The following is a 1,153,433-nucleotide window of genomic DNA, read 5'->3' as shown; positions in this document are numbered from 1 at the left end:
ATATTAGAAAAGACATTTGGTGATTTCACCGCCGCGTTTCTAGGGTAACGTTAAGTGCTATGCAATTTAATACAATCTTGCTCACAACGTGTACACTGCGTAACCTAGAATTCTGTATACAGTGTAGAATTCCGTAGTGAAGCACGGGCACATCAGCCAGTATTATATAATTTGATAGGCAGTTTCCCGATAATGGAAACTGTGAAAAAAGGGATGAACATATTTCAATAACGATTTTCAGATGGTTATATGGCTAGAGAAATTGCAGTACTTTCAACACTTCTGAGGGCTGAGAAGCAGCGTGGCTCTTAACTTCGTTGGCTGCTCTAAAACGGAGCGCTCGGTTTTCGAAAATTTGAGTGACAGAGCCGGCAGTGGCAGTGATTATTGTGTAAATGGATGAAAGCAGCAAGAGTGATGATGAAGAGGGTGACTCGTAACTATCTGAAATTTCCTGTAATTCAGTGGCTGGTCAAAGTTGTTCTGGAAATGTTACGTTAGATAAATATCTTTCTGGAAGATCTAATAGGATATACTGAAAACTGTTGCATGGATAAATAAGACAATAATTCAAAGTTTCCAAAAGTTATGTCTTGAAAGTAAATTATGTCCTGAAAATTCCATTCTGTGTGCATAAAAGAAAATATATTCTGTAATTCAAATCATTTTAAACATTATTTTCGTGTTATTTCCATATGATTACAATATTACTGTTACTCTTGCCGTGATTATATACCAGAGTTTTTCAGCTTTTCATTAGCCATTTTTGTACTGTACTTAACATCTCTTCAACACGTACTAAATATAAGTTACGTAACACGACCTAATAGGTTGAAAGTTGGTTTCGATTTCGTTTGTTTGTTTGTTTGTTTGTTTTCTTGTTTGTTCAATCAATCAATCAATCAATCAATCAATCAATCAATCAATCAATCAATCAATCAATCAATCAATCAATCAATCAATCAATCAATCAATCAATCAATCAATCAATCAATCAATCAATCAATCAAGCACTCCTGATCTGCATTTAGGGCAGTCGCCCAGGTGGCTGATTCCCTATCTGTTGTACTCCTAGCCTTTTCTTAAATGTTTGCAAAGAAATTGGAAATTTATTCAACATCTCCCTTGGTAAGTTATTCCAATCCCCAACTCCCCTTCCTATAAACGAATATTTGCCCCAATATGTCCTCTTGAATTCAAGCTTTATCTTCAAATTGCGATCTTTCCTACTTTGAAAGACACCACTCAAACTTATTCGCCTACTGATGTCATTCCACGCCATCTCTCCACTGACAGCTCGGAACATACCACTTAAGGTGCGTTTTCCAAGGTGCGACGGAAGCCGCCACGGCGGCCAGAGCAGCAACGACTGGGGTCGCCATATACGTTGGCGACACCAGCCGCAAGCGACGGGCATGTGGGGTGTTTTCTTACACACGACTCCAGCCGCCAGTCGCGCAGTCCAGTCCGTCAGAAATGGACGAGAGCACGGGCGATTTCGTTAGTGGCAGGGCTTTCCTTGACATTTTAATGGAATAAGAAGAAAAAGAAATATTGTTAATGTGGTATCTCGGCCCGAAAATAAGGAAAGTCAACGGTATATTTTCATCGAACTACGAGGAAGGATGCTATAACATTTTAATGAACAGGCACCTTTTAAGTGATGAGACAAAGTTCAGGAAGTATTTCAGACCGAGTGTTAGTTTAGTTATATCCTCGGTGGCGTGCCAGATGCGACCGTGCCACATGCGACCCGTGCCACTAGCGACCGCATAATCTGTAACCGTGCCGGATGCGTCCGGCGTTGACAAGCAAATTGTAATTTGATAAGTTGTGTCATCACCCAAGATAAGGTTACCTAAACGAAGTGCAATGCCATTTTAAGTCCTATAAGCAGCTACTGCCCATACTTTTACTTAACACTTCTGGGGGAAACTCGTTTTACAACACGAAACATGGTGATGCGTTTACGTCTTTTCCCACCGGGCGAGTTGGTCCATGGGGTTAGAGGCGCGGGGCCCTAAGCTTGCATCCGGGAGATAGTGGGTTGGAATCCCACTGTCGGCAGTCCTGAAGATGGTTTTCCGTGGTTTCCCATTTTCACGCCAGGCAAATGCTGGGGCTGTACTTTAATTAAGACCAGGGCCACTTGCTTCCCATTCCTAGCCCTTTCCTATCCCATCGTCGCCTTAAGACCTGTCTGTGTCGGTGCGACGTACTACCACTAGAAAAAAAAATCCTAATACTCGGAAATTATTTACGACTTAGGCCTACTTACTTATCGTGTCCTATTAGTACCAGGAGTGTCCGAGGACGTGTTCGGCTTGCCTTGTGCAGGTCTTTCTACCTGACTCCCATGGGCGGCCTGCGGGTCTGGACGTGGGATTATGATAATGAAGTAGGGAGAGATGAAACCCGGTTTCGGCACGTAGCCTACTCCTCTCGAATAATACCAAGGGATCTGCTCAATGCTTTACGTCGCCATCCGACGGCCGAATCACCATCAACAGCACCATATCCCCTCACTCCATTTGAACACTGCGAAAAGATTTGGATTTGAATCCAGGCTTTTGACATGCAATCTAGTGATCAGAAATTGTCTACCACCAACTTTCCTACCATGCCGGCCAACATTCTGATGGTGAATTTTTTTTTTCATCCAGGCTAAGTGGCTCAGACGGTTGAGATGCTGGTCTTCCGACTCCAACTTGGCAGGTTCGATCCTGGCTCAGTCCGGTGGTATTTGAACGTGCTCAAATACGTCAGCTTTGTGTCGGTGGATTTACTGGCACGTAAAATAAGTCCTGCGGGACTAAATTATGTCACCTCGGCGTCTCCTTAAACCATAAAAGTAGTTACTGGGACGTAAAGCCAGCAACATTATCATATTTTTCTTTCGACCAACGGCACTCGAACCTGCTAACCACGGTGTCAGACCTTTATTTTAGAAAATACCAAGTTAGCTACTTATAAGCAATCTGCCGCCTGGTGACAGCCCTTAATGCAGATCAATTGTAGTGATTGATGGGTCGAATGCGGCACGATGCTTATCTACTCGGTCGCTATTGGCACGATAATGGCCGGGTCGCATCCGGCGCGGTCGCATCTGGCACGTAACCATATTCTCGAACTTATAAAAAGTGAAATTTTGAAAACCCTGTGCAATCGGTACAAGAAGCCCATCAGCCAAGCTGAGAAACTTGCACTCACTCTCAGGTACGGACATTTTAATCTTATTTTAAGACATAACGATCAGTAAATCTATGGTCGTAATAGACTTCAAGATTTTTTGCTAGTGGCTTTGTGTCGCACCGACACAGATAGGTCTTATGGCGACGGTGGTATAGGGAAGGCCTAGGAGTTAGAAGGAAGCGGCCGTGGCCCCATTAAGGTACAGCCCCAGCATTTGCCTGGTGGAAAAATGGAAAACCACGGAAACCATCTTCAGGACTGCCGATACTGGGATTCGATCCCACTATCTCCCGGATGCAAGCTCACAGCTGCGCGCCCCTAACAGCACGGTCAACTCGCCCGGCACACTTCAAGTTTAACAAACGCGCAACTTAATTGAGTGACACAACATTAATTGCACCAATATGTTAATTATTTACATACTTAGACATGCCATTCCATCGGTGTAATTTCGTGGAAGCGGATATAATTTAATTTATGCAGTTGAAAAAATGTCTAGCTTACTACTACTCAATCTAGGGAATGAAGGAATCAATAAAAACACATAAAAATGATAATGCTGAGTGGGATTTACATTTTATTTATAAGTACGTAAGGGGCTGCCTGGCCGAAGCGGTAAAGGCGTGCTCGGTTCGCCCGGAAGGACGTGGGTTCGAATCCAAGTCAGGAAGTCGTAAAATTTAAGAAACGAGATTTCCACTTCCGGAGGTGCATATGGCCCTGAGGTTCACTCAGTCTACACCAAAAATGAGTACCAGGCGAAGGCAAAGGCGGCCGGGCGTAGAGCCAACCACTCTACCCCATCACGTGCCGAGGTTAACAATGGTGGAAGCCTTTACCTTCCATTCCTCCAAGGGCCTTCATGGCCTGTATGGAGGTGACTTTGCTTTTGCTTTATAAGTACGTATTACACTGTATATTCATTCCTATACATTTTGACCCAGTAATCTTGACAAGATATCATGACTTTACATCTGTGCACGGCTCGGCTTTTATCGGCCCTTGATTGACAGAGGAGAATGCTTGCGGAGGAGATGTTGAGCATTAGTCACTTGCTTCTGTCGCAGCGACTGAGGCCGCCAGCACTGCTCACTGCACCAGTGTGGCGGCTCAAGCCGCAATCGCAGCGAGTCGCAGACCAAATTCAAACTGCGCATGGGCGGAGATGGCGACTGCTGTCGCCGTGCGGCCACAATCGCCGTTGCGGCTACAATAGCACCTTGGAAAACGCTCCTTTAGTCCGGCAGCTCGTCTTCTTTCTTTTTGTTTTTTGGTTATTTAAAAGGACCTAACATCTAGGCGATCGGCCCTGAGCGACTATACAATGATGATGATGATGATGAAAATGGCACATACACCCAGTCCTCGTGCCAGGGGAATTAACCAATTACGGTTAAAATTCCCGACCCTGCCGGAAATTGAACCCGGGACCTCTGTGACCAAAGGCTGGCACGCTAACCATTTAGCCATGGATCCGGACAGCTCCGAAGTTGCTGAAGAATGACAATTATTTCTAGATTCGTCATATCGTAAGTAAACTTTTGACCTCGTCGTGAGGTCGTGCAGCTCTTTTGCACACCCTCTACGAAGGTGAGCTGCAAGTCCATTTTAACTACATGCCAACCCTCCTGCCATTCTTAAATCCCGTGCTGTATCGGGAATCGAAATCGTGCCACGGTGGACTGCAGCTAATAGCGATAATCATTACGATAGAGTGGTGGATTAGATGATGATGCTTGTGTATAAAGGGGCCTAACATCTAGGTCATCGGCCAGGTGGACTAGATCTGCAGGGTTTTGAGACTACAGTACAGTACATGACGGGCATACCGTTTCCATCCAAAACAATTTTGGTCAGCCTGATGTAATAGAGATAAAGAGGGCGTGGAGCCTTATCCCACGAACGCCTAATATCCCTGTACTTTACCTTACATGTGACAAATAGTTTTGCACATTTCAAAGAGCAAGGTCAGCCTTTCTACATGATGAAAGAGACGATCTTGTTTATGAAATGACCCAAGTCGACCTTCTACCCTGCCTTCGTTCCAACGAACGGACCACGACTTATATCCTTTAGAAAAACGAAGAATTGAATCGCATGCCTTTGGATAAGAGGCTAGAAATAAAGTACACTTACTTAGTACATATTGTATACTGCTGAAAAGATTTCATTTGTAAGGTGTGTTTAAATAGTTTCAAACCGACTTCCTGATAGGGTGAAAAAGTTACATATTGTATCTTGTTTTTCTTGCTGATGCTGCTCCATATAAGGGGGATGGGTATTTTGATAATCGGTCCCCTGTGGAGATTTGCCTGATGGTCTGTGCCGATGTCTGTACCAGTCAGGCACGTAGGTGTAAGTATTCTATTTTTTCTCTCGCAAAACCTCCAACAGAGGAAATGTACTAAGTACGTTTGAAACGGTGTGACAAGGACTTTTTGAAAATGAAACCACATGACGTAGGGCTGCAGGAATCTCTGCTAAGGTAAAAGGACAAACATAGCATTTTGAAATCATTGATTTGTCCTCTTACAATCTGTGTACAATTATTTGTAGGTACCGTACAAGCTGATTTAACATCCTTCAAAATCGTCCGCTAGGTTGTCTGTTGTTCTGAGGAGGATGGAAAATACAGTCGGCCGCATAAGATTCGTCCATGTACGCTATTTCAGATCGAAATCGGTGTCCTATTTGTCGGCAAAGCATTTCCCATTAAATGACTACTTCACTTTAGGAATAAGATCGATGTCACACCGACTAAGATGTACAAAAGCAATAGGGCGAGGCTGGTTCAAATACAATGGCAGATGAATCAGCATTTTCTCACGGGAGTCGGATGGGAATAGCCCTCTGCACAACGTCATCAGCTGAAAAGCATGCAATAATACTACTTCATGCAAAGCCTGTCTATAGATTACTTCTACTCATCTCTAAGTTCCCGTTCAATCCTAAAGAGGTTCAGTGTCCTCCAATTTGCATAGATGAATTTAACATCGCTTATACCTTAGTGTCTCCATGATACGAGTGAAAATTTCTTAACACAATAAAAAAAGAACTACATTGCATTCTGATATAGTCCTCGCATTCCAACTCTAAATAACACTGAAATAAAACTGGAATATAGTAACAGTGAGCTTAGGTCCTGTTAAAATGGCAGCACTGAGGTTAGCCACGTTTACTTGCTCAAAATCCGCGCCCACGTGGTTAGGACCTGTCAAGATGACAGCTGTCAAAAGCACATGGATTTTAAATTCCGCGCTCCACGTAGTTAAGTTAGCAGCAGTGAGGTTAGGGTCTGTTAAGATGGCAGCACTGAGGTTAGCGATGTTTCCTTTTTTTTGTCGGAAAATTAAGGTAGGGAAGGAGTGTGAAAGGAAGTGAAACAAACGTGATTTTTTTTATGAGGATACTTATATCTCAAAACTGAAGGTAATAGCCGTGAACATTGGTGTTTTGAATCTCCTTTAAACATAAATAAACATGCCTTCTTTTAATTATTTGTTGGGGAGGGGGCGGGTAAATAAACTTAACGGCGGTGGGGGGTAAAGGAGGTGAGACCAATTGATTTCACTGTTCATAATGTAATTATAAGGAGCCTCCGTTGCTCAGGCGGCAGCGCGCCGGCCTCTCACAGCTGTGTTCCGTGGTTCAAATCCCGGTCACTCCATGTGACATACGTGCTGGAAAAAACGGAGGCGGGACAGATTTTTCTCCGGATACTCCGGTTTTCCCTGTCTTCATTCATTCCAGCAACACCGTCTAATATAATTTCATTTCATTTGTCATTCATTATCCATTGCCCGAGAGGAGTGCGACGGGCTTCGGCAGCCGGCACAATTCCTATTGTCGCCGCTAGATGGGGCTTTATTCATTCCATTCCTGACCCTGTCGAATGACTGGAAACAGGCTGTAGATTTTCGATGTACTTATTCCGATCATAAACCGATCATTTTTAATCCTTCCTGGGTTCGTTTTCAAGAGCCATCTTTTTCTTCGGAGAACGTTCTTAGAATCCAGCAGATTACTCCTGGCATCTAAATAGAAATTTAAACACCTTTGAAATAAACGATAGGAATGAGATTGACCGTCCAATTGTTCTCCTCAATAATAAGGTCTTAATGCATGGAAGTATGTCACTCGTATCGCCAGAAATCCCGCACACTTGCCTACGCGCGACAATGGTGCTGGTCATACTGTCATAGTAGTAAAATTGGATGGTTCTGCCGCCACCTCCTCCTCCGGCTCTCGGAAGAGGCCTCCACCTCCCGCGGGAAATTTGAATTTTGGCGGGAAATTTGAATTTTGGCGGGACATTTGAATTTTGGCGCGAGATTTGAATTTGTAAACAAAGCCACGTGCTTTTTGACAGCTGTCATCGACAACAACGCATCGCTAACCTCACTCCTGCCATCTTGACGGGCCTAAACCTCAGTGGTACCAACTTAACCTAACTAGCGCGAGATTTGAATAGGTAAACAAATCCACGTGCTTTTTCACAGCCACGTGCTTTTTGACAGACAACAACGTATCGCAAACCTCAGTGCAGCCATCTTGACGGGCCTAAACCTTAGTGGTACCAACGTAACCTCACTAGCGCGATATTTGAATTTGTAAACAAATCCACGTGCTTTTTGACAGCTGTCATGCGCCATCTTTAAACAACAGAGCACGGTGCTGCCCTCTTTATCGCAGTAGCTGCAAATTCGTCACCTGTCATCCGCAGTGCTGCCATCTTAACGGGCCTAAACCTCAGTGCTACCAACTTAACCTCACTAGCGCGATATTTGAATCGGTAAACAAATCCACGTGCTTTTCTGACAGCTGCCATCCGCCATCTTTAATCCGGAGAGAACAGTGCTGCACTCTATGTGGTGGCGGATAATTTGAAAAATGCTTTTTGACAGCAGCCATCTTTGAGCACCGTGCTACCCTCTTTAGCTAGATACCATTGAAATGTGGTGGCAGGCAATTCTACGTGATAGCAGCCGTCTTTGAGCACAGTGCTGCCCTCTTTGTGGTGGCGGGAATTTCTACGTGCTCTTGTTTGGAAGCAAACTCACGTGCTTTTTTCTGACAGCTGTCATCCGCCATCTTGCATCGCAAACCTCAGTGCTGCACTCTTTAGCTAGATACCTTTGAAATGTGGTGGCGGCAATTTGAAAAATTCTACATTCTCTTGTTTGGAAACAAACCTATGCGCTTTTTTGTCAGCTATCATCCGCCATCTTTAATCCAGAGAGCACCGTGCTGCCCTCTTTAGCTACTTACCTTTGAAATGTGGTGGCGGCAAATTCTACGTGCTCTTGTTTGGAAACAAACCCATGTGCTTTTCTGACAGCTGTCATCCGCCATCTTTAATCCAGAGAGAACAGTGCTGCACTCTTGAGTTGAAATGTGGTGGCGGCAAATTCCACGTGCTCTTGTTTGGAAACAAATTCTACGTGCTCTTCAGCTGTCATCCACCATCTTTAATCAAGAGAGCACCGTGCTGCCCTCTTTGTGGTGGCGGATAATTTGAAAAATTATTTTTGACAAGCAGCTATCTTTAATCCAGAGAGATCAATGCTGCACTCTTTAGCTACTTACCTTTGAGGCGGTTAATTTGAAAAATTATATTTGACAAGCTGCCATCTTTAATGAAAAGAGCATCGTGCTGCTCTCTTGCGGGTAATTTTTACGTCACAGCTGTCATCCACCATCTTGCATTGCTAACCTTAGTGCTGCCCTCTTTAGCTACTTACCTTTGAGGCGGACTATTTGAAAAAATCTATTGACAAGCTGTCACCCGCCATCTTGCATCGCAAACCTCAGTGCTGCACTCTTTAGTTGAAATGTGGTAGTGGATAATTTGAAAAATTCTTTTTTGACAAGCAGGCATCTTTAAACTACAGAACACCGTGCTGCTATCTTTATCGTAGTAGCGAGCAATTTGAAATCTAGATGCTTTTTTCTAACAGCTCTCATCCGCCATATTTAATCTAGAGAGCACCGTGCTGCCATCTCTGTAGTGGTAGTAAATTCCACGTGCTTTACAAACCCACGTGCTTTTTTTGACAGCTGTCATCCGCCATCTTTAATCAAGAGAGCGCAGTGCCGCACTCTATGTAGTAGCGGAAAATATGAAAAATTCTTTTTGACAAACAGCCATCTTTATTCAACACAGTTACCGCTATCTTACATCGCTTACCTCGGTGCTACACTCTTTAGTTGAAATGTGGTGGCGGTAAATTCGAACAAGTTTAATCATACATCGGGGGAGCTAGAGTAAGCACGTGCTGCAGTGATGACGTCATCATGCATGTTTAGACTTGTCCGTTTTCTTAAGAGTAAGTCGGTGTAAAGGAATGTCGTGGCGGTAAATTCGAACAAGTTTAAACATGCATCGGGAAAGCTAGAGTAAGCACGTGCTGCAGTGAAGACGTCATTGTGCATGTTTAGACCTGATCGTTTTCTTAAGAGTAAGTCGGTGTAAAGCAATGCAATAAGTACAACATTTTTGAATGCGATCAAATATGCTTAAAATATCAAATGCTTCTTAACAACGTATGCTTCTGAAATGCCTCCTGCAACATTCAAATTAAACAAAACATTTAGAAATATATTATACTAAGTATGTTATGCTTTACAGAGAAGATCATATACTTCTTACCTTGTTATTCCTTTTCGGAATCATCATCATCATCATGAGCGACTAGAGAAAGTTTATTCATACACTGTGTACAGTGTTCAATAGTCAGATTTGGTCCATCCCAATCATCATCACCATTTTCTCCTCGATGCTTGTAATGTCGTTGACAAGCTCTGCATAAAGCTACTTCGATCGACATCTTACTGTGTAGAGGAAGGATGCCCCAAAAATTATGTACGTAAGAGGCAGCGTACGTAGATAAACATCCTGGTGGTAAGTATTGAATAAGATGTTTCGGCATCGACTATCTATGTTTATAGAACATCTTAATAGCCTCACTCACTCGTGTAAGATAAATAAGATGTTGCGTATGAGCATGCAAACAGCATGCACATTTGCAGCTTTGTTCCATAGCGTACGATGTTGAAGCACACACTAATGAAATGATAAAGAGCTATTCTTATTTATAGTCTCGTAACAATATTCGTTAGCGGAAGGTAAGTAACATCACTCATATGAATAACTAGCAAGATACCCGTGGTTCGCTACGGTATTATATTGAAATTTATAATTCAATGCTTATCGTTTTATATATAACCCACCGATATTCGCGATCTGACTCGTTTTCTGAGAGATTCCGCCAAAATTCGCGATCTGACTCGTTTTCTGAGAGATTACGGCAACGTTCCTCCCATTTTTCAATCTTTTCTCCAGCAATCGATTTCCTACTTCCCGGGATAGGTCCAGGTATTTCACCCGGTCAGTTGGGTCCCTAAATCTTTGCCATCTTTTCCTATAAGCATTTTTAATGTGGATCAAATCCTTGAGGAGATCCGGCGTGGTGTCGTCTTGGGTGCCTTGGTGGTGCTGAACCTCTACTTGGCGGTAAATTACATCTGCTGCCGTTGTCATTGATGACAGTATGACCAGCACCATTGTCGCCCTTAGGCAAGTGCGCAGGGCTTCTGGTGATACGAATGACATACTTCCGTGCATTATTGACCTTATTACAGAGGTGAACAATTGCACGGTCAATCAAATATCTATCGTTTATTTCAAATATATTTTAATTTTTGTTTATATGCCAGAAGAATCTACTGTAATCTAAGAAGGTTCTCCAAAGGAAAAGATGGCTCTTGAAAACGAACCCAGGAGAGATTAAAAATGATCGGTTTATGATCAGAATAAGTACATTGAAAATCCATAGCCTGTTTCCAGTCATTCAACCGGGTCAGCAATGGAATGAATAAGCCCTGCCGAAGCGTGTCGCACTCCACTGGGGCAATGATTAAACGAATGACAAATGAAATGAAATGATATTGTAGAGTGTTGCTGGAATGAATGATGACGGGGAAAGTTGGAGAACCCGGAGAAAAACCTGTCCCGCCTCCGCTTTGTCCAGCACAAATCTCACATGGAGTGACCGGGATTTGAACCACGCAACCCAGCGGTGAGAAGCCAGCGCGCTGCCGCCTGAGCCACGGAGGCTCCTTATAAGTACATTAGGAACAGTAAAATCAATTGGTCTCAACTCCGTTTTCACCCTCACTGCGGTTAAGTTGATTTACCTCCCCCCCCCCCCCCCCTCAAGAAAAAGAAAACGTCTTCCTTTATGTTTAAAGGAGATTCTAAATTGCAATGTTCACGTGTGTTACCTTCAGTTTTGAGATATAAGTATTGCCATAAAAGTAATTCACTTCTTTCACTTTTACACTCCCCGCCCCCCTTAAGTGAATTTTCCGGCAAAAAATACTTGTTTCTTTAATAGTAAAGGATCTTCTAAATACCGATTATCTTCAGTTTTTGAGATATGTGTCCTCATGAAACGAATTCAACTCCTTTTCACACTCGCCTCCAAAAATGATTCTCCGCCCCCTCCCCAAAACGCGTCGTTTTATTTTTAAAGAAGATCTACATACCAATTTTCACGTCTGTAACAATTTTAGTTTTTATTAGATGTAAGTATCCTCACACAATTAATTCAATCAATTTTTCAATTTTTCACCCCCCCCCCCCCAACCTTCCTTGAATTTTCCGAGAATACCAGTTTCTTTACTTTAACAGGAGGTTCCAAATACCAATTTTTACGTCTGCAACATTTTACGTTTGTAAGATATACTGTAGATATAGTCTTTCTAAAAATTCACCCCAATTTGTCACACCTGTTTAACCCCCATTAATTAGATTTTCCAAAAACAAAAAAATAAATGTTTCTGTATTTTTAAAGGAGATTCCATGTACTAACTGTCTGGTCTGTAATATCTTCAGTTTCTGAGATATAAGTATCCTCATTACAGACATTCAACCCCTTATTCACACTTTTCACCCCTCCTATTGGGATTTTCCGAAAACAAAAAATGCGCGTTTCTTTATTTATAATGAAAATTCTAAATACCAATTTTTACATCAGTAAACTTTCAAAGTTTTGAGATATTGATACACTCATTTTGATAATTCATCCCCCTTTTCCCCCTCTCATTAATTGGATTTTAAAGGAGATTCTAAATATCAACTTTTACATCTGCAAACTTTCGAAGTGTTGAGATATAGATACACTCATTTTTTAAAATACACCCCCCGTTCACCCCCTATTTGTATTTTCTAAAAACAAAAAATACATGTTTCTTTATTTATAAAAGAGATCCCAAATACCGATTTTCACGTCTGTAACATCTTCAGTTTCTGAGAAATAAGGATCCTTATTAAAGGCATTAAACTATTCTTCACCCCTTTTCACCCCTCCTATTGGGATTTTCCGAAAACACAGAGTGCCGTACATGTCAACTAATTAAACTGTATCACGGACCTAAAACTAACGAGTTGTCTTCGCTTATAAACACTTATCATGGCTGTGGAGAGAGTAAACAAAGAAAAGGTGAAGAAACGTGCTGGGAAAAAGATGAGGAAGCATGTTGGGCGTGGACTCATCAATGGAGTGATTGATCTTCTTTTCTTCGTACTTCGTCTCCCCTGCGGCCCTAGAACACGTTCGCCTGACACGTAGTTACATGCTGCCTGCATAGAGTATGTCGTGTAGCTGTTAAAATCTGCTTCGTAAAGTTATGCTGTGTGTGTGTGTGTTATTACCTAGTGCTTTAGCTGTTCAGAAGATAGCAGCACTTGTCGTTGTTGGTGCAATAAAACGAAAACTGAGTGACAAAGACCGTAAAATAGACAAATTATAAAAATGTATATACATTCTAAAATAAATATGAATTGTCAAAACATATTACAGGTGTTGTTTAATCCTACAGCATGTCCTAGTGACTTAGAAGAAAGGAAACGTAGAGGATTAAAAGAAAACACACATAAGATTTAAAGTACATCCTCTTTATTAATCCATGAATTAAAGCTGTTATTAAAACCAAGCCATTTAACATACTGTTTATTGCCACGACGTCGAATAACACGTTCAACTAAATAGTGATCAGGATATTTTGTTTTCTGCAGTTCTTCGATGTAGAATCCTCCTTCAATAGGCTGTCCTCTGAGATCGCGAAGTAAATACTTAACTGGATTAGTAAGCTTAACACTTCTGATTTGAAAAATTTCAGTGCTCCAGTTAGGTGTGTATCCTTTTGCAAAGATAGACTTGTGTTTGCTGATGCGAACAAAATCACCTTCTTTAAAGCGATGGCGACGTGGATCAGCTGTTTTAATTACAAGATAAAAAGAAACGGCGTATGGCTTTTAGTGCCGGGAGTGTCCGAGGACAAGTTCGGCTCGCCAGATGCAGGTCTTTTGATTTGACTCCCGTAGGCGACCTGCGCGTCATGATGAGGATGAAATGATGATGAAGACGACACATACACCCAGCCCCCGTGCCAGCGAAATTAACCAATTAAGGTTAAAATTCCCGACCATGCCGGGAATCGAACCCGGGACCCCTGCGACCAAAGGCCAGCACGCTAACCACTTAGCCATGGAGCGGGACTAAATTACAAGATGAATAGCATTTATACGAGATGTATTATTTGTAACGAAACGTGGCTTTGTTCCGATAGTGCGATGAGGTGTATCGTTGTAGGTAGATAAAAGTCTAGGTAGCAGATCAATCCAACGATATGAACCTTACGCTGTAAATTCTCGCCACATCATTGTTTTGAGTGTACGATTAAAGCGTTCTACAACACTTGCTTTGAGATTGCTGAACGTAGAGTAGTGTTGAATGCAAAGTAACTTGAGGTAAGAAGAGAAATACTTGTTGTAAAACTCTTTACCTTGATCAGTTTGAAGAAGCCTTGGGCAGCGTTTCGATTCTTCAACAATATGTTTAAATGCTTCTTTAACTTGAGCTGCTGTTTTAGAACGCACGGGTTGTGCGTGTTGAATGCCTTTAAGCAGGATACCGGTACTTACATCTCAGAAAGTGAAGATATTGGAGACCTAAAAATTGGTTCTTTTGATCTCTTTTAAAAATAAAGTAACACGGGAAATTTGAATTTTGGCGGGAAATTTGAATTTTGGCGCGATATTTGAATTTGTAAACAAAGCCACATGCTGTTTGACAGCTGTCATCGACAACAACGCATCGCTAACCTCACTGCTGCCATTTTGACGGGCCTAAACCTCAGTGGTACCAACTTAACCTAACTAGCGCGAGATTTGTATCGGTAAACAAATCCACGTGTTTTTTGACAGCCACGTGCTTTCTGACAGGCAACAACGCATCGCTAACCTCACTGCTGCCATCTTGGCGGGCCTAAACCTCAGTAGTACCAACTTAACCTAACTAGCGCGAGATTTGAATAGGTAAACAAATCCACGTGTTTTTGACAGCCACGTGCTTTTTGACAGAAAACAACGTATCGCAAACCTCAGTGCATCCATCTTGACGGACCTAAACAAAGAGACGTGAAATTTTTGACAGCTGTCATCCGCCATCTTTAATCCAGAGAGGACCGTGCTGCCCTCTTTGTGGCGGTAGCAAATTCCACGTGCTCTTGTTTGGGAAACAAACTCACGTGCTTTTTTCTGACAGCTGTCATCCGCCATCTTTAATCAAGAGAGCGCCGTGCTGCACTCTATGTGATGGCGGCAAAGTCGAAATGCTTTACAAACTCACGTGCTTTTGTCATCCGCCATCTTTAATCCAGAGAGGACCGTGCTGCCCTCTTTGTGGGGGTGGCAAATTCCACGTGCTCTTGTTTGGGAAACAAACTCACGTGCTTTTTTCTGACAGCTGTCATCCGCTATCTTTAATCAAGAGAGCACAGTGCTGCCCTCTTTAGCTACTTACCTTTGAAATGTGGTGGCGGATAATTTGTAAAATTCTTTTTGACAGCAGCCATCTTTGAGCACCGTGCTGCCCTCTTTAGCTAGATACTACTGAAATGTGGTGGCAGGCAATTCTACGTGACAGCAGCCATCTTTGAGCACCGTGCTATCCTCTTTGTGGTGGCGGCAGAATCCACGTGCTCTTGATGGAAACAAACCTATGTGCTTTTCTGACAGCTACCATCCACCATCTTTAATCAACAGAGCACCGTGCTGCAGTCTTTGTGGTGGTGATAAATTCCACGTGCTCTTGTTTGGAAACAAACTCACGTGCTTTTTTTTGACAGCTGTCGTCCGCCAACTTTAATCTACAGTGCACCGCGTTGCACTCTGTGGTGGCGGACAATTTGAAAAGCTGCTAAGAGAGCATGATAGCAGCACGATGCTCTTTTGATTAAATATGGTGGATGACAGCTGTCAAAAAAGCACGTGGGTTTGTAAAGCACGTGGAATTCGCCACCACCACAAAGAGGGCAGCACGGTGCTCTCTACATTAAAGATGGCGGATGATTGCTGACAGAACTTTTCAAATTACCCGCTACTACAGAGAGCAGCATAGTGTTCTGTAGTTTAAAGATGGCGGATGTCAGCTGACGCAAGAGGGCAGCACGGTGCTCTCTAGATTAAAGATGGTGGATGACAAAAAGGCACGTAGCCGTCACCACATGTCAAAGAATAAAGATGCCAACACGATGCTCTCTTAGCAGCTTTTCAAGTTGTCCGCCACCACAGAGTGCAGCGCGATGCTCTGTAGATTAAAGATGGTGGATGACAGCTGTCAAAAAAAGCACGTGAGTTTGTTTCCAAACAAGAGCACGTGGAATTTATCACCACCACAAAGATGGCAGCACGGAGCTCCCTAGATTAAAGATGGCGGATGATAGCTGACAGAACTTTTCAAATTACCCGATACTACAGAGAGCAGCATAGTGCTCTGTAGTTTAAAGATGGCGGATGTCAGCTGACGCAAGAGGGCAGCGCGGTCCTCTCTAGATTAAAGATGGCGCATAACAAAAAAGCACGTGGCTTTGTTTCCAAACAATAGAGTGCAGCACGGTGCTCTGTTGATTAAAGATGGTGGATGATAGCTGCCAGAAAAGCACATAGGTTTGTTTCCAAACAAGAGCACGTGGAATTTGCCGCCACCAAAAAGAGGGTTGCACGGTGCTCAATGATGGCTGCTGTCACGTAGAATTGCCTGCCACCACATTTCAATAGTATCTAGCTAAAGAGGGCAGCACGGTGCTCAAAGATGGCTGCTGTCAAAAAGCATTTTTCAAATTATCCGCCACCACATTTCAAAGGTAAGTAGCTAAAGAGGGCAGCACTATGCTCTCTTGATAAAAGATGGCGGATGACAGCTGTCAGAAAAAAGCACGTGAGTTTGTTTCCCAAACAAGAGCACGTGGAATTTGCTACCGCCACAAAGAGGGCAGCACGGTCCTCTCTGGATTAAAGATGGCGGATGACAAAAGCACGTGAGTTTGTAAAGCAATTCGACTTTGCCGCCACCACATAGAGTGCAGCATGGCGCTCTCTTGATTAAAGATGGCGGATGACAGCTGTCAAAAAATCACGTCGCTTTGTTTACCGATTCAAATCTCACGCTAGTGAGGTTAAGTTGGTAGCACTAAGGTTTAGACCCGTTAAGATGGCAGCACTGCGGATGACAGGTGACGAATTTGCAGCTACTGCGATAAAGAGGGCAGCACGGTGCTCTGTAGTTTAAAGATGGCGGATGACAGCTGTCAAAAAGCACGTGCACTTGTTTACCGATTCAAATCTCGCGCTAGTGAGGTTACGTTGGTACCACTAAGGTTTAGGTCCGTCAAGATGGCTGCACTGAGGTTTGCGATACGTTGTTGTCTGTCAAAAAGCACGTGGCTGTCAAAATACACGTGGATTTGTTTACCTATTCAAATCTCGCGCTAGTTAGGTTAAGTTGGTACTACTGAGGTTTAGGCCCGTCAAGATGGCAGCAGTGAGATTAGCGATGCGTTGTTGTCTGTCAAAAAGCACGTGGCTGTCAAAAACACGTGGATTTGTTTACCGATTCAAATCTCGCGCTAGTTAGGTTAAGTTGGTACCACTGAGGTTTAGGCCCTCATGATAGCAGCAGTGAGGTTAGCGATGCGTTGTTGTCGATGACAGCTGTCAAAAACCACGTGGCTTTGTTTACAAATTCAAATCTCGCGCCAAAATTCAAATTTCTCGCCGAAATCCAAATTTCCCGCGGGAGGAGGAGGAGGCCGCAGAACTGTCCTATTATACTACTCACGTTTTTCGTTTCTGGAAAATCCGATTAACAGGAGTGTGAAAGGGGGTTTAATTTTTAAAATGAGTGTATCTATATCTCAAAACTTTGAAAGTTTACAGATGAAAAAATTGGTATTTAAAATCTTCATTAAAAATAAAGAAACTCGTATTTTTTGTTTTCGGAAAATCCCAATAGTAAGGGTGGAAAAGGGTGAAAAATGGGTTGAATACCTTTAATGAGGCTACTTACATTTCAGAACCTGAAGATATTACAGACCTGAAAATTGGTATTTGAGATCTACTTTAAAAATAAAGAAACAGGTTTTTTCGTTTTTGGAAAATCCAAATAATGGGGGGTGAATTTTTAAAATGAGTGTATCCACATCTTAAAACTTTAAAAGTTTACAGATGTAAAAATTGGTACTTAGAATCTCCTTTAAAAATAAAGAAACATGTATTTTCTGTTTTCGGATAATCCCAATAGGAGGGGTGAAAAAGGGGTTGAATGCCTTTAATGAGGATATTTATATCTCAGAAACTGAAGATATTACAGACATGAAAATTGGTATTTTGGATCTCCTTTAAGAATAAAGAAATATATATATTTTTTGTTTATGGAAAATCCAAATAGTGGGGGGTGTAATGGGGGTGGATTTTTAAAATAAGTGTATTAATATCTCAAAACTTTTAAAGTTTGCACATCTAAAAATTGATGTTTAGAATCTGCTTTTAAAATAAAGGAACACGTATATTTTGTTATCTGCAAATCCCAACAGGAGGGGTGTAAATGTGTATAACGGATTGAATGCCTTTCATGAGGATACATAGACCTCAGAAACTGAAGATATAACAGAACTGAAAGTTTCTTCATGGGATTTCCTTTAAAAATAACGAAACAAGTATTTTTTTGTTTTCGAAAAATCCAATTAATCGCGGTTAAATAGGAGTGACAAATTCGGGTGAATTTTTTGAAAGAATATATCTACGGAATATCTGAGAAACGTAAAATGTTAGAGACGTAAAAAGTGTTATTTAAAATCTCCTGTAAATGTAAAGAAACATACGTGATTTGTTTATGGAAACTCCATTTAAGGGGAATTAAACAGGGGCTGAAATTTTAAAATGTGATTTTCTACTGTACAGTATATCTCAAAAAACTTAACATGTTACAGAAATAAAAAATGGTATTTTTATCTCCATTAAAAATTAAGAAACGTGTATTTTAGTTTTCGGAAATACCACTTGGGTGGGGGGTATAAAACTGACTGAAAATGGTGTTGAATTATTTTAATTTGGCTATTGATATCTCAAAATGAAGATGTTACAGACGTGAAATTTGATATTTGGAATCTGCTTTAAAAGTAAAGAAACACGTATTCTCGGAAAATCCAATGAAGAGGGAGGGGGAGGTGAAAGGATTGAAAAATTAATTGACTTAATTGTATCAGAATACTTCGTCTAATAAAAGCTAAAGTTGTTACAGACGTGAAAATTAGTATTTGGATCATCTTTAAAACCAAAAAAAACTCGTTTGGGGGGGGGGGGATCATCTTGGGGGGCGGGAGTGAAAAGGAGTTGAATTCTTTTCATGAGGACACATAAATCAAAAACTGAAGAAGTCAGAGTCGTGATAATTGGTACTTAGAAGATACTTTACAATTAAAGAAACAAGTATTTTTTGCCGGAAAATTCCATTGGGGTTGAAAGAAAGTGAATAAAAAGTTAATTATTTTTATGAGGATACTTTTATCTGAAAGCTGAAGGTAATAGACGTGAACATTGGTGTGTGGAATCTCCTTTAATCATAAAGGAACACTCCTTATTTTATTTTATATTTTTTTGGTGGGGGGGAATATACTTAACGGCGTTGGGGTGTAAAAGGAGGTGAGAACAATTGATTTTACTGTTCATAATGTTATTATAAGGAGCCTCCGTCGCTCAGGCGGCAGCGTGCCAGCCTCTCACAGCTGGGTTCCACGGTTCAAATCCCGGTCACTCCATGTGACATTCGTGCAGGACAAAACGGATGCGGGACAGGTTTATCTCCGGATATTCCGGTTTTCCCTGTCATTATTCATTCCAGCAACACTGTCCAATATCATTTAATTTCATTTGTGATTCATTAATCATTGCCCCAGAAGAGTGTGACAGGCTTCGGCAGCCGACACAATTCCTGTTGTCGCCGCTAGATGGGGCTTTATTCATTCCATTCCTGACCCTGTGAATGACTGGAAACACGCTGTAGATTTTCGATGCACTTATTCTGATCATAAACCGATCATTTATAATCTTTCCTGGGTTCCTTTTCAAGAGCCATATTTCCTTCGGAGAACGTTCTTAGATTACAGTAGATACTCCTGGCACAAAAACAAAAATTTAAACACATTTGAAATAAACGATAGGAATGAGATTGACCGTCCAATGGTTCACCTCTATAATAAGGTCAATAATGCACGGAAGTATGTTATTCGTATCGCCAGAAATCCCGCACACTTTCCTACGAGTGACAATGGTGCTGGTCACATTTTCAACAATGACAATGGCAGGAGATGTTATTTACCGCCAAGTAGCGTGCTTGCATCTTGCTGTGGGGTCCAGAACATCTATAATAATAATAATAATAATAATAATAATAATAATAATAATAATAATAATTGTACCGGGCGGTACACCTCCACGCCGCTAATTCAAATTTTGCGCCAGTTGAAACTCCCCTACTGGAGGAAGTCTGAACTTTATTTAAGGTGTTAATTTTCAAGTTTCTCAGAAGATGTCACTACTTGGAAATTTTATAGTTTCTGAACTGGGTCGTTTTCGACGTATTTTTGTTTTTCCGGTAGTAAGAAGTGTGAACCTTCTCTTCTAGAGGACACTACTGAAGAACTACAATGGTGCACCCTAGTGCGAACTGAAAGAACTGTTTTTTGGATAAATTTTTATTTCAAAAGTTCGTTTCTTGTTGAATTTCTTTCTGTTATTGTTTAAGTTGGCTGTATAACCCTTTCTTTTCCCTTGTTTTGAATTTAGCCAATCCCGAATTTCCGTAATTATTTTATAACCAATCAGGTGTATCTTCTCCAAAGTGGATATGCTGCTTAACCCTAACCAATAAATGATTGTGGGCGGGTGTTTTCTTTCCTGAAACGCCTCGAACTTTCCGCGAGAGTATATAAACTGCTGATTTTAGGGTCTCTGCGCCACTTCTCTACCATCTTTCAGTGTGTAAAATACATAGCAGGGGGCGGGAAGCGCCTCTTTCTTCGGACAGCAGTTCAACAACCAGGTAATTTCTTGCTAGGTCAGCAGTTTAACTCTCGGGGCGGGTCCGAAGCTTTTCCACCATGTAACTTTTCCCTAAAATGTAAAGACTTTTAGTATCTATTCTCTTTTAAGCTACATATTGGGATAGAGAGTGCTTAACTCTCTCGAGCTCCCACTCATATTGTTTTGAGGTGAACTTATTTCTCACAACCGATTCTTCCTTAATGTAATGTAAATTGTTCTTTTCTAAAGTCACCTCCGTAGTATGGGATTAGCCCTTGCATTAGCGGCCTAGAGCCAGATTAGGTTTTAAACAAAATGTATTAGGAGTGCAGATCGCCTCCTCTCAAATTGTTAACCTTTTTCTCACTTAATAGACCTCAGTAGGTTGGGTATTTTACCCCTGTGTATATGTCCTTAGAGGACAGCTTGAAGGTGGAATTTGGTGTGGCCTTTGACAGGCTTAAATTTTGAGAGCAAGTTGCTCTTTCTTGAAAATTTTGTTTTCTGCGCGCCTCAAGGAGGCCTTACTGTGTAATTTGGAGCAAGTGCTCCTGGGCATGCATGGGGTTTTCTGCCCCTCTGTTGAAAACTGTTTTGGGGTAAAGTTGGGCTAATTGCCCAAGAATTGTGAGTTAGGGGCTCGAAGCCCAAATCTTGTGAATACTGTACTTGTAATTTGTTACCTTGCTACTCTGTACCTGCCATTCGTGTTTTTTCTGAATTTTGGAAAGAAAATATAACCTTGTTAAATTTTAAATTAACTTCAATTTCGTAGCTTGAGACCTGTTCACCCCCGCACCTTCTTTCACCTCTACCTACCACAAAAATACGGTAACAATAATAATAATAATAATAATAATAATAATAATAATAATAATAATATTCTGGACTGTCGTCAAATGTGTGGAACGCGCAGGAAACGGATCCTCGACGGGTAATGACTAAGAATGCAGCCCGGCCGCGGGTTCAGTACCGCCAAGGCACCCAAGACGACACCACGCCGGATCTCCTGAAGGATTTGATCCATATTAAACATGCTTATAGGAAAAGATGGCAATGATTTAGGGACCCAACTGAGCGGGTGGAATACCTGGACCTAGCCCGGGAAGTACGAAATCGATTGCTGGAAGGAAAGATTGAAAAATGGGAGGGAACTTGCCGTAATCTGTTAGAAAACGAGTCAGATTAAGAATTTTGGCGGATTCTCTCAGAAAACGCGTCAGATAGCGAATTTCGCAGGGTTATGCATAAAACAATAAGCATTCAATTATAAATTACAGTATAATACCGTAGCGAAGCCCGGGTATCTTGCTAGTTTACAATAAGATACAAAAGTTGAAAGCTAAAAAAGGAGCTGGAGTTGATAATGATTTCCTGGGATATACTAAAGACAATGGGTTGGGATATAGTACCATATCTGAAGTACTTATTTGATTATTGTTTGGTCGAAGGAGCTATACCAGATGAATGGAGAGTTGTTATAGTAGCCCCTGTGTATAAAGGAAAGGGTGATAGACATAAAACTGAAAATTACGGGCCAGTAAGTTTGACGTGCATTGTATGTAAGCTTTGGGGAGGCATTCTTTCTGATTATATTAGACATGTTTGCGAAATTAATAACCGGTTCGATAGAAGGCAGTTCGGTTTTAGGAAAGGTTATTCCACTGAAGCTCAACTTGGAGGATTCCAGCAAGATATAGGAGATATCTTGGATTCAGGATGTCAAATGGACTGTATCGCGATTGAACTGTCTAAAGTATTTGATAGGGTGGATCATGGGAGACTACTGGCAAAAATGAGTGCAATTGGACTAGACAAAAGAGTGACTGAATGGGTTGCTTTATTTCTAGAAAATAGGTCTCAGAGAATTCGAGTAGGCGAACCTTTATCTGACCCTGTAATAATTAAGAGGGGAATTCCTCAAGGCAGTATTATTGGACCTTTATATTTTCTTATATATATAAATGATATGAGTAAAGGAGTGGAATCAGAGGTAAGGCTTTTTGCGGATGATGTTATTCTGTATAGAGTAATAAATAAGTTACAAGATTGTAAGCAACTGCAACGTGACCTCGATAATGTTGTGAGATGGACACCAGGCAATGGTATGTTGATAAACGGGGTTAAAATTCAGGTTGTGAGTTTCACAAATAGGAAAAGTCCTCTGAGATCTAATTACTGCGTTGATGCGGTGAAAGTTCCTTTTAGGGATCATTGTAAGTATCTAGGTGTTAATATAAGGAAAGATCTCCATTGTGGTAATCACATAAATGGGATTGTAAATAAAGGGTACAAATCTCTGCACATGGTTATGAGGTTGTTTAGGGGTTGTAGTAAGGATGTAAAGGAGAGGGCATATAAGTCTCTGGTAAGACCCCAACTAGAGTATGGTTAAAGTGTATGGGATCCTCACCAGGATTACCAGTTTCAAGAACTGGAAGAAATCCAAAGAAAAGCAGCTCGATTTGTTCTGGGCGATTTCCGACAAAAGAGCAGCGTTACAAAAATTTTGCAAATTTGAGCTGGTAAGAATTGGGAGAAAGAAGACGAGCTGCTCGAGTAAGTAGTAGGTTCCGTGCTGTCAGCGGAGAGATGGCGTGGAATGACATTAGTAGACGAATAAGTTTGAGTGGCGTTTATAAAAGTAGGAAAGATCACAATATGAAGATAAAGTTGGAATTCAAGAGGACAAATTGGGCCAAATATTCATTTATAGGAAGGGGAGTTAGGGATTGGAATAACTTACCAAGTCAAATGTTCAATAAATTTCCAATTTCTTTGAAATCATTTAGGAAAAGGCTAGGAAAACAACAGATAGTGAATCTGCCATCTGCGCGACTGCCCTAAATGCAGATCATTATTGATTGACTGATTGATTGAAGGGCTTTGATATTCTAAATGGATAAGTGATTATACAGGCTAAAAGGCTGAACGGGGGTAAGAATATGTTAACGTGTACGCATAGTCTAAGGGTCAGAGATTACAATCTTCAATGCTTTCTCCTTCAGGCTGGGAGGACTGGATGTTTGAACCATTATGTAAATTAGATATCATCCTAGGTAAAAGCCCACTCTCAAAGGCATGCAAATTTCCCATGGGCGACTACCTGAATGACCTCAAAGAGGTCCTCTGCGGAGACCACACACCATTATTATTAGTAGTATGAGCGAACTATGTTCTGGAAAAGTGGGTGCTGAATCAGCATTTTCCCATGCCTTTGTAGGAAAATTTGAATTTTTGCTTGGTCAGAATTTTAAAGTGCAGGCAACGTCATTGACCTCTCCTTCCCCCCGGGATCACCTCATGACCACGTCGAAAATATTATTAAAGTGAGAGAGATGGTTCTCTCTCCCTCCCTGGGGCCATCTCCCGACCCCGACCAAAGTATTGCTGGCTTCCTTGTGACTTGGAAGTCGGTTGGCCACTTTTCCGAATGGGAAGTGGTAAAGAAGTTTGTTTGCAGCCGTCTTTTATGGCCTGCTCGTAGCGAGGGGTGTTGTAAGGTGAAGGAAATGCACTGTGCGCATTTGCAAACATTTACCTAGCGCACCCCGATGGCTAGGCGGACATGTAGGGGTGCGTGCGCAGGCATACTACTAATGCAACCTGACGGTAGGAGGAACGATCGTGATATGCATGTGAGCATACAACTAGCTCACCCTGATAGCTAGTTCATCAGTTATTAGCTAGCTACGTTTCTTGATTAACACATAGACGACAGTAGCAGTTAGCAGATAGTTGTGTCCTCCGCTAATTGACGCTAGTGAGTAAGATGGCTGCACAACCTATGTTTGTGTTTGTAACACTCATTGCCAGATTTTATCTTACCCTGTTAATAAATTTAAAATCTAGGTGTATTTAGCGATGAACAGGAAAGCGTTCTGAACTGAAAAGTTCAAAAGTTGTTCTAAAGTATTGCTCAGCTCCGAGACCATGAGGTCACCCTGTACCATGTTTCATAAGAACACTGTATAGCAGCCACCATATCTAGTGCGTAAGGTTAAGATTGCAATCTTGGGCATCGAACTTGAGTTTGTAAAGTAAACGCCCCTGTAAAAAGCCTAGAGTCGAATTCAGCCTAATAATATAATGGCGTGTGTGAACTTTTCGACGTTTGAGCCTTGGCCTACCAATAGATTGTCGCAGTGTCTTCGTTAATTCCGGTAGGTCGGGGCTAGGTAGATGTGCCATCGTTATAGATGCGCAGGTCGCCTCTACGGCGTCAACTCGGATGACCTGCACAAGACCTCTTCGGAGGCCACATACCGTTACATTATTATTATTATTATTATTATTATTATTATTATTATTATTATTATTATTATTTACCGGGAGGTACACCTCAACGCCGCGCATTCTAAATTAGCTCCTAAATGAACTCCTCTATCAATCAAAAGTGAACTAATAACACAACAAATTGGAACTTTAATCAGAAGATGTCACCACCGAAATATTATGTAATTTTGTTATTGTGCACTTTCCTAAACTGAGTGAATTTCTCCTTGTGTTATTTGCCATTCATCAAGAAGTTTGGACATTCTTCCATAGATGCCAGTACCAAAAAACTATGATCATGCACCCTGGTGCGAGGTGTAAGAACTTATAATTTAAAGAAGTTTTGTATTTCTAGGTTTTGTAACTAATTGATGTTCATTTATTTTGGGGTTGGCAATACCTCCTTTTTCTTTCCGCCAGTTTTGAATCTGGCCAATGAAAAATTTCTGTAATTAATTTTCAACCTATCACAGGCTTTTTGTTCGATTGGAGTGTTACTTCTGAACCCAACCAATAAAATTGAGAGGGTATGACTAGTTTAGTCTTGAATGATCTCGAACCTTCCCTGAGGGTTCATAAACTGCGGCTTTTCACGTTTCTTGGCCAACGTTGCTTTACGTCGCTCCGACACAGATAGGTCTTATGGCGACGATGGGACGGGAAAGGGCTAGGAGTGGGAAGGAAGCGGCCTTGGCCTTAATTAAGGTACATCCCCGGTATTTGCCTGGTGTGAAAATGGGAAACCACGGAAAACTATTTTCAGGGCTACCGACAGTGGGGTTCGAACCTACTATCTCCCGAATACTGGATACCGGCCGCACTTACGCGACTGCAGCTATCGAGCTCGGTCATCTTTCTGAGTGTGTGTGTTAAGCAGGAGGCGAACGGCCTATTTCGTTGGCATTAGAACATCTACAAGGTAATGGCCACATAACTTTATTCTTTATTGCTACCTCCGCAGTTTAATCCGAGGGAAAGGTCCGAATCTCTAACGATGTAAGCTACGTTTCTAACATGTAAATCATCTTTCGGCTAATGTAAAACTTTGATAAAATCTTTAACTATAAATAGAGGATGGAGAGTGAATTACACTCTCGAGCTCCACTTCATCTTGGTTTGAGGTGACTACGTTTTGTAACCTTTTTTTTTTCTTCTATAAGGTGTTAAAATAATTTCTATACGAGTCACCTCAGTAGTTTGGGAATAGCCCCTGTTCCATCGGCCTAGGGCCCTTTAGGTTTTTAAGTGCAAGTACATGCCTCCATTCATTTTGTGTTCGGGCCATTAATTTAACCTGTTATTCTTATTCCACGAAGGCCCAGTAGGTTGGGTACTTAATACCCCTGTAAAAATTAGTTCCATTTGTAAATGGTGGTTTGAGAGACCAGAGATTGATGTAATGTTGCCTTGAGTAGGCAGTAAGGAACCGAGAGCCTGTTAGCTCTTTTTCGAGTCTTGTAATTGTAAAGAGTGCCTCTGGAAGGCAAAATATTGTAATTTTAGGAGCAAGTGCTCTTTGAATTACGGGATTTCTGCCCTTGACTAAATTTGTTCTCATTTTTTAATTGTAAATTTGAGCTGGGAGCTCAGGAGTTGTAAAGCGAGGGGCTTGAAGCTCAGGATCTGTAAAGTTCACTAGTCTTGTATTTTCCTTGACTTGTTTTAAGATTGTCATTGTACCTGATGTTTCATTGTTATGAAAAATATTAAGTTTGAAGTGCTAAAAATATAACCTTGAGTTTAAGTTTTAAATTAATTTTGATATTGTAGATAGACCCATTCACCCCGGCACATTCTTTAACCTCTTTCTGCTCCACGGGTAACCGCGTAACAACTATTATTATTATTATTATTATTATTATTATTATTATTATTATTATTATTATTATTATTATTATTGATGGTAGCAGCCCAAGCATATGCCTGGTGTGAACATGAGAAATTAAGAAACTATCTCCACGGCTGCCGACAGGTAGATTTGAACCCACATCTCCCGAATGCAAGCTCACAGATCAGATTCAAGTTGAAAATGCATGAACATAATAGTTGAGACTGTGGGATTATTATTATTATTATTATTATTATTATTATTATTATTATTATTATTATTATTATTATTATTATTATTATTATTATTATTATTATTATTATTATTATTATTATTATTCCTCTACGGGCCGATAGTAGAGTAGTGAGTAACATGTATTTAATTACTACAGCTCCAGCATTTGCCTGGCAACAGCGATAAGGTTTGGGTCAGATAGCCATGAACTTGCATTCAAGAGAGAGGAAGATGGAACTCCACAGTCAGCAGGTATTAAGATAGTTTGATGCAGCTTATTATTTTCACACCAAACTCGTCGTCATATCTGTGTTTCAGCTGTGTAGAACTAATTGGATTTGCTAGGTCCTTGGTTCGTACACTTGCCAGGTTAGGGATTTCACTTGGATTTGAAAGTGCTTCATGGTCTACTCAGGCTACATAAGAACAATTAAAGAACTATATGACGGTGAGGTAGCGAACTCGCTGTAGAGAACCAGGGATAACGGCCGAGAAGAAGCATGGTGCTGACCACACCTCACCTTGTAATCTGCAGTCCTTGAGGCTGAATAGTAGTTGTTCCGCAAGCCAAAACACTATCATTATTACTATTATGCAGTGTTCAAACTAATGCTTTTCTTGCATGCAGAGCTTGGTTCTATAGCCATAGCAGATTCATATAGGCGACTACTCTGTATTATTATTATTATTATTATTATTATTATTATTATTATTATTATTATTATTATTATTATTATTATCATGTGTGTGTGTGTGTGTGTGTGTGTGTGTGTGTGTGTGTGTGTGTGTGTGTGTGTGTGTGTGTGTGTGTGTGTGTGTGTGTGTGTTTGTGTGGACTTACTCGCGTCTCAGAAAACTGTATAAGTTATAAGTAAGACGTAAAGCCAATATTATTATTAATGTGAGATTTTAACCTCTAAGTGATGTAAACACTGCGGTAGGCTATTAAAGACTCTAGAGTTCAAATCTTTAAGCTTGAAAGTTGAAATTAAAATTTGAGTGTTCCAGTCAGCAAAAACTTACGGTCACGCGTAAATGTCAACTCGGAGGCTCGCGCAGCAGACCACGTAATTACCGCAAGACTTTGCTCGCAGCGTTAAGAAACATGTACACAGACGAGTTACCCTGTCAGTCCGCCCACCTCTATCTCTACCTCCGCATTAACCTACATCTCAAAAGCTGCCCAAAAGGTGCCCAAACTATGCACCTCCAAAAGATGCTCCGTAGCACATCAAAAAATTTTAAAAGATGCACCGTAACGCCCAAGCGATGCTCTCTACCACCTCTAAAAATATATACCCATTGTGCCTAAAACATGCTCTGTAGCACTCCCAAAAAGCCTCCTAGAAGCTGCCTACTGGGCGAGTTGGCCGTACGGGCAGGGTCGCGCAGCTGTAAGCTTGCATCCGGGAGATAGTGGGTTCGAACCTCACTCTCGGCAGCCCTGAAGATGGTTTTCCGTTGTTTCCCACTTACACACCAAACAAATGGTGGGACTGTACCTTAATAAAGGCTACGGCCGCTTCCTTCCCACTCCTAGGCCTTTAGTGTCCCATCGTCGCCATCAGACCAATCTGTGTCGGTGCGACGTAACAAAACCTTCAACTTACCGTTCCATCGTTGGTCGTCTGTCTCGGCTGCTTCAGTAGAACAATATCGTACTCTTGGATCTTGGGGTCGTTGCAAGATTCTTTTTTCTGTCACTACATCGTCCAAACGATCGGGTTCAGAAAAGACCATACCTTCTTTCAAATGAGGAGCGAAAATGTGCTTACTAAAATATTCATTCAATTTAAATCATGATAATTTATTAATTACATTGGCAAGAAAAGTCACTTAAAATTTTCACAATATGTTTTAACGCAGTCACAATGCATAACGTGAGTGGTACCGGTAAAGTTTTATTGACATGGTTTATTATTGTTTTTCAAAGAATGAAAACGTAGTGTAAAATTCGCGGTCAGCAAAAACCAGAAAACGAGAATAAAACCTGAAAATCGGGTACAATTGATCCAAAGGATAACTGAGAGTTAATCTACACGATCCGTAGAAAATCTGGCCATCAACAAGTAGAATTCCAGATTTACATTTAATTAAGGTTATCCACCAGTCTACTATCCTATCGGATATTGGAACATCCCCCGAATGGGTCCTTAATCGATCCAAATCGACCATCAGTTGCTTTGGATAAGTTGCGAAATATTACTTGAAAGCATGATGTCCATTACAAGTTAACAGCAATTGTCACAATCAAAAATAAAATTCCACCATAAATTGTCATCTCGTGACACTCTTAAGTTACACAGGAATCCCGATGCTGAATCATGCATCACCCCAAACAGACGTTCGGGCCGATGACCTTCGATGTTAGGTCCCTTAAAACAACAAGCAACAAGCAACAGACGTTCAGAAGGAACCAACAACACTTGCTCCGAGGGGATCTTACGTTACGTCGTTCTGAAGGAACAAAACTGCGAAAAGCAGGGAAACATTAATTGATTATGCATTTAGAAGAAATTCCAAACACTGAAGTTAAAGAAAAGTGATTAATAACTTGAAAAAGTTCTTACTAAATCAACTTTCAGGTTATAAAACAATTACGTCGTTAAGTTTGTTAAAATTAAAGTCCACAATGAGACACACGAAAAGAAATCTTTCCAATTATCTATAACTACGACTACCATTACAAATCTGTCTACCTACACTTGTCCCATTAAACTAAACTGCAAGTGATCGGTAGGTCAATGTCTCACATAAATAATGTGAATAACGAAAAATGAAAATAAAATACATCAACAGCTAACGAATTGAAACTGCATTCGTAGTATAAATCCTAAAAAAATCAACTAAGTTTCAACACACGACATTATTATCATATATCGGACACGCGAACAATAAATCTTAAAGTAAAGACAAGCAAATAGAAAACGAAAGTTCATCGAACTTGAACACGCGCGGATAAGCAGTAAGGATCAGTCTCCATTAGCCCGGTTTCCACGTGGGACAACCCTTACATACATGATACTACTGATGCACGCTATTATGGGAGCACCTTCTGTCTAGTAAGAATTATGCCGAAGGCTTGTTTGAACCTCAACAGATCCACCATCAGCTGTCATAAGTAGCCTAGGTGTCATTGAAGAGGCGTACAAGGGAAATGAGTAGTGATGTAGTTTCCCGTTGCTTTCCTCACCGAGCCAGAAGGTGCCGTTTCGTATCAGCCTGACAAGCACACTGAAATACATACACCAATCAACTCTATGAGTAACAGTTTCACACCATTCCTCGCAGGAACTGGACACAGAAGGAATGACATTAGTAGTATCGCAAATACCTCAGTCACTTTCATATTGTCAAAGCCATGGATGAGACTGAGACAGAAAAATGAAAGTAACAATACTTGATCTAGCCCACGCCAGGAGACATGGTACAGTCTGCACACTGTATCTCACCAGAATCATTAGATAAGTGAGAGGAATTTTAAATTACGTGTACTGAAAACTTGAGGTTTTCAACGCGTACTTTGTTTGCCCAGCAGGCAAATTTCTACCAGGCTAGGTATGCTTAACTGATATCTGACAGTACTGTGAAGGAGTATAACGTACGTTAAACTCATACAACTAATCTACTCCATGCCATATCAAAGACGACATTTGACTTAGAAGTTAACTTTAACCATTATGTGGATTCATACTTCAAAAGTTATAGGCCCGAACGAAGGAAGTAATTTTGTTGGTGGAGAGAGCATGTCGTAAACCTTCACAAAGGACTCGCCACTGATTTACATAAAATTGGTTTATAGAGATAGTAATAAAAAGCAATCTTCCAACCCACCAGACAAGAAATAGTTTAATAGTATCCTAGCGCTCTCTTTTTCTACGAGCATATTTTCTTGAATACTTGGTGTTTAATAGATTGAGCAAATTTTCCTGAACGACTAGGTGTTCGCACGGATCTGTGATATTCTGTTTCCTGAAATCGGCTTATGAGAAGGTAGTTGATGTCCTTATTAGTAGCGTTCGATAAGCTCGGAGTGCTGGAACACTGTAGCTTAATAATGGTGCTTCAGAGTTCTTTACAGCGGTGACTGTACACGCAATAGCATCATTTGCATGAAGCGCGTAGCGCTGAGTATGGTGCTTCACATAGGACTCCCTGTGGGCCGCCACGTTCGGACAAAGTAGAGAGCTAGTTCGAAAGAAATTACCCTTCTAATGAAGGAACACGCTGTTTCGTAATTCACACTCCTGGACATCTCAGTCTTATTTCAATAAAGGAGAGACAAATATATTTTAAACTAGAATCGCGTGGTCTACCTAACAGTATGGGTTTAGTAGACTGCTGTTACAGGCTCGTTTACGTGGGTCACAAGTAAAAGCGGAAGGACATGGGTTCGAATCCTCATGTACCCGTGCTTCGCTACTTAGTTCTAGATAAAATACTCTACACGTTGTAAGATTTAATTAGTTTTCATTGCTTTTAGCATTACCCGAGGAACACCACGGAGAGGTGGGCATACGTCGTTTCTCATGTAAAGTCCGAATTGGTGAGTTTTCATTACAATGGCAGGAAGTCGTAAAATTTAAGAGACGAGATATCCACTTCTGAGGTGCCTATGGCCCTGAGGTTCACTCAGCCTACACCAAAAATGAGTACCATGTTAATTCCTGGGGGCAAAGGCGGCCAAACGTAGAGCTAACCACTCTACCCCATCACGTACGGAGGTTAACAATGGTGTAAGCCTTTACCTTCCACTCCTCCAAGGGCCTTCACGGCCTGTACGGAGGTGACTTTGCTTTGCAACAAGTAAAGAATCAAATGTTGAAACAGAGAAACTTATTCAAGTAGGCATTAACATTTCATCAAGTGCCCTTATACAATACTAGCTCATGTATCCGTGCTTCGCTACTTAGTTCTAGATAAAATACTCTACACGTTGTAAGATTTAATTAGTTTTCATTGCTTTTAGCATTACCCGAGGAACACCACGGAGAGGTGGGCATACGTCGTTTCTCATGTAAAGTCCGAATTGGTGAGTTTTCATTACAATGGCAGGTCCCAATTACTACTGCCAGTCAGAGTCGAGTTTGGGTGTTTAGATTATAATGGCAGCCCACCTTGCCTACTGTCAGTCACAATCGATCTGGAGAGTTTTCATTACAAAAGCAGGCCCCCGTTCCTACTTCCAGTCAAATCGATTTTGGGAGTTTAAAATATAATGGCAGGCCCCCTTGCCTACTGCCAGTCACAATCGAGTTGGGGTGTTTTTATTATCAATGGTAGGCCCCTTGCCTATTTCCAGTCACAGTCGATTTGGGGAGTATTCATTACAAATCCAGGTCCCCTTTCCTCTTTCCAGTCACGATCGAGTTGGGGAGTTTCTAATATTAATGGCAGGCTCTGAAAGCCGCAATCGAGAATCGAGTTGGGGTGTGTTTTCGTTATAACAGCAGGCCCTCTTGCCTAATGCCTGCCACACTCGACTTGGGAAGTTCCCGTTATAATGACAAAGCTCCCTAGCCTGCAGCCAGTCACAATTGAATTTATTATAATGGCAGGCCTCCTTGTCCACTGCCAGTCACAATCGAGTTGGGGTTTCTTCATAATGGCAGGCCCACTTGCCTTTTGCTTGTCCAAGGTTGTTGTGCGTTATTTTCTCTTGGTTTAACGTCGTACCGACACACGTAGGTCTTATGGTGACGATGGGACAGGAAAGGGCTAAGAGTAGGAAGGAGGTGGCCGTGGCCTTAATTAAGGTACAGACCCTGCATTTTCCTGATGTAAAAATGGGAAACCACGGAAACCCATCTTCAGATGTACGCATCGATCTTTCATGGAGTAACTGGAGGAGCTACCCAATAGCAACGGCACATGTACTCTGTTTGATGTTCTGTCAGACTGAAATGCCTCGAGAGGCAATATATCAGTTTGACAATACAAATCTATTGTTGCCTCTATTGCTTCCTCGGCATCACGCCCACTAGTGTCCGAATTGCTTCCCTCTGAAACCGATTGCTTCCGTCATACGATGAAAATAACTCTGTATGGGTCTTAAACCGCAGCCTGAAATAGTTATATTTATCTCCTTCGAAGTATACTTCTCTTCCTTCTATTAAGATAAAGCTCCAAGCGCAAAACAAATCTAGTGCGACATTACAGTACTATTTGTTAGTCTCACTGCATAGCCACTCAAAAGTTTCTTATTAGTGGTCATGTTATATGCATATTCTAGCAGTAACCCGCTGCTTCGCTCGCGTGGATTTCGTAAATTAATAAAAAATAATTGTTCCTCGGTACTCCAATAAGACATCTGAAATTTCATAATGTATAAAACCTCACCGAAACATTGAGTTTCATTCACCCCAGACTTCTTTGTAAACCATGTTAGTAGTATTGCGGTTTGGAGCCAACAGGACCACCGAGCTCGATAGCTGCAGTCGCTTAAGTGCGGCCAGTATCCAGTAATCGGGAGATAGTGGCTTCGAGCCCCACTGTCGGCAGTCCTGAATATGATTTTCCGTGGTTTCCCATTTTCACACCAGGCAAATGCTGGGACTGTACCTTAATTAAGGTCATGGCCGCTTCCTTCCCACTCCTAGCCCCTTCCTATCCCATCGTCGCCATAAGACCTATCTGTGTCGGTGCGACGTAAAGCAAATAGCAAAAAAAATGTATGTTAGCGTTGTCATGGTGAAGATTGGTGTATATCCAAATTGGCACATTTATACACTGATAAAACATGCCTTATTTCACACACACACACGAAACACTCTTCTTCAGCTTAATTCTATGCTCTAATATTATTATTTATCCTAACACACTCCCGACGATCATCGCACTCTAACAGAGTAATTTGTGACACTGTCCAACATTTACATAATTTCCTATAAGTTGGTCTGGTCTGCGGCAAGAATGGCCCCTTTAAAGTCTCGGTCAATGGCATACCTGTTCTAGACAGCTGGCTAGGGATTATTTACACTCTTCCCGTTCTCGTTCAATGTTCTCTGCTTGTTTGGTCAAAGAAATGTCCGTAATGAGCACATGGACATGCTCTTGAACTAGAAGACTGGTGACTACACAAGAGATTGTCATTTACCAAAATGTTCCCTTCTCTGCCTGCTCAAAATGTTCCGTTATCCTCTGCGGAATTTTAACCTGTCCACCTCCACTGTTTTTAAAACAAACGGGATATTTTTCTCTCGACATTATACTTCACCATTTTTCTCATGAAATCGTACATTGACCTAGGCAATATCAAGTTATTACCTTAAGAAGGTCATCTAATTAGAGCCTGTTTTCTCTCCGGGAAGTGAATAAATATAGTTTATGAACATTCACTTACATTTCCGGATTATACTGATACAAACTCTGAATAATCGGTCGCTTGGCGTTCTCTCCAAGTCGGTTGGACACGCACATGTACTGTAGACAGGCTGACTGCTCCCTGACTGACTGATGGACTGAACAATGGTTCGTTTTATGTCTCTGTTCTAAACTTTCAGTCCGACCACGTGATTCAAACTCAACTTCCGGTGATATCACGGAGCGTCAGAAATTTATCCAGTGGCTTCGCTAAGTCATTAACAGGTGTCCGTGGTTCCTTATGTTTTTGTATCACGGTTCGGACCTGAATGCATGAGTACGATCATACCGTTTTGTATAATTAACTTGGCGTGCGTTCGATTAAACTAACGTCGGCCATTTGTTTGATGGCACCACTGTTTTTACTTCCGCTTCCATCCACGCTATTCACACGTGATCAGTCGCTCACAAAGATTATATTCCACCTACGTTATAATTAATTTAACTTGATCCACAAAAAATTATATTCACTCCGATACAGTTATTAGAAGCCCAGATTATGTGCAGTTTTTCACAAACTCACGGAATATACTAAAAGATTCTCAGCGGGAAATTTCGGCCGTTAAGAATGGAGCAATTTGATTGGCTGTGCGATTTTTCTACGGGGTCTACTCGAATAATTCCAAGGATTTCGGCTATCCTCTGTCCTTTTCGCATATCTCAGGTTTCTCTGTCTAACACAGATGCGTGGAAAATTTCACAAGGTCGTTTCCCAGGGTGATGCAAGCGAAATGTTCCCATGGTACGGCGGGCGAATGTTCCCAATGCATTTATGATATAAATGCTTAACAACCCCCAGCTCTACCTCTTCTAAGGTGGCTTAAATCTTCTACGTTGGTGGGCTGTGACAAATTTGCAGTCCTCGCTAAAATTGTTGAACGTTACATTATTTCTACTCAGAACCTAATGAATTAAATGTTACACCATACCGCCTAAGGCAATTTGGGTGCACTGTAAAATTACAATAACGATGATGATGAAAAAAGAAAAATACTACCACGTTTATGTTCACATTCGGGCTAATTCGACAAATCCACATGCAATAAACTAAGTCTTTACATTACTTTTAAGAGAATGGCAGAGAAAAACGTTCATTGCATGAAAAGCAAAGCACAGCTATTCTTTAGAGATCTATTGTGAAAGTTAATTGGTAGAAGAGTTTTCTATCTCGGGATGCCCGAGATATTTTAATTCATGATATTGAAAGTAGAAAAGATTTTTCTATTAAAACTTGCACAGCACACGAGGAATTGAACACTTCCGTATCTTCCTTGCAGCACTGGATGAGTGATGTTCTCAGCTGTAATGGTTTAACAGGGATATTCAATTATATTCCCTGGGGTCCGAATTGATGGTAATATTGCAATAAAGTGGGCCTAGGGTCAAAATATGTAATTGAGTCAGACAGGTATTGGTCTCGTCTACGTTACTTCCTATAATAATAACAAAAAAGGAAATAGCGTCTAAATTAGTGTCAATTACCGTATTTCTATGTAATTTAAAAAATCAATGATATTTTAATTTCAATGGTCATACCCACGTTTGAAATATACAATTCATCCACTCAACCTCTTTAGCGAGATAAGTGGCCTGTCTTGTTTTGTGAAATAGTTTCAAATTTCGGAATGCACGAAGTTCCAGCATTACTTAAGCAATCCCTTGAGTGTTCATTAGTGGGTCTGGATCTGGAATTATTTTTCAGAAAATTCACATCGAAAAGCATACTTTCAAGCAAATAAGTTGACCGAAATATTGTCAGCATTTACTCTGGCCGAAAATAAAATCCTAACACCAAAAAGACATTAGTTTGGAGAAAAGCAATTTTGGCTGAGCAAATGCTTACGTAACATACTTATTTGATTAAATTTTCCAGGCTACAGCTTCATGTGTGCGCAAACATGCATGCATGGTGTCGTACAGGTGCCGCATGCCCTTTTGTGGGACGGATTTGCACGCCTGTTGCACTTGGTCAGTCAAATAAACAACAGTTAATACTGATATTGGATGACGCTGGATTTGTCGTCCCACAATGTTCCATACGTAGTCCACGGGCGAAAGATCTGATAATCTCACAAGCCAAGGCAATTTGTCGATACTCTGTAGAGCACACTGGGTGACAACAGCAGTATGAGGACGAGTGTTATCCTAAAACTTCCCCTTGAATACTGTGAATGAATGGCAGTACAACCGGTTCAGTCACCAGTCTGACGTACAAATCAGCTGTCAAGGTTCCTAGGATAACGATGACAGTTCTCCTGCTGTCAAAAGAAATCACTCCCCAGACCGTAACTCTTGGTGTGGGTCCAGTGTGTCGACGCCGCTGACAGCTTGGTTCCAAGTGGTCACCTGGCCTCCTCCTTACCAAACTACGGCCATCAATGGCACCAAGACAGAAACGGCTCTCATCTGAGAATATAACAGATCTCCATTCCACCCTCCAAAGAGTACTAGTTTGACACCACGGAAGTCGCAAATTGCAGTGACTAGGAGTTAGTGGCATGAACGCTACAGGAAGTCTGGCACGGAGCTTTCTCATTTAATCGATTTGTTACAGTTCGCTGTATCACTCTGGTGCCAACAGAAGCTCTAATGGCTGCCACAAGTGCAGTACATTCCACCAGAGCCATGTGGCAAATAGGGCTGTCTTCCCTCTCCGTAATGGCCCGTGTTCGATCAGACCCCGGTCTTCTTGGAACAGAACCTTCCTGTGACTATTGTTGCCAAAACCGATGCACTATGGATGCATCCATCCCAAGGCTTTCTGCAATATAACGGAAGGAACATCCACATTCTCGTAGCCCTATTCAAACCGCATTGTGCAGTAGCATCGTTCAAACTCCGTAAGCTGCAGATACTGCCTTCTTCGTCTCCTTAAAGGGATGTTTGACTCACATCTGCCTCACAGCGTCAATACCGGACGATGGCTAGCGCTCACGAAGTGTACAGCGCGTTTCTAACACAAACTTGCTTTGCAATGTCATAGTGGTTCTAATAGCACAACTCTTCGTCGACTACCGCGCAAATATGAACAAGCGTCATTTTTCAGATTTATTTTATCCAGCACAACTCAATCTTGGTGTTGGTATTTCATTTTCTGCCAGTGTATTGAACCATACCACATATGCGTGATATTGTCATTTATTGAATACCTCACGCATATATTTAAACCAACGCGGGGACACGAACAGGGGAAGCGCGCCAGAATTAGGCCACCGCCCATGTCGGGGACGGGCAGACCATAGCAGAGAGTACACGGGAAAGTCTCAAGATTTAATATCCAGCTCTGCTATCCGAGCCACATAAACGCCAACTGCAAGGATAAAAAAGCGAGAAAAAACAATGGTGAAATGCTTACGAGAATAACAAGTAATTATACATAGGAGCCACATGACAGAAAACTTGAACGACAGAGAATATTGATTGAATTTATCTAACGTCTCGAGTTGATTATATCTGTTAGTTTATGTTCAATATTCAAATTTTGTCATTATATAACAGACCGTGAGAACAGAAACCTCTTAAACGCGAAGAGTTAGCGTGGTTCTATCAGTGATTCCCCTAGCTAAGCGTCGTCCCATGAATATGATAAAAGGGTGCTGAACGAGGGAAGAGAGGCTATTCTGAAGTAGTTGAAGGAAGGAGAGGTTGTGTCTGTATTACGGTACACAAGAGATAATGAAAGTGTAAGGCAGTGCGCTAGAACAATAGTTAGTACTATTTAGGCATTCGAATAGAACTGCGTGAATACTGAATTAATCTAAAGCCGAAGAAACAAATTCAAAGACAAAAATGCTGTTAGTCAGGGCGTGTAAAGTAATGAGGGAACGTCACTATAAACTATGAATAATTATTAGAGCACAATAATATAGACTAGCTCGATCAAAGTAACCAGGAATGTCCTTTCAGCGTGTTACGTGGTAGTACAATATATGAAAGAGTTAAAAATGCCCGGTAATAGCAATTTCTTCTAGGCTGATTACAGTGAGTAACGGCACCAGGTTCTGGAGATCGAACTGAACGAGTAAATCCAGGAGGATGTGGTGAACGTGTGAACGAGGGGAATCGAATGGTTGCAGTATCAACGGAAGAGAACGAGACCCATCAAATTATTGCCGGCTGAGAAGAAAACATCGTCATGGATTGAAGTGGAGGACGTCCCAGAGAGCTTCGAACCATGGACTCCCAGGGTGCCATAAGTCGTTAAATTAACCTGTGGTCTTTTGAGATGTGGCCGAGCAACAACACCTGAACAAGATAAGTCTAAACAGATGTAAGCATGGGATAGATTAGCGAGGTGCATTTTTTATGTAAATAAATCATTAATTTGCCTAGGGAAACCATGTGTTAGTTTAGATAGGTTTCCGGACCGTTGCGTGTGTAATTTTAGTGTAAATAGCTTTGATTGGGTTGTATTTGGGTATTTGAGAAATAGATGTTAGATAGGTTTCATTCACTGCATATTATTTAATGATATTCTATTCTTTTATGGAGTCGCAGTAGTTTGAGTGCTAAGATCATCCAGAGGATAAGGACGTAAGGGTCTTATAGAAACTGAACTGGGAGAAGATCCTTGAGAGAACTAAGAATACGATGTGCATAGTAGATTATTGGTAAGCATGAGATTTCAGAGGTCCAGAGATGGTTGTGGACGAGGTGTCAACAACGTTGTAGAATTAGAGTTTCAGTGAAATACCGGCAGGTGATAGACACAGCACAGCGAAAGTAACGAACTAGGGCCCATTAGATGGAGTTATTGAGAGATGTGAATAATGAAAATATGTAGAATACCCATGGAGTGGTAAGACCACGAGGTGTACTTATTGCTAGTCATTGATCTTGGAAAAATGTACGAGAGTAATGAAATATTGAGCAATATGGGGCAGGCTGTGAAGGCCAAGAGATATTAAAGCTCCAGTCCAGAAGAGAAAGAAACGGGCTTGGCTGAGTGCTTGAGTTTCCCCCAGAAAGGGACGGCCACGGAAATAAGATGAAGGTCGCTGTGTGAAGCCTCGCCGTGTTAGGAAGGGGAGTTGTTTATGTTTCATTTAAAGAGACAGGGTAGTAATGTACGAGCTTGATGACGACCTCGCCTCTCTGTAGTTTTTTTTTTTGCTTGAGGCCAACGGCCGCCTTCCAAGGGGGTGGATGAATGACCCAGATATTACCAACCCGTCAAGATAAGTGCATTTCCATTTATGTGTATTTACAGGTGCAGTGTTTTAACTGTGTAAATTACTTGGTGTGTGTTTGATTTCGTTTTTATTATTCCTGTCTTAGTCGTACTTTTCTTTCAAGGGAAATAAGCCCGTATGTTTGTAGAAGGGATGCGAGTTTCAAAACTCATTCATGTGCATATTGGAAACCGTGCCAATAGTCGAGTCAGTGAATATTTGTGGGGAGGGGGGCGAAATTTACGGTCCTGGAAAAGTGTCATGTATTTTTGTCCCCTATCTTAAGAGAATTTTGTAGCGCGAACCTTGATAATCTTTTCCCATGTTAAATGCACGTTTCAAGAACGAATATGTTACATCTGTTTAGACATATTTCTTCACCAATATGAGAAAAGGGGGGAATAAGGTATCTCACGTCACCGGAAAACATAAATTGAACTATATTTGTGTGGGGAATAGATCCATCATTTAATAAATGTTAGTAGTGTTTATTTCGATATCATGTTAATGAATATTAAAAAGGGGAATTTCTACTTTTTATTGTAATAATTTTTTGTCCTATTGTAACATGTTAATTTATCATTCACAAGTTGGTATGTTAGTTTCCTGTCCTGCTTTAATTTCCATAGTATAGTTATTGAATTTGTATTAAACCCACTAAAGAACCGAACACGAATCTACCAATGGGCAGCCGGACGAAGAAAGCAGGATGGCAGTAAGATACAGTATTTCGTAAACTTGCGCAAGTTATGGTATGAATCTCTGTCGAGAGAAAGGGATAGAGATTCAAAACGACCCGTCAAATTTCTTTGCCACTTCTTCTGACATCTGCAGCTGTAGCACTTCCATGCGTAATTCTACTTTTGTACATCATTCTCCTTGAGAATTGACAGAAAAGTGTCCTTCCACTGGCTTGTTGTTCAACTGCATAATTCACCAAACCGCACGGTGTTGTAAGATGTTTCCTGAAGACGTTAAGAGTACAGTCACGTATATGTTATTTTTTAGAGATATCATTGACACACAGACTTTTCAGAACCTACTTTGAGGAAGTTGATATCATGCACACAATAGAGCGCAGTCAGTTCTATCTGAAGATTCGTCCAGAGCCAGAAAGTATACAGAAGCGTAACTTATTTCCTGCTTGAGTTTAATACGAACATCCATAGATAAAAATTCTGCCCTGCGCGTATTTGTAGCATCAGACAGCGGTATTTTTGCACGGCTTGAATGTCTTTCGCATCACTCTGTAATAACGTGCTGTCTGTTTCAACAAGACACTCCACACTTTCCATTCTTTCCTATTCCTTTTCCTACATAAAGTCCAGGATATTTCGAAGAATCCTGTGTTTTCTTCTCTTATTTTGTGGTAACTCGTCTCAAGCATTGTTGAGCGGCCCATACTGAACATTTCAAATTTTAAACCTTCCGGGTTCTTGCATTACCCCCACATGGAATTTGTTGGTCTAACTGGAATGTTTACTGGTGACATGCCGCTTTAAATTCCCACTCTTAATCAAAGTAACTGTCTGATTGCATATTAAACATGTCCATTTGAGTCTACATGTTCCGGCAAACCTAACAATAAGAAGAATTGCAGTTCTCATACCTCATACAGGTTTGTAGATACTATTTTCAAATCCACTCAACATCTCTTATTGACTGTTGAATACCCATGACACAAAGGTTCACTGAAATCACTGACAATTACACGGATGTATAAACCACGTGTTATTTTTGAAGTTGTGTGCGGAGCAAGCAAAAGCTAACTATCGACTGAGGGAGGGAATAGGCTGTAGACCATAGAAAAACCAGATAAATGCTTACTGCCATTCTTGGACCAAATAGAAAAGCTGTTCACTCTCATAACTTCAAAATACGGTACTGCCATCTGTGGAGAAAATATTATTGTCGGCCAGTCAGCGTATAAATCGTACATCACTGTCTTATTTATGCTTTACTGCTCTAAATTGCATTTTCTTTCCGTTTTTTCTTAATATTGGCATCGTAAAAAATCGTGCAGGTCCAGATCCGAACCAGAGTCTGCCAGTTGAGGACCCGTGGTATACAGTGTTAATCAAACCAGAAGCAAAATGTAATTACATCATCACACACATTGAACTACTCTGTTCGCTGGGGTCAGTCAGTACACTTAAAAAGTTTGTAAATTATGAGTTAAAGATTATTTTGTTTATTTTCCGCGTTGAACCGTGTTGTTGTTATCTGTTCATTACGTACAGTTTGCCGGCGTTTCGAATACATAGCAGTATTCCTTTTCAAGGCGACTGAGGGGTATTTCAGTCGCCTTGAAAAATAATACTGCAATGTATTGGAAACATCGGCAAACTGTACGTAATGTGCAGATAACAACAACACAGTTCAACCCGGAAAATAAACTAAGAATTCTACACACCGCGGTAGCTTCATATCTAAGATATGAGTTAAAGAATTATCCTGTTACCAGACCATCTCTGAAATTCACATGAGTCTGGGTTCCGTTCCAAGCGACAATAAAATTTATTATCTTACTTCTTCAACGCAACAGTTGCGGAAATAACTTCATAAACGGTTAGCGCACAGCTGTGAGCTTGCATTCGAGAGATAGTAGGCACGAACCTCACTGTCGGCAGCCCTGGAGATGCTTTAGCGTGGTTTCCCATTTTCACACCAGGAAAATGCTGGGGCTGTACCGTAACTAAGGCCACGGTCGCTTCCTTCCCAATCCTAACCATTTCCTATCACATCGTCACCCTAATACCTATCTGTGTCGGTGCGGCGTAAAGCAACTTGAAAAATAAACCTTCATAAATTAACGAACCAGTTACTTATTTCCTGAAATGGGTTCGGAAACGATCGTTGATTTTTTAAGTGTTCATTATAGACGTTTTCAATGTTGTATAAATCTTTACCACAACATATACATACATACATACATACATACATACATACATACATACATACATACATACATACATACATACATACATACATACATACACACATGCTTAAATATATATATATATATACATTATCATTATAGACCGTTATGCCTTTCGGCGTTCAGTCTACAAGCCTCTGTGAATTTACTAAACGACGCCACAATCCTCTATTTGCAACTAGTGCTGTGGCCTCATTTAGTTCTATACCTCTTATCTATAAATCTTTAGAAACTGAGTCTAACCATCGTCGTCTTGGTCTACCTATACTTCTCTTACCCTCCATAACAGAGTCCATTATTCTCCTAGGTAACCTATCCTCCTCCATTCGCCTCCCATGACCCCACCACCGAAGCCGGTTTATGCGTACAGCTTCATCGAGTTCATTCCTAACTTAGCCTTTATCTCCTCATAGCGAGTACCCTCCTGTCATTGTTCCCACCTGTTTGTACCAGCAATCATTCTCGTTACTTTCATGTCCGTTACTTCTAACTTATGAATAAGATATCCTGAGTCCACCCAGCTTTTGCTCCCGTAAAGCAGAGTTGGTCTGAAAACAGACCGATATAAAGATAGTTTCGTCCGGGAGCTGACTTCCTTCTTACAGGATACTGTTGATCGCAACTGCGAGTTCACTGCAAGAGCTTTACTACACATTGATTCAATCTCACTTACTATATTACCATCCTGGGAGAACATACAACCTAAATACTTGAAATTATCTACCTGTTCCAGCTTTGTAACACCAATCTGACATTCGATTCTGTTGAATTTCTTACCTACTGATATTAATTTAGTCTTCGAAAGGCTAATTTGCATACCATACTCACTGCACCTATTTTCAAGTTCCAAGATATTAGACTGCAGGCTTTCGGCACAATCTGCCATTAAGACTAAGTTGCCAGCAGAGGCCAGACTACTTAATACATTTCCACCTAACTGAATCCCTCCCTGCCACTTTATACCTTTCAGCAGATGATCCATATAAGCTACGAAAAACAAAAGTGAAAGTTTACAGCCTTGTCTAACTCCTTTAAGTACCCTGAACCAAGAACTCATTCTACCACCAATTCTCACTGCAGCCCAATTATCAACATAAATGCCTTTGATTGATTTTAATAATCTACCCTTAATCCCACAGTCCCCCAGTATGGTGAACATATTTTCCCTTGGTACCCTGTCATATGCTTTCTCTAGATCTACGAAACATAAACACAACTGCCTGTTCCTCTCATAGCATTTTTCAAATACAAGGTGCATACTGAAAATCTGATCCTGACATCCCCTCTGTGGTCTGAAACCACACTGGTTTTCATCCAACTTCTTCTCAATCACTAATCGAACCCTCCCTTCCAAGATGCCAGTGAATACTTTGCCTGGTATACTAATCAATGAGATACCTCGATAGTTGTTGCAATCATTCCTGTTCCCTTGCTTATAGATAGGTGCAATTACTGCTTTTGTCCAATCTGAAGGTACCCTACCAACACTCCATGCTAATCTTACTTTGTAAAGCCATTTCATCCTTGCCTTCCCACTATACTTCACCATTTCAGGTCTAATTTCATCTATTCCTGCTGCTTTATGACAATGGAATTTATTTACCATCCTTTCCACTCCCTCAAGCGTAATTCCACCAACATCATTTTCCTTCTCCCCATGAATTTGGGTGTTCGCAACACCACCAGGAAGATTTCCTTCTACGTTGAGAAGATGTTCAAAATATTCCCTTCACCTCTCCAGAGATTCCCTGGGATCTATTATGAGTTCATCTGAATTACTCAAAATACTGTTCATTTCCTTCTTCCCTCCCTTACTATATATTACTGTCCAGAAAGGTTTCCCGGCTGCTTGACCTAGCCTTCCCAGGTTATTACCAAAATCTTCCCATGGCTTCCTTTTGGATTCAACAACTATTTGTATCGCTCTGTTTCTTTCATCTACGTATAATTCCCTGTCTGCATCAGCCCTTGTTTGGATCCATTTCTGATATATCTTTTTACGGTTACAAGCTGCTCTCACTTCATCATTCCACCAAGATGTTCGCCTTTTCCCATTTTTACACGCAGACATTCCCTTGCTGTTTCTACTACAGCATCCCTGTATGCCATCCATTCTCCTTCTATATCCTGAACCTACTTACTGTCTACTGTTTGAAACTTCTCACTGATCATATCCATGTACTTCTGTCTAATTTCCTCGTCCTGGAGATTTTCTACCCTTATACGTTTGCAGACAGATTTCACTTTCTCTATCCTAGGCCTAGAGATACTTAGTTCACTACAGATAGCGGTCTGTATCATCGAAAAATCCACGGAAAACTCGTACATTCCTTACAGACATCCTGAATTCGAAGTCGGTTATGATATACTGTAGTACAAATACATAATTAATGAAAAATCGTTCCAGACCGCGCTAAAAAGTTATGGGTTCAAATCATAAACTCGGAATTTTATTCGAATGGTTCAGAAGCGTCTCTTCACTGTGCAAAGCTCCGTTGTCGCATGTTTGATTAACATCAAAGAAATGTCCATGTCTTGATTCTTTTTTGCATACCGTGAGCGCTAAATAATTTTGCGAAGGCATGTTTCTACGACTACCAAAGGGGACTGGCCGTAAGGCTGTATAAACTTGGGAATCCCTGTCTAACAAACCCACATTATCAAATAAATAATTATTAATCCAGATTTTTGGTTTGCCTGTAATGGCATTTTTTACATAAATGTTAATTCCTAGAATGTATGTATATTGAAGGGATATTCTTTTGCGCGGTGTGGGATAAATAGCAACACTGTTGCCTATCAGCCAGTGCTTTTCCTGAAACTTTAGCTGCGGGAATGGAAAAGTGGAGAGTGTTTGTAACTCGTGTGAGTAATAACTAACAATTTCTCAAAAGCCCTAATCGATGGGTGCAGTACACCTACGAACACCAGTCACCATTTAAACAATGAACGATTAATTACATTATGGGTTATTTTCCTTTCAAGTAGTCGAACAATTCTAAAATCGTTTTCCTCTTTTTCAGCGATCCATTGCGATCACTGAACACTCACAATTTCAAATAAGTGATTAGTCACTATAGAGCACTTGTTAGAATCGCAGATCTCTTAGGTTTACTGATACACAACAACCGAAAACCATTCTTCAACCCAGGAAGATGGCTACTGCAGGCAGAGACGGTTCTCTCTCCAGTGGTGAGGTACACGGTAACCCGGTAAGTGGCTCGTTTCATCGGATGGAACCAATATAAAGAAACAAAATATCGTTCACCGGAAATGATATGGTGCGTTTATAACTCATAATACGCCACATTGCTATCAGCTAAGCCAGCAAGCCCCCTTTTGTTACGTGTTATTTTTGCGGCTTTCGGCTGTGTTGGCATAGGAGAAGATCAGTATTGGGAATGTAATGACCATAGCCTTATTCACGGTATAATACCGGCATTTTCCTGGTGTGAAAATGAGAAACCATTAATTAATCGAATTACCTTATTAATGTATTTCTATCCATGTATTTCTTGTATAGAGCAAATAAAAGACCAAGGGTGACTGAAAAAATAGTCGATGAATGAAATTGCGTATGGCATTTTTTTAGTGCCGGCAGTGTCCAAGGACAAGATTTGACACCCGTAGGCGACCTGCGCGTCGTGATGAGGATGATATGATGATGAAGACTTTACATACACCCAGCCCCCGCGCCAACAAAATTATCCAACGATGTTTAAATTTCCCGACCCTGCCGGGAATCGAACCCAGGGCCCCTGCAACCAAAGGCCAGCACGCTAACCATTTAACCATGGAGCAAAGCAGCCGGTGAACACACAGAACGTTACAGCCGACCAGATCACGGCAGACAGACACATTCCGACACACACTGTCCGAAAGGAAACTGAAGATTCTGACTTAAAAGTTTAATACACAAGTAATAGTTCTGAGGACCATTATTTGAGAATAAAATTAATTTCGTCATTTTCTCCACAACTTAGTCACTGGAAGTTTTATTATGGCGCATAAAGCAAAAATTGCCCTGTGATGACATTTTCTACTCCACCAATAAAAATATATTCACACTTGCTTGGAATTATTTTTAAGGGGTACGCTTAATTTTATCAAGCACCACCATTACAAATATTGACAATTTTCGTGAGGAAAATTCTTTCAATATTCGGGCATGGTTTGATGCTTGCATTGAAAAAGATGTTAAAAATTCGACATCAACGAGTAGTTATAATTTGATTATTTAATAAATGTATAAATATAATGTATAATAACCATCTTGTTCTGCATAAAATGTCCTTCAAAACTGAGTATTCTATTTTTATTTATCTAAATTTGAACATCGGCATATTTTGTAATAGCGCGCTTTATTCTCCCATAAGGAAAACTAGGACCCTAATAGCGCACTGTGCCTTCACAATGTGAAAATTACAATAACGTATGGATCCTTTTTTCTTACAATTGGCTTTACGTCGCACCGACACAGATGGGACTTTTGGCGACGATGGGACAGGGAAGGAATTGACAGTGGCCTTAATTTAGATACAGCTCCAGCATTTTACTGGTGTGAAAATGGGAAACCACGGAAAACCATATTCAGAGCTGCCGACAGTGCGGTTCGAACCTACTGTCTCCCGAAAACTGTATACAGGCCTCACTTGAGCGACTGCAGCTATCGAGCTCGTAACGTATGGATCACGAACACTTCCCTAGGAATCCTAGCCCAGATGAATCACAAATGCAGCCACTAGTGCAGAAACATCTTCACATAGGTTATCAGATTTTACACGCACTCCCGTAAGTACATGAGACTATTGACTGTAATACTCCAAGCCCCGTAACTGAAACAACAGTGTTCTTTATCAGTTCGCAAATGCCTTAACCATGAAACTTACGTCAATGTGGATGGAGGTGAAGGTTAGAGTCCATGTCATTTCTGCGTCGTGCAGAAGAATATTTATCATGAGAAAGATGAATGTCTCGAAGGTCAAAAGAGGCAGGCAGAAAAAATATTGACCCAGACCTAACTATATTTTAGTTCCGTAAACGTCGGAGACAGTGTTCTGTTAACCAGAGATAAGGTAGATAGGGTCCAGCGATCCACAGAACCTTCCCTATGTTATCACTTACACAAACAAAAACTGACTGTATCAGGTAGCAACCAGGAATGGCGTGATAAAATCATGGCTCAACCGGTCACACATACAAAAGCAGGGAACATTTTCTTCCTGTCGACGGTATTAACAATGAGACTAACTTGTGTGTGAGCTGCTGTAGGAGATTCTTCCATGTCAGTAGTTAAAGATTTTGTGAGATGTTCAAATCAATCAAACCAAATCAATCAATACTGATCTGCATTTAGGGCAGTCGCCCAGGTGGCAGATTCCCTATCTGTTGTTTTCTAGCCTTTTCCTAAATGATTTCAAAGAAATTGGAAATTTATTGAACGTCTCCCTTGGTAAGTTATACCAATCCCTAACTCCCCTTCCTATAAATAAATATTTGCCCCAGTTTGTCCTCTTGAATTCCACTCAAACTTATTCGTCTACTAATGTCATTCCACGCCATCTCTCCGCTGACAAGTCGGAACGTACCAACTAGTCGAGCAGCTCTTCTTCTTTCTCTCAGTTCTTCCCAACCCAAACTTTGCAACATTTTTGTAACGCTACTCTTTTGTCGGAAATCATCCAGAACAAATCGAGCTGCTTTTCTTTGGATTTTTTCCAGTTCTGTAATCAGGTAATCCTGGTGAGGGTCCCATACACTAGAACCATACTCTAGTTGGGGTCTTACCAGAGACTTATATGCCCTCTCCTTTACATCCTTACTACAACCCCTAAACACCCTCATAACCATGTGCAGAGGTCTGTACCCTTTATTTACAATCCCATTTATGTGATTACCCCAATGAAGATCTTTCCTTATATTAACATATAGATACTTACAATGATCCTTTTAAGGAACTTTCACCCCATCAATGCAGTAATTAAAACTGAGAGGACTTTTCCTATTTTTGAAACTCACAACCTGACTTTTAACCCCGTGTATCAACATTCCATTGCCTGCTGTCCGTCTCACAACATTATCGAGGTCATTTTGCAGTTGCTCACAATCTTGTAACTTATTTATTACTCTATAGAGAATAACATCATCCGCAAAAAGCCTTACCTCCGATTCCACTCTTTTACTCATATCATTTATATATATATATGAGAAAACATAAAGGTCCGATAATACTGCCTTGAGGAATCCCCTCTTAATTATTACAGGGTCAGATAAAGCTTCACCTACTCTAATTCTCTGAGATCACCGGGCGAGTTGGCCGTGCGCGTAGAGGCGCGTGGCTGTGAGCTTGCGTCCAGGAGATAGTAGGTTCGAATCCCACTACCGGCAGCCCTGAAGATGGTTTTCCGTGGTTTCCCATTTTCACACCAGGCAAATGCTGGGGCTGTACCTTAATTAAGGCCACGGCCGCTTCCTTCCAACTCCTAGGCCTTTCCTATCCCATCGTCGCCATAAGACCTATCTGTGTCGGTACGACGTAAAGCCCCTAGCAAAAAAAATATTCTCTGAGATCTATTTTCTAGAAATATAGCAACCCATTCAGTCACTCTTTTGTCTAGTCCGATTGCACTCATTTTTGCCAGTAGTCTCCCATGATCCACCCTATCAATGCTTTAGAAAGGTCAATCGCGATATAGTCCATTTAACCTCCAGAATACAAGATATCTGCTATATCTTGCTGGAATCCTACAAGTTGAGCTTCAGTGGAATAACCTTTCCTAAAACCGAACTGCCTTCTATCGAACCAGTTATTAATTTCACAAACATGTCTAATATATTCCTCCATTTCTCCTCCATTTTCGTGTTCGTATCTTCGACGATTTCGCGTCAAAACAATGGTCACCTCAAATTTAGAAGCAGGTATTATGCAATTCAAATGGAATCTGCGCCAAATATCCACACTTTTAACGAGTGCTTTTTTTCTACCGTAGGTTCCCACTTCTCCAGGCAAATGCCGGGATGGTACCTAACTTAAGGCCACAGCCGCTTTCTTCCCTCTTCCTTGCCTATCCTTTCCAACCTTCCCATCCCCCACCAAGGCCCCTGTTCAGCATAGCAGCTGAGGCCGCCTGGGCGAGGTACTGGTCATTCTCCCCAGTTGTATCCCCCGACCCAATGTCTTACTATCCAGGACACTGCCCTTGAGGCGGTGGATGTGGGAACCCTCGTTGAGCCCGAGGGAAAAAACCAACCCTGGAAGTTAAGCAGATTACGAGCTTTTTTTGCTAAAACTTTTTAAGTGGTACTCTCAGTTTGTAATTGATAAAACATCACAACCTTACAATTTACATTTTAAAATTCGATGAACAGATACATATAAACATGTATGGTAATGTCTCTGACATGCGTACAATAAATTCCACACTGGCAGTTGAGGATGATCACTGCCTTCTTCACGCCTTCTCTATTTGCTTTTTGTGTCAGTCGCCAGGTTTCGTCCTTTCAGAAACCATTCATTTACATAGTCCATAGGTTTAAATTTGTTAATGGATGGCCAACCAACTTCATGGACATAAGATTGTCAACTGTGCTCAGATGCAATGATGCTCTTGTTGGAGTCATGATCAAATTCATTTGTGAGAAGCCTCGTTCACATTCGCTTGTCGAAATCGGGATGCTGTCCATAGTGTTAAAACGGAAAAGTAGAGGCAATGGGCATTATAAGCAGGTCAGAGACTTTACCATACATGTTTATATGTATCTATTCATCGCGAATTGTAAAATGTAAATTGTAGGGTTGTAAGGTTGTGGTGTTTTATCAATTACAAACTGAGAGTACCACTTAAAACGTTTTAGAGAAAAAGCACTGGTTAAAAGTGTGTATATTTGTATTGTATTTGTATTTTTTTTTTGTATTTGTCTGTCATAGAGCTTAAAACGTTAACACAAGTTTGTTATTACTGTTTCCCCGTTGTAGCATCCAAACCTCTAGCCCATTCTGGTATTTAACTGTCTTCTGAAACTAAAAGGCGGTTCTCATACGCTTACCCAGACATTCATGTAACTTCACAGCATCAGTATGACTTCCTTTATTTGTTGTTCCTGTTTCTGGAGAGACACACCTTTAAATATTAACTGTGCTTCCGTTTCCAAGACTTCTTCTTCTTCTTCTTCTTCTTCTCCTTCTTAATCTGGTTACCCTCCAGGGTCGGGTTTTCCCTCGGAGTGAGGGATCCCACCTCTACCATCTCAAGGGCAGTGTCCTGGAGCTTCAGACTTTGGTTCGGGGGATACAACTGGGGAGAATGGCCAGTACCTCGCCCGGGCTGCCTCACCTGCTATGTTGAACAGGGGCATTCTGGATGGATGGATGGATGGATGGATGGATGGATGGATGGATGGGACAGGCAAGGAAGAGGGAAGGAAGCGGCCGTGGCCTTAAGTTAGGTACCATCCCGGCATTTGCCTGGAGGAGAAGTAGGAAACCACGGAAAACCACTTCCAGGATGGCTGAGGTCGGAATCGAACCCACCTCTACTCACTTGACCTCCCGAGGTTGAGGAGACCCCGTTCTAGCCGTCGTACCACTTTTCAAATTTCGTGGCAGAGCCGGGAATCGAACCCGGACCTCCGGGGGTGGCAGATAATCACGCTAACCACTACACCACAGAGGCGGACGCATATCTTCTTATGGACAGAATAAGTTGTGTCGTCACGTGCTTGAAGCTCAGCACTAAGTTCCGCTAACTCCTGAAGTGCATCACACATTAATGCAAGCTCTAATACAGAGTTTACATTAGTAATGAATTTAAGGAGTTCATCGTGCGTGGTTTGTTCGGTTTTGTCTCTTTGAGATCATCTTTGACACATTTTTAATGTGCCACTAAAACTTTAAACATTTTCCAGACTGGTGATACAACTCTGAAGCTGGAATCAATCAAGCTTGTATCTAAAATCTTTCCAATTTTTAACACAACGGTTTCAAGCTCTTCCGTATGAGCTTTTAATTGCCTGGCATTTTTGGCTGATTGGTGGTAAACTGTGTACAGCTTGTCAAAGAAAGTTTTGAAGTGGTTTACATGTGAGAGGAAATCGTTGCTCACTACATCAGCTATGGAAAGTTCTGGACAGTGACGGGCACATTTCCGGAATAAATCATTGGGAAACCGTTGCTTGATGTGAGGAATTACACCTTTCTTTTTTTCTAGCATTACCGCAGACCCATCAGTTGCCACTGCAACAAAATTATGTTTCGGAAACTCATCACTGAATCCCAGTGTTCTCAAATATGTCATCAATGAATTAAATGTGCCTTCAGCGGTGACACCATTTAATTCAATAATGCCCAAAAATATTGGCTGGCTTATTCATTTCTAGAAGAGTTGTTCTCAGGTACACTATCAGTGATGACAGCTGACTCATGTGGTACTTTCATCTATACGGAAAGCGACTTTACTATCCCCATCCACTATCATCTTTACCACCTTTGCAATATGAAGAACAATATTTATACATGCGTTTGGTGGATGAAGAATGCGGCCCATGTTAACGCGATTCAACTCCCGCAAGTCAATTTCGGTTTCAAAATCATGGAAGGCTTCATTATTTTTAACTGCTTTATATACTGTTGCCATTGATGCTTTCACGGCCCGTACTTATGCACATGATATAGGCTTTTGGGCTTATGCCATGGGAAGAAAATAACGTGAAATTCTTTACGTTTTGCAGAGAACTTTGCTCTGCGTCATCAGAAGAAAATCTTGACTGATATCCAGATGTTTCATTCCAGGCTTGTGTCAATGCAATACCTTCATATGTGCGTACACCTGTTATGTTATGTGATCCACTCAGACTGATTCTGATGGTTCCGTCAGCTTCCACATCGAACGCTAGCGCTGTACCGCGTCCGGGGAGCCATCTGGTGACGAATGGGTAACGTCGAAATTCAAACCTCACTGTTTCAGAAGCCTTTCTCGTGGACAGCCGAGATGTTTTCTTCTGATGACGCAGAGCAAAGTTCTCTGCGAAACGTAAAGAATTTCACCTTATATTCTTGACATGGCATAAGCCCAGAAGCCTATATCATGCTTTATATACTTTTCGAAAAACATTGGCAGTTAAGTTTTCTTCCTTTTTTTTCGAAAGCTTTTTGTGCATGCAGTTTCCAAAGATTTCAGTTTTGCTGTTTTTAATATTTTAACTGCTGACTGATGGGATAAACTCTTTTTGTGTTTAAATCTTTTCTTGCGGAGAGAAAGTATTGGCAGAGATTTATTTTCAGTTCGACCCGTTGCACAAATAGAAATTCCAGATTGTCCTCAGTCCCACAGTTACACGCGGTTGTTAGTCTATTGTTGTGATTTCCTACTTTATCATTACACGACATTGTTGGCATTTCCTCGTCATTGTTTACACTTGTATCATTCACTTTTACCTTTTTCAATAGTTTGTTATTTTCTTCATTTTGAAAACTAACCACACACACACATAAAATACTGTAATAACATCACTCGCTACCAAACACCACTTGCGTATAAAAGTAATTACAGGACTTCATTTTTAACGATTGTTCTTGTACATGTAAATGCTTCGGCTATCACATCGCTTCTATTCAGGTATTCAGCCTCCCAACACTACTTAATACCGTCTTAAAAGCTACGTCGTTATCAGAATTCAAATCTACAGAATGACGTTCGGGATCTCTGATAACGAGTTCGAAGCCCACTGGGGGCGCTGTTATCAACTTGAGCACGTCAAAACGGGGAGTGATGATTCACGTCAATACTGAGAACGTGTGTTTAGAGTTTCGAGACATTAGCTGCAACGATGCCGAAGCGGATTGACCCTTGCTTGGAGGGCTACATAACAGCCCTATCCGATTCTAAATATAGCTATTTGCACTTCGAGGAATGTGCAAGAAGCGTGATTTATTGATATCAAAGAATGGAATTGGGGCCGATAACCTTCAATTTTAGGCCCCTTAAAACAACAAGCATCAATCATCATCAAGAATAGAATCAGTACTCTACTGAACAAAAAAAGGGCAAAGATCGACTGGGCTTAATTCCAGAGGGGAAAAACAGACAAATCCACAACCAGCCACCAGCCGTTCACCAGAAGTGGTGAGGAAAATGAAGGCCCGTGTCTCAGGTGGTAAACTTTCCCCCTCAAAGGACTATTGCACGTAAGTTGGGATGTCTGTTTCTACAGTTAACACCATAATCAACAAGGACCTGAAATTAGAAAAGCGGCATAAGCGCCGAGTTCACAAGCTGTTGCCTCGTCACATTTTGGAACGTCGCACTAACGCAAGAACGCTGTATGAGGGCTATCTGGCAGGGGACAGACGGGAAAATGTGGTGACATTAGACAAAGCATATGTGTACCTTAGTGACTGTAACAAACCCCGCTCGATTTACTACTGCCCTAGAGACAAAAAATGATCAAGCATTGTACAAAGAACGCTGGATGCCGCTACAATAGCAAGTTAACCATTCGCCGTGTCTCTAATAATGTGAAGGTGAACTCTACATACTATCAGCAAGAAGCTTTAACACCCATTCACAACACAACACAGATATCCCAGCACTCTATGCGAGGGCGAAAAATCAGGTATGGGTTAGGCCTCCATCGGGATAAAGCGTCCAGCCACACCTCTCGTTCGACTCGTCTCTTCTTAGAAAGAATGGAGATGGAGACTGGAATCCGATCAATTCCTTTTAAAGAAATTACGGTGAAGGCACCCTTTGGATCACCCATGGACTTCTGTGCATTTGGAATTCTAAAAAAGGCCTTAGGAGATAGACGTACTATCAATGGCCTCTAGTAAGCCTGTGAGGAGGAGTGGGATAAGATAGACATGCTAGCTCGACGAAAACGTCTCCTGCAATGGAAAGTACGTTGTCGGGCAATAGCTAGAAATAATGCTGGCTTTCTAATTGAGCACCATCGTTGGTGTAGACAGGGCTTTTCATAATCTAATTACCCTTCAGATATCGTCCTCAGAGATCCCAAATGACCTTCTGTGCTCACGAAAGACACAGTGCCCTTCAACGCCAACCACAGAACAATAAACTGCACACCTAAAGCCCAATTAACGGCGCCGGCATGACGTCAGGAAACAGGCATTGATCGTAATTATATTGACTGTACAGTCAATATAAAATATTAAACTCACTATTTTTATATATCAGAGTAAAACTACTTCCATTATTCATAATTTGGTAGCTATTGCAAAAATACAGATATGTATCCATGTTTTCTCATTTCCAGTCTCCAAATGTTTAAGGAGTACGAGTACCCCCGCGTTACCCTTAAAAAAGCCCTGCTTTTAACTAACTATAATGTCCTCTGTTGATAACTTTTATTTAAGTCCCTGTCAACACAGTTAGCAACACGTTATAAACTTTATTCGGCAAAGTGCTGTAATAAATTGCTTCTTTATAAACGTCTTCTTCCTGGACTTTTCCCATTTACATGGGGTTTGCAATATACGTTAATATATAAAGCAGCTAATGGTTTATTTAGGCCACCTGAACAAGTTTCTTTCTTCCTCCTCCACTTCCGTTGTCGTAGTACTAGAATGAAGACTTTCTTCCATATTCCCTGGTCTCGCCTTTTTCTTACTCAAAGTAGTGATGGGACATTCGATTCATTTTACTGAATCGATTCATTTGATTCCGTTCACATTACTGAATCGATACAGTGATCCGATTCACGGCTCATTGGTCACCGCTCCTACTGCATCTGTGTAGTATGTGCTGGTAAGACAGCAGCAACAGCATTCAGTGCTCGCAGCTGCCATCTGGTCTTCATACTATAAACTCCTTTCTTAGAAAAAATGCTAGTTACTCTAATACATCGAAGGTTTCCGGCGACGCAGGGTGGGAAAGGTTAGGAAGGTAGCAGCCATGGCCTGAATTAAGGTACAGTCCCAGCATTTCCTGGTGTGAAAATGGGGAAACTACGGAAAAACCATCTTAACGGCTGCCGACGGTGGGATTCAAACCCACCATCCCCCGAATGCAAGCGCATAGCCACGCGATATTAACCGCACGACAACTCGCTCAGTCTTTTTTTTAAAAGTATTTTTCTATCAGCTGAGGATTTATTTTAAATCGTCATATTTTGTATAGGCTACCCGAGATGTACAGTAGCCCGCTGGTTTTCTGATTCAACATACTGTTATTGCGTCTGTCCACATATGATTGAAGTCTTGTGCAACGATGTGACATATGAATTGAGAGAATACTGAGCCGTTCTTCCCAATATAAAACAGGTACTTTTGAGTGGCCATGACTCATGAGCATGACTCATAGTCATAGGGCAGGCTAAAGTCGAGTTTAACTGTCAAATGTCAACTAAGTTATAATACTAAGATTCATTAAACTAATAAATAGCATAACCTAATATCCTACCTACTTACTAGCTACTTCAGAATTATGTTGTGACTACCTTTTTAACACTGCAAATAAATCCATCTATTATTTAAACCTCCCTGTAAGAAGAGGACAGTGAATGCAAATGGGTATTATTTTCAAATGAGCTGAGCTCGAGAGTCCATTATAGCATACGATTCATTCAGTCTAGCATGGCTCACTGTATGTCTCGCTGCAGCGGAAGCTCGGCTCTCCGCGTGTCCAGTGAGCCGATAAGGAGCCGTGTGTATCATGTGTCTCACTGAGCCGCGCTCGTTCACGATTCTTTCGATGTGCCATGATTCACAGTATGCCTCGCTGCAGCGGAAGCTCGGCTCTCCGCGTGTCCAGTGAGCCGATAAGGAGCCGTGTGTATCATGTGTCTCACTGATCCGCGCTCGTTCACGATTCTTTCGATGTGCCATGATACACTGTCTCGCTGCAGCGGAAGCTCGGCTCCCCGTCAACGTCCAGTGAGTGCGCCACTCAGCACTGTCTGCTGGGAGTAAGCTGAATCGTGTGCCATGAGCTCGCCTTTCCTGTGAATCGATTCACTCGGACACTTGAATGAATCGATACACTGCTTCGAATCATGCATTCAGTAGCCAACACTAACTCAAAGGTACATCTTCATACGTATTCTAGCCATGTATAATACCTTATAACTCAATAGGAACTTAGATACCGTACCTTCTTATCATATCCCTCCTTCTGTTATGATATTTCTTATATAACGTAGCTTCATATTATTATGTTTCCGTTTCTTCTTCTGGTCTTCCAATTCCTGTCTCATCTGTTGTATGCCTTCTCCTTAGTTTCGTTTCCAGATACAGGGTCAGTGATGAGGTGATAAGACTGATAAGCAATTATAAGGCTTTTTTACGGCCGTATACCCTTCCTGTCGCCAACCTCAGTTGAGGAAGACGAAGATGAAATGAACAATGGTGAATGAAATTGGGGAAGGAAGTAGAAGTAATCGGCTGTGGCCTACGAATGTGAAATGTCCCGAAATTTTCCTGGGAGTGAAAATGGGGAAATCACAGGAAACGATTCTCAGGACAGCCGATGGTGGGGTTCGAACCCACTCGTCTCCCGAATGCAGAGCTTGGCTTAATAGCCGTAGCGCTTTAACGCGCGCGGCCACTCTGCTCGGTCCTGACTCTTCTGTTGAATTTACATTTAATTTCCTTGCTAATGTCATTGTTTATGTAATATGTGAAATAGTCTATATGTTTGTAGTTGCGTTAGCCTTGTACAGTTCATTTTGTGTATATTATTTGTGTCCTTTGTAAATGTTTGTATTAATATATTGTACATATCAGATTTATTACTGATTTTTGTGTCCGACTCGTTGGCTGAATGGTCAGCGTACTGGCCTTCGGTTCAGAGGGTCCCGGGTTCGATTCCCGGCCGGGTCGGGGATTTTAACCTTAATTGGTTAATTCCACTGGCCCGGGGGCTGGGTGTTTGTGCTGTCCCCAACATCCCTGCAACTCACACACCACACATTACACTATCCTCCACCACAATAACACGCAGTTACCTACACGTGGCAGATGCCGCCCACCCTCATCGGAGGGTCTGCCTACAAGGGCTGCACTCGGCTAGAAATAGCCACACGAAACTAAAATTATTATACTGATTTTTGTAATTCGGCGTTATACTGTTTCTGATTCAAAATAAACAAATAAATAAATATATCGATTAACCCAGCCTTATGGCCAGATGCCCTTCCTGACGCCAACCTTATGAGGAGAGATGTATTCCCTACGGCAGGTTCCTGTAGTGGTTGGTAATTTGATCTCACTTTGTATGTAAATAACCCGGACCGAAGGAAGTAATCAAAAGTAGTTAAAATCCCCGACAAAGCCGGGAATCGAACCTGAGGTCCTCTGATGACCATTCCGGCAAGGAGCCGGACTGCATGTTTATAATCATTAATAATTAGTTTAAATGAAAAATAAAATAAGTTAATAATAATTACACATTTGCGCTAATAAATTTAGACTTTGAAACTATCGCGGTTTAGGGTTGAAGATAGTAGATTTTTGTCAGGTAGGCTCTGTTTAGATCCCCCATTCTGTCACGAATTGAAGATCAATAGAAAGGCCTCGAGAGGAACATATTCGGCTTCGGAAACACAACAGAGAGGAAACTAATTAAGGGTTTGGTCTGCCAAGATAACTGCTGTCCACCCTGGCAGCCTTCTAATACGGGAGTGCCACGAGCTGAGAGTGACGACATTCTCATTTGCTATTGGTTTACGTCGCACCGACTCAAAACGAGTCGTATGCCGACGATGGTACAGGACAGGGCTAGAAATGGGTAGGAAGCCGTAGCCTTAATTAAGGTACTGAACCCGTATCCTACATGTTCAAAAGGACGGCCTTGGGAGTCTCAGTACTTGTGTGTGCTGGGGAATGAGCCTCCGTTTTTATTTTAGAGCGGGCAAGAAAATCGATATTTTATTCCTAGTATCTTGTCTGGCTAAATGGTTAGCGAGTTGGCCTTTGGTCACAGGGGTCCCGGGGTCGATTCCCGCCAGGGTCGGGAATTTTAACCATCATTGGTTAATTTCTCTAGCAAGAGGGCTGGGTGTATGTGTTGTCTTCATCATCATTTCATCCTCATCACGACGCGTCAAATAGAAAGACCTGCATCTAGTGAGCCGAACATGTCCTCGGACACTCCCGGCACTAAAAGCCATACGCCATTTCATTTCCTTGTATGTTGATTTTCTTGGCTGCGCTTCGGAACGTATTCGGATGTCATTGGTAACTGATGACATTGAGATATTTTGGCCTGTTCAAAAGGGAAATTATTAGCAGAAATGTATTAAGAAGTTATTACAAAACTTTAGCACAAACGGAAATATATCTACTAAAATGTTCATAAAGGAGCTTCATCGGTCAAACCCCAGGAGGTGATCAGTGCGTGGCATGATTGCATCGTCAAGTCGCGGGAAATCTAGCAAGTAACGGTTAAGCAAATATGTCCCCATGAAGGATAGGAAAACATTTGAAGCTATCAACATTGCAAGGATAAAAATTTAAGGAATTCAAGGAGCCCAAAATCTTTGCAAAACTCTCAGTGGTATGGAAAATGGCATTACATTGTTCAACAAGTGGACGCTCTGGTTGGCGTTCCCTGGAAGCGTATGTATACCCACCCCCATAGGACCTCATCATTCCGTCTGGCTCGGTCAACGAGATCGGATCAACGCGAGACACCATAAGGAGCATTGTGAACTTGTATTAATTTTCAGTCTGACGTGATGGGCTTTATCGTATAGGTAGCCGGAATAGTGAGAACATCCGTAAAGCTGCTAAGTATCGGGTTTGTCAAATAATAGCCTAGTACGAATAACAATTTCTCCACAGCTTAGTGCTGTGATTTAACACTGTGTAAGAGTATTACGAGCTTCTGTCGGAAAAGAGAAATACTAGAATAGGTTGGTTAATAAAAAAACATTCAACCCGGTTTGCTACCTGGGAGCAATCATGTATGTTTTGTCACTTAGGGAGGTGATAAGAGAGGCGACATTTCCCACAGCCGCGAGATAAGGAACATATATGATCAGACGGGAGTAAACTCTGCTGGTTTCGTCCCGTTCATGTTGTGCCAGCATTCGTCGGTCGCGAAATTTATGTTATGTACAGTGTCTGTATTAAAATAAGAGGTTGAGGTGTCTCACTCAACAAGATATTTATGTAAATTCTTTGTTCATTTAAGTAGCTATTAAGAACAATTACGACTACTCATGGCTGGGATACAGACTGAGGAAACCACAGTCACGAGCAACATGGCTTGAGCCGTACTGTGGCCGCTGGCAGAGATGTGGCCAGTGGAAACTTCACAATCGTCTCAACAAGAGGTATGTGTCTCATAATGTATATCATGTATTTAGAATGTGAATGTTTGACCGGGCGAGTTGGCCGTGCGGTTAGGGGCGCGCAGGTGAGAGCTTGCATCCGGGAGATAGTGGGTTCGAGCCTCACTGTCGGCAGCCCTGAAGATGGTTATCCGTGGTTTCCTATTTTCACACCAGGCAAATGCTGGGGCTGTACCTGAATTAAGACCACGGCCACTTCCTTCAAACTCCTAGGCCTTCCCTATCCCGTCGTCGCCATCATAAGACCCATCTGTGTCGGTCTGACGAAAAACACTGTAAAAATGTTGAATGGCGAGAATCGGCGTCATTTTTGCTTGTGCTAGACCCTAAAAGAATGTTACAGTCAATTTAAAGCAGCGTGTGGTATTTTGCGAGTATTTTTCATGTACGCCTATAAATCTGTTCAGGTCACTTACGTTCTATGTTTCGTGCTAACTGAATGTACTACTAAATTTTTAAATTAACAGTCATGATAAACTTACAAATCTTATGTGTGCTAGCTAATGTGATGAAAATAACAATAACAATAATAATAATAAATGTTCCGGGGTTTACCGTGGAACGCAGAGGTGAAAGAAGGTGCCAGGATGAATGGGTCTAGCTACAATCTCAAGAAAAGAATTTAAAACTTAAACTGAAGGTTATATTTTCGTAAATAACAAAATTTTCACAACAGTGAAATGTCGGGCACACTGACAAATTCTAGACAAGACAAGAAATCCAAAATTTAGTGACTGTTTAAAAAAACTGGGCTTCAAGCCCCTCGCTTTACAGTTCTTGAGCTCCTAGCTCAAATTTTCAAAAGCACAAATTTACTCAAGGGCAGAAATCCCTCAATACATGGAGCACTTGCTCCCAATTTACAACATCAAGCCTGCCAGAGGCATTTTTACAACACTTGAAGATAGCTGACGTGCTCTCAGTTTTCCAAGCCTATTCAAGGCATTATCAGAAAATTACCATCACGCGCCACCAAGGCACAATTTACAAAATTTGAAACAGGGGTATCTAGTGCCCAACCTATTGGGCCGTCTCGAAAAAAAAAAAAACAGGTTAAGTAAATGGACTGAAACACAAATTGAATGGAAGCGTGTACTTGCACTCCTAGAAATGAATTCTTAAAACCTACAGGGCACTAGGTAGATGAAACAGGGGCTATTCCCAAACTATGGAGGTGACTCGTATAAGAATAAATTAAGACATTACAGAAAGGAAGAAAACCCGCTACAAAACGTAGTCACCTCAAACCAATATGAAGGGGAGCTCGAGAGGGTACATCACTCTCTATCCCCGATTTACAGTTAATGATTTTATGAAGTTTTTACATTAGCCGGCAGAAAGTTACATTTTTAGAAAAGGAGGTTACATAGTTAATGAGTCAGACCTTTCCCTCGGGTTAAACTGCGGAGCTAGCAAGAAAGTAAGGTGTTAGGTAGCCATTACCTTGCTGAAGAACTGCTGCCTGATGAAAGAGGCGCCGCCCGCCTCCTGCTTGACACACACACTTAGTTAGATGACGATCAAATGGCCAAGAGACGAGAAAAGCCGCAGTTTATAACCCTCGGGGAAAGTTCGAGATAATTCATGAATAATCAAGACAAACCCACGGAATTGTATTGGTTAAATTCAAAAGTGACACTCAGAATCGAGGAAGAAGCCTGTGATAGGTGGAAAATTAATTACAGAAATCAGCGATTGGCTAGATTCAAAACTGGCGGGAAGAAAAGATAAATATTGCCAACTCAAAAATAAATGAACATCAATAAAAAAACTTATGAATACAAAACTTATTTAAATCAAAAGTTCTTCAATTCGCACCAGGGTGTATGATCATAGATTTTTGGTAGTGTCATCTATGAGAGAAAATCCAAACTTCTTGATGAATGTCAAACAAAACAAGTAGAAATAGAGTCAGTTCAGGAAACTTTACAATAACAAAATTATATCATATATTAGTGGTCATGTCTTGTGAGTAAAAATTGTAAGTAGGTCTAGTTTCAAGTTAACGGTTTCTCCAGTAGAGAAGCTCTTTTAGGCGCTAGATTTAAATGCGCGGCGTTGGGGTGTACCTGCCGGTGCAGACCTCCCCCCCAAATTTCCTTCCTAGGGGTGACACAGAATAATTTTTTTTTAATTCCAGTTGACGAAAATTTTCTAATTTTTTTAAGTAGATAGGTAGATGGTAGTTTAACTCCAGATTTAGAGCGTCGTTGTTGTAGTAGAATATGACCTACATGTTGATAATTTTGACGGCAAGTTCTGCCGCTGCTGCCGATCTCCATTTGAGGTCGCCCGGACCCCTCAAGTACCCTCAGATACACCTCTCCCACTACTATGAGAGGGGTAGTCGTGGTGAAGGACGCCGCAGATTAGAAGTATATCTCTAGTCCCCAGGTGAGTTGTCGGTAGGGGCGCCGCACTTCAACCTTTGCCGGGAGATGGACTCCGGCGTGCCGTACACAAGTAGACTTCACGGGAGTGGAGTGGGACCGTACCCCACCTCTGTGGTAGTACGGCGGCGAACGGCTGCGGGAGCACTGAAACAGTAAGATCTCGGCGACAGAAAAGTGTTGTTGGTGACTTGAGAGTACGATCTTTATTGTCGATGCTGAGAGGCGGGCGGCGTGGAAGGCTTTTTTTTTATGCCAATGTTGTGGATATGCACGAGACGGGAGCTTGGTAACGGTCACTCAGGAATTGACAGCAGGAAAACCAGAGGGGAAGCTCGTACATACATATCGTACACATAAGGAAATGAAACCATAGTGTAGAAGGCCTTAAATTTAAAAAAATATTACCTTCCAAGCTCCTGCTAAATTTTAGTGGCAATAAGGTACTGCCATTAGACAGGTTTTACTTGTGAGAGGTGCACTCTAAAGATCCTCTCCGTGGCTGGATTGCTCACTAATAATGTAACGGGAGTCAGGAAATCCAAGATGATGCACGGCCCATGAAATCTGGGGGCAAGCTTGCCTGCGGGAACAAAGTTTATAACCATGACTTGGTCTCCTACTTTTAAATTGGTGGGACTCCGTCCACGATCATGTCTTTCCCTAACCTTTTCATGAGAAACCTTAAGATTGGCCTTAGCCTTCTTCCATAGATCTCTAATATTATCGGGATCTATTGTGTCTGATAGAATATCATTAAGTGACCAAAGGTTATAGACCGGCGCCTTAGGCACATATTTAAACATCAAAGAAGCTGGAGTGAACTTATGGGACTCATGAACTGCTGAATTCAAAGCAAAGGCCAACCAATGCAGGGATGTATCCCACCTGGAATGATCTTCATGATGAAATGCAATAAGCGCTGATCTAAGATTACGGTTGACCCGCTCAGCCAGAGATGGTTGGGGATAATACGCCGATGTAGTTACGTGTGATATAGACGGGTCAAAACAGAATTTACGGAAGAGGTTGGATGTAAATGCCTTAGCATTATCAGAAACTATGTATTGACACGGACCAAAAGAAGCAAAGATGGTATTTAAATAAGCAATAGTCGACTGAGCGGTTGCCAGCTCAGTCGGAAATAACCAGGAAAATCTAGTGAAACCATCTACACATACTAGAATAAATTTGTTGGCGTTCCCCTTTGATTATGGGAAGGGTCCGACGTAGTCTATATAGAGGCGTTCCATGAGGCGCGACGCTTGATGAGAAGATAGTAGACCTAGCTTAGTGGAAAAGGTGGGCTTACTAAGCAAGCAAGATTTACAAACTTTTACCAATTCTCGAATTTCGCCGTCCATACCTTTCCAAATGAGCATCTCTCGGATCTTTTCTCGAGTTTTGAAGATGGCTAAATGCTCCCTACTGGGGTCTCATGATAGTACTTGAAGATCATAGGTACAAGGACAGCTGGAACCACAACTTTCATCTTTTGATCATGCCTCGGCGGACAACATAAAACCCCATTCCTCGACACATAAGGGACGACATGTTCTCCAGAAGAAAGGGTTTCAATAATCGGAGCCAGCACAGGATCTTCACGTTGGTATTTTTCAATATCCCTGAACAACATGAGGGCATCAATTAGAATGGCATTTACACCCGAAGGTATGGGCGTTGGAAGAGACGAACTATCTTCCAATTCTGAGGTCTCCACATCTTAAGCAAACATGCGGCTAAATCCATCCGCCACAACATTTTCAGACCCTCTAATATGCCTAACATCAAATTGGAAGGCCGAAATTCTGATGGCCCAACGGGCTATACGACCAGTACGACGCGGCGGATGGCCTGTGTTCTAGAATGATCAATAGAAACACCATCGGGCGACACAAAATGTCCTAGGAATGACAGGGAAGGTTTAGCAAAAGCTACCTTAGATAACTTCACAGTTAATCCTGCCTAACGCAGGTGATTAAGGACCTCTTTTAGATGATCAAGACGTTCTTCAAAGGTCTCCGAAAATACGACGACATCATCAAGATAATGGTACAAGTATTCGAATTTGATGTCGGAGAGGACCCTATCTAGCAGTCTCGTTAACACAGCTGCCCCCGTGGGGAGCCCGAAAGGCACGCGGTTGTACTCGTACAAGTTCCAATCCGGGGCAAAAGCTGTTAGATATTTTGATTCTTCTGCTAGAGGGATCTGATTGTACGCCTGATTAAGGTCTAAGATGGTGAAGAACTTAGCTTTCCAAAACCATGAAAAACAAGAGTGCAGGTCGGGAAGAGGAACAGATTGTAACACCACCTTCCGATTTAAAGCCCTACAGTCAAACACAAGCCTGAAGCCACCTTGTGGTTGCGGAACCAGGAAAATAGGCGATGAATACGCCGACTTAGAGGGTCGAATGATACCATCCTTTAACATCTGAACGATGATCTCCTTGAGAGCCATCAATTTAGGAGGAAATAGCATATAAGGTGGAAATCTAACCGGGATCGAATCAGTAACCTCAATCTTGTATTCAATAAGATCAGTAACACCAAGAGTATCAGAAAATACATCCGGAAACGACTGACACAATTGACGAATACTATCAGCCTGCTCCTCAGGTAGATGTCTAAGGTCTAACAACATCTCATCCGGGGTAGGCGAAACAGATGAACATGATGCAGAATTACACTTGAGCAAAGGGATTTTACAGTTACAACCAAATTTGAATGTGCACGACTTGCGCTGAATGTCGAGCACTAGACCGGTATGAGACATGAAGTCTGCTCCTAATATTATGGGGCAAGGCAAGTGCTTAGCCACAAACAGTTTTACTTTCCAAGTAAATTTAGAAATCCTAATTTTGACAAAGATTAAACCTAAAATTTCTAAGGGAGAGAAATTGGCCGAAATGCATTGAACCAAAGATGAACAATAGTCAGAAAATTTACAAACAGACTTTAATTTTGAGTATCATTCTGCCGAAATAATGGAACAAACACTCCCTGAGTCTAATAGAGCGGTAAAGGGTTCACTTTTCAACTCAATCTTAAGAAAAGGTACAAGTGCAGGAGACTCCGCCGCAATCCTAAGGTATTCTTTAGGGCATTCAACTGCGGGGTTAGAAGAACTTCTACCCTGTTCCGATCTTTCAGTGGTTTTAGCCGGGGCTGAGCCTTGGGAAGATGTATTTGCCGACTCAGCCGATGCCACTAGTCACTTTCGATTATTCGAGTTGGTGGAGGTTGCACCAGAAGTTGAACAGGAGGCGGTGCTATTGGCATTAGGGCAATTCTTGGGGAGGTGATTAAAGGAGCCACACTTGAAACATCCTTGTGATGAACCTGCTCCATTCTTTGTCCCACTGGAATTAATCAAAGGGCACTTGTTACGGAGATGATCTGCCGACCCACAAGCATAACATTTGCGGGTGGTGAAAGTTCGGCGAGGTTGAGACCGAAAATTACTCGAGGACGGAGGGGACTCCTTAGCGACACGTAAGGTGTCGGCATACCTAACTCCTTCGGCTGAGGCCGCCATAGCCTCTAATTCAGCAAAGGTTTCAGGACGGGACGCAAAACACAAGTACGACGTATAGGGTAGGGAGATGCCTTCCACAATGATCTGAACAATTTGATCTTCTGGGAAATGAAGAGCAAATACCCTTCTTTAAAACTGAATGTCCTGGATGAAGTCGGCGAGATTTTCGTCCAGTCGCTGTACTCTGTAATAGTACCTTTCAATTAATGATGACATTGCTCGAGCCGGAATAAAATTCGCCAGAAGGTGTGCATGGAAGTCTTCTATTGAGGATTGTTCAGCTATGGCTCTGACTAGTTTGTCCGAGAGGACACCCATGGAATAAGGATAAATAATTTGAAGGATTTGAGAAGGAGAAAGAGAAAACACTAGAGCGTGATCTTGAAATTCAACTAAAAATCTTAAGAATGAAATGGCATCATTAGTAGAATTAATAGAAAATTTAGAAATTCCCCTAAGCAACATAGCCAAAGGATGAGGCAAACTACTGAACCCGGGTGACATTGTAGGTAGCAGCCTAGTGGGTGAAGAAGCTTCAGAGACAGCATTATTTAAAAGAATGGTGGAATGGATGTTCGGCGATCAGACTCACTTCCTAATGGGGCAGAAGTTTGTTGAGTTGCCACAGATTTTCTACCTTCTTCACCCTTGGAAGAATCTTCCTCATTTGCAATGTTTACAACAGTGGCCTGGTCGGTTTTGGGGGTAGCTGCCCCAGTTAAAAATTGACTAACTTCACTGGACATTTTTGATAGATGATCAATTAAATTACTCGCCTCCTTAGCATGATTTTCCTTAATTTTAGAGACAATAGATCGCTCACCCGGTTAGAAAAGTGGAACAGTCTTGCCTGCACTCTCTTAAGTTGGTTAGCAGAAGGATCACTCACTTCAAAAAAACTAACTACGGATGCTAGCTCAGTGGTATTGTCAGTCATAGTGGAGAGAGCCTCATCAATACCCTTCTCACACGAAGTTGGGAGACTAATAGGCAATTCAAGGGATTCCTTAAGCTTGGTGGTTTCTGCCGCAACCTTGCCTCCAGATTAAACATTTCAAATAAGTAATTCATAAATTAACTCCTCCTTGCGCAAGTAGCCGGGGTGGAGGACTTCGCGAGGGCCGGACATGATGACAGAAATTTACAAATTTAGAAAATTTCCAGAGACCGAGAAAATTCTTAGAGTTCGGTGCGGACACTATGTTTAGCCGTCGAAAGGGGCTTAATTGAGACCCATTCAACCACGCTCTGCTACCACTTGTTCCGGGGTTTATCGTGGAACGCTGAGGTGAAAGAAGGTGCCGGGATGAATGGGTCTAGCTAGAATGTCAAAAAAGAATTTAAAACTTAAACTGAAGGTTATATTTTCTTAAATAACAATATTCACAACAATGAAATGTCAGGTACACCGACAAATTCTAGACAAGACAAAGAAATCCAAAATTTAGTGACTGTTTAAAAAAACTGGGCTTCAAGCCCCTCGCTTTACAGTTCTTGAGCTCCTAGCTCAAATTTTCAAACGCACAAATTTACTCAAGGGCAGAAATCCCTCAATACACGGAGCACTTGCTCCCAATTTACAACATCAAGCCTGCCAGAGGCATTTTTACAACACTTGAAAATAGGTGACGTGCTCTCAGTTTTCCTAGCCTGTTCAAGGCAATGTCAGAAAATTACCATCACTCGCCACCAAGGCACAATTTATAAAATTTGAAACAGGGGTATCTAGTACCCAACCTATTGGGCCGTTGCGGAACAAATCAGGTTAAGTAAATGGCCCGAAACACAAATTGAAGGGAATCGTGTACTTGCACTCCTAGAAATGAATTCTTAAAACCTACAGGGCACTAGGCCGATGAAACAGGGGCTATTCCCAAACTATGGAGGTGACTCGTATAAGAATAAATTAAGACATTACAGAAAGGAAGAAAACCCGTTACAAAACGTAGTCACCTCAAACCAATATGAAGGCGAGCTCGAGAGTGTATATCACTCTCTATCCCCGATTTACAGTTAATGATTTTATGAAGTTTTTACATTAGCCGGCAGAAAGTTACATTTTTAGAAAAGTAGGTTACATAGATAATGAGTCGGACCTTTCCCTCGGGTTAAACTGCGGAGCTAGCAAGAAAGTAAGATGTTAGGTGGCCATTACCTTGCTAAAGAACTGCTGCCTGATGAAAGGGGCGCCGCCCGCCTCCTGCTTGACACACACACTTAGTTAGATGACGATCAAATGGCCAAGAGACGAGAAAAGCCGCAGTTTATAACCCTCGGGGAAAGTTCGAGATCATTGATGAATAATCAAGACACACCCACAGAATTTTATTGGTTAAATTCAAAAGTGACACTCAGAATCGAGGAAGAAGCCTGTGATAGGTGGAAAATTAATTACAGAAATTAGGGATTGGCTAGATTCAAAACTGGCGGATAGAAAAGATAAATATTGCCAACCCAATAATAAATGAACATCAATAAAAACTTATGAATGCAAAACTTATTTAAATCAAAAGTTCTTTCACTTCGCACGAGGGTGCATGAACATAGTTTTTTGGTAGTGTCATCTATGAGAGAAAGTCCAATCTTCTTGATGAATGTCAAACAAAGCAAGTAGTCCGACTCGTTGGCTGAACGGTCAGCGTACTGGCCTTCGGTTCAGAGGGTCCCGGGTTCGATTCCCGGCCGGGTCGGGGATTTTAACCTTAATTGGTTAATTCCAATGGCACGGGGGCTGGGTGTATGTCTTGTCTTCATCATCATTTCATCCTCATCACGACGCGCAGGTCGCCTACGGGAGTCAATTAGAAAGACCTGCATCTGGCGAGCCGAACTCGTCCTGGGATATCCCGGCACTAAAAGCCATACGACATTTCATTTCATTTCAACAAAACAAGTAGAAATACAGAGCAGCTTGTAAACGTAAAAAGAAGGCTTATAAGAAATGGCTTCAAACAAGGGCCGAGGCAGATAGGGAGTTGTATGTAGATGAAAGAAACAGAGCGAAACAAATAATTGTTGAATCCAAAAAGAAGTCATGGGAAGATTTTGTTAACAACCTGGAAAGGCTAGGTCAAGCAGCAGGGAAACCTTTCTGGACAGTAATAAAGAATCTTAGGAAGGGAGGGAAAAAGGAAATGAACAGTGTTTTGAGTAATTCAGGTGAACTCATAATAGATCCCAGGGAATCACTGGAGAGGTGGAGGGAATATTTTGAACATCTTCTCAATGTAAAAGGAAATCATCCTGGTGGTGTGAACAGCGAAGCTCAAGGGGAGGGGGAAAATGATGTTGGTGAAATTATGCTTAAGGAAGTGGAAAGGATGGTAAATAAACTCCATTGTCATAAGGCAGCAGGAATAAATGAAATTAGACCTGAAATGGTGAAGTATAGTGGGAAGGCAGGGATGAAATGGCTTCATAGAGTAGTAAAATTAGCGTGGAGTGTTGGTAAGGTACCTTCAGATTGGGCAAAAGCAGTAATTGCCCCTATCTATAAGCAAGGGAACAGGAAGGATTGCAACAACTATCGAGGTATCTCACTGATTAGTATACCAGGCAAAGTATTCACTGGCATCTTGGAAGGGAGGGTGCGATCAGTCGTTGAAAGGAAGTTGGATGAAAACCAGTGTGGTTTCAGACCACAGAGAGGCTGTCAGGATCAGATTTTCAGTATGCGCCAGGTAATTGAAAAATGCTACGAGAGGAATAGGCAGTTGTGTTTATGTTTCATAGATCTAGAGAAAGCATATGACAGCGTACCGAGGGAAAAGATGTTCGCCATTCTGGGGGACTATGGAATTAAAGGCAGATTATTAAAAGCAATCAAAGGCATTTATGTTGACAATTGGGCTTCAGTGAGAATTGATGGTAGAATGAGTTCTTGGTTCAGGGTACTTACAGGGGTTAGACAAGGCTGTAATCTTTCACCTTTGCTGTTTGTAGTTTACATGGATCATCTGGTGAAAGGTATAAAATGGCAGGGAGGGATTCAGTTAGGTGGAAATGTAGTAAGCAGTCTGGCCTATGCTGACGACTTGGTCTTAATGGTAGATTGTGCCGAAAGCTTACAGTCTAATATCGTGGAACTTGAAAATAGGTGCAATGAGTATGGTATGAAAATTAGCCTCTCGAAGACTAAATTGATGTCAGTAGGTAAGAAATTCAACATAATTGAATGTCAGATTGGTGATACAAAGCTAGAACAGGTCGATAATTTCAAGTATTTAGGTTGTGTGTTCTCCCAGGATGGTAATATAGCAAGTGAGATTGAATCAAGGTGCCGTAAAGCTAATGCAGTGAGCTCGCAGCTGCGATCGACTGTATTCTGTAAGAACGAAGTCAGCTCCCAGACGAAACTATCTTTACATCGGTCTGTTTTCAGACCAACTTTGCTTTACGGGAGCGAAAGCTGGGTGGACTCAGGATATCTTATTCATAAGTTAGAAGTAACAGACATGAAAGTAGCAAGAATGATTGCTGGTACAAACAGGTGGGAACAATGGCAGGAGGGTACTCGGAATGAGGAAATAAAGGCTAATTTGGGAATGAACTCGATGGATGAAGCTGTACGCATAAACCGGATTCGGTGGTGGGGTCATGTGAGGCGAATGGAGGAGGATAGGTTACCTAGGAGAATAATGGACTCTGCTATGGAGGGTAAGAGAAGTAGAGGTAGACCAAGACGACGATGGTTAGACTCGGTTTCTAACGATTTAAAGATAAGAGGTATAGAACTAAATGAGGCCACAACAGTAGTTGCAAATCGAGGATTGTGGCGACGTTTAGTAAATTCACAGAGGCTTGCAGACTGAACGCTGAAAGGCATAACAGTCTATAATGATAATGTATGTATATATGTACGTAGAAATACAGTCAGTTCAGGAAACCTCACAATAACAAAATTATATCATATATTAGTGATGACATCTTGTGAGTAAAATATTAAGTAGGTCTAGTTTCAAATTCATGGTTTCTCCAGTAGAGGAGTTCTTTTAGTTGCTAGATTTAAATGGGCGGCGTTGGGGTGTACCTCCCGGTACAATAATAATAATAATAATAATAATAATAATAATAATAATAATAATAATAATAATAATAATAATAATAATAATAATAATAATAATAATTTTTCTTTCTTTATTTCTTTCTTTCTATCTTTCTTTCTTTCATAATCTGTTTACCGGCCAGGGCTGCTTTTTCCCTCGGACTAAGCGAGGAATCCCACCTCTAACGCTTCAAATGGCATCGCGCTCAACCATTGTAAGAAAGAATTGCCCTTCTTTTCGTCAGTATAGGCCCTACTACTTCAAACTACTTCAATACTTTTGCAAGCACTGTCAAAAGAAGAATTAACATATTCTGCACTAAAATATGCACGGATATCAAATTTGAACGCAAGAAATTAAGATGAAGGAAGGTAACCGTTTCATTTATAGGTCCAGGGCCTACTCTTTTACTGAAATATTATACCATTGTTTTTCTTAATGTAATTGTGGAAATGGGAGAGAGATTAAATGGGATAAATGACATATACAAATAGAAGACAGAGACAATGCTTCAATTTACAAAGACTTTTAAATGAATATTCTTTACAATCCAAAATATTATGAATAATGATAGGTGAATTATAATAAAGAAAATAGGATATTCTCATAATATCATAATAAACTGACTCGAAATAAACAAAGGGGCGCATTTTGTAAGAAAATAAATATCAACTTGTGAAAATTTAAATTCCACCTTTACAATAATGTAATCGTCTTTATTAATAACACTACATTCAACTACATTGGTGATACGTGTTTCGTCCTCTTATGGGACATCTTCAGTCACACATAATGTCATTGGGAATATGGTAAGGACACATCAAAATTAGTGAATATAAAGTCTATGAATCTTGTGACGTGGCGCATTGGCTTTTTGTCAATCTTGAATCTTAAAATAGCACAACATGAACATGATGTGAACCATAAAGTCCAGTTATTGCACAGGTTAAAATGTCGTTACATGCGTGGAATTGCACAAATATAATACAACATGGGTGGCTGTGCGAATTAAATTAACAATATAATTATCCTGACATTGTGAACATATTGTACATGTTCTTCAATGTGTACATACAATAGTGTAATATTAATGCCACGTTAGCATAGCTTCTTGTGATGAGTTGAAGAATGTTGACAATATGGGCCTAAAAAGGAACTAACGAAAAATTCAATGTGAAATGTAAACTGTGTGCCCATCTTGTTACACACCTCCTTGCCCGTCCTGTGCCGTCCACTTCACATCAAGTGTTGAACAGTGGCGGTTTCTGGCATAGCGCAATGGAGCAATGAACCTCCAGTTTATATCACATTGTACTTAACTACTTAATTTTCACAACTGCCTTGTCAATCTCGAAGCCTTTGCTAAGCTCATCTATCCGTAATATACTCGTACTGACTTTCAATTCAAGCGAGGCGCGCGAAGTCCTAGCTGGATACTCGTCTGGAATGCACCCCCATGCAAGGCCACATCTCCGTCCGTACCTTGGCGAAGGGTGTGGTGAGGTGCGGGGAGATGCCTACCAACACGTAGACAAGACCAGGATATCGCAGAAACTAATATCCGTGATTTACGCATGCGCAATATGCCACTCTCACCCGTCTTCGTAATCGCAAGTCGTGTTGTTGGGGTTAGACAACTAGTACATGCCTGCCATCTGTTGCCTTTACAGGAATTTAACTACGGAAGCAAAGAATAGTACATATAGTTAACACTAGTGTTGGAAAGCATCATTACTACCAAAAGTCACATTAAACTGCCAAATTCCGATTGATATTTTGTTCCAAATATACTACTAATACTTACTGAACATCTATTAATTTGCCTTCTTTGGAGTAATTACTTCTTGGAGAGAAACTTAACTTTAAAATCATTGAGGCAAAAAATAGCGGGAAGATAATAGCAATGAAAATGCTAACTGCCTAGCCCACATGAGTTCGTAAAATTAAATTATCAACGTTGACAACAGTGCGAACACACATCCCTAAAGTTTCCTTCTGTTTTTCAAATGTATAATAATAATTTCGTGTAGCTATTACTAGCCGAGTGCAGCCCTTGTAAGGCAGACCCTCCGACGAGGGTGGGCGGCATCTGCCATGTGTAGGTAACTGCGTGTTATTGTGGTGGAGGATAGTGTTATGTGTGGTGTGTGAGTTGCAGGGATGTTGGGGACAGCACAAACACCCAGCCCCCGGGCCATTGGAATTAACCAATTAAGGTTAAAATCCCCGACCCGGCCGGGAATCGAACCCGGGACCCTCTGAACCGAAGGCCAGTACGCTGACCATTCAGCCAACGAGTCGGACTTTTCAAATGTGATACTAGTGTTTGTAAAACTTTGCAGTATTTATCATAATTCGTTATATTATTGTACGCTGAGCAAGCGTGTCATTGTACTATTGTGTCGTACAGAAACTTAATTTTTAGAATATAAAGAAGTTACAATCTTATGTCCGTGTGTGTGTTTTTGTGCATTGTGGTTGCGTCCACAATCTTTGTGCTCGGGAAAGGTAAGGAGCTACAAAATGAGTATGAACAGTGTCCAGATACCTAGAAAGACAAAATTTTCTTCTCTCTCTCTCTTGAGCGCAAACTTGAGATTAAGAATGCCGGCCGCCCACTGCCTGATCTTGATATAACTGTTGTATGTCCGGCGCTTCCTTCTCGCTCCGCCAGCCAGCTGCACGCGCGCCTGTGTATCATTCTGCTAGCTTCGACGCGCAGCCCTCAGTGCGCGTGCCTGACCATCGAGTGTACTATAAATAGGAGCTCCCGGCCTGCTCACTTGCCCACTTGCCCCGGTGTCCAGCTCCAGAATACACCCTACGTCGAGCACGGAGGCTACTCCTCTTGAAAATGTGCTTCGACCAGGTGGACTGAATTTCTGGCAGTACGAGGTTTCACCTCTGGTCACCGCTCCCTTACCTGTTTCCGCTGCCTATGTTCCGTAATTCTTTTACAAGCCATTTTCATTCCCTAACTTATGCAAGCTCCCTTAGTTTCGCTAGGTGGAATTTCTTCAATCAATTGAACTTGCTTTTTAGGAATTCAGGCACTTCAACCAACAAGGACTCTCATGAACATTTATATTAGTGTGCTAGATAGTTCTCGACTATCAACGTGTCAATTCACAAAGACTATCTTTTCAAGATAGAAGTGTATATAAAGACTGCAAACCTGTACATATTGTATAAAGACAGACTTTTCTCAAGATTCAATATTCCTTTTTGCTTCAAAATAAATTTCAGTTATTTGTGTAAATATTATAAAGTGAAGCAAATAAAAGTTGTGTTCTGTAAACTTCAACCTTGGTTACAACACAACTCTATGGCGACGAGGTAAAAAAGCGACACTACAATTCATCGGCCCCAGTCGCCAACTCTATGGCGACGAGGTAAAAAAGCGACACTACAATTCATCGGCCCCAGTCGCCAACTCTATGGCGACGAGGTAAAAAAGCAACGAACTACAATTCTTCGGCCCCAGTTGCCAACTCTATAGCGACGAGGTACACACGAAACCCAACACTACAATTCAACGGGCCCTGTTGTCAACTCTACGCCGACGTGCTAAACAACAACGACACTCCAACCAGTTCTGACACACAGCTTACCTTACTCTTTCTTGCACGCATCTCGCAATGGCTACTGCGGAACAACTCGCTACGGTCTTCCAAGCCTTACAGCAGCAACAACAACAGTTTATGCAACAACAACAGGCAGCATTAATTCAGGCTATTCAAGCTATTTCTGTCTCTACACAGCCATCAGCTATTCCTCCGTTCTCTGCTTTTGATCCGGCTAAGGAAGAATGGTCAGTTTATTTAGCCCGCTTGCACCAGCATTTCATCTGCCATTCTGTCACAGATGATCAACGCCGCCGCGCACTATTTCTTAGTTCGGTTGGCAATGCTACGTGTGAATTACTACGTAAATTAAGTCCAGAAGAACACTTATCTGAGGTACCCTTCACGCAGCTCTTGGCCCGTCTCACGGAACACTATGCCAAAGCACCTCACATAGTGGCTGCTCGCTATAAATTTTTTCAGAGCAGAAAGCAACCCCATCAGACACATACTGAATGGATAACTGAATTGCGTGGTCTAGCTAAACCCTGCCAGTTCATCTGCTCCAAGGACGGTTGTGGTTCATCCTACACTGATTCTCTCATTCGGGACATGATAATTTTACATACTCCTGAAGACAAAATACGTTTTGACGCTGTCAAGCACAGTAACCCTTCTTTAGAAGACGTCCAGCGTATTGCTACGGTTTATGAGCTTACTACCAAGACTGCCGCAGCCATAGCTTCTCCACACGAAGTTGCACAAGTCTCGCCTCAGGCCCGCAAGTCCTCTGCTACAGTGAACCGTACGGATAAGGCGCTCTCCACCAAGCATTCTCGCCAGGTTCCCTCTCGTAATGCTACACGGAAGCCCAATTCTAAAAGCACCTCGAAACTCCTGCCTTCCTGCCGAGGTTGTTTCAAGCATCATGAACGTCGTGACTGTCGTTTTTTCAAAGCTACTTGTGAACGATGTAATAAACTTGGACACATTCAGACTGTCTGTCAAAGTTCGCCCCGCCCTGCTAAGACTACTGCAGCGCGCCGGAAGCATATACAGCCCCGCCAAGACATGGAAGTTGATCAGATCAATCTTATTCTTCCCACAAAGGATTCTCACAAAATCATCATTCCTCTCTCATTCTCTGATCGATCTGTCGATTTTCAATTAGACACTGGATCACCTGTCTCTATTATTAACCTGACTACCTACCACGACTTAGGTTCACCTTCATGCTCTCCAGCTGACATCCAGCTCGTGACATTTAACAAGAAGAAAATTGACATCAAAGGTCAAATTAAGCTTCAGGCTAGTTATAAAGGAATTCAGAAGGCCATTCCTCTTCTCGTAGTTAACAACTACACTGCATCAAACATTATGGGCATGGATCTATTTAACTTATTTGGTTTCCAGATACATGACAACATTAACGTCGTATCTACATTGCATCCTACTTCTGACGTTACCGCTCTCCTAGCGCAGTTTCCTGAAGTCTTCGACTCTCAGCTCGGAACAGCAAAAGACTATACCGCTCACATACAGCTGAAATCCGGAGCTAAGCCTCGCTTCCTCAAAGCACGTCCAGTACCCCTAGCACTTCAAGACCAGGTCACGAAAGAATTAGAACGATGGATTCAAACTGGAATTGTAGTACCAGTTACTTCTAGTCAATGGGCTACTCCACTCGTGGTAATCAAGAAACCTGATGGTAATGTTCGACTTTGTGGCGATTTTCGATCTACAGTCAACGCACAACTCGAAACCGATATCTTTCCTATTCCACGTCCAGAAGACTTATTCCGTCGTCTCTCTGGTGGACAATTCTTCTCTCGAGTTGATCTTAAAGAAGCATATCTCCAGCTACTGTTAGACGAAGAATCTAAGAAATTTCTCACACTCAACACTCCTCTCGGACTGCTCCAGCTCCAGCGGCTCCCATTCGGTGTTTCATCCTCAGCGGCTATTTTTCAGCGCTATTTGGCTCAACTCACCGCCTCAATTCCCGGTTGTGCTAACTACCTGGATGATATTATTGTTACTGGAAAAGATCATCAGGAACATCTAACCAATCTCCGCCTTCTTCTCCAGAAATTGAAAGACAATGGCCTACGAGCGAATCTCGCTAAATGTACCTTCTTTCAGCCTCAAGTTCACTACCTCGGACATATACTTGATAAGAATGGAATTCGTCCTAGTATACAGAATGTCTCCGCGATAGTAAACATGCCAGCACCTCAGAACCTCAAGCAGCTTCAGTCCTTCATAGGCAAAGCGAACTATTATAATAAGTTCATTCCACGCTTCGCTACAGTGGCAGCTCCATTAAACGCTCTACGTAAAAAAGGTGTTAAATTTCAGTGGACTCCGCAATGCCAACAGGCATGGAAAACAATCAACAACGCCTTAATTCAAGCTATACAACTCACTCATTTTCAGCCCGACAAGATCATCACGCTAGCTACTGACGCTTCAGACTATGGTGTCGGTGCCGTTCTCTCCCAGAAGGATCGTCATGGACAAGAACGCCCCATCGCCTTCGCTTCGAAAACACTTAATGACCATCAACGTCGATACGCACAGATAGAGAAAGAAGCTTTAGCCATCATCTTTGGTATTCGCCGTTTCAATGAATATCTTTATGGCAACCATTTCCTGATCATTACCGATCATAAGCCTCTCGTACACTTATTCCATCCTGGTAATAAGATCCCAGAGAATTCCCTCAGAAAGCTTCAAAGATGGTCCATGTTCCTTTCTGATTATTCCTATCAGATTGTATATCGAGCCACATCCCAGCATTGTAATGCTGATGCCCTCTCCCGCTTACCCGTTGGTCCTGATACTGCCTTCGATTCTCAAGAATCTGAATGTCTTCAGTTGGACATAGAACTTGAAGATACTGTATCCAGTTTTCCTATTGATGCTACCTGCATAGCTAAAGCTACGGATAAGGACAGTACACTTGCTACTGTACGTACTTACATCCGCAACGGTTGGCCTCTTCAGAGCACACTTCCTGCCCACCTGGCACCTTATCATCGTATGCAGCATCGTCTCACGACTCGTGCCGGAGTTGTACTACTAGAAGCAGGCACCATCTTCCGAGTGGTTATCCCACTTAGCCTACAGAAACAAGTTCTCGCATTATTACACCAAAGCCATTGGGGTATCTCCAGAACAAAACAACTCGCCCGTCAACACTGCTACTGGCCCGGTATTGATGCCGCCATCGACAAGCTAATACGTCATTGTGAGCAATGTCAAACGAATCAGAACGCCCCGTCTTCTGATCTTGCTTCATGGCCTCCTGCTACTACTCCATGGGAACGAGTTCACATCGATTTCGCAGGTCCTTTCCTCAATTCCATGTGGTTAATAGTCATCGATTCACTGTCAAACTTTCCATATGTCGTGGATATGCATTCGACTACTACAACCGAAGCTACCATTCGTGCTCTCCAGAAAATCTTTACTACAGAAGGTTTACCGCAAGTACTCATTTCGGACAACGGACCTCAATTTACAGCTACTGCTTTTCAGAACTTTTGTACACATAATGGCATTCGTCATATCCTAGCACCACCTTTTCACCCTCAATCTAATGGTGAAGCTGAACGCTTCGTACAAACATTTAAAAGAAGTATGAAGAAAGCTGTCTCTTCAGGCTTAACTAAAGACCAAGCCTTGCTCCAACTCTTAAACAACTACAGAACTCTACCCGGCGCTGATAATATCACTCCTGCACAGAAGCTCCATGGACGACCTCACAGAACTTTACTTTCTCTGTTACAGCCTCTTCCGGCCCAGCATAAGACCTCACCAACGAAGTTCTCCCTCAACGACAAGGTCTACACCAGGACATTCAAATCCAACCCACTCTGGATACCTGGAGTCATCTGCAGATCTTTGGGTCATCGTCTCTACGAGATACAGACTACGGAGAAACGTATCTGCCGCCATCAAGATCAGATACGTCTGCGCTACCGCCCCTGTCCAGCTATTGATGCTATTGCTAAACCAGATAAATCTATTGCTGAACGAGCCTTAGATCATTTAATAACAATGGGTTCCTTTCAGGACGAGACAGCGCCACTCCGCCCAGTTCCAGCTCCGGACAATACAACAGACACATCAGCAGCTCCGCCCCAGCATCGCAGTCGCCGCCAGCGCCGCCGCCGTTTCACGCCGTACCGGCGTATTTAGGAGGGGAGGGTGTTGTATGTCCGGCGCTTCCTTCTCGCTCCGCCAGCCAGCTGCACGCGCGCCTGTGTATCATTCTGCTAGCTTCGACGCGCAGCCCTCAGTGCGCGTGCCTGACCATCGAGTGTACTATAAATAGGAGCTCCCGGCCTGCTCACTTGCCCACTTGCCCCGGTGTCCAGCTCCAGAATACACCCTACGTCGAGCACGGAGGCTACTCCTCTTGAAAATGTGCTTCGACCAGGTGGACTGAATTTCTGGCAGTACGAGGTTTCACCTCTGGTCACCGCTCCCTTACCTGTTTCCGCTGCCTATGTTCCGTAATTCTTTTACAAGCCATTTTCATTCCCTAACTTATGCAAGCTCCCTTAGTTTCGCTAGGTGGAATTTCTTCAATCAATTGAACTTGCTTTTTAGGAATTCAGGCACTTCAACCAACAAGGACTCTCATGAACATTTATATTAGTGTGCTAGATAGTTCTCGACTATCAACGTGTCAATTCACAAAGACTATCTTTTCAAGATAGAAGTGTATATAAAGACTGCAAACCTGTACATATTGTATAAAGACAGACTTTTCTCAAGATTCAATATTCCTTTTTGCTTCAAAATAAATTTCAGTTATTTGTGTAAATATTATAAAGTGAAGCAAATAAAAGTTGTGTTCTGTAAACTTCAACCTTGGTTACAACAATAACGATGCAGATTAAAAGTAAAGAAATCGTGCGTAAATTCAGAATGGATATAGGCCCTATGCAAAAGAATCGAGTGGATGTGTGGGTGCGAAATTACCAACAGGATGTTTTGTTTTCCCTGTTTATTCTTTGTGAGTGCAGAAAGCGAAGGGACTTGGACCAAAGTCGGAGTGGTAGTATGTTGGGGCGAAGTGGGGGAGGGGGGGGGGCAAAATAATCCTTCCTTCTGTTAAACCACCAGTGACGAAAGTCACGCACCGCCACTGGTGTTGAAGTTAACTAAGTGCAGTCCTCGAAGGCCGTTGAGGACTGACTTGGAGGGGAGGTTGTGAGGAATTTGATGTAAGGGGAGAAGTGTGAGCAAATGCATTACTTACGCGCCTTCGTGTAAAGAATTTTATGATTATCTCCTCGAAAAGTATATTGATTTTTTCCGATATTTCATTCAGATTATACATCGGATTATATTTTTGATAAATGTTTATAAACATGTTTTCAAAAATATTCAATAGATTCCCTTTCTTACTTACTTAATTGGAATATTTGAAGGTATTGTTTTATGTCCGTGAATGTATGATTGCTATCAACCAAGGCCCCACACCGCTGGCTGCGCAGAAGCGTGTGACTGGGGAAGACATGTCCATGCGCGTACCGCCATGTTGCGGGCGCTCCTCAGCTTGACGTGGAGGTCGTATGGAACTCATGCTTTAACTTACATTTCGCACACATTAAAACATTCACCTTATGAAATTAATGACAGCCTACACCGACTACCGTGTACACACGCAATAAATATACATAATATCAAGACTGTGGTAATATTAAAATATACTTCTGTATAAAAACTGAAGAATCTACACAAATCCTTTGGATAGCCTATAGGTGGCGCACCTAAAAAAAGAAACCTTTATCAGACTAAGTAAGAAGACTGAAAAATACACTACTACAAAAAATATACTACCGGTACCTCGAAAATGATCATGTCGCTCACTTTAATGTAAGGGTCATGTTCATAACTGATGTGTTTGAACATTGTACGTATGGCAAGAAGGCCAGACTCGAAGGACGAGAATCACGTGGTAATCTGTCTCTTGAGAAACCTAAGATCAACAATTATTTAGCTTTATTGAAAATATGAAGACATGTTCCAAAAGCGGTCTACAACTTAAGTATGATTAAACATCGTGAGAAAAAAATTACCTGTCTCTCAGCAGACTGGAGAACACATACATTAAATATTTACACTCTCCTGTACCGATAACAATAATCTTCAATATCAACAAAAAGGAAACCTGTGAAATAAAATCTTTCTATGAAAGGTACATAGCATATGATTCCTTTCAGAGAAGTCATTACAGCAAATTTTACTCAATTATCGTAACAGACTGTTTAAAAAGTACATGACTGCAGAAATCTTTCTAAAACAATCAGATACATGTATTTTTTTTTATTTTCTGAATATGAAATGCCTGCTCTGCGGTGCAGTGGTAGCGTGTATACTTCTTACGGTGAGGCTCCGTGTTCAGTCCCCGGCCAGGTCAAAGATTTGTACCTAGATCTGTGTGCTGGTTCGAGGTCCACTCAGCATACGTGATTACAATTGCTGAGCTATCTGACGGTGACATGCGGCCGAGAGGATTCGCCGTGCTGACCACATGACACTTCGTAATCTGCAGGCCTTCAAGCTGAGCAGCGGTCGCTTGCTAGGCCATGGCCTTTCGGCCTATTGTGCCATGGGATTTGGTTTGGATATGGAATAACGTAATTGGATGAGTAGAAGTTAAATTATCATGTTTGTGTGATTTGGATATAGGTAAATGCTGCCTGACATTCGTTACACTGATGCTAGTCTTCTATTGTGTATTTCTTAAAATGAAATTGTCTAGGGTTAGTTTGAATTTCTCTGCGTGGTTTAGGCTTAAATGTTATTTTTTACAATTTGCTGTACGTCGCACCGCCACAGATAGGTCTTATGGTGACGATGGGATAGGAAAGGCCTAGGAATGGGAAGGATGAGCCCTTGACCTTAATTAAAAGTACAGCCCCAGCATTTGCCTGGGGTGAAAATGGGAAACCACGGAAAACCATCTTCAGGGCTGCCGACAGCGGGGTTCGAACCCACTATATCCCGGATGCAAGCTCACAGCTGCGCGGTCCTAACCGCACGGCCAACTCGCCCGGTTAGGCTTAAGTAAGAATGTTCTAATTTAAGATGTAAAACCCTCCTCATAATATTATCTTCTTAAATATTACTGCTTTTACAAACTCATTCTGAATTAACATTCTCTGAGCACATAAAAATTGAAAGTGCGTTCTATTTTTTCCCTAATATGAGCACCATGATTTACACCAGAAAGAAAATAAAATGAAATTGAAAGTAAAGCACTTGCAAACAAAGAAGATTAATATCATAGTGAAAAGTTAATTTGATTAGCGTTTTGTAATGCAGACTAGGATTGACAAGATTGTAGTGAGCTTTGTTTAGACTTTATATTGTCAGATTTTTCTGGAACAGCGTATTAACAATTGTATTCTTTTATTACAAAGCAAGTGGGAAAAATTGGAGAAATTAAGACATACGATACTAATAAAGCATTTTTCAGATAATTGATAATTTGAAGCAATACCTTACCCTAATATTAGAAGGTTTTATCAAGTTGTATCAATCATATCTTACGGATTCTAGGCCCAGGTTTATCAAATTTGTATTACCGTTACACAGTTTGTATGAAAAGTATCTAGTCTTTTTCAGAACAGCTTTTTAAGTTCTAAACAACTATCCCCGATGGAGTGGAAAGACGCAAACAAGAAAAAGTAGCCTAAATATTCTAAATTTCATGTCTATGCGTTCTCTGAATCAACCACCTATAACCTGTTTAGTTCTCGTTACTTTTTAACAGTTCAATTCATACTCACATGTGAAAAGAAATACCAGATCCCTTCTGATAGCAGTCTGTACAAATGAAGGCTGCACACGAATTCACCCTCGTGAATATCTTTCCATTCCACAGGTAATGCCTAACTTTAGGCCTAATATTGCCGATCAATTTAACTAACGTAATGTATCAGCTCCGTTGAAAATATTTGACAATATATTTTCACTCCGTCACATATAATACCAAACCAGATCCACTTACAGGCATGATTCAAATCGAAAACATGCAAGGGTCTGTAAACATTATCACGTGCTAGCCATGCATTCGAAGCTGAAGCGCCCGCAACATGGCGATGCGCGAAAGTGTTCAATATTCCGCTTAGCATCAGCGCGCTCTGTGAGTCTAGATAAGTAATATAAAAGTCTTTGCTATCAACCATATGAGAACCCATTAACGCATTAACATTAACCTATTTACCTTTTTATTCACTAATTGTAATGTGTCCTTACCATATTTCCAATGATTTTATGTGTGACTGAAGATTTCCCATAAGAGGACGAAACATGTATCACCAATATAGTTTAATGTAGTCTTATTAATAAAGAAGATTACAGTATTGTAAAGGTGGAATTATAAAATTAAATTTTCACAATATATCACGTGCAATTTTAATGCCAACCAGGCAGGTAGAGCTAACAAATATTTAAATCTAAAGAACAAATTTTCGTCCGCCTCTGTGGTGTAGTGGTTGGTGTGATTATCTGGCACCCCCTGAGGCCCGGGTTCGATTCCCGGCTCTGCCACGGAATTTGAAAAGTGGTACGTGGGCTGGAACGGGGTCCACTCAGCCTCGGGAGGTCAACTGAGTAGAGGTGGGTTCGATTCTCACCTCAGCCATCCTGGAAGTGGTTTTCTGTGGTTTCTCACTTCTCCTCCAGGTAAATGCCGGGACGGTACCTAACTTAAGGCCACCGGCGCTTCCTTCCCTCTTCCTTGTCTATCCCTTCCAATCTTCCCATCCCCCGCAAGGCCTCTGTTCAGCATAGCAGGTGAGGCCGCCTGGGTGAGGTACTGGTCATCTTCCCCAGTTGTATACCACGACCCAGAGTCTAAAGCTCCAGGACACTGGCCTCGAGGCGGTAGAGGTGGGATCCCTCACTGAGTCCGAGGTAGAAACCGATCCTGGAGGGTAAACAGATAAAGAAAAAGGAGAAGACCAACATTGCGAAAATAGGTAAAGACATACTTTTCTTAAAATATCTCTCAAAGAGGGACTCATCCTTAATTTTTTGAAATCTATTCAAAACAAGAATGTTTTGTCGTACTGGCATGGAAAGACGCAAGATAAATCCAACATTCTATGGATCAGGAACGAAATTAAATGTTTCTATAGGAAAAAAGCATTACTTAACACTCAGTTATACTAGGCCCATTTAGTTGCTTCTTCCTCTTTTGTCCTATTAGAATAGAATCATTTTGAAAATTAAGTCAATGATAAAACTGCATACCTACTTGTAGATAAGCAGAACAAGTTAGTTTGCAAAACTAATACACTTAGGCGCAATAGGAAGAGAACCGAGGCTTTCTCCCACGTCAACGGATTATAATATTCGGGCCCATTCAACCATACCCGTATTTCAGAAGCCTGTTATCAATCTTTCAAAGACCTATTGTGATAAGTCGGAAGTAAGTGTTATGGAGAAAGGTCCCAAATTCAACTGGCCCGTTCAATTCAAAGGCAAGGACGCAATCACGATCACGGCGGAAGATGAAAATGCAGTACAAAAGTTACCGATCGAGAACCAAACGGAGACTAGATTTAATATTAAGAAAAACTTTCTAATTTAATAAGTAACATCAAAGATGGAGCCCCTTCACATCATAACCAAATAATTTCATTGAAACAAAAAAATTAAGGAGAATGATTTGATTTTGACTAAGGCGGACAAGGGGAATGCTACGGTCATTATAAGTAAAAAATCATACATACATACATACATACATACATACATACATACATACATACTTACATACATACATACATACATACATACATACATACATACATACATACATACATACATACATACTGTACCCATCCTGGGTAATTTAGGGCAACTATTACATAATTCAGTTTCACAAACAGATGTATAGATGGAATAGTTGGATGAGAACCTCCAGAAGTCACTTCCCAGGCTTGAAGTCTCGTCCTCCCTACTTTCATTGCGACACCGGCTGAACTCATAAAGCATACGGGCAATGGCATGTTCGAAAAAGAATATAGGCACTACATAAAATATAACGAATGTAGGATTCTCTATAATGTGAGAGGAATACACTAATATTATTAGATGAGAAGAATCTTCTTTGAAATAATATTTACTAAACGTTTTATTATACTGATAAAATCACACGAGATGGTGCCATATTACAACACATAAACAAAGAAACAATCAAGACTGATGCAAAATTATATGTATAGTATGCCTTGACGTCCTTTTAGTTTATTCACAGTTGTAGTTGGTCCTTGGCATTGATTAATTTGATTAATTCACACTGATACGTGGATTTATCTATGTATAACAGTGATACTAAATGGCATCCATTTAGTTTAATAAGCTGATTAAAAATGGATATTAAATGGCATCCATCCTGTTAATTAATTAATTACTATTAATGATGTATTTAATTAACATCATTAGTCATGTATTTAATTATCATGGTTGTGGAAAGTATCACAAGTACATCTACTTTACACACGAGATTGCATCGCCACATATCAAACACATGGTCTATTTGACCATGACAATTATACGTTACACTGAACACATACGTGTATCCTGGGTTTACCTAAGAAATTATATTCAAAGAAAAAATCGGCCAACGCTGGAATCGAACCCATCACCATAGAACACTTTGGGGAATAATAAAACACGTAAACACATTACATAGAAAAAATATCAAACATATATCACACGATACATCTTGAAGATATGGCTTAATCAAGCTTCCAGCTTCCAAGGCAAAAATCTGAAACTCCTATCACGAGTTAATTTAATGCATAAAAATGGGAAGGGGTCTATCCTTCGCAAAATCAGGAAATTACCCGCGTTTCTCATAACGTATCATTAGAATGGAATTGAGACTGTATTGGCGAACGAGAGGCATCCAGCAGGTAAACATTACGCTTGTTGGGGACAACAGAATCTTCCTCAGACTCTACAATTCCCCTCGTCGTAAACCTGTCATTTATGACAATGGCTGTGTGTCCAGCTCTGTGGCCATTTCTCGTCATTTCTTTCTTTCTTTCTTTCTTTCTTTCTTTCCTTCTTTCTTTCTTTCTTTCCTTTATATATCATATCTGCTCGTTCTCAAGTACGCATTCATTTGAGAGCCATTACTTCTTATTATTCATTATTTGGCTATATATTCAGCCTAATTCAATATATCACAACAGCCATAATTATTATAATCTTTTATCATTTCAACGTCACAAACATGTCACAAGCGTCACCCTGTCATATCATACCACCGCATCTCAAATCCGTTCTATTAATTTACAGGGAAGACTCCATTCTTACAGGTTATTTAATTCTTCTCGCATATCTATATAATTCACATACTACCTCGGTTTGAACATCTACAATGATCATCTATTATCATACGGGATTTATAAATACCTGAATCCCCTTGAAGCAAACATATAGTTTATATTCAAACTATCATGCAAATCTTTACCAGATAGTAACTGTTACCGTGGTTTGGTGGATTAGCAGAGGTGAAAGAAGGTGCCGGGGTGAACGGGTCTAACTACAAAATCAAAGTTAAAACTGTAACAAAGGTTATATGTTTCTCTCTTTTAAAAAAGCAACAAGTAACAAGATACCAGTAACAAAAATTTAAGCCTAGGAAAGACAAAATTGGTGGTATAAACAGAACTTGGGATTCAAACCCTCACTTTACATTTCCTGAGCTCTCAGCTCACACAACAGATATTCACGAAAGGGCAGAAATCCCCTCCACACATGGAGCACTCACTCCCAACTTTTAATATCAAGCCTCTCTGAGGCAAATTTACCACAAATAAAAGAGCTGACCCGCTCTCAATTTTCTGAGCCTATTAAAGGCCACAACAGACTTTACCATTAACTGCCCTCAAGGCACACTTACAAGGAAACAGGGGTATCTTGTACCCAATCTACTGGGCCTTAACAAAAAAGAACAGGTTAAGTAAATGGCCCAAAATGCAAAGATGAATGGAGGCGTGTACTTGCACTCCTATATGAAAATTCTTAAAACCTAAGAGGCACTAGGCCGATGAAACAGGGGCTATTCCCGAACTATGGAGGTGACTCGAATAAGAAAAATTTTAAGGTATTACGGAAGGGAAGAAAACCAGTTACAAAACGTTGTCACCTCAAATCAATATGAAGGGGAGCTCGAGAGGGTAAAGCACTCTCTATCCCCGAATTGCAGTTACAGATTTAATGAAGTTTTTACATCAAACGGCAAGAAATTACATGTCGAAAAGATAGTTTACATTGTAAGGGGATTCGGACCTTTCCCGAGGGTTAAACTGCTGAGCTAGCAAGAAATAAAGATGTTAAACGGCCATTACCTTACTGAAGAGCTGCTGCCTGATGAAAGAGGCGCTTCCCGCCTCCTGCTACATGTCCATACACTAGGTGAGATGTTGATGAAGTGGCTGAGAAACAAGAAAATCAGCAGTTTTTATACCCTCGGGGATAATTCGGGACCTTTCATGAATAAAACAGCCACACCCACTCAATTTTATTGGTCAGTGTAGACAGTACACTCAAAATCGAAGAAGAAAGACATCATTGGCCAAAAATTAATTACAGAAATTCTGGATTGGCTCAATTCAAAACTGGAGGAAAGAAAAGAATAATATTCCCAACCAACAAATGAATGAACGAAATTTAGTAAAGCGAAAACTTATGAATACAAAGTTTCTTCAAAAAAGTTCCTTCACTTCGCACCAGGGAGCATGATCATAGTTTTTTAGTAGAGACATCTATAAGAGAATGTCCACACTTCTTGATCAATGGAAAACAAAACAAGTTGAAATCCACGCAGTATTGACAACTTCGTAATCACAAAATTTAAGGTCGTGACATCTTCTGAGAAACTTATGAGCTGATCCAGTTTTTAAGGTTCAGAGTTTCTCCTGTAGAGGATGGTTCATTGGCGCAAGATTTAAAACTGAGGCGTAGGGGTGTACCGCCCCGTATAGTAACATTACGAAGAAGTTATAAATTTAGCTAAAACGCTATTCTTCTCAAAATATATGCTTCATATACACTAAGAATTTATGGGATCTATGTAATAATTCATGCAAACAAGCCTGCTAAATAACAATGATTATTCTTAAATCACTTGAAGACCCTAATTAAAATAATAAATAATATTTTTCCCAGTCATACGCGTATAGTGTTCCCTACATTTAATATTGTTGTTAATTAGAACATTCTAATATTTACAAAAATAAAAATTGCCACTGGCATGCAAATCTCGTGCTTTAATATATTCAAATCAGTTGTACTTATCAAATGCTGGGTATGGTTTGCCGTCATCTCGAGGTACACCTTAAATTTTTATTCTGTCATGATGAGTATTCTTCTCTCTGATAGTCCTGGGTTCCTCTTCATCCTACCACGATCGATGTCTCGAACTGTGGTCCTCTTAGGTGAGTCTCTGGACGTTCCCTGTAGAAATGACTGCAGGCACTTAGGCGCTATTCTTGTAGGCTCCAGATCTCGGGGTTCGACGACCACTCACGAACATACAGGCTAAACGGGAAATCAGTTAGTAAACACTGTTTATGTACTTTCAAAGGAATCTACTGGTGATAAGATCCACTAATAACTTTAAATAGATTTATGTAAATAGTGGCAAGTTTGTAGAAATCACTGTTCATTACCCCATTAATCACACAGTCTATCACCACGAGTGTCCATGGAGTATGCAAACGCTAATTTTATCGGGAATAGTTCTTTAATTTTTACTGAACGTCACTCACTCTTAAAATGCTTTAGATCGGTCACTGTTAATTACTGAACGTAATTAGCTGTCTCACTACCTCTAAACAACTTGACGCGTTTGCCCTTTCACTGATGATTGCATCATGAGCCGCAACTGACTGTCGTTGTTATTTAAAATATAAAATGTTGAGATAAGACTTCTATTCATCAATACTGTACATTATCTGGTACCACAAGGCTTATTTCGCGATACTTTATATCGCACTGATGTGTTTTTCTATGACACAACACTTCATACACTGATATCTAAGTTCACTCCTAACGTGTGAGTTCTGCTGCTACACAAATGACAACGGGATACTGTATCCAGGTCCTGGCTCTACTTATAGCCTCCCGACAAAATGATCAGGGAGAGGTAAATTACGCCTCTGCTGAAAATGAAGGTCCGGTAATCGGAATCTTTCAGCGACGTGAAAACAATCAAATTATAGCTTGTGACCTCTACTTTCTACTGATCACATATAAAACCAAAGCGATCAGTGGGTCATTCACAATCTCAAAAGCGTCCTTTTAGAAAATCACGCGTCATGGTTCATCACGCAAGACCTCCCACTTTTTTCCACACGTTGCCAGATTTCAGCAGTCATCTTTAATCTGCGTACCATTGTATGACAGACGTCATTACCGATCCACTAATCAAGTATTGCATTTATATGTATCAACAATTAGCATTAAATTCATCGGTTCGAATGAGACCTGGCTCATAAATTTCCAAAAATTATTTCAGATGAAGGTGTTCTTCTTCTTCCTCTTTTTAGTAAATTATGGTGAAGTGGCGCCAATGAATGCGGTGTTGAATTAGTAAAGGACATTTATTTCTCAAGAGTTAACACACCTTAATTAAGCCCACTCTTCGACAACCTGCATTTCCACGCGTAGCGTCATCTTTCCTTTTCGCTCACACGAAAAGAGAGCGCGATTTCAAGGTTCAGCGGTAATGCGCTATCCTTTTCTCGTTACAGCGCAGAAAACTGCTCCCTTCGGGCTGGGGTATCGCAAATCCCATCCCGGTTCGGCATGTAGACTGCTAATTACTGCATTATATGTCACAGAATGTTGCGGAAAACGGCATATATAATTAACTAAACCTCCTAACATGCCTATGGCATGGTGATGAACGGTCACAATACATACATCTAATAAGAGTTTTCTCTGTACATTGTTCAGAATTTGGAAAGAATGGTATTTCTGTATCGGTCATGTCCACAGTAACAAGGAAATGCACTTTTTACTTTTCCGTAATAACTGTCTGTCTGTCTGTCTGTCTGTCTGTCTGTCTGTCTGTCTGTCTGTCTGTCTGTCTGTCTGTCTGTCTGTTCTGTCTGTCTGTCTGTACACGCATCACTAGAAAACGGCTAAAGAGAATTTAATGAAAATCGGTATGTAAAGTCGGGAATATCACGCTACAATCTAGGCCATAAATAATTTTATTTACGCTAATAGAAATTGTAGTTTAGGGGAAGGCATAAAATTTAATTTTCAAATATTTGTGTTATTAGTGGTCCTATATTAATGAAAATTGGTATGCAAAGTAGAAAAGTAAGTCCCTACAATATAAGTTATAAATATTGTTATTCACACTTAGTGAAATGGTAGTTTAGGGGAAGGTCAAAATTTAATTCTTAAATATTTACGTTATGAGTGGTCCTATCTCAATGAAAATTGGTATACACAGTCGTAGAACGAACCACTATAATCTAGACTACGAATAATTTTATTCACACTGAGTGAAATGGTAGTTTAGGGGGTGGCCTAAAATTTAATTCTCAAATATGTATGATATTAGTGGTCTTATCGAGACTATTTATGTCTTATACATTTTTACCGTACCTGCTATGATAACACAGATATTCATGAATTTGTAATTTTGTTGCTAAGTCCATAACAAAGCCGAGCCACGAGAAAATGGGTTAACAGAATTTTATGAAAATCGGTATATAGAGTCAGGGAATAAGAAACTACAGTCTAAGCTATAAAAAATGTATCCACCCTGGACGGAATTGTAGTTTAGGGGAAGGCGCTTAAAATGTAATTTTTAAATATGTTATTGGTCCTATCGAAAAGTATTACATAACAAATGTTATAGAGAATGCAATTTCCGATCATTTATCCTTTAGTCAGTTTTACCGTACCGATTATGGTAAGAGTGGTATTTCAGAGTCGTAGGAAAACTAAATGTGAAGACCTACATTATCGAAAGCACATTACATTGATCAACAATAACATTACTTTGACCGTCGTTTGTTGTGATGTTCATTATCTCTTATGCTGCCTCTCAACTCCGATAGATGGGACTACCGCTGCGTACCGAGTATAACAGTCTGACTGAATATTGGCGGGAAATAAATGGGGAGTTAGGAAACTTTATTCTTTAGCATGTCATTCCTCAGTTTCATATATTTTCTGATACTGCTGGTACGTAACACATTGGTCATCGTAGTATTCCAGCTATTCGATCCCTACTCTGACGTGCTGTTTTGAATGAACAATGTGCACAATTAAGGCAGAAGTAGTAGTGGTAGTATGGCCTGGTCTAGAATAACAATTTAGGCCTATTCCAAACTATAGCACCACAATTCACTAAGTAACTCAAAATTCAACCATGAAAAGAGCAGTTTCTTAAGAAAAGCTTCTTATTCTTCTTCTTCTTCTTCTTAACTTTTATTAAATTACATATTCATTTTATTCCAAATTAGCAGTGAAGAGGGGGTTTCTTCTCTGGCATAGAGGAAAATTTTGCCTCCAAGTCAGATAGATTTTTCCGCCGCCAGTGTAGTGAATTAAGATTTTCCGACTCAGCGGGTACTCTTAGGAACTAGATTAGTGTATCACGGCTGTCTGAGGCTTTGATCATTCCAGATCTGGAACTTTGGACTGTTAGATCGGCAGTGTAGTGCTGTTTGTTAAAGTGAGAAAATGTGTGGTTTTTCGTTTGATCGAGTATTTCATATGAAGGCATTGCATTTAATCGCGCCATTCCAACTGACGTGATTGTAATGACGTATGTTCATTTCAGTTGGGTAAACCACTAATACAGTCTTTCTGAGGATTTAAAAATGCAGGTGGAGAGTGATTGTGACTGATGGTAGGCAAGCGGGATTACTATTACAATGAAAATTCCCTAACTCTTCCTTCATATGAGGAAAGACGTTTGGTGACTTCCCCGTCGCGTTTCTAGGGTAACGTTGAGAGCTATGCAATTTAATGCAATCTTGCTCACAACGCGTACACTACCTAACCCAGAATTCTGTATACAATATAAAATTCCGTAGCGAAGCACGGATACATCAGCTAGTACATACATAAAACCGAAACCTTTTTTACAGAGAGTTCATTCAAAATTATAAAAATAAGACCCGACCAGTATTATCCAGAGAAACTTAAAGCAACTTCTCAAACGATCATCTTTCATCCTCATTGAAAGGGAGTCTCAAAAACTTATTAATATGAAACCGGGTATCCCGACGGTTAGGGCACTACCGAAGGTGCATAAAGAGAATATAGCTATAAAATCTATCATCAATTTAAAAAATAGCCCTATATACAGGACATCTAGATTTATACACTATTCAAAAACATTATATATTTGAGGGTAATAAGTCTATTAAGAATTCCAAATAATTTTGTGAACGTACCAAAGATTTAAACATGGAATCGGACCAGAAGATGTATTCATTTGACGTCAAAAACATGTTCCCGAATATTCCGGTATGAAAACGATAAATCTTGTAACGAACAACCTACTCAAAATACAGTAATTTAAGTAGCCAAGAGGTAGCGGATTTTAATAATATCTTGGACTTCGACACCGCTAGTATTTATTTCACCTTTAATGGTCAGATTAATTAACAGGAAGGTCTTAATATGAAAGTTTCTTTCAAGACAACCAACAACAACGCTCATCATTTTCATAGTCAACACACTATTAATAATGTCACTAACAAATTTCAGAAATCAGGAGTTTACAAATTAAAGTGCCAGCAATGTCCCGCTTCCGGAATTATAGCGGAAATTTTCATGGATTTCTCGAAAATAATAAAATCAACAACGTTAAAGGAATAATATTTTGGTTGAGATACATGGACGACACGTTTACAGTAATTGATCACAGCATTACTAATGGAGAGGAGGTATTGGAACAATTAAATTATATGGATACACAGATTAAATTTTCTTTCGGAAGTGAGAACAATAAAGCGTTAAATTTTCTTGATATTACAATAATTAACGAGTCCAATAAACTTTAATATCAAATATTTAGAAAACCCACTCAAACAGTAAACATAATTAGACAAAATTCCATGCATCCGGCAGCACATAAGAGGGTCTCCTTTTATAATATGATTCATAGGGTTTATAGTATACCAATGTCAGCACTAGATCGTAAAAATGAATTGGATACTATTTAATAGCTAAAAGTAACGGATTCAACAGGCAATTTGTGGACAGAATTATTAGCAAAGTCCAGAAGAAATCTTTCTCAGCATTAACTAAAGATACTAGAAAGAAAGAAGACAGTTACGCAATTTCCACCTGCAGTCATAGTCAAATCTATGAAATTACGAATGTTTTCAAGAAACATAAAATCAAAGTTTCTTTCAAATCAACCAACAACAACGCTCATCTTCTTTTTTTTAATCAGCACACTATCAATAACGTCAATAACAAATTTAAGAAACCAGGAATTTACAAATTAAAGCGCCAGCAATGTCCCGCTAGTTACATCAAACAGATAGGTTGCAATATTAGCATAAGGAACATGTTAATGCGTCGAAATAAGCAGATTCTCGGCAATGGGTTCCCATATGGTTGATACCAATCAGACATTCACGGACATAAAACAAGATCTTCAAATTCTCTAATTAACTAAGAAAAGGAATCTACTGAATATTTTTTGAAAACATTTTTATGAATATTGATCAAAAATGTAATCTGATTTATAATCTGAATGAAATATCGAAAAAAATCAATATACCTTTCGAGGAGATAATTATTCAATTCTTTAGAGTACTGCTTTACCCCACACTTCTCCCCTTACATCAAATTCCCCACAACCTCCCCTCCAAGTCAGTCTTCAACGGCCTTCGAGGACTGCACTTAGTTAGCTTCAACGCTTGATGTGAAGTGGACGGCACAGGACGGCAAAGAGGTGAGTGACAAGATGGGCACACAGTTTACATTTCACATTGAATTTTTCATTAGTTCATTCATACTTTTTTCCTTTTAGGCCCATATTGCCAAGAACACAACCAAGTTCAACTTTCGTCATTCACATAAGTCCACCTTCCTTCAGCTCATCACAAGAAGCTATCTTATCGTGGCATTATTATTATTATTATTATTATTATTATTATTATTATTATTATTATTACAACTTGCTTTACGTCGCACCGACACAGATAGGTCTCATGGTGACGATGGGACAAAAAAGGGCTAGGAGTGGGAAGGAAGCAGCCGTGGCCTTAATTAAGGTAGAGCCCCAGCATTTGCCTGGTGTGAAAATGGGAAACCACGGAAAACCATCTTCAGGGCTGCCGACAGTGGGGTTCGAACCCACTATCTCCCGAATACTGGATACTGCCCGCACTTAAGCGACTGCAGCTATCGAGCTCTGTGGCATTAATATTACACTATTTTATGTACACATAGAAGAACGTGTACAATATGTTCACAATGTCAGGATGATTATATTGCTAATTTAATTCGCATAGCCACTCATGTTGTATTGTATTTGTGCAATTCCACAACATTTTAACCTGTGCAGTGACTGGACTTCATGGTTCACATCGTGTTCATGTATTGCTATTTTAAGATTCAAGATTGACAAGGCGCTAATACGCCGCGTCACAAGATTCATAGACTTTATATTCAATAATGTTAATGTGTCCTTGCCTTATTTACAATGATTTTATGTGTGACTGAAGATGTCCCATAAAAGGACGAAACATATATCACCAATATAGTTTAATGTAGTCTTATTAGTAAAGTCGGTTACATCATTGTAAAGTTGATATTTTTTGACAAAACGGGCTCAAGTATGAAATTTATCACGTGCAAAGAAAATAAATAAATAAATAAATAAATAAATGTAATTAACTCTCCCTGTGCTCGAAAATAATTGCATTTTTATAAAATGAGAAGTAGAGAATAATCATAAATAATGCACTAGTTTTCCATAAAACAATAATTTTATAGCCATTCAAATAATTGAATGCAACTAATCAGGGGAAAATTAAAAGTGAATGATTACTTATTACTTGATTAATAGGACGACCACCAACCGTCGTTGTTCAAAAATTCTTTGAGTCTTCGGAGAATGGAGGAGAACAGATAACTTCAGGTGTGATGGCACCCCCTGATGCCCACCCAGACTTCAAGAACATGATTCTTGAGAGCTTCAGTTGTGCGTTAAATCTCTAGCCATCAAAGCCCATATATATTCTATAGGATTGAGATCAGGTGACTTAGCAGCCCAGTCCTATGCTGACACTTCCGGCTGTTCTAACAACCACGTACTGGTGGTGTGTGATGTATTCACGCTGCTGTTATCGTGGACTAAATGAGTGGTCGGCAGCCCTGAAGATGGTTTTCCGTATTTTCCCATTTTCTCACCATGCTAATGCTGGGACTATAAGTTAATTCAGGCCACGGCCGCTTACTTCCCACTCGTAGTCCTTTCCTATCCCATCGTCGCCATAAGACCTATCCGTGTCGGTGCGACGTAAAGCCAATTGTAAAAAAAACACTTTTCTTGACGTCGTGAAAAACTTATCGAGAATGATTACTAGTGATATTATTACAATCATGACTATTATTTTCATTATTATTATTATTATTATTATTATTATTATTATTATTATTATTATTATTATTATGCGCCTCTGCGGTATAGTGGTTAGTGTGATTAGCTGGCACCCCCGGAGGCTGAAACATGCATCACCACAAATAGATGTCCAGAATGAACCAACAACACCTGATCAGAGGGGATCTTACGTTACATCATTCTGAAGGAACAAAACTGCGAAATGCAGGGAAACGTCAATTCATTATGTGCTTAGGAAAAACGCCAAACACTGAAGTTAAATAAAAGTGATTAATCACTCGAAAAGTTTTCTTACTAAAACAACTTTCAGGTTACGAAACAGTTACGTCGTTAAATTCGTCAAAATACAAGTACACAATATAAAACAAAAAGCATGAAATCTTTCCAATTCTACGTAACTACAGTACAACTTCAATTACAAATCTGTCTTCCTATGCTTGTCCCCTTAAACTAAGCTACAAGTGATCGGTAGATCAACGTCTCACCGAAATAATGTGAAAAACGGAAAAGGAAAATAAAATATAATAACAGCTGACGAATCGGAACCGCATTCGTAGTGTAAATCCTACAAAAATTAACTAAGTGTTAACACACTACACTATCCTGGCGTACCATACTCCCGAACAATAGAACTTGAAGTAAAGGAAAGGAAACAAACAGCAACGAATGTTCATTGAACTTGAACGCACGCGGCTAAGTAGTAGGGAGCAGTCTCCATTAGCCAGGTTTCCACGTGGGGCAACCCTTATATTTATGGCGCTACTGATGCAACGCTCTTATGGGAGCACCTTCCAGCTAATAAAGATTATGCCAAAACATAGTCTAAATAGTACCTGCTAATATCTTCTGTATCTGTATCCACTACTGCAGACACTAACATCGTTCAAGTCGATTAGCAAAAATGCCTAACCTATGACTTGGCTATGTACAGACGGCGTGCTAATTCTGCCGTTGAGTCAACATTACAGTGTCTACTTACCTCTGACGATAATTATATACACGCGGCATTCTAAATCTATCGTTGAGCCAACGTTAGGGTATTTACACATCACTCATACTGCCGGGCGAAATCGATACTTTAACCCAATGTCCGGATATTTAAATCTGATTCTCACTGAAATTCTAACACATGAAGAAAAAATCGCTACAGGAATGAATTTGAATCTGGAAATATTACTGTGTCCGTTTCCTACGATATAGCGTAAAATCGAAATTAAATTACAGGTTTGAATAGTTTAATCTATTCCTCATTATAATTTAAACACTTGCGGTGAAGTTCGATAAATAAAAGTAAACTCAAATCCCGTTCGATATCACGTAATATTACTGAAAACAATAATCACAACCATCACGATATTCACGGCATAACTCGACTGTGAGGCTCCGAATGACCTGCAGTGTCAACACTCCAAACATGTACCATTGCAAACTGTCCAGTGAAGTAAAATCTCGTCAACATACGCAGGAAAAAACTCTCAACCTAATAAAATTCATTCTCTCATCCGCAATATTTCAAATTCGCGATGTTTTCGTCTAGTGAAGGAATAGAATAAGATTAAATTGAGAGTAAGTAATATTTCGACCGTGTGTAAGAATGCATTTTGTTCGTGAGGACGGCTATCAAAAAATGCACTTCGCTGATGTCAAATAGAACCGTCGTTTTTACTTGACTGATGTTACCTACGGTCTTATATAAACTAATAGTCATGGGGGAACATCAACTTGTACTTAAAATACGCACTCACTTGTATTCGACAACCCCTACATTCTTCAATCGCTCTGGATCGCTACAGGACATCGCTCCTCTCATACAGCCTGTCTCAGAGAAATATTACACATCAACATACACATCCTGTCAAAAAAATTCCTCTCCATTGAACTACAAGGCCTTTTATCCTCGGAATCCTGCTTATTACATATCACTCATAAAATACAGGCTTACTCTGCCTTTAACTTCTTCCTAATTATCCTCATAATATTCCATTTTCAACACAATCCATTTTCTTCTTGCTTGAAAACTTTTAAGTACAAGTGATCCCATAACCAAACAACTTTGTACTGATCTCAAAATTAATTTCTCGAAATTTATCCAGACCTCTGGAGCAAAATATTGTGCCTTAATGTTCTAATACAAGTACGCGGTACCCCAAAATTAAATTTCCAAAATGCCAAACATTACCATGTTTCTCTGGATTTCGATATAAACTTCTCATCTCGTTTACCTAACTGCTGAATGCATTATTATTATTATTATTATTGTTACCGTGTTTTAGCGGTAGGTAGAGGTGAAAGAAGGTGCGGGTGTGAACGGGTCTCAAGCTACGAAAGTAAAATTAATTTAAAATTTAACAAGGTTATATTTTCTTTTCAAAATAAGGAAATAACAAGCATGGCAGGTACAAAGTAGCAAGTCAAAAGGGTAGTTACAATATTTACAGGATTTGGGCTTCGCGCCCTGACTTCACAATGCTTGGGCAATCAGCTCAGTTTTACCCCAAACACAAGTTTCAACAGAGGGGCAGAAAACCCCTTTCATGCCTAGGAGCCCTTGCTCCAAATTACACTGAAAAGCCTCCACGAGGCATACAACAGTCAATTTTCAAAAAGAGCCACTCGCTCTCAACTTTAAGCCTCTCAAAGGCCACACCAAACTCCACCTTCGAGTTGTCCTCACTGGACATAGACACAGGGGTAAAATACCCAACCTACTGAGGTCTATTAAATGAAAAGAAGGTTGATTACATGACCTCCAAAATAACAATTTGAGAGGAGGCGATCTGCACTCCTAATACACTTTGTTTTTAAAACCTAATTTGGCTCTAGGCCACTGACGCAAGGGCTAATCCCATACTACGGAGGTGACTTTAGAAAAGAAACAAATTTACATAATGTTAAGGAAGAATAGGTTGAGAAAAAAAGTTCACCTCAAAACAATATGAGTGGGAGATCGAGAGGGTTAAGCACCCTCTATCCCAATACGTAGTTTAAAAGATAAAATAGATACCAGATTCTTTACATTTTTAAGGAAGGTTACATAACGGAAAAACTTCGGACCCGCCCCGAGAGTTAAACTGCTGAGCTAGCAAAGAAAGAAATTATTAATTGGCCATTACCTGGTTGTTGACCGCAGCCGGAGAAAGAGGCGCTTCCCGCCCCCTGCTATGTACTATACACACTGAAAGATGGAACAGAAGTGGCCCGGAGACCCTAAAATCAGCAGTTTATATCCTCTCGCGGAAGGTTCGAGGCGTTAGGGGAATGAAAACACCCTCCCACAAAGTCTTTATTGGGTAGGATACAGCAACATATTCAAGTTGGGGGAAGATACCTCGGATTGGTCAGCAATTAATAAAAGAAATTCGGGATTGGGTAAATACAAAACAAGGGGAAAGAGAGGGGTATACAGCCAACTTAAACAATAACAGAAAGAAATTTAACAAGAAACAAACTTTTGAAATTAAAATTTCTCCAAAAAACAGTTCTTTCACTCCGCACTAGGGTGCACTATTGTTGATCTTCAGTAGTGTCCTCTAGAAGAGAAAGTTCACACTTCTTACTACAAGCAAAACAAAAATACGTCGAAAATGACACAGTTCAAAAACTCCAAAATTTCCAGGTAGTGACATCTTCTGAGAAACTTGAAAATTAATACCGTCAATAAAGTTCAGACTTCCTCCAGCAGAGGAGTTTCAACAGGTGCAACTTTTAAATTAGCGGCGTGGAGGTGTACCGCCCGGTACAGACCTCCCCCCCCCCAAAAGTTCCTCCAGGGGTGACACATGAAATTTGTTTGAAAACAAGGTCCAAGTTTTGATGTAGATATGGAGATTAATTGCCGAAAAATTTATAAGATTTTCTTAATGTGGTTTGATTCAGTTTCAAAATTTTTGTTGTAACTGCAGAAGTAAAGTTTTTATGGTTGTAGAAGTTGAATTGAGAAGGAAAACTTTAGTTTTAACATCGAGGAAAAATTTTCTAAGTCCACCAGATTTTGTTGTTGAATTCCCAAGTGTAGTCATCTCTTATAGTAACTGTCCATGTAGTTGATGTTGATTAAGTTGGATGGCCAGACCGGCCGTTGCAGCTTGCGTCCAGAGGAGGCCGCTCGGACCCCTCAAGTACCCTGAGATACCGCTCGCCCGCACTATGAGGGGAGCAGTGGTGTTGAAACACGCCGCGCCCGCGGTGAACATATACAGGCTGCGGGCAAGTAGCAGGTCGTGCACCGCACATCAGCCTTGGCCGGGAGGAGAGCTCCGGCTCGCCGTGCACATGTCGTCCTCGCTGGGGTCGAGGGGGCCCTTCCTCAAGCCCAGTCGCGGCACGGCGCCACGCGGCTGCGGGGGCACTGAAACATTAAAACTAGGCGGCAGAATTGTTGGACCATCATCATTTTTTGAGGGCACAGGCTTGGTGGAGAGGTTGAGGGGCCAGCGGCGTGCAGATATCCATGGCATTTAATATAAGCAAGCCACAGTGTGTATAGCAGGAGACGGGAGCGTGGTAATGGCCGTGGTAAGGACAGAATGGCAGTTTAACGGTGCGTGGAGGGTTTACAAAAATACTTACATATGAAACTAAATTTTATAGGAGGGGCAGAAAGCCTTAAAGGTGAAACTCAAAAAAATATAACCTTCATATTCCTTTCACGATTATATGAAGCAAGTTGACACAAAATTTACACTGGTTTCACCTGTGACAGGTGAACCCTAAATATACTCTCGGTGGCTGGATTACTTAATAACAACGTAACCGGCGTAAGAAAATCGAGAATGATACAAGGCCCATGAAATGTGGGGGCAAGCTTGCCCGCGGGAACAAAGTTCTTGACCATAACTTGGTCACCTACCTTCAAAGGGGTGGGTCTCCGTCCACGATCATACCTTTCCCTAACCTTTTCATGAGACACTCTAAGATTGGCTTTAGCCTTCTTCCAAAGATCTTTAATGTTGTCCGGATCTATTGTCTCGGGCAGAATGTCACTCAGAGACCAGAGGTTAGAGAGCGGCGTGTTGGGAACAAACTTGAACATCAAAGAGGCTGGAGTAAATTTATGTGATTCATGAACCGCCGAATTCAAAGCAAAAGCTAACCAATGCAGGGACGTATCCCACCTGGAATGATCTTCATGATGATAGGCAATAAGCGCGGACCTGAGATTACGGTTAACCCGTTCAGCCAGAGATGGTTGAGGGTAATAAGCAGAAGTAGTTACATGAGAGATGGACAAGTCGAAACAGAATTTACGAAAAAGATTAGATGTGAACGCCTTAGCATTATCAGACACAATATATTGGCACGGACCAAAAGAGGCAAAAATAGAATTTAAGCAAGTAATGGTAGACTGAGCGGTAGCCAGCTTAGTCGGAAATAACCAGGAAAATCTAGTAAAGCCATCTACGCATACAAAGATAAACTTGTTAGCATTTCCCTTAGACTGGGGGAAGGGTCCTACATAATCAATATACAAGCGTTCCATGGGACGCGACGCTTGATGCGAAGACAAAAGGCCTACCTTGGTGGACATGGTGGGTTTACTGAGCAAACAAGATTTACAAGCTTTTACTAGTTCACGGATTTCACCGTCCATACCTTTCCAGATGAACATTTCACGAATCTTCTCACGAGTTTTAAAGATTCCAAGATGCCCTCCTAATGGGGTCTCATGATAATACTTGAAGATCATAGGTACAAGAACAGCTGGAACGACAACTTTCATCATCTTATCATGCCTCGAGGGGCAACATAGAACACCATTTCTCAGAACATAAGGGACGGCATGTTCCCCAGAAGAAAGGGTTTCCATTATCGGAGCCAGCGTCGGATCTTCACGTTGGTATTTCTCGATATCCCTAAAGAGCATGGGAACATCTGTTAAGATGGCATTAACATCAGATAGTATGGACTCGGAAGGTGATGAACTATCGACCGGTTCATGGGTCTCGACGTCGTTGGAAAACATACGGCTGAGTCCATCAGCAACAATATTTTCGGTACCTCTGATATGCCTGACATCGAATTGGAAGGCAGAAATACGGATGGCCCAACGGGCTATACGACCAGTACGACGCGGCCTACCTAAGACCCAGCTTAAGGCTTGATTATCTGTCTCCAGGTCAAATTTGACGTGTTCCAGATAGAGATGGAACTTCTCTAAGGCGAATAAGACTGCCAAACCTTCGAGCTCATAGATGGAATACTTGGCTTCTTGAGCCGATAGAGTCCTAGATGCATAGGCGATGGGTCGCCTCCCTAGTTCAGTCTCTTGAAGAAGGACTGCAGCTACTGCTGACGACGACGCGTCGGTTTGGACGATGAATTTCTTCGAGAAATCAGGCATAGCAAGTACAGGGGCATTACAGAGAGCTAATTTAAGATCTTCAAAAGCGGCTTGTTGAGAAGGTCCCCACTCGAATTTGATGCCTTTCCTACGAAGAAGGTTTAAGGGCGCCGCTCTATTAGCGAAGTTAGGAATAAACTTCCTGAAGAAATTCACCATACCAATGAACCTGGCGATACCTTTAATGTCCTTGGGAGGTTTAAAATCACGAATGGCCTGTGTTCTAGAATGATCGACTGCTACACCATCAGGTGATACAATATGCCCTAGGAATGACATAGAGGGCTTAGCAAAGGCAACCTTGGACAACTTAACAGTTAACCCAGCCTTACGAAGGCGATTGAGAACTTCTCGCAGATGATCTAGATGTTCTTCAAAAGTCTCTGAAAATACGACGACATCATCCAAGTAGTGATATAAGTACTCAAATTTGATGTCGGAGAAGACCCTATCTAGTAGCCTAGTGAGTACAGCTGCTCCCGTGGGGAGCCCGAAAGGCACGCGGTTGTATTCGTATAAGTTCCAGTCCGTGGCAAACGCTGTGAGGTGTTTAGACTCTTCGGCAAGGGGAATTTGATTATAGGCCTGATTCAGGTCCAAGATAGTAAAGAACTTGGCCTTACGGAACCATGAAAAACAAGAATGAAAGTCGGGAAGGGGCAGAGATTGTAACACCACCTTCCGATTGAGAGCCCTATAATCAATGACAGGCCTGAAGCCTCCTTGGGGTTTCGGGACTAGAAAAATAGGCGAAGAATACGCCGACTTAGAGGGCCTAATAATACCATTCTTCAACATTTGATCGATGATTTCTTTCAATGCCTTCATTTTAGGTGGAGATAGCCTATATGGTGGAAAACGGACAGGAATCGAATCCGTGACCTCAATTTTGTATTCAATAAGGTCAGTAACACCAAGAGTATCAGAGAACACCTCTGGAAATGACTGACATAATTTACGAATACTATCAGCCTGCTCCTCAGGTAGATGTCTAAGGTCTAACAACATCTCATCCTGGGTAGGCGAAATAGATGAACATGACACAGAATTACACTTTAACAAGGGAATTTTACATTTGGACGCAAATTTGAATGTGCACGACTTACTCTGAAGATCGAGCACAAGACCAGTGTGAGAAATGAAGTCCGCTCCCAGTATGATGGGGCAAGACAAGTGCTTAGCCACAAACAGTTTGGTTTTCCATGTAAATTTAAAAATACGAATTTTGACCAGTAAGGAACCTAGAATTTCTAATGGGGATGAATTAGCCGAAATATATTGAACAGGAGAGGAGACATAGTCAGGTAGTTTACAAACAGACTTAAATTTTGAATACCATTGGTCCGAAATAATTGAACAAACACTACCTGAATCTAATAGAGCGGTTATAGGCTCGTTATTTAACTCAATCTTAAGAAAAGGAATAGGTGCGGGGGTATCCACCGCAATCCTAAGACATTCTTTAGGGCATTCAAAAGATGAATTTGAAGACTGATCGTTCCCTGAATTTACACCCTGTTTACCAGGGGCTGAGTCTCGGGAAGATGGATTAGTCGACTCAGCCGAAGCCACTAGTCACTTTTTATTATTGGCATAGGTGGAATTTGCACCAGAAGTTGAGCAGGAGGGGGTGCTATTTGAGTTTGGGCAATTCTTGGCGATATGTGAGAAAGCCCCACATTTAAAACAGCCTTGTGATGAACCAGCCCCATTCCTTGTCCCACTCGACTTGATCAGTGGACACTTATTGCGCAGGTGGTCAGGCGACCCACAAGCATAACATTTACGAGGGGTGACTGATCGGCGAGGTGGAGGCCGAGTATTACTAAAGGAAGGCGGGGGTTCTTTCGCTACACGCAAAGAATCGGCGTATCTAACTCCTTCTGCTGAGACGGCCAATGCTTCAAGTTCAGAGAAAGTTTGCGGGCACGCCGCGAAACACAAATATGACCTATAGGGAGGTGAAATTCCCTCTACAATAGCCTGTACAATCTGATCTTCAGGAAAATGAAGGGCAAACACCCTAGTATAAAACTTCATGTCCTGTATGAAATCAGCCAAGTTTTCATCCAAGCGCTGTACACGATAATAGTACTTCTGAATCAGAGATGACCTCGCGCGGGCGGGAATAAAATTTGCAAGCAAGTGTGCATGAAAATCTTCAATAGATGACTGTTCAGCTATGGCTCTTACTATTTTGTCAGAGAGAATACCAATTGCATAAGGATAGATAATTTGCAAAATTTGACATGGAGAAAGAGAAAACACAAGGGCATGATCCTGAAATTCAACTAGAAATCTTAAAAATGAAATTACGTCACTGGTGGTATTAACGGAAAACTTAGAGATACCTCTGAGCAACATTGCCAATGGATGAGGCAAGCTGCTAAACCCTGGTGACATAGTAGGTAAAGGTTTCAATGGCAAGGAAGTTAATTCAGAACGTACATTATTTAATGAGTTACGGCGTTCAGACTCGTCCAATGGGGCAGAGGTTGTTTGTGCAGCAATGGTTTTCCTATTTGCTTCTCCCTTAGGAGGCTCTTCCTCACTACCTACATTCACTGTGGTGGGTAGATCGCTTTTGGGAGGAACCTCCCCCGTTAACAATTGAGTGACCTTGCTAGACAATTCCGAAATATTTTCAAGCAGCGTACTAGCTTCCTTCTTCTGAACGTCATTCAGCTTTAGAGACAACAGATCGTTAACTCTATTTGAGAAATGATATAGCCTGGCTTGCACACGCTTAATTTGATTAGGAGAAGGATCATTTTCATCAAAAAAACTAACTACAGAAGCTAGCCCAGTAATATTCTCGACGATCGTGGAAAGAGAGTCGTCAATTTCTTTCTCTCCCAAGGTGGGGATGGAAATAGGCAACTCAAGGGACTCTCTAAGCTTGTTTGTGTCTATCGCAACCGTGCCTCCAGATTGCACATTTCTAATAGTCAATTCGTAGATTAACTCCTCCTTGCGCAAATAGTTAAGATGGAGAACATCGCGAGGGCCGGGCATGATGACAGAACAATAAAAAAAATCAAAAAATTCCAGCAACTGAGAAAATTGTTAGAGTTCGGAACAAAACAATGTTTAGCCGTCAAAAGGGGCTAAATTGAGACCCATTCAACCACGCTCTGCTACCACTTGTTACCGTGTTTTAGCGGTAGGTAGAGGTGAAAGAAGTTGCGGGTGTGAACGGGTCTCAAGCTACGAAAGTAAAATTAATTTAAAATTTAACAAGGTTATATTTTCTTTTCAAAATAAGGAAATAACAAGCATGGCAGGTACAAAGTAGCAAGTCAAAAGGGTAGTTACAATATTTACAGGATTTGGGCTTCGCGCCCTGACTTCACAATGCTTGGGCAATCAGCTCAGTTTTACCCCAAACACAAGTTTCAACAGAGGGGCAGAAAACCCCATTCATGCCTAGGAGCCCTTGCTCCAAATTACACTGAAAAGCCTCCACGAGGCATACAACAGTCAATTTTCAAAAAGAGCCACTCGCTCTCAACTTTAAGCCTCTCAAAGGCCACACCAAACTCCACCTTCGAGTTGTCCTCACTGGACATAAACACAGGGGTAAAATACCCAACCTACTGAGGTCTATTAAATGAAAAGAAGGTTGATTACATGACCTCCAAAATAACAATTTGAGAGGAGGCGATCTGCACTCCTAATACACTTTGTTTTTAAAACCTAATTTGGCTCTAGGCCATTGATGCAAGGGCTAATCCCATACTACGGAGGTGACTTTAGAAAAGAAACAAATTTACATAATGTTAAGGAAGAATAGGTTGAGAAAAAAAGTTCACCTCAAAACAATATGAGTGGGAGATCGAGAGGGTTAAGCACTCTCTATCCCAATACGTAGTTTAAAAGATAAAATAGATACCAGATTCTCTACATTTTTAAGGAAGGTTACATAACGGAAAAACTTCGGACCCGCCCCGAGAGTTAAACTGCTGAGCTAGCAAAGAAAGAAGTTATTAATTGGCCATTACCTGGTTGTTGACCGCAGCCGGAGGAAGAGGCGCTTCCCGCCCCCTGCCATGTACTATACACACTGAAAGATGGAACAGAAGTGGCCCGGAGACCCTAAAATCAGCAGTTTATATCCTCTCGCGGAAGGTTCGAGGCGTTAGGGGAATGAAAACACCCTCCCACAAAGTCTTTATTGGGTAGGATACAGCAACATATTCAAGTTGGGGGAAGATACCTCGGATTGGTCAGCAATTAATAAAAGAAATTCGGGATTGGGTAAATACAAAACAAGGGGAAAGAGAGGGGTATACAGCCAACTTAAACAATAACAGAAAGAAATTTAACAAGAAACAAACTTTTGAAATTAAAATTTCTCCAAAAAACAGTTCTTTCACTCCGCACTAGGGTGCACTATTGTTGATCTTCAGTAGTGTCCTCTAGAAGAGAAAGTTCACACTTCTTACTACAAGCAAAACAAAAATACATCGAAAATGACACAGTTCAAAAACTCCAAAATTTCCAGGTAGTGACATCTTCTGAGAAACTTGAAAATTAATACCGTCAATAAAGTTCAGACTTCCTCCAGCAGAGGAGTTTCAACAGGTGCAACTTTTAAATTAGCGGCGTGGAGGTGTACCGCCCGGTACAATTATTATTATTATTATTATTATTATTATTATTATTATTATTATTATTATTATTATTATTATTATTATTTAAATTTATCACACTTATTATGGTTATCTTTATCATTATCATTATTATAACTTTTACCAGTCCGAACATTTTAGTGAACTCTTTTTAATATATAGATTAGTTCTAGAATATCTTTCGTTTTCTCACAATTCATTCTCTCTTTCTGATGCACTCATATTTTCTTTCAGTGTTTTCATTGTAATATTTAACTTCACATGTTTTAGAAATTTAAACACATTTAACACCTCCCGCGCCGATATAAATAACAGACAATTCGCATCTACAATGGAATACCGACAGGACACATAATCGTCATTGCAACATACTTAATTCTACACACGCCACATACACAACGCGGTGTTATAATTCATTAATTAATTTAAAGGGACAAGCATTTACATCTCTAACTACAAAAATATAATATTTGAATTAGACAGACCTGTAATGCCGCTCGACGTAGCGTCAACCTGGCCACATCTTAACAGGCCAGCAACCTCTGAACATAGCCCCTCATAGTGGTAGGAGGCATTCTTCGCTTAAATACTACCTTATCAATACACTGAATCTGCACTCGTCTTGAGGCAACAAACAATAATATTCTTGAACACGACCTAACCTACTAACAATTTTTATTATACACATATACACAAAAACGAGCCACATCGCCTCGTATCGACCAGTCAACTGGTGCAGCCGTAGAAAATTTCCGCCTCCTCTTCACAGGTGTTCCCCAGACGTGGATGACCATGGGACAATGATGCTATCTCTCCCAGAACCCAACAGTTCTCCCTTACAGTTATCAAAACAACCTTGTCAGTAATAATTCGAAAGAGCTATCTGTGACTTCGCTGTCCTTCTATGGAGAAGTTCATGAATCCCACAAATAAATTCCTATGCTATTCCCACCTACCAGGATGGATGTCATAAATACAATGTTTAAATATCTAAGTCGATATCAACTGAAGTAGGTTCGTCTTCTCGGACCTCTGAATGCTGACTGACTGTCTTGTTCTGGTCGGGGTATTTATGTATTTTCTAGAGACCCGGTACACTGCATTATCTATAACTGTTCAATCGTTCCATTTGATGTCCGCTGGACCGATTTCTTTGATACTCACCCCAGAGATTCCGCCTATTTTTCCAATCACAGTGGTGTTGTTTGCTGATTTCTCCAACTTCTTTCACGGGCGAACTTAATTAATTCCGTGTACGATGATTCTCGCGTATTTCGACCGTATGTCCTTGACACGTGTAACTCCACTCTGCCTTCAGGCATGCTAACTTCCCTCTGAGCATAATTAAATACATGTCCCCCCTGTGAAGTTAGCTTCATCAAATGTTTCCCAAAATTCTTAATGAATTATGTCTTCGCTCATGACAGTGCCGAAATCTCTCACAATGAGGATTATTAGCCAGAATTTCATTATTATTTTCCCAAGGTCTTCCGAAATGTTCCGACCTCATTCAATATTTTTGGGTATCGCCTCCTGCTGTGATTTAATACGTCACGCAACACGAAGCGAGCTTGCAATAGAAAAATGAATGCGCGGTTTTTTCTCCTCCTCGCAGTTGGCCCTACATAGCCGTGTGGCGGTGCTTTCAGAAATGTAGAATTATGTGCTCAGTGTCAATCCTCATGCCACACCTGTGCAGCTGAATGTTTCGACCATTACTTGTAGATAGTGATGGGTCGTTCATGAACGAACTGACTATTTTGAACGACTCATTGGAGAGAGCTAGCTAGCTGTCTACTTGAGAGCTGGTCGTTCAAATACGAGTCGACTCTTGTATGAGCTAGCTCCCTCCTCACTCCTTGAGAGCTAGTCGTTCAATTACGAGCCGACACTTTTATCAATGAACGGCCTGCACCGTCAACTGCAGCTCCAAGAAACATCGACTCTCGTTCATTTCTAGCCAACATCATAATTCAGATAACCACGTGAAATACAGATGCCGCTCTTTTTTATAGTCTAGCCTCTTCCCGCACTCAGTCAGTGCAGTGGTCTGTATGCCACGTACGTTATTTGTGCCATAGTTCTGGCAGCATGCTACCTAACGAAACAATAAAATAAACAACATGTTATTGAGCAATAATTACCAGTTCACTTCCTGTATGCACTCATAATCTACTAAGGATGTGCTGTAGATCCAGTAGGTTAAGAGCAAATAAACGACACCAAGATCGAGTTAACTATCCTAAACTAAGCACGAACAACAATCACTAATTACCCGGCAAGTAGAAACAGCGTAGTTTTATTCTGTCTGAAATAATTAAAAAATACTATGGCAAATCCTCACCCATTTCTTAAATGGGGTCATAGTTATGAATCAACACATTGCCAACATCATTCGGTTTTACGGTACAGTAGATAAAATTATGTACCGAAGTTTAAAATCGAATTAAGGAAAATATAAAATAAGGCTAGTTTTGGCTTTAAACAATAGGCTAAATAACTCATGCCAAAGTGCATACCGTAGCATATTTTCAAAAAAGTATTTATTAACGTGTAGTCGTGTAAGGAGTCCGACTCCTTAGCTGAATGGTCAGCGTTGAGGCCTTCGGTGCAGAGGGCCCCGTATTCGATTCTCGACCGAGTCGGGGTTTTAATCTCTTCTGGTTGATTCTTCTGGATCTGGAACTGGGTGTTTATGTTTGTCCCAATAATCTCCTTCCATATTCAGACAACATACCACACTGCCAATCACCACAGAAACACGCAATAGTGATTACATCCCTCCATATAGGGTTAGAGTGAGGAAGGTCATCCGGCCGAAAAATCAGGGCCAAATCCACATGTACTAAACAGTTCGCACCCGCGACCCCACAAGTGTGGGAAACTGGTAGAAGAAGAAGGAGAATAAGAATAAAAAGATGTGTAAGCAGTACCAATATATCGAACACACGTATCGTACGGTGCATTCAGTCTTGAAAGACAACATTTTAAGAGAGAAGAGAATGGGACTTATGCCCGGTTTCTGGAACGTGAGATATCGAACCTATAGCGGTATCGAATGGTTAACTTGTGTTTTGGCGTTGCACGAATGTAAGATACATCTATCGGTTCGATAAATCGCTTGCTAACTTAGAGGGCCCTGAGCAGGAGATATATATTTGTTAACTTGGTGGGCGCGTGCGCAATACTTCAGTACCAGCAGCTAACATTGTGTTTGTTAAAATTGTCTATGGCTTTCTCATTTTCATCTGACGAAGAAATTGTAAGAATGGTCAACATTCTAGAACTACCACGATTATATCATCGTCGGCCTAATGTTCTAATGAAGTATACTGCAGTGTAAATGAATTCAAAGATAGATTGAGGCTAAACAAATATACTGTCATAGGTTTGGTAGAGGTTACAGGCGGCAATTTGCGTCCTGTGACAAATAATTTTCCATTGTCCCCTGTTGATCAATTAATAATTACGATACTCTTTAAGATTCAGCACTACTGAGTCTTATTATATTTGTATCTGTGACTGCATTCGTGTCCATAGAATAACTGGTACCAGTAACTGAGTATAACAGATAATTACACATTTATCGTAGTAGGCCTACTGCAGGCCTACTTGCATTGGCAGTGAGTATATACTTTTATCGTGGGATTGTTTTTAATTAACGATATTACATTACAAGGAATTAATATGTTATATTATTATGTTAATTACCCGATATATATCGTTATACTGTGATCCAACAATGTTCATATTTTTTAATAACAGGGAAGTTATACGCTATACTTATAAGACTCAGTGCAATTGGATTGCGCGTGACATGTGCCACTCGTGTGCATACTTCATTAGAAATCCTCAAACAATGTCAAATTCTTCTGACAGTCCTTAAACACCACGAAACTGACACCCACGTCTGCAAGAGCTAGTCGAATACCCATTTCTTGCTGCATGTTAAAGAGGGGATAATAGGAGCTGTACAGAAAGTTCAAATGCGATGCATTACATTTGCGCATGCGCCTGACAATCTAGGGAACACGTCTAATGTACAAAAACAAAGCAGTACGAGGGGTGGCATCTGGTGTGTATTTATGAAACTTAATCAACGAGCCAATAGTTGACAGTTTGATAAGTTAGCTGCTGTTCCGCTGTGCAACGCAGCGAAGATTTATCGAGTCGACAGCTGTAACAAAGCAATAGCTATCGGAAAGATATCTGACCATTCCAGAAACCGGGCATTAGACGAAGTAGTATTAGATTTCATACATTACTACTATATACAGTGACTTAGCAAATGTCATGGGATAGTCACCTAATAGCGTGTGGAGCCTCCTCTGGCCCTGTGAACTGCAGTGAGACGCCGTGGAAGTGAGTCGACAAGTCCCTGGTAGTCCTCTGGACGCAGCTGACACCAAATCGTTTGCAGAGCGGCCGCCAATGCTGGTCTGTTGGGGGGGTGCAGGATCTATGGCACGGAGTCTGCGTTCCAGGACATCCCAGATATGCTCGATAGGGTTTATATCGGGGCTCCTGGGTGGCCATGGCAGTCGTTGGACCTCCGCTGCATGTTCCTGGAACCATTCCCGGGGGACATGGGAGCGATGTGGCGGCGCGTTATCATTTTGAAACACCGCAGAACCGTCTGGGCGCTGGAAGGTCTCCGAGCAGCTCAACATACCGCGTACCATTCAAAGTCTCTTCCAGAACAACTAAGGGGCCCATTCCATACCAGGAAAATGCACCCCAGACCATAACAGAGACACCAGCGCTCTGGACCACACCTTCGAGGCAGGCGGGATCCATCGCTTCATGTGGTCTGCGCCATACACGGTGCCTCCCATCGGCATGGTGCAGTTGAAATCGTGATTCGTCCGACCATATCACGTTACGCCATTGTTCCAGTGTCCATCCCTCGTGACTGGCGACAAATGCGCGTCGTTGTGCCCGATGACGTTGGGTTAACAGTGGCACCCGTGTGCGGCGCCGGCTCCCATACCCCATAGAACCCATGTTCCCACAGATTGTCCACTGGGAGACGTGTCTAGCACGGCCTGTGTTGAATTGAGCCGAGATTTGTTGCACGGTTGCCCGTCTACCACTATTGGCAATCCGTCTCAGAAGTCGCCGGTCACGATCATCGAGGGTGGCTGGACGGCCGGTCGTTCATCTGTTGTGGACGGTGGCACCCGCATTCAACCATTCACGATACACTGTAGACACGGTTGATCGTGTGAAGCCGAATTCCCGCACCACTTCCGAAATCCCACTTCCCATCCGTCGGGCACCGACCACCATACCCCGTTCGAACGGTGTCAGGCTCACGACGACGTTCCATGTTACACCTGTCACCTGCACAGCCACTGCTCACAAGGTCTCCTATACAACTGCCGCTGGCAAAAGGGGCATGTGGTGCGCAGACAACATACCTGCGCATCAGTGCTCCGCTATCCCATGACATTTGCTCAGTCAGTGTATATGTGCATGTATTTGCTTAACGTCGCACTGACCGGGCGAGTTGGCCGTGCGCGTAGAGGCGCGCGGCTGTGAGCTTGCATCCGGGAGATAGTAGGTTCGAATCCCACTATCGGCAGCCCTGAAAATGGTTTTCCGTGGTTTCCCATTTTCACACCAGGCAAATGCTGGGGCTGTACCTTAATTAAGGCCACGGCCGCTTCCTTCCAACTCCTAGGTCTTTCCTATCCCATCGTCGCCATAAGACCTATCTGTGTCGGTGCGACGTAAAGCCCATAGCAAAAAAAAAAAAACGTCGCACTGACACACATAGGTCTTACGGCGACGATGGGATAGCCAGGGCTAGGAGTGGTAAGGAAAGGACCGTAAGCCTTATTAAGACACAGCCCCAGCATTTTCCTGGTGTGAAAATTGGAAAACATGGAAAACCATCTTCAGGGCTGCTGACAGTTACGTGATCCAAACCACACAGCCACTTGCTCGGTGTTTATAAAACTATATATTTTAATTAGTTGCCAATATTGCCAACAGTGCATGTATTGGTCGTTCATTCAACTGGACATTCTGTTGCCTGCTGTTGTGGAAAACGTGAACTATCTCGCCCTATCTCGTTCGTTCAAACAAGAACGGGGGTCATGAGTAGTCTTGAAAATGTAAAATGACACTATTTTGGGCTTTAAGGAGTAAATAACTCACGCCGTATATACCTATACCCTAGTAACTTATGTCGCTTTATATTTTTAAACAATTGTTTATTAACGTGTAAGTAGCTATTTTTTTGCTAGTTGTTTTACGTCGCAAGGACACACATAGGTCACATGGCGACGAAGGGACAGGAAAGGCCTAGGAGTGGGAAGAAAGCGCCCGTGGCCTTAATTAACGTGTGTGAAAATGGGAAACTACGGAAAACCATCTTCAGGGCTGCTGGCAGTGGGATTCGAACCCACTATCTCCCGGTTGCAAGCTCGCAGCCGCGAGCCTCTAACCGCACGGCCAACTCGCCCGGTAACGTGTAAGTAGTGCCAATATCTCGAACATACGACGTGTACGGTGCGTTCAATCTTGAAAGGCGCCATTTTAAGATATAAGAGAATGGAACTTAGGCAAAGTAATATTATATGTGGCCATGCGGTTAGAGGCGCGCGGCTGTGAGCTTGCATCCGGGAGATAGTGGGTTCGAATCCCACTGTCGGCAGCCCTGAAAATGGTTTTCCGTGGTTTCCCATTTTCACACCAGGCAAATGCTGGGACTGTACCTTAATTAAGGACACGGCCGTTTCCTTCCAACTCCTAGGCCTTTCCTCTCCCAACGTCGCCATAAGACCTATCTGTGTCGGTGCGACGTAAAGCCACTAGCAAAAAGAAAATATTATACGTCATCCATTAATATTGTATACTTGCGATACGTTTCTTCCTTACTGTATATAAAGCTTTACCATTTGATTAATTGCCCATGTTTTCAGCAGTGCATATGTTAGTTGTTCATTTGTTTCATTCCAAGAGTAGCGTGCCAAATTGGACATTGTGTTGCCATCTGTTGCGAGAAGCGTAAACAATTTGCGCTATCTTGTTCATTCCCGGAAGTCATAAAGAGCGACCGGAGGTCATGAAGAGCGACCGGAAGTCATGAAGAGCCGTCTGCCCTAAACCGGATGAACGAATGAACGAACCTGGAGGTGGAGAGGGGCCTGATTTCCTCGGCACGCTCCAACCTTGCCGCTCCCAAGAGTCGACTCTTTAGAACGGCTCTCAGTTAGGAGCGGGAGCGAATGAGCTAGCTCCCTCAAAATAGCTTCAGTAGTTCGACCCATCACTCCTTGTAGACTAAAAAGGGGTAACTGGTACTGATGGGCAAACGATACCCGTGTTCGAGCGAGATCGAGCCGACCCGATACGCGCCGAGGTTCCAGCCTGTTCGAAGCAAGCTCGAACAGTCACGTGACCGAAGGCGGAATCTGACTCGAGCTAAGCGCGAACGTGCAGATAAGCAAACAGCATATGATGTGAAGCACCCTTCACGCTGGTGTTTGTATTATATTGATAACGAAAGTGAGTGCTGTCATATATTACTACAAGGGGCAAAGCATATATCCATAATACTCCCCGCGTATTAACGGAAGTATTTCCCCCCATTCTTGTGTATCTTGTAACAAACGTACGGTTAACGCAACATTATGAATACGGTAATATTATTCTTACGTTGTCATGCTGTGGGCGGCTAAGACAGCTGTGTAACGTGTCAGGCGAGGTGCTTCTTCTGTTATCAATGTTGGGAGGTTGAATCTCCTCCTTGAGAAATAATTACCCTTTTTGCTCGTATAGACGAATTTGACTGAGAGTCCGACTCGTTGGCTGAATGGTCAGCGTCCTGGCTTTCGGTTTAGAGGGTCCCGGGTTCAATACCTGGTCGGGTCGGGTATTTTAATCGCTTCTGATTAGTTATTCTGGCTCGGGGACTGGGTGTATGTGTCCGTCCCAACACTCTCCTCATCATATTCAGACAGCATACTCAACACTCTACCTTTCCAGCCTTTGAAATATGGCACAGGCAAAAAGAATCCCAGGGTCGCTGAATGGGTACTACCCACAGGGATGTCTTCGAAAAATATAACTAACCTTAAATTATTGAGCAGGAAGGATAAGAGAGAAGATAAATTAAATAAAAAGATCTGAATGAGAACTTTTTGGTAACAACACAAATTTATTAAAATAAAAGAATAAACTTTGGCAAAGTAAAAACCCCACACATAATAAAAAATGGACTGTACTGTAGAAACGTCACTCATTACCTCCGTCAACTATGACCATATTATGGTTTAATTCGTATATAAAATTTGTCTAATTTACACATTTATTCACTTTAAGTCACTCCCTAATATCATTATATATTAATAATTTGTCAACCTAAGTTATCAACTCAATTCTACTTCCAATGTCAATTATGGCCATGAAAAACCAACAATCTTGTTCATGAATTCAAATTTCATCCAAAGACATCTTACTTAATTGAGTTCTTATTACATCTCATTATCATTTGCGAACATAATTTAATCAACTAATTCCTTTCACTTAATTCATCTCGGTTTTTATTATGTTTGATTAACACCATATTTCAAAAAAATACATAGTTTACCATCATTACATCCATCACTTTCGTCAGAGTGACCTTTGAAACATACATACACATACATACAGTATCATTAAAGACTGTTATGCCTTTCAGCGTTCAGCCTGATACATTTATCTATACATGAACTCATTATTCCGTATCCACTCCCCCTTCCATCCATGAATCATTGAGAAAATATGGACATTTGAACTTGATATTAAATCACTAAATCATTATACTTTCGAAATTATTCACTTAATAAATTATAAATATCTTGTTATTATTATCAAAATATTTAAATTGTTACAATAATTCCGATCATGGAATCGTGAAGCTGTTAGAAATTATTAAATCCTCACATATGTTAAATCATTCATTAAATCCAAAATTTATTAAATTCAAAATAAATAAATCATTAAAAATCATTAAACCTGAAATCATTGAATTTATTAAGTCCTCAACATTTTAAATCGTTCTTTTATATCGGCTTCCTCCTCTCATCTATATACATTTAACACGGAACGTGACCGAATCGATAATTACCCCTGACACGAATAAATTTAATTTACTATTCTGATTCATCAATAAAAAAATTAATATTTCACATACGCATAAGCAACTGTTTCACAAATACATACAATGAACACAAACTCTGTAGCACCAAAACTTAATCTACACTGAATCTATGACAATAGGACAGAACCATACTGCCGCAAACACATCACTCACAATGAAATGAATTCACAACATCAAAACAAAGGTTGCAACTGCAAATCAGAATTTGCATTGCCAAATGCACAGTAAAATACACATCACATATGCAACAAACACAAAATCAGGCATATGCATAATTACCAGGAAAATCATGTTCATTGACCTGGCCTGGAGTCGAACTCCGACCACCTGGATCGCAACATTACAGTGACCTGTAATTTCCTATCTTACAATGGACCGTCACGAAATATTATTAAATCTTTTAACTTCAATGTGCTGTTCCTAAATCATTCAATCGGAATTATATAATAAATGACATTTATTCTTTCATTTTATGACCCTAATCAACGCAGTTTGAATCTCTTTTAATATAAACGCATAGCAGTTACGAACGTCTTATCTCTGAGCGCAACTCATTCACCATTTATTTCACTCACACGGCAATCTTTCCGTCACCAAAAAATGAATATAATAAATCTTTATTGCAACCAATGGTCAAATAAAAGAATAGAATACATAGCACTATTCACTACAGAGACTTTTCAGAGAGTAGGCTCTCTTTGGACACTCCAAAGCGTGGTAACGGCCACAAAGTCTATTGCACCATCGACATACACAGTCACTGTTCGGATCGTGAAAGCGGAGAGTAGCACAAGCCTTGTGGTGAAATCCGTGGACCGCTGCACGGGTCACCGCGTGTCTCAGTTCAAAACAACTTTGTTGCCAGTCAGTTGTAGTCATTGCGTCGGTTGTGTAGAAGTCACTCCATATTTCGGTCTTTTTAAATTTCAAATTATGCAGGAAGTCTTGGTATTCTGTCGTCGATTGCAGGGTCATAGAAAACCGTAGGTCTTCGATGAAAAACAGTTCTCTTGTCAGTTCGTAAACAAGTCTCGAAGGCGTTTATTTAGACACACAAAGGATTCGTTTAAGGAAGGTAGCTTTAACCCTTTCTAATTCCTTTAGGTCTTTCTTTTTCAAGAAGGTCCATATTAGTTCTAAACCGTAAGTTGCAATTGGAGTAATCTTTAGATGAAACAGTTTCATTGCTGTCTCAATTGATAATTGATCGATGTGCTCTATATCATTTATTGCTATTATTGCTGCAAGAGATCTTTCTTTCACGTGAGCTGAGAATGTTTTGCCGTTCATTTGGAGAGTTATTCCAAGGTATTTGAAAGAGTTCACAGAATTTAGAAGAGAATCTTCAAAATAGAAAGTATCTGCAGCCGCTCGTTTTCCTCCTCTTCTAAAAACCATCACTACTGTTTTCTCTTTGTTAACTTCCAAACCGGCCTCTTCACACCATTTTGACAGTCTATCAAGTGCTGTTTGTAGTTCTTCTCTACAAGACGCGACAATAACCATGTCGTCTGCGTATAGATAGATACTTGTCTGCTCTGTAACGATGGCTTTCGTTATGTCATATGTTGCGACATTAAAGAGTAGTGGACTCAAAGGATCTCCTTGAAGAACTCCTATAGTCTGTAGGATTGGCTTAGACTTTGTTAAGTCATCATCAATTCTTACATAATTTTCCGATAATATATTTTTTATCAATTTTATGTAACAGTTTTCACCGCAAATCTCTCTTAATTTCTGGAGGATCAATTTCCTACTTGTAGAATCGCAAAAAATGAATATCTCTCCATTCCAATTAACTCCATATGTTTCTCTTAAATCATCTTTCGTATAACTGAGCCGGCACTATATTCAAATATTTCACTCCATAATATCACCGGTTCGTCTCCTGCTACTAGCGTTCGTATCTTGAAGGTCTTACTTCAAAAATAATCTCAACTAAATCACAAATGAATTATCTGACAACACACCTACGCCCTCACAGCACGTTCTCATCTACTGGTTAAAATACATGTTAATTATTGATGATACAGACTCTAAATATTCACTGTAATGTGCGTGACTGGTCATTAGTTCGTATCTTCATGATGTCAATGAAGTCACTCTCGACGATTTTAACTTATCCATGCAACATGCCACAACTATCCTAGCCTATCCCGATGACTACAAAACACATACTGATTGCCACCTATGCTAATTAATATATTTACACACACGAATATCATGTTAGATCATCACGCATTATAGAAGATCATATTTCAACACACGTTTTTTATCATTATAGAAGATCATATTCCAACACACGTTTCTTATTCTACACAGATCACTCTCCCACGGCATCAGTATCGAAAATTACTCCCTATATCTAGCTAACCCTTGCTACAAATAAAAAATATAAAGTGGACTTTCATGCAAGAAAATTTTTTACAAGTTAAAATACAGCGGATCATGCATAAGCGAAATATTATGAATCAGGAGGTACTTATCGAGTTCGGTAGTGTTCCCTGTTCAGTCGCACAGCATATTTGGCCTCAGGTAGGCCCCATGATGTAGTTTACTTCATCATACTGGTAGGATTAACCTGTGCATAAAAGCCTTCCTCGACATCCATGTTCTTCACTCTTGTTTGGCTTAACATTTCAGACGGTTTCGCTCGCATTATTACACTAAAATACACAGAAAAATATACATGAGTTACATACAAGTACACAACACACTCTTGTCACAGTTTAGTAATACTCCGTCTCTGCAAACTTCGCGATTTCCGACACGTGGCACTGCAAAGCGTCCCGAGACTTGATATCGTTCCGGTCTTTACTGCTGAACGAAAAGTTGATAACGTGAGACGTTATATCTCCAAAATCTTCATTATTTACACTCCCCAAGTATCCAAGTAAAATACAATCCATCGGATCCAGTTATACGTTCTCAATTGCTAAAATTATCAGCTGAGAAATGCTCAAAATTCTGTTCTACGGCGAACACCATACACGTCCGTCCGAATCGTCCCGAACCACAAAGCAGAGCGAGTCTCCCGGACAGCGTGTGGCTTCCTCCTGTACGCTTGCCTCCTGGCATGGAGCTCAGGGAATCCCCTCATCAGTTGTGTAATATCCTGTCGTATATAGCTGCATTTATAAATTGCTATAATTTATTAGGAAATATCGTCTGAATTTTCTTCTACGTTATCTCCCGGCGGATTTTTGCCAATATTGGAGGGCTTTCATGTTGGCGTCCATATTTCTTTCCCCACACAGCCTCGAGCGTTCGATCCTGGCTCAGTCCGGTGGTATTTGAAGGTGCTCAAATACGTCAGCCTCGTGTCGGTAGATTTACTGGCACGTAAAAGAACTCCTGCGGGACTAAATTCCGGCACCTCGGCGTCTCCGAAAACCGTAAAAGAGTAGTTAGTGGGACGTAAAACAAATAACGTTATTATTATTCGAGCGTGCAGTGCTTTGATTCGCTACTCAGAAGTCCTACCAAATTAAAATCTGAGTAGTTCTGTCGCACTCCTTTCTCTCTCTAGCATGGAATATTCCATTGCTTCCCTCCTGTGCAATCAAATGACCCTGACATGTGGACTATCTGGCTACAAGCTTAAGCAAGCGGAATTGCATCACATATCCGGCCTCTCATGTAACTTCACTTTATTATTCCCACAACTTCCTATCATATTTAATATTCTATGCCAATGATGTGAGCCGTTTGGATTCAATACCACACTACCAACCACCGCAGAAACACGCAATAGTAATTACAGCGCTCCATATCGGGTTGGCGTCAGGAAGGGCTTCCGGCCGTAAAACAGGGCCAAATCCACATATGTGTGACACAGTTCACACCAACAACCCCACAGATTTGAGAAAAGCGGTAGGAGAAGAAGAAAACGAATTTGACTAAGAAAGGATTGATATCCCAACAATCGTGTACACAAATAGTTATAAATATTATTATGCAGCAATGTTAATTATCTGATTGCGTGAAATATATCAAAATCAAAAGTATCCCTTCCGTGACTCAGAATTTCGAGGTGTATCCTTACCAGTAGTTTTCGAACCTATCCGGAACAAACAAAACAGTCACTATCTTATTTTCAGTACTAGTGCAGGTGATTCGCATGAACCGATGACCAATGTGTCAACAACTGAAGACAAAATATCATAATTTTTTAGTCTTATAACCATTCAAATATGGAACTATTTCGACACGTGTAATGTTTTCCCTTTTTATGTATTTATACAGCCCAAGCAGCACATTTTAGTAGACGATTGGTTTAGCCTGTTTTGATAGAAGTATTTGTAACGAATCATCGCACAAGTACAAATTCGGACTGTCTCTAATATACAGATATGTGTCGAAATTATATTATGTACAAAATACCTAGATGTTAGGCCCCTTTAAACAACAAGCATCATCATCATCATCGGTACTGTCCAGCATAATACTATTACACATCCTTCTCAAATGTTCTGGGTGTTAGTGAGAGCAAGCCGCTAGGTTGCGGCGCGCACAAAAGCTCGAACAAAGATCGAACTTGTTCGAACTCTGACGTCGTCTGTTCGAGCAGCTCGACCCGGGCTCAAGCACATCACTGAGAGTCAACTCAAGACCTAAGCGGACCCTTTGATGTTAGCCAGACTTCTGGTCAACGAAGAGACTTCGCAGCGGTAAATAGTTCCTGGGTTTATTGCTTGTTTCTGAAGTCAGGAGCTTCCCTGAGTTTGCTTAGATATTATGGTAAATGAAATGGCGTATGGCTTTTAGTGTCGGGAGGTGTCCCAGGACTTCGGCTCGCCAGGTGCAGGTCTTTTGATTTGACTCCTGTAGGCGACCTGCGCGTCGTGATGAGGATGATATGATGATGAGGACGACACATACACCCAGCCCCGTGCCAGTGGAATTAACCAATGATGGTTAAAATTCCCAACCCTGCCGGGAATCGAAACCGGGACCCCTGTGACCAAAGGCCAGCACGCTAACTATTTAGCCATGGAGCCGGACAGATATTATGGTGAACTGAGTTCACCAATTACAAATTTTTGCCCTGAAAATATGAAAAATATTTCACAAGTTGTATGTTATTCGGGTTCGTTACCAACTTGTATCTTTCATACGCAGATGGCTGTGAATAGTCATTGTTCTCGATGGTATTCATAGCAAAATATATAATAATTTAACATGAGCTTGATATCTTATTGCATTCTGTACTTGCTAAGCTTTGTTCGAATTCTTTTCATCGCTGTTAAGTTCGCATAATTTTTACGACGTGAAAATAGATCCAAGAAAACTGTTGGCAATACTGACTGTAACAGCATGCTCAATATTCATAATGGCTGCCAGCTGTAAGCAGCACGTGCTTGATGCTGTGACGCTTGAGTCACCACTGAAATACTTTAAAGCTAATAAAAGTGGTTGGGGGGGGGGGGGGGATGAAGTAAGAAGTCTAAACAAATTGTTCTAGACGTTTACAGTAGCCTACGAGATGGGAATGTGCTGTGGACTGTGGATGAAGTGGTGAAAAAACCGCGCAGCTGACTGGCGTTTCTACGTACAATGTTTACACGGCTCGCGCGGAATTTGTAGGAATTCGTATATTTTCTTGTGGTACTATATCGTATGTGCTGCCCTGTGGTTGTTTACATATGTCGTGAATGTTTCTGACGACACATCTCCCTAAAATCACTGAAAATTTAGTTTTAGTTATAAGAAAGTGTCGAATTATGTAAACAAGCAATCAAGGCGATTAGAAAGGTAAAACAAAGTGCAGGCTAACTCAACTAACAAGGGGGCATTCACCTCTCGCCACCACCGATATCGCTCAAATTTATTGAACATGCAGGGCTTGGCTAGATATGAAAATACCCGAAGTGGGAACTCAAGATGGTTAAGCGTATAGAAATAAAAAATAAAAATATAAATGTTGCCGCGGCTCTCGTGCCGTATAAGCCACTTACGTTAGGGTACGCACGCCGAGCAGTAGTTGGTGTAGCGGTAAGAGCTCGGACTAGGAATTCGATGGTCGTGGGTGCGACTCACTGTGTGGAGACTATTTGTTTTATTTTCCTCTCAACTTGTATATTATGCATTTTCCAATTAAGCAAAGAGGTGAATAATTCAATTTATTTATTTATTTATTTATTTATTTATTTATTTATTTATTTATTTATTTATTTATTTATTTATTTATTTATTTAAACTCAAAAGGCACAGAAAAGGTAAAAAATTGGGATTTCATTCTCAGACTTTTCAATAACGGATTGTAATTAAAGCGCGTACGAAAAGACTTTGTACATGAAAATTTAAAACTTTATTCATTGACATTCGATGATTTACATGTGTCGGGATGATATTTATCGTAGAAACAGGGGAAACAATAATTATTTCTGCATCTAGCTCAAGTTATAAACCCCGCATTTTTACAACCACATCGTTGTTTCAACATCTCCATAGAAAAACATTCTTGATTGACATTCATAACGCATTATCTCATCGCGTAACGTAACATGTTACCGAATATTGGCGTGGATAATTGATGATGAACAATCGAATGTATTTATATGCAGTCTTCTCGGGAAGTTATTTCTTTTCCTTGCTCAATGAGATGAGAGCAATTTTGTATTTTTTAAATCAAGTTTTTGACCTGACGATAAAAATATACATCACAGGGTTGCGCCAGTGGAGTACATTTATGGGGAATTACTTCGATGCTACACGTTGGCAATCCTTCTTCATCTAGGAAGAGTTCGTCGTATAATTGTGGATTTGTTTGTCCTCCCCACGAGTCAATCAGCAGAAGAAATTTGTTCTCTTGTACGTACGGTTTCATGACATCCGTTAAAAAATTAGCATACAACGCTGTTGTCAGTTTTCCTGATTTTGAAGAAGTGATGACGACATTCTTGTATTTTGCTTCGTATTCATCCACCGTTTTTTGAATCCTCGGTCCAAAAGAGCCAGTATTTTCTTGTAAGCATACGTAAACTTTTGGCAATAGCTTTCCGGAAAGGGTCATAGCATATTGCGCTGTATATGAGTGGGTTACTTTGTTCATATCCTTTCTTTTTACGAAAACCGTTTTTACCCCCAAGTGTTCCAGGGTTCGATTATACGTCGACTGGTACTGGCAACGTGGAAAGAGAATATACGAATGTAAATATATTATACGCGCCGTTAAAGAGAGTATTACATTTCATTTCCATTTGATCAGTGTTGATGACAAAATCCTTGTCGTATTGAGGAATGAGAGCTCGAGTTTGGAGTCGGAACGTATCTGCCGCAGCAAGGATTTCCTGTTGTGTACCTGTCTCTTCTTCCGACACAAATCTTGTAATTTTCCTCTGACGAATCTTATGCCTTTGTTTAAAGTCGATGACCCACGATTCGGTTGCTTTGAATTTCAACTCTGGAAATTGACTGGCAGCAGCAGGTGCCCATTGTTGTAAGTTTCTTGTGGTGACTTGCTAGTTACAACATCGCGCTTCTACGAAGCGATCATATGTCCACGAGTCAATTGTACTGTATTTATCCTTTCGAGTTCCACCATTTTTAATATGTTGCTCCCAAATTTTCAAATCTCGCATATGCTTCAAGAGAGATGCTCCTTTCGTTTACAAACTTTTTAACCGCAAGTTGGATGCGCTTTGGCTAGATTAACCACCATTATGTTGTAGTCGAGTGGAACGTAATCTGGATACTCTTTCATTTTTTTTATCATCGGGTTCATACTCATCACTTGACGACGATCTGGCACCCTCCAACATTTGATATTCTTCTTCTTGGTCGATTTCTTCGCGCCAGATCAACTCTTCGTCGCATATAAACTGATACTCCGACTTTCTCGTGTATTTTATGTCCCATTTGAATGTGTTCTTCGGTTATCACTTCGGCACTTTCTGATGAGATTAGATTTTCTTCGGCCAAAAGATGTAAACAATAATCCATCGCCGTCTTCAATCGTAGCTTCGACGCTTCGCTGTGGATGCTATCGTCTGGCTCCTGTTCATTTTCTGTCGAAGTTCCAGGCATATTAACAATTTCACTCTTGTTCGACATTGTCGATTTTTCCATAATATTTTCCTCACAATTTCATTTCACAACAATGTCGATATCTTCCAGACTATTCTAACAGTATTCTCGCACAATTCAAGTTACTTGGCCAAGAGCTAGCGAACAAATGAGCCCCCTAGATAGCGTCGTCCCTAAAGGTCAGGGACACCTGCGCAAGAATCTATTGTTCGTGTACAGCCGCCGGGTGCAACTTTCACTTGTCAGGTGAAAACGAATCTTATTGTGAAAAGACTATTCACGTTTATGGCACATTCCCCGAGGAGGGGAGATAGACAATAAAGGAGAAAAAAGAATTCCTGTTTGAACACGTCGGGAAAGTTCGCAACTCCAAATTTTCTACAATTATGCGCTCATGAAAAAATGACGTCCTATATGCCTTTTACATATAAATAAATAAATAAATAAATAAATAAATAAATAAATACAATAATATAAAAATAATATAATATATAATGTATATATAATACAATCTACGGTATATAATATAAAATAGGAGCCTTCGTGGCTCAGACGGCAGCGCGTCGGCCTGTTACCGCTGGATACCGTGGTTCGAATCCCGAACACTCCATGTGAGATTAGCGCTGGACAAAGCGGAGACGGGACAGGTTTTTCTCCGGGTACTCCGGGTTTCCCTGCCATCTTTCATTCCATCAACACTCTCCATTCTCATTCCATAGCATCTATCAGTCATTAGTAAATCACTTTGGGAGTGGCGACCCCATCGTACTAATAGCCTATATATGATTCACTCATTTCATTCCTGACCCGATCAATGATTGGAAAACAGGTTGTAGGTTTTCATTTTCATTTTCAATATAAAATAATATGAAAATTGAGAACAAAAATGGCTTCCACGCGGGGAGTCGAACCCACGACCATGGCAGAACTAGTCCGACCTCTTACCGCTACACCAACTACTGCTCGGCGTGCGCACACTAACGTAAGTAGCTTATACGGTGCGCGAGCCGCGTCAACATTTATATTTTTATTTTCTGTACGCTTGGCCATCTGGAGTTCCCCCTTCGGGTACTATCATTTCTAGCCAAGCCCTGTATGTTCTGTAAATTTGAGCGAAATCGGTGTTGACGAATAGGGAATGCCCCTTGTAAGCTGTATGCCATATTTATCATCATCATCTGTTTACCCTCCAGGTTCGGTTTTTCCCTCGGACTTAGCGAGGGATCCCACCTCTACCGCCTCAAGGGCAGTGTCCTGGAGCTTCAGACTCTTGGTCGGGGGATACAACTGGGGAGTATGACCAGTACCTCGCCCAGGCGGCCTCGCCTGCTATGCTGAACAGGGGCCTTGTGGAGGGATGGGAAGATTGGATGGGACAGGCAAGGAAGAGGGAAGGAAGCGGCCGTGGCCTTAAGGTAGGTACCATCCCGGCATTCGCCTGGAGGAGAAATGGGAAACCACGGAAAACCACTTCCAGGATGGCTGAGGTGGGAATCGAACCCACCTCTACTCAGTTGACCTCCCGAGGCTGAGTGGACCCCGTTCCAGCCCTCGTACCACTTTTCAAATTTCGTGGCAGAGCCGGGAATCGAACCCGGGCCTCCGGGGGTGGCAGCTAATCACGCTACACCACAGAGGCGGACTGCCATATTTATGTGACACATATTTATGTGTTCGTTTTGGTGTTCATCAATAGGCGTATGTGTCAGCGCAGTTCGATCTATGCACTCGCCGTAAGTAAAGCAGGAAGGACCTTAACACGGTATAAGTATAGGATTATTAGCGTACTCGAAATAATAATAAATAATTTGTACCCTACTTTACATTCGTAACTATCCTCTGCCTGCAGAAATGTTGTCATGAGGAGATCATTAGTTCGTTTTTACCTTCCGAATGACGAGGCAATATTTACATTACTGGAAACCCTGTATTTTGCATTCCCACTCGCCGGTGGGTTTTCAGCTTGTTGAAGTGAGAGACACTGCCACTGACAGTCGTTGCACGAGAGCGGAATCGTATACTTATGCATTCTTTTCGTTATAACTCCCCATGTGCCTCACACAAATTGCATTATGAAAAAAATATATATGTATGCTATTTTCATTACGTCGCACCGACACAGATGTGTCTTATGGCGACGGAAATAAGAAATAATAAAAAAATAAACCTTGCTTCTCTTTTCTCGGTATTCGTCAGTAATATGTAGGTTGTACATGATCAATAAAGGAATAAATAGGTACGGTACGTAATCGAAGTACAACGATGTGAAAGGAAGTAATTTCTCTTGATGCTACACTATTTGAGAATGAAGTGTTTGTCAGATAGACGCTCGACGTTAATAGTAAGCCGGTTGTGGCGGAGAAGGAAAACCGACACGGAAGGAGAAACAGGGGAAGTGCTCACACGAGGATGGATACCTACTTTTCCTCAGCTCTTGAGTTGACTTTCACCATAGTACATGTACATGGAGCCTGTCACCGGTAGGCGTGCACTGCTCTGACTCAGAAACGTGGGGAAGTACAAGCCGGCTGAGGGGAAGCGCCCTCGTGCACAGGTATTTCTAGCGCGGAAACTGCGCCTAGCGCGGACAAGCCTTGACACCAGTGCTTTAGAAGTTATACGGCTCCCAAACCGCAGCATGACTTTACGGACACACTGAGGTCTTATCTTGTATGTGGGCGGTGGGGGGAGTGTGTAGGACGACCAAAATGTCCCTAACCTTGAAATGCAGCAACAGCTAACATTACGACGACGACAGTTGAATAAATCAGCAATAATTTCTGTTCTATCAGAGAGCACCTTGCCTACTACGGAAATGGTATGGAATGTAAATAATGAAGCCATTTCATGAACAACCTAATGCACGTTTTCTACTATCTTATTTTTAATTATTCATTCGAATTATAGGACTTATAATCTCGGTGTTGTTCGAACCCCACTGTCGGCAGCCCTGAAGATGGTTTTCCGTGGTTTCCCATTTTCACACCAGGAAAATGCTGGGGCTATACCTAAATTAAGGCCACGGCCGCTTCCTTCCCACTTCTAGCCCATTCCTGTCCCATCGTCGCCATAAGACCTATCTGTATCGGTGCGACGTAAAGCAACTTGAAAAAAAAATATCGTTGTTTTCCGTCTTATAACAACAATCGTCACCATTATCAATCAGATGGTAACTCAGACGAGTCAAATGTGTAACAATAATTATCGTACTACAATCTATACGATACCGGCCCCGGTCTTTCGTGAAGCAACGTCTTCCACTACCAGCGTCATACTGTAATTTCTCTATGGAACTGGGCTTGGTCCTACAGTACTTTATCTACTCTTTACCTTAAGTTAACAACATCATGTTCAACCCAGGGCTTGCTGTTTGTCCAATTAAAAAGGTCGTGAGATACGTTAGTTTGCTCTGATATCAGGTTATCTCCACATCCCTGAATTCTTCAGCAGAACAGAGGGACGTGTCCGTATATTTATTTCACACAGCCTAACGACACAAGTCCCTCGATAAGGAGAGATACGGAAACTTCCTCAAGAAACAATATTCCGTGTTACAGTGAAGTGAGAAAGAATACCCCCAAAGTACAATCTTCCCGAACGGACACATGACCCTTGTGAGTCCAACATTGGCGAAGAAGCAAGGCGATTCGGTGTAATGGGCTGTCCGAAGAGTATGTCGCAGAGAGATGTCTTAATGAGCCGTCCAGTACGTACCACGGTAAGATTTATTATTATTATTATTATTATTATTATTATTATTATTATTATTATTATTATTATTATTATTATTATTATTATTATTATTATTATTATTATTATTATTATTATTATTCCGGAGTTTCCTGTGGTTAGAAGAGGGAAGGAAGCCTGAAGGGTGAATGGTCGGACAAGGCAAAAATCTGAGTATAGTTATTCTAACAATTTTTTATTTATTTATTTTCTCACGGATAAAAATATTTAACCCACGGCAAATTAACACGATAGTAGAAAGAGAGCTAGAAGCTCGAACATAAGAAGAGCATTGGTGCTCAGTAATATTTAAAATTTAGAAATATATCATATTAGAATATTAAGTGTAAGAGAGCTCGTCAGCCCTGAACAAATTACGAAAGAGCTTAGAAGCCCTGGACAAACTACTAAGAGTGAGCATAGGAGCTCCAGAAAGTTATAATCAGTCAGGCAGGTAAATCACGTTTCAAAACATAGTCAGTTTTTCAGAGCTTGCAATCTTATACCAAGTGGAGGCTAGCCTCAACTTTATCGAGAAGTTTCCTACCAGAGAAGGAGACCACGTCTCATAGAATATTTACAAATCACGAAGTACAACCCGGCAATACATGTTACACAGTAGTGCAAAATTGCCCCATAATTGGCTAGATAAATTACCTTACAGTTATCACACTGCAGTACCTAATAGTTTGCCTAATGGCAAGGTTACACTCAAACGGAAGCACACACAGCGGCACAAGGCCCGTACTACTCCACCACATAAAATGAGAAAAACGTTCTTTAAAAAAAGAAAAGGCCGACAACCAAGACAGAAAAAAGGCGGAAAATCAATCACCCCCGAAAGTGAAGATACAAAATCCTAAGTGTGCTTAAGGCCCAATGAATCAGAGGCTAAGACCATGCCACCAGATGACTAAGTCGGAGAACATAAAAACCGAAAATGCAAGTTAAATTTAGAAGGCTAAGCAAATCTGTCACCGAATTTAAATTTAAGGGGAAAATCACGACGGTAACCACTCGTGCTCCCTTTCGGTTAAACTGTTCTCCATGAGGAAATATATTTAAGTCCGAAGACTGTCCAGAAGAACCTACATGACAATAAAATAAGAACGGAAACACAAATTATTACATGCTAACGAAAGCCGCTGAAATCTTCCCTGCACTTCACATGCAGCTCTCATCACTTAGTAATGTTATTCTGCCGTACCTTGCTAGTTAGGATTTTCACAGGCCAGAACCCCCGCCTCCTATCTCCCGAGCGAGGCGCACACACAATATCCGCAGCAATATCAGACAAGGTGGCAAAAATATTCACCGCTTATATAAGCAGATGGCAGAATAATTTAGATGTTTTGTATCCGAGCTGTCAGCGGAGAGATGGCGTGGAATGACATTAGTAGACGAATTAGTTTGAGTGGCGTTTACAAAAGTAGGAAAGATCACAATATGAAGATAAAGTTGGAATTCGAGAGGACAAACTGGGGCAAATATTAATTTATAGGAAGGGGGGTTAGGGATTAGAATAACTTACCAAGGGAGATGTTCAATAAATTTCCAATTTCTTTGAAATCATTTAGGAAAAGGCTAGGAAAACAACAGATAGGGAATCTGCCACCTGGGCGACTGCCCTAAATGCAGATCAGTATTGATTGATTGATTGATTGATTGATTGATTGATTGATTGATTGATTGATTGATTGCTTGATTGATTGATTGCAAAGGGTGCAATATGTACATTACAATAATAGAAAGTACCGGGCGAGTTGGCCGTGCGGTTAAAGGCATGCGGTTGTGAGCTTGCATCCGGGAGATAGTGGGTTCGAATCCCACTGTCGGCAGCCCTGAAGATGGTTTTCCGTGGTTTCCCATTTTCATACCAGGCAAATGCTGGGGCTGTACCTTAATTAAGGCCACGGCCACTTCCTTCCAACTCCTATGCTTTCCTATCCCATCGTCGCCATAAGACCTATCTGTGTCGGTGCGACGTAAAGCCGCTAGCAAAAAACATAATAGAAATTAACTTACTTAATCCGTTTACCCTGAAGGGTTGGTTTTTCCCTCGGACTCAGCGAGGGATCCCACCTCTACCGCCTCAAGGGCAGTGTCCTGGAGCGTGAGACTTTGGGTCGGGGGATACAACTGGGATGGAGGACCAATACATCGCCCAGGAGGCCTCATCTGCTATGCTGAACAGGGGCCTTGTGGGCGGGAATTGGAAGATTGCAAGAGGTAGATGAGGAAAAGGGAAGGAAGCGCCCGTTGCCTTAAGTTGTGTACCATATGGCATTTGCCTGGAGGAGAAGTGGGAAAGCACGGAAACCACTTCGAGGATGGCTGGGGTGGAAATCTAACCCCTCTCTACTCAGTTGACCTCCCGAGGCTGAGTGGACCCCGTTCCAGCCTTCGTACCATTTTTCAAATTTCGTGACAGAGCTGGGAATCGAACTCGGACCTCCGAGGGTGGCAGCTAATCACACTAACCACTACGCCACAGAGACGGACTTAGAAATTAATTTTGACATGCTTGCCTCCATATTTACTTACATGATAAGCTACCATTACACATCAATATTATAGCATATAAAAACATATATATAATGTAATATAAATATATAAAACACCCTGTAGTCTGAAGATTGAACTTGCTGAAACTTTTTTTAAATAATTACCTACATACAGTTTGCACAACAATGTTACATTCTTCACATAATATATACAACTATGTAATATTGTTAAGAATATGTAAAAATATCTACAGCCGGGCTGAACGGCTCACGCGATTGAGGCGCTGGCCTCTGACCCAACTTGGCAGGTTCGATCCTGGCTCAGTCCGGTGGTATTTGAAGGTGCTCAAGTACGTCAGCCTCGTGTCGGTGGATTTACTACCACGTAAAAGAACTCCTGCGGGACTAAATCTCGGCAGCTCGGTGTCTCTGAAAACCGTCAAAGTAGGCAATGGGACGTAAAGCCAGTAAGGTTATTATTATTACTAAAATATGTAAAATGAAACACAGAACCACAATTCCCAGACATTTTTCATTTTCAGTTGTGTGCAAATAATGGAATGGAATATGTAATTTCATAAGAATCCGGACCTTAGTTATTACGTAACGGCATTTTGCTACATTCTGAAAATGTAGTTTCTTTATTATCTCCTCTCCGTATTTAGAGTTTAATTAGATTAACAGGATACAGGCAATGGCTTGACGAATTTACGAATTGACGAATTAACAAAAGTTACTTCGTCTTCGCACTCGACACAGTAACCTACGTTACCAAGCCCCCTTCCTTCCTTCCTTCCATCCTTCCTTCCTTCCTTCCTTCCTTCCTTCCTTCCTTCCTTCCTTCCTTCCTTCCTACCTACCTACAGAAAACATGGCGGAGCTGCTTTCAGTTTTCTTCAAAATTGGCAGGTCATCCACCAGTTTATGTAGTATGAGTAGATCGAAGCTAAGTTAGGATTGAATTCGTTGGAACTCACTACTCGCATAAACCAGCTTTGGTAGTAGGGTCATGTAAATCGAATGTATAAATTCAGATTACTTAGGAGAATAATGGACTCGGCCGTGGAGGGTAAGAGAAGCATAGGGAGACCAAGTAGGTGTAAAACTAAATGAGACAGAGAGATAGCTAAAAATAGAGAATTGCTGTGGTGCGTTGTATATTTACAGTTGCTTGCAGACTGAAAATTGTCAGGTATAACAGTGTAAGTTGCCACCCCTGGAGACCCAGGTTATGTTCCCAACTCTGCCACGAAATTTGAAACGAAGTACGAGGGCTGGAACGGAACCCACTCAGCCTCGGGAGGTCACCTGAGCAGAGGGGGGTTCGGTTCTCACCGCAGCCATCCTGGAAGTGGTTTTCCGTGGTTTCCCATTTCTCCTCCAAGCAAATGCCGGGATGGTACCTAACTTAAGGCCACGGCCGCTTCCATCCCTCTTCCTTGTATATCCCTTCCAATCTCCCCCGCCACCCCTCCCCCACAAGACCCATGTTCAGCATAGCAGCTGAGGCCGCCTGGGCGAGTTACTGGTCCTCCATCCCAGTTGTATCCCCGACCCAAAGTCTCACGCTTCAGGACACTGCCCTTGAGGCGGTAGATGTGGGATCACTCGCTGAGTCCGAAGGAAAAACGGATTAAGAAAGAAAGAAAGAAAGAAAGAAAGAAAGAAAGACAAAACAAAAATACCTCAAAAATGTAAAAATAATGTTATGCTCTGTAAATCGCGGAGTATACAGTATTACACAATGTATTGGTTAGCTTGTGCATCTTATGTAGACAGTGTTAATTGCTAATGATCCTCCAACTCAAACCGGCTTTGAGATTATGAAAGTGCCTATCTGTGAACTTTAACCCCTGCAAAGCTGATGTAGGTCAGGCAAAGGTTATGTCGTAAGATATGTGAAGACCTAAGATTGCATGACGTTCCGCATCTGAGTCATATACAGCTGAGAGATTAGCCACAACAGGAACATAATAGAAAGTGGTACGGCTTCCTAACAGTTGGATGAACAAGCAGGTGATTGGTAGAACTGCACTTCCACTGTCTCTACCCTCAGCTACAATAGAGTCACAGTATCTTCAGCTGTACACCAACACTTCCTGGTGTGAATTACCGTATCTTGTTCCTCTGTGACCAGGTGTGAGAAAAAAAGGATCACTTCATTAGGCACGCAGACGTGGCAAATTACCGGTACTGTGCAATCCAATGAAAATGTCCTGGGAATAAACTTCGAGGCACTTTACTTGCTTTGTGTCATTATATTCTGGGCGCGCTTGCTCGGGAACATTGCTGCTAGTTTATTCTCCGACAGGCATGGGTCGAATCCCAGTTATTATATGAGAGACGTTCCTGTGAACCATTTCAGTTTCGTCATTGCTTTCTTTATTCATGACAGATCACGTTTCAGGGGCGTTGCTAAGTGGAGGGAGCATTACTGGGGGATTAGAACCCCCCCCCCATGGAAATTTTACACAAATAAAATAAAGAGAAACTGACAATAAACAATAAACTAAATAAACATTCAGAAATATAATTGTAGAACCAACAGATCTGTTGAATCTACACTGTAAGAAGCCTTGAAAGTTAGATTTCAGACTATAAACTTAATATACGGTACCATTTGCTGTTAAACTGTTGACCTTGATCGTATTATTCTTGTTCTGTATTTTAATGTAAGCTATTGTAGTGTTCTGCAATTTGAATATCAACATAATTCACTTGTGTCAGTGTCTTATAATGACAAGTTTTGCATGCGCGCACCGCACACGCACAAGCACCTTCAGTTGTGTTCTATCATCATTTTGTAACTATTTTCTGCCTACGCTACTTTTTGCGTCAAGATAGTTGTAGTGTGTTTCTTTTTTTGAAGATATTTGTTCGTGGCGTCAACCTCTACAGATCTTTTGCCACTTCTTTCAACATTTGAGAGGAACCTGCGTGTAAGTGTAATTGCGTAAGTGCAGAGTGTTGAATGAGAGGAAGAGAACGTTAAGGACGACACAGACACCCAGTCCCCAGGCCAGGGATATTAATCATTTACAATGAAAACTCCCTGACCCGGCCAGGAATCGAACCCGGGGCCGCCGAGTGGCAGGCGAACGCGTTGCCCCCTACACAGTCGTAGCCTACTACAAATTGTGATATGATATTTTCGACAAAGCATGGATTTAACAACTTACGACCACATAGTCTGCTAAGAATTCTGCTGCCCAAGCAGATACCGGAATATTACGTGGTAAGTGTGACGACGACGATGACGACGGCGTTAACAACGACTCCTCATCTGCGTTGCAGTTCCCTATCTCTCACATCAAGTAATTCTTCAATTAACCTCAAAATGCTGAATGAATCCCGTTGTACTTTCAGACCACGTTTAAATTCCTTGGAAAAGCTGAGTGAGGCAGAGACGCTTTCCTCCCACCACGGGTTCGGCAAAAGTATAAATTATGTCAAGATATCATCGTAGTTCCTCCGCCATATCCGTTACGATTGCGGATAAAGCAAGCCTGAAGAAAACCACCAGTACTCCGTTCGTATCCGTTAAAAGCATTATTACGTAGCCTACTTCTAGTGTAAATATACCTTCATATTAATATTTCATGAGGCATCTGCTAGCGAATTCCTCATTAAAATAAAAGGAGTAAACGGCTTCATTTACAATAATAATAATAATAATAATAATAATAATAATAATAATAATAATAATAATAATAATAATAATAATAATAATAATAACAATAATAATAATAATAATAATAATAATAATAATAATAATAATAATAATAATAATAATAATAATAATAATAATAATAATAATAATTGTGCCGTTAGATTAACTATTTGAATTCCCACGGCACCATTAACCACAGTGGAATCTGCCTATGGCTAACTGAACTCTTCCGTAACGAAGTTCAAATTATCTCTACAAGATGTCTCCGCTGGTGATTATTGTGTTACCTTGTGTACAGTTCTTGAATGAGAATTTTCATAGTTTACGGTTTGATAACCTGGTCTCGCTTATGTTCTTATTTATGCATTTTAAAGTTGCAACTACTATCTCTAACTTTGGTCTACCAACCAGCACTCTTCCTTGTGACTTTTGGTTCCACCAGTACTTTTTTTTGCTAGTTGTTTTACGTCGCACCGACACAGATAGGTCTTACGTCGACGATGTGACAGGAAAGGGCTAGGAGTGGGAAGGAAGCGGCCGTGGCCTTAATTAAGGTACAGCCCCATCATTTGCCTGGTGTGAAAATGGGAAACCACGGAAAACCATTTTCAGGGCTGCCGACAGTGGGGTTCGAACCTACTATCTCCCGAATACTGGATGCTGGCCGCACTTAAGCGACTGCAGCTATCGAGCTCGGTTCCACCAGTACTGTAACGGTTCAAATCCCGTTACAAGATGATATCTGTGTTTTATTATTATTATTTAATCTGTGATATATTATTATTATGTCCGTACTATTATTATTTTATCTGTGAGAGTACTATTATTGTATTATAATCATTATTCAATTCAATTCTGCAATGCTTGTCGCTTGCGTGATTGTAGTTAAATGTATGCATATATACGTGTGTGTAGATTAACACTAAAAACATATACAATAAGAGTTGCTGTATATCAAATGTGGATATGACATTGCTACATTGTGCAATACTGCTGGCGTTACTGCCAAGTCATCGCTATGCCATTGTGTGCATTTAGCGGTGAACTCATTTCGTGGGAGTTACCTACTGGGTGCCGCGGGCGATTTCGCCATAGCGTGTAACATTTGTCGTGAGATGGAAGTAGATCATAGTTATTTCTGGAGATTGCGTAGGTGTGTCAACTGTCTATATAAGGTGGCTGTATCTTGTAGCGTCAGTCATTAGTTAAACGGAAGGTGTACAGTGAAGAAGTCAAATGGATAAGTGAACAGACATTGAGTGAACAAAATGGAGAGGCCTCAGTCGGTCATTAAGTCAGCGGGAATGTACGGGAAGGAGAGGACTCAGTGAGGCATTAGTCATTGGTCATTGAGAGAGTGAGGCCACAGTTGGTCGGTCACTTAGTTGAAGATACGGACGGGAAGGCTTACCACGAAGTCATAGAAGGCATACAGGACAGACTTACAAAGAAGTCCTCTCGATGGAGAAGAAGCAGTCACATGGATACTTAGTTGTCAGTGAAATAAAAAGGATACATCACCAAATTAGGCTTGATACATCTACAGTAAACACCAGATCAATTACACTCAAAGTGTTGAAGGTACAGTCAAGTGAACCAGTGAGGGATAAATTTCGTGTATAATTGTTTAATGTCCGGTCAAGAAGAATTCAAATTCATGCCTAGTTTCTTTCAGTTGCAATGTCATAATTTTATATTCTCATCTGTTTTAAATCACAGCAGTTCTCACTATTTTATTGAAATTATTTAAAGAATATATTTTGTTCAATCAAATGAATTTATCGCTTTATTTCTAGAGTAAAATTTCTTAACCTCAAATTTAATGGGGAAACCGAACGCCAATCTCCTTTTCCCAGAACTTATATGATATGTTGTCACAACTAAGCTTATTACCCCACACCCTAGAGATATTAAAGAATCTCATTCATTCTCTTATTGGTGCACTGAGTTGTAGCTGGCGCCCTTCAAATAACGTATGTGTAAGTAAGCAGGTAAGAAGTAAGTGTGAGTACAAGGTCCGATGATTGTGTATTTTATTTAATGAATATTAATTTTCATAATTTTCAATTTAAATTCAGATTAGTATGTCTTTAAAAATTAGTACAGGAGTTAGGAACTTCTCAATACGAAGCTATAATTACGTCATTGTTCTAGAACTGTCAGCCACCTCACTATAATTAGTCATGAATTTGAGCCTTAAGAGGTCAATCTTCGCCAAGACCTTAAAAGAGTGTTACTTTGAATGAGGAGGTCTCCCTCCGGAGGACGAATGAGGTTGGGGCTTACATAAGGAAACGCAGAACTTTATTCAACCATGTAATATCTTGTCTACATGTGATATAGTGAAGATTCCAGCGTTCCCCGTTAGCCTGTAACTGTTAGGTCAATCTCCATCTACTTTAATTTTAATGTAGTGTTTTCTTTTTCCACTTTAAGTTAATATGTAGGTTTTCTGTACAGTTGACGGATTTCTCTATCCCTCCTGGGAACTTTGTAAAAATGTAAGGACGGACGAGTGGGTACCCTCGTTTCCCTTATTATCTTTGTTTTCTGGTGGCTAAGTTAATCTTTTTATACATTCCTCTTCCGTACATTTTCGGTTTTTAACGTCTTTTCCGCTCAGTCACCAAGTAGTACGGATTGTCCACTGTACCATCGGGCCCTTCCTCCTCTTAAGAGTTTTTCTATTATACTGAACTTGAATCACTTGTGAGGATTCAGCCTCCACTTTTAATTTCGTTCTCGACCTTGTAATTTAACCTTTTCTCTTATCGGCCATGTAGTATGGGCTTCGGCTTCTGTAACTTCTGGATTTTTCGATCCATCCTTCTAATACGTGCCTCTCCCAGGATATAAGGGTAGTGAACCCTTTTCACCATGTCGTAATGATAGTTACCTGTTCTAGGTCTTCAGCATGAATCGTTGACTTTTATGTCTCAGGGGTTGTTAATAGCTGTACGTCACTTGCAGATATTACTATCGAGTATCAAGGAATACCTACTTATCTAAATCAAAATCTTAGATAATCTATGTTTATTCAATCAAAAAGTGAAATATGGTGGAGGGTGCATTTACAAATATGACCATAAATAACGGTATGAGGTCAATGACCGTAATCAGTATTATCCACAAAGGAATACCTCAAGGGCTATTTACAGAAAACCACTTTGAGGTTAACACGAAAACAACAACAACCTGGATGGCGATCTGTTCGGCTCCATAAACAGCCGTGGGCTCAGCTTCCGACTTCTGGAACGTCTGAATAACCGGAACTGATCTCCAGACCTTCTCTTTAATTAAGGCTGTCCATTAACTGACAACCAGCATAGGACGAATTACGTGGACCTTTAATTGGTTCTGAGTAACCTCCAGTTCACATCATGGACCGATCATTATCATCCACTAAAATTAAAGATAAGGTTAAGTAAATGTGGCTGATGACTAAAGTTATCCTTCACTGAAGTTAAGTTAAGTAAACCTGGCTGATGGGCAACGTAACTCTCCCAAACAAGAGCACGGTAGGAAAACTGCGCCGAATTAATAATATAATATTAAACTCAACACTGCATTTTACAAACATTAAGTGAAGACTCCACTTCCAAAACTGCTTCCTTCCACTTGTTAGAAAAAATGAGGTAATGGCGGTTTTAATCTCTCAACCATCTCTTCTAACAAATCTGTTACCCATTTCATGGCTAAACTTGTGCTTTCCCCGCGTAACTTAGCTTTAAAGTTGATGTAATTATTCAAAACCCTCTCCTTCCACCATGTGTATTGCTCCAAAACTATCCCTACATGTATTATTTTCAGAACATCTTCAATCCATAAGGAAGATAAGTATTATTTCTTGTTTGAATTCCAAAACTCTCCCCATCCTTTTAATTTTTCCTACAAGGTAACTTTAAGTTCATGTTTTCAACAATTGCCGGCCCCGTGGTGTAGGGGTAGCGTGCCTTCCTCTTACCCGGAGGCCCCGGGTTCTATTTCCAGCCAGGTCAGGGATTTTTACCTGACCTGAGGGCTGGTTCGAGGTCCACTCAGCCTACGTGATTAGATTTATGAGCTATCTGACGGTGAGATAGCGGCCCCTGTCTAGAAAGCCAAGAATAACGGCCGAGAGGATTCACCGTGCTGACCACACGACACCTCTTAATCTGCAGGCCTTCGGGCTGAGCTGCGGTCGCTTGGTAGGCCAAGGCTGTAGTACCATGGGGTTATGGGGGGGTTCAACAATTACACTGTATAAGACATATTGCTATCACCTCATAGTAGAGGACGAAAGAAAATGATCCCTCAAAATGGAGGGAAAACAAAGCGAAATATAGAAGGTAAGACTACCTATTAATTATAATTCCGAGTGTGCGAATCCTAATGCTGTAAACAATTTCGAGTAAATTGAATAGTTGGTATGAATAATACAAAATAATATCAGCGTTATTTACGTTTTATGTATTTTTAAAATAATAATAATAATAATAATAATAATAATAATAATAATAATAATAATAATAGATTTTTTGCTAGGGGCTTTACGTCGCACCGACACAGATAGGTCTTATGGCGACGATGGGATAGGAAAGGCCTAGGAGTTGGAAGGAAGCGGCCGTGGCCTTAATTAAGGTACAGCCCCAGCATTTGCCTGGTGTGAAAATGGGAAACCACGGAAAACCATTTTCAGGGCTGCCGATAGTGGGATTCGAACCTACTATCTCCCGGATGCAAGCTCACAGCCGCGCGCGTCTACGCGCACGGCCAACTCGCCCGGTAATAATAGATTTACGTCCCTTTAACTTCGTTTATGGTTTTCGGAAATGCTGATGTGGCGGAATTTAGTCCCGCAGGAGTTATTTCACATGCCAGTAAATATACAGACAAGAGGCTGACGTATTTCAGCACCTTCAAATACCACCGGACTGAGCCAGGATCGAACCTGCCATGTTGGGGGTCAGAAGGCCAGTGCCTCAACCGTCTGAGCCACTCAACCCGGGTATTGCTTTTCAGATATAGGCCTGCTTCTCTCGCTTATCTTCCAAGATTTTTTCTTTTTTTTTTTTTTTTTGCTAGTGGCTTTACGTCGTACCGACACAAATAGGTCTTATGGCGTGTTGGAGGGAAGCGGCCGTGGCCTTAATTAAGGTACAGCCCCAGCATTTGCTGGTGTGAAAATGGGAAACCACGGAAAACCGTCCTCAGAGCTGCCGACAGTGGGATTCGAATCCATTTTCTCCCGGATGCAAGCTCAGAGCCGCGTGCCCCTGACCGCACGGCCAACTTGGCCGGTCAGGATGTAATCAAAAGCAGTGTATTTATGGTTGTGGTGATTTGACAATGCAAGATATACAAAAAATCATGCCGATTTTTATGCCAACTATTCAAAAATAGACCAAGATAAATTCATATTGAAACACGCATCTCAAAGTATTCCTGCAAGAAGTCAATTCGGTTACTATAGGTTATTTTGTAAAAAGTAAGCAAAGGTATGACTTGGCGAGATGACGTTGAATGACCTGGTAGACGAATAAATTTGAGTGCAAGAGGCCAAACTGGAGCAAATATTTGTTTATAGGAAGAGGAGTTAGGGATAGGAATAACTTACCAAGGGAGATGTTCAATAAATTTCATTTTCTTTGAAATCATTCAAGAAAAGGCTGGGAAAACGACAGATAGGGAATCTGCCACCTGGGTGATTGCCCTAAATGCAGATCAGTAGTGAATGAGTGATTGATTGATTGATTCAGTCTGAATATACATGGAATCTCAAGATTTCGAATACACAATCTGAGTCGGAAATTCATGAACAAACTCAGCATCCCTGAAGACCATAGAGGTGGTGATAAACGTAGTAATGTTTTCAAGAGGCATAAGGAGTCAGTATTACTTTCATTTTCAATCTAAAATGAGTTGATTCGCACTATGGTAGAGAAAGGTCTGCACGGCAATAGCTCCCTGGTGACAGTAGCATTAACAAGTTGTGAAAAACATATTACACTGAAAACAAGTATCTGTCGGTTAAATATGAATATTTTAGAAAGCTTATTGTTACATCCTTGAATACTGGCTTCAAATCTCCAGCAACGGATGCATGCTCTGAGTGCATTAGACTTAACGGCCTTATTGTCGCAAGTCAAATGCCTCACATGAAAAAACTGAACTTATGACAAAGTTTAAGGTGCATACGCAAAAAGCAAAAGCATTAAACTCCTGAATAAAAAAAGTTCAATTGTCATTTGATTGTCAGAAGAATATGCTTCTTCCCCGGGTTCCTGACCAATCTGACAATTTTTCTAGACAGTTAAATTTATATTATTTATGATGTCTGCCTACAGGGATGTATACAATTATAGTATCACTTTAATCCAAATGATAAAGTTATTTTCAAAACTCTTTCATTCCAGTGTACAATTTCAAAACTTTCTACATCCAACCAAAAATCTTTAATAACTTCGAAATATCGAGCCTTGATTTTAATAATAATTACGACTATAATAAATGTGTCTTCACCCAGCTATAAAACGGAAAATACCGGGCGAGTTGGCCGTGCGCGTAGAGGCGCGGGGCTGTGAGCTTGCATCCGGGAGATAGTAGGTTCGAATCCCACTATCGGCAGCCCTGAAGATGGTTTTCCGTGGTTTCCCATTTTCACACCAGGCAAATGCTGGGGCTGTACCTTAATTAAGGCCACGGCCACTTCCTTCCAACTCCTAGGCCTTTCCTTTCCCATCGTCGCCATAAGACCTATCTGTGTCGGTGCGACGTAAAGCCCCTAGCAGAAAAAACGGAAAACATTTGGCCACTGCCACTAAAAGGAAAGGAGTTATTAGTTTTCCGCGATTTTTACAAAATCGTTTATTAAGGATGTAGGCAGTTTTGGAAATGGAGTCTTCAAGTGTACAAAGAAAAATATTAATATGTAAATTAAATGAATGAAGTTAATTCACGAACCAAAACAACAACTACACCTTTCAGGTTAACTTCAAGTTTCATGAAAAATGAAATGGCGTATGGCTTTTAGTGCCGGTAGTGTCCGAGGACATGTTCGGCTCGCCAGGTGCAGGTCTTCTGATTTGAATCCCGTAGGCAACCTGCGCATGATGAGGTTGAAATAATGATGAAAACGACACATACATCCAGCCCCCGTGCCAGCGAAGTTAACCAATGATGGTTAAAATTCCCGACCCTGCTAGGAATCGAACTCGGGACCCCTGTGACCAAAGGCCAGCACGCTTACCATCTAGCCAAGGAGCCGGACTTCGAGTTTAATACTGTATTTGGCTTTAACTGAACACACACAAGTCGATTCTAATTTTATAAGAAAATACTGAATAACTATTCAGACTAACACCTGATGGGTAAAGGAACACTCCTGGATTAACCAAGTGGTTTTCAGAGTACTGTCTAACTCCCTACGACAGTTAACATAATTTAATTCTGTCATCGTACATATTTTTGTTAGGTTGGGGTCAGTTATTGGAATAAATTCATGAAAACATGTGAAAAGAAATCCTGTGTTAAAATAATTTTAAACAAGCTTTAATTTTGCTATGACGTTAAATCAAACCCTAAAATAAACTATTGAAATAAACTCGACTCATGGGTAGCCCTTAAATTTCACCCGATCACGGATTTCAAACTACATCCGCTTAAATAATCCTACCAAAAATATATACACGAAAAATATTACAACTACAGTACTTTATGTAAAACACAACCATAAATCACGGTTATCCCATGGACTAATGGTGAAGTGCCACTACATCCTATGGAGTTCAATGTGGTACCGACTCCGTGTGTCAATCTAGGAAACTCGCCTCTCATCTAGGAGTTGGCTAACTACATCATTTCACCGGCCCTAGCATGGCATCGCTATCCCATGAATCTCTTCCATGCACTTCAACCACCAACCTAAGTTTCCACTCAAGGACACACCATCAAAAATCCTTAACATCTAGCTACAATACGAACATATCAAAGAAATGGAAATCCTAAATACCTAAAGACTTCCTCCTAACTTCCACTAAAATAAATTAAATACTCAGTGGGAATACGAACTCTCACTATGCCAAGAAAACATCAAAATGGAATACTAAGTCCACCGGCGTAGCCAAGGGGGGGGGGCAGGGGGGCCGGGCTCCCCAAAAAATATATTTCCTGAAACTAGAGTGATTATCAGCCGTTGTTATACGTACGGTACGAACAACTCAAAAACTTACGCCGAAATGTTAAATTAACGTAGCGACAAAGAATCTACTACAAATATGGAGAGTTATGTATGGCTCTATTGAGCCATATTTGTACTGCTTGAATGAAAGGAAAACACTTAGGATTATGATGCGCGGGGATATTACCCTGTAGAGTATTGGGAATGTAACCGTGTGTTGACAAATGTCAAGTGATGAGGAAAAAGGCAATTAGCAAGGGATTACTCAGTAGGGGGCCGGAACATGACCACCGAGATAACGGGGGCTACGTACAGAAACAGTTGCAAGCTTACAACATCGTGTCTGCTTTTGCACATCGGTTCTAGGAAACAACAATGCCCTAGCGATCCTGGGGTTGTACCGTGGTTGAGAGATGTGCTGTGTTTAAGTTGCAGCGTTGGGAAGACTGTGACAGGATTGTGAGCTGCACGTTAGTTCCTCATTTTGTGCCATATAAGTAACTACTTTTGAAGCCAAAACCATGTGCATCCTCGGTAAGTTATGAAAACGTTTTTTCATTATAACAGTAGCAAGACAGATCGCGGATGCGTGCCTAAGGTCTATAGGTAGACCTATATATTTTGTCAAATGCTCGGTGACTGATTGGAACCTCAAATGGCATCATCAAAAGTGCGGGTAACTATTTTGTAATTAGCGGGCGTGATAACTCAGTTCCAATGGTTCTATCTTCTCATCAAGACGGCCGAGGCTTGAATCGCAGTCGGTGCATAAAACATTTTTTAAATGGGAAATCACTTTCTATTGATTCGTCCCTTACATTTCTTTAGTACTTTTGAGCCATAATCGCATCATTTGTGGTGTTGTATTTTGAGTATCCAACCATGCTTCGGGCTTACCTTGCACCTTAAATGGCGAGTGGATGCAGTGGCGTACCCACAAAATAATTTCAGGTCAGTAGCGTGGATACAAATTTTCCTTGGAAGGTGTTGTGAAAAGATTGTTATTTATTTTCTATTTAGAATTTGCTTTACGACGCACCGTAGGTCTTACGGCGACGATGGGAAAGGAAAGGGCTAGGAGTGGGAAGGAAACGGTCATGGCCTTAATTAAGGTACAGCCCCAGCATTTGCCTAATGTGAAAATGGGAAGCCACGGAAAACCAACTTTAGGGCTGCCGGCAGTGGGGTTCGAACACACTATATCCAGGATGCAAGCACACACCTGTGCGCCCCTAACCGCACGGCGAACTCGCTCGGTGGATATGAAAAGAAAGCCGGTCCTACCGAGTACGGTGACGGATCTTCAGTAGATATTGATGGTTTTGATTGTTACCATGTACAATCATGGCTTCTGTACTCTTAACGTAAACCGGCTGTATTATTGAAACTGTTCGTGAAATTGATAATATCGTTCTTTGTTTGTGAGGAAGTAGGATCTTCATTTATTTTGTCTTCTTAAAAAAAAGGAACCACTTTGGTACTACGCCCCGTGAAGGTGACTGCCTTCCAAGTCGTAAATATTTCGATTACGGGAGACCCAAGGCCAACTCTACTGCACCCACAAACAAGGCTGTATCTTCCCCTTTCTTAACTCTGTCAGTGCCGGGAATCGAATGCAGGATGCCTTAAGTCAAATTCTAAAATAAGGAGACCCAAAAGTAACCAGGTGGCCCCGCGGTGTAGGGGTAGCGTGCCTGCCTCCTACCGGAGGCCCCGGGTTCGATTCCCGGCCAGGTCAGGGATTTTCACCTCGATCTGAGGGGTGGTTCGAGGTACACTCAAGCCACGTGCTTATAATTGAGGAGCTATCTGACGGTGAGATGTCGGCCCCGGTCTAGAAAGCCAAGAATAACGACGGAGATAATTCGTCGTGCTGACAACGCGACACCTCATGATCTGCAGGCCTTCGGGATGAACAGCGGTCGCTTGGTAGGCGATGGCCCTTCGGGGCTGTTACGCCATTGAGTTTGGTTTGGAAAACTCAACCGAGTAGGAAGCGACACCCCTGCGAGGCTCTTTAGCTTCCAGCTAGTTCTTCCGTCCGGTCTCGTGCTTTTAGGACAGTTGCAAAACGTACGACTTAATAAATACTCCTCATAAAGCCTTTGTAAAAATACTAACTGCATATATTTACAACAATCATCACAAACGCCTCTTTTCATGTGACTCAGTTGGTTGAGTCATTGTCCTTCTGAGTCCGAGTTCGCAGGTTCAAATCCCTGCTTGGGTCAGTGGCCCTTAAAACGGTGTTGAAATGGCAACGGCTCCATGTCGTTGGTTTCTGGCTCGTTAGTAACAGTTATACATACGAATGTTAGCGTCATAAAACTATAACTTTATAGTACTATATTCTGCATCCCAGGCTTGCGAGGGAAACTAATTAACAATTTCCTTTACGTTGCACCGACACAGATAGGTCTTATGACGACGCTGGGATAGGAAAGGCCTAGGAGTGCGAAGGAATCGGCCATGTCCTTAATTAGGGTACAGCCCCAGCATTTGCTTGGTGTGAAAATGGGAAACCACGGGAAACCATTTTCAGTGTTGCCGACAGTGGGGATCGAGTCCACTATCTCCCGGATGCAAGCTCACAGCTGCGTGGCCCTAACCGTGAGGGAAACTAATAGGACAAGGTAAACCCCACCTAGCATATGTTGTGACGTGTATTTTTCTTTACCAACTAACAAAATATTTATAACCATGTCCCTTGCATTCTCTATTTAATTTTATTTATTTATTTATTTATTTATTTATTTATTTATTTATTTATTTATTTATTTATTTATTTATTTATTTATTTATTTATTTATTAGTGCCTTTTTTCCAGTGGCGAAGTTAGGGCTCGAGGCCCTCTCCTACACTTAACCACATACTAATTATAATCTTAAATAAAATACTGAGTTACTTACAATAGTTAAAACCACATAAATTAATAGAAATGAAAATATATTTAAATAAATTGCTAAATTGATATTAAAACTAATTAATATTAAAAACTCTTAAAATGGCTAATCCTCAGGCACGCACACATTCATTCTTCAACCATTCAGTCAGCTGTCCTCAGCAGGTAGTCTCCTCAACTTAAGCTAGTTTCTCTGACCTGAGCTGGCAGAGGATTCCATAATCTGGCTCCGGTCACCACAAATGATCTATTAATTTTATTTGTGCTGTGCAGTGGAATAGAAAGAAAGGATCTAGAAGAACGTGTAAGTTCTGAAATGATGATAAGAAGGTGAATTTAGAAGAAATATACAGTGGCTGACTTTCAGCTAACACCATCCTTAAAATGTGTAGCTGCCGACGTTTATCAGGCTTCAGCCATGAGACAGCCTGATAGTATGGGGTGGTATGAACATCGTACCCGATGTTGTAAACAAATCCCAGGCAGGAATCCAGTGCTAGCTGAAGTTTAAGTGTTTCTTCTCTCGTCATGTCAATTAAAACAACGTAACATAATCAAGAACAGAGAGAATTAGTGCCTGTATTAGTCTGGCCTTTATCTCAAATGGAAATACAACCCTCTGCCGTTTAAGAGGGTGAAGTACTCCAAAAATCTTTTTACGTATTTCTTTCGTGTGATCAGACCAATGAAGTGTTACATTCATAATTACGCCGAGATTTTTAACCGTTTTACTGTGGGGAATAATTTTACCATTCAGTAGGATAGATGGGATTACGACATTGTTTGAGCAGCTCAGTAATTTTCGTGATCCAATTATGATTGCCTGAGATTTTGTGGAGTTTAGTATAAGAGAATTTCGTTGTGCATATATACTGAGTCGTCGGAGGTCAATGTTAATATCTTATCCTGCAGCGTCGGGATATTTGAAGATCGTCAGAATAGAGGTGGTGTGTGTTATTTTCTGTCACATATGGTAGGTCATTGATATAAATACAGAAAAATAAGGTCCCTAGAATACTGCCCCGTGGGACACCACTTTCATTTTCTATTTACAGGCCTTGTCGTTTATTGTTATACGCTGTTGACGGTTACTCAAATAAGAATTATAAACTTAAGCGCAGCCAGGTCGAAATTTAGCAGTTCCATTTTCTTTATCATGGACGGAATTTGTATAGTGTCAAAGGCGCTAATGCAGTCAGGAAGGATAATTATAGTGAGCAGTCGTTTGTCCATAGTATTTCTAATGTCTTCAGTAACCTTCAAAAGTGCTGTCGCGGTACTCTGATCCTTCTTAAATCCAGATTGCAAAGGGTCCAAAAGAGCATTTTTATTTAGGTATTCCAGAAATTGCTCGTATACTAAATGTTCAAAGGATTTAGAAAGCGCAGGGAGTATGGACACAGGACGATAGTTAGAGGGTGATTGTGGCTCTTAAATCTTAGGTACCGGTATAATATTGGATGTTTTCCAGACAGTAGGGAAAGTTCCGTTTAGTAAACAGTAGTTCAGTATGTGAGTCAATATAGGCATGACAACACCTACAATGTTTTGTATAAAAGTAATAAGAATATCATCTACACATGTAGCCTTTGATTTAATCGAGTACAAAGCCTTTTAACCTGATTTTCTGTGACACTGTGAAATATGAATGGTGGATTGGCTGGAGGGGAGGACGGTGAGTCGGTGCAGTTAATTGGGGTAGGTTGAATATTTATTCTACTAATCGTTCAGTTCTTCAAGTGGACTGTCAGGAGTTGTCTGTCTCTGTTGATGTTTTCCTATTACCAGAGCTCTCAGTTGGTTAGAATTTCAGTTGTTAGCTAAATTCCGGAATTGTGTACATTTTTTATTTCTGATTAACTACTTTGTGCGATTTCTTAGATGCGGTAAGATTCGAAGTCTGTGTCATCTATAGTTTGTTTATGATGTCGAAATAACGAGTCTTGATGGGTCATCATTCTCTGGGTTTCATCATCTAGCCATGGACTAGAAGGGCGAGAAACCTTTATTCGACGTGTGCGTGTGTTTCTTTGCCCCATTATTTGTATAAAATGTAACTTCTTTTTCTTTATAGCTTATCACGTGACCATTATTATAATAAAATTACCGTATTTATTCTAAACCAGAATATTGCATCTTTACTCAAACTGTTTGTTCTTGCATTCATTTCACTTGTACTCTGAATATATGAAATGCTGCAGTTATGTTGGGAAGGGAGTAAGAGAGGTTGGCGGGGGTGGGGGTGGTGGAGGGCGTTGTCGTCCAAGGAGTCCAGACACCCCAGGAGTTTTAACGAATGTACTTTTATTAAGCATTTTATATATATTGTACATTACTATTAGCTTCTGGAGTCCGACTCATTGGCTGAATGATAGTGTTGAGGCCTTCGGTTCAGGCGGTCCTCGGTTCGATTCCCGGCCGGGTCGGGGATTTTAATCGCACCTGAATAATTCTTCGGACTCGGGGACTGGGTGTTTGTTCCAACACTTTCCTCTTGATATTCAGACAACATAATACACTACCAACCACCAAAGAAACACACAACAGTGATTACATCCCTACATATAGGGTTGGCGCCGGGAAGGGCATCCGGCCGTAAAACAGGGCCGAATCCACATATGTGACACATTTCACACTCACGACCCCACATATGTGGGAAAAGCAGAAGACGAAGAAGAAGAATATAACTATTAGCTTCCGGAATCCGCACGAATCCACCACTCTTACTTGGATCCAAGGACACTCATTTCCTTTTTAGGTATTCTGTACCACCTAAACTCGGGAAGTTTGGACACCTATCAAAATAAAATTCTGGATACCCCCCTCCCCCAAACTGAAATCCTGGCTATGCTACTGACTAAGTCCAATGATCGGAACTGTTGCCGTGAATTCACTCTCTCATTTGCCTATGGAATAGACATGAAATGCAAATTCTATTTCCGAAAAATGCATAAAAGTGAACACCTGTTAACTCGGCTAAAAGGGTTTCTACCTGGCTTATCCGTGAGCAAACAAATACATCTCAGACAGCTTTTAACCACATCACAATCTATGTCCAAATAACTATGAAATATCTAACAGGTTATCGGTCAACATTATTTCCATCACGACTGACCTTAAGTCTAATGAGATCTGCGGATTATGATGTGCGTTTTACTGGTATTAATGAAGTTATTAGACGAACAAACAATCTCTGTGGACATACCAACCTATTCATAATCCAAACAATGGACCTTGCCACATTTCAAAACATACTGTTCTGACAATTTTGCCTCGGGCCTTTTTACACGAAAATACCGGCATTATCTACTACATTACCTCTGGAATATCTACCAGGAACATACCTCACTAATTGAGTCGCATGGTTTCACAGCAAGAACATAGACCAAACACAACATCTCTACCACCCACAAAATAACATCGGACAGTTACAAAATGTCTCTACACGATAGAATCCTTCACATAGAAATACAGTACTCCAAACACATATGACACTCACTTCAACGTCGACCTCCAGCCTCAGAAGGCTGAACTCGGGTACTGACACCTCCTGGCGAAATTACCACAAAATGACCTTTCACAAACCAAAATTTTACCACACGGATATTAACTACTACGCGTTCAAATTCTTATTCTTATTCTTATTCTTATTCTTTTTTGGCAAGTTGCTTTACGTCGCACCGACACAGATAGGTCTTATGGCGACGATGGTACATGAAAGGGCTAGGAGTGGGAAGGAAGCGGCCGTGGCTTTAATTAAGGTACAGCCCCATCATTTGCCTGGCGTGAAAATGGGAAACCACGGAAAACCATCTTCAGGGCTGCCGACAGTGGGGTTCGAACCCACTATCTCCCGAATACTGGATAGTGGCCGTAATTAAGCGACTGCAGCTATCGAGCTCGGTATCCTTATTCTTATTCTTATTCTTATTCTTATTCTTATTCTTATTCTTATTCTTATTCTTATTCTTATTCTTATTCTTATTCTTATTCTTATTCTTATTCTCATTGACATTTACATATAACAGGTTGACCAAAACTTTAAAATATCGCGTACACAACTGATTCTACGTCGATGGACATGAAATCTCTCTTCGTAATAATACACTGAAAATACTCTAAATGTCAATGTCCTACCGTAAACATGTTCCAGATTACGTCTGAACGAATCCCTTGAGAAATATAATAAATTTACGTCTCCATCCGGAAGAAAAATATGACAAAAACTCTACTAATAACACCGTGACATTTCCAACACTCGCAAACATCGAAATTTTCCCATGGGTCTTCTCAGCACACAAATAAAAAGTTGAAACTGTGGTAAACTCCCGCTAAATAAAACAAGGCAAAATCAGCCGTACAGATAACAAAATGCTAGCACGGAAAAATACACAGGAATACATTGTAATAGTGGTGAAAGGTACAAACCTTATTTAACTCGTACCAGCCTCCATTTTCAGCTCACCGGTGTCCTCTGTATGTTTATAGTTATAGCCTACATTATGGATTTATTGGTTTCCCTTATATTGGTATGTTTCCATCATGATGTTCTGAATTTTTATAATTTTATTTTATTTCTTGACTTAATTCTAGGAATCTGAAAGAGAGCACATAAAAAATAACGTATATACCGGTATTATTGCATAAAATAAATTTCATTGTAAAGCCGGTATTGTCGTTCGTATACCGTTTCCAAAGCTACAGTCAAAGGTTCCACCTTTAAAATACTAAAATATTTTCTTGTTTAATTAAAAATTAACAAAATATCGATACATGTTTCGTCCATCTTGTAGACATCATCAGCCAAATATTTATAAGAATAAGTACAATATACAAGGGCAAAAACACATTAAAATGATTCGGATTACCGAACACGTCAGTTAAAATTTCATGTTAAAAATGTGTTTGAAGAATGTTCTGGAGCACAACTATTTAGTTCTATTAAAATGAAGATATAAAACACATGTGATAGTTCAGTAAAATATGGTAATCGAGCTTTTCTTGGTGTGATGGCGTATTCAAATGTACCTAATTCGGATTACCGAATACGTCAATTAAACATTTTTGTTTGGAGAATTTGTCTTTGGACTTATAAATGATGGGTTCAGTAGCTAGTGTTAAAGTTATTTAGCTTTTTAAGGCAGAAGGTGAGTATGGTAAATTAAGCCGGTCCTGGCACAGGGGCTAATCAGCAAGTAGCCGCGCGCAACTACGTCTGATACCCTGAAGCAATAGGATGACGTTACCCGTTTCGCTTGCCTTTACATAGGTTTTTTTCTTGTAACTGCATGATTTTGAAGGAGACCACACAGTAGTCGATAACTTGCATCGTTACTAAGGGCCTAAATGTAGCCTCTGTATTTCTTATGGCAGAACTGATACCGCTTTCTTTTCCTTTTCTGATTGAGCTACAAGCTTAGAACTTATGCAGAGATATTCAAGTGGTATGTTTCCGACCCAATTTACTCACTTTCATCTTTGATCGATAATTTGTTTCGCTGCTAGGGTCCTAAATGTATCCTGTGTATTTCTAATGGCAGAACCGACAGTGCTGTTTTTCATTTCTGCATGACCTACAAGCAAACAGATTCAAGTGGTATGTTTCCAATCTAATTTATTCACTTTCATGTTTATCCGATATAATCTGTATCGTTGCTAGGGGCCTAAATGTAGTCTGTGTACTTCTTATGGCAGAACTGATACTATTTTTAATCTTTTCTGCGTGAGCTACAAGCATAGAACCTATGCAAACAAATTCAGATGGTATGTTTCCGATCTAATAAATTCACTTTCATGTTTGACCGAAAATTTGTTTCGTTGCTCGGGGCTTAAATGAACCCTATGTATTTCTCATGGCAGAACTGACACTGCTGTTTTCTCTGCATGCGCTACAAGCATGGAACTTATGTAAGCAGATACAAGTGGTATGTTTCCGATCTAATTAATTCACTGCCATGTTTGTCCGATAATTTGTTTCATTGCTAGGAGCTTAAAGTTCCTTTACGTGCCAGTAAATCGACTGACCGACGCGAGGCTGACGTATTTGAGCACCTTCAAATACCATCAGACTGAGCCAGGTTCGAACCTGCCAAGTTGGGGTCAGAACGCCAGCGCCTCAACCGTCTGAGTCACTCAGCCCGACAATAGAACAGAGTGTTGGGTAGGGTTGTTCAATTGTAATATTTTTAACTGGTTTCAATGTCGCACTAACACAACGAAGGTTTCCGGTGACGGAAAGATGGGAAATGGCTAGGATTGCGAAGGTAGCGGCCATGGCCTTAATTATTGTGCAACCCCAGCATTTGCCTGGTGTGAAAATGAGAAATAATTGAAAACCATCTTCAGGGCTACAACGGTGGGATTCGAACCCACCATTTCCCGAAGACAAGCTCACAGTTGCGCGACCCTAACCGCACGGTCAACTCGTTCATTTGTAAAACCATTAACACGCAACGTAGTCTGAAGTCTGTCTGAGCCCAAACATGAACTGACGTAGATGGAAGGAATGGAGCAAAACAAATAACTGTAGAGTACAAGATGAAACAACGGGACGAATTTGGGAATAACCTGGATGATGATTATGATGATGATGATGTTTTAAGGGGCTTGGCATCTAGATCGTCGGCAAAAAAACCTGAGAAGACTAGGTCAAGTGGCAGGTAAAACCTTCTGGACTGTAATAAAAAAAGATTGGGAGGGAAATTTATACCGGTTTTAGTAAAACCGGTCAGAAATGTTCATATTCCAAACAACCAAGTTCATGGTGAGAAGAACAATTATGTCGATGGAATTTCGCTGGAGGAAATAGAGAGAATGGTAAATAAATAGCAGTAGTATATAGCACCAGTAATAGGTTACAGGGATTAGATAAGACCGTAATCTTTCATCCCTACTATTCACAGTATATTTGGATCATTTTCTGAAAGGTATTATAAAATGGCTGGTAGGAATTCAGTTAGATGGAATTTTAATAATTATGTTATTTGCTTCACGTCCCACTACTTCACTACTTTAACGGTCTTCGGAGACACCGAGCTGCCGGAATTTAGTCACGCAGGAGTTATTTTACGTGTCAGTAAATCTACCGACACGAGAATGACGTATTTGAGCACCTTCAAATACCACCGGACTGAGTCCGGATCGAACCTGCCAAGTTGTGGTCAGAAAGCCAGTGCCTCAACCGTCTGAGCCACTCAGCCCGGCCGGGTGGAATTTTAGTCAGGTGCCTTCTAATTGGGTCCATAAGCAAGGGAACAGGATTGCAACGTCTTCCAAGGTATTTCATTGATCAGCTTACCAGGCAAGGTATTCACAGGCATTTGTAGAAAAGAGAATGTAATCGATGGTGGAGAAATTGGATGAAAACTGTTCCGGGGTATTTGTGGATCGCAGAGGTGAAAGAAGGTGCCGGAATAAATGGGTCTAACTACAATATCAAGAAAAGAATTTAAACTGAAGGTTATATTTTCTTAAATTCAACCTTAGCAAATTTTCATAACAATGAAACGTCAGGTACAATGACAAACTTTAGACAAGACAAGAAAATTCAAAGTTTAGTGACAGTTTAAAAATCCGGGCTTCAAGCCCCTCGCTTTATAATTCTTGAGCTCCTAGCTCAAATTTACAAAAGAGCACAAATTTACTCAAGGGCAGAAATCCCTCAATACATGGAGCACTTGCTACCAACTTACAATATCAAGCCTTCCAGAGGCACTTTTACAACACTTGAAAAGAGCCGACTTGTTCTCAGTTTTCCAAGCCTATTCAAGGCAATATCAGAAAATTACAAACACTCGCCATCAAGGCACAACTTACAAATTTGAAACAGGGGTGTCTAGTACCCAACCTATTGGGCCTTTGCGGAAAAGAACAGGTTAAGTAAATGGCCCGAAACACAAATTGAATGGAGGCGTGTACTTGCACTCCTACATATGAATTCATAAAACCTAAAGGGCACTAGGCCGATGAAACAGGGGCTATTCCCAAACTACTGAGATAGCACGCAAGGAAATCACTTTAATACATTGCAGAAAACAAAACGTGGCATCTCAAACAAAGATGAAGGGGAGCTCGAGAGGGTACAGCAATCTCTATCCCCGATTTACAGTTGGAGATTTTATGAAGTAATTACATTAGCCGGCAGAAAGTTACATTTTTAGAAAAGAAGATTACATGGTTAACGTTTTCGGACCTTTCCCTCGGGTTAAACTGCGGAGCTAGCAAGAAAAAAAAGAAAGATGTTATGTGGCCATTACCTTATAGAAGTTCTAGCAGCTGACGAAGAGGCCTCCTGCCTCGTGCTTGACACACACACTCAGTTAGATGACGATCAATTGGCCAAGAGACGAGAAAATCCGCAGTTTATAGACCCTCGGGGAAAGTTAGAGATCATTCATGAATAATCAAGACACACCCACAGAATTTTATTGGTAGATTTCAAAAGTAACTCTCAGGATTGAAGAAGGTGACAGTGATTGGTAGAAAATTAATTACAGAAATTAGGGATTGGCTAGATTCAAAACTGGCGGAAAGAAAAGATAAATATTGCCAACCCAAAAATAAATGACCATCAGTTAGTAAAAAAATCTTATGAATACAAAACTTCTTTACATCAAACGTTCTTTCACTTCGCACCAGGGTGCATGATCATAGTTTTTTGTAGTGACATCTATGGAAGAATGTCCAAACTTCTTGATGAATGACAAACAAACAAGTAGGAATACAGTCAGTTCAGGAAACTTCACAATAACAAAATTATATCATATTTTAGTGGTGACATCTTCTGAGTAAATTTATAAGTTGGTCTAGTTTCAATTTCACTGTTTCACCAGTAGAGGCGTTCTTATAGGCGCTAGATTTAAATGCGCGGCGTTGGGTGTACCTCCCGGTACAAAAACAATGCGACTTCAGGAAACAAACAGGCTGCCATATTTTCAGCAGTCAAGTAAATTGAAAAATGCTACGAGAGGAATAGGTACTTAAATCTACTGTGTGTTTCGTAGATCCAGAAAAGGCATATCACAGAATATCGAAGGAAACGATATTGATCATATGGAAGGATTATGGGATTAGGTGTGGTTATTACAGGCAGTCAAATGCATTTATGTTGATAATCGGGCCACAGTTATAATTAATGATAGAAGGAATTTCTTATTCAACGTAGTTACAGGGGTTAGATAAGGCCGTAATTTTTCATCCATGTTATTCACAGTATACCTGGATCATGTACTGAAAGGTACTATAAAATGCCCGGGAGAAATCCATTGTCCGTCTCTGTGGTGTAGTGGTTAGTGTGATTAGCTGCCAACCCTAGAGGCCCGGGTTCGATTCCCGGCTTTGCCACGAAATTTGAAAAGTGGTACAAGGGTAGGAACGGGGTCCACTCAGCCTCGTGAGGTCAATTGAGTTGAGAGGTGTTCGATTCCCTCCTCAGCCATTCTCGAAGTGGTTTTCCGTGGTTTCCCACTTCTCCTCTAGGCAAATGCCGGGATGGAACCTAACTTATGGCCACGGCCGCTTCCTTCCCTCTTCCCTGTTCAGCATAGCAGGTGAGGCCGCCTATGCGATGTACTGGTCCTCCTCCCCAGTTTTATCCCCCGACCCAGAGTCTCACACTCCAGGACAGTGCCCTTGAGGCTGTAGAGGTGGGATCCCTCGCTGAGTCCGAGGGAAAAGCCAACCCTGGAGGGTAAACAGATTAAGAAGAAATCCAATTGTGTGGAAATGTGTTAAGCAGGTTGGCCTTTGCCGAAGACATGTGTTTTAGGCAGTGCTGAGAAGCTGCAATTTAATACTGTATCTTGGAGACTGAAACGAGGTGCAGCGAGTATGATAAGAAAATCAGGATATCCAAGGCTAAAGTGTTGTCATTTCAGAAGAAACGTAAGAGGACTGAATGCAAAGTCGGGAATACACAACTGGAACAAGGAATGAGGATGTTATTCTCCCAGGACGATGTCAAACTTACTGGTCTGTAATTTTCAGCTTTATGTCTATCACCCTATCCTTTCTACTAAAGGAGGCCAGTAAGTTTGACATGCGCTGCATGTAAGCTTTGGGAAGGCATTCTTTCTGACTACCGTACATTAGACATGTTTGCGAAATTAATAACTGGTTCGATAGAAGGCAGTTCGGTTTTAGGAAAGGTTATTCCACTGAAGCTCAACTTGTGGGATTCCAGCAAGATATAGCAGATATCTGGGATTCAGGAGGTCAAATGAACTGTATCGCGATTGACCTGTCTAAAGCATTTGATAGGGTGGATCATGGGAGACTACTGGCAAAAATGAGTGCAATTGGACTAGACAAAACAGTGACTGAATGGATTGCTATATTTCTAGAAAATTAGAGACTTAGAGTCGGCGAAGCTTTCACTGACCCTGTAATAATTAAGAGGGAAATTCCTCAAGGCAATATTATTGGAACTTTATGTTTTCTTATATATATAAATGATATGAGTAAAGAAATGGAATCACAGGTAAGGCTTTTTGCGGATGATGTTATTCTGTACAGAGTAATAAATAAGTTACAAGATTGTGAGCAACTGCAAAATGACATCGATAATGTTGTGAGATGGACAGCAGGGAATGGAATGTTGATACACGGGGTTAAAAGTCAGGTTGTGAGTTTCAAAAATAGGAAAAGTCCTCTCAGTTTTAATTACTGCATTGATGGGGTGAAAGTTCCTTAACAGGATCATTGTAAGTATCTATGTGTTAATATAAGGAAAGATCTTCATTGGGGTAATCACATAAATGGGATTGTAAATAAAGGGTACAGATCTCTGCACATGGGTATGAGGGTGTTTGGGGTTTGTAGTAAGGATGTAAATGAGAGGGCATATAAGTCTCTGGTAAGACCCCAACTAGAGTATGGTTCTAGTGTATGGGACCCTCACCAGGATTACTTGATTCAAGAACTGGAAAAAATCCAAAGAAAAGCAGCTCGATTTGTTCTGGGCGATTTCCGACAAAAGAGTAGCGTTACAAAAATGTTGCAAAGTTTGGGGTGGGAAGAATTGGGAGAAAGAAGACGAGCTGCTCGACTAAGTGGTATGTTTCGAGCTATCAGTGGAGAGATGGCGTGGAATGACATTAGTAGACGAATAAGTTTGAGTGGCGTCTTTAAGAGTAGGAAAGATCACAGTATGAAGATAAAGTTGGAATTCAAGAGGACAAATTGGGCAAATATTCGTTTATAGGAAGGGGAGTTAGGGATTGGAATAACTTACCAAGGGAGTTGTTTAATAAATTTCCAATTTCTTTCAAATCATTTAAGAGAAGGCTAGGAAAACAACAGATAGGGAATCTGCCACGTGGACGACTGCCCTAAATGCAGATCAGTATTGATTGATTGATTAAAGTACGGTACGTGAAATCGAATCAGTGTTTAGCAAAGACTATACAGTGAGTTTACAGTGATTCATAAGTTGCGTGAAACAGGCATAAAATTAACGGGAAAGACAGCTTTCACAACATGTGGGTACTCCGAATGAGGACTACGACTACTACTACTAAAATTGTTTTCATTCCGTACCCCTTCAGGCGAACCCTCACCCTCGCCAGTAGCGGCGATTGGGAACTAAATGTGCGGGGGCAAAAAAAATATACACACAACAAACAGTTTGTGGGATATAGCGGTTAAGAAAGGGGGTGGAGAGTTATACACATCAAAACTGAATAAACAAGCTACAAAATGGTAAGCTTTTTGATGTTCTCCGAGCGAATTTCGACAGAGAGGCAAAGATTAACAGTTTACCAATTTAAGGGTGGTAATGATAGATTTTAAAGATTTTGATTCAATACTGAGCCGTATCCTGCCGGCCCATAAGAAATATTCAGAGTATTATTTGACATAAAATATAAATTTTATTCATATAAATTACAGTCATAAATGGTAGCGTATTGAATCCCAAGATAGTTGAGACCGGATGTCTATGGAGACATCAAGTCGCTGGATATTGCCCAACACTTCCTCGGGACCGTGAGAATAGCTTAGCGTCACCAAGCATTGGTAAAGATCGGCACGTGTACAAGGTGCTGACCAAGCTATATATTCCGCCAATGAGAACGTGAGGATACGGCAACCATGATGTCTACATCGCGCCAAGTGATAATCCCAGGTTGACCAACGTGTACAGGTGCTTGAGTTTAATTCTGTCATTTGTCGGTTTTCCACAGGTCTATAAGTGAAATATGATCAGAAATACGATCTAAAAATTATAGGAAGAGATTTGCCACTGTTTGAATTGTGTTCTATAAATGTATTAAAATTAATATTGTGACATTATACATGGCAAGCTTTCTGATTGGTGGTTTGTCTAGACAAGCGGGAACCCCCTAGTTGAAACGGCGTTACCGAAGGTTCCTCAGCACCCCAAGCTCAGGAGAGCGTCATTCTGATCGGGTAGTTTGGAGAGAGTAGAAGTGTCATTGTGATCGCCGATACTGAAGTGTTATATCAGTAACACTATATGATTTTAAACAAGTGTTTCAGTTGTGCAGTTGGATAAAATAACTGTTCCAGAGTTAATTGCAGATTATATTATTGCAAGGTTTACTATCAACATATAGAGACGGTGATAATTAGCCGCAGTGTAGCAAGTGCAGGAGAGACGTGCCATTGTCTCACATTTTCGTGTCGGTCGCGTTTCGCGAGGAACTCTCGATCCGTACCGCGTGCCGCTCTCAAAAACTGTGTATATATACCCTTAAATATAAAGTTTGCATTATTTATGTGTCAGTGTGCTTGGCTGTATTTGTAACCAAGGGTCGTTCGGCACTTATAGAAGTGAGCGGTGAAGAGATATTCACCCAAAGCTTTCTGTGTTCCAGTGCTAAACAACTTTTCAGCAAGAAGATGGCTTCGGCTGTGGAAGAAGGAAGTGCATTTCCACGTGTTGAAGCTGTGATCGACATGGAGTAAATCCCTAATATAGCAGAGATGTGAGCTGCTACCATGTATCCAGAGAGTCGCCACAAATTAAGATGAGACGCATGTGTTAATTTTGGAATGTTACATGGGTTATGTTAAAATATTAGTGCAGTTTAGAATAGAGATTTTATTTAATGTAAAGTAAGCCTGACGGCATGTGTTTGATTCACTTTGATATTGGTGTATATACGGATAAGAGAGTGATGCATGTTCTTTTTATTTTTATTTTGATGACTAGATAATTGGGATAATGAGGGATTTGTTAGGATTAGATTGTTGTTCATTTATGCATGTTTATTTAGTGTAGAATATTCCGATTTTTCCTTGTAAAATAGTGCTAGGAGGATTAGATTGACAAGTTCATCCAAGTTCAAAGTTGAATACTTACTACGTCATTTCATTTTGATCATTTAGAGAGACAGTTATAGCTAATTGCATGACTCACGGTATTTCAGAAGCTGTACGTAAGGAGCTGCATAATGACGTTGAAAGAATAGGATCTTCAAATTTAGGTTTTTGCCCAATGAACCGGGTCTCATAATGTAGAAAGCTAATGTGATTCATAAGAAATATGAGAAATAACATTGCATGCAGAATGATAAAGTGATTATGCAGGCCGATTGCATGCCTGATATGTAAAAGAATAATGTGCAGTGGACATGTACTTGCCAATTGTCTTCTGAGAGTATATTGTTATCAGAATTGACGGAATTGATTCCAGACCAAGGAGTCTTTTTTTTTGCTAGGGGCTTTACGTCGCACCGACACAGATAGGTCTTATGGCGACGATGGGATAGGAAAGGCCTAGGAGTTGGAAGGAAGCGGCCGTGGCCTTAATTAAGGTACAGCCCCAGCATTTGCCTGGTGTGAAAATGGGAAACCACGGAAAACCATCTTCAGGGCTGCCGATAGTGGGATTCGAACCTACTGCCTCCCGGATGCAAGCTCACAGCCGCGCGCCTCTACGCGCACGGCCAACTCGCCCGGTGAGACCAAGGAGTCTGATGTGTGCTAATTTGTAGAAGCATGCTAGGAAGGAATGATTATACGTGAGTTTCCGTATAGCCGACGAAAGACGTTATCTCATTCCAAGCTGATATGTTGGCCGGGTTTTTATTAGACGGCGCGAATGAGATGATATTTCCGTGTCACAATCTTGGGAGACAGAAACCAAGCCTTAGTACAGTGTTGAGTTCAACATTTCCTTTCAGCTCACAGCCCACCTGGAAATACATGACAGATGACCGCGCCGTTGAGCGCTCAAATGCAGCAGAAGGAGGCAATGTTGCCCGTTGCTTTCTACATACTATTGATGGTTATTTCTATGTTTTTCCCTTACAGGATGATGTTTTATATTGTTACATGTTGTTTGAATACCTTGTCTCGTTGTTTTAATGGGGAACAGCCCGAGTGCTGAGTTTTATTGATGGTCAATCTCGTTCTCACTAGATCCTTTGTGGTGAACCGCGATTCACGTAGAATCTGTGTAGTATGTACGAATTTTTCTCTTTATCCAATGTACACTGACTGACAGAGCAAATGCAACACCAAGAAGGAGTGGTTCGAAAGGGATGAAAGTTGGGGGAAAAACAGAGACGGCACGGACGAATAATTGATGTTTATTTCAAACCGATATGCAGGTTACACAATGCGCACGGCATCGACTCAGTAGGATGTAGGACCACCGCGAGCGGCGATGCACGCGGAAACACGTCGAGGTACAGAGTCAATAAGAGTGCGGATGGTGTCCTGAGGGATGGTTCTCCATTCTCTGTCAACCATTTGCCACAGTTGGTCGTCCGTACGAGGCTGGGGCAGAGTTTGCAAACGGCGTCCAATGAGATCCCACACGTGTTCGATTGGTGAGAGATCCGGAGAGTACGCTGGCCACGGAAGCATCTGTACACCTCGTAGAGCCTGTTGGGAGATGCGAGCAGTGTGTGGGCGGGCATTATCCTGCTGAAACAGAGCATTGGGTAGCCCCTGAAGGTACGGGAGTGCCACCGGCCGCAGCACATGCTGCACGTAGCGGTGGGCATTTAACGTGCCTTGAATACGCACTAGAGGTGACGTGGAATCATACGCAATAGCGCCCCAAACCATGATGCCGCGTTGTCTAGCGGTAGGGCGCTCCACAGTTACTGCCGGATTTGACCTTTCTCCACGCCGACGCCACACTCTTCTGCGGTGACTATCACTGACAGAACAGAAGCGTGACTCATCGGAGAACACGACGTTCCGCCATTCCCTCATCCAAGTCGCTCTAGCCCGGCACCATGCCAGGCGTGCACGTCTATGCTGTGGAGTCAATGGTAGTCTTCTGAGCGGAAGCCGGGAGTGCAGGCCTCCTTCAACCAATCGACGGGAAATTGTTCTGGTCGATATTGGAACAGCCAGGGTGTCTTGCACATGCTGAAGAATGGCGGTTGACGTGGCGTGCGGGGCTGCCACCGCTTGGCGGCGGATGCGCCGATCCTCGCGTGCTGACGTCACTCGGGCTGCGCCTGGACCCCTCGCACGTGCCACATGTCCCTGCGCCAACCATCTTCGCCACAGGCGCTGCACCGTGGACACATCCCTATGGGTATCGGCTGCGATTTGACGAAGCGACCAACCTGCCCTTCTCAGCCCGATCACCATACCCCTCGTAAAGTCGTCTGTCTGCTGGAAATGCCTCCGTTGACGGCGGCCTGGCATTCTTAGCTATACACGTGTCCTGTGGCACACGACAACACGTTCTACAATGACTGTCGGCTGAGAAATCACGGTACGAAGTGGGCCATTCGTCAACGCCGTGTCCCATTTATCGTTCGCTACGTGCGCAGCACAGCGGCGCATTTCACATCATGAGCATACCTCAGTGACGTCAGTCTACCCTGCAATTGGCATAAAGTTCTGACCACTCCTTCTTGGTGTTGCATTTGCTCTGTCAGTCAGTGTAAATAGATGTGTTTGGTGTTGCTTATTTGATTTGTTTCAAATATAGCGTAAGAAATGCCACTAGTATTTTACATAATTCAGATCATATCCCATTGCGTCTTTTTCTTTTTCATCGTAACTTTTCTTTATATTGTAATTTTCTTTAACGATAAAATTTTGGCGACTCTCGATTTAAATTAAATTCGTAACCCGTATCGTTGCGATATTTTTTTGTGTGACTCCATGCGAAATAACTACATATCAGTGTATGCGTATACATATTACCATATCACATGAACTATGGACAAAAAAGAAGAAGATCATTTCTGAAAGTATGCAAGTATTCAATGTTGTTCTTGATACTTTATTCACTTTGTTTCTTTAAATAATTAACGTTGTCAATGTCCAGCTATTTCTGTTATTTTGAGATTTTATAATGCTATTTTATTATTTGATTTAATTGATTTCAAGTAGAATGATTCGGGGATATTTATGAATAAATTCATCCTACCCCATATGATTGTTTCTCATTCGAGTTATACCTCCATTTTCCTGTCATTCACTTATATTTAAGTGTGGAAATTCGACTTTTATCCTGACCCAATTGACGACCAACCCACTCTCTACCCAACCCTGAGTTAGTCGGATGTTCATACAGGAATGGAGGCATCGTCCTAGAGGGTATTTACCCCTGGGTACGGTACAATACCACACAATAAAACATTTACCAAAGGAACTATATTGCGCATTTATTACAATTAAATAGAAGCACGGCGTGATTATACAGTTAAGATCATTTAATATTTGGCTACACACTATGAAACTAAAAGACACTAAAAAAATGATGTAGCGTATGGCTTTTGGTGCCGGGAGTATCCGGGGACATGTTCGGCTCGCCAGATGCAGGTCATTTGATATGACTCCCGTAGGCGACCTGCGCGTGATGAGGTTGAAATGGTGATGAAGACGACACATAAACCCACCTCCCGTGTCAGCGGAATTAACCATTTATGGTTAAAATTTCCGACCCTGCCGGGAGTCGAACCCGCGAACCTTGTGACCAAAGGCCAGCACGCTAACCATTTAGCCATGGAGCCGGACACAGAGACTAAAGAGACTGCCAGACTGATGAATAAACGCGGCAAGGTGGTGAATAATACCTCAGGGTCCATGACCTTGGCAATTAAATAAATAAATAAATAAATAAATAAATAAATAAATAAATAAATAAATAAATAAATAAATAAATAAATAAATACCAATATACCACTGCTACCCTTCCTCACAGCACATGCAAAGTCTCCACTACTTGCTGTGGCGCTATATAATTCCTGTAATTCCTTGTTTCAGTCGGCTAAAATGCGTATAAAAATATAATATCTTCTCCAAAAAGTGGTGGGTGGCGACTGCCCCTCTCGCCGCCGCCCCCCCCCCCCCCCTAGTCACCGCTACTAACCCTCACGACTGCGAAGTCGCCAACGGCCAATGGTATTGAATGTGTTCGAAGACCTATCTATCGTCTATCCCACCTGCGCAGTATTGGCTGCTAAGGGCAAGAGCGTGAGGCTATGAGTCGCAATTAAGCAGCACATTCGACACGCGTATGTTACAAACGTGCTATACTGCTAGTAGTAGTGCAATGGTAACCGTGAACAAAACAAACATTGCCTTATATCTACAGCAACATTTGCGAACGTTGACTTTCCCTCAAAAAGGAACGTTAGAATTTCGCAAAGTGAGACGGAAGTGGCAAATGACATATTCGTTTTCGCAAGATGAGCCAGCGGAATGTGTAGTGTCGTATACTCTCGACTATGTGGGCACTGCACATGCGGATTGCACTGACGATACAGGTGAAAGTGATATAGAATTAGATGTCCAGGCATGTATTTCATCATCCATGTCGGAGCCACCACTCCCGGCTCCAGTGAAGCGTAGAAAAGAACAACCGTTGTCTAGCAAGCGAATCTTCTTCTTTATCTGTTTACCCTCCAGGGTCGGTCTTTCCTCGGACTCAGCGAGGGATGCCACCTCTACCACCTCAAGGGCAGTGTCCTGGAGCTGCAGACTCTGGGTTGGGGGATACAACTGGGGGCATGACCAGTCCCTCGCCCAGGCGGCCTCACCTGCTATGCTGAAGAGGGGCCTTGCAGGGGGAAGGGAAGATGGGAAACCACGGAAAACCACTTCCAGGATGGCTGAGGTGGGAATCGAACCCACCTCTAACCAGTTGACCTCCCGAGGCTGAGTGGACCCCGTTCCAGCCTCGTACCACTTTTCAAATTTCGTGGCAGAGTTGGGAATCGAACCCGGGCCTCCGGGGGTGGCAGCTAATCACACTAACGACTACAACAGCAAGCGGATACCAGACATAATTACGTACACGAATGACCAGCCACAACATAGTAAAAGACAATTACTAACAGATTTCGAATAAGCCGCAACAATATGAACGTGTGGTGCAAAAGAAAATCTATGGTACTTCAAGGGAGGACAAAGCGAACCTACTAAAAATATTGTTGTTGCAATTCAAGGACGTTTGAGACAAGTTACACGACGTGCGTGATAGTGACCTACTAATGTACGTTATGGGCATCAAATTGCACAGGACATAGGCTACAGTGACTTCAAGGGGTGTAGTGGATGGTGCACAACTTCAAGCGGAGCTGCAGCATAGGACGACACAAAATAAAGAGATTCCAGTCAAAGCGGCAACTTGACGATGCACAGCAAACTGCAAGATCGGCTCGAGCATTTGTAGAGGAGGTAAACAATCATACCCCATCGTTTAGTGCGAAATTAGTTTTCGACACCGGCTAATCGGGATTTGACGAGGAAATACATACGTAAGGCACCCTGGCAGTTACAGGTACCAAGAGAGTTATAGCCCTAACGCATTCGTACGCAATTATGCCTACGTTTAGTTTGGATGGCAAATTGGCTGTGAAGCTATTTATTGTGCTGCGAGAAGTTAGTGACTGTCTGCCTCTGTCGCATGCCAGGGACCTAGCAAGGGCAGCAGGAAATGTTTACGTCACGATAAGGAAAATGGGCTTATCAGCACTACAGCTATGGTATGAACACTGCTTTTTGCCCATAGCTGGTGAAAGTAACTTGCTGTTGCTCGACTCTTGGTTTGACTGGGCGAGTTGGCCGTGCGGTTAGGGGCGCGCAGCTGTGAGCCTGCATCTGGAAGATAGTGGGTTCGAACCCCACTATCGGTAGCCCTGAAGATGGTCTTCCGTGGTTTCCCATTTTCACACCAAGCAAATGCTGGGGCTGTATCTTAATTAAAGCCACGGCCGCTTCCTCCCCATTCCTAGGCTGTTCCTACCCCCTTGTCATCATAAGACCTATCTGTGTCGGTGCAACGTACAGCAGATAGCAAAAGAAACTCCTGGTTTGCCTATATAAATCATACTGTGTTAGAAAAACCATCCATCGTGGAACGCGTGACATTGCTATTCATATCACCTCGAACCACGGGACAAATTCAACCTCTGTATGTCTGTTTTCTTCGTGTCTACAAAACATACTAACGCACCATCTGCAGCTACGCCATAAAGGATAGATAGTTTCACAATAAACTCCACGATAGACCGGTACGCATTCGGTTGCATGCCATCACTTTCCATCAGCTCTCGTCACCACGTTATATCAGTGTGATTATCTGTGCATTTCACACGAGGCGACTAGTGGCGGCCACCGGTGGCGGCAACTTACAGCGGAGCATTATTTTAAATGAGAGCTTTCATACGTGGCGACTGTAGTTGCGGAAGCTGGAAACAGTCGCCTACAGTCGCTCACTCGCGCAGCTGGCGGCCGCCACTTGGAGTCGCCGCCACTCGAGGTAAAGCATTATTTTAAATGAGAGCTTTCACACGGTGCCACTAGTTGCCGCTACTTCTCTCTGTCCACTCCACTTTGACCCAGTTCGTGTAATTTAGGAAGTCCTGAATAACGAGCGTACTGCATTCATTTTCAGATATGCGTGCAAACATGGAAAAAAGTAGCCTTATTAGATTAACAAGTGAAACGGAAGACCTCATATATGGAGTTGAAAAATATCCCACGATCTGGAACGCTTCAGTCGATGAGTATAGAAAAGTGAACGAAGAAACGCATGGCATGGCATAGGTTCTTCCCGAGTTTGATGACAAAACAGCAGCAGAGTGAAACGAGATAAGTAGGCGATTTCCTTGTATTTTACGTACCACCTTTTGTTAATTTGTTACAAGAAAACTCAATTTAGCAAGACAATTTCATTCATTATTTACTTCAGTTATTTTTACTGGAGTGAAAAGTTTCAATCCATGCAGGAGTTTTACATGGTAAGCATGATAGCAACAGAATGAAAGATAAACGATCATCACTACTTAACTAATGTTATTAAAAAGAGCCCATTGGCAAATTGAAAATTACTAAACGCATGTAAAGTAGAATTGTGTTTTTGGTGTCCATCTGTGATCTGTACAGTACTCTAGACACAATACTTATGTCTCTAAATACGATCCATTTGCCATGAAACTGCACCTTCCTCACTGATAAAGTAGTTGGCAAACTTGTATCGTAAATTTCTACTGTCAAAGTATGATTTGAACACCATGCCTCTCTCGTACACAATTATGCAAAACACAACACACTTTCACTATGTCCTTTGCTAGTGTGGTGTCACTGGTTTATGGAAAATACGCCATTTGTTTGCAAGTATTCCAAAGCTACATTCAATGTACCTGCTTGTCGTTGAAAGTCTGTAATTAAAAGACGCGTTTCTTTACACTCAGAAAAGTGGCCGCATATGGTCGCAGTATATGACGGGAAAGACCAAATCCCTCATCAGCTACAAATACAAAGGGCATTGACTCATCAAATCCTGTGTACAACCTCTGTGGTGGAGGATACACCTTCATTGCCTAAGGGCGTCAAATCAAAAGACCTGCACCTGGCGAGCCGAACTTGTCCTCGGACACTCCCGACACTAAAAGCCATACGCCATTTCATTTCATTTCAACAAAAGGTGGTACGTAAAATATAAGGAAAACGCTTACATATCTCGTTTCTCTCTGCTGGTGTTTTGTCATCAAACTCGCGAAGAACCTCAATATAATGCTACGCCATGCGTTTTTTCGTTCACTTTTCCATACTCATCGACTGAAACGTTCCAAATCGTGGGATATTTTTCAACTCCATATGTCAGGTCTTCCGTTTCACTTGTTCATCTGTTAATCTAATTAATTAATGGCGTATGGCCTCCGGAGAGGCCTAGTGCAGGTCTTTTTCTAGTAGACGGTCTATTAGGCGACCTGCATATCTGTGAAGATGACGGCCCTACCTAGGATGATTTCTAATGTTGAATACGCTACACACGCCCAGCCCCCCAGCCATTGGAATTAACCAATTAAGGTTAAAATCCCCGACCCGGCCGGGAATCGAACCCGGGACCCTCTGAACCGAAGGCCAGTACGCTGACCATTCAGCCAACGAGTTGGACTGTTAATCTAATAAGGCTACTTCTTTCCACGTTTGCACTCATATCTGACAACGAACGCAGTACGCTTGTTATTCAGGACTTCCTAAATTACATGAACTGGATCAAACTAGAGTGGACAGTGAGAAGTAGCGGCTACTAGTGGCACCGTGTGAAAGCTCTCATCTATATAAATAAAATTGTAGGGGGTCCGCTGTCTGTAATTTCTTTTGTTTTGCCAATTTTACAGATATTTATCCGTTTTAGGTCAACTCAAGACCGAATCGGTGGTTTTTACGTTTCGTGTCTGTTTGTTTGTCTGTTTGTCTGTCTGTTTGTTTGTCTGTTCCACCATCACGTCGAAACGGCTGGATAGAACTCAACCAAACTTCATATTTAGAGTATACTCATCCCGGGGAAGGTTTCGATATGCATATCATTTTAAAATCTTTGAATACTCGGGGGGCTTATAGGAAAACCAGAATGGTTTTTCCACCATCACGTCGAAACGGCTGGATAGATCACAAACAAACTTCATATTTAGAGTATACTAATCCTGGGGAAGGTTTCGAAATGCATATCATTTTAAAATCTTAGAATAGACGGGGGGTTTATAGGAAAACTTGAATGGTTTTTCCACCATCACGTCGAAACAGCTGGATAGATCTCAACAAAAACTTCATATTTAGAGTATATTTTAAAATATTTGAATAGACCGGGGGTTTATAGGAAAACCAGAATGGTTTTTCCACCATCACTTCAAAACGGCTGAATAGATCTCAACCAAACTTCATATTTAGAGTATACTCATCCCGGGGAAGGTTTCGATATGCACATCATTTTAAAATCTTTGAATAGACGGGGGGTTTATAGGAAAACCAGAATGGTTTTCCTCCATTTTCTCTTATACTATTGATTTTCTGTAAAATTCGTTTACCGTACGTGAAACGTCCCTTCATTATAAACAACTTTCGTTATGTTCATAATTTACCTTACTCTTCACATGACGGAGAAATTTACAATTTTCCGCTGGTATCATGCTCTGCATTGAGTGACCGACAGACCGACAACGAACCTGCAGGTTACCATGGCAACGTCTCTGACTGCATGCCAGCAGGGAAGTAACGTATTGCTATTTTCCTCATCATGCTTTTAAATTCGTGGTTGTTCCTTGGGTAGAAGGCAAGAGAGGCATCAATCGGCCTATCTGCGGGATATTGGCGGAATATCGTTGGATGTTATAACCGCCCTCGAACAGATTAAGTAATAACACCATTAGTCATCTTATTATTATTTGTTTACCTAAGAATCACTGGACCTAAATTTCTCCTCTGTTACCGCTTTATTATGTCCGACTCGTTGGCTGAATGCTCAGCGTCCTGGCCTTCGGTTCAGAGGGTCCCGGGTTCGATTCCGGCCGGGTCGGGGATTTTAACCTTAATTGGTTAATTCCAATGGCCCGGGGGCTGGGTGTTTGTGCTGTCCCCAACATCCCTGCAACTCACACACCACACATAACACTATCCTTCACCACAATAACACGCAGTTACCTACACATGGCAGATGCCGCCCACCCTCATCGGAGGGTCTGCCTTACAAGGGCTGCACTCGGCTAGAAATAGCCACACGAATTTATTATTACCGCTTTATTATATCCATAACTCACACTAGCATAATTTATTGAGGGGCATTTGATTTTCCAATACATTCACTTGGCATTTACATATTTGTCGTTATCCGGCTGTCCTCAGTTATAATCCATTTTCTATTACTTTCAACTTTCTTAACGGTATTATTTTCTTCCTTATTTACGCCGTACGTACGCGAGTGCTACAAACTACTGGATGTATTTACACCAAGACTCATATTTAGAATACACCTGTCCTTGATAGGTTTTAGGGCAAATATTGTTTCTAAATCCCCGAATTGACTGGGGGTTTATACGAAACCGAAACAGTGATTTTGCACTTCCACAAAATATACACAACCAAACTTAATGGAAATCTACCTACCTTGGTAGAAATTAATTTCTAAACCTTTTTTCTCATGTGCATCATTTCGATACGAGGATTAATAAGGGAGATATCATTAACGGACCGTTTTCCGGTACAAGTCCCATCGGACTTGACTCACGAGCGGGTGCGTGTAAAGCGTATTCCTTACAACTTGAAAACTACTGAGGACATTCGAACCAAAATTTATATTTAGCATCCACCTGTCCAAAGGTAGGTTCAAAACGTAAATAACACTTCATGTTCCGGAACGGACTGGCGGTTTATAGGGAACCGAAATGGTGATTTTACTCTTCCACAATATATATAGAACAAGACCAGCCTGAATGGAAATCGACCAAACGTGATGGAATTCCACCTCTAAACCTTTTTTTTCATGTGCATTTTTTCGTCAGGAGGATTAATAAGGGAGATATCATGAATGGTCACTTTTGTAGGTTAAGTCCAGCGGACATAGCCCAAAAGGTATTTTACATGGAGCAGATTCCTTATCTATATAAATCAAATCGTAACGACTGTGTGCCTCTACACTGACTATTTTGGCGAAATTTTCGTACAGCTTTCCGTTTAAAGGGTAATAATGACCATCTCCATAATTTTTGGTTTAGTTTCCTGAAAGTCTTAATTTTTACCCGCCTCGCCCAAAATCCACATTGCGGCATAATCTGCCGGAAGAAAAAGAAGATAATTAAAATTTGACAAAATTATACGTTTTAGCCTGTAACGAACGGAAAACATCCTAGATCATTACATTTTTTACTTTTTATCCCCGAAGAATATCGAAATATGTAGGCAATTTTAATGATGGTGCAGACCTTCGGAAATTCGTATCACATAACGGATTGCACAATCTCCGTTCAATTTGGAATGATCTACAACCTTGGTCTTATGACTTTTTGCCGTATCTGTATCACTTTTACGTTTGATTTTTCTCTATTAATCGATGTTAAGTCAATTTGGAATTTTCACATGCATAATTCATACTTTCAATTACTTATATGAAATACAGAATCATCATACTCTTCACGAAAATTGGCCCACCCAGTAGGCATATGTGAGCCAAATGCTATGTATGTAGCTGTCACATAATTAACCGAATAGTAATGTAATGTGAGATAATCTTACAAAAACGTTACCCTGTTCCACGTTTCTAACTCAATCTGACCCAAGAATAGATGACATATCAGAGGACCAGCCATTTAGGCCACTAAATCCGGCGTGTCTTATGGTATAATCCTTTGTCGATATGACGTACGTTTAGTAGCAGTTAATCTGTAAAAGAAGGTCTTCAATATTGTAAACACGCATATACTTTCGTATGTCGATCTATATATATTCACTGATGTCGATTTTTAGCGATCGAGAAAGGGTGTATCTGCTATTGTAATCAGTACTCCCCACACCGACTTTGACTGGCAGTATGAAAGGGTTCCTTCTCCAACTTCTGTGTAACTGTCATTAGTAAGGAAGGCCGACAATTGTAACGAATAGTTCCCTTCTCGATTTGACTTGCAGAAGGCAAGTGAGCATGCAGTTTTGTTTAAAACTCCCCTACCCGATTGTGTTTGGCAGTAGGCAAGGGTGCCCGCCATTATAAAGAAATGTCCTCATCTAAAATGTGACTGGCATTAGGCACAGTGGCCCGCTATTTTGATGGAAACTCACCAACTTGGTGTGACTGGCAGTAAGCTAGCTGGTAGTAGGAAAATGGGCCTGGCATTATAATGATAACTGCACAACTCAATTTCGAGTGATAGTAGGGTAATTGCCTACCATTGTAATAGAAACTCCTCAACTGTAATCTGTCTGGAAGTAGGCAAGTGAGCCTGCCGTTATATCACAAATCCGTAACAAACACTTTACATTGGAAACAACGTACGGGAACCTCCCCATGCTCTTTCTCGGATAACGCTAAGAGACATGCAATTTTAAAACAATCTTATTTACTGCATGTACACTATTTACTTCGATACTCGAATACAATGTAGAATACCGTAGCGAAGCACGGGTACATTCGCTAGTTTAAAATAATGCTTTACCTCGAGTGGCGGCGACTCCAAGTGGCGGCCGCCAGCTGCGCGAGTGAGCGACTGTAGGCGACTGTTTCCAGCTTCCGCAACTACAGTCGCCACGTATGAAAGCTCTCATTTAAAATAATGCTCCGCTGTAAGTTGCCGCCACCGGTGGCCGCCACTAGTCGCCTCGTGTGAAAGGGCCCTAAGAGTGGATACCTAGCTGATCGTCCTGAACGATTTATAAGTCCCAAGGCGTTCGCCTTTGATTTGCCTGGCGCTAACTTCTGTGATCACTGTGATGCGTCATTTTTCATTCGGTGCTTGTGGTGCAAGTCAAAGATTTATTTTGAACATTTTGTTAACATCGAAGAAATCCATTTTGTGCAGTGTAACACATACATTTCATAGAAGTTTGATCTCTGTACCGCCCGGACACTCATTTGCTGTCGCCCTCTTTTGTACATGGTGCGTCATTACAAGCTAATATTGTTTCCTGTCTCAATTGTTACTACAGCACTTTCAAATGCCCCTTATTAGACATCGCACCTGCAAGCTCGCACTCGTGAAGGTTCCTTGTTAGAAGGTGGCGCATTCTCTCAGGCCAAGGAGACTTAAGTCGGTGAAGGAGATGTATGGTGATGTGAGGGGGTAGGCGGTCGCAGCCTATACTGTAAGAACTGTTCTGGCATTCGCCTTAGTGCAGGAGAACGGAAAACCTCGGGAAAATATTCGGAATGAAGAGATAAAGGGTCAGTTAGGAATGCGCTCGATTGATAAAGTTGTGCGTTTGAATCAACGTCGGTGATGGGGTCATGTGGGACATTGGATAGTTCACCTAGGAGAAAGGCTACGAAGCCACAGCTTTGAGGTCACCGATGTTGTTCAGACTTTTGGAGATTGATCTGCAACAAAAATAAACAGATACATTTCCGAGCGTTTGTGCCACTAGCCCTTACTTAACGAGAAAATTGCTCTTTAAATTTAACAGCCTGCTTACCTGTTGACAATGTCGGTGGGGGAGTATGTCACACAGCTGGTCGATAGTCAGCGTTTCTGTATTCCACACGGGTGTCCAGGGTTGGACGTCCGTATGTTCATTACTTTAACATTTTTGTTTCATCTTTTATCTGTTGTCTTCCTTTGTTAATGCGGATAAGGAAATGCGCAGATTAAAAATAAGCTGTATCATAAACTCGTTTTCTATCTTCCCGTCTTGCCAGTCTTATCTTGACGAACCTTCTCTCTTTTTTTGTGTTATTTTTGTAATCATTGTTGATTTTATAATACAGACAGAGAGAGAATCTGCTTACGTTTTACAGCAAAAAGCCAACCTAGGACGATAGTAAGCGCTTTTGTAATGATGGAAAAGAATGTATTGTTCGAGCCTGGAAATACCGGTCAGATAGTACATTGAAGGAAACCGGACAGTGGCATTTCCTGTTTCGAAAACCTAAGACATTTATTACAACGAAGCCTCGTTCAAGGAGAATCGTTTTATAGTTTCCAATCCGGACAGCCAAAGAGCTTAAACGAAAGAGGAATTCTGTTCGGAACAAACTTTTTTTTTGCTAGTGGCTTTACGTCGCACCGACACACATAGGTCTTATGGCGACGATGGGATAGGAAAGGCCTAGAAATTGGAAAGAAACGAACGTAGCCTTAATTAAGGTACAGTCCCAGCATTTGCCTGGTGTGTAAATGGGAAACCACGGAAAACCGTCTTCAGGGCTGCCGACAGTGGGATTCGAACCCACTATCTCTGAGATGCAAGCTCACAGCTGCGCGATCAAACTTCTTCCTAATTCCAACCCCAAGGGCATCGTCCTGAAGAGCTAAAAATTGAATGATGTCAAAACATTACTGAAAATTAAAAAACTACGGAGACACAACTGGGAGGGGCTGGAAAAATTCAAATTCTTTTTGGACCTTTCAAGGAACAGGACCGCATACTTGGCAATGAAGGTAACAAAGAGTACGGAGAGGTGTTTGATGTGGTGGACCTGTAGACATTGAGATTACTTGATCGGTTTGAACATTGCCAGTACGTTTTTAAAATGAAGATTCGACTGTTCCACTAACGAACGTTCTCGAACTCATTACTTTTGCATTTATTAACTACCTGTGTTTGCTATCTTTCTTTTCGAATCTTTTACTACAATTTTTAGTCAATTATTTTGGTCATAATGCTGGTAAAAACTTTGCGTTCATAAAAGCAATGATTGCCATTTTCTCTTCTATTTTGCAAGTGCGGGCCATGAAAAGAGTTAATTTTGTTCGTCGTTTTACTAGACATTCACTTTACTCTTTCATATGTATTTTTTTAAATTCCTTCCGCGTTCATCTCAAGTAAACTACAGTAAATTGTGTAATATGTTCAGATGTGTATACTGCAAGCTCAAGAGAAGAGGAATTAATTTCAACATAGGGCCAAAATTACTTGATATTAAATATTTTGTGATGATTTATTTCATTTGGATGTCACTCCCCAGTTACCTGTTCCAAAATATTGTAATATTGCAGCCTTTCACAATTTATAACACTTAAAATTAGTTCAAAATACGTAGACTAAATAGTCAGACCTGCTATAGGCCTAACTCTCTCGTAGGTCTTGCAAGTGAAAGCCAAATGTTACAGGTTTTCTAAATAAGAACGTGACCAAGATGGCGTCGATGCTGATGCAAAACCTGCTAGACTTGACTTCCACTTCCGAAACCTGATATCCGTGAACTTTAAATTAGTATAGTTCGAAAAGCGTTGTATTGAGATTATACAGACTTTAACAATAAAATCAGCAACATTTTCTGATTTATATAAAAAGAACGTATCTCTTGGGGATTAGCTGCAAGATATTTTGCCAATTTTCTCCATTACGTTTATGATGCGTTTGGCAGGATTTGCAAGTGGACGACCGAGATATAAGACAAAATAAAAACAGAAAAGTAAAGAAAAAGTAAAAATGAACCACTAGAGTGTTACGAACCAGAGGCGCCCGCGTGGAAATCAAGAGTGCAGGCACCGGGCGTGGTCGCCGTGCGGTTAGGGGCGCCCGGCTGTGAGCTTGCATCCGGGAGATAATGGGTGCGAATCCCACTGTCGGCAGCCTTGAAGATGTTTTTCTGTGGTTTCCAATTTTCACACCAGGCAAATGCTGTGGCTGTATCTTAATTAAGGCCACGGCCGCTTCCTTCCAACTCCTAACCCTTTCCTATCCCATAGTCGCCATAAGACCTATCTGTGTCGGTGCGACGTAAAGCCACTAGCAATAAATGGAGTGCTGGCCACTAAACCAGCGGTGCTGTAAATACTCACACGCAAAGCGAAAACAGGACGCTGGCTGTTGAATTTAAAGGGTCATTTTCTTGTCAAACAGGAGCCAATGGCACAAACTCTCGGATACGTACCTGTTTATTCTTTGACGTAGGTCACCCTCCCAAAGTTCGAACGAAATCGGTGACCACATCGCTGTGGCCTTCTCCGCTTTCAAAGATGTGTGGAACTAAACGAGGAAACAAAGCTAGATGCAAAGGGAGGGTTGTGAAGGCGCTCATTTCATTCACAGATTCTTGCAGACTGATCAGTGAAAGGCATAACAGTTTATAATGAAAGAATATCGGCACTTCATATATTTTGTTTCCTTCACCTTCCCTATTTAGTCCTTGTTCAACACGTTCTTTGAAATTTCAGATATTTCTTCAACTTATCTTCAACTCATTTCTTGGCTTTCCTTTTTCTCATCAAATTATCCCATCTCAGTCACCATTTCATAACCACTGTAACGGTTCAAATCCCGTTACAAGATGATATCTGTATTTTTATTATTTTATTATTATTATTATTATTATTATTATTACTATTATTATATCAGTATTATTTTATCTGTGATATTATTACTATTATTGTAATTCTCATTCTTATTCAATTCAATTTTGCAATGCTTGTCGCTTGCAGGATTGTACTTAGATGTATGCATATATACGTATGTGTAGAATAACATTCAAAACATGTACAGTCAGAATTGTTATTTATCAGATGTTGGACGTGGCATCGTTACATTGTGCAATACTGCTGGCGAATCTGCCAAATCATTGCTACGTCATGGCTACGTCATCGTGCTCACTTAGCACTGAGCTCCGTTCCTTTGATTTTCTTAGGGAGCCCCAGGGGATTTCACTATTACATGCAACAGTTTGAGGCGTTGTGGGAGTAGGTCATGGTTATTTCTGGAGATTACGTAGGTGTGCCATGCAACGTCTATAAAAGGTGGCTGCATATTGTAGCGTCAGTCATTAGTTAAACGGAAGCTGAACAGTGAAGAAGTCAAATGGATAAGTGGACAGTCATTATTCTACTGGAAGCAGAGGCCACAGTTGGCCATTGTGTGAACGAGATGAAGAAGACTCAATGAGGCATTAGTTGTTGGTCTTTGAGAGAGTGAGCCCAAAGTTGGTTGGTCACCTAGTTGAAGATACGGACGCAAAGGGTTACCATGGAGTCATCGAAGGATACCACTTGCAATGAAGTAATTCCATCCAGACTTACAAAGAAGTCAGATGATATGGAGAAGAAGCAGTCACATGGATACATCACCAAATTAGGCGTGATACATCTACAGTAAACACCAGATTTAAGGAATACGTCGTAATTACACTGAAAGTGTTGAAGGTACAGTCAAGTGAAACACTGAGGGATATATTTTGTATAAATTGTTAAATGTCCGGTCAAGAAGAATTCAAATTCATGCCTAGTTTCTTTCAGTTGCAATGTCATAATTTCATATTCTCATCTGTTTTATCGCAACAAGACTCACTATTTTTATATATTATTTAAAGAATATATTTTGTTCTATCAAATGAATTCATAGTTTTATTTCAATGACAGTAAAATATCTTAACCTCAAAATTAATGGGGAAACCGAAGGCCAATCTCCTTTTCCCAGAACTTATATGGTATGTTGTCAAAAGTAAGCTTATTACCCCACACCCTAGAGATAGTCAAGATTCTCATTCTATTATTGCTGCACTGAGTGGTAGCTGGCGCCCTTCAAATAACGTATGTGTAAGTAAGCAGGTAAGAAGTAAGTGTGAGTCCAGGGTTCGACGATTGTGTATTTTATTTAATGAATATTAATTTTCATAATTTCCATTTTAAATGCAGATATTCAGATTTTTCAAGTTAAATGCAGTTTTATATGTTTCAAAATAAAGTCAGCGAGTCACGAACATGTTTACACCACCAAGTTGTGATCGGAATCTACTACTCACGATGTTTTGGAGTCCACTACACGTTTTTCGCGGTTGAACTTAGGTAGCCGTAGCTAGCACACGCATCGTCCAGTGCTAGCCGAGCAACCCGGTGAACATGGGTGAGCATTTTAATTCAACCTCGTGTGTCAGTAGGTATAACCAGTGTACTCATAAAAGGTTATAATTCCTTCATTCATCTCCAACAATGGAGAAACCTCCTCATACCGGTCAAGTTTTAAGCACGGCATTACGAGCTTGTTACGAGGCGCCTCAACAACATCTCGTCAAGTTTCAACCAACTGCTCCCCTATATTCTGAACATCAGCCACAGCAGCAGAAATATCCACTGCAGCAACTCCAAGACAACTTGGCATACGGACCAGGTTTTTGTATGTCAAATACATCACCACCACAGTCTCCCAACAACACAGGTACAGTATTTGGAGCAATTGATCTTATATTACTAGTGAACTGCACCCTCAAATTAAACGTTTTTGCTCAAATGAACGTAATGAGACCGAAAGTGACTTAATGTTACACGATTCTACTTCTAGCTCTGAAAGTACAGAAATCTGTCGAGTACAGTTATCTCTAATTCCAGTGCCAGACCCAGTAACACTCAATCTCAGTTGTCTAGCCAGCGTCTTCCTCATTAAAATAACAACAAAATCCCAAGAAATAATACCAACCGTTACAGCTGCCTAGATAATGGCCCTTACTACGTAATGTCAAGAAGTTTAGAATAGTCCATTCGAAATTTGCACCCCATGGTAGAGGGGAAGAATGATATTTAGTGAGCGCCTTGCCTGTTAAGAGAGACATAGTTAATATCAATTCTGTAAGAAAGAACAGGTTACTTATTGAAACTAACACCAGTGTTGCAGCGAATCGCCTTGTGGAATCAAAACTCCTAGCAGAGGAACTTAAATGCAGAGTGCCTTCCCTGTAGTAAAATTGAAATGTTTTACAAACCAATATGTAGATGGACAGATCATATCAAGACCAGTACCTGTCTTCTTACTTAATTTCAGCACTCAATGCCTGCCGGAATATGTTTATAAGATTTGCAGTATTACCATATGTTTTACGTGTCACTGAACGTCAAAAATCTCTCAGGTACCATCTGCGTGTGACGAGAAGTCGCGGCAGCTTCTACGTACGACACGAGTTACAGATACTTTACTAAGCTACAGGCAGCGCGAGTTCTATGAAGCAGATGCATGTTCATTATGCAGTATTTACAGTGAATGTGTAACTAAAACACAAATGCATCACCACTTTGAAACTTCACAACACCACGTCAGTTCGCAAGAATCACACGGGCAGAACTTTCTTTTGTTTTATTTTTTGCTATTTGCTTTACGTCGCACCGACACAGATAGGTCTTATGGCGACAATGGGATAGGAAAGGCCTAGGAATGGGAAGGAAGCGGCCGTGGCCTCAATTAAGGTACAGCCGCAGCATTTGCCTGGTATGAGAATGGGAAACCACAGAAAACCATCCTTAGGGCTGCCGACAGTGGGGTTCGAACCCACTATCTCCTGGATGCAAGCTCATAGCTGCGCGCTCCTAACCGCACGGCCAACTCGCCCGGTGCGGGCAGAACTAACTAACATGATCCAAACTAATCCCATGGCACTACAGCCCTGAAGGGCCTTGGCCTACCAAGCGACCGCTCCTCAGCCCATAGGCCGGCAGATTACGAGGTGTCGTGTGGTCAGCACGACGAATCCTCTCGGCCGTTATTCTTGGCTTTCTAGACCGGGGCCGCTATCTCGCCCTCAGATAGCTCCTCAATTCTAATCACGTAGGCTGAATGGACCTCGAACCAGCCCTCAGATCCAAGTAAAAATCTCTGACCTGGCCGGGAGTCGAACCCGGGGCCTCCGGGTAAGAAGCAGGCACGCTACCCCTAGACCACGAGGCCGGCGTCCGCGGACAGAACAGGTGTTTATTGTTAAGTCTTGAAACTTGAGACTGGCTCATGCTTAGCAAGCATGCTTAAAACTCGCACCGCTTTTCCCGCATTTGAGCGACTTCTCGTCAGATGACCTTAGTATAACCATGATTCTTCTGCCACACGCAGCAGTCGGTGCACAGGGCAACATACCTCCTTACTGCGTCCACTGTCATGCTGCGTACTTGTCCACAGATGAAGACTGTCCGGAATACAAGAAGTCCACTTACGTTAAACACGGCATGGCTCACAATATCATCATACAAGAGGCCCCTCTTAACTTGTACCAAAACAGGTCATACGCGTCCACTGTTCTTCATTGGCGAAGTCAAGAGGAATTCCACAATTACCCACCTCTAACTCAAATGTATTACAACAGACTGGAATTGAAAAGGAAAACCTACAACCTGTTTTCCAGTCTATGACCTGGTCAGGGATGGGATGAATGAAGCCCCCAACTTGCGGCGAGGATAGGCGTGTCGGACTCTTCTGGGGCAATGATTAATGACTGACAGATGAAATGAAATGATATTGGAGAGTGTTGCTGGAAAGAAAGGTGACAGGGAAAATCGGAGTACCAGGAGAAAATCTCGTCCCGCCTCCGCTTTGTCCAGCACAAATCTCACATGGAGTGACCGGGATTTGAACCACGGTATCCAGCGGTGAGAGGCCGGTGCGCTGCCGCCTGAGCCACGCAGGCTCGTACAACAGACTGGAATTATACATACTTTTTCCCCACCCAAGAACAGCAATTACATAGCAGGGGTCATAGAGCATCTACGCCAGTTGTTAGTATACCAGCACACGTGCGTACCCGCAACACACGTCATCTCTACGTAACTCGATCGAACATTCGCGGCGACCGGTTCGTGCTCAGCCTACTCCCGTACGCCATCCAACATATCCTTCGATCTCTGAACGCAGTTATATACCCCCAACACCTACCAGTAACGCCTGTCACTCATAATCCCTACCCTCCAGCACAGCACCTCAAGCATACCCCGTCCAACCAAAAGCACTCCCAACTAATTGAACAAATTTTTACAACAATCCTAACGATACTATACCAGGTACAGTCACCACCATCGAATACTTTAAATCCAGAGGCAATACGTCAAATAATCACTAAGGCTTTTAACTGAGAAGATGGGCTTTAAATTTTTACACTGGAATGCGAGATCTGCTAATGCAAATCGGGAGTCCTTACAAAGAAAGTTGCACATCCGAAACATCCAAACTGTTCTCATCAATGGGTATGAGTGACATATAGACGTAACTACATTTTACGCAACGATAGAGAAGATGGAAAAGAAGGCGTAGCAATACTTATCCAGTCTGCAATATAATTTAATAACATCCCAATCGACTATGCAAACATAAAAAGTTTTCAAGGCGTTGCGGCCCGAGTGGAAGTGCTTCAGAGACCTCTCACGGTAATTTCAATCTACTGTCCTCAAGGACAGCAATTAGCGTAAGAGAATGGAAGTACTTAATTAGTAACCTCGAAGCTTCCTACCTAATTTTCGGAGATTTCAACGCTCATAGTACTGTCCGGGGTGTCGAAATAAATGACGACTATGGAAATATACTTTTAGATCTTTTTTTTTACAATTTGTTTTACGTCGCACCGACATAGACAGGTCTCATTGCGACGACGGGATAGGAAAGGGCTATGAGTGGGAAGGAAGCGGCTGTAGCCTTAATTAAGGTGCAGCCCCAGCATTTGCCTGGTGTGAAAATGGGAAACCACGGAAAATCATCTTCAGGGCTGCCGACAACTGGGTCTGAACCCACTACCTCTCGGGTACAAGCTCACAGCTGCGTGCCCTTAACCGCACGGCCAACTCGCCCGGTTCTTTTAGATCTAATTGAAGATAACAATTTATCCTCAACGATGAAAAAAATGAAATGGCGTATGCCATTTAGTGCCGGGAATGTCCGAGGACAAGTTCGGCTCGCCAGATGCAGGTCATTTGATTTGACTCCCATAGGCGACCTGCGCGTCGTGATGAGGATGAAATGATGATGAAGACGATGCATACACCCAGCCCCCGTGTAAGCGAAATTAACCAATTACGGTTAAAATTCCCGACACCACCGGGAATCGAACCTGGGACTCCCATGACCAGAGGCCAGCACGCTAACCATTTAGCCGTGGAGCCGGCCATTCTCACCGATGGATCACCAATACTAGTACCAGTCCCAGACAAAAGAAAAATCTGCAATAGATATTACATTTTGCCCCTCATCAATCAATGAGTCCGCCTCTGTGGTGTAGTGGTTAGTGTGATTAGCTGCCACCCCCGGAGGCTCGGGTTCGATTCCCGGCTCTGCCACGAAACTTGAAAAGTGGTACGAAGGCTGGAACAGGGTCCACTCAGCCTCGGGAGATCAACAGAGTAGAGGTGGGTTCGATTCCCACCTCAGTCATCCTGGAAGTGGTTTTCCGTGGTTTCCCACATCTCCTCTAGGCAAATGCCTGGATGGTACCTAATTTAAGGCCACGGCCGCTTCCTTCTCTCTTCCTTGTCTATCCCTTCCAATCTTCCCATTCCCCCGCAAGGCCCCTGTTCAGCATAGCAGGTGAGTCCGCCTGGGCGAGGTATTGGTCATCCTCCCCAGTTGTATTCCACGATCCAGAGTCTGAAGCTCCAGGACACTGCCCTTGAGGCGATAGAGGTGGGATTCCTCGCTGAGTCCGAGGGAAATACCGACCCTGGAGGGTAAATGGATAAAGAAGAAGCAGAAGATCAATCAATGGAAAACCCTACCGTTTACTATGGGCTCCAACCATTACCTAACAGAAACGTCCATTATATAGCTACACATTTCAGCATTATGCTACATCAACCTACAGTACCTCAAAGTGAAATGTTCAAAGAGCAGATTGGATTAAATACATAGCGTAGAGGCTAATTTAGATACTGTAACTAGCATTCCACAACCATTACAAAAATAGAAGCATTTACACGCATCATCAACCTCGCAACGTCGCAATCCATCCCACGACGACAGTCAGTTGACCCTTCTAAGCGCGTACCGGCACCATGGAGCTCTTAGAAAGCTAAAAAATGATCGGCAGATGACTCTATCCAACGTGGCAGAACTATAATGCCTATAGTTAAATGGACGCCGAAGTGAAACGTTTCCTAAAACGACGGAAAAGAAATAGTTGGAAAATTTATTGTGAGAAGACGAATAAAGATACTCCCCTCATCATGGTATGGTCCGTGATAAACATGTTTAAAAACAAACGAACCCTTCTAAAACCACTACGATGTTGGACTGATGACTTCGCCGATTCCATTTCCACCTACAACATCCGTTGATGCCCCGGATTTCCCACCTACAGACTCTTCACAAACACCACACCGTACTCTCCTGCAGCCTTTCACCTTTCGAGAACTTACAGGAGCCCTTAAAAGTACTTCCACCGGGCGAGTTGGCCGTGCGGTTAGCAGCGCGAATCTGTGAGCTTGCATCCGGGAGATATGTGGGTTCGAAACCCACTGTCGGCTGCCCTGGAGATGGTTATCCCTGGTTTCCCATTTTCACACCAGGCAATTGCTGGGGCTGTACCTTAATTAAGGCCGCTTCCTTCCCATTCCTAGGCCTTTCCTATCCTATCGTCGCCATAGGACCTATCTGTGTCGGTGCGACGTAAAGGAAATTCTAACAACAACAGCGAACTCCTCACCTACGAACGCTCTCTTAGTCAAAGCCAACGAAATGCCACCTCCAATCAGACGACAGATGCTGTCAGATATTTTTTTCCTACGCCGAGCTACTCAGATCAACCATCCTCTTTCTAAGTACTTACCCTCAGTAGATTTATGGATTCATATAAGCACTTACGAAATCGTCGAACTCCACTGTTGGTGACCAGTTATCACGAGCTACGCTACATTTCTCCCTTTTTACTCAAGGGCGCCTGGTTTTTGCTACGACTATGGGCTCACATCCTCACCATCGAGCACCGTCTCTACATTTGATGCAGTGGTTTTAGAAACGAATATGAACACTAGAGTCAAGGCACTCTTACAAACACCTTGGCCTGATTTCACGTGCATCTACACCAACGGCTCCAAAACTTCAGAAGGAGCAGCGGGATATACTTACTACTGCTCACTAACAGCAGCTAACGAACAAAGTTCTCTTCCAGAGTCAACTTCCAACTACACAGCAAAAATGCTAGCACTTCAAGCAGCTATACTATATAGTACCTCACAACACTTCCAGGAAATGCTCATCCCAACAGACTGCTTCAGCGTGTTACAACGTTTAAAACACCCTGACTGGACCACAAAGACCAATAAGTATATCCTTGAAGTTCTGCAATTAGTGAGAAACGCAGAACTCCAAGGAATAACAGTTCACTTTCTGTGGATCAAGGGACACGCCGGAATTGAACACAATGAAAAAGTAGACCTCCTCACCGAACAAAGTATAACTGAAGCTCAAGCTCACTTCCGAGCAATCCCACTACCTTACACAGACCTTCTCCCTATTATCAGTATGAAAGCTCAAAGAAAATGGTCAACGGAATGGGTTAAATAGGATCTGCACAAAGGACGATAAGTTATTATGCTGCACTTCAAGCTAATGTTCCTAAGAAACCATGGTTCGACAGCATCGAACTCGCCTGGTGTCACCTTACATCACCAATACGCATGAGACTCGAACACAGATGTTATGCCAGCCATCTCTACCATATAAGAGTGTCCACGTGTGGGTATGATCCATGCCCCCATGTGTCGCAGATTTGAACCATGTTCTATTTGCTTGTTCAAAGTACAGTGCAGTACGATCAGTGATGCTCTCAAAATTGCTTAAAATTGGAACTCCATTTCCTACAAGCGTGCCAGTTCTACGTTCTCCTGTCAACCAGAGAGTATATGTGATTTTAGCCTAATTTCTCAAAAATAGCGATTTAAATATATAATTTGTGTTTTTTTTTTAATTTTACTTCTCTCATTTATTGAAAAATTTGTATTGTTTTATAACACAAAAAAGTGCAAATCATAAACTGTGAATGTCGGAGTATCTAGGGAGTGTATGTTTTGAAAGAGACTGTCTCAGGTGATACTTCCTGTCTGCCATTTCTGTAATTTCTTTTAGGAGTCTGTCACATGTAAATATACATTGTTGTATCACTTGTACATTTTTAATGGTTTGCTGGCTGTATGGCTGATAGGGCTAAAAGTGCTTTTTTTAACCTGTTTTCTGAACATCTCTGCCTATCCCTAACAAAATCTTGTATCTTCCAGTGTTTCCAGTTATTGTCCATTTATGCAATCGTCTTTTGTGGTATTTTTTGAATCAAATGGTAGCAAGGTCTAATTTATGATGGTGAAGAATTCTACCAGTTAGCTATTGATTTCATTCCTTTGTCCCAGTCCGTATTCTCCTCCTGCACAACCTCGTTTTTGCTAGCTGCTTAGCGTCACCCTAACTCTAACACAGATAACGTTTCAGGCAGCGATGTGATGGGAAATGCCTAGAACTGAGAAGGAAGTGGCCATGGCCTTGCCGAATACAGGCTTACTGCTTCTCGACACGTACCGCGTACCCAGGTCACTCGGCAACATCATCATCTCTTCCTTGGTCTTCCACTGCACTTTAGACTCCCATCACACATAGGTATTCGTTTCCTTTCACTTCTACAGCTTGCTTTACGTCGCACCGGGCGAGCTGGCCGTGCGGTTAGGAGCGCGCAGCTGTGAGCTTGCATCCGGGAACCCCACTGTCGGTAGCCCTGAAGATGGTTTTCTGTGGTTTCCCATTTTCACACCAGGCAAATGCTGGGGCTGTACCTTAATTAAGGCCATGGCCGCTTTCTTCCAACTCCTAGCCCTTTCCTATCCCATCGTCGCCATAAGACCTATTTGTGTCGGTACGACGTAAAGCCGCTTAGCTGAAAGTCATCGACAGTATACCGTATAATTACACACAGAGAGAGAATTGCATATTCTCGGGAGATGCGGGTGTAGTTTCCCGTTGCTTACCGTCGTGCAACAGTATCAACATAGCTAAATCATCTTGGATAACTTCAATCAGTCACCCAAACTGCCGCCATAACTTCGATTAAATGTTCGTTCGTCTGATCTCTCGACAGATACATGCACCTACAACTCGGCTACCTGCTCCAATGGGGCCAGCAAGGCTTCCCACTGCAGCAAGGTTATATGGTTGACAGAGGCGAACCCACACCTATTTCACTCCCTAGTTAAAATTAAAAATTTACAAAGTTACTTTTGTTCAAAGAAATTAAACCTAACAGCGTATTATGTTCTGGATTTATTTTCTTTTATTTGTTGAGCTTTGCTTTATTTCTTCAAATCTTCAAATGTCTTCAAATCTGTTATTTACCTTAGTTTTATTTGATTTTACAACAGAATAATATATTTCATTTGTATGTGTATTATCCTGTAATTTACGTGGTTAAATGTAAGAAAGGGCCACGAGCCCTGACTTCGCCACTGGTAAAGGCAAAATAAATAAATAAATAAATAAATAAATAAATAAATAAATAAATAAATAAATAAATAAATAAATAAGAGACAGTGCGATCACTTCTTCGAGCACCCGTAACTTGCCATTGTCTGTGGCAGGCACCACGGCGTCTGGCCGAAAACTGTGGCATGGCGGTCGCGAGCGAATTTAGTTGCTAATGCATGTACCATGTACTGCGCACGGATGTTCTTTATTTTTAACTTTCCTAAATCTGTGAATATCCATGTGGCATTACCATGACTGAAATTAATGCTTCAGACCTCCGCACAGAATAAAACGTAGGTAATTCGAAGGTCATTGCCTATTGTTTATGCATAGTGAACGGTTGAATCTATTACAAACACCAGCTCACCACTCGAAAACCTCGAGTTTTTCAGTAATAATGGTAACATTAGATTTGGATGGATTTGGCAAGATACCGCTCACATCGACAACATAATCATTAAGGTTGTTCGCGTAGTTTGCTCTTTCGTTGTTAGTCAGCACGGCATTTTAATGTTTCTATATTCTGAGAGTCCATTCGTATTGCTATGAAAGAGACATGCCTTGTATTGTAACGGGATGTACGTCGGGTTTCAAGGTGGAATAACGAGGCAAGACAGTTCTTTATACCACACAAACAACAAACACAATGTTTTTAAAGTGGAAAAATGCTATTCCCCGGAAAACTCTCGCTGCAAAGTTCTTTGTGTGATGTTCATTTTCATGACAAGTAGCCTCCCATACATTATTAAGTCTGATGAATTTGTGATTAACAGCAAAGAGACGGAACATTGTAACCGTCCAGGCTTCTCCAGCCCTACTAATTTACTGTATTATCATTTTACGCGATATCACTAGATATCAAGTTTATCCGCCATCGGGAATTATTCGTAATAATCATATTTTAATTTCAATCATTTGTAATAAGGCTTTTTGAATCACATTGTGTATATTAGAACATCTTTTATTATTTAACTTATTATTCATATTATAGATCGGAATTCATTATGTACTGTAAATATGGTCAATATATTGAGACATAGTTGTTGTCATTTCATCTCATACTTGTGTATACGGAAAAGGCTATTCTTGAGCGGGGAAATTGCATGACTCACTTGGGTTTAACTCATGAGCCAAGGCTAGTAAACAGCGACCCCGCGCGAGGCTTGCAAGCTGGTCAGCTACATCATCGCCACGCCTACTGGACTTGTCAAGAAAGAAGAGAAGGGGAGTTGATAAATTCGATTTACGAATCAGATACTTCGTTGTATATGAGTTTTGAGATTGAACTGTTACCAAGAGTGGGGGTGAGCCCGGATGTATAGAGATTCTCACCACGAGAACGGGACCTAACTACAACTTCTGCTGTGAACCTATCTACTATTAGAACATCTACTGTGAACGACGTTATTGATTTTTGAAACAGTGTGTGGTCGCTCCGCGACATAGTTATTTTTGTACTATGTGTTATCGCTTCGATACAGTACTTAGCTGCGGTTATGTTGTCGGATCTGCGTGAGACGAAACAAGCTTACGGCTTGTGTTATATTCAGTAAATCTTCTGGACGAAGAACTATGTTTAGTTCAAGTCTACGGAATTTGGTACAAGTCTGTACCGTATAAATATTATAGCTCAGTTGGATTGAGATTTCTACTAATATGGAAAAATTCATATCTCTGAATTTTCTCCTTATACGATCAACGTTGATCAGCTTTTACAAGTATAGGGCCAATGTCTAATTTAAAGACTAGGCAATTAGGGAGTGCTAGTCCAGATAGCCCGTACCATATCAGAGAAGGAAGGAAGGATGTCCATGGAGCAAATTCTACATCGAGAAGAAGAGAACGAGTAACCACGGAAACCAGATGACTTCAACAGAAGCTGCAATTGGTGAGCTTCAATTAGATAAAGCAAGCAATTAGTAAATTCAGTAAAGTAAATTCTAAATTCCTCCACGCTTTAAGGAACTTTTCCGATTCATCTCATTTTTTGTATAATAAATTCATTTGTATTTTATATTGCGTTAATTTTTTTCTTAAGCGATACTTAATGGTTAATTATTTAAAATTCTACCCCTGTGATTTAAGTATAAGTCTCTATGCTAGTAAATATAAATTTTGGTTTACAGTTTTGTTTAAAACTGTAACCCTGGCGCCCAAACATCACATAGAGAAATGGGAAACCATGGAATGTTAATTGTTTCTATTTGCGTGGCAATTTGCGGGCAAGCCACATATAGTTTATTTGATATTCATGTGTCCCAAGGCAACTTTCATCTCCCCAAGTGTTTTGATGAGGAGGGCGAACAGTTACAACATCCGCGACTGAGATGTCTGTCATAGACCATAAGGATGAAGAACAGGATAAAATGTAAAGACTAACTTCTGGTGAGGACTCAGGGTAATTATTGGGGGCGGGTGTCATGATTAACATGAACACAAGCATGTTAAATGAGGATCAACTATTATTGCAAACATTCCTATATAATACCAATATTCACAAACAGGAACAAAACAGAACAATAATAGAGCTAGTTTCTCAAATACATTTTTGAACGACACTTACGTACGGATTTTTTAATAATATTCACAAGTGAACATAAAAATAGCACTTGATTCATAAATACAGTAAATATTTTGAAAGAATATTTTATGTACGAAGCTATCGAAAATAATCACAAGTGAAAAAATAGAACTTGCTTCATAAATATATTTTCTTAATAAATATACTATTACCATACTGTATATTATGCATTTCATGATACGAAATGTGAAAAGTTCTACCACCAGATGTACCGCCTGAGCTGTCTCTACTGGGAAATGTAGTTCTCTGAAGGAATGTCCGCTTTCTAATTTCTTGATATAAAACCATCTACCACCTTCTCGAGGTGGGATGGGAATTTTTGAGGGGGCAAAATGGCACTCTGCTTCCCTAAGATCAGCTATAGGCGGGGGCCCCAAGTCGGCACCAGGTGAGGATGAAAACCGAGAATGAATCCACAACAATCGTGCGTATACAATAATCTTATCTACGCAATGGGAGTAGAAGTACAGTAGTACTGGAGCAGAAGTTCGTGCAATGTGTTAATACCTCGGAAATGTTCAACGATTTCGCTGGATGTGAAGTTAAAAGGTAACTTAAAAGCAACCTGTTAAGCCAGTAAAATTCTAGGTAATTTTGGTTTTGTAAAAAAAGTTTTCCATTGTGTAAGAACTGCTTGCTATTGTCGGCCCGTCCCTGTTCGTTGCGGAGGTAATAGCATGAACGCAGGCCTTTAGTCACAGGGGTCCTGGGTTCGATTCCCGGCAGGGTCGGGAATTTCATCCATAATTGGTTAATTTCGCTGCCACTGGGGCTGGGTGTATGTGTCATATTCATCATCATTTCATCCTCATTACGAAGCGCAGGTCGCCTACGGCCGTCAAATCAAAAGACCTGCATCTGACGAGCCGAACTTGTCCTCGGACACTGCCGGCACTAAAAGCCATACGCCATTTCATTTCGACGGAGGGATAGGAAAGATCTGAGGGCGGGATGGAAGCCGAAAGTTTTCCGTGGTTTCCCATTTTCACACCAGGCAAATGCTGGGGCTGTACCTTAATTAAGGCCACGGCCGCTTCCTTCCAACTCCTAGGCCTTTCCTATCCTATCGTCGCCATAAGACCTATCTGTGTCGGTGCGACGTAAAGCCCCTAGCAAAAAAAAGATGCAGTAAATGAAATCCAATAACTTATTTATTTATACACTTGTAGACATTCCACTCGATAGAAGAGTTGCATGTATGAAACAAAAACTAATACTGTTCTTTGAAGTACGTATGTAGAAGGCATACGTCTGTTTGGAGCTTCTGTTGCATTCCGACCAGATTGTTCAGATTAAAATAATGTCTGTGTATTCACCGCTGCTGATCACACTAGCTACTGCCGATATGCAGACAGCAAATATAGTGCGGCTGTAGCATACACCAGCCTAGAACTATGCGGTCGAAAACGATGTTTACTAATGCAAGGGGTGCATTCGACCGGCAACGCTGAGTAACATGCTGCGAGTGTGACTCTGTTTCTTATCTCTTCATATTCTGACGTAACCTGCCCGCTGGCAGTAGCTCCCCTGTTAAAATCAGTTGGTAGACATCCCACACGTCACTTATGCATGCGGGACATTTATAAGTAGAAAGTACGGCGTCCGTGAGCCACCTGGTATACTTCTGCTGTTAGTAACAAGTATACAATTGTCAGTTTACAGGGATCTCTATATATATTAAATAACATGTCCTGACTGACTGACTGACTGACTGACTGACTGACTGACTGACTGATTGATTGATTGACTGATTCATCATCGCCGAGCCAAAACTACTGAACATAAAAAAACGCAATATTGGTGATACATTTATATTAGACTGTAGGTGCTCAATAAGGGAGGATTTTTGATATACCGTAGCTAAGGGGTGAAAATGGGGTGAATTTTTAAACGAGTACATTTATATCTCAAAACTTAAACGTTTACAGATGTAAAAATTGGTATTTGGAATCTCCTTTAAGAATAAAGAAACACGTATATATTGTTTTAGGAAAATTCCATTAAGGGGGAGGGTGGGCGGATAATGTAAAAAAGGGGTTGAATACCTTTTATGAGGATACTCATGTCTTAAAAATTGAAGACTTTACAGACATGAAAATTTGTATTTGGAAATTCCTTTAAAAAAGAAACGCGTAATTTTTTTTTGAAAATTCCAATTAGTGGTGGTGAACAGTAGTGACAAGGGGGTGAATTTTTAAACACACTGTACCTACAGTATATCTCAGGAACGTAACATGCTACAGACCTGAAAATTGGTATTTGGAATCTCCGGTAAAAGTAAATAAGCATAGATAATTTGTTGTCGGAAAATTCCCTTAAGGAACTGAAAAAGGGGTAAATTTTAAAATGAGCATATCTACAATATATCTCAAAAACTTAACGTGTTATATACGTGAAAATTGGTATTTTACATCTCTTTTAAAACCAAAGAAACATGTATTCTTTCCTTTTCGGTCAATCCACTTAAGGGGAGGGAGAGAATTGAAAAATGAGTTGAATAATTTTATGAGGATACTTATTTCTAAGAAAACTAAAGATGTTATAGACATGAAAATTGGTGTTTGTAATCACCTTTAAAAATAAATAAACACGCACTTTGGGGGGAAAATAAACTTGGGGGTGGGGGTGATCAAAGACTTGAATTTTGTTTACAAGGATACATATATCTCAAAAACTTAAGATGTTACAGTCGTAATAATTGGTATTTGGAAGCTCCTTTATAAATAAAGAAACACGTAATTTTTCTTTTCGGAAAATTAATTTAAGGGGGAGGGTGAACGGAATGAAAGTATTGTTTTATGGGGTTACTTATATCTCGAAAATTGAAGGTTACAGACGTTAAAAACTGGTGTTTGGAATCTCCTTTCAAAATAAAGAAACACGCATTCGGGGAGAGGGGAGTGAAACGACTTAACGGGGAAGGGGTGGGGTGAAAAAGGAGTTGAATTCTTTTTATATTTTAAAAACTGAAGATCTTAAAGACATGCAAATTTGTCATTGGAATATTCTTTCGAAGTAAAGAAACACGTATTCTTTTGTTTTCGGAAAATCCAATCAAGGGGGGTTGAACGAATTGAAAAATTAGTTCAATTCTTTGTATGTGTGTACTTATATATCAAAAACTAAAGATGTTACGGACGTGAAAATTGGTATTTGAAACCTCCTTTAAAAATAAAGGGACAGTTCTTCGTCTTCGAAAAGTCCACTTAAGAAGAGTGAAGGAATTGAAAAATTAGTTGGATTATTTGTATGAGGATACTAATATCTAAAAAAGTGTAAATACGTTACAGATGTGAAAATTGATATTTGGAATCTTCTTTAAATATAAAGAAACACGTATTTTTCGTTTTCGGAAAATCGACTTAAGAGGTGGGCGGGGAGGGGGATAAAGTAAAGAAGGATTTGAATTCTGTTAATGAGGATACATATACCACAAAACATGCAGATGTTTCAGACGTGAAAGTTGATATTCTGAATCATCTTTAAAAATAAAGAAACGCGTAATGTTTTTGTTTTCGGAAAGTCCACTTAAGGGGGAGGGGGTGAACCCTTGACTTACCATTCCATCGTTGGTCGGCCACAGCTGCTGCAGTAGAGCAATATTGAACTCTTAAATCTTGGGGTCGTTGCGGGAATAATTCGGTCACGATCTTAACCAAACGATGGGGTTCAGAAGAGAGCCTAACTACTTGAAATGAGGAGCAAATATGTGCTTACTAACTTTTATTGAATCAATTAACTGCACAAAAAATGTTATTTATATAAATCCTTGATCAAAAAAATATTAAATGTTTCAAACGCAGTCACATTGCATGGCGTTATTTTTATTGATTACAATATCGAAGAATTTTCTTCCGAGAAAGTAGAAATCTCACAGATTAGTGGAAAGCGAAAATGAAAAAGTGAAAATAAAACCTGAAAATCGGGCACTTATTGATCCAAACGATAACTGAGAATTAATCCAAACGATCCGTGGAAAATCTGACCTTCAACAAGTGGAATGCCAGATTTACTCTTAATTAAGGTTATCCACCAGTCGAATACCCTTTCGGATACGGAAACACCCGCCGAATGGACCCTTAATCGAACTAAATTGACTATCAGTTACTTTGTATAGGTTGCGAGATATTATTGGAAAGCATGATGTTCACTGCAAGTTAACAGCAGCATTCACAATTTAAAACAAAATTCCACCATGTATTGTCATTTCATGACGCCCTTAAGTTATACAATAATCCCGATGCTAAAACGTGAATCACCCAAACAGCTGTTCAGAAGGAACCAACAACAACACGATCCGAGAGGACCTTACGTTACGTCGTTCTGAAGGAACAAAACTGCGAAATGCAGGAAACACTTATTCATCACGCATTTCTAAGGAATGCCAAACACTGAAGTTAATTAAAAAGTGGTAAATCACTTGAAAAATATTATTATAAAACCAACTTTCAGGTTATAAATGGTTACGTTACGCTTAATAAAATTACAAGTCCACATGGTAAAATAAAATGAAAACCTAAGAATTCTTTCCTTTAAAACAATGACTACCATCACAGATCCATTTACATATTGTTTGTCCCAACACACTACCTACACGTTATCAATTGACCACACTCAATTACGTATAACAATGAAAGAACGACAAAAATTGAAAATAAAATATATTACCGGCTGACGAATCGAACCCGCATTCGTAACTCAAGTCTCACACCAATACGTTGAGTGTCAACACGCACACTATCAAAGCAAAACGGACGTCAGAACGACAAAACAATTAAGTCCGTAAAATAAAATACTGAAGTTCATTGAACTCAAACACGCATGGCGAACTGCAGTAAATATTCAATCACCATTAACTCAGTACCCAATATTGGACAACCTTCACATGCCATTAGTGGTTCCATAATCTTAGGTAAACACCTTCAGCCGGTGAGAGTTGCGCGCAAGCATGAAATCAATATTACTTAGCTAACACTCTTCGCATTGCATACACTACTGCAGACACTACCATCGCTCAAGTCACTTCGCAAAATCATCTAATTTAAGACTTGAGTATATATAGCTGACATCCCAGACCTATCGTCACCGGGCGAGTTGGCCGTGCGCGTAGAGGCGCGCGGCTGTGAGCTTGCATCCGGGAGATAGTAGGTTCGAATCCCACTATCGGCAGCCCTGAAAATGGTTTTCCGTGGTTTCCCATTTTCATACCAGGCAAATGCTGGGGCTGTACCTTAATTAAGGCCACGGCCGCTTCCTTCCAACTCCTAGGCCTTTCCTATCCCATCGTCGCCATAAGACCTATCTGTGTCGGCGCGACGTAAAGCCCCTAGCAAATAAAAGGACCTATCGTCGGGCCTACCTAATGTCTGCACACCCTAACATTAACCCCTATGTACACACACACCTTCCTAAACCTATCGTTGAGCGTGAACTAGGACGTCTCATCATCAATATACTCCTAGGATAACATGTGACGTCCTAAATCTATTGTCGAGCGGAAACTGGGTCGTACTGTATACGCTTCCTCTAGCATATCAGGCGAGATCGTAACTTCAAACACACTCTTAGATATTTCAGCTGTAAACCTTGTCGAAATTAATATCACATAATGAAACGAATCTTGCCACAGAATGATCGCAAGTCGGGAAATGCAACTAAGTCCCTATCTTGTTACTAAAACGTGAAATTGAAAATAAATAACGCGTGGTAAGCAATCCACAACTCAAACACGATCTCGGCATGCGCAATGAAGTTTGGAAAAATAATAGTGACTTCCAACACACGTCTGACATTACGTGAATATCGCCAAAATAATAATCATCACCACCGCAAAAATCTACACTGTAACTCCAGGGTGAGGTCCTTAAATCGCCTACAATCTTATAATTCCAAATATCCATATCCATGACTATCCATTGAAGTGAAATTCAATGAATCTACACAGCCAAACTATCGCTTTAAAACGTCCAATATCTCATCCCACAATGTTTCTGATTTAATGATAAATTATCGTCTCGTAATTTATGAAATTTACTGATTGGAAACTTGTCATTATAGTCAAATAACACCAACCGTGTATTCAGAATGCTCTTCTACCCTTGAGGTCATATTACTATATTATTCATTATACTGACTTTACGTAAACTAGTCACTTGGATTTTAACAACCACGAGCTACAAACTTCACCAGAAATTGTTTTTCACTTGGGATCTTAACTTGAAATCTTAATACTCATCTCGAACCAACCTCTCCTGGTCTCACTTTTCGGATTGTTAGCGGAATATACTACAGCCTGCCACATAAATATCATATTTAATATACAGCCTGCCTCAAAAATTCTTCGCCATCAGCAAATATAGCCTGTCTCAAACATTCATACTCATCGCCTTCTCACGGCGGTATCGCGAAATACAGGCTTCCTTTGCCTTCAACATCTATACAACTCTTATCTCAACATATATAAATTCTTCGCCATCAATCCCTTTTCTTATATTTCAAGACCTTTCAAACCTCAATCCTCTCGTGACAAACAACTTTTATAAAAATCCTTTTTTATTTCTACTAAAACTTTCGGACCTCAGGAATACAACAACACACCGTGATTTTCCATATCACTGACATACACGATGTCCCAAAATTTTACTTCCCATGAATAAAACATAACTTTAGCGGATTTCACTGGAATTTTCTAGACACACGCAAACCTTATTGAACATACCTGTTAAATGCACTTTTAACATAGAAAAATTTTATCCCGCGGTTAACTTTATTATTATTATTATTATTATTATTATTATTATTATTATTATTATTATTATTATTATTATTTCGACAAAAATTTTCGGAATTCATACGATATTCGAAATTAAGACATTTACCACGACTACATGATCGTTATCACCTTCCTAATTTTACTCAATTTGGACAATATCTCAAATAATATTAACACAATATTTAAACTTCGCATTTTATAGTTTCTTGACGTGAAATTTACAGCACTGAAGAGTTTTACACGACTACCAGAAATGTAATACATTCGCCTGATCATTATTAAATATCAACCCGACACACGCCTTGAAAATTGGTTGGGACAAACAATATTCTAACTACAACATTAATACAAATATATTTGCAGACCTGTAATCGTAGACATCATCCTGAATTCTGGCTGCATCTAGCCAGCAGACTTTATGCCTAACCTGCCATGGTTATTTTTTACATCATCTTCTTATAGATATATAGCTTAAATTACACAACAATTTACACTCGGGGTCGATTGACACCACAAACAACGCACTTTCAACACGTTTAACAGGCGACGAGCACTCTTCTCAAATGGCAACGGCCACTGTTTTCTCAAGATTCTGCACCCTCTCACCCTACTAAGGGCCAGGTATTCCAAACAGATAAGAAACCAGACCTCGCAGCCAACTTCCAGACTTCTCTTTAACAAATATTAGACGCACACACTGAATACAGAGAGAAACTCAACTACTTATTTACCCAAATCTCTAAACTTTCAAAGTTTCCATCAGCGGCGGCTCAGAAAATCATCTTCTACTTTAACATTATATTTGAACCATAGACACGAATATGAAACGAGTTACTTGGAGAACAAATCTCCGCACTTTCCTGCTGACGAGTGACGTGAGCTTCGCCGTTCCGACAGACAGATAGAATGTGTAAAATAGACGGAGGAAGATTTCTTTTATACCCTCTGAGAGGACGCTACCCACACCATGAAGCTTGGTTGTGCAATATCCTAATTCCACATCCATTCGACCAATTTTCATGAAATTTGTTCCATAACTTCGGACAGACTTACGATTCATTACGGTGTTAATTTCATATTTTTCCCATACTCGCACCAGGCGAAATGAATTATTTCTTGAATGAATGAATGAATGAATGAATGAACTGATCTGCATTTAGGGCAGTCTCCCAGGTGGCAGATTCCCTATCTGTTGCTTTCCTAGCCTTTTCCTAAATGATTTCAAAGACATTGGAAATTTATTGAACGTCTCCCTTGGTAAGTTATTCCAATCCCTAACTCCCCTTCCTATAAATGAATATTTGCCCCAGTTTGTCCTCTTGAACTCCAACCGGGCGTTTCGCGGCATTTTCTTCATCCATCGGCCTTGGCACGTGTCGCTAGTTTGGGAGCCGGACGCAAATTCTTCTCTAGGCTTAACTGCATTTATTTTTACCCTAGGGGTTCTATCTTCACATATGGTTTAAGAATAATTTAGATTCTTTATTCCTGGATTTACCATGTCGCCAAAATCTCTCGTTATGAAGAATTTCTTGAATTTGATAAATTGTTCAATATTCGAAGTCCACCGAAATGTTCCGGTATTTTCACGAGCTTGCGGCTTGCTCGACACGGGGATCTCGTTCCCACGAGACAGCCAGACTCTTGAAATAAAAACATGGCTGCTCTCGAAAAGTAGTTTGTAGCTGAAATAAATATTGGGAATTTAAAAAAAAATTATCATCGTAGAATTATGCGTTCAGGAGGGGGGGGGGGGAAGTAAAGGAGTTGAATTCTGTTGATGAGAATACTTATATCTCCAAAACCGAAGAGGTTACAGACGTGAAAACTGGTATTTGGAATCTCCTTTAAAAACAAGGAAACGTGTATTTTTTCGGAAAATGCACTGAAGGGGCTAAAAAATTGAAAAAGCGGGCGAATTTTTAAAATTAGTATATCAACAGTATATGTTCAGCCACCGTGGCTCAAGCGGCAGTGCGCCGGCCTCTGAGCGCTGGGTTCCGTGGTTCAGATCCCAGTCACCCCAAGTGAGATTTGTGCTGGACAAAGCGGAGGCAGGCAGGTTTTTCTCCGGATACTCCAGTTTTCCCTGTCATCTTTCATTCCAGCAACACTCTCCAATATCGTTTCATCTGTCATTCATTAATCATTGCCCCAGAGGAGTGCGACAGGCTTCGGCAGCCAGCACAATTCCTATCCTCGCCGCTAGATGGGGGCTTCATTCATTCCATTCCTGACCCGGTTGAATGACTGGAAACAGGCTGTAGATTTTAATTTTCATTTTCATCTACAGTATATGTCAAAAACTTAACATGTTACAGACATGAAACTTGGTACGTCCTTTAAAAATACAGGAGCATGTATATTTTTGTTTTCGGAAAAGGCACTTAACGGGGGTGAAAAGAAGTGAAAAAGAGTTGAAAATATTTTTATGAGCGTACTTATAACTCAAAAACTGAAGATGTTACAGTCGTGAAAATTGGTATTTGGAATCTCCTTTAAAAATAAAGAAACATGTACTTTTTGTTTTCGGAAAATCCACTTAGGTGGGGGTGGGGGTGCGGATGGGGGAAAAGACTGATAAAGGGGTTGAATTATTTTTATGGGGATACTTATACCTGAAAATTGAAGATGTTACAGACGTGACGTGGAAATGGGTATTTGAAATCTCCTTTACAAATAAAGACTTTTTTCGACTTGAGAGAAGACTCTCGCATGTACATTTCTATGCCGCATAGCCATTTCAGCCCCATGAAGGCAATACCACAAACGTGGTTTACAAAGAGTTTCTGGGGTAAATATAACTCATAGTTTTTTGTGAGTTTTTATACATGTTCAGATAATGTCTTAGGACAGTGCCGAGGAACAATTTATTACTTTCATCAAACTACTAAATCCATGCGAGCGAAGCTGCGGGTAACTGCTAGTCTAATATATATATGACAGAAACTCGCTAAATTCTTTGAAGAATTTTCCTTGATATTCTTCTTCTTCTTCATCTGTTTACTCTCCATAGTTGGCTTTTCCCTCGGACTCAGCAAGGGATCCCACCTCTACCGCCTCAAGGGCAGTGTCCTGGAGCTTCAGATTCTGGGTCGGGGATACAACTGGGGAGGAGAACCAGTACATCGCCCAGGCGGCCTCACCTGCTATGCTGAAGAGGGGCCTTTTGGGGGATGGGAATATTGGAAGGATTAGACAAGGAAGAGGGAAGGAAGCGGCCGTGGCCTTAAGTTAGGTACCATCCCGGCATTTGCCAGGAGGAGAAGTGGGAAACCACGGAAAACCACCTCCAGGATGACTGAGGAGGGAATCCAACGCCCCTCTACTCAGTTGACCTCACAAGGCTGAGTGGACCCCGTTCCAGCCCTCGTGTCACTTTTCAAATTTCGTAGCAGAGCCGGGAATCGAACCCGGGCCTCCGGGGGTGGCAGTTAATCACACTAACTACTACACCACAGAGGCGGACCTTCATATTATTTATGTATGAAAATGTTTCATATTGAATGCTTAGTGCAATTTTGGTAAGTCATATAACAATGAGAACTCTGAATGCTTTAATATTCATAGAAATGTATAGAACTATAAAAGTTTGATTTGTTGAAGGGAATATGTAGCGTCTATATATGGGTCTCCCTTCTAGCTTTAGTTCAAAATGTAAACTGGTTGTTTTTGCTTTGTGGTATGGTATGATTTAAAAAAAAAAGAATCCCCCCCGACTTTAGGGAATCCTGATCCCTCTGATGGTTGACAGCGGAGATGATCGTCATGGTAAAAATAGGTGGGAACGACGGCAGGAGGGCACTCTCAATGAGGAGATAAAATACTAACAATGTTAGACATGAACCCTTTGAATGAAGCTGTGAGGCGAATGGACAAGGATAGGTTACTTAAGAGAACAAGGAACTCGGCCATGGAGGGTAAGGGAAGCAGAAGGAGACTAAGACGACGGTGGTTGTACTCAGTTGTTAATGATTAAAAGAAAACAGGTATGAAACAAAAGGAGCCCACAAAGTGAATTGCAAATAGAGGATTATAGAGATGTATAGCTGGTTCACACTGGCTAGCAGATTGACCGCTGAAAGGCATAACGGTCTTTTATATCCTCCTTGCTGACTCAGCCAGTTCTACTTTCAATTTTCCATGAAATGAAATGGCGTATGGCTTTTAGTGCCGGGAGTGTCCGAGGACATGTTCGGCTCGCCAGATGCAGGTCTTTTGATTTGACACCCGTAGGTGACCTGCGCGTCGTGATGAGGATGAAATGATGATGAAGACGACACATACACCCAGCCCCCGTGCCAGCGAAATTAACCAATTAAGGTTAAAATTCCCGACCCTGCCGGGAATCGAACCCGGGACCCCTGTGACCAAAGGCCAGCACGCTAACCATTTAGCCATGGAGCCGGACCATTCTTCCATAAAACTTACTCATGTTGATAGCTCACCATCGAATTCCATCTCGTTCGCCAATTTGTTTACAAGGAGTCTCTGGAAGTGGGACTCCATTACTCCCATAAATCCGAAGCTTGCTTAAAAAACAGATGTTGTTATTCTCTGTAGCAACATAATATGCCGGATGCATCACTTACTCGTAATCGGCCTATCTACAACAATAGATGTACGATACTACGTAGAAATGTATATTATTACGTACTGCTACTAATAATAAAAATATGTCGCGATATCGTGGGCGTTCAATAAATTGTGTTATCAGTCAAACGCGGTAGAAAACCCCTGCACTAGGCGAATGCTGGGTCTGTACCTTAATTCAGGACACAGTCGCTTACTTCCCAGCCCTAGCCCTGTCTTATCCCATCGTCGCCATAAAGCCTGTATCTGAGTCCGTGCGACGTAAACCAATAGGAAAAAAGTCATTGGTACGTAGTAAGTTCAGGAGGCTGTTCATTTCGCCAGCAAGATGAAACAATAACACGCACACAAAGAAACAGAACGTTTATAAAATGACCATACCGAGTAAGTGGCTGCGTGGTTTGGGTCAAGTAGCTGTTAGCTACTACTACAAGATCGTACTCACTGATGGGTGTTCAATTCCCCCCCACCTCCCGAAATAAAAAATGACTAGACATATTTAAACAGCACATACGGGTTTTTGGAAATTCAACTCACTAATCAACATTATTATGAAATTACGACTTTGGAAAATTAAACAATTTAAGTTAATCTATAAAACTGCGCCGACTTAAAAAGTTTCTCTGGGAATATAGTTAATAAATTTACTGAAAAATCAATTAATTCATTTGATTTAAGTTTCGTGAGATTTGCTTATTTTTAATGTTTTTAGTGAATTTTGCCCTCACGTTCAATTATTTACACTCCAGAACCAAATTATTCTTGTCTAAAATGTTTTGCTTGGGCCTCTTATTAGAATCGTATAAATACGGGAAACAGAAAACATAAAATATATTGTGTTGAAATACCTATAGGCCTAAATTTGAATGGTTATATGCGTAGGAACGTATGATAGTCTTCACTTTTGAGACATTTCTTATCAGTTCATATGGATCATGTTTCTGATATAAGCACCGGGCGAGTTGGCCGTGCGCGTAGAGGCGCGCGGCTGTGAGCTTGCATCCGGGAGATAGTAGGTTCGAATCCCACTATCGGCAGCCCTGAAAATGGTTTTCCGTGGTTTCCCATTTTCACACCAGGCAAATGCTGGGGCTGTACCTTAATTAAGGCCGCGGCCGCTTCCTTCCAACTCCTAAGCCTTTCCTATCCCATCGTCGCCATAAGACCTATCTGTGTCGGTGCGACGTAAAGCCCCTAGCAAAAAAAAAAATTCTGATATAAGCAGTTAACAGATTCTTCTACTTTCCTGGCCTTTTCTCCGTTATCTGGCATTGACTCTAATGTAGATTAAGGTCTATTCAAACATATCCGTGACGTGTCAGTGGAGTGACGTATCAGTTCCGTGACATACGTGACGTCTCAGTGATGGTTATCCACACCTATCAGTACTATTTCAGTTTCAGTTCAGTGATTGCCGAGATGTCAAAGTTTACGGATGTGGAATTGGCGGCTATTGCTATAATTCTAGGTGAAGAGGAACAGCGTCAGTTTAAAAACAGGAAGTGGGTACATGAGGCATGGCAGAATGGAGAACGTGATGGCGAATTCGCTACCCTGTATAAGGAAGTAATTGACGATCAAACTGAATATTTTGAATATTTCATACTGTCTGGAAATTGTTTTAACATATTGCTTAGTAAACTGGAAGTTCAAAACGACAAGACACCCGCTGGAGAAAGACGATAATACCGAGAGAACGGTTAGCAGTTTGTCTGAGATAAGTGAATAATACGGTACAAATATAATGAAACAAATATTTACTTAACCACACACATTGAACTTACTTCGCTCATTTTATATTCACTAGCGCGTACAAACTTCACAGCAGAACACGTCCGTGAAACAGCAAAAATATCGTTGGCGACAATACTCAATATCACGTAACGGATACTGCACTGATACTGACGCAGAAAATACAGCACTGCGCCGGACATGTGTGGACATGACAGTCAGATTCAAAGAAACGATACGAATCATCACTGACACTGATGCAATTTCACGGAACTGACACGTCACGGCACTGACACGTCTCGGATATGTGTGAATAGACCTTAAGCCCTGTTTTACGGATACCAGATGCCCTTCCTGAAGCTAACCCTATGCGGGGGAATTTATTTACTGTTGCATGTTTCTGTGGAGGTCAGTAGTGTGATATGTTGTGTGTAGGGGAAAGTGTTACAATTTGCTTTACGACGCAATGACCCACATAGGTCTTATGGCGATGATGGGACAGGAAAGGCCTATTTGTGGGAAGGAAGCGGCCGTGGCCTTAATTAAGGTACAGCCCCAATGGGAAACCACGGAAAACAATATTCAGGGCTGCAGACAGTGGGATTCGAAACCACTGTCTCCCGAATGCAAGCTCACGGCTGCGCGCCAACTCGCAGTGTTCAAAAACAATTCTGTATGTGCAAATTTTAAATGAATGAAATTCACGTATAATATACAAACAAGAACGAGCTATTAAATATGGCACAAGGGTGGCATAATTTTTAATACATTATATTTACATTACATTACATTATCATTATAGACTATTATGTCTTTCAGCGTTCAGTCTGCAAGCCTCTGTGAATTTACTAAACGTCGCCACAATCCTCGATTTGCAACTAGTGTTGTGGCCTCATTTAGTTCTATACCTCTTATCTTTAAATCGTTAGAAACCGAGTCTAACCATCGTCGTCTTGGTCTACCTCTACTTCTCTTACCCTCTTACACAGTTGCTCTTAGGCATTCCCTTGCTGTTTCTACTACAGCATCCCTGTATGCCACCCATTCACTTTCTATATCCTGAACCTGCTTACTGTCTACTGTTCGAAACTTCTCACTAATCATATCCATGTACTTCTGTCTAATTTCCTCGTCCTGGAGATTTTCTACCCTTATTCGTTTGCAGACAGATTTCACTTTCTCTACCCTAGGCCTAGAGATACTTAGCTCACTACAGATCAGATAGTGGACTGTATAATCGAAAAATCCCCGGAAAACTCGTACATTCCTAACAGATTTCCTGAATTCGAAGTCGGGTTAAGATATAGTCTATTATGGATCTGGTACCCCTAGCCTCCCATGTATAGCGGTGAATAGCTTATGCTTGAAGAATGTATTCGTAACCGCTAATCCCATACTAGCACACAAGTCCAGCAAACGCTTCCAATTCCCATTAGCTTCCATATCTTCCCCACATTTACCAATCACCCTTTCGTATCCTTCAGTTCTATTCCCAACTCTCGCATTGAAATCGCCCGTTAGCACTATTCTATCCTTGCTGTTGACCCTGACCACGATGTCACTCAATTCTTCATAAAACTAGTCAACTTCCTCCTCATCTGCACCCTCACATGGTGAATACACGGAGACAATTCTAGTCTTAATTCCTCCAACTGACTAATCTACCCACATCATTCGCTCATTTACGTGCCTAACAGAAACTATGTTGCGTGCAATGGTAATCCTGATAAAGAGCCCTACCCCAGACTCTGCCCTTCCCTTTCTAACACCCGTCAAGTACACTTTATAATCTCCTATCTCTTCCTCGTTATCTCCCGTTACCCGAATATCACTTACTCCTAGCACATCCAGATGCATCCTCTTTGGTTTTAGTAAATATACAGAAATGTTTTCATGTTATCGAGCCGCAGTAAGATTGTTTTTGTCCGCGTGTAGTGGTTAGCGTGATTAGCTGCCACCCCCGGAGGCCCGGTTTCGATTCCCAGCTCTGCCACGAAATTTGAAAAGTGGTACAAAGGCTGGAACGGGGTCCACTCAGCATCGGGAGGTCGACTGAGTAGAGGGGTGTTCGATTCTCACCTCAGCCATCCCCGAATTGGATTTCCGTGGTTTCCCACTTCTCCTTCAAGCAAATGCCGGAATGATATCTAACTTAAGGCCACAGCTGCTTCCTTCCCTGCTCCTTGCCTGTCCCTTCCAATCTTCCCATCCCACCACAAGGCCCCTGTTCAACATAGTAAGTGAGGCCACCTGGGCGAGGTACTGGTCCTCTTCCCCAATTTCATCCCCGATCCAAAGTATCACGCTCCAGGACACTGCCCTCGAGGCGGTGGAAGTGGGATCCCTCGCGAGTCCGAGGGAAAAACCAACCCTGGAGGGTAAACAGATTAAGAAGAAGAAGGTTGTTTGCGATAATAAAACCGAATAAATCATAATTTAACTACCGGTTCTACTGTATAACGAGCCATCGGAGACCACGGGTCCCTTGTAGGCCTACCAATATACACAGAAGGTTTCCCTGAACAATTTCCGAAAGTTTGTCGATGGAATACGGCTTCATCCTGTATATGTGCCTTCAGGTCTGATAATATTGTATCTGGTCTTGAATGATCCTTTTCATGGAAACGATCTATTTGTTACCATACTTACTGTATATACAAGTATCGATAGTTCAGAAGGAGACTTAGCCCGAGAACGACTCCCTTTTCAGATACATGCACACATATACCATTATCTTTATGCCATTACCGGTATGTTTTCCTTTTTGTTCAAATTATTGCACTATTCGATGCGTCGTAAAATAAATAGTTTCAATTAAATCTTAAAAATACGTCACACTCTTCATTACTATTCATTTAACATACCCAGTCCCTGAACCATAGGAACTAATCAATGAAGGTTAAAATATTCCTCCCAGCCGAGAAGCGAACCCGGAGGCCCTTGGACGAAAGGCCACCACGCTACCCATTTAGCCATGCCTAAGTAATGTGCAGAAAGTACCAGTATGTAAGATGACTGCGAGTAGATCATAAAGATGTGGACGTATCGTCATTAGTTGATCAGCAGGCGAAGTAGAGTCCAGGTACAACACACCGTATGAGCTCAGTAGTAATTTCGTGTGGCTATTTCTAGCCGAAGAGCCTCCGTGGCTCAGACGGCAGCGCGTCGGCCTCTCACCGCTGGATACCGTGGTTCAAATCCCGGTCGCTCCATGTGAGATTTGTGCTGGACAAAGCAGGTTTTTCTCCGGGTACTCCGGTTTTCCCTGTCGTCTTTCATTTCAGCAAACACTCTCCATTCTCATTTCATAGCATTTATCATCATCATCATCTGTTTACCCTCCAGGTTCGGTTTTTCCCTCGGACTTCGCGAGGGATCCCACCTCTACCGCCTCAAGGGCAGTGTCCTGGAGCTTCAGACTCTTGGTCGGGGGATACAACTGGGGAGTATGACCAGTACCTCGCCCAGGCGGCCTCACCTGCTATGCTGAACAGGGGCCTTGTGGAGGGATGGGAAGATTGGAAGGGATAGGCAAAGAAGAGGGAAGGAAGCGGCCGTGGCCTTAAGTTAGGTACCATCCCGGCATTCGCCTGGAGGAGAAGTGGGAAACCACGGAAAACCTCTTCCAGGATGGCTGAGATGGGAATCGAACCCACCTCTACTCAGTTGACCTCCCGAGGCTGAGTGGACCCCGTTCCAGCCCTCGTACCACTTTTCAAATTTCGTAGCAGAGCCGGGAATAGAACCCGGGCCTCCGGGGGTGGCAGCTAATCACGCTAACCACTACACCACAGAGGCGGCCATAGCATCTATTACTCATTAATAAATCACTTTGGGAGTGGCGACCCCATCGTACTAACAGCCTATATCTGCTTCATTCATTCCATCCCTGACCCGGTCAATGACTGGAAAACAGGTTGGAGGTTTTCATTTTCATTTCTAGCCGAGTGCAGCCCTTGTAAGGCAGACCCTCCGATGAGGGTGGGCGGCATCTGCCATGTGCAGGCAACTGCGTGTTATTGTGGTGGAGGATAGTGTTATGTGTGGTGTGTGAGTTGCAGGGATGTTGGGGTCAGCACAATCCCGGGACCCTCTGAACCGAAGGCCAGTATGCTGACCATTCAGCCAACGAGTCGGGCACCGCATGAGCATGATGTCTCGATTCAAACTTCGAGATAGCATTACGACTTATGGACTGCATCACTTGCTCGAAATGCAGCGACAGCTCCCGATAAGTTTCCCAGCACTGCCTCGAGACAAAGGGCTCATGCGCCTGACGTCATTATACGACATCGCGATAGCATTATGAGGCACGTACTGCATCGCTTGCTCAGAATGCATCGAAAGCTTTGCATCACGCGACCTATCACTAGTAGTTCGAAAAAGAATCGCTGTGCACGCGCTAGGAGCTAATAATACACGATAGTAACATATCTGTGGTGTATAAGAAACCGTGTGTATTTATTGTATGTAATAAAACGTAAAAGGCAGTAATAGTGTACACCATTCAGTATGGTTTGTTGTGCCATTGCAGGCTGCACAAATCATAGCAGGCACTATCCCCTAAAGCCCCTGACCTAAATAAATGGTGGCAGTAAGAAGTAATCAGGACATTATTGAAAGCTATTTTTCTCAGCTTCGAGGGCTCGGAAGACTTTGTGACCATCCTCTTCTGAGAGCTGTGACGCAGAAGGTAAAATCATTGCTTCTCAGCCTCAATGCTTCCGAGGCGATAAGAAATTCCAACTGTTCTCCGGAAGATTACGAAACATTACGTCCAAATATTTTATATGTTACTGATGAAGTCGCCGGGGCTGTACCTTAATTAAGGCCACGGCCGCTTCCTTCCAATTCCTAGGCCTTTCCTATCCCATCGTCGCCGTAAGACATATCTGTGTCGGTGCGACGTAAAAAAAAAAAAAAAAAAAAAAGCACTGATGAAGTCAATCAAAACTCGAATATCGTGTGCCAGTCTAAGGCCTATTCTAAGGCCTTTACAGAAGGATGAGCAAGGGTTTGATAAAGCTCTTGAAGAGCTAGTGGAACACCTCGAGGACAGTCGCGAAACCAAGGGTCTTGATGAGCTGCTTGAAGACTTCACTGGCTACATACTGTAGCTTTTAGGGCAAAGAAGAACCTCGAAATAGAAAGCGATTATGGAAAGAAAACAGAAATAAAAGAAAACAGTCCATGAGTCGTAATCCTATCTCGAAGTTTGAATCGAGACATCATGCTCATGCGGTGTCCGACTTTGCAATCATTTAAGAAAAGGCTAGGAAAACAACAGATAGGGAATCTGCCACCTGGGCGACTGCCCTAAATGCAGATCAGTAGTGATTGATATACACATAACAGGTGGAAAATATATTTCAAAGACGTCTAGAGACAGTTTGATGCAGAGAGATGGTACACCACGGTAGTGTCAGATGGAAAAAAAAAGTTCAAATTTTACCACAGAAAAGAAGTGAAAGAGGGTTCTAACATCATCACAAACCTTGCGGATATCCTGAAGAAGAAATTCCTCGAAATTTATGAGTTTGCAAGTTGCTTCGTGAGAAGCCGTTCTCCTATTCGAATGAACGCTTTAAATAAAAGTAAGACATTCAGGAGACCGGGTTTCAGTTAGTACAATACCGATAAAGAAATAAGAAAAGCGAAGAAATTCCACTGATGCTGTAAAGTGTGTTTATAATATTTTTTAAAAAAATACCAGCATTATTCTTTGTGTATAACACACCAGTTAAATTTTTATGAGAGGCACTTTATTATGTTGTATATGTAACCAGCGCTATGAATGTTCATATACAGGCACATATTGACACAGCTTATCTAATGTTAACGTGGAATTTGTCAGTTCCTGGCACTTGGACGAGAACAATTACTGTACTGTTTGTCTTGTGAACAGTTATAGTTTCCTGACATTTGCTGTTTGTGTTATTGACAATGTATATAGTTTCCTAAAATTGTTTGTAACAACGGACATACTTCTTGCAGTCATCAAGCTTTAATGTTCGAGTCTGTAACAATTAGAGCCCTATTGTTATTGTTATCGTAATTGTTGAGAACATGAAAATATGGAATGGCCATTTCAGTCTTAGCATTGTTACAACCTTTTATTCTCTTTCTTTCTTAATCTGCTTACCCTCCAGCGTTGGTTTTTCCCTCGAACTCAGCGAGGGATCCCACCTCTACCGCCTCAAGGGCAGTGTCCTGGAGCGTGAGACACTGGGCCGGGGGTTACGACTGGGGAGGAGGACCAGTACCTCACTCAGGCGGCCTCACCTGCTATGAACAGGGGCCTTGGTGGGGGATGGGAAGACTGGGAGGGATAGACAATGAGGAGGGAAGGAAGCGGCCGTGGCCTTAAGTTAGGTACCATCCCGGCATTTGCCTGGAGGAGAAGTGGGAAACCACGGAAAACCACTTCCAGGATGGCTGAGGTGGGAATCGAACCCACTTCTACTCAGTTGACCTCCCGAGGCTGAATGGACCCCGTTCCAGCTCTCGTACCACTTTTCAAATTTCGTGGCAGAGCCGGGAATCGAACCCGGACCTCCGGGGGTGGCAGATAATCACGCTAACCACTACACCACAGAGGCGGACTACAACCTTTTATACAGTTCGAAATACTTCAGAAACGCTGCTTGATTCACACTGTATTTGACCTCTTATTATTACTCTAATGCAGGGCCTCTCAAACTCCCAAAATCTCACGCGTGCAAACCGAGGCGCAAGGGCTCTGTACACTGTACATCGGTCCGAATCGGTTCAACTCGGCTTGACTCGGATGGTGTTGTGTGCTGAGAGCGTCGAAGCGTTCGGTTTATCAGTGAAATAGATAATCGCAAGACAACAACCTAATGCAAACTCTTCCGAAGGATGCAAACACTTCCGAAAGTATATTTCAATCGAACTGGGAACTTCCGTATTTTTTTTCTCAGTCGTGACGATAAAGCCAAATGCTTAATCTGTGGGACAATAATTACGTGATAATCAAAAATATCTAGTTTTTAATACAAAGGCTTTGCTCGAATTTTACGAAAATTTGTCGAAGAAAGATTTTCCTAAGCTGCATCGAGAATCAGCTAAGTTTATTTGTACGTTTGATTCCACATGCATATTCCAGTTTTCTTTTATTTCTGCTTTGACCTGAACGAAAACTAGATTGCGTGCGAATATTTCCGATCGTAATTTAAAGAACGCTCTCAGAATTGCTGTCAGCCGATGCTTTTTTCCAGATATTATGGTATAATTGCAAAGAAAAAGGAAAAGAAGAGCTAGAGAAGATAAATTGTCTGCTCAAACCCTATTGAAGGACGAGTTTTTAACACCAGTAATATTGTCCCATACAAGTGAGTGTCTCCGCTCACCGCACATAAACATTTCCCAGTGAGGGGAAAATCAGTGGGGAAGGTGAAGGAGGCGAAGACAGGCCGAACGGGTGAGAGAGATGTAGGGAAAGAGGAGTGGGGATTTACACTCTGGTCAACCTAGTGAAGTCGTCTCGTGAACCTTGCGCCGTGCAGTGCACGGGCGCATGCACCCTGAGAGGCCCTGCACTAATGTAATACTAAAGTGGAATGCCTTTTCTGAGGTGATGTTAACATATCGATGAAGTTTTCTTATCTCTAACTTGTGGCTAACACCGAATAGCTCACAGCTGTGTATTACCTCATACAGAAGACAATGTGCTGAGGGTTCTCGATGACGTCAACGACGGCTAAGCGTGGTGGGGAGACCTGCGCATGATTCCTACCTCTTACTCTAACTACCTAGACCCTTAGGTATGGATCCATCCTCACAGATGCGCAGGTCACTTACAGGGAGCTATCTCCAAAGACCTGAACCACGCCTCTCCGAAGGCCATACGCCATTATTATTATTATTATTATTATTATTATTATTATTATTATTATTATTATTATTATTATTGGGCAATCAGCCTCTATTAATGCTAATCAGAATGAATGTGGAAGACCGGGCGAGTTGGTCGTGCGATTAGGGGCGCGCAGCTATGAGCTTGCATCCGGGAGATAGTGGGTTCGAACCCCACTGTCGGTAGCCCTGAAGATGGTTTTCCGTGGTTTCCCATTTTCACACCAGGCAAATGCTGGGGTTGTACCTTAATTTTAAGGTCACAGCCGCTTCCTTCCCATTCCTAGACCTTAGGCCTTTCCTATCCCATCGTCGCCCCACCCCCTCCCCGCTGTCTGTGTCGGAGCGATATAGAGCAAATAGCAATATATATGTGGAAGATGTCCGACCTTCGAAGAATGAAGGGATCAGCAAAAGAAAGGGTAGGTCGATGAAGAGGGTGAAAATGAAAAAGTTCCTAGGCCTTGCAAAGCTAATAACCCCGGGGCCGAAGGAGAACAAATGTTGACCAAGGGAGGTCGGATAGGAAAGGTGAATGCGAGTAGCCTGACTCAAGTAAGTGAAGCAACGCCAGACTCAGCTGCGGGAACCATGGTCGCCAACTACCGCCCCATCCATAGCTTTTGTTTTTAGAGCACCCCCTCCCTGCCAAAAAATCATAAATCACCCGAAATATATTCCTGGGTACGGCCTTGTACTACTACAAACGTGCATGGTACCTGGAATTTAACTGTAACATTCAGTAGCAACTTTCTGGAAATTGAGCGTTCTAAGACATAAGTGATTCAAGGAACGTTACTGGAAGAAACAGCCTCAGTTATATTTCTCTCACATTATATCGTCTGCCAAATTCAATGGCGGATACCGTTTACGAACTATGAGAATATTATTTTTCTTTCAGAAAATACAAACTACTACTACTACTACTACTACTACTACTACTACTACTAGGGATTGGAATAACTTACCAAGGGAGATGTTCAATAAATTTCCAATTTCTTTGCAATCATTTAAGAAAAGGCTAGGAAAACAACAGATAGGGAATCTGCCACCTGGGCGACTGCCCTAAATGCAGATCAGTAGTGATTGATTACTACTACTACTACTACTACTACTACTACTAATATAATAATAATAATAATAATAATAATAATAATAATAATAATAATAATAATAATCATCTGTTTACCCTCCAGGTTCGGTTTTTCCCTCGGACTGAGCGAGGGATCCCACCTCTACCGCCTCAAGGGCAGTGTCCTGGAGCTTCAGACTCTTGGTCGGGGGATACAACTGGGGAGTATGACCAGTACCTCGCCCAGGCGGCCTCACCTGCTATGCTGAACAGAGGCCTTGTGGAGGGATGGGAAGATTTGGAAGGGATAGGCAAGGAAGAGGGAAGGAAGCGGCCGTGGTCTTAAGTTAGGTACCATCCCGGCATTCGCCTGGAGGAGAAGTGGGAAACCACGGAAAACCTCTTCCAGGATGGCTGAGGTGGGAATCGAACCCACCTCTACTCAGTTGACCTCCCGAGGCTGAGTGGACCCCGTTCCAGCCCTCGTACCACCTTTCAAATTTCGTGGCAGAGCCGGGAATCGAACCCGGGCCTCCGGGGTTGGCAGCTAATCACGCTAACCACTACACCACAGAGGCGGGCAATAATAATAATAATAATAATAATAATAATAATAATAATAATAATAATAATAATAATAATAATAATAATGTTTGGTGGACTGAGTGGTTCAAATGGCACAGTAGAGCGCTACCTGTTTGAGCCCAAGTTGACGCGTTCGATCCTGGCTTAGTCCAGTCCAGTGATATCTGAAGATGCACAAATAAGCCAACCTCGTGACGGTAGTTTTATAAGCAGGTATAGGAACTCCTGCCGGGCAATATTTCTGTCACCACGGCGTATCCGAAAACCGTAAAGATATTTAGCGGACGGGGAACCAATAGAGTCATTTATTAAGTTTTAACGAGAGGTCTTGAAAATCGGTTGAAAATGAAAACAATACAAACCGACCATTTCTGTTCCCTTCAAATAGGCCTACGTGTCATTACTGTAAAATAAAGGATTTCAAAGGTCCACCTTTTCAATACAATAATGTTTTATTGTGAATCAATCACATGTCATAGGGGTACTAGTTTCGGCACCTGTAATGTGCCATCATCAGCCCTAGATGCAAATTGAACAATTATATACACATACCTAAAAACAACCTAAAACACATTTTAAAACACATTACTAGAATCTATGATGGTACATGAAATGAGTTAAAATTATGATACAATTTGAAAAGGTGCGGTATAAAATTCTTATAGCGACTCCGTCGTAAATTTTATGTAATATTGTGTAGTCCAGGACATTTCAAATTGTACCATAATTTTAACTCATTTCATGTACCATCATAGATGCTAGTAATGTGATTGATTCACAATAAAACATTATTGTATTGAACAGGTGGACATTTGAAAACCTTTATTTTACTGTAATCCAACTTCAATACGGAACAACATGAAATTTGTAACTATTAGCTACGTGTCATTAGGTAGCTAGTTCATTAAAAATTGTAACATTTGGTAGATATTACACCATTTTATTTATCAATAACGAAGATCATACAGAATATCAGCACAGGCAAATATGATAAACGGAGTTAAAAGTCAGGTTGTGAGTTTCACTAATAAGAAAAGTCCTGTCAGTTTTATTAACTGCGTTGATGGGGTGAAAGTTACATATGGCAATTACTGTAAGTACCTAGCTGACGTAGCTGTTAGTATAAAATCATACGAACAGGATTGTAAATAAAGGGTAAAAATCTCTGCACATGGTTTTGAAGGTATTTAGGGGTTGTAGCAGGGATGTAAAGGAGGTGGAATATAAGTATCTGGTAAGACCCCAACTAGAGTATGGTTCCAGTGTATGGGACCCTCATCAGGATTACTTGATTCGAGAACTGGAAAAAATACAATGAACAGTAGTTCGACTTGTTTTGTGTGATTTTCGAAACAAGAGTGTGTGTGTTCAGTCCTCAACCCTAAGGCTGATTGGATCTTCAACAGCTCCGCCGCCATCTGTCATGACTGAAGGCATGACTGAAGAGGCGTACTAGGGAAATGAGGAGTGAATAATTTCCCGTTGACCGAGCTCGATAGCTGCAGTCGCTTAATTGTGGCCAGTATCCAGTATTCGGGAGATCGTGGGTTCGAACCCCACTGTCGGCAGCCCTGAAGATGGTTTTCCGTGGTTTCCCATTTTCACACCAGGCAAATGCTGGGGCTGTACCTTAATTAAGGCCACGGTCGCTTCCTTCCCACTCCTAGCCCTTCCCTGTCCCATCGTCGCCATAAGACCTATCTGTGTCGGTGCGATGTAAAGCAAATAACAAAAAAAAAAAAAAAAAATCCCGTTGCTTTCCTGACAGAACGAGAAGTTGCTATTACACATCAGTCTGCCAAGACCACTGAAAAACATACACCAACCGACCCTATGAGCAACATTTTCACACCATTCATAACAGGGACTGGCTGCATAAGGAATGGCATTACTAGCGTCGCTCATACCTCAAGTCACTTTCATATTGTCAAAGCCAAGGATAAGACACAGAGACAGATCAATAAAGTAACGAAATTGTCCTAGCCTATACCAGAAAACATAGTGCACTGTAAATACTAGGTCCCGCCAGAAAAAAGACATATGGACAAAAGAGTAATGTTACGAAAATGTTGCAAAATTTGGGCTGGGAAGACTTGGGAGGAAGGAGACGAGCTTGTCGACTAAGTGGTATGTTCCGAGCTGGCGCGGAATGAAATTAATAGACGAAGAAGTTTGAGTAGTGTATTTAAAAGTAGGAATGATCACAATATGAAAATAAAGATGGAACTCAAGAGGACAAATTGGGGCAAATATTCGTTTATAGGAAGAAGAATTAGGGATTGGAATAATTTACCAAGGGAGATGTTCAATAAATTTCGAAGTTCTTTGTAATTTTTGAAGAAAATACTAGGTTAAATAGAGATAGGGAACTGCCACCTGGGCGACTGCCCTAAATGTAGATCAATGGTGACTGACTGACAGCCCATGCAGTTCCTTGCTTAGTGTTCAGTTACACTATTGTGGGAGCTCTGATTCTCTAGATGGTATGTTCTTTCTAATGAAAGTCGTTTTGCCCCATCGGCTGCGGAATTTACCCGTTAACTATGCTATCTAGCGGCAATGGAATGCACTACAAACAAGTTTTTTAACAACGCTTGCTAGGATGGGGCGTAGAGGTGCTGCTACCTATTACCATACATGCTATAAGCCCAACTAACGCTGGAAACGTGATTCCCTGCTTTTGAAATATGCATCAAAATCAATGGCTCTTCCGTAGAAGCTGGCAGATAAGGCCTGCAGTTACCATACAAGAGTGAATGTCTTCAATGATACTCTATCTCTTAGCTTCCCCATCTGTCATATTTGACACTCTCGTGTTTATTAATAAAAGACATGAAATACGTGAACATTCGCAAAGAACGGTGGCATTTATTCTTGGTTCTATTTTCGTTGCCTTTTTCCCCATTACACGGTTATGGAGAGATGCGCGATTAGAGCATCAAAAAACGATTGCAGGCAACTGCATGGTTTTATACCCACCTTACTGTAACTTCGTCCCCCTCCCCCGTCAACAAAAGCAATATGTAACTATCTGAATAAATCTGACAACGTTGGTAAGGGCGCTGAAAAGCTACACTGAGGAACTCTGGCGGCAAATGCGGCAACCCTACCGGACTGCCTCGTTCTAGTGTTCCAGAAAACAGCAGCCGAGTATTGTGTTAGCCAGTTGTAACTAGGACGAAGCGTAGGGTGGACTGCGGCAATTGAAATTGTATCTATATATTATTTTAAATAATGAAGTATACCTCCTAGGATATTTCGTACGGACATTCTCACATCATAATGGAGAAGAAGATATTTCTTGTTGTGATTCCACCTTGTGACACGATACGGCTCATCACACAAACACGAAAATTCTTCGCGAAGTGTTGATAGGACTGCAAAGCACTAGGTTTATTAGAAGATTATAGTTTACGATTACTTTAAGAATAGGATTTTTTGTGTTGTGTTTGTGTAGTTGGTTTTGTGAGAAGAAACTTGTGTTTATCCGTGCATGGTGGGCCGAGGAGGAGCGTGCAGCCGGTCGAAGCGTGTGGAGGAACAAAGAAGCGGTGGCAGCATCTCATTCGTGCTTGGTATGTGAAGCAGACAGTGGTAAATGTGTGCATCTCGAACGCCAATCGTTTCGTTTAGTAAGTGATATTGTACATTGAGACACGGAACCTACTTATTTGCATCGTTGAAGTGCAGGCAACGATATCTATGGAACTCCGGGTAAGCACTGTTACCGGAGTCATTTTAGGATGACTAAGCCGTCGAAGACTCGGTGCGTCAACTGGAAAGTGTGAATAGTGTGGGTATGAAATATGCAAATATTGCATTTATGATTCGTGCGTGTGGTTCTCCCCTGTGTTTTGTGATATGTCTGTGTTATTACTCACTACAAAACTTTTAACATCGATGTGTTGATATTTCACATTCACGTTTCAGGTATGTAAACATGGCTTTTATTGATACTTATTTAATAGTAGATTAATGTTATGGAAGTTCTGATGTAAGAATTAATACTTTTTGTGTACTTAAGCATGCTGTACGTATAGTATAAACAAATGTCATCCACGTGTATTGAGGCTCTTAAAGCGCTAACTGAAAAACTTCCATAATACACCGACCGGCAAAATTAAAGGATCACTTGAATTTTCAAACGAAAAAGCATGTTAAACTGTGAAACATTTGTTGCATTATTTTCATGTAAACATCTAAGTACTGTAATGTTATGTCTTATTGCTAGCCTTAGTTACCTAGATAATGTTTTCATGAAAATCAGTGTAAATAATAAAACAGATGTGTCAGAATTTAACAGGCTTTTTCCGTTGAAAATTCAAGTGATACATTAATTTTGCCGGTCTGTATATATATCGCTAGTAGTTTCACATATTTTGAACGTGTGATTGTTTGGGATTGATTTTTCGCAGACGTAGGCTTGTTGATAATGCCTGTTATTTATAAATAAACGTCATTAAAACAGCGACTGTAATTCATTTGAAAACGTGTTTTCGATTCGATTCCAGTGTTGTTTTTGATATGTGTTTGTCTCTTGCGATGTAATGTTCGAACAACTTCATTCTTAGTGAAAACTTGTTTATTTCCATATACAGTGTTGCTATTTGTCGGATATCTCCATCTGAGTGGTGTATATTTTATCGGAGTTAGGAAGTTTTAAGAGCCACTTGTGTATTAAAGTTGTTCATAATCATTATGAAACAACGAATGCAACCCTTTGACTTAATACTCATCAGTTAACTTACTTTGTGGTTGAATTATTTTGGAGTTTATGAATTTCAGGTACGGTAGTTCAAGTTTGTTAAATGTGTTCTTAAAGACGTACATTCCCACGTATTACCTTTTTATGGAACTGTGGGATTATTAAGTTCTTTCGTTTTTCCTTGCGTCTGTAAAGCTCTAATTCTCTTCGGAATATATGTCTCGGAGAGTCCTGAGGAGGAACTAAGATGATATTAGTGTATAGACTGGTTTTAAATTAGCATTCGCACATTCGTTTCCTTATTGAATAAAATCACAAGCACATGTATTTTATGTTGGCAGGTTGCTGTCCTTTTAGATATATTTTACTAGTACCTCAGTTCCTTGAGTTTTTAAAATTTGCTTCCCAGGTTGTCATTCCGGTATGATTCCGGAAGCCACAAGAGTAGAATACTGCAGTCGAACTTGAGGCATTCCTAAACTCTTGAAAGAATAAATGGCTGATGTTTCGCTGTAAGATTACGAATTATTTCGTAGACTTCAGGGGGAACAACCTACAGTTTTGAATGATTTATGTGCCTCATTTGTATTTCCTCAAACATTTTATAATGTCGTCCACTTTTATCGTCAAAGTAATTTGGGTACCTTTGTTACAAAATGGCAGGGTGTACATGCAGGCCAAATTTAATTTGGAACAAGTCCCTCTAAACATTTCATTTACGTTTAATAATCGTGGAATTCATGAGCACTCGTATGGTTTTCAATTAACCACCACCAATACTACATACGTAAATGATAAGTCGGCTGGTGCACTCGCCCCAAAACAAATAGACCTCTCTCTTCCTTTCTCACATATCATTCTCTCGTCAAGTAACATGCAGGGAATGTCTCAAATTTATTTTTTCATCACAGATGCCAATGATGAAGAGGGTTGCATGTTACTTTATGTACCCAGGTCTTGTTTTCCTCTTATTCATTAAGAATGTGCTGTTTGTTATATTAGTGTGACCTTGCTTACTCATACCTTCTGTTTTCTTGATGTAGTTTTGTTTTGTCAGTAAATATTAATTGTTGTGTCGGAGACCATCTCCCTGCACATTTTTTTCATCTGCATCTGAAACTGCATTTTGGTAGTTGACTCATTTCTCCCATTTCAATAATTTGTTTTGTACTGGTCTTTTTCTTTTCTTTCATCGATTCGGAAGTTGATTGAATCTGCAGTTCTTAGTGTGTGGTTGTATATTAAATGGCAGAAAAAACTCATCGTTCCTCATTTTCAGGATATTTCGGCTGTTAATTAAAGTTCATTTTGAAGTAACACATTTCTTATTACCAGAAAACGTGATTCGATAAATAATTACGTCGCGTTGTATCGGTAGCGTCCTCCGAAATACTTTGAATGTTAACGATATTTTAAGAATTATCGCTGAGTCTACTTTCATTCAATATTTTGCCAAACGGTTAACGAGTTAAATATTTGTTTTGCGGTGACTAATTTTACTGTGAGCGTTTCGTCCCTTTGTGTGATTTATCAGTGGAAAATCAGAGGCATGGGAAGTACATTTTAATTTTTTACCTGTACAGTAAGGAGCCTGAGTAGTCAGTTGTATGTTCACTATCAGTAGGACTACCATGTTGCAAGTAGGCCTATTAATATGTGCGTTTTGCATCAGTATTCTTTCTGGGCTGGATAAGGAACAAGGGGTCTACAAAATAGGAGTGACGAATGATGGAAAAACGTACAATAATAATAGGTTTCAGAGGCAGGATTTATTTTGTAGCATACAGTTCAATAATTGTTATTCGCTCGGTTAAACATTTGTGAATGAAATTAATTTCCTTTTGTGTAGAGAAAATTTTTTGGAACAGATTTGGGAAATACCCATTTACACGTGATGTAATGAAAGATGTAGAAAGTACGTAATGTGCGTACGTTTATTTGCGTAGTGAGTACACGCTCCTCCTGTCGTTTTTACCACTGTATACGAAGTTCTTCTGTTAGGGAAGTTCAGTTGATCGAAACTACCGCTTATTTTCCATACAACCACACTGTGGCGGGATTTATAACACTTCTTTCGATTACGTGGTATACTGGCATTCCAACATTAGTTTGCTTGTTAGATCGTGTTCTCGTACAGCTTTGATAGATACCATGTGCTTCTTGTAATCATTTATGTCACGTTGCGTATGGCGATTTTCATTTTTAGTGATCGATTGTTGGGAGTCAAGTACGCTTGCGCGTAACATCGAGTATTTACATAGTTGCCAGACGTTGCAGCTATTATGATTCGTATCCCTCCGTAATGGTGTGGTTGTAGTTACTCTATGCTTTATTGCGATCTGAACATTGATGCATGTGGGGACATAAAGAGTATGAACTTTCTGTCCTGTAGTCTCCATTACTGTAAAATCGCCATGGCTGCTTGTTACCGTCAGAATGATTTAAAAATATATATAGACGTTACACTCGGAACGTCATAGTTGGTGTTCGGTTCTTGGTTCTTTTTTTTTTTTTTTTTTTTTTTTTTTTTTGCTAGGGGTTTTACGTCGCACCGACACAGATAGGTCTTATGGCGACGATGGGATAGGATAGGCCCCTAGGAGTTGGAATGAATCGGCCGTGGCCTTAATTAAGGTACAGCCCCAGCATTTGCCTGGTGTGAAAATGGGAAACCACGGAAAACCATCTTCAGGGCTGCCGACAGTGGGATTCGAACCTACTATCTTCCGGATCCAAGCTCACAGCCTGTTCGCCCGGTGGTTCTTGGTTCACGTCTGCTTGGTGTCACGATAAAATGTGATTTTCTGTTATTAGAAATAATGTTGGAATGAGATTAGAATTGGGGTTGGAAAAAAAAAACCATTTTTTTCCAGATGAGTTCACGGAATTAGAAATCTTCAGCTGAAGATGACCCTATGTAGGGGGTCGAAACCGGTACTGTAGCATAATAAGTGCAATAAATATTGATAGCTGGAAATCCTTTCCTATTTCTAATTGTGTAGTTCATCAATACGGAGATGAAAAAAAAATGTATGACTTTTAGGGATATCCCAGGACGGGTACAGCTTGCCAGGAGGAGGTCTTTCTATTTGACTCCGTAGGTGACCTGCGCGTCATGATGAGGATGAAATGATGATGAAGACAACTCTTACACCCAGCCCCCGTGCCATTGGAATTAACCAATTAAGGTTAAAATCCCCGACCCGGCCGGGAATCGAACCCGGGACCCTCTGAAGCAAAGGCCAGTACGCTGACAGTTCAGCCAACGAGTCGGACACGGAGATGAAGATTATAGATTACGAGTTCATGGAAGTCATTCATTGCTTTCATTTTATTCAACGTTTACTTCTAGGAAATTGTGTGGAAATCATGTACAGTCTGATTTGTAGATATGTATGAGTGTTGTAGGACCAATTCAGACAAATAAAGAACGGTTCCCGTACATGGTTATGCTGGAAGTGTGAAATGCCGCCGTTATCAGATTTGTTCTTTACAGTTACCAGTGATACGCCCAGTGACTTAGTAAATAATTCTAAATGTACATATGTAAATAAAAAATATATCACTTTTTGTCTTCAATGCGCGCAGTATTATGAGACCTGGACGGTTACAAAATATCCACACATCGCTTGAAAGCCTTGACCTGACCATCGTATGTGTCAATGAGACGTGGTTGTCCAGCAAAGTTAATGACTCAGAAGTGTTCCCTGACTCGCTGATATTGTTCCGTAAGGACCGATCCCACAGCTCTGCAGGGGGAGTTCTAATTGCAGCCAAGCCAGAATGTCATCCAACTCGAGTTCATCAGCTGGAAACAGCAGCCGAAGCACTATGGGTGGAAGTGAAGTGCAACAAACACAAATTCCTTATTGGATCAATTTATTGCGCCCCTAAGTCATCGCCGGAAATGAACGATGAACTAATCCTCCCTCCCGAGGGTGTGCAACATGTACAACAAAATTTTGATGCCATTTATATTGTCGGTGATTTCAACCTAGAAATTACGTGGTCCAGAAATGCTGCACCTGTTCCAAATAACCCCCTCGCCAATAAATTCCTTTCCGCTTTCTATGATTTATTCCTTTATCAATTAATGTTCAAAGCCACACGTGTTACGCAAACAACACGCTCAACCCTTGATCTTTTCCTAAAAAACACCACAGTCCGTCCAGTCTCTTAATACTATTCCTGGATTCTGTGACCATCAGGAAATTCTTGCAACACTGACCCTTATAAAACCATCCCCCAAACTCCATACCAGAACAGTTTATAATTTTTCCCAAACAAACTGGAACGATCTATCCACTTTACTATCCAACCGCCTTCCCATTCTCACCTCAGATCACCAGCAGTACTGACATAAACAAGATATGGAACGACTGGAAGAAAATTTTCTTTCAATGCGTAGAAAAAACCACACCAACAGTAAATATAACCAGCAGACTGAAATCTCCATGGATTACCAAGGAGATAGTGCGAGTAATTCGAAGAAGGGACCGCCTGTACCAGAAATGGAAAAGAAATCCAACCGATTATGAGTGGGAAACATACAGGCTGGCGAGGAACAAGGCTAAACAATCGATCCGGGAGATAGTAGGTTCGAATCCCACTATCGGCAGCCCTGAAAATGGTTTTGCGTGGTTTCCCATTTTCACACCTGGCAAATGCTGGGGCTGTACCTTAACTAAGGCCACGGCCGCTTCCTTCCAACTCCTAGGCCTTTCCTATCCCATCGTCGCCATAAGACCTATCTGTGTCGGCGCGACGTAAAGCCCCTAGCAAAAAAAAAAAAAACAATTGATCAGCGATTCCTACAATTCTTACATCCACAGTCTCAACACCAACTCCAAGGAACTCTGGGCTTTTCTCAGAAGTAAAGGTTGCAACAGAGCTCCATCTGTCTTTAAACATAACGGTACGGCAGTCTCCACACCGCAAGAAATTGCAGACACCTTCAACAGGAAATTTAAAAGTAACTTCTCCGTCCCTACTGAGGAAGAGAGCATGCTATATTCAAGGACAACATCTACCCTTCTCTTTCCTCTAACCAACCTGTATTTATCAACTAATGAAGTAAAGGAGAGCCTTCTGAAATCAAGACCTCGTGCAGTCGCCTTGGCACCCTCTCTTTGCGCTCTCTTCAACTATTCCATTAATACCGGGTCTGTACCTGTGGAGTGGAAAGAAGCCAACGTAGTGCCAGTTTTCAAAGACGGAGATAAGGAAAACGGTAGATGATTACCGCCCAGTTTCTATAACATCAGGAATCTGTAAATGTATGGAACGTCTAGTTGCTAAATGTATGTTGGATTTTCTCAAGGAGAGAAACCTGCTGAACTCAAACCAGCATGGCTTCATACCTGGAAAATCATGCACAACACTTTTAACAAAAGTCATTGATGACTGGCAGTTCTCTTTAGAGCAGACTGATGTCTTGCAAATAGACTGTGTGACTCTGGACTGGAGCAAAGCTTTTGACCAGGTGTCACATCAAGGACTTCTGTTAAAACTTAGCAACTAAGGCATTTAGGGTAACCTGCTGCCATGGTTGAGGTCATTTTTGTTGGGTCGAACGCAATGTGTTGTGTACGGAGGAGCCAAATCAGACCAAACCACAATTACTTCTGGAATAATTCAGGGCAGTGTGATAGGGCCCCTCCTGTACATGATTTATGCTCTCGACTTACCGGATTGTGTAAATTCGACCATGGCGCAGTATGCCGATGACACAGTCATTTACAGAGCCATGAAGAACAGTGATGATATTGTAAAATTCCAATCAGATCTGGATAGTATAGCTCTGTGGTGTGAGGTAAATAGAATGTATATAAATATTGAGAAGTGTAAATATATAAGACTACTAAGCAGAGCTAAACAACCACTCCAGAACCAACCTACTCTATGTAGAATCCAACAGCCGTCTTCTAACTCCATCAGACTGCTCGGTATTCACATTACGGACAATCTGAAATGGAATAAACACGTGGAGGAAGTGAGGTGTAAGGCATACAGAGCGCTAGGTTTTGTCCGTAGATGTCTCTCGGGAAGAAGAAGTAAAGCTCTACGAACGGCTTATATTTCCCTAGTGCGGCCCATACTATTATATGGCCTTCCTTCCTGGCATCCAACGACAACGGAAATTATGAGGAAACTAGAGGGTATCCAGCGACGAGCAGAACGTTTGATTAACAAACACAGCCAGGTCATTGCCACCAGTGAACTCGTTGTGTACACAAATAGATGTAGCCTTCCTTAGGAAATCCCTGACAGATAACACACACCTCTCCCCTTTCCACCGCCTGCAACTCAATTACCGCTCTGTTAAAAGAGGCTAAGGAGTTACTCTCATCCCTCCCTTCGCTAGAACGACCTCATATTTAAATGGGTTTTACGCAAGGGCTGATCGTACCTTGAACCTTATACCATCAGAGGTAAAGCTGCTTCCTCTTCCTCACTTCTTCCGCGAAGTAAAGAAAATGTATATGTAAATAGAAACCCATATGCGATGTATGTACCTTGTATAAATTAGAATTGCAAGAAGGAGGTGTATGTGGGCGAATGTGTATGCGTGTGGGAGTGGTTGTGAATGAGTGTCTGAGGGGTCTGAGTGAGAGTATAAATGGCTGGGTGTTCTTACTCTAATATTTTTAGGATAAATCAAGATAATTATTATTCTAAGGGTACAGTGTTTGTAGTGTAAATATGTAAATTTAAAATTGTCTACATAAGTTTATATGTAAATATTCAGTAGAGTTTTTATACACATGTGGAGATGGAGGCACTTCCGTGTATGTGGGGCTTGTCCTTTCTCCATCTACCACCCCTAAATTGTACATGTACAATTTAAGGAAAATTAATAATAATAATAATAACAACAGTTTGTTAAATATGAGTTCACGTGAAATGCGCGACATGCTTGTATAGATTATGATAGACTGCTCAATTGATGAATCTTATGTCGTATCACCGGTCATTAAGACAATCGTGTTTAGTATTCCAGGCCGTGAAAGCATAAATTATATCATGTTTGTTAATTAATCATGTGCCCATCAAAAATAGCAAATCACCTATTTTTTCCGGTGACACCAGTAAGGTAGCAGTGAGAATCTGAATACTATAAACTAATGTAAGAATTGAAGCCGTGAATTCCATAACAGCACAAGTCCACTCATCAAAGTTTTGAGATAAACATGGTTTTTTTTTTATATCTTTAAACCTACTGAAGCTAATCCTCTTAATTTTTTCCATGCACAGATATTACAAGGCGTATGTGTCTTGCAAAATATTACATCAAAACTATGAACGGTATTTTTGTGCTGTTTCGGAAATCATTGTATTTCCTTTTAATATTACTTTTATTAACATCTGCTTAATTGCATACAAATACATGGTAAGAGTTTAATTTTGGTGAAAACATATTCACAAAGATATCAGTAAATACATGACCCTAAGGAATGTTCAGTCTGAATTCCAGGCATCACTTTCTGAGGCAACATTATCATTGTCAGAGTTTCCATACTGTAGTAAACGCTCAAAGTATGGCCGATGCTGTGCGTCAATGGATATAATATACTTCAAAATGTCTCTTGCTTTCGCTGGTTCACTGTTGTAGGCTTTCGTTAAAGCTGCCAAATTACAAACATTATTTAATTAATGCTTTTCTTTAAATTGAAATGTCTTGTGTCACTAGTCCACTAGCTGATGTGCTAACAGTTGCATCATTGCTCCGATACTGAATAATCTTGTATGATGTGACTTTCCACTGTCCTTCATGTTTAGACAGTGGCACAGGGTCTTTTACTTTTGCAAAGAAGGTTTTGTAATCCAAAATTATGGATTGATCAATGTGAACATTGTGTATATTCCTAGCACTCTTCTCCATGATGTCTATCCATTGTTGAGAAGTGTACACAGTGTCCAGCTTCCTCTTCTTCAACTCAGTAAAAGTATCTGCATTTAGAGTCAGAACAGCATTATTTGATAGGATCTTGATGAACGGGTACAAATGTTATAGAAGGATGGATAACATTTGGAGTGAAAATTATATGCCCAGGGTACACGTGCAGTAGCTGAGTAAATAGTGAATGGTGATGTGCTGCTACAAATTAAAGGATTTACGGAGGTGACTAAAAAGAGTAGAAGGATTGACGTAAGAAACAATGGTATGTTTGGTAACTGGCTGTAGAATCGTTCTTGGGAAATTCTCTGAGACTTAAATATATTGTGAAATTAGGCATGTTCAATGAAGTAGTCGTCTAGTCGTGGGTTCTTGCTGAATTGAAGAACTTTTAAATTTATGCTGAAATATGGGTTGTGGTCGTGGTAGGGAGGCAGAAGTTGTGTTAACAAAACATTTCTTTCGTGGTACTGAAATTTCCGAAATAATTTCTGCAGAAGTGAGTTTTGTAGGCTTGATCTCTTGCATGGTCTATCTGCATACCGCTAGATGCAAAATAGATTTTCATGTGTTGCGCCCACTCTTAAGCTGTTGGAAGTGGCAAGGAACACACCTGGACTCGAATCATGTTGGGGTTACTGCTTTCACCCAGGGTTTTCCAGACAGGAATCCAGGTAGTCTGGAGTCTTTGATGGCAAAGGGGATGCCACGGTGAATTCTACAGACTCGATGAAATCTTTAATACCAATTATGCTTCTGGTCTCTGTTATTTTGTATGCATTTTCACATCCTCGTGTTGCAATGTGTGATTTGAGATGAGAGAAGTTTGCTTTTTAACTCATTGGTTCTCACCTTCCTCTATTCTAACAGTTGCTGTTAATGCATAAATCGTTCAGTTTTAAGAAGAGAGCTTGTTCAAGAGCAGTACAAGGTGAAATGTTTACTGTGTAGCATTGTATTTCAGCTTGGAGCGCAGATAGAATAACTGAAGCATGTGGCATCTGCAAAAGTAGTTCCTCTGTTGGTATCATTCCTGTAAATGCATTGTTAATCTGCGATCTGCGTCGTGATTTATTAAAAGTGTAGATCTAATTTGTATACGAAAATCTAAGAAAGGTGTTGAATCTTCATGGTTGAAAGCCGGAAATTGTTCAGCCATGTCCTTGTAGATATAACGATAGACGTTGTGTTCGTACATCTCAAGTTTGTCAGTCCAAGTCATTGTGAAGTTTAGTCTTTAGTTGTTGTTGATAGTTTATTTTCGTGATGTTCGATACCATTCGTATAACTTGCTGATCCTGCGTTCATGAAGTTCCATGCTCCATAAAAGAGTGGCAGTAGTATTCGGATACCTGGAGTCTTAAGTTGTTGATTGCCGGGCTGAGTGGCTCAGACGGTTAAGGCGCTGGCCTTCTAACCCCAACTTGGCAGGTTCGATCCTGGCTCAGTCCGGTGGTATTTGAAGGTGCTCAAATACGACAGCCCCGTGTCGGTAGATTTACTGGCACGTAAAAGAACTCCTGCGGGACTAAATTCCGGCACCTCGGCGTCTCCGAAGACCTCAAAAAGTAGTTAGTGGGACGTAAAACAAATAACATTATTATTATTATTAAGTTGTTGATTACTTCACAGCATTCTCCATTTCACTGAAGAATAACGTTTGCCTGCTTTGTGCTTACTAAGTTGTTTAGGACTACGACGAAGCAAGGGTAGAGTGGTTCACTCTTGTGCCCTGGTAACCCCTTGTGACCATTCTAAGTGTGCTCATTTGGGTTTGTGACTGTTATGTGCTAGACGTTATTTAAAGAGAAGTTTACAAGAATAAGAGGCGTTAAAGCCGAGTAGCCTGGCTTCTCACTAAGGCAGCTTCTGTTCAGATTCTATGTAAATCTGGAGGTTGTGTGCCTGTGATCAGTGAAGTAAAACTACAAGCTTGGTTTGCTCACAAAAATTAACTCTTTTTATTGTACATAAGTTCTTACAGTGACAAAAGAGTTTGCCTTGTAATTCCTGTAAAGTGCAATTAAAATTTGGCTTTCTGCTTGAAGTTGCTTTCTGTTAGGTGACTTCCTTCCTTTGAGTTGGTTTCTCAAAATTTTCTTTAATGCAAAGTATTTAAAATATATAGTACATTTGAGGTTGAAACTTAAGTAAAACTAGTGAAGTCTCCATTTCTGTCGAACTTTATTCACAAATCACGAAGTGGAAATGCAATACTTGTCTCGTTGAGTAGCTTAAAATATCATGGACTAATGCATGGTGGAAAAGGAAAAGTCACTTCAGAATTCCTCACCACCTAGAAGTCCAGCTCCTCAGCTCAGTGGTCAGAGGATCCCAGGTTTGATTCCGAGCCGGGTCAGGGATTTTAAACTTCAATGGTTAATTCCCTTGGTTCGGTGATTGGGTCTTTGTGCTGTCCTTAACATCCCTGCTACTCTTACACCTTACACAACATTATTATTATTATTATTATTATTATTATTATTATTATTATTATTATTATTATTATTATACTGCCTAGAACAAGTAAAAATACTGATTTCTCATATTAGTCGTAAATTACTAAGTTAAGTTTAAATTAAAGTTCTTTGGGTGAAATGAACTTGCATTGCTTTTATTTTGTCTCATTCAGAGTATGTAAATAACTGGGGGGCGAAAATGAAATGGCGTATGGCTTTTAGTGCCGGGATTGTCTGGGGACAAGTTTGGCTCGCCAAATGCATGTCTTTTGATTTGACGCCTTTAGGTGACCTGAGCGTCGTGATGAGGATGAAATGTTGATGACGTCACATACATCCGGCCCCCGTGCCAGCGAAATTAACCATTTATGGTTAAAATTCCCAACCCTGCTGAGAATCGAACCCGGGACCCCTATGACCAAAGGTCAGCACGCTAACCATTTAGCCATGGAGCTGGACGTGTAAATAACTTACTGTAGTTGATTCGTTTTTAATTTCGTGTGGCTATTTCTAGCAGAGTGCAGCCCTTGTAAGGCAGACCCTCCGATGAGGGTGGGTGGCATCTGTCATGTGTAGGTAACCGTGTTATTGTGGTGGAGGATAGTGTTATATGTGGTGTGTGAGTTGCAGGGATGTTGGGGACAGCACAAACACCCAGCCCCCGGGCCATTGGAATTAACCAATTAAGGTTAAAACCCCCGACCCGGCCGGGAATCGAACCCGGGACCCTCTAAACCGAACGCCAGTACGCTGACCATTCAGCCGAGTCGGACAGTTGATTCGTGAATTAATTGGATAGAATGAACGTGTTCATACAGATAATGAAGTGGAACCTGTATTGTTGGAGATTGAGAAAAGTCACCACCTGAGATTAAACTACAGTATTTCCACTCGTAGCATGCTGCACATCCTGTGCTATTCTAGAAAGCATGATTTCTTAACAGTTTTCTGATAAATTACAAATGACCTAATATGTGACGGGTCTTAATTTGTCAGACTCCTTGGCTGAATGGTCAACATACTGGCGTTCGGTTCATAGGGTCCCAGGCTCAATCCCTGGCCAGGCCTGGAATTTTAGCTGTATCAGGTTAATTTCTCTACCTCGGGGGCTGGGTGTTTGTCCTGATACACATTTTTTTACCTGCAACGCACTACACCACAAACCACCACAGGAACCTGCAATAGTGAAAGCATCCTTCTGCATGGGGTTGGCGATAGGAAATGCATCAGACCACAAAACTAGCCTCAATCCACTCATAGGGCCGACCCTAAGTAATTCGGAAAAGGCCAGGGAAAAGATTGAACCTGTCTTAATTTGAGGCATGACCGTTGACAGTGACATCCGTGCATAGGCAAAGATATACACAGCGAGTACAAAACAATGGAGCAGTCAAGACAGTAGGCATTTATTTCAATTAATATTGAGCCTAATTTTCACTTTCGGGTGTGTCATTTCCTATTTCATCTTCACTGTCTGTTTAACAAGTTTAAATTTCGTAATACTGCCAGGCCATTGATAGGTGAATCTGCGTTTCTATTTTCTCTTTCTGTGACAAAACCAATGTAAGAACAGCTTGAAGTCATTTTCATCTTGACCGTGAAAATAGTTTGTGACCTCGGGAAGATATTCACTGCTCAAGTCAAGCTAAGTGGAAACTGGCTTCGTGCCAATAAGCTGTTACCATTCTTCCGAGCTTTAGTCTCTGGGGCGATGGATACAGAATCATTTTCAGTTGGACCTGTGTACCAGTCCAATATGTCGACCAGCAGTCAACAGTACAATTGTGAAATGATCAACATTTTGCCCAATGTGGCATTGGGCTCATTAGTTGGATTGCCACACTTTTCCAAGATGCTGGTAGCTAGTGTGCTGTTTAGACACCATTGCAAGCCTCTTTTGTAGGACAATACTGTGACAGTGAACTAGGGGATTATGCGTCTTAACTTATATATATGTCTACATTTTCCTAAATACAGGAGTTCACTTAAATTTAATTTAAAGGAGGTAGTTAAGTTGGACATTGTGTAATAGTGTATGTTCGGTTGACAAAGTAAATCAAATTAGATTTCCTTAGCAATCGTTTCAGTTGTAGGGGAATATTGCTGGTGGCGATCTCTTTTGCGCTGTGTAGCCAGAGTCTGGGTACCCCACCAAATGCACTCTGTGTGATGTCCAGCTTTGCATCTGAGGATATATACTCTAAGTGCAGGCACAATGAGTCAATATCATAGACGTATTTTCTGTCAAAATGAGTCGGTGTAGAGGATTAAGCAATTTTGAACGACACTTGTTCGAAGTGGCCTTCATGTTCTGTCATTCCATCAGGGAAATTTTACGAGAGTTATATGGTCCCAGGTCCAACTGTTGTCGATGTTATTGTGAAGTGAGAAAGTCAGGGAAGCACTGAACCCAATCATCGCTGTTGTAGGCCTAAGGATTTAATTGACAGCGGCCACCAAACTCTTAAGGCATGCTGTATGAACCAATAGTCGGACATCCTTGTCAATTGCAGAGGACTTCTGTTGCAGGTTAGGGACAGAGGTCATTGGCACTACGATCTATCGAGAGGCAATAGGACTTTATTTTCAGGGATGTGCTGCTGCCCAGAAGCCACTGATTATACGAACGATTGTGCGACGCAGTTTGGAGTTGTACAAACAATGCCATCCTTAGTTTTTTGGAGCAGGGGAAGAAGGTTTTGTTTTAATCTGAAAACATTTTAGACAATAGCATGCTTCCTGCACGGTCAACAGTTTGGAATCAGCCCTTTTCTGTATCAGAATGATCCACAAAGCAAGGACCTTTGAATCATGGTTCAAAGAAAATCAGGTGAATATGGATTAGCATGCTCAAAGCCCCGACCTGAACCCCATTTAACATCTTTGGGATGAACTGGAATGTCGGTTCCATGCCAGATCAATTTGTGCAACAACTATCACAATGTTTCAGGAAGAATGGAAACAAATTTCACCTTCAATGTATCGGAACTTGGTGGAAAGCCTTGTGTGATAGTAGAAAAGGAGGGCTGGCACATTATTAGTTACATGGGTGTCATCTTTGGAACTAACAGCAAGTGATGTCTGGAGACTTTTGACCACATCGTGATTTCTGGAATATATATAAAGTTTGGAGACAATCAGATTTCAACAACTGCGAAAGTGTGGTATCCAAATAGCAAAGTTTAAGATTTATTTTAAAAACTACTTCCCATGCACCAGTAGTTACCAAAATAGTAGGCATATGCATATCATTTACCACAACTATTGCAACTTTTGTGTATCAATTTTGAAGATGATCCAGTCATTTCTTTGACTGTAAAATGAAATAAATTCAGCAAAATGCAAATTTTATCCAAAAAGCATTATGCATCCCATAGACCACCAATCACTAGAAACATAACAGTTCATTTCATGTGTCCAAGGAGTATGTGTGCCATATTAGGAAATGGCCCAATCGCTTTTACAACCACTACCAAAATACCTACATACAGTATGTACTGATGGGTGCTAGGTTGCCAGTTGTCAGGCGTAATGTTTTAAAATGTACTATCTGCACACTTTTTAGCAATAGATTTGTGTACATGTTTGAGGAGTAAGGAGGGAGGTCTTCTGGTTCCGTTAGTACTGCCAACTGAATGGAAATGAAAACTGAATTGAATTGATAATATGATCGATCGATATGAATTTTCTAAACCTTCATTATTTTAAGCCAACATCTGTGTCACACACACATTATATAACATTTCTCGATGCGAATCTTATTCCTAGAGTGAATTCTATAGTTTGGCTTTGCTATGTAAATAACAACAGTACTAGTAGGTAAAGTGTACGCCAGACGTCATACAGCGATGCATAAGCGATTCATAGTTTGTGTTTCAAAGATTGCCAGTATGAATGTCGAAGATTGCCGAGGTCGACCGCTTCAGCACTAGGGTGTAAATCTATCGCTAAAAAGTGTGCAGATAGTACAACTTGCTTTGCTTAATAAAAGTTAATAACTGTGTGTTTAATACCCGCTCTCTTACTATGATTTTAAGGCACACCGTAGTGTTAGAATTCTTTCTCTGCAAGCGGGTCCTTTAACATAAACTTACTTAGGTTTCTTGCGTTTACGCAATTTTCTATGGCAATGAAATGTACTGGAATTCGAATCTGCAACCTTGAGCATGGAAGGCAAGCGTCTAATCATCTGCATTACACGGTCATTCAACTCGCAACATATCCTGTTGAAAGCTAAATACTTCATTTAATTTACATTAGTATGGTTAATTGTCATAGATTTTTTTCCTGTAAGTCTATACACAGCGAACTACAAGCTGCTCTTGTGTGTGTCTAATAATAATAATTATTATTGTTATTATTATTATCATTATTGTAACAACGTCATGTGTTAAATGTCCCTTCTTTTCATACAATTTTAAGACACTGCATAGTGTAAGATTTTTTTCTCTGCAAGTGATTGCTTTAATGTGCCAGTAAACCTACTTGCACAGGTTTCTTGCATTTAAGCAATCCTCAGTGCTAAAGAAATGCAAGTACTAGAATTCAAACCTGCAAGTTTGATCATAGAAGAAAAGCACCTAATCAACTGCTACACGGTTGTTCAACTCACAACATTGTATTAAAAGCTAAATACTCCATGTTGTTTACGCTAGTATGGTTAATTCTCAAAGGTTTTTCTTCTTTCTCTTTTTTCTTCCTGTAGGTCTATACGCGATGAACTGTAAGCTGCTCTCATGTGTGTGAATTGGAGTGTTATGAATTTATCGTTCAAATAGATCCTTCATGGACCATGACATCGATCGTTCCTTTCTTTCTCGTCTTTGAAGTTGATTGATTTGCTCGTTCTCCACAAGGGGGCTGTATAACTGCACTGAACTACATACATCCATCCAGGAAAATACTAGAGAACTTTACTTTTTTCAAAGTTTTGGGTCACTTACCATGAATCCATTTCTAGATAATTGCACTGACCTCTCCGTAACACCTGTTATCAGACTGTTACCACGCTGGCTGGCCTTCTGACACCAACATGGCAGGTTCAATCCTGGCTCAGTATTTGAAAGTGCTTGAATATGTCAGTCGTGTGTCGGTATATTTACTGGCACATAAAAGAATGCCTGCAGGACAATGTTCTGGCACCTGGATGTCTCCGAAAACCGTAAAACTAGTTAGTGGGGTGCAAAAACCAATAACATTATTATTAGACTCTTAGGCCTACCACAATTATAAGTGCAGGGATATGAAGACCAAAGGCAGCTTGTTTGAAGGATTCTTCGGTGCATTCTAAATTACAGGTTCAGACCAGCATACCGTACTTGGTTTGAAACTTAAGTCCTCTTTTCATGGCAACAGAATTCTTCAAATATAGGGTTAGGAATAATAACGAAACTTTTTGTGGTACCTATGGTACATAGGACTGATCTCTGGACAGTCTGTTCAATTCTTTTTTTTTTTTTTTGCTACTTTTATTTTTAAAAGAGATTAAAAATACCAATTTTCATATCTGTAAGGGATTGAAGGAGCGGAAAGGAACTGGCCACCCTACCGCATGTAAACTCCGGCTGAGGAACACCTCTGCGGAGGTTCGGACCTGCCTTCGGGCAGAATAACCCTTACCTTACCTTACTTCTTAAAAATAATTCAACACTTTCTTCAGTTCTTTTCACCCACCCCACACCCTTTTAAGATTCCAAATACAAATTTTCATGTCTGCAACATATTCAGTTTTTGAGATATAAGTATCCTCATAAAGAGTTCAGCTCACTTTTCAGTCCTTTTTTACAAACCCCTCAAATGAATTTTCCGAAAACAAATATACGTGTCTCGCTATTCTTCAAGGAGATTCCAAATACCAATTTTCACGTCTGTAATATCTTCAGTTTTTCAGATACCAGTATCCCAATCCAAATAATTCAACCCCCTTTTCAGTCATTTTAACCGCCCCCCTTAAGTGTTTTTTCCGAAAACAGAAATACGTGTTTCTTTATTTTTAAAGGAGATTCGCAATACCAATTCTCACGTCTGTAACATGTTACGTTTTTGAGATACGGTATATCGTAGATATACTCATTTTAAAAATTCACCCAATTTGTGACTCCTGTTTACCCCCTCTTAAGAAGATTTTCCAAAAACAAAAAATACGCGTTTCTTTATTTTTAAAGGTTTGAAATACCAATTTTCAAGACTGTAACATCTTCACTTTTTGAGATATAAGTATCCTCAGAAAAGGTACTCAACCCCTCTTTCACCTTTTTTTCACACCCCTTAAGAGGATTTTCCGAAAACAAAAAATACGTGTTTCCTTATTTTTAAATAAGATTCCAAATACCAGTTTTCACGTCTTTAAACTGTTAGTTTTTGAGATATACATACTCATTTTAAAAACTCATCCCCCTTTTCACCCCCTTAGCGATGGAATATCCGAAAATCCTCCCTTAGTGAGAACCTACATTGTAATATATATCTCCTCAAAATTTAATTTCTTTATGTTCAGTAGTTTTGGCTCGGCGATGATGAATAAGTCAGTCAGGACATGTTATTTTATATATAGATAGATGTACCACGGCAAAGGAGATGCGTACCATGGAATTGCTCTAGAGAGCAATCATTGAAGCTTTTAACAAAAACACTAACAGACCGAGTAAGGGTTGCAGTAGATGACAAAATACCAGAACAACAATTCGAATTTAGAAGAGGTGGATCAACAACTCAGGCATTTAATTGTTTTATTGAAGATATAGAAGAAGCACTGAAACCACAGATAGGAAAGCTATATGCAGTGTTTGTGGATAATCGCAATGCCATTGACTTCACAAGCAGGAGCCTGATCCCTCAGAGACTGGAAGAGATAACCGGGAGAAACTGTTCTACAAAACTGCTATATATAATCAGAAAAATTATGTGGGAATATGCAAGGAATTAGCAAACTCAAATCAAATTCTTCGGACTGTAGGGGTCCTTCAAGAGGATCCTTTGATTCCACTTCTTTTCAATATAATAATGCGTGATGTAACAGAATCAGTAGCTAGGAATCATGATAGAATTTACCTATACACCACACTGAGATCAACCAGACAAAATGGTCCAAAGAAAGCAATTCAGAAATTAATGAACAGAAGACAGTAGTTATGGTGTTCAGAAGGGGAGGAAGATGAACGGCAACAGATACCCTCATTTACAGAGGATCGCCTTTAAGAATTGTAAATACATTCAAATATCTCAGAATGGCATTCCAAACAACTGGGACTACCTTTACAGCTCAAATAAAAGAAAGGGGGCGCGCAGCTGTGGGCTTGCATCCGGGAGATAATGGGTTCGAATCCCAATGTCGGCAGCCCTGGTTTTCTGTGATTTCCCATTTCACACCAGGCAAATGCTGGGGCTGTACCTTACTTAAGGCCACGGCCGATTCCTTCGCATTCCTAGGCCTTTCCTGTCCCATCGTCGCCATAAGACCTATCTGAGTCAGTGCGATGTAAAAGCAGATAGCAAAAAAATAGAAACAACCTTGAAATGTTTCCGTCTGTGAATTATACCAGTCCTGACCTACGGCATATGATTCTACAGTCTACAAAAGAATATCAAAAGCTCTTACGTGAATTAAATTTAAAGACGACAGAAATTTGGAGTGACTTTTATAAAATGCTTGCTTAAAATGTAAACCCAGACGAAACTATCTTTACATCGGTCTGTTTTCAGACCAACTTTGCTCTACGGGAGAGAAAGCTGAGTGGACTCAGGATATCTTATTCATAAATTAGAAGTAACAGACATGAAAGTAGCTAGAATGATTGCTAGTAGAAACAGGTGGGAACAATGACAGGAGGGTACTCGGAATGAGGAGATAAAGGCTAATTTAGGAATGAACTCGATGGATGAAGCTGTACGCTTAAACCGGCTTCGGTGGTGGGGTCATGTGAGGCGAATGGAGGGGGGGATAGGTTACCTATGATAATAATGGACTCTGTTATGGAGGGTAAGAGAAGTAGAGGGAGACCAAGACGACGATGGTTAGACTCAGTTTTTTAAACGATTTAAAGATAAGAGGTATAGAAATAAATGAGGCCACAGCACTAGTTACAAATAGGCTTGTAGCGACGTTTGTTAAATTCACAGAGGCTTGCAGACTGATCGCTGAAAGGCATAACTTTTTCTTTTGTTATTTGCTTTACGTCGTGCCGACACAGATAGGTCTTATGGCGACGATGAGGCAGGAAGGGGCTAGGAGTGGGAAGGAAGCGGCCGTGGCCTTAATTAAGGTACAGCCCCAGCATTTGCCTGGTGTGAAAATGCGAAACCGCGGAAAACCATCTTCAGGGCTGCCGACAGTGGGGTTCGAACCCACGATCTCCCGAATACTTGATACTGGCCGCACTTAAGCGACTGCAGCTATCGAGCTCGGTAAAAGGCATAACAGTCTATAGTGATTATGTATATATGTATGTATGTATCTTTTATATAAGGGATGCAGTGACAACAGACTATTGGAACTAAAGTTGCTTCGACCTCAGACATACAGTAACTAGTGCTGCGGTACATGGTTTCCATAATAAGGCATGTCTTGTTCTTAGTTTTCACGAACCGAACCATGATTGTTGGTGTGAAAAGTTTTGTGGCCGTTACAACGCCCTGGAGTGCCCGAAGAGGCCTTCTTCTCTGACAAAACATTGTAGCGAATAAGTTTATGTTCTTACACATTGTGTGCTTTTCTCTTTTATACATAAAATTGAATTATTGCCAGCCTACTGGACATACAAAGTAGGCAAAAAAACCAGAAACCGCCGGCAGAACTCAACAGGCGAAGGTTCGTCGGGACGCTTTAACGCCATGCACAACAGTAAATTTGTAAGGATACAGTTGCAGGTCCTTTTTGATAATGTTTTGACACGACTATCCCTTAATTCTAAACACAGATAAACGGCGTAGAGATTTTGTCGGACTTCGTTCACTCGATTCATGTTTTCTGGTGTTGGAACTCTTTTCGGATAGTTATGAATTTTATTCATGCCATTTTTCCAATACTAATTTTTACATTGCAGTTTTTTTTAACTTGCTTTACGTCGCACCGACACAGATAGGTCTGACAGCGACGATAACATTGCAGATTTTGCTGGATGTTTTGCCAAAACACTTTCAGTCTTAAACTCTTTCGCAAACAGTTCCGCACAGGTTTTTCCACGAATCGTGCTTCGTATAATACTCGACAATGAGCACGCGCTATTGTATCGTGAGCAGCATTTTGTGTTGCGTTCAACTTGTTCCTAAACACGTCTGCTCCAGTTATTCACTCTCACATAATGACGCAGCGACGTACTCTGTAGATGCGCACGCGTAGACATGTGACAGCAACTGATTTGTGCATCGAACTCACGGTTTCCAGCATTTCCTGTGATAGGTAGTTCTGTTCATTATCAAGGGTCAATTCCACGTCAGTCTTATAAATATTTTCTGGGCCAGTTTTATTTTGCCCACCCCGTATAATGTTAGTGTAAATAAATCGTACTCTCACCATATTCATTGCTTTATTTCGAGGTAATCGTTAAACCAGTGTGTCTTATGTGCGCCACATAACCTTGTGTATTTCTTTACACATGATTGTGAGCGTGGTAATACACAGAGCTGCAGTCCATTCTTTCTTTCACGACGCATTGAATTTCATTCTTAATAACTAAGAATGGTATTTGCTTTACTTCCTACTAACTACTACTGCGGTGTTCGGAGACGCCGAGGTGCCAAAATTTTGTTCTGCAGGGGTTCTTTTACGTGCCAGTAAATCTACCGACACGAGGCTGGCGTATTTGAGCACCTTCAAATACCGCCGGACTGAGCCAGGATCGAACTTGTCAAGCTGGGATCAGAAGGCCAGCGCCTCAACCGTCTGAGCCACTCAGCCCGGCAATTTCATTCCTCACTGTTAGAGTTGGTAAATCGGAAACCTTCACAGCCCTTAAACACCGTTCGCTCTTACATTATGAATTGATCGATGTAGTAGCTTTTTTAAACTTTTCAGACTATCATCTGATAGATACCTACATGTACAGTAATATCCGTACGGAGCGATGAGTTCCGTTAGTTAAGGGTGTCCTTACACACCGGTGGTCACAGTTTTGGATTATAACTTACAATTTATGATATTACTCGAACTGAAACAAGCTGTGTACCCGTCCTTAATCGCGTTCTTATTTGATGCAGCTCTACGGGGTGGTCGGAAACAACGTGAACCGGGTATATGAGCGTTAGAGGGTTGATTAAAGCTGCTGAAGTTAGCCAATCAATCGCTCTCCAGGTGAAATCAAGTGGACTATGCGAGGCGGTGTTGCTAAATCTGCACATGGCTTAAGATTGGCTTTAGAGCACCCATCGAAGAAAAAGAACTTCGCCAGCGGATTGATATCAACACGGACCTTCGAACTGACTGGATCGCGCTGTAGCAAGTACGCCACGGTGACCACCTGAAACCCACAGTGTGTTTGTTTGATGCTGATTTCATGGTATGTCTCACAAGCCGATCTAAGCTACTTGCAAATTTAGCAGCACCGCCTCGCAAAGCGCACTTGAATTCGCCTGCGAGGCGATCTGATTTCCTAACTAAAGCAGCTGATAAAATGACAACAGTGAGATATATCTGATTTTTTCAAATGATATACTAGTATGACCGACCCTCTAACGCTCATATACACGGTTCACGTTGTTCCCGACCACCCTGTATAGTAGGCCCTACTCGGCACGTAAGTCTGTACACTAAAAAACAAATATCGCCGCTCTATTTTCTTTGTTAATGGCTCATCACTGCTGCCAACTTGACTGGTTTAAAATTAAAATCACCAGACAGCCATAACAAACTAACCTCTATATAAGTACCAATAATGGAGGTTTCCATACCCAAGTAAATGATAAAAGTTAAGATGAAATAACGCAAGATATTCATAATTAAGTCTGTTTTCAAGCTCAAAGAAGAATTAAGGATATGAACACACTCTCGCGCAATCTAATGTTATATATTTCTGCCTTTATTTTGATATACACATTATTATAATCGTATTCTTGGTTGTGGATGATCCTTTCTTCAAATTTGATGTTATTCTTAGGACTGAAGTGAAACTATGCTGTAATAATAAACACAAGCAGATACATATATAGGCCTAGTCTATATTACATACGGGTATGCCCTAAGTCAGTACGAATACATGAAACCTAAGTCTGCAAACAGTAATACCATGAAGTCAATAAAAGTTAGGTGGTGTTCGGTTGATAACAAAATTTCCTTCCTTTTCATATGATTCTCATTATGTCAGAAACTTAGCTGAAACAAGTTTAAAATACATTCTTACCCCCGATAATGTTGCAACTCTAGTTATTACTACGGTATATATCTGTTTGCTATATCTTCCCTTTGCAATTCCTAGTGCATATTTATGATAGCCGTCTGAAGAGAATTTTGTGAAAGAGATGACTTCAGTTCCCTTTTCGGAGAAGTTCTTGCAGATCTTCCTTGCTTCGTAAATATACGTAATCACTGGACGAAATAAGACCGTTAGTAATAAATTCATGCGTTTGTCATTATTGTCAAATGCATTATTCGAACATGCCACAATTCTGCTTACCTGGTATTAACCAAATTGATTTACAATCCTAAAGAAAAAGAAACTATGTTGCTTATTCTCGCAAATGTAATAGTAGTGACATTTCATAACACGCCAGTGGCAGTACGTGTAATCTCGCAAGTCACAACAAAATTATGACTACATAGTGCCAACAATCGAGATGAATGGTAACTGCAAGACGTATCGGCGTGTATGGTCCCTAAATTGTACGGTTGGCGACACTGAATCAAACCCAACAGGTGGAAAATAACTATAAATCACTACCTTCTGTGTCCGCCTCCGTAGCGTAACGGCTAGTGTTATTAGCTGCCGTCCTCGGGAGCCCGGGTTCGATTCCCGGTACTGCCAGAAATTTAAGAATGGCAGGAGGGCTGCTATGTGGTTCAAATGGTACACGCAGCTTACCTCCAATGGGGTTGTGCCTGAAAAGAGCTGCACCACCTCGGGATGGGGACGCGAGTTTACTTTTTTACTACCTTCAGTATTAATAGGGGAGAAAGAGTAAGGTTGTACCCTTAGTGTACGTGGTTCCATGACGAGTAGCATATATTTCCCTAGAGCACATTAATGCCAACTGCAGTGACCATTATCTATGGATTACCGGGCGAATTGGCCGTGCGGTTAGGGGCGCGCAGCTGTGAGCTTGCATCCGGGAGATAGTGGGTTCGAACTCCACTGTCGGCAGTCCTGAAGATGGTTTTCCGCGGTTTCCCATTTTCACACCAGGCAAATGCTGGGGCTGTACCTTAATTAAGGCCACGGCAATTTCCTTACCACTCCTAGCCCTATCCTATCCCATCGTCGCCATAAGACCTATCTGTGTCGGTGCGACGACAAGCAACTAGTTAGGTATCTATGTATTAAGGGGATGGGTGGATATGAATCCCATTATTAACTATCTTTATTGATTTTTCTTTGTCTCCTCAGTTCAGTTCAAAGTAGATTCTGGTATATTAACTTTCCTACAGATCAGACCACCTATACATCCTTCTACAGTGAGTTGGAAATACACACCAGGAGATATAGCAGATTTAATGAATGCAGTAGGTAAAGGGGACTGCTGACCACCATGTCCTTCCTAGTTTTCATGCACAATGGCATTTCAGATTTTTGTTCCCTGTTTCCTGCACGAACAGTTATGTTGTGACTGTTCACCAGATTAAAATTTTGACTGTTTACCATGTTAAAATTATGTTCCTTAAACAAATTCCTGACCTGTAGTACAAGAGCTTTGTGACTCTGGCTTGGAACAATAACAGGTGACAACTAGTTCAACATGGAAAATGCTGACTTTTATTCTGAAAATAATTAAAAGCACATATGATACTATTGCTTTCTTTTGTTTTCTTAGAATAAATTATTTCACGATATTGTTATTTTGTACCGTGCATGGTTCTCTGTTTAATAACCTTGTGAGTAATCACCATTTTGTGTTTTCACTTTGTTTCTATTATATTTTTACCTGCAGTCATTTCTAAGAATAGGGAAGCTTAAGTTTTGTATGTATAGTTGCTCAGAGAAAGAATGAGAGCATGTTATTGTGTGCTCATCGCATAATATTTTATCTAGCTTAATTTCAGTTATTACCAAAATATAATTCGCCTCCCATATAGATAAAAAACCCGTGGATACCCACGACAAACATTATATCCTTCGGTGGTTGTTTATGAGAAAAGTATACCTACGAGGAACTTGTTCAATATTATGCGCCGATTCTTTTGCTGAGCGACTGACTGTACAGCGTTGGTAAAAGGAACATTAAGTGAATAACCGTATCTGAAGAGTGGGCGAGTTAGTCCAGTCGACGAGACGCTGGGATCCAGGCAGATTATTATTTTTATTTTTTTACTTTGACCTTGCTCTCACCTGAAGCTACACCCAAGTTACGCATTTGTGGTGCAATGCATTAGACGTTGGATCACCAGCTCTCCTTGCGGCTTATTATTTCATCCTTGTCTCCCGATGTTGAAGATTTTTCAGTTCTCACTGAAGGGTATTTGTCAGTGATACTGGATTCCTCTAAGGACAGTTTTTCAACATATCCCTTTGTTTAAATACATCATTGAACAGATGAAGGCTAACAATATGGGGTCATTCAATTCAGAAGCAAGCATAGATGTCCTGTGGCTAAAGTTACATTCTTTGCTTTTTCATATTTTGTGTTGATTTATGCTTATAAAATTTATCACATATTGTTTACATTTGTCTGTTAGTAGGTACCTTTTCTGTTTAACAGATATGAAACATGCTGAAGTTATGAGGTTATGTTTTTTTAAAAAAAGGTAACTGTGCTGTATGTATAGTGCCCCTTCCGTTGCCAAAATATGTTTGAGTCGTCGGGAGTGGCAGCTTTTTTCGCTGAAAGGACATTCTCTAGCAAATAAATGTAGGCCCTATGTATGTACGTATACTGACTCGGGTCTTTCATATTTTAAGTACTCTTAAACGCCAACCTACTGTGTAGGAATTCCATCCTGCAACCCTGAGTATAAAGGATGAATGCAAAACCAGCTTTGCAATGCAGCCAGTCGTGTTAACAAGACGCCAGTCCTATTGCGTATTTATTGGTGTATTAAGTAATTGAAGGGAATAATACAGTTTGTGTCCTTTAACCTGCATGTTTGTTGTACATGAAAGCTTCTAAATTATGAGACGTTTAGCCGATATCGGCGCAAATCGATGCATTTTTAAATAATGTCGCTGTTTGAAAATGTTAATTGTGTATAGCTTACATCTTTGCTAAGGCAAAAACATGGAAGTGATTTTCATGGAATTTCGGCCAAGATTTGTATGATTGAACATCTTGCTGGTATTTGATGTTTTAGATTTTCTGTTTCCAGAGCAATATAATACCTCGTTGAAGATTAGTGGTATTTTTTATTTTCAGCTTTAAGATCAATCAATAAATACTGATCTGCATTTAGGGCAGTCGCCCAGGTGGCAGATTCCCTATCTGTTGTTTTCCTAGCCTTTTCTTAAACTATTTCAAAGAAATTGGGGCGGATGACCTCGATGTTAGGCCCCTTTAAACAGCAAGCATCATCATCATCAGAGAAATTGGAAATTTATTGAACATCTCCCTTGGTAAGTTATTCCAATCCCTAACTCTCCTTCCTATAAATGAATATTTGCCCCAATTTGTCCTCTTGAATTCCAACTTTATCTTCATTTTTTTAAAGGTCTAAAGTCTCCTATTAATAGCCTTGTCACCGAGCTCGATAGCTGCAGTCGCTTAAGTGCGGACAGTATCCAGTATTCGGGAGATTGTGGGTTCGAACCTCACTGTCGGCAGCCCTGAAAATGGTTTTCCGTGGTTTCCCATTTTCACACCAGGCAAATGCTGGAGCTGTACCTTAATTAAGGCCACGGCCGCTTCCTTCCCACTCCTAGCCCTTCCCTGTCCCATCGTCGCCGTAAGACCTATCTGTGTCGGTGCGACGTAAAGCAACTAGCAAAAAAATAGCCTTGTGACTAATCGATGTTGCACCCCTTTGTCTTTGTACATTTGAATAGACCTAATCTTCACGGGTTTGAAGTTGGTTTTTTGCAATTTGCTCTACTCGCACTGACACAGAAAGGTCTTATGGCGACCATGGGATAAGAAAGGGCTAGGAATGGGAAGAAAGCGGCCGTGGCCTTAAAGGTACAGCCCCAGCATTTGCCTGGTGTGAAAATGGGAAACCACGGAAACCCATCTTCAGGGCTGCCGACAGTAGGGTTCGAACTCACTATCTCCCGAATGCAAGCTGATATCTGCGTGACCCAAACCGCGCGGCCACTTGCCCGGTTTAGAAGTTTGTGCTTTTGAATAACAGTATAATATTCAACTAGAAACAACTTCACTTTCATGGTTCACATATATGAATTCCAAGTTTGCTATAATTCCAATTTTCTTAATGGAAATATTGTCAATGAGCATTATCTTATCTTAAACAATTTTTGTGCTTCCAACATGAAATCGCTAATACTGATACTTCGATTTTGACTTATGTTGGCTGAGTTAATTTAGAGCAAACTGTGTAGTTGTTTTTCAGAACTTCCTATTTCACTAGCTTTGTAACCCCTGTAATGTCGATAATACTGTAAATCCCACTCTCCTTCGTCCTAGAAGAGGTTTTTCACTTCATTTCCTGGAAAATTCGTGTATGGTGTTTAACATGTAGGATAGAGCGGCATTTTTCCTATTCCTAGCATCAATTCAGCACAATACAGACGCTTGTACAGACAACGCACAGGTTATCGAACTCCATTTGCACTGTCTTAAGCGCATAAATTTTAGCAACAATTACAACCAAGAATTGTAAGATATCATTGCAGATTTCAGACCAACGTTTATGTACTTTTATCATTTAGAAGTACTGCCAATAGCTAAGTGAACAGGTTTAGGATTAATTTGGATATCGTTAATAAATTATTATTTTCTTTTGTTTGCTAGGGGCTTTACGTCGCGCCGACACAGATAGGTCTTATGTAGGTCTTATGGCGACGATGGGATAGGAAAGGCCTAGGAGTTGGAAGGAAGCGGCCGTGGCCTTAATTAAGGTACAGCCCTAGCATTTGCCTGGTGTGAAAATGGGAAACCACGGAAAACCATTTTCAAGGCTGCCGATAGTGGGATTCGAACCTACTATCTCCCGGATGCAAGCTCACAGCCGCGCGCCTCTACGCGCACGGCCAACTCGCCCGGTACGTTAATGAATTGATACCGATGACATTGAATTGCTCTTTCGTTTACATCAAAGGAAATGTCTCATTCCATTTTAATCTAAATCATTTTATGCAAATTACGGCATTGCGAATTTGATCCACTGATTATTTTAACGTTATAATCATTTTCTTCATCTTCGCTTTGTAAAGTATAGTCGGTCGGTTTTTAAATTTATTATTACTGTATTACATTTCGTTTCATCTCGTACCGTTAGGGGTCTATGACGGAGATGTTAGGTCCCTTTAAACAACAATCATCATTATCGTTTACACCAATGTTCAATTCATTATTGAATTTCATTTCAAGATAGTTTTTGTACGTTTCGTATAACTTTGGACAGTCTTGAACGTTTGTGAGAACGTGTGCCACTTCTGTCGAATGAAAAAATTCAGTAATGCTGTCATTTTATCACACTATACATCCCAAAACCTGAGAATCATTGTTAGGAATGATGTGTCATCATCAACTGCTGTGTTGAAATCATCATGGAACTACGGATCAGTAATACTTCCGCATTACCTAAGAATGCAGATTAGAATTTCATTACAAAGATAACAGTGGGAAAGTAATTTATTGTCTGTTGTAGCTCATGGCTTCCTGGGTGTGTGTATTATGATTACCTCGTTGCTTCTTTCGTTTTATAAGGCATTTCATAGTACATCTGTATCTGGTTTCATGACAACGAATATACTTGCATCACATTTTCTCTCCAAAATACTTACTGAACATAGTGAGGAGTGCGTCAAGTTACCGCGCGTTATATTGTAGTAGACGCCTTGGAGTGACGTCAAACATCTGTGGGCGCGGGGGAGTAACAAAAGTCAGCCTTGGCATAGCGAGGTGCGCAGCTTCGTTGCTACAATACCAACCAGCAAACATTTCAGCTTCATGCAGACTGCGGCATGCTAACTGCAGGGGTCATTGCTCGCCAGTTCCATTTCTTTATGTCGGAGTCATTTAATGTGTGTGTTGTATATGGGTGTTGCTTTTATGCGTCGCTAATTTACCTCTTGGGTGGTAACTGAATGTAAAATTATGACTTAACTATATGAATCGTGTCCTCCGAGTTTTGTACTCGGCAGTGTTCTTGATTTTGCGATCTCTGTATCTGTACTGAATCCATAGTTTGGTAATCCCGACTAATCTACGTTTTGTTATTTTTCAGGGAAAGTATATGCAATTCATATTGATATCTACTGGATGTTCCTTATATTTGAATTTTAGCCATATTGTATTTTGTAATGTTCCAATGTTCAACTCGAAAATGATGAAATAATTCATTTGTTCACTTTCATGCTACGTTGTTCTATGTACGATATATGAACTGTTGTTAGTTGACGGTTTTAGAGCTTTCGTAAGAACTTGTCCAGCCGCATTCATGGAGTATAATGGATGCCTGGAAATTATGTTTCTCATAAATATTTAACCAGATTACATGAAAGTCTACAACAGAGCGTGATTGGCACAGTGGCATGGCAACTGGCTTTCCACGCGGATGGCTGAGGTTCCAATCCCAATCGATCACGGGTTGGAATTTTCACCTAAATAATCACATGGGGCCAGGAAGAACATCCGGCCCTGAAACCCCCTCCAAATCCAGAATGAGCCTCGGTAGCGCCAGCGATCCCAGAAATGCCGGGAATAAGCTGAAGAAGTTTGTTTACTTGAAATTCTAAAACAACTTGTCGTAATTCTAAGGATCATTAAGAATTAATGCCAGCTCATTTATAGAATAACGTCCGGCTCAATGGTTAGCGTGCTGGCCTTTGGTCACAGGGGTCCCGGGTTCGATTCCCGGCAGGTTAATTTCGCTGGCACGGAGGCTGGGTGTATGCGTCGTCTTCATCATCATTTCATACTCATCACGACGCGCGGGTCGCCTACGAGCGTCAGATCAAAGGACGTGCACCTGGCGAGCCGAACTTGTCCTCGGACACTCCCGGCCCTAAGAGCATACGCCATTTCATTTTCATTATAAAATGAAGTTGTATTCTAAAACACACAACATTATTATTATAATGTAGACGTTCACACCTCAGTTCCCTACCAACTAACTCCCCCCCGAATGGCACTCCAGCCATGAAGGGCCTACCAAGCGACCGCTGACCGAGCTCGATAGCTGCAGTCGCTTAAGTGCGGCCAGTATCCAGTAATCGGGAGATAGTGGGTTCGAGCCCCACTGTCGGCAGCCCTGAAGATGGTTTTCCGTGGTTTCCCATTTTCACACCAGGCAAATGCCGGGGCTGTACCTTAATTAAAGCCACGGCCGCTTCCTTCCAATTCCTAGGCCTTTCCTATCCCATCGTTGCCATAAGACCTATCTGTGTCGGCGCGACGTAAAAAAAAAAAAAAAAAAAAAAAAAGCGACCGCTGCTCAGCCCGACGGCCTGCAGATTACGAGGTGTCATGTAGTCAGCACGACGAATCCTCTCGGCCGTTATTCTAGGCTTTCTAGACCGGGACCGCTATCTCACCGTCAGATAGCTCCTCAGTTGTAATCGCGTAGGCTGAGTGGACCTCGAACCAGCCTTCAGATCCAGGTAAAATCCCTGACCTGGCCGGGAATCGAACCCGGGGCCTCCGGGTAAAAGGCAGGCACGCTACCCCTACACCACGGATCTCGGTTCCCTACTCACAACCTAATTTAACTCAATAAATGTGAAATTCACGGCCGTTTTAAATGCCATTGTCAGTTGGTCATATTAACTGGTGATTTTTTCTCAGTACTCTTTGCTTATGTTTCAAAAGCCGTGTGTTCGTATTACATGTGGTTTTTCGATTCCAAGTGTTCGTCGCATGCTTTCAGTTCATTCATAAAGCTATCGGGTATAATTTTGCGCTAAATGGTGTGATCATGATGTATAATATCCTTACTCCAGATCATGTGGTAACAGACTTAAATTTTGATCACGGTTAATCCGTCTAAGGAGTTTAACTGCTTATAATCTCCCAAGTTCAAAGTACAAGTCCGTGAAATTGTTTTTATTTCACTTGAACATCAACCTCATGTACGCGCATTTGTATAAGTTGCCTGGAAACCTGTCTGTGCAAGTTGTGATAGTGAATCTAGAAAATTACAGTATTTCGGCCTAGATTGAAACAAATGGCCTAGGAATTCAAATGAGCAGCAATCCCATTCTGGCTCTGTTCGGTGGTAATTCAAGGTGCTCAAGTACGCCAGCCCCTTATCGGTAGATTTACTGGCACGTAAAAACTTATGCGGGACAAAATTCCGACACCTCAGCGTCTCCGAGTAACGTATAGTGGGATGTAAAACCAGTGACATTATTTATTATTATAACTGTTGTCTCTGTTGGGATTCGAAGCTCGGAATTCAGAACTCTGCAGCTTCTATCGGGGAACGTCAGTTACCGAACTCGACTATGATGGTGAATGGTCCTGAAATCGAAGTTTATATCTTACGTTGAATCCTACTGGGAAAAGTTACCCAGAACTATGATGAAATGGCGTATGGCTTTTAGTGCCGGGAGATCCCAGGACGGGTTCGGCTCGCCAGGTGCAGGTCTTTTGAATTGACTCCCGTAGGCGACCTGCGCGTCGTGATGAGGATGAAATGATGATGCAGACAGCACATACACCCAGCCCCCGTGCCAGAGAAATTAACCAATGATGGTTAAAATTCCCGACCCTGCCGGGAATCGAACTTGGGACTCCTGTGACCAAAGGCCAGCACGCTAACCATTTAGCCATGGAGCCGGACAGGACTATGATGAAGTTGGCATCTTCGCATCCCCGCGGGGGCGTAATAAATTGAATTCGAGCGAGTATCTAACGTTACCGTATACATGGCACTGAGTGCCATTAATACATGCAAGTGGTAGGCCTGTATAAATAAACTTGCCTGGTATCCGAGAACTTATTGTTTGTGAGAATGACGGCATTGGTTTCCTAGTGACCGATTAAGGCCACGGCCGCTTCCTTCCCATTCCTAGGCCTTTCCTATTCCATCGTTGCCATAAAACCTATCTGTGTCGGTGTGACGTAAAACAAATAGCAAAAATATTTCCTAGTGATAACTTCCTTGATCGAGCGAATGGCTGGGTGGTTTGTCTCACGTAGCTGTCAGCTTGCATTCGGGAGGTAGTGAGTTCGAATCCCACTGTGGGCAGGTCTGAAGGTGGTTTTCAGTTGTTTCCCATTTTCGCACAAGGCAAATGCTGGGGCTGTATCGTAATCAAGGCCACAGTCTATTCCTTCCCTCTCCTAGCCCTTTCCTCTCCCATCGTCGCCATAAGACTTGACTGAGTCGATGCAATGTGAAGCAAATTGTAAAAGAAACTTCTATGAATACGGAATTGTTTTCGCCGGACATTTGGGCATTTGGGACATTTGTTCTCATGCGTTTTAGTGTTAAAGGTGCGCAGTTTAAACGTTTTTAGTAACTTGCATAATGTTCTTACTTTCCTAAACTGTTCACTGATATATATATATATATATATATTGGGACATTACCTTTGATGCTAGAACTGTGTGCAGTAGCATTTCAGTCGAGCACTTGTTTTGGACAGGGGTGTTAGCAACGTTACGTGATTCTAATGGCGTTTGAACTGTTACATAATGGAAATTCATGAAGTACCTAGATATCAAGGAATACTTGATTCTGTGAGCGTGAGTGATACGGACGTCTACAAGATAGTCTTTTTTTTATGTTCAGGATCATGATTTGAATTCCTTGTTAAATTGACGGCATAAATAGCTGCTTTTAATGTGCAGAATTATTATTATTATCATTATCATTATTATCATCATCATCATCATCTACCATATGCATTTCTACCTTATCGGCGTGTACGATTTAGACTACAGAGTCGTACTTTTTTTCTCATCCGTAGGGAAATAGTCTTAAGCAAGGAGGCAACCACATGTTTTCGTACTTTCTGTATGGCTCCTCTTTTGTAGGGTAAAAAGTACTTCAACTGTTATTTGATGATTCATGTCGTATATAGTTTCCTATTTATAAAATAAATCTTCTATTGTTTTGTGTTATTTGGACAAGCATTTAAAATTTATTAATCTTCTTTGTTATATGTTAAATACTGGTTATTGGATGTACTAATGCTTATGTTTTTCACTTTCTTCCTAATAATATAGAAGGGAGAATATCCGATAGCGCAGTTGTTCTTGCTAGATTTCCAACTTTACGGATGAGTAACATATTTCAATGAGTGAAACCCCTGCGACCTGCGTAATTTAGTTAACTGTGGCATGGGGTGGTGTGAATAAAAATGAGCATGCACTCTTTACTCGCGAATTTACAGCAGGCACTCGGAGTGAGGCGAATAAAAACCGCCTGTCGGAAGCAGTCATTCACTGCAGACACCTGTGACCTTGAGCACACACTCCAGCCGCTCGAGTAGCAGAGTGGGCGCTCCAGATTTCTGGTGAATAAAGATAAAGCAGGCACTCTTTCCGGTAAGCGCCTGCTCATGTTTTCTTGAGCTAACTCAGTAGGTGACTCCAAATGATAGTGTCAAGTTCAATACCATGGCAGAGGTAATGGTGGTGGTTAATCGGAAAAGAAAATTATATAAACTTCGCAGAGAATCATCTCAACTTGATTACAGAGTGTTATAAAGGTACAGTAAGGAGCATGCTGAAGAGCCTCCGTGGCTCAGACGGCAGCGCGCCGGCCTCTTACCGCTGGGTCCGTGGTTCAAATCTCGGCCACTCATGTGAGATTTGTGCTGGACAAAGCGGAGGCGAGACAGGTTTTTCTCCGGGTACTCCATTTTTTCCTGTCATCTTTCATTCCAGCAGCATTCTCCAATATCATTATATTCCATCTGTCAGTAATTAATCATTGTCCCAGAGGAGTGCGACAGGCTTTGGCAGCCGGCACGATTCCTATCCTCACCGCTTCATTCATTCCATTCCTGGCCCGGTCAGATGACTGGAAACAGGCTGTGGATTTTCAAGGAGCATGCTGAATGGTTTGCGGAGCATTTGTTTGGGCACTCCAAAGAAACAAGAGGTGGTGCACTAACAAATGAAGAAAAAATGTAAATCGTCTTGCGTTATGTTGGTGACTTTGGGTTTCAGAGTAGAACTGGTGAAGACATCTCGGAGATCTGTGTCAGACACATTTTCGCAGGTTTTGACATGAACAGAAATGAAAGCAGATTATATTAGATAAAATTCCAACAAATGTTGCTTAGATGCAGGAAGCACGGCCTAAGTGGCAAGAACGTTCGAGCTTCCCTTGTGCTGTCGGAACTGTAGACTGTGCTCATGTACAAATTCAGCAGCCACATGTTCATGGGAATGACTACATTTACAGAAAAGGCGTCCCTAGCATTAATGTACAGGCCACTTGCAATGGAAAGGAAGAATTCAACCAGTGTAGATGTATCACGGCCTGACTCTGTCTATGACTCCCGAATTTGGAGAAACTCCGATGTTTGCGGAGTTATGATGCCTCTGTGGGAAGTCGAAGGGATGACAACTTCTGCAGATCTTACAACTTGCTTACGTCACGCCGACACAGATAGGTCTTATGGCGACGATGGTATAGGAATGGCGTAGGAGTAGGAAGGGAGCGGCCGTGACCTTAATTAAGGTACAACCCCAGCATTTGCCTAGTGTGAAAAGCGGAAACCACGGAAAACCATCTTCAAGGCTCCTGACAGTGGGGATCGAACCCACTATCTCCCGGATGCAAGCTCACAGCTGCGCGCCCTTAACCGCACGGCCAACTCATCCGGTCCTGCAGATCTGGCTCCTTAAAAATTTCATTCAATTGTCAATATATTATTTTCATCATAAATTAATGTTTGTTATTTACGTTATAGGCCTACAATTTTCCTCAATTTATTAATGTCGTAATATTCAGGCTATGATTTCCTACCTTTCAGACGGCCGATGGTAGGGTTATTTTCCCCCTGCATCAGATTCATCAGCCGCTTATCCCATTATTTTAACGATATGCATTTGTTTCCCCGTACGCTTTAATTCTACTTTATATTTCAGTCTCGTTTTCATGTTTTGAAATTTTTTACCAACAGTTGGACGGAAATTCTTCTTCTTCTTCTTCTTCTACCGCTTTTCCCACCTCCGTGGGGTCCTGGGTCGAATTGTGTCGCACATGTGGATCTGGTCCTGTTTTACGCCCGGATGCTCTTCCTGACGCCAACCCTAGATGGAGGGATGTAATCACTATTGCGTGTTTCTGTGATGGTTGGTAGCGTAGTGTGTTGTGCGAATATGAAGAGGAAAGTGTTGGGACAAACACAAACACCCAGTCTCCGGGCCAGAAGAATTAATCAGTCGATTAAAATCTCCTACCCAGCCTGTACTCTCTGAACCGAAGGCCTCAATGCTGACCATTCAACCAATCAGACAGTTGTTGGACGGAAATGTTTAAGTTAAATTTAGCGAGTAGTTCACACTGAACTGGATTTATTGCACTTGTTTTCTTGTGCTTCTTATCCGGTAACTGTGTCTCTGAAAACATAATTGTATATTTCTTTAAAATGGAGATAAAAGCGGACTGGAATTCCACACTGTCGTCGCCTGCAATGTTGAGCATTGAACTGCCCGGAAGTCATCGAAGTGTTATCACAGTCTAAGGTGTTTTATACATGGCACGTGCACGACCTTGATCAGTGACCCTGAGAGGCTGCTCCAGACACTCGAGTGTACGCTGTGCTTCCGCTCTATATTTTTATTCACCGCAAATGCGGAGTGGAAGCTCATCGGCAGGGAGACACTCAGGCACTCAGCGAGCACACGCTCACTCCGCTTAGACTCGTTTTTATCCATACCACCCATGGACGTATTGCCCTCCTGCAGCTATTCGGGGCGGAAAGCCGGGTAACACCGAAGTCTTATCAATAGCTGAGTCTATGTAATTCGTCACCATGACGTTTGAACATAATTACCATGTCAGCAATGTCTCTGTGGGGTAAAATATTTCCGGGAGATATTTTAATGTTAGTGAAAAATATAATATTCACGAATGTCTCCGTTGTTATTTTTAATGTAAATGTGCATAAAATATCGGACAACGTTAATAATAACGCCTGGCTGAGTTGTTCAGATTGTTGAGGCGCTGACAATCTGAGGGTGCTCAAATATGTCAGTCTCGTGTCGTTAGATTTGCTGGCATGTAAAGAATCTCCTGCGGTCACCTCGGCGTTTCCGAAAACTCTTGTTAATAATAACAGCATTATAATATTGTTGTTATTACTTTAATAATGCACAGTTTTTCAATGCAAGTAATATTAGCGTAGACATTTCACGTTCTGGTCCCCTTAATATTGCTACGCCACTAGTGCATTCTCCGGATATCCCTGAACTGAAGTACTGTGTTTCAGTATTCTGTCTATCAGTTTTCCCGTGATGTTCACAAAAGTAAACAATCGGACAGACAAAATTTATTGATCTGAACCCACTTACGGATTGCGGCGTGTACTTAATACCAGGTAACGAAGTATGAGGCAGACATTTGAAGTGTACAGACATAATTGTAATTCGATTTATATAGATACAGCAGGCGAGATAGTTTATGTTCTGTAACTTCCTCGCTAGCTCCTAACCAAGGCAGCTATGGTTCGAAATTCGATCAATGTTTGCAAGTTCCTCGAAAGTTATTGTTACGTCTAGTTAGCTGAAAGTATAGTTCATAGGGACATTGTGTTACTTCTTGACATAATTTATTCATTGAAGGGCATGGTTGGGACGATAGATGAAATTTTAAAGAGTAAGAGTGAACCAAGGGCAAGAAGTTCAGTAGTATTGTTTTGTTAAATATATGGAAGGTTGTTATAAGTTGAATCATATCGAGTAATTAATATTTATTTTGACAGTTCACTTAATGTTTTTTCTTCCCTCAATTAATATTTTCATTCATCCTTCTGAAGTCGGAGGTTGGGAGTTGTTACAGTTTGAGTTGTACGTCAGTCACATTGAAATAGATTTCAATAAGCAAGTAATGATATGATTCTGTAATATCGCTTTTATTTTATTTTTTTGAAGAAGGTAAGCGTTTAGACCATTTCTCTTTGTTTTATACATCCTACTTTCCTAATTCCAACAGAATATAATTTCAATTTGTCTGTTCTTTGGGCACAGAGCTCGATAGCTGCAGTCGCTTAAGTGCGGCCAGTATCCAGTATTCGGGAGATAGTAGGTTCGAACCCCACTGTCGGTAGCCCTGAAGATGGTTTTCCGTGGTTTCCCATTTTCACACCAGGCAAATGCTGGGGCTGTACCTTAAGGCCACGGCCGCTTCCTTCCCACTCCCAACCCTTCCCTGTCCCATCGTCGCCATAAGACCTATCTGTGTCGGTGCGACGTAAAGCAACTAGTAATGTTCTTTGGGCAAACATTGGAAGTGTTTACACTCCTTTATTTAAATTAATGAATACTAGAAACTGGCCCTTAAAGCGTACGATTCCTTCCTAAAAATACAGAAATGGGTGAGACGCTATGAATAGTGTATTTTGAACCGTCGGTCTTCGCTTCATAAGTCTTTTTCGTATTACAATTCCAGTTTGTCATGGTTCCCCTGCCTGACTCACATGGTCCTGTATCAGGCAACCATTGCATTAGTGGACAGGATTCTCTGTCGACCTTGTTAGTTGTCATATGTAAATGGGAGCGTACGTTCAAATAATATCTAGTAATTTAAGATAAACAATTGCTAATACCTTAATTCCTCATGTCGGTCTTTTGAGAACTAATAAATTGAACACACTTAAAATATTCCCTACTGGCTTCGTTACTCTCTTTGAAGCTACATTTGAGTCGAGAATTACGTGAATAATAAGTACCTTTCTTGGAAAAATGACGGGTTAGATCAAGTCTGGCTCTTTGGCTGAATGGTCAGCATAGTGGCCGTAGGTACAGAGGGCCCCCGAGTTCGAGTCCCGGTCCTGCCCTGGATTTTTACTTCGTATGGTTAATTCGTCTTGTCTTAACACACACATCTTCATTTACATGCGCACGAAAGCGCACACATGGGATTAGGAGGGCTATATCAAACCAGTCTACGAGCTGATGTCTCAAAGAGGAGTAATAACGTGTCATCGACGGAGGAGCATTTCACCATGTCGACTGACTGAAAAGCTTCCAGTTATTCAGAATCAACGAGAGGACTTTCTGAACATTTTTTTTAAAGGTCTGGTCTGTTTAAGCTAATTCAGCAAATTCACAATGTGATGTCTTATCATATTATGTTTAAACATTCTCATAAAAAGAAGTATAGCCGGGCTGAGTGGCGCAAACGTTTGAGGCGCTAGCCTTCTGACCCCAACTTGGCAAGTTCGATCCTGGCTCAGTCCGGTTGTATTTGAAGGTGCTAAAATATGTCAGCCTCGTGTCGGTAAATATACTAACACGTAAAATAACTCCTGCGTGACTGAATTCTGGCACCTCGGCCTCTCCGAAAACCTTAAAATGTAGTTAGTGGGACGTAAAGCAAATAACTATTATTATTATTATTATTATTATTATTATTATTATTATTATTATTATTATTATTAAAAGAAGTATAAAATGGCAATATAGCTACGTTGTGATGCGCATTGACCATTATTAGAATTAATGTGGTATGGTGTTACGTATAAGGAACAGTTTTGAGGGGAAGACTCTGTACCTTCCATTCCTCCACATCGGAGGCCGGATCGGTTAAATCTCCCTAATCATACTGTAGGTATTACATTTGTGGTTGGTAATACATCAACATTTTGTCAGTGCTTGGGCCTGAATGTAAACTACTCTGATCATTTTCATATGTTAACAAGGTGAACGATAGTTTGTTGTTAGACAAGAAACAAACTGAAATTAAAATCCACAGTCTGTTTCCAGTTTTTCGACCAGGTCAGGAAAGGAATGAATGAAGCCCCATCTAGCTGCGAGGTTAGGAATTGTGCCGGCTGCCGAAGCCCGTCGCACTCCTCTCGGGCAATTATTAATGACTGACAGATGAAATGTTATTGGAGAGTATTGCTGAAATGAAAGATGACAGGGAAAACCGGAATACCCGGAGAAAAGCCTGTCCCGCCTCCGCTTTGTCCAGCACAAATCTCACATTTAGTGACCGGGATTTGAACCACGGACCCAGCGGTAAGAGGCCGGCGCGCTGCCGCCTGAGCAACGGAGGCTCTAGACAAGAAACAAAATATCACCTTGAAATTCAGGGTTTTCATTCGTTACAGACCGTACTTAGCCGTCGGCAAGCAACGTAGCGATAAATATTTGAACATACGTAGTTTTCTGGTATACAAAGTTTGCGACGATCGTCATTCTAACGCAGTGACGCCCAAACTTGTTTTGTATGGCGGGCCATAAGAGCTGTTATGTTATTTAACAATTAATGTTATAGTTAATTACTCATTATTCCAAACATTTCATGGATTTTATTCTGATTCGCCAAGAACAAGGATACACTTTCATTAACATGTTACAATCGTTTTAGGGATACAAATAATTTTATATGCAGCGTTCAATATTGCCATAAAGTACTCGCCAACGACATGACGGTTACTAATGCAAGAAGTTATGTAATTATGTACATTTGTGGTGAGCTGCAAGATGTCTTGGAGATGTTGATCACTGATGTTACTTCTGTACCTCGATTTGTTTATTTTCTTCAACAAAACAAAGAGGCTTAACATTTTATGAGCTCGACACAAGTCCGGTTCGTTGAGCAGTTTGTACGATTCTAATGATGGCAAATTGAGAAATAACTCCTTCAGGTTCAGGCTGTCATAAAGAGAGAAATTTTCCGCCTGAAAATGGAGCACTGTTGATATCACGGAGAAAGTAGTCGGAATATATGTCCATAAGTTAAGGTATCTTCGGAATCCACAGAAAAACATAGGGCACTGTGATAATGTGTGCACTGAAGGGTGCCCTGGCAACAATTTGACTCGTGACACAGTGTTACTGGCATACGGGTAAACCAGACATTGGACAATGGGTGGCACCGACCGTGTGTGGTGTCTTCCGTCGATGGCATACATCACGTCAGTACAGGGTGTGATGACCTCGCATGGCAATACGGGATGCACAACGTTTCCCATATTCTGGACCAGGCCGACCAGCATGGCTTGCGGTCACGCATCCCATTGCTGGACAAGCGCCCTTCGTAGGTCAGCAGTGGTCCGTCGTGGCGGTATTAGGGCTGCAATCCTTCGGCCTAGAGCGTCCCTTGCATATTCAATCGGATTTAAGTCCGGGGAGTGAGCTGTCCACTCGAGACGTGTGATGCCCTCATATTTCAGGTACTCGTCCACCAGGCCAGCCGTATATGGGCGGGCATTATCGTCCATCAGATAGAACACAGGTTCATGTGCACCACGAAAAAGCCGCATGTATTGTTGCAGCACCCGTCACAGTAGGGTCAGTCAGGGTAATTATGAGACAGACAAAAAAAAAAGGGAAAAAATGAGACACTCAAATTTCTCAGCTCTGATTAATGATCACAACCCTTTGCATGAGTGATGTTATATATTTGTCTTATATCCATTATGATAAAATAATTGAAAAGTCTCTGAACTATATATCTACCAGCAGACAAGTTTTTCCTGAGTGGTGTTTTTTCTAACTCAAAAAATTTCATGCATTGCACTTTGTATTTTCTTACTCTGGCTCAATCTAAAAGTCCAGGAAAGTGTTTGTGGTTTTATTTGGTAGTGTAAAGGAGAATATTCTTTTTCAGCTTGAAAACACATTATTATGTTTTTGATTTGAGAAGAAAATTCATTGTTAAAAAAGGGGGGTAAAAGTGAGACACTTCTAGGGGAAGAATGAGACACTTGGTAAACTTGTTTCTGTGCCTAAATACTTATCCTACTTTCAAAAATCAAACGCACTGGCAAAACCATGATCAAGTGAAAAAGAGTGGACCCAACAGCAAAGGTGATAACATCTGAAGAGTATTCTCAGCTTGCGAGGGAAAAGCAGAAACCATTTCATAAGAAGAATAGAAAGGGCACTGGTATTCAAAAGGCAACAGTTTTGGTAGTAAAACCTCCATCTAAGACAAGAGCAAAAGTTGACTCAGCTTCAAGAAAGATGAAGATTGGCATGGTAGCGGTGGCAGTCTTGATGAAGTTGATCTACTCGACACAGATACTATGGAAAGGACCCTGGCAGATGAAGTAAATCCGGGTGACTCTGTACTTCTACATTTTGAAAGTTGAAAAGTGGCATTCTTTTCAATATAAATATGTTGCCACTGTTCAGAAAGTTCTGGAAGGTGGAGACAAGCAAATTATGTGTCTCAATTGTGTGGACAATAACAAAACTGCGTTAGGCTTAACGAAAATGACATGTCCGTTGTGGAAAAGTCAAAATTACTGATGAAATTGCCTGTTCCAATAATAACAGGGAAAGTTAGAAGCATTATATTTGCATTCCCAGAAATAGTTTATGTTTTTGAAAAAAACCTAGAACTCCTAGTTTCTGTAAACCCAGTTTTTAACCAAGTGAAATGTCTCATTTTTCACCATTCTGATTACAATGGGCACTATGTATTTATTATCATTAAAATGTAACATAAATTCAGGCATAAAGCTCAGGTACCATTTAATTAGATTGTATATTGTCAACTATCTATACTACGTAATTTTTGTCAGGAAAATGTATCTCAAACCTAAATTTTGTGTTATCGAAACATGGCCATTTTGTTCCTGTAATAAAACTGAAGAAAGTGTTGCAAACTATTATCCCCAGATTTTTTCTGTCTTCCTTTGACCCTAAACTGTCTCACAGTTACCCTGTTAACTCCCCAACATGATTTTACAGTCTGCTACAATATTGTCTCACTTTTTCCCTGGGTTTTCTCAAAATTCCCCCTGTTGTGGGTTAAAAATGAGACGCACATTTATATTTATTTTTCACAATTTAATGAATTTATAGAAATCTGTTGTTTCCAATGTTTTTTGTAACACATGTCACAATTTATTATGATTATTTGCAAATTTGTCTCTGTTGTAGTTTGTAATTTATGAACGAAGTTGTAAAAAATGTCTCATATTTACCCTGACTGACCCTACCCCTAGGAAACGCATACAGTGGGGTACGTGCTCCTAACATGACGCCGCCTCAGGCGAGAACAAAGGCGCCCTCCTATCGGTCCTTTTCCGCATATCAGCAGGCTTATAACGTGTCCCAGGTGCGCGCCAGATGAGCAGACGACGAGAGTCACTAGAGACTAGAGACACCAAATTCGACGAGGGGAATGCTGGCGGGCCGCCGAGCATATAGAACAGTCTCTCGAAGCCGACGATACACAATCTGATGGTAGATGTGTGACCCAGAGGCTGCTGCGAGGTCTCTCGCCAGTGCAGGTGCTGTGCTGGTTGGACGTCTTCGGGCACTTGAGGCAAGATAACTATCCTGACCAGGGTTGTAGCACCTGGTCGACATTGCCCGTACTGCCGTTGAATGTTTCATCCCTCCTGGAATCTTCTCCATAACCGGAAAATGACGCTACGGGCGACATTCATCTCCTGGTCCTCCCGGCACTGACCGTGGCCGGTCTCTAATCTGCCGACGATCTGATAAAGCATAATGTCATTCAGATTAATTTGTTCTCTGTGCCATCCTGCATCCCTGCGACCCTTAATACTGTGTGCCAAACGCTTATAATACGCAGTCAGAACTGTTGTATCCCAGACCTCTGCCCGCACGGGCTGTTTACAGGCACACCGATCGGTCTCGTATTGAGCTTCCAGGTTTGTCACATGTTTCGTGTTGTCCAGGCACAGTTTAGTCTGCACATCGTCGAGGTACCGGAGCAACATCAGCGATCTGCATCTCCAAGACATCTTGCAGCTCTGAGTGTAATTTGATATCCGTATCTAGGTGAGAAAAGTACTTAAAACGCTGATAGACCTCTCTTAGAGCTGCAAGATGTTGATCGCTGATGTTAAAAATGCTAGATCAGCCAAACAGCCTGGGTCTTCAATAAGGTCTGCACTGTGACCTTTATCCCTCAAAAGCGCCGTTATTTTTAACCGAAGGCTAGAAAACTGTAACAATACTGTTCCAGAGCTAAGCCACCTGACTTCTGAAAGATACAACACGTCTTTATATTAAAAATTAATCTCTTCCACAAAGGTTAATTCTGTAATTAAGAGAACTAGAGCTAATTATGTTCACAGTTCTAATACTGAATCACTTTGATTCTTTTTAATACTTGCACCCGGGGCCTCGTGATGAATTATAAAATGAAGCTTAACGCCTGTTCCACCTTCCTGTTTGACCCTGTTGCTTGTTGAGTCAAACAGTATTTCACACTCATCGAAGGAGCACCAGCAGTAGTCACACCGCACAGCTGGTTCCGTTTAAGGTCGCTACTTTTCAACACTCATGATACGGTTTCGATAAGATCAGAATTCCACTTCGGATTATGCACGATGCATACTCTTGTTGTGAACTATGCTGGACTGTGGTGTTCAAGGAGGAATCATTGGGTATCTGCTTATCGTGCACCAGCGGTAAAGCGCTCGCGTAATGTTTGGAAGGGTGCGAGTTCGAGCCCCGTTAAAATTATAACGTTTATTGTGTTGTCGTTCTTAGCGATATAAATAATATAAATGTTAAGTTTAGAACAATATGTTACCACTAGGGGTGTGCGTGACCGAAGCCTGCAATCGAGTGTATCGACTCCGAACTCAGGGGATCGATTCGCATGAAGCCTCGCGATTCACAGCTAACCTGACATTTGCCGCGGGCATGGCGAAGCGCAGAAATGTAACATGAATAACACGCATGGCGAAGCGCAGAAATATAACATGAATAACACGATGTATGTTTATGCTCATTTTCCCCTGCGGGATTTTAGGATTTTGAAGTATCGTTAACGAAGATGCATAGCTTAATACGAGTCAAGTCGAAACGTGTCATAATAGACCAAGGCCATATAATTGCGTGTCTTTATGTGTCGAGATCAGAAACATGGTAAACAACTATCGATGGTAAATTATTATGAAATTCGCATGGCTAATACCATGAAAGTTGGGTCAAGCCATGAAAAATAAAGAAAATTATAACTTAGATAAAACCCTTAAACACAATGAATAAAGCCTTGACCAAACCCGCCAGTGTTGACTCCCATACATGTTACCGCGACAGTGAACATCACGAATATCTTCCCATAAATGATGTTAACGTGTATGACCCATACGAATGACGCTTATATATTACACTATGCACCAAATTTTAAGGTCACAAAAACTTTTTCGAAAATGTAGGCGTTCTTTATCTATTTCGACCTCCTGAATTCGAAAATGATACTGAAAACATCGTATCACCCACAGTTTTTGCACAAATCGCATAAATTTGTAATTAATGGTAATGCAATTTAATGGTATTATAATATTCCGAGCTTCATATGGGGTTTTAGTGTTTATTATAATAGACATGAAAACACCATATGAAGGTCACAAGCGATACATCGCTTTCAACTGTTCAACACTTGCGCTCCTAGTGGCACGTAGCGAACTGTCACGTTGCAAATGACGCTGCCTTTCCGTCACTGTGTTGTGTTTGTGGAAGGAAGTACGTGTTAGTCATAGTGCAGAATGTCTACCCGAGGTAGTGTAAACTCTCCTAACAGTTTTTGTTATATATGTGGTGAGCTTGTGGTGAAAAAGGACTGAAGAAACATTACCACTTTCGTGAAAAAGGTCTACCATGCCTATTTCGGAGTGAAACTCGGCGACATCGATAAACCATGGGCTCCACAGATCGTGTGCATTGTGAGTGTAGAAGATTTACGACGGTGGGTGGCAGGAAAGAAGTCATTACGATTTGGCATCCCTATGGTCTGGCGAGAGCAACAGGATCATACCGACGACTGCTACTTCTGCTCTTGTAAGGTAACTGGTTTCAACAAGAAAAACAAGAAGACTATTAAGTATCCGAACAATATTCGCTCAGCTATTCATCTTATTCCACTTGGCTCGAATTTACCTATACCACAGCCTCCACAGACATTAGATACGGATGACAGTGATGGCATGGATGCCGTGCAGGAGACGGATGATACTGACTTTGAAGTAGGCACAGATGAGGCCCCTCTTCTGTTCACTCAGCCAGATCTAAATGATTTTGTCCGTGATCTGGGACTGTCAAAGGATAAAGCAGAGCTCCTTAGGTCAAGACTGCGTGAAAGACATTTATTAGCACCCGGAACGTCCGTTACAGTTTATAGAAAAAAGGACTTGATATTCACGCAATATTTTTCTCAAAATGACGTGTTAGTGTACTGCAGTGATGTAGAAGGTTTGATGGGTCAGTTCAACATTCCGTACGCACCCGGTGACTGGAGACTGTTCATTGATTCATCTAAAAAGAAGCCTGAAGGCATTTCTCCTGCACAATGGTAACATGCATGCCTCAATACCTGTTGGCCATTCTGTGCACCTGAAAGAAACATATGACAACATGAAGGTGCTTCTTACTACCATTCATTATGAGAATCACAATTGGATAGTGTGCGGTGATTTGAAAGTGTTGGGTATGCTTCTAGGACAACAGACCGGATATACCAAGTTTCCTTGTTTCATCTGTGAATGGGACAGTCGTGCTCGTGACAAACATTGGGAGCAAAATCAGTGGCCCCGAAGGTTGGAATTGGTTCCAGGGGACAAAAATATCAAGTGTGACACTCTAGTGGAAAGAGACAGAATACTCTTGCCACCTCTACACCTGAAACTGGGCATAATGAAGCAGTTTGTCAAAGCATTACCTAGGTGTGTCAACTGTTTCAAATATCTATGTTACAAGTTCCCCAACCTGTCAGATGCTATGCTGAAGGAGGGTGTGTACAATGGTCCCGAATATTCGGAAAGTAATGCTAGATGAATATTTCCTTAATTCAATGAATGCCGTGGAGCGAGAAGCCTGGACTGCCTTTAAGTGTGTGGTTCAAAACTTCCTCGGAAACAATCGCAGCCCATAGTATGTCGACATAGTGGAGAACATACCGACGAAGTTGAAAATGCTGGGATGCTCAATGAGTTTGAAGTTACATTTTTTTTACATTCTGACCTTGACTTTTTTCCTTCAAACCTGGGTGCTGTAAGTGAGGAACAGGGGTGAAAGGTTCATCAGAAAGGACATGGAACGACGATACCAGGGAACTTGGGATGTTCGGATGATGGGCGACTACTGCTGGATGCTTCACCGTGAGCACACAGAAATGCCCCATAAGAGGAAAAGCAGGGGCCACGCCATGACAACTAAGAAAGCACGGAATGAATGACGTTAGTGCATGTTTCTTCCACATTCTCTGCATGCATCTGTTCACTGTGTGCATATGTCAATATGTTGTTGGTTTAAACTTGTATTCTAGTTCAGCATGATTCCTGTCATGTGTGTGTGTGTGTGTACTACTACAATATGTGATATCATTATTAACAAAGTATACGATTTGTGTCAAAACTGTGGGTGATACGATATGTTCAGTGTCGTTTCAGAATTCAGGAGGCAGAAATACATAAAGTACACCCACTTTTGTGAAAAAAGTTTTTCCCTGTTGCATAGTGTTATCATTGGCGCATGTTGTACGTGGGATAGTAAGGTACTCCAGGCTATCAACGATACTAGCTGCTACGTCATCGTCCATCGCTTTCTCCACATTCTGCTGGTGTCACGGGTGTAGCCTGTGTATTATTTCTAGCGTATTACTTCCACTGTGCGTGCTGATGTCACCTGGAGAGATTTTCCATTGAACTGGCCTTACGTGTTTCCTAAATATGCAATTAAGTCCGAATTGGCGGCTATTTCAGTATTTTGTCAGAATTATTAACAACAATTGTTTTATAACGCAGCATATATAATATTATCGTGAACAATGTCAGCTTCCGTAGCGTGATGGTTAGCGCTATTAACTGCCATCATTGGAGGCGCGGGTTCGGTTCACGGTACTGCCGGAAAATTAAGAATGGCATGAGGGCTGGTATATGGTACATGCAGCTCACCTCCATTGGCGGGGTGTGCCTGAAATCTGCACCATCTCGGTATGAGGACACTTCACTATTATGTGCATTCTTCTTTTTCTACCGATTTTCTCACACCTGTTTGGTCGCGGGTGCGAACTGTATCGCACATGTGGATTTGGCCCTGTTTTACGGCCGGATGGCCTTCCTGACGCCAACCCTATATGTAGGGATATAATCACTATTGCGTGTTTCTGTTGTGGTTGGTTTTACTATTATGTACAATAACTGGTATAAAGTTGTAATATTATATTTCATGCAGTTGCCGGTTTTTCGTTTTATGCAATTGACAAATATTTGTGATTATTTATACTTATTTATACTTTTAATTTTTTGCTAGTGTCTTTACGTCGCACCGACACAGATAGGTCTTATGGCGACGATGGGATAGGAAAGGCCTAGGTGTTGGAAGGAAGCTGCCGTGGCCTTAATTAAGGTACAGCCCCAGCATTTGCCTGGTGTGAAAATGGGAAACCACGAAAAACCATCCTCAGGGCTGCCGACAGTGGGATTCGAACCCACTATCTCCCGGATGCAAGCTCACAGCTGCGCACACGTAACCGCACGGCCAACTCGTCCGGTAAATCGATGAATATCAATGTGGTTTCAGGACAGGGCGTTCTTGCGCCGAACAAATCTTGAACCCCAAATCCATCCGTTCATATTTGAAAGTCAGGAATACTTACTTTTAATTGTTTGAATCTTCCAAGGCAGACGCCACTAAGTTTGTTTATGCCATAAAATATCGTTTTTTTTTTTTTTTTTAGAATGAAGTACGATCTCATGAATACCAGTCCAAGTCGGTTATACTACCACGCCACAAAGTAGCCTGGAGAACTAGTCCGTTATAACAATAGCTATCAGGCCACATCAGACCGTGGCCCAGGATCATGTAACATTGTCCGTCTCCGAATATTAGCGAAGTGACCTGAAGTGACTTTCGTTCAAGAGAGCGGCCATTTATTTATTTATTTATTTATTTATTTATTTATTTATTTATTTATTTATTTATTACAGTTGTACGTTTCTGCCAACTCCTCAGTCAAATTACAATCACCATAATGCCACGAACATGAATGTGTCAGGTACGTCGATAGCTTCCTCACATGCAGTAGAAAAGATTTGATATTGTCCAAATTTGTAGCGCAGCATATTTCGAACGTTAGAGGCGAGATATTCTGCATGTTACTACACAATGTTACGTGTCAAACTTACCTAACTGAATATTACTTCCGCGACTTTACTTTTTCACTCTTCTGTGAATCCTGCATCAGATAATGATTTTCCTTTCTCAACAATCAGTTTTGTAATATTGTAGGTTCTCAGTGTTGCTACTTCTTGTAACGGCCTTGCTCCGACAGCAGACGTCGTCTGTTTCAGTGCTAAATTTATCGCGAAATTCTCTGCTTTCGATGGCCTTTCCTGAATCAACATATTGAGCCCATAATTCTACCTTGTTGAAATTTCAACTACAAGATTGGGTGCATCCATATTTTTATTGCAAGCTCATCCTGTGTTCCGTGGAGTGAGAACTCACAGCGGGAAGCGCCCCACTAAACATTGAACGAGGTCGGAACATTTCGGAAGACCTTGGGTAATTAATAATGAAATTCTGGATAATAACTCTCATTGCGAGAGATTTCGGCGCTGTCATTAACAAAGAAATAAGTAATTAAGAGTTTTGGGAAATATTTGATGAAACTTAAGTCCACAGGGTGGAAATGTATTTAATTAGGCTCGGAAAGAAGTTGGCATCCATACTGGCGAAGTGGTAAACACGTGTCAATGACATACAGTAAAAATGCGCGGGAACCCTCGTGCACTTAATTAATTAATTACGCCCGTTAAAGAAACAGGAAAAATCAGTAAACGACACCATCGTGACATAAATACCCCCTCCTCAGACAGGAGAGTCAGTCATCATTCAATTGTCTGAGAGGGTGAACCTATGTCGCGCAACATTAAGAAGAGGACTAAAAAAGTGTAAAATAGACTTGTAGAATCTCTGAAGACTGTTGGCTTGAGGGATGAATATTTTACCAAGTGGTAAATGGTGAACGGAGACAAATTTAGATCTTGAAACATTGTATTTATTATATCCATCACGGTCGGGGAAGAAAATCATAAGTTAAATAATTGTAGGATTCCTGAACTTCTGCGTAGGGAGACAGCAATTTCATAGATAGCTCTTGTGAATTATTGCGGACGATGTTATTTGGTAATCGGTAAGGGAGGACTGTTGTAATCTGGCAGAGATAAGCTTGTGTCCCACGGTCAGTCACATCTGTAGAACACCTGGAGAGGAACGAGTTGGAGATTTCCGCAAACTGCATTAGTTGAATTCTCGACACGAAGCGGTGTGGTTTAACTGTTATACTGTATATGTGTATAGAATAATATGAATGTTTGAGTTTCATAAAAATCAATGTGTGTGTGTTGCTTCAAGACGAGTGCAGAATCAGTGTATTTATAAGGTAGTATTTAAGCGAAGAATGTGTCCTGCAATTATGAAGAGCTAAGCCCAGAGGTGGCTGGCGTAAGATGAAGCCGAGACAGTGCCATGCCAACGGCGCAATTACATGTCTGTCTTAACTTAAACATTATGTTTTTGTAGTTAGAGATGTAAATGCTTGCACCTTTAAATTAATTAATTACCGGGCGAGTTGGCCGTGCGCTTAGAGGCACGAGGCGGTGTGCTTGCATCCGGGAGATAGTGGATTCGAATCCAACTGTCGGCAGCCCTGAAGATGGTTTTCCGTGGTTTCCCATTTTCACACCAGGCAAATGCTGGGGCTGTACCTTAATCAAGGTCATGGCCGCTTCCTTCCAACTCCTAGGCCTTTCCTATCCCATTGTCGCCAGAAGACCTATCTGTGTCGGTGCGACGTAAGGCCACTAGCTAAATTAATTAATCATAACATCGCGCTGCATATGTGGCGTTAGTAAATTTAAGTGTTTCGACGATGAAGATGTGTCTTGTCGTTATTCCAGTGTGGAGGCGAATTGTCGGTTATTTATGTCGGCGCGCGAGACTTTAAACTGTTTAAATTTCTTTGAAAAATAAAAGGGAAGTTGAATATTGCAATGAAAATCAATGACATAATTTTCGAGCCGGTAAAAGTTACAGTGATAACGATAAAATGACCATTGCGGGTGTGTTAAAGTCAAATAACGATGTATATAATAATAATAATAATAATCCCGTCAGGATAAAGTTTGAGATGATAATTATGCGTTCAGCAGTTTGATAAGCGAGATGTCTGGTTTATATCGAAATCCAGTGAAGTAGGTAAAGTTAACATCATTGGGAAATTTAAATTTTGTGATACCGTGTATTTGTGATACAGAAAATCACGGGATGCAGTTTTGCTCATGAGGTCCGGAAAATTTTCGAGAAGTTAATTGTGAGATCATTATAAAGTTGTTTGGTCATGGGATCGCTTGTATATTAAAAGCTTCAAGCAAGAAGAAAGTGGATTGTATGGAAATGAAATATTATGTGATTAATTAGGAAGATGTTAAAGGCGGGGTAAGCCTGTATTTTATGAGTGATGTAGAATAAGCCGGACGCCGAAGATAAGAGGCCCTGTAGTTCAACGGAGAGGAATTTTTGTGGCATGTTGTATAGGTTGAGGTGTAATATTTCTGAGACAGGCTGTCTAAGAGGAACGATGTCGTGTAGCAGTCCAGAACGTTTGAAGAATGTAAGGGTTGTCAAATCCAAGTGAGCGCGTTGTAACGCCTATTTTAAAAGTTGATGTTCTCCCATGATTACTACTGTATTTTATGTAAGACCGTAGGTAACAGCAGTTAAGTCGACGTGACGCTTCTATGTGATACCAGCGAAGTGCATTTTGTGATAGCCGACCTCACGAACAAAATACATTCGGACACACGGTCAAGATAATATTTAATTTTTGGAAATTGAATTCTATTCTGTATTTTTACGAGGCGAAAATATCGCTGACTGGGAACATTGCGGGTGTGAAAATGAATTTATTAGAATGAGAGTTTAGCTTGCGTAGGTTGATGGGAAGTTACCTCACTGGACAGTTCACAATGATTCGCGTTTGGAGTGTTGACATTGTAGGTCCGTTCGAGCCTCAGACTGGAGTTACGTCGTGAATATCGTGATGCTAGTAATTATTTATTTCAGTGATATTACGTAATGTCAAACGAGATTTGAGTTTATTTTATCTAGCGAACTTCACCGCATGTGTTTAAATTGTAATGAGGAATAGATTAAACTATTCTAACATGTCGTTTAATTTCGATTTCACACTTTATTGTAGACAATAGACAGCAATATTTCCAGGTTTCATTTCATTTTTGTAGCGAATTTCACTTCATGTGTTAGTTTCAACGAGGATCGCATTTAAATTTCCGGACATTGTGTTAAAGTTTCGATTTCGCCTGGCAGTATGAATTATGTGTAGATACCATAACGTTGGCTCAACGGTACATTTACGATGCCGCGTGTATTATATAACTTTTTTTTTTGCTAGTTGCTTTACGTCGCACCGACACGGATAGGTCTTATGGCGACGATTATTATATAACTTAAGGATGAGTAGACACTGTAACGTTGACTCAACGACAGGATTAGGACACCGTCTGTACAGAGGTTAGACATTTTTTCTATTCGACTTGAACGATGTTACTGTGTGCAGTAGTGGATACGAGTGTGGAAAATATTAGTAGGTACTATTTAAGCGTGTTTCGGCATAATTCTTACTAACCGGAAGGTGCTCTCACAATAACGTCGCAGCAGTAGCGGCATGAATGTAAGGGTTGTCCCACGTGGAAACCTGACTGGCTAATGGAGGCTGATCACTACTACTTAGCCGCGTGTGTTCAAGTTCGATGAACTTTCGTTTATATATGTTTCTCTATTTGTTTTAAGATTTATTGTTTGGGTGTCCGATATATTATGGTAGTGCCGTGTGTTGCCACTTAGTTGATTTATGTAGGATTTACACTACGAATGCGGTTTCGATTCGTCAGTTGTTAATATATTTTATTTTCATTTTTCTTTATTCACATCATTTATGTGAGACGTTGATCTATCGATCACTTGTTTGGTTTAATGGGACAAGTGTAGGTAGACAGTTCTGTAATTTTTTATTAAATTTATTTATTATCGCTTTAATTTATAAAGTCATATCGCGACATTCATATTTATAGTTAAAGGAATAATTACGTTGATTACATATAGTTGCAATTGCAAATATAACAATAGTACATATTGATCAGATAGTGATTACATGTTATTGAATAGATTTGTTTGTCTAAAAAACTTAATGTTTTTACACTTGAGTATCTTTGTTCAAGATTTCACATACACTTTTATTCTGGTTTAAGTTACACAATTGTCTTTGTTGATCGTACATATATGGCATTCTAGTAAAACGTGTTCAACAGTTTTTCTTTTCTGACAGGTGTTACATACTGGTGGAGGTTTCTTAGAGAAGATATGTGCATGAGTCAGTTTGCTTTGGCCTATACTTATTCTAGTAATGGACACTTGTTCTCGACGCTGGAGGAATGAAACATCAAATTTATCTGTAGATCCACGCCTGATATCATGAAGTCTTTTGGGTTGTTCCCGTGTCCAGTCAGTTAACCATTGTTTTCGAATCTTTGTAGTAAGAAAAGGAGCTACATCTGCGTGGGGAATTAGAAAGTTTGGATCATGTACAGGCAGACGAGTTGCTTCCTTAGCTGATATGTCAGCTTGTTAATTGCCTTTTGTTCCTTTTATGTGAGGAAATCCATATTATGGCAACCTGCTGTCCTTTATTTTTCACAGTATTGTAAGTCTGCCGTGTCTACGACTAGTGTATTTGAGGATGGTGCTTTTTGAATGAGCCTTACTGTCGATAAAGAATCACTAAGGATTAAAAAAGGATCTTTTGGGGGGTACTCTTTAAGGATTCCATAGATTTTAGAATAGCATATAGTTCACATGTGAATATGGAGCCTGTAGTTGGTAGTGCATACTTCATTGTGTTTTCTATTTATTTCGTGTGACTATTTCTAGCCGGGTGCAGCACTTGTAAGGCAGAACCTCCGATGAGGGTGGGCGGCATCTGCCATGTGTAGGTAACTGCGTGTTATTGTGGTGGAGGATAGTGTTATGTATGGTGTTTGACTTGCAGGGATGTTGGGGACAGCACAAACACCCAGCCCCCGGGCCATTGGAATTAACCAATGAAGGTTAAAATCCCCCGACCCGGCCGGAAATTGAACCCGGGACCTTCTGAACCGAAGGCCAATACTCTGACCATTCAGGCAAGGAGTCGGACACTTCATCCTGTGATCGAGGTGGACAACAGCGCAGCCGCTACCATATTCGGTTTTAGAGCCATCAATGGATATAGGAGAGTGTCTGGGCAGACTTTCACACTTTTCAGATAGCACTTTTTTTAAAGTACGGTACTGTATGTTGTTTCTTTATTGAATTCACTTAAATCTAATATTTTTGGTGGTGGTTCAGCTTTCCATGGAGGGAATGTGATGTCTTTTTTAGTTCTTGAAGCAAGCGGGGGAACTGAAGAATTAATTTCCAGAAAGTATTGCGTAAACCTTATGTGGAAGGGTATACGTCTCTTTTGTTGCGGGGAATAGCGTTGAGGCTGATAGTGTGGGAAAACATAAGCATGTGCTCTGGAGTGTGGAGAGGCCGCTATCTTTACTGCGTAGTTGATAGTTGTTTTCTGCGAGTCCAAAGCGGGGGCTCATTAGCTTCCATTAATAAACTTGAGATCGGGCTAGTTTTGAATGCTCCCAAGGCAATCCTGAGAGATTTGTTTCCAATCTGGTCAAGCATTTTCAGTGAGGATGCTGTAGCTGAATTATATACACTGACTGACAGAGCAAATGCAACACCAAGAAGAAGTGGTCAGAACTTTATGCCAATTGCAGGGTAGACCGACGTCACTGAGGTATGCTCATGATGTGAAATGCGCCGCTGTGCTGCGCACGTAGCGAACGATAAATGGGACACGGCGTTGGCGAATGGACCACTTCGTACCGTGATTTCTCAGCTGACAGTCATTGTAGAACGTGTTGTCGTGTGCCACAGGACACGTGTATAGCTAAGAATGCCAGGCCGCCGTCAACGGAGGCATTTCCAGCAGACAGACGACTTTACGAGGGGTATGGTGATCGGGCTGAGAAGGGCAGGTTGGTCGCTTCGTCAAATCGCAGCCGATACCCATAGGGATGTGTCCACGGTGCAGCACCTGTGGCGAAGATGGTTGGCGCAGGGACATGTGGCACGTGCGAGGGGTCCAGGCGCAGCCCGAGTGACGTCAGCACGCGAGGATCGGCGCATCTGCCGCCAAGCGGTGGCAGCCCCGCACGCCACGTCAACCGCCATTCTTCAGCATGTGCAAGACACCCTGGCTGTTCCAATATCGACCAGAACAATTTCCCGTCGATTGGTTGAAGGAGGCCTGCACTCCCGGCGTCCGCTCAGAAGACTACCATTGACTCCACAGCATAGACGTGCACGCCTGGCATGGTGCCGGGCTAGAGCGACTTGGATGAGGGAATGGCGGAACGTCGTGTTCTCCGATGAGTCACGCTTCTGTTCTGTCAGTGATAGTCACCGCAGACGAGTGTGGCGTCGGCGTGGAGAAAGGTCAAATCCGGCAGTAACTGTGGAGCGCCCTACCGCTAGACAACGCGGCATCATGGTTTGGGGCGCTATTGCGTATGATTCCACGTCACCTCTAGTGCGTATTCAAGGCACGTTAAATGCCCACCGCTACGTGCAGCATGTGCTGCGGCCGGTGGCACTCCCGTACCTTCAGGGGCTGCCCAATGCTCTGTTTCAGCAGGATAATGCCCGCCCACACACTGCTCGCATCTCCCAACAGGCTCTACGAGGTGTACAGATGCTTCCGTGGCCAGCGTACTCTCCGGATCTCTCACCAATCGAACACGTGTGGGATCTCATTGGACGCCGTTTGCAAACTCTGCCCCAGCCTCGTACGGACGACCAACTGTGGCAAATGGTTGACAGAGAATGGAGAACCATCCCTCAGGACACCATCCGCACTCTTATTGACTCTGTACCTCGACGTGTTTCTGCGTGCATCGCCGCTCGCGGTGGTCCTACATCCTACTGAGTCGATGCCGTGCGCATTGTGTTACCTGCATATCGGTTTGAAATAAACATCAATTATTCGTCCGTGCCGTCTCTGTTTTTTCCCCAACTTTCATCCCTTTCGAACCACTCCTTGGTGTTGCATTTGCTCTGTCAGTCAGTGTATGATAGAACCATAATGCAGTTTGGTGCGAATTATAGATTTGTAAGTGCACATACATACATGAAGGTCCGCTCCCCACTGTTTAGCTGCCAATGATTTGAGTACATTGATTTGATGTAGGCAATCTTTTTTTACAGTTTTTGGATGAGAGTTCCATGTTACTTTTCTGTCAAAGGTCATTCCTAGAATTTTTATTTCATTTACTATCTCAATTTTATTTCCCTTTTAATATTCTGGGCAGTTACAATAGCTCTTTTGTTTGGAAAATAAGATGCATTTAGTTTTGGTTGAAGAAAAGGTAAAGCCTGTGTGTTTTCCCTATTTGGCAATATCCTCAAGAGAATTTTGTATAATTTTTTGGCTGGTTGACAGGTTGCGACCTCTGCAAAGGATAGTCATGTCGTCAGCAAATAGGCAGGTCTTTACTGGAGGGTTAATGCATGACGTGATGCCATTCATAGCTACTAAGAATAGTGTTACACTCAGAACTGAGCCTTGAGGGACAACATTTTCTAAACTGACGTCTTGGGATAGGACGCCATTAGCTCGAAATTGAATGCGACGGTCTTGCAGGAAGGTATAGATAAAACTGATCATATTTCCCTTAATATTATGTTGCAGTAGAGTTTTAATAACGTGAGTTTCCCACACCATATCATACGCTTTATGAATATCTAGGCAGACTGCAAGGAGTTGTCCATAATGAAAGGCCTTCAGGATTCCTGACTCTAATACTACTAAGGTGTCAGCTGTTGAGTGAAACTGTCGGAAGCTACACTGTTCTGCAGTGAAGAAATTCTGTAGTTCTGGAACCCATTTTAGTCTTTTATTTATTATTTTTTCCATTAGTTTGCACATAGTGCAGGTTAGGGCTATTGGTCGATAGTTATCTGGTAACATGTGGTCGCAGCCAGGCTTAGGTATTGGAATTACTATAGCTTTTCTCCAAGCGACTGGAAAGACTTTCGGTAAGCAAATGAAATTAAACATTTCAGTGAGGAATGCTAGGCATTCTGGAAGAAGTTCCTTCAAGAAGTCCTATATAATATCATCATGACCTGGGTTTGTACTTCGACAGCTACTGAGTTCAAGTAGTACTTCAGTAATACTGATATTATCGTTGTAGCATCAATCAGCACTTAGATGGATGTCTGACTGTAAATCAGGACAATATTCACGAGAGGATAAAAATTCTTGTTCGTAGTTGGAATCACTTGAAGTTTTCGCTAAGTTTTCTGCTATTGCATTTGCAATATCGTGATGGTAAATATGTAAGTAGCAACCCCTCCACTTGCATGAATGGGATTGTTGCGGTTTTTGTGACATGCTGTGAAATGTCTCAAATTAGCTACGTAGTTATCTCAAAATTAGTTTCTTGTAAGCAAATTATTTCGGGTTGGTGTTCATTAATAAGTTGTAGATATTCGTATTGAGGACAATATCCGTTAATATTCCACTGCAGTATCCAAGAATTCATGATGGCTTTTAAGAGATGTATTTACTAGATTTGATCCTTATCATTTATTGGGATTGTCAGATCTGAGGCAGACCTATTGTTTTTCCGTTTATGGCGGTGAGTAGTTTCTTTACAAGACTGGTACTCTTGGTTTTAATTTTTTTTGTCTTGATAGTAGGGGTATAGTTTATGCAGTGTCTCAATGATATCTTCAACATGGGAAGTATAGATAGTGCAATAGGTAAGATATTTGTTGCTGATGTTCATTTAGTGTTTTCAAATAAACTTTTGAGTTGTATGAAGTTAAGGAGAAAATTTGAGGGATTAGCTTCTATTACTTTCTTAACAGGAAGAAGTTGTTCTTCAAGACTGAGGGGATTTAATACCATTAGTTTCTTCTTAGGCTCTTTAATGTCTTGGGTTTTATGTAATCATAGAACAGGAATTTCATACTCTCCCGAGTTAGAATTATCTAAGTAGGAATTATCAGCCTTGGAACTGTTATTTAAAGAGTCACTTGAAGACAAGGGTCGTTTTATTCCTTGACGTTTAGTTATGAGTGATTCTTTATTTGCTTCATATATTGGGACTGAAGTGTTTAAGTTCAAGGAGACGTCCTGTTGAGGGGGGGGGGGGGTTCTAGAGAAAGACGATGTATCATTAGAATGTTCAATAATTTGCTGAGGGTCAGTAGTTGACTGAGGATTCATAGTTGCGTTTACTGGGTTGGAGGTGGCCTCCTTGGAGGAAACTGATTGTTGATTAGGTGGCTGGTTCTTTTCTTCAGAGTTTCAGGTAGTGAGGGACATACTCGGGCCAGGTGGCCTTCTTGGAAGTGTAGATCCAATGACTGGTTCCTTCAAAACATATTTGCAGTGCATTCGGTACTTTATTGAAATCGTCAGGTTTAACATATAGTTGTCAGCGGAAGCTAAGAATGTGTGTGAATCCCGGGATATTAATTCCAGTTGTAGGCTGGATGTAGATGACATTGGTTTGATACCCAGTTGCTGTAAGTGTTCTTCAGTGACTGTTGGGTAAAATAGGACATACATTGGATATCACTCTCTTGTTTGCGACAATTAACAGTCTGAGGGTGAGATCAATATTATTGATTCTGATTACAGTGTTGTTGAGTGGCAGTTCCTGAACAATTTTTGTGTTCGATAGGAATATGCAAATCCTTGAGTTTGAAATACGAGATGTATAACGTATGTTAGCTGGATCTGTTATTTTTCCTACAGCAAGGACGTAGTCTCTTATTGGGATTCCGTCGTGAGCATCAATAATAATAGCAGCCTGTTCTTTTGTGTGTGTGTGTGTGTGTGTGTGTGTGTGTGTGTGTGTGTGTGTGTGTGTGTGTGTGTTAACTGCATTACAAAAGAATGCTATTTGTTTTACGTCGCACCGACACAGATAGGTCTTACGACGACGATGGGACAGGAAAGGCCTAGGACTGGGAAGGAAGCGGCCGTGGCCTTAATTAAGGTACAGCCCCAGCATTTTCCTGGAGTGAAAATGGGAAACCACGGACAACCAGATTCAGGGCTGCCGACAGCGGGGTTCGAACCCACTATCTCCCGGATGCGAGCTCACAGATGCGCGCTCCTAACCGCACGGCCAACTCTCCCGGTAACTGCATTACAGAAGCATAACTTATCTGAGACTGCTTAGGTACATTATGGGTAGAACTGTCGGTAAGGTTATGTACGGACTGATTTCCTTGGTAAGGAGCTATTTCCTTGAGGGTGGAAGGCTTTGAAGCCTCCCTGAATTACGATGTTCAACTGTTGGTTATTGATGTCCTAGCGGTTTTCAACACGTAGAACAGAAAAAAAATGAAGTTCACTCTAAGTAAATAAAATTATGTCGAGTACAGTCCTCGAAGTTTACACTGAGTCGTAATACTCGCATTTAGTCCAGTATTTGTGTTGGAAAAGGACTTGGAAGTGTGTTTATTTAGATAAAAACTAGCACACATCAGTAACACGTTTGTATTCATTCACTGCCACCTCGGTCCTGGATTTGTAATTGTAGTCGTAATTATTGAAAATTGGGAAGATTTCCTGTTTGTTTTATATTATGGACTTGTATTTTAACGAATTTAACGACGTAACTGTTGTTTATCACTTTTCTTTAATTTCGGTGTTCGGCGTTTCTTCTAAATGCATAATGAATTAATGTTTCCCTGCATTTCGCAGTTTTGTTCCTTCAGAACGATGTAACGTAAGATCCGATCGGATCAAGTGTTGTTGGTTCCTTCTGAACATCTGTTTGGGGTGATGCATGTTTCATCATCAGGATTCATCTGTAACTTATGGTGTCACGAGATGACAGTACATGGTGAAGTTTTATTTTTGATTGTGACAATTGCTGTTAACTTGTAATGAACACCATGCTTTCAAGTAATATTTTGGGGAGATAGTGGGTTCGAGCCCCACTGTCGGCAGCCCTGAAAATGGTTTTCCGTGGTTTCCCATTTTCACACCAGGCAAATGCCGGAGCTGTACCTTAATTAAGGCCACGGCCGCTTCCTTCCACTTCCTAGGCCTTTGCTATCCCATCGTCGCCATAAGACGTATCTGTTGGTGCGACGTAAAGCTAATAGCAAAAAAAAAAAAAAGTAATATTTTGCAACCTATCCAAAGCAACTGATAATATATATGGTTCGATTAAGGATCCATTCGGGGGATGTTCCAATATCCGATAGGATAGTCGACTGGTGGATAACCTTTATTAAATGTAAATCTGAAATTCTACTTGTTGAAGATCAGATTTTCCACGGATCGTGTGTGTTAAATCTCAGTTATCACTTGGATCAATGGTGCCCGATTTTCAGGTTTTATTCTCGTTTTCTGGTTTTTGCTGTTCACGAATTTTACATTACGTTTTCATTCTTTGGAGGACATTTATAAACAATTTCAAAAACTTTACCACTCATGTTATGCATTGTGACTGCGTGCTAACGTGTTTTGAAAATTTTAACTGATTCCTCTTGCATATTTAATTAATAAATTATCGTGATTTACATTGAATAAATATTTTAGTAAGCACATTTTTGCTCCTCATTTGAAGTAGTTATGCTCTCCTCTGTACCCTGTCGTTTGGTCGATGAAGTGACAAAAAACTCGCAACGACCCCTAGATCCAAGAGTACGATATTGCTCTACCGAAGCAGCCGAGGCAGACGGTCAACGATGGAACGGTAAGTTCAAGGGTTCAGTATATCATACATCATAAGCTCATTTACGTTTTGAAGACCTAGTTTTATTATCCTTCACTTTCAGTATTTCCCATCTCCATGTTCCTTAAAGGCATATTTGCTACACTTCGAATCATTATATTTTCAACACTCGGCATAACTTTACTGCGTTTCGTATGCTACACGATTCACTCGGACACCCTTCCTAATACAGATTCAAGTTCTCAACTACAACCACTTGAACAATACACAAACCAACACAAAGGAGGCTTGTGATATCAAGGAATTTATGAATGTCTTACACTTAAGCAATGCATTTTTTAACTACTCGGAATTGCTTTGGACAGTTACCGAGGCGATCGACCATGAGACAACACAATAAGTTCAGCGTGTCGTCGGCTAATTGGCTAATTAGCTAGCCTGGCCCGTGCAGTCACAAATACAGGTTGGTTGAACTGGATAACTTGTTGCAACCACAGACTTATACTGGTGCTGAAGCCGGAAGAATACGTCCGGCGCCATCCTAAGTCACTACACTGTTTCATGATATTAATGTAAAATCATTGCCGAAGTACGAATAATGGACGGGAAATATGAACAACGCATAGAGGTAATAATAATAATAATAATAATAATAATAATAATAATAATGTAATCATTATTTGGGCTTATTATAGCTTTTATCTTAATGTTCAGAAAATATGACTTTGATACATTAGTGTACAACTGTTTGAAAATAGCTGATCAGTTTTCCGATCTATGATGAAAACAGTTTCATCTGTCTTGCAGCACGATTCACAAGAATTCACAGTGGCGAAGTGACAAGCGAGCACGTGGCTGAGTTGTAGCGCCTGTTTCAAATCCCGCTGCGCGCATGGTTTTTCTTTCTTTTTTTTTCGTCTGTATGTTACGTTCTACTTACATTCTGGGCGAGAATATTCACAATGGTTGAAAAGTTGGGTACACAAATTAAAAAGTCAGGCAGGAAGTTGAACATATTTGTATTTTCCTTATCAAAGCAAAATTAAAAGATTTATTTCCTGGACGTATTTTTTCGTTTTTGTACTCAACCTTTGAACCGTTACAAATATCCTTACGTAGACTATATACAGAATGAAGGGGGATTAAAAAGAAACCCATGCACGCAACTAGACTTGAACCAGCGATCCCTCGATGTGCTGCCCACTGAGCTATGCGTTCGCTTGCCACTTCCTTTACATTTAGTAGATATAAACCATTTAAAATTTATTAAAGCCAATTTTCTCGAGAATGCATAGATATCCAGCCCAATGTTTTTGGGTCATTCATACTCGAGAGGCTACCTTCACATACTATCGAAATATCGAAATAATAGAGTAAAGACCAGAAAAGTTTCCAAAAACTATCTACATATAAAATAACTTATCCTGACTGATTCATCATCGCCGAGCCAAAACTACTGGACATAAAGAAATGAAATTTTGAGGATACATTTATATTACAATGTAAGTGCTCGCTAAGGGAGGATTTTTGGATATTCCATCGCTAAGGGGGTGAAAAGGGGGCTGAGTTTTTAGAGTGTGTATATATCTCGAAAACTGAACAGTTTAAAGACATGGTATTTGGAATCTCCTTTAAAAATAAAGATACACGTATTTTGTTTTCCGAAAATCCCATTAACGGGGGTTAAGAGGGGGAAATGGGTTGAACACATTTTATGAGGAGAGAAAGAAACACGTATTTTTTGTTTTCCGAAAATCCCATTAACGGGGGTGAAAAAAGGGGGAAATGGGTTGAACACATTTTATGAGGAGTCTTCTATCTCAAAAACTGAAGATGTTACAGACATGAAAATTGGAATTTGGAATCTCCTTTAAAATTAAACATGTATTTTTTGTTTTTGGAAAATCCAATTAATGGGGGTTAAACAGGGGTGAAAAATGGTGTGAATTTTTAGAAATTTTTTAAATTAGTTTATCCAGATCTCACAGATGTAAAAATTTGTATTTAGAATCTCCTTTAAAAATAAAGGCAAAGCAAAGCAAGCAAAGTCACCTCCGTACAGGCCATGGAGGCCCTTTGAGTGGAAGGTAAAGGCTTCCACCATTGTTAACCTCGGCACGTGATGGGGTGGAGTGGTTAGCTCTACGCCCGGCCGCCTTTGCCCCCAGGAATTAACCTGGTACTCATTTTTGGTGTAGGCTGAGTGAACCTCAGGGCCATATGCACCTCCGGAAGTGGAAATCTCGTTTCTTAAATTTTACGACTTCCTGGCGGGGATTCGAACCCACGTCCTTCCGGGCGAACCGAGCACGCCTTTACCGCCTCGGCCAGGCAGTCCCTTTAAAAATAAAGGAACGCGTATTCTTTGTTTCTAAAGGGGTGAAAAGTGGGGGTTACGTTTTTAAATGAGGATATCTATATCTCAAAAACTTAAAAGTTTACTGACGTAAAACTTGGTATTTGGAATATACTTTAAAAATGAGGAAACACGTGTTTTTTGTTTTCGCAAAATCCCATTAAGGGGAAGGGGGGAAAATTAGTTGAATACCTTTCATGAAAATACTTATATCTCAAAAACTGAAGATGTTACAGACATGAAAATTGGTATTTTGTATCTCCTTTAAAAAAAAAAGGAAACACGTATTCTTTTTGGAAAAATCCAATCAAGAGAGGGTGAACGGGAGTGACAAACGGGGTGGAAATTAAAATATATCTAGGCCTACAATATATCTCTGACACTTAACATGTTACAGACCTAAAAACTGGTACATGGAATCTTCTGTAAAAGTAAAGACATTTTTTTCGGAAAATCTACTTAAGGGGGGGGGGGGGGAAAGAGGGGGTGAATTTTTTGAATGAGCATATCTACAGTATATCTTAAAAACTTAACATATTAGAGAAGTGAAAATCGGTACTTTTAATCCCTTTCAAAAATAAGAAACACGTATGGAAAAACCACTTGGGAGAGGGGGAAACGGGCGTGCAGAAAGGACTGAAAAGTGGGTTGAATTCTTTGTATTAGGATGCTGATACATCAAAACCTAAACACGTTACAGGCGTAAAAGTTGGTGATTGGCATCTCATAAAGAAATGCATATTTTTTTGTTATCGGAAACTCCACTTAGGCGGGGGTGAAAAAAAATTGAAAAATTAGTTAAATTATTTGTATGGGTCTACTTATATCTCAAAAACTATAGATGTTCCAGATATGAAAATTGGTGTTTGGAATCCCCTTTAAAGTAAGATATATTCCATTGATTTCGAAAAATTCAGTTAGCAGAGGGCGTGGAAGAAGTGAAAAATTTATTGAATTATTTGTATGAGGATACTTATATCGTATGAAAACTAAAGCTGATACAGACCTGAAGATTGGTATTTGGAATCTCCTTGAAAATAAAGAAGCGCGTATTTTAGGGGGAAACTAAACTTGTGGGGGGGGGGTGCGGGGGGGGGGGGTGAATACACATGAGTACACATATCTCAAGAGTTGAAGGTGTTGCAGTCGTGATAATTGGTATTTAGAAGCTCCTTTATAAATCAACAGCCAACGGCCGTAGCCGTGTTGAAACCCCAGCTCCCGTGAGATCTCCGAAGTTAAGAAACATTGGCCGTGGTCACGATTTGGATAGGTTGCCACACGCTGTTGGTGGGAGGTAAGGGAATGGAGCAGCAGAAAGGAACTGGCCACCCTACCGTACGTAAACTCCGGCTCGGGCACACCTCTGCGGAGGTTCGGACCTGCCTTCGGGCAGAACACACCCTTATAAATAAACACGTATTTTTTTGTTTTCGGAAAATTCACTTGAGGGAGGGTGAAAGGAAGTGAAAATTTTAATTCTTTTTATGTGGATATTTATATCTCAATATCTGACGGCTACAGACGTGAAAATTGGTGTTTGGAATCTCCTTTAAAAATAAAGAAACACGCATTTTGGGGGGAATCAACTTAACGGGGGTGGGGTGAAAAAGGAGTTGAATTCTTTTTGTGAGGATACTTATATCTTAAAAAAATATGTTACAGACGTGAAAATTGGTATTTGGAATCTTTTTAAAAATAAAGGAACAAGTCTTCTTCTTTTGTTTGCGGAAATCCAATTACGCGGGGGGGGGGGGGAATTAAAATATTCGTTGAATTATTTGTATGATGATACTTATATCTCTAAAAGATAAGGGTGTTACAGACGTGAAACATGGTATTTGGAATCTCCTTTAAAAATACACTTATTATTTTGTTTTCGGAAAATCGACTTGGGGAAGGGGTGAAAATAAGTAAAGAAGGAGTTGAATTCTGTTTAAGAGGATACTTATACCTCAGAAACGCTTACTTTTTGTTTTCGGGAAGTACACTTAAAGGGAGAAGGGCCTTAAATAATAAAGAAACACGTACTTTGTTTCCGGAAAATCCACCTAAGGGGTTGAAAAGAATTGAAAAAGTGGGTGAATTTTGAAAATGAGTACCGGTATATCTGCAGTATATGTCAAAAAACTTAACATGTTACACACATGAAATTTGGTATTTTCGGGCGAGTTGGCCGTGCGGTTAGGATGGCGCAGCTCTGAGCTTGCGTCCGGGAGAGAGTGGGTTCGAATCCCACTGTCGGCAGCCCTGACGATGGTTTTTCAATTTTCACACCAGGCAAATGCTGGGTTTGTACCTTAATTAAGGCCACGGCCGCTTCCTTCCCATTCCTAGGCCTTTCCTATCTCGTCGTCGCCATAAGACCTATCTGTGTCGGTGCGACCTAAAAGCAAAGTACAAAAAAACCTTAGTACTTTGAAAGTCCTTTAAAAATTCAGGAACACGTACTTTCTTGTTTTCGGAAAAGACACAACGCGGGGTGTAAAGAAGTGAAAAAGAAATGAATAATTTGTAGTGAGGATGCTTATATCTCACAAACTGATGATGTTACAGACGCGAAAATTAGCCTTTGCAATCTCCTTTAAAAGTAAAGGAACATGTATTTCTTTTTGTTTTCGGAAAATGGGAAGGACTGATAAAGGGGTTACATTCTTTTTATGGGTATTCTTATAGCCTATCTCGGAAACTGAAAATGTTAGGACGTCGAGATAGATATTTGGAATCTACTTTAAAAATAAACGTGTTTTTTTTCGATTTGAGAGAAGACTTATTTCTCATACAGTATGTACAGTTCTATGATGCATGGTCATCTTAGCCCCAAAAGGCAATAACACAAAGGTGGTTTACAAAGAGTTTCCGGAGTAAATGAAACTCAATTTGTCGGTGAATGTTTATACATAGGGATTTTCAGATAATGTCTTAGTAGAGTACCGAGAAGCGATTACGTTTATTATTTTACGAAAATCCACGCGAGCGAAGCCGCGGGTAACTGCTAGTTTTCTATACTTGAGAAAATATAATGAATTTTCTTTGAATGTAAGCTACGAGTGTCTCCTCATAGATGCCCATTTTAATCTGTTAGAGATTCATCCGGTATGGTATTTATGTGTCAAATTCTAAATAGCATCCTTGACCATTCGTATTTTCTTTCATTATTAAAATTTAGTGTCCCACAGGTGAAAAGACTAGTTTCATTTACGTTCTACTGTGAAAATGTGAAAAACAGCCAGTCACAATAACTCACCACTTTACAGAATATGCAGTGAGTATAACAGAATAGCCGCGAACAATATGGAGTTCGATTTCGGCTGCAACAAGTAGAATTTTCTCCATCACCTTAGGCTCATCATTTAGACACTAAAAAAGTTTCATATTCAATCGATTACGTACCAATTAAGTCGGTAATTTTACTACACGATGTTGTTGCCATCTTTGTAATCATGATGTTCATTTCTTCATTTCTCACTGTCATTAACCCAATCTCATTATCATGATCACCAGCATTAATACAATTATTTAGCATATCTACTGCTGTATTTTAAATTTGTAAAGTATACTGTGATCGGAGACATGTTCTCTGTTGTATGCTTTTCGTTAAAGTAAAAAAAAAATGCTACAGTACAGAGTATGGAAAATAATCCGTGAGCCGTCTATGTGAAGGCCCCCTTGTCAGCAAATTTGCACACATGAACAAGTAAGTCCGAAGTAGGTGGTCTCTCCCTCCTGCATAATTAGGCATCATTAATATTACCGGTAAACAGAATTATATTAATAACTAACAAACAAGTGTTAACGAGTACTTGCAAGCCACTTCGGCACGATTATTCTTTCCTCGCCAATAGGAAAACCTACACTCATACACTACGCAGGTATTCACAATTCTGCCACTCTGTAATACGCTGATATAATTCATTCGAAATGAGCATAAAACAACAGAAACCATTGCTTCTCTTATCACTGTAACTAGCTGATGTACCCGTGCTTCGCCACTGAATTCTACATTGTATACAGAATTCTAGGTTAGGTAGTGTACACGTTGTGAGCAAGATTGTATTAAATTGCAAAGCTCTTAACGTTACCCTAGAAACGCGACGGCGATGTCACCAAACATCTTTTCTCATATGAAGACTGAGTTACGGAATTTTCATTGTAATGGTAGACCCACTTGCATACCATCAGTCACAATAAGGTTGGGAAGCTTTCATTTTAATGGTAGACACTTACTCTCCACCTGCCTTTTTACATCCTCAGAAAGACTGTCATACTGGTTTTCCCAACTGAAATGAACAAACATTACAGTAACGTCAGTAGGAATGGCGCAATTAAAAGCAATCCTTTCATATGAAATACTCGATCAAATCACAAACCACACATTTTTTCATTTTTAACGATCAGGTCTAAGGTCCCGATATTACAGTCCAAAGTTTCAGAGCTGGGATGACCATGCCGCAGACAGCCGTGATCCGTGAGCACTCTTCGTCTTTTCTTCGGTGGGGAGGAGGTCGAATAGTGGTGACCCCTAGGGCAAAAATCATGCCCTTTTATTTCCTAGGAGTACACGATGAGTCGGTAAATATCAATTCAGTACACTGGCGGCGGAAAAATCTATCTGACTTGGAGGCGAATATCTCCTCCAAGCCAGAGGAAAAACCGCCTCTTTACTGCTAATTTGGAATAAAATGAATGTAGAATTTAATAAAAGAGGAGGAAGAAGCTTAAGAAACGGCTCTTTTTAGGCTTGAATTTTGAGTCATTTAGTGAATTGTGGTGCTATAATTTGGAATAGGCCTAAATTGTTATTCTAGACCAGGCCATACTACTACTACTACTACTACTACTACTACTACTACTAGTACTACTGCTGCTGCTGCTACTGCTACTAAGTGAGCCTCTGCCTTAAGTATGCACACTCCTCATTCAAAACAGCGCGTCAGAGTGGGGATCGAACAGCTGGAATACTATGATGAACCGGTGTGTTACGTACCAGCTGTGTCAGAAAATGTATGAACCAGAGGAATGTCATGCTAAAGAAGACAGTTTTCTAACTCTCCGGCTATTTTCTGCCAGTAATCAGTCATGCTATTATACTCGGTACGCAGCAGTAATCCCATCTATCGGAGTTGAGAGGCAGCATAAGAGATAAAGAACACCGCCACTAACAATGGTCAGTGTAATGTTATTGTTCATCAATGTTATGCACTTTCGATATTGTAGGCCTTCACATTTAGTTTTCTTCCGACTCTGAAATACCACTCCTATCATAGTCTGTACGGTAAAACTGAATAAAATATACATGGTCGGAAATTGTATTCTCTGTACATTTGTTACGTAGTACTTTTCGATAGGACCAATAACATAGGTATTTAAAAATTAAATTTTAGGCGCCATCCCCTAAACTACAATTTAATCCAGTTTGAATAAAATTGTTTATAACTTAGACTGTAGTTTCTTATTCGCCGTCCCTATATACCGATTTTCATTAAATTCTGTTCACCCATTTTCTCGTGGCTCGGTGTTGATATGGACTTAGCAACAAAAATATAAATTCATGAATATCTGAGTTGTTATAGCCGGTACGGTAAAAATGTATAAGACATAAATGGTCGGAAATTTAATTCTATATGACTTTCCTTACGTAGTATTTATCGATACGACCACTAATAATATAATATTTGAGAACTAAATTTTAGACCTTGCCCGAAAGTACCATGATTAGCCTAGATTTTAGTGGCTCGTTCTCCGACTTTGCATACAAATTTTCAATGAGATAGGACCATTAATAACGTGAATATTTAAGAATAAAATGTTTGGTCTTCCCCTAAACTACCATTTCACTCACCGTGAATAAAATTATTTACAGCCGAGATTGTAGCGACTTATTCCTCGACTTTGCATACCAATTTTCATTAAGATATCATCACTAATAACATAAATATTTGAGAATTAAATTTTAGGCCTTCCCCTAAACTACCATTTCAATCAGCGTGAATAAAATTATTTATAGCCTAGATTGTAGCATTTTATTCCCCGACTTTGCATACCGATTTTTATTAAATTCTCTTCAGCCGTTTTCTAGTGATGCGTGTACAGACAGACAGACAGACAGACAGAAATTACGGAAAAGTAAGAATTGCATTTCCTTGTTAGTGTGGACATGACCGATACAGAAATACCATTCTTTTCAAATTCTGAGCAATGTAGAGACAAAACTTTTATATATATGTATAGATATAGATAGATGTATGTTTACATTGAAGAAGGTAGTGACACGATTGGCGGCTGACACAAGCTTCCGGCTTCAATAGCATCAACGCTACGAAATGGTGCTTTGCCTGTCTATTTTACCAAGACCGCAATCCTGAGACTTCGATGCTATTCTCGATCGTTCAAATTCTCAAAATTATGTATGAACACTACTGTTTTGTTATCGACATCAAAATAGTCAAATAGTCGGGGCATGCTGGGAACGTGGCGTTGCTCTTGTCGCATGCAGTGTGTAATTTCATGAAAGTTGAAGATAAATATTAGTTTCTTTGTAGAATATGAGTCAGTGGACAGTTAGAATCTGCCATTGTACACAGTAATGTGAGAATGTGTTTCGATCGTGTTGTGAACCGGGTTTAAATCGAAATACGGCAATGCCTCTCATAAAACTATGTTTAAGTTATCTAAGGAATAAAACATTAAGAGAGGAATGGTTTAGGAATATAAATCGTGACTACTTTCAAGTCGATGACCAAAACAGTAGTGTTCATACATCATTTTGAGAATAAGCATGAGGTTTGGGAATATTTTTTCCTAATTCTAAATGGTGAACCTATTCGTATTTTTTAAAAAATGGATGGATGATAATTGGTATGGAGATGTTCCGTTAGTGCCTGTGCGCTTCAAATTGTCGAGTGATATACAGTGTGTACCAAAACTCGACGGCAAAAATTTAGGAATGGATTCCTCAGATAGAGAGAAGAAAAATGTTTATGACAACATGGGTCCGGATACGTATACTTACAGATTTATTCAAACTTTTGTAGATTTACACCGTACGTCTGTAACGGCAGCTGAAACACTTTGAGCATGTATCAGAGGAAATGTTCAAAGTGACGACTTTCAGCTTGAATACAAGCCTCTGATCGTCGTCGCATGGAGTTAAGCACGCGATCAAAAATGCCTTATGTAGTGCGTACTGCCTTAGAGTTTGTCATAATTCGCTCACATCAAGTTGCTTCATCAGGGATAGGAGTCGCATACACGAGAGACTTAACGTGTCCCCACAGGTAGAAGTCCAGGGGGTTCAAGTCAGCAGAGCGTGGTGGTGGCCAAGCAATCGGTCCTCCTCAACCTATCCAGCGCACAGGAAAATGGGTATTCAGGTACCCGCGGGCAGCAGACTGAAATGTGCGGGAGCACCATCATGCATGAAAAACATTTGTCGACGGGATGCAAGTGGCATGTCTTCCAAGTAATCAGGCAATGCAGTAGGCAAGAAATTCGTGTAGTTCTGTCCAGTAAGCGTATTCGGAAGAACGTAGGGTCCCAACAATGCCTGCCCGGATGTTAATGGCGAACCTCTGTTGCTGAGACGATTGGATGATTGCATGAGGCCATGTAAATTATTACCAAAATTAATTTGTCACACAGTATGAATAAATCTGTAAGTATACGTTTCCGGACCCATGTTGCCATAACCTTTTTTTCTTCTCTCTATGTGAGGAATCCATTCCTAAATTTTTGCCGTCGAGTTTTGGTACATCCTGTAGATGAATGTGTATTTACAAGAATCTGTGCTTGCCTGCGGAGTAATAATAATAATAATAATAATAATAATAATAAAAAACTATTAGGCATAATCATATTATCATAATAATATAACTATTATTATTATTATTATTATTATTATTATTATTAGTATTATTATTATTATTATTATTATTATTGATTTTACGGCCTCCTAATTGCCTTGACGTTTTTCGGAGACGCTAAGCGGAAAAGTTTGGCTGGATCTCGAAAGGTAATACAACCTGTAAGTGTGGCAGATTTAGCAAGCTGGAGAATTTGGTGAGTTGTCTTGTTAATTATAGTGATACAACTGTATCTCTCTGAAAGAATAACTTAACTGATAACTGTACACTGTTACACAGAAGAAATGGTGACTTGGAGGTATTAGCTATGTTTGTACTGCAGGGTTTCACAGAACGAACTCCTTCCGATTCATGCGGTTGTTACTTGTTATCAAGCAGACTACACCAAATTGAAGCTCGCCCATGTATGTTAAAGACATCGATGGTTAGTCAGTATAGCTTTTGTACTTATGCTTCCCGAAGGGTAAAGACCTATTATATCTTTTAGTGTCTGAACGTTTCGCTACTAAGTTTACCATCATTGCACGAGGTGCTGCTATGCCATACATCAACATACGTTTTAAGTTTCCAGAAAGGAAAGCTTAGCATCCCCAGGGACGTTAATTGGGTTAGCGTATTCATTTAGGGTGTACTTTCCTTTCATAGGATGCTGAACATTAGACATTGTCCACCCCTTCGTAACCAAGGCAACAAGTTATGTTTCGTAGTTCTCATGAGAGTGAATAAATGGAGGAATTTCGCACCTTCATTTATTTTTAAACATTCAAAATGATGTTATAAATATCATTTTAACAGTTTTATTATTTATTTCCATCGAAGTGAAAGCTAAAATAAAACGTTATTTGACAGAGAAATTTCAGGTTGTTGTTCCCTTTTCACTGTGGGGTATGTGACGAGTAGTTGTTCGCGAAGCGTTTCCACACGTGCGGCGGTAATTTTCCCTATCTTTTAAAATTTTATCGTGTTAAATTACCGCCATTTTTATAATATGTACGTGATATTTTCATGTTAGCGAATACCAACAGTCCGGCTACTTCCGGCGCTATGTTCTTTAATGTAACGGTCTGAATATTAGAGCCGGTCTTGATTTTATTATACGAGCATATCTCTGATTTCTACACCTTACTTCGCATTTCACAGAATGTTTGCAGACATTAATAATATAAAAAGGTATGTAGATGAGTACACGTTTTTATTAGATTGCTGTTGCCGGGCCGGATGGAATGTCATGGAGAGCCATAGCAAGCTCGCGGGCCGTAGCAAGTATTTGCGTCCGACCTCTGTGTTTGGTGATCACCATGGCATAGAGGATTTGTAATGGAAATCCCGACTGAAGATTTATGGTCAAATGTGATTAACATTGGTGTGGAGTATGGAGAAATAATTCGTAAAGTTAAGTAACATACGGATGTTGCTATCGTGTTAAGGCAGAGCTTTGAATGTCGAAGACCTTTATGTAGGTTTAAACTAGAAGTTGGAGTACATCCATTGCAATATATAAGGCACGCGGGATTATAATGCAGTATTTAGTTAATTGCCTGGGAGGCATGATTAATTTTGTTGCTTAGTGCTGACTTTCCACTCAGTCGGCCACGATCTGGTTCCTGGTAGAATCCGGATTGGAATTTTCAACTGAAAAAAACACGTGGCATCAGGAAGGGCATCTAGCTTTAAACCCTAGTCAGGTGGCTCCAGTGACCTCAGAAATACCATGGAATATACAATGCCTATTGCTGTTAGCGAATTATCTCAGGAAATACATTTGAGAATATTTCCTTTGTAGTTCCCATGTATAGCCACCAGTCGTAGGCCTTCGGCCTATCACTAAATTCAGTATCTTTGATGATAATTGTTGTTTTGTAGGGCAAACTCTGATGTCATCGTCCCGTCTTTAGTGTATACAGCTACCGCTGTTGGTTTGAAGTCCAGGAAACACAATCGATGCTATTTTTTCTGTTCTAACATTGTCGAGGCGCAGTGAGAGAGATTTTCTTTTTCGGATATTCCTTGCAGAACAATAGGTTGGTTTTAAATGTTGAGGCCTAACAGCCAGTGCTACACAGTTGGTCTTTAGGAAGTTTCCTCCGAAACAAATGACATTGAGGATGCACTGTCAGTTGTTTAAACTATAGTAGCGCCTATATCATAATCATCGTAAGTTCTGTAGTTTAATGCGGTTACATATGAATGTAACCGAGATCGACATTTGGCCGGGATAGTGTGTTCAGAGGACGTTGTAGTCATGTGTTTGTGCCTTTATTTGGATGACTATCAATTGTATGGTAAACAATGACGCCTGAATAGTTTTAAGGAATAGAACGTTAACTCCAAGAAACAGGTGCTCTGGAAGGTTTACGTGAATTTCGTCTAAAGAACTGGATGACTTCCTAATAGTAATGTTATTAGTTTTATGTCTCAAAACTACTTTTACGGTTTTCGGAGACGTCGAGGTGCCAGAATTTTTCCCGCAGGAGTTCTTTTACGTGCCGGTAAATCTATCGACACGAGGGTGACGGATGACTTGTGTGTCCACAGTTCATATTTGAAATATTATAATTACTGGTATTGTATTATTTTAGATAATTTAGCAACAGTTTGTTTGTTTTTCATCACTTACATGTGCCCTTGGCTGTCTCCATTAGGTAATATGTATGGATAAACAACAGGTAGTAAGGCTAGTATTCAATCAATTCTTTTGAAGCTCAGTTCAGTAGTTCATATTCGGCTGTTTTAGGCCGTATGGACCAGTAAGCACAAGCTGAATATCTAGAAAGATTACGAGGAAACTGTTAATGATACAAGAAATGAACTCGGTCCTTCGTCTCTGTTGAGATACGCTTTAAATGAGACCAGCAACTGTACTAACTATTTCTGAGCAGTTTCTCTTTTCAGTAGTTTGATGATTGCATTTTATTGAAATTTATAAACAAAAACCGTCTAATTTATGAACTAAACTCAATCGGGAGAATTGTAGTTGAATTTTTGAAGTGTCTTATAATCACAGATTGAGAAGACTAAAGCAGTAGTTGAGTTCGTGCTGTGTTGTTGTCTTCTCAAAGGACATACAGTATGTTGAGTAGTTCAGTGTGTCAAAGAGTTGCATGAATTGATTGTTTGAGTTATGGGTATTTTCTGGAGTCGAACCAAATGACCAGTCATCGTGCGTCATGACACCCAAACGCTCGCGTGTTCGAACCTGTCTGCATGTGGAACTGCTGTGTGAAGTGACTGGTGCATGCGAAGTGAAAGGCGAGACCTGTCAATCAAGATTACGGAAGGATCGCCCGTTTCAGCTAAATACGTGCCAGCCTGAAATCCGCTGTGAGGACAAGGGGCTTTTGAAAATAGCTACTAATTAATGAAGTGTTGTAATTCATTGTCAAGTATAATTGTATGTGTACTGATTCCCGATGGGGTCATCCTAGATTAAATAAATCAATAAAACGGCCATATTCGTAACAGTATGTTGAATGGCAGACCTCTTGAGAACCTATCTGAAACCTTAGGGGACTGGTCCACTGGAAATTATTCCACGAATTTCGTACTGGTACCTTAATGATTAACGTAAAATACAAGTACGACGTTCTTAACTTCTCGATTGGTTGCTGCGGACATTTTCGGTAGTAGTATCCTAGCACGGTCGCTGTAACAGTTCTTCAGACGAAATGTTATTCTAATTAAATGAGCTGATTGAGAACGATAATACTGTCCATATTTCAGGTTTCCAGATACTGTACATTCTTTCCTTGAAGGAGATATAAACCGTTGATGAAACATACCACTTCATGCTTAATTTTGTGGATTAATTTTATTTATAATAGTCACAGCTTCGTGTAATTTGGGTCTGTCGCGTATAGTTTTTAAAAACTCAGTTGGTAATTCTCAAATGGGTAATAAACGTGCGAAGAGCCTTGTTGAAGACAAGAAGTTACTGTCCCTTGTCCTATTACTCGCCCTCATTTTGCTCTTTTAGATTGTTTGAAAATATATCTCGAGCGATCTCACCTCGCCATGTTTGAATTTGGGAGTATAATGGAATGATCTTGTTTCAGAAGTCTCCTTTCCCCTCGTCAACTTCTTAGCGGCTACTTTTAATTGTTTTTTAGCTTCCTCGTCTTCCCTGAGACATTGCTAACTTTTCCTTCCACATTGCGTTACAAACTGAAGACTTGATCATCGTGGTGGTAGGTGCCGCACACTCTTTAGTTTGTGAAGATCATTGCTGTTCCTTGTCCTTAAGAATTTTTGAAGGTGGTAGATGTTTTTGGTAAATTTTATTGAATTGACTCATTTCACATTGATTTTTGTTGACACTACTGTTTTCCATCATGGTCAAGCTTCCCACGTAATGAAGAGTAATTTCAAGAGATGAAAAGGTAGAATCACAGATATAGCTTAATGTTTGTGGCGGCGTCTCCAAGGACCGTAAAAGTAGTTAGTGGGACGTAAGGCAAATAACATTATTATTAAGGTTTGTGGCGTTATAAAATATTTTATCAGAAAGGAATGGGGGAAAACGATGTACAATCACAGCACAGGTAATGACAATGGGATCGATCCACGGCACAAGGGATTATGAAACGGTATTTATTTCGAGCAACTCAGTACCTAGAGCAAGCAGGTGTCATTTTGCTGGAGGGAAATGGTCAGACCGCGGAAAGACATATATCCGATACCAGAACCAATAATTCTCGTTAGATAATAGCGACACGTATACTAATGTACTAGAAAATACATTCCTTTATTTTTTTATCACCAAAGTCGGTGAAGCTTCGCCGGACCGACCAAGAGAGTTGTCCGTGGTAACTGAAATGTCAAAAAAAGAGAACAGAGGGGAAAGTGCATACAGCAGACAAGATTTGAAGAAAAGGGAATCCATTTTAGTAAGTTATATTTTTACCATAAATGACTAGAACAGACAGAGTACAACAAACGAGAAAAAAGTGCAAACAGAAGGATTTCAGAACACTCAGTCCTTTTACAATTAAATATAATCGGAATAGATCTTGACCAGAGATTTTTACAAACAGCACCAAGGAGTCTCTGCAAAACCCAAGACTCGTGATTGATACAAAACTACAATTTATATTTAGTGAACCACAACTCTTAAGAAGAAGGGGGTGTTAATAACAATTTCTTAATACTGATTTAAAGGCCACACTTACAATTATTTAACAAACCCAAAAAAAGGGTAAGCAAAATAGAGAATTAGAGCACGTTAAAAAATAGGAAAAATAGCAGTTAATACAACGGAAAGGAAAAAGAGGAGACAGGCAGAGGAAGGAGGGACAGGAGGGGATTTTTCCAGGCTGCTTAAACCCTATCAGTTAACAGTGAAGCGCGACCAGTGCGCTATCAAGCAAGAGTTCATGATGTGGCAACACTCCTAACATTTGTCCAGGTATAGTCTACCATGTGAAATTGAAGATTAAAAAAGATATCCATCTGAAGGATTTAGTTAGAATCAAAGCCAGAAGGGCATTAAATGATCAATAGTTCAGTCTTTAAGTCTTGATAGAAACACCAAACATGAAGAAGTTAAAACATTTGCTCACCCGATCAGTACGAAGATCTTCAGTGCAGCATTTTCAGAATGACAATGTAAAATATCGCGACAGACCAGCCGCCTGCGAAATATTCTGCTCTCTCCACTCAGGAATTATTACACTCGATGTCTGACCAGCGAAAAGAAGCAGGTGCATGCTTATATAGGTGGTAGGAAGGCGAGTCTGGAAGTTACTCGAACGAAATACGTAAGCGTGACGACACAGCGGAGAAGCAGCAGTGGAGTGGATCAGCACAGTTAGTGAACAGCTTGGGCAAAATTATATATTAAGAACCCAAAATACATCACGAAGAAGAAGAAGTGAACAGCTGAGTCAGCATGTAGATGGTGAGAATATGGCAGCAGTAGAACGCGGATGTTGGCAGACGGTAAGAAGATCAGTCTTGATGTAGTAGAGAAGCTGTAACAGATTTTGTGTTGCGGGGACAAATTCAAGCATTTTTAGTGTATCCTAAAGACCCATTTGGTATCTGAAATCGTTCTATTATTATTATTATTATAATAATAATTATTATTATTAGTATTATTATTACCATCATCATCATCATCATCATCCGGGAGGGTATGGACTTTGTTTTCATTAACTTATTGTGACTTTCGAGAAATGTAAAATGTTGGGTGCCGGGAACATGAACTTCCAGTTAAAAATAATTTAAAATGAAATTAATCACTGTTATACATAAATATCTCAGGTAGCGTCCTGTGATTCCAGAAACCAATCGCATTGGTAGATCTTTCTTCACCCACGCCTGGAAACGTACTTCTGAGGATAGATAACCTGGTTATTGACCAAGTAAAGACGACGGAAATATCTAATCTAGAGTTTATACAAAAATACAATTACATGCACTGATGAGCAATCTAATTACAGTAGAAATAGCTGCTATTTTGCCGAAATGCGGTTGTACGGCGTAGTACAGAACTGTAGTATTGTCGGAATTCATACTGTTCATGTAACAGATGTAACAGGATGGGTAAGACATACGATGCTAGCGAATTTGTTCGTGGCCACATTGTGGGTGCCAACATATGGGCCATTCCATCTCCGATTTCGGACAGACACTGTGCTTTCTACGTACCGCCATGTCAAGAGTGTACCGTAAGTACGTAGATTCAGGCGAAACTACAGCCACCAGGATGAACTGCTGTGATTTAAAACTTTTTAATGACACGGGTCACCGTCTGGCATTTTGGATGGTCAGCGGGGATAGACGGGACACTGTAGCAGGTCACTCGCGATTTCAGTGCCGAAGAGGCTTGGTGCAGGTCTTTTGAGTTGACGCCGTAAAGACAGACCTGAGCGTCTGTGAAGATGGGGCCCTACGTATGATGAATTCTAATAATGAAGATGACGCACGCACATACACACAGCCCTCGAGCCATCCGAATTAACCAATGAAGGTTAAAATCCCCGACCAGGCCGTGAATCGAAGGCTACCATTGACAAACCATCACAATGTGAAACGAACATCGTGACAGATCACGCTTCTATTTTGACTAACTTTATGAGACACGGGGTTGTCAGACAAACGACGTGGTAAACGTTTTCAGTACTGATTATATTCGCACTTGGCTTTTTGCACGAACTTTGAACAAATAATTTTTAGTGTGTATCCATACCACCACTACGAATAATCACGGTATCAGTGACCCAACAGGGCATCCGTTTTTTGCTGGCCAAAGCCCTAGCGATATATCAGCCAGATAATTCCATACAGTAGTGCCAGAACTCTCCCTCTTTAAGAGTAGCAAAATTCCATTCCTGCCTAGATCCATTATATCGCCCGATTCGTTACTTATTGAAAATTGTTTGAGACATAAACTACGAGAACAGCATTGCATCTACTGAGCGACTTGGCTATGCTGTTCGCGTCATGTAGCTGTGAGTTTGCATCTTGGAGATTGAGAGTTTGAACTCCACTGTTGGCAGCCTGTGCAGCTCTGGAGATGATTTACCGTGTTTCCCCATTTTCACGTCGGGTATATGCTGGGGCTGTACTTTCCTTAAGGACACAGTCGCTTCCTTCCAAGTCCTTGCGCTGTACTGTCCCATCATCGCCATAATACTTGCTTGTGTCGGTGCGACGTAAAACAAATGGTAATACACAGTTCAGAAAATCAGGGGAACGTGTTTTTGAACGTATGCCATGCTCCACAAAATAATAGCTCACACCCAGGTATATTACCAACTACCATTGAAGTATACAAAAGAACATCGGTGGATTCGCGTTCATTTTCAGAACACAAACGGTAATGTCCAAATAGGGGCAAAAACAAAGTGATAACAGTCCGCCAGGGTGGATTTTTATAACAGTTGGAGAGCTTCAATATGATGTATGTCCTCCACGAACATTTATCACAGCTTGGCACTTACGTGGCATGCATGCTCCGTATAAGTCGACCGAAGTCACGTAGCGATATCGGGTCCCATTTCTCAATGAGAGGCTGTTCGAGGTCTTGGAGAGTCTGTGGTGGAACATTACGCCCACGAACACTTCTGTCAAGCCTATCCCACACATGCTCGGTGCGATCAAGGTCGGGACTCACTGCTGGCCATTCCATCTCTTGAATGTCCAGTCCTCGCAAGACAGCTCTGGTGATGCGCGCTACACGAGCCCTGTCATTGTCGTGCATGAGTACGAATTAAGGGCCAACACCGTATGCAGCAATCAACACATGCTGTGGCAGTATATGCTCGATATACCCCTTAGCGGCCCTAAGATTCCTACGGACGACGACAAGATCCGTACGGCCACCAATACTGATGCCACCCCACAACATCACAGAACCTTGTCCGAATCGGTCGCCTTCCTGGACGACATTTGGTATGTACTGCTCACCATGGCGTCTCTATACACGTTGACGTCCATCACGCTGCGTCAGGGGAAATCTGGACTCGTCTGTGAACAACACAGGTCTCCATTGGCGAAGTTACTATTTGACGTGTGTACGGGCAAACAGAAGGCGAGCTACGCGGTGTTGCTGTATTAAACGGGGCACTCAAACAGGACGTCCGGGTCGTAAGGACACTTCTCTTAACCTGTTCCTTACTGTCTGGTCAGACGCCTTGACTCCAGTGACCCTCCTGAGGTCTTGTTGCAGTTCTCTGGCAGTTGCTGAACGACGCCGCAACGCACAGATGGTCAGATATCTGTCATCCTGTGGGGTTGTCATGCGTCCACGACCTTGTCCAACCCTCCTGGTGAACTGGCCTGTCTCATTTTAGCGATTCCACAAGAGTTGAATAACTGGCGGAGGGACGTTGGGATCCATAGCAGTACGACGAAAAGTCCATCCTTCCTGGATAAAAGTGACGGCCCTTGCGACTAGAACCTCGTTAAAGATGTCTCATGGGATGTGCTGGTTTACGTACAAGGGTCTCAAATGACCGTAGTAGTCTGTGTACCTGACAACGACACACGGACGCACCGCTCTTCAGTTATTTTCGAGGGGTCACCTGACAGTTTAATGCATGTCTACGCCTACAAATGAAGTATAACTTCGATTTGACATGCCCTCAGCAGCCAAGGTCTCAAGGTATGCTTTTCGACCATTGGAACCCTATCTACCAAATTAACGTTCACATGCCAGACGTTAAAAACATGTTCCCCCAAATTTTTTTTGACTTTGTAGCATTATAACTGTTCGCCCGGAGTATGATGACGTAATACTTGAGTAAATTAAGTGAAGATGACAGTTTCTCAGGGCATCAATAGAGCGGTTTTTGATTCGAAGCAGCCCTGAAGATGGTTTTTCATGGTTTCCCATATCACAACAGGCAGATGTTCAGGCTTACCTTAATTAAGGCCATGGTTGCTTCCTTCCCACTCCTAGCCCTCTCTTATCGCATCGTCGCCGTAAGACCCATCTGCGTCGGCGCGACCTAAAAAAAAAAAAATTATATACCACCATGTTTCCTACCCTGCTGGCCAGCATTCTGACGGTGAAATGTTTTCCACCCACGGGACTGGGACCGGCCATTAATGCTAACTAAATATATTTTAATTTTCTTTCTGACAAGGAAAACTTCGTAACGATAAAATATGGATCATTTAAAAAATAAAATATATCAAGTTATGTATATGTGAGTTTTCCTCAAATATGTAAAAAAAAAAAAGTACCATATCCGGAAATATGGGCAAATATGTTTCTGATTACACTCTATGTCTATGGGTGTTCAGCCCAAAGGCTGGTTTGATCCTCCACAATTCTGCCAACAGCTGCCGTAAACAGCGTAGGCATCACTGAAGAGGCATACTAGGGAAACGAGGAGTGAGGTAGTTTCCCGTTGCTTTCCTCACCGAGCCAGAAGTTGCTATTGCATATCAGTCTGCCAAGCCCACTGAAATGCATGCACCAACTGACCCTGTGAGCGATATTTTCACACAATTCATAACAGGGACTGGCTGCATAAGAAATGGTATTACTAGCATCGCTCATACCTCAGTCACTTTCATATTGTCAAAGCCAAGGATGAGACTGAGACAGGTCAATGAAAGTAACAAATTTATTCTAGCCCATACCAGAAGACATAGTGCACTGTAAACACTACATCTCGCCAGCAAAGGCAACTGATTACACTAGATATCTTAATTCGTAAACATACTACATTTTAAATGTAGGTAATGAAAAGCAAATATGTATTTACATAGATATCCCAGCCCTGTCAATGAGTTGCTGCTAAAGTAGAAAGTAGAAGCGAACTAGTCAACGCGAAAAAAACTGATAACCTCCAATAGGCAGAGAAGACCAGTAACAAGTAAGCCTACGTTGTATTCATAATATACTGTGCACTGTTGTGTTTGTGCGTTTTAACAGTAATACAGAACCAGTGGGTAATACTGCAACTTGTGATTCTTTAACTAAACGATTGCATACCAGGAAAAACATGCGAATGCTATAGGCAGAGAAGATTGATAGAATACTTTGAACAATCATGTTGCAAATATCTATATATAAAATAAGAGTTTTGTCTGTACATTGCTCAGAATTCAAAAAGGATGGTATTTCTGTATCAGTCGTGTCTACCGTAACAAGGAAATGCATTTTTTAATTTTCGGTAATTTCTATATGTATGTATGTATGTATGTACACGAATCACGAGAAAACGGCTGAATAGAATTTAATGAAAATCGGTATGCAAAGTCGGGGAATAAGTCGCTACAATCTAGACTATAAATAATTTTAGTCACGTTGAGTGAAATGGTAGTTTAGGGAAGGCCTAAAATTTACTTCTCGAATATTTGTTATTGGTGGTCGTATCTTAATGAAAATCGGTAGGCAATGTCGGATAATAAGTCGCTACAATCTGGGCCATAAATAATTGTATTCACGGCGACTGAAATCGTAGTTTGGGGGAAGGCCTTAAAATTGTCAAATATTTATTTTATTAGTGGTCGTATCTTAACGAAAACCGGTAGGCGATGTTGGGGAATAATTCGCTACAGTCTAGGTCGTAAATAATTGTATTCGCGCTGAGAAAAATGGTAGTTTAGGAGAAGGCCTAAATTTAACTCTCAAATATCTGTTATTTGTGGTCCTATCTTAATGAAAATCGGTATGCAAAGTCAGGGAATAAGTCGTTGTAATCTAGGCCGTAACTAATTGTATTCACGCTGAGTGAAATGGTAATTTAGGGGAAGGTCTAAAATTTAATTCTCATTTTTTTTTTTTTTTTGTTATTAGTGGCCATATCGATAAATACTATGTAACTGAAGTTATATAGTATTACATTTCCGACCATTTATGTCTTATATAATGTTACCGTACCGGCTATTATCACAGAGATATTCTTGAATTTGGGTGTTTGTTACTAAGTCCATATCAGTGCCGAATCACGAGAAAAATGGTAAACAGAATTTAACAAAAATCGGTATGTAAAGTCGGAGAATAAGAAACTACAGTCTATAAATAATTTTATAAGACACCCTAATATCAGAGTGTCAAAAGAAAACTACATGTGAAGGCCTACAATATAGAAAGCTCAGTAAAATTGATCAGCAGTAATATTACATTGACCATTGTTTGTTGCGATGTGTTTGTGTCTTTCGTTGTCACCCTTCTCCGATAGATAGGATTACTGCTGCGTACCGAGTATTTCTTTAATTTGCCTTACGTCGCACGAACGTCTGGCGGCGACGATGGGATAGGAAAGGGCTAAGAGTGTGAAGAAAGCGGCCTTGGCCTTAATTAAGGTACATCCCCAGCATTTTCTTTGTGTCTGCTGGCGCCGGTTCGCCGCCCTTGCCCCGCGACCAAGCTCGAAAGTGTGTGCTGTGTGTGCAGCGACCGAACATTTTGTGCGACACGCACAAACCAAACACGACCTCAGAGCAGGCGAGACTACCCGCTGAATTTAAGCATATTATTAAGCGGAGGAAAAGAAACTAACAAGGATTCCCTTAGTAGCGGCGAGCGAACAGGGAAGAGCTCAGCACCGAAACTCGCAGGTTCACCCTGCCGAGAAATGTGGTGTTTGGGAGGATCCACTTATCCCGGGAACCTGCGGCGAGTTCAAGTCCTTCTTGAATGGGGCCACGCCCGTAGAGACCGCTGCGGCTTCCGGGAGGATCTCTCCTTAGAGTCGGGTTGCTTGATATTGCAGCCCTAAGGGGGTGGTAAACTCCATCTAAGGCTAAATATGACCACGAGACCGATAGCGAAGTACCGTGAGGGAAAGTTGAAAAGAAGGGAGAGTTCAAGAGTACGTGAAACCGTTCGGGGGTAAACGTGAGAAACCCGAAAATACCTCAACCGGGGAGATTCAAGCCTTATCCGTGCCTCTTCCCTGCTTTGGCCAGATGGGTCCGCCCCCTTGCACGGAGCAATCCGGCGTCAGGGTGGTAACGGGTTTCTACTCGGCCGGGTAGTGGTGGGAAGGTCAGTGGGCCGAACTTCTCCCCTCGTTGGACGTCGCGACCCGTTGGGTGTCGGTCTAAGGCCTGGGTGTGTAGCCTGTTCGTCCGCGTCGCAAGGCGTGTTCGTCGGACAGACCCCCGGTGTTCCGGCCGACGGCTCGACGGTATGTGTGCGCGGAGTTGATTCGCCGCCCTTCGGGGCAGGCGTCCGGCCGCTGACAAGCGAGGGCGCGTGGCATGGGCCTGGTGTGAGAATGGGAAACTATGGGATACCATCTTCAGGGCTGCTGACAGTGGGGTTCGAATCTACTATCTCTCGGATGCAAGCTCACAGCTGTGCGCCCCTAACCACACAGCCAACACGCCCGGTCGTACCGAGTGTAACAGCCTGTCTGAATATTGGCGGGAAGTAGCTGGGGAGTTAGATAACTTTCTTCTTTAGCATGCCAGTCCTCTTGGTTCATAAATTTTCTGATACTACTGGTACGTAACACACTGGTTCATCATAGCATTCAATCCCTATTCTGAAGCACTGATTGGAATGAGGGTAGAGAAGTATACACGACTGTCTGCGGCCTGGTCATTCCAGCTCTGGAACTTCGGACTGTTAGAATGGCACCGTAGTACTGTTCGCTAAAAGTGAGAAATGTGCGGCTTTTCATTTGATCGATTATTTTTATGATAACGTTGCTTTCAATCGCTACTTTCCTAATGACGTTTTTGTAATGACCTATGTTGATTTCAGTTAAGAAAACCACAAAGTGAGTTTTTCCGAGAATCCCGTAGCGAAGCACGGCTACATCAGCTAGTATTGTATTATAACACGAAATGTATAAGAAATAATAATATTCTCCAGTATGTGAATTGAAGGTAGTACATTTTAACAGCAAGAATGACAGGAATATCCCTATTTATTGGACGGTTTATAGAAAATAATGTGTGTGTGTGTGTGTGTGTGTGTGTGTGTGTGTGTGAGAGAGAGAGAGAGAGAGAGAGAAAGAGCGAACGGTGGGAGGGAGATAACGGAGTGATGGAATTGGTGTCTGTGGAACACGGATAGTATGAGAAGGGAATCCATGAAAGACTAACATTCAGGACTCCTTTCGTATACATATGTCCGTAATTTGCCGAATATATCCGTACGGCCTTAATGCAGTGTAGTCGTTACACGGGCTTTAAAAATCTGAACCTTAATCTTTGTCAAATGCTCTTTGAACTTCAGATTTATGGCACAACTTCTACTTCCAGATTATTCCACGGCCAGTTTCTCTGAATGTGGCGTTCCATAGAAGACAATTTCTGCTTGAGGTCGAAGCTTGTATCGTTATTAAAAAGCTGAGGGCCTCGCAGCATGAATCAGTTTTTAATTTTAGTATGCCGTGTCTTTATCGCTGCTGTTAGCCATGCTATTGAATGTGTTCAAAGATCAAAGACCCTACCATCAGTCACAATTATTCACGCATGCCTATTGAGGTTTGCTTTCTCCGAGAGCATTCGGTCTCAGGGACGTAGACGTTGTTTTTCCTTTGAACCCCCTTCCGTGTATTAGAAATTAGACAAGCTAGACAAGAATAATGTCAGTGATTACTTTTCGTCGTTGCCAAATATGCACGCTCATACTATGATCTTAAAATGAACAGTAGATGCAGAGAACAGTTTTCATTAATTGCACCAACCTTATAGGTTTGTTATGAAGCTGCCTCGTTACAACTCGTTGATCTGGGCACTTTAGTGTGTAAAGTATATTGGTCTTGGTTGTTTCTGAAGGAGTGAATAGGCTTCACTCATATGTTAATTTGGGAAACAGTATTTCGTAGTTCTAGTAAAAAGTATTTCTTAGAAGCTAGGATAGTCTGCTTCTCCCAACAGCAAGATGCATTTAGAATTTACAGAACAACATTCCAAAATAATAGGCAGGGTGCGATAATTTAAATAATTTGCATTTTATAATAAAGTTCTATGATTTAAATCAGTTAGCTTATTCCCATCTTGTTACCTGCTATCCATTGTTCAAAAGTAATATAAAAATCAACTACTTAAAACCAGTTTCCTTTCTAATAGATGCCTTATTGCTTGTGGTCTGGTGGGTGGCACTTTGGTACCCATCCCGCATGTTTGGAATCGTTGAAAAATGATGTTTTAGGATACCTGAAGTAGCAAAGAGGAGAGGCCCTTACTTATATAGAAGAATAAACAACAATGAGACAGCTTATAACATTGCCCATACGAGTATATATCAAATGTGTCCTGCTCCCCGAAGAACTTTTTAATATTCTTAAATATTCTGTGCGATGATAAGATTGAACTAGCGTGGATATAAATTGAGGTTAAGTGCAAGCAGTGGCTAAGTAAGAAAGAACGACATTAGTCTGAAAGGCCTAATTATAGCGTGCCTTCATCCAACTCTGGTAAAAATATTATGCATGGTAATAAGATTACACGAATAGTGAATGGTAAATTGAAGTTGTGCAGTTTAAGCAGTGATCACAGCTCAAGAAATAAGGGCCAAGTTAAGAATGAAGTCGATGAAGCTGTACGCATAAACTGGCTTCGATGATGGGATCATGTGTGGCGAATGGAGGAGGATAGCTTATGTAGAAGAATAATGGACTCGGTCATGGGTGGTAAGAGAAGTAGAGGGAGACCAAGATAACGATGGTTAGACTCGGTGTCTGATGATTTAAGGAGAGAGAGGTATGGAAATAAGAGGCCACAGAGGTAGTTTACAAGTAGAGGGTTTTGGAATCGTTTAGTAAATTCACAGGAGTTTGCAGCCTGACCACTGAAAGGCATAAGTCAATAATGAAGATGGATGTATGTATGTATGTATGTATGTATGTATGCATGCATGCATGCATGCATGCATGTACTTTTAGGTTAGGACCCCTTGCCCCTTCAAAGTGAGGTCTAGCTACGTTACTGGGCAGATGCTTCCACAACGATGATGAACTTCGCTTAAGACCACACGAGGCAGTAAATACAGTTGCATCAAGCAGCAAAAACTGTACCACGGCAATTGCTGCCGCTGGATGGCACACTGCGGCAGCAAATGCAGTCGTTGCACAGTTGTTGCAGAGAAAGGTCATCTGTTGTTCCAGAAGATCTTGTTCAGTTATGAATCTTGCAGCGAATATTGCTTTATCCGTGTGACTTGTACGAATGAGGCGGGGTTGACAAAAAAAAGTTGTGGATTCATCCTATTATCAGTGAAAGGTCAACGAAGGGTAAATTTGCCGTTATTCGTGAGAACCTGAAGCTTTACCCAGACAAACGTTTTTAATAATACCGGATGTCACTGAACTCTTTTCACGATCTGTTGTCAGTTATAAGTGGCGAAATGTCATCGTTGCTGTTCATTGTAATGATGTACAATCTTGTACTACGAAATAAACATGTAACTTTCCTCATCAGGAAACGAGAGGCCCATTTTCAATTATTGCGGGGGGGGGGGGTGCGAGCTTCTAAGCGCCGCTGCTGCGCGTATTGTACTAACTTGGGTACTTCTCCACTTCCAGAATGACACGTAAATATACTATTGTTATATACGTAATGAACGAAAATGAAATACGTAGTAAATACAGTCTCTTGTGGCCATTGTCCAACAGCTTATGCAGGGAAAGAAATGAGCTCTGGCCTATCCCTTCAACAGCAAGACCTTGAACTGCTTCCGGCGAACTGCATTTACTAGCAAATGTGGCCCATCACATTGCGGCACAAGGTGCACATTTTTTCTCCTGTATTTGCTGCTGACTTCCAGCAGCATTAACTGCTCGTGTTTCCGTAGCCTAAAGGTTGCAGTGCTCGAATAGTTCCGAGCAGCAACCGCGATCCTCTTTTTGAGACCAAATTCGGCGGTTGGTGAAGCACTGGTATGCGTGGAATACACGAGGTTAGTTCTCCTAAGACGTTACTCCATTGTTATTCCTTAAACGTTCGATCCCATGTCTGAGTGATCAGCGTCCTGGCCTTCGGTCGTCGGGGCACTGGGTTCTGTTGCCGGCCGGGTCAAGGAATTTGTAATCGTAAACCGTTAATTCTCTCAGGGATTGGGTGTTTGTGTTGTCCTCCACATTCCGGCAACTCGTACATTACATATAACTCAACCACAGAAGCATGCGGTTTCCCATACACGGCATATGCCGCCCACCTTCGCCGAAGAGTCTGGCTTACGAAGACTGCTCCAGGCTAGTAATAGCTACACGAAATTAAAATAATATAGTTACAAGGCCTTTAAATGACTGTTTCGTCATGAGTGAAGTCACAGATATTTACTATCCAGGATCAAAATACAACAACATTGTAAATGCAACACCAAGTAGATGTTCAGTATGTCTTCAAATAGCCTAACTAATGTTATTCCCGTTAAACCTGATTCCAAATTTAACGAGTTTATCAGATCATTTAAACTGAAGCAACTGCAAGCCACAGCTATCCGCTTAACTCCTCATTCCGTTAGGAATGTTTCTGCCTTTTCTTCCTGGCCTTTTCCCAAACAGTGGTCGGCAGTAATGTGGATTAAATCAAAGTTTTACGGCCAGATGCCATTCCTGACGCCAACTTTATGTGGAGGAATTCATTCCCTGTCGAGTGTTTCTGAGGTGGTTAGTAGTGTGATGTTTGTACACGAAAACTTGTAATATGATGATAACAAACACTGTCTCCAAACCAGAGAAATGAATTGTACATAGTTGACATCCTCGACCCGACCAGGAAACGAAACCGGGCCCTCTTAACCAAAGTAAAGTATAAGAAAGATACTATAATCGCAAAAAAGCACATTTTTTTAAAATATTCGTGTTCGATTTATACTCAGTTCGATATTAACCGACATGATGTTATTGTATTTACGCATTTAAAGAAAACTGACAACTTACAATTGTCATGTTACCTTACCTGAATCAGCCGATTAACAAAAGGCTACTCGTTGACTCAGAAGCACGAAAATTAAGGTTGTCAAAAAGAGCCTCTAGCCCGAGGAAAATCCAAGAGGTGAGGGGCATCTTTATTAATCGCACAGGCCCTACTCTGTTCAGTACTCGATTCTGATCTCGCGAGTTATTCTATCATTAGAACATACAACTTTTATGTAAACGACTCATAAAATCCATATAAATCAAAATGACATAGCTGATCGGAGTACCTATCATACAATTCTTAAAACTAAATCCTTTGTAACATCTCTCACAGAAGTTACCCACAGACCAAAAGACGAGACCAGGAAATGGTCTGAGGAACGTAAGATTGTATTTAACCGGAAAATGAAGGACTACTGGGCCATCAGAAAAGCTCGAGGTACCAACAAGAAAACAGCTGCCAAACCAACCGCTAAGAACACCAATTGTGGCAAACAACGATGATGACATCAAGAAACAGCTAAAACACAAGCACCGTGGTCCGTAGATGGTCCTAACGAAATAAAAAAAAAACGTTATTGTAGTATATACTTCTTAAGTCTTGAAGTGTGGGGATGAATTGATTTTAAATAGTTTTATAGAGCAAGTATACTTGCGCATGTAGACGCAATGAGATTTTTAAATTCGCTACGTAATAATATTTAAACATTTACAGTATTTGTGTGCTGAAGTTTTTACACAAGCGAAGCGTGAAATTTTTTTTCCATTTTAAAAAGTATGTGTTAGTGAATATATTACAAATCATTCCTTACAAAATAATGTTAAAATGCAGCGTGGGATACTTACGGCGCCAGTCCCACCGTCTAGGGGTACCGTGCCTGCCTCTCACGTGGAGGTCCCGGGTTCGATTCCCCGCCAGTTCCGGGATTTTTACCTGGACTTGAGGGTTGGTTCAGTGTATACTCAGCCTAGATGATTACAATTGAAGAGCTATCTGACGTAACGTGAACAAAAAGAATGAGGCAAGCTATAATTTTTCACAGACCGATATGATTAGAACACGTAGGCTTTGGGATAGTTTGGATGAATGCACAAAACATTTCTTGATATCTGTACAGACAAATCATGCTATATCCAGTCTTCGCTCTAATGTTTCTTCAGCCATTCTACGCTATTGCTTCCAAAATCATTACGACAATGGCAGAGGGACCGAATTGTTCGTAGAAATGTTTCAATATAAAATGCGGGCCACCAGACAGAAAATAAAAATTGTAACTGCAAGGAAATTGTAATTAATTTACGTTCCTTTGATATAGTGCCTCGTGATGTAGGGGTAGCCCGCCTGCCTCTTTACACGGAGGCTCTGGATTCGATACCCGCCCAGTCCAGAAATTTTAATTTTGGATTACGGGCCGAAGTGAGACCAACTGAGGAGCTGAGGCAGCGTACCCGTACCCGGTCCACTGGTTTACTCCTCCTCCTCCTCCTCCTCCTCCTCCTCCTCCTCCTCCTCCAGTGTTTGATTGTAAGAATTTCTTGGGTCCTGCAACCGACCATTTGAGTCTCCGCTGTACGATCTGAGGTGGTGTAATATCTTGTATTTAGGAGAGGAGTCGCTTCTGCTCCATACAGTGCTGGTACAGCGCACATTCTAATTGCAGCCCTTTGTATGTTTGTTATTAGGTTGTAAGGAAGACGCTCTGATCGTGCTCCCATGTGTGTGCACTGTGCACCCATCCATAAAGTGACCACGGAATGTAGTTTGTGCCCCCTCTCACTCTTCCAGTGTTCTGATTTGGTGGCGCTCACGTCCTCTCGTAGTGTTGATGTGGATGGTAGTTTTCTCACAACTCCCGTGTAGTGAAGCAGGAATCCTACCACCAAGATTGCCGCTAATGTTGTTTAACTGTTGTAAGTCCAATGCGTTGCGATTATCTCGTAGAAATGAGTAGTTTTGAGTAGATTCTGTATGCATGTATGTATGTATGTATGTATGTATGTATGTATGTATGTATGTATGTATGTATGTATGTATGTGTGTGAGTGACAATACCATGTAATGCCCTTGTACGCGATACAGTAAACTGATACTGCATTGATGAAATTAAATGGCGTATGGCTTTTAGTGCCGGCAGTGTCCGAGGACAAGTTCGGCTCGCCAGATGCAGGTCTTTTGATTTGACGTCCGTAGGCGACCTGTGCGTCATGATGAGGATGAAATGATGATGAAGACGACACGCACACCCAGCCCCCATGCCAGCGAAATTAACAAATTATGGTTAAAATTCCCGACCCTGCCGGGAATCGATTCCGGGACCCCTGTGACCAAAGGCCAGCACGCTAACCATTTAGCCATGGAGCCGGACACTGCATTGATGTTTAGACAAAACAAAGCGAGTCTCTCTCGCCGTGCACGTTGTGTTTTCATGCAGCTGAACGTTATTTTTCCAGCCTCACAAACTATTTGTACCATCGCTGTCTGTTCTTCGTATGTATACATCTTTGTTACGTTACCGTTGTAAGATGCCCTAGTACGCGAGAACCATCGCTTTTATACCCGACGGGAGTATCTGGGAACGTATTCTTCCTGACTAATAACACAGTGTTTCTTGAAACGCCCAGAAATAGGACAAAATTACGTTGGTATTGGTATTACAGGTATAAAGGCATGTAAGAGGGGGGGGGGGAGGGATTCGAACCCATCCGCCGTCCCAGCCTCTAGTTCAGCTGCATGTATGTAGGTCATATTCGCTAGCTGCAGGAGACATATTATTGTTGTTAATATTATTATTTCGGAGTTACTAATTAGCATTTATATTATTAACATTTTAGAACTATACAAATTAATTAATATGGACGTACGTCGGTTGGATCGATCTAACAATCTAAGTATACCAAGTGTATTTGTCTCGTACGCCGTGACAGTGTTAGCAATACCAGAAAGCCAATTTTAAATAAAAATAACTGAAACGGAAGCAAGTAGTCTTAATGACCCCCTCTGGGTGGGTGACGAAGATGAATAGGGGAATGTCGGGAGGTATCGGACAGTTTAACTTTTCTGCCATAATTTGTTTATGGAATACGAAAAAATTCATGTAATGCATTTTATAAGCATCTATATTCTTATATCAGCGTACTCACTAGAATATATTTAATCAAAAATACGGACAATATTAACAAATGAAAGAGGTCATTACACTTTCGTAGGTTTGAAAAATGGAGGGTGGTATCGGACGGTCAATCTTTTTTAACAAAAGGATATTTTTTTTACATTCAAAATACAAATAAATTCACGTTTAGCCATTCTGCAAATATCACACTCATTAGCGTTGAAGATTCTTGATGGACTAAACAAATATTTAGTCTTAAGATCATTTAATTTATCAAAAATATGTCCACTTGCTCCTTGTTGAAGCCTACTGCTCTCTGCAAGCTGATAGACTCAGCCGTCCTCAAACGGAGGTCTTAATGCCTCTTCATAAAATCACAAAAAGGGTCTTTCCTGCCATCATTTTAGTTTTATTAAACCTATGTTCAGCTCTCAATTCCTCAGCAAATTGATACACAAGTTTTAAAAATTCTGTTTTGATGAGTGGCATGAGCTGACTGTCGAGGCCTTGATATGCATGTACAGGTCATTCTCTTCTTCATCTGAGAATGTTCTCCGACAAGTCTCACTGTTCGCCGTACACGCTTTTATTGGAATCTCTTCACCAGCTTCAAGAGCTTTAATTCTATCATCTAACGTGCTTTTGTGGAACAGAGGAACATTGACTGGCCTCTCTAATACTCATTCTATTGTCCCTGACACTATTCACGGCTAAAATTATATTGCTTTCTTCCCATTCTCCTCGTATCTTCCCCATACTTACCTAAAACAAAGGATAGTACTATCAGTAACCCGGACGGAACTGCAACCTATATGTCCGATACCGCACGCCAGTTTTGTTTCCGATACCGCCCGCATGACTCCCTTAAAGGCTAGTACACAGCAAGCGACAAAGTTGCGGAACACGTGTATCGCGACAAGTTCCAGGGATGTCCTGCGACATTTTTTCCGTGTTTGGGACTGTCGCGATACAAAAGTTGCATGTCACAGGTCTCCCATTCGAAATGGGATACATGATACAAATGTTGCGCAATATGATGTAGTCTGGTCGTGTCGCGAGACAAAGTCCCGGGACACGCGCCAGTGTGCAGATAGCCTCCACGTGTTGGTGTTGTGTTTCGTGTTCTGTTGTTTTGTGATGGAAACTACCCTAAAAATCCTTGAGGATTTACACACCCTCCCTTGTCTTGGGGATGTTATGTCTACCGAGTATAAAAACAGAGACAAAAGGAGGGAAGCAACGGAGTCTCTAGCTAAAAAGTACACTATGTCCATTCACGAGGTGGAAAAAAAGATTCACAACATTAAAAGCACATAAAGCAATTTCTTGCGCCATGTCGCGCCAATTCCTGTGGTGCAACTGGCTCTATAGGTGCGGACGCGGGACATTGTATCGCAACAGTCTAGGGACAGTGTCTCGCAACTGTCCCTAGACAATGTCCCGCGACTTTGTCGCTAGGTGTGTACTAGCCTTAAGAAACAACTGGAACTGAACGAGAACGTTCGAAAAGAAACTGATTCTAAACCCACGATATTACAGAGTAAGGAATACTGCTTCTGCTAATGTACTTTAAGTTCAATGCAACTTGTCCTTGTTGCTGCTACTTTTTGGTAAAAATAAATCCGTGCCGGCCGAAAATCACACAAAGGACAAAAATACATCACCATTCATAAACGACCCTGCCTTTCGACTGAATAGGATGTACCCACTCTTCAAACATGCAGGCGGACCTGTGAGTAGCTAAACAGGTTCTGCCACATGCTGCTAACAAAGACATCTGTGATTGTCCGATACCAGCCGCCGTCCGATACCTCCCGACCCTCCCCTACACCCACGGTATCCCTTGCCTGTCGTAAGAGACGACTGAAAGGCGCCCCAGGGGCTCTCAATTGGGAGCGTGGTTTGGTGACCACAGGACCCGTAGCTGAGTCCTGGCATTGCTTTACATTTACTTGTGCCAGACTGCTCCCTTTCATCTATCCTGTCCGACCCCCTTGGTCAACTCTTGTTCTTATCCGACCCGGACGATATTGGAGCATTCGAGGCCTAGGGAGTCTTTCATTTTCACGCCCTTCGTGGCCCTTGCCTTTCTTCGTCCGTTACTTCATTTTTCGAAGTGGCGGTTCCCTTCTTTTTTCTCTCTGTTTACTCCCTGTGGATGGGGGACGCAGACGAAGAATACACCAACGGTATCCCCTGCCTGTCGTAGGAGGCGACTAAAAGGGGCGAGCAAGGGATGATGACATTAGAACCATGAAACTACTTGTGCTTAGTACCATTACGCGAGGAACACCATGGATCTACGTTACCAGTGAGTAGTGCCTTTATGTAATGAACACCACGATTCTGTGGTTAGTAGGGTCTACGATCGTGTGTATTCCACTGAAGCGGGGGAGCGGGCATTCGGCTGCGCGAATTGATGTCCATGTCCCGTAACGCTGTGCTGGAAGGTGTCGGTTCCCCTGGGTTCAGAATAGATCTGCGCTACCTATGAGTAGTACCACTTAACGAGAAACAACATGAGTGTACGTTGCCTGTGATTAATTCCACTTAGTGAGGGACACCACAGGAATACCGGCGCCCATGATTAGTCCCACTATGTGCCGAGCACCATGGGTCTGCGTTGCTTGTGAGTAGTACCCTTATGTGCGAAACACCATGGGTTTGTTACCTGTGAGTGATGCCATTGTGTGCTACATACGATAGGTAGGTCAATGAGTCCACGTTACCTGTGATTAGTATCACTATAGGAGGAACACCGTGGTTCTACTTCCCAGTGACTAGTATCATTATGAGGGGTTGGCGACCTGGATTTTGGACCCCTTTAGATAATAATGCATCATCCTAGTAATTCAGGCTTTGTGAATTGGATCCACTGATTGTTTTTGTTTCACTGTCATTGTTTCATCATCATTCGCTTTAGATTCTAGTCGGTGGATAAATTTTGAAGGTTTAATTTTCGTTTCGTTCATCTCTTACCATTAGGGACCGAAGACCTAGCTGTTATCCCCTCTTTAAACAACAAACACCATCATCAGTAGTCTTAATATAATGGTAAAACAGTAGAGGTCTTTGCCCGTCCCTAATGCTGTCATTTAGGTTACCTATTCGAAGGCCACGAACCTAATACGCTGGCGTAGCAGCGGGAGAGCGGGAGAGGTGATACTCCCACGTGTTGCGTCCCAGGTGGCGGATAGTGGGGTCCTAACCGACTTGTCGGCGGACTTGAGGGAATTCAAATTTCTCTCGCGTTCCAAACACACAACCCCCTGTGGGTGGGGGACGCATCGAAGAATACACCCATGGTATCCCCTGCCTGTCGTAAGAGCCGACTAAAAGGGGCGATCAAGGGATGATTGTATTAGAACCATGAAACTACTTGTGATTAGTACCACCACGCGGGGAACACCATGGGTAGCTTTTACTTGCGAGTGGTACCACTATGTTAGGTACCAAATAGGTTTGTGATTAATAGAACACAGGAGCACCGTGCGGTCAGCCCGCCACTTAGTGCACTGTCGGCTTTTACAATACCTGTGATTAATACCACTATATGAGCGACACCATGGTTCTGGCTTGCCTATGCTAGTACCCACTATATGAGGAACATCACGGGATAGTACGAGTCCCTATGGTTAGTACACTTATGTGATGAACATGGTTTGCGTTGCCTATAAATGGCGCCACATGTGCGAAAGACCATAGGTCTCTATTACATGTGCGAATTTCATTACCTGTGAGTAGTACCATAATGTGTGGAATACCGCGAGTCTACGCTACTTTTGATTAGTACCGCACCATGACAAATACCATGGTTCTACTTTCCTAGCGATAAGTACCATTATGAGGGTCCGATGACTTGGGCTTTGGACCCATTTAGACTGCAAACATCATCGATTCAGTATTGTGCTTTAGAAGCAGTCCCTTGGTCGGTAATACAATTGTTTTATGTCAGTTTCTGTGAATGTGAGGCATTGCGGATCGGATCCACTGATTGTTTTAAATGCATAGCTATCAATTCATTCTTCGTCCTCACGTTTTGAATTCTGGTCATTGGAGGATTTTGGACTTATAGTTTGTCATTACATTTCGTCTCATTTCGTACCATTTAAACAACAAGCATCATCATCTATTCTAAGAAAGTGGTCGGCGCTTCGGGTATATCCTCTGTATAGTCAGGTAGTTGACAGAGGATTATGATGCTGATACCGTGGATGATACCCCGGGGATTTTTCATTCTTAGTTGCAAGGTTAATCCACTTCGTTATTCTACATTCTTTGTAATTCGCACTGTTATCTCCCTTGAAATAGGGTTTAGAAATGGGCCTTATCTGTTGGAGCGATCAAGAGTCATCAGGGTGCGTTTAATGTATATGCTGCCGTAGCATTAGGTCCTCTATTTTGCTGTAGGTTCCTACTCTCGTGCAGCACATCAGGACATCGCATGCCAAAGTAGTATTAATCCCGCTGTTCCCCACCCCATCATCGCGCCGTGCTAGCCATTCGTTGTTGAGGTGAAGAGAAATTAAAAAGAATAGATGTAGTCGATATGGAGAGCGCAGAAACGAGCATGTTGGTAAACATTTGTTCCGCGTAATGTCGTGAGTGTTAACGGCTTTGTTGTGCATTGCTCCGAACCAGCAGTCATTAGAGTTCTTGATGTGAAAAGAAAAGACTGCCTAGATATATTAGAATAAAACGTTATAAAATTACACTCGTTCGAATTTTCCGTGAAGGACATGCAACTGTTTTTGTTTGAAATATTGTCACAAGACAAACGATATCAAAGACGTTTTCTGACGTACAGATATAGGCAGGCTCCTTGAACCTCCAGCTGTTTCTGTAGTGAATTTCCGTGTAACTCTTTCCTTAGTTATTAGGAACACAATCCTGAGCGATGTATACCTAGTGTATGAGAATCTTGTCTGAGCTGTGGTGTCGTTTTGGTGCTGAAAATGGGAATGTACAGCAGACCTGAGATTTAAATTGTTGGTCTTTCATATCTGTCTGAGGGCCGGTTCTACCACCTACTGGTAAAGTACCGGGTAACTTGCCTTCCGCGTAAAAGGATGTTTCCGTTCGACCACTCCCAGGTAGCGCTATCGGCAGCATAAATCGTAGTTACCCGGCGCGTAAATTATCGGCCTCTCGAAGCGGCCGATAAACCTTTACCTGCCGGGCAAGTTTCGTGAGCTGAACATTATTAGCTGTATTCCTGGTGACATACAACTTAAATTAGCTTAGTATACTGAAAAAAAAGCATGATACTGTAGCAGTGATCGATATTGTATTACAGGATTTTGAACATTAATGCTTCCCTTGAGTTGCAACGGTCACACCAGCCTCTCGGATTGGTAGTGTAGGGAACACATTTTATACGTCAACCTTTCGCAAAGAAACTCTAAAAGGATATAAAATCAAAACATATTTGGAAATCATTTCAAATGGGCTTTAATTTTCTACTTTTTCAGTTTTTAGACACCAGTCCAAGCTTCCTGGTAGCGTAATGGCTAACGCGCTCACTTCATAATACGAGGTTCGCAGGTTCGAGTGTCATTATGACGAATCTTTATTTATTTTCATTATTAGTGTTGTATTAATCTGTATGCCTCCTTTCATACGTTATTTTGGTTATAATATATTTCATTGAAATGTTTAATCGTCCGCCTCTGTGGTGCAGTGGTTAGTGTTATTAGCTGCCACCAGCCGGAGGCCCGGATTCGATTCCCGGCCACGAAATTTGAAAAGTGGTACGAGGGCTGGAACGGGGTCCACTCAGCCTTGGGAGGTCAACTTAGTAGAGGTGGGTTCAATTCCCATCTCAGCCATTCTGGAAGTGGTTTTCCGTGTTTTCCCACCTTTCCTCCAGGCAAATGCCGGGATGGTACCTAACTTAAGACCACGGCCGCTTCCTTCCCTCTTCCTTATCTATCCCCTCTTCCTATCCTCCCGCAAGGTCCCTGTTCAGCACAGCAGGTGAGGCCGACTGGCGAGGTACTTGTCATCCTCCCCAGTTGTATCCCCCGACCCAGAGTCTGAAGCTTCAGGACACTGCCCTTGAGGCGGTAAAGGTGGGATCCCTCGCTGAGTCCGAGGGAAAAACCGATCCTGGAGGGTAAACAGATTAAGAAGGAGAAATGGTTAATCACAATATTATGTCTACTAGGAAAATGCTTTATATATGTGCTACTTATAGAAAGTGGTTATGATTAATATAGCATATGGGACTGTCGCACAGAAACCTGCAGATAGAATGCTTAAAGGCAATACGTCCATAAGGAAGATGTGGGTATATATACGTATATGGAAGCGCGTAAGAAAGAGTTAAGAACAACGGCAGGGAACGAAAATAAATTTTGAATGAAAATGAGAAAGACGATGGAAACCCGCGTACCTTCTATTACGGAGCGAGTGACTTGACCAATCTACTACGAGAATACTTTCCAAAAACGCTGCCTTACATGACAGGTTATAACTGGCGTAGGAAAATGTAATCTCGAGATTTTAATCCCAATTAGGTATTGATATTGAAGCTCATATATTAAAATCACGAAAGCTTGACATAAATCGTTGTCCATAACTCTTAAGACTCCCCTTATTAGGCATTTTGGTGATAATCAGCAGATGCAAACACAGGAAAATAAGACAATCAAAATGAGCTTCATACATCTGACGATAGATAGCACCACACTCGAAAGCGGGAAGTCGCTGAAAATCAGTCTAGCCAACTCTGTATATCGGTGTCTAGCTCCTGGTAGCTACCCAGCACTTGCGCGGAGGTGGTTGCACGCAAGACAAAGTACCAGCTGATTTACACCCCAGGTAGTTTACCTCCCGGGCAGCTGCCAGCCACTTTACCAGCAGATGGTAGAACCGGCCCTGAAGTGAGGGGAACGATCCGAATAAAATAGCCAGTGTGAATAGCAACGTTTAGCGGCTGCATTTTATCTCAGACTCCGGAATATGTGGTTCCAAGCTTGACGCTGTAACAGCCTGACTTTAAAACGGTAAGTTCTATGTTTCCTGATAGGCTCCCAGTTGTGAGAGAAGCGACGATTTCATTGAACCTCATGATGTTATAATGAAGATCATCTTAGCAAATGTGTGTAATAATTAAAGCCATAACGTGGATCCAAATCACTGACATTTCCTTCACTAAAATGAAGGCAGAACATGCATGCATAACACAGTCTACCAAATCAGCAAGAGTAACGAGATTTTATCGAGTCACCCTAACATAACTGCATATTGTTCTCACGTGACCGTCGTATGCATTATCCGTATTGAGCCCCTGGCTTCTAACCTCTTTCTTAACTGCAGTCGTAGCTTATGCTGCAGTACTCGATATACGCCTATGACTACTGGTATACTGGTATACTGGTAACGTTTAAATGGGACTCGATTTGTCCAAGCCATGACTTATATAATTTTCAGTGCCTCTTGTCCAGTTCCATCGGTAACTGCTGACTTGCTGGCATTTAGTCCAAATGGTGCCAGATTCGACTCCCGGCCGGGTCGGAGATTTTGCGCTCCATTGGTTATTTCCTCTGGCTCGAGGACTGGGTTCTTTTGCCGTCTTCAACGTAAGAATTCATCTTATTATTTAGTTCCTCTCCACATTCTACGCTGCCGTACAGTTTTATGTCCGCCCTTTAATTGATATTTTAAGTCATACTCAAAGTAGACGTTGGTAAAACTTGTATTATTGCTCAGTAGAGATGTATTTACAATTGCCCGCCTGGTGGCCATGGTCGTTGAGGCGCCTTGTCTATATGGTCTGACACCGTGGTAAGTCGGTTCGAGTCCCGTTGTTCGAAACAAATTTCACCATTAGAATATTGACCGGCAGGGTAGGAGAGGTGGTGGTATAAAATGTATAGTCACTAGAGTGCGTGTCAAGCCTGCATTCAGTTCCAAACCTCTCCGCAGTGTTCATATGCGGTGAGGGCATGTATTATTATCAGAAACGGGACAAGGGTTGGATACATATAGTAATATTTACAATTGACAAGCACTGAATATTCCATATATCATGACTTGTAAACATAAATTAATTACTCTTTTCCCATCCGACTGATATGAAATCTCCAGGATAGAAAGGTAGTTCTTCTCTTCGATGCATCGCTACAAAATACCGTTGCCCGAATTTTTACGACGTATGTGTATCTCATGCATACAGTGGTATGTTCCAAGTTCATTGTTGACTTCCAAGTTCATTGTTGACCCTGGTCGTCAGTAGGTCTACTCATTATTGAGTGACGGGCTGAGTGGCTCAGACGGTTGAGGCACTGGCCTTCTGACCCCAACGTGGCAGGTGCGATCCTGGGTCAGTCCAGTGGTACTTAAAGGTTCTCATATACGTCAGCCTCGTGTCGGTAGATTTACTGGCACGTAAAAGAACTCCTGCGGGACTAAATTCCGCCATCTTGGCGTCTCCGAAACCAAACACGTAGTTAGTTGGACGTAGAAACCATTAACATTATTATTTATACCTATAATTGTTGATCGGAAGTAGAAAATTATGTTAGTTTCCTATTTTTGAGCATAATTTCGAGCAAAAATTAATTTTCATCGATGATCGGTCATGTACTAAACAAAACAAAATATGCTAATCGAGTGCAAACGATTATATTTGTTTCCTCTTTTGAACAGAATTTCATATAAGCTTAAAGTATATTTCGGCAGTTACCGCTGTCACTTGTTTATTCATCAAGCAGTAAAAATAAATAAACGTTTGAACTCTTTTCATTGGGCGGCAGTGTATTATTTTCTGGCAGTATACATTCAGTCACTACTGATATGCATTTAGGGCAGTCGCCCAGGTGGCGGATTCCCTATATGTTGTTTTCCTGGCCTTTTCTTAGATGATTGCAAAGAAATTGGAAATTTATTGAACATCTTCCTTGGTAAGCTATTCCAAACCCTAACTCCCTTTCCTATAAACTAATATTTGCCCCAGTTTGCCCTCTTGAATTCCAACTTTTATCTTCACATTGTGGTCTTTCCTTCTGGATACTTTGTTTCACATCCTCTTCTGCCCATCCATCCTTTGCAACGATTCCTAAATAGGTAAACGCTCCACATCTTTTAGGGATAGGATCTTATATTCTGGCATTTAGTCTCATATTTTAATTGTTGGTTTATGAACATGAGACCAAAGTTTACTGCTTCTTTCACCAGATCTTCTAATTTAGTTGTGGCATCTTAGTACGATCCAGTCAATAACCCACATCATCAGCAAAGTCCAGATGTTATAATCCCGTCTGTGAGGCCCCACTGTATGCCTTTTCCTTTTGTGTTTTTTTATTACAGCATCTATCACCAAAAGAAAGATTAGGGGTGACAGGACGCAACCTTGTCTTAATCCAGTTTCTGTGTCGAAGGGCCCTGTTACTCCTGTCATGAATAACTTGTCTTTTATATTGATAGTAAGATTCTGTGATTATACTTATATTCTTTGGTATACAGTATTGCTGTAGTGCCATCGACATACCTTCTCTTGCTGCCAAATCAATGGCCTATTCAAAGTCTAAAAATGTAGTGGACTATACTATACTGCTAAACAACAAGGAACACTGTGAAGTACGAGTACATATATTGTATATGGAAACAACAGTATTTCCGCAGTCCCATCACCTCATGCTATCGGTTATGTCTAGCAGAGATATAATTTTAAAAATAAGGTAGGTTGTGTCTTTCGGAGTCACATTTACACGATACGCAAAATTGGAAGTAGAATGTACTTCAGAGCTGTGGTGTTTCTGGCTATTGACACTCTCATTCGGGGTTCCTTTTGCTTAATCTTCTTAATTTTTTCTGTTTTCTTTCCTGAACTTATAAACGTGCTGTTACATTAATCTAGGGGTTCTCCTTCAAAATGTCCTCCATCAAATTCCAGTGGAACTGTAATTAAATTATTCCCCTCCTCCGGTTCAGTGCTCGAATATGTTAGCCTCGTGTCTGTAGATTTACTGGCACGTAAAAAACTTCTGCGCCACAAACTTCCGGCTCCTCGGCGTCCCCGAAACCAAATAAGTAGTTTGTGGCACGTAAAACCACTGTTGTTTTTGTTATTGTTATGATTATTATTGCATGAATGTTGTTCCGAGCATTGCTTAATTCTACACTCGTCTATCGCGTAGCGGAGCCATTTGAAACTCAATATCAACTCAAAGTGAACGTTTCTAAGATATAAAGTAATGTATATGTAATTTCTGAACGAAGTCAGCCATAGCAGTGATACTTGTTTGAGAAATATTAAGTATGCCCCTTCTGTCTCCTTTATTGTTGCTACATTATAGGGACAAGGCATAACGCGATAATCATCTCCTTGTGTTTTGTGTTGTGTAAATTAATAAGATTATATAGTGCAGTCGTTTATATGTCGTCCTGTTCCCAAGAGAGCATGTTCGATCCTGGCTGCGGCAGGTGGTATTTAGGGGGTGTTGAAATATCACTCCACATGATTGGCTTCGACACATTAGAGAAGTCCGTAAGAAATCTATAATAATGTAAGGTACACAAAAGATTTTGTCAACAAAGGCTTGACTGCATCAGTTTGGAAATAATTTGCCTCCTGATCCAAGAACATGGTTTCATTTCTCTCTAATGATTGATAGGCAGCCGCGTGGTGTAGGGCCTGTACTCTTATACAGAGGACCCAGGTTCGATTTCGAGCTTGTCCAAGGACGCATGGTGGTAAACAAGTCAGCTAAGATTCATAATATAATAATATTAATGATGGCCTAATAATGAATAGGAAAATATGGCACCGGGTCAGCTACTACGGCCAGCATAGTGAAAGAATTATTGTCGTCAGTATAGACACCAAACCAATGCCCACCACAATAGTGCAGGTCTATATGCCTACTAGTTCAGTGTATGATGAAATCGAAAGAATAGATGATTTAATACAATAAGCAAAAGGTGACGAGAATCTAATTGTGATGGCAGACTGGAATGCAGTGGTAGTTCAAGGAAGAGAAGGTAATACAGCAGAAGAATTCGGATTGGGATAAAGGAAAAAAATGAAATGGCGTATGGCTTTTAGTGCCGGGAGTGTCCGAGGACATGTTCGGCTCGCTAGGTCCAGGTCTTTCGATTTGACTCCCGTAGGCGACCTGCGCGTCGCGATGAGGATGAACTGATGATGTAGACGACACATAAACTCAGCCCCCGAGCCAGAGAAATTACCCAATGATGGTTGAAATTCCCGACCTTGCCGGGAATCGAACCCGGGACCTCTGTGATCAAAGGCCAGCACGCTAACCATTTAGCCATGGAGCCGGACGGAACAAAGGGACGAAAGAGGAAGTCGGCTGGTTTGTTCAATCACCATAAACGACGTCTGTATACCTGGACGAGATCTGAGGCACTGGAAGGTATCAATTAGACGTCATTATGAATAGGTAGAGATTCAGAAACGAGGTGTAGGATTGCAAAACTTTCCCAGGAGCAGACGTGGACTCTGACCATAACTTGTTGGTCATGAAATGCCGTCTGAAATTGAAGAAAGGAAGGAATGCAAGCAGGTGGGAACTAGACAAATTGAAAGAAAAGAGTGTGAGGGATTGTTTCAAGGAACATGTTGCACAAAGACTAAATGAAAAGGCTGAAGGAAACGCAGTAGAGGAAGAGTGGATAGTCATGAAAAATGAAGTCAGTAGGGCTGCTGTCAAAATGTTAGGAAGGAAGAAAAGATAACTAAGAATCAGTGGGTAATTCAGGAGATACTAGATCGGATAGATGAACGACGAAAATACTAGAATGCTAGAAATGAAGAGGGCAGAAAAGAATACAGGTGATTAAAGAATGAAGTGGATAGTAAGTGCAAGGTAGCTAAGGAAGAATGCCTTAAGGAGAAGTGTAAGGATGTTGAAGGTTGTATGGTCGTAGGAAAATCAAGGAAACCTTTGGTGAAAGGAAAACTAGGTGTATGAATATTAAGAGCTCAGATGAAAGCCGCTTCTAGGGAAAGAAGACAAGGCAGAAATATGGCAGGAACACATCCAACAGTTGTATCAAGGTAAAGACGTAGATGATTTGCTTCTAGAATAAGTAGAGGCTGTTGATGCTGATGAAATGGGATACCCAATTTTGAGGTCAGAGTTTGACAGAGCTGTGAGAGACCTAAATAAGAACAAGGCACCTGGAATTGATGATATTCCCTCTGAATTACTGACTGCCCTAGGAGAAACCAGCTTCGCAAGGTTATTCCATCTAGTGTGTAATATATATGAGACAGGAGAAGTGCCATGCGATTTTTGGCAGAATGTTGTTATATACCTATCCCCATGAAAGCCAGTGCTGACAAGTATGAAAACTACCACACCATTAGTTTAGAATCTCACGCCTGCAAAATTTTAACACGCATTATTACAGAAGAATGGAAAGACAAGTTGAAGCTGAGTTGGGAGAAGATCAAATTGTCTTCAAAAGAAATGACTTTACGTCTGATCTTAGGGGATCGAATTAAGAAGGACAAGCCCACGTACATTCCGTTCGTAGATGTAGAAAAGGCATTCGATAATATTTATTGTTGTTTGGACCAAGCTATTTTTGATTCTAAAGGTGATAGGGATCAGAGAACGAAGAATTATCTACAGTCTGTATAAAAATCAGTCTGCTGTGATAAAAATCGAGGGCTTTGAAATAGAAGGAACAATCCAGAAAGGAGTAAGGCAAGGCTGCAGTCTGTCCCCCCCCCCTCGTTTTCAGTGTTTACATAGAACAGGCAATTAAAGGAAATCAAAGAGGAATTTGGAAAGGGAATCGCAATCCAAGGAAAGGAAATCAAAACCTTATGATTTGCCGATCTGAGACTGCAGAAGATCTCGAGTTGTTGCTGAATGGTATGGACGAAGTCTTGGGAAAGGAGTACAATATGAAAATAAATAAGTCCAAAACAAAAGTAATGGAGAGCAGTCGAACAGCCTCAGGCGATGCAGTTAAAATTAGATTAGGAAATGACGTATTAAAGGAAGTAGATGAATATTGTTACTTGGGTACTAAAATAACTTAACAATGGCAGAAGTGAGGAGGACATAAAATGCAGACTAGCACAAGCAAGGAAGAGCTTTCTTAAGAAAAGAAATTTGCTCACTTCAAACATTGGTATAGGAATTAGAAGGATGTTTCTGAAGACTTTCATCTGGACCGTGGCATTGTATGGAAGTGAAGCATGGACGATAACTAGCTCAGAAAGAAAGAGAAAAGAAGCTTTTGAAATGTGGTGTTACAGAAGAATGCTGAAGGTGAGAGGAGATCGATTTGGCCTAATTTGACGAGAAGAGCTAGAATGATAGGACACATCTTAAGACGACATGGACTTGCTCAGTTGGTTTCTGAAGGAAGTGTATGGGGTAAGAACGGTAGGGGTAGACCAAGGTTTGAATATGACTAGCAGATTAGAGCAGATGTAGGATGCAGCAGTTACGTAGTAATGAAAAGGTTAGCATAGGGTAGGGTGGTGTGGAGAGCTGCATCAAACCTGTCATAAACACCGTTTATGCAATCGGCCCAAAATGTTTCTTTACGTTCGCCGTATGCCCTTTGCTTAACTCCACTCGTTAGAGTATGTCTTCTGCTTTCTGGCGTGTATCTTCTGCTTTGGTTTCTTTTCTCTGTACTTTTACCATTCCGTCAGCGATATATTACTCGCCTATTAAGTCCGCAATCCCAAATATATACGATTCAGCGTGATGAATAACATCATCAGTCCGTCACTGATTTAAGGCCATGACTGTTCGTTGCTTACGTCTCCAGCCTTAATGATTCAAATACCCAATCAGGTGGCCGATTTTAGCCTGTGAAATATGCGAAGACGAGGCTGAAAACCACGTAATGAAACACAAACCAATTCAAGAGTTCGTTCCAGTGAGAAGTGTGATCAGAAATCATACGAGGCGCTTTGGAGTTTTTAAAATAAGTAGCTAGAAGTAAGTCCAGTAGAAGTATATTGTCTAAGAAAACTAGTGGATTTCTTCTTTTCATTCTTAAAATGCCTCATTTGTGCCAAAGTGAGGAAGGTATCTGTAGCTGTAACCCACTAATTTCAGACACCAGTGTTATCTGCCCTGGCTTAGTCCTTTTCGGCCGCTTTTCGCACATCTGTGTGGGTCGCGTGTGCGAACTTAGTCGCACATGTGGACTTGACCCTGTTTTGCGGCTGGATGCCCTTCCTTACGCCAACACATTGTGGAGGGATGTGATCACTATTGCGTGTTTCTGTGGTGGTTGGTGGTGTAGTGTGTTGTCTGGATATGAAGAGGAAATTGTTGGGACGTGCACCCAGTCCTCGAGCCAGAAGAATTAATCAGGCGCGATTAAAATCCCAGACACAGCCGGGAATTGAACCCTGGACCCTCTGAACTGAAGGACTCACTGCTGACCATTCTGACAAGGAGGCGGACGCTCTGACTAAAGAATATCCCCCCCTATAAACATTTTGGGACTACGGCGCTGGAAAGAGGTAGTTCGAATAAGAATCGCTGTGCACGCGGAAACTGGGAGCTAATAATACACCTGTGACGTAAAGGCAACCGCGTGTATTTATTTTATGTGATAAAACTTAAAAAGCAGTAATATTCTACACTTTTCAGTATGGTTGCGCCATTGCAGGCTGCACAAATCATAGCAGGCACGCAAAGGAACGAAACATACACCCTCTTTCATTCCCTACAGCTTCTGGCTTTAATAGACGGTGGATCCATCCTCGTAAAAGACGTGATTAGTTTTCAACAAATAATCCAAGGGTTTGTTCCGAACTTTCAAAATAAATATTATCAGTTAATTTCCAAATAATAATATAATTATGGTGTGCGGCCTCCGAGGAGGCCTGGTACAGGTCTTTCGAGTAGACGTATAGGCGACCTACGTTTCTGTGAGGATGTGGCGCTACCTGAGATGAATTCTAATGCTGAAGACGGCACAAACATGCAGTCCCCGAGGCATAGGAATTTACTTACGAATGCTAATATCCCCGAACCAGCCAGGAATCGAACCCGGGACTCGTTAGACCAAACGCCAGCAAGCTAACCATTTAACCATGGAGCCGGACAATCCCCAGGTAAAAGCTGAAATCGAACGCTGGTCTACAGTTGAAGTTGCTGTGTGCTAAAGATGATGATGATGATGATGATGATGATGATTATTATTATTATTATTATTATTATTATTATTATTATTATTATTATTTATTATTATTCGAAACAGGCTTTCAACGTATTAGGTCGTGTTACGTACATGTAGTACGTGTTGAAGAGATGTTAAGTACAGAACAAAACAGAACGTTGAAAGTCTGTTTCGATTACAATGCGGTCGTGAAAATACAATATTCATTATTATTATTATTATTATTATTATTATTATTATTATTATTATTATTATTATTATTATTATTATTATTTCAATTGGCTAGGAGTGGGAAGGAAGCGGCCGGGGCTTTAATTAATGTACACCCCTAGCATTTACCTGGTGTGAAAATGGGAAACCTTCAGGGCGTGCGACAGTGGGGTTCGAACCCACTATCTTCCGAATGCAAGCTCCATGGCTAATTGGTTAGCGTGCTGACCTTTGGTTCAAGGAGCCCCGGGTTCGGTTCCGCCAGGGTTGGGTATTTTAACCTTAATTGGTCCTACGTCTCGGGGAATGGGTGTGTGTCGTCCTTAATATTAGAATTGTGCTCATCTCAAATGTATAAATTAATTTCAGCATGTTAATTCACAGTTAGTATAAAACTACATATAACTGTAGTAGTAATTATCACATACGGATGACTCGTTAACACAAGTAGAGGCTGGCTGAATGGTCGAACAAGTCCGAAAGCCAAAATATATTTAAAAAGAAAGTCATTCTGTACTTCGCCTAAACTTGCTAGAGTACCTTTTCATAAAACAGGGTGCCTCAAAATAATGTACCCTTAGAAGGACTCTAAAGTCGTCATTTGTGGACATGGAGGCAAGTTTGAGGGCTTGAATTACAGAAGAAAGATGTGATTACAGAATTTTGTTCGCAAATGTTCAAATTGATAACCGTTATTATACAGACAACGCTGATAATGCGAACCAATGGATTCGCAAACTTCACGAAACAGAGCATTTGGAATTTCGCGACATTGTCTTTCCATTTCCAATTTCAGTGCATCAATTGTTCTTGGTTCTGTGCGATAAACCCTGTCCTTGAGCTATCCCCATAAAAAGAAGTCCATTGGGATGAGGTCTGGGGAACGCGCAGGTTATTCAATGCTGTCCCTTCGTCCAATCCATGTTTGGATAAGCTGCATCGAGGTGAGCTCTTACATCGCGATAGTAGTAGGGAGCTGCCCCATCTTGCTGAAAGTAAATCTCTTCGTTATCACAGAAAATCTCTTCATTGTCTCATTCGGAGTGTTAATACATTATTTTTAGACACTTTGTATATTCCACAGGGGATACTTACATTGATTGCGCTTCTACTTTATATATTTTGACTACTTCGTACTGTCTCATCTGTTTAGTGGTTAGTTTATTGTTTTATATTTTTCGTGTTTTACTACTGGAGTGGACAAGTTATAGAAGGAAACTTTGACAGCACCGCTATCATTAAAGAAGCGCATTTAAAACACGGGTAATGTCATACAAACCCGCTTATTAATAGGTTCGTACGTGACACGCACGGTCATGTGTGACACTACACGCGCGTATGAGAAACACTCACTCACTCACGCACGCACGCACGCACATATTTTAATGATTATGCGGTCATAAAATAATCTCAAGTCACGCGTTCGCCTCCAGTTGTGAACGTGAAGTAAATATCAGTTGAAGTTATGTAAACATTTGCGTAATGAATGGGATTTCGAAATGGACTCTTAGATATTTAACCGGAGACATGCATGTGCTTTAGTCATCCACCACAGTTGAAATTGAGGAAGTGATGAATAGTTCTCTGTGAATATGACAGAGGCTTTTGTAAAATCAGAAATACAGTATGTCTGATGTTTATGAATATGTTTGGTCATAATAATACCACTGCACGTCGAATGGGGGACACTACACCTCACTTGTGATGGAATGATAACGCGCACTTAGTAGTTCAACCTTCCTGCTCCCATTTCAGTTATTATTGCCAGGTCGGACAAGGCTAAGACAGACACAATGGAATGGAATGGAATGGAATGGATTGACGAAATTAAAACCGAGGCAGGAATTACACCAGTAGATGTCCAGCCGGGTAATCCTAAGATCCGAAATTCATAAATGGCAAGTTGACCAAGAGGAAAGACCAAAGAAGAAGACTGGAACAACCTGGTCTGAAGACAGAAAGGAGCCCACAGTAAAAGAAATACGGGCACAGAGGAAGGCAAATGCATGCCTGTAAGTACTTTGTGTAGTCTTAATGGGCTTAGTCGCGTGAAACTGGCCACTCCAGGTCGCTTACAGTGGATGCAGTTTCGTTACACTCGTCCGTCGCATTGGGATCAGTCGCGGTAGTACGCACCACGGTTACTAGACTAGACTAGTCTAGTAACCGTGGTACGCACGTAGTCGCCTCATCTCGTAATTGCGCGTAGTTGCTTCCAGTGAACGAGCAGCGTAATAATCGCAAAGAGAACAAAACAAATGCTCATTTTTCTTTGTTAATTGACAATACAAAATAACAGTTCCTAATGTAATATCAAAGAAGTATTGATCCGTAACTTTCCACTAGCTATTTCAGCACTGTTTTTGGAGTTCATTACTTTGTAGGACAACTTTGGCTTGAAGTAATCTCTGTCAGTCTTCTTGGAACAGACTTCACACCAAAATTTCTGTCATGTTTCTTGGAATGTTCCGCCACTCTTCCAGTAAAGCTGCCTGTAAGTCTTTCTGGTTGGAAATGGGTCATTTTCTTATGTTTGTACTAGGACATCCTACAAGTGCTGAATCGTATTGAAGTTCGGTGCTTGCGGTAGGGGTTTGCATATAACGTGGGGTGTTACACAATGGCTACATCCTGATATTTATAAGCAGTGTGGTTTAGGATTGACCTGGGTAAAGTATGTAGTGCCCAGTGAGAGCCTTGTATTCCACAATGGTTCCTCAAACTCCGCATACATCCATATTTGTTCTACACGATGTAAGCCATGTAAGGCCTCTACAAAAACATATTAACAGATTTTAGTAATAGAAACAGCTGTGACGAACCACGCCTTTTAGCTCCGATTTGAAGTCTTGTAGAAAGTGTGGAATTTGTATGGTAGCGAGGTAGGTTCAAGGGGTGTAATCGTTTTCCGCATTGTTGGCCAATCCTCTTACCTCACTCTTTAACATTAATGTCCTTTGTACATGACATGCCAGTCACTTGGCTGCTGACGCATGCCTACGAAAAGGACTTTCCAGTACTAAAAGGTATTTAAGACTTTCGTTAAGTACATTATGGCTTTCCTCTTGTCGAGTGCTCTCAAAAAGACATTAAGCGTGTCATCATCGAAAATAGTTTTCTAATCATAAGTTTAAGTGTCTCTTACATCGAGGTGAGATGTATAGTACGCGAACCTTTTCTTGATACCAAGTTCCGATTCAGCACTAGGGAGCTCAGGTATCAAGAAAAGGTTCGCGTACTGTACTGCAGAAGGTGAGAAATTAGGTACAATAACAGCATTCCCATAGAATAACCTCCGCTGTAAAAACACTAAAACTTTACTTCAGTTTTCATTTATCAAAATAAAGAATGGATCAGGGGAAAGTATACAGTAAGGTTCCTTCTCTTTGGTGAAGGTAGGGAAGAATTTCACTTGCTGAGATCTTGGAAAGAAGCCCTTGCGGTTAGAAGGAAATTCACGAATAGTAATGAACGACATGTGTTAATCAGGCTGAAATTGGCTGTAGAATTATTAGAATGATGAGCAAAGAATGGACTAAGCCTAGAAATCTTAAGTTATTAGTAATTATGAACTTATAGGCCTACACAAGAACATTGCTAATCATTAAATACATGCAAAGCAGGCTAAGGCTAGATAGCTAAATTTAGGCCATAAATCTGTTATTACACGAAATAACGCGTTAATAGTTGTAATTAGGATATTGATTATTAGTATCATTGTTGTATTGTTATTATTGTTCCTTAATGTAATTAATTGTTAAATTGCATGAGCATTTTTTTAGGTTTCTCAGCTGCTGGAGTTCGTAGGTGTAGACTGAGATTGAGCATAGCATTCATTCATTCATTCATTCATTCACCCAGTAATAATGATCTTTCGCCTTGGTGGTAATCCGTGACCGGAAGAGAAGAGTTTTGTATTCATTCATGAATGCATGAATTCAGTTAATCATTCACCCATAATGTAATCTTCTCTCCTCAGCTGCTGGAGTTCTGTAGCTGTAGACTGAGAGCATTCATTCAGTTCATTCAATAATTAATGCTCTCTCCCCAGCTGATGGGTGTACGTGACTGGGAGAGAAGAGGTTTTTATTCGTTCGTGCATACTGTACATTCATTCATTCATTCATTCATTCATTCATTCATTCATTCATTCATTCATTCACAATGCTTATTTTAATTGGAGGATAACTCTGTACAGACTTTTTTAAAAAGTTTATTTATTGTCGCTTTAACTTAGAAAGTCATATCGCGACATTCACAATTATACATATAGGATTATTACATTGATTACATAGAGTTACAATTGTAAAAATAACAACAGTACATATTGAGCAGATAGTAATTATGTCATTGAATAGATTTGTTTGTCTAAAAAGCTTAATTATGTTTTTACACTGAGTATCTTTGTTGAAGATGTCACATACTCTATTATTCTTGTTTGAATTACACAACTGTCTTTGTTGATCGTATAGATAACATTCTAGTAAAATGTGGTCAGCAGTCTTTCTTTTTTGACAGGTGTCACATATTGGTGGAGGTTTATTAGAAAAGATATGAGCATGAGTCAGTTTGCTATTATACAGACTTGTCGTAAATGCGTGTTCATCAGCTCCCCCTGATTTAGTTTTGTACATTCCGCAGCTTTTACTACAACTCTGAAATAATCGGTCCCTCTACCTAAACCGGGGTAATATAACGAGATGTGTGTTTACGGGCTAGAGGACAGCAGGAATCGTGAGCGCCACTTTTAATTCATTACGGGTACTTCGAATGAACCCGTAAAACGAGCACACAGATACGAAGAACACGTACCTTACAACAGGAGGTGCACACACAGACCAGGACACTGCGCGTTGCATGCCAGGCCTCGCAATAACTCATTTGGCAGGAGCGCGGTGCGAGTTGTGGTAGTGGACGGTGCTCGAAGGTTCGAATCCTACGCAAGTATTTCTTTATTTTGTTGCCAATTGCCTGGGATGTGGTAAGGTTGCATACTTGGTAGCTTCCAAAGACTGATTTATTTGGCCCTGTAATAGCCGTATGTATCGTGGCATAGGTTATTGAGCTGGGTTGAACGAAGATGAGCATGTGTTGGTCTGTGGCTAGGGCACAGGCAACCAATTAGCTACGACGTGCATGTTCCAAGCTTCGTAGACCACAGGTAGGGCAATGTGTGCCCGATGGGAACGATAACAACATGCGAGGTAGGTGTGTACGGCATAACCCTCACCTTAGCACACGGACCATTGCACAGGAGACGAACATCAGCCGGGCGTCTGTTATGCAGATATTGCATGCCCAGCGGTTTCACCCGTACCATCTGCACTTACACCAGGAAGCAGCTCCATGATCATGACTTCGAATCGCGGGTCGCGTTCTGTCAGTGAACCTTGCAGAATGTGGACACTGATCCTGCCTTTTTAGCGACCGTCTTATTTACGGACGAAGCGCGGTTCTACAACAGTGCTGATCCATTACGCCGGAGATGTTGCAACGTGCCAGACGGTCCTTGTAACATCGCGCGCAGCTCTGTATCGCCCACGGAGATTGTCAGTTAGAGCAGGTGCTCCGTTTTAAAAGGCTTAGGTAACTGAAATCCTGTTACATGATTCCTAGCCTCTTACAACCCAGTTCCATACCATATGCCACATTACCAATGGCCCTTTTCAGGGCCAAATATACAAATCAAGAATGCAACCTTGCTACATCCCAGTCAAATGGCTGTAATAAAAAAACTGAGAGATTCGAACCATCGAGCACCGTCCACTATCACAACTCACACCACGCCCCTGCCAAGTGGGCTATTGCGAGGTTTGACATGCAACGTGCAGTATCCAGCCTATACAAAAACCTGTTTCTGACCTGTGTGTTCACGTCCTGTGGTAAGGTACATATTCTTCGTATTTGTGATAGTTTTACGGGTTCATTCGGGATACTCGATGAAATTAATAGTGGCGCTCACGATTTCTGCTGGTTTTTAGCCCGTAACCACACATCTCGTTATATTACCACGGTTTAGGTAGAGGGACCGAAGTACACTGACTGACAGAGCAAATGCAACACCAAGAAGGAGTGGTCAGAACTTTATGCCAATTGCAGGGTAGACTGACGTCACTGAGGTATGGTCATGATGTGAAATGCGCCGCTGTGCTGCGCACGTAGCGAACGATAAATGGGACACGGCGTTGGCGAATGGCCCACTTCGTACCGTGATTTCTCAGCTGACAGTCATTGTAGAACGTGTTGTCGTGTGCCACAGGACACGTGTATAGCTAAGAATGCCAGGCCGCCGTCAACGGAGGCATTTCCAGCAGACAGACGACTTTACGAGGGGTATGGTGATCGGGCTGAGAAGGGCAGGTTGGTCGCTTCGTCAAATCGCAGCCGATACCCATAGGGATGTGTCCACGGTGCAGCGCCTGTGGCGAAGATGGTTGGCGCAGGGACATGTGGCACGTGCGAGGGGTCCAGGTGCAGCCCGAGTGACGTCAGCACGCGAGGATCGGCGCATCCGCCGCCAAGCGGTGGCAGCCCCGCACGCCACGTCAACCGCCATTTTTCAGCATGTGCAAGACACTCTGGCTGTTCCAATATCGACCAGAACAATTTCCCGTCGATTGGTTGAAGGAGGCCTGCACTCCCGGCGTCCGCTCAGAAGACTACCATTGACTCCACAGCATAGACGTGCACGCCTGGCATGGTGCCGGGCTAGAGCGACTTGGATGAGGGAATGGCGGAACGTCGTGTTCTCCGATGAGTCACGCTTCTGTTCTGTCAGTGATAGTCACCGCAGACGAGTGTGGCGTCGGCGTGGAGAAAGGTCAAATCCGGCAGTAACTGTGGAGCGCCCTACCGCTAGACAACGCGGCATCATGGTTTGGGGCGCTATTGCGTATGATTCCACGTCACCTCTAGTGCGTATTCAAGGCACGTTAAATGCCCACCGCTACGTGCAGCATGTGCTGCGGCCGGTGGCACTCCCGTACCTTCAGGGGCTGCCCAATGCTCTGTTTCAGCAGGATAATGCCCGCCCACACACTGCTCGCATCTCCCAACAGGCTCTACGAGGTGTACAGATGCTTCCGTGGCCAGCGTACTCTCCGGATCTCTCACCAATCGAACACGTGTGGGATCTCATTGGACGCCGTTTGCAAACTCTGCCCCAGCCTCGTAAGGACGACCAACTGTGGCAAATGGTTGACAGAGAATGGAGAACCATCCCTCAGGACACCATCCGCACTCTTATTGACTCTGTACCTCGACGTGTTTCTGCGTGCATCGCCGCTCGCGGTGGTCCTACATCCTACTGAGTCGATGCCGTGCGCATTGTGTAACCTGCATATCGGTTTGAAATAAACATCAATTATTCGTCCGTGCCGTCTCTGTTTTTTCCCCAACTTTCATCCCTTTCGAACCACTCCTTCTTGTTGTTGCAATTGCTCTGTCAGTCAGTGTATTTCCGAATTTTAGTAAACGTGGCGGTGTGCATAAAACTTAATAGCTAGGGGCTGGTGAGCCATCCAGTATATATTTGTCTTCAATTTTCATTAAGAATGATTTCGCACACTTATCGTAATATTTACACAATGTTTTGTTGTGGCATCCTCGTTATGTGAATTCTGTTTCAATAAATCGTGTTTCTGTGGTGTTTAACTATACGGTATGTTATTGGTGTAGGTAAAAAGAAGTTCTCCATTTCAAAATATCGGTTATTTATTCATAGTGAAGAATTTTGTGGAACTGTTAAATGTTCAATGAATGCATCAGGTTTTTTCTACAAGAGTTTCCTCTCTTGAAAAAGAACAGTACTCCAAAGTTTCCTCACGCGAGTCAGAAACTGTATCCAGAAGCCCTGCACATCAAGGAAGCAAAATTTCGGGATGTAATGGCACTGGCCGAACGCTATGTACCTCCCACTGACAAGTGGTATTACAACAACATAACCAGCCATTCAAGAGAGAATAATGTGAAATCTGGAAGTGAATAACATCAACTGTCATACTGTAATAGTCGATACACTTAATATTCAAGGTTCTTAAAATTTCTGTGATTTATTATGAAGTGTTTGCATATTGAAATACTGTCATTTATTTTGCAAAAATACAGTTTTTGGTAAGTAAAACCACAGAAATCATTAAATTAAACATTTTCTATACAAGAACCAGGTGGCTCCAAAATTAATTTATTGCTATATACAGACTAAATGTATCAAAGACAAAGACACCTCCGTACAGGCCATGAAGGCCCTTGGAGGAGTGGAAGGTAAATGCTTCCACCATTGTTAACCGCGGCACGTGATGGGGTAGAGTGGTTAGCTCTTCGCCCGGCCGCCTTTGTCCCCAAGAATTAACCTGGTACTCATTCTTGGTGTAGGCTGAGTGAACCTCAGGGCCATATGCACCTCCGGAAGTGGAAATCTCGTTTCTTAAATTTTACGACTTCCTGACGGGGATTCGAACCCACGTCCTTCAGGGCGAACCGAGCACGCCTTTACCGCCTCGGCCAGGCAGCCCCTACTAAATGTATCAAGGAGGTCATAATTAACATACTGACAGAAAAAACTTTATACCATCATTCATAATTATTTTATACAGTTTTTTTTTTTTTGCTCTTGAAAAGTTAGAAAAAATGGAGCTGCCTGGTTCTTGCATCCAACCCTTTATAGTCAGTGGATACATTTTAGACTTTTAATTATCATTTCATTTCGTCCATCTCGTACCATTAGGGACCGACGACCGTAGATGTTAGGTCCCTTCAAACAACAAGCAGCATCAACACATATGCATAGGACCAGAACGAAAATTGTTCTGATGGACTGCAAAATCATATGTGGCTGGGAGGTGTGACCAGTCTTTTAAGGAAAATAATGGATAGAACATACTAGGTTTCGTTTCTTCGACGACGATATGAAAAAATCCGCTTTGAATATGTAATGTATGTATAAGTATGTGATGTTTGCCGGAAGCTGAGACTTTTTTTCATTGGTATTATAATAATAGAGAAACTGAAATGATTCCCTAGGGTATGATAAGGAGTACTATTTAAATTATTTAGGCTGGTAGTCAGTATAAAACTATACAAGCCGGATAATTATTTTTACATCGGTCTATTTTCTGGGTGGCTTTTGGTTATGGAAGCAAAAGGTGAGTAGACTCGAGTGTCTTGCTCATAACCTCGAGGTAAAGCGTTAAAAGAAGATATAATGGTCAGGCTGAAATCATGGAATCTGTTGTAAACAGTAAGAAAATTTTCTGCAGATCCCTGTGGGACTGCGTATTTAATAGTTTATGGTTTACTGGTAAACATTGGAGGCCACGGTGTAAATAGAGGATCGTGGGGGAGGGGGGGGGGGATTTCGTCCATTCAGACGCTTGCACACTCAACACTGGAGTTGAAATGGGAAACCATGGAAAACCATTTCGAGGATGATCGACGGTGGATTCGAACCCACCTCTCTTCCGAGTACAGAGCTAGCAGTCATAACTGGCAGTGTCGCGACGTACTGAGCTCACCTGTTAGGTTCCATTTCATTATGGCCTTATTTTACTGAAATATTTTGAAACTGACTTTTTTTTTTTCTATTACAACTTCGACTGAACTATCCTCCATACCGGCTGCATAGTGTAGTGTAGCGTAGCGCTTGCTTCTTCAAGGCTTTAGGCATTTAACAGTGTTTACATGCTTAGGGACCCGTGTGAGATTTACCCGCTCATTTTTTTTTTTTTTTTGCTAGGGGCTTTACGTCGCACCGACACAGATAGGTCTTATGGCGACGATGGGATAGGAAAGGCCTAGGAGTTAGAAGGAAGCGGCCGTGGCCTTAATTAAGGTACAGCCCCAGCATTTGCCTGGTGTGAAAATGGGAAACCACGGAAAACCATCTTCAGGGCTGCCGATAGTGGGATTCGAACCTACTATCTCCCGGATGCAAGCTCACAGCCGCGCGCCTCTACGCGCACGGCCAACTCGCCCGGTTACCCGCTCATTAAGGGACATCTTAGTTGAAAAGAAAGTATATTATTATATTGTTGTTGTTTGATATGTTATTCGTAGCTATAATAGTTGTCCTTTGTGACTGAGTGACTGAGTAGGAATTATATTAAAGATGTGATCACCGGGCGAGCTGGCCGTGCGGTTAGGGACGCGCGGCTGTGAGCTTGCGTCCGGAAGATCGTGGGTTCGAATCCCACTGTCGGCAGCTCAGAAAATGGTTTTCCGTGGTTTCCCATTTTCACACCAGGCAAATGGTGGGCCTGTACCTTAATTAAGGCCACGGCCGCTTCCTTCCCACTCCTAGCCCTTTACTATCCCATCGTCGCCATAAGACATGTCTGTGTCGGTGCGACGTAAAGCCACAAGCAAAAAAAACTGTGATCTCAGTTTGGGACTATTTTCTTGAAAATATTATTACTAATTGCTTACTCAGAAATGAAGTGGTGCTCTGGTAATCGTCGTTACACGCTGGCGTTAAGGATCAGTATTTCGGGGCTAGCATTTACAAGAGTTGGTGTTTGCTCTGTTTCTTTAGAAATATAATAATAATAATAATAATAATAATAATAATAATAATAATAATAATAATAATAATAATAATAATGTTATTTGCTTTACGTCCCACTAACTACTTTTTAAGGTATTCGGAGACGCCGAGGTGCCGGGATTTAGTTCCGCAGTGCCAGTAAATTTACCGACACGGGGCTGTCGTATTTGAGCACCTTCAAATACCACCGGACTGAGCCAGGATCGAACCTGCCAAGTTGGGGTTCGAAGGCCAACGCCTTAATCGTCTGAGCCACTCAGCCCGGCCTTTAGAAATATGTGTTCAGTTATTAACAGTTAAGCCATTCTAACCTTGGTCATTTGTTATCCATACAAGTACCTTGAACAGGCTCATATTATCGACGTACGCATGACAATATTTACATAATTTTTCGAGTTTGTTGTTTTTTCGATGAGGTGTTTCGATGCTTTTGTAGTAAACAGATCTGATCGGTTATTTCCACTCATTTTAATATAGTAGTAAATAATACTTGGGTCCTGGAGCTTGCTTGACGAATTTCTAGCGAATTCCGTAACTCGTCTGTCACTAATTTATACAAACGAAGAAATGAGACCCTGATTAATTCTGCGCAATGAATCTAGTCTTTTAAGGGGATTCGTCATGTAGAGTAGTGTAATATTTTGTTTATAGTAACTTCACTTGTGAAAAACTGACATGAAACATGAAAGCATTATACGCAATCTGTCTTTCCCGGTGAGTTTGATTTCAGTTGACTTCAGTTTTAAGTTCCTTTGGCGCGAGATTCACATGATGTAGCTTCAGGAGCTTATCAAGGGTCATTTCTGTTGCTGTTTCTTTAAATTTTACCTGCCTTCATGCTCCAAGGATTATCTTATTGCCGCAGTTCCTTAGTGGAATTTCTTGTCTTAATACCTCTTGGGAAAATAGTCATACTCAAGTGGTGTTCGCTGGAAGGCAGACCTGTCATGGACAGGCTTGATATGAGTAAGCTTATGCCTGCGGCTGCCGTCTAATTACTCAATAACTTAAAAGTAGGTAGTATACGTGACAGTGGAGATTTTGGTGCTCCGTTACCAACTTACAGGAAGATTTGCTTCCGAGTTGCTATTTCCTGCTACCCTGATTATTGTGTTGAAGTTGTCAGTGTTGTGCAGACCTGATGCTCGAGCTAAACTTCGGGATGATTCAGGATAATCAATTGTACTGAAATCAAACTGTCACTGCGAGTGATAGATTGTGTGTAAAGCTTTCATGATCTATATTCATTTTTTAAAATGTGAAGTTGCTATAAACAGAATATTACACATACATGACGAATCCCCTTAAAAAGCTAGATTCGCAGCGAAGAATTAATCAGGGTCTCATTCTTCCTTCGTACTGCATAAATTAATAATGCATAGGAAGATAGACGAGTTAAGGAATTCACTAGAAGGCGCCATCTCATTTTTGGCTAAACACGCAATTCAATGTGTTCAATATGGATATTTCTCGGTAAAACTTTGCAGTGAATAAAAGAACTTTAACGATCTACCACAATGAAACCATGAACAATATTGCTTTAGCGGCGTTCATTATCACTTTACCCTGAAGAGCAGTTTGACTGTTCCTTGTCGGGTATGAACATATATTTCATGACCGATCAGATGTTTCTCTGTAGATGAAAACGTAAGGTACGCCGTTCAGATTTTCCTCGCGGTCGTCAGACATCTTTGAGATATCTCTTTCGTTAGTGTATTTTGTTCTGGTCATTAAGGCAATCAAAGGTGGACTGCACCAGAGTCTCAGGTTGCTGGAAATTGTGAGCCTTTGCAGGTTCGGATTGAAAGAAAAACAAAATCAATAGGACAGGCAGCAAATAGATACAGGTACGACGGCTGCAATCAATACGAGCGAGTGCTGCGGGCGCGCGGTGGAGAGCGGTAGTGCAACATGCGCATGCGTGAGACGTAACAGAACAATTCATGGTGTGGGACCGGTTTTGGAACACTTCAATTAGATGACCCTCAACTGCCTGTCGCCTTTCTGTAGTAATGTCATTTCAGTTTGGTGTTTGCTTGTTTCACTAGACTTTCCGTTTGGAGTAAAGAATATGTTATAATTCCGTTTGTTATTGCTAATGATTTACTTTCCAGATTTGTTTACTTCACAAATCCAATTATATAGCCAATTAGGTTCTTGCATTTATTTTTAGCCCGTAAGCCGTTATTAACGTTGGTACCTTACTTTCTTCGATATTATGGTAGTAATTCTTGAGACAGGTGAGTAACTAGTCAAGAAACTTCCTTTTACGATATTCTTGGTACAGATACCGGCGTTACCAAGGAAATTTGGTGTAGAAAATATATTTGAGAAATGACACCGGCCACCGGGCGAGTTGGCCGTGCGCGTTGAGGCGCGCGGCTGTGAGCTTGCATCCGGGAGATAGTAGGTTCGAATCCCACTATCGGCAGCTCTGAAGATGGTTTTCCGTGGTTTCCCATTTTCACACCAGGCAAATGCTGGGGCTGTACCTTAATTAAGGCCACGGCCGCTTCCTTCCAACTCCTAGGTCTTTCCTATCCCATCGTCGCCATAAGACCTATCTGTGTCGGTGCGACGTAAAGCCCCTAACGAAGGGAAATGACACCGCTGCTCTTCATATTTCGGTAGTTTTCTTATATTTTGACATCAATTTTGTCGTTCAGTTAGCAAGGTATACACTGAACTGCTGCAGATGCACCCAAGGCCACGGGTGACCGCAAATTTTGAAAATGAATGGTTTAACGTCAGATTAACACATACAGGCTTTCTGCGATGGGTGTGTGGGGAAAGGCTAAAACTGGGAGTGTACACAAGCATCATCCACCTGGTATGAAAATGGGGAAATCGCAGAAAACAATCTCCTGAAGGTACGTTTACGGCTAAATGATTTCACCACGTAGCCAACTTGCTCAGTGACCACTGATCCGATGGCAGCCTTCTATTAATGAGTTTTCTTGGTAATCCTAGTTTCTTTAAAGTATTTTGTTGCAGTAATGCCATTTCAGTTTGGTATTTGCTTGTTTCACTAGACTTTATGCTCGTTATTGCTAATGTAATAATTTACTTTCCAGATTTACTTCACATTTTGCAACAGTGTTCTCCGATCACATTCTGGAGCTGTCTTTATTCACATTTCAGAAAATGCTAGCGAATTGGCTGTGCGGTTCAGATCACATAGCTGTGAGCCTTCGTTCCAACGCCACCTTCGGCATCCGTGAGGATGGTTTTCCGCGATTTCCCGTTTTTTCACATTGGGCAATTACGGGGGCTACACTTCAATTACGTTCAGAGCCGCTTCCTTCCCAATACAAGCCCTTTCCTATCCTTGCGTCGCCGAAAATCTTCCATGTGGTGATAGTACGACGTGAAACCATTAGTAAATAACTCACTCTCTGTCCGCATTTCATATTGTGGAATCTCTCTCTCTCTCTCTCTCTCTCTCTCTCTCTCTCTCTCTCTCTCTCTCTCTCTCTCTCTCTCTCCGTATTTCGTCATTTTCAGTACCATTATTTTGGAATCCACTGATGTTCATTTAAAGGGTATGTGCTAGACTGATTACAGTAAGCCATAAAACCAAACCAAACCCAGAAGGGCCATGACCTACCAAGCGACAGCCTGAAGGCCTGCAGAGTACGGTGGTGTCGTGTGGTCGGCACGACGTATCCTCTCGGCCGTTATTCTTGGCTTTACCTCGAACCAGCCTTCAGTTACAGGTAAAAATCCCTGACCACCGGGCGAGTTGGCCGTGCAGTTAGGGGCGCGCTACTGTGAGCTTGCATCCGGGAGATAGTGGGTTCAAATCCCACTGTCGGCAGCCCCGAAGATGGTTTCCCATTTTCACACCAGGCACATGGAGGAGCTGTACCTCAATTAAGACCACGGCCGCTTCCTTCCAACTACTAGCCCTTTCCTATTCCATCGTCGCCGTAAGACCTGCCTGTGTCGGTGCGACGTAAAGCCACTAGCAAAAAAAAATCCTCGCCGGGAATCGAACCCGGGGCCTCCGGCTAAGAGGAAGGCAGCTACCACTACACCGCTGGGCTGACGCAGTAAGCCATTCCTACTCAAAAAATTTGACCGGCAATACTTACCTGGGGTAATTTTGTCAATCATCAAGTTGGGGATTGTGTTAAACGCCTTGTGCCTAGGATACAGAATGCTATTGGGAGGGGAAACTAATGGCTTTAGGTTATTCTTAATTACGCCATAACCTCTATTCCAAGGTAGTTCTTCTGCCGTTTCTCTTCCCGGTCGTTAGGCCTACTACGCATCGCATGTCAATTATACCGTCCCAAACACCAGTTGCAATAAGACAGGATGGATGGTCGATCATTGAGGTAGGTCATGTGATGCGATTTATGTATCTAAAGGATTCGTTAACACCTGGAAACGTCGTAAGAAACAACCTGAATTGCTCAGAACAGGCGTCCTATTGCGCGCGATAAGCCCAGCGATTGCAACGCACTCGTGACTTGGTACGGCGCTGACATTGAGAGGTACGCTGTCTGACCTGGCACCAACTGATATCGGCTGTTTTGGACCAGCGAAGGAGCATTTAGGGGAATAGGATTAGGAACCGACGATAACGTTAGCGAGCAATCATCTCCAGACGTCAGACCCTGCTGCGATGTTTGCTTTGCTGTATAGTTAAAACAAATACAACTTTGCGAACTACGCATATGTACAAAGTCTATACTGCGCGTTCAACACGTTACTTACAATCATACTAACATTTATTCGTACACTTAATACTGAAACAAAAATACTTTACTTAGTATACTTATTGTCATGTACGTTGTATAACATCAATAGGTTAGCTTTCTGTACACTATGTAAAGATACAGTATATACATCATAAAACAAAATTGATAGACGTCTCTGTCATTTAATACATAAATGAATGAAAATACCCTGATTTCATACTCATAACAAGTATTCGTACAGTTCGGTTTTACTTTCTTTCCCCACTGGCTTTAGTGCATATTTAGTATTTTGTTGGCAATCCTTTTGATTTTACAGTGGCTCAAGTCACCTGGGCATTGAATGAACTAGCTTGGAGGTGAAGGTGGGTTCAATCTTACCCCATTCTTCCAAGAGAGCCATTTACGAAGTGGCTTGGATGAAATATTTCTTGTGCTCAGTCTCTCTTTAAGATAAGAACACGCATGTTAAATCGGATTCAGATCCGGGGATCGGGGGATGGGCGGTGTTACCGTATATTTGCTTTGAATCATTATCCGGCATGAATACATAACTACCCAGAAGTCCCATTTTTTCGGCACTAGATGCTAGATGTTTCTACAAAATGTCTAGAGAAGCATGTTTATAGTCTGTAGCATATTGTAGACTTTTCTTCCTATTTGCTGGGGTAATTAAAGGTTTTCACCTGGCATTTCTACAGTGATATCCATTCGTACATAAAAACTTTTGAATTGTGGAAGCACAGATAAGTTTTATAAAATTTCCTAGTTTAGACCTCAGTTTCGCAGCACTGATTCTAGGATTTCTCTTAACTTTCCTGAGGATTAGTCTTTTAGTTCGATCGTCTAGTTTGCATGGACGTCCACATCTACTTGCATTTTCGACAGATTTTCTCTCACCATACCTGTCAATAATTCCCTGAATTGTAGATCATGGTCTCTTCACAAGTTTCGATATTTTCGAGAGCGATTTACAGGAATTATTAGCCCGGATTATAATTCTTCTCTCTTCTGTTGTTTCGTTCATTTGTGGCCCATCTTACTGTTTGACTGTATCACTTGGTTAGAACGACTGAAGCACAACTGACTTTGTACAAGACGTGACCTTTACTGCTTACCTGCGTTGCAAGGGATGTCATCAAGGACTTTGATGTGAAGATAAACCACCTGTACGAATGCTTTGTATACACCTATATTTCGAACTTATTGGATGATACGTTTGTTAAAACAAACATTTCTAAAGTACTATTGTTATTTCCGGTACGTTTTCGTATCCATGTTTCGCGAAATACCGAAATATAGAAAAGTAGTGAAATTTCTAGCCGCCTATGGACAATGCGTCAACTACAAACGACAACATTCCATAACGTTTAAGGTGTACGTATACTTTTTTCCCATGACTGTATATACAGAAGTCGAATTTACTTTGTTTGGCCCAAGAGAGACCAGGCACAACCCAGATATTGGATGATACAGATAATCCAGGTTTTTAACAGCATAATTAGCATAGTTTACATATATTATTATCGGTACATGTTTTTATTGAAAATAATCACAATTACAAAAAAAGAGAACCGGTGTATTCAACATGGTATGGCCGTTGGTCTAGAAAGCCAAGAATAACGGCCGAGAGGATTCGGCGTGCTGACCACACGGCACCTCGTAATCTGCAGGCCTTCGGGCTGAGCAGCGGTCGCTTGGCAGGCCAAGGCCCTTCAAAGGCTGTTACGTGTCTACTTTAGCTTCATTATATGATTGGATAGCGGAACTTTTTCAAACGCATGGTCCGGATAAAGTTAATAAAGATAGAAAGACATGTTTCGTCCAATTGTGTGGTCATATTTGGGTTTGTTTAGAAGAAAGCCATACTTTCAAGTGTCGACCCAGTTAAATGTTACTTCAAAGCTTTCCAGACTGCCAAACACAAATTAAATATAAATACTACACTAACATACCTGAAAACAAAACCACATTATTATATTAAACAAGGAATAAAAATACACACTTAAACAAAGAATGACATGTTTCGTTCTTCAAAGAATGTGATTCTACCAAGTCACATTCGGTATTTGAAAATATTTATGCTTATTTCTGTCCAAACATCTATGATTTGGAACTTATCTCAATGAAATCCTGCCTTGTTTCAACTCCAGCATACAACACAACAGTATGTATTTGATTCCTAGGGCCCGGATTATTTAAAAATGCATATGCATATGCATATTTTGAACGTTAGTGCATATACAGATATATTTTTTGTCTTATGTGTGATGGATTATCTAAGATTTATGAACGAAATGAAAATCTAATGAACTGTATTATATGTTGTACATCCCTTGGCAACACGAGAAGCCTTCCCTGATGAAGTAAAATGCATTCCGTGTCGCAATACAAGCAGGCATACGGGTAATTATCCTTTTCACAACAGCTATTTCCTTCTTTCTGACATTCGTTCTTTCTTACAGTAGCCTTCAAGGTTTGCTTAAACTAGTGCGTTCATCTGTTAACTTGCTCTTCGTCTGTTGCAGTGTTTCTTACGAAATTAAAATGTAAAAATGCCAAAAAATAAGAGCTCTAGGTCTTTTTAAATTAAACTGTGGATATTAGGCAATAGTGACTATACAAGTGAGGGTGATGTAGTGTACTACCAAGTGTGCGACAAGAGTGTTCCAAATAGCTAGCCTGCTCGCTGAATCTGGTGTGCCACCTTAACACCTAAGGCGTCTGCAGCTCCTTCTGTCGTATGCTGCAAATTTGCGACAGATGCCACTTCACCCAAGCTATCCTTTCTCCTTGCGTATTCAACAATGGATACCGTCGGTTTAAGGTAATCGCCCACTACACCGCGCCGCGCAGCGCAGCCGAGAAGAAATTTCCGTGGTCTGCTTCTTGTGAAATGAAATGGCTTAACGCCCACTGCAGGGAGCCGCGCCGCGCCGCGCGGAACAAGCTTGTGGAATTTCCGCACCAGAAGCCCCCAGGTTTCTGGAACGGAACTTTTTCCTTTCGGCGCGCTTGTATGGGCGAGGGTAGAAGGAAGGAATAACGGAAAGAATGTGGTTTCGTGGCGTTTAGGCAATCTTCGTGAGTCCTCGACTAGTGCCAGCACGCTCGTACCTTCACGCGGTTAGTGGTATTGTGCACTGTACACCTTTCTCGGCGAAAGGTGATATTATTTTCTCGCTCTACACACGGCTTTTTTATTTGCTAGTTGCTTCACGTCGCACCGACACAGATAGGTCTTATGGCGACGATGGGACAGGAAAGGGCTAGGAGTGGGAAGGAAGCGACCGTGGCCTTAATTAAGGTACGGAAAACCATTTTCAGGGCTGCCGACAGTGAGGTTCGAACCTGCTATCTACTATCTCCCGAACACTAGATACTGGCCGCACTTAAGCGACTGCAGCTATCGAACTCGGTACACACGGCTTAACTAGGTTCAATAGTTCATAGAATTTTTCTTGGGACATACGAAAGCAGTGGGAAAATTTACTTCGGTCCTTTAATAGATCAGGAAATAAATGGTGAAACTCTCCGTACGTTTCCCTTTTCTCATAAATGTTGTGGACCCAAACTTTTCTTTTGCGTTTTTCTTCTTCCTCATATGCAAATATCGCAACCGCAAATAATAAGTCCTCCTCGGAACTGGAACTCATATTTCTGTGTGAGCTGCACTTCCCCAACTGGAGAGAGGCGGCGCGGTGAGGTGTGCTGTATGGGCGAAGTCTCGGAAAATGATCCGTGGAATGTTCCACAAGCTTGTTCCGCGCGGCGCGGTTCTCTGTAGTGGGCGGTTGGAATACGCTTGGATAGCAGTCGCATATTGTTTCATGTACCTTCGGTTCCTTGCCTTGTCAGACAACCAAGTGGGGTACCTTCGTGGGTAGTACGACGACCTGAAATAATCCTGGATCTGCACACTGGCCCGAAGGAAAACACGAACCCTTCGATTTATCGGAGGCTCTTCCTGTGCGTCGTTGGCCGATATCCAGGTTCAATCGTCGTTTACACGGATGGCTCGAGAACAGATACGCAGAGGTGCAAACTATTACGGAGTGTCTGTAATTATTATGGATTTCGCCTCACGATTACGGAATTACGGTTAAAGGAGAAATTATTACGGAAAAGCTGACATTATCACGAAAAAAATAATTTTCTATGGAAAAAGAGAAAAGAAGGAAAAATGTTCAATTCTTTCGAGCCTTTCTCTTAAATCGTCGTCGTTTCAATGCTTGTGATTTGGCAACGATACTTATTCGATCGTAACTTCCTTTTGCTACCCATAAGCGTTGTAAAATTCATTGTGAATGAAGGAGCTCAGGCGCTGCTCTTCTCCACTATAAATCCTTCAGTAATGTTGTATTTGATGTGTTAAGTATACCTGAAAGTTGACAGAAAGGTTGAGAAAGAAGTGAGGCCTACATTAAGCACATCTGCACTGGAATCGCTTATGGTTCAGAAGACGAAAATGTTATCACAGTGGGAAGGATGCTTCGAGAAAAACTACCCTGAAAAGCAACTGCTGCGTGAGAAACAAGCTACAAGGAATGAGCAGCATTTAAAGTAAGATTTTTTGTAATAATCCTTGCGGTGTAGCTTATGGAGTCCTACCTGTTTTATCAAAGAACTTACAGGTTGTGTGCAAATTTTATTGAGTAATATGATATACTTTCGAATAGATTGCTAGAGGGAAAGGCAAAAAGTGTGTCATCGAGAAGGAAGGAGCATGCTTTGGACTTGACTTGAAATTTTTCTCAGGGAAGGGGGGCGATTACTGATAATCCACTTCAAAGTTTGGCACTTCTGGATACGAAAGTGGGTTGTGCGTTCTTTTTGTTCTCCCGGAAACTTGTAGTGTGTACACAGTGGAGCGCTATGCCATCTGTGAAGCTCTGCAGTACGCACTGTCCGATGAGCGCCGACACTGTCTTATGTGTACTGACTCCTTGAGCTCGCTCCAGTTTATTGATACCTGTTTCCCTCGGCACCCTCTGGTGCAACGGATCCAGGACCTGCTGGCCCGGTGTTCTGATGCCGGCACCATAATCACGTTTCTGTGGCTCCCAAGCCACATGAGTGTAGAAGGAAACGAGTTAGCAGATAAGGCTGCCAAGGAGCGATAACACTGCCCCCGTTGCTTTACAAGGTTCCAACAAGTGATATTCGCTCTCAGCTGAGACGTCTGGTTATGTCCCATTGGGAGATGGAGTGGCAGGCCGCTACTCTTCCAAATAAGCTGAGAGTGATAAAATGTACAACAAAGGTATGGAGGACTTCCCTTCGGGCTTCTCGGAGGGAAGCAGTGGTATTATGTCATCTTCGGATCGGCCACGGTATCCTGACGCACTTCCATTGAAAGGAGAATTCCCTCCGGTGTGCACTTGCGGCGATCATCTCACCGTGGTACACATCCTTACGGATTGCGTGGACCTGGTCAGTCTGCGCCGTAGTCTACAATTCCCGCGTACCATCCCCCTCATCCTGCGCGATGACGAGCAGTCAGCAGACCTCGTCATCCTTTTTTTGAGGGATAGTGGTCTTTTCTTGTGTGTAATATTGTTCTTGTCTTAGTATATTTCTGTCGACTGCGCTTTTATCCCATTGGCTCTTAGTTCGTGTTGCGTATTTTAATGTGCTACTTTAACTCATAACTTGAATTTTATGTATATAATATGTGAATGTCCAGGCAATGCCTTATTCCGTTATCACCTCCATTTTCTATTCTTTTATTAGAAAATAAGGCGTTGGGAATTAGATCCACTGATTGTTTTAATCTCATAATCATTATTATCACCACCATTTATTTTAAATTCTAGTCAGTGGATACATTTTAATATTTTAATATGCTACTTATCATCTCATGTCGTCCATCTCGTACCATTAGGGGCCGATGACCTTAGATGTTAGGCCACTTTAAACAACAAGCATCATCATCATCTCAGTCTGTGTATCTGTGCGGGCTGTATGGTCATCACCAGGCCGAAAGTCGCTAACAAACTTTTAAAAAATTGCATCGAAGAGGCTTGCCGTCTGATTAATCATAACAACTGGCTGCACCCGCTCAGAGCATTCATGTGCTTCGGTATTTGGCACTTGAATATCGAAACGTATTAAAAAATTGCACAAGAATATTTATAGGCTGTTCTCTAGTGTGAATCAAAATGTGCCAGTGAGGTAGGTAGATACATATAGGGCTAGGAGTTGGAAGGAAACCACCTTGGCCTTAATTAAAGTACAGTGATTGCCTGATGTGAAAGTGGGGAAACCATGGAAAACAATCTTCAGGGCTGCCGATAGTGAGGTTCGAACCCACTATATCCCGAATGGAAGCTGATAGCTACCTGAAGCAAACCGCGCAGCCAATTGCTCGGTGATGGATGGATGGATGGATGGATGGATGGATGGATGGATGGATGGATGGATGGATGGATGGATGGATGGATGGATGGATGGATGGATGGATGGATGGATGGATGGATGGATGGATGGATGGATGGATGGATGGATGGATGGATGGATGGATGGATGGATGGATGGATGGATGGATGGATGGATGGATGGATGGATGGATGGATGGATGGATGGATGGATGGATGGATGGATGGATGGATGGATGGATGGATGGATGGATGGATGGATGGATGGATGGATGGATGGATGGATGGATGGATGGATGGATGGATGGATGGATGGATGGATGGATGGATGGATGGATGGATGGATGGATGGATGGATGGATGGATGGATGGATGGATGGATGGATGGATGGATGGATGGATGGATGGATGGATGGATGGATGGATGGATGGATGGATGGATGGATGGATGGATGGATGGATGGATGGATGGATGGATGGATGGATGGATGGATGGATGGATGGATGGATGGATGGATGGATGGATGGATGGATGGATGGATGGATGGATGGATGGATGGATGGATGGATGGATGGATGGATGGATGGATGGATGGATGGATGGATGGATGGATGGATGGATGGATGGATGGATGGATGGATGGATGGATGGATGGATGGATGGATGGATGGATGGATGGATGGATGGATGGATGGATGGATGGATGGATGGATGGATGGATGGATGGATGGATGGATGGATGGATGGATGGATGGATGGATGGATGGATGGATGGATGGATGGATGGATGGATGGATGGATGGATGGATGGATGGATGGATGGATGGATGGATGGATGGATGGATGGATGGATGGATGGATGGATGGATGGATGGATGGATGGATGGATGGATGGATGGATGGATGGATGGATGGATGGATGGATGGATGGATGGATGGATGGATGGATGGATGGATGGATGGATGGATGGATGGATGGATGGATGGATGGATGGATGGATGGATGGATGGATGGATGGATGGATGGATGGATGGATGGATGGATGGATGGATGGATGGATGGATGGATGGATGGATGGATGGATGGATGGATGGATGGATGGATGGATGGATGGATGGATGGATGGATGGATGGATGGATGGATGGATGGATGGATGGATGGATGGATGGATGGATGGATGGATGGATGGATGGATGGATGGATGGATGGATGGATGGATGGATGGATGGATGGATGGATGGATGGATGGATGGATGGATGGATGGATGGATGGATGGATGGATGGATGGATGGATGGATGGATGGATGGATGGATGGATGGATGGATGGATGGATGGATGGATGGATGGATGGATGGATGGATGGATGGATGGATGGATGGATGGATGGATGGATGGATGGATGGATGGATGGATGGATGGATGGATGGATGGATGGATGGATGGATGGATGGATGGATGGATGGATGGATGGATGGATGGATGGATGGATGGATGGATGGATGGATGGATGGATGGATGGATGGATGGATGGATGGATGGATGGATGGATGGATGGATGGATGGATGGATGGATGGATGGATGGATGGATGGATGGATGGATGGATGGATGGATGGATGGATGGATGGATGGATGGATGGATGGATGGATGGATGGATGGATGGATGGATGGATGGATGGATGGATGGATGGATGGATGGATGGATGGATGGATGGATGGATGGATGGATGGATGGATGGATGGATGGATGGATGGATGGATGGATGGATGGATGGATGGATGGATGGATGGATGGATGGATGGATGGATGGATGGATGGATGGATGGATGGATGGATGGATGGATGGATGGATGGATGGATGGATGGATGGATGGATGGATGGATGGATGGATGGATGGATGGATGGATGGATGGATGGATGGATGGATGGATGGATGGATGGATGGATGGATGGATGGATGGATGGATGGATGGATGGATGGATGGATGGATGGATGGATGGATGGATGGATGGATGGATGGATGGATGGATGGATGGATGGATGGATGGATGGATGGATGGATGGATGGATGGATGGATGGATGGATGGATGGATGGATGGATGGATGGATGGATGGATGGATGGATGGATGGATGGATGGATGGATGGATGGATGGATGGATGGATGGATGGATGGATGGATGGATGGATGGATGGATGGATGGATGGATGGATGGATGGATGGATGGATGGATGGATGGATGGATGGATGGATGGATGGATGGATGGATGGATGGATGGATGGATGGATGGATGGATGGATGGATGGATGGATGGATGGATGGATGGATGGATGGATGGATGGATGGATGGATGGATGGATGGATGGATGGATGGATGGATGGATGGATGGATGGATGGATGGATGGATGGATGGATGGATGGATGGATGGATGGATGGATGGATGGATGGATGGATGGATGGATGGATGGATGGATGGATGGATGGATGGATGGATGGATGGATGGATGGATGGATGGATGGATGGATGGATGGATGGATGGATGGATGGATGGATGGATGGATGGATGGATGGATGGATGGATGGATGGATGGATGGATGGATGGATGGATGGATGGATGGATGGATGGATGGATGGATGGATGGATGGATGGATGGATGGATGGATGGATGGATGGATGGATGGATGGATGGATGGATGGATGGATGGATGGATGGATGGATGGATGGATGGATGGATGGATGGATGGATGGATGGATGGATGGATGGATGGATGGATGGATGGATGGATGGATGGATGGATGGATGGATGGATGGATGGATGGATGGATGGATGGATGGATGGATGGATGGATGGATGGATGGATGGATGGATGGATGGATGGATGGATGGATGGATGGATGGATGGATGGATGGATGGATGGATGGATGGATGGATGGATGGATGGATGGATGGATGGATGGATGGATGGATGGATGGATGGATGGATGGATGGATGGATGGATGGATTCTTTATTCGTTGCAGAGTTAGAGCTCAAGGTTCTTTCCACTCAGCTACTTCATTTAGGATTACAACATTAAATAACCACTCCATTTAGATTGTACAACATTAAAATTATAGAATTGTATAATAGAAATAGTAAAAATAACAACAAACCAGGAGAAACTTACATTTTTATGGTAGTTCCGAATAAGCAAAAATGGACGTCGTAGTAATGAAAATAATTATAACCCGCTGCTTGTAGAATACAAAATAACGATAGTAATAATAAGAAATTGTGGTATGAACCTATAACTAGCAAATGCATTTCTATTTTTTTTAATATACATATTACTCACACTTCATTCATCATACGTGTCAGACGCCAGTACTCAGCCAGGGATTTCATCAGTCCATCTTAAATTTCCTACGAGAACCTAATTGTGGTAGGGAGGGTATTCTATAGCCTAGCGGCAGTGACTACGCAGGAGTGGCAGTAAGATATGGAGTAACTGAGAGGTAGAGTTAGAGAGGAGCCAGATCATGAATTGTGGTTGCGGTAGGAGGAGCGGTAATTAAAGTTTGAAGAAAAGTAATGCGGTTCACCTGAATATGTAGAATTCCACGCAGAATGGACAAGATATGAAGATCACGACGCCCGTGCACAAAAGCCAGGACGCATTCCTATAGCAGGGTGAAATGTGAGAATATTATCGCAGCTTAAATATAAATCTAAGACAGGTGTTTAAACTCCGTTCGAGCATCTTATTATTTTGATTTATACCCGTATGTACAATGTTGCATTAGTCTATAGCAGGTAAGATTAGGTATTGTACCAGTTGAATTTTAAGATCTTTTGGTGATATAGTAGCTTCTAAAACTTTCTGAATTTTACGACATGTATTTGTCACTCTGAGGAAAGCAGTGGGAAATTACCGCGCTCATTTCCGTAGTACACCACCTCTGTTACGCCTAGACCATCTATGACAGCTAATGGTTGATCTATTTCGGGACCATTTGTCACTTATTCACTCCAGGTTCGTTCCTTTCTCAGTCCGGTGGTTTTTGAAGGTGCTCAAATACGTCAAATTCCGGCACCTTGGCGTCTTCGAAAACCGTAAAAGTAGTTAGTGGGATGTAAAAACCAATAGCATTATTATTGTTCGCTCCAATTTAGTATCTCAGGCAGTATAACACCTCAGTTTCTTACTGACGTACAATAGGGCACGGCAGTATCATTTAACATAATGGGAGTGGTGGGGGTACATGTCTACTTTTGTACGTGTTAAGGTTTCATCTGATGCAAAATATTTATAACTTGGAGGTATGTTATAGTATACTAAGTGTTACATTTCGTGTTTCGACAGACTGAAAAACTTTCAAGTAGTATTAACTAAGACGACACTGAAAAAGAATGGCTTCCTTCTTAACAAACGATATATTAAGTTTTGCTAAGATTTATTAACCAACTGTTATTTTTGTCATATCCACTGAGTCATAGTAAGTCAAAATGTATTCCGTCATTGACTACTTGTATGTCTTACAGGTAAGAGTGATAATAAATCTGAAGCTCACGTGCATAGAGGTGGTTCGTGCTATATTTTAATGCGTGCCCTGGGTTATTCACACTAATGTCAAATAAAAGTGACCGGGCGAGATGCCCGTGCGGTTAGGGGCGCGCAGCTGTGACCTCGCATCCGAGAGAGAGTGGGCTCGAACCCCACTGTCGACAATCCTGAAGATGGTTTTCCGTGGTTTCCCATTTTCACACCAGGCAAATGCTGGAGCTGTACCTTAATTAAGGCCACGGCCGCTTCCTTCCCATTCCTAGGCCTTTCCTCTCCCATCGTCGCCATAAGACCTATCTGTGTCGGTGCGACGTAAACCAAATAGCAAATAAAAGTGGGCCCAAAACCGACCCCTCCAAGAAATCTATTGATTTGTTGTGCCATCCTGAGTGTGTTGTTCCTTATGATACTCGTAGCCTGTTGTCAGTAAGGTATGAGGTAACATATTATGGGTGTTGTCACAAAGTTGAGAATTCGGAGTTTGTACAGTACAGTAGTAATTCAGGACTGACTCTGTCAGAGGCACAGCTCAGGTCTAATAGTGTCGCTAAATATCTGCAAACTTTCCTAAACATTCGCCTTCGTATGACCTCCCAGTTTCACGAATGACTAAGTTCATAGTCCGGCTCCATGGCTAAATGATTAGCATGCTGGTCTTTAGTCCACGGCGTTTGGAGTTCTATCCCAGGCCGACACGAGGATTTTAACTTTCATTAGTTAGTTCATCTGTATCGGGGTCTGGGTTGCCTACAGGGTCTCAACTCGAATGACCTGCACTAGGCCTGTCAGGAGGCCGCAAGCCATAAATTACTGTATATAGTAATACACTTCCCTTTCTCTTCTGGAAAAGGGTGGAATGTCATACTGTCGTGTTTCATTTTAACTCTCTATGATGTCTGCAATCACAGCTCAAGTGAAAGATCATAATCTTTTGAAAAGCACTCAGGAAAGTTGAGCAGTCTGCAGTAGATGGACAATAGCCGCACTAACGGAACTACTGAAGAGTGAGCGTTATTATAAGTTGCGATTACGCTTCCAGTTGCTGAGGACCGGAACACAATGGCTGAACTACGTTCATAGTTTGCATGTGTTGTGTTTTCTTCCAACAGCGATCTACGTTGTACTGTATTTGAAACTATTATATGGTGAGTACTTAGGTTATCCGACCATAGATTTTCCTTATTCGCCTCTAATTTCAGTTGTTTAAAATCGCCCTACCTGCTCGGTAGCTTCAAGTTGATCCAATCTGGCAAGACAAGTAAGAACGAAACAAAATCAAGACCAAGGCAGTTCGAAAGGTCATAAAAAGTGTACATCCATAATTTCCACATACCCCGAACTTTTAGTTTTGAAGTAGTTCCTTATTCTTTTCACTTGAGTACCTTATTTTCATTGAATAATCTAATTTACCGCCCACTCCAAATTTCCAGATGTTTTCCATCATTGAGCCTCCGCTTCATTTTTGCTGTTCAAAATCGTCCTGAATGTCAACTTGCATAAAGAAGACAGAAGAGTATTCGTTCATTTGTAATAAAGATGAGTTTCCTTAAAATGTATCCATCTGAAGTTTCCTGTATCCACTCCGGATAGAAAAAATGAAGTTGGTGGAAAATGTTCAAGACCTGGAAGGAGCCAGGAAGGAATACTTCATAAGAAGGGTTCAAATAAATACCGTGAAACATGTCTCGCTTTTGAGTAACTGAACCGTGAAAGCAGCCTCATACATTTGGGGACAGAACAAGTTGTGTGATTTTTTATGATCGTACTTGTATTGTCCATTCCTAATTTCTCGCACGCTTCTTTTTCTGCTGCATTCTGACGTCATATGAGTTCTTTATTATTTTATTTATTATCTTTAATAATAATAATAATAATAATAATAATAATAATAATAATAATAATAATAATCTGACTCCAGGCAAGCGTCGGAACAGGCGGTGAAGCCCGAACTATTGTCAGGGTTTAAAGGACCATGCCCGGTAGCGAGGCCTATGGCAAATGCAATGACGAGTTGTTTTGCAGTAACATTGAAATTCATGAGGCGGGAAAATTGATTATGCCAGAGAAAATTCTTTATTGATCCGTCACAGACTTCATTTGAAGTAACAGAGATTTCCGCCACACGGAAGTAGTGATGAAAGAAAGTCTTAACAGTCTAACCTACGGAGACACCACTTACGCCTGTATAATGTTTAAGAGGTGCACAAACAACAACGCTACGAACGTTTCATCCAAGTATAATGATTGTTCATACCTTTTTCACCTACGTTATATAGACATATAATCAAGAAAATTGAAGTTTTTAAGTAAAATAATTTATTTTGTAGCACTGAAAAAGAAAGTTTACGAACCTACTACGCTGGCGTAGCAGGACGTGGCGCGTCCCAGGTGGCGGATAGGGTGGTACTAACCGGCTTGCCGGTGGACTTGAGCGAAATAAAAAATAGCTCTCGCGGACCAAACACACAACCCCTTGTGGGTGGTGGGGGACGCAGACGAAGAATAAAACCAAGGTATCTCCTGCCTATCTTAAGAGGTGACTAAAAGGGGCGACCAAGGGATGATCGAATTCGAACCATGACACTACTTGTAATTAGAACCACCACACGGGGAACAGCATGGGTTGCTTCTAATTGCGCGTAGTACTACCATGTTAGATACTTAATAGGTTTGTGATTAGTAGCGACAGTGTGTGAATCAGGATGTGCTTTTAAGTACCTGTGATTAGTACCACTATATGACGACACCATGGGTCTGCCTTGCCTATGATTAGTACCCACTATGTGAGGAACACCACGGGATAGTATGAGTCCCTGTGATTAGTACAACTATGTGAGGAACACCATAGGTTTGCGTTGCCTGTAAATGGCGCCGCAATGTGAGAAACACCATAGGTCTGTGTTGCATGTGCGCATTACATTACTTGTGAGTAGTACCATAATGTGTGGAATACTGCTAGTCTACGCTACTTATGATTAGTACCGCAACATGACAAATCCCATGGTTCTACTTTCCTAGCAATAAGTACCATTATGAGGGGCCGATGACCTGGATTTTGGACCCCTTTAGACAACGGGCATCATCGATTCAGGATTGTGCTTCAGAAGCAGTCCCTTGGTCAGTAATACTCGTGTTAAACGTCATCATGTTTTAATTCTGGTCAGTGGATGATTTTGAACTTTTTAAATTGTCATTACATTTCGTCTCATTTCGTACCATTAGGGGCCGATGACCTAGATGTTAGGCCCTTTTGAACAACGAGCATCATCATCATAAAAATAAAGTCAGAGCTGGACACTGAAAAACAGTGGTGTCAAATTTCTCTATGGAAAATAAAATAATCATAAGTATGTCTTAATTGTCTTTCGGTCATGGCCATCCATCAACGGTTGCTAATCTCTGATGACCGGGAGGCGTTAAGACACATAGCCTACATAGTTGCTAGTTAGCATTGTCTGGCCTTCAATCCATACTTTACATCACAGCCTGCACAGTTGCTAAGTTACACTTTGGTCACACATTTTGTTACATGAAAATATTTCGTTACACAAATTTTAGGATGACCACCAGCTCTTAAGAAATATATATGTCCAAAACGATACAGTTGGGCCTACGTTATTGAATCAAGTACGTCGAATATGCTGTCTTAAAATGTTGTCTCACGCCGCCCTATTCGTGCATGTACTGCAGAAGAGGGTAAAGTAGGGTTGTCCAGTACGCAAGGATACTCCGGCGTTGCTATTTCGATGCCAGTTGCCGGGAGGGGAACTACACATTCTACTTTGAACTTAATATTTCCGTGTTGCACCTTGACTTGATGACCGAAAATGTATACACTCTCTGTTGAGGTTGGGGAATGAAAAATGCCTCTCTATTTTATTTAGTAGGAAGTAGTACTTCTGCCATTCGAGGCTGTGAATCTTTTGATTATCAACCCAGCCTACGTACTGTACTGTATATGAGATATCTATCTAATAACCTCTGTTATAATGGTGTATGTATTCACGAGCACGTTTTTTCATTCATTGAAGCTAAGACTTGTAGGAACGTAGCCATAGCTTCTGAAAAAGTCATTTTCCTAGTACTTGACCAGAGTTGAGAGGGCAGTGTTGAAGAACCAGTTGATGATGGTACCACTGTGTAATTCAACCCCGTCTAACAATAGAGTCCTCGACTAGTGATGTAAGTCTCTCAACTATCTTGACCAGTCTTTAATGGAGATCGAAAGCAGCTTGTCATTATCAAGATCACCCTAGTTTTAATCTGCTCATGGATTTTATGCTGTGCAAACTCCACGATGTCTGTAAGTTTTAATCGACCATGAAATCTTTTTTTTTTGCTAGGGGCTTTACGTCGCACCGACACAGATAGGTCTTATGGCGACGATGGGATAGGAAAGGCCTAGGAGTTAGAAGGAAGCGGCCGTGGCCTTAATTAAGGTACAGCCCCAGCATTTGCCTGGTGTGAAAATGGGAAACCACGGAAAACCATCTTCAGGGCTGCCGATAGTGGGATTCGAACCTACTATCTCCCGGATGCAAGCTCACAGCCGCGCGCCTCTACGCGCACGGCCAACTCGCCCGGTAACCATGAAATCATTATCATGTGTAGAAAATAGCTTCATCGGTACATCACTCCTATATAGTGACGAAAATAAGACGGAACTGAAAATTACTGTTTGCTATATTTTGTATTTGTGTTGGGATTTGTTACTTGTCGTTTCTTTACAATGAAAACATATGTTGCGTTCATTACTTATATGTGGCACTTTCTTAAAGAAGCAGAATGGCAGGTCGTTGATTTTTGCTGCTGTTCTTATTTGCTTTTCTTCCGAGTTTGATTAACGCTGCTATTTTTTTTCTCAGTAGCAAAACACCTTATCTTCGCGAATTTTTTTTGCTTTTCTTCCTATTGCTCTCAAACAAACATCTCACCGGGCGAGTTGGCCGTGCGGTTAGAGTCGCGCGGCTGTGAGCTTGCATCCGGCAGATAGTGGGTTCGAATCCCACTGTCGGCAGCCCGGAAGATGGTTTTCGGTGGTTTCCCATTTTAACACTAGGCAAATGCTGGGGCCGTACCTTAATTAAGGCCACGGCCGCTTCCTTCCCGCTCCTAGGCCTTCTCTATTCCATCGTCGCCATAAGACCTATCTGTGTTGGTGTGACGTAAAGCCATTAGCATAATTGCATATTTAAACGTGAAGAAAATATTAGTTACATATACTGATGTTTGGTTTATTGCTTATCTGCAGGAGAACACAGAACTTCGTATTTTGTAATTGCTTTATTATTGACTGCCAATCCCGTGAGATCTCCGAAGTTAAGCAACAAAGCAACATTGGGCGTGGTCAGTAGTTGGATGGGTTGCCACGCGCTGTTGGTGGGGGGTAAGGGAATGGAGGAGCGGAAAGGAACTGGCCACCCTACCGCACGTAAACTCCGGCTCAGGAATACCTCTGCGGAGGTTCGGACCTACCTTCGGGCAGAATAACCCTTACCTTACCTTATTATTGACTCGTATAAAAACCAAGTGAGTGGCTCAGATGGTTGAGGCGCTGGCCTTCTGACCTCAACGACGCAGGTCAGTTCGGTGGTATTTGAAGGTAGCCTACTCGAATACGTCAGTCTGGTGTCGGTAGATTTACTGGCACGTAAATGAACTTCTGCGGAACTAAATTCCGGCACCTCGGCGTTTTTCAAAACCGTAAAAGTAGTGAGTGGGACGTAAATCAATTATTATTATTATTATTATTATTATTATTATTATTATTATTATTATAGAAACCAAACCTTGTGGTGCAACAGTTCCGAAGGGCCCTGGCCTCCAAGCGACCGCTCCTCTGCCCGAAGGCCTGCAGATTTCGGGGTATCATGTGGTCGGCACGACGAATCCTTTCGGCCTTTATTCTGGCTTTCTAGATCGCGGCCGCTGTCTCATCGTCAGATAGCTCCTCAGTTGTAATCACGTAGGCTGAGTGGGTCTCGAAACAGCTCTCAGATCCAGGTAAAAATCTCTGACCTGGCCGAGAGTTGAACCCTGGACCTGACGGTAAGAGGCAGGCATGCTACCCCTATACCGCGGGGCTGTAAGCTATATGCAAGGCTTTGCTGTTGCAAACGAAAAATAAGAATAACACGCTAAATATATACTCTAGCCAACCAATGCTGAAGTGTAGGGAGTTAATAATTATCGTCAACGAACACATGGAGATGGTGTGTGTATTCTTGTGAACAGGATATTTGTTCTCGTTTTTCCTCGGGTTCTCCATAACTATGTGTGAAAACAATAACTTATGTCCGTACACATGTTCTAAAATCTGTCAATCAGGCATAAACTGTCTTCCGGGCTTGTACACTTCCTGTCGCAAAAACTGAGCGAAATTTTGTACGGAACTTTCAGCGCCAATTTTTGCATACCTCGTTCCTTTCTGTGGTCGTTCGTTAATACACTTTTGTTTTGTCTTACTCTTTATTAGACATTTGTCCGCCACACACTTTGTCAATAAACGTGGGTAGTTTTATTATGTTAGGAGAGTGAAAAGCTTTGTTCAAGGCAATTTGTAGTGAACGTTACTACATTAAACTCGTCCTAAAGGCACAGTGGTGTGGCCTTTTATTGACAGTGGCTAGATAAACCCCCTTGTTTGAACTACGCAAGAAATCTGTACAAAAATGTACTCCACACATTTCCCATGGTCTTTTGCTTACTATTCATTACTTTGCATATACTAGATGGGTATTTGAATTATAATTTGGGAAGTACACACGTTTTATCGATGAGAGAGTTAAACTTTAAATTTTAACATATTATCGCAATAATTCTTTAAGTAGTTATTGACAACTGGTAGTTCCGCCTCTGTGGAGTAGTGATTAGTGTGATTACCTGCCACCCCCGGAGGCCCAGGTTCGATTCCCGGTTCTGCCATGAAATTTAAAACGTGTTACGCAGACTAGGACGGGGTCCACTTAGCCTTGGGAGGTCAACTTAGTAGAGGGGGTTTGTTTCCCACCTCGGCCACCCTCGAAGTGGTTTTTCCGTGGTTTCCCACTTCTCCTCCAGACAGATACCGGGATGGTACCTCAGTTAAGACCACGGTCGCTTCCTTCCCTCTTCTTTGTCTATCCCAATCTTCCCATCCCCGCAACAAGGTCCCTGTTCCGTATAGCATGCGAGGCCGCCTGGGCGAGGTACTAGTCCCCCCACCCCCACCAATTGTATCCCAGACCCTTTTTTTACTATTGACCTTTGTTGGTACAAAATTTGGTCATCCTCCATGTACAAGGAACGCTCACAGCACACATACAAATATATAAATTGACAGTGCAAAGTACATATAAGAATGAAAACCAAATTGCCACAGTCTTCGAGTGGAGAACACTACACTGAATCTCTCTTCCGGGAGAAGAGGGGGGGGAGAACAAACAAAATACAAAAAAACACAACACAAAAACAAAACACAAAACACTGTCAACAATGCGAAGTGCACAAAGACAAATTTCCGCGGTTCTCAAATAGTCCATCACAGCATTGAGAACTGAATTGTTTTCGCCGTGCAACACCAATGCAGCGCTGGTCGGGAACGGCACTTGGAGATCAGATAGTTTAGATAAAAAGCAGCTTCGAGAAGCTTCATAAAGGCCACACTTAAACATAATGTGGTCGAGATCGCCATCCTCCTCATACTGACATCCACAGCGCGGTGAAGTCAAAACTCCTATGCGATGGAGATGTAAAGGGAATGATCCATGATTGAGCCGCATTCGGATTACGGAAACCGACCTCGTGACCGATGAAACTTATAATACCCTGCCTTAGGAGGGATGTTGGGTTGTACGAGAGCATAAGTTCTACCTTCATGCAGTTGAGATATTTCCCATTCCGTAGACCATTTGTGACGAATTTGTTGTCGAATACATGCATACATACATACATACATACATCATCATTATAGACTGTTATGCCTTTCAGCGTTCAGTCTGCAAGCCTCTGAGAATTTACTAAACGTCGCCACAATCCTCGATTTGCAACTAGTGTTGTGGCCTCATTTAGTTCTATACCTCTTATCTTTAAATCGTTAGAAACCGAGTCTAACCATCGTCGTCTTGGTCTCCCTCTACTTCTCTTACCCTCCATAACAGAGTCCATTATTCTCCTAGGTAACCTATCCTCCCCCATTCGTCTCACATGACCCCACCACCGAAGCCGGTTTATGCGTACAGCTTCATCCATCGAGTTCATTCCTAAATTAGCCTTTATCTCCTCATTTCGAGTGCCCTCCTGCCATTGTTCCCACCTGTTTGTACCAGCAATCATTCTTGCTACTTTCATGTCTGTTACTTCTAACTTATGAATAAGATATCCTGAGTCCACCCAGCTTTCGCTCCCGTAAAGCAAAGTTGGTCTGAAAACAGATCGATGTAAAGATAGTTTCGTCTGGGAGCTGACTTCCTTCTTACAGAATACTGCTGATCGCAACTGCGAGCTCACTGCATTAGCTTTACTACACCTTGATTCAATCTCACTTACTATATTACCATCCTGGGAGAACACACAACCTAAATACTTGAAATTATCGACCTGTTCTAGCTTTGTATCACCAATCTGACATTCAATTCTGTTGAATTTCTTACCTACTGACATCAATTTAGTCTTCGAGAGGCTAATTTTCATACCATACTCATTGCACCTATTTTCAAGTTCCAAGATATTAGACTGCAGGCTTTCGGCACAGTCTGCCATTAAGACCAAGTCGTCAGCATAGGCCAAACTGCTTACTACATTTCCACCTAACTGAATCCCTCCCTGCCATTTTATACCTTTCAGCAGATGATCCATGTAAACTATGAACAGCAAAGGTGAAAGATTACAGCCTTGTCTAACTCCTGTAAGTACCCTGAACCAAGAACTCATTCTACCATCAATTCTCACTGAAGCCCAATTGTCAACATAAATGCCTTTGATTGATTTTAATAATCTACCTTTAATTCCATAGTCCCCCAGTATGGCGAACATCTTTTCCCTCGGAACCCTGTCATATGCTTTCTCTAGATCTACGAAACATAAACACAACTGCCTATTCCTCTCGTAGCATTTTTCATTTACCTGGCGCATACTGAAAATCTGATCCTGACAGCCTCTCTGTGGTCTGAAACCACCCTGGTTTTCATCCAACTTCCTCTCAACGACTGATCGCACCCTCCCTTCCAAGATGCCAGTGAATACTTTGCCTGGTATACTAATCAATGAGATACCTCGATAGTTGTTGCAATCCTTCCTGTTCCCTTGCTTGTAGATAGGTGCAATTACTGCTTTTGTCCAATCTGAAGGTACCTTACCAACACTCCACGCTAATTTTACTAGTCTATGAAGCCATTTCATCCCTGCCTTCCCACTATACTTAATCATTTCAGGTCTAATTTCATCTATTCCTGCTGCCTTATGACAATGGAGTTTATTTACTATCCTTTCCACTTCCTCAAGCATAATTTCACCAACATCATTTTCCTCCTCCCCATGAGCTTGGCTGTTTGCAACACCACCATGATGATTTCCTTTTACATTGAGAAGATGTTCAAAATATTCCCTCCACCTCTCCAGTGATTCCCTGGGGTCTATTATGAGTTCACCTGAATTGCTCAAAACACTGTTCATTTCCTTTTTCCCACCCTTCCTAAGATTTTTTATTACTGTCCAGAAAGGTTTCCCTGCTGCTTGACCTAGCCTTTCTAGGTTATTACCAAAATCTTCCCATGACTTCTTTTTGGATTCAACAACTATTTGTTTCGCTCTGTTCCTTGCATCTACGTACCAATCCCTGTCTGCCTCGGCCCTTGTTTGGAGCCATTTCTGATAAGCCTTCTTTTTACGTTTACAGGCTGCTCTCACTTCATCATTCCACCAAGATGTTCGCCTTTTCCCATCTTTACACACAGTTGTTCCTAGGCATTTCCTTGTTGTTTCTACTGCAGCATCCCTGTATGCCACCCATTCACTTTCTATATCCTGAACCTGCTTACTGTCTACTGTTCGAAACTTCTCACTAATCATATCCATGTACTTCTGTCTAATTTCCTCGTCCTGGAGATTTTCTACCCTAGGCCTAGAGATACTTAGTTCGCTACAGATCAGATAGTGGTCTGTATCATCGAAAAATCCCCGAAAAACTCTTACATTCCTAACAGATTTCCTGAATTCAAAGTCTGTTAAGATATAGTCTATTATGGATCTGGTACCCCTAGCCTCCCATGTGTAGCGGTGAATAGCCTTATGCTTGAAGAATGTATTCGTAACAGCTAAACCCATACTAACACAGAAGTCCAGCAAACGCTTCCCATTCCCATTAGCTTCCATATCTTCCCCACATTTACCAATCACCCTTTCGTATCCTTCAGTTCCATTCACAACTCTAGCATTGAAATCGCCCATTAGCACTATTCTATCCTTGCTGTTGACCCTGACCACGATGTCACTCAATGCTTCATAAAACTTGTCAACTTCATCCTCATCTGCACCCTCACATGGTGAATACACGGACAGAATTCTTGTCATAATTCCTCCCACAGACAAATCTACCCACATCATTCGCTCATTTACGTGCCTAACAGAAACTATGTTGCGTGCAATGGTATTCCTGATAAAGAGCCCTACCCCAGACTCTGCCCTCCCTTTCTAACACCCGTCAAGTACACCTTATAATCTCCTATCTCTTCCTCATCTCCCCTTACCCGAATATCACTTACTCCTAGCACATCCAGATGCATCCTCTTTGCTGACTCAGCCAGTTCTACCTTCTTTCTTCCATAAGCCCCATTAATATTGATAGCTCCCCATCGAATTCCATTTCGTTCGCCAAGTTGTTTCCAAGGAGTCCCTCGCCTGTCAAATGGGAGTGGGACTCCATTACTCCCATAGGTCCGAGGCTTGCTTAAAGTGTTCTGAGCTCGTTAAATTCATGAAGCAGGATGCTGCCCTACTTGCACATAGTCCAAGTGAGGATCTCTCCTCTAACGGGTTATGGACCACCGGTGAATTGTATAGTCCTAGCCGCCTGAGCACAAGGAGGGCCACGACTCAGAATATGTCCGAGATGCCCACTCCCATTCCATAGCAACTGGTATCTCGACTCTCAGGACCACTTACTAGGCCACTCAGCCGGTGCCCATGGTTCACGAACTAGGACGTGACTACAGTAACCCACAAACATGAACCACTGTTGTCGAATAGTGGTAATAAAATCCGTCCATGGGTTTTGCAGCTCTGTAAATAGCCCTTCCGATGCACCACGTTTGGCTAGTACGTCAGCTTTTTCATTGCCGAAAATACCACTATGTCCTTTGAACCAAAGAAATGCTATGGAGCAACCTGAAGAGTAGATGTTAGAAGCTCGCTCTGCGATGTCATACAAGTAACCATGCGTTTGGAGATTCCACTGGAGATTTTGTAATTTCTTCATAACACTTTGGGAGACCGTAATGATGAGAGCGGAATCGAATCACTTGTTTTGACAAAAACGAAGTGCAGCACATATAGCTAACATTTTCGCTGTATAAACACAGGTTTCGGGCGGCAGTTTGGAGCTACCACATTGTCCCGTTTGTTGGCAGTAATATGTATATCTCACCTAGTCTGCAAATTTGGAACCATCCGTGAAGATATAAGTACTATTGGGCCACATGGAGCGAATCAGAGCCGGAATGTAGTTCTGTGTATCAGCTTCTGTGGTGGGATATCTAGGTAGATAGTATATCGGCAGTCGATGTGGAGAACACGGAAAGCTGGCTTCAAATCCGGGCATGGTTCGTGTTTTCAGAGTTGGTGAGAAAATAGTTTTCAGTTCGTTGTAGCAGCGTAACAGAAGCTGTGGCTTGTATCTTGAGCGTCGTCCATGTCTCTCCTCGATAACGGCCAATCTTTGAAGTGCAATAAGAATGGGGTGATGTGAAATAGCAGAACGATGTAACAGAAATTTCTTGCCTGTCATTTCTCGGCGCATTTGCAAAGATAACTCTCCAGCTTGTATTAAGAGAGCATTTGTTGGTGTGGATCTCATACCACCCAAACAGATGCGGATCGCCCGAAATTGTATGGTGTCGAGTTTCTTCGTGACGTATGCAGGAACATTCCCATACAAAAACACCCATAATCAATCATGGAGCGTATCATAGAACGATACAGAGTCAAAAGTATAACAGGATCAGCTCCCTAACAGGTACGGGTCACAAAGTGGAGAATATTAATCGCTCGTTCAATTTTTGGAAGAATGTGAGCAATGTGGCAACTCCAAATTAGTCGACTACCAAAGTTTATACCCAATAGGCCTAATGATGATTTCACTGGAAATGTGAATGGTCCTAAATGGATATCGCCAAGCTGAGGTAAAGTCCTCTTCCGGGTAAAAGTCACCACAGTAGATTTCGATGGAGGCCCAATTCAAGACCATTATTATGCAACCATTTTGCCAGATAGCAGGCCACATAATGTAAACGAATTGATGTAACCTCGAAGATAGAGGAAGTAGTGTAAATACTCATCGTCCGCGTATTGTAACACGTGAATCGAGGTGCTGAGCAGATGCTCAAGATCAGCAGTATAAATTGTATACAAAAGCGGGCTGAGCACAGCGCCCTGTGGGAGATCTTTACACACGCGACGAGGGCCATGTAAACGACAGTGTCCATCTCGTACGTAGATATATCGCTTTTGTAACAATGTCTGAAGACCATATATAAAAGCTGGAGGGATGTTTGAATGTTTGAAGCTTACTGAAGAGAACCGGTTTACTGAGCTGAGCTGATATCCAGGGAGAGTGCCGTAAGATATCCATTAATCGGAAAAGCATGTTCTACTGCAGAAGTGAATATACTGAGAAGGTGCAATGTTCCTCTCCCGCGGCGGAATCCATACTGCGAATGAGGAAGCAGCTGCCGGTGTTCTAACCACCACTCAAGTGTATTCACCATCCTTTCCAGAGTCTTTACCACACACGAGGGAAGAGCAATTGCCCTATAAGAAGGGTCACTGGCGTCCTTTCCAGGCTTCAGAATAGGGGTGACAATTTGAGTAATCCAGTCCAAAAGTAATTCTTCCCGTGTCCATATGTTGTTAAGAATGTCTAGTAATAGAACATGCGCTGTGCGAGGGAGATGGGATAACATCGAGTACTGGATGTAGAGATGGGCACTATCGACTGATAACTATCGAACTAGTCGATAGTTTAAACTATCGTAACAGTCGACTACTTTAAAAAACAAGTCGACTGAATTCAGTCGCATTCCCGTCACGGATCTCTCCAAGTTTCACTGTCCAGTCAGCACAAAACAAGTCGACTGTATTCAGTCGTACTCCCGTCACAGCGACGCGGAAGCGAGTGGAACTATCGGTTTATGGTCATTTCGGATATGTAATATATAATATGTTAACTTTATAGGTACATACTTACTGTGGCGATTTTCTCTTGTCGTTTATGTGCTCTTTATTTCGTTGCATATTTGTTTATATTAATTACGTTATTCATAAATAAGGCATAACTATAAAATAATCTGCATAACTGTAATAATAATAATCTAGAAAATACAGTAGTAGTGTGTTTGGCTAGTCTCATATATATCTTGATTGTGTACTACAGCAACAAATTTTACATATTATTATTGTTAGCACTGTTCGGGAATAGAGCCTCATTGTCGTCTTTCTACGTTTCACTGTCCATTTAGCACCAAGAAAGACCATTCCTATGGTGCTGATTCGTATTAAGGGCATCTCCCTATTTATTAGCGCCGTGTAGGGACGAGTGCGTAAATCGGATTTTAACCTGCGCAACTGTGAATTAACGAGCTCGATAGCTGCAGTCGCTTAAGTGCGGCCAGTATCCAGTATTCGGGAGATAGTGGGTTCGAACCCCACTGTCGGCAGCCCTGAAGATGGTTTTCCGTGGTTTCCCATTTTCACACCAGGCAAATGCTGGGACTGTACCTTAATTAAGGCCACGGACGCTTTCTTCCCATTCCTAGGCCTTTCCTATCCCATCGTCGCCATAAGACCTATCTGCGTCGGTGCGACGTAAAGCAAATAGCCAAAAAAAAAAGCAGCAACTGTGAATTCCTCGATAGTGCGATTATAAAAGTCTGGGATTGGGGTATGCGCTCAAGGTACAGTACTATTGTGGCATTTGCCAGGAATGAATGTAGAAAACCCCATGGAAAACTGCATTAAGGATATGGTATCCGCTGTCAGTGAATGGAATACGGACCTGGGATATCCAGGTGGTGCAGCTTCTTATTCCTAATGTGGAGTGGTGTTGACTCCTCGGCTGCGAACGTGGGTCCCTTTGAATAAATTTGTCACTCAATATAATATAAATTTTGTTCTAATGGGTGTCTATACAAGTGATTTCTAATTATTGGTAAATTGCGTTAAAATCAGTCGAATTCGTAAAAGTACGACTCTCCACTTTTGATACGGAGAGTTTCGACTGGAAACATTCGAATGTTTTTCATGGACTGACTACTTGCGTTATATGAATACTTTCTTTCGACTGAAATCATTCGACTTTTCAGTCTTCTCAACAGGAAGTAATGAATACTTTTTCTCGACTGAAAACATTCGACTATTCAGTCGATATTTTGAAGGGACTATCGCCCGACTAGTCGATAGTGGTTTTCAGTCGATAGTGCCCATCTCTAACTGGATGTAGTCCTTACCAGGTACAGTGTTGTTGTTATGTTTTAACGCCAGCTGGAGTTCCGTGTAAGTAAATGGCCGTAACAGAAAATGTTTGCGATCCCAGTTGGGTGAAAAGCGCCAACCGGCAACTGTGGCACAGTCGGTGGAGCAATATGACTATGAAAAGCCTCAACGCAATCAGACGGAAACGAAGAACTTGGGGAACTACTCCCCACCCCTTTTAAGGATCTTACTTTATTCCAGATTGTAGTAAGCGAGGTTTCTCTGCTAATTTCTTCACAGTATCTTCGCCAACTGGATCGCTTTTTCTGTCTTAAAAATCTTTTGACCTGTGCGTTGATGCGTTGATAATTAGAATAATTTTCTCAGGAAGAAAGATGTCTATATTGTTTAAAAGCAAGTTTTCTTCTTGCAATCATTCAGGAGTATTCTGTGTCCCACCACGGCGTAGGGGTATGTTTCGGAAAACAGAAAGGCGGTTTCACTGGGATTCTAACCGAAGCTGCGGCATTTATGATGTATATTAAACAGTCGTATTTTTAGATGAGTCGGTAGGGAGAGTTGCAGTACGAAGTTCGGAGTCTTATGTTCTCCTTGAAGGCAATCCAATTTGCTCGTTTGGTGTTCCATTTTGTGGTTGGGTAGAAGGTTGTAGGTAAGGTTTAGCTGTTTTGGAAATGAATTTCGATAGGAAAATGATCAGATCCCAGGAAGTATTGTCGTGCTTCCCAGGTTAGTTTGGCAGCGATGGCTGGAGAACAAATAGTTACATCTACTGCCGAAGGTCGATGTCCAGGCCGGCATATAAGGGTAGGACTACCGTCGTTGAGTATGACCAGGTGGTAGTCATCCATCATATCTTGAAGGGCTATTCCAGCACGGTCCGTATAAGCACACCCCCAAGCTACACGATGGGCGTTCAGATCTTCACATATACTGTATGGAGGTTCCAGTTGGTCAAATAAACTGTCCCATTCGCCTGGTGTTGAGTTACAATACGTGATGGACAATAGATATATATTAATGTAAATGCCACTGTAGGGAGGAAGATACGAGCCGCTAACACTTGGAATGAAAGACTCCGGGAAAAGTAAGGGATATTGCATTGTGACAAATATTGTTGTCTATTAACAGACCACTTCCTCCATATCCATCATCTCTCTCTGAACGCAGAACACGATATCCAGGAAACATAACTGGTATACCAGCGCGAAACTAAGTCTCGGATAATGCTGCCAAGTTGATGTGCCGATCATGTAATTCGTTTTGAAGACTGCATTTATGAGCCAGCGCTGATTGGCTATTCCACTGCAATATTTTTTTTTTGCTACTTGCTTTACGTCGCACCGACACAGATAAGTCTTATGGCGACGATGGGACAGGGAAGGGCTAGGAGTGGGAAGAAAGCGGCCGTGGCCTTAATTAAGGTTCAGCCCCAGCATTTGCCTGATATGAAAATGGGAAACCACGGAAAACCATCTTCAGGGCTGCCGACAGTGGGTTCTCAAGAAATTAAATTGTAATTACTGTGCAGATTTCTTAGTCCACTGTCTCCCGAATACTGGATACTGACCGCACTTAAGCGACTGCAGCTTTCGAGCTCGGTATTTTTTTATTTTAAAAGCTTCCATGAATGTTTAGTGTTATCATTTCGCAAAGTTCCGATACCGAAGAGATAACACGATTTGATAGGAGAAATCCGTGTAGAAGCTGTGTAAGTAGGTTAAATTAAGGATACTAGTAATGCGGGATTCTGATGAGGTAAGTAGTGGTTTAGAAGAGCTGCCAGGCAAGGGACTTGCACTGCGGGGTGCTATTAAGTGCGGCTGAGGTGGATAAGGGTTTGGGCCCACTGGACTCCCACTGACTTCATGAGGATGGTAAAATACCGGTGGGTGGGAGATAGATGTTCTAGATAACTCCGGAGGAGGTCACCGACGTTGAAAAATGGTAATTTTGTGTGTTTGTTGTCTTGGTAAGGGAGGAACAGCTTGCTCATGTGTGAGAGGTAATGACTGAACCAGTTCAGGATATGATTTTTTCATAACAGCTTCCTTAGCTTCTTTGAGTGGCATGTTATATTTGGCCGAAACCTCTAATCGTTTGTTATACTCCGGGCACTCTTTACCGAGTGCACTGTGTTGACCTTGACAGTGTACGCATTGAGGCTGAGGCAGTGAGCAGGGGTTTGGAGTATGTGACACACCCCAGTTATTGCATCTACCCTGTGAGCGACAGTGTTTACTAATGTGTCCGAAGCGTAAGCATTTGTAGCAAATACGGACTGGAGCCACATATGGAGAAACCTCACAACGTGCCCCATATATTGACACACTGTCTGGCAGAGTCTGAGAGTCACAAAGGTAACCACACAAGTCCGTATAGGAACAGCAGTTGAAATATAGACCTTCATTGTGCGCCTATACATACGACGGACTCGTCTGATTTTAACAGAAGAATCTATCACTTGTAATAGTTCGTCTTCGTCTATTTCTGTATGTAAATCTCGAATGACACCCTGTCGAGTTATGACGTGAGACGGAATGTAACCTTCTCACTGATGTGAGGAAAATAAAGTAGAACTAACGACCAGTTTGCTGCTTGTGCTGAATGAAATTCCATTTCAAGACTATTTTTCCCGATGGAAGAAATATCTTTGATATTTTGACGTTGAGATAGGCACTCCCGATAAATCATTTTACCAAACATCATCGGATGTAGTTTACCTATGTTTCATTCTTTCCCTTCCACATAGATGTAGTAAGGCCCTGAAGAATCACTGTGATACCGGTTAGCTTTGTTATATGCACTGAGCCGAGGTGGTGCTCCGCTATTTTGAGGAGGAAGCACAGCTGGTATCGCATTCAAGCAACACCTCCTAGATATCTAGGAGGTGTTGATTCAAGTCAGAAACACTATCACCTTGACTAGAAGCTCAACTAGACCCTGAATCACTGGGATAATATATCTGTTGTGAAACATTACCTGTAGCGTTTTCTGGAGTAACTGCTTGTTTCTTATCGATGTTACCTGAAGGTTTTATAATGCTCGCTTGTTTGCCGCCAGAACAGATGGAAGACTCTCCTCCATATTACAGTCGTAGGTAAGTGGTGAATTTAGAACCGCCGAAGCACTCCCGACGCTATGGGACATCTGTTGTACACTGTTCGGTAGGAGCACATAAGACAGTGATATGGAGGAGGACCTCTCTCCCCATATAGGCCTCCTTCCATAGCACTAACTGCTAATTAAACTGCTAGGTATGTCATGAGGCTACACACTCGTAGACGTAGTCACTGAAAGGCACGAATAAATCTCCACACAGCTACTAAGTCCGTCCGTTTCTTTGCTAGTGGCTATACGCCGCACCGACACAGATAGGTCTTATGGCGACGATGGGATAGGAAAGGAGTTGGAAGGAAGCGACCGTGGCCTTAATTAAGGTACAGCCCCAGCATTTGCCTGGTGTGAAAATGGGAAACCACGGAAAACCATCTTCAGGGCTGCCGACATTGGGATTCGAACCCACTATCTCCCGGATGCAAGCTCACTGCCACGCGCTGCTAACCGCACCCCAAGTCCGTAGTGCCGTACGATAAGTGTATCTCAGACCCAGGTGTCACGCTCCGGGACACTGCCCTAGAGGCGGTAGAGGTGGGATCCCTCGCTGAGTCCGAGTGAAAAGCCAACCCTGGGCGGTAAACGGATTAAGAAAGAAAGTGTCGTATACTGAAAGCACTGTTATAAGGAAACTTGAAGTTTTTCTCTGTCATAAAGAATACTGTGGAACGGTACCGATAAAATCTGCTGTTATTGTGCAAATGATGATAGTTTTATTTCATTTGATCTACTCTGTTGACTCTCCTGAGAAGAAAGCTGGTGAAGTAATGCGTCTCGTTAATGAGCTTAAACTTGTGCCACACACTTTCCGTCTTTACCGTTTTTTTTTTTTTTTTTTTTTTACTATTGGTAGTTTTTGCATACAGAGGTGTCTGTCTACATATGAACAACTGCTTTCAAATGGTATTGTACAGGTGGCGGAATTGTCAAATAGTCTTTACATACAGAATTGTATCCGTTCTTTTGCAGACTTGTGTAGAGTTGCAGGTGGTAATGCTGAGTATATTTTTATTTCTGTATGTGGTAGGCGGTAATAATACAGTATGTTGTGTTTTCTCTTGCAGGCGACATGGGCGCTCTCACCTGGCTGCGCTCTCTCATCTGGCTGTGCCTCGTGCTGCTCCCAGCGGCCCTCGCGCGCAATGCTGGTGAGTATCTGCAACAGTTTTTCCATTGTGTTCGATGGAACCGCTGGGTTTCGTGAACATAGAACATAGAACTTTCTCGACCCCAGGGGAATCTTAATCCAAAATTAAAATCAATAATGAACGGACATCTACCCGTGAAATTAAAGAAAAAGCTACTTAATAACCACGATTTAATTTTTCGACACCAATTTACTTCTACGTGAGGCATAAAATGTAATTCCTCCATAAAACGACTTATTACACAGAGTAGAGCAGGCTTCGGCTTAACAGTCGCTAGTTTTACTAGCTCTGCTGCTGTACATTCGAGAGGCGGAGGTGCTGGTCCTCACCGTCATCTGACCTGGGAATGGTTTTCCGTGGTTTCCATTCCCCTGCACTAAGCCGAATTCCGGGGAAGTTTCTATTACAGGCCACGGCCGCACCCACCTCAACTTCTCCGGAAATCACATCACCGATACAAACCTCTCTGGCCTGAGAGACGGTGCTTCGTCGAAGAGACCCGCCGTACCCTACTCGGGTATGGAATGAAATTATTTAACTCACCCCTCCCCACCTTCCCCCCCCCCCCCCCCACAACATACATATTAAAAGACTTCGAATTGTACTGCACTGAAACCGCATGCTCTGAGCCGTTGTACCGCTAGTTCACTGCCATCTGCAAACCGACGAGAATGGCCCAGAAGATATTAATAATACTATTCCGGGTGGGAACAGTGTTGTGCGCTGGCGTACTGGCCTCTAAAGTACTGTTACAGTATATGTAAACCGAGCGACTTGGCCGTGGCGTTAGGGGCGCGCAGCTGTGAGCTTGTATTCGGGAGATACCGGGTTCAAACCCCACTGTCGGCAACCCTGAAGAGTGTGTTCTATGATTTCCCACTTTCTTAGTAGACAAATGCTGGGGCTGTACCTTAATTTAGGCCACGGTCGCTTTCTTCCCACTTGTAGTCCTGTCCCATCCCATCGTCGCTATAAGACCTACCTGTGTCGTTGCGTCGTAAACCAGTTAGTACCGCAGACAACTGTCCGTAGATACACTACCACGTAACTGTGCAAGATTTTTTTTTTTGCTTTACGTCGCACCGACACAGATATGTCTTACGGCGACGATGGGACAGGAAAGGCGTAGGAATTGGAAGGAAGCGGACGTGGCCTTAATTAAGGTACAGCCCCGGCATTTGCCTGGTGTGAAAATGGAAATCCACGGAAAACAATCTTCAGGGCTGCCGACAGTGGGGCTCGAACCCATTATCTCCCGATTACTGGATACTGGCCGCACTTAAGCGACTGCAGCTATCGAGCTCGGGCTTTTGAAGTCGGTTCTAAAACCTCCCTCGTATATAAACTATAGGCCTATTCTGTGCATAGATTTTATGTTCTCATTAGATACAAGTGTTCAAACTTAATCGCTCGGTGGTTAAAAATACTTTTAAAAATGGTGAGCAAGTGAATTTTCCTGTCCACCGCTAACTTTATTGTACGACTGAAACATACGTTCAATACATGGATTGTTCAATTAACCACATGAGCATAATTAGTGAAAGGGTACTTCTCTGGCATGTTGCGCTAGAAATTATTTTATAGGACATTAAAATACCTGAAACATGACTAGTTCCATTACCTAATCGATCCGACTACTTTCACATATCTGGCGGACTCTTCTCCCACTTAAAGGCCTCGACAGACATGACCTTTAGTCACTCGCTTAGGACTGGTTTCGCAGCTGAATGCTTCTTTTTCACGGAGCCAAGTTTAGACTGCGGGTGAATGGGAATCAAACTAATGGCCACTGCTCTGTACTGAGACAGTCATTTGTATTCATGGTCTATGAAACCCATCTCTTCAGCCTGTCGTATTTTGCTAGGTACTTCAATGAGACATGTTTTCTAAACCGTTCGTTTTTTAACATTGTTTAGGACTTTGCAGTCTCGATTCGACCTTATTTTGATCTTGTCATTTACTATCTGTTTATAGGCCTAGTTTACTACTCATCAATCAATTATTCACCATTGATTGCATTTAGGGCCATCACCCAGTTGGCAGATTCCATATCAATCGTTTACCTAGTCGTAATTAATTTCAAAGAAGTTGGAAATCTGTGGAACATCCTCCTTGGTAAATTGTTCCAATCCGTAATTCCTCTGCCTATAAACGAATATTTGTCCCAATATGTCCTCTTGAATTACACCTTAATCTTCATATTATTATGCTTCCTACTTTAAACACCACCGTTCGTGCTTATTCATCTATTAATGTTATTCCACGCCAAATTTTGTCTCACAGGAGTTCTTAAACATTATAGAATCCAACGACACTAATGTGGATTAAGTTTTTGCATTCAAATACCCTCAAATACCTACAACGTCAGCCGGAATTGAACCTGCTGTCTTGGGAACCGAAAGACGACTAACCGACCGTGCCACTAGGGTCGGATCTTTGGAGATATGTTGACTGCAAGGAAAATGAGTAGTCATTGATGGGAGTTCGGTGTTTCAATGGACTGTTATATTAGCATGCTTATTCCAGATCTTTCTTTCATATGTTTATTAATAATATCTGATAACATTTACCTATCAATTGCCCATTTTTTTACATATGACTGATCTGAAGATCTAAATGAGACCTTTACCGCCCAAGGTTTCTTTTGCATGTGCTATGAAGTGAATGAAATGAGTTCTCTTTCCTTTTATATTGAGATATTTCATCTGTTACATGTCTTTTAGATGTAGTGTTATTTTGCATATGGTATGTACTTTATGTATTTGTACATTGTTTTGCTAGCTGCATGGCTACTTGCCAAATACCAAATAAATAAAAAATCCCTCTGGATCTGGCAACGTAAGTGACGGACTCACGGGCAAGCAAAATACTAGCATGTAGCATTTTCAAGAAAGCCAGAATTCAGGGGTGGAGGTAACAAAACATATTTTAAGTAATTTTCTAGATAAATTTGCAGTGTTATGGCTATGCATTGTGCAATTAATTCTTCTTTCCTGACCTTTTTCCCAGTTACGTGGGGTCAACACTAATGTGGATTAAGTCTAGCTTTTCGGCCTGATGCCCTTCCTGAGGCCAGCCCAATGTGGAGGGACGTTTTCTTTATTGCGTATTTCTATGGTGGTTAGTGTTGTGATATGTTGTGTGCAATTGAAGATAGCCTTGCCAGTTGAGGGTCCTGAAATTTTTTTCTTCCGAGGAGAATTTGTGTGACGCCACTCCATCACAGACACCCTGCCCTCGAGCTAGAGGACCTAACCCAACGTTTAAGATCCTTGGCCCGACCGTGAATCGAACCCAGGACCCTCTGAACTGAAGGTCTCTATGCTGACCATTTCAGCCAAGAAGTCGGACTACACGGTGCTATTAATATTCACATTTTGTTTAAAAGAGCGGGCGAATACTTGTAAATAGCTTTTTCGAGTTGTAGAAACCTCTGTTGTAACTTTCTAATGCCGCTACCCTTATCTCGTCTTTCTGTGTGTTGAGGATAGTTGTTCAGATGATTATGCATTGGTCATGCAATGCCTGTAATAGCGACCTTCTGGCTCATCGTGATTGCATTTAAGGATGTTTGAATGAAAAAAAAAAAAAAAAAATACCTGTAAATAATTTGCTGTCGTATGAAAATTCCGTTAGTGATGTTTCCGAAACTCGTTAACAACTTAATTGTCCGGGTTAAATTATTATTATTATTATTATTATTATTATTATTATTATTGCCGGGCTGTGTAGCTCGGCTGGTAGAAAGCTGGCCTTCTGAGCCCAACTTGTTAGATTCGATCCTGGCTCAGTCTGATGGTGTTTGAAGGTGCTCGAATACCTCAACCACCGGGCGAGTTGGCCGTGCGGTTAGGTGCGCGCAGCTGTGAGCTTGCATCCGGGAGATACTGGGTTCGAACTCCACTCTCGGCAGCCCTGAATATGGTTTTCCATGGTTTCCCATTTTCACATCAGGCAAATGCTGGGGCTTACCTTAATTAAGGCCACGGCCGCTTCCTTCCCACTCCTAGCCCTTTCCTATCCCATCGTCGCCATAAGACCTATCTGTGTCGGTCCGACGTAAAGACAATTGTAAATACCACAACCTCGTGTCGGTACCTTTACTGGTACGTAAAAGAACACCTGCGGGGCAAACTTCCGGCACCTCAGCGGCCCGAAAACCATAACTATGTATTTAGTGGGACGTAAAACCAATAAATACTAAATAGTTCCTTAAGCAATATTCATCCTTTATCCGTCTTTTTTTTTTTTCCTCATCGGAGGTTGGTTTGTTTGCAACAGGGATTATACCACTGTATTCTTCAGTTCGTTATCTACAAATACCTTTTATTCGACATTACTTCCTTTCTAATATATGACTTTCCTGCACCGAGATGTAATAGCTCGGTACCATACAGCTGGTATCCTTCTCAACCACGCCTGGACTTCGCCTGTGACCTCATCTCTGGTGTCGTATCGTCTCCAGCGGGGTGCATCTCTAAAAGGACCAACCAGAGATAAGATGGTGCAAGATCCGGGCTGTAGGATGGATGAGAGCGAACAGTCCACCCAAGTTTTGCGATAGCTTCGAGGGTGCGCAGGCTTTGTGTGTGGCCATGCTTTGTCATGTTGAAGTAGGATGTTATTGCCATCTTTATGCGACGAACACGCAGAAATCGTGTCTTTAGTTTTTTTATATTCTCGATATTAACTTCTGAAGGTATTGTGGAATAGGAGGCAATGTGATCATCAGAATCTCTGAACCTTACCGGTTGAGGGTGCTGACTTCAACTTCTTCTTCCGAATAGAATTCATGTGACGCCACGCCGATGACTATCGTTTGGCCCCAGGCTCAGAATGATGAATCCATGTAACATCTCATATGACGATTTTGGATGAAAAATCATCATCAGTCTCGTGATGTTCAATGAACTCTTCACAAATGGTCCTCCTTTGTTCCTTACTGTCGCCAGTTAGGCACCCAGGGATCCACATGGAACAAACCTAAACGGTGGATAATTGTGTTGCCACGACTCACAGAGACAAAGTTGAGTAGCTACTTCTTTAGGTGTTATTCCCCTATTGCCGCTTATGAGTGCGTCTGCTCTTTGAACAGTCGCCGGTGTGACAACTGCATGCGGCGGCTGTCCCGAACGTTGGGAGATCTGATAGTGCCGGGTTACCTCGTTGTGACGCTGATGCTCTTCTTACACAACGATTGACTGTATCCCAATCCATTGTCTGATCTCCATAGTTTTTTTAACCGCTTGTGAATATTTACAACGGTCTCCTGCTCCACAGAAAAAATCAGTCACAGTTTTCTCATTTGTACGTAGGTACTTCATATGCAGTAGCAATTTTACAACAAAACTACTGTGTTACCATGACAACGACAACTATGAAACTTCGTGGCATTGCCAACGAAGGTTTGTAGTTGCTGTACATTCAATTTGGTCTTTCTCCAGCATCTCATTTCACAACAAAACAAGATATGCATTACTTATTGAACCGCCCTAGTGATCTGCCCTTATTATTGAGGTCTGAACTACAAATACGTACGATATGTTATTATTGATGTCAGAACTACAAATACGTACGATATGTTAGTAATAATAAACTTTAGTCCCTTCTCACTGCGCGGGGTATTTAAACTAGGGGTGTCATTGCCCCTGGACCCTGATCCCGTCAATTTTGGAATGTTATATGTATGTAATATCTCCGTGACTGCAGTAGGCCTACAATATATTTTTCTGTGTGAATGGGCCTTGCGTCTCCCGGTACGCTTTCCGAATGTAGTTTGTTAATATTATCCACACTAGGCACTCGCCAGATGACAATAGACGCCGCATGGTATAGGCATTACCATAGAACAGGCACGTGAAGGTCACGAGCTGACTGGCAGCTCTGCGTGCCAGAGAAACAGGTGTTACGAGCGCAATCCTAGGGCGTTATGAAATCGCGCAAGCCTGGAGTTACACGGTCATAACTACGGTACTCCGTGCAATACATGTATTGTACATATTTTTTCATGTAAGGACATACATAATTAAATGTGATCAACACGGCGTTTTGCATAAAATGCGCGAAATACCATTGTTTGCTGAGCAATTTGGCCGTGCGGTTTGGGGCGCGCAGCTGTGAGCTTCCATTCGGGAGTCTTCCACTGTCGGCAGTCCTGATAATTTTTTCCATGGTTTCCAATTTTTACACAAGGCAAATGCTGGAGCTGTAGCTTACATAAGGCCACGGCCGCTTCCTTCCCACCCCCGGCCCTTCCTATCCCATCGTCGCCATAAGACATATCTGTGTCGGTACGACGTAAAGCCAGTTGTAAAAAAACGAAAAAGCAAACATGGTTTGTAATCACAGTGAGCTAGGAAATATATATTTACAATTTGCTTTACGTCGCACCGACAGATAGGTGTTATGGCGACGATGGGATAGGAAAGGCCTAGGAATGGGAAGGAAGCGGCCGTGGCCTTAAATAAGGTACAGCCCCAGGATTTGCCTGGTGTGAAAATGAGAAACCATAGAAAACCATTTTCAGGGCTGCCGACAATGGGGCTGGAACGCACTACCTCCCGGATGCAAGCTCACAGCTGCGCGCCCGTAACCGCACGGCCAACTCTCCCGGTTGGAAAATAAAGTTACTTCAAAGGTTGCTGTAAAGTATGAAGTGGGTAGGGGGAGGGACTGGAAGCGACGGATTAACATGCTCAACTCTCCTGTGAACAATTACGAAGCAGAATATTGCCGAATACTGTGCCTCGTCTATATCACTTTTGTAGCAGACCGTAAAGTTTTTATAAAACGAAGAGAAATAGGATTCGATAAAAGTAGCATCTCCTCAAGCAACCACGTTGATACAAAAGTCCTTTTACGTTTTTCCGGAGACGCCGAGGTGCAGGAATGCAGTCCTGCATGAGTTCTTTTACGTGCCAGTAAAGTCTACCGAAACGAGGCTGACAGTTTTTGAGCACCTTCAAATACCACCGGACTGAGCCAGGATCAAACCTGCCAAGTTGAGGTCAGAAGGCCAGTGCCTCAACCGTCTGAGCCACTCAGCCGACACAGGTAGTTGTAGCACGGGCACTGCGCTTACGGCTAGCAGGGTTTCACACCCGTGGCATGGTAGGTTCGAATTTAAAGTGCCTATAAGTATCTCGACCGGGGTATACCCCCAGTGAACTGAACTGAAATGAAATGAAATGAAATGGCTTTAGTGCCGGGAGTGTTCGAGGTCAAGTTCGGCTCGCCAGATGTAGGTCTTTTGATTTGATTCCCGTAGGCGACCTGCGCGTCATGATGAGGACCAAAGGCCAGCATGCTAACCATTTAGCCATGGAGCCGGACATACCTCCAGTGGAGAAATACGAGAACTCCTGACCATCACCATATAAGTGATTCTTTGTTGTTTCCCTATTTTCACAGGAGGTGAAATACGAGGTGGTACCTAACATAATAGTCGTGGCCACTACCTTCGCAATTCTAGCCCCAGTTACAAATATAGACACCACAATCACCCACTGTATCAGGCAGGCGCGCTCTTATAAACCACCTCAGAGATAGGTAAGTGGTCGTGTCTGGAAGTACTGAAGTCTTTAACGTTGCCACTCGCACCTCACTCGAAGTCTTGCGTCAGTGTTGCCAAATACAACCTTACAATTAAGAGTTTGATTCTGGATGGAATGCTCACAATGGATCGAATCTTGCTGCTTTTTTCTAGTCCGTACGTAATGTGTTGTAGCGGGTAGTTTATACGTGAAGTCGTTCGGATATTTCAGATTGACGTTCGTTTAGCCACAGCACACGAACTGAATAATAATAACGATAGCAACAGCGCCCGTTTAACTGCTGATGGTCTTTGGTCACACCACAGTCCCGTCATTATGCTCCGAGTAGCGTTTCTTTAAAGCTGTAGTAAAACCTATTGCCATTATTCTCTCGCGTGTAAACATTCTTAAACGCTGGCTGCACCAGGATTTTCGTGGAATTTTTTGTGACGAAGGTTAATTTATACTTTAGATTTATGTTTTACTTTCCAACAGCTGATTGCGGACCTGTTGAGGATCAAACCAGCCTTCGGTCCGAATACTCTACATGTCTGTCTGTCTGTTAGGTCATCAGCCCAGGGGCTGGTTGGATCCTCAAATAGCACCACCAAAAGTTATGCGGTTATAAGGAAACCCCAAAACCTAATGGCAGCACCAAAATGAGGCGTACTAGGCAAGATGAGGCGTGAGGTAGTTTGCCATTGCTTTCCTCACTGGGTCAGAAAGTACTATTGCAGCATGACTGACCCTGTGAGCAGCACCTTTCATAACCCTCAGATGCACTATTCATGCTCTGAATGTCATTACTTAGCACTACCCATACCCCAGCAACTTCCATATTGTCACAGCCATGGATGTTGACTGGGACTTCGGTGGAAGCTACACTTTACTCTGGCCTGTGCCAAGGGATGGATGCAAAAGTACTGTATCCATCAAGAAATGACAGCAGGCAGATACTCTACATACAGCACGCAAAATATGATTCTGAAGCTAGGTATTATAGAAATAATGGATACATTAAATTATAGATTATTTCAGACCCACATAATGCCTGTCAATTTTTTGGTGTCATTTGTTCTGTGTTGGATGTAGACAATATAGATACGTATACTGAGAACGGCCGGAAAATTCCAAATAAAGTAAACACAATGAAACCGGGTAATATATAAAGGAGTAAAACGTTGTGACTTTCCGTTCTAATTAACTTAAATGCTATGTTTAACACTTTCAATTCTGTTGTTCTTCGAAAATTTTGTTTCGTTTTCCCGTTAACAGAACATGCTATAGAATAAGGCCACTTATCTAGTGTGATCCAATTTGTACTTACGTCATTTTTACTAGCATTGATGAAAATAATCATTCTCTTCTGTGAAAAGTAGGGCTTATAAGGTAAACCGAGCGAGTTGGGCGTGCGGTTAAGGTCGTGTAGATGTGATCTTGCATTCGGGAGACAGTCGGCACCCCTGTAGATGTTTTTCCGTGGTTTCTGAATTTCACATCAGACAAATGCTGGGGCTGTTCCGTAATTAGGGCCTCGGACGCTACCTTCCCCAATCCTACCCCTTTCCCGCACTTGTGTCACCGAAAATCTTCGATGTGTTAGTGCGAAGTTAAAACCACTAGCCCCCCCCCCCCCAAAATAAAGCAGTATAAAGTAAAATTTATGACAACTTTTCATTCAGCAAAATATAATTGACTGAAGATTTGTGTATTGTGGGGTTTTAATAGTTTCCTCCAGCACCAGATAATTAAAGTTGCTTAATTGCTTACTCAGTACGGCCTAAGGAGAAAGTGATCTTCAGAAAAGAATGAGAGGTTTATCTGAAAACAGAAATAGGCAGTGGTGAATCGTATATTTACAAAATGTAATAACCATATCCATTTTTTAACGGTCTGAAAGGTAAACATCAAAAGTAAATATTGTTATGTGCATTACTAACCCTTGCTGTTCATCCAGTGTCACGCCTCAGTATGTGAAAATAGGGAGAGCAGGGGTGTTAGAAATGCAGCAAGCGTTTCCTTTAAGCTTTTCACTTGTTTCATACGGTAATATTTAATAAATGCATGTGCAATGTGAACGTTTCATTCTGGTGTGTCGCCGAGTTCATGAATGTATTCTGAGAATTTGCACACTGTTCGGTTGTGCTGCATCAGTATTCTCTTGATTGGGACGCTTCGTTACCCATTTTAATAACAGACCAATCGTAACAATCGCCTGCACTGAGGTTTCTTGTGAAGGAATTGGGACCGTGTTGAGTGAATGCAAGCAGGCAAGGAGGCCGGCCGCGAACACCAAACCGGTTCGGACACCAACTGTGAAATCCATCGCCGACGTTGCCAGCACAATGTTGCCATAATACTAGCTCGCTTCCTCGCTGATGTGCCCTCTTTTGATACGATTTCGATCTTTGCAGACTTTTCAGCGCTCAGCAGCACCTTCACTTGTACCCCGTGTTAGTCCTTGCCATAATCACGGCGATCTACTAAGAACACCCTACTTGTAAGAACTGACATTCTTTCCCCTAGAGTTAGTGGCTGGAATTCCAGTGAAGTTTGTCTCATTTGAGGTTCATAAGTAAATATAAATTAAGAAAGTTTACTGATTCTGTTATATTACGATGGAGAGAGTGGCGTGAAGGAACACAAGCAGTGTGTATGTTTTTAGAAGTTTATTTAATTGTTTATGATAGTCAGTTTGTGCGATGATGTAAAATTTTTGTGCGGATTTGTCTTTACCAACCAGAGAGAGGTTACCTTTAAGGTACGTCTGTAGAGAGCTGACCGTCTAGACCCAGTTCCATGGTTTCGATTCTGACTCGGGTAGGTGGCATTTATGATTCGCTGGCACCAAGGAGAACTTAGTGGAACAAAATTTCACCTACTAAATGTCTCAGGTGGTACCATGAAGCTCTCATTATACCTATATAACTTATATTATTGCAACATTTAGGTACATAGTTGAATTATTGATCCATTTGGCACTTAAACGTTCAGTTACTATTTCAGCTTCACCGGGCGAGTTGGTCGCGCGGTTAGGGTCGCGCAGCTGTGAGCTTGCATCTGGGAGATAGCGGGTTCGAACCCCGCTGTCGGCAGCCCTGAATAGAGTTTTCCGTGATTTCCCATTTTCACACTAGGCAAATGCTGACTGGGGCTGTACCTTTAATTAAGGCCACGGCCGCTTCCTTCCCACTCCTAGGCCTTTCCTATCCCATCGTCGCCATAAGACCTATCTGTGTCGGTGCGACGTAAAGAAAATAGCATTTCAGCTTCTGTTTCATGAGACTGACCTTGACATAAATATAATAAAATCGCAACATATAAATCGTCACTAAATAACTGCGATTGAGGTAGGCCTATTGGTGCATTACAATTTATGACATGCAATATTTATCGTCAGTAAGGGATGAAGTTGTGGCGTTCATAGCAAAACTGGCGTAAGCTCTTTTAGCTTAAAATTACATGCATTGCAAACCATTACTTTCATGACTGTGTGAAAAAACAAATAACGGTACCAGGATATCAAACCATTATATTGAATTTGAGTATTCTCGAGTTTTATAGAGCCGGGCTGAGTGGCTCAGACGGTTTAGGCGCTGGCCTTCTGACCCTAAGTTGGCATATTCGATCCTGGCTCCGACTGGTGGAATTTGAAGGTGCTCAAATACGTCAGCCTCGTGTCGGTAGATTTCCTGGCACGCAAAAAGAATTCCTGCGGGACTAAATTCTGGCACCTCGACGTCTCCGAAAACCGTAATAGTAGTTGGTGGGACGTAAAGCAATTATTATTATTATTATTATTATTATTATTATTATTATTATTATTATTATTATTATTATTATTATTATTATTGTTGTTGTTGCTAGTTGCTTTACGTCGCACCGACATAGATAGGTCTTATTACGACGATGGGACAGGAAAGGGCTAGGAGTGGGAAGGAAGCGGCCGTGGCCTTAATTAAGGTACAGCCTTGCATCTGGGAGATAGCGGGTTCGAACCCCGCTGTCGGCAGCCCTGAATAGAGTTTTCCGTGATTTCCCATTTTCACACTAGGCAAATGCTGACTGGGGCTGTACCTTAATTAAGGCCACGGCCTGGTGTGAAAATGGGAAACCACGGAAAACCATTTCCGGATTTGCCGATAGTGGGGTTCGAACCTACTATCTGCCGAATACTGGATACTGGGCGCACTTAAGCGACTGCAGCTATCGAGCTCGGTATTATTATTATTATTATTATTATTATCCTCTACCTATTTGTAGTAGTAGTAGTGCGTATTTTATAACTGTAATTATTTGGGAAGAAGATTGGGAAATATTCCGCGACATAATAATAATAATAATAATAATAATAATAATAATAATAATAATTAATAATTAATTTTACGTACTAGTGTAACGGTTTTCAGAGACGTACTTTTTCGCCATTTGCATGGAAATAGGGGAAAAGCCGGACAGAAATTCACGCTGAAATTATCCACTATCAAGAGCTAGATCTGAAACCCATAGCTGCTGTGGATCTACTCCAGCCTTTTCATAATGCTAATAGGATTTAACTGTTATCGGTAAATCTAAGGGTAAATGGACGATTTCCGAGCCTCACTGATTGAATATCTTTCCTGTAATTTGTATGCCGCTTGTTTATAAATATATTTCACGTCGAATCATTACGATTATAACGGCTTTTTTCCAAACTCCCTTTTATTTATAACGCCTGTATTACACTGCATTTGTTTAGTATAATGTGGAGAACAGTGTATTGGTCCTTGGAGTACGGATGGCTGTAACCTAGGACATATTTACAAAGGAATGAAACCTCTTGCTTTAGGCGATGCCATTTTTTCATTGCCTGTTTTGGTGTGTGGATGTAAATCCTCTTTCTACCGACGAATCCCAGGCAGTGGATGTGACTTGTAGAAACGCCAATCCTTAACTTGGTTCATTTCTGTGGCAAACCCTGGACTCTGTTATGGTTCTGTTGATAGCGGGTTCTTAAAAAATCACGCCTGTTATATACCTTTGCTAGCAGTTTCTCGTCTCACTAACACGTCAACGACGGAAACATGGGAAAGGGCTAGGAGTGGGAGGGTAGCGGCCATAGCCTTAATTGAAGTACAACATTGCCTTGTGTGAAAATAGGAAACCAGGGAAAATCCTCTTCAAGTCTGCTGACGGAGGGATTCGAACCGACCATCTCCCGAATGGGAACGTCTGATATTACTTTCGTACATAAATCAGGCTGAGTGGCTCAGATTGTAGGGCGCTGCCTTTCTGACACCAATGTGGCGAGTTCGATTCCCGCACAGTTCGAAGGTATGTGAAGGTGCCCAAATACGCCATTCTCGTGTTAATAGGTATGCAGGCACGTAAACTTTCTATGAGATAGCTTTCGGTTCCTCTGTGATTCCGAAAACCTTCAAAATAGTTGGTAGGACGTAAAATATTATTATTATTATTATTATTATTATTATTATTATTATTATTATTATTATTATTATTTTGCTACTTGCTTTACGTCGCACCGACACAGATATGTCTTACGGCGACGATGGGATAGGAAAGGCTTAGGAATTGGAAGGAAGCGGCCGTGGCCTTAATTAAGACACAGCCCCGCCATTTGCCTGGTGTGGAAATGGGAAACCACGGAAAACCATCTTCAGGGCTGCCGACAGTGGGACTCGTACCCACTATCTCCCGATTACTGGATACTAGCCGCACTTAAGCGACTGCAGCTATCGAGCTCGGTATTATTATTATTATTATTATTATTATTATTATTATTATTATTATTATTATTATTATTATTATTCCACCGCTTGTTCCATGCCCTGGTGGAGTCACAGGTGCAAAAACTGACTCTCACTTGTGGGCGTGGCCTGGTTTTACTGTTGGATGCCCTTCCCGATATCAACCCTGTGCGGACGGATCTTTTTCACTATTGCGTGTTTGTTGTGTTATTGGTGGTGTTTTTATTTGAAGAGGTGTGTGTTGGGACAAACACACATTCCCAGTCTCCGAGTCGGAGGAATTAACCAGACGCGATTAAAATCCCCTACCCGGCCGGAAATAGAATCTTTGACCCTTTGAACCGAAGGTCTAAACGGTGACCATTCAGCCAAGGAGCCGGGCATGATATAATAATAATAATAATAATAATAATAATAATAATAATAATAATAATAATAATAATAAACTACCTGAAATTACCGCTGACTACAACGATCCAGAATACAACAAATGTATACATTAATAGCCTACAGCAGTTATGAAAAAAGAAAATTAAATATAAATACAAAAAAAAAAGTGTTTTGCATCGCATTGACTGCTTTAACATATTATGAGGATGAATGTTCAAGATACCTCAGTATCCTGATGGATCCTTTCAGTATTCTGAAGGCAACGGCATCGATGACGTCTTTTGCTGATTTTGAGTATGTTACTGTTTACAGCTGCAGGTCATTAGCCAATAGTCAATTTATCTCCGCTTTCAAACTTTTAAGGACCGTTAACAACTTTCTGTAACATGTAAACAGTGCGAAAAGATCATTGGGGATAAAATATGCAGCAAGTAGTGCGTAAGCCAGTTCTTTGTGTCTCTTGCCGGCGGGCTACCACAAGAGTGGTCAAGCGAAAGAAGTGAAAGCTCGAGGAAGCTCCTTGAGAGATGTAGGCCACTATCCGCTCTCTCACTTGCATGAGCGATATGAAATCGCAGTGGGAATTACGAGGTTGAAAGTTAACCAATTATACCGCAAGGAGACTGTGAAGAATAGTTCCGTATACATGGATACATTCTGCTTCTTTATATGGCCTTCATAATGGAGACTTCACTTTCCCCCGTTAAAGCTCTCATTTTCGTTGTATGGAGTTGTCATTATGTAATCCCAGTGCTGCATTTCTAATTTAAGAGATTACCGCAAATGATGGGCGAGAAGTTTAATACCGAAACAGGTTGCGTTGTAATATGAACACGCTTGGAACTTCACTTGTTTATACTGTTAGATAGTAGACAAATAAAAAAATAGTTATGTGCATAAATAATTATTGGCGAAGGTTGACCGAGGAAAAATGCGATTCTATTTAGGGTGGCTGATAGAAATTCTTAATCGAGATCACAAGCGAGGACTTGCGAAGGTTATTCCAGATTATTGCGATTCCATGAAACATTTTGAGAAGTGGGTGTTACGCATGGCGGTGTATACGTTGAATTATAGAATATTGTTAGGTTTGAGTTTGAAAATATTGTCTCGCTAGGATAAAACTCTGACCATCAGGCTATCTCTCTCTATACACGCAGGTATATTATGTTGATGATCAAAATTGTTCCAAACTCTAAAATAAATGAACAAAGAATTAATATAGTATACCGTTTATAAACGGTGTATAACATACCTAATATATTTAAATGCCTGAGATAGTCCAACGGGGCCGGAAGGGACGGAACGCAGGTACCTGAGTCAAACTATTGACCTAGCGATATACTGATGGTGAGTACAGAAATTTTAATCATGGAAGATGGCAACGTTTTCTTACTAGCTGACGACTGTGAAGATGAGAGGTTATTGATATTTGCAATTTCCAAAGGAAAAGAAATATTAAAACAAAACAAAATCAAACATGCAAAAAAAAAATGGAACATTTAAGAGTGTTGGCTAGCAGTTTGCTCAGTGTTGTACACAGTTCACGTAGAGGAGAGACAAATGCTGCGCCTTCAGCTTTTGCGTAGCTTCCCGACAAGAGAAAGATTATATTATATTATATTATATTACTAGCTGTTACCCACGGCTTCGATCGCGTGAATTTCACAGTTCGATAAAAGTAATCGTTCCTCCGTACTGCACTAAGACAGTATCTGAAAATCCCAAAAGTATAAAAACTCACAGATAAATTGAGTTTCTATTGCCCCAAAACCTCTTTGTAAACCACGTTTGTGGTATTGCCTTTTGGGGCTAAGATGACCAGGCTACTGCCAGAGCTACCTGTGGAACGTGCGACATAGAGCTCTACGCGTGGGAAACGGTCCTCTCTCAAGTCAAAAAGAAATAAGTGTTTCTTCATTTTTGAAGGAGATGCCGAATACCCATTTTTACGTCTGTAATAAGACGTTAAATTGTTGAGATATATTCATTGTAAAAATTTACCCACTTTTTCACTTTTCATCTCCCCTTAAGTGAATTTTCCGAAAACAAAAAATACGTGTTTCTTTATTTTTAAAGGAGATTTCAAATACCAATTTGCATGTCTTTAAACTGTTAAGTTTTTGAGAGACAGATATACTCATTAAAAAAAAAAATCATCCCCCTTTTCACCCCCTTAGCGACGGAATATCAGAAAAATCTTCCTTCCTGAGCACTTACACTGTAATATAAATGTATCCCCAAAATTTTATTTCTTTATGCCGAGTAATTTTGGCTCGGCGATGATGAGTCAGTCAGTCAGTCATTCAGGACATGTTATCTATCTATCTATCTATCTATCTATCTATCTATCTATCTATCTATCTATCTATCTATCTATAACTTGTCCTGAATGACTGACTGATTCATCATCGCCGAGCCGAAACTACTGGATATAAAGGAATGAAATTTTGGGAATACATTCATATTACAATGTAGGTGCTCATTAAGGGAGTATTTTTGGATATTCCGTCGCTAAGGGGGTGAAGGGGGGGGGGTGAATTTTATAAATTGTCTCTATCTCGAAAACTGAATAGTTTCTAGACACGAAAATTGGTATTTGGAATCTCCTGTAAAAGTAAAGGTTCACGCATATTTTATTTCTGAAAATCCACGTAAGGGAAAGTGTCAAAGGGTGTAGACTTTTAATATGAGCATATATACAATATATCTCTTTTAAAAATACAAGTAACACGTATTTGTTTGTTTTCGGGAAAATACTTCAGTGGGGGGATGCAAGAGGACTGGAAAAGGTGTTGAAATATTTTTATGTGGATACTTATATCTCAGACACTGAAGATCTTACAGACGTAAGGGGGTGGTAAAAGGTGAGAAACGGGTTGAATACCTTTTTGAGGATACTTATATAACAAAAACTGAAGATGTTAGTCATGAAAAGTTTTATTTGATATGTCATTTAAAAATAAATAAACACGTATTTTTTGTTTTTGGAAAACCTACTTAAGGAGGGGTGAACAGAATTGACAAAGGGGGTGAATTTTTAAAATAAGTATATCTCAAAAACGTAACATGTTACAGACGTGAAAACTGGTATTTTTAATCTCTTTAAAATGTAAAATAACACATACTTTTATGTTTTCGTAAAAAAATCACTTGGGACTGAAAGAGGGGTTGAATTATTTTTATTAAGATACTGGTATGTTAAAATCTGAAGATATTACAGACGTGAAATTTGGTATTTGGAATCTCCTTTTAAAATAAATAAATATGTATATCTTGTTTTCGGAAAATCCTCTTGGGGGGGGGGGGGCGTTGAAAAGGTGAAAAAGTGGTTGAATACCTTTTATTACGATACTTGCATTTCAATAACTGAAGGTGTTACAGACATATACATTGGTGTTTGGAATCTCCTTTAAAAATGAAAAAAAAAATTTTTTTTCGGAAGATCCACTTAGAGGGTTTTTACGAAGGACTGAAAAAGGGCTTAAATTATTTTTATTAAGATACTGGTATCTTAAAAAATTCTGAAGATATTACAGACGTGAAAATTGGTATTTGTAATCTCCTTTAGAAATAAACACAGAACAATACAACCTTAAGAGGGTTTGACTGGAGGGGAGTAGCTGACATCAATATTCATTTCGCTCAAATCGTTTGACATACGAGCTTGAAATTTCACACGATGGTTGTCCTACATGTCTTTGATTTTAAATAAAAAGTGGTCTTAAAAACTATACACCTAATGGGTTTTGACTGGGGATGGGTGTCTGGCCCGATGACAAAATATCCATTCCTCTGAAATCGCTTGACATACAAGGTTGAATTTTCATATGGTGGTTACTCCTCATTGTCTTAGATTTTAAATAAGAAGTGGTCTTCAAGCAATTCACCCCTAAGGGGGTTTGACTGGTTGGGGGGGTGTGTGTCCGATGATAAACACATTTCCCTGAAACCGTTTGACATACGAGGTTGAAATTTCACATGATTGTTGCTCCTTTATATCTTAGATTTGATACAATATATTCCTAAGGGGTTTCGACCGGGGTTTGGGACCTGGTGATAAAATACTAATTTCTCTGAATCCGCTTGATGTACGGGGTTGAAACTTCACACGATGATTGCTCTTGTATGCCTTACATTTTAACTAAGAAGTGGGTTTTTATCTGGCGTGGGTGGAGGGGTTTCTGATGCCATAAATAATCATGTCTTTGAAATCGTTTGACGAGGTTAAAATTTCAGGTGATGGTTGCTCCTATAACTTACGTTTTAGATTTTAATCAATAAAGGTCTTAAAACAGCACACCCCTAAGGGTATTTGGCTCGGAGGTGAAGACTTAGGACAAAATTATTCATCCCTCCAAACCGTTTGACGTACAAATTTATATTTTTACAAGAACTTTGGATGTCATAGGTGTCAAACGTGATATAATTCAAAATATTTCATGTATATAAGCATTGGGACCATGTAGAAGTTGAAGTTATAAAACTAAGTCTTTACAACAGCCAGGGTACTCAACCGAATTTCCGATTTCTCTTCTTTATTGCCAAAAATATTTATTTGTAAAAGTTAGAGTTTTAACTGAAATAATCTTAAACTTAGTACACAACTGATGGAACATTTTTTGAGACTGTATACCATTAATGGTATTTACTTATTGCATACGTTGAATGTCTATATTTTAAAGATTTAAACCTCTCAAATTATTAATCAAATTCCACAAGCTTAATACGTACACTAGGCCTAAGTAATAATGGAGGTAATGGAGGTTTCATCTCGATTTTTATCAGAGATCGCTGCTGCCCTCTATAAACATAAAATTCTGTCTTAGATTTTAAATAAATAACAATACAGTACACCCCTAAGGCCAAGGGTATCTACTGGGGGTTGAGAAATGATAACCAAAATATGCATTTATATGAAACCATTTGAACTGCGAAGTTCAAATTTCATATGTTATCATAGGTGTTAAATAACAGGAGTTTTCAAACAAATTTAACCCCTCAGAGAGTTAAATGGAGATTAAGATCCGGAAACAAATATATTCCTTCCTTCCTCCGAAATGGTTTAACGTACGAAAACAAAATTCCAAATAGCGGTATATATTTCAAATCCTAGGTGTGAAATAGGAAATATTTTTAAACGTTCCACCCCTCGTGTGTTAAAATGGGGTTAGCTCCGGAAACGAAATTATTCATCCCTCCAAAACCGTTTGACGTACAAAGTTGTAATTTTACGAGAAGGTTCTTCTCTAATGTCCTAGGCGTAATATATCGTATATTTCATAATATTTCTCCCCTGGGGTGTTTGGATAGTGGTTGACTCTAAAAAAAGACAATATCCGTGCTTCCGAAACCGTTTCAGGCACGAAATAAAACTTTTGCATGAAGGGTGGTCTTTCTATATCCTACATATTAATAAATATTTTAAAACATTCATCCCCAAAAACAGTATTCATTGCTCTATTACTGTTCGACGTACAAAATAAAAATGTCACAAGTTCGTCGCCTTTACGTTCTAGATATATTAAATAAGATAGGGTTTTAAACAATCCAATTCTTCTGTACGGGTTTCAACATGAGTGTTAGATCAGAAAATAAATAATCATTCCCACAAAATTGTTTGACGTACGAATTGAGGGTGTATTTTACAGGCTCAGCCAACAGTGGACTCTCCAAAACGTAAAACTTTGACTAATAACTGTCAGTTTAAAATCGTAGCGAAGCACGGGTATTTTGCTAGTTTTATATATATATATGGATATTCGCCTCTTTAAAGCTATCTTCCTAGCAGTGCATGAATGGGCTTATGAAACCGTGAACATTGATTTCGAGGCAGGAACTATTCAAGCAATCAAACTTGTATTTCCATGAGCTGTTTTTTTTTTTTTCTATTTATCACGAAGTATTTGGAGGAAGGTACCGATCATTCATTGGGCTTACAAGTATGTGAAGATCAAATTAGGAAGTTCCGAACTTCATCAGGATGTGTGCTGCCTTACGATTCCTAAAGCCAACGGAAGTGGAGGAAGGATGGGTTCATATCCACAGTAAGGCAGAAGAAAGTTTAAAGCTGACTGAATTTTTCGATTACTTGGTGGACCAGTGGTTGGAAAATTCACAGGTTTCAATTGGCATGTGAAACTGTTATCAAACGAGAAACAGGGAAAATAACGCGGTTGAATGGTGGAACCACAGATTGAACTCAGTAGTAGTTAAACCACACTGCGAGTGAAAGACTTGATTATGTATTTGAAGAAATAAGCAGAACAGTCACACGGTAAGACTGAATTTAGAAGAAAGAAAAAATATATCTCGATGGTCAACATAATTTTAAGACCGAGGAGTGACCCGAAGTTTCATCAAGCGGAGATATTTGAGGGGGCAGGCAGATCTACTAAAGCGTTATTAGCAATTTTAAAAAGAGGGTGTGATACTCGTATAGGTTTGGCCATTAAAATTTTTGTCGCAAAGGAATATCTATTTTTCATCCAAATGGATTGAGATGACGGGTGGAATGAATGTTGAGCGATTTGACAAAGCTATATTATTACGTTGTTTAATACCTTGAGATGATAGTTTATTATTATTATTATTATTATTATTATTATTATTATTATTATTATTATTATTATTAAGACACCAAGCGAGTTGGTCGTGAGGTTAGGGGCGCGCAGCTGTGAGCTTGTATTCAGAAGATAGTGGATTCGAACCCCACTGTCGGCAGCTGTGGAGATGGTTTTCCGTGGTTTCCCATTTTCACACCAGGCAAATGCCGGGGCTGTACCTTAATTCAGGCCACGGCCGCTTAATTACTTCGTACTCCTAGCCCTTTCCTATCCCATTGTTGCTATAAGACATTTTTGTTGGTACGACATAAAGCCAATTGTAAAATGCTTCATGGCTAAATGGTTAGCGTGATGGCCTTTGGTCACAGGGGTCATGGGTTCAATTCCCGGCAGGGTCGGGAAATTTAACCATAATTGGTTAATTCCCCTGGTACGGGGACTGGGTGTATGTGTCGTCTTCATCATCATTTCATCCTCATCACGACGCGCATGTCGCCTACGGACGTCAAATCAAAAGACCTGCACCTGGCGAGCCGAAGTCCTCGGACACATCCCGGCAGCCATACGCCATTTCATTTCAATTGAATGATGATGGTAATAATAATAATAATACGTTAACTCTATTTATATAAACTCTCAAAGCTGAAGATGCTATAAAAATTGGGAATAAGCTTAAAATTTTAAGAGTCGTCAGACTCATTTTCTCTGGTGTTTCGGAAGATATTTTCAATTTTGTTGTAATCTGTGTGGTAGGATCAGCGCAAACAAGCAATATTCATCAATAGGGACGGATTTTGTTGAAATGCCAGTTTTTTCTGCGATATAACAAACTATAATAACACGTTTTTATTTTGCATTAATTTGCATTTTTTTGCCGATTTGGGATGATAATTCATTATTTCAACTTTCCAGAAGATTTTGGGTCAGTATGTAGCAGTTTGATGAGTCATTTTTTAAAAATCTATACATTTGTGATAAAATCCATAAGTGACAAATATTTTTTTCTTACATATGGTTAAATTTGCTAATATTTTTCTTTTTGCAATTTGTTTTACGTCGCACCGGCACAGATAGGTCTAATGGCGACGATGGGATAGGGATGGGCTAGGAGTGAGAAGGAAGCGAAAGTGGCCTAATTAAGGGAAATCGCGGAAAACCCTTTATCCACAAAGTGTATTTTTAATTAAGCTATTGAATGAATTTGGAAAATACGCGTTTACAACAGATAGGCTTGTTTTATTTAGTATATTATGCAGTGTTAAAGGGAGTGTGGAAAGGAAGTTTGTTATGCACATTACGAGAAAAAACATCTGAAATCTGTAAGGAGTGCAAAGAACAAGTACCCAGGTTCTTCAAGTGACAAATTACTACATCCAACAAATCATTATGTAAATATTTACGAGATAACTATTTCGGTAAAAAAATGGCTGAGCACTGAATAGAATAGAGATATATTACTTGTAAAAACTTGGTTACACGGGCAGCAAAATTCAAGTTTGACCAAATATTTTTGTCCTTTTTGACTTATTTTGCAGCATTTTTCCATATATTTAATGACCATTTTATTGATCATTTTCAGTGATTTTTTTAAGGCCCCTACTCATTAAATGCATCATGCGACGTCCAGTGTCAACAGGAAACATTTTGGTTCTCAGTGAAAAATAAATGATTTTTAAGTGTAATTTTATGTGCCCAGTCGATAGAGTGACTTCAAATTAGTCCAGTGAAATACTACGTTCAAGGATATTTATTGACGGTGACAGTACAAGAGAAATAGTTCCACACATCTGCACACTTGCTCGGTACGTATCCTCGCCTGAGCGCGCTGCGTGCTGCTTCCAGACTACTGCCATACAGCAGCCTCACTCAGTCGCTGCTGAACATATTAACCTTTCCTCTTGCTGTATTTTCACCGTCAATAAATATCCTTAAACGTTATGTTGCACTAGACTAACCTGAGGCCGCTCTATCGCTTCGGCACATAAAATTACATTCGTTCGCAATGACAAACAAACCGACGTTTTCCGTTGGCACTAGTTGTCGCATGACATACTTGATAAGCATTCTTTATTTGGGCTGGCTTTACCTATACATTACAAAAACGAAATTGAAAATATATTCCGAAACACGAGAAAAGGGTCTGACGACTCTTAGGTGAGACACCCGGTATATACACCAAACGTAGGTAGGTATTTGTGATTTTATATATGTTGATGTGCTAGAAATATTTCAAGTATTTTAGTAGCATTATCCACTGAAAACTGTTCGGATAATCATACTTGAATTATTTTTATTACGAAAATTAGCCTCTCAACAGAAACAAGGCAGAAGAAGAAAATCTCGTAAAACTTATGAAATGAGGCATATATTTCAAACAACGAGACACGTCGGCGTTAACGAGCAACTGAGCTACCGACAGTAGCCGTAAGTTTCCCCAACCGTTCACTAACATCCGTACTGTTGATTTCTTTTGATCATTTCCATTCCAACATACGCTTGCCATTACTAGGATGCTGTCAGGTTTGAACATTACTATGGTTTACGAGTTCCGAGTTTCTATCTAAAACACATCAGTGTTCTGAGATCCCGAATTCCGTAGGCTCTCTGAAGGTATTTTAAGCAACACAACATTGTCACTACGTGGATGGGTGTTCGTGCTCTATTGTGTATTATTATTATTATTATTATTATTATTATTAGTAATGAAATGAAATGGCGTATGACTTTTAGTGCCGGGAGTGTCCGAGGACAAGTTCGGCTCGCCAGATGCAGGTCTTTTGATTTGACTCCCGTTGGTGTGGATGAGGATGAAATGATGATGAAGACGACACATACCCAGTCCCCGTGCCAGCGAAATTAACCAATTATGGTTAAAATTCTCGACCCTGCCGGGAATCGAACCCGGGACTTCTGTGACCAAAGGCCAGCACGCTAACCATTTAGCCGGACAATAGTAGTAGTGATGATAGTGGTAAAATTCCTTCTTGCTAATCAGTACCGTATGGGAAATACCTATTCCTTGGACGATGGGTAAATGATTAGATTGCATTCGGCTTATAATGGCCCATTACAAGTGAGCAAGAAATTTTGAGATTGTCAGCCTACCTTTCCGACACCTTGCCTGAAACTTACAACCTACCCCAACAAACTAATTATAACTCAAAGACGCATATGGTAGCGAATTCGAACCGTAGGAAGACGTGCAGTTAGTCGGGAAGGTCGAGCGAGCACATTTTCTCCGCGATAACCTTTCTTGAAACAGTGATTTGAAGAACTAAAGGTCCTTTCGATTTTTAATGACTCAACAGACACGGTTATTAATTGATGTATCATGGAGTTCGTAGCAAAGTGTCATTATATCAGGATAGAAAATGAATTAAATCGATTCACTAGTGCAAACTGAAGGAGAGGGTTTGATTTTTACAATTTGCTTTACGTCGCATTGACGCAAACTGGTCTTATGGCGACAATGGGATAGGAGTGAGAAGGAAGTGGCCATGGTCTTTTAAATATGGTACAGTCCCAGCATTTGCCGGGTATGAAAATGGGATACTACGGAAGATCATCTTCAGGACTGCTAACAGTGGGCTTTCAAACCCTCCATCTCCCGAATACAAGCCGGCAGTTACGTGACCCAAACCGTGCAGCCACCCTCTCGTTGGTTTAAAATTCCAGTCTGCATTCCAGTCTTCCTTGGGCCTCCGTGCAAGTGTCGCTGTTTGACATACTCACGCTTAGTAATTTCCTGGAGTATTTGGTGTTCCGTGCAAATGTTAACACTTTTCATCTCAGTGCAAGTGTCTCAACTTCGTGGAATTACGTCCACAGTTTACAAACATAATATGTAACATGTTAACATCATTCCTCGCCAGTTAATTTTTAATACCTGCCATTTAGCCACATAGGTGGTTAATAATAATAATAATAATAATAATAATAATAATCGTTTATATTCCTAAAATTCCTTTCGATTTTAAGAACCCCAGGAGCGTTGGAATTCTGCCCCGCCCCCCACCACCAAATACAAGTCTGTAACTGACACGGGTCTAGCATTTAAGCTCTCATAAATGCCTATCGACTGCGCTGGGATTCATTGGCAAGCGAGCGCCTGGTTAACTGTACTACAAAGCCGGTCAAGCACGGGTAATTAGAATTCACACCCATACCAAGTGCACAGGACTGTTGACCACGAGATGTGTGTGTGTGATGGAGGGGGTCAAACGCAGATACTCCATGGCATAGCTTCCCAAGTTCCACGCTGATTATCGCTTAATACTTATATTGATTGCTCTTTAAATCAGTGGGTCGAAGTCTTCTAACTTTTAAAAAATCGATTATCATTTAAATCGAGCTAGTAGGCGTCTGTTACATCTGTTAGAGATCAAATATCGATTGGAATAAGTCGCTGGGAGCGTGCAAATAGCAAACGAAGGAGAACGCAACAGTGAGCGTGGCCAGAAGCTGTAGAGACGCGAGAATCTGAGGAGGAGCAGCAGCAACAGCAGCTGGGTTGTGGCCGGATTGGCGGGGTGGGGGTAGGGGGTTGTTGGCTCGTTGTGGAAAGGGAAGAGAGAGATGACTGGGTAGGGGACAGAAAATCGATGCGGTTGGTACTGTGCACAGATCCGAGCTAAACTCGCCTTACCTCGCCAATCGAACTGCACAAGCAGTGTGCGGAATGAATTTCTTTTATATCTGGTACTCTTTTTGAATAACGAAAATGATATATCGAGAATACGCTGCAATGGCCCTGATTATCAGACTTCAAGAAAAGGATTTGCGAAATCCTGGAAGCAATGTGTTTTGATGATTCCACATCTGTTTTGAAATGCTTGAAATGTTACGGCATTTGTGGAGGCACTATGGCATGAATTGAATACCATGTTATGAACACGGGTGGTAAGAATTTCTCGATCCGGTTTTCCGTGGTTTCCTATTTTCACTCCAGGAAAATTCTGGGAATGTACGTGAATTAAGGCCACGGCCGCTTTGTTCCCACTCCTATCCCTTTCTTATTACATCGTCGTCTAAAACCTAGCTGACGTTAAAACTGTTTCTAGTGATGTGAACATTTCGAACCACAACGCCCCTATCCTTTTTCTTCATCAATGACGACTGGCTAAGGTAGGCCAAATCCATTCGTTAGTGATTAGGGAAAGGGTGCACTAATATTTATCTTTGGACGTGTAGGTATAAGAAATGCTCCCATAAATATTAGCTCGTCGTTTAGGCATGTAAACCTGTAAAATGCCGCTACCTAATTAGTCATTTTTCATTATGTCCTCATGTTGACTGCGAAACGTGGGTAGTGTTTGTTTTTAGTTCTGGATAATAATTCCCGATTACATGGATAAGAGCTAAAACACCTTCACATTGAGTTTCAAAAGATTATTATTATTATTATTATTATTATTATTATTATTTCCGGTTAAAATGTTAGCGTGCTCGCCTTTGTTCTAGGGGGTTCCGGGTTCGATTCCCAGTCCGGTCGGAGATTTTAACCCTCATTGGTTAATGCCGATGGCTCGGGGGCTGGGTGTATGTACCGTCTTCATCATTAGAATTCTTCATAGACGCGCAGGTCACCTGTAAGGTGTCAACTCGAAAGAACTCCACAAGACCTCTTCAGAGGCCACATGCCATTATTATTATTATTATTATTATTATTATTATTATTATTATTATTATTATTATTATTATTATTGTTGTAGACTTTAAACAAATGCTGTGAATAGATGGTTTGATCTTCATCCATCCAAAGGTTAAAAAAAAAATCTTTTCCATAATTATGTTCATACAATTAGTCTACTGAATCTTTCTTTGGTATGGAAAGTATGCCCTTTGACGAGTCACATTGCACACGTATTTTCTTTGGATTAGACGGAAGCACCAAGAATTGACAAACTCGCCCTGTTTTCGCCAATCGTGGGAACAAAAAAGGGAACTATTTTATTGACCAACTATACTATGGATGAAACCTGATAGTGGCAATGCTAAGCTATGTTGTTATTTATATTTTTACAACAATCGAACCGAGTGACAAACGATTACATCGTGACCTCTCTCCGTTAATGAACAAGATGATCGGAATCCTGAGGTAAACAATTGCAAACTATCCCACTGTTCATCATTCCTCGTACTCATTATGGCACTGCTATTGGTCTTTGAGGTTTTCCTACTGCGTAACCTTCGATGGTGCTGTTTAAGGATCCAACCAGCCTCTGGGCTGATGACTTTACAGAGAGATCGGAATAGACCGAACAAACTCATAACAACACGAAATTTTACGTCAAAATGAACAAAATGTACACACGAAAATGTGCTCTATCTCCACGGTCGTCACGTCGAACAACTAAATCAATTTGCGGCAGTAAAACAATTATTTTAGGCCTACATCGTCATTCAGCCTATGAGCCTGGAAATCTGAAGGGTTCATACTCTAAGAGAAAAACTGCGAGAATAACCACAATATCGATTTCGTAAGACCGAATATTTCTGCAGGTCATGTGTCTAAAAGTGTTATGATTCTTTCATAAAAATGTAGAATTAGGTAGGAATAAATACAGACCCAGCAAGCGCCACAGAAAATGTGTTAGAAAACCTTAACACTTTTCGATCACTATTTCCGTTGTACTGGAAGATATTTCCGCATATAGCCAAGGATGTTACGAGGTTTTTGTCTTTACGTCCCTGTAACTATTTTTGCGGTTTATGGATATATTGCGGTGCCGGGAATTTTGTCCCACAGGAGTTCTTTTACATGTCTTTAGGTTACAGACATGAAACTGGCGTACTTGAGCACATTAAAATTCCATCGAACTGTGCCGGGATCGAACCCACCACCTTGGGCTCTTAAAGCCAGTGCTCGATTATCTGAACAACTCAGCCCAGGAAGCGGCATATGGTTAGCGGCTTACACGTATTCCTCTACTAGTACGTTTTGGACTGGATTGTGTTAGATTTTGGAAGGGTTCTTTTTTTTACCTGTTGTAAGTTTGTTGGATGTTGCAATGACTATTTCATAGTTCTGGTAACAATATAACTAATTTGGTTATTGTCGGTGTGCAGGGGTGGACAAATCCCGGTCGCCAGTGGAACGGAAAAGAAGTGTGTAGACGCCTAATATTCTCTTATTGTGATTGCATAATTCCAATCTGAGGGCAATAGCCTTCTCCTTATTCTTCTTCCTAGCCTTTATCCCAGTTTATTGGGTCGGAACTTGAGTTTTACGGCCGGATGCCCTTCCTAACTCCAAACGTATATGCAGTTATGTATTCACGATTGCGAGTTTCTGTGGTGGTTAGTGGAGTGATATTGTGTGTAGATATGAAGAGAAACGTATTAAAACGAACACGTACGCCTAGTCACCGAGCCAGAGGAAAACCATTCGAAGTTAAAATCCTCGGTCCGGCCGGAATCGAACTCGGGCCTTTCGAACCGGAAGCTGCTACGCTGACCATTCAGCCAAAGAGCCAGTTTCTTTTGAAGGTAACGCAATTTCAGGATTTCTTCTCACTCTAGAAATAACATGTAAAAAATGTAACTTGGTGGCGTTTTAAAAATCTCGACAGTAAAATTCGTTTTTGAAGTTTGTTTTTGTTACATCTCTGCGGCGTATCTAAATTTGATAATTAGGTTAATAAGCGGTTATAAGCATCGGCTGTAACTGAACGGTGACTGGAATCGATATGAGCGATTGATATATCTCGTGACCAACACGTAACTATTACATCGAGAAGCTGAATTAGTCTTTATGTACTCAGTACTATGCAGTGAATTTTACTCGGGTTTTAGTACGTTTGTTTGTGTCATGACCAGATTTATCGCCTATTGTAATGAATGTGATTAAGATGAAACGAGAGTTCGAACTGGTTAATATGTCCTACTGTAGAGGTAGGCAAGTGAACTTTACTCTATGGTTGGCTCCTAGATTTTTCAGATTTGTCCTGCGCTGCTAGTGTGTTCAAAATCCTTGTATGTTCCTCATGTTTAATTATATTTAAACATGTAGCATGACGCTCCTTTTTACTGACCTCATCACTTTAAATTATTTCTCAATGTAATGGGATATGTTAGATACACGTGCGCGATATGTTTACTGTTCGTTGTAGACTACATTTTGGTTTGCACTACAACTACACAGTACACTGAAGGTTTTCTTTTTTCTTAATTACACTTTACTCTGAAAACTTCAGGCCAGCGTTTATGTTGCAAGGTTTAATGCTGTCGAGGCATACTTCCAACGCATGCTAATAGACGTATAAACACGTGTAAACAAAAGTTGCTCTATTACAAAAAACTACGAAACAGGTAAAGCTCGACGTACAGTAGAGTCGTTATGGAGTACGCGAATGAACCACTAATAGGTAAACGTGACCGACCATCAAAATCATGATAATTTAGTATTAGTATCATCATTATAAAAGATCATTAACACCAGGCAAATGCTGGGGCTGTACAGTAATAAAGGCCACGGCTGCTTTCATCCCACACCTAGCACTTTCTTATCCCATCGTCGCCACAGTACCTATCTGTGTTGGAGCGACGTAAACAAAATTGAAAAAAAGTGTCACATTTATCGCTTTTAAATGCCACTGACTACACTGCGTAGTCGGCATTTGTTTCTGTTCATTATGGTTGATTTTTGAGAAAGAACATATTTTCCTCCACACCACCTCGGCTGAAATTATTTTTTCCGAAAGATTTTGTATTGTTTAAAATATTTATTTATTCTGTTTTACTAGGCGAATATATTGCTTTAAGCCCTCTCCTAGCCATCAAAGGGCATCGTAGCTGAGTTACATTACCATTGGCTTCTTACCAAGGCGTACGTGGTTTGAATCCTGACTAGCGAATGCGAAGTGTTGAATTTGGATTCTTACCAAGGCGAACGTGGCTTGAATCCCGACTAGCGAATGCGAAGTATTGAACTGAAAAGTCACATCCCTTTTGCTCGGATTCCACACTGAACGGAAGGTCCCGTGTTATGATCTCTTAGTCATGTGAACTACAAACTTGCTTTTATTTCACTGAACTAGACTTTCAGTTATATCGTCCTGAGTGACTCAGACGCAGGGGCGTATATAAGGGGGGGGGGGCCAGGGGGCCTGGCCCCCCCCCCGAAAAAATGTATAAGCCTTGAAGAACCGGACCAAAATGATGGGAATTTTCGATCGTTGTTGAGATTCCGAGCCAACAGTTAGCAGTTTATGTGCCATACCTGGACGATTTTTGTAACTCACTAAAAGAATGCTTTGAATCTCACAAGGAAATAGTTTCATCCTTACAAAACATCCTTCCACAATTGTGTATCGTAACAGATTTCGGTTCATTGGAGGCTGCTTTTAGTTTCTACGAAGGAAATATGTCACATAAAGAGATTGTGCAAAGTGAGTTTATGTGGTGGAAAGAAAAGTGGTGTCAGGAAAATCCTTCAAATCTTCCCAAAATGGCTGTAAGTTCTCTAGAAAAATGTGACAAGACTTTCTTCCCCAACATTTATACCCTTCTCAAATTACTCCCCGTTCTTCCTGTTTCTATCGCAACCGTAGAAAGAACTTTCTCTAGCCTAAGGAGACTGAAGACTTGCTTAAGGAACAGCACATCTGAAAGTAGGCTTAACGGGCTTGCTTTACTCTCTATCCACAGAGACATTATAGGTAGTGATGAAGAAGTTCTTGATAAGTTTGCAAGTGTACCAAGAAACCTGGACTTCGTTTTGTAACCATTAGTGTACTGTATGTATGTATGTATGTATGTATGTATGTATGTATGTATGTATGTATGTATGTATCAGCCCAAATCAATGTTTCCGTTTTCCTTTCTAAAGTGTTTGAAATCGTCTGACCTCTTAAAATTACTTAATCTAACCTTACATCAATCTTGGCCCCCCCCCAAAATATATTCTATATTCGCCACTGCTCAGACGTACTGGAAGTTTCTTCCCCTAAGAAGTTTTATTCAGACATAAATGATGTCATTTAAGGGTTTTCAGTGCGAATGAATTTACTTGTATATTAGAGAACACGTTTCTTGGAAAACTTCTGGCGCATCACCTTCTCTGAAGATCGTAATTTCATCGTGTCAGATGGCACCGTTTCTCGTTCATGAAAGCCAAGCAATACGGCTGAGAATGTCGCCACGCTGACCACGTGGGACTTCGTTATCTGCTGGTAATCTGGCTGGACAGCAGTTGTCTTAGCTGGCTAAAGCCTTTCATTGACTGTATATACCACGGGATTTTTTTTCTTGCCATCACTTGCAGATATAAATGTATAGTCATATTTTAAAAAAATGCTCTCATATTACGTGACTCCATATTTTTTCTTTTTACAAGTTACTTTATGTCGCACCGAGAGAGATAGGTCTTAACGGCGACGATGGTAGAGGAAAGGGCAAGAAGTGAGAAGGAAGCGGCTTTGGCCTTAATTAAGGTACAACTCCAGCATTTGTCTGGTGTGAAAATGGGAAACCTCTCCATCAATTGACACTCAAAGAAAACGACAGTGCTTCCCTATCATGTGTGTGGCAAGATAAGATTATCGTAACTGAGAGAAATGCGAAGTACTCTTGCGAGCCTAGTAATATCTGCTTATCTCTTAAGGTATTTTCCGTAAAGGAATTCGCCTTCGAGAAACACATCCGAAAGATCAAATGCATCCGTTTCAGTCCTTACTCCTATTCGGTGTATTACGTATTTGCTCTTGAAATGTTTCCGCGTTTGTCATATTCTTCTGTTATCAGTTCTGTACTCTATACTTTCTCAACACAGGAAGTCCATTTCAGAGTCTCATTAGAACTCCATGTTTTGTCATTCCCTTCGCATTGAAAGGGGGATATATACTTTAGAACTCCGTAAGATTTTTAGTGTTACTTCTCTTCACTTCACTTCCGACAGTTCTATTTGTTCAATCGCTGCTAATAAAGGTATAGTTCCGTTTTCCTTCCTTGCCACTGTTTCTGTTCTGTTTGTGCTGACACGGAGCCTGACAGAGGCAGAAATGAGCGAATAAGAACCGATAGGTTATGAATTTCCTACCAGTTTCCATTATCAGTATTTCTTTCGCGGGCTTCGTAGTGGGCCCGTGTGATTTCTGAGTCAATTGAATAATATAGCTTTTTGTAATATCATTCGAATATTTTGGTGTTTTAAGATTGTCTGATGTTTTTGTTGAAATATGCTGTGCAGACTTCCATTAAAGTACAATTAATAGAAGTTTAATTTTAAAAATTGAGATGTACCTGAAAGATCACAACAGGTTCTTGATAATAAATGTGATTTGTGCTGAAATGCAATCTAATAGACAGTAAATCATTAATAAGCTTACGGAAACAAATTCATGAGCTTCCTGACCCTACTTGTATTTACACGCACTTCTTTACTGGAACGTGTTATTCTGATTGAATATTAAAAAATCAAGTAGTCATATTAAAATAGTTCCAATGGAGCTTGCAGTTAGCAACGATACGTGCCGGTTGCCTTTTGAGAGACGAATTATAATTTTGGTCAAAACAACATAATGGAGGTATTTTCTTGTATTTTCATTACTTTAAATGCCCTTTATGAAGAGCAAAGGAGTTAAATATCTGGCGACTGTTGAACGTCCACGTAGGGTGATGGATTTATTTCATAATTTCGCTAGGTGCACTTGTCTACTTTTTGTACAACTAATTTGTCAGCCATTATTCCGTATTGTTCATGTGCAAGAGGATAGTAAACAGTAGTTCTGGACAGCTCAAAAATATAGCTCTTTTTGTTAAATCCAGGTGGGGAGGACTAAATCCTTTCATATAATCTGTTGGCAGGTCAGGTCTGGGTGGAAATATCGTGAGCTTGTCCTAGCTACTGGCAGTTCAATCAGCGAAGGGTTTCCTGTGCTTTCTGGCATTTAAATAAACTTGCGGAACTCCACTGAAGTCGCCTTTTGAACGTATTTCATGAGAAGGAAAAAGTTGTGTATTTATATTTTTCTTGTTTAACTGTGGGTGGACTGTGATTTGAGCGTTCGGTATGCAAAATATATGTGAATGAACTAAGTACCTCCACAAACATATATTTGCATCTAAAGGGCTGTGGCCTCTTCTAAGTCTACAACTCTTTGTAATAATCAGAAACTGAGTTTGTGTTAATAATAATTTAAAGGTTTCTCAATATTATTTGTAATAATTATATTTCTTTAAGATAACATTTTGTTGCGAAATGTCACGGACAGTCAGATTAGTGAAGCGTTGGGCAACATTGTGGTACCGACGATCAGGTATAGGGCCGATTGTAGAAACTGTATTTAAAAGAGGTTTGCGCTTAAACAATGTCCAAGTTTTGCTGCCGCATCACTTAAGACACTTGTCTAAAACCGATGTTCAACTGGCCATATTGTAACAGTGCCCAGGACACTATTTAACCTGCAACGAGAAGCACTACCCTCGTAGTATCGCCTACAGTGACCGTATCAGTATAGTCACTGCGATATTTCCAACTTACTAGCCAACTTAGCGAAGACTAGTATAAGATCTCAGGTTTATCCGGGGGAACAAGAAAAGAAAAAACACAAACCGGTAAAACGACCGACCAGTTGTTGCTCACGCTTTTTTTTAATCATTAGAGACTAAACAGAAATATCTAATAGAATTTTTTTTGTAAAATGTGTCTGTTTCCCCTTCCATACGTTTAGGTCCTTGCTTCTCTTCTGTTCACTGCAGAGATTTAAGAAGCTCAATTGCGTTGACTTTGTGAGACATTCGGGGTGTGATAGCTCAATAACATTGTCTCTTATCAGCTTACATTCAGGAGATGGGGCCGATGACCTTAATGTTAGGCCCCTTTAACAGCAAACATTATCATCATTCGGGAGATAGTGGGTTCGAACCCCACTGTTGGCAGCCTAAAGATGGTTTTCCGCGGTTCCTCATTTTCACACCAGCCAGATGTATGTATGTATGTATGTATGTATGTATGTATGTATGTATGTATGTATGTATGTTTAGTCCTCAGCCCGAAGGCTGGTTGGATCCTCAACAGCTCCGCCATCAGCTGTCATAGATGGCCTAGGCATCACTGAAGAGGCGTACTAGGGAAATGAGGAACGAGGTAGTTTCCCGTTGCTTTCCTCACCGAGCCAGAAGTTGCTATTACATATCAGTCTGCCAAGCCCACTGAAATGCATGCAACAACCTACCCTATGAGCAATATTTTCACACCATTCATGGCAGGGACTGGCTGCAGAAGGAATGGCATTACTAGCATCACTCATACCTCAGTCACTCTCATTTTGTCAAAGCCAAGGATAAAGCTGAGACAGATCAATGAAAGTAACAAGATTGCTCTAGCCCATACCAGAAGACATAGTGCACTGTAAACACTAGGTCCCGCCAGCAAAGGCATACCAGCCAGATACTGTACCTTAATTAAGAGCACGGCCGCTTCCTTCCCGCTCCTAGCCCTTTCCTGTCCCATCGTCGCCATAAGACCTCCCTGTGTCGATGCGATGTAAAGCAACTAAAAAACAGTCGCTTGCTTCTCACCAAGGCAGCCGCGATCGGAATTTCAATTGCCTTTGGTATTTTTGAACTGAAAAGTAACCTTCGCGTGGATCAAATTCCTGGGAAAACTGAGGTAGCTTATGCACAGATGATCAATAGTCCCATCAAATTGCCTGCTTGCGTGAAACATAAAATCTTCATTGAAACATTTAATACAAAAACCAAAAAATCGCATACTATCAAGACGGCGCGTGCGTGCAAGGGGGGAGAGGGGGAATGAGTTGACTGGGCTTAAGATTAGTGTTCCTAGCGCCTGAGGAAGTTTCTGTTGTCACTCTCTTCAGTTATTCTTGTAGTGGCCACTAAGGGCCGGTATTATAATGAGAGTTTAAACTGAAGATTAAGTTAAACTGTAACTTGAGTTTAAACCTATGTTGAGTCTTATAATGACCGGCCTAAGTTAAACTGAGGTGAAGAAGGAAATATACGATCTTGGTAGCAGTGACTTGCGAGAAAAAAAGACTGTCGATAATGTTTTGCTGTGACTTGCAAGAAAATATGACTATCGATAATGTTTTGTTTACTTCTTGTAGGTAAAATGGCGGATAAAAGCAATAGACTTTGTCCGAATTTTATTTGTAAGGAAATATGCTTGTGCAATTAGTACAGAAATATTTATATAGTCCGTGAAATAGTGGCCGTATAAATTCCTCCGAAATCTCCCATTTTAATAAACATACTACGGGAGGCATAAAATCGCAATGCTATTAGTAGCTGTCTGAGAGGTTTTACAACATGATTTCTGAAATAGAAGGAAGTGACTTTATTTTCTAAAATTTACACTTTTGACATTCAAACAGTTCAAAACATTTTTACATTCATACCTTTTCGTTGCATGTTTTGTTCTAGCACCAATTTGCTAAAATAGGGTTATGAAAGTCTGTTTTGTAAGCCTAAACCTATTTAAAATTATTTTTCATTCATATATGAAAGTGACGACCCCTTGCTCGGAAAACTCGTAGTGCCCGTGGTCGTTCAATAATTTGAACCACTTCTTCGTCATCGCTTAGTATTTCTTCAAACACCTAAAAAGTATCTTCGAGATACGTTCGTTCTGCCATGTTGTAAGGTTATGTATTCTTAAACTTCAGTTTAAACGGTAGATGAGTGACAGTAAAATTAATCTTTACTTAAACTTAAGATTAAGTTTTATAATACGCGACTAACAGATAAACCGAAGTTTAAACTGAACCCACAGTTTAAACCTCTATTATAATACCGGCCCTAAGGAGCTCTACGAGTGAAATGAATTTTGTCATGGGGGGGGAGAAAGCTCCCTCTGTTCTTTCCGTAATTATTTGCTCAGGGTTCTCTTCATAGCTATTCTTAATAACACAATAGAAGTAGTAAAATTCTCTACACATATTTGGCGACTTGTGAATTGCTTTTGGTCTACTGTTTGTACATTGTAATTCCCTTTAATGTCTATGGAAGCATGGAATTCAGGACGAGAAAGGAACAGTATTACTGACGTTCTATAGACGATTTTCAAATTATTTATTGCAAGAGTTTATGCCGTCATAATTCTTAAAAGAAATGACTACGTGTACTCCATTTCATGGAGGAAAACTGTGTTTGAGTTGTGAACATTCCGCGGCGGGATCGCTTTGTCACCCTCTCCAGGAAATGTGAGAGTTTCCTCTTGGTCTTCTCTACTTTCGCTTAGTCTCCAGGTCGTCGTCATGATGGCAGGTTAAGATATTGTGATTAAGGCTGCAACTAACTCACGGAAAGCTGTTCGTTCTACGATACTGCATAATATTGCCAGTTACGTGAGAGATTTGTTTTCGAAGATGGAGTCGAAACGTTTAGACCCAGTCAGGATGCTCAGGTAATTGTATATTATACAAATACACCATCCTCTGTTCTCCGTCTTCATCCTCTTATCACTCGCATCTAGACATTTACAATATTAACACGAAGTTAATTGCTACCTCAACAGTATTGTAGTAGTAGTATTATTAGAAGCGTGCAGCTCATATATGTCAGGCTCCTTGCGAAAATAGCACTCACTGAAACTTGAAAAGAGGGTCCTGTGTACACAAGAGAAGAATGGCCTGATAAGGTATTCTTTGCTGCTAATCTTGAGTGGTGGGTTTAACACAGTCTAAAGTTGCGTTTACAGTAGCGTAACTCCCTCGCCAAAGTCGCTCGGGCGAAACTTACTTGCTTCGAGTGAAATTTCGCACTACCCAAAACAGAGCGCAATTCAGAGAGAAAAATAATGCGAGTGGGGCGAGCCGCCTTCGACAAGCCTGAAAGCTTCAGTTCTGGTTTCGCAGCCAACATGGAAACTTGTTTTGTCCCTCCTGCCGCTGCAGCTGTGTGATGAGTTAATTTGTTTATAATCGTCTTTTTTCCATTGTTGTTTCATTGTTTTTCATTGTTAGACACCTACATGGGACCGTACTACAGAATTTCATCATATAGTAGATTAGTGTCATAAAAGTGTCATAAAGTTAAAAATAAATTTCAGTTTTTGGAAGACCGGGCGAGTTGGCCGTGCGTGTAGAGGCGCGCGGCTGTGAGCTTGCATCCGGGAGATAGTAGGTTCGAATCCCACTATCGGCAGCCCTGAAAATGGTTTTCCGTGGTTTCCCATTTTCACACCAGGCAAATGCTGGGGCTCTACCTTCCTTCCAACTCCTAGGCCTTTCCTATCCCATCGTCGCCATAAGACCTATCTGTGTCGGCGCGACGTAAAGCCCCTAGCAAAAAAAAAAGTTTTTGGAAGAAATTGAAGTGGCGTTTTTCGTGCCGGTCAGTGTAACTTCTTCACAATGACCCAAGAATGCTTCAAAATAGGTACCGGTAGGTTCAAAAAAGTAATGAAATGACACAATTTTGCAGTATAAACCAATAGTAATGGTTTACCAGATCCAGTGACTGCTCTTATTTTCTTTCGATTTTTCGCTTCGATATGATCCCAGTAGCGCTTTCATCTTCCCTTTCACCGTAAAAATAAGAAAGTTTAGCTGAGAACTTATTTCTTTCCACACATCTTCTCTTTTATTGCGATTGAAATAGTTTTTGTTTTTCGGATTCCACATAAAATCTCTATTTTTGTACAGCTCGATGAGCTGCAAGCACTGTTATTGATTCATAATCGCGCAACTATGGGGACCACGTTTACACCGAGCGAAATTCGATGAGCGAAACCACTTGATGCGCGGACAAAAACCGACTGAGCTCCGGCTCGCAGCGAAGGCCCCCATTCCGTAATTACTCAGGAGCGGGGGGGGGGCGTGTACACTAGGCTCAATTCCCTCGCGAAATTATTTCGCGAGGAAATTGCGCTTAGTGTAAACGCAGCTTTAGACAGAAATTTACGGAAATTCAACAAGGATTTTGCTTCCTAATCTTAACTGAAGTTTAACTGTTGAAATTTCCTCAAAAACAGCGACTAGACGATTGTGCCTTTGAAACCTCAACCTATTATATGTAGTAAGGATCATCATCATCATCATCATCATCATCATCATCTGTTTACCCTCCAGGTTCGGTTTTTCCCTCGGACTTAGCGAGGGATCCCACCTCTACCGCCTCAAGGGCAGTGTCCTGGAGCTTCAGACTCTTGGTCGGGGGATACAACAGGGGAGTATGACCAGTACTTCGCCCAGGCGGCCTCACCTGCTATGCTGAACAGGGGCCTTGTGGAGAGATGGGAAGATTGGAAGGGATAGGCAAGGAAGAGGGAAGGAAGCGGCCGTGGCCTTAAGTTAGGTACCATCCCGGCATTCGCCTGGAGGAGAAGTGGGAAACCACGGAAAACCACTTCGAGGATGGCTGAGGTGGGAATCGAACCCACCTCTACTCAGTTGACCTCCCGAGGCTGAGTGGACCCCGTTCCAGCCCTCGTACCACTTTTCAAATTTCGTGGCAGAGCCGGAAATCGAACCCGGGCCTCCGGGGGTGGCAGCTAATCACGCCAACCACTGTAGTAAGGATATTATGGCTAAATCCCCCACCGCATATCAAGAAACGGGATTAAGCGAAGCAAAGCAAAGCAAAGCAAAGCAAAGTCACCTCCGTACAGGCCATGAAGACCCTTGGAGGAGTAGAAGGTAAAGGCTTCCACCATTGTTGACCTCGGCACGTGACGGGGTAGAGTGGTTAGCTCTACGCCCGGCCGCCTTTGCCCCCAGGAATTAACCTGGTACTCATTTTTGGTGGGCTGAGTGAACCTAAGGGCCATGTGCACCTCCGGAAGTGGAAATCTCGTTTCTTAAATTTTACGACTTTTTGACGGGGATTCGAACCCACGTCCTTCCGGGCGGACCGAGCACGCCTTTTCCGCCTCGGCCAGGCAGCCCCTAACGGGACTAAAGGGTAGACGTACATTACCGCCAAATATGCCAATTTTCAACGTACCCAGGGAGCTAGAATTTTGCAGCCGTGAGTTATCCTCACAGAGTAACTTGAGCATGCATCCTCTATTCTGGAAGTACACTTGGGTCAGTGTAGGACCACTAAGTTGACGAGGTTTCTCGGATGCTTCATTTGAATCTCGTCAATTTACATTGGACCTTCATTACTAAAAATTACATTCGTCTGGATCGAATTCTTCCTTAACGGCTTTTATCAAATCTTAGAGATCTACAGCCCTACGGGTAATGTTGAAAACCACTAAAAATAATTGTAGTTTTATACTGCTCCTCCTCTCTCCTTTTACTCCGCAAATTGTACTCGTTGATTATTCATAACATTATTTATTGTCATTTCTCGAAACATGTTGCTCCAATTTTCGTCGATCGACCGCGCATTGAGCAGGATATATATATATATATATGTGTGTGTGTGTGTGTGTGTGTGTGTGTGTGTGTGTTTTTCCATATAGAGTTGATGCGAGGCCTATTCACGCATGGAACATTTTGATACGTGTAAAATACAAGATATGGAGCTGAATGGTTTGGTAACATAGTTAACCTAAGAGTAATTGCAAAGGAAATCTATATGCCTGTCAAAATATATTTATTATTTGTCCCATTTAATAGCATAAGGTAAACATGAGCTATTAATCTATTCTTTACGTGTCAAACACATATTCTTTATTAATTTTTTGATTTTGTGCACTGTAAATTACCGTATAAAGGGAACCGTTTTCATCGTCACTAGATGAGTGGTAACCTCGTTGATCAGATCGTTTTCGTTACTAATTACTTCCCGCAGGTGAATTTAAACAATGAGTAAATTCTCAGTCAGCAGTCTTTGCAGTCATTGATTTTAATTTGTCACTCAATTCCGCCACGAGATCATCGTCTTCCATACCATTTACAGCTTGGAGCTTCCTTGAACTTGGAATAATGTTTGAACAAAAGTGTGTCCTTTAATGTCATCACCAGTCTATAGTTGGTACGCAAGAGGCCTTTTAAGAGTCGCTAATATTCCGAAAGAATTTTCCATAGATTGAAGTGCGCGGGAGAGTCGATAATTAAAAATATAGTTTCATTGTTAGTTTGCCTTTGTCTTCCAAGACGTGGTCGCATTAGATTTCTCGTTATTGGAACGCTTTATCTCCCGCTAATAACAAATCGAGTGAGTTGGCTACGCGGTTTTAGGTCACGTAGCTTTGAGCTTGCATTTAGGAGATAGTGGATTCGAACCCCACTGTCGGCAGTCGTGAAGGTGGTTTTGTGTGGTTTCCCATTTTCGCACAAGGTAAATGTGGGGGCTGTACCTTAATTAAGGCCATGGTCGCTTCGTTCAGAGTCCTAGCCATGTTCTCTCCCATCGTTGCCGTAAAACCTGTTTGTGTCGGTGGGACGTAAAATAAATAACAAACAGAAAGCATTAGAGTATTTTGTTCGGACACTTTCCTTGTGTGTGATCGACTCCCCCGAGCTGATGTGCTTTGTGTTTCTCATAAAAAACAATCCAACCTCCATATTTATCCGATATCTGTAAGGGAAGGGGAAATCTGGATTGTGACCTTCGGTGCAGTGGTAGGAAAATCTTTGTAACGGACAAAAAGGATGATCTATTACACCAATTTGCAAATTGCTCTCAAGACAAACTAGCGTATAACCATGTTTTTTAGTTGAAGGTCATCCTGAAATGTAGATGATAGGAACTAGTTAATGGGGCATGAGGCATCATGATTATGAAAGATTGGATTTTTAGTCCAAGTTCTGTGGGACATGTCGTGCAAGTCATTTAAGAGTGGGTAACGGGAAGAACTAAAGAACCATTTTACTCTTTTCTATAGGGCAGACATTAAGGGAGGTATCATCGTCAGAGAGCCTCCGTGGCTCAGGCGGCAGCGTGCCGGCCTCTCACCGCTGGGTTCCGTGGTTCAATTCCCGGTCACTCCATGGAGATTTGTGTTGTACAAAGCGGAGGCGGGACAGGTTTTCTCCGGGTACTCCGGTTTTCCCTGTCATATTTCATTCCAACAACACTCTCCAATATCATTTCATTTCATCTGTCATCCATTAATCATTGCCCCAAAGGTGTGCGACAGGCTTCGGCAGCCGGCACAATTCCTATCCTGGCCGCTAGATGGGGGCTTCATTCATTCCATTCCCGACCCGGTCGAATGACTGGAAACTGGCTGTGGATTTTCATCATCAACGTCAGAGCGCCACGCTAGTGGTCAGAGATAATATATGTAACCTGAGAACCATGGAGAATTTTGCACAACTTCGGACCAGGAACTGCACCGTACCATAAATTCGGAAACCGTCCTTATTTTCTATCTGGACTTCATCGTATTTCACGTCACTGCCACGCACTTTCGTAGGAAAATATCATTTTAGCATGTCGCTTTAAATGTCTGAATAGAACCATGTTACTTCACATGAACTCCTGAAGGAAAACTGTAATCCACTGCAAATTCCCGTGCGGACAACTGGTAGAAATGCTAGTACAGTATATAATATGTGTGTAGTAGGTACTGTTGGCTGGAACAAGATGTAGAGATTCGTCAAATATTTTCTGCACGAAATTGCGATTCAGACCTATAAATAGAGCCTATAACATAAAATATACAGTACTTCTCATTCAAGTCATCTTTGCTGATCGGTTGTTTCCTTCCAAATCCTGGTTCCAATTTCAAATTCTTTATTGCGGTCTCCTCAGCCACGAAGGCCGCCTTGTGGCCATGGATGTTAAGGCGTCAAGTCTTTGACGTCTGACATCGTGTTTAGCTGTTTCGAGTCCTGTATGTAGAAAAGAATATTGGTCGTCAGGGTGGGAGAAGTTGTGGTATACAATTCCTGATCACTAGTTTGCGTGCCAAGAGCTTGGAATCAGTCCCAGACCTCTCCGCAATGTTCATATGTAGTGAGGGCATGTGACGCTGTTGATGGCGATGCGGCCGTAGGATGGAGACGTTAAGTCTTGTTATTTGATGAAAGTAGGGTATGTATCGACACCGTGTTTTAACCTCTCCCTACCTCATTGAAATTTCTCAAGCCTCTTTAATGAAACGACAACAATAACAACTTCAACCTGTGTATGCATTTTTAATGTTTATTTTCAAATAGCCTACTAGTGTAGAAACTGTTTGATAAAATTTGTATGTGCAGTTTCGGACAGTGTGAGTTTCTTCAAATATTGGGTCTTTGGACAGGGATATGTACCATAGATATTGAAATAAGCTACTGTCTATCGATTTACGTAGAGTATGAAAATATACACAGAGAAAACTGCACTTGAGCTGGTTTAGTACGTACAGGTCTCTAACCTACGATTTCCGGACAGGGTAACCTACCAAGTCATGTAGTACAGCATAGCTCTGTGCAAATGGCTTAGAATGAGTGTATACATCATCATAATAACAACTAATAATTAGTGTTTCTGTGCGAATAATCTGCATGCTATTTCATATGGAGAGATAGAGATACTTGACCGAACGCGATGAATTTACTGTTAATTTCATTCACACGCATGCTCCCTCTCCCTCTCTCTCTCTCTGAAACAATACTCCAAGAAATTATAGTGTTTTTAAGCAAGTGCTCGTTCTCGCCTTATATACTTCATTCTTTTTGGATTTGTACCTGTTATTAAGGACTCTGTTGTTCGGTACGAAATATCAACCCGTGGTTTCCCATTTTCACACGAGACAATTGATAGGGCTGTGCCTTAATTACGGCCACGGCCGCTTCCTTACCACTCCTAGCCCTTTCCTATCCCATCGTCGCCATAAGATCTATCTGTTTCGGTGCTGTGTAAAGCCAATTGAAATGTATATAAACCAGTTGGTGATTTTGTTGAATGTTTCACCGTATCACTTAGTCAGTGCTTCCGGATGTTTACTAGATACCGTGACTTACGCAGGTGTTATCAGGAGCGGTGGTAGGGTTCATTTATAAGACGGGTTATTCAGATGCAATTTACGGGTATTTTAATTATATATTTTACTAGCAAGATACTCGTGCTTCGCCACGGTATTATAATGAAGTTTATAATTGAATGCTTAACGTTTTATATGTAATCCGCCGAAATTCGAGATCTAACTCATTTTCTGAGAGAATCCGCTAAAACTCTTAATCTGACTCGCTTTCTGAGAGATTACGGCAAAGTTCCTCCCATTTTTCAATCTTTCTTTCCAGCAATCGATTTCGTACTTCCCGGGCTAGGTCCAGGTATTCCACCCGGTCAGTTGGGTCCCTAAATCTTTGCCATCTTTTCCTATAAGCATTTTTAATATGGATCAAATCCTTGAGGAGATCCGGCGTGGTGTTGTCTTGCGTGCCTCAGCGGTACTGAACTCGCGGCCGGACTACATTACCCGGCCAGGACCCGTTTCCAGCCCGGCACGCACATTTTGATGACGGTCCAGATTATAATAATAATAATAATAATAATAATAATAATAATAATATTATTATTATTATTATTATTATTATTATTATTATTATTATTATTATTATTATTATTATTATTATTATTGATGGGCTGGAACCCACAGCAAAATGCAAGACCGCTACTTGGCGGTAAATTACATCTGCAGCCATTGTCATTGCTGACAATGTGACCAAGCACCATAGTCACGCGTAGGCAAGTGCATTATTGACCTTATTACAGAGGTGAACAATTGCACGGTCAATTTCATTCCTATCGTTTATTTCAAATGTGTTTAAATTTTTATTTATATGCCAGGAGAATCTACTGCAATCTAACTTTATGTTCTCCAAAGGAAAACGAACCGAGGAAAAATTAATGATCAGAATAAGTACATTATGAACAGTAAAATCAATTGATCTCAACTCCTTTTTTCACCCTACCGCCGTAAATACACCCCCCCCCCCCCAAGGAAGGCGTGTTTCCTTATGTTCCTTTCACACTCCCCCTTTAGTGAATTTCCCGTTAAAATACTTGTTTTTTTAATACTAAAGGAATCTTCTAAAGCCCAATTATTACGGCTTTAACATCTTCAGTTTTTGAGATATGTGTCCTCATAAAAGGAATTCAACTCCTTTTCACCCCCGCCCCCAAGATGACTTCGCCACAAAACGCTTTTTTCTTTGTTTATAAAGGAGATCCAAATACCAATTTTCACGTCTGTAACATCTTTAGTTTTTATTAGAGGCAAGTATCTTCATACAATTAATTCAATTAATTTTTCAATTCATTCACCTCCCCAACCCCCTTCGTTGGTATTTCCGAGAATACGTGTTTCTTTAATTTTAAACCGGATTCCAAATACCATTTTTCACGTCTGAAAAATCTTTCATTTTTGAGATAATAGTAACATCATACAAATAATTCAACTGATTTTATCAATTTCCCTCCCCACTTTAGGTGGATTTCTGGAAACAAAAAATACGTATTCCTTTATTTTTAAAGTAGATCCCAAATACCAACTTTCATGTCCGTAATATATTCTATTTCTGATATATAAGTATCCCCATTTAAGGCATTAACCCCCTTTTCACCCCTTTTTCACCCCTCCTATTGGGATTGTCGGGAAACAAAAAAATATGTGTTTCTTTATTTTTAAATGGGATCTAAATACCAATTTTTACATCTGTACACTTTAAAAGTTTTGAGATATAGATACTGATTTAAAAAAATTCACCCCTTCTTGTCATCCCCCATTAATTGGATTTTCCAAAAACAAAAAATACGTGTTTCTTTATTTTCAAAGGAGATCCCAAATACCAATTTTCAGGTCCGTAGTATCTTCAGTGTCTGTGATATAAGTATCCTCATTAAAGGCATTCAACTCATTTTTCACCCCTTTTCACACCTCCTATTGGGATTTTCTGAAAGCAGAAAAATACCTGCTTTTTATTTTTAAAGGAGATTCAAATCACCAATTTTTACATATGTAAACTTTCAAAGTTTTGAGGTATAGATACACTCATTTTAAAATTTCACCCCCCATTTCACCCTCTTAACGAAGGAATATCCAAAAATCCTCTCTTAGCGAGCACCTACATGTTAATATGAATATATCCCCAAAATTTCATTTCTTTATGTCGAATAGTTGTGGCTCGGCGATGATGAATCAGTCAGTCAGTCAGTCAGTCAGTCAGGACAAGTTACTTTATATATGTATATACTAGCAAGATACCCGTGCTTCGCTACGGTATTATACCGACATTTATAATTGAATGCTTATTGTTTTAGATATATAATCCGCCAAAATTCGCGATCTGACTCGTTTTCTGCGAGAATCCACCAAAATTCCGGATCTGACTCGTTTTCTATTAGATTACGGCACGTTTCCTCCCATTTTTCAATCTTCCTTTCCAGCAATCGATTTCGTACTTCCCAGGCTAGGCTCAGGTATTCCTCCCGGTCAGTTGGGTCCGTAAATCTTTGCCATCTTTTCCTATAATCATTTTAATATGGATAAAATCCTTCAGGAGATCCGGCGTGGTGTCATATTGGGTGCCTTGGCGGCACCGAACCCGCGGCCGGACTGCATTCTTAGTCATTACCCGTCCAGGAGCCGTTTCCAGCGCGGTCCGCACATTTGACGACGGTCCGGAACATTATTATTATTATTATTATTATTATTATTATTATTACTATTATGTGTTTCTGGAATGGCTGATGACAGGGAAAACCGGAGTATCCGGAGAAAAACCTGTCCCACCTCCGTTTTGTCCAGCACGAATGTCACATGGACTGACCGAAATTTGAACCACGGAACCCAGCTGTGAGAGGCCGGCGCGCTGCCGCCTGAGCAACGGAGGATCCTTATAAGTACATTAAGAACAGTAAAATCAATTCGTCTCACCTCCTTCTACACCCCACCGCCGTTAAGTTTATTTACCGCCACCCCCCCCCCCCCCAAAGAAATTAAAAGAAGGCTTGTTTCTTTATGTTTAACGGAGATTCCAAACACCAATGTTCACGTCTATTACCTTCAGTTTTGAGATATAAGTATCCCCATAAAAATAATTTATTTTTCACTTCATTTCACACTACCCCCCCCCCCCTAAGTGAATTTTCCCGCAAAAAAATACTTGTTTCTTTAATAGTAAAGGATCTTCTAAATACCAATTATCACGACTCTAACTTCTTCAGTTTTTTATTTATGTGTCCTCATGAAAGGAATTCAACTCCTTTACACTCCCGCCCTCCAAGATGGTTTCCCTCCCAAAACGCTTTTTCTTTGTTTTTAAAAGAGATCCAAATACGAATTTTCACGTCTGTAACAACTTTAGTTTTTATTAGATGTATGTATTCTCATACAATTAAGTCAATTAATTTTTCAATTTTTTAACACCCCCCCCCCCCCTCATTGGATTTTCCGAGAATGCGTGTTTATGTACTTTTAAAGCTGATTGCAAATATCAAATTTCACGTCTGTAACATCTTCATTTTTGAGATATCAGTAGCCTAATTAAAAGAATTCAACACTATTTTCAGTCACTTTTACCCCCCCCCCCCCGCCCTCCACCCAAGTGGTATTTCCGAAAACTAAAAATACACGTTTCTTTATGTTCAATAGAGATAAAAAATACCATTTTTCACTTCTGTAACATGTAAGTTTTTTAGATATACTGTAAAAATTCTCATTTTAAAATGTCACCCCTTTTGAGTTCCCCTTAAGTGGAGTTTCCAAAAACAAATCACCTATGTTTATTTACATTTACAGGAGATTCCAAACACCCACTTTTTACGTCTGTAACATTTTACGTTTCCAAGATATTCTGTAGATATAGTCTTTCAAAAAATTCACCTCAATTTGTCACTCCTGTTTAACCGCCATTAATTCGATTTTCCAAAAACTAAATATACGTGTTTCTTTATTTTTAAAGGAGGTCACATATACAAATTTTCAGTTCTGTAATATCTTTCGTTTCTGAGATATATGTATTCTCATTAAAGGCATTCAACCCATTTTTCACCCTTTTACACCCCTCCTATTGGGATTTACAGGAAACAAAAAAATACTTGTTCCTTTATATTTAGAGGAGATTCTAACTACCAATTTTTACATCTGTAAATTTTAAAGTTTTAAGATGTAGACACACTCATTTTAAAAAATTCACCCCCCAATATTTGGATTTTCCAAAAACGAAAAAATTCGTGTTTCTTTACTTTTAAAGTAGATCCCATATACCAATTTTCAGGTCTGTAATATCTTCAGGTTCTGAAATATAAGTAGCCTCATTAAAGGCATTCAACCCATTATTCACCCTTTTACACCCTTCCTATTTGGATTTTACGAAAACAAAAGAATACGTGTTTCTTTATTTTTAAAGGAGATTCTAAACACCAATTTTTACATCTATAAACTTTAAAAGTTTTGAGATATAGATACACTCATTTTAAAAAATCACCCCCTTTTCACCCCCACCATTAATTGGATTTTCCAAAAACAAAAAATACGTATTTCTTTATTTTTAAAGGAGATCCCAAACACCAATTTCCAGGTCTGTAATATCTTCAGTTTCTGAGATATAAGTAGCCTCATTAAAGGCATTCAACCTCTTTTTCACCCCTCTTCACTCCTATTGCGATTTTCCGAAAACAAAAAATACGTGTTTCTTTATTTTAATGAAGATTCTAAATACCAATTTTTATATCTGCAAACTTTAAAAGTTTGGATATATAGATTCACTCATTTTAAAAATATCAGCCCCTTTTCACCCTCCCATTAATTGGATTTTCCAAAAACAAAAAAAATACGTGTTTCTTTATTTTTAAAAGAGATCAAAAGTACCAATTTTCAGGTCTGTAATATCTTCAGTTTCTGAGATATAAGTACCGGTATCCTGATTAAAGGCATTCAACTCATTTTCCCCCATTTTCACCCCTTTTCACCCCTCCTATTGGGATTTTCTGAAAACAAAAAAAGAATACGTGTTTCCTTACTTCGAAAAAATATTATAAAAACCAAGTTTTACATCTGTAAACATAGATTATTATTGCTAATATCTTTATTGGGCTATTATTACTTATGGTCGCAGTTGTTACATTCAATGTGAGAAACTAGCATAGAGATTAGATTTTTCTGTATTGGGTATAGCCGGACTGAGTGGCTCACGCGGTAGGAGCGCAGGCTTTCTGAGCCCCAAGTTGGCAGGTTCGATCCTGGTTGAATCCGATAGTACTTGAAGATGCTTAAACTCGTCAGCCTCGTGTAGGTAAATTTGCCGGCACGTAAAAGAACTCCTGGTTCGAACCCCACTGTCGGCAGTCCTGAAAATGATTTTCCGTTGTTTCCCATGTTCACACAAGGCAAATGCTGGTTTTGTACCTTAATTAACGCCGTGGGCGCTTCCTTCCCTCTCGTAGCCCTTTTCCTATCCCATCGTCGCCATGAGACGTATCTCTGTCGGTGCGACGCAAAGCAAGCTGAAAAGAACTCCTGCTGGTCAACATTCCGGTACTTCAGCGTCTCCGAAAACCGTAAGAGTAACTCGTGGGTGATAAAAACCAATAAAATTGCGATTAATTATATATATTACTTTATATTTAAATTAAAACAGATATGTTCAGATGTTCAGGGGGTGAGGATGGTTAACCGGTACGCCACTGTCTAGATGTATTATTGTGACATCAGTGAGGTGAAAGTTCGACTTGACTGTATTTAACAATCAAGGTAGTGTGAGTGTACTATCGGGGATAGTGGAACCCTCCTTTCTAGTTTTCTTCAACATCTCGCAGGTTTCCACTTCTGTTAGTAAAGGTTCTTCGGCTTCACTGCATATGCTGCTCTGTGCTAACACTAAACGAAGACTAAGCAAAAATCCTGCAGCGGAGTGCAGATTGGGTTTTTGTGGTGACTCGGCAAAATGTATGTATTATTATTTTTTACTGCGTTCAGCAAGCCGCCAGTTCCGCACTGCTCTTGTAATTATAACAAGGCACTCATGTATCTGTAATTTTTATTTTATAGTCCTGTGTATTCTTTAACCCTGCAAGTACTTCATTCGAGTCTCTCTGATGTTCATCCGTGGTAAATACTGTACATCCTTATAATTATTTTGCTGTGCCAAATCGTCCTGGATAATTCCGTGCATTTACTATCCATTGATTTTGTAGACAGGTGTGTTGGACTCTCATTGTCAGTCTCCCTTGAAACGGTTTACGTTATCTCTTACTTCAACATCAAAGAATTGCTGGGGTTGTGCCTTTTCCCAAGATCACGACCGATTCATTCCCAGTCGTCCACCCTAGTCAGTCAGTCAGTCAGTCAGTTAGTTGTAAATACCCACTTCAGTGCTTATACCATCGTGTTATTTCTTATGAGGCGTAATTCATGTATGCCTTAAGTAAGAGATTGTGCTGACCTCGATTAATCCTAGCCCCTCTAGGGAATTATCAAGCATGTAACAGACATATTGTACGTAAGTTAAACGAGAATTATGAGAATGATGATCACAATTTTCTTAGCACCTAAAGGACTGATTTTCCCACGTATTATTTCCAGATTATATTACATCCTATAAGAAATGTTGGATTATTATTATTATTATTATTATTATTATTATTATTATTATTATTATTTTACCGAGCAAGATGGCCGTGCGGTTAGGGTTGCATTCGGGAGATGGTGGGTTCGAATCCCACCGTCGGCAGTCCTGAAGATGGTTTTGCGTGGTTTTCCATTTTCACACAAGGCACATGCTCGGGCTGAACCTTAATTAAGGCCACGACCCCTACCTTTCCGAGCCTAGCCCTGTCCCATCCCTGTCGCCGAAAATCGTCACCGTCACGCTAAATCACTAGCAAATATTATTATTATTATTATTATTATTATTATTATTATTATTATTATTATTATTATTATTATTATTATTGCAAGCGCATTTTTCATTTGGACAGATAACGTGGTCAGAGGTTTAGTTTATTTTTAAAGGACTTCTGGTACAAAAAAGGGTATATCACATGAGGCATGAAGTCCATGTGTACGGTTTTAAAATGTATAGCAAGACAAGAGATAGGAGAGCTTGGATTGGCAGATATCCTGGTGGAATGCTAACCTGAATAAGGGACGAGATACAGGAGAAAATTGAACTCACAGAAATAGAAAAAGTAGTAGTTCTTTGTATGTAAATAAAGACGAATCGGAAGGGAGAAATAATCCTATGTCTTGGTTTTGTCTACAGCCCTCCTGAAGGTTCTCAGTTTGCAAACTAAGATTTCTTCCTTTAGTTTGCAACAGAAATGAACAGATGTAGTTGTACTATTGGGGACTTCATTGCGAGGAGTGCAGATTGAAAACCAGTGTACCGAGCGAGTTGGCCGTCTGGTTAGGGGCGCGCAGCTATGAGCTCGCATTCGGGAGATAGTGTGTTCGAATCCCACTGTCGGCTGCCCTGAAGGTGGTTTTCCCATTTTCACACCAGGCAAATGCTGGGGCTGTACCTTAATTAAGGCCCCGGCCACTTCCTTCCCATTCCTAGCCCTTTCCTGTCGCATTGTCGCCATAAGACCGATCTGTGTCGGCGCGACGTAAAACAAAATAGCAAAAAACAACAGTGTATTGTAAAGAGGTAGAAGAAAGAGTGCAGTACTTAGAGAGGACAAGTTAAGATGAAGGGTATAATAGGTACGGCGAAATATTACTAGAACTAGGTGGTATAGATGTATTTTGAATGGATGGTGGCCAGGAGATGAATTGGGTAACTTGACACACAGAACAGGAAGGAAGTGTTATAGACCTAGTATTATATTCAAGAGAAGCATTACCACTTTTCGAAAAGATAACAGTTAAAGGCTGGGCAGAATTCAACCACTTACCACTAATTAGTATTGATCTGATAAGTATGGAAAAGCATAGCTTGTCTTTTTTCAAGGAACGAATTAAAAATAAATTAGTGCCCAAGGAATTTGAGGATTATTTTAAAGGGAGAAGCTTCGAAATTATGAAGATAGGGATGGTACTTACGATTGAAGATAACCAAATAGATGCGACAATACAGCTTATAGAAAATATTATATTGACAGCAGGACGAAGATGCAAGTGTAGGGAACAGGGCTGCCAAGAAATACTGGGTGATACACGGAAGAATGCAGAAAGAAAAGAATGGAAGTAACGAAAGCATTACAATCACACAGGAAGGTATGGAGTCTTAAAACAAGAATTGCATTCTGTAGCAAAACGAAAAGAGTCTATCTGTTAGGTCATCAGCCCAGGGGTTGGTTGGATTCTCAAACAGCAGTACCAGAGGCTATGATGTTATATCAAAACCACAAAAACTAATGGCAGTACCAAAATGAGGCGTAGAAGGCAAGATGTGGAGTGAGGTAATTTGCCATTGCTTTCCTCGCTGGACCGGACAGTGCTATTGTAGCACGACTAACCCTATGAGCAACACCTTTCATGACACTTCGACGCACTGGTTGTGCTCTGAATGTCATTACTCAGTACAACCAATACCCCAGCAGCTTCCATATTGTTACAGCCATGGACGAGACTGGGACTTCAGTGGAAGCTACACTTTGCTCTGGCCTGTGCCAAGAGATGGATGTAAAAGTAGGGTATCCATCAGGAATGACAGCAGGCATGACGAAAGGAATATCTATAGATAACTATTAGTAAACATAAAGTACGCATTGTAGAAGAAGCAAGCTGAAAATCTAACAAGATATTCTAAAAGAAAGGGCAATAAGAACGTGTGGAGTAGCATAAACCAAATAATGTAGATTTAAAAAAAGCCCAATACAAGCGAATGTATGTCACGTCATGGTAAATGGATCAAACATTTCACACGGTTATTATAAGGGGAGGATAGTTGGAAACCTAACATAGAAAAGACTGGTATTACGAGGGGATTGTAGTGTACGCTGCCTACTTAAGACCAGGAAATTTCAGTTATTGAAGTAAAACATTTAATATAGAAAGGGCGAAAAGGGAAAGCAGAAGCAATTTCAGGTATCAATCATGAATTTTGGAAAGAAGTAGGTAAAAATAACTTTATCCTCGAAAGCATAGTGAAAATATTCATGAAGATATTTGAAAGAGGGAGGGTGTACCAAAATCATGGCAGGAGGGAGTCATTACCCTATATATAAGAAACGGAGTGAGAGATTAAATCCAAGTAACTGTAGAGGGATAACGTTACTAGATTCACTACGGTATATCCAGGGATATTGGCAAAACGACCAATGAATTGGACAGAGGGGTGTTCAATCCTGTCGAGACTTCAATCAGGATTTAGAAAGGGAATGATCGCAAGTGATAACATAATGGCTGTTAAAACAATAATGTATAAATATTTGAAGAAGAAAAGAAGCAAACTCTATGTCACGGAAATCGATTTAGAGAAAGCTTTTGATTCGGCGAGTAGAAGGGCTGTCGTATAAGTTGAGTCAGATCGGAATATCAAGGAAGATAAGAGCAATTGAAAACACATACCAGGTGTATGCGTAAGTCTTTTCCGGTTTCACTAAGAGATGGCGCCAGTGAACAGTACGCAGCGTATGAATTTGACACATACGTCAGTTTGTTCGTCTGACATTAACCTACCAACACACACAAGTTGAGTCCGACAAACACTAGCATGTGTTGTATCGTTCAGTGATCATGTCGATGTTTGTGCCTGAAAAGGAACATTTGCGGCACGCATTACCTTTCTTATTTAATCAAAAGAAAAAGGCTGTGGAAAGTCATCGTTTGCTGGTAGAAACATACGGTGAACACGCTCCATCGATTAGAACATGTGAGACATGGTTTCGACAATTTAAACGTGTGATTTCAATGTGACAGACAGTACGCGCTCTGGTAGACCACAAAAGTGCGAATACGAGCAATTTCAGGCGTTACTGGATGATGTCCCAACTCAAACTCAACAGCAGTTTGCAGAAGCATTAAATGTCACAAGAAACAATCAATAGACGTTTACGAGCTATGGGGAAGATCAATAAACTCGGTAATCCCACACGATTTGAATGAACGGTAGATGGAAAATCGCAGTCACTTGTGAAATGCTGCTTCAACGCCACGAAAGAAAATAATTTCTGTACAGAGTTGTGACGGGTGAAGAAAAATGTATTTATTTTGAAAACCCGAAGTGGAGAAAGTCGTGGCTGTCACCTGGCGAAGCCGGACCTTTAACACCAAGGCCAAATCGCTTCGGCAAGAAGACCATGCTTTGTGTCTGGTGGGACAAGAGCGGTATTGTGTATTACGAACTCTTGAAGCCCGGCGAAACCGCTAATGCACAACGCTATCGTCAACAAATGATTACTTTAAATCACGCATTGATCGAAAGACGTCCGGAATGGGCCAGAAGACTTGGCAAAGCGATTTTGTTACAGGACAATGCGCCGTCTCACACAGCAAAACCAGTGAAAGACACCTTGAAATCGCGTGGATGGGACATCGTCCGGCACCTGCCGTACTGCCCCGACGTGGCGTCGTCTATCACTTCTTCGCATCAATGGGTCACGCGCTCGCAGGGCAGCACTTCGGCAATTTCTAGGAAGTTGGAAAATGGCTCGACGAATGGTTTGCCGCAAAAGACAAGCAGTTTTTCTCGCATGGTCTTCATAACATATCTGAAAGATGGGCGAAATGTGTAGAATCCAATGGCCAATAGTTTGAATTTAAAAAAAAAGAATTTCCCTTGAAAATTACGTGTTTTCTTTACCACAAAAACCGGCAAATACTTATGCATACACCTCGTATAAGAAATTTAAATGCATTAAATTGAAAGATGGAAAAGTAGTGGGAGAGATATTATCAAAACTGGGTCTCGAGCAGGTTTGCAAATTATCACTAATATTATTTTTGTTATTTATTAATGGCATTTTCTAATCGGAAGATTTTGGGAAAGGAGCCTCTCCATGTCTCGAGAACTAAGATATTCTTGGTCTGATCTTCGCAAATGATGTCCTTTGGCTGAACTTAACACCGGTCAAAATGCAAAATCGTATTAATGGGATAGTAAATTATTGTGAAGAGTGGAATCTAGAAATTAATCCACAGAAAACCAGAGTTATGGTGTCGGCAAACTGTACGGAATGTACAGAAAACAACACAGTTCAGCCCGGAAGAATGAAATAACCTTTATGATCGTTTGCATGCGCGAATACACGCCTGCATTGCCGTCAGAGGATTGATGCGACTGTTTGGGCACCTTTACTGTGACGTGTGTTTTATATGGTCTGAATTTATAATCATATACTCCTGCAATGATGAACTATATCCCATATTGCTTGTGAGTAAAATTACCTTGTTCTTTAGGATGTTGCTTGTCTCTTTCCGCGGTGTAGTTGTGAGTAAATTTGTCAAAATAATAACGGGGTTGGCAAGCTGTACTACAGCAGTGGGAGAATGGTGTGTGAAGGGATGAGTATACTGGCGGATTTTGTTAAAAGAATAATTTAATATTGATTGAGGCTAGAGACGAGGGCAGGGGTTTAAACTCTTAAGGATGGCATACCAGCAGCAAATGAAACATCAAAATGAGGGTTACTGGGTGGATGATGTGAAGAAACTACTCGGTGACAGGAATGGGGTACTATTGGGGAAAGAAATGTATCAAGGGATAGTATTTAATTGTGTAAAAGGGTGATCGGAAGAGTGAAAGACATTGAAAGACAAACAGTGAGGACAGAATGTAATAGCAAGAGAACACTTGTTGAATTTTGTAAGTAAAAATATGACAGTAACGACTGAATATTAACAAAAAGGTAAATGAGAAAGATAATTTGGTGGCTGGTGGAAGTATATAAGAGTAAAAGCTATAAGACAAAAAGGAAAATGGATGCATTTTATGCAATAAAGATATGGAAGTGGCTCAACTACCAAAAGACTGTAAGGAAACAAGATCAAAGATAAATATATAAAGATGGGAAGGACATAGGTAAAATTGAAAATGAAAATGAGCCTGAACTTTACACGATTGTTAAGTTTTTAAGCAGGGGATGGAAGACACCAGGGAGAATATTATAAGGAGAAGAACTGCACGACTAAGCGGTATGTTCCGACCTGTCAGTGGAGGGATGGCGTGGAATGACATTACTAGACGAATAAGTTTGCGTGATACTTTTAAAAGTAGGAAAGAAGATGAAGTTGGAATTCAAGAGGACGAAGTGGGGCAAATATACCTTTACAGGAATAGGAGTTAGAGATTGGAATAATTTACCAAAGGACATGTTTGATAAACTTCCAAATTCCCTGAATTATCTAAGAAAAGACTAGGTAAACAAGTGAAAACCAATCTGCCACTTCGGCGACTGTCCTAAGTGCAGATCAGTGGTACTGACTGATTGACTGGTCGCATGCGGCACGGTGCTTAATCCACTCGGTCGCTAGCGACACGATTTCGGCGTGATCAGTGATCGGTAGGGCTCGGAATTGATGAAATGTTGTCTTTTTTTCTTGAGACATCACAGAGAATGCCGGATATGTTAAAAATTCGTTTCGCCTCAAGACGAATGAATATAGTTTACTTTTAATAATAATTTAATGTTATTGCTTTTACGTCCCACTAACTATTCTTTTACGGTTTTTGGAGACGCCGAATTGACTGAGTTTTGTCCCACAGGAGTTCTTTTACGTGCCAGTAAATCTACGGACACGAGGCTGACTTAGATGATGATGATGATGATGATGATGATGATGATCGTTGTTTGAAGGGGCCTAACAGGTAGGTGATCGGCCCTAATGATACGAGGTGAACGAAATGAAAATTAAAACTTCAAAATGTATCCACTGACTAGAGTCTAAAACGAATGACGATGAAAAACATGATCGTGAAACAAAGACAATCAGTGGATCCCATTCAAAATGCCTTCTGAGATGATACTTATCTAAAAGGGTTCAAAGGCCCCTCATAATGGTACTAATCACTAGTAAAGCAGAACCATGGTATTCCATAGTGGTACTGATCACAGATAACGTAGGCTCATGGTGCTTCTCGCATGGTGGTACTAATCACTGGTAATGTAGACCAATGGTATGTCACACACAATGGCACCACTAACAGGTAACACATGTTTCGCACATAAGGGTACTACACATGAGCAAAGCAGAAGCATGGTGTTCCCCACATAGTGGGACTAACCACGGGAGCCGGTATTCCCGTGGAGATCCTCACTTATTGGAATTAATAACAGGCTACGTATGCTAATGGTGTTTCTCACATAGTGCTACCAATCTCCGGCAATGTAGACCCACGGTGTATCACACATTACGATAACGACCACAGGCAACACAAACCCCGTGGTGTTTCTCACATAATGGTATTATTCTCAGGCAAAGCAGACCCATGATTTTCATCACAGTGGTACTTATCACAGTCGTCAGTCAAAAACGTGTTTTTTTTTTTTACAAAATGGTGCCAATCGCAGGGAGCGTAGCCCCTCGGTGTTCCTTATATAGTTTTACTACTCATAGGTAACTCAGACCCATTCTGAACACACTGGAACCGACCAGTGGAATGCACACGATAACATCACAACGCCCAGACCCGTAGTGTTTCTCGCATAATGGTACTGCTTGTTTGTAACGTAGGCCCACGGTTTTCCTCGCAAGGTGGTACTAGTCGCAAGTAACGTCGACCCATGTTGTTCCGCACGTAATGGTACTAATCATAAGTTTCTAGTATCATCCCTTGGTCGCCCCCTTTAGTCCCCTCTTACAACAGACAGGGGATACCATAGGTGTTTTTGTGTGTTTGGTCCGCGAGAGCTCTTTTATTTCGCTCATGTCCGCCGGCAAGCCGGTTAGGACCCCGCTATCCGCTATCTGGGACCTTTCTCCCACGTCTTAGCGTAAAGGTACAACCTACAGACCTGAAAATTACGGCATTGCGATCCTCTCTCCAAGATCTCTTATGTTAATTTCGTGCATCAGTTGCCTTCCATCCTCTATGTAGTCTGTTGGGATGTACTTTGACTATGTAACATGAACTCACGAAACTTCAAAATACCTGAATAAATGCTACGTCTTATGCTTATCTTGAACGTTTTCAAATTGTATTCTTTAGCGCATGACTTTTAGTGCCGGGAGTGTCCGTGGGCATCTTCGACTCTCCAGATCTGTAGTTCCTTTTCCCGGTACACCCGATGGGAGTGAGCTGCATGTACTATTGTGTGAGGATGTTGTCTTGTCTTTATAGGTGTAATTGTGCGGGTTAGGAATAGGAAGGAAGGGGTCATGGTCTTCAGAAAGGTACCATCCCCGCATTTGGCTGGAGATGAAAATGAGAAAACGCGAGAAAACATTTTTGAAGAAGGTCGACGGGGGATTCGAACCCAGCCGTCTCCCGAAGTAGCCCTAACAGTCAGTCCCGTAACGCACTGAGATAACCTGTTTGCTACCTTCTTCCAAACATTGAAACGCATCTCCTGATTTGGGCATGTTGTAGGATAAAACGTGAACGCATCGCCATATTTCGCGTAATGTAATGATGTAATGTATGCATGTTTTATTTAAAATTTCGTCATAGAAATGTACTCATTAATTATTATTCATAAAACTTTCACAGAATCGTCGGGATTGTTCTCCGTAAAGGCTTTACATAGGCTGCATTTCCCGGAAACTAATTTTACAGAATTCAATGTTGGCGCGGTTTGCGGTTATCGTAGTTCGCTATTTCGCAGAATTTGAACAGAACAAAGAAACATTTTATTCCCTATCCGGTAAGCAGTGCTGTATGTTTTTGGCCTATTTTCTAACCGTTTCTTGTTCTGATTTAGCTTATCTTGGATAATGACATAGCTTATTAAAATAAAAATTTTGTTAGTTGTATCTGGCACGGTTACAGTGTGTGCAGTCGCTAGGGACATCGGTCGCATGCGGCACGGTCCCATCTGGCACACCGATCACACACTAAGGCCTATTTCCATACCTACCCTGCTGTCGGGTAACCGATCCGGACACACGATTGTCAAGAAAAGAAATGTACCAGACGTCTCATACTTGCCCGAGCAAAGTTGTCTTCTTATAAACGATACCCGGATGCCGTGCTGTTTTAGTAGGAAGCCGGCAGTTCCCACTGTGCGGACCGGCTGTCGGTGCCGGCAAAACCAGATTGTGAGGGTACGAGTGTTGTGGTTCCTTGTTTTGAATAGGCTGGTTACATTCTCTGAAGGATGTGTAGCGGTGCTGAATGGAATTTTACTTACGTGTAGGTCGTCGAAAGTTTCCACGCTCATCCTAAAATAGTTGAAAAACTTGTCCCCGTCGTTTCTTAAATCTTCAAAAAGTACTAAGAATGCCCCAACCTCGTTAGTTTTAACATTGATTGGATGAACCCATTGCAGTCTATTTCTTCTCCTTATCTTCAAACGCCTATGTAAGACCATAAACGCTAGTGATTTATTGCGATCCATTCCAACCCGCGACGTGTACAAAACTGCTCTCGTGTGGATGTCGGGCATATATGAAAAGGATTCACATTCTTGTCGGAGCCGGCTAAGTGTGAAATAGGCTAATCAGTAATATAGGGCCCGGATTCTTATGTAGTTACATAATTCATTTAGACAACTGAAAATGAAAAATATCGGCGAAATGTGGTTCTGATATGGTTATACCTGCGTTTCATTTTACGTATTTTTATACATATTCTCAGTAATATTACATATTTTTACATACTATGTGAGGACTGTAAATTTTTTGTACATATCCAGGTGATTATTTGAAAAAAAAAATTTGATAATAAAATAAAAATTGTTTCAGGTCGTTTAATTTTCTAATTATTGTAAAGTAAATGGCGAATGTCATATCATGTAGAATACTTTCAGTTGCTAAAGTTGGTTTTAAAATTCCTTTAAATTTGGGATTTCTAACCCTTTGCTCGTGAAATACATTAGGTCCGAGTACCTGAACTGCATAAAACAGCACTAATCTTTTTCCAGAATCTGGGATGGCTAGGTTCCTTTCGTTGGTCGGAGTTTCTAACAAGGTCCATGCAGTCTTGAAACGAAATGCAGGTTATTCAAGATCTCTATCTGTTTGGAAGATGAAATGAAATGGCGTATGCTTTTAGTGCCGGGATGTGTCCGAGGACTTCGGCTCGCCAGGTGTCGTTCTTTTTGATTTGACGCCGGTAGTTGACCTGCGCGTCGTGATGAGGGTGAAATGATGATGAAACCGACACATACACCCAGCCCTTGTGCCAGCGGAATTAACCAGTGACTGTTAAAATTCCCGACCCTGCCGGGAATCGATCCCGGAACCCCTGTGACCAAAGGCGTGCAACGCTAACCATTTAGACATGGAGCCGGACTATTTGGAAGATCATTAGTGGTGAACAAGAAGAGCCCCAGGAAGATATATCACCCAGCTAGTTTTATCTCTAAAATATGGACCGGTGATTTCCTGCGATGCTGAACGGTCCTTCTCAGCCTACAAGAGAATGTTATCGGATTAGCACCGAAGCATGACAATGGAAAACATGGAGAAGTACTTGGTAGCACATTGCGCATCATGATAAAAAAATATAGTTACCGTGTTATGTATGTTACTTAATATGAGATGAAAAACTGATTCTATATTAACTTTACTTAGTAACATTATTTTGTTTCATTTTAAGGGCATGAGGGCAACAGGAAATGCATTGTGTAATATACTGCGCGATTTACAGTACATAACATTCTTTTTCAGTATATGATAATGCCTTTCATTTGATTATCTAATAGGCTACCGTCAAAATTAGAAAACAGAAGACTATATAAATTATCTAAAGGAGCAACGAATGACTTTGTCATAAAATATGGCGATATTTAAAACAATTTCACTGTCTTATATCATAACCATAAGTCATAATGAAAGGAGTTTACTAACATTTGTATAAATTTAGTGCAGTACTACTGTTACATACTTCACTAATGTTACATATTTTATGAATATTGCATATTTAATTACATATTTCACTGATATTTACCACATTTTTATGTACATATTTCACGCTTTGATATTACATAAAAACCTGGTAATCACTCTTCAGCGCAAACTTTGCGGAAGTACATATGCCCATATGCATATGTTATTGATGGGGCATGTTTACAGTTTATTTAAACCGTGATAATTTTTGCATTTTTTATATATACAGTAGCTGTCATCTGTAGCTTTATTTTCGTTGAGCCCGTCTGCTACCTCCGGTAGGTTCTTATATTGTTTGTTCCATACTGCAACTTCGGAACAGACTAAGAGCACGTATCGATTTTCTGCTCCCTCTTTCTTAGTTTGCTGGCTCTCCGTAGGGTGAGGGGAGTATGCACCCCTACCTTCGCAAAATATAACACAACTGAAACGCCGCTCCGAAAACCGTAAAAGTAGTTAGTGGGACGTAAAGCAAATAACATTATTTATTACTATTGAAACGCCGAATTCAATAATTCGACACACATACATACAGCTTATATTAACTCACTGCTTCTTTTTTTCCTTGGGTTATTTTTAAGTACCTCTATATTCCAGTGTGTACATTCTGTTCGTATATTCTGTGCTTTTAATTACGTTATAATCGCCGACACATTGTATATTGAGATAGGGAGACTCCGTATTTTTTATGTGGTGTTCGTATATAACTCCTGCCTTCAAACAACATATCCTCTTATGAGCCTGGTATTTGCTAAGGAGGAATTTTTTTCTGTGATGTCTTGGATTTGGGAAGGAGAAGTAAATCTTAACCGTGCTTCTGTCCTTTGTGGAACTGGTGGTGTGAGGAGACTATTGTTGGCTGATGGCACGGTTTGTGGGAGGGGAGCTGGCAAGGCAGTGAGAAGCCCAATGTTCTCCCATGGTTCCTTTACAGTTTAGGAAAGTATGTGCTCACTGAACTAAATGCAGGGTAATAAAGCAAAAATTCCCCATCACTGTTTCTTTTATGAAGGACTCGCATATTGTATTGTCCTTGTAGACTAATCCGCATCTGTGATGCTGTACATGGCGATTAATAATAATAATAATAATAATAATATTAATAATAAAGATGATGTGTGGTTCATTGTCTTTCAAATACTGTCGGTTTCTTAAGAGAGACTGGAGTGCCGTACTTTTACCCTGACATCTCTTTAACGTACTAGTGAATCTACCGCCGTAGTCTCTCGTAGTTGTCGACTGTCTGTGCTTGCATGATTTTACCGTGTAGCCTCTTGCAGCAGCAGAGGCGAGCGTCATAGTCGGTTTCCTCTTGGTATGCACATCAAGATCACCTTCGGTGTGCTATGAAATGCTCTTTGAAAGTTGAATCCAAAATGCATAAATGTTTTTGTAAGTTACGCATCTAGTTTTCATTATTTGTGAGTTGGTTCTTTTCCATTAACTATAATCTCTCCGAAGCTATTTATGTAATTTCCTCGTGCTTAAAATGCATTTCCAGTAGTCACGTTATTGTCGACCAAAATTCAGCTCTTTCTTAAACTGGTTAATCGTCCTGTCAAGTTTCAAAATTCTTCAAAAGGTACAAATTTAATACGAATGTATCCTCCACAATTTAGTGATTCATTGTGTAGAAGTTTGAGTCTGTGTCAACTGGCAAGATTACTCTAATAATGATCCGTTGTGGCCCAAAAACGGAACACTTCAGTGTAAGTAACTTGGTTTGTCCAAAAGAGAGTAAGAAATATTGGCCACTTTCGTATGCTACTACTTTGAAAACCTTTAGCAAGAAATGTCAATATTGTATTGTATATGACTTGGCTATCATCTGTATTGGAAAAAATACTGTGCTTGAAAAGGTATCATGATCACAGCAATCTTTAATGTTCCATGATGAAAACTGGAGATCTTTTATTAATCATCTACGTTGGCATATTCAATGAGAAATAGGTTGATTTCTGGCGATAGTGGGATGGGATGAGATGGGATGGGATAGGATAGGATAGTGAAGATAGCGGCCATGTCGTAGTTAAGGTTCAGCCCCGATAAGTAGAGCCCTGTGTGGATATACAAAATAATATCCGCATCCGCACTTCCTTTGTATCCGACAAGACACTAATTTCGCGGATAAATGATCGCAGATTTGGAATCTCCTTTAAACATAAGGAAACATGTCTTCTTTATACTTGTTGGGGGGGGGGGGGGGTAAATAAACTTAACGGCGGTGGGGTGAAAAAGTAGTAGAGACCAATTTATTTTACTGTTCATAATGTACTTATTCTGATATAAACCTATCATTTTTAACCTTTCCTGGGTTCGTTTGCAAGAGCCATATTTTCCTTTGGAGAACTTAGTTAGATTGCAGTAGATTCTCCTAACATATAAATAAAAATTTAAACACATTTGAAATAAACTATAGGAATTATATTGACCGTTCAATTGTTCACATCTATAATAAGGTCAAAAATGCACGGAAGTATATCATTCGTATCGTCAGAAATCCCGCGCACTTGCCTACGCGCGACAATGGTGCTGGTCACATTGTCAGCAATGACAGCAGATGTAATTTACCGCCAAGTAGCGGTCTTGCATCTTGCTGTGGGGTCCAGAACATCAATAATAATAATAATAATAATAATAATAATAATAATAATAATAATAATAATAATAATAATAATGTTCTGGACCGTCGTCAACATGCGCGGAATGCAGTCCGGCCGCGGGTTCATTACCGCCAGGGCACCCAAGACGACACTACGCCGGAACTCCTCAAGGATTTGATCCATATTAAAAATGCTTACAGGAAAAGATGGCAAAGATTTAGGGACCCAACTGACCGGGTGGAATATCTGGACCTAGGCCGGGAAGTAAGAAATCGATTGCTGGAAAGAAAGATTGAAAAATGGGAGGAACTTAGTCGTAATCTCTCAGAAAACGAGTCAGATTGCGAATTTCGGCGGATTATACACTGACTGACAGAGCAAATGCAACACCAAGGAGGAGTGGTTCGAAAGGAATGAAAGTTGGGGAAAAAACAGAGTCGGCGCAGAAGAATAATTGATGTTTATTTCAAACCGATATGCAGGTTACACAATGCGCACGGCATCGACTCAGTAGGATGTAGGACCACCGCGAGCGGCGATGCACGCAGAAACACGTCGAGGTACAGAGTCAATAAGAGTGCGGATGGTGTCCTGAGGGATGGTTCTCCATTTTCTGTCAACCATTTGCCACAGTTGGTCGTCCGTACGAGGCTGGGGCAGAGTTTGCAAACGGCGTCCAATGAGATCCCACACGTGTTCGATTGGTGAGAGATCCGGAGAGTACGCTGGCCACGGAAGCATCTGTACACCTCGTAGAGCCTGTTGGGAGATGCGAGCAGTGTGTGGGCGGGCATTATCCTGCTGAAACAGAGCATTGGGCAGCCCCTGAAGGTACGGGAGTGCCACCGGCCACAGCACATGCTGCACATGCTGCACGTAGCGGTGGGCATTTAACGTGCCTTGAATACGCACTAGAGGTGACGTGGAATCATACGCAATAGCGCCCCAAACCATGATGCCGCGTTGTCTAGCGGTAGGGCGCTCCACAGTTACTGCCGGATTTGACCTTTCTCCACGCCGACGTCACACTCGTCTGCGGTGACTATCACTGACAGAACAGAAGCGTGACTCATCGGAGAACACGACGTTCCGCCATTCCCTCATCCAAGTCGCTCTAGCCCGGCACCATGCCAGGCGTGCACGTCTATGCTGTGGAGTCAGTGGTAGTCTTCTGAGCGGACGCCGGGAGTGCAGGCCTCCTTCAACCAATCGACGGGAAATTGTTCTGGTCGATATTGGAACAGCCAGGGTGTCTTGCACATGCTGAAGAATGGCGGTTGACGTGGCGTGCGGGGCTGCCACCGCTTGGCGGCGGATGCGCCGATCCTCGCGTGCTGACGTCACTCGGGCTGCGCCTGGACCCCTCGCACGTGCCACATGTTCCTGCGCCAACCATCTTCGCCACAGGCGCTGCACCGTGGACACATCCCTATGGGTATCGGCTGCGATTTGACGAAGCGACCAACCTGCCCTTCTCAGCCCGATCACCATACCCCTCGTAAAGTCGTCTGTCTGCTGGAAATGCCTCCGTTGACGGCGGCCTGGCATTCTTAGCTATACACGTGTCCTGTGGCACACGACAACACGTTCTACAATGACTGTCGGCTGAGAAATCACGGTACGAAGTGGGCCATTCGCCAACGCCGTGTCCCATTTATCGTTCGCTACGTGCGCAGCACAGCGGCGCATTTCACATCATGAGCATACCTCAGTGACGTCAGTCTACCCTGCAATTGGCATAAAGTTCTGACCACTCCTTCTTGGTGTTGCATTTGCTCTGTCAGTCAGTGTATATAAAACGTTAAGCATTCAATTATATGAATTTCAGTATAATACCGTAGCGAAGCACGGGTATCTTGCTAGTGTTATATACAGCTATTCCGTCTAGCCGACCCTCGGTTAAAACATCTCTTGACTTGGAGGTAATCGGATTAAAAATTGAGTTCAATTCCTTAAGGCTGCTACTATGTTGGTAGTAGGTTCACGCTTTTCTATTGATGTAACACTTTGAATCCTACATTCCCTCGCATGTGATTACTCGTCAAGGAGTTATCCGGGATGTGTGTGCAGATTTAAGGGAGGAAGAGCTGAAACAGATTATTGATTCACCAGTGACAATTTTTCGCATTCGATGTGTGATTAAACGAACTTTCAAGGATAATAATCTAATAATGATCCCATTACAGACTTGTGATTTCAGTTTCGATTCTAAAGTCTTATCGGAAAGCCTATCAGTACACAGCGTACCATATGGAGTATCTTCTTATATGGCTCCGATTGGAATCTGCTATAACTGTTTTTTGTTCGGGCACTTTAGTAAACTCTGCCGATCACAAGGGAGACACGTCATATGTGGTGGCACGCACAACCAGACTCGTTGCGTCGGACTCCAACCTGTTTTTGTGCGCAGCACAGTGTCCGAGTTCAACAAAAGAGTAGAGATCAGTGAAATATCTGCAAAACATAATATAACGTTTAAGGAGGCTCAAACTGTAAGTCACCTGAAGACGATACGCAGAAGTTGCAAGCTTTTCTTCAGTATGTGATGAACAGGCTTTCCCCTCATTTACCATAATACAGTTCGAACACGATTACTGTTACTCAGCGGCGGCGTCCTCCATCATCCCTCCATCCGCCCATCAATGCAGAGCCTTCCAACTTTCTACCAATTCCATGAATTACGTAGTGTCCCAATTGGACCGAACCATACCCACCTTAACTTCTCCGACCAGTACTTCTGATCACCACCAAGAGAACCGTCGTATACTGCCATTTGATGCGCTCGTGACAATATTTGCAACTTCATTGCTCAACTGATGCAAGGAATGTGTACTTCCAAATAAGTTGTCCATCACCGGACGAAATACGAGACTTGATGACGATAAGTATTCACGACAGCCTCTGACTTCAAATTACTACAATGGAGTCGGACTCGTCAGCGTACTAGCCTTCGGTTCAGAGGATCCCTTGTTCGGGGATTTTAACCTTCATTGGTTAATTCCAATGGCTCGGGGGCTGGGTGTTTGTGCTGTCCCCAACACCCTGCAACTCACACACCACACATAACACTATCCTCCATCACAGTAACACGCAGTTACCTACACATGGCAGATGCAGCCCACCCTCATCGGAGGGTCTGCCTTACAAGAGCTGCACCCGTATAGAAATAGCGACACGAAATTAAATTACTGCAATGGAACGCGTAATCCACAGTATCGTATAAAGACACTCCGGGAAGCACTGGTAGGAATGTTAGCATTGGTGCAATATCTGAGACAGTTTAAAACCAGTATTGTTGTTCCGATTCCCGGGATATAATGATCGGATCAGGTCAGATAGAACGCATGGTTACGGAGGCAGTGTCCTGCTACTAGAGTAAACTATTTCTTATACACCTATTAAAGTTATAAAAAGGTTCAAACCACGAACCTACTACTCGGGTGTAGCACGGGGAGAGGTGATACTCCCACGTGGCGCGTCCCAGGTGGCAGATAATGGGGTCCTAACCGACTTGCTGGCGGACTTGAGGGAAATAAAATAACTCTCGCGGACCAAACACACAACCCCTGTGGGTGGGGGTCGCAGACGAAGAATACACCCACGGTATCCCCTGCCTGTCGTAAGATGTGACTAAAAGGGGCGATCAAGGGATGATCATATTAGAACAATGAGACTACTTGTAATTAGTACCATCACGCAGGGAACACCATGAGTCGCTTTTACTTGCGCGTAGCACCACTTTGTTAGGTACAAAATAGGTTTGTGATTAGTAGCGACAATGTGAGGCTCGGGATACATTTTACAGTACCTGTGATTTGTACCCCAGCATGAGCAACACCATGGGTTGAGCGACACCATGGTTCTGCCTTGCCTATGCTTAGTACCCACTGTGTGAGGAACACCACGGGATAGTGCGGGGCCCTGTGGTTAGTCCACTTATGTGAAGAACGCCATAGGTTTGCGTTGCCTGTAAATAGCGCCGCAGTGTGCGAAACACCATAGGTGTGTGTTACATGTGCGAATTTCATTACCTGTGAGTAGTACCATAATGTGTGGAATACCGCGATTCTACACTACTTTTGATTAGTACCGCAACATGACAAATAGCATGGTTCCATTTTCCTAGCGATAAGTACCATTATGAGGGACTGATGACCTGGATTTTGGACCCGTTTCGACTACAAGCATCGTCGATTCAGTATTGTACTTTAGAGGCAGTCCCTTGGTCAGTAATAATCATGTTTAACGCTAGCTTCTGGGAATGTGGGACATTGCGGGTCGGATCCACTGATTGTTTTAAATTCGTATCCATCCATTCATTCTTCGTCCTCACGTTTTTGCATTCTGGTCAGTGGAGGATTATGGATTTTTAAATGGTCATGACATTTCGTACCATTAGGGGCCGATGACCTAGATGTTAGGCCCCTTTAAACAGCAAGCATTATCATCATCATCATCATCATCATCAGAACATTCAATCAAGCTTTGGACGTTGTTGCAGCTCGGATTCACGTGCTACCAGTTGCATTCACGTTACAGTAATATCTAAAAATACTGTCCACCCTGGGTCATTATCCAGCAGACGGATGGGTATCAGTTGCTCCAACGACTTGAAACACCTTTTGCCATTCATGGGGATCTTAATGCCCACAGCGCAGTGTGAGAATGTGTTATAAACGATCCTGCAGGAAATGCTCTCCAAGAAGCACGGGACGATTACATCCTTGCCATTATGAATGCTGGATCGCCTACTTTGATACCTCAACTCACACGCCATCCCTCGGTGGTAGATGTTACCTTTTGTTCACCAGAACTCTCTACAGATATGTCATGGATAGTTTTATCCTTTCGTCGCCATAAGACCTATCTGTGTCGGTGCGACGTAAAGCCCCTAGCAAAAAAAAAAGTTTTATCCTATTCGATACGCTCTGACCATGTTACTATTGAAATTTTGTTTCATACTTCTATATCAGAAACTTTCATATCATATCCAGAAATGAAAAGGAATACTAAGCATGCTGATTGGGTACTATATGCTAGGAAACTAGAACATGATCTCCAAAATATACGAAAATATCCAGATCCTGTGGACAGATGTGCGGTGTTACTAAATGTAATTAATGACGCGGCTGAAGTTACTATTCCAGCGAAACAACCTTATACTCACAACGTACACCAACGCCATGATGGGATAAAGACTGTTCACGGATGATCACGAAAGCAGCCTTTCCACAATACTGACGATTTTCCACGTGGGATAACTACTACAATTTTCGAAATATAAATGCACAGGTAAAAGGGTACGTGAAACAGAAGAGAAGTAGCTGGCGAAAATATTGCGAATAAATCATCAAAGGTTTGGTCCAAAATAAGAGCTCTGAACGGATCACATAGGCCTACTCACAAACCGTATTGACCTCCTCAAGGTTGATATCCTAAGTTACCCTGGTCCGGCAATATGTTCCTTACCTCGTCAGAACAAAAACCATTTTCCTCTACAGCCACTTACCTATTTTGAACTTAACAAGCTTTAAAGCAAAATAAAACTTCACCACAGAAAGTTCAAATCCAGTATTCTATGTTACATCACCTTCCACGATCGGCCATGGAAGTTCTATTAAGCATTTTCAATGACATGTGGACCCATCGCCCATTACCTGTCAAGTGGATTATTCGAATCATCATTCCGTTCCCTGCTTGTTATAAACCAATTGTCCTATCATCCTGTGTTGCTAAGATCAGAGAATGCGTAGTGAAGTTACGATTGGAGTGGTCGTTGGAGCATAATAATCTGCTACCGACCACACAGTATGGATTTCGTCAAGGAAGAGGAACTATTTACATCTCAGCATGTTGACTACGGACACGGAGAGAACATTAAAAATGCTTTGATATCTACTTGCTCTATATCTTGACGTCAGAGCTCTATAGGGCTCAAACAAATCTTAATGCCTTATTTGACAAGATACAAACATTAAATATTCCGCCGGGCCGATGACCTAGATGTTAGGCCCCTTTAAAAAACATGCAATGAATATTTCAACCTGCCTTTATCTGTGGATTACTTGCGGCTGTCATCTAACAATGGTACACATCCTTACGGTGTGCGTGGACCTGGCCGATCTGCGCCGTAGCCTAAAACTCCCGAGTGCCATTTCCCTCATCCTACGAGATGACGAGCAATCAGCAGACCTCGTCATTCGTTTTATGAGGGATAGTGGCTTTTTGTATCGTGTGTAATAATATATTTTGTATTAGTGCATTTTTGTTAACTACACTTTTATCCCATTGATTCTATTTTACCGAGCTCGATAGCTGCAGTCGCTTAAGTGAAGCCAGTATCGAGTATTCGGGAGATAGTAGGTTCGAACCCCACTGTCGGCAGCCCTGAAAATGGTTTTCCGTGGTTTCCCATTTTCACACCAGGCAAATGCTGGAGCTGTACCTTAATTAAGGCCACGGCCGCTTCCTTCCCACTCCTAGCCCTTTCCTGTCCCATCGTCGCCGTAAGATCTATCTGTGTCGGTGCGACGTAAAACAACTAGCAAAAAAAAAGATTCTATTTTAGTTCGTGTTTGCGTTTTTTAATGTGTTATTTTAATTTCTAACTTGAATGATATATATGTCTGTTTTTCAAGGCAATGCCTTATTCCATTGTAATCTGTATTTTGTAACATTTTATTAGAAAATAAGATATTGCTAATTAGATCCACTGATTATTTTAATCTCATAACCATTCTTCATCATCGTTTATTTTAAATTCTAGTCGGTGCATATATTTTAAAATTTTAATTATCATATCTTTTCGTTACATCTCGTACCGTTAGGGGCCGATGATCTAGCTTTAGGCCCTTTAAACAACACTCATCATCACCGTCATCATTTGTGGGTTGCATTCTTTATCTCAACGGTTACTATGCGCTCGAAATTATTGTAATAAATCAACTCTCGTGATATTTACAGCGGATTGCCGCAAGGTGCAGTGGTAAGCCGAATCTTGTATACGGTCCATACAGCATTTCTGGAGCATACTTTTAGCCCAGCTGTTAAAATTCTGCAGTGTGCTGATGGCGTTACACTTTATACTGTATTTCGTCTTCGAGTTTTTCTATTAATGTTCGTACGCTCGACTACGTTGCTCACAACCTATCGAAGTTGTTAACACATAACGGGCTCTCTTTGTCCCCATCAAAAACGACTGCAATCATACTGTATTTACTAGAAAAAGGTTAGTTCCTACTATCACGGCTGTACACTCGGGGCCGTTCATCTTTCTGATTCGATCTAATTTACGTCTCTTGGGCCTGCATTTGGTTATTCGCCTTTTTTTGGCATTGTCATACTATTAATATTTGGACTGGCCAAACACTCAACATCCTATGTATGTTCATGCGTATCAGGTGGGGTGAGACTGTTGTACTACTGATCTTGTATCGACCTCATAGATTACGGAAGCATTCTATACATAACGCCCCACTGTATGCCCTTCAGAAAATGAACATTCTTCAGAATCACGATATGAAGATATGTCTGGGAGCCATGAAACCAACACCTACTGAAGCACTACTGACAGAGGCTGCTGACACGGCATATCATATACGCCATGAGATGCTTCGCAAGAATTTGCTTCTTCAGCTTTCGATTTTGATTCAACACCCATTACTTACTGCACTCCAGAGACTAGATGCTATTACACAGCAACACATCAGAAGAGCGCGCTACAAACCACCTCTCCTTCTGCAGTGTTACAAGAAATTGGCATTTATATTCTACCTCTCACTCTGAAACGATCAAGTGTTCCTGGATTTTAGTACCAGCACAATCATTCTTAGAGTATTTTACCTACATACTGCTCTCCAGCCAACGTCCAAACCGAAGGTCTTCCCACAGATATGCTATGGAGTTTTTTTATTTGCTTTACGTCGCGCCGGCACAGAAACGTCTTATGGCGACGATGGGATAGGACCTAGGACAGGGATGGCAAACCTTTAACATGTAGCATGTCAATTAATTAAGGTCTTGTTTATTACTTTTCACTGTCTAGTGTGTCATCGGTTGTTTTTCTTTAAAATCACCATGAAAACCTTCAGTAGACTTCATTTACGTATTACATTGACTGTACTGAGGAAACAAAGACCAGGATCGGCCAAGCCAGAATTGCATTCCCTAAAATGAGGAGTGTTCTGCAGTAACCTTAGTTTACATCTAAAAATTAAGACTTCTGAGATGTTACGTCTTCTCCACTATGATATATGGAGTAGAGACCTGGACCATAAAGAAAAGAAAAATGGGCAGATTAGAGGCATTTGAGCTATGGACGTACAGAAGGCTTCTGAGGTTGAGTTCGGCAGATAAGGTCACAAACGATGAGGTAATGAGGCGAATGGGAAATAGACAGGAAGTATTAAATTCTCTCAGCATCACAAAGCTGCAGTATCTCGGTCATGTGATGTGAGGGGAGAAATATCATCTACTGCAGCAGGTCATTCATGGGAAGATAAAAGGTAAAAGTGAAAACTCGGTTCAACTGTTCCGCTGGTTAGCTGTTTAGCGCTGCATTTTCTAAAGCAAGAATCTCTATGATGGCACCCGACCTTCTGAGATGAGATGGCACTTGAAGAGGAAGAAGAAGAATGTATTAGATTACATTACATATAAATCCATTCGACTGAATGTTTCATGATTTTATTTTTCAAACATCACTGCATTTAAAAATAGGTAAATGTTAAGAATAAGGTATACGTTTGCTTTAATCTAATAAAAGTTGTGAAATATATGGCCATAGAATTAATTGAGACGTAGGTCTTTGTTAAAGCGTAATGTTAAAATATGCTACCGGTATATTGCTAGATTTTTTTTACCTATTCGTTACATGTTAAAACATAAAATATGTTAGTATGTTGTCTGACGTGCCACTGAAGTCGTGTTCGCGTATCATCTAGTGGCTCGCGTGTCATAGGTTCGCCATCCCTGACATAGGAGTGGAAAGGAAACGACCGTGGCCTTAATTTGCCTGGGGTGAAAGTGGGAAATCACGGAAAACCATTTTCAGGGCTGCCAACAGTGGGGTTCGAACCCACTATTTCCCGAATGCAAGCTATGGATTTCATTACTTCTGTGTAGGCTAGTTATATGTAAATCTTCACTGATAGTTCTAAATACAAGGACGTCGTGGAACTGAAGAAAAAGGCTTGTTCTTCTCACGAAGTGAGGCATCCGTATACAGTGCTGAGATTCTCGCTATGAGAGAAGCTCTTAGGTTTTGTTGGCGCAGGAAATTCCAGCCTGTAATCATTATAACCGATTCGAAAAGTGTTCTCCAAAACTTGAGAATCCTCAATGGAATACTCCGACACACATACCTACTTGTTTGATACAATCGACATTATTTTACGTTTAAAATTAAGAGATCATCAGGCACACTTTCTCTGGATCAAAGGACATTCTGGTATCTTTGGCAACGAGAAAGCTGACGAATTGGTAAAAAAATGGTGCTCTTGACGCACTTGGCAGCATACCAACACTGGCGATCTAACCGGGAAATATCACCAAGACGGACAGGGTGTGACTCTGCTCTAATTCAACCCAGCATCGTTCAACAAACATTGTTTACGTATCTTCGTTACAGCCAAAAGTGCAGTAGCCACAGAAATTATTCGTACACCAACATTTTAACGTATACCTTGTATATTAATCACCATGAACCAATATAAACACATCCACTGAGACATAAGCATAAATAAAAGACACTTCGCTGTACAATTGCTGTGAGATTTACAGCGCTCAACATAATAAACAAATAAACTCGTCTTTTAACGCAACAAAAATTATTCGTACATTGGTAGATAATTCAAACACTTGCCGAAGTTTTTGTTCGAACACAGTCTTAATACTTTGTATGCATACCTTTATGACCTGTTCCAGACGTCTTGGCACTGAGTTAACTAAACGTTTGTTATACTATTGAGATATGTTGGTCCATGCATCTGAGAGTATCTCTTTAAGATGTTCTTTACTAGTTGGATGGCGTTTTTGCACTTCTTCACCTAGATGATCCCACAGGTTCTCTATGGGATTGAGATGTGGACTCTGCGGTGGAGTGAGAAGTCTTTTTCGGGCATTGTACAACAACCATTCAAGGGTTATCATTGCACAATGCTTAGTATCATTGTCATGTCGGAAGGGCAAGACTCCTTCCAGATGAAGCTTGTGTGCACTGCTGCTTAAATTATGGCGCAACACATCTATGTACTTCCTGGCATCCATAATACCACCAATAAATGCCACATTTCCCACTCTGTTCGCAGCCATGCAGCCCCAAACCATCACACTCGCTCCTCCGTGTTTTACCGTGGGGATGACATGTTGAGGTTCAAGTTCGGTGCTTGGCTTCCGGAATACCTTGATGCTCCTACCAGTTCCAAACTGTTAACTGCGCTTCATCACAAAAAATAATGGCGTTCCAAAAGTCTATTGTCTTTTCACAATAATCTTTCGCGAAGTGTAGGCGCTCCTGCCTATTTCATTCACTTAAAGGTGGCTTCATTCATGGACATCTACTACGCAGGTTTGCGCTGTGCAATGCATTCCAGTTTGCACACACTCACCGTTTTCTTGGACCTTGAAGTGTGTTCTGTAGCGATGGATGCAGCACTTGGGAACGGTTCCTTTCATGCCGAATGCACAATATTGCGTCGCTTCCGTGTTGTCAGCACTTTTGGACGACCAGATCTGGGTTTGTTTTCTGTTTGTCCGTATTTATTAACTATTGAACTCACTGTGGTAAAGCTAATGCCGCGCTTGTTTCCAACTTGATAACTTTACCTTATTTATACAGTGACACACTATTCTCTCGTTGACTCAATGAAAGTTCCGTCGTCTTTCTCCCCATACTAAATAACCTTGCGGCAACGACAGTACAGTGATTGACGACTGAAGAGATAACATAGGCACAGGGGCTTAAACCTGTGCGACAACTGATTTAACCAATCACAAAGATAGTACATCCTCACTGTACGAATACTTTCTTGGCGGTACAATCTGCAGTTTGTATACAGTATCATGTTACATTTCTAAACGATCTGTATGTTCAGCGTGTAAATCTGATGTCTGTCGTTATGCCATTTATAAATCTGACCAGCTCGTAAGCCATAATGATGTTCCATCACATTCCATAAGTGTACGAAAACTTTCTGTGGACGCTGTATCTATAATTCGCTTGCGGTTTAACCACAGTCTTTAACCCAGTCGCGAAGCTCTAATGTAAGACGAAGGTTAATCTATTTGACAGCTGGAGCGACACTCTAGCGGCGAGGTAGAGGCAACTTCCTAGCAGACATCAGGGAACGTACTATCACTACAGTCTAAAATAGTGATAACTTCTGGACCATTCATACAAATAATGTCCTGACAAGGTTATTGTAATAGTTATAAAATACTGGGGGAGGTTAAACAATTTATTCGATGAGGCGTTGGAGGATAATATCGAATTATTTATTTAATTTTAAGGAGTTAATTTTTTTACCGCGGACTGTAACATTAAATCGCTTCTAGAGGGCAACCGGTTGGAAATATTTATATAACTTCCCGGAATTTTTTGTAGAGGTTTCTGAAAATGAAAACCTACAACCTGTTTTCCAGTTAATGACCGGGTCAGGGATGTAATGAATGAAGCAGATATAGGCTATTGGTACGATGGGGTCGCCACTCACAAAGTGATTTATTAATGACTGGCAGATGCTATGAAATGAGAATGGAGAGTGTTGTTGGAATGAAAGATGACAGGGAAAACCGGAGTACCCGGAGAAAAACCTGTCCCGCCTCCGCTTTGTCCAGCACAAATCTCACATGGAGTAACCGGGATTTGAACCACGGTATCCAGCGGTGAGAGGCCGACGCGCTGCCGTCTGAACCAGGGGGGGCTCCTGTAGAGGTTTCTATGCTCTACAATTCGTACGCGTACACTTGGGGTCTATCGTTGACGGTTCAGGCAGCGTAAGCCAAGAAGGCAAGTGACCGACCGACCGGTTACGTGCCAGGAGCGACCATGCTGATAACGTGCCGCATGCGACCAGTCAGTCAGTCAGTCACCGCTGATCTGTATTTAAGGAATTGCCGAAGTGATTGATTGCCTATCGGTTGTTTACCTAGTCTGTTCTTAAATTATTTCAGAGAATTTGGAAGTTAATCGAACATTTCCCTTGGTAAACTATTCCAATCCCTAACTCAGTTTCTTGTGTATGTTGGGTATTCAGCCCAAAGACTGGTTTGATCCTCCACAGCTCTGCCAATAGCCGTCATAGATATCCTAGGCGTCACTGAAGAGGCATACTAGGAAATGAGGAGTGAGGTCATTTCCCGTTGCTTTCCTCACCGAGCCAGAATTCGCTATTACATAGCAGTCTGTCAAGCCCACTGAAATGCTCGCACCAACCGACCCTATGAGCGATATTTCCACATCATTCATAACAGGGACTGGCTGCATATCGCTCATACCTCGGTCACTTTCATATTGTCGAGGCCAAGAATGAGACTGAGACAGGTCAATGAAAGTCTCAAATTAATTCTAGCCCGTACCAGAAGATATGGTGCACTGTAAACACTACATCTCGCCAGCAACGGCATACTCAGTTTCTTATAAACGAATATTTGACTCAATTTGTCCTCCTTCATCTTCTTATTTTTAAATTTTTTTGTTGTTTTACGTCGCACAGACACAGATAGGTCTTACGGCGACGATGGGGCAGGAAAGGGCTAGGAGTGGGAAGGAAGCAGCCGTGGCCTTAATTAAGGTACAGACCCAGCATTTGCCTGGTGTGAAAATGGGAAACCACGGAAACCCATTTTCAGGGCTGCCGACAGTGGGGTTCGAACCTACTATCTCCCGAATACTGGATACTGGCCGCACTTAAGCGACTGCAGCTATTGAGCTCGGTTCATCTTCATATTGTGATCTTTCCCACTTTTAAAAGCACCACTCAAACATATTCGTCTACCAGTGTCATTCCACGCCATCTGTCCACCGACAGCTCGGAACATATCGTTTATACGAGCAACTCGTCTCCTTTCTCCCAAGTCTTAGCGTAACGGTGCAAGCATGAGACCTGAAAATTACGGCATTGTGATCCTCTCTCCAAGATCTACTCTCTTAATTTGGTGCATCAGTTACATTCCATGCTGTATACACTGGAATGTGGTTTGATTTTGTAACACGATCTCACGAAACTTGAAAGTAACCGAGTAAATGCTACCACTTGTTATGATTACCTAGAACGTTTCCAAATTGTATTTTTGAGCGCAAGCCTTTTAGTGCCGGGACGTCCGAGGACATGTTCGGTTCGTCATATCTGTAGCTCCTTTTCCCGGTACACCCCACGGGAGTGAGTTACATGTACGACTGTGTGATGGTGTTGTCTGTGGGTGTAATTGTACGGGCTAGGAATGGGAAGGAAGTGGTCGTGGCCATGCGAAAGGTACCATCCCGGCGTTTGGCTTGAAATGAAAATTTTCGAGGATGGCCGACGGGGGATTCGAACGCAGCCGTCTCCCGAAATAGCCGTAAGAGACAGTGTCGTAACGCACTGAGATAACTTGTTTGGTAACTTCTCCCAGGCACGGAAACGCATCTCTATATATGGGCATGTTGTAGGATAAAACGTAAACGCATCACCATATTTCGTATTCTAAAAAACTACCAGTTTCCCAAAATAAATTTTTCAACAGCAACTTAGGAAGATGATGCTCTATCATTTCTTTTTCTCGAAAATCCAGGGACTGAACTACATCATCTCCAAGAATGTTGTTTACAGACAAGGTAACTGTAAAACAAATATAATTACTGGGTTAAGTGGCTCGGATGGTTGAAGCGCTGGCCTTCTGACCCCAACCTGGCAGGTTCGATTCTGGCTCAGTCCGGTGGTATTCGAAGGTGCTCAAATACGTCAGCCTCGTGTCGCTAGATTTACTGGCATGTAAAATAACTCATGCGGGTCTATATTCCAGCATTTCGGCATCCCCGAAAACCGTAAAATGAGTTATTGGGACGTAAAGCCAAATTATTATTATTATTATTATTATTATTATTATTATTATTATTATTATTATTATTTACAAACATAATCTTCGTTAAAATATAACTGAACTTGTGTTATTGCAGTATTCAGAATTGAATGACCTAATTGTACATTTTCCCCCGAATTCTTAAGAGTTTTGGCCTTAAATATCTCTTGCATTATTTATGACCTATCTATGTTTTCTCTTGGAGAGGAATATTCTCTGTCAATGGCATTCCAAACTATACATTACAGTGATTTAGTTTTCAACGACGAGTTCTTGAGTTGGTTTTAGATATTACCTTTGTGTGTGATATAATGTATGCATGGTTTTTTTTTGGAATTTTGTCATATAAATGTACTAATTAATTATTGTTTATAAACTTTTCACGCAGTCGTTGGGATTGTTCTCCGTAAAGATCTATATCGGCTCTATTTACCGATGACTCCGGTTTCATGGTTAAATGATTAGCGTGCTGGCCTTTAGTCAGAGGGGTTCGATTCCTGGCAGGTTCGGGAATGTTAACCATCATTGGTTAATTCCGCTGGCACAGGGCCTGGGATTATGTGTCGTCTCCATCATCTTAACCTCATCACGACGCGCAGGTCGCCTACAGGCGTCAAATCAAAAGACGTGCATGTGGCGAGCCAAACATATCCTCGGACACTCCCGGCACTAAACCTCATACGTCATTTTTTTTAACCGACGACTAATTCAGTGTACATAATTAAATGTTGTGCACGGTTTGTGGTTATAGTAGTTCGCTATTTGAACATAACAAAGAAAAATGTAATACCCAACCTGGGAAGCAGTGCTATAAATGTTTGGCCTAATTTGTAACCTTTTCTTGTTCTGATTTAGGTTACCTTATCTTGGATGATGACATTGCTTGTTGAATTAAAACTAGGTTGTCAACGCCGGTCGCTAGTGGCACGGGTCGCATGCAGCACGGTCGCATGTGGCACGCCACCGACCGACCGACCAACCAATCTTTTTCTCTCTTTCTTCGTATTTACTGTATATCGGATCAGGGATACTGTATTATTTCGCGAGCTTCGAAATATATTCAGAAATATAAGTTATTAGCATATAATAATGTTATTGGTTTTACGTCCCGCTAACTACGGTACGTATTTCAGCACCTTCGCAACCGGACTGAGACAGGATCGAACCTGCCAAGTTCTGAACCCTTAGGAAATCTAAAGAAAGACAATCCCGGCGAATTCTTCCGGTTATTGTAGCAATTTATAGCACCACACGCGTTTCTGTAATATGTTGACTGCATTTTAATCAGTGCAGCTGTAGTGAACGTACAGCGTTTCCTCTACCTCGCCGCTTGGAGAGCTGTAGTCGCCTCAGATGACTGGGTTACTGTAGACTGGTTTAACCACGGAACATTCCCTGCACACCTTTACCGCCATAGGAGTTTTCAGTTCTTCAGTCAGTTTCAATCCCCAGGAACTGGTGACTTGAATCACATAGTATTCCAGTGTGCTTATAATTCTGGACCAAGGGTTCAGTTCTTGAATACACTGGTACGTTTGGGAGTTCCCTTTCCAACGTAATTTTCCTTGCTTCTGGATGTAAAACACTTATAAGTCTTAGTAACATTGATAAAATATTTGAAATCGTGTGGTATTCGAATATAAAAGTGTAAATAAAATATGTTTTTACTACTTCGACTTAGTACGGACACGCACGCTTGAAAGTTGTTGCTGAGCTGAGTGGCTCAGATGGTTGAGGCGCTGGCCTTCTAACACCAACTTGGCATGTTCGATTCTGGCTCAGTTCCGTGGTATTTGTAGGTTCTCCAAATACGTCAGCCTCGTGTCGACAGATTTACTTGCTCGTAAAATAACTCCAGCGGGACAAAATTCCGGCTCCTCGGTGTCTCCGAAAACCGTCAAAAATAGTTAGTGGAACGTAAAAACAGTAACGTTATTGTTACATTTAAAGTTGGAATAAAATGTACTTCACTTGTATGGTAATTCCGGTATATCTTGTGAAGTTTTCTCTGTTGCTCTTTATATAGGATTGTGTTATTTTTTGTCTGTAATGACCAAATGGTACCGTAAGGTAGCCAAAGATCAATTTAGAAATATAAAAACATACCTACAACTCACATACCACACACAGCACTTATTTTCCACTATAATAACACGCAGTTTCCTACACACAGCAGATTCCGCCCTCCCTCTTCGGAGAGCCTGCCTTACAAGGGCTGCTGCACCAGGCTAAAAATTAAAATTAATTTTATTTATGCCTGTCGACTTCCGTACGAACTTCGAGTAGTACGTTGTTTTAATTTCGAATAATGAACGCTTACGAAATCGCAGCTTGGACTTCGGAATGAAATTGTTTGGCACTTCAGGTGAAGGAATATAGTGCAGATACTCTCCAGCCGGTGTTATTTGGAAGTATTTTACGTAGATCTTCGTTTACAGCCGTCAGCAGTGCTTAGATTAGTGATTAGTCCCCCCACCAGGAGGGACAAACGCTGAAGAAAATGTGGAAGCAGTGCTTACATTATTTTTAATTCTTGTTTTAAATAGGGTTGGTAGCAGAGATGCGACGTTCAATAAGCATGTTAATGCCTTTAGCTACTGCGCAATTTGTCGATTGTTGCTTTTTATCACGAAATCTGCTGGAACTAGGCTATGTGCTGGTGTGTTTCCCACAGACGAGAGCTCTCAGTTTATGCGTCTCCTGACCCTCGTGAAACACGATCAGGAGCAGTAAATCTTCGTAGGACGATTAAAACGACCAACTGTACGTGGATAAATCCACTTCGAGCAATTTTAATTATATGAGCGCTGACGCAGTATTTATCGAAGATTGTCCTAGAAGTGGGAAGGGAAAATGATATACGATGTGAAGTAGGTGTTGTCTGGTAAATTTATGAGGCATACAGAAATATTTTCCTCAATTTTCAAATTCTGCTTTTATCTTTGCCGACAATTACTGCCCGTTATTTACACACCATTTCTAACTTTTATTATTATTATTATTATTATTATTATTATTATTATTATTATTATTATTATTATTATTTATCCGCTACTTTATGCTTATGTGTTTCCCATGGACGAGAGCTCTTAGTTTATGCGTCTTAAGACCCTCGTGAAACACGATCTGTTATTATTATTAATAATTGATCATTTTTAGTTGTAGCATCTGGAAAACTCTGCTAAACCTGATGCTACCGCTTGCTATTATGACTGGAGGAAACGGTTAACTACACTAAAATATACGTGCGGCTTATTATGTTGAGTCGAGTACATATATAGTAGGAATGCCAAAGAGATGTTAATTGCAGAACAAAAATGGCCAAACCTATGCCGATGGAAACTAAACCCACAAACAACGTTGTTCAAAGTGGACATTTGTAAAGCAAGGAGGACCATAATGACGTGAGTAGTCTCTCTCCATCATGTCGCACTCATGAGCAATGACACGAAGGTCCCAAGGCATGTGTAATCTTAGCCGCTCTATAGTTATGCCTGAGAGTTATATAAATTTTAGGGGTTCTGATAGTTCAGATCACTAATATTGTTGCAAATGTCACTGCAGAACCGTCGTACAGGTATATGACACTCGCGCCTTGGTTATATAAGTTTCCATTCTAACTTATTTGTGCCTATAATTCCTATCTCTACTCATGGGCACCCTGTCGAATAATAGGCGATGGTTGCGCAGTTGTACTTTCTCTCAAAACAGTAACTACAACCACCAACTGTCGAACAACCATTGTGCCCTTAAGCCACCACTGGGACTCTCAGTAAAGATGATTGCAACCCAGGCCATAGTGCTTGGTCCTTTGTGTTACTCAACAAGATTTACTCATTCTGTATCTTCCGTTCATCGCTGACACTATACTTCTTTTCAAAAGAGATTAATCCTGATGTAAAAAATATAGGCGGAGCTCCTTACCTTTGCACGTGGACATAGACTTAGTTCATTGGAGAAGCAATCGTCGCACTCACTCGACTGTATGCGAGCCCGGAGAAAAGTAGTACGTCGCATTAATTTAATTTTATTTTATTACATTTAAAGAGTTTGGAAGAGTACGTAATCAGATTAAAATGTGGTTATCATATATACTTGTTTATAAAATAGTGATTAAATAACGAGAAATAAAGGCACAAGGCGTGGTGTAATGCAGGAAGTCTTTTCGCAGTGGGTGGAAAGTCCCATGCTGTACATTGTGGAGATAAGTTACTTCATCTTCCGGGAGTCAGTGAGTCAGTATTCATAGTGAGAGAAATGGAGCAAGTAAGAGGAAAACCGTTCAGAAGTGACAATAGGCTGTGCATTTTGAATGTGTTCAATAAACTAAGTGAACAGAATCCTGGTTTAGGGCCGGTTCTATCATCTGTTGGTAAAGTGGCTGGCAGCTGCCCGGGAGGTAAACTACCTGGAGGTGTAAATCGGCTGGTACGTTGGTTTGCGTCCAACCACCTCCGCGCAAGCGCTAGGTAGCTACCCGGAGCTAGACACCCATGTACGAAGTTGGCTAGACTGATTTTCAGCGACTTCTCGCTTTCGAAAGTGGTGCTATCTATCGTCAGATGCATGAAGCTAATTTCGATTGTCTTATTTCCCTGTGCTTGCGTCTGCTGATTATCACCAAAAAGCCTAATAAGGGAGTCTTAAGAGTTATGGACAACGATTTATGTCAAACGTTCGTGATTTTAATCTATGATCTTCAATATCAATACCTAATTGGGATTAAAATCTCGAGATTACATTTTCTTACGCCAGTTATAACCTGTCATGTAAGGCAGCGTTTTTGAAAAGTATTCTCGTAGTAGATTGGTCAAGTTGCTCGCTCCGTAATAGAAGGTACGCAGGTTTTCATCGTATTTCTAATTTACATTTTAAAATGTATTTTCGTTCCCTGCCGTTGTTCTTAACTCTTTTACGCGCTTCCATATACGCACGCACGCACACGCACACACACACACACACACATATCTTCTTTACGGACTTATTGTCTTTGAGCATTCTATCTGCAGGCTTCTGTGGATTGATTAAGTATATCCACGATGCTCTATTTGCAACTAGTTCTGTGACCTCGTTTAGTTCCACATGCTTCCATTTATTGGTAAAGCATTTCATTCTAATGTTTAACTTTATGAAGATAAAGTTGGAAGGTACTGTAAATGTAAATAACTAATCGGGATAAATATCCATTCATAGGAAGAGGAATTCGGGAATGGAATAGTTTCCAATTTCTTCGAAATGATTTACAACAAGACTATGTAAACAACTAATAGGGAATCTGGTACGTGGGCGACAGTCCTATGTGCTATTAATCATAACACCACTTTCTATAAGTAGCATACATATAAAGCAATTTCCTAGTAGACATAATATTGTGATTAAATATTTTAATGAAATATATTGTTAACAAAAGAACGTATGAAAAGAGGCATACAGATTAACACAACGCTAATAATGGAAATAAAAGATTCGTCATAATAAAGACTCGAACCTGCGTACCTCTTACTACGAAATGAGCGTGTTAGCCATTACGCTACGAGAACACTCAAGGTATTTGGGATACATACATTAAGTTATACCTCGTGTCTGAAAACTAAAAAAGTAGAAAATTAAAGCCCATTTGAAATGATTTCCAAATAGATTTTGATTTTATATCCTTTTAAAGTTTCTTTACGAAAGCTTGACGTATAAAATGTGTTCCCTAAGCTACCGATGCGAGAGGTTAGTGTGACCGTTGCAACTCAAGGGAAGCATTAATGTTCAAGATCCTGCAATACAGTATCGGCCACTGTTACAGTATCATGCTTTTTTCAGTATACTAAGCTAATTTAAGTTGCATGTCACCAGAAATACAGCTAATAATGTTCAACTCGCAAGACTTGCCCGGCAAGTAAAGTATTCTCGGGCCCTCGAGGTGGGCGATAAATTACGCGCCGGGTAGCTACGATTTATGCTGCCGATAGCGCTACCTCGGGGTGGTCGAACGGAAACATCCTTTTACGCGGAGAGCAAGTTACGCGCTACTTTACCAGTAGGTGGTAGAACAGGCCCTTAGTCGTTTATTCAGAAGTTCAGATCTTCGCACTGTTGTTGTATGCGATGCGTAGCACTGTACGTCCGAACACGAGACGTTGACGGGGTGGAGGTCGGTACGATACGCTCAGCAAATCACAAGCCTTTCTTTGGCGCAGGCGTAGACATACCATGTTTACACCAGGATTAAACTCTCGTGAAAATAATTATAGTGGGGAATATATGTCAACTAAACTGATAAAACTGAGATTTATTACTGAGGTTGACTCGGTGTCATCCTTCTCCTAGTTTAATTATCCTGCACTCCAGGTAAAAACACGTACTTACGTTATCCGTTTGATCTCCTGTGGGTAGGGGACGCAGACGAAGAATACACCCACGGTATCCCCTGCCTGTCGTAAGTGAGACGACAAAATGGGGCGACCAAGGGATGATGGAATTAAAACCATGAGGCTGCTTGTGATTAGTACCATTAGCCTACGTGAGGAACACCATGGGTTGACGTTACTTGCGATTAGTTCCATCTCTCCGAAGACCTTAAAAGGTAGTTAGTGGGACGTAAAACAAATAACATTATTATTATTATTATTATTATTATTATTATTATTATTAGTACCACCATGTGCGGAACACCACGAATCTACGTTACCTAAGAGTAGTACCATTATGTGAGGAGCACAATGGGTCTGGGCTTTGCCTATGTTCAGTACCATCGTGTGCATCCCACCGAACGCATCTGCGTTACTTACGATTAGTACCAATATGCGAAGAACACCCTGGGTCTACGTTGCTTGTGATTAGTACCACTATGTGACGAACATCATGGGTCTGCGTTGCATGTTGAGTAGTACGCTTATGCGAGGAGTGAGTGGTGCCATTATGTGTGACATACCATGCGTCTACGTCACCTGTGATTAGTACCATCATACGAGGAACACCATGAGTCTACGTTACCCGTAATTAGTACCACCATGCGAGGAACACCATGAGTCTACGTTACCAGTATGAGGGGCCGGTGACCTGGATTTTGGACATCCTTTGGACAAGCATCATCTCAGAAAATAAGAGATTGTGAATTGGATCCACTGGTTGTTTTGAATTCATGGTCATTTTTCATCATTCGTTTTAGATTGTATTCAGTGGATACATTTTGAAATTTTAATTATCGCTTCATTTCGTTGCATCTCGTACCATTAGGGCCGATGACCTAGCTGTTAGGCCTCTTTAAACAACAAACATAATCATCCGTTATCCGTTTGTGGAATATTCGATGTAAGGAAGAATTTCATATTCAAACTACATGAGAGCTTGCAATTGCACTTCTGAGTAAGTCATGCAGATATTTACGTAATCTTAACTAACGTGACCCTCATTGTACATAAGAACTCTCTCTGTTGTGTCATGTTCGAAACGTGGTCTGTAGTGAAGTTACCTCTCGTTTTTTAACTTTCAGAAATGCTAAGAAATTACTTGTTTGATAGAAGACCGTAAGTACTTCGTAAATGTAGTTATGATATATTTTATCAGCAGAGTAGAAGTTCACTATTTTATATTCCTTTTTATCTGCTGCTGAGTTCCTTAGGCAATATAACATGCAATTTACAAAGCATGTAAACTCATTTGCTCAGGAAATTGTCATTCGCTATCACCTCAGCACTTGTATATTTTTGGTATATAGACTAATTGATCGTTGATTAATGTTCTTCCACTTTCATTGTACAACTGGAAGAACAGCAGTCTCCATTTAGGGAGCAAGTTTGGTTACCGTGGATGCACACCCGCTAAATCTCGGATGTTAAACACTATCGGCAGTAGATCATATTCTGTAAAACGAGAGCAGCACAAACGGAGTTCGCAGTCTTGAGAAAATGTGAAGAGTATGTAATGTTTATTCCTCTGCGGATCAGTGTATCAGTAGCAGGTTGTGGTTCCTCCACAACGTCCAAATCGAGAGCTAATGGCCATGATGTTTTCAGTTTTAAAATAAAGAATTGCAATCACCAGGTGCGGATCCATTTCCAGTGCTACTATCCATCAAATGCTAATATATCGTATGGGGACAGCACAGTAGTATACAACATTGCCATCACTTGCTCACTTTAGTGAACGCAGTCCGGAGAAATTAAGATTCCCCCCCCCCCAGTTTGCTGCATATACAGTACATACTTTGTATGGTTTTTAAACAACTTGGGTCATTACGTGAATATGATGCCCAGTTGTCTTGTATAATTGTAAAATAAACATAAATAACGATCACTGAGCACTTACACTAGTAAATAATACATTCAGCAGTATTATTGACTGGCATGAAATTAAATCACGATAATTTATTTACTTGTATAGAAAAAACGCTTCGGAAATCAGTTTAAGGTAATGCCCCGTAAGTACGAAATTCCTCCTTTCCATAGAAGTCCTTTGCCTGCTTTCAGGTCGCAGTTTTATATACTTATGAGTCTTATGACTAATGTAATTATTTAAGTTCTACGCATATTTGTTCTTTACTTTTATTTATGTTGCGTTCTTTTCGCGTCCCATATATGTTAGCAACTCCCGCCATAAACCTGCGATAATCCTTACTTTATGGCGTGTCGTATATGTTTAGAAACAATTCAGGTATTGCATAACCTACTTGGTGGTTTTTTTTTTTAACTCAGGCTCATTCAACATGCTAGAAGGGGAATAGGGACTTGCATATCATGGCACTCTGGAAAAGTTTACTTCACAGAGATTAACGGTGTAATAATCAAACTGTATTATGCACGGTATTTTTAGGAGGTCCGGCTCCTTGGCTGAATTGTCAACGTCGAGCCCTTCTTTTCATTGGGTCCCGGGTTCGTTTCTCGATCGGGTTGGGGACTTGAATCGCACCTGGTTAATTCCTCTGACTGGAGGATTGGGTGTCTGTCTTTCCTTACATATTACTTTTCGTATACACACAGCACACTACAAACCACCACAAATCACGCAGTTGTGAATGCATCCCTCCACATATGGTTGGCGTCAGGAAGGGCATCCGGCCTTAAAACCAAGCCAAATCCACATTGGCGACACCGTCCGCACGCGCGACCCTACTTGAGTATGGGATAAAGCAGCTAGGAAGAAGGAGATGAGGTGTTTTAGACCATTTTCATATTGATTGTAAAGCATACTATTTAAGCTATTTTATGCAGGCGTGTTTGTGTGTGTGTGTGTGTGTGTGTGTGTGTTAATATAATGCAACTCTGTTAAATTAGTATCTGTTGATAACGGTTGTAAAATGTGGTTAAGTGTAAGAGAGGGCCAAGTGCTCGAACCTCGCCGCTTGAAGGAAGCCATAATAAATAAGTAAATAAATAAATATTTTGTTCTATTAGTACAGAAGCGTTGGGGGCATGGTGCTTATTTATATGGTAGTATATAACCTCAAGACAAATAAACTGAATAAGACAAATGACTGTGGGGTTAATTTCCGGTCGATCTGCGGCGAACAATTATCGAATTACACCACTGTCCAAAAGTTAACTAAGATATGCAAAAATATTCAATAAATGAACTGTAAGAATTGTACAAAACAGGATAAAAATGAATGACAACGTTCTCTGGTACCAGTATACAACAGAGTGAAATTACACACACTGGTTCTCTATTGCAGGCACACAACCAAAATAAGCATTCTTCTTCAACAAACAGGAAATACGTTAATATGGGGTGTGACCATTCCTAACGGCCACACACGCCTCATAACGACGTGGCATAATCTCTATGAGATGGTTCAATATTTCTACTGACAGCTGGTTCCATTCCTCACGAAGAGGAGTGTGGAATTCTGGAAGTTTCCTTGGAGGAGGCTGGTGAGCAGCAACTCGTCCCCATAACGCATCCCAGGAATGTTCTGTTCTTCATCTTCAAGAAAATCATGTGTGCGGTCGTTCGTTGTCGTTCATGAAGATTAAGTCTTTTTTTAAAAAATTTAGCTTTTGGTCTTAACGACCATTTAGCCAACTACAATTTTGTACGTTTCTGGTTATTAATTATGAATCGACTTTGATGAATTGAACTTACACATTTAAGACGAACACAAACACCCAGCCCCCGAGCCGGATAAATTAACCACACGAAGTTAAAATCCCCGACCCGGCAGGGAATCGAACTCGGGATCCCAGTGAAGATGAAGTCTGGACCGACTGCATCTCTGAAAAGTCTTGCATGTTGTTCGAGTATCTCGTCTCTATACCTCTGGCCATTAACCGTACCCCCAGAAAAATTTGGAGCTCCGTACGTGCATTAAGCATGATGCCTGCAGTATGCCACCTCTAACAAATAGATCCCTTTCCACCATATTCCTGGGATTTAATCGTGCTCCACTTTCTGTCAAGATTAATACGCGATGAAAATTATCTTGCAGACTGAATCTGGACTCATTTGTAAAGAGGACGTTCCTCCATTCAGTACTGAGCCCGTAGTAATCGGGCCTTTCTGTGGTTTCGAGTAACCGGGGCACACACTACTGGACGTCTGGCAAAGAGATAGGCCGCTCCTGAAGCAGCTAGCTGCAAGTTCTGCGGAGAGTTTTCTTGCAGGCATGATCTGATTTTGCCATACAATTAGTGACAGATAACGGTGCTGTTGTGGAGGTGGAGTTGCAACTCTTGCAACTCTGTACTGGCCTACGAATAACACTTCCTGTGTCTTGGAGGCGTAGCCAAAGCTTTGAAATGACGCTTTGGCCCACTCAGCTCTATTGAATCTTCGGTCTGTGTCTGTCCTGCTTCCGGGCGTGCGATGATCGTCCGTTTAAAACAGACTCCAACTGACGTCTTTGCACCATATTCTCTAAATGCAGTACAAACCGTACCTTCAGAAAACAAGTATAGAATGAAACTCTCTTGGTCGAATGCACCGTGGTTTGTGTACCGTCAATCAGCAGCCGATGTGACGTTGACAGCACGCTTGCGTATGCAAGGAAGGCGAGTTACACTCCGTGCAACATATTTATGGCGATCGTACTAAGTTCCCGCATCCATGTTTTCCGTTTCCATTATATGCTTAACTTTTGGACACTAGTGTACACTGGCTGAGCAAATGTCATGGGATAGCGGAGCACTGATGGGCAGGTGTGTTGTCTGCGCACCTCACGCCCCCTGTGCCAGCGGCAGTTGTATAGGAGACCTTGCGAGCAGTAGCTGTGCATGTGACAGGTATAACATGGAACGTCGTCGTGAGTTGACACCGTTCGAACAGGGTATGGTGGTCGGTGCCCGACGGATGGGAAGTGCGATTTCGGAAGTGGTGCGGGAATTCGGCTTTACACGATCAACCGTGTCCAGGGTGTATCGTGAATAGTTGAGTGCGGGTGTCACCGTCCACAACAGACGAACAACCGGCCGTCCAGCCACCCTCGATGACCGTGACCGGCGACATCTGAGACGGATTGTCAATAGTGACAGACGGGCACCCGTGCAACAAATCACGGCTCAATTCAACACAGGCCGTGCTAGACACGTCTCCCAGTGGATAATCCGTAGGCGTATGGGTTCTCTGGGGGTATGGGAGCCGGCGCCGCACACGGGTGCCACTGTTAACCCAACGTCATCGGGCACAACGACGCGCATTTGTCGCCAGTCACCAGGAATGGACACTGGAACAATGGCGTAACGTGATATGGTCGGACGAATCACGATTTCAACTGCACCATGCCGATGGGAGGCACCGTGTATGGCGCAGACCACATGAAGCGTTGGATCCCGCCTGCCTCGAAGGTGTGGTCCAGGGCGCTGGTGTCTCTGTTATTGTCTGGGGTGCATTTTCCGGGTATGGAATGGGCCCCCTAGTTGTTCTGGAAGAGACTTTGATTGGTACGCGGTATGTTGAGCTGCTCGGTGACCATCTCCACCCATTTTTGTCCTTCCAGCGCCCAGACGGTTCTGCGGTGTTTCAAGATGATAACGCGCCGCCACATCGCTCCCACGCCGCCCGGGAATGGTTCCAGGAACATGCAGCGGAGGTCCAACGACTGCCATGGCCAACCAGGAGCCCCGATATGAACCCTATCGAGCAAATCTGGGATGTCCTGGAACGCAAGCTCCGTGCCATGGATCCTGCACCCACGAACAGACCAGCATTGGCGACCGCTCTGCAAACGATTTGGTGTCAGCTGCGTCCAGAGTACTACCAGGGACTTATCGACTCATTTCCACGGCGTCTCACCGCAGTTCGCAGGGCCAGAGGAGGCCCCACACGCTGTTAGGTGACTCCCATGACATTTGCTAAGTCACTGTATATCATAGACGACCACGTTGTTTTGTTGGTGTCGTGCCAGATGCGACCGTGCCGCATGCGACCCGTGCGACTAGTGACCGCATAATCTGTAATCATGCCGGATGCGACCGGTGTTGACAACAGCTATGTCATCATCCAAGATAACGTAAACTAAATCAGAACAAGAAAAGGTTAGAGAAAAGACCAAGAATTGAGAACACTGCTTACGGGTTAGGGAATGGAATTGTCTCTGTTCTGTTCAACTACTAAACCGCAAACTGTGCAAAACATTAATGCACACTGAATTAGTCATCGGGAAATACAAACTATACAGCTCTTTACAGAGAGCAATTCGAACGATTGCATGAAAGGCTCACAAATAATAATGAATGAGTACATTTCTTACGAAAGTTTAAATAAAACATACATTACTTCATACACGCGCGCGCGTGCGTAATATATAAACCCAATTCAAGAACTCGTTGCAATATGTCAGTGTAATGTATAATTTGCAGTGCCATAAACCGCGGTATTCCTTCCCCAAAGAAAACACAGATGGGTCATAAGTAGGCATAACGCAAGAGTTATTTCAAGGACAAAATCCTAAAAATTGAGGGGAAATGTAGCTACAACCAGGTAATATTCTGCTGAATACTAGAATAACATAACAATGTTTATTTGTTTTACAGTTAACTTATCTTTAAGTACAGCTCTTGGGGATCATCAGGACCAGTCCCTGGATTTCCCTGGATTTTCGGGAAACAGATATGACATAGCAGCATCTTCTTCAGTTGCTTTTCAAGAACTTTCCTGTGAAGTACCAATACGGAGTGCAATGCCCTTTTAACAGCAGCTACTGCCCCTGTTTTACGTAACACTTCTGGGGGAAACTCGTTGTCTTACAACACGAAATATGGTGATGCGTTTACGTCTTTTCCTAATATATGTCCATATATGGAGCTGCGTTTCCATGTCTGAGAGAAGGTACCAAGCACGTAAGGCTAGTACGTTGCAGCACGACTAGTAAATTTACCGACACGAGGCTGACGTATTTGAGCACCTTCAAATACCACCAAACTGTGCCAAAATCGAACCTGCCATGTTGGGGTCAGAAGGCCAGCGCTTCAACCGCCTGAGCCATTCAGCCCGGTGATTATGTTTGTTTTACAGTTGCCTTATCTATAAACACAGTTCTTGGGGATCATGAAGTTCAGTCGCTGGATTAGGCGGGAAACAGAAACAGAAATGACAGAACAGCATCTTCCTAAGTTGCTTTTGAAGAATTTACTGCGGGAAACTGGTAGTTTGTACAACACGAAATATGGTGATGCGTGATGTATAGAGCTGCGGTTCCATATCTGGGAGAAGTTACCAAAACAGGCTATCTCAGTGCGTTACGGCACTGCCTGCTACGGCTATATAGGGAGACGGCTGGGTTCGAATCCCCCGTGGGCCATCCAAGAATTGTTTCTTCGTTTCCCATTTTCATTTCCAGTCAAACACCGGGATGGTACCTTTCTCATAGCCACGACCACTTTCTCCCCATTCCTAGCCCGTACAATTACACCCACAGACAACACCCTCACACCATAGTACGTGTAGCTCACTCCCATGGGGTGTACCGGGTAAAGGAGCTACAGATCTGGCGAGCGGAACATGTCCTAGGACACTCCTAGCACTGAAAGTCATGCGCCACAAAACAAAATTTGAAAACGTTCAAGGTAATCAGAGGAAATTGTAGCAATTATTCAGCTACTTCGAAATTTCGTGAGATTGTGTTACACAACCAAACCACATTCCAGAATATACAGCATGAAATGTAACTGATGCACCAAATTAACACTATAGATCTTGGAGGTAGGATCACAATACCGTAATTTGCAGGTCTGTAGCTTGTACAGTTACGTTAAGACTTGGGAGAAAGGAGACTAGCTGCTCGACTGAGCGGTATGTTCAAAGTTGTCAGTGGAGAGATGGCGTGAAATGACATTAGTAGACGAATACGTTTGAGTGGTACTTTTATAAGTAGGAAAGTTCATAATATGAAGTTGGAATTCAAGAAGACAAGTTGAAATTCGTTCATAAGAAAGTGAGTTAGAAATTGGAATAATTTATTTTTCTTTCTTTCTTTTTTTTTCTTAATCGGTTTACTCTCCAGGGTTGGTTTTTCCCTTGGACTCAGTGTGGGATTCCAGCTCTACCGCCTCAAGGGCAATGTCCTGCATCATGAGACTTTTAGGTCGGGGATGAAACTGGGAAGGAGGACCAGTACATCGCCCAGGTGGCCTCACCTGCTATGCTGAGCAGGGGCCTTGTGAGGGGATGGGAAGATTGGAAGGGATAGACAAGGAAGAGGGAAGGAAGCGGCCATGGCCTTACGTTAGAAACCATCCCGCCATTCGCCGGGAGGAGAAGTGGGAAATCACGGAAAACCACTTCGAGGATAGCTGAGAGAGAATCGACCCCTCCTCTACTCAGTTGACCTCGCGAGGCTGAGTAAATCCCGTTCCAATCTTCGTACCACTTTTAGAATTTCGTGGCAGAGCCGGGAATCGAACCCGGGAATGGCAGCTAATCACACTAACCACTACACCTCAGAGGCGGACTTGGAATAATTTTTCGAGGGAAATGTTCGATTAATTTCCAAATTTTCTGAAATTATTTAAGAAAAGACTATTTAAACAACTGATAGGCAATCTGCCACATCGGCGATTCCTTAAATACACAACAGCGGTGACTGACTGACAGATTGGTCGCATGCGGCACGATGCTTATCGACTCGGTCGCTAGCGGCACGATATCAGCGTGGTCGCATCCGGCACGGTCGCTTGTGGCACGTAACCGTTTTGTTGACCGATTCTATTCCTAATTGGATGAAGCCAAGCCACTTACCAGAGGGGACCTCTATTCCCTTTATCTAAATTCAGCATCCTAGTAGGTGCTGTCAGTGATGTCCCGTCGTCCATTTAAGGAAATTAAACAAACAGAAAACTTATTTTATTCATCAAAATTATTCCCTGCTCTGGCTGGAATGGATCGTACTTCAATTTATTTCTACATTATTCGAATCAGTTGGCGTAGAAAATAAATCGCCAAGTGAGTTGGCTGTGCGGTTTGGGTTACGTAGCTGTGATATTGAATTCGGGAGATAGTTGTTTCGAGCCCATTGTCTGCAGCCCTGAAAATGGTTTTCCCTGATTTTCCATTTTCACACCAGGCAAATGTTGGAGCTGTACTTCAATTACGACCACGGTCGTTTCTTACCCAGTCCTAGCCCTGTCCCATCCCATCGTTACAGTAAGACTTCTCCGAGTCAGTTCGGAAAAAAAAGTCCTGAATCCAGAATGATAGCTTTTAATGCAACTTCCATATATGTGTTTCAGGATAATCCTGTGGTTTTACTATATTCGAGTTCTAATTAGCAGTCATTCATATAGTTGTAAAATAATTCAGTTTATAAATTTATTCTGAATTTGACTCGAAGGAAAACTATTTGATGAACATTTGCAGTGTAAATTGTGCGTCCAAAAACACACTTTCAGTTCTGTCTTGACACTCCCTTCGCCTCTTCTGTTGGTTCTTCTTTTTAAAAAATGCTGGTGATCGTTATAACTGAGTGACTTCGTCAGTAGTTTCTCATCGACGTGGTTATGATTCGAAACCTAATCTATACGAGTGAAGTTTCATTTAATGAAATGTCACGTTCCAGTGGTTTAGATTCCAGGTAAAGCTGTAGGTCCCGTAGCATATGACTTACGATTAACAGTCACATAAAAATCCAAGCCATAAAAATGTTGTTACTAATTCCCTTCCATTTTATTATGGCATTATAGCCCACGTAAGTCGGTTCTTACTAAGGTAATGGATTTAAGATGTGTTCTAAATTGCAAAACTCCACTCTCCTATACACAGATGGGTTGTCAGATGGTCGTGTTCCTCATTCAATCGGCGTAGAACATTATACCTACCAGTTGCATATTATGCACTCTCCCTCTCCCTCGTTTGTTTTCCGATTTATTGGTGTTGGCTATAAGCAGCAACCGAACTGAATTTCGCTGGAAAATGCTCCTTAGGGGCTGTACTATGCTGTCTCTCATGCAGTGTAATACTGATGTTAATGTGCACTATGATTAGGGGTGGTGATTTTTCGCACTAGCTATATTACGTGCCTTTTTTTCTCCCGTCATCTGCAGCTGTAGCATTTCCATCCGTATTTCTGCCTTGTTGGAGTTCCACAATTCACTTGCTTTGGAACACCATTATTCTCTTTTCAGCTGGTACAAACATTATGACAATTTTCGCAACAACCTTCGTTAAAATGTACCGAACGAAGTCTGGGAAAATGAATCCGTTCCTCCCTCGGGTCGTGAATAGAGAGATCCAAGTTAGCTCGAAAGGATCGTGCACCATCATGCAGTTCATGTGCCAATTTTCCTGATCCCTATGATATAGTGGTAATATTTTTTAAGTGGTAAAGTATATCACTCTAGAAATAAACCTGCTGGATTGTTTTTCGTCGTCGCGGAAGTTGATGAATTAACGTTCTGGTCACTGTCTTTGTTATACCCATTGTGAACACTTCCGACTTCGTCTTTTAGTTCAAAGAATCGTCTTTCCTTTGCTGAGCCAGCGAACATTGTTGTGAAGCGAAAGAACTGTATGTATGGCACCAAGTTCCTCAAGGTAGGTTATGAAACGTTTGTGTGTCAATTATGATATTTCATGTAAAAATTAACTATACGAGTGACTGTGCTCATAACACCAGACTTCTCAGGAGATTACTTACTGCACAATGCTGTTTGGTAAATTATGCAGTGGAAAACTCAACATTACTGTTTTGATCCCGAATATGATGACCATTCTTACCTCCCAACATACAAGAGCACCCGCTATCAGTTGCCCCCGATAACAGATTTTCCCATTTCCTATCATACTCGGTCATAATGGCGCATAGTGTCCGATATATGCGTTCCACGCGCCTACGTTTCATAGCTTTGAAGCTAGGTAATTCTTCCACACATCGAACTCAATTAAAGAAACTAATATACAGGGTGGTCGGAAACAACGTGAACAGAGTATATGAACGTTAGAGGATTGCTCATACAGAGAAATAATTTGAATAAATTATATCTCGCGCCGTTGCAATGTTAGCATCTTCTGAAGTTAGTCAATCAGATCGCTTCGCGGGCGAATTCAATTGGGCTTTGCGAGGCGATGTTGCAAAATCTGCACGTGACCGGCTTGAGAGCTATGCCGAAAAATTGGCGCCGTGGGTTTCAGCCGGTATCACCGTAGCAAACTTCCTAAGGCACGATCCTATCAGTTTGGGGGTCCATGTTCAAATTCGTCCCCAGGCAAATTTCTTTTCTTCGATTAGTGCTTTGAAGCCAGTCCCAAGCCACGTGCATATTTAGCAACACCCCCTCGAAAGGCCATTTGAATTCGCCTTCGAAGCGATCTGGTTGGCTAACTTGTAAAATGACAGTGCCGCGAGATATCAAATAATTTTAACAGTATTTATCCGTATGACCAATCGTTTAAAACCTATATACCGTACCCGGTTCATATTGTTTCCGCCCACTCTGTATATCACAGTCAGTCATCCAGAGCCACAGAGCACATAGATGCATCACTCATTTTCTGCTTGAGTTTAGTACGAACAACCATAGATCAAGTCTATCCTGCCCACATTTATAGCTTTCTTTGCTATTTGCTTTACGTCGCACCGACACAGATATGTCTTATGGCGACGATGGGATAGGAAAGGCCTAGGAATGGGAAGGAAGCGGCCGTGGTCTTAATTAAGGTACAGCCCCAGCATTTGTCTGGTGTGAAAATGGGAAACCACGGAAAACCATCTTCAGGGCTGCCGACAGTGGGGTTCGAACCCACTATCACCCGATTACTGGATATTGGCCGCACTTAAGCGACTGCAGCTATCGAGGTCGGTCACATTTATAGCAGCCGACAACTTGTATACTTTTCACGACCTGAATTTCTTTAGCGTCACTTGGATATAACGTACTGGTCGTTTCAAAAAAAAAGACACTGTCATAGTTCCTGAGCTCGCTATATATTTTTTGCCGTACTTAAAAGCCCAGGATACTTTTAGTCATCTGTGTTGCCTTCTTCTGTTTTGCGGTAACTCGTCTCATGCATTGACTTGTCTTTTATGTAGCTTTCACTTTCCGGTTTCTTGCATCACTCCAAGTGGAAATTGTTCGTCGTAATTGAAATGCTTACTATTGAAATGCCGCGTTCAATTTCTGCTCTTACCGTCTTACTAATAAAGGGTGTATAACTTTTATACAAGGTTTATACACCGTTTACGCGAAATTCGTTACTAATAAACCGTGTATAAGCCTCCTATGTATACATCTGTTATAGTTATTCACTGAATTGCTTATACAGTCCAGGACCCTTGTATAAGCGTTGTATAGCAGCGTGTAGCGGAAAAAAAAGAAACGAGTGGGCAGTTTATTTTCGTGGTATTTATTGTCGACAGTAATATAATCGTTGTAAAATATTCGACTTATCCATTTAACATTGAACACACGTTGAAAGAATGACGATAACGTTGATGATCTTCACGATATTTTAAACATAGAAGACATACGGTACCGTACACCATTCAGAGGTTATGGAAGCTAGACATCTTCGTCAAGTAAAACACTTTAAAGAGACGGAATGACAATGAATAACTATAAAAGAAATGATGGTTGGGCGTATTTTTGTGTAAAAATGTGTTACAGCTTAATAGACCTTTGATATTGCGAGTTTATTATACACTATCTGCCCCTACAAAGATCTTTCTTAATTGAGTAGGTACCTACCGTATACAATGGGACATATTCCTTGAGATAAAAAGTGGCATAACTTGAAAACCATACGTAATATGATTTCCATACTTTGTAGTTGAATACGTAGAAATGTGATGTATAAATGCCTAATAGAAACTTTTTTGATCTAACCTTTCGTTTAGCTACAAAACAGGTTTTCCTTTCTCCTGAAAAGTAAGGATTTTGGAATGTGTACCCTTTTCAACTCGCCGATTCAATTACAATTGCTCACGTTTTCCGAACTACCCCAGTTAGGAGCTTTTGATATTTTCTTAAGCTTTTCCATTTCTTTTTTAGCGTCCATTACACAAGCAAGCTGAATAAATGTTGATATCAATATAAGTCAATTTCCAGCTGTCTCACGGAATGACAATGAATAACTATAAAATAAATTGTGGTTGGGGGTATGTTTGTGTATTAAGGTGTTACTGCTTAATAGACTTTAAATTGCGAGTTTATTATACATTATCTGCCTCTACAAAGATCTTAGATCTTTCTCAAATTTGAGTATAAAAAGGGACATATTCCTTGACATAAAAATTGGTATAACTTGAAAACCGTACGTAATATGATTTCCATACTTTGTAGTTGAATACGTAGAATTGTGATGTATAAATGCCTAATAGAAACTTTTTTGATCTAACCTTTCGTTTAGCTACAAAACAGGTTTTCCTTTCTCCTGAAAAGTAAGGATTTTGGAATGTGTACCCTTTTCAACCCGCCGATTCAATTACAATTGCTTTCGTTTTCCGTACTATCCCAGTTAGGAGCTATTGATCTTTTCTTAAGCCATTCCAATTCTTGTTTTTGGCGTTCATTACACAAGCAAGCTGAAGAAATGTTGATATCAGTATAAGCGAATTTCCAGCTGTCTCACTTAGTGTTGCCACTGCCTTTTCGATATGCCGTGCTACTGTGCGACTTTCCGGAAAGTTTTGCTCGTAGATAACCAGCAGAAGCGATCATAAAGGCGGTGAACGTGCGAAATACGTCAGTGAACTGCAGGAAGAGATTCCTACTCCTTGGAACGAGTGTATACGTGCTGTGTAGTAATCCAATGCGTATACCTCGTTTATTAGTAAGAAAAATGTAAAACGCTTATACAGGGTTTATTCACTGTATAACTAAACAAGAGTTAAACAACGGTATAAGGACTTTTTATTAGTAAGACCCTTAAGGTAACTGTCTGATTGTATATTACACAAGTCGGTTTTGCGTCTGTACGTTCAGACAAACCGAAAACGAATTGCAGTTCCCATTCAGGCTTGAAGATGCAATTTTCAGAATTCACTTTACGTCTCTTGGAGTCACTCACGACGCAGAAGTTCCCAAAAATAATTGAAAACTTACACTGATATATAAACAGCGCGTTCGTTTTGAATGTGAGTGCGGAGCAAGCAACTGCTGAGGAAGAGAAGAGGCAGCGGAGACTAGAGAAAAATCAAAACAGTCACTCGTTACCATTCGTGAAGCAAATGGGACACCTGTTCACTCTCATTTATTCTGTATAAAGTCCTACCATTTGTGCAGAAAGCCATGTTTTAGACCGGGGCACGTATGTCCTACATTACTCTCCGAGATATTTTTACTGTTTTAATTGTTTTTCCATTTTTTCCTTATTCTTGACACCGTATGAACCGTGCAGGTCCGGGAAAAACGGCATCGGTGTCCGGATCCGGACCGGCGTCCGCGATTTGACGACCCCTGCTTTAGCCTATATCAGTTTAAAACACATCTACATTTCCATTATACTTAGTTTATTTCTGTTCTGCCACTAGCCGTATGCAAATAGGATTTTACTTCACATATCAGAATGCATAGCGTAGATCTATTTATCACATCTAGCTCAAATACTTGTTTTCGAACCGCTATGAAAATGAAAATCTACAACCTGTTTTCCAGTCAGTGACCGGGTCAGGGATGTAATGAATGAATCATATATAGGCTATTATTACGATGGGGTCGCCATTTCCAAAGTGATATATTAATGGATGATAGATGCTACGAAATGAGATTGGAGAGTGTTGCTGGAATGAAATATGACAGGGAAAACCGGAGTACCAGGAGAAAAACTTGTCCCGCCTCCCCCTTGTCCAGCACAAATCTCACATGGAATGACCGGGAGTTTAACCACGGTATCCAGCGATGAGAGGCCGACGCGCTGCCGTCTGAGCCACGGAGGCTCACTTTCGAACCGCTATAAAACGCTGAATTACAGACGTATAAACGCTAAAAAACGCTGAACGTGCAAATCAAAATGCCATTTTACTTATCTCATCATACATACATACATACATACAAACATATTCATTATAGACCATTATGCCTTTTAGCGTGCAGTCTGCAAGCCTCTGAGAATTTACTAAACGCAGCAACAATTCTATATGTGTAAATAGTTCTGTGACCTCGTTTAGTCTTATAGTTCTTATCTTTAAATCGTTAGAAACGGAGTCTAACCATCGTCGTCTTGGTCTCCTTCTACTTCTCTTACCCACCATAAGAGTCCATTATTCGCCTGGGTAAACTATTCTCCTCTATTCGCCTCACATGACTCCACCACGGAAGCCGGTTACGCTTCATCAATCGAGTTCATTCCTAACTTAGCCTTTATCTCCTCATTTCGAGTACCATTCTACCATTGTTCCCACTTGTTTGTACCAACGATCATTCGCGCTACTTTCACGTCTGTTACTTTTAACTTATTAATGCCATATTCTGAGTCCAACCAGCTTACAATCCCGTAAAGTTGGTCAAAAAACAGACCGATGAAAGATTAATTTAATTCGGGAGCTGATTTCCTTGTAGAATACAGTTGATCGCAACTGCGAGCTCACTCTATTAGCTTTACTACACATTGATTTGATCTCACTATACTACCATCCTGGGAGAACGCATAACCTAAATATTTGAAATTATCTTCCCCTTCCAGCCTTGTATCCCCAATCTGACATTCATTTCTCCTGGATTTGTTACCTACTACCATCAATTTAGTCTTGGAAAGGTTAATTTCATACCATGCTCATTACACCCATTTTCTAGTTCTAGATATTAGACTGCAGGCTTTTGGCACAATCTGCCATTAAGACCAAGTCATCAACATAGGCCAAACTGGTTACTACATTTCCACCTAACTGAATCCCTCCCTGCCACTTTATACCTTTCAGCAGACGATCCATGTAAACTATGAACAAAGATGAAAGATTACAGCCTTATCTGACCCCTGTAAGTACTGTACCTTGAACCAGGAACTCGTTTTACCATCGGTTATCACTGCAGTCCAATTGTCAACATAAATGCCTCTGATTGCTTTTAGTAATCTACTTTTAATCCCACAGTCCCACAATACGGCGAACATCTTTTCCCTCAGTACTGTCATAACCCTTCTCTAGATCTACGAAACATAAACATAACTGTATATTCCTCTCGTAGCATTTTTCAATTGCCTGGCGTATACTGAAAATCTGATCCTGGCAGACCATCTGTGGTCTGAATCCACACTGGTTTTCATCAAACTTCTTCTCAACCTCTGATCGCTCCCTCACTTTCAAGATGCCAGTGAACTCTCTGCCTGGTATAATGATCAGTGAGATAACTCGATAGTTACTGCTTTTGTCCGATCAGAAGGTGTCTTGCTAACATTCCATGCTGATCTTATTAATCCATGAAGCCATTTCATTCCTGCCTTCACACTGTGATAGTACATACATCACACCCTCAAACTATATGTAGAAGTGAGAGATATTGTCAGTATTCGATTTATTATTATTATTATTATTATTATTATTATTATTATTATTATTATTATTATCGTCGGTATTTTATTTTTATATTTTTTGATTTATATTTGTAGGCTGGGAGATCTCCACATATGTAGTATGAGTAATTTGTTGTTGTCGTCCGGAAGTTCTATGACTCATGCGGGCATCCCAGTGTTTGATGAAATGAGCTTGTTGTTGTACTAGGAAAATTCTATGACTCATGTGAAACACCCCAGAGTTTATTTTCTTGGGACCAAGAAGAGATTCACGTCATGGTCTTGACTACAGGATACAATCATGATTGGCTGGCAAGGTTCAATCCAGACGTATCATGTGAGAGGAAGGGGAATGCTGATATCTATAAAGGTTGATCAAACGGCGGGAACCATACACACAGTGTACGGGAATGAAGTAGTGCTGATACACGATACGGGAGTGAATCTTCACAAGACGGTATTGTAGTGAGACTGCTGCAATATACTGGACTGGACTTCAAACGTTGTGGAACGTAGTCTTGTTATGTTCGTGGAAAGTGGATGATCGACAAATTGTGGAGTGTTTACGCATTAAGTATTGTAGCACTTGTGGCGGTCTGGCGTTATATGTTGGTGAAAGCTATCTCAGACTTTCCATAATTTATGTTCAGGATGGACAAGCGTGTGTTGCTCAAATGTATATATCTTTACAACAAGTGTTAAAGTCTGTGAACACAGTATTACGAGGTACAGAATCTGTGGGATTTTATAAGTGCTGATTGTGAGAATCGGCAAGTCGTGTTAATGCAGACAGTGAAGGGTTCTTATATACATACATGTACATTGTTCAATGAACTAACTACAAATGGTAGCTTAGTTCTCGCTTTCGTTTTCCCACTGTTTTCATTGTTGTAAATATGGAGTCTTCCAGCAATCTTTTATTTGTGTATTATAAGTGTATTTTGGTGTGTTGATGAGGTGCTCATGCACGGATTTTATTGAGAATATAGTTAGATATTTTAGAATCAGTGGAGTTATTGATGAACCTAGGTGCAGTTCCTACCTATTTAGTCGTTTTCAGAAGGTTAGGTAAGGGCTGAAGCAGATGTACCAGTACGCAGCATTATGTACACGCCCTGGGATATAAAGAATTATCATGCTCTATCTAAATTCGAGGGATACATTCTGGTGAACTCCGGCGGACATTTCGATTAATTATGTTTATTAATTTATTTCAAGTATTTTAATTATGATATATTTTATGATATTCAAGAAATTATTTATTGGTAGTCATCAAAATATTACAACACTGCATTTCACAATTTCAGGTCGAATTTCATCTGTTCCTGCTGCTTTATTACAATGGAATTTCTTTACCATCCTTTCCACTTCACCAAGCGTAATTTCACCATCATCATTGTCCTCCTTCCTACAAGCTCGATTGTTCGTCCTTACCCTCCCACGTGTAGCGGTGAATATTCTTATGCTTGAAGAATGCATTCGTAACTGCTAAACCCAAACTAGCTCAGAATTCCAGCAAACTCTTCCCAGTCCTATTAGCTTCCCTATCTTCCCGTCGTGCACCCATCACCTTTTCTTATCCTCCATTTCTATTTCTAACTCACGTTGATTGCCTATTAGTGCTGTCCCATCTTTGCTCTTGATCCTGGCTATGATGTCGCTCAGTGCTTCATAAAACTTGTCAATTTCATCCTGATCTGCACCCTCACATGGTAAATACACTGCGATAATTCTCTCCGTAGTTCCTCCAACTGTCAGATCTACCCACATCATTTGCTCATGTACGTGCCTAACAGAAACTATGTTGCGTGCAGTGGTATACCTGATGATCAGCCTTCACCCGTCAAGTCACTCTCACCAGTCTAATGTTCGATTTTGTGACGTATAAATAATTGAACCTTTTAAAATGTTTTCACTGGGTTCAACGTGGTTGATGACTCCATAAATGCGTTGATATTTTCTTGAACGCTAGATCAAATTTTTCCATGAATTTATTGGAACATGATCCAGAACGAAGGTCCCATTTCTCGGGCTTTAGAAATGTGATATTGCACTATGTAGGAGTGCGTTATTGTGGCTATCAAGCATAGCAAGAACGTCTTTCACACCATGACAGTCATGCTTTCTCTGTGTTGCCATTTCACACTCGAATTAGGACTGGTCCGAATTCCAGATGTTGCCATCCGGCATCTCCTCTTCTTGCAATCCATTAATGAATTTAATAACATTTTTAGCCACTTTATGTCGTAATTCTCCGTCTTTTTTGAACACAATTTTACCGACTAGTTTGGTTAGGTACTTTTCGGATCCGCCTTTTCAAATGCCGTTTATGTTTTGTCAAGTAGGAGTCGCTCTGTAGAGTGTGTTTGGAGTAGAACAGCTCTCTACTCTCACCAGTCTAACTCTGAATGTTCGATTTTGTGACTTATAAATAATTGAACATTTTTGAATTTTTCCATTGGGTTCAGGGTGGTTGACGACTCCTTAAATTTGTCTCGGAGGTTTTGAAACTTGTGTACAGCGTTCATAGGTCTTCGTTCCTTTATTTTCTGATACATCTCTAACAAAGATTCGGAATCCTAATCTTCCACTGATTTACAAGGTCGTCCTCGGCCATCACAAGATGTTATCTTTCGTTAAACTCATCTTCGTGATTACGTTTCTTTCTTTTCGATGATGGTGTCCCTCCCCGAAGTCATCTTCGTCTTCTGAATCAACAAAAACGGCTTCTTCTTTTTCCTCCTGAGCAAGTTCGCGATTTTCTCCAAACTTTCAACAGACGTCTTTATCCGTGTGTATATGATTTGCTCTGTATCAGGAAGCTATTAACGCCGTAGGCGAGAGCTGAAATTATTTTGCAAGTGGTCATAAAAAGCAACGAATCCAGTGCGCCCGCTTGCATGTGGAATAACCATCCTTCGTCAAGAACTTCACCGCAGAGAATAGGATTCGCCGTCCCGTTTACAACAGTTGTAAGAAGCCGTCTATTGGAGAGGGAGAGGGTAGTGGAGAACGGAACGTGTGGAGAGGGAAGGCTAGGTAGACAGGCGCTGGCTGTGAGTGCTGGCGTGTACCGCCATGCACTGTATTATTCAGGGCGCGCACCGCGAACTTGGAGTTCCCAAATTTTGCCATAGCAAAGGACTAGCGAAAACTTAGACCTGCACTGTTTCAGCTTAAAGTGACCTTCGCGAATATGTAAACATTAAAGTCGAAATTCGCTGTCCTACTTCGTACTGTTCCCTCGTTAAGCTGCGTTTACACTATGCGCAATTTCCTCGCGAAATAATTTCGCGAGGGAATTGAGCCTAGTGTAGACGCTCCTTCACCCCTGAGTAATTGCGGAGTGAGGGCCCTCGCTGCGAGCAGGGGCTCAATCGGTTTTTGTCCGCACATCAAAGGGTTTCGCTCATCGAATTTCTCTTAGTGTAAACGTGGTCCCCGTAGTTGCGCGAGGGATGAATCAAGAACAGTGCTTGCAGCTCATCGAACTCTACAAAAATAGAGATTTTATGTGGAATACGAAAAACAGAAACTATTTCAATCCCAATAAAAGAGAAGATGCGTGGAAGGAAATTAGTTCTCAACTAAACTTTCCTATCTCTACAGTGAAAGCGAAGATGAAAGCGCTACTGGGATCATATCGAAGTGAAAGATCGAAAGAAAATAAGAGCAGAGTCACTGGATCAGGTAAGCTATTACTATTGGTTTATAATGCAAAATTGTCATTTCATTACTTTTTTGAACCTACTGGTACTTATTTTGAAGCATTCTTGGGTCATTGTGAAGAACTTACACTGACCGGCACGAAAAATGCAGTGTGACAGCCAACCTTTCTCTCACTGTTACTGCTTCTCTGAATGTTGTCTTGTTTTTCAACTTTTTGACTGATCAGTGAAACGAGTTGTTCAAAATCTTGGGTACTCATGCGGACGAAGTTCTTAACATCAATGGGTTCCTGAATCATTTTTCTCATGAGGCTGTTTGCACATTGGCTTCTTCCAAGGAATAATTATTTGCTCCACCATCGTCGAGGGCGCCGATTTTTCTTCTTCCCTTTCTTGAACAAAAATGACATTGATATGATGGAAAACGCGGCTGCAGAGGCTGGAGGGACAAAACAAGTTTCCATGTTGGCTGCAAAACCAGAACTGAAGCGTTCAGGCTTGTCGAAGGCGGGTCGCCCCACTCGCGCTATTTTTCGCTCTGATTTGCGCTCTGTTTAGGGTAGTGCGAAATTTCACTCGAAGCGAGTAAGTTTCACCCGAGCGACTTTCGCGCGGGAGTTTCGCTAGTGTAAGCGCAGCTTTAGGAATAAATATCCCCGTACCAAAATGCGCATTATCTTATCCCGTAACTGGTACACCTGGGTCCTGGGTCCCGAGGGAAATTTCTTTTTTCCAGTGCCGGAAGGTGTGTAATAGCACTGACCTGTACCTCCCTGTACTCTCCTAGCTCTCAGTTAGATATCAGCCCTAATTTTTGTTGCACGTGTGCCTGTGTTAGTTTTGCTTGTATAAAGGCGATCGGGTCCCAATGACCTAGGTGCACCTTTAGTGAAATTATTTTTGTCTTAAGACCTCATTTTAATAGTTTACGTATCTTCCCCTACACTGCCCAAAAATGAATGTGGAAGAGATTATAGACACTAGATGAACCAGTGGACAGTGATATCGGTGATATAAGCGGAAGTGACAGCGATTGTGAGAACACAACATGAAACTCAGGAAGTGCTGATGACGGCAGTGATGATGGACAAACCGCAATTAATTATTTCTACGGCAGGAACAGATTCAAGTTGTCAAGAACACCCAGTACACGCGAACGAACACCGAACACACTAATATCATTGCTCCGATTCATATTCCTGGATTACGAGGCCCAGCTAGGCAGGTAAACCAAAAGACCCCTCTAACATTCTGGGAACTGCTTTTCAACGATGATTTCAGAGATAGCACTTAGAACCAATGAAAAAATTCTGTCATGGCCGGCTGAGTCAATAAGGAATTATTTTTCAAAAGTAACTGAGGAAATGGAACTGATGGCCCTCATAGTCTTTGCTATCCCTGGGGAGCCTTCAAATCAAACAATGAAGATCTGACTGGCTTATATGCTACAGATGGCACTGGTAGACCTATATTTAGAGCAGCTGTGCCTTTGAAACCTGTATTATTTTTATTACGTTGCCTTCGTTTTAACAATTCAACAACCCGTGGCACTAGGAAACTCACAGATAAACTTTACCACATCTCTTGGTTATTTATATCATTTATAAGAGGTTGTCAAGAAAACTATTCAGTTGGGCAGTTCGTCAATGTGGACGGAATGCTTGTTGGGTTCCGTGGCAGATGCGGATTCAGGATTTAGATTCCACCCAAACCAAGAAAATATGGAATAAAAATAGACATTCTAGCTGATGCCAAAATGCATTTTTGTTTAAATGCAGAAATTTATTGTGGAAAATCAGCTGTAACAACCCCAAAGCGCCTCCTCATACCAACAGCAGTTGTCATGCGGTTAGTTGAGCCAATCAAAGGAAGTAATAGGAATGTTATTGGAGATACCTGGTTCTCAAGTGTGGAATTGGTTAATGAGTTGTCCAGGTGTCAGTTGACTTACGTTGGGACAATATGAAAGAACAAGGCTGAGCTACCATAAAATTTTTCAACAGCAAAGGGTAGAAATGTGTCTTCTTCAATCTATGGATACTCTGGCCATACAACAATCCTTTCACACATCCCAAAAAAGAACAAGGTCGTCAACATGATATCGACAATACACTATGATGAATGTGAGGTGGAAGATAAGCCTGAAATGATATGACTATAATCAAACCAAAGGGCGAGTTGATGCACTTGACGAAAATATAATTATACAACTTCTAGGAGAACAAGGCGATGGCCTTTTGCAGTCTTCTATGCTATGGTGGATATAGCGGGAGTAAATGTCTTTTTGTTCCGTGGCAAAGAAGATACTGACGAAGTGACCCGTCAAAAGTTCCTCATTCAACTAAGAACACAACTCGTAAGTGACCACATGAAAATACGGTTGGATTCCCCATTTCTGAGAAAAGAGATCAGAATATCGATATGTGATATTCTAGGAATGAATCCCTCTGAGACTACAGGAATATTCCTAGTTCACAAGGAAGCTTCTGCTAATAAATCAAAGCGGAAAAGGTGCTCAATGTGCCCATCAAAGGAGGACAACAAAGCATCACGAGAGTATGGCCGATGTCGAGCACCCTTATGTTTAGAATGTTCCATTGCTGTGTGTCCAAAGTATTTCGCTGGTTCGGATGATTAAAAAAACTAAACTGGACTTAAACAGACAATGAAAGATATAAAACTAAGGTTTTGTCCGTGTACTGTTACTTTTTCACTGCTTTCATAAATGATGTATGTCATTAGGCTGAAAATGATATAATTTAATCTCTCGTAAGATTGCCTGCAGAAATCGTATACTGAAGTTTAACTTCTTTTTTTGTTTTCAGCTCTAAAGAACAACCTCTTTTGTGCTGAAATGTAAAGTTTCAATTCTGTAGCTAAATATTTACAGCTGTTAGATAGGATTTTATGTATGTGTTACAATTTCCAGGTGTACCAGTTACGGGTTAACTACTGAAATTGTCCTACACATTCACACATCGCAGTATTAGAACTAACCACCTGTGGGTGGGGGACGCAGACGAAGAATACACCCACGGTATCCCCTGCCTGTCGTAAGAGGAGACTAAAAGGGTCGACCAAGGGATGATTGCATTAGAACCATGTAACTACCTGTGATTAATACCACCACGCGGGGAACACCATGGATCGCTTATACTTGCGCGTAGTACCACTATGTGAGGTACACAATAGGTTTGTGATTAGTAGCAATAGAGTGCGCTGCCGGTTTTTACAGTACCTGTGATTAGTACCACTTTAGGAGCGACACCATGGCATGGGTGAGTGACACCATGGTTCTGGCTTGCCTGTGATTAGTACCCACTATATGAGGAACACCCTGTGGTTAGTACACGTATGTGATGAACACCATAGGTTTGCGTTGCCTGTAAATGGCGCCGCAATGTGCGAAACACCATAGGTCTGTATTATATGTTCGAATTTCATTACCTGTGAGTCGTACGTTATGTGTGAAATATCACAAGTCCACGCTACTTTTGATTAGTACCGCAACATGACAAATACCCTGCTTCTACTTTCCTAGCGTTAAGCACCATTATGAGGGGCCGATGATTTGGATTTTGGATTCCTTTCGACTACACGCATCATCGATTCAGTATTATGCTATAAAAGCAGTCTCTTGGTCACTTTTACGTCAGTCTCTGTGAATGTGAGGCATTGCGGGTCGGATCCACTCTTTGTTTTAAATTCACATCCATCCATCCGTCCGTCCGTCCGTCCGTCCGTCCGTCCGTCCGTCCTCACGCTTTGAATTCTGGTCAATGGAGGATTTTGGACTTTTAATTTGTCATTCCATTTCGTCTAATTTCATACCATTAGGGGCAGATGACCTGGATGTTAGGCCCCTTTAAACAACAAGCATCATCAACGTATTAGAACCAGGCTTTGGGAACGATTTCTTATGGTGAGAAAGTGTTACTGACCTCTCGGTGTCCCTGATTTTTAAATTGCTGACGAATGCAGTCAAGTCACCATAAATAGTACATTCCTTGTTTCAGTTTTCTATAAGAAAATGCGTTATAATCTGCAGTTTCAGAAATGTTTGGCGTTCGTTAGCGAGAAGCAGTTTCATGGAAAGCTCGTCGAACAGCTGGGAGCCCGACGTTCATTTCACTTGTTAAGCACACTTTGTAAATCACTTATCATTTTCTACACAGAACTGTTCCTAACCTGTCTTCAGAATCTGCGAGCAGTAAAAGAAATGACATAATGTAAGATCAAAGTTCGTCCAAAAACTTTAATCTAGAACTGAGGGCTAGAGCGGAGTTCGATTAGCCTCGTGGGACCAGCTGGGAGAGCTGGTTGGTAAGAGAGGCAGCGGACCTAATCAAAACCAAGCCATACGGCTGAGGAAGCGTTACGGTGACCGTGCGTCACTCCAGTATCTGCAGATCATGTGGCCGGGCAGATGGTGTCGTGGCAGGTCAAGGCCCTAATTATGTTGCAGGGTGCTGGTTTGTGGAATTAAAACAGTCAGCTTTCCTATTGATGCTTAGATAATGCCGGAAAATATAATAACTTATTGCCAATAAGGATATCATGGAGCAAGCATTGCACTATACGTGAAAATATATCAAACATTTCGCAGAAAATTCTGAAATTTACGAATCACGTTTGGGTTAATTGATGTACGTAACCTGCAATAAAAGAACCTAAGATATGTCATACGCGAGTAAGAATGTTGAATAAAGGAAATTGTGATATTGCATGTTATTGATCGTCCTGTTTGTGCGTTTGTGTTAAGAATACGCGGAGAAAGGAGCGGAAGTAGGCGAGGCGTACAGCTTATCCTGCCACACTCATCTTTTAGCTGAGAGATCTTCACCCAAAATCACTCCTAAGTGTATAAGGAGAGATTCGTCATCTTCGAAAGCTAGGGTGACCTCAGTGCACTAACTATTGTTTGTTCTTGTATTTGTTGTGCAGATACTAGATATGTACCGCAGTAGGTTTTGCGATTGTAGGAAATCACCAGAAGCTCAAGGGGCTGCTAAAGAGGTGTACAAAGTTCTCATACCCGGTAATACAGGGTCCTTTTTTTGGCTCGCACCGTGTGTCAGGGGAACATTCACGGAAGGCGATAGCGCGGCCGGGTGACTCATTTGCCGAGAGATATATTGCTTCATGGCGGCTAAGATGACCTAATGCAGTACGCTAGCGATAACCATTGCTTCACAGCAATAGTTTAGTTTAACATCTGTGGTATTGGTAGCGTATTCAATGTGTTCACTTTAAAATAGCGTCGTTTCTGTAGGATTATTAAAGTAATCGTGTGTTTAATGAGTGACGTATACAGTAGAACAGCGTGTATTCATTGTGTTGTGCTATGCGAAGCATTCTTCTTATACAGAGTGCCGCTTTCGACTCATTCGCAAATTTCCTGGCATCCTGCCTCCCCCATAGGAATACGGTACGTAAATTAGTAAAGTTCCAAACGACTGGGTCCATTCTTAACAAGAAATCACGCAGGAGACGAACCGTTTTAACAGAGGAAAAGCTTGACGAAATAGGAGCTATCTTAGAAAGAACTCCAACAAAATCGCTGTTGCGTTTCGCCGTACAAGCTAATGTGTCATTATTTTCTGCCCATAAAGCAACAAAACTGCCCAATATTTAAGAGGACATGACAGTTTCGCTGGGGTTCGGTATTGTAAATGGTTGCTTTAGTCAGTTCACGGTGGGTATGTTGACCCAGAACTTTTATTTTATAGTGACGAAGCATGGCTACACGTAAGTGGCTATGTAACTAGTCGAAACAATCGCTAATGGTGTGCAGAAAATACCCACCAGCTCCATGTCCATCCACTTCATGATGTAAAGATAGGAGCTTGGTGCGCAATTAGTGCTCGCAGAATTATAGGGCCTATATTTTTCCGTGAATCTATAAATGCTGATCGGTATACAGACCTCATTCTCAGACCATTCTTTCAAGAGCTGACGGAAGAAGAAAGGAGTAATTGTTACTTCATGCAAGATAAGGTGACGGCACACACTGCTAATCAGTCTATGGAGGTAATGCGGGAAGTTTTCGAAGATCATGCGGTTAATTATCCCCCTAGATCTCCTGATTTAAATCCCTGTGATTATTAGCTGTGGGGGATGTCGAAGGGAAAAGTGTACGTGAACAACCCTCACACAAGAGAAGAACTACAAAAGAACATTACACAAGTTATTTCGAACGTACCACGGGCTGAGATTCGCCGTGTGTCTGCAAACCTATTTACGAGGTGTCAGACGTGTTTGACAGCCGATGGACAACAGTTTGAACATCAAATGTTGAAATTTTCTCTTGTCGCTCGTTTTATCTCTTTGGGAAAAGCCAAAGAATAAGCACGAGAAACCTCCTCCGGATTTAAGCTCCTCTTCAGGGCCGATGAGAGTTAGGCCCTTTAAAGCAACCATCATCACCACCATCATCATCATCATCCTCCTCATCTCTTCACTGATGTTACGGTCATGTAGTGAGGGTTCCGTCTCGTATTACTCATCGTCTTTTTATTGCTCGTCATATTTACATAAATCTTCGTCGATTCCGCGCCACTCCTTTGCTTTTACTCTCTGGCTTAGCGAAGTAAAACATCTCGATAAGAAATGTCTTAAAACAGCGAATTTTATTGGAATCTAACGGATAAAATGAAATCGGCATGTTTATTTTATTTTATAAAAGTGTAGGGTGTGGGCTCCATTTATCACTGTCGTACTTCTCTTTATGCTATCTCGTTTGATTATGTCTGCACTGTCAAATTCATCAAGTAGAGAATAAGTGGTTCCACTTTGATCGGCCATTTTGAGCAAGCATAGCGGAGCTGTTAAACAGGCTGGAGACTAGTTAGACTGAAATTAACAAACGTGTATTTACATTACACAAAATGGCACTTAGATTGGATCACAAAAACAAAGATAGTGTCAATAAAACAGTGACAGTTCGAATCAAATTGCTGCGGTATAACACTGTCTATCTACCGGGCACCTAAGCACTTTAGTAATCGCTTCGCAGAACCGGTTATAGTAGAGTGCACAGGCTCCACTCCAGTATTCTCTCCGTCTGCAACATCTTGATTATTATTCAGTTTGGTTTAAGGGAATTAAACCCTCTGTGACTGTCCTGATTTCGAGGGTAAACATTAGAAGTCAAATGCCGATAGAATAGTCATATTAGTGTATATATTTAGTCGCATAAACTACCTCGTACTGAAATTAATATAAAGGAATCTCAGTCCTGAGGTGGACTGCGTTTTACATTGAGGTCAGTTTCTGTTCGCAGCAAATTCGGTTTCAAGTTAAAGGCGTTGATTCGCCGTGTGTTATGTAGTCTGCCCATTAGCGAAATCAGTATCACGAGGGAACTGGGTTATTGCACGAGGTACTGACATTCGACAGTCTTAGGGAAGATATTCTGATGTTGCGTATTATTTCTGAGCTAATTTGATGCCTCATCCAGAATTGTTAAGGGGTGTTTTGTCATGTGTCAGTCCTTTCCTAGAACGGTTCTACTGTACATGCATGTTATGCTTTATTGGTTACATTATTGCTTAGCTGTTTTATTCTCTGACTCAATGAGTACCGTAGTTAATCGTGCTTCGATGTTCTATGCTCAAGGTTGCAGGCTGAAATCCCGGCAGAGTTTGACAGGCATGGAAGAGAGTTTCAGTGTGAGATACCCATGTCACTAGATATATTCTCTGGTGTGTCGAAAAATATATACCAATTGAAGGGACGTTAAAGGCGTATTATCCTTCAGTGGAATTCGTTCTCCCTTTCAGTTTTAATCTTATTTATACCTTCCTAATATCTTAACAGATTCCGTCTCTCTATAGGCTGTTATAATGTGGAATTATGTATTTCTCCCTGTGAATCTTATCATTAAACCTTTACCTTACTTCTCTATATATTTTGGTATATTGATCTCCGTATTGCCATTTTAATATTTTTATTAAATTTTATTTAATATTTAATTTTGTCGCCTCCGCTATCGTCCTAAGAGGCCCAGACATGTAGTTTCAAGCAGGACTGCAAATTTATTCGTTTTAGCCCGTCTTCTCCATTCATCCCACTTACCACTAGAAACCAAGGCGATTCCTAGTTATTCTATTTTATTAATTATATTGTTTCTTGTTTTATTCACCACTTGTCAGTTTTCACGAGGTTGCTTCCATGTTACATTGTGTTACGTTTGCTTCCCAGGGTTGGTTTTAAACTTCCATTTTCTAAAACTTTCAGATCGGTACTACTGTTTTGCATACCAACTGATGTTAGAACAAGAGGATATTGACCTTCAGAACAAAGCCTTGAATTTCGGTACTACGGAGATACAGGTTCGCTATGTTATCCTCTCTCGCTGTCCACAAATAAGTACGTGAACATAAAGCATTCTTATTGCATGCACTATTGAACTGAAAGCAGCCGAAACTGCATAGCGTACGTAAGCATACATACATACATACATACATGCATACATACATACATACATACTATGAAAGTCGATCAGGGCGGCTGGCAAAAATGCCGACGAGAGATAATTGCGCAGCGGCGATACTGTGGACGGGACCAGTAGCAAGCAAAATAGCGACGGTGAATTGAGGCGTTCGGTCGTAAAACGTGGTAACTAACAAAAAGTAAATTTGCGGGAAACATGATTTCCATATTTACGTATATCAATTTCAGAATATTAGGTAGTGTTTTTCTGAATATATTTTCTATTATGTTTTAGAACACATGTAATTTGAATAATAAGAGTACTACTTTTTCCCAGAATGTGAAAGTTATTTTAGAAATAGTCTTACAGTAGATACCCTGTTTTACTTGCAAGAAATAGGTCACAACTTACCTAGGTATGTGCCACATAGCATGTTTTACATTATTACAAGTATAATGGTGGAAAGGTAAATGGCACATACCATTTACATAGATAAACCGTGATAAGTTGAGGGGATAGTGTTAATGTTTTACTTCATGTGCTGAATGATCTAACTTTGTAATTAAAGGAATACTTGCCACTGGGAATAGAATCGGTTTAATATAATTTAATAATTGCTAATATATCTAAGCAGAACTTGTGACACCAACAAAAGGAAACTCTCTTAATTTACTTACACTTAAAGAACAAAATAATGAACTAAAAACAGTTTGAGGTTTGTGTGCTTTGTTGAAAGAGACCATGTATTGCTGGCTGCAATGGACTTCATAGAGGCTAGTATGTGTTACTGGGAGCAGAGACCTCTATAGTAGCTATGGTAGATCTGTGGTATGTACTGCAACAAGCTGAGAACAACATCCACCTTTTCCTTGTTAACTGGTCGGGGCTGTTGTAAAGAGGTAGCAGTTCACAATTAAATTGTTGCAAAAGTTCTTGTTAATCAAGAGGACGACCTTTCTTCCTTATTGAAACATTTTCTTTTATGTATTGCTGACATTAATGGAATTTGGATTGTCAGAGGAGATGTACAGTTTAACAGCTGAAGTCATGACATTTTTGGTGGCCTAAAAATTGCTTAAGTGAAGACTGGAGAGTATACAAATTGTATGTGGTCCCTTACATATAGCTTCACTCTTCCGAAGTCCTTGTCTGATGGTACATAGTATGCCCAACATTGGGGAGGACATGTTGAACACTTTTCACTGTTCCACTTGCTAATAATTTAACCCAAGTGCGACAATAGCCCAGTTCTTGTTTTGGCCGCAGCATTTGTCAGATATTAAGCTTCGTTTGTCACAAAGTATGTTCTGCTGATCGAAGTGTTTCAAAATGCAGATGGGGATATCATCACTTCCTCTACTAGCCGTAGCTTCATCACAGTAATAGAAATATCCTGTGTTGGATGAGCAGTCGTGAATGCTAAGGTTATAGCAGAAACACTTCCTTTTATAAAATGCAGGACCTGTGAATGGCTTTGGAAGTGGAAGAGCTTGCTGTAAATCAAACGTAAGTACGAGAGTAGCCTATCTTTGTCGTTTGGTGCATCTTGAATGAACTTAAACCCAGCAGTAGCCTTCAAGTGGTGTTTCTGTATGCTTATAATGATTTATTTTATATTTGTTTCGTCTGTGTCCTTTTTCGCTTGTTCAAAGATCGTTTCTCATAGAGTCACAACCCTTACATGTATCTGTTTTTTGGTTTCTTGAATCTGATATTAAATTCTTCAGTAAATATTCTGATAAATTTAGAAGAAGATACAGGAATGTCACTAGCTTCGGAAGAGAAAGTGGTGTATTCCTTTAAACATCGCTCGACAGTGTACTCAGTGGACATGAACATTTTATAAGAGTTATTGTTGAGACGCTCCTGCTTCTCTGTCTGTATTTATTTTCAGTTTCACATATGTTAAATTAATGTTAGCCGGGCTGAGTGGCTCAGACGGTTAAGGCGCTGGCCTTCTAACCCCAACTTGGCAGGTTCGATCCTGGCTCAGTCCGGTGGTATTTGAAGGTGCTCAAATACTACAGCCTCGTGTCGGTAGATTTACTGGCACGCAAAAGAACTCCTGCGGGACTAAATTCCGGCACCTCGGCGTCTCTGAAGACCGTAAAAGTAGTTAGTGGGACGTAAAGCAAATAACATTAAATTAATGTTACGAAATCTTTGCTTTCTCTACTGGCAGTAGTGTCTCCTCTCGTACCTTTGACTTTCCTACCTCCTTGATTTTAAGTCTCGTAATGATATTTTTTTTCTTTGAACTTCGGAGAAAGGATAATGGAGTCCAGAAACACAATGCAGGCCTTCTTACTGTATTATAATATTTATAATAGATTCAAATGATGATATGCTAGAGATTCGCGCAGAATCTATTATTTCTTATTTTTACTTAACCTCTTCAAGTTGCGACTATGCCCACTTTATCTTGATTTAATTACTGTACCCTTTTTTTACCCTGCTCTATCGGTTGCAGTTTGGTTACCGTGCGACCAAACATTATGCTTGCATCCGGGAGATAGTAGGTTCGAATCCCACTATCGGCAGCCCTAAAAATGGTTTCCGTGGTTTCCCATTTTCACACCAGGCAAATGCTGGGGCTGTACCGTAAGGCCACGGCCGCTTCCTTCCAACTCCTAGGCCCTTCCTATCCCATCGTCGCCATAAGACCTATCTGTGTCGGTGCGACGTAAAGCCCCTAGCAAAAAAGAAACCATTATGCTTTGAAGGTATTGCCATATTACTGTATTTCATTCTTTGCTTGGGTTTTGCCTATTTTCGACTTCTTGCCACATTATGTGTGTGTTTCTTACCTTATTTGTATGTATCACTTTAATGTTGTGGCACGATACGTTCTATTCCAATCTTGTTGGTATGATTGACATCTCCGTTTATACGTGCCTGGTATTTTGGATATCTTGTCGGGGATTTCATCGATGTCTTATGGCCCGTCTTAAGGTATCTAAGTCTGCTTTGTAAATGCCTATGTAGCATTTATCATCAAAGCTGTTTTCTTAAGACGTTGTGATGGTTATGTACATCATGGTTTAGTACATATCTAGTCTGATAATTAGGACCAATCTACGGTATTACACCAGTATTATTACACTGAGTGACTTTGTACTTTGGTGCATTTCTACATGACACTTTGGATCTGTAAGATGCCCGATTTTGATGTTTGTCGGGCGGTTGAGTGCAATAGATCGTATTTTGGTACACAATGAAGGAGAAAGATTTATTTGACCTTTAATTTTTATTTTACTCTGGATAATGTTTTATTTTACTGACCCGTCTCTACATCCCGTTTATGTCTTAGTATTGTGCAACTTAGCGGTAACCTTATCCTTTTGGGCTCTTTTAGAGATAGCATTTCATTTTTCTGCGCAAATTCTTACTTTTTTCCCATCCACTTGACACCCGTCCACACGTGACGCTGTTTTGCCCGATTTTGTTTTCGTCTTTGCCCCAAGTCATTATTGAGGAGCTTTTTTTCTCCGGGGATCTGTACCTTCTCTGGGGTGCGTTATATATTATTTTGAAATTTATTAATATCGGAAATATATCATCTCCGAGGTAAACGGGATGTTATGCGAATAGTTTTTCTCCTGATGAAAGAATGAGTGCGGGCCCTAGCCCATCTCTGGTACTACTGTACACAAATTATATTATCTTATGAAGGTCGCTAGGAAGGAGTTATGTTGACAATCTTCACACGCAATCATTTGTAAGTACTCTAAAATAATATATGTTCTGTTTTTTCCTTGTTATGAATTTATTTATCTTCCATTTGAACCTTTTTAATAAACGTATGTTTAAGTCTTACCTCTTTCTTTCCTTTGCCGTAGTGAGGTTGGTTTAGTTGGATATATATATTATCGTACATAGGACAGGAGGAGTCCAACTTCGAACAGTTTCTTTTTTGCTCCGATCGACGATTTATCGGACCTGAATACTTTTCCACGACATTGCCCCTCTAGTATTAAACACTGGTATCTTATAATGTATCGCCTTGCATTATCGCGATCTCTGCATTTGCATTTTTCTCTGTGTTATCTCTGCTGATTGGTAATGTTGTGTTTGGAATAACAAAAAGGGGGCATCCACCACAATATGGTATATTGCAGTAAAAGTTCTTCGGGAAGGACTCCCGCTACTTTTAGTTTTCCGTGCAGTTTTTTTAACATCAGACCAAACAAGTAAGCATTCTGTGTATTGTTACCAATAGCATTAAACTCTTCAAATATAGAATTACGGGCTTCTTCATCAATTTTATCAAAACACTGTTGTTACAATTACAGTTATGTCCGATTTTTCGTGGAGATTAGTAACTCTTGCCCAGATTTCTGGCAGTTTTATTTTTGACCTGTTTGTTGACTCCTCTGTTTCTTTTTCTCCCAACTTTTCTTGACACTTTCTGTTTTACAAATCATACATTGAATTCTCAGCTGTTACAGTGAAATCACCGACCTTGATAGCTGCAGTCGCTTAAGTGCAGCCAGTATTCGGGAGATAGTGGGTTAGAACCCCACTGTCGGCAGCCCCTAAGATGGTTTTCCGTGGTTTCCCATTTTCACACCAGACAAATGCTGGGGCTGTACCTTAATTAAGGCCACGGCCGCTTTCTTCCCAGTCCTAGCCCTTTTTTGTCCCATCGTCGCCATAAAACCTATCTGTGTCGGTGCGACGTAAAGCCAATAGCAAAAAAAGAAAGTGGAATCACTGACGCAGACTGGTTGCATAATAGAAGGTGATGTTTCTGGTAGCCCGTCTTTTCCAATCGTTGTACTAGTAGAAGGTCCAAGTTGGCATCTTTCACCAGTTTCAAGTGAATTTGATTTCTGAAACAAATTTTGTTAATCAATAATTTTGAACTCTGTAATAGTAGCCTACCGATTGTTATATTATTTTTTTATTTTCTTTTGATTTTCTCATTAAATTATGATATTTATTATTTCAAATTTGGAAAATAAATCATAAGAATACAAAACATCTGTAAGCCATAATTCAACTGAGTTATGGAGCTTCTAGCTACGTGGATGTAAAACATGGTAACTGCAGTAGATACCATGTTTTACATCTGCATGTCTTTATATTTTTGCAACAGATTAAATAAATTATTGCTTGAAAGTAAGCGTTTCATGTTAAATAAAAGGTCACAAATTATTTTAGGTAAAATATCTTGTGCTGCAGTAAGAGAAATAATTTAAAACTCACGTCATGTTGGGAGCTATAGAGATGGGGCAATGTGAAGAACATGTTATGTACTACGCATACCATATTTTACACCCAAAGAGGTTAGAAAAGTAAGGCATTATTTTCTTACCTTTCTAAGAACCAGTTCCATCCCTGATCGGCTGCAATCATATTCAGGATCAAAATCGTGATCTTGATCTATATCATCGCATAAAGAACTGTCATCTGTGTCACTACTTAGCTGTAACAAACTTCTTTCTGTGTCGCAGTCATCAACAACCAGTTTTCGTTCCGCCATCTTTGCTAGTTCACATGTTTGACTTGCATTCAGTTGCTACATACCATATCTTGTTACCAACATTATTGTATTGAAAATTTTAAAAATCCCTACAAAACTCTTCACTGATGCATGAAGTTGATTAAAAGGAATGCATTGTTATATAAAACTCATTTTACTAAAACATTCAGATACTGTGTTTTACGACCGAACGCCTCAATTGTTGAGGCTCGCGATGAGGAAACTCCTTGAAGAAGCTGAAAGTGGTTTAATCGTAGACCAGTTGCCCAGAATGATTCGGAGGTAGAAGCCACAGAGTGATCGGATATGGTTTACTCCGACGCGTGCGATATTTTTCCTATGGGCGAGCTTGTTCGCCGCGCGTGGGAAGGCGATTGTGCGGTGTCATATGTTTGTTCTCTGACCCCGGTCTTTGTTTCGTGTGAGTGCGCGTCATTGTTAGCTGACCTTGTACATGTGCCCTATGTCGCAGTCGTATTTCAGCCGTTCCCAAGTGCGTGGGTGTGTTGTTCTTTTTTAATTCTGTAATTAGTCAAAAATATTATAGATTGTGCGTTTTCAACGGCACAGCGTGTTTTCAAGAAAGATTCCCGGGTGTAAGACGTTCCACGTCGTAAAAAAGTCCATGATCTTAATATTAAATTTCATATATATTAAACCGAAAGAGCAGCGCAGGTTTCTCATTAAAGAAAATTTGGATTATATTAGACATCGCATGGAAAATTCTCTTAAAAGATCACTTCGTCTTGCACAAGTGGGAACTTTATATGGGTCTGTGCAAAAGGCTACTAAATTATTACAAATAAGTGTGGCACCGAGCTCGATAGCTGCAGTCGCTTAAGTGCGGCCAGTATCCAGTAATCGGGAGATAGTGGGTTCGAGTCCCACTGCCGGCAGCCCTGAATATGTTTTTCCGTGGTTTCCCATTTTCATACCAGGCAAATGGCGGGGCTGTACCTTAATTAAGGCAACGGCCGCTTCCTTCCACTTCCTAGGCCTTTCCTATCCCATCGTCGCCCAAGACCTATCTGTGTCGGTGCGACGTAAAACAAATAGCAATAATAATAATAATAATAATAATAATAATAATTATTATTATTATTATTATTATTATTATTATTATGATTATTATTATTATTATTATTAAGTGTGGAATATGCTCTTCAACCAGGTGACCCTATACGCAGGCGGACGTTTTGTATGGGAGTCTGAAAAATGTATACAATGGACAAGTAGATCCACATTCAACATTCTTCTCGAACGAGGCCCGGTTCCACCTCCATGGTTATGTGTGTACACAAAAAAATAGTTACAGGAGTGCTTTTAAATCTGACTTCATTCGTAAAGTGCCCCTCCATAACGCAAAAATCGGTGTATGGTAAACCATCGGTAGTGAAAGAATTATACGACCATTTTTTGTTTTTGATTTGGTTACCAATGTGAATACTATACTAACCCCACTTTTCAGATAATTAAACGACAGGGAGCGTGATTTTGCACTTTTTTCCAACAGGAATCCTGTCATGAATTTGCCAGGATTCTTCACACTGCGAATAATTTAATGAACGAAATTCTCAAAAGGTTTCCACAAAACAGAGTTATTAGTAGGGATTTTTGGCCACTCGATCCCACAATTATTATTTCTGGGGTCAATTTTAAAAAGAATGTGTACAAGATGAACCCGCACACCATACACGAATTGAACCATAATATTCGCCATGAAATTGCCGGGATTCTTCAACGTGAACTACAGCGAGTGATAAATAATTTCTTAACGTGTGCCAGAAATTGTGGAAAATATAGGTGGGCAGTTTTAACACTTCATCACATAATTTGGTAAATAATTAACATCTTAACGTTGTTTGTATTACTGTTGTATGGTTTACCTTCCCAATACTGACCTCGATCAGCACGCGGCAAACGAGCGCGCGTTCTCCCCTGGTAACAACTATATAAACTAAGACCGAACACACGGTGTTTGCACTCGGCGCTACGGCAGATGCTTCAGCCGAACTTAGGTTGCGCGCGACCGCCTTGCTTGAAGCGTGTATTCCATCTTATAAGAAATCTTACCTTCTAAAAGATGCTGGAAGTGTCGTCCTTCCTGGGTTATACAGGCATTGTATCTGGTAACCACATTCTGGCTGACGCGAGTGAGTTCTGCCACTGTAATGTTTCTGATTTCATTCGTAATGCTTTCCTTTCAGTTCTTCCAAAGTGTGACGATTTGTTTGATACACTTTTTCTTTCAGTTTACCTCACAAGTAAAAATCACACTGTTAGATCTGGTGAACGGGGGGGGGGGGGGATAGACCATTGCTGATCATTTTGTTTGCAAACACTTCCTAGATTCTAAGAAGGAAATCTTCTTCTGTATGAGCAGGGAATCTTGTTGAAAACACCCACGCGATTTATCTTCTTCGGTTAACTGATGGAAGAACGACGTCAAAATTTTATCTTGGTACCTCTCATTGCATTTAGTGTCGTCTTGAAAAAATAGGCCCAATTATTTTGTCTTGCACTAACAGCACATCAAACACCAATCTTCCTATCATAATGAAGGACTTCATAAACACCAATACCGAGAATTATGATTGTTCCCACGACCATTAAGATGAAACGGGAAATTTTACATACGAAAGTATGGTGTTGCAATGATAACTGTCTCACCATGTTAACAGCTGAGATTCAGACTGGCGACTGATGCTTGCAAGGTCGAACACGTACAGGCTGCTTGCAAAGTCAAACACTATGCGTGCGCTTTGCATATTGCAGCATACGGATGGCATAGTAAAAACGCTGCTTCGACGGTCTTACGTTATATGAAAGACCCTGTATAGTGTTGAAACCGAAGAGGAAACTGTTGGCTTCCCCGCAGTGAAGCCGGAACACCAGTTTATCTTAGACTCAGTGACTGCACTTTGAATCAAGCAAGCAAACTTAATTTGTAGTTTTTACGTGATTCTGAATATCATAACCACGGAACCTTCAGTTCACTTTACGTGGAATCCGAGCCACAGGGAATTGACTTTTTATTTCAGAAATCCCTCCACGATTTGCCTGGAATTCCACTCACATTGAATCCTTGGTGGAGACAGTCATGTATTAACTTTTTCTTTCCAACAGCAATTTATCTTCTCTACGCGGTTGATGAACATGTTTGTCTCAGGAACGAGTGGCCAGTGTTCATGTAGTACAGTTATTTAGTAACGTCATCGAAATGATTCTGTAGTGAACTTATTCCCAGTGGCAACTTTACCTTTCTATGTTTTGTGGCCAGGTTAATTTTAAATGTAATTGAAGTGCCACATACACCGGACGAATTGCTTAATCCTACCACTGTGAATATTATCGAATCGGGATGTGCATTGATGCGCTATTTTCACGAAATGGAAGTGGAGACGGGGGTCACAAATGTAGGCTAAGCAAAGCTCCCACGTGATGAGGAAGTGGTTTTGTAATACAGCATTGTTATTTTAATTGGTACATTGCATATTGAATTATGATGTTACATTTCAGAAGAAATATCAGTACAGGCTATTCATGTCTTCTGGTGCAGTCTGTATGACCGTGCAGAAAAATCCTTTAGCTTCACTCCCTCCCCGCACTCAAAAATAGCCGATCGGTGTTAAATACAGGGAACGGGCTGGCCAGCTCTCAGGTCCTCTTCGTCAGACCCACCTATCTGGAAACATTTTATCAAAACAAGGTCCTCTTCGCCGTGTCTGTCTATCTGGAAACATTTGGTCAAAACAGTCCGCACTGCGTCCTACTCATTGGACTGGACGGCTAACATGCTGATGCGTAGAAGTTCAAATGTTCGGAAGGTGATATACAGTGGCTCAAAAAAGTATTGGTCTGTCGAGATATGCTACATATGAGGACGAGGCATCTAAGGGAATGATGATAAAAATTGACATACCATACTAGAATCCCTGATTATATCATCTTGTGTAACATGTACATTGTAAGAAAAACATATTTCTTCCATGTCCATATAACTAAAAAGCCATAACTTAAAACAATCATTTTCACTTGCCACAAAAAAAGTATTGGTCTGAATTAACATAACGCAGTTTCTTGATCCTTCGTGAACGTTCCAGTACTTGGTAGGTCTACCCTTCCTCTTTATAATCTCGGCTAACCTATTTGGCATCGATCGTACCAAGGTTTCTGTAGTTTCCTTTGGTATGTTATTCCATTCTGTGAGTAAGGCTTCTTTCAGGTCAGCTTTGTTTGATATTGCATGCTTTCTCACGTTTTGCTCCAAATACCATCACAAATTCTCGATGGGGTTGATGTCAGGATATTGTGGTGGAGTTTCCATCCAACGCAGTGTATTATATAACAGCCATAGCTTCGTATTCAGGGCTGTGTGTTTGGGGTCGTTATCTTGCGTAAACGTATACTTTGCTGAGAGTCCCATTTCTTGTACACTTGATGGAAATGTGTCTTGAGGATGTTCATGCATGCTTTGTGTCCATATTCCATTCAATGAAGGCTAATTCACCTACACCATTCGCACTCATGCGACCCCACACCATCAGGGAACCACCTTCATGTTTCACAGTAGCTGTCAGGTTCTTCTCTTCAAGTTCAGAATTCGTCTTCCTCCACACAGTCACTCGTCTGTCTGGCCTGAAGAGGGCAAATTTACTCTCATCAGTGAAAACGACTGTCTTCCAATCCTCATAGATGTAATTAATGTGGTCTTTAGCGTACGCAAGTCTCTTCTTTCTGTTAGCTTTACTGATGTACGGTTTTCTACGGGCTGTTCTGCCCGCATATCCTCTTTCGCGTAGCACATTTCTGATAGTTTCAGATGACACTTACACTCATACATCTTGTTGTAACGCAGCTGCTATCTTCGGCGCACTTAGCTGAGGATTTTGGGCCACATTACGTACAATTTGCCGTTTGTCTTGTACTGATAACTTCGAGGGACGGACACTTCGTTGTCTATTTTCTAATGTCTTTGTTCGTTTGTACCTGTGCACAATATTTTTAACAGTTGTAACAGCTCTTCCAATAATTGCACTTATGCCCTTGAAAGATTTACTTTCCTGAAATAGTCGCACTACAATCCTCCTTTCTTCCACGGTTGTTTCTTTCATTTTCCTTCTCATTGCTATATGAACACGGAAACCGTGCTGAATATTACCTTCCGACATGTCAGCAAGACACAATGAGCCAGATGCGGCAGACACCACGATGTCACGATGTTATTGTGTGCTAGACCAATACGGTACTTGTTTGGCGTGTAATGACGCACGCCGTTGTATTACTCGCCCGTTTGCAAACAGCGTGAATCTTCTTGGCTCTATATTCAGCCTACTGATGTACTTGACTGTCTTACATATCTGCATACAGTGGTTCAAAAAAAGTATTGGTCTGCCCATAGCCGTGGTATGAACGGAACAGTATAGTACAAATAATGGTACATATAATGGAATAACACGTATGTAGATATGTGTAGGACAGTCAAGTACATCAGAAGGTTGAATATGGAGCCAAAGAGATTCACGCTGTTTGCAAACGGACCAGTAATGCAACAGCGTGCGTCATTTCACGCCAAAGAAGTATTGGTCTGGTAAACAATATCATCGTAATATCGTGCTGTCTGCCGCAACTCGGGTTCATTATGTCTGTGCTGACACGTTGGAAGGTAATATTCAGCATTATTTCCGCATACAGCTAGCAATGAGAAGGAAAATGAAAGAAACAACCGTGGAAGAAAGGAAGATTGCAGTGCGACTATTTCAGAAAGGTAAATCTTTCAAGGGCATAAGTGCAATTATTGGAAGAGCTGTTACAACTGTTAAAAATATTGTGTACAGGTAGAAAAGAACAAAGACAACAGAAAATAGACCAAGAAGTGAACGCCCCTCGAAGTTATCAGTACAAGACGAACGGCAGATTGTGCGTGAATGGCCCAAAATCCTCAACTAAGTATGCCGAAGATAGCAACTGCGCTACAAGAAGATGTAGAAGTGTAAACATCATCTGAAACCATCCGAAATGTGCTACGCGAAAAAACATGTGGGCAGAAAAGCCCGTAGAAAGCCGTACAGCATAAGGCTAACAGGAAGAAGAGATTTGCGTACGCTAAAGAGCACAGAAATTACAGCTATGAGGATTGGAAGACAGTCGTTTTTACCGATGAGAGTAAATTTACCCTGTTCAGGTCAGAGAGACGAGTGACTGTGTGGAGGAAAACGAATTCTGAACTTGAAGAAAAGAATCTGACAGCTACGGCGAAACATGGAGGTGGTTCCCTGATGGTGTGGGTTTGCATGAGTGCGAATGGTGCCTTTATTGAACGGACTATGGATCACAAAGCATACATGAACATCCTCAAGACACATCTTCCATCAAGTGTACAAAAAATGGGACTCTCAGCAAAGTATTCGTTTACGCAAGGTAACGATCGCAAACACACAGCGCTGAACACGAAGCTATGGCTGTTATATAATACTCAGCGTTGGAAGTAAACTCCACCACAATCTCCCGACATCAACCCCGTCGAAAATTTGTGGCACTGTTTGGAGCAAAACGTGAGAATGCATGCAATATCAAACAAAGCTGACCTGAAAGAAGCCTTACTCACCGAATGGAATAACATACCAAAGGAAACTACGGAAACCTTGGTACGATCGATGCCAAATAGGTCAGCTGAGATTATAAAGAGGAAGGGTAGACCTACCAAGTACTAGAACGTTCACGAAGGATCAAGAAACTGCGTTATGTTAATTCGGACCAATACTTTTTTGATGGCAAGTAAAAATGGTTGTTTTAAGTTATGGTTTTTTAGTTATATGGAAATGGAAAAATTATCTTTTTATACAATGCACATGTTACTCAAGATGATAAATAATCAAGGATTCTAGTACATGTCAATTTTTATCATCATTCCATTCAATTCCTCGTCCTCACATGTATCATATCTCGACAGACCAATACTTTTTTGAGCCACTGTATGTATAATTCCATTATATGCACCATTATTTGTACCATACAGTTCCGTTCATACCACGGCTATGGGCAGACCAATACTTTTTTGAGCCACTGTACTTACTTGTTGAAATTCATTGACGAGTCTGTGAAAAATTGTCCTATGAGATGATGCCCTACGATTCCACGCCACAAGTTCATATTCTGTGGACTTTGACATTCACTTTACGAAGTTAAAAGAGATTGTTTACTGATCAATAGTGCGGTCATTCACAAAGACAGGCACGAATCTGAACATTGTTTTGATGTAGCCCATGGTAGATAGTTACGATACGCATGGTAAATTTCGACGGTACAGAATAGGTAGTACGCTTGCCTGGCCCATACAACTTCGTAATCGAGATATCCTGGGAGCTAATGTGTGGATCTACAGCAACAGCTGCTTGAAATTTAATTCCTCACCTCTCTTCCAATCGTTGGTTTATTTCGGGAGGTTTTGGAGGACTTCAACATCCATGTTCCCTATGTTGACGAAGGAGATTTGCAAATGGTCATCGAGATGGTAGATGGTATATTTGGATGCCGCTCTGCGTACATACCGCAAGAAAGCGCTGCATTCCTTCTAAGTTTTCCATAATCTATGAGCATATCAGCATTTTTATCATTTGCAAATATGTCTTTAGCACGTCCAGCACTACTGACTTCCTTGGAATACCTGAGAATAGCGGCTAGGAATTCTCAGTGTAATTCATATAAAGGAAAACGAAACGTGAACAGCATCGTTCGTTATAGTACGGCCGAGGTAGGCTTACGTACCCTAGTACTGGCTGTTTCAAAGGAGCAGACAACACACTAAGATTCAGATTATTTCGTGTGGCTATCGCTAGCCCGGTGCAATCCTTGCGAGGCAAAGCCGCCGACATGGGTGGGAGGCATGTGCTGTGTATGAGAATCTGTGTGCTGTTGGGGTGAAGGGTAGTGTTTTGTGTGGTGTGTGAGGTACTGGAAAGTTGAGTACCGTACAAACACCCAGTCCCTCAAGCTAAGTGATTTTCTTTAAAGATTGAAATCCCTCGATCCTACCGGGAATCGAACCGGAGGACCGAAGGCCAAGACGTTGACTACTCGGCCGTGGAGCCGGACAAAGATTCAGCTGATGATATTTCATTGACTCGTTGTCCTAGGATCATATAAAAGACGTAATTGTGATTCAAATCTTACGTACTTTTATTTCAATATTAATAGGCATTTTTGCATTTAGAAAGAAACTTCGCGCTAGAAAGTCACTTCCTCATCATTGTTGTAAACTCTGTAGGGGCTGCATTTGTAAGCCACTGTCGATACTTCCGTTCTATGAAAATGGCGCATCAGTTGCACATCTCGCTTCGGGAAGACTCGCGGCGGTAGTTATAGATGATTCACCCGCTATAACCGAAATCAAGTATGTGTATTTCTCTCGAACAATCCCTGTTGTCACGCTAAAAGGTGAGAGGCCTTGTCAGATAAACATGCCACAATGTACTTGAGCGAGAAAGACTGATTTCGGAGAGAAATTGTGACTAATTGCAAAGGACACCTTTAATAGAAGTAATTCAGGCCGCTCCTGATGGCTATGGTATCAGCATGACTTAGAACCACAGCTCACATGCAGTGTTTCTAGAATTGACAACACTGAACATTATGTGCTATCTGCCTTTTTTATTTGTTGTTTTGAGCGTTGTTGCTTATTCACAGCAGAGTCATAGTAGAACAGGAGGAGCCCCTTCACACGGTTCTATGGAATGACCCGACTTGTCACAACGCGAAAGTCAGAGAAGAATTCAGTTTTCGAATTTTGCAATTCGGAACAGTTATATGGTTCAGTCTGTTATAGCTAGATGGGGAGTGGTTAAAAGATGTAACACACACGGGGAACAAACGGCACTCGTCTCTTACGCCCCGATTGTCTGATACGTTGAAATGATTTTGTTGCCCACAGTACTTGTACCAGATTTACGTTATATTAATGTTCATATGGACCTACTGTACATGTCCCCCTCGTTAATGACGTTTGATTCCACAGCTCATTTATAACGAAAATCAACCATGGAATATTCAGTGTACCCAGATGTAAATGTAACACGTGTAGTAAACATACAGATGAATTCAATTTTGTAAATTTAAAGCATTTGTTTCACCGGGGGGGGGGGGTCTCATACAACCCTCTTTCGCTCTTCCATTACACGCCACCCTCGCCCGAATAACTATAAATTCTAGTGTTCATTACAGTGAAATACTGTGATTGCATGCTCGTGCTACGTTTACTGCAGGCGGGGGTAAAGAATTACCGACTCTTTCTAAGGCCAAGGGTTTCCATTGATCTCCTCGTATGCTGGATATCTTGAGGAGACGTACTAAGGATCTCTACCTGTCAGGCGATCGTTGTTCTTATTTGAATTTCTCGTATTAATTTTCCAAAAAAATATTCATCGACATTCGCTATATAGATATTAGCTGATGAAGTAATTTGGTTCGAATTGGCGAGAATAGATTTCTTGGGTGACGAACGGACCCCGAGAGAAGCCAAATGATACTCGGAGAACAAATTTTAATTCGCTGTTTAATTATACACTCGCGTGTATACTTTCAAAGATTGAACGTAATGTAGGTTCGTGTATTTCCATTAACATGAGGAACAACAAACTGTGCCAGTTTAGTTCGACACCCCATTCGAAGACATTCAGAACAGAGCGTTCTTCAGAAGACCATCTATTGCTAATAGACCACATGTCGCTTCACACTAACCATACCATACCAAACCATACGCAGAGGTTGTGTGGTAAAATATCAATAACCCTTCCGAGAAGAAGACTCCAGCAGTACTAGGGCTTATCTATTCCTTGTTTTATTGTTGGCTTTCGGTCTTGCGACCATGCAGCCACCATACACATATACATGAATAAGACAATGCATGGGATACAGAAGAGAAACATAGGAGAAAGAAATAAAACAGTCACGACTGAAGGAGAAAACACGTAGAAACATTAAAGGAACATTCAACACTTTCTGATGGTCCGAGAAACGTTCGTATGGTCAAATTTGTTTCACGAAGATACTGAACTAGAACTAAATACACTTCACGCTTAAAAGGGGATGAACCGAGCTCGATAGCTGCAGTCGCTTAAGTGCGGCCAGTATCCAGTAATCGGGAGATAGTGGGTTCGAGCCCCACTGTCGGCAGCCCTGAAGATGGTTTTCCGTGGTTTCCCATTTTCACACCAGGCAAATGCCGGGGCTGTACCTTAATTAAGGCCACGGTTGCTTCCTTCCACTTCCTAGGCCTTTCCCATCCCATCGTCGCCATAAGACATATCTTTGTCGGTGCGACGTAAAACAAATAGCAAAAAAAAGGGGGGGGGGGAATAATAACACTGTAATACTGGTAGGGAGGGTGATTCGAAGTTCGTGGAGCCTTTTATATTATCTATTCCACTTGTGGAAGTACCCAGCGCTCCTGACCCATCCATACTCGCAGGATGAAGTTAGGGTGACCAGGTCGTCCAATTCAAACAAGTGGATACCCTTGATTTCCCGGCAGTGCTCCACCTGTGCAGCCTGATGAGGTTGGGCATTGTCATCTGCAAGCATGTACTCGGCACCCATTATATCCATGTAAAACATAAATTACTATTGTAGTTATGTCGCCACTCTGCTCGCAGCGTAGCCTACCACGGAGCCGTTGTGTGTGTGTTTTTTTCTGTTTTCTTAAATTAAGCCCAACATGATACTTTCTCAGATTACGACGTCGCCACCTCCACCAGTTTAGCAGCCTCGATTTTAAATTGTGGATTTAAAACAAGAATCATAACGCATATTTTGAATACTAGAAATATTATAAGTACATTTTCTCTCAATTTCAACATTACTTTTATGAAGTATGAAAATGTAAGTACGTTTGCATTGAATACACTTGATATTTTTTTAAAGCCATCATTTGCACAGACGGGTCGTGAACGTAAAATGATACTGTTGTAATTACCGTACCCGCGATGTGGTATCCTCCATTTGGTTGCTGTTCACTGAGGACGGTGGTATCATCATGATAAACTAATGCTCATAGGTAACAGTTTCGCAACCGACATCCATAGCTGTACATATTGTTTCCGTATTGAAGGAGACCCTTCAGCTAAAGTTAAACGCTTGAATCCACGCCACAACGATTTTCAGCAAATTCCAATAAGGGGAGGGCCTGACATGTACCTCACCGATTTTGATAAAATTTTGCAGGGACGTTGTATATTAAAAGTAAAGAGACACGTATTTCGGCGTTTTGCTACACACTCCTTAGTAAATCGAGATTAAAGTTATAACGGATAATCGTATTTTCAATGCTATACATCAGAGAGATCGTCTAAAACATGTTTTACCGGGCGAGTTGGCCGTGCGCGTAGAGGCGCGCGGCTGTGAGCTTGCATCCGGGAGATAGTAGGTTCGAATCCCACTATCGGCAGCCCTGAAGATGGTTTTCCGTGGTTTCCCACTTTTACACCAGGCAAATGCTGGGGCTGTACCTTAATTAAGGCCACGGCCGCTTCCTTCCAACTCCTAGGCCTTTCCAATCCCATCGTCGCCATAAGACCTATCTGTGTCGGTGCGACGTAAAGCCCCTAGCAAAAAAACATGTTTTATTTACCTAATACAGGGTCCAAAGTTAATAACATTAAGAGTTATTAACGTTTTTGTGTTTTCATGCTGTAGCAGGGCGAGGTCGGTGTCAGACTACCAAACAGCTGATCCGTGTTCGATTCTTGGGCGTGGGTTTTTTTGTTTTCATTCAAAAACAATTTCGGTGAATCTGACAATATTCTGATAATCAGAGTAGTTATCTACCGTTTTTCGAAGTGAAACGTCGGGGGGTGTGATTAACAATCTTCATGTAATGTTCAATATCTTCGCTATATGCGTAAGACTAGCGATCTGCTCTTCAACTCTGTACTCCACTACTAATTACATCGCCGCATTCCTTCTCAAAAACGAACTTAAAAGGACCACAGTTTCGCATTGATGAAGGTGCAGGGTTTTGCCATATTACTGATTTGCGGTTGTTAGTGAAATCATAATTTGTACTGGTATAGGTACTAAAGAAATTACGAACAAACCTCTATCTGTAGACTTCCCATCCGAAAATTTCTGTCGATGTCTACTTGATACTGCGTCACAGCTCCACTTAAAAAAAATACTTAAATTATTATAGATAGTTATTTATCATCAACAGGTTAATGCCCAATTATGGATGATTCAATAAAACAATATACATAAATATACCTTAAATAAATAAAACTAATTTCCTAAAATAATCTCCAAATTTAAACTAAACCTACAGACGTTTACATATAGCCTACATATTTACAACGCCTTATATCAATAAAAACGAATCACGTGAAATAATTGCCCTGATTAAATTCAATCTAGAGAGGACCTTACATTCTTGAGGTCGTTAGGGCACGTCTAATTTTAGACGGGGGGTGAGTGAAAAAAGGTCTATTGATTCACTCACCTCATTCGGTGATGTTAGTGCCCTCAGCAGCCATGAGTTTGCTCGAGCCACAGTTCTCACTTTAGGCAGATGAAAAATATACGTTTACCTTATACTGCGGCGAGGAACATGTAATGGAATCAACAATGTTTAGCAATCCATTGTATTCGTCAACACTTGTAAAGAAAGAGGGCACTGGCACATCTACAGCGCGGGTTGCAATGTCCTCATTCATAGGGCATAATAATACATTATTATTATTATTATTATTATTATTATTATTATTATTATTATTATTATTATTTATGTGATACAGCCCTTGTGAGGCAGTCCCTACAACGAGGTGGGTGGGGGGCTGCATCTGCCGTGTAGGGGGAACTGCATGTTATTGTGGTGGAGGATAATGTTAAGTGTGGTGCGTGAGTTGCAGGAATGTTGGAGACAACACAAAAAACTAGTCCCCGACACAAGGAAATAACTATTTAATATTAAAATCCCCGGCTGGTAAGTCAGGAATCTATCCCGGGGCCCTCTTAACTGAAGGCCTCTATGCAGACCATTCAGCCAACTAGCCGGACAGATTAAACCCGATACAGTATTTGACGCACAGTATCACAGAACAAGTTTCTTAGTCATGACGCGTTGTTCGTTAAAAAACGTTCGTGATGTCTTTGGACTTTCTTCAATTTAGCCTCCAGTTTTCAAAGAAACTCACTTATATTCCGCTTTGAACTATTTATTGGGTCTTTTAGGTAACGCTAAAACATCCAGTGCATCAATCACATACGCTAACACCGTGTTAAACCCTGTATTGGCACGCTTGTTGCATCCAGATGTCAACGACGGTATGATATGAAATTCCATGAGCCGCTCAGTTAAACGAACGTTATAGTGTTAACCCGCCATTTTGCGCAATATATTCTCGTTGGTTTCAGCAGTGTTAAAAGTAAGCTGTAACTTCGAAGACAAACGCGGAATAATTCACTGTATCCTTAGTTCTTTTTACTAATGGATTAACGTCGCACTAACACATTGAAGGTTTTCGGCGACGCAAGGACAGTAAAGGGCTAAGATTCGAAGGAAGCAGCCGTGGCGTAAATTAAGGTACAGCTCCAGCATTTAACTGGTTGGAAAATGGCAAACCACGGAAAACCATCTTCAGGACTGCCCATAGAGTTAGAAGAGGACATTTCACCTTAAAACTCCGTGGAAGACAGTACGACACACCACAAGTTACCTATCGCCTCTCTGAGCGACTCTTCTCAACTGAACTCGGAGGAACGATTCTCTTCTGTAACTGCCTTTGACGAGCCAGCACAGATAGCTTCAGTCCGGCCCCGTTATATGAAAGTTTATACGCGATAATCAGCGAAGTAGCTTACTATTTCATTCGACGGAAAGGTAACACCACTGTATTTTCATGTTTTTTTCTGCTATATTGCGAATTTCAAACACCATATAAAGTTCCCAAAGACTGCGAAAACTAACAATGTGCGTCGTAAGCTTACTGCTAACGCCACCTCGTTCCACCAGGATTTTCGGAATGTCACCGAAGTATTTATTTATCATGCGGTTTACAATCACATCACAATAAAAGTATTTTCAAACTATTACACCACTCAAGACATCAAGTCACAATGTGAATGTGTCAGATAAGACAATGCGAAATCAGCTGATATCAAGAAGGCCTGTGTCGAATGGTCCTCTTAAACCAGACCTTAGGAAGCTCGTGTGAGGTGGACAACTCACATACAGTACAGTGGAAGCGTACGCTCTGTTCGTGTGAGATCTCCGTAAACTTGCACCCATACAACGGGAACATTGGAATCCGCAGTATCCTGCTCCTACGAACATTCAGCAACTGACCGACGCTTTATATCCAAGAGTGGTATAATCTGCTCCAAAAAAAAAAAAAAGTTGGATTCTTTGGCGCTGAGTATTCTTCGTCGTGTTCAAGCATGCCTCAAAACCTGAGGTGGATGTATACGGTACCGATCTGCCTCACGAAGAATGGTAATTTCGTGTTCAAAATCCCACGTTAACAGTTTCGTGCTTTTATTATGTTACTTTTGCATAGCTCGCTAGAAGTTGTGTTTCTTTCGATATACCCTTCGCAATGTATAATTTACGTACATACACAGAGCAAAATGAAGAGTGCGCTAAACCAGAATATGGAGAACTTCTTTTTTGGGCACTATTTCACAAACTAGTAGAACAGGGAAGGGCTGACAGAATAGATCTGAACATCCAACGCTGGCTGGTCGATTACCTTGAATGTGTGCTTGAACACCAGGTCGTAAAATATTTCGTCCCGCAAGAGTTCTTTAACGAATCAGAAACTAACGACACCGAGATACCATTTCTTTATTTCTCCTACGCCTCGGTGAGACCGTAAGTGCGATCTGTGACTAACATGGATCTATGTCCAGTTTTTCGTCTGGATGCCCTTCCTGACGCCATCACTATACGGAGGGATGTATTTAATTAGAAAGCGTTTTTGTGAGGGTCAGTGGTTCAGTGCGTTATGTAGTATTGAAGAGAAATGTGTTAAGAAGAGGAACAAATATCCCGTCCACAGACGCGACTAAATTCCTCACCCGGCCGGGAATCGAACTCGGTACCCTCTGAACGCAATTTTGTTATATTTACTATTCAGCCAATTGTCGCATGAAAACACCCTCACATTTCCCTACCGTAACAGGGATCGAGCTCGCTATCATGGGTTCTGAAAGACGAGGAATGGACTGCGCCACTGATGACAAAACGAGAAAACAGCGGCAGGTAATTAATTGAAGGTTCAATAGATGGATAGCCAATAGATTAATTATTAATACCATTTATAACAAATATTGAAAAATCGACAGAAACTCTTACTTCTATTCTTCGTTCTAACTCAATCGAACTGAGTGCGACGAAAATTCCTGTTAATCTCTCAGTAGTAATGCATGCCAAAGTCTAGCTACGAACAGCAAGCTCCAACTACGCGAAAAGTGTGTTTCTGTGAATGTACACTCATTATTTCATACAGACGAGAAGTTAAGTTGTGGCTGGTTCGAGGAGCGGAAAATACAAATAAAATGTAGCAGAAAAGAAGAAACGTGTGCAGGAACGGTTCCGCAATACTCTGTTTGTTGGCAGATATGCCGAAACAAACAACTGAAAATACAAACGATGGTAATACCACACGGAAGACTTTTAGTAATGCAGAAATATCTGCCGATTTAACTGGAGTTTATTTACGATTGGCTTTACGTCGCATCGACACAGATGGCATCTTTGGCGACGATGGGATAGGATTCGAAAGGAAGTGACCGTGGCTTTAATTAAGGTACATCCACAACATTTGCCGGGTGTGAAAATGGGAAACCACGGAAAATCATCTTCAGGACTACCGACACTGGGGTTCGAATCCACTATCTCCCGAATACAAGCTCACAGCTACGCGCCCCTAACCGCACGGCCAACTCGCTCGGTCGGTAACTGGAGTAAATGTAGAATCTGTAAACGATGATGATGATGATGATGATGATACTGGTTTTACTTCCTCAAACGTTCTTTTACAATTTTGGGAGACGCCGAAGAGTGGAATTTTGTCCCCCGGGAGTTCTTTCACATGCCGCTGAATCTACCAACTGAAGTATTTGATCACCGCCGGACTGTACTGATTGTGAGATCGAACTCGCTTACTTGGGCTCAAAAAGCCAGCACTCTACCGTTTGAGCCCCGGACAAAGGAAGATAATGTACAGTCGCTCGAAAGAGTGAATGAGCGCATGGTGGTGTAAAAGTTCCTCGCAGGTGTACTTTTCTCAGAAGCAACGGAACGTACGTAAATACGTTTGTTTTGTGTGTCCACAGGATTTTTATCTACATAGGATGTGATTTATATTTTGATAACTAAATTAAGTCTTTAAAGCATTAAATGCGTGGAACATACAGTACAATACCATGCGCTCATTCCTCAATTTTCTTCTTCTTTTCTTTTTCTTTTTTGAACCATACGTTTAACTTATTAAATTTGTTGTCTCAAGAAGAGCAGTTCATTTGAAGGTCATTAGAACGAACTTCAGCAATTAAAGAAACCTGCACTGTTACTCGTATTGACATTGTCTTCTTAAGTCTAGTACTGGATGAACGCTTTCGTCAGAACTTCCCACTTGTCAATTCGCATCAGTTCAGGCGATGTAATTACAAATTGCAGTCCAAGAGAAAGGTTTACTTCCAGAATCTTATAAATCTCTTCTTGAAAGGAACTTCCTGTCTTCTTTCGTAGTTTAGGGGCTTGTAAGATTATTACGCATCAGCTGTGTGAATATGTAAACGGGCTGTATCTACTGGCATTTGTTGTTGTGAAATCTGTTGAATTATTGCAGAATTGTTATATAAAATATACAGGGTTATTCACCTAACATGTTACACGGAAATAACTTCTAAACCATTAAAGATATCGGCATTCTGTTTTCATATTTTTAAATGGTATCCAGGATCTTGTAACATAACGTGCTACTTAGTCTCATGAGGTGATTAATACCCGAGATATTGATACTGACTCCATATTTTTAATTGAATGGCACATTTTCATACACCTGGCCTAAAAGTTCAACTGCGTACAAGTTCAAATATGTAAGTATTTTCTAAATCGGACAATTACTTTTTGAGATATAAGTAACAACAGCATGCGCGGTTTTGCATGCCGCATCTGACGGCGTGAAGTCGGGCAAGGACATATTGACGCGCAAGTAGTTTCCTGGGAGTGTGTTCAGCCACAGAACGGATACCAGGCATGTACTGTAAACATAATGTGATGTACCGTAACATACCCTGGGTGTGCAACGTTATTGTATGACTGGCAAACACACAATGGGGAAGGGAGATCTGTTTTGTTTTGTTTTGACATCCATGTGTAATAGGTTGCGCTCAGTTTAGCGTCATTTCCCACGGATGGGAATGGGAAGGATTTGGAAAGGACGTCGGCCGTGGCCTATCCCATAGGTACCTATCCGGCATTTGCCTGGTGTTGAACACGGGACACCATGAAAATCACTTTCAGGTTGGGCGAGGCAGGACTCGAACCTGCGCTCTCCCGAATGCACGCTACTACAGTCGCTCTTGAGCTCCGCGGAAATTAATGTGTGTAAAAAATAAATAAATAAATAAATAAATAAATAAATAAACAATAGTGTTGCTGTCATCTCACCACGATCAGCTCTGACCATCCCACATAATAAGTCGAGCCCGTTTGTCTCCTAATGTCTAACCTACCCAACCCAAATAATCCAGCATTGGTAACACTGCTCCTTCGCCTGAAATAACCCAGCACAAAACGAGATGCGCTTTGTACTACACACACACACACACACACACACACACACACAAGCAAACGGGGCTACATGACCACGGTGTCGAAGCTCGGAAATGAAATAACAACAAACAGCCACTCTTCTTCGCAGTCTGTCGAGTTTCTTAATCACGTGTAGCTGCTAGCATTCGTAGCTGTCCCCGCGGTGGTCCGGGTTCAATTCCCGGCTCTGATAAGCAATTTAATTCTGGTTGGAGGGCTGGAACGGGGTACACTCAGCCTCGTGAGGCAAAACGGGGAAGAGAGCTATCCTGAAAGTGTTTCCGTGGTTTCCTACCGCTACTCCAGGCAAATGTCGGGATGGTTGCTTACTTACGACAACGGCCGTCTCCGTCCCAATTCCTCACCGGAATTACAAATACAGTACAGTACTACAACAGACACCACAATAACACAGGTTATCAGACACATTCTAACAGACATACAACACACACACACACACACACACACACACACACACACACACACACACACACACGGCTACACGACCACGATGTCCAAGCCCCGGAAATAACAACTACTATTCTCTGTTCCCCTTCGAGTGTCTTAATCACGTACGTCTGGAGAGGAACCCGAATAATAAGATGCATTGCTGGAAATGCGACCGAATAGGCATTACTGTTCTGGAGTAAACTTAGTGTTTGAAAATGTGGATGTTGTCATGCAACCGCTACTTTTTTTTTTTGCTAGTTGCTTTACATCGCGCCGGCATAGATAGGTCTTATGGCGACGATGGGATAGGAAACCCCGAGGAGTTGGAAGGAAGCGGCCGTGGCCCTAATTAAGGCACAGCCCCAGTATTTGCCTGGCGTGAAAATGGGAAACCACAGAAAACCATCTTCAGGGCTGTCGACAGTGGGATAGCTTTCGTCATGCTCCTCCCAAGGCAAATTACTTACTTTATTCCTTTTAAACACAACAACTCTACCTGTCCTGTCGTGAGTTCGCCTGTCATACATACTTTGCGAACCCATCACATGTGTACGAGGTGCTTACATGCCTGGTATCCATTCTGAGGCTGAACTCACTCCCAGGAAACTGCTTGCGCGTCTCTATGTCCTTGCCCGACTTCACGCCGTCAGATGCGACATGCAAAACCGCGCATGCTGCTCTTATTTATATTTCAAAAAGTAATTGTCCGATTTTGAAAATACTTGCATTTTTGAACGTGTACGTAGTTGAACTTTTAGGCCAGCTGTATGAATTTGTGTAGTTCCATTTAAAAATATGGAGTTAATATCAATATCTCGGTTATTATCACCCCATGAAACTAAGTTGCACGTTATTTTACAAGACCCTGGGTACTATTTACGAATATGAAGAGAGAATGTCGATATCTTTAATCGTTTACTAGAAGGTATTTCCGTGTAACATGTTAGATGAATAACCCTGTATATCCAGGGAAAAAACAAAAAATCCTTATAAAAATTAGAATGATTGGTAAAATTCTATAGGTTACTTTCTTTGAGAATGAACAATTACGTCAATTCTTTGAAAATGGAGAATTAAACAAAATTAGTTTGCAGATACACAGTGCATAACAGTCTTGTTTGTACACCAACTTACTGCAACGAAATAACGGTTAAACATTTGTATACAATTATTCTGTTGTATTTTATTGCCCGTATCGTAATAGATACTCTAATAAACAATGTAAATAATAAAAAACAGACCTGTGATCTTACAATTTAATACAAATACAAGTAATGAACCCAAACCGGGCGTTTCATCGTGCAACAATCTTGTTTGTACACTTACAAAAGAAAAAGAAAAGTTCACTCAAAAACACTTGTAACCTTGGATTTAATACCCTGATGAGTATCCTCTGGCCTTAAGAACTGCCTTACACCTTCGCTTTATTGAATGAACCAGTTTCTCACAACTTTTGGGGTCGGTTTTACCCCAATCTTCGTTGACTGTACTTCTTAACTGCTCAAGTGATTGAAGTTTCCTTGCATGGACCCTTCTTTTTAGGTCCACCAACAAATGTTCTTTGGTGTTCAAGTCAGGGGATTGGGCAGGAGTTCGCAGTTGGGTTGGTACGTTCCATATCAGCCACTGCTTGCAAATATCAGCTGTGTGCTTGGTGTCATTGTCTTGCTGAAAGATGTAGCGAGACCCCAACCCCATTTTACTGCACTCTGTTTGACACTGTTCTTTAAAATGTTTAAATAACCCCATCTGTTCATGATGCTATTGATGATTTCGATATTTCCCACTCCGTAAGACGACATGCACCCCCCAAATCATAATTGATCCACCTGCGTATTTTACGGTGGGTAGCATATTTTCAGGTTTATTGGCTATATTTACTTTTCTCCATACATAACTGTTTCCATCCGAACCGTATAGACCATATAGACCTGACCATATAACTTTGTTCCAGAACGTACAAACCATGTTTTCATAATCTCTGCAAAATTTAATTCTGGCTTGTCGACTTTTCGTAGTAATAAATGGCCTTTTCCGTGGTTGTCTACCGTGATAATCATATTTCCACAATACCCTACGAATTGTCTGACTTGACATTCTTCGTACTTTCTTCCAGCATTACGCGGATCTTAAATGCACTTTTTGTCGATTCTGTTTTACTTGTTTCACAATATAACGTTCATCCCGTCTATTCAGTATCTTTTCTTTTACCTTCCTTTGCAAATTCTTTGTGGTTCCTCTATATCTGAATTTGTTCAGTACATAGTGTATTGTGGAATGCGGTTTATTTACTTTGAGTCTGATTTCCTGCAGAGAATGCCCTTGCAATCAGAGAGATACAGTTACATTTTTAGTTCCTCACTTAACTCTGTTCTTTCACTCATTATGTGACACAATATGGCCTGGTGCACTGATTGCAAAACTATACAGACTAGCACAGCACAGATACACACCATCTAACTAGGAGCGTTCCCGAGCGAATATGAGGTAGCTAACTTGTACAAACAAGACTGTTGCAAGCAAATAGGCCACTACACAACATATTTCACTCCTATTCTTTTAAAATGAGGTACCGAGACTTTTGATCGCTAACTTCAAGTTCTCAACACCTTGTGGAACAACTTATCCAAGTCTCGTGCTTTGGTTACGTACTATTAACCCTCAAGCACACGCGCCAGATCGTAGGACGCAGATACACGCGTGGGGGTGCTTTCCACCCCACATATCATTGTATTGTAAAATATGAATTACTGGATTAATTGGAGATTTTACGATGGATTATGTAAGAATGACTTTCTGCGTGGATCCAACCAGAAAGGTACAAGAGCGGGGAGAACACAGAAACCTTATTTGTACATTTCACTAGGAAATAAAATGACCTGGGGTGGATTCCACCCCCATACGTGTGTGTTTGAGGGTTAAGAAATTATAAAGACATTATATCTGCTAAGTGGGGTGTACAAACAAGACTGTTAAGCACTGTATTTTGATGGAACACGCGACAGCTTAGCCCAGAGAAAGAAGTATGCGTACATTAGACTAAGACGCTTGTACAATTAGATTGACTGTACTGAAGAAATAAAGTCCAGGTTCGGCCAAGCCAGAAATGCATTCAATAAAATGAGGAGAGTGTTCTGTAATAACCTTAGTTTATATCTAAAAATTAGACTTCTGAGATGATACGTCTTCTCCACCTTGTTCTATGGAGTGGAGACCTGGACCATAAAGAAAGGAAAAATGGACAGATTAGAGGCATTTGAGCTATGGACGTACAGAAGGATACTGCGGAAGGAAATATTCAATACTGTCTACATTAGAAAGCTGCATTATCTCGGTCATGTGATGCGAGGAAGGAAATATCAAAGAAATATCATCTACTGCAGCAGGTCATTCATGGGAAGATAAAAGGCAAAAGAAGACCAGGAAGAAGACGTATTTCTTGGATTAATCTGAAAACTTGGTTGAACTGTTCCGCTGGTTAGCTGTTTAGCGCTGCATTTTCTAAAGCAAGACTCTCTATTATGGCACCCGACCCTCTGAGATGAGATGAGATGAGATGAGATGAGATGAGATGAGAAGAAGAAGAATGCATTATATTGCATTACATATTTCCATTCGACTGAATGTTTCATGATTTTATTTTTCAAACATCACTGAAAATTACATTTAAGAAACAGGTAAATGTTAAGAATAAGGTATATGTTTGCTTTAATCTAATAAAAGTTGTGAAATATATGGCCATAGAATTAATTGAGACATACTTCTTTATTAAAGCGTAATGTAAAAATACGCTATATTGCTAGATTTTTTACCTATTTATTACATGGTGAAAACATTAAAATTACAATTAAACATTAAAATATGTTTGTTGTTTGACGTGCCACTGAAGTTGTGTTCGCGTATCACCTAGTGGCACGCGTGTCATAGGTTCGCCATCCCTAGCCTAGGAGTAGGAAGAAAACGACCGTGGTCTTAACCTGATATGAAAATGGGAAACCATGGAAATCCATCTTCAGGGCTGCCGACATTGGGGTTCGAACACACTATCTTCCGAATGCAAGCTGATAGCTACGTTACCCAAACCACACAGCCACTTGCTCGGTGGTCTTAATTACTCATTTACCACCTTATCGGACTCGAATGGTCTTTTAGGCAAATGAAAGTATGAGAGGTGAAATGAACATATAAAATGGATAACATTTATGTAAGTGAAAAGTTTCCATAGATTTATGAGGTTCTATGCATGGAAAATAAAACTCTTACAATTTTTCTTCTTTTTTGACCTTTTTTATCTCTTTCAAAATAACCGCATAGTGTCCGGCTCCTTGGCTGAATGGTCAGCGTACTAACCTCCGGTTCAGAGAGCGCCGGATTCGATTAGCGGCCGAGAAGGAAATTTATCTGCATATGGTTAATTCTTCGGGCTCGGGGACTGGGTACTTGTGTTCGTGATAATATGCTTCTCTTCGTTTACGTGCAACACACCGCATTACCAACCACCACACAGACACGCAATAATGAATACATCCCGCTACATAGAGTTGACGTCGAGGAGGGCATCCGGCCAAATTCACATAAAGTACCGATCCCAATAAATTGGGGAAAAGACTAAGAAGAAGAAGAAGAAGAAGAAGAAGAAGAAGTGTTGCCGCATAGTAGTACCTTGAACCGACAAGATGGCTACGGGATACAGATCATTTAGCTTTAATCTTGGATGCAGTAACAGTTCATTTGAGTGTAATTGAAATGAACTTCAGGGATTAATGGAACCTTCACTGTTATTCATATTGGCTTGAACCCCACCGTCGGCAGCGTTGAAAATGGTTTGCCGTGGTTTCTCATTTTCACTTCAGGTAAATACCATGCCTGTTCCTAAAGTAAGGTCACGGCCGCTTTTTTTACCAGTTGTAACAGTTTCTTCCCTTAGGCAGCAGTTGAAGAGAACTTGCTTATGTTGGTGCAGTGTTATGTGTGTAATGCAATGCTTCCTTGGCTGTTTTCTACATTAATTACGTTCGATTCAGTTGTATCTGCCTTGCATTTCTCTAAAATATTCCATGATATACGGAAGGAAATGCAACCTCGCACACGTTACAGGAAACCATGTGAAAATAAGATTGCTTTTTCTCGTAAGAACCCTCGGAAGTCTCGTTACCTGCTATTTCTCTTTAGGCTACTGCACATGTCTTTGTCTGCACCTGGCTCAGTAAGTTAGGCCGGTGCTCAACGATACTCAGTACCGGAAGTTTCAATGCATGTTAGGAGGTGGAACGCTCCAGTACCGAAATGTCCCAAACTTGGGAGTTGGGAGACATGAGCGCGTTATGCCTGTCATATGGTTGTAATTCACTAGCGCAATTGCATTTTATGTAGGCCTAAGATTTTACTGTGCGGCTATCATATAATATTTCTTCTGTGATATTTCTGTCGAATTCGTTTTAAATGTCTCTATATGATATAGGGCAGTGAATGTATCTCCAACGCTGTATTGTGAGATGACTAAATGTCAAGATCATTATTCATCTTCAGGGCTTCAGTGATTACCTGTTATTGACTGTATTGAGATATATTGCTAACTAATATAGTAATGAAAATGAAGTGAATTTAAATACAGGCGTGTGAGAAACTAATATTAACTAATGTTAAAACAAGATGACTGCAAATGACAATACTATGTAAGTCTCACCAAATCTTCATGTACCTTTGATATAGAAATCTTTCCGCGTAGTAGTTTGAATTGAAATAGAATGTCTTCGAGATTTGCTAGGAAATCTAATCCATTAACTTTTGCAATTTTATAAAACACAGTGAATGACAGCCAAGTAACGCCAGTCTGACTTTTAACTATCCAGCTCCATGGCTAAATGGCATGCTTGCCTTTGGTCCAAGGGGTCCCGGGTTCGATTCCCGCCAGGGTCGGGGATTTTAACCTTAATTGGTTCATTCGTCTGGCGCAATGGCTGGGTGTTTGTGATGTCTTCAACATTAGAAATCATCTTAGGTAGGGTCCCATCCTCACAGACATGTAGGTTCCCCGTAGGCCGTCTACTAGAAAAGGACCTGCACCAGGCCTCTTCGGAGGCCATACTCCATTATAACTTCAGTTTGCCAGTATCATTTTGCCACAGAAGCATATTGCCATCATAGCAACGCTCTAAGATTAATTGACGTTCGTGTTAGTGATTAGATAGATGTCGGCTAGAGAGACGACGACTGAATAATATATCATCGCTAAAATGCAAATGTTGCGGAAACCAGAAATCCCATGGAAAGTGTATTTTTTGCTCATCACTATTTTCGCACGCTTTTTCAGATATTTGAATCCGGAATATAATGGTGTCCGCCTCCGTGGTGTAGTGGTTAGTGTGATTAGCTGCCACCCCCGGAGGCCCGCGTTCGATTCCCGGTTCTGCCACGAAATTTGAAAAGTGGTACGAGGGCTGGAACACGGTCCACTCAGCCTCGGGAGGTCAACTGAGTAGAGGTGGGTTCGATTCCCACCTCACCCATCCTGGAAGTGGTTTTCCGTGGTTTCCCACTTCTCCTCCAGGCAAATGCCGGGATGGTACCTAACCTAAGGCCACGGCCGCTTCCTTCCCTCTTCTTTGTCTATCCCTTCCAATATTCCTTCCTGTTCAGCATAGCAGGTGAGGCCGCCTGGGTGAGGTACTGGTCATCCTCGCCCGTTGTATCCCTCGACCCCATGTCTCACGCTCCAGGACACTGCCCTTGAGGCGGTAGACGTGGGATCTCTCGCTGAGTCCGAGGGAAAAACCAACCCTGGAGGGTAACCAGATTGAGAAAGAAAGAAAATATAATGGTGAAGAGCCGACATCGTCTAAGTTATGTTTCAGAAATGCACTAACATGAATTATCTGTTGAGTTTCATGCGCAGGCTAGGTAAATTTACGGGTAACGGCTGTAACTTCAGTCAAACTGCCAATATATAGGCTATAAATGTCCTCTCAGCAATGTTTATGAATGTGTGATCAATGACGCTTAATTGCATTAGACTGGAAGGGATGTAGCACAAATCTCACATGGAGTGACCGGGATTTGAACCACGTAACGCAGTGGTAAGAGGCCGGCGCGCTGCCTCCTGAGCCACGGAGGCTGTGTAGTATTTATTACTAGTGTATACAGAAACAGTGACAAATTTGGAAGGATTTCATAAGCGAGGTCATTCTCGAGCTAGCATAGTATTGGCTCATTACTTGCGAGTTCGATGTTGTTTCAGTTTTAATTCGATCGAGCTCTATAACAAACTTTAACATCTGTTCAGCGGTTGTTGAAGCGTTAACGGCTTTCTGTTTTGTGGTGTAGCAAATAAAGTGAACGTGGGTTTCTTTTGACTTGTTTACGTTCGTTTAGGAGCCATTACAAGTTCAGTGATAAACTATTGAATTAATTTCTGCACTTTAAAGAGGTATAAGGTTGTGTGTGTAAAGTATAATTCGTTGTTTTTCGTGTTTCTTGGCGGACGATGAAATATTCCAGAACATCTGAAGTCTCAAAAACATAAATTAATATTTTAATCTGGTTTCGATTCCAAGATGCATTTTTGTAACGTACGCGTTAAATCTGACAGGGACTGTTACGTAGGCTACTGGCAGCGAATTCCAGTCAGTAGTTATTCCTACTGCAGAAACCAAATTGACGAAGATTATCCAGGCCTTCTTTTTGCTAGCCAACAGAATGTGTTTCCTGGCGATGTAGTACATTATTATTATTATTATTATTATTATTATTATTATTATTATTATTATTACTAGTAGTAGTAGTAAAATGAAATGGCGCATGGCTTTTAGTGCCGGGAGTGTTCGGCTTGCCAGGTGCAGGTCTTTTCATTTGACTTCTGTAGGCGACCTGCGCGTCGTGATGAGGATTAACTGATGATGAAGACGATACATACACCCAGTTCCCGTGCCAGGGGAATTAACGAATGATGGTTAAAATTCCTGACCCTGCCGGGAATCGAACCCGGGAACCCTGTGACCAAAGGCCAGCACGTTAACCATTTAGCCATGGAGCCGGACATATTAGTAGTAGTAGTAGTAGTAGTAGTAGTAGTAGTACATACATAGCTAGCTACCAAACCAAACCACATGCCGCAACAGCCCCGAAGGGCCATGGCCTTCCAAGCGACCGCTGCTCAGTTCGAAGGCCTCAGATTATCAGGTGTCGTGTGGTCAGCACGACGGATCCTCTCGGCCGTTATTCTTGGCTTTCTAGACCGAGACATACATACATACATACATACATATTCATTATAGACTGTTCTGCCTTTCAGCGTTCAGTCTCCAAGCCTTTGTGAATTTATTAACCGCCGTCACAATCCTCTGTTTCTAAATAGTTATGTGACCTCGTTTATTTCTATACCTCTTTTCTTTAAATGGTTTGAAAGTGAGTGTAACCATCGTCGCCTTGGTCTCTCTACTTCTCTTACCCTTCACACCAGAGTCCACTATTCTGTTAGGTAACTGGTTTTCATCCATTCTCCTCACATGGCCCCACCACCGAGGCCGGTATACGCGTACAGCTTCATCCATCGATTTCATTCCTAACTTATCCTTCATTTCCTTATTTCGAGTAACTTCCTGTCATTGTTCCCATCTGTTTGTACCAGCAATAATTCGCGCTATTTTCATGTCTGTTACTTTTAACTTATGAATAAAATATCCTGAGTCCACCCAGCTTTCACTCCCGTAAAGTAGTAGTAAATTAGCAAATCCTTAAGGCTGATACAAAACTATTTCTCTTTTTAAGATTTCGATTATGTGTATGGTGCGGGATGCCGATCAGTTTTATTATTTATACACGTTTCTTGCATTGTTTTTCGTAAAAGTATATTTGTGATACCCCGGATTTTGGACATTTTAATACAGCAGCCCTAACTGAGAAGTATATTAAGAAAGCCACAGAGACCCGGTCACCGAGCTAGAAGAATTAACTATACGCAGTTAAAATTCTCGACCCGGTCTGGAATCGAAGCGAGGTCCCTCTGAGCCGAAAGCCAGTGCGCTGACTATTCAGCTGTGGAGCTCCAGAAGAACTACAGTCACTTTATTAAATTGTTTCCAGGAGTATTAAACACCCTTCAGTTCGTTTTAACTATGATCAACTAACCTAGCCTTTACAAAAATAAAATTCATTAATGATAAATATTTAACTACGTCTTCTCTTTTCAAAAGTTAAGCGATTTTCACGATTTGCCTTACGTCGCACCGCCGGCCCCGCGGTGTAGGAGTAGCGTGCCTGTTTCTTACCTGGAGGCTCCGGGATCGATTCCCGACCAGGTCAGGGATTTTTACCTGTATCTGAGGACCGGTTCGGGGTGTACTCAGCCTACGTGATTACAATTGAGGAGCTATCTGTGGGTGAGATAGCGGCCCCGGTTTAAAGAGCCAAGAATAACGGCCGAGAGGATTCGTCGTGCTCACCGCACGACACCTTAGAATCTTCAGGATAGGTCTTCTGGCTACAATGGGACGGAAAAGAGAAGGAAGTGGCCCTGGTCTTAATTGATGTAGAGCCCCCAACATCTGCCTGGTGTGAAAATGGGAAACCACGGAAAACCCATCTTCAGGGCGGCCGACAGTGGGGCTCGAACCCCTTTATCTCCACAATTCAAGCTCACAGCTGCGCACCCCTAAACGCACGGCCAACCCGCTCGGTGACAAGGTTTCTGTTACATGGCTATTTTTTAACTTAGGAAACGAAAAGAAAATTACCAGGGATTTACTTTAAGCCCACCGGCTACTTTCGGAGCGGTCATGTATTGGGTAACTAACGTTCGGAGATGCAAGTTTCAAATCAATGCACTGGCATCGTTTATGTTACCAAAATACTGTATGAGTGTGCCTATTGTCATCGTACCCATTAAACCAGCTTCCTTTGGCGAGAAAATTGAGAGTTCTTATTGTTGTTTGAAACGAAATGGATTGTTCCTGTTTTTACATGCAATTTTTACTGGTGTGTTTGGAACCTGCATGATAACCCGTTTTTAAAACAAATAATTTGCTTAACGCTCATTGTAGCTTTCAATGGGTTTTAACTGATTTGCCTGTTCTATTATGTTATTTATCCATAGTGAAGGTGTACCGGTAATTTCGGCGTAGGAATGGGACAGATTACACAAGAATTGGGAGAAGACACTATTTTAAAATAGCTTGTGTTTTTGCAAATTTAACTTATTCTCTGTTTACTATATTTCGTATAGAATGTTTATTAAAATGATTCCGTTAATTATTTGCTTAATATACAGAGCCTTTTTAGATGAATATTTTAGTTGACTCTTTTAGGTATAGCTTATTCCTAGACAGATCTTGAGAGGGCTGGCAGACCAGGTCTTAAAAGCCGAGAAATAAGTTATCTGGTGCTCATGTCTGTGTGAGCCAGTCAGCTTGCCTGCCCCCTCCCTCTTTTCTCCCCGGGCGGCGAGGGGGTTGTCAGCCGCCTGGCAGGCAGGCAGTGTTGCCAAAGCCTACGTACCTGCTATCGACCACAAGCGCCAACAGCCACCGAGTTCGCACTACTGTTTGGGTTGTAGACTGTTTTACTTGTGCAGATGGTGACAGATTCCCACCCCACTTAGTCATCATGGCTATCCGTCGTGTGACTAATTACTTTTTACGCAATTAACAATTTGTAATCTCACTTTCCAACTTATATTCTAGCTCGGCTTAGGAAGTAGTTCATGCATTTCATCTTCCTCATTCTTCGCCATATATTGTTTTCTTATTATAATTTGACCAAAAAAAGTTCCTTGTGTTTACAAACTTGCGATTGGGGTAAATTTTCATTCATTGGGAAAGGCGTGAAGGAGTGGAACAGTTTGCCAGGGGGAGTCTTTGGTCCTTTTCCAAAATCTGTACAGATATTCAAGAAAAGAATAAACAGCAACAAAGAAAAGAAATGTTAAGAGGGCATTCGACCTGTGCAGGTTGTTGTAAATAAAGAATGTTTGTGAATTGTGAATGAATTAATTCCATCCCCTGGTCTATGGAGATTGGAGAGCCGAAGTAGGAGACTGCCTGTAGGGGTGAAGTACAGTGGGGACTTCGAGGACCCCGGGACCGCTACGGTAGCTGTGAAGGCCCTTCAGGAACTCTGAAAAGCGGTGGCAAAAGGGGCTGTGGTTAAGAGGCAGCAGGTCGTTATGCTTGTTAGGTACCGAAATGGTAAAAAAAGCAACGTAAATTTTAATCTTATAGCACTTGTGTAGTATTATTTGAAGTAATTCGACATACTGTATATGAGTTCGTTATGTTTGTAAGTTCAGAAGATATTATGAGTAGAATTTTGTGAATAAATTAAATTTATTAAAGATGAGCTGTGTGTTTAATAGAAAAAAAGAAAAATTGTTAGTGTAAACTGTATAATACTGTATTTTAGGAAAATGTCCTCTTCTTTTGTTAATTTAAAATTAGTGCTTGATACTAATATATTTTTGTGTACCATTTGCCACCGAGGTGGACACCTCATTTGCAAATAAAGTGATTTTGATATTTTGATTTCAGTATCGCATAGGCATCGCTTGCTTACTAGTACTGTTACGTACGTTTAGGACGGGTGAAATGATCTTTTCTAATAGATTCCTCTTGCTATTTGTTTTACGTCACACTGACAGATAGGTCTTATGGCTACGGTGGGATAGGAAAGATCTGGGACTGGGTAGGAAGTGACCTTGGCCTTAAGATACAGCCCCGGCATTTTTCAGGTGTGAAATTGGGAAACTGCAGCAAACGATCACCGTTCCCAATTATGTTTAAATATCTGATGTTATATTGGCCCCTGCAGCTTGAAATTATGTGCAGAATTTTACTTTTGGATATATTCCGCTACTGCGGAAAATTGAATTATTTATATTTTGTCACAATTTAACTGTAAAGAATTTGTTAGAACTTCATAAGTTTTTCTAAGCAAATATTAGTATGTCACTGGTCAGTTTATACTTTCGGGATTTATTTATTTATAACTTATCTAAAAAAAATTGCGAATGTGTTGTATCTTTGCAATTATTTACACCTGCAAAGCACTTAATGTGCTTATCTGCCGGTGAAAATGTTACATATTTTTATACGTTGTTTCAATCCTTACTATTTACAACATTAATATGGTTTGTACTTTTACAGTGGCATGATCCCCATGGTCATTTTGTCCTGTGGTGTGGGTTTTTCTCATTCACTGAAAGTATCATTCAAAATAGATAATAGATAGATAGATAGATATTTAAAATGTCATTTTATTTTCTATGATCCATAGACTATAGTTTCACGTGTTTTAATTTTAGTTGATATTTTGTTTTCAACTGTGTCAGTTCTGAGCGCAACTTGTTCAAAAATTTAGGAACTGCAACCTGAAGTGTTTTGTATCTATATTTGTAGTACGTGATGATCTGAAAATAACTTCTATGCCGCAGTCTTGTTCCATGTGTATGTTAATTTACAATTCTATATTGTGGCTTCCAGTAATTTTCTTTAATTATGTTGTGCATATAAAGCTGTTTAACTCTCAAGAACCTTTTCTTTTGGTACGTCCCTGTTAACATATGCTCACATAAGGGGGAATTAAAAGCCCTTTTGGTGAAAATATGACCTTTTCTTTTTTGCCTCAAGTTGTAGCAGGGTCTTTTCTGCTCATTTTGGTGTATCATTTGTTAAATTTTGATGGTTCTAAGTATGTTTAAAATGATATTGAAATATGGCTTACAGTGTTTCATTTTTATCTGTGAGGCGCACCATACTGCAACACTTTCTTCTTAAGCTTGTCTCAGAAAGTATTTTATGTAGGTGTTGACATGGTATGTTCATTTATTTTAAGTTGGCAGGATTGCCAAAACAGGTGACATGGTATGTTCATTTATTTTAGGTTGCCAAAACAGTAATGGAGGGCATTTGTTTATATTTGTCGTAAAGAGTGTGCATCTTCCCAGTATTTTTACTTTCAATATTACTTGGTTGTGGTGTGAAATATTCATAAGTTACTGAGATTCGTATATTCTACTACAATGGTCACAAAAAGGCTGTCCAACAATCAGTATGTAACCGAAACTATGAAGGTACAAGTGGGGGCATGGAGTCGGCTGCAGAAAAAGCTATTTTCAATCGCTCTGAACAAGCTCGAGGAGCTCGCTATGTTCAATACCTGGGAGATGGAGACTCTAAATCATTCAAGGCAGTAATGGAGATTAAACCCTTGGTGATACTGTTATTACTAAGTTGGACTGTGTAGGCCACATCGAAAAGGAAATGGGGACACGTCTTCGCAGACTGAAAGCACAATATGGGGACAAAAAGTTGTCAGATGGTAAAACCATAAAACATTCTGGAAGGCTCACTGAAAAGGTTATAGATGAACTTCAAAACTACTACGGCAAAGCAACCAGAGACAAAAGCAATGATTTGCAGGCTGTGTGAAGAGCAGTTTGGGCCACGTATTTTCATAAGGTTTCTTCTGATGGGAAACCAGTTCACCATTTATGTCCTTCTCCAGAAACTTGGTGCAAAGTAGGAAAGCTGAGGCAGCTGGAACTATTGACACTTACCACCACCAGAATGCATTGCCAGAAGCTGTTATGGAAGCAATAAAGCCAATATACCGTGATCTGGCAGCAACAGAACTGTTAAGAAAGTGCTTACATGGGAAGACTCAAAATCCTAACGAGTCATTTAACAATGTTGTGTGGTCTCGTATTCCTAAAAATGTTTTTGTTGGGAAGAAAACATTGCAGTTGGGTGTATGGGATGCGGTAGTGACATTTAATGATGGCAATGTTGGAAGGCTGAGGGTCCTGCAGGCACTTGGTGTTAGAATAGGTAAAAATATTGTCAGATGTTTCGAAGGCATGGGTCGATTACGGATACAAAAGGCAGAAATTGCAGCTCAGAACATGACCAAAAGAGCTAGGAGAGAAAGAAGAAACAAGAACGTGGTGTGGAAGATAAGGAACAGGATACAGACTATGGAGCAGGGTGCTTCTAGTAATTGTATGAACATTTATTACAATAATCATGTGTGTAAGTTTTAAATCCTCATTTTTGAAAAACATGTTTTTCTTGTACAAATGACTCATTATCTCAGAAACTATAACAGATACACTTGAAATCTTGAGATATAGCTAAGTAACATATGTTAGTACAAGGGATCTACACTCACGTAAATTGCTTTTATATCTTGGGAGTTATGTTAATAAACGTTCCAAAATTTTGAAAAAATGTAATTTGTAAACAAAATTGAAACACATTTCCCAAGTAAGCTATCGTATTGAGTGTAGATCAGTGTACATTGTAGTCGCCGTAAGACCTATCTGTGTCGGTTCGACGTAAAGCCAATAGCAAAAAAAAAAGGTAGTGTACATTATAAGTACTCAAAACCTTCAGTAAAAATTTCAAGTCTCCGCCTGAAATAGTTCATGAGAAAATGGGTCATCAATATGGTAAATTTAACATTATAAGCATAGGGCTTTTAATCTCCCATTAGGCTGAGTATTCCTCTGTTTTCGTACCAGAAGAATGCCTTGACAATACGATTTTGTAACATTTATACCATGTTTATATCTGTAACTGAAGCTGAGCCCCATACACTTACACCATATGATATAAGTGATGCAACAAGTGAATGATAAACCATTTTTAAGCTATCATGAGATGTTATATACTTAACCATTTGCATTTTGAACAAGCTTAGCCTCAGTTTTTCACACAACTTACTAATATCTTGCTTCCATGAAAAATATTTGTCTATTATTATACCTAGACATTTCATGTTATCAACTTCTTCTATTACATAGTCACAGTTGCATGGTTTTTGTTCACTATCATGAATACACTGAACTGAATGGCCTGGTATTCTAATACTTTCTCTCTGCGTTTTTGGGGTAGTAATTTATAAGACTTTTGTTTTTGAAGTGTTAATTATTAGACCGTTATCATGGCACCATTCTTGAAAATAGTTGTACTCCACTTGTAAATGCTTCTCTGCCACTTTTGGGTTTTATGTACTGATACAATTAGTTTATCATCTGCATGCATGAAACATTTACAGTTTTTAAAATATGATCTTGTATCATTGACAAAAACAATATACAAAATGGGCCCTAGAATACTTCCTTGTGGGACCTCTTTTAATAGAAGTTATTTCTCCCTATATATTATCAATTTTTACACTATACGTTCGGTCAGTCAAATAACTTTCAAAATTTTTAGTGGTGTTCCTCTTACCCCAATTTTGGTTAGGGCTACTATTATTTTATCATGGGAAATTTAATCAAATGCCTTTGAGAAATCAATAAACATAGCTAATACGTGGATACCTTGATTTAGATTCCCATTGATCAGATTTGAGAATTCCTCCCTTGTGTTTTTGATAAACAAATTGCTGTTCATCAATCATTTTAAATGTTTATAAATACGAGATTAGGTGATCAGCAATATATCTTTCAGTTACTTTTCCTATAGTTTGAAGAATATGTATCTTTCTATAGGCTTCATATTGCAGATGTTAACCTTGCTTGTAAATAGGTCTTACTCTAGCAGTTTTCAGATCTTTTGGGAAAATACCTGTCTCTATTATCTTATGATTAACTTCTGTATTATTGGTGTTATTATGTCTGTATTATCTTTGAGATGTTGAACTGTTAATTTATCCATACCTGGCGATTTATTTTTGTCCATTCCTTCAATTATGTTTGCTATATCTGCTTTCCTTGCTAGTGGTAGATAAAATGATGAAAGTCTCTCTATATTAGGTAATGATCTTGGTTGGACCCTACATTCATGGGCTACTTTTCTAGCTGTTCTGAAAATGTTTTTGAAAAGTTATCAACTACATTTTCAAGCGAGTCTTGCCTTCCTAAATAATGTCTTACTGTTTCTTCTATTGTCAATGTCTTTTTAGTCTTTTGCACATAATTTAATACTTCCCAAGTTTTATTAATGTCCCTCTACAAGTTTCAAATTGTAATCTGTAATACTTCCTTTATTAATATAGCTATTATATCATTCCTCATCCTTTTATATACACTTCTTAAATTTTCCTTTTTTCTGGATTTAAATTTGATGCATTTTGTCCATCTTTTGAAAAGTTCCCTTCTTTGATTTTTCTATCATAGCACCCGTCAACCATGGTTGAGTGTCTTTCCTTTGCTTTTGGACTTTTGCATCTTTCGTCTTGTTAGTTGCCTTGTTAACTGCATTGCAGATCTTCATGTATATATCATCTGAACTCATATTCTCATTTATTTCTTTTCCCACAATATCTATTTCTGTTGTTAACATGGATTTGCTCACCCTTTCCTGTATGTTATCTATAACTTTTCCACTTGGAACATCTTTATTACACCTAGTATCATGTGGTATCTGTACAGTAATTATATAATGATCAGAAACTTTTGTCTGAATTACAGCAGAATCTCTTACATTTTCCCCAGTCCTAATTAATGTATGGTCGGTACAGGATTGTGTTGGTTTTCCATTTACATACTCTTTCCTTGTGAACTTGTTAATGCAATGAACTAACTGATGATCTGCTACCACATTATTGTGGAAGGATGTGACTCTGCTGTCGTTCAGAATATCTATGTTCATGTCCCCAATCATTATTAAGTTTCTGGCTTTCATACTTTGTAAATGAAGATCTAACTCCTCAACAAAACATTTTGGATTATAGTCAGGTGGTCTGTATACTTCCATAATGATCCCATATAGTGTTCCATTAATCCAAACTTCCCCTGATAAATTTTCAAACTGATTTGTTATAAATTTCTTTTCTTTTTAGATGTGAACCCTTCCTTGACAAAAATGACTATTCCTTCACCCCTAGAAACATTTCTTATTGAATAATGCACACTATATCCTTCGAACTCATACTGCTCAATTTCTATTTCATTATTTACATTTACTTTACTGAATATTAGTACATCTACCATTGGCCAGCTGTGTATGAGGCACACGGACTGGCCATAAACGGTAGTTCACAGAGAATTGACATCATAGCCTTTAAAGACAACAGCTCTCAAGAATTCATATTAGATCCGACTGTCAGGTTCGAGCACCATAGCGGTCAGCCAGAGGAGGTTAATCTAGAAAAGATTAACAAATACAAACCCACTATCCCTTACTACAAATCTAAATACCACCTTCAGGAAATCGGAATAATAGGGATAATGGTTGGAGCTCGCGGTACCATACCCCGTCACTTCGTCGCCACATGGAAGCGCTTCCAACTCCCAATGAAGCTCGTCCCCGAAATTGCGACTCTCGTCCTCCGAGGCTCCGTCAAGATCCTGAGACACCACCTGTACAGCTACAGCTCTGTAATGCCGCACTAATTATGCTGTTCCTTTATAATTTAGAGTTTTCTTCAATTAATAGATCTGTACAGAAAATTTGACATGTTTTACCTTGTAATTAGTGGCAGCCTATAAATACAGGAGGTTGTTCCTAAATAAATGAAAATGTGTGTATAATATTATATCCATCTGATCCCAATATTTTCTAATCAACTATCAATGCAACGTAACGTTCTTGACTAAATTTAAGGTACACTACAGTAAGATTAAATGTTGATATATTTAGTCAGTTACTGATTTTTTTTCAATGTCTTTTTGAAAGAATTTTCACCAGAGTTGTTTTCTCTTCCTTTCTTGCGAACAGCTTTCTCTGCTTCACCCACTCATACTTCCATCCTTTGATGTCCGCCTGTGTGCATGCCTCCCAGCGAAGATTAGCCATGTAAGAGGACCCCTGTTCCGTGACAAGTATCTTCCCTCCTTCACCTGGTCCATTAACTTTGGAGTTAAGGATGGTATTGCTTTTCCTTCTTGCGAGTATCAAGTCTTTCTTCTTGGTAGCTGAATTATGATTGCTTTACAATGTAGTAAATATAACCTTGATCGAGATAGTCATCGATGTAAGTAGGCCTTACTGTTGCCAAGTATTTAAGATTAAAGCTGGTAAAAATTATACCTTCCAGTAGCCATCATAATTATAATTAATGGACCTGATGTTATTCCACACCGAATTATATAAAAACCGATCAAGTGTCTGCATGGTTTGGGTCACGTAGCTATCAGTATGCATTCGGGATATAGTGGGTTCGAACCCCACTGTCGGCAGCCCTGAAGATGGTTTTCCGTGGTTTCCCATTTTCACACCAGACAAATGCTGGGGGTTGTACCTTAAGGCCACGGTCGCTTCCTTCCCAATCCTAGCGCTTTTCTATCCCATCGTTGTGTCGGTGCAACGTAAAGCAAACTTTAAGAAAGGCATATAAAAAGGCAGTGACCCTGGAACTGGTTTGACCTAACATGTATATAATCCATCCCTGGCTGTAATGATATGGAATGTCGTTATTATGTGATACGCTTGCGACCTTGTAGGTAACGAATGTCCCATTTAATTCAATGCTAAAAATGAACATATTTAGGTACACCCTATGGACAAAATAACCATTACATTATCTTTAAAAATTTCATGGACGTAGAGTATCTGATGTTAAACAATGCCATGCATATTTAGTACATTTGCACTAATGAGATCTGAGAAATAAAATAAATAATTAGGTGATGCATTTCTTTTCAAAAAATCAAAATGTCCAATGCTCTTCACACAAATATTTAAACTTCTACACAACGTATTTACCTAAATTTGCATCACATTCATTATTTGGGTATGGGAAGTAAGTTTAGTAAGTTTCATGGTTATAGCTCTCTTACATTTCAAGAAATATGTACCTAAAACTGAAAAATTCGTTTTTCTGGTAATTTCAATTTAAATGTTTTACACATATAAATACTGTATTGCCTTCATAATTAGAGCAGTCATGCCCCATAATCTGGATCATCTGCATCATTGGCTTCTTCCCTCTTCCTTTTAGCGTTCCTCTGATGCTTTCTGTCATCTTGCCAAGTAACGTCGTTTCGCTTTTCAGCCTCGATCACTCGCTGGTGGTCTATATCAGTGAGGGTTGATTGTGTGTTGACACCCGGTTCAATACCTAACAGTTTTGACACTCTCTTCTTGCCAGATACTCCTTCAATGAAGCACAAAACTGCATCATACACATCAAATTGCTGTGTTTCCAACCCCACATACACAATTTTTGGTAACCGTGTCCATATTACAGAATTGAAACATTCATTTGGATTCTGTGTGCCACCATGCAAGCATTGTTTTGGGAGATCCGGTTTGCTTAGACGAAGAATACACTTTTGATATCCCCTGCCTTTCATAAGAGGCGACTGAATGTGGCGACCAAGGGATGATATTACAACCATGTGATTATTACCATTACCATGCGATCGTAGTTATTGCCTCCATTAATGGACCAGGTAAGGAATGTTTGTAGTCATAGATGCTTCCTTCCTTTTCATTTTATTGGAACCTGCACCATGTATATGTAGTTCAACTTTTTCTTGAAAGCACTTGATTTGTCTTGGGGGTTAGGTTCACTTTTGCACTTAGGGTTTTTTATTTCAGTAATTGTTCCTTTTCACTGCACTGACTTATATTAGAGGTGTACTGATTACCTCTAAATTTAGCTTTGGAGAATTTTTTTATCCTAGGTATTGTAAGAACTATATTTTAACACAATTCGACACATGTACACTAATTACAAACAAGCTGAGAACTGACATGCATTCCCGCCCAAACTCTCTATCCAGAGAATAAACAAGGGAACTGCACATACAGCACTGCCAATACACGTGTTTAAATATTACCTTTATGAGAAATATTCTTCTTTAACACTGCTTTTCAAAGATCTATGTCTTTAAGTTTCGGTATATATAAAAGGGGCGTGGCATCTATTGTGAACTATGGCACAAACTAATTTATTATTTCAAAAACTAACAGTCCGATCTTCACGAAACAAACTAAGATTTATTCTGAAAAGTGTGCGTAATTAAACTAAACAATAACATAATTATCCCAAATTTGACCCCTTTAGGCTACAAGGTCCCCATAAATGCCATAGATCCATTACACTGTCCAGAGTGCTTCTTTATAGTCGTCATCGGATCATAATTTCGTTAAGGTTAAGTGACATCATCGCACTGTGCAAAAATTGGTGCGATGGTAGAGGCGAGGGGAAAACACAATACAACTAGAACTTTATTTCAGACCTAGGACTAAATCAGTTAGGATAATGGTCATTGTAAACAAACAATAAATGATATGAAATATTTAGAAAATGTAATCTAAGTAGAGAGTGGGATGCAGATAGTTCAAACGCAGCCAAACACTCCAATTCACTGAAGATGTAAATTCGGAGGCAATGTGTGCTTTTATGAGCACTATGATATTGTATATGCAGCTGTAATTATTTGGACTTAGAAATATGTACGTGGTACTTGGACATGAAGTACATTACTAACGTAAGTTCCTATAGGCCTACTGATTGTGCGTAACTTCGTGAGGCTTTGTCGCCCTGATATATTTAGCTGGACGATTCGTACAATCTCCCTTATTTTACCTCGTAATTTACATTTGTGTTAGTGTTAAATATACGTGATGGTTTAACTTCCGAATAATTAATGCTCTGATATAAGCAAGATTAACATTATTTCTCCGATTTTGCAATATGTCTTGTCCGGAATCACTTAGCTGGAATAATGTTTTTCGACGTCGTAGGCAAGTAAGGTCACGATGGTAGTCTAAGCGGATTGTATTTTTTGTGTACCTAGTTTTGATCGTACCCCTGTGAGTGGGGGACGCAGACGAAGAATACACTTTTGATATCCCCTGCCTTTCGTAAGAGGCGACTGAATGTGGCGACCAAGGGATGATATTACAACCATGTGATTATTACCATTACCATGCGATCGTAGTTCAGTCACAAAAAAGATAACAGGAACAAACGAACTTACCTCCCTGTAGCAAGCTTGGCAGAAGAATACCCTTCCATCCGTAGTGAAATTTGGATCCCCTGTGATCCACCACTTCAGCCAGCAGGACGACAATTTTTCTTTGCAATAGCATTTTTATACGTCACGCCGACACAGATAGGTCTTACGGTGACAATGGGATGGGAATGGCCTAGGCGTGGGAAGGAAGCGACCGTGGCTTTAATTAAGGTACAGTCCCAGCATTTGCCTGGTGTGAAAATGGGAAACCACAGAAAACTATCTTCAGGGCTGCTGACAGTGGGGCTCGAACCCACTATCTCCCGGATGTAAGCTCACATCTGTGCGCCCCTAAGCGCACAGCCAACTCGCCCGGTGATTTCTCTTTGGGCATTGGTACAGAGACACTTCTTCACAATAAATCACAACACGTTCTGAAGATAAAGCGTACGCGTACAACAGTTCACACCGAGAAGAAAGTATAAGGGATATGGGTTGTGCAACGTAGTTCGACGTTGATTGGTTTTCGCCGTAGAAGGTTGGAGGGGTTGAAGCTTCGAGGTCAAATTGTTCCTTGTTTCTCCTGACGGAAATTTCCCAAGAACTATTTCTGGTGACTTCTGAGAATTCACATTTTTGTTCGTGGGGTAAACAGGTCTTGAGAAATGAGAAGGTAATTCTGTCGAGCACATCAGTTACAATATAATGCACTAAAGAAAATCAGCTTCTTTAAAATATATTTAAAAGGCGTCAAATAGGCAATTATCAGTACACCAAATAGGCACGAACCTCTGAAATAGGCATTTATAGGCACAATAAAACCAACGAAATCTAGCTTAAAGGACCCTAAAGCGGATTTAAATCTCAAAAGCCTACGTTTCTGAACACAGAAAAAAATAGGCAAATTCCCGTCTCTACTTATAAGACTGAGACCACACCAACTGACAAGCATTGGTTTTGTGTAGAGATATACATTTGTTAAATTCACGTTGTTTTCTTTCATGATGTTCACGCCTACTTTTTTATATTATAGAGTATTTAGCTATAGCCTAAATTTGTTGACAAATGTAAGCTCTTCAGTAAAGACATAAATAATTGTCGCATGCCAAGATAAATTGGTACCATTAGAGCTGTCAATATGGTTCATAACACCTTTGATTTATTACCTTGACATGGATCACCCAAAACTTCGGTTGGGTTTGGAGAATACTTCTATAATCAGCATTAATTAATGCACTGTTTATTACTTTCATATTCCAAAATGTAATTGAAGCATTTAATTAAGGCATCATACATTAAAACTTGAAGTTTTACCACTAGAACAACTGACATGGAAAAGTGATTGAACATTCAAACAAATTCAACTTACGTTAAAATGATCTTCAAAGAAATAAACTGTAGACTTTTCCGATATAGGCCTATCACCAGCATTTCTCCGGCTCTCCAAAGTCCATTTCTCCCTAGTTTTAGCGTCCTTTGGAACATTTATAAACAATTTGTTTGGGGTGGTATGTGGTATGCGATGTGCTATTGCACATCGGAACCGTACACCATTTATACGTTTTCTGCCTCACTGTCTGCGCAGGATTCATTTAAAGTCCAAGCTATACCACTCAGATTATTACCCAATGTATAGACTTCGAATTTAACTATACCAGACACTAACATAAGCCGGCCCCGTGGTTTAGGGGTGGCGTGCTTGCCTCTCACCTGGAGTCCTCGGGTTCGATTCCCGGCCAGGTCAGGGATTTTTTACCTGGACCTGAGGGCTGGTTCGAGGTCCACTCAGCCTACGTGATTAAAATTGAGGGGCTATCTGACGGTGAGATAGCGGCCCCGGTCTAGAAAGCCAAGAATAACGGCCGAGAGGATTCGTCGTGCTGACCACACGACACCTCGTAATCTGCAGGCCTTCGGGCTGAGCAGCGGTCGCTTGGCAGGCCAAGGCCCTTCAAGGGCTGTAATGCCATGGGGTTTGGGGTTTGGTTTTCGACACTAACATAAAGTAGAAATACGCGAAGTGTATTCGTTTCTCACAGCACACTGTGTTATTTCGTCTGCTAATTCAGTCAACCTGTACGATGACGTCAGACCAATGAGATCGCGTACTTACGTCACGTGACATTTTCGTACTTTAATTTAGATTTTTATCATGTCTGGGGTTATTATTTGTACATTCTGATCACATTTTTGAATTCTGCATGACATTTTGAATCAGATTAGCATATTTTAAATTAAAACCCCGGATCATGCATGTTCCCTATTATGGTTAAAATTCCCGACCCTACCGGGAATCGAACCTGGGACTCCTGTGACCAGAGGCCAGCACGCTAACCATTTAGCCATGGAGCCGGACTCCTTATGAATACTTACAGTATGTCTGAATTGCATGAAAGGAGAGGAAAAAAAAAAGGACACCACTCCGTTATACACACGTATTATATTGCTAATCGCAAATGCCCACAATGAAGATAGTTTATCTAACACACCATGTTTATCCCAGAACTCGTAACAACTGTAGTCATGAGGAAATTGATCGTATGCTCAAACCCCGCGTGGATGCTTTTTAACAGTTTGCTTTTAGTTTAATGAACGATATCAAAATGATTATTTAATGAGTATAAATACGTGCTAGATAGTCTTAAGTATTGAAAGCAAACCACATATTAAAGTACCTAGCAAAACCATTAAAGGGACTGAGGTAAGAGCGTGACTCACACAACATGAAAGTGACTGAGGTATGAACGACGCAGACCATTCCTTATGTAGCCAGTCGCTGTGGTGAAGGATGTGAAGATGGCTACTGTACCGTCCGTTGGTGTATACATTTCAGTGGTTTTGGCAGACTGTCCAAACTATTCGGCTCGGTGAGAAAACTGGAAATTACTTAAATCTTCCTTTCCCTAGCACGCTTCTCTAGGCTTTCTGTAACTGCTGATGGTGGATCTATTGAGGATCCGACCTGCCTTGAGGAACATACATAGGGAGGGTGGGACCAAGCGAGTCATATGAGGCATCGGAGTCCATTCCATCTACTTTCCAGAACTGTAGGACTTTGGATCCTGTGCGTGGTTATATATTGTGAACTTGGCTTGCGAGATGTGCAGGGTGAGTTTCGAAACGCTCCGCCTCGAAACTCCGAAGTTACTGGTGTTTCTTTATTTTAGTAGTTTTTTCTCTAAGAAATACACTTTTGTTACCAGTCAGGCAGATTCCTAAAAATGTGGAGCTAATTTTAAGATAGCATTTCGTAAACACGTTATATTAGGTCTCTCAGTGTGGCCTGGTAGCAGCGTTCACAGTCTAGTCCACAGGTACTCAGCTGGGCGCCCGTTGAGGCTAGCCCGGTGCGGCCGGGCTGGCGTGACGTAAGTGCGGGCAGCTTACGTAACAAGCATACGTCACAGCGAATGGAGAAAGCGAACACTATTATCGGCACACTTTTTCTGGATATATTTACACGCTAGTGCTGAATCGGTCGACCTCAGCAATCTTCGAGATTCGTACTGTCAACCTTTGAAACACAAACTATTAATCGCTGTGAGACATCTGGCGTACACTTAACGTACTAGTACTGTTGTTGTTTACACAGCAAATCCAAACTATAGAATTCATGCTAGGAACAAGATTCGCATCGGGAAATGTTATATAATGTGTGTGTGACAGTTGTTGGATTAAGATAATAACAGTTTAAAAACTTCATATCAATCGATCATATTATCGATTCAATTCAGATTTCATTTCCATTCAGTTGGCAGCAATACCGGAACCGGGAGTGCTCCCTCCTTACTCCTCACCCCCGTACACAAATCTATCCAGGAAAAGTGTGTCGATAATACTTTGCATGGAAGCGAGGGAGAATTACCGCCCGACTGTGATTACGAAACTCCCCTCCGCTACTCAGCGAAGTGTTGATTGGGGTACGTTATTTAAAATACAACTTTATAATCGTAACAAAACAAATGACCTTTTCGAGGTATTCCGGTTTGATTTGTACTGCCCTCCATACAAACTGTGTTTGAATTTCTAATTATTCATTCAAAGAAAATTGACACGTTATCTGCCTAATTTTGTGTTATGATCTAGAAAGGTACAGGGTTCAAGCGTACAAGCTACGATTTACAATTCCTTGGATGGGAATGACTGTCTTTCCATGTTTTAAAACATGTAACATTCCTGTTATTCATTAAGCAAACGGTAATATAATTACATAATGCAACAACGATTTTGCACAGTGTTGTAGTGTTGTGTGACTTTTCCTGTTCACCGAATTTCTGAAAATAGTATTTAAAATTTAGCAGGCGTCTGGTGATAATAGCTAGCCTCTAAATGGCGAGGGAGTTTCATTACGAGTGAGGACATATATATTTACTACTACGGTCAGTACGCAGTTGAACTTTTAGGCCAGCTGTATGAATTTGTGCCGTTCCATTTAAAAACACGGTATTAGAATCAATATCTCTGCTATTAATCACCCCATGAGAATACGTAGCACGTTATTTTACTAGCCCTGGTATTATTCACGAATATGAAAACAGAATACCGATATTTTTAATGGTTTAGACGTTATGTCCGTGTAAGATCTTAGGTGAATAACCCTGTGTTTTATTTACTTTTGATTCTTGCGTTTGGTTAAGAAGGTCTTAAGTTACGTTTGGTGTATTTATTATTCATTTCAGATAGTTGTTCTGGACATTGATATATTTACCTTAAGATGATTCACTTGTCCCTTTCCCCCCTCTCTCCCACCTCCCCCTCCTGCATACATACATACATACATACATACATACATACATGGTAACCCAAAAGTCCGTTAACATTTGACGAGGCAATACTTCTCGGAATGTAGGAGGTAGAGAGGTAATAATTGACAAACATGATCGCCGGTGATCTGTATGTGCCACCTATCTCCGAGGAGATTGGTGGTTTGTGACGTGCCGATACCGGTGTGTCATTCGAGTCTCCTCTGTCGGCGTGTAGTGCATATAAATCAGCTGTGTGTATTTATGTGTGTGTTATACTTATTAATTGGCTATAGGCAGTTGAGTGTGGCGGGTGGTCATCCATCCAGTGGATGATCATGCCCATTGTTGCTTATTGACAGTTGTGTGTTATTTTTAATGTTTCAGTTTTCTGTGTATGTATGTAATAAATATTTACGTGTGTTAGTATACGTTCGCGTGTGTGTGACCAGGTCATTTGCTCCATTCAGTGTCAGACTGACACAGCAATTACGGGTGTGTCGGCTGCGGTAGCCCTGGTGGTCATTCATCCAGGAACTGACCACGCCCAATTTTTGCGTTTGGAAGTCTGCAATGGGTGTTTACCGACGTCGCATTAGCATTGACTTACTCTTAGTGAACTGAGTGTTGACATTAAGTGTGCGGCGTAAGTGTGTACCTAGCATCGTTAATTAGCAGCATATATCGAGTGCACTGCCTTGTCTCCGATTACCAGTGCTTCATCTTTTAAGTGTTAGCATTGCTTTAGAAGGCTAAGTTCAGTTAAGGAAGTGAGGACTGTACTTGGTCTTACATTCTTGGCTGGGATTAGCGGGATTTTTGGTGGTGGTGGTGGGGGGTGCTGCTTAGGTTCTTCAGAGTCTCGGCTACTCAATCCACCGAGGGGGCCCTGAGTTTGACTGGAATTGGTGTTGTTGTAAATTGAGAACAAGGAATAGTAGGTTGTTGTTTGGTGTGTTGGTGAGAGGGGTTGGGGTAGCAAGTAGAGGCGGGGGTGGAGTTGGTTGTTTGCGTGTGACTGGCTGTGGTTTTGGGTATGCGTTTTTGTGATATTTCTGTTTCATTACAGTTTTGAAGTATGGGCAACCAGGGAACGATGCTGCGTGATAGCCATGGCAATTTGCGCAGGTCCCTTGGTCACGTGGCACTTTGCATTCGCTGTGGTGGTGAGGACCACCACACCAGTTGCATCTTGTCTTGTTTTTGCGCCTGGCGGAATGATGACTGAGTTTCAGACAGTTATAGCAGAGTACGGTTAAAGAGGGATGAGGTGGGCGAGATTTGAGTTTGGCTTTGAAATGTGGTGTGGGAAGAAGGGGTGTTTGGCTAGTGGTGTGATTTGATTGGGTTGATTTGGTGGTTCTATGTGTGGGTGGGAGGGGGGAGGGATGGGTGTGGTTTGGGTGTGAATGTCGGAGGCGGCGGGATAGGTTTGGTGAGATTTGTCCTGGGTATCTGGAGTTGTTTGAGATTCTTGCTGTTAGGTGGATGGAGTGGTTTGTGTGGTGGTGCTTGCAGTGAGGTGGGATGGGTCGGTTTGGGTAGTTTTCGTCTTCAGTTTTCTTCTTTTACAGTTGGCGTCTTGAGTTTTCTTGGTGTGCTGATTATCCTTGTTGACGCTGGGCATACTTGTTTGAGATGCTGCTTCTACTGTTGATGCCTTGATTTGAGATGTGGGGGGTTTCGGTTTGGGTTGATTGGTTTGCGGTTTTAGCTGGAAGGGTGATTTGCTGGTTGACATCGTTGTTCAGGGGGTTTAGATGATAGGGGTTGAGATGTTTGTGTGCTCAAGCGCTTCCAGAATACTGTGGATAGAGTTATTGAGGAGTTACCAGCAGAAGATGATTATGGGACTTCTCAATAAGAGCTATGTGTAATCGAAGATAGGCATGAGGGTGCTGATGATGGTTTTTCTGGTCATTTGAACCGGGTCTGGATCTCTCAGGATGAAGATAAGCACCTTACATTTCGGAGAGACTGGGAAGGTGGTGTTCCCACGTATACAGAAGAATGGAGCTGTGTAGTCGACATCATCAGAGTAGTTGTTATCCTCAGAGTTTGCTTCTGTTTCTTCTTTCTCGGTGATATCGCCGTCATCTTCTTCTCTTTAGGGGTGACTGGTTGAGGAGCGGAGGCGGGGGGGGGGGGCGATTTAACCGTTGAGGTAGGGGAGTAGGGTGGAGAGTGATGACGGAGTGGGCTGGGGGTGAATTGAAGTGTTTGGTGGTGATGGAGTGAGTTGTGCTTGAGTTAAAGGGCTGAATGATGTTTCTAGAAAGGAAGTTATGTCTGATTGCGAGACTTGTAGGCTGGCAGCTAATTCAGTCTGCCAATCTTGCGGTTGGTGCTTGGTGGTATTATTGTGTATGTGTATAGGTGTGGGAAAGGTGAAGCACTGGTTAGGTCAAACTCTTGTGAGAACCGACGTGAAGGGCGCTCACTCAGTGGGCACGGTCGGAACAGGTGTAGTTTTACCGTGTCGCAACGGGACAAGTTCCGAACCTGTGACCACACTGAGGGCTCTGACAAATTGCTTGAGCCTGTGTGTACTGGGTTTACAGGCTGCTTGGTACTGCCTCAATTCTTGATAGGCAGTTGGCAATTGTGTTTCAAACAAGCTATTGCAGGTGGCCTGACTGCAGGGGCTCGCTGGCTAGGGGTCGGTGCTTTGCGGGAAGCTGGTATCAGGTGAGCCAGGGGCTCCCCGAAGGTCTGGTAGATGACGGCAATAAGGCTAGCAATCTTGGGTTTTAGAATGCAGGTTGACGGTACGCGGCTCTCTGAGATGTGCTCTGTTCGAGCGCTGGGCTGTCAATCGTGTTGATTGTGTTGCACAGACATGATTGGCATGACAGTGGGTTTTATTGACACCAAAATAGAGTACACAAAATAACCAACGGATGGCGCTGGAGTTTAACACGTCGGTGATGCCGCATGAGACCCGTGTACTGTATAAAAGGAGCTGTCGTGCGAGAGGATGTCATATGCGCCCGCAATCGCGGCATATAATGCTTGGACTCCGCGGTCTCCCGACCTCAGTCCCTGCGAATAGTCCGACTCCATGGCTAAATGATTAGCGTGCTGGCCTGTGGTTCAAGGGGCCCCGCGTTCGATTCCCGGCCGGGTCGGGGATTTTAACCTTAATTGGTTATTTCCACTGACCCGGGGACTGGGTGTGTGTGTGTGTGTGTGTGTGTGTGTGTGTGTGTGTGTGTGTCGTACTTAAAACGGCAAATTCAAGAAAAACGAAGAGTGAATTAAAAAATAAAAATATATAAGTAAAAAAGTCTTAAAAAATTATAGATTGTTGGGTTGTCTGATGTAGCAAGTCTTCCGGGATCGTCCGACCTCATTGTAGATGCTTAAAGACAACATCCGACGGCAATTTCTCACCATACCTAGGGATGTGCTGTACAGTGCTGTTCACAACATTGTCCCTCGACTACAGTATTGTTGATGAATGACGGCCGACATGTTGAACATGTGTTATAAAGAACATCGTCTTTGCTAAACCTCAACTGTTATCCTAATTGTTGCTTGTGTATCGCATGAAGCGCCATCTGTTGGTTATTTTGTGTACTTTATTTTGGTGTCAATGAAATGTCGCATGGCTTTTAGTGCCGGGATATCCCAGGACGGGTTCGACTCGCCAGGTGCAGGTCTTTCTATTCGACGCTCGTAGGCGACCTGCGCGTCGTGACGAGGATGAAAAGATGATGAATACAAAACACACACCCAGGCCCCGTGCCGTAGGAATAAACCAATTAAGGTTAAAATCCCCGACCCGGCCGGGAATCGAACCCGGGACCCTCTGAACCGAAGGCCAGTACGCTGACCGTTCAGCCAACGAGTTGGACTTGGTGTCAATAAAACCCCATGTCATGCCAATAAAGTGTTTCAATTATTACTTCTCTACCTCCAATATTCCGTGAAGTATTGCCTCGTCAAATTTTGACGGACGTTTTGAGTCATCCTGTACATACATACATACATACATACACACACACACACATACATACATACATACATACATACATACATACATACATACATACATACATACATACATACAGTTTTAAATATTCAAGTATTCTCTCCGTCACTCATTAACTTTAAAGTTCAAGGAAGAACACAGAATTGCGTACATTTTTGTTTCGCTCGAGTATCGGTGTACCAGACCTATACTGCCATCAACAGCACACCCTAGAAGTAATCGAAATCCAAGCCTTCTCCAGGCTTCAGACTGAGAGGATAATGTAGACCATTCCTTCGTTGGCCTTCATGCTTATTTGAGGAGATGTTTAATATAAGTTATAAACGAGGTTTTTCGCTCTACTAGACGTTTAAAATCGAATTTGACTCTCATAGCCTTCCTATACCCCTTTGTTTTTAAACGTCGTTTGTATTAAAGCTTAATTGATGTTTTTCTATGGCCTCGTAAGTGCCGGGCGCCACCTCACGCAGTGTGACTCAGCTCGAAGGACGGGTGCTGGATTGGGAAGCCGCACTTGTAGGCCTACTTGAACTGAGGGGAGTCAGTAATTCGAGCCTCGACTGCCGTTCGGAGCAAAATTTTAAGACTCACGAGGAAAGGTCATGGGTTCGTTGACACGTGGAGAACAATTAAGTCAGTCCTAAAACGTTACAGTTGATTAGTAAAGCGCGAGGTACCGTTGTCAAAACATGACCTTATTAGAGCCCATTTTCATGAACACCGTAACACATTCTGTCCAGTTGTTGCCAGGACATGTGTATTTCGAGTCCTCAGCACGAAGGCTGCTTAGATCCCCAACCGGTACACCTTCAACTGTCGGAAACAGCGTAAGTCTCACTATGAAATGTACTAGAGAAATATGAATTAATGTAGTTTTCTGTGCTTTCCTCATTTGTACAGAAGAGCTGTTGCATGTTAGTCTGCCAAACCCACTGAAATGTATATACCGGTTATGTGAATAATGTTGATCCACGAAATATCACTAATATTTGTCACAAATGGAAGATAATAAATGGTTTACTCAAATAAAGTCTCAAATCCGAGGTTGGTTGACAAATAATACGAAATATTTTATTTTAGAGAATACATACTCTAGTGCCTTACAACTACAATTTCTTCTACGTCGCAGCGCTTCCGTGTTTTGTTTGTGTGCAGCACTTTCGTGTGTGATGTCTTTCCTCACTGAAGTTCTTTGGTGTCGCGTCACTTCAATTGTCTATTCACGGTAGTGCTGCAAAGGAAGAAAGGAAATATGCAATCATTTCTTGAATTATATCACGATATGCAGGAATTAATTGGCGATAAAAAGTTATGGCCTATGAACACTGGGAGAATTCTGTGGACTAGCGAACTGAAGTAGGCCTACTGAGATAGATTACCTCTTACAGTGTTTCCCTTGGAAATGGTTGTCCTGTGGACTTTTTCGTTGAATTTTTGAAAGGTTGTAGAAGAAAATCTACCGTTCTAACTCCAAAGAAAATTTCAAAATTCATGGGAATCTGGAAATGGTTGGAGAAGTGTGTGGGGGGGAAAAAAAGGATGAATATTTTGAGGAAACGAACATATTATGACATCTCGTTAGGGCGAGTTGTGGACTTGAGCCCTAAAATGATTTATTGGTCCAGGGATCATGCTCTTTTCCTTTAAGAAAGTAATATATCTATTGGTCCAGGGAAAAATGAAAACCTGCAATCTGTTTTCCAGTCTTTGACCGGGTCAGGGATGTAATGAATGAAACATATATAGGCTGTTATTACAATGGGGTCGCCACTCCCAAGGTGATTTATTAATGAGTGATAAATGCTATGAAATGATAATGGAGAGTGTTGCTGGAATGAAAGATGACAGGAAAAACCGGAGTACCCGGAGAAAAACCTGTCCCGCCTCCGCTTTGTCCAGCACAAATCTCACATGGAGTGCCCGGGATTTGAACCACGGTATCCAGCGGTGAGAGGCCGACGCGCTGCCGTCTGAGCCACGGAGGCTCCATTGGTCCAGGGATCATGCTATTTTTCTTTCAACAAAAATAATTTTTGTGGTACATACGATATTTCTCTGTAATGTGCAGCAACAAGTTGTTGAATGCGTCCTTAGTTGGTTTTCCATACAGTCCCATCCACATAAACTGGTCAATATGCTCTGGGAGCAGTTTGGGGTTCATTACTCCCATGCTTCTGGCATACCGTTTCAGTCGCGACCAGGAGCCTTCAACTTGGTTGATGCAGACACCAGTGATGCGATCAACGAAATTTTTGCTATGGTTAACTGTTTTATGCATGAATGGTGAACCCCTCCCCCAAAGTAGATAATTTAGAATAACCCCGCCAACGGTCAGTCCATAATTCCGTTCCAGGTAGTACATGTTCTAAAATAATGTCAGTTAATGTTTTTGATTTTCTATCGTCCACACAAATAATCATTCCCGTTTTTGTTCAGTGTCATAAAGGCCGAAAATCCATTTTTGTTTAGCTATTCTTTCCAACATTGTTTCCTTTTCGTAATAACACTTTTCGTCCAACTGAACAACAGTACCTACTCCAGCGAACTGAAATTTGTCTTTACCATTAATCAATTTCCAGGAGCAAATGTCACGGAATTATCTGAATTGCTGCACTACAGAATGCTTCGTCATATTCATAATAATAGCACTAGCTAAGACGCGACATTTAGATGCCCACAACTACATCAATATAAATATTGTTCTGATTTCAAATTTTGAGTCGCTAAAAAATGTCCCTCTTCTTAGGCTTCTGTAACTTCGGCAGTTTTTGCAACTAAAACTGTACCCTAGAAATCCACCTCTCTCTCTCTCTCTCTCTCTCTCTCTCTCTCTCTCTCTCTCTCTCTCTCTCTCTCTCTCTCTCTCTCTCTCTCAAAATGCATTTGCCTCTACAGTTCCTGCTGACACATCTGGCTTGCTTCAGCACGAGGTGTAGGTCATGTAGCTTCCTTATTACACGCTCATTTTTCTCGTCAAAGAACGCGATAACATCCTGAATGTTGGTGACCTCCATTTTGCTCAGACATAGCACTCCCATTCATCGGTGCCAGCCCTGGACCTCAAGAAAGAAACAAAAGACGGCGCGAGCTGCGGAATGCAACATAATGGAGTCCTGTTTACAGCGCGAAAGTACGTATTCATATTTCTTGCTAGTAACGACGGTATTTCATAATCAACCTCCGATTTGAGACTTTATTTGAATAAATAAATGATTACCTTCCATTTGTGACAAGTATTACAGTGATATTTCGTGGATCAACATCATTGGATCAACATCATTCACGTAACCGTATACACCATTCAACGCTGCGAGAGACGCTTCTTCTACACCACTCATAATAGGAACTGACTCTAAAAGGAATGTCACTACTAGCGTTGTTAGTACCTCAGTTACATTTACAGTATATTGTCACAACGAAGTATGCGATTGAGACTTGTCAGTGAAAGTAACGGAATTGTTGTAGTCCATACCAGAATACATAGTGCACTGTAAACATTGTGTCTAACTAAAAATGGATCTGTGCCCTTTTCCCCCGATATATTGCTCTACAAGTACCTCCGATACAAAACAGATCTGCTTGTGATTGCAAGTTAAGTTAGGAATTCTCGATTTGGTTTACACAAGCGTTAGTCCAGCATTTGCATATCCAAAAGAAGCCGTGCCTATTGAGACTTCAAATGTAAAGAAGCTTACATAAACGCTCATAATTTGAAATGAACATTTTAAATTTATTTGTATTATTTTGTTTTGTATTACATAATTTACTTTACTCCGTAGTTCCTGCTGCAGATTATATTAATTAAATAGAAACTACATTTTGGTGACAGGTGCACGTGCCACTACTTCAAATACATCACAAAAACAAATATTTTATCATTTACAGCTGTCCAGAAAAAAATGCACAGTGCACTTGCACAGTGAATATATCCCAAGCGCCACTTCGAATCTCGGTATGCGCAGTAAAGGCACTGACTGTGAACTAAGGTGTTCACGGCGAAGTCATTCGATATCTGTTCCTGGAACAGCGGTAAATGATTCGAATGGTGCGAGTTCGAGCTTTTTTGAAGTTATCACTGTTATTTTCTGATCAGAAAGCAATATAAATAATACAAATGTTAGTTTTGTCTTCCTTGTATATTATACTATCATGCAACGAATTAAAACGATAAGTAGCGATGAGGATTTGACCCCGAAACGTTACCATCTAAATTCAGACGTTCTTCCGACTGAGCTATACGGAATTGTCTTCGTACTGATACAGTTCAACGCATTTGCAGAACCACTAAAACATTCATTTAGATTATGTACTGATTATTGAATAATGCTATACAAATAGGTTTATTTTATTACAATAACATTATTTTGTTGTTGTAGTAGCAGCTGCAGCCACAGTGGTATTTTTAACTTACAACGAAAGCAATGATTACAAATTTTCTTTCAAGTTTCTTTACGTCGCACCGACACATATAGGTCTTATGACGACGATGGGACAGAAATGGGCTCAGAGTGGGAAGGAAGCAGCCGTGGCCTTATATAAGGTACAGCCCAAGCATTTGCCTGGTGTGAAAGTGGGAAACCACGGAAAACCATCTTCAGGGCTGCCGACAGTGGGGTTCGAACCCACTACCTCCCGAATACTGGATACTAGCCGCACTTAAGCGACTGCAGCTATCGAGCTCGCTAAAGCAATGATTAATAGGAATAATTTTATGGTTACCGTTCCTCTCAATCAATTTCTTTAGAAAACAAATTATGGCTCTGAGGTCGATTTTAGAAACTATATTTCCTTTCATACCTTCAGAATTTACTCCATATGTATTTACAGTCGGAAACGAAAGTCTGTATCTGTGGGTCGGAGGTATAGGACATTATGCCCATTTTTGGCCAAAATTAGATTACAGGGGTGGCAGCTAATCACACTAGCCACTACACCACCATCTAACACTGTTATGCCCGGTGTCTGGAACGTGAGATATCGAACCTATAGCGATATCGAATGGCTAACTTATGTTTTGGCGTTGCACGAACATAAGATCCATCTATCGGTTCGATAAGTCGTTTGCTAACTTACAGGGCCCTGAGCAGGAGATATATATTTGTGAACTTGGTAGGCGCGTGCGCAGTACTTCAGTATTACCAGCTAACATTCTGTTTGTTAAATTTTTTTATGGCTTTCTTATCTTCTTCCGACGAAGAAATTGTAGAAATGGTCAACATTCTAGAACGACCACGTTCATCGTCGGCCTAATGTTCTAATGAAGTATAGTGAAAAGGAATTCAAAGACAGATTGAGGCTAAACAAGTATGTCATAGGTTATTAGTAGAGGTTACGGGCGACAATTTGCGTCCTGTGACAAATAATTTTCCATTGTCCCCTGTTGATCAAATATTAATTACGATACCCTGTAAGACTGAGTATTACTAAGTCTTATCATATTTGTATCTGTGACTGCATTCGTGTCCATGAAAAAAGCACTGGTACCAGTAACTGATTATACATTTATCGCAGTAGTACTTGCATTGGCAATGAGCATATACTTTTATCGTGGGATTGTTTTTAATTAACGATATTATATTACAAGGAACTAACAGGTTATATAATTATGTTAATTACCCGAGATATATCGTTATGCTGTGGTCAAACAATGTTCATATTTTGGAATAACAGGGAAGAGGTACGTATACTTATAAAGGCTCAGTGCAAACTGGATCGCGTGGGAAACGTTCTATTGGTGTGCATATTTCATTAGAATTCCTCATATAATGTCAAATTATTCTGACAGTCCTCAAACACTACGAAACTGACACCCACGTATCCAAGAACTAAACAGTCGAATACCAATTTCTCGCTGCATGGCAAAGAGGAGATAATAGGAGCTGTACAGAAAGCTCAAATGCGATGAATTACTTGTGTGCATGCGCCTGACAATCTAGGGAACACATTTAATGCATAAAAACAAAGCAGTAGGTGGGGTGGTATCTAGTGTGTATTTATGAGACTTGATCACCGTGTCAATAGTTTTTTTCCCTGTGTTTTCATTCCCTCCCTGAGGAGGAGGAGGAGGAGGAGGGACGGGCCACCTTGAAGGTTACGCCTTCACCCTGGCCAGGATCCAGTAATTGACAGTTCGATAAGTTAGCTGCTATTCCGCTGTGCAACGCAGCGAAGATTTATCGAGTCGACAGCTGTAACAAAGCAATAGCTATCGGAAAGATACCTCACCATTCCAGAAACCGAACATTAATATTTGAGGTCGTCAATGCTCTGCGTGCTGGACCGATGACCTAGCCGTTAGGCCCCTTTAAGCAACAAACAAAACAAAAACAGCTCTACGTGTTACCTACTTGTCAACGAGGTAAAACGAGCCAACATTGCATGGGACAGTAGACTAGGCTATATGCAGTCTTCGCGCCAAAATGAAAGGACCATTCCATAAACACGCTGTTTATTGGCTTGCTGTGTTAAGCGTATATGTACCGCTAATACGATAATAGTTTGTAGGTGGTGCAAAGTGATTTATGGTTATAGAACTTAAGTGAACGCGGTGAAACGTAAATTAGGGGTATGCCACTGAAATTACACGTCGAGGTGAAAGAAGAATGTGCAATTCGCGCGTTGTCTGCAAGCACGGAATATGTCGTCCCTGAATCTAACGCTACAAGCGTTGCAAGTGGTATGGAAATATTTACGTTGGTTGTGCATTCCATTATAATTTGATGGAATTTAAGGATCAGCTGGATTATGTGGCTCAGACGGGAGAGCGCTAGCCTTCTGCCCCCTAGTTGGCGGGTTCGATCCCGACTCAGTCTGCTGGTATTTGGAGATGTTCAACTACGCCAGCCTTATGTCGGTAAATTTACTGACACCCAAAAACTCCTGCGACACTCCCGACCTCTCGGCGTCTCCGAAGACCATACAAGCAGTTGGTGGGACATAAAACTAATAACATTATTTTCAAAGAGGAATGGTCTTCATTTGTCTTGAGTGAAATCACAAGTTCTGCGTGTTGCTGTATTTGACTTTTATCCCTTATAGGGGTGAATATAATGTGGCTTTAGTTAGTATGCCTGCTCAGCGGTGGAGGGTTAGCGTGGCTGCTTTTTACCCGTATGCTCCGTATTCGATTCCCGGTCAGGACAGGGATTTTTACCTGGATCAGGTTCGAGGTCCCCTCAGCCTACTTGATCACAAGTGAGAAGCCATTTGACTGTGAGATGGCGTCCCCGGTCTAGAAAACCAAGAATATCGACCGAGAAGATTCTCTTCTTGCCGACCACACGACACCTCGTAATTTGCATGCCTTCGGGTTGATTAGTGGTCGCTTGGTAAGTCATGGCCCTTCAGGACTGTTGAACCATGGGGTTTGGGTTTTTATTTAGTATGTGTAACGCTGTATTGTGTACTGGGCTCCATAATTTCTTTTACCGTCATACTGTCGCTATTGCCCAAGGATCTCATTTAGACGAAGGGATATAATAACGAACCCTCTCTTGCTTATTGTGTTGCGCAATGAACAATCTATTTTTTTCGCTGTCAGGAACATATTATTATTATTATTATTATTATTATTATTATTATTATTATTATTATTATTATTATTATTATTATTATTATATTAAACGGTTATAGTGCTGCTGATACTTCATGAGGGCCGATGACCTTCGATGTTAGGCCCCTTTAAACAACAAGCTACATATACTTCATGAATATGGGGTTTGGGGGGATACCTTTGTCAACATATCTGAATCCTTAGTATATGTATTTCTCTGGTGTTTGTACTGGAGTATGTTTGTAATTGATTGTGGGCAAAAATTACGAAAGAAGCTTCCGTGGACTATGTTTTAGTAACCATCCCGGCATTCACCACTTGTAGGAACTCCAGGAGTGGGTTTTTAACAAGCTTTCCTTTTCAGTAAGTTCTACGTTACCTATGGTTAAGTGCTCATTATCCCTATTTCTCCAGACAATCTTAAATTAAATTAAATTTGTTTACAGATCCGGGAATCAGAATTGAGCCGACGGGAAACTCTTGTGTTCGGTTATTCATTGCCACGGTATACCCTGCGAAGAGTAATAAATTATAGGATGTTGTGCTGGCGCCTATGTTCTGTTAGGCGTTTCAGAGGCATATTATAAACAGCTGTAATTACATTTTCTAGAATGGAGCTTTTGTTAATGCTTACTGTTAGAAACACAGAAACACAGCTGACATTTAGGACGTTAAATAGACGTATTATCAGTTTGTCATGTAATTGTATGCAGACAATTCTCTCTTTACTTTAACGTCGGTTTCGAATATGGACTTAATAGCCATGATGTATTGTAAATGTTCAAATCCCGTTACAAGTATTCATTTGTATTACTATTATTAGTTGCATTATTATTATTATTATTATTATTATTATTATTATTATTATTGTTGTTGTTGTTGTTGTTGTTGTTTGATTCAATTCTATAATCTGATTTCGCTATGTATTAATTATCGCTTGCTTTATTGTATTTAATTTATTGTATATATTTATATATATATATGTGTGTGTGTGTGTGTGTGTGTTAGCATTAAAACCACCTAGCTCGATAGCTGCAGTCGCTTAGGTGCGGCCAGTATCCAGTAATCGGAAGATAGTGGGTTCGAGCCCCACTGTCGGCAGCCCTGAAGATGGTTTCCCATTTTCACACCTGGGCCTTTCCTATCCCATCGTCGCCATAAGACGTATCTGTGTCGGTGCGACGTAAAAGCAAATAGATGAGCATTAAAACCATGTAAAATGAGACTTACTACCTAAAATCAGATATAGGTATATTATTTGTGATACTACCTTTTAAAACATTGCACCACATTGTGCAATACTGCTACCGTAACTGTCGAATCATCGCTCTATTATTGTATGCATTTAGCGATGAGCTGATATTTAGGGAGTCTCTAGTTTTGCCTCCGGCAATTTCAACATAGTATGTAACATTTGTAGCTGGCTGGGAGTGACGACATTGCTATTTTTGGAGATTACGTAGGTGTGACAACTAATGGCTATATAAGCTGGTCGTATCTTATAGAGTCAGTCAGATGGATGGAGCCTTCCTTGGTCGATGGATAGTCAGATGGATGGAGCCTTGGTCGATGGATAGTCAGATGGATGGAGCCTTGGTCGATGGATAGTCAGATGGATGGAACCTTGGTCGATGGATAGTCGTATGGGGGGTAATGCCACAGATGGTCAGTCAGATAGATGGAGAAGCGGCATCACATGGATACTTAGGCGTCAGTCACCTTATGGATTAAATGTTCGGAGTGTGTTTCGTATATCTGTTCGGTCGAGTTTTTGTGTCAGTGCGGTGACAGCGTAATATTGAGTTGTTGTAATTCAGACTAACAGTTATCTGTGAATTACTTGTGAAGTTGATTGTCAAGTGTGAATCTAATTTCAAGCCATGCTATATCTCGTCAGTAAAACAAAAATGATTCATCACCAAGTTAGGCTTGAGATAACTACAGCTGACACTAACTCAAAGGAATACGTCGTAATAACACACAAAGTGTTGAAGGTATTGTTACGTGAACCATTGAGGGATAAATTACTTGTACAACTTTTAAATGTCCGGTCGAAAAGATTTCATATTTAATGCCTGCAGTTTCCTTCAGTTACAGTGTCAGATTTTTATATATCTTATGGTATTATCGCAATAAATCTCACTCGTTAAAGTTAATTTAAAAAAAAATTTGTTCATTGATTGTTTCATTTTTATAGTAGCTCAGATAACCTCAAATTTTAATGGGGAAACCGAACGCCAATCTCCTTTTCCCAGAACCTATATGTTGTGTTGTCAAAAGTAAGCTTATTACCTCACACCCTAGAGATATTCAAGACTCATTCTATTATCGTTACATCTATTTGTAGCTGGCGCCCATCAACGATTGTATGTGTAATTAATCAGGTAAGAACTGAGTGTGAGTACATAGTCCGACGGTTGAGTATTTTATTTCATGAATATTTTAATTTTTTAATTTTTATTCAATTTTATATTCTTAAGTAGTGAGTAGCAGTCGCAGTATTTTAGTAACAAAGAATAAATTTATTTTTACCTGAGTTCTTCAATATTTACACTTCAGATTATTTCGGTTGATGGTGTTGAATGTAGGTGGGATGTTCGACGGGATGGTCCCGAAACTTACGAGGATTCATTATATACTGTAGCAGCTGTCAGCAGCACTTCGTGAACTTATCTCTCAAATTACTGACCATGCCCAGTGTTGATTAATTGTGCCACATTTAGCTTTGGCTGGTCTGGTTAGTGAATGTTCTGTATTTGGTATAGTTATGCTATATTTCATCATAGTAAAGAAAATTTATCTATTTAAGTTAAATATGAACGACATATTCTCTGAAAATTTGATGTTTATGAGTGGCTTGAATTCTGTGCTGTTATGCTGGTGCCGAGTGGCGTATGGTGAGATCAAGACGTGGGCTACCACTAGACTTCTCTATGGTTGGTTTAGTGAACGTCAAGCCTTCAGCTTTTTGAGCTGCAGCCAATAGCCAACGGAGAAGCTTGCTGTGTTGTCAATGCTGCTTCACAAACTACTACCCTGGCCTCTGCTACTGCCAGTGCTCAACCCCTGATCAGTGGAGATAGTAGGCTAAGGTTTAGCACAGGGGTTTCCAAATGGCGGCCCACGGGCCGCATGTGGCGCTCGAAGCGATTTTTGCGGCCCGCGAAAGCACTGTAAGAAGTAATGTGAAGAAAAGTCACAAAAATATTTATTAGCTCGCTCAAAAACGTATTTTTTAATACACGTTATTGGTTCACGTTAGAACTAATTATTCTTTAATACTAGTTCCTCTTTTCAAGTATTCACTTCTTCTCAATAGATAATTTTTTTTTATTTTAAAACATTTAAAATCCAAATTTCAAGTAATAATGTTATTATTTTTGCGTCCCACTGACTACTTTTGATGGTTTTCGGAGACGCCGAGCTGTCGAAATTTTGTCCCACAGGAGTTCTTTTACATGCCATTAAATCTATCGATACGAGGCTGACGTATTTGAGCACCTTCATATACCACCGGATTGAGCCAGAATCGAACCTGCCAAGCTGGGATCAGAAGGCCAGCGCCCCAACCGTCTCAGCCACACAGCCCGGTTCCACGTTTCACTCTTTTATGCAATTTTAAAATAATGTTTTAAGCAATTAAAATTAACTGTGCATACTATTTCATAATGGTGCTTCTGTACTATTTGCAGAATTATACGAAAGCTGGCCTATTCAAGTGCGGCCCGCGAACATGACTAAGGTTTTCAAAATGGCCCTCGAGCCCTTACAAATTGGAAACCCATGGTTTAGCAAATTGAAGTCCGGCTTTGTGGCTAAACGGATAGAATGCTTGCCTTTGGTCCGATGGCCCTGGTTCAATTTTCAGAATCAACCCCCTCATAACGTTAATTCCCCTGGCTCGGGGCCTGGGTATTTATGACGTCTTCGCAATTCATTTTATCCTCATTTTTTCACCACCAAGCCTATACAGATGCCATACACCTTATTATTTATTATTATTATTATTATTATTATTATTATTATTATTATTATTATTATTATTATTAAAGGCAAATTTTAATTTTACAGCGGTCGTACCCGTTATTCTAGAATTCGTTCTCCCTATTTATATGCTCCTTAGCGAATGTCAGTCTAAGTCGTCTGTTTCTTCTTCTTACGTATGGCCTTTTCCGAGGGATTCTTCCATAGTACCCATGCCAATACAGGATCCGACGGATGGTGGAGTTGCTGATCTTCTTTCCAGTTCGTTCCTCCGTGAGTTGCCTCAATACTGGTGCATTTAATTTGGAATCTGACTCTATCAGCCGAACAACAAAATGCTTTTCTCTTTTAGTTAAACGCTTTCTCCTGGGTTTCATTGGCGTGTTCTTAATAGTGCCTTGATATTTACATTTATCAACAACATATTGCACCGTAGAATGTGTTCTATTGACCTGATGCCCAGTCATTCGTAATGAAAATCCTTTAAGTGTCAGTTTAAGTGTAGTGTTCTTAAGCTTCGTACTTATCTCTGCACTCCTACCCATGCACACCACAGATACACTAACCGGGCGAGTTGGCCGTGCGTGTAGAGGCGCGCGGCTGTGAGCTTGCATCCGGGAGATAGTAGGTTCGAATCCCACTATCGGCAGCCCTGAAAATGGTTTTCCGTGGTTTCCCATTTTCACACCAGGCAAATGCTGGGGCTGTACCTTAATTAAGGCCACGGCCGCTTCCTTCCAACTCCTAGGTCTTTCCTATCCCATCGTCGCCATAAGACCTATCTGTGTCGGTGCGACGTAAAGCCCCTAGCAAAAAAAAAAAACAGATACACTAAGAAGAAGACTAATGCACTTGACCAGTCGTATGTCGCCACTGAGACTTTTCCGTGCATCGCAAACGAACGGTGCGCACCATCCTGTCCATGTGTACGAATACAAACTGCCTTTTAAGTATGGTTTTGACTAAAAAATTATCATTGACAAACCATGTTTTTACCCGTAATATAAGTTTTATTTCAGTTTTTCAATCGTTAATGTGAATATACGAGACTTGATAAGAAATTGAAGCCTGTATGAATAACAGAGCCACATACTGTATTTACGTCAATAATTGAGGAGCGAAGATGACATCTCCTGGGAATCTCAAGCTGATGAATGTAGCCTTTCAGGTAATGAATTGGTTTCTAATGATGAGTTGGAGCACATTATAGAAGAATATCAGTGTAACAATAGTGAAAGTGTTGAAGCTATCTGCATAGAATCAAATGGAACTGATGATGGATCTGTGATGTCACAGAAATCAATCACACATTGCGTGAAGTGGTGTGAAAATGGGAAACCACAGAAAACCATCTTCAGGGCTGCCCACAGTGGGGTTCGAACCAACTATCTCCCGGATGCAGACTCACAGCTGCGCGTCCCTAACCGCGCGGCCAACTCGCCTGGTGTTATGAAATTAGCAGTATCTGAAGAACGATGCTTTTGGAACTCGAAAGGAAGGATTTGCAGCAGCAGAAGTAGAAGCAGAAGAAGAAGAAATGAAAACTTTTTTATTACGTACCATATGTAAATATCATGATTGTTTCACTGTTTTATTTGAAATACGTACGTAAGTCTTCTTTTATACACAACCCCTTATTGCATGGAGGGGCGGCTGAATCAGGCTGTATATATAAAAATTGGAGTATACCACATGCAATTCCTGCAACTTTGAAATATTTACACACAGCTCATTGAATTTTCCACATATGACAATCATAAATATTACGCCCTCCTGAGAACCGCCAGTAACAAAAGCTTCAGAACATAGTGTTCACGCATCGGGTTAGAGTTGTACATACGATTATCAATAGTTGTTACCGAGTTTGGACATGAAGTAACCTTTCAAAAACATCAATCCCTGAAAACATCTGTTGGTCATCAACCACTTTAGTGTCTAGACCCTTCATATTAAGTCCTAATTTCTTTATGCCTGTTTTTTCAGGAACAAGGGTTTTACCTAAACTTTGAGCTTCAGTAGTTCCCTGATGTGATTTCTGCAAGGCTCTGTTCTTTGACTCCTTGTTGTTTACCTTACGAGCTACGGCGAGCATGGCGATGTCATTACTCCACGCGTAGTGTAGTTTCGTTGCAAAAATTAAAATAATGATAAGTCAGTAGTGGATCACTCCCAAATTGCACTGATTGTGTTTACCATATGTTAATGATGTTTCTTTTTCTCTTTTCAGGTGAGTATTGGCAGCTACATCACTGATGAATAAAGGATATTTACTCCCCTCTGTGAGTTACGAATAATGATAATACAATATTCACCCTATTTGCGTGAGTACCTTTTGGTACTAATGATATTCTCATCTCTTCTTTTCTTTTAGGCCATATTTTTGTACATGTTTTGGTTACTGATGTATGTTCCTTTTTCTTATACACAGCGTCTCTCGTATAAACCCAGACGGAGCGCGCGGTGTTCGTACTCTGCGGTGCAGCAGCTGCCTCTGCCCAACTTTCGTCGTGCGCGGCCGCCCTGCTTTAAGCGTGTATTAAATATTATATGAAATCTTGCCTTGTAGATGCTGGAAGTGTCATCCCTCATAATGAGGGACTTCATAAACACCGTTAGGATTTTCTGCACACCATTAGCGAGATTTACGACTGTTCACACGACCATTAAGGTGAAACCAGCCTCATCGGAGAAGAACACAAGCTGTGGGTCGAGTAAATGATGATTCACTGATGCACGATACTATCTTGTGGTTGGATCAGCAGGTTTTAAACAATTGGCCCGTGTTAACCTGTACGGTTTGATGTGTAACAGCCGTGTAGCTTCGTGTGCAGAAGGAATCGAAACTCCTACTTGTGCTAATTTTGTGAGTGATTTATTCGGTGACCGTTCAAGATTCGCACCAGTGTCATCTACTGTAGCTTTTCCTCTGTTGAAACTGTTCATGTACGCGCATGTCCTTTTTATTGAGCCCTGAGACAGTAGTTTCTAATTTCCTTACACGTACGCGAATCTGTGCTCATGAAGGTGGCAGTTCACCTGGAAATTGGTGAAAAAATGCATTGCGTCCCCGTCGAGCCGACTCGTACTTCATATAAATTTTACATTCGAAGAAAACCGAGCTCGATAGCTGCAGTCGCTTAAGTGCGGCCAGTATCCAGTATTCGGGAGATAGTAGGTTCGAATCCCACTGTCGGCAGCCCTGAAAATGGTTTTCCATGGTTTCCCATTTTCACACCAGACAAATGCTGGGGCTGTACCTTAATTAAGGCCACGGACGCTTCCTTCCCACTCCTAGCCCTTCCCTGTCCCATCGTCGCCATAAGACCTATCTGTGTCGGTGCGACGTAAAGAAAAAAAAAAAAAAAAAAAAAATTCGAAAATACGGTGTTGCAATGATAACAGTCTCGCCATGTTAACAGCTGAGATTCGGACTGGCTGTTGATGCTAGGTCGAACATTTGCACACTCCTTGCAAGGAGCGTGCGCTTCCCGTACAGCTTAGTTCTCGGAGAGTAGAAATGCCCCGCTGGACGGTCTGGGTTTTTAAGAGTGACCCTTTACTACTTCGGTAGTATTGGAACTAATTACCGGACTTCGCTGCCCTTAATGTGTGAAATGTTTTACATGACAATTCCCTATTGTCCGATTTAAATTAAAAACTTACTTCATTGTATGCCTATTTTGAAAAATATTCCTGTTCTAGGTGGTAAGAATGTTAATAATGTTACTGTTGTACACAAATGAATTCACTGTTAATATTCTCACGTAATATGCTGTGTTACGTTGTAATCAAGTGACAGCATTTATGTAGGTACCAGGTCAGCTCAGAACTTTAAACTTTTAGCCCTATTCCTTCTCTTATAATTAACAGAAGCAGAAACAGAATAATTGATAAGCTTGTGCTGAAAACTTGATATAATGACTTTCCTAATTTTATGCCGGCTCTAGTTGGATATCTACTTAACATCCTATTCTTTCTTCTACAGAATAATAGGCTGTAGTATATTGCGTACTACCCGTACTAGAGTTATTCCAGCCTAATGTACTATAACGGATGGCATAACACCGTTAATTCCGTTGGTTATTTTAGCTTTTGCTATCAAATAATTGTATTCTTCGTATATTTAACCACTTACATTGTTACCGATGAGAACAAAATAACTAAATTATTACTTCCAACCCCCAAATTATAGGTCAAACCGCCGTCACAATCCTATGTTTGTAACTAGTTCTGTGGCCTTGTTCAGTTCTATTCCTGATATGTTCACATCGTTACAAACTGAATGTAACCATCGTTGTCTAGGTCTCTGTCTACTTCTCTTACCCTCCATAACAGGGTATCCTCCCCAATTCGCCTCACATGACCCCACCACCGAAGCCGGTTTATGTGTACTGCTTCATCCGTCGAGTTCATTCCTAACTTATCCCTTATTTCCTAATTCCTAGTATCCTTCTGCCATTGTTTCCACCTATTTGTACCAGCAATCATTCTTCGCTACTTTCTTGTCTGTTACTTCTAACTTACCAATAAGATATTCTGACTACCCAGCTTTTACTCCCGTAAAGCAAAGTTGGTCTGAAAACAGGGACCGCTGTAAAGATAGTTAAGTGCGGGACCTGACTTCCCTCTTACAAAATACTCTTGATCATAACTGCAAGCTCACTACAGTAGTTTTGCTGCACCTTGAATCAGTCTCACTATACTACCATTCTGCGCAACATAAAATCCCAAATAACAGTATTTGAAATTAGGTACCTGTTCCAGCTTTGTTTCCCCAATCTGACATTCAGTTCTTCAGGACGTCTTACCTACTGACATCAATTTACTCTTGGAAAGGCTAATGTTTATACCATACTCTTCGCACCTATTTTCAAGTTCTAAATATTAGACTGCTAGCTTTCGGCACAATCTGCCATTAAGACAACCCGTTCGCGTAGGCCGAACTGTTTACTACATTTACACCTAACTGAATGTCTGGCTCCATGGCTAAATGGTTAGCGTGCTGATCTTTGGTCACAGGGGTCCCGGGTTCGATTACCGGCAGGGTCGGCGATTTTAACTACAATTGGTTAATTTCGCTGGCACGGGGACTGGGTATATGTGTCATCTTCATCATAATTTCATCCTCATCACGACGCGCAGGTCGCCTACGCAAAAAACCTGCATCTGGCGAGCCGAACTTGTCCTCGGACACTCCCGGCACTAAAAGCCATACGTCAGTTCATATCATTACCTAACTGAATCCCACCGTACCACTTTAATACTTTTCAGTAGTTGATCCATGTAAACTATGAACAACAAAGGTGAAAGATTAAAACCTTGTCTAACCCATGTTAGTACGTTGAACCTAGAACTCATTTTACCATGTATGAATTGTCACCGTAGCCCAATTGTCAACATAAATGCATTTGATTGATTTTAATAATCTAAACATAACTGTCCATTCCTCTCGTAGCATTTTTCAATCACTCGGCGCATACTGAAAATCTGATCCTAACAGTCCCTCCGTGGTCTGAAACCACACTGGTTTTCATTCAACTTACTCCCAACCACTGATCGCATACTTCCTTCCAAAATGCCAGTGAACACCTTGTCTGGTATAAAGTACTGATAAATGAAATGTACCTCGATATTTGTTGCAATTCTCCCTGTTCCGTTGCTTAAAGATAGGCGCAATTACTGCTTCTGTCCAATCAGAAGGTATCTTACTAACACTCCATACTAATCTTATTACTCTGTGAAGCCATTTCATCCCTGCCTTCCCACTGTATTTCGCCATTTCCGGTCGAATTTCATCTATATCTTTTGCTTTATGACAGTGGAGTTTATTTACCATCCTTTCCATTTCCTCAAGCGTAATTTCACCAACATCATTGTCGTTCAGTGATTCCCCAGGATTTATTATGAGTTCATCTGATTTACTCAAAAACTAGTCATTTCCTTTTTCGCTCCCTTTCTAAAATTCTTTATTACTGTTCAGAAAGGTTTCCCTGCTACTTGACCCAGCCTTAAATTTTTTAAAACCAAATCTCCCCCCCCCCCCCCACTTCCCGGAATCGACGACTATTTTTTTCGCTCTAGTTCTTTTATCTACCTTCAACTCCCTGTCTGGATCAGTCATTGGTTACAACCATTTCTGATACGCCTTCTTTTTACGTGTACAAGCTGTTCTCACTTCATCATTCCTCCAAGATGTTCGCTTGTTCCCGTCTTTACACACAGTTGTTCCTAGGCATTCCCTTGCTGCTTCTACTACAGTATCTCTGTATGCCACCCATTCCCTTTCTATATCAGGAATCCGCTTACCGTCCACTATTTGGAACTTTCCGCTATTTATTTATTTATTTAGTTAGTTATTTATTTACTTATTGTGCTTCAGACAGGTACAAACCCAATGATGTGAAACACATATACATATACTACGGCATTACATTAGATAAAAACACATATTAAATTAAAATTATAATATCTCTCATGAAAGTCCTTGTAAAATAAAGTCATAAATGAATTAAAAATACACTTTTATTCAGTAACATAATATTACAAATATTCAGTTACATGGTTCATGTTTGTGGATTACTGTAGTCACGTCCTAGTTCGTGAACTATGGGCAACGGCTGAGTGGCCTAGTAAGTGGTCCTGAGAGTCGGGATACCAGTTGCTATGGAATGGGAGTGGGCATCTCGGACATATTCTGAGTTGTGGCCCTCCTTGTGCTCAGGCGGCTAGGACTATACAATTCACCGGTGGTCCCTAACCCGTTAGAGGAGAGATCCTCACTTGGACTATGTGCAAGTAGGGCAGCATCCTGCTTCATGAATTTACCGAGCTCAGAACACTTTAAGCAAGCCTCGGACCTATGGGAGTAATGGAGTCCCACTCCCATTTGACAGGCGAGGGACTCCTTGGAAACAACTTGGCGAACGAAATGGAATTCGATGGGGAGTACATGGATATGATTAGTGAGAAGTTTCAAACAGTTGACAGTAAGCAGGTTCAGGATATAGAAAGCGAATGGGTGGCATACAGGGATGCTGTAGTAGAAACAGCAAGGGAATGCCTAGGAACAACTGTGTGTAAAGATGGGAAAAGGCGAACATCTTGGTGGAATGATGAAGTGAGAGCAGCTTGTAAACGTAAAAAGAAGGCTTATCAGAAATGGCTCCAAACAAGGGCCGAGGCAGACAGGGATTTGTACGTAGATGAAAGAAACAGAGCGAAACAAATAGTTGTTGAATCCAAAAATAAGTCATGGGAAGATTTTGGTAACAACCTGGAAAGGCTAGGTCAAGCAGCAGGGAAACCTTTCTGGACAGTAATAAAGAATCTTAGGAAGGGAGGGAAAAAGGAAATGAACAGTGTTTTGAGTAATTCAGGTGAACTCATAATAGATCCCAGGGAATCACTGGAGAGGTGGAGGAAATATTTTGAACATCTTCTCATTGTAAAAGGAAATCATCCTTGTGGTGTTGCGAACAGCCAAGCTCATGAGGAGGAGGAAAATTATGTTGGTGAAATTATGCTAGAGGAAGTGGAAAGGATGGTCAATAAACTCCATTGTCATAAAGCAGCAGGAATAGATGAAATTAGACCTGAAATGGTTAAGTATAGTGGGAAGGCAGGGATGAAATGGCTTCATAGATTAGTAAAATTAGCATGGAGTGTTGGTAAGGTACCTTCAGATTGGACAAAAGCAGTAATTGCACCTATCTATAAGCAAGAGAACAGGAAGGATTGCAACGACTATCGAGGTATCTCATTGATTAGTATACCAGGCAAAGTATTCACTGGCATCTTGGAAGGGAGGGTGCGATCAGTCGTTGAGAGGAAGTTGGATGAAAACCAGGGTGGTTTCAGACCACAGAGAGGCTGTCAGGATCAGATTTTCAGTATGCGCCAGGTAATTGAAAAATGCTACGAGAGGAATAGGCAGTTGTGTTTATGTTTCGTAGATCTAGAGAAAGCATACGACAGGGTACCGAGGGAGAAGATGTTCGCTATACTGGGGGACTATGGAATTAAAGGTAGATTATTAAAATCAATCAAAGGTATTTATGTTGACAATTGGGCTTCAGTGAGAATTGATGGTAGAATGAGTTCTTGGTTCAGGGTACTTACAGGGGTTAGACAAGGCTGTAATCTTTCACCTTTGCTGTTCGTAGTTTACATGGATCATCTGCTGAAAGGTATAAAATGGCAGGGAGGGATTCAGTTAGGTGGAAATGTAGTAAGCAGTGTGGCCTATGCTGACGATTTGGTCTTAATGGCAGATTGTGCCGAAAGCCTACAGTCTAATATCTTGGAACTAGAAAATAGGTGCAATGAGTATGGTATGAACATTAGCCTCTCGAAGACTAAATTGATGTCAGTAGGTAAGAAATTCAACAGAATTGAATGTCAGATTGGTGATACAAAGCTAGAACAGGTCGATAAGTTCAAGTATTTAGGTGGTGTATTCTCCCAGGATGGTAATATAGTTAGTGAGATTGAATCAAGGTGTCGTAAAGCCAATGCAGTGAGATTGCAGTTGCGATCAACAGTATTCTGTAAGAAGGAAACGAAACTATTATTACATCGGTCTGTTTTCAGACCAACTTTGCTTTACGGGGGCGAAAGCTGGGTGGACTCAGGATATCTTATTCATAAGTTAGAAGTAACAGACATGAAAGTAGCAAGAATGATTGCTGGTACAAATAGGTGGGAACAATGGCAGGTTGGTACTCGGAATGAGGAGATAAAGGCTAATCTAGGAATGAACTCGATGGATGAAGCTGTACGCATAAACCGGCTTCGGTGGTGGGGTCATGTGAGGCGAATGGAGGAGGATAGGTTACCTAGGAAAATAATGGACTCTGCTATGGAGGGTAAGAGAAGTAGAGGTAGACCAAGACGACGATGGTTAGACTCGGTTTCTAACGATTTAAAGATAAGAGGTATAGAACTAAATGAAGCACAACACTAGTTGCAAATCGAGGATTGTGGCGACGTTTAGTAAATTCACAGAGGCTTGCAGACTGAACGCTGAAAGGCATAACAGTCTATAATGATAATGTATGTATGTATGTATGTATGTATGTATGTATGTATGTATGTATGTATGTATGTATGTATGTATGTATGTGATGTTCAGTTACATATGCACATAATGTAACGAGGTATTTCAAATATTAGACTACAATTAAAATTATTTACGAACGGCTTTAACGTTGCATTAGTACTGCAATTATACATGATGGTAGTGATGTTGTCAAAGATAATAATTATGATGAGGTAGATGGTATAACTAGAAACTAGAAAGATAACTAAAGTTATGAGCTTAACAGTAGGTGTCTTCAAAGTAGGATTGTAACTTAGAACAGAAAACAATTAAGTTATTTGTTTACATTGTTTTACTATGGATGTACATGTAGTTGCAAATATATATAGTCTGTACTCATTGCTATATTTATTAAATATTTTCATTGATTTTAACACTGGTGAATTACTCTGTTGTTGGGTTCTTGATCTAGAGCAGTAGAAAGCAACATGTTTTTGACGTGTAGATGGATTAGGGACAGACATGTTGAACAGAGAGAGCAAGTTAGAGCTACCAATACGATTGTTAAATAATTTGTAGACAAATAGAAGAACTGGAATTACTCGTCTTTTTGCCAAGGACTTAGAACCAAGTTGTTTAATTAAATCATCATACGAATAAAATTAGGGTAATTATTAGTTATTTTGTACGTAAGGTATCTGATATTTGTTTTGCACCATTTCAACTTTGTTTTCATGTAGTTTAAATGTGGGATTCCAAATGGTCGATGCATATTCTAGCCGACTTCTTACAAAGGAGTTGTATAATAGCTTCATTGCCCCAGGATTTGTGAAGTCACGTGTGCATCTCTTAATAAATTCTAATATTCTGTAAGTATCTGCAACAACTTCGTTCATGTGTAGAGAGAACGCCAATTTAGCATCAAAATGCACACCAAGATCCTTGATAGAATTCACTGATGACAGATTAGTATTCAAAATATTATACGTGTGACTAATTTTATTTTTATTCCTGGAAAATGACATTACATGACACTTGTTAATGTTAAAATCTAACTTGTTAATAACGCTCCAATGTGATATGCTATTGAGGTCTTTCTGAAGAAATCTACAGTCCACCTGTGAACGAATGGTTTCGAAAATTTTTACGTCGTCTGCGAATAGCAATATGTTTGAATACTGTGTGCATTTAGGAAGATCATTAGTAAGTAGTAAGAAGAGTAATGGTCCAAGATTTGAGACCTGTAGGATACCAGATCGAGTATTGTAATACTCAGATTCAAATCCTTTATAAGACACAAATTGTTGTCTTATCAGAGAGATATGATGCAAATAATTTTATTAAGCTGTGAGAGAGTCCATAATAAGCTGATTTATTTACAAGTACATCGTGATCAACTTTATCGACTGCTTTTCTAAAATCTGTGAAAACTATATCAACTTGGCCTCCTGCATCCATGGCTGCCGACACTTCATGAGTGAACTCCAACAGATTTCCCCGGTCTGAAGTCATGTTGGGTGTCACTGATGATAATTTCTACGTGTTCGAACACATGCTGATATAGGGTTTGTTCGTAGACTTTTGCTAACGCGGAAGAAATTGAAACGGGTCTGTAGTTATTAATTACTGACCTCTCCCCGGTTTTGTGAAACGGACTAACTCGCGTTATCTTCCACTTTGTAGGAATTTAGCGAAATGTTAAAAATAATTGAGAGAGGGTGTAATAAAATATCTCCACAGCCTTTAATTATGTACGGAGGGATTAGATCTGGGCCTGAGGCTTTTTTAGGCTTCATCTTGCGTATTGCGTTTTGAATTTCGGTAGTACTAATTTCAGTAACATTTAGTAGGCTACATTCATCAGTGGATCTATTTCGTTATTCTTATATTTCGGTAAATCATACCGCGCCCGTTTCTCTGAGTATACAGATGAGAAATAGCCTGCAAAACTGTCAGCAACAGATTTGTCGCTTAAGAGTTCTTTTCCATCGTATTTCATTACACTGACATAGGGGTTCCTTTGCTTACTTTTAACGAATGCCCAAAAGTTCTTAGTATCTACGCCTATTTCATGCTCTACCTGCCCGATATAGGCTTTATACGTGATGCTTATATCTTTCTTAACACTTCTTCTCAATTCTTTGAATTTCATGAAATGAGAAGTCTGATTTTTCTGTCCTTCGCGCATTTTCCTGTGGTGATATGCTTTCCGCCTAATATTTCTTATTATCTCTTGCGTAAACCAACAGCGGTATCGTTTCTTTTTCCTGACGGTTGCCGGAACACAGGAGTTTATAACAGAATAAAATTTAGAATAAAGTATATCTAGTGCTTGGTTAACATCAGTGTAATTTTCCATAAAGCACCAATTTATGTGCGAAAGTCCTCTGTATAACAGTTGTTATAATTGCATACAGTTTTATTTCCCGCATCATTACATTTTGCTCCCTTTTTTTGGTAACAAAAAGTAATGGGTTTTCTTCTAGTTGCTTTACGTCGCACCGACGCAGATAGGTCTTACGGCGACAATGGGACGGGAAAGGGCTAGAAGGAGGAAGGAAGCGGCCGTGACCTTAATTAAGGCACAGCCCCAGCATTTGCCTGGTGTGAAAATGAGAAACCACGGAAAACCATTTTCAGGGCTTCCGACAGTCGGGTTCGAACCTACTATCTCCCGAATACTGGATAGGGCCTACTGGCCGCACTTAAACGACTGCAGCTATCGAGCTCGGTAAAGTAATGTTTTTAAGGCCGGGTGATGTTTGTCCTCTGGTACGAGAGGATGGAAGTTTTTTGCCGACAGTAATTGGAGTGATATTTGACAATACTAGGTCAAGCATTTTGCCATTGTTATTAACAACGCCGTTAACATTTCTTAATCCCATGAATTGTAAGAAATTATTTATGCGTACGGATGTACACGTTATATCGTTTTCTGCAGTAATTTGTGGTAAATTAAAGTCTCCTAATATCACTAACTGTTTGCTGTTTACTGTTTAAAATAGGACTGTGGGCTGATGACCTTCGATGTTAGGCCCCTTAAAACAACAAGCAAGTATCATCATAAAATAGGACTGGCTTCAATACCTTCGTAAAATTCGTTATATGCAGCCAGTTTTGTACTAGGCGGAAAGTGTACCACACAAATAAAGGTACTATCAAGAATTTCCCTCAGAAGTTTAACACATACATGCTCAGGTGAAACATCTATGTCAACCTGTGGGGCCTTATATTTGTTGCTGACAGCCAGTACAACACCTCCGCCAGGTTCTTTACCTCTTGATATTTTAGTACGATCGCATCGAAATACGTTATATCTCTGATCAAAGAGCTCATAATTGCTAATAGAAGAATTAGCCAGCTTTCCGTCAAAGCCAACAGATCGAAGTTCTCACCTAATAAGTTTGTATAAAATAATTCAAGATTGGTCCTTATGCCCCTACAGTTCTGGTAATACACGTTTAATGACTTTCTTAGAGAGAACTCTTCAAGTAATGCAGGAAGGAATGCCCGTAACTATGAATAGAAGCCCTTGCAAGGTGAAAGAAAAGAAGATTAGGCCCGCTGCTCTCTGAACATACCTGACTCGGAGTACACTCACTTTCCTAATACTACAGACAATACAAAGGACATGAAACATAACAGAAGTCATAGCTGGCATTTTTAATTCAACTTATTCAAGTCTTCAGTTTCATTAATTACACTGATCTATGAACCTTCACTCTTTCTTAGTCGTATGATTCCATTCCTTACCCATAGATACCTGTAGTTGTGCTCTGTCTGGAATCTACGAGCGAGTGCTAACAGCTTTCTCTTCTCCGGCTGTCGTCCGGAAATCCTTTGTAGAAAAGTTGTGTTTAACTCGCCTTCTCTGCATGAAGTTCTCCTTATCGGAACGTCGAACAAACCTCACGATGATCCCACTGTGAGACTGGCCGGCTAGTCTAGGTAACCGGTTACAGGCATCTATCATATTTTCTTCTACTTGAAGGTCCAGAGCTCTCCCTATGCCCTTTAGAGTTTCCAGCACGTCTTCATGTTGCTGTCTGTATACATTTCACTTTCTCTATCCTAGGCCTAGAGATAGTTAGTTCACTACAGATCAGATAGTTATCCGTATAATCGAAAAGTGCCCGGAAAACCCGTACATTCCTAGCAGATTTTCAGAATTCAAAGTCTGTTAAGATATGGTCTATTATGGATCTGGTACGCCCTACACTCCCATGTGTAGCGGTGAATAGCCTTATGCTTGAAGAATGCATTCCTAACTGCTAATCCCATACTAGTACAGAAGTCCAGCAAATGCTTCCCATTCGTATTAGCTTCAATTTCTTTCCCATATTTACCAGTTGCCCTTTCGTATCATTCAGTTCTATTTCCAACTCTGGCATTGAAATTGCCCATTGGCACAATCATATCCTTGCTGTTGACCCTGACTACAAGGTACCTTAATTAAGGCCACGGCCGCTTCCTTCCACTTCCTAGGCCTTTCCCATCCCATCGTCGCCATAAGACATATCTGTGTCGGTGCGACGTAAAGCAAATAGCAACAACAACAACAACAGTGTTTCATAAAAACTTGTCAACTTCATCCTCATCTGCACCAACACGCGGTGAGTACTCTGAGACAATTCTAGTCCTAATTTCTTCAACTGACAAATACATCCACATCATTCGCTCATTTACGTGCATAACAGGAACTATGTTGCGTGCAATAGTATTCTTGATGAGTCCTAAGCCACACTCGGCCTTTCCCTTTTTAAGACCCGTTAAGTACACTTTATAATACAATCTCTTATCTCTTCCTCGTTATCTCTCCCCACCCGAATATCATTAACTCCTAACACATCCAGACGCATCTTCTTTGCTGACTCAATCAGTTCTACTTTCTTTCTTTCTCCCTACTAATATTGATAGCTCCCCATCGAATTCCATTTTGCTCGCAAAGTCGTTTGCAAAGTGTTTCTCGCCCATGAAATGGGGGTGGGACTCAGTTACTTCCATATGTCCGCGGCTTGCTTAAAACGTTCTGCCATTCCTCCTATAGGTTCGAGGTTTGGTTCAAACGTTCTTACCGTGCTGATGAAAATTACGTGAAACAGGATGCTGCCCTTACGCATAGCCCCAGTAAGGATTTCTCTTCTAACGGGTTAGGAACCCTCGATGGATTGTATTGTATAGTCCTAGACGTCTTAGCACAAGGAGGGCTATAACTCAGAATATGTCCGAGATTTCCACTCCCATTCCATAGCAACTGGTATCCCAACTCTCAAGACTACTTACTAGGCCACTGGGCCGTTGTCCATGGTTCACGAACTAGGACATGACCACAGCAACCCACACCGCGAAGCATGAAATAAGATGATTAATAAAATGCAAGGAATGACTGACAAGGATAGAAGAATAGACTAAAGCTGAAGATCGAAAGAAGAGTGTATAGCAGAAAAAAGAGAAACACGAGTATTTGCGTCTGGGGGTAGAAGGTAGGTTGTTGAAACAGTTAGTCATTTATGTTGACGATTGGACTACACTGAGAATTAATGGTAGAATGAGTTCTTGGTTTAAGGTACTTACATGGGTTAAACAAGGCTGTAATCTCTCTCACCTTTGGTGTTCATAGTTTATTCGGATCGTCTAGTGAAAGGTACGTATAAAGTGGCTGGAAGGAATTCAGTTAGGTGGAAATGTAGTATGCAGTTTGCCCTATGCCGACGCCTAGTTCTGAATGGCAGACGATGCTGAAATCCTACAATGTAATATCTTGGAACTTTTAAGTAGGTGCAGTCAGGGGGGCGCACTCAGCCGTGCGCAGGTGCTGCATTTTCCTCGCTTAGTGTCACGGTGGAACAGTTAGCCACGCAGGACCAGGTAGATCGCGATAATTTCTTCAGTTATCACATGTATCGGATGTATTTGTTTACGTTTACAACGCGTGAGTGTTTAAAAGTGTGTCAGAGGACCTAGTTTCGTTTTTCGTTTGTGCTGTTTGGCTGTGACTTACTCGGTACAAGGTATGATATAATTGTGAAACTACTACTACTACTAGTACTACTACTACTAAACGTTTTCATTCCTCCCCTGAAGGGGGAGGCGGGCCTCTTAGACGGTTACGCCGTCTCTCAGGCCGGGAGATTTGTTACGGTGAAGGGGATGTGCGGATATGGCGAGGGGGTGGGCGGCCGTGGCATACACTACGAACTGCCCCGCCGTTCCCCTTAGTGCAGGAGAATGGAAAACCACGGAAAACCATTCTTAGGACAGCCGACGGGTGGGGCCAGGCGTGAAGTCCAGCCCTGTGGCCCTGTCCCGTCTCCCGAATGCAGAGGCGTACAGCCACGGTAGAGCCGTGGCCACCTTTCCTCTGCTCGGTTGGCCGGTCAGAGTACAAAGCTGTTAGACCACGGACAAGCCGTGGCCTCTTAAGGGACGAACCCACTCTGCATCTCCCGACCCAATTGTGAAATGAAGCCGTAAAGTGTATTCACAGAGACATTGCTTTATAGGAATGATAACATGCCTGTAGTTAGTTCCTGCATGACCTCGCCTACTGCAGAAGAAAGGAAGGAGCGGTACGAAAAATGACTAGGTGCAGAAACGAGCCTTGAGACTTAAGAAAATGTATCGCCCATTAAGAGAACAGCTGACAAATGTACTGACACACAAGATAATCCTACTGCCATTTCAGAAAAAGACAACTTATTGAACACTATTGCAGCTCTTGAAGCAAGGAACGTTCGGTTGTCTGATGTGAATATGAAATTAAATTTACGAAGCAAAGGACAAAGGACTTTGAATAAACTGTCACTTTCACAAAGAAATGTTCACAAACTAAAAAAGAACATGCGTGCTTTAGTGTCTGACGAAATTAAACGGATATTGATGAAAATATTTTCTCCCAGCCAAATAAGACGTATGTTAAATGGATCTAAATGAGTTCAATGGAATAAGGAGGACATTTGTAAAGCGATTACTCTACGTGCAGTGCTTCGTTAATGGCTTGTTGATAGTTTGAGGTTTGAACTTGTATTATTATTTATTAATTTTGCGAAATTTTGACTAAAGGTTCGAACGCGTATCATCTCAGACATTGACCGACACGTATTTATTTCGTAATATGGCATGTGTTGGCCCTTTGCGGTACTCCGTTCAGTGCCAACTAGCTTCTTATTGCTTGAATGTAGCAATTAGCTCATGCCATATATTTTGCGCTAATTTAATGTAATTAAATTTTTAGCAGGTATTAGGTTAATTTTGAAAGACAGCATTGTTGTTTAGGCAGCATATTTAGCGGTGCACCATGCCTCGGCTCCGAGAACCAGTGCTTCATCTATTTGCAGAAGTCATCGTTATTGGCTGTATTTTGGTTTAAGGAAGTGAGTATTTTCGGGTATAATTTCTTGGTGGTCTTGGTGGGAATTAATTGAGGAGGGGTGGGGGGGGTTGTAATGCTGATTAGGTTCCCCAGGGTCCCGGCTACTCGATCCATCGAGGGGGCCCTGGGTTCGGTTGGATTTGGTTTTGAAGGAGGTTGAGGAGGAGTAATAATAGATTGCTGGTTTGGTTATTGATAGTTATTGATGACGTAGGGGGGTGAGAGAAGTTGTGGTGGCGGTTGTGCAGGTGTGTGTGTGTGTGTGTGTGTGTGTGTGTGTGTGTGTGTGTGTCTGTGTGTGTTTGTTTGTTTGTTTGTTTTTTTGTTTGTTTGTTTTTTGTTTGTTTGTTTGTTTGTTTGTTTGTTTGTTTGTTTGTTTTTGCGGACTTTAGATTTAATAGCACTTTTGAAATATGGGCAACCAAGAAACGAGGCCGCGTGATTGCCATGGCAGTTCGCGCAGCTCGCCTGGTCCCCAGGTACCTTGCACTCAGGGTGGTGGTGAGGGCCACCGCACCTGTTGCAGCGGGCTTCATTCTTACACCTGGCTGCATGGTGGTTGAGTTTTGAACAATTGAAACAAAGAATAGTGAGTGAGGGTAGAGGGGGGGGGTCGTGACTGGGCTGTTGTTTAAGGGGGTTAGTGAGAGGGTGGTTGTGTTTTGGAGTGCTTACTGGTGGTGGTGTGTTGAGGCTTGGGTTGTTTTACTTTGGACTGTGCAGTTTGGGAAGACATGGCTGTGGTAGAAACATTTGATTGAGTGGACTTGCTGAAAGTTTGTTGAGGGGGAGGGGTGGGCTGGGTGGGTATGGTTTGGGTCTGAGTGTCGTAAGTGGCTGGGGCAACTTGGTAGGATTTATCTTCTGAGTCCGGGATAGCTTGGGTTGATTGTTGCTTGGTACTTGGGACTGTTTGGATGATGGAATCTTTGGTGGGGGGGATCGGTTTGTGTTTGACTGATTTTGAGCTTCCTTTTAGAGGATGTGGCTTGACAGCTGGCTTCTTTCGTGGTCTTCATCTTATTTACAGCGGGGAATGTTGCATCTTCTGCTTGAGAACTGGTTTCTGAAGTAGTGGTGAAGCTTGAATTCGGCTGTGCCGTATTGATGGGGGTTTCAGTTGGTTGTTGGCGCGTATGTTATTACCTTTAAGGCAAGTCGAGTCGACAGTTCTGATCATGGTAAACTGTCGCAAGAGCCAATACAATAAGGAGTGCGGCGGACGGCTTAAGGCTGAAATGTTGTGTGGTTATTTACCATTGTTTACCGCTGGTTTCTCCTTGCACATAAGGTTGCATCCCTGCATAACATACAATAGTGTGCCCATAAGAAGTCATGACCAAAACAGGTCATTTCGGATAAAAACCTTATAACGTCCAGAATTATTTTTATTATTCGCAACCGGAGACATTACTGATGTCGTGGAATGACTCTCTAATATCTTGGGTGAGGTTTTAGAAGATTTCCTTGTTCTCTCTCTGTTTATTTGTTGTTTCATGTAAGTAGTTTAGGACATCGTAGACAAGAAATTCGTATAGGCCTACTAGCGTTTTCGGACAGAATTCATACACACTATCTGTAGTAGTGTTTCTTGTAGGTACAATTATATAGGGCTAGGATTGGGTAGGAAAATGCCGTTAGGCACAGTCCCGCCATTCGCCTGGAGATGAATTTGAAAAACAACGACTAATTGAGAGCACTTGTTTAGTTGTTTGAGTCCTGCTACGGTAACAACATAGTTTTATCATTCGTACTTCACTCACACTGATGCCCACTATTTCCATAGCCTCGACATGGCAGTCTATGTTAGAATGAAATCTGGTCCTATATTGTGAACCGTGAACACTGGCGAGTGGCCTAGTAAATCGTCGAGAGAACCGGCGAAGACTACCCAATCCACCTTGGTCCCATAACCGTTACGATCGATTAGCAGGTTTTCGGCAACGCATTGGGACCGCACTAAGTTTGTGGTCGATTTTTATGAATTAATGGAAGTACACCAAAAACTACCAATGAAAAGCTCACCACACTTCAGGTACTTGATCCTCGGGGGGTCTGCAAGGCAAATATTTTAGATCTTTAACACGACGCTGTCATTTGTCAGAAGTGAGTTCGGCAGTGAGTACGTTAACTAATAAAGCCAAGGATTGCGTCGTGTACTCCAGTTGTGAATAGAGAAAATTCCGTGTGTTGGCTATATAGTGGTGACATTTCATTGTGGTGTACTTTCTGGAAGTGTAATGCTTACATCCATATAGACACATATGTAAGTACTGTGTTATATGAAATTCATACTCATACCCATCAGAAAATTGTGGATGGTGATACTGAGAAATCAGCTGCCCGTAACGTCTGTAAAAGAAAAGCTAGTGAAGACTTAGGACTCATACCATTTAAAATAATCAGAACCGCTCTCAATGACGAAAGGGGCCAGGCTTAATGGTGCAGACGGTTGAGGCGCTGGCCTTCTGACCCCAACTTGGCAGGTTTGATCCTGGCTCAGTTCGGTGGTATTTGAAGGTGCTCAAATACGTCAGCCTCGTGTCGGTGGATTTGACAAATTCTAGCTCTCTCTGTTCTTATGACTGAGTTCTCTATTGTACCACTGTGAACTCTTCACTGTAAAAGTTGCATTGACTTTTGAGGTGTGGTCTAGCAGGGAGAACACCGTCCGGTCAGGTGGCGTTAAATGAGAGGAGTAGCAGTCTGCAGCCGAGATCATATCGAATATAGAGTATTTATCATAATTAGTACATCTTTGTTCATTTAATCCACGTGCATTTAAGGCAGCATATCTTAACATCTTACATCGATATTTCAAACCATGTTAAATTGCTCGTGTTGCATTACACGTAAGTAGCGACTTCTACATGCAGATTGATCGCTAATAAAGTAGTTTTGTGAGATATACAACCCGCTCAATCTCCCTACACTGCCAAGCTGCTGGTTTATTGTTTGCAGGCGCAATGGGTCATAATCGGACGGAGTGAGCTACAGTTGTTTAGCTAATTGCTGTTTTCCTTGTTTACGGAAAAATTACTTCGCATGTGCTGTATACTATAAGTATTAGAACACTTCCCTCGGCTATTTACTGAGTGTTTTATACAGAGCTGGGACTTTGTGATATCCGAATATATTTGTCTTGATTTTCGAGATTTCTTATTTGTACGTATGTCTTGAGTGCCCGTCTACAAATACGAATTCAGTATATAGGTATTGGCGCTGTATCATACGTACATTTTTGCAATATGACAATTCAGGAGCTGAAATTTGACCATCCAGAATTAACAATCCTCAGAATGATTGCTATTCAATGCTCAGTCTTCACACGAATATCTGCTATGCCCGAATTACTTCTTAAACAACGTACGGTATCTAACGCTAGAGAGAGGGACGGGGTGAATATAGAATGAGGCCGACTTGACCCTTCAGCACGCAGTATGGAGTTGGTGTGAAACACCCTTCGCAGAGTTCCAACCTGGTGATAGACTAGGGCAAGCTCGCTCAGGTAGATGGGACCGTATGCGAGGGACTGAAAGACCTAAATGATAGTGATATACGCGAACGACGCCTGGAACATCAAGAAGGTTACGTGCCAGAAGCGACCGTGCCGGATGCGACCCGGACATTATCGTGCCGCTAGCGACCGAGTGGATTTTCATCGTGCCGCATGCGACCCATCAATCACAGTTGATCTGCATTTAGGGCTATCACCAAGTGGCAGATTTCTTACAAGTTACTTAGTCTTTTCTGACGCCGTGGTTAGCCGGTTCGAGTGTCGTTGGATGAAAAAATAATTAGGCTATAATAATGTTGCCAACTTGACGTCCCAGTACCTATGTTTCTGGTTGAAGGAGACGACGAGGTGCCGGAATTTAGTCCCGCAGGAGTTATTTTACGTGCCAGTAAATCCACCGACACGAAGCTGACGTATTTGTGCACCTTCAAACATCAACCGGACTGAGCCAGGATCGAACCTGCCAAGTTGGTTTCGGAAGACCGGCACCTCAGCCGTCTGAACCACTTAGCCTGGATGAAGAAAGTTTTCACCATCAGAATGTAGGCCGGCAGGGTAGGAAATTGGTATACAATTTGCAAACACTAGATTGCGTACAAAAAGCCTGGATTCAAATCCAAACCTCTTCGCATTGTTCAAATGGAGTGAGGGAATTCGATGCTGTTGATGGTGATTCGTCCCTGGATGACGACGTAAAGCTTTGAACAGACCCCTTGGTGTTATTCGAGAAGAGTAGGCTAAGCGCAGGCCCCCCTTGGTGTTACTCGAGAGGAGTATGCTACGTACCGACACAGGGTTTCACCCTCTCCCTACCTCATTATCATAATCTCACATACAAAAGCGGAGGCCACTCATGGGTGTCATGTAGAAAGACCTGGACCTGGCGAGCCGAACACGTCCTCGGACACTCCCGGTACTAATAGGACACGATAAGTAAGTAGGTCTAAGTCATAAATAATTTCAGAGCATTTTTTTTTTTTTTGCTATTTGCTTTACGTCGCACCGACACAGACAGGTCTTACGGCGACAATGGGACAGGAAAGGGCTAGGAGTGGGAAGGAAGCGGCCGTGGCCTTAATTAAAGTACAGCCCCAGCATTTGCCTGGTGTGAAAATGGGAAACCACGGAAAACCATCTTCAGGGCTGCCGACAGTGGGGTTCGAACCTACTATCTCCCGAATACTGGATACTGGCCGCACTTAAGCGACTGCAGCTATCGAGCTCGGTAATTTCACAGAATTAGGAAATTTATTGAACATTGGTAAATTATTCCAATCCCTAACTCCTCGTCCCATAAATGAATATTTGACCCAATTTGTAGTCTTGTATTCAAACTTTATTTTCATATTGTAATCTTTCCTACTTTTAAAAACATCACTCAAATGTATCCGTCTACTAATGCCATTCTACGCCATATCTTCACTGACAGCTCGGAACATCCCACTTAGTCGAGCAGCTCGTCTTCTTACTTCTAAGTCTTCGGGCTGCTGAGCCATGGAGTTTGGTTTGGAATAGGGAATCAACCCACGTCCTTGTTACAAGGGTCATGGCCTACCAAGCGACCGATGCTCAGTCCGAAGGCCTGCAGATTATGAGGTGTCATATGGTCAGCACGATGAATCTCCTCGGCCGTTATTCTTGACTTTGTAGACCGGGGCCGGTATCTCACCGTTAGATATCTCCGCATTTGTAATTGCGTAGACTGAGTGAACCTCGAACCAGCCCTCAGATCCAGGTAGAACGCCGTGAATCGAAACCGGGACCTCCGGATAAGAGGCACGCACGCTACCCCTACACCGCGAGGTCGGCTCTGATTCCCTATTAGGAAGTAGGTACGATATTTCCACTTACGCAGAGGTACATAGTCATGAGGTTCACTCACCCTTCACCAATAATGAGTAGAGATGGGATTTGTAGGCACGAATAGGTTCGAATGCAAACATATTTGAACAGGATGCAGGTGTAACCTAGTCCCTCTACAGTTATGCCGGTGAGTTGCATACATTTTAGGGGTTTTGATAGTTCAGATCGCTAATATAAATATGCAAATCTCACTGCAGAACCGTCGTGCGGGTATATAACACTCGCGTTTCCATTCTTATTCGTGCCTGTAATTCCCATCTCTAGTAATGAACTAATGAGTTACCTGGTTAATTCCTAGCGGGAAAGACGGCCAGGCATAGAGCTAACCACTCCATCCTACTTGGTGCCGAGGTTGCGGATACTGGAAACTTTCATCTTCCACTCCTCGAAGGTTCTTCATGGCCTATTGGGAGATGGCTTTTGCTTTTAGTGTTATCTTACGATAAAAATTCAATTGGAGTTAAGAATAAAATAAAATATTGCAAAAACTTGTTGTCATGCCGAAACCATCCGTTAATGGGTGTGTTATGCAGCCAGGTGATATGAGCTTAAGGGCCATTTTCTCCAAATCGAGTTAAACCTGGTATAAATTAAACCCGTTTAACTTTAGTACCTAGTTTAAAGTTCAGTCCATTTTCTCCACCAATTTCTGACACTCGTTTAGTTTAAACGGGCGAGCTGTCGTTGGCGCTAACGTTGGCTGCACTGAAGGAATAGTTGAAGGCATGGTCGATTGGAATTGGCCAATCAGAGCCAAGTAATTCATGACCGACATTTTTGTAATAATATCAGCTGTTTGTGGCGAATTAATGCTATCGTACGTAGTGAATAAAGAACAAATTCGGCGGGATATTAGCTTTACTGATAAATAAATTGTTTACATTTGTGCGAAGTGTTGTGTCATATAATTCCACCTCTAGCTGTCTACAATTTATTGGAACGCACTTTTATTTCTTATTTTTCTCTGTCATGCTTTACCATAAACAAGTACCGTGGGCCTAATACGTGTCTTTTGATGTCTGTATTGTCTTACGGAACACACGGGAACGTTGAAATATTAAAATCCTGGTCTTTCAGCAATAGACCTACGGTATTCCTTTCCTCAGAAAATCAACATTTATGTGAATTTCAAGTAAACAAATTCCAAGCATGCTCGGGATCTATCTCCTATCAAAATCCATCGCCCTCGGCCGGGATCAGTCTCACAAACCTTGGATCCAGCAGACAGACCACTGAGGATGTATTATTTTGAGATGTATTACTTGATTCCATATTCGTTTATAACATAACCAAGTTCGCGATATGTCGTACTGTATGCATAATACTCTTCTCCCTATAGCATTAATATTTCTATTGCTGGTATGCTGGCAATAGATACGATGAAACATTCTTAACTATAATCTATTCTATTACAAGTTTACTAGCAAGCATGAAATACTTTATTGTTTTTCTGATCCTATAAATATACAATCTAGCGATTAGAAATTGTATACCACCGCCTCTCCTACCGTGCCGGTCAACATTCTGATGGTAAAAATATTTTAGACAAATTAGATTCGAACCGTCTTGTCACGGATCCGGACGATGCTGACTTCACGCTTTAGCGACCACAGCCACCAGGTACCGCATGAAGAGTATACATATTACACGACTTATGTAGGAATAATTTCTGCTTCACATTACAGTATTCATACCACCAACAGTATTTTACAGTATATAATATTATAAGGAGACTGCAATTATGGTCTGTGGTCCCCGTTGTTAATGAAAAAAATGCCTGCTGCATCATATCTTAAAGCAACCAGAATCATTGCTTCTAGCGAAATAGCATTATTTCGTGCAGTTGACGTTTTAAATGAATCCTTCTTCGATACTAGACAATCCTTGCTGTTCGCTTATGAATTATAAATCCATCAAAGAACTCCGTTACATCCGATTTTCCAAGATTGTAAACTTTTGTTGGAACGCGGCTTCTTAACCTCTCTTGCACATCAAAATTATTTCCTATTTAACCAAAGCCTTCAATAAATTCTCCCATTTTTCTAATGCTAATACTAGGTTATAATTTTAGTACTTCATTAAAGTGCTGCAGTACTGGTAGTCAAAACTAACCCTTCTATTAGGAAAATCACAGATACGTTAATAAAATGTCAAGAAGGTTGAATATAAACAGCAGTTTAAACCAACAATATAGAAGGTTTAACTCTGAGCCAGGTTTAAACTTGATACAAAGTTTAAACCAATATGGGGAAAATGAATGTCAGTTTAAACTCAGACTTAAACCAGATTAAAATAAACCTAGCTTAAACTCATTTGGGGAAAACGGCCCTAAAATGATCTGTAAGAGGGAAAAGTAAAATAGAAACTATAATCGGAAGACTATAACATAAACAAAATGAGAATACAACGCGTAAAATTATTAAAACTTACTAATATAATGATACAAGAAGTACGTGAGGCTGTCATGTAACTATTAAGGATATTTAAAAGCGGCTGAAGTTGTTCGGCGACTGATTGCGGAGTTGCAGTGGGAGGCGCGGCGAATGGACGGAGGAGGGGATAGTACTGCCCCTGTGTTCTACCGTCATACTTCCCCTCTTACGCGCTTTTCTTCCTTCTCTTTTGCTCTCTTCATAGCGTATTGGGTCACCAATTTAAACAACTGGTTATCCTCTGCCATGTTCTCGTTAAGGCAATTTTCATTATCAAATTTTTGTAACATGTAAATTTCTAATTTCTCAAGGCTATTCATTTGTTTACCTTTGTTTAGCGGGTGTAATAGAACCATGTCCCGTTCAATATTAGTGAAGTGATGATTGTTTTCGTGCATGTGTTCGCACATGGCAGAGTATCTAGAATGTCTTCGTGCATTCAAATGCTCTGTATTCCGTACCGACACACTCCATCCCGGCTGTCCTACATAATTTTTTTCGCAGTCTTGGCAAGACAATTTATATACTTCCTGAAAATTCTACTGGTGTTTACGCTATTTGAGTTAAACAAAATATTATTATTATTATATTATTATTATTATTATTATTATTATTATTATTATCGGTCCTAAAGTATACATGGATGTTGTGTTTGCTAAAGAGTTTAACCAAGCCATATGATTGTTTATTAATATAAGTGAATGTAGCAAATTTCTTATCTTCTTTCCTATTTACAAGTAGAGTGTTAGGTCTAATCACGACCTTACTCTTTATCCTATTGACATAGCTCGTAGGGTAGCCATTTCTTCTGGCAGTATCGTGGATAATGTTTATCTCTTTATTAAATTCACTTTTATCTAGTGGCGTCCTTACTGCTATATTGATCAAGCTATAAAATGCCGCTTTCTTGTGTTCTCCCGGGTGGTTTGAGTTTTTCCTGATAACAACATCTGCATGTGTAGGCTTTCTGAATACATGATAAACACGGTTTTTATTTTCTCTAGTTACTGTTACGTCTAGGTAGTTTAGGCTTTTATTATCTTCCGATTCAATTGTAAACGTTATGTGTTTATCTAAGTTCTTTAACTGGTCTAACAGGTCGTTTGGTTTGAGGTCCTGTTCGTTAATGATAACTAGGGCAAATGCATATTTTGAACGTTAATGCATATTTTTAACGTTAGTGCATATACAGACATATTTTTCTCTTATGTGTGATCGGTTATCTAAGATTTCTGAACGAAATAAAAAATTTAATGAGCTTTGTATATTGAACATCACTTGGCAACATGAGAAGACTTCCCTGATCAAGGAAAGTGCTTTCAGTGTCGCAGTACAAGTAGGTAGATGGATAATTAAGTTTTTCGCAACAGCAATTTCCTTCTTTCTGACGTTCATTTCTCCTTCTCCTTACAGTAGCCTCGCATGGTTTGCTTAAACAAGTGCGTTCATCTGTTAACTTGCTGTTCGTCTATTGCAGTGTTTTACCAGATTAAACTGTAAATGTGCCTAAAGGCTTTGCTAGAGGAATGTACTGAGCAGTCAGTGCCGGTGTAAAAGTATTGCCCATTTACGTCCATCGTCGTAGAATTATCATTTTCAGCTTATAAATTAATTCTGTCCGACAACAGAAAGTCATTGACTCCTGAAAACATCGAAAAAAACTGTTGAAACCTACTGCCCTACATCATTTTGCAACAAATTAAACTTGTTTTACAATTTAACTCTGAGTAAAAATGAAATAATGAGTTTGGTAATTGTATTCTGTTTTATTCTTAGTGCATATATTCCTGCATATTTTCAATATTTTAGTGCATATGCATGCATGTTTTCGGAGTTTTTAGTGCATATGAATCCGGGCCCTAATGATAACGAACGTGTCATCAACAAACCTCAACCATAAATCTAATCCTCTTATTTTACCGACTATTTTATTAGATTCCATATGGTCCATATATATATCCGCAAGGATGCCAGACGCTGGTGATCCCATGGCCAACCCGTTAACTTGTTTATATACGCTGTTAATAAAAGTAAAAGAGTTGTTTTCTAGTGTGAACGTTAATAAGTTGATGAATTCGTCTATCTCTACTCTCCTCAACGGGCTGTGTGTATTAATGTTATCTTTAACGATGTCAATAGTCTCCGTAATCGGGATATTCGAGTACATATCTTTAACATCAAGGCTATGGATGGTATTATGTTGCGATAAAATGACGTTTTTTGCCCTATCACAAAATTCTGTGGTATTGCGGAGGTTAGTGTCTACATTGAATCTATAATATTTCTTTAAAAACGTGTGTATAAATTTGGCTGTTTTATATGTGGGACTGTTTCTGAAGTTTACGACCGGTCTAATTGGTATACCTTCTTTGTGTACCTTAGGCATTGCCCCCAATTGCTTCTTTCGAATCCATCAGGAAGTTAGTATTAGTTAAAATTTGCTTAAATGTCATTTGCATATTGTAAGTGGGGTCCTTCCTTACCTGACGAAAATTATCTCCCTTCAAAAACATCATTCGTTTTACTAACGTAATCTTCTTTATTCAACAAAACTATAGTATTACCCTTATCAGCCTTCGTAACGATTATGTTGTTATCTTTGATCTTCTTGCTGATCATTCGGAGATTATTTGTTTTGACATCTGCGTTAGTCTTGTGTTCCATTATTTTACAAATGTTCTTTTTCGCCTCGAACCTCATATTCTCTTGTTCGTCTATATGGACCTCTGCAATTGCTACTTCAGATTCCGCTATTAGTTTCATTAATCCCCTGTTTTGAATGGTCTTACTCGTGTGTGGCCAGTTATGTTTAGGGCCTTTACTTAAGATCTCAACCTCATCTTCGTTGAAATCAACATTGGTCAGGTTTTTAAGTGGCGGATAAAATGTGTGTGTTGTTGTGTGTGCTATATTGTTTCGCATTTTCTCTCTTGTGATGCGCTTGCAATCAATGAGCTTCTGGTATTTTCTGTCCGAAACTTCTTATTTTTTCTTTAGTATTGAAAATAATGAGAGATTAATATTAATATTAAATTGCCATGTGCGAACACATGCACGAAAACAATCATCACTTCACTAATATTGAACGGGACATGGTTCTATTACACCCGCTAAACAAAGGTAAACAAATGAATAGCCTTGAGAAATTAGAAATTTACATGTTACAAAAATGTGATAATGAAAATTGCCTTAACGAGCACATGGCAGAGGATAACCAGTTGTTTAAATTGGTGACCCAATACGCTATGAAGAGAGCAAAAGAGAAGGAAGAAAAGCGCGTAAGAGGGGAAGTATGACAATAGAACACAGGGGCAGTACTCTCCCCTCCTCCGTCCATTCACCGCGCCTCCCAATGCAACTCCGCAATCAGTAGCCGAACAACTTCAGCCGCTTTTATATATCCTTAATAGTTACATGACAGCCTCACGTACTTCTTGTATCATTATATTGGTAAGTTTTAAAAATTGTACGCGTTGTATTCTCATTTTGTTTATGTTATAGTCTTCCGATTATAGTTTCTATTTTACTTTTCCTTCTTACAGATCATTTTTAAGCTCATATCACCTGGCTGCATAACACACCCATTAACGGATGGTTTCGGCATGATAACAAGTTTTTGCACTATTTTATTTTATTCTTAACTCCAATTGAATTTTACAAGAAATCATCGGATCATCAAGTACACAGTGATCTAACGCCACAACAAGAACATAGTGCTCAATATTTTAATTCATACAGACTTTATTCTATTGTGTTTTATTGTATTCGACTGGATGGAATTAAATTCCATGCATCCACTCTTCGATTTTTTAAATGTCAAATTGCATTGGCAATAGTTTTGGATTTCTTAATGGGGGCCCCCGTTTTAATTAGGTCTTTTTGTGTACAGGACCTTTAATTTTAATTTGACTAGCTGATGAAGGGAATGTATTAAGACTCTCGAAACATGTACTAGACTTATGTAAATAAATATTAATAATAATAATAATAATAATAATAATAATAATTTCGTGTGGCTATTTCTAGCCGGGTGCAGGCCTTGTAAGGCAGACCCGCCGATGAGGGTGGGCGGCATCTGCCATGTGTAGGTAACTGCGTGTTAGTGTGGTGGAGGATAGTGTTAAGTGTGGTGTGTGAGTTGCAGGGATGTTGGGGACAGCACAAACACCCAGCCCCCGAGCCATTGAAATTAACCAATTACGGTTAAAATCCCCGACCCGGCCGGGAATCGAATCCGGGACCCTCTGAACCGAAGGTCAGTACGCTGACTATTCAGCCAGCGAGTCGGACAATATAAATAATTAATATTTAGTATTGACTAGGCAGACCATCCACTTACATATTTGTTGTGATCAAGTCAGTACGGATCAAATACCGGCCACTATGGTCAAGATTATTAATAGTGCTTACTTACAGCATGGAGTTCAGTGAGAGAGGCAAGCCTTGTGCTTTATATAAAGGATACTCTTGTAGAAATTTACGGAAAAGTCAAGGATGTTTGTTGACATGGGTATGTTTAAAACAGAATACACCCCAGTGTAAAGGAAGACTAGTATGTCAAAACGGCGCAGTGGTGATAATGATCCGTCATCAGTGCGTTCCTGACGAGGCGAACTTGGACGCAAAGAAAGCTATATTTCGATCGAAGAAGCGATCCTGTGAGGACAACAGCGCGGCAGTTCTTCAGGTATTTCACGAAGAAGTTCAGCATTTACTAAATAGGGGTTATGAATTCGTTACAAGGACGCCGCAGATCCGCAATTTAAAGATTGCCCAAGAAGTTCCGAGGAGGTTGGTCTTTGTGAGGAAATCGTAAAAATGTCTGACGGAGAGAACTCCTGACCGATGATGGTGTAAAAGATAGGTTGTTGGCGTTCGGTGGAGGCAAAGGAAAGGAGATATTGTGAACAGAGAAACATTCAAAAGCTGCAGTGGTCAGTTTAATCAAATCTATTGAATACATGTCGATCTGAGAAGTACAGAAGATGAAACAAATGTTGCACCAGTCGTATTTGCTGTTCTTCCTGACAGAAAGAAACTTAGTTACGGATGCTGCGATTGCTTCTACGAGAATTACCCGATTGGAAGTCTAAGACGGTATATACTGTTTTTGAAACGTCGGCTATCTCCTCCTTAAAGGAGATATCCCCCTCATTTAATATCCGCGGAAGTTTTTTCATTTTTACTTTGTACGCTATGTCTCTGGAGGAGGGTTCAGCATATTTGTATGACTACACTACACAAAGAAAATTAAAACGTTAGATTGTGCACAAATGTGTGCTGCCCCGCTCTTATCAAGCCCGAAAATGTTGAAGGCTGGCTATATATCCGCGGGCGAGCACCAGACGGAGAAAAGCTCGTCGAATTCCTTGACTGCTTCGTGGAACAATCGCTACAAAATCCCCAAGTGAATTATGGAACTGCAACCAGTGACGTTATAGGACGAAAATTCAGTTGAAGGATGGAATCATAAACTGAACAGTCGGATTAGAGACCACACCCCAGAGTGAACGACCTCATCAGGTAATTAAAATCTGAAGTTGAGAAATCTAATCATAAGATTCTGAGGACGGACTTGAATTTTGGAGGAGTCAAAAGAAAAAAAGCTGAATAGGGGGTGGGATATTAGAATAGAAAGGATTACTTGGAAGGTACGAAGAAGATCCTGATATTGGAAAGTTTTCTACGACGATGTCTTACGCTCTGAAACTTGACTAGTACCAAACGGGCAACAAGGTCTTCAATTGAGTACGTACTCGTGCAAGTCCGTGGCGTCAGTGGGTTACTTGACCCCTATCTTGAAGCTGGTGCGAGATGACAATACAGACTCACCTTAAAACTGTTGAGGTACCTGTTTACGAAGAACGTACGCAGTTCGGACTGGCGTTAACAATGGATCTTTTCGCACTATCAGTATAGAATTATTATTTCTTAAATTTGTTTTAATCTAAACATTTTCGTAAGATTAACTTTTGGAATTTTGTACATCTAATCTGAGCGTACAGAGAAAATTATAATTTTATTTGTATAGGTGAAAGTAGGCTCAGTGGCCGCGTCTTAACGCGCTACGGCTATGGAGCCACGTGGGTTCGAACCCCCACCGTCGGCTGTCCTGTGGTTTCATATTTTCACTTCCAGGAAAATGCCGGGGCACTTCTTATCCATAGGCTACAGCCGATTCCTCGCACCTCCGTAACCAATTTTATTCACCATAACACATTTCATCGTCATCAGCTTCTCAACCGAGGTTGGTGCCAGGAAGGGCATCTGGCCGTGGAAACATGCCGTATAAATTCATCTTATCTCCGACCCCGTATCAAGAAACGAGACTAAGTGGTTCACATACATACATACATACATACATACATACATACAAATGAAAGTAGGCTAACTATATTTTGAGCAGTTGTGTACTTAATGTTTCAGTTTGAATACTTGATCAATTTGAGCATTCATTTAATAGTGTTCTCTACTGTATAAGGAAGTGTAAGTTAACTGCTAAGTTGGAGATGAGCTACAATTGCTTCAGAAAGGGTAGCACTGTCTAGGAAGCAAAGTGTAACATTCAACGGTTTTAATGCGCCCTTCTTTCGTCCTGCTTTATAAAACTCATTTGACCGCCTTTACACCCACATCCATCTGGTAACCCTAAATAAAAAGTTCATTTGAGTCCTATTTAGTCTCTGATTTGTCCCGATATTAACGCATCAGACTCAAACGTTAAACATAAGTAATTTAACGAGTTTCAACATCGGAATTCTAGTACGTAGTTTTCGCCAGTTACTTGAGGCAAGACTGACTCCAATCCTCAGACCGTAATACAAAACTAACAGGCGGCCGAAGTAACCGGACTGCTGGTATTGGCTAACACGAAAATATCACGTACATATTATACAACCGACGATATAATGTAACATCATAGGGAAAATCTCTTTTTCACGTATGAAAATGCTTCGCCTACAAGTACGCACCACATATAATCAACTAGAATCACAAATTTTCTACTAGAAAAGAGAACAAGCTGATTATTTAGAAATCTCAATTGGTCAAATAACATTTTCTCTTCCGTGCACCCGGGAGGTAGTGGGTTAGAATCCCGCTGTCGGCAGCCCTGAAAATGGTTTTCCGTGGTTTTCCATTTTCACACCTGGCAAATGCTGGGGCTGTACCTTAATTAAGGCCATGGCCGCTTCTTTCCCAGTCTTAGCCCTTTCGTCAACATAAGACGTATCTGTGTCGGTGTGACGTAAAGCTAATAGCAAAAAAACAGCTCCCTGCAAGATTTTTAATTCAGTAAGTCCAGGTGTTTTATGTTTATTGGGAATCTGAGACTTCACGTCACCGGTTAACGGATATAATAGCATTTAAAAACAATGAAAAATCGATATTTTATTCAGCAGATTTATATTAAATACCTAAGATATTTATTATTTAGTACAAATGTAAATATTCATGTTAAATACTCCATAATTTCAGATTGTGTTCACTAACTGTTGTTAGGACTCATGATTCAAAGCCTGACGAAAGATATATTAACATTATAGCTACACTGAAAGATCAATTTGAGCCTGATAAAATTCGTTTAATTCGAGTTCTATTTTATTTGACGATCCATTTCCCATATTGGAATATACGAGGGTCGAGTCATAAGTCATGGCAACTATTTTTTTGCGCGCGAACATGAGACAACACGGGAAATCTACGATATGCATTTGCAAATATAGGGCATGTACTTATGCATAGTGCCTGAAGACAAATTCTGACGTCAGGAGATTCTCGTAGGAAAGTGACAGAACACGGGCCATTGGTAAACCTTGTTTTATTATGGTATAGACAGCAAATACACAAGACTGCGTACAAAGGACAGATCTCCACTGGTTACCGGCCTTCGAAATAATCACCCAAGGTTTCCACTGTGCGTTGCCAGCGGTTGGGCAGGCGCTGAATACCATTCGCTGCATGTGTATCGCTAACGTGTGACACTTCTGTCCGAAATGCTGTTACGATGTCCTCACGTCTCCACCCACCTCGCTACTGTTCTGTAGGGAATGACGCACACAACTAATGCTTCCCGCAGCTCTGCATGGCATTGGCGTGCATTTCTGCCCCAGAGAACTGCTATTTTAATATACGATTGTTGCTCCTGCTTGTTGACTTCAATTTTGTGACGCTCTCACTCACACATTGAACTTGGGGGCATGCTTAGACTCAGACTTTTTTTTTTTTATACATACACCATCTAGTGGCATCATACGCAAGTGCATACCGTACGTTTCCAAATGCATATCTTAGATTTTCCGTGTTGTCTCCTGTTCGCGAGAAAAAAATAGTTGTCATGACTTACGACTCGACCTACGTATAATTATCTACAGTCGAGGCGTCATGCTCCGAGGAGATAGTAACCTAAACAGCTGGGACAAATGACATCATATAAGTGGAATCAGTGACTAAAGCCAGTGATAATGTGAAAGTAAACGTACTGACCGAAATATTGTAGACTCCAGCAAACCCAAGCACGTTACAACTACAATGAATGACTGTAAATATATTATAAACAGTTGATTATTACTTACTAATGTATGGAGTGGCGCCTCATATCGGTATTTGTTGGAATCAGTTCTAACATAGAGGTAACTACAGTACTAGCTGCATTTGCCAGTCGTTGCTCAGATAACTGTGAAGAAGCCGATAACTATTGTTTCGGAAACTCATTTTGAACGTATCACCATGTTAAGTCACTGATAACTACGCTTCTACAGATAACGATCATTCCAGAAACTGGCCATGAGAATGGCTTCATGTTGGCAACTACGCCAACTTTACGAGCATTTCTGTGATTGCCTAACGTTGCTTAGTGAGCTTCGTAGTATATTGAACAGTCCTTTAATTTTAATTTATTGGTTAGTTATAATATATCGTGAGAAAAGAGCACAAAAGAGTAATCTACTGAAAAAACAAGAGTACGAAATTAGACATTCAAACAAAGAATGCATGTACTCAAAAGAGTGCTCCTGGTAGCTCTAATATTGATCAGTTTCTAGTTGTCACCTTTTAGAAATGCATTTATCGACCTGAATCAGAATGCGAGTATTTTGATCGCTAATTCCTTTCAGTTGCGACCTTAATTGTGTCTCCCTGTTACCGGAAATAATTTAATGAGACTAAACATGCTGTAGAACACAAATACAACAGGAATTCGTTAAACAGGAGCAACGTTTGAATGTTGATTAATATGGGCTGCAAGTGGCGGTGACCATCTCAGCAGGGAAGGAAGTACTTTCTTTATGACGGAGCTCAAGGACAGAGCTGGAGATGGAAGATCAGTGCGCAGTACTCTTCCAATGATGAAAGGGGAAAGACGAGACGAACAGGACCCATGCTCCAGCGCATTCGAATACGAGATTCTTGTAATTGCTTTCCCAGCGTACAGTAAATAATTTGCAACCTAAGCACACGGGGCGTATTTAGTTCCGAATTCTGTATTTTAGTCTTCCCCGTGTGTATTGACTTAGCATATTTACAAAGTGCGAAAGAGAAACTTGAGACCATGAACAAAAAATAGATGCGTGAAAGAAAATGGGATACATCGACAGAAATTATAATGTAAATTGATTGTTCCTTTCTGATTAGTCACAATAATGTGTGGTATTGGGGAGGGGGCGTTAACGTGTAGTTATTAGTGCTGGCTGTATGATGATATAATAATAATAATAATAATAATAATAATAATAATAATAATAATAATAATAATAATAATAATAATTTTACTTCCCAGTAACTACTTTTGCGGTTTTCGGAGACGCCGAAGTACCGGAATTTTGTCCCGCACGATACAAGCAAAGTCAAGCCATATCGCTGACATAAGTAAAGTTTTCCATTGTTTGTAAAGTCTATACTTCGTGGAATAGAGGGGGTTAGACATACTGCCCGTCGCTCTTGTCCCCTCTTTATTATTTAACCTGGTACTCAGTTTTGTTGAAGGCTGAAGAAATCTTAGGAATGTGTGCCTCGTCAGAAGAGGTAGCCGCATTTCTAAATGCGCCGACTTCCTGATGCGGAGTCGAACTCGCATCTTCTTGGGATAGCCTGCTCCGTAATGGGGACGAAGGTAGTCCATTCTGAAGTCACATTGATAAACAGAAGACTAGTCCAGCTTAGAAAGCACTCTGACTGAGCGAGTATGCCACGTTGTACGCGTCGTGTTGCTGTAAGTTTGAATTCAAGAGATGGTGTGGTTGAACCCGATTGTCAACTGTCTTGAAGGTGGTTTTCCGTGGTTTCTCATTTTTGCATCAAGGAAATAGAGCTGTACCGAAATTATATCCACGGTCACTACCGCCCCGGTCGTGTGGCCTTGTCATCGAAAACCTGTAGGTGTTAGTGATTTTTTTGTTTGTCTCATTCTGTATTTATTTTTTATCGCACTGTTAAACTGCTTAACCTTACTCATGATCCACTTTATGGAAATGCTGCACAGGCACCGTGTCTTTTTTTAAAAAGAGAGGCAGCGTTTTGCGTCCCTTTCTTCTAGGGGAAGAAGGAAAACTACATTAAGCACTCAAATAATTTTCTGGTCGACTAGACAGTTGAAGACATCGTAGGTTTAGTACCCTCAAGCACCGTATTCGAAACAATATTAACATTTTTATCATCTCATATAGAAATGAGTCTCGTAAAAGCATTCATCTCAGTGTTTGATTAGAACAATTGCTAAAATATATTTCTAAACAGAATTCAGGTGAACATATAGGATATGGAGTGGAGCGAGCGGCACCACCGTACTTCAGAAAAAAATGATCATCAAATACACTACCCATTTGTTTTCTATTGGCCGCGTCATGGACAGTTCACAGGTTTAGAGAACCTAATATCCAAATCCGCCGTGAGTTATTTTATAGCCTTACAGTTTCTGAAGTTCGCTGAAGACGAAAGTTATTGCACCGAAATAATGTTTCAAAGGATGGTCGAGAGCATAGGTCTCCTTCTTAACCAACAGAAATCAGAACTTTCTACAATGTCAGCTGTATCAGTCAGTTTTTTTACACAGTTATAAATTTTACTTTGTATATGAATTTCAGAGATGTGTGTTAGATTCATGCTTAGTTCGGAAAGGTTATTGTGATTTGTTGTGTTCCTAGATGGACCCCGAAAGGACCAAATCTTTAAATAGGAAGTAAAATACTACTTATCGTGAGCGCGCTGTCTTCCAAGAAAAATTTTAACTTCTGTTATGAAAGCAGAGGTGAAGTTGTGTTAGAGTTACAGGTAATGTCTGTGCTCTTTAGGTTTATAGTGTGTTTTTTTTTTAAATTTCGTGTGGCTATTTCTAGCCGAGTGCAGCCCTTGTAAGGCAGACCCTCCGATGAGGGTGGGCGGCATCTGCCATGTGTAGGTAACTACGAGTTATTGTGGTGGAGGATATGTGTGGTGTGCGAGTTGCAGGGATGTTGGGGCAGCACAAAAACCCAGCCCCCGGGCCATTGAAATTAACCAATGAAGGTTAAAATCCCCGACCCGGCCGGGAATCGAACCCGGGACCCTCTGAACCGAAGGCCAGTACGCTGACCATTCAGCCAACGAGTCGGACTATAGTGTGTTATTAAATGTCGTTCAGGGAATGATACTGTATTACCTAAATAAATCGGAAGAAAATGAATGTTGGGGCTGAAAATACTATGTGATAATACAACTTGTCTCAGAATTTCTAAAAGTGGCTGATTTTTTTTACAACTTGCTTTACGTCACACCGACAGAGATAGGTCTTATGGCGACGATGGGATAGGAAAGGCCTAGGACTGGGAAGGAAGCGGCCGTGGCCTTAAGGTACAGCTGCAATATTTGCCTGGTGTGAAAATGGGAAGCAACGGAAAACCATCTACAGGGCTGCCGACATTGGGGTTCGAACCCACTATCTCCCGGATGCAAGCTCACAGCGGCGCGCCTCTAACCGTACGGCCCACTCGCCCGGTACTGAATTTGTAAAAGAGGGCATGTCTCTTCAAGTTCATATTTTCAGAAATATCTCCCTGTTGGTAAGTACGATCGACCAGAGAGTTAATGACATTACGATCAGTTAAAGGGATAAGTTCCAGGCAAGTTAAATGTTTCACATCTTTCATCATTAAGTGTAGATTTTATTGGATTGGTACAAGTACTGTTGGCATCCGCGTCTGTAGTAGAAACTTAAAGCGAGGTGTTACTGACAGTCTCTTCAGTATGTGGGAATTACTGACTTGTTTTCGCTGCAAGTACTGTATATTGTATTCGGGTAGGATATATTTGAAGAAGTATACCATCCCTTAGAAAAAATATGACCTTCATCTATCAGAACTAGTCTTTAAAAACGGTGTCCGGACATTTCGTACCACGGACATTCCGTACCACTTGATTTTTGAGGACATTTCGTACCACCTAGGTCGTTATCTACCTGCGAACAGTTTTTCCCGTAATCTCCAAATATTTACGCCAGGACAATCCGTACCACTTGATGTCAAATTATAATTCCATTTCCACGCCAGCGGGCGTAATGAGCCTAACGGACACACTTTACAAATCAGAAACAAAAATAATAATCTAAAACATTCGCTGAAGAAAACTTCTATACAGTTTTAATAATAGTCCTTTAAACTATACTTATAACTTATTCTTCTTTTCCTGCCGCTTTTTCTCAAACCTGTGCGGTCGCAGAAGTGGATTTGGCCGTGTTTTACGGCTGGATGCCCTTCCTGACTCCAACCCTTTATGGAGGGATGTAATCACTATTGTTTCTGTGGTGGTTGGTAGTGTGGTATGTTGTCTGAATATGAGGAGGAGAGTGTTCGACGGACATATACACCCAGTCCCCGAGTCAGAAGAATTAATCAGAAAAGATTATCCCCGATTCGGCCGGGAATCGAAACCGGGACCCTCTGAACCGAAGGCCAGTACGCTGACCAGCCAACGAGTCGGGCTATGTTTATCACTTATGCTAACTAAATAGGCCTTATTATCGCAAGAAAGTAAATTTTTTAAAGTATAAATCCTAAAACAAAACAATGCAATAGAAATAGGTACACATCGTGTTCGGGCGCAATGTGCCTGACGAGCATACGGATGGATAATATTACCATTATCTATATATATAAAATAACTTGTCCTGACTGACTGACTGACTGACTGATTCATCATCGCCGAGCCAAAACTACTGGACATAAAGAAATGAAATTTTGGGGATATATTCATATTAAGATGTAGGTGCTCGCTAAGAGAGGATTTTTGTATATTCTGTCGCTAAGGGGGTGAAAAGGGGGGTGAAATTTTAAAATGAGTGTATCTATATCTCAAAACTTTAAAAGTTTACAGATGTGAAAATTGGTATTTAGAATCTCCTTTAAAAATAAAGGAACACGTATTTTTTTTGTTTTCTGTAAATCCCAATTGGAGGGGTGTAAAATGGTGAATAATGGGTTGAATGCCTTTAATGAGGTTACATATATCTCAGAAACTGAAGATATTACAGAACTGAAAATTTGTATATGGGATCTCCTTTAAAAATAAAGAAACGCGTATTTTTTGTTTTTGGAAAATCCATTTAATGGCGGTTAAACAGGAGTGACAAATTGGGGTGAATTTTTTGAAAGACTATATCTACAGAATATCTGAGAAACGTAAAGTGTTACAGACATAAAAAGTGGGTATTTGGAATCTCCTGTAACTGTAAAGAAACATAGGTGAGTTGTTTTTGAAAACTCCACTTAAGGGGAACAGACAGGGGGTGAAATTTTAAAATGAGAATTTCTACAGTATATCTCCAGAAAACATAAGTTACAGAAGTGAAAAATTGTATTTTTTATCTCTATTAAAAATAAAGAGACGTGTATTTTTAGTTTTCGGAAATAGCACTTGGGTGGGGGGAGGGGTAAAACTGACTGAAAATGGTGTTGAATTCTTTTAATTAGGCTACTGATATCTCAAAAATGAAGATGTTACAGACGTGAAATTTGATATTTGGAATCTGCTTTAAAAGTAAAGAAACATGTATTCTCGGAAAATCCAATGAAGGGGGGGGGGGGGGGCGAGGGTGAAAGAATTGAAAAATGAATTGACTTAATTGTATGAGAATACATACATCTAATAAAAATTAAAGTTGTTACAGACGTGAAAATTGGTATTGGATCTCCTTTAAAAACAAAGAAAAACGCGTTTGGGGGGGGGGGCGGGAGTGAAAAGGAGTTGAATTCCTTTCATGAGGACACATAAATCAAAAATTGAAGAAGTTACAGTCGTGATAATTGGTATTTAGAAGATCCTTTTCTATTAAAGAAACAAGTATTTTTTGCCGGAAAATTCACTTGGGGGGAGGGGGGGGGGGTGAGTGTGAAAGGAAGTGAAAAAAGTGAATTAATTTTATGAGATATATCCCAAAGCCGAAGGTAATAGACGTGAACATTGGTGTTTGGAATCTCCTTTAAACATACAGAAACATGCCTTCTTTTAATTTTTTGTGGGGGGGGGGGTGTAAATAAATTTGACGGCGGTGGGGTGTAAAAGGTGGTGAGTCCAGTTGATTTTACTGTTCACAATTTACTTATAAGGAGCCTCCGTTGCTCAGGCGGCAGCGCACCGGCCTCTCACAACTGGGTTCCGTAGTTCAAATCCCGGTCACTCCATGTGACATTCGTGCTGGACAAAACGGATGCGGGACAGGTTTTTCTCCGGATACTCCGGTTTTCACTGTCATCATTCATTCCAGCAACACTGTCCAATATTTCATTTCATTTGTCATTCATCGATCATTGCCCCAGAGGAGTACTTCGGCAGCCGGCATAATTCCTATTGTCGCCGCTAGATGGGGCTTTATTCATTCCATTCCTGACCCTGTCGAATGACTGGAAACAATGACAGTAGCAGCAGATGTAATTTACCGCCAAGTAGCGGTCTTGCATCTTGCTGTGGGGTCCAGAACATCTAATAATAATAATAATAATAATAATAATAATAATAATAATAATAATAATAATAATAATAATACCGCTAATAATAATAATAATAATAATAATAATAATAATAATAATAATAATAATAATAATAATAATAATAATAATAATAATGTTCTGGACCGTTGTCAAATGTGCGGACCGCGCTGGAAACGGGTCCTGGACGGGTAATGACTAAGAATTCAGTCCGGCCGCGGGTTCAGTATCGCCCAAGGCACCCAAGACATCATCACGCCGGATCTCCTGAAGGATTGGATCCATATTAAAAATGCTTATAGGAAAAGATGACAAAGATTTAGGGACCCAACCGACCGGGTGGAATACCTGGACCTAGCCCGGGAAGTACGAAATCGATTGCTGGAAAGAAAGATTGAAAAATGGGAGGAAACTTGCCGTAATCTATTAGAAAACGAGTCAGATCGCGAATTGTGGCGGATTCTCTCAGAAAACGAGTCACATCGCGAATTTCGGCGGATTTTATATAAAACAATAAGCATTCAATTATATATTTCAGTATAATACCGTAGCGAAGCACGGGTATCTCGCTAGTCTATATACAGGATGAAGCGTAATTCGCGCACTCGGGCGTCGCAGCGCGACTCCTCACATGCCAGCAATAAAAAAAATGTCTCTTACAAAATTTCGTCTTGCGAGTATATCCGGCAGAAAAACGACGTTGATGAGTAGCAATCTGGCAACACTGTAACCACATGTATGGTAACTACCTCTGTCAACAGGAGTTAGTCGTACTGTACAGTTGGTGCAGTGGATAGAGTTTTGGGTTACCATGCAGGAGGTCGAGTGGTCGATCCTGGGTTCAGGCGTATGTTTTTTCTTTCGTAAATGTAATACAGGTGGTATGGTATCTGGCATCTTAATCGTCAACAGCGATTGCAGTGGGTCCTCTAGAAACCATTTGCACTTACATACTACGATCCTAGAAATGGACGAACAATAGTTTTCATTGGTCAGCTTTGAAAGGCGCCCTTTCCACGCCGTGAGGGTGAATTTATTCGCACCACTTCATCTACTAGATGTGAAACCTGTTTGTTTCAGCTGCCTTTTTCTTATTAGTCTAACCAGGTATTTGTTGTTTAAGCGTTACAAAATGTTGTAAATGTAGGATACATGTCATCTCAGAAACTGTGTCTTACTGTATTACAGTAGGTAATGTCAGATGGAAATTAGCAAATAAAAAATGCGCCTCAACCCAGGATCGAACCATCGACCTCCTGCATGCCAACCAAAAACTCTACCCACTGCACCAACTGTACAGGACGACGAGAACGTGCTGACAGCGGTAGTTACCCTACATATGGTTACAGTGTTGCCAGATTGCTACTCTTCAACGTCCGTTTTCTACCGGATATACTCGCAAGACGAAATTTTGTAAGAGACATTTTTTATTGCTGGCATGTGAGGAGTCGCGCTGCGACGCCCGAGTGCGCGAATTACGCTTCACCCTGTATATAAAAGAACATGTCCGTCCTGACTGACTGACTGACTGACTGACTGACTGACTGATCATCGCCGAGCCAAAACTACTGGACATAAAGAAATGAAACTTTGGGTATACATTCATATTAAGATGTAGGTGCTCGCCAAGAGAGGATTTTTGGATATTCCGTCGGTAAGGGGGGTGAAATTTTAAAATGAGTGTATCTATATCTCAAAACTTTAAACGTTTACAGATGGAAAAATTGGTATTTAGAATCTTCATTAACAATAAAGAAACATGTATTTTTTTGTTTTCGGAAAATCCCAATAGGAGGGGTGAAAAGGATTGAAAAATGGGTTGAATGCCTTTAATGAGGATACTTATATCTCATAAACAGAAGATATTACAGACCTGAAAATTGGTATTTGGGATCTCATTTGAAAATAAAGAAACACGTATTTTTTTGTCTTTGGAAAATCTAATTAATGGGGGTTAAACACGAATGACGAATTGGCGTGAATTTTTAGAAAGACAGTATCTACAGTATATCTCAGACACGTAAAATGTTACAGACGTAAAAATTGGTATTCGGAATCTCCTGTAAAAGTAAAGATAATAATAATAATAATAATAATAATAATAATAATAATAATAATAATAATAATAATAATAATAATAATATTTTTATTTGCTTTACGTCCCACTAACTACTTTTACGGTCTTCGGAGACGCCGAGTGCCGGAATTTAGTCCCGCAGGAGTTCTTTTGCGTGCCAGTAAATCTACCGACACGAGGGTGTCGTATTTGAGCCCCTTCAAATACCACCGGACTGAGCCAGGATCGAACCTGCCAAGTTGGGGTTAGAAGGCCAGCGCCTTATATCTCAGTTGTTTAAAAATAAAGGATTACGTATTTTTTGTTCTCGGAAATCCACCTAAAGGGAGGAGGGAAATTGAAAAATTAGTTGAATTATTTGTATGAGGACACTATTATCTCAAAGACGAAAGATTTTGCAGACGTGAAAATTGATATTTGGAATCTTCTTTCAATTTAAACGAACACGTTTTCTCGGAAAATCTAATTGGGGGGGGAGGTGAAAAATTGAAAAATTGAATTAATTGTATGAGGATACTTACATCTAATAAAAACTAAAGTTGTTACAGGCGTAGAAATTGATATTTGGATCTCTTTTAAAAACAGAGAAAAAAGCGTTTTGGGGGGGAAATAATTTTGGGGGCGGGGTGAAAAGGAGTCGAATTCCTTTTATTTGGACACATATCTCAAAAACTGAAGATGTTAGAGTCGTGATAATTGGTAATCAGAAGATCCTTTGCTATTAAAGAGACAAGTATTTTTAACGGGAAATTCACTTAGGGTGGGGGGGAGTGTGAAAGGAAGTGAAAAAAGTGAATTATATTTATGGGGATACTTATATCTCAGAATTGAAGGTAACAGACGTGAACATTGGTATTTGGAATCTCCTTTGAACATAAGGAAACACGCCTTTGGGGGGGGGGGGAGATAAATCAACTTAACGACAGTGGGGTGAAAAAAGAGTTGAGACCAATTGATTTTACTGTTCATAATGTACTTATACTGATCATAAACTGATCATTTTTAATCTTTCCTGGGTTCGTTTTCAAGGACCATCTTTTCCTTTGGAGTACATAAAGTTAGATTACAGTAGATTCTCCCGGCATATACAGCAAATAAAAATTTAAACATATTTGAATCAAACGATAAGAATGATATTGACCGTGCAGTTGTTCACCTCTATAATAAGGTCAATAATTCACGGAAGTATATCATTCGTGTCGCCGGAAATCTCGCGCACTTGCCTACGCGCGACGATGTTGCTGGTCACATTGTCAGCAATGACAATGCTAGAGGATGTAATTTACCGCCAAGTAGCGGTCTTGCATCTTCCTGTGGGTTCCATACCATCAATAATAATAATAATAATAATAATAATAATAATAATAATAATAATAATAATAATAATAATGTTCTGGACCGTCGTCAAAATGTGGCCGGGTAATAGCTACGATTGCAGTCCGGCCGCGGGTTCAGTACCGCCAGGGCACCTAAGATGACACCACGCTGGATCTCCTCAAGGATTTGATACATATTAAAATGCTTATAGGAAAGATGGCAATGATTTAGGGATCCAACTGGCCGGGGAGTACGAAATCGATGCTGGAATGAAAGATTGAAAAATGGGAGGAACTTTTGCCGTAATCTCTCAGGAAACGAGTCAGATCACGAATTTGGGGGATTCTCTCAGAAAACGAGTTAGATCGCGAATTTCGGCGGATTATATATAAAACGTTAAGCATTAAATTATAAATTTCATTATAATACCGTGGCGAAGCATGGGTATCTTGCTAGTTGTGAATATTTATAAACTACTGCATTATTTCATTATCAAGTAAGTAAAATAAAGGATTTTGATGAACTGGCAGATATGGGCTTGAAGGTCACGCGGAAATAGGATATTACTGAGAGGTGTAAGTAGCTCGTGTATAGCCCCCCATCCCACGAATGACGAGTACGAGATGAGAATTAACATGTGTGCCAGTCAGATCAGTTGTACTCAATGGAAGGTTAACACCAGTAGTGGTCACACCGTGCTGAGGCTTCTGCGCCAGTAGTGGACAATGAATATACATATGAATCACATTCATTATTATATTGTTTTTACTTCGCAATATTTCCCACTCTTTCAAGTGGTACGGAATGTCCTTTCCTAAATATTTTAAAGTCATCGGCTGATACTTCGCAGGTAATCAGACGGTCAACTGGTACGAAATGTCCTAGAACCTTCAAAAACGATTCGATTCCCCTCTGGCAGGGGAAAGCGCCAGATCTATCGACAAGCTGCTGGCCAAGCTGAACTCTCTCCTGACAGCAAGTTGTTTCACGTTCACTGTATTATTTATTACGACGAACATTGCTTAAAGTGCAACATTAGGTCACATTTTGAAATTCATAAGGAAGGGTGTAAATTGTATGCTCACTAAGGACCTAAACCAAACGGCAGTTTTTCTTGTTTACCTAGGAACATAAAATGCGAATTTGAAAGTTTGTCGTATTATGCACAAGTTCGTTCACTTCTTACGTTCATTGTCTTGGAACGGCCTTTGTTACTTCGTGAGGAAATCCGAATATGTCTGGAAATGAAAGATAGTTCTTCCAGTGAACCGAAGCTGATTATTTATCATTACAGATATTATAGGATTTTTAATTTTACTGAAGGAGTTAGTTGCGCGGTTCAGCACATGCAGCTGTTATCTAGCAGTCAGAAAATGGTGGGTTCGCACTCCACTGTCGGCAAACCGTAAGACTGTTTTCCGTGCTTACCCGTGGTTTCCCATTTTCACCACAGATAAATGCTGGGGTTGTGCCGCATGCAACGTTTGCTTCCTTCCTATTCTTAAACCTATCTGAGTTCGTTGTATTCATCAAGCAGAAAGCCTCTAACGCTGTTATACATCGGGACGGAAAATCCATTAGAGGGCTGTGACATTTCCAGCGCCTAGGATGTTGGTTGACACAGGAATGGATCCGGATGTAGAAATTAAAACATCTTATATGGCCTTCGATTCTAAACTATGTGGACTCGGTGGTGTGTCGTGAAGATAAAAGCTGGTGGTACTGGTGCGGCTTTACGGTGTCGACGGATCCTAGAGGCTTCGTTGGTGAACCGACGGCAAGCCTTTGATATGTGGATGTATCGCAGGATGATCAACATCTCATGGGTCGACCACGTCACCAACGAGGATGTACTCCGTCGAGCCGGAAAATCATGTGAAGTCTTCACCGTCGCAAAACGCCGGGATGCAGCATATTCTGGTCACATCTGCCAAAATAACAAATGAAGCCTGATCCAGGCAGATACAGACAGATAAAAGGGAAACGAGGACGCAGACGGAGATGATTATCCTGGACGCGGAATCTCCGACATATACGATACGGTAACTGATCCGAGAAAGTAGAAAGTTGGAAATAATGAATCAGTGATCGTCTCCATCCTTCTGTGCGGAGACGGCTACGATTCCAGAGGAAGAGGAGAAAGAAGAATTGACATAGCACTGAAATTACGACGATATTGATGATGATGATGATGATGATAATTTATTTTCTTATGTAGACTGAACGCTGAAAGGCTTAACGGTCTATAATGATGTATGTATGTATGTATACAGTTTTGCATTGTTTATAGTCTCAATGCGCCTCCGTAGCGTAACGGTTAAGATTATTAGCTACCGTCCTCGGTGGCCCGGGTTCGATTCCCGGTACTGCCAGAAATTTAAGAATGGCATGAGGGCTTGTGCCTCCGTGGCTCAGGCGGCAGCGCGCCAGCCTCTCACCGCTGGGTACCGTGATTCAAATCCCGGTCACTCCATGTGAGATGTGTGCTGGGCAAAGCGGAGGCGGGACAGGTGTTTTCCCTGTCATCTTTCATTCCAGCAGCACACTCCAATATAATTTAATTTCATCAATCATTCATTAATCTTTGCCCCGGGGAAGTGCGACAGGCTTCGGCAGCCGGCACAATTTCCATCCTCGCCGTTAGAAGGGGCTTCACTCTTTCCATTCCTGACCCGACCAAATGACTGGAAACAGGCTGTGGATTTTCAGGAGGGCTGGTATGTGGTTGAAATGGTACATACAGTTCACATCCATTGGGGGTGTGCCTGAAAAGAGCTGCAGCACCTCGGGATGAGGACACGAGTTTACTTTAGCCGGCCCCGCAGTGTAGGCGTAGCGTGCCTGCTTCTTACCCGGAGGTCCCAGGTTCGATTCCCGGCCAGTTCAGGGATTTTTACCTGGACCTGAGGGCTGGTTCGAGGTTCACTCAGTCTACGTGATTACAATTGAGGAGCTCTCTGCCAGTGAGGTGGCAGCCTAGGTCTAGAGAGCCAAGAATAACGGCCGTGAGGATTCGTCGTGCTGACCACACGACACCTCGTAATCTGCAGGCTTCCGGGCTGAGCAGCGGTCGCTTGGTAGGCAAAGGCCCTTCGGGGCTGTTGTGCCATGGGGTGTGGTGGGAGGGTTATAGTCTCCAGTGTATTTCCTTCCAGACATAAATCTAAGTCTAATGTCTTATAAGCATCATATGAATAAATACTCGTATTTTGCAACACCAATACACAGAACATCTCATGGCGTTTAACACTAAAGTCGATGTAGGCCTATATACATACATCTGTTCTATATAGGTTGTAACAATAAGTTACGGCCAAACTTTCAGGACAGATTTATAGGAAGGTATAAACGAATATTTGCCCCAATTTGTCCTCTTGAATTCCAACTTTATCTTCATATTGTGATCTTTTCTACTTTTAAAGACGCCACTCACACTTATTCGTCTACTAATGTTATTCCACGCCATCTCCCCGCTTACAGCTCGGAACATACCACTTAGTCGAGCAGCTCGTCTACTTTCTCCCAATTCTTTCCAGCCCAAACTTTGCAACATTTTTGTAACGCTACTCTTTTGTCGGAAATCACCTAGAGTTGTATGACAGCAGACGGGACAAATCACATCATAACATTGGTCATTGTAATGCTATTGTTGATCAGTTTTATCAGCATTCGATATTGTGGTCCTTCACATTTAGTTTCCTCCCGACTCTGTAATACAACCTGTGACAAAGTTCGGTGAATCGTCCTGTACTATGAACATCGATGAACAATGCACGACAGTGACCCGTTAGTAGGACGTAAGAAAAGGCTAGGAAACAACTGATGGGAATCTGCCACCTGGGCGACTGCCCTAAATGCAGATCAGTATTGACTGACTGATTGATTGAATGATTAATTGATTGATTGATGAGATGAGAGAACTGCTAAGTTTACGGACCCATATCCATATGACATTTTCTTCTTCTACGTGTGAATAATCTGTAGGACTCTGTAATACAACCTGTGACAATAAAGTTCGGTGAATAGTCCTGTACTATGAACATAGATGAACAATGCACGACAATGACCTTACTGTCCTTCGAAATAGTCCCCTCCTATAACTATGCACTCTGAGATCGGCGAAACATATCTTGGAAACTTTGCAAGGAGGCTTCCTTTGGGATGGTGTTCAAAAGCCTCGTCACGTTTCATTGGATGTCAGGAATATCGTCAAATCTCTTTCCTCTCAAAGCAAGTCTGATGCGTAACTTTTCGGCTCTGACCTTTGTCAGACGAGGGGATCCCGGAGAATGCCATGCCATGCTTTGCCGTTTCGTTTCAGGGTCGTACCTGAGACACCAGGTTTCATCCTCTATGACAATACAGTTCAAGGAATTAGGTTTCGTAACCGCCGTTTCGACAAAATCCTGTGAAGCCTCTAAACGTACCTGCTTCTGATCGTCAGTCAGTTGATGTGGTACAAGACGAGAACACGTTTTCCTCTTCCCTAACTTCTGGGTAACGATTTGTCGCTCGGATTAACGGTTAATCCGCAGTTCATCCGCTATCATCGCACATTTTTTTTTGCTATTTTGCTTTACGTTGCACCGACACAGATAGGTCTTCTGGCGATGATGGGACAGGAAAGGCCTAAGAATGGGAAGGAAGCGGCCGTGGCCTTAATGAAGGTACAGCACCAGCATTTGCGTGGTGTGAAACTGGGTGGGAAACCACGGAAAACCATCTTCGGGGCTGCCGACAGTGGGGTTCGAACCCACTCCTTATGGCAAATCTGACTGTAAAGGGTAAAGAAAATTGAAGGTGTATCGCGGTAATCCCTTTTCTAAAATGTGTTTAATAATAATAATAATAATAATAATAATAATAATAATTTCGTGCAGCTATTTCTATCCCGGTGTTGCCTTTGTAAGGCAGACCATCCGACGAGGGAGGGCGGCATCTGCCGTATATAGGAAGGATACTGCGTGTTATTGTAGTGGAGAATAGTGTTGTATGCGGTGTGTGTGTTGCAGGGAATTTGGGGACAGTTACAAACACTCAGCCCCCGGGACAATGGAATTACCGTTATAGGTTAAAATCTCCGACCCGGCCGGGAATCGAACTCGGGGCCCTTTGAACCCAAGAGCGCTACGCTGACCATTCAGCCAAGAAGCCGAATAATAATAATAATAATAATAATAATAATAATAATAATAATAATAATTGTACCGGTTGGTACACCTATATGCCGCACATTTGAATTTTCCGCCTTAAAGTACTCCTGTACAGCTGAAACTCTGAACTTTAAAACTGAATTAATTGAACCGTTTACCAGAAGATGTCGCTGAGTTAATTTCGAATTGTTTTTGTTTACTAATTATCAAGAAGTGTGGACATTCTTTCACAGATGTCTCTACCAAAAACTATGATCAGGGTGCACCCTGGTGCGAAGTGAAGGAACTTTTCTTGAAGCTATTTTGTATTCATAAGTTTGTTCTTTACTAAATGTTGTTCTTTCATTTGTGGGTTGGCAATATTAATCTTTCTTTCCGCCAGTTTTGAAATTAGCCAATCGTAAATTTGTGTCATTAATTTTTAGCCAATGGCGTCTTTCTTCCCCATTGTTGAGGTGTACCTGTAAGCTACCCATAAACGTCTGTGGGTGTGTCTTAATCATTCATGAAAGGTCTCGAATCTTCCCCGAGAGTATAAAAACTGCTGATTTTCCTGGCTCTCCGCCACTCGTACAACATCTAGCTTAGCGTATAGAAGTATAGCAGGAGGCGGGAAGCGCCTCTTTCATCCGCCAGCAGCTCTTCTACAAGGTAATGGCCTTTTAACATCTTTAATTCTTGCTAGCTCAGCAGTTTAGCCCTCGGGGAAGGTCCGAAACTTTTTCAATGTAACCTACCTTTCGAAAAATGTTACTTAGTGCCGGCTTATGTAAAAGTTTCTTATTACTTTAACTGTAAATCGGGGATAGAGAGTGCTTTACCCTCTCGAGCTCCCCGTCTTCTTGAGTTGGGGTGACTACGTTTTCATAACCGATTTTCTACTCTTAATGTCTTAAAATTTTCTTACACGAGTCACCTCCCTAGCTTGGGAATAGCCCCTGTGTCATCGGCCTAGTGCCCCTTAGGTTTTATAAGGTTTCATGTAGGAGCGCAAGCAACGCCTCCATTCATATTAGTATTTTGGGCCATTTAATTAACCTATTATTTTTCCTTTAAGGCCCTGCAGGCTGGGTACAAGATACCCCTATTTAATTCTTGTAAGTTGCGCCTCGATGGCAAGTGATTGTAAAGCATTGTATTGCCTTTAATAGCCTTGAATGATTGAGAGCGGGTCAGCTCGTTATGGTGTTTTGAAAGGTGCCTCTAGGAGGCTTGACATTACTAGATGGAAGCAAGTGCTCCATGTAATTAGGGGTTTTCTGCCCTTTGGTAATTTGTGGTTGTGAGCTGAGAGCTCAAGGATTGTGAAATTGGGGCTCGAAGCCCAGGATCTGTAAGGACCCCTTAATTTGTGCTTTCGTTTGTGAAGTTATAATTGTACCTGATTTTGTCATTGTTATTTCACCTAGTGAAAATTTGTTAAATCTTGTTGTCTATTGAAAATATAACCTTTATTTAAATTTTTAATTCATCTTTCGGACTTGTAGTTAGACCCATTCCAGCCCGCACCTTCTTTCACCTCTGCTGATCCACGGGTAACCCCGTAATAATAATAATAATAATAATAATAATAATAATAATAATAATAATAATAATAATAATAATAATAATAATAATAATAATAATAATGGGTTTACGTCCCACGAACGACTTATATGGTTTTCAGAAACGTCCAGGTGCGCCGAAATTTAATCTCGCAGGAGTTTTTTTTATGTGCGAGTAAACCTACCGACGCGGGGCTGAAATATTTTAGCACCTTCAAAGTCCACCGGACTGAGTCAGTATTGAATCCAACTTGGGGTCAGAAGGCCAGCACCTCGACCGTCTGAGCCACTCAGCCCAGCAATTTGTTAAGAAGAGAGTGATTCTTCCTCATGTCTACATCACCCACGTCTGTCGTTCACGCCCAGACGGAAACAACATATTGCAGAACCAGTGCACTGGTTAATGTGAACGACTGTCTTGATTAGAAAATCATCATTCCCATTTCGTGTTTAAAGTGCCAGTGTGTTTGACCGTCGACATTTTATACGGTTCTTCAACCAGAAACTTCAAACGGGCTGCTTATTTGTGTTCTACCAGATGTCAGCTGGTTTTGAAACCTTACACGTAACGGAGGCTCAAATTCATTATATTAATACTCTGAGTATCTTATAGTTAATTAACTAGGCCTAGAAGTGGAAGAAGCCTTCCAGTTTGTGAAATCTTATCTCGTCGGAAACTAACGGAAACGGAAAAACCAGCGCCAAGGAGCAATGACAGAGTGTTGAAATCTGGTGAGGAATTGGTGGCAGTAGAACTGCTCATTGCAGTAAAACTTATCATCCGAAGGCAGGAAAGCGTGCCAATCCTGAAGTTCCCAATAGTCTGATGAATAGAGTAACATTGAAATAAAACATCGTTAAAAGTACCGATCGTGTACACCCCTCTGTTACACGAGTTCCGACTGCGAGGCATTATTAAAGGAGTCGGATGGAAGTTAGGCGAATTTGAACGAGAGTGTGATAAGGGTGGGGGCGCTGGCGTCTAAATCGTCTCTAAAATACCACTTGAAATGTATCCTAGTACGATGATACCACTGGAAGAGCAGAACTTTTTGTTATTATTAACAAATACTTTGCAATATCCCGGTGGCAATGGTCACTTACAGTAATCTATATATATAAAGTAACTTGTCCTGACTGACTGACTGACTGACTGACTGATTCATCATCGCCGAGCCAAAACTACTGGACATAATGAAATGAAATTTTGAGGATACATTTATAGTACAACGTAGGTGCTTGCCAAGGGAGGATTTTTGGATATTCCGTCGCTGAGGGGGTAAAAATGGGGGTGAAATTTTAAAATGAGTGTCTATATCTCAAAACTTAAAACGTTTACAGATGTAAAAATTGGTATTTAGAATCTCCTTTACAAATAAGGAAACACGTATTTGTTTTCGGAAAATCCCAATGGGAGGGGTGAAAAAGGGTGAAAAAGGGGTTGAATGCCTTTAATGAGGATACTTATATTTCAGAAACTGAAGATATTACAGACCTGGAAATTGGTATTTAGGATCTCCTTTAAAAATAAGGAAACACGAATTTTTTGTTTTTGGAAAATCCAATTAATGGAAGGGTGAAAAGGGGGATGAATTTTTAAAATGAGTGTATCTATATCTCAAAACCTTAGAAGTTTACAGATGTAAAAATTAGTATTTAGAATATCCTTTAAAAATAAAGAAACGCGTACTGTTTCTTTTCGGAAAATCCCAATAAGAGGGGTGAAAAGGGGTGAAAAAACGGGTTGAATTCCTTTAATGAGGATACTTCTATCTCAGAAACTGAAGATATTACAGACCTGAAAATTGGTATTTGGAATCTCTTTTAAAAATAAAGAAACGTGCATTTTTTGTTTTTGGAAAATCCAATTAATGGGGGCGGGGTGAAAAAGGGGATGAATTTTTAAAATTAGTGCATATATATCTCAAAACTTTTCAAGTTTACAGATGTGAAAATTGGTATTTAGAATACCCTTTAAAAATAAAGAAACACACATTTTTTGTTTTCGGAAATTCCTAATAGGAGGGGTGAAAAAGGGGTTGAATGCCTTAAATGAGGATACTTATATCTCAGAAACAGAAGATATTAGAGACCTGAAAATTGGTATTTGGGATCTCCTCTAAAAATAAAGAAACACGTATTTTTTGTTTTCGGAAAATCAAGCTAGGAGGGGTGAAAATGGGTGAAAAACGGGTTGAATGCCTTTAATGAGGATACTTATATCTGAGAAACTGAAGATATTGCAGACCTGAAAATTGGTATTTAGAATCTCTTTTAAAAATAAAGAAACACGTATTTTTTTGTTTTTGGAAACTCCAATCAATGGGGGTTAAAGAGGAGTGACGATGGGGGTGAAATTTTAGACATTTTAAAAAATTAGAGTCTCTATATCTGAAAACTTTAAAAGTTACAGATGTAAAATTTGGTATTAAGAATCTCTTTTAAAAATAAAAAAACACGTATTTTTTGTTGCTAAGGGTGTGAAAAAGGGGGGGGGAGTGAAATTTTGAATGAGGCTATCTATATCTCAAAAACTTAAAGGTCTACAGACGTAAAACTACGTATTTCGAAAAATGAGGAAACACGTGTTTTTTTGGTTTCGAAAATCCCATTGAGGGGGTTGAAAAAAGGGGAAAATTTGTTGAATACCTTGCATGAGGATACTTATATCTCAAAAACTGAAGATGTTACAGACATGAACATTGGTATTTGGAATCTCCTTTAAAAATAAAGAAACACGTATTCCTTTGTTTTTGAAAAATCCAATGAATAGGGGGTGAACGGGTGTGACAAACGGGGTGGAAATTTTAAAAATTATATCTAGGACTACATTATATCTCAGACACTTAACATGCTACAGACTTGAAAACTGGTACTCTGTAAAAGTAAAGAGACGTAGATAATTCTTTTCGGAAAATCCATATAAGGGGAACAAAAAAGGGGATGAATTTTTAGAATGAGAATATCTACAGTATTTCTCGAAAACATAACATGCTACTGAAGTGAAAATTGGTATTTTAATCCCTTTCAAAAATAAGAAGCGCGTATTTTTTGTTTTCGGAAAAATCCCTTGGGGGAGGGGGAGGGGTGGGTAGAAAGGAATGAAAAGTGGGTTGAATTCTTCGTATTAGGATACTGATATCTCAAAAACTGAAGACGTTACAGACGTAAATATTGGTGATTGGAATCACATAAAGAAATGCATATATTTTGTTTTCGGAAAATCCACTTAGGCGGGGATGAAAGAAATTGAAAAATTAGTTAAATTATATGCATCTACATATATCTAAAGAAAACTATAGATGTTGCAGACATGAAAATTGGTGTTTGCAATCTCCTTTAAAAGTAAAGTAACACACATTCCTTTGATTTCCGAAAATCCAATTAAGGGGGTGAAGGAATTGAAAAATGTATTGAATTATTCGTATGAAGATACTTATACCTTATGAAAACTAAAGTTGATACAGACGTGAAAATTGGTATTTGAAATCTCCTTTAAAATAAATAAGAGCGCATTCTAGGGGAAAAATAAACTTGGGGGAGGGGGTGAAAAGGAATTGAATTCCTTTTATGAGGACAAATATCTAGAAAACTGAAGATGTTACAGTCGTGATAATTGGTATTTAGAAGCTCCTTTATAAATAAACACGTTTTTTTGTTTACGGAAAATTCTCTTAGGGAGGGGGGGGGGAGGAAGTGAAAATTTGAATTCTTTTAATGTGGATACTTATGTCTCAAAAACTGATGGTTACAGACGTGAAAATTCGTGTTTGGGATCTCCTTTAAAAATAAAGAAGCGCGCATCTGAGGGGGGGAGGGGGAATCAGTTTAACGGGAGTTGGGTGAAAAAGGAGTTGAATTATTTTTGTGAGGATACTTATCTCAAAAAAAAAAAAAAAAGATGTTACAGACGTGAAAATTGGTATTCAGAATCTCTTTTAAAAATAAGGAACACGTCGTCTTTTGTTTTCGGAAATACACTTACGGGGGGAAAGAAGTGAAATATTCGTTGAATAATTTTTATGACGATACTTATCTCTCAGAAACTGAAGATGTAACAGACGTGAAAGTTGGTACCGTATTTTGAATCTCCTTTAAAAATAAAACACATACTTTTTGTTTTCGGAAAATCCACTTAAGGGGTTGAAAATAATTGAAAAAGTGGGTGAATTTTGAAAATGAGTACCGGTATAACTGCAGTATATGTCAAAAACTTAATATGTTACAGACATGGAACTTGGTATTTGGAAAGCCCTTTAAAAATACAGGACCGGGCGAGTTGGCCGTGAGCGTAGAGGCGCGCGGCTGTGAGCTTGCATCCGGGAGATAGTAGGTTCGAATCCCACTATCGGCAGCCCTGAAAATGGTTTTCCGTGGTTTCCCGTTTTCACACCAGGCAAATGCTGGGGCTGTACCTTAATTAAGGCCACGGCCGCTTCCTTCCAACTCCTAGGCCTCTCCTATCCCATCGTCGCTATAAGACCTACCTGTGTCGGTGCGACGTAAAGCCCCTAGCAAAAAAAATAAATAAATAAATAAAAATACAGGAACACGTACTTTTTCTTTTCGGAAAAGGCACTTAACGGGGAGCGAAAAGAAGTGAAAAAGCAAGTGAATGGTTTTTAATGAGGATGCTTATATCTCACAAACTGATGTTACATACGCGAAAATTAATATTTGGAATCTCCTTTAAAAGTAAAGGAACATGTTATTTTTTTTGTTTTTTTTTTTGTTTTCGGAAAATGGGAAGGACTGATAACGAGGTTAATTATTTTTATGGGGATTCTTATAGCATATCTCAAAAACTGAAAATGTTAAGACGTGCAGATAGATATTTGGAATCTCCTTTAAAAAGTAAACATTTTTTTTCCGATTTGAGAGAAGACTGTTTCTTATATGTACAGTTCTATGTTGCGTGGTCATCTTAGCCCCAAAAGGCAATGACACAAACGTGGTTTACAAGGAGTTTGCGGGGTAAATGAAACTCAATTTTTCGGTGAACGTTTATATAATAGGGATTTTCAGTAATGTCTAAGTACAGTACCGAGGAACGATTACTTTTATTATTTTACGAAATCCACGCGAGCGAAGCCGCGGGTAACTGCTAGTGTAATAATAAAGTAAAGTTAACATAATTAAACAAACAAACATGCAAGCAAGCAAGCAAGCAAGCAAGCAAACCACAACCACAAGAGTACAACAAGCAAATCTATGGAAAGAAAATATTACAAGAATTACTACTAGTTTAACATTCTAAATCCAGCATCATCATATACAGTTTCACACACAACTTAAGTATTTCCTGTGCTTAACACGACGGCTTACAATTACTATAGGTTGAAATTATACTAGCTTAACACTACAAGTGACAATAAAGTCAAGTTAAAAACATAACTACCCAACAACTTCTACAACTCGGGTACAAAAATTTGTGATTTCTTCTGTAATTCCCGTACTGAGTGGCTGAGACGGTTAGAGTGCTGGCTTTCCGAACCTAAGCTGCCGTGGTTCTTCGTGCCTCAGTCCGCTGGTACTTGGAAGGTGCCCAGATACGTCATCCTCTTGTCGATAGATTTACTGGCACGTAAATGAATTCCTGCGGGTCAGAATTCTGGCACCTCTTCCACTAAAACCGTAAACAAGTTCCAATCGGTCTATTATTATTATTATTATTATTATTATTATTATTATTATTATTATTATTATTATTATTATTATTATTATTATTATTATTATTATTATTATTTACATTCACCGCGCCGAGCACAGGGCCAATTTCCCCACTACGCCAACTATCTGTAATTCAATAGCTCGTTTCGGGTGAAGTTGAAGTTCAGTATTTCCGGTGAATTTATAGCATTAAAGACGTGTTCAGAAAAGTTTAGTGAGCGTCCAGGAGGGCACGACATGCAGCGTCGACATGTGAATGTGTATCCATAATAACATTATATTAGAAGAATGGTGAACTGCTATGGTCAACAAGGGCATTTGCTCGACGTGTGGGAAATAATTAAAGCGATGCGGTTCGAACATGGCAGTGGTACAGGGAAACTGTTGATGGCTTTCCTTGCACAGGTCTTCCAAAGGCAACGACTGCAGTCAGTGACCGTTACCTTCGAATTTCAGCTCGGAGGAACCCTCAGCGCAAAATCATCTTCGGCCAGCCCCAGGTCGCCGCGTTTAAACTCAAGCTGTGAGAAATAGGTTGCTGGAGGCAGAACTTCATTCACGACGCCGATGGCGAGGCCCAGCTCTCACACCTAGACATCATAGGGCGCAGTACTGGTAGGCCCTACGTTATACTTAGAGGCATGATTTTCGCATTAATTTTTGAACGATTTCGCGAGGATACTCATTTTGCGAAATAGACATTGCCGTATCGCTTTAATGAAATACTAAAATTAATCATTGTTTCCTTAGTTGGTTGGCTGTGGGAAGGTCTCAAAATCCTAACCAATAGAAAAAAAAGAAAAATCTTTATCAGGAAGAGGTCTTAGAAAACCTAGTATTACTATCACTGATCGTTGATTGTGGAGGTTTAATTGATGGACTGTACATACCTGGTACACACTTTTGAAGCCATTTCCGGACTGCAGGGTCGTCTACCTTCTCCAGCGGATGTTGGCTTTGAGTAGCATCGCTGTTGTTTCGTGAAGAAATTCTGTTTTTTCACTCTTAGCTTTCTTTTGCATATCTAATGGGAGTTCTATTGTTGCCTGCCGTTTCACTGTTGGAGTGCTAAATTTACGTTCTGATGTTCCTTATTTGTAAAACAATGTTTTGAGACAGTATCTCTTTTCTCCACTCGATACGAACATTACAAAATCTACGCATTAAAATATTGCTTTCCGAAACGGATAAACCTTCACTCACAAACTGTTTAGCTCTACTGTGCACCGTAACACCTGTCGAGCGACCTATCTTCGGTACTGTCTGTGATCACTTTCTTAATTTTACCTGACCACGAAGCCGAATTACGCCAGTCAATTGTGCTGCTTGTAGACGTCAGTAGGGATTACAGCATTGCACAATGCCGTGAGGAGTCAGGCTGGGGTGGGATTACCAGCCACCACAAGAACAACATTTCGTTTGGCAAGAAGCCTGGAGCCAACCCCTTTTCTTTGATGCCATGTCTTAAAGAGATTATCCAGAACATTAATGATAACATCTTTCCTGCTGATGAATCTTTGGTCGCTCTTCCTTTTCTTTTCATACATAATCTTGGAACAAAATGTCAAGTTCGTTATTCACTACAGATTTCGCTGTAATATCGCGCTTATAAATAAATGAATTTCGCTTTAAAATGGCCTTTAATTCGCGAACATAATATCCATAGTTTCTTAACCAGAAACATATGATTCATAAAGATATCGCAAAATCGCTTCAAAATATTTATCGTTAATGCGAAAAAATCATGCCTCTACCCGAGTTCTCGCTTGACACTAGTGAAGTCGCAGACGGCGGTGGTTTGGGGTAAGTGGAATGCACACTGCAGGGCGTCTGGCTCGGAGCTGTCCCCCAAGTAACCGATTTCGAACCTGTTGCTTCACTGTGGTGCCAACTGCCGCTCGAATTGATGCTGCAGACGCAGTCCGCTGCGCCACAGCCATACGCCGAATACGGCGGTCCTCCACCTTGGCGGTGCCACGGGCCGTAGCCCGGTCTTCTTGCGAGCGTACTTTCTCGTGACCACTGCTGCCAACACGCATGCACAGGTGGAGACATTCCTGTCAAGTCGTTCTACAATAGCGCGGAAGGAAAATCCAACTTCACGTAGCCCTATTATACGGCCTCGTTCAACCACATTGAGGTGTTGATACTGGCCTCTTCGTCGTCGTAAAAGCATTCTTGACCCACTCGCAGGCACTCCGTCCAGTCTCACAGGTAACTAACGCTCTCGCACAGTACAAACCTGTCCGGCTCCATGGCTGAATGGTTAGCGTGCTGGCATTGGGTCACTGGGGTCCCGGGTTCGATTCCCGGCAGGGTCGTGAATTTTAACCATAATTGGTTAATTTCGCTGGCACGGGGGCTGGGTGTAAGTGTTGTCTTCATCATCATCATCATCACGACGCGCAGGTCCCCTGAGGGCGTCAAATCAAAAGACCTGCATCTGGCGAGCCGAACTTGTCCTGGGACACTCCCGGCACTAAAAGCCATACGCCATTTCATTTCATTTCATTTCATTTCAGTACAAACCTGATGTGCGACGTCATGCGCCGCTACTAGCGGGAAATTTGAATCAACATCATCTTTCAGATATATAAAGACGCCTACCAACGTTCGTTAATCAAGCACAACCTCTTCTTGGTGTTCAGATAATTTTTCCGCCAGTGTATTATGAAGAATTCCTTGACAATATTCACACAATATTGAACTTTAGTTGATAGAACCTTATTGACCAAAGTTCTAAGCTAAAATATTTCACGTAGTTGTTTTTTGCAGGCGCAACGACGATACATACAGCACTTTCTGTACACGGGTGGCCGTCAGACAAACATTCATGCCACTGGGGATGGATGTGTCCATGACGTATAGTGTGTGTTTGTAAACATCAAGCTGCATAACTAGTTCGTGTGCTTGTTGTGATTCATTCTACTACTATCACCTTTCTAGGTGTGGTGTGTTTGTCACAACAGGTCACTTTTCCATGTGACTGGACTGACTCGCAGCCACCGAACTGCGGCATGTATTCTTTCCTATTGTATTACTTTGTATGAAGGTATTGTGTTTTACAACGTACCATCACAGCACCTACAGTACGTTCAAAAAATGGAAACAGTTTTCGCGTAAATATAATGCGAATATTATTATATGGTATCCCGTATGATCGCGGTACAATGTTCCCTTTCACTCTGTTTATTTCACTAGAAATAACGCTATCTCCCTTATTTTATTTTTTATTCCTTCCGTAACCATACTTTCCGTGGTTATTCAGTGGGGAGTATGTATACTGTACTTCATTTACACCCAAAATAAAGTCTGCCTTGAGTTTTCGCATTACTTAAAGATATCAAACTTAATCAAATTTATGCATAATTGTCACGATTTAACTGAGCCCATCCAACTTATAGACGTTTTCCCTTGTAGTAAACACAAATGTAAATAAATGGGCAATTCTTTGAGAATTCATAAAAAGTCGGCTCGTCCAGTCACGAGTACTGCTTGAAATACCACAACCACGAGGTTTTGGCAATTAGTGACAGGCGAGTGTTTATGTTGTTTCATTTTAGTGATTTGAGGTATCGTGGTCTGCAATCTTTCCTGTGAATTCTGTCTGATAACTGAAGTTGCTATACTAGACGTATTTATTAATTGAGACTGTGCTTGGGAAGGACGAAGTTGTGAAAATGGGAAAAACATTTAAAAGTTGGCCAGCAGTGACATTCAAGCCCATCTGTGTCCCCAGTCCAGGGGCTGTTGCCTCACTGGCGGACGCTTCAGTGCACTGAGCTACCCTGTTCGGTGACAATCTGTTCATGATTTGCCGCCAACTTACACGTACAATTCTGTTTAGCATTCAGTACGCCGTGCCACTAAGCCACGTCACAGGCTGCTCAGTTTATGATGACTATACAAAAGGATGCCATATGAGTGGGATTAAGTCCTTATTTGAATGGAATGCTGATAGTTTGCGTAAAGATTCGATTCGTGATCCAGAGAACGAAGTGATGAACATACATACAGATTTGTCTTGCAAATATACCAGGCATTTCTGTTACTAAGGCAGTGTTACTTATTTGGCGTTGACTTTGATGAATATTTTATAGTTTTTGATGGTTGTATGACTTCTTACCGATTGACATGTGAACCGTACCTAACACTCTTCTTTCTTGGTGCACTGCATATTACTTTCCATATCTTCCTTGTATTCATGGAAATACTCCCCCGAAATGTCCGGCTCCATGGCTAAATGGTTAGCGTGCTGGCCTTTGGTCACAGGGGTCCCGGGTTCGATTCCCGGTGGGGTCGGGAATGTTAACCATCATTGGTTAATTTCGCTCGCACGGAAGCTGGGTGTATGTGTCGTCTTCATCATCATTTCATCATCATCATCATCATCATCACCACGATGTGCAGGTCGCCTGCGGACGTCAAAACAAAAGACCTGCACATGGGGAGCCGAACATACCCTCGGACACTCCCGGCACTAAAAGCCATACGTCATTTCCTTTCATTTCCCCTGAAATGACTACATGAACATTTTGGCTTCTGAACTCTGATTAACAATGTGATGAAAGGGAGAGCGGGAATTAATGTTGGAATATTTTCTTTAACTTGATGATTATTGACGTTGAATGATATACGTGTATGGCCAAGGAAGAGAACTTGTTGACTTAAATTCTACTCGTGCAAGTTGGTATTTTCTTCTGTATAGTTTTAGAACCATACGGTCATATGTTTTTGTTATTGGGCGGGGGGGGGGGATGAATAGATAAGGGGATGGACCCATTGCTTTGTTTTACGGTTTAATTTGTTCCACTGATGTTTAATACGGTATTTATAACATTATTTTTTCGAATTGTGTTCTGTGCCACGTGACTTCTTTTTCTGAGTTTGCTGAGTTTAAGTAATTCAAAAAGGGGAAGGGGATGTCGAGGAACATTGTAGCCATCCAGTTGTAATACACTTAGGACATCTACAGTAGTAACTAGAAATACACTCGTACGGATTTTTTTACTGTCGTTTGGAGAAAGGATCATAGCAGATAATTCCCATACACAGCAAGTGCACGGGAATGTAGACCACTTTATTTCAAACCTAAAACATTTTACAACGCCGACATTCGCCTATTACCAGCAACCAAGACACGACTTCACCGAATCACTCTACTCCTCGTAGACTTGAGGGATGGTCACGTGGTATTTCAAGAAGTTCAGCCAATCATAGAACATGCTGTGTAAGTTAAATAATTGAATGTTTTCTATGCCAGTAGTTCATATAAAACGTAGGATTACAGAAAGTAAACTATTATCTCTTATAATACAATTTATATCTAACCTGGACGAAGTATTTGCTTAACCAGAGTCACAGTTGGCTTTACCCACGGCATACTATGTTCAGGCAAACTGCATTGCCTCCGTAATGTAAGATAGAAACAGTTTACAATTTTGTTCTGAGGTGCACATGTAGGAAATGGAATGTCCATTCTTTAAAATGTGGTGACCACGTGAAGGTATAGAAGTTCGTTGCCGATTTTAGTGTATAGATGACTTGACAGTTTCGTATCTTAATGTAAACTACAATAATTTATTGCTGGGAATACTCTTTAAGATCAGGACGTGATACTCTATCTGAGGAGAACATTACCAGGCTCAGTTTACCCTACAATCTGACTCGGTAAGCCCCCTCGTAGACATGGATCCACTCTTCCAATGATCCTGTACTACTATATACCATTCCTTATTGTTTCCTTTCAGTTTACTGTTTTCTGCTGTTTGCTTCTTCAACCGTACTACTGATATGTCCTTGGCTTTCTGAAATAACGTGCAGAATTCATATTTGCCTTCGTTTATTGATTCAATTATACTGATATTTTAAAAGGGAAAATAGTTCATTTATAATTGTGATACTTATTTTGCATCCCACTAACTACGTTTACCACCGAGCTCGATAGCTGCAGTCGCTTAAGTGCGGCCAGTATCCAGTATTCGGGAGATAGTAGGTTCGAACCCCACTGTCGGCAGCCCTGAAAATGGTTTTCCGTGGTTTCCCATTTTCACACCAGGCAAATGCTGGGGCTGTATCTTAATTAAGGCCACGGCCGCTTCCTTCCCACTCCTAGCCCTTTCCTGTCCCATCGTCGCCATAAGACCTATCTGTGTCGGTGCGACGTAAAGCAACTAGCAAAAAAACTACGTTTACGGTTTTCGGAGACACCGAGGTGCCGGAATTTTGTCTAGCAGGAGTTATTTTACGCGCCGATAAATCTACCGACACAAGGCTGACGTAAGCAGTATTTGAATACCTTCAAATACCACCGGAGTGAGCCGGATTCAAACCCCCTAACATGAGCTCAAAACCCTAGCGCTCTACTCTGAGTTACTCAGCCCGGCGAAAGGGAACATAAGCCCTTGACTTGACTTTCTAACTGGAAGGCATACTGTCACATGGGGGTATTTGATGCGCTTTGATTGCGTTGCAAATTCTTTCATAGGATTCTGAGTTTCGTCTTATTGCTACGTTTCAGTACTTCAATACTACACAACTCAAAAGAAATTAGGGGAACATATTTTTGAACTATGCCATGCTCCACAAAACAATACCTCACACCCAGGTATATTACCAACTAAACCTTTATTCTTTACCGTTGAAGTACCGTATACAAAAGAATATCGATGAATTCGCATTCATTTCCAGAACACAAAGGGAAATGTCCTAGTAGGGGCGAAAACAAAGTGATAAGTCTTCCAGGGTGGATTTTTATCATCGTTGGAGAGCTTCAGTATGGTGTATGTCCCCCACGAGCATTTATCACAGCTTGGCACCTTCGTGGCATGCTCCGTATAAGTCGACGGAGGTCACGTTGTGGTATCTGGTCCCATTCTTCAATGAGAGCCTGTTCGAGGTCTTGGAGAGTCTGTGGTAGAACAGGCCGCCCACGAAAACTTCTGTCAAGCCTATCCCACACATCCTCGATGGGATTAAGGTCGGGACTCACTGCTGGCCATTCCATCTCTTGAATGCCCAGTTCTCGCAAGACAGCTCTGGTGATGCGCGCTACATGAGCCCTGGCATTGTCGTGCATGAGTACGAATTCAGGGTCAACACCGTATGCAGCAACCAACACATGCTGTAGCAGTATCTGCTCGATGTACCCCGCAGCGATAAGATTACCACGGGCGACGACAAGATCCGCACGGCCATCAATACTGATGCCACACCATACCATCACAGAACCTTGTCCGAATCGGTCGCCTTCCTGGACAACATTTGGCATGTACTGCTCACCACGGCGTCCCTATACACGTTGACGTCCATCACGCTGTGTCAGGGGAAATCTGGATACGTCTGTGAACAACACAGGTCTCCATTGGCGAAGTTACCAGTTGGCGTGGATACGGACAAACAGAAGGCGAACTGCGCGATGTTACTGCGTTAAACGGGGCACTCGAACAGGACGTCTGGGTCGTAAGGACACTTCTCTGAACCTGTTCCTTACTGTCTGGTCAGACGCCGTGACTCCAGTGACCCTCCTGAGGTCTTGTTGCAGTTCTCTGGCAGTTGCTGAACAACGCCGCAACGTACAGATGGTCAGATATCGGTCATCCTGTGGGGTTGTCATGCGTCCACGACCTTGTCCAACCCTCCTGCTGAACTGGCCCGTCTCACTGTAGCGATTCCACAAGCATTGAATAACTGACGGAGACACATTGAGATCCACAGCAACACGGCGAGAAGTCCATCCTTCCTGGATCAAAGTAACGGCCCTTGCGACTTGAATCTCATTAAGATGTCTCATGGGATGTGCTGGTTTACGTATAACGTGCTCAAATGACCGCAGTAGTCTGAGTACCTCACAACGACACATGGACGCACCGCTGTTCACTTTGTTTTGAGGGGCACCTGACAGTTTAATGCATGGTTTCGCCTGCAGATGGAGTATTACTTCGATTTGACATATCCTCTGTAGCTAAGGTATCAAGGTATGCTGTACGACCATTGGAACCCCATCGGCCGCATTAACGTTCACATACCAGACGTTACAAAATATGTTCCCTTATTTTTTTTAACTGTGTAGTTAATGCTGTGATTAGATTGACATTTAAATTTAAGAAGTTGTAACGTCGTGGTTCTCTGCTGACCTTCCTCACCATACTGTTAATGATCTTTCAAACAAATTGCAGTGCTGTTATTTATTACTGCGTAATGATCCTACATTTTATGGATGGTGTATTCTTAATGTCTGAATTGATTACCTCTTTTACTGCTCTGTCGCGAAATGTCTTCGTAATTCTCCTGAGATATTGGTAATTGAATAATCATCACTTTGAACTATTAAACCGACCTATGGATTGATAATCAGTACCAACAGTGTACATACTTTCTAGAAATGTGTACTCTTGCCCTTTTCAGAAGGACTTTCCTGAAGTTTGTATGTCACCTATAGATCGCTTCTAAATAATATTAGTACCGGGTGAGTTAGCCGTGCGGTTAGGGGCGTGCAGCTGTGAGCTTGCATCCGTGTGATAGCGGGTTCGAGTCCCACTGTCGGCAGCCCTGAAGATGGCTTTCCGTGGTTTCCCATTTTCACACCAGGCAAATGCTGGTACGTTAAGGCCACGACCGCTTCCTTCCAACTCCTAGGCCTCTCCTATCCCATCGTCGCCACAAGACCTATCTGTGTCGGTGCCACGTAAAGCCACTAGCAAAAAAAAAACAACACATAATATTAGTAGTGTAGTTTTGCGTATTCTTATGTTGTAATTGGCGACGCCATTCCTCTTAGAAAGAGTAGGAATTTTTACCAATTTGGATATTTACTTGACCCAACTCTCATGCAGGGGAATGTGATCACAGATTTGGAATAGCTCCGTTGCTGATGGTTGATCGTAACTGTTAAATATAAGGCGATGGATGAAATAGAAACTTATACGCAGTTTTGTATACTCAACATTGTTAAAAATTCGAGTTTGCAGAGGACACATGGAGTAAATAATCTTGTTTGAAATTCGAGGAAATGCCTAGAAGCATGAGTTTGTCATATGGCCCTTAGGTTCATTCAGCCTATAGCAAAAATGAGTACCAGGTTAATTCCTGGGGGCAAAGGCAGCCGAGATTATTCACCCTTCCCAGGACCTCCATGGCCTGTACGGAGATGACTTTGCTTTGCTTTGCTTTTTATGAATGTTTTCCCTGTAAGAGGTTATTGTACGGAAGGTCACTCTCGTTCTTCCCTGACCGCCTGCATCATGAACGTCTGTACGTGCAGTTTCAAAGTTTCTGCACCATTGCCGCACTTCGCTGCCACTCATGAAAGTTTGGCCATACAAATTACTCATTCGTCGATGAATTTCGGCTGCATTGCACCCCTCAGCATGAAAAAATCGAATGACAGCACGCACTTCACACTTGGCGGGAGAGACTACTGGCGTCGGCATGTTTACGTTCTCACTGCGCGCTCAGAACTGACAAGTGTGTCGTGATGCGGTCGACAGGCATACTGGAGACTGCGCAACACATCTGCATAGCGCTTCTTCGGATTCTCACTGTGGTTTTAATTTCGCGACCAATCGGAGGTTGAAAAATAAAATAGCCCTCATACAATTGAAGCCACTGGTATCTCTTCCAGGCTATAATTGTGTCAACAGAACTCTTAAAATGAATCTTATTCAGCACATCTTACAATGGACAACCAGATATTGTTCCAAATTTTGAACGGTAAAACGTCGCCTATTGTTGGCTAATGTATTTTTAAATTGAGAAAATAACCTTTCCGCTTCACATGAGGTCAGGGGGGAGTATGTAAGAGCAGCTAGCTCTGCTAGTGTAAAACCTGGTGGTGGTGGTGCTACGTCTTTCCCTTCGAGAAGAAGAACTCACGAACAATCCCTATAGCCTTCTCCCTCTTCCTTCTGCTTTAGTTTGGAAGATAGCCGTTCATACTTCGAAAAAATGTACGTGAGAGCGCTGAAAATCTTGGGGTTGGCCAGTGCAGGGTGCAGATTTATAATAATGTTATTTGCTTTACGTCCCACTAACTACTCTATTATGGTTTTCGGAGACGCCGAGGTGCCGGAATTTTGTCCCGCAGGAGTTCTTTTTACGTGCCAGTAAATCTACCGACACGAGGCTGACGTATCTGAGCACCTTCAAATACCACCGGACTGAGCCAGGATCGAACCTGCCAAGTTGGGATCAGAAAGCCAGCGCCTCAACCGTCTGAGCCATACAGCCCGGCGGGTGCAGATTTAAGGCCAGCTCGCTCCTAGCAGAATCAGAGGACAGAAAGAACGCCGTTGTCCTGTAATCACATTTATATGCCTGCCTTTGGTAGCTGCCTGCAAAGAATGCCTACTTTCAGCGGTTATCTGGTAAAAAAAAAAGAACCTAACAAAGTAGGGATAGCTGGAAAAATACGATTTAAAAACTTAATATTTGTCGTTTTAGGCATTTATTGGCACTGTAAAACCCATGTATTTCCTTCACAAATCGAACTGAAACAGATTATAGACTTATAGGGATTCATGACGAAAACCTCTACTTAGTCACTGTATACTAGATATTTCAGTTTGTTATTCATTGATGGAAGCACTTGCCGGTAACTTCGGAAGTGTCTCGTTGGGCAAACGCTTGCATGTCTCAGTGCGGTAAAAGTTCGCACTGCGCACTTTTTTTCCTCCCTCCAAGGAATTTGAACGTAACGCTCGAAACTGTTGATAATATATTTATATATGGTTTTAATAATCTACTCTATTAAAATCCTTGTGCGTGTACTGGCTCTGATTGAATACCTAGGCAACACTATTGTCAAAAGAATATTATCAAATGTAGACAAATCGAAAATTGTGTACCGCGGAAATGTTTGAGATAGCTTGGCAGTCATTTTCAGCAAAGGTTTTAAAACGTCGTATTGCCAACGGCATAGGCATATCAGAGGCCGCACTATGTCAGGGATTAAAAAAAAAAGAATATCCCTACAGATTAAAATAGAATAGAGGATAAATCCCTATCAACTGCAGTATTAAATCCAGCTCTGTCCACGTGTGGTACCCAGCATGGGTGGCCCAGGGGTTGGGTGTTTGTGCTGTCCCCAACATTCCTGCAACTCACACACCACACATAACAGTATCCTCCACCACAATAACACGCAGTTACCTACATACGGCAGATATCACCCACCCTTACAAGGGTTGCACTCGGCTAGAAATAGCCACACGAAATTATATATTATCTTAAGCAGGGGTCAAGCCAGTCTCCCCTGCAGAAATTAGGGTACTCCATAAATAGAAAACCCCAGCGCAGAAAAATAATTTAGAAGCCAACCCGGATGGAACTGAGAGCAAGTCTAAGATGACTCTCTTGAGGAAAATCACAGGGTCAGTTATTCAAGAAACCGAGTTGGCCGTGCGTTTAAGGTCGCGAAGCTGCGTTCGGGAGATGGTGGGTTCGAACCCCACCTCCGGCAACCCTGAAGATGGTTCTCAGTGCTTTCCCATTTTCACACCAGGCAAATACTGGGGCTGTACCTTAAGACCGCGACATTATCCACCCAATCCTAGCCCTTTCCCATCCTTCGTAAACCACTAGCAAAAAAAAAAAAGTTTCTCAAAACACAAATATTTCTGAGACGACTCTGTTAATCCAAACAGGAGAAAGGGAGAGGATGAAGTTGACAGCATCATACTCTGCAGATATGAGTAGTACTCTGATCCCCCATTCGAAGACTGAATCGTGGATCACAGATGCAAAGATTGGTGATGTGAAGAAGGTCCTAATTATGAAAAGTAGAGGCGAGTTCATATGTGAACATTGTTAAAAAACGTCACAATGTAAAACAATTCTCTATTATGGAAGAAAAAGTTTTGCAGTGTAATATATTTGTCTTACTCTGTTCTGTATTGTTGTAATAAAAGTTTTCGTTGATATTAGAGTTTCAGCTTTCATTCTAAATTCCCTTTTACATCAACACTTTTCTCCCGGGTGTTCTATATGAGCTGTAAAAATGTTTATTGTATGGAATGTATTCAAAGTACAAGCATAATCCCTAGTTAATTTTAAACTAGAAAGAATCAGGATTTTGAGGTATAAATCTTAAGATTCTGACTCTCTGTACAAGGCTGGATGTTGAGATCCAGAGTATTGTTAGAGTATAGTAATGATGATGATGATGATGATGATGATGATGATGATGATGATGATAATAATAATAATAATAATAATAATAATAATAATAATAATAATAATGTATGTTTAACTCCCCTTCAACAGCAATCGGTCTTAAGAGGCTCAATATTTGCTAGAACTTTGTACTGCGAAAATTAAAGGGCCAGTAAGCCTACTAACTTGGATTTCTCACGCTTAAGCACGTTTGAATGCAAGCCGATTGTGCTGGGAATCGAAATGCAACCTTGAGCGTAGGGAGCGAGCATCTAACCAACTACACTTAGCTACTGGTTTTATGATTGTGATGTGACATCCACGAGGATCGATGTTGATAGAAGAAATTTTCCGGGCTGGTAGACCGTGTGCCAATTGATTTTATAGCCCCAGCCAAACGTTTAACCGGATGCTGCACCCAGCATTTTGAAGGGCCGCGCTCTCTGTAGGTTAGTAGATGAATTACTAGGATCACTACATCGAAGTTGATGCTGTCATATCACCAAAATATATTTAACTGTTCTTAAGAAAGGGCGGTAAAGATAAATGACTGCTTTGATTGTAGAAATGGATACAAAACTGTCTTGTCGACTCGCAAAGATTCATGCTTGTTTATGAAGACGAACTCTGCCGATAGTTTGAACAGCGCATAACCTCGACAGTAGATATGAGCCATTAGGTTCAGAGGTCACGTTTAATCGGGTTGGACAGTAGCTTGCAGGACGATTACAGTAATTGCTTTTGTATGGAAATTTTATCTAGCATTGGAATATTATTCGCCACAGAGTTATTTAGAAGTGAAGCTATACCATTTTCAGCATGATTCATGATATTTATATTGAAGGACCAAACTTCGAGATCATCGTCCCAGGACGGACGGACGGACGGACGGACGGACGGACGGACGTTCCTTGTGGGAATGGTAGAAATTGAGAGATCTGCTATCCGTGATAAATTGTGTTTTAACAGAGATAAGTTATAAATACAACTGGGTTTTCAAAATGAAGAATGCTTTGATGTAAGTTAATATTTTCTTTAAAGCACTTTCACTTATAAATGTGCGGTCAACCGTGACTCGTTCTGTTATAGTGCCAGCATGCTCGGGCAAAAAATTATAAGTCAAAAGTTGCCCAAATAAGGTAAATCCTGATTCTGTGAAGCAGGGTCATCTCACAGTTGTCCGACTCGTTGGCCGAATGGTCAGCGCACTGGCCTTCGGTTCAGAGGGTCCCGGGTTCGATTCCCGGCCGGATCGGGGATTTTAATCTTCATTGGTTAATTCCAGTGGCCCGGGGGCTGGGTGTCTGTGCTGTCCCCAACATCCCTGCAATTCACACACCACACAGAAACACTATCCTCCACCACAATAACACGCAGTTACCTACGCATGGCAGATGCCGCCCACCCTCATCGGAGGGTCTGCCTTACAAGGGCTGCACTCGGCTAGAAATAGCCACACGAATTATTATTATTATTATCACACAGTTATGGTAAAAATTATATAAGACTAAGAACCTAACATTTTGAAACACTTATGTGCGTGGTAGTAAGTAAAGTACTTCAATAAAGAAAAAAATGCTTCTACTAGTAAGTTGTTGACTTACACTTTTTCCCGAGCACGCTGGAATAAATATTGGTATTGCTATTCTTAAACACATGTTTACGTGGTTATCGGCTATATTATAATACATTTTAGGTGGTTCTCTCACGGTAACACCGCCTGACTCCGATGATAAATGGTCAGCATTCTCATCTTCGGACGGCGTAGTTTTGGGATCGATTCCGGACCGAGTCGTGGGAATTTTAACCAAGTAAGGTTAATTTCTGTGGCTCGGGGATGGGTGTTGATTCTGTACCTAACCTTCCTTAAACTTGCACCCTGCATTTCCCTACACTACATAACCCTCCACTGCCACGGAGACGCCCACCTCCATCGCGGGGTCTGCCTTACGAGATCTGAATCAGGCAGTAATAGCTGCACGGAATTATTGTACTGGCAACACTACCAATTACTCACTTTGTCATATCCATGATTTGTAAAACATGTTCTTGCTCTCGGAGCAATAGATTTTCTCTGCATCATTCTTTATATTTAGTTCCATTGGCGAGGTTTTATCGAGCTGGTACTTTACTTAATCCTTTTGTTCACTGTCCTCGAGCAGAGTTTATAGAAATTGTGAAACTTGAAATTATTTCCTTTTTAATGTACGAATAATTCCAACATTAATATTTTAAACCAAACCAATCTCTACTACAGATCATAGAGGCTTCTACTGTTCAGAATTTCGGCACTAAATGGGATAATATAATAATGATAATAATAATAATAATAATAATAATAATAATAATAATAATAATAATATCGACCAACTTGAAGAAACACCCTCGAAAACAGAGGACCTGAGAAAATCCATACAGTCAGAGGGCGAATATCAGATGGACCACGTGGCCATAACACACCCTTTTCAGAAATAATTTCATAATGTGCTAGTCCATAGAAGTGCGGACGTCGACTCGAACCGCTATCTAACGCGCATCATAGTGAAATTTACCCCGAAAATAATCAACCACAAAAAACATACATACAGAAATTCGATACGAAAATGATCCAGGAAACTAACATAAAAAGAGAATGGGGGAAAAAGAACAAACACACACCTGGGACCAGTTCCGCACCAAGATCATACAGAAACCCAAGAATGTAATCCTATTGAGGAACAACACCAAACACCCATGGTGGGACTCGGAAGTGAGCCTTCCAAAAATACAGCAGTAGAAAATTACATAAGGCCCAACAACACATTTTCGATACCAGAAAACAAGTTGCAAAATTAATCAAAGAGGAGAAATATAAGGTAAGGTAAGGGTTATTCTGCCCGAAGGCAGGGCCGAACCTCCGTAAAGGTGTTCCTGAGCCGGAGTTTACGTGCGGTAGGGTGGCCAGTTCCCTTCCGCTCCTCCATTCCCTTACCCCCCCCCAACAGCGCGTGGCAACCCCTCCAACTCCTGACCACGCCCAATGTTGCTTAACTTCGGAGATCTCACAGGATCCGGTGTTTCAACACGGCTACGGCCGTTGGCAGGAGAAATATGAAGGAGCAATAATTGGACTCCATCCGGGGAGGGGGGGGGGGCTTTAGAGGCTAGAACATTTGAAATTTATATAGGACATTCGCTGGATAGATCCGAGGATTTGTGCTTCAGGAAACAATACGATAAACTTGCACTGACTACTCAAGATAACTGCAGGGAGCTAGCTTGTACTTTTTTATTTTTTGAAACTTTTTATTATTTAGCTTCTGGTCATTATCAGACCAAACAGCCATTTAGATATTACAAAATGTTGATTTGAACTTAATTCATTACAATCCATTGACATAGACTGGAATATATTTAAAAAAATACATCTATATTGCACAATTTTCACATTACAATTACATAGATATCCATACAAAAATCATTCAAATTTGTAGGCGAGTTTCTGTTAAATGTTTCCTAAGAATAGTATACACTTGTTTGTCTTCTTTTTTTTTTGCTAGGGGCTTTACGTCGCACCGACACAGATAGGTCTTATGGCGACGATGGGATAGGAAAGGCCTAGGAGTTGGAAGGAAGCGGCCGTTGCCTTAATTAAGGTACAGCCCCAGCATTTACCTGGTGTGAAAATGGAAAACCACGGAAAACCATCTTCAGGGCTGCCGATAGTGGGATTCGAACCTACTATCTCCCGCCTCTACGCGCACGGCCAACTCGCCCGGTTGTTTGTCTTCAGGCGCTAGTAGTAGTATACTAATGCAGGATGGTAACTGTCGCATAACATGGATCAGAGATGTAATCATCACATTTTGCTGTTTGTGGTAATGAGCACATTAAAAAAAACAGATGATTTAAGTCCTGAATCGACTGGCCATCACATGTACGGTATGGTGTGTCCACTACATTGATGCGATAAATGTGGCTTCTATAAGTTCCGTGATTGAATCGCATTCGAGTGATTGTCGAGATGAATCGTCGTTGAGTATTCCATTGTGCAAACCAAGGACATCACGGGGGATTCTGTTCGATCATTGAGTAATATTTACGTTTAAGGACCGTTGTTTCTTCCCAATTCTTTGTCCACTGACTATACTCTCTTTTGTATATAATTACTGTGTAATACGTGAAGATGCTGGTAGTATTCATGACCTGTCCACTAACGCGTAGTGTGCATTTGACGGACATCCAGTCGGGAGTTTTGTTACTGTGTAGCGTTTAAATGAAGAGTGTCAATTTCACGGCTCTAAATCGTGTTTTCAAAAGGCGATCAACGTTCGTGGATAAAAATCTAGGTTGCCTGTGGCAAAAATGCATTAGGATGTTACCGAGGATTACGTGAAGCCTGTGGCGAGAATTCATTACTGTATAGGACGGGTGCACGATGTGTCCAGGCCTTTCGTGCGGGTCGGTATGAGACTGCGGATTTGCAACGCACAGGTCGGCCGTCCACTCATCAAGATCAATAATAATAGTAATGTTATTTGCTTTACGTTCCACTAACTACTTTGACGGTTTTCGGAGTCGCCGAAGTGCCGAAATTTGTCCCGCAGGACTTCTTTTACGTGCCAGTAAATCTACCGACACGAGGCTGATGTACTTGAGCACCTTCAAATATCACAGGTCTGAGTGAGCCAGGATCGGAACCTGTCAAGTTGGGGTCAGAGGGCCAGCGCCTCAACCATCTGAGCCTCTCAGCGCGGCGCCTCAAGATCAGATTGACATCGTGAGTGGTCTCATTTCCATAGACCATCGATGGACTGTCCGGGAATTATCCGTAGATGTTGGTCTCAGTCGTCACATACTGACGAAATGTCTGAACATGAGGAAAATTGCGTCCCGTTGGGTTTCACATCAACCCACCGACGTACAGAAATGGCACTGGTATGCACTGGCTGGCATCCACCTGGACAGATACAGCAACGAAGGAGACGCCTTTCTGCAGCGTATTTTCGCCATTGATGAGGCGTGGGCACGAGCCTACGAGCGAATTAAAGCGTCAGTCGAATGAATGGCGTCACGCAGGTTCGCCACGTCCATAGAAATTTCGACAGGAACCCAGTCGGGTAAAGATGCTGATTGTGGCATACGGTTACGAGAGCGTTATCTTACGCATGCTGTGCCTGAGGGACAAACCGTCAACAGTGATACTATTGCCGATTTCAGGAGCGACATCTGCATCCGGCTATGCGGTGCAAACGTCCACGATTATTCCGAAACGATCGCCTTATCGAGTTTTATGACAATGCACGTTATCATGTCGAATTAATGTTACTGCAACGGTGGTATTGGAAAGTCTTGGAACATCCTCTGTACTCACTAGACATGAGTCTTTCTGACTTCGACTTGTTTCCGAAGTTGAAGGAACCACTCTGAGGCTGCCGATTTCCTGACGTGTCATCTGTACTCCATGCAGTAGGGCGCTCCGTCGCTGTCAACAACAGAGAACGCTTTGTCAACGTTCCCCAACGGCTTCCCGACATTTAGCAAAATGTACTTGGACTTTGCGGGTCACGACATTGAAGGAATGTAATGCAGTTGTACTTGTTTAGTTTATTAAATATTGTTTTCCATCATAATGCAACTATTTTAGTTAGAGCCCTCGCATGAATGACTGCAGACAACGGCATGTGGACGTGAGTGACGAAACGTCGAGATGGATAGATTCTTGAAATGTATTCTTCTCAAGGAAGTATAAGCGTCACAGGCGATGCTGTAATTAACCCACGTATCTGTTCACAAAATATAAATAACAGGTCTTCTGCTCATGCTTGTTGCTCATGAATTATACCCCGCTAATGAAGGGCCCTCGCGTGGCTTATGTGCAAGAATTGTGTATACCTTAACGTCTGCATCTCTTCTATGGATGACCGGGCGAGTTGGCCGTGCGCTTAGGAGAGCTCAGCTGTGAGCTTGCATCCGGGAGATAGCGAGTTCGAATCCCACTGTCGGCAGCCCTGAAGATAGTTTTCCGTGGTTTCCCATTTTCACACCAGGCAAATGCTGGGGCTGTACCTTAATTAAGGCCACGGCGCTTCCTGCCCACTCCTAGCCTTTTCCTGTCCCATCGTCGCCATAAGACCTATCTGCGTCGGTGCGACGTAAAGCAACTAGCAAAAACTCTTCTATGGATGTTACTAGTTTCCTGCTCTAATGATTACTTAATGATTTTACTGGTTGCTCAAATGTTTGTGTCATTCAGTGTAGGGATAGTCTTGGCAACAAAGATACATTCATAAATCTTATCTAAACCATGCCTCGTCGGGACACCTTTTCGATAGCACATGGAGGAGGAGGTCGTAATGGTCGAAATACTGAGTACGCTAGCATTCACAGGTTAGTTTATTGTGAAACACCTTACAATCACTAGCACGTTCGGAAGAAGTAAAGTTTGGTTAAGGAGTGTCTTCAGAGTTGCGGGATCGAACCTCGGTGCAGTCAGCATTTAAGCGTGCTTAAACGCGAGGTATTAGTGTCAGTGGAGTTAGTAGTACGTTCAGGGAACAAGATTTCCTTGTCCCCCAAAACGGGCCACTCTATCACAGACCCCACGATACCCTACATTGTTAAATGCAGTACGTGCTTGCACAAGAAATCAGTAAGTACAAGTATCCTAATGTACTATACCACCGGGCGAGTTGGCCGTGCGTTTAGGAGCGCGCAGCTGTGAGCTCGCATCCGGGAGATAGTGGGTTCGAACCCCACTGTTGGCAGCCCTGAGGATGGTTTTCCGTGGTTTCCCATTTTCACACCAGGCAAATGCTGGGGCTGTACCTTAATTAAGGCCACGACCGAATAGGCCTTTCCACTCCCATCGTCGCCATAAGACCTACCTGTGTCGGTGCGACGTAAAGAAACTAGCAAAAAATGTACTATACCAACAGCAGTCATTAGCTAGTGCTTTATTTGTTGTCTCATGCCGTTAGATGAGATTTTTAAAGACACGTAAAAATCCACAACATTTTCTGCTGTATTATTCCACGCATGCTGCATGGAAAGCTTGAATATATTACAACATACTGTAAGTGTTGGAATATTCTGTGATTTGCTGTTGAAACTGGAGCTAGGGTGAAGTGTTATCTCCAAGATTACGATATTCTCTTAATTCCGGGAGCGGAGGTTATGACCTACTGCCAAACAAGGGTAATCTTGAGGCAGAAAACTGACAAGAGGAGATTGTATTATTCCAGAAGAGACGGATAAGGCGTAGTCAGATCAGAGATGGATGCCTTCTCCTACGACTGTCAGATCCTTCCTCGTTATCCAAGCATGTAGATTTGGAAAAAACCTAAATATATTGCATGGAAGGTAAATTCATCTGACCGACTTGCTCAACTTTGTTCATCATCTCTATACTTCTTACTGTAGAGGCCATCTTAATACCTACTGTATACCACAGTTCGGACGGGGGCTGTAGTAATGTGTGTAATTATAATTATTTTTGCCTAAGATGCGGATAAGGTACCCCGAGACTTTAAATATGTTACTATCTTGGATTTTTTTTTCTGAAGTTAGTATGGAAGCAACAGAGGGAAGCCGCGTTCAGAATAGACGCTATTGGTGTCGGGATTTGATCCTCTGTTCTCGGAAAGGTGTCACTTCCCAGTGGATATCATGTAACATACTTGTACGAAAGGTTCCAAGGATGAGTAGTTAGTATTACATTTGGCCCATCGACCACAAATCCAGCGTATAATACACTGTACGATGTTAACTAGTATAATCCTGATTAATCTTTAAATACGGAATTGTAAATATATACACACTGTGAAGACACCAACAATCGAAATGAACAAGCATGCTGTTTGTAAGGAAACATTGTCGCATACTATGTCTATATCATTTTGTATCTTATTGGATCTGATCAATGGGAACTCATATTTTTATGTCTGAATCTTGTAGAAACTGTGCGACAATTGAGTAAACCTTGTGGTCGAAAAGCGTTAGTAGCACCAACAAACTTGGTAATAGCGTTCCTAATTGAACTAGGTATGTATGTAGGTTATGACCTACTGCCAAACAAGGGTAATCTTGAGGCAGAAAACTGACAAGAGGCACCGTATTTTCTACATTCTAAACTGATCTGCAACACGTGGGTTGTCATAAACACAGAGGGGTGATTCCCACACTTTTATTTTGTGGAGATGGTTGGGGTAACTGCCATGTACTAGCTTCATCCAGATGCCAGTTGTCGGCTGAGTTTAATATTGGTGAATACAGGTGTGTTGGTTATTGCGGGTTGCAGAGCGGTCTAGTTTCGTCCTTTGTGGACCTCCATAGTGATCCATTCGGTTGATCATCGGTCGTAAGTTTCCTGGCGGATAGTGTACGAAGAAAATCGGTGCAGGAAAGTGGGATAGCATTGAGTGGAGCATTCGATATTCTTTGTTTTGTAAAAAGACAGACTTTTTCGTTGTGCTGTATTTCTGCTGGCCTTTAATCCGCAATCGATGTATGATGTGGTCCCTTGACGTTGCGCGCTTCTCACAAGTTGTAGTACATCATAGATGCAACGGTGGGTTCGATCATTCCATTTTGGGTGGTATAGTTATGAAGGTATTTACGGGTTGTAGTAAGAATGTAAAGGAGAGAGCGTATACGTCTCTGGTAAGACGCCATTTAGAGTATGGTTCCAGTGTATGAGACCCACACCATGACTACTTGATACGAAAACTGGAAAAGATCCGCAAGAAAGCAGCACGATTTTTTTTGGGTGATTTCCGACAATGGAGTAGTCTTAGGAAAATGTTGCAAACTTCGAGTTGGGAAGACTTGCGAGGAAGGAGACGAGGTGCTCGATGAAGTGGTATGTTCCGAGTTCTTAGTGGAGAGATGGTGTGGAATGGCATCAGTAAACGAATAACCTTGAGCGGAGCTTTTAAATGTAGAATATTATAATATGAAGATAAAGCTGGTATTAAAGAGGACACATTGAGGCAAATATTCACTTGTAGGTGCTGGGCTGAGTGGCTCTGACGGTTGAGTCGCTGGCCTTCTGACTCTAACTTGGCAGGTTCGATCCTGGCTCAGTCCGGTGGTATTTGAAAGTGCTCAGATACGTCAGCCTCGTGCCGGTAGATTTACTGGCACTTTAAAGAACTCCTGTGTGACTAAATTCTGGCACCTCGGCGTCTCCGAAAACCGTAATAGTATGGCGGAAAGCCAATAACATTATTATTGTCATTTGTAGGACGAGGAGATACGGATTGGAATAATTAATCAAGGGAAATGCTCGATAAATTTCCAAGTTCTTTGAAAACGTTTAAGGAAAGACTAATTAAATAATTGATAGGGAATCTGCCACCTGGGCGACAGTCCTAAACGCAGATCAGAGATATTTATTTATTTATTTATTTATTTATTTATTTATTTATTTATTTATTTATTTATTTATTTATTTATTTATTTATTTATTTATTTATTTATTTATTTATTTCAACATGGATCCCTCGAATTTTCTCGGTCGCATAAAAGGAAAGGAAGCATTAATAATTAATCTCATGGCTCGTCCATGGAAATTGATATTTTCATACTATTCGTGAATGGATCTGACTATGCTCTCGGTAGATTCCATCGAAGTTTGAGTAAATTCACCAACGTTATTTTCAGCAGTTTACATTAGTTTACCTTTACCATTCTACACACGGACAGCACGCTCACTGATATTACATGTACCGTGCGTGTATCTGACTAGCAGTCATTCCTCGTCAGGTGACGCTGCTTTCGCCTGGGCGGGTTTATATCGATAGTAGGTAGGTGGTCATAATGTTTTGGCTGATCAGCATATCTTCATATTATGATCTGTACAACTTGGAGGTTTTAAAAATTCGAGAGGACAAATTGGGGTCAGTATCATTTATAGGACGAAGAATTAGGAATTAGAATAATGTACCAAGTGAAATCTTCGATAAGTTGCAAAGTAATTTGAAATCATTTAAGAAGAGACAAGGTAAACAACTGATTGAGAATCTGCCACTCGGGTGTCAGCCTAGATGATATGATGATGCTTGTTGTTTAAAGGGGCCTAACATCTAGGTCATCGGCCCCTGTCAGCCTAGAATGCAATTAATTGGTGTGGTGATTCAGCTTTCATCGCCGACTGTCAGCCAAACAATAAGGGATAAACATACACGTCAGTCTTCTAAATCATGTTTGTTCATGTGATCCGGATTCCGAGGCTTATGATCATTATCCAGAAAGTGATTTAAAAATACAAGTTTGCTGCTGGGCTGAGTGTTTCAGATTGTAGAGCGCTGGCTTTCTGCGCGTAAGTTGGTAGGTTCGAACTCGGGTCAGTCAGTCTGGTGGTACTTGAAGGTGGCCTAATACACAACCCTCACGTCTATAACTTTACCAGCTCGTACGGTAACTTCTGTGGACAAAATTTCTAGCATATCGGCGTTTCTAAAAACTAAAAACGTAGTTAGTGGTGCCTAAAACAAGAATTATTATTATTATTATTATTATTATTATTATTATTATTATTATTATTATTATTATTAGCTTGCTTGATTCTATTGACGATTTTGTTTTGTTCAACTCGAAAGTTGCTCCGATTCATTGAGAACACTTTCCTTAGGCGCGGTTTATATAAGATAAGATGGCTATTTCTTTCCATATCCATCCTTGTGTTCTGGATCGGAGAACCACCATTCATTAATCTCCGTGTAGGGCTGGATTCATAACGAAGTTATTCGCTCCTTCCTTACTCACTCACTCACTCACCTACCTACCTCCGCAGGTTATTACCTCTTGTTTGATAGTCTGTTGTTCATCTAGGCCTGCGCCATTGCCACGTCATGCATGCCTTCTTGTCTCAGGATATCCGTTGATATCCCACCGTGATGGTCGTGGTGAATACTGATGTGAAGATTATGAATAGCCTTCGTCCTTATACGGGGCAAGAAAATTATGTGGGTGTTCTGCAGTAACGCTTGCCTATTTCAATTCGGCGGTTCGACTTACTTATCGCCTGTTCACGGACTGATCGTCAAGTAGAGCTTACTTGGTTGGATGAAGATTTGGATGGACGAAGATAATATTTCTGTGTTCTGGTTACATTGTAGCTGTAGCTCCTTCACAGGATCGCATGAAATATAATTGTCTGGTGTCGTTGTTTTGGCCTGTGTTCTTGTTGTTGTTGTAGTTGTTGATGATGATGATGTTGTTGTTGCTGAAGGCCTACAGTCCAGTGTATGTGTAATTTTATTGGGAAGGGATGAACGCTGTGGCGTGATATAAATGTACCATCGCAATCAACATTTACAGAGGGAAGGCTCTATTAGGGGTACTACACACTACTAGCCAGGTATCTGCAATTTAATTGTTCATGAGCGTAGATGGATTACACGTTCATTATTGATTTCTGCTGGGATCATAAAATAATAAACATTACATCCGTCCGGCTCCTTGGCTGAACGGTCAATGTAGTGGCCCTCGGTTCAGAGGAGCGTGAGTTTGATTCCCAGACGCTCCGAGGACTTAACTGTGTACGATTAAATACTCGGCCTCGGAGACTGGGTATTTGTTTTGGTCTTAATACACTTCTCTTCACTTACACATGGTACAGCACACAACTGTTGAGTTGTTACGAGCAAAGGGTAATTGCGTCTTTCTCACAACACTTTATTACTGTAACATAAAAAACAAAGAAGTATCTGCAAGCGTAAAAATTCCACTTAGATACCAGTCCTTTCGGTAGGTAGCATTTGCTTGTACATTTAACCTCAACATCCTCCCCACCCTGGTCGATTTCGAGGGGAATCGCCAGTTGCACCGATCGGCTGACTCTTGAACCATCCGGCAGTGGCTGCTGTTACTCGGCCGTCTCTCCCCTCGGACTCGGACTCTCTTCAGGGGCACAGGTCCTACGAGGCCAAAAGGAATGGTAATTACGTTGCTATTTGGTGAGATTGGGAACATTGAGTTGTTTCTTTTATAGCCTATATGAATGGGTACTCGAAATTGTGGTCCTCTATATTGTAGTTGTGGCTAGTTGTAGTGTCAGATTTTTTAGAAAAAGCTGGCGACGGGGATCGGCTGGAGTTTTGGGAGGAGTGGTTTAGGGGAGGGGATACCTGGGTTTCTTTCGTAGAGTCTTCTTTTTTTTTTGCTATGGGCTTTACGTCGCACCGACACAGATAGGTCTTTTGGCGACGATGGGATGGGAAAGGCCTAGGAGTTGGAAGGAAGCGGCCGTGGCCTTAATTAAGGTACAGCTCCAGCATTTGCCTGGTGTGAAAATGGGAAACCGCGGAAAACCATCTTCAGGGCTGCCGATAGTGGGATTCGAATCTACTATCTCCCGGATGCAAGCTCACAGCCGCGCGCCTCTACGCGCACGGCCAACTCGCCCGGTGGGAGTCTTCTTTGAGGACCGTGTGGCTTCTGGTTTGGTAATTTCTGGGAGGGGGTTGAACAGGGGCCCGGCTACTCGATCCACCAGCCTTGTTCCCAGATCTTGAATTTTGAGGCATTGCGGGATTTTTCTTGACGGGGGTTAGTTGGGTGGAGGTTGGGAAAGGTGCGGAGTGAATACGGGAAGGTCAGACACACTTCAGACCGGGCTATATGTTTTCAGCTTGTTGCCAGAGTCGTGTCAGACTAGTTTTATACGTGGATTACGCCGCGGGCAAGGCAGGAACTCAGGACACCAAGCTGACCTGACAAATGCTCTAGGGCCACCAGGGTGGCTGGTAGCTGCTGTAGGCTCCTTGGCTGGTCGGGGCTAGCGGGTGCTAGCGGCGGTGCTGTCTTCTTGCTGGTCGGTGAGCTGGCAGTCTGGGTTTCCAGTTCCGGCCGTCGGGGTTAGCTCTCTCCGAAGTGCTCCCTTGCGGGGTGCACGTCTTTCTCACAACATTTTATTACTCTAACATACAAAACAAAAAAGAATCTACTCCACTTAGTTACTAGTCCTTCCGGTAGGTGGCATTTGCTTGTACATTTAAACCTCAACACCAACTACCACAGACGCGCGCGGTAGTGAATATTATATCTTTTACAATGTGCTTTACGTCGCACGGACAGAAATAGGTCATATAGCGACCATGGGATGGGAAAGGCTAGGAGTAGGAAGGAAGCGACCGTGGCCTTTGTTAGGGTACTGCCCCTGTGTTTGATTGCTGTGAAAATAGGAAACTACGGAAAACCATCTTCAGGCCTGCCAACAGTGGGGTTCGAACCCAATATCTCCCGAATGCAACCACACAGTTGTGCGACCCTAACCGCCCGGCAAACTCGCTCGGTTAGTGAATATATTCCTCCACATAGGTTTGGCGTCAGAAAGGACATCTCGTGCCGGCTCCAATAAATTGGGATAAGGCCAGGAGGAAGAAGAAGAAGAAGAAGAAGAAAAAGAAGATACCCAGAACAGTTTGAACTTTTCTTTCAAGAAAGGATGATGATGCTTGCTGTTTAAAGGGGCCTAAAATATATAGATCATCGGCCAGTAATGGTACGAAATGCAATGCCAATTCATCCACTGACTAGAATTCAAAACGTGATGATGAAGAATGAAAGGATAAATATAAATTTAAAATAATCAGCGGAGCTGACTCAGAATACTGAAAGTTAAGCATAATTCCAAAATCGATCCACTGACTAGAATTCAAAAAGGTGACTATAAACAATGACAATGAACTTAAAAACAATCATTTGATCCGACCCGCAATGCCTCACCTTCCCAGAAACTATATTAAAACAATAGTATTACTGACCAAGGGACTGCTTCCAAAGCACAATCCTGAATCGATGATTCTTGTTATCTGAAGGGGTGCCAAATCCAGGTCAGTGGCCCTTATAATGGTACTTATCGTTAGTAAAGTAGTAGGCCTACTAATCATAGGCAACGCAGACCAACGGTGTCGCTCATATAGTGGTACTAATCACAGGCAACTCCCAGGCCCGTGGTGTTTCTCACATAATGGCACAAACCACAGGCAACGTAAGCCCGTGATCTTTTGCTACCGCTTTTTCCCACACCTGTGAGGTCGCGGGTGCGAACCGCGTCGCACAGGTTGATTTGGCCCCTTTTTACGGCCGGATGCCCTTCCTGACGCAACCCTATATGGAGGGATGTAATCACTATTGCGTGTTTCTGTCGTGATTGCTAGTGTTCTATGTTGTATGAATATGATGAGGAGATTGTTGGGACGGACACATACACCCAGTCCCCGAGCCAGAAGGATTAATCAGAAGTGATTAAACTCTCAGACACGGCCGGGAATCGAACCCGGGACCCTCTGAACCGAAGGCCAGTGCGCTGACCATTAGCCCGTGATGTTCCACATATAGTGGTACTAATCACAGGTACTTGAAACCCACAGTGAACCGCTCTCTGCTGCTACTAATCACAATCCTATTGTGTAGGCCTACCTAAGATAGTAGTACTACTCACAAGTAAAGGTGACCAGGTCGCGCCGTAGCATTGCTGTGGGTTAAAGGACATTGTGGCATTTTAGCAATGAAAAGGCTGATGTACCCGCTAAACGTGGTGTATCTGAAGGTATGTTTACAGCGCTGCAACTCCTATGGTTGGACTTAATCCCAGTCATACATCAATAGGTAATTTTTCGCAAGTGGTCTGCGGAATGGGAAAGGTCTTAGCTCCAGTAAGGCAGAGCTTATGCTATAGTATAATTCAACATTCCTTCTAAACATAGGTCTTCTAAGATTCATCGATCACGGTCACTCACTCGATTGAGGTTAAATCATGGTCACACAGCTCGCCTCTTCATCGCATAGGAGTTTTGGATTCACCGTGACCTGCAACATCTACTAGTGCCGTTCCCGACTATTGTGCTACGTCACTATTACAAGGAAAAAACAATTCAGTACTTTTTGCAGTTTTGAATTTTTGAAGTTGCTGATTTGAGATTCTGCCTTTTTGTTCACTGCATTGTTACCAGCGGGTGGTTTATTCTCCCTCTCCTCCAAAAATTATGTTCCAGTTATACTTGTTATGTACTTGTTGAACGTAAGTGTTTTGTTAGAAGTGCTTTGTGCTGCCAACTCATTTTTGTGTATCTCTTATTTGTATCAGTTGTACATAGATGATGACCAAATATTGTTCAAACAAAGGTTAGTAAATTAAAAACAGGTAGTGATATACGCTTTCCGTTCATCAAATGACTGTTTTGGTTAACAGGTGTAGTCCAAACTCACTCAGGTCAAAATTATGACAACTGTTGGAAAATATCAGAAAAATTCCTTCTAAACATGCTTTAATAGGAGGTTCATTAAGAGCATATCCAGCAAAATGTAATCAAGAAGAAATGCTAATAAGAAATGAATTGTTATACAGACATCGTAATTAAATTTTCTGATTATTCTTAGGGGAATCGTGATTTAACTACATGGGCAAAATTAAAAACAACTAACGAACCCACACATTTTGCAAGATGTACCTGTACGCAGCTTTATGTACACGCCTTTGGAGAGAGAATTATCATGCTCTGTCAAAATTCGAGGGATCCATTTTGGTGAACTCTGCCGCCCAAATTTCGGATATTTCAGTTAATTATTTCATTTATTTTATTCATTTATATGTAATTATATTAGATTGTATTTTCATTGAAGTGTCTTCTGTTTTGTTGTAGAAGTGACTCCGTTCTTGTTAATTTGTAATTGAATTTGCGTTAATTAATGTGATTTAATTAGATTAGCGAGTACAGCTTCTACAGGCTGATAGCGATTTTATGCGAAACCTGTAATTTTTCCAATTCTGCACTCCTTAATCCATTTATATTTTATCTCATTGCAGAATAACCCACTTTTCTATACCACTTAGATTTTCGCCGACAAATTACAAAATACATATTCATTCTCCTGACGTGTGATCAGCGAGTTTTTGAGTATATTTGGGATGTAACATGAGAATTTTGTCGGTACCCTAATTGCCTGAAATACTTAGGTAAATAAGAGATGCTGTCAAAACCATTCTTAGGAAATACATTTCCTTACAAGTAAAAGTTAAGGATATTTGTTCTGTTATAAGACAACTTGGTCAGCTATAGAATTTCACTGTCGTTGTTTATAAGAGCGTCTTTTATCTTCTGAGGTTAGGTTTCACAGTTTTATCTAATGTATTTACAGGCGGAGGATTGTGGTTTTCAGCACATTGAGTTGTCAAGTGTCGGAGACTTGTGCCATGGCTGTTAGCATTTCACTTAGCTCTTATAACTAACCTCATTTTCATTTAAATGCGCATAAACGTTCATATTCCTATATATACACCACAAAAGAATATGGAATATCAAGGACTCAATGCAGTAATCATAAAGTTACCGAGCGTTGTTTAGAGTATCAGAGTACATATCCTGTAAAATTTCACGAACTCAAATGTTTTTCTTCCAATATATAACGCAAATGAACATTAATAATGAAAAAGGTTCACTTTTGTTTTTGATTTTTTGTAGTGAAGGTGGTCCCTTCTTCACTCTGCCTTAGTAACTTGTGTGACCTCCTCTGGCATTGTTCAGGTCTCTGACACGCTGTGGCATACTGGAGATTAGTACATTGACGTCACCTTGAGGAAGGTCTGAGAGTGCCTGTGGAGGTTATGGACGATTTACCCCATGTTGCTCATTGCAGTTTATGTCCGGAGAATTAGCTGGCCGATTCATATGATTAATAATCGCATTGACATTGACGAAAATTAACTTTGCACCATATTCACCCTTAAAGAGTCGAATAATTTCATCGTATACCGTAGGGCAGTTAACGTGCTCTAGAATGATTCTTACGTAATTTTATATGTGCTCTCTACCACTTACAACAGGGCCACACACGTCCTACCACATAAATTTCAATAAATCAATACTTCAATTATGTTCAATACCACATAAATTGCCTAATCCCATAATAATCCAAACTTGTTTGGAGGTGCATAAAGGCTTATTCAAACTTGAACGTTCACAGAGTGAAACTTCACTGCGTATATTGCTGCTTTGTTGACGAACAATTTATAATTATTCCCGTTGCCGTCAGTTTGAATATCCGTCAACTTACCAGGAATTTCCCACACACATTGTTCAAAATTTCCTACCCTGTCGTCTAAAGCAGCTTCTTCAACGCCTATATCTTAGCAGTTTATTTTTACCTTTCTTCAATTTCCAGTAAACTTAACATCTGGATTTTTTCTCTTACTGGCGGTTTGTTCGAAAGATAGAAAGGCAATCCTTCGAAAATTGTTGAAATAGATCCAGCTTTCAGTTTCGGTTTATAATAGACAGAAACCCGTTCCTCACCTCTGGTAGTCCTAACATCGAAGTTCATGTTGTAAGAAGTCTGGCTCAAAAAGTTTCATGCACATGGCAGTCGATTCCGAGGGAGGCCAGTCTCTTCTCGGAATAGTTTACATCCACGGACTATACAGCATTTCTCTTTCGGAAAAAAAGAACCACTGTATGCATTCACTTTTAACACCTTTTACGACATAATTAATTGGACTTGCAACCAGATGCACAACATTCCCGTGGCATTTTCACAAACACAAATATAAAACTACTTAAGAATCATTCGAGAGTACTGGCCTCTGCCTCCTTTCTCAGCGTTCTGCGAGACGTGTGCAAAACCAGAACGCACGGCCTCATGACTTCACCACGCTCGCCTCCATCAGCATTGCCACCTGAAAAGAGTTCGCCATGGTTTGTTAAGTGGACCAGCCATTTTACAGGCTCAGGTGTGTGTTTGCTACTAGGATCGTAGCCAGCATATTTCCAGGACTCGGAAATAGATAAATATACAGTATTATACTCGGGGTCAGGGCACCTTGCGTATTTCTTGCGGACACAAATGGTGTAGTTGCATTGTAGCAGCCAGACGAATAGGTGTGTTACACATGCCTGTTAGTGAAGCGCCGTAGCCCAGTGCGAACGGACTCAGGTTCACAGTGGGAAGGTGGATGATTCGAATCCGCTTGGGATGTTTTTCCATTCCACCTGCAGTAATAGCGGGCAAACCAGTCAGGTTACAGGATACCCCCACTAAGCTTATTACACATCGGTAGCTCATTTTGCCGGCAACTGTAGAACGCCAAGGACCTCACTTATGTGAGAGGGTATTTGCTCTCCTTGAATAAGGGAATCTGCCCGCAAAGGAGGTTGGACAACGCTACGGCATTCCGTAGAGTACGGCGGCACCTTGGATAAGACGTTTTCGAGAATAGGAAGACGTAAGCCGACGTACTGTCTCGGGTTCGTGGTGGGTCTCGAACCGGGAACAGGACGATCGCCTGATCGCTGAGGATCATTCGAGGACGGCCTTGAGACGCTGAATGAGGCAGGGTTAAAATCCCGGCGAGCGGCTAAGAAACAAAAGCTCATTGATGCGCAGGGGATGTACCGCCTTGTGTTTGCCGATGACAACGTGCTATATGATTGGTCGAATGTCGTATTCCCCGAGAGGAGCACGTTTTCCACGGTGAATGGTGGGCTGGAACGCGTGTTTCGCCTTTTCGGCACCCGACACAATCCACTACACGTGACCGAGCATCGGTGTCTGGCCCTGTATCTGTTGCGTGTTGGGGTAGTATGAACTCTTGCGAGTTAGGAATGTTGCACTGAATCGAGCAACGTCTCACCGCCGATCGATATGCGCCCATTTTAGATACTATTATTTTCCCTTTTGTGCGTGTATTTCATGTTTCCGGTGTTATACAATTTCAGCAGGATCTGTCTCCGGTCCACACATCGGGACGTTAGTTCAGAAGTGGTTCGCAAAACAAGGTCAGGTCGAGCTTATCGACTAACGTTGCTGTGGGGCAGACATGACTTCCATCGAGAACGTGCGCAGCGAGACGAAGCCAGTAATGTTGGTGACATGGCCCGATGCAGCGCCAAATACGAACGACGCTCCCTGGGATGTTGTCGATGTGGCCTGGGACGAGGTGGCAGGTGACAATGCGTATGCTTCTGCTCTATTTGATTCCGTTGCCACATGCCTGGATGAGATCGTGCACAACGGTGGTGCATGTTCCTCCTGCTCAGAGGACCACCCAGCAGCACTATTCAGGGCCACGAATAATCCAACTCGCTGTCAATAATGGCATGATCAAACATAAAAAGTTACGTAATTCGCCGTATAAGTCAGAGTAGGAATAAAAATATTTTACACCACCGAGACTCGAAAACTCTTTGACACCAGAGGTGAGCAGAACTCACCTTTTAGCACACATGGCTACCGCCTTAACTGACAGAGCCTTCACGTTCGGAGGCACTTCACAATACTACCAGGTGTATTCATAAGTATTTTCCGGTTTCACTAAGAGATGGCGCCAGCGAACAGTACGCAGCGTATGAATTTGACACATACGTCAGTATCCCACAACGAATTTGGTTTATACCCAGCCACTGAGACATTTCCGGGCCGCGGTTTCATATCTCATATATGTATACTTTTCCAGCATCCGTGAAAGTCTGTATTGTCATCTCGGAAACACTCTATAGAGCTAGTCTAGTCAGAAGTGACATGTTGTAACATTATATATATACACATACACTGACTGACAGAGCAGATGCAACACCAAGGAGGAATGGTTCGAAAGGGATGAAAGTTGGGGGAAAAACAGAGACGGCACGGACGAATAATTGATGTTTATTTCAAACCGATATGCAGGTTACACAATGCGCACGGCATCGACTCAGTAGGATGTAGGACCACCGCGATCGGCGATGCACGCAGAAACGCGTCGAGGTACGGAGTCAATAAGAGTGCGGATGGTGTCCTGAGGTATGGTTCTCCATTCTCTGTCAACCATTTGCCACAGTTGGTCGTCCGTACGAGGCTGGGGCAGAGTTTGCAAACGGCGTCCAACGAGATCCCACACGTGTTCGATTGGTGAGAGATCCGGAGAGTACGCTGGCCACGGAAGCATCTGTACACCTCGTAGAGCCTGTTGGGAGATGCGAGCAGTGTGTGGGCGGGCATTATCCTACTGAAACAGAGCATTGGGCAGCCCCTGAAGGTACGGGAGTGCCACCGGCCGCAGCACATGCTGCACGTAGCGGTGGGCATTTAACGTGCCTTGAATACGCACTAGAGGTGACGTGGAATCATACGCAATAGCGCCCCAAACCATGATGCCGCGTTGTCTAGCGGTAGGGCGCTCCACAGTTACTGCCGGATTTGACCTTTCTCCACGCCGACGCCACACTCGTCTGCGGTGACTATCACTGACAGAACAGAAGCGTGACTCATCGGAGAACACGACGTTCCGCCATTCCCTCATCCAAGTCGCTCTAGCCCGGCACCATGCCAGGCGTGCACGTCTATGCTGTGGAGTCAATGGTAGTCTTCTGAGCGGACGCCGGGAGTGCAGGCCTCCTTCAACCAATCGACGGGAAATTGTTCTGGTCGATATTGGAACAGCCAGGGTGTCTTGCACATGCTGAAGAATGGCGGTTGACGTGGCGTGCGGGGCTGCCACCGCTTGGCGGCAGATGCGCCGATCCTCGCGTGCTGACGTCACTCGGGCTGCGCCTGGACCCCTCGCACGTGCCACATGTCCATGCGCCAACCATCTTGGCCACAGGCGCTGCACCGTGGACACATCCCTATGGGTATCGGCTGCGATTTGACGAAGCGACCAACCTGCCCTTCTCAGCCCGATCACCATACCCCTCGTAAAGTCGTCTGTCTGCTGGAAATGCCTCCGTTGACGGCGGCCTGGCATTCTTAGCTATACACGTGTCCTGTGGCACACGACAACACGTTCTACAATGACTGTCGGCTGAGAAATCACGGTACGAAGTGGGCCATTCGCCAACGCCGTGTCCCATTTATCGTTCGCTACGTGCGCAGCACAGCGGCGCATTTTACATCATGAGCATACCTCAGTGACGTCAGTCTACCCTGCAATTGGCATAAAGTTCTGACCACTCCTTCTTGGTGTTGCATTTGCTCTGTCAGTCAGTGTATATATATATATAATATAGGTAGCGTGTTTCGCATCGAAAAGTTTGCTTGAGCTTTTTTAAAAATTTCGTGACTTGATGGTTTCCCGTCGGCCATGATAATCAGAAAGACATGTTACTGTTAAGTAACGAATGTTCGGCTTCTGTTCTTTTGTCGACTACGGTATTTAAATTGTTGCATCAGTGTAGATTTTCATTTGTAAGTCCGTTCTTCTTAACTCGCTCTCAACTTGTCGCTCATTGGCGTACTGCTCTTCGGCGAATGAGTGACATTAAGACGGCAAGCTGAGCCCCAGCTACATTTCAGTTGAAGTTTTATGAGCACATTTATACGTTTTAAATGAGTCTGCGCGGAATATTACATTTCCTAAGCATTCATGGAGCACCTAACGAATGAGCTTTACCTACATTGACACCTATCCCGCACTATTGCATTTGCGGTTGGACATTTTCTAACACATATATTCATGAGGATAAGGTTTTTCCTTGTTTTGAAAAGTACACAATATAGCATCCAGAATTGATCAGAGTACTCCTGAAATGCGTCAGAGTGCGTGATTGTGTGCAGTTTGTCAATGATTTACGAGTTAAGCCTTTTACGTCAGTTTGGTTCATTGGACTTAAATGTGACTTACTCATTTTGTTTTACACCATTATGACAATAACACTAAATTACTAGCCCTAATTTCCTGCAAGAGAAGAAATGAAATGAAACGAAACGAAAATTTCATTTGGAAACTACAACAATTGTATTAATTAATTAATTAAGAAGGGTTATTGAGTCTTCATTGGAGAAATGTAATACAGGAATGTGGCGAGATTCCAAACCAGTGGAGTTCTCGTTGATTGGTGGGTTGGCATGATACAAAATAGCAGATTATTTTTATTTTTCTTCGAACGTCATAAACATACGCCTTGATGAACGGTGGTTAGGAAGTCGGTAGTTTACTTCCAGTTCCCGCCTTTAAGTTTCTCTCAGTTGTTCTCTCACTCTGTTACGTCATTCCTCCCTCGGACGTGAAATATAGCTCGTTGTCAGTCAGCATTCAGAAAAGAAACCGTAAACATTGTGCGTAAGTCAGACTTGTCGAACGGCAAGGAACAACAGGTAACATTTATGGCTTTTTTCCAATTATGATGACAACGTTCATAGCTAACACAATTTATTCTACTTTCCTAGGAAATTAGGTGACGAGCAGCTAGGGTTGGGGCCCTCTTAATGGTGGAGTGGTATTTGTACCAACCGCTATCCTCTACATCCAGTAATTTCTTGATGTGGTTTGCTTTGAAGAGGTGGCTTATGGTCACCTACACTCACTGAAACTGATTTCTGTTCCCATCCACCTTTCAATTTAATATAGTACTTGTTTTGAATATCAAAGCGGGTGTAGGCTGACAGACGTCATCAGTTGATAGGACACTTATTTCCTGTGTTGCTCAAAGTTATGAGATCGAATATCCCAATGCTGTCTGTTGGCCTTTTAGTGTGTTTAAATGTTAGAGACACGTGCAATTAATGTAGCCTACTGGCACTTTTGAGAAGTTATTCTCAGGGCAAAATGTGGCACACTCCACTGTTTGTCAAAAGGACTATTGATCTCCTCTTAATTTCCCTGACGAATATTTCATAAAATAATTATCTTTAGCAACTCTCCTGGATGAAATACATTGTTTAGCGGTAATGAATAATCGCTATTCATCCTGCTTATTTGGCTCGCACATTTATTTCGTACTCTTCGACTAGACAAGCGCTAGTTTCAATCACAGGGTACAGTACTGTCGCATTTAATTTGTAGTATGTATTGTGATTGAGTAGAAGGGGATGTTCTCTCTTTCCGGTCGTGTATGTATTCTACTCCATCTAATGATGCTGATGCTTTTATTGTTCAAATTCTTCTGTTGGTCAGAATGAGGATTAATGAAAGAGTTCAATAATTGTCCTGAAACAAGCGCCACCTACTCTAAGTGGATACTATGGATATATTGAATGTTAACTAAATTAAGTTCAATTGAGGACTACAACAATGACCCCCAGTGTCACTCAATAATCACGTTCACTTTCCGCCTCGATTGTATTTGAAACTATGATAGCATTTACAAACACAATTCCTCTCGCACACTTGACCGGCATCCTCGAATATTATCTCTCTCTCTTTCTTACAGTAGAAGTCCGTGTATTTACGGTCTTAGGGCACTCTCATAATAATTATATTAGCTCTGTTGTTTATTGGAGGTTGAACTACAGTCTGGTTGAACTCTTCATTCATGCATATTCCTGTTCGCTGGGTGTTTTTTTTTTAATCCAACCTGATGGATGGTAGCAGATTCATTGTAGATTTGAAATCCATTGATTCCTATCATTATACTGGCATATTGTCTGTTTTTTTTTTAAATCCAACCTGATGGATGGTAGCAGATTCATTGTAGATTTGAAATTATTGATTCCTATCGTTATGCTGACATAATGTCCGGCTCCATGGCCAAATGATTAGCATATTGGCCTTCAGTCGAGAGCGTCTCGAGTTCGATTCCCGGTCGGGTCGGAGATCTTAACCTTAAATGGTTAATTCCCTTGACTCGGGTACTGGGTGTTTATACTGTCCCCAGCATCCCTGCAACTCACACACCACACATAATACTTCCTCCACCACAATGGCATGCAGTTACCTACACATGGCAAATGCCACCCACTCTCATCGGAGGGTCTGCCTTACAAGGGCTGCAACCGGCTAGAAATAGCCGCACGAAATTATAATTATATACTGGCATATTACTGACAGATGTTTTGAATTCAATATGAGTGGCAGTATCTGTTTTTATTTTCCGTTGTTAGAACATTTCCTTTTGCTTTAAGAATTACTTATTGATCAGATATCAAATTATTCGGTAAAAAGTATTGCTTTGAAGGTTTTCGGAGTTTTGATTGTAATGTATTTGTTGCTTAAACTCGACATTAATAAAAAAATCAGTCTGTGAAAGCCATACTCAAAATCTGGGAACATTTTTGTAACTAAATTATTCCGCTCGTTACAACACTTGCTTACTGACAAAATATCTATAAAAAAATCAGAGGTACTGAAGAAATCATGCTGTCACATTTTCTGTTAATTATATTAATTATATAAAACACACGTGGAGCCTCCGTGGCTCAGACAGCAGCGCGCCGGTCACTCACCGCTGGGTTCCGTGGTTCAAATCCCGGCCATTCCATATGAGATTTGTGCTGGACAGAGCGGAGGCGGGACCGTTTTTTCGGGTACTCCGGTTTTCCCACTCTTCTTTCATTCCAGCAACACTCTCCATTATCATTTCATTTCACCTCTCAGTCATTAATCATTGTCCCAGAGGGGTGCGACAGGCTTCGGCAGCCGGTACAATTATTATCCTCGCCGCTAAATGGGAGCTTCATTTCATCCTTGACCCTATCGAATGACTTGAAACAGGCTGTGGATTTTCATTCGTTCATCCATTCATTCATTCATTCATTCATTTCATATAAAACGCATTAATGGAAGAAAATATGATTGTAGAGATTTAAATAGCTCTTCTGTCTAAGCTCAAACTTCATATCCGAACAACACAATATTATTATTATTATTATTATTATTATTATTATTATTATTATTATTATTATTATTATTATTATTATATAATTCGCTGGGGCCAACAAGGACCACGTTAAGTCTTGTTGCATTTGACACTGAACTTGGCCTTCTTTAGAGCCCAAATTTCCCTCATTCTTTGTGAGTGGGCCTGCTTACGCTCCTCTGTCCAAGGGGCACCGTGTCTTCTCTTCGGTTGCTCATCTCGGTTTAGCCCGTTCGTCAATATTTTCTTGCGGAAGACATCTCTGTTAAGGGCATCTTCAGCTGAGATATGTAGCATTTGAAGGTCTTCTTTGGTATTTCTAAACCAGGGAATTGTGGTTTTGGGGTTTGAATCAAAAAAGTGAAAGATTTCTTTAGTTAACTTTCTTCCGTCCATTCTTTTCAGATGACCGTAAAATCGTGCCCGTCTTTTTCTCATTGTGTCGGTAATTTTCTCTATTTTGCTGTAGACTTCCTTGTTGGATCTCTTTTGATGGACTCCATTTCTGTATTTTGATCCCAAGATTCCTCTCACAATTTTGCGTTCTCTTTTCTCCAGTTCTTCAAGCAGTCCTTTGTTGGCATTTAGAGACAGGGTTTCGGCTGCATATAGAACTACTGGCTTCAGAACTGTTTCATAGTGACGTATCTTGGTGTTTTGGGAAAGGCATTTTTTGTTGTAGATTGTGCGGGATGTTTGGTAGGCTATTTCCAGTTTGCGTACTCGCTCCTGAAGTGCTTCTTTGTCCAGTCCATTTTTCATGATGATCTCACCCAGGTATTTGAATTTGTCTACTCGGGTGATGTCCCCGTATTTTGTATGGAGTTTTGGTGGAGCCTCTTTGATGTTAGTCATTACTTCTGTTTTCTCAAACGATATTTGCAAACCAGTTTGTTCGGCAATTTCCTTTAAAATTTCAACTTGAGCTCTAGCGGTTTCTATGTCGTTTGAGAGAACAGCAATATCATCAGCAATCATCATCAGTCTGTTGCGATCCCCTTAGATTTGGTTCCTATTCTCAATGGACTGTAGTTGGTTTCCTGTAATCTCACCCGCCAGGTTCTGATGATCTTTTCAAGAACACAGTTGAAAAGTATCGGGGATAGCGCATCACCTTGTCGGACTCCTGTTTTGATGTCAAAGGAATACGAGAGACATCCGTGGAACTTCACCTTGGATTTTGTATCGGTCAGGGTGGCTCTAATTAATGCCAGCAGTTTCAAATCAACTCCAAATTCATTTAAGATGTTTAGCAGGACTTCCCGGTCAATGGAGTCGTACGCTTTCTTAAAGTCCACAAAGACAGACACATACTGCTTGGACCTTAGTGTACAATATCTGATGATCGTTTTGAGACTTTGGATCTGTTCAGCTGTTGAGCGACCTTTTCTGAACCCTCCTTGGTATTCACCTATTTGATGTTCGACTTGTGCTTCCAAACGCTCCAGGATGGCAAATTATAGAATTTTGTAAGTCACGGGTAGCAAAGATATTCCTCTGTAGTTGTTGATGTTCTTCATGCTGCCTTTTTTGTGTAATGGATGGATCAAAGCTATTTTCCAATTTTCGGGTAGGGTCTCCTTGTTCCAAATTTCTTCTATTTGCTTTTGCAAGATTTCAAGTGATTCCTCTGGAGCATATTTCCATAGTTCTGCTACTACTGAGTCTTCCCCCGGCGCTTTGTTATTTTTGAGACGGGCAATGTGGCGCTTTATTTCATCTCTGTCGGGTGGTCTGGAATCTGGGTACCTGAGTAAAGGTTCCTTGGTTTCAATGGGGCTTTGCGGTTTAGAGCAATTAAGTAAATTCTTGAAGTAGTCTGCCCGAATGCTGCAATTTTCTTCATTTGACGTCGCCAGTGAGCCGTCCTTTCGCTCAAAGCATAGAGATGGTGGTTTATAGCCAGTGAGTTTGCGTTTGAAGGCTCTGTAGTACTCTCTGCTTTCATTCTTCCTAAAGTTTTGTTCTATCTTTTCAATGAGAGATTTTTCGTATGTACGTTTCTTAGTTCTGAACACCCTAGCTGCTTGGGCACGTTGGGTTTTGTAGGTTTCCGAGTCATTTACTGATTTCGTAGAGTAGTACTGTTTCCACGCATTGAGTCTTTCTTGGAGGACTGATTCGCAGGTACCATTCCACCAGGCATGCTTTTTGCTTCTCTTGATTTCTGCAACGTCTTTGGCGGCCTCAACAAGGAGACTTTTGGTGTTGTTAAAGTCACAGTCATTTGGTCTAGCCTTCTCCTGGAACTCCTCGACCCTTTGCCGAAGTTTATCATTGTCGAAGCGTGTGATCTGTTTGGTTGTCTTCCTTGTGTTTGCGGGAATTGGTTTGAATTTGATAAGAGACATATTTATTATTATTATTATTATTATTATTATTATTATTATTATTATTATTATTATTATTATATAATATCCCTCCAGCTACCTTCAGTTTTAGGCGAACGCGGGAATGAGCGAGTGTGATAGTTGAGCGACATCGTCGCTAGTTTCTTACCAAGGTGCCACCGTGGTTTTCACCCCGGCCATTGCCTATGAGGTCGAATTGGCAAACCACCACAATGTCGTTTCGATTCCACATAAAACTTCTGGCTCTGTGGTTATGATCAACAACATTAGCAGTTATGTAGAACTCTGAGCTTCCTTTATGTCTTTCTTTAGATGACGAGACTGTAGGAATGTCTGCCTTGAAATAGGTTCTTTTACTGTAAATCTCCTGTACAGTGTTTCTGCGCTTTAATCATCATAAATGTCACTAACGCGAAAACCACATATGGCCTAAATGTATGTGATATTGAAACGATTAGACTTGCCTTTTAGCAGTTGGCAGATACCTCCCGTAGGAATTGTCATATCATAAGTTCCGAAACCTTGGAGAGGAGACTACTTTGAGCTGTCTTGGTTACTTGTTACTATTGGCTGTTTCTTGCAGCATATTGCGTGTATGTAATTTGTTCTTCGTCGCGTGTCGCAATTAGTGCCTTAAATTGTGTGATTGGTCCCTCAGACCACCTGTATTCTAAAACCCAAGCAGTGAGCCATTTGGTAATGTTAAAATTTCTCATTCGATTGAAAATAATTTGTTGTGCCATATAAAGTGCTTGAGACATCTCGGTTAACAGCCTCGTTTGTTTAATGTGTGAATTCAGTGTGTGTTGTCATTATTAGGATTTTGTTGTTGTGGAGGCCATTTCTTCTCAGTTTCAACTCGTTTAATTCATGGGCCGATGACCTGAGATGTTAGGCCCCTTTGAACAACAAGCATCATCATCATTTAATTTATAACCGTTAGGTTCTTCAGTCTGCCAAAACTAATTTATGAATAACAAACATTTAGTAAATACCTGAATATAATAACAGATTATACCTGAAAAAAGAAACAATATGGTATAATCTGTTAGTACGTTTTCTTTTCCAGATATTTACTAAATGGTAGTTATTCATAAATTAGATTCGACAGACTGAAGAATCTAGCATTTATAAAAATAAAATCTATTAGGATTTGTAATTATTAGGGTTGAGTTTGAGAAGGAAACGGCAGATCTATATTTTAGCTACTATCTCGATATTACCTTCTAATTGAACTGGAAAAGCACAGAACAACATATAGCATGTCAGGGAGTAAGATTTCATTTAAAGTCAATTTTCCCGTCAGTTGTGACATTCGAGGATGAATATTCCAAGTTCCAGTCCCTCAAACTAGTAGTCTTCGGACGGAATCAAATCCGAGTCAGTCAGCCGAGTAGCCACTCCAACCCGTAGACCACACGACGAGCATAACTACTTTCTTACACAGACGACTGATATGTGTACATAATCAATGAAATCACTCCTTTATTGGCTACATACATTACTTATCAGAATAATTCACTGTGTTTAAGCGCCGATTTGATTGACCATTATCATCGTGGGTTCGAATCCCACTGTTGTCTATCCTTAAAATTGTTTCCCGTGATTTTCTATTACAACCCTAGCGTGTGATGGTATCTTATTTACAGAACAGTATTTCCGGATATCTGACACATGACCGTTCAGATGCCACTTCTGCCGATGTTAAAAATCTCACACACTCAAGATCCCAAACTCTTTGGAATGATTGAAGGAGAAGGGTTTGCATTAGGCCTCCTTGTTAACAGTTATTAAAAGTGGAAAATGTCGAGAGTATTGGCACATACTCAAATGTTATGGAGAACCAAACTATAAAGGATTTGAAAACACTAACAATAGTTATGCGTACATACAGCACTTCTTACTCTGCCCTTCCCTTTCCCTTATCGGAATTGATGTAAATTTCCTTTTGAGACAGACTATACCTCTGATTTCTAGCGAGTAGGGTGTTAATAGAAACCCATTCGCTCCCGGACTTAAAATACCTTCACCGTTTCGTGTGGAGTATCCCATTAGGTTATAGATTCATAATTCTATTTTTACTAAGAACATTACTTGTGAGAATAAGTTACATACCAAAGCTGTTTAATTTCCTCACTTGGATTGTTTTTGTCTTGTATAATATTTTAGCCGCACTCTACAGGTGCTTTTGTTGCCAGGATGTCCTGATGAGTAGAATTGGATGCGACCGCGAAGGAAACAGTGTTACGGTATTTCCTGCTGCGCTGTTTCACCTGAACATTCATCCAAATTTTGTCTTAATGTGGGCGTTAACACGTAGCAAATTCAGTTTAATGCGACAGCCCTAAATACAGAGAAGTGGTGATTGATGGATGATTTGATGAACCTAGACTCCAATAATTAAACTTGTTATTGGTATCACTTTAACACTACAGTAGTTTCGCACAACGAAGTAATAATTATCGCGATGAAGATATGTTAATTATAACGTTTCAGTGGGTGTTAATTGAAACTGACTTCTTGTCCTTAGCATCATTCCGGATTCTTCGGTAGCAAAACGCAAAATGGTGTCCGAAGCGTGTGCGAAATCCAAATAGATATCTCCTTATAATTATTGTTGTTAAAAACAGTATAAATCAGTCTACTATGCAATGGAGTTGGGTTTGTGGAATTTTTGGATTTCAGTAATAAATTCCTACATTGGCTCTTGATATTTCATAGTTAGTCCAGGTAAGTGCCGAAGTGATACCATCTTTCAAATTGCAACCACTATTCTCTTTCCTGACCCTTCACCAATAATTATATTAATTGGAACATACAGTATATTTGACTAACTCAGGGTATCAGACCGTATCCTAATGTTATGCGAGGGGAAAATCATACCATTATCACTATAATCTAAAATTAAGCAAGCCGGAGAAATTTTCCTCCAATATCGTCATGATATCGGGCATATTCATAGCAAAGACATGTGGTACCCTTCCCGACACAAAAGGTGATCAGCTGGAAATCTCTATACCCTCGATTACAAACATGGGTAGCTAGACGCTGTTTTTAATGAGTTAGAAGAGGTGTGGATCTACCCCGACTACAGATCTAGTTGTAAACATAGGATCGTGGAGACGCTTAGGTAACTCACGTTGGCTTGCAGACTGAATGCTGGAAGGCATAAAAGTCTATAATTATGCTATGTGTTTGACGTCGCACCGACACAGATAGGTCTTATGGCGACGATGGGATATGGAAGGCCTAGGAGTGGGAAGGAGGCAACCGTGGCCTTAATTAATGTACAGCCCCAGCATTTTCCTGGTGTGAAAATGGGAAACCACGGAAAACCATCTTCAGGGCTGCCGACAGTTGGATTCGAACCCACCATCTCCCGGATGCAAGCTCACAGCTGCGGGACTCTAACCGCACGGCCAACTCGCCCGGTATATGTAATTATGCAATGTATGTATATGTGTGTGTGTATGTGTGTATATGTTCAATTATAGAAATGAGTATTTATACACTGCAGTGTAGTGAAGTAAACATTACTTTTACCGCTGTGAAAACAAAATACTCATTGGATTTGTAACATATACGTTGTTCGTTCACAACTATAGCTCTGCAGGTAGAAAGACAAGCATTTGCAAACATAATACAAAAACACGCTGTCAAGTGCTCTTTTGCACTGCGAAATAGTATTCATACTCTGACTGAAAATAGAATGAATAACAGTACCACAACTGATTTAATACTTCGAATCCATACCACTCCTAAGTATCACCTCTCTCAACCTCTTTGGAATGGAATGGATGAATCTTCTGGAAGTCTCTGACGTAATATATATATTTACTAGTTGCTTTACGTCGCACCGACACAGAGAGGTCTTATGGCGACGATGGGACAGGAAAGGGCTAGGAGTGGGAAGGAAGCGGCCGTGGCCTTAATTAAGGTACAGCCCCAGCATTTGGCTGGTGTGAAAATGGGAAACCACGGAAAACCATTTTCAGGGCTGCCGACAGTGGGGTTCGAACCTACTATCTCCCGAATACTGGATACTGGCCGCACTTAAGCGACTGCAGGTATCGAGCTCGGTACGTAATATTTTGCCATTCCCATAACATACATTCTTTCAAAGCTGTCTTCATTACGAATTTCCTGTTCTCAAAGCCTTGCTTCAAATTCATTCCGCAGGTGCTCGATTGGGTTCATATCCGTATTCTGAGCTGGAGTTTTGAGAGTGTGTGGTGTGTGGTACAGCAACCACAGACGTACAATTCCAGCTGTACGTTTTGGACCATTGTCTTGTTGAAAGTAATAATTTTTCGCAAGACCCAAGGCATCAACACACTGTTGTAAATTACTTTTGAGAATATTCAAATACAAAAATTTGTCCATGGTATAATTAATAAACACAATTTTCCCAACGCCGCAGGCTACCATACATTCCCAAACCATGGCTCCACCACTTTCCATGCTTCACCGTGGCTTGAAGATTTTGACGGTCTTGTTCAGTATTCGGTCTTCTCCAAACCAATATCCTACCATCCTTGTGAAATATATTAAATTTACTTTCATTCTTAATTGATACCGTACCACAGAAATTTGTTTTCTTGCATACAAACTATTGCGCGAATTCCAGTCTACATTTCTTGTTCTCCAATGTAGGGTTTTCGTCTACGCGCTCTGGCTGTGTAGTCCGATTGGTTGAGAAAGGAACGGATTGCCCTTCGAGTGGTGTCCTTTTTGAGCTGGTGACGCACATTTGCAGATAGTGCAGATGCTGATCATTTAGGGGATTTCTGATTGTTCTTAGCAGAATACTACGGTAGTCTCTATAGCTTCTGTGGACGACGTCTTCTTTCACCGTTAATTGCTGTTTTTCTTTTCTTATATCGCTTAATGGTGGATTCCAGGGTCGCTCAAGTTCTTTCGATTGTACTTGCCGTTTCTGCATGTGATTTGTGTTGGAAGGTATGGGGAGACAATATTGTTTCTTTCCTTCACGGTCGTAGCCTTCGCTTTGTGGCCCAATATCCTGTTACACAGTACAAGCGTCTTTGCCAGCTGATACTTCATGGTACACCACATGACTATGCAAGTGTTGCTTGCACTGTGGGGTTGGATGAGCCTTTATTATGGTTACAACTATTCTGGTGTATGAATACTTTGTTCCTGGTTGAATTCCATACGAATTACAACATCTTTACTTTCATAGAACATTTTCGTACCGGGTGAGTTGGTAGTGCTGTTAGGAGCGCGCAGCTGTGAACTTGCATCCGTGATATAGTGGATGCGAACCCCACTGTCGGTAGTCGTGAAGGTTTTCCGTGGTTTTCCTATTTTCACACTAGGCGAATGCTGGGGCTGTACCTTAAATAAGGCCACGACCGCTTCCTTCCCGCTGCTAGGCCTTTTTCATCCCATCGTCACCATAAGACCTATCTGTGTCGGTGCGACGTAAAACAAATTGTAAAAAATGAACATTTCCGTGGTATACGAAAAGATCTAGTTTTTAATTTACCGACAAAAACACGCACTTTACATTGCAGTTCATACTGTATGAATACTTTTTTTTTCATGGTTGTATATAACTTAAACCAATACCCAAGTCTCCTACATGTATGGCGAGTCTGTCCGGATATGACTGTGCGAGTGTACGCCTAGATTCCTGCGGTGTTGTACATGGACTAGGAGTGGAAGTTTCAGAACGGTAATTAGTAGTATAACTGTGACTCAGCGACACTCATTGGTCTTTGGCTGTTACTGTGCCCTTTTTAGGGGCATTACCTCAGCATGTCTATTGTATTCTTTGTTTCAATTTTCAGTGTACGGTAGTGACAGTCCCTTTTCGCTGGTGTTTTTTTTTTTTTTTCAAATGTTGCAAAAGGAAATACCAAGAGATTACATTAAAATAGATGGACATCCCTTTACTGAAACTTCTGTTTACAATATTCTGACCTCCTTTTAGCATTATCAGTTCAGTTGCAAGTTAGCTGTGCTACAAGTTTGCATAAGGTTTGTATGACAGCTGAAGGTCGATCTGCTGGGATCCAACCAGCCTTCAGGCTGTGAGGACCCGACATACGTACACAATATGTCATTCTGAAATGCCGTACTATGCCAGTAACCATTTAAACGCAGGATTGCCATTTACTTCTCGAACAGCAGAACTAATAGATACTTTTAAAAAAAAGTCAATAAGGAATATTGCGTTAATTCGTTGTTGGAGATAATTACTGTATTATTTGAACCATGGGCAACGGCTGAGTGGCCTAGTAAGTGGTCCTGAGAGTCGGGATACGATTTGGTATGGAATGGGAGTGGGCATCTCGGACATATTCTGAGTCATGGTCCTCCTAGAGCTCAGGCGGCTAGGACTATACAATTCACCGGTGGTCCATAACCCGTTAGAGGAGAGACCCTCACTTGGACTATGTGCAAGTAGGGTAGCATCCTGCTTCATGAATTTACCGAGCTCAGAACATTTTAAGCAAGCCTCGGACCTATGGGAGTAACGGAGTCCCACTCCCATTTGACAGGCGAAGGACTTCTTGGAAACAACTTGGCGAACGAAATGGAATTCGATGTGGAGCTATCAATATTAATGGGGCTTATGGAGGAAAGAAAGTAGAACTGGCTGAGTCAGCAAAGATGATGCATCTGGATGTGCTAGGAGTAAGTGATATTCGGGTAAAGGGAGATAACGAGGAAGAGATAGGAGATTATAAAGTGTACTTGACGGGTGTTAGAAAGGGAAGGGCAGAGTCTGGGGTAGGGCTCTTTATCAGGAATACCATTGCACGCAACATAGTTTCTGTTAGGTACGTAAATGAGCGGATGATGTGGGTGGATTTGTCAGTTGGAGGGATTAGGACTAGAATTGTGTCCGTGTATTCACCATGTGAGGGTGCAGATGAGGATGAATTTGACAAGTTTTATAAAGCATTGAGTAACATCGTAGTCAGGGTCAGCAACAAGGATAGAAAAGTGCTAATGGGTGATTTCAATGCGAGAGTTGGGAATAGAATTGAAGGATACGAAAGGGTGATTGGTAAATGTGGGGAAGATATGGAAGCTACTGGGAATGGGAAGCGTTTGCTGGACTTCTGTGCTAGTATGAGTTTAGCTGTTACGAATACATTCTTCAAGCATAAGGCTATTCACCGCTACACTTGGGAGACTAGGGGTACCAGATCCATAATAGCCTATATCTTAACAGACTTCGAATTCAGGAAATCTGTTAGGAATGTACGAGTTTTCCGCGGATTTTTCGATGATACAGACCACTATCTGATCTGTAGTGAGCTAAGTATCTCTAGGCCTAGAGTAGAGAAAGTGAAATCTGTCCGCAAACGAATAAGGGTAGAAAATCTCCAGGACGAGGATATTAGACAGGAGAACATGGGTATGAATAGTGAGAAGTATCGAACAGTAGACAGTAAGCAGGTTCAGGACATAGAAAGCGAATGGGTGGCATACAGGGATGTTGTAGTAGAAACAGCAAGGGAATGCCTAGGAAAAACTGTGTGTAAAGATGGGAAAAGGCGAACATTATGGTGGAATGATGAAATGAGAGCAGCTTGTAAACGTAAAAAGAAGGCTTTTCAGAAATGGCTCCAAACAAGGGCAGAGGCAGACAGGGATTTGTACGTAGATGAAAGAAACAGAGCGAAACAAATAGTTGTTGAATCCAAAAAAGAAGTAATGGGAAGATTTTGGTAACAACCTGGAAAGGCTACGTCAAGCAGCAGGGGAAACCTTTCTGGACAGTAATAAAGAATCTTAAAAAGGGAGGGAAAAAGGAAATGAACAGTGTTTTGAGTAATGCAGGTGAACTCATAATAGACCCCAGAGAAGCACTGGAGAGGTGGAGGGAATATTTTGAACATCTTCTCAATGTTAAAGGAAATCATCCTGGTGGTGTTGCGAACAGCCAAGCTCATGGGGAGGAGGAAAATAATGTTGGTGAAATTATGCTGGAGGAAGTGGAAAGGATAGTAAATAAACTCCATTGTCATAAGGCAGCAGGAATAGATGAAATTAGACCTGAAATGGTGAAGTATAGTGGGAAGGCAGGGATGAAGTGGCTTCATAGAGTAGTAAAATTAGCATGGAGTGTTGGTAAGGTACCTTCATATTGGACATAATCAGTAATTGCACCTATCTATAAGCAAGGGAACAGGAAGGATTGCAACAACTATCGAGGTATCTCATTGATTAGTATACCAGGCAAAGTATTCAATGGCATGTTGGAAGGGAGGGTGCGATCAGTCGTCGAGAGGAAGTTGGATGAAAACCAGTGTGGTTTCAGACCACAGAGAGGCTGTCAGGATCAGATTTTCAGTATGCGCCAGGTAATTGAAAAATGCTACGAGAGGAATAGGCAGTTGTGTTTATGTTTCGTAGATCTAGAGAAAGCATATGACAGGGTACCGAGGGAAAAGATGTCCGCCATAATGGGGGACTATGGAATTAAAGGTAGATTATTAAAATCAATCAAAGGCATTTATGTTGACAATTGGGCTTCAGTGAGAATCGATGGCAGAATGAGTTCTTGGTTCAGGGTACTTACAGGGGTCAGATAAGGCTGTAATCTTTCACCTTTGCTGTTCGTAGTTTACATGGATCATCTGCTGAAAGGTATAAAATGGCAGGGAGGGATTCAGTTAGGTGGAAATGTAGTAAGCAGTCTGGCCTATGCTGACGACTTGGTCTTAATGGCAGATTGTGCCGAAAGCCTGAAGTCTAATATCTTGGAACTTGAAAATAGGTGCAATGAGTATGGTATGAAAATGAGCCTCTCGAAGACTAAATTGATGTCAGTAGGTAAGAAATTCAACAGAATTGAATGTCAGATTGGTGATACAAAGCTAGAACAGGTCGATAATTTCAAGTATTTAGGTTGTGTGTTCTCCCAGGATGGTCATATAGTAAGCGAGATTGAATCAAGGTGTCGTAAAGCTAATGCAGTGAGCTCGCAGTTGCGATCAACAGTATTCTGTAAGAAGGAAGTCAGCTCCCAGACGAAACTATCTTTACATCGGTCCGTTTTCAGACCAACTTTGCTTTACGGGAGCGAAAGCCGGGTGGACTCAGGATATCTTAGTCATAAATTAGAAGTAACAGACATGAAAGTAGCAAGAATGATTGCTGGTACAAACAGGTGGGAACAATGGCAGGAGGGTACTCGGAATGAGGAGATAAAGGCTAATTTCGGAATGAACTCGATGGATGATGCTGTACGCATAAACCGGCTTCGGTGGTGGGGTCATGTGAGGCGAATGGAGGAGGATTGGTTACCTAGGAAAATAATGGTCTCTGCTATGGAGGGTAAGAGAAGTAGAGGTAGACCAAGACGACGATGGTTAGACTCGGTTTGTAACAATTTAAGGATAAGAGGTATAGAACTAAATGAGGCCACAACACTAGTTGCAAATCGAGGATTGTGGCGATGTTTAGTAAATTCACACAGGCTTGCAGACTGAACGCTGAAAGGCATAACAGTCTATAATGATTATGTATGTATGTATGTATGTATGTATGTATGTATGAAGTACAATGGCTGCACTTTCGTCGTGTGTACAGGTTTTGTGACGGATTGCTTTTTAATAACCGCTTTAGCGCGTGGCATCTTTTGAGTGCTTAAACAGTCCTTGTTATCCAGAAATGTATTGTCTACTCTCCCTGAACGATTAAGGCGCTGGCCTTCTGACCGTAACTTGGCAGGTTCGATCCTGGCCTAGTCCAGTGGTATTGGAAGGTGGTCGAATGCGTCACCCTCATGTCGGTAGATTGCGACCAAATTCCGGCACTTCGGCGTCTCCGAAAACCGTAAAAGTAGTTAGTGGGACGTTTAGCCAATAACATAAATTGTCCCTGAACAAAGGAATGTTCGCAATGGAGACGAAAGAGAATCCTGATGAAATAAAATTTAAAGAAGTTTGTTAAGAAGAAAGAGCGCGTTGAGTTTATAGAAAATGTTCCGCCGGGCTGAGTGGCTCAGACGGTTAAAGCGCTGGCCTTCTGACCCCAACTTGGCAGGTTCGATCCTGGCTCAGTCCGGTGGTATTTGAAGGTGCTCAAATACGTCAGCCTCGTGTCGGTAGATTTACTGGCACGTAAAAGAACTCCTGCTGGACTAAATTCCGGCACCTCGGCGTCTCTCCGGCACCTCGGCGTCTCCGAAAACCGTAAAGGAGTAGTTAGTGGGACGTGAAACAAATAACATAATTATTATTAGTAAAATGTTCCACAAAAGTATTGCTGTATACTTTGTGGATCGGTGTGGTGCACACTTCATTACGAAGGGACAAAGAAAAATGTTTTGTAAGAAACATTCTCTTTTGACAAATGTCTAAGAAATGAGTATGTTAGCTCTGAGTGATAGTAAACATGATAGCACCAAATTCTTACATACATTTTATATTTTATCGTAGTTATACTGAAAGAGTTGGCTACGCGGAATGTGCTTTAGCTGGAAGCTACTTTCGGAGCTGGCAGGTTTGAACCCAACCGTTGGCAAGCTTTGGAGATGGTTTGCCGTGGTTTTCCATTTCCACTCCAGGCAAGTGGCCACGGCCGCTACCTTCTAAAACCCCCTCTCCCACCCCATCACAGCGTCAGGTCGCCAAGAAGCTGTGTGCATTACTTTGACGTTAAATCGATAGCTAAATAAATAATTAATATATTATGAATAAATTACAAGTCATTAGTTGTATTTTCTTCTTGGAAACTTTCAAAACCTTAAATAATGTGATAACTAGTGATGTGCGCGAGTGATGCTTGGAATCACGGTACTCGACACTTTCGAGTCCAGGCTCGGACTCGTTTCGCTTGGGAAGACTGGATGACAGCATGACGTCACACTTTCGCTGTCTCGTCCGCTCTTGGATGGATGAAGCATGCGTACAAGTGGTCCCTAAGGTTTTATGGGATTGCGATAGAGCGGTACGATAAAAATATTCTTAATGAATGAGCAAAATAAATAATCTGAATTTTATGGTGACTTGAGAACGATAATACTACAGCTAAATACGCGTATTAAAGTATAAAAATATCCGTTCATGGCGTCTCTCACCACTCCAATGAATATGCCCTCTATTCTAATATTGATAACACAGCTTATCTGGCCTTCTGAGCCCAATTTGGCAGGTTCGATACTGGTTTAGTCCGGTGGTATTTGAAGGTGCTCGGTATGTATGTTCTAACCATAACCTATTGCTAAACGCGCCAAAGCCTACAATCCTCCGAGGGGACAGGCGAATTGTTTATATTTACATCATACTTTCTGCAGATATAATGTAGGGTACTAAGATTTGACGTCCAGAATGTGATGTATGTACAAGTAGCTAATCATAAGACACACCGGGCGAGTTGACCGTGCGGTTAGGGGCGCGTGGCTGTGAGCTTGCATCCGGGAGATAGTGGATTCGATTCCCACTGTCGGCAGCCCTGAAGATGGTTTTCCGTATTTTCCCATTTTCACACCAGTCTAATGTTGGGGTTGTACCTTAAATAAGGCCATGGCCGCTTCCTTCCAACTCCTAGGTCTTTCCTATCCCATCATCGCCATAAGACCTATCTGTGTCGGTGCGACACTAGCAAAAAAAAAAAAAAAAAAAAAAATCATCAGACAGAACATCATTCCGTTCTTGCTGAACAGCTGATGGAACGCATTGAGCAAAATACACCCTCCGTTTTGACGTTTATCATTGCAACACATGACTCTGCAAAGGAACCAAACCGAGTTTAGTCATTAGAAGTTGCGGGAAGGTCGAAGAATAGCGGCGGGATGTACCGGTACTGTAAACATTAACAATGTCAAGTAGGAAGAGATTGGCTGTCTGGGAGTACTTTGATGTCCCTGAAACTGTTCCCAATAAAGCTGTATGCAACATACAGTATGTAATAATACTTTAAGTTAAAACAGAAGTACAAACACCATGCTAAAATACCTGAAAGCACCACAGGAAATTAGTGTGAGAATGCCTGAAGGGCAATTACGTCAGCATCGTGGGATTGACAAGGATCATAGTACATCATTATCATCATCATCATCATCATCATCTGTTTACCCTCCAGGTTCGGTTTTTCCCTCGGACTTAGCGAGGGATCCCACCTCTACCGCCTCAAGGGCAGTGTCCTGGAGCTTCAGACTCTTGGTCGGGGGATACAACTGGGGAGTATGACCAGTACCTCGCCCAGGCGGCCTCACCTGCTATGCTGAACAGGGGCCTTGTGGAGGGATGGGAATATTGGAAGGGATAGGCAAGGAAGAGGGAAGGAAGCGGCCGTGGCCTTAAGTTAGGTACCATCCCGGCATTCGCCTGGAGGAGAAGTGGGAAACCACGGAAAACCACTTCCAGGATGGCTGAGGTGGGAATCGAACCCACCTCTACTCAGGTGACCTCCCGAGGCTGAGTGGACCCCGTTCCAGCCCTCGTACCACGTTTCAAATTTCGTGGCAGAGCCAGGAATCGAACCCGGGCCTCCGGGGTGGCAGCTAATCACGCTAACCACTACCACACAGAGGCGGACATCATAGTACATACCCACGTACTGTAACATAGTTATGTAAACAATGCAAACGTAGTTTAATAACAGAAAATAAATTTTGTAATGTATTACTTACATAAAACAATCTATTACCGGAACTTAAAATAAATATTTTGTGCACTGCTTTTATCTAGGCGCCAACGGCCGTAGCCGTGTTGAAACACCGGATCTCGTGAGATCTCCGAAGTTAAGCAACATTGGGCGTGGTCGATATTTGGATGGGTCGCCACGCGCTGTTGTGGGGGGGGGGGGGGGGGTAAGGGAATGGAGGAGCGGAAGGGAACTGGCCATCCTACCGTACGTATACTCCAGCTCATGCACACCTCTGCTGAGGCTGGGACCTGCCTTCGGGCAGAATACATCCTTCCTTTCTCTCTAGGTTGATGAATATCAATAGTTTTCTTCCTACAGCAACAAAAATATATACTGTAGTTACGTTGTTGGTCAAGGGTGACCGAAGTGCTCACATTTGTAAAAGGGTCCTGTAAATACAGCCATTCTCTCTCACAAAGGAAACATGACGTAGAGCAACAATGATCGACAACCAGAATATTGATATGAACCCAATCCTTTGTGTGTTAATTGTCTGAAGAAATATTCATTACAGTACTTGAATCTGGTGTGGTGTGGGTTTTTTTTTCTAGTGGCTTTACGTCGCACCGACACAGATAGTTCTTATGGCGACGATGGGATAGGAAAGACCTAGGAGGCGGAAGAAAGCAGCCGTGGCCCCCAGCATTTGCCTGGTGTGAAGATGGAAAACCATCCTTAGGGCTGCCGACAAGAATCCACTATCTCACGCCAACTCGCCCGGTTTTTCAGGTATTAAAGGGAGCACCCCACCTAGCCACTGAATGTTAATGTGATTTAATCAAATAGGAATCGGATGAGATTTGCATGTTATTTATGCAGAATGCGTGAATACAATACCGATAAGTGATACTACTACTTCTTCTTTCCCACAGCTGTGGGGTCGCGGGTGCGAACTGCGTCGCACATGGGGATTTGGCCCTGTTTTACGTCCGGATGCCCTTCCTGACGCCAAATCTATATTGCGTGTTTCTGTGGTGATTGGTAGTGTAGTGTGTTGTCTGAATATGAAGAGGAGAGTCACCGAGCTAGATGAATTAATCAGAAGGGATTAACATCTCCGACCCGGTTGGGAATCGAACCCGGGACCCTCTGAACCGAAGGCCAGTACGCTGACCATTCAGCCAACGATTCGGACAATACCAGTAAGTGATACTACAGCACATATATGTTTCTGAACGCCCTACACATGTATCTTCGCAATAAATTTATCTGGCAGTAATATTGTTATTATTTCGCACAATATTATTATACGTTTTCCTATACAAGGGAGTTGCGGGAATAATATTTCATAGCTATCAACAAATCCCTGGTGGCTACTTCCAGGCTGCACAGTAATAATAATAATAATAATAATAATAATAATAATAATAATAATAATAATAATAGAACGCTGCCGTTATCGACATTAGAAAAGGTGGGGTACACAGTGTGGAAATTATCCCCATCCCACGATAATCTTCGGTCCTACTTGTCTATCTTTCAAGTTGACAGTTTCTTAGTAAGTCCTAATTTTTTTGCCTGTATGATAATAATTATCGTAACAATCAAATTATTGGCGGCCGATGACACATGAAAACCAATCATCAGCAGCGAACATATTGCAATCCACATCACAAAAATATTCTGTGGGTGACCCTGAATGCCGTGCACTCCAGTACAATAGATTATAGTTCTAAGACATGCCCACAGATAGCGACACTAGTATGCTTGGACTCGAGTCTGGAGTCGAGTATACCGATTCTAAGAGCACATTATTCAATTCTATTCGATTCCATCGCTAGCCCACCACTAGTGATAACTGTTTGTAGGCAATTATGAGCTTGTTAAGTAAAAAATCGGTCGTACATATTTGTATTATGTGAGACCATGCTTAGAAGCAAGGGATATTTTGGTCACGTGTGTTTTCCGCATACCAGTGTTGTCTAATTCGTTGCGGGGATGGGGGAATTGATTGTGGCCTCTGGATGAATACCATCTGATCACTTATCTGAAGCCGAAGTAGTACAAGTATTTGCGAGGTAGCCGACGGTAGGATTCCCCTTAATTGACCATTATTTAAGTGTGCTGAGCTACCGTGGTCGTTGATTGTGTCTGTGGTAGATGTATCAGAATTGTTAGTGATATACCTTGCTTAGCTTATCAGTTTAGAACTTCCCTATATTGTTGCTGACCTACCTGGTGTGCTTAGTGCTAAAGGAGGAAAGAATTATTCTAATGGTTCAGTAGCTAGGCATCTTGAATAAAACTTACACCCCCTCCCCCTCCTTATGGCACAACAGCCCCGAAGAGCCATGGCCTACCAAGTAACCGATGCTCAGTACGAAGGCCTGCAGATTACGATGTGCCGTGTGGTTGGCTCGTCGCATCCTCTCGGCCGCTATTCTTCATTTCTAGACCGGGGCCGCTCTCTCACCGTGGGGTAGCTCCTCAATTGTAATAAGTAGGCTGTGTGGACCTCATCCTGGTAAAAATCGCTGACCTGGCCGGGAATCAAACTCCGAGCCTCCGGGTAAGAGGCAGACACGCTACCCCTACACCACGGAGCCGGCTGAAGAAAACGATGTGGAATAAAATGTAGAACTTTTCTCTCTCTTTTATTTTTATAGCTGAGCCCACCTGTCTTTCGATCTTTTTACCATGATCATCGTGGCTAGCATCTTTATGCACTGGAGTACATTGGTCGATGTTGCAGAACCAAACCGTGCTGTTAATAAAAGGCGTTTATGCAGGACGGGAACAAATGTTCGCTTACCTCTTGCGGTTATGGTTTCAAATTGATTAGGAGGAAGCTTATACTTCATTAATGGTAGTTCAAAATTGTTGGGTATATTAATTAGACACGAAATTATTCAGTGCTAGTGAAAGTTCTTAAACGTAAGGAATATTATTACTCCGCATTATTATAATAATATAGTACTGGCCTTCATAGTCTCATAGATATACCCTTAAATGCCGTGCTGCTATGCTCGGAATCAGAATATTCATATTGAACCCTTTAAGGTCCTTAAATGATACCTACCTTCCTTACCTATCAGCAGTCGGCACGAGATCTTTCTCTTGTGTCGTTTACGTGTTCTTCGTCACTTGCTTAGGCAAGAGGCGGCTTTCAGTAACTTAATCTATCTACCAAATGAGAGGAATCGAGTCAACGAAATCGATATTTATTCAAGTAATTTAAAATAAAGTCGAAGAGGCACATGGCATTTTAAGAACGAACTCGGTCTTGTCCGTTAAACAAAACAAACAATGACAATCATAACGCTGATGAGATACACTGGCTTTGGAGACCTTAACTCAACTGCCTGAGGGACATCCTTACTAGAAACCACTGTCTTAAGTTAAGAATGAAATAAAGTCTGGAGGTCCCTAAAATCGGCTTTCATGTGAGACTGCATGTCCCATCATGATTCGTGATGATTCAGCCCCGTAGCACGAGCTCTGGAATCTTGGTATAATTAAGGCAGTTCAATCTGTATGTGCCACACAGTGGTTGTACGGCATGGACCCTTAATTGAATCGATGTGACCTGCGATCATGGACCGACACCCAACTTTGTAATTTTCGTAAAAGTCATTCTGAAAGATGACCGCAAGGAAAATTATGCTATAAATGCAGATGGCCCTAATCTAAATCACTGAGGTTGATGACCCCATGACCATCCAAATTTCTAAGTAAAAGGCTGAACGCAAATTAGTTACAGTAGTTGATGACCAAGGTTTCCACATTAATAAATCCCCAGCGCATCTGATGCTTAACAAATCAATATAAAAATGATAACAAAAACGCTCACAACACCTGTGGCAGTAAGTCCTTTGCTATCGGACACGTCCCCTTAATCGTTACGTTAACACCAAAACGACCATTACAACTGTTCCAGTTACACTCACGACAACTGCTCCACACGCTGACAAGGCAGTCCTCAATCCACGGTAGTACACACCCAGTACTCCAAGGTAGTACACAGCTAGTGCTCTGCTCTATATTCTGACTCCGGTGGGGCACAGACGACAACCACCACTTCTGCCGTGAAGCTCCAATCGCTCATCCACGTCGATATGTTCAACTAACATATTGTTACGAATAAAAACTTTGCTTTATCGGACTAATTTAGGATAAACCAATTAGTATACATTGCCAGTATTGACTAGTGGAATGAATGAGGCATGTCGAAATAATAAACAAGCGACATTCTTTTCTTAGGTAAGAAGGATAACTGCATTTCGCTGGAGTGCTCCTGGAGAGCAATGACCGACTTGGAGATGAAGGTTCTCGCCCGCTATCAAGCGGAAACCGCAGCGGTAAAGGCCGACCCTGACAGGCTCACTACACCGAGGTCGGAGGCTACCCACCCCTTCAGCAGAGCCTTATGCTGCAACAGATCCCCGTAGAGATTCTCGGGAGTTGGATCCACCCAAATTTACAGTCAGCATATACTGTAGAATCTACTGTATATGACTCATCTTCATACAATCACCGCAGTTTATAGTTAAGTCAGCTCTAATTTCGCAATTCTTGTAGACAATATCACTTATGTAGAGTAAACCAATTATTATAGTACATGCCATGTTGCTTTTACTTCAAAAACGACACGGAACATGACGTAATAGTATTTTGCGGAGCTAGCGGGAAGAAACTGGATCGAGTATTAAGAAAACATATTCACGAATAACGCAATATAAGGTCATTAGAATCTTGTCTAGGAAGTGGAGATAATTCTGTTCCGTTGGCAGTAGAACTAATCAATAGTACATCCGTTATCTCGCTTCCGTTTTCCTTATCATTGGTAATAATAATAATAATAATAATAATAATAATAATAATAATAATAATAATAATATGAGCCTCCGTGGCTCAGGCGACAGCGCGCCGGCCACTCATCGCTGGGTTCCGTGGTTCAAATCCCGGTCAGCCCATGCGAGATTTGTGCCGGACAAAGCGGAGGCAGGACGGGTTTTTCGCCGGGTACTCCGGTTTTCCCTGTCATTTCATTCCAGCATAATTTCATATCATCATATCATTTCATTAATCATTACCCTAGAGGAGTGCGACAGGCTTCGGCAGCCGGCACAATTCCTATCCTCGCCGCTAGATGGAAGCTTCATTCATTCCATTCCTGACCCGGTCGAAAGATTGGAAACAGGCTGTGGATTTTCATTTTCAATACTAATAATGTGCAGACATTTTGATCTGACGCGATCTAGGCCGCTTGCATCAATTTCGACGTTCTTTTTTACTTTACCAAATGCCGGAGTAAATCGGATCTCCTTTGGGCGATCTATAGCCGAGTTTTAATTACCTTTGTTGGGTAAATGCGAAATGTGTCACCAGAAGTTTTTTTACATGGCTACATTGTACTACATGGAGTGTCTAATGGCTTTTTTTCACCCTTAAAAACTCCAGCTACCCCTGGCGGTTTTCAAATCGCGATCTTGGGATCCGGGGGCCTTCTCTCTACCACTGAGTCACAGTAGAAGCTTTTTTTATTGGTGTTCAGTCAATACAGAATTCACAAAATCAGTTACAATCCATCGAAACCCACCTTCTCTTCTATTGCAAGCTAACATATAGGGCCTATATTTTAGCGATAATAAAACTATCCTGATCCGGAGCGTGTATTAATGGACCAAATTTCCCGCTTTTCTATTGTTATCTAAATTGTTTCAAACTGTTAAGGGGGACGATTCTTGACAGAAACACGCGATTTACACTTTGGTACTACTACTACTACTACTACTACTACTACTACTACTACTACTACTACTATTACTACTAAAATGTTTTTATTCCTCCCCTGAAGGGCGAGGCGGGCCTCTTAGACGGTGACGCCGTCTCTCAGGCCGGGAGATTTGTTGCGGTGAGGGGTATGCTCGGAGAAATTGAGGGGGTTGGCGGCCGTGGCCTATACTAGGAACTGTCCCGGCATTCGCCTTAGTGCAGGAGAATGGAAAACCACGGAAACCTATTCTCAGGACATCCGACGGTTGGGGCCAGCCGTGAGGTCCAGCCCTGTCCTGTCTCCCGAATGCAGAGGCGTAGAGGCACGGTAGAGCCGTGGCCTCCCCTCCTCTGCTCGGTCTAAGAGGCCCGCCTTCCCCTTCAAGGGAGGAATGACAACAACTTAGTATAGTAGTAGTAGTAGTAACGTGTAAATCGCGTGTGTCTGTAAAGAATCGTCCCCCATAACAGTTCGGAACAATTGAGATAAAAATAGTAGAAAAGCGGGAAATTTAGTCCATTAATACACGTTCTAGATCATGATAGTTTTATTATCGCTAAAATATAGGCCCTATATGTTAGCTTGCAATGGAAGAGAATTTGGGTTTCGACGGATTGCAACTGATTTTGTGAATTCCGTATTGACTGAACACCAATAAAAAAAGCTTCTATTGTGACTCAGTGGTAGAGAGAAGGCCTCCGGATCCCAAGATCGCGATTTCAAAACCGTCGGGGGTAGTTGGAGTTTTCAAGGGCGAAAAAAAGCATTTAGACACCCCATGTAGTACAATGTCGCCATGAAAAAACCTCTGGTGACACATTTCGCATTTACCCAACAAAGGTAATTAAAACTCGGCTATAGATCGTCCAAAGAAGATCCGATTTACTCTGTCATTTGGTGAAGTAAAGCAGAACGTCGAAATTGATGCAAGCGGCCTAGATGGCGTCAGATCAAAATGTCTGCACATTATTAGTATTGAAAATGAAAATCCACAACCTGTTTCCAATCATTCGACCGGGTCAGGAATTGAATGAATGAAGCCCCCATCTAGCGGCGAGGATAGGAATTGTGCCGGCTGCCGAAGCCTGTCGCACTCCTCTAGGGTAATGATTAATGAAATGATATGATGATATGAAATTATGCTGGAATGAAATGACAGGGAAAACCGGAGTACCCGGCGAAAAACCCGTCCTGCCTCCGCTTTGTCCGGCACAAATCTCGCATGGGCTGACCGGGATTTGAACCACGGAACCCAGCGATGAGTGGCCGGCGCGCTGTCGCCTGAGCCACGGAGGCTCATATTATTATTATTATTATTATTATTATTATTATTATTATTATTATTATTATTATTATTACCAATGATAAGGAAAACGGAAGCGAGATAACGGATGTACTATTGATTAGTTCTACTGCCAACGGAACAGAATTATCTCCACTTCCTAGACAAGATTCTAATGACCTTATATTGCGTTATTCGTGAATATGTTTTCTTAATACTCGATCCAGTTTCTTCCCGCTAGCTCCGCAAAATACTATTACGTCATGTTCCGTGTCGTTTTTGAAGTAAAAGCAACATGGCATGTACTATAATAATTGGTTTACTCTACATAAGTGATATTGTCTACAAGAATTGCGAAATTAGAGCTGACTTAACTATAAACTGCGGTGATTGTATGAAGATGAGTCATATACAGTAGATTCTACAGTATATGCTGACTGTAAATTTGGGTGGATCCAACTCCCGAGAATCTCTACGGGGATCTGTTGCAGCATAAGGCTCTGCTGAAGGGGTGGGTAGCCTCCGACCTCGGTGTAGTGAGCCTGTCAGGGTCGGCCTTTACCGCTGCGGTTTCCGCTTGATAGCGGGCGAGAACCTTCATCTCCAAGTCGGTCATTGCTCTCCAGCGAAAAGCACTCCAGCGAAATGCAGTTATCCTTCTTACCTAAGAAAAGAATGTCGCTTGTTTATTATTTCGATATGCCTCGTTCATTCCACTAGTCAATACTGGGTATGTATACTAATTAGTTCTTCCTAAATTAGTCCGATAAAGCAATGTTTTTATTCGTAACAATGTTAGTTGAACAGTTAACAGTTACGTATTTATTGTGAACTTTTCGAAAAACAAAGGAATGTTTATTTTTAGATGTGGTACGTTTTTGTAGCCAGTATCTTAAACCCGGAATAAGTGAAAATACCTGTTTCACTAAACTTGACGACACCTACTTAGTTCACCACCGGGCGAGTTGGCCGTGCAGTTAGGAGCGCGCAGCTGTGAGCTCGCATTCGGGAGATAGTGGGTTCGAACCCCACTGTCGGCAGCCCTGAAGATTGTTTTACGTGGTTTCCCATTTTCACACCACGCAAATGCTGGGGCTGTACGTTAATAATTGAGGCCACGGCCGCTTCCTTTCCATTCCTAGGCCTTTGCTGTCCCATCGTCGCCATAAGACCCAACTCTGTCGGTGCGACGTAAAACAACTAGAAAAAGAAACTTAGTTCACCATATTTTGTTCACTACCTAAAATTATATTTTTGTGTGTTTAGTAATAATTGTATGTGCCACACCTAGTTTTAATGACTACTATGAATGTTTTGATTTCTGAAATGTTTTCAAAACTGGACACTTACGGTATTTGTAAATGCTGTTTTAAGTTGTGTTGACACTGCTCACATTTCTTTCAGGTTAAACACCAATTAATACACCATGCATTATGTCTATATCCTGCCGTATATGTCGCTGGCCAACAAGATACATATCCCTGGTGTTTTTAGTACTGACCCGCAGTGTATTTCTTGCATTTGTAGTTTTTAAAACAAAGTGACAATTCAATCTTGTTAGGCGTCATTTCGGTCACACTGCTTATATTACTTAAAAAAACACATGAATATTCAGTTTATTTATAACCGCAAATTATTCTTTCCATAGCAGTGATGAATAATTATGTTCTGTAGTCACTACATTTTTAACTAGAATGTTTAATAATCTATGTGTGAGCCCCGAAATTCCTTAAATAATTCAAACGAAATGCCATTGTTTGTTTCTTAAACAAAACATACGCTTTCAGGCAAGTTACGAGGTACAATACAAACTGACAAAAATGTCGAAGGATCAATTCACAACAATCTATTTTCTTAATGAGAGCGTGGCCGCAATAATGTAAAATCTAGACCAAATGGTCTTATTCCAGTACGTTCATTTCAAATGTAACCACTTTCAGCGCTGCTGCTTAATGAAATGATCGACGGGCGTTTTAACTACAATTTGCTGTATGTCGCACCGACACGGATATGTCTTATGGCAACGATGGGGTAGGAAAGGCTAGTGGGAAGAAGCGACCGTTGCCTTAATTAAGGCACAGCCCCGGCATTTGCATAGTGTGAAAATAGGGAAATCGTCGCCATAAGACCTATCTGTGTCGGTGCGACGTAAAGCCCCTAGCAAAAAAAAAAAAAGGGGGAAACCACCGGAAGCCATCCTCAGGGCTGCCGACAATGAGGTTCGAACCCACTATGTCCCGAATGCAAACTGATATTTACGTGACCCAAACCGCGCAGCCCTTTGGTAGGTAATTTATCGTTGAAACGGCAATTGCACCAACTTTCTTTTCGAAACTATCACGTTTGAAAATGTCCTCTATTGGGATAATAGGTTACGCCGCTTATGCTCAAGGTTACGGGATGAACTGTTCGTAGAGTGCTCAAATCTGAGGGCCCTTTGCAGTGATTGTCAACTCGTCACTAATTAGTCACTATTTACGGAAGTCTCTTGTCCTCACAGCAAGTGTGAGGCTGGCTGGTATTTTCCTGGAATGGGTGATCCTTCCGTATTCTTGATTGACAGATCTCGCCTTTCACTTCGCTTCGCACACACCAGTCGCGTAACACAGCAACTTCCCGCAGCCGGGGTCGAACGTATGCCCATTAGTTATCATGAATGACTGCTGTTCACTTGGCTCGACTCCAGACAAGACCAGTAACTCTTAAAATCAATTCACGTGACCGCTCCACACACTGAAGTACTCGGCACATGTCACTCAACAAGATGACACAGCACCAACTACTGAACAACGACAGCAACTCTCAACAGTAACAACTCAACACTCCTTAATGACGACACACTCTTAACACTCACTAATCTTGTTCGCGGGGAGCCTGCTTTTATATGACTGCTGATGATTCTAGTATCTTCGGGGTGCGGCCAGAATGCGAACGTTCTAATTTCGCTTTCCGGAAAATTAATGGAGACATCAGACGAAAAGTACAATACAGGGGAAGGCCATCACATATCTTTAAGCCGGTAGGGAGTTTGCCGGCCTTGCTCATTCATCCCTTCCAGGAAATAAGGGGCTTTCAGAGGGCTGGTAGTCGCATGAGCACGTAACAGTATACTTTTACAAAAACAACAAACGTACAAAGTAAAAGGTACCCGTTTGCAAATTTACCGGAGAAAAGATTCAACATTGAAATGTATAAGTATTTTCTTTCCCTTTATTGTAATTTCATGATTTGCTATTTGGCTTCTCTTTACCAGACCAATATATTTTCGGTTGAGCATTTTGTTGAGCCTGTAACATCGTTGATACATTTTTAAAATACCACATTTGTTTCATCAGTTATCATATCACCTTCGCAAATAGCGACAAATTTGTAATGACCAGGATGAAAGTTCCTTGGACAGTTGACTCAGGTTCTGAGGAAACATGCCGTCGGTGGTCATTGACTGTGTGTTGAATGTTTTCATTTTGCTCAATGTGCATTGCATGTTCATTATCTTATGAGGAATAAACAGAAATATGTGGAGCATCAACTCGTTTGTGCACAGTCATTTCCGGTAACGTGACCGAACTGATGTCTTCATTCAGTTGACGACCGTTCCTGCCCAACGCTTTTCTGATTGTTCGGTAGGAACGTCCAAACAGTATCATAATTAAACAAGCAGCAGTGAATGTACGTGATTAATCTGACTTCGAATAAACGTAACTATCGATTCTGCGATGAATACCAACAGCTAACAAATCAAATTACACCACAATGTATTTACCAGTATGATTCTCACATGTCTGTCGTGATTCCCATCTCTTCAGGGGGAACAGAGACTCATTGCGCGACAGGATCGAACTGTCGGTTCACATGAACAAGTATTCGGTTGCGGAATAGGAGTCGGCTCGATAAACAGGACGGGCACTTGAAACATACGAAACAAAATTAAGTCTATTAGAGAGGTTTGTCATTGTGAACTAGATGGACGTCAAGTAGGGACCTGTGACCGAACTGACGATTCGGGTTGCATGCTGGAAAATTCATAATCACGGAAACTGCTATTGTATAAAACAGGTACCTTGTTGAAACAATTTTATCAAAATAACTTTATACATCATTTTTGTAGAAAATTCCTTTTCTGTGCCCGTCAGTGATACAGGGAATAAATTTGCTCCTATTGAGGTAACCAGCCACATGCATATCTAGTAACTACGCCACGCAGCCGATTCTTCATGGAATAACTGCTAAAACACAGTTTGAAAACTAAAATAAATAAATGAATGAATGAATGAATGATATAATATAGTCTACCTACTAAACAACTTTCAGGCGATACTCTTCAAACATGTACTTTACCAGTCAGTGTTGCCATTATTTCCAGTTAATCACGTGATCTACTTAATTCTACCGAGGGTATATTATCGTGCAAACTGTTGGGCTCAGCCGTAAAGGCAAGAGGATAACAGTTACAGTATTCTCCTATTACTCAACCATGGGTAGGTTATTATTATTATTATTATTATTATTATTATTATTATTATTATTATTATTATTATTATTATTATTATTATTATTATTATTTAAAACTGAAACCTGTCTTCACATTGCTGTTGGATTTTACCGTATAATTTACCAATTTCTTTTTCCTTTTCCCCATTGAGTTATACGTATTTTACCTCCTTATTTGTCGATAGTGACTGTTAATAAGGCACTGGCTTCGTTGTACCGTGATAAAGCAGTTTGCTTTTCTAACTTGATACTTTGACTCTTCGTAGTGCACATGTAGAATAAACCAGCCTTTATTTACCTGTTTGGTGACCTTGATGTTGGCATATGCATAGTAGCATCATCTGACCTCTGTGCAAAATTATTAGCATGCTCTCATGCAGCATGGCCCCGTGGACGATTTATCTTTATACAATTCATCTCAGTCAGAAATTGTGGAACACTACCCGACTCAAAAAGTAATCAGTAGAAAATGTCTCCTAGTACAGAAGGAAGGAACACACCACAGATATTCCTTGGTTAGTTAATACGTGGAGGTTTATCTACATTTTGTAAGTAAAGGAATGCACGTCTCTGCTTTTAAAACGAGTTTAAATAATAGAATACACTTCCTCCCTCAAGTTCCGGATCATCAGAAACTGGATTGCAGTAAACAAATACGATCTCCTCAAGTGGGTTTGATAGATAATTTAGAATAATCCTTATTACAGTGAGTTTGCGAGCCTCCGTGGCTCAGTCGGCAGCGCGTCGGCCTCTCACCGCTGGATACCGTGGTTCAAATCCCGGACACTCCATGTGAGATTTGTGCTGGACAAAGCGGAGGCGGGACAGGTTTTTTCTCCGGGTACTCCGATTTTCCCTGTCATCTTTCATTCCAGCAACACTCTCTATTCTCATTTCATAGCATTTATCAGTCATTAATAGATCACTTTGAGAGTGGCGACCCCATCGTACTAATAGCCTATATTTGCTTCATTCATCACATCCCTGACCCGGTCAATGATTGGAAAACAGGTTGTAGGTTTTCATTTTCACGGTGAGTTTGCCTGTTACTGCATAAACATTATAATAACAGTAGAGCTAAGGACTATTTTATACCCGTTTCACTTAAGTTATCAATTTTTTGTCCTGGATTTTAAACAGCATTGCTTAAATTATAACACTCGCTACGAAATGCTTTAAACAATGCTTGTTACTTCCCTAATGTAAGATATTAAAAGAGCAAGACATAACATATTTTATGACGAAAAGCCCTAACATGGGACAAGATACTGTATACAAAGTTTGACACCGATTTTTCCGTACAAGTATCCGCTCAATTTTTGTGTCAGGAAGTGTACAATATAATTTCATAGCGGTTACATTGTAGGAGTTGTTTACTTTTGAGAGCGTAAAGGCTATTTATTTGTGAAACGTGTGGAATTTCTAGTAATATGTATTAGTTTATATTATTTACTCGCTATTAATCCCAGTCATGAGTAATTACGCTTCAATTAATTTGAATGTAACCTTGTTTCGTCTACAGAGCAGCCACGATACGACACTGCTTACGCCTGCGAGGGCAAGACATTAAAGATCGAGTGCAAGGAAGGGGAGCTAATCCATCTGATCCGAGCCAACTACGGCCGCTTCTCCATCACAATATGCAACGACCATGGGAACACGGAATGGAGCGTCAATTGTATGTCTCCGAAGTCACTCAGGGTCCTGCATACCAGGTGAGTCTCTGAGAGTGTGTAAATTTCATTGTTGAGTTAGTCTATTACCTTGTCTTATATTGGCTTTGTCGTTGGAAGTGCGATTCGTTCTCGTGATGAAACTGTACAAATGTCTATTTCATGTTGTTGATTTGTGATTAACCTGTGCGGTCTGTCATTTTAGAGAACAGAAATGTACGGCTATGCTTAAAATTTGTTGCTTGGTACACTGGGCGCATGCATACTTTTTACTTCGTGCTTTCTAATGAATAGCTTTTGTGCTGTCCTCACCACTCTTAGACAGTGTTGTATTAATACCCATAAAAATTGACGCGCAGTCAGTCTAGATACCTTCACACGGTAACCGAGGGCATGACGACGACGACGACGATGATGATGATTATTATTATTATTATTATTATTATTATTATTATTATTATTATTATTATTATTATTATCATCCATAAAATGGAAAATCATTGTAGGAAGCGTACTTACGAGGACAGCGGACTGTTGGATCTAAACATAGCATACTACCGAGCTCGATAGCTGCAGTCGCTTAAGTGCGGCCAGTATCCAGTAATCGGGAGATAGTGGGTTCGAGCCCCACTGTCGGCAGCCCTGAAGATGGTTTTCCGTGGTTTCCCATTTTCACACCAGGCAAATGCTGGGGCTGTACCTTAAGACCACGGCCGCCTCCTTCCAATTCCTAGGCCTATCCTATCCCATCGTCTCCATAAGACCTATCTGTGTCGGTGCGACGTAAAGCAAATAGAAAAAAAATCATAGCATACTATCCAGTATTCGTCGGGACATAGTAGGTCCGAACCCCATTGTCGGCAGCCCTGAAGATGGTTTTCTGTGCTTTCCCATTTTCACACCAGGCAAATGCTGGTGCTGTATATTAATTTAGGCCATGGCCGCTTCCTTCCCACTCCTAGCCCTTTCCTGTCCCATCGTCGCCACAAGACCTACTGTGTCGGTGCGACGTAAAGCAATTTGTAAAAAATAAATAAAAAATAAACAGCATACTTCGGGAAGCCATTACATTATGACCACCTACCTAACACTGTGTAGGACCATCTTTAGCCCGCAGAACCGCGGCCATTCGGCGAGGCATCGATTCAGCGAGGTGACTGATGTTGTTCTGGTGTATCTCACATCACAAGCTCAACAGCAAGTCTTCCAGTTGGCGTACACTGCGGGGTTGTAATCATGTAGAATAAACCCACTTCTCCAAGTCGAACCACAAATGTGTAATTGGGTTGATAACCGGGCTGTTCGTGAGCCACGGTATTAAAGTAAATTCTATGACATTTTTTCTTCCAAGCAGTCCTTCACAACTGGCAGTGTGGCATGACGCATTGTCTTGTTGGATGTGGCTGTCACAAGCAGGAACACTGTTGACATGAACGAATGAACTTTGTTCCCAGTAGTGTCTAGATACCGGACGGTTTTCAGAGACTGGTGTATCGAGTAGTGAGCCCTAGTGTGTGCCGTGAAAACAGCGCCAGACCCCCACACCTTGTCTGTCAGACTGTCTCAACACAAAAGTACAACCAAGTGCCAAAGCCTCCAATGGCAATCGACGTACACGTGCTCTGCCGTCTATGTGATGAACCATTGTTGTACTTCTGGGTGATTTCCTGTAGTTACTCTGAACAATGCGCGACAGCCTCAGTTGGTCTCTGCGGTAAATGAGCTGCTGTCGGCACACGGCTGGTCGACGTGTCGTCATTTGCCCATCGTTGCACCACTTTCGATACAGGCTCACAACAGTGGCATGAGAGCAGCCGACAAGCCACGCTATTTTAGAGGTTTTGGTGCCGAGGCGCCGTGGCATCACAGTTTGACATTTATTAAACTCGGTAGAGGTCGCCCGCTTTTCCCATTCTGATGCCGGGGACACAAATAACAGTGAGCCTGTATATCTGCCCTATGTACCATTCTGCCTGCGTGTCACATGTACCTCTCCGCGCTCCATGCGGGACAGGTTTTTCTCCGAGTACTCCGGTTTTCCCTGTCATATTTCATTCCAGCAACACTCTCCATTAACATTTCATGCATCCGGGAGATAGGGGGTTCGAATCCCACTGTCGGCAGCCCTGAAGATGGTTTTCCGTGGTTTCCCATTTTCACACCAGGCAAATGCTGGGGCTGTACCTTAATTAAGGCCACGGCCGCTTCCTTCCAACTCCTAGGCCTATCCTATCCCATCGTCGCCATAAGACCTATCTGTGTCGGTGCGACGTAAAGCCCATAGCATTTCATTTCATCTATCATTCATTTATCATTGCCCCAGAGGAGTGCGACAGAGTTCGGCAGCCGGCACATTTCCTATCCTCGCCGCTACATGAGGCTTCATTCATATCATTCCTGACCCGGTCGGATGACTGGAAACAGGCTGTGGATTTTTCAGTAAAGTTTGTTATCACTTGATGGGTGCAGTATTTTTGCATATTTCTTGGTACTGGTCAGAACAGAAAAGTCTCCACTGATCTCAGAGTCCCTTGTATGACGATAGACGGTGATATTATGGAAGCTGTTGAAGTATGGGTGGTGAAGAGTACAGTAATACCATTAATGGCGCAAGTGCACCTGGATACTATAAAAGTTGGTACTCGTAGGATCAGTTGTGTTGTAATAGCACTTTTTGGCTTAGTGAGGAAAGCAATGACAAGCTACCACACTTCTCATTTTGCCTAGTACAGGTGTTCGTCGGTGGATGCAGAGACGGGGTGGCCACGGCTGATCCATGGCTCTGCAACTCTGTATTCGGGAGACGGAGAGGGGCTGGTCCCCACCGTTGGCAGTACTGAGTGGTTTCCCCATTCTCCTGCAGTAAGGCGAATGGCGGCCACGGCCGCCAACACTCTCGCCTTCACTACAAATCTCCTGGCCTCAGAGATGGCGTAGTAGTGCCACCGTCGGGTTTTGTCGTTTCTCAATAATCGCATAACCAGGCTTCGGATATTAATGCATTTAAAATGCCAAAATATGCATTGATAAACATAAATATTATATCAGTTAGGAATAAATTTACATTATAAAAATAAGTGTTACACTTTAAACATCGGGAAAATTTTTAAAAGATATATATATATATATATAATTCACAGCATGATACAGTAGGTGTTCAAATACAAACTTGCGCCTATTTTCACTTAAAATGGTCTTGTACTCAGAAAACACAATCTCTAAATCACATTCCGCAATTGGAGCATATTCCAAATTAACGAAATCAGAGACTTCGAGGAACATTGCACTGTCAGTTGTTTCTTTGCCTTGCAGAACACCAGAAATATTTTCAAGTTTGTGGAGAGCGGAGTTTTCCTAACACTACACTCTGCACATTTTCCGAGAAAACTTGATATGTTAGGTTCATTAGAAATCATTCAACTTCTTCAACGATTCCAGTACTAACGTGAAGGGACAGTCCTTCTTTCTTGCAAGTTCTTGATGGCTAAAGGTATACACATGAAATTGGAACGAATGAATATAAGTTGCTCAAGAACACCATCTTTGCTGAACATTTCTTATGCTCCTTTAATAGATCCAATTTCTTCAGAATAGATGCCTTCAACTACCTCTTTTATTACTTAAAAATAATCTGCATAATAAGCAGCACCTTCGAGCCACGTTTCCCATCTTGTATGAACTGATGAAGGTGGGAGTGGCATATTACCAACTGTGTCCAAAAAGATGTTCTGGCGACGTGGGACTTTCATAAATTATCTTTTCACTGTAAAGATCAAAACGTTTACTTCAGCAAAGGAAGCTCATACTATTCCAGCGACTCGATGAAGCCTGTGTGCTGCACATATGACGTGAAACAACTTGGGATATACGGTAATATCCTAAGAACTCCTATGGCTTTGAACATGCAAGGTGCAGCATCAGTGCAGGTCACGAGAACATGATCGCAAGGAAGGGGTGATGGCCACAGAAAGCTAAGTGCATCATTGAAAAATACAGCAACTGTTCAGTGATTCATTTTATTATTAGGTAACACATCCATAATTAGTAGATATGGTTGTCTCTCTCTTCTTCCTCTCCTAAAATTCTAAACACGAAGTTAATTACAGATCCACGTCCGTTGTTTCGTCTAGCGAGACCAAAGTATGTTTTCTTCTTCTTGTTCTTATTCTTCATCTTCTTGATTGCGATTCAACTCCGCATAAACAGCCATTAAACCTCCTTGATGAATACAATGCTTATATTAAAGGCCATATGGAATATATTATACTACTAGGGGAAGGGCATAACCATTAAAGTCGGGTCTAGATGACTGGCTAGATAGTAAACAGAAATAACAGTAAGATCACAGGGATACAGGGTACTGTATCTTCTCGCAAGCGTGATTCATCACGGCATTTAACTACCAAACAGACAAGACCGAATCACACATAAAGGAGGGTGTTAGTAAAGTTATGCTGTGAGTATTCTTTCCTGAAGAAAATGGACGAGTGACTCTGCCAGTTGAACTGTTGGGCTATGCAATAGACAGGAGACATTCAAGGGCAGTTGAAAACCCAATTTCATCATTTTCTGAAGAAAATTATTCCGCTGATGATTGAATTTCTCACATTGGAACAAAATATGGGTGAAAGTATCGACTTATTTACCATGTTCATAGATATTCGAATCGATCACCTTTATTCAAAAAAAATGGTCAGAGGTAGAGGCATGATTGAGTCTTAATATTATCGTGGTTATATGCCGTCTCGTGTAGGAACCTGTAGAAAACCATGGATGTTTTGGTGATCGTCTGCAAAATATCAAATAAATGTTTCTCTTTATACTGAGACTCACATTTACAATTTTCAATCCAGATCTTCCTTCCCTTAGCATTTTCCATTAGTTTTGCCATTTTATAAAGGTCGAGAAATAATTCTTCCTAATTGTTCATTCATCTGGGACTGGTTGTTTCGTATACTCCTCCAGAAACTGAACCAAGTTCTTGTTGTTTAGTTTAGACAATGGTATGTTTGTCGAGACAAACGCTTTACACAAGTTTTCATTGACTTTATTTCGTGTTGGTCCAGGTTTAACTAAAGCTGTGGTTACAAGAGACTTGGTGTTATTGTTTCACGTTTACCATATTTAATTTATTCTGTTTGTTGTTTGAAGATGTTGTTGAATTTGATACGTTTTAGTTGCCGTTACGGCTGTGCTACAGTATTTACAAAACAAAATACTTCCGTCAATTGAATAGTCTTCAAACTCGCGTACATATGCTTTCAGTACATCTCTAACAGTTCTGTTCTTCTCAGGTATTAAGTAGCAACAACACATCCTTTAATGTACTATGAACGCCGTCTCTCAGGCCGGGAGATTTTTTGTTATGATGGACATGCTCGGAGAAGTGAGGGGGGGTTGGCGGCCGTGGCCTATACTAGAAACTGTCCCGGCATTCGCCTTATAGTGCAGGAGAATGGAAAACCACGGGAAATCATTCTCAGGGCAGCCGACGGTTAGAGCTGGCCGTGAGGTCCAGCCCTGTCCCGTCTACCGAATGCAGAGGCGTAGAGCCACGGTAGAACCGTGGCCACCCCTCCTCTGCTCGGTTGGCCGGTCAGAGTGCAGAGCTGTTGGACCACGGACCAGCCGTGGCCACTTATGGGCCGAAACTAGTGATGGGATAATCGAATAACGTCCATCCGAATATTTAGATAATCGAATGAGTTTCAAATATTACTCCGTTTTAACGCATAGAATATTGGATGCGTCATGAATAAAATTTTCCGCTTTTTTTTTTTAACAAGTTGTTTTAGTTTAGTTTAGTTTAGTAATGTTTTATTTTACCTGGCAAGATTAAGATTTTAGGTCGCACCGGCACAAAAAGGTCTTATCGCGACTATGGGAGAGGAAAGGCATAAGAATGGGAAGGAAGCGGCCGTGGCATTAATTAACCACGGAAAACCATCTTCAGGACTGCCGACAATGGGGTTTGAACCCATTATCTCCCGAATACTGGATACTGGTCGCACTTAAGCGGTTGCAGCTATCCGTTTAAGCGTGACGGATCGATAATGGATTGAAATAAGCGAATAGATGAACTCTTGTGAAAAACAAACTACATGAGCGAATCAACTGTCTTAATAACATCATTTTTCTTTCGAATGCAGTTCCGAATGAATAATCGAAAAAATAATAGTGTAGAAATTCACTATTCGATTGCCACATTGATACGAATGGAGTTTCGGATGGAATTTTGTTACTTTCATTGATCTGTCTCAGTTTTATCCTTGGCTTTGACAAAATGAAAGTGACTGAGGTATGACTGATGCTAGTAATACCATTCTTATGCAGCCAGTCCCTGCTACGAATGGTGTGAAAATGTTGCTCATAGAGTAGGTTGGTGTATGCATTTCACTGGACTTGGCAGACTGATATAGCAACGTTTGGTTCGGTGAGGAAAGCAACGGGAAACTACCTCGCTCCTCAATTCCCTAGTACAATAAAAATAATCGAAAATAATCGAATGGAAAAATATTCACTATTCGATTGCCTCATTCATTCGCATGAATAATCGAAAAATAATTGAATAAGCGATTATTTTGTATTCGATTATCCCATCACTGCCGAAACCCACTCTGCATCTACCGACCGTAGTTCTTCGTATACGACTGCATGTTAAGTTCTTTGCGGGTTTGTGTGATGCATATATGTGTATGTGGCGCGGTATTAGGGAACTCTCACCAGGCCGTGATAGTGCCAAATAATACAGGTGTATTCAAAGTTGCACTAGTTCTTCTTTATACGACACGTGGTTTACCATGTCTCAAGCAGTTCCTAAGCGCAAGTTCGTGATGTGCTCGTAAGCGTTCTGCTTGCATTGCATTGCACACGCTGTTCGGAACCGTACCGAGAAGAGCCGAGAGTCGCCGAGTTGAGCAGATACCGGGCCCAGCTGGGCTTGACCGAGCCGGGTTGGAATGGGTTGCGGACTGGGAGGGAGGGAACAATGCACCTGGGTGTCTTGCATTGAAACCTGGCCGGAGTTCCCGTAACCAGCCGCGAGATGTCGGCGTGCCCTAAGCTCCTTTGTTCCTTCAATTTTACTTCATCCCGCATTCTGACTGCAGCCGTAGGCGTGGTGCTACATGTCTCATTCCTCCTGCACCATGTTACTCTAGATATTCCTTAGCGGCGAAAAGTTCATTTTAGGTTCAACTTCACCAAAGCGAGGTGATTTTAAGACAGAATTTTAGCATAGCTTTATTTTAGACACCCAATGACTCCTAAAGATTACGCTTATTAACTTTCTCTTTTGCTAGTTGAGAGATAGCATCTCTCTTCCCGACACTTCATTTGAATCATGATTTTTATATCATGCATGTAGACTGTTATAATAACGAATTAATTTAATATAATGCTGAAATAGAAACAAAAATATTCCCGTGGCAATAATAGTCTTATGATTTGCTTCAGTGGGTATCACAGGGGCATATCCAGAAAATAATTTCAGCAGGACGGAAGCAGGGGAGATGGTGGTTTTAAGTATAGGTTATCTCTTATAGTGATTGGCTAATTATGAAACCTGAAAGCATAACAAAATTAACATACTATATCTACAACACATTTAACAACCATAATGCAGGATCATTGTATAATTAGTGAACATGTCCTCGGACACTCCCGGCACTGAAAGCCATACGCCATTTCATTTCATTGTATATTAGTAAGAGAAAACATAATTTGATTAAAAATCACTCGTATAGCACTAAAGGAAGGCGGTGGTTTCCTTTTCTGAATACATCTAGCTCACTCTTTTGAGTTGAGTTCTATATCTGAAGCACCAAATCCTTCAACCGATCATTTGATATTGTAGTCCTTCAATAGGTTTTTAATCTCATTAAAGTGTCCGGTCCATTGGCTCAATGGTCATAAGTACTAATCTTCAGCTCAGAGGGTCCCAGGCTCGATTCCAGGCCCAGTCGTGGATTTTAATAAGGTATGGTTAATTCTCCTCGCTCATGTTGGTCTCAATACACTTCTCTTCATCTGCACATCACGATACTAACCATACCAGAAAAAAGCCGTAGTGATTACATGCTTCCACATAGGGTTGGCGTGATGAAGGGCACCTGGCCGTAAAACTAGTCCAAATCCATATCAAGTGCCGATCCCAATAATTTGGGAAGAAGAAGAAGAAGAAGAAGAAGAAGAAAACTCTCTCTGAATTAGAAAAGAACCATTCACTCGATGATGGTGAAGCAGGTAACGAAGCTGCAATCCGTAACATGACAAATGGATGAAGTAACTTCATCAGGGACATCCGGTGCTTCCAAAAATGTTTGCTGTTTTATCACATCCAGTCAGCTGTGATTACACTCTCATTCAGGCAGCTTGTACAATAAAAGTATCTTAAAGTTGCATCGCTTCTGAATGGATTATATGCACATGATGTAGATTACATTAGTATATTTTATAGGAATGAAATGTGCGAAAATGATGTGTTGTGCATTATGCTACTACTAAAGACTACCCAATATTGAGGTGGTTTTCCACATATTTCATGACTTGTAATCAGGATTTAGTCGTTACATTATTCTTCGAGATTTTTCTGGGGGGGGGGGGATATATCTTTAACCAAACACACACACCTCTGTTGTGTCAGTTACTTTACTGAGGTATGCTCCAGTAGTGGCAGTAAGTAGTAATAAGACTTGGAAAATACAAACTAGCCCAATTTTCAGAGTTCTGTTACCTTGAATTATCGCTCAACAATAATCAAAGCATGAGTGAGGTTTAGAGGAGAATAGGTATGGCTAAGATTGCATTTCAAACTAAAAATAATTTTTTAGTCATGAGACCAGGGGAAAGTTCGTTTAAGCTTGTGTGTGGAGTATACCTATAGGAATAAAATGTGGAACCCGGGAAAACGAGTAAAAGGACATGCTAGAAGCAGCTGAGATGTGGTTTTCAAGTTTATTAAGTCAAACAAGCTGGGCTGAAAGAAAAAAGCAACTCTGTAGTGCTGAGAGAATAAAATAAAAAGAGAAGTCTCATCAGATAAATAGAGAAAAGTAAGATGAAGTTCTTTGGCCTTCTAATGAGACACAACATTTTCATTAGCAACATCACACAAGAGAAAGTTCTTGGAAAAATAGAAAGGGGGGAAGAGGATGACGAACACTTTCATTTATCAAGAAACTCGTGATGCAAATGAACTGCAGCTAGCTCCTGCGAGGAGATGAAGCTGCTTGCAATGAATAAAGAAAGTTGGTTGCAGCGACAAGGCATAGCCTTAAGTAAACCATGATGGTGATGATGATGATGATGATACTCTACCTCTTACCTAGCCAAGTGCATATATCAGGAAACAGTTGCAAATGCAGCTTTCATGGAAGGAGAGCAGCTAAGTAACAATACACCTTATCTTATCCTGTTCAAAAGTATCCTCTCAGTTAATAGGAACAAAAAGTATCCTCTCAGTTGTTAATAGGAACAAGTCTCATCTTTTCCTGTTGTCTCAGAAGAAAATAGGTACTTATACAGTCATTTTTTTTTCTTTCAACACACTCACTCACCCAGACATCTCCATCTGCCACCAACCCTGTGATATTAAATTTATTTTAAACATGCTACCAACTCAACATCCTCCCACCTTGAGTTGTGGGAACAGCTCAATACATCATTTATCCACATTTACATAGCACTTGTTCAGTACAGAATGACATTATTTAAAGAGGGTGGCATTTTTTATTTTTTTTATTTTGAACTCAAAATAAATCAATACTTGAGGAAAATGTCACTCAATCCTTGAGAAAAATGTCACTCAATCATCATATCTTTTTGGTCTAATAACCACTTTACCACTACTAGTTTTGAGTTTGGAACTACTGGTCGATGATTTGATGGTCCTTTCTTTAATTGTCACTTTCTTTCTTCTCATTTTCATACTGCTTAAATTGTCTGAAGGCCTTGTCTTCTCCAGATGTCACATTGAGTGGGGTATACCCTTTGCATATGTGTAAAGAGTTCCCTTCTTGCACTCTTCAAATAAATGAGTCTCACACCACCACTTTGCCAGGGATGACCTCCTTCACTCTTGCCAATGGCCAGTTCAGTCTCTTGGAATTGTCGTTGTCTACTAGTACTACTTCACGTACAAAGGGTTTGTACTGACTTTTTCTAGGGTGTTTTTTTCTGTATTAACTGTCCAAGATATTCATTCCTAAATCTCATCTATAAGTTCCTTTTATTTTGTGTCTATATCTGTATCCTTTGTCGAATCTTATATTTTCCCTCATGTTGATATTGGGCATTCCGTCCTCCTTGACCTCTTGCAGAAACATTGCAGGGGTTGTTGCCATCAGGTCACTTCCGTCATTGGACAGGTAAGTAAGTGGCCGAAAATTCATCACAGCTTTGATGTCACACAAAACTGTAATAATTTCCTGGTACGATAGGCAAGAATTTTCCAGAAACTTCCTGAGCATTTGGTTGAGAACACCAGTCAACTTCTCGCATCCACCTCCCCACCATGGTGCAGTGGGAGAATTAAATTTCCATTCAGACTTATTTGCAGAACTATACTCAGCAATTTACTCTCACTGAATTGTCTCCAAGACATTATGGATGCCATGAAAGTTCGCCATAGACTATTGCTAGCCTTCCACGCCTGGATACAAAGCATCAAAAAGCTTCAAGGAAACTTATAAATAACGATAACTTATAAATAACGAATGTTAAGGTAGCGTAAGATATCACATGCTCCAGATGGACCACATGAAAAACACCACACATGAACAAACAGACCCAGGCTTTCTCTCCTCCACTCAAAATCAAGGGCCCTGCAGCAATGTTTATGCCTGATATTTCAAAAACTGAAGCCTCTCTCACTCTGTCAATGGGTAGATGAGCCTGTTCTGCTTAAAGATGTTTTCCATCGTATCTTCGGCAGACAACATATGATGCTATTGTAGTCTTCACCGTTCTTCTTCCACCAAGGATCCAATATGTCTCTCGGAGCCAACTGAGTAGAGTCTATGTTCTTTATATTCTTTATGTTTTTCCTAATGAGAGTACGATAAAGCATGTTTTGCAGGAAGGATAACAGGACAATGGAAAACGTAATCATCTCGACGTCCTATTATCTGTGTTTTCAGTCTCATTACTGCCTCGTCAACAGTGAAAACATAGTGTGCTAAATCTCTCGTCCTTTACGTAAACAAAACACTCCTTTTATGTGAACTTCATCATAATTTTCTCTGCTCTTGTTGTCTCCTCAACTGATGGGAACAATTGATGGTAACACTGATGTGACAAGTCAAACACGTACAGTAGCTGCTAATAATTCCAGATGTGGTATGGTTATCTTCTTCTTGGGTATACTTGGGGACAAAACATGACTACACAAATCACCAGTGATAGCCCACTATCTATTAATGGCTTAGGATTTACAACGCCTACTATAGCGAGAGTTGCCTACTGCACTTGACACGAAGGAAGGCTAAAGACTGCAGAGTATGAAAGAAAGTGGTTTGGCAACATGGATCACTTAGAACTCATTAACTCAGCATGGTGCAGGGTGTAATTGTCTACTAGCTTCCAGCAACTGAGGCCGTCATGTTTTGTTCCCATGTATACTACTCGTGTATTCGCTTGTATAAGCCGTACATCCATAGTATCGATCCTCTGTGCTCGCAAGAATATAACTGTCAACAATTGTACAGATATCTCAAGATCCATCCCATCATACAAACTGTTTTCCAAAAAGTCGAGAAATTATCGAGATGCCATTCTTGCATATTCAACTTATTTTGTAATGCAGTCATAGTGTTGACTTTTCTTCTTTTTTCTTCAAACACTTCATCATCGTTTCTTGTAACTTCGGAGCAGGGTCATCATGTAGGGGATTGTTTCAGACATTTCGGACCCTTTCACCATCTTTGTTCCAGTAAATCCTCTTGATGCCATGTCAGTTGGATTCATGGTTCCAGGAACATGTCGTCACTGTTTGATTCTGGATAATCTTCGGATTTGTTGAACTCTGTTCAGTACAAAAGTTCCCAAGGTTCCTCTAATTTTATCCAAGATCACAGTGTCAATGAGTCAATCCAATATTCAACAGTTCTTTCTTTTGACATTATTGATGGTAACACTGATGTGACCTACAGTAGCTGGTAATAATTCCAGACGTGGTATGGTGATCTTCTTGGGTGCCACTCGGTTTTTCGCTTGTATAAACAGTACATCCTCTGTACTCACAAGAATATAACTGCGGCATATGCAGTTTGATTAGCATCGCAGAATATGTGTACAGAGATATCTTCAACCGATGGCAGCCTTCCAATCAAACATCTAGAAATCTTAATCTCAGCCAGGTGAGGTAGTTCTGCCAACCATTTCAAAAACCTTTCCTTTGATGATTCATCTACTTCAGTGTCCCAGTCCAGCTCAGAGGCCAAAAACCAATAGGATCAAATACTCTATGAGCACCTCTTAGTGTTGTCTTCTTTGTTATTTTGTCAGGCTTGAAATCATTGACATGAGTCGGATTCAACTCGGTAGTAACGTTTTTTAATTCCAAGTGTGTCCTAACACTTGTGACAGGTTGTCAGTTGTTTTGTCATGAGAATACGCCCGCCCTCGCAGATTGAAAGATGCCTTCTCCGTAATTATATTTGCTTCTCTCATGAATGAATGGAGTTCAGTTTCATTCCTGACACTTTTAGTACAATTATCTACATAAACATTTTCTCTCACTCTTTCTATTGTCAGAGTCAAGTAGGAATTGTTATCAACTGCCTCTCTTCCTCTCGTTCAAATGAAATTCTATTGTTGCTGACAACAAGAAAGAACATGCAAGACTGAAAACACACTATTTTGACAAAACACATTCATCTTTCCTGTACTTTCCTTATCCCACCAAAGAAAGAAAATTATGGTCTCTAGGATTGATGCTTCTTTGGAGAAATGCCTTTTCCATGTCGGCAATCACTCCAATATCATTTTCCCTGAACTTGGGTAAGGAATTAGGAGTCAACTCTTATAAGGTTAGGTTAGGTCCTTTCTCAATATGATAATTTAGAGATGGGGGCGTTCCACTGCTTCACAGAGGCATCAAAATCAGGTCTTATCTTGATGGTGCTGCTCTCGTTTAAGACAGGCTGATGTGGTAAATAGTGTCCGCCATTCTCCAGCTCTCCTTTGGGTACTCTCTCAATAATTCCTTGCCCCATCCAATCTCATAAGACGCCATCATACCTCTCATAATGTCGTTCAGCTAGTAGTTTCTTGGTGACTGCCTCCAATCTGCACTGAGCAATTTCGGGATTGTCAGGAAGAGGTGGATGTTGTTCGCTGCAAGGTAGACACACACTTCATACAGTATCTGTTATCTTCATTTAGCATCACAGTCTGAAGCAAATTCTTCTTAACCCATTCATTCTTCTTGATAGTAGAGTCTTTTCAGCATGGTCAGTAATTTCAAGAATTTCTAAGTCCCTAAGATCAGAATTTTTTCATTATTTTGAAAGCAATGCCGTCAACAACAATGATGCTGTATCCCTTCTAGGTTTATTATAATTTTGCCCATCAATGTCCACCGTAGAACATTCTCAACTAGAACTACACCACATTTAAGCTGGTGTATCCTCCCAGTAAACAATTCACCTGCAACATCTGCACCCAGCAGAATCTGTATGGATCTTTGGTCTTGTACATCTGTTTAACAAATCTTCAGATCCTTTATCGTATCACTCCAAATACCATTCCTAACATATGGGACATCTTTACAAATTATTTCTTGGCTCAAAACTTGCTGTTCCTTGGAATAGTTTCCCTCTAATCTCCTTAAACTTATGTTATAACAGTCATGCTTTTCCTCTTGGGAACATACTCCACAAAACAGAGTGTATTAGAGTTTCCTTTCCGATTGACTGGTACCCCATTTTCTTAGCTAGGTCATGAACAATATAAGATTTAGTAGACCTGGTATCAATGATCGCTCACACTGTTTTTGTTTACATTTCCCATAACAACAACTTCCAGGATTTGCAAATACACCTCAGGAAAACAAGAGGCGTTAGCTATAGTCTTATCTAATTGAGTGGCATCCTCACTAATCGACATACTGTCTCCCTCAAAATTCTTTTTGGAAACGATTTCTTTGTCATGAAGTTTATAACACATTTATACCACATGTTTCCCACCACAAACAATACATCTGAGAATGGATTTAAAAGTTTTACTTGGATGGCCTCTCTTTTAACAATAAAACACAGTGCTTGTTACTGAAGATTTTCCTTCTTTCCTCTACAGTAATTTGTTGAGCTTTAATGCATTTTGAACTTGAATGAGATTTAGAAATATCTTGTAGAAATATCAGTAGACAACAAAGCTGAAGCAGTGGAAACATTTTGTTCCGAGGCTTCCCCTGGTTTTTTTGCCTCCCGTAATCTTGTGCCCTCGGAATGTACTAAAGTTGAACCCTTTCATTGCTAAAGAAATTCTTTCCTCACTAACAACTTCATTTTGGAGAAAAGCCATGAGCTGTTTCAAATGATCTTTGGAGACAGAATCACATCTGAAAGAAGTATTCCTTTGCCAGGCTCTTAGTAAGTCTTCTGGCAAGGACGATTCAATTAAGGGGCACAACATTGCAGTACACTTTTCTGTAGTAACTTGTAAACTTTCCAGAGACCTGAAACCTGAAACCTGATTCTAATATGATCATATAAGCTACTAAGTGTTGGTTTTTCTGTGGAATTCACTGCATTAGTTAAAACTAGCTTCAGTAGTTCACGAATATAAACTTCTACAGTAGAGTCTCGCTCATCCGACCTTCGCTTATCCGACATTCCGTGTTATCCGACACTGGTAGACTTAATTTGAACTTTTGGTGGAGACTAAATTCAGGCACACCCGCTGTGGAGGGTGCGACCATGGGACAATCACTGGCCTGACCGCTGGCGGTAGGACAGTTTTTTTTCTTCTCAAGAACAGGTGCAGTGAGTCTTTAGTCATTGTTCATTGTAGTATTGGTTGGGTGCGGATGTTCTAGTTTTCATATCCTCTGTGAGTATAGCGAGTAAATGGAAGAAAGTGATTGTTTCTATGGAAGACAAGTTGAGTGCATTAAAGAGACTGGACAAAGCGGAAATTCTTCAAGATGTGGCTTCAGATTATGGTGTTGGATGTGTTACAGTGGAAGACTGGAAAAAACAGAGGGAAGAAATTGAAAAGTGGTGCTCTACCAGAGCAGAGAAAAAATGAAAAATTTGAGTACGTAAAAGTAAGTGAAGCACTATTTCTTTGGTTATCTCAACACCGGGAAAAGGGCCTGCCAATATCTGGCCCCATTCTACAGGAAAAGGCTGCGTATTTCCAGAAGGAGTTTAATGAAGGGGACCCTAATTTTCCTGCCAGTGCTGGGTGGCTTGATCGGTGGAAAAAACGGTACGACATTAGGCAGCTTAATATCTGTGGAGAAAAGTTTCTTTTCGTAAGACATCTGGAATGTTTTCGTTCGGTACTGCATGTACTGTACAATTGAATTGATGATTCAATACACAGAGTACCGTAAAACATGTCATTGTTTTAGTACTAGAGTATAGCCTTCCTGTTTGTATCCGTTCATTTTCAAAGTTATTCTGTATTATCCGACATTTTCGGTGATCCGACGTACTCCAGGTCCCGTTTAGGTCGGATAATCGAGACTCTACTGTACCTGTAAGTCCTCTCTACCAAATCGAGCTTGAAGACTGTCCAACGCGTTATGATAATTGTCGGCAGTACTAATTTGTACACTCTAGAACCCTCTATTATAGCTTGAATGAGATACTGGAATTTATCTTCCTTCCCTACGTCCTCATCTTCGTGTATTTTACGGAACTGACTCCAAAGATATAACCAGACAATTATTTCTCCAGAAAACTTCTTAAATTCTATTTTTGGAAGCCTGTGTTTCCTTCTTTCTTTTAGCAATGCTTTCATTTTCTACACTTTGGGGAGGGAAAATAAGCACAGTGGGATTCAAAAAAGTTGTTGCTTCCGACTCAACATGCATTTCATTACTGCACTTTTTCTGTTTTTACGAAAATGTTCATTATTGCCTTTGGAGGTTCAGGTGTGAGATCATCTTAATTTTCAAATATGTAATTTTGCTGTCCTTAAATTATTCAGCAGATGTGGTGTAACCAGTTGTACTTATCAGATGGTAGTCCTAGAAGATCACAATTTTCTTAAGACAAGAAGATATTTTCCTTGCACCTTTGGAACTAATGTTTATATACACTCTCCTGTAACATGCATTGTAAAATTGTCAGCGATCTTGTTTCAAAGAGCCCTGTCATTATGAATGTTCTTTGGGATTTTCACAACACTGACTGGAATATATAACAACCTATGGGTACTTTAACCTAAAAACTTTTGACAATTTGATAACATTAATGTTGTTAAGGGAATCATAAGTTGCCACTTCCTTATGTACAGGTAATTGCGAATAAACATTTCAATTGAACTATTTGCTTAAGATTATAGATCCCATTAAACTGCAACTGCACTAGTACATTTACGTATAATGTGCCTAGCTTGTAGGATCTTGCATTGTTACATGTAAGTTACTTTTAGGGACAGAGCATTGTTTGAAATTTTGAATTTGTTTTTCAGATGTAGCCTGCAGCAGAACTGCAGCATTCTTGCAAGTACAAGTATGTTCGGTGATCCTTGTCCAGGCACTCTAAAATATTTAGAGGCACATTATCAGTGTATGCCAGGTAAGATACTCCTTGAAGTATATGTTTCACCCTCAAAGCGATATTATATCGAATATAAGCTTTGAAGATTTGGATGTGATAAAACTTATTAAACGTGGGTAGCGCATAGCTGGAATCTAATGTGTTTGCTAGTTTTACTTGTACTATTTTATCCGTATTTAAATCTAAGTCCATCAAATTGAATTTCTGTTGTAAGGAATTACACCCAACTTTACTACAGCGTTAAATGAGTATCTCATTGCAGCATATCATCACAGATAGCCATACAAATACAGTAAATGTTATTATTTTATGAAAATATCTTGTGCCTTCACATAAAAATATAAACATTCTCTCTCAGGATAGAACACTTTTGTTAATGAGTATAAATTATTTTAACTGCCATAAAGGTCTTATTATTTTGTTGTGAAAATATTCAAGATGACCACTCTTCCCTAGAAGGTGATGTTTCTGTTCTTCATAGTTGATACTGCCTCTTCCCTTTTTATAAAGTATGACTTCATAATGAATCTAAATGTGTTACTTTATATTATAGCTGCAACCACCACCACTACAAGTCGTCCAAGCCCACCCTGGCTCATCACTTCTCAGCCAAGTGTGTGGAGTACTGCCAAATCATTAACTTTGCGCCCTCCACACAAATTGCCCAGCACACCAGATGGTCCGCCCAGTCCACCAGTCACTTTACCTACTGCTGGCAGTAGCTCTACCACACCAGCACCCAGTTCCAGTAGCGCAAGGCAGCCGCCAGTCGAAACACTTCCACCAGAACCTTCGACCACACTGTCATCCACAACGTTAGACTGGAAGACTACTCGGAGGAGCACCACCGGTAAGCAAGATTTTTAAGCAAGTTTTTAGTACTTTACTAGCTGTGCTCAGAAGACTTTAGATTTTGCTAACAAGTTGTTATCTTATATTTTAGCCCAAAGTACTGCTGTATTTGAAAATGTGCCATCTCCAAGTGTCACATGGTTTCAAGAGAGTGAGCTGGCACAACTTTGTGGACCTACTCATGCTCGTGGTCTTGACTGGAACTGGACATGGGCTGGTGATATAAATGTACAACCTTGTCCTGGTGGTGCTACAGGGCTGGCAAGGTGGCGTTGTTCTCCAGCAGTGGATGGTTCTACAAGTGCATCATGGCACCCAGACTGGCCAGACTTGAGTGAGTGCCGATCTGTTTGGCTTACAAGCCTGGAAGCTCGTGTAAAGGAAGGGGATTCAATTACCAGCATTGCCAATGACTTGTCCCAAGTTACATCGAGCAAAACACTGTATGGTGGAGACATGATGACAACTACCAAAATCATCATGAAAATGGCAAAGAAAATGTCTGCAGATATACAAACATTTCCTGACCCTCGTCAACGGGAAGCAATAGTGACAGAACTACTGTACGGAGTGGTTCGAACCGGTAGCAATTTGCTAGAGAAGGCCAAACACCCTTCCTGGTGGGATCTCAGTTATAAAGAACAGATGAGGGTTGCTACCTCACTTCTTACAGGATTAGAGGAAAATGCCTTTCTCTTGGCAAACACTGTATTGCGAGAGAAGACAGTCATCCAGAATGTCAAAAACATTTGTAAGTTATTCCTAGTAATGATATATTCTTGTAAAGTTATTTCATGATAATGGCACTGTGGCAGGTTTGATGTTTCAGACGTAACATAACCAGAGTTAAAAGACTACAGAATTCGGTAAGTTTTCTAAAATATTTCTAAAATAATTTAAAAGAAACCCTTTCTTTTCTGTTGTCTTCTTTTCACAGATTTCATGTATGGAATACAAAGGATATGAGAACCTAGAACAGTATGAAAAAATAATTATGTTTTGAGTTTTGATATTTCAGTTTATTTTACTAGTTAATCTTCTAGGCCTGCTAATTGTTACAGTGTTCTACAGTATTAAAGACCAATATAATTCCTGCAGAAGTGTTCATACTATTAATTGTTTATGTACAAAACACTTCATGGACAACATCTGATGGGCATCAATTTGGAAACACCTTGCAGCAGTCTTGCATGCACACCAGAGAATTGAATTGCTAGTTCTTTTAAGTTCACATACTGTAGGACTAAGGAACTCCAGTGGTATAAACAGTCATCTCCTCAAGTACATTACAAAAAGGGCCCAAGAACAAATTTTTCTCTTACAAAAAATCTCTCTCCCTCTACATTGTTTTACCATTTGCAGCACAAAATAAGTTTACTTTTAATACCTTGTTGGACTGCTTTGTGCCTGGGTACATGTATTGATATAAAAAGGCATGAAATCAGATAACCTGTCCTGTGTTCTCCTGGTCCTGTAAATGTTTGATCCATGGGCAACAAAACCATGTGATCATCAGTGTTGTTCACAATATGATGAAAACATCCCTTGGAAAGGCTGAGTGTAGGTCTTAAAGTACCATTGTGCAGTCAATGATTCTTATGTAGCTACTGGTGATGAATGGTGGTCACTTGCATTTGCTTCCCAGGTAATCATATTAGTAGTTTTTTTTTTTTTTGCTAGGGGCTTTACGTCGCACCGACACAGATAGGTCTTATGGCGACGATGGGATAGGAAAGGCTTAGGAGTTTGAAGGAAGCGGCCGTGGCCTTAATTAAGGTACAGCCCCAGCATTTGCCTGGTGTGAAAATGGGAAACCACGGAAAACCATTTTCAGGGCTGCCGATAGTGGGATTCGAACCTACTATCTCCCGGATGCAAGCTCACAGCCGCGCGCCTCTACGCGCACGGCCAACTCGCCCGGTCATATTAGTAGTAAGGGATGTGTGGTGCTATAAAATTGATGCAGGGATTGTATGCATTTATGTGGTCCTATAAGCCTTGTTCCCAAGGAAATTATGATTCACTGGTAACACCATTGCAATGACTATCCCTTGGATGGGTTAACCATCTTAACACCTTCATTTTTGCCACCTTCATTCTGTATGTTTGTTGTTTATTCAGAGGCAACATTTCAGTGGCATACGTCATTCATGGATCACGCATGCTTTTCAGTATTGGCACGAGTCACGTTTTGAGAACAGCATTAAATTCTCTTTATCAGCATAGAATGTGAACTTTTTGTCACCGATGAAGAATATGTAATGGTGTTTTTGAAACATGTATGATAGATTAATTGATATGTATTCAGTATCTTTTAAATTTTAATTTTGATTAGTATTTTTTCATTTAAGCCTGGCAGTACTCTTCTATTACACACTACCACTATTGTCTCCTCCTAGTTTTTCCAGCTTACATGAATTCTGCTAGTGAGTTCCAAAGCCACATTTCCAGTTTCCTCCAAACCTGACCCCAGATATTTGAAGTGGTCCACTCTCTTAATGACTTCACCATTCAGTTGGCAGATTTTCTCCATCTTCTTCTCTAAAATGAAGACTCTGATATTCTGTCATCGTCTTTTGCCAAGTGGATTACATTTTTACTTATGAGCGTGATAAACTTTTGTGAATTTTGATTTATTATCAAACCCATAAACATTCTGAAGATGTAAGTAGTTAAACATAAATTATTCATCAGAACATATTGCTGGTAGCCATTTATTCTTGAAGAAATAAATCAGCCGGCATGTTTTAGTGCAAAAGTGGCACAAGGCATGCTGCATAGTAAGTCTTTTGACTAATATCACAAAATGCTGTATTTATTTTATATACACAAAACTTTGCTGTAAGACATTTTCTTGCCTACTTAATTTCACTATCACTAATGCTATAGTATTCTTCTTCTTTCCTTCTGTATATCTGCCTTCAATGGACACTCCTAAGTATCACTTAGTCGGCTCTTATGATCCTTAGAGAGTGCTCCCTGCGGTTGGATGTCTCCGCCACCACTGGAATGCCGTTTCTATTCAAGGCCTTTTCGGCTGTATGCCACCATGTTGCTCTCAGATGCCCGTGTCCTCACCTTGGTTCCTCGATTGCAAGAGCTCTCTTAATGGGATGATCTTCTCAACGTTGTACTAGTCTGTACCAGCGCAACTGCTGCTCCTCCAATAATTGTTGAAAATGACAAATTCACCTCTAGATTGCTCAGTATAGTTAGTATGTCAAAATGGGAAGTCATATTTAAGTTTTCATTGTAATCTAGAATTGCTGTGGTCCAGGATCCTGATTTATAATCTCATATCATTCCATGCTTTCCTCGTCACTTTTTCACCCTCGCTTTGTGTCAGATGTTTAATCCCACCAGTAATACCTAGCTTGTTGTCGCCTGAATTATATTATTTTTCTTATTTCCTGTTCTAAGCTTCTTCTCAAAATCCTATTCTACAGCTTTCAATCTCTTTTTTTAAAATGTTTATTTCTTATTATTGTGCATATTCTGGTACTATTTAAAAAAAATGTGTTTAGCCATCATGTATCAAGCACTCCTGTGAGACAGCAAGTTAAATCTGTAGGCTTTGTTTAAAAAAACATACACGCAGAGAAAGAGAGAGAGAGAGAGAGAGAGAGAGAGAGAGAGAGAGAGAGTGTGTGTGTGTGTGTGTGTGTGTGTGTGTGTGTGTGTGTGTGTGTGTGTGTGTGTGTGTGTGTGTGTGTGTGTGTGTGTGTGTGTGTGTGTGTGTGTGTGTGTGTGTGTGTGTGTGTGTGTGTGTGTGTGTGTGTGTGTGTGTGTGTGTGTGTGTGTGTGTGTGTGTGTGTGTGTGTGTGTGTGTGTGTGTGTGTGTGTGTGTGTGTGTGTGTGTGTGTGTGTGTGTGTGTGTGTGTGTGTGTGTGTGTGTGTGTGTGTGTGTGTGTGTGTGTGTGTGTGTGTGTGTGTGTGTGTGTGTGTGTGTGTGTGTGTGTAAAGACAAGATGATCTTTCTCTTGATGTATACTGCCACCAATTTGTCAGTTCAAAATAATGGCTATTCTAAATTGTGTTCCTCTAATCAAATACTCCAAATATGTGCTTTCATATAGGTATGTTTTTAGGTATTTATATGATAAGTTAGGTACTTGTCTGGTTTATTTCTTACTTAAAACCTTTTAAATCATAATTGTTACATATAAAACAGATAATAATTCCAAATCTAGCCAAATAATCATTATACAGGCACTTTATTTCGCCTTAATCAATCTCTAAAATATATTTTTGATTCCATTTTTAGAGAATTACATGTAGGTATGATGTATAAAACATACCAAAGTTTACAACATTTCAGTGTGGTACAATGAATATTGATAGAAAAACATTTGTTGGATGGAATGTGCCTAATCTTCATTGCTCTCTGTTTTAGTGTTAAGTGTCAGAGTTGTGGAGACTCGTAACGTTGGTACTGAACAGTTTCCTTCACCAGCTACTCTGCAGCAGTGGTCTGTTAGTCAGGACTGGCTGCAGTTGCCACGAGGTGCACTCTTGGAAAATAGTGAGGGTGGCCTTGTACGCCTAGTTTTTGTGGCTTTCGACCTTCTGGAAGAAATTCTACAACCTCAGCGAGAGAGAGATCGTTCCAATACTACACGTGTGCTTAACAGTAAAGTTATCTCTGCCTCATTGGGGAAAGGTCGTCATATTCAATTATCAGAGCCTGTCCGTCTTTCGTTGAAACATTTAGTTACTGAAAACGTAACTAATCCCCTCTGTGTGTTCTGGGATTACTCGGAAAGGTAAAATTACTTCATAATTGCCTCTTGTAAAAAGATTGTGTCTTTGTTTTCTTGGCATTAACCTTATTTACTGCCTCACTGTTTCAGTGCCTGGTCGGACGAGGGATGCCGAGTAGAAGCTTCAAATCGTACACACACGATGTGCCAGTGCAACCATCTGACAAATTTTGCGGTCTTGATGGATGTTCACGCTACTTACCTCACTCCTTCCCACCAGATGGCATTGCAAATTATTACGTACATAGGGTGCATTATCTCGGTGGTTTGCCTCGTTCTGGCTATTGTGACATTCCAACTATTTCAAGGACTGAAGGTATGAAAGTTTTTTCTTCATGGTCAGCAATTCTCTTGCAAAGTATTCTTTGAACATTGAAGAGATTTAATCTGTGGTATTTGGTAATAGAGTATGTCGGATAAACATTTTAGCTATAGCTAGGATTTTGAGTAAATTTCATTGGATAGCAATGTGAATGGTGAATGGGTGAGTATTCACGCATGCATACGTACACAGTTCTAGGGAGCCGATTGACAAACAGACAATATTTTACATTAATTCATTTTTTCATTAATTTTTTTTCATTTCTTTATTTTTTCTTTCTTTCTTTCAGTCTTTACTTCTCATATATACAGTGAAACCTCGTTAGTGCGCTCCTCACTAACACGTTTTCCCACTTAGCATGTCATAAATTTGAAGTCCTGATTCTCATCCTATTAAATACATATATTAAAAATTACCTTGCTAATTGCATCACGAACTTTCGCTTTTAATGCTTAGTATGATAACATTTTTCCTAGACCTGAAAATTTTATTCTATTTTTCATCCGTTCTGAAAGAAACTTGATTTCCAACTCGGGTAGGAGCTTTTGCCACAGTTGCGTGATTGCGGTAAAAGGTCTTCGAACTTCAAAGGTTAAGTTGCACTTTCGGGGAGCAAGCCGTTAGCCTCGGAAATGTTCAGTTTTGCTTGCCGGTTAGCAGTGAGATTGCTGTCTAGCAGAGTGAGCCTGCTTGTGCTTGTATTTTGCATTCCATTCAGAAGGTAGAAATCGCTGGGCTGAGTGGCTCAGACGGTTAAGGCGCTGGCCTTCTAACCCCAACTTGGCAGGTTCGATCCTGGCTCAGTCCGGTGGTATTTGAAGGTGCTCAAATACGACAGCCCCGTGTCGGTAGATTTACTGGCACATAAAAGAACTCCTGCGGGACTAAATTCCGGCACCTCGGCGTCTCCGAAGACCTTAAAAAGTAGTTAGTGGGACGTAAAGCAAATAACATTATTATTATAAGAAGGTAGAAATCTATTTTTTGTTGAGTGGTACAGTGAAGTGTAGCTAATATTTGTTGCGTGATATGGTAGCCTATATCTGGATTAGGAATATGATCGTGTGAAATTGACTAGTGTGGTGCATATTTATCTTGTGGTAGCCTAGTTATGGATACGGAAAATGTTGTAAGACAAAGTGAGAGGTTGCAAGTGATAAAAATCATTGTTATCCGTATTGAAGATACTGAATGTAGGATGCTAAAAGGTTTGTTTTTTCACCTATTCAATACATATAAATTTTATAAATTAGGAATTTATTATTGATTCCACTTGAGACATGTTTCGCCCTTCATTGAGGGCATCATCAGTCAAATTATCACCTCAAGGTAAAAAATCAGGTACCTGGTTAGTAGTTGACATGCACAAATAAATACATATTATTAATACACATACAAAAATTAAGTATGGGAAATAGTTGTAAAAAAGTGATGGTTGAACATCACTTTTTTACAACTATTTCCCATACTTAATTTTTGTATGTGTATTAATAATATGTATTTATTTGTGCATGTCAACTACTAACCAGGTACCTGATTTTTTACCTTGAGGTGATAATTTGACTGATGATGCCCTCAATGAAGGGCGAAACATGTCTCAAGTGGAATCAATAATAAATTCCTAATTTATAAAATTTATATGTATTGAATAGGTGAAACAACAAACCTTAAAGTGAGAGGTGACGGAGTGAGAAGGTTGCCAAGGTCAGTGTCAGGTACAGAGCTCTGGATCAGCTGAATAATGGAATGTAAACGAAATAGTATAACAGAAATAGCATGCAGCTTACCTCAACATCCTGATAAATGCTTACACTGACTACCACACTAACACATACACAGACACACACACAATACACTTACGGAAACACTTATGAACAAAATAAATAACAAATGCACTATCGAGCTGTATTGTTTCATTTCAGTTGTCACTGTTATGCCGCAGATTTTTCATGCTGGCCAGTTCCGTGACAGTGGTGATGGGTCTTTTCGTCCCGTTAGGAAGGTGGATCACGATGCGTACGTCTTGGGTCCAGATGCGGGATGGCCCAAAATGATCCCTCGTCAGGTTTAGTATAGTCTTACGGGTTTTGGTGAGGGAGGACGGTAATGAGTACCTTTGTGCCTTTCAGCAGCCGCTTCACCTTTCACACGCAGTCACGTTTGTGGTAGCGGGTAAATTTAACTATTATAGTGCGCCTGCCAGTAGTTAACACTTCTGCTGCTGAGCACTGAGGCCACCGAATACTGTGGCACCGATTGAAGCCCTCCTTCGTGAAGTCCACATTCAAATCCTTTCGAAAAGTTTCCCTCACTTTTTCGTAAATATCCTCCCGCTGTTCCTCGCAGACTCCATGGATTCGGAGACAGTTCCTACGGCTGTACTGCTCTCCTTCATTAATGAGTTGTTCTTGATGGTTGAACTGCCATGCTAACTTGCACAGCACTTCTTTCAGCACGGCAAGTTCAGAGGAGATGGCGCCTCAGAAGTCTCGAAAATCCTGATGCAGAGAGTCTAGTGACTCTTCCCTGGGTTAGGCAGAGCTGGTTAACAACTGAAGGTGCGCCTCAGAGTCCTTCATCATTGCTTCAATAGCATTAATACGTTTATTCACCTTCTGGATGGACGTATCTCTTGATATTTATGTCCAAACTCGAACCACAGTTGTATAAGTTCACTTAGCACACACTTGCAGGACAAATATGTTACCGGCTATGCAACTTCTATAAGATACAGACAGAGCACTTCTACGTGTATGTTACAGTAGACACCATATCAATCAGACAAGGGCTTGTGGATTAAGTACAGTTACCTCCTGGCTTGCTGCGTTAATCGAACATTGTTATTTATCATTCTTACTAGTTAAGATCCTCTTTGATCCAACTACTCTATCTTGGATAGTATCTTCAATATGATTCTGTCGATCTGACAAAGAATTTACCAATGCTCATATACTACGATCTTGAAGTTTGATCATGCTAATCTTCGTTTCCAATTTCTTCACAAAATCAACATTTTCTTCCATCTTTAAATTACTAACTTTAATGTCCTCATCTAGGTTAACAATCTTGTCTAAGATGTCAGCGTTATCATTCTCTATCATCAGTTTAACGTTTTCAAATTGCTGAATCAACTCCAAAATTTCAGTTCGATTTACTTGTGTATTATTTTCAGCATCTTTAATATCGGCGTCTATCTTCGTTATTAATTCCACAAAACCTTTACTAACTCTTGCTTGATATCCAACATCTTATCTGTCATTTTCTTTCTCATGTAATCCACTTCATTCTTAATAAAATCCATGTCAATAACTTTGAAAAGCTGTAACCTTTCCAGTTATTACTTTGTTTTCCTTCTGCAATTGTGTCATGGGATTTCCAAACTTTTCTCATGTTTTCTTCTGGTTCTTCCGACATTCCAGATCAAGATTATCGGTCCTACAATGTTGGTGCATTAAATTATATTTGATGCATAAAGACACCTATAATTTATGATTTAATGTATGGACCTTCCATAAAACGGAAACCTGAACAGGCAATGCATTTTGGAACAGAATTATGCCTACAGAATGATGGCTTCATAGAGTAATAATAAGATTAGCAGGAGTGTTAGTAATGTACCTTCAGATTGGACAAAAGCAATAATTGCACCTATCTATAAGCAAGGGAACAGAGACCAAGACAACGATGATTAGACTCTATTTCCAACGATTTAAAGATAAGAGGTATAGAGCTAAACGAGGCCACAGAACTGGTTACAAATAGAGGATTGTGGTGGCGATTAGTAAATTCACAGAAGCTTGCAGACTGAACGCTGAAAGGTATAACAGTCTATAATGATGATGGATGGATGTATGTACGCATGTACTGTAGGCATGTATGTATGTAATTATGCCTTATGTTAAATAGTCAAGTACAAGGCCAGGTTATGCAGAGCAATTCCAGTTTTTGGTGCCGTTAGCATAAGGTGACCAGACGTCCTCTTTTATCCAGAGATGTCCTCAAATTTAGACTATTGTCTGGGGTCCGGGTGGATTATTTAAAAACTGAAATATCCTTTTTATTTTTTTTTGACACACCAGGCAAATGCTGGGGCTGTACCTTAATTAAGGCCACGGCCGCTTCCTTCCAACTCCTAGGCCTTTCCTATCCCATCGTCGCCGTAAAACCTACCTGTGTCGGTGCGACGTAAAGCCCTTAGCAAAAAAAAATTGAATCTGCTTATTTTGGGGTGATATGTTTTACTGCTTCATTTTTACAAAATTCTTTATTACGCGACAGCATAATTGATATTGTATCGATATACGTATAGAAATGTGATTATGGATATACAATACGTGCAATTTTTCTATGCATGCCTTGTATTGTGATAATAGACGCTATTTACCACATTGTATACTGCATGGTACTCTCTCAGCAGTACCCCGTCAGAACACTGCTATGTTAATGTGTGACAGCTGACAATGTGACAAGCAACAGGAGATAACCGGGATTTGAAGGAAGCCTGTTTTAAATTGATGGCACTGAAAAGTGATATTGATTGTTGTGATGTTAAAAAATGCATTCTGTATTTGCAAACTAAGTCTAAATCCTTTCAAATTGATGAATAATGATGTGATCAGTTCTTCAATTTCAGAAAATTCCTAACTGAGAGTAGTAATGACCCTGAATTTAACAAGTTACCTTGTAGTCAGAAATGGGCAAAGGATTTCAATTACATAAGTTATTTGATTGTAGTTCAGAGTTATTAAACCTTGCAGAATATTCTTTTCTATACCAGGCCACAATACAATTGTAGAAAGACTTTTTTCATTGATCTCACTCAGTACAATGGACTGATAATGGGAACTGTTCCAAAGTAGAATCTGTGAAAAGCCTCTTAATGGTTCAATATAACCTGAAGGAATTTACATGTGTATCTTTTTATACGTATATATAGACACACCAAAACTCCTGAAGGCAAGTTAATCGTCAGAAAAGTACCAGCAAGGTGCATAAATTAGTTTGTTTAAATTTTGTAAGAATTTACTGTATAATGTGTCAATGGATAAATTTGGTTTGTGTATGTGAAAGTTGGAATAGCCTATATAAGTCTAAATTCAGACTCTCAGCAAAGGATTTTTATGTCCTCTTTTTTCCGGCATTGTCCTCCTTTGTAACCCTACAACCGGTAAACGCAGCAATCGCGACATATTTCTGTGTAGCTCTACCGCTAAAGTCTCCATCGTGATGCATTATGTCAGTGCTTACTAATCTCACGATAGCTCCTGTATTGTCAATGTATTGATCAGATATTATACACCACTTTAAAGGGGAAAGTCTGTTTATAATTATAACACATTGGTAAAGTAATTTAGAATCATAGAGAAAATTGGCATATGCAGGGAAAAAGAACATATTGCAAGCAGCCATCTTCTTTGTTGTTTTTGCTTAGCGCATGTTCCCATGGTATTTGTGTATACAGTGAAATGAGCAAATTGCTATGAAGCATCGAAATTTAGAAGGCAAAGAAAACGGTGATATAATTTTGGAAGAAGGAAATGATGATTCTGATGTCAGCTGGTAACCCCCCCCCAAGGAAAGAAATGCGTTTGTGCCCTGTGTGTTCAACTGCAGAAAATTTCACGCAGCCACTTCCCGTGCCCAGGATGTAATTGCGGTGTTCATCAACACCGCTGTCATAAATCAGAAGATTGCTGGAGACGCATGAAGGTAGGAAGAAATAGATGTTACCCTGAAGATGCCGAAGATGAGGCCAACTAAGTGGTCTGTGTTTTGGAGTGATGTGCATTTATTATATTATTCATTCCTTTTTTTAAAATTTCTGTTATCTTTTCAACTGTTCACTATAGTGAAAAGTGTATATTCTTGATCAGCATAAAATGGCACACATAATGTATATAACAGTGATAAAGCTGTTTTTATTTACCTTTGTGTTTCGTAGAACTTCATGGACTATTTAGACTTTCTCCTTTTTTGAGGAATATTTCATCAATACACCCTTAAAACACTAAATTGGTGAGTTTGATTACTTACTGTATATTTCTTTATACATTCCTGAATAAAATGACATGTTATAGTTAATTATTAGTTAAGTATTTTCATTTGTTTGATTTTATGAAAAGTTGCTTGCAAAACTCCCAGAAGCAGTTAGTGGTTAGAGGTAATATAGTCATCGGTTGCAGGGTTAAATAGTCTTGTCTTCTTTTCTATCTATTTGCATCTGGTCATCTTACATTAGTTTATATAACCTGATTAAAATTTAGTACATTTCTGTAAAATTCTATCAATCATTTTCACATTTGCTATGATTATACAATAGCCTGTATAGTAGGCAGGGCAATATTCTTCAATAATTTTGGGTGTAAATAAATGTGCATTGGATGGAGAGTTTCTTGGAAACTTTAACCCCCATGTTTGTTGATTTGTTTAACCTTCTGATAGGCACTCGTTTGGAAGTTGCATGGATGGTCTCATGCATAGGGACATTCAAATTTCGCGATTTCCAAAACTCGCAAAATTTTCACAAATGTTAAATATGATGGTAGAAAGACATAATAGGACATGTGTTCCAAATTTAAATGTAATTTGACACACTATCTATTCGCGAAAGTTTGATCATTGGTAAAGATGCGAAGATATACGGAAATACTCAAATGTTCAGTTGTGTGTGTTTATTCTGTGATTCGCATAAGAAGTTTGTATCCTAACAACCGAGGCGCGGGACATAACACTTCGTGGTTGGTTTGTTAATTCTGTGATTCTCACTGAAGCATTGCATCACGGGGTGGCGCTCATCAACCATTTGCACATTCTCGTTCAGGTCAATTCCATTTGAGCAACAGCAAGTATAAGTGAACATGCATGCGAGTTTATCAGGATAGTGCACCATATCACCGAAAAGTGAGCTTAGATGAAGGAATAAAACAATTCTTGCAGGATGGAATGAAGAGGTCTGGAAAAGTAAGGCTCTGTAGTGTACCATCCTGGGCATATCAGGGCAACAATTACATAATTCGGTTTCACAAACCGATGTATAAATGGAAGTTTTGGATGAAAACCTTCGGAAGTCATTTTCCGGGCTCGAAGTCTCGTTCTCCCTACTTTCATTGCGTCAAAGGCTAGAGCTCAAAAGCATATGGGCAGTGGAATGTTCGCAAGAGAATATAGGCACTACATAAAATATAACGAAAGTAAGGTTCTCTATAATGTGAGAGGAATACACTAATATTATTAAATGTGAAGAATCTTTGTTGAGAATATTTGCTAAACATTTTATTATACTGATAAAATCACTCGGTAAGTACACGAGATGATGCCATATTACAACACATAAACAAAGAAATAATAAAGACTGAAGCAATAATTATATATAGTATGCCTTAATGTACTTTTAGTTTATTCACAGTTGTAGTTGTCGCTTGGCATACCTAAAATCATTTGATTAATACACACTGATATTATATACATATTTCACATGTCTGTCTGTTAGGTCATCAGCCCAGAGGCTGGTTGGATCCTCAAATAGCACCACAAGAGGCTATGCAGTTACAGGGAAACCACAAAAACCAATGGCAGTACCAAAATGAGGCGTACTAGGCAAGACGGGGAGTGAGGTAGTTTGCCATTGCTTTCTTCACTGGGTCAGGCAGTGCTATTGCAGCACGACTAACCCTATGAGCAACACCTTTCATGACACTCAGACACATTGGTTATACTCTGAATGTCATTACTCAGCACCACCCACACCCTAGCAGCTTCCATATTGTTACAGCCATGGATGAGACTGGGACTTCGGTGGAAGCTACAGTTTGCTCTGGCCTGTGCCGAGAGACAGATACAAAAGTACTGTATCCATCAAGAAATGACAGCAGGCATATATTTCACATATTTCACATACGTAGATGTATTTATCTATAACAGTGATACTTGATGATATCTATTATTTAAATAGGCTGATCAAAGATGGCACTTTCTCGTTGAAGCATATCGTTTATTAACTATCATGGTTGTGGAATTTATGCATCTTATTAGTACATTTTCTTTTTAACGCACGAGGTTGCATTGCCGTATATTAAACACGTGGTCTATTTGACCACAATTACATATTCATATTACACTGAACATATACGCGTCTCCTGGGTTTACCTATTCCTATTATATTCAACGTAAAATCAACCAACGCTGGTATTGAACCATCACCATAAAACACTTGGGAATAATAAAACACGTAAACACATTACATAGAAAAAATATCAAACATATAGCACACAATACATCTTGAAGATATGGCCTAATCAAGCCATAGTATCAGGTTAAATCCATGGTTCCATTTCCCTACATTTAATATTATTAATTATAACATTTTAATATTTACAAAATAAAAATTGCTACTGGCATGCAAATCTCTTGGTTTAATATATTCAGATTAAATGTACTCATCAAATGCTGGATATGGTTTGCTTTCATCTCGAAGTACACTTGAGATTTTAAACCATCATGATGACTGCTCCTCTCTTTGATAGTCCTTGGTTCCTCTTCATCCTAACACGATCCATGTCTCGAACTGTGGTCTTCTTAGTGGAGTCTCTAGACGTTCCCTGAAAAGTGACTGCAGGCACTTAGGTGCGATTCTCGCAGGTTCCAGTTCTCAGGGTTCGATGATCACTCACGAACATACAGGCAAAAATGGGAAAATCAGTTACTAAACACTGTTTATGTGCTTTGAAAGAATCTACTGGTGATTAGATCCACTAATAACTTTAAATAGATTAATCCGAATAGTGGCAAGTTTGTATAAATCACTATTCATTTCCCCATTAATCACACAGTCTAACTAATTATCACCACGAGTAACCATGGAGTATGCAAACGCTAATTTTATCAGGAATAGTTATTTAATTTTACTGAACGTCACTTGCTCTTAAAATGCTTTAGATCGGTCACTATTAATTACTGAACGTAATTAGCTGTCTCACTACTTCTAAACAACCTGATGCGTTTGCCCTTTCACTAATGATTGCATCATGAGCCGCAACTGACTGTCGTTGATTTTTAAAATATTAAATGTTGAGATAAGACTTCTATTCATCACCACTGTATTTTATCTTGCATCACACGGCTTATTTTGCGATATTTTACACCGCATTGATGTGATTTTCTTCCTCGACACAACACTTCATACACTGATATCCATAGTTCACTACTAACACGTGAGTACTGTGGCTACACAAATTACAATGGGATACTGCATCTAAGTCCATGTCTTATTTATAGTATCTGGGCTGAGTGGTCGGGGAGGAGGTAGACCACACCCTTGATCGAAATTAAGCTCCAGTAAACGGAATCTTTCAGCGACATGAAAGCAATCAAATTATGGCTCGTGACCCCTATTTTCTACTGACCTCATTTAAAATTAATACGATCAGCGGGTCATTCACAATCTCAAAAGCGTCCTTTTAGAAATTCACGCATCATGGTTCATCTCGCAAGACCTCTCACTCTTTTCCTAATGTTGCCATATTTCAGCAGTCATCTTTAGTCTGCGTACCATGATATGACAGGTGTCATTTTCGATCCACTATTAAAGTATTGCATTTATATGCATCAACAATTAGCATTAAATACATCGGTTCGAATGAGACCTGACTCATAAATTTCCATAGATTATCTCAGATGAAGGTGTTCTTCTTACTCTTTTTAGTTGATTATGGTGAAGTGGCACCTATGAATGCGGTCTTGAATTAGTAAAAGATATTTATTTCTTGGGGGTTAACACACCTTAATTTAGCCCACTCTCCGACAACCTACATTTCCACGCGTAGCATCATCTCTCCTCCTCGCTCGCACAAGTGAGAGCGTGATTTCAAGGTTCCGGGGTAATACGTTATCCTTTTCTCGACATAGTGCAGGAAACTGCTCCCTTCGGGCTGGCGTATCGCGACTCGCATCCCGGTTCGGCACGTAGATTGCTAATTACGACATTATATGTCTAGAATGTTGCGGAAAACAGCATATATGAATGACTAAACCTCCTAACATACCTACGGCATGATGATGAACGGTTACAGTAGCTACCTTGGGAAATTTCTGATGACATAAAAAAGCACATTTCTAGCCGCAACCACATGGAAGCAGCAAAGACATGCAAGCCGCAGATAACAAATGTTAGAGGCAGCTGAATGTTCAAAAGGAGCAAAGGTATATAACATTCAATTGTTACATTGTTGTGAATGTTTTTATTTTGTTACAGGTGACGTAACTACGTAACAACCGTAGTCTGTTACCCACCAAGTCTGGCGGCAGAGTGGGTTAGGGATTGTAGGCGGTTGATTGCACGCCATTTTCCCTGCTCAAGCAGTCGCAAGGTAGTAAGTGACTGCCTATTTATGTGCTGGTCAGTCCGATACACGGTATTAGGTGTATAATATATGCAATATCGGTATCTTATTGTGTGTTTGTTTCATTGCATTCTGACCAAGTATCATATAACAAAGCTCCATCACCTCCATGGTAAAACTTATCTCGAAAGATGCATGTGCAGTGCACAATAGAGTTGCTTTACAGCGGTAACATAAGGAACAAACACACCTTAGATGTTTTTTCAATAAGCTGTTCTTAAACTGCACATTCTGTCAGAAATTAATGAAAAATGGGTGAAGTAAAAGCAGTATGACTAGTAAATCTCAAAAGTACAACAATTAATGTTATTTGTTTCAAAGCTCCTTGATAGAGCTCGGCAATGATGTCAACGATTTGGGAATATTAACCTCACACTTAAGTTGTAGGCAGTAGTTATTAATCCTTAATACTCAATTCTTCTTCTTCTTCTTTTCCTTCCGCTTTTCCCACACCTGTAGGGTCACGGGCGTGAACTGTGTCACACAAGTAGATTTGGCCCGTTCAATCAATCACTACTGATCTGCATTTAGGGCAGTCACCCAGGTGGCAGATTCCCTATCTGTTGTTTTCCTATCCTTTTCTTAAATGATTGCAAAGAAATTGGAAATTTATTGCCCTTCCTGCCACCAACCTACACTGTGGAGGGATGTATATTCACTATTGCTTATATCTGTAGTGGTTGGTTGTGATCTATAAATTGGAGATAATTTAATTGAACAGATGAATTATTTGCATTTTTTCTGACTTTATTAGGCTGTCTCTTTGACCGTACAGATGATAATATCAGCTAACATTCCCTTTCAAGGAATGGGTGAAGAAGAATATTGTAGGTGGTGGAGACCTTCCAGGAAGTAATATTCTTTGTAGGGAATATTTGCCTCTCTTGGCGAAAACGAGGAAGGAAGAGGTTGTTATAGCCGTACTAAATAAGCAAGTTGCTGTCATGTGTGATGAAACAACCAACAAGATGCGCAGGCCAATTTTTATTATTCTGCTGTCTGCAGTGGAGCCTTTCAGATCACATGACCAGTATGTGGTGGCAATCACATCATTGGAGGCAGCGAGTGGACGGATGTGTTCTGGAACAATTACAGAGGCACTGCGGGACACAAAAGTGAACTTTGACAGAATTGTGACCTTAGTAACTGACTCAGCTAAATACATGACCTCGTGTTTTGCTGGATTGTCACTCCTCTTTCCAGACGACTCTCTACACATACAATGCCGGGCACATAAGGTCAATCTGGTTGATTGTGTGGTGAAAGAATGTGCCATCCCTGAACATATGAATTGTTTCCGTTAAGCAAATATTTCTCCATACCAGAAAGAAATGGCACGCCTTTCGAGAGTTCCTGCAGGAGAAAGAATCGGGGGCTAGGATGTTTCCAATTCCTTTTGCCACAAGGTGGAATTCCTGACTGGAAGTAGTTGAGTGGCTGGCAGATAACTGGGCCATTCTTTTCAAGTTTTCCCAATCCAGTTATTGAAAAGAATAATTCACCACTGCATCTTCACATCTGCAGAATATCATACCCTACAGGGCCTAAATACCTAAAGTGAAAATGGATTACATTACTTACCTGCTTACCTGTCTATAAAATAAACTAGCTGCAACCGGCAAATGGGCATTTCGTGTTCTATGACGAGAGTATAATTGGACAGGGATACTACTCTAATAATTTTACCTTAAGAAATGAGGAACTCGATGATTCAGCTATTTAATTGACAAAGCATAGTCAGTTTATGAATTTCTGTTGCCACAAACTTTTTATAATATGCTGCACTCATGGTGCAAGAATAAATGCCATAAACGGCTTACATATGTAATTTACAAAAATAAAATAAAATGACGTTACTGTAAATTACAAAGATAAAATAATGTAACGCTGCTGTGTGGAGGCGTAGATCAGTGAACCAAACATGCATCCCCTTTAGGAAACACCACCATTGGACCTGCAAAATGAAAACATGGTACTAGGATTAGGGACGTTTCACAGAAATAAAGTTACTACTAAGGTTCCCTCACATTTTGAGGAAATATTTACATATAAACAGCAAATCTGCATGTTACAAATGACGACTAAAATAAACCAAACACTGAAGCTATATATTACCCGACTACTTATAAAAATTCATAGGGATGTGAACTCATATCCTCTGGGTAATCTTTATACTTACTAGATAATCTAATAATCAGAATCCACTAGTACCAAGATATCATATATACAAATACACATCTATATTGACAAGTAAGTGGAAAAGAAGAGAGAAACAAAAAGAAAGAATCGTTGTCACAAATAACTCTCGGCCTGAAAGGAAGAATCCAATACAGCCCACGGCTTTTAAAAATGGTCAAGACATCCTGGGGTAGAGTATTTAGGCCATTGACCTAGCTGTCTAGCCAGCAAAGGTCCCCCCCCATTGCACAAATAATCGTAAACAAAGCTGACGTTGACCTGGTTTCACTGCACCTCTAGACTCGACATTACAAGAGGGCCTTCATATCCGTCTTCTCGACCAACCTATGAGTCGTAACTCAACTTCTTATAACAAGTGAGGAACCAGTTCTCATTCTAGATATTTGCCTACTTGAACTGACCACCTCAGGTCTAATTCATTTCATACAGAGTACTATACCGTACTATTTCTCATAAAATCATGACATTCTATACACATGGCATGACCTCTAGACCCATGGCAGTGTGAAACATAGTCAAAAATTTTGATGACACTACATACAATGTGGTTTTAGTTTCACCAGGATTCAATCAAATAGGTACATGCATATAAATCATACTCGGGCAGCATGCAAACTCTACGTTACGCAGATCTATCTATCCTTCCAAATAAGAGAGAATGATAAACTAACCAAAATGATCTATACTTACAACATTCTGATCTAATATTCAACTAAACAACCTTAAGCAACACCTGGCACTCTTCTTCCCACCACATAATATAACTCACGTCACTATTCCCTACATAAAAACATTTTGTACATTAAAACTTTAGTGATTTTAAAGCCATCTTAATAAATAGCCTGATGCGCTATAACCAAGTCGTATTCTGCTTGCCAAGAGGGCTCCACTACTAATATTTACATACTTAATTACTAAATTTCTGCATAACTGTCACTAATCCTATCACATGCTTACAAGTATTGTTCACTTATGTGACATTTGATGACCTCCTTATCCCTCCTTCAGGATTAGGCTGTGCCTTCTTAGCCCATCATAGTAGCGATGTGGTCCTGGGTTGATCTTCTTGTTCCCAGCAGCGTAGGTGGCTCCATTCTGAAGAGATCCTCCCGAAGACCAGCTTGAAGACTTCGTACGTTCAGTCTTGAACTAGTTACGGCACTTACTGGAATGAGATGTTTAGTTAATAAACCGCACAACAGCACCATCTCTCCTACTGAATTTCATAGGTGTAAGATAAATGACTGGTATATCATGACGTTAACATTATTGTCCTGTCAATAGACGAAATTACATCTTAACATGTGTGTAGGTCTGCTTTACTGAAATGCAAAACTAGTAGCCTTATCCGCTGAACTATACTGTCACTTCAATTAGCTCAACTTCACCACACGTGTGTGTCAAGTAAGCAAAACCTGGATAATTTTAGTTAGTGGCTCTGATCCTATTGCCAAAGATCATCTATTGCTACATTCGCCCTTGCCACTTCTGCGAAGAAGTCTATACATATGGCAATGTTTCTAGTTGAATGCTCGCAAATTGGCGACCGCGCTGCAACAAAGAAATCTTAATATAGTCACATATTAAAATAGTTATTGAACTGACTTACAAATCACTTCTCCAATGAATATAATTAGTGTGACCGCACTGAAGTAATTACAGTCTTTGTTCAAAGGTTTCTGGCGCAAAATACAGACAGACGCACGACACGCACTAGCAGCAATCTTACTGTCGAATGGACAGCCTCCCTCCACATCTCTCATCTCTTATAGGGAGCAAAAAGCAAAGCGACGCCAGGGAAACTCCCTACAAACACTCTTGAGTTTGGTATGCAGCCACTAAACAACTTCACATGGTGGTCGGATTAATGCGAAGTTATTAATCTCTTTACTTATTAATGGTGTTAAACATATCATTTGCTTCTTAAAATTCTGGAGATAATTTTCATCATTTTATTATCCTGGAAAACCTTCAGATAGAGGAGATATCACTCGATTCCCGTGATGTGGTGAATCTGACTATATCCGCTTTAAATGATGTTAGGGTGGTATGGTGCTTCCCAATCCAAAGTTCTTATCTCTCTTTCATTCTCCAACATATCTTCTGTTCCACTTATGCATGGCCACACCCTGCCTAGGGAATAGCCTCAAAGTTCTAGAGTTCTATACGGCATCACGCCCTTATATTTGGCGTCATGTTGTGCAATATTTCATCTGCATTAAATATCGCTTATTAACGAATGAACAGAATGGTTCAATATATTTGAATCGGAGTTACAACTGCTTTCTGTGCAAGCTCTTTTTCATGAATTCTGTAGTATTGGTGATGAAACTGCTATTGCTCAGACTGAAGGCAAATTCCAAACTAATTGCTGCAGAAGTGCATCCCAAAGTTCAGAATATGAAGAAGCGTTTGCAAGTGGTTGTTGCAGGAATTTTCAGCAACAGAATCCAGGAAGAGCTGGATGCCCTGAAAGGTAATCACAGGGGCAAAGCGATGGAGGAAATAAAGAAGAGGGCAGGCCATTTGCATACAAAGTTGGACCACCTGATATTGGGGTGGCCTGGCCCATACAATTTTGGTGTCAGTGTCTAAGCTCTTCTACAGGCAGAATATATTGTCACAGTCTGCAGCAGGAGACAAATTGAAAGCCCCTGTTCAGCAAAATACCGTCAATGAAGGGTTATCCCGTTGATGGAGTGCTCGCGTATAGGGATCTTCAGGACATTCTGAAGAAGAATGCGGAAATATCGGTGGAAGACATCCTTTAGGCAATGCGTGAGGATTATCAACCTTTTGTTGATGGTACATTAAGGGCGCTGTGGGTTCCATTGTCAAATGTAAATTGTAAAAGACTCTTTTTCAACCTTTTCTTGTGTGTTGACCAATTTCAGAACTAAACTCACAATGACAAATAAGGAATATCTGCCATCCTACAATCACGAATATAAAGCATGAAGGTAGCAGGGTGGTGAAGTTTATAAATATCTCTTTTTGTCTTTAATATTTGCAATTTCTGTCTTTCGTAGTGATAATTTTGCAGTTACGTTATAAATATTTGAAAATACTGCTTGCGTTTTTATTTCCACTAGATCCATATTATCAAAGAATATGTCTTTTCTACCCTAGAATTTTTGTTCCCTACTCAAGAATTTGCCCTTGGTATTCAAGAATTTTTTCTCTTTTTACTCAAGAATTAAGCACCATTTCACTCAAGAAATTTGAGTGTCCTTAGTCATGCATCTGAGAAATACACATCCACATTAATATAACTTTGGGCCAGGAAAATACAGCGATTAAGGGAATGGATGACATTGATATTCCTTAACATTTATTTAGGAGTGGAAAATGCTATAAGCATCACTTCTTTTCAATTACAAAGCTTTCACTGTTCAAATTCTAGTCCATAAGTGATTTACTCATATTGTCTGTTGGTGCACTTTTAAATATCTCAGAAATAAAGTAAAATCACATTTACCTTCTGGAATGTATAAAATAAAATAACCAAAATAAATTCATACAAGCAAAATACAAAAACTGAATAATTAAAACATAAATTTACAGTTGAAAGTTGAAACTGAACCAAGATGAAAGTTTGTGACTACATAGAACTGCAATGGGTACATACGTACAGTATTTTGAATGCTGTATGTACACGGATTATTTTGCAGAACTCTCATGTGTATCTAGTTACTCTAGTTAGCTTTCCTTTCAGGGAGAGTTTGCATCTTTTCTTCTTAGGCCGTCTCTTTTATCTTTTTGAGTGGCACCTTGCTTTCGGTTACCAATTTTCTCTCAAAGTTCTCCAGTGACTAAAGTTGCCCTTCACTGGAGGTTCTCTTCAACAAGACTTCCTGATAGCTTCTTTAAAAAATTCTCGTCATTTCATCTCCCCTTCAGTGTTGGTTGTGAAAATTATGAACGCATTAATATATGCCATGTTCAACATGGAAAAGAAAACAGCAAGGGACCTCTGTTTTGTGTTCTTGGCAACATTGTAGGATTCGCTCAGTTTTTCATTTGTACTAACGTCTCCTTTCGTTTGGTTGTAAAATGTAACCCTCTCAGGTTTCTGCTTATCTTCCTGTTTCAGGATCGATAGCATCATCATAATGGAGATTGGATATCGTTCCTACATTTCTATTCACTTTAGGGACATAAAAAACAAGCGTTGCTTCTTTCCTGAAAGCAAACAAACTTGTAAGGGGCGTACTCTTTTTATCATTTTCAGTTCACATGGAATTTGAGCTTTATTTCTCTTAATTGTACCTACAAATGAACTCTTTTTTCTCAGTCAATTCCTTAACCAAGTCGTCATCAGAAAACCAGTTATCACAGGCCACATTTCTTCCGGTCTTGATGATAGGAGATGCCAATCTCTTCACTACATCACTTGGCTTGTTACTGACTGAAAAAGGGCCTTCTTGTTGTGTTCCAGCATTAAATTTCCATATTATATGCGTAGAAAATTTTGGCATCCACCATCACATAATTTTTAATCCCAGATTTTCTTGGTTTATTTGGAATGTACTGAATAAAATTGCACCTTCCTCGAGATCTTTCCAGTTTTTTGTTAATTGTTACATTTTCACCAAGTGAGTAACACTTCTGACAGTTCACAACAAATTATTCAAAAACGTTTCCCACTGGTGACAAATGATGTTTTCTTTCGCTCTTCTCTTGTATCGATATTATCAAATAGAATGCATCTCATAAGAAATTGAAATCTCTTTAGACTAATCACTCGTCGGAAGTCATCCATTTTCCAAAATTCCAGGACGTTGAGGTGAATGGCATAATAAACCCCAGCTAAATAGAGCATGCAGAATAAGACTTTCATTTCAATAGCATCACTTTCTCGAGTATCATGTGGCCGAGAATAATGACTATGGAATGCACATGCTTGCCAGTGTGTTCTACAATGCTTTGCATCATAGAAGGAGAAAATAGACATGCCCATACGCCAAGGATACTCGTGATATGTTTGACTGGCCCAATGACCCCTGGTAGATGGAGGTGTATGTTATGTTTTGAGCATTTTCTTTTTTTTAGTGGTGTTTTCCACCAGTCCAAAGAGGCTACGACTTGTTATTTTTCTTGCGGATGGCTTTTATACACTTTACTATCATGGTTTTTGTCATCAGTCTCACTGGATTCCCCACTCTGTTCCGTTTCCGATTTCTCTTCCCTTTCCGAGATATGCTATTCTTTATCCATGTCACTGCGATCTAAGAAATCTTCTTAATCACTTTCGTCATCCATTTATGCATTCATGGCAGCTTCCACATCCTGAGGATTGCTAAGATTGAAAATTCTGTTTTTGTTCGACATATTATCTGAGAAAGAACAAAAAACTCTGTTAAGGGTCATGTATTTGTGTAGCCTACAACATATGGCTATTTTCAAAACTACTATGAAATGAGCGAAACATATAAATATATTGCAATACTTGTGATATTAGAATTGGAATAATGCTAAGTTTGAATTAAATAGACTAAAGCAGAAAAGCGTGCCAGAATGGTCACGTGTATCTGCCATACATGGTTAAGGTTACAGAGGCAACAGTCTGTTCACTGCACAGTTGAACGAATAACCGTAGCTCACCATATATGCTGCATAGGGCCAAAAATGGTCAAATTTATTAATTATGCTGCATACACGCATCTGTCGGATGGTTAAGAACCCATGCAGGTAGATTCAAGACATATCTTGAAATAGCCAGTTCATCTCAGTACATCAAGAGAAGTCTTTCAACTAAGAAGTAATTAGAACTGAACTGTAAGGGGCTTCTCCCCTTGTAACAAATGCAAAATGACCAGGCATAAAATGCATCAGCTTTTCAGTACGGTACCCATTGCTGGAGACAGCTACGTCAAAATTTGCCCATGACTATACTGTAGTAAATTGAAGAAATAGTAGGTACAGTACTTCTATTTTTGTGCTGTGAAGACAGAACTTTACTGACCATCTCTCTCAGAAAATGGTACTCCTTTACTTATTTCTACTCATTTGCAATATTGACTACAGTTACATTTATTTTTTAGGTTTGTGCTGTAGAATTAAAACTGTGATCTGAAGTAATTTCTTAATTCAGTTTTACGATACATATTTTCATGCTTTTCCTGAAATTTATTGAAATTTCCCTTCTGCTTTTCACTTGTTTAAGTGTTTGTTGTTCTTGTGTTTGATGAAGATCTGGTGTCTTTCTTGTGTGTGATGAATCTGGTCCAACTTAAAATTCTTAACAAATGAATTATGATGGATAAAAATTATCTCATTTGTATATTTTCATCCCAATTCATGGGTTATGAAAGTTATGCTCGATGGAATATTTAATATTTGTGTACATTGAATATTCCTTTCATGTAGTAGGTATTTATCGTAATTGGGAGAATGTGGATGAAATATTTTGTGATTTTTTTTGCGTGACTTGCATTTTGATATTTGATTTTTATTGTAATACTTCTCACAGTTGTAATGAGACTATGTAGTTAAACGTGCCTTTCATATAATTGCCATTGTTTGATACAGTTATTCTGAAAAGTTTAGACTGTCATTTGTTAACAATTCAAGTGTACTGTTGTTCTATAAAATTCTTAAATTTGCTTATTTTCTTTTGCAGTCTGACCGTACTACCATCCATAAAAATCTGTGTGTGTGTCTGCTTGTAGCTGAGATCCTATTTTTGGCAGGCATTGGTCAGACCGAAAGTAAGGTGGTGTGCGGCCTTGTAGCTGGATTGTTGCATTTCTTCTTCCTTTGTGCGTTTGCATGGATGTTCCTTGAAGGTATGGTGTAGATTCTAATGTTGCTGTTGCCTTTGGTTAATAGAGATCATCTTAGTGTATAAAATACTTGTATATTTGATGGATTTTATTTAGGGACTATCTGTACTTTTCAAAATTGTTCCTGGTGGTTTTGATTGCTTTAAGAATTCAGTCCCTGATATTTTGTAAGTGTATACAATAAAGTTTCTCAAGTCAACGTAACTAATTGACTAACTAAAATATGTTGATAGATCGGGGTAAAGAAAAACATGTCCATTACACTTACTTATTTTATATTTTCAGTGAAATTGTTTTCCTGTGAAAAAGCCAGTTTAATAATTTGGTAGTTTTGTGCCACTTATACAAAGCGTACCAAATGACATTCTCCTGGTGATCTCCATTGAATAGGTTGGTGCAAAAGTTGTAAAATTAGTAAGATTGGTGACAGAAATCAAGAAACCTACCGCTGTATTGAACAACTGTTCTTTGAAGTAGACTGTCCATCTTTGAAGCTGATGCAGTATATCACCAGTCTGTATTTGAAAGAATGTGAAAAATGTAATGAAACCTGAAGTAATTTTGATACCCAACTGAAGAACTTGCTAGGATTAGCTTACCCTCGTTGATTAAACATTTTGTTGTGATTAATGGAAAATAGTGACATATCTCACAAGAGATGACCATTCATAATCATTTTGGATATATTAATTTGTCTTTTTAAATTAATATGGCATTGTTTATGCTTTGAAGGTATGTAAATTCACTATTCTAATTCAGAGCACTTACTAGAGTCTGCAGTGTCTAGGTGGAAAGAGGAAAAGTATAAAAAATAAAATAGAAAAAACACATACATGCATGTGCTTGATGACCGAAAGACAAATATTTGTACCCATTCTTCTCATACAGGGTGGCGCACAAATAGTTGACACATTTAAAAAGCAAATATACAATACAACGTACGTACTATGTTGTTAAAATTTCGCGCACACCTTCCCTGTTTTATGGAAATAACTCTAGAGGTGACACTGCTGCTTTGTCTCCAAATGCCTGCGTTCCAGTGAGCTTTCCGCCATGGCCGACCACGTCCAACTCTCCATTCAGCAGCGCGCCAAACCAGTTATATTTTATTGCGAATCAAAAAGTGTTACAGTGACACAAAGGAAATTTTGAGTTGTATTTCAGACTAGGTGGGCACGAGCAAGGAACACCGTCCTTCGCTTATACAGTAACTTTGAAGATCAAGGCAGTGTGAAGGAAGAAAAGCGACAACGTGCATCAGCAGTTCGGTCTCCTGAAAACATCGCTGCGCTGAGGGTCGGTATGCAGCACAGCCCACACAAGTCAACACGGGGAGCTTCGAGAGAAAGTGGAATATCGCGCCATTCAAGAATGTTACACGGTGACCTTCAATTGTACCTGTACAAAATGACTGTACTACACAAGCTAACAGATCTTCTCAGGCAGAAGAGTTCGCAGTACGCGTTATGGACTCAAGATAAAGATGAAGTACTGTTCAAAAGTTTGTTTTCTAATGAAGCATATTTTCATCTCAACTGGGCAGTAAATAAACAAAATGTGCGGTTTTGGGCTACAGAAAAACCAGACATTATTCACGAAAAAACGATGTTTGGGGAAAAAGTGTGTCTATGTGTAGGTCTGTCAAGACATGGGTTAATTGAACCATTTTTTCATCAGTCAGACAGTTATTGCACAGCGATAGAAGGACATGCTGGGAAATGAATTCATGCCTCAAATACTTGCTATCCCTATTCATACGCAGTGGTTGGTGCAAGATGGTGCAACACCTCACACAGCTAACGATGTTCTTAATTTTTTGAGGGGAGTGTTTGGTGATAGTGCAATGTCTGATCGTTACCCTCAGTACAACGATAATGGCGGATTCTTCTGGCCTCCTTAAAGCCCACATTTAAATCCTTGTGATTTCTTTTAATCGGGCTATTTGAAGAAAAACCTCTTCGCTTCAAGACCTCAAGGCCACATGAAAAAGCGTGCTCGGATCGTGCAACTCTGCAGTGAAATTCATGAAGACCTCTGCCGTGAAGTCATCAGAAACACGCTTACTGGTCTCGAAGAGGTTGTCCGCTGCAGTGGAGACTACATTGAACATGTGATATAGTGAAATGTATTTCCAGGGTCCAAGATGCCTATGTCTAAAATTTCATTAGTATTCTGTGAAAAATAAAGCTGTTATTCTAAAATTAAATGTGTCAACTATTCGTGCGCCACCCTGTATAACCATGCTGTTGTGTAGGGATCGTTCAGTATTGTGTGGATGCTGGCTGTCCGAATGTAGGTAGGCGTATTGTGGAGTGTTGATGGGCTTGATGAGAATGGAGTTTTCCATGGGTCAGTTGCAGAGGGAGTGGTCAGTGTCCAGGAGGGAGATGCTGTTGATGGATATGTACTGCATAAAGTAAATCATGTTAAAAGGGTTGAGGGAAAGAAAGAAAGAAAGAAAGAAAGAAAGAAAGAAAGAAAGAAAGAAAGCTTGTCGTGGTGTAGCCCTACACACACGTAAGGAAAATATACTCTTGGAAGTTCATAGATGATTAAGAGCTGTAAGGTCTTCCCAGTAATTTGTCATATGACAGTGTCATATACAGACACAGCTGGTTTCAGACTCTGTAGATGTTACCTACAGGTATACGAGCAAGATCAAAAGATGAATTTTATCATTCATTCAGAACTCATAACTGCATTATAAAGAAATATTCCATAGTGTTTGTTCATTCACACACACACTTTCTCTCTCTCTCTCTCTTTTTTTATTTTTATCCATTGCCTTGGAAATATAGTCTTTCTATATGATGATTTAAGAAAATCTAAATTGTTATGAATTTTTGTGTCATGGGGTAGGGTGACTCATTTAGTTCATCACTGAATGGCCAAAGCAATTCAAAGGTGTGAACCATTTGCCCTTATAAATGTCATATGCGAGCAAGGACAACAATATATGCTCTTTCGTCAGCCAGCACACTTGTTAGGTAGAAATAAAATGAAAAATAAAAGCAGTTGTCTTAACAACTGGCAAGGACTATAAATGCCTAAGAGAAAAATTCATAGATTGCATCTACTCCATAAAAATAAATGTTTGCTTTTGTTTTCTTGTAATTTGAGTACTTACCATTAGTTGAATAAGAACCTAAGTGATTATTTGGCAAATGCTTTTCTACTTGTTCAGGTACTTCAACGCTTAGATTCTTCAATACTGACTTACAGCATAAGTAGTGACTGACAGTTTTTCAAGTACTCTCTTATTTCAGTTGAATAAAAATGAGTATGGTCTTAAATAAGTAAGAAATTAAAGATATTCAAGGTAGCTAAAGGACAGGGGGATAGCCAAGGGGGTTTAATGGGGGTTAGAACCCCCATGGAACTTTTACAAACGATAATATACAGAAATTGACAATAAACAAGTGAAAGTCAACACGTTGGGTTGGCTTTCTTGAACATTCACAGAGACATAATTGTAAAACCTTCAGAACTCTTGAATTTCTTTTCTAAGAAGCTCAGAAAGTAGTATTTTAGATTGTAATCTGAACATACCATTCACTGTAAAACTGTAGACTCGTTGGCTGACTGGTCAGCATACTGGCCTTCAGTTCAGAGAGTTCCAGGTTCGATTCCCGGCCGGGTCAGGGATTTGAACCTTCATTGGTTAATTCAAGTGGCTCGGGGGCTGGGTGCTTGTGCTGTCCCCAACATCCCTGCACCTCACACACCACACATAAGACTATCCTCCACCACAACAACACGGAGTTACCTACACATGGCAAATGCCGCCCACCCTCATCGGAGGGTCTGCCTTACAAGGGCTGCACATGGTTAGACATAGCCACATGAAATTGTACTGTAAAACTGTTGACCTTGATCATATTGATCTTGTGTATTTTAATGTTTTTGTAGTGTACTGGTACTGCAATCTGAATATTATCATATTTCACTTGTATCATTATTATGACACTCATGCATGCACGTACCACACGCACAAGCACCTTCTTTATGTCCTATAAACATCTGTAATTATACCCCCCCCCCCCCATCGGTCGGTCCTGGCTACGTTACTGCTAAAGGGGATACTTGTTTGTTCGTATCTCACTTTATACGTGGCAGGACTCGTGAATGTACAGGACGGAAGATCCAGCATATATCAAGCATGCCTGTCCACTTGCCTCTGGCTCGATGGTTATGACATGCTTCCGAGGGGAGTGACGGGAAGAAAGCCTGGTGCTCCTTGAAGATTAGGGGATGTATTATCCCCATATCACCGCCAAAATCTGGTGATGTAATCCTGTAATTCTCTCAGGTATGTCTTAGGGGTTAAATTTGATTGTCCGGGAAACTTCCTAGGCCTATTGTCACTAGTCATAATTATATTGATAATAGGTGTTGAGAAACTTAAAACGGTCCACCTTTTCAATACAAAAATGTTATATTTATTTATAACATGTATTTGCACTTGGAACTAGTTTCGACGCTGTGTTTGCGTCATCATCAGCCAAAATGTGGGAAATAGGCAAGATGTAGGCATTTATATTACACAAGGCGTTACATTAAACAATACACATCTTATAAGGAGATAAAAACAGGGACGAATATAGAAACAAATGAATCGTTGAGAAAACAAAAGTTATACATATTAAAAATAACCTTAACCACATATCTTGCAGTGCGAAAGTGTTCTTCTTGAATGATTCCTGAATATATATATATATATATATATAAAAAAATAAAAAAAAAACACACGCGCACACATTTCTTGAGAGCCAGCAGGCAGGACAAAGTAAAGTGAAGCCTTTCTTCTGAGAAGAGTTCCTCATTTTTTCTATGTTCCGACTAACTAATGAAGTCTCCCTTGAGTTCCTGATAAACATACACAACAGGAAGTTCTCCTTCACTCTCAACAATAGCTCTAAAGACCAACGGTAAAATTTTTATTTTAAATATTGTGCAGAGACGTGAAAGCATGATTTTGACCATGATATAACTCCTTCATATAACCCAGTTTTTTAATACAAGGTGTTGCATTAAATAATACACATCTTACGAGGAGATAAAAACAGGGACGAATGTAGAAACACATGCATCGTTGAGAAGGCAAGTTATACATATTAAAAATAAGCTTAACCACATAACTTGCAGTGCGAAAATATTTGCCTTGAATGATTCCTGAATACAAAACGCGCGCGCACACACTTCTAAAGAGCCAGCAGGCAGGAAAAGTAAGGTGAAACCTTAAGAGTTCTTCTGAGAAGAGATCATCATTCTTTCTATGATCTGACTAACTAATGAAGTCTCCCTTGAGTTCCTGATAAACATACACAACAGGAAATTAAACAATACACATCTTACAAGGAGATGAAAACAGGGAAAGTTATACATATTAAAAATAACCTTAACCACACATCTTGAAGTGCGAAAATATTCGTCTTGAATGATTCATGAATACAAAACACACGCGCACACATTTCTGAAGAGCCAGCAGGCAGGAAAAAGTAATGTGAAACCTTAAGAGTTCTTCTGAGAAGAGTTCATCATTTTTTATGTTCCGACTAACTAATGAAGTCTCCCTTGAGTTCTTGATAAACATGCACAGCAGGAAATCCTCCTTCACTTTCAACAATAGCTATAAAGACCACGGTAAATTTCATTTTTAAATATTGTGCAGAGACGTGAAAGCATGATCTTGAATATAATATAACTCCTTCATTTAATCCAATTTTTTACACAAGGTGTTACATTAAACAATACACATCTTACGAGGAGATAAAAGCAGGGACGAATGTAGAAACAAATGCATCGTTGAGAAAGCCAAAATTTTACATATTAAAAATAAGTTTAACCACACAACTTGCAGTGCGAAAATATTTGCCTTGAATGATTCCTGAATACAAGACGCACGCGCACATATTTCTAAAGAGCCAGCAGGTAGGAAAAAGTAAGGTGAAACCTTAAGAGTTCTTCTGAGAAGAGTTCATCATTCTTTCTATGTTCCGACTAATTAATGAAGTCTCCCTTGAGTTCCTGATAAACATACACAACAGGAAATTCTCCTTAACTCTCAACAATAGCTATAAAAGACCAACGGTAAATTGTATTTTAAATACTGTGCAGAGATATGGAAGCATGATCTTGAACATGATATAACTTCTTCATTTAACCACCTTTGAAAGTTTCTCTCTATATTACATAGCTTCATTAACACACCATTCTGTAGATGCACAAAATAATCTTGTAATCTTCACAGGTCCGGTATTCAGCTCGACAAGAATATAAAATAGGTATTAAGGAATCTTTGTTGAGAGTGTGGAGGTTTACTGTGCCAGTATTTGTGGTCTATTGTTGCAGCGTTACGTGTAGGGTGGGGGCAGGTTTCTATGATGTTTATTGCGGGACATGAGGCGGTAAAGCTATGGCGCGAGATGAAGAGGAACAGAGCGTGTTGGATAGTTTAGGTCTGGGCAGTGGTCGTTGAAAGACAGATCTGTTTTTCAGATTATGCATAATACTTTGTCACGCCACACACTTTCACCACATCACACTCCATACTTCCCTACCTTCCACTCCTCCTCCCCTCTCCCCTCCTAATCCTAATCCAACCCTGTAAGTTTCCTTTATCTGTTGAAGTCGTTGGCATCTTGAAGACCAGTCTTGGTTGTTATAGATAAACATTTCTCAACCACTATTCGCATAGCTGTAAACAAAGTTAAGTCCACATTTCTTTTCACTACATATTATTTTTCTGATCTCGAAGTTAACTCGATAGGATTTAAATCCAGGTTATGGGGGGGGTAATCTTAGAATGAAGTGGCCAGTTTCAGCAAGAAGAATATCAATTTTATATGTATAAAAATCAGGTTTCCTGGAGGGAATCAGAGAATATAGCTCTGGTTTGTACATTTTGGGGTCAGCCAGATTGTAAGTCAGTCAATCATATCTGCTTTCTTTTGTAAGAGGAATTTGGTGTGGGGTTCAATCAAAATCAATCACTATTGATCTGCATTTAGGGCAGTCGCCCGGTGGCAGATTCCCTATCTGTTGTTTTCCTAGCCTTTTCTTAAATCATTGCAAAGAAATTGAAAATTTAATGAACATCTCCCTTGGTAAGTTATTCCAATCCCTAACTCACCTTCCTATAAACGAATATTTGCCCCAATTTGTCCTCTTGAATTCCAGCTTTATCTTCATATTGTGATCTTTCCTACTTTTAAAGACACCACTCAAACTTATTTGTCTACTGATGCCATTCCACGCCATCTCTCCACTGAGTGCTCGGAGCATACCACTTATATATCAAGAATACTACAGGAATATTTATTGAACCACCTATTCAATACATTCCACAATTTATGTGGTTAGATTTTTACATGGTACTACAGAGTTCTAAGGTACATGTTTCACCCTTTGTTTAATGGGCATCATCAGCCTAACTCAATCTTAAAACATATTTGTGGGGCCTACCTATTCCTCCTCTGCGAACCATGTGACCTTGCCGCGGTGGGGAGGCTTGCGTGTCCCAATGATGCAGATAGCCGACCCGCAGGTGCAACCATATCGGATGGGTATCTGTTGAGAGACCAGACTAACGAATGGTTCATCGAAAGGGGGGTAGCAGCCTTTCGGTAGTTGCAAGGGCGGCAGTCTAGATGATTGACTGATACGGCCTTGTAATAATACTCAACATGGCTTAGCTGTGTTGATACTGCTACACGGCTGAAAGCAACGGGAAACTACAGCCGTAACCACCTCCCGAGGACATGCAGCTCTCTCTGTATGAATGATGTACTGATGATGGCTTCCTCCCGGGTAAAATATTCCGGAGGTAAACTAGTCCCCCATTCGGATCTCCGGGTGGGGACTACACGAGAGGGGGCGATCATCAGGAAGATGGATACTGACATTCTGCGAGTCGGAGCGTGGAATGTTAGAAGTTTGAATCGTTGTGGTAGGTTAGAGAATCTGAAAAGGGAGATGGATAGGCTAAAGTTAGATGTAGTTGGTATAAGTGAAGTACGTTGGCAGGAAGAACAGGATTTTTGGTCAGGCGACTACCGAATTATCAACACGAAATCAAACAGGGGTAATGCAGGAGTTGGTTTAATAATGAATAAGAAAATAGGGCAGCGGATAAGCTACTACGACCAGCATAGTGAAAGAATTATTGTCGCCAAGATAGACACCAAACCAATGCCCACCACAATAGTGCAGGTCTATATGCCTACTAGTTCAGCGGATGATGAAGAAATTGAAAGAATATATGAGGAGATAGAAGATTTAATACAATATGTCAAAGGTGACGAGAATCTAATTGTGATGGGAGACTGGAACGCAGTGGTAGGCCAAGGAAGAGAAGGTAGCACAGTAGGAGAATTTGGATTGGGACAAAGGAACGAAAGAGGAAGTCGGCTGGTTGAATTCTGCACTGACCATAATTTAGTCCTCGCCAATACTTGGTTCAAACACCACAAACGACGGCTGTATACGTGGACGAGACCTGGAGACACTGGAAGGTATCAAATAGACTTCATTATGATTAGGCAGAGATTCAGAAACCAGGTGTTGGATTGCAAAACTTTCCCAGGAGCAGACGTGGACTCTGACCACAACTTGTTGGTCATGAAATGCCATCTGAAATTGAAGAAATTGAAGAAAGGAAAGAATGCAAAAAGATGGGATCTAGACAAGTTGAAAGAAAAGAGTGTGATGGATTGTTTCAAGGAACATGTTGCACAAGGACTAAATGAAAAGGCCGAAGGAAACACAGTAGAGGAAGAGTGGAGAGTCATGAAAAATGAAGTCAGTAGGGCTGCTGAAGAAATGTTAGGAAGGAAGAAAAGATCAACTAAGAATCAGTGGATAACTCAGGAGATACTAGACCTGATTGATGAACGACGAAAATACAAGAATGCTAGAAATGAAGAGGGCAGAAAAGAATACAGGCGATTAAAGAATGAAGTGGATAGAAAGTGCAAGGTAGCTAAGGAAGAATGGCTGAAGGAGAAGTGCAAGGATGTCGAAGGCTGTATGGCCCTGGGAAAGGTAGATGCTGCATACAGGAAAATCAAGGAAACCTTTGGAGAAAGGAAATCTAGCTGCATGAATATTAAGAGCTCAGATGGAAAGCCACTTCTAGGGAAAGAAGACAAAGCAGAAAGATGGCAGAAGCATATCCAACAGTTGTATCAAGGTAACGATGTAGATAATTTCGTTTTGGAACATGAAGAGGCTGTTGATGCTGATGAAATGGGAGACCCAATTTTGAGGTCAGAGTTTGACAGAGCTGTGAGTGACCTAAATAGGAACAAGGCACCTGGAATTGATGATATTCCCACTGAATTACTGACTGCCTTAGGAGAAACCAGCATGGTAAGGTTATTTCATTTAGTGTGCAAGATGTATAAGACTGGAGAAGTCCCATCCGATTTTCAGCAGAATGTTGTTATACCTATTCCCAAGAAAGCCGGTGCTGACAGGTGTGAAAACTACTGCACTATTAGTTTAGTATCTCATGCCTGCAAAATTTTAACACGTATTATTTACAGAAGAATGGAAAAAACAAGTTGAAGCTGAGTTGGGGGAAGATCAATTTGGCTTCAGAAGAAATGTAGGAACACGTGAAGCAATCCTGACTTTACGTCTGATCTTAGAGGATCGAATCAAGAAGGACAAGCCCACGTACATGGCATTCGTAGATCTAGAAAAGGCATTCGATAATGTGGATTGGATCAGGCTATTTATGATTCTGAAGATGATAGGGATCAGATACCGAGAACGAAGAATTATCTACAACCTGTATAAAAATCAGTCTGCAGTGATAAGAATCGAGGGCTTTGAAAAAGAAGCAGCAATCCAGAAAGGAGTGAGGCAAGGCTGCAGTTTGTCCCCTCTCCTTTTCAATGTTTACATAGAACAGGCAGTAAAGGAAATCAAAGAGAAATTTGGAAAGGGAATCACAGTCCAAGGAGAGGAAATCAAAACCTTGAGATTTGCCAATGATATTGTTATTTTATCTGAGACTGCAGAAGATCTCGAAGTTGCTGAATGGTATGGATGAAGTCTTAGGTAAGGAGTACAAGATGAAAATAAATAAGTCCAAAACAAAAGTAATGGAGTGCAGTCGAACGAAGGCAGGTGATGTAGGGAATATTAGATTAGGAAACGAAGTCTTAAAGGAAGTAGATGAATATTGTTATTTGGGTAGTAAAATAACCAACGATGGCAGAAGTAAGGAGGACATAAAATGCAGACTAGCACAAGCAAGGAAGAGCTTTCTTAAGAAAAGAAATTTGCTCACTTCAAACATTGATATCGGAATTAGAAAGATGTTTTTGAAGACTTTTGTGTGGAGCGTGGCATTGTATGGAAGTGAAACATGGACGATAACTAGCTCAGAAAGAAAGAGAATAGAAGCTTTTGAAATGTGGTGTTACAGAAGAATGCTGAAGGTGAGATGGATAGATCGAATCACGAATGAAGAGATACTGAATCGAATTGGTGAGAGGAGATCGATTTGGCTAAATTTGACGAGAAGAAGAGATAGAATGATAGGACACATCTTAAGACACCCAGGACTTGTTCAGTTGGTTTTTGAAGGAAGTGTAGGTGGCAAGAACGGTAGGGGTAGACCAAGGTATGAATATGACAAACAGATTAGAGCAGATGTAGGATGCAATAGCTACGTAGAAATGAAAAGGTTAGCACAGGATAGGGTGGCATGGAGGGCTGCATCAAACCAGTCTATGGACTGATGACTCAAACAACAACACACCTATTCTTACAATGTGATATTAGATTATTAGTGTTGTAACACTGTGGTGTCTTAAAACTAGCAATACGTAACATCTAAACACATAAACAGACACTGAATTTGTTTAAAAGTATTGATAAATCTTCTTTCTGTTTCTTCTTTATCTGTTTACACTCCAGGGTCGGTTTTTCCCTCAGACTCGGCGAGGGATTCCACCTCTACTGCCTCAAGGGCAGTGTCCTGGAGCTCCCGACTCTGGGTCGGCGATACAACTGGGAAGGATGACCAGTACCTCGCCCAGGCGGCCTCACCTGCTATGCTGAACAGGGTTCTTGCGGGGAATGGGATGATTAGAAGAGGGAAGAAGGAAGGAAGCCTCCGTGGCCTTAAGTTAGGTACCATCCCGGCATTTGCCTGGAGGAGAAGTGGGGAAACCATGGAAAACCACTTCCAGCATGGCTGAGGTGGGAATCGAACCCACCTGTATTCAGTTGACCTCCCGAGACTGAGTGGACCCCGTTCCAGCCCTCGTACCACTTTTCAAATTTCGTGGCTGGGTTGAGTGGCTCTGACGGTTAAGGCGCTGGCCTTCTAACCTCAACTTGGCAGGTTCGATCCTGGCTCAGTCCGGTGGTATTTGAAGGTGCTCAAATACGACAGCCTCGTGTCGGTAGATTTACTGGCACGTAAAAGGACTCCTGCGGGACTAAATTCTAGCACCTCGGTGTCTCCAAAGACCGTAAAAGTAGTTAGTGGGACGTAAAACAAATAACATTATTATTATTATTATTATTATTATTATTATTATTATTATTATTATTATTATTATTATTATTATTATTACAAATTTCGTGGCAGAGCCGGGAATCAAACCCGGGCCTCCGGGGGTGACAGCTAATCACACTAACCACTACTCCTCAGAGGCAGAGTATTGATAAATAACAATCTAAAATAATCACTTACTATTAAAAACATATGTGTCTGAAACTAAAATGGATCTTCTTCGTTTTATAGACTGTTAAACTTACGTGACTTTCAGTACTCGAAGTTCAAATTATCTGAGGGAACATTCGACCTGCAAACAAAATAACACTTTTGTAAACTGAGAAATCAATGTCTGTTGTATTGACACGTCCTGTTTTATAATGATGGGTAAATACAACAGACATTGGTCTCTCACTTTACAAATGTGTTAGTTTGCTCAGATATTTTGAACTTCGAGTACTGAAGGCCAAATAAGTTTAACAGTCTATAAGATGAAGAAGATCCATTTTAGTTTCAGACACATGCTTTTAAGACAGACTAAGTGATAATTTTAGATTGTTATTTAAACAAATTCAGTATCTGTTTATGTTTTTAGATGTTATGTATTGCTAGTTTTAAGACACCACAGTGTTACAACACTAATAGTGTAATATCACATTGTAAGAATAGATAGGCCCTACAAATAATTGTTCTAAGATTGAGTTAGGCTGATGTTGCCCATTGAACAAAGGGCGAAACATGTACCTTAGAACTCTGTAGTACCATGTAAAAATCTACCCACATAAATTGTGGAATGTATTGAATAGGTGGTTCAATAAATATTCCTATAATATTCTTGATATAAAGTCACTTTCAGTACGGAACAATTATGAGAATAATAACTTGTAACATACCAATTAGTTGTGCAGCTCGTCTTCCCAGCCCAAACTTTGCGACATGTTTTTAATGCTACTCTTTTGTCGGAAATCACCAAGAACAAATCGAGCTACTTTTCTTTGGATTTTTTACAGTTCTTGAATCAAGTAATCCTGGTGAGGGTCCCATACACAGGAACCATACTCGACGGTGTTCTCCCCAGAAATTTTCGTCATCCGAGTGGGGAAAATGAAAATGAACAAATTTCAATTTTTTTCCCTCAGGGAAACTGTATTATCAGACAGGTAAACTTAACTGCAAAATTGAATTATTTTAGTGTTATTATGGCGAACAAGACATGCCAGAATATTTGGTGGTTGTAGTGTTCTACTGCTCGTGCATAATCATGTTAACAGTGGAGCTTACCACTCTGTTTCTATGGAGTGCTATACGGATTTGTGACATGTGGAATCGTGTGCTCACATGCGATTCCACACTGATACAAGAACCGTTCGCACACACTATGTAATAGTCAACCAAAACATTTAAACTCCAGTGCAATTGTTGCAATCATGCTGACAGTATTGAAGATTTATCATTTATGTAAACAGTTTTACAGTATTTAAATTTTGATTTGGAACAGCAAATTACTCAAATATGTATTAACAATATGTAACTATCACATATCTAGGTTTTGTGTTAGCCGACAGTCTATGAAAATGGTGCAGTCCCAGTAAAATGGTCCTCGGGAGAACACTGCTCTATTTAGGGTCTTACCAGAGACTTATATGCCCTCTCCTTTACATCCTTACTACAACTTCTAAATACCCTCATAACCATGTGCAGAGGTCTGTACCCTTTATTTACAATCATATTTATGTGATTACCCCACTCACATAATTTGAATATTGAGTATCTTTAAGACAGATTTAGGAGGAAGGTTGGGTATTAATTTATTTTTTAGTCACTTCCTGTAATTCTTAAAGAATGATATTAGTTTAATATCCGTATAGATGACTTTACAGTTCCTTAAATTTGGATGTCTCCACCTAATCAATACTATGTATGATACTGAATATATGTACTGTATTTACATTAAAAAATACATTATAATTACAGTATTAGTTTCAATACTATGAGAATCATCTTCAGCTGTTGAACAAAACATTAATAATTAAAATAGCAAATTCACTTGTCAAAATATCGCTCTTCTCAGGGTTCATGTGGACAGTCCTAAATTCTAATGGTAAGTTGACATTCTATTATCCTACATCACTATTTTGGTAAAATAAGGCATTATAGAACTTGTTTGCACCAGTCAAACATGTGTGGAACAGTCAAGTTCCTTGGATCTGGTTCAATGATTAAATACATAGATCTAAAATCTAGTAGCCTGTCTGGCCAGGTATATCCTGCTACGGTAATTAAGTAGGCCGTACAGCCAGCGTCTCAGCGCCGAGTGTTGGGCGTCGGGAAATAACCCAGCCAACTGAGGGGACCAACGGCTTCGGGCGGAGGAGTCCTCTTAGTAGGGCGATGAACCCTCGGTGGAGGAAATGCCACTGGAATTCATAACTGCAAGGGTCTGACCCATAGTGGGCGGCTTGTGGGCAGCGTCTGTTCTCCAGGTTTGGGGCGGCTGTTAACCTGATGTGCAGAAGGCAACGGGAAACCACTGCACAAGCAAAATCCCAAGATTAGCAGTCATGGATAGAAGCTTGAGCGAAACTGTAAATACTGATCATGGGCTTCGGAACCCAAGATCCGGCAGGAGAGGGGATGGCTGCAAGGTCTCTCAGGTCGTCATCCAACGAAATCCTTGGAGGAAAGTGCGTAATAAATTCAATGTAGGAACTTGGAATGTGAAAACGTTGCTGAGAACAGGAAAACCAAAAGAAATCAAAATCGCAATGCAAGAAACAGCACTTGATATTTATGAATATGTGAAACAAGGTGGTCAGGAAACGGGGACTTCTGTTCAGATGAATTTAGAATAATTTACAGTAGAAGTGAAAAGTCAGGAATGAATGGAGTGGCTATTATCTTGTGAAGAAAATGGTCCAGTCACGTGATCAACACATATCATGTAAGTGACAGATTGATGATGATCAAACTGAAAGCCACTCCAGTTGATCTTAGTGATCATTCAGGTATACTGCCCAACTTCAAACAGTTCCGATGAAGAGGTAGAGATAGTCTACGAGCAAATGGAAAGCTTGTTGGTACTCATAGGAAATAAAGATAATGTGGTCATAATGGGCAATTTCAATGCCTCTGTTGGTTCACATAGCAACTTGAAATATGCTGGAAAATTCGGACTAGGGAACATGAACAAAAGAGGTCAGAGACTTTTAGAATTTTGTGAACAGCATGATATGGTTATAACAAACGCATTCTTTGAAGTACCTGTCCGAAGAAGATACACATGGAAAGCACCTGGAGATAATGCACGATATCAGATTGATTATATATTAGTCAGACAGCGATATCGAAACCAGATTAAATCCAGCCACAGCTATCCAGGACCTGATGTGGACAGCGACCACAATCTTGTATTAGCCAAGTGTGACATTAAGCTAAAGAAGAATATGAAATTGACCCAGCACAAATGGAACACACAAAGTTTAAAGAACACTGGCATACAAAAGGCATACAAAATGAAAACTAATCAGTTAGCAGAGACTTTTCATGACAGTGCAGAATGGGAGGAAATAAGGAATGGTATAACAAGCTGCTGAGGAAGTGCTGGGAAGAAGACAGTTACAGCCGAGGAAGTCATCGATGACTGATGAAATCATAAACCTTATTCGCGAAAGGAATAAGGAGAGGAGAGTAGGGAATAAAGAACGGTACAAAGAAATTAGAAATCAGATCACAACAAAGTGTCGCGAAGCAAAGGAGAACTGGATGAAGGAGACAAGCGAGATTATAGAAAAGGACATGATCAGAGGACAGGTGGAAAAGGCATATTTCATTATCAGAACCCTACAACACAAACCAAAAACCAGAAGCTCCATAGTCAGAGATTAAAATGGGAAATCTCCTGTTCAACACCGAAGAAATCTATGAACGTTGGAAAGAATACATTGAAGACCTGTACCAAGGAAACAATGTAAATAATACAACCAGCTACATTGAAAAAGAACACGAGATAGACGAATGCAGAAAGGGTCCCTCAATCACATCTTCAGAGTTTAATGCAGCACTACACAGTCTCCAGGAAAAGAAAGCACTCGGTCCAGATAACATTCCAGCAGAACTTCTGAAACACTTGGGTGATGATATGAAATGTTACCTTTTTTCAGCTGGTGTCACATTGCTATGAGAATGGCGTAGTTCCACCTGACTTCAGTAAAACCAGAACTGTTGCAATACCAAAAAAGAGGAATGCCACGGACTGTTCAGATTATCGAACTGTCACTCTCCTGTCTCATGCTTCAAAAATACTGCTCAACGTCATCAAGAATAGAATTAAAGGAAGTTAGAACACTACATCGATAATGACCAGTTTGGATTTCGGTCAGGGAGGGGTACTAGGGAAGCAATTCTGGCATTACGTTTAATTCTGGAGAGAAGAATTGAGAAGAATAGGAAAGTATGCGTGACCTTTGTCGACTTAGAGAAAGCTTTTGATCGAGTAGACTGGGAACAACTTTTCCTTACCATGAACAAAGCAGAAATTGACTGGAAGGATAGACGCCTCATACTAAATTTATACAGAATGCAGAACACTGATTTAGAAATCAGTGGGACAAAGAAAAATGCCAAAATAAGGAGAGGAGTTAGGCAAGGATGTCCACTGTCTCCTTATCTCTTCAATATGTTCATTGAAGAAGCCTTCGCAGTCATGAAGGAGAAAACAACGGGGATCAAAATTAATGGCAAACAAGTACACTCTATAAGATTTGCTGATGATATTGCCATACTAGCAGAAACAGGTAAAAGTATGCAGAGAATGATCAACATATTAGCAGAAACTTTAGGCAAATGGAACCTCAAAAGTAATACAAGGAAAACAAAAACCATGACAATATGTAAAGACAAGAAAACACCTGTAACACAGTTAAAAATTTTCCCTGATAAAATAGAACAAGTAAAACAGTTTTGCTACCTAGGAACCCTGATCACGAGTGATAATCGGAGCATATCAGAAGTCACGAAGAGAATAGCCATGGCAAAAAGAGCATTCCAAGATAAAAAGCATCTGCTGGCCAACAAACATATAGATATTCAAACTCGGGAGGCCTTTACAAAAACCTTTGTATGGAGCGTGCTTTTGTATGGTTGCGAAAGCTGGACATTAGGAATGCAAGAAAAGAAAAAACTAGAGGCAGTTAAAATGTGGATCTGGAGAAGAATGCAGAGGATAAGTTGGATGGAAATGAAGAGCAATACCGAAGTCCTCGGAGAGATAAGAGAAGAACGGAGTCTGATAACCTAAATTGAAAAACGGAAAATAAAATTTATTGGTCACCTTCTGCGGCATGAGGAGTACCTTTGTAATATCATTGAAGGAAAAATTGCTGGAAAAAGAGGAAGAGGATGACCCAGAGTGTCTTACTTCAAGAACCTGCTTCTGAGGATGAAGTGCAAGACCTATGCTGAGTTGAAAGGACTGGCTCAAGATAGACAAATGTGGCTGCAGCGACAAGTCTTAGCCTTTAGAATATGATGATGAAAATCTAGTAATGATTTCACCATCATCACTGTCAGAGTAAAATGGGGGTTGGGGGGTCAGTATTTTCATTTATATCGGTCAAACATAAGTGTGCAACGGTCACATATCCTTGAATCTGTTTGTTGTGGTTACGTTTGTGGTTGACTCTCTCTAGCTGTTATTGCCTTTTAATGGTCTTGATTAGGAGGGAACATCTCAAAGTTATGGTTGATCGGTTTATGTGGTTAAAGTGAATGTGAAATGTAGATAAGTGAGCTTACATTATTTCTGTGCTATTCGTAGCTTTATGAAGATGTGTTTACTTGTGAAGAACATTTGCTCATATAATGGTTTGTTATTTGCAGGTTTTCAACTCTATGTAATGCTGATTGAAGTGTTTGAGGCGGAAAAGTCGAGAATTCGATGGTACTATATGTTTGCGTATGGTGCACCCCTCATCATTGTGGCTGTGTCCTGCATTGTTGACCTGCCCAGTTATGGCACAGATCGGTATTGTTGGTTGCGAGCCGATAATTTCTTCATATTCAGTTTTGTGGGACCAGTTATTGCTGTGATACTTGTAAGTATTCTTCATGTGACTCAGTTTTATTCGGCCTTGCTTAGCACGTAATCTCTTATTTCCTTGAATTGAGGCACAGTTGCTTATGCCGCAGCATGTATTTTGTGAACTTCGCTAATGCAGCCTTCATGTTTATTCCTTCCTATTTCAGGCCAATCTAGTCTTCTTGAGTATGGCAATTTACATGATGTGTCGCCATACCAATGCGTCAGCTTCTATGAAAAGCAAGGAGCACTCCCGACTTGCCAGTGCTAGGTGAGTTGTTCTTTCCTCGTTTTACTTTCTCTTGCAGTGCTTCTTAAGCATGATCGTATTACAAGAAGTGAAGAAATAAACAGAATATTTATGTTCTCTGCTACTTTTATTTTTAAAGAAATTTTCAATATCTTTTCTCTTTGATCAGCACAGCTATCAACAGCTGTAGATATGTTTGGAAAACATAGCTTACAAATTATAAAGAATTTTCTTAGTACAATGATAGTGTAGATTCTTTTCAGTAAACATTTAATGTTATGCAAAGCTTTGTAGATCTGCATAATGTTTTAGTGCATTAAGCTTCCTTTGCCTCTCGCATATCTTAACACTTAAAACTGCTGTGTATATATATATTCAAAACTTATCTATATCATTTTAATAATGTGCTTTTGAATGATGTATAAACTTCCCTTGTATGGCATGGCACTCAGTCTCTTGGAGTTGTGATGCATGTGGCATTACTCAAGTTGCAGTATGTTCTAGTATGAGTATACTCATAATTTATCATTTTTCTTTAAAATTATTGGCACGTCACTTAAATTTCTGTATTGTTCACCATGTGTAAGAGAGAGTAGTTGAATAGCATCAACATTCAGTTTTGGCTGAGGGGACTGGACTCTGGGCCAAAGAATATTGTTGTTTTCTTTTGAAATTTCTGTGTTGTGTTTGCTCTTACATGGCACCTTATTGCTCTGAGTATTGCACTGTGGCCAACTGCATCCCACTTGCAAGATGTGTGTCATATCTATATGGCTGCCTGAAAGATACCACTCTTCTCTACTTAGTAAACTTGATTGATTGCCGTGATTGACTCCCCTGTGCTTGATTGAATGTATAGAGAGAAGACCATAAATGTTACACATCTGTACATGAGCAGTTTCTGAATATTTCCTATTTTCCTTCTTATTGTTCTTTTCATATGGATGAAACATTAAAAATTGTAGAAAGAAAATTATCTGTTTTATGTTCGTGTTTTTGTCGTATTTTGAATATCAGGTACACATATCTCCTAAAGATGGAAAAAAAAAACGGTTCACTTCAGTAAGTACATGCAAAAAGATACAGAAATCCATAATCATATGGTATTGCCTTTATGTTGTGATTAACATCTCTCTAGATAGTTCATTCGATAAAATGATTCATTTTATGATTGATAGTGACAAGCAGAATCACATTGTAGAGGAAATTTAATTTTGAGAGTGTATTGTTCTAGTTATTTCCATTGTTTTGTTATCAAGCGATGTAGTTGATTACTGCCTTACTCATGGACAAATTTATCTCCAGAATAGACCTATTGTTCAGTTTGTTTTTCTTTGTAGTTATACTATGTGCTAATTAGGATTTCAGTGACTCATGAAGTTCTACTTAAATGAATTACTTTAGTTGATGTTGGTACTCTTGTACTTTCTCTTTAATTATGCCATTAATCACAAGTTGTAGCTAAAGACCTGAATATTATTATTTTGGAGTGACTAAATGCCATATTTCCTTGTGTATTAGATCCCCCTCACGTGTTGGGCCCCCTAGCTTTTCAAGACAAAGAAAATGAAAAAAATAAATCTCACATATAAGATCCCCCAACATAATTTGTCGGAGAAGAATAATTATTCCGCTACGAAGTGGGTACGGGCCGTACTGCAGCTCCAGCGACATCACAGAAATTTGTGAATAGTTTCATCCGTCCAACCCGCGCAATGAAACCATGCATCAAAATGATGTGGTACATCTGCGTTTTGTAGTTAAGAATTGTCCGCCTCCTAACGTACTGCAGCATCGATGATGTCGCACAAATAGGTGAACAGTTTTGTTCACATAAATGTCCAAGAGTTCCAGGAGAGATGTAAGCCCGCTAGGAATGATAACTACCATATTTACTAGTGTATTAGACCCTTTTGTGAATTAGACCCCCCACCCTCACCCCTGGCTTTTTGAGACGAAGAAAATGAATCTTTCATACAAGACCCTCAAACATAATTCATCAGAGAAGAACAACAATTCTGCTTCGCAGTAGGTGCAAGTGTTATTGCAGCTCTGATTACATCGCACAAATCTGTGAGTAGTTTCGTCCTTACGACCCACGCAATGAAAGAACACGTCGAAGTCATGCAGTAAATCTGTGTTTTGTAGTTAAGAATTGTCCGCCTCCATAGCGTACTGCAGCTTCAATGACGTCGCACAAATAGGTCAACAGTTCCGTATGTCCAGTCCACGCATTGCAAGCATGCATCAGTTATGAGATGTGTTTGTGTTTTGTAGTTAAGAATGTCTGCCAGCATAATGGTTAGCACAATTAGCTGCCATTCTCGGGGGCCCGAGTTCGATTCCCGTTACTGCCAGAGATTTAAGATTGGCAGGAAAATTGATATTCGGTAAAATGGTACATGCAGCCTCTGGGGCATGCGTAAATTGAGCTGCACGACCTTGGGATGAGGACATGAGTTTACTTTAGTTAAGAAATATTCAGGGTGAGATCATTAACAAAGTTATAATTGAATATCTTGTAACTCAGGCCAATATAGGTAACTTTTGGAGAAATAGGATTAAAACATGATAAAAACAATCCAATCATAATGGTTGTTTTACTCGTCAGTGTACCTAACAAATAATAATAATATTGGTTGTATGTCCCACTAACTACTTTTACGGTTATCGGAGGCGCCAAAGAAATCATACTATGCTTTAATAAGAACATGGAGACAATGAACGTACTAAATCAAGATATCCGTAAATATAGCGAGCTTTCCTGTTATTTATTTTTATTTTTTTATTGTGGAACTTATTTTTAAAAAATTTCTTTTTACTATATGCTTTACGTCACACGGACACAGATCAGTCTTGTGGCGACGATGGGATAGGAAAGGGCTAGGAGTGGGAAGGAAGCAGGCGTGGCCTTAAGGTACAGCCCCAGCATTTGCCTGGTGTGAAAATGGGAAACCACGGAAAACCATCTTCAGGGCTGCCGACAGTGGGGCTCGAACCCACTATCTCCCGGATGCAAGCTCACAGCTGCGCGCCCCTAACCGCACGGCCAACTCGCCCGGTAATTACAACTGTTTAGGTAAATCCTGTTGTGATAAATGTAGAGAAACAAGCATGAAATATACTTAAAAATAAAGGCCTGGCTTTCAACTGCCACTGTTATGTAAGGAATGCTTCCAGTCACTATGTACGAGGCGTGTTTTTTAAGTAAGGTCTGTTTGAAAATAAGTACACAACAAAAGGTTATTTCAAAAAAAAAAATTTATTTTCAGAAATTACATACTTCACTCTATTTTTCAACATAGTTGCCAAGTTTGTTCAAACACTTATCATACTTCGTAACCAATTTTAAAATACGCTCTTCATAGAAACTTGCCGCCTGCTCCGATAACAAAGAGTTCACTGCCGTTTTCACGTCGTCATCATTGTAATGGTTGACACTGAAGTGATGTTTGAGGTGGAGGAACAGATGGTAATCGCTCGGCACAAGATCAGGACTGTAGGGTGGGTGGTCTAAAACTTCCCAGCCAAAACTGTCCAATAAATCGTGGGTCTGACCTGCAGTGTGAGGTCTTGCATTGTCATAGAGAAGGACAATTCCCTTTGTCAGCATGCAGCGTCTTTTGTTTTGAATCGCTCCGCGTGGCTTTCTCAGGGTTTAGCAGTATGCTTCTGCATTGATAGTGGTTCCTTGTTGCATGAAGTCATCCAACAAAACACCATGCCTATCCCAAAACACCGACGCCATGATTTTGCACTGGGACAGAGTCTGTTTGGCCTTCACCTTTACAGGCGAGTGTATGTGTGTCTCCATTACATGCTCTGTTGCTTCGATCTGGGCGTGATATGCGAAACCCATGTTTCGTCTCCAGTTACGATTGACTCAAGAAGCCATCACCTTCTTCGCCATAACGAGTCGAGAACTTCATTGCACACTCAAATCTTTGGTTTTTGTGGTCCTCCATTAGGAGTTTCCGGACCCAAAGGGAGCACAGTTTCCTAAACTTTAGGTGTTCAGAAACAATGTTGTAAAGCACTGATCTTGACACGTCAGGAAATTCGTTTGAGTGACCCGTTATTGTGAAGCGCCTGTTCTTACAAATCATCGCTACAACTGAAGCCACGAAATCGTCTGTAATCAAAGAAGGGCAACCGGAGCGTCCTCATCATGGATGTGGTCACGGCCATCTTTGAATTGTCGTACCCACTTATGCACTTTGCTTTCACTCATAACAGTATCGCCGTACACTTCGCAAATCTGTCGATGAATTTCTGCTGCAGAAAAGGTTCCTTGCTGACAAAAACCGTATCACTGATCGAACCTCACACACGGCGGGTGAGTTGATAGCCTTAAACATTTTGAAAGCACAGAACAGAACCGTACAGGTTAGCTACCGAGCTGGAACTGAGCACAGTTGTTCCCGAGGCATGCCGGTACACGACGCATGCACTCGTTGCGATATGTGCGCGAACTACTAGTGTCTACAACAAAATGGTCCTTACTTAAAAAACACGCTTCGTATAAGATTCAGACGTACAGCTTGTAACATATGCTAGCAATTAGCTGGTGGGTTGGCACACTTTCTACAGCACAGCTTTATTCAGAACGGGTGGCTTCTGCTACACATACACCAACTGGGAATAACAGAAACCCTTTGCAAATAGATTCTCACTGTTTGGACTTTATAATCGGGAACAAAACTATTTTTAAAAGTTTCAAAAAGACAGGATTTCGAATGTTGTTTATAAGTTTCATTTCCGTATTGATAGATATTACTTTACAAAAACAATATACATATAAGTCACCACCTTATCAATACAAAATTTATTCACATTCAGCTAGTAAATATGGTCAAGACCGGTTTCGACCCCTAAGGGGTCATCTTCAGTTGACATGCATAAAATATATATATTTTATACAAAAACATCACATATAATGATTAAAACTTAAATTAAGTCCAACTGATCATAAATGTTGGTATGTATGTCTTGGTACATTTGAGCTATTGTATGTGTCAATCCTAAGTTTACCAGCATACAGTGTCAAGGTAAGTAGTTAACTAATATACATCATCCATAAAATTACATGCTATTTTTCATGTTATCACTATCTAATTTGGGTTGTACAATGTGGAATGAGATATACATACATTTGTGTAAATTAATAGTAGTAAGTTCAGTAATATACATTAAAAATTGGTTCTTAAATTACTTTAATTGATTATTGATCAGTCATATAAAAATGTAGAATTATTGGTTTGGACACTTGTGATTAAAATGTTAGTATGCAATACCTTGTTGGCATATATCTTAAATACTAAAGTATCGGTTTATAAAGCCTATTATTCTTATATTATGTCTTGGAATAGGGTTGAACTTTTAGAGAACTATTTGTTTTGTTGAGCATAGGCATTGGATAATCTTGTTAAATTGGAAACATAACTAAAACAGTGGTATATATATACACTGTTAAAAATACATTACATTAACATTATTAATATGTGATGCTATATATACATTGTTTGGGGTAAAATGGGGTTAACGAAGTTTTCACAACAGTATTTGATTAGTTATGATGTTCCGATATAATGGGTCCGTAAAAATATATAACTATATACATAATTGCGGTTAGATAAGTATTCGTATAATCTGCTTGCAATTTAGGTAATATTTGGTTGTAATGTCTGGCAATATTTTGGGCAGCTGCTGTTGTTAGAGCTATTAAGAGTCTTGAATATTATTGATGGAGCATGTTCTTCTTTTCGTGTGCCGTAATATGTTGAGTTGGTGACATTTGTAAGAACGCGTTGAATGTTCATGCGTCCTGGTAGGGTGCACGTTGATTTTATCGTAGAAGCATATATGTTGTGAAAACAAAGTATCTGGAAGTAGAAATAATGAGTGTGAAAATGGTGTGGTATGAAAGTGTAATAGTAAATCGTATGTCGTTTCACTTACGTTAGGTGTTGGAACCGTGCTCTCTGTGTAGCTGCCTGTTGAGTTCTAATGCTTGTTGCTCTGAGATTGTAGTTGGCGACGGTAGAGGGGAGGTTTGGGGGGATGGGTGGAGTGTTAGTAACGGGAGTGGGGTTGGAGGGGAGGAGGTCTTGGAGCGGTTGATTTGAACGTATGGATTTTTGTTTATTAATTCTTTTAAGATAGTAATCTTTTAGTAAGGGAATTACTGCATGATAAATAATATTGTTTCTGTGTATGTTTTCATTTAAGTTGGAGTTCGGATTGACGTATTTGTCTAAGTTTATGTAAAATTCTTCTACTATACTGAGCATGGGACTTTTTGGATTCATATTGAGGATTTTCGTGTCACTATTGATGTCCGTGAAATTGTGTTTCTGATCGTCGATGTGCTGACCCATAGCTGAGAAGTGTCTTGTGTTTGACAGCATTTACATGTTCATTATATCGTATTAAAAAACTCCTACCAGTAAGCCCTACATAGCTGGCTCGGCAGTCGTTGCATTTGAGGCGGTAGACTCCTGAGTGGTTGTATTTATTTATGTTGTTAACTGATTTGGAATTGTACAGTATGTTGGTGTTATTGCGTGTAGTTTTGTATGCTATTTTTAGACCTTGTTTTTTGAAGATATTGGTTATGGAATGTACATGGTTATTGTTGTAAGTAAACAGTGCATATTCTTTTTTATCTTTGGTGATTCTGGTTAGCTTGGTTTTCGGTTGGTTTTTGACTTTGTTTATGATCCGGTTTATCATTTCTCTTTTATATCCATTTTGTTTTGCTATTTCATGGATTGTGTTTAATTCTTTATTTAGATTTTCCTTTGAAAGTGGAATGTTATATGCTCTGTGAATCATACTATAGTATGCGGCTTTCTTGTGAGTATGTGGGTGGGTGGAGTCTATCTTTATTGTATTTGATGTATGGGTAGGTTTTCTATATATGTTGTATGTTAGGTGGTTATTATGTCTGGTTATGGATATATCCAAGTAGTTTATGGTGTTATTATTTTCAGTGTCCATGGTAAATTTTATATGGGGATCTATTTTATTTAGTTGTTCTAAGATTATGTTTTCATTAGTATGTCTATTGTCCATGATTATGAATGCATCATCGACAAACCTGCACCAATAGATGATATTTCCTATTTTTTTGATTTCTTGGTGTTCTAAATAGTCCATATATATATCAGCAATTATGCCTGATATTGGTGATCCCATGGGTAATCCTTTCTGTTGATAGGTAGTGTCATGGAACTTGAAATAATTGTTATTGATAGCAAATTGTAATAGTTTTATAAATTCATCTATTTCCAGTTTGCTTAGCTTACTATGGTTATAAAGATTGGATTCTATGATAGTAATAGTTTTTTGTGTGTGTATATTGGGATACATGTTTGTTATATCATATGTTGCTAACTTGTAGAAATGTTCTATTCTTATATTCTTAGTAATGCTGCAAAATTCTATTGAGTTTTTTATGGTTTTATTTGCTTGAAAGACATAATGTTTTTTGAGGAATTTTTGTATGTATTTGGATAATTTATAGATGGGGCTTGGTCTGTAGTTTATTATGGGTCTCATGGGAATGTTGTCTTTATGGATTTTAGGGTAAGCTTTAGCTGTAGGTATCCCTGGATTCATGGTGATTAATTTTGTAGTTTCCTGTTCGTTCAAGAGAAAATTGATGTTTTTTAGGAGAGTTTTTAAGTTCTTTTGGATACTGTTAGTAGGATCTTTAGTCTTAATTTGAAAAGTTTCATCTTGAAAGCAGGTTTTTGTTTTTGTTATATATTCCTCTTTATCCATAATGACTGTAGTGTTTCCTTTGTCTGCCTTTGTTACTAGTAAGTTATTTTGCTGGATTTTATTTTTGAGTACCTTAATTTGTATTTGGTTTGTGATTTCTTGATTTTAAGGTTTTTGGGTGATTTTATTGATATATTGTGGTAGTGTTTTTTTAATTTCATATCTAATTTCATTTTGTTTTTCTTGAGGTATTTTGTTTAGAGCATCTTCCGTTTCAGTAATAATAGTAGTAATGTTTTCAAAAATTGAATTGTTTTTCCAGTTATGTTTCGGTCCCTTGCTCAGTATAGTGAATACTGTATTAGTTAGGTTTTTGAGTGGCGGATGGAATATATGTTGGTTGCTTTCAGTAAGAACGGTAGTGTGTTGTCTGTTCTGTGTATGATTGGTTTGGTTTAGTGGTGTCTTAAGTGCATTGAGTTTCTTATTCAGGGTGTTCTGTTTCTGTATGGCTATATTTTCTATCCTTTCGTTAGTTATTTGTTGGAAGTTGTTCCAGTATGTGTGTGGTAGTTCATGTGAGGCTTTAAGGTGTGCTTCATACATTTGTATGTTGAGGTGTTGTTTCTTTCTATACATAAATTTAATTTCTTCCTTAAGCCATATTCAGTTTGTCTTGTTTTGTGTATTTTGGGTTTGATGGGTGCTTCTATGTTTATTATTATATTTCCTAAGAAATTTAGGAGTTAGATTATTTTGTAAACATTGTTTTAAGAAAGTGATGTTTTTGACACCGATACTTTAGTATTTAAGATATATGCCAACAAGGTATTGTATACTAATATTTTAATCACAAGTGTCCAAACCAATAATTCTACATTTTTATATGACTGATCAATAATCAATTAAAGTAATTTAAGAACCAATTTTTAATGTATATTACTGAACTTACTACTATTAATTTACACAAATGTATGTATATCTCATTCCACATTGTACAACCCAAATTAGATAGTGATAACATGAAAAATAGCATGTAATTTTATGGATGATGTATATTAGTTAACTTACCTTGACACTGTATGCTGGTAAACTTAGGATTGACACATACAATAGCTCAAATGTACCAAGACATACATACCAACATTTATGATCAATTGGACTTAATTTAAGTTTTAATCATTATATGTGATGTTTTTGTATAAAATATATCTTTTATGCATGTCAACTGAAGATGACCCCTTAGGGTCGAAACCGGTCTTGACCATATTTACTAGCTGAATGTGAATAAATTTTGTATTGATAAGGTGGTGACTTATATTTATATTGTTTTTGTAAAGGATTTCGAATGCTCTCAGTGGCAATGAAGATGACGTCATTTGGGACGACGACAATGCCGGTAGCAGGGAAGTTGGCGGCATAAGACGAGGATAATTCATATGAAAGTTGGTGATTAAGTTTGCTGTGAGATAGGCCTACTGCTCATTTGGCAATTAATATTGCATAATACAATAAATAAAACTGTATGTCCAACGTGTATCCCTTTTCTCAACGGGATCGAGTATGAAGTAAGATTAATCTTGGTATAGAGTTGTTACGACTAGATGCCCTTCCTGACGTCAATCTTATTAGAGGAGTTAATGAGATGAAACGAATGATATTATATAAGAGTAATTAAACTGACTATATTTACAGTATATGTAGTCCTGAAAGTCGTGTGTCCACCATTTATTGTTTTCTTTATTTTTTAAATTTAGAAATGGTGCCTTCGGATGAGGGTAGCCAGTAAAACTCGGAATACAATCACAAATTCGTTAAAGAATAGTGTAGAATACATACTTGTACCGTTTATAGTTCTTTATACCCAGAAGTCACTGGACAAATGGGACGCTATCGCATATTGGACCTCCCCCTCCCCCTCCCCCTACTTTTTGTGTCTATAAAAGTGGGAAAAGAAAGGGGGATCTAATACATGAGGAAATACGGTACCGGTAGTTAAGTTTTGTATTAAAAATACAAGCGGCATTGTGTGAGCTAGAGTTTGTGTTGAACATTCTCTATACACTCTTGTGTTTTAAATGTATTGTAAACTTATTTCCCTTTAGAATATGAATATAGTGTATTTTCATTTTGTATACCATTACTGATATACACTGACTTAGCAAATGTCATGGGATAGTCGCCTAATAGCGTGTGGGGCCTCCTCTGGCCCTGCGAACTGCAGCGAGACGCCATGGAAGTGAGTCGACAAGTCCCTGGCAGTCTCTGGACGCAGCTGACACCAATTCGTTTGCAGAGCGGCCGCCAATGCTGGTCTGTTCGTGGGTGCAGGATCCATGGCACGGAGCCTGAGTTCCAGGACATCCCAAATATGCTCGATAGGGTTCATATCGGGGCTCCTGGATGGCCATGGCAGTCGTTGGACCTCCGCTGCATGTTCCTGGAACCATTCCCGGGCGACGTGGGAGCTATGTGGCGGCGCGGTATTATCTTGAAACACCGCAGAACCGCCTGGGCGCTGGAAGGCCAAAAATGGGTGGAGATGGTCTCCGAGCATCTCAACATACCGCGTACCATTCAAAGTCTCTTCCAGAACAACTAGGGGGCCCATTCCATACCAGGAAAATGCACCCCAGACCATAACAGAGACACCAGCGCCCTGGACCACACCTTCGAGGCAGGCGGGATCCATTGCTTCATGTAGTCAGCGCCGTACACGGTGCCTCCCATCGGTATGGTGAAGTTGAAATCGTGATTCGTCCGACCATATCACGTTACGTCATTGTTCCAGTGTCCATCCCTGGTGACTGGCGACAAATGCGCGTTGTTGTGCCCGATGACGTTGGGTTAACAGTGGCACCTGTGTGAGGCGCCGGCTCCCATACCCCATAGAACCCATGTCCCTACGGATTGTCCACTGGGAGACGTGTCTAGCATGGCCTGTGTTGAATTGAGCCGTGATTTGTTGCACCGTTGCCCGTCTGTCACTATTGACAATCCGTCTCAAATGTCGCTGGTCATTGTGGACGGCTGGACGGCCGTTCATCTGTTGTGGACGATGACACCCGCATTCAGCCATTCACGATACACCCTGGATACGGTTGATCGTGTGAAGCCGAATTCCTGCACCACTTCTGAAATCGCACTTCCCATCCGTCGGGCACCGACCACCATACCCCGTTTGAACAGTGTCGCCTCACGACGACGTTCCATGTTACATCTGTCACATGCACAGCCACTGCTCACAAGGTCTCCTATACATCTGCCGCTGGCACAGAGGACATGTGGTGCGCAGACAACACACCTGCACATCAGTGCTCCGCTATCCCATGACATTGGCTTTGTCAGTGTATATGCAAATATCAGAAAGGCAAGTTTAAAGAAAGTAGCATTATAATACATTAGGCTTATGTTAATCCTCCATTAGTGATGTTTAGTTTCTGTGACTTCGGTCTGTCAGACTGATTTTTAAATTTGTTTCAATTTTTAGGGCAATATTTAAGGTAAACAAATTAAGCACATTATTTTCACATACTCCATTCAGAACACAAAATGCAAAATAATAGTTTTTTTCTCTAACCTGTTAGGATGTTAGTCCTGTCCATGAAGATAATTACGACAGAAATTCTAGAAATAGTATACAGGTTAATTCAAAAAGAAGGAACAGATTTCAAACATTTATTTCTTCCAAACTACGAAATGTAGAATCATAGTTCCAACGTTCCTGGACAGACAAAGGTTTAAAATTTGAACAGTCCATCTAGAAGCGCTGCTGTTGCAGGTTCCAATCCCGGCCACATTGGCGCTGGTGCTTGTTGTGCCCAGCCGCATTGTGCATTGCGCGCTGGTGCATGTCTGTTGGAGTGTAAGCAAATGGCAAATGGCGACACAACAGGAAAAAGCATTTTGTGTGCTGCAGTTAGCAAAACTAGAGTCCATTTTGGAGTTCAACATGGTTTTCGCTGTCAGTTTAATAAACAACCGCCTCTGCATACGCAGATTCACCAGTAGCATCAAAAGTTTTTGTAGAAGATTGTTGCATCTGCAAAAAGAAAAGAAACAGAAAATTTACGCACATTGAATGAAAATGTCAAGTGTATCATGCAGTTTATGAAAGGAGCCCAAAGAAATCCACAGCACGAGGAAGCAGGTAACTTAGCATTCCTCAACCAACGGTATGGCGAGTTCTGAAACACAGTCTGCACCTGAATGCGTACAAACTGCACTTATTGCAGAAATTGCATCCAGATGACCAGAACGAAAGATGGTGCCCTGCCTCATTTCTCTGAGCATGTTCGAGGTTACCTAAGTGACATCATTCCAGGACATTGGATTGGAAGAGGAGGAGGAGGAGGAGGAGAAGATAACCTTCATCGCCTGTGGCCTCCCAATTCTCCAGACCTCACTCCTTGTGATTTTCATCTGTGGGGTTACCTAAGACTGTGTGTTTCACCCCCTTGCCTGACATTCTTGAAAGTTTGCGACATCGAATTGTTGAAACTGTGAATTCGATAACTAGAGACCACCTGATTCATGTGTGGCAAGAAATGAGACACCGTTTTGATATTTGTCGTGCAACACATGGTGCTCATATTGAAACCTTACAAAAGTGAAAATTGAACACTTTCTCTTTCCAGGAACATTGGAATTGTGTTTCTATATTTTGTAGTTTGGAAGAAATAAATGTTTGAAATCTGTTCCTTCTTTCTACTTGTTAATAAACATGTGAGAGTGGAACCTAGCATGAAAAAACTGTCTGCATTCATTGCAGCATTATAATTTTGCAAGCAACTAGGTAAACTGAAACAGTTTTGTGACATCATTCTCCACACTGAAATGCTTAATAACTTGCAACACAGAGAACATTCACAATGACAAAATGGAGCAGATATTCATACAACCATTGCAGAAAGATGAGTGTACAGCACCCACACATTGTTGGATGATATTTAAAACAGAATGACCTTGCCATTTGGTCTGGGAGATAGTCTTTTACTGCCATCAGATATGTATAAAGGATGTAAAATTGAAATATATATAAAAAAATACATGGTATAGTAGCACAACAATTTAATTTGTTGATTGAAATCATAGTAGAATATTGGTGGTGGAAACAAATAGATTTTAATTAAATTTTAAAACATACTTTGGAATGGATGCACTCGTATAACATACTGGAACCCATTCATTGTTACGTAAGAAAAAAAAAAAACCTGAAAATTATTTTTAAAATGTCCGACTTGTTGGCTGAACGGTCAGCATACTGGCCTTTGGTTCAGAGGGTCCCGGGTTCGATTCCCGGCCGGGTTGGGGATTTTAACCTTAATTGGTAAATTCCAATGGCACGGGGGCTGGGTGTATGTGTTGTCTTCATCATCATTTCATCCTCATCACGACGCGCAGGTCGCCTACAGGAGTCAAATAGAAAGACCTGCACCTGTCGAGCCGAACCCATCCTGGGATATCCCGGCACTAAAAGCCATACGACATTTCATTTAAAAAATTATGTTTAGTTTCTAGAGCATATATTTGCTGTTATTCTTACATAGAAAGAAATTACTTTCAGTAACTGAATAAGAAATGCTCTCAATAACTTCAAATTAGTCTTTCTTTGATGAAACTCTGCTAAAGTCAACAGAATTCAGAAGTAGTCTTTTATATGTTCGTATCATTATAAAGTTATATTTGAGCCTGTTAATGCACATAGATCATCCTGTAATGTTAATCTAAAAAAATAAATGATAATAATATACCTACTGTGTTACTTGGCAAGAGTGGAACAAAATTTATCCTCTCACAGAATGGCATGTCATTGTTATAATTAGAAATAAGTAGAAAGTAAAATCTACCAAAGGCCAAGAATAATTTTAATTTGCTTTTTAGCAAGTACTGTAATAGGAAAAAAGTATTAATGCTCACTCATTTCCAAGAAATTGTAAAAGCTTCATTTTATGAATTAGGACTACATTGAGAAAAACTTCCTCTTTCAGTAATGTGTGCAAGTCTCTTTGGACATAATTATTTATGAAAGTTTGTGGACTGTTCAAATTTTCTGCAACTGACGTAATTTTAGAAAGCTCATTAAAAATTTGCCGTCTTAACATTCTTTGTTCGTACACACGCAATAATCGGCCAGTCTGCAGCCCACTTGCTGGTTGTTCAAGAATGTAAAACTCGACAACCAGCAAGAATGGCCCTATTGTATGATGCTATAATTGAAGAGTGACTTCTGGTAATTTGCTTATGTATGTGTACAGTTTCATGCCCGTTGCTTTTGTGTTATCTCTGTTCAGAATTTCACTGCACAACGATCCTTGTTGATACAATTCACATCAGATCTAACAATACAAAATTTCTTTGCTATTTATGCCTTATATTCTCGCTTAGTTTCATTTCCACCACAAATGAGGTAATGTCAGGTAAGTATTGAAAACTTGATTGCAAGTTGACTATACTGATGCTGTACCCCACATGGCTATTTACCACGGAGAATGTTCTGAAAATAAGGTTTTGTCAAAATCAAAAAAAGTTCTCTTAGTGAAAACAATCGGAGGTGGAACATACGAAAGAAGGAAACATTATTATCTGATGAAAAGCTACTGTGATAGATTCCATGGAAAAATAAACTGTATAGATAACAATGATCAGTAAAGGAATAGGCTTCCCCATTTCTTTTCAAGATATTGAATAGCTGCTTTCTGTTTATCCTTCCTATTTCTTCTTCATTATTATGGAGTCTAGTATTTAAAAAATATCTACTAGTGCACAATACTGTTTTTGTTTTGTTTTATTCATGCCAAAATCTATAAACCCTTGAAAGTGATCCATGACAACCTAAAAGAGCATTTAAAGTCTTACATGCATTAGACACTTATTACTTGATATTTCCTTGCACTGGGGAGCGTTGGAGTCAATCAGGCTTGCATTACATTACATTAAATGACATGTGGTTGGAGTTGGTGGTATTGGTTTGTGTAATTGATTTCTGATTGTGTCTATAACCTGCTAACTGTTTGAAATGTTGCAAGCAAGCAAGCAAGCATTCAAGCTGGTGGTGGAGCTGTGGTAACACTCTTGTTTCTCTTCTGTTGCATGGCCACTGTAGTGGGAAGGAGGAGAATGCTCTCCAGAACAAATTACAGTCACACCTGTAAGATCACTTTAACTCTTTCCATGTAGTTTCTAGTGGACATCTTTTAGAGATGCAGTTTTCCTTCAAATCTTTGCAATCGAAAGGGAAAGTTGTGTACAGCACCACAAGCATTTTGCATTTTCTCTCTACTTCCATGATGTTATTTACACTCCTTTAAATTCAGTGTGTTTCCAAACACATGGGAAGTAATCAGAGGATTGATAGTACACCCCAAAACAACACAAAAAGTTCCTTATGAATGTATGCCCTACAGTCGAACGTTTGAGTTACAGACTTTTCAACATTGTACAGGAAGTATTAATAAAAGCCTTACCTGGCACATCCCAGGTTGAGTAGCTGTTGCCATATTGGCATACCAGCAGGGATACTTCATTCTAATATAGGAAGTCCCCAAAATGTCCACCACGTACCTGAATGCACGACTGTTCATGCCATCTCATTGATCGTCAGACATGTTTGAAAACTCCAAGTGTCGATGACATCTTGTTTCACACATTGGTGAAGTACTGCCTGACTTCAAACTTAATCCTAAATATGAATTATCTCCCCCTCATTCCAGCTAATTACTAAATCAGATGCACCTTTTTAATGATCGACCATGGGCAATATGTTCATAGAGACTTTTTTTGTGGTGTACTATCCACACTCTAATTACTTCCCACATGCTTGGCAATACACTGTATAAAGCACGTTACTATATAGTTCTTTGGTCAACTACATATTATTGTACAGTATATTGATGTTGAATGAAACATGTTTTAAAATATAGATTAACATTTCCTATAATCAGTTATAGGCAAGTATTTTGCCTTTCTTTGTAGTAAAAAAGAAAAATTAATAGATTATGAGTACTGTGATGTTGGCTCTCACTTCTTTAAAATGAGCAATTGTGGTGGTCTGCTGTGGAGTCTTCCTGATGATTACCTTCACCTATTCAGAGAAATGTTCATTTGAATATTTCATTGAACGTATTTCATAAAAGACATATTGAATTATCCTCAACCTGGATTTAGACGTATTGAACACTTGCCCTTTATGAACAATTCACAAATTTTTGGAATTTCATCCAGGAAAGGAACTCATCACTACTTTCTGTATAATTATTTTCTTAGTTTTGCTAACGATTTAACGTTGCACTAACTCATCAAAGGTTTTCAGCAATGCAAGAATGGGACAGTGCTAGGATTGGAAAGTTAGTGGCTGTGGCCTGAATTTAGGTACAGCCCCATCATTTGCCTGGTGTAAAAATGGAAAACCATGGCAATCTATCTTCAGGGCTGCTGCTGGTGGGATTCAAACGCACCATCTCTCAAAAGCAGACTCACAGCTACGCACAACTAACTGCATGGCCAGCTTGCTCAGTATTATTTCTTTTAGAAATACTTCTGCAGACAACAGAGAGTTCTTTTTGACTTACTAGTATTTTGAAGCAACTGGAAAAAAAAAAAAAAAAAAAAATTGACTGGCCTTTCAATAGGCATGTTGTAAGACCCTCCAAGTATCTGAATTTAACCGTCCTGTTAATCTCTTTCAGTCCATGCCAGTGGTTGTGTTCTTGTAATGCATTCTAGGCCTTCCTGATGATCCTGGCTACTTAAGAATGGTGCTATTAGCTATCTACATACTCTCTCTTGTGATCGGCATATTTAGTGTTACAGCTTGGTGTTCGTCATCCTCAATTTATATCAAGTTGTCATGCTGAAACCTCAAAACAATACCAATCCATTGTCATACCCAAAGATTTCTTCTACGTTTTCCTCTATCAGTTTATTATCCTATTAAAGATCTTCCGTTAATTTAGAGAAACTTCGTTAAGCAGACACCTTTCACTAGAGGCAGTTTTCTATAGAATCAGTGATGACGACACCTTAAGGATTGTTAATGTTATTATTGGCCTGATGTCCCATTGACTACTTTAATGGATTTCGGAGATATTGAGGTGCCGGAATTTAGTCGTGCAGGAGTTCTTTTACGTGCCAGTAAATCTACCAACACTAGGTCGACGTAATTGAGCACCTTCAAATATCACTGAACTGAGCCAGGATCAAACCTACCATGTTGGGGTCAGAAGGTCAGCACTTTAACCATGTGAGCCACTCAGCCCGGCTAAGGATTGTTCCATTGAATTTTATACATTGCTTCAAGAAACTCCCTTCAATTCAGATAAGGAAATTCTTGATCATCATTTGATGTTTCCTGGAGTTTTTGCTGGAAGGAGGGATGAAAGTGAAGTCAGCAGTACCTTTCATCTGCTATGATTCATTTCCTGTGTTTGTTTTTTATTATTATATTACTTAATGTTAATTGAGACTTCTTGACATTGAGGTTGAAGACCATATACTGTATGGGCTGTGTTATTTATTGTGGAGACCGAAGCCCGCTTGGCGTACTTTCTCCCGTTTTCATCATTGTTACTATGAAACAAATGTACTGTGTGTGTTGATCGGCACTGTAGTATAAGATTCAGTTCATATAGTTCTCGGAGGAGACAGTAGCAGTAAAGTACAGCTCTACACGTTATATTCCTTCTTTCAAATCGTTTCAGAGATGTGTCGACTTGACAGCAGTGTGCACGTAATGGGAGCTATGCGTGAATGTAGACTGAAGAGCAAGTTTGGAGAATTGACCACCGATGATGGAGCTACATTTATTCGGTGCGACGTTAAGCAAAAAAAGAAGTAACCCTGAGGATCAAGTGAAACCATGCCAGGAACATTTATCCGCAGTTCTAAACCGCTACCGCTCTGTGGAAGATCAGTCAGATGTCGGGGGGGAGATGATGATGGATGATAATAATAATAATAATGTCTGATCCAAGGATTAAAACCTGGATTCCAACAGTAGAGGAAGTAAAGAAGGCATTGAGAGAGTTACATATTGGCAAGGCAGCAGGAGTTGATAACATTCCATCAGAAGTCATGAAGATTGATATGGACACCTTTTGCCAATATATTACAGTCTCTATTCAAGAAGATATGGGTTACTGGAGGTGTGGGTTGTTGGTGAAGTTGCCAAGACCAGGGGGATATGTCAGATTGTAACAACTGGAGGGGCATTACGCTTCTCTCAATCCCTAGCAAAGTCTTCACCAGGATTCTGCTGACCGGAATTAAAGAGTATGTCAACTTGAGTCTCCGACAAGAACAGGCAGGCTTTCTTCAAAATCGCTCATGCATCGACCAAATAAACACGTTGGGGATAAATCTGGAGCAGTGTGCTGATTGGTCATGTCACCTCTGTGCAGAGTTTGTTGACTTTGAGAAAGCTTTTGATTTGATCAACATAGAGGCCATGTGGAAGTAAATGAAGCATTACGGAGTTCCAGTACAAATTGTCAATCTCATTCAAGAAACGTACAGTGATTAAACGTGTTCAGTCATTCATGGGGGCCATATGTCTGTTGTCTGTTAGGTCATCAGCCCAGAGGCTGGTTGGATCCTCAAATAGCACCACCAAAGGTTATGCGGTTATAAGGAAACCGCAAAAACCAATGGCAGCACCAAAATGAGGCGTACTAGGCAAGACGAGGAGTGAGGTAGTTTGCCATTGCTTTCCTCACTGGGTCAGAAAGTGCTATTGCAGCACGACTGACCCTATGAGCAACACCTTTCATAACACTCAGATGCACTAGTCGTGCTCTGAATGCCATTACTCAGCACCACCCATACCCCAGCATCTTCCATATTGTCACAGCCATGGATGAAACTGGGACTTCGGTGAAAGCTACACTTTACTCTGGCCTGTGCCAAGAGATGGATACAAAAGTACTGTATCCATCAAGAAATGGCAGCAGGCAAGGGGGCCATATATCTGAGCCTATATCTGTACGTTCAGGAGTTCATCAAGGGTGTATCCTGTCGTTAACTATGTTCTTGGTTGTGATTGATGCAGAAATGCGGAACGTGACTCAAAATTTGAAGTGTGATGTTGATTGGAAATTAGTCAACAGGCATGAAGATCTAGAATTTGCTGACGATTTCTGTCTCCTGTCTGATGCACATGGGGAAATGTAAGCAAAGCTCGAAGATATGGTAGAGGAAGGGGGAAAAGGTGGAACTAATGATCAACTCAAAGAAGACCAAGGCTCTAAGGATTAACACCAAGAAATTAGACCCATTTTTTTTTTTTCAATGGTGAATCTATCGAGGATTGGATAGCTTCATGTACTTGGGCAATGTAGCTGCCAAAGATGGGGGAGCTGCACAAGATGTCTCACAGTGCCTTCAAAAAGCAAATGGTGCCTTTGTTCAGCTCCATCTGATGTGGAAGAACAACAGAATATCTATCAGGACCAAACTCCGTATCATCCGAAGTAATGTCAAGTCTGTTCTATTATATTGGTCCGAGACTTGGAAAGTGAATGGAGTAATTACATCCAAGTTGTAGACCTTTGTTAACTGCTGTTTGTGAAGGATTCTTAACATTTACTGGCCGGAAATAATCTCCAACCATGAACTCTGGAGTAGGACAGGTGAGAATGAGATGGCCATACAGATAAAGCGGTGGAAATGGAAATGGATCGGGCATACACTGAGGAAAGGGAACAAAGCAATTGAGAGAGGGGTACGGGAGTGGAACCCACAGGGTAAAAGGAAGAGAGGGAGACCCAAGCAAACGTGGCGAAGTTCTGTTCACATGGAAGCGATGGAAGAAGGCAAGACCAGGAGTGAGGAAAAGAGGCTTGCTTTCAACAGAACTAGATGGATGGAGATGCTTTGTTGGTACCCTATGTTCCACAAGGAACAACAGGAATTAAGTCGAGTTAAGTCAAGTCATAGTGATTGTTGAGGGGAATTTTGTTAGTTGTGCAATATGTTCTTTTACAATCCTATTGCTCTTAGATATAAATAAGGAGTATACAGACTTTTCCAGTGTTCTAATACAGTATATTATTTGATATTACTATCAGTTTTAGTTAAGGGATCAGCAAATTTGGTAAGATACATCTTATGAGGTTTTGCTCTATTATATCTGAATACACTGTATTTTATGAGAAGCCACTATGTTATATAGTGCTGTGTTCTAATAAAGGAATATGCAGCAAACAAGTTTTATTTATTAACAAAAATTAATCTACACCAGAAGTCTGGTTTGTGTACAATTTACAAATGTATTTGAAGCGAAACTTTCGGTATCACTATAGGCCATTCTTCCAAGTATAATCATTAGTCCGTATCCAGTAGTCTGCTTCCTGACCAGCACATAGAAGTCAAACAAATCCTATCCTGAAGATGTCTGATCTTTTTTTTTTTTACACAAAAAAAATTTGCATGTTAAAGTCTATATCATTGTAGAATTCACTGGTAACTTATTAAAGTCCTACAACAAAGTTGAAGAACACAAAACCCTGCAGTCCCACAGTGCTGTACAGGTAGTTCCATGGTCGGACCGTATAGTTCGCCACGGAGAGGTGTTCTGTCTTTCCCGGTTGGTCAGCTCATATATATATATATATATCCAGCCCAGGGTGTAATGTAGTCCACTAAGTCACTGGAAGTGCCCTCACACTGTCCACTCTGTCCATGTCTCAGAGCCAGGTGGTGCGCAAAGTTCAAAGAAGGCACCACAACATTTAGATATGACAGTTTTGAAATAAAATTGAACTAGGCACCTGTTTCTATTGCAGCATGTGTGCTCACTTCGTATAGCCTGTTCCTATTATTTTTGACAAAGGATGAGGATATTTCCTCTTAGATGTAATGTAATCATCTATTTTTTGTCCGTAAGGTTAAATTATTCCTCCTGTAAAATAAATTCTCAGTGTTAATTATAAGTATATTAGAATAACTTATGTGGAATCTGAATCAAAATAACATTGTAAATAATCCTGCATGAATTTGTCTGTAAATTTAAATTATCTCTGTTATAAACATGAGAAGATCAATAAAAATCCTAGAATTGTCAAAATCTGATGCCCTAACTGTGCCTTCTACAGTATTGAGAAAAACATAAATTTAATAAAATGTGGAGTAATATCACACACTATAATTGTTTGTCAATAAATTCTCTTCTGATATTCATGAACATTATTTAGATTCTGCAAGATATTGTTCACTAATATTGGTTGAGTTTAACATCAATGCAATTTTTGTAGAATAACTCTAAAAACAATTTTTTTCAATTACAGCTCATTGTAATTGTATCAGTACAGACCAAAATTAAGATAATTTCATATGATCTAAAAACAAATACAGTAAACACCTAATTCTTCATATGCAGGTTATCTGGTTAGGGGGCTATTTGGTGTACTAAAAAAATAATTAAAATTCAGAATAAATAAATAAAAGTAGTGTACAATTTCTTTACTGCTTTTGTACGGGGCTTTCTCAGCAATTAAGTTGTCAAAAAATGTAACTTTTACGATAGGAATCAATCCTGAACCACGTGACAATAGAGAACCACATCCATTGTTATCAGTGTAGTGTCTTAGTGAAAATTGAAATATTTGTGTTGTTTTATCTTGCCTTGGCAGAAAAATGCTAAGAAGAAGCCTTCTTTAACAATAAAGGAAAAATTAAAAGTTGCAGATAAAAAGGTGACAGACTCACCCTTCTCAAATTTTTCTATGTTGGCCTCCCTTGCTTGGCCAATTTAACTCCCATGGACTTCTTGTGACGTGAAGATGGAATTAGAAGGGGGAACTATTGAACATTTACTGTAATCAAACCATTGGGCGTATTGTTTCATTCGTTCAGTATTTAATTCCTGTTATGATGATGTGAGTAAATGAATGCATGATCGTATGGGCAGCAGTGATGCATCTTCGCGCATGTGAGAGGAGAAATAATTGGGTGCATTCTGTGTCTTAATTATTGTGTGTTCTTATGCTGTGTGTGCAGTTATGGCTGCTTAAAAAACAAACTGCGAATATTGCCTGTAAGAGACAAGGACAATTCTGTGCGAGTTGAATGAAGGAAGTCATCACTTTATTTTGAATAATAATAATAATAATAATAATAATAATAATAATAATAATAATAATAATAATAATAATAATAATAATTTTCAGTTGTCATACTGTATTAGTTTTAGGAATAGACTTCTTGGCCAACCCAGTTTATTTACCTCACAATTAAACAAATTATAACAGTCTGGCCCTTTAGTCAATTCCTGGCCAGATTGTGGATTTTAGCTGCATCTAAATAATTCCTCTGGTTCAAGGGCTGATTGTTTGTGATTGTCTTAACCCTTTCCCGCCCGAAAGCGCCCGCCTGTTCATTTTGTCTTCCGATCCTTAGTGCCTGAAAGCGCCCGGCTGCATTATCTGCACACTTCTGCGGTCTATGCGATAGTTTGATTTTTTTCGGCAGTGAAGTGCTTATAAGGCATTTATGATTGCGCAGTACAATCTACAAGGCTTAGAAAATAAAAGAATAGTGATGATCTCTCTTGACGTTGCCTAGGCAACGGTCTTGAACTTCCGCAAGTACCGGACAGCTGTTTCGTTCATAAACATGGCGGGATTGAATACTACAGGTATTGAAACCAAGCTGAATATAGGCGAAGAAAATGACACAGATCATTGAGAAGGAGTATAGGTGAATTTTTAGTGAGTGAATAACATATGAACGAAGATCATTTTAGTGAGAACAGTGATATGAGTGAAAATGGATATCGAGAGATCGGACCTGATGGCGATGCCGTGGCAATTCATGTAATACAAACATTTCGTTACTCTGAATGATTATATGGATGATGTTGAACCTGTCCATAGTGTGGAAAGAGTATTACGAGAAATAGATTGTTTTTATGTATGTTAGAAGGATACAAACTATTCAGTGACATAGCCAATTGCTTATATATCAATGCAGCATTCAAACGGGAATATTCTGCTAAAAATAGATACAGAATGGGAAGACGCTTACCCAGAGGAAATAAAATCTTCTATACTTGGGCATCATTCCACTTCCAAAAACACATGATTGGTTTAGAGGGATTCAGACAACATGACAGTGTGACAAATACAGCCTACCTCTGTGTCGCACATCACTGAAGGGGGGGGTGTTTGAACCAACAGCCTTATGACTGTATGAATAGAGAAATGGATATGATGGTAGATTTTTTAATATTATTGAACATTTGAATACATTGTGATCAATAGTTTTTATTGTGTTTAACTGTTTCTGAAACAGTGCACTCTGCTTCAATATTTCTGAAATAATAGGTTGAAATCTGAGGATAAGCGGTGTGAAAATCTGGGCTGGGAAGGGTAAATTCACATGCTTTCATTTACACACAACACACTACACTGCCAACCACTGCATAAACACACTATAGTCAAATATATCCCTCCACATAGGATTGGTATCAGGAAGGCATTGGGCCGTAAACCTGGACCAAGTCCTAAGTGTGACACAGATCACATCTACAACTTCACCAGAGTCTGGGAAAAAGCATCAGAGGTAAGGAAGGAAGAAAATTAACCCTCTTGGAGCCAGGCAGTACTGCGAGCGCCCGTCCTTTAAAGTGCCAAAGCCAGTCAGGTCGGTCTTTAAAAATCCAGTCGGAAGTTGCCAGAGCCGATTACATTGGCTAGCTTACATTTCTATGATATACATAATTTTGTGTCAACCTATAGTGACGTGCATACTTTTGTGACTGCCTATAGTAGAGGGGCAACAAGTTATTGTGTACCTGACCGTGGTTTGGCAGTTCTAAGAGGGTGTTCTAGCTTTCACAAGAGTTGTTTCCTGTGCTTAAAAATACCGCCAAGCAGTCAGTAAGAGATTGCTCCTTGCAGTGAGTAGATTTATGACAGCAAATGTCAAGTGGTTCACATGATATTTTTTCAGCAGGTACTGATGACATAAATTAATGGAGCATTTGGAATAATGCAAAGTTAATGCGGATGATTTATCGGATAGCGATAGTGAATTAATTCAGAGAGCAGTGACGAAATTATACTGGACACGCCCCTGGGATCACCGCAGCTAAAGAAGAGGCGTTTATTTTTTTCTAATGGCACTAAAGCTACTGTGAATATGGTGGTAGATGAAACTAGTGATGATAATGATAATATGTCTGGAGAAAATTTTATGGAAATTTCTCCCAATGAACCTGACAATGTTCCTCGGTCTCCTATCTCCTTCATGGAACTTCCTGGACCTAAACATGCTCCTCCGTCTGATTCTCCGCCCATATCATACTTCAATTTATTTTTCACGCTCTCTCTGCTAAACCTTATAGTCAGAGACCAATCACTAAGCTGACCCAACTCCTTACTTGTAATGAACTGTCACCCAATTCCTGCTCTCAATGTTGGAGACGCACCACAATTGATGAAATAAGGGCGTTCGTTGCTGCCACCCTGAATATGGGACTTATAAGAAAACCTACGATTGTTTCGTACTGGACTACTGTGGACCATTTCATTACCCCTTGGTTTGGTGAAATGTTCTCAAAGAATACGTTCCAGCGTCTTTTAAGATTTTTTCATTTAATTAACAACAGTAAGATTTCTCCTCCTGGCCCTCCAAACTATGATCCCTATGCTCAATTCCAGCCTCTTGTAGATCATGCTAATAGGCTATTTAGACATCATTTTACTCCTCACCAGCAACTATTCATAGGCGGAAGTCTAGTTGGAATTAAATGCCATACACAACTACTACAATATATGCTGAATAAGCACCATCACAAGCAGGGAAAAAATTTTGGATGTTGTGTGACGCATTTAGTAAGTATTGTGTTGGTTTTCTTACGTACCGAGGAGCAAGATCCATTGAAGACAGAAACGAAATCAAAATTAATGGACTGGCCTACACTGTAGTGACGAAACTTGTCTCGAGGGAATTATTTATGAAAAATTTTCACATTTACGCAGATAATTATTTTATGTCTATCCCCCCTCGCAAAACATTTATATTCAGTTGGAACATTTATTACTGGTACTATACGAAGGAAGAGGAAGGGACTACCAGATGCTGTGAATAAGCCATTTAAATTAGTTTGTAATAAATATTTCAGATATGGGTCAATTTTATTAGCGAGATCCAAACAGAAAAAAATCTCAGAAAAATCAGGCGGTGGTTATAAGTACACATGGAGTTGCAATAGAAACAGAAGTGCCTGCAACTGCTAGAAACTGTAATCGTTATGTGGGGGGGCATTGATACAAATGGCATGATGGTGTATTTTTTATTTAGATGAACGTAGAACTTTGAAATTCTGGAAAAAAGTTGCAGTCAATATCACTTCGAGACTGATCTTAAATGCTTATTTGTTATATTTAGAAAACTGTAACGGAAAGAAAATGATTAGGTCCAGTTCTTCTCCAGTATGATTGAATCTCTGAGTGCTGAATGGTTTGAGAATAAACAAAAAATTATCACGAATGTCCCTGTGTGTGGCTTAAAACTTTTGTCAGGTAAATTAGAAAGACTGTGCGTTGTATGTAGCTCTCCGCAACAGAGAAAGAGGTCGTGAACTGTGTGCATCAAGTGCGATGAAGGCCTGCATACTAAATGTGCAGCTCTTCCTAAGTGCTCTAGGTAAGGGTTATTCTGCCGGAAGGCAGGTCCGAACCTCCGCAGAGATGTTCCTGAGCCGGAGTTTACGTGCGGTAGGGTGGCCAGTTCCTTTCCGCTCCTCCATTCCCTTACCCCCCACCAACAGCGCGTGGCAACCCATCCAACTCCTGACCACGCCCAATGTTGCTTAACTTTGGAGGTCTCACGGGATCCGGTGTTTCAACACGGCTACGGCCGTTGGCTAAGTGCTCTAAATAAGCAAAATATATTTAAAGTTCTATTTTAACAAGACACACAGATTTTTTTATAGTTTCGTTAAGCTTAAATATTTTCATTGTCTTTATTGTTCCTATTAGTGTTAGTGATTAGTGTTAGTGTATATATATGACCATTCCACTAAGTGCTTCAACAGTGGTCTCAAACTTTGTACAACATTGTATATCTGGTGATAAATCTTCGTCAACAATGTTCAGTGAGTAAATTTATTTTTTCACTTTCCTCTTTTTTACTAGTGACATAACTTACTCTATTTGAATTTGTATTTTTATTGTTTTCTTTTTCTTGTTCAGAGTAATTACAGTATTTTATAGAATTCTGCTCAGAAATAAATTCTCTATCATTACGTAAATGCCGGTCCCCGCAGTCCAAGTGTAGCATGGCTGCCTCTCACCCGGAGGTCGTGTGTTCGATTCCCGGCCAAGTCAAAGGCTTTTACCTGGGCCTGAGAGTTGGTTCGAGGTCCACTCAACCTAAGTGACCCTAAGTGATTACAATTGAGGAGATACCTTGAGGGTGAGAGGGTGACCTCAGTCTAGAAAACCAAGAATAATGACAGAGTGAATTTGTCACACTGACCATGCATCACCTCGAAAACTGCAGGTCTTCAGACTGAGCAGCGGTCGCTTGGTAGACCAAGGCCCATCAGGGCTTTAGTGCCATAGATTTTTTAATTACGCATATTCTGTTGTATTTTAATTTTTTTTCTAATAGATACTGGAACCGGAAAAGAGAAAAGGTTTTCTGTGAAAGTAAAAACTGTAATATCTGCTATTATTTTTAAATTTTTTAATAACTCTGTATGATTTTTTTATGCTATGTAGTCTGCACATTGAAAATTTCTTGTCAGTATATGTGAATTTTATCGGTGAGTAAAATTGTCTTTTTAAATGTTTATTTTTTATGTTTTTATTTTTCATTCAGAGTAATTATTCTATAGAATTATATTTAGAAATGCATTCTACATCATTACATATATTCTTTTGTGTCGTAAATTATTTCTTCAAAGTAGATATTGAGAGAGAAAGTGCGAAAATGTTTTTCTCTTCCAAAAAATAAACATTATCAACAACCATAATATCAACAATAAAACGTTTTTGATTCTTTATATCACTCTGAATCAGTGTTTTTTATTCTATGTAGTCGACATGTACGTCTTTGCCGTACACCGGTAGATATACACGAATTTTAAAATACATGCATTTCCACTAAAAACGGCCTGGGACTTTACAGTAGTAGGGTGGAGGCTCTGGCCTCTTCCAGCTGAAGGTGAGCGGCCGACCAGATCGATTCCTGGCTCCAAGAGGGTTAAGAGAACAGTTACCATAATTTCTCCATTTGAGTACGTCTTTCCTCAACAACAAAGTTGTTCTTACTCCCCCTTTTTTACTGGCCATAACATTTTTTTCCCTTCTGTTGTCACTAGATAACTTACTTTGATCTCCTTCACTAGCTTTATTGCTAGTGCTCTTTGTAAGTGAACCTCTTCTAACCTTCCACATTTTAGGCATTATGCATTGGCTATCTCAGTGTCTGGTATGACTCTTGTTGTGAATGTAGTAGTATTTTTGATTTGTTAAAGGTCTTTCACAGACTGTCTGTTGGTAACAGGTGTAATTCCCTTTAACTTGTTTCACAGATCACATTATTTACAATCTGAAATGTACATTTTTTCTGTTACACAGTATTTGGCAGTAATAACTGAAGATTTTGTACTTAAAATGAATATATGCATTTTTAAACACAAATACATTGTTTAATTCAATATCTCAAAGTATTTTTAAGGTGCGGTCCATTCTATTGAATGTATTCACATAATCTTTTCTAAGTACTCCAGCAATTGCTGCAGTAAGGCAGATAAAACTCCTTCCACTTTATCTCTTATGTTCCTCTTACGGTTGTGTATAGTTTATCCTCCTCAATTAGAGGTACCCTTAGGTAAAGTAATTACATGCATTTTGATGTGCATATGCATTGAGGGACCCTTCAGACAATCTGAGTTTCAATACCACATCACTCCATGTTAGCTTAAAGAACAAAACAGATCCTCTCAGAGTAGCGAGCCGAAGTTACTATTGGTGATTTGCCATTCACTCCAAATTATGACAGATGGCACCAAACTACACTTGAGAGATAGATATTTGGACAGGTTTTTGGTGAATCTCTCCGTGAGGGTGCCTGGTTATGACAATTCTTTGAATGGACATCTCCAATCAGCTTTGTCAATTTTATAATCCAGAACATTCAAAGGGCCTTGCAACTCTTTTTGCTGCAAAACGTGTCCTGTTCTCTTATTTGATAAGGCTTTCATTTTTGTATGGATGAAAATTCAAATATTCATGTAACTCATAATGCACTGTACAATGAGATTTCTTCAATGCAAGGAAATGCTTTCTTACCGATCGCCATGGACTTCTGACTGTAAGTTCTTTTACTGGAGGAGGGTTGTCCTTTTCATAGAAGAAGCAATATCTTTGTAAATCTGGAACCCAAATATTCACGGTATTGTCATCCTGGTGAATACTGAAATGCATGTGAAATATTGTTGAGTAAGAATGATAGATTTGTTGTTTTTATAAATACATTGCCATAACAAAGGCTGGATGGTTCTAGTCATTGTCAAAGCTTTGAGCCTTGCAAGAACTACCTTCAAAGCTAATATTCCCACCCTCATGGGTCTCTTCATAACAGCATTGGAAAATCAGCAGAAATTTCTACCAGACTCTGCAAAACTGCCAAGCATATGTGCCTTTTGAATGAATGTATATTTCTGTTTAATCATTAATAACCTAGTATACAGGTAGTTACATCTGCATTATATGGTATTCTTTGTTGTTATTATTATTATTATTATTATTATTATTATTATTATTATTATTATTATTATTATTATTATTATTATTATTATTATTATTATTATTATTTTAAATAAAATGAACTTGGTGGCTCTAAATGCTACGGCAAGGATGATAACAACCTGTTCAGTAAATCTTTTATTTAAACTTAACAAGAAGGTTGATACATCTTTTATTTTATTTCTTTTTTTGTAACATCATGGAAGCATTGCATCTTGAACAATGGCGTATTTTACTAACTCTTAAGGACATTCAATAGTTGATATTATACCATGTTTTAAAGTGAAATAAAATGTAGTACTGCTGCACATTTGCTCATAATGTTGTGCTGTGTATTCTAATGGTGCTCTATCTCACTTCCTCTTTCTGTCTAAATTTTTAAATTTTCAGCTTTGATGATGCACAGTATATTACTTTTAATATTTGAATCCAATAGCCTATGTATCTTCCCTTCATTCCTTCTCTGTTATATCTTTTATTTTTGTTCTTGTATTGTGACATGTTTTGTATGGTGTTGCAGGGCCTGGCTGAGGGGGGCCATCGTACTCGTGTTCCTCCTTGGACTCACCTGGACGTTTGGCCTGCTTTACTTGAATGAAGAATCAGTCATTATGGCTTACATTTTTACAGTTTTGAATAGCTTGCAGGGCCTGTTTATATTTGTTTTCCATTGTGTTCAAAATGAGAAGGTAAGAAGACTTGTAGGCCTGCAACACACGACAACATTATTGTAATAATGGGGGGAAGATCAAATGAATGGGGGAAAACGTAATGTAAATAGTTGAAAAAACACATTAAAGAAAATCACATTAATAGTATTTTGTAACTGACAGTCATCGCAATGTACTGTAGATTTTAATATGGTGGTAAATAAAACTGCTACGAAGTATATATTCCCTGAGATTACTTCTTTTGCCAAGCAACATTTGTCTTTGTTTTATATCCAGATATCTTTTTCTTAGTTGCAAAGCTTAACTCCCTATTTTGTTTGCCGAATGCTTGTCTCAGGGAATGTTTTGTTTATATTAGATCCAATTACATATATATATTTATATTTTTTGTTTTCAAGAATAAGGTTTATTTTATTTTAGAAATTTATTATTGTTTTCTGTTTGAGTTTACTGTTATTCCTCTTTCTTTTTTTTTAGGTTCGCAAAGAATATAAGAAATTTATCAGAAGGCACTCATGGTTACCTAAATGCCTGAGATGTTCGAAACGCTCGAACAGCAAAGAGAGGCGCTCAAGTTTGTACGCGGGCTCGAATGGGAATCCTTCCGCCCCCAACTCCCACAGTACAGACAGCTCTGCTCTATCACCTCATGGGACAAGTGTGGGTACCGGATCCGGCCCCCCGCCTCCCCTCTCGCACCACCACAACACCAACCACCACCGACAGTCACAAGGTACAAGGTACAAGCTGCAAGGCAAAGGCAAGGCGCATGGCCTTTCACTAACACCAAAAGTGGGTGCTGGGGTGCTGGTGTGGTGCTGTGGTGGGGCTTGTATGTAGATACCAACCTCGCTTCACTAAACTTTAATGTTGAGAGTGTTCTTGCAGACAGTATTACTTATGGTTTTACACTTTCTAATACGCTATTTAAATTTAAATCGTGGCTCAAATGCTGCAAAAGTCAAACTTTCAGTTTAGCCACAAATGCTTGTTGGTATAAATTCACACATTGAAGTATACTGTTTTTTATTTGAATGGAAGTGTGGCATTCTGTATTCAGAAGTATGGAATCTGTCTTTATGAGACACTTCAGAAATCTTTGTACTGAATGTCAATAGCTTACATAGGATACTTAAATAGTGCATGCCTTGTTGAACAGCACCATCTAATAGGGATTTAATAATAATCTTGCTTATTGTACTTAGCCATGCAGTAGCACAATCCGTGGGCTTTAGTATTAACGATAATATACTGTGGTTTGCATGGAATGAGTGCTGAGAGAACAATTTGGAAATTGCTGGTGTTATTTTATTAAGGCCATGACTACCCTTTTTGCTGTCTTTTATTGAAGATTAAGTTTGTACTATGTACACTTTTAACACTATTATTTATTTACAGCATCACTAGTAGAACCTCATGACACATATATTTTAAAAATCACTATATTTTGTTTTTATTGCTTTCAGCATGTCATTTGGCTGAATTATCTTGAATAAACTTGAAATAGTTCAAGAAAGCTATGAAAGATGAAATAATTTTGTGTGTGGATTTTTAATTTATGGGGGCGGGAAGGAATGCTGTCCACATCAGAAGCCCAGCTGCTTGCCATTTATGGTTGAGCTGTCTTCTCTGTTGCTCTTGGTTTCTGATGCTCATTTTAACAGTTTGTTTGTACATTTAATTTTATAATGTCATTCATATGTTTTGAGTTAAAACTTCCAATCCCTTTGGCAAATTTTGTATTGAAGATATCTCTTCATTTTTGAAGTTTTCTTTCTTCAAATATTTTGCATCAATTTTATTTTTTCCTCCCTAGGAAGGACCTGATTCATTTCAGATAAACAGTCTTATGATTTCTCCTTTCTGTGTCATTGGAACTTGCCTTCATGATATATGTGCTTTCCTTTTTGGGCTTACCTCTTTGCTTCTAAATAATGTTAATTGAACTAGTCTTAATTTTTAAAAATTAGAACTAAGTATATGTCAGCAAATGACTTTCAAAATATTAAATAGGAAATAATCATTTAGAATAATGTTAAACATTCGTCCCTTTTATTATACATTAACTCGAACTACAAAGGCAGATATTGATAGCTTCCCAGTAAGAATGTGTATCTAATGCGGAAGAAATTTATGTTCCTGTTGTGAATGAGTATGTTTCAAGTGGCAGCTTGAAATCTTAATCATTGCAATCATTCCTGCTGTAGGTTGTATTAAAAAATATTATTTTGGTCACCAGGGTGAAGGAACTGTTTTTAACCGAGCTCGATAGCTGCAGTCGCTTAAGTGCGGCCGGTATCCAGTATTCGGGAGATAGTAGGTTCGAACCCCACTGTTGGCAGCCCTGAAGATGGTTTTCCGTGGTTTTCCATTTTCACAACAGGCAAATGCTAGGGCTGTACCTTAATTAAGGCCACGGCTGCTTCCCTCCCACTCCTAGCCCTTCCCTGTCCCATCGTCGCCATAAGACCTATCTGTGTCGGTGCTACGTAAAGCAACTAGCAAAAAAAAAAAAAACCACCTGTTTTTTGTGCATTTCGTGTCCTCTTTGTTTTATATTTGAATAAACAGAATGATATGAATATAATTCATTGGTATAGTGGCAGTGTTTCTTATTGGCCATAACTGAAATGCATTAGAACATCTAGGAGCCACTATTTACATAAAGTGCATGCATAGGGTTATTAAGAGCATTAGACTTACTTTACTTTATTGTACACTGAAGATAGTTACATAGATGTAATTTGAAACTTGCTGAATGATTGTTATGTACAATTCTCTCCATATGCAATTACATGCGCTAATGGCATACTTAAATTATCACTTAACATTTGAGAGCTTTGCCATTTTAATTACACGAATTTATAATGCCTCATCCTATCTTAAAACCTAAGAAATCAACATCATCTTCATCAACTTCATTTCTTCTTCAAATCCCTGCAAAGTCACTGGATTTGGTCAAGGTCAGCCTAGGGAGGTCAAGCCACACGTATTGCTCATGGAGCTGCCATGTTGAGTCTTTAAGTGAGCATAACCAAAGGCAAGTTTATCCAAATTTGGAGAATTTAGATACCAAATATTGAAATAAAAACAAACGAGCAACTATTTTTCATGTGGAATTTAATTGCACATTTATTGTTCACGTATATATAACTGTATAACACTTAAATGATATGAATACATCCACAACTATTTGAATAGGAACAGAACCTGAATTTCATTTATTGAGAAACAAGAAACAACAGAAGTGCTCATGTACACTCTTTACTTCCATACAACGTGGTCTTACTGTGTTCCTTATTAATATCATCAAAATCCGTAATCTCATTGACAGAAACGTAGAAATCTGCACGGTCCTTCTGTTACATTATAATTACATGAAATATTGAACTTAATGTACTTAAAGACAGCTGTAGTAAATTACCTTCAGCATTTCCTTTATTAAAGTTTTTCTTTTCAACTTGCTTTACATCGCACTGACACAGATAGGTCTTACGGCAACGATGGGATAGGAAAAGCCTAGGATTGAGAAGGAAGCGACCGTGGCCCTAATTAATAATAATAATAATAATAATAATAATAATAATAATAATAATAATAATAATAATAATAATAATAATACTTTATTAACGGTAATACCATTTTACATAACAGTAGAGAAGAATAAACAAAACACACTGAAAAGAAAGTTCAATGGAGTATAAGTAGAAAAATATGTACAGATATATACACAAGTTATATTACAAGTAATGACAGGAAAGTAATAGTCAATTCTGTAGATTATGTAAGTGATTTCTAAATTTTGACAATGAGCAGTTAAATATATCAATTGGCCCATTGAATGCGTAGTTCTATGCCAATTTGTAGACAATGTATTCTTGAACCTTGTGCGTCTGTCCGGTACATGTACGTTAATTTTTGCAAGGAGTTGTGGGCAATTCACCAAGGAATGAAGCAATTTAAAAATGAAGAGTGTACCCAATAATTCACGGCGTTGTGACAGGCTATGCAGATTTAAGGACTGTTGTAGGGATCTATAATCAACATTATCTTATGAGAATCCTGCTCTACATGAATATAAACGAAGAAATTTATGTTGTACTGAATCTAACCTATGGATAGAGGTCTGATGAGAAGGGTTCCAAACAGGTGTACAGTATTCTAATATATGGCGTACCATAGACACATACAGCAATCGATAGGTAGCTAAGTTTGAAAATTCTCTAGAATATCTAGTAATGCAACCCAATCTTTGAAATGCTTTCTTACAAATATTTTCAATATGTTCATTAAACGATAGGTTATAACTGAATAAAACACCAAGGTCATTAACTTGTGAAACAGGAGTTAGAATGTTGTTATTACTAAATTTGTACTGAAATGATATTTTCTTCTTGTTTTTAAAAACCGATATTATTTTACATTTCTCATGATTAAGTTTCAACCCATTTTGAATACAGTACTTTTCCAGATGATGTAAATCTTCTTGAAGTTTTAAACAATCAAGTGGACAATTAATTTTGCATAAAAAATTTTGCATCGTCGGCAAACAAAAGCAATTCAGAATTCTTAAGTATATTTTTAATGTCATTCATGTGGAGTGTAAAAAGTAAGGGCGCAAGGTGAGACCCTTGAGGAACTCTATTGGTAACAACAATAGGCGCAGAAAAATTATTCCTTATTTTAACAATCTGCAGGCGATTTTTAAGATACGATTCAAACCATGAGAGGAGAGGCCCATTAATTCCGTAGCCTGTTAATTTTTGCAGCAAAATATTGTGGTCGACAGTGTCAAACGCTTTTGAGAAGTCTGTATAAATGCAGTCCACTTGGGAGTGGTTCTCTTTTGCATCCAAGAGGAACTGATAGAATAAAAGAAGATTGCTACAGGTTGACCGTCCTGAAAAGAATCCATGTTGCTCATCAATGATGATGATGATTCTAAAGAGAGGTGTGATTTTGTCAAGAAGTATTGAGTCAAAGGTACAGTCCCCGGCATTTGCCTGGTATGAAAATAGGAAACCACGGAAAACCATTTTCAGGGCTGCCGACAGGGGGTTCGAACCTACTATCTCCTGAATGCAAGCTCACAGCTGCGTGCCCCTTACCGCACGGCCAACTCGCATGGTATTAAGAAAGTAGTTACCAGTACTGCGTTTCTGAAAGGTGTTTGTCGACAAACACTGAATGCCTCTTGAGTTGAGTGCATTAAATTATGTTTGCCAACTGCTGTTATCAATTCATATGGTGATTTATTTGTGTTCAGAGGCAAAAATATTCTTCACATATATGTCAAGAGTGATGTTCGTAGCTACTCTAACTAGTTTGTGGACAACCCATGCAGCTAAATAGTACAAAGTGGTGGCATTAATGGTGGTTGTGGTGGTGATTATTGTTTTAAGAAAAAGTACAACTGGGCAGCCATCTGCTATTAACACTAGTCAAAGGAGGAAAAAATGGAAGGGATCCGATACTTCAAAAAATTAAGGTATCGGCCAAAGAAAGGCGAAGGCCATGAAGTACGTGAAAATTAAAGCCTCTCAATGCCTCCAATGCTCTGATACTCTTAGGTTCAGAAGAAAACAACAGTTGACCAAGGGAGGTCAGATGGGATAGAAAAAAATTGAGGAGCCTAGCTGAAGTAAGTGAAAGTAGTGCCAGGACTCAACTAAGGGCCTCATAGTAATCAACCCACACTCCCAAGTTAGCCCATGGGGGCCCTTTCAGTCGCCTCTTACGACAGGCAGGAGATGCTGTGGATGTATTCTACCACGCCCACAAAATGATACAAAGCCGGCATCTGTGTTATGTTTATGTCAACATCATTTGAAAACTGGTGGTCATAATTTGTAGGGCTACAGTCTTCAGTTGGCTTTCGGCAAGAAAAAACAGGGCAAGGTAATACTCATAATCACCGGAAGAAGAAGAAGAAGAAGAAGAAGAAGAAGAAAAGAGAGCAAGTGGCTGTGTGGTTTGGATCACGTAGCTATAGACTTGCATTCAGGAGATAGTGGATTCGAACCCCACTGTCGGCAGCCCTAAAGACGATTTTCTGTGGTTTCCCATTTTCACACCATGGTCTCTTAACTTGGAAACGCGGGTTGGCGACTATGGGGCCCTTAGCTGAGTTTTTTTTTCCCCACTGAATTGTGTTAGCCACCTTACTTTAATTTTTTCCTAAATGACCTCCCTTGGATAGTTGAAAGCAAAAAAGAAAACGTGAATAATATTATTAGGTCTATACATTTTCCTGTTACTTTTGTTGCTTCTTAAAAAAAAAAAAAAAAAAAAAAGTTTGTGAGGTTTCCAAGAAAATTTTAAAGACTTCGGTAGATCAGTAACATTTCTGGGATGGAATTCACTTGAGTGTTTCCGTTCATCTACCCTTTTCTGTTCAAACTGCGATTTCTTCAAAATTGTCAGAAGAATATACATAATGGAACCCTTAAATAAAAAAAAATCGTTCATATACTGTAAACATATGATTCTTCAGGAATAATTTCAATGCAATAACTTATTAACCTCGAACAAGACTGAATTATAAAATGTAGATTGCCATTTACGACGCCTGGAATTTTGTGCCGTACCCACTGAGCTCACCATTGCTTATCACTGGAAAGTGAAACACTCTAATCCTGCCAGTTGACTTAATCTGACAATTTGGTGTAGTGCAGTATTCAATTTTCCTTAAAAATTCAAATATATTTCACATTATCACATCGGGCTCACCCACATCATAACGATGCATAAGACTCAGTATGGCCATCACCACGAAGAATTGTGGTACCATGTCCAGACCTTCCTGGACTGACCTTGGATTTGGTGATTGAAAGTAGTGCCACCTATCAATCTTTGACATTTGTTTTCAAATCTAGGAAGGTAAAAAAAAAAAAAAAAAACCCCAACAATATGGTGAACATCTTTTCATTGACTTCTTAACACACCCTTTTAATCTGAAGATTTAAAAAAAATATTCCCTTTGCTTGTTTTCAATTAATTTTAGGGCTCGTGACCTCAATTAATTTTAGTGCTTGTGACGTCTGCAGTTATCATTCCTGTTCATATGTATGTTTACCTTGTCTGAGAAAAAAGTTAAATCATGCTGTTTGCATCAGTGCCAGGGCCTAGAAGTGGGTAGGTACCCCAGGTTTTGAAATGAGACAGTTCCGTCACCATTTACCTTCGGTACAGTTCCTAGTTGATTATATTATAATGGATTCTTGTCAGCACTTGATCTATCTCATTATGTAAGGGTGGCATAACAGTGTCATAGTCGGAGACCGTGGATTAAATTCCTAGCTTGCCCACAAATTTTAATATTGATCTCAGGGTTGGAATGGCGTTCATGGGGTTCATCGACTGATATGAATCAGCCAATTCCATGAGGCTGAGTGCACCCAAACTTTTTACCCCATACAGGCACAAATGTCTCTGAAGAATAATGTGCAGTCTCGCTGTGCTTCAGTTAAAGTGTAATTGAAGTTGGAAACCTGGTGATATGCCTGCCATATTATTCTTCAGTGAGGCATTACTTGTCTGTGAACAGCATCAGTGAGCACACATTTTTACAATAAAGAACAGTGGCACTCTGTCCTTGCCTAGCGTCATGACTGGTACTTATGATTCACAGATGTGCTGCAATACCAGTCATGTCACTGTCCTCCATGATCGTCACGTTCTACACATGTTAGGTTGATCATATATTAGGTCATTCTAGGTATTACATTTCTGTCAACTCTTATAAACTCTTTAACTAAAATTAACAAGATTAGAACAATATTAATTTATATGATATTAAAACTACATGTACATGTACTTATGCACATCACAGGAAAACAGCTGAGCAGAATTGAATGAAAATAGATATTTAAAGTCAGAGGAGAAGACAGTACAATCTAGGCTATTAATTATTTTATTCACATTGGGTTGAGTAGCAATTTAGGGCAAGGTCTAAAAACTTAGTATCAAATATATCTGTTACTACTGGTTACTACTGGTCCTATTGATAAAGGCTATGTAACGAAAGTTGTAGAAAATAATATTTCTGATCTTATGCAAAGTATAACAATAATAACAGAAAATATCCCTTCCACTAACAAAACAAATATTTTATAGTTACTCAGTTTCATCCACAATACACTACTCTCACTTTTAGGTTAATACCATATTTACATATGTAGGCCTGACACATTTTTTCAAAAAATTATAACTGAGAATTAGGTGTGGATGTCTTACACATGAGGTTCATAGCTTTGCATGTGCCTCGTTTGTCTGGTAAAACTGAGGGGTAGCCTGCACTGCAAAAGGTTATGTAATTATTGTCCAGAATAATAGCATCGTAGGTCTGTTAAAACCCATGACATAATTGTCTTGTTATGTTCATGGATTGTAACACTGCAGTTTACTCAACCACAGACAAGCAGTTCTGTATCGCACCTTTAACAGTAGAACGCCCGGGGTTTACAACCTTCCTGTAACGCCCAACGGGAGTCATTTAGACTCCATGGTTGATTTTAAGCCAGTTGATATTATATGGATGCGATTATTTGCTTTTTCTGTTTTATATGATGTTTTCGGAACTTGGGAAATTCGTTGGACACAATATCCAAGTCAGTTGTTGTAACAATTATGGAAAAGTGGAAGAAATAATGCAAACAATCAAATAATGAAAAACAATTTTATTTAATTTTATTGAAAATAATATATATATATACTGTATACAGTAAATGTTAAACTATGAGTTACATGAATAATGTGTGCAAGTTTCTACATAACACACTACGCGTAAGCATTGTTACACATGTTAATTTTCGTTGTTGAAAGGAATGAAATCTGATCAGTTCAATACACAACTAGAAGCCATTGCATTTCTTGCACTTTCTAGTACACCTGGCAGTGCAAGAACCACAGACTGCTTTATTGCATGAAGAACATTTTCCTACTTTTCTATTTTTCTTGCAGCTGTCCTTGATTTGACAGTACTTCGTCAATATCTCGTGTTCAGGCTGTTCTCGTGGGACAGCTGTTCGGCTACTTATGTTAGCGCTTGCCAACTCTTATGCTAGCTTCCGAAGAAATCGTGATCTTGTTATTCTCTCTGACCTTTTTTTTTTCTCCTTGTAAATGATCCAAGCATTTATTGCAGCTATATCTAAGTTGTTCTGAAAAGAGTGAACAGGCCACTGCCTTGTCTCTCTTCTGGTAGAATATTTATGGGCCATCAGGTCAACTACATAAACACCATACTTTGTTCCGTTATGACACTGCACTGTTGAAGGTGTTTTCTTTTCATTGTTAGAGATGTCTACGTCTGGGTAGTGTGCGCTCAGAAGCACCATATTCTTCCTCCGCTTACCTTGATACACAGTTAGGGTCATATCATCCTTCTTGTAAGACTTTTGTTGAGTACAGTTCATTTTTCATAGTTTTGACTTCAGCTGTAATTTCCCACCTTACTTTGTTAACTGTGCCCATAAGGCTACTGCCTTTCTCTTTCAGCTTCTTGGCAAGCATTACAGAAGTAAAATAATTGTCAGTAGTAACGTCGCAACCTTCGTTCAAATATGGAACCATTAGCTTCATAACATGTTCTGATACATGCTCATCACCAGGACGAGAGTCATCCCTGCCAACATATTGGGGAACCATTTGCTACATATTTACTGTCTTTATCTACAGCAAGCCAATATTTTTGGCCATATTTATGAGGTTTAGTCTCAATGAACTGAGTAAATGGGCACCTAGTTTTTCTGGGAAAGAGCTGCTCGCCAACTGTGATAAATGGCCCAGGTCGATAGCAAGCAATTGAGTTCTCAATGTATTTGTTCCATACAAGCGAGAATAGAGCAAATTTATCAGTTTGCAGTCATAGCGAGCGGGTGGATTTTTCATCAAATCATAGGGAACGTAAAATTTCATAGAACCTATTTCTTGATAAAGCTCTCCTGTATAAGAGCATACCCCAATCTTCCTCCCACAAGGTGTGAAGATCCAGGCCATTCAGTAAGGCAACTATTTCCTCTGATTCCAATTTTCACTGATGCAACATTATTGAAATGAGAAGTCTTTTTGAAACAGACTAACCCAATTCATAATTTGGGACTGAACTTGACAGGTTGATACATGCTCGGTACTCTAGTCACCAGTCACTGGTAGTCCCAATTGCACGTAGCAGATATGGTTCACGAAGGGGACTAGACTAGACTGCGTGGTTCTTACTTTCAAATTCTGTCGACGCATTGTTGAAACAAATTACTATCACGCCACCCAAAAACAATAACGCAGCTCAGTCGTTTATGTGTTGCATACTACACAGTTATTGGCATCTTATGTATGACGAAGTAACATGACAGAATATATTGATTGTAAGCATAAAACTCTAGGAGTCCAAATAACTCATTTTAAGCGTGTAAGGTAAGGTAAGGGTGTATTCTTCCCGAAGGCAGGTCCGAACCTCCGCAGAGGTGTGCCTGAGCCGGAGTTTATGTACGGTAGGGTGGCCAGTTCCTTTCTGCTCCTCCATTCCCTTACCCCCACCAACAGCGCGTGGCAACCCATCCAAATATCCACCACGCCCAATGTTTCTTAACTTAGGAGATCTCACAGGATCCGGTGTTTCAACACGGCTACGGCCGTTGGTTAGGCGTTTAAGGTAAATAAAAAAAATACAGGCATAATTTTTAATGAAGAATAAAGTACAAGGTAGTGTAATTAAACTTGCCAGGCTGAGTGGCTCAGACAGTTAAGGCGCTGAACCCCAACTTGGCAGGTTCGATCCTGGCTCAGTCCGGTGGTATTTGCAGCTGCTCAAATACGACAGCCTCGTGTCGGTAGATTTACTGGCACGTAAAAGAACTCCTGCGGGACTAAGTTCCGGCACCTCGGCGTCTCCAAAGACCGTAAGAGTAGTTAGTGGGACGTAAAGCAAAAACATTATTATTATTATTTGTAATTAAACTCTTCATGAATGATGAAAAGTCACAGAACAGATTTTTTTGAATTTGGAAAATTAAGAGCTACAGCAAACTTAGAAGTAGGCTGAGGAGTCAGAATGACTCCATTGGGCGTTCTAGTGTTAAAACGGACGATCACAAAAATACCGAAGATAAAATACTGATACCTCTCATTCCTGGCACCAGTATATGTACTTACTGTCATTGATCAATACTTGCAATTAAAGTCCATTTTGAATGCAATGTTTTTCGTATGTTAAAGGCCTTCAAGTTGAAATGAATACTGATTAAGAAAAGTGGCCACAATCATTTACAGTGAGCAAAAACTGAAAGTCATCGCTGAGGCAGCAATAATAGGAAATTGTGCTGCAGGTGAAAAGTACAACATAGATGAAAGCTGCATCAGAGACTGGAGGAAAAAAGAAATATTTATTTTCTTAACATAACTCCAACAGAAGGGCATTTCACAACAAGAAACCATTCTGGCTGATTCTTGAAGAAAAGTTACCGGAGTATGTCAGGAGCAAATGACAATTTGGTTACACTAATATCTACAGAGATGCGCCAACTCACGGCAATTCAGTTTGCTAGAGAAAACAACATTGAAAATTTCAAATCAAGTCACTCATGAATTGAAAAGTTTTTTCGATCTTTATAGCTTAATTTTGCATTGTACTACTGTTGGTCATTGTCTTCCACGTCCATACGTTGACAAGATACTGAATTTTCAGTGTTTAGTGATACAGATGTGAAAGAAAAATTCTTATATAATGTCACAAATAGGAAATGCAGCTCAAACTCCAGTTTATTTGGGTATACCTTTAGACACTACACTAAACAAGAAATTATAAACAAGTATTAGTAGTAAGACTAGTAAGAATGACAAACAGAGTGGTACCGTAATGCTATGCGTTACCGCTGATTGACACAAACTTCTGCCATACATAGTTTTCAAGCAATGAACTGTGTCAGACTCGAGAATAAATGGTGTTATTGTAAGACTAGAATAAATTGTGTTATTGTAAGAGCGCAGGAAGCAAGGTGGGTGGACCAGGGTCTTGTGAATGTCGTGTGAATGTAACGTCCACGTGCACTGTTAAACATGACTAGTGTACTTGTGTTGGACACTTCTGGGGAGACACTATATTGAATGTCTGCAAATTGCTACCAGAAAAAAGTCAGATTTACCATATTTACTCACGTATTAGACCTTATTTTCCCCCACTTTCACAGCCAAAAAATGTAAAGGGGGGTCCAATGTGTGATGACCTCAAATAATGTGCAGTGATCGCATGACTTCTAGGCTATAAAGAGTTATAAATTGTACGTGTAAATATTCTACACTAATCTTTAAACTTATAAATGTATTTGAGTTATATTGGCTATTTTCAATGGAAGGCAGTATTTCTAAATGTAAAAAGACAATAAACGGTGAACATGACTTTTAGGCCTACATATGAAAGTAAATATACCCAGTTTTAATTACTCTTATATCACATCATTCGTTACATCTCATTAATTCCTCTGACGATGTTGACGTCAGGAAAGGCATATGTTCATAAAAACTCGCTACGAAGATTCATATCGCTTCTACACGATCCCATAGAGAAAAGGATAAGAGTATCGTATTATCATATTATGCAATATTTATAAAAAATAACTTTATAGCCAGTTATTTGTCTCTGTCAGATGAGCAGTAGGCCTACCACACAGTAAACCTGATCACTGCTTTCATTTGAATTATCGTCGAGCGCCGCCAACTTCCGTGCTACCGTCATTGCAAGTGACGTCATCTTCACTGCCATCTTGATAGCAATGCACTGCAATCGAGAACATTCAAGGTCTCGTCTTTGTGAACCTTTTAAAAATAGTTTTGTTCCAGACTATAGAGCCCAAACAGTGTGAATCTATTCCAAATTGTTTCTGGAGATGGTCTCTGATATTCCCAGTTGGTGTATGTTTAGCGGAAGCCACTCCTGCCAAATAAAGCCGTGTAGAAAGCGGGCCAAACCACCAGCTGATAACTATTGTATGTTATGAGTTGTACTTCCGAATGCAATACATAGTGACTGGAAGCATTCTTTTGATAACTGCAGCTGATAAAAGCCAGACCCTTATTTTTAAGTATAATTCATGTTTGTTCTCTACATTTATCACATCAGGATTTACCTAAACAGCTGTAAATGAGATGAGAGAGACCGCGTTGTTTAGGTTAGGTATGCTATTGCCCGGATAGTGCCAAAAGTTCCACGACAGAAAGAATAAAAATAAATAACAGGAATGTTGCCGCATTTATGGATATCTACAGGTGTGGCGGCAATGCGTTTTATCATCATGGTGTTTAATTTCGTACGTTCGTTGTCTCCCTTTTTTTATTAACGCATACCCTAGTATGTCTTGTTTGGTGTCTCCAAAAATCGTTAAAAATAACCAGGAATATAAAATCATTATTATTATTATTATTATTATTATTATTATTATTATTATTATTATTATTATTATTATTATTATTATTATTATTTGTTAGGTATGTTGGCAAGTGAAATAGTCTTTATGATATGGTAGTTTTTATCATTACAGCCCATTATTCTCGTCATTATTCCGTATTGAAAAATAGCTGATCACAAAGTTTATACAAGGAGTGGTATTAAAATTACTCCTTGTATAAACTTTGTGATCAGTTTTTATCACGTTTTAAACCTACTTCTCTCCAAAAAATACATATATTTGTCCGAGTTACGAGATATTAAACAATTACCTTGTTAATGATCTCGCCTGTTATATTAATAGCAACAACCGTGAATATTTCTCAACTAAAGTAAACTCGTTTCCTCATCCTGAGGTGGTGCACCTCTTTTTAGACATGCTGTACCCGCTGATTACGTTGGTGGGTCTAGTAGACAAGATAATTTTTCATTTTCTTTGTCTCGATAAGCCAGAGAGGGGGGTCTAATACGCGAGGGGATTTAATACACCAGTAAATACGGTAGTTATCATTCCTAGCGGGCTTACATCTCTCCTAGAACCCTGGAACATTTGTGTGAACAGACCTTTCAAGGTTACAGTGGAGCAGCTGTACATGGAGTGGATGGCTTCTAACAATCGCCGGCTAATGCCCACGGGCTGTATTAAGGAGCTGGATCTCAAGCTTATCTGTACTTGGACAACAAGCGCTTGGGACTGCATCTCAGCTGAGCTTTTGCCCAAGAGCATCTAGAAATGTGTCATTTTCAATAGCATGGACAGGGAAGAAAACCATTCCTCCTTTTACAAGGATAGGGATGACTTCAAGAAAATACCGGAAACACACCCGTAGATGAGAGCAGTGATGATGAGTGATAACGTGTTGGTATCCACATAACCGTGATGCAGTTCCTATATTTATTTATTTATTTATTAATTTTATTTTGGGTGAAGATATCTTGAATATACCCTAGATTACGTTTATGACTATGATAAATGTGCCTGTTTATGAATGATGTATAGCCTGTGCATCAGCTCATAACCTTTTAAAATTTCTAATCACAGTTATACAAATATTGTAGAATTATAAATGTTTGTACATGTAATACGCTTCTTCATTGTTTAATATTGAAATTTTAACCTGTACTTGTTGAACAAACAGTTGTGTATGATAAATATACAGTAGACTCTGCAATTTTCGTAAATATTTCTACCCTGCCAAAAACAGGGTGTGGGTTACATAGAGGGAGGGTGAGATGGAATAAGATAGTTTTCTTTGTAAGTAGTCTGTCCTTGTTCAGACCGACCGCCATATTCATACTTTCACTATGAATCAGATTGCTTTTTTCCACTTACCTGAACCACCTACGTGGCCAACCTATCGAGGACAGGTACAACAGTTAGTATGTACATAACATTTCCGTACTTGACTATATAGATCTCTATATAAACTGAAGAGCACATTAGAGGAAAATAGTGTTTTGGTGTTCTCCTTTACCCTCAGTTGAAGTACCTTTTTAAAAATGAACTGTGATGTGGATAGCTTTTATAGAGTTTTTTTTACATGTAGTGATAAATTGTGCATTAACCTACCTAATTAACTTAGGTATTTGGAAGTACATCAATGACCAACACTGCACAGTCGAGCTTGATGGTTAAGCTGATATCTCCATTACAGTGTGATAAATTGTGTTTCTTAATGTGTATAATACAAAGGAGAATAGTAATTTTTAATATTCACTTTTCTACTCTTAACCCTTTGCCCTCCATGTCTTTCTGATCATGCTTGCCTCTCCAGATCCATTTAAAATTTGTTTACAGAGTGATAAGCGACTGCTCAAACATATAGGCAGGCTATATTTAAAAATCTAATACAAAATAAATATAATAAAAGTATAATACAATACTCAAATGCAATGTTCAGCATTTTTAACCCTGAAATAGTCTGACAGTCACTTTTTCATCGGTAATTGTGCTTTGTGTGGAACTGCTCAAAACACTTGCCAGGATGTAATCCAGGCTTTCTTGTACATGTGTTACAGAAAAACAGTCTCACGTCATCATCCCTTCACTTTTCGGTCACTGAAAACTGAAGTCTTTACTTCTCCTCTGTGGATGACAGTAATTGAAGTGTGAACAACCATTTAGGGGCGTAACATTCCAAATGTTTACATTGGCATGCCAGTTAATTTCATGCACAAGTTAATTTCATGCACAATTTCCATCAATAACCTATCGGTCATGAATAACTGAAAATAATAAAGTTTGCTCTTAGGTTTAGTGCCATGATGTGTTTTATAACTAGATGTATCTGTGAATAGGATTCGTTTGAATTCAAAGTCCAAGTCATAGTAATCTGTTCAGCCATCAATAGAAGTACTAACACCGTCATTTCATATAATTTTGTCATTTTTGGGGTCTTCGTCACTGAATTCAGTAACACAAACTAATTCTGCAATAACTTCATCATGAGTTAATCAAAACTTGCTCCCACTATCGCTCAAACAACATAACTTATGTCTAAAAATCTCGCTAATTACTTCTCGTGCTCCTCGAACAAAGCCATGTTGCCAAGCAATGTCTGTTTACAAACTTGCATGGGTCTTTGGACACGCCCCCCATTGCAATACAGGGCTTCAAATTGTCACCAATAAATGACAGTAGCTTAACTGTATCTGTAATTCGTATGTGTAACCCGAGAAAGGAGTTATTCAGAGAAGAAAATTATGTCGGTCACCGTCCGACATAGGATCTGTCTGGGATAATTTCATTGCCGGCATGGTCCGCCGCATGAGTTCTAAGGGTTAATCTGTAATAGGCTTATTCAACAAAACAGACAAATCACACCATCTTAGATGGAACAATACTGGAGAGAAATAGGCCATTTTCAATATCTAGCCAACAATGTAATGGAAGATAATCAATATCTAGCCAACAAAGTAATGGAAGATAATTGAGTCACAACTGAAATCATGATTGGAGTACACAGAAGAACATATTTTTATCACCTAGTTGGAAAATTCCTCTAGGTTTACTGCACTTCAGCAACTGGAGTCTGCTCATGATGATGATGATGATGATGATGATGATGATGATGATGATGATGATGATGATCAGTCATTTCAAAGTATATTTTCTCTGTTTAAATCATTCATAAGCATGTATCTGCAAGTGTGAGAGAGAGATTTTTATACGTTCTTTGGTGATTTGTTGAAAATCAAAGTAGTATTTTGTAGTGGTTGAATGTCGCACTAACACATGCAAGTTTTTGGCTTTGCAGGGATGGTAAAGTGCTAAGACTGAAGAGGTAGTGACTATGGCCTTAAGTAAGGTGCAACCCCAAGCATTTGCCCGGAGTGAAAAATACCTTCACGACTGCCAAGAGTGGAATTTGAATCCACTATCTTGATGAATGCAAGTTCAGAGCTACACAATCCATAATGTGTAGTCAACTCACTAAGTAAATTTCATTTGGTAAGGCCACAAGTGATGAAATATCACTAAACTAAATCACTTTCTGTGGAAGAGCAACTATCACAAAAAATTGATCTTTCCTTGATGAAGCAAACTAATCTGTTTCTCTCATCCCCTCACAGTTCCCTCTGTGGGTCAGTGGTAGAGTATTGGCATCCAGATTACATGATCACAGGTTCAAACCTGGTGGAGGTGTTTGGATTTTTGAAGGGCAGTATTCGACACTCCATATTGTATGATGTCGCATTTGAAAGATCTCTGGTGACACATTAGGTATTTACCCTGACAGAATTAATTAAAACTGAGCCCCAGATTGCCCAGCAGTGATCCTGCTTACTCGGCCATCTGGTAGAGTAAAACAAAACATCAACATTGATGTGCAGGGGTCAAATTGGGGTCAAATCAGATTGCCTGCACATGGTAGCTGATGCTATATGATTATCATCATCATCATCATCATCATCATTATCATCATCATCATCCCCAGAGCTTTGGCTGAAACCATTTAATCAAAATTAAGTTTGATGTGCTGGGGCTGTACCTTAATTAAAGCCATCATGGCTGCTTCCTTCCCAGTAATAGCATTTTCCCATCCTTGCATCACCGAAAACCTTCAATGTGTTAGTGCATCATTAAACCTCTAACAAAAAAAGAATATATATTGATGTTACACTCACACTTTTGCTCAACAATGTATCTGGCACACTGATATGACAAATATTTGTAGCATCGATCTGCTATTGAAGGAAAAATTTCCTTCCTCGTTCATGTCAGATCTGGATTTCTCCCTTCATGAGATAATAAAGTTGGTTTGCCTTGGGCAGAGGGGAAAACAATTTGATGCACATAAACCATGAAGGATACGGGAAGCAGAAGGCAACACGTAAGAGCTAGGATTACCCTTGATTGAGATATGATACTTCCATACATGTACTAGACTTGGTGGAGGAGTTTGGAAATGTACATTATAAAAGACAGCAAATTCTCCTAGTATGAAGAGCTGTGCTCAATCTTTAGAGTTCATAGGACAGGGAGAAAGATTGAACAGATAATGGGCTTCCTTGACATAAACTAGCAGTAAAAGTGATGGCAATAAATAGGCTTATGTGTTTTTAGCTTTTTTCAATGCTATTTGTTCGGTCGTCGACCAATGTGGATCTTTTGTCCCTACTGGCACCACATTGTATGAACCTGCGTGTAATTGGAATGGCGTTAGTGTGGAATGTTGTGTGTGATAAAAGGAGGATTAAGGACGTTCCAAACACACATTCCCCAGGCCAGGAATGTTGATCATTACAATTAAAAACCTCTGACCCGGCCGGGAATCGAACCCGGGGCTGTCGGGTGACAGGCAGACGCGTTGCCCCCTACACTGCGAGGCTGGACGGCTTATGTGGTTACATTACCTTCATAGATATGTCAGACCTGAAAAACAGGGTCATTCCGGGATTGGGCTTTTATCCCAGAGTAACTTACTGGAGCCATTACTGATCACTATAACGCATGTCAGGGACAACAAGTTCTTCATCAATGGAGGAGATTGTGGATTTGAAAGATAATCCACACCAGCAGGATGTAGTCCAGAATTATCAAAAAAATGTATCGCAAAGACGGGAGATACAACATAGAATTTTATGGAAAGTTCCCTCTTTTTTTTTTTTTTTTTTTTTTTTTTTTCCTTTCCTTCGTATTAACCAATAATTTTACAGTTAGGGGAGAAATTCTTGATCAAGGCAAAATGGTGACTGGTAAATTTTGTTCCTTACAGGGTGAGGCATGATAAATTATTTTATACTTTTCTAAGATAATATTAAATACACAGGCCACATATAAAAGGTCTTCCAACAAACAAATCCAGTAGAAAATTTTCAAAGTATACAGGAAATCAGTCACAATGCATAGGCAAAGGGAAAGCATCACTTAGAGTACCAGAGAGTGCAAAAGCGTTCCTTGGTGTGCTAGCGTAAATTGCCGTGAATGCAATAACGCTAACTGTTTTATATATGCTGGTAGTTCTCAGTTTTCTGACAGGTAGCTGCACAAAGCAGATGATCCAGAAACCACTAAGCCTGTAGTTTCTAAACTTACCACAACTGTCGTGCTGGTCAGTTTATTTATTGAGATATAATTTCTTTCAAAGTGCTGTGAACTGGCTGAGTCAGCAAAGAGGATGCATCTGGATGTGTTAGGAGTTAATGATATTCATGTAAAGGGAGTAACGAGAAAGAGATGTGAGATTATAAAGTTTACTTGATGGGTGTTACGAAGGGAAGGGCATAGTGTGGCGTGGGACTGTTCATCTGAAATACTATTGCACACAACATAGTTTCTGTTAGACATGTAAATGAGCGAATGATATGGGTAGATTTGGTAGTTAGAGGAATTAGGACGAGAATTGTTTCAGTGTACTGATGATGATGATGATGATGATGATGATGATGATTGTTGTTTAAAGGAACCTAACATCTCTGTGTACTCATCATGCGACGTTGCAGATAAGGAAGATGTTGACAAGTTTTATGAGTCATTGAGTGACATTGTAGTCAGGGTCAACAGCAAGGATAGGATAGTGCTAATCGTGACTTCAATGTGAGAATTGGAAATTGACTGAAGGATACGAGAGGGTGATTGGTAAATGTGGGTAAGATATGGAAGCTAATAGGAATGGGAGGGGTTTGCTGGACTTCTGTGCTGGTATGGGATTAGCAGTTACGAATACAGTACATTCTTCAAGCATAAGGCTATTTACTGCTGCACATAGGAGGGTAGGGGCACCAGATCCATAATAGACTATATCATAACTGACTTTGAATTCGGGAATGTGTGGGTATTCCGGGGATTTTTTGATAATACAGCAATGTACAGCAACTGTGTTGGCAGGGTACTGACCCCAGTTGGAAAGACAGAATGGTTTAGGAATGAGACTGGACGAAGACAGGGGCCCCGCGGTGTAGGGGGCAACGCGTCCGCCTATCACCCGGCGGCCCCAGGCTCGATTCCCGGCTGGGTCAGGGGTTTTTAATTGTAAATTATTATATCCCTGGCCTGGGAATTGGGTGTTTGTGTCGTCCTTAACGTTCCTTTCCTCACATTTAACACTTTACACTTACGCAATTACAATTACACGCAGGTTCATAGCATACAGTGCAAGTAGTGGCAAAAGATCTTTAGAGGTCGACGCCACAAACAAATAGCATTAAAAAAAAAAAAAAGACAGGTGTGTGCTGCCAACTCTTTTGTTTATTATGGTCATAGACGAAATTGTATAGGAAACAAAGGAAGCCTATGGAGATAGAGATGAAGATACTGCTATTTGCAGATGATGTTAAAGATAGGAATCCGTGAGTTTCTGGATAAGGAGATTAGTATATGCTGGCTCCTTTAAGATGATTTCATCCAATTGAAGAACAACCGAGCCGAAGTCACGTCGTTTATTTATGATTAAAGTCCAGTGCGCCGTACGGCATTAAAAGTTGTTAGGGATGGAAATCTTTCAGTTGTAGGTCAAGGAATTCAATATATGCTTGCTCCTTAAATGTGCTGTTGTACATTCGAAGAACAACTGGGACGAAGTTACGTCGTTTTTCAAGATATTCATAGACATCTTTTTAATGCGCACTGGACTTTTTATGAATCTCTGTCATGGAGTTATTTTAACATAGTGCTGCACATCTCTATAATTCTTTTCTCAATATCTCACATGGTATGTACATTTACGAGATCGTATGTGTCTCTTTACATTGTTTGATTTCTTCGGTATTTATGTTTTAATTTTGCTTTAGGCTGATGATGACCTAATATTAGGTCGAAACTAGTCCCTAATCATTTATGTAATTTAAACTCTGTATATTTTGTATTGTAAAGGTGGACCTTAATAATACATTACTTTAACTCTATTGGATACCTACCTTCCCTACCTATTAGCAAATCGGCATGAGATCTTTCTCTTGGATCGTCTACGCGTTCTTCGTCACTTGCTTAGTTAAGAGGCGGGTTTCAGTAATTTAAGCTATCTACTAAATGAGAGGATTCGAGTCAAAAGAAATTGATATTTATTAATTATTGACGATGAGATCAAAGAAACTCATGACATTATTATCATCTCTAAACAGTGAACTCAGCCTTGTCCATTTAAAAAAATAACAATAATAACGATGGTGAGAGACATTGGGTTTTGAGACCTTAATTCAATTGCCTGAGGGGCATCCTTACTAGAAAACACTGTCGTAATTTAAGAATGAAATAAAGAAAGTCTGGAGATCCGTAAGATCGGTTTCCATGTGGACTGCATGTACCATCATAATGATTCGTGATGATCCAGTCCTCGTTGCATGAGCTCTGGACTCTTGGTATAATTAAGGCAGTTCAATCAGTATGTGCCACACAGTGGTTGTACGGCATGGACACTTAATTGAATTGATGTGACCTGCGACCATGTCGTGGACCGACATCTAACTTTGTGATTTACGTTAAAGTCATTGAGGATTATGACCGTGAGGAAAATGATGCTATAATGGCAGATGGCGCTAATCTAAGTCGCTGAGGTTGTTGACCCCATGACCATCCAAATTTCTAAGCTGAAAGCTGAACACAATGAAGTTACAGTAGTTGATGACCAAGGTTTCCACATTAATAAATCCCCAGCACATCTGATGCTCAACAAATCAAAATAAAAAAAACAACAGATGCTCACAACACTTGTGGCAGTAAAGTCCCTTTGCCATCGGACGTGTCCATTTAATCATTACGTTAAGAAGTTGAGATTTACCAGCAAATAAAAACTAAGATTTCCAGAATACATTTTCAAGTTAGTCACTTAGTTTTAAGCTAATTCTCAAAATACGATTTCACTGATTTAAATAAATTAATAAATGAAGTAACCTTATAATCCCAGTTAACAAAAATTTGTATCTACCCCGGATGAATGGTTTCTTTAAAATCCCTAATTATTTAATTACATTATTGTTTTACCTGGACCTGTTCATCAGAAACGAAATCTTGATCTAATATTGTTTTATGCTCATACTTTTCTTCATCGCTGCTGGAAATGGGATACATTGTCATATTTACCAGTACTATTTATTTATTTCATTACGTCACTCAACGAGCTTACATTATAACACTAAGGATTATTAAGAAACTAGCTTGGATAATCCTAAGATTAAATCCTATAATCTGTAATCTTTTACTGTTCTTCTGAGTAGCGTGCGGTCACTTCAAATTCTCTTAACACAATGCGGGATTGCAAAGTGGCGCACCATTCTTTTATAACATTTACTCCCACTCTCATGCCATCTGCATTTACTGCCAATAATTTACACACACTTTTTCTACCCCATAGAAATGTACCTATGGCAGATCACGATGTAACACATAGTTGTTTAGTTTAGTAGCGGTGTTGATGATAAGCATTTAAGGGTTTCTCTTAACCAACTGAATTGTTAAATTACCTCTTAAGATAGGCACTATATTTGGTCGATGTTTATCGGGTTCGAACGAACAGGCGCGTCTTTCGACAAATTTCTTTACCATTAATAACCAGGTTATTTTACTTCGTGATGCCTACTATGACAGTTTCATCCCCAACTCTTCTTAAAATGTACTTTTATTAGAAAAATACTCCCGACATATCCCTGTGCATTCTACACGTGCGGGTGATTTAATTTCTCTAGCGTGAGAATGAGAATCGCCACCTGTTTCTCCACGTGCCTTCTCTGGTCAGAGATAAAAAAAATGTAGCTAGAGCTCATGACTTGTAATTTATATGGGACCTCATGTAATGACTTTAGGACTCTGGCTCCTTATGGCTCAAAGGGTCAGTATGTATGTTATTCTTTGCAGTTGTGTTTGTTACTAATGAGGAAGGTAACTTCAAGTAATAAAGCTGAAGGACTAGCAGCACCCTTGCTCACTTAGTAACTTTTTTTTTTGCTACGGGCTTTACGTCGCACTGACACACACAGGTCTTATGGCGACGATGGGATAGAAAAGGAGGTCTAGGAGTTGGAAGGAAGCAGCCGTGGCCTTAATTAAGGTACAGCCCCAGCATTTGCCTGGTGTGAAAATGGGAAACCATGGAAAAACATCTTCAGGGCTGCCGACAGTGGGATTCGAACCCACGATGTCCCGGATGCAAGCTCACAGCCGCGCGCCTCTATGCACACGGCCAACTCGCCCGGTTTAGTAACTTTTCATATAAGCTGTCTTCAGCCTCAGTTGCTGTTGGCTGATGTCTTTCATTGCATTTTCTACCCCTCAGTATCATGAGAAACATAATCTTCCCAATATTTGCTATTAGCACAATGACCTCATGCAACAAATCATTGATTGGCCATAAACTAGCCAAGGGAGAATCCAGCAAAATGGTAAACCTCAAGTATACTGGAGACTACCTATGTGACTCCTGCTGATCCCTGTAGAGGCAAAATACAGCCAGTGCAAGAAAGAAAAACATCTAAAGTGATCTTAGTGTGTTGCAATAAGGGTAGAGTAGAAATTGTGATTAACGTTCTCAGCATAGGATGGATAAAGGTATTATGAAGCACTAGCAACATGGCAGATGCTGTAATCAGACCAATTGCAATTTAAATGTTGCCACATTACTTGAAACTAAGAATTGCATTGGTCAAAAGAAATGAAGATCTGGTTCAAATACCCTATCATTTTCATTGCCAAGACAAGATAGTCAAGACACCATTCTTAACACATGTAGTTTAAATGATTTAACCCTTTGTTAAGTCGTCAGTAATGGTCTTTCATCATGTTTGTAGAGAGTCTGTCTGTACAAAATGAATTTCATAAGGGGACTCTAGTTCAGAGTAAGAAGAATTGTTGAATATTTTACTTAGAGCATGAGCCATGAGTTGTAAATCTACAGTACTACATGAGCTTAAATTTGAAGAATGGAATATAGATGATTTAGCGAGCAAGTCAACCATTGCTAAAGGGATCATCAAGAACCCAAGCTTATGTCTGGTTATGAGTTTCTAACTCGAATGAGATATGTTCCAGATACATCCAGAACCTTTGGTCTTCAGTAACACAATTTGGAAAGAAGTTACATGGCCCTGAGATGACATTCAAAGCTTAAAAATGACTTTTGTTGAAAAGGGGAAACCAATACAACCCGAAGCTTATTCCACTTTGAAAGTTTTGTACATTCGCAGAAGAATCAGGCCTTTCAGTGGTGCAAATTCACCTCTGCAGAGGTTTGACGGCAATAGGATAGACCAGTAGAAGGTGCTTCATCACTCTTATAGGAGCTAAATACCTTATGTGTATCTTGGGTTACAGTTTATAAACTTCATTGTTGGATCCATATTGACCTTCAATCAAGTTTAATTGAGAGAGAGTTTTTACCTTTTCAATACTTCATTTGCCCTGGATACTCAGGACTTTATATTAGCTTGGTCTTGTAAATGAGTTAAAACATCCTAAACTAATATAATGTGTTAGTCCTGAGTACTGTATATGCAGGGCAAGTAAAGTATTCAAAAGGTGGGAAATCTTTCTCAATTAAACTTTATCTTTGGTTATGTCTGGTCCCATGCCTAAATGGGTAGCATGCTGGCCTTTGGACCAAGGGGTCCCGGGTTCGATATCCGGCCGTGTCGGGGATTTTAACTTTAATTGGTTAATTCGCTTGGCTCGGGGGCTGGATGTGTGTGTGTGCCGCCTTCAGCATTAGAAATAGTCTTAGGTAGGGCTCCATCCTCACAGACATGCAGGTCGCTTATAAGGCATCTACTAGAAAAATACCTGCACCAGGCCATACATCATTATTATTATTATTATTATTATTATTATTATTATTATTATTGTCATCATCTTGGGATATTGATATGTTTGATGCTGTATGACATAATAAATAGAGGTGCTCTTTCAGGAGCCCTTCAAAAATCTCGTGGGCTTTGAGCTTAATAGGTGAACATACGAACTCCGCTTCGTGAAATGTACTAACCCAGCAGAGCTTCTCGTTAATCATTAAAGATCTTCATTGTCTCCTAAAATACTAACCGCAGATTAGTTCAGCTTTGCTGACCCATGTCATCTTAAAATTAGGAATAAATACTGGGAGTGAAACCATGTCATTTACAGAATTAACTGAAAGTACTAATATTATAAAAGAAGAAAGTTTGTAAGTTTGTATATGGAAGGTAATTTCTGGAATTACTCATCCGATTTCAGTAATTCTTTCAACATTAGAAAGCTTATTTCTTTCAAATTATTATAGACCAGTTTATTTGAGGAGCGGACATGTTTTAAAAAAGTACGATAAATTTCTTTTACGTTGGAAATGCAAGTCTTATCAAAATAGGAACGTACATACAGGATTTAAAATTAAATTTTCTGTACAAATATGCATATGCATTTTCTTTGTAATTCTGGTAGTTTGTTAGGAAATTGCACATTTTGCATGTTAAATATAAGCTTTTATTTTTAAAAAATATGTAAATCTACATTTAAATTTTTTGAAAATGTGTTTTTATCAGCCTAATGTGCCTGAAAAATGGTTTTGCTATCTTTATTTCCTAATCTGATGAATAGTTATGTTAATCCTAATATTCCTTCTTGGCATCAATTAATCAGAATTTGGGTTTTTCCTTTTTATACATCTTTTCTCTAAGAGAAACATTTCTGTCTCCCCACACCAAGGGCCTTCTTTCCTCTTAATTCTCAGACGTTGGCAACCCTTGTTTATTTGGTACTAGTGGCATCGTCTGAACCATGCCATGTTGTATCTCTAACCTACCATTCACGAATGGCCAATGGAAGTTTTACCTAAATAAAGCCCAAGGTGAGCAGTATTGTTTTCAACTACTCCACGTGGAATTCTGACACTCAAGAAAATATATCAACCCTCCCTAAAGTCCCTTCCTTTCATCTCTTTTACAATTTAATCCTCTTTTCCTCATTTCAACAGACACTCCACAACAGGCATCTCATCTTCCAATGTTAAAACCGGTTGCCTTCTAATGGTGAATTTATACTGCTCTAAGGCTTCATCCAGCATTGTGTATGGCACAGAATATTTCTCGAAGGCTGCATGAATGTTTAACCTCCAGCCTTTACATCCTGGACTGCATTTCCTAGATATACAGGATTGTGCCTTTTCTTTCCTTGGAGACCCCTATCTTTTTTTATAATGTTGGTGCATGATCAGTTTTATCCTCCAAAATTAAATGTTTACATTTTCACTCTTTTATCTCTAGAAAATACTTACTTTAATATAATAATTACTGTGCAATATCAAAATGATAATTCTACTTATATGCTGAGTTCAAGAGTAACTGCTAAATCACACTTGTTAATAGCACGCCTACGTTTCTTTCCCAACTTCAGTAATTCAAGTGGAAATATTGTCCCAAAAATAATGCTTGTGAATGGCACTCTGGAGCCGCTTGTTGTTCCAGCATTGCTGGTCAAAGTGCCTGTGTCACAAATGTATCAATGAGATCTTTCCTACAAATTTATGTTCTGTGGAAATTTGGGAAATTTAAACATTTGCGATAGTGATTAATTTTGCAGAACGTGTTCGGTTTTTCCCTTTTTTGCTTTACGATACTCCTAAGATTGTTAAAAGGGAATACACTGCCTAATGTGATGGAAGTACAGGTTCTGGAGAAAGTAATGTTTCTTGACTATGGCCTTGGACATGCTAATTGATGTTCAGGGGTAAGTTGTTGTTATTGGACTGTTCACTATTGTTTAACAAGAGTGCACAATTTTAATTAAGATTGAATGCTGACACAGCTGTGGGAACTGCTAGTAAATAATAATAGTGAAGTTTTGGTGCCCCTTCAAAGCTACAGATTTTAACAGACTTCAGAAAGCAGGAATTTTGCCCTTGTAAGACATTCTTTTGTGTGCCAATAAATCTACTCATAAATGTCAGTCTACTGTGCCAAGTTTCCATCCTGCTACCTTGAGCATGAGGGGCTGATAATAGCATTGTGTCCCTTAAAACAATAAACTTGACCACAACGTTGGTGGAAGATGAATTTCTAATTAGCCATGCTATCCAGTTTGTTGAATGTATAAAGTACATAACAAAATTATTTGACTGTCTGACAATCAAATAGAGCATGCATGGCATTATTTATTGGAGTGGCCGAGACTCAGAATTACACTATGCTGCCATACTTGTGTGTCTGGATTCATCCCAAATTTATTCCAGCACAGGGAGTTAGGGGAACGATGGCGGTCAGTAGTGAGTGGGGAATCGTATATTAGGCACTTAGAATAGCAGACAAATGTGGAAGCAAGAGCTATAAATTTCCACCTATTAAATACTTGTTTATTGTAACAATAATTACATAGATTTGGGACTAGTTTCAGTCTCTCTAGAGACCATCTTCAGCCAAAATTATAATGTTAAAACAACTCCTAACACACAATAATAAAATAAGTGTTATGCAAGCTAAAAATCACAATGTAAGAATGTATCATGGAAGTTCTATACAAGACGGTTTAAAATATGTTGAATGGAAGACATTCTTGGTGAATAACGTAGGTTCATATGACTATATTTGTTAACTTCTGGTGCTAGGCCTGATTATGAAAAATGTTCATCGCAGTTTTAGTCAGATATAAAAAGGTTACACTTCTTGGAGGCTTCAATTTAAAAAACTTAAAATATCAACACCTAGAAAGATCTTCTTAATACCAAGCTGCAGCTCATTATGAAGAATAGCATAGGCTTATGAGCCAGCCTGCTGGCTGGTCGCTGTCCTGCGATAGCTACCGTGTATTTAATAGCACGGGGCAATAAATCTCTTAATAGAGTGTGTTGTTTGCATTCAGCCCTTCAACCCTCATAAATTCCTTAAGCATTTTAATGGATATTAGTTGTTTTAGATTTAATCTTTCTTGTAGGGGGGTATCTGTTCAAACGTTCAGCATTTCATTCGGTCTTTTGCTTCAAAAGCTAGTTTTAACACCCATTCTCAGTGTCATGCCGTTCTTTCAGTAATATTTATTTGGTATATTTAAATTAGTGCTTCTAACCATTATTCGAGGGATGAAACTTGTAGTGTAGACTTTTCATTACTATTTATTTACTTTTATCAAGCACAAACAATGAGTGATGCAGACATTGCTTCTCATCACATAAGACGTCCTAGAAAACACTGTGTAAAGAAAAACGAATGGAAAATAAATGTTGCCAAGAAAAAAGAGAAATAAATGTGAAGATTATTTAAGTTCAAAAACTAAAAATGTTGTAAGTTCAAAGGAAGTAGCGCCTCCTTTTTGGTGGTTATTTCTAAAAAGTGGGCCGAGATGAAATTGATGAAATATTTCAAGAGGTTTGGGAAATGGGGGATTGCAATGTACAGAACAGCTATTTAAATAAACTATGACAAGTTTAGATATGAAAAAATTGCGTGTAACATACAGGCCTTCTTGCAGATTTTGCACAGTAGTTTAGAAAGTCATTAATTTAGTTAAAAGTTACAAAGTTTGCGCAGTGTCTTTTCGGAACATTCATGGTTTGACTGAAAAGAGACTGCATACTGTTCTTGACAAAGTTAGAGGAACTGGGTCCATTGATAGAGATCATCGCAGTCATGAAGAAAATGTTAAAGAATGCCTGAGAAAAAGTAGTTACACACATTACCAGTTTCCTTGCCTTATCTATTCCATACACTAGAGCTAAAAGCCCACACTGGAAATACTTGGCCTCTGATTTATGTATCTCTAAAATGTACGGAGCCTATTTTGATTGGATTGTTGGAAATCATGCTGAAGATTGCCCAGTTTCTGTGTCATTCTACTGCCACATTTTTAACTCTGAATTTTATCTTGGATTTTCACCTCCAGTGTCTGACACCTGCAACTATTGTGACAAAACAAATAGACTGCTGGAGACAGTGTGAGAAGACCTTGATGCTGAACAGATAAAAGAATTAAAATGAGAAATGTGCTTTCATGATTGTAGAGCAAAGCTGGCATGAACACTGTTAAAGCAGATAGATGATAACAAGGACCCAACATTTGGTGCCATTGCCATAGAAATGCAACACCAACACCAAAAATAAATTCTGGAATCCAATTTTACAAGAGGAAGTTATGGACTTATAATTTAGATATCCACAGTATAAAGGACAGAACTGCATCGATGTTCCTTTGGGATGAATGCACTGGAAAATGAGGATCACTTGAAATTTCAAGTTGTCTCATGCACTATATTGAAAATAAAATACCATCAGAGGTGAAGACTTTATGCATTTTCATCGATAATTGGATTGGGCAAAACAAAAATTTGAACATGGTCTTAACCTGTTTCACGTCATTCATGCAGACTGTTTCTCAAAAATTGAGCACTTGTTTATGACACCCGGCCACTTATATCTTCCTTGTGATCGTGATTTTGGGAATATGGAATTGTATCTATGGAAAAGAGAAGTGTTTGCTGTGGTTCAGTATGGTCAACAAATTAGAATTAGCAGAAAGTAAAGAGAGACCACTTTAATGATGTAGGAGTTCTGCAGCATCGCATAACAAAACTGAAAATTAAGGGCACAAAGTTTTCAGAGGGAAGAGTTTTTGTGTTCTTCAAAAACCACAAAATGGGATTTGGTATTAAGCCTGCTTACAATGGAGGACCTTATGAAGTAAATCTGCAAAATGGATGCTGAAAGAATTATGTTAATCTTTTCACCCTTTCACCAATTTGTTTACCATATAAGTACACTAAACCTGTGGTTATTTTGCCAGAAAAACTCTGCAGATCTTCGCTCACTCTTCCTTACATTTCCACAACTCATCATGCATACTTCACTAATATATATGCTGATCAAGATAATACAGCTCGCACACCAGAGGGGGAGGGAGGAAGAGGGAGCAGTAGACGATATTTCAAATTACTGACATACTCCCAAACATCAGAGGTTTCTCACAGCGCAGCCACACCTATACCAGTACTTCTTTGGTGAGCTAAACTTGATACTTCTATATATTTGTTTAGCCATTTATCTACTGATTTTAGTTAGTTTATTTATATAGTATGAATTTCCATTTTGCAAGAAAGCAGTTTCGTTGGAAGACGCATGAACATATACCTTAAGTTAAAAAAGGTCATATATAAAATCAGTGTTTAAAAACCTAGACTATCTATAAAATTGTTTTTTATTATTTACTGTAGTAATGCCTGCTGGTTCATTTCTGAACAGTGTACAATATTTTAATGTGTGTGATACTTAGCAAAACTTCAAACACTTTTTTTCAAAACTCTTTTTTTCAAAACTAGCTTTTGGTGCATACATTTCTGCTATTCTAATGGCCTCATATTAGGATGAGGAAGAAATTACTGAGGGCAATGATGTACTTCACCCACGAGGTAACAATTACTTACCAAGGCAAGAATATCAGACATATTTCATAAACCAACTCTTAACACATGTTCCAGTTCTGTGTTCAAATTTACAAATGTCTCACTTTACGGTTTACCAAACTCACAGGATTTAAATATGTGAACCAGGGGAGTTGAGTGCATCCCTTGGCCTCAGTTCACAGCAATTTATAAGAAGTTAAGACACAAAGGTTTACAATTAAAAGTTTAGAAGAACAATTTATAGTTAAGGTCTGGTATACAAGGACGGATTTTTGATATCTAGTCATTAGGTAAACAACACTACGTACTAGATCACAACAAAGAGCAAATTGTTCTTGTGAATATACTTTGGAAATGACTGTAAGGAAACACATGCTTATACTTTGGAAATGACTGTAAGGAAACACATGCTTTGTTTGTCTTACTATATTTGCAGCAAGCTTGTAGTTATATGTGACTGTTGTTATTGTGATCTTAGCCATGGGACCTGTAGTTTTGTATGTAATCCAAACCACAACAATGTGACTTCATTTAAAAAAATCATATATGTACTGTATTGCCCTTTTCTGTATTTAGTTGCATGCACTAAAGTCATCTTTTAAAAAATAAAAATGTAAGCCTTTAGTTTTATGAGACTGTTGACATAGTGTTCATTATCACAGCCATGGGCCCTCCAGTTTTACGTTTAATCTGAACCACAGAGGTGACCTTCCATTTCAACCATCCTGCATGTATTTTGCAGGATTTGAACCAGGGCTTTCTGGGTGGAGCGCTAAATACAATGTCACTTGGTTATCACACTCCCTGTTCTATTTTCAAGATTAAGAATTTATTGGCCTCCAGTTCCTGAAATTTTTTGGCTCTGTTTAATTTGTAAGAGAAAACAAATCCTATTGCTTTGAACATTTCAATTTGCTGACTCAGTTCATCAGTGATTTTGTCAAGAGATGACTTTAGTGGAGTCCTAGAATATGTACCTGTTTAATAAGTTGTGGAAATCATTCCTCAGCTATTGCTTCAATTATGTCTAAGAAACCAATGAATTACAGAAGAAAGGTTCCATACGAGAATGGAGATTTATGTTGATTCTCAGCTAGCTGGATCATTTTCTGCAGAAAGTTTGTCAGGAATTGTGATGATATGAATATTTGACTCTAGACAGCTCTTTTACTCCTGTACTTGTTGTGACGGAACTGACAAGAAATTGTAATTGCAGTTCTCAGAAAACCTCATAGAGAAGTATATGGTAGCTTGTTGGTATTCAGGGAAGGTTATATGTTGGCATCTGAACTATCTACGGTAAAATGTTAACTCATTCCAGTCTAACTGTGAGCATAGCTCACGGCGGCCATAAGGATGTTCACATCGCGCTGCGAGCATAGCCCGTAGTAAGGTTTGACAATTGACTAAAAATCGATAACGAGCTATGCACGCATTCTGGCAGCTACATCATGTTTCTTCATGTATTAGTTACAAGAGTATTTTAACAGATGGCAGTACTATTTGTGAGTCAGAGAATTTATCATATTTTCAACAAGTGTGCAGTAGTAGATGTTATCACTCAATGTGCTCTAAAACATGGCTTCTTGAGTCAACCAAGTGCTTGATGAAAGTTATATTTTCGATATTTTATGTAACTGTAATCCATCATATCTAGAAAAAAAATGAAAACTTTACCAATATGAACACATTCTTACGTATTCACACAAATATAAAATTGCAGGAACATGGTGGTAGGCTGCAAAATTAATTCCAGTCATATGAAATGTAAGAAGTAGTTTTGAATTCATATTCGGATGTCAGTAATATTTCCATTTGTGCATAGAATTATAGTTACATACCTTCAAATATCATCTTCACTCTGAGTATCTTCACTAGCATTGCTTTACGAGCTATTATCGTCACATAGAAATATTACAACTTTTATTATAATTTGGGTCCACCTTATTCAATACATAAAAATTGTTGCTTAGATGTAATTACAACATATATTTCAATCAGAACTAGTTTCGACGCCCCTCTGCGTCATCATCAGCTGATATAAGTTCGTGGAAAAATTGACAATCATATAAGTTTATATACGTCAAATTGATCACAATTTAAAACCATATTAACAACATAAAACTGTGTTAAAATGATACTGTCTCTAAGTCCATATTTTCTACATGTCCAAGACTTGTGATTGCGACTCTTATGCCATAAACTGATAAAAACATATGCAAACCGGTTTGCTAACTTTTGAATTAACGTGGATTTAAAAGAACCACTACTTAAAAATAATATAGTCTTGAAGTACTATGTGCTTAATTTATCGCACTTCTTATAACTTGACGTAGTAGTAGAAATAATTCAATAAAAACTTCAGTGTTGCTTTAATGGAGCAATCCTAGTGAGGTGGAAACAAGCAATAAGTCCTTTAAGATGTTATCAAGGACAACATTCCCTGTTCAATGCGAACCTGTAATAATAGGAATGTAATGAACTATCACTTCACTGAAGAGGCAAGATATAAAATCACGTCTTATAACGTAATTGTTTTTACGTGACTCATCTTAAAAGATCGCTGTCCATGTATTTCATAAGTGAGCAAACCGGTTTGCATATGTTTTTATCAGTTTATGGCATAAGACTCGCAAGTCTTGGACTTGTAGAAAATATGGACTTAGAGACAGTATAATTTTAACACAGTTTTGTGTTGTTAATTTGGTTTTTAATTGCGATCAATTTGACGTAGATGAACTTATATGATTGTCAATTTTTCCACAAACTTATATCAGCTGATGATTACGCAGAGGGGTGTCAAAACTAGTTCTGATTGAAATATATGTTGTAATTACATCTAAGCAACAATTTTTATATATTGAATAAGGTGGACCCAAATTATAATGAAAGTTGTAATCTTGGTTCAATATGGACAAACAATGAAGTTTATTATTTTAACATAAAAATATGTAAATAACATTTCATAAGAGCTCCCATTTTTGTTATTGTTTTTATTAGACTCACCGGTAAAAAGAAGCGAAACACCACAGATTTCAGACAAAATTTCATGTTAGACCATTTGAAACCTTGTATAAATTAAATGTTATGGCCCGACAGCAATATGGCAATGCATCGTAAGTTAATTAGCCAGTTTGAGAAGTTTCAGCGCATTTATTGATAAACATTACTGATCGTGACAGTCGCAACACCAGTATTGCCGTTTCCTGCCTTTTGACAAGAATAACCACAAATAGCTGTCTTAAGGTTTATTGCTGTGCGTTCTTGTGCCGCTTATTTTTGTGGACATTAGAGCTTGTCTACAACAGTTAGTCTTGCTTCTAAATGAGGTCATAATGGCTCTTTCACCTGAAAATGCAGCAAAGGTCATAGCACTAGTGGAGGATGGGTGCAGTACTGTGTATGCTATGTAGAAGACGTTACAGGCATGTCTTGTGCTAACATGTACAGAACTGTTAAAAGGTACAGACAGGGCAATATCTACACCAGGAGGCCCAGTTCTGGCCTTAAGAGAAGCACTACTGAGCGTGATGATCTCTTTCTTGTAATGCAAGTTCTTTGTGATCGACACACAACGGCTGTGGTGGCCAGAAAACATTTGCAGCAAGTAAAGGGCAAGAATAGCAGCAAAAGGACAGTAAGAAGGAGGTTGTGTGAAACCGATTTAAAGTGCAAGAGGCTTGCCACAGGACCTCTGCTTACACGCGAGCACCGCGCCTCTTGTTTGCAATTCACCAATGCCCATCGAAACTTGACTGTGGAGCAGTGGAGCTCACGGATGATTCCAGATTCTGTTTGAGGACACTGGATGGAAGGGGGAGAGCGTGGAGAAGATCCGAGGAATGTTTTTCACCCTGTACTTTCTCTGCAAGGATACCGTTCAGTGGAGGATCTGTGATGGTCTGGGGTGGGATTAACACTGATGTGCACATGGAGCTTGCGTTTGTCGAGAATGGAAGTGTGACAGCCCACCAATACATTGAGGAGATTTTAGTGGATCATGTGATGCCTTTTGCACCTGTCATCGGCGAGAACTTCATGCTGATGCATGACAGTGCTCGCCCACACATTGCCGTTTGTGTACGTGAGTACCTTGATGAGGTTGGAATGGAGCGCATGGTATGGTCTGTTCGTAGTCCCGACCTAAACCTCATAGAGCATGTCTGGGGTATGCTTGGAGATGTGCTAGGAACCACGTACCCATCCCTCGAGGGCTGTTCTGGACGGTCTTGAAGTTCTAGATGTTCTGGAAGGTCTCGGAGTTCAAGTTGCAGGATTCGCTCACGCGGAATAATGGAGCAGAGTACATGTTTAAGTCCCCTGGACTTGTAGGATGAATGAGTAAGGAGGTGATATAGATGTTGATTCCCATGTGGAACCTAGCCTATGCACTAGCCATTCATCTTGGTAGGTGTACCTGTTACCGATAATGAGCCCAGTTTAGCACACTGAGGCAAAACGCTGGCAACCAGGAATGAGTGGTATGAGGACACCCTTGTGTATACTGCAGAGGTATGGCAGCACAAACGGTTCAGTCGCTAGTCTGATGTGCAAATCAGCTGTCAAGGTCCTTTTGATAACGAAGAGTGTGCTCCTGATGTCAAAGGACGTCGTTCCCCAGACCATAACTCCTGATGTAGGTCCAGTTTGTTGATGCCGCTGACAGCTTGATTTCAAGCGCTCTCCTGGCCTATGACCATCACTGGCACCAAGACAGAAACGGCTCTCATCTGAGAACACAACCGATCTCCACTCTGCTCTCCGATGAGCTCTAGGTTGACACTACTGAAATCACAGATGGCAGTGGTTCAGAGTTACTGGCACAAATGCTACAGAGTATCTGGCTCGGGGCTGTCCCTCAAGTAATGGATTTGTTACAGTTCGTTGTGTCACTCTGGTGCCAGCTGAAGGTCTAATAGCTGCTGCAGATGCAGTATGATCCATCACAGCTGTGCGGCGAGTATGGCAGTCTTCCCTCTCGGTAGCTGCCTGTATGCGGCCAGACCTTGGTCTTCTTGAGACGTTGCCTTCCAGTGACCATTGTTGCCAACACAGATGCAGTGTGGTTGCATCCCTGCTAAGTTTTTCTGCAATATTGTTGAAAGAACATCTACCTTCTCATAACCCTATTCAAACTGCATTGTGCAGTTGCCTCATTCAAGCTCGGTAATCTGCTGATACTGCCTTCTTAGTCTCCTTAAAGACATGTTTGTACCCTACATCACAATGGTAACACTGGCCGATGACTAATGGTCATGAAGTGTACAAGCGCATATTTGCAAGGTCATAGTGGCGCTACTAGCACCACTCTTCATCGACTAGTGCACAAATTTGAATAATAGAATAGAAAATGGAAATTGTCCACCTCGTCAATAAAATTACATTTATGTACAGTTGTTTAAATTGCAAAATTCATTACATAATTAGGCCATGTTTCGGCCTTCTTGTGCCATTTTCAGCTGCATTGGATAATATAATGAGACACAAATGTACATATTATCTAAAACAGAATGTTACATCGGATTCTTACATTCTTATGTGATAAAAAAAGTTCATATGTAGTATAGTGTTATTAAAATATTCTCTTTGTGAGACGTGAGTCAAAATATTGCAAACTGAAAAATATAACAATGTTAAAATTTGATTCAAAGTCCTTAGAATGTTAAAAAGTCTATAATTTATATTAGAAATATATTAAAAAGTTCAAATCAAATCAAAATACTCTATTTGCAAATGAGGTCTCTACCTCGGTGGCAAATGATACACAAAAATACATTAGTCTTAACAACATTTTAAGTTAAAAAGAAAAGTCATTTTTCTTAAAATACAGTATTATACAATTTACATTAACATTTTTTTTCTATTAAACATTCAGCTCATACTTACTAAATTTATATTATTTACAAAATTCTACTTGTAATATCTTCTGTACTTACACACATAATCAACTCATATACAGTATGTGGAATCACTTCAAAAAATACTATACAATATTGCTATAAGATTAAATGTACATTGCTTTTCTTTAAAACACATTTTGGTACCTAACGTGCATAACAACCTGCTGCGTTTTAACCAGAGCCCCTTTTGCTACTGCTTTTCAGAGTTCCTGAAGGGCCTTCACAGCTACCCTAACAGTCCTAGGGCCCTCAAAATCCCCACTGTACTTCAACCCTACAGGCAGTCCCCTACTTCATCTGTCCAGTCTCCATAGACAAGGGGATGGAATTACTTTATTCACAAAAATTCTCTTACAGTAACCTACACAGGTCGAATGCCCTCTAACATTTCTTTTCTTTGTTGCCGTTTATTCTTTTATTGAATATCTGTACAGATTTTAGAAAAGGATCAAACACTTCCCCAGGTAAACTGTTCCACTCCATCACTCCCTCCCCAATGAATGAAAATTTACCCCAATCTTTCTGCTAAAATCTCATCTAATTTTATACTTGTGATCAGCCCTGCCGATATAATTATTTTCCAACTGAAGCCTCTCACGGATATCTCCCCATGCTTCCTCTCCTGTATAGGCTCTATGTAATCTTATAAGTCTAGTTTTCTCCCTTCTCTTACTTAAAGCTTCCCACCCAAGTTTCTGTAACATTTCTGACACACTACCTTTTCTCCTGAAATCTCCAGTTACAAATCTTACTGCTTTCTTCTGCACACCATCTATTTCTTTTATTAGGTATTCCTGGTGAGGATCCCAAACACCGTTTGCATGTTCCAATAATGGACAAACCATACTTAAGTAACTTTTTCTCTTTTAATTCTTTGTTGCATCATTATGACATGTAATGATCTGTATGCTTTCCCAACAATGTCATTAACATGACCCTTCCAGTGCAAATTACTTTCAAATCTCACAACTAAGTATTTGCATTTGCCATCTTTTGGGAAAATTACCTCATCCAAAGTAAAATTAAAATCAGTTTTTAAGGTCCTGTTTGTAAATGTTGCAACAATTGATTTGCCTCCATTAATTTTTTATATTATTCTCTTCCACCCATTGTTGGATACTGTCAAGGTCCCTTTGTAATTCTGTACAATCCTCTATATTATTTATTTCCCTGTAAACAATTATATCATCTGCGTACAATCTTATTTTTGATGTTATATTGTTCCCTAAATAATTTGCATATGTTAAGAATAGTAAAGGGCCAATTTTACTACTTTTTCTTCTTGTGATACATGATTTCCTACTTTGACTTTTTGAACCCTTGAATTTAGAAATGTTCTTATCTATATATATAAAATAACAAGTCCTGACCGACCGACCGACTGACTAACTATCGCCCTGCCAAAACTACTGGGCATAAAGAAATGAAATTCTGGGGATACATTTATATTAGGGTATATGTGCTCACTAAGGGAGGATTTTTGGATATTCTGGTGCTAAGGGGTGAAAAGGGCGGGTAAATTTTTCAAGTAAGGATATCTGTATCTCAAAAACTTGCAAAGTTTACAGACGTAAAAATTGGTATTTGGAATCTCCTTTAAAAATAACCACGCATTTTTTTTGGGGGGGGAGGGATCAACTTGGTAGGGGGGGGATGAAAATGGAGATGAATTCCTTTTACGAGTAAACATATATCTCAAGACTGAAGATGTTACAGTCATGATATTCGTATTCGGAAGCTCTTAAAGAAATGGGTACTGTTTATTTTTGGAAAATTCACTTAAGTGGAGAGTGTGAAAGGAAGTGAAAAAATTTTAATTCTTTTTCTGGAGAAATATCTCAAAACTGAAGATCACAGACGTGAAAATTGGTATTTGGAATCTTCTTTAAAAATAAAGAAACATGAATTTTTGTTTTTGGAAAATACACCTAAATGGGGTTGGGGGTTGGGGAAGGACTGATCAAGGGGTTGAATTCTGTTTTATGGGAATACTTATGTATATCTCAAAAATTGAAGAGGCTACAGATGTGGGAATAGGTAGGAATCCCTTTTAAAAATAAGGAAATATGTTTTTATTTTTTTTACTTGAGAGGAGACTGTTTCTCACATGTACAGTTCTATGTCGCATGGTTGTCTTAGCCCCAAAAGTTAACACCACAAATATGGTTTACAAAGAATTTCTGGGGTAAATGAAACTCAATTTTTGGGTGAGTTTTTATACTTAGGAATTTTCAGATAATGTCTTAGTACAATGCCGAGGAATGATTACTTTGATCAAATTACAAAATCCACGCAAGCGAAGCCATGGGTAATTGCTAGTCCGAGATATAACCCTTATATCCATTCCTATTCCCTCCAGTTTCTTTAATAACATTTCATGTTCCACTCTGTCAAATGCCTTGGAAAGGTCTATGGCTACGCAATCCCCTGGCCTCCTGAATCCAACTGATCTGATTTGTCCTGCTGAAATCCCACCAGTTGAGCCTCACAAGAAATTTTTTTTCTAAACCCATACTGGCTCCTCATGAACCAGTTTTTATCTTCACATACCCCTCTAATATGTTTTGCTGTTAAACTCTCCAGTATTTTACAAACAGTACTGGCCAGGCTAACTGGTCTGTAGTTCTCAGGTTTTGTTTTATCATCTTTTCCTTTATAAATTGGTATTATTATAGGTTTGTTCCAGCCCGCCTGGTGGCCATGATCGTTAAGGCGCTGAAGTCTAAAAACGGTCTAACACCGAGGTTAGCCGGTTCGAGTCCCGTTGGTCGAAAAAATTTTCACCATCAGAATGTTGGCCGGCAGGGTAGGGGAGGTGGTGGTATACAATTTCTAATCACTAGATTGCGTGCCAAAAGCCTGGATTAAATTCCAAACCTCTCCGCAGTGCTCATATGGAGTGAGGGCATATGACGCTGTTGATGGTGATTCGTCCGTCGGATGGGGACGTTAAGCCTTGAGCAGACCCCTTGGTGCTATTCGACAGGAGTAGGCTATGTGCCGGCACCGGGTTTCACCCTCTCCCTACTATCATATATCACGTCATTCATTTCATCTCTCATTAACTCCTCTGATGAGGTTGACGTCAGGAAGGGCATCCGGTCATAAAAAACCGCCACGACAAATTCATCTCACCTCATACCCGACCCCGTAGGGAAACGGGACAAGGGTTGGACAAACAAACATAGGTTTGTTCCATTCCTTAAGTATTACATTATTATTTATGATATAGTCAAAGAGAAATTTTTACTAAGCCACTAGTTCATGTTATTTGGAGTTGCATATGCTTCACCTAATAAATATTGTTGAATCTGTTGATTAAAAACCAGCTTGTTAGCTCATTGTCAAATTGCTGAAATTTGAAATGATCAGTGACACCTTATAAAAGTGTGAAAATATCTATAAGAGAAACAGATAATGAGTATCAAGAATGACGAAGAAGAAGAAATGCAAAGGTGAAATATGGAAGTTATTTTACTCACTCTTCATCAGCTGTGTTAAGCTGCTTACCACTTGCCAGCTGAGTTGACAATAAGCCGGCAATATACTTGCTTTTTACGGGAGTGTTAGCAGCTTCGTTGAAAGAAGGGTGAGCAGGAGGGGAGGAGAAAGGTAAACAAGGAGTACGAAGTGCTGGGTGTTTGGCAGATGTTGTGTAATAATGGCAAAAAATTATATTATAAAATTGTATAATTTCATCATATAAAATACTGACTTTTTCTGAAATTTCATTTAAACTTTGATTAGTACTCTGATCTAAATGAATATAAATACCCTCCCAAATATTGAGCAACATACCTTTCTAAAACATGTTTAAAATGTCCATATCCTGTTTTATTGAAGTGTAAGAATGATTATGGTCATCCTGTGCATATTAATAGAAGAAAATCTATTGTATTTTTTTGTGTTAACATGTTCTTCGTAATGAATAAGAAAGCTTCTACCAGTTTAGTCTATGTAGCTTCCCTAACAATGAATGCATTTCAGTTTATAAATGCTTGAATTGAAGAATTTATTATTATTATTATTATTATTATTATTATTATTATTATTATTATTATTATTATTATTATTATTACATGACTGTTATAAAATAATTTTGGGGCCATAGATCTGGATGTTAGGCACCTTTAAACAACAAGCATCATCATCATCATCATCATCATCTAAATAACCTGGCATTAGTATTATTGGTTTTAAAAGGAACATTGAGATGATGTTCTTTGAAAATGTTGATGACTTGAAAATATTTTCATTACTATTATAAATATAAATGTACCAACTTCCTTTTACTGTCATTGGTATCTTTGTTTAAAATGGTGACTGGCTTGTTCTTCAATTTAGCAATTATTTTATTAACACATTTTTTGTTATAACTAGGGCCTGGATTTTTACGTTCTTAAAAACCACTTTTTAGTTATTTTAATAGCTCAAAATAGTTTTTTATCCTCCTGAAATAGTTTTTATAATTATTTCAATCATTACTAAAGTTATACTATTCATTCAACCTTTTTGCGTCGCCATAAGACCTATCTGTGTCGGTGCGACGTAAAGCCCCTTGCAAAAAAAACAAACTTGCACTTCATTGTAACCTTCACGCCCCTGTAGTACCATACCACTTATTTCAAAATATTCTCTAAATATGGGACAGAATGTCTTAATGAAAGCATTTCAAACACATCATACCAGCTGAAATTAAAAATAACAAAGAATAATTATGCGCAAATACAGTAAATGGTTCATATACGATAGGTTAAATTCTTGTCACTTCCAATGCATCGAGAAACAAACATTTTCAGAAGTATAGAATACAGTTTTCACTTGCTGTTACATTTTACAACTGAATGCATTTCCAGATTTTGCAGAATAAAACTTTTTCTGTTATCTCTCAAAATATTCTGATAGCAGGAAAATGTACGTGCCACACAAGAAGAAGTCATGGGAGCAAACTTCATTGAAGCAATAGCTCTCGGTCCCCATGGTACCTCGTCAGTAACTTCCTCTCCCTGAAGTATTGCAGACACGTTCTTCATTGTTGAAAATCCAGGGTTCTGCTGTAGAATTTTGGTGAGTTGCACCCACTAGTCCTGGTATTTCCTTCTTTGAAATGGAGTCCACAACTTCTATTGCATTTTTTAATGGCAACGATGCAGACTCAACACGCTCAATAGCTGCAGGAAGATCAGCAAAGTGTGCCCTAATGAAGGCAAGTGAAACAGCGTTCTTGTGCATGAGAGCTGTTTTAGCCTTCGCTATGCAGATTGCCTCATCGACATCAAAAGAATTTATAACATTTTTAATGTCTTCAAAGTGATTGGCATAACATATAGCTGCATTGAGCCATGTACCCCAATGAGTGATGATGGGTTTGGGAGGAAGAGGAGTTTCAGGCAACATTTCCTTGAATGTGAGAATGTGGCTAGGAGCTTTAAGAAATACCTTTTTCACAGAAGAAACAATACTGATTACTCCTGGAAAATTATTTCCAACCTCTTCAGCAAATCTGTGTAAGCCATGGGCTATGCAAGTTACATGCAGCATGTTAGGGTAGAAACTCTTCAATACTTGACCAGCGTTGATCATATATGCTGCACTGTCATTCAAAAGAAGTAAAAACTGTCATCATGTTTTTCCCTTGGCTATAGAATGCGAAGAGCATCTTGGACGGTGCAAGCTATGGTGCTATGGTGCATTTATTCCAGCATCTTGCACAGTATAATATGAGGTTCACCAGGCTCTGTGGCATCTAATTTACCTACCCCAACGTTTGCGATATAACAACCATAACTATCTGTGGTCTCGTCCACCGAAAACCAGATGTAACGATCACCTATATCACCTCTTATGTCTTCGATAGTTTTCTCTTACATTTTTTCCAGATAACTTTTTCTCAGCGTGGATTCGTCTGATATCTTACGGCAACTGATGTCCTCAAGAAATTTCTTCAACACAGGATTATGTAATGCATTCCATGGCACGTTTGCCGAAACCAGCTTTTCACATTTTAAACGGATACTAAAATTATCCACCTTGAAGTGCCAGGAAAACTGGTAATTAGTGGCTGCTGCTATGGAAAATTGCTCCTCTTTTTGATAGCAATGTTGCTGATGTGTCCTCTAGATTCCTTGTGCTGCACAAAATGTGATTTTTGGTCACATGCCACCTGGAAAAATACGTAAATAAAATAATTATAGTTTATTGTAGACACAAGTTATATACTATTCACTCAACTTTTCATTTTGTGTGGACTCCCTAGTACTATTGCTCATCCAAGCTTTGCTTTGCAGCATTTGTCGTATGAGCTTTCAACCATAATATTTATATTAACTCATTTATAATTTTCAATGAAACTTTCTTTTCATTACAGTAATGTTTTTTTTTAAACATTTTTATTAGAGGTATGTTAAATAATTCCTTACCTGCTTTTGGGAGACTTGACGAAATATAATTTTGCCATCTGTAGTGAAGTCCGGATAGTTACCAATCCACTGGCGAATCAACCAACTTCGAGATGACTTGCCTTTAGGCATCGCTACTTCTGAAATGTGTAAGCTTCTTAAACTGCCTTCAATAATTGATTTGTAGGGAAAATTAATTTTAGTCTCTCGCACAATAATGTGTGTAGAGCTAAACAGTGAACAGCACAGTAGCTGACAAGTTAGGCGGGCTTGTACCTGCTAGATACAGGTCATTAAACGCCAGGGGGCTGCCTCTTGATTTGTGCTGTACCTTGGTGGAATAGTATCGAATCACGTTGTTTTGCCTGCACAAGTTATACTTACTAACCACTTTCAGTTCCAAACCATGAAATCTTTTCAAAAAGTTGTGCATAATTTTTATTTTTTTAAATCATTCACTTTTGTTAATATTTGGTACTTTTATTTCAAAATAATGTAATATTGTCTTGAATATCCCATTTAGTTTTTGTTTTTTTGTTTTAATGTCTTATTTAGCCATTTTTAGGTTTTATAAGATTCGAGTAATTTACTCCAGTGGTTATGGCATGGATTTAGTAACTTAAAATACTGCAGTTAGCTAGCAAGGAATAAAATAGTTTAAAACCTAAAAATCTGGGCCCTAGTTATAACACTACTTCAGAGCTATTTTATAAATGGAATTAACCAAAGCTCTATGGACGAAACTGTAAAATAAAGCTTTCTTGTTTGAATTTGGATGGAGAGAATCCCATCATTTACATCGTTTCAGTTGCCTTTCTAAAAATGTTGTAAGACGGGGAATTATTATTTCTAGTAATATTGAGATCTAAATAGTTTAAGGAATTGTTAACTGCCAAATCTGTGGTGAATTTAATATAAGGATTTATGAAATCGAGGAAATTTAAAATAGCTTTTTCATCAATTTCTTGTTGGTCAGTGATGACAAAAATATCAACATAACTGGACTAGTGGAAAATAACTTTTTTATTAGGATCATAGTTTTTTTCCAAATTGTCTATGTACATTTCTGCTAAGATACTGGAAACTGGGGTACATATGGGAAGACCATTTTGCTGATAAATACAGTTATTGAAAGTGAAAAAATTATCCATGCCAAAATTTAAAATATTTTATAAATTCTTCAATTTCCATGTTGCTGTATCCACTAAATTTACATATTTTTCCTTCTTTTTTTTTTCTTCTTTATGTTGCACTGACACAGATAGGTCTTATGGCGACAATGGGAAGGAAGTGGCTGTGGCCTTAATTAAGGTACAGCCCCAGCATTTGCCTGGTGTGAAAATGGGAAACCACGGAAAGCCATCTTCAGGGCTGCCAATAGTGGGATTCGAACCAACTATCTCCCGGATACGAACTCACAGCTGCGTGCCCCTAACCACATGGCCAACTCGCCCGGTACTAAATTTACTGAGGTTATCATTGACCACATTGATTGTATCCTGTATAGGTATATTGGAATCTACGTTCACAATATCAAAAGTGTGAATAGCAAAGCTAGGTCTGAAATTTAATTTTTTAGTGTAATTGCAAAATTTGATTGAGTTTTTAACCCTGGAGAGGGTACATCGCGGTTTTTTCGACCGGGTTCAGAGGGAAATGTTTATAGTTCTTAACGTAGCGGGCTGCTAGCTTCCATCCCCTCAGTACCATACATTGGACCCATCCACTATCAGTGTGCGTAAACAATTGACCCCTCATGCTGCTCAGTTTCAGCCGATCTAAAACTCCTGGTACGCCCCATTATATATGCGTGTTTATGAGTTAAGTTTTACATTATTTTTTCAGTTAATATACCAGTTTTGTTTTATTTTTGTGTAAAATAGTGTCTTCATATATAGTGAAGTCCAATGCATCATGGATAGAAACAGGGAAAGAGAAATCGAAAGACTTATAAAGAGAGTTCCTCAGTTTCACGAATAAGCAACCGTTGACCAATGACTTTATTTTTTTATTTTTTACTATCTTGAACATTACTCAAATTAATTCGTATATTATTTGTATATTATTTAAAAGCATGCAAAAGGTAACTTTAACATTCAAAGGCGTAATTATTTGAAAGAACTAAACCAACAGCTATGCGTGAGATATTTGCAAGAACGATATTCAAACTCTCCTAACAGGGCTAAAAACGGAACATTCGCTGAATGTTAGGATTGTCTGAAGAAGGGGGAAAAAATGTCAAGTGACATATCTACAAAGAACACTCGGCAGTGACATGTGTTCGGTGCAGTACGGAAAGTCAAGAATCTAGTGATAACGCAGAATGAATATCAGTTGTTTAAAATCCGATTTTTGTATTGTCAAAATACCTTTGAACATTATTTACAAGTTTGTGCAAAATTATTTACTAGTTCTGTAACTTTAAAAATAGGTTTTGCTTAATTTGTGCTATTTTTTCATGACCTGGTCCAAAACACCGTGCGCGCCTCCTCATGGGATTATTTTTACGCACCCTCTCCAGGGTTAATTGAGGTTTAGGTAACAAACAACAGTACGTCTTTTAAATTTTTTTTTGTATCATTCATATACTTCAGGAGCCTCCGTGGCTCAGACGGCAGCGCGTCGGCCTCTCACCGCTGGATACCGTGGTTCAAATCCCGGTGACTCCATGTGAGATTTGTGCTGGACAAAGCGGAGGCGGGACAGGTTTTTCTCCGGGTACTCCGGTTTTCCCTGTCATCTTTCATTCCAGCAACACTCACCATTATCATTTCATAGCATTTATCACTCATTAATAAATCACCTTGGGAGTGGCGACCCCATTGTAATAACAGCCTATATATGTTTCATTCATTCCATCCCTGACCCGGTCAGTGACTGGAAAACAGGTTGTAGGTTTTCATTTTCATATACTTCCATAGAACAGGATATGGAAATTTTAAACATTTTACAGAAAGGTATGTTACTCAATATTTGGGAGGGTATTCATATTCATTTAGATCAGAGAACTAATTCAACTTAAAATCTTAACAAAATTTTGGAAAAAGTAAGTATTTTTATAAGATGAAATTACAAACTTTGATAACAAACACAATTTTTTGCCCATATTATGCAACAGGTCTGCCACACATCCCCTTCCAGCACCTCAATGCCTTGTTTACATTCTCCCTCCTCCCACTCTCCCTTCCTCCACTGACACTGCTAGCACTTCCACAGAAAGCGAACATTGCCAGCTTATTGTCAGCTCAGCTGGCAAATGGTGAGCAACTTAACACAGCTGATGGAGAGTGAGTAATAACTTCCATTTTCACCTTTGCATTTCTTCTTCCTTCCTTCTTTCCCATAGAGAACATGAAATATTTCAATATTTCAATATTGGAAGTGAGACATAGTCTCTCATAGTGCATTGGCACTGCTGGTGGCTTCAAGTAGCCTATGCAGTGGCCTCCACGGTATGCACTAGCCTTGCGTCTTGGTAGGTGTGCTAAGTACCAACTGATGAGCCTAACTTAGCACACGAGGGTGAAACGCAGGCAACCAAGAATGAGTTAGCTGGAAAATTTATAATGTCCAATAACAGACCATTATATTGGTATTTTAAATTTACTCATTCAGGACAAATATATCATGTTCCCTATGGGAATCAACATCTATATCACATTGGTGGGATGTCGAACCAGCTGAAGGAGTAGTCCCACGGACGTGATATGTACGTTGAACCGGCCTGAGTAGTTAATCAAGAGATTTGACAATATCTATTAGGTGAAGCATATGCAACTCCAAATAGAGGGAACTTCTTAGTACATTTCTACAATATATCACAGACTTTTTAACATTCTAAGGACTATGGATCAAATTTTAACGTTCTAATACTTTTCAGTTTACAATATTTGGCTCATTTCTCATAAAGAGAACATTTGAATAACATCTATATATATAAAATAAGAGTTTTGTGTGTACATTGCTCAGAATTTTAAAAGAATGGTATTTCTGTACCGGTCATGTCCACAGTAACAAGCAAATGCATTTTTTACTTTTCCGTAATGTCTGTCTGTCTGTCTGTCTGTCTGTCTGTCTGTCTGTCTGTCTGTCTGTCTGTCTGTCTGTCTGTCTGTCTGTCTCTACACGCCTCACGAGAAAACAGCTGAAGAGAATTTAATGAAAATTTGTATGTGAAGTCGGGTGATGAACCACTACAATCTAGACTATAAATTATTTTAATCACGCTGAGTGAAATGGTAGTTTAGGGAAAGACCTGAAATGTAATTCTCAAATAAGTTATTTATGTTATTAGTGGTCGTATCGATATATACTACATAACTAACATTAGTTATGTCGTAAGTTAGTAGTAGTTATGTAAGAAGTTATTAAATTTCCGATCACTTATGTCTTATACATTGTTACCGTACCGCATATAATCACAGATATTCATGAATTTGGATTTTTGTTACTAAGTCCTTATCAGCGCCGAGTCACACGAAAATGGGTAAACAGAATTTAGTGAAAACACGTATGTAAAGTATGAGAATAAGGAACTACAGTCTACGATATAAATAATTTTGTAAGACGCCCTAATATCACAGAATCGAAAGAAAACTTATGTGAAGGCCTGCAATATAGAAAGCTCATAAACTTTATCAACAATGCTTCTGTTTCCACTCATCCCCGATAGATAGGATTACTGCAGCGTAGCATGGTTTTTTTAATTTGCTTTACGTCGCACCGACACAGGTAGGTCTTATGGCGACGATGGGATAGGAAAGAAATAGGGGTGTCAAGGAAGTGGCCTACGCTTTAATTAAGGTATAGCCTGGTGTGACTGGTGTGAAAATGGTAAACCACGGAATACCATCTTCAGGGATGCCGGCAGTGTGGTTCGAATCCACTATCTCCCGGATGCAAGCTCACAGCTGCCCGCCTCTAACCACACAGCCAACTCGCCTGGTTGTACCAAGTGTAACATCCTGCCTGTATATTGGCGGGAAGTAGCTGGGGAGTTAGATAACTTTCTTCTTTAGCATGCCATTCCTCCGGTTCATACATTTTCTGATATTACTGGTACGTAACACACTGGTTCATCATAGCATTCGAGCTATTCAATTCCTACTCTGAGGCACTGATTGGAATGAGTAGTGTGCATATTTAACGGAATAATGACAGAGGAGTGTTCACGGCAGTCTGCGACCTGGTTATTCCAGCTCTGGAACTTAGGACTGTTAGATCGGCACCGTAGTACTGTTCGTTGAAAGTGAGAAAGTGTGCAGTTTTTCATTTGATCGAGTATTTTATATGATAACATTGCTTTCAATTGCTACATATCTACTGACATTTTTGTAATGACCTATGTTGAATTCAGGTAGGAAAACCACCAAATCAGTCTTTCTGAGAATCCCGTAGCGAAGCACGGGTACATCAGCTAGTTATACTATATATACAGTATATCAAGTTTTTATCTCATAAGAATGTAAGAATCTGGTGTAACATTCGGATTGTTTTAGATAATAATACATTTTGTCTCATATCGTCCATTGTAGCTGAAGACTGCCCAAGGAGGCGGAAATGTATCCTAATTATCTAACGATGTTCTGCAATTTAAAAAAATTGTGTAGTTGTATCGACTAGGTGGGCTAATAGATGGTATTAGTGATCATGAAGCTGTTTTTGTGGTAGTTAAAAACAAATGTGATAGAAAGGAAAGTCTTAAAATTGGACTATTAGGCAGTACCATATGGCTGATAAAGCAGGCAAGAGGCAGTTTCTAAAAAGTAACTATGATCGGTGGAAAATGGTAAATAAAAATGTAAACAGACTCTGGGATGGTTTTAAAGAAATTGTTGAGGAATGCGAAAACAGGTTTGTACCTTTAAGGGTGGTAAGGAATGTTAAAGACCCACCTTATTATAATAGAGAAATAAAGAGACTAAGAAGGAGGTGCAGACTGGAAAGAAATAGAGTTAGAAATGGCTGTGGAAGTAAGGAGAAACTGAAGGAACTTACTAGAAAATTGAATCTAGCAAAGAAGGCAGCTAAGGATAACATGATGGCAAGCATAATTGGCAGTCATACAAATTTTAGTGAAAAGTGGAAGGGTATGTTAAGGTATTTTAAGGCAGAAACAGGTTCCAAGAAGGACATTCCAGGAATAATTAATGAACAAGGGGAGTGTGTATGTGAGGATCTTCAAAAGGCAGAAGTATTCAGTCAGCAGTATGTAAAGATTGTTGGCTACAAGGATAATTGCAAGTAATCAACTTCATTTTCCGTATCAAAATTTAATCACTAAGTTTTACAATATTTAAAATTCTTCCACCGTTTTGATACTTTTTTTGACTTTTGGCAAATTTATTTGTCAACAGTACATGTTTCGTTCCTTATTTAGGAACATCCTCAGCTGTTATTGTAGCTTAGGTGAATTGCTAAGATTTTTAAACACGTTAATTTGCAGGTACATTGATTCACTTAAAAATTACTAAAATACCAATTAAATTAAATGATATTAAAAACACTGTAGGGGTTAGTGTGTTAATGATATGAGAACGAATGATTACATAGTTGGTCAGCTTAAAAACTATGTCTATTCATTTGAATAGTTGTTAAAAATCTCATTTTGTTACATTAAAATGTCTGTTTGCAGTTAGAAGTTTTAAAAATGTTTGACTTCGTAACACTGTTCAAATTATTTCAATAATTTACAATAAGATACAAAAGTTGAAAACTAGAAAAGCAGCTGGAATTGATCAGATTTCTGGGGATATACTAAAGACAATGTGTTGGGATATAGTAGCATATCTGAAGTACTTATTTGATTATTGTTTGGTCGGAGGAGCTATACCAGATGAATGGAGAGTTGCTATTGTAGCCCCTGTGTATAAAGGAAAGGGTGATAGACGTAAAGCTGAAAATTACAGGCCAGTAAGTTTGACATGCATTGTATGTAAGCTTTGGGAAGGCATTCTTTCTGATTATATTAGACATATTTGTGAAATTAATAACTGGTTTGATAGAAGGCAGTTCGGTTTTAGGAAAGGTTATTCCACTGAAGCTCAACTTGTAGGATTCCAGCAAGATATAGCAGATATCTTGGATTCTGGAGGTCAAATGGACTGTATCGCAATTGACCTGTCTAAAGCATTTGATAGGGTGGATCATGGGAGACTACTGGCAAAAATGAGTGCAATTGGACTAGACAAAAGAGTGACTGAATGTGTTGCTATATTTCTAGAAAATAGATCTCAGAGAATTAGAGTAGGTGAAACTTTATCTGACCCTCTAATAATTAAGAGGGGAATTCCTCAAGGCAGTATTATTGGACCTTTATGTTTTCTTATATATATAAATGATATGAGTAAAGGAGTGGAATCGGAAGTAAGGCTTTTTGCGGATGATGTTATTCTCTATAGAGTGATAAATAAGTTACAAGATTGTGAGCAACTGCAACGTGACCTCGAAAATGTTGTGAGATGGACAGCAGGCAATGGTATGTTGATAAACGGGGTTAAAAGTCAGGTTGTGGGATTCACAAATAGGAAAAGTCCTCAGTTTTAATTACTGCGTTGATGGGGTGAAAGTTCCTTTTGGGGATCATTGTAAGTATCTAGGTAAATGTAGCAAGGGCTTTTCAGTCTGTCAAACACATAGCAAATACAATGTAAATTAAAACACTAAAAGCATATCTGTAAAACACACACTAACATACAAAGAATGACATGTTTCGTTCTACAAGAACATCCTCAGATTCTATCAAATCACTTAAAATAAGCTTATATATGTACAGTATTGTTTACGTAGCGTAAACTTGTCAATGATAGAGAGATGAGTGATAACATGAAACAGTAATGACAAAAAATAAATTATATACAATTATAATATAGTGAAAAACTTACGTATTTATCTAGACTGCCGATGTTAAGTCTGTTGTCACCAAACACTATTTCAGGACTGTGGTCATGGAAAGTTTGTGGTGAGCCACGCTGTGCGTGGGGAGGGGAGGGCAGGACAGGGAGGGGCCTAGTAGATCGATGTGGATCTCTCCTATTGGATGATAAAATCGGGTAGACTATAGAGTGGAGAGGGGGGGGGGGGGGGGGGGAGATGCAGGGCGGAGCGGCTGGAGCGCTGTGGAACTTTCCATCAACATTGGAGGGGGGGAGAGATGTTATTGACCTATTTCATGTTAATTGTACCTGTATGTAATATGGATGAATGTAATTATTATAATTTTTATTATTTATAATAGGTGAATGAAGTACGGAACGGTATTATTATTATTATTATTATTATTATTATTATTATTATTATTATTATTATTATTATTATGAAAAAAGCAATTCACCTTCCGTTAACATTGGAGAGGGGAGAGAGGTTATTGACCTTTTCCATGCGAATGTACCTTTATGTAATATGGATGAATGCAAATTAAAAATTTTAGTTGAATAAAGTAAGGGACGTTATTATTATTATTATTACTATTATTATTTACGATAGAAGCTATTTAAGGAGTAGGTGTTGTCAGATATTATGCGAGTAGAGCAAATAGGGGGGAAATTATTTAAATGTGTATTATTATTATTATTATTATTATTATTATTATTATTATTATTATTTACGATAGAAGCAAATTAAGGAGCAGGTGTTGTTAGATATTATTATGTGAGTAGAGCGAATAGGGGGGAATTATTTAAATGTGTATGCTCATTCAGGTTATTGGCATTAGTATTTTTTGCGACGTAAATTTCTATTGCTTCTTTTATATTCAAAGATTTACTTTTATTTTCGAAGTGTAAAATTTTTAGATCAGTGTTGATGTCTGTGAAATGGTGTGAACAGTCGTAGATGTGCTCCCCGAAGGCGGAATGCCGATTATATCTGATCGCGTTTTTGTGTTCTTTGTATCTTGTATGGAAATTACGTTTTGTTTGACCTATGTATGTGGCGTTGCAGTTAGGTTCTTGGCATTTGAGTTCATACACTCCTGACTTTGAGAAAGGGTCCTTTTTGTTTAAGTTGCACCTGCTGAAGTGTCTCTGTAGTGTGTTATTCGTTCGAAAAGCTACTTTTAATCCTTGTTTCTTGAAAATGTTAGCTACTTTGTATGTGTTATTGTTAACATAGTTGAGAACCACGTAGTTTTCTTTGTCGTGTGTGGTGCTTTCCCGGCGACTTTTCTTATGTTTATTTAAAAGTTTATCCACTGTGCCTGGAGGATGGTTGTTTTCTTTCGCGATTTGTTTAATTATTTGCATTTCTTCATTGAAATCTGTTGTGCTCATTGGTATGGAAATAGCTCTATGTATCATTGTATTCAGTCCTGCTATTTTGTGTGTGTATGGGTGGTTCGAGTTGTTGTCAATAGTGTGTGACGTCTGAGTGGGCTTTCTGTATACCTTGTAAGATAGGTTGTCATTATTCTTGTTGATTGTGATGTCCAAATAGTTTATTTTCTTGTTATTTTCTGGTTCCATTGTGAAGCTGATGGATTTGTGTAAAGAATTTAGAGTGTTTAATAACTGGTCTGCATTAGTGACGTCATTATCATATATGCATATGACGTCATCCACAAATCTGCTCCAATGTAAGATTCCTTTTGAAAGCTGGCCCATTAAGAACATGTTTTCGAAGTTATTGAGAAAAATGTTTGCTATTATACCTGATAACGGTGAGCCCATGGCTAACCCTTCTGTTTGGCAATAGATTTTGTCGTTAAATGCAAAGCAATTTTGGTGTAGTGTTGTTCTAAGAAGGTTAATAATTTCTTTGGTTTCTTGTAGCGAGGTGTTTTCCTTAAGAAGGTTTTCGATAATTTTAATGGATTCATCTATTGGTATGTTGGTGTACATGTTAGTGATGTCAAAGGATATCATACGTGTGCTCTCTGTTATTTTAAGTTTATTTAATTCTTTAATTAGTTCTAGGCTGTTTTTAATTGATCTGTCTCCTTTAAGTGAAATTTTCTCTTTTAGAATGATGTTCAGTTGTTTGCTTACATTGTAACTTGGCGCACCTTTAAAATTTACTATTGGTCTAATGGGACAAAGCTCTTTGTGTATTTTGGGCAGGGCTCTTAGTGTGGGGAGTTTAGGATTTTTGATTATGAGGCTTTCTTTTTCTTGTTTCGTGAAAATTAAGTCTGTTTCCTTGATAGCTTGCTTTATTTGGTTTTGAAATTTATTTGTAGGGTCGCGTTGCAATTCTTGAATACCGTTGTTGTTGATAAATTCTATTGTTTTTTCTATGTATTCGTCTTTCTTCATTATGACTGTTGTGTTACCTTTATCCGCTTTCGTGATGATAAGGTTGTCGTTTTTAATTTTGTTCTTAACTGTTTTCATTGCCGAGTATTGAGTGGCGTAATTCGGTTGTTTAGTGGAATTTTCATGTGCGATTATTTTTAGGGCTTCGTTGGTGGCTACGTTTTTTATTATTTCTCTTTGTGGAGAGGGTATTTTGTCGCAGGCAATTTCTACGTCAGTGATGAGCTGTTTTATGTTGTTTTCGTTATGACGTTCCTGGCAGTTGAATTTGAGACCTTTCTCTAGCAGATCTATTTCATTCTTTGAAAAGGTAGTGTCTGATCTGTTAATTAATCTAGGGTGAAAATTCGCGAGTTTGTTGTGCTTAGCGTTATCTGGACTTTTCTGTTTAATCATTAGGTTACGTATTTTATTGTCAATAACCTTCTGTTTCCGGATTGCTTCCTTTTTAATGTAATCGTGTAAAAAGTTGGAATAGGATGTCCATTGTGTGCGGTGCCAGAAGTTGCTTAGGTTTAAATGGATGCGTAGAATTTGTTTATTGATTTGCTGTTTCTTTATGTACGCGAATTTGATTTCGTTTCTGATCCATAGTAACTGTGATTGAGATGTTGATATTTTAGCAGAAGTTGTTGTGGGTTTAGCTTTTATGGGTATGTACTTAGGAACGAGCTCTAATTCTAGACATTTCTTATTAAATGTGATTGACTTGTCAATGTTCATGATTTTAATTTTAAGTGATTTGAGCTTTTTGGCTTCGTAATTTGCCTGACTGGCCGAATAATTTGTTAAAAATGAAGCCATGTTTTCCCCTCTCCAATGTTAACGGAAGGTGAATTGCTTTTTTCATAATAATAATAATAATAATAATAATAATAATAATAATATTACCGTTCCGTACTTCATTCACCTATTATAAATAATAAAAATTATAATAATTACATTCATCCATATTACATACAGGTACAATTAACATGAAATAGGTCAATAACATCTCTCCCCCCCTCCAATGTTGATGGAAAGTTCCACAGCGCTCCAGCCGCTCCGCCCTGCATCTCTCCCCCCCCCCCCTCTCCACTCTATAGTCTACCCGATTTTATCATCCAATAGGAGAGATCCACATCGATCTACTAGGCCCCTCCCTGTCCTGCCCTCCCCTCCCCACGCACAGCGTGGCTCACCACAAACTTTCCATGACCACAGTCCTGAAATAGTGTTTGGTGACAACAGACTTAACATCGGCAGTCTAGATAAATACGTAAGTTTTTCACTATATTATAATTGTATATAATTTATTTTTTGTCATTACTGTTTCATGTTATCACTCATCTCTCTATCATTGACAAGTTTACGCTACGTAAACAATACTGTACATATATAAGCTTATTTTAAGTGATTTGATAGAATCTGAGGATGTTCTTGTAGAACGAAACATGTCATTCTTTGTATGTTAGTGTGTGTTTTACAGATATGCTTTTAGTGTTTTAATTTACATTGTATTTGCTATGTGTTTGACAGACTGAAAAGCCTTTGCTACATTTAACTAAGTCAACACTGGAAAACATGGCTTCATTTTTAACAAAGTATCTAGGTGTTAATATCAGGAAAGATCTTCATTGGGGTAATCACATAAATGGGATTGAAAATAAAGGGTACAGATCTCTGCACATGGTTATGAGGGTGTTTAGGGGTTGTAGTAAGGATGTAAAGGAGAGGGCATATAAGTCTCTGGTAAGACCCCAACTAGAGTATGGTTCCAGTGTATGGGACCCTCACCAGGATTACCTGATTCAAGAACTGGAAAAAAATCCAAAGAAAAGCAGCTCGATTTGTTCTGGATGATTTCCGACAAAAGAGTAGCGTTACAAAAATGTTGCAAAGTTTGGGCTGGGAAGAATTGAGAGAAAGAAGAAGAGCTGCTCGACTAAGTGGTATGTACATTAAAACAAGAATAATAGTTAACACCACCTTTCCAATACTTATCTTTCCTATATTTAGGAAATAAACATTACAACAGGCGTTGTAAGATGGGACATGTTTCGCTTAACAGTAGTAAGCATCATCAGCCGAAAATAAATCTTAGCCTAAAGTTAGGTCAGGGCCCTGAACCTAGTGTCCTTAACATATATGGCACCCTAAGAATCAACATTTATATTTATAAAATGAAAATAGGCTTAAAACTAGTGTGAAAAAACATGGAATGTTACAACATGGCTAAGAGAAAAAACACAATCGAGTTGAGACAGAGGATAAGAACAGAAAGTAGGCTATAATACAGAGCTGGTAGTGAAATAATTAAAATCATTAGGATATCATTGTTACCAGTCAGTCAATCAGAATGTTCAAACATAAAAACAAGCGTAAAAATATATAAGAGTGTTCATCATGGCTGAGTTCTTGTTTTAATGTTGATATCTGATGTCCAATATGGTCTACAATGAGATTTATTACTTGTAAGTGGTATGTTCCGAGCTGTCAGCGGAGAGATGGCGTGGAATGACATTAGTAGACGAATAAGTTTGAGTGGCGTTTATAAAAGTAGGAAAGATCACAATATGAAGATAAAGTTGGAATTCAAGAGGACAAGCTGGGGCAAATATTCATTTATAGGAAGGGGAGTTAGGGATTGGAATAACTTACCAAGGGAGACGTTCAATAAATTTCCAATTTCTTTGAAATCATTTAGGAAAAGGCTAGGAAAGCAACAGATAAGGAATCTGCCACCTGGGCGACTGCCCTAAATGCAGATCAGTATTGACTGATTGATTGATTGATTGATTGATTGATTGATTGATTGATTGATTGATTGATTGATTGATTGATTGATTGATTGATTGATTGATTGATTGATTGATATTATGTTAGGTGTGTTTTAATCTTGAAAAAGCAAGAGATTTCACATTTTAAATCTATATATATAAAATAACTTGTCGTGACTGACTGGACATAAAGAAATGGAATTTTGGGGATACATTTATATTACAATGTAGCTGCTCCGAAAACTGAACACTTTAAAAACATGAAAATTGGTACTTGCAATCTGCTAAGGGGGGATGAAAAAAGGTGAAAATCCTTTTATGTGGATACTCATATCTCAAAAACTGAAGATGTTACAGTCGTGGAAATTGATATTTGGAATCTTCCTTAAAAATAAACGAACATGTATTTTTTGTTTTTGAAAAATCTACTTAAGGGGTGGTGAACAGGCGTGGCAAAGGGGGTGAATTCTGAAAATGGGTATATCTCAAAATCGTAACATGTTACAGACATGAAAATTGGTATTTGGTACCTCCTTTAAAAGTAAACACAATTTTATTTTTGGAAAATCCATTTCAGGGGGTGTGATGGGTGAACACAAGTGAACTTAATTGAATTCTTCTTATGGGGATTCTTATACATTAAATACTGGAGATGTTACAGATGTGAAAATTGGTATTTGAAATCTCCTTTAAAAGTAAGGAAATGCCTATTTGTTTCCGTAAAAATCCTCTTAAGGGGGTTGAGGATACTTGTATTTTGAATCTTCTTTCAAATAAAGAAACGCACATTCTTCTGTTTTCTGGAAATCCAATTAAGGGTGGGTAAATGAATTGAAAAATTAGTTTAATTCTTTGTATGAGGATACCTATATCACAAAAATGGAGGATGTTACCGACGTAAAAATTGGTATTTGGAATCTCCTTTAAAAATAAACAAGCATTTTTTATTGGGGGTGGGTGTGGAATCAACTTACGGGGGGTGTAAAAGGAGTTGAATTATTCTTATGACGATACTAATAAGAAGTGGACTTAGAACAATACACCCCTAATGGATTTTGACTAGGGGATGAGGAATGTTGACAGAAATATGCATTTATATGAAACCGTTTGAATTACGAAGTTAAGATGTCAAATGGTATCCTAGGTGTTAAATAATAGAAGGTTTGAAACAAATTTAACCCCTGAGATAGTTAAGTAGGGGTTAAGATCTGAAAACAAATATATTAATTCCTTCCCCCAAAACGGTTTAACGTACCAAGTCAAAATTAAAATAGCGGTATATGTTTTAAATCCTAGGTGTGAACTAGGAAATATTTTAAATGTTCCACTGCTGGAGTGTCAAATGAGGTTAGCTCCGTAAACTAAATTATTTATCCCTCCAAAACCGTTCAGCGTACGAAGTTGTAATTCTACGAGAAGGTGTCCTAGGTGTACAATACCGTATACTTTAAACCATTTCTCCCATAAGAGGTTTAGATGGTAGTTGACTCTCAAAAACGCAACATCCATTCTTCCAAAACCGTTTCAGGCACGAACATAACTTTCTTATAAAGGGTTGTCTTCTATATCCTACCTAGGTAGATGTTAATAAATATTTCAAAACATTCGCCCCTTAAAAAAAGTATTCATTCCTCCATTACTGTTCGGCATACAAAATCAAAATTTCACAGGTTGGTCACTTTTACGCCCTAGATGTTAAATCAGATATGGTTTAAAACATGTAAATTCTTCCGTACGATGTTCAGGTGAGTGGTAGAACTTAAAATAAATAACCATTCCACAAAACCGTTCGACGTACGAACTGAGGATGTATTTTGCAGGCATTGCTGACAGTGGACTCTCCAAAATGTAAAACTTTGAATAATAACTTTCATTTAAAAGCCGTTGCAAAGCACGGGTATGTTGCTATTACTGCTATATGTGAATTATAAGGATGGAAGCTAAAGAAATAAATATTGTCTCTAAAATCTTTGAGGTAAAATAATATACAGTAATATTATAATTCTCTCATAGAATTATACCAAACTTAGTTTAAAAAATAAAATTGCCTTCAATATGGCATTTATTATTGGTATAATAATTAAAGAGCTTCTGAAAGTCTTAAGTCTTTATACAAAATTTAAAATCATTTGCGGAATTTCTAATTTTCACTCGTAAAGAGTGTTCCTACAAACAGTTGATCGTTTGATAAAAATGTTCACCACAGTTTTGAGATTCAGTTTATTCTTCTTTCTTGATTATGGACATGAATGTTTGCATTGTTGTTCAAATTTTCTTTGTGTCATTGTACTGCGCCAGTAAGTTTTAAATTTTCTCAGGGCGGAAAAAGAACGTTCTGATGTGCATGTAAAAACAAGGATAGTTAAAGTGATCTTTAGCAACTTTCTCTGAAATCAGTTGCTCTTTGTGAAGTTTTGGATGAATCGGATCTAATTAATAAAATAAAATATCCATGTAATTCACTTATGATTGAGAATAAAGTAAAGAAAAGTTTCTTAGAGGGCTCTTTAGCCTTGCCATTGGTAATGTAGGGACAAAAATGCCTTGGTATTGCTAGGGTTAAGAACTATGGCAAAAATTCCCTCCCTCTCCCCTCCTATTCTTTCTTTCCTTCTGTTATTATCTCCTTTTTTTAAAAAAAAAAAAAATTCTCCCTTTTAGTGGGAGAAGGGAGTGCAATGGGCACCCCCACAACATTTTGCAGGGTGCTCGAGCACTGTATCACCTTCAGAGTCAGCGCCTCTGACTTCGTTACATACTGGATAAGTATCTTCTTTGATGGTCATGCCATTCACGTTTATAACAGTGTAAATCAGAGAAGGGTTTCACTTGATCATCACTTCTATTTGACAGATCTGAGCTAAGCTTCAGTTCCTATTCAATCAATCGGTCATCAGTGATCTGCATATAGGACTGTCACCCAGGTGGCAAATTCCCTATCAGTTGTTACCTAAATTGTCCTTAAATGTTTTCAAAGAACTTGGAAATTTATTATACATTTCCATTGATTAATTATTTCAATCCCTTATTCCTTGGTCTACAAATGAATATTTGCCCCAATTTGTCCTCTGGAATTCCAAATTTATCTTCATATTATGATCTTTCCTATTTTTAAAAGTTCTACTCAAACTTATTCATACCGAGCTTGATAGCTGCAGTCACTTAAGTGCGGGCAGTATCCAGTATTCAGGAGATAGTAGGTTCGAACCCCACTATCGGCAGCCCTGAAGATGGTTTTCTGTGGTTCCCATTTTCACACCAGGCAAATGCTGGGGCTGTACCTTAATTAAGGCCACGGCCGCTTCCTTCCCACTCCTAGCCCTTTCCTGTCCCATCACCATAAGACCTATCTGTGTCGGCGCGACGTAAAGCAACTAGCAAAAAAAAAAAATTATTCATTTACTAATTCATTTACTAATTCCATGCCATTTCTCCACTGACAGTTTGTCACATACTTTTTAGTTTCAGGAGCTTTAATTTTAAATTAGGACATTTCCACCTAATCAACACTTTCAAAATTTATGTAAATTTTATTCTATCTCATTTTTACAGTACAAAAAATTTTAATGTAAAAATTAGATAGAATGTTTATAACTTTTTCCCTTATACACTGGGACTACACGTACATGCAAACACAAGTTGGCAGGAAAAGTTGGTTCACAATCACTAGTGGGGTGAGACAGGGAAGTGTTCTATTGCCAGTTCTGTTTACACTAGTAATGGATGATATCATGAAGACAGCAAAAGCAGTAAGTATATGGAGGAAGAGAAATGAACATGCTGTTATTTTCAGATGATATTGTGATTTGGGGAGAAGAGGACATGAATGTACAAGAACAGTTTGGTGTGGTGAATGAGATGATTGACTAATGTGGATTGAAAGTAAGTGTAGATAAGAGTTAAACCCTTGTTATGGCTAGAGGGGAGAAAGAAAGAAGGGAAAGGTCAGATTAGACTTGCAGACAAGCCCCTGGAAGTAGTGGAGACATTCAAATACCTGGGGAGTAATAAATATCATTGTGAATGATCCGAGTATTGGACTGATTTTATTTACGATTTTTGTAATGATTTTATTAATTGCAAGCTGTTTGAATTTATATTTATGGTGTATTTGACGAAAATTAAATAGGTATGTAAGTTATTTGATTTTTGATTTTTTTCTGTATTTTGCCGTCTCACATTTAGGGTGCGGGTCTTATTTGGTGGCGGGTGGTATTTGGGATTATACGGTAATGGAGAATGCTTGACTGGATGCTGATATTAGTAAGAGGATTCAAGCTGGAAGCTGTTTCTATCATAGTGTAAGAAACATGTTATGGGACAAAGATGTGCCAATGGAAGCAAAGGAAACCATTTACAAGATGTATTACGTACCCATAACAACTTACAGAGAAGAAACTTGGACAATGACAAAGAAGGATGAGAGTCGAATACAGGCAGCCGAAATGAAGTTCTGGAGGAGTATGATACAAAAGAGTGAAGAGACAAAACAAGGAATGAGAAAATCCGGGAAGAAATTGGAGTAGAGAAAATGAATGATAGAATAGAGAAGAGCCGACTAAGATGGTTTGGGTACATAAAGCGAATGAGTGATGAAAGAATGCGATAAAAGGTGATGGAAATGCAAGGAAGGAGAGGCCACGGTAGACCATGATTGAGATGGAAGGACACAATCCAATGCAGTAGTAGAGAAAGAAACCTGGATTGGGAGTTAGTGTTCGAAGAGGCGTGGTGGAAAGACCGAAGAAAGTGGAGAGGAACCATATTTGCCCCTACCCGGCTATGGCTGGATAATGGGAAATGATGATGATGATGATTATGACTGGGGCTACTATTGCAACCCTTCGTTTGTTTATCACTCCTTCATGCAAGCAATATTCAAATAAGTATTTCAGATATGGCACTATGTCCCTAGCTGCATTTCTAGCTTTCAACTGCAGTATTTTTGCTATTTGCTTTACGTCGCACCGACACAGATAGGTCTTATGGCGACGATGGGATAGGAAAGGCCTAGGAAGTGGAAGGAAGCGGCTGTGGCATTAATGAAGGTACAGCCCCGGCGAATCTTTTTGTAAATGTGTGTATTTTCACTGGTAAATTACAAGAATTAGCCAGCATTAATCACTACCTCTACCTGAACCTCTACCTTATAACCAACTACCTTTACATATTGCTGACTGAATACGTCTGCTTTAGTGCTGTTTGCTATCATGTTATCCTTAGCTCACTTTTTTGCTAAATTCAATTTTCAGGAAAGTTCCTTTGGTCTCTCCATACTCCCACAACTTTTCCTAACCATTTCATTCTACCCTGCACCTCCTTCGTAATCTCTTTATTTCCCTGTTAACAGTATAATGGGTTTTTACCATTCTTTACCATCTTTAAAGGTTTTTCACACTCCTCAACAGTTGCTTTAAACTCATCCCATAGTTAACATTTTTATTTACCATTTACCACAATTTCTTTTTAAAAATTCTTCCGTGCCTCTTATCAACCATATGGTATTGCCTAATCGTCCTCCTCTTACAACCTTCCTTTCTACAACAGAAACAGCCTCATGATAATAATAATGGCCTCCGGAGAGGCCTGGTGCAGGTCTTTTTCTAGTTGACGGCCTGTTAGGCGACCTGCATGTCTGTGAAGATGAAGGCCCTACCTAGGATGATTTCTAATGTTGAATACGCCACACACACCCAGCCCCTGAGCCATTGGAATTAACCAATTAAGGTTAAAATCCCCGACCCGGCCGGGAATCGAACCTGGGACCCTCTGAACCGAAGGCCAGTACGCTGACCATTGAGCCAACGAGTGGGACAGCCTCATGACTACTTATACCATCTATCACTTCAGTTTCTCTGTAGATCTCATCTGGTTTTAATCAGCAGCATGTCTAAGATATTTTCCCCTCTAGTTAGTTTCATCACTTTCTGATTCATTTTCCTTGCTCTGTTGACTTATTAACTATTTGTTGTTCATGCTTTCTGTCATTTTTATTCCCTTCCCAGTTAAAATTTGGTAAATTGAGATCACTCTCTACAATTTCCTTTCACTGTTGTTTCCCACATAGCCTATTGTTTATCAAGAAGCCTAGCAACAGCCTTATGTAATTGACTGTAGTGTTTTCCTAATTGTGTTTGCAAAATCAGAAGTACACAACAGAAAAATGACTCAGAAATTATAACTTTTCTGAAATGGGAATTCAAGTATGGAATATGTTTTTGACATATAAATTGCAACCATTCCCTGTGATAGCTGCAACCGGTGAAGGAAACCATTATGAATTAATAAGCAAGTAAACGGGTATGCCAAAGCTATGAAATTTTGAAGAAGAGACCTCATATTGAAGGATTGTTTTTGGAAATGTGCAACACATTTGTTAGAAACAACTCCAGTGAAAGGTATTCTTTTAACTGAAGGCCTGGTCAGAAAATGGGAAAAATGAGCTTTGGAATGTACGAAAGAAACAGACTTCGTATTACTAGAAAGCGGCGAGAGATGTGTTGTCTACAAGCTGCTGGCAAGTCAATGCCAAGGTTCAAATCATTAACCCCTCAGCGCGGTGGATTTAAATGCCCGGTCGTCTCTGTGCTGCGGGAGGAGTTCTGAGTGCGGTGTTTAAACTTTCCCAGATTCATGCAAGGCTTTATTCAAAGCAACACAACTTTGGTACTATTGTACGGATTTCAATAAAACTTTCGCATGCATGTTTAGGAAACTCCATTCTTTTGGAAAATATGATGCTATCTTACCTTAATATTTGAGTTTGGTGTTGAACGTCTTGAAGCATCCCTCAACGCAAAGACCCGCTTCGCAGTCTGGACACCGAAACACTGTCACTCTCCTAATTATCTCTTTGTAGCACACGACATAATCGGATAAATTTTGACAAGTTTGAAGGGTCCTGATAATGTATAAAGTACCTCATTGTTGTTGAAATGCATAAAATAATTAATTGATTCAGGTACATTCATTGAAATAACTGACCCAAACATTGGCGTAGACAGAATAGAGCTTTTAGAAAAGTAGCTTCATAGTGTAGGCTTTTGTATTATAGCCATTAGCTTATAAAGAGCAATCACAATGTATATCTCATCCTTTGTGACTGATATCCAATCCTACATTCTGGAACAAAGTGGTAATAAGCCTCTAGATCAGATTCTTTGCTCAGCATATAAATTTGTTTCACAAATTATTAGTTCCACTAACTTGTCCATAAAGAACGTCTTAAAAACCGTCACACCATCACATTCCCCAGCTGTTTCATTCCAAGGTCCTGGGTTCCCTATATATTGTTCTATTTGACCCACGTAATTAGATATGTTTTCCTACCAAAATGTATTAGCCGTGACATGCAGATTGTCATTCTGCGCACTGTCAATCGTATCTGATTCCGAACCGAGGACTTCACGTACAGCGATGTCAACCACATCACTCAAAGAACCATCTGAATCTAACAAACTTCCGTCAGAACCACTCAACTGTTCTAAAACATCCTCTATTTCCAAGCTCCATAACCCGCACTTGTTTATAAAAGCCATCTCCACTCAAGACCAATGGAATGCAAGACAGCATGTGATAAGGAAAGAGGACGGAGAGCTGCGAATAGATAAAATTTATTATTCTGTTGACAGCCAGGTTCTTCCTCGAGAGGAAATGAAGGTATAATGCAAGAACTGTGCATAGTAGTCACCAGATAGCAGACAAAAACAGAGTTTGCCCCTGGTGGCAGATATAAACATTCCTTGAAATATCACTCGAATTTCAGTGACAAAACACTATCGAAATAGGGATCAAGAAACCTTCCGCTTCAAGCAGAAATAAATTAAAACACAAACAGCTTCGATTGTAACATGCCAGATTGCAATACAGTACACACGTGTACTGTGCGAGCAGTGCTCGGCACTCCACGCTGACAGGTTAATGGATCAAAAAGACAAAGACAAAGTCACCTCCGTACAGGCCATGAAGGCCCTTGGAGGAGTGGAAGGGAAAGGCTTCCACCATTGTTAACCGCGACACGTGATGGGGTAGAGTGGTTAGCTCTACGCCCGGCCACCTTTGCCCCCAGGAATTAACCTGGTACTCATTTTTGGTGTAGGCTGAGTGAACCTCAGGGCCATATGCACCTCCGGAAGTGGAAATCTCGTTTCTTAAATTTTACGACTTCCTGACGGGGATTCGAACCCACGTCCTTCCGGCCGAACCGAGCACGCCTTTACCGCCTCGGCCAGGCAGCCCCTGGTTAATGGATCAAATCAAGATATTAGGCATAATGGAAGTGCAAAGGCATTGACCCAGAATATAGTGTGTGCTTTTTTTTTTTTTTTGCAGTAAGGGTCGGACCACAGTGAGCTTCCATTTGGGAGATACTGTTTTTGAACCCCACTGTTGGCAGCCCAGAAGATGGTTTTTCGTAGTTTCCCATTTTCACACCAAGCTAATGCTGGGGCTGTACCTTGGTTAAGACCTCAGCTGATTTGTGGTGGCCGTGGTTTTTTAACCACAAGGATTCAGAAAGAAATACTGAAGAAAAAAGAGAGAAAATTTGTGATTTGCAGCACTCTGCTCTGGATCCCTTCAGTGCTGTGAGGGCAACAGTATGGATGACAACGTTGCTGACTTCAATTCTGAGTCTGTTGCAGAGTGAAGGAATCATTCATTCATTCATTGAATCAGTCAATCAATCAATCAATTAATTAATCAATCAATCAAACAGTCATCTGCATTTAGAGTAACTGCCCAGGTGGCCGATTCCCTATCTGTTGTTTTTCTAGCCTTTTCTTAAATTATTTCAAAAAAAATTAGAATTTTATTGAACATCTCCCTTGGTAAGTTATTCCCATCCCTAACTCCCCATATTTGCCCCAATTTGTCCTCTTGAATTCCAACTTTATATTCATATTATGAACTTTCCTACTTTTAAAGACACCACTCAAACTTATTCATCTACTAATTTCTGCGCTGACAGCTCAGAACATACCACTTTGACTTAACAATTAGTTTGAGCAACTCGCTTCTTTCTCCCAAGTCTTTCCAGTCCAAACTTTGCAACATTTTTGTAATGCTACTCTTTTGTCGGAAATTACCCAGTCAAATCAAGCTGCTTTTCTTTGGATTTTTTTTTTTTTTTTTCCAGTTCTTGAATCAAGTAATCCTGGTAAGGGTAAGGGTAAGGGTGGTGGTGGTGGTGGTGGTGGTAGTGATTGTTGTTTTAAGAGGAAGTACAACTGGGCAACCATCCTCAGTCTGTTGCAGATATCTACCAGGAAAGATGTAGTTGTGTCAGAATCTTTCAATATTTTGGTGAGGAGGGAAGAATGCTATGATCCTGGTTATTAATTAGAATTACATCATGGTGCAGTGACTGAAGGTGTGTAGCAGGATTTCGGTCTCTTTGCGACAAGGTCATAAACTGTTACTGTCGCAGGTCCTGCCATGAATAACTAATATTGGCGCAACTTTACCAACCGTTCACTGCTAGCGAGTCCTTGATGGTTTCAAGGCAGCCAATCTGACCAGGGAGCAGGCAACATAGAGCTGGTCTTTATGGATTGAGGTACCCAATCTAACCTTTGAATAGGCAACATAGAGCTGGCCTGGTTAAGAGATACATCCCTCACTGAGTTCCAAACCAAATCCACTTCTACTTCCTTCACTTGGCCATGACGTTTCAACTCTTTAAAGTTAAATTAAATCATCATCTGACTCTGTATTGCAAGAATATCACTAGTCTTGTTGCTCTCAGAAAATTCTTAACATTTGTTGCAATAGAGCACTTCTAGGAATTGTACACAGTCAAGAGAAATTAATCAGGAACTGAAATGGTAGGTGTGTGTAAAATGTACTTCAGACACCACCTATAAAACAAGAGGACTTTAACTCTGTTATGTATGAATATTTCAGTACAGCTTTATGAAACTCTCTTGTACCATGTTGCAAATGTTAACTTATCCATAAACATAAGGATGAGAGGATTTGGACATTACATTTGATTTTTAATTTATTTTTAAAAAGTGGTTTGCAATACACTGTTCATTGCAAGAATGGTTGTAGATGGATTTGTGGATGAATATTCAAGGGTTGATTTTCAGTTCATCTCCCTGTATGCATGCTATGGAGAAAATGTTTAGTTATGCTTGTATTACCAGACTCCTAATTTCAATGAAATCCCATATTGTATTTCAGTTTGTTAAAGGCAGTTGGACTGTCTATGAAAAGATTTCACCTCCTTCAAATGTGGTCATAGCCAATTGCTAATATTTTTACTAAGAGATTCAAACTAATAGCTGGAGAAGTTGCTGAATGGTATGGACAAAGTTTAGGAGGAGGAGATCAAGATGAAAATAAACAAATCTGAAACAAAGGTAATGGAATGCAGTCAAACTAAATCAGGTGATGCAGGAAGTATTAGATTAGGAAATGAAGTCTTAAAGGAAGTAGATAAATATTGTGACTTGGTTATTACAATAACTAATGATGGCAGAAGTAAGGAGATCATAAAATGCACACTAGCATAAGAAAGGAAATTTGCTCACTTCGAACATTGGTATAGGAATTCGAAATATGTTTTTGAAGACGTTCGTCTGGAGCATGGCATGTTTGGAAGTGAAACATTGATGATATCTAGCTCAGAAAGAATGTGAAGAGAAGCTTTTGAAATGTGGTGTTAAAAAAGAATGCTGAAGGTGAGATGAATAGATCGAATTACGAATGAAGTGTTACTGAATCAAATTGGTAGGAGGAGAATGATTTGGTGAAATTTGACCAGAAGAATGTCTTGTGTTGTTCTTAACGAAGTCCTATCATCTTAATAATCAGGGTTTTCCTTGGCTTTTCTTTCCTTTTATTTGTAGTCCCATGTATTGTATTTCTCTTCAGTTATTTGTCTTCAGGTTGTGATGGTTTCGGCCTCTATTTTCAGACTTTATAAATTAACTTTTCTACCATTCAAAAAACAGAAAATGAAATTTCTGACAAATATTTGTATTTCTCCTCATCTTCTGTAACATTTGTTTTAGGCAGGATTCACTGTGTTTGAAGTATTTCACTTCTTCATTATGTTTGGCTGTGATTCTTATGGCTCCGTTTATTTTTCTCTGTGCTCTTTACGTCGCAAAATTATCTTCCATTCCTCTCCAGTGATTCTCATTCTCTGTTTGCTAAGATTAACTTGTGCATTTGTATCCAGTCCTGCAAAAGTGTGATTTATTTTATCAGTTTAATCCCACATAATATCTGTATTATGAAATTTGTTCAAAGATCTAAATGTCTAGGTCATCCATCGTCATATCGCCCCTGACCTTTTACATTTTTGCAGTAGGCCCGAAGTCTTACTTCTTTCAAAAAGGTACATAACTCATTAGCATACCAATTTTCTAGCCCTTCACACACCCAGAATGAATATTTAATATCCATGAGTTACAGCTATTCATAGGTTTTCATGTCAGGCTCTATGGCTAACTGGTTAGCATACTGGCCTTTAGACCAAGGGGTCCCAGGTTCGATTCCTGGCCGTGTTGGGGATTTTAACTTCCGTTAATTAATCCCACCAGTTCGGGGTCTGGGTGTTTGTGCCATTTTCATCAATAGAATTCACCTTAGGTAGGGTCCCATCCTCACAGATGCATGGGTCGCCTGTGCAACGTAAACTCAAAAGACCTACACCAGGCCTCTCCAGAGGCCACATGCTATTATTATGATTATAGGTTTTCATGAAAAACATTAATTTATTAGTTACAGCTATTCATAGGTTCTTCTACAAATTTTAATTTATGAACTGAACAAATAATGAATCTTACCTTTGGATTAAAAAAAGAAAAAAGACATTTCAGTAGGTTTTAATGGTGTGGAAAATTCTGAAGCAGTTGGAGACATTTATCACATTCTAGCTTTTGCTTCTTTTTGTATTTGCTTTGCATACTGCTAGACCCAAAAAATGAAAATTTTTGTTGTTTACCATCTCCCATCTCTATTTCCACTGTTCATTTTTCGATCTTTTATTCGAATCTGGCCACACATCACTTTCAGAATTTTCTGATTCATTGTCACATTTCTCACATTCATTCACAATTCAATCCTCACAATGTGCTGTTTGTGACACACTTTCACTCTTGCTTCTTTTCAGAATTTCAGAAATATCACAGCTTGCCAATAGCTGCCTTCCACATAACGTGATTACCACTACTGGCCTTGGATAGAGAGATGGGTGTGATGGATATTCACACTTGATGTCAAATAGTACATGAACCAGTCAAGATAATAGAGTGCAATTTTTCTCACAAAAAAGACTAATTCTTTCTCTTTCGATGGTATACGGCAAGTTATGCCATCTGTTGGCAGAACCCCTGAAATACAGGCTCAGATCTGATCAACTTTGCGTGGTTGAGTGTACGCCAACGATTTAAGAATATGTTATAAAGTGAGGTGGGATAAGGCACAAGATAAAGGTAGAATTAAAACTGCTAAATTCTGTCCAAGTACAGTAATATTGCATTAGAGGTGTGCATAGTGGATATAAGGAACCCCATGGTGCAACAGACCCAAAGGGCCATGGCCTAACAAGAGGTCGCTGTTGAGCCCAGAGGCCTGCAGGTTACATGTGCCGTGTGATTGGCTTGACGAATCCTGTCTACCGTTATTCTAGGCTTTCTAGATTGGAGCTGCTATCTTGCCGTTGGATAGCTCCTCCATTGTAATCATATAGGCTGAGTGGACTTTGAACCAGCCCTCAGATATAGATAAAAAAAAACTGAACTGGCCTAGAATAAATTCCGGGGCCTCCCCATGCACTGCGTGGCTGGCACTACAGTGGATATAATGCACTTAATGCACATAAAATGCAGCATGTTGATACCCCTTAAACATTTAAAAAAAAAATACCTTATCAGTTGCATTTTCAGATATCTGTTTAATGATTGGAAAGCAATATGATCTCAATTGCTTTTGGCTGCAGCTTTTTTTGTCATTGAATTTGAAAAATATTTTGTGTGTTCTTGGTCATAAAAATATAATTCTTCTTTTTGGATCCTTGTAGTAGTTAATACATTATAGTACGGTACATTATTCCAGACACTATCACTGTCTCATTAACAGCATGTAGTAAACTCATTAATCACCAGATGCCTGTCCTTGGACTGTGCTGACTGATAATATTTAGAATGAGGTAACATTAACATCCTGATTCAAAATCTCTGTGTAAACATGCAAAACAAACTTGTGAAATAGGAACTGTAAACTGTGTTGCCTGGTTTACTGTCTGGTGGTAAGATTCTCAAGATTGAAATTTTAATATAAAATTCTTTACTCACAGTATCTCAGTACTCTCAGTATTCTTTGATGGTGGTGATAATTGTTTCATGGAGTGTGCTTGAGACACTAGTCAACAACCCTGTGAACTTCATACATGTGCAGTTTCTTTGATAACCTGCATGGCTGTGGTGCATGTGCCAGGATGTACATGTAATTTAGAGGAACTAAGAATGAGGTGGAAGTGACCTTGGTAAAATCCCAGTGATTGATTGATATCCCTAGAATGGGCACTAAGAAAGGCAGATCAAATTAAATATTTTGTCCCTTATAATGTCGCCGGTCGCATGTAGTGTTTTATATTAATGCTGTTGAACTCGTAATTATCCAAAGTGAAGAAAATACATTAGTTTTGTAGTGTTTTACTGCCTTTTGGTGCATTGGATTCCCTCGTATTTTGAGGCACGGATTTTGCTGATAGGTCATTTGGAAAGTTTGCAGGTATGAGATAAGCATAGAGAGAAGGCAAAGTGTTTCATTTTAATTTTGTTATTACCTATATGCGCTTAATTACACACAATTTATTGTTCAGTGTACAAAACATTTTAGTTCCCTGTTATATTAAGCATAACATAAATGGCCTCATCTTTGATTCCTATAACTTAAGACAATAGACAGATAACAAGTATTGCTGTATGTTAGTAGAAGTATGTTGATTTATGGAAGAGCAGACCAGTGGAATAATTGCTCAGCCTGTAAGGCAGATGTTTAGTATCAGATGCTGCATTTGTGAGTCGAAGTTTAAATCCCAGTTTCTACCATTTTTTGTGTGTTCAACATTGTTATTATTATGTTTGACATTACTAGCCATTGCACGATACCACAGAGGAGATGGCTAGCTGAACCTTAATGGAATAAAAATATCCCACTGTAGCGAGTTCCACGATTGCTGACAATATTTTTACAGCAGCTGGAACATACATTTTCATGTAGAACCCGAATCATCCTATAAGCTCATTTAGCAACTCATATACAGGCCTTCTGTTTCAATTGCCACTTGATGTTTATGAGGAATAGATGCCCTGAGATGAGCAATACATGTGCAGTCTCCTCCCTAATATCTAGGGCTTGATCCCAAAGGTAATCTGGGGGCAGGATCAGGCCAGTTCTCCCTCATGACTCGCTTTGTCTCAGCCCACATGTTTTCGATTGGGCTGAGGAAGCTGTTCATTAGGATTGCTTTCATCATGTTTGGCGAACCATCTCTGGACCATATTTCTCTTCCACATGCGATTAGATGAAGCTGAAAAATATATAATGATAGTTGCAATGTTTTACTCAAATGCACAAAATTTGGCCTAAACAGAACACGAGTACAGCAGTACCTAAAATCAGTGCACTACAAAATGGACAAGCTTCAATTTAATTTTCAAAGAACCGGTCCAGCGGGGGATTCGAACATGGATGTGTGGAACAGCTAGCAAGAATCTTATCCATGAAACCACGCTTGACCCTAAGCGATTGTAGGTCGCTGGGGTGTAGTGTATCTTTCTGCCTGGGGCCGATGACCTTCGATGTTAGGCCCCTTTAAACAACAAGCAACACACATCATCTTTCTGCATGAACGAACTAACCCACATATTTACGAGCATTTACGAAGGTTGTTGAACCAACATCAAGCCTGCCACAGATATTCTAACACAATGCTTCCCCACCAACAGTCTGCTGGTGAGCGAGTTACAGCACTTAGAGGATGATCAGTTGATAGCGTTTGGGGCAGGCGAGCACTATGAGGTTTCTGTTTGGACAGCTGGAAGATGGATTCAGCAGTATCGCAAAAGAGAAAATTCCAGTAGAAATGTCATAGTGGATTATGGTGTGTTTCAACACCAGCCCGGGATAATGAGGTGGTGAACGCATCGTCTCAGAATTTGTTCCTGAATGCAGTGCAATTAAAGCACAATACTGGGTTTCATGGGTCGGTGGATACTGTTCGGCAACAGCTCCATTCCACTTCTGGCTTATGGAGTAGAAGTGCTGCCATTAAGTTGAAGCTCTCTGACAAATATCAGGTCTACCACCTAGCATTTGATGTGGAAAATATTGATCGTGACTAGGAAAATGTTTTTTTTTTTCTTGGATGAATCTTCATTTTCCTCGGTGAACAGTGGTCCAGTACAAGCCTATAGAACAGGTGCTCAATATGAGCCCCAGTACATCAAGGGGTCTTCCTTTAGTGGTCGCACGTTTTTCCCGATATGGGGGTGGATGTCTTCCCAAGGACTTGGAATGCTCACAGGATATAAAGTTGGCTAGATGGAACCCAATACACATATTATGAGTGATATTAGGTTCCCATCAGTGTGGCAGCTGTATCCTGAGGCGTAATTCACTTTCAGCAGGAGCAATCTGCCATACACTAATCAGTGATGGTCCAGAGATGGTTTGCCGAAGAGGGTGAAATCGAATTTACAGGCTGGCATCCTCATCTCAGCCCAATCGAAAATGTGTGATCTGATGCAAAGCCTCTCATGAGAGAGAACTGGCCTGACCCCGCCCCAAGATCCCAAGATGACCTTTTACACCTAGTCGCTGATTCTTGGGAGGAAGTTGCTGAGAACGAACAGTATATTACTTGTCCTGTGGCTTCCGTTCCTCAAAAGCTTCAAGTGGTAATCAAATCCATAGACCTTTATGTTCATAGAACAAATACTGTTGTTTGTTAAGAAGGAAGCTATACTTTTCAGTGTTGACTCGGTTCAGTCTGTTGAAAACATTAATTATAAAGATATAATGCTATAATGTACTTGTAAATAAATAAAATCACTCACTAATAAACAAAGAATGACATAAGGAGAAAGTCTTTCAGTTTCGTGGAGAGTTTGCATCCTTAGAAGAGAAATCACGTCTGTCTACGAGAAAGACTTCTCTAATAATGACAGTTTGAATTTGAGAATATTTTACCATTTGGCTGTTGTAACTGGTACTCTCATTCGTCACCAGCGCTAGCCGCCCCAGTGAGAATTGACGACGACTTCTTAGTTCCAATTAAGATGTGTCCTATTCAATTTAAAGTGATTTGATAGTATCTGAGGATGTTCTTGTAGCACGAAACATGTCATTCCTTGTTTATTGGTGTGTGTTCTTTTTACATTTGTGTTATATGTAATGTTTTCAACAGAATGGAAGCTTTTAAAGTTACAAATACTATCTTATGTACTGCCATACAGAGAAATGAGACTAAATAAGGGAATTACAATAACCGATCCCCATTAATATTGTTTGTGTATTCCTAAAAGCTACTGCTTACAAGTTGTTCTAGTTTGCGATAATTTAAAAAAAAAGTGTAGCGAACACTGGACGGATTTGAACCACTGCAGTTCGTACCCTGTTGGCCATATACACAGTCTCTTACCGACTAAGATACTACATCCCACCATTGGAGCAGTTCATACAATCTTCACTTAGCGATCAGGTATGCTTATCGGAAAGATAACCGTTTCTTTACCTTCTAGAAATAATTTCTGCACTATTTCTTGTTTATGCCTTATGCGTCGATTTAGAAACTGGATCTCACTGAGTACAAGCCAGGTACTTTGTATATTTCTGTTTCATGGTCAGTACTGTACAGGTTTACCATGATTGGTGGGCCTCTAATATGGCAGATTCTTTGATTTTTGCTGGCACCCAAATTTTGGTGCAGCAGTTGAGTGTATACTGACTGAGCAAATGTCATGGGATAGCAGAGCACTGATGCGCAGGTGTGTTGTCTGCGCACCGCACGCTCCCTGTGCCAGCGGCAGTTGTATAGGAGACCTTGTGAGCAGTGGCTGTGCATGTGAGAGGTGTAACGTCGTTGTGAGCTGACACCGTTCGAACGGGGTATGGGTGTCGATGCCCGATGGATGGGAAGTGCGATTTTGGAAGTGGTGTGGGAATTCGGCTTCACACGATCGATCATGTCCAGGGTGTATCGTGAATGGTTGAATGCGGGTGTCACCGCCCACAACAGACGAACGATCGGCCGTCCAGCCACCCTCGATGACCGTGACCGGCGACATCTGAGATGGGTTGTCAATATTGACAAATGGGCAACCGTACAACAAATCACGGCTCAATTCAACACAGGCCATGCTAGACACGTCTCCCAGTGGACAATCCGTAGGAACATGGGTTCTATGGGGTATGGGAGCCGGTGCCGCACACTGGTACCACTGTTAACCCAACGTCATCGGGCACGACGACGCTCATTTGTCGCCAGTCACCAGGGATGGACACTGGAACAATGGCATAACGTGATATGGTCGGACGAATCACGATTTCAACTTCACCATCCCGATGGGAGGCACCGTGTATGGCGCAGACCATATGAAGCGATGGATCCCGCTTGCCTCGAAGGTGTGGTCCAGGGCACTGGTGTCTCTGTTATGGTCTGGGGTGCATTTTTCTGGTATGGAATGGGCCCCCTAGTTGTTCTGGAAGAGACTTTGAATGTATGCAGTATGTTGAGCTGCTCGGAGACAATCTCCACTCATTTTTGGCCTTCCAGCGCCCAGACGGTTCTGCGGTGTTTCAAGATGATAACGCGCCGCCATATTGGTATTATATCACTCCCACGTCGCCCAGGAATGGTTCCAGGAACATGCAGCAGAGATCCAACGACTCCCATGGCCACCCAGGAGCCCCGATATGAACCCTATCAGTATATCTGGGATGTCCTGGAATGCAAGCTCCGTGCCATGGATCCTGCACCCACGAACAGACCAGCATTGGCGGCCGCTCTGCAAACGATTTGGTGTCAGCTGTGTCCAGAGGACTACCAGGGACTTGTCGACTCACTTCCACGGTGTCTCACTGCAGTTCGCAGGGCCAGAGGAAGCCCCACATGCTATTAGGTGACTATCCCATGACATTTGCTAAGTCAGTGTACATAGGGATGAAAGCTCTTTTTTTGCAAGTTGCTTTACGTCACACCGACACAGATAGGTCTTATGGTGACGATGGGATAGGAAAGGGCTAGGAATGGGAAGGAAGCAGCCGTGGCCTTAATTAAGGTACAGCCCCATCATTTGCCTGGTGTGAAAATGGGAAACCACAGAAGACCATCTTCAGGGCTGCTGACAGTGGGGTTCGAACCCACTATCTCCTGAATACTGGGATGAAAGCTTAAGACATACCATTTGACAGTGCTCTGGTTTCATATCGTATGTCTTAAATTTTCATTAATCATAGGCTGTTAGCTGAAAAATTTTCACATTCCCCCCCCACCCCTTGAATACTGAATTAATACACTCCAGAATTTCCATCTGTTTCACTAACTGGAAAAACAGATAAACTCAGATTATTGTAATACAGATACTGTTTTACCAGAAAGATCTTAAATTTATTACACATTAAATTAAATTTTCCAGTTATTAAAATTACCGGATTAATAAACTCATACATGTTGATGGATCTAGTTTTCCCTGGGTTCTCAATGTTAAACTGTCTTTAATTATATTTGTCCTCAATTGTTTACTGCTTAAGTTTAGTCATTTTGCACTTTGAAACCAAATATTCATCTTCGCTACGTCAGTATCTCTGTTTGTTTTGTTAGTCCTCTAAATCTGAATACTTCAATCAATCACCATTGATCTGCATTTAGGGCAGTTGCCCAGGTGGCAGATTCCCTATCTGTTGTTTTCCTAGCCTTTTCTTAAATGATCACAAGGAAATTGGAAAATTATTTAACATCTCTTTTGGTAAGTCATTCCAATCCCTAACTCACCTTCCTATAAACGAATATTTGCCCAAATTTGTCCTCTTGAATTCCAACTTTATCTTCATATTGTGATCTTTCCTACTTTTAAAGACACCACTCAAACTTATTCGTCTATTGATGTCCTCCCACGCCATCTCTCCACTGACAGCTCGGAACATACCACTTACAGGTAACTAATCTCATTTTGTTCCGTATTGAAGATACAATAAGTAAAATTCTTTCTTGAATAAAATTACTGTGTCCACCTATTCAATACAATTATATTTTGTAGTGATTATATTCTACATGATTTATGAACACTAGTTAGGGACATGTTTTGCCCTAGTTTTGGGCATCTTCAGCCTAATTCTAATCTTAAGGTCAAGTCTTAAATCTATTAACATTGGAACTTAATACTAAACTTAATTTAGTACTAAATACTAAATACAGTGGTCTTATGCTTCTTACAAAGTTGTGTTTTAGGTGATATTTACATAGTTTACAATATGTACATTAACTAAAAGCCAGAATTTGTGTACAAGGAAGCAAACTTTCATCCTTAGAATAGGATAAATCCTATCTACACTTTTGACTTTTGTAGTCATTAATAATACATTATTAATGGTAATACCATTTTACATAACAGTAGAGAATAAACAAAACAAAACACACTAAAACGAAAGTTCAATAGAGTATAAGTAGAAAAATATCTACAGATACAGTATATACACAGGTTATCTTACAAGTAATCACAGGAAAGTAATAGTCAATTCTGGAGATTATGTTAGTGATTTCTAAATTTTGACAATGAGCAGTTAAATATATCAATATCCACTTTGTTTAGAGATCTTGACATTCGTTCAATTGGCCCATTGAATGCGTAGTTCTATGCCAATTTGTAGACAATGTATTCTTGAACCTTGTGCGTCTGTCTGGTACATGTACGTTAATTTTTGCAAGGAGTTGTGGGCAATTCACCAAGGAATGAAGCAATGTAAAAATGAAGAGTGTATCCAATAATTCACGGCGTTGTGACAGGCTATGCAGATTTAAGGACTGTTGTAGGGATGTATAATCAACATTATCATATGAGAATCTTGCTCTAAATGAATATAAACCAAGAAATTTATGTTGTACTGAATCTAATCTATGGATAGAGGTCTGATGAGAAGGGTTCCAAACAGGTGTACAGTATTCTAGTATAGGGCATACCATAGACACATACATCAATCGATAGGTAGCTAAGTTTGAAAATTCTCTAGAATATCTAGTAATGCCACCCAATCTTTGAAATGCTTTCTTACAAATATTTTCAATATGTTCATTAAACGATAGGTTATAACTGAATAAAACACCAAGGTCATTAACTTGTGAAACAGGAGTTAGAATGTTGTTATTACTAAATTTGTACTGAAATGATATTTTCTTATTGTTTTTAAAAAATATTTTACATTTCTCATGATTTAAGTTTCAACCCATTTTGAATACAATACTTTTCCAGATGATGTAAATCTTCTTGAAGTTTTAAACAATCAAGTGGACAATTAATTTGCATAAATTTTTTTGCATCATCAGCAAACAAAAGCAATTCAGAATTATTAAGTATATTTTTAATGTCATTTATGTAGAGGGTGCAAAGTAAGGGCGCAAGGTGAGACCCTTGAGGAACTCCACTGGTAACAATAATAGGCGCAGAAAAATGATTCCTTATTTTAACAATCTGCAGGCGATTTTTAAGATAAGATTCAAACCATGAAAGGAGAGGCCCATTAATTCCATAGCCTGTTAGTTTTTGCAGCAAGATATCGTGGTCGACAGTGTCAAAAGCTTTTGAGAAGTCTGTATAAATGCAGTCCACTTGGGAGTGGTTCTCTGTTGCATCCAAGAGGAACTGATAGAATAAAAGAAGATTGCTACAGGTTGACCGTCCTGAAAAGAATCCATGTTGCTCATCAATGATGATGTTTCTAAAGAGAGGTGTGATTTTGTCAAGAATTATTGAGTCAAATTTTTTTGGAAATATGAGAAGAAATTATAACTGGTGTGTATTGTTTTGTGTCAGTTTTATCACCATTTTTGAAAACTGGATTAACAAATCCTTTCTTCCATTCCACTGGAAAACGCCTTGGTTTAATGATAAGTTGAACAGATAAAAAGTGTGTTTCACATAAAATAAATGAGCAGTACTTAAGCAGGTAAGTTGAAACACCATCAGGTCCTACAGTTTTCTTTAACTCCAGAGATATCAGTTTGTTGTAAATTTCTGCCTTACTAATGTTTATAACTGATATTGACAGAGAAAGGATAATCATATGACATACTACTACTATTCTGATAAGAAGAATAAACAGATGAAAAGTGGTTTGCAAAAAGATTGACTACATTTTCTCCAGTATCTGCTGTAACTTCATTAAGATGCATTGTTGAAGGAGTATTATTACATGACCTTTTAGAACTTAGATTTCTGTGGATTGGAAGTAATACTTCGTTCACAGTTGGAGACATACATTGTATAGCAAGATTTAGATTCAGACTTGCATTCATTTCTTAATTTCGAGAAATGCTGATAATCACTATTGAAGCCTGATATTTTGTATCGTTTGTGTGCTTTCTTCTTTTCAATAATCAGGGACTTCAATTTATGATTAAACCACTTTGGGAATTTGGGAGTCTTAAAATTCCGTATAGGGATGTAAAGTTCCATACCATGATGTAGTACTGAATAGAAGGTTTCTACTGCTTTATCAATTTATACGTTTTGAAACATCACCTTCCAGCTGAACTGTGACAGATAATAATTTAGTCCATTATAGTCACCATTTAAAAAGTCAAAATAAAAACTATCAGCAGGCAAGGAATTGTATAGCTCATTTATAGGTAAAGAAATCTCTAATGCTGGGTGGTGTCTATCAAGGGGGACAATGCTTTCATTACTAGATTTTACTTCAGTGGAACTGGAGTTACTGAAAACCAAATCAAGAAAGTGATTCATAAAATTTGGGATAGCATTAAACTGATTTAAACAGAGATAAGAAAAAGTGTCTATAACTAAACTGGACTGCACAGTGTGGTTACCTACTTACATAAGGCCAGAAGATGTTTCTCCATTTATTATCCAATTAAGATGTGGTAGATTGGATTCACCAACAATGAGCAATAAATGATTGTCAAGATTTGACATAATTTTTTCAACAGCACTGCAATGTTCAAAATATTTTTGGACAGGAGACTTGGGTGGAATGTATACAGCACCAATGATTAATTTTGTGGTGTTAAAAGTCAGGGACACAAACAACTGTTCAACTGTGTTAATGCACGGTATCAGAGTAGGTTTAAACTTCTTGCTAATGCAGATCATTACCCCCCCCCCCCCCATGGGATGCCTTCATACTCGTTAAAAAAGACCTATTACATCTGAAAATTGAATACGTTTCGAGTCCGAGTTCCACATCACTAATTTCATCATTTAAGTTTGTTTTGGTTAATACCATGAAGTCATAGTCAGCTAAACATGAAGAATTTTTAAGTTCAGCTAGTTTGCTTCCAAGTCCATTTACATTTTGATAGTATCCTCTAAAGTGTTCAACTAACCTTTTTATTGATGTCTTTGGTGCTTTCTTAGTACAGTGTATCAGATCTCTGTGAAATGATTCCCTATCTACATTGTGTATTGTATTCCTGATATAAGTTATACTTTATAAATCATTTTCTGTATCACTTAAGGTCTTGCCATTAGGATTAGCATCCCCCCTCATTTTCTTAATTAGTTTCCCGAGAGCATTCTACTAGATATTCTATTGAGAAGTTTACCAAACTTAGAGGTTCCTTTTCTGTTAAGGTGTAGCACGTCTTTTCTAAAATCACTACCTCTACGCCAGCTATTACCATCGACAAAAAGGACATCTCCATTACGGCATAACCAGTCAAGAGTGGAGTTTACAGCATATATATAGCGATAATCAACATCATGCCAATATAAAACGCCACTGAGACAAAGCTTTGCCGCTGGAAACCTCCTTTTTATCGCAGTAATAATCCTGTCAGTTTCGGCCATTATGTCACTAGGTGTTGAGAAATTATGAAGGTCATTTGTGCAAATATGAACTATCAGGGCTTCAGGATTTTCTTTAATACTGTCACTGTTTACATGTTCAGCAAGTTGACCCACTCGTATGCCTGGATAGCAGTACGCAATTCCATCTTCAACTTCGGGTCCAACATTTCTTATCATCGAGTCCCCCACTATTACTGTAGGGGCTTGTTTATGTACCGGTCGCCGACGGGATGTTTTTTGTGTTTTCGACACTGCAGCTGAGTCATCTTCTATGATTGCCTCATGATCATTACATTCTAACACTTGAAAACTGTTTTGTCTCACTAAATTACTATTTACAGAATCTTTAAATGCAACATGTTTCCGGTTAGGCCGAACATTCTTCGACTTAACCTCTTTAAAATCATTTTCGTATTATCTCGGCATTTCAACATTATTTTGTTTAAAGTTCTTCAATTCCAGCAGAGCATTTTCTAGATCCGTTGATAACATTTTAATTATTTCATCTTTGGATGAGAGTTCAAGTTCCAGATCTCTTATTCTAAACCTCAAATGCGAGGAGTCCAAAGTGAGGTTATCGAAAACGAGATCGTCTACGGGATCCGACACTTCGCTACCAAACATATTCTTAAATACGCACTCATAAGAAGCATTAAGACTATTAAGACTAGCATTACTTCCGTGAATAGATCCATTGCACTTCATACACATGTTATTACCGAACATATCACCACTCGGAGAAAAAAGTAAATCACTGTTTACCGCCATGTTCATGTTCACTCAGTCATTGTAAAATAAAATAATTTATTTGCTTCCTTGTACACGAATTCTGGCTTTTAGTTAATGTACATATTGTAAACTGTGTAAATATCACCTAAAACACAACTTTGTAAGAAGCATAAGACCATTGTATTTAGTATTTAGTATTAATTTAAGTTTAGTATTAAGTTCCAATGTTAATAGATTTAAGACTTGACCTTAAGATTAGAATTAGGCTGAAGATACCCAAAACTAGGGCGAAACATGTCCCTAACTAGTGTTTATAATTCATGTAGAATTTAATCACTACAAAATATAATTGTATTGAATAGGTGGACACAGTAATTTTATTCAAGAAAGAATTTTACATACCACTTAATCAAGCAGCTCGTCTCCTTTCTCCCAAGTCTTCTCAGCCCAAACTTTGCAACATTTTTGTAACGCTACTCTTTTGTCGGAAATCACCCCAGAACAAATTGAGCTTCTTTTCTTTGGATTTTTTCCAGTTCTTGAATCAAGTAATCCTGGTGAGGATCCCATACACTGGAACCATACTCTAGTTGGGGTCTTACCAGAGACCTTATATGCCCTCTCCTTGACATCCTTACTGCAACCCCTAAATACCCTCATAACCATGTGCCTGTACCCTTTATTAACAACCATATTTATGTGATTACCCCAATGAAGGCCTTTTCTTATATTAACACCTAGGTACTCTCAGGTATCCCCAAAAGGAACTTTCACCCCATCAACGCAGTAATTAAAACTGACCGTCCATCTCACAACACTATCGAGGTCACCCTGCAGCCGCTCACAATCTTGTAACTTATTTATTAATCTGTACAGAATAACATCATCTGCAAACAGCCTTATCTCTGATTCCACTTCTTTCCATATATCATTAATATATATAAGAAATATAAAGGTCCCATAATACTGCCTTGAGGAATTCCTCTCTTAATTATTACAGGGTCAGATAAAGCTTGGCCTACTCTAATATTCCGAGTTATATTTTCTAGAAATATAGTCACCCATTCAGTCACTCTTTTTTTCTAGTCCAATAGCAATCATTTTTGCCAATGGTCCTCCATGATCTACCCCATCAAATGCCTTAGATAGGTCAATCACAATACGGTCCATTTGGCCTCCTGAATCCAGGATATCTGCTATATCTTGCTGAAATCCTACAAGCTGAGCTTCAGTGAAATAACCTTTCCTAAACTCAAACTGCCTTCTGTCAAACCAGTTATTAATTTTGCAAACATGTCTAATATAATCAGAAAGAATGCTTTCCCAAAGATTACATGCAATGCATGTCAAACTGACTGGCCTGTAATTTTCAGCTTTATGTCTATCGCTCTTTCCTTTATACACAGGGGCTACTATAGCAACTCTCCATTTACTCCATTTATTTGGTATAGCTCCTTCACCTAAACAATAATCAAATAAGTATTTCAGATATGGTACTATATCCCAACCCATTGCCTTTAGTATATCCCCAGAAATCTTATCAATTCCAGCTGCTTTTCTAGTTTTCAACTTTTGTATCTTACTGTAAATGTCATTGTTATCATAGGTAAATTTTAATACTTCTTTAGTATTTCTCACCTCCTCTATCTGGACATTATCCTTGTAACCAACAATCTTTAGGTACTGCTGACTGAATATTTCAGCCTTTTGAAGATCCTCGCATACACACTCCCCTTGTTCATTAATGATTCCTGGAATGTCCTCCTTGGAACCTGTTTCTGCCTTAAAGTACCTATACATACCCTTCCATTTTTCACTGAAATTTGTATGACCACCAGTTATGTTTGCCATCATGTTATCTTTAGCTGTCTTCTTTGCTAGATTCAATTTCCTAGTAAGTTCCTTCAATTTCTCCTTACTTCCATAGCCATTTCTAACTCTATTTCTTTCCAACCTGCACCTCCTTCTTAATCTCTTTACTTCTCTGTTATAATATAGTGGATCTTTACCATTCCTTACCACCTTTAAAGGTACAAACCTATTTTCACATTCCTCAACAACTGCTTTAAACTCATCCCAGAGTCTGTTTACATTTTTACTAACCATTTTCCAGCAATCATATTTACTTTTAAAAAACTCCCTCATGCCTGTTTTATCAGCCATGTGGTACTGCCTAATAGTCCTAATTTTAATACCTTCCTTTCTTTCACATTTATTTCTAACCACGACAAAAACAGCTTCGTGATCCATAAAGTGATCTCTTAACCTGCTGCTTATGGTCTGAAATTAGGAAGAAAATTGTCTCCTTGAACCATAACTATTCATTTATTGTCTAAGAAACAGTCAGCTCATCAAGTTAGACTATACGTTTTTCTTATAGTTTTGTAAATGGTGTTGCTATTACAAAATTCAGTCTTCAACATACATCATCAGCAAAACTCCCAGAAAAGGTGTAAGTCATCGGTGTGTTACCTTACCCATTTGCAGTCAGGTCAGGGCAAATAAGAATAATTATGTTACTGGTTTTTATCCCTCACTAACCACTTTTATGGTTTTCGGAGACTCCAAGGTGCCAGAATTGAGTTAACGGATGTTGTTTTACATACCAGTAAATCTATCAACACGCAGCTGGCATATTTGAAAGTCTTCAAACAACACTGGACTGATCAGGGGCTCAGTAGGCCAGCTCTTCTTCTGTCAGGGCAAATAAGGTTCCTCTCCATATTCCTCATATCTTTCTCTCACTCTGCATTCAATCTTTGTTTCTGTCTAGACCTAATGTTATGCTGCTATTAACCAGGTCCATTTATTTCTTAGTCCCTCTCACATTCATTATTAATTCCAGAGTTAGTTTTAGCATTCTTTCATCATACATATCTCTTTCTCTCTTTCTCTTTAAAAAATGTAAGATGGCACTCTGAAGTTTCATTACTCAATTATTATTCTTTCTCTCTGATCAGGTGTCAACAATGAATGTCATAATATTGTAACTATGCAGTGTATCTTATACATCTTTTCTTTAGCCTTTGGTATGTCTTTGTTCCATAGTTGATTCCATACTCCGCTATAGAAAATTCTGCCAAGTTTTATCCTATTGCTAATTTCCATGTTTGGTTTTGAAATCACCGGATGAGTTGGCCGTGCGATTAGGGGCGCGCAGCTGTGAGCTTGCATCCGGGAGATAGTGGGTTCGAACCCCACTGTTGGCAGCCTTGAAGATGATTTTCCGTGGTTTACCATTTTCACACCAGGCAAATGCTGGGGCTGTACCTTAATTAAGGTCACGGCCGCTTCCTTCCCATTCCTAGGCCTTTCCTATCCCATCGTCCCCATAAGACCTATCTGTGCCAGTGCGATGTTAAACAAATAGGAAATCTCCATTCATTCACTTTGTAGGTCTTTGCTGGCCTTCACGCTTCAGTATAATTTTTCTCTGACTTTTCTTATGCATATGTACTGCTACTTTTTTTTTTTTTGCTAGAGGCTTTACGTCGCGCCGAACAGATAGGTCTTATGGCGACGATATATGTACTGCTACTACAGTCACCTTACTTTCCTTTAAAACACATTCTTACTGGTTATTTCTTTGCATGATGGTTCACAAGTAATATGTATATGTGGATGGATGAGAATTATCATATACATTTCAAGAGAATTGTATCTTTATGTTATGAATATTTTCATTGCTAGATATAATAGACAATGCCAAAAAAGAAAATGTGTTTGGGGTAGTTATATAGTCTCTGTATGGGGTGGATTTTAGCTTGTTAAGAATGAAAATGGCTTTACGAGAATCAAACCGTAAGTCGTCATCGCTTTGTCCTCGGTTACATTAGTAAACAAATGGTGAAGGATATTATAAAATGCCGTTCTTTTTCTTTCTTCTTATTCCTCCCAGTTAATAAGTCTTCTTGATAACCATTGCAATTCTCTCTATCTTTTACCTTCTTAAACCACATTTTTCTTTGTATGACATGACAGCTACTCTGACCACTAACAAAATTTATTCTTAAAAATTTCATATTTCTCACTCTTTCCCCATCAACAGATTGACATTTATGAATTATTCTTGAAAGTGCAGTTTAAAAAATGTTGATTGCTAAGGACCTGAAAATTAAGCTTTTATTTTCCTTTAAATTAAAATTTATTTTTTCCCTATTTAGCATCTATTTTTGGAAAATTAGCTTCTATTTTTTCAGGATACTTGCAGATTATATGACTTCATTGGTGACACATTTGTCTTAGCTTTCACCTTTTTGGCCAACAATATACTAACAAGGAAACCCTTCCATCTGCTAATCTCCGATTTGATTGGGATTTGGTATGACGACTTCAGTAGGAATGCCATATCAAAATTTAATGCCCAGTTGTATATTTGGCACCTGTTTTGGGGTACCAAAGTTTACTCATTTAAGCACCACATAGAAAGGAATAGCAGCGGGAAGGGCGGCTGGTTCATGTGTCATGCTTTCACTCCTACTTGGACACACACATTACTTCCCTAGGGTCGGCGATCACTGGCACTATGCGGTGAATGGGACTGCGCAGTCCTGCGTGCATACATGCATAGTATGTAAACACGGACACACTACCGTGTAAGGATAACGACAATTATTGCCATAGAAAAGGTTTTCTGCGATGCAAGGATAGGAAAGTGTTAGGATTGGGAAGGAAACGGCCATGACCTTAATTACAGTAAGGTACAGCCCCAGTATTTGCTTCACATCCCATTCACCTCATGAAGTCTCAGCGATTGCCGAGGTTAGGAAAGTAGAGAGAGAGAGAGAGAGAGAGAGAGAGAGAGACTGCGTGTGTGCGTGCGTGACACATGAAGCGGCCAGTCCGTTACTACTCCTGTCTGTGGAGTGCTTAAGTGAGCAAACTTAGAAACCTCAAAACAGGTGCTAAATACATGACTGGACATCTAATTTTGATATGGCTGAATAAAACATTCCTACTGAAGTGGTCATACCAAATCTCAATCAGATCGGAGATTAGCAGATTGAAGGGTTTCCTTGTAAGTATGGCACGTTGTGATAGCTGACGGCAGCGTAGGTGCTTCAAGCAGTCTGAATGCTAGTGCTCGGTGGCTGTGAGGGAAGTTCTTTTCGTGAAGTAGTCCTTATCATGCTTCCTTCATTTGGCATCCAGTAGTCTTTCAGTAATAGAGGTTTGTTTGGGTTCAGAAACTGTAGCACATTCTCATCGTCTTGCAACATGTTTCCCCGATGTAACATGTTTCTGAATATTGTCCTTCTTCTCCCACACAACGTGGCATTTACAATATATGCAGGATACTGTTGCAGAGTCGGTACAATAAAAGCCGTGATCAGGGTACTGCTGTGGCCTTTCATGACCATTTACAGCAGTATGTCTCGTTCTAGCAGAAAACTTCCAACCTCGATGGCTATTGTTCCATTATGAGAAATAAATTGGCAAGAGGGTCCATGTTTTCAATACAATATTTATAGCTTATAAGTAAGGTTGTTGTTCCAGCGGCAAGGCGAAAAATTTGCCATCTATCGAAGTCCCCGTGTTCGAAAATTCACCAGTCACCACGAAACGCCAAGAAAATAAACTTGTATCGTTCATCGGCTGTCCGTTCATATTACTACGGAAATCGATTGCTGTATCGACCAATATGTGTAGCACATAGAGAGTCCAGGTTGAGGTATCACTAGTGAGCAATTACTCAACGTACTAAACATTTCCCTTTGTCACAACAAACGTTTCTGCAACTAGACTAGTATATTTAAATCATTTCACTATGAAATCACACTTATTTGGTATTTTCACATTTTGTTGCACTTTCATTCACGCTTAAGAATGATTTTGTTTCACATTAAAATTACCATAGGCTTGGATTCAGTACGAAATTAAAAACATAGCATTTATTGCAAGTGCACATTCCCCCCACTTCAGGTCCCTATTGATTACATACATGTTAGAACTATCGAGTTGTTCCTGGGGACACAAAAATAACAGAATGCAGTGTAGTATAATAAATATACATACTACTGGTGGGTTACTGTAGTCACATCCTACTTTGTGAATCATAGGCAACAGCTTAGTGGCCTAGTAAGTGGTACTGAGAGTTGGGATACCAGTTGCTATGGAATGGGAGTGAGCATCTCAGAAATGTTCTGAGTCATGGCCCCCTTGCGCACAGACGGCTGGACTACACAATCAACCAGTGGTCCCTAACTCGTTACAGGAGAGATCCATACTACATCTATGTGTGAATAAGGGTAGCATCCTGCTTCACATAACTTTCACCAGGCACACTCAGAATGTTTTAAGCAAGCTGGCTGAATCAGCAAAGAGGGTGCATCTGGATGTGTTAGTAGTTAATAATATTTGGGTAAGAGTATATAACAAGGAAGAGATAGGAGTTTATGAAGTGTACTTAAAGGTGTTGAAACGGAAAGGCAGAGTGTGGTGTAGGACTGTTCATCAGGAATACTGTTGCACAGCATAGTTTCTATTGGGCATGTAAATGTGTCAGTGATGTGGGTAGATTTGGTAGGTGGAGAAATTAGGACTAGAATGGTCTCAGTGTATTTACCATGTGAGGGTGTAGATGAGGGTGAAGTTGACAAACTTTATAAAGCATTGAGTGACATTGTATTCAGGGTCAACAGCAAGAATAGGATAATGTTAATGGGCGAATTCAGTGCAAGAGTTGGAAATAGAACTGAAGGATGTGAAAGGGTGATTGGTAAATGTGGGGAAGATATGGAAGCTAATAGGAATGGGAGGAGTTTGCTGGACTTCTGTGCTGTTATCAGATTAGAAGTTACGAATACATTCCTCAAACGTAAGGCTATACACTGCTCCACATGGCAGAGTAGGAGCACCAGATCCATAATAGACTACATCATAACTGACTTCAAATTCAGGAAATCTGTTAGGAATGTGCAGGTTTTCCAGGGATTTTTCAATGAAATGGACCGCTATCTGATCTGTTGCGAACTAAATATCTCTAGGCCTAGGATAGAGAAAGAGAAATCTGTCTGCAGACGAATAAGTGTAGAAAATCTCCAGGATGAGGAAATTAGAACGAAGTACATAGATATGATTAGTGAAAAGTTCCAAACAATGGAAGGTAAGCAGGTTCAGGATATTGGAAGAGAATTGGTGGCATACAGGAATGCTGTAGTAGAAACAGCTAGGGAATGCCTTGGAACAACCATGTGTAAAGGTGAGAAAAAGTGAACATCTTGGTGGAATGATGAAGGGAGAGCAGCTTGTAAACTTAAAAAGAAGGCATATAAGAAATGGCTCCAAATGAGGACTGATGCAGACAGGGATTTGTACATAGGTGAAAGAAATGGAGCAAAACAATTAGTTGTTGAATCCAGGAAGAAGTCGTGGGAAGATTTTGGTTAAAACTTGCTAAGTCAGGCAGCAGAGAAATCTTTCTGGACAGTAATAAAGAATCTTAGAGGGGGAGAGAAAAAATAAATGAACAGTGTCTTGAGTATTTACCGTATGGCTTTTGGTGCCAGGAGTGTCCGAGGACATGTTCGGCTCGCCTTGTGCAGGTCTTTCTATTTGACGCTCATGGGCAACGTGCGTGTATGAATGTGGGGAAGATGATGATGATGATGATGATGATGATGATGATGATGATGATGATGATGATGATGATGATGAGGTAGGGAGAGAGTGAAACCCGGTGTCGGCACATTGCCTACTCCTGTAGAATAACACAAAGGGGTCTGCTCAGAGCTTTACGTCCACATCTAGTGATTAGAAAATATGTACCTCCACCTCCCCTACCCTGCCGGACAACATTCTGATGGTGAAAAATTTTCAACCAACGGGACTTGAACTGGCTAACCATGATATCATACCATATAGACTTCAGCGCTTTAACGATCATGGCCAGCAGGCGGGCAGTGTTTTGAGTAAATCAGGTGAATTCATAATAGATCCCAGGGAATAAGTGGACAGGGTGAAGGAATATTTTGAAAATGTTCTCAACATAAAAGGAAATCTTCCTAGTGGCGTAGCAAACAACCAAGTTCATGGGGAGGATGACGCTGATGTTGGTGAAATTACGCTTGCGGAAGTGGAAAAGTTGGGAAATAAACTCCATTGTCATAAGGCAGCAGGAATAGGTGAAATTAGATCTGGAATGGTGAAATATAGTGGGAAGACTGGGGTGGAATGGTTTTGTAAAGTAGTAATAAGATTAGCATGGAGTGTTAGTAAGGTACCTTCTGACTGTACAAAAGCAGTAATTGTGCCTATGTGTAAGCAAGGGAACAGGAAGGATTGCAGCACCTATCTAGGAGGTATCTCATTAATTAGGATACCAGGCAAGGTGTTCACTGGCATTTTGGAAGGAAGGGTGTGATCAGTGGTTGGGAGTAAGTTGGATGAAAACCAGTGTGGTGTCAGACCACAGAGGGGCTGTCAGGATCAGATTTTCAGTATGCACCGAGTAATTGAAAAATTTTCCGATAGGAATAGACAGATATGTTTATGTTCGTAGATCTAGATAAGGAATATGGCAGATTACAAAGGGAAAATACGTTATTCATACTGGGGGTTATGTGATTAATGGTAGATTATTAAAATCAATCAAAGGCATTTATGTTGACAAGTGGGCTGCAGTGAGAATTGATGGTAGAATGAGTTCTTGGTTTAAAGTACTTACAGGGGTTAGACAAGGCTGTGGTCTTTCACCTTTGTTGTTTATAGTTTACATGAATCATCTACTGAAATTTTTTAAGTTATAGGGAGGGATAGTAATGTAGTAAACAGTTTGGCCTATGCTGACGACTTGGTCTTAAAGGCAAATTGTGCCGAAAGCCGGCAGTGTAATATCTTGGAACAAAAAAATAGATTTGACGAGTATGGTAATGAAATTAGCCTTTTCAAGATGTCGGTAGGTAAGAAGTCCAAAAGAATTCAATGTCAAATTGGGGGTACAAAGATGGGACATGTAGATCATTTCAAACAGACCTATTTAGGATGCGTATTCTCCCAGGATGGTAATATAGTAAGTGAGATTGATTCAATCTGCAAGAAGGCTAATGCAGCGAGCTCGCAGTTCCGATCAACAGTCTTTTGTAAGATGGAAGTCATCTCCTGGATGAAACTATCTTTACATCTGTTTTCAGACCAACTTTGCCTTACTGATGTGAAAGCTGGGTGGGCTCAGGATATCTTATTCATAAGGTAGAAGTAACGGAAATTAAATTAGTGAGGATGCTTGCTGGTAGAAACAGGTGGGAATAATGGCAGGAGGGTACTCAGAATAAGGAGATTAAGGATAAACCTCCTTCGGTGGTGGGGTAATGCGAGGCAAATGGAGGAGAATAGGTTGCTTTTGATAATAGTAGACTCTTATACAGGGTAAGAGAAGTAGAGGGAGACAAAGATGACGATGGTTAAACTCAGTTTGTAACGATTTAACGCTAAGATGTATAGAACTAAACGAGGCCACAGAACTAGTTACAAATAGAGGATTTTGGCAGCAGTTAATAAATTGACAGAGGCTTGCAGACTGAAGGCTGAAAAGCATATCAGTCTATAATGGATGTATACAGTGTGTATCAGTGATGATGATACAAACTTTCAGAGATGATGGAGGATGGCAAATGGATCAATTTGAGATAGGGAACCATATTCTGGAAATGATAGTGAAAAGTTAAGCAAAATTCTACTCTTTTACATCCATTATCCTGCACAAGTTTCACCAGCTTCTCCGTTTACAACAAATGTTTGAAATGGCATCCCCCCATGTCATTGCGGGCTTGGCATCATCGCACAACGTTCTGTCATACCCGTTTGAATATCCCCAGTGTAGTTTCAACAGCATCGCAGGCAGCGAGAATTCTTGACAAGCGGTCCTCTTCAATCTCAACAGGAGTCTCATACACAAGGCTTTTCACATGGCCCCATAAGAAGAAATCAAGTGGGGTGAGATCAGGTGAATGAGCGGGACACGAAACAGGACCACCTCTTCCTATCCGCTTTGCAGGGACTATCTGATCCAGGTGTTCACGAACCCTCAGTCCAAAGTGAGGGGGGGTTCCATCATGTTGGAACCACATCCATTGATGAAGGGCAAGTGGGATGTGTTCCAGGAACGTGGGTAGTACATCTCTGAGCATCACTGTGTACACTGCTGCATTTAGGCGGGGAGGATGAAGAAACAGGCCTACTACATTATCATTGACTATGCCTGCTCACACGTTGACTGAAAGTTTGTGCTAATGGGTCTTCACAACTGTTGCTTGGGGATTCTCATTGGCCCAAACATGATTATTGTGACTATTTAGCATTCCGTCTCTGATGAAACAGGCTTCATCTGTTAAAAGCACATATGCTGGAAAGTGTGAATTAACTGCAAGGCACTGCAAGACCCATTGGCTGAACATGACTGGAGGTGCGAAGTCAGCAGGAACCAAAGCCTGCTTTCTGTAGATGGCAGGGGTGTAGCTGTATTTCACTCACCACACAGTCATATGCGAAACATTCATTTCACGTGCAACTGCTCGAATGCAGGCACCTCATCCACGCGTGCAAGCACTGCATCTTCTAAGTCAGAAATCCATGTATTTCGTCGTCCTCCTTGGGTCATTGCACTGTGATACCAATTGCCCTGTTTCACTTAATCATAGGTACAGTTGTTGAAACATGGTGTGAGCCGGATGTCTCCTATGTGGATATTTGGTCTTGTGCAACCATTCGCTTTCTCTGCTGCTTCCATTCGCTTGCCCATACACAAGCGCCATATCTGCAAGTTCTGTAACCAGGTTCAACTCTATTTGAATAGGGCTGATCACCGTTCCACTTCAACCCGTAGACACAGACTGAAGCCTACAGTGCAGACATCACACACTGATCACGTCAGTATACAGTGCGCCATCTGCATTGGATTTGTTGATTTATTATCCTATACTGCTAATAATAAGAGTTGTCGTCTGACATTTCTTAGAGGGAGGTCCGTTTACTGCCTGCAGAGGCGGGATAAAGGGAGTGGCTGTGTGGTTGCCATGGAAACGAGGGTGGGGTGACTGCGGTTGCCATGGAGATAAAACTTCAGGGCAGCTCGTCTTGCTGGGAGTTGCCAAACCTGTCACTGTCACTGATAACAACCTGATTGTATAAGAGTGATCGCAAATGGGACGACACGGCCAGGTAGTCCACAACAGATCACAGCGGTCAGAATGAAGGAGGGAACAAGTGAGCCGGAAGCGAGGGGTAAGAGCATGTAGAAAGGAATGCTGGAATGTGGCAACATCGTGAAATGGCGCGTGCAGTGCTCCTCCCTCCAACCTTACCTGTCAGACGCCAACTTTAGTTAAGTCTAGTATAGCCTCTTCTGCTCATCAGGACTGCCTCCCCTATTGTACTCTTAGCACATGTAGTGTTCAGTACAGTCGGAGGTATCAGACCGGTTTTTGCTTTAACTTTTGTTGACTCCTGGCCGCAGTGGTGTGGTGGATACGACGTTGGTCTATTAATCCCAAGTTAACGGGTTCAAACCCGACCGAGGTCAGTGGCTTCTAAGGGTGTTTAAATGTGACAACCCCATGTCGTTGGCTTCTGGCATGTTAAGGAATTACTGCGGGACGAAATTCCAACACCCCGGCATCTGTTAAGAACAGACGGATATTAAACAATTTGGATTATTAATAACTTTTGACTTGAACGTTTCCAGACTATGGTTCCTTTGGTCAAATTGATCTATTTGCCATCCTCCATCATACCTAATAGTTTGTAACATAATCACGGATACACCCTGTATATGTATATGCATACTAGTAGCTTGTTGAGGCAGTAGGACCAATTTATTGAGAATATTTATTTAAACATATTTGAATGAAGAGCCTAGGTGGCTACATCGTCCTTTAACTGTATTTGTGTGAATACAACGTTCTTTATATAAACTGTATTACCATCTTGGTCTTTTGCTCTTGTTTCCTTAACTCTGGCATGGAAACATGTGGCTGTAATTGTACGTTGGTACTATTTGCGACCACCATATGACGTGACTTTTCTTTGGAGGGAGTCGGCATTCAGATATAACAACATGTTAGTGCTACAATAGTAAAAGTGAATTTAATGGTTCAACCTTTTCAATACAATATATAATGTTGTACAAGATTGTTGTTTTACAACATGATTTATTTTTGGTACCAGTTTCAACTCGTTTTTAGAGTCATCATCAGCCTATATTACAAACTGAGCAAGAGGACAAAAACAAAATATATGACAGTATACATACAATGATACATGGTATGTGACAAATGTTTACACTTAAAAGAATTATGGATAAAATAGGTGGCGATTTTTACTACGTGTTAGAGGTGTAATAGTCTTGTGTGATCTTGATATAGTTGTTGGTATCGCACATTCTAATGTTGAGATTATGGTTATATGTTAGTTAAATGTTTGATGAACATATTAAAATCTATCTCCTCAGGTGAGGAATCTTTATGACATGGTGGAATGAGTCTTGAAAGCAACTTTTGCACTATGTTGTTTGACGAAGTTTTCCAAGTCTATGTTTTACCGGCACGTCAAACGGTGGAGAACTATATACATGTAGGTCCTTTGTTAATGTGCTGGACCAGAATTTTCCCAGTTCAATGTGGATTATGAAGCCTAAAGAAAGAAAGAAAACTAGTTAAGTATGTAGTAGGTTTAAAGGGGGCAAGACAAAATAGTAATGAATATAGTATGAATTTTATGAGGCTCACCTTGCTTAGCGTGCCATGTTGCTTGACTTGTAGAGAGGAGATGAGAACTGAGGTGTGTGGTGTGCAAGAACAGAGCGGTGGTTTGGGTGAGGAGGGGGGGGGGGGGGAGCTTGGGGAGTGTTGGGGTGATATGGAGGTGTTTTAAGGCGGATCGGGAGGGCAAAGCGGTGGGGGCATGTAGTGTGAGAGGGTGTTGTGTATTGCGTGAAAGATCGAACGCCTGTTTGAGAACTTGATGCTTTTAAAGATCTTAATGAGAAAGTCGAAGAGACATTTGGGTTTAGGTTGAGTTTAAAAAACTGTTCAAGGCGAATTAAAACAGTTTTAGCTTATCATCTAATTTTTAACTTAGCTTAACATCTAATTAGTACATGTTTTGTCCTGATTTGCGGGACATCTTCAGCTAAAAAGCATGAAATACAAAAACTGACACACACAATAAAACATTAGGTGAGTTAAAACTGTTTAAAATATGTCCAAAGCTCGTAAGATGTTTGGAGACACTTAAGAAAGTAGGACCAGGGGAAACTTCTTAAACCATAGTTGAAGTCTGGTAGGAACATCGTGTTATCTTTCGATAATAATGTGTCGTTAGGAGTCTTCACATTGGTCCCGTTGGGCTTGCTTTGTGTGTGCTGTCTGTTGGCTTAGTAATAGTCCAAATAGAAACTAAAATCCACAAGAACATGAGTAAAACAGCACTAATTTCACATATATACTTTCAACCAACCTTAAACATTCATCAAATAACAATGCAGTGTTAATGACAATAACGACTTGCTCCCCGAAGAGGAATAAACGAAGATAAACACTCAGCAAAATATTTCTATTAGTGCATGTTACTCTTCGTAGATTGGAATGTTAACATCCTTTCTTAAGTGTCCCCAAAAATTTTACCAGCGTTGAACATATTCTAAACAGTTTTAAATCACCTAATCTTTTATTATCTGTGTCAGTTTTTGTGTTCCATGGTTTTTAGCTGAAGATGTCCCTAAAAATCGGGATGAAACATGTACTAATTAGAAGTTAAGCTATGTCCAAAATTAGACGATAAGCAAAGTTTATGTAATCATACATTAGCCCTTAAAAAGTATTGGAAGGTAGAAATCGCCTCTTAAAATCAAAGTTGATCATGTTGTAGACAGTAGGTTCGAACCCCACTGTTGGCAGCCCTGAAAATGGTTTTGTGGTTTCCCATTTTCACACCAGGCAAATGCTGGGGCTGTACCTTAATTAAGGCCACGGCCGCTTCCTTCCTACTCCTAGCCCTTTCCTGTCCCATCGTCGCCATAAGACCTATCTGTGTCAGTGTGACGTAAAGCAACTAGCAAAAAAAAAAAAAAAAAAAAGATCACGTTGTAATTGATGGACACTTTGTATTAGGCTACATTCTGCAAGTGTTTTTTTCATACATGAGGTAGTAGATGCAAAAGTTGATAAGAAAGTACAATGCTTATATGATACATATCTTACATTTTGACCATTTGCAGCTATTAACTACCGAACCCTGCTGTCGGCAGCCCTGATGATGGTTTTCAGTGCCCATTTTCATACCAGGCATATTTTAGGCCTATAACTTGATTAACTCCATGGTCGCTTCCTTACCACTCCTAGGACTGAACTGTCCTATCGTCCCAATAAGATCTATCTGCGCCGGTGTGACATAAAGCAAATTATAAAAATAAAAATATAAAAAGGCAGGTACTAGCAAGAAGTATTCCTACACCTCCCTCTTCATCTCTTTTTTGTTCTATACTGAAATTCCTTTCTCTCAAGTTTTGCTTTCACCATGTCTTTGGACTCCCGTTCCATGGTTTCAATGAATGCCATAACGACTGCAAATGTGAATCAATGGACCAAATGTGGTGCATTCGCTCAGACTAGCACCATGCAGTCGGACGGGTCACTCACAGTAGTGAAGTAGGACTTAACTACGCGGTTAACTTCGCTCGATCGACCACAAATGGGGAATGCAGAGCCTTAGTCAGAAGGCTGTTTTCTGAGGTAATTCTCCCCACCAATGGTCTACATACAGTGCCAGCTGATCATAAGCAACTCTGAGAGTTGGTGGGGGCTCGGCATGTTGCAATACATGTTGACATACTGGCACTCAGGAATAGTGTGCCTGGTGTGCAAATACTCGACTGGCCAGGTTTTGTCCACTACATTAGGCTTTCCAACAATTGACAGTTGTTGAGTTGAGAAGCAACACAATAATAAGACCTATTCCAAAGTACGCGAAATACATGCAAACTTATAAGACACTTTTGCACCAACCATCCGATTTCATTGTTGGCAAGAGTGAGGTTGTGTCATAAATTTCATAATTTGTCGATTCTGGGACAGAAAGACATAGGATTTCCCAACTTCATAGGCTTAAACAATGTTCAACTCAAGTCGTTTACAACAAAATACCGCTTTTTATGCAATTCTCACCTGTAGAACACAATACACAATTCTCTCAAATTTTATTTTTATCATTTTGGATTTATGCACAATCTAAAGGTCCACAAGGGTAGACTTTTAAAATCACAGTTTGAGAAATGCTGCTCTAGAAAATACACCCCCCCCACACACACACACAGCAATAATATTCTCAGTTAATAGATACAATTCCAGTGCGTTTTATGGCCCTTTCATACTGAACTGCTTTTCTAGCCATAATGTTGGTAACTGGCAGTAGCATTGAACATTTTTATTTTGAAAGTCTATCTCTGAAAACAGCCGAATATGATCGGTCAGAATAGCTCGAACGAGGTTACATGTTTCCAATAAAATCTGTAGTGAGATTATCATAATTCATTGTTGATATATCCTTGTTATTGTGTAGCATGTTGCTCTATACTGTTCTAAAATTCTCATGCTCCTGTATAATTTTTTCCTTGTTAGTTACAAACGTAGTATTCCTGTGTTAAATTTAGTAGTTACTCTGGTGTGAACTTCAAATTTATCCACCCCTCTAAATATACCAAAAACTACCTCTGAGCTATCTTGGTGTATGTTTAAATTAGTGTTATAATTTTAAATTGAAGTTCGGTTATTATGGACATAATATATATTTTTCTAAGCCATGGAATCAGAGGTGGGTCTCTCGACTTTATATCTTTCACTACCCCAATTTACTACTGTTGATTATACATTTTATTATGAAAAGCCTTATTTTGTAAAAATGCTTACCAAATATTTTTAGCTGAATTCTCAGTTTTTCGGTGCAACATTTATGGTTTTTGGTGAACATTTATGAAAAATAAATGTATAATTGTAAGGACATTGACTTTGATGATGTGTGAAAAATTATGCAGTTGAGGGCTACTGTTTCTCAAGAGAAGAAATGGAATAATATTCAAATACTGTAAAATCAAAACATCTTCTGAATGACTTAATTTGTGTATCTTTAATCGATGCAAATATATTCAAGTGTCTGCTAGTGGCTGAATGCGATTCAGGTATGTATATGTTCATTGCAAATTATTTTATGCAATAGATGAAAAGTGAAATTTATCAGTCAATAAAACATGGTAGAAATGGTACTGGTGGCCTTAATTGCTGATATTTCAGAACTTGTATAGTGCTAATAGTCTCTCTGCTGTAAATGATAATGTGATGTTTGTACCTATAGATTAGGGGTAGATTAGAAAAGTTAGGTATGCTGTAGGTCTATAGGGCAATGGGGCTATTACCTGTCCCTGTTGCAGTACTTCCTGCAGCGGGAATGGAGCTTGCACAGCAGCCGCGGAAGGCCCAGTCCCAGCCTCGGCCCCGGGCCGAGCCGGGCTACGCGGGCTGGCGTTAATGCCAACCATAACAACCAGGAAGTGGAGGTGTGTGTTGCCACCTTGCCTTATGTCCGTCCCCCTAACCTTCCCAAATCTACTACCACTTGGGGATCTCTTCATAAGCCTTTGGTGTGGAAGGTGAGCCCATGGATTCACGCTACTACTAGCTTTACCCAATGTGCATGGGTAGTGCCTTGCTTATGCCTTGCTTTTATATAGATTTACTGGGTGCTGGTAAATAGTGATGCTGTATATAAAGCAGACAATGTAGTATTATTTTGCTTGCATTATTTCCATTAAAACAAAGAAATATATGAAATGACCAGTTAAAGAATACTTGTTACAGGCATCTGAGAATTGCTCTTTATATGCAAATAACATCTGTTTCTCTCTCCACAAATTCTCTTCGTTCCAGTTTATCTTTATTCACAGTGTTACAGTTTTTGAAATCAGTACAGTACCCGGGGTCATTGATTTAATGTATTAATTACGTATTTGTAGGAGAGGTCTTCTACCAGATGTATCCTTGCCACGCTTAGGTACTACTTTCCATCTTTAACCCTTAAAAGGTTGTGATCTAAAAATAGTTTTAAAGGAAAATAAAAATGGTATAACCCATCTGCTTGTCATATTCATACCTTGGCCTACCCTTACCATTCTTAGTGCCTACACTTCCCTCAAAAACCAACTGAACAAATCCTGGGTATCTTAAGATGTGTCCTATCATTCTCTCTGTTCTTCTACAGTAATTAGATTTAGCCAGATCTATCTCCCCTCACAAATTTGATTCAGTATCTCTACTACCCATCTCACTTTTAGCATTCTTCTGTACTACCTCATTTCAAGAGCTTTCTTTCTGGATTGCTGTTTCTTTTTCAAAGCCCACGATTCTTATCACTGCAGATTGATTTTTATACCATTTGTACATAATTCTTCTTTCTTAGTATCTGGCCCCGATCACCTTCAGAATCTCAAATAGCTTGTTCCAATCAACATTATCAAATGCCTTTTCTAAATCTACGAATGCCATTTATGTGGCCTTGTCCCTCTTAATTCGGTTCTCTAAAGTTAACCTATCCACAAAGACGCACACGAAATGCTGCCTGTTGGTACAGTTGTTTATTCACATGTATTTACAAATTACGCACACATAACCTTAATCACTGCTGTCACTAGCAAAATACATACATCAACAAAGCTGCCCTTTTAACAATTGCGTATCACTGCACATGATAAAGAATAAATTATACACAGATTCTTACATTAATTGAACTAAATGTCTATATACAGTGCATGTTACATGACATAACCTCACAAACAACGCAATCGTATCATGTGTACATATGATGTAATAATAATGATATAATAATAATAATAATAATAATAATAATAATAATAATAAGACTAGATATATAGATGAAAACAACTTCGACTCTGAAGGGTTCAGGATATACAAGGGAAAAGCTGGTCAAAGTCATGAAAAACATGCCACACCTAGGAACTGGCTTCATAATAAACAAGAATGTCCTGGATTCCATAGTCCAGTTTGAGTCCCAATCTGAAAGACTATCAACTTTGGTTTTCAAATCTACCAATAGAATATACACTATTTTGAATGCCCATGCCCCCATAAATGAGGACAACAGAAAGAACAAGGAGAAAGTGGAACTCTTTTGGGATCAGTTGGATGATGTCATCCAAAGGGTACCTGAAAAACACATCATACTAATGGGAGACTTCAACGCCCAGACAGGGAAGGAGAGAAAGTATCGACATGTAGTCGGGAAATACCCAGCGCATAACAGGACCAATCAAACTGGTGTCAGACTTATAGAACTGTGCCAAGCCCACGGTATGATACTGAAATCCACAGCTCTTAAAAACCTTCCTAGAAAACAAAAAACGTGGATCTCACCAAATCCTAACTTGGGTGAATTTCAACTGGACCATGTGGCTATTAGACGGAAGTTCAATAGGGAAATACAAAATGTCAAAGTCCTCAGGGGAGCTAATTTAGACTCGGACCATTACATGTCGAAGATAAGGATCAAAATCGTCCCCAGAAGGAGAGACAAGGTTCTTAAACACACAAGCAAACGATATGACCCGGAGAAAATTTTAAATTCAAAAGAATATCATCTTGTGACAAAGGATATACACAAATAAAATTGGGATCAAATAAAACAGAACTTATTATCAAAAGCCGAAAAATTTGCCCCAATAACAAAAGTTAAAAAACATGCTTGGTGGTCGGAAGAATGTGACGATCTATTGAAACAAAGGAAGGAAGCATGGCACAAATGGCAGTTGCAACGAACGGAAAGCAATAGACAAAATTTCTTAAATATCAGAAAGATGGTCAATAAAAAATTCAAAACAATTAAAAAGGCTTACGAAAACCAGATGCTTATTCAAATAGATGACGACTTTACCAAAAACAAGATAGGAAGTTTCTACAAAATCTTTAAACAGAGAACAACGAAGTACAAGCCACCGACTCTATAGTTACGGGACAAGAATGGAAATATAGCACATAACAACACTGATAACTGCAGGATACTAACCGACTACTGTGAAAATCTCCTCAACTGTGAAAAGCCGGTAGAAAAAATGACTTTTGATACCCCAACAAATACCAATCCTGACTCGCAGCCGCCAACCTTCGAGAAACTAGAAAAGATCATTTCGAGCCTTAAAAACAACAAAGCATCTGGAGAAAACCAAATCACAGTCAAACTTTGGAAGAATGCCAACAAGGAAGCAATAGAATCCCTACAAAACGTTTTTGAAGAAATCTGGGTCAAAGAAAGAATTCCAGAAGAATGGAAGATGGCGCTTATCCACCCGATCCACAAGAAGGGGGATAAAATGAACCCCAACAACTATAGAGGCATATCACTTTTGGATATTACATATAAGATATTCTCAAAGGCCTTACTTAATAGGACAGAACCACAATTAGATCATCAGTTGGGTGAATATCAAGCGGGATTCAGAAAGGGGAGATCCTGTCCGGAACAAATCCTGAACCTTAAAAATCTCATAGCATACCAGAAATCTAGGGCAAAAACATACGTCATCACCTTTATTGACTTCCAAAAGGCGTATGACTCACTAGACCGGGAAAGTCTCCTTTCTGTACTCAAAGAATTCGGTCTTGACAACAAAATAGCAAACCTCATCAGGGAAGCTCTCACCAATACATTTTCCAAAGTCAAATTTATGGGAGAATTGTCGGCTCCTTTTGAGATCAAAACTGGTGTCTGACAGGGTGACGGACTGTCCCCCATACTGTTCAGTTGTGCCTTGGAGAATGTAGTCAGAGAATGGGATAAGACAACTAGTGGTGGAATTCGATTGGGATCGGTAAACAAGGGTATCAAGATCAAATGTTTAGCTTTCGCAGACGACATGGCCTTACTAGCTGAGACGTGGGAGGAAGCCAAGGAGCAGTCCTTCGAACTGCTGAAGCAAGCAGAGAAGATAGGTCTCAAAATCGCCTTTGGAAAGACCAAAATAATAACCAACATTAAGAATCCTCCAAAATATTTGAAAGTGGGGGAACAAAAAATAGAGATCATCACAGATTTCAAATACTTTGGTGAATGCATCAGTTGGAATGGTCTTGAGAAGAAAGCAATGGAATCTCGACGAACCAAAATAGAAACAGCCTTCCAGCTTACGAAAGACATCTATAACAAAAAATCCCTCTCGTGGAATTCCAAGATCAGACATTATAATACAGTAGTCAAGCCTGAAGCCCTTTATGCTGCAGAAACTCTATCTATAACTATGCATGGTCCAATGGAAAAGTTGGAGATAAAGGAAAGGAAAATACTACGAAAAATTCTAGGCCCCAAATTCCATAATAACGAACTTTCACACATCAGCAATGAAACCCTGTATAGGAAATCGGAAAGGATTTGCGTCACAATAAGGAAAAGGAGAATTGACTTCTATGGCCACATCCTAAGAATGGATCCGAAAAGGATAACTAAAAGATTCTTAGACTATTTCCGTAATAAGAAAACCAAGCCGAAAGGAAACTGAGAAGGACCTACGAGAATTCCAAATTACAGAAGAGATGCTTGTAGATGGATCTGCAAAGAAAATAACCAAAGATAAAATAAAGAGGTTTCAGGACAGGGTGAAGCCCAAACGACTATAATTTCTGAAGAAGAGAGGAAGGCAAGATCTGAAAGAATGAAAAAGTACTGGGAGGACAGGAAAACACGACTCGCTAACCATTGATAGATCTATCGTACCCCAAAGAGAGTGAAACAGACAAGAAGAATAAGACTAATACTAAATGGATGTAAACACTTCATAGCTATAAATTACAAGTAATAATAATAATAATAATAATAATAATAATAATAATTCGAGTTCAGTACTTGCATTATTTACCCATGGGTGAATATTGTTTTCAAGTTATATCTGTTTATCACACTTGCGTCAAAGTGAGGATTATTTCAAGTGTTCTTACATATCTTCTGAAGCCAAATTGATCTTCTCCCAACTCAGTTTCAACTTGTCTTTCCATTCTTCTGTAAATAATACTTATTAAAATTTTGCGGGCATGAGATTCTGAACTAATAGTGTGGTAGTTTTCTTGTCAGCACCGGCTTTCTTGGGAATAGGTGTAACAATATTCTGCCAAAAATCAGATGGCACTTCTCCCGTATCATACATCTTGGACACTAGTGGAATAACATCGCCGTGCTAGTTTCTCCCAAGTTAGTCAGTAATGCAGGGGGTATGCCATCAGTTACAGGTGCCCATAATATACGCTGCCAGAGGTCCCAATTTGAACCGAGAACATCGTTCAGTACCCTGGAAACACAGTGTCCGCCATTTTTCGTTTAAAAAATATCTTGTTATTTAATACTTGGCAGACTGAATCCAGCCATGTTCTTTAAGGTAGAGATGACGTATGTTTTATTACGCAACACACTGTCTGAAGTTCTCTCACGTTCTTTTTTAGTACTAGAAGTTGTTAAGTCTTTTGACTGTTTATGTTATTTTAATGCCAGCCATTTTTAACCAATAGAAAAATGGTTTCTTAATTTTTGCACCTGTTGCTCCAATACTCAGTGGATGTTCAGCAAGAAAACCTTTTATACATATGTTCTTACAAAATAAGAAAATATGCTCTTGAACTTTTATAATAGTGAAATATTGGTTTTTTTGTCCTCGGCTCAATTTAATCTGCTCGCACATGGTTTAATGTTTTTAGATTCAGAGGACTTTTGTCAAGATGACGTATATTCAAAGTTTTAAGACAGTTGGTGCTATTTTTTAGGTTTAGGTCATAAGTTAATGTTTATGGATCTTGTTTTTTAATTAGGTCTTGCTAGTTTTGTAAAATTTGTGTATACTTTATTCACTGTTTTTTGTAACCTTGTCATTGTATATTTTTTCTTATTGTTGGCTGATGATGGTGATGCACACCAGCATTGAAACCGGTACTAAGAATAGTAAAATGTTACAATTTATCTTATAACATTGTATAGTGTTGAATAGGTGGACCTCTCTTGTTTCCATTAGATTCTCGGTTCAATACGGAATTTAACATGAAGTTTTTAAACTTGAAAGATAGGATTACTGCTGTGTACCGAGTATTATTTTAAATTTGCTCTACGTCGCACCAAAACAGATAGGTCTAATGGCAATGATGGGATAGGAAAGAGCTAGGATTGTGAAGGAAACGGCCTTGGCCTTAATTAAGGTACAGCCTCGGCATTTGCCTGGTGTGGAAATGGGAAACCACGGAATACTATCTTCAGGGCTGCCGACGGGGTTCAAATTCACTGTCTCCCGGATGCAAGCTCACAGCTGTGCGCCCCTAACCACATGGTCAACTTGCCCGGTCGTACCGATTGTAACAGCCTGCCTGAATATTGGCAGGAAGTAGCTGGGGAGTTAGATAACTACCTTCTTTAGCATGCCATTCGTGTGGTTCATAAATTTTCTGATACTACTGGTAATAATAATAATAATAATAATAATAATAATAATAATAATAATAATAATAATAATAATAATAATAATAATAATAATAATAACTACTGGTATGTAACACACTGGTTAATCATAGCATTCAAGCTATTCAATCCCTACTTTGAGGCACAGATTGGAATGGGTGGTGTGCATATTTAATGGAATAATGGCAGAGGAGTGTTCACGGTTGTCTGCGGCCTGGTCATTCTAGTTCTGGAACTTTGCACTGTTAGATCGGCACCGTAGTACTGTTCGTAAAAAGTGAGAAAATGTGCAGTTTTTCATTTGATAACATTGCTTTTAATCACTATATTCCTACTGACGTTTTTGTAATGATCTCTGTTGACTTCAGTTAGGAAAACCACAAAGTCATTCTTTGTGAGAATCTCGTAGCGAAGCACGGCTATATCAGCTAGTTAATTCCTAAAAAAGAAGTGGTGGTCCTTTGTTCTACCTCCAAATTCTTGAAATCTGTTATCTACTCGTGGACTGAGTTCGGCCAGTAGAGCACTGGTCTTCTGATCCGAAGTTGGGAAGTGGGACCCCGGCTCAGTCTGAAGAAAAGTTGAGACGGTCAACAGTTCCCCAGTCGACAGCCCCTGATCCCAATACCTGGCCTGCCCTAGTGACAATGAGTGTTGGCGGTCCGTGTCTGTCCTCTGGACACAAGGAGTGCGTGTTGTTTAAAGGGAGAGTGAGCACTGTCAATAGCAAGGTTGTCACATTTTTCATTGATTATTTAAAACATGTTAGCATTTAATTTATACTTAAGATAAAATATAAAAACCTGATCATGAACCACAGCTCAGAGCCATACTGCAGAATATTTTGTTTCTGCATGTCCTCGTAACTTTCTGCTAGGTGAATCAAAAATCTATCTTTGTTGCTATCCATGTCTTGTTTCATGTACCTCTATCTTAATGGTGTGTCAGAACACAAGCAGACCGGTTCTCGAAATTGATTGTTCCAGCTCCTTTACGCAGAAGTTGACACACACTAGCACTCAAATTTGGGGTGAAATTATTTTTCCTTGCATATGACTTCAGTTGAGTCCAGACCATTTCTATGGGGTTTAAAATATAGTGATATGTTGGGAGTCGCAAAACTTCATGTCCACATGAATCTGCGATCTCCTCTACAGTGTACAGTTTACTGATATTGGCTGATTTGATTTCCTGTAACATAACTATCTTAATGGGTATAGGTTTTGGCACGGGAATGTTATTGTACTCAATAAACTTAATAATGTCCTTAATATCGCTGTTCGTGGAAGGAAACCAAATCAGCTGCTGTGAATGATAGCTTGCATTGTCCATCGTGATTACTAGAGCCCGGATTTCCATGCAAATGCATGTTTCTAAATAAGCTCGTTACACTTCTCAAACTTTGCAAATATTCGTTTTATGGCTTAACGATTCCAAATAACTACTCTTTTTCCCTGCATGTTTGCATGTTTTGGCTATTTTGGGAGAAAATTCATGCATAATGCATATTTTGAAGATTTTGGATTTAATAGCGAATATTTGGACGTTTAATACTGCATAATACGACTTTTCTTCTGATTTTGGCGCATATATAATGTTAACTTGCATGATAGTGCCTTTTATACATGTTGGTGTGCAGAATTTGGGACCATTTTTCCACATTACACAGTATGTCTGTTACTGAGAGATGGAGAGAATGTATTCCTGGCATCCTATCTGACAACCAAAGTTAGTACATAAGGTAGACGTCCTATAAACCAATTAAGCAAGCACTTTCTTATCTGTTGCTTGAGTAAACAATGACGTAACGCGGAAGTCCCTACGTCGATCTCTGTAATTCTTAGGAATAAGGTGTTCCAGTTATACATTGCTATAAATTGAACTTTAAATTGTGCATTACTCATTGACGGCTCATTAGTTCGTCTATATTAGACGAACAAAACAAAACTTGTATCACACTTCTGTGACGCCGTGTTACCGAGATACCAGCTTACAAACCTTGGTTTTGCACTGAACCTTCCGTTGTTGTCTTGGACGTTCCTACCTGAAACTCTCACTCGTCAAACGTCTTTGTTATCGCAGCAGGCAATCGTTACCAGTTATTGAGGTCCTTCAAAAGTGTCTGCAATCATCGCACGCAGAAGTAGCTGCCGCAGCTGGTGGTCGAACAAAGTGATCCGTTCAAATCCTGACTTTGAATTCATCAAAATTATGTGTGACATCGTGGTCAGGGTCAACAGCAAGGATAGAATAGTGCTAATGGGCGATTTCAATGCGAGAGTTGGGAAGAGAACTGAAGGATACGAAAGGGTGATTGGTAAATGTGGGGAAGATATGGAAGCTAATGGGAATGGGAAGCGTTTGCTGGACTTCTGTGCTAGTATGGGTTTAGTTGTTATGAATACATTCTTCAAGCATAAGGCTATTCACCACTACACATGGGAGGCTAAGGGTACCAGATCCATAATAGACCATATCTTAACAGGCTTTGAATTCAGGAAATCTGTTAGAAATGTACAAGTTTTTTGCAGATTTTTCGATGATACAGACCACTATCTGATCTGTAGTGAACTAAGTATCTCTAGGCCTAGGGTAGAGAAAGTGAAATCTGTCTGCAAACAAATAAGGGTAGAAAATATCCAGTATGAGGAAATTAGACAGAAGTACATGGATATGATTAGTGAGAAGTTTCAAACAGTAGACAGTAAGCAGGTTCAGGATATAGAAAGTGAATGGGTGGCATACACGGATGCTGTAGTATAAACAGCAAGGGAATGCCTAGGAACAACTGTGTGTAAAGATGGGAAAGGCGAACATCTTGGTGGAATGATGAAGTGAGTGCAGCCTGTAAACGTAAAAAGAAGGCTTATCAGAAGTGGCTCCAAACAAGGGCCGAGGCAGACAGGGATTTGTACGTAGATGAAAGGAACAGAGTGAAACAAATAGTTGTTGAATCCAAAAAGAAGTCATGGAAAGCTTTTGGTAATAACCTGGAAAGGCTGGGTCAAGCAGCAGGGGAAACCTTTCTGGACAGTAATAAAGAATCTTAGGAAGGGAGGGAAAAAGGAAATGAACAGTGTTTTGAGTAATTCAGGTGAACTCATAATAGATCCCAGGGAATCGCTGGAGAGGTGGAGGGAATATTTTGAACATCTTCTCAATGTAAAAGGAAACCATCCTGGTGGTGTTGCAAACAGCTGAGCTCATGGTGAGGAGGAAAATGATGTTGGTGAAATTATGCTTGAGGAAGTGGAAAGGATGGTAAATAAACTCCATTGTCATAAGGCAGCAGGAATAGATGAAATTAGACCTGAAATGGTGAAGTATAGTGGGAAGGCAGGGATGAAATGGCTTCATAGAGTAGTAAAATTAGCGGGGAGTGTTGGTAAGGTACCTTCAGATTGGACAAAAGCAGTAATTGCACCTATCTATAAGCAAGGGAACAGGAAAAATTGCAATAACTATCGAGGTATCTCATTGATTAGTGTACCAGGCAAAGTATTCACTGGCATCTTGGAAGGGAGGGTGCGATCAGTCGTTGAGAGGAAGTTGGATGAAAACCAGTGTGGTTTCAGACCACAGAGAGGCTGTCAGGATCAGATTTTCAGTATGCGCCAGGTAATTGAAAAATGCTACGAGAAGAATAGGCAGTTGTGTTTATGTTTCGTAGATCTAGTGAAAGCATATGACAGGGTATCGAGGAAAAAGATATTCACTATACTGGGGGACTATGGAATTAAAGGTAGATTATTAAAATCAATCATAGGCATTTATGTTGACAATTGGGCTTCAGTGAGAATTGATGATAGAAGTGTTCTTGGTTCAGGGTACTTACAGGGGTTAGACAAGTCTGTAATCTTTCACCTTTGCTGTTCGTAGTTTACATGGATCATCTGCTAAAAGGTATAAAATGGCAGGGAGGGATTCAGTTAGTTGGAAATGTTGTAAGCAGTCTGGCCTATGCTGACGACTTGGTCTTAATGGCAGATTGTGCCGAAAGCCTGCAGTCTACTATCTTGGAACTTGAAAATAGGTGCAATGAGTATGGTATGAAAATTAGCCTCTCGAAGACTAAATTGATGTCAGTAGGTAAGAAATTCAAGAGAATTGAATGTCAGATTGGTGATACAAAGCTAGAGCAGGTCGATAATTTCAAATATTTAGGTTGTGTGTTCTCCCAATATGGTAACACAGTGAGATTGAATCAAGGTGTAGTAAAGGTAATGCAGTGAGCTCGCAGTTGCGATCAGCAGTATTCTGTAAGAAGGAAGTCAGCTCCCAGACAAAACTATCTTTACATTGGTCTGTTTTCAGACTAACTTTGCTTTACGGGAGCGAAAGCTGGGTGGACTCAGGATATCTTATTCATAAGTTAGATGTAACAGACATGAAAGTAGCAAGGATGATTGCTGGTACAAACAGGTGAGAACAATGGCAGGAGGGTACTCGGAATGAGGAGATAAAGGCTAATTTAGGAATGAACTCGATGGATGAAGCTGTACGCATAAACCGGTTTCGGTGGTGGGGTCATGTGAGGGGAATGGAGGAGGATAGGTTACCTAGGAGAATAATGGACTCTGCTATGGGGGGTAAGAGAAGTAGAGGGAGACCCAGACGACGATGGTTGACTCGGTTTCTAACGATTTAAAGATAAGAGGTATAAAACTAAATGAGGCCACAGCACTAGTTGCAAATCGAGGATTGTGGCGACGTTTAGTAAATTCTCAGAGGGTTGCAGGCTGAACTCTGAAAGGCATAACAGTCTATAATGATAATGTATGTATGTATGTATGTATGTATGTATGTATGTATGTATGTATGTATGTATGTATGTATGTAGTGGTAAAAATGCAAAAGATGTCCTATTTGACCTCACTTTGTCCCAGATGTCTTCATTTAAGTATGCATCTGTCACTTCTTGTGACGTACAAAGGTCATTTTCAGAGTTCATCTGTCAGCATATTCTTAAAGGAATGAACTTAAATCAAGAAAATTTGGAGAAATTACGGTAGTTGTACAATGTTTCAAAAGGAACTGAATTTTGATAGTGCATATTTTCCCGTTTACTGTGCATGTTTTGCCATATGATAGGGCATGAATGCATGCATATTTTGAGATTTGATAGAGCATGGAAATCCGGGCTCTAGTGATTACATATTTCCTGTCGCATGGTAAGTTCTTTTCAAGAAGTGACCTGAGCTGCCATTTCATCACGGCTATCTGGTTTGCAGTCTTCACTGTTTTTAGCCAACAAATAAAGACAATTCTCCACCCAGCCTTCACTGCCACCTCCCCATACCAGCATGCAACATTATAATACCCTTGCCTCGCGATGTTGGTGCCTTCAATATGCAATTACAAGTTCCATCATTCCACCTTTTCTTCACAGCGTCATGAGTGTCTACCAAATTTCATCTAGATAGACAATCCTGCACTCCTTGGAATGCACTTTCCGGGGAATGTCTGTAAATTTGTATTGCCAAGCTGCTATTGTACCAGATTTCATTACAATCTGTTTTTCTTCAGAGTGCAAAAACAAAACCCGAGTTTTATTAACAGCTGTCGTAGAGTAGATTTTTTCATAAGGAAAACCGCACACATTTTTTTTTCAGATGTTTTAATAGTTTCTGTATGGTTTGTGACTTACCTGTAGTAAAGAATTTACATATCTCATATCTCCCCAAATCACAGTAAAAATCATGTTTTCTTAAAAATAAGCCTATTATTATGACACTTTTTTGGAGGTGTAGGACCTCTTTGTATGATTTTCTGTTAATTATTTTCTTGTCAGGTTTCAACATTTTACCAGTCTCCAAAATATAACCATTGCCTGCATTGTTCTTCCTAACGTAAGCATAGCATACAGCCATTAACTTTGCTTACTTAAAGTTTTAGTCCCCTTTCTTTTCTTCGTACTACTACTACTACTACTACTACTACTACTACTACTACTACTACTACTACTACTACTACTACTACTACTACTTTGAGTATTACTCGCTGGCATGGAACCACTGCTACTCTGTCGAATATTACTGCTACTGGTGCTCATTTGAGGATCATTTGCATGCACAGGTAGATTTAATTCAGGATTTTCTGGTGCGTTAATGTCCACATTTGATTCCCACGGCCTCTACATTATTGCATGAAGCTAACTGAAAAGCAATTGCACTTCATAAATATTAATTAATGAAGTAAATATTACAAGACTTTCAGACAGCAAACAAAGCACGTGTGAATTGTCTGAGTTGAAAAAAGAGACTGGCAGCTATTCTAATAAGAGGTGTATTGGCTACATAACTGTGAGCATTGCTGTTGGGGAATGGGAAGTTCCATTTTAAAGCCCACAACCATTACAAAATCTTCCCCTGCTGGGCAAGCAAGGGGCCGGGAGATCAAACGCATACCAATCCATTTGAGAGCTGGTAGGTATCCATTGCCCATCTCAACTATATTTGAAAGCATTCATATAATCCATTCTCATCTGGTGGGTTTACTGTCATGTACAAGACCTTGTGAAGAAAATTCCTACTCCTTGATGTCTCAAAAAAACCCAAAGTAGTCAACTGGGCTTAAAGCTAATAATGTTGTTGGTAACTTTTTCATTTCTAGGTAACTCCTACATCTACATTGATCGTTTTGTCATATTCATGCCTTGGTTATCCCCTACTGTTCTAATCACCTGCACTTAAAAACTGTCTTAACAACTAGTGGGTGTCTTAAGATGTGTCCTATAATTCTATCTTTTAATTTGTGATTCAATCTACCCATCTCAACTTCAGCATTCTTCTGTAAAATCACATTTCAAAAGCTTCTATTCTCTTTCTTTCTGAGCTGGTTATTGTCCATGAAACCATACAATGCCGCACTCCATATGAAAGTCTTCAAAAACATATTCCTAAATCCTCTATCCATGTTTGAAGTGAGCACATACCTTTTCTAGTCTGCATTTAATGTCCTCCTTCTGCCATCATTAGCTATTCAGCTGCCCAAGTAACAATATTTATCTACTTCTTTTCAGACCTCATTTCTTACTCTAATATTACCTGCATCACCTGACTTTATCTGACTGCATTTGATTACTTTTGTTTCGGATTAATTAATTTTTTCATCTTGTACTTCTTCAAGACTGTGTCCATAGCATTCAGCAATTTCTCCAGATCTTCTGTCCGGCTCCATGGCTAAATGGTTAGTGTGCTGGCGTTAGTTCACAGGGGTCCCGGGTTCAATTCCGGGCAGGGATGGGAATTTTAACTATCATTGGTAAATTTTGCTGGCACAGGAGCTGGGTGTGTGCGTTTTTGTCTTCATCATCATTTCATCCCCATCATGACACGCAGGGAGCCTACGGGCATCAAATCAAAAGACCTGCACCTGGTGAGCCGAACATGTCCTCGGACACTCCCGGCACTAAAAGCTATACCCCATTTTTTTTCTTTCCAGATCTTCTGCAGCTTCAGATCATCACATCATCACATCAGCAAATCTCCAGAGTATTAATTTCCTCTCCATGGATTTTGATTCCCTTTCCAAATTTCTCTTTGATTTTTCTTTAATGCCTGTTCTATATATACATTGCAACGGGAGAGGAGACAAACTGCAGCCTTGCCTCAATCCTTTCTGGATTTATGATTTTTATTTTTATGGCCTTCGATTGTTATCTCTGCAGACTGATTATTGTATGAATTGTAGATAATCCTCCTTTCACGGTGTCTGATATCGATGGCCTTTGTAATCTTAAATAGTTTTGCCTAGTCAACAATTTTGAAAGCTGTTTGTAGATCTACGAATGCAATCAATCAATGAATCAATCAATCATTCAACTACCACTGATCTGCATTTAGGGCAGCTGCCCAGGTAGCATATCCCCTGTCAGTTTTTTACCTGGATTTTACTTCAATAATTTCAGAGAATTTGGAAATTTATCAAACACCTCTCTTGGAAAATTATTCCAATCCCTAACTCCTCTTCATATACACAGATATTTGTCCCAATTTATCCTCTTCAATTCCCACTTTATCTTCATGTTGTGATCTTTTCTACTACTTTTAAAGACACCATTCAAACTTGTACATCTACTAATGTCATTCCATGCTATCTTTTCACTGACAATTTGGAACATAATGCTTAGTTGAGCAGCTCGTCTCCTTTCTCCCAAGTCCTCCCAGCCCAAACTTTTCAACATTTTGGTAACACTACTCTTTTGTCTAAAATCACCAAGAACAAATAGAGCTGCTTTTCTTGGCAATTTTTCCAGTTCTTGAATTAAGTAATGTTAATGAGGGGCCCCACATGCTGGAACCATACTCTATTTGTGGTCTTACCAGAGACTTATGTGCCCTCTCCCTTACATCCTTACTACAACCCCCTAAACATCCATATAACGTGATGAAGAGATCTGTAACCTTTATTTACAATCCTGTTTATATGATTTCCCCAATGAAGATCTTTCCTTATATTAACACCTAAGAATTTTCAATGATTGCCATTAAGAATTTTCACCCCATCAACACAGTAATTAAAATTGAGAGGGCTTTTCCTCTTTATTAAACTCACAACCTGACTTTTCTTTCTGTTTACCATCATACCATTAGTCCGGCTCCATGGCTAAATTGTTAGCTTGCTGGTCTTTGGCCACAGGGGTCTCGGGTTCGATTCCTGGCAGGGTCGGGAATTTTAACCATAATTGGTTACTTTCGCCGGCACGTGGGCTGGGTATGTGTGTCGTCTTCATCATCATTTCATCCTCATCACGATGCGCAGGTCGCCTACAGGTGTCAAATCAAAAGACCTTCATCTGGCGAGCCGAACTTGTCCTCGGACACTCCCGGCACTAAAAGCCATACACCATTTTTTTTAAATCACACCATTGCCTGCTGTCCATCTCACAACATTGTCAAGGTATTTTTGCAGTCTCTCACAATCTTGCATCGTAGTTATTAATTCATGTAGCGTAACATCATCCACAAGAATTCTTATCTCTTATTCCAGGTCTTTACTCATATCATGTATATACTGGGTGGATCAACAGCCCCTTATTTTTTCAGAGATAGGCAACCCAAATAATGTGTGTAACTTAAAGGTCCTTATACTTAACTTTTATGAACATGATATAACTTGAAATTTCTCCTTATGGTCGATAAAGGCTCTCCCCTACCTGTGTCTCATCACGGTAAATTGATCCATGGACCTAGCAAAGGAAAAGCTACTATGCACAATTCCATGCCAAATACCAAGGACCATTTTGCAAACATATGATTTATTGTGCCTTGAAATATCACAGTTACCATAATACGATTGAATTAATAGGTTATGCCACATGCTCTGTAGTGAAAAGAAGTTAAATGAGCACTGTAAACCATCATTGAAAACTTTGACATGGATATTAACTTTTGAGGTGGAACGGCCATACTTAAGTAATAAGCCTCTAGGAAGCATCATGTATGTTGACTTTGTGGCTGAATTGGTTAAAGGGTGGAGCGCAAGGTATGTATCAGCAGCGTAGGGGTTTGAATGCAGAATGCGGCAAATTTTTTGAACGACAGAGGTGCTCCATTTTAGCAGAGATACAATAATAATTTTTTAAGGAGGTGCACTCCGATTTGGTGTCTTTCCCCTAAGGATGGGTGGGGAAGGAAGTTGGCCTTGGTCTTTTATTAAGGTACCATTCCGGCATTTGTCTGGTGGGGAAAGTGGGACACCGAGGAAAACCATTTTCAGGATGGCCAGCATGGGATTTGAATCCACAACCTGAGTGCAGTGCACACACATAATAATCCATACCTACCAGGTCACATCACAGCGCTTATCAATTTCCTCATGATGTATTCCTATGAAGAGTACATTGAATTCTTGCTAATTTATGGAGAAAGTAGAGTCAAATTAATATGTATGCAATGTGTTTCATAATAGTAAAAAGTGAAATGAACACTGTAAAGCATTATTGAAGACTTTGACACAGACATTAACTTTTGATGTGAACCAGTCATACTTATGTAGTAATCCTTTAGTGAGCATCTTGCATGTTGTCTTCGTGGCTGAGTCAGTGATGGGTCGGTGACACAAGGTGTCTGAATATCGTTAACGTAGTGGTTCGATTCCAACCATATGCATGTTTTATTATTTTCGACAACAGATCGTGCTCCATTTTAACGGACACAGATCACAGCACGCATTCATTCACTCACGATGTATTCCAGTGACGAGTATGTTGATATGTTGCTTATTTATGGGGAAGCAAGGCAGAAAGCAGTCTAGTCGCAACGTCTCTGTCACGAGCGTTTTTCTCGCAGAAGACTACCGACTACCAATACGTTCCAAAATCTTGAACGAAGATTGCGGTCAACTGGGACACTTGGAAGGGTACCTTTCATTAGAGATGCTGTTATGGACGCTGTCCAGAATAACCCTCATGTTAGTACATGGACACCTGCATGACAGACCAACAATCAGCTGGTCATCAGCCATGCATATACTGCATAACAATAAATTTCACCCATACCATCTGCAGTTACACCAGCAGCTTCACGGGTGTGATTTTGATGCTAGAGTAACGTTCTGTCAGTGGGCATTTTGCAGTGTGACCAATAATGCAGCCTTTTTGTCAAGAGTCCTTTTTTTTCCCCAGACAAATCACAATTTCACAACAATGGCGTCGTGAATTGGCACAATATGCACTAAATTAGCCCGGAGAATCCCCACTGGGTAAGTGCAGTGGGGAGTAAATGTCTGGTGTGGGATCTTGCGTGACACTCTCACCGGACCATATTTCTTCCACGGACATCTAATGGGAGCACGCTATCTTCATTTTCTTCAAAATGATCTCCCACTGTTGCTGGAGTACATGCCACTGCGCGAGCAATTACGAATGTGGTTTCAACAGGACGGGGACCCACCTCGTGTATCAGTAGTCGTTCGGAACCATCTTTGTGCTTCATATCCAAATAAATGGATAGGAAGGGAGGACCTGTTCACTGGCCTGCCAGATCACCCAATCTAACGCCACTTGATTTCTACTTGTGGGGTCACTTTAAAGCAGGTAGCATCTGCACAGGGGCCTAAAGATCCTGGTCACCTTCGGCAACCGATCACCGAGGTAGGCCAAGTTGTTACACCTGACCTGTTACAATGTGCAAGAATGCCTTTACAACGCCATGCTGAAATCTGCATAAACCAAGGTGGTAAACATCTCCAAACACTTGTTACAATGAATATGCAGGGTACACTACTTCCTACCTACAGACCATCATGTTGTAGTCCAACCTGGCTACATAACATCGCATAAAAATGGTCCTTTTTTGGACCAAATAAAAATTAATTCTATGGAACAGGATGATATGTGGCCACATTACAGTCACTGTAAACAGTGTTATGCGAAAGAAAAAGTATACCAGCCTGTGAATCGAACCTACTACCAGACAGCTTGGCTGATGCAACAGAAGTGATGTGCGATTTAGCCACTTTAGATACCGCGAGCCGTGGTGCATAGCTAGCACATTGTAGTCCTTTATAGACACTTCCTGTCCAAACGTAAGATAGTGTCATTTGCAGCTGTGATCGTTTTACACATTCGCTATAGTTTAAGTAATAGAAATAACATTGCCGTTGATGATTTCTACCATATTTGCGAGGATTATATAAATGTTATCGTGCTAAGACCATAAATACTCAGGTACTAAGGGTTAAGGCCATAAATACTCAGGTACTAAGGTCTTTTGGATGACTATGATATACATGTTAGTTGGGTTACCTATCTCCGAAAAAAATATGGGGCTGGTGAACCACCAGGTATATAAGAAAACATAAAGATTCAATTGTATTGCGTCTATGAATTCCCCCCTTAATGATTACAGGATCAGATGCTTCACCTCTGGACAAGTTGGCCATGCAGTTAGGGTCGCGCAGCTGAGAGCTTACACTCGGAAGATAGTGGATTCAAACCCCTCTGTTGGCAGCCCTGAATATGGGTTTCCGTGGTTTCCCATTTTCACACCAGGAAAATGCTGGGGCTGTGTCTTAATTAAGGCCATGGCCTCTTCCTTCCCACTCCTGGTCCTTTCCTATCCCATCGTTGCCATAAGACCTATTTTGTGCCAGTGCAACGTAAAGCTAATTGTAGAAAGAAAAAAAAAACGTAATTTCTCAGAGTTCTGCTTTCCAGAAATATAGTCACCCTTTCACCCTTCTATCTAGTCTTATTTCACTCTTTTTTTTTTTTTTGTTTTTTTTTTGTTTGTTTGTTTGTTTTAGTCGGTACTGGTATTCTCTCATGGTCTGTCATACCAAAAGCCTTAGATGACTGTTCATCAGAAATACTATTGCTTGGCTGATGCCTTTAGAAAGGAAATTAATATTATTTTGGGTAAATTAGGTGAACTCATATTAGATCGGATGGAATCGCTGGACAGGTGGAAGGAATATTTCAAAATCCTTCTCAACACATAAAGTAATCTTTCCATTGATGTTGCAAACAACTAAGCTCATTGGGAGGATGACAATGACAGTTACTGTTCAGGAATTGGAAAGGATAGTAACTAAACTCCATTGTCATAAAACAGCAGGAATATATGAAATTAGATCTGGAATGGTGAAATGTAGTGGGAAGGCAGGGATGAAATGGCTTCATGATTAATATCAACATGGAATGTTAGTAAAGTGCCTTTGGATGAAAGCAGTAATTGCACGTATATGTCTATAAGCAGGAGAACAGAAAGGATTTCAGCAACTGCCAAGGTATTTCATTGATCAGTATACTAGGCAAAGTGTGCATTGGCATTTGGAAGCGAGGGTGTTGTCAGTAATTGAGAGTAAGTTTTATGAAAACCACTGTGGTTTCAGACCATGGAGGGGCTGTCAGTATCAGATTTTTCCAGTATGCACCACGTGATTGAATAATGCTACCTGAGGAATAGACATTTAATTTTATGTTTCTGAGATGTAGAGAAGGTATATGACAAAGTACCAAGGGAAAATATGTTAGCTGTACTGGGGTATTATGGTGGGATTAAGTGTAGATTATTAAAAGCAATCAATGGCAGGTATGTTGGCAATTGGACTGCAGTGATAATTGATGGTAGAACGAGTTCTTGGCTCAAGGTACTTACAGGGTTTATACAAGGCTGTAATATTTCACCTTTGTTGTTCATAGTTTACATGGATCATCCACTGATGGTTATAAAAGTGGAGGGAGGGATTCAGTTCGGTGGAAATATAGTAAGCAGTTTGGCCTATGCTGACAACCTTGTATTGATGTCGGATTGTGCTGAAAGCCTGAAATCTAATATCTTAGAACTTGAAAATGTGTGCAGTATATATGATATGAAAATTAGCCTTCGCGGTACTAAATTGATGTCAGTAGGGAAGAAACTTAAGAGAATTGAATGTTAGGTTGGGAATAAAAAACTGGAACAGTTAGATCACTTGAAATATTCAGGTTGTGTATTTTCATGGTAGGATAGTGGGAGAGATTGAATTGAGGTGCAGCAAAGCTAATGCAGTAGCTTGCAATTGCGATCAACAGTGTTCTGTCAGAAGGAAGTTGGCTTGCAGATAGAATTATCTTTACACTGGTCTGTTTTCAGGGGTTTGTTGTATGGGAGTGAACGCTGGGTGGACTCAGGATAACTTATTCATAAGTTAGAAGTAACAGACATGAAAACAGCAAAAATGATCGCTGTTACAAACAGGTGGGAACAGTGACAGGTGGGTATTCAGAATGAGGGAATAAAAGCTAAGTTAGGAATGAACTTGAATAGTGAAGCTGTATGCATTAACCAGCTTTGGTGGTGGGGTCATGTGGGGTGATTTGAGGAAGTTAGGTTACCTAGGTGAGTGGACTCGGTCATGGAGGATAAGAGAAGTGATGTGACACCCATACGATGATGTTTCGACTCGGTTTCTAGCAATTCAGAGGTAAGAGGTATGGAATTAAACAAGGCCACGGAGCTAATTACAAATAAAGGATTGTGGAGGCGTTGTAAATTCACGTAAGCTTACAGACTGAACCCTCAAAGGCATCTATAATGAAGATGTATGTAATATATGTATGTACCATTTTAGGAGCTTGTGAGTGAGCCTAGAGAAAACCTTAAAAGGAAAAAGGAAAATCAAAGACAGGTACTCTATTTACTGTATATATCTTGCTCTTAAATTGGAAGGGTTAGGGGAGAGAGATGGAGATGTGCATTTCAAATGGTCTAATTATATTTACATGATACAGGGTTGTTACCTTATCAGTAAGTCTACTGACGCATATGTCTCAAATTGGAGTACTCTTCCATTCAAAGCCACTGAGCCAGAATTTGATCCCACAACCTTGGGTGAAGGAGAGTGCTTCAACCAATTTAACTGTGCAACTGGTCGCGTGAGAATTCTGTGAAGTTATTAGTACATTGCCTGTTCTGGTGTGTGTATTTGTAATTAATTGGTGCCATTATTTGGAAGGACACAGCCACAGCCTTCAGAAGGTCACTCTTCCTGGATTTGAAATGGGTAAACCAACGTGAACAATTTCACAAATGCCTGACAGTGAGATTTCCCACACCTGTCTCCTGAATCTGGGGTACACACTGTGCTTTGTAGTACTACAGTACACTGACCTAATGATGGGATGTTCGAATACTTTTAATAATTGAATAACCCCCTTCCCATCCCATGGAATAAAATAATCAAATTAGTTTCGAATATCATTCAGATTTATTGCATAAAATAACTGGGTATGTTGTGAGTAAAGTTTTTGGCTTAAGTGTGTCGCATAGATAATCGATTGAAATAAGTAAATAGATTTAATTCTTATGAAAAATAGAAATACTCCTGTCTTCAAATGAATCTCCAAATGTTGAAACTAGACGAGTAAATGCTATCTTGTGACCACATAATGGAACAAAGCCCCAGTACTACTAATTGACAGTTTCTTTTAACTAACAGCAGGCAATATACCTACTTTAATTATATGTCAGAGGGAAAAAATAAATTATATTAGCTTTTATGATCACAGCCAAGTACATTGTTATCATTATATAACAAGGCACTGTAGTAATAATAATAATAATAATAATAATAATACAGTTCTGTCTCTTTCATTCACCAACCATTATATTCCCCTCAGGGTTGGGATGGTAGAATAACATCCGCAGTATCCCCTGCCTGTCATAAGAGGTGACTAAAAGGGTGCCCAGTGGCTCTTAAATTATTTAAGAAAAGACTAGGTGAATAACTGATAGGCAATCTGCTGCCTGGATGACTGCCTTAAATGCATATCAGGGGTGATTGACTGATTGAGCCAGCGAGCATGGGTTGGCACCCACGGGGCCCTTAGCTGAATTCAGGCATTACTTCCACCTACTTGTTCCAAGCTCTTTACTTTCATCTATCTTGACCAACCTTCCTTAGTCAACTCTTGTTCTTTTCCGACCCCGATGGAATTAGGTTTCCGAGGCGAAGGGAGGTTTTATTTTCATGCCCTTTGTGGCCCTCTTTGGCCTATACCTTCCTTTTTTGAAGTTTTGGACACCTTCCATTTGTCCCTCTGATTGGTATTAATAGAGAATTGTTGGCCAGTTGTACTTCCTCTTAAAACAGTAATCACCACCACAACCTTTGGTCTCAACCTTTACTGATTTGTATTGACTATTTACACATGTTCTTAGTTGGGGAAAGAACCACTATCACAAAATATAATCATCATCATCATCATCATCATCATCATCAGTGCTGTGAACTCTAGGGATCTGAAGTCTTTCTGGTGAATTTTAATTCATGACGATGAAATGAAAATGAAAATCCACAGCCTGTTTCCAGTCATTTGACTGGGTCGAGAGTGGAATGAATGAAGCTCCCCTCTAGCGACGAGGATAGAAATTGTACCGGCTGGCGAAATCTGTCGCACTCCTCTGAGGCAATGGTCAATGACTAACAGATGGAATGAAGTGATACTGGAGAGTGTTGCTGGAATGAAAGACGACAGGGAAAACCGGAGTACCCAGAGAAAAACCTGTCCCGCCTCCGCTTTGTCCATCACAAATTGCACATGGGGAGACCAGGATTTGAACCACGGAACCCAGCGGTGAGAGGCTGGTGCGCTGCCGCCTGAGGCATAGTGAATGTAATTCATGATTATAAAGAAAGAAATGAATGCCACCTGGCCTCCGGAGAGGCCAGGTGCAGGTCTTTAGAATTGATGCCGTATAGATGACCTGTGCATCTGTGATGATGGGGCCCTACCTATAACGAATTCTAATGTTGAAGATGGCACAAACATCGAGCCCCTGAGCCAGACAAATTATCTAATGAAAGTTAAAGTCCCTGACCTGGCAGGGAATCGAACCCGGGACACCTTGAACCAGTGATCCCGAGGTGGTGCAGCTCTTTAGACACATCCTCAATGGAGGTAAGCTGCAAGTGCCATTTTTTAAATTAGGTACCAGCGCTCCTGCCATTCATGAATTTCTGGCAGTGTAGGGAATCAAATCCAGGTCCCCGAGGACGATAGCTAATAGCGCTCAGAGGCGCACATGATGATAAATTTGGTGAGGCAAGTAGTAAACACTAGCACTGCGCTTTGGATAATCGCGTGAACACGATGATGCAATATATTAACCTATACATATTAGGTAATGGCATCTAAGTACTTGACTCATTTGCGCGTATGGAGCATGAGTTTGTATTATTTTCAGAAGGCTTATTAGAGACCAATCCTGTCACCCTCACACTTCCTGTAAGGGAATGGAGATAAGTAGTATTAATTTCTCTGTGATGAGATTGATGAGTTGATGACAACATTTGGGTAAGTTTTCATTCAGTTATCACGAAAGCACTCCCTATTCAATTTCCTCATTCATTTGAATGGAGTTTTGGACAAATAATCAGAAAAATAATTGAATAAGCAAAAAATAATAAAATAAACGAAAAATAATCAAATGGAAAAATAATCAAATAAGCAGTTATTTTGTACTGGATTATCCCATTACTACGCCGAACTATTCTTGCTTGTTTTTAAGATCATTTAGGATATTCTGCCAAATAATTATAGTTGTTCAAGCCCTAATACCCAGTGAAAGTTCTCAGATTACAAGCTTTAGTGCTGTACTTGACACTTCTTTCGAATATGCATTTGATATGATGTATTGTAATATTGGTCTGTCTTACTTGTGTCATATTTTTATTAAACTTTTACTTTTTTGGGGGTTCCATTGGGTGTTGGTCATCCTCTCATTGTACAGTGTTCCTTCCAGCGGGCATTTACCATCAAGCTCTAAAAATTCTACCTGAAATCGCATGATAGATTAATGTCATGTTTATCAACACTGAGCAAATATTCATGAAAAAATAAAATAAATGTACTTATTTTGTTTTTGGTCAAAACTACAGAGCCAGTAAAAATAAAACTGTATGTTAAGACGTGAAAGTTTAACTTATTAAATAAGACTGCTATTTTAGGCATACCGTTTTATCATTAAAGGCCACTACCTTTTTCTAGAAAGCTTATCTGGAGTTCAAAACAGTTTGATGTCATCTGCTCATTAAGCCTTCTGAATGTCTGCACTCTTTCTTTTATTTTTTTTTTTTTTTATTTTTTTTTTTTTTGGCAACAGCATACTAAGAATTGTAGATTATTTTGTCAGTGCTGTTCCATGGGTTTTCTATCATATTAAAATCTATGAACTGTGACTACCACTCCAAAGTATAACATTTTCCTTCTCGATAATCCACATTACAATCTTAGCAGTGTCGGACTGAGAGGCTCAGATTGTTGAGGTGCTGGCCTTCTGACCCCAACTTGGCATGTTCGATCCTGGCTCAGTCCGTGGTATTTGAAGGTACTCAAATACGTCAGTCTGGTGTTGGTAGATTTACTGACACATAAAAGAACTGCAGGACTAAAATCCGGCACCTCGATTAAAAGTAGTGAATGGGACGTAAAGCCAAATAGCATTATTATTATTATTATTATTATTATTATTATTATTATTATTAATCTTATCAGTGTTCTGGATTCTTTCTTGGTTCATTGGCCATCGCATGTATATTTTTCTGTAAGAGAACACCCTATTAAACTTTGGTTTGTTGGCCAAAGCACATTATGCCATCGTGAATTATTATTTTCTCTTTGTGGCTGTTGGCAAAAGCTAATCTCCTACGAATATTTTCTTACTGTAGAAAAATGTGGTGCCGGCGCTATGGTATAGGGGTACTGTCCCCTCCTCTCACCCGGATGCCCCTGATACGATTCCCAGCCAGATCAGGGATTTTTACCTGGACCTGAGGGTTAGAGGTCCACTCATCCTACGTGATTACAGTTGAGAAGCTATCTGATGGATAGTGAAGTGGCAACCCCGTTCTAGAAAACCAAGAATAACAGCCGAGAGGATTCATTGCACTGGCCATGCGTCAGCTCAAAAATCTGCAGGCCTTCAGGCTGAAAAGTGGTTGCTTAGTAGGCCAAGACCCGTCAGAGTGCCATAGGGTTTGTTTTGTTTGTTTGCAGACAAATGTGAAGTTTTCATAGCAGTGCGACCATTGAGCTTTCCATCACACTGCCTTCATTTAACAGTCAGTGGTGTTTATTTAACACAATCTTGACTAGATAGTATCCCTTTCTCATATAGAGCAGTTTGGTATAGGTCCTTAAAATGTTTGGACGATGAATTTGTAGAGAAATTATAGTTCTTCAAGGCCTTCTTTGGTTCTCAGGTGTTGGCTCTGCTTGTTTTGATTTCTTGATTGCATTATGAACATGTCTTTGGTGAATATTCAGTTTTGTCAAACTTATCTGCTTAAAGTCATCTTCACTTTGCTCCCCCATCTTGGGAGGTGAATGATGAAAATATTGTTAATAAACAAAGTTAGTGTACGGTTTGTTTACAATGATGATAATATTCAATTAGATAGTAAAATCTCACTTTAAATGGGTTTTCCATCAAGTTTATCTACTTGATTATTACCTTTAAATCATGCTCAACTCCATCAGACTTCACAGGACTGTTTCGGGGCTGCAGACTACCAACGATGGTTCCTCTGTGCTCAGTTTTTTTTAAATCACTAATTGGTGCTCACATGTGCCATAAAGGTAACTTATGGGAATGAAATTATTTTCTCTGCTAAGAGAGACTTTATCTTTTGTCCACCTCCATGCAAACCTATGGCCAAATTTTATTCTAGTTAATGTCATTTTCTGGCACACAAAAGCTGTAGTGTTGTGAAGTTAAGATATGCTACATTTCTGTTTTTATTCATGTATTTGGAGAGAGCCATTGTTATATATATATATTTTTTCAGATCTTGGAGTGTTAAATAATAAATAATTAAATCGTATGTGTTGATTGGAGAACTGTGAACATACAAAGAAGTAATCTCTCTCCTGAACTACTGCTTAACAAAAGAGATGTGAAATTTTCTATCCACCTTGAAAACTTCCTAAATGAGTCAAATGCTTGTCTTGTCTTGTCTTGTGGTAATTTGAAGTAAATAGGTTGGCTGTCAACTCTTAGGGCATATATTCAGTTGGTTTTTCGATATTGTACTTAATACAGCCATTACAAAAATAATATCTTTAAGTTTATTTTATTGTCATTGGTGTCATTAGCACATGACTGGCCGCACAGTGTAGCGGTAGCGTGTCTGTGTCTCACACGGAGGCCTCTGGTTTGACTCCCGGCCAGGTCAGGGATTTTTACCTGCATCTGAGGGCTGGTTCGAGGTCTACTCAGCCTACGTGATTACAATTGAGGAGCTATCTAACGGTGAGATGGCGGCCCTGGTCTAGAAAGCCAAGAATAACGGCCGAGAGGATCCGTCGTGCTGACCACACGAGACCTCATAATCTGCAGGCCTTCGGGCTGAGCAGCAGTCGCTTGGTAGGCCATGGCACTTCAGGGCTGTTGCGCCATGGAGTTTGGTGTGGGTTTTTTTTTTTGTCACTAGCACAAAGAATTACCAAGTTATTAAACAAAAAAATTAATTCAGAAATTAAATTTTAAATTGTAGGTACTCTGCAACATTAATCCAACTATCAAGTAAATCAGTCAGTCAGTCTGTCATTGTCGTACTGTTCCCAAGACTGCGGGTTTGATCTCAGCTGAGATTGCCATTTGAGGGTGTTTAAATGTGACAATTCATTATCATTGACTTCTGGTATGTGAAGAACTCTTGTGGGACAAATTTCTGACACCTGGACATTTCTTAAAATTTATGGCATTTAAAGGCAGTTGAAACAAATGATGATATTCATACCCAACTGCTGTACACACCTTGTGAACCGGAGAGTCTCGTACCTTCAAATATCAATAGTGGATTACTGCTTACTGAAATATCATGGAGGTGGAGAAGATTTATGAATGAGTTCTTTGCTGGGCTGACATGTAATTATACATTGTAGCTGAAATAAAATGTTTCGAGTACTGCTAGACTGAATTTAAGCATGTTGAGTTTTACTTTCTTCATACTTCTCTTGAGTGCTTTGTTGTAGGCTTCTGTGAATGAACCTGATCATTTCACTGGTCTAGATCCTGCTTTATCCATAGCTTTTACTCAACCTTGTATGCTTTCTGCAATCACCATTTTGTTTACCACCATTATTCTTTTTGGACGTTTGTTGTTGGTTAGAAGATAATGTTGGTTTATAGTTATTTAGTCAAAATTCTTTTTCTCTTTTGTCTTCTCTTCCTTCTGGGTTACTGCCTACTACCAGTGAATCTGTTGTGACATCCCTTTATATATTTCTGGTCATTTCTTCCATCCCTGCTAGGTGTACTGATTAATCTCCTTTATCTTCATGAATAAGCCACACTCTTCATTTCCTGGCATGGCTTAATTTGTAATATAATCCATTTGTGTCCTGTACCAGATAAATCTATACCACTTGTCATTCACCATATTGGGAAGACTATCTTCACGTTGTGAGAAAAACATTCATTCCTACTAAACATTTAGTTTTTACAAATGTTTGTGCTGTGTCAGGTACATCTTGTGTTTTACTAGTACAATATCCGATTTGTTCAATTTTTGTTAGGTTTATATTTAGCGGGAACTTCCATATAGCACTTTCTAAAATGAAGTTTTGTGGGAATTTTCTACATGTATAATTAGCAGCTGTAAGGATCTAATTCATATAGTTTACAAGCTTATTTCTTTTGGTAGATGGAAACAATTTTAAAACCAGGACTTGGCCTGAAATGTTAACTCCTTTATTAATATTTTGGTAGAGAAGGGGTTATAAATGTGTCTAGTTGCGATATGCATAGGCACTGAATAACTGTACAGGTACGTGCATTTAATTCAATATTTATCATAACTTACCATGAAGTTGAGTCATATGGAGGGAGTGAGAAAAAGAGAGAGAGCATAATAGGACAAACATAATGACAGAACTGTGTGGGAAGAGGGAGCACAGAATGTGGCTTGATTTGACACACTTGTTTGTTCCTCTTCGGTGCTTCACAATACTTTTGAAATATGTTATTTATCTTTACCAGATCTACTTTGACTCTTTTGAATTGTGTGACATAAGAAAAAGAAAAAAATGATGTGTTATTTTGTTTCCAAACCATTAGCAAGGTCAAGATTTTAATGTCTTATACTACAGCAATGCCATCAAGGCTGGAATTCTTTGGTTCTAAGTAATGTCTATGGCACTGTCTTGCTCCCTGAAGCCGTAGTCTTGTCTACCACAGATGTTAGAAATCTCCTTTTCCTTGATAGCATGCTATGGGGAGATACTATTTTATTAGCTGCATGCAGTGGCTTTATTTTATATTGTTGCTAATTGTACTGTACTGATCAATTACCTGGTGTTCTTTTATTTTGCTGATGTGCATAGCAGCATTAACAAATTAATAAGTGTATTATTGCTTATATTATTTCTTTGAGAGCCTCTTCTGGTTTGAAGTATTTTGAAATTTTCCTATTATGTTAATGAAGTGCCATGTGTAAGAGAGTGTAATTAACATTCTTTATTGATTTTAAAAGCAGTTAGAGCAGCTAACAGCATGTATTATTATATTCTATGAATTATTTCTTTGTAATACAAATCAGTGCTTGATAAATATTTTAATTTTTTATTAATTTACTTTGTTATAATCTGCATACTGTGTTATATTCATATGAAGTGTTAGTTAGAAGTATCTGTGTTAAAATTTTGGTTGCTATTTTTATTGGAGTCGGCAGGTAACTTGAGTGTATGTGCTCTGTATCATTTTGTCTATGAATGATTATAACAAGAGCTGACAGATCACTTTTGCTAGTCCATGAACAAATGTCATGCATACAATAATACTACAAGACAAACAGAAATAGTAAATATTGCAAGATATGGAACCTACAGCATACTGTATAGAATTGGACCATCCAAACATTTTTTACATGCAAGGCCAGTAAATAACTTTAATGATTGGTTGCAGACCATGTGTAGAATTTAACAAAATAATAGAAAATGTTATATTTTATGGACTATCAGAATGACAAAAGATGTATTAGCTAATGAATTTATATTGTGTATTAGCGAGTTCTTCAAAGCGTGATACTAGAGATGTAAAAGGACATGCAAAATTACTCACCTAATGAGAAGTATGGAACTGGTGTTTTGAACTTTATAAGTTACTAATGGATGGTTTTTACTTATAAGTTACTAATGGATGGTTTTTACTCATAGTTGCTCAGGAGCAACACTTGGAGATGCTGATCATTCAAGCTGGATCATAGTTCTGATTTTTGAATTTTCATTTAAAAAAATGTTTGTTCACATATATGTTGATGAAAACATGGTGGATCAAATGCCAGGCCTGTTTCTTCAATCTATATATATAAAATAACTTGTCCTGATTGACTGACTGACTGCCTGCCTGACTGACTGATTCACCATCGCCGAGCCAAAACTACTAGACATAAAGAAATGAAATTTTGGGGATACATTCATATTAACATGTAGGTGCTCACTAAGAGAGGATTTTTAGATATTCCTTTGCTAAGGGGGTGAAAAGGGGGGTGAATTTTTAAAATGGGGATATCTATATCTCGACAACTTAAAACTTTACAGACGTAAAAATTGGTATTTGGAATCTCCATTAAAAAGAAAGAAACATGTATTTTTTATTTTTGGAAAATCCCATAAAGGGAGGTGAAAAAAGGGGGAAAAGTGGTTGAACATCTTATATGAGGAGACTTATATCTCAAAAACTGAAGTTGTTACAGACATGAAAATTGAAATTTGGAATCTCCTTTGAAGATAAAGAAACATGCATTTTTGCGTTTTTGGATAATCCGATGAATAGGGGCAAACAGGAGTGACAAACGGGGTGAATTTTTAAGAAGACTACATCTGCAAATTATCTCAGGCACGTAACATATTTCAGATTTGAAAACTGGTATTTGGAATTTCCTGTAAAAGTAAAGAAATATATATATATATATATATATATATATATATATTTGGAAAATTCAGTTAAGGGGAACTGAAAAAGGGGGTAAATTTTTAAAATTAGCCTATCTACAGTATATCTCAAAACTTAACATGGTGCAGACGTGAACATTGGTATTTGGAATCTCCTTTAAAAATAAAGAAACACATATTTTTTGGTTTTCGGGAAAAATCCTTAACCGGGGGGGGGGGGGGGGTGAAAGAATTGAAAAATTAGTTGAATTATTTGTATGAGAATGTATATATACACCAAAAAATCTAAAGATGTTACAAACGTGAAAACTGGTATTTGGAATCTCCTTTAAAAATAAAGAAACACACATTCATTTGGTGGGGGAATCAACTTGGTAGGGGAGGGGGGGTATGAAAACGGAGATGAATTCCTTTTACGAGGATACATATATCTCAATAACTGAAGATGTTACAGTCGTGATAATCGGTATTTGGAAGCTCTTTTAAAGAAACGGGTACTGTTTGTTTTTGGAAAATTCACTTGAGTGGGGAGTGTGAATGGAAGTAAGAAGTTTGAATTCTTTTTCTGGAGAAACTTATATCTCAAAACTGAAGGTTTCAGACGTGGAAATTGGTATTTGGAATCTCCTTTAAAAATAAAGAAATACACATTTTTGAGTGGGGGGAAACCAACTTAACGGGTGGGGGTGGAGTGAAAAAGGAGTTGAATTCTTTTCATGAGGATACTTATATCTCAAAAACTGATGATGTTACAGACGTGAAAATTTGTATTTGGAATTTTCTCTCATAATAAAGAAACACGTAATCTTTTGTCTTTGGAAATTCCACTTTATTGGGGGGGGTGAATTAATTGAGAAATTAGTTGAATTCTTTGTTTGAGGATACTTATATCTCAAAAACTGAAGATGTTACAGACTTGAAAGTATTTCGAATCTCCTTTAAAAATTAAGAAACGCGCATTTGTTTTTGTTTTTTCTTTTCGGAAAATCGTCGTAAGGGGAATGGGGTTGAAAATAAGTAAACAAGGAGTTGAAATATGTTTATGAGGATGCTTTATCTTAAAAACTGAAGCTGTTACAGACGTGAAAGTTGGTATTTTGAATTTCCTTTCAAAATAAAGAAACACATATTTTTTTTTGTTTTCGTAAAGTCCACTTGAGGCGGGAGAGGAGTGGAAAGAAGTGAAGAAGAAGTTGTTGTTATTATTATTATTATTATTATTATTATTATTATTATTATTATTGTATGCCTTGCTGGCAGGACCTAGTGTTTACAAAGCACTATGTCTTCTGGTATGGGCTAGAGCAATTTTGTTACTTTCATTGATCTGTCTCTGTCTTATCCTTGGCTTTGACAATATGAAAGTGACTGAGGTATGAGCAATGCTAGTAATGCCATTCCTTGTACAGCCAGTCCCTGCTATGAATGGTATGAAAATGTTGCTCATAGGGTCGGTCGGTGCATGCATTTCAGTGGGCTTGGCAGACTGATATGTAATAGCAACTTCTGGCTCATTGAGGAAAGCAACGGGAAACGACTTCACTCCTGGGCTCTTGGCCCTCTCTTACACTTAACCCCTTACAATTTTTTATTTTTACAGTATTAATCTAAAATATCATTGTAATCAATTACTGTTATTGAAATATGCAAGTCAGATAAGGAATTACAATAATACAATTAATTAAGATAACTACTAATGAAAAATTATAGGATAAATAGAGAGTGGATAGTAAAAAAATATCAACTTGTAACCTGAAGAATATATCTACAACCAGCTTAAAGGAAAAATATAAGGCTAAAATAAATTAACTGAATATTAGTATGTTACAATCTGAGTATACTAAAATTTATGTTACTATGTAGTCTATTTCTAGGAACAGTCTATAGCCTTAAATGAGAGTACTAAGAACGTAAATGGGATATCCTGAGAACTTAGATCTAGTACGTAATTTTTGGTTTCATTCACACATCATTCACTCTTACATTCATTCGAGTCAACTGTATGTGCTCTGGAGGAATTTACGGTAGGCTGTTTTAAATGTCCTAGACGAGCAAGACTTTAATATCTTCCGGGATCGTATTCCATAACCTTGAAGCTGAGACCAGGAATGAATGGCTGTAGGTATTTGTTCAATGGGGTGCTATTTCAAGTAGTGATCCGTAATGAGTGTTAATTTCGTGGAATGAAGAAAGAAGCCTAAAATTGGACGATAGATAGGTGGGGCTGTTTGAAGAAAGCAACTGATAGACGAGGGTCATTTGGTGGGTTTTCTACGGTCATTTAAATGTAGCCATCCCAACTTTTTGTAGTATGGTGTTATATGAGCATCATGTTGGACCTGGAAGGCAAATCGAATACAAGAGTTCTGTACACGTTGTAGTTTTGCTGCTTGTTCACAGGTTAGGTAAGTTGAATTATTCTTATGAGTATACATATATCTCAAAAACTGAAGTTGTTACAGACATGAAAACTGGTATTTAGAATCTCCTTTAAAAATAAAGGAACACATCTTTAATGAGGATACTTATGTCTCAGAAACTGAAGAAATGGCTATTTTTTGTTTTCGGAAATCAACTCAGGGGGGGGGGGGGGTTGAAAAATTGTTTGAATTATCTGTATGAAGATGCTATTATCTCGAAAAGAAAGATGTTGCAGACGTGAAAATTGGAATTTGGAATCTGCTTTAAAAGTAAAGAAACGTAATCCTTTGATTTAGGAAAATTCCATGAAGGGGGGTGAAAGAATTGAAAAATTAATTGAATTGTATGAGGATACTTAAGTCTAATAAAAGCTAAAGTTGCTACAGACGTGAAAATTGGTATTTGGATCTCCTTTAAAAACAAAGAAAAACGCATTTTTGGGGAAAGTCATCTTGGGGGGCAGGGTGAAAAGAGGTTGAATTCCTTTTATGAGAACACATATCTCAAAAACTGAAGATATTACAGTCTTGATGATTGGCATTTAGAAGATCCTGTGCTAATAAAGAAACAAGTATTTTTTCCTGGAAAATTCACGTAGCGGGAGGGGAGTGAAAAGTGAATTATTTTTATGGGGATACTTATATCTCAAAACTGAAGGTAACAGATGTGAACATTGGTATTTGGAATCTCCTTTAAACATAAAGGAATTAACTTAATGGTGGTGGGATGAAAACGGAGTTGAGACCTATTTATTTTACTGTTCATAATGTACTTGATTCTGATCATAAACCGATCATTTTTTAATCTTTCCTGGGTTCATTTTCAAGAGCCATCTTTTCCTTTGGATAACCTAAAGTTAGGCATATAAATAAAAATGTAAACACATTTGAAATAAACGATAGGAATGATATTGACCTGCAGTTGTTCAGCTCTATAATAAGGTCAATAATGCACGGAAGTATACCATTCGTATCACCAGAAATTCTGCACTTGCCTACGCGCGACAATGGTGCTGGTCACATTGTGAGCAATGACAATGGCAGCAGATGTAACTTACTGCCGAGTAGCAGTCTTGCATTTTGCTGCGGGGTCCAGAACATCAGTAGTAGTAGTAGTAGTAGTAGTAGTAGTAGTAGTAGTAGTAGTAGTAGTAGTAGTAGTAGTAATAATAATAGCCTTAATTCAACTAATATCACCCACCCTAATAATAAAAATGTTCTGGACCATCGTCAAAATGTGCGGACCATGCTGGAAACGGGTCCTGGCCGGGTAATGACTACGAATGCAGTCCGGCCGTGGGTTCAGTACTGCTCAGGCACCCAAGACGACACCACGCCGGATCTCCTCAAGGATTTAATCCATATTAAAAATACTTATAGGAAAATATGGCAAAGATTTAGGGACCCAACTGACAGGGTGGAATACCTGGACCTAGTCTGGGAAATACGAAATTGATTGCTGGAAAGAAAGATTGAAACATGGGGGGAACTTTGCCATAATCTCTCAGAAAACGAGTCAGATCACGAATTTTGGCGGATTCTCTCAGAAAACGAGTCAGATCGTGAATTTTGGTGGATTATATATAAAATGTTTAGCATTCAATTATAAATTTCAATATAATACCGTAGCGAAGCACGGGTATGCTATTAAATAAAAAACTACTTCCCTGGACTTATGTTATGTACTGTGTTAGGTGAAAGAACCCTAATTTGTAGCAATGTCGATCTGTGAATTTCTGAACTTTAACTCTCATAGTTAAAAGACCACTTTCTGATGTGTTTAATTGTATACTTTAGATAAGAGATGTTAACTTGATACTGTCATATTAATCCAAATTCATATCTATAGTTAGCTTTTTCAGAATGGCATATATGCTTTCAAACATCTGTAAATGTTTGGCAGTTCAGATCAATTTTGTATTGTCTGTTTCTCAAGTATTGTTGCATGTTTTGTAATAATTTTATTTGAATCAAAACTACTGCTTATTCAGTATAATCTGTCAGTAAATTAGTAGAATTCATGTTGTATAAAATCACCTGATTTTTTAGCCTTTCCAGTAAGGCTATATAGTACCCTCCGATACATTACCTGCAGGCTCCTTTTATTGTTAGCATTTTGGGTAATATTCACCCTGTGTTTTAGTGATTGTAGTCATACAAGTATTTCTACTTATCTATGATTTTCATTTTTTTTTTTCAGAACATTTCGTTTAAGTCATACAGTCGAGATTCTGGTCATGGTGGTTCGGAACAAGAGGACTCGCCTCGTTCTCACAACACCACTACTCTCAACAGCTTGAACAACTTGCGAAGCCTCAACAATTGCAAGGATACCCGTCGTCAGCCATACATGCCTCCAGACTACAATCAGGGCATTACTAATGATCTGTCAACTGCAAGTCGGACTGCAGCTGTTGATTCGGAGTGTATCTCTGAGTACTGTCATGAACAGCAAGGAGAGGAAGTCCCTGTTGCACCATCACTGCAGCATGGCACCAGACTGGGGAAAAAGTGCAACAGTAATTTGTTACGTTCAACCAGTCCTTGGAACCATACTTACACAGAAATTCGAGAAGGGAAAACTCATCCACACCCTCATCCACATCCTCATCCACACATTCATTCTCATTCCCACGCACGTACCGCTCTACCTGAGGATGACCCTGTGTATGAGGAAATAGAACGCAGTGAAATCCAAGTGTCTGATATGAGTGATGAGGATGGCAAACGACAAAGTGATGTCAGTCGTCAGTCATCACGGAGCTATGGAGATCATCGCCCCCTTATCCCATACAGTCCTGCAGCCGATAGGAACTTCCACTCCTGTCTGGATGCTGCCTTAAAGCATCGCCTCAAAGAGCACAATTGCCACCTCGCAGGCATGGAAAGAGACATGGGAGAGCCGGCTGACGTTGCCAGGTATCTTCCTAACCATAACCCTTATCTTTATTCTGGTGAAAATGCTAGGACTGTGGCAGTTTTAGACGGTGAAACTGTGGTTTGCCACCTTCAACCAGATCATGACATGTATGCTCATGATCCTTACAATTCCAGGACAATACTTCCTCCTTATAGTGAATGTTAATAGTGAATTTGTTGTGTATGATAAAGTACGATTTCTTGTATATCAGTATGAATGTGAGTCTATGAGAGGTAAGCATGTGTTACATAAAATTATACTATTATGTCTATTTTTGAATGTATGCTCTTGTGTGTACGGACACACTTGAATGCCAGTCACCTGTCCAGTGTAAGGTAAAGCGCATCCTCAAATTATTTGGATGATTCATTCAGTGCGCTTCCTAGTAAGCCATTGTGGTTGTATAGAAGTATTAAGATCATAAGGATGATTTTGCTGCTTGATCCATAACTCCCGTAATGCCTTAAATATGTAAGCACAATTGGCTCGAGTGTTTTTGTGTATATAATGTATATAGTGCTTTGTACATGTTGGATGCCAGCAGCAGGCCCAATACTGTCATGTTGATTTAATCAAAAAAATAAATACCTGTGATGATGCCATTGCATTAATTGGGCTGGATGGCTAAATGGCTCTTAAAGACTGTTAAACTTGTAAGTACTGAAAATTTTGAACTTGCACAACCATTTGAAAATAAATTATTTAAGAGTTTTTTGTTGTTGTTGTTGTCATAGGTTTTATTTCTTTACTAAGAATATCCCAGATGTAGTTTTCACTCACAATAGAAACCTTTATTAGGGAAGTTGTTTATTTTATATTGATTCTTAACACTGCTGACCAGGTGCTCCCCACACTACACATTCCCTGTGTCCAGCCATTTTCTGAGCAACTTAATGCTCAAGCACATACATAGAAATAAATGAGCCTAGCTTTACTAACCTTGTATTTATTGCTATAATTTTACTCTTATCATTTTTGGCCTGACTATGTCAATAAATTGAAGGTATGCGAGTATGTCTTCAAATCTATTTTGGCCAATTGTCTTAGAGAACATGGGAGTTTCTACGAGAGGATCAGGTGACCTAGTCCTTGCGACTTCAGTTCTTTATCTGTCCCAGAAATGTACATGAAACAAAAACAAACAAAAATCCTGATCTCATTGCTAAATACTTCAGTCCACTTCAAGCTTTTAGGGGAAATTTTATGTTATAAAGCTGCGCAACCTGCTTTTTCATGTTGCCCACTCAAACACCCTGATGTTGTTTGTTTGACGTGCTTCTAATTGGTGAGGTAACAGTGATCTGACTAGTGGGGAGAAGCATGGCGTGTTGTGGAAAAGAGGGGAGTAAGTGTTTTTTTGTATGCTGGGGGCAGGGTTTATTCTTATTGCGACATTGTTTACAAATAAGTGGAGTGGAGGTCTCAAATAATATGTTCCTTCTTTCATTAATTTCATTTAAGTTATTGCAAGGGTTCCTATATGGATCAATGTTGATATGAATGTTTTCTAGAATATTAAGTAAGAGTCCCTTTTGTTCACATTGCAGAATTTTCACATCTTAGTTTATTGTCGAATAATCAAGATTAAAGTCTTTGTGGTGTGCACTCATGGCTGAAAAAGCTTGTTTTATTGCATTTCAATGCTCTGCATATTTTATTATAATACTAGCAAGATACCCGTGCTTCGCTACGGTATTATACTGAAATTTAGAATTGAATGCTTATTGTTTTATATATAATCCGCCGAAATTCGTGATCTGACTAGTTTTCTGGGAGAATCCGCCAAAATTCGTGATATGACTCGTTTTCTAATAGATTACGGCAAGTTTCCTCCCATTTTTCAATCTTTCTTTCCAGAAATCGATTTCGTACTTCCCAGGCTAGGTCCAGGTATTCCACCCGGTCAATTGGGTCCCTAAATCTTTGCCATCTTTTCCTATAAGCATTTTTAATATGGATCAAATCCTTCAGGAGATCCAGCGCGGTGTCGTCTTGGGAGCCATGGCGATACTGAACCCGCGGCCGGACTGCATTCTTAGTCATTACCCGTCCAGGACCCGTTTCCAGCGCGGTCCGCACATTTGACGACGGTCCAGAACATTATTATTATTATTATTATTATTATTATTATTATTATTATTATTATTATTATTATTATTAGAGATGTACTGCACCCCACAGCAAGATGCAAGACCGCTACTTGGCGGTAAATTACATCTGATGCCGTTGTCATTGTTGAGTATGTGAGCAGCGCCATTGTCGCGCGTAGGCAAGTGTGCGGGATTTCTGGCCATACGAATGACGTACTTCCTTGCATTATTGAACTTATTATAGAGGTAAAAAATTCGACGGTCAATCTCATTCCTATCGTTTGTTTCAAAGGTGTTTAAATTTTTATTTATATGCCAGGAGAATCTACTGTAATCTAAGAACATTCTCCGAACAAAAAGTTGGCTCTTGAAAACGAACCCAGGAAAGAATAAAAATGATCGGTTTATGATCAGAAAAAGTACATCGAAAATCTACAGCCTGTTTCCAGTCATTCGACAGGGTCAGGAATGGAATGTATAAAGCCCCCATCTAGCGGCGACAATAGGAATTGTGCCTGGCGCCGAAACCTGTCGCACTCCGCTGGAGCATTGATTAATGGATGACAAATGAAATGAAATTATATTGGACAGTGTTACTTGAATGAATGATGACAGGGAAAACCTGAGTATCCGGAGAAAAACCTGTCCCGCCTCCGTTTTGTCCAGCACGAATGTCACATGAAGAGACCGGGATTTTAACCACGGAACCCAGCTGTAAGGGGCCGGTGCGCTGCCGCCTGATCAACGGAAGCTCCTTATAAATACATTATGAACAGTAAAATCAATTGGTCTCACCTCCTTTTACACCCCACCGCCGTTAAGTTTATTTACCCCCCCCCCCAAAAAAAAGAAACTAAAAGAAGGCGTGTTTCTTTATGTTTAACGGAGATTCCAAACACCAATGTTCACGTCTATTAGCTTCAGTTTCGAAATTAAAACAATTCACATTTTTTCTCTTTCACACTCCTCCACCCCCACCCCAAGTGAATTTTCGGTAAAATATACTTGCTTCTTTAATAGTAAAGGATCTTCTAAATACCAATTATCACGACTGTAAATTCTTCAGTTTTTGATTTATGTGTCCTCATGAAAGGAATTCAACTCCTTCTCAATCCCGCCCCCAAGATATTCCCTCCCCCCTCCCAAACGGGCTTTTCTTTGTTTTTAAAGAAGATCCAAATACCAATTTTCACGTCTGTGGGCCCTAACAACTTAAGTTTTTATTAGATGTAAGTATTCTCATACAATTAAGTCAATTAATTTTTCAATTCTTTCACCTCCCCCCCCCCACTATTCATTGGATTTTCCGAGAATACGTGTTTCTTTACCTTTAAAGCAGATTCCAAATTTCACGATTGTAACATCTTCATTTTTGAGATAATAGTAGCCTAATTAAAAGAATTCAACACCATTTTCAGTCACTTTTAACACCCCCCTCCACCAAGTGGTATTTACGAAAACTAAAAGTACATGTTTCTTTACTTTTAATAGAGATAAAAAATACCATTTTTCACGTCTGTAACATGTTAAGTTTCTTTAGATATACTGTATAAAAACTCAATATAAAATTTCACCCCTTTTTAGTTCCCCTTAAGAGGAGTTTCCAAAAACAAATCACCTATGTTTCCTTACATTTACAGGAGATTCCAAATACCACTTTTTACGTCTGTAACATTCTACGTTTCTCAGATATTATGTAGATATAGTCTTTCAAAAAATTCACCCCAATATGTCACTCCTGTTTAACTGCCATTAATTGGATTTTCAAAAAAAAAATTTAAAAATACGTGTTCCTTTATTTTTAAAGGAGATTCTAAATATAAATTTTTACATGTGCAAACTTTTAAAGTTTTGAGATATAGATACACTCATTTTAAAAACCCCCCTTTATCACCTCCCACCCACTATTTGGACTTCCCAAAAGCAAAAAAAAAAAAGTTTCTTTATTTTTAAAGTAGGTCCCAAATACAAATTTTCAGTTCTGTAATATCTTCAGTTTCTGAGATATATGTATCCTCATTAAAGGCATTCAATCCATTATTCACCCGTTTACACCCCTCCTATTCGGATTTACAGAAAACAAAAAATACGTGTTCCTTTATTTTTAAAGGAGATTCTGAATATCAATTTTTACGTGTGCACACTTTTTAAGTTTTTAGATATAGATACACTCATTTTAAAAATCCCCCTGTTCACCCCCCCCCCCCACTATTTGGACTTTCCAAAAGCAAAAAAATAATCTTTATTTTTAAAGGAGATCCCAAATACCAATTTTCAGGTCTGTAATATCTTCAGTTTCTGAGGGTTAAGTATCTTCATTAAAGGCATTCAACCCCTTTTTCACCCCTCCTGTTGGTGTTTTCCGAAAACAAAAAAATACGTGTTTCTTTATTTTTAAAAGAATTTCAAAATACCAATTTTTACATCTGTAAACTTTTAAAATTTTAAGATGTAGATAAACTCATTTTAAAAATTCACCCCCCTCCTCACCCCCCATTTTTTGGATTTTCCAAATACGAAACAATACCTGTTTCCTTATTTTTAAAGTAGATCCCAAATACCAATTTTCAGGTCTGTAATACCTTCAGGTTCTGAAATATAATTAGCCTCATTAAAGGCAATCAACCCCTTTTTCACCCTTTTCAACCCTTCCCATTGGGATTTTCTGAAAACAAAAATATACGTGTTTCTTTATTTTTAAAGGAGATTCTAAATACCAATTTTTACATCTATAAACTTTAAAAGTTTTGTGATATAGACACACTCAATTTAAAAAATCACCCCCTTTTCACCCCCCATTTAACTGGATTTTCCAAAAACAAAAAAAATACGTGTTTCTTTATTATTAACGGAGATCCAAAACACCAATTTTCAGGCCTGTAATATCTTCAGTTTCTGAGATATAAGTGTCCTCATTAAATGCATTCAACTCCTTTTTCACCCCTTTCCACCCCTCCTATTGGGATTTTCCGAAAACAAAAAAATACGTGGTTTTTAATTTTTAGTGAAGATTGTAAATAGGAATTTTTACATCTGTAAACTTTCAAAGTTTTGAGATATAGATACACTCGTTTTAAAAATTCACCCCCCCCCCTTTTCACCCTCCCATTAATTGGATTTTCCGGAAACACAAAAATACATGTTTCTTTATTTAAGCGACCAATAGTACCAATTTTCAGGTGTGTAATGTCTTCAGTTTCTGAGATATAAGTACCGGTATTCTCATTAAAGGTATTGAACCCGTTTTTCACCCCTTTTCACCCATCTTATTGGGATTTTCTGAAAACAAAAAAATACGTATTCCCTTATTTTTAAAGAAGATTCTATATACCAATTTTTACATTTGTAAACTTTTACAGTTTTGAGATATAGATACACTCATTTTAAAATTTCACCCCCTTAGCGACGGAATATCCAAAAATCCTCTCTTAGCGAGCACCTACATTTCAGTATGAATGTATCTCCAAAATTTCATTTCATTATGTCCAGTAGTTTTGGCTCGGCGATGATGAATCAGTCAGTCAGTCAGTCAGTCAGGACAAGTTATTTTATATATATAGATTCTGACCCGTTTGTTCAACGTAAGAAGACTAACAAAATTGGCACTTTAATTTGTAGGCCTAAATACCTGAGTTAGTGTATGTGTTATGAATATGATTATTAGTGGTATGGGAGTTGAAAATTAATTTTGAATTGGTGTAGCTGGTTCTGAAAGCTAATTTCTTAACGTTTTAAATTTGGTATATGTTACTGTTATTAAATATAAACGCGGAGAAACTTCTCTTTAGGAATATAATCTTTAACTAGTGTAGTCTTAACTTTGTTCTTGTATTTGTTGATAATTCTGTTTTTTAATGCTTTGTTAAACCCATTATTCTCTGCTATGATATATATATATATAGTGCTTGTTTCCTTCTTGTAGTTTTTCCAGCATAATGGCATTTTTATGGCTCTATCATGATGTTATATGCTGCCTTTTTATGTGAACTTGGATGTAGAGAAGTCTGTTTGATGGTGTTAATGGTGTGAGATGGTTTCCTATAGATCGTAAATATAAATTGTTATTGTAGTTGCATGTAATGCTTATATTGAGATAATTAAGTGAATTATTATTTTCTGATTCTATAGTGAATTTTATGTGTGTATGAATATTATTAAGTTGTTCGAGTACTTCGTCATCGTTAATGGTGTGTAGGTTTATAATAGTGAAAATATCACTGATGTACCATGTCCAGTGTCTTATACCATTAACTTTTACGATGATGTTAGAGTGCTCCAAATGATCTATATTAGCTAGGATCCCCGAGGCCGATGAACCCATTGGAAGACCTATCTGCTTATGTATTGTGTTGCTGAAGGTAAAGCAGTTATTGTTTAATGTACATATTAAAATTTTGGATGAATTATATTTCTACTATGCTTAACACCATCAAACAGACTTCTCTACATCCAAGTGCACATAAAAACGGAAGCTTATACCAGCATGATAGACCATAAAAATGCCATTATCCCGGAAAAGCTGCAAAAAAAGTTTGTACTATCCATACCATAGTGGATAATAATGGATGTTCATAAATAGAATCATCAGCAAGCACAAGAACAAACCTAAGACTACACTAGTTTAAGATTCTGCTTCTAAATAGAAGATTCTACACGTTTACATTTAACAAAAATAACACATACCAAATCACCAACATTTACAGAAATATACATTATGAAAATAGCTTTCAGAACCAACCACACCAATTCAAAATTAATTTTCAACTCCCATACCACTAATAATCATAATAGATACACTAACTCAGGTATTTACATATTAGAATACCAATTTTCTGAGTTTTCTTACGTTACACAAACGAGCCTGGTATTTTATAATAAGATACGCAGAGCGTTGTATTGCAAAAAAAACATAATCTTTTCAGCCATGAGTGTACCCTACAAAGACTTTAATCATGATTATGTGACAATAGACCAAGATATGAATATTCTGCAATATGAACAAAATGGCCCCTTACTTAATATTCTAGAAAACATTCATATCAACACTGATCAATATAGGGCCGGGCTGAGTGGCTCAGACGGTTAAGGCGCTGGCCTTCTGACCCCGACTTGGTAAGTTTGATCCTGGCTCAGTCCGGTGGTATTTGAAGGTGCTCAAATATGTCGGCCTCGTGTCGGTAGATTTACTGGCACTTAAAAGAACTCTTGCGGGACAAAATTCCGGCACCTTGGCGTCTCTGCAAAATCGTAAAAGTAGATAGTGGGACGTAAAACAAAAATATTATTATTATTATTATTATTATTATTATTATTATTATTATTATTATTATTATTATTATTATTATTCAATACAGGAACCCCTCCAATAACTTAAATGAAATTAATGAAAGGAAGAACACATTATTTGAGACCTTAACTCTACTTATTTGCAAACAGTCTCACAATAAGATAAAACCCCGCCCCCAGCATACAAAAAACCACACAGTCCCCTCACTTCCCTAATATGCCCTACTCCTCCCCTCAATACCGCTCTCCCCACTAGTCATATTAGTGTTATCTCACTAGTTAGAAGCACGTCAATTGAGGGCAAGACTTTCAAACAAACAAGATCTGGCTATTCGAGTGGGCAACATGAAAAGAATTATATGAAAATCCATTAGAAGTAACGAATTGACAGTTTTACTCAAGTGAATCAAAACCACAATATTACTGGTAATCTGATTCAATAGTAGAGCCCTATTCTATCCAGCACATGTAGCCCCATTGAATTAATGCATACCGGGCGAGTTGGCCATGTGGTTACGGGGGTGCGGCTGTGAGCTTATATCCAGGAGATAGTGGGTTCGAACCCCAGTGTCGGCAGCCCTGAAGATGGTTTTCCATGGTCTTCCATTTTCACACCAGGCAAATGCTGGGGCTGTACCTTAATTAAGGCCATGACCGCTTCCTTCCCACTTCCAAGCCTTTCCTACCCCATCCTCGCCATAAGACCTATCTCTGTCGGTGCGACATAAAGCAGATTAAAAAAAAAAAGAATTATTGCATCCGTAGGTCATATTATTACTGACCGAACTTATATATACAAGATATCGAAGATGGACAGTTCATGCTTATACCAAACAAGAATGTGTTATTTTTAGAATTTAGACAACAGAATCGCCAACCTCACAACAATTGTTTTATATGTTTTTTTATCAGCTATGCCAACGAAGACAACACTAAGATGGACTCTTTTAAACACTACATAAAGAGAAATGAATTTTTTCAGTGACATTTTAACTGCAGCATACTATTAGCAATATGTTTTGTAATTTTGTGTTAATCCACTAAGGGTGACTATAGAGTTGAAACATGTTTTGGTGAAAACTCCATCTTATTAGATGGTATCCTGTATTGAATAGGAGGATTGCAATAAAATTACATTCTTGTAAGACTGTAGGCTACATTTGGCCAGCCAAACGCAAGTGTATTCGGGTCCTGTCGGCAATGTGTAAATATGTTGAGGAAAGTAGAAGAGAGGGAGAAGGGGAAGGAGAAGGTGGTAGTGTTTCACGTTGGTACCAACAACGTAAGGCAAGCTGATATAAGTACCAACATAGCTGGAGATGTGTGGGATCTGGTAAATGCAGCACGGGTGAAGTTTAAGAAAGCGGAGATTGTTATTAGTGGAATACTGTGTAGGAGGGATACTTACTGGAGGGTGATTGGGGATTTAAATGAGACTATGGAGTGGGTATGTGGGAAACTGGGAGTGAAATTTCTAGATCCTAATGGGTGGCTAGGAGATAGGGATCTGCGCTCAGATGGCCTACACTTACACCGCAGTGGTACGTATAAGTTAGGAAATTTGTTTAGAAGGGCAATTGGGAGGTACATTCAGGGAAACGGGGTGGCCTAGGGAGCGGTGATAAGGGAACAGGGAACTGGAAATCAAGTAGGGATGACATAAAATTGTTAGTGTTGAACTGTAGAAGTATTGTAAAGAAAGGAATAGAATTGGGTAATTTAATAGATATATATATATACACCAGATATTTTAATAGGAGTTGAATCATGGCTGAGAAATTATATAATGGATGCAGAAATTTTCTCACGGAACTGGAGTGTGTATCGTAGAGATAGGATAGGAATGGTGGGAGGGGGAGTATTCATTCTGGTGAAAGAAGAATTTGTAAGCTACGAAAAAGTTAAAGATGAGACACATGAAATTCTAGGTGTAAGGCTCATTTCTAAAGATAATATGCAACTTGATATATTTGGAGTGTACAGACCGGGAAAGGGTAGCACTGACATGGACTCAGAATTATTTGATAAGATAATCAGCTGTGTAGGAAACGACAAGGAAAGAAATACGATTGTAGCGGGAGATCTGAATTTACCAGATGTCAATTGGGAAGGAAATGCAAACGACAGGAAGCATGACCAACAAATGGCATGTAAGTTAATATGGGAAGGACAGCTGATTCAGAAAGTGATGGAACCAACCAGAGGGAAAAATATCCCGGATGTGGTGCTGATAAAACCAGATGAGCTCTATAGAGAAACTGAAGTAATAGATGGTATTAGTGATCATGAAGCTGTTTTTGTCATAGTTAAAAATAAATGTGTTAGAAAGGAAGGTCTTAAAAGTAGGACTATTAGGCAGTACCATATGGCTGATAAAGTAGGCATGAGGCAGTTTCTAAAGAGTAACTATGATCAGTGGAAAACGGTAAATAAAAATGTAAACAGACTCTGGGATGGGTTTAAAGAAATTGTTGAGAAATGCAAAAACAGGTTTATACTTTTAAGGGAGGTAAGGAATGGTAAAGACCCACCTTATTATAATAGACAAATAAAAGACTAAGAAGGAGGTGCCGACTGGAAAGAAATAGAGTTAGAAATGGCTGTGGAAGTAAGGAGAAATTGAAGGAACTTACTAGAAAATTGAATCTAGCAAAGAAGGCAGCTAAGGATAACAAGATGGCAAGCATAATTGGCAGTCATACAAATTTTAGTGAAAAATGGAAGGGTATGTATAGGTATTTTAAGGCAGAAACAGGTTCCAAGAAGGACCTTCCAGGAATAATTAATGAACAAGGGGAGTGTGTATGCGAGGATCTTCAAAAGGCAGAAGTATTCAGTCAGCAGTATGTAAAGATTGTTGGTTACAAGGATAATGTCCAGATAGAGGAGGAGACTAATGCTAAAGAAGTATTAAAATTTACATATGATAACAATGACATCTACAATAACATACAAAATTTGAAAACTAGAAAAGTGGCTGGAATTGATAAGATTTCTGGGGGTATACTAAAGACAAAGATATAGTTACCATATCTGAAGTACATATTTGATTATTGTTTGGTCAGAGGAGCTATACCAGATGAATGGAGAATTGCTATAGTAGCCCCTGTGTATAAAGGGAAGGCTGATAAACATGAAGCTGAACAATTCAGGCCAGTAAGTTTAACATGCATTGCATGTAAGCTTTGGGAAATCATTCTTTCTGATTATATTAGACATGTTTGTGAAATTAATAACTGGTTCGATAGAAGGCAGTTTGGTTTTAGGAAAGGTTATTCCACTGAAGCTCAACTTGTAGGATTCCAGCAAGATATAGCAGATATCTTGGATTCAGGAGGTCAAATGGACTGTATCGCGATTGACCTGCCTAAAGCTTTTGATGGGGTGGATCATGGGAGACTACTGGCAAAAATGAGTGCAATTGGACTAGACAAAAGAGTGACTGAATGGGTGCTATATTTCTAGAAAATAGATCTCAGAGAATTAGAGTCGGTGAAGCTTTATCTGACCCTGTAATAATTAAGAGGGGAATTCCTCAAGGCAGTATTATCAGACCTTTATGTTTTCTTATATATATAAATGAGTAAAGGAGTGGAATCAGAGGTAAGGCTTTTTGCAGATGATGTTATTCTCTATAGAGTGATAAATAAGTTACAAGATTGTGAGCAACTGCAACGTGACCTCGAAAATGTTGTGAGATGGACAGCAGGCAATGGTATGTTGATAAACGGGGTTAAAAGTCAGGTTGTGAGTTTCACAAATAGGAAAAGTCCTCACAGTTTTAATTACTGCGTTGGTGGGGTGAAAGTTCCTTTTGGGGATCATTGTAAGTATCTAGGTGTTAATATAAGGAATGATCTTCATTGGGGTAATCACATAAATGGGATTGTAAATAAAGGGTACAGATCTCTGCACATGGTTATGAGGGTGTTTAGGGGTTGTAGTAAGGATGTAAAGGAGAGGGCATATAAGTCTCTGGTAAGACCCCAACTAGAGTATGGTTCCAGTGTATGGGACCCTCACCAGGATTACCTGATTCAAGAACTGGCAAAAATCCAAAGAAAAACAGCTCAATTTGTTCTGGGTGATTTCCGACGAAAGAGTAGCGTTACAAATATGTTGCAAAGTTTGGGCTGGGAAGAATTGAGAGAAAGAAGAAGAGCTGCTCGACTAAGTGGTATGTTACATGTGATAAATATCATTTTTGGTCCGTATTGATGATATTTGATTGAAATAATAACATTAAGTTATTTATTAGACCACCTAATCAATACAAAATCGTCTTCGATGATTTACATAAATTTGTTAGCTAATAGTGGTACATGTTTCGCCTTCCCTGAAGGCATCATCAGCCATAGTCTTAACCTTAAATTAAAAATAAGCGTCTAAATAACATGTAGTAATGAAATGAATTTTAAAATCTTGAAGAGATTTGAAGTAAAATAACATTAAAAATAACAATGATGGTTTGAAAATACAATGTGGTGAGATATAATAGTGGAAGTATTAACAAAATTAACATTAGAAGGCTGCTGAAATAAGTACAATGGATAAAACAACAGATTGTTATACAACAAGTAGTAAGATTGCATAAAAGTAAAGTTGATAGTCTGGCGGTTATAATTAGACGATGGCGAAAAATCGTATATAATCAAAGTAAAGAAGAGAGAATAAAAGTCAAAGTTAGTCGAGAGATCCGAAGTTAATCATGATCTTGAAGATAAAAGACGAAAGTCAGATGCATATGGTGAATTTGTAGAACACGTTGAGGATATGAAGTTGGTGAATAGAAGTTGAAGAACAGTTTCAAATAGGATCACTACGGACCATCTCAAAATTTGAAGTGATGTTCAAATGTTGTAAATTGTGAGTTTGTAGATATTCTAGTTGAAGAAGTATATAAAAGTGGAATCATTTGACGGTGACAAAGATAGCTTGTAACATTATGAGTTAGAAGTATTTGCAACAGTAGACTTCTTGCTACGTGTGTTATAACTGAAGTTAAAACTGTTAAAACTGTTAAAACTTCTTGAGTCATGCCTTTTAATTTTCATTTCATACTCGCCTAGGCATCCTTTAAGAAGACTTGATTTTTCTGAAGTCTCAGATGTCCTTCTAAGGAAGTTATTAATAAATATCGCCATGTAAGCACCGACAGAAGACAAATGCATTGAAACAGTATAATGGACTCATTCAGCCAAGTACTACTCTATGCGTAGGGAATGATTGCAACTATCTGGGTTTCAGAGAGACATGTTCCTTTAGCACACTGTGGTGTGTGCAGCAAGTTAAACCTGTCTACAAATTCAAGTTAAGTACTTGTAACATATGAGATCAGTTTCAAAGCAATAGTCTAGATTATTCCATTAGTATGGAGTTAAGAGACTTGCTCTTTGTTGCCTGGAGTGGCTGTATGGTACTAATCACAATTGATGTGTGATCTTTCCCAGGGAATCAGAGTTCTTATTTAGTTACGAGCTTTTCAATTTTATTTTTATACTTGCAACGGTATTCGTAATTAAGATTAAACTTCCTTAAATCTCAAAAGTTCCGCTTCTGAGGTGTGGCGGTTAGTGCGATCAGCTGCCACCTCCGGAGGCCTGGGTTCGATTAACCGGCTATGCCATGAAATTTGAAAAGTGATATGAAGGCTGGAACGGCGTCCACTCAGCCTCAGGAGTTCAACTGAATAGAGGGAGGGGAAGGGGGGTTCGATCCCACCTCATTCATCCTCAAAGTGGTTTTTCATGGTTTCCCACTTCTCCAGGCAAATGCCAGGATGGTACCTAACTTAAGGCCATGGCTGTTTCCTTCCCTCTTCCTTGTCTATCCCTTCCAATTTTCCCACTCCTCCACAAGGCCCCTGATCAGCATAGCAGGTGAGGCCGCCTGGGCGAGGTACTGGTCCTCCACCTTAGTTGTCTCCCCGACCCAAAGTCTCACGCTCCAGGACACTGGCCTTGAGGCAGTAGTGGTGTGATCCCTCGCTGAGTCAGAGGGAGGAAAACCAACCCTGGAGGGTAAATTGACTAAGAAAGAAAGTTTCGAAGTAATTCTTTTTACCTTTCAAAGGAAAGCATACATAAGAAAGGAATAATAACATGAGACTTTCATGTGGCAAATGGCTACAATGAAAAAAGTGCACTGAACTTATTTTCACCATTATCACGCATCCATTCAACCATGCAACTGCACACGTTTGACTAGAAGAACGACGAACAGCGGTCTGGACTTCATAAGTAGGGCCCATGAAACAGCACATTGTAATCTTTGCAGCAAAGTGCGAACACATACTGTAAAGTTAGCGTAAAAGCAAACATTATGTATTCACGGGATGATTATGTGAATATGGTACTACTTGATGAGGAAGCAAGGCAGAATTCACGGCAAGCTAGACGCTTGTATCGAGAGATTTCCTGGTCGAAGGCTGTCAACTTTAGATACATTTCGAAGTGTTGAAAAATGGTTGCCTGCAACGGGATCGTTTCATACATTACCCCTGTTTGGTATGCTCCAGTGACATCTGAAAATTACAAAGAAGCTGTTGAAAAAGCAAATTGCGTACAACCCGCACACAAGCTCACGGGCCATTGGAAATGAATCTGTCATGTATCTATACTTCACCACCATAAATCCCACCCCTACGGCCAACAACTACACCAGGAACTTCGCGGAGATGACTTTCAAAAACAGATATAATTTTCTCAATGGATATTGCAAAGAGTTGAAGCTGATGCAGCTTTCTTAACGGACATCTTTAGTAACGAATCCAGATTTCACAACAACAGAACTGTTAATCGTCACAACTTCCAATACTGCAGCGTTCAAAATGCTCGCTGGATAAGGGGAGCTCGATATCAGGTACAATGGGGGTTCAAAGTGTGGTGCAGGATAATAGGTGACAAGATAATTGGACCATATTTCTTCGAAGGAAACCTCACAGGATGACCCTATCTACAGTTTTGTCGTGTCTACCTCCCACTCCTATTGGAGGATGTGTCCCTTGTGACACGGTTAAGGATGTGCCCCTTATGACACGGTTAAGGATGTGGTTCAAGCAGGATGGAACTCCTCCACGGGTCGTTGGCAGTTCGGAACTACTTGCATAGGACATATCTGGGACGATGGATTGGATGAGGTGGTCCTGTCACATGGCCAGATAGATCTCCTCACTTTATTCCACTAGATTTTTTTCCTCTGGGGTTATTTAAAGGAAGGAGTTTCTGAAGAGGAGCCAGAGAGCCTGAATCATTTACGACGGCTCATCACTGAAGCCTGCAGTCAAGTTCCACCACATATGTTGCAGCAAGCAAAAAGTACCTTTTCTCCACCCTGCTTAGAGTTGTATTAACAAAGGTGATGGTCATTTTGAACATTTGCTTCATTAATCTATGGCCATACACAAGCCCATCGCACCTCTGTTGGCAATAGCTTACTTTATTGCAAATAGCTCCTTTAAGAGCTACTTAAAAACAAACATGGCAGAGTATCTGCAATATGAGAAGTGATCATGATTTAGATTTGTCTTCAGCAACAAGACTCTCACGAACATTAACAACGAAAGAAAAGTACAGTATTCGTCTTTCATTGCACTCGAGCCTCCGACTAATGAGCCTCGGTTTTCTCCTCTAACTTTTAGCACGCTCGGCTATCACAAGTTGCCATTTGCTCTGTTATTTCAATACTAGTTCTAGTCATTCTGCCATCATATTCTTTGTAAATAACTTTTTTTTGTGATACAGAATTTTCATGATTCTTTACAACCATTCAGTATTTTATTATTAATGCTGGCTTGGTTGACACAAACAAAGGAATTATTGAAAGTGCAATAAGGTCAGACGGTGTTGTGAGTAGCCAAGGTCAATATTTTTAGGTTAGGCTATATTCTGCAGGTTGCATAAAACTGCGTGAATAGAGGCAGCTGTACCACCCGGTATATCAAACTATATATTTTTTTCTTATATATTCAGAACTACGTTGCTGGCTACCAATAATTTTGTATAGAAATTACAGTGGCATAAAGTCAGCCCTAGATCCAATCATTGGCAATGTTTTGGCAAACTATAGGACAGACTATATGAAAGTAATGCTATGGCTTTTTGAAATGGAAAGAAACATATTTTGAGCTAATTCAAGCTTCTGGAAATTACAGGTAGTCATGAACCATGACTGACAGTTGAGCTGCCAGACACCTTGCTGGGGCTTTATCCCCAGGCTCCCTTCACGCTGTGCTTGTTGAGTTTTTTGTTGCAACCCCAAAGTTAACACAGACATTGTTATTATATAGATATCGCTGTGTTAAAATGTTCGTCGGCATCGGCTGCAACTCGTATCCGAGTAAACATATTCTTCAACAGTTTACATTTTTACACTCGCAAAGCTTTGTGAATATGTTTCATATGACCTAGTCCTCCAATGGGGGTGTGCCTAAAAACAGCTGCACCACCTCGGGATGAGGGCACGAGTTTGCATGTGACTTAGTAGCCAAGTCTTGGCATGAAACATACGTCCACACAGATTCAATGAAATGATTGGGGGAGGGCAGAACTGAACCTGATGGAGCTTATGTGCTTGTAGTTTATTCTCTTCACGTCGCCGTCATTCCTTTTCAAACACCAAAACTGATGTAAACACAGTTGGCGCCAAAATGTACAATTCTCAGCAAGTGTATCCCAGGATTGAGTGTTAATTCCAGCTCTTTTCATAGTATGCTTTAGCTGATCCTTGAAACGCCTCAAAGGGGCTCCATGAAGTCTTGTTCCAGAACAAAGTTCGCCATAGAGAAATTGATGAGGAAGCCTGGTTTCACTCATGCAGTGGATGTGCCCCATCCAACTGCAACTGTGGCCAATGATGGTAGCCTCAGTGCTTATAGCATGTGCTTTTTCAAGAACTGCAAGGTTGGTGACCTGGTCCTCCCATTTGATGTTCAAGATGGATTTAAATTTTTGCAGATGGAAATGCTCTACCTTTTTGATATCCTGATGGTAGAGGGTCCACGTTTCACAGCCGTAAAGCGGTGTTGATATGAGAACAGCATGGTAAACCAATATCTTGGTATGCATTGTAAGGTCCTTATTCATGAAGACACGATGGGATAAATGTCCAAATTCGGTGCGACGTAAAACCCCTAGCAAAAAAAAAAAATTGTCCAAATGCTGAGTGGGCAGCACCAGTTCTCCTATCAACATCTTGTGAGCAGTTAGCATTGATGAGAAGAAACTTCCTAGCTATAAAAAGTGGTCGACCTGCTCCAGTGGAGTATCCGCAGTGAAGATATCGAATGGTGGGAGGTTCGATCCAGGTGCAAGCTGTGAAAGTACTTCGGTTTTCTGAACAGTAATGGAGAAACCAAAATGATCGCTAGCATTCTTGAAACAACTGACTGACTGTTACAGCAACTCATGTGTGAGAGCATGTGTGGCAGCATCACCTGCATACTGTAATTCTGTAATGGAGGAAATCTTAGTAAGCTTTTGGGAGCGAAGTCTAGCCAGATTGAACAGTCGCCCATTGAAGCAATATCTGACCCTTACACCTTGATTGTCTGTAGATGTTCCATATAGCATGGCAGCTAGGTAAAGAGCGAAGAGTGTTGGAGCAAGCACACATCATTGTTTCAATCCATGAGTGACTGGAAATGGATCAGAGATAATCTTTTGATAAACAACTTGCCGAGATGTGTTATCATTAGAGCCCGGAAGTTAGGCATTTATTTTTGGTTAAAATAGGCAGGCAAAAAGACACTTGAAATACTGAAAATTGGAAGTACTGTAATTAAAATAGGCATTTATAGTGAAAGCAAGGAGGAATCTCACTCATTATTAATGAAAATATGTATTTTAAATACTCATTCATGTCTTTATTATCAATTTATCACATAATTAGCATACTTGCTCTTACTTTCCTTGGTTACAAGCAACAACAAGGTGCTTTTTCAAAGTATCAACAGTCATAGACAGACGCTTGACAGAAAGAAAGTTTTTCATCATGGAAAAGGAACCTTCTACTTCCACTGAAGTGATTGGTGCAAATTTGAAACAAGCTATTTCGGAAGGACACATGCCAGTTAAAACAGAATTTTCACCTTTCAGAACATCACGAATGTTCTTCATTTTCTCATATCCACATTAGCACTCTGAACACGTTTACACTTTTCACTAACACTGCTTCCTTTTTCTCCTGGTGCTTGCAGCAGTTGATTTACTGCATCTTCGAAGATCACCATAGATGATACCAGCTAATCGTCTCTTTTCTCCAACTTCAAGATTGCTTCTGGTATCGCACTATAATGTGCTGTTATAAATGCCAGATCATTGCTGAGCTCTTCATGGTCCAACAACTTTTTTACCTCGCGAACTGAAGCAACTTCGTTTACTGATACGGCATGAAGTACCTCATGTATCTTGTCCAAATTGTTGCTGTAATATATGACTGCAGCATCTGGTGAGAACTGGCTGTGGAGGTAAAGGGAACTCTGGTGCCACGTCCTTGAAAACCCGGATTCGGGAGGGTGATTTTAGGAAGATTTTCTTGGTATTTGAAACTAACTTATCCACGTGAGGATACAATCGTCTTGTCTCTTCAGCAATTCTGTGCAGTCCATGGGCTAGACATGTGAGGTGGAGCATTTTAGGAAAGAGAACTTTCAAGGCTGTAGCTGCTTTTTCATGTAAGGTGCCGCATCTGTGACAAAAAGTAGGACATCATTATGCCGTATTCCATCCAGCCAGAGTAACATTAATGAATTTGTGAACAACTGTGCTACTGTGGAACCATTTGCTCTCTCCACCTCTTCTGTCATCAAAAGAAATACTGATGATAGGTCAGTTTGCTTTGCTTCCATAGTTCCAATGATGACGTTGGCCATGTAACGTCCAATTGCATCAGTGGAGATCCAGATCATCTTTTCTGCAACTCTGCCTCGAATCCTCTGCAGGGTCTCTTCAAAGGAGATATTCAAATACGTTTTACTTAATGTGGATTCTGATGGAACTTCTTCTTTAGTGTACTTCTGCAGAAACGTCTTGAGGGATTGATTTTCCAGTTTCCAGAATGGAGTTCCGGAGTCCAAGAAAGCTTTACATAGATCCAGGGAAAACTGAGATTGCCTGCTGGATGTTGTAACTGCTGTTGATATTAAATTGATCTTAGGGCCAACAATATTTAACCTAGACTTATGTTTCTTCGTTGTGAAATGTTGAGTTATAAAGTACTTTTTTTTGTGATTAATAGATTTTTCACAGATTTTGCAAAAGAGTATAGCTCCATCAGTAGAAAGTGTATCCAAACCGTATTCACAAACATAGCCATGTAATTTACCACGCAATGATGAAAATTTCGGCATGATAAATAAGTCAGCGTGAACACCCGAGTTGCCTTTAACAAGTTCAGCAGTAGACTAACAGCTTCTTTTATGTTTGACCTGTTAGACATAAGTGATTTCCTCCCCTCCTCTGCATTATCTTATCATTTCAAAATTGGGAATACCAGGTTATTATGCATTGTCACAGCAAAAGGGGTGTGAGGAAGGAGAAGAGACATACTTCCCTCATCCTGTCTCTTTCCTGGTATTCATTATGCTTGTGCATTTCTTTCACTAATGAAGGTTCTGCTATTTACAGAGGTTGAATGAATGGGTTGAGGAAAAAAGCTTTCGAATGCCTGAAAACAATAAAAACGATTTACAGGAAACAATATTTTAAATAGATATTTGTGACGACAATATGTTTTTTTTTTTGTTTTTTTTTTTTTGCTAGGGGCTTTACGTCGCTCCGACACAGATAGGTCTTATGGCGACGATGGGATAGGAAAGGCCTAGGAGTTGGAAGGAAGCGGCCGTGGCCTTAATTAAGGTACAGCCCCAGCATTTGCCTGGTGTGAAAATGGGAAACCACGGAAAACCATCTTCAGGGCTGCCGATAGTGGGATTCGAACCTACTATCTCCCGGATGCAAGCTCACAGCCGCGCGCCTCAACGCGCACGGCCAACTCGCCCGGTGACAATATGTAATTTAATTTGTGCAACCTTTTTTTTTGTCTTTGATGTACGGAAATTCATTATGTGCCTTTTAAAATGTGTAAATCGCAGAAAAAAATTGCGTAACGATCAAAAAAGGCTTTAAATCTTAAAATAGGCAACGGAAGCCAAAATAGGCAAAAAGGGCAAAATAAAAATTGTCTCTAGACTTCCTAAATGCACAAAAACATATTTGTCTCTATCTGATTCTTCAATATATCCAGCCAGATAAAAAAGGCATTTTGCCTAACTTCCGGGCTCTCGTTATCATGAAGTGCCTTGACTAAATCTACAAAATGCTATCAACAGCCAAAGTGTTTCAGTACTGTCCACATAGCTGGTCTCGAGACTGAATCAAAAGCCTTTTCCGGATCATAGAACACTTGGTATAAAGGAGTCTGTTGCTCTCGGCATTTTGTCTGGATTTGCCTTGCACAGAAGATCGTATCTGTTGTTCCTCTGGACATTCGAAAACCACACTGCGACTCGGGTAGGATCCTCTCAGAAATATCTGCAGGTGAATAAGAAAAATTCTAGCAAGAATTTTACCTGCTATAGATAGCAGTGATATACCGCAATAGTTGCCACAAACACTACGATCACCTTTTTTGAAAGAGAATCGGTTCCAGAGGAATGTTATCTGGCCCAGGAGCCTTGCCAGGTTTCAGTTTACTGAGAGCAGCGTTGAATTCTTCGAACGTTGGGGATGTAGAGGCACATCATCAAGAAAGTCTTCAGCAGCATTTGAACTCCGATTCAGAAGAGTGGAGAAATGTTAAAATGTTAACATACATTAAACTGTGTGCGTCCATTTACAATTGCTACCTTGTTGACATGAGAGAACAGGTTGATGTCACAAAGTATCTACTTAACTAAAACTTTCTCAAGGAAGATACTTTCTTAAAAATGATCTCCAATAGATCGAATTATGTCAGTTAGATGAGTTACCAAGGAAAGCAGTCGCAACTAAAATGCTTGTGGGCTCTTCCTACTAAATTCTGTTGCTTCCCATCCCCTCCCTTCTCATGTTACCCCATTTTAAATTATTCATAGTATAATACACCATCATCTTACAGCACATCAAGTACTGTATGGAAGATAACAAAAAATAGTGCATACTATATTGTAATTCAGTACAAAGCAAGAAGTGGTTTTACATCTTCAATTTTTTGAGATCAAAATAATAGAAATTATTGTTTCATGAAATTTGATCCTTAACAGCAGCAATTGAGAGGTAGGTGTGCATGGCAGTAACTGATGTTAATGTTCACAAAATTATCTTGAGGAAAAAGTCCTCTGGTGGCAGATAGGGTGTACCTCCCAGAAGTGTGTACTTGAAGGGAAATGAAATACCTAGACCAACTGGCATTGTGTAGCTTCTTTGTTGAAGGGAAGTTACGTGTATTTTTCAAAATAGAAGCCCCTGGCCTTGGCTACCTTGCCAATCCTAGCCCTTTCCCATCCTCACATCGCCCAGATCTTTCACTATTTTAATGTGATGTAAACCACTGGTAAAGAGATGAAGCGCCTGGAATAGGGCAGCAGTATCTATCAGTAGCAGGACGGAGCATGATAAGAATGATTTTTGGCCTCTGGAATATCATGGGTGTCACTGGATCAGCATCAGTGCTCACAATACCGAGCATGATAGCTGCAGTTGCTTAAGTGTGGCCAGTATCCAGTATTTGGGAGATAGGTTCGAGCCACACTGTGGGTAGCCCTGAAGATGGTTTTCCTTGGTTTCCCATTTTCACACCAGGCAAATGCTGGGGCTGTACCTCAAATAAGGCTATGGCCGCTCCCTTCCCACTTCTAGCCCTTTCCTGTCCCATCATCGCCATAAGACCTAACTGTGTTGATGCGACGTAAAGCAACTTTACATGTAACAAACTTCATGTCTGGTCTGCAAAGCAGCTTGCAAAAAAAAAAAAAAGTGCTCACAATACTGCAGTGTGGAAGGCAGCAGGACATCCTATCCTCTCCTGGAAGTGGATCTGCCGAGCGACGATTGGACCCACGTATTCATTAACTCAGGTACAGAATTAGAGGGACTGCTAAAGATGGTAAGTTGTGAAAATAGGTTAGGTGGTGGTTTGTTGTTAAGAGTGAAAAGTCGTATGGTCTCCTACAGAGTGATTCATATAAACCTTACTACTTTAATAGGCCATAATTTCCCTCTGAAAGCCCATAGAAACTGGAAATTTGCTTTAATGATCTCGGTGGCTCTAGGAGAATTGGTACTGCTCCCCATTGATGTCAGTTTTGTTGATTGTTGTGACAATAACAAGCACTGTTGGCAAATTAATAATTCGTTCAGAGTCTTTAGCTGGCATTCATAAAGGAACCATGCAGTACACAATTCGAGAGCGTGTTTTTGTTGTGAAAACATACTGGAAGACAGAATCATTGGTTACAACACAATGGGCATTCTGTGACATGTGTGATGTTCCAACAAAGGCAACAATTTTATCAATTGTAAGGAAGCTGGAGACAGCTGATATACTAAACAGTGACAGTGGTAAACATACACCATCATTGAGTGCAGAGACTGTTCATAATGTTTGAAGACACGTCGAGAACTCTCCCAAGAAATTGTTGCGTCGAGTGAGCCAGGAGACGGGCATTTCATATGGCACAATGTCAGACACCTGGTGGGATTGCGACCATAGAGAGTGCATATTATACCCTATAAGGGTGTAAGTGAATGGTTAAGTTGAGTGAGTATAGGGGGTTCAATAACTTGCTTTATTCCTGTCCAGAATGCACCGCCTAGCAGCTGGAGAACGCGTGGATGGTCCGGTGGCCTCCAGTAAATACGTAACTAGAAGGATCTTATAGATCTAAATGGACAGGAATTTGCGTAAATGAGGAACAACTTTAAATCAACCAATTTAATGAACGAAACCACAGTAAAAAACTATTAAAATCTTAGTATAAAATTATACTATGCACTAAAAGCAAGGGCAGTAAATGCCATTAAGTGGCAAAAACATAAACAAAACATTAAGTCGTCATGATATTTAAACAAATCTTGAGTCTTCCTGATTAAACAAAACGTTGAGTCTTTGAGATGTTACTTTATCATTTGAAATCTAAGCTAAATGTGAACAAGCCCTCGGTGTACAACACCATGGCATAAAATAAATGAATTGTAGTGTTAGGACTAGTAACGCTTCGCAGATCAATAATTAACACTAGAAAATTCCCTTACATATGGAATGCATCTACAAATGTACATAAACACAGGACTAATTACACCTACCAAAAACACAGAGTTTACTGTGGACGCTCTTCCACAAACAGAGAGGAGTAATGAACTCTCAACCCCTAGTAACTTGCGTGTTACATCACTTTCTAAATGACAAGCATAGGACAATATGACACACATGAAGGGCACAAATATACATACACAAGGATGCCAACAACAGACATCAAATCAAGTCGCCTGGAATAAAAACACATCAGAAAGAGAAAGGAAATGTTTCACAAGCAGACTTCTAAGACGCAAGGTCTCCCTTGGCTGGGTAGTGGTAATGTCGTTGACTTGCGAAATGGTGTGAGGAGCTCTCCCCTTCCAGCAGCAAAAACGGTAAACAAACATGCCTCCTCGACCTAGTTTCCACCCAGCTGATGCTGGCTCGACAAGACAAGGACTCTAATCTTCCACTCTTACAAGAGCAGGCATATGGGCTCGCACAGCAATTCCCTGATATACATAAGGGATAATTCTCTTTCAAAAATACAAAAGGCTCAGTCACCTGACCACATCACGGGTCTACTTCATTAAATATAAGAGTACTCTCCTGTACTAATTCATCACAAATGCTATGGCGCATTTTTCATACGGCGTAATATCTCATCCTCGAGTCCCAGTTTCAACTTATAAATCTCATGTTTATTCCGTATTGGCTCAACACAACTAAGGTTAAGTTAAGAGTAAGTTCCCACCTTCCAATACTTAACAATTTCTATATAATAGACTTATTAATTACATAATATAATCCATATAACCTCTAGTACATGTTTCGTTCCGATATGGAACATCTTCAGCTAAAATTGGTAAAATGGCAAGACAATTAAAATACATTGATGTTAAGATGATACATAAGCTAAAAGATATGATAAAATGGCTCGAAAATTAAAACATATGATAAAGATGATGAGATAAAGTTCATTCATGTTGGTTAAAAACACAACAAGTCAGTTTTCAAGTGGCGAATTAAAAACAGCGATAAGGTTCTTCATGTTGGAGGCGTGTACATTTTGTCGATCTTGAAAATAAATTGAAGAATACAGGATTTTCTTATATGTGATTTATCGGGGAAATCTTGATAAAATAACCGTAGTTGAAGTTGAGTTTGGTAGGATTATTAAAATGTGTCTGAAACGAGAAAAGGAGAAGTGAAATAGAAAATATTTTGAGGAGAAAACCTTGTTAAAAATGTATGTTCGCGAGAAAGAAGGATAATAGAGTTGATTACCTTAAAGACAATCTTGTCGTATTTAACGTCCTCCCTTACGCCGTGTTGTTAACTGACTGAGTCCTGTGTACGTGTGTGAGGTGTTTGCGGTGGGCGGGGAGTATTGGAGGGAGAGGTAAGTGACGTGAGGAGAGCGGGTGAAGTGTTGCGTAGGGTGGAGCTTACTGAGGAGTGGTGTTGTGATAGGCTAGGGGAAACGGACGGAAAGGTAGGGGGACAATTATGTAAGGTGGAGCTGTTTGGAAGGAGGTGTGTTGGTTGTTTGTTGGGATTCTTTTTGATGGTTTTTCTGGATGAGTCTAAATTAGTAGCCTCTTCTAATAATATATTTATGTTTTCCGTAATTTCGTTAACATTCTGGTTGGGATTTCGCTTCTGATCAATTTCAATATAGATATTTTCAAGGATATTCATTAATTTACCTTTGTTTAGCGTTTGTAGAATGGTTAAGTCCCTTTCTATTGATGTAAAATTGTGTTTATATTCGGTCATGTGAAGACTCATGGCCGAGTACTTCCTGTGTTTTTCGGCATTAATATGTTCTTGGTATCTTACTGAGAAATTGCGGCCTGTTTGTCCGATATAAGAAGTGGCACAATTTGAGCATTTAAGCCTATATATCCCGGAATTTAAATATTTGTTGTTACTTGCAACGCTTTGGTGATTGAAAATTAGCCGTTGATTGTTGTTATTGGTGCGGAAAGCAATATTGAAATTAAATTTCTTAAAAATGTTAGTAATCTGGTAAATATTCCCGTTATTATAAGTAAAGGTGGCGTAGTTCTTCTTTTTATGTTCTTTTACTAGCTGCGTTTGAGGTTTATTCTTCATTTTATTCACTAATCTGTCTATGTAGTGTTTTGTGTATCCGTTGCTTATCGCTATTTTATAAATGAGATTAATTTCTTTTTGGAGGTCGTTTTTAGATAAGGGAATGTCGAAGGCTCTGTTTAACATGCTTAAAAAGGAACTCTTTTTATGTGCCTCAGGATGGTATGAATCTTTTCGTATGGTATTTATAGTTTGAGTCGGTTTTCTAAAGATTGTAAAGGCCAACTTTTCTTCTTTCCTTTCGATTGTTAAGTCAAGGAAATTTAGTTTTTTATTGTTCTCAGTTTCTAATGTAAATTTTATGAAAGGGTCCAAACTGTTGATTTGGTCTAATAAATTAGTGCTACTATTGATTTGTTCATCTATAATTGCGAAGATGTCGTCGACAAACCTTAGCCAGATAATGATGCCTTTTTCATCATTTAAAATTTTATGTTTTTCTAAGTGATCCATGTATATTTCAGCAAGGATACCTGACGCTGGAGATCCCATAGGAAGACCACTTTGTTGGTATACTGTGTTATTGAAGGAAAAATAATTATTGTTAAGTGTGAATTCTAGGAGTAACATAAATTCTTCTATTTCATGGTTACTAAGTTTTCTGTGTGTCTTTAAGTTGTTCTTAATTATATTTAAAGTTTCTTTCGTGGGGATCGTAGAATACATATTAGTGACGTCGAAAGAGTTCAAGGTGAAAGATGATTTTAATTTTGTGTTCTTGATAATTTTACAAAATTCTATTGAGTTATTGATTGTGGTTCTGCTTTGGAAAGTATAGTACTTCTTTAGGAAGCTATTGATAAATTTAGAGGTTTTGTAGGTGGGGCTATTTCTAAAGTTAATAATTGGTCTAATGGGTGTGTCAGGTTTATGTATCTTAGGCAAAGCCCTTGCTGTTGGTAGTCTTGGATTCATATTAATTAGGTTTGATATTTCGTTCTCATTAAGGATGAAAATAATGTTTTTAAGTATTTGTTTTAATTTTCTTTGGACAGAGTTAGTCGGATCTTTTTTAATTTTTGTGAAAGTATTATCTGAAAAAAATGCTTCGGTTTTTTCTATATATTCTTTTTTATGCATAATAACTGACACATTGCCTTTATCCGCCTTTGTGATTATAAGGTCATTATCTTTTATTTTTTGTTTTAGGCCTTTTATATCTGTAGAAGGTAAATGGGGTGTGTTAACTTTCTGATCTTTAAATAATTCTACAAGTTTCTTTTTGACTTCGAATTTAGTTTCGAGTTGTTGATCTACTGGAAGTTGAGCTATGACCTGTTCTACTTCAGCAATGGTTGTTATGTATTGCTTTTGGTTGTATGGATTAGACCAATTATGTTTGGGTCCTTTGTTGATAATCTGCAATTCTTTGTCCTCGAAAACAACGTACAACAAAATGGCACAAAGCTACTCAGGAAAAAACTAACGACTTATGGCTCAAAAATGAAATTAAATTTCTATACAGAAAAAAGTCTTTTTTAAACTCTAAGTTATATAACGCTCATCTAGAAGCTTCCTCCCTTATGGCCCCTATTGAATGGGATTCCTTTTTGAAATATGGTGATACAAAAATTCAAAATATCTTGGTTAAGAAACAAGAAATCTTGAACAAAAAACTTCACGGTCTTACTCTAAATCAAAAAAACATAAATCAGTCAAAAGAATCCTCCACTAACATTGAACCCAATTCAACCTTTCACCCTCCGACTAAGAATCTAACTGACGTTGTTTTCGAGGACAAAGAATTGCAGATTATCAACAAAGGACCCAAACATAATTGGTCTAATCCATACAACCAAAAGCAATACATAACAACCATTGCTGAAGTAGAACAGGTCATAGCTCAACTTCCAGTAGATCAACAACTCGAAACTAAATTCGAAGTCAAAAAGAAACTTGTAGAATTATTTAAAGATCAGAAAGTTAACACACCCCATTTACCTTCTACAGATATAAAAGGCCTAAAACAAAAAATAAAAGATAATGACCTTATAATCACAAAGGCGGATAAAGGCAATGTGTCAGTTATTATGCATAAAAAAGAATATATAGAAAAAACCGAAGCATTTTTTTCAGATAATACTTTCACAAAAATTAAAAAAGATCCGACTAACTCTGTCCAAAGAAAATTAAAACAAATACTTAAAAACATTATTTTCATCCTTAATGAGAACGAAATATCAAACCTAATTAATATGAATCCAAGACTACCAACAGCAAGGGCTTTGCCTAAGATACATAAACCTGACACACCCATTAGACCAATTATTAACTTTAGAAATAGCCCCACCTACAAAACCTCTAAATTTATCAATAGCTTCCTAAAGAAGTACTATACTTTCCAAAGCAGAACCACAATCAATAACTCAATAGAATTTTGTAAAATTATCAAGAACACAAAATTAAAATCATCTTTCACCTTGAACTCTTTCGACGTCACTAATATGTATTCTACGATCCCCACGAAAGAAACTTTAAATATAATTAAGAACAACTTAAAGACACACAGAAAACTTAGTAACCATGAAATAGAAGAATTTATGTTACTCCTAGAATTCACACTTAACAATAATTATTTTTCCTTCAATAACACAGTATACCAACAAAGTGGTCTTCCTATGGGATCTCCAGCGTCAGGTATCCTTGCTGAAATATACATGGATCACTTAGAAAAACATAAAATTTTAAATGATGAAAAAGGCATCATTATCTGGCTAAGGTTTGTCGACGACATCTTCGCAATTATAGATGAACAAATCAATAGTAGCACTAATTTATTAGACCAAATCAACAGTTTGGACCCTTTCATAAAATTTACATTAGAAACTGAGAACAATAAAAAACTAAATTTCCTTGACTTAACAATCGAAAGGAAAGAAGAAAAGTTGGCCTTTACAATCTTTAGAAAACCGACTCAAACTATAAATACCATACGAAAAGATTCATACCATCCTGAGGCACATAAAAAGAGTTCCTTTTTAAGCATGTTAAACAGAGCCTTCGACATTCCCTTATCTAAAAACGACCTCCAAAAAGAAATTAATCTCATTTATAAAATAGCGATAAGCAACGGATACACAAAACACTACATAGACAGATTAGTGAATAAAATGAAGAATAAACCTCAAACGCAGCTAGTAAAAGAACATAAAAAGAAGAACTACGCCACCTTTACTTATAATAACGGGAATATTTACCAGATTACTAACCTTTTTAAGAAATTTAATTTCAATATTGCTTTCCGCACCAATAACAACAATCAACGGCTAATTTTCAATCACCAAAGCGTTGCAAGTAATAACAAATATTTAAATTCCGGGATATATAGGCTTAAATGCTCAAATTGTGCCACTTCTTATATCGGACAAACAGGCCGCAATTTCTCAGTAAGATACCAAGAACATATTAATGCCGAAAAACACAGGAAGTACTCGGCCATGAGTCTTCACATGACCGAATATAAACACAATTTTACATCAATAGAAAGGGACTTAACCATTCTACAAACGCTAAACAAAGGTAAATTAATGAATATCCTTGAAAATATCTATATTGAAATTGATCAGAAGCGAAATCCCAACCAGAATGTTAACGAAATTACGGAAAACATAAATATATTATTAGAAGAGGCTACTAATTTAGACTCATCCAGAAAAACCATCAAAAAGAATCCCAACAAACAACCAACACACCTCCTTCCAAACAGCTCCACCTTACATAATTGTCCCCCTACCTTTCCGTCCGTTTCCCCTAGCCTATCACAACACCACTCCTCAGTAAGCTCCACCCTACGCAACACTTCACCCGCTCTCCTCACGTCACTTACCTCTCCCTCCAATACTCCCCGCCCACCGCAAACACCTCACACACGTACACAGGACTCAGTCAGTTAACAACACGGCGTAAGGGAGGACGTTAAATACGACAAGATTGTCTTTAAGGTAATCAACTCTATTATCCTTCTTTCTCGCGAACATACATTTTTAACAAGGTTTTCTCCTCAAAATATTTTCTATTTCACTTCTCCTTTTCTCGTTTCAGACACATTTTAATAATCCTACCAAACTCAACTTCAACTACGGTTATTTTATCAAGATTTCCCCGATAAATCACATATAAGAAAATCCTGTATTCTTCAATTTATTTTCAAGATCGACAAAATGTACACGCCTCCAACATGAAGAACCTTATCGCTGTTTTTAATTCGCCACTTGAAAACTGACTTGTTGTGTTTTTAACCAACATGAATGAACTTTATCTCATCATCTTTATCATATGTTTTAATTTTCGAGCCATTTTATCATATCTTTTAGCTTATGTATCATCTTAACATCAATGTATTTTAATTGTCTTGCCATTTTACCAATTTTAGCTGAAGATGTTCCATATCGGAACGAAACATGTACTAGAGGTTATATGGATTATATTATGTAATTAATAAGTCTATTATATAGAAATTGTTAAGTATTGGAAGGTGGGAACTTACTCTTAACTTAACCTTAGTTCCCAGTTTCAAGTCGAGTGCATAGTGGAGGAAAACCCTGTCAGAAATTTAGATAATCTTACTGTTCCGACGTTGCAACAGCTTATACACAGCCTAACCCAAATCACTGAAAATCATGCAGATCCTGACATAAATTTAACCAACAGTTTACTATCTTCCCAGACATCATCTTAGAGTATCAGAACTTTCCTTTTGAAGACATTTACGTTACAACAGATTATGTTAACATGCATAAGGAATAAACTGGAATATTTCACCAGAGACAATCCTATGTTACACCTAGGTCCCACATTTCCTGTAAATTATGACTAACTATACAATTCTCCCATGCAATTGTCTTGTGGAAGTTACTTACACACCATAAGGGCTTACTCAATCTCATGATTATATCATCAGGTTGCCTGATGGGCTTACTTAACATCATGACTATATTACACAGCTACCTGAAGGGCTTAAGTACCGGTAGCATCTTAACTGTATTACACAATTGCCAAAAGAGCTTAACTAAACTCTTATCTACATAATTCAACAAATAGCTATCTGCGAAATCATTACTACCCTAACACATGCCAAAACACTTGTTCACTTAGCTCATTACTGATCTCTCCGCTTCCGCCTTCAGGACATGGCTACTCCTTCTTAGCCCATCGTGAGGAAACTGTCGTTCTGGGTCGATCCTCTTGGTCCAGTCTCCATTGATTGCTCCATCGTGAGGTCGTCTTCTTTAGGTTACGGTCAGAAGGTCTCGTGCTTCTCAGCTCTTGAAACTTGATACAGGTCTTCACTGGAATTAAATGCCTAATTATTTAACTGCACAGCACTACTGGCACTTCTATTCAATTTCACAAGCATAAATCAGTTACTGACGATCTGCGAGGTCAAAAATCATTGTCCTCCGTCGACTGCTTAACCACGCACGAATGTGTGTGTCGGCTATCTTTATCTACGATCTGAAATCAGCAGCCTAATCGGTCGAACAAGATTGTCATTACCTCATGCTCAACTGATTCACACACGTAAGTCTAGTGGGAATAACATAAATTGCTTTAGTTTATACCTCCACTTTTCCGCATGTTGTTATCTATTTATGCGGTTGCCCGTACCTCTTCTGTGATGAAGTCTATGCATACGGCATTGTCTCCGTTCGGATAATTAGATGCTCACGACCGCACTGTAAAGCGTCTGAATGCAATAATTCGATTGTTCACTTCCTGAAAAAGTTGTAATTCACTAATCCGCTGAATAAGTATTCGCGCAACCGCACTAAAGTAATCACAGTCTTTGTCCTAAGCAAAGTTTATGGCGCAATTATTAAACAGACGGGCATACTCACGACACGCACAGGAGTAAATCTTACTGCAAAATGGGATACCTCCCTCCAAATCAGCAAGTACTTACAGGGAGCATCTAGTCAAGCCACGCTAGGGGACTTACCGGGATACACACTTCAGATTGGTATGCAGATACTTGACGGTTTCCCACGATGGTGCGCGCTAATGCAGAATTATCAAATTCATTACGTATTAATGGCATGAGACACATCATGATGTTTCCAAAATTCTGAGGATCACAGTTATCTTTTTATCTCCTCTAAGAGCCTTCAGGGAGAGTAGATATCACTCGATTCTTGCAGAGTGACAAGCCTGTTTCTTGCCGCTTTAAGTTTTGTTAAGGTGGCATGGTGCTTCCCCAAACAAGATCCACATATCGCTGTCCTACTCTGACACATCTTCTGTCTCACACATACAATGCCACGCCCGTACTAGCGGACCTCACCGAAGCCCCTGCGTCCAATATGGCTTTGCGCCAATTATCATGGCGCCATATTGCATAACAGGCTAATTGCGTTAAATGTCGCCGTACTCATCATGAACAGTATGGTTCAATATGATGCAAGCATTGAAAGAAGCTGATCGTGAGAAACGAATGCGTTGTTGTCGATGGTTGCAGAGGTTTATTTCCAACATCCATACATTCCCTCCCATAACATGGTTTACAGATGAGGCATGGTTTCATCTGTCAGGTTAAATCAACACACAAAAAACAGATATTGGGCTGTTTGCACATGTGCCAATTATTGATTCAAATGTTATGACTCATTAAAGTCCTTCAGGTTTATGAGGATTGCTCTGTAGAAGTATATACTGTATTTAAAACAAAGGTTGTACACACCGTGTTAAACAAGAAACACAAGTTGAAGATAACCTTCATGGCTTAATGGAAGTAGGTCTACCCTGAAAGGAGCTCCTGTAACTCTCACTGACCCAGTGTAGTTGTGGCAATAGAGGACCATGGACCGTCGAATGATGGACAGCAGATAGAAACCCCCAGTATCGGGAGGTGACTACTGACATTTAAATGCAATGAACAACCTGAAGGACAAGGGCTGAAGCCAAGATTTGAAGTGTGGTATTGGGACCTTTCCCACCATCCCCCATAGCTCATAGCTCATGGTACCCTGTGCCAACAAAGAGGTGACCCTGTCGGGTCATGAACACATGGCACCATGCTCCACGGAAGGCGATGGTCAAGGGACCTTTTCGGCCTGTGACGATTCCCTCTCATTGGGATTGAATAAGTAATCCACTCATATGAGGGGTCAACGCCCTACGGCGCAGCAAGGTCGTTGCTAACTCTCCCGTTCCTAAGATCTGAACCCCGGCTACTCAGAGTCGCAGACCGTCCGCGGCGATAAAAATAAAATATCTTACAACTAACTTAAAGGCATAACATGAACGGAAGAGGTTCTGGATGCTAATTATCGGCAAAAATTAGGCACGAATAAATTTTCTGAATATTTAATTCACTCCCGTTGAACATATTTACAATCTACAACCTTGAACATCATAGTTAAATTACATCCATTGAATTTTAATACCAGCAACGGACAACCATGTCCGGGCTATCACCCAAGTGAAATTAGATCCACATCATTAATAGAGTCTTTATGTGGTCTATTGACATGACGCTGTTGAATATTAGAACACAAAACAATCACCTATTCAGATCAAGCACCTGGGTGTTCACATATAGCTTCAAACAACTCGGAGAAATTTGAGTTGCGTTTACTACAATCTTTGTTGTTAAGCTTGGTTTCGAATTTAAGGACCCGATTATTTTACATGTTGAGTACGGGATACAGTCTGATAATGAACCTAACTTGTTACAGAAAAAATAAGAAAACTATGACCTTACGGATATAAATATTCCCGGGATTAATTCCCAAATTACATATTTAAAACACAGCAAGTTACACTACTTTACCCTAAGATTAGAGTGGCCACCTACATTGAACATAACACGAGAAACACAATATTTAAAGAATTTAAAAGGAATCATAAAATGATCGGCAAACTCCACGGAGTTACAACCTGTACCAGAAATATAAGATGCACACAAAACTAGTTACTCCAAATCACCTCACTTGAGAACTAACTATACACATCAGAGGGCCTGAACCCTCCACTCAAACGAACTACCAAAGGATTTTTCACGAAGTCTCAATTAAACAAAGCAACATCCTATTTACACTATTATCACACCTGGAAGAGAAAACACATATTATAACATTCCCCATACATGGTAGCTGCATCTGGTTTACCATTAACCGTCGTTTGTGTGACTGACTCCCTTTTGTCATGTCCGAGGTACGAACGGGAGACCAACAGGTCTCTCGAGTCGGGGAACCTAAAAAATCAAGACCCTATTTATCACTTCTACCTGTGTATGAATTAAGTGTTCCTGCATTCATTCTTTCTTAGCCTTATTAGAATGTGGTAATCGATTAACAAAAAAAAAACATTTACTAGCAGAGCGAAAGAGGGTTCGAGGAAAAACACTTCCTTGAGAAAGACGGCCATACATTTGCCTTTTAGCAGGCCTAGTTTGACACAAGCGAGCTCCGACCCTCCCGGGGTGGGATGCCATAAATTTCCTTGTCAACCGCCGGCACACCGGCCACATACTTTTTCTTTAAACCCAACATTAGGGCGTTTACAAAGCCTATTCAGTGGGCCAATTTATTCACGCGAACAAAAATCACAAATACAAACAGGTGCATAGAATTATGCTCTAACCCGCTTAGGTATTCTTCATCGGACCAATCTCTCAACTTTTGGGCCGTTACATTATTTTACTCTCTCTCTCTCATAGGAGTCCGGAGTTCCATCCTCGTGCCTCTCATAGTAAAACTACCACAATCCACACCTGACATGAATTTATATTACCTTCATTAGATCAGCATAAAATTATCCGACCAAACTGATTAATTTAAATGAAATAAAATGAACTAACAAAAGGTACTTAAGCAATCACACAAAAATTTTCTTTAACAGGGGCCCGAGCTAGTGTTGGTGGGGGTGGACATTTGTACCTCGGTGCCATGACTCTTCACACACATATTATGCAGCAACGCCTTAAGTTATCATGCATAAAATACAACTACTTTACAATAAATCGAGTACTTCATCTATCCAACTTTATCTGGTTCACAGGGTATATGGCAAAGATTCCTGCGTCATCTTAACCTGACTTCTTTCATATATCTCTCCAAGAACGAAGGCTCCTTTATTACCTCAACGAAATTAATTAGCCTTTTCCCCCCGTCTCCTCTGAAAGTACTCATAAAACAAGGAGACAACCATGCTCATGCAATAAAGACAACTAGATGGGAAATTCATACTCTATTCCTAATTTGTTTCCTTCCCAAACAACTTTAAAAGGTTAAAATAAAATAAAAATACCGACCACTCTAATCTTACTACTTTAATTATTCAATATAAAATCATCCCATGCTATTCCTATATTCTGATATGATTTATCTACAGGGAATATCAATATCATAAGATCATAATTTTGTACTCAACAATGCTGGTCCGTTGTCCATCGTCCGCCGTTCGAGCCCAGAATGAGGGCTCCCTTGGAGGTCTTAGCCCATCCTGCTGAAGTGGGAGATCGCTGGTTCAGGACGTTCCATGATGCTCCTGGAATAATCCATAGCGTTGGGGTTTGAACACTGAAATGACACTGTTTACACTGTTTTCACAAAACTTCCTCCACTCACGTTACAGGCAAATTTTCCTTTCTTCTAAGCAGAATGAAAGTTATGAATGTATACGATACCCTGGTACAGGACGCACCTAACCTAATCTGACATATGCAATTCCGAGCTCACAGTTTCATTACCGGAACAGTTTATCCTCCCACATTACCCCAAGGTGGGCTACTTATGTTTATTCTCAACCCTGTCTCGTATGCTTTGTTCAGCGCGCTCCTCAGATTACGCTGTTCTGAAGCACGATAAACGTTGATACAATTTTGTTCATGTGATAACCACTAATTCTTCGTACTATCACTATTCACTCGCCTGCCGCTTACACAGTTTCTAACATAGATTATAATTAAGAGGCTCTCTGCCTCCACTACGGGATACTGATTGAAAAATAACGTTCCACGTTCGACAGACGGCAATTCATTGTTTCACAGTTCTCGGTGCGAATTTATGTCACTCGCGTTCTTTCGTGTCGCACCGCGATCAAACTATAGATGCGCACATCATGTTTACATAGTTCAGATTTTTACTGCAGATTCGCACTGAAATCCGACTTTTCACACTCCCGCTTACAGAAATTTTACCATACAAAGAGAGGGAAATCAGACCAAAAATCGGCCGTGTGGTCACCTCGTAGACTCCTCGAAGACTGGCCTCCACCCTCATATGTGCAGGCAAATATAAGGGCTCCCTAGGGTGGGGAATGCTTGGGAGACATCTCCCTCCTACACATTTCAGTTTTCCAGATCCACAAGGCTTACGAATCCCAGCGATGCGGCAACTTGTGTGGCCAACTACTCTGAAATACAAGGTGTGATGCGGAACTCAGGATGATCGGTGGATTTGTAGTAATTAATTCCAATACAATCGGGGTGGGGGTAGTATTCGCTAATAGTATTTAGCGACACTGTAGGCGTGGGTACGCCGTGGTGGTTACGTAATCTTATGAAGGTGCATTTTCGTAGGTGAGATTATTCTACCTTGATTTTCAATTTTGCCATTCATCCAATATTCCTCTTATTACTCTGACGTATGTTTTCTGGTTAGTTTAGCCTTTATTGAGCTGAAAACACCCCTGAAATCGCCACATCGCTTTGGCATCGCTGTGCGTTGCGTTTGTTTTCAAGATGGAGTCAGCAAAATTGTATTCTTCTTCCCCTTTTTCCATGATACGCGCGCAGTTTGGGAGTTTTTTCTGAGCCACCCACTGGGAGCTCTTGGCGCCCCTATGTCGCGAAGTGTTGTGCAATATGACGCTACTGCCAGCATCCACACAAAGGAAGCTACAAGCCTACTAATTTCTTCAATATATAATTCGAAATAATTATTCCTGTGACTATACGGTCACATCTGCCCCTCCATTGGTTTCAAGAAATTTGGAACGTAGTTGCGAATTTCTTGGTTTAAAATTTTGCTTTAAGGAACGTCTCCTCTGTGTGTACTTAATCTTTGAGTCTCTAAATTCAGCCAGGCATTTTCTATTTTGAGAAGGAAATATATCCGTCCCAAGGCTTCACGCTTCTGATACAATCCTAGGCATTCTTCACAACACTGGCCATCTTGGTTCTCCTGCTCGACCGTTGACATCACGTGGACCATTGCATCCTCTTGAACGTCCTCTTCCTCGTCCAATGGATCCTCATCTTCGTCTCTCTCCAGGTCATCTCCCTCTTCTTCGACGTTCTCATCCACCTGATTGGCGTCGATTCTGCTGCTTCCTGGAGGATGGTATACTTTCAAATTTGCGGCGTTGTACACTGTCTCAGCTGTGACGTCCATACTCTGGACCTTGTACGAATTATTGTCCAGATTTTCGATGACCCTATACGGCCCAATGTATAGCTCCGCAAACTTGTGATAGATTTTATTTGCGGGATCGGAGATCGCTGGTCGTTTAACAAGGACGAGTTCACCAACTCGTAGCGGACGATGGTACCTTTTCCCACGCAGACGTCGTAATCTCTTTTCCGCCTGTTCCTTCAAGTATTCCGCCGTCGTTTGGATGCAGAGTTCCGCGGATAAGCGGGGGTCTTGGGGACATTGGATCACGTTCACCCAGGGTCTCTTGGGCACTTCATCGAAATGAACGACGCTTGGGATCATCCCAGTTGATTCGTGGACTGTCCCATTAACACTCTCCTCAATGATAGGAAGGACGTCCACCCATCGCCAATGTTGACGGGAACAGTAGATTCGGCAGAATTTGCCTATTTCCCGCATGATCCGCTCAGCTGGATTGGATTCGGGGTGGCGAATCGAACTCATATGATGCTTCACCCCCAGCCGTTCAATATCCCTTTTAAAAGCTCCGGAGGTAAATTGGGAACCGTGGTCTGTTAAAATACACTCCGGTTTACCCATCCTCGGAATGATTTTATTTTTTATCTGATTGATGACAGCTCTGGTATTTGCTTTTTGTACAGGGCAAAGTTGGATGAACTTCGAAAAAACATCGACGCACACCAAAATATGCTGCATTCCGCGTCGTGCCTTGGGCAAAGGACCGTAAAAATCTAGCGCGAAAAGCTCTTTGGGCTCCTTCGGCAATAAAAGTCGTGGCAGTTGTTTCAGCAAAAAGGTGTTATGTTTCACCCGCTGGCATAAATCGCACGTCATCAATACACGGCGGACAATCTTCCTCAAATTTGGCCAAATGAAGGTTTCCTTTAACGTAGATACAACCTTGTCGATCCCGGCGTGACCAATGGCTCGGTGGGCCAACCAGATTAAATCTTCATCTAATACGGGCGGCACTACAATCCTGTATCGAGTGTGGTTATCATCGACAAATTTGTGTAGAATCCCATTGAAGTAATTGTATCGTTCTGCCCTCTTCTCGATTTCTGAGTACTCGCCGGTACCTGATTGTATCTTCCGCTTGAAGAACTTGATCAACTTCCCTGTTTCCGGATCTCTTTCTTGCTCCTCCCCTATAGTCCTCAACTTCTCTAGCGTGGCCTGGTCTTCATCTTCTAGTTGGATGTGGAAAATGGAAGTTTCGCTGGGGTCCGGGTTTCGACTCAATGCATCTGCGATAATGTTGTTTTTCCCAGCACAATGCTCTACTGTTAAGTCATACTGCTGGACGAAAAGACACCAACGATTTACCCTTTCGCTCGTCATTGTCGACTTGAGCATGAACGTTAACGCCTTATGGTCCGTCCGTAGGACAATGGGGAAGCCGTAGATATACTTCCGCCAATGGCCTAGGGCTGTGACGATGGCTAACATCTCGAGTTCAGTCACTGTGTATTTGAGCTCATGAGTTCTCAATTTGCGGCTCATAAATGCCAGGTATGTGATCTTTGGTCGTGCCTCCGGGTCTTCTTGGTACAACACGGCACCGACCCCAATTTTCGATGCGTCCGTTTGCACGATGAATTTCTTTGAATAATCTGGGTAACTTAATTTGACGCTGTTGGCGAGGAGTTCCTTCGTCTTATTGAAAGCAGCTTCGCATTCCTCGTTCCACTTCCAACGGTTATTTTTCTTTAGCAAATTTTGGAGGGGTGCTACGACTTCGGTATACCCAGGACAATGATCAGAAAAGAAGTTACAGATCCCTAGAAATTGCCGAACATGCTTGACCCTAGTTGGTCTTGGAAAGTTTTGGATTGCTTGAATTTTTACGGGGTTTGGGATCACGCGAACGGCATCAATCACGTGTCCCAAAAATAAAATACTCCTTTGACAAAACTGTGACTTTGAAAGGTTGACTTTAAAGTTGTTTCGATCCAGATCGAGCAAGAGCTTCTTGATCTTCTCGAGATGATCCTCGACTGTCTCAGATGCCACCAAAATGTCATCAATGTATCTTACCGTAAATGCCTTTACCTCGTCGCTAAGGTTTCTATCGAGAGCTCGGATAAGAGCGGATCCCGCGTTCATAATGCCGAACGGAAGCCGATTTGACGTCGTTTGGTCAAACATAAACCCAGTCAAAATTTTGGTCTTCGGGTCTAACTCTACGTGATGAAAAGAGGAAGTTAAGTCGACCCCAGAAAACAATTTCATATGCCGAAATTTCTCCAGGATGTCTTTGATACAGGGGGCTTGATCATACTCGGGGACTAAGCGCTTATTAATGGCCCTCGCGTCAAGGCAAACGCGAAGGGACCCATTCGCTTTCTCCACGATTACGAGTGGGTTCAGAAAAGGTGTTGGGGACTTCATAATCAAACCACTAGCCTCCATCTCGCTAATTATTTGACTGACTTTGTCATGATACTTTTCTGGTACCGGATACGGGCGTTGCCTAAATAGTTCCCAACTGTTTACTACCAAGGTATATTGGAAATTTGGGATCTTCCCCGGTCGTGAACCGAAAACTTCTTTGCATTGCTCTAAAATTTTGAGTAATTGATCCTTCTCATTTTCCCCAATTTTGGCTTCATGAATTTTTCGTTGAATGGTTGAATCCAACGATGGTTCCTCTTCTGTTTCCAATGCGGCGATTGTCATTCCAGATTCCTCAAAAACGTTGTGACACATTCCGTCCACTCCTATCCAGTTTTCCTCTCCCTCCGTGTTTCCTGAACAGAGCTGCGTCATCCAAATCCTTTCCTCGGTTTCTAAGTTTCAAAAGCATTTAACTTTATCTCAGTTTGGGCCGACTCCAACTTTAAACAAATTTCGTTTGTTTCCATATTGATATGGGCTTTATATTCCCTTAGGAAATCTGAACCGATGATAACATTATATTCCATTTTGGATAAAACGATAAACGGGTGGGAAATAATATCCTTCCCAATCTCCAGATCAAAATACGCTTGACTATTGCAGATCGTGGTCCTGTCAGGAATTACCCCACGAACTTTGACATTTGATATTGGGATAACCGGGATATCATTCTTGGATTGAAGTTCTTGTAATAGTATTCTAGAAACGACGCTCACGTTGGCTCCCGTATCCACAAGACAACGAACTCGAACCCCGTGGATTCTGATATAAATCACAGGCAATTCCCTCACGACCTTGATGTCGGTTTGAAACTTATCTTCCAATAACTCATCAGATTGTACCACCCACGTGTCGATCGTGATCACTGTCCATGACAATGTTTGAGGGTCGATAGCCTTCGAAAATTCGGCTATCTCCTCATCTAGTACTTCGGTTTTTTTAGACGATCTCCCTCAGTTGCCTCATATTCTGGCGCACGGGGATCTAATCTACTTTGACTTGCATTGTGTTGTTGCAATGCAAGGCTTTCAGCCCCTTTACATTCGGTCGTCTGAGTTAATCGCCTAATGGGCTGCTCCCATATGTCCTTAACATTTTGTGATGCATTTAGATCCCGGACGTACTGTTGTGACTCCTTTTTTCTGTCCTGAAGGTCGCCCTGGTAGTATTCCCTACGCTGTTGGGAATTTCCGTCATTGCGCGGTTGCCATTTTGGATATGGTCGACGTTCTCTATTATTACCATTTTGCTTATAAGCCGGTCTATCATATTTACGTCTGGACTCTTCCCATGGTCGAGACCTCCACCTCGCATCTCTTGGGTTTCGGTTCCCAACGTACAGCTCCCGTGTACTTGTTCCCTGATCTTTCTGGCTGGTTGAATTAGCATTCCCTTGGCAATCCAAAACGTTGACCATCTCTGCCTGCCTAGTTCGTATATGCTGCCCACTGGACGTTTGGTCAAGGTGCCGCAACACCTGTTCCATTTCCACCGCCGTCTTTACGTTCGCGGCTATTAACATGCGTTGAACGTCGGCGGGAAATTGCTTACTAATGGCTGCATTTAGCTCAATTTCTGCCGGGGGATTGTCTAGTTCTCTCATCTTGACTAGCTGCCCAGTGAAGTACTCACAGAAGCGCGTTGGGCCAGTCATGGAGTACCGACGAGAGTACAACTCCAATCGCAACCCCTGTTGAGTCTGCATTCCCCAATACTTATCCAGAAACGCCTTTTTAAAGCTCTCATATCCATCAAAGCAGTACCGGAACGCTTGGAACCAAACGAGGGCCTGGTCTTCGAAAAACCTTTCCACAACCCTCAATTTTCGCTCTGGCGCTATCCGATTATCGGCCATATATCCGTCCATTTCGAGCAAAAATTTCTTTGGAGTCATGTTCCCCCCAGGTTTAAACCGTTTCGGCTTATCTTCCGCCATCTTCATCATATTGTAAATGGGTATTGGTTCAATGGGAATTGACGTCGAATTGTGCATTTGCGTTCGAGATAACTGTTCCTGACTGGTATTAATCCTAGCAAAAAGACCTGTTCCTTCCGGTTCCATCTTCATTTCGAAATGGTTAACGGGGCTCGATTTTATCGGACTGAACTCCTTTCCCTTTCCGTGAAAATCCTCCCGTACTTTAAATTTTCCTACCTCTTCTCTCAACTCTTGGATGAGGTTTTCATGGGTATCTACCGTAATTTTCGCCTTCTGGATTTTATGGGACCAATCCTCGATCCTATCCGATATTTGGTCGTCCCTCTTATGAACCTCTTCTCGGATCGAAATTATTTCTTCGGTCGTTATTTCTTTGACTTTGGATATCTGCTTCTCTATTGACTCAGCAAATTCCTTACGCACCGCCACGGCTTGATGTTGCACATCACACAGTTTACTCTGAGCCTGACATATCTCCCCCTTTGTTGCTTTCATCTCCCTACTAGTAGTTTCCTGATATGCCACTGTCGCTTTAATGTGTTCCTCGAGTTGCTCCGCCATACTGATAGTTTGGGCCTCAATACAACCTACACGCTCAACCGCTGTGTTGATCATCTTGCCGAAAATTTCCTGTTTTTCCTCTACACCGTCTACTCGCGCTCCTAATTGCTCGGTAACCTTTTCACAACGTTCTCGATCGACTTTAAGTTGGTCAACTAGTTCGTTCTGACGTTCAGTCATTCGCTCTAACCGCTCCTCAAAGTCACCTAGCCGTTTATTGATCTCCTCCCTCCCTTCCTTGCATTCCTCCTGTACCTTCTCTATCATTTCTTTAATGTTTCCCTGAATATCCTCACTAGTCTCATTTAGTTTCGCCTGCATGTCTTCGTTATTTTCACGCATCAGTTCCTTCATACCCTGCATGTCTTTCTGAATGTCCTCGCTATTCTGATTAATTTTCGCCAAAATCTCCTGCATCCATTCTTTCATCTGTTCTAATTCCATTACGAACACAATTTTCATTAAATGAGCCCCCCTTTAGACTCGAACTTAGGACCTGGGTCAATTGACTCGAAACCAAGTTTTCTTCAAGGTTGTGAAATCTCTCTATTAAATATAAATAATAATGACTAATGGAATTTGGGAGCCATAAATATACAAATAAATAATTCTTAAACTTTGCCGGCTGTTGAAACTCATCTTCAGGGTCGTTGCCTTGTGACAAGGAGATCTGAATCACTTGATACCTAAAAAATTAATATTGGAAAAGGAGTCCATCTGGTAATTTCCCCCACCCATAGAAATTAAACAGAATATATATTAATCTCATACAATATACTTAGTCAATTAAACCTGTATTTACCTAGAAATCCGAGCAGAGCTCGTCGTGATACACCCTTGAACATATATAACAAAATAAAGAGAATATTGATATAAATAATAAATGTCTTAATTTATGAAATAACTCTCTCTCAATAACTGGTACTCAGTTTATTCCGCAACGCAAAATATTCACACGCAGTCATGACTCATTTTTCAAGAATGGACTCCACTTTGCTGATGGCGTTGGTATAGTTTGAAAAGGCCCAACACGTTACCTTACGTAGACTCTCCGTAGAATTATATATGGCTAACATTCATAACCATAGAATGTTGTTACACTCCAGCATCTTTCTCCCTGGTTCCTTCAACAGCAGATCTCGAACTCCCAACATAGCATGGGACATCTTCCCACAACTCGTACAAAACACCTCTCCGATTACCACCAGTATCACATCTGGACACTGCAAGCTGCAACTTCAGCCTACTGACGCGTGCTTGCACCACACTAGCCCAAGCCAACACAACAGCATCTTAAAATAGCCCAGTTCCTGGAATTTTCCACCTCAGCTCCGTCAACACGTAAACCCCCGCTCGGAGACTCGTCACGTACACAACCGGGAGATAAACTGAGTGATCGAAACACACTAGTCCCAAATAAAATATAGAGAGTATCCATAATAACGAGAGTTCCAAAAAGAGTTACTAAGCCGCGACGGCTAAATACACACATAAATGAAATATACACATGAATAAATAATAATAATAATAATAATAATAATGACAATAATAATAATAATATCTGACCGGCGTTTGTCAGGTTACAATACTCCCCCTTTGTTTTCCAACAGATGCAAATGTTGGCAAAACAACACAAATCAGGTGGCTGATGGCCCAAGGACAGCTCCTCAAACTACCCATCAAATATACAATATACAACATTAGGGATCCCGATGGTATCTCCTCAAATTGAACACATTATAAGTTCCAATACATTTCCTATTAGCATCAATTAAGGAATATGCACACCTCCCTATCCTTCTCGCAACAATAAAAGGACCCTTAAACAATTGAAAAAACTTAGACATGGTCGTATCCTCAGCGTTAGATGGGTGAGGCACTCGGAACAATACTTCATCTCCTACCTCTAAACTATCAGAGCACCTATTCTGAACTATCCTAGCACGTTTCTGACCAGACTTAACCAGCTTCTCCCTAGCAAGCTGTACAAATAGATCCTGAGGAACCTCCTCCACGCTCTCCAACCTTAATATCTTGGCCAACTCAAAATCAGGCTTTCTCCCAAAGTGCACCTCAATGGGTGTAAGACCAGTACTCTCATGTCATGTGACATTGAGCCAATTTTCCATCCTACTTAAATGTTCATACCAAGAGCTATGATTATGACTTACATAGGTCCTAAACATCCGTCCAAGTTCCCTCATGACTCTCTCAGACGTGTTTCCACAAGGAAACCTTATAGACGAATATGTTACCTGAATACCTCTGTCCTGTAGAGTCTTCTTCCAGATGTTCGAAGTGAACTGTGAGCCGTGATCGGATAGGATCCTCCTAGAGTTACCGAATTCCTCGCAATACTTACTCACTGCATCGGCACATCCTCTAGCAGAAGCCTTCCGAAGTGGGTATAATTTAACAAATTTAGAGAACGAGTCAAGTATTACAAATATATATCGGTAGCCATACCTAGACTTAACCAACGGTCCATAGATGTCCACACACAGTAACTCACCTATATCCTCGGTTATCACAGCCTGCCTCGGCCCGTGCATATACCTATTTGGGTGTTTACACTTCTGACACACATCGCAAGTAGCCAAAGTCTGACGGACTTGTCTACCCATATTGCGCCACACAAAGTGATACTGAATTGCACATAATACCTTCTCCGCACCAAAGTGACCTAATTCCTTATGGAAATACCAAATCATGTCTTTCCGCAAGGCTTGAGGCACTACAACCCTCCATACATCCTTATGACATATGCGAGCTACTAAACCACTCAGAAGTTTATACCTCATATTCCCTTTTTCCACAATAGTGTCAGGCTCAGCAGCCTCTAACTCAAATAAAATATCACACAACTCCTCATCCTGTCCCTGTTCCAATTTCATCTTCGAGAGTTTCCTTCTCTCCTCTCTACATTCGTCATACTTATCAGCACATACCAAGATATTCTCACTAAAATCAGTGCTGACCTCATCAGCTGTCACAGAAATATTCCGACTCAAATAGTCAGCTAACACATTATCAGTACCCTTAACATGAACAACTTTAGGGTCATACTCCTGTATCGCCAGAATCCAGCGTGACATCCTGTTGGAGGTTAACTTACACGTTTTCACAAAGACAAGAGCATTATGATCTGTATGGATCTCAAAAGAATGGCCTAAAATGTAAATGCGGAATTTCTCTAAAGAATAAACAATCGCTAAAAGTTCCTGTTCGCTCGTAGTATACCGCCGTTCCGCTGTGCTAAGTCCTCGACTTGCCAGGGAAACAATGCCTAGATTACCTTGTTCATCACGCTGACAGAGAGCACCAGCCATACCTGAATTAGACGCATCCGTCATTACAATATAAGGCTTCTCAGTACATGGAAATTTCAGCGTGACAGCTTGGCGGAATCCACTTTTCAGGCGCTCAAATGCCTCATTGAGGTCATGGTTCCATCTCCATTTCGCATTCTTTACTAATAACTCGTGGAAAGGTTCAATTAAACAAGAGTATCTGATTACAAAGCGCCTAAAATAATTGCAGAGACCTAAAAAGGACCTTAACTGCTTCGCATTGCGTGGGGTGCTAGCATTGAAGATGCTGTCCACTTTCTCCCCCTGTGGTGTGACCCCGTTCCGATTGATGGTGTGCCCCAGAAAACTAATTTGATGCGTTGCGAAATTAGATTTAGATAGCTTCAAAGTGAAGCCCGCTTCCCTTAATTTTGTAAAAACACTCCGTAAGTGTGTCATGTGTTCAGAAAATGTACGAGATGCAAGGACCAAGTCGTCAATGTAACACGTAGTGAATTCCTCTGTGTCCGGCCCTAGTGCAATAGATAGGGCTCTAATAAGCCCTGATGACGACGTCTTGGTTCCGAAAGGAATTCTGGTGAATTGAAACAACCTGTTCTTATAGAGAAAAGCAGTAAAAGGCCGGTCCTCCACCCGTAATGGTACCTGCCAGAAACTACTACGCAAGTCAACCGCAGTAAACCAATGACAACCTTCAAATCTCTGAACTAAACTCTCAATATTCTCAGGCCTCTGCTGATCCTCAGCTATCCGACGGTTCATAAGCCTAGCATCTAAACACAGTCTCACAGACCCATCCTTCTTGCCAATAACAACCAAAGGATTAACGTACTTGCTACAGGAAGGCTCAATAATCTTACCTGTAAGCATATTATGTATCACTTCCTGTACCGCCTGAGCATGAGCATGAGGAATCGGATATCTAGGACTATTAAAACTAGACCTATCTAAAATATCAAATGAGTGTTCGTACACAGTAGTACACCCTAATTCACCAGAGAACACCTCCTTGTTCTCCATCAAAACATTCAAAAGTTCCCTCTTCTGCTGCTCCTCCAGGCATGTCTGTCGCACCGCTTTCTCCACCTCACTGACCAAATCCTGACTTTCCGATACCATACTGTCATTAATTCTGATACTTGCATTATTAACTTTAACATCGACTTCATCCTCAACAATTTCCTCAATAACCTGAATATGACTACAATGAAGCACAAAACTACTCCTATCCACCTGATAATTAAGCTTAATCGGTTTACGTTCTTCACCAACAAGAAATTTCAAAACAGCAGTATCATAGTCAATCACACACTTGGTTTCAGATAGCCAGTCATTCCCCAGTATAACGGAATATACCAGATTAGGCACAACAAGACAACATTGCAACATGGTCTGACCACCAACCTCAATAGGAACAATAACCTGACTACGAATACGATTACTCTTAGCACCAGCTGCTGTGATAATAAATGTGTTCCTCACAGGAATCTCCTCAATAATCTCACCTCTGCGACGAGCTTCCTCACAAAATTTAAAATTTACACAAGACTTATGACTCCCCGAGTCTACAAGCAATTTCTCCTTCACACCCCATATGGTAGCCTCCATAGCTGGGTTGATCAATAATTCAGACGAACCACCTTCCTTAGCACTATCCTGGTCACACAACAAATCCTTACCAACATCAATCTCAAAAGCCTCCCTGATAACATGGATTTGCACATCAAGTGGGGATCTCCTAACGGACCTATTTAGGACATCCCGTTGGAGTTTAAATTCTGATTCTGCTGATTACCACTATTATTACCTCTCTCATCCCTTCTCCCCCTATCATTCAAATCCCTAGACTGATTACTAGAATTAAAATTCCTACTATCTTGATTCCTGAAATTAATCCTGGTTTCTTCCTGCCTATTCCCATTACCCTGATCCCTTCTGCTATAGTCATTCCCATTCCTACGATTACTTTCAAATGCTACTCCTCTCCTGTGATTATTTTCCCCCACACTCCTATGTCCTACCTGCCTACCCAAAGAATCGAAACGTTGCAACAGCCCTTCCATTCCCTTAATGGTCTTAACCTGCTGGATGCACATGGCCAACTGAATATCTTCATTAAAATGTCTAGCCATCCTCCTAACAATATCCTGCTCTGGCAAACTCTCTTCTAAGTTCTGACTAATAGCCACGTGCACAAGAAAATACTCCGTACGAGAAATACCCTCATTACCCTTATACTTCCCAGCCATAATCCTATCTCTTTCCCTACCCTGAATCTCCTCATCCCAAAACTTATCCATAAACAACTCCCTGAATCCCCTTAAACCCTTAATATGACCTCTATAAACATCATACCAACTCCTAGCTTCACCCGTAAACGCACTTGCTAACATATCATCTACCAAGTCCCACTCTAACACACCTTCTTCCAAGCTCCTAGTAAAACGTTTCTCCACTACCTTGAGAAATTCCAGAGGGTTAAACTGCTTACCATTAAACTTAGGCAGCTCAATTTCCTTAATAATATGCCTTTGTATGCTAGAACTCTGAACATCACCTGAGGACCTGACTGATTGAATCTTTTCGTCAACCCTCTGTAATACATCTGCCTTCCATACATCAATATGACTAGCGTTCTCTCTGACCTGATGTTCAATTACACCTTGTTTACTTATCACATTGTGAATACTGTTAAATTTATCTAAAATTTTATCCTGACATTTAGAATTATTTTCAACAAGTTTAGCTTCAAGATTATTAGCAACGTTACAAATTACTCGGTTAAATTCACTTTTATTTGATTCAGATATACCCCTAATTTCTTCAATTTGCCTATCATGCTCAGACAATTTACCATTAATTTCTACACATTGATAGTTTAATTCCTTCCTCATCTCCATAATACCTGAATCGACTTTCTCACTTAACCTCTTTACTTGATTATCCATCCTATCAGTAATTTCCTGAACTAGTTTTTCAATTTTAGCAACATTAATTACCATTTTCTGATTATTATCCTCAAGTTTACTTTCAAGTTTCTGTGTTAACTCATCATTCTGCTCTCTAAGTTTACTTTCAAGTTTATTAGTAAATTCACTCAAAATATGAACTAATTGGCCTAGCTGCTGGTCACTATTATCGCTACTCTGCTCTGATAGAGATGATGAAGCATTGTCCCCGGTTACCATCGAATCTAACACAACATTTAAATTATTATCGCCCATTGTGGCTTCACTCTCTGAATTAATCATGTCAACGGTATAGTTTGCTCCCCCTGTACTACAATTAATATGCACTTTCCTTTCCACACTCCTATTTCTTAATTTTAACAGATTAATATTTTCTCTCGTCCAACTCATCACCTTGCGTTTCCCACATACGCAAAATTTCCACAAGACATATTATACACTCCACAGCGAACAAGAAATCTCCAGAACAACTGTACATATCATGAAATCTGAGAGCAACTATACCATTTCTGTGTGCATACCCTATCGTGACTCAGATCAGTCTTGCCCCACGTTGGGCGCCATTGAAATCTCTCTATTAAATATAAATAATAATGACTAATGGAATTTGGGAGCCATAAATATACAAATAAATAATTCTTAAACTTTGCCGGCTGTTGAAACTCATCTTCAGGGTCGTTGCCTTGTGACAAGGAGATCTGAATCACTTGATACCTAAAAAATTAATATTGGAAAAGGAGTCCATCTGGTAATTTCCCCCACCCATAGAAATTAAACAGAATATATATTAATCTCATACAATATACTTAGTCAATTAAACCTGTATTTACCTAGAAATCCGAGCAGAGCTCGTCGTGATACACCCTTGAACATATATAACAAAATAAAGAGAATATTGATATAAATAATAAATGTCTTAATTTATGAAATAACTCTCTCTCAATAACTGGTACTCAGTTTATTCCGCAACGCAAAATATTCACACGCAGTCATGACTCATTTTTCAAGAATGGACTCCACTTTGCTGATGGCGTTGGTATAGTTTGAAAAGGCCCAACACGTTACCTTACGTAGACTCTCCGTAGAATTATATATGGCTAACATTCATAACCATAGAATGTTGTTACACTCCAGCATCTTTCTCCCTGGTTCCTTCAACAGCAGATCTCGAACTCCCAACATGGCATGGGACATCTTCCCACAACTCGTACAAAACACCTCTCCGATTACCACCAGTATCACATCTGGACACTGCAAGCTGCAACTTCAGCCTACTGACGCGTGCTTGCACCACACTAGCCCAAGCCAACACAACAGCATCTTAAAATAGCCCAGTTCCTGGAATTTTCCACCTCAGCTCCGTCAACACGTAAACCCCCGCTCGGAGACTCGTCACGTACACAACCGGGAGATAAACTGAGTGATCGAAACACACTAGTCCCAAATAAAATATAGAGAGTATCCATAATAACGAGAGTTCCAAAAAGAGTTACTAAGCCGCGACGGCTAAATAACACATAAATGAAATATACACATGAATAAATAATAATAATAATAATAATAATAATAATAATAATAATAATAATAATAATGACAATAATAATAATAATAATAATAATATCTGACCGGGGTTTGTCAGGTTACAGTTGTTTCCCCACTCAACTTCGAAAATTTCTACAATTTAATAGAATTATGTCCAAAACGTAGCCACAAAAGGAAACGCTAACTCGAAGTTGCCTCACTTTTACACCCCTGTTGCACCGAGAGCATAATCAAAATTAAAGAATGTTGCCATAATACTTAACGATAGAATTCTGAATACATTAACGATCCGAAAATAAAATACCAACACAGGTGGTATATGCCAATAAATTAGGTCATCCTTCCAGCATTGAGGCAGATACACCTGATACAATGGGTAATACCGTCCCAAGACTTTCCGTCTGAAGCCTAATCTACTGCATCTTCAGAATCAGCTCAAAGGCCTGAGGTCACCTTGGCTACTCCACGGAGAATCTAACTCGTCACATGAATAAACACTCACTATTAGCAATGAGGCCTATTGCAGGTAGTACCTCCTGACTAATACCCATGAATATGGTTACCTGAAGGGTATCAATATTCATTTTCCCTCAGATTCGGGAAAATCATTCCAATGTTTCCCGGATTCCATTGAATCCTTTATTAATTTCTGGGTACGTCAATTGCTATGAATGACCGTCATGGCTATTGCCGTAGTAATAATAATAATAATAATAATAATAATAATAATAATAATAACCATGACATACGACAATCTTCGCCGTAAACATACGAATTAAAATTTATTGTCACTCGTCATTCATTTTCACCTATTGGTCCAATCATGTGCATCCAGTAGTATGAACTAAATCAGTTCTTTATCATAATTGGCCATTCCTACAAATTTTAATTCTGGCATTACCATGCCATGCGCCCATTAATTTTCAGAAAATTAAAATCCGAAAATGCCTACCGAAAAAAACGAAAAATCCTACTGGAAATGCCGAAAATGCCCCACGTTGGGCGCCATATGGGTCCTTTCCCACCATCCCCCATAGCTCATGGTACCCTGTGCCAACAAAGAGGTGACCCTGTCGGGTCATGAACACATGGCACCATGCTCCACGGAAGGCGATGGTCAAGGGACCTTTTCGGCCTGTGACGATTCCCTCTCATTGGGACTGAATAAGTAATCCACTCATATGAGGGGTCAACGCCCTACGGCGCAGCAAGGTCGTTGCTAACTCTCCCGTTCCTAAGATCTGAACCCCGGCTACTCAGAGTCGCAGACCGTCCGCGGCGATAAAAATAAAATATCTTACAAATAACTTAAAGGCATAACATGAACGGAAGAGGTTCTGGATGTTAATTATCGGCACAAATTAGGCACGAATAAATTTTCTGAATATTTAATTCACTCCCGTTGAACATATTTACAATCTACAACCTTGAACATCATAGTTAAATTACATCCATTGAATTTTAATACCAGCAACGGACAATCATGTCCGGGCTATCACCCAAGTGAAATTAGATCCACATCATTAATAGAGTCTTTATGTGGTCTATTGACATGACGCTGTTGAATATTAGAACACAAAACAATCACCTATTCAGATCAAGCACCTGGGTGTTCACATATAGCTTCAAACAACTCGGAGAAATTTGAGTTGCGTTTACTACAATCTTTGTTGTTAAGCTTGGTTTCGAATTTAAGGACCCGATTATTTTACATGTTGAGTACAGGATACAGTCTGATAATGAACCTAACTTGTTACAGAAAAAATAAGAAAACTATGACCTTACGGATATAAATATTCCCGGGATTAATTCCCAAATTACATATTTAAAACACAGCAAGTTACACTACTTTACCCTAAGATTAGAGTGGCCACCTGCATTGAACATAACACGAGAAACACAATATTTAAAGAATTTAAAAGGAATCATAAAATGATCGGCAAACTCCACGGAGTTACAACCTATACCAGAAATATAAGATGCACACAAAACTAGTTACTCCAAATCGCCTCACTTGAGAACTAACTATACACATCAGAGGGCCTGAACCCTCCACTCAAACGAACTACCAAAGGATTTTTCACGAAGTCTCAATTAAACAAAGCAACATCCTATTTACACTATTATCACACCTGGAAGAGAAAACACATATTATAACATTCCCCATACATGGTAGCTGCATCTGGTTTACCATTAACCGTCGTTTGTGTGACTGACTCCCTTTTGTCATGTCCGAGGTACGAACGGGAGACCAACAGGTCTCTCGAGTCGGGGAACCTAAAAAATCAAGACCCTATTTATCACTTCTACCTGTGTATGAATTAAGTGTTCCTGCATTCATTCTTTCTTAGCCTTATTAGAATGTGGTAATCGATTAACAAAAAAAAACATTTACTAGCAGAGCGAAAGAGGATTCGAGGAAAAACACTTCCTTGAGAAAGACGGCCATACATTTGCCTTTTAGCAGGCCTAGTTTGACACAAGCGAGCTCCGACCCTCCCGGGGTGGGATGCCATAAATTTCCTTGTCAACCGCCGGCACACCGGCCACATACTTTTTCTTTAAACCCAACATTAGGGCGTTTACAAAGCCTATTCAGTGGGCCAATTTATTCACGCGAACAAAAATCACAAATACAAACAGGTGCATAGAATTATGCTCTAACCCGCTTAGGTATTCTTCATCGGACCAATCTCTCAACTTTTGGGCCGTTACATTATTTTACTCTCTCTCTCTCTCATAGGAGTCCGGAGTTCCATCCTCGTGCCTCTCATAGTAAAACTACCACAATCCACGGGCTATCAAACTAGAGTTTAATAATCTCACAGAATTTACTAATAACAATAGTCACAATAATAATAATAATAATAATAATAATAATAATAATAATAATAATAATAATAAGTACTATGTACCTGACATGAATTTATATTACCTTCATTAGATCAGCATAAAATTATCCGACCAAACTGATTAATTTAAATGAAATAAAATGAACTAACAAAAGGTACTTAAGCAATCACACAAAAATTTTCTTTAACAGGGGCCCGAGCTAGTGTTGGTGGGGGTGGACATTTGTACCTCGGTGCCATGACTCTTCACACACATATTATGCAGCAACGCCTTAAGTTATCATGCATAAAATACAACTACTTTACAATAAATCGAGTACTTCATCTATCCAACTTTATCTGGTTCACAGGATATATGGCAAAGATTCTTGCGTCATCTTAACCTGACTTCTTTCATATATCTCTCCAAGAACGAAGGCTCCTTTATTACCTCAACGAAATTAATTAGCCTTTTCCCCCCGTCTCCTCTGAAAGTACTCATAAAACAAGGAGACAACCATGCTCATGCAATAAAGACAACTAGATGGGAAATTCATACTCTATTCCTAATTTGTTTCCTTCCCAAACAACTTTAAAAGGTTAAAATAAAATAAAAATACCGACCACTCTAATCTTACTACTTTAATTATTCAATATAAAATCATCCCATGCTATTCCTATATTCTGATATGATTTATCTACAGGGAATATCAATATCATAAGATCATAATTTTGTACTCAACAATGCTGGTCCGTTGTCCATCGTCCGCCGTTCGAGCCCAGAATGAGGGCTCCCTTGGAGGTATTAGCCCATCCTGCTGAAGTGGGAGATCGCTGGTTCAGGACGTTCCATGATGCTCCTGGAATAATCCATAGCGTTGGGGTTTGAACACTGAAATGACACTGTTTACACTGTTTTCACAAAACTTCCTTCACTCACGTTACAGGCAAATTTTCCTTTCTTCTAAGCAGAATGAAAGTTATGAATGTATACGATACCCTGGTACAGGACGCACCTAACCTAATCTGACATACGCAATTCCGAGCTCACAGTTTCATTACCGGAACAGTTTATCCTCCCGCATTACCCCAAGGTGGGCTACTTATGTTTATTCTCAACCCTGTCTCGTATGCTTTGTTCAGCGCGCTCCTCAGATTACGCTGTTCTGAAGCACGATAAACGTTGATACAATTTTGTTCATGTGATAACCACTAATTCTTCGTACTATCACTATTCACTCGCCTGCCGCTTACACAGTTTCTAACATAGATTATAATTAAGAGGCTCTCTGCCTCCACTACGGGATACTGATTGAAAAATAACGTTCCACGTTCGACAGACGGCAATTCATTGTTTCACAGTTCTCGGTGCGAATTTATGTCACTCGCGTTCCTTCGTGTCGCACCGCGATCAAACTATAGATGCGCACATCATGTTTACATAGTTCAGATTTTTACTGCAGATTCGTACTGAAATCCGACTTTTCACACTCCCGCTTACAGAAATTTTACCATGCAAAGAGAGGGAAATCAGACCAAAAATCGGCCGTGTGGTCACCTCGTAGACTCCTCGAAGACTGGCCTCCACCCTCATATGTGCAGGCAAATATAAGGGCTCCCTAGGGTGGGGAATGCTTGGGAGACATCTCCCTCCTACACATTTCAGTTTTCCAGATCCACAAGGCTTACGAATCCCAGCGATGCGGCAACTTGTGTGGCCAACTACTCTGAAATACAAGGTGTGATGCGGAACTCAGGATGATCGGTGGATTTGTAGTAATTAATTCCAATACAATCGGGGTGGGGGTAGTATTCGCTAATAGTATTTGGCGACACTGTAGGCGTGGGTACGCCGTGGTGGTTACGTAATCTTATGAAGGTGCATTTTCGTAGGTGAGATTATTCTACCTTGATTTTCAATTTTGCCATTCATCCAATATTCCTCTTATTACTCTGACGTATGTTTTCTGGTTAGTTTAGCCTTTATTGAGCTGAAAACACCCCTGAAATCGCCACATCGCTTTGGCATCGCTGTGCGTTGCGTTTGTTTTCAAGATGGAGTCAGCAAAATTGTATTCTTCTTCCCCTTTTTCCATGATACGCGCGCAGTTTGGGAGTTTTTCTGAGCCACCCACTGGGAGCTCTTGGCGCCCCTATGTCGCGAAGTGTTGTGCAATATGACGCTACTGCCAGCATCCACACAAAGGAAGCTACAAGCCTACTAATTTCTTCAATATATAATTCGAAATAATTATTCCTGTGACTATACGGTCACAGTATATCGATATTGAAGACTAGCACCAAATCTGGACTTGAACCAATTTGACGGCTCACTAAAGGCGGGATTCCACTGGGGCAACATTCGGTCGATATGGAGCATGCGAAAATGACGCATGCTGCAGTCGACTTTCAAGTGCGTCTGTGTGGCATGAGACATGTTGCCGTCTGTCGAACACACTCTGGTGCCGCATGCCTCAAAAATGTACTTGTCGAACAGTGTCGCCCGGGATCCGACAGTGTGTAGGTCGGTCCTACAGTTTCCGTATGTCAAGATGGAGTGGGCTTTTGAAAACACTGAATTTAATTGAGGATTACCACAATGCTCCAGAATTGTGGAATGTAACTTTGAGCCATTATATAAATTATAGCATTAAGAAAGAATACATTGAAACGACTCTCAGAAAAATATGACTGCAGTGTCCAGGAACTGAAGAAAATTTTAAAAAAGCATTCAGCTTTCCACGGAGAGCATAAAAGAATTCTAAAAATGAAAACTAGTGGTCCTTCTCCATTGAAAGGCGAAATGTGGTTCAGGTATAATGTACGTACCTTTCTTCTTGACATCGATGCTCCGAGGAAAACTACTTGAACGTCAGGTGACAATGAGGAACATGAGATGAATTGATTTTAAGCCAATGTTTTCATTTAATAAATAAAATAAGTTAACTGCTTATGAAATTTTGTAAGTAAGATTATGATTTATCCAATGCCTACCAGGCTGGGTGACTCAGATGGTTGAGGCGCTGGCCTTCTGACCCCAACTTGGCAATTTCGATTCTGGCTCAGTCCGGTGGTATTTGAAGGTGCTCAAATACATCAGTCTCATGTCGGTAGATTTACTGGCATGTAGGGTTGCCAGGTTTTGGCCAGCAAAAAAGGAAGATTTTCATGTTTTGGTCAGGAAAAAATGACGATTTCATAACTTACTGGAAAACATCTCTGGTAGTTTTATTTTAATACACTACCTACCAAAAATAGGATTGCCACTTTCTTCATAAAAAGAAGGAAGATTTTGCATGGACATATTTTTAATGACTCATGCATTCATATTTTTATTACATGCCATTTTCGATCAAAAACCACTCACATTTACGTCTTAAACCCCACTGCTTCGTATCACTTTCATATTTTGAAACTGGTATAGCTCTATCTGGGAATCTACTGTCATTCATTATTAGGTTATAAAACTCTTTGCAGGACATGTCAACATTTATTACAATTTGAAGCTCTGATTTTATGAGTTCTGGTGAACACCTGTTTCTAACATCAGTCCACTTGTTCTTCATCATCGAAAACACTCGTTCCACAAAAGCATTTGAACCTGGTGTGCTTAGTATAAAACATATGATCAGAGAGATATTTGCCACTTTTTGTTGAGGCACTAGTGTGAAGAATTTCACCCACTTAGACACAACATCAGCATCCTTAGTGATTCAGTCAGTAAAGTTATCTTTCACTTCACAATATTCTTCATATAGCTGGTTGAGGTTGACTTGATCTTGTAGAATGAGTATTTCAACTGCAAGTTTAAAGTCACAATATTGTACTTCCCCATTCAAAGAAAGAGATTCCAACCTTGCATACTTATTACTAGCTGAGAAGTCAAAATGGTTTTCGAGATATTTCGGCAGTGTGTCATAGAAACGATCAAATTCACTTGAAATCTTCTTAAGGGTTGTTGATGAAATCTCTCTCATTAATTTCATAGTTTCACTCCTACAGAATTTATCGTTCTTTCTTTGTGTGATCTTGTTATAGATCGTGCACAGACTGTTATGAGATTCAATATTACATAGCTCCCTTTTTTCAGGTATTTTGATTCTGATTGCATTTGACCTATATTTGACACAAAATGCAAATATATTTCAGGAATAATTTCCTTCTATGGGTCTTCAGCTAAAAAGAAAGTTGCCTTGTACAGGCATCATTGCTCTTGAAATAGCTCTTTATAGCTGGCCAGCACTCAATCAATCTGTTAATGGCAGGAGTTAACCCGCCATCGGTAGCGTTGTCCTCATTTACGCGAGAGGTAGCGAGTATGGGTGCTCCCTAACATCAGCCTGGTATGTGATTTAGTTCTTATTTAGTTCTTATAAGGGCTCTTCTTGTCAGTTTGAATAAATTATACTGTTCTTTGGTCATTTAATATATATATTGCACCCGACAGGGGCATGATCCAAGGACCTTTGGTTAATACTGGTCTGTGAAATTACAGTCGCAATGATCTTTGAGGGAATAAAACCGAAACTAATTAACATCCATATCATTAAGGCAAGTAAAATTACTCTTTTAAATTTATTCTACAGGATTTCATTATTTGCAATCTATTGCGCAATACCTTCCTTTGTGTAGCGGGAGTCCGCAGCAGAAGTCAAGCACATCTAGAGTCGGGTGGGTCTGCAATCGGTGGTTCACCATGACGTAACTCGAGAGAATATGTAATTTACGGGAAATGAAGAAAGAAAATTTGAAATGTTATTTACCAGAAACAAACAACTAATGTTGGCCATAACCATATTCCTCTTCTTCTTGTGACTCTTCTAAACCTCTCCTTTTCACCTGTTTCATTTGCCTGGACTCTTTGATGAGCATTTCCCCTTATAGTTCTGAAGCAGCAATGCGTTGGTCGTTTACTTTTCCCAGAATTGTCCGCGTGTGAACACCAGCATCAAAACCAGGCCTTTCAAGGACCTTGATTCTTCCGTTATTTCCATCATTGAATACCAAACATACATCATATGCAGCAATTTTAACAACATCAGAAGCAGCAAATGTTGTTTTGGACACCTTTTCCATATTAACTGGTTGTAACTCTCATTCGCGATTTGAGTTTTGCCATGGGTGCATTTTTTGACAGATCTGGGTGTGCTAGAATCCGGAATGTGGGCTTGATGGCATTCATTACAGCTTCAGGAAGATTGTGTTTATGTTTATATGATCTTCCTTCTGCCTGTGCTTGTTTATATTTCCACCAGGTTATGCTGCAAAAAGTATGTATTGCATGTTCATCAGTAGAGAGCTTGTGAAAAAATATTGCCCACACTCCGTTTTGCATGGCTTTGACATCTCCAACATTGTCTCTTATGGCCTTTCCATAGTAAACCTGCAGACTGTGTATGTCTTTATCTGTGAGCCTGTGTAAGCCTCCAAGTGGTTTCCCATCTTCAAGCTTTATGCCTTTCACTTCAAGCTTTAATTTCAGCAGTCTGAATGTGCCCTACACACTCAAGTTTATTGATTGGAGCATCTGAACCATAAGGTTCACTTTCAAATGCAGATTTGAAAGAAGAGGAATCTCCATCTCCTAAATACCTTGTGTATCTTACAATGTGAAGTGTCTGGTTCCGATAAAAAATTAGCTCATACCAGCAGGTTCCATTCCACCGCTCGTACCTGAATGGTTTCGGGCACAAAACATTTTATGTTTCTCCAACCACCTTTCTTCTTCCACCTTATCTTCAGATGGTTTCCTCAAGGCACATGCACTGCAGTATTTACTCATTACCTGAAGATCAAGAATTTTTCTAGTATCTATGCTTATTACAGAGGTGACACAGTGAAGGGAGGTGTGGCCACGCTTCATCCAAGTACCATCACATGAAACGGCCAGTTATCTACAAGTTCCCTGTTCAAGATACCTACTTCTCTAGCAGCATCAGCCATACTCTCTTTACTATTTCTAGGGCACCAAGAATGTGATTGTTGAGGGAGTGAACCTGCTTGATGGTGGTGGCATGTTCATCAAACCACAAAACAAATTTGTGCCTTCCATCCCCACCCCAATGCATCACATGGCATAGCATAACTTTAGATTTACTTCAAAAACCTTATTGTGTGAGGTAGATGTAAAAAATGGTATATCAGTCTGACAGTTCTCACAAAATAGATGTGACTTGCATACTACACCGATATTATCTTCACTGTCAAAGAGTTTTAGTGATGTTTTTCCACAAACAGCACATGCACAAGAAGAAGATATAACACTGGTCAGAATTCCTAAATCTATAAATCTGTAACCACTAGTTGCTTTACGTCCCGTGCTGTCTTTTGAGGATATACGAGATCCAAGTTTCTTCTTTGATGCACTACCGTTGTTCACAGGTGAATTTTCAGAGTCATGAGTTGGTTTCTGGCACACGACGTTTGTATTTTCCTTTCGAATTCGTAAAATGCGGGCCTTCTTCACTTTTCTAAAAACTCGCGGACTAAATCTGGGTATTATAACAGGCGAAGAAACCCACAAAAGTAATAAAACTCACTCACTTACTCCGCTCACTTCAGAAATTGGTTTATAATCTGGCAACAACAACAATTTGCAACTCTGTTTACAGCGGAAGTGGGCTATGCACACGCGGCAATACAGTGGAAGTTGTCACAGCCTTCTTGATCGCGCAGTAAGAATTGTCTCAATTTTTGCCCGTCCAAATGGACAAAATATTTCAGTTTATGTCATGATGACTACCACGAAGGAGGCGTGGCCTTATGCACGTCGAAACAAAATATTACATTTGACACACTTGTAGACTGAATATCATCACGAAACTTTGGGAATATATTGTCAACCTATCTAACTAAATAATAACACTGTTTTCAAAAAGTCGCATTTTTGATCCAACATCGCAACCCCTTAAAAGATATTGGGACATTTATTTAGAGTGTCTAATGCCCTCTTACTTGATAACTTTCGGATGGAGAAAGAATACTGTGTTATTTTTGCGTGGAAAAGTACCAGGGGATATCTGGTTATTGTCATCACGCCTCCTTGAAGCGGGAGTTCACCCTAGTGTGGAAGGGGAAGCAGGAAAGATTTTAATTAATTACAGGAGATGTCTTAATCACATCAGGTGGATACTGGTCACCTGATGGTCGTACTATTTGACCTTGGTTGTCAACATCAGTGAATACGTCGTCCTCTTCTTGAATCCAGCACATAAGAACAGATTCACTAGGCCTATTAGCCATTATAACTTCACTGTGACACTAAAACTCTAAAACTTCACTAAAACATCACACCAGCACAAATGTGCAAAAACTGTTGACGCCAAAATTATCGAAGCTAGAATGCCCCTAACATTGCCTGTGACGCGACCGGTATCGTAGCGACGCGCGGGCTAACATGCCAGACAGAGCGCACTTCCCTCACTCCCCCACATGACACGTGTGCGTGAATCATCGCGTAACGGAGTAAAACGTGTGGCTCATATACTCATTTGAGAATACTTGGAGTTTGAAAAGTTTGAGTCTTAAACCAAAAACTTTTCTTAATAAGGAATGTTTTTGTTAGGAGCTACCGAACAATGATACCGATGGCGGGTTAAGGAGAACTATCTTGTGGGCACATGCCTTAATATTTCAGACCACTCAAAATCCATAAATTCAAAAAATGATTTTAATCCCTAACGCCTTTTAGCTGATACAGAGAAATGGTTATAGATCTTCAAAACAAGATTCTCTACATCCATTTGCAGCTCTTCCATGGCATGCTTCATCGCATTATGAACTATGTGATTTGAACAACTGGCTTCCTGCAGGTTAGGATTCTTGGAAAACAACAATTGATAAACAGTTTGTTTCCTGCCAAAATTCACATTAACATTGTCAGCACTATATGCTGTTAAATTATTAATATTTAGTGAATGGCTCTCCAGACTATCAACAATTAATGTTGCCACTGCATTTGAAGATTCATCAGACTGTTCAATAAATGTCAACAGTTTGTTCTGTACACCTACTAACGGTTCGAAGTATCTTATACAAATTGGGAACATCTTTTTGTTGCCTCTGTTGGAAGCATCTGTTGCTACTGAGAAAAACTTACTACTTTCACGAGATTTTAGAATATTAACAAAATCACTGACATTTTAGGTGCTAATGCGTTTTTCACTAACATTTCTGCCTTGGCACAGGAACGTTTTACAGCTGTTTCTGAATCTGAGAATGTACATGACGTCAATTTATTGCCGCAATCTAAACTTGCATATGCTTGACTGTGTGATACAAAAGTCCTAACTCACAAGCTGTGACAACATTGGCTTCAGATTTCTTAGTGTTCACAAAATATTTAGACACTTTCGTGGTTTGACTACTTGCTTTCTCCTTTAACTGATGTCCTTTGTACAGGACATGTTGCTTGAGACCAAACTGTCCACCATGCGAAATGGTGAATTCCTTCTTGCACAATGTACAAAAAACATGTTTACAGTATCACCTGAACCAGGTCTAACGCACATGAAAGTATCTTCCCATTTCTTCAAGTACCTTTGACTGTACTGCTGTTGCTTGTAGCGTTTCTTCTTCGCTGGTGAACTCATTACAATACTCGAACAAAACTAGGGGAACTGTATGGATTCAATAAATTATCACTGTTGTTGTTGTTGTTGTTGTTGTTGTTGTTGTTGTTGGAGAAGTTATGGGATCTTTTATTTCACCCAGTCACAACACTTATTGTCGTGATATTACACTGATAATACGAAATCACACGCAATTATTCTCACTACGAAGGTCACAAGAACAGAGTTGAGCACCATGTCTATGTACACATCTTAAGCAACAAGAAACATAACAAAGGAAGTGCGCCGAAACAAAAAAACAGTGGAAGCAGGAGTTTGTAACCGTGCGAAAATGAAAAAGACAGTAATTTACAAATGAATATGAGAATTATCCAAATATTGATTGATAGCATGTATTATAGCAGGAGACATATCGGTAAGCAAAGAGGAGACGTTGGTGGGGAGAGATTTCTGGAGACTGAAAAGACGAGAAATAAAAGCCGGACGAGAAGAATCATGCACAGGACACTGGAATAATAAATGATTTACATCAGCAATCGGAGTACCACATAGACGGGAGGAATGGGGGGAGAGGTTAAATCGATGTTTATACAGAGGAGTAAGGTAAGGTAAGGTAAGGGTTATTCTGCCCGAAGGCAGATCCGAACCTCCGCAGAGGTGTTCCTGAGCCGGAGTTTACGTGCGGTAGGATGACCAGTTCCTTTCCGCTCCTCCATTCCCTTACCCCCACCAACGGCGCGTGGCAACCCATCCAACTCCTGACCATGCCCAATGTTGCTTAACTTCGGAGATCTCACGGGATCCGGTGTTTCAACACGGCTACGGCCGTTGGCTATACAGAGGAGTAAGGGCATGATTAAAGCGAAGGCGAATATTGTTTGTAATGTGACGACGAGAATATTTACCCTTCTGATACCAAGGATTGGGAGGAATACAAGGTTGGATATTGTAATAAAAGCGACCTTTATAGGAAGCAGAACGAGTCCAATCTTCTTGCCACTGACGATATGCAGAATGTTTAAGAACAGGGTAAAAATCGGGTAAAGGAACGGCAAGTTGAAGTAGGGATTTCCCATCACGAGCAGCTCGCTTAGCGAATAAATCCGCTTGTTCATTCCCATAGATACTCATATGAGTAGGGGCCCAGACGAAGGTGAGAACAACCCCAGACTGAGGCAGGGTATAAATGAGACTTTTAACATGATACAAATAGCAGTTAAAAGAAAGATGAGAGGACATTAACGACTGGACGGCACTGAGAGAATCCGTATAAATAGCTGCTTTAGGTATAGAATGATGCTTAATGTACATGAGAGCTTGACGAATATCGAAAAGTTCCGCAGTGTAAATAGAAAAGTCACTGGGTAAACGATAGAGTTCAGCAAAATTGGTATTGACAATAAAGAACGCTGTTCCAAATCCGGAAGAGATTTTTTTGAGCCTTCTGTATATATATTGACCCCGGAATCACTTAGAGCAACATGTATTTTTTAAAAGGAGGGCCAGTCAACGAGGAACCAGGAATAGATGAAGAAAAACAAGATGTAGGGGAGATAATGATAGAAGGGGCAAAAAATTAAACCGTCAAAATGTACCGAATAAAATGGATGAGGAGTGCGTAAGATAGCATTTTATATGAGAGAAGAAACTGATATGCATACAACAAAGCAGGCATCTTACGACGGCGGGCATGTGAAAGAAGGGAGTATTCATCTAATAACTGCAGTTTAGGAAGCAATGGGTGTTGAGCCACGGCAAATCGTTTAAATAAATATTTAGATGTTATCATTTTACGGCGAATTGGAAGAGGGAGCTCACCGGTCTCGACAAGGAGAGCATTAGTAGGGGTAGACAGCAATGCTCCAACACAAGTTTTCAGTGCTTTAAATTGTAGAGTATTTAGGTGGTTAAGAGAAGAATTAGACGCGGTATCTATAACATGAGCACAGTAGTAGCGGAATATAATAACTGAGCTGTGCCAGGATCAGCACCCCATGATCGTCTAGTAATCGCTTGGAGAATTTTAATATGCGCATCAGAAGAACTACGTAACCGATTAATATGATGTTTCCAAGATAACGAGTGGTCTAGCATGACACCAAGGCAGTAGCGTAGCCAGATTTCAGTTTGGTGGGGGGGGGGGAGCATTCATCCAGAATTTTATTTTGATAGGTGTCTAAACTCCCATCCTTTAGGTGTGTAGAATACCTTAAAAGGAAATTAGTGTCCTTGGATCCAAGTAAGAGTGGTGGATTCGTGCGGATTCCGGAAGCTATTAGTAATCCTCTTCTTCTTCCCTCTCTTTTCCCACATGTGTGGGGTCGCGGGTGCGAACTGTGTCGCACATGTGGATTTGGTCCTGTTTTACGGCTGTGTGTTTCTTTGGTGGTTGGTAGTGTAGTATGTTGTCTGAATATGCTGGGACAGACACCCAGTCCCCAGTCAGAAGAATTATAACAGACGCGATTAAAATCCTCGACCCAGCCGGGAATCGAACCCGGGACCCTTTGAACCGAAGGCCTCAACACTGATCATTCAGCCAATGAGTCGGACTCCGAAAGCTAATATTAATATGCATTATAAATAAAATGCTTAATAAATGTACATTCGTTAAAACTCCTGGGACCGAGCTCGATAGCTGCAGTCGCTTAAGTGCGGACGGTATCCAGTAATCGGGAGATAGTGAGTTCGGAAACCACTGTCGGCAGCCCTGAAGATGGTTTTCCGTGGTTTCCCATTTTCACACCAGGAAAATGCTGGGGCTGTACCTTAATTAAGGCCACGGCCGCTTCCTTCCCATTCCTAGGCCTTTCCTATCCCATCGTCGCCATAAGATATATGTGTGTCGGTGCGACGTAAAGCAAATAGCAAAAAACTCCTGGGGTTTCTGGACTCCTTGGATGACACCCCCCCTCCCATCCGGCTACCTCTGTTACTTCCATCCCAACATAACTGCAGCATTTCATATATTCCGAGTACAAGTGCAATTAATGCAAGAATAAACAGTTTGAGTAAGGATGCAATATTCTGGTTTAGAATAAATACGGTAATGTTATCATAATAATGGTAATGTGATAAGCAATAAAGAAGTGACATTTTATACAAATAATGCGGCAAAGATATACACACACGCGCGTCGAATACAGGTTTCTGATCCTTCTTGTCCATGGTTAGATGATGAAGGCAAGAGAATGATGGCCCACCGTGACTCATTATTTCGACATTAAAAACAAACCCTAGATGACACAGACTTCGAATCTAACCGCATCTTAAGAAATCGCTCAAAGCAGTTAATCAGAATTTAAAAAATGTATATATTTCCGGAATTTAGCTAACATCATAAATTCTAATCGCGCATGGGACCAACTAGGAGCTCTGGGAATAGGAAAACATCAACAGAGACTTACTGAACCCTTAACTTACCATTCCATCGTTGGTCGGCCACAGCTGCTACAGTAGAGCAATATTGAACTCTTAAATCGTGGGGTCGTTGCGGGAAGAAATTCGGTCACGATCTTAACCAAACGATGGGGTTCAGAAGAGAGCCTAACTACTTGAAATGAGGAGCAAATATGTGCTTACTAACTTTTATTGAATCATTAATTGCACAAAAATATTTTTTTATACAAATCCTTGACCAAAAATTAATTATTAATTATTAAATGTTTCAAACGCAGTCACATTGCATAGCGTTATTTTTCTTTTACAATATTGAAGAATTTTCTTCGGAGAAAATAGGAATCTCATAAATTAGTGGACAGCGAAACCGAAAAAGTGAAAAGAAAGCCTGAAAAATCGGGCACCTATTAATCCAAACGATAACTGAGAATTAATCCACACGATCCGTGGAAAATCTGACCTTCAACAAGTAGAACGCCTGACTTCCTCTTAATGAAGGTTATCCACCAGTCGAATACCCTTTCGGATACGGAACACCCGCCGAATGGACCCTTAATCGAACCAAATTGACTATCAGTAACTTTGGATAGGTTGCGACATATTATTGGAAAGCATGGTGTTCACTACAAGTTAACAGCAGCATTCACAATTGAAAAACAAAATTTCCACCATGGATTGTCGTTTCATGACACCCTTAAGTTATACAATAGTCCCGATGCTAAAACGTGCATCACCCAAACTGCTGTTCAGAAGGAACCAACAACACCACGATCCGAGAGGACCTTACGTTACGTCGTTCTGAAGGGACAAAACTGCGAAATGCTGGAAACACTTATTCATCACGCATTTAGAAGAAATGCCAAACACTGAAGTTAATTAAAAAGTGGTAAATCACTTGAAAAATATTATTATAAAACCGACTTTCGGGTTATAAATGGTTACGTTACGCTTAATAAAATTACAAGTCCACATGGTAAAATAAAAATTATAGAATTCTTTCCTATTTAACAATGACTACCATCACAGATCCATCTACTTATTGTTTGTCCCAACACACTACCTACAAAGTTATCATTTGACCAAACTCAAATACGTATAAAAATCAAAGAACGACAAAAATTGAAAATAAAATATATTACCGGCTGACGAATCGAGCCCGCATTCGTAACTCAAGTCTCTCACTAATACGTTGAGTGTCAACATGCACAATATCAAAGCAAAACGGACGTCAGAACGACAGAACAAGTAAGTCCGTAAAATAAAATAAAATGAAATACTGAAGTTCAATGAACTCAAACACGCATGGCGAACTGCAGTAAATATTCAATCACCGCTAGCTCAGTACCCGGTATTGGACAACCCTCATGTTCAGGCCATTAGTGATTCCATAATCTTAGGTAAACACCTTCCAGCTGTTGAAGGCTGCACGCAAGTTTGGCATCATTATTACTGAGCTAGCACTCTCCGCATTGCATACATTACTGCAGACACTACCATCGCTCAAGTCACTTCGCAAAAACATCTAATCTAAGACTTGAGTATGTACTTATTTATTGCTATTGGCTTTACGTCGCACCGACACAGATTGGTCTTATGGCGACGATGGGACAGGAAAGGGCTAGGACTGGGAAGGAAGCGGCCGTGGCCTTAATTATGGTACAGCCCCAGCATTCTCCTGGTGTGAAAATGGGAAACCACGGAAAACCATCTTTAGGGCTGCCGACAGTGGGATTTGAACCCACTATCTCCCGAATACTGGATACTGGCCGCACTTAAGCGACTGCAGCTATCGAGCTCGGTATTGAGTATGTACAGCTGACATCCCAGACCTATCGTCGGGCCAACCTAATGTCTGCACACCCTAACACTAACCCCTATGTACACATACCTTCCTAACCCTATCGTTGAGCGTGAACTAGGACGTCTCATCATCATTATAATCATAGGATAACATGTGACATCCTAAATCTATTGTCGAGCGGAAATTGGGTCGTATACGCTTCCTCTAGCATATCAGGCGAAATCGTAATTTCAAACACACTCTTAGATATTTCGGCTGTAAACCTGGTCGAAACTAATAACACACAACGAAACAAATTTTGCCACAGAATGAAGGCAAGCCGGGAAATGCAACTAAGTCCCTATCTTGTTACTAAAACGTGAAATTGAAAATAAAATACCCGTGGTGAGCAATCCACAACTCCTCAGCATGTGCAATGAAGTTTGGAAAAATGATATCGACTTCCAACACACGTCTAACACTACTTGAATATCCCAAAACAATAATCATCACCACCGCAAAAATCCATACTGTAATTTTAGGGTGAAGCCCTCAAATCGCCTACCGTCATTTTCCAAATATTCATATCCATGACTATTCAGTGAAACGAAACCCACTGAATCTACACAGCCAAACATATCGCTTTAAAACGTCCAATATCTCATCCCACAATTTTTCCGATTTAATGATAAATTGCCGCCTTGTAATTTATGAACTTTACTGATTGGAAACTCATCATTACAGTCAAACAACACCAACCGTGTATTCAGAATGCTCTTCTATCCTTGAGGTCATATTACTATAATATTCATTATACTGACTTTACGTAACTAGTCATTTGATTTTTACTACCAAGATTTACAATCTTCACCAGAATCATTTTTCACTTGGGATCTTACTTGAAATTTTACTGTGTCTCACACGATAATCATATCGAACCAACCTTCTCCAGGTCTCAGTTTTCGGATTGTTAGCGGAATATACTACAGCTTGCCACATAAATCTCACATTTAATATACAACCTGTCTCAAAAATTCTTCAGTCCAAAAGCAAATATAGCTTGTCTCAAAAATTCATTCTCATCGCCTTCTCATGGCGGTATTATATGAAATATACAGGCTTCCTCTGCCTTCAACATCTATACAACTCTTATCTCAACATATATAAATTCTTCGCCCTCAACCCATTTTCTTATATTTCAAGACTTTTCAAACCTCAATCCTCTCGTGACAAACAACTTTTATAGAAATATACCTTTTTATTTTACTGTTACTACAACTTTCCGACCTCAAGAATACAACAATACACCGTGATTTTCCATATCACCGACATACACGGTGTCACTAAATTTTACTTCCCATGAACAAAACAACTTTATCGGATTTCACTGGAATTTTCTAGACACCCGCAAACTTTGTAGAACATACCTGTTAAATCCACTTTTAACATAGAAAAATGTTATCCCGCGGTAAACATTGTTATTATTATTATTATTATTATTATTATTATTATTATTATTTCGACAAAAATTTTCTGAATTCAAACGATATTCGAAATTAAGACATTCACCACGACTACGTTATCGTTATCACCTTCCTAAATTTTCTCAATTCGGACAATATCTCAAAGAATATTAACACAATATTTAAACTTCGTATTTTATAGTTTCTTGACGTAAAATTTACGGCACTGAAGAGTTTCACACGATGACCAGAAATATAATACCTTCGCCTGATCATTACTAAATATCAACCCGACATATGCGGTGAAAATTGGTAGGGACAAACAATAATCTAACTACAACATTGATACAAAATATTCACAGACCTGTAATCGTAGTCACCATCCTGGATTCTGGCTGCATCTAGCCAGCAGACCTCTTTTATCTAGCCTCCCATGGCTATCTGGGATGTCTTCTTATATATATGCATATAACTTAAATTACACAACACTTTACAACGCACTTCCAAACGTTTAACAGGCGACGAGCACTCTTCTCAAATGACCACGTCCACTGCGTTCGTAAGACTGTTTCCTCTCACCCTACTAAGGTCCAGGTGTTCCAACAGATAAGAAACCAGACCCCGCAACTAACTTCCAGCCTCCTCTTTAACAAACACACACTGAATACCGAGAGAAATTCAATTACTTTTCAATGTTCCCATTAGCGGAAGCTCAGAAAATTTCTATCATTTTCCACTTTAACAGTATATTTGAACCATAGACACGGACGTGTAATAAATTACTGGGAGTACAAATCTCCAGACTTTTCTGCTGACGAGTGACGTGGGCTTCGCTGCTCCAACAACTAGACAGAGAATGTGAAATATACGGAGGGAGATTTCTTTTATACCCCATGGAAGGACGTTACTCACACCATGAAGCTTGATTGCACAATCTGCTAATTCCGCATCCAATAGACCAATTTTCCTTAAATTTGTTCCATAACTTCGGACAGACTTGCGATTTATTACGGTGTCGATTTCATATTTTTTCCGTACTCGCAACAGGCGAAATAAATTATTTCTGCCCAGGCGTTTCACGGGTTTTCTTCATCCATCGACCTTGGCCGTGTCGCTAGTTCGGGAGCCGGGCGCAAATTTTTCTCTATGCTTAACTGCATTTATTTTCGCCCTGAGGGTCCTTTCTTCACATAGGGTTTAAGAATAATTTGGATTCTTTATTCCTGGATTTACCATGTCGCCAAAATCTCTCGTTACGAAGAATTCCTTGAATTTGGTAAATTGTTCAATATTCGAAGTCCACCGAAGTGTCCCGGTATTTCATGAGCTTGCGGCTGGCTCGACACGGGGAGCTCGTTCCCACGAGACAGCCAGATTCTTGGAATAAAACATGGCTGCTCTCAAAAAGTAGCTTGTAGCTGAAATAAATATTGGAAATTAAAATATAATTTTCTCATCGTAGAATTATGGGTTCACGACAACTCCTGACATTCCACTTGACGAACTGAACGATTACCGGTACTTTAGTAGAATAAATATTCAACCTACACAAATTAACTGCACCGACTCACCGCCCTCCCCTCCAGCCAATCCACCATTCACATTTCACAGTGTCACAAAGTCAGGTTAAAAGGCTTTGTACTCGATTAAATCAAAGACTACAGGTGTGGATGATATTCCTATTACTTTTATAATTAACATTATGGGTGTTATCTTGCCTATACTGATGCCCATACTGAACTACTGTTTACTAAACGGAACTTTCCCTACTGTCTTGAAAACAGCCAATATTATATCGGTACCTAAGAGTTTAAACCCACAATCGCCCTCTGACTATCGCCCTATGTCCATACTCCCTGCGCTTTCTAACGACTTTGAACGTTTAATATACGAGGAAGTTCTGGAATACCTAAATAAAAATGCTCTTTTGGACCCTTTGCAATCTGGATTTGAGAAGGGTCACATTACCGCGACAGCACTTTTGAAGGTTACTGAAGACATTAGAAACGCTATGGACAAACGACTGCTCACTATACTTATCCTTCTTAACTTCAGTAATGCCTTTGATACTATAGTAATTCCGGCTATGTTAAAGAAAATGGAACTAATAAATTTCGACCTGGCTGCGCTTAAGGTTTTTAGTTCTTATTTGAGTAACCGTCAACAGCGTGTAACAGTAAACGACAAGGCCTCTAAATTGAAAATGAAACTTAGTGTTGCCCCACAGGGCAGTGTTCTACGGCCCCTAATTTTCTGTATTTATTTCTGACATACCATCTGTGACAGGAAATAACACATATGACCTCTGTGCTGACGATCTTCAAATATATCGACACTGCAAGACAAGATGACAACAGGGACCTCCGACGACTCTGTGTATATGCACAACGAAGCTCTCTTATACTAAACTGCAAAAAATCTCAGACAATTATAATTGGATCACGAGAATTACTGAGCTGCTCAAACAATGTCGCAATCCCGCCTATCCTACTGAATGGTAACAGACCTACAGTAAAACGGTTAAAAATCCCGGCGTAATGATGAATGAAACAGTTGATTGGTCTGATCACACGAAAGAAATGCATAAAAAGATTTTTGAAGTTCTTCACCCTCTTAAACGGCAGAGGGATGTATTTCCATTTGAGCTACAGGGCAAAATAATACAGACACTCATTCTCCCTATTCTTGATTATTGTGACGTTGTTTTAGTTGACATGACGAGAGGAGAAACACTTAAACTTCAACGAGCACTGAATTCCTGCCTGCGATTTATTTACAATATCGGGTACGATATTCATGTCACCCCATGCTATCAGGCTATCTCATGGCTGATATCTGATAAACGTCGGTAGCTACACACTTTAACGATGGTGATCAGAGTGGTAGCTGAATGTCAGCCAATGTACTGTATATTTCTTTTAAATTCATCTTTTTATCATTTCACAACTTAAATTCACGTTCTAGATTCATTCTTTCTATCCCACTGCGCCGCACAAAGAAAATTAATAGATAATTTGTGGTGACTGTCGTCAGATTATGGAATTCCCTGCCAGTTCCGGTCAGAGAAAGTAGCTTTTTTAAATCACGATTTAAGGTCACCTGCCGAGACTACCTGCTGAGGACAGCTGACTGAATGGTTGAAGTATGAATGTGTGCGTTCCTGAGGATTAGTCATTTTTAGGAGATTTAATATTAATTAGTTCTAATATTAATTTAGTTAGTCATTTATTTAAATTTATTTTCAATTTATTTTCAATTCTATTAATTTATGTAGTTTTAACTATTTTAAGTATCTCAGTATTTTATTTAGGTTCCTGATTAGTATGTGGTTAAGTGTATGAGAGGGCCTGGAGCCCTAACTTCGCCGCTGTACTGAAGGCACAAACAAACAAACAAACAAACAAACAAACAAACAAACAAACAAACAAACAAACAAACAAACAAACAAACAAACAAACAAACAAAAAACAAACAAACAAACAAACAAACAAACAAACAAAAAACAAACAAACAAACAAACAAACAAACAAACAAACAAACAAACAAACAAACAAACAAACAAACAAACAAACAAACAAACAAACAAACAAACAAACAAACAAACAAACAAACAAACAAACAAACAAACAAACAAATAAATAAATAAATAAATAAATAAATATAAAATGTAAAGCGTATGGGTATAGATATTTTGTTAGTTGGTAAAGAAATATACACGTCACAACATATGCTATGTAGGGTTTACCTTGTCCTATTAGTTTCCCTCGCGGTTAGGGCCACGTAGCTGTGAGTTTGCATCCGGGAGATGGTGGATTCGAACTCCACCGTCAGCGGCCCTGAAAATGTTTTCCCGTGGTTTCCCATTTTCACACCAAGCAAATGTTGGGGCTGTACCTTAATTAAGGCCACGGCCGCATCCTTCCCCCTTCTAAGCCTTTCCTATCCCACCGTCGCCATAAGACCTCTCTGTGTCGGTGCGACGTAAAGTAAATTGTTAATTACTTTTCCTCGCAAGCCTGGGATACAGAATATAGTAGTATAAAGTTAGAGTTTTGTGACGCTAATATTCGTATGTGTAATTTTTACTAACGTGCCAGAAACCAACGATACTGAGCTGTTGCCATTTCAACACCGTTTTAAGGGCCACCGACCCAAGCCAGGATTTGAACCTGCGAACTCAGACTCAGAAGGTCAGCGACTCAACCAACTGAGCCACATGAAAAGGAGGCGTTTGTGATTATTGTTACAAATAGATGCAGTTAGTATTTTTACAAAGGTTTTATGAGGAGCATTTATTAAGGCGTACGTTTTCTTACTCTCCTAAGTGCACGAGGCCGGGCAGAAGAACTAGCTGAAAGTTAAAGAGCCTTGCAGGGGTTTCGCTTCCTTCTCTGTTCACTCTTCCAAACCAAACTCTATGGCGTAACAGCCCCGAAGGGCCATCGCCTACCAAGCGACGGCTGTTCAGCCCGGAGGCCTGCAGATTGCGAAGTGTCGTGTGGTCAACACGACGAATCCTCTCCGCCGTTATTCTTGGCTTTTTAGACTGGGGCCGCCATCTCATCGTCAGATAGCTCCTCAATTATAAACACGTGGGCTGAGTGTACCTCGAACCAGCCCTCAGATCCAGGTAAAAGTCGCTGACCTGGCCGGGAATCGAACCCGGGGCCTCCGGTAAGAGGCAGGCACGCTACCCCTACACCGTGAGGCCGGCTGGTCACTTTTAGGTCTCCTTATTTTAGAATTTGACTTAAGGCATCTTGCATTCGATTCCCGGCACTGACAGAGTTAAGAAAGGCATGGGATGGGGAGGATACAGCCTTGTTTGTGGGTGCAGTAGAGTTGGTCTTGAGTCTCCCGTAATCGAAATATCTACGACCTGGATGGTAGCCACCTTCACGGGGTTCCTTTTCTTAAGAAGACAAATTAAATGAAGATTCTACTTCCTCACAAACGAAGAACGAACAGTTTCAATAATGCAGTCGGTTTATATTAAGAGTACAGAAGGTATGATTGTACATGGTAAAAATCAAAACCAACAATATCTACTGAAGATCCGTCACCGCACTCGGTAAGACCGGCTTTCTTTTCATATCCACCGGGCGAGTTGGCCGTGCGGTTACGGGCGCACAGCTGTCTGCTTGCATCCGGGAGATAGTGGGTTCAAACTCCACTGTCGGCAACGCTAAAGATGGTTTTCTGTGGTTTCCCATTTTCACATCAGGCAAAAGCTGGGGCTGTACCTTAATTAAGGCCACGGCCGCTTCTTCCCACTCTCGGCCCTTTCCTTTCCCATCGTCGCCATAAGACCTCCGGTGCGATGTAAAGCAATTTCTAAATAAAAATTAAAAACTCTTTTCACAACCCCTTCCAAGGAAAAGTTGTATCCACACTACTGGCCTCGACTTACGGAAATTATTTTGTGGGTACGCCACTGCATCCACTCACCATTTAAGGTAGAAGGTAAGTCCGAAGAATGGTTGGATACTCAAAATACACCACCATAAATGATGTGGCCCTGGCTCAAAAGTATAAGGAAAGGTAAGGGACGGGCTCTAGTGTTTTAAGTAGAATCCGTACCAATAGAACGTGATTTCCCATTTTAAAAATGTTTCATGTATCGACTGCGATTCAAGCCTGGGCCGTCCTGATGAGAAGATACAAATATGGAAAATTATGTACGGCCCTATTGAGCCTTGCTAGTAGATTCTTTGTCACTACGTTAACTTAACATTTCTGCGTAAGTTTTTAAGTTGTTCGTACCGTACGTAAAACAACGGCTGATCCTCGTTCTAGTTTCACGAAATAGTTTAGGGGGGACCGGTCCCCCTGGGCCCCCCTCCGCTACGCTAGTGCACCAAGGTATTTGTGGGAGGAACAAAAAGGAATGACACGAGAATCGAAAACAAGTGGCTCAGAATTAAATCTATGCTTAGAGGTAAAAAACATAGCACAGCATTTTGAGGTGGAAAGTTGAAGACCATGGAAAGTAAGCCACGTAATGACTTGCTCCATTAGCTGATATATATGGTGACGACACACATCTACATTACTGTGAGAATAATAAATAATTCTATCAGCTTAAAAGAGAATGCGAGCTTTTTGTGTAACCAATTGTTCAACAGAAGACCACTTAAAATGTCTCCCTGAGGAACACCGACAGATGACAGACAAAAAGGAAGAGAAGAATAAGCGGATATAAGTGAAAGTTTACGATAGATAAACAAATTACGCAAGATATGGAGAAAATGAGCAGGAAAACCTTTCTACGAGAGATTAGCCCAGAGAAGATGAAGGGGGTATGGAGTCAAAGGCTCCTCTTATGTCCAAAAAATAGCAATAATACTGTCCTTACAAATTTGCGCTATTAAGATATCTATAATTAAAATGTTAATAGCATCTTGTGCACAACGACCTTTAAAGTAGGCGAATTGGTATTTGGGAACTAAATTGTAATACTCAAGAGACCACAGAAGTCGTTGAAGGAGAATTTTAAAAAAGTCTTTCGGATACACGAACCAAGGACAATCCCTCGAAAGCTGTTAGCGTCAGTGTGAAGTTGACGAGGTTTAAGGATAGGCACAAAAAATCATTCCTAAGAGGTAGGAACAGAGGTAGTGAGAAGTATATTATTATCGAGAGCCAATAAAGCTTGTTTAGCACGTAGGGGGAGGATGCGGAGCGTATCGTATGATATATAATCAGGGCCTGGAAACGAACTCTTTGCGTTACACAAGGTGGCCTCAAATTCAGGAAGGTGTATAGGTTGGAGTAATACAGAAAAGCGGGAAGAACAAGGAGACAGGGGAATATTAAGGTCGGGCACGACATAATCAGGAATGAATTGAGAAAGAGAGATATAATCTGTGGAGGGGTGACAGAGGGTGGAATGTGTTGAGAAGCTCGGGTGAGTGAGCGAATTGCACTCCATAATTGAGAAGACGAAGTATGAGCGTTTAAGGAGGAAATAAAGGATGGTCATGCAGCACGGCGTTTAGAAAATAAAACTCGTCTAGCATAAGCAATATGTTGTTTAAGACGGAAATAATGATGGGGGCTAATGTTTTCCTATATATCCGAAATAAACGGCGTCGTTTGAGAACGAGATTTTGGCACTCAGAATCCCACCATCGTAAAAAAGAAGAGGGACGAGAAGAGTGGGAAGAAACAATTTTATAGGGATGGCAAAGATCGAGATAATCTTGTATAATTTGAAAGAGAGTAGAAAAGGACAAAATATTATCCGAAAGAAGCTCAAGATGGTGGGTAACATAAGAGATGAAAGATACTCGATCAAAGTGACGGAGGGAGCGAACATTACTGATACATGTAGGAGTGGAAGAAGAACTAGGAAACCTACCAAGACCATACGTAAGAATAATAGGGAAATGGTCGCTAGAATGTGTATCTGAAAGGCGATGCCATGTTACAACCGAAGCCATTGCAGTACGATATAATGATAAATCTACGGCACTTGGAGGAGAGCCGGGAGGAGTAAGGCGCGTGGGAGAACCATCGTTTAAAATGACAAGGTCGTGCGATTGAGAAACAGTAAGGAAATAAGAACCCAGGGAAGTATCACTACTGCTTCCCCACACAGAATGGTGTATATTGAAGTCACCTAAGAGACTCTACTGGCACATAAAAGAACTCCTGCTCGTTATGAGAAGAAAATTGCTGTAAGAATCGACACCACTGAATATGAGAAATAGAAAGTTCTGGAGGGCCGTAAAGGTTAAATTATCACTGGAATGAAGTTTACGAACATGTGTAAAACAGCTAATCGGAAATGAAGTATATCGACAACACTATCGATTGTGCGATCGAGTGATCGTCAGAAGTACCAACCTAAACATAGACTACCGTAAAATCTATATCCGAACGGTAATAATAACAAATATAATCAAATAAATGTGCATTTTTGTTATATACATATTAAGGCGAAGTATTTTGTTGAGTTCTACGATAAGCCAGCGTCAAATATTAAAAAACGTGAGAAAGTGTTGTACGGGGAAATAAAAACGTAAGGCTAAATTAACAGTAAAAAAACGTAACAATACGGGAAAAACGTACAACCTGGCAACTCTACTGGCACATAAAAGAACTCCTGCGGGACTAAATTCCGGCACTTCGGTGTCTCCGAAAACTGTAAAAGTAATTAGTGGGACGTAAAGCCAATAACATTATTATTATTATTATTATTATTATTATTATTATTATTATTATTATTATTATTATTATTATTATTATTCAATACCTGGTTTTCTTGTTATTACTACTGGCAATAGTTTGCACAAGAAATAAATAAATTAGAGATTAAAATGAAAATATAATTTAATGACATCATAGTACTAACTACATCAACAATAATAAACTTAGTAGGTTTGATCCTGGCTCAGTCCAGTGGTATTCGAAATTGCTCAAGTAGGTAGGCGTACGTCAGCCTCATGTCGGTAGATTTACTGGCACGTAAAAGAACTCCTGCGAGACTAAATTCTGGCACCTCGGCGACTCAGAAAATTGGAAAATTGTAAAAGTAGTAATGGGTCGTAAAGCCAATAAAAGTATTGTTCAATAATAATATAGCCTATGTATAAATATAGTATGACATTCAAATGCCTATGGATTCCTCGTAAGTACATCATTTAACAGCATAACAACAAATGGTTCTGTTAACTCACAACAATTAATCTACTTTGTATTTGGAAATCCATTCGCCGCTACTCTAATTTTGCAAAGTCTTCCAACACCGTTTCATTACAGTCTTTTTCTTCGTCACTGTGTCTGCTTATTGTCATAGTTGCCACGAGTTATCTTTCATTCTCCTGGTATAAGTTTATTAGAAATGTGAACTGTAAGGGGATAAAATAATCAGAATATGGTTCGGATATTCTACTTAAATCTAATACATTTTCATTTTTAAAAATATTATTAAATTCCAGTATACAAGAAGCTTCCAAAACTTTTCGTAGCTTTAAGCATACCGATCCTGCCATGGTACACAGCCTTCATCTGATAAATTACTCCATAAACTCATCCCTAATGGCTTTTGTCTCTTGAGAATTCCGACCTGGTTTGTTTGTCAAGGGTTCCATGGCGTTATCAGCTTGGATCACTCCACGCTATGCACACTTCTGGGGTGATTCGTGAGATGCTAGGTTGAGAAACTTGAAACCTAGTAAATCAAGGTAGTATAGCTGTCGCCAGTAGCCAAAAATCGATGGGTAAGCAACAGTCTAAAATTTGACGGTATTGCTTCACGAAAATTGGTACCGTATCCGGCAGTGCAATCAGACATCCAACCTTCTCTAACAAAAATTCAAAATCTTTCTGGCTCATCCATGTAAAATTTTTGTAAGGCGCTTTGTGTCGTCAACCAACAACTTCTCAAATTATTCATGCTGTACTGTACTTGATTTGATCGAATTCTCATCTGCACCACCGGGGCTGTTTTCTCCTATGACTGTGGGCCGGTTCTACCATCTACTGGTAAAGTAGCGCGTAAATCGCCCTACGCGTAAAAGGATGTTTCCGTTCGACCATTCCCAGGTAGCGCTACCGGCAGCATAAATCGTAGTTATCATTATTTATGAGTTTCATGTCCTTATTGGCTGATTACACGTATATGGATAAGAAAGAAATTCCACATGTCACTACTGTTTATTGTAAATGTACACTTACATCAGCACCGGTTTCGACTCTATTTGGGCATCATCAGCTGACAAATCATAATATTACATCTATTAGGCTTTGGTTTGTGTTACTTATCTAAAAATATATCGTCATCCATTAGCACATCCGGATGTCTAATGGGGATATGAGTTGGATGTTATCGTCATTTCATTTGTGAATCCGTGAGATTAAAATTATTTTTGAGATTAAAATATGGTAGTAAAAACTTAACCTAAGCTTAAAACTAATTGTACGTGCACATTAAACACATTAAAACACTGAAAACATGTATATAAAGCACTTGTTGAATTTAAAAGTTCATGTCTTGCGTATTCCTTCTTCAGACTTCCTCGTTAGGGTCTTGTGCGCCTATGTTTGTTGATTGATTTTGAGCTCGTAAACAGTGGTACAGGTAGAAACTTCATAATCCGCTACAACGAACATTTAAACGCAATAAAACATAACCACTTTTCTTCAATAGGTCAGCATATCGAATAATTCAAACACAGGTTTACGGACACCAAGAATTATATGAAAATATTAAACAAATTCTTAGGGCCCTTTGCTTAATATAACTGAAGATTTCTACATTTCCCTAGACCAATACGCTAATCCTAATTACAATATAAATGACATTACGGAGAAAACAAATATCATCTTCAACAAAGTTATTCCCGCCCTAAAAATGATTACCTCAAAATTGTAAATAAGCGGAACACAGCACGCTCCAATAAATGGACTAACGACAAGCCCAGATCCACCCCTACCCCCACAATAACCACTCCCCCTTCCCCTCCATCCATACCCGTCTCTACAACGAACATATCAGGCCGGGAGGAGGGCCACCAGGGCGAGGCCTCTTCCCCAGCCGAGAAGCAACCCTTGGGACCGACCGACGCCACCGCCGCCGCCAGCCAGGGGAAAGAAGAAGATGGCGACGCAGCGGAGCCATCAGCCACCCTGGGGTCACCAGGCCGGGAGGAGGGTCACCCGGACGAGGCCTCTTCCCCCGCCGAGAAGCAACCCCTGGGAAGAAGAAGACGACGCCGCACCAGGAAACAGAAGGCGACGCTGGCTCACCAGGAGAGGACCGCCAAGCCGCAACCCAGGACTGCTCCCAGGACAGCAGTCAACCGAGGAGGCAATCAGGAGAGGACCTCAGCGGGTAGCGGCAGTCAGGTGAGAGTGAAACGTCCCCCTCAGCAGCTCTTGCAGTGTTTCCGCTGCCTGAGGTGGGGCCACCGTCAGGTCAGCTGTGGGCTCGAGGTGAGGTGCAACCGCTGTGGTGGTGATCACTACTACACGGCCTGCGCAACACTTAGAGACGCGCCGGTGTGCGCCAACTGCTCGGGGGGCCACCCGGCCTCCCATCGCAGTTGCCCTGTCTACCGGGCCATGGCGCGGGCAGAGAGGAAGGAGGCCCGGCGCCATGACCCACCCCCTTCCAGGAGGCCCCCGCCTCGGCGGGCTTGCCCTCATTCTCCGGGATCGGAGACTGGGTACGAGGTACCCCAAGGAGGTGGAGTCGTGCGACAGGCCCTAGTGGTACTCGACGCATGGCTCCGCAGCCGGCAAGGACCGTGCTAGTCACAGCAGTGCCCAGACGGACTGATCCCCAGGCGATGGAATGGCAAGGAATTGGTTTATGTATTGTGCATGTTACCTGTTCCTAACTAACAAAACCTCTGGTCTTTTTCCAGCCCACATCCTTGCATGTGCTATCACAAGATGTCAGGTTTTACATGTAGGCTCTTTCTTCTTTCTGCCTATGTGGTTTTTCCCTGACCCTTCAATACCATACTTCAACACCATATACCTAATACAATCTCGCCTGGTAGCGTGTCTGACATGGAAACAGGCAGATACTCCTTGTATCACTTCCCACTCTTCCCTGCTATCTCTTTCTTCTTCTTAGAAATAATAGCATGTCGGAGGCCATGTAGATTGAGTCGTTGGTCACGCGGGGGGAGCGGGCTTCGGCCCCCCCCCGATAAAAAAAAATAAAAAATAAAAAAATCCAAGGCGAACACGCAGCAGTACGCAGCGAGCTCCCAAACAGAACGTCACCCAACCACAACAACAACAGCACTTTACTCAGGTCAGTTTATCTTTCACAGATAACAGCACCGGTACACAAATATAGACAAGGAAGAGGTTACCACTAAAAATCTATATTCAACCATATTAAAAAACCAAGACTTCATCATCTACTTCTAACATTTGAAAACAAGTTTTCAGCGCAATCACATATTGTCTCTATCCACAATATTGGACTTGGGTTTTTATTACAAGCATACATGAAGACATCTTTTAGTCAAATAGAACAATCTCAAGAACCTACACCACTGTTTACGAGCTCAAAATCAATCAACATGTACATTGGCGCACAAGACCCTAACAAGGACGTCTGAAGAAGGAATACGCAAGACATGAACTTTTAAATTCAATAAGCGTTTTATATACATGTTTACAGTGTTTTAATGTGTTTAATGTGCACGTACAATTAGTTTTAATCTTAGGCTATGTGTTTTACTACCATATTTGAATCTCAAAAATAATTTTAATCTCACGGAATCACAAGTGAAATGACGATAACATCCAACTCATATCCCAATTAGACATCCGGATGTGCTAATGGATGACGGCATCTTTTTAGATAAGTAACACAAACCAGTGCCTAATAGATGTAATATTATGATTTGTCAGCTGATGATGACCAAAAAGAGTTGAAACTGGTACTGATGTAAGTGTACATATACAATAAACAGTATTGACAGGTGGAAGTTCTTTCTTATCCATATACGTAAATCGTAGTTACCCGGCGCGTAATTTATCGGCCACTTCGAGGGCCAGATAAGACTTTACCTGCCGGGCAAGTTTTGAGAGCTGAACATTATTAGCTGTATTTCTGGTGACATACAACTTAAATTAGCTGAGTATACTGAAAAAGGCATGACACTGTAACAGTGATCAATATTGTATTGCAGGATTTTGAACATCAATGCTTCCCTAGAGTTGCAACGGTCACACCAGCCTCTCGCACTGGTAGCGTAGGGAACACATTTTGTACGTCAAGCTTTCACATGTAACCCTAAAAGGATATAAAATCAAAACACATTTGGAAATCATTTCAAATGGGGTTTAATTTTCTACTTTTTTCAGTTTTCAAACGCTACGTATTGTACCCGGGTGAGATCGACCAGAGACTTCATGATTTGGTAATATAAAATAAATTCAGGCATATGAGAATATTCAAATATACACGGTAAGTTAATTGGGTGTATGGAAAGATTTCAACATTGTCAGACGTGCTGGGATTAGCTGGCACCAAGAGATTTAAGTCGGTATAATGGGTGATGTATTTCCATGTCGAAAGTTAAGAGGATTAAATCTAAGCAAGAAGTGCACGAATGGCCGATCCATTAGTGACAAAATTAGAAAGGAGCACTCACAACACAGGGGCTGATTGCTACCAGGAAGTGACAGAGTGTTTATTCCTGAACAAGGTTGCAACCCATACGTCACCAATACGGAGAAAATATCGAAATAAAGTTTCCCATGCCTCCAGGCATATTGATGTCAAGTTGTCGAGTGGAGATATTTAAACTAACTGCTGCAGTTTCAGCCTATGATAAAATTTATGAAGGGCTCACAGATGCACCAACATGACAGAATAGAATATGAACTCCAGTTATCTTCTCAGATAATAATAATTAAAATATTCCAACCACCGAATTGAACAGAGGTTTTTTTTAGATATCATCCCCATGTTAATTAATTGTAAGTTTGATGAATTAACATAGAGAATTCTACGAATAGACCCACGCTGTATCGCTATTGGTCAGAAAGATCACACTAGCATGGACGCCGACTAAGCGCGCGAAAAGTGGAAGACAGATATCGAGTAATATCTTCGTGGTCTCCGAACGATATGAGATCGGAGTACGACACGTGAATGTTTGCCGCCAATTTATTAAGTGAGAGAAATTAACAGATCCAAATGAACGTGCAAGTGCCGATTTATGAAAACGAGCCCCTTCCCTCGGGAGTGACCGCGAATGACCCACGCGGGAAACCACATCGTCCATAAATACTAGGGAGTGGGACCTCACAAGAACAGTTTGTTTGCAATAGTTGTTTGAAATAGTTTGATACTCTGACACATTGACACTGCAAGTCAGTACCTCGGGACGCATTCTAATTCAGTTAGAGTTGAAAGTACGAGAGTCGTTATGAAAGTGAAGACGAACAGTGAGATTATTCATAGTACCTTGTGTTAATAATCATTATAACTGTATGTTGAAGTTAATGCATTTATAAAGGTTTAATGTGATTGAAAACAAATGATCTACAGAAAGCCGGTAGTACTTTATGAAGGCAGTGTGTGGAGCCTGAATTAATAAGTTCAAGATAAACGGTGAAACTGTAGGAGCGTGGCGAACACTAGGCGGCCTAGGAATATGTCAGGAAGTGCCGGGTGAAAATCGCGGATCGCGCCGGGTCGAATAAAACGACACATCATTGTAAAGTGTCACGGGTTGTGGGTCGGGTACAAGTGAAGAAAAGAGTTGTGAAAGTGCAAGGGGTCTTTAGGCACCAATAAGTGTTTTGTTGTATAAATCATTGTATATTCATAATTATGGTGTTAATAATGGGTAATCGCCCAGGAGTGTTTTTTATGTTAATGTTATAAAGTGCGGCAACATAAACGAGTAAACAAATATGGGGCCATGAGGCTTCTCAACCGTCACGAGACAACGGAATTCTACACAGGAATGAGTACACAAAATTGATATATTTTGGGATGTTATCGCGATAAGACGGGCATGAGTGTAAATTAATCATGGTTACTTAACGCAACGCATGGATCGCTTCCCGAATCTATGATTTTATTTAAGATAGACGGATGAACTCATTTAAATTAACGTAATTATGAGTTAGACTAATTAACTGATTATTTGTTTGTTGTATGTAATGTAAATATGGGTTATATCATTCAATTAATGCATGCTGTTTGTGAATACTTTGGTATAAGTTCATTTCAAGTGTCAGGTTTTTCTTTTATGCTAACCCAGTTTATTTTTTGATTTATCAATCACTGCGGTGATTATTTGTACCTTAGTTAGGCATATTTGTTACCAGACATCCAGATATTCGAAAGTGCCAGGGTGTGTGATTATGTGTTTGCGTACGGAAGGTCATGGGAAATAATAATGTTTTGTGAGTTTCCAAGTTAAAGAAATAATAATAATAAAGCTTTGTGTGTTTGCAAGTTAAAGTGAAATAATAATAATAATAATAATGCTTTGTGAGTTTGCAAGTTATAGTGGAATAATAATAATAATAATAATAATAATAATAATAATAATAATAATAATAATAATAATAATAATAATAATAATAATAATAATAATAATAATAATAATAATGCCTTGGGGGTTCGTTAGTTAATGTGATTTAAATATGGAGATAACATGTGGCGTAAAAGACTTTAATTCGGACAGAAAATTTGGATTTTACAGAAATAGTTGATTTCAAGTTTTTAGACTCCATAATAATCATAAATATTTGTTTAGAAGCGAGAGAGGCACGTGTATAGGATGGTCACGATATATTGAAAGCCCATAGTGGTTTGAGCCCATTTTTGATGTTGGAATTCGTGCGGGACAAAAATCCGGCATGAGGTGAAAATTGAGTCGTACTGATGTTGATGAAGAAATAAATTAATCTCGAGGCCTAAGACGATATAATATGCCGATTCCAGTGTTATGAGTGGTAGAAAAGTCCATGCACCGAGGATTAATTAGTGAATTAAATGTTTGAAGAGTTCCAGTGGAACAAATGGACTTCAAACGAAAAGGAAGGAATAATTTAGCAATCGCAGGTATTGGGTGTATTTTTCACAGATGCGAGTTGCCATGGGATTTGATATTTGTCTTGGGAGGACAGTAAAATTAACGGCAGTACGAAAATGAAGGTCGCGGTTACGAATACCGTTGTGTCCCGTCCGGTATAAATCGGATCTTGGTGGTTAATATTGGGATTTAACATATGTGACTAAATTCTAAAGATTAGAAATTAAAATATAAAACTTTCAAATTAATAATAATAATAATAATAATAATAATAATAATAATAATAATAATAATAATAATAATCCAAGTAAATCTTTTCTTAATTGATTGCTTAGTGCCAAACTAGTTGTAAAAGATTATGCATTAAACATAAATATAGTTAACGGCAGTGTAACATGTGGAATTAAGTTATCATAATAATCATAATTTGAAGAGGAATAATAGGAAGAATTTATTAGATTATTTCTGAGAATAATAAAGGTGAAATAAAATTAAAATATTAAACAATGATGAATAAGTGATACGATAATGATAATCTCCACCGATGAAAATATTAAAATAATAATAATAATAATAATAATAATAATAATAATAATAATAATAATAATAATAATAATAATAATTTGAAGGAGAATAAGAAGAAGAAGAAGAAGAAGAACTTGCCTTATAATTTCTGAGAATAATAATGATGAAAGCAAATTGAAATATTAATGCATGATGATTCAGTGTTACGAATATGATAATCTCTAATAATAATAATAATAATAATAATAATAATAATAATAATAATAATAATAATAATAATAATAATAATAATTTATTATAAAACTGATCATTAATTGGTGCGGATTAATTATGAGGAAACAAGACCCATCGTTTGAAACGTCGGCGAATGTTAGCATATAATCATTCCGGATGATAAATGATAATAATCAAATATAGGATGATAATTGCAATAAATGATAATAATAAAAATAATTGATGGTAATCACTATATTTCATAATAATCAGGTAAATAATGATAATGATAATTATATAATGATCATAGGAAGATATGATAGGGACAGTCGTCGTGTGTCGGATTGGTCGGTACCAAATTTTGGTACTCCACATGGGAGATAGTTGGCAGTATGTGCAAAATAACCCACGGACGGCACATGTCTTAATTGTGCGAGCATAATAAGTAACCTTTCCGTGCGTTCTTGTCGTACTGAGAAATGTAAATATTGAGATAGGTTTTGAGTTGACGAGCTACCTCTGGCATGTTTGTAAATCTCGTTATATAGGCTAGAGTTCGTCTGTACAATTAGTTCCCGTTTTAGATACGATAACATTTGCACAGTGGGAATCCGGCCTACTACACTGACTTAGCAAATGTAATGGGATAGTCACCTAATAGCGTGTGGGGCCTCCTCTGGCCTTGCGAACTGCAGTGCGACGCCGTGGAAGTGAGTCGACAAGTCCCTGGTAGTCCTCTGGACGCAGCTGACACCAAATCCTTTGCAGAGCGGCCGCCAATGCTGGCCTGTTCGTGGGTGCAGGATCCATAGCACGGAACCTGCGTTCCAGGACATCCCAGATATGCTCGATAGGGTTCATATCGGGGCTCCTGTATGGCCATGGCAGTCGTTGGACCTTCGCTGCATGTTCCTGGAACCATTCCCGGGCGACGTGGGAGCGATGTGGCGGTGCGTTGTCATCTTGAAACACCGCAGAACCGTCTGGGCGCTGGAAGGCCAAAAATGGGCGGAGATGGTCTCCGAGCAGCTCAACATACCGCGTACCATTCAAAGTCTCTTCCAGAACAAGTTGGGGCCCATTCCATACCAGGAAAACGTACCCCAGACCATAACAGAGAGACCAGCGTCCTGGACCACACCTTCTAGGCAGGCGGGATCCATCGCTTCATGTGGTCTGCGCCATACAGGGTGCCTCCCATCGGCATGGCGCAGTTGAAATCGCGATTTGTCCGACCATAAACGTTACACCATTGTTCCAGCGTCCAGGCCTGGTGACTGGCGACAAATGCGCGTCGTTGTGCCCGATAACGTTGGGTTAACAGTGGCACCCGTGTGCGGCGCCAGCTCCCATACCCCATAGAACCCATGTTTCTACGGATTGTCCACTGGGAGACGTGTCTAGCACGGCCTGTGTTGAACTGAGCCGTGATTTGTTGCACGGTTGCCCGTCTGTTACTATTGACAATCCGTCTCAGATGTCGCCGGTCATGTTCATCAAGGGTGGCTGGACGGCTGGTCGTTCGTCTGTTGTGGACGGTGACACCCGCATTCAACCATTCACGATACACCCTGGACACGGTTGATCGTGTGAAGCTGAATTCCTGCACCACTTCCGAAATCGCACTTCCCATCCTTCGAGCACCGACCACCATACCCCGTTCGAACGGTGTCAGCTCACGACGACGTTCCATGTTACACCTGTCACATGCACAGCCACTGTTCACAAGGTCTCCTATACAAATGCCGCTGGCACAGGAGGCGTGTGGTCCGCAGACAACACACCTGCGCATCAGTGCTCCGCTATCCCATGACATTTGCTCAGTCAGTGTAGTATGTAAATACCCGGTAGTGACTCATATCCAACGGAACGTGGAGATGACGGTAAATAGTTTACTCTCATGCCCACGTCTCCTAAAGAAGGTTTCCAGCAGTGAAATGTCCACAAATACAGACGTGGATTCGATCCCCAGTGAATAATGGGGCGAATTCACCAAATAATATTCACACGACCAGCGTAGTGAGGTGAACCCAAATTTATGTATTCTTTTTTCAGGATGGAAATTTCTAAGTGTAATAATTGTCGTCATTTGCAGTTTGCGAATTAAGTTAATAAATTGCTCCTTATTGCAAATTCAATAGGAAAACAGTTTTCATATCTTTTTATTGTAGTTAGTCCAGTGTGCCCATGGAATTTAAGTTGTCACTTCCCAGTCCTATTGTGGAGTCCTGTAATTAGTATCTGTGAATGAGCCGTCCCCTACCTTAATTTACATGCCCCGTTCATCCCTGTGTTTATTTGTGCGCCTATATATTTTTATTGATTAAATTTTTGACATCTATTACGAACTGATCACCCCTGAGATTAAGGCTAGTCTGGGACAAAGACATTAATATTACTTATCTAGACTCACAGAGCGCGCTGATGCTATGCGGAATATTGAACATTTTCGCGCATCGCCATGTTGCGGGCGCTTCAGCTTCGAATGCATGGCTAGCACAGCGTGGTAATGTTTACAGACCCTTGCATGTTTTCGATTTGAATCGTGCCGGTTAGTGAATCTGTTTTAGTATTATATGAGATGGAGTTATAATATATTGTCAAATATTTTCAAGGAATGTGCGATCTGATATATTACAGTAGTTTCGGCAATATTAGGCCTAAGGTTAGGCCTTACCTGTGGAATGGAAAGATATTCACGAGGGTAAATTCGTGTTCAGCCTTCATTTGTACAGGTTGCTATCGGAAGGGATCTGCTATTTCTTTTCACACGTGAGTAGAAATTGAACTGTTATAAAATAACTTTAATTTACCATAGGGTCTAATCGAGAACCAAACAGGCTATAGGGTGGCTGATTCAGAGAACGCATGGACATGAATTTAGAATATTTAGGCTGCTTCTTTTTGCCTTTATTTTCAATTAATCGGAGATAGTTGTTTAGAAGTAAAACCGTGTTGCGGTATTACAAATTTGATAAACCTGTGCCTAGAATCCGTAAGATATGATTGATACAACTTGATAAAACCTTTTAATATTAGGGTAAGGTATTGTTTCAAATTATCAATTATCTGAAAAATGATTAAATAGTATCGTATGTCTTCATTTTTTCTAATTTTTCCCATTTGCTTTATGATAAAAGAATACAATTGTTAATACGCTATTCCAAAAATCTGGCAATATAAAGTGTAAATAAAGCTCATTACAACCTTGTCAATCCTAGTCTGCAGTAGAAAACGCTAATCAAAATAACTGTTCACTATGATATTGATCTTTTTGTTTGCAAGTGCTTTACTTTCAGTTTCATCTATTTTCTTTCTGGTGTAAATCATGGTGTTCATATCAGAGAAAAATTAGAACGCACTGTCAATTTTTATGTGCTCAGATAATGTTAATTCAGAATGAGTTTGTAAAAGCAGTAATATTTAAGAAGATAATATTATAAGGAGGGTTTTACATCTTAAATTATACCATTCTTACTTAAGCCTAACCGGGCGAGTTGGCTGTGAGCTTGCATCCGGGATATAGTGGGTTAGAACCCCACTGTCAGCATCCCTGAAGATGGTTTTCCATGGTTTCCCATTTTCACACCAGGCTGACTTTAATTAAGGCCACGGGCTCTTCCTTCTCATTCCTAGGCCTTTCCCATCCCATCGTCGCGATAAGACCTATCTGTGTCGGTGCGACGTAAAACAAATTAGTAAAATAACTTAAGCCTAAACCACGCAGAGAAACTCAAACTAACCCTAGACATTCATTTCATTTTAAGAAATACACAATAGAAAACTAGCACTTGTGTAACAAATGTCAGGCAGCGTTTACCTAAATCCAAACCACACAATTATGATAACTTCTGCTCATCCAGTTACGTTATTTCATATCCAAACCAAACCCCATGGCACAACAGGCCTGAAAGGCCACGGCCTACCAAGGGACCGCTGCTCAGCCTGAAGGCCTGGAGATTACGAGGTGTCATGTGGTCAGCACGGCGAATCCTCTCGGCCGTTATCTCACCGTCAGATAGCTCCGCAATTGTAATCACGTAGGCTGAGCGGACCTCGAACCAGCATTCAGATCCAGGTACAAATCTCTGACCTGGCCGGGGATTGAACCCGGGGTATCCGGGTAAGAAGTAGACACGCTACCCCTACACCGCAGAGCCGGCATTTCATATTCAGAAAATGATAAAACATGTATCTGATTGTTTTAGAAAGATTTCTGCAGTCATGTACTTTTTAAACAATGTGTTCAGAGAATTGAGTAAAATTTGCTGTAGGCCTAATGACTTATCAGAAAGGAATCATAAGCTATGTACCTTTCATTGAAAGAATTTATTTCACAGGTTTCCTTTTTTGTTGATATTGAAGCTTATTGTTATCGGTTTGTAAATATTTGTGTGTTCTGCAGTCTGCTGACAGGCAATTTTTATCTCACGATATGAAATCATACTTAAGTTGTAGACTGCTTTTTAACATGTCTTCTTATTTTCAATAAAGCTAAATTGTAGAGTCTAGGTTTTTCAAGAGACAGATTGTCACGTGATCCTCGTCCTTTAAGTCTGGCATTCTTGCCATACGTACAATGTTCGAACACATCTGTTACAAACATGACACTTATATTAAAGTGAGCGACATGATAATTTTCGAAGTACCGCTAGTGTATTTTTGTAGTAGTGTATTTTTCAGTCTTCTTATTCAGTCTGCTAAAGTTTCTTTTTAGGTGCGACGCCTATGGGCTATCCAAAGGATTTGTGTAGATTGTTCAGTTTTTATACAGAAATATATTTTAATATTACCACAGTCTTCATATTATGTATATTAATTGCGTGTGTACACGGTAGTCGGTGTAGGCTGTCATTAATTTTGTAGGGCGGATATTTTCATGTGTGCAAAATTTAAATTAAAGCACGAATTCCATACGATCTTCGCGTCAAGCTGAGGAGCGCCCGCAACATGGCGGTACGCGCATGGACATGTCTTCCCCAGTCACACGCTTCTGCGCAGCCAGCGGTGTGGGGCCTTGGTCTGGGACTCAGAAGGTGAGCGGGTTCTCGTAAGTTAGTGTGTGTATCCCGTTGCCTACGTTATAATACAAGGCCTGGAAATGGAGCCCATAAAACGCTATCGAAGTGGTCGTACTGACATCAATGTCGGGCCGCTAGGATCGCTTTCTTGCCCCCTATCTACCAGTTTCGCGCCTTACGTGTTTACTAACTGAGCTGGTTGTGAATGTGAGTATTCGTCTGATGTTAAGCATTCGTAGTTCCAGTCATGGTTTATTCACGAGAAATTAAAGGTAGTGGAATTTCGTTTCACAAGTTTCCAGTGAATGTTCAGTGTTCAAAATATTATAAAGAGGAAGTATTACGCATGAGATACGACTTCCAGCTAATGAAATTAGGCCTCTGTTCCTAAGTTTTGATCCGACTTACATCATAAAAATCAGGCAATCTCAAATTTGTCACTGGACTTTTTTTGTAAACAATGCCACCGTGACCGGCGGTCATTTGAGAGGCTTCTTCAAACTCAGAAATCTTAAATTAGAAAACCAACCGGAAAAGTAATTTGTACAACAAATTTGGAGAAATGAATATAGCAAGAGCTAAAAATATTGTATTTCCCCTGAAACAATCTCTGGTGTTTGGAAATTATGGAGGTAGTTTGTCCCGAGAGCATTAAATACAGTTTAAAAGAAACCATTTGTTTTATGGAGCATTTTATGAAATTGTTCGATGCGCATGACATCTGCAACACCTCACATGGGACATATTCCAGGAATGAGAACAAACGAGCACCTTTTAGTACTGAAGTTGCACGCCTCAGTTGGTTAATTAATGATTTCCTGTTATATATTAAGAAAATTAAAATGCATTCAGAGAAAGTAAAACAAATCATGAGGGAAATATATCAGGCGTAGATCTTGACTACCCAATCCACTGTCGCCCGCGTAAAATACCTCATAAGTATACATTTGCATTATGCATTGACCAGGAACCTAACAAATGATTACATCGAGCTCTTCTTCAGCTACCTAAGACGCCAAGCAGAATACAATGACATTATGGTTCGTGTGGCAGAAGAACAAACAGACTGTAAAGGCTGTTTAGAACATATCTCTTTCCAGCTACTCAAAGTCCAACATTGTGTCTTATTCGTTTTCAAGATCGAGGAGCCCTCAGATGCCGAAAATCATCGTCTGTGGCACTTCTGCAGTGAACGACGTAATTTGTCACTTCCGCTACGCAGTACTTGCCCCGAAGAGAGTTACTCAAAGGTGTACTTTTTTCGAAAGACACGTTCAAGAGTGAAATTAAGTGCAGAAAGTGTAAAGACGACAAACCACCTCTTTTTCTACTATGAAAATTTCTGAGACCTTTAATAGACAACATTGCTTCGAGACACTCAAGTAGAAGAGAGAAGGTTTTGAAACTTGATACGAAGCCCCTCAAAAGGAAAGTTTTGAAACTTCAATGGCATATCCAAGCCAATGCAGCACCGCTCGATATGTAAAGTACTGTCAATACTCGTAGAAACATTAAGTTTTTACTTAGGATATAATTTACTTATTGACATATACGTCCATGCGAATGTAAGTGGGCAAGGATGCGATCCTAGTGGCTGAATGGTGTATTAAATGCCACCCGTTTCCATGAGTGCTTTTCAAGGCCTCGTATTATAGCGTAGGCAACGGTGTATCCTACTTACCCCCAGTGTTCTCGTAGCGCAATGCATAACGTGCTCGCTTCGTAATACGAGGTATGCAGGTTTGAGTCTTCATTATGACGGATCTCTTTTATTTTCATTATTAGCGTTATATTAATCTGTATGCCACTTTTCATTCGTTCTTTTGTTAATAGTACATTTCATTGAAATGTTTAATCACAATATCATGTCTACTAGGTAAATGCTTTATATGTGTGCTACTTATAGAAAGTGCTGTTACGATTAATCTATATATATAAAATAACTTGTCCTGACTGACTGACTGACTGACTGACTGATTCATCATCGCCGAGCCAAAACTACTGGACATAAAGAAATGAAATTTTGGGGATATATTCATATTAAAATGTAGGTGCTCGCTAAGAGAGGATTTTTGGATATTCCATCGCTAAGGGGGTGAAAAGGGGGGTGAAATATTAAAATGAGTGTATCTATATCTCAAAACTTTAAAAGTTTACAGGTGTAAAAATTGGTATTTAGATTCTTCTTTGAAAATAAGGAAACACGTATTTTTTTGTTTTCAGAAAATCCCAATAGGAGGGATGAAAAAGGGTGAAAATGGGGGAAAATGGGTTGAATGCCTTTAATCAGGATACCGGTACTTATATCTCAGAAACTGAAGATATTACAGACCTGAAAATTGGTACTTTGGATCTCTTTTAAAAATAAAGAAGCACGTATTTTTTTGTTTTTGTAAAATCCAATTAATGGGAGGGTGAAAAGGGGGTTAATTTTTAAAATGAGTGAATCTATATCTCCAAACTTTTAAAGTTTGCAGCTGTAAAAATTGGTATTTAGAATCTTCATTAAAAATAAAGAAACACGTATTTTTTTGTTTTCGGAAAATCGCAATAGGAGGAGTGAAAAGGGGTGAAAAAGGGGTTGAATGCCTTTAATGAGGCTACTTATATCTCAGAAACTGAAGATATTATAGACCTGAAAATTGGTGTTTGGGATCTCCTTTAAAAATAAAGAAACACGTATTTTTTTGTTTCTGGAAAACCCAATTAAGGGGGGTGAAAAGGGGGGTAATATTTTAAAATGATTGTATCTATATCTCAAAACTTTTAAAAGTTATAGATGTAAAAATTGGTATTTAGAATCTCCATTAAAAATAAAGAAACACGTATATTCCGCTTTCGGAAAATCGTAATAGGAAGGGTGGTAAAGGTTGAAAAAGGGGTCGAATGCATTTCATGAGTCTACTTATATTTCACAACCTGAAGATATTACAGACCTGAAAATTGGTGTTTGGGATCTCCTTTTAAAATAAAGAAACACGTATTTTTGTCTGTGGAAAATATAATTAATGGGGGGGGGGGTGTTGAAAAGGGGGTGATTTTTTAAAATGAGTGTATCTATATCTCAAAACTTTTTAAGTTTATACATGCAAAAATTGGTGTTTAGAATCTCCTTTAAAAATTAAAAAACACGTATTCTTTTGTTTTCGGAAAATCCCAATAGGAAGGGTTTAAAAGGGTGAATAATGGGTTGAATGCCTTTCATGAGGCTACTTATATATCAGAACCTGAAGATATTACAGACCTGAAAATTGGTATTTTGGATCTACTTTAAAAGTAAAGAAACACGCATTTTTTCGTTTTTGGAAAATCCAAATATTGGGGGTGAAAAGAGGGGGTGAATTTTTTAAAATGAGTGTGTCTACATCTTAAAACTTTAAAATTTACAGATGTAAAAATTGGTAGTTAGAATCTCCTCTAAAAATAAAGGAACACGTATTTCTTTTGTTTCCCGTAAATCCTAATAGGAGGGGTGTAAAAGGGTGAAAAATGGGTTGAATGCCTTTAATGAGGATACACATATCTCATAAACGAAAGATATTACAGAACTGATAATTTGCATATGGGATCTCCTTTAAAAATAAAGAAACACGTATGTTTTAGTTTTTGGAAAAGCCAATTAATGGCGGTTAAACAGGAGTGACAAATTGGGGTGAATTTTTTGAAAGACTATCTACAGAATATCTTGGAAACGTAAAATGTTACAGACGTAAAGAGTGGGTGTAAATCTCCTGTAAATGTAAAGAAATATAGGTGATTTGTTTTTGGAAACTCCACTTAAAGGGAACTCAAAAGGGGTGAAATTTTAAAATGAGAATTTTTACAGTATATCTAAAAAAACTTAGCATGTTACAGAAGAGAAAAATGGTATTTTTTTATCTCTATTAAACATAAAGAAACGTGTACTTTTAGTTTTCGGAAATACCACTTGGTTGGAGGGTGGGGGTGGGGGTGGGGGTAAAAGTGACTGAAAATGGTGATGAATTCTTTTAATTAGGCTACTAATATCTCAAAAATGAAGATGTTACAGACGTGAAATTTGATATTTGCAATCTGCTTTAAAAGTAAAGAAACACGTATTCTCGGAAAATCCAAAGAAGGGGGGGGGGGGTGAACGAATTGAAAAATTAATTGACTTAATTGTATGAGAATACATACATCAAATAAAAACTAAAGTTGTTACAGACGTGAAAATTCGTATTTGGACCTCCTTTAAAAACAAAGAAGAACGCGTTTTGGTGGGGAAACCATCTTGGAGGGCGGGAGTGTAAAGGAGTTGAATTCCTTTCATGAGGACACATAAATCAAAAACTGAAGAAGTCAGAGTCGTGATAATTGGTATTTAGAAGATCCTTTACTATTAAAGAAACAAGTACTTTTTGCGGGAAAATTCACTTAGGGGAGGGGGGGGGAAGGAGTGTGAAAGGAAGTGAAAGAAATTGAATTATTTTTATGGGGATATTTACATCTCAAAACCGAAGGTAATAGACGTGAACATTGGTGTCTGGAATCTCCCTTAAACATAAAGAAACAAGCATTCTTTTAAATTTGTTGGTGGGGGGGGGGGGTGTGGCGGTAATTAAACTTAACGGCGGTGGGGGGTGGGGTGTAGAAGGAGGTGAGACCAATTGATTTTACTGTTATTAATGTACTTATCAGGATCCTCCGTTTCTCAGGCGGCAGCGCGCCGGCCTCTCACAGCTGGGTTCCGTGGTTCAAATCCCGGTCACTCCATGTGGCATTCATGCTGGACAAAACGGAGGCGGGACAGGTTTTTCTCCGGATACTCCGGTTTTCCCTGTCATCAGCCATTCCAGCAACACATAATAATAATAATAATAATAATAATAATAATAATAATAATAATAATAATAATAATAATAATAATATTCCGGACCGTCGTCAAATGCGCGGACCGCGCTGGAAACGGCTCCTGGACGGGTAATGACTAAGAATGCAGTCTGGCCGCGGGTTCAGTGCCACCAAGGCACCCAATATGACACCACGCCGGATCTCCTGAAGGATTTTATCCATATTAAAAATATTATAGGAAAAGATGGCAAAGATTTACGAACCCAACTGACCGGGAGGAATACCTGAGCCTAGCCCGGGAAGTACGAAATCGATTGCTGGAAAGGAAGATTTAAAAATGGGAGGAAACGTGGCGTAAAATCATAGAAAACCAGTCAGATCGGGAATTTTGGTGGATTCTCGCAGAAAACGAGTCAGATAGCGAATTTCGGCGGATTATATATCTAAAACAATAAGCATTCAATTATAAATTTCAGTATAATACCGTAGCGAAGCACGGGTATCTTGCTAGTATATCATATAGGCCTAGGACTGTGGCCCAGGTAGCAGATTCCCGATCAGTTGTTTACATAGTCTTCCTGTAAATGATTTCGAAGAAATTGGAAACTATTCCATTCCCGAATTCCTCTTCCTATGAATGGATATTTACCCCGATTAGTTATTTACATTTACGGTAGGCCTTTCTTTCAACTTTATCTTCATAAAGTTAAACATTAGAATGAAATGCATTATCAATAAATGCAACCATGTGGAACTAGACGATGTCACAGAGCTAGTTGCAAATAGAGCATCGTGGGGATACTTAATTCACAAAAGCGCGTAAAAGAGAGTTAAGGACAACGGCAGGGAACGAAAATACATTTTTAAATGTAAATTAGAAAGACAATGAAAACCTATGTACTTTCTCTTAGGCCTACGGAGCGAGCGACTTGACCATTCTGATGATGATGCTTGTTGTTTAAAGGGGCCTTACATCGAAGGTCATCGGCCCCTTTACCAATCTATTACGAGAACACTTTCCAAAAACGCTGGCTTACATGACAGGTAATAACTGGCATAAGAAAATGTAATCTCGAGTTTTTAATCCCAATTAGGTATTGATTTTGAAGCGCATAGATTAAAATCACAAAAGCTTGACATAAATCGTTGTCCATAACTCTTAAGACTCCCCTTATTAGGCTTTTCGGTGATAATCAGCAGATGCAAGCACAGGAAAATAAGACAATTGAAATGCGCTTCATACATCTGATGATATATAGCACCACACTCGAAAGCGAGAAGTCGCTGAAAATCAGTCTAGCCAACTCCGTATATCGGTGTCTAGCTCCGGGTAGCTACCTAGCGCTTGCACGGAGGTGGTTGCACGCAAGCCGAAGTACCAGCTGATTTACACCCCCAGGTAGTTTTCCTCCCGGGCAGCTGCCAGCCACTTTACCAGCAGATGGTCAAACCGACCCTGTGCTGAATAACAATATATGCTGCTGCCGCAATAGTCTGCAAAGACATCCTCCTTGGTCAAAGTCGGATGAGGAACTGTTGCCTTGATTGCCTTGATGGAATATCGTTTGTAGTTTGCGATACGTCTCTACAAGTGACGCATGATACACCCGGCAACACATGTAGTATACCACATCTTGTCTGCCCCACTGACAACAAGCTGCATGCTACATGTCACCCTTTGCCGCAGACAGTGGAATTGTACCTTTAGATTCAAACTGGAAACCAACAGATGGTGTCCTCATAGACATGGAAGTGAAATCGAGAGAGTGGAAATCCACAAACGGTCTCCCAAAGATTTGAAGCTAATGACCCAGAGTCCTTACTTTCAAGTCTACTTAAAGGTTTTACATGTTTCCTCACGAATGGGTGCACGTTTACTCTTCGTCTAGACTGGGCTGGCGAGAATGCTTGTCTCTGGCCAAACGGTTCTTATGTCTTGCGTAATTTCCTTCACCAAGGCAAGTCTTCTTTATATACCAATATGAATTTGCATTATTTGATCTGCAAGCTTCCTTAAGGGATACAACAATAAACAATGGACAGATCTATTATAAGTTTGTCAAGCAAACTGGCTGAATCGTAGTACAACTTTTAAGTCCAACTGAGTGGTGTGAAATTGGCTACTGGGCATCCTCAGGTAGACTCTCAGACCTTGTGTGGAGAATTAGGTGACTGGGATAGCTAATACCAACAGAAATTTTCTTCAATTAATCACCACTGATTTTGGGCTCTTGCTGAGGTGGCAGATTCCTTGTCAATTGTTTACCTAGTCTTTCAAATGATTTCAAAGAAGCTTTTCAAACATCTCCCTTGGTAAACTATTCCAATCTCTAATACCTCTTCATATAACCTAATATTTGCCCCAAGTTGTCCTCTAAAATTTCAACTTTATCCTCACATTATGAACTATCCTACTTTCAGAAATTCCACTCAGGCTTATTCGTCTTCTAATGTCATTCCACACCCTCCGCTAATAGCTCAGAACACACCGCTTAATCGAGCAGCTTGTCTCCTTACTACAAAGTTTTTCCAGCCCAAAGTTTGCTACATTTTCATAACACTAAACTTTTGTTGGAAATCAACCTAAACAAATCATGTTGCATTCCTGTGGATCATTCCCAGTTCTTAAACAAAAATAAACCTGGTGAGGGTCCCATACACAGGAACCACATGAACTGGGGTCTTACCAATGACATACACCTCTCCTTTACATCCTTACCATAACCCCTAAATATCCTCATAACCATGTGAAGCGTTCTGTAACCTCCATTTACAGTCTCATTTATATGATTACCCTGAGGAATATCTTTCAGGTATTTACAATGATCCCCAACGAGTAAGCTGTCAGCTTGCATTTGGGAGATAGTGGTTAGAACCCCACTGTCAGCAGCTCTGAAGATAGTTTTCCATGATTTCCCATTTTCACACCAGGTAAATGCTTGGGCTGTGCCTTAATTAAAAGCACGGTTGCTTCGTTTCTGCTCCTAACCCTTTCCTATCCTATCATCACCATGAGATCTATCTATGTCGGTGTGACGTAAAGCAAATTGTGAAAAAAAAAGAAAAAGGGTGATCCCCATGAAGTAGTTCCACTCCATCTCAGAGTACATTACAACTGAGAGGACTTTTCCTCTTTGTGAAGCTTTCCACCTGACTTTTCACCCTTTTTACCATCATACCATTGTCAGCTGTCCATCTCGCAACATTGTTGAGGTCTTTTAACAGTTGCTCACAATACTGTATCCTATCTACCCTATAATGTCATGCAGAAAAAGCCTTACCTGTAATTTCAGTTCTTTACTTGTATCAGGGCGAGTGGATTAACAAGTCTTGGAACTTCCATGAGGCTCCGTAGTCCAGAGAAGTTTGTTCCATATTTCAACACCACGCACTGCACAAATCGTTTGGTCTGAACGAGAAGCAGTTGAAAGCAATTCTGTGTCGGCAAATTGCACTGTATAATATTATTTGCACGTGAATGGAGTGTTGTTATTAAATGCAGTCAGCATCATGCTACACTATTTTGTGTCAGGATGTAAATCTTGAGGCACATCAAATTTAAGGTTTTCCTAAATATGAATGTCAAGTTGGCAATACAGCTTTTTAGCAGGTCATTTGCAAGAAGTCTGGCATTTTATAGAGCACTCAGTGTGCATGGCTTAAAAACAGAGGTGTACCTGAAATATTGACATGTGATATGAGCAGTGGCGGCGCGTTCTATATGTTCAGTGGTTCAGTGAACCACCTAGAAATATATAACTCTTAGAAAAATGGTTAATCAAGTGCATATTTCTTTAATTACGTCTGTAAATTTGCGCTCGGAGCGATAATTTTGACATCAACACTCGGTTGCTCTCCGGAACCAGTGAAAAGATTCAATTTCTGGAATGTGGGCGCGCGGCGGTGGGACGTAAGGAGGGTGAGCATGGCGCGGGACGTGTGGGGCAAGGGGGTAAGCCGAGAACAAAGCTAAACTATCGCTGGTGACAGGGCCAGCTCTTGGCAGCGCTCGACACGATCTACATCGAACAAGCCCGAAGTTAGCCGATGTATTGTCTCAAAGCGCGCGGTTAAAATTTGCTGTATATGGTACGTTTTGAAGGGATTTTAATTTCACGATTTTGCGTTTTAGACGTAATTAATCGCAATGAATCAAAATACTTTGGTAACTAGGATTTGTATAACATAAATAGGCATACGTAGCCTATGTGAATGTAATTATTGTAAACTTTTAATCAGTAAGAAGTTCTCATAAAAGCATAAAGGCTGACTAACACGCTCTTGAATCAGTATTTATTTCTGACCCATCAGTTCAACCACCTCCGGAACAGTACCGTAGCGAATATCTACTCAAGACTGTGTTTAGTGAAGTGCTCTATTGTACTTGACGTTCGTTATCACGGTGTTTGGCGGTTTCTTGTTGCGTGTGTCGTGTATTCATCAGTCTGGGAATGAATACCGTTCGGTTTCTTCAAGGGAATACCTTTCCAACACTTGGTTTAGAAGAAAAATGCAGAATAAAGCAGCTGGGCAGGCCTCTTCTCTCCCTGAACATTATTCAGAAGCAAACTAGTAGAGGTAAGGATTTTTGTAGAACATTTAAGCCACAGATTTACGAGAGGAATACTTGCCTATGTGGTTGCGATACCATTAATAGGCTTTTGTGTTTCCCGTGCTTGCGTTTTGTTAAGGGTAAAGACACGAACTGGACAAAAACAGGTGTATCAGATCTCAGCCATTTAACACAAAAGATCATAAATCACGAACCATCTATTACACATAAGAGTGCATGTTTGGATCTTTCAGTTCTGGGGAAAACAGATATTAGGCAGCAGCTAAGTAGCGCTTTTAGAAGGAACATTGAGAGACATAAGGATAGTGTGAGAAAAAATAGTTACGTGCTCTCGAAGATCATTGACTGCGTGAAGTTCTGTGGTGAATTTGAACTTGCTTTGAGAGGTCATGACGAAACACTCGATTCAAACCATCCTGGCGTATTCAGAGGACTCATTAATTTTACTTCGGCACTGGACACCGTTGTTAGGGGTCATTTCAACAGTGCTGCAGTCTTCAAGGGTACGTCGAAGGACATTCAAAATGACATTCTGGAATGCATGCTGCAAGCGTGTCGCGAGAATATTTTACCTGAAGTACCTACTGCAGATCTCGTCTCCGTAAAAGCAGATGAAACATCTGATGTGTCTTCAAAGTGTCAGTTAGTCACTGTACTTCGATATGTATTAGCTAATGGGGAGCCTGTTGAAAGGTTCTGGACTTTCTTAAACCCAGCAGGAAACGACGCCTTCTCATTAGCCGATTGTATAAAACGGGTCCTCGGTGAAGTAGTTGGAGAGCACAAAGAAAAAGTAGTCTCCCAAAGTTACGATGGTGCCCATGTTATGTGCGGCCGACACTCCGGAGTACAAACAATTGTAAGGCAAGACTACCCATTTTCTTACTTTGTGCATTGTTACGTCCATCAATAGAATTTAATTCTGGACCAGGCTGCTAGCCACAGCTAAGAAGTGCGATTGTTCTTTGCCACCATTGGGGAGATTCCAACATTTTTTTCTCATTCGCCTCAGAGAGTGGCTATTCTTGATGAGGTTGTGGGCAGGAGAGTTCCGCAAGGCTCAGCTACGAGATGGAACTTTAAATCAAGATGTGTTCTTACATTGCATGAGCATAAGGAAGCAATAGTGGAATGCTTGGAGAAAATTGAAGACACGAGCAGACAAACAGCTACTATGAACCAAGCACACGGACTGCGTCTGAAAATACAACAGCCAACGTTTACTTTTTGGTTAGAGTTCTTTTACAGGGTTATGCCTCACGTGGACATTCTATACAACCAAGTACAAAAGCGCTCTGCTAACCCTGTATCAGTGCGAAGTGCAGTAAGCTCATGTGAAACGGCAATTTCGAAAGTAAGGGACAATGTTGACAACATTGTTGTGGAGGAAAATGTACAAGAAGACAACAGAGGGAAAAAAGATGCGAAAATAGTTACTACTCGAGGAACATTGCGGGAAAGGAGGTATGTGACGTGATTATAAATCACAGCAAAGAGAGGTTCAACTTCTCTAACCACTTACTGGCCTTCAGATTCTTTGATCACCAATTCTTCCCATCCTTCCAAAATAATTTTCCAGAGGAGAATCTTACGTATATTATACAATCCTATCCTTTTCTTGACAAACATAAACTGAAAACCGAACTGCAAGTGATTTACTCAAGAAGTGATTTTAAAGAAATGAACAATGCAACTGACTTACTTGTTTTTCTGATAGAGAACAATCTCAAGGAACCTTTCGGAGAAGTGATAACACTTTTGAAATTAATTATTACTGTCCCCATGACTACTTCTGAAGCAGAAAGGTGTTTTTCCACTTTAAAGCGTAAAATGGATGAAGAAAGACTGTCTGCTCTCGCTATGTTGTACATCGAGAAGGAGATGACCCATAAATTAGTCGATTTTAATGAGAAGTTAATGGACTTATTTGCCGCCAGGAAGGAAAGGAGGATGGATTTCCTGTATACACAGACGACAGCTGTTATACCAACGCCAGCAACGTCTTCAACATTAGACGAAATTGGATCAACTTAAGGTAATTACACTTTATATTTTCTGTCTTTCATTATTCGTTCTGGTAATTCTTCGAGCTGCAGCCGTGTGCATTTAAAAGAAAGTCACCTTTCTAGTCAAACAATGTCACTATTTTACATCTTTGTAAATATCAAGTAACATTAAATTTGGACACGTTATTTTTCAAAGCAGTGAACCCCCAGATCTTTTATCCATGCGCCACCACTGGATATGAGCAACATTTTCAATGCTATAAACTTGAAATTGCTAATTGAGGGGGCTGTGAAATTATGACAAGCATCAAAACATACTGGAAAAGATCCATGAAGTTATCCAACATGGTGATAACAGTTGCATCTACTGTAACTCTTGGAGTTACCATCAAGAGCACACATTAGTTGTGGCCGACTTCCTTTGGTCTTATACGGGGCCTAATCACTGGCAACTAACCCACCTCTATTTTTTAATCTCCTTTTGCATCGGTCAATACGGACTACGCACCATTAAAGGAATTCACTTACAGTTCACGCGCGCGCGTGTGTGTGTGTGTGTGTGTGAAATCGTTAGAATATGATTCTGAAACTCAGTGTGTCATTAGTGATTTAAGCTTTCCTTTCAAATTATATGCCTTTGCTGGCAGGACCTAGTGTTTACAGTGCGCTATGTCTTCTGGTATGGGCTAGAGCAATTTGGTTACTTTCATAGATCTGTCTGTACCTTATCCTTGGTTTTGACAACATGAAAGTGACTGAGGTATGAGCGATGCTGGTAATGCCAATCCTTATGCAGCCAGTCCCTGCTATGAATGGTGTGAAAATGTTGCTCATAGGGTCGGTTGGTGTACGCATTTCAGTGGGCTTGGCAGACTGATATGCAATAGCAACTCTGGCTCGGTGAGGAAAGCAACGGGAAACTACCTCACTCCTCATTTCCCTAGTACGCCTCTTCAGTGATGCCTAGGCCATCTATGACAGCTGATAGCAGAGCTGTTGAGGATCCCACCAGCGGAATCGCTGACGGACTGAACATACATACATTCCAAATTATGGGTCTTTGATGGTAGTAAATCTATATGTCTCAAATATCCTTTGTGAGCCTTCTATAATATGCTGAAATGTGTAGAAGCTACAATGGAGGAAAAGCTAAAAAGGAGAAGACCATTGTGGGGTGCTATATTTTCAGACTTTGTAGATATGATGTGTGAACTTAAAGTGTTTTGAAATTTGTGCTCTTCAGAGGATGGTCCGCTATTATCTTCTTCTTCTACCGCTTTTACCACACCTGTGGGGTCGCAGGTGCGAACTGTGTTGCACATGTGGATTTGGCCTTGTTTTATGGCCGGATGCATTTCCTGATGGCAACCCTATGTGGAGGGATGTAACATTATTGAATGTTTTTGTGGTGGTTGGTAGTTGACACTCCCCCTCACTCAAGTGAAATCAAAATGGTGTCCGGCTAGTGACACCATGGGTAAGCGTATCACAACAAGGAAGCAACAAATACAATGCTACCCAAAAAACACGGAATAAATTTAAAATAAATATGGAAGGGTGAATATTTAACACAAGGGACCCATTTCCCAAGGCACTAAAAGGAGTGGGACCAACAAGGGAACCAGAACAAGCATCTACAAGAAAATTTGATACCCCCTTTTAAAAAACTAGTATAATTAATTCAAAAATTAATACAAACTATTACATCTTTAGCAGTAAATAAATAGGTGAAATAAATCAATTGTATCTAGTTAGAAAAAATATTTGAATTTTCAAGTAAATAATAATAAATACATAAGTCATATCTATAATTCTTTTTTTTAAAGGAAGAGAAATTTGGTTAAATATAGTGCTTTCTAAATTGGAAGAAATAATTTATAAATCCTAAGGTGAGGTTTTTAACAAATGAATATACTATATCTTAGTTTAAATAAATAAATAAATAAATAAATAAATTAATTAAATAAATAAATAAATAAATAAATAAATAAATAAATAAATAAATAAATAAATAAATAAATAAATTAGGTAAATAGTACAAAATTTAATAAAATATATTTTTAAACGAAATACTAACCCTAGCGACCTAACTAAGAAAGGATCTCCTTGGATAAACCTAAAATATAACATAAAATATAACATGCTATCTACACTTAAAATAAATAAATTGTCTAAGGACCATTCTTAATGGAGGGTTCTCCGCACCGAACGCATACCAGAAAAAAAAATGCAAATCTGCGTCGCATCAAATCAATTCACAAAGGCAAATCTTGACAGAAAATATCAATCACATTAGCATACAACAAAAATAGAACCGTATAGCATAGTAAAATTAAACACCACGAATATTAAACCACAAACAGAAAGAAACAAGAAATCATCATTCATATGCCGTACACTTGAAGAGAGAACCGGTCAGGTAATACAAGATGTTAGTAATCACACACTCAAATACACACTCGTAAGAGAGCAACAACAATAGAGATCCGTACACAACGGCATCCAGAGGCAGACTCCACACGCGATAAGATAATAATCATAATAATAGCAATGAAACAGTTACGTAACGACAGGCAAAGATAAAAGCAGATAATCAACAATGGCAGACCAGACACGGTTCGAGGTGAGATAAGGATACTCAATAATGGAAGAATGACGGCACGACGTTATTAAAGCCCTCCATTAACAATGTCCTTACATTCTACAGAAACACTACACGTAAAATGAATAATACCGAACTTTACTGTCACCAAATAGCCCAAAATTATATCTATCTACCGTAAATTACTCTTAATAATAATTATTATTATTTTGGAAAATTAGTGTCAACAGAGATTGCTCGGTGCACAATTCAAAATGTACAGTTACAGGGGAGAAACTAACCCATATTAAAATAATGAAAATAAGTAGAACAAGATGTCACAGTAAAATTTAACGTCAAAACACCGGCAGAATTTAAAAGCACGGGCAGCAATAAGTCAAATGAAAACACCAGCATGAAGGGAACGTCACGAAAAGTACACACAAAAATTCAGCAGAAATAAAATAAATAATATGAAAAATAAAATGGGAAACGATCAAAACACACCAAGAGTTCATCGGACACCACAATGCACATACGACGGTTCCAAAATACAAGTCCACATGACGAAAATGAACGACAAAAATTACGCCTCGCAGAAAGATATGAACACCGAACAACGAGCCACACACAAATTTAGAAAAACTTATCAACAAATAAATAAGGGCGGTACTTACGTAAATGAAGAAAACTACATTACCATATAATCCATAATGAATTAAGCAACCGAGCAATCACTATCACTCACAAGGTAAACCCTACATTTAAAGCTACAACCTCACCATTATCATACTAAACACTAATACTGTACATATTATTAATAATTCACAATCCCTGAAAGGGATAAAGAATGCCTTTCACCCAATGCCTGAACTAGGCATATTTAATACGCCAGCTGGCATCGGAGAGCCAGTTTTGTGCGTCATTCTCCAGCGGGTTCAAATATCAGACAGACGTTCTTAAAAAAGCGCCCAACACACATAGCAGTCTAGCGAGTCACGCGCAATATGTCTATCAGCGTTCAAACTCACTACAAGTTCCACTGCGCGCGCATAGATGGCGTTAACGTACACATTGCAGGCAGTTGAATACACTATGTTACCAACATAGAAGTATAAAATGTGCCGTGCATATGGTCCAACAACACATACGAAAAGTCCAAATATATTATGCAGATATACGAAGACATACACCATCAGACTTCAAGTTTATTAATTAATTATAACGCCTCATAGTGTAATGTGTTGCGTGATATGAAGAGGGAAGTGTTGGGACAAACACAAACACCCAGTCCCCAACCCAGAAGAATTACTAATAATAATCGTATGGCCTCAACTACCGTGTGCAGATATTTCAATTTTATGTCATCTGGCTGTCTGCCCGTCAATTTCGATGTTTCGTTTTACTCTACGCCCACTAGATGGCAGACCGAGTAAACCGAAACTCTCTTGGGCGTCTATGGCTGAGATTTAATTAATTTTCTCGGGTAAACACCAAATGTGTCACCAGAGTTCTTTTACATGCCGACATCGTACGACATCGAGTGTCGAATGGACTTTTTTCCGCCCTTCAAAAATCCGACTACCTTTGCCGGGTTTGAACTTGCTATCTTAGGATGCGGAGGCCGACACTCTACCACTCATCCACAGAGGCAGCTACCCAGAAGAATTAATCAGATGCGATTAAAATCCCCAACCCGGCCGGGAATCGAACCCGGTCCCTCTGAACCAAAGGCCTCAACCCTGACCCTTCAGACAGGAGTTGTACGATCATCTGCTATTATATTTACCCAAAATGGTATTTCAGTCACCAAGCAAGTTGCCCATGCGGTTAGGGGTGCGGCAGCTGTGAGCTTGCACTTGGGAGATAGTGGGTTCAAACCACACTGTCAGCAGCCCTGAAGATCGTTTCCCATTTTCACACCAGGCAAATGCTGGGGCTATATCATAATTAAGGCCACGGCCACTTCCTTCCCCCCTACCCCTTTTCTATCCCATCATCGCAATAAAACCTATTTGTGTCGATGCGACGTAAAGCAGCTTATAATTGTTTCGATTCTGTATTGGCATTAACTAAGGTGTAAAGAAGAATCCCACTTTCCAATACTTAATGTTTTTATAGCTAGTTCATGAAAATACATACATAATCCAGCTTAAAGTCTAAATATTTAACTAAAATATTAGTACGTGTTTCATTCCTAAAATATGGAACATCTAAAGGTAAAAAATGTAAATGCGAAAATTGACGCATGTAGTTAAAACACTTGCTGTATGGAGAGAATGAGGTTGTAAATGTTTTCAGGTTATGTTAAAACACACAAAATATGTCGATATTCTGAGTCATGGCACTCCTTGTGCTCAGGCTGCTAGGAATATACAATCCACCAGTAGTCCCTAAGCCGTTAGAGGAGAGATTCTTACTTGGACTATATTATGTAAGTAGGGTATCATCCTGCTTCATGAATTTACCAAGCTCAGGACATACACTGACTGACAGAGCAAATGCAACACCAAGAAGGAGTGGTCAGAACTTTATGCCAATTGCTGGGTAGACTGACGTCACTGAGGTATGCTCATGATGTGAAATGCGCCGCTGTGCTGCGCACGTAGCGAACGATAAATGGGACACGGCGTTGGCGAATGGCCCACTTCGTACCGTGATTTCTCAGCCGACAGTCATTGTAGAACGTGTTGTCGTGTGCCACAGGACACGTGTATAGCTAAGAATGCCAGGCCGCCGTCAACGGAGGCATTTCCAGCAGACAGACGACTTTACGAGGGGTATGGTGATCGGGCTGAGAAGGGCAGGTTGGTCGCTTCGTCAAATCGCAGCCGATACCCATAGGGATGTGTCCACGGTGCAGCGCCTGTGGCGAAGATGGTTGGCGCAGGGACATGCGGCACGTGCGAGGGGTCCAGGCGCAGCCCGAGTGACGTCAGCACGCGAGGATCGGCGCATCCGCCGCCAAGCGGTGGCAGCCCCGCACGCCACGTCAACCGCCATTCTTCAGCATGTGCAAGACACCCTGGCTGTTCCAATATCGACCAGAACAATTTCCCGTCGATTGGTTGAAGGAGGCCTGCACTCCCGGCGTCTGCTCAGAAGACTACCATTGACTCCACAGCATAGACGTGCACGCCTGGCATGGTGCCGGGCTAGAGCGACTTGGATGAGGGAATGGCGGAACGTCGTGTTCTCCGATGAGTCACGCTTGTGTTCTGTCAGTGATAGTCACCGCAGACGAGTGTGGCGTCGGCGTGGAGAAAGGTCAAATCCGGCAGTAACTGTGGAGCGCCCTACCGCTAGACAACGCGGCATCATGGTTTGGGGCGCTATTGCGTATGATTCCACGTCACCTCTAGTGCGTATTCAAGGCACGTTAAATGCCCACCGCTACGTGCAGCATGTGCTGCGGCCGGTGGCACTCCCGTACCTTCAGGGGCTGCCCAATGCTCTGTTTCAGCAGGATAATGCCCGCCCACACACTGCTCGCATCTCCCAACAGGCTCTACGAGGTGTACAGATGCTTCCGTGGCCAGCGTACTCTCCGGATCTCTCACCAATCGAACACGTGTGGGATCTCATTGGACGCCGTTTGCAAACTCTGCCCCAGCCTCGTACGGACGACCAACTCTGGCAAATGGTTGACAGAGAATGGAGAACCATCCCTCAGGACACCATCCGCACTCTTATTGACTATGTACCTCGACGTGTTTCTGCGTGCATCGCCGCTCGCGGTGGTCCTACATCCTACTGAGTCGATGCCGTGCGCATTGTGTAACCTGCATATCGGTTTGAAATAAACATCAATTATTCGTCCGTGCCGTCTCTGTTTTTTCCCCAACTTTCATCCCTTTCGACCCACTCCTTCTTGGTGTTGCATTTGCTCTGTCAGTCAGTGTATTAAGCAAGCCTCGGAGAGTAACGGAGACCCACTCCCGTTTGACAGGCGAGGGACTCCTTGGAAACAACTTGGCGAACCAACTGGAATTCGATGGGGTGCTATAAATATTACTGGGGCTTATGGAAGAAAGAAAATAGAAGTGACAGAGTCGGCAAAGAGGATGTATCTTGATGTGTTAGGAGTTAATGATATTCGGGTAGGGGGAGATAAGGAGGAAGAGATAGGAGATTATAAAGTGTACTTGACGGGTATTAAAAAGGGAAGGGCAGAGTGCGCGGTAGGACTGTTCATCAGGAATACTATTGCACGCAACATAGTTTCAGTTAGGCACGTAAATGAGCGAATTATGTCGATAGATTTGTCAGTTGGAAGAATTAGGATGAGAATTATGTCAGTGTATTCACCGTTTGAGGGCGCAGATGAGGATGAATTTGACAAGTTTTATGAAGAATTGAGTGGCATCGTAGTTGGAGCCAATAGCAAGGATAGGATAATGCTAATGGGTGATTTCACTGTGAGAGTTGGAAATAAAACTGAACGATATAAAAGGGTGATTGGTAAATGTAGGAAATATACGGATGCTAATAGGAATAGGAAGAGATTACTGGACTTCTGTGCCAGTATGGGTTTAGCAGGTACGAATATATTCTTCAAGCATTAGGCCATTCATTGCCTGCTGTCATTTCTTGATGGATGCAGTAGTTTTTCATCCATCGCTTGGCACAGGCCAGAGCAAAGTGTAGCTACCACAGAAGCCCCAGTCTCATCCATGGCTGTGACAACATGGAAGCTGCTGGGGTATGGGTTGTGCTGAGTAATGGCATTCAGAGCACAACCATTGCGTCTGAGTGTTACGAAAGGTTTTGCTCATAGGGTCAGTCGTACTACAATAGCACTGCCTGGCCCAGTGAGGAAAGCAATGGCAAACTACCTCACTCCTAATCTTGCCTAGTACGCCTCATTTTGGTACTGCCATTAGTTTTTGTGGTTTACCTATAACTGCATAGCCTTTGGCGGTGTTATTTGAGGACCCAACCAGCCTCTGGGCTGATGACCTAACAGACAGACAAGGCCATTCACCGCCACACATGGGAGGGTAGGGGTACCAGATCCATAATAGACTATATCATAAAAGACTTTAAATTCAGGAAATCTGTTAAGGAATGCGCGGATTTTCGATGATGCGGACCACTGTCTGATCTGTAGTGAACTAAGTATCTCTAGACATAGGATAGAGAAAGTTAAATTGTCTGTAGACAAATAAGGGTAGAAAATCTCTAGGATGAGGAAATTAGACAGAAGTACATGGATATGATTAGTGAAGGATTCCAAACAGTGGTCAGTAAGCAGGTTCAGAATATAGAAAGAGAATGGGTGGCATACTGTACCTTCCCCTGTCCCTGCTTGGCCTAGCTCAGCGGAGACGCTGCGTGATGCATGTGAAAGATGGTCAGAAAAAATATATCTAACTAAAATTATCATAAAATACTGGGACACGTTCTACGTAGAATACATCTTCATGTATGAGAACTCGGCAAGATAAAGGGGTAAAACGTAGTTTATTAAACTAAAAACATAAAATTCAAATTCGGAACAAAGGAAAACTATGCCCCACTGAAAATCACAAAAATAATACACAACAATATTACATTTTAAGTTTGACACCAAGGGTCGTTCGGGTCACGAACGTGGGCTTAGAAAGTTCACTGAATTATGGAACATGAGAATATTTACATATTTGCCATGGAGATTGAGGTAAGTCGACTGCGATTAGCCCGTAGGCTGCGATTAAAACCGTCTCTCACATGAAAATATAATGATCGATTCAACATAGTGGCCTAATTACACTTAATTCCGAATTAGTCGGATCTAAATATACAATAAAGAACACTTTGTTTTGGGACTGGCCCTAAATTTTCCCCTCCAAATAAGCACAGATTCTCACAATACACTGGACATAAAATAACAATGAATACAAATAAATCACACTTGTTAACGAAAAGACATAAATATTTACACTTGATGCATTTGAATGAGCGGGTATCGCTCTCAGTGGTCTGCAAGATTCTAGTAGTATTACGCTGTATCTGAACACACACGCACCTCCTCCCGGTTACATTTGTTACCAAAACACGCGAAGATTGGCTGGCTGCAGGGGGGAAGGAAAGCAAGCTTCGCTTCGCTGTCAGGCAACCGCATTTCGTACTTCACCCTGTGGTTAACGGTACTATACGTACGACGCACGTTCATTTATGGGTCATTCCTTTGCTTGACAAATAGTCTGGCTACCTGCAAGGGTCGTCTCAAGCAAACAACTTTCATGGCTCTCTGGCCTCGGTAAATTATTATTATAAGATTCTACCTGGGTACACACTCGCAGATCCTGTCAATTGCATATATATCAGCCCTCAGGCAACATTTAAATCTCACTCAAATATTCATGGCACAATACACTGGACATAAAATGACAATGAATACAAATAAAACACACTTGTTAACGAAAAGACAAAAATATTTACACTTGATGCATTGCATTATTCCTGGAGCATCACGACCAGTACACTATAGTCATGGCTCATCTCGGTCTCCCATTCTATATTCCCAAGTTCATATCCCACGTACGGTCAAAGTTTTCCCGACCACTCTCTGTAAATGACCCTCACTAAATTCAACCGTGGGGATATCACTCTGCACACGTCATTAGCTGAAAAACATACACTAATGCTACTTCATGAACATCCTGACTATAGATTAGATCTTCTCATCTCTAAGTTCCCGTTCGATCCTCGTGAGCAGCAATGCCATCCAGTTTGCATAGATGAATTTGATATCGCTTATACAGTAGGGTATGCATGACGCAAGTAAAACTGTCCTAATAAACACACACTACACTAAATCCTGGCATAGCCCTCTTATACCAACTCTAAATAACACTGAAATAAAACCGGGGTACATCATGCCTCCAGTCCCAAACATATTTACAAAGAATACGAAAGCAAAACAAATGCCACTCTGGCTTACATTAAAATTACTATTTACATTTAATGAATGGCACTAACATGAATCTAATCACTACATTTCATGCACATAAGCAGTTCAACTTATCTTTATCTTCATCTGCTATCTGTGATGCCCTTGGGACCGCTCCATGGGTAGAATTTAATACATGACAGCGGTGCTATCTACAGGTCTAGCAGTCTGCTGGTTCGGTCCTCTTGGATCCATGGATTTCTGCCTTCGGTCTTGTACTGCTGATGTGTCCCGGTAAGCTCGTAATTGTGGTCAATCCCGATTCTCTTCACTTCTTCATTTGTGCACAAATACACCGTCGTAACCAACGCAATGGTACAATTGACAATACCCTCTGCTTCGAGACAGTAGTCCAGTCAAACGAAAGTTAGCACATTAAGGGATATTTTCCCGCTTTCGAATCAAATATCTTGAAAATCCTTCATATTATGAATTAAGAAATCAGCACATGTGAACAACAAAGCCTTAAAAATGCATATCTTAGTGGGGGTGCATCTAGTCTATCACAGCGGTTAGTCATCGTTAGCTGCAGTCGCAATTACTACACAGCGCGAACTTGTATTGAAGACATTTGTTAACTGAGTAAGTGTTGTTCGGTTAGGCCTAAACAAATAGCTACCAACTCCCATCTATCACCAGTATAATATGTTTTTCTATCACGCCGTCGCGGAAAATACACACCGCTTGAGTGTCACTTGGATATTGGAGAGCAGTTAAACTCATGCTTTCCCTTTTATAAGCTGAGGGGACTGACACGCCCAGTAGTACTTCCACTGGATACAACAAGCTCCCGTTTGTGAGAGGTCAGCTACTACATAACGGATATTTCAAATAAGTTGGGAATAAACAAAACAGGCACAGCTACATAGTTTTAATGGCTCATTCTACTCCAAAAATGTCATGGTTGTATAATTTCAGGAAAGGACTCCACAGCTTAAATAAGATACCATATTAAGGTGATTCCAGGCCTGGGTTTCTCAAGTTTGGGGCCAACCTGTTGTCGGACGGTACTTCTCCGATTTCAAGTTTCTCGCTCTGTCTCTCGTTGGCTGTTTCCCAAGCCTTCGATGGGGTCTACACCTGTAAATCTAAGGTATTTGCCAGGGTTCTCATAAATAATAACATGGCATTCTACTTGCTACGGGGTTGACACGTTTAAACTCACGGTCACTCAGCACTTCCATATTCAATCCTCAGCGATTACTTCAAATATATCCACAGTGTTCATTTATCTTAATGGACCATAATATGACACGGTTAAATACAGGGATAGAAAACCCACAAGTGCACGGAGCAGACTAAAACTGTGTATGGATCCATATGGACAAGGTCTGAAGATTTACTGCCAGAACATCTCTTGTGTTCTTAGCAGGAAATGGAACAGGAGTTAGCATTTCGTGTAATTCCTTTTCAAGACATTCCTATGAAGAGCCCTGATGCTTTTGATTAATTGCACTTGTAAAATGCTTAACGGAGTCAGCTCATTATCTAAAGGCTAAACCCTAACTCAGAAGTATGAAAAAAAAGGCTTGCAAAGAGAACCTCTAGCACAAGTTAAACTCAACAGACTGATGTACGAATTCAGAGGCTCAGAAACTTTGAGGAAAAACCCAACATACTCATTTTTCCCCCATCCCCCTCCCATAAAAGTCACAAGTTTCGGTATTTGAAAACTTGTAATGAAACTCTATGAAGCATGTATGAACATACATGTTCCTAACCTAACCCCATGGCACTACAGCCCTTGAAGGGCCTTGGCCTACCAAGCGACCGCTGCCTAGCCCGAAGGCCTGCAGATTACGAGGTGTTGTGTGGTCAGCACGATGAATCCTCTCGACCGTTATACTTGGCTTTCTAGACCGGGCATATATGTTCCAGTAACGTTTTACTAAGTGATCCCCTAAAAACAGTGTGCCAAAAGAAAATCCCTGGTAGGTGCTGGAATGCTTTTCTGGTGTGTTCCAGCTGAAATTAAGCCCTGCCTAAAGGGTCATCTCTGCAGTAAAGAAATGGAGAAACAAAGTGAATTTAGTTAGTCTAAAATCACATTCAGTCATCACAAACCTCATCATTATTTATCTTTTATTTTTTATTTGTGATACTTGAAGCCATCTCTTTTCAGTTACAACTGAGTTAATTTACAACTTTTAGTATCTTCAGTCTGCCAAAATCATTTTGAATATATCTACATGTATAAAATGCGTAATTCTGTTTGTCATTCACAGCTATATTGAGAAAACGGGAAGGTTTCAAGAGCTGAAATTGGTACCAGTTGTAGATTGTTAGAAAAATACAATGAACCTCTCATGGCCACGACTTTTATACATTTTTAATGCAAAATGTTTCCATCAGCAAAGTTATTGTTTCATCGCCATGACAATGTTGGTAAACTATATAGATCGGGATGATGTCGAACTGCGTCAGGCTTCATTTGCTTTCCACAGATATATAGAGAAAATGATAATGTTTGACAAACTTAAAGTGTTACAAGATATGGGTTACAAGAACAATGCAATGATTACCATTATACTTGAACTATTTAGTGAAAAATACTCCCTTTCAGTGAAAGGAATGAATAATTTTCTTCCATTATGAAGTATGAAAACACAGCATCTCTCTCTATAAGCAGAAAATAAAAGAGACCGGTGGCCGTGATCGTTAAAGCATGAATATATTGTCTCAGATCATGGTTTGACGGTTTGAGTCCCGTTCATCGAGAATATTTTTACCATCAGAATGTTCGCTGGCAGGGCATGGGAGGTGGTAGTGTACAATTTTTAATCTCTGGAATATATGCCAAAAGCCTGGGTTAAATTCCAAACCTGTACGCAGTGCTCATATAGAGTAAGGGCATATGACACTGTTGATGGTGATTCGTCCATCGGATGGAGACGTAACTCTTTCAGCAGACCCGTTGGTGCTATTCAACAGGAGTAGCTCTGTGCCAGCACCGAGGTTCACCCTCTCCCTTTCTTCTGTCATATATCACGTTATTCATTTGAATTTTTGATTGTCGAAAGCTGTGTGGATTTCGTGTGCTAAATCATTTTTTAAATGCAATACGCTAAAACTACCCGATGAAGACAAAAAGAGTAAAGGACGGCAAAAGTGGCAAAGGTAAGATATGAAGTTAGAGTGACAAACAATTGAAGCTAAACAATGCGTTTGGAGAAAGCTAAGTTACAGGAAAGACAGAGAAATTACTCAAAATTTGCATGGCTATACGTCTAACATAATAATGCCAGAAGACACGGAGTAAAAGAGTCAGGTTGAGTTAATCATATGGGAAGAAGCAACCATGGCTCCCCGTCACGCTCTTTCAACATTATGCCAGCTACTTACAATGAAACAAATAATTTTTCGCTAGAAATGCGATCTTGCTTGGTGCAGGCTTCAGACAGTATCTGGCAGTAATTCCTCACTGTTACGGGACAGGTATTATCCAGTCGAATTTTAAATATTCTACGTTATTGCCCAAAATGAATTAACTTCACTGAATGGCTTCTAAAACTCAAAAACGGAGAACTTGGCCAAATAGCACTATTGAGATACTTCAAACCAGTATTTGGAAAAATATTACTAAAGAGCCACTTGGTTCTTCAGACGGGCTCAGCTCCAGGAAGAAAGCCCTATAATACCAGAATAGTTTTAGTACTGTGTATACCGTTCGTTCTTAAATGAAGGCAATTTCCTCTAAATTTAGCCTTCTCTATTACAATGGATAAGTCACCAGCATAAACATTCAAGTTGGGATAAATCTCCCCACTCCAGTGTTTTGAACAATTGTATGTAGCTTTCCCAAGATTACGTAGATCCAAAAATGTCAAAGTACAACTCCGAGCTACAACTGCCCTCAGTATAGTTTGTAAGGAAATACTAAAATACCTGTTTTGATTCCATTTGAATGTGGCATAAAACCTGGAAAGGGTAACTTTTATTCATAAGCTATATTATTAATAGTCCATTTAGAATTTCCAATTACTTTCATCATCATCATCATCATCATCATAATCTTCATCATCTGCAGTTTCCAGCTGTTGGCCGGGTCTGCGTTCCAATTACTTTATAGATAGTAATTTTGACTGTCGAAGACAGGATTATGTACTAGTAAATTTATAAACTACATGAGAAAAGAAAACATATAGTAACAGAATTATAACTGAAAAATAAACAACTTAATTAAAAAATGATGACGTGTTCCATTTTGAAAAAAGATCATCAGATTCTATCAAAACAGCTTAAAATACAGTATATTAGAAATGTATAAATATTTACGTTTATTTCTGTTCAAATCCTTACACTTGAAATTTGGAACTTATCTTAATGAACTCCTCTCTGCTCTCTCTTCGGGATGTGGATTAGGATATTTGTATCTACAGTAATATCTCTGAATTTGCACAGCATCTAGGCCACCCTAAATATTTTAGTAGGTCATCATTTAACAATAAAGAAAATGTCTTACAAGATACTACTTTAATTCCATTCATACTTTGCTCAGTCAATCATTAACATAAACGTAATCCCAAATACACAATAATAATAATAATAATAATAATAATAATAATAATAATAATAATAATAATAATAATAATAATAATAATAAGAATAAGAAGAAGAAGAATAAACCTACAAAGGTGCCCATGTAAATGAAATTGACATAACGGAAAATGAAAGGAAAACTAGCCAGCCCATTAAAAGCTTATTAGAGAACCCCCAAATAGTTAAGGTTAAGTTATAAGTAGGTTCCCACCTTCCAATACTTATCAATTTCTATATAATAGTTTTATTAGTTACATAATATAAACTAGCTTTATCTCTAGGACATGTTTCCATACGGAACGAAACATGTCCTAGAGATTAAGCTGGTTTATATTATGTAATTAATAAAACTATTATATAGAAATTGATAAGTATTGGAAGTTGGGAACCTACTTATAACTTGACCTTAGTTGTGTTGAGCCAATACGGAATAAAATATGAGATTTATAAGCCCTAAATAGTTCTCAAAAACAATTTAAATCACTATAGGAATCAATCAATCAATCAATCAATCAATCAATCAATCAATCAATCAATCAATCAATCAATCAATCAATCAATCAATCAATCAATCAATCAGTCAATCAATCAATCAATCAATCAATCAATCAATCAATCACTCAATCAATCAATCAATCAATCAATCAATCAATCAATACAGATTTGCATTTAGGGCAGTCGCCCATGTGGCAGATTCCCTATCTGTCGTTTTCCTAGCCTTTTCTTAAGGAATTAGAAAGTTACTGAACAACTCCCTTGGTAAGTTATTCCAATCCCTAACTCCCCTTCGTATAAATTAATACTTGCCCCAATTTTTCCCCTTGAATTCCAACTTTATTCCATACTGTGATCTTTCCTACTTTTAGAGACATCACTCAAACTTATTTGTCGCCTAATGTCATTCCACGCCATCCCTCCACTGACAGCTTGGAACATACCACTTCAAATTAAGAACTCGTGTCAGGTTTAATGGTCCACCCAATCAATACACTTCACTTTACAAGTGAAAACACATTCAATATTAAAATATATTAAACATTCTTTGGTACATGTTTCGTCTAATTTAAGACTTCTTCAGCCATAGCGTTTCGTAACAGATTACGATACATCATTGTTGCTGTCTAATAATTTTAAAAATGGAAGAACCCATGTCCTTTACGAACTGTTTGAGAATACACTAAGGACAATAAACACTTTTTTCACAAAATTGTCCATCAATTTTTGTAAAAATTCTTCACATGCTAAAATTTGAATGATACTTCTTTAAAATATGACATGCAGTGCTGGTAACCGGAGCTTCAATGTACTGACTAAGGGAGATTTGAATTCTGGCCTCAGAATAGGAAAATTACATCGAATATTAAAAGCTTTAATTCTTATGAAAAACCCTTTCAAATGACAAGGTGTTTCTGGTAGTAGCAAACTAATGCTTTTGAGATAGCCTGTCGTATGGCATAGATCTGCGCTGGATGACCACTACATACTAATAGCTTTAATTCTTATGAAGATACCTTTCAAAAGACAAGGTCTGGAAAGAAATACATTAATGGGTTTACAACCCTCGGAAATTTAAGAAATGAGTTTCCAACACGATTGCGTGACATAAAAACTTACCGTCAAAGTTTGGTGAAATTCCTTATAACCGGTTCCCATCCAAGCCTCGCTCTGACTTTCTTCTTCTCACCACGCTACTGCGCGTGTTATAATTATGTTTCCTCTCGCCCGGTGGAACTGGATTAGGGGCAGTAGGAGGGGGAGCAGCGCTATTAGTAGGAGAAGGGAAAACAGCTCCGTCTGTATGCAGAACGGAAGGGTGGGATTTTTGTTTTAGAGGGAGGTAACTTCAAATTATTAATTTTTCGTGATGATAAAATCAACGGATTCTGTTCATATAACGGTTTTTTGTTCTCTTGTACGTCATTCATATTTTTGTTTGTGTTAAGACTCTGGTCCAAAACTATATAAATATTTTCGTATGTGCTCATTAGGTTCCCTTTGCTCACATTTTTTTATATGGTCAAGTCTCTATTTACGTCGGTATATTGGTGACCAATATCTCCCATATGGACACTCATAGCAGAATACTTCCTGTGTCTATTAGCATTGACGTGTTCCAGATACCTAGTTTGAAAACTCCTACCTTTTTGTCCCACGTACGTGACAAAACATTGATTACACTTAAGTTTATATGTTCCTGAACCTATGTAATTCTCTTTATTGTAATTTACACTATTATGGTTATAAAATATATGACCATTACGGTTCCTTTTTGAAAGTGAGACTTGATAGTCGTGTTTCTTAAATAATTTTGTGATCTGAAAAATCTCTGGGTTTTGTAAATGTAAAACTAACGTACTTTGAACGCTTGTGATTCTCTGGTGCTAGTCTAATGTTGTTCTTTCTTTTTACTTTACGTATTATTTTATTAATGTATGTACCGTAATTCCTTTTCTCTTTCCGTATAATATAAATGTAAATTGAAGGCTCGATAAACCACACTAAATAAGCAGCCCTCTTATGACTCCCAGGATGTAAAGAACCATTTTAATGGTCTCCGGAGTAAACGATTATTTTCTATATACTTTATAAGAGAAATTACCGGGTTCCCTCTTAACGGCCACATCCAGGAAATTTAAAGCATTATCCTTCTCATTTTCAAGTGTAGATTTTATTTTTTCATCTAATGAATTTAAAAACTGTAAAATGTAGTTACTGCTGTTATAATGTTTATCTAATATTACAAAGGTACTGTCCATAAATTTTGTTCAAAAATCCAAACCTTGAATATGTCCAATTATGTTGTGGTGTTCTAAATGGTCTAAATAAATATTGGCCGGGATACCTGAGGCTGGAGAAACCATTGGTAATCTCTCTTGACTATAAACAGTGTTGTTGAACGTAAAATGATTCTTTATTGTGACGAACTCCAGAATGTTGCCATTAATGCTTTCACGGCCCGTACTTATAGACATGATATTGTATAGGCTTGTACCGTGTCAAGAAAATAAGGTGAAATTCTTAACGTTTCACAGAAAACTGTGCTCTGCCTCCTTAGAAGAATTCTCGACTGTCCACGAGGAAGGCTTCTTAAACAATGACACTTTTGAATTTGGAACGTTGTAATAGAAGTAGAAGTGGAAATGGTACGTTCATTCACCACCAGATGGCCCTTAGGACGTGGCACAACGCTAGCGTTCGAAGCGGAAGCTGACCGAACCATCAGAATCAGGCTATGTGGTTCACATAACGTGTTTGCATAACATATGACAGGTGTAAGACATGGACATAAACCTGGAATGAAACATCCGGCAACGAGGAACGTACGAATTTGGAAAACACCGAGACGAAATAACAATTGTGAAGGGTCAGGGAAGGGAACTACCTACGTAAATTCTTAATGGCTGGCAACCAGGTATTTCTTAATTGATAGCCGGTGTCCCTGTTGGAATTGTTAGGATTACTACGTATAATCCTGGACATGTAGTGTCTAGTGTGGGTAAGAGCTCGAGCATCTTGGAACATGACATCATGACCCGACGATAGAGCGTGCTCAGCTATTGCCGATTTGTCAGGTTGGTTGAGACGAATATTACGTTCATGTTCTTTGATACGGGTACCAATGGACCGGCATGTTTGGCCGATGTATACTTTACCGCACGTACAGGGGACTCCAGAATATTCATGAATTGTTCAATCTCTAACTTCCCCAGTTGACAATGACTAGTTAAATTCATCCTTATAATATCTGTTGTTTTACTAACCGGGATATTTTCATACATATTAGTTTGTCATATGAACATAAGTAATGTTGTGGCACAAGTTTGAAACTTTCCAAACTATTACAAAAATCTACTGAATTTTTTATTATTAATTTATTGTGAAACTTATAGTTGTTAGAAAGAAATTTGTGTATAGATTTGGAGATTTTATATGTAGGACTGTTCTTACAGTTAATAATAGGTCTAACGGGTACTCCTACTTTATGGGTTTTGGGCAATGCTCTAGCCGTAGGTAACTGGGGATTCATGTTTATCATCCGCTGAATTTCGTCTTCATAGAGGATGAACGTAGAATTTTTCAATAATGATTTTAAACTTTCTTGTATCCTAGCTGTGGGGTCCTTATTATCTCTGGAAAACGACTCGTCAGAGAAAACTTTTCTGTCTTTTCAAAATAATCTTCTGTATCCGATATGACCGTACAATTACCTTTATCTGCCTTAGTTACGATAAGGTCAGTGTTTCTTACATTATTCCTAAGGTCCTTGTTACATCTTACCTTGTCTAATGGAATATTGGTTAAGTTGGTAAATTGTAACATACCACTTTGTCGAGCAGCTCATCTCCTTTCTCCCAAGTCTTCCCAGCCAAAACTTTGCAACATTATTGTGACGCTATTCTTTTGTCGGAAATCACCCAGAAAAAATGGCGCTGATTTTCTTTGGATTCATTCGGGTTCTTGAACCAAGTAATCCTGGTGAGCGTCCTATACACTGGAACCATACTCTCTTTGGCCTCTGACCAGAGAGTTACATGCCCTCTCCTTTACATCCTTACTACAATCCCTAAATACCCTCATAACCATGTGCAGAAATCTGTACCCTTTATTTACAATTCCATTTGTGTGATTATCCCAGTGAAGATCCTTCCTTATTAACATCTACGTACTTACAATGATTCCCAAAAGGAACCTTCTCCCCATCAACGCAGTAATTAAAACAGAGAAGATTTTTTCTATTTGTGAAACTCACAACCTGACCGATAACCCCGTATATCATCATATCATTGCCTACTGTCCACCTCACAATATCATCAAGGTCATATTGCAATTTCTACCAATCCTGTAACTTACTCTATAAAGGATAACAATATCCGCAAAAATGCCTTTTATCTGATTCCACTTCTTTACTAATATAATTTATGTGTATATATAAAAATAAAGGTCCAATATTACTTCCTTGAGGAATTCCGCTCTTAATTATTACAGGGTCAGATAAAGCTTCACATATACTAATTCTCTGAGATCTCAGATTCAGTCACTCCTTTGTCTAGTCCAATTTCACTAATTTTTGTCAGCATCCATCCATCCGTCCATCCGTCCGTCCGTCCGTCTGTCCGTCCGTCCGTTCGTCCATCCATCCATCCATCCATCCATCCATCCATCCATCCATCCATCCATCCATCCATCCATCCATCCATCCATCCATGTTATTCTAATCCCTAACTCCTCTTCCTATAAACGAAAATTCATCCCAATTTGTCCTCTTGAATTCCAACTTTATCTTTATAGTATGATCTTTCCTACCTTTAAACACACTACTGGAACTTATTCTTCTACTAATGTTATTCCACGCCATCTCTCAGCTGTCAGCTTGCAACATACCCTTTAGTCGAGCAGCTTGTCTTCTTTCTCCCATTTTCTCCCATTTTTGTAACGCTACTCTTTTGTCAGAAGTCACCCAGAACAAATTGAGCTGCTTTTCTTTGTTTTTTCCAGTTCTTGAATGAAGTAATCCTGGTGAGTGTCCCATACACTGGAACCATACTCTAGTTGGGTTCTTACCTGAAATTTACACGCCCTCCCCTTTACATCCTTACTACAACCCCTAAACACCTACAAAACCATGTGCAGAAATCTGTACCTTATATTTACAATCCCATTTATGTGATTACCTCAATGATCTTTCTTTATGTTAACACCTAGGTACCGCTACCTACTTCTAGTGATCCCCATAAGAAACATTCAACCCATCATACAGTGATTGAAAGTGAGAGGACTTTTCCTATTTGTGAAACACACAACCTGACTTTTCACCCTGTTCAACATCATACCATTGCCTGCTGTCCATCTCACAATATTATTGAGGTCATTTTGCAATTGCTCACAATCTTGTAACATATTTATTACTCTATACAGAATAATATTATCTACAAAAGGCCTTATCTCTGATTCCACTTCTTTATGCGTATCATATATATATATATATATATATATATATATATATATATATATAAGAGAACACAAAGCTCCAATAATACAGCCCTGAGGGATTCCCTTCTTAATTATTACAGGTACAGGGTCAGATAAAGCTTCACCTACTCTAATTCTCTGAGATCTACTTTTTAGAAATATAGCAACGCATTCAGTCACTCTTTTGTCTAGTCCAATTGCAGTCATATTTGCCAGTAGTCTCCCATGATCCTCCTTATCAAATGCTTTAGTCAGGTTAACTGCGATATAGTATATTTGGCCTCTTGAATTCAAGATATCTGCTATATCTTGCTGGAATCCTACAACTTGAGCTTCAGTGGAATAGCCTTTCCTAAACCCGAACTGTCTTCTATTGAACCAGTTATTAATTTCGCAAACATGTCTAATATAATCAGAAAGAATGCCCTCCCAAAGCTTACATACAACGCATTTCAAACTTACTGGCCTGTAATTTTCAGCTTTATGTCTATCACCCTTTCCTTTATACACAGGCACTACTACAGCAACTCTCAATTCATTTGGTATAGCTCCTTCAACGGAACAATAATCAAATGAGTACTTCAGATATGGTACTATATCCCAACCCATTGTCTGTAGTATATCCCCTGAAATCTTATAAATTTCAGCTGCTCTCCTGGTTTTCATCTTTTGTATCTTACTGTAAATGTCACTCTTATCATATGTAAATTTTAATACTTCTTTAGCATTAGCCTCCTCCTCTATCTAGACATTATCCTTGTAACCAACAATCTTTACATACTGCTGACTGAATACTTCTGCCTTTTGAAGATCCTCACATACACACTCCCCTCGTTCATTAGTGATTCCCGGAATATCCTTCTTGGAACCTGTTTCTGCCTTAAAATACTTATACATACCCTTCCATTTTCCTCTAAAATTTGTATGACTGCCAATTATGCTTGCCATCATGTTATTCTTAGATGCCTTCTTTGCTAGATTCAATTTTCTAGTAAGTTCCTTCAATTTCTCCTTACTTCCACAGCCATTTCTAACTTTATTTCTTTCCAGTCTGCACCTCCTTCTTAGTCTCTTTATTTCTCTATTATAATAAGGTGGGTGTTTACCATTCCTTACCTCCCTTAAAGGTACAAACCTGTTTTTGCATTCCTCAACAATTTCTTTAAACCCATCCCAGAGTCTGTTTACATTTTTATTTATCGTTTTCCACCGATACTGCCTCATGCCTGCTTTATCAGCCATATGGTACTGCCTAATAGTCCTACTTTTAATACCTTCCTTTCTATCACATTTATTTTTGACTACAACAAAAACAGCTTCATGATCACTAATATCATCTATTACTTCAGTTTCCCTATAGAGCTCATCTGGTTTTATCAGCACCACATCCAGGATATTTTTCCCTCTGGTTGGTTCCATCACTTTCTGAATCAGCTGTCCTTCCCACATTAACTTATTTGCCATTTGTTGGTCATGCTTCCTGTCATTCGCATTTCCTTCCCAATTGACATCTGGCAAATTCAGATCTCCCGCTACAATCACATTTCTTTCCATGTTGTTTCCCACGTAGCCGACTATCCTATGAAATCATTCCGAATCCGCGTCAGTGCTACCCTTTCCCGGTCTGTACACTCCAAATATATCAAGTTGCCTATTATCTTTAGAAATGAGCCTTACACCTAGAATTTCACGTTTGTCATCTTTAACTTTTTCGAACCGGTAGCTTACAAATTCTTCTTTCACCAGAATGAATCCTCTCCCTCCCACCATTCCTATCCTATCTTTATGATACACACTCCAGTTCCATGAGAAAATTTCGGCATCCATTATATCATTTCTCAGCCATGATTCAACTCCTATTACAATTTCTGGTAAATATATATGTTATTAAATTGCTTAATTCTATTCCTTTCTTTACAATACTTTTACAGTTCATCACTAACATTTTTATGTCATCCCTACTTGATTTCCAGTTCCCTGTTCCCTTATCACCGCTCCCTAGGCCACACCGTTTCCCTGAATGTACCTCCCTATTACCCTTCCAAACAAATTTCCTAACTTATTCGTACCACTGCGGTTTAAGTGAAGTCCATCTGAGCGCAGATACCTATCTCCTACCCACCCATTAAGATCTAGAAATTTCACTCCCAGTTTCCCACATATCCACTCCATAGTCTCATTCAAATCCCCAATCACCCTCCAGTCAGTATCCCTCCTACACAGTATTCCACTGATAACAATCTCCGCTTCCTTAAACTGCACCCGTGCTGCATTTACCAGATCCCACACATCTCCAACTATGTTGGTACTTATACCAGCTTGACTTCCGTTGTTGGTACCAACGTGAAACACTACCACCTTTTCCTTCCCCTCCTCACTGTCGCCTACTTTCCTCAACATCTGCCCCAAACTAATTCCTGGATAACATTGTACCCTGGTTCCCTTTCCTCCACACACTTTTCCCACGTGTCTAACGATGGAATCCCCCATGACTAGAGCCTCAACCATACCCCCCTCATTTGATCCCCTCCCCTCCTGGTCAGCCCTATCCTTCCTGATAGCTGCAGAAGCTACTTCCTCCTTCCTTTTCTTCTTCCCATGGTCCTGTTCCACCTGTATTTTCCTATCCTCTATTCTACATTTCCGTTTCCTACCTTTTCCGTTCCTCATACTTCCACATATCTCAACAACAGTTCCCTGTTCCTCATCCTCCCTCTGTTGTTCTAGCTGGAGTGACTCGTACCGATTTCTCACATACACCTGTTCTGAATTCTGATCCTGAATAGAGCCCTTAGCTTGCAATCTCCTTCCCCTTCGAGCATTAGACCACCTGTCTTCTACAGTTCCCCTCCTTTCCTTCCTCTCCTTCATTTACGCCTACTGTAACCTGTACATTGTTTGAGGGAGGTCTGTCTTCCTTCCTGTCTTCTTAGATAATCCTAATTATCTTCCTCAAACACTCCAACACCTCCCTCATACTCCTTAATGTCTGGCCACACCCACAGTTCCTATACTTGCACTCCTTAGCCATTCTTTACGGAAAAAATGAAAAGAAAAGGAAAAATAAATTACTTAGTATTGCACCCCCTCGTACGTGCGATGAGTTCTCTACACTCAGGTTCTTGACGGGTTCTTCTCGTTGTGGGGCTATTTCAGAGAGTCGCAGTACCTCGGCTAGGTAAAGTGTCTGGATTGATACGTAACCTAGGTTGGTTCAGGTGTCTACGTTCTAGTGGTAGCGAATCGCGTCTGCCGTAGGATGTCGGATTGGGAATCCTATCGGGCTACCTGGTTCCTGAATCTAATTCGCAGAGGATCTCTTCAATTTCGTGACATGCCTCTGCATTGAGGTTTCTCTTTCGTCGCTGTTCTGTTTGGATTTCCTATTTCCATGACTTATACGGTGCGTGTAGCAACATTGACTTTGTTTTTTCTTTTGTGGTTAGAGTTTATCATAATCGTTCCACATAGAAACGACACAGTATGTGAAGAAAATTAAAGGAAAAATACTGTCTAAGATAGTACACAAAAATCACATGACAATAAGGTAATTAATATCCTACTACAGTACAATACTACTTAGTTGTACCTACTATATTTTTATCCTACAACACCCTAACAGGATAAAAACCGCTTCTAATTACTGAATACCGAAATGAATATACAATAATTACACAATTCTATACGTCAATTAATCCTATCTTAATCACAACAACAGAATTCTAGTAACGCAATCTCTACAGATACTTCTACTATACTACACAAGTATTTTACCATAGAAAATGCACGCTAATTTCTAATAAGATACTACAATACACTACAATAATTTTAGTCTACGTTCAGGCGTATCCTAATTTCAGTATGTTACTCCTAAGAACAAACAGAAATGAAAACTGCAAGTTTGTAATTCACAAGAACTACTCAAAGATTGCCAACAAAGCTAAATGCATGGACAGATAAATATTAGTACTATTTCATCCTACTATCCTCTAGTAGATGCACACACAAAGATACACTCGGATATAGCAGGCAAGATATTATCTAAATATACCGTATTTACACTACAATTCTCAACTGAAATGTGGTCATATGGTTTTCACAGATGGTGGATTACTATTATTTTACCTACTACGCGTGACGGAGCTTTAGCTGTGGCTATCTACTTCAATACAGTTCTCGTGACGCGTCCTGGCGGAGGAACAAATATATTAAATATTTTTATATTTTCAAACTCTTACCAGTGGTAGCAGTGGGTACTAGCACTCTTCGCCACTGGGCTATTTTATTTTTTCTAAATAACTATTCAATACAATGTATATTGGCATAAAGGCCAAAAGATGATAATATCGTACGGTCGTTTTTCTGAGGATGTTCTTTTTTGAAATTTCGAACTGAAATAATGAAGACTAACATATTTTGAAATTCTTTAAACATCTTTGGAATGAGCTTTCGTCACCGAACTTGCAAAGCCAAATAACCACACGAAAAAGAAGAAGGAAGATATTGCATGTTACACATGGAGAATTATCGCTGACTGGCGTCTTATGTTTGAAGTTTCAGTCACCATCCGAACTGGGAAGTGAGTGTCGTGAAAAATGCAGAAAAATGATCCTGTGATACTTTCACCTTGCAAATTTTACGTAAATATCCCCTATTTTGGAAAGGTATTTAGAAAAATCAAGTAGCTATAATACCTGCAGTAGGTTTATGAACTGTGTGGACTTTACACCCAAAAGTGGGGTACTTTTATAGGTTCTCAAAATGTTTCACAAATTATAACTCATAAACTTCGTTAACTATTTCAATGTTTCTTCTTCATAAATTTAGGTTAAGCAGAAGGCATACGGCATATACCTGCGTATACCATCGACTACAGCCTTGTAGGTAATGGCCTAGACTTTTTTTTTCCATACCTTGATGACTGCCTAATTGTTTCAGCATCAGTAAAAGAACATCGTGAGTATCTTAAGATTGTGTTTGAGAAGCTACATGAATTTGGCCTCCGAATTAATGTTTTCAAGTCTGTACTCAGTGTAGAACAATTGGAATTTTTAGGACACTTAATCACCACGGAAGGCTCAGACCCTTACTGGATAAAGTGAAAGCGATTGTTACCTATTAACTACCACAGGCACTTCATGACCTTCGGTTATTCTTAGGTACTGTTAATTTCTACCGACGATACCTCAAGAATGCAGCGGAAACGCAGTTATCACAAAATTTGGAAAATGTAAGCAGGACTTGGAAAATGCAGCAATGCTTACATTCCCAGACCCAACATACCAGCTGACCCTGGCAGTAGATGCAAGTGACATTGCGGTGGGAAGTGTCCTGCGGCAGTATGAAGAAAAAGGATGGGAATCTATAGAATTATTTTCGAAGAAGCTAAGCAATACACAGAGAGCGTATAGGTAGGTTCTGAACTGTTAGGAATCTACCTCTCTGTCAAACATTTCCACTATTTTCTCGAAGGAAGAGTCTTCATAATGTATATGGACCACAAACCATTTATTTTTGCATTTAATCAGAAACATGAGAAGGCATCTTTTCGGCAGCTGCGACATCTGCAGTTCATCTCCCAGTTTAAAACAAACACATTAGTGGCAAGGTCATTATCACTGCAGATAACCTGTCTTAGATCGAATCTATGATGATCATCGATTATGACAAAATCGCTGACAGCCAATGCCGAGACAGTGAACTTAAAGCCAGTCACTTATGTTCAAGAGCTACCCACTGCCTTCTGGAAAGTTACTGTGGTGTGATACTCTAACAAACAACATAAGGCCATACATTCCAAAATAATTTCACAAACAATTCTTTCTTCAGATCCACAACATGGCGCATCCAGGAATGAAGGTCATGACTTCCGAGTTTTCTGTATCAAGAATGACGCAAGAAAATTGACCCATGCCTGCATGGGATGTCAAGTAGGCAAAATAACAAGACACACAAAATCGCCATTAAGCCATTTTCAAGAACCTGTTGAGAGGTTAAGCACTATTCACATAGATATTTTTGGCCAACTTTCACCTTCTCACTTGTGTAGATCGTTTCACCAACTGGATGGACCAATACCAATGCAAAATATAACCTCAGAAACCGTACCAAAATCATTTTATGATCAGTGGATGACGCAGTTTGGAGTTCCAAAAAATCTAGTTACTGGCCAGTGCCGACAGTTTGAAAGTCAACACCTTAAGAAACTTTCCGAATTGTGCGGTGTGAAGCTTAAATGTACGACACCCTATCACGGCTCAACTCTATACCGTGGACAGACACCCCTTCTAATGTGTTGCTAGGTCTACGTGCATTATTCCGGGAGGACTCGAACTGTTCAATTGCACAAACGGGGTGTGGCATGCATATTTGGCCTTCCAGGTGAATTCTTCGATAACCCACAATCTCATATCGAACCAGAAACTTTTGTCTCCAATCTTCAGCAGCACATGCAGTACCGGTAACTCAGACCTGTGGAAGTTAAGCACAGATCTTCCCGAACTGTGTTCATCCATAAAGACTTGAGTAAATGTAGGTACTCGTTTATTTCTGGGAATCGATCGAGTGAAAAAAAGCTTTTGCAAATTAATGCTGTAGCTAAGTGACCTCTCTCTTCATTCATTATATTAAAGAATGAAAATAGTCATAGTGCCAAGTAAAAATATGCTCGTGCAATTTAAAATTTGGATCTCTATACATCCAAGAACCTATTTTTCGTTGTATTCATCTGAATTTAAATTTGTTATTCCTATACGCAATGAATCATCGTTTACTACTTTTCAAAATAGCACTGGATAGTTCTTCTAAAAATACTGCTTATCCGCATCACTACTCACACCTGTTATACGTACATATTTACACTTCACGAACTTTTCTCTTTCAATACTTGTGCAGTCTAACATACAAAGACCATACGGACCTTTCTTGTACTTGGCTTGGCACACACAACATAGGATGATTCTGTTGGTGATAATGAACTGTTGTCTACTGATTACTGTGTGTTTCGTCAAGAAAGGCATAATGTCTATAGTGACAAAATGAAAGGGAAGGGATTATTGTTGCTGTGAAATCTGCCCTGGGGCTAGTTTCCCGGTCAGATTTAGCGGGAGACTGGGTGTGTTTCGTGGTCAAGGCCGCCCCTAAACCAGAAAGGGCTGTGTTTGTAGTGTACTACTACCTGCAACTGGATGAAGTGACTGCTAGGAAAAGTAATTTACGAACAACACTGTTTTAAACCCGCAGGATATTCTCGTAATTTGTGGAGACTTAAACAACAGGCATTTAGCTTGGAATCCTGGTCCTGTTATAAAAAGATGTGCGGAAGTATTCTTATTTCTTGAAATCATCAGTGAAAGGTATTCAAGCAAATGTGTCACTTCCCAACAAGAAACGAGAACTCCATGGATCTTGTTCTAATTTCGTAAGAATACTGTGCACACTTGGACTGCTTTGAGACAGAAAACGTAATTACATCCGACCATCGAGCTGTAGAATTCACTTTATCTTTACCGCGAGTTATGCGCCCCGTACCGCAGAGGGATTTAATGTTCACATGGACTAAGGCCGATTTTCCTCAAATGAGACATCTTCTTCCGTTGTGTCTTTGGAATTTAATAGTTCTCCCTCCGTCGATGAGGCGTTATCCATTCTTCACAAGCTCCGCTATGAATAAAAGACACCGTACCATCGCGGATAGTTATCACGCGGAAGTACCTATACTGGTACGACATGGAGGTAATAGATAAATTAAAATAAAAAGAGAGGACAAGAAGGAAATATCAAGAAACGGGACAAAGTAGTGATTACGTGAAATTTTCGACCATACGCGGTGAATTTAAGCGTATTCAGCTAAAAAACCAGAAACTACCGTATATAACTTCGATGGAATCGAAATTAGCTGTCAACCCTAAGTGTTTTTGGAATTTTATGAACGAACGGAGGTGATCCCTCTTGCCATCTGCTGTGCTTCAGAAAGGGAAATAATTGCAGGACGAAAGGAGCATCTTGGCCAGTTTTGCAGATATGTTTGAAAAGTATCATTCACCTGCCGCAAAGTGTAACCTGTCTACTTTGTCCGTGTGTGATATGAGGCTTACCTCAATAGTGACCTCTCCAGCAGAGGTATCATCAATTCTTGCATCTTTGGACACCTCCAAATTGTTTGGTTCTGATGACGTACCCGAAATTGTTTGAAAGAATGTGCATCCGAGCTAGGTAGGCCACTTAGCATCATAATGAATATGTCATTCTCGTTAGGGTATTGTCCTTCTGAATGGAAGAAATGTTACGTCATGCAAGTGTTCAAGAAAGGAGATGAAATGGTGTTGCGTTATTGTCCCTGATTTCAAAGGTGGCAGAGAAGATCGTGTATAGGAGATCGTACAGTTCATTTTCACAGTACCATATTAATATAGCTCAGCACGGTTTCCTAGAGAAACGCTCTACCGTGTCCAATACGGTCGTGTATATCAGTTTCATTTCAGAATCTTTGGACAGGAGGCAACAAGTGGATGTTGTTTACACGGACTTCTACAAAGCCTTTGATTCAGTTCAACATGATGCCCTACTCATAAAATTGTCAGCATACGGGATAGGAGGAAGTGCTTTGGAGTGGATTAGAAGCTATCCCACTAACTGCAATTGTGCTGTGTAATACAATTACACATAGGAACATATTTTAAGGAAGTTTTACAATTGGAAATCGAAGCTCGTCTACACTCAATTTAGTGAAAAACACTTATTTTTACAGCTTACACCAATTCATATTTTACAAACACTGCAGCCATTGCTACATTCAATTGTTTTTCTTTTTCTTCAGTGTCCAGCAGATGGAACTGCCGCTAAATGGCCGACAGTAAAATCTGACGTAACATACTCCCACCTTGAGTAGCAGAAGGCTACTCAACAATACCAATAAATATAAACCTCTTGCTTACAACTTAAGTTTGGCAGGAACTCTCGCCGCTCACCCACTTCGAGTAACAACTGGATCACCATTGTTGTCGTCCGACTCCTTGGCTGGTCAGCGCAGTGCTCTTCGTTTCAGAGAGCCCCGGGTTCGATTCCCAGCCGGGTCGGAGATTTTACCCTTAAATGGTTAATTCCCTTGGCTCGGGGACTGGGTGTTTGTGCTGATCCTAAAATCCCTGCAACCCACACTCAACACATAACACTATCCCCCACCACAATAACACGCTGTTACCTACACATGGCAGATGCCGCCCACCCTCATCGGGGGGTCTGCCTTACAAGGGCTGCACCCGGCTAGAAATAGCCACACGAAATTATTATTGCCATTGTTGTAATCCTTTGGTACACCTGAAGAGAGAGCACAAAAGTGTCATTAGAAGACACTTCCAATGTAAAAAATCCCTTGTATTGGGTATAATAACTCGCCCTGACCACTTCTGAGTTTCACTGTTCTGACAACACAATCCTTAGCTGATATATACTTCATCTATGTATCCCAATGACCAACCTATACGCGTGAGATTATCACACCCAACGTCCCCAAATATTCACTTCTGAATCTTTTCCAAAAATCCCTTTTCAAAGTTTGTCTGTACCTAAATCTCCTTTTGAGGCTGTGTGTGTCAATTGAGTCAATCTCCGGTTTATTGTGCAAGAATAACGAAGGGGAGAGAGTCACTAGTTCAGAACCTTCTTCCATGATATAAGTCAAGGTTCGAGAATTCATCAAACTCTCACAGTCACGTAATGTAGTCATCATCTCCTCGTAAGTAAGACATGACCTGCCTTACATCCTCTTCAATAAAACTTTGAGAAGGTGTATCAAGCGGTCCCAACACCCACCTCACCAAGGTGCACCAAGGGGATTAAAGCGCCATTCAGTGAGCCTAGACATACTGTACTTAGATATATCCACCAGTTCAGAGCTCGAAGCATATTAGAAGCCCAGGTGATGTTCGTCCCATTGTCACTGTAGATAACAGAACATCGCCCTCTGGGAGCCACAGATCGACGGAGTGCTTGCAAGAATGCCTCTATCGAGACTGACGATACGGGCAGATCTACAGCTCTAAACACCACGCAAGTAAAGAGGCACAGCGACATTTTAATTCCACCTTGTAGATATAAGGACCCGTTTAAATCCAGTCCAACGATCTCGAACACGGCAGCATCCCGTACTCGATTGGATAAGTGGAGGTGAATTAACTTCGAGATGTCTTTTACTATGTCTCTTGCATATGACACACTTGGACAAAACCGACCTTATAGCTTTCCGACCGTTTAGAATCCATTTAGCAGCATTTTCAATCGTTCGTATTCTTGTATCTTGTATTCTGTCATGATTAACCTATTCACTACCTCGTGTTGTGATGGACGTACTGCATGCTGACAGAAGTCTTTATGGTCATCTCTGTAAGTGATCTTTGTTTCCAGCTTAATTATTCCTTCAATGTCTTGAAACACTCGGAGCGTTCGCACTCTTTCCTCCTGTAACCATACAACAGGGTTACAGATTTAATTCAACATTTATTATTATTATAATTCATTGAGGCGATTCATTAGATTTTATATTCTGATTTTCATAATTTAGACTGTAATATAATTAGGTATCACGCAATATGTCATTTAATCATAGGATAAGGGAATTTTGTTTGTAATTATTCTGTAAATTAATACGTGAGATTTGTTGGTTTGAAATAGCCATACTGTAACTTGTAACTGTGGCCAGATGAGCTGGCATATTATTTTGCAATCGAGGCTATGCTTAAGCGAGGCTGTATTAGGCAGCTAAATTTTCTGCTGACACATACTATATAGGCATCGTTTGTACGTGTGGTCAAGCTTTAAGACACAAGAATGATGACATCAGTGCGTGGTCATGTGCTTTCGACCGAGTGTCTGTATTCGCTAGCTATCGTGTGTGTATGTGGAAGGGATGACCAGATAGTAGGGAGATGAGTGGTCATTACGAGTTTATGAAAGTTGAGGTAAGAATAGTTGGCCCGTCTAGGAGTGATGGTCAGAGCTAAGAAGTGGTCTAAGTGTTCTAAGAGGTGTTTGAAGAGGTCTTAGAATCGTCGAAGAGGTCTACGAGTGGTGGTTTGATCTGAGTAGAGACTGGTACTGGGCTGATAGTGAAACATCATCTACTTGTAAGGAGGGACTTCGCAATGTAAGTTTATTCAAGTAAATTCATCAGAGATTTAGTGCTGTGGTTTGCAGAAGTATAGGATGTATATTGTACCAGGAAATGTTGCAGCCCGGTACATTATTTTATAATTGCCGGAATATAAGGAAAAGGGACGGCAGAAATATATGTTCGTATGCCCGACATCTTGTGCGAGCGCAATACGAAGTTCCTCGTGGCGAGCTGGACACGTCACGAGCAAGGAACCTGCGGATGACGTCACTGCCACATGTTGCACGCCTTTCTCTCGAATGTACTGGAATAAAAATTTCTATCTTTTCAGCCGATAAAGACACAGAAATGAGACATACATCACCGTGTAGCTCATGTTCTGAACGTAAACACACGTTAATTTCAATAAAGTCGTTCGCGGCATTCAAGAGATATAAGCGAGAAAGGAATCACACTTCCCCCAGTGACGTGGCAAGCAACCTTGGGTCGTACGGGATATAAGCAGCAGGGTAGACCGTAGCAATTCAACGAGAAAGAAGAAGCCCCTTACAATAAGTAAGGCTTGGCACTACTCCCCTTCTCCTAAAAGAAGACTTTGCACCAGGGACCGTTGGCTGCTGGACCAAGGGACTAACCTGTGGCCCAAAGCCCAGACGCCAGCGGACCCGAGCCGCACCAGGCAGTGACAAGAAGGACTGATTCCCCATAATAATTGACAAAAGCTAGGTAAATGGTTATGATTGCATGACACACACTCCTAACTAACACAACCTCTGGACTTTTCCAGCCCACATCCTTGCATGTGCTATCAAAAGATGTCAGGTTTTACATGTAGGCTCTTTCTATTTTCTGCCTATGTGGTTTTTCCCTGACCCTTCAATACCATACCTTAACACCATCCTACCAATACAAAATCGCCTGGTAACGTGTTTAACATGGAAACAGGCAGATACTCCTTGTATCACTTCCCACTCTCCCTGCTATCTCTTTCTACTTAGAACTAATAGCATGTCGGAGGCAATGTAGATTGTGTCGATTGCCACGCCGGGGGAGCGGGCTACGGGAGCCCCCCGTTAAAAAAACGTAGCAATTCAGTTCGCATTCTTCACAGCTGGCTCGTATGTCATGCTGCACGCGACGAGTCGAACTCCGTATTCATACTGCCGGACATCGTAATACTTAGATAATTTCGACGACAAGTTGACACTTAGTTTCTATGAATACCAGTGAGTAACTTATAAATTGTGGGACTTGCAATTCATCCGACATTCAAACTTAGGAAATTAACGTGTGTATAACATCAAAGTCATAAGACTTGTAATATTTCACCAATATTTGAACTTGACAAATATATTAATTTTCGTGTGAATAACCGTATCAAACTTGAAGTTAGCACGGCTACTTTACATTGTAATGGTCTTGGACTGTTTCAACTTTGAATATCATGAGTCTAGGTTGCAACACGCTGACTATTTTGAGTATTATTAAAGCCTAGAACACTAATTTGTGCCGAGAAAACTGTTCGCGTATCGTCATAACAGACTGTACCATTTGAAACAACCCGTGTGGATAGACTGTATAACGAACTTCGTAATTCAGTGATATTGTGAAGTATAGGACTCATACATGAATACTTGTAGAACTGTGATAGTGAGAAGGAACATTTACGACATATTACGAGAGAGAGCCATTTATTTATTTATTTTTGCTGTGAAAGTGAGCCATGATAAAATGTGCTGCGAATGAAAGTTATTTTTGACAATACGAACAGTGTGCAGTAAGTGTCAAGATGAACTGTGCAGGGAAGTGTATTTTCTCATTATCGCAATTTAGGATAATAGACAGTGCTACGACGTATTTCTCTTCCAGTGAATGGTGATTATTTATGAGACAGTGATAATCAGTTCTAACAGTGCAAAATCAAATGGTGCACATTTTCAACCTAGTCAGTTGGACTTTCTCGTGTTAAAGCCACTTTTAGTAACATGAGAAATCCTGACTCGAGACGACGGAGATCGACGGAGAACGACGTAGATGGACGGAGATTTGGTACAGATCAACGTGGACTTGGTACTAAGAGGGACAGTTCCAGGGACGTGGTACTATGGAACATCGTGGCGTTTGCTGTTAATTGAGTTCCAGATTGCTGCTTGCAGAGCAATATTCAACTATTCGAGCTCAACAAGGAGGCGTATGTCAGGTGATATCAGTGCTTTTTCCATTCAAAAATATAATTCTGACTTTGAACAGAACTTTTATAAACAGTGTCATTACTGACAAAGAACATTAAAAGCTCACCTATTTAATATTTCATAAATTTGGAAAATTAACGCTTTACGACAATCAAACGTAAAGACAGATTTTCAATTAACAGTGTGCTCTCGTAATGTCGTATTTTCTCCCTTATTGGAACTTAAGGATTCCAACTGAGTGTTTCATTCATAGTGAAATTCTTCATTTACGATATTTATGTCACGTGCATAATAAGTTACAAAAAATAGGACAATACTCAGAACTTTATACCAGAAGATCAGATTTAATTTCAAGTGTTTCATATTTGAGTTTTATGTGTTTACAAGAAGGAATTATCGATTTTACTTTATTTAATTTATGTAGAAAGCGTAAACTGAAATCGCAAGTGCCATTAGAAGGACTTTAGGATTTCTTATTTACTTACAACATGCTTTATTATTTATTTATGCCATGAAAGCTACGATGGACATGACTGATTGAGAAGGACATTATTCAGTTGAATTTTCCTTTATCAACTTGTTTTTTAATATTCCGTTGTTGGAATTGGGATTTATTTTCTAGTAAATATCTATGATTCGGCGATATAATAGGGTGACCTTCCAGAGATTGAATAAAGGAAAGAAAATATAATATCTGTTATTTTGCCTTGCGATCCTCTCTCTCTTTACCATCTCCTAAGGACTAGACACCCCTTAGAAAGACCTCATGCTGGTATAATATATATAATTTTACCGATATATGCAGTTAATTGTCTTCATGGTACATCGAATTCTTTATTGAATTCTATTATACAATTCGCGAACTTTGTTCGAGAATGGAATTTAACGTAGATGCATCTGATACCGCATAGAACTGTTGTATTTATTTCAACAGTCTCTATATTAGAAATCAGGACGCGTGAAACGTGTCGCCTGAGCGTGGAACTCGAAAGGTTCAGAAAAAAGAGATTCTAAATGGCAATATACATTGATCAGTTCTTTTAATGAGTACGCACATGTTAAATTCACCGAGTAATGTTAGGTAGGACATTTTGTTGAATTTTGTACTTTAGGGGTAATGTCAGTGGAAGTGCAAGGGGAAATGGGTTTTGAGGTCGCTAAAAATTAGTAGGAAACCGAAGATGGACAAGGATAGCAATATGCAGTCAGGTGATGAGGCTGATGTTATTATGTCCAAGGAAATCCAAGGTGATAACATGAATAGAGAGTTGGTGACTGAGGTGGGACCTGCTGAAAGCCCGAAAATAGTAGAAACTGAGGAAAACACTGTCACGCAAGATCAAAGCAAATGGGGGATTGACCTTGGTTTATTCAATTTGCTGATGTCCAAAATGACTGAGCAGAATAATGCCATTAGTGAGAAAATTGAATCTCAGAATAATGCCGTTAGTGAGAAAATTGAATCTCAGTATAATATCATGAGTGCGAAAATTGAATCTCAGAATAACGTCAAGTGTGAGAAAATTGAATCTCAGAATGATGTCATTAGTGAGAAAATTGAAGCTCAGGGCTATAGTATTATTAAGGAAATTGATGAAGTTAGTGATAAGATAGATCATAAGGTGTTAGAGATAAGTAAGCAAATTAATAAGTTGGAAAGTAAGGTAAACAGGGAGTGTACTGATATCAGAGCTGAGATGGAATAGGATCGGAGCAATCTCTATACCGAAATCGAGCAAGTTAGTGAGACACGCATCAAACAAGGGCATAAGATTGATAAATTAGGCGCCAAGATCAATTCTAATAAAGGGGAAATCAATAAGTTAGTGGAAGAAAGGTTTGAAAAGATAACCAATACAGTGGGGCAAGAAACTCGGAAATGTAATAGTAGGATGGAACATGTGGAAAGGAAACTTGTAGAAGTAAGTGAACTAGGGAATGAACAAAAATCATTATCACAGAAGGTGAGAGAATCGGAAGAAAAGTTGCAGGAGAAATTAAGAAACATTCAAGAAAAGCCTGAAGAAACAGTGGAAGAAATATTTCTGAGTTGCCAGAAGGTACTCCAACAAGAAGTGCGTGATAGTAGAAATGTACATGAGATAATTTTAACTAATGGTTTAATCACTAGGGATCATGATATACCTAAGTTTTCTGGGAAAGAGTTCAACCCGATGGAATTTATGAGAGCAGTAGAGAATAAATTTGGTGTTCAATTAAGAGACAGTATTATTAGCTGGGAAACTGTACTGGAGATCTTATCTAATGTTTTCGTAGGAGAGACTAAGTCTTGGTTTCAGGTATATAAAAGCTCGATGTCTAGTCTAATTGAATTTAAGGAGAAATTCATATCTAAATTTTGGAGTGAAGGTGTTCAGAGGAGAGAGAGAGAGAGAGAGTAATGGTTGTCAGGTATAATTCTAACGAGGGTGTTAGAATGACAGAATGCTTTCTGGCTCATGTTTTGGTGTGGAGAAATTTAGAATGTATTGGACCTGAGGCTGATATCGTTAGGCTTATGGCAAAGCACTATCCTGATAGAATAAGAGAAGACGTTTGTGTGCAAACAGTGGAGACAATTAAGGAAATGGAAATTATGTTAGAAAGTTTTAAAGCTTTGGATAGTAGCCTGAATAATAGTAGGACACTAAATAGGAATGTAGAAGGAAGGGGTAATCAATCTAATAATCAGGACAGGCCTATGAATAATCGTAATTACAGAAGAGAATATCAGGAGAGACCTAATAATAATTTCCACAGGGAGAGAAATTATCAAAATAGTTCGGAACATTTCAGGACTGGGAGGCGTGGATATGGAAATCAATCAGAAACTGGGAGGCGGGAGAATACAGGCAATAATAATAATAATAATAATAATAATAATAATAATAATAATAATAATAATAATAATAATGGAGCTAGAGGTAATAGACAAAAGTGGGGGCCAACTGAGGTGTGTTACCAACAAGTTGTAACCGAACCAAGTAATTTAAACGCACAACGGGCCTTATAAACAGGTCACTGAGGCAGTCCGGAAATGGTGAGTTCACGTATAAGGTAGATAAGTCAGTAAATGTCGACCAGCCTATATTTGTAAGTGAACATGATTGTGACCTTAGTAGCAGTAATTCAAATGTTTTAAGTGGCGACTTAATCGTAGAGTAAATTTTATAAGTGTAATTTGAATTTAGAAATAAGACAAGATTTGTGATCAATATTATGTAATGAGGATACTTTAAGTAGTGTTACTATAACACCGTCGATTGAGCTGCCTCTGTGGATCCTTGGTAGAGTGTCGGTCTCCGAATCCCAAGATAGCGGGTTCAAACCCGGCAGAGGTAGTCGGATTTTTGAAGGGCGGAAAAAGGTCCATTCGACACTCCATGTCGTACGATGTCGGCATGTAAAAGATCTCTGGTGATACATAACAGCTGTTGGAAACAAGTCTCAAAGGGTGAATAAATAAATAGCTGTCCCCATTAACATAAGTGGAGAATGTATTTTCGAACCATGTTTAGTTGTACCTAATTAAGTTTATGCTGTTATTTTAGGTACCGACTGGTTAAGGTGTGACAAGGCTAAATTAAATTTTGATCTATGTAATGTCAGTCTGATTTGGGGAAAGAGTAGCAGCGAAGTCAGGTTACCATATGATACTGTGTCAGAAATTAGTGCGAATAAAGTGTGTTCTGGTACCGAAGGGTCTAATGAAGTTCCTAATATGAGGAAGAATATTGATATCTGCCGTGTGTCTATAAAGAGAGATTCTAGAGATGAATTGTATGAGCCAGTGGAGAAACGTAATTTAGCGGAAAGTCAAAAGGACGAATTGTGTGAAATGTTGATATCACATCGTGAGGTTTCTTGTGACCGGCCTGGTAGAACACATCTTTACGAACACAAATTTAATGTTCATGATAACTCTACTTTTGTAGGACCGAAATATCCCATTCCGTTGAAATACGCTAGCGCTGTTGAAGAGCAGATTGACATTATGCTAGGTTATAATATAACTGAACCATCATGTAGTCCTAATTTAAGTCCACTTGTAATTATACCTAAGATAGATAACACGGTGCGTCTTTGCATTGATGCCAGATTAATGAATATGAGAATTGAAACCGATCAGCAAAGGGTGGAGACGGTATAGGAACTCATTCAACGATTTGAAGGTAGAAAATTGTTTTCCACTTTTGATTTGTTGTCATCTTTCTGGCAGATTCCACTTAGGGAAATAGACCGTCCACTTACTGCTTTTGCGTACAAGACTTGCTTGTATCAGTTCGACGAATGCCTTTTGGTACCTGTACTTCATCCGCAGCGTTAATTAGGGCCATGAGTAAAGTATTAGCGAGGGACACGGATAGTTTTGTGACCATGTACAATTGTACATAGACGATATTGTTATTGCATCCCACACGCTTGAGGAACACATGAAAAACTTACAGATTGTTCTACTGTACATAAAATCAGGGAAAGGGGATTTACATTAAAACTGGATAAATCAACATTGTGTTCACAACAAATCACATTTTTGGGACATACTGTATGTGAACAGGGATAAAACCGGAACAGACGAGATTAGACAAGATAAACAACACTCCTACTCCATGTAATGTAAAACAATTGAAATCTCTTCTGGGAATGTGTAATTACTTTCGACGTTTTGTGGGTAAATATTCTGCGCGGTTAGAGCCGTTTCGTGAGCTATTGAGAGGAGGTGCGAAGTGGAAGTGGAAGAAAGAAAATGACGAGGCTTTCCAGAAGTTGAAGGACGGATTTAATGAAGCGGTTATGTTGAGGTATCCAGCGCCAGATCGTGAATTTATGCTCATGACTGATGGTTCAGAGAAGGGAGTTGCTGGATGTTTATGTCAGAGAGATGATTACGGCAATTTAGGCATCGTTTCCTTGGCAAGTCGTGGGCTCAGTATGGCAGAAAAGAGATATACGATTACTGAGATTGAATTTCTTACAATCATGTATTCATTAAGCAAGTTTAGAATGTATGTTTTAGGTAAAAATTCGAGATATGGACTGACCATCAGGCCTTAGTATTCTTAAATACTTACAAACTAACTAGTAATCGTATGACTCGTTGGATTTTAGCCATAAGTGAATATGATTTTAAGATACGGCATATTAAAGGGAAAGATAATGTTATGGCTGACTTTCTCATCAGGTATCTCCCTTAGGAGGAAAATACTGTCTCTTTAGAGCTGAAAGAAGGTATTTTGATTTGTGTTGGCTCTATGACTGATAATACAGCAGAAAGAGATCTTTATTTTCTGGTCGAGCAGGAAAGAGAAAAAGAGTTGGGTGGACTGTTGACCTCGCTTAGAGATAAGGAACGGTAAACTTACCTATATGTTATGTAATGGTTTTCTCACTAGGAAATGTTATTCTGGACAGTTTAACGCCTGCGTACCCAAAGCTCTGCAAGAGGACATGATTTGGTTTTATCATAAGGAGCTGGGTCATGTTGGAGCAAATAAGGTCTTATATGCTATTCAGGGTAACTTTGTGTGGAGATATATGGGAAGGCAAGTGAGGAAAATACTCTCTACGTGTGATCTATGCCAACACTCTAAGCAACCGATTAGGATTTTAGAGGGGCCTAGGCAGGCTGTTATTGCTGACGGACCGGGGCAGCTTATTAATCTTGATCCCCGATATGTTTACCAATATTTGTATTTGTCTTGATTGATGCTTTCAGCAAATATGTCAAGATGTACCCACTGAGGAAAGCTACAGGGAGGGGTTGTCTCAAACAGGTCGTGGACAGATATATTCCTGAGTTCGGATGTCCCCTCAGAATAGTATCTGATCATGGCAGCCAGTTTATTTTGAAGATCTGGAATACCAAACTAAATGAACTGGGGATTAAAACTTTCTTTATTTTCATCGGTACGTTGCCTGCAAAGCAATATGGTTGAAAGAACGATGCGTGAAATAGGACGTATATTTAGGGCATATGTTCATGACAAACACAACTCGTGGTTTTCACAGTTGAGTAATGTCGAACGTTGGTGTAACATCACGTTGCACGAGTCCACTGGATTTACGCCCTATGAAATTCATCACGGCAGGAAACCTACTGATGAAATTGCGAGTATGTTAGTCTTGTACCTGGGAGAGGAGAACACTAAGGATCTTTATATCCAGCTGGCTAGGGAGAATTTAAACAAAGCAGGAGGTGAACGAATTCGCCAGCAGAAGAAAATAAAATTGGATGAATTTGAGCTTGGTGACAAAGTGCCACTCCCGTCATCAGCAGAAGCTGGTCAATTTTCAAAGTTTTTCTTGTTATATCAGGGATACTTCACAGTAGTGAAACGGATTGGGAAATGTGTTTATTCATTGAAAGGCAAAGAAGGAAAGATCGTAGGCACATACAATAAATTAATCTTAAGAAATATATCATGTGAGTTTGTTGATTAATTCTCATTACTATGTTAATTCAACATATTTTATGAAGCTGGCATTGAGAACAGGACTTCAGTGAAATTAGCGTGTGTTGTGAGATTAAGTGAAACAGTGCAATGAACTCCAGTGTTCGGAGAACGTGTATATAATGAAATATCTACGAGAATTACTATTGGACACTAAATGAACGTTGGAACGACCAAAGTGAAAAAGGTATGTGATCTCTATATGTAAATAATATTGTATAATCAAGGTGAAAATTATATTTGATCTATGTTTTTTATGTATGTGTTGTAATGAACATCCAGATGGATGATACAATGCATACAATTTGTAAAGGGTATTTTTATACATGTATTAAAAATGTGTACCCGATTTCAGGTGATGATGAAAGTATTTCTTGAATCATTCGATTCATTTCATCGATTACTTCATGGGGGAGGCGTTCTGCAACCACATAACAGGGTTAGAGATTTCATTCAGCATTTATTACTATTTTTCTCATTAATTGAGCCGATTCATTAGATTTTATATTATGATTTTCATCATTTAGACTGTAATATAATTAGGTATCACGCATATTATGTCATTTAATCATAGGATAAGGGAAATTTGTTTGTAATTATTCTGTATATCAATAAGTGAGATTTGTTGGTTTGAAATAGCCATATTGTAACTTGTAACTGTGGCCAGATGAGCTGGCATATTATTTTACAGTCGAGGCTATGTTTAACCGAGGCTGTATTAGGCAAGTAAATTTTCTGTTGACACATGCTATATAGTCATCGTTTGTACGTGTGGTCAAGCTTCAAGACACATGACTGATGACATCAGTGCGTGGTCATGTGCTTTCGACCGAGTGTCTGTATTCGCTAGCTATCGTGTGTGTATGTGGAAGGGATGACCAGATAGTAGGGAGATGAGTGGTCATTACGAGTTTATGAAAGTTGAGGTAAGAATAGTTGGCCCGTCTAGGAGTGATGGTCAGAGCTAAGAAGTGGTCTAAGTGTTCTAAGAGGTGTTTGAAGAGGTCTTAGAATCGTCGAAGAGGTCTACGAGTGGTGGTTTGATCTGAATAGAGACTGGTACTGGGCTGATAGTGAAACATCATCTACTTTTGAGGATGGGATTCGCAATGCAAGTTTATTTAATTAAATTCATCAGATATTTAGTGCTGTGGTTTGCAGAAGTTTAGGATATATATCAAATTTTACCGATATATTGCGCCCTGGTGGGGTGTGATAGGCGTCATTCAATTGTAATTAATTATTGAGGAATATATATTTTATATTCAGAAGCAAGAATATATTACTTTATATATTGTAAGTATGGGCCAGTCCGAGTGGTATTGTGAAACCTGCCACAGACCGTTGTCTTCTCTAAGATTAAGAAATACAATTGCCAGCAGAATTAGTTTTCTCAGAAATTGTGAGAGGGGAAAAGGAGAAACGCAGAGTTACTTCCGAGTCAGTGGAAAGTTTCATAGCCGCGGGCGAAGTTATAGTTGGAACAACGTATGGGCCGAGGGTAGGATTCCTAGAAATTACGTCAGGGGAACTCCAGTGAACCAAACGGGGTCTGGGCGCACGGTTGGTTATTAAAGACAAAATATGAAACTTCTCAGTCCCGCGTAAGCTTGGACCAATAAAAAAATTCACCGGGCAGAAGCAGTCACGACAACTTCGTATTGTAAGAAGCACTATCAACGTTAATTCCACGGATTAAATTTATAGAAGGAAATGGATTATAAATTCGAGATAAGGAGAAATTTAGAAGCCTAACCATATAATAAAAATGATTAAAAGTTATTAATTGAGGGAGATTGACTGGCGTAGTTCTGAGAATTCATGGATGCTATTCGTTGATTGGCTGCAGGCAAGAGACGCTACAAACGGCGCGAAATCCCATGCCCGGGAAATGGGAGCGAAATTCGCAATTATATTAATTACCAGCGAACGATATTATTTGAGAATTGGCATAGAGGCTATAATAACATACTTACATCGGTAGATCCCTAGTTTAAGCCACTGGCGGGGCCGCAAATAGCCGTATGAGTATATTGGAACTGCGCGCCCTAAGATGACCTCTCGTGAACTCGGAGGAGGGGTGAGATGAATATAAACAAAGTGTCGTGGAGACGGAAGTAACTTACTTGTGAAGAATTGTTCGAGCCGTTACTACGCCAGGGTGCGGATTTACTCGTGGAGAATTGTCGGAGCCGTTACTACGCAAGTACGTGTGTGTACTCACTCGTGGAATATTGTTTGATGTGTTAGTATGTTACGTAGCACAGCGATAAATGAGGTGAATTAGTTCGTATTACAGTCTTGAATAGTCTACTAGCAGGAGTTCGAATATTGACAGAACTCATTAAATCAAAACCTACGGATAGGAGTGTGAGATTCTATATCAAGAATAGGAAGTATGTTACGTGAGAACGGTCGCGGGTGTTCGACGTAATTTTACCAAGTGAACAGTCAATTACTGATACCTGGTCAGCCACGCGAACGTGAAATGGGAGAATCGAGTGCGAGCCGGGCCGTTGAAGGTGATACCGAGGTATCCTATGTTCCTAGTGTCGGGGGACGGAACGAAGAATGTATATTTACATTAAGTGGGTTAGATAAACAGGCAAGAGTGAAAAATGTATGTGTTAAATTTAGAGTGGAAAATATTCCAAGTGCAAAAGGTTATTTGTTTTTATAAGATTTAAAATATGTAATTTTAAAAAGTGTCAAGGATTACCTCTTCAAACTGGCATGAATACCAGTAGGATGCAGTGCTAAAACCGGATGGGGCGATGCTCCTCGTCCGTTTTAGCAAACTACAAGGCTGAGATGAGTATCCATTAACATAAATTTGTATATTGCTAACGTTAGCGGGAGGAAATCATATTCTTTCAATATGGTAACTTGATTGTATTCAGAGATAGATAGACAAAGGGACAAATTAGTATTAATATGGAAATAATTATATCAAGCACTCATCGTAATTTTGATTATTTAATAGAGTAGATTAGGGTTGATTTGTTTGTTCAAGTGCTTGAATTGTTCGTGATTATACAGGAGCACGTTTCATGTAAAGATAAGATTAATATTCATTTTTTGCATCCGGGAGATAGTAGGTTCGAATCCCACTATCGGCAGCCCTGAATATGGTTTTCCGTGGTTTCCCATTTTCACACCAGGCAAATGCTGGGGCTGTACCTTAATTAAGGCCACAGACGCTTCCTTCCAACTCCTAGGCCTTTCCTATCCCATCGTCGCCATAAGACCTATCTGTGTCGGTGCGACGTAAAGCCCCTAGCAAAAAAATATTCATTTTCGAAGTGCTCAAATGTGTTTTTCAGTTATCGGAAACTTTATAGATTTTAAGGCATGTTGTAGGATTATCCAGAGGTAGAGGTTTGCCAAGTGAATTTAATTGTTGTGGGACGGAATGAAGTCCATTGAATAGTCTGTAAATATCGATGATTATTTGTGCCACGAAGTTTCGCCAGTGGACAGAAATATAATAATCAGTAGAAGTACGGTATCGGAGTGATAAATGAACATGGGTAATGTGTAAATGAGTGTTTAATAATAATGCTTTGTAAATAAAGGCAGGGCCTAGTTTGATAAAATGATTGCAAGTTAAAATAATTTAAATGTGGAGATAACATGTGGCGTGGAAGAATTTAATTCGGGCAGTAAATTTGATTTTAACATTAAATGTTGATTTAACGTTTTTGGATTCCGTAATAATCATAAATATTTGTTTAGAACCGATAGAGGCACTTGTGTATGATGGTCACGCTATGTTGAAAGTCCAGTGTGGTTTGATCCCATTTTTGAGGTTAGAATTCGTGCGGGACAAAAATCCGGCATGAGATGAAATTGAGTTGTACCGATGTTGATGAAGAAATAGATGGATCTTGGGGCCTACGTCGATATAATATACCGATTCCGGTGTCATGAGTGGCAGGATAGTCCACGCACCGAGGATTATTTAGTGAATTAAATGTTTGAAGAGTTCCAGTGGAATAAATGGACTTCAAACGAAAAGGAAGGAATAATTTAGAACTTGCAGGGATTGGATGTATTTGCCCAACTGCGAGGTGCCATGGGACTTAAGATTTGTGTTGGGAGGACATGGTGTTCCCATAAATTAACGGCAGTACGAAAATACGTTTGCGGGTTGGAATACCGTTATTATGTCCCGACCGATGTGAATTCGGAGCTTGATGGTTCATATTGGGATTTAACACATGTGACTATATTCTAAAGATGGGAAATTAAAATATAAAATTTCGAAATAATAATAAAAATAATAAAAATAATAATAATATTAATCCAAGTAAATCATGTCTTAATTGATTAAGTGCCAAACTAGACCATAATTGAAAAGGGTTATGCATTAAACATAATAATAGTTTACTGCCATGTAACAAGTGAAATTAATTTCTAATAATAAAAATTTGAATAAGAATTTATTATATTACTAGCAAATGTACCCGTGCTTCGCTACGGTGTTCAACATTGTATTCGAATATCGAAGTAAACAGTGTACATGCAGTAAATAAGATTGTTTTAAAATTGCATGTCTCTTAGCGTTATCCGAGAAAGAGCATGGGGATGTCCCCATACGTTGTTTCCAATGTAAAGTGTTTGTTACGGATTTGTGATATAACGGCAGGCTCACTTGTCTACTGCCATTCACAATCGAGTTGGGAAGTTTACATTATAATTGGAGGCCCCATTGCCTACTGCGCGGTCACAATCAAGTTGGGAGTGTTCGTTACAATGGCAGGTCCCATTTCCTACTCCCAAACAGATTACAGTCGAGGAGATTTTCTTATAATGGCAGGCAAATTCCCTACCACCATTAAAAATTGAGTTGTGCCGTTATCATTATAATGTCAGGCCGATTTTCCTACTGCCAGCCAGCTTACTGCCAGTCACACCAAGTTGGTGAGTTTCCATCAAAATAGCAGGCCACTATGCCTAATGCCAGTCACATTTTAGATGAGGACATTTGTTTATAATGGCGGGCACCCTTGCCTTCTGCCAAACACAATCGGGTAGGGAAGTTTTACACAAAACTGCATGCTCACTTGCCTTCTGCAAGTCAAATCGAGAAGCGAACTATTCATTACAATTGTAGACCTTCCTTACTAATGACAGTTACACAGGAGTTGGAGAAGGGCCCTTTCATACAGCCAGTCAAAGTCGGTGTGGGGAGTACTCATTACATTAGCAGACCCACCCTTTCTCGATCGCTACAAATCGACATCAGTGAATATATATAGATCGACATACGAAAGTATATGCGTGTTTACAATATTGAAGACCTTCATTTACAAATTAACTGCTACTAAACGTACGTCATATCGACAAAGAATTATACTATAAGACACGCCGGATTTAGTGCCCTAAATGGCTGGTCCTATGATATGTCATCTATTTTAGGGTCAGATTGAGTTAGAAACGTGGAACAGGGTAACGTTTTTGTAAGATTATCTCACATTACATTACTTTTCGGATAATTATGTGACAGCTACATACATAGAATTTGGCTCACAGATGGCTACTGGGTGGGCCAATTTTCGTGAAGAGTTTGATGATTCTGTATTTCATATAAGTAATCGAAAGTATGAATTATGCTTGTGAAAATTCCAAACTGACTTAACATCGATTAATAGAGAAAAATCAAGCGTAAAAGGGATACAGATACGGCAAAAAGTCATAAGACCAAGGTTGTAGACCATTCCAAATTGAACGGAGATTGTGCAATCCGTTATGTGATAGGAATTTCCGAAGGTCTGCACCATCATTAAAATTGCCTGCATATTTCGATATTCTTCGGGGATAAAAAGTGAAAAATGTAATAATCTAGGATGTTTTCCGTTCGTTACAGGCTAAAACGTATAATTTTTTCAAATTTCAATTATCTTCTTTTTCTTCTGGCAGATTATGCCACAATCTGGATTTTGGGCGAGGCGGGTAAAAATTAGGACTTTCAGGAAACTAAACCAAAAATTATGGAGATGATCATTATTACCCCTTAAACGGAAAGCTGTACGAAAATTTCGCCAAAATAGTCAGTGTAGAGGCACACAGTCGTTACGATTTGATTTATATTGATAAGGAATCTGCTCCATGTAAAACACCCTTCGGACTATGTGCGCTGGACTTAACATGCAAAAGTGACCATTCATGATATCTCCCTTATTAATCCTACTGACGAAAAAATGCATATGAAAAAAGGGTTTATAGGTGGAATTCTATCACGTTTGGTCGATTTCGTCAGGTTGGTCTTGTTCTGTATATATTGTGGAAGAGTAAAATAACCATTTCGGTTCCCTATAAACCGCCAGTCCATTCCGGAACATGAAATGTTATTTAAGTTTAAAACCTACCTTTGGACAGGTGGATGCTAAATACAAAGTTTGGTTCGAATGTCTTCAGTAGTTTTCAAGTTGTAAGGAATACGCTTTACACGCACCCGCTCGTGAGTTAAGTCCGATGGGACTTGTACAGAAAAACGGTCCGTTAATGATATCTCCCTTATTAATCCTCGTATCGAAATGATGCACATGAGGAAAAAAGTTTAGAAATTAATTTCTACCAAGGTAGGTAGATTTAAATTAACGTTGGTTGTGTATATTTTGTGGAAGTGAAAAATCACTGTTTCGGTTTCGTATAAACCCCCAGTCAGTTCAGAGATTTAGAAACAATATTTGCCCAAAACCTATCAAGGACAGGTGTATTCTAAATGTGAGTCTTGGTGGAAATACATCCAGTAGTTTGTAGCACACGCGTACATACGGCGTAATTAAGGAAGAAAATAATACAGTTAAGAAAGTTGAAAGTAATAGAAAATGGATTATAACTGAGGACAGCCGGATAACGACAAATATGTAAATGCCAAGTGAATGTATTGGAAAATCAAATGCCCCTCAATAAATTATGCTAGTGTGAGTTATGGATATAATAAAGCGGTAACAGAGGAGAAATTTAGGTCCAGTGATTCTTAGGTAAACAAATAATAAGAAGATGACTAATGGTGTTATTACTTAATCTATTCGAGGGCGGTTATAACATCCAACGATATTCCGCCAATATCCCGCAGATAGGCCGATTGACGCCTCTCTTGCCTTCTACCCAAGGAACAACCACGAATTTAAAAGCATGATGAGGCAAATGGCAATACGTTACTTCCCTGCTGGCATGCAGTCAGAGACGTTGCCATGGTAACCTGTAGGTTCGTTGTCGGTCTGTCGGTCACTCAATGCAGAGCATGATACCAGCGGAAAATTGTAAATTTCTCCGTCATGTGAAGAGTAAGGTAAATTATGAACATAACGAAAGTTGTTTATAATGAAGAGACGTTTCACGTACGGTAAACTAAGTTTACAGAAAATCAATAGTATAAGAGAAAATGGAGGAAAACCATTCTGGTTTTCCTATAAACCCCCGTGTATTCAAGGATTTTAAAACGATATGCATATCGAAACCTTCCCCGGGATGAGTATACCCTAAATATGAAGTTTGGTTGAGATCTATCCAGCCGTTTCGACGTGATGTTGGAACAGACAAACAGACAAACAGACAGACAGACAAACAGACAAACAGACAAACAAACAGACACGAAACGTAAAAACCACCGATTCGGTCTTGAGTTGACCTAAAACGGATAAATATCTGAAAAATTGGCAAAACAGGAGAAATTACAGACAGCGGACCCCCTACAATTTTATTTATATAGATTTCAGTGAATAATAATAATAATAGTAAAAACATTGAAACTGATGAAAGATTAAATCAATGATGATTACGTGTTACGATAATCATGATCTCTACTGATAATAATAATAACAATAATCTATATAAATAAAATTGTAGGGGGTCCGCTGTCTGTAATTTCTTATGTTTTGCCAATTTTTCAGATATTTATCCGTTTTAGGTCAACTCAAGACCGAATCGGTGGTTTTTACGTTTCGTGTCTGTTTGTCTGTTTGTCTGTCTGTCTGTCTGTTTGTCTGTTTGTCTGTTCCACCATCACGTCGAAACGGCTGGATAGATCTCAACCAAACTTCATATTTAGAGTATTCTCATCCTGGGGAAGGTTTCGATATGCATATCATTTTAAAATCTTTGAATACTCGGGGGGTTTATAGGAAAACCAGAATGGTTTTTCCACCATCACGTCGAAACAGCTGTATAGATCTCAACCAAACTTCATATTTAGAGTATACTCATCCCGAGGTAGGTTTCGATATGCATGTCATTTTAAAATCTTTGAATAGACGGGGGGTTTATAGGAAAACCTGAATGGTTTTTCCACCATCACGTCGAAACAGCTGGATAGATCTCAACCAAACTTCATATTTAGAGTATACTCATCCCAGGGAAGGTTACGATATGCATATTAATTTAAAATCTTATAAAAAAGAGCGGGGGTTTATAGGAAAACTAGAATGGTTTTTCTACCATCACTTCGAAACGGCTGGATAGATCTCAACCAAACTTCATATTTAGAGTATACTCATCCAGGGGAAGGTTTCGATATGCATGTCATTTTAAAATGTTTGAATAGACGGGGGGTTTATAGGAAAACCTGAATGGTTTTTCCACCATCACGTCGAAACAGCTGGCTAGATCTCAACCAAACTTCATATTTAGAGTATACTCATCCTGAGGAAGGTTTCGATATGCATATTATTTTAAAATCTTATAATAGAGCGGGGGTTTATAGGAAAACTAGAATGGTTTTTCTACCATCACTTCGAAACGGCTGGATAGATCTCAACCAAACTTCATATTTAGAGTATACTCATCCAGGGGAAGGTTCCGATATGCATATCATTTTAAAATCTTTGAACAGACGGCGGGTTTATAGGAAAACCAGAATGGTTTTCCTCCATTTTCTCTTATACTATTGATTTTCTGTAAACTTCGTTTACCGTACGTGAAACGTCTCTTTCGATATGTTCATAATTTACCTTACTCTTCACATGACGGAGAAATTTACAATTTTCCGCTGGTATCATGCTCTGCATTGAGTGACCGATAGACCGACAACGAACCTACAGGTTACCATGGGAACGTCTCTGACTGCATGCCAGCAGGGAAGTAACGTATTGCCATTTTCCTCAACATGCTTTTAAATTCGTGGTTGTTCCTTGGGTAGAAGGCAAAAGAGGCGTCAATCGGCCTATCTGCGGGATATTGGCGGAATATCGTTGGATGTTATAACTGCCCTCGAATAGATTAAGTAATAACACCATTAGTCATCTTCTTATTATTTGTTTACCTAAGAATCACTGGACCTAAGTTTCTCCTATGTTACCGCTTTATTATATCCATAACTCACACTAGCATAATTTATTGAGGGGCATTTGATTTTCCAATACATTCATTTGGCATTTACATATTTGTCGTTATCCGGCTGTCCTCAGTTATAATCCATTTTCTGTTACTTTCAACTTTCTTAACTGTATTATTTTCTTCCTTAATTACGCCGTATGTACGCGAGTGCTACAAACTACTGGATGTATTTCCACCAAGACTCATATATATATATATATATTTTTTTGCTATGGGCTTTACGTCGCACCGACACAGACAGGTTTTATGGCGACGATGGGATAGGAAAGGCCTAGGAGTTGGAAGGAAGCGGCCGTGGCCTTAATTAATGTACAGCCCCAGCATTTGCCTGGTGTGAAAATGGGAGACTCATATTTAGAATACACCTGTCCTTGATAGGTTTTAGGGCAAATATTGTTTCTAAATCCCTGAACTGACTGGGGGTTTATACGAAACCGAAACAGTGATTTTGCACTTCCACAAAATATACACAACCAAACTTTATGGAAATCTACCTACCTTGGTAGAAATTAATTTCTAAACCTTTTTTCTCATGTGCATCATTTCGATACGAGGATTAATAAGGAAGATATCATTAACGGACCGTTTTTCTGTACAAGTCCCATCGGACTTGACTCACGAGCGGGTGCGTGTAAAGCGTATTCCTTACAACTTGAAAACTACTGAAGACATTCGAACCAAAATTTATATTTAGCATCCACCTGTCCAAAGGTAGGTTTTAAAGGTCAATAACATTTCATGTTTCGGAATGGACTGGCGGTTTATAGGGAACACAAATGGTGATTTTACTCTTCCACAATATATACAGAACAAGACCAACCTGACTGGAAATCGACCAAACGAGATGGAATTCCACCTCTGAACATTTTTTCTTCAGGTGCATTTTTTCGTCAGGAGGATTAATAAGGGAGATATCATGAATGGTCACTTTTGCAGGTTAAGTCCAGCGGACATAGCCCAAAAGGTGTTTTACATGGAGCAGATTCCTTATCTATATAAATCAAATCGTAACGACTGTGTGCCTCTACACTGACTATTTTGGCGAAATTTTTGTACAGCTTTCCGTTTAAGGGGTAATAATGGCCATCTCCATAATTTTTGGTTTAGTTTCCTGAATGTCCTAATTTTTACCCGCCTCGCCCAAAATCCAGATTGTGGCATAATCTGCCAGAAGAAAAAGAAGATGATTGAAATTTGACAAAATTATACGTTTTAGCCTGTAACGAACCGAAAACATCCTAGATCATTAAATTTTTCACTTTTTATCCCCGAAGAATATCGAAATATGCAGGCAATTTTAATGATGGTGCAGACCTTCGGAAATTCCTATCACATAACGGATTGCACAATCTCCGTTCAATTTGGAATGATATACAACCTTGGTCTTATGACTTTTTGCCGTGTTTGTATCCCTTTTACGTTTGATTTTTCTCTATTAATCGATGTTAAGTCAATTTAGAATTTTCACATGCATAATTCATACTTTCAATTACTTATATTAAATACAGAATCGTCATACTCTTCACGAAAATTGGCCCACCCAGTAGGCAAATGTGAGCCAAATGCTATGTATGTAGCTGTCACATAATTATCCGAAAAGTAATGTAGAAATAATCTTACAAAACCTTTACCCTGTTCCACGTTTCTAACTCAATTTGACCCAAGAATAGATGACATATCATAGGACCAACCATTTAGGCCACTAAATCCGGCGTGTCTTTTGGTATAATCCTTTGTCGATATGACGTACGTTTAGTAGCAGTTAATCTGTAAATGAAGGTCTTCAATATTGTAAACACGCATATACTTTCGTATGTCGATCTATATATATTCACTGATGTCGATTTTTAGCGATCGAGAAAGGGTGTGTCTGCTATTGTAATCAGCACTCCCCACAACGACTTTGACTGGCAGTAGGAAAGGGTTCCTTCTCCAACTCCTGTGTAACTGTCATTAGTAAGGAAGGCCGACAATTGTAATGAATAGTTCCCTTCTCGATTTGACTTGCAGAAGGCAAGTGAGAATGCAGTTTTGTTCAAAACTCCCCTACCCGACTGTGTTTGGCAGTAGGCAAGGGAGCCCGCCATTATAAAGAAATGTCCTCATCTAAAATGTGACTGGCATTAGGCATAGTGGCCTGCTATTTTGATGGAAACTCACCAACTTGGTGTGACTGGCAGTAAGCTGGCTGGCAGTAGGAAAATGGGCCTGGCATTATAATGATAACTGCACAACTCAATTTCGAGTGATAGTAGGGTAATTGCCTGCCATTATAATAGAAACTCCTCAACTGTAATCTGTCTGGAAGTAGGAACAAAAACTCCCCAAATCGATTCTGTCCGCGTAGTAGGCAATGGGGCCTGCAATTATAATGTAAACTTCCCAACTCGATTGCGAATAGCAGTAGACAAGTGAGCTTGCCGTTATATCACAAACCCGTAACAAACACTTTACATTGGAAACAACGTACGGGGACCTCCCCATGCTCTTCCTCGGATAACGCTAAGAGACATGCAATTTTAAAACAATCTTATTTACTGCATGTACACTATTTACTTTGATATTCGAATACAATGTAGAATACCGTAGCGAAGCACGGGTACAATCGCTAGTAAAAATAATAAAATTCAAATATTGTTTCGGATGACGATATGGACTGATACTAGCTAGCTAGCTAGCTAGTTGCTTTACGTCGCACCGACACAGATAGGTCGTATTGCGACGATGGGATAGAAAAGGCCTAGGAGATGGAAGGAAGCGTCCGTGGCCTGAATTAAGATACAGCCCCAGCATTTGCCTGGTGTGAAAATGGGAAACCACGGAAAACCATTTTCAGGACTGCCGACAGTGGGATTCGAACCACTATCTCCCGGATGCAAGCTCACAGTCGCGTGCTCCCGACCGCACGGCTAACTCGCCAGGTGGACTGATACTAGGGAAGTCAGGTGGCGAAATAACGTAATAATGTCAAGTTGTTGTAAATAATAACTTAAGTTTGTTATTTGTAAAATGATGGCAAATCCCTACATCTTGACCATTAGGCTAGAGTCGCTTTGTCGTCTCCTTCAGTTAACGATTAGCATATCTTGGTTAGGAAACCGGGGAGAGTTTTGTATGATCTCGGGTTGGTCTCATCTCAATAAAAGTGGAGGCGATGACATAATTCATGTGATCGCGCCCACTTGGCCAACAGGTAATTGGTCCATGATCATAAATGGTCATTGTGTTCACAAGGGTCAAATTGAAACCCTCAGAAATCAACGGTTCCACCACCCAAGTGGATGGGTGGTCAAAAGAGTAAAATATTATGTGAAATTTTCAGGAATGATTTGCTAAATTACCGGCAAAATAAGGGTCAACGGATTTTGTTTCCTTAATTTTAATTTTTTTCAGCTTAATAAAATGCTCCTTTAGCATTTGCAAGGAAAACCGTTCCAGGTTCTTGTTCTTGTAGCATAGTAAACACTTGTTGACCGTTTAAATATCCATCCCCATTCCTAGGACGGAGCCTTCCAATTTTTCCCTTTGATCTGATTTTATATATTTTTTGTGTTTTGATGATGAGCCTTAAAGTTAATGGTTAGAGTGTTCCGTTCAACCCTGTGGTACTGATTGGAGGGCGCCCATACATGTATTTGGAGATCTTATATCTTCATAAGTTATTTTATTGTTTATTAGTTGCGATAGATTCGGACTGTAACACCCCTGAGATAAATGCTGGTTGGGACTCAGGCTTTGAGCGGGTATAATATGCAGTTAATTGTCGTCATGGTACTTCGAATTCATTATTGAATTCTATTATACAATTCGCGAACATTTTTCGAGAATGGAATTTAACGTAGATGCATGTAATGCCGCATAGAACTGTTGTATTTATTTCAACAGTCTGTATATTAGAAATCAGGAGGTGTGAAACTAGATAGTATGCCTGGATATTACAGGTGTATCAATAACGTTTTCCAATTTCTACTTATAGTTATTAAGTGGACGTGACCGCATTGGAGGTAACTACACTCGGAAAGGAAATGTAGGTCAACTCCAGGTTACATAAGAAGATAAGATTACAGCAAACGGCTTCTGACTTCAACTCAGTGGTTTTTTCGGGAACTTCAAGTTCAACAGTGGTGTGTGCAGCCATCAAGTAATTACAGCATCCGACATGTTATGCATTAATAACATAAAGAAGAATGTAATCAGCGGCGATATCATATTTCACTTCAAGTTCATGCCAATAGCTTTTTTTATTTAGATCTAATTTTCTGCTTCTCTAACAACAAATCTCACAGGGTATATTTTTTGTGTTAAATTAAAGTACGGCAATACTAGTTCATTGTGATGTGAAGTATAGTCATAAATTCAGTTTTCTTTTAATAATAATATGTTATTCTATTTAAAAGTGCAATCCTCAATTGTGGAAATGCAACCGTAATCTACTATTGTCCTGATTTGTATTCCTGTATATTGCCAGATGTGTGAGTTTATCACCTCACGCCTTGAGAATAAGTGAGATAAGAGGCATGCTCTCTGAATTTAATTGTTTTCTATAGCAACTGGCGCTCAACAAATTTAAAGTATATTGTGTGAAGGAAAGTAATAGTAGTGGAAGGAGTAGTTACACTCCCTCAACCCAGAAAATGCGTTCTCTTGAATAAACCGATTACTTCTTTTCTCTGGAGTGGCATACACTTCCACAGTTAATTCCCTTCTCTGATGCAGGTCTATAGGTAGACGGCTATTACGTATAAACCTTAGCAACCACCCCAACATGCAGAAAATTCTTACAAAATTGGAGAAGTATTTGAAATATCAGTCCTTTTGATTCTCCGAAACTAACTAGATAACATTCACAACAACCGTAGATCTAACCTTTTCCATGTTGCTCTCGTCTTCTTTTGGATCATCATTGCGAGCAAACCACCTTTATGGTGGTTCTTTCATCCATGCAGGTCCCTCCCACCATCTAGAAGCAACTATTTGTTTAGCATTGCAGCCCCTGAAAGTTAAACCTGCAGGGTTAAGTTCCCCTGGAACATAATTCCAAGATTCAGAGTAAGTGATGTTGCTAATAGGGATGTACTGAAACACTACCGATAGATGTCTCACGAGTAATACCCGGTGTGCTCTTGTCGATCTTCATTTGTTTGTATTTTTAATGGAAGTTGTCCAGTTAAATGTTGAAGTTTAAGATTTAATATATCGTAACGACAGCAAAGACAACAGGAAAATTTTGATGCCTGACTACTGCTGTGTCCCTATGTGCGAAAATCAAGGTCGACCATATTCATACCATCAATTTCGTAAGCAGAATCCTTTCCGTAAACAGTGGTTGCATGCGATTCGTAGGCAGGACATACGAAATAAAAATGTGACTCCTAATATCAAGGTCTGCTCGAAATATTTTACAGTTGAAGATTATATCATTACTGAAACTGGTAAGTAAGCTAATTATTAGGCTACTAATTAAGAAATGATTTTATAATAATGTAGTGACATTCTGAAGAGTTAATATGACATATTTCAATAACCAGAAGTAGGGAAACAGCAATAACACCGCGTGCAGTGGTGGAGGCAGATCCACATGAGGTAGCAGCATTTGAAGAAGTTGAAGAGGTGCCCAACATAGAAGAATCATTTTCAGAAGTGCTAGTAACAATAGATGTAGGCACTCAAACAAGCCAGTGTGGTATCCTGCATATTGAAAATATTATGACAAATCCAGATGCTATATTACTCTACACTGGATTTGAGGACCTAGACCATTTTAATTTAGTGTTCTCTATTCTTAGAAATAACCGTTTTAATTTACTGGTGTGTCCACTTTCTCCAGAATACTGCTTCTTTATGACAATAATGAAACTGAGAACCAACAAGTCAGATGTTGAACTGGGACTGTCATTTGGTATCCGAAAAGCTGTGGTAGGCCAGATTTTCAATGTGTGGATTAATTTTCCGTATTGTCAGTTTAGTGAGCTGAATATTTGGCTAGATAGGGATACTGTATTTGCTAATAGTCCACTTTCATTTAAAGAGAAATATCCCACAAGGGTGATTATAGATGCCACTGAAGTCACCATAATGAAGCCAAAGAATCCAACAGCTCAGCAAGCAACTTTCTCAAATGATAAAAAACTGTAAAACAGTTAAAGTACTCATAGCAATTAATCCATCTGGTTTTATTTGCTTCATCTCTGATGTATATGGAGGTGCCATTTCTGATATACAATTATTTATACGTTCTGGATTATTGGAACTTTTAGGAGATGCCGTAATGGCTGACAGGGGTTTCAACATTGAAGACCTGTTATGTGTAACACATGTCTCTTAAAATATCCCTCCCTTTTTAAAGGGTAAAAAACAGTTTCCTCCTTCTGACAATCTTGAAACAAGAAGGATTGCCTCAAAAAGAGTTCATGTTGAAAGGGCTATAGGACTAGGTAAAACCTATAAAATTCTACAATCAAAACTGCATCACAGTAAAATTCGCTTATCTAGTAGAATTATCTTTGTTTGTTACATGCTTTGTAACTTTAGAAAATCCATTATGGATGGGTAGGTATGAAACAGAAATTTATTGCTGTATCGTTATACATGATGAGGTGTTTGAAATTTTGATCTAAAAATTGCAATAATACAGTAAGCTACTGAAAAAACTTAGGAATGTCATACCACATTTTAAGATAGCAATGCTGGGACATAATACTGTTTGTAAAATTTGTCTAGTTCAAGAGACATTTCCTTTATGAACAGACTGTCTTTCTCAACCTCAACATTAAGCATGTCCACTGCTGTGTATAGAACAAAAGGCAATATTGTCGTCCCATTACATAAAGCTGTCCTTGCACTTGTTAAAAATAATTGTGTTTCCTTTTCAATGAAACATTGTTACCTACTGTTTCCAGATAAGGCATTGCACTGACACAAACCTTTGAATGCTTCTGGCTGTGATGTCCATTTAATTCGAGAATTGCATCATCACAAAAAAGTCCATCACACGATGCTGCTAAATAATGTTTGTCTGAAACACTGATCTCTATACAGAGATATAGAGATCAGTGGCCTGGATGTATTATTAGTCCACATTTCTTCACATTACAGTCAGTCAACTCCTGAAATCTCAGCCTGGCTAAATTCTCCATCTAAAGACGCCATCTCATATAATTATTAAGAAATGCTGATGGCTTCAGCAACTGCCTGGCAAGCTTCTCGGGATCCCTAGTATGACAAATTCTTCCAAATGTACTTGCATTCAAGCGATACTTCCTTTCGTGAAACCAAATAGTTTCCTTCCACTGATCCCTTGTGTCTTTTTCCACTTGAGCTCCTTTTCCCTTATCAGCAGCAACTAGATTTTCTGCATATGATGTCAAACAACTGGCATCATACAAATGGTCATGCAACACCCCTTCCACAGATATTTTGCTTTTCCTTAAGGCATGTGAAAATGTAAATTTGTGATGTGAATTTTGCACAAGAAGATGTACATAATCTTCATACCCACTTTGATTTATACCGGAGGGGTTCTCCCTTCATGGCAGGGCAACTGACTATCAGGAGTTAATGGTAAATTTTCCACTTTAGTGGGGCTTATTGTTTTCTATGCACTACTTGGTTGATGACAGGTCTGCAAAAGGTGTGTCACGTTTGAACACATTTGATTTCCTAACTTTTTGAAAAATGCTCTAGAGCATAACATACAGCAGCAATATGTTTACAACTTGCTCTGGGACCAGCTCCAGCCACACACTCACATTCTGCTCCTTCAATATACCCTCATTTATGTAACAATAAATTTAAATTATACTTCTTATTCTTTGTAAATTCTGACCGGACCTACCCTTTAAAAATACTTCATTGTGTTGTACAAAGCACTTCACAAACTCAATAAATCTGTCATTGAACATTCTGTACCCTAAATCACACAGTGACCTATAATTTGACACTAGAGCTCCATCAATCTCAGACTTTCTGAACACGAAATAGTTCATTAATTCCAAATTTGAAATTTGTATATTGGTCTTATGGTAGGAAACAAGATCTTGAAACTCGTGCGCTGCAGGGAGATGAAATTCAGTCCTACTGGATGTAGCCCCAGGCACTGCTGTCACACCAATGTCGTGCATTATGTACGCCTCTAACCTGCAAAGAAAATAAAAATACCGTATTAGGAATATTTTCAAAGTGCGATTTGTACTTAAAGAATTCAATCTTGGCAAAAACGCTAAAAGAAGGAGTTGCTGCATTTAGTCCGTAATTTTCAATCAACTCTTGCTTCTTTCCGGATATTTTTCCGCCCTTTTTCTTCAATTCTGCTTTCAAATCCGCAATCGTCATTGCACCTATACCATTTCCCGTCTTGTTAAAAACATTAGCAGAAATTGGTAACTCCATTTTCATGCATTTAAAGCAAAATTTCGTTTCGATGATAACAAATGTAGGAATACTCCTTATAAGTCTCATGTAAAACAGTCGAGCAGCGGAAAGCGCATACCGGACTCTACTGTTACGCTGCCTAGCGAACAAGTTTTGCGTGATGCATCCCTATTTCATTAACTCGATTTCTGACGAAGACCGTCCATTTGTCTCTGCTGGTAATCTGCGCAATTACTGTAGTAGAATCGCTCCAGAAAAAAGTCGTCATATTTTTCCATCCTAATCCGTCCAGAACTGACTTCGCAAGCCTTGCTCCTATAGTTTTAGCCATAAGCTCCAAACGAGGCACAGACATTTTCTTTATAGGAGAGACTCGTGTCTTGGCTGCCAACAGATGAAGTTGAACATTGTCGCTTGTCTCTACCCTGAGGAAAACTACTGCTGCATATGCCTTTTGGCTGGCATCACAAAAGGGGTGAAAAGCGCATTGCTCTATATTTACAGGTTTCTGTACCTATCGGGGGGTGCCAATTTCTTCTAATTGAGGGAGCTCTTCATACCACAACAGAATGTCTTTCTTGATAGTATGGTCAACTTCTGTATCCCAATCAAGTTTCATCTTCCAAATTTTCTGCAGGAGCAATTTAGGACACAACATAACAAGAGAGCTAAAACCTATAGGATCAAAAACTTTGTGAGAGATCGACAGGATTGTTCTCTTGGTAATGGTGTCAAAATGGAAATCTCTAATTCAACTCATGTTAACTTTGAATTCATCACTTTCTCGATTCCATAACAAATCCAATACTGGAGAACAAGTCTTCTCATGCGCACTCTGACATATATCATTTGACCATTCCTACCCCCTAAGCTCGAATATGGCCTTCTCCACGACTTTGACCGATTCTGACACGAATGCATTGAGTTCAGCTTCAGTGTCCAAACTAGAAACAACATTATCAAAATAAAACCTGTACAGTACCTTTTCTTTCAGAAGAAGACGACCTGAATCCTCTTCTCTCAATAAATGGTGTTCGATTACGGCCCCGAAAAGGAAAGGACTACACTTTACATACACACTGCCTTAGTAATATACAGGCCGTACTGTAGAAGGCGCGCCAAGCCCATCAGCTGATCAATTGAGGCGAGCTAAGTCAATGTTATAAATTGTACTTGTGAGCGTAATTCATAAGGATTGGGGGCATTCTTTGGATAATTGTGATGCTGAAAGACAGAAATTTATATTTAAGTATTCGCATGTTTGTTCTTTAAATTTATCACATCAGGATTTACGTAAACGGCTGTTATTAAGATAATGAGACCTCATAGTTTAGGTTAGGTATGGTATCTTAACGTGGTGAGTACTATAAATTCAAAGGACGTAATATGTGAAAGCCTGCAGTTGCCAGAATGCTAAGAACGTGTGAGTGCCACGGCGAAAATACAACTATACAATAAATATACATTAATATTTTAATTTTCTTCGTATGAGGGCAGGTTACATTTATGAAAAACGAAAATCCCAACTGAAAAAATACCTGTTACGAGGAATAAAGGAGTATGTTTCACTCATTTTCCAGAGCTGATGATGAGTTTTCTTTTGACTTTCTTTTTACAGAGATTTACAGTAGAGCATTTTATTGTTGAAACAGAACAAGCATAAGAGTGGATGGTACCCAATTGAACCTACATATATGGTTATTTATTGGGTTAGTAACGTTGAGTACTCGCAGCCTTTTCTACCCAAAATTAATGCAAGTAAAAGCAATTCCTCGGCAATTTCCGTGAATGTGGGAAGTAACTAACAGATATAACTGACCATTGCATTCATATTTGGGAAAACATGGGCTATTCATAACAAAATATGATACAAATGTTTGTGTGAAAGAAAGGATCTCATAAAATTCTTCGAAGGATAGTGACAGAAGTGTCAAGAAAAAACAAACAAATTTATGGCCATCTAGAGGTATGGAGGTAAAGTCTGTTATTATTATTATTATTATTATTATTATTATTATTATTACACTGACTGACAGAGCAAATGCAACACCAAGAAGGAGTGGTCAGAACTTTATGCAAATTGCAGGGTAGACTGACGTCACTGAGGTATGCTCATGATGTGAAATGCGCCGCTGTGCTGCGCACGTAGCGAACGATAAATGGGAAACGGCGTTGGCGAATGGTCCACTTCGTACCGTGATTTCTCAGCCGACAGTCATTGTAGAACGTGTTGTCGTGTGCCATAGGACACGTGTATAGCTAAGAATGCCAGGCCGCCGTCAACGGAGGCATTTCCAGCAGACAGACGACTTTACGAGGGGTATGGTGATCGGGCTGAGAAGGGAAGGTTGGTCGCTTCGTCAAATCGCAGCCGATACCCATAGGGATTTGTCCACGGTGCAGCGCCTGTGGCGAAGATGGTTGGCTCAGGGACATGTGGCACGTGCGAGGAGTCCAGGCGCAGCCCGAGTGACGTCAGCACGCGAGAATCGGCGCATCCGCTGCCAAGCGGTGGCAGCCCCGCACGCCACGTCAACTGCCATTCTTCAGCATGTGCAAGACACCCTGGCTGTTCCAATATCGACCAGAACAATTTCCCGTCGATTGGTTGAAGGAGGCCTGCACTCCCGGCGTCCGCTCAGAAGACTACCATTGACTCCACAGCATAGACGTGCACGCCTGGCATGGTGCCGGGCTAGAGCGACTTGGATGAGGGAATGGCGGAACGTCGTGTTCTCCGATGAGTCACGCTTGTGTTCTGTCAGTGATAGTCACCGCAGACGAGTGTGGCGTCGGCGTGGAGAAAGGTCAAATCCGGCAGTAACTGTGGAGCGCCCTACCGCTAGACAACGCGGCATCATGGTTTGGGGCGCTATTGCGTATGATTCCACGTCACCTCTAGTGCGTATTCAAGGCACGTTAAATGCCCACCGCTACGTGCAGCATGTGCTGCGGCCGGTGGCACTCCCGTACCTTCAGGGGCTGCCCAATGCTCTGTTTCAGCAGGATAATGCCCGCCCACACACTGCTCGCATCTCCCAACAGGCTCTACGAGGTGTACAGATGCTTCCGTGGCCAGCGTACTCTCCGGATCTCTCACCAATCGAACACGTGTGGGATCTCATTGGACGCCGTTTGCAAACTCTGCCCCAGCCTCGTACGGACGACCAACTGTGGCAAATGGTTGACAGAGAATGGAGAACCATCCATCAGGACACCATCCGCACTCTTATTGACTCTGTACCTCGACGTGTTTCTGCGTACATCGCCGCTCGCGGTGGTCCTATATCCTACTGAGTCGATGCCGTGCGCATTGTGTAACCTGCATATCGGTTTGAAATAAACATCAATTATTCATCCGTGCCGTCTCTGCTTTTTCCCCAACTTTCATCCCTTTCGAACCACTCCTCCTTGGTGTTGCATTGTCACTGTCAGTCAGTGTATTATTATTATTATTGTACGTTTGTTGTCTCCATATTTGTATTCATGCATGATAATTATTTGTCGGGTACACTGACTAATAAAACACTCAAGCTTTGCCCGCGTAGATCGCACTTCAAACCTACTTCACCTAAAACTACATAGACCTGGCTTACGAGTAATAATGCGATTAAAGGTGTTAGTAATATAATATACATAAAATATAAATACAACATTTGTGAATATTTCAGAATACAAGGTACAGACGTATCATTTCCATGCATTGCACGGGTCAGACGGAGGAAACAGTTCGCCTCTTTGCATGACGTATCGAAGCTACATTACGGCCTGTACATTACGTAGGCAGTGACATACACCAAAGATCCTCTTGCGTGCCGGAATACCCTAAACTCCATCTTCTCATAACTGTTCCACCATAAAAACATAGAAAGTTCCAGTCTTCAGATAATTTCTTCCTCATCGAACAGTTTCTGTACTTAAACCACTCATTCGTGTACTCACCAGTGCATACAATGCCGGAATGCGTATCCTTTATAATTATGTTATACTGCGTCAAAATAGGCCTTGGTGGAAATGAACTTGACGGCTACTGTAGGTACACGTTCCTGGATAGGTAGAAGCGTGCATTATTCGAACTCGAGACGAGGCAAGATGCGCCTTGCTACATATGCAACCACCATTGCGCTTGAGTGGAATGTGTAATCAAAAATGCTTCTTTGCTCCAATTCTTTCGACATGTAGGTGTACATCGTTATCAGACCCCACATTCAATAACATATGACCACTGCTTGTATTTACCAATATTTTGGTGACGAAGGAAATAATTCCTTAGAATGTTATAGACTATTCGCGTCATAATTAGGTACTTTGATATATGACGATGCAATGTGAGATTGTGTCTAGTTGTACCGGTACGCGACAACTTGAAAGACGATGTCCGAAACGCAATGTAAGTCGTGGATGTCGGTTATTTTGAAGAGATGTCACATAGCACAGCCCGCTGTGTTGCTTATTCAAAAAAGTAAAATACGTCGTCAGAAATACTTCTGGGATGATCCGACACATAAAAACACATAATATAAATAAAGATGAATAGTCACAGAACACCCCCGGCCCGGTCTGAATCACAAGAAGCTGCCCTGCCGACAACGATTGTGAGGCATCCTGGTAGGTTTACATCCTAATAACAGTTATTAACAAATTATACGGGTTATTCAGCTACGAAGTCCACCTCACCTAACTCGTGAACAGTTTAAGATACTGGCATTCTGTCTTCACTTTCGTTAATGGTATCAAGGAGCTCATAATTCAACATGCAGTGCTTTCCTAGGCTTTTGACAAAATTTACATCACACACGTTTCCAAACGAGAACTGCTGATGATAACTATCAAGCTTACACTCGTAGTTACTGGGACGTTGCACAGCTCGCAGCACACGAGAATCGGTCTCGAGAGCGTTGCCCATCACCCCTGCTGAAAGAATTGGAGCAAAGTCGGGCATTTTAGATTACACGTTCCAGCCATGTGTAATGGGGGTTGCATATGTAGCAAAGCACATCTTCCCCGTTTCAGGTTCGAATTAATGAATTAATGCAGAATACAAGGCTGGACATGGATGGAGCCTCTGTGGCTCAGGCGGTAGCAGGCCGGTACCACACCGCTGGGTTCCGTGGTTCAAATCCCTGTAACTCCGCGTGAGATTTGTGCTGGACAAAGTGGAAGCAAGGCAGGTTTTTCCACTATCATTTTACTTCATCTGTCAGTCATCAACAGAGATGAGAATTATAGGCACTAAAAACAATTAAAATAGGCAGACATATAAACTCTTAAATTAGCCCAACTAGGCGTGTAAATAGGCACTAACGTGTAAAATAGGCATGAAAAATACGTATAATTTAATAATATACTCAGTTACTATAAAATTAATTTACAACAAGCAACTTTTCAATGTTTTCCGGTAACAATATTGTTCTTCTGTTGAGCAGAATGTTTTGTACTGAGAGAAAGATCTCTCAACATCACAGGAAGTGATTGGACAAAACTTCAATGAAGCCACTTCATCTGCTTTTAGTTCAACTGCTTCATATGCATCACCTCGTAGCATCCTGGCTACATTTCCCGTCGCTTTTCGTCATGGACTCTGGTGCAGGACTCATTCGACTCAATCGACAGGCGAAAGCTAATCGAGAAAATGAAATTGACAATCGCCGAGAGAGACCCACTAGTGAGAATAGCTGAAGCATGTCTACAGAGGAACATAATCCGAATAAACAACAACGTAGACATTTCTGAAGACATAACACAGACGAACGGAGTTTTGCAAGGGGATCCCATGAGTCCCACACTTTTCAACATTTATACAGCAGAGCTGATCCTATACGCAGATGACATGCTGATCGGAGCGAAAGAAAAGGAGGAGGTGCAAAGGGTAGTCCACAGATTAGAGACCTGGGCGGAGGAAAACAGCCTACAGATAAATGAAGAAAATACAGTACAAATGACCTTCAGAAAAGGTGGGAAATCAACGCCCAAAGACAACATAACATTACACCAAAAGCCACTACAAAAGGTACGAAATTACAAATATTGGGAATAACACTACAGACAACGGCGGCGTCTTTTGGTATACATATTCAAGAAAGAACGGCAGCAGCAATCAAAGCCTCATACAGCATCCAAAACATTTCAAACCTATCAATCAGCACGGCGATGAGACTTTTCAAGGCGACAGTAGCGCCAGTGATAACATATGGAATTGAGATCGTGTGGGAAAAACTGAAGATCGGAGACCTGATGAGAATAGAAAGAATAAAAGCAATGTTCATGAAGAGGATTACCCGAGTTGGAAAGACAGCGCCATCCCGGATGGTATACCACAAGATATGCGTAAACCAGAAGTTCCATGAGCCAGACGAAGATTGTAAGTGCACTTTGTGTGGGCAGAAGTGTAGTAGATACCATATCATAACTTGCACGAAAAGAACCAGAACAATTACAGACTATAGCAAAGACTGAAATGTGAAATTTATTTAATGCTCAAACTTGAGTGTACATTTCTCTATTAAATTAAACTTTAAAGTAGGAACAAGAGAATTCGTAATTTACATGGAAATATGTCTTCAAGAATTTTCAGTTATAATCTGGCAGTTTCCTGTTGAGTTCACCGGGTGAAAAAATAATAAAAATGACGTGAAACGATACTTGAGTAGCTTAGTGGAGAGATCCTTCCTATATGCTTGCCAAGGACTCACCAAGCTGCCCCTAGCAGTATTCTTACTTATATCGAAGAATTAAAACGGAGGCACTATAAATCTCAGATTTGTGAACATTTTATATGTTGCTATTCGCCGGCTTTGATCAGCTGTCATGAAGACTATTTTCTGCTGTCTGCAATAGATCCTGCATCATGTGTACCCCCAAGGTTGCCACCCTCGTTGAAAATGAAAAAACAGCGTGATTTGAAAATCCCCTTAGGGGGAAGGGGTTGACAAAGGGGTGAATTATAAAAATGAGTATATCTACAGTATATCTCAAAAACGTAGCATGTTACAGACAGGAAAATTGGTATTTACCTAGGTAGAATCTTCAAGGTGAAAAATTGGCTGAGTACCTTTTATTGCGATACGTATATTTCAAAAACTGAAGGTGTTACAGACATGAAAATTGGTATTTGTAATCTCCTTTAAAAATTAAGAAACACGCATTTCTTTTTTATGGAAAATCCACTTAACAGGGGATGGGGATGACAAATGGGTGAATTATAAAAATGAGTAATACCTACAGTATATCTGAAAAACGTAACATGTTACAGATATGAAAATTGGCATTTAGAATCTGTAAATGTAAAGAAACATGCATCATTTGCTTTTGGAAAATATACATAAGGGGAAGAGAAAAGAGGTCGTTTTTTAAATGAGCATATCTACTGTATATCTCAAAAACTTAATATGGTACAGACGTGAAAATAGGTATTTGGAATCTCCTTCAAAAATAATCACGTGTTTCTTTTGTTTTCGGGAAAACCTCTTAAAAAGGGATATAAAGGTCTGATAAAGGGGTTGAATTTTTTATTAGGATAGTGATATCTCAAAAACTGAATATATTACAGGCGTGAAAATTATATTTGGAATCTCTTTTAAAAATAAACACGTATTTTTTATTTTCGGAAAATCCACTTAAGGGGGAGGGTGAAAGGAAGTGGAAAAGATTGAACTAGTTTTATGATGGTCTTATATCTCATAAACGGAAGCTTAGAGACTTGAATATTGGTATCTTTAATCTCCTTTAAAAATTATGAAACACGTATTCTTTTGTTTTCGGAATATTCCCTTAAGGGGGTGTGTGAAAAGAAGTGGAAAATGAGTTGAATTCTTTTCATGACGATACTTATATCTCAAAAAATTGAAGATGTTACAGACGTGAACATTGGTATTTGTAATCTCCTTTAGAAATAAACACAGAACAATACAACCCTAAGGGGGTTTGACTGGAGGGGAGTAGCTGACGGAATCAATATTCATTTCTCTCAAATCGTTTGGCACACGAACTTGAAATTCGTCTTAGATTTTAAACAAGAAGTGGTCTTGATACAATATATTCCTAAGGGGTTTTGACCGGGGTTCGGGACCTGATGATAAAATACTTATTTCTCTGAAACTTCACATGATGATTGCACCTGTATGCCTGACATTTAAACTAAGATGCAGTGGCGGCTCGTGAGAAAATCGTCCTACGGCTACAAAAAACGCTAAATACGCTGTTTTAAATCTGCATATTGCAATGATGAACAACTAATACTTCAAAATTGTTAATAATAATAATAATAAAGTTTTTCTCACAATTTATAACACAGAACAAACAAAAACATTAATATGGAAGCAGATGTCTACTTCGACAATTGTTACGAGATAAATAATTCATTCGAGAAATAACTTATTATTTTTACTCAACTAATGGCGCAATACGAGGTCCATACAGCGATCCTTTTTTTCTTTTTTGCTGCAAAACTTGTCGATCGCCTTTTAGTTGAAGTTCATTATTTCCGAGATAAGCTTTTTCTCGATTGACCGGGCGAGTTGGGCGTGTGGTTACGGGCGCGCAGCTGTGAGCTTGCATCCGGGAGATAGTGGGTTCGAACCCCGCTGTCGGCAGCCCCGAAGATGGTTTTCTGTGGTTTCCCATTTTTACACCAGAAAATGCTGGGGCCGTACCTTATTTAAGTTCACGGAAGCTTCCTTCCCACTCCCAGGCCTTTCCTATCCCATCGTCGCCATAACACCTATCTGTGTCGGTGCGACGTAAAGCAAATAATAAAAAATTGTCTTTATTGATAGCATCGTCAATGCATTCAACCCTTCGTGACACATAGTATTTCGAAGGAACGTTTTCTTCCTTTTAAGACTCGAAAAGCATCTTTCCGGTTCTGAAGTGTCCATTGGAATACTAATCAAAATCCTGAGCAATTTTGTTATTTGGGCGAAGGTATCTTGCAGTTTGTTCTTCAGGATCAGTTGAAGCAAAGGAAATGCACCGTCAGTTTCTCTGAAATCACTTCTTTCTGTTACGGGGACACCCGTGGAGCAGAAAGAGTTTAAACAAGGTGCGGGCTTCAATGGGTCTAACTACAATATCAAAATTAATTTAAAACTTTAACAAAGGTTACATTTCTTTAGAATTTCAAAAATCAACAAATAACAACAGGTACAATTAGCAATTTTGGAACAAGTCAAGGAAAATACAATATTAGTGAATTCGAAAGGTCCTGGGCTTCAAGCCCATCGCTTTACAATTCTTGAGCTCCGAGCTCAAATTTACAATTCAAAAAGGACAACTTTAGTAAAGGACTGAAATCCCCTAATTCAAAGACCACTTGCTCTTAAATTTGCAATACCTAGCTTCCCAGAGGCACACTTTACAATTACAAAATTTGAGAAAGAGCTAACCGGCTCTCCGTTTCCTTTCATCCTTCTCGAGGCAATATCAAAAATCGTACACTCTCTGGCCTTCCATGGCCCAACTTACAATTTGAAACAGGGGTTTCTTGTACCCAACTTACAGGGCCTTTGCGGAAAAGAACAGGTTAAGTAAATGGCCTGGAACACAAACTGAATGGAGGCGTACACTTGCACTCTTAGATATGAACACTAAAGAACCCAAGGGGCTCTAGGCCGATGAAACAGGGGCTATTCCCAAACTACTGAGGTGACTCGTGTAGAAATTACTTTAACACGTTACAGGCAGAAAACCGTTACCAAAACGAAGTCACCTCAAACCAAGATGAAGGGGAGCTGAAGAGATTTCATCACTCTCTATCCCCGGTTTAGAGTTAAAGATTTTTTGAAGTTTTTACATTAGCCGGAAGAAGTTACATAATGAAAAAAAGGTTGTTACATACTAAAGAGTCGGACCTTTCCCTCGGGTTAAACTGCGGATGGTAGCAAGAAAGAAATAAGTTATGTGGCCATTACCTTGTAGATGTTCTGTTGACCGATGAAAGAGGCCGCTCACCTCCTGCTTTGACACACACACTCAGTAAGATGACGATCAATTGGCCAAGAGACGTGAAAAGCCGTTGTTTATAAACCCTCAGGGAAGGTTCGAGATCATTCAAGATTAAACTAGCCACACCCTCTCAATATTATTGGATAAATTCAAAAGTTACACTTAGAATCGAACAAGAAGCCTGTGATAGGTTGAAAATTAAATACAGAAATGAGGGATTGGCTAGATTCAAAACTGGCGGAATGAAACAGGAAATATTGCTAACCCAAAAGTAAATGAACATCATTCAGTTATAAAAACCTAGAAATACAAAACTTCTTTAAATTATAACTTCTTTCCCTTTGCACCAGGGTGCATGATCATAGTTTTTTAGTGGTGTTATCTGTGGAAAAATGTCCAAACTTCTTGATGAATGTCAAATAAAACAAGTAGAAATTCACTCATGTTAGGATACTGCACAATAACAAAATTACATAATATTTTAGTGGTGACATCTTCTGATTAAAGTTCCAAGTTGGTGTAGTTATAGTTTCCACTTTGTTCGATAGAGGAGTTCATTTAGGCAAATGCGCGGCGTTGAGGTGTACCTCCCGGTACAAACCCCCCCCCCCAAATGTCCTTCCTTGGGGTGACACAGAAGAATTTTGAGAAAACATTTTCAGTGAAGAGAAAAAGAATTCTAAGTTTTATTTTGAAGTTGATAGGTAGAAACTTGTTTAACTCCAGCTTTAAAGTGTCCTTGTTGTTGTAGAGTATTAACAGCATGTTGATAGGTTTGACGGCAAGACCTGCCGCCACTGCCGATACCCCGGTGAAGTTCGCCCGGACCCCCCGTGTACTCTCAGATACATCTCTCCCGGTACTAAGAGAGGGGTAGTCGTGGTGATGGTCGCCGCAGATTAGAAGTATATGTACAGTCCCCAGATGAGTTGGCGGTAGGGGCACCGCACTTCAGCTTTTGCCGGGAGATGGACTCCGGCGCGCCGTTCACAAGGAGCCTTCACGGGAGTGGAGTGGGCCCATACCCCACTTCTGTTGCAGTACGGCGGCAGACAGCTGAGGGGGCACTGAAACAGTAAGATCTCGGCGACAGAAAAGTGCTGTTGCAGACTTGAGAGTACGATCTTTATTGGTGATACAGAGGGGCGGGCGGCGTGGAAGGTTCTTGTTTGCCAATAGTGCGGAAATGCAGCAGACGGGGACTTGGTAATGGCCACTAAGGAGTAGACATCAAGAAAACCAGAGGGGAAGATCGTACATACAGATCATATACATAATAACATAAGATAATAGTGCAGAAGTCCTCAAAATATTAAAAAAAATATAACCTTCAAACTTCTGCTAAACGTTGATGGCTATGATATTACGCAGGTTTCACCTGAGAGAGGTGCACTCTAAAGAGCCTCTCCGTGGCTGGATTGCTCACTAATAATGTAACGGGAGTCAGGAAATCCAATATAACGCACGGCCCATGAAATCTGGGGGCAAGCTTGCCCGCGGGAACAAAGTTCCTAACCATGACTTGATCTCCGACTTTTAAATTGGTGGGCCTTCGTCCACGATGATATCTTTCCCTAACGTGTTCATGGGACACTTTAAGATTGGCCTTAGCCTTCTTCCATAAATCTCTGATATTATCGGGATCTATTGTCTCTGGTAAAATGTCATTGAGTGACCAAAGGTTAGAGAGCGGCGTGTTAGGCACAAATTTAAACATCGGAGAAGCTGGAGTGAACTCGCGAGATTCATGAACCGCCGAATTCAAAGCAAAGGCCAACCAATGCAGGGACGTATCCCACCTGGAATGATCATGATGAAATGCAATGAGAGCCGATCTAAGATTAGGATTGACCCGCTCAGCCAGAGATGATTGAGAATAATACGCCGATGTAGTTACATGTGATATAGACAGGTCAAAACAGAATTTGCGGAATAAGTTGGATGTGAATGCTTTAGCATTATCATAAACTATATATTGACAAGGACCAAAAGAAGCAAATATGGTATTTAAACAAGAAATGGTGGACTGAGCGGTAGCCAGCTTAGTCGGAAATAACCAGGAAAACCTAGCGAAACCACCTACACACACTAGAATGAATTTGTTGGCGTTCCCCTTTGATTGGGGGAATAGTCCGACGTAGTCTATATACAGGCGCTCCATGGGGCGGGACGCTTGATGAGATGATAACAGGCCTAGCTTAGTGGACAAGGTGGGTTTACTAAGCAAGCAAGATTTACAAGCTTTCACCAACTCTCGAATTTCGCCGTCCATACCTTTCCAAATGAACATCTCTCAGATCTTTTCCCGAGTTTTGAAGATGCCTAAATGCCCTCCTAATGGGGTCTCATGAATATACTTGAAGATCATAGGTACAAGAACAGCCGGAACCACTACCTTCATCTTTTGGTCATGCCTCGACGAGAAACACAAAACCCCGTTCCTCAACACATAAGGAACGACATGTTCCCCAGAAGAAAGGGTTTTCAATAATAGGGGCCAGCACCGGATCTTCACGTTGATATTTTTCAATATCCCTAAACAACATGGGGCATCAGTTAGAATGGCATTTACACCCGAAGGTATGGGCGCGGGAAGAGAAGAACTGTCTTCGTTTTCGGTGGTCTCCACATTCTGAGAAAACATGCGGCTTAGTCCATCCGCAACAACATTTTCGGATCATCTGATATGTCTCACATCAAATTGGAAAGCAGAAATCCTGATGGCCCATTGGGCTATACGACCAGTACGACGCGGCCTAGCTAAGACCCAACTTAAGGCTTGATTATCTGTTTCCAGGTCGAACTTGACGTGTTCCAGATAGAGTCGGAACTTCTCTAGTGCAAATAAGACAGCCAAACCCTCAAGTTCATAGATGGAATATTTGGCTTCTTGAGCCGATAGTGTCCTAGACGCATAAGCTATGGGTGGTTTTCCGAGTTCCGTTTCCTGAAGAAGCACAGCAGCCACCGCCGATGATGAGGTGTCGGTTTGGACAATGAATTTCTTGGAAAAATCAGGCATTGCAAGAACAGGGGTGTTGCAAAGAGCTAATTTCAGATCTTCGAAAGCGGCTTGTTGAGACGTTCCCCACTCAAATTTGACGCCTTTCCTACGGAGTAAGTTCAAGGGCGCCGCTCTGTTAGCGAAGTTAGGAATAAATTTCCTGAAGAAATTCACCATGCCGATGAACCTGGCAATACCTTTGGTGTCCTTAGGAGGTTTGAAATCACGGATGGCCTGTGTTCTGGAATGATCGATAGAAACACCATCGAGCGACACAATATACCCTAGGAATGACATGGAAGGTTTAGCAAAGGCTACCTTGGATAACTTGACAGTCAACCCAGCCTTACGAAGGCGATTGAGTACTTCCTTCAGATGATCTAGGTGTTCTTCAAAGGTCTCAGAAAATACGACATCGTCAAGATAATGATACAAGTATTCAAACTTGATGTCGGAGAAGACCCTATCTAGCAGTCTCGTGAGCCCAGCTGCCCCCGTGGGGATCCCGAAAGGCACGCGGTTGTACTCATACAAGTTCCAATCCATGGCGAAAGCAGTTAGATGTTTCGTTTCTTCAGCTAGAGGGATCTGGTTGTACGCCTGATTGAGATCAAGGATGGTAAAGAACTTAGCCTTCCGAAACCACGAAAAAGAATAGTTTAGGTCGGGAAGAGGCACAGATTGTAACACCACCTTCCGATTTAAAGCCCTATAATCAATGACAGGCCTGACGCCACCTTGGGGTTTCGGTACCAGAAAAATTGGCGATGAATACGCCGACTTAGAGGGTCGAATAATACCGTCCTTTAACATCTGGTCGATGATCTCTTTGAGAGCCTTCATTTTAGGTGGAGACAGCCTATAAGGCGGAAATTTTTTTTTTGCTAGGGGCTAGGGGAAACCACGGAAAACCATCTTCAGGGCTGCGGATAGTGGGATTGGAACCTACTATCTCCCGGATGCAAGCTCACAGCCGCGCGCCTCTACGCGCACGGCCAACTCGCCCGGTAAAGCGGAAATCTAACTGGGATCGAATCCGTAACTTCAAACTTGTATTCAAAAAGGTCACCAACACCAAGAGTATCGGAGAATACATCTGGAAACTACCGACACAATTTACGAATACTTTCAGCCTGCTCCTCAGGTAGATGTCTAAGGTCTAACAACATCTTATCCTGGGTAGGCGAAGCAAGGGGATTTTACACTTATTAGCAAATTTGAAGGTGCACGACTTGCTCTGAATGTCGAGCACCAGACCGGTATGAGACATGAAATCTGCTCCTAATATCACGGGGCAAGACAAGTGCTTAGCCACAAACAGTTTTATTTTCCAAGTCAATTTAGAAATACGAATTTTGGCGAATATGAACCCTAAAATTTCTAAGGGAGAGGAATTAGCCGAAACGCATTGGACCGAAGACGAACAACAATCAGAAAATTTAGAGACAGACTTTAATTTCGAATACCATTCAGCCGAAATAATGGAACAAGCACTCCCTGAGGCTAATAGAACAGTGATCGGTTCACTATTCAACTCGATTTTAAGAAATGGTACAGGCGCGGGGGTATCCACCGCGATTCTGAGGCATTTATTAGGGCATTCAAATGCGGGGTTAGAAGAACTTCTACCCTGTTCCGAGCTTTCGGTGGGTTTAACGGGGGCTGAGCCTTGGGAAGATGGACTTGCCGACTCAGCCGGAGACACTAGTCATTTCCTATTATTTGAGTTGGTGGAGGTTGCACCAGAAGTTGAGCAGGAGGGGGTGCTATTGGCATTAAGGCAATTCTTGGCGAGGTGATTAAAGAGGCCACACTTGAAACATCCTTGTGATGACCCTGCTCCATTCTTTGTCCCACTCGATTTTTATCACGGGGCACTTGTTCCGTAGATGATCCGTAGACCCACAAGCATAGCATTTGCAGGTGGTGAAAGTTCGGCGAGGTGAAGGCCGAAAACTATGAAGATGGAGGGGGCTCCTTAGCGACTCGTAAGGTGTCGGCATACGTAACTCCTTCGGCTGAGACCGCCATAACCTCTAATTCTGCAAAGGTTTGAGGGCGCGACGCGAAACAGTGGTACGACCTATAGGGCGGAGAAATGCCTGCAACAATCGTCTGCACGATTTGATCTTCAGGGAAATGAAGAGCGAATACCCTGGTGTGAAACTTAATATCTTGGATGAAGTCTGCCAGATTTTCATCCAGTCGCTGTGCTCTGAAATAGTACTTTTGGATTAAGGAAGACATGGCTCGAGCCGGAATAAAGTTAGCCAACAAATGGGCGTGGAAGTCTTCTATGGAAGATTGTTCAGCTATTGCATTGACTATTTTGTCCGAGAGGACACCTATAGAGTAAGGGTAAATAATTTGAAGAATTTGGGAATGAGAAAACACAAGAGCGTGATCTTGGAATTCAACTAAAAACCTTAGAAAGGAAATGACGTCCTTAGTAGAATTTACAGAAAAATTTGAAATTCCCCGTAAGCAACATAGCCAATGGATGAGGCTAACTACTGAACCCAGGTGACATGTTATGTAACGGCCTAGAAGGTGTCTCAGACACAGTATTATTTAAAAAGAAATGTGGAATTGAGGTACGCCGATCAGACTCTTTTTCTAATGGGGCAGAAGTATGTTAAGTTGCCACAGATTTTATGCTTTCTACATTCTTGGAAGAATCTTCCTCACTCACAATGTTTATCACCGTGGTTTGGTCGGTTTTGGGAGCAGCTGCCCCAGACAACAATTGACTAACTTTATTTGACATTTTTGATAGATGATCAACTAAATTACTCGTCTCCTTAGCATGACCTTCTTTTAACTTTAGAGACAATAGATCGCTAACCATATTTTAAAACTGGAACTATCTAGCTTGTACTCTCTCAAGTTGATTAGGAGGTGGATCACTCACTTCAAAAACTTTACTACAGAAGCTGGCTCGGTGGTGGTGTCCGTGATAGTGGATAGAGCCTCATCAATTTCTTTTTCTCCCAAAGTTGGGATACTAATTGGTAATTCTAGGGATTCCTTAAGTATGGTTGTATCTGCCGCAACCGTGCCTCCAGACTGAATATTCCTAATCAGTAATTCATAAATTAGTTCCTCCTTGCGCAAGTAGCCGGGATGGAGGCCTTCGAAAGGGCCAGACGTAATGGAAAAAAATTACACATTTAGTAAAAAAAAATTCCAGCGACCGAGAAAATTCTTAGAGTTTGTTGCGGATTCTATGTTTAGCCGTCAAAAGGGCTTAATTGAGACCCATTCAACCACGCTCTGCTACCACTTGTTACGGGGATACCCGTGGAGCAGAAAGAGTTTAAACAAGGTGCGGGCTTCAATGGGTCTAACTACAGTCTCAAAATTAATTTAAAACTTTAACAGAGGTTACATTTTTTAGAATTTCAAAAATCAAAAAATAACAATATAACAGGTGCAATTAGAAATTTGGGAATAAGTCAAGGAAAATACAATATTAGTGAATTCGAAAGGTCCTGGGCTTCAAACCCTTCGCTTTACAATTCTTGAGCTCCCAGCTCAAATTTACAATTCAAAAAGGACAACTTTAGTAAAGGACAGAAATCCCCTAATTCAAAGAGCACGTGCTCTTAAATTTGCAATATCTAGCCTCCCAGAGGCACACTTTACAATTACAAAATTTGAGAAAGAGCTAACCGGCCCTCCGTTTCCTTTCATCCTCCTCGAGGCAATATCAAAAATCGTACACTCTCTGGCCTTCCATGGCCCAACTTACAATTTGAAACAGGGGTTCCTTGTACCCAACTTACAGGGCCTTTGCGGAAAAGAACAGGTTAAGTAAATGGCCTGGAACACAAACTGAATGGAGGCGTACACTTGCACTCTTAGATATGAACACTAAAGAACCCAAGGGGCTCTAGGCCGATGAAACAGGGGCTATTCCCAAACTACTGAGGTGACTCGTGTAGAAATTACTTTAACACGTTACAGGCAGAAAACCGTTACCAAAACGAAGTCACCTCAAACCAAGATGAAGGGGAGCTGAAGAGATTTCATCACTCTCTATCCCCGGTTTAGAGTTAAAGATTTTTTGAAGTTTTTACATTAGCCGGAAGAAGTTACATAATGAAAAAAAGGTTGTTACATACTAAAGAGTCGGACCTTTCCCTCGGGTTAAACTGCGGATGGTAGCAAGAAAGAAATAAGTTATGTGGCCATTACCTTGTAGATGTTCTGTTGACCGATGAAAGAGGCCGCCCACCTCCTGCTTTGAAACACACACTCAGTAAGATGACGATCAATTGGCCAAGAGACGTGAAAAGCCGTGGTTTATAAACCCTCAGGGAAGGTTCGAGATCATTCAAGATTAAACTAGCCACACCCTCTCAATATTATTGGATAAATTCAAAAGTTACACTTAGAATCGAACAAGAAGCCTGTGATAGGTTGAAAATTAAATACGGAAATGAGGGATTGGCTAGATTCAAAACTGGCAGAAAGAAACAAGAAATATTGCCAACCCAAAAGTAAATGAACATCATTCAGTTACAAAAACCTAGAAATACAAAACTTCTTTAAATTATAACTTCTTTCCCATTGCACCAGGTTGCATGATCATAGTTTTTTTAGTGGTGTCATCTGTGGAAAAATGTCCAAACTTCTTGATGAATGTCAAAGGAAACAAGTTGAAATTCACTCAGGTTAGGAAACTGCACAATAACAAAATTACATAATATTTTAGTGGTGATATCTTCTGATTAAAGTTCCAAGTTGGTGTAGTTTTAGTTTCCACTTTGTTCGATAGAGTTCATTTAGGCGCTATTTTTGAATGCGCGGCTTTGAGGTGTACCTCCCGGTACACTTTCCTACAGAACGCTAAGCTCAGTCATTAGTCTATTCTTGTCGAGTCTGTATACGTCACACATGGTGTTAACACCTTTTACAGGGAACTGTTTTGAATATTCGCTAAAATTAATCGAATCTTATAAATTTGCAGCCTCTTAATAAGAAACAGACTCAAATCTACAACCTAAATCTTCAGTGATTTGATCACAAACGTTCTTTGTATCAGCCGTCCTGTAGGATTCCGATCTGTGTGTTTTGCTTTGTGGCATTTCTGAAGAAACTCCATTTGCTATTTTATCGACAGAATCCCTGACTGAAGCAACAGCCTTCGAAAAAAAGCCAACAGCATTTGCTATTTCGATTGCATCTGTCGATCTTGCTTGTAGCTGGGAGTACAAAATATCCACATGATGCATTATTCTGTGAAAGGACAGGCAAAATAATAACTCTTCATCCTCCAAATTATTGTCTTAGTCCACGTGCTTCTTGAACTGCCCTTACAGATTTCGACCTTCCCAGGTCCAGAAAGCATTGCAACAAAGCATCTTTGTTTTCATACACGACAATGACGTTTCTAGATTTGAAGTTCCATCTTGTTGACGAACATCCTGGAATTCATTGCGCTACCACTTTTTCCAAACCTGCCAGACGTTGAGGAGATCTGGAAAAGAATGCAGGAAATGCAGATAGGCTGCAATACGAGCGCAGCTTCATTTTGAGAGGCCGCGTGTTCAAATACGAGGTTTAGCTGGTGGGCGTAGCAGTGAATGAAATTGGCTAGGGGATAGTGAGCTTTGTTTTCCTTTGAACTCCACCTCTTTCACCACTCATCACAGATGCTCCATGGTAAATTTGGGCGATACTTTTCTCTGGATTAACCCGAAAAATACTATTGACCTGGTGTAGTATGAACTCAGATATTGCATCTGCGGTTTGTCCATCTGGATTAAAAATCTTTCAATTGGTTGGCCTTTTAATACGTATCTAAACACAATTGCCAAATGTAGCTCTTCAGAGACGTCAGTAGTTTCATCTGCCATGATAGCAGTGTATTTAGTGTTATGTACTTCCTCCAGTAGGCCCTATCTTTTCACGGCAGACTTGTAGCATACAGTCTAGCAATTCATTCTGGATGGTTTTTGATGTGCCCTTAAATACCCTATTGGATTCCATGTGTTCCTTAATGTCACTGTATAAACTGCTCATGAAATCGACTAATCGCGAGAACACTCCTGGATATTCCGATCTTTCACACCTTCCGTACCTCAGATATCATTATTTTCCAAATAAGACGCAAGGAAAACAAAACAGAGCATTACTTACATCATCACCACATGTCCAACTGTTATCGTCGTAAACTTTACAGTTTAAATGCCTGATATAACTGGAATTTTCCCCACTCGAAGCCTTCTGAATTAAATTTCAGACTGGAGTGGGACGAGCTATAATGTTTATGTTCACTTTTTCTTCTAATGTTCTGCTAGAAAATGGTTCTTTCATCAAACTGTCTACACTATTCATGCTGTATACTCACTTCCCAACTTACATCAGTGCACATACAATCGTGGGAATATAGATCTTCACTAAGAACACTAATTTAATTTCACTTTATATACACTGCAGTGGATAAATAATTGGATAAATCTCCGTATGAACTTTAGCACTAACACAGTGATAGAAAAACACGCACCAGCAATATAACCGCGAGATAAAAAACTGCACAAAGCAACTGTAAGCGCTGCCAACTGTGTCATTCAGACCTCCCCTTTTACCAGCATAAATTACATTCTAATGCGGGATAACATTTAGGGTCAGTAAAAGATTCTTTGACTCACCTACGAATTTCTTATTTTTGACACGAAAGGAAGATGAATATATATATATATATATATATATATATATATATATATATATATTTTTTTTTGCTAGTTGCTTTACGTCGCACCGACACAGATAGGTCTTATGGCGACGATGGGAAAGGAAGGACTAGGATTGGGAAGGAAGCGGCTGTGGCCTTAATTAAGGTACCGCCCCAGCATTTGCCTGGTGTGAAAATGGGAAACCACGGAAAACCATTTTCAGGGCTGCCGACAGTGGGGTTCGAACCTACTATCTCCCGAATACTGAATACTGGCCGCACTTAAGCGACTGCAGCTATCGAGCTCGGTAAATGAATATTTTAATAAGCATTGGTTGGTTACCTTAACAACAACATTATGTTTGCGATAAATTGCCTCCACTTACGCTTTACTTTTGAGCCCAGACGATGCTACACTCTAGTGGCAGAATCGCTTACCACGTTCAACATCAGGTTAGCAGGAGGCATCACGCAGTTTTACCCCCTTGCGGGAGGGAAAGTAACTATAGACGGGATCAGTGATAGTTGATCCCGGTTTATGGTATACTCCACCGGCTACGGAGTGTGTTGCAAGCTTGGCTGCGCCTGCTTATTGCTTCATCCAGGCTACAGGCCAGAGCTCATTTCACATGAGCACGAGCCAAATTCCTCGGGAGAACAGAGCTGTGTGTTCGACAGATGAAAAATGAAAATCCACAGCCTGTTTCCAGTCATTTGACCGGGTCAGGAATGGAATGAATGAAGCCCCCCATCCAGCGGCGAGGGAAAGAATTGTGCCGGCTGCCGAAGCCTGTCGCATTCCCCTGGGACAATGATTAATGAATGACAGATGAAATTAAATGATATTGGAGAATGTTGCTGGAATGAAATGACAGGGAAAACCGGAGTGCCCGGAGAAAAACCCGTCTCGTCTCCGCTTTGTCCAGCACAAATCTCACATGGAGTGACCGGGATTTGAACCATGGAACCCAGCGGTGAGAGGCCGGCGCGCTGCCGCCTGAGCCACGGAGGCTTGTGTTTGACAGATCTCGTCCTGATTTTTACTAAACACAAATTCATGTCGTACTCAAAACAAAGAAAAGGCACCAGGACAATTGTACTGTATATAAATAATTCCTTACAGTTCCAAGCTAAGTGCTGGAGCCCGGTAGCACGTATTGACCGACCGCCACTGCTAAGAACTGGGTTATAACTGGCGGGAGTGGAGGGGTTTCTGATGGCATAAATATTCATGTCTCTTAAATCGTTTGACATACGAGGTTAAAATTTCACGTGATGGTTGCTCCTGTAACATACGTTTTAGATTTTAAACAATAACAGGTCTTAAAACATGACACCCCTAAGGGATTTTGGCTCGGGGGTGAATACTCATGACAAAATTATTCATCCCTCCAAACCGTTTGACGTACAAATTTATATTTTTTACAAGAACTTCGGATGTCATAGGTGTCAAACATGATATAATTCAAAATAGTTCATGTACATAAGCACTGGGACTATGTAGAAGTTGAAGTTATAAAACTAAGTCTTCACAACAGCCAAGGTACTCAACTGAATTTCCAATTTCTCTTCCTTATTGCCAAAAATTTTTATTTGTATAACTTAGAGGTTTAACTGAAATAATCTTAAACTTAGTATCGGTACACAACTGGTGGAACGTTTCTTGAGAATGTATACCATGAATGATACCTACGCATTCTTACGCACGTTGAATGTCTATTTTTTAAAGATTTAAACTTCTCGAGTTAGGCACTAATCAAATTCCACAAGCTTAATACATATACTAGGCCTAAGTAATAATGGAGGTTTCATCTCAATTTTTATCAGAGATCGGTGCTGCCCTCTATAAACATAAAATTCTGTCTTTGATTTTAAATAAATAACAACAATACAATATACCCCGAAGGGGTTTCTACTCGGGGGGAAATGATGACATAAATATGCATTCATATGAAACCATTTGAATTGCGAAGTTCATATTTCATATCGTCCCTGCTCTGGCAAACTACCGAAAGTGAAAAAATAGCGAATCTGCATTTAAGGTCTAAATTTTACTATTGGTACCGTATATGATCTACCCTCTGGCAAAGTATTGTATCTGTACCTATCTTATTCCATATGGCCGCAATCAACTGTGTTGAATTCATTAATCTGCATTGTTAGTATTTTCCACTATGCAGAAGTAGCGAATCTGCATTGTTGTTAGTTTGCCGTAGTCACCATAGTTGAGGTTTGGAACATTCACTGTGGCAAACTAACGAAAGTGCCAGGTGTACCGTGGAACTATACGCTGCTTCCCGCGTTTTATTTCTGCTACCAAGTTTAGGTTATATACAGTTTATTTAGAATTAAAGTGTTTGTGTTCTACATAGTAGTATGTTTGATTACTAGCACCAGACTTAACATTGCTGCTTTGTTCACTTGAATTTAGCAAGCCCTCACCAGAGTACATATTGGGACAGTGATCCTTTGTAGTAGCACGGTGCACTTGGTAGGAGACGAAAACCACCTGCTATTTCTTGCCGCCACCCTCAACGAGACAGTAGTGATGAGTCGAACTAGCTCTTTTGAGGGAGCTAGCTCATTCGCTCCCGCTCCTAACTGAGAGTCGTTCAAAAGAGTCGACTCTTGGGAGCGGGAAGGTAGGAGCGAGCCAGGAAGTCAGAGGCCGCTCTCCGCTCCAGGTTCGTTCGTTCATTCGTTCTTCCGGTTTAGGGCAGACAGCTCTTTATGACTTCCGGTCGCTCTGTATGACTTCCGGGAACGAACGATATAGCGCAAATAGTTTATATTTTCCACAACAGATGGCAGCACAACGTCTAGTTCAGAAAGCTTCTCTTGAAATAAAACAAATAAACAAATGCACTCCTGGCAACATTGGCAAATAATCTAACGATAAAGCTTTATATACAGTAACGAAGAAATGTTTAACAAATATGCAGTATTAATGGATAACATCGAATATTACTTTGCCCATGTTCCTTTCTTCTTAAAATGATGCTTTTCAAGACTGAATGCACCGTGACGAGACGTATGTTCATGATATTGGCAATACTTACACGTTAATAAATAATTGTTTAAGAATGTAATGGGATGTAAGTTACTATAGTATACACTAAGCCATGAGTTTTTTTATTCATAAGCGCCCAAAATAGCGTGATTTTACATCTTCTAGATTAATCATGACTCCCGTCTTTATTTGAAGGAGCGAGATGGTGCGAGATAGTTCACCTTTTACACAACAGATGGCAACACAATGTACAGTTTGGTACGCTACTCTTGGAATAAAACAAATGTACATTGCTGCCAAAATTCGCAATTAATCCGATGTTAAGTTTTATACACAGTAACGAAGAAACGTGTCACAAATATACAGTGTTAATTGATGACATCTAATATTACTGTCCCTAAGTTCCATTCTCCTTAAAATGATGTCTTTCAAGATTGAATGCACCGTACGGGACGTATGTTCGAGATATTGGCAATACTTCCGTTCGACCCCGGCAATCCAGATAAGCAAAAGAAAAATCTCTATTCCTGTGCACGTAGTTTACATTTCACTCAAAAGATGTCATCAGAATATCCTCTTTCGACTGGAGCTGCAGAAAGTTTCTCACTTGACACTCCGCGTCGGGACAAGAGATTCTTTCATTCATTAATGCAGCGTAGGAAACATAGCTGATTAAACGCGATCTTTAACGAAAATAATGGAAACTACTATCAGCACAAATGTACATATAACCAAGTATACTACAGTACGCATAGCATTTTGCCTATTTTTCGTGTACAGTATGGTCACACTCTCTTCTTTTTTTTTTTTTTTTTTTTTCAAGAACGATTAAACCGTATGAGTCGTATATGTTCAATATATTGGCATTCCTTACACTATCTAAAACTTCTTCTTCTTCTTCCGCTTCGACCACTTTTCCCACACTTGTGGGTTCGCGGGTGCGAACTGTTCCGCAAATGTGGATTTGGCCCTGTTTTATAATAAGTAATAATGTTACTGGCTTTACGTCCCACCAACTACATTTACGGTTTTCGGAGACTCCGAGGTGCCAGAATTTAGCCCCGCAGGGGTTCTTTTACGTGACAGTAAATCTACCGACACAAGGCTGACGTATTTGAGCACCTTCAAATACCACCGGACTGAGCCAGGATCGAACCTGCCAAGTTGGTGTCAGTAGGCCAGCGCCTCAACCGTTTGAGTCACTCGCCCCGGCAGGCCCTGTTTTATGACCGGATGTCATTCCTGACGCTAACCTTATGCGGAGGGATGTAATCAATATTGCGTGTTTCTATGGTGGTTGGTATTGTGGTGTGTTGTCTGAATATGAAGAGGAAAGTGTTGGGACAAACACAAATACCCAGTTCCCGAGCCAGAAGAATTACATTCCCGACTTAGCCGAGAATCGAATCCGGGACCCTCTGCAGCGAGGGCCTCAATGCTGACCATCCAGCTAAGGAGTCGGACTTCTTACACGTCAATAAATAATTATTTGAAAATGTACTGCGGTATACACGTTGGTATGAGTTACTGAGCCTATATTTTAAAGCCGAAACTAGTGTTATTTTCTATTAGCCGTAATTCGATTTAAAACTACGGTATATTATTTTATCCACTGTACCGTAAAACCGAAAGATTTTGGCAATATGTTAATTCATAACTACGAACTCATTTAAGAAACAGGTGAGGATTTATCAGAGTATTTCTTAATTATTTCAGACAGAATAAAACTACGCCGTTTCTACTTGCCGAGTGGTATATTCAGTATTCTGGATAGCGTCTGTTTGTTCGTGCTTAGTTGAGGTTAGTTAACCCGAACTTCGTGTCGTTAATTTGCTCCTAACCTACTGGATCTATACTAGGCCCTAAATCCTTCATAGATTATGAGTGCATACAGGAAGTGAACAGGTAAGTATTGCTCAATAACATGTTTATTTATTTCATTGTTTCGTTACGTTGCAAGTTGCCAGAACTATGGCACAAAAACGTACCTAACAAACAGCCCACAACCACTGCACTCAGTGCACTGACTGACTTCGGGAAGAGGCTAGTGATGGGTCGTTCATGAACGAACTGACTCTTTTGAACGACTCATTGGAGAGAGCTAGCTCAGAGCTAGCTCTCTCAATGAGAGTCGACTCTTGTAAGAGCTAGCTCCCTCCTTGCTCCTTGAGAGCTAGCACGAGCCGACTCTTTTATCAACAGCTAGTCGTTCAATTACGAGTCGACTCTTGTATGAGCTAACTCCCTCCTTGCTCCCTGAGAGCTAGCACGAGCCGACTCTTTTATCAGCAGCGACTCCAAGAAAGAGCTAGCTCGTCACATCGACTCTCGTTCATTTCTAGCCAATGCCATGCCTCAGATAATCACGTGACGTACTGAAGCAGCTTTCTTTTTTATAGGCTGCCCAGTCTAGCCTCTTCCCGCATTCAGTCAGTGTTCTGAGTGCAGTGGTTGTGGGTTGTTTGTTAGGTACGTTTTTGTGCCATAGTTCTGGCAACTTGCAACGTAACGAAACAATGAAATGAAATAAACAACATGTTATTGAGCAATACTTACCTGTTCACTTCCTGTATGCACTCATAATCTATGAAGGATTTAGGGCCTAGTATAGATCCAGTAGGTTAGGAGCAAATAAACGACACGAAGTTCGGGTTAACTAACCTCAACTAAGCACGAACAAACAGTCGCTATCCAGAATACTGAATATACCACTCGGCAAGTAGAAACGGCGTAGTTTTATTCTGTCTGAAATAATTAAGAAATACTCTGATAAATCCTCATCTGTTTCTTAAATGAGTTCGTAGTTATGAATTAACATATTGCCAAAATCTTTCGGTTTTACGGTACATTGGATAAAATAATATACCGTAGTTTTAAATCGAATTAAGGCAAATAGAAAATAACACTAGTTTTGGCTTTAAAATATAGGCTAAATAACTCATACCAACGTGTATACCGCAGTACATTTTCAAATAATTATTTATTGACGTGTAAGAAGTCCGACTCCTTAGCTGGATGGTCAGAATTGAGGCCCTCGCTGCAGAGGGTCCCGGATTCGATTCTCGGCCAAGTCGGAAATGTAATTCTTCTGGCTCGGGAACTGGGTATTTGTGTTTGTCCCAACACTTTCCTCTTCATATTCAGACAACACACCACAATACCAACCACCATAGAAACACGCAATATTGATTACATCCCTCCGCATAAGGTTAGCGTCAGGAAGGACATCCGGTCATAAAACAGGGCCAGCCGGGCTGAGTGACTCAAACGGTTGAGGCGCTGGCCTACTGACACCAACTTGGCAGGTTCGATCCTGGCTCAGTCCGGTGGTATTTGAAGGTGCTCAAATACGTCAGCCTTGTGTCGGTAGATTTACTGTCACGTAAAAGAACCCCTGCGGGGCTAAATTCTGGCACCTCGGAGTCTCCGAAAACCGTAAATGTAGTTGGTGGGACGTAAAGCCAGTAACATTATTACTTATTATAAAACAGGGCCAAATCCACATTTGCGGAACAGTTCGCACCCGCGAACCCACAAGTGTGGGAAAAGTGGTCGAAGCGGAAGAAGAAGAAGAAGAAGTAAGTTTAGATAGTGTAAGGAATGCCAATATATTGAACATATACGACTCATACGGTTTAATCGTTCTTGAAAAAAAAAAAAAAAATAGAAGAGAGTGTGACCATACTGTACACGAAAAATAGGCAAAATGCTATGCGTACTGTAGTATACTTGGTTATATGTACATTTGTGCTGATAGTAGTTTCCATTATTTTCGTTAAAGATCGCGTTTAATCAGCTATGTTTCCTACGCTGCATTAATGGATGAAAGAATCTGTTGTCCCAACGCGGAGTGTCAAGTGAAAAAATTTCTGCAGCTCCAGTCGAAAGAGGATATTCTGATGACATCTTTTGAGTGAAATGTAAACTACGTGCACAGGAATAGGAATTCTTCTTATGCTTATCTGGATTGCCGGGGTGGAACGGAAGTATTGCCAATATCTCGAACATACGTCCCGTACGGTGCATTCAATCTTGAAAGACATCATTTTAAGGAGAATGGAAGTTAGGCAAAGTAATATTAGATGTCATCAATCAACACTGTATATTTGTGAGACGTTTCTTCGTTACTGTGTGTAAAACTTTATCATAGGATTAATTGCGAATTTTGGCAGCAATGTACATTTGTTTTATTCCAAGAGTAGCGTACCAAACTGTACATTGTGTTGCCATCTGTTGTGTAAAAGGTGAACTATCTCGCACCATCTCGCTCCTTCAAATAAAGACGGGAGTCATGATTAATCTAGAAGATGTAAAATCACGCTATTTTGGGCGCTTATGAATAAAAAACTCATGGCTTAGTGTATACTATAGTAACTTACATCCCATTACATTCTTAAACAATTATTTATTAACGTGTAAGTATTGCCAATATCATGAACATACGTCTCGTCACGGTGCATTCAGTCTTGAAAAGCATCATTTTAAGAAGAAAGGAACATGGGCAAAGTAATATTAGATGTTATCCATTAATACTGCATATTTGTTAAACATTTCTTCGTTACTGTATATAAAGCTTTATCGTTAGATTATTTGCCAATGTTGCCAGGAGTGCATTTGTTTATTTATTTTATTTCAAGAGAAGCTTTCTGAACTAGACGTTGTGCTGCCATCTGTTGTGGAAAATATGAACTATTTGCGCTATACCGTTCGTTCCCGGAAGTCATACAGAGCGACCGGAAGTCATGAAGAGCGACCGGAAGTCATAAAGAGCCGTCTGCCCTAAACCGGATGAACGAATGAACGAACGAACCTGGAGCGGAGAGCGGTCTCTGACTTCCTGGCTCGCTCCTACCTTCCCGCTCCCAAGAGTCGACTCTTTTGAACGACTCTCAGTTAGGAGCGGGAGCGAATGAGCTAGCTCCCTCAAAAGAGCTAGTTCGACCCATCACTAGAAGAGGCTACACTGGGCAGCCTATAAAAAAGAAAGCTGCTTCAGTACGTCACGTGATTATCTGAGGCATGGCATTGGCTAGAAATGAACGAGAGTCGATGTGACGAGCTAGCTCTTTCTTGGAGTCGCTGCTGATAAAAGAGTCGGCTCGTGCTAGCTCTCAGGGAGCAAGGAGGGAGCTAGCTCATACAAGAGTCGACTCGTAATTGAACGACTAGCTGTTGATAAAAGAGTCGGCTCGTGCTAGCTCTCAAGGAGCAAGGAGGGAGCTAGCTCTTACAAGAGTCGACTCTCATTGAGAGAGCTAGCTCTGAGCTACGAGACAGTCTGTAACACGGAGCGGTGACAGTCAGTCGCGTGACAAAAGACAGACATTGCACAAATGGATAGGTTCCCAAACACGAGGGGACGAACACTTCTACAACTTGCTTTATGTGAAAATCCGTCAAATACCTTCTGCAGTAGTAACGCATCAAATGATTAGGCCAAGTTCATCAAACTTAATTCTGGTAAGTTTCTATAATTATACTTATTTATTTAATTAGTTAGTTCCGTTACAAAGATTCAACTTCCAAAACATTGTATTTCTACCCTACATCAGATTGGTATCAAAGATGTAAAATTAAAAATGCATGTATATAAATATTTCAGGAACACTGAAGTTACAATATCGAGGATCTAGTGACGTATATGCCTCCTAGAACAAATAATGAGAATTATGGAGGTGACAAACTTTTACCTGTATTCGGAGATGACTCGGATAAGGATTCATATGCTGGCCATGCGTCAGAATTTCACGGAACTGAATCTGCAACCGCAATGTCTTCACTAGTCAGTCCTATACCGGTTTTTATTGCAGGTATGGAGGCATATTTTTTCACTTAAGGAAATACATGGGTAACCTTCCCGTTTTAATAAACCATTTTATAAATTGTGTTTTTAGTCTTTTAACCCCCAATATTCACAATTTTATTTATGCTTTATTAATATTCATGTATATAAAATATTAAAGCCGATTTCTATTAATTTCTGGCCACTTGAGACACACTAGTGAAAATTACTGTTACAGGCACAACCATATTCAACTGACGTTTTGGTTTGGTTTTTGTGTGTCTTAGGTTATATTTTCTACTAGCTGATGTACCCGTGCTTCGCTACGGAATTCTACATTGTATACAGAATTCTAGCTAAGGTAGTGTACACGTTGCACAGTGCGTAATTTCATGAATCTAGCCGGCCAAAAATCGTATCTCGGAAACGAAAGGACCGATTTACATAAAACTTAGTATGTAACTGCTATTAGTGGAGATAATTAAGTGTGTGGTCAATCAAGTACAAAGAACAAATTACTACACCAGGAATAGAATTAGTCATCTTTGTAATTTTAATCATTTTTCTTTAAAGCTTTGAGAAATGAAATAGATGTTAATAGTGGGACATGCTGTTTAGAATGTTTAAAAACAGATACAGGAATACATGTACTTGCCAAACAATTTATTCATTAGATGCAGTTACATCAGAATCGCCATCGTCAGTTTCATTATCTCCTTCGGCAGAACCAGATACAGGAGGCTCAGACAGTAAGCCGAGCACTTCTCGTGAAAGCGGAATCAACTTCCTCCTCCTTGATTTCCCTAAGCTGGTAATATAAGGGTCCGATGATATAAGCAGCCTATGGAAAGTTTCCTGTTATCTTTATTCCTGGTCTCCTGGGCTTCCTCGGAGAGGTGTCCAATAGGTATAACACAGTGCCATGACCCAAGAGTTTGTACAAAGTTACAGGCATGTGATACGATTTGAATTTTTGTAAGTACAATTGTATAGTTTCCTTTGCGTACATGCCAAATGTCACTTTATCAACTGCATACCCACACGAGAGAGTTTATACGATGACATGTAGAAGGTTTATTAAATTTATATCTACTCCAGTAATATCCGCAGAAGTGGAAGCCTCTCTGAAGAATCATCTAGCGGTTTCCATCATTGATATTGCCAGCACCTTACCTCGGATATCAACCAATAGACGCGTTTCTTCCCTGAACTTCTGTAGTGAAGTCACCTACAGTACTTATTTAGTGCGAGTGTATTTTAGGGTTTAAATCAGTGCGTAAATGTATTGTGTTGAATGAGAGTTATGCGATAAGCCTACGTGTGTGATTTATTTCTTTAACATTAATACTGTGATCTTTTGTAGTCATCTGCAGTATTGTTTTTACTGCGTCTGTTTTCTAGCTTTTATTGTCTGGATAAATTTATTAAATCCAATTAAACACATCACCCGCCCCTCAAGTCCATAAAATTATTTCCTACCGGGCGAATTGGCCGTGCGCGTAGAGGCGCGCGGCTGTGAGCTTGCATCCGGGAGATAGTAGGTTCGAATCCCACTATCGGCAGCCCTGAAGATGGTTTTCCGTGGTTTCCCATTTTCACACCAGGCAAATGCTGGGGCTGTACCTTAATTAAGGCCACGGCCGCTTCCTTCCAACTCCTAGGCCTTTCCTATCCCTTCGTCGCCATAAGACCTATCTGTGTCGGTGCGACGTAAAACCCCTAGCAAAAAAATAAAATAAAAATTATTTCTCTATTTTCTCTCGCAATTTGCCTTATATTTCAGTGCTGAGGTTTCTTATGTGCCGTAGTTTACCTCTGATTCTGTACAAACCCAAAGTGGCCCCTGTAAACCCCACGTCCCCTTCAGTTCATAAAAGTAATTTGTTGCTTAGTTTATTCAGCCTTTTGTCTTGAACTTACATACTGAATTTCACAAATTTATGTGCCGCCGTTTTCCCGTGATGGCGTTGAGCGGAGCCGTTCGATATGGCAACCTGTTGTCATAAGAGCAATACCTTTTTCTTAACATGGAATGAGCTATAGTAGGCTAATGGCAGGCTCATCCTGACACTGTTGTGATGCACGTCCTTCTGCAAGGCTCATTCTCTGCTCGAACCAACTTTTATTGTACTTCAGCAATTTTTCCCTTTTTCTACTATATTTTGCCCAGCGTGGTCGAATTTTAGCACACAAAATACTGGCTGATTTCCTTATTGACTTCGACTTGGATATATCCTCGGAACAATCCTCAAAGCCTAAATGTTCAATTACAACATTCGCAATATCATCGTTCTGCTTATATTCCCTGCTGTTCCTCAACAGCTCGAAAACCGATCTCCGGGTTACAGAGTACCTTCATGGCTTCTGAAAAAATGGATCAGTGCCGCCAGGTAGGAGGACTAGGGACCTCAAATTACTGTGCATGTCAGAATTGATCATATGAGCATTTATCACATATATATGTATGTTGTCTTCAGCCCTAAGGCTGGTTGGATCCTCAACAGCTCTGCCATCAGCTGTCATAGATGGCCTAGGCATCACTGAAGAGGCGTACCAGGGAAATGAGGAGTGAGGTAGTTTCCCGTTGCTTTCCTCACCGAGCCAGAAGTTGCTATTACATATCAGTCTGCCAAGCTCACTGAAATGCATGCACCAACCAACCCTATGAGAAACATTTTCACACCATTCATAACAGGGGCTGGTTGCAGAAGAAATTGCATTACTAGCATTGCTCATACCTCAGTCACTTTCATATTGTCAAAGCCAAGGATAAGACAGAGACAGATCAATGAAAGTAACAAAATTGCTCTAGCCCATACCAGAAGACATAGTGCACTGTAAACACTAGGTCCTGCCAGCAAAGGCAGTGTTCAAAGTTACCCTGCAATTGGGGTAACTTTGTACAAACATTTTTTTTATTGCAGTTCAAAGTTAAACTCCGTGAGGGTAACTTTGATTATCAAGATTGTTTTTAAATGGAATCGGTGATTGAATAATACTGCATTAAGATGGAATACCATGCAAATATGGCTAAATTAAGCTAAAATTTTAAAATAAAGGTAGTAAAATAGTTTACAAGCATTTTCATAAATCAACAGAACGGAACACAGTCAAATGAAATCTTTGGGGTCATTACTGTCTATAGATGTGTTTTCTGGTACACTGCTAGTTCCTTCTTGCTGAAAAGTAAAAACCCTCTTATCAATATCTAGAGCACTCGGAAACTTTACAATGTCTTCCTTACTGGCCATTCCTTCATCTGGTACATTAGGCCAATAAAATTTGAAATCAACTTTATGACTGTGACGAAGAAAAGCTAAATCTCCACCGTTATCATTACTGATGTTTAGAATTTTCCCAACATAGTGTTTCACGGTTTTTCTTGCATGGAAACGAACCAAACAGAAATCTCCTCTTTCTGGATTATTGGTAGCATCTGAAGAGCCTCTTTGAAAATGTGTATCTGGATCATCACAGATTTCCTGTCGTCCACACTCCTCATCACTGCGTTCCAGGAGCTGTCTCTTGTTCCTCATCAGCACTCGTACTAGAAGAGTCGTCTTCTTGCACAGAGCCTTGTTTTTCTTGGGTGGTTTTGCCTGGTAATACAGCTTCAGCACTGATACTCCTCCCAGTCACAACATTAATTCTTCTCTTCCTCTGTATTTTCATTTGTTCGTCAGCATTTCTAAATTTCTTCAGCATGTCAAGCACTATCTGTGACACAGTATGTACGGGTGAGTGTATGAGCATTCACAGCTTCTTCAAAATTCTGCAAAGAGCAACTCTTGTATGGATGGGAATAAGCTTTACGGACGTGTCTCGTTGTCATTTTAGAACTGAAAAATATAACGAATCTACCTTGTAACACCTACAATCACACCTTTTAGTAGATATCAACAATAAGCTTCAGATAAAAAGAGAGGCATTATCAGTTGAAAATAATTTATGTGTTTGGGGTAACTTTGAACAGTGTTCAATGTTACCCCATTTTAGGTTAGAAAATTTCCAAATGAATATTTTCTGATATAACCATGAGATATGCAAATCCAGTGCAAAAATCATATATATTATATTTAAAAGATATATTGAAAACTGTGATATAAATGTTTTCTGAAGATCAAAGTCGATACATACCTTCAAGCGTATAAAAGTAGTCACATTTGAAAAAAATAAACAAATTTAGCCGTCATCTTAAACACCAACTAAAGAACATACAATTGCCAACAACCACATCCAGTGGTACAAATGTGCTCAAAAAACGTATCCTTAATATCCCAAACAGAAATTTACCTTAATATATTTCTTCAATAGTATTTTTAACAGTAAATATAATTTCCACGAAAAGTGTTTAATGTTACACCATTGTTCAAAGTAACCCCATTCTACGGTAATCACATTGCAAGATAAATATTTAGTTCCGACGTCTTTACTGAGCCCTCACATAATAATAACTGCGCGCTCGCCTCGCCAGAATATGATGCCCTAACGGAGGAGAGCCACTTTAGGCATTCGGTGAGATTAGATAATCAGACAGCGCGACTTTTCAATGCTTAATTACTGTACCCAAGAGTCTTATAACACGACTCAGAGAAAATGCGCACCAAAGACAAGGGTTGAAAATATTATTTTTTGCCGGCTGGATGCTAGAAATTACCCACTATGCGTTGTGAGCAAGGTTGTATGAAATTGCATAGCTCTTAACATTACCCTAGAAACGCGACGGGGAAGTCACCAAACATCTTTTCTCATATGAAGACTGAGTTAGGGAATTTTCACTGAAATGGCACACCCGCTTGCATACCATCAGTCACAATCAGGTTGGGGAGCTTTCATTATAATGGTAGACACTCACTCTACACCTGCCTTCTTACATCCTCAGAAAGACTGTCTTAGTGGTTTTCCCAACTGAAATGAACATACATTACAATGACGTCAGTACGAATGGCGCGATTAAAAGCAATGTTTTCATATGAAATACTCGATCAAATGAAAAACCACACATTTTCTCACTTTTAACCAGTGTGTTACGTACCAGCTGTATCAAAAAATGTATGAAGCAGAGGAATGGCATGCTAAAGAAGAAAGTTTTCTAACTCCCCGGCTATTTCCCGCCAATATTCAGTCAGGGTATTATACTCGGTACTCAGCAGTAATCCCATCTATCGGAGTTGAGAGGCAGCATAAGAGACAAAGAACATCCACAACAAACAATGGTCAATATAATGTTATTGTTGATCAATGTTACGCGCTTTCGGCATTTTAGGCCTTCTCATTTAGTTTCCTTCCGACTCTGAAATACCACTCTTATCATAGCTGGTACGTTAAAACTGAATAAAACATAAATGACTGGAAATTGTATTCTCTATTACTTTTGGTATGTAGTACTTTTCGATAGGACCAATAACATAGGTATTTAAAAATTACATTTTTGGCGCCTTCCCCTGAACTACAATTCCAACCAGGGTGAATAAATTGTTTAATAGCTTAAGACTGTAGCAAATACAGTAGAGACAATACACGACACTTACGGATTTCGCCTTGCTAAAATGGGAGACAATTCGACGGTGGCGCTCCTAGTGACTTGACCTGAACAAATCGCGCTAAATTCAAATATCAATGGAAATGTATATACGGAAATGGATAAATATATTACGTCTAGAAAGAAAGTGGTATTGAGATATTAACTTCGAAGTTGCTAAAGCAATTCTGGATAAATCAATGAAGAATTATTTAAAAGGTTATTATTCAAAGACTGAAATTAGAAATATAAACAAGGTGAGAAATGGACTGCTGTGAAATGGCTTGATCTTTCATTTATGCATTACTTTTTTAGCTTTAGCATACCTGCCTGAAATCTCACGGTTGGATTTGTCTTTTTTCCTCATTTAAAAACAATGTATCATCATATTAAGACATTTGTCAATAAAAATATCGGCACATTCCTTACGCATATGATGCAATGAATTAACATTTAATAGCTGGACAATTTTCCTCTTAACATGAAGCCTACTAACAGAAAGAAAATCTATAAAATCCCGGCTTTAATCTGAGAAGAGGGATAAAAGAAAGAAAAGTTTGAAAATGTTGTCGATAGTGATGCTTTGAGGATGTTGTCGATAGTGATGCTTTGAGGAATATTTACGTACAATTAGAGTAAAAATGTAACATACCCTTGGCTGTACAGTCGAGGATTTTTAAAGTCGCTGGCCTGGAAATGATCTGAACAGATCTTATAATTCTTATACAAGCGTAACGTCCCTTCTTTCTTGTAAACTTTATCCAAATCGCTTCTGTGACATTTCAAAACCCACAGATCACACCTACAATAACACATCGGTATTGAAGGTTAACTGCTGCACTATACAATAAAATATGCGTATTATATTTTAAGCCCGTTAAAACATGGGTCGAGCAGGTCAGAAGATTATGAAGTACTATAAAAATCTCTGTCACTGGAAGAATATATATGCAAACACAATATTACTTACATGTTCTTGTCACGAGGGAACCTGAAGAACGAGCGCGCATTTTTCTCTACTTCGTAATTACTGCGGCCAAACACAGCACATACCTTTCCCCTCATGTTGACAGGAGATATCAAGGAATGGTACACGCTACTATTTAATTATGTCAACTCACTGAAAACGCATAATTAACACCAAAAACTTCACACAAAAATACACGTGCTCTTATGACAGAATTAGTACCGTTCAGGTCTATCCGCTAGAGTGTGCTCCAATAGCTGTCCCTCGATATCTCGCTCAGTGTCGTGTATTGTCTCTACTGTATTTGACTGTAATTTCTTATTCCGCGACTCTACATATCGATTTTCATTAAATTCTGTTAATTCCTTTTCTCGTGGCTCGGCGTTGATATGGACTTAGCAACAAAATTACAAATTCATGTTATCATAGCCGGCACGGTAAAAATGTATAAGACATAAACGGTCGGAAATTTAATTCTATATAACTTTGGTTATGTAGTATTTATCGATACGACCGCTAATAATATAAATATTTGAGAATTAAATTTTAGGCCTTTCACTAAAGTACCATTTCACTTAGTGTGAATTAAGTGATTTATACCCCAGATTGTAGTGGCTCATTCTTCGACTTCGCATACCAATTTTCAATGAGATAGGACCATTAATAATGCAAATATTTAAGAATTAACTATTAACCCCTCCCGTAAACTAACATTTAACTCAGCGTGAATAAAATTATTTATAGCCTAAATTGTAGCGACTTATTCCCCGACTTTTCGTACCAATTATTATTAAGATAGGACCACTAATTACAAATATTTAAAAATTAAATTTTCGGCCTTCCCCATAACTGCCATTTCAATCAGCGCGAATAAAATTATTTATGGCCTAGATTGTAGCGACTTATTCCCCGACTTTGCATACCGCTTTTCATTAAATTCTCTTCAGCCGTTTTCTAGTGATGCATGTACATACATACATACATACATACATACAGACATACAGACATTATGGAAAAGTAAAAAGTGCATTTCCTTGTTACTGTGGATATGACTGATACAGAAATAACATTCTTTTCAAATTCTGAGCAATGTACAGACAAAACTCTTATTTTATATATATATATATATATATTTTTAGGTGATGACAAAGAACCTGTCAGTACTGAAAATATTTTCATTGCTCAAAGTCATGGGATTTCACCTCATCCAGAACCGGTACCTACCCAAAGAAACAATGAATGTGGAGAGGAGACAAATCCTACCTCTGCCACAGCTCTATCCAGAGAAAGTTCTCAACAGTCACCACCCAAGAAACGTAAGACATCCGATCCAGCCAAGTGGAAGAGAAATATTCAAAAGAAAAATCGTCTCAAGGGAGAAAGCTATGAAACACTGAAAGGAAAACAAGTAGCGCCAAGGCCTACCAAAATTCTGAGGTGTATACACAAAGACAATCATACCTGTTCAAGTAATTTTTCAGAAGAAGAAAGAAAAAATCTACAAACATTTCCGGAACCTGCCAACACTTTTTGAACAACGCCAATTTATCATTCGTCATGTCACTGAACAGTAAAAAAAAAGGGGAAACAACTGATGAACCTTCAAGACGTCATTTCTCCAAAACTTACACTCTCTCCAAGGAAGGAGCGAAAGTTACTGTGTGCCGCAATTTTCTCCTGGATTTCTGAAGGTTTAGTCAGGGGAGCACAACGTAAAGTCAATAAACAAGGAATTTTACTTCCTGAGATGCGAGGTAAACACGAACCCAAGAACAAGTTTAAGATGGAAGACGAATCATTCATCAGGGAACACATACTGTAGGTATAGAGTATAGAATGAGTATAGATTTCTAGAACCTAACCTGAACATTACAAAAATGTATGACCTATACAAAGAGAGATGCATTGAATCAGAAAGATGTGCGTCATTGGAAAAGTACAGAAGAATTTTCCGAGAATACAAAATTTCCTTCCATGTTCCTAAGAAGGATCACTGCAAAACTTGTTCAAAATATGAAGAAAAAAGGAAAACAGCCGAATTAACTGAAGATAGAAAGAATCATACAAGGAACATATGGATAGGAGAGAAGCCGCCCAAAATTTGAAATATATTATTAAAGAGAAAGCAAAGAGTGACAAGACAATGTTGGCATTTCAATTTGATTTGCAAGCTGTGTTGAGTACCCCCAAAGGAACTGAAGGCCCTTTTTTCTACGTACGAAAGCTGGCTGTTTATAATTTAACAGTTTACAATTTAGGTGATGCCTCAGTGGAATGTTTTATTTGGGACGAGATTGAAGGAAAGAGAGGAAGCGTGGAAATTTCAAGTAGCATTTACACTTACCTCATGAAATATCCTAATGCGGAGACAGTAATTATGATGTCAGACAGCTGTGGAGGACAGCAAAAGAACAGTAATTTTGTGTGTATGTGTATAGAAGCAGTACAAAAACACCCAAAACTTCAGAAAATTGATCATATTTATTTTGAATCGGAGCATAGTTTGATCGAATGTGACTCCATCCAACGCAAAAATCCTGTACCCTACAATGTTTCTGCATTTGTGCACGACAACTTCATTGATTTCAACCCAAAGAAGGCTAATTTTACAGCTGAGGAAGATAATACTTCTTTGCCTTTCTGACAAACGGTGTAGTTTCGTTACACGAAGCATGAACCACGTACGGTTCAGATAAAGACTGGGTATGAAGAAAGCAATTTCAAAAAATCACTTTCAAGCGTCGAAAGAGCCGCCCATCAAAGTCTGAACCAGTGAACCTTACTCTTCAAGATTCCCCATTTCTGATGCCAAACAGAAGGATCTTCTAAAACCTTACGATGACCTGCAAATCCCAAAGGCATTCCATAGGTTTTATGAAAATTTTTCCTCATCAGCAACAGCGAGAGATGCTCTACCTGAGCCAAACATTTCAGAGGAGTCCGAATTTGAATAGATTGGAAAAGTGTGTTTTTATCATTGTAGAACAATAATTGTCAAATATTTACTTTAATTATTTTGTTACTACTTGAAAGTGCCTTCAATTCCTAATGTAAAAATGTTCTAATAAAAATATTAGTCACACGTCTTATTTTCTTCAAATTTGTCTTATTCTTAAGTACATTTGCATCTACCTAATAGATCATTATAAGTAAAACAGGAACGGTTTTAATGCAGAATGAACGCCTTACTAAATGATAATCAACGAGAAGTTTAATAAACTCACTCAGGCAAAGTAACGAAACTGCTTTTTCTGCTCTAAAAGCTAAGAGAAGCACAAAATGCAAAACTATCCTTAAACATGAGTAAAACAAGAAGAAATGTAGTGCAGAATCAGCATATTACTACACTGATCATCAGCGGGAAATTTAATAAACTCACTCAGGCAAAGTAACGAAAGTGTTTTTTCTGCCCTAAAAATTAAGAAAAGCACAAACTGCAAAACTACCCTTAAGTATGATGGTAAATAAGATTCTTTTCACAAATAAAATTGTAAATACAAAAATGGATTTTACGTGAGCAGTCAAAGTTTCTTTTAGCTCTCCTGAAAAATGAACGAATTGCACATTCACTAGTCTGCCAGAGTGGGGACAATAAGATATTCTAGGTGTTAAATAACGGTAGGTTTCAAATAAATTTAACCCCCCGGAGAGTTAAAAGATCCGGAAACAAATATATGCCTTCTGTCCTCCGAAATGGTTTAACGTACAAAGACAAAATTCCAAATAGCGGTATATATTTTATATCCTAGGTGTGAAATAAGAAATATTTTTTAAACGTTCCAACCCTAATGTAAATCTATAGGTAATGGTAAATCTATAGGTTACCCTTTTTTTTTCAAAAAAAAAAGGAAAAAGAAAGGTTGAATTTTCATCTTGATCAGGTATAGTAATCGTTCTTGCTTCGCATTTCATTGAAGCATTTATAGGCCTATTAATTTATGTATTGTGGAAAGTGGTTTTGTTGCAATGCTGTATTAGTCGTGAACTTTCAATAATTTATATTGCTAAAATGTAAATAATCATTTAATTACTGAACAAGGATTTAGAATGCTGGTAGTCTCTTGTCACAGAGTGGATGAAAAGAGTTAAAAGATCCTGAAAACAAATATATGCCTTGTGTCCTCCGAAATGGTTTAACGTACAAAGACAAAATTCCAAATAGCGGTATATATTTTAAATCCTAGGTGTGAAATATTTTTTAAACGTTCCAACCCTAATGTAAATCTATAGGTAATGGTAAATCTGTAGGTTACCCTATAGATGATAAAGAATGTGCTGTTGTATAACAAACTTCCTTTCCACATTCACTTTAACACCATACAATTTACAAAATAGAACATGCCCATCTGTTGTAAACATGCCTTTTCCAAACTCATTCACTAGCTGTTTTAAAAATATATTTTGTGGTGGTTTCTCTTTTGGCATTTTGCTTACTAGATTTGGGAGGATAATTTTTTACTGAAGTGAAAGTTATATAACTGTTGTTATAACCCCTTCTCGTTCCCATTTGTTCTTGGTCTTGAGGTATGTGGGGGGGAATGACTGACTCTATGGGTGGGTGCAAAGGCTAGTACATTCCTTGTGCTTGAGAATCATTAGGACATACTTTCTCCTAATTATCAGAGTTCTGTATTGTGCTTGTGCACATATCTTGAAAACATAAGAATCACAGGCATATATCCTTTCCTTACCCTTTTTTAGTCACTAACAACTGCCAGCTGGTCAGTCTGCTTGGTCATGAAATATATTTAGCAAACGTAACCATATGAACCATATGCAAGGGAAAAAAAAAAAAAAGTTGTCACTTGTGGACATTTATCAGTCCAAAAATAAATTAAAATGATCTAAACATTCTTCAAAACCACCCCTAACATGTTAAATGAGGTTGGCTTTGTAAAAAAAATTATTCATCCCTCAAAAACTGTTTGAAGTACAAAGTTGTAAGTTTATAAGAAGGGTCTTCTTTTTATGTCCCAGGTGTAAAATATTGTATACATCAAAATAGCAGATTTTATGATTCCTAATCATACTGACCTAACACCTTACTGAAATTTGAAATAATGACTAATCATACCAAATCGGCAAAAAACCAAAATAATGTAAAAAATATGACTTTTCATCAATATCCACCCCGTAGTATTCATCTATCTGGAGATCTCTCCTGATACAGATGTTGCACTTGCAAACAGTTTATTCTTGCTTCACCGGAGATAAGGAGCATATCAAAATAGTGTATTTGTTTGTGGAAATATACAGACTGTATGAATAAGGCTTTGCTGTAACCGTAGAGTGTTGGAGTGTGGGGTGCGATCATAACATACTGGTGTTTTAACGATCAAGTGCGCTGAGAACTGGACAGTATTTGAACACTGAAGCTCTATATGTGTGTAATGTGGAACATGAACCGCCAAGCTACTACGGACTGACTTATACTACAATACTAATCCCAATCAGTTATGCAACCTCTCTGTAAATAGCCTGTACAGTACTAAGGATATCTAATGTGCAATTCTCCTCCATTTTGTAGTTTCATAATTCTACCATGTCAATGTATAGCAGTTTTAAGCATTAATAGCAGATTTCATGATTCCTAATTATATGGCATGCCCTAAAACTCCACAGTCTGCTACATTAATGTACAAAAACTAATTGAAAGAATGTTGTATTTTTGGAATGATCTTTCTCTCATTTTTCAGAAGGTTAATAGAGTCTAGTGTACTTTGCAGGATATGCTTCCAGCGGGTTGTTACCATATAGGAGGCATGCAGAGGAATGTTGATCATCATGACATTATATTAACTTCCAAAATTATAAGTGGCAGCTGGTTCAACTGGTAAACGAAATGGCGTATGGCTTTTTTTAGTGGTGGGAGTGTCCGAGGACAAGTTCGGGTCGCCGGGTGCAGGTCTTTTGATTTGATACCCATAGGCGACCTGCGCGTCATGATGAGGATGAAATGAATGAATGAATGAATCAATCAATCTATCAATACTGATCTGCATTTAGGGCAGTCGCCCAGGTGGCAGATTCCCTATCTCTTGCTTTCCTAGCCTTTTCCTAAATGATTTCAAAGAAATTGGCAATTTATTGAACATCTCCCTTGGTAAGTTATTCCAATCCCTAACTCCCCTTCCTATAAATGAATATTTGCCCCAGTTTGTCCTATTGAATTCCAACTTTATCTTCATATTGTGATCTTTCCTACTTTTATAAACGCCACTCAAACTTATTCGTCTACTAATGTCATTCCACGCCATCTCTCCACTGACAGCTCGGAACATACCACTTAGTCGAGCAGCTCCTCTTCTTTCTCTCAATTCAATTCTTCCCAACCCAAACATTGCAACATTTTGTAACGCTACTCTTTTGTCGGAAATCACCCAGAACAAATCGAGGTGCTTTTCTTTGGATTTTTTCCAGTTCTTGAATCAGGTAATCCTGGTGAGGGTCCCATACACTGGAACCATACTCTAGTTGGGGTCTTACCAGAGACTTATATGCACTCTCCTTTACATCCTTACTACAGCCCCTAAACACCTCATAACCATGTGCAGAGATCTGTACCCTTTATTTACAATCCCATTTATGTGATTACCCCAATGAAGATCATTCCTTATATTAACACCTAGGAACTTTCACCCCATCAACGCAGTAATTAAAACTGAGAGGATTTTTCCTATTTGTGAAACTCACAACCTGACTTTTAACCCCGTTTATCAACATACCATTGCCTGCTGTCCATCTCACAACATTTTCGAGTTCACATTGCAGTTGCTCACAATCTTGTAACTTATTTATCACTCTATAGAGAATAACATCATCTGCAAAAAGCCTTACCTCCGATTCCACTCCTTTACTCATATCATTTATATATATAAGAAAACATAAAGATCCGATAATACTGCCTTGAGGAATTCCCCTCTTAATTATTACAGGGTCAGATAAAGCTTCACCTACTCTAATTCTCTGAGATCTATTTTCTAGAAATATAGCAACCCATTCAGTCACTCTTTTGTCTAGTCCAATTGCACTCATTTTTGCCAGTAGTCTCCCATGATCCACCCTATCAAATGCTTTAGATAGGTCAATCGCAATACAGTCCATTTGACCTCCAGAATGATAAAGACGACACATACACCCAGTCCCCGTGTCAGCAAAATTAACCAATGATGGCTAAAATTCCCGACCCTGCCAGGAATCGAACCCGGGACCCCTGTGGCCAAAGGCCAGCACGCTAACCATTTAGCCAAGGAGCCGGACGGTTCAACTGGTATAAACAAGTGGTTCAACTGGTATAAATATTTGATGCTTGTTTACTGCTGAATAATTTTCTGTTATAGGTGATATTTTCAAATGTATAAAGAAAAACCTAAAAAGTTGGGTAGAAACATCCTTGTTTAATGAAGATATCCTTCAAACTTTGCACATAATTTTTATTTTAATCTTAATAAGAAATTATAGTTATATGATATCCCTGATACATGAGCAAAAATCACAAACTATTTATGTCACACTTTTCTTTTTAAGAACTTCTGCTGGAATTCTATCCAGGAATTCTCCTTTAAAGGTCCTCTTATACTTTTAAAGAATTTCAAGTAGTGGTTAAGGTTATGCCTGAAACAAAATAGGAGTATATTAGGTAATGAAACAATCAGCAGCAATGTCCAATATTTATGTTAAAAATAATAATCATTCTAACTGAAGCCTGAACTATAAATACAAATACATTTAGTAGTTATTGGTACACAGACTTGTTCACTATTTCAACACAATGGGCTTTTCTGAAAAGGCAAACAGCAAATCAATATGATAAGCAGTATTTGAAATTTGGCTGAGTAATTATTAATTGAATGTTCAGGCAATGGAAAGCTGGGAATACTGAAAGGCACACTTGATTTTCACAAAAATTAATTCTATCACTCAAAAAAGGCCTTTGGCCAAAATTTTGTATATTTTCTTACCAGCTGAAAAATGATCAGAACCTCAATGAATAATCATTTTCTCGTATCATAGTTCAATTTGACCTAAAGTACCACAATCATAATTTTTCCTCTTCTCCTTTACCTTCCTTTTTAAAAAGTTTTAATTTTTCAGGAATTTCAGGAACATTAGGGATGAGACATGAAAATGAAAACCTACAACCTGTTTTCCAGTCAGTGACCTTGCAGCGAGGACAGGAATTGTGCCGGCTTCCGAGGCCTGTCACACTCCTCCGGGGCAATGATTAATGACCGACAGATGAAATGATATTGAAGAGTGTTGCTGGAATGAAAGACGACAGAGAAAACTGGAGTACTCGGAGAAAAACCTGTCCCCGCCTCTGCTTTGTCCAGCACAAATCACACATGGAGTGACCAGGATTTGAACCATGAAATCCAGCAGTGAGAGGCCGACACGCTGCCGCCTGAGCCACGGAGGTTTTTATTAGGGATGAGACATGCACTTCCTAATCTAATAACTCTGCAATGGGATAGTTTATGGTACACTGGAAATACCTGAATCAGTATTAAATTCCTTTGAAGAAATTTGCAATTTTATGCCAGGCATTTTCAAAAATCATCTCTGGCCGTTCCGAATTCAACTCTAAATGACTTACTCAAAATATTGTTTAAATACTTAGCAACACAAAAATACCTCGAAAGCTACTGCAAGTGAGACAAAATGTAGTTCAACATTCATCCTCCAGTATTCAAATCGTAGGTCAACGTCAACTTTTTATAGCTGAGTGATGCAACGGGTGTCTAATGCTTAGACAGCCTTACTCGTTTCATCTGCAGGTATTTGGTGATAGAATTGGTTTAAATCAGACTAGAAACCTACATGAACACATGTTGTAGTTGTTTAATCAAAAATGTGTCTGGCCCAATGTGTGCTGAGCAAAAGAAAAAAAATCTTCACCAAATACTTGGTCTGGAAGGTGATCTACTCATAATTTTTAAGTAATGCTAAGTGATTGACGAAACTGCAGTTTATAGGGAAAACTTAGTGCAGACATGGATGTAGCCCAAACATTTAATCAAGAATATCAGTTGTCTGTCAAAGGCAATCTTTCAATCAATCAATACTGGTCTGCATTTAGAACAGTCGCCCAAGTGGCAGGTTCCCTATCTGATGTTTTCCTAGCCTTTTTTTAAGGAATTGAAAATTTATTGAACATCTCCCTTGGTAAGTTATTTCATTCCCTAACTCCCCTTCGTATAAATGAATATTTGCCCCAATTTGTCCTCTTGAATTTGAACTTTATCTTCATATTGTGATCTTTCCTAATTTTAAAAATACCGGGCAAGTTGGCCGTGCATGTAGAGGCGCGCGGCTGTGAGCTAGCATCCGGGAGATAGTAGGTTCGAATCCCACTATCGGCAGCCCTGAAGATGGTTTTCCGTGGTTTCCCATTTTCACACCAGGCAAATGCTGGGGCTGTACCTTAATTAAGGCCACGGCCGCTTCCTTCCAACTCCAATAACGGACCATTATATTGGTATTTCCTATCCCATCGTCGCCATAAGACCTATCTGTGTCGGTGCGACGTAAAGCCCCTAGCAAAAAAAAAATTTTAAAGACACCACTCAAACTTATTCATCTACTAATGTCATTCCACGCCCTCTCTCCGCTGACAGCTTGGAACATACCACTATTACATGTAATGAACTTCATGGTGGTCCGTATTGAAAATTGTATATTATCTTAAAACAATTAAGTATATTAAAATGGTCTACCTATTCAATAAAATACATTCATAAGAATGTTTATAAATTATACATGACACTCAACATAACATTTGGTTTTGAGGATGAAAATTAGGCTGAATATGCCCACAACTAGAGTGAAACACGTTCCAATTTGAGTGTCATGTATAAGTTATAAACATTTTTATGAATGTATTTTAATGAATAGGTTGACCATTTTAACAAACTTAATTGTTTTAAGATAACATATCACTTAGTGGTCTTCTTTCTCCCAAGTCTTCCCAGCCCAAATTTTTTGTCGGAAATCACCCAGAACAAATCGAGCTGGTTTTCTTCGGATTTTTTCCAGTTCCTGAATCAAGTAATCTTGGTGACGGTTCCATACACTGGAACCATACTCTATTTGGGGTCTTACCAGAGACTTATATACCCTCTCCTTTACATCCTTACTACAACCCCTAAACACCCTCATAACCATGTGCAGAGATCTGTACCCTTTATTTACAATCCCATTTATGTGATTACCCCAATGAAGATCTTTCCTTATATTAACACCTAGATACTTACAATGATCCCCAAAAGGAACTTTCACCTCCATCAATGCAGTAATTAAAATTGAGAGGACATTTCCTATTTATGAAACTTACAACCTGACTTTTAACCCTGTTTTATCATCATACCATTGCCTGCTGTCCATCTCACAATATTATAGAATGCCTTCCCAAAGCTTACATGCAATGCATGTTAAACTTACTGGCCTGTAATGTTCAGCTTTATGTTTATCAGCCTTTCCTTTATATACATGGGCTACTACAGCAACTCTCCATTCATTTGGTATAGCTCCTTCATGCAAACAATAATCAAATAAGTACTTCAGATATGGTACTATATCCCTAAATCCATTGTCTTTAGCATATCCCCAGAAATCTTATCAAGTCCACCTGCTTTTCTAGTTTTCACCTTTTGTATCTGATTGTAAGTGTCATTGTTATCATATGTAAATTTTAATACTTCTTTAGCATTAGTCACCTCCTCTATCTGGACATTATCCTTGTAAGCAACAATCTTTACAATCTTTGAACTTGAAGCAAATTTACAACGTGAATGAAAATGAGATCATAATGGAAATGTTTACCATTCCATACCTTCATGGTGCAGCAAGAAAAGCAGGTTGTAAGCAGTTAAAAGAAACAATTACACTAGTCTACAATTTTCAATTCTTCTTCTGTATCTGGTTTGAAATATAGTGAATCTACCTGAATTTATGGTGCTGAATTCAGTGAATAAAAAAATTTCTCTACTGCATCACTTTCCTAGATACATAATACTAACATACACACATGAAATACAATGTGGGTGCAGGTTAATGATTCTGAATGCATCAAAACAATTACACTTTGATTTTCTTATTAGAGGAGCATCATTCACTTCTGTAACTATATTCTTATAATGATTTCTTTTTCCTGCTAATTGAGAGTTTTTTTTAAGATTTATTAATTTACGACCAATGGTAACACAGTTTTTGGAAAGTATATTCTCCATCTTATTTAAAACATGTGTTTCGAAGGAGTTGAATGGTGTCAGCGGCTGGGGAGCCTGTAGGTGAGGAATGTATACCTTTTCATTCAACATAGCTTTCTTTCAGTACAAGAATTTAATTTAATTCTTTATCCAGATTTGATTGACGTTATTTTGAGTTAATTTATACTGTACAGACAGTGAATGTTGCCTTTGAGAGGACATTCAAAACATCGGAACAAGGTTGTTAATCCTGCATTCCTTCAAGAAGGCCCCGGGTTTGATTCCCGGCCAGGTCAGGGATTTTTACCTGTACCTGAGGGCTGGTTTGAGGTCCACTCAGCCTACGTGATTACAATTGAGCATCTAACTGATGGTGAGATGGCGGCCCCGGTCTAGAAAGCCAAGAATAATGGCTGAGAGGATTTGTCGTGCTGACCACACGACACCTCGTAATTTGCAGACCTTCAGGTTGCACAGCGGTTGTTTGGTAGGCCATGGCCCTTCGGGGCTGTTGCGCCATGGAGTTTGGGTTGGATCTTGTTCACGAGAAACACTTTCTTACTGAAAAAGATGCACTTGTACACTTTGTCTTAAAATCTCCAACCAATCTTAAAAATCTTCTTTTTACTCCAGAAATTGTAACTTACTACAGTATTAAAATACGCTTATGTTAGTGGAAGTGGATTTCTTCATGTTGGACAAAAAGACCATTTGTTACTTAAAGAAAATGAACTAATTCCATATATTACTGTTATGTTCAAGTCTGGAAAAAAAAGAAGAAAATGAAGATGATAGTCTGTAAATGTAAAAGGACAGATTATCATGTGTATCTATATCTTAGGCGTACTCACCCCATACCACTTCCCAAGCCGACTCTCGCGCCACCACCTACTGTACTAACAGCTGCTCTCCGTCTAATACTGTATCTGTGTGTGACTGTGGGACCTGCATGCGTGGCAGGATGTGGAGGGGAAATGGAGGGGATAGAAAGAGGCGGATGGGGAGTCTTCCGTCTATCAGGGAGGGGGAGTTTCTTTTTAAGAAATGTCTCTTTATTAAAACCTAACAGTGTTAATAAGAAACAAATGTCATCATAAAGAGGATTCTTATTGTCTAAATTAACATTCAGATTGCACTTATTATTGAAAACACTGCTCTAGAAATGTAAACAAATTTTCTGTTGCGTTCATGAGGCTCCCTTTGTTAATTTTACTTATTATCCTCAAATCTTGCTCTATGGATATATAATAGTGTCCTGTTTCATCCCTATGAGTGCTCACAGCAGAAAATTTATAATGCCTACTGGCATTGACGTGTTCCATGTATCTGGTTGCGAAGCCTGTCCTGTCTGTCCGACGTACGAAGCCCCAAAACCAGCACAATTAAGTCTATAAATTCCGGAGTCTGTATAATTGCCGTTCTTGGAACTGACACTACTGTGATTGAAAGAAATGTTCAAGTTGCATACTCTACTCATAACACAAATACTAAGCTTTTCTTCAATCACGGCGAAACATTTCATTATTTCAAATAGATATTATACGTCAACATAGGCAGTTAAAAGGATGTGACAGAGTGACAAAAAGGGGTAATTGTGTTTGGGCGTGCCCACGGCCATACAGTGCGTGAAGTTGATGGATTTCTTGGTATTTTGCAGCGGACTGTTCAATGCATCTATAATCAGTGGTGTACTACACGTGGCCACAAAACACAACATCAAAATTGTGGTTGGAACAAGATTTTGACTGAGGGGGACTGGAGACGTGTTTCACGGCTTGTGAATCAAAATTGCTTCCAAACCAGGGAGGACTTGCTGCAGTCAGTGTAAGAAGGTCCATCCCAACCTGTTAGCGAGAGAACAATGGGACGGGAACTGCATGCAATGAACATTTGGAGTCTGTCACCTCGCAAAAGTCCATTGCTCACACAGGCACATAAAGCTGCATGTCTTCAATGGCCTGGAAATCAGCGAACGTGGGTCATTGAGGTGACCACTACATGTACCAGCACGTTTCTTTAAACCTTCTGGATGATCAGGTTTTGCATTTCAGTCAACATATGCATGATGAGTATGCTATTGATACCCCAATTTCTCAAGATGACAACAACAAAGTACATCGGGCTGGACGCATGTGTGTCTGGTTTTATGAACACTTCCCCACCCTATTACATCTCAATTGACCTGCAAAATCACCGACTTGAACCCCAATGAAAATCTGTGGGACATGTTGGAACAGCGGGTAAAACACCGACATCAGCATCCCCGTAATTTGGTGGAATTGCGCGGTCAAATCCTCAGTGAGTGGCTTAACCTGGATGTGACGTACCTGCACAACCTTGTGGACTCACTTGCTAACCGAATCCAGGTGGTTATCAACTCCAGAGGCGAAGTTACACAGTATTAAATGATTCTCCAGGGGTGACTAATTTTTTGTCCGGTGAGCTTACCAACCTTAGTACTATAATTCTAGCCATTACTAAAGTATTATTTTGTAAGAAACCACATCAAAGTCAGTTGTGATGCAGTATTTAACAATGCACATTGTGGTCCAAGTATTTTGAATTTGATCCCTGTAATATCATAAGCCGTGGATTTTCACACTATGGTCGTGAGTAGGGTGCGGATGTTTAGGAAATGTAATTTTTTTGCCTCTTCTTCCATTTTAGCTATTTGTTGGAATTAAGCATGAATTGGACATTTCAGAGCATATTTAGCCTTTTTTTATAGGACATATAAATTCATATTACACCATTTTTAAAAATTACTATTTTGGTCGTATTTCAGTCATTTTAATTGTTTATGGTCACATTTTGCATGGAAAAATGTACTTGCTTTGAATGTGATGTCCAATGTTGCTTGTGTATATATGTTTGTAGCATTGTGACAACATACGATAAAGGGAAATTTGATTGATCCACCTTTTTTCAATACATAGTATGTTAATATAATCACAACATTTTTTATTCAGCACCGGTTTTGGTGTCTATGGACACCATCATCAGCTGAAACAGGTTGCATGAACAAAGATATACAAGTATGTAGTACATATAACAGACCCTTAGTAATAAGTGACATTAATAGGAGGAAGTAAAAATACAATGCTTAAAAGAATATAAACAAGTTATGTGCTTGTTGGTCAAAGTATAAAATTGCTCTTATTTTGTAAGAAACCACATCAAAGTAACTTTATATTTTATAAAATGTTTTTATTTTCCTTTTCATTTTATACTTTTACCAATACCACATAATTTGTTTATATTCTTTTAAGCATTGTATTTTTACTTCATCCTATTAATTTCACTTATTACTAAGGGTCTATTATATGTACTACATACATGCATTCATGCAACCTGTTTCAGCTGATGATGATGGTGTCCATAGACACCGAAACCAGTAGTGAATAAAAAATGTTGTGATTATATTAACAACATTTTATGTATTGAAAAAAGGTGGATCAATTAAATTTCCCTTTATTGTATGTTATCTCCTTTCAATACGAACCAGGTATGAAGTTTTTAATGTTGAAAAAAGCAATGTGACAAAACCTGAACCTCGGGCCTCAAAGCTGAAAAGTGTATCTCATCTGAGTTTTAAAGTCCGGCTCCATGGCTAAATGGTTAGCATACTGTCCTTTGGTCACAGGGGTCCCGGGTTCGATTCCCGGCAGGGTCGGGAATTTTAACCATAATTGGTTAATTTCACTGGCACGGGGGCTGGGTGTATGCGTCATCTTCGTCATCATTTCATCATCACGACCCACAGGTCGCCTACGGGAGTCAAATAAAAAACCTGCATCTGGTGAGCCGAACTTGTCCTCGGACACTCCCGGCACTAAAAGCCATACGCCATTTCATTATTCTTTACTAGTTTTAGAATAACTTCCTTTAGAGTAAGACTTGCAATGAGGGTATTTATGTCCACCGTAATGTCACCCTTGACATGAGAAAAGAGAATACCACACGGGCTCATCTCCTTATCTGTCCTAGCAGTTGTGGCTTGTGGCCAGTTCTGATAGCACCTAAATTACCTTTCTCACCACACCTTTCATAAAAATTTCAACAGAGCAATTTTCAAGGCTTCATAGATATTAACAGTGATAGAGCTGACATGAGGATATCTAAAAAAGGTGTAGTGAAAGACTACATAGGCTATATATTTAAAAAAAAAAATGCATTAAAGTGTTCGGGGAGGAATACTTAAAATTAAGAAATTGAGTTAAAGAGTTCAGGGAGGAATGCTTTTCTACTGGATGAAAAATCCTCATCGGCAAAGTATGCAAAGTGAAAGTAAGCAATATAAATCACTTTAATTGTCCAGCAGCATAGCAACATTGCCAGACACAAAAATGCTGAGATGAATGGGAAATAAGAGGTATGTATTTTTTAAAATTCATAATTTATTTCAATGAAATATTTTGTGCTCACGTCAACTGTTGGCGCATTCTTAATTCCGATAACTAATACAGGTTTCACAGGTTTTCAAGGAGCAGTGATATGGTTTCTGTCACCATTGTGAAATTAATTAAAAATGTCTTCGGTACTGACCACAATTTAATGATAGGTCATGAATTTATGATAGAGACTATTGTAATTGTGTTATAAGTACTATGAAGGAAATCAATAATTGAAGTAGTTCAATAAGATTGTGTAATGAATTGTATCTTTTATATAAAAGAACTAGTGGCAAAAATAATGTGTTCGAAGTACATGTGTTTAGTCATTTTACATCTCTAGCATCACATTTAACTATTTTTAAGAGTGCATTTACCTGCAAATTTGGGCAACTTTTAGGTCCTGAATATCCAAACCTAGCCAAGAGATACACGTGATGCAATAGAATATGCAAATTATACATTCCACAAAGAAAACAACTGTTTGATCTTGAGACAAATAAGTCAAATGATTAAAACTTATCTCATCGCAGTAAGAACTCTATGTGTTGGTAAAACAGACTGCAAAGAAAATATTTTAAAAGTAATGTTATCTGCAATGAGAAACATTCAGTTATCTCAGTATTATGGATCCTCTATACATCTGCTCTCATGTAAATAATGGGGAAACTAACAGGTAAATATCAAATCTGAAATAGAATTTCCTTAGGCCTATACATCTCGTTACTTTGGTACCATTCCTCAAACTACCATGACTAACTTCCATTTACTTGCAAATTCATTGGGCTGTTCTCATGAAAACAAATACAGTCCAAAATAAGCAAAAAGCAAAAAATCCACTTCAACAAGTTAATACTGAGGAGTTACTAAAACTTTCCATAGTTATTAATCAGGTGGAGTAATAAATATTATATTCTTGAAATGCACTAAACATTTTCGAAAGCATGTCTCAGTTTTCCATCATGCTGATCTAATGAAATGTTTCTGAAGTTGCAATTTCAGACCAAGCTTGAGTAAGTGAAACCAACTGGTAAAACAATCCAGTTTACATTCTTTCATAAACCATTTTAATGTACAGACATGAGAGATAATATGTCCAAGCAGAAAAGACTTCTTATCCTCTTTACAGAGGGCAAAGTGAATGGCATGCCACTGACGCCTACAATGTGAGCTTGGATAAGAAAGTGGAGATACTGATGGCCAAGCCATATTTGAAGAGTGACAGGCAGTTATATATTTGGAATAACACACTGTTACCAAAAATTACGTATTCATATGAAGATATACAAATCCTCCACATACATCTTCAAATATTTTCAAACTAAATAATGAATGTTACCCTGATTTAAACTAGGGCTAAAGACAGTTAAATTTAAAAATCTCTTCATCAATCCATGCTTCAAAAGGAGGCCAATCACAGCACCTAGATAGACACTTCTTACTACCTGCCACAATGTCTAGTGCAGTAATTCCCAACCACAGTGTCGTGATAATCTGAGTAACATAAAACTGCCTAGAATCAATAAAATTTAAAGTAGCATATGGAAAAATTTTACTACTCAATTGCTGACTTAAATTAATTTATTACTCATATACTTGACACATGAAGACAAAGACTGACAGACTCATTCCAGCGAACAAAGTAATTATTCCCAATTTCTATGGCAATATGGTCAATATCTCGAGAGCATTTCAAAGATTCAGTAGCCTACTGTTCAATAAGACTCTTGCGAATTCCACAGAGCTATAAATTCAGACAAGCATTGAACATTATATTGTGTTATATCATTCATGGTCAATGCTTGGACTAATGATACAAAGTATTAAATCAATTAGTGCTGTAGTGATTTAGTGACAGGTCAATGTTCTAACCATTAAATTGACTGTGTTAGGTAAAACTTTGAGCATGTTATTTCCTACGCACAGCCAGTTTGAAGTTATTTCTTTATAACTGTATATCGTACGCCTCATTTTGGTGCTGCCATTGGTTTTTTTGCGGTTTCCTTATAACCGCATAACCTTTGGTGGTGCTATTTGAGGATCCAACCAGCCTCTGGGCTGATGACCTAACAGACAAATTCTCAACACTATTACATCATTATTCACAAACTAAGCTTTCACAGATTAAGTTCTGGCTACACTTAATAAAAATAAATCAATACCAAATGAAATACAATAAATTACAATAATTTTACAGTCTTTCTGGATCATGAAACCCTTCCAATGAGGGAACAGAATTAATCATTGCTTACTGGAGCTGGACTTAACACTAGTTACAATATCCTACAAGTAGTTTTTCAACATCATCTGGAAAAAAATTGCATTTTCTATCTGTTACATTGTTCTGTATACAGAAAAATTTTCTCCACCTCACATGATGTAATAGGAGCATACTTTTACAGAAATACTTCTACTAGTTTAATATTTGCTAGTTTTTCACTGCTCTTACCTCCAAGTGACTTGCTAACTTTAGAGAGTACGATGGATTCATTTTCCAGTAGTAAATCAAATCTGGTAGAAATGGCTTTTCCAGATGCTCCTGGAACTTCAGCCAGTTCATCTCTCAGGTCTGCTGTATGCAGTGACAACTTCTGCCCTGACAAAATATGTATTTAAACCAGTTCTCCTTTTAATTGTGTTTACTGGCAAATACTTCACGAGCAAGTTCACTGTTAATGGAGAGAGAAAAGAATCGTGCGAAGTATGAAAATTTTACTAAAATATTAAGTCTTAGTGTTGTTGATCTTTTCATTGAAAGACTGTTCTGGTATGATCATGCACTGATATCGAGTTATCAATGTTAAAAAAACCTACAGCCTTGAATTCATTTATCATGACACCACACTGTTTCAACCATAGAGAAGTACTTCTTATAAAAATATGAGCTGAACTTTCTGACTCATCAACATGGTCAACGTCAGTTCAGGTTTCAGAAAAATTATATTGGAAACCAAGTGAAGCTCACATCTTATTACTACTGTACACAGATACAGTATAAGGGTGTGTGCTGAACTGAGTTTTCTAACTCAAAGTTGATCTAAAGGTTTACATAAAGTAAGAAAATCTGAACATATGCTGCAAAATGATTGTGGTTTACTTTCATAACAGTACACAGCAGACATTCATAATAAGCTAAAAAAAATAAGTTTCAATGAAAGATCGACTGTGACAGAGTATGATAGTCGAATGGTATCACAACTGGCTTCTCATCAAGGCACCCATGGTTTCAATCCTGGACAATGGACGTGGGATTTTTAAAATGAAAATTCCCATCCTTGTGGATCAGTCACCATGTAAAACTAGAGGCCCTGTAGCTCTGATGATACATAGTCATGTAAAATACAAGCTTGCTTTATTTTTAACAAAATTGAAGTTTCAAGGATTTGTATGTCTACAGTTAAGGAATTTTCATTTCATTTATTCACCATTCTTTTAACTGAGGAGGGTTGATATTCCGAATCTTCAACCAACAGCAGAGACAGCAAAATGCAACAGATAAGTACTCTTCATCTACTCTCTCAATGAATCATGCCTGGATTGAGTCAAGCGTTTGTTTGATGGACGATGCAATGAGAAGAATTCACAGCTAGGTGGTGGAGGCAAAATCAGATACTTCCAAGCTGATTCCACACCAAGAATTACATTTAGGCTACTAAGAGTGAGATTTCAGTTTCAAATTTTTGGCTTGCACTGTTGGAGGAATAGACATCTTATCCATTTAAAGCAAGCAGCAGCTCTACTTTTATTGTCACCAACTTTTCATTTGCATGATAAAACCCTCCTTGGTTATGGCAATACTAAGAAGCAAAGCAAGAAATAAACTGATAAATCCAGTAATTGTTCAATAATGTACAAGTTTAAGCAATATTACATAATCATCCTCCTTTCCCCTTATCCAGCTCCAACCAGGTCGGGGCATTTATGGCACTTCTCCACCTTACTCTCTCCTTCCACCATTCCTCTTCCATAATTTTGTTCCAGTCCAGGTTTCTTCTTCTCTTTACTGAATCGATGCACCTTGTTCTAGGTCTCCCTCTTACTCGCTTTCCCAATAACTTCATCTCTATTATCTGTTTTGGTATTCTTACCTCCTCCATCCTCTCTACATGTCCAAACCATCTGTTTACTCCTATCAATTCTCTCTCATTTAGGCTTTCCATTCCAATGTCCCACGTCTTCATTTCTCAGCCTGTCTCTCCTATCATATTTCTTAGGTATTTAATTTCACTGGCTTGAATTCTATTCTCCTCCTTACTTGTCATTGTCCAGTCTTAGCTGCATAAGTCGAAATGGATGCATTATACATTTTCTCTTTACACTTCCTTATTCCAGACAAGGTTTCTTACACTCTGGTAGAATGCATTGCCCTGTTGCACCCTCTTGCTAATCTCTATGTCCAGCCTTGTATTCTGCATTAATTCACTCCCTAGGTATTTGAAACTGTCAATTTCAAGGCTTTGACAACCAATTTTTAAAATGTCTTTCCCTTGTCTTTCTCCTCTTGATATCACCAGGGTGTTGCTTTTCTCTGTGCTGATTTCCATACCACACTTTTGAATTTTCTTGTTCAGTGCATCAAGTTGTTCTTGTGCTTCTCTGCTATTTGTTCCCCAGAGCACAATATCATCTGCAAATAGTAATAACTAGATATTGGTTTTATATTATGTATAAATCACAAATATAAGCATGCAACTGTGCTGCAAAACGTGGTGTTACATGCATTTAAGTATCCACTTATTTTCATGCTATTAAATACCATATTTTCTCACATAACTAATACCCTTGTATAATTTATGCATCCCAATATTTTTGGGTCCAAAGTGGAGAAAAAGAAATGTTCGAACATCTATCACGCAGCTCCAGATGCGTTTTGAAATAAAGATGTCAACTACTCAAGTAGCAGCCTTCCTATTGCAAAATCGGCCATTCCAAATACTGGGCAACGTGCTGTTATCAGTCGATAGGATCATAATTGTCTCCCTTGCAATTTTGTCCATAACCATTAGAAACAAAAAAGTGGATCGGGAGTTGTAATAAATGTTATTTAATCAAGTGAATCATTTACGTTCCAAAAAATACATTCATTGCCCGTTTTAGTCCAGTTTCATCTCTAAATAATTCTTCCTTTCCAAACAGAAATAATAATAATGTTATTGGCTTTACGTCCCACTAACTACTTTTACGGTTTTTGGAGACGCCGAAATTTAGTCCCACAGGAGTTCTTTTAAGTGCCAATAAATCTACCGACACAAGGCTGACGTATTTGAGCACCTTCAAATACCACCAGACTGAGCCAGGATCGAACCTGCCAAGCTGGGGTCAGAAGGCCAGTGCCTCAATCGCCTGAGCCACTCCGCCCGGCTTTTCCAGAGTCTGTACACTGCTGACACAGTGTTTGTACATTGCTTGCACCATTTCTACAGCTTGTGTACCCACACTCTTTTTGACCATGGTTTCCCACACCTTCTCCCTGGGCTATCGTATGCCTTTGTCAGATCTATGAACGTCACGACCAGATTATTTCCATATTCGCATCTCTTTTCCATTAATTGGCCTATGCTGAAGACTGGGTACACTGTAGATCCTCCACTTCTAAAGCCATACGGTTCCTCTTGCAACTCTCCTTCTACTTTTCTTCTCATTCTCTTCTTTAATATTCTTTCCAGTATTTTTGTCACTTGTGATAAGAGTGTGATTCCTTCCACATTTTGGCATTTTATTACGCATATTTTAACATGTTTTACATGCAGTCTTCAAGAAAATGTGAAGTATGTAATACTGTGAACTCTTTCGGCAACAAAACAGTACAAAGAGAACTGGCACTTATCAAGAGAAACTTCTAAATCATACCAGAATCAATTAAGAAGCTGGAAACATGTGGAACCCATCTTGGTGATTTGCTGGACATTATGGAGAACATGAAGCATAAAATGGAAGGTATCTCACGAAACCTTGGACTCCATCTGCAAACTAAATATCATGATGTCCTTAAATGAAATCTGGGCTACAGCATCATTCTAGCTATAAATAAATATTTGGCTGGCACTTATAATGTGGATCTCCCAGATTGCCAGAATGTTTAACACCTACACTTGCTCCCGAATTCAAGTACTGTCCTGTCACATCTGTACATGTAGCGCGAGCATTCTCCTCATTGAAGCTAGCTTTAACAAACACCACAGATTAAAATCAGAAAACTTTTTTTTAAAGTTGTTTAACGTCGCACCGACACAGATAGGTCTTATGGAGACGATGGGACAGGGAAGGGCTAGGAGTGGGAAGGAAGCGGCCATGGCCTTAATTAAGGTACAGCCCCAGCATTTTCCTGGTGTGAAAATGGGAAACCACGGAAAACCATTTTCAGGGCTGCCGACAGTGGGGTTCGAACCTACTATCTCCCAAATACTGGACACTGGCCACACTTAAGCAACTGCAGCTATCGAGCTCGGTAAATCAGAAAACTTGGAGATGACTGTTGTAGCGTACTGCAAAGCAAATTAAGAACAGGAAAAGAAGGGTGTGCTGTGTAAAATGAAAGAGGAATATGTATTTAAGTTTGTTCCTTCATGTTTGTGATTTTTTTACAGTTTTCTTAAAACCTTACTAACTGATTTATCATATGTACTAATTAACACACTGTGTCTTATCTAGGAAAAGTGTGCACATTTTTTAAAATGGTGAACACTGATAGATTGATACGTCTCACAAACTATGCACGGATTGTTTGTACTGGTGCAACAGCCACAGCTGTGAGTAGTGCAATTCTTTTTTGCTTTTCATTCAGTTGCTTATTCATCATTTTATGTATTGGTGTGGGTGAATCATGTGGTCTAGTAAAGGAATGTTACGTTTGCACTTCATACAAGTGTTCAATAGCATGAAAATAAGTGCATACGGTACTTCAATGCATATTTCATGATGTTTTGCAGCATACTGTAGTTGCATGCTTATATTGGTGATTTATAGAGCATATAAATCTGATGTCTATTATTCTGATGTGAGTGGAATGAAGTCTAAATTTAAAGCAAAGCTTGGTGGCATAAGGAAAGCAAAATATAAGTGACTTCTTTCAAGAAGAACAAGACAATGAAATAATAAGAGAAGTGGATTTGGCTAAGTTGAAGGTTAGGAAGATGTGTCTGGAATGGAAGTGAAACGTAACATTTCTGGTATCTTTAATATTTTGATGTTCATTTTATATAATGTCGTTATAACCAGCATATGCTTATCTTTTAATTATCTTATGACATGTCGTCTTCGTGATTTGTATGATGACAATGTAAGGTTATAACTAGAGCTGTTGATTGAATGAAAATGTTAATCGGTTAACCAAATGACTTTAATCGATTAGTTTTAATTGGTTTCACACACTATAATTTCGAGAAAAACACCTGGCATAAAACATTTTTATAATTCAATATGTTATAAAGAAGACATAATTATTTTAAATTTGAATAGTATTGGTGGCATGCAAGTACTAAAAAAATTAAAAAGCAGTTAAGTTAAAATTTTAAATATATTTCAGTTTTGGTAATTTAGTGGTACCAAAGTTTGAAACTGTTAAGTTGACAATTACTTACCGTCACACCTATTTGCTTCAAGATTTCAGTCACACCAGTACGTTGACATGTTTAGAACTAAGAGCCGCCCTTCTCTTAGTAACAATATTTCCAGGATCACTGAACATTCTCTCGCAAGGAACTGAAGTAGCTGGAATGCAAAGCAACTTCTTTTGCTATGTGTGTGAGATATGGAAGTTGGACAGAATGTATTTTCCACTATTGCAGAGGGTCTGTGAAATCATCTTCCAGTCATCTACAATGACTTGTAGTCTGCAATCTCCATCTCAAGTGGTGGTGAACTTAAAACCAAAATGGTACGACCAGAATCCTGTTTGTCTTCGTCGATTTCAACATTCAGTTTCTTCTTCTTGCTGCATGGTTTTACTGGAACTTGTACTTCGTCCACGTCCCTCTCCGAAATTATTTTTCACACAGATTCCCGATTCTTTTCTTCAATAGGCCTACATCTAAGATATTTAAATCTAGGACCAAGATCAGTAGCTTCCTGGCATGTTTTCAAATTACACCAATCATTTATCTCAGTCATTAAATCGTCTACAAGAGTCCTTTTAAATCTGGCCATGTATCCACGATCAACATTGGATCAAAGTAAAGATATTTTCAAGTGTGTTACTGCAAACAATACAACACTACCATCACATACTTGCTACCACCAAGGAGGTCTGATATTTCTAAACATGGCTTAAGACACACAATCATTTTTTCTCATCATTTCCCATTCAATTGTTGTTAGAGGTCTGATATTAGAAGAGTGGGTTGACAGGTCGTCTATAATATACATTTTAGCTTTCATAGGGTCTCGAACATGAAATATGTCCTATTGCATGGAGTAACTGTGTCCTGTTTTAATTTACAAGCATCAAGGCCTTGTCCTTAACGTTTTTTTACCAAGCTGATTTTCTAGATACAGGCTGTGTTTAAAATGTTCCACTATTTTCCTGTACTTTGAAAGTAATGTTCCAATAGCAGCATCCTTGATAGCTTTATTCAAACTTAATTGTAAAATGTGGGCTGTGCACTGAGAATTGTCGAACTTCACTCTTTCAACTCCTAGAACGATATTTCTTGCATTGGCAGTGCACACAGCGACTACCGTACATTATCTTTCAAACCCCATTCGCGAACTACATCTTCAAACTCTTCAGTTTAGTTAGCGGCATTGTGGTTTTCTGTAACATGTTTAACTTGTAATGCTGAATTACTATATTCCCAATTTGAATCAATCCAATGACCTGTAACCCCCAAGTAGCTATGGTTAGTTATGGAAGACCAAAAATCCCCTGTGAGACTAATAAATTCTGCATGTTTCAGTTCATCTAATAATGTTGAGCTTTCTACATCATACAACTTGTCTTTTTTTTTTTTTTTTTTTACCGTGTGTCTAGAAGGAAGATGGTAGTGTGAGAACTGAGAGCTTCCCGTTAAACCATGATCAGAGACAATGTTGACCAGCCTACTATCCTGCACAATCCATTTCACTAGTTAATTCATAATTTCAGTTTCCTTATTTGAGGCCTCAGAATTCACTATAAGGTGTTCCAATGTTGACTGAGACATTGACAGACGCAGATACACTTCGGAAAGGATGAATATGTTTGAGATTATATTGAAGACTACTTGTAATTCCAGTATAACTGAACAATTTTCCACATTTCTTACAAAACACTGCCTTTCTGTCTGTCACCTTACCACAATCATCTAGTTTAAATCTGAAACTTTCACCAAGTTTTCCTTGCATCGGTTCATAAGCCATATTTGTAACTGAAGTTCACCAACACTGACTGTGAATACATTATACTGTCTTCTGAATAACAACCACACAAGAGCTGAGCTTTAAGTTGTCACTTTTTCTACAGTTTCTTTCTGGCAATTGGTATCTATCCATTCACACATTTCCTGGAAATTCCTTAATGTCAGTCCCTTCAAGTACATCTCCGCCCCACCTCCCTACCCATTAAGCTACTCGACTATGCTTTGTAAAGGTCCGCAAATATACTACAGTAGCCTGTGCGGTATTTCCTTTCCAATAGTTTGTAAAAGCAATGGTCATAACCCTCGTTTTATAAGAAAGCAATTAATAAGGTATTGTTGCTTTTACCTTTCTGAAGGATAGGCAGGAGCCTAGCTTACTTCAATGTCCTGTCAATCATATAATAGCTGAGGCTTGCACACCAAAGGACAAATAATACCCTACACAGGTTTTGTGCCACGCAAAACAGTTATTTTTCCTTCGCCACACTGTAATTTTAATTGGTTCAATTAATTGGTTAAAGCACAGTGATCGATTAATTGGATTTTTATATTAATCGGTTCATTTAATTGATTAAATTGACGGCTCTCGTTATAACTGTTACAAAATAAACATTTGATGTTTTATAACAAAAAACTGATTGTTATTACAGAGATTTAACTAACAGCTATAAGGCATCTGCCTCAACTAATCTCAAAGGATCTCAGTTCCATTGTATGTTTTACGCACATCTGAAAATGCTTACTCAAGTCGCTAAGTGCCTATACTGCGCTCTGCCCACATCATAGGCCTATATATATATATATATCAATCAATGGTTATTTTAAAATTCAGGCCCAGATTCATTTACAAGGCTTGTCCTCTGGTTGGGATAAAATGTCTATTACTATAATTAGCTTGTCACTATTTGATCTTTGGCTTTCATAATATGGAATGGAATTAGGTCAGAGTGATGTTCATTACCAACACTCCTTAAGCAACCATCCTTATGATGAATGTTAAGAAAGTATAGTTTGTAGGATTTAATGGTAGTTTCAATGGGCATGGCAGAAAGCAATAGGACACTATCTCACTCCTCACTTCCCTACCACTTTTTTTTTTTTTTTTTTTTTTGTTAGTTGCTTAACGTTGCACCGACACAGATAGGTCTTATGGTGATGATGGCACAGGAAAGGCCTAGGAATGGGAAGGAAGAGGCTGTGGCCTTTATTAAGATACAGCCTCAGCATTTGCCTGGTGTGAAAATGGGAAACCACAGAAAACCATCTTCAGGGCTGCTGACAGTGGGGTTCGAACCCACCATCTCCCAGATGCGACCACATTTCTTTAATGATTCCCAGGCTTTCTACAGGGCAGTTGATACTGGAACTGTTAGGGAACCAACCAGCTACAAAGCTGAGGACTAATTAATATGATGCCTACACATTTTAAATTTGTGTGAAATTTATTGTATTCTGTGGTTCGAAATTCAATAAAGTCAGTAATGGAGTAATTGTAAGAAAAGCTATTTTACACGTTCCTCTCACTCCACTTTGACTTAAAATGTTAAAATCAGAAAAATATACTGTTTGCAGAAATCTTAACGTGGGGCCAGAAAACTCTAATTTCATTCAGATGTATCCCAAATGTATGATTGGTCTTGTAAATGTGGTTGCCGTCACAGTGATCCCAAATTCAAATCGAGCACAGTATCACATATTCTTAGTATGGCAGTCTGTAATATAATTCATGGAGCCTTCGAAGACATATTAGAAGGAATATGAAATTGAGAGATTCATGTCTTTAAACTGACATCAATGATGATGTGAACAGTCAGGCTGACACAGTTGGGAATTAACTGAATTACTGTACTTATAATGATTACTTTTTTTAATTTTTTTTTATTAATTTTAGTTGCAATCATTACTTCCTATAATATTTAATTTTTATTCATAATTTACTTCTTAAAATAAATTGTAATTGTTACATTCTAGTAATTGATATTCATCGCATTGAGAGTTTGACAATTTGAGAGCTCTAGCACTCGTAAGGCTAGGGTATAAGTTAATGCCAAAGAGATGATGTGTACTCATTCATTTACTCACAGCCTTTTCTGGTTACTGGTTGAGAATGACGGCAAAGGGGTTAAGGAATTTCCATTCTCGTATTTGAATAAATGATTTGAATTAGTTATCCTGAAAATAATAACACAAATGTGATATGCAAACTTTGCTTGAGAGCAATCATTTTGTAAGTTTGTTTAGTCACACTTAGTGATGATAGCCACTTAATATCTCTATGCTAAAAAACACAAAACTGAGTGAAGTCATTTTCCTTGCAAACTCTAGTATTATTCCATCCCCATGTGAACAGAAATGTCAGTAATTTCCTAAAAACTTGCATTCTGTGAAGTAAATGTAATTCTAATTTTACGGTACTTGCTGAAAAAGTAGCCTAGTTACAGGTAGTAATTGAGTAAAATATTTCCCAGGTAACTGTAATTCAGCCCAATTACTTTTATTTTGTACTTTTCCCGTCATTGCAGGCTGATCACTTGATGTCCATTCCTGCTCAAAGTTAAAACATTCTTTGGTTGGCCACCCATGGTTCAAGAGGGCAGAACAAGTGCAGAATACTGTGGCATGAATTAACAAATGAGTTTTTGGATGGTGTCTTCCTCTTAACTTGTTGAGAATAAAGCTAAATACCAAGATGTAGGTACAATAGAAAACATCTGAAATTTTACTCTAAGGTAATCTTGCAAATTTTGACATTCAACTCAAAGTTAAGCCATGGTTTATCCCAGAAAGCAAACATGAGATGTGTTTGAAAAATGCCTGTCAAAGGAGCAGCATCCCACAGCTACTTAGGGACATGACCTAATCTATAAAAACTGAGTTGTGGAGTTGGGCAGACATTTGTCCCTGCAAACAAACATAAGCGACAACTTTTAAATACAGAACCACTATCAAAAATTAATTTCCTGCTGCTTACAATAGTAAAAAACTTGTAGTTTTACATAACTGTTATTGTGAATACAGCCACAGAACCCACAATTTTGTGTGGTATCCAAACTACAGAGATACGACATTTAATTTTTAAAATCTCACATGAATTGGCCATTATCCAAACCACGGCCACATTGGTGAGAAGCTATCGTGCCCCCGTGAACATTGTGACACAGTCAGTTTATTACGACAGAGATGACACAGCAGTAATATGTGGTTAAAAGCAATAACTGAACAGTAAGTTAAAAAAAATCTCCTTCATTTTGGTTTTGGATCCTTCCACCATACATACATACATACATACATACATAATCATTATAGACTGTTATGCCTTTCAGCGTTCAGTCTGCAAGCCTCTGTGAATTTACTAAATGTCGCCACAATCCTCGATTTGCAACTAGTGTTGTGGCCTCATTTAGTTCTATACCTCTTATCTTTAAATCGTTAGAAACTGAGTATAACCATCATCGTCTTGGTCTACCTCTACTTCTCTTACCCTCCATAACAGAGTCCATTATTCTCATAGGTAACCTATCCTCCTCCATCCGCCTCACATGACCCCACCACCGAAGCCGGTTTATGCGTACAGCTTCATCCATCGAGTTCATTCCTAAATTAGCCTTTATCTCCTCATTCTGAGTACCCTCCTGCCACTGTTCCCACCTGTTGGTACCAGCAATCATTCTTGCTACTTTCATGTCTGTTACTTCTAACTTATGAATAAGATATCCTTAGTCCACCCAGCTTTCGCTCCTGTAAAGCAAAGTTGGTCTGAAAACAGACCGATGTAAAGATAGTTTCGTCTGGGAGCTGACTGCCTTCTTACAGAATACTGTTGATCGCAACTGCGAGCTCACTGCATTAGCTTTACAACACCTTGATTCAATCTCACTTACTATATTACCATCCTGGGAGAACACACAACCTAAATACTTGAAATTATCGACCTGTTCCAGCTTTGTATCACCAATCTGACATTCAATTCTGTTGAATTTCTTACCTATTGACATCAATTTAGTCTTTGAGAGGCACATTTTCATACCATACTCATTGCACCTATTTTCAAGTTCCAAGATATTAGACTGCAGGCTTTCGGCACAATCTGCCATTAAGACCAAGTCGTCAGCATACAGCTTACAGTAACGTAAGAAAGACCACACGAGTTTATAGCAGCAGTCAAAGGGATGCTTCACTCATTCTATTACCACGAAAGAAACATAAACAGCTACTCAAGATTTGGATAAAAGCCCCCCCCTTTTAACTACAACTACATTAATACAATCTGCTACCAAAGGATATTCAAGTCGCAATAGACAAGAACTAATTATTCTAATACTTTCACCGATCAAATCACCAAACTGCAGCAAGCCTCGAAAATTCTAGAAGCTAGTCTCCAACGGTTCCAAGATTTTAATTTTTAGAATATCATTTAGACACAAATTACACATGGAGTCAAATCATAGTTGTTTTTAAATAATTGCGTTGGAGATCACAATTATTAACCAAATTCTCAATATCGGAAGTTACTGTGTTCCGGAAATCAATGGATCTTAGAAAAAAATGGCTCCTATATTTTAACCTTCAGTTTATATTCATGACTCAAATTTAAAGCCATATTACAGTTGATTCAATCAACCACAGCACTGTGAAAACAATTTTAGAAAAATTTTCAAATTGTACTTACTATGTTTTGGACGTCAATGTATTTTAGAATTAAGGGTTACTTCAATTCAACATTGTAATTCATATTGTCATACTTTTAATGTGTACATAATTCCTAGGTTTTTTCCACATTATTACTAAACATGGATTTATAGGCAAGCAAAGAATTTGTAAAAACAATCCAAATATGACAAGGCTTAACCTTGAGACAATTATGTAGGCTGAAGATGCTTGTAAATAAAGCAAAACATGTCCCAGTAAATTCGTTGTTGTAGTATTATGAACTAGCAACACAAAACCAATTTGTATTGAATAGGTGGATTAAAATAATCACTATATTGTAAGCATTTATAGCAAATTTCAATACGGGTCTAATCATGAGATTAGTTACATGTAATATGATCGCACCCTCCCTTCCAAGATGCCAGTGAATACTTTGCCTGGTATACTAATCAATGAGATACCTCGATAGTTGTTGCAATTCTTCCTGTTCCCTTGCTTATAGATAGGTGCAATTACTGCTTTTGTCCAATCTCAAGGTACCTTACCAACACTCCATGCTAATCTTACTACTCTATGAAGCCATTTCATCCCTGCCTTTCCACTATACTTCACCATTTCAGGTCTAATTTCATCTATTCCTGCTGCTTTATGACAATGGAGTTTATTTACCATCCTTTCCACTTCCTCAAGCGTAATTTCACCAACATCATTTTCTTCCTCCCCATGAGCTTGGCTGTTTGCAACACCACCAGGATGATTTCCTTTTACATTGAGATGATGTTCAAAATATTCCCTCCACCTCTCCAGTGATTCCCTGTGATCTATTATGAGTTCACCTGAATTACTCAAAACACTGTTCATTTCCTTTTTCCCTCCCTTCCGAAGATTCTTTATTACTGTCCAGAAAGGTTTCCCTGCTGCTTGACCTAGCCTTTCCAGGTTTTTACAAAAATCTTCCCATGACTTCTTTTTGGATTCAACAACTATTTGTTTCGCTCTGTTTCTTTCATCTACGTACAAATCCTTGTCTGCTTCGGCCCTTGTTTGGAGCCATTTCTGATAAGCCTCCTTTTTCCGTTTACAAGCTGCTCTCACTTAGTGATTCCACCAAGATGTTCGCCTTTTCCCATCTTTACACGCAAGTTGTTCCTAGGCATTCCCTTGCTGTTTCTACTACAACATCCCTGTATGCCACCCATTCACTTTCTATATCCTGAACCTGCTTACTGTCAACTGTTCGAAACTTCTCACTAATCATATCCATGTACTTCTGTCTAATTTCCTCGTCCTGAAGATTTTCTACCCTTATTCGTTTGCAGACAGATTTCACTTTTTCTACCTTAGGCCTAGAGATACTTAGTTCACTACAGATCAGAAAGTGGTCTGTATCATAGAAAAATCCGCAAGAAACTCGTACATTCCTAACAGATTTCCTGAATTCGAAGTCGGTTAAGATATAGTCTATTATGGATCTGGTACCCCTAGCCTCCCATGTGTAGCGGTGAATAGCCTTATGCTTGAAGAATGTATTCACAGCACAGAAGTCCAGCAAACGCTTCCCATTCCCATTAGCTTCCATATCTTCCCCACATTTTCCAATCACCTTTTCGTATCCTTCAGTTCTATTCCCAACTCTGGCATTGAAATCACCCATTAGCACTATTCTATCCTTGCTGTTGACCCTGACTACGATGTCACTCAATGCTTCATAAAACTTGTGAACTTCATCCTCATCTGCACCCTCACATGGTGAATACACGGAGACAATTCTAGTCCTAATTCCTCCAACTGACAAATCTACCCACATCATTCGCTCATTTACGTGCCTGACAGAAACTATGTTGCGTGCAATAGTATTCCTGATAGAGAGCCCTACCCCAGACTCTGCCCCTCCCTTTCTAACACCCGTCAAGTACACTTTATAATATTCTATCTCTTCCTCGTTATCTCCCCTTACCCGAATATCACTTACTCCTAGCACATCCAGATGCATCTTCTTTGCTGACTCAGCAAGTTCTACTTTCTACTTTCTTTCTTCCATAAGCCCCATTAATATTGATAGCTCCCCATCGAATTCCATTTCGTTCGCCAATTTGTTTCCAAGGAGTTCCTCGCCTGTCAAATGGGAGTGGGACTCCGGTACTCCCATAGGTCCGAGGCTTGCTTAATGTTCTGAGCTCGGTAAATTCATGAAGCAGGATGCTACCCTACTTGCACATAGTCCAAGTGAGGATCTCTCCTCTAACGGGTTATGGACCACCGGTGAATTGTATAGTCCTAGCTGCCTGAGCACAAGGAGGGCCACGACTCAGAATATGTCCGAGATGCCCACTCCCATTCCATAGCAACTGGTATCCCGACTCTCAGGACCACTTACTAGGCCACTCAGCCGTTGCCCATGGTTCACGAACTAGGACGTGACTACAGTAACCCACATAAAATAAAATATTTACTGGAACAGGCTGGTCCCAGATGATCAAGAGGGAATCTTCAGGTATCGTTACTAATTGTTTTCCCTTTACAAAGATTCAATATCCCAAAATCTATTCCAGAAATACTATATCTTTAAGAGCTGATATCTCATTCCTTCTCTTCGTACAACTGCCTCCAAACAATCCTACCCTGGTTATCTGACGACGAAACCTACATGTTGAACAAACTGGACAAATAATATTCCCATGGAAAGTAAAAATAATATCTCTGGAAATATCAATATCAATGATATAGGTTAATAATTAATCTCATATTCTGTGCCACTATATTACGCATTTAACAAGAATAGAAGCTTTTGAAATGTGACATTATATAAGAATGCTGAAGGTGAGATAGGTAGACCGAATCACAAATGAAGAGATATTGAATCGAATTGGTGAGAGGAGAGATATTTGGTAAAATTTGACCAGAAGAAGAGACAACGATAGGGCACATCTTAAGAATATAGTTACAACATGTCTTTGTTCCTGGCCAGTCTCTGTCCATTGCCGAACTATCATTGTACTCGTGCCATAGAACTCGGGGTTGATGTCATTTCCCTCCTTAGCCGTAATTCGAGATGGGCTTGGTAGGGACCGGTAGATGGTAGCATGAATTGCAGTCTCAAGTCTTCTATGAAGAAGCTTTCCCTTGCTAATTCGTAGACAATTCTTGAGGGTGCATGTATCCCAACTGCTAGAGCCAGTAAATCTACCGACATGAGGCTGACGTATTTGAGCACCTTCAAATACCACGGGACTGAGCCAGGATCGAACCTGTCAGAAGGCCAGCGCCTCAACCGCCTGAGCCACTCTGCCTGGCACACACATCTTAAGACACCCAAGTCTAGATCAGTTGGTTTTTGAGGAAGTGTAGGCAGTAAAAATGGCACGAAGACCAAGGTATGAATATGACAAACAGATGAGTAGATATAGGATGTATTAAGTATAGTTACGTAGAAGTGAAAAGGTTAGCACAGGACAGTGTGGCATGGCAAGCTGCATCAAATCAGTCATCATTACTCCAGCCCGTTGGACAAGATTTTCACATCGGCGGAATGACTGTCGTTTGTTTACATGCTTGCGGCCTTCTCGGGAAGGATGTTGTCAACCAGTGGAGTGCTGTCAACCTCTCTACTTCGGAACTAATGAGTGAGTGGAGCTTCGATATCTGGTGGTGGTGATTGTTGTTACACAATTGGTGAGGAGTTGTTCTTGCTGTGCAGACGGTTAGGATAGGATCTGGACAAGACCTGTGATATAGGGACAAGTAAAGGGGGTCTGGGGGCGTAAGCCCCCAGGTTAGAAGCCACGAAGCAGCCCTAGGCCTGTTATATTTCCTTGCAATTTTATCGTGCTGGGGTTGGTAACGGATTATGGTTAACATTATTGACGGGAAAAAGATCACGTGCCACTTTACATTGGCCAATAGGAATGCAAGTAGCTACTTCAGCAATGAAAATGGCGTGAAATACTCTTTAGTAGGTTATAAAAGTAAATATACTTCGTGGGGCGGGATGGTGGGTTACTGTACATTGCAATGAACACATCTCTCCTCTGAGATGGACTCTAAGTATGATTTCATTAGTTTCCTCTTAGTTATAACATTAGAAATATATTGTCCAACGGGGTGGAGTAATAACAATGACCCCAACAACCACCTTTTTCTATTCAGGTCGGTATCCGGCAAATTTCCAATTACCTAATTAACTGGCCACACATGGCCAATTAACCCTGTACCAGGTCACGTCGTAACTATTCATCTCTCGACAGAGAGGTAAATAACAGCTAGGGGTAGGATGTAGAAATATAATAAATATGTATTACAATTACCTTTATGTTTGTCAACACGAAAGGTGTTTCGAATACCACATTAGTAAGCTGATCAAGTTCACTAATATGCCCTCAAATCCAGATGGCTCACAGCAGCAGACTCAGTTTCGGGGAGTTAATTTGCAAGAGTGAGGTTAAGAAATAATATCGCTCTTCCTAAACTGACACAAAAACTTGCAGCCCTCAAACGAGATTTGCATTAAAAATGTAGGAATTGTTGTACTACGTCCAGAGTAATTAATCATCTTCGGATAAAGAAGAAAAAGCTGTCAACCACAGTATACTGTGAAATAAATAATTACAAAACGTCATTCCAAGGCTTCTTCTTCTTCTTCTTCACCTACTTCGTCGTCACGCTGCACATGGCAATTAACCCAGTCACCACCACCAAATCACGGCCGACTGGATCCCTCGCTGCTCTCTTTATACCGGCCTTGACCGTTGCCTGCGAGATTGACAATCGCTTGTGAAGCCCGGCATAAAGCTGTAATTGGAAAGTTTTACCATAATGCCGCCTGAGCGCTGGCCTCCTACTCACTGACAGGAAGCTGTATACCGCAAATTGCCACATTTCCAGTTTTATTTATATTGTTTATATTACTTATATTGTTTTGCTGTCGCAAATATTGACAACGTGTTCGCAATGAGGTGTTTGTTGGCTTGATAATTTGAGCTGATAGTTATGCGCTAGTGAGTTTAATTTTTTATTGTATAGTGTGGGGATTAAATTTTTTAAATTGTGTTTACAACTCTTGGAATTTATGACATTATTGTGCACCTTATTGTACTTCGAGCAGAAATTTTCTGTAAACTGCAAACAAGAACAAATGTAATGAGTGGTTCAAAGTGTTTTCTCGCTGTAACTTCTCCTAAACAAAAATTTTAATTTATGCGCTAATTCGTTTTTAATGGTGTAGTGATTGGCTTTTCTTTAACTGTGTTTGGAAACATTCGAATATATATTGCTGTGTGCCTTTTTGTATTTCGAACAGGAAAAAAGGGACACTATAATTTCACGAATTTTCACGAATTCTCTGTAGACCAGGGCAAAACTACGGAGTGGCTCAAAGCAGGTAGCACTTTCATCTTAGTTTTCCGTTTCTATTTCGCGTATTTATCTTCTTTCTTTCTTAATATTTTTACCCCACCAGGGTTGGCTTTTCCCTCGGACTCAGCGAGGGATTCCACCTCTACCACCTCTAGGGTAGTGTCCTGGAGCGTGAGGCGGCGGCAATTGCTATGCTGAACAGGGGTCTTGTGTTGGGGATGGGGAGATTAGAAGAGATAGACAAGGTAGAGGGAAGGAAGCGGCCATGGCCTTAAGTTAAGTACGATCCTGCATTTACCTGGAGGAGAAGTGGGAAACTATGCAAAACTACTTCGAGGATGGCTGAGGTGCGAATCGATCCCCTCTCCCTCTAGAGAGTTGACCTTCCAAGGCTGAGTGGATCCCGTTCCAGCCCTCGTACCAGTTTTTAAATTTCGTGGCAGGGCCAGGAGTCGAACCCGGGCCCCCGGGGGTGGCAGCTAATCACTCTAATCTGGTATATTTTTACCCCTAAATATTTTCAGTGAATAATCCTTTAGGCGGAGTCATATTTGCCATATGAAAGCAACACAACACATTTTTAACCAAGATAATCTGAACTTTAACATTTAAACACTGACAAGTAAGAACCATTACTGTTATGACGGTAAAGCCAACGTATGAAGTGTTGTTACCTGAGCACTGAACAGTTTACAATGTACTTACTCAAAATACTTTTCTCTCACCGAATTTTTATTTTAAAATATTCTTCTTCCTTTTTGCTATTTGTTTTACGTCGCACGAATAGGTCTTATGGCGATGGTGGAATAGGAAATGGCTAGGAGTGGAGAGGAATCGGCCGTGGCCTTAATTAAGGTACAGCCTGATGTGAAAATGGGAAACCATGGAAAACCATCTTCAGGGCTGCCGACAGTGGGGTTCAAACACACTATCTCCCGGATGCAAGCTCACAGCTGCGTGCCCCTAACCGCACGGCCAACTCCCCCGGTATTTAAAATTCTAGTGAAGGATATGAATGAAATATAATCTGAAACTATATATTGTAACCGATCATCACTATGCCATAGGCATGTTAGGAGGTTTAGTCAATCATATGTGCCGTTTTCCGCAACATTCTGCGACATATAATGTCGTAATTAGCAGTTTACGTTCCGGACCGGGACGCGAGTTGCGATAGGCAGGCCCGAAGGGAGAAGTTTTCTGTGCTGTATCGAGAGAAGGATAGCGTATTTTCCGCGGAACCTTGAAATTGCGCTCTCACTCGGTGCGGGAGAGGAGGAGAAATGACGCTACGCGTGAAAATGTATTTTGTCAGAGAGTGGGGTGAGTTAAGGTGTGTCAAGCCCCAAGAAATAAAAATCCTAACTGATTCAACACCGCATTCATTGGTGCCAATTCACCATATTTAACTAAAAAGAAGGTAACGAAGAGCACCTTTGTCTGAGATAATCTATGAAAATTTATGAGTCAGGTCTCATTCGAACGGACGTATTGTACCCGCTCAAAGCCTGAGTCCCAACCAGCATTTATCTCAGGGAGTGTTACGGTCCGAATCTATCGCAGCTAATAAACAATAAAATTTAATATAGAGATATAAGATCTCAAAATAAATTTATGGGTGCCATCCAATCAGTACTACAGGGTTGAACGGGACACTCTAATCATTAATTTTAAGGCTCATCATAAAAACACATAAAATATTTCAAAAATCAGATCAAAGGGAAATTATGAATGCTCCGTCCTAGGAATGGGGAGGGATATTTAAACGGTCACCAAGGATTTACTATTCTACAAGAACGAGAACCTGGAACTGTTTCCTTGCAAATGCTAAAGAAGCATTTTATTTAAGTAAAACAAAATAATTTTTTACACACAACCCAAATCTGTTGATCCTTAATTTGCCGGTGTCAGCAAAGTGTTCCTGAAAAAAAAATTACACAATATTTGACACTTTTGACCACCCATCCATTTAGGTGGTGGAACCGTTGATATCTGAAGGTATCAGATTTACCCTCGTTAACACAATTACCATTTATGGCCCTGGACCAATTACCTGTTGGCCAAGTGGGCGCGATCGCATGACCCATGTCATCGCCTCCACTTTTATTGAGATAAGACCAACCCGGGACACTACAAACTCTCTCCGTTTTCCTAACCAAGATATGCTAATCGTTAACTGAAGGAAACGACAAAGGGACTCTAACCTAATGGTCCAGATGTAGGGATTTGCCTTCATATTACAAATATTAACTTAACTTATTATTTACAACAACTTGACATTATTACGTTATTTCGCCATCTGACTTCCCTAGTATCATTCATCATCATCATCATCATCCGAAATAATATAAAAAAATAAAATTATAAAAAAATATTTTTCATTATTATTGTTATTATTATTAACAGTGGAGATCATGATTATCGTAACCCGTAATCATCCTTGCTCTAATATTTCAACATCTTACTCTTATTATTATCATCTGAAATAAAAAAATAGGTTCTTCTTCTTCTTCTTCTGATTCTTCAAGTATTATTATTTTCATAGTAGTTTGAAAATTTCAATATTTTCATTTCAACTCCCACCATCATTATTATGTTTAGAAATAAAAAATAAATTCTTCTTCTGCCCCTTCAAATTATTATTATTATTATTATTATTATTATTATTATTATTATTATTATTATTATTATTATTATTATTATTATTATAAATTAATTTCGCTTGTTACACGGCAGTCCACTATTATTAGGTTTAAAGCATAACCCCTTTTACAATTCCGGTCTAGTTTGGCACTTAATCAATTAAGACATGATTTACTTGGAATATTATTATTATTATTATTATTTCGAAAATTTATATTTTAATTTCAATCTTTAGAACTTAGTCACATATGTTAACTCCCAAATATGAACCACCAAGATCCGATTTTATATCGGTTGGGACATAATAACGGTATTCGAACCCGCAACCTTATTTTCGTACTGTCGTTAATTCATGGAGACCATGTCCTCCTAACACAAATCTAAAATCCCATTACACCTCGCAGTTGGGCAAATACCTCCAATCTCTGCAAGTGCTAAATCATTCCTTCCTTTTCCTTTTGAGGTCCATTTATCCCACTGGGACTCTTCAAAACATTTAATTCATTAACCCTCGGTGCGTAGACTCTATTCTGCCACTCATAACACCGGTCTCGGCATACGACCTCAATGTCGGTCTTCATCAACATCAGTACAATCCACTTTCATCTCGGGCCGGATTTTTCTGTCCCACACGACTTCCGACCTCAACTTTTGGCTCAAATCACTCTGGGCTTCCAACATAGCGTGACCATATTATACAAGTGCCTCTATCGTTTCTACAAATTTATTTATGATTATTATGGAGTCCAAAAAAACATTAAATCAACCATTAGTGTTAAAATCGGATTTACTGCCCGAATTAAAATATTCACCCACATGTTATCTCCACATTTTAATTACTTTAATTTGCAATCGTTCTATCGAATTAGACCCGAGCCTTTATTCGCGAAGCATTATTATTAAACACGCATGTACACATTACCCATATTAATTGATTACCCCGACACTTCTACTGATTATTATTATTTCTGTCCACTGGCGAAACTTCGTGGCACAAATGATAATCGATATTTACAGACAATTCAATGGACTTCATTCCGTCCCACAACCATTAAAGTCACTTGGCAACCCTCTACTTCTGGAAAATCTTACAACATGCCTTAATATCTATAAAGTTTCCGATAACTGAAAACCACAGTTGAGCACTTCTAGAATGAATATTAATCTTATCTTTAAGTGAAACGTGCTCCATATAATTTCAAGCAATTCAAGCACTTGAATAAACAAATCCACCCTACTCTACTCTATTAAATAATCAAAATTATGACGAGTGCTTGATCTAATTATGTACATATTAATTTGACCCTTTGTCTATCTATCTCTGAATTTATACGAGCCGGAAACGGTTCGTTTCACAATCCAGTTACCATAATGAAAGAATATGATTTCCTCCCGCTAACGATAGCAATCTACAAATGTATATTAATGGGTACTCATCTCAGCCTGTAGTTTGCTAAACCGGACGAGGAGCACAGGCCCCGTCCAGTTTAGCCTTGCATCTTACTGGTATTCATGACAGCTTGGAGAGGTAATCCAATGCACTTTTCAGATTTACACATATTAAATTTCAAGTTTTAATATTGTAACGTTTAACAATTTTACACACATTAATATTGAACTGAAACTTTACATTTCTGGCCTTTTATCTAGCCCACTTAATGTAAATATTCATTCTTCGTTCCTTTCCCTGACACTAGGAACATGGGATACCTCGGGATCCCCTTTACAACGGCCCGGGCGCGCACTCGATTTCCCGTCGCGTGTTCGTGCAGCTGACCAGATATCAGTTGATGATTGACTGTTTACTGGGTGAAGTACGTCGAACACCCGTGATCGTTCTCACGCCACGAACTTCCTAATTTCTTTTTGTAGAATCTCACACTCTATCCGTAGGTTTTAATTTAATTGGTTCGGTAAATATTGGAAGTCTTCTTGCTAGTAGACTGTTCAAGACTGTAATATGAACTACTACCCGTCACGAATCACTGTGCTCCGTAACATTCTAACACTTCGAACACTACTCCACGAGTAAATACACACATGCTCCCTGGCGTAGTAACAGTACGGACAATATTCACAAGTAAGTTACGAACCACTGGCGTGGTAACAGCTCGTACACATTATCAGAAGTAAGTCCGTATCGACGACCCTATATTTATATTCGCCTCCCCTCTCCTCCGAGTTCACGGGAGGTCATCTTACGACGCGCAGTTCCGATATCCTCATACGACTATTTTCGGCTCTGCCAGTGGCTTAAATATGGGATCTAATGATGTAATTATGTTCTCAAAGGCTCCATGCCAATTCTCAACTAATATCGTTCGGTGGTAATTGATATAATCGTGAATTTAGCTCCCGTATTCCAGGCGGGGAATTCGCGCTCTTTTGTAGCGTCTCTTGCCTGCAGCCAATCAACGGATAGCATTCATGAATTATCAGATTTACGCCAATCAATCTCCCTCAGTTAATAACTTTTAATAACTTTTATTATAAGGTTAGGTTTCTAAAATTCATCTTATCCCGAATTTATTAATCACTTCCTTCTATAAATTTAATCCGTGGAGTTAAGGTTGCTAGTACTTCTTACAATACGAAATTGTCGTACCTGCCACTGGTCTATGAATTTTACGATTGGTCCAAGCTAGCGCGGGACAGAGAAGTTTCATATTTTTTTCTTCAAGCGCCAACCTTGCGCTCAGCTCCTGCTAGTAACTTGGAGCTCCCTTGACATCTTTTCTAGGAATGTTGCACACGGCTCTTGCGGGGTTGCCACTCAAATTTCGCTCGCGGCGATGAATCTTTCCACTGACTTGTCAACAACTCTCGCCTCTCTCTTTCCCCTTCGTCACCATTTCTGAGAATTCTAATTCTGCTGGCCATTGTATTTCATAATCTTAGTGGAGATAACAGTCTGTGGCAGGTTGCACAATACCATCTCGGTCTGGCCTGCACGTACAATATGTAAGATATTCTTGCTTCTGAAAATGAAATATATATTCCTCCATACTTAATTACAATTTAATGACGCCTATCACACCCCCACCAGGGCGCAGTATTTAATGCAAATTGTTGATGCATATAAACACTATACTTTAATAGTGGATCTGTAATGAAACATGTCATATAGTGGTGCGCAGACTGAAGCTGAGTGCTAAGATTTGGCAACGTGAGGAAAAAAGTAGGAGCACTTACAAGATGAACCATGACGCATGAATTTATAAAAGGACGCTTTCGAGATTGTGAACGACCCGCTGATCGTATTGACTTAAATCGTAATCGTAATCGTAATCTTTATTTTTCTACCAGATCTACAGCAATGAAGCCTTATTGATCCTTTACGGAAGAAAAATAATAATGCCTAGCCTAATCTGTTTAAGTTGCTGTACACATATCATAAAGCTCGTATAGTAAAAATAACTAACAAAAAAAAGTTACTGGAAATGATAATAATCAATTGTCAATAAGTCACTGTTGTCTTTTCATATATAAACCAAACCTCAAAAAATCTCAATATTGCTGTTAAGAACAGGGATAAAACGAAAACTGATAGTATTGAAAATAATAATAATCAAATGTCAATGCATCACTGATGTCTTTTCAGATATCAACGATCTCAATATTGCTATTAATAAAAAGGGATAAAACGAAAACTAATATAACTACTGCCATAAGGTAATTCCATCTATTTGACAATATGGCAATACTAGTAATGGGAAACTAAAACTGGCAACATATAACTGGGCAGAGTACAATGCTGTGTCGGGCTGAATCAGCACTTAGGCCACAGAGTATATCGCTTCCGGCCGGGATCTCATTCAGCGCATTCTCTCTTGAACATTGACCTTTCTTATATTCTACTTATGTTGCACACCTGACTACGTGTTACCTCCACTGTAATGCCTGAGTGCCATTTACTACACCTTAAGATTCTCTACTGGTAATCACACTTCAGCATCTAGTATTTCACTATATTAGTTACCTTTAAAGCCCAAGCAATTCGTCAACTAAGATGAAACCATATTAACTCACATATCACTAGGCTACTAGAGCCCCAGCTCATATTCCAACCATCTCCATATATTCACTTTCTCCTTAGCACCTGTCCTAGTTACACACACTCTCTTCCTCATTCACTACACACTTCACCATCTGGTATCATGCCTCTTCAGACCCACTTGTCATTTAACCGCTCTTGTCATGGCTATGTATAACATGCACACACTCCACTATTCTCCAGTACGCAGCAATTTACTTCCAACTACAGATTACCTTTTTTACTTCTTGTCACTATGCCTTCGTCTTCTCTGTTCTTTTTGCCCCATATCTCTCTTAGGCTCAAACTTCTCCCTTTCACTAGGGCACCTCTTGCTTCTTCTTCCTGACTACCAGTCGTATTTTCGCTTCGTTTGCGTGCTCTTGTTACATCCTGCGTTTCTACTCCCACAATCGCTCCCTGTTTTCTTCATTCTTCTTTCTCACTGGCCTCCGTTCTGGACTCCTTCAATATTGCCCTGGTCTCCCTTATTTCCCTCCTCATCTCTGCTAATACCTCCCTGTTCGCTACTTCGAATACTTCAGCTATCACATCCATCCCTTTCTTTCTTTCTTGCTGCGAGCTTGGATCCGGTGCTTTATTGTCCTTGGTTCTTACTTTACCTCCATGTCCGTCTTCGCCCACTTTACTGTCTCTGGCCTGTCTTACTTCCACACTTTTCCCCACTACCATTTCGTCATTGCTGTCATTTTCCATCTCTCGTAATTTCTTCGCAGTCCACACTCTGGTCCATATACCGTTAGTCACAACTAATTTTTGACCCTTAATATAGGCTCTCAACCCTTGTAATTTAGCCCTGGCCAAATGTTTCTTCAGTGTGTTAATGTTCTTTACCCCTTCTCTGCCAATGTCTTCTTTAATCCAAATTTTTGTGCTACGTATGTTGTCTGCACCTTTTAACACTGCTTCCGCCATCAAGGTGGAAAACAGCTTCAGTTTTATCGGTCTGTCACCCCTTTTTTGCCTATCCTTTCCACATCATCAATGTCAACTTCGCTAACGTTAATTCTCATCATTTTCTGGATAATCTCCACTACTTTGTAGGTTGTCAATACTTTATCTTCTGCTTTATCTTCCGGTACTCCATATATAAATAAGTGTTTCTTCCTCCGTTCTCGGTTACAGTCTTCAATTTCCGATCGCAGCTTCACCACCTCTCCTTCCATCTCCCTTATTCTTGTCTTGAGTGTTATAATCTCTCTCTCGTTGGATTCCACTTTGCTCATTATCTCGTCTGTTTTCCCCTGTATCCACCGTCGTATATGCTCAAATTCCTTCATTTGCTCCTTCATCATATTCTTAATCTGCTCAAACGGGCATACTTCTTCCACCACTTCTTTCACCACTTTTTTATGACCACCACGTCTTCCCAGTTCATGTTGCCACTAGAAGTCGGGCCGGGGTTTACCTCTACACCTCCTATAGCTAGTAGTACCAATATCACCGCTGCCGCTAATATCATCTCGTCCATCATTCTTGCTTCCATTATACCTCCTTTATTTCTAGCTATCTCCTTTCCCCCTTTCCTCTGCCATCTCCCAATAGCTGCACGATATTGATCCACTCCAATCATCTTCCTCTTCCCACTCGAATTACTTTACCACACACCGTTCACATTCCACGCTGACTCTCCTGGCATCTCCACACAATATGTCCGTCACCGAACGCTGACTAGGTTAGACTGGGTATTGACTTAAAACTGGATCAGTATAAAACAGAGGTCAGGAGCTATAATTTGACTACTTTCACGTAATTGAAAGATTCCGTTAACCGGAGCCGAATCTCGATCGGGGCGTGGTTTACCACCTCTCCTCGGGCCGATGGCCTTCGATGTTAGGCCCCTTAAAACAACAAACAAGCAACCACCTCTCCAACCACTCAGCCCAGATACTATAAATAAAACCCGGACCTAGATGCAGGATCTCATTGTAATATGTGCAGCCGCAGTACCTACGTGTCAGTAATGAACTATGGATATCAGTGTGTGAAGTGCTGTGTCGAGTAAATACATATCAGTGCGGTGTAAATATCGCGAAATAAGCCGTGTGGTACGAGATAAAGTACAGTGGTGATTAATAGAAGTGTTACTTCAACATTTAATCCTTTAAATATCGGCGACTTCAGTGACGGCATATGATGCAATCATCAGAGAACGGGTAAACGCATCAGGTTGTTTAGAAGTAGTGAGACAGCCGATTACGTTCAGTAATTAATAGTGGCCGATTTAAAAGCACTTACATAGCGAGTGACGTTCAGTAAAATTAAGAGAACGGTGTTCATGATAGGAAGAACGTTTGCATACCCCATGGACACTCGTGGTAACAATTAGTCAGACTGTGTGATTAAAGGGGAAATGAATAGTGATTTATACAAACTTACCACTATTTGGGTTAGTACATTTGAATTTATACGAGGATCTATTCACCAGTAGGTTCTTTGAAAACACATAAACTGTGTTCATTAACTAATTTTCCCATTTTGCCTGTATGTTCGTGAGTGATCGTCGAACCCAAGCATTGGAATCAACGAGAATCGCGCCTAAGTGCCAGCATTCATCTCTTCAGGGAACGTCTAGAGATTCCAACAACAGAAGACCACAATTCGAGACATGGGCGATATAATGAGGAAGAGGAAACAAGGACTATTTAAGAGTGGAGCTGTCGTCTTGAAGGTCTAAAATCCCAGATGTACCCTCGAGGTGGCAACAAACCACATGCAGTATTTGATAAGTACATTTTTGAATATATTAAACCACGAGATTTGCATGCTAGTATCAACTTTTATTTGTAAATAAAAATGTTGTTCATTTACGTAATTAATAATATTAAATGTAAGGAACACTATACGCGTGTGACTGGGAAATATTATTTTATTAATTTAATTAGGATTTCTTCTGTGATTTAAGGATAATCACTAATATTTCAGCGGGCTTATTTACATTAATTAGTACACAGATCACATAAATTTTTAGTGCGTGTAAAGCACTATTTAATGGCATTTCAGCTTAATTTATAATTTCTTTCTTGTTACTAACTGGTAAGGATCTTCATAATAATTTGATTCAGGGTGATTCAGGCCTTTTATAAATCCCATATAATAAATATATGATCATTGAAGATGTCCAAGCCGAGGTGCAATTTGTGAATTATATAGATACGCGAGTGAAATAGAATTAGTTAAATGACTTGTGAGAATAGAGTCTTCTATATAAATGAATAAAATGGATTTGAGATACAGTAGCGTGACAATGGGGAAGATGAAACTTGTGAAATGTTTAAGGTGAACGAATGACAAAGAATTAGAATAATGATGGCTGTCGCGATGTATTGAATTAGGCTGCATATGGCCGGAATAATAAGAAATAAGAATTGGCCGCCCTTAAATAAATCTGTACTTGGAAACGAGCCAAGTTGAGAAGAAAGAAAAAGAAAGAAAAGAAAGAAATAAAAAGTGTCTTTGCGGCCGCAAGGTAGGACACTGGCAATTACCAGTGAAAGACAGATTTCTGGCGTAAGGATTTGTTGTAACTTGTTGAATGATTACTAATAAATAAAATCATGAATAAAACATATAAATAAAATTACTCAAAAACGTAATAAAATTAATAAGCATAATTAACCGAAATGTCCGTAGTATGGGCGCCAGAGTTCACTAGAATGGATCCCTCGAATTTAGATAAGAGCATAATAAATTGTATATCCCAGGGCGTGTACATAATGCTGCGTACTGGTACATCTGCTGCAGGCCTTACCTAACCTTCTGAAAACGACTAATTAGGTAGGAACTGCACCTAGGTTCATCAATAACACTGATTCTAAAATAGCTAACTATATTCTTAACAAATACCGTGCATGAGCACCTCATCAACATACGACATTATGCATATAATACACACATAAAATATTGCTGGAAGACTCCATATTTACAACAACAACAATAATGAAGATCGTGGGAAAACGAAAGCGAGAACTAAGCTACCATTTGTAGATAGTCCGATGAACAATGTACATGCATGAAGATAAATACCCTTCACTGTCTCTATCTCAATTCGACTTACCGATTCTCATAATCGGCAGTTATCACATCACACAGATACTGTACCTTGTACTACTGTGTTCACATATTTTAACACTTGTTGTAAAGATATGTACACACGTCTGTCGATCCTCAACATAAATTATCGAAAGTCTGAGATAGCTTTCACCAACATATAATGCTAGGCCGCCACAAGTGCTACAATACTTAATGCGCAAGCACTCTCCACAATCAGCCACTTTCCACGAACATAACAAGACTACGCTCCACGAACGTTTGAAGTCCAGTCCATTGCAGCCGTGTCACTCCAGTACCGTGTATCAGCACCACTTCCTTCCCGTACAGTGTGTCAGTTGTCGTTCCTTCATACAGTGTTACTGCTTGTAGTTATCTTCCTTCTCGTTCCTTTACAATCACCTCGGTTGCCGCCGTATGATCAACCTTTATAGACATCAACATCCCCCTCCTCTCAGATGATACGTCTGGATTGGTGCTTGCCAGCCAATCATGAGTGAACCCTAGTCAAGACCTTGCTCCCAAGAGATAAACAAACTCTGGGGTTTGCCTCGGATGAGTCACCAAACTTTCCTAATACAACAACAAGCTCATCTCATCAGGCTGGGATATATACATGACTCATGAATTTCCCGACACAAGTACATCACAACAAACACTGGGGTAGCCATATGACTCAGCCAAATTACCAGAGTTATTAAAGCAATGTTTTCACACTCGTGCAAAACAAATTACTCATACCTACATATGTGGATATCTTCCAGCTTACCAATATAAATGGCAATATACAAATGAAATAATAATAATAATAATAATAATAATAATAATAATAATAATAATAAATCGAATACTGACAATAATATCTCTAACTTCTACATATAATTCGGGAGTGTCATATATGTATTATCACATTGTTTGGTCCGAGGGGGACCGCGTCGACTCCAAGTGTTGTCAAACATTTGCCTTTGTGAGTTTCCCTCATTCACCACTGCAATATCAATCCCATGCTAATGATACATTGTGAGTAGCGTTGATAATTTTATGATTCTGCGAAGGACGTATTCCTCCCCATTTTTTATTTATCAAATTAGTTCGTGATAGGAGTTACAGATTTTGTACGTCGGAAGCTGGAGAACGTGGTTCGACCTGCGTTAGAATGATGGACTTAACCTGATACCATATGGCTTGACTAGGCCATATCTTCAAGGTGTATTTTTTGCTATATGTTTAATATTTCTCTATGTAATGTGTTTATGTATTTCATTATTCTCAAGTGTTTATGGTGATGGGTAGGATACAAGTGTTGGTTGATTCGCTTCGAATCTAATAGGGTCATGTAAACCCATGATAGGTGTATGTGTTCAGTATAATATGTAACTGATGTTGTCAAATAGACCATGTATTGTGTTTTGTATACGGCGATGCAATCTCGTGAGTGAGAAAATGTATTAATAATATGCATAAATTCCACAACCATGACAGCTAACTAATAATGTGATTTAATGAGAGAGTGCCAGACTGACGTGTGGTCAGTCCATTCAAATAATGATACCCTCGAATATCATTGCTCAGAGATAAATAAACTTGTGTTTGTGAAAATAATATAGTATTAGTGCGCGCTAGTAAGAGATATAATGTATGCCAAGCAATAACCACAACAGTATACGAACTGACAATGACGTTGAGGCATATTGTATACAAATGATTGCTTTACTATTGATTATTTTTTATGTATAACAATATCGCATTATCTCATGTATTTATCATGTGGTTCTATCAGTTTAATAATGTTTAGTAAATATTGGGAACAGAACTCTTCTTATTTAATGATATTAACGTATTCCTCTTACATTATAGAGAACCCTACTCTCGTTATATTTAATGTAGTGCCCATTTTTTCTTTTAAGAACATTCCATTACCCGTATGCTTCTGAGCTTTAGCCTTTGATGCAATGGAAGTAGGGAGGATGGGACTTCGAGCCCCGGGAAGTGATTTCCGAAGGTTCTCTTCCAGGAATTCCATTTATATATTTGCTTTTGAAGCCGAATTATGTAATTGTTGCCCTGATATGCCCGGGATGGGTACAATATATTGAAATTAAAATTTAAATACGTTTGAGTCAAAATACTTATGTTATCCATACAAAGAATATAAAAATAGGATTCTTATGTTTCCAGCCCTATTCCTGGGAGCAGCACTTGAAGAATTTTAAAACTCTAATTGAACAATGGCTCTTAATCCCAAGGTTAACATCAGAAGACACGAGTATTGTGGTAAGTTCTGCTATGTATCTAAATGTCATGATAATAAAAGCGATTACTATTATCCCTCACAATTAAGGGACGTCAGCTGGACTACTCCATCTCTACACAGTTTCATTTCATGACGTTATTTTGGAACATATCAACGAAAGTAGCCTTTAGGATGAATCATTTTTACAGTATTGGCCAATGTAACATACTCCTTTATTCCCTACATTAAGATAAATCGGCAATCAGAGTCAATATCAGAACGTCAGCTGGACTACTCCATCTCTCCGCAGTTTCATTTCACGACGTTATTTTAGCATATATCAACGAAAGTAACCTTTAAGATTAATCATTTTAACAGCATTAACATATGTAACATACTGGAATACTGTGTAGGAGGGATACTCACTGGAAGGTGATTAAGGATTTAAATGAGACTATGGAGTAGGTATGTGGGAAACTGGGAGTGAAATTTCTAGATCCTAATGGATGGGTAGGAGACAGGGATCTACGCTCAGATGGCCTTCACTTAAACCGCAGTGGTACATATAAGTTAGGAAACTTGTTTAGAAGGGTTATAGGCAGGTACATTCAGGGAAACAGGGTGGCCTAGGGAGCGGTGTTAAGCGAACAGGGAACTGGAAATCAAGTAGGGATGACATAAAATGTTAGTGCTCAATTGTAGAAGCATTGTAAACAAAGGAATCAAATTAAGTAATTTAATAGATGTATACTTACCAGATATTGTAATAGGAGTTGAATCATGGCTGGGAAATGATATAATGGATGCAGAATTATTCTCACGGAACTGGAGTGTGTATCGTAGAGATAGAATAGGAATGGTAGGAGAGGAAGTATTCATTCTGGTGAAAGAAGAATTTGAAAGCTACGAAAAAGTTAAGGATGAAAAACTTGAAATTCTGGGTGTAAGTCTCATCTCTAAAGATAATAGGCAACTTGATGTCTTTGGAGTGTACAGACCGGGAAAGGGTAGCGCTGACGCTGATTCAGAATTATTTGATAAGTTAATCGGCTATGTGGGAAACGATAAGGAAAGGAACGTGATTGTAGTGGCTGATCTCAATTTACCAAATGTCAATTGGGAAGGTAATGCGAACGACAGGAAGCATGAACAACAAATGGCAAATAAGTTAATATGGGAAGGACAGCTGATTCAGAAAGTGACGGAACCAACTAGAGGGAAGGATATTTTCGATGTGGTGCTGATAAAATCAGATGAGCTCTATAGAGGAACCGAAGTAATAGATCGTTTTAATGATCACGAAGCTGTTTTTGTCGTAGTTAAAAATAAATGTGAAAGAAAGGAAGGTATTAAAATTAGGACTATTAGGCAGTACCATATGACTGATAAAACAGGCATGAGGGAGTTTTTAAAAAGTAACTATGATCGCTGGAAAATGGTAAATAAAAATGTAAACAGACTCTGGGATGGGTTTAAGGAAATTGTTGAGGAATGTGAAAATAGATTTGTACCTTTAAAGGTGGTAAGGAATGGTAAGGATCCACTATATTATAACAGAGAAGTAAAGAGACTAAGTAGGAGGTGCAGGTTGGAAAGAAATAGAGTTAGAAATGGTTATGGAAGTAAGGAGAAATTGAAGGAACTTACTATGAAATGGACTGCATTGCGATTGACCTATCTAAGACCGGATCATCATTTAAGGTGTAAAATAGTAAGTGAGGTGGAGCTAGTGAAGGGTAAAACTTTACGGGAAGGGAGAATACTATACTGAGGGAAGACACAAGAGTAACGACCGATGTATGATGTAAAAAGGTGACAATTGACAGTAGCTATGCACGAGAGGGAAACAGCAATTTTGAAGCAATGATATTATGCTAGAGAAGGTATCAAATAAGAGATTGTAAGTTTATATTAGAGTCTTCTAAAAACAGATTTAATATGCTGAGTATCCCGGGAGAAGGGTTATAAACGAGGCACGCAACGCACGTTGGTAAAGGGAGTTTTAAATTGAGTAAGCTCGAATAAAGGCGGCGGCGGAAGGTGTTGTACGAAGGGCACTGGAAGATGAGATGATTGATATCAGCATCTGATGAACCACAGCACAGAGTGGACGCTCTATTAGATGAAATCGGAATTTATAGAGAGGTGTTAAAGCATGATTAAAACGGAGTATTATTATATTAATAATATGTCGACTGGTGTATGTTGCCTTATGATACCCGTATGTTGTAGGAAGGAGAGGTTGTAGACGATGATAGATAGTCCCCTTCAGGCGGGCAGATTCAGTCCATAAGTTTTGACACGAGTTCTTTCGTTGATGTTTTAACGGAGAAAACAAGTCAGATGCTGGAACAGCAAAAGTTAGGAGAGGTGTAAAGGGCATGGAAGCCTCTTTGGCTAATCTATCAGCTTGCTCATTACCAGGAATGCTTTTGTGGGCGGGGATCCGTATAAGAGTAATATTCACACCTAATTATTTTAAGTCATATAAGATGTTTTCGACATTATAGACGTACCAGTTTATGGTAAATTTGTTGGATGTTAAGAATTGTAAGGGGTAGTGAATCTGTAAGTATGTTTTCAGAATGTATAGAGGAATGATTTATATACAGTAAGGTTTGCCTTATGGCAAGCAATTCAGCCGAAAAAATAGAAAAGTGTGAAGCTAAATGATACAACTCCACGTATTGGGTTTGTTCGTGACAGAAGGAAGCACCAACGCCACAAGCATTCTTGCAACCGTCTGTATAAAATTTATTACCGGCATTAGAGTATGAGATACAGAATTTTTTGGATAGTGATGGAAAGTTGGTAAGTCGATAAGGGAGCATGGCAAATGAGGAAACTCGAGATATGATAATTGTAGGAGTGTATTGAAGTACATCATAAGATACAGAGTAATGTGGAAGGATTGGACTACAGATGATATCAGATTTAAATTGGGAGACGTACTCATAAGCTCAGAGTAGTGCAGGGGCTCTGCTATTTCGCATGGAAGGTGACGTTAGCAAATCGGCAAGTAGTTGGAGTTTGGGTAATAGATTATTTGAGGCAACTATAAGACGTTTTAGAATGAACTTAGAGGCAAGGAATTGCCGGCGGAACTGCAGGGGAGGTTCTCCCGTTTCTACTAAGAGTGCATTAGTGGGAGTGGTTGGCAAGGCTCCAAAACAAATGCGGAGCGCATGATGTTGCATTGTATTGAGGGATTTAAGTGCAGATGTGGGTGCGAGGTCGATGATATGTGCACAATAATCAATACGAGCACGTATTGTATCGCAGTATAATAATTTAGCTGTGGAGGGAACAGACCCCACGAACGCCGTTTCATATCCTTTAGTAGTTTTATATACGCTGCAGTACTATGATGTAGACGGTTCAAAGGTTGAGAAAAATTTAATTTACTATCAATGATAATACCTAGATATTTATGCTGAGCGCGAATAGGAATGTCATAAGTATCGAATATTAAGGGTTCTGTATTAAAGATGCTTTTGTTGGTAAAAATTAGAGCGGAACATTTAGAAGGAGATATGGATAAGCCGTGGGTAGATAGCCAGTGCTGTACTTTGATCATGATTTGTGTGATGTATTTTTCGAGCGATGTCAACATCTTTATTGGAGGTATATCATCTGCGTACATTAGTATTCTCGCAGATAGTATGACTAGTTGATCTACGTCCGATAAATTTAAGGCAAAGGGGAGGCCACTAAAGATATCCCCCACCAACAAATACATAAGGCCAGGAAATACAGCACACTAGACTCGGCCTAGAGATACTTCCGCAAAGCGCCGCTGGAGTTTTCTTTACTGAGCTGTCTCGCCCGCTCATTGCAGCACGCTCCAGTACTAAAACCTATAAAAATTCAATAAAACTATCAATTTCACAAGACAACAAACAGGTGTGAGATAAGAAAATAGACCGAGTGCAGTTGTATGACTTACTTTCTACAACGTACTTCTTACACTTTGCGTAAACGAAATAAGCATTTCACGAAATAAGCAGAGAAGTCTATTAGCGAGTTTGTCACTTCTTCCCGTTTTCTCTAATTCTGCCTTAGTGTATCCGATAAACTGATCGAGATTGCGGTAATAAATAACTGGGTTTAATCACCAACTTATAAATTATCAGCTATCCTACCTTTTCCTCCACACATCTGATGTGGCGACATTCGTATTGAAGCCGCTGTTTGTAGAGCGATGTTATGCCCGTTTCACCATTAGAAAATCCTATATCATTTTTCAGCATCTTCTGATGTGATACAGTTAGGCAGTGCAAGGTTCTCAAATCTGTAGCCGGTAGGTGCTTTCCAATGCCAGAGGACGCAAATTTTTAGCGTCGTTTCTCCGTATTTCACTCTTTCTTCCCGTCAGATTCAGTTTGTTCTAACAGGAATAAAGCCCCTGAATGATCATTTGTACAATTATTTTCAATTTGGTTTACATTTTGGTCATGTTCAGATACCTTAAATCATTTTTCTGATTTCATTACCGTATCCTACTTCTTGATATAAAGACGGCATTAGTACAGCCCGTAGACCAGCGTAATTTGTAATGTTACAAGTGAGTGGAATTAGTGAAATCTTACTTGGGGAGCGTCTTAGAGGAGAGATGTGTTCTTTGCGATGTCCAGGAACCCTCTATCCCGCCCCAAGAAGTACATTTACTTTTATAACCTAATAAAGATTATTACACGCCATGTTCATTTCTGAAGTAGGTAACTAGTATTCTTATTGGCCAATGTAAAGTGGCACGTGATCACCTTCCCGTCAAGTATATTGATGGTAATCCGTTACCAACAGCAGCACAATAAAAGCGCAAGTCGTATACGAAACTAGGGGCCTGCCGCCTCTAACCGTCCAGACCAGTGATCTTGTCCACGGCAAGAATCCTAACCGTCCAGACCAATGGTCTTGCCTAGATCCTATCCTAATCGTTTACGAAACTAGGGGGCCTAACGCCGCTTCGCGGCTTCTAACCGTCCAGACCAATGGTTTTGTCCACGGCAAGAATCCTAACCGTCCAGACCAATGGTCTTGTCCACGGCGAGAATCCTAACCATCCAGACCAATGGTCTTGTCCACGGCAAGAATCCTAACCGTCCAGACCAATGGTCTTGCCCAGATCCTATCCTAATCGTATACGAAACTAGGGGCCTAACGCCGCTTCGCGGCTTCTAACCGCCCAGACCAATGGTTTTGTCCACGGCAAGAATCCTAACCGTCCAGACCAATGGTCTTGTCCACGGCAAGAATCCTAACCGTCCAGACCAATGGTCTTGCTTAGATCCTATCCTAACCGTATACGAAACTAGGGCCCTAACGCCGCTTCGCGGCTTCTAACCGCCCAGACCAATGGTTTTGTCCACGGCAAGAATCCTAACCGTCCAGACCAATGGTCTTGTCCACGGCAAGAATCCTAACCGTCCAGACCAATGGTCTTGCCTAGATCCTTATACGAAACTAGGGGCCTAAGTCCACGAATTCCGCTTCGCGAATGGCAAGAACGGGGAACAATTCGAAGCATAGTTCCTAAGTACAGAGGTTGGCAGCACTGAGCACTGCTACAGAACATCCTTTCCAAGAAGGCCGCGAGTGAGGAAACAAACGACAGTCGTTACGCGCCTGTGTGAATAGCGGTCCACGGGCTGGACTAATGATATAAAGACTGTTTTCCGTAATATGACATTTGAAATCTCATCAATATATATTTAGATTTAACATAGACACTCGTAGCCTTTCCTTGACATAGACATGAGACTTGTAGTTACTTCTGTTTTGTTTGTGTGGGACGTAGATCAGTCATCTGCTGAAGATATGGTATGTTCACCGTTATCTGAATCAGAAATTTTACTAAATTTTGATGGCAAAACGTTATTTCTTGGAGCTGGAGCATTTCTGCGTTTGGCACTTTTCTGTTGTGAACAGGATATACAATAAAACAGAAGGAACTTGGATGGGGAGAATTTGCTTGATTGATATGTGATGTATTAAAATGCAAACTATACACTCGTGCCTCGGAATAGCTTGCCTGCATTTCTCTCTTAAATCGTACTCCACCGGGCGAGTTGGCCGTGCGCGTAGAGGCGCGCGGCTATGAGCTTGCATCCTGGAGAGAGTGGGTTCGAATCCCACTGTCGGCAGCCCTGAAGATGGTTTTCCGTGGTTTCCCATTTTCACACCAGGCCATGGCCGCTTCCTTCCAACTCCAGGCCTTTCCTATCTCATCTTTGCCATAAGACCTATCTGTGTCGTTGCGATATAAAGCCAGTAGCAAAAAATCGCACTCCGAAGGAAAATTATGGAACGTCACATTTTCTTGCTTTTTAGCGGTATCCGAAGTACATAGAGGTACAAAACAGTGCACCATGCTTTTCAACCTCACGGACACACCGACAGAAGCAATACGCACAATAAATTGCATAAAATCAACACAACATCACAATTACTCCGTACATCATAATGTTAAAGTCCGCCAAGAGCAGCACAGAAACCTGACATCTAGCGGCTAAATCGTGAACTAGGTCGGGCCGTCTTTTCAGCGGCAAATTAGTAGCTATGTCCCGGCCTTGTATATCTCGTAGGCAATGCCTGGAGTTATTGATTCTGTCCACTGATCTCTATACCTGGATGGCTGGTAGCTTGGGTAGCAGTAAGCCGAATAGAAGATGACTGGCGTCGTAAGATGGCAGCGAGCGCATGGTGCAATAGACCACGAGGAGCGCGCTTGCTTTGTTTATGCTTAGTTCAGTGACGCCAGGCCTCTTGATTGTAGTTCCACGAGTGTTCTGTGCTGTGTTATTGCAAAGCAAATAGTAGTGTATTTTACGAATTTAGGTTCGTTGCCTTGTAGTATGCTTGTGAATTACAAGATTAAATTTAAATATGTATGTGTTTATCTGAAATATGAATGAAGAAACATTCTACGGGGTATTAACATACCGCAGTATTCAGCTTATGGATGTACAAACAGAACCGATCAGCAGAAGGAGAAATCATTTCATCGGGGAGTTTTAATAATAATGTTATTTGCTTTACGTCCCACTAACTACTTTTTAAGATCTTCGGAGACGCCGAGGTGCCGGAATTTAGTCCCGCAGGAGTTCTTTTACGTGCCAGTAAATCTACCGACACGGGGCTGTCGTATTTGAGCACCTTCAAATACCACCGGACTGAGCCAGGATCGAACCTGCCAAGTTGGGGTTAGAAGGCCAGCGCCTTAACCGTCTGAGCCACTCAGCCCGGCTTGTGGAGTTTTATACTGTACATAAGAATCTTCCTAGGGTAGTGTTTTGAGTTTTAGGTTTATTGTATCTTATTTCGCATATTCCGGGAGCAAAATGGCAATTAACTTTTGTAGGTTTCCTTTCTCGAGACCCGAACATCTAAGATCATCGATTAGGAGTATCAGGCGGGAGAATTGGGAGCCTTCTAAAACAGCTGTTCTCTGCTCGGATCACTTAGAGGAAGACTGTTTTGACAGAAATGGACAAACTGTACACCTTAGAAGTGATGTACAGCCAACTGTTTTCAATTTTGCTGAACATTAACTGAAAGTAAAGATTTACTTATATATTTTTTTTTCTCATAATTAAACTGACGGTTTCGATGAAATAATTGACGTGACCTTATAACAATCTTAGAAAATGAAGTCTGGAGGAATTCTAGACCTTATTTACATCAGTAATAATTATGGGTTTCAGACACTGGAGTGGTGGGAGAAGGGAAAGTGTGGTGGGTGTTTGGGGCTATTCCATTATACTATTCGTGGTATTTGGGACTCTTTTAACTGGTGTTACATATTTCTGATGATGACTATCAATATCGCTTTGCTAGCTGAATTTAATTAAAGAGGTCTGTAATAGTACATTAAGCTGGAGGTAATGTGATATATTGACTAGTTTTGAATATTTGCTGGTTTTATAAATGTGTACATTTGCTTCAATGATATTTTAATTTGATAATATGCGCGTTATTTCTTGGAAACAGGAAACAGAAATTCATTATCAAGCACCGATTACGATATGTCGAATCTAGGCCTGTATATTGAGCTACGTTTATAGGTACATCATTTTAAGAATGCATAATTTCGTGGCATACATGTATACAATTTACAGCAATGTTTCCAGAAACTGGTTTTCATTCGTATTGTGTTACCGATCGCTAATTGCATGTATTCAGCACCTAAGTTAATATTTGCCGGCCGTTATTATACACTCATTTTTACTGCTATCCCGGAGATTTACTGACCTCGGAATGACGTGGCAGTGATCCCAATGTCCTTATGCTTTGAGTGAACATGTCTCTATATTTTTAATTATTCCAATGCGCCATTAATTGCGACTTAAAATTGACTATATTATCATTGCTTCCCCATAAGGAGAGCTCGAGGTTGGGTACGCCAACATGGTGAACCGCGCGTTCAACTTGGCGTACTTTCTCCTGCAGCGGAGACCTGCCATCAGCGATCCATGTATAGAGATCAGTGATTCTGTCGTAAGAGCACGTGTATTTGTTTGTGAAGTTTATGGCGTTATTTATGCGTTTGCATTAAGTTGAAATAAGTAAATAGTAGCGTGTGTCATACGTTTATATCTCCTCTCAATATGTGTGGAAAGATATATGCTGTGTTTGGCTGCAATAACTATGAAGTGCAGAAGGATTCGCGGTCTTTCTTCCGTTTCCCTGGTGACAAGAAAATGTATGTAAATATTGTGTTCGCATATATATTCTTCCAGTTACAAATATATTTTTATAGTACTTCATAAACTTCTGACCTGCGCGACCCATATAATAAGCTTATTTTATTGTATAGTGCAGTAGTTAACCTTCAATACCGATGTGTTGTTGTAAGTGTCATCTGTGGGTTACGATTTAATTCAGGAAAATGCATATGCATGTGGTTGGTTGTGTTCCATGTTACCCCATTTGGAATGCCCTAATGCGTTGTCAAACACTGAAGAAAATATGGATGATTTAAGAAATGTACATATTTTGTTGAAACAATATGATGATGCAAATTTTCTTTACCCTAATATAATGGCAAGTATTGCTTATAGGGAAATTTTGAATGTTTTTGAGGCTAAATATATAGATTTTCTTTCTGTCAGTAGGCTTAAAGTTAAAAGGAAAATTGTCCAGCTCATAAATGTAAATTGACTGAATCATGTCTGTAAAGAATGTGCTGATATTTTTATTGACAAATGTCTTAATGTGATGATACAGTGCTTTTAAATGAAAAAAAAGACAAATGTAGCCGTGAAAGTTCAGGCAGGAATGCTACAGCTAAAAAGTAATGCATGAATGAAAGATCAAGCTCTTTCACAGCAGTCCATTTCACAGTCCATTTCACATCTTGATTACATGTCTAATTTCAGTCTTTAAATAATAACCTGTTAAATAATTCTTCATTCATTTATCCAGACTTGCTTTAGCAACTTTGAAGTTAATATCTTAGTAACTCTTTCTTTCTAGGCGTAATTTATTGATCCATTTCCGTATATTCATTTCCAGCGAATTTACCACGAATTTCCAGGTCACTCCACTAGGAGCGCCACTTGCGAATTGTCTCCCATTTTAACACGGCTTAATCCGGAAGTGACGTGTATTTTCTCTACTGTATTTGCCACCACCCCGTCCCTTCTTCTTCTTCTTGAAATGTTGTGTTGGGCTCCCTTTTATTTTTCCCCAGTCAATGTTCTTGAGAGAACTGTAGAACACTTTATACATATGCATGTATACATACAGATAAACAAATGGGAGCACTGCGTTATACATAAGAAAGAAAACAGGGAACTGTGAAAACGGATACGCGCTATGGACTTGAGAAACTCGTAAAACAGTAACTGAATAGGGTACAAAGGATAAGAGTCACAGAGTGGGCACTGAGCAGCTTCAGAAACAAAATGAAAACTATTATGATTGGGAAATAGTCACCATAAAAAACAAACGAGCAGGTTGTGTACACAAAGGAAGTCAGGAGCGTACTGACACAAACAGTTGAAAGATTACTATTGTATAGTGTTGTAAAGTGAGGAAGTCGTCAAGAAAGGTGTTAATTATAAAAATTGCAGTGGGTGTAAGGTTATAGAGTGAACAAGAAACACTAGTAGGCACGGGACATTTGTGCTGTACAAGGTGGTATAAAAACGTCGGTGGGCTGAATGATATAATGGACATTGGAAAAATTTATGATTGGCATTTTCATCGGGGTTACCGCATTCACAAAATGGCTGAGTTGTCAGATGAAATCGTTATTTATATTGCGGAGTAAGGATATGATTAAACCGTAGGCAGATAATAGCGGTAATATATCGTCTGGAGTACTGACCTGTCATAAACCACGGTTGTAGAGGAATAAGAGGTTGCAGTTGATAGTACGATTTTCCTTTGTACTTGGTAATAATGTGCCATTCTGATTGACATTCAGAGTGGGCTTTGTCTCTGACATGCATGAGATAATCTGTGGGGTGAATAGCTATAGGAGGGGCAGGAACATGAAGACGTGCTGCTTGCTTTGCATAAGTATCTGTCCGTTCATTGCTAAAAATTTCCATATGCGCTGGCACCCAGACGCATGTGAGATATACATTTGAATGATCGAGTGTATAAATAAGATGTTTTGCGTTATATAGTTAACAATTGTATGAAAAGGAGGTGGAGGAGAGTGATTGTAATACACTCATAGAATCAGTGTAAATAGTTGCGTGTTGTTTAACCTAAAGAAGAGCTTGGCGTACTGTAAAAATTCAGCAGAATAAATAGAAAAGTTATTAGGAAATCAAAATTGTTGGGCAAACTGAGTTTGAGAGGCACAAAACGCCGCTCCAGCTTCATCCGATGACAGTACTTTCGAAGGTGGAAACACGTAATTTTTTCGGAAATGGTGCCATGTGAGCATTGCTGATGTACAACGCGGCAGTAATTAGAGGCAGTAGGGAAGATAATAGGGTAAACCTACCTTATTTCGTGACATACTTTATTTCGTGATACGCGACATATTGTTGATCCTGAAGTAAGGTAGGCGTTTTACACTTAGTTCCAACAGTCCTCAGTACATAGCAGGAGTGCTTTTACACCGGGAAACTATTTTGAGCGGGAATTTCATCTGGGTGAAGGACAGGCAGTTGATTGTATGTTGTGTGGATGGAAACACGCTACTTGTTGGTCTGTCCCTGTAGTAAAACGTTATGAAGGTTAGTTGGTCAAGTAATTATTCAGACAAGTATATGCACTTATATTCTCTAAGGAACACACTTATAATATCAGTAGCCAGAGTTGGATTTAAGTGCGTTATTAATGATATAATTGCTTTAGAAAATGACTACGACTCTTACGTTTTGTGTCCATTTCAGACATAATGGCTCCAGCGTTAAGCAAATGTGTGAAGAAGGAAAACAGCAACAAGCTCAAAAAAACGGGTCTTGTGACCTAAGAAGACAAACCTATTCATCAGTTGACCTTCGGGAAGCGCTTCAGAAAGTTTTGGAGGAAAACTGGTCTATACACAAGGCTGCTAAACATTTCACCGTTCCGTGGAGTACTCTAAAAGAAAATATGACTATTGGAAAAATGGGTAGGCCGTTTGCCCTTACGAGTGAACTGGAGACTAAGTTCGTTAATTTCATAGTAAAAATGCAGGTAATAGGGATCGGTCTGAAAGTTTACCGAATAAGACATGTTGCGTATGCTATGGCCAAAAAACAGTATGCAAACAATGACAAAGTTCCCATTCAGTGAAGTGAAAAATTGTGCAAGCTGGAAATGCTGCAGGTGAATTCGGTCCACATCTAATCATTTTTAAACGAGTGAGAATGTCAGAATCATTGACGAATGGTGCCTTCCTAACGCCTCAGTAGTTTTGTCACAGAGTGAATGGATTAACAGTGAACTTTTCTTAAAGTGGTTCACCTGATGCTATTGTATTTATGTGTAGTATTTGTGAATATGTCAGTGACAACGATACCGATACTAAAAATGAGTGAAAAGTGCGTGAAGTGAACTGTAACAATGCTCAGAAAAGTTATCACCGAGTTAAGTATACTGTGTCACGGAATTAGGTATGCTATCACGAAATTAAGTAGCACGCCCACTTCGCTTATTACATGTTATAACTCCAAATGTTTTGCATTTTTTGAACGTTCTTTATCATGTGTTTGTAGAATAATGTATTGGTACTCAGCATGTAAAATATAAAATTCCTAGATCGAGTATTTGTCCTGATATATTACTTACAATCCTTAATATCACGAAGTTAGGTAGGTTTACCCTATAAGGACGATGAATGCAACATAACAAAAGGAGTAATACTGCAGGATAAGCGTGCGCAAAAGAGCATTTCGGTATCCATGTAAATTATCATATGCGTGGTATAGTGCCGGCATTTTTTGAGTACGATGAAAAAATGAAATGGCGTATGGCTTTTTAGTGCCGGGAGTGTCCAAGGACAAGTTCGGCTCGCAAGGTGCTGGTCTTTTGAATTGACCCTGTAGGCGACCTGCGCGTCGTGATGAGGATGAAATGATGATGAAGACGACACATACACCCAGCCCCCGTGCCAGCGAAATTAACCAATTAAGGTTAAAATTCCCGACCCACCTCGGCCATCCTGGAAGTGGTTTTCCATAGTTTCCCAATTCTCCTCCAGGCGAATGCGGGTATGGTACCTAACTTAAGGCCACGGCCTTTTCCTTCCCTCTTCCTTGTGTATCCCTTCGAATCTTCCCACCCCCAACTCAACGCATAGCAGATGCGGCCGCCGGGGCAAGGTACCGGTCGGCCTTCCCGATTGTATCCCCCGACCCGAAGTCTCACGCTCCAGGGCACTGCCCTTGAGGTGGTTGAGGTCGGATCCCTTGCTGAGTTCGAGAGAAAAAACAACCCTGGAGGGTAAATGGATTAAGAAAGAAAGAAGATACATACCTTAACTAGAAACGGAATACTAAGATGAAAGTGCTAACTGCTTTGAGCCACTCCGTAGTTTTGTCCCGGTCTACAGAGAATTAGTGAATAGTGTCCTTTTGCTCTTTTTTTCTGTTCGATGTACAAAATTGCACACAGCAATACATATTCGAATATTTCCAAACACTTAAAGAAAAGCAAATCACTACACAATAAAAAAGAACGAATTAGCGCATAAATTAAAATTCTTGTTTAGGACGATTTTACGGCGAGAAATCACTTCGAGCCACATATTGTTCTTGGTTGCAGAAAATTTCTGTTTGAAGTACAAAAAGGCGCACAATAATATCACATATTCCAATATTTGTAAACAAATTTAAATATCGAATCACCACACTACACAATAAAAAATAAACTGATTAGCGCATAACTATCATATCTCAATGTCAATACAACAAACACTTGATTGCGAAAAAAATGCCAACATAAACGACAGTGAAACAATATAAACGAAACTGGAAATGCTGTAATTTGAGGTATACAGCTTCCTGTCACTGAGTTAGGTGGCCAGCGCTCCAGCGGCATTATGGTAAACTTTCCAATTATAGCTTTATGCTGGGCTTCACAAGGATTGTTAAGGCCGGTATAAGGAGCGCAGCGAGGGATCCAGACGGCCGTGATAATCTCTATATAACTTTAGTTACCATGTCCTCATTATGACAATTTTATATACGTAAAGAATAAATTCACACATTTATCACCATAGTTTAGGATGAAATGAATATTCTTAAACATCTCACTTGGATATTTTCTATTGTGAAATGTTACTCATAGACAGATACTGCATTGATTTAAGTAGTCATTTATGTCCATGACAATTTCCGGTGTGGGGTTGTATACCAGGCAGGAGACCCAAGTGGGGAATGTAATGTTTTGTTCAATTAATTTTTGTCTTTGTTGTGTAAATTGTTCACATTTGAAGATAGTATGGTTAGCGCACCCAAGAGCTTTCCGGCAACTGCATAAGGTGAATTATATAAAATCTAAATTTGTAGGCTGGTGTGAGTGAGAACATGATTAAAGCGGACCCGAATGATAGTTGTGGTATGCCGACGTGAATATGTTCCATTATAAAATCAAGGTCGAGGACGGATGGTGGGTTGTATAATGAAATAAAAAACCCTTTAGCTCTGGCCGATCCTTTCCAAACATCCTCCCATTCCTGACAATTTTTTTATTTGATTAGAGGTTGAATGTCAGTAGCAGGAACAGCAATATTGAACATTAAACCATTTCCAAAGGCAGTATCCTTGGCGAGTAAATCAGCTTTTATATTACCAGCAATTATAGAACGGCCGGGAATCCAGACTGCTTTGTTCTAGTTCATATAGTATTTTTAAAATATAAAGTATATACCATGGACTGGGAATTTGAGTGGATTGTATGCTTTTCAAGACACTCTGTGTCAGCAATGCATTAGTGGGGATTGATTTCAAGGCCCCAAAGCAAAGTCGTAGCGCTTGGCATTGAACATCCAATTGATGTAAGAAGATTGCAGATACCATATTAAGGAAGAAACATCCATAGTCTAACCTAGATTTTATTGTATTTTTATAGATGGTAAGGACAGTGACTGGATCCGCTCTCCATTGTCCCCTTACTATGGCTTTTATAATATTTATAAAATTAGTTGTTTGAGATTGTAAGAACTCAAAATTATATTTCCAATTTATCTTATGATCTAAGTACGAGTGTTGGAACTTAAATATTGGCAACACTGTTGTGGAGACACTATGCGATGGAATCTAATATTATCGCTGATAGCACACGTTGGTTACATACCTACCTTACCTAAGAGCAAATGGACTCACCCTTCCCACATCACCTGCGTGCGCACAAGCGAGAGAAACACAGTCACGCGTGAGCTAGCGGCCTAACGTAACGTTGTCACTATGTTTTCCAAACAGGAACAACGGAGTTGGATCAAGATAGAATGGGCCAGAGGTCGTACAGCACGACAGTGTCATCATGGTCTTCAAAAAGCTTGCGTTGAATCTGCATTGCCTTACAGAATAGTGGCACGTTGGGTAAAAGCCTTCAACGATGGTCGGCAAACTGTGGCGAACATTCATCGGACAGATTGTCCTACGAGTGAAGAAGAAGTGCATGCTCTTCCCGCGTTACTGGACAGTGATCGATACCAGACGATTCGTGAGCATTCGCTTCAGAACTGTTGCAGAGATTCGACAGGTATTAGACTACTCCATTGGCACCATCAACAGAACAGGCTCTGCTAAAGGTATACTACGACTTCCACATCGCTGACAACGGGTTATACACAACGCTGGTGACTACACTGAAGGGCAGTACAGGTTGCTAACATGTAACACTTTTGTATCTGTTGTAAATAAATAGTTGCCACTATTTAAGTTCCAACCTTCGTATGGTAACCGTATCGTCACATTGAATATTTATTCAGAAATATATTTGTGGGAAGTAGATATGCTTAGAGTTACTTTGTCAGAACAGGGGGCTCGGTTGCATCATGTTGCGTAACATCTTCGCCAGCCTGGCGCCTAACGCACGCAGATTATGGCTTAGAAAACCCCCGAAATGAGCGCGCGTGAAGAGGGAAGAAAAAATATTGTTTCTGCTGACTCCACCCCTAAAACAAATGCCGACTCACAGTAGAGCCAATGTGAGGAGGTGATTTTAGAAGTGCTTTCGGGATAGTAATGTTTAAATTAATCATGAAGCATATATCGAAGTAACAGCAAGGATAATGGATCATTGACAAAATTATAAATAAAAATATTGTTTATGAAATTACTTCTCAAAGAAATTACGTAAAATGCTCTGGCGTCATAACGCTAGCTGTGAACCAGACACCCAACAGGGGTTCGCCGTCAGGCTCTTGATTTAGACGGCCAAATTGCGATTAAACCACTGATCGTTTTGTGTTCCGCTTTACATCTAGTATTTGTGATTGGTCAGCCACACAATCTGCCGCATCGCTGATTTCAATAAACTTAGTGGATCTGGAGATCTCAAAATTGTGGTGGGGAGGCGTTCCTCTCTCCACCCCCCACTCCATGTGAGACCATATATGCTCGCACTTCTGAGGGTGGCTAGTTAGTCAACAGGCAGTCTATGAAGTGACCAGACGGTCGGTTTTTGGTCGGATTTAGCCGTTCTTTGTTTAGAAAATGTTGATACAAACGGGAGTGCAAACGTGTATAATTTCGTATATGAAATGTCAGTAGAGAAATTAACTGAGCAATAGTGCCGTATGAAGTACAGATCGATCGCGATGTGGCACGTAATTACGTGAATTACGTCGTATAATCGCGAAACTGTGACGCTATGATGTGCCGAATATCGGTCGGAGAAAATTATTCTTCAATTAATCTCCCGCAGTAAACAGAGAGAGAGTCCGTGGAGTGTGATAGTAATTTTTAAACTTTGTGAAGGTTGACATGTAAAAAAAGGGTACCATGAATGTCCGTGTCATATAATATAAACAGAATTCCAGTACCAAGTTATCGTGCTGAATGACGGCGGAACTGTAGAAGTACAGAGAAACGGACTACGAGGCGGGGTTTTGAAATAAATATAGGAACCCGATATTACGTTAATTCGGAGTAATAAACTAATGCAGTGACGACACCGTGAGCTTCTGTACTAGCTTTGTCTGACTGAGGTAGTCTAGCGGCGTTCAGCCTAAAATTAATAAATATGCAACTTTCTTTCTTTACCTGATCGCAATAGTACCAATAAAAGGGGAATTTTGACTGTGACGTGTGCAGAAGAAGTCTGTGTGAAGATCAGTATGAATAGTATCTTTCCAGTGTTCACGACTCCAAGACAATGGATTACTTAAGAGTCACCGAGGGACGTCTGGAACCCGTGACCTCCCACCTCAGCGCCATGGAGTAGACGCTTCAGGCGAGTCCCTTTGCGGACTAGGACTATGGAGGACGTACCAAAGCTGTTGAGTACCAAGTTATGACTTTGCAGTGCTAATATTCCCTTTGTAATTAGAAAGAGATGTAAGGATAGGGTTAAGATAATTTATCGTATTTGAATTGTTAGATTAATTCGCTTAGAGTGGTCAGTAGGATCCCTTATATTAAACTACTTGAGGTTATTCGGGGAGGAAACCAATTAGGATAATTGTATGTATTTTTGGCCCATTTTATTTCATTGCATGTGCATGTTTTGGGGTATTTGTATTTCCGAGTGCAGTCAGAAAAAAAGGGGGAAGAGAGTATTGAACTTTGCTGAGGTAACGAAGTAGCCTTCCTCTGAGTGACTATTCAAGATGAGATAGGTTAAAATGACGGTAGGGTTTTCGCCAACTGCCCTTGAACAGTATTTTAATGTGGGATAGTCACAGCACTCTTTTCCTAATGTAAAGTAGTAGATTTTGTTGCATGGCAGGTTAAGTCGTGGCTGTATCCAGATGTGTGTGAAGAATTCATTGTGCCCAAGTTCGAATATCCACCCCCAAACACTAGCTAGGCCCCTGTGTATTTTTTGTTTGTTGTTTGGTATTTTAATTTTATTTAAGTTAATTTATTTGGTTGGATATTTAGTGCCGATTTTCTGAACGTAATATCAATTTATATCAGGTACACATTTCTCATTTCTTTGGCCTGAGATAAGAAGAAATTTTTAGCTTGTGAGTTTGTGAAATTGTGGTTAAACTCTACAGTGAAAGGAACAATGTTTGAACTCCGGCCTTTTGTAAAGTTAAGGAAAGATGAAGTGATATAGTGGCATGATTTTGAGAGATATTTATAGGATATAATGAACGCCCGAGCTGATTTTAGCATGCTTATAAGGGCCCTGTACTATTGCGTGAATATAATGAGCCGATGACCATGCATTGAGAGTGCGTTAATGCGGGGAGATTTTTGTTTCAAGAAGGTTATTGTCCCGTCGAAAGGGCGGTCCGAGAGATTTACGGCTACCGTACGTCCCGAGAGTTGTAGCTTCTTGTGAGAAAGACAGCTGAGCCGAGACCTCTATGCCGATTGACAAAGAAATAAATGTTTTCCAGACACTGTGTTCTTTTGTCAGAAGATGTATTTTTACTTGATTATCACATTCGCAACAAGCTATGTCGAAATTAATGTAGGAACATTTAATCGTTACCCCGTAATGATGCAGTAGACAGGGTTTTTGTTTTTCAGGAGACCTGATATGGATGAAATCGAGGTCACTACTTCGAAACTTGGGGCATAATGAGAATTGTTAGTCACACAATGGCGGATTATAATAAAGCAGAAATGCAGCCATTATTTGTATTCTATATGTTTTTCTTTTTCAGGTGGTACAAGTGTCTGAACGTGATGTTTAGATAATTTGCGATTTATTGAAGCTAGATTTCGTGAAAATCCATTGATAGTTTGTTTATGTGAAGGGCTTCGACACTTATGACGTGTACAGTTAGTTCATCCATTGAGGTGGTTTGTAGTCACCAGAATTATGTTCATTTTTATTATTTGTGGCAATATGTTGTGATTATGTGGAATTTGTTTATTGTTTTCTTTTAATCTATATTTTACATATAATTAATTCGGACTATATTTAATTTAGGCGGCCACTCTAAGACTAATCTAAGAGTTAATGGGTGTTTTTGAAGATGTAAATAGGGTGTTTTTGAAGATGTAAATAGGGTGTCTTCCCACGGGAATATCGCGCATTCGCAAGGTCATAACTTATTACTGTAAATAGTCAAATGTTTTATTATGATGAATTTCAGAAGGGTAAAATTATTTTTGTGTCGTATTCAACAGCCGGACTGAATTGAAGAGTTGGTCAATAACAAAACCAATTATACAAAGTTAAAACTTAGAAAGGTAATTCAACCTTCCTCAATTTTTTTGAACCGAGTGAAGGGACACTCATGTTCTTAATTAATATATGTATGAAATGTTTAGTCAGTAAGTAAAATTTGACACCGTAATTTCAATAACCTACATAGAGACACTGGTGAAGAGGTGGATCGAAAAGTTTACTTGAGTGACAGCACGGACCTGATTTCCCGTTGCTTTATTGAGTGTCAAATATATTTATTTTAAAATTTAATTATCAAGGTTGTGGAAAGTATGTTTCAACGAGAGCTAATTAAATATTTAGGAAAAAATTATTTGTGTCTATCTTTGCCGATATTAGCATCCTGACCTCTTCCGTTCATTTTATGCCTATAAGTTAGATAGAAATTGGTTTTCGAAACAGACTTTTAACGTATTAGGTCATGTTACGTACGTTGAAAGTCTGTTTCGATTACAATGCGGTCGTGAAAATTCAATATTCATTAAGTTGGTTTTAGTTCGTGTCCGCGGACGCACCGTGCCCTTGAGAGGCTTGTGCTCATATCTTGGTACGGAACGGTAGCGGTAGACCTCGCTATGCTGTAATGGGCATTTGTCATCTCATGTGTTCGGATTAGTCATTAAAATACAAATGAGGCGGCATATGTCACTAGGCATAAAAGGTCCCTTGACTGTTATTTTCTGTAGTGCGTGGTCCCATGTGTTAAGTCCCGGTAGGGGTACATTTGTGTTGCCGCATGGTCCCACGAGCTATGGGAGATGATGGGAATGATCTCAGTATATACCTAGATACTTATAGGCTGTACGGATCAGAATAACTAAATTACGGCATTGTATTGAAAAATGATTATAAATTCTTTTATTGGTGAAAACCATGGTAGCACTTTTCTCTTGGGAAACTTTGAATCCATTTTCTATTAACCAATTGTTTGCCTGTTCAAGTACCAATGAGGTGTTTTGTCTGGCTTCAAGTACAGTACTTTTAGCATCATATATTAAAATATCGTCTGCATATATTTTGATACGTGTGTCGTTAGTGATAAGTGTTTCTAAGCCTTTGAATTATATGGCGAACAATATACCACGTAACACACCACCTCGAGGTAATCCCTGGGGAGAATATCTAATGGTATTAGGCTGCCATGATGGTTTAATGTGTAGGCATCGTTAATATAATAATTGGCCCATTAGAGTTATAAAGGTATTATGAAATTGCACTCTCTCAGTTGTTGAAGTACTATATGAATATTAACGTTATCGTATGCCTGCTTAATGTCTAAAAACACCGCAAAGTATCATGCGTTCTGAATCTCGCTAAAATGCGATCCGTCTAAAATATATTCATGGCCTCAAACGTGCTTCGTCCCTTAATAAATGAAAATTGGTATTTTGGCAATAATTTAGAATATTCCAGGCACCATAGTAGGGGACTTAACATTATTCGCAGAAAAACCTTACGAATAGAGGATCCCAAGGTTGTTCTTCTATATGGAGTGTAATAATTTCTCCCTACTTTGTGTTTGTCTATTGGTACTAAGATAAATTTATTCCAATCCTGTGGACTTTTGGCTGATGTTGAAATCGAATTGAAGTAATTTATTTAAAAAATTTGAGAGTTATATGGAAGATGGTGTATCATTTTGTAAATGATATAATCAAGTCCCGAGAAAGTAGAGTTCTTTCCGTCCACAGCAGTAAGAAATTCCTGTAGGACAATAGGCTTCATAAGTTTCATAAGTGCATCAAACCGGCTACTATGGGCAGACGAAGGTATTATAAAATTGGGGATAGCAAAGTCTGGAGTGAGGTCGTTATAAAAAGTATGTAGACTTTCAGGATGGATTGTGACAGGATTATGCAATCGTTTCGTATTACTTATTGATCTGACGGCGGACCGAGGGACCCGCGGATTAGTATTTCTGTTATTTATAGATATAAAAGTTCTCCAGGATTCCTTTCGTTTTTTGATTAAAATTTAGTTTCATCTGTGCAGTGGGTTTAGGATAGATAATGCAGTATTGCTGTGTAAAGTTGTTTCGAAGCTGGCCGAAAATACTTTTTCGGCGTTTAACCATCGCTTCACATTGTTTATCCCACCATCTGATTACAATTTTTTTCCGGATTGTGTGTATATTTTTTGGCTGAATGTGATGATAGATATCGAGATATTCGGTAATGACTTTAAGGAGCGAAGAATATTGAGTTATATGAGTAGGATTCAGTTTGACCTTGGAATCAAGATAGTTCTGGAACATTTCGAAATCGAATCCATTTAGTGACGTGTCATACCTGTATTAATAGTTTTGAGCGGGATCAAGAGTTTTATTACCTATATTCCCACCAATGGAGATAAATATGGGGAAATGGTCACTAAGATGGGTACATCTTTAATAGTTTGCCAGTAACAACGGTGACCTAAGGTGAGGCTACAAATTGAAAGATCAACGGCACTATTTGCTTGTCTTGGTGCCGTAAATCGTACAGGTGATCCATCATTTAATATGAGGAGGTGTTGGGCCTGGGTTGCGTTGAGAATTTTCCGACTCTTAGCTGAAGCATTCTGAGATCCCCATGCAGTATGGCGGGCGTTGTTATCTCCAGCATTTATATAAGTAAGACAATTATTAAACTCATTAAAGAAGTTGCCATTGTATAGCTGTTCCTTGAATGTGAGGAGAACGATATATATTAACTATTACAAATTCCTTGATTTTAAACGATACTGTGAAGGTGTCGTTAACTTGAAACGAAACATCCAACCTTTGATATTTTAAGCTACTGGCTATAAGCGTAACCACGCTGCCATATCCGCCACCATCCATTCGATCTGCTTTATAACCCGCAATTCGAAAAGTATACTCCGGCTTCAACCAGAATTCTTGATGTAATATTATCTGTGAATGTTATTCATTTATAAATTTAGCTTGCTCGTGTCTATTACCTACTATATTTTTACAATTCCACTGGTGTACCGAAATAGCCACATGCTATGAGACTATTCACTTTATCATGTATATTCTTAAGCAAGTGTCTCCATTGGGCGTTACCCCTTAATATATCCATGAGTATTCATTCCAAGTATTGTTTGAGGTACAGGCCAATGCAAAGACCAAAGAGTATGAATGGGCCAACGAGTATGTAATAGCTTAGTAGAGATGGCCAAAAATCGTCGCCTACGTAATACCAGGACGAATAGAAATATATAGTGTGACGACACGACTTGTGCTGGTTGATATGTTCCTTCACTACGCGCTGCTGGTGTAGATAGATAGGGACGAGGTCTATACACAGATCTGGTCACGCTCCCAGAATTCTTTGCGGCAGCGGCCATACTGGGAGCAAAGTTCCCTACTGTGCGTTATACAGTGCAGTGAGATTAACTTGTCATGGGTTAATGTGTCGCTCCAAGTCATTCATGTAAAGGGACCAGGTTATTTATATTCCCGAAGGATAAGAACAGGAGGGTAAAATGGTTTCAAAATAGCCGACCTGATAAGTGGCAGTCCACAGAATATTCGCAGCTGTGTGAGGTTAGTATAACCTCCGCTAGATAAAAATAAATAATCACCGGGTTTAATTGTATTTGCTTTTGTGGTGTAGTGGTTAGTGTATTTAGCTGCCACCCTTGGAAGCTCGGGTTCGATTCCTTTCTCTGTCACGAAATTTGAAAAGTGCTACGAGGACTTGGACGGGGTCCACTCCGCCTCGAGAGGTCAACTGTGTGTTGATTCCCGCCTCAGGCATCCTCGAAGAGGTATTTAAGACTACGGCCGCTTCCTTCCTCTTCCTTGTCTACCGCTTCTAATCTTCTCATCCCCGAGAAGGCCGCTGTTCAGCATAGCTGTTAAGGCCGCCTGGGAGAGGTACTGGACCACCTTCCCAGTTGTATACCCCACCCAAAGTCTTACGCTCAAGGATACTGCCTTTAAGGCGGTAGAGGTGGGATCCCTCGACCCTGGTGATCTGTATGTGTCACCCACCTCCGAAGAGATGGGTGGTATGAGGGGTACCGATACCGATGCGCTCCTGGCGCTCCTCTGTCGGTCATGTATATGTGTTACTTTTGAATGTATTTAATATAATATATTTTAAAATATGATTTTTTTTATAACAGTATGATGTATACTTTATATGTTTTATATTTTATGCCAGGGTTAGCTGTGCATTCAGTGATGTGGCTGACACAGTCATTTTAGTGTGTGCGATGTGATAGTACTGCAGAGTAGCTAACCACGCCTGATGTTGCGTGGGAGTTGCAACGGCTGCCTGGCGAAAAATTGCGCCGCTTATTTACTAAATTTATGAATAAGTGTGACGGATGTTGTGTGAAAGCATCGTTAATAGGCAGCATATAGTATGTGCTCCGCCTCGTCTCCGAGTACCAGTGCTTCATCTTATTATGTGTTTTCTTAGCGCAAGAAGGCGGATGCAGTTAAGGAAGTGAGAACGTAGTTTGCTTGGTTTTGGTTTACTTGGCGGGGGGTAGTAGTGGGTGGGTGGGGGGGTCTGTTTAGGTTCTTCAGAGTCTCGGCTACTCGATCCGCCGAGGGGGCCCTGAATTTGATTGGAGATGATGCTGGAGTAAGCTGATTATAAGAAGTGGGAGATTAATGTTAGGCAAGGTGGGGGGGGGGAGGTGGTGAGAAGAGGCTAGGGTGAGTTGGGTTGCATGTATGTTGCTGTCTGTGGTTTAGGAAGTGTGTTTTTGTGCAGTTTCTGTTTAATTGCCTTCTTGAAATACGACAACCAGGGATCGATGCTGCGTGATTGCCGTGGCAATTTGCGCAGGTTGCCTGGTCCCGTGGCACCTTGCATTTGGAGTGGTGGTGAGGGCCACCACACCTATTGCAGCGGTATCATTTTTGCACCTGGCAGCATGGTGGTTTACTTTAAGGCAGTTGAAACAGAGTATCGGCAGTGAGGGGTGTGGTGGGCGAGGATGAGATTTTGTTTTGAAATGTGGTGTTGGAAGAAGGGGTTGGTTTGAGTGGCGGGTCTGTTTTGGTTGTTTTTGCTGCGTGGGAGGGTTATTTTTGATTGAGGTTTGTGAAGCTTTTGGTTGGGTGGTGGTGTTGGTTGATTGGGTTGATTTATTGATAGATGGAGGGGGCGGTAGGGGCAGAGGGATGGGAATGGTTTGAGTATGGATGTCGGTTGCTATGGGGTAGATTTGCTGTGATTTTCTTGGGTATCTGGAGTTGTTTGCGCTTCTTGCTGTTGGGTGTATGGAGTAGTTTGAGAGGTGGTACTTACGGTAGGGTGGGGAGGATTAGTTTGGGTTGTTTTTGAGTTCAGCTTCTTTCTGGTAGTGGTGGCTTGGCAGCTGGCGTCCTGAGTTTTCTTGACATGCCTGATGTTCTTGGTAGCGGTGGTTGAATTTGTTTGCGTTGCAGTATCTGCTGATGAGGGTTTGATTTGAGATGTGGGGATGGAAGAAGTTTGGGTTTCTTGGTTTGAGGTTTTAGGTGGTAGGGTGACTTGCTGATTTATATCATTATTCATGGGGTTGATAATTATAGGTGTGGGGATATTTGTGTACTCAAGTGCACTGAGAATGTGACGGACTGAATTATTGCAGTGAGGGATGACCAATAGTAAGTTATTGTGAGATTCTTCAATAACAGCAATATGCTCGTCGAAGATAGGCAAAAGGGCACTAATGATAGTTTTCCTGGTCATAGTGACCAGGTCTGGATTTCCAAGGTTGAATATGATCACCTTTCACTTTGGAGAGACTAGGAAGGTGGTGTTTCCGTGAGCGCAGAAGAGTGGGACTGTAGAGTCAACTTCTTCGTTGTTATCTACTGCTTCTTCATCTTTTTCCTCGGAGCTACCGCTGTCATCTTCTTCATGTGGGGTAGATTGAATGATAGTTTGGAGGGGGGGGGGGAGGAATTGTGGGGAGGTGGAGGAATAGGGTGATAAGTGGTGGCGGAGTGGGCTGGGGGTGGATTGAGGCGCTGGGGGTGGTAGTGTAGGAGTGAGCTGTTCTAGTGTGCCAAGTGATGTTTCTAGGAAGGCTGACATTTCTGCCTGCTAGGTATGTTGCCAGGTTTGTAGTTTGGCTGCTAACTGAGCTTGCCAGCTTGGTGGTTGGCTCGTGGTGTATAAGTGTACAAGGAGTAGGTAAGGTGAAGCACTGGTTGGGTCTGGTCAAACTCTTACGAGGACCGGCGTGGTTTCGCACTCGCTCGGTGGGCACGGTCGGAACAGGTGTAGATTTACCGTGTCGCAACGAGACAAGTTTCGAACCAATGACCACACGGAGGGCTCTGACAAATTGCTTGGTGCCTGTGTGTACTGGGTTTACAGGCGGCTGTTGGTTCTGCCTCAATCCTTGGCAGGCAGTTGACGATCCTTGGATTCAAACAGGCTGTTGCAGGTAGTGCCAGTGTTCTGGGATCCCTCGCTGAGTCCGAGGGGAAAACCTTCTCCGGACGGCAAACGGATCAAGAAAGAATGAAAGAAAGAAATAGTAAGGTAAAGTTTGCATAGCTTATTCAATTATTATTATTATTATTATTATTATTATTATTATTATTATTATTATTATTATTATTATTATTTGCTAGTTGCTTTACGTCGCACCGACACAGATAGGTCTTATGGCGACGATGGGACAGGGAAGGGCTAGGAGTGGGAAGGAAGCGGCTGTGGCCTTAATTAAGGTACAGCCCCAGCATTTGCCTGGTGTGAAAATGGGAAACCACGGAAAACCACTTTCAGGGCTGCCGACAGTGGAGTTCGAACCTACTGTCTCCCGAATACTGGATACTGGCCGCACTTAAGCGATGCAGCTATCGAGCTCGGTAATTATTATTATTATTATTATTATTATTATTATTATTATTATTATTATTATTATTATTATTATTATATAAAATGTATATCACCGAGCAAGCGGCTGCGGGTCTTGGGTCACGTAACTATCAGTTTGCATTCGGGAGGTAGTGAGTTCGAACCATACTGTCGGCAATCCTGGTTTTCTGTGGTTTCCCATTTTCACATCAGGTAAAAACCGGGGATGTACCTTCATTAAGGCCATGGCCGTTTCCTTCCCACTCCTAGCTCTTCCCTCTCCCATCGTCACCGTAAGTCCTATCTGTGTTGGTGCGACGGAAAGCGAATTGTAATAAAATGTATCACATTACAACATTAAACTTGTGTCGTCATCCCGTGGCGGTGCGGCTCTTTTTTGAGGCATACCAGTAATAGATATGAGCTGCATGTACCATTTCGACCACATACCATTCTTAAATTTCCGGCAGTACCGGGAATCGAACCCGAACCCCGAGACGGCAGTTTATTACATTAACCGTTACGTTACGAGCGCAGTTTACTAATATACACGTTTAATCCTGTTATTAGAAATGTAGCCTAAATTGCTGGCTTTAATATTTATTATAATAGGCCTAATGTTGTGTTAGGCCTTAGCCTATATGTAATTATTTAATTTTAACCGTCCACACTTCTTTGATCATTATATTACTTTGTTCATGCTCAGGCCTACTGGCTGAAAAATTGATTATGATAATTTTGTCATATAATCTGTTCTTAATGCCATTGCAGCTGCTCACAATATATGAAAACCGAGTGCTTATAGATGACAGAATATATAAATATTCGCATTATTTCACAATTCGCAGTTTATGGTAAAATAATTCATATAATCCAAGGCTAAAACGAATGTTGACAGCTTTTTGTTCTTAAATCCATTTTTAAATCCGAAGCTTGCCTGTATTTAACACGAAAATACTGTAGGGAACGCCCAGACTTACAGTAGTCCCAATATGGCGGCTCCATAAGTTACATGCGTGCTCTGACCTGCGTTCATGGACCTTGGATAGGGATCAGGTGTCTTTGGACATGTGTTTCTAAATGAGAACTGATGCGATTTAATTAGGAATTTATAGTTTAAATAAATTATTTGAACCCCTGTATTCATTTCTGTGGTGCTTTAGGACTGTGCATTGTGTTTTATGACTGATGACTGTGTTTATGTGCTATATATGTTTGATGCAAATTAAGATATAGTGTTTCATGTTTGGAAAGTAATCTGTGAAAAATTCGTAGGAAGTATTTTACAGCTAATAATGACATAGGACATTACTTCAGAAATTGGTTTGTCAGTAACGTAATCAATATATCAAACGTTTGTGCTTAGTTGCGCTAAGTGTTCTATCAGTAATTCGCCACGAAATTGATTGCATACCAAACTATGTAGCAATTATCAGTTATAACATTTAAAAAAGATGTCAACAGTTTAGTGTACATACTGCGAAATATATCGCAGTAAACATATTAAGCTTCAGCAGGCTTGCCACATCTTTATATATACAGGGTCTTTTCTTCAGCATGCTCGGCGGCACCACTCAGAGCATGGCACTAGTGTTGGCTACTGAATGCATGATTCGAAGCTGTGTATCGATTAATTCAAGTGTCCGAGTGAATCGATTCACAGGAACGGCGAGCTCACGGCACACGATTCAGCTTACTCCCAGCGGACAGTGCTGAGTGGCGCACTCACTGGACGTTGACGGGGAGCCGAGCTTCCGCTGCAGCGAGACAGTGAATCATGGCACATCGAAAGAATCGTGAACGAGCGCGGCTCAGTGAGACACAAGATACACACGGCTCCTTATCGGCTCACTGGACACTGGCGGAGAGCCGAGCTTCCGCTGCAGCGAGAAGTACAGTGAGCCATGGCACACCGAAAGAATCGTGAACGAACACAGCTCAGTGAGACACAAGATACACACGGCTCCTTATCGGCTCACTGGACACTGGCGGAGAGCCGAGCTTCCGCTGCAGCGAGACGTACAGTGAGCCATGGTACACTAAAAGAATCGTATGCTATAATGGACTCTCGAGCTCAGCTCATTTGAAAATAATACCCATTTGCATTCACTGTCCTCTTCTTACAGGGAGGTTTAAATAATAGATGGATTTATTTGCAGTGTTAAAAAGTTAGTCAAAACATACTGTAATTCTGAAGTAGCTAGTAAGCAGGTAGGCTATTAGGTTATACTGTTTATTAGTTTAATGAAAGTATTATAACTTAGTTGACATTTGACAATTAAACTCGACGCTAGCCTGCCCTATGACTATGAGTTATGCTCATGACCACTCAAAAGTACCTGTTTCCCATTTTCACACCAGGCAAATGCTGGGGCTGTACCTTAATTAAGGCCACGGCCGCTTCCTTCCAACTCCTAGCCCTTTCCTATCCCATCGTCGCCATAAGACCTATCTATGTCGGTGCGACGTAAAGCCCCTAGCAAAAAAAAAAAAAGTACCTGTTTTATGTTGGGAAGAACGGCTCAGTATTCTCTCAGTTCATATGTCATATCGTTGCACAAGACTTCAATCATATGTGGACAGACGCAATTACTTAACCAACAGTATGTTGAATCAGAAAACCAGCGGGCTACTCCTACATCTCGGGAAGCCTATACAAAATATGACGATTTAAAACATCCTCAGCTGATAGAAAAATACATATTTTCAAAAATGACTGAGCGAGTTGTCGTGCGGTTAGTATCGCGCAGCGATGCGCTTGTATTCGGGGCATGGTGGGTTCGAATCCCACCATCAGCAGCCATTAAGATGGTTTTCCGTAGTTTCCCCATTTTCACACCAGGAAATGCTGGGACTGTATCTTAATTCAGGATATGGCTGCTACCTTCCTACCGAGCTCGATAGCTGCAGTCGCTTAAGTGCGACCAGTATCCAGTATTCGGGAGATAGTAGGTTCGAACCACACTGTCGGCAACCCTGAAGATGCTTTTCCGTGGTTTCCCATTTTCACACCAGGCAAATAGTGGGGCTGTACCTTAATTAAGGCCACGGCCGCTTCCTTCCCACTCCTAGCCCTTCCCTGTCCCATCGTCGCCATAAGACCTACCTGTGTCGGTTCGACGTAAAGCAAATAGCAAAAAAAAAAAGCTACCTTCCTAATCATAACCTTTCCCACCCTGCGTCGTCGGAAACCTTCGATGTATTAGAGTGACTAGCATTTTTTTCCAAGAAAGGAGTTCATAGTATGAAGAACAGATGGCAGCTGCGAGCACTGAATGCTGTTGCTGCTGTCTTACCAGCACATACTACACAGATGCAGTAGGAGCGATGACTAATGTGCCGTGAATCGGATCACTGTATAGATTCAGTAACGTGAACGGAATCAAATTAATCGATTCAGTAAAAGACTCGAATGTCCCATCACTACACGGCACGGCTGGCGCAATGACACTCGGTCGCTAGCCGGTATCATGCGCGCTTTTCCTCCCCACTACTCACGGCTATTCACACTTATAGAAATCCATTTCTAGTGAAACTATTAGTCTAAAACCTACCTGGCATTACATTTGATGTTCCAAATGTTGTCCCTCAGCTGTCAAACACACCTGACACCTCGTATATAGGTTTGCAGACACTCGACGAATCTCAGTTCGTGAGATGTTCGAAATAACTTGTGTAATGTTTTCTTGTAGTTCTTCTCTTGTGTGAGGATTGTTCACATACACTTTTCCCTTCAGCATCTCCCACAGGTAATAATCATAGGGATTTAAATCAGGAGATCTAGGTGGATAATTAACCACACGATCTTCGAAAACTTCCCGAATGAATCGAAAGCGGCACTCTGTATAAGAAGAATGCTTCGCATAGCACAACACAATGAATAGACGCTGTTCTACCGTATACATCACTCGTTAAACACACGATTAGTATTCCTACAGAAACTACGCTATTTTAAAGCGAACACATTGAACACGCTACCAATGCCGCAGATGAACTGAACTATTGCTGTGTGTGAAGCAATGGCTATCGCTACCGTACTGCATTAGATCATCTTAGCCGGTCATGAAGCAATATATATCTCGGCAAATGAGTCGCCCGGCCGCGCTATCGCCTTCCGTGCGTGTTCTCCTGACACACGGAGCAGGCCATAAACAAGACCCTGTATATATAGAAATATATATATAATAACTTGTCCTGACTGGCTGATTCATCATCGCGAGCCAAAACTACTGGACATAAAGAAATGAAATTTCTCGCTAAGAGAGGATTTTTGGATATTTCGTCGCTAAGAGGGTGAAAAGGGGGGTAAATTTTTAAAATGAGGATATCTATATCTCAAAAACCTAAAAGTTTATAGACGTGAAAATAGGTATTTGAAATCTCCTTTAAAAATTAAGAACACGTATTTTTTATTTTCGGAAAATCCCATTAAGGGGGGTGAAAAAAGGGGGAAAACTGGTTGAACACCTTTTATGAGGAGACTTATATCTCAAAACTGAAGATGTTACAGACATTGAAATTTGGAATCTCCTTTGAAAATTAAGAACACGTATTTTTGCGTTTTTTGATAATCCGATGAATAGGGGGTGAATAGGAGTGACAAACGGGGTAAATTTAAAAAAGACTATATCTGAAAATTACCTCAGACACGTAACATATTACAGATTTGAAAACTGTTATTCGGAATTTCCTGTAAAAATAAAGAAACATAAATATATTTTCGGAAAATCCAGTTAAGGGGAACTGAAAAACGGGGTGATTTTTAAAAATGAGCGTATCTACAGTATACTCAGAAACTTAACATGTTGCAGACGTGAACATTGGTATTTGGAATCTCCTTTAAAAATAAGGAAACACGTATTCTTTGGTTTTCGGTAAATACCCTTAACGGGTGAGGGGGCGGGGTAATGAAGAATTAGTTGAATTATTTGTATGAGATTGTATATATAGGCCTACACCAAAAAACCTATAGGTGTTACAAACGTGAAAACTGGTATTTGGAATCTCCTTTAAAAATAAAGAAACACGCATTTGGTTCGGGAATCAACTTGGCGGGGGGGATGTAAACGGAGATGGATTACTTTTACGAGGATACATGTATCTCAGAAACTAAAGATGTTACAGTCGTGATAATTCGTATTTGGAAGATCTTTTAAAGAAACGGTTACTGTTTGTTTTTGGAAAATTCACTTGATTGGGGAGTGTGAAAGGAAGTAAAAAAATTTAATTCTTTTCCTGGAGAAACTTATATCTCAAAAATGAAGGTTACAGACATGGAAATTGGTATTTCGAATCTACTTTATAAATAAAGAAACACGCATATTTTGGGTGGGGCGAAACCAGCTTAACGAGCGGTGGTGGAATGAAAAAGGAGTTGAATTCTATTCATGAGGATACTTCTATCTCAAAAACTGAAGATGTTACAGACATGAAAATTTGTATTTGGAATTTCCTTTCAAAGTAAAGAAACAGGTAATCTTTTGTCTTTGGAAAATCCACTTAAGGAGGGGGGGGGGTGAATTAATGGAAAAATTAGTTGAATTCTTTGTATGAGGATACTTATATCTCAAAAACTAAAGTTGATAGTGACGTGAAAATTAGTATTGAGAATCTCCTTTACAAATAAATAAACACGCATTTCGCATTTTGAGGGGGTGAGGGAATCAACTCAACGGGCTTGAGTGAAAAAATGAGTTGAATTATTTTTATGAGGATACTTATATCTCAAAACTGAACATGTAAGGGGCTTGCACATTTGTATTTGGAATCGTCTTTCAAAGTAAAGAAACACGTGTTCTTTTGTCTTCGGAAAATCCACTTACGGGGGGTGAATGAATTGAAAAGTTAGTTGAATTTTTTGTGTGAGGATACTTATATCTCAAAAACTAAAACTGTTACAGACGTGAAAATTGGTATTTGGAATCTCTTTTAAAAATGAAGAAACACGTACTTTTGGGGAGGGGAGAATGAACTTAACGGGTAGGAAAGGGGGTGAAAGTGGAGTTGAATCACTTTTATGAGTATACTTATATATCAAAAACTGAAGATGTTACAGACGTGGAAATTAGTTCCACGGTTGAAAAGAATTGGAAAAGTGGGTGAATTTTTAAAATGAGTACAGGTATATCTACATTATATGTCAAAAACTTCACATATTGGAGACAAGAAACTTGTCATTTGGAAGGTCCTTTAAAAATAGAGGACCGGGCGAGTTTGCCGTGAAGTTAGGAGCGCGCAGCTGTGAGCTAGCATCCGGGAGGTAGTGGGTTCGAACCCCACTGTCGGCTGACCTGAAGATGGTTTTCCGTGGTTTCCCATTTTCACACCAGGCAAATGCTGGGGCTGTACCTTAATTAAAGCCACGACCGATTATTTCCCATACCTAGGCCTTTCCTGTCCCATTGTCACCATAAGGCCTATCTGTGTTGGTGCGACGTAAAGCAAATAGCAAAAAAAGTGCAGGAGCCTGTACGTTTTTGTTTTCAGAGAAGGCACTTAACAGGGGGTGAAAATAAATGAAAATATTATAATTGTTTTTTATGAGGATACTTATATGTTAAAAACTGAAGATGTTACAGACGAGAAAATTGGTACTTGGAATCCCCTTTAAAAATAAAGAAGCATGCATTTTGATTTTCCGAAAACTAAAAAAATGCGTTATTTGTATATAACTTTCTCCTCGTAATTCGCTTGTCTAACCCGCAGTATCTTAGTTTCTTTTCATAGCTCCACCCACCCACTTGAGGCTTCATTCTCTTCCTGTGTCATTCAGCCACCACGCGCTGGTCGTCGCCTTTCGACTCGTCTCTCGCCGATGTCTACGACACGCTGCTCGTGTCTCACTCATCAGACGTCACGCTGGCTGTGCTAATTTTGTCTCTGCTCTTCAAGAAGCCGGCCATAGAACTCTACCAGTAGCGGCGCGTGACCCTTAACAAAGCGTTAGCAAACTAAATTGTAGAAACACGGCTTAAACAGAAACAGGCAGTTTTAAACTTATACAAACTAATCCTCCCCGTACATCTTCAGGTATTACATCTTGTAACACAGCTCTATTCGGCGATTCTTGGCAAGAAAAATGTCTATAACATAATCATGGATCCCTGGATTCTTCTTAAAGTTGTTCAGAAAGTTCTTCTCAATTGAAATTAATGACAATTTTGGTAATCTTTCTTGTGTTTGCGTTCTTCTTAAATATTTTTTATCCCTTTCATTGCCAAGGACGATCGTTCGACACAGTCACTAGCAGCAGGAACAGTCAAAATTAAAGAACAGTGTTTGATTAGCCTATTTCAGGTAATGCCACATTTATCATTGAATCGGTTAATATTTATTAAGTTCTAGTATGCAGGACTTCTTAAATTCTGTTGATGCATAGGTGGTCGAAAACTCGGTTTCGAGTACCAGGACGTTGAAGTAGCTACCATACGATTTGACGAGGGACTCGAATGGCTGAGCAGTAAAAGTGTCAATGTATGTTTGAAATAAGTCAAAATCCAAAAGAGCAAGAAATTCGAGCTTATTCATTCCGTAAAACGGGTTGGTTATATGTCCAACCATTTTATCAAGAAATTCACAGCAGAGTCTGCAGTGTGATGTATTTTTGTCCATTTCCACATCACCAGTTCGCTGCCTTTTAGCTCTAATTTCATTTTTATTTGATTAAACTGATGAATGTTCGTCTATGCGCAGCTTCCCAGAGAAATCAAATTTATCACGTTTGTCTTTCGGAGCTCTCTTGAATTCATCGACCATAACAGCACAATACCTTATGTCATTAATTTTGGTTCGTAAAATATTGAACAAGGTTTTTGACTGAGGCAGTACATATTATAACACATTTAAAAGAAAAATAAATTCAAAATCGTGTAGAATGACAAATAAACCTCTTGAACTGATCCTTGTTTCACCGTCCCATTCTTCGGAGTTGCTTATGAACTCATTCAGATCCTCTTTTACTTCTGATAGCCTATTACTCCAACCAAACGCGCCGTATATGTCCAGCGGGTCAGGGCAATCAATGACAAATCCTTAGTAGTAAACGCCTCAAATGTGGCTTTTCTCTTTGAAGATCACGAGAAAAGCTGTGAGAATCCAGATATAGTTTCCTTAACGCCTGTAACGGATTGTTTTAGTGCTGGGTTTAACTTGTGTGCGTAATATTGCGCAAAAACGCTGACTGATATTTGGCAAGAATGATATCTTGTAGACTGTTACGTGCTACAAATGGTTCCGTACTTTCCTTCATAAGTGGCTCTGTAATGGAGCAATTCAACAAAATGATTTCAGCATGGCCTCTAAAAGACAGCTCTTGTTCCACCAGGGCAAAAACAGCATCTATTAGACAACTTGTTTGTTTTTACGTTTTAATTGTGTTTGTTTCAATTAATTTTGAAGACAAGATTCAGGGATTCCTCTATTCTAGTGCTACCGAACATCAGTAGAGCTAGTTTGGAATTAACGTGGTCTGCAGACTGTTTATATCGTTTCTTTTGTACATAGTAACTGTCAACATCACAAACTCCCCTTTGTTATACAAACATTTGTGTCTGTTCAAAATAAAAGGCAAAGCCACCAATAGAAGGAACGCGACTTCCCACAGTCACACAGCCATGTTTAATTTGTGTACCAGGAATAGTGGGTCTCGCATTGACGATGATTTGTTTCTCAGCAGTTCGGGTAGAGAATGAATGTTTGGTAAGTTTTCAGTAACACAGTCTCATTCGTTCTCCATCATACTGTAACTGAATCTCCCTTTCAACAACAGAGCCATTGCAGGCACAAGACACTCTCATAACAATCACAATTGAACACTACAAGCGATTACTGTTAAGTAGCCTCTCGTCTGGGGCAAACACGCGAGCCTAGCAGGCAGCATGGTCAGCTCTGTGCTGTGTTCCCGAGTGAATCGAATGCGCAAGCGCAAGGCGACTGAATTCAAGCTCCTCATGTTTGCCGCGGAGAAACGGCAAACAGAGCACAGTTGGCATATCTTCATCGTTCGACAGATTCGATGCTTTTGCCACTTAATATGTTATTTACAGTATAAGGAAGAGAATTAGGTTTATTGGTTCTTATGATATAGTCTATAGGTATTAAATAAACAATGTATATCCCATAATATTATGCGGTCAAATTCTTTGATATTTCGCTTTAGATGGTGTTAGACCGGCTAACACAGCAAACATAGACCCGCCGCTCGTGAACTCTACACTATTCATAGTTAACACGCAGGACGTGTTGGGACTGTCTACTCCCTAACTTCGGGTCAACCTTGGCCGTAACTCTACATGCCATCCAGCTGCTTGCACCTTAAACAACGGGCTGTAACCTACCTTCAAGCAGTGGCGGCTGTTGGTATCTGAAGCTAGGTGTTGCACCAATATTTTCAGTGTCACGTTTTGAAAGCTTACAGAAATAGCAAGAAACTCTATTATCGTTAAGTAATGGACTACATTCCTACTAAAACTGAAATATATTCGGAAATTACAACCCAGGAAATAAGAGGCTAATTATACACTATAACTACAGTTACTCTTAATAATGTTATTGGCTTTACGTCCCACTAACGACTTTGTTACGGTTTTCGGAGTCGCCGAGGTGCCGGAATTTAGTCCATCGGGAGTTCTTTTATATGCCAGTAAATCTACTGACAAGATGCTGACGTATTTGAGCACCTTCAAATACCACCGGACTGAGCCAGGATCGAACCTGCCACGTTGGGATCATAAGGCCAGCGCCTCAACCGTCTGAGCCACTCAGCCTGGCACAGTTACTTTTGCCTCATTTGAAGTGAAAATTTGACCTCCTGTTTTTCATTGAAGCAAGATTCTGGTAATATTCTGGGTGGTCTGGTACGGTGTGGAAAAGAAATTACCCAGCAAGTTGGCCGCGCGGTTAGGGTCACGTAACTGTGAGCTTGCATTCGGGGGAAAGTGGGTTCGAACATCACTGTCGGAAGCTCTGAAGATGGTTTTCCGCGTTTTCCCATTTCACACCAGGAAAATGCTGTGGTTGTGCCTTAATTAAACCCACGGTCACGTATTTCCAACTCCTAGCCCTTTCCTATCCCATCGTCGAGGTAAGACCTATCTGCACCAGTGCAAAGTAAAGCTAAAATTGTAAATTTAAAACGTGGAAATGAATTATCTTTGCAAGAGGAGAGAAAGTAGTAATTAAGTAATCTCCGCAGAGTGGTGCAATCTAACGGGGATATTTGGAACTGTTTCTCGGTAGGAGACTTGCTAGTCTCGTGCAACTCCCTGAGACCGATACTGGCGAGCTTGCTACCTGATGCCATGCAGCCTTAGGGTCGTCCCTGCTGAGGAACATTGCATCGCGCTGTCCGCTAGGGAGTTGCCGTAGGAAAGCAAACCCCCTGAGTTTGATTCGAAGCCAGCAGCGCTTATTGGTCCGTTACGAAGCATTAGTACAGCGCACGGCCAAAGAAGGTTGATTTTAACAGGTTTTCGAATATATGCTAGGTATTCAACTAAAACATTAGAAGGAAAGACGACAAATGAAGCAGCTTCCTGGTCAACATGCAGCAACCTGATTGATTTTAACCTCGCCTTTCTCTCCGCTGGGAGTGAGGATTTTACTTCCACTATCTACAAGATCGTCGCCGACGTCCATTAACTGCTACTATGAGAATTTCGATCGCACTTCTCAAGCTGCTGTGTTGTTCCTTTTAATCCATTCTACGCAATGCTGCTCGTTAAAGAAG

At 40.2% G+C, this 1,153,433-nt stretch overlaps 1 protein-coding gene and 1 pseudogene across 4 annotated transcripts; one reads left to right on the top strand and one right to left on the bottom strand.

The window, feature by feature from the left end:
• Window positions 1–121,532: 121,532 nt before the first annotated feature.
• Window positions 121,533–122,631, bottom strand: LOC136863585 (uncharacterized; annotated as a pseudogene).
• Window positions 122,632–211,421: 88,790 nt separating this feature from the next.
• Window positions 211,422–878,088, top strand: Cirl (Calcium-independent receptor for alpha-latrotoxin). Of its 4 annotated transcripts, none has more exons than XM_067140878.2 (16): window positions 211,422–212,223; window positions 362,548–362,631; window positions 657,687–657,879; window positions 674,482–674,588; window positions 675,124–675,420; window positions 675,514–676,173; window positions 679,816–680,185; window positions 680,273–680,498; window positions 699,723–699,888; window positions 717,278–717,492; window positions 717,644–717,747; window positions 732,557–732,601; window positions 746,725–746,893; window positions 747,353–747,535; window positions 842,590–842,808; window positions 876,658–878,088. In XM_067140878.2, exons 2-16 carry the CDS (start codon window positions 362,553–362,555, stop codon window positions 877,540–877,542), a joined length of 3,918 nt encoding a protein of 1,305 aa, XP_066996979.1. In that variant the 5' UTR covers window positions 211,422–212,223; window positions 362,548–362,552; the 3' UTR covers window positions 877,543–878,088. The 4 variants fall into 4 exon arrangements, with proteins under 4 accessions (XP_066996979.1, XP_066996981.1, XP_066996980.1 ...); XM_067140880.2 differs by having other exon boundaries at window positions 211,423–212,223; window positions 842,590–842,715; XM_067140879.2 differs by lacking the exon at window positions 732,557–732,601 and having other exon boundaries at window positions 211,423–212,223.
• Window positions 878,089–1,153,433: the final 275,345 nt, after the last annotated feature.

Source organism: Anabrus simplex, chromosome 2 (genome assembly GCF_040414725.1).
Source record: "Anabrus simplex isolate iqAnaSimp1 chromosome 2, ASM4041472v1, whole genome shotgun sequence".
Classification (NCBI taxonomy): Eukaryota; Metazoa; Arthropoda; class Insecta; order Orthoptera; family Tettigoniidae; genus Anabrus; species Anabrus simplex.
This window is presented reverse-complemented; position numbering and strand designations above follow the sequence as displayed.

Coding starts and splice junctions, on each gene's coding strand:
- Cirl (XM_067140878.2), top strand. CDS start 362,553: ATGGGCGCTCTCACCTGGCTGCGCTCTCTCATCTGGCTGTGCCTCGTG. Junction 676,174..679,815: donor CCAGAATGTCAAAAACATTT/GTAAGTTATTCC, acceptor TCTCTGTTTTAG/TGTTAAGTGTCAGAGTTGTG. Junction 732,602..746,724: donor AACAAATTACAGTCACACCT/GTAAGATCACTT, acceptor ATGGTGTTGCAG/GGCCTGGCTGAGGGGGGCCA.